The sequence below is a fragment of the Macaca thibetana genome, chromosome X (genome assembly GCF_024542745.1).
Source record: "Macaca thibetana thibetana isolate TM-01 chromosome X, ASM2454274v1, whole genome shotgun sequence".
Lineage (NCBI taxonomy): Eukaryota > Metazoa > Chordata > Mammalia > Primates > Cercopithecidae > Macaca > Macaca thibetana.
The window spans coordinates 133367897-134521329 of NC_065598.1; the positions used below are offsets into that span (position 1 = coordinate 133367897).

The following is a 1153433-nucleotide window of genomic DNA, read 5'->3' on the forward strand; positions in this document are numbered from 1 at the left end:
CTACCCTAATACATTTTCCCCACCCAAATCTTAATTAAGTACACATTTTGTGGTCAACCAAAGCCTCTTGTTCCCTATTCCAGCTTCTCTTATAGTCCTTCTTATATTACATGGTAGTATTATGTTTACTTTTCCACGTCCTAATGACTATGAAGTCCATGAGTGCAGAGACAGTTTTATTCATCTTTGGGTCCTCAATTTTTGTATCTTTTGTTCATATAACTACATAAGCAATAAAATGCTGGCTGAAGGAATAAATGCATATGCAGCTGTGCAGCTAATATCTCTGAAGAAGCAATTTGATTGCTTAAAAGCCATAAGTTTAATCCTAAATGCTATAAAATGAGATGAGATAGCGTTTCCTTTTAATGAATGTTTGTTTTTATTTAACGGTTATGTATTTACAAGGGGAAACAAATGTTGAGGCTAAAAACTGGATGAAACTGAACTATTACAACAAACCTTACTCTGAGAATGAATACAAAGGCAATCAAAGGATATAAAATAGTCCCCCTTATCCTCAGAGGATAAGTTCCAAACCCCCAGTGGATGCTGAAACTGTGGATAGTACTGATTCCAGCTGCCATCAATTGGAACATGTTTCTGTTCATGTCTCCCATCCACAAATGTAATGCGCTTTCCATCTTTAAAAAATGGGGTATATAATAAGTGTATATATTTATGGGATAAATGAGATGTTTTGATGTAGTCATGCAGTTGTGTAATAATCACATCATAGAAAATGAGGTATCCATCCCCTCAAGCATTATCCTTTGTGTTATGCCTTTTCTATCTCAGCTAAGTATTTATTACGCACTGTGGCCATAAATTTTGCAATGTGAGGTATGACAGCAAAACTAGCACAAATTTATTTTTCTTTCTTCATAAGTTCATGGACAAAAGATTTGTTCTTACTGTGTATCTTAGCAACCTCAGCATATGACTTTTTTTCTTTCCTTATTAAGTGAAAAACTTTCAACTTTTCACTTAATGGAAACACGTTACTGCTTCTCTTTGGCATAATCAAACTGCTAGCATCACTACTCTTCATAATCTCATGTCTTCACTTGGAAACCAGAAGTTAGATAACCATCTACATCTTATTAAAGTCATTGCGTTTTATTAGGTCAGCTCCCAGTTAACACAGTCCAGAAATTTCATTCATGTGCATGATTTGGGAGTCTTCACTTACATATTTATCTCAACCTACATCTCTGAATTTGTTTATATATTTCTTAAGAGAGAAAATTTTAATTGGAATAACAATAGGCATTCCCAGTGTTTTTAGACCAATGACTCCAAAACTGCAACAAGATTCAAGAGGGGACTTCCGAACTTTTTAGTTACTTGAATCCCTCTCTCATCCCAGGGTAGTAGATCTGAATTGTCTATGACAATGTTTTCATATTTACAATTTAAAACCTCACATACTACACAACAAAAATACACCTTGTTATCTATGATGGCATGACATATAAAGAAATTAAAGGCCCTTTCCTACCAACAGTACCACTAAGAAAAAAGAAACTGAATATTCACATGGTATACTGAGTTGATTTATCAATTGATTTACTTTACTTTAGGTTTTAAGTGTATTGCATTAGATATCTCTTAAGGAATATATTATCAATGCAGTTTCTTTTCATATTGTATTAGTTGTCTCTTAAAATCCAAGCATTTAAGTTTAAGACATCCTCACGGAAGAACATGTTTTAATTACAAGGAGAAAAGCCAACAGAAATGCTTTTGGCACAGAAAATTTGCACTCTGCCAGAGTATAATTATCCCTGCATGTACATACATAAGAGTATAGAGTGAAAAAAAAGGGGGTATATTTTCTTTTCAGAGCACATCGTTTACTGCATTCCCAGCAAAATGAAGGGAAGATGGGTTAAATAACACATAAAGCTTATGATTTTCACATTCAGTGGCAAAAATAAGATAAGCGTTAATTAATTAATCCAACTAAACTTTGAGTACCTCTTCAATGCCATAATCTGGAGTTGGATTTCCGAGGAAGCCAGTTCTGAGATGGGCTTCATTATGCAGGATATTTACTAAGAAGTGACTTGAGATAACATCTGCAGAAAAGAGAGGGAAGGAAACAAGGGTAGGCAGCAGGAGAAGGTGATGTTTGATGCAGCCCAGTGAAAGCCTTGTACACCCCCACAGGATCTCTGAAGCTATAGCTGCCCTTCAGAATTGCCATGCCCCTCCATGGGTGGGTAGGATCAGGCATATATAATCCTAAATCATTTACTCGTTGTGTCTTGGTCACCCTGGGAAGGGATGTGACCTTGAGCAAGGCAGCCCTTTACAGCTGAGGTGATCCCTGAAGGGGCTGGTTACTGAAGGCTGTTTGCGGACTGCACTTCCAATAGCTGAGATGAGTCCTTCCCTGAAGGGGGATCTGGATAACGCATCATTGTGTCCACCATAGCCATGCACTGTGCTAAGACTGGAAATACAAAAATGGGCACAATTTTTGCCCTTGGGAAGGTCAAAGTCTTGTAGAGTAGATTGTCTTATAAACACACTAGCAAAAATATATATATATTATTCGTTTTATGCTATTCTTGTTATTTATTTTGTGTATTTAAGGCACCGTCACAAACATTTACATACATTACCTCATTTAATCATCACTAGAACCCAATGTGGGTGGAACTATTAATATCCTATTTATCAGAAAGGAGGAATAAATGAATCAATGGTAAAGTGACTTGCTCAAGGTCCATTGGTAAGTGGTCGATGGATCCAGCATTCAAAGCCTTTCAGTTTGACTCCGGTGTGATAACTGGTTTTTAAAAAAATAGGTACTGCAGAAACAACAAAAGGTGTATGATCAACTTTGTCTACGTCTATAGGTTTCAAAGAGCAGGATCTTTCCCAAATACAACACACACATGTCAATTCCCTGTTTTAAAGCCTTCAATGACTACTCATTGCCTTCTAGGACAAGGCCAAACTCATCAGCATGAGGTTTACCAAAGCTGATCTAGCCTTTCTAATTAACTGTGTATGGCCTCTCTCATCTCACACCTCCTCATTCACAGGTTAAACAACTTGTAGTTTTACTAACCAAATAAGTTGATGTTGTTTTAAACTTACAAGCCTTTGCACACACAGCTCCCTCTACTAGGAATGGTTTTACCAGAATGGTCCATGCCCATCCAAGCAACTTTTATATGTTCTTGAAGACTTGTCTCAAAGATCATCTGCTCTCTGAAGTCTTTGTCAAATTTTCCAGTTAGGGTAAATCACTTCCTCTTCTTTAGTCCCCATTGTAGCTTGTACATAATTTTACCGAGGTTACATCATACTGTCTTACAAATATTTTTATTTATTTCCATTTATGTTGCCTGAAGACAATTACTGTGTTTTACTTATTTTTAGAATTCCAGGCTCTAGCAGTTTCTGGCACAAAGTAGGAGATTAATATATTTTTGAAATAAATGGATAAATAAGTCATTCTGGACTCCAACCTCTACTTCATTCTCCACACCCAATCAGTCACCAAGTCTTGGAACATCTGCCTGTTTAAAAATTTCTAAATTTCTGGTGCCCTCTTCATCCCTGCAAGCACAGTCTCATTCAAGTCAGCAGCCTCCTAAGTGGAGTTTCTGTTTCTTGCCTTTAATCATACTTCCTCCTCTCCTTGCTCAAGCCGTCTTTTGCATGGCTAGCAGAGTAATTTGTCTGAAATGTAAATAAAATTACACCAATCTCATAGTTAAATCTCTCCATGGATCCCAACGACACACAAGATCAATTTTATATTTTACATTGCATATATGGCCTGCTAGTTATTTGTCCCCTGCTGATCTTTGTAGCTTCACCTCTCTCATTACTCCCCCATATTCAGAGCCAGAACGATAAAAGGTGGTACTCTCAGGAAAGCTAATAATTTGATACTAATCAAGTCGGTATTTTTTCAATACTTCTTCAGTCGTTTTGTCTAAGCAAGGATAGGAAGAAATTGATTTATTGAGGATAAAATTTTATTCCTCTTTATGTTTATGGTAAAAGATTTATGACATTAATTTATACCATACTGTTCCTAAATTCTGACAACTTCTTGGAAAGCAGAGTGAACCAGTTAAAATGTAGCTACTAGATAATTTCTAATTCTAATAAATAGTCCAATATATTGTTGTTGAATATAGGTGACTATCCTCTGACTGTCTTGGGTTTAGTTGTGCCAACTGTAGTTGGAACATTCAACTTGTGCATGTGTGTTGCAGAAAACATTTAACAATGAGAAGTCAGTACCAGTAGGAATGCTTTTTAATTTTTAGGCGAGGTACTGAGTATTTCTGTCAAAGAATGTGTGATTTCTATTTTGGCAGTGATATAATGAGTTGTAGATAGAAACATGACTTAACTGGTGCCATCTACTACTTAACACTTTAATGTTTAATGCCCATAGTAGATTGACATCAGAGCAGGCTGCCTGCCTGGTCTCCTCCTGGATATGGTTCGTTCCCTACTCACCCTGACCATACCATATATATGCAAGTTTTCAACACATCATAGTTTCCTGAACACATGCTTTTTGGATACACTGTTCTCTCTCCCTTCAATATCCTTCACTTTCTTTTTCTTCCACTAGGTTTATTTTGTTTTTCTTTTTAAATTTTTTATTTTGACAAATTGTAATCATATATAATTATGGGACCCACGGTGATGATAATATGTATACAGTGTGGAATGATTGAATCAAGCTAATTAACATATCCATCACCTTAAATACTAATAATTTATTCCCCCTCTCTAAATGCAATTTTCTACCCTTTGACCAACATCTCCCTGATTCCTCTCCCCATCCCCACCAGCCTCTGATAACTACCATTTTCTACCCTCTGCATCTATGAGTTAGACATTTTGAGATTCTATAATAAATAAAAACATGCGGTGTTTGTCTGTGACTGGCTTATTCCACTTAGCATAATGTTTTTGAGGTTCATCCATGTCACAAATGCCTGAATTTCCTTCTTTTTAAAGGATGAAGAACATCCTTGTGCAATATATGCCATGTTTTCTTTATCCATTCATCCATCGATGGATACTTAGATTGATTCCGTAACTTGGCGATTATGAATAATGCTGTAGTGAACACAGAGGTGCAGATATCTCTTTGACACACTAATATTAGGGTTTCTTTTTGGTGTCATCTCTTCTATGAAGCTTTCCATAAAGCTTTTCCTAATGCCCATCTTCAAGACACTACAGGTGGAGATAAAGTCCTCCCTCTTCTTCATTTCCATAGGGCTCTTATATGATTCCTAGGTTTATCTTCAGTCATTGAGTAGGAGGTGTCCATTACCAGGCTAGATTATGGAGATATTTGTAAGAAAGATAAAGAGTTCATTTTTAACACGTTTAATTTGGGGTTTCTTTTAGAACATCCAAGTAGAGATGTCCAGTGTTCTGCTAAATATGTATGAGTTTACAGTTCAGATGAGAAGTGTTGGGAAACAGTTCCTTATGGTTTCTCACATTTTTGTGCATCTTGAGAGCAGAGTTTTCCATGTAGGAGTTCTGGATTTAGGGGAATTTATTTACCATGGAATGAAGATTTCTAAACCTACAGCAGAATAGGCCATGAAAAAAAGTCAGTAGTGGAAGGATGATTTAATGCAGAACGCTAAGAGGTGAGAGCAACAATGCCCTTGACTCCAAAAAATAATCTGCATTTAATTATCCTTGTCTGCCTAGACAGCTTCTATTCATCCTTTTATTCTCCATAATCTGCAGAATAAAAAAGTCAACAACTCTGTGAAGCCTTCCCAAATTTCCAAGAAGACTTAGATTTCCCTTTCCTATATTTGTAACATTATCTTCATTAGTCTATCACTTTTCACACAGTATTATTACTACTGGTTTACATGTTTGTCTTTTCTTCTGGGGCAAGAAATAAATAAATAAAATATAAAGAAGACAGTAACTTTCTGAATGTATAGTTATTACAAGTGGTTTTGATGAAAAAGGAGAAGAGAGGTATCTGCAATTGGGCTGATAATAGAGAAATGTAGGCAGATCCAAATCCAGAACAATCTTATACAGAGCAGAAGTAAGATTGAGTCGTGGGGCAGGGTGGAGAGGCTTAGGAGAGCTGCATGGCCAGTGAGCCAACACTCAGGCATGACCATGGGGGGAATATTTGTGGTTCTGCAGGGGATGCACAGATGATGTTGAAGAGCAGGACATGGTGATAATAAAGAGGTGGATGCTAGGTAATGGCTACATTGCTTCAGCATTTATGGTAGGCACTTTTTGTACATTGTTCTATATAATGTTCCAAACATCAATGGAAGGTAGATGTTATTGTTACCAAGAGGCTTAGAGATATGAGAAAATTGACCCAAAGCTGCAAAGTTGACAAAAAGTGAAAAAATGGAAAAGTCTAGGCCTGTCTAGCTTCAGATGCTTTTTCTAGTACACCAGTTTTTCCCTATCTGAGATTAACATAACACTGATTTATGCATAACTGGCCAGGAGATGTTAGACTAGTGTTACACAATAAAGAATTCTGAGGTCAAATAAGTTGAGAACACATAAATAAGAAAGATAATCAGGTATATTGACTGCAGATTTCTACAAATTAATTTGATTATAGTATTCATTTGTTCACATACCAAAAGTCACCATCTATCATGACACTAGCATCGGGTCAGAGTTTGGAAAATGCTACAGTCCACTATGATAGCAAATGTCACCCATGTAAAAATCTTATTTTGTTTACAGAGAAATTGTAACCAAAACAAAACTTTCACGGCCTTCACCCACTCATTGTCACTCAGAAGTTATAAACAAGTGGATCATATGGCTCAGAGCTCCTATGAGCTAGTTCACATTATTAGTTGTCAACCTGTCAATTCATTAAAAAGGTATTAAAGTGTACTTATTTCATACCAGGGACACACATTTTGCTTCTGACTAGTTCTAGACAGGAAAATGCTTCCCTCTACCTTAGAAATACTATCCAAGTATAATTATAGAGGAACAAAAAGATCTGCCAGTGATCTTATGCAAATTTTGGAAATATCAGTGTGAGTTATCTTAAATTAACCAGACTTTCTATGTAAGAGTACAGATTATAAACTCTTTAGGGAAAATGCGCTATTTGTTGTTACATAACAGCTAGGCAGTCCACCTGCTCTTTGATCACTGTTCTACTTTGAATGACCATTTGGTATTTAATTAATCACCTTATTGGAGAACCCATCTCACATTGTCTGCATGTGATCGCATAGGCAAAGGAAGATGGAGACACTAGCTACCAGAGGCTTCTTTGTATATTTTCATGTAGGTATTATTTCATATGGATTGCATTTTTCTCACAGCCTCAAAATAAATAAAATTTACACTAACTGCTATTTTGTTACAGGGAAATAATGCCACAGTTCTACCTGCTATTTAAAGTAAATGCATTAGAATAAAATTTTAGTTCAACTTGGCATAGTAGCTACGAGTAAAGACTCTAGAAACACATCTTGGACTCTGTCCCTTACTAGCCACATGGTATGGAACAAGCAACATATTCTCTCTGTGCCTTTGTTTCCTCAACTATAGAATAAAGATAATACTGATCCCTGCCCCATAAGATTTTAGGTGAATTAAATGAACTAACATATATAAAGAACTTAGAAGAGTACCTGAAACAGAGTAATGCTATATAACTGTAAGAAGATTAATTAACTACAGACTTTTAGGTCTTCTCAGAACTTTTAATACGCTTGTGTTTAGTGTGCATCTGTAAGAACCTAGTTGTTAGGAAGGGACTGGCATACTATCTATTTGGTATTGTACTAGAATTCCTACAAGTAAGCACTGTAAGGCAAGAAAAATAAACCAAAGGTGTTAGGTTTCGAAATAAAGAAACAGAACTGATATTAATCACAGACAAGTTTATCGACAAAGAAAACTAAGAGAACATGCACACTAGTTTTTGGAACTAAAGAGAGAGTTCAGCCACATTGTTACAAAAAAATATCAATATGCAAAAATAAATTTTATTTATTCACACTAGCAACAAACAGAAATTGTAATTAAAATTAAAACTATTGATACTAGTAACAAAAATACTATCTAGAAATAAATCCAAAGTCCAAGAGTACTCTAAAATTATGCTTGAAAGGTATTTTAAACATCTATTTTATTTAAAATAAGAATTGTAGTCATGAGAAGACTCAGGAGAGTACAGAGATCAAATTTTGCTGAATTAATCTAAAATTGAATGTAATTCCAACTAGGAGAGTGAGCTCTGGATATAAACGTGGCAGCATTCAAATTCCAATATAACCACTTACTATGTTATCTGGGGCAAGTTACTTCAACTTTCTGTGCTTCGGTTTCGTTATCAGATAGAGGCAATGTAGTATTTTTCTCTTTAAGTTCTTAAGAATGATAAATAAAATAATAAGGATAAAGTTCTTAAAATACTTCTGGCACATATTCAAGTGCTCAAAAAATGTTGCCTATTACTTTTGTTCTTGTTATATTAAGAACTCCTACAGGTTTATAAAAAGAGAAATGACCTAATAGAAAATAGGATATCAAACTAAAAGGAGTTCACAGAATAAGAAATGCAAAGTCCAATATGCATTTAAAGTATTCTTTACTAATACTTTTTAAGAAAAAATAAAACCCTATATTTCTTTGGTAATATTGGCAAAGATTAAAAAATATATTTCCAAGAATATAAGAGAAATAAGTGTTTTCATACACCACAAGAATGTAAATTGGCACAATTTTGGAGAAAAATATGACAGTATCTAGCAGATTATAAGATGTGTATAAGTTTTGATATAGCAATTCAATTTATGTATTCTGTAGGATTTATCCTACAGAAGCAATAGCGTAAGTAAGCTAAGATGGAATACATCGATGTTTATTGCCATAATTGTAGTATCAGAAACTGAAAATATCCTAAAGAGTCATATGATTCAGCCAATGAAAATGGAGAGATAGACAGATATACATTAACATGGAAAAATGCCCAAGACCTATTGTTAAGTGAAAGAGCAAGATGCAGAACAGTAGTCTAACAAGATATCACAATTTAAATTTTTCGTATAAGTTTTGGAATATACATAAAATCCTCTGAAAGAATATACAGAATCTGTTCACTGAGGTAAACTCTGGGGATGGGGGTGGGGAGGGAATACATATGGCTTTCATTATCTCTTTTAAGCATGTCTCAATTGTCTAAAAATGCTACAAGGTGACTGGCTTACTTTTATGGTAAATAGATTTACTTCTACTAAGTTTTATTTAATTAACATGGTTTTCACCGGTAAGCTGTCTCTTAGCTTCATCTATATGTTAAATTATTTATATTCATTTACTAAATACTAAACACTTCTCTAATTCAGTAAGATGTTTACTATTTAAATTTATGAAATTTTAGAATGCTAGGTCATTGACATTTTAGTTCAATCTTTTCTGGTGCATGCTTAAAACTGACTATATATTTCATCAGTATGATGGTTAATACTGAGCGTTAACTTGTTTGGATTGAAGGATGCAAAGTATTGTTCTTGGGCGTGTCTGTGAGGGCGTTGCCAAAGGAGACTACAATATTTGAGTCAGTGGACTGGGAGAGACAGACCCACCCTCAATCTGGGTCAGCATCGTCTCATCAGTTGCCAGAGCGGCTAGAACAAAGCAGGCAGAAGAAGTAGGAAGGACTTGACTTGCCGAATTCTTTCGGCCTTCATCTTTCTCCAGTGCTGGATACTTCCTGCCCTTGAACATCAGACTCCAAGTTCTTCAGCTTTTAGACTTTTGGACCTCTACCAGTGGTTTGCCAGTGACTCTCGGGCGTATGGCCACAGACTGAAGGCTGCACTGTCGGCTTCCCTACTTTTGAGGTTTTGGTACTCGGACTGGCTTCCCTGCTCCTCAGCTTGCAGACTGCCTGTTGTGGGACTTCACCTTATGGCCATGTGAGTCAATACTTCTTAAAAACCTCCCCTTCATATATACATGTATCCTATTAGTTCTGTCCCTCTAGGGAACCCTGACTTTGGGATACAACCAGAGTCAAATTGCAAAGGTTTCAGTTGTCTATTTGAACAATTCTTTCATTTCCCTATATAGTATATACCCCTCACTAGGACAATGAAGAACAATACCCATAGGCTTTGCTTGATCAGCATGGCAACTTCGGGTTTGTTTGGACATTTAAAAAGCATGACTCTTGATACCTCTGGGCAGGAGTTGGGGAAATACTAGTGAAGCCAAAATGCTCTGATTGGAGAAAGAAGGTATCTCTTTAGTAGCCCCTAAAAAGCCTTCCTGAAATGACCTTCCACCTCTCCTCATTTCCCTATGTTCCATTCTGTTGGCATACATGGTAAGGAGAGGATGTTTTCTCTAAGCCTTTCCCCGTTGCCAATCCGTACAGTTAGTGGTTCATTCAGTTCTCCCCTACCCTTCACCAGCACCTACTATTTTGGATGTCTTGCCTAACATCCATCCAAGGTAATGTGGCTGTATTTAGTATTTAAGTCTTGGTGAATATGTGAATCATCCCACTTTTCTTTCTTTCTCTTTCTTTCTTTCTTTCTTTCTTTCTTTCTTTCTTTCTTTCTTTCTTTCTTTCTTTCTTTCCTTCTTTCTTTCTTTCTTTCTCTTTCTTTCTTTTTTTTCTTTTTTTTTTTTTTTTTTGAGATGGAGTCTCACTCAGCCACCCAGACTGGAGTGCAGTGGTGCGATCTCGGCTCATTGCAGCCACCGTCTCCCGGGTTCAAGTGATTCTCCCATCTCATCCTACCAAGTAGCTGGGATTACAGGCACCCGCCATCATGCCTGGCTAATTTTTGTATTTTAGTAGAGATAGGGTTTCACCATGTTGGCCAGGCTAGTCTTGAACTCCTGACCTCAGGTGATCTGCCCGCCTCGGCTTCCCAAAGTGTTTGGATTAGAGGCGTGAGCCACCGCGCCCGCCCCATCCCACTTCTTTCTTATAAATTTCCTGTTAAATCTTGGGGGTTTTGAATCTCAGAAAGTGTATTACCTAGACTTAGGCTTTTTTTCTTATAGCTGAAGAAGGGGCAGATATATGTATATGCTAAAAGTTGTTCTGAGTGTTTGCATTCAGGAAACTACAAGTAAAAGCAATCTGTTTACCTAGGAGGTTGTTCAGTTTTGTACTGGAAATTCTATCCAGTGCAACAAGAGAAAACATAAAGGTCTCTAGATTTGAAAGGGTGATGTAAAACTGTCTTTATTCACAGACTCCAAGATAGCATGTGTAGAATATCCTATTAATCTTTTAAAATGCTTCAAGAGCTAATAATTGAGTTTAGCAATATTACAGACCTATATGCAAAAAATCAGTTGTATTTTTATGTACTAGTAATGAACAACTGGAAACTGAAAGTTAAAACAGTGCAATTTAAAATAGTATCAGTAAATACAAAATATATAGTGAAAAATCTGGCAAAAGATGTAGAAAACCAAAAGCTATAAAAACCATTGCAGACATAAATTAATGAAAACCTAAATAAATGTTGATATTGGGGGAAAACCCTATAGAGAAACAGGTTTTGATGGACTGAATTGTAGTCTCCAAAATATATGTGAAAGTCCTAACCCCTGGCATTTGTAAATGTGACCTTATTTGGAAAAATATTCTGTGAAAAGGTAATTAAGTGAGGGATATTGAGATAAGATTCATCCTGGGTTATCTGAGTGGACCCTGAATCCAATGACAAGTGTCCTTATAAGAAGAGGAAAAGACACAGAGAACACAAAGGAGAGACACAGGAGAAGTCATGAGAAGATGGAGGCAGAGATTGGAGTTATGCAGCCCCAAGCTAAGGAACCTCTAGAGCCACCCAAAGATGAAAGAGGCAAAAAAGGATTTTTCCAGAGCCCTGAGAGAGTACCGCTCTACCAACACCTTGATTTCACACTATAAGCCTCTAGAACGATGGAGGAATACATTTCTGTTTCAAGCTACCCAGTTTGTGATAATTTGCTATGACAGCGCTAGAAAACTAATATACAGATATAAGAATTACAATGGACCTCTTGTCAGCAACCATGCAAAAAAAGAGAGTGAAATGAAATATTTAAAGTGTTGAAAGAAAAATTAATCCACCAACTTAGAATTTTATATCCAGAAATATTGTTATTCAAAAATGAAAGAGAAATAAAGACTTTCTCACACAAAAACTGAGAGAATGCATCACCAGCAGATATACCTTGCAAGAAATGTGAAAAAGGTCTTCAGACAGAAATCAATATATATATATATTAAAACCTTATATATAGGAAAAGAAGAATGTCAGAGAAGGAATAAGTGAATGAAAACAAAATGATATACATTTTTTATTCTTAATTGACGTAACTGATAACTGTCTGAAAACAGTGTATTGGGTGATCGTAGCATATGTGTAAGAACAGTGAATAATAGCAATGTCACAAGAAATGGATGGAAGAAATTGGGAATACTCTTTTAATGAAATATACTACATGGGAAGCAGTTTAGTGTTATTTGAAGGTTGGACTTATATTAACTAAAGCTATATGTTGTAAACTCCAGGGCAACTTAAATTTATTGAAAAAGGATATATATTATTGATATAATAAGGGAGAGAATGAAATGAAATGGAATCATATTAAATACTCAAGTAAAATCAGAGAAGCTAGAAAAGAGAAAAATGAAGAATAAATGAAACAGAAAGGTTACAAACATCGTATATAAGAATCCAACTATATCAACAATACTTTAAATGTACCAATGTACACAATGTTTTAAAAACAGAGATAGTAAAATTCATGGAAAACAGCACCCAATCATATGTTGTTCACAAAAAAAATGGATTTTAGATATAAAGACTCGGGTTAAAAGTAAGAGAATATAAAAAGATATATCATAGTAACAATAAAATAAGAAATCTAGGGACCTATATTAATTTCATATTATGGTTGGAGAATTCTATACTATTCTATCAGTAATTGGTAGATCAAAGCAGGCAGAAAATCAGTAGAGATATAGGTGACCGAAACAGCACTATCAATCAACTTGATCTACTTGACATTTATAAAATACTGTAACCAAAAACAATATAATACATATGCACTTCAAGCTATGAAAAACATTCAATAAGATAGAACACAATCAGAGCTATTAAATGCACCTTCACAAATTTAAAAGAATAGAAATTATACAAGATATGCATATGGAAAATTCACAGACCACAATATATATAAATAATAAACCATGATGGAATTGAAGAAACAATCAACAGCAGAAAGTAGCTAGAATAGCCCCCAAATACTTGGAAATTAAATAACATACTTCTAAATAATTTGTGGGTCAAAGAAGAAGGCCTAAGAGATAGATAAAAAGACTTGGACCCAACATAAAAATGAAAATAAACCTTCACAAATTTTAAAGAAAGTAGAAAAAATAAAAACAAAAATTAGATAAGAAATCAATGAGACTGAAAACAGGGGAAGCAATAGATTTCAAAAAGTCTTTGGAAAGATGAATAAAGCTGGTAAACTTCTAGTTAGGAGAAACACGAAAAAAATAAAGAAGAGGACAGAATTAACAACATCAGAAATATGTCCCAGAGATTCTGGTATGTTGTGTCTTTGTTCTCATTGGTTTCAAAAAACATCTTTATTTCTGCCTTCATTTCATTATGTACCCAGTAGTCATTCAGGAGCAGGTTGTTCAGTTTCCATGTAGTTGAGCGGTTTTGATTGAGTTTCTTAGTCCTGAGTTCTACTTTGATTGCACTGTGGTCTCAGAGACAGTTTGTTATAATTTCTGTTCTTTTACATTGGCTGAGGAGTGCTTTCCTTCCAACTATGTGGTCAATATTGGAATAAGTGCAATGTGGTGCTGGGAAGAATGTATATTCTGTTGATTTGGGTGGAGAGTTCTGTAGGTGTCTATCAGGTCTGCTTGGTGCAGAGTTGAGTTCAATTCCTGGATATCCTTGTTAACTTTCTGTCTCATTTATCTGTCTAATGTTGACAGTGGGGTGTTAAAGCATCTCGATATTATTGTGTGGGAGTCTAAGTCTCTTTGTAGGTCTCTAAGGATTTGCTTTATGAATCTCGGTGTTCCTGTATTGGGTGCATATATATTTATGATAGTTAGCTCATCGTGTTGAATTGATCCCTTTACCAAGATGTAATGGCCTTTTTTGTCTCTTTTAATCTTTGTTGGTTTAAAGTCTGTTTTATCAGAGATTAGGATTGCAAGCTCTGCCTTTTTTGTTTTCCATTTGCTTGGTAGATCTTCCTCCATTCAATTTATAGCACTAAATGCCCACAAGAGAAAGCAGGAAAGATCTAAAATTGACACCATAACATCACAATTAAAAGAACTAGAGAAGCAAGAGCAAACACATTCAAAAGCTAGCAGAAGGCAAGAAATAACTAAGATCAGAGCAGAACTGAAGGAGATAGAGACACAAAAAACTCTCCAAAAAATCAATGAATCCAGGAGCTGGTTTTTCAAAAAGATCAACAAAATTGATAGACCACTAGCAAGACTAATAAAGAAGAAAAGAGAGGAGAATCAAATAGATGCAATAAAAAATGATAAAGGGGATATCACCACCGACCCCACAGAAATACAAACTACCATCAGAGAATACTATAAACACCTCTATGCAAATAAACTAGAAAACCTAGAAGAAATGGATAAATTCCTGAACACATACACTCTCCCAAGACTAAACCAGGAAGAAGTTGAATCCCTGAATAGACCAATAACAGGCTCTGAAATTGAGGCAATAATTAATAGCCTACCAACCAAAAAAAGTCCAACACTAGATGGATTCACAGCTAAATTCTACCAGAGGTACAAAGAGGAGCTGGTACCATTCCTTCTGAAACTATTCCAATCAATAGAAAAAGAGGGAATCCGCCCTAAATAATTTTATGAGGCCAACATCATCCTGATGCCAAAGCCTGGCAGAGACACAACAAAAAAAAAAAGAGAATTTTAGACCAATATCCCTGATGAACATTGATACAAAACTCCTCAATAAAATACTGGCAAACTAAATCCAGCAGCACATCAAAAAGCTTATACACCATGATGATGTGGGCTTCATCCCTGGGATGCAAGACTGGTTGAGCATACTCAAACCAATAAATGTAATCCAGCATATAAACACAACCACAGACAAAACCCACATGATTATCTCAATAGATGCAGAAAAGGCCTTTGACAAAATTCAACAGCCCTTCATGATAAAAACTCTCAATAAATTTGGTATTGATGGAACGTATCTAAAAATAATAAGAGCTATTTATGACAAACCCACAGCCAATATCATACTGAATGTGCAAAAACTGGAAGCATTCCCCTTAAAAACTGGCACAAGCAGGGATGTCCTCTCTCACCACTCCTGTTCAAGATAGTGTTGGGAGTTCTGGCCAGGGCAATCAGGCAAGAGAAAGAAATCAAGGGTATTCAATTAGGAAAAGAGGAAAAGAAGAAGTCAAATTGTCCCTGTTTGCAGATGACATGATTGTATATTTAGAAAACCCCATCGTCTCAGCCCAAAATCTCCTTAAGCTGATAAGCAACTTCAGCAAAGTCTCAGGATACAAAATCAATGTCCAAAAATCACAAGCATTCTTATACACCAATAATAGACAAACGGAGAGCCAAATAATGAATGAACACCCATTCACAATTGCTTCAAAGAGAATAAAATACCTAGGAATCCAACTTACAAAGGACGTGAAGAACCTCTTCAAGAAGAGCTACAAACCACTGCTCAACGAAATAAAAGAGGACACAAACAAATGGAAGAACATTCCATGCTCATGGATAGAAAGAATCAATATCGTGAAAATGACCATACTGCCCAAGGTAATTTATAGATTCAATGCCATCCCCATTAAGCTACCAATGACTTTCTTCACAGAATTGGAAAAAAACTACTTTAAAGTTCATATGGAACCAAAAAAGAGTCTGCATTGCCAAGACAATCCTAAGTCAAAAGAACAAAGCTGGAAGCATCATGCTACATGACTTCAAACTATACTACAAGGCTACAGTAACCAAAACAGCATGGTACTTGTACCAAAACAGAGATATAGACCAATGGAACAGAACAGAGCCCTCAGAAACAATACCACACATCTACAACCATCTGATCTTTGACAAACCTGACAAAAACAAGAAAGGGGGAAAGGATTCCCAATTTAATAAATGGTGCTGGGAAAACTGGCTAGCCATATGTAGAAAGCTGAAACTGGATCCCTTCCTTACACCTTATACAAAAATTAATTCAAGGTAGATTAAAGACTTAAATGTTAGACCTAAAACCATAAAAACCCTAGAAGAAAACCTAGGCAATACCATTCAGGACATAGGCATGGGTGAGGACTTCATCTCTAAAACACCAAAAGCAATGGCAACAAAAGCCAAAATTAACAAATGGGATCTAATTAAACTAAAGAGCTTCTGCACAGTAAAAGAAATTACCATCAGAGTGAACAGGCAACCTACAGAATGGGAGAAAATTTTTGCAATCTACTCATCTGACAAAGGGCTAATATCCAGAACCTACAAAGAACTCCAACAAATTTACAAGAAAAAAAACCAAACAACCCCATCAAAAAGTGGTCAAAGGATATGAACAGACACTTCTCCAAAGAAGACATTTATGCAGCCAACAGACACATGAAAAAATGCTCATCATCACTGGTCATCAGAGAAATGCACATCAAAACCACAATGAGATACCATCTCACACCAGTTAGAATGGCTGTCATTAAAAAGTCAGGAAATAACAGGTGCTGGAGAGGATGTGGAGAAATAGGAACACTTTTACACTGTCGATGGGAGTGTAAACTAGTTCACCCATTGTGGAAGACAGTGAGGCAATTCCTCAAGGATCTGGAACTAGAAATACCATTTGACCCAGCCATCCCATTACTGGGTTTGTACCTAAAGGATTATAAATCATGCTGCTATAAAGACATATGCACACGTATGTTTATTGTGGCACTATTCACAATAGCAAAGACTTGGAATCAACCCAAATGTCCATCAGTGACAGACTGGATTGAGAAAATGTGGCACATATACAGCATGGAATATTATGCAGCCATAAAAAAGGATGAGTTCGTGTCCTTTGTAGGGACATGGATGCAGCTGGAAACCATCATTCTCAGCAAACTATCACAAGAACAGAAAACCAAACACTGCATGTTCTCACTCCTAGGTGGGAATTGAACAATGAGATTACTTGGACACAGGAAGGGGAACATCACACATTGGGTCCTATTTTGGGGAGCAGGGAGGGAGGAAGGATAGCATTAGGAGATATACCTAATGTAAATGATGAGGTAATGGGTGCAGCACACCAACATGGCATATGTATACATATGTAACAAACCTGCATGTTGTGCACATGTACCCTAGAACATAAAGTATAATAAAAAAAGAAAGAAAATAGCCAAGATCAGAGCAGACCTAAATGAAATTGAAACAACAACAACAAAAAATACAAAAGATAAATGAAACAAAAACTGGTTCTTTGAAAAGATAAATAAAATAATAGAATATTAGCAAGATTAACCAAGAAAAGAAAAGAGAAAATCCAAATAAGCTCTATTAGAAACAAAACAGGAGATATTACAACTGACACCACAGCAATACAAAAAATCATTCAAGGCTACTATGAATACCTTTATGTGCAAAAACTAGAAAACCCAGAGGAAATGGATAAATTCCTGGAAAGATACAATCCTCCTAGTTTAAATTAGGAAAAATTGGATACCCTGAGCAGACCAATAGCAAGCAGTGAGGTTGAAATGTTAATAACAAAATTACCAACAAAAATGTCCAGGACCAGACAGATTTGCAGCAGAATTATACTAGACGTCCAAAGAAGAATTGATACCAATACTACTGACACTATTCCATAAGATAGAGAAAGAGAGACCCTTCCCTAAATAATTCTATGAAGCCAGTACCACCCTAATACCAAAACCAAGGAAGGATATAACCAAGAAAGAAAACTACAGACCAATATCTCTGATGAAGATAGATGCTAAAATCCTTGACAAAATACTAGCTAACTGAATCCAACAACATATCGAAAGGATAATCCATCATGATCAAATGGGTTTCATACCAAGGATGCAGGGATAGTTTAACATATGCAAGTCAATAAATGTGATACACCACATTAACAGAATTAAACACAAAAATCACAAGATCATCTCAATAGATGCAGAAAAAGCATTCCACAAAATCCAACATCCCTTTATGATTAAAATTATCAGCAAAATTGGCATACAAGGGACATATCTCAATGTAGTAAAAGTCATTTATGACAAACCCATAGCTAACATAATACTGAATGAAGAAAAGTTGAAAGCATTCCCTCTGAGAACTGGAAGAAGACAAGGATGCCTAATCTTACCACTCCTCTTCAGCATAGGACTGGAAGTCCTAGCCTAGCCAGAGCAATCAGACAAGAGAAAGAAATAAAAGGCATCAAATCAGTAAAGAGGAAGTCAAACTGTCATTGTTTAATGATGATATGATTGTTTACCTAGAAAACCCCACTCTTCCAGAAAGCTCCTAGAAATGATGAAAGAATTCAGCAATGTTTCCAGATACAAAACTAATATGCACAAATCAGTAGTTCTTCTCTACACCAACAGCAACCAAGCTGAGAATCAAATCCAGAACTCAACCCCTTTCACAATAGCTACAAATAAAATAAAATAAAATACTTACGAATATACCTAAGCAACAACATGAAAGACCTCTACAAGGAAAACTACAAAACACTGCTGAAAGAAATCATTGATGACACAAACAAATGGAAACATATTTCATGCTCATGGATGGGTAGAATCAATATTGTGAAAATAACCACACTGCCAAAAGCAATCTACAAATTCAATGCAATTCCCATCAAAATACCCCCATCATTCTTCACAGAATTAGAAAAAAAATCCTAAAATTCATATGGAACCAAAAAAGAGCACACACAGTCAAAGCAAGAGTAAGCAAAAAGAACGAATCTGGAGGCATCACATTACCTGATTTCAAACTATACTCTAAGGCTGTAGTCACCAAAACAGCATGGTACTGGTATAAAAATAGGTGCATAGACCAGTGGAAGAGAATAGAGAACCCAGAAATAAACCCAAACACTTGCAGCCAACTGATCTTTGACAATGCAAACAAAAACATAAAGTGCGGAAAGGACACCCTTTTCAACAAATGGTGCTGGGATAATTGTCTAGTCACATATAGGAGAATGAAACTGGATCATCATCTCTCACCATATACAAAAATCAACTCAAGATGGATTAAGGGCTTAACTCTAAGGCCTGAAACTATAAAAATTCAGGAAGATAACTTTGGAAAAACCCTTCTAGACAAAGGCATAAGAATGACATGATGGACTTTGGAGACTTGGGGGAAAAGAGTAGGAAGGGGGTAAGGGATAAAAGACCCTAATTTGGGTGCAGCTTATACTGCTCGGGTCATGGGTGCACCAAAATTTCATAAATTACCACTAAAGAACTTACTCATGTAACCAAACACCACCTGTTCGCCAATAACCTACGAAAATAAAAAATTTCAATAAAAAATAAAAATTAAAATGAACTGTACATATAAACACTGTTTTCTAGTTCTGTACAACCACTTTACCTGTATACCGGAATTGAAGAGTTAAATGGATGGCAAATGGTGAGAGCCATGTTTCTCACTATTGGAGTAAATGTTACAGCAAAGCAAGGCTAGAGTAATCCTTGCCGTAATGAATTAGAGGTAGGAACACCAATATAAACTAATGTTCAGTTTAATATAGATGCAGATAGTTACATATATTATTTATAGATATGTGTGTATACATGAATTAATACACACACGCACATGCACATATAGACAGTGGAGAAACCTGAGAAATACCATCTCAGTCAAGTGACCAAGATGAGTACCAATGGTGATAAATCATGTTGCTCAAATGTACTCTTGATATGGTTTGATAAGAATAGCACTTCATCTCTCATCTTCCTCCTCAAACTCCATAACCCCAGTCTCATTATGGAAAAACATCAGAAAAATCCAAGTTTAGTGTCATCCTACGAAATACCTGACCAGTAATCCTCAAAACTTTCAAAACAAGCAAAGTTTGAGAAATTGACATAGCCAAAAGGTGCGTAAGGAGACCTGATGACTAACAGCATCATGGCATCCAAATGGGATTCTGGAGCAGTAAAAAAAATTAGGTCATATTGATTTGTTATTAGTGGCAAATGTACTACACTAACATATGACATTAATAGGAGAAACCAGATGTGAAGCATATGGGAATATTCGTTATTATTTTCACATTTTTCATGTAAATTTGAAATTATTCTAAAATTCAGTTTTTTAAAAAATACACTATTAAGATAATTTAAAGGAAACAAGTCACAGACTTGGAGAAAATGTATGTGCATACCATATCTGATTAAAATACTAATTTTCTGAATGAAGTCTTAAAACACCAAAATAATTCCATAAATGCATACAATTATGATTTGTTAATCAAAAAATTTTTAATAAATAATTGCTTTAAAAAACTTAAATCCTCAGCTACTTGGGAGGTTGAGGCAGGAGAATGGTGTGAACCCGGGAGGCAGAGGTTGCAGTGAGCCAAGATTGTGCCACTGCACTCCAGCCTGGTCACAGAGCGACACTCCGTCTCAACACAAAAACAAAAACAACAACAACAAACTTCAATCCTAAAAAACACAGCAAAATGAAAAAAACATACGAATTTAAAAATGTGCAAAAGATTTGAACAGACTTTTCGTCAAAGAGGGCATACAGATTACAAAAATTCATTTGAAAAAATGTTCAATATCATTTGTCCTTAGGGGAAAATGCAGACAAAAGCCATAGTACAATTCCGCTATACACTTATTAGAGTAGCTAAAATACAAAATCTGAAATTTCCAAATGTTGGACAGTATGTGGAGCAACAGGAACTCTTATTCATTGCTCCAGAGAATAAAAATTGATACGGCTACTTGAGAAGACCGTTTCTTATAAAGACAGAATTACCATAAATGGAAACAATCTTATACTTAGGTTTTACCCAAGTGAATTGAAAATTTACATTCACAGAGCAACCTTTACATGAATATTTATAGGAACTTTATTCATAATTGCCAAAGAAGATGTGCTTCAAGAGGTAAATGGACAAACAAACCTTGTTACATCCATACAATGGAATACCATTTAGCGATAAAAAGAACTAGTTATTTATGCATATAATATGCATGGATCTTAAATGCATTTTGTTAAGTGAAGAAGCCAGATTCCAAAGACTAAATATTTTATGATTCTACTCATATGACATCCAGGAAAAGGCAGTGATATAGATACAAATAGCAAATTAGTAGTTGCCAGTAGTTTAGGAAGTGAAGGAAGTGGCTGAATACAAAGGGGCTGCACAGAGGAATTTTAGACTTACGGAACTGTTCTATTATGAAGTTGAGTGGTAAATATATGACTGTATGCATTTGTTAAAATCCATACATCTGTGCATCATAAAGAGTTAACTTTGATGTATGAAAACTTAAGTGATTCAATCAGCCATTGTATATTTAAAAGAATCACTGACTGCTGAGAGAGGAATGAATATTACAGGGGTAAATGAGGAAGGAGAGACACCAGTGTGGAAGCCTTTACTATAGTCTAGGTGAGAAATGATGTTAGCTTCATCCACAGAGGTAGTAATGGAGATCCCAAGCAAGGAGAGTCTGAGAAATTGGCACGGGTAAGAAGAGGCTAAGGAGATGTGACAATTGAAAGCAGTGTAATACACTGGAGGGCATAAAAAGGAAACTGGTTAAAAATTAGGTAAGGAATTATGAATAAACTAGAAGTTTTTGTTAATAATGATGTATCAATATTGATTTATTAGTTGTAACAAATGTACCATAATAACGTAATCTGTTAATAGGAGAAACTGGGTGTGGGGCATATAGGAACTTTGAACCATCTGTGCCATTTTTCTGCATGATTCCACTCACGTGATGTATATAAAGTAGTAGAAGTCACAAAAACAGAAAGTAGAATGGTTGTTGCCAAGGGATGTAAGGAGAGAGAAATGTGAAGATGTTGTTCAATGGGCATAAAGTTTTGGTCATGCCAGATGAAAAAGTTATAGAGATTTTTTGCACAACATTGAGCATATACTTAACATGTTAAAAATTGTTAAGATGATAAATTTATGTGTTTTTAATCACAGTGGAAGAAAAGTTGCACTAGAATACAAGGCCAGAGGTATTGATATCAAAACAAGTTAAGAGTGATGAATATTGAAAGGAAAGAGAACATATTTGGTAACAATACAATCTACCCAGAAAATCAATAAATTAGGCATGGGGGAAATTCAAATACTTAAGAGACTTACAAAAGATTGTATATAGAATTCACTATAGGAAAATCAAGAGTGTTGCCCCACAAAATCAATAACTAATTAGAACATGTAATAGAAAATATCCCACTTACAACAGCAGCAAAATCCAGAAATTATCTAAGAAGCTTGACAAAATTGTTTAAGATCTTTATGCAGGCACCTAGAAGTTTCCTGATAGATTCAGGTAAAAAATAAAAGTCCCAAATAGAAAGATCAATATACCATATTTGTCAATGGAAAACAGAGTATTGTAAATATGTCAATTGTCCTTAAATTATTTAAAGATTTGGTGCCTTATATATATTTGCCAAGATGATAAGCTTGGGCTACTATCTTCCTGGGAAACAGCCCTGGGAAATTATAGAAGAGAGAATGACAAACAAAGGAATTAAACTTGCTAACTATATTGTATTAGTTTCTCAGGGCTGCCATAACAAATTGCCACATAGTAGGTGGCTCAAAGCAACAGAAATTTACTCTCTCACAATTCTGTTCATCAGAATCTGAAATCAGTATCACTGGGCTAAAATCATGATGTCAGGAGGACTCACTTTCTTCGTGCTCCAGGGGAGGATATGTTTCTTGCCTTTCCAGCTCTTGATGGCTGCCACTATTTCTTGGCTTATGGCCTCATCACTCTAATTTCTGCCACCATCTTCATGATGCTTCCTCTGAGTATGTGAGAAATTTCTCTGCGTCTCATTTATTAGGACACTTGTGATGTATTTTGGGTCTACCTGGATAATCCAAGTTAATGTCCTCAGCAGAAGATCCTTAATTTAATTACATTTGCATAGACCTTTTTTCCAAATGAGGTAACATTTTTATTTTCAAAAATTGGGACCTTATAGCTTTCAGAAGCCATTTTCTAGAATACCATAGTCTATTATCTAGCACCCAGAGATTCACATCCATCCCACATGCTATATACATTCACACTATCCCAGCATCTGAAAAAGTCTCAATCTGTTACAGCATCAACTCAAGTCTAAAATCTCATCTAGATAACTTTAGCTCAAAAGTCCCAAATCTGAATCATCTAAATATGGTATAGGCATGATCCATTCTGGGGCATAATTTTCATCTCTATCTCTGAACCTGTGTAACAAAAAAACAAGTTAGCTGTTCCCAAAATACAATGGTGGAACTGGCATAGTATAACATTTATAAACATTCACATTTCTAAAGAAGATGGGAGGAAAAAAAGAGACCACATTTCCAAATCTTTTAAAAATCCAACAGGACAAATTCCATCACGTTTAAAATCCTGTGAATAATCCTCTCATGATTCAAGAGTTTAATCACTGGGTCAAAGTCTTTGCTTCCAGAGTTATCCATTTTTTTTCTTGAAAGTTAGTACATGTGTACTGATGAGTAGTTCTAAAACTCTGTTTTCCACCCATAAAATTTTAAAAGTTCAATAGCCTTCCTTCATTTCATATAGTCTTTGTCCCTTTCAGTCCTATGTGGAAGTATTTCTAAAGATATACCTTTCTTAAAAACTTTGTGGGCCTCCCATGTATGTCACAGGGATTCACTCCATTTTAAAAGATAGTCCTCCCAAGACATTACCTGGAAAATCTCAACTCTCTTCCTGGCTTCTAATGGTTGAGTGTACTCATGAGTTGCATACATAATTTCTTCAGCATTGGCCTTCTCTGCAGAGCATACTTTCCTAACAATAAATATAATTCAGCAATTTTTGAAACCTGGTAAGCTGAGAATTTCCCAAATCAAGGGCTGGTTCAAATTTGCTTAATAGTTCTTGCCTCAATTTATCTCTCTCCTGTCACACTTTACTATAAGCAGCAAGGAGAACCTAGGGAGAATTAATTCCTTGCCTATTCCAGTTTCTGGTGGCTGCATCAGACCCCATCACTCCAATCTTCCTGGACAGTATCTTCCAATCTCTCTGGTCCATCTTCACTTCGTCTTCTCCTCTGTGTGTGTCAAATATCCCTCTGCCTCCCTCTTAAGAATGCCAGTGATTGTATTTAGGTCTCACTCATGTAATTCAAATAATCTTATGACAAGACCCTTAATCACACTTGCAAATACCCCTTTCTCAAATAAGGCAACATTTACAGGTTCAAGAGACTAGAATCTGATATCTTGAGAGGCTCACCACAAATAACACCAATATCTGAACAACATGAGAAATGCTTGGGAGTGGCTAAGGATTGTGTTGAATCGGCATTTGTGTTTGGAATGAGAGTAAAGGGAGGTGGCTGTGAATTTGGGGAAAGTCTGTAACCTTCAATAGATACTAGATGGCAGAATAGATATGCTATGGTCTGAATGTGTCCCTCCAAAATTCATACGTTGAATCGTAATCACCAATATGATTGTGTTAAGAGGTGGGAACTTTAGGAGTTGAACAGGCCATGAGGATCCCACCCTCCTGGATGCTATTAATGCTATCAACTAAAAAAAAGAATCACGAGATCTATACATTTAGAAAAGGAGATTCTATTTCTTATAAAAGATTAGAACCTGCAAGGTGGCCATCCCACAGACTGGCAAGCATAGGCACTGGTAAACACCAGAGACAGGCACTTAGAAGGAGGAGAGGTTAGGGTAGAAGCTTTATGCTGAATGGATTAGCTAAACATACATATTCAATAGGTTATAGGAGTAGTTATGAATATTTATGAAGATGGTTCTGATACATGTATATTGAACAAACACACATGTTACATATGACTCATGTTCACCTTAGGGTAAATACATCACATTTAAATATATACAACTGCAAACTAGCCTGAACAACTCCATTGTGAATAGAATGTTATTGAAATCAGTCTCTTGTCCAATCAGAGCTCTAGTTACGGCTGGTGGTATAGGGGATTCAGTTAGTCAGTGCCTGTGAGCTGGATGAGCTGTTATTGTTTCAATATTGCTTGTCTTAAAGCCAGTGCTTGCTCAGCTGGTAGAGAAAGAGAAAAACTTTGTGGCAGTTAGAACATAAATTATTCTTTAAGTGTAATGAATGGGTGCATGACTTAACCATTGCCTGGCACAGCCATTAAGTCTTCTTTATAATTTGGTACCTTATTGTCACTAAGAGTTGGTGCTGTCAGTCGCATGATCTCCACTTTAACATTAATGCTGGTCAGTGGTTGTGCATAAACTACAGAAGGGATATAATGAGACATGTCCAACTTCCTGTTTCCATCATGCCCAGGAACTCAGTTCCTAAGATTTCTCTGGGGTCCCCTTGGCCAAGAGAAGTCCATTCAGTCTGTTGGGAAGGGGGATTTAGGATTTTATTTTTAATTTACAGTGCCTTTACAAAAGCACTTGAGAGAGGGTTCAGCCCCATTTTGCCCTTCCATCTCTTCTGCAATGTGATTACACTGCTTTCATCCCTTTTTGCTCTTTTTGCCCTTCTGCTTTCCATTATGGGAAGACGCAGCAACAAGGCTCCATTTGGAAGCAGAGACTAGGACCTCACTAGACAACAAACCTCGCAGTGCCTTGATTTTAGACTTCTGAGGCTTCAGAACTGTGAGAAATAAACCTTTATTATTTAAAAATCACTCAGTCTCAGATGTTTTGTTATAGTAGCAGGAAAGAACAAAGACAAGGTAGCAGGAAAGATTTTAAACTTTGGTCTCTGCTTCACCGCATAATTCTGAGGCAGTCCCTCCAAACACAAGTGCCATTAGCCATAGGCTGGTATCAGGACAGAAGGAAAGATGGAATTGACTGAAGCAGTATGACTTGAGTCTATACTGACAACCACCTGAAACCACTTTACAGGAGGAGAACTATTCTTTTAAAAATTTATTATTTTAACAGTGTATAAAAATGGAGTATGAATAAAATAGCAACTATCATAGCAAATCACACATTGGGTAGGTATTCTTTCGTGTGTGTGTGTGTGTGTGTGTGTGTATGTATGTATTCTACACATACACTTTGTAGAGATGTAAAATACATTTCTTTCCAAATATGAGAGTTAAAAAACTAAAAATCATTGGATCGAATAATGTAATGTTAACTTCAAAAGAACGGGACCTTTCAAGATGATGAAAAGATAAGCCACAAACTGGGAGAAAATATTTGCAACCGACATATCTGAAAAAGGACTGTTACTCAAAATATACAAAGAATTCTTTCAAACTCAACATTAAAAAACAAAAACCTGATTTTAAAATGGGTCAAAGACCTGAACTGATACCTCACCAAAGAAGCTACACAGATGGCAAATAAGCATATGAAAAGATGCTCCACATCATACATCATCAGGGAAATTCAAATTAAAGCAACAAAAATAGAGCACTACACACCTATTAAAATGTCAGAAATTCAGAAAACTAACAACAGCAAATGCTGGCAAGGATGTGGAGCAATGGGAAATTTCACTCATTGCTGGGGGAAAAGCAAAGGGTACAGGAATTTGGAGGAAAGTTTGGCAGTTTTTTGAAAAATTAAACATACCCTTACCCTACAATCCAGCAACTGCACTCCTTGATGTTTACCAAAAAGGGTTGAAGACTTATGTCCACACAAAAACCTGCACACAAATATTTACTGCAGCTTTATTCATAATTGCCAACATTTGGAAGTAACAAAGATGTCATTCAACAACTGTGGCCCATTCAGGCAATAGAATATTATTCAGTGCTAAAAGGAAATGAATTATCAAGCCATGAAAATAACATAGAAGGAACTTAAATGCATAGTACTAAGTAGCAGAAGCCAAATTGAAAAGGCTTCTATTGTATGATTCTAACTCTATGACATTCTGGAAAAGGCAAAACTGTGGAAACAGTATAAAGATCAGTGATTGCCAGAGGTTGGGAGAAGTGAGGGATAACAGGTGAAACACAGAGGATTTTCAGGACACAGTGAAACTATACTGTATGGTACAACAATGGTGGATACATGTCATTATTCTTTTGTTCAAACCTGTACAATATCCAGCACGAATACTGAACTGTAATGTATACTGTGGGTTTGGATGATATGATGTGTCAGTGTAGGTTCATCACCTGTATCAAATGTCCCACTGTAGTACAGGATGTTGATAATAGGAGAGACTATGCACTTGTAGGGGCAAAGCGTATATGGCAGTGGTCCCCAAACTTTTCAGCACCAAGGACCAGTTTCGTGGAAGACAATTTTTCCACAAACAGGAGTGGAGAGGATGGTTTCGGGATGAAACTGTTCCACCTCAGATTGTCAGGCATTAATTAGTTAGATTCTCATAAAGAGCGTGCAACCTAGATCCCTCACATGTGTAGTTCACAACAGGGTTCACACTCCTATGAAAATCTAATGCCACCACTGATCTGACAGGAGGCAGAGCTCAGGCAATAATGCTTGCCTGCTGCTCATCTCCTGCTGTGCTGCCCTGTTCCTAACAGGCCACAGACCGGTACTGGTCTGCGCACCGGGGGTTGGGAACCCTTGGTATATGGGACATCTATATATCTTCATCTCAAGGTTGTTGTGAACCTAAAACTGCTCTAAAACAATAAAGTCTTTTTTAAAAATGAATTGGCCACAAAATGTCATAAAGTGTAGCAGATTAAAGTACGTTTTTGAAGTCTTAAAAAGAAAGAGCGTGGCCTTCCAAAATCAGGCTCGTCAGCCTCTTCCAAGTAGAAAATAAATATTTTAGAACAAAAGGCTTTGAAAGTCTAAATCTGCCTGGTGAAGTGACCCCAGAAAAAGGTGTGCTTCTTCTGTAACAGATCACCTCATATCATGTGCGCTGCTGCTCTCCCTTCTAGCTTCTAGCCTGGGAGCTGAGAACATCCTCTGTAAGAGTTACAGGTGTATAAATGCTCAGAGCTGAAAGGGTGTGGGTTCTGTCATGGAACGTTTAATCCAGGAGCCAGGACCTAAAACAAGGACCCTCAAGAATGAAAAGTGGAGTTTGCTGTGGGATGGGGAAGAGGTACACCCACCTCAGAACATGAGGTCCTTGGTTTGAGGTAAATGGACTCCAGTCTGCAGAGGGAGGAGTCCAACTCTGTGTCAGAAGTCTAGGTGATGATACTGAGGAAGGCTAAGCAGAATCCACACCAGAGAAGAGTCTAGGGTACAGGCCCGTCCTGCGTTTTCTGTTAGCCTTGGAAAGCCTTGGGGACATGATGGCCCTCAACCTGATTTCCACCCTGAGAGGGGAGCAGTTTCAGGGAAGTGAGGGTCTTGGTCTGAGGGGGTAAGACTCAGGTTAGCAAAGGTAGGAGTTCCAGGCCCTTCAAGGTGAGGACCTTATTGGGGGCTGAGTTAACCTCCCACCCTCAGAAGGGGCCCCACCAAAATGCGAATTTGTTGTTAGCCTTTGGAGGTACCTGGCTGTCAGGAACAGGCAGGTGCCAATACCCACTTTCTCTGCAGTTCTGTGGGATGTCTCAGGTAGACTGGGAAAAAGGCCTTGTGAAGAAGGGGAGTTCAGGTTCTGTAATGAGAAACTATGCATACTTTGAAAAGGATTGATGGTAAGTAACCCTTAACCCAGAACACAAAGAGAATACCACAGAATCCTATGCTGCCCAGCTCTGGTGGCCCCTTGTACAGACATGTCAGGCTGAAGCCCCACCAGTTTGGTGGTCTTAGTGAAGTAAAGGCATCAATGAGGGGTGTGGTCTCTGGTGTACAAAAAAAAAAAAACAAGCCCCGGGTATTGCCAAAAATCAAAGTGATGCCACTGAGCTAGGTCTAAGGGGTTTTTCCATCCCAAGTGGAAGGGGACTTATGTTGCCCTGCTCTTGTTGTCAGCCCAGAGAAACCTCAGGCAGAGTGCCCAGATGTAGTGTAACTTTTTTTTTTTTTTTTTGAGACGGAGTCTGGCTCTGTCACCTAGCCTGGTGTGCACTGGTGCGATCTCAGCACACTGCAACCTCTGCCTCCTGGGTTCAAGTGATTCTCCTGCCTTAGCCTCCTGAGTAGCTGGGACTACAGGCATGTGCCACCATGCCTGACTAATTTTTGTATTTTTAGTAGAGACAGTATTTCGGCATGTTGGCCAGGCTGGTCTTGAAGTCCTGACCTCAGCCTCCCAAAGTGCTAGGATTACAGGCATGAGCCACCTCGCCCATCCAATGCGGCATATTTCTTTCTTCTTCTTCTTCTTTTTTAAATAATACTTTAAGTTCTAGGGTACATGTGCACAATGTGCAGGTTTGTTACATAGGTATACATGTGCCATGTTGGTGTGCTGCACCCATTAACATGTCATTTACATTAGGTATTTCTCCTAATGCTATCCCTCCCCCTCTCTCCCACCCCACAACAGGCCCCGGGGTGTGATGTTACCCACCCTGTGTCCACGTGTTCTCATTGTTCAATTGCCACCTATGAGTGAGAACATGTGGTGTTTGGTTTTCTGTCCTTGTGATAGTTTGCTCAGAATAATGGTTTTCAGCTGCATCCATGTGCCTGCAAAGGGCATGAACTCATCCTTTATTATGGCTGCATAGTATTCCGTGGAGCTTATGTGCCACATTTTCTTTATCCAGTCTATCACTGATGGGCATTTGGGTTGGTTCTAAGTCTTTGCTATTGTGAACAGTGCCACAATAAACATACGTGTGCATGTGTCTTTAGAGTAGAAGGATTTATAATCCTTTAGGTATATACCCAGTAATGGGATGACTGGGTCAAATAGTATTTCTAGTTCTCTTCCACAATGGTCGAACTAGTTTACAGTCCCACCAACAATGTAAAAGCGTTCCTATTTCTCCACATCCTCTCCAGCACCTGCTGTTTCCTGACTTTTTAATGATCACCATTCTAACTGGTGTGAGATGGTATCTCATTTTGGTTTTGATTTGCATTTCTCTAATGGCCAGTGATGATGAGCATTTTTTCATGTGTCTGTTGGCTGCATAAATGTCCTCTTTTGAGAAGTGTCTGTTCATATCCTTCACTCACTTTTTTTTTTTTATTGGATAGGTTTCGTTTATTATTATTATACTTTAAGTTCTAGGGTACATGTGCACAATGTGCCGGTTTGTTACATATGTATACATGTGCTATGTTGGTTTGCCGCACCCATCAACTCATCATTTAGGTATTTTGCTTAACACTATACCTCCCCCAGGCCCCCACTCCCCAACAGGCCCCAGCGTGTGATGTTCCCCTCCCTGTGTCCATGTGTTCTCAGTGTTCAACTCCCACTTATGAGTGAGAACATGTGGTGTTTGGTTTTCTGTCCTTGTGAAATTTTGCTGAGAATGATGGTTTCCAGCTTCATCCATGTCCCTACAAAGGACATTAACTCATCATTTTTTATAACTGCATAATATTCCATGGTGTATATGTGCCACATTTTCTTTGTCCAGTCTATTATTGATAGACATTTGGGTTGGTTCCAAGTCTTTGCTATTGTGAATAGTGCCACTATAAACATATGTGTGCATGTGCCTTTATAGTAGCATGATTTATAATTCTTTGGGTATATACCCAGTAATGGGATGGCTGGGTCAAATGGTATTTCTAGTTCTCGATCCTTGAGGAATCGCCACATTGTCTTCCACAATGGTTGAACTAGTTTACACTCCCATCAACAGTGCAAAAGCATTCCTATTTCTCCACATCCTTTCCAGCATCTGTTGTTTCCTGACTTTTCAATGATCGCCATTCTAACTGGTATGAGATAGTATCTCATTGTGGTGTATATTAACTTTCACTTTGGAAGTCTGAGGGAGGGGAAGCTTCCTCTGAGAGGACAGGCTCAACTTAGGCAAGCGGAAGAAGAGTCCCAGACCCTCTCAGGCTTCAAGGTGAGGCCTGGAAGAAGTAGTAAGGGAACCGCTCACCACACTGGAAGGGTCTCCTCCAGCTTCACCTTGCCCCCAGATGTGAATGTCTCCAGGTAGGGTTCTGGGATGTGGTGTGTCCGGCCTTTCATCTTTAGAGTCACACAGAGGAAGGAGGCGTCTTCTGAGAGGACTGAAGTTGGCTTGGCAGAGGGAAGAGTCCCAGGCTCTCCAGGTATTAAGGTGAGGGCCCTGAAGAAAGACAGAAGAGACGTCTTATCACAGATAGAGGGCGACCCAGCTCCCTGCCCCTTCTGTCAGCCCTGGGATGCTGCAGACAGGGTTCCCGGATGTGGTGTATCTGGGCGTCCATCTTTGGAGTCTGAGGTAGGTGAAGCTTTAATTGAGGGGTGTAGACTCAGGTCAGCAGAAGGAGTCGTCCTAGGCAGTGCCAGACATCAAGGTGAGGACTCTTACGGAGGGCTGACGGGATCTCCCATCAGACAAAATGGAGCCTGTAGAAACTAATTCCTGCTGTCAGCCCTGGGAGGCTCCGGTCAAGCAGACACACCTTTCCCTATCTTCCGCACTTTCTTGTTGGAGAGATAGGAACCTTCACTTGAGTGCCGCATCCTCAGTTCAGCAGAAGGGAGGCAATGTAAATCCTGTCGGGAGTAAATAGGATGACTTTGGGGAGGACTGAGGGGACTCCACCTCAGAACCCAGTTGTATCTCCACAAAAATTCACCCTAATCCTTGCTGTCAGCCTGAGAACTCCAGGAAATACTCTCCGGCTGAGCGTCCTCTTTTACATGCGTCATACACAGATTGGGTGTTTTAGGGGGATGAGAGCCTTGGTCTGAAGGGCCAAGCCTCTTCTCATCATGGGGAGGAGTCACAGGCCCTGCTAGGCATAAAGGCAAGGACCCTTATGTAGGGCCGAGAGGACCTCCCACCCAAGATAGAGAGGGCACCACAGAAACCTCCCCTTCTCTGAAAGGCCTCAGGCTTGGCTCTGAGGCAGAGGTGCCCCCCCACTCATCCCCGTCGTTTCCTTGTCTGGCCCATCTGGAAGATGCACCTTAGCATAAGGGAAGCATCCTCTAGTCAGCAAAAAAGAATGGGTTGCAAGTCTTGTTGGGAGTAAAAATACCCCCAACTCTGAACCCAAAGGGTGCCTCACAGATACCTGCCCCGACCCTGCTATGAGCCCTGGTAGAATTTATTCAGGCCTGTTAGGCTGAGGCCCCAACTCATTTCCTTCTGGGTGGTCTTAGTTAAGGGCCTTAGACAGGGTGCAGCTTCAGGTCAACAGAGGGAGGAGCGCCAGCCCTGCCAGGATTCAAGGCGAGAACTCAGAGAATGGACTGATGAGACCTCCAACTGTAAGTAGAGGGACTCGAGCCATGTCCCGCTCCTGCAGCCAGCCCTGGGATACCCTGAGTGAGGCTGTTAGGCATAGGCACCTCCCTCCAACCTTCCACTTCCCTCACTTGCTTGTCTGGCCTGTCTGGCTGTGGAAGGCCTGGCCTGAGAGAGTTATCCTCAGGACAGCAGAAGGAAAGCAACGCAAGCCCTGCCATGAGTAAATATGAGTCCCTTTGGGAGAATTGAGGGCAAATCTTACTCCAGACAAAGGAAGTTTCCATCAAAACCTGCCCCACACCTATTGTCAGCCCTGGTAGCCCCTAGGCAGGTCTGTCTGTAAGTCTCCCCTCATTTTCCACTGACCTGAGAGTCTCACAGAGGAGAAGGCCTTTGTCTGGGATGGCCAAATTCAGGTCACCAGAGGGAAGAGTCCCAGGCCCTGCTGGGCATGGAGGTGAGGACCCTGAAGGATAACTGAGTGTGTCGACCACCCAAGGACATATTAAGTCCAGCCCCTGCTATCAGCCCTAGGAGTCCCTGGGCAGGGGCAGCTGTATGTGGTACTTCTTCACTTTTGTCTCATTGGTCTCAGGGAAGTGAAGGCCTTAGTCTAAGGGGGCAGCCTTCACATCAGTAGAGGAAGCTACATCTAGTCAGCCCAAGAAGGAGAACTAGGTTCTACCAAGAGTCCAAGTGAGGATCCTGAATGAGGATTGAGGGGACCCCCTTCCACCTTCAGAGAGTTGAGGCACCTGCCCTACACTCTTCCTCCCCTGGGAGGCCCTGGAGCATGGTATCCAGATGTGCTGTGCCCTCACTCCCATCAGCTGGACTCAGTTCAGCAGAGGGAGGAATTTTCAGGCCCTTCCAGGAGTCAATTTGAGGATGGAGGGGACTTGACAAAAACAGATGGGCCCAGCCCTTCCTGCCCTGGTGTTAGCCATGGTAGGACCTAGGAGCAGTGGGAGATCCACTCCAAAGCTGTGAAGACCTCAGAGTCTGGCCCCACCCTACCTATCAGCCCTGAAGGGGCCCCCTGAACTCCTCCAGATCCAGAAACTGGAAATGAAGGCCTTGATATGAGGCATGTGTCCTCAGCTCACAGAGAAGAGGAGATCCAGTCAATGCCAGGAGTCATGATGAAGTGCAGGACGGGAGACCTGTGGGGCCCTAGAGTACTAAAGGAGGACCTGTTAAGACAGTATTTATCAGAATGACAAGGTTAAGTTTTTCACACTCTTCTTCTCCCCCTGTCCAGTTGACTTCATCAGCCATCTCCTGCCCATACTCCTGCAGGCTGCCCCCGAAACAAGTCATGATGCCTCACAGCCAAAAGAGTCAGCACTGCAAGCTTGAGCAAGGGCTTCAGGTCCCCAAAGACGCACAGGGCCTTGTGGGTGTGCAGGCTTCTGAAGCTGAGAAGGTGAATCACACAGCCTCCTCCTCTTCCTCTACTCTGATCCAGGGCACCTTGGAGAAGGTGTCTGCTTCTCGAACACCTGGTACTCCCCAGAGTTCTCAGAAAGTCTGCTTCTCCTGCACTACTATCAAAGCCACTCCTTGGAATCAATCTGATGGGAGTTCCAGAAGCCAGGAAAAGAAGGATCCAGGTGCCTCCCAGGCCCTGCCAGAGCCCGAGTCCTTGCTTGGTAGCATGCTGGAGAAGAAGGTGGATGAGTTGGTGAAATTCCTGAGTGTCAAGTATACAACAAAACAGCCCATCACAGAAGCAGAAATGCTGAAGAGTGTCATCAAAGAGCACAAGGATCACTTCCCTCTGATCTTTATGCCAGCCCATGAATGCATGGAGATTGTCTTTGGCATTGACATGAAGGAATTGGACCCCATCAGCCAGTCCTATGTGCTCCTCAAATCACTAGACCTCACCTACGACGGGAGGCTGAGCGATGACCAGGGAATGCCCAAGACCAGCCTCCTGATTCTTATCTTTGGTGTGATCTTCATGGAGGCCAACTGTGCCTCTGAAGAGAAGATTTGGGAAGTGCTGAATATTATTGGGGTGTATGCTGGGTGGAAGGATTTCATCTATGGGGAGCCCAGGAAGCTCACCACCAGAGATTTGGTGCAGGAAAAATACCTGGAGTGCTGTCAGGTACCCAACAGTGATCCTCCAAGATATAAATGCCGGTGGAGCCCAAGAGCTCATGCTGAAACCACCAAGATAAAAGTCCTGGAGTTTTTCTCCAGAGTTCGTGGGAATGATGCCAGTTCCTTTCCACTCCTGTATGAGAAAGCTTTTAAGAGATGAGGAAGAGAAAGCTCAGGCTATAATTGCCACCATGGGTGGTACCACTGTCATGGGCAGCGCACATCCCTGGGCCAAGTCCACAGCTTCTCTTGCCCTGAGTGAAGTCTCAGGCAGATTCTTCACTCTATGTTTGAAAAGGGAAGTCGAGGTTTTAAGTAGTAAAGGGCTGATTGTAGATTTTTATCTTTTCATTTGTTTGTTTGTTTTTGCTTTTTGGTATTTTTCAAACGTTTCTCTTAAAAGGCTTATTAGCTTCACAATGTAGATTCATGAATGACATTGATCACACATGTATTACTGTTTATCAGGTTTAAGAATAAAAGTTTTTCTATTATATAAACCAAAGGGGGGAAGCTTCCATCTTATTTTGTGATCTGGAATAAGATAACATGGTGTTGGAATAGGAATTTTCTCAGAAATGTGTAAGAGCCTACCAATAAAATTAATGAGATCAATAAATACAGGAAAAACATAGAAGATGGTTAATTGTAGGATTTATGTACGCCTTTTAGTCTGTGGTTTTGTGTTAAAGATTTATACCTGAATTATTTGGCTTATTCAAGAATGTATGAGAAATTAAATCTTATTAAATACGAGCCCCAGTTCACTGGCTCATTTATTCCCCAAACATTAATTGAGCATCTGCTCTTCGTAAGGCACTGTGTTAGTAGTGGGGATTTCGGGTTGAGCGAGGAAGTTGGCGAGATGTCCTTTAAGACCTAAAGAGCAAGTACAAAGAAGGAGTGAGGAAGTGGGACTCCAGGTTAAAAGGTCAAGAATAAATGCTTGAGCCAAGGAAGTCTGGAGCTTTGGAAATGTGCAACTCCTTCTGTGGGAGTTCATTTTAAGTTAAGCTGGATGGTGGCAGGGGCCAGGCACTTAATGTGTTTTATAAGTGAGACAAAAGCGTGGAATGGAAAACTGCTCCTAGCAGTTCCCTTTGGATAGCGGACAAAGCAGAGAGGAATCTCCACCTGGGGCAAGGTATGGAATGTGGCCTGGGCTTGTCCCAGTGTAGCCGAACAGAGTGCATGAACTAAGTGTTCATACACATCATCTGCAAGGGTTTCCTGAGAAATAGGGTGATACCCCCTTAAAGTGCTGCCCAGAAGCCTCTAGACTGGCATGCATTTCCCTGGTGTGGGACAGCCAGGGCCCACTCTATTAGAAAGGCATTTAATTAAATGATCTTGACTGTAATTTGGGCAGTTCTAAGCAAGGGCTAGATTTTGAGTGGGAGTGAAATGAATGAAAATAACTATTTGCATGGAAGAGAAGTTGGGAGGGTTGGAAAGAGTTACTCCTTGACTCAAAACTTCTAGGATCCTTGAGTTGCATCCAGCTGGTGAAAACTTAACTACATCCAAATCAAATAATGTGTCTATCTGTCACCAAACAGGCTTTGTGTGAGCAATAAAGCTTTTTAATCACCTGGGTGTGAAAGGAGCTGGGCACATTCCTCAGCTCCCGGGCTTGAAACTCCCTGAGCCTAGTACAAACACATCCCATCCTCCCATCCCACCACATACTGCCATATATCTCTCAAACTCCCTGAGCCCAGTACAAACACCACCTGGAAAGTCTCCGATAAGGAGACAGCCGTTCAAGGTTACTGAAAGCGCAGGAGCCAAAAGAATTTCTTTGTTCCCCTGCAACTTTCGGGCTATAAAAAGCAAACGCTCGCATTGTTCGGGGCCCTCTTGTATACTGTGTAAAGGAGGGACCAGGTTCGAACTTGTAGTAAAGATCCTTGCCGCTTGGCTTTGACTCTGGACTCTGGTGGTCTTCTTTGGGGAACAAACAGTCTGGGCATAACATCTGGGGGCCCGTCCGGGATTCCCCAAGCCCACCAGACCCCTGGTCAACGGATCTGCTAAGATCGATCTACTGATAGGTGAGCTGGCTCGTCTCCGTTTGTCTGTCTGTGTCTGTGTGTCTGTTCTGAATCTGAATCTGTGACTCGCGAGGTCTGAAACTGAGGCTGGCACAGTCCTGGTGGACGCGCTATAGGACGGCCAGTGGAGACCAGTGGGAGACGTCCCCTGGCTCTCTTCTGATTTAAATTGCGATCTGAGTTGCCGGAGCGCATTCACGATCTGGGCAACAGCTGACTCTGACCCCGGTTCCCGGGTGCGCCCTTGCGGTCTGAATTGCCCCGGTACCCGGGTGCGCGCTTGCGGTCTGAATTGCCCCGGTCCCCGGGTGGGCGCTTGCAGTCTGAATTGCCCCGGTCCCCGGGTGCGCGCTTGCGGTCTGAATTGCCCCGGTCCCCGGGTGCGCGCTTGCGGTCTGAATTGCCCCGGTCCCCGGGCTCCCGGCTTCCGGCGCCGCGCTCCCGGCCCCGGTCCCCCGGCTTCCGGCGCCGCGCTCCTGGCCCCGGTCCCCGGGCTCCCGGCTTCCGGCATCGCACTCCCGGCCCCCGTCCCCGGGCTCCCGACTTCCGGCGCCGCGCTTCTGGCCCCGGTCCCCCGGCTTCCGGCGCCGCGCTCCCGGCCCCGGTCCCCGGGCTGCCGAGGCGCACCTGCGACTAGCTATCATTAATAGGTCAGATCAGATTTCCTCTATAGGGATTCTAACCCACATTCCTTTACAGGAAGAGACACAGAAAGTGAGACTGGGGAGAGAGAGAAAGTGAGAAGGGAAATCGGAAAGAGAAAGGGGAAGAAACGGCAGAGGTGGAGAGTCAGAGAGAGAGAGACAGAAAAAAAAAGAGACTAAGTGTAAAAGAGAAAGGACACGGGATGACAGACAGAGGGAGAGAGCAGGTGGAGGGGAGGCGGCCGGCACTCACGGGCCTGCTGAAAGGGAAAGTAACTTTGAGGGGCCGGCGGGGCGGACGCGAGGGCGCACTTCGCGGACTAGCCCCCCCCAGCCACCTGACTCCACGGTGGCTTTACCCCTCCGGGAAATAGGACCCCCAGATGACACAGGAATCCCCAGGCTCCAGTACTGGCCATTCTCCACCAGTGATCTGTATAACTGGAAGACTCAGAGTGCTCGGTTTTCAGACAACCCCAAAGATTTACTGTCTTTACTGGATAGTGTCATGTTCACCCACCAGCCCACTTGGGATGATTGTCAGCAGCTCCTCCGAATCTTGTTTACCACGGAGGAGCGACAGAAAATACAGGTAGAAGCTAGAAAGCTGGTCCCGGGGGACAACGGTCAACCGACTGCCAACCCTGACCTCATAAATGCGACCTTTCCTCTGACCAGGCCGGCGTGGGACTACAACACGGCAGAAGGTAGGGGACGGCTACACCTTTATTGCCAGACTCTAATGGCAGGTCTCCGGGCAGCTGCTCGCAAGCCCACTAATTTGGCCAAAGTATATTCTATTCTGCAAGAAAAGACAGAGAGCCCAGCCACCTACTTAGAAAGATTAATGGAAGCTTTTAGACAGTACACCCCCATAGATCCAGAGGCTCCAGGAAGTCAGGCAGCTGTTGTAATGTCATTCGTAAATCAGGCAGCCCCAGATATTAAAAGAAAACTCCAGAAATTAGAAGACTTGGAAGGAAAGCGGATTCAGGACCTCCTTCAGATAGCCCAGCGGGTTTACAATAACAGAGATACTCCAGAAGAAAGGCAATTTAAGGCCACTGAAAAAATGACCAAGGTCCTGGCAGCAGTAGTACAGAAAGAGCATCTACAGCCAGAGTACACCCAACCCAGGCGGCCCCCCAGGCATGATAATCTGAAAAAAGACCAATGTGCCTACTGCAAGGAGGCTGGCCACTGGGTAAGAGACTGCCCCAAAAAGAAACAATGAGGACAGGGACCCCCTAGGTCTACACCCGTACTAGTCACTCAAGATGAAGACTAGGAAAGACGGGGTTTGGATCCCCTCCCCGAACCTAGGGTAACTTTGCGAGTGGAGGGGTCCCCGGTCCAGTTCTTGGTCGATACGGGGGGCACAGCACTCAGTCTTAGTTAAAACTAATGGAAAATTATCCTCCAGGTCCTCGTGGGTACAAGGGGCCACAGGAGTTAAGAAATACCCATGGACAACACAAAGAACAGTAAACCTCGGAGCCAAGAATGTAACCCATTCTTTCCTGGTCATCCCTGAGAGCCCCTGTCCCCTATTAGGGAGAGACCTGCTAACTAAAATGGGAGCACAGATCCATTTCCTTCTGAGGGGCCCGTCGTGACCAACTCCCACAATCAACCTGTGTCCGTCCTAACTATAACCCTAGAAGATGAGTACCAGCTCCACCAGGAGCAAACGGCCCCTGACCAGGACATAGCAACCTGGCTCCAGCAATATCCAGAAGCTTGGGCGGAAATGGGGGGCTTAGGACTAGCAAAACACCATCCTGCTTTATTTGTTGAACTTAAACCTGGGGCAGACCCCGTGCGGGTACGCCAATACCCAATGCCCCTAGAGGCCAAGAAAGGAATTGCCCCACATATCCGCCAGCTCCTTGACCAAGGGGTCCTTCGCTCATGTCACTCACCCTGGAATACTCCATTGTTGCTGGTACGAAAACCTAATAGTGGAGAATACAGACCTGTACAAGACTTAAGAGAAATCAATAAGAGGGTTGTGGACATATATCCAACTGTGCCTAACCCATATACCCTCCTGAGTACCCTAAACCCTAAACATCAATGGTACACTGTTTTAGATTTAAAAGATGCTTTCTTCAGTTTGCCTTTAGCCCCTCAGAGCCAAAAGCTCTTCACCTTCGAGTGAAATGACCCTGATAGGGGCATAAGTGGCCAACTAACATGGACCAGACTGCTGCAAAGATTCAAAAACTCTCCTACCCTGTTCGATGGAGCCCTCCATGAAGACCTGGGATAACTTTCCTGCCCCCAACGACCTTAAACCCTGCCTCGCTGCTGCCCAACCCGGACCTGGACGCCCCACTCCACGACTGCACCGAGATACTAGCTCAGGTGCACGGAGTTCGAGAAGACCTGCAGGACCGCCCACTTCCTGACGCCAACCTCGTCTGGTTCACTGATGGGAGCAGCTTCATGCATCAGGGCCAGAGGTACGCTGGAGCGGCAGTGACTTCAGAGACTGAGGTAATCTGGGCGGAACCCCTGCCCCCGGGGACATCGGCCCAGAAGGCCGAATTGATAGCACTCACCCAAACTCTTACCTTAGGGGCGGGGAAAAAGCTGACGGTATATACAGACAGCTGATACGCTTTTGCTATGGCGCATATACATGGGGCCATTTACAGGGAGCGGGGGTTACTGACGGCTAAAAAAAAAGAGATAAAAAAACAAGCAAGAAATCCTAGCCCTGCTAACAGCCCTATGGAGGCCAGAAAAGTTAGCCATTGTGCATTGCCCAGGGCATCAGAAACTAACTACTCCAACTGCTCAAGGCAACTTTCTGGCGGACCAAACTGCAAGAAAGGTGACGAAGGCTCCCAGCCAACTCCTTGCACTCCAGCTCCCTGACCCGGGCCCCTGGGACTTGCCATATTTCCCTGATTATTCAGAGCAAGATCTCCAGTGGATTGACAAGCTTCCCCTGAAACAGATCCAGAATGGGTGGTGGACTGATACTAATGACCAAACCATCCTACCAGAAAAATTAGGACAACAAGTGTTAGAACACATCCACCGAACCACCCACCTGGGTGCTCGGCGGATGATAGACCTGATCAGACGCTCTAAGCTCAAATTCAGACATACAGCCAAGATGGCCAGCAACATCGTGACAAGTTGCAAAGTCTGCCAGCTTAACAACGCCTACCCCCAATCCCAGGCTGCAACGGGAACAAGGCTCAGGGGAACCAGGCCCGGTATCTACTGGGAAGTAGATTTTACTGAGATAAAGCCAGGAAAATATGGGTATCGGTACTTACGTGTCTTTGTAGATACTTTTTCAGGGTGGACTGAAGCATTCCCCACCAAGAAAGAAACTGCTCAGGTTGTAGCAAAGAAAATCCTGGAAGATATCCTCCCCAGGTATGGCTTCCCTGTCCAGATAGGGTCAGATAATGGGCCGGCCTTCGTCGCTAAGGTAAGTCAGGATTTGGCTTCCATCCTTGGGGCAAATTGGAAATTACATTGCACTTACAGGCCCCAGAGTTCAGGACAGGTAAAGAGAATGAATCGGACCTTAAAAGAGACCTTAACTAAATTAACTATGGACACTGGCACTAATTGGGTGGTCCTTCTCCCCTACGCTCTGTTCCGGGCCCGTAATACCCCTTACAGACTGGGCCTTACTCCTTATGAAATTATGTATGGCAGACCCCCACCCTTAGTTCCCGGCCTAAAAGATAATCTGCTCAAGTCCGAAACAGAAAATGTCTCTGAACTCTTATTTTCCCTACAAGCCTTGCAGAAAATTCATCAAGAAATCTGGCCCAAGCTGAAGGAACTATATGAGACCGGTCCCCCACCGACACCCCATCCGTACCAGCCGGGAGACTGGGTCCTGGTCAAGCGACACCGACAAGAGACCCTAGAACCCAGGTGGAAAGGACCACTCCAGGTACTCCTAACCACACCCACCACCCTGAAGGTAGAAGGCATCGCATCGTGGATCCACTACACCCACGTCAAGCCAGTGGACCCAACCTCCGATCTTCTGGGACCAATCACGGCGGCGGCTGAAGCACCGGACACGTGGACTGTGGACAGAGCTAGGAACAACCCCTTAAAACTCACCCTGCGCCAGCAGCATAACTCACTGCAAACATGCAGTTAGGTAGTCTAACCCTAACGTTAGTCGCCCTAGTGGCCGCTGGAGAAATCACAAAACCAGCTCATAATCCCTTTGTCTGGAGATTCTGGCTTTATAAAAACCGAACCCACCCTGGGCAACCTCATAAGCCCAGAAAATTATTGGCCAGTGCTGATTGCCCTTCCTCAGGGTGCAACAGCCCAATTCTACTAAATTTTACTGGTTTTCAAATAGCCAAACCTATGACACCAATAATATGCTTTGAGTTTGATCCGACTAAATACAATTGTAAACACTATTGGTGGCACCAAAATGCCGGCTGTCCTTATAACTATTGTAACATCCATAGACCCCGTTATTGGGGAGAGAGAAAACAGTTAGACCCTAAATGGCCCTTCCATCGTAGACGGGATAGAGACTTTTCATATACATGGATAGTTAGAGACCCCTGGAACTCCCGCTGGACCACGCCTCAACATGGGGCTGTATACTACTCCCCCTCCTCCACATGGCCTAGCAGTCACCTCTATCTGTGGCGAGGCCTAGTGCAAGTACTGCCCCTGGTCCACGGGAATATCCAACGACAGGAAAACAGACTAACACAAGACTTACGTCCTTTCTCCTGGTTAAAGTTATTACAAGAAGGACTAGAACTTGCTAACCTTACAGGACTTCATAGCCTGTCTGGCTGCTTTCTGTGCGCCACTCTAGGGCGTCCACCGCTAACCGCTGTCCCTCTGCCATGGGGATCCTCTACCTTTGCCCAAGCTAACAACCTCCGAAACCTCTCGTATGCTCCTATCCTGAACGTGCCCCTATACCTAAACCCCAGTCAGGAAAAGTTTCCCTACTGTTTCTCAGGAACCAATTCCAGCCTCTGCAGCATCACTGCAACGCCCCCTAATATCACCTTAAGGGCTCCATCAGGCATATTCTTCTGGTGTAATGGAACCTTATCTAAGAACCTACCTAGTCCTTCTGTTAATAACCTACTGTGTCTCCCTGTCACATTAGTTCCCCGGTTGACTCTACTAACTGCTGGCGAGTTCCTAGGGTATAACGGTAACTGGACTAGTGCTATTATTCACCCAGACCCTAGACCAAGACCTGCACGAGCCATATTTCTCCCCCTCATTACAGGAATCTCCCTCACCGCATCCTTCATTGCGGCCGGACTGGCGGGGGGAGCCCTAGGTCACACCCTCATAGAAAGTAACAAGTTGTACCAACAATTTGCCGTTGCTATGGAGGAGTCGGCTGAGTCCCTTGCCTCCCTTCAGCGGCAGCTCACGTCCCTAGCTCAGGTAACCTTGCAGAACCGGAGAGCCCTAGACCTACTCACTGCAGAAAAAGGTGGTACATGTATATTTCTAAAAGAAGACTGTTGTTTCTACATAAATGAATCAGGACTTGTAGAGGACCGGGTCCAACAGTTACGCAAGTTAAGCACTGAAGTAAAAACACGGCAGTTTGCTTCAGCTGCAGACCAATGGTGAAATTCCTCTATGTTTTCTCTGTTAGCCCCCTTCCTTGGACCCCTGCTAAGTCTACTGTTTCTGCTTACCGTAGGACCTTGTGTTGTTAACAGAATTTTACAATTTGTTAGGGAGAGAGTTGACACCGTACAACTCATGGTCCTCAGAGCCCAATACCAACCTGTAAATGCTAAAACAGAATCAGACTTATAAGACCCAAGATTGGCTCTAAAGATACCTGAAAAGAAGGGGGGAATGAAAGGAGCTGGGCACATTCCTCAGCTCCCGGGCTCGAAACTCCCTGAGCCTAGTACAAACACATCCCATCCTCCCATCCCACCACATACCGCCATATATCTCTCAAACTCCCTGAGCCCAGTACAAACACCACCTGGAAAGTCTCCGATAAGGAGACAGCCGTTCAAGGTTACTGAAAGCGCAGGAGCCAAAAGAATTTCTTTGTTCCCCTGCAACTTTCGGGCTATAAAAAGCAAACGCTCGCATTGTTCGGGGCCCTCTTGTATACTGTGTAAAGGAGGGACCAGGTTCGAACTTGTAGTAAAGATCCTTGCCGCTTGGCTTTGACTCTGGACTCTGGTGGTCTTCTTTGGGGAACAAACAGTCTGGGCATAACAGGTGCAGGCGGGCTGAGTCCGAAAAGAGAGTCAGCGAAGGGAGATAAGGGTGGGGCCGTTTTATAGGATTTGGGTGGGTAAAGGAAAATTACAGTCAAAGGGGGGTTGTTCTCTGGCGGGCAGGAGTGGGGGTCACAGGGTGCTCAGTGGGGGAGCTTTTTGAGCCAGGATGAGCCAGGAAAAGGAATTTCACAAGATAATGTCATCGCTTAAGGCAAGGACCAGCCATTTTCACTTCTTTTGTGGTGGGATGTCATCAGTTAAGGCGGGGCAGGGCATTTGCACTTCTTTTGTGATTCTTCAGTTACTTCAGGCCATCTGGGTGTATAAGTGCAGGTCACAGGGGATGCAACGGCTTGACTTGGGCTCAGAGGCCTGACACTATCAATAGGAAACATTTACTGAATTTTATTTATAAAGTAGCATTTCTGACCCATTTGGCGTGTTATGTCCTAGTGTGCTGCATATTCTCTGAAATATCCTTGCTATCTCTCTCTCCCCCACCTTCCCAACACATACTCCCAGAGAATATGGTACATATGGAGGGTTTGGGGTTAAAATCATATTGGAAACAACTGCCATTCATGAAAGATCCAATACATGCAAGTGACTGTGCCAGGTTCTTTACTCACATTACATACATTCCAACACTTCTACAAGACAGGGCTTCTACAAGACCTTACATATGAAGAAACTGAGGCTCACAGTGCTTGATAATTTCCCCAGATCATATAACTAGTAAGTGACAGGACTGGGACTTGACCTCTGTCCTGAATTCATCTAGGCCCACACTGCCCCCCTCATCGTAGCCTGAGGCAGGCCTTCTGCCTCTTGGTTCATATCTGTTCTCATTAATCCATAATGTCTTTCAGGAAACAAAAAGAACCTTATGGCTAAGGTACTAAAAAGCAGGCCTAAAGAAGGAAGATGGAATGAGAAACACAATCTGGGAACAGTCTGTGGGCTTTATGAACCTAGGGTCCTCCTGCCTGAGCCCTGTGGTCCTTGAGAGCTAATTCTGCCCAGGCGCTCACATTTTTGTCCTGTCGCAGCACTTCCCTGCATTACAGTACCCTTCCTCTGGTGTTGACCCATGTGCCCTCCTGTCCGAACCTGGAACCTGGACTGCTTACCAGATCATCACTGCCTCCCCCTCTGAGGGCTGTGCCCTGCTCCAGGTGGAACAACCCCAAATCACCTGCCCTTCCCCTGACACAGAGCATTCCTTCTCTCTGCAGATGGTCCCTGAACTGTTCCATCCCTCATTCTGGAACCCCACTGATAGCAACAGCCCTTTCTAATGTTAAAAGCCCACTTTGGAGGATGTTTTGATGCCTGGTCATTCCCCCTGGGCCTCTTCGACACATACTCAAATTGTCTTGCAAATAGATTGGTGAGTAGAGTTTGATTTGCACATAATATGCTGTTACTTGGGATATAATCCTAAAGTTAGAGAAAGATCTTTTGATCATCCTGATATTTCCGATAGGAATTTAATAAAGTGTGTTATTTGAAGCAGGCCACTGAACGCATTGACAGATGAATGGTAGTACTTTGATGGTGGAAAAACCAAAGCCTCCCTTATAAGCAGTAGGCAAAGAAAGACCGTATAAATTAGTTGATAAGCAAACGTCTCCAAAAGGCTGAATTCCTAAAATCCTAGATTTCTCCTAGGAGGTGAACAATAATTCCCTGATAGACATGCTAGCTCTGATGAAAAAGAAAATAAAGGTTCATCATCATTCTACTTGCTCTTGCCTGTGTTTCTGCCTCCACGGGAAAATCCTGTTTTGTAGTTCACTTAGTGGTGCCTGTACAGGTGTTCCAAAGTGTTCGGTCCTGTGGAGGGTAGCAGAGGCTCATAAGTTAAAATTTTGATCATCAAATAGAAGGAAAAAATTCTTGGTCTTCTAAAATTATGGAAGTTATTCCAAAGATCAGTGCAGAACTCCCTGCAAAGATTTCTAGGATTCTTTGAAAACTGGATGTGATCCTGTATTTGAAAGCCCTTAAGAAACGTGGTGAATTTCAAGATGAATTTAGTTTTCCCAGAAACTCCCCCAAGAAATGAAGAGTGTTGTAATAACAAGTTATGACAGTTGCTTTTTATTGAGTACCTATTATGTGACAGCAAGAACCAGTGTGCCATTTCCATGCTTCCTCTCCCATTGAGCAGCAAACATGGTGGCCCTGAGTTCAGATGGTGGAGCCTCAACAGGGAAGCAGCCTGGATCCCTGGGTGGCCTGACAGAGGAAGTCCCTGGCAACCTACATCAGAATTTATGCACACAAAAAGGAAACTTTTGTTGCGTTAAGCCTTTCAAGTGTCAGGCTTTATCTGTTGCATCAGCTAGCAGTTACTTAACTGATAAATGCACAACTTTTATTTTTATACATATGTTCATATAATAAATGTTATTTAAATATAAAAGTATTATATTTAAATTTATTTATACTTATATTTATACTTGTTTACGTAAGTATTTGAATAAGTCTTGAGGAACTCTTAGGCTTATTTAAATATTTTCATTATAATAGTAACTGTGCAAGTATACTTATTGCAAAAAAATTTTAAAATACAGATCAATCAAAATTCTTGCCTTTAAAAAGTTCCTCCAAAATTCAGGCACCTTTTTGGGGATAACCACAATTAACAATTTGATGTGTATTATTTTAAAGCTGAATCTAGGTTTTTTCATAGATTAATATAGTAGAAAATTATACTGTGAGTTTTTTTGGTAGACTTAGCTGAGGCTTTATTTTGGAAAAACACAATTGAATTGGTTTTTAGTTAGGAGGCATGAGCAATATCAGGTGCCCCAGGCAGTAAACTCTCCACAATGGTGGGCTGAGGGCTAGGGCTGAGCATCAGATGGTTCTCCTGCTCCCTATGCTCCCCTGCACAGTGGCCTCTCCCACAGGTTCTGAGGCAACCACAGGAGCGGGTAGGCTAGGAGGGACTTCTGTGGCTAGTCAATTGGGCGGAACATCAGGGGACCCTGACGCTAGCTTCCCATCACGGGTCTCAAAAATCTTCACAACCATGGCCCTGGAGGAGCTCCTGAGGCTAAAGGCGTCAGAACCCCTGCCAGAGCCCAGGCTGTAGAGCTTGTGAGGCTCCCATAGGCCAAGCTCAGCCCATCTGAGTAGCCACTGGTGTTCTTACTATGGATACTCATGTTACTCATCCCAGACTCCATCCAGCTCTCCTCGTCCTCCACTCCAGCAGCTTCCTGTAGGTAGCAATCTCAATGTCCAGGGCCAGTTTGAATTTCATCAGCTCCTGGTACTCGTGCAGCTGCTGGGCCATGTCCTGGTTGGCCCCCTGCGAGGCTGCCTCCAGCTCCACTAGCTTTGCACTGACGTCCCTAATGGGCATTGGTGTCCTTAACAGCCAGCTCCCCACAGTGCTTGGCATCTGCCATGACGGCCTCAGGTAAGCCATCTTGCCTTTGAGGCCCTCAGTCTCAGCCTAGAGCTGGCTGACGTTCCAGTTCATTTCAGAGATATCCATCTTCGTACAACACAGGTCAGCTCTGTGCTTCCCAGGCGGCGTCTGCAGCCCCTCACACTTGTTCTGGTACACGTTCTCAGCCTCAGCTGGGTTACGGCTGGCAATCTCCTCACACTGGGCACACTTGGCAGTGATGCCATCCACATCCGGGGAGCGGCTGTTGCCCATAGGTAGGAATCACAGATGTGTCCAGAAACCGGGACTGCACCTCAGGATCTTTTCTTCATACAGCTGTCTGAGGAAGTTGATCTCGTCGGTCAGTTCTTTCAGCTGAGACTTCAGCTCTACTTTGTTCATGTAAGCTTCATCCACATCCTTCTTGTTGAGGACAAATTCATTATAACTGTATACTTATTGATCTCATCCTTGTATTTATTCCTGAAGTTTCCCACCAGTCCCTGAATGTATCCAAGATCTGCTTCTAGCTTCGGCTTTTTCATGGCCCAGAGTTTCCAGATGTTTCCAAAGGTTATTGATGTAGCTGTCAAACATGATGTTGTTCCAAGTTGCCTTCTGCTGTGGCAGGAGGCTCCACTTGGTCTCCAGCATCTTGTTCTGCTGCTCCAGGAACCGCACCTTGTCAATGAAGGAGACAAACTAGTTGAGAGTCTTGATCTGCCGTTTCTCCTGGGTGCCCACAGCCTGGATGTTGGGGTCCACCTCCACCTTAAGAGACTCTGGTTCACCTTGAGTGCAGGCAGGCCGGCTGAACCAGATGGAGATTCGAGGAGCCCAGAAGCTGCTTCTGAGTAGAAGCAATTTTTAAAAATATGCATGGGTAATGAAGTATACATTCACCTGGCATTTGCCTTTGCCACTTAATAAAGTGGATGCAGACTCTTTCCATAGCAGCACATACAAATCTACCTCACTTTTGTACCTACTCCCTAGTATTCTAAAGAATGTAAGAATGTATGTGTCATAATTAATTCAAAATTTTTCCGCCTAATGGACAAGTGAGTTGTTTCTAGATTTTTCTGTATGATTAATAGGACTTAAATCATTTTTAAAACGTGAATTCTTGGTCAAATGTGTTTTTGTTCTCATAAGAAAGACATTTTAACGTGGAAAATTGGATTTAAGTGGGAGAGGTATGAATGATTTTAATTTTTATAAATGCTGCTGACATTTTATTCCAAAAATGCTGCAACATTCATTTTCTCATAAAACCAATGTACGTGAATACCTACATGCTCAGAACCATTTTTTATTATTAATATTTTAAATTTGGAGTAAAATTATGGGTGAACAAGTATTATCTCACTATGGTTTTAGTAGATATTTTCTCATTAGGTTAAGCAGAAAACATAACTTAATTCCTCACCCATACAAAGCGAGATTTATGCAGGGATGTCCAGAGCAACAGAATTCTTCCGGATATGATTTAAAATTCTGAAATGTCAACCATTCTCCCTTTGCATTGAGAAGCAAGGGTTTGGTCAGAATGTGCAAGAGCAGAGCCAGGGAAGAGGACCAGACAGGACACTCCTCAGCTAGTGAGGGGCCTTGGAAGGATCTAAGGCAGAGCAATTGCCAGAGTCCATGAGCAAGACCACATGCAAAACGGTTCCAGAGAGTCCAAGGCCGGCCGACACTCAGAGCTCTAAATCCGGAGTTCAGTGTAGAGTGAAGCAGTGCCTAGAAGAGAAGGTGGGAAATCTGGGTGGGGAGCATGGTGGTACAGGGCAACTTATGTGAATAGGCTTAGGGAATCTCTGAGTCTTTGTTCTTAGCTGGAAGCTTCAGTGTGGTCTGGGTAGGCAGGTCTACTGACAGAGTGGACCAGTGGCATGCCAGACACACCACCCTGCCTTAGAGTCATCTTATGTCCTGTCAGGAAGAGCATGGCTGGCTACCCAGCATTATTCTAGGTGAGTTACCTCTCCTGACTACTCTAGTAGTCCATGACACCCTTGCCAGCGTCCCGGGCCTGGAGTTGTTGCAATGCTTGCCAGAGTCTGGTATGTTTTCCCCTCCATAGCGGACCTCCTCCATGAAGGCTGGGGCTTTGTGAGTGAGTGGGGTCGGTGACTGATGACCAACAAGATAACAAGCAGAAACACTGGGGAGCAGTGGAAGGGATGCTACAGCTTCCAACAGGGGCAGTTGGAGTGGGAATGCCCTGGGACTGCAGATAAAGGGCTGAGGGTAGACTTGTCTGGAAAATAGTCCAAATGATGTCCCCTGCTCAGATTACCTCCCTTGGAATCTGAGCCATTGGCACTCTAGAGGGTGGGTGTCTTGTGGCTATGACTGCGGGCCTACGTTGACACCAGATATTGTCTGGCATAGAGGATTGGCCCAAGGTGCAGACATGTGCAGCGTAGATGGAAAACCCGTGGAGATGGTACATGCTTCCTTGTTAAACTAACAGGAATATGTGGGGTGCAAAGCAGGAAGCATCATGTATGATGATGTTGACAGCATCCCCACAGCCAAGACAGTGTTTAGGCCTGGAGATGAGACATCCATGATGACACACTCAGTGCTACTTTCCCTTGGGAATTCTGAAGCTACATGAGCAGTTGTGGCACTGTAGGTTTTTTCCATGGAGGCAGAAAATCCAGGCATAAGTCAGGCTTCACATTTTGAACCAGCCAATGTGATCCTCTGGTACTTTGACTTATTCACTTATTCTTCCAGCAAACATTTATTGAACACGTGTTGAAGAAAAACAAACGAAAAAGACAAAGCATTACATTCAGACTGGAAATTAGGTTGTGCTGCATCAATAGAGATCATTTGCAGTCATCCTCTCTCTGGCAAACACATTAGCAACCAAACTCACACAAAACTTGATAAATCCAAGGAATAATTTAAAGGGAGAAAGTACCCATCCAGAAAAATCCACCAGAGAAAAATTTCCTGTGTTTTCCTAAATACAGTCTATATCCATGGATGTATGTATGTATGCGTGTGTATGTGTATACTTGTGTCCATGCTTGTATATTTGTGGTTTGTTATATGTGTATATAAAAAACACTCACACATACAATTATATATTGTGAGTTTTCAATCTCACATCTGCTATCTTAGGTCACCTCTAAGGCTCTAATCTTACTGGCACCAGCACCCAGACACTCCTTTAACCCTGTGTGGCTGTTTTAGGAAGCTGGCAGATCTGCTAGATTAACTAAAGTTTCTATGGCAAACAGACAAAGTGCTGGGTGCAATCTTGGGCCTCAGGACCTGGAAGCCAGGTCTCAATTATCTATCATATTTATATCTAGCTGGTGGACCGCAGTTGCCAAACGTTTAGAAGAGAGACCCGTCATTCAATTTGAAGCCTTCCACAGAAATCCAATAAATGAACATGAGAAGGCAGAGCAGTCTGATTGCAATGAGGACTAGAAGACCAGAGTTTTGTCCACTCAGTACCCTTTCTTCTTCCTCTGAAGCAGTGGGCCTTGACACTCAACCCATAGAACCTTAGTCTTCCCCTGAGCCCTGCTAGGAAAGCTCTATGTTAAAAGACCCTTCCTCAGACATGGATTTCATCACACTCTGGTACAGGCAGTTATCTATGTGGACTCTATTATGTCCAATGCACTGAATTTCAATTTTGCTGTCTAGCTTTTTGATACTGTCAATAACCTGTGGCCCACCAACCTCAGCATCTCCCATATGCCTTATCGTCCATTTCTTATTTCTGTGACTCCTCATTGCTCCACCCCATCAAGTTAGACACCTAGAGATACACAACTGTCCTCCTATTCACTTATCTAGTCTTCATTCTTAGCATGGGACTGGCTACCTTCCCTCTAATGCATCATCCACCTTCAGATTTTGCACAGGCTTTTCCTTCCTACCGACACCAATCCCTGTCTCTACCTTGCATAGATCTGTGTCAAACTCTTGTCTCGGAAATAGTCTCCCACTATCGCCTTTACCTGGTAGTCTCTTCAGCACCAAACAACAAAGAGAGCTTTCTCTGACTTTCCACCATTCCCTTCTTTTAAAACTATTCTCAGGTTCTGTTCCAGCCTTTTCAACAAGAGAGGGAACTTAGATCATTTTACCTTCACATGTTCTCTTCTGCTCTTTCAGCATGGCTCACAACCTTCTTGACTGATATTCAGAACCTTAACTCCCTTTAAATCTTTTATTATGTAGCTTAATTCCCTTTAATAACAAAAGGTGAAGTTATTCCTATAAGAGTTCCCCATGTAGGGCCGGGTGCGGTGGCTCAAGCCTGTAATCCCAGCACTTTGGGAGGCCGAGACGGGTGGATCACGAGGTCAGGAGATCGAGACCATCCTGGCTAACACGGTGAAACCCCGTCTCTACTAAAAAATACAAAAAAAAAAAAAAAAAAAAAAAAAAAAAAAAAAACTAGCCGGGCGAGGTGGCAGGCGCCTGTAGTCCCAGCTACTCAGGAGGCTGAGGCAGGAGCATGGCGTGTACCCGGGAGGCAGAGCTTGCAGTGAGCCGAGATCCGGCCACTGCACTCCAGCCTGGGCTACAGAGCAAGCCTCCGTCTAAAAAAAAAAAAAAAGAGCTCCCCATGTAAAATAGAGAAATATAATTTGGGGTTCGCAACACCCGTTCTAATAACCTATTGCTCACTCTTTAAATTATACATATTTCTAAAATCCTTGGTATGTGTGACCACAGTGACCACGCTGAGGTAGGAGGGCCCTGGGTATAAAGAGGGAAACAGCTGGCTCTACGCACTGGAATTCAGAACGCTCAGAAACACAAAAACCAACATTATACATCTATTTCTATAAATCTCTTCATATGTTTTTTTTTTTTTTAATTTTAAACTGTCAATTACCATGAAGATACTTACATAACAAAGAAAACATATTTTATACTTACCCATGTAATTGCAGTTTCTAGTACTCTTCATTCCTTTATATAGGATACAGATTTCTATCTGGTATCATTTTCCATCTGACTAGAGGACTTTTTTTTTTAACGTTTTTTATGGTGCAGAACTGTTGTCGGTGAATTCCTTTAAGGTTTTGTATTTCTGAAAGAGGCTTTGTTTCATTTTTGTTTTTGAAATACATTTTCATAGGGTATAGAAAACTAGGTTGACATTTTATTTTTTTCCTTTCAGTACTTTAAAGATAGTGTCCCAATCTCCACTGGCTTTCATTGTTTTTGACAAGATATCCACTTTCATCCTTATCTTTGTTCTTTTGTAGGCAAAGTTTTTTTTTTTTTTTTTCTTCTCGCTACTTTAAAGATTTTCTCTTTATTGGTGGTTTTAAGCAATTTGATTATGATATGACTTAGTATAGTGTTCTTCATATTTCTTGTTCTTGGAATTCTTTTTCGCTCTGTGGGTTTAGAGTACACATCAAAATTGGGGATTTTTAATTAAGAATTTATTCGAATATTTTTTCTATCCCCATTTGACCCTCTTTTTCAGAGTCTCAAAATTTATGTATATTAGGCCATGTGAAGTAGTCTCATAGCTTGCTAAGTTTCTGTGTATTAGTATTAGTCTTTTTTCTTTCTCTGAGAGCATCACTGTTTCATTGTGGGAAATGTCTATCACTGTATCTTCAAGTCCATCAACTTTTTCTTCTGCGGTGTCTAGGCCAGTGCAGTTTTTTATTTTAATATTGTCATTTTCTTTTCTCAAGGTTCATTTGGGATTTTGATTATATCTTCAATGTCTGCATTTAACATGTTTAACTTTTACTCTTATTTCTTGAACGTGTGAAATACAGCTTTAATAACTGTTTTAATATGCTTGCCTACTAACTCTATCATCTGTGTCAATTACGACCAACTGATTTTCCTTTTAAGTAGCAATCTTAATTTCATGCTTCTTTGCATGTCTGGCAATTTTGATTGTATGTTAACCTGTGAATTTTCCCTTGTTGAGCACTGAGTGTATATATATATATATATATATTTTTTTTTTTTTTTTTTTTTGAGACAGAGTTTTGCTCTTTTTGTCCAAGCTGGAGTGCAATGGCGTGATCTCGGCTCACCACAACCTCCACCTCCCGGGTTCAAGCGATTCTCCTGCCTCAGCCTCCCGAGTAGCTGGGATTACAGGCATGTGCCACCACCCCGGCTAATTTTGTATTTTTAGTAGAGACGGGGTTTCTCCATGTTGGTCAGGCTGGTCTTGAACTCCCGACCTCAGGCGATCCACCTGCCTCGGCCTCCCAAAGTGCTGGGATTACAAGCGTGAGCCACTGCAACCGGCCTATTATTTAATTCTATAAATAAATATCATCGAACGTTTTTTCTGAGATAAGTTACTTGGAAATACTATGATCCTTTCAGGCCTTGCTTTTAAACTTTTTTAGGTAAGATCATAGCAGTTTTTAGTCTATTGCTAATATTGCCTCACTACTAAGGCAAAATCCTTCAGAGTACTCTACCTAATGCCCCATGAATTATGAGGCTTTTCTCGGACTCACGGGAAGGAGAACTATCCCCAGCCTTGTATGAACCCTTAGTTCTCTCTGTATGTTGTTCTCTCCTCTTTGGTATTCTACCCCGAAAATTCTAGCTACATGGGCCTCCCTGGGCTCCCTGCTCTATATCCTCAATTCAAAGACAAATATCAGTTCCCACTGTGGCTTGCATTCTCTCCACAAGCAGTAAGCTGAAGCAAAGGTAGGGTTCACTTCACGTGTTTTTCTTTTCTTTTCTTTTTTAAATATAATACAAAATTGTTTATTGATATATAGTAACTATACGTATTTATGGGATACAAGTGATATTACACAATACAATGTGTAGTGACCAAACCAGGGTGTTTAGAATATCCATTCCCTCAAGCATTTATGATTTCTTTGTGTTGGAAAAATTTCAAATCTTCTCTTTTAGCTATTTCGAAATATATAATATATTATTGTTAACTATAGCCACCTTATTGTGGTATCAAAAACTAGAACTTATTCCTTCTATCTAGCTGTATGTTTTTGTACCCATTAACCTACCTTTTTTTTATTCCCCTCCCTTTCTCAGCCTCTGGTAATTATCACTCTACTCTCTACTTCAATGAGATCAACTTTCTTAGCTCCCACTTATGAGTGAGAATGTGCATTATTTGTCTCTCTGTGCCTGGCTTATTTCACATAACATAATGAATGACCTCCAGGTTCTTTCATGTTGCTGCAAATGACAAGATTTCTCTCTATTTATGGTTGAATAGCATTTTATTGCTTCTCATTTCTCAGAGATCACTGTTTGTCATTGCCTGATGTCAATAAATTAAAAATCATTGTCTCATGTATTTCATCTGGTTGTTATGGTATATCAGGTAGGAGTGAAGATTCAGTTCCTGTTGCTACATTGTGGCCAGAAGCAAAGTCCTACAATCTAAATTTAAAACCTAAATTACCTAGGCATGACACACATCCCAAAATTTCAATCTTATTTAAATTAAAAACAGAATTGAAAGGCAGGAGGACACACACTTACGTTCCTATAGACACATTACACACAACTGGGAAAATAGCAAAAACATTTTTCTCTGCTAGTTGAAATATGTTACCTTTTGTTTTCTTATTTACGATTTTAAAATTTCTAACATTTATTAAACGCACATGAATTATTTTATCTTTAAAAGGTTTAAATAATATAAATATTTTGATTTAGACTACCAAGAATAAACATACATTCTCAAGATTGTTTGTTGGCAACGTTGATCAACCTCTTGCTGGGTTCGTCTCAGCCTCTGGCGTGCCTACCATTTGTTTAACAAGAAAAACAAAAATCACAATCCAATTAATAAGCTGTGGTTAGTCATCAAACTTTCCCCGCAGTTTCAAATACAATGCTGCACAAGTAAGAATCTATCTTCTTTTTAAAGCCCTCCGTCTAGAAAAAGTACTAGCTTATAATTTAAAAGGGGAATTATATTAATATCCAAGCCATATTCTCCATGACATGATTGCATCCAATATTTATATGAAGACAGTATACAGGCAACATGGAGTGATTGAATTATAATGATCACATTCATTATTGTGATTGTTTTTTATATGTCTCTTGTCAAAGCTGATAACAAATAAATTATGGCATTTACAAAATATGTTCTTTAGTCGTTACTGCCACTAATTCCAAGTTGTACTTGGAAAAGCACCTTTAGTTGAATACTCCTTGATTTTCCTTTGAATGTTATTATTCAACATATAGTCTCTTAAGTTCCATATAAGAGAATCAAATTCCATATGATTATCTTTCACAAAGGAAACGCCACGGAGAAACAGCTTTGTTTTGTGGTTTTGTTAATGCTTCTCTACCATATATATTACATGCTTTGTTGTTAGCTCTGTGTCACATACTCATTTTCTTCGTTCAACAATTCCACCATTTGAATGATTTCATTCACACACTGTCCTAATGAAACCATTAATTGTCACCGATATGATTCCATATTATCCTTGTGCTTTAAGATTTTATCTTCAGTATTACTTGTTCCTTTGTCTTTTTCTTTTTAGTAGAACCACACAGTCCCTTTCTGTATATAAGCCCCTTTCCTTATATAAAAATCTCTTTATTTTTTCGACCATGGCCTTCTTTCTGAGATTCACGAATCCCTGGGTTTTGCCAAATGGTTTTGATTCCAAAGTGTTTGTATACATTTTCATTTGTAAAATATGCACAGATTACCTTTTATTTGCAATGGAATCATCTTATAAGGAATATTTTTAATTTTTTTTTAAATGTAGGTTTACGTTCTCCACAAAAAGTACAGGTGAATTAATAAGCACCAATATATTCACCAGTACTGTTTTTTTCCAACACCATTTAATATTTAACCAACATTTTCCACTTGTAAAAATAAGGCTTTCAAAATATTTTATGTTATCACACTGTTTCCTCTATGTGCATTTGCTATAAATCTAAAGAATTTGATGACTATTCCACAAGTTCAAATAATTGCAAATTATTATTATACTGTAAGACATGTATTCATTTATATGATTACAATATGTGCTCTTTCATTTTTCCCATTCTGCAAACTCCTATATCATATATTCTTTCCTCTATTTGCACAGCTTTTTATATTTCAAGCTGTGTTCAAAGTCATTGCTTTCCTATAGTCTTTTCTTTAAAAAATTAAAATATTTCAGCTTCTCTGATATTTTTAAAGAAATGATTTTTGTTCCATTGATATTATTTATTGTTTCATGAATTTCAATTACATTGAATTCTGCTGTTATCTATATTATCACTATCTTCTGCTTGTCTTGGATTTAATTTAATTGCGTTTTATATTTTCTTAATTTGGAAGCTGATATTATTGAATTGAATCTTTTTTTTGTAATATGAGCGTTTAAGTGTATAAAATTCCCACTAAGCACTTATTTGGCAGAATCTCACAGATTCTGATATGTTTTAGTTAGATTTTCATTCAGTTCAAAATATTTGCTAATTTTCCTCAATAATTTTTGAAGCATGGGTTAGTAATATGTATCACGTAATTACTAAGTATTTGTGGACCTTACAGATAATAACAAAATATAATATTAGAGCCTTAAATGCCAGAGTGACATGTTTGTACCCAATATTTTGAAAAATTGGAGTCATTGATGTTTTCTGAGAAGTACACTCACATGATCAGAGCCATGTTTGAGACAAATCAATCCTGGAAGGTAGAATAGATTGGAGGCAGGAAATAAATAGGTAGGGGTCTGCTATTCATTCTAGTCAACTATACCATATCCTGCACTTACAAGTATTGAGTTTCTCTCTGTTTCTGAAGGATGATTTCTCTTAGTATTCAGTTCACTTTGAAATTAAATCCCAATTTCAATGTACTGGCAAATTCACCAGTTAGTGTCATCTGCAATCCTAATTAACACACACTCTATCTACATAAATGACTGGTTTCACTACTATCATGACCAAATCGGTTAAATAACTCAAATTGGGCTAAAACTGTTATTAGTGGAATAAATATTTGCATTTAATATATGCTTTTCAAACTGTAATTGCTACTTAGTTACATAGAATCTAAAATGCAATCATTATGAGACATAATTAGCATGAAATCAGAATCTTATAAATCTGTACCTAATTATTCTGACTCGTATACCTAGAAGTCTGGTTGCTATAAACTTTAAAAGGTTTTATGATCTTTTAAATCAAAACATTTATTTCACCAAATCTCTTGAAACTTACGAATACTGTGGAAGCAGCACAATTGTTACTTAACGTGTGTGACTTACAAGGTAAGCAAAACTAAGTTGACTTGGACTCATAAAATAACATTACATTCTCTTCAGGAAGAATTCTGTGATTTTAAAGATTTTTTGTTATTTTTTTCAGAATAGCCTATTATCATAAGATCCATATTATATAGGCAGGAAGTTGGAATATTCTATTCATTTGGCATAAGAACATAAGGGTAATTACTTGCCATAAATGGGAGAATAGACAAGCATTTCAAACCAAAGCCCTGCAGTTAAAACAATCTGGTAGGGCGTTCACTTTGTCTCGTTTGCCTCTTCACAGACAGTCGGCATTGGAGAGACACATGTATCATGGATTTGATATGCAACACTTATTCTGAGTCACAAAGCAACTTTCAATTAACACTTGAGGACTTTGTCCATGGCACGCTTCTTAATGTTTTGCGGTATGGACCTCTTTCAGAATCTGATGAAAGTTGGCGAAATGAGGACTTTTGCCAAGGGAATTCTTTAACATGTACATAAAACGCATAATTTTTTCTATAGTTTCAGGGAGTCGGTAAGTTCCTCCTTGTTGTAGGTTGAATTATGTCCCCCGAAAACATATATTGAAGTTCTAACTTCCAGTGTCTGTGAATTTGGAAAGAGAATCTTTGCAGATGTAATCAAGACATTAGGGTAAGCCCTAATCCAATATAACGAGTGTCCTTACAAAAACAGGGAAAACAATGTGAAAACAAAAACACAAGGAAAATGCCTTCTCTTGACATCCATCCACAGAAGACTGAAAGGATTTTTGAGAATTTTACTAGCAAAGCATTGCCAGCCTGGTTAGAAAGAGACAGAGGTGGGGCAAAATGAAGGAAGAATGACTTCAAGGGCAGAGCCAAGCATGCATAGGCAAGAGATAGCACAGGCCTTGAGGGGCAGCACTTTCACTTCGTAGGTGCCGGAGGTTGAAGCCACCACTCAAGGTCAAGAGGGCAAGTCCACATCAGTGGGCCCAGAGGACAGAACATTGAGTCACAGATAATTATTTTCAGGCCTTGGAATCTATTGAAATTTGCCCTGCTGTGTTGCAAAATTGCTTTAGACCAGTAACCCCTTTGTCTTCCAATTCCTCCCTTTTAAAATAAGATGCCTACATTATACTTGCCTCATGATTATATCTTGGAAGAGGATCATTTCTTTTTTAGGTTTCACAGATCCATTGAAAGAGAGGAACGTCGCCCTACTATGAATCACATCCAGAGTCTCATTCATAATTTATTTAAATAATTTAGATGATGAGATTTGGGACTTTTGGAGTTGATTATATGTAGATAATAATTTGGACTTAAAATTAATGCTGGAATGGGTTAAGACTTTTGAAGATGTTGGGATGGGGTTCAGGTGTTTTGTGCATGAAAGGGACATGGATTTGGGGAGGGCAAAGGGCAGATCGTTCTGGGTTGAATTGTGTCTTCCAAAATGATATGTTGAAGTTCCACAGTACCTGTGAAAGTGACCTTTTGTGGAAATACATTCTTTGCAGATATAATGAAATCATTTGGGTGGGCTCTAATCCAATATGACTAATGTCCTTATAAAAAGAGAGAAGATGATGTGAAGACATTCATACAGGGAAAATGACATGTGCAGATGAGGTGAGACACTAGAATGATGCATTTAAAAGCCAAGGAATGCCAAGGATTCCTGACCATCACCAGAAGTGAGGAGAGAGAAATACAACAGATTCTCCCTCAGAATGCTCACAAGGAATTAACTCTGATGACACTCTGATTTTGGACTTCTAGCATCCAGAACGGTGAGACAATAAATGTATATATTTTTATGCCACCCAGTTTGTGGTACTTTGTTTCAGTAGTCCTAGAAAACTAATGACTTCACCTTCAAGTCCCATTCATAATATTTTTAGCAGTCTTTGAAACCCAGGATCCTTCCATTGGCAGGTATTTGTTTAGCAGCCAGACATAGTGGCAAGATGCCTTGAATACAGTATAAAGCATATTTTGCACCAACTTATATGACTAAGACTAGATAACATTATACCTTTTAAGATCTTTGCATAATTTAATGAACTACTGAAGAGTGTGCTTTGAAAACAGGATAAACTGGCAGCAGACATTTCATTCCAGTATTCTGCTTCTCCATCTGACTAACCGTTGCTTACTTCTTGATTAATATGTTTACCTGTTTTCTCCATAAGCATAAGATTGAATATCAAGTTTGGAGCTGACTCACCATTCAATAGATATTCAAATACACTCTTTTTCAAGTGTTAGGTAAAACATTCTTAGTAAAATAAAATATAGGCAATGGACAAATAAAGTTTTACCTACTAAGCTCTTGATATGAGTTCTTCTTAGGCTGTTACCTTGAATATATCAGTCTCCCATGCCATAAATATTTCAAATATGCAAAATATATGAGTTTAGCAATGTATGGTGCCTAAGTCAAAAATCAAACAATATGGGCCAGTACAACGTATTGTTTTGAGGTCAAAGCAGTTTTACTGAAAGTTCATGATATAGAGAAGGTTTTACAATATTAAAAAATAGATAAAAAGAAAAATTTGTTTTCATTAAATTTATTTTTGTATTTCACTCTTCAGGGAAAAATGTACTGTCCTATCAAGTTTGAGTGTTTGACTATATTTAGAAAAGATTTTCTTTCAATTTTCTTTTGTGCAAATGGTAAAATAAGTTATTCTAATTAGATATAAAGAGAAAATATAAATACTAGTATCAGGAGAATCATTCATTTATCAAATATTTACTGAGTGCCTATAAAGGGTCTGGTACTCTGCTGGATAATAACAATACAGGGACAAATAAAGCATGGTCCCTACCCTCAAGGAATTTTGCTGATAGAGAAAGACACTCAAAATGGTAATTATACAGTACTGGTGGGAGAGTGTGTGGAGAATGGGTGTCCTACTGGAGATAGTAATTGAGCTGATATTAAAATGGGCAAGTGAATTCCAGAGAGATATAATAGCATGAACTAAAACAAATGTAAGAAACAGCATGTTACATGGGAAATACTTATACTAAAAATGTATTAGTTGTTTATCTGAAATTCAAATTTAACTAAATGTCCTATATTTACCCTTCATAAACTTGGCAACTGTATATGCGGAGACCTGAAAGCACTTCTGTGCTGTTAGAATGTCAAATGTAAGGCAGGGTTTGTGACAGTTAATACTGGAAAGGTAGGTAGGAAGATGTCAGATCATGAAAAACTAGGTTTGCCAAATCAGGCAGCTTTCATTAAGTTCTGAGGAAACTAGTGAGCCATTGACAAGTTTTTAGCAGAGAAGTAGTACAATCAGACTTTTAGTGTAGTATTCTGACAACATACAGGGAATACATTGAAGTGAATAAAAGTTAGGGTAAGGAAAATTATTAAACTGACTAAAGTTAAGTAATCCAGGAGAGATGGCAGCTCAAACTGGTGCAGGTTGATAGAGCTGAAGATCAAGTAATGGAAGAAACTTTTAGAAGTAAAACCTGGAAATTTGAGTGATTAACTAAATAGGGTAATGAGGGAGGGGAAGTCTAGGATGACTCCAAAGATTCTATCCTAGTGACTGGATGGATGACATGAAAAATTTGGAAAAAGGGTTAATTTGTTAGGGAAGATAACAAGTAATGTTTTGGACATGTTGAATTGGTAGTGCTTGTGGGACAGCCAGATAAAAATGACCAGTAGAAATCAGGGGAGCAAGATAGATTTAGGAGTCATTAGAATAGAGTTAAAGTTATAAAAGCTAGAGAAACAATTAAGAATAATCATATTTGCAGTTGGTAGAATTAAAATGTTCTTAAAGGAAAATTGCCACTCAATGCAATCATAATTTTGGCTCATCTACACAGCATAAAATAAGTCAATAAAATAAATATATAATTATGGATAAAGACACTGTACTTGTTCCAAATCATGTGGCAGAGTTACTGTTTCTTATTTGTGGAATGATTTTATATTTAATAGACCTGAACATAATGTGAGAAATTCTAGCAAGGAATGGGGACACTTGTAGAAAAAGCTAACAATTGATATTTGTTATGGCATGGATATATCATTCACTGCACAAGGCATGACCTAACATGAACAATAAGATAATTCCTATGTTCCAATGTGGGCATTTATAAAAGGAAATTCCAGCCTTTAATGTGTGTGTGTATGTATGTGTATACATACATATAAGCAGCCTCATTACATTTTACCATTGTCAAAATAGTAAATGTTGATTTCCCTATTTGGTTCATGGTTCATATAACATCTTCTTCAAAGGGAAGAGTATAACATGGATTCCTCCCTCTCTGAACACCTATATCATTAAACAACCAACATAATGTTTTACCATATGTCAATTTACCTTCATAGAGTTGAGCCATGGAATCTCAGAGTTGAAAACTACTTAAAAGTGTATCAAGTCTAACCTCATTTTCTATGTAGGAATCTCTCTGTCATCCCTGATATATGGGTTTTATTCCCTGATCAAATACTTACAGTGACTAGGAGGACAAAGGTCCCTCAATGCCATTGCTGGGCAGGTGCAGTAGGTCCTAAATCTGCCTTCTAAAGTTATGCAGAACCACACCTTCTGTAACAGCAATCTGCTTTTTGAAGACATTTTTTAGGTTATTCCTTTAGCTATCCTGGCTTTTTCTTTTCAAGAAATTTCCTTCAGCCTTTCTTTGCATGATTTATGTGGTAGTTTTAAAATACGTCCACATATTCTTTGATACTAACCCCTTCAAGAAGTAGTGCTTAATTTCTCTCCTTTTGAATACAAGTTGGATTGATGAGTAGAGTATGGCAGAAGTGACTGTGTATGACATGTCATAAAAAGAAATGAAGTGTCTTCCTTGTTCTCTTGTTTAGATCACTTGCTCTGGCAGAAGCCAGATGCCATGTCGTCAGGACACTCAATCAGCCCTATGGAGCAATCCATGTGGTGAGGGGTACTAAAGCCTCATGTCAAGATCCATCAAGGAGCTGAAACCTTACACCAGGAGCCATGTGAGTAAGCATTCTTGGAAGTGAATTCTAGCTCTCCCAGTCAACTCTACATATGACTGCAGCCCTGGCTGACATTTTGATTGCAAGTACCTGAGAAACACTGAGCCAGAACCACGCAACTAAGCTCCTCTCAAATTACTGACACTTAGAAACTGAAATGATAAATGTTTTTTTAAGCCGCTAAATTTTGGAGATGATTTGTTGCACAGCAAAAAAAAAAAAAAAAAACCTAACATGATATGGTTTCTAGGTCTTACATTCTTGACCTTGTCCTCTGGACACATTGAAGTTGCTGATGTCTACCATAATATGTAACACAATAATTGATCCAAGATTCTGATTCTTGCCACTCTACTAAGTATAAGATACACAGAGCTATTTTAAGAGTTGCAACATAATAGATTGTGAACTTGCAGTGAATCAAATCCCCAGATACTTTTAATGTAAACTTTTGGCAAGTCATGCTTCTTCCATGCTATGCTCATGGAACTGAATTTTAGAAACTGAAGCCACAGATTTCACATTTAACCATATTAAATATTATCTGCTTGAGATAAAATGGTTCTACCATGCTAAAAATTTATTTTACTTTTTATTTTGAGATATTGTAGGTTTGTATGAATTGTAAGAATACAGAGATCCCAAAAAGCCTTCATGCAGTTTCTTCCGATGATATTTTGCGTAACTATAATACAACATCACAATCAGAAAATTAACATAGATACAATCTGTTAACCTTATTTGGACTTCAAGTTTTAGATGCACTTGTGGGTGTGGGTGTGTGCATACATAGTTTTTACAATTTTATTCAGTGTGTAGATTTGTATGTCTACCATGGTAGTCAAGTCTTAAACTGTTAAATACCAAAAGAATCACCAAACCAACTTAAACCAACTTAAATTCTTCTTCCAAACTAACGTAAATTCTTCTCCCCAAGCCATCTTGACCGTTTTGGTAACCACTGATCTATTCAGCAGTAGAAATGGCAGAGTAGGCAGTGAAAGAGGTCACCTCTACACAGAAATAGCAACAACAAAAAAACGAGCAAAAATTGTCAGAATCAACTATGTTGGAACTCTGGAAAATAGTCAAATGTTTATGAAACTAGATGAACCAATAAGTCAAGACAAATACAACATTAAAATAATAGGAAAAGTTTCTGGTGTTTTTACTCACCCTTGCCTCATCCACCTCCCTGGCTTGACAACTATCTTGAAGATAGGAGCTAGGATAGCCAGTATGAGAGCTTTGTCTCTCATTCTAAAAGAAGCAGAGTGATTTTATTCTCAAAACATTGTGTTTGTTTCAACCCATCTGAGGGTTATATGAAAGACTGATGCAAGGTGGTTGCCTTTGTTCTGCCTAATTTAGAACTCTTGAGGTGCAAAAGCAGCTATGCAGAAGGCATTCCTCAAAAACATTGTAAGACAACTGAACAATCTGCCACCACTGGAGACAAGACATCATAGATGAGGCAAACAACAGACATATCGAAAGTCTGGGAGGAAAATTTTGGAAGAAGTTTCATGAGAAATTCATGTTGTAAAAATCACCTGCATATACAAAGGAATTTAGAAAAGTATACACATGACGAGGGCAAGATGGATGCTCAGGATATATCTGAGAATACTCCAAACACTCACTTCTGGATGATCTGTAGGCTCAGCACAAGCAGAAAATGAAAGCAACGGCAGAGTTGTAAGTGGCCTGGCTAAGCCCCAACACTGAGAGAATCTGCAAAAACAGGGATTTTTTTTTCCTTTTCCTTTTTGCTTTCTTTTTTCTCTCTCTCTCTTTTTAGCTTTAGGTATTCAAGGAAATCTCTGTCAAGAGACTAGCTGACTACAAGCTAAATAGAGATTTCAGAGACTACATATGGTAAGAATATAGACTTTATGAAAATAGACACTATGCAAAAAAAGACGCTAAACAAATGAACAAATGTAAAGCACAGTAAATTTACAAATAAAAACATGAACAGAGGAACAATCTGATTTCCAAGAGTTATCACATTCAGAGTATTCAGAGTGTCCAAATTTCAACAAAAATTTATGAAGCATGCAAAGAAACAAGAAAATGCAACCCATTCACAGGATAAATTAACGATAACTGTCCCCAAGGAAGCTCAGAAATTAGATTTAGTGAAGAAAGACTTTAAATCTGTCTTTAATATGATCAAAGAACTAAAAGAACCCATCAATGGTTTCTAGCTAAAGGGAAGTAGGAGAATGATGTCTCAATAAATAGAGAAAATCAACAAAGAGATAGAAATTTTAAAATAAACAATGGGAATTCTGAGCTGAAAAGTATAATGTCTTAATTTTTTTAAAAACTTACTAGAGAACTTCAATAGAAGCTTTCAGCAGGTGGAAGAAATAATTAGAGAATTTGAAGATACGTCAATCGAAATTATCCAGTCAGAAGAGCAGAAAGAAAAAAAAAAGAGTGCCTAAGAAACCTGTGGGATACCATCAAGACTACCTATTTTCACACAATAAACATTTCAGGAGAGGAGAGAGAGAAAGAGATGGAAAGAATATCAGAAAATGTAATGCTCAAAATATCTCAAATTTCATAAAAGACGTTAATCAACACATCTAAGAGGTTCGACAGAGTCAAAAAAGGATAAGCCTAAAGAGGTCCACAGTGAAACATATTATAACTAAACTGTTAAAAGACAAAAGCAAGCAGAATGCTGAAAGCAAAGATAAATGACTCATCATTAACAGAGGATCCTCAATAAGATTAGCAGCCAGTTTCTCATCAGAAATTATGGAGTCCAAAAGGTAGTGGAAGGGTACATTTAAAATACTGAAAGAAAAAAACTGTCAGCCAAGGATTCTACATCCAGCCAAATTATGCTTCAAAAATCAATGAAAAAATAAGACAATCTCAGATAAGTAAAAGCTGAAGGAGTTTACTGCTAGAACCTGCATGCAGGAAAGCAAGAAATGCTTTCAAATATAAATGAAAGGACACAAACCAGAAACAGATAAATAAAGAACATTGTTCAAGGTTAATACAAAAGCCAGTATCACTGAGTATTTGTTTTTGTAACTCTTTTTTTGCTTTCCTATATGTTTTTAAGAACAAGTGCCTGAAACAATCATTGTAAATCTACATTAAGGGACAAACAAGGTATGAACTTTTTATTTGTGACAATTATCTAAAAGATGAGGGAAGAAGCTGTAAGAAGCAGAGATTTGATTACTATTGAAACTCAGATGGTATTCATTCATTAAATATTTTAACTGAGCCTAAAAGGTTAATTGTAATCCTCATGGCAATCATCAATAAAATAACAAAAAATAAAGGAAAAAAAAAGAAATCAAGATGGTACCCTACAGGCATTGTCCATTCTTGCATAACTTGAAAGGAATACCTGAGACTGGTTAATTTATAAAGTAAAAAGAATTTAATTGGCTCACAGATCTGCATGCTGTGCATGAAACATGATGGAAGGCAAAAGGGGAGCAGGCACCTCACATGACCAGAGCAGGGACAAGAGAGAGAGTGCAGGGGAGGTGCCACACAATTTTAAACAACTGTATCTCATAAGAACTCACTCACTATCATTAGGACAGTACCAAAGGGAATGGTGCCAAACCATTTATGAGAAATCTGCCCCTATGATCAAATCACCTCCCAACAGGCCCCATCTCTAACACTGAGGATTGTAATTCAACAGGAGATTTCATGAGGACAGAGATCCAAATCATATCAGTACAAAAATCAATTAAACATAAAAGAAGGTAGCGTGTAGGAATAGGGGAACAAAAAAGATGTCAGACAGAAGTCCTTCCTTGTCAGTAATTACTTTAAATTTTAAAAGATTAGTTCTCCAATTAAAAGGCAAAGACTGCCATGAAGTCTTTGCCCATGCCTATGTCCTGAATGGTATTGCCTAGGTTTTTTTCTAGGGTTTTTATGGTTTGGGGTTTTACATTTAAGTCTTTAATACATCTTGAGTTAATTTTTGTATAAAGTATAAGGAAAGGGTCCAGTTTCGGTTTTCTGCGTATGGCTAGCCAGTTTTCCCAGCACCATTTACTGAATAGGAGATCCTTTCCCCATTGCTTGTTTTTGTGAGGTTTGTCCAAAAGCAATTGCAACAAAAGTCAAAATTGACAAATTGGATCTAATTAAACTAAAATGATTCTGCACTGCAAAAGAAACTATCATCAGAGTGAACAGGCAACCTACAGAATGGGAGAAAATTTTTGCAATCTACCCACCTGAAAAAGGTCTAATATCCAGAATTTACAAGGAACTTAAAGAAATTTACAAGAAAAATGCAAACACCCCCATCAAAAAATGGACAAAGGATATGAACAGACACTTCTCAAAAGAAAGTATTTATGCTGCCAACAAACATATTAAAGAAGCTCAACATCACTGATCATCAGAGAAATGCAAATCAAAACTACAATGAGATACCATCTCATGCCAGTGAGAATGGTGATTATTAAAAAATCAGGAAATAACAAATGCTGGCAAGTCTGTGGAGAAATAGGAACACTTTTACACTGTTGGTGGGAATGTAAATTAGTTCAACCATTGTGGAAGGCAGTATGGTGATTTCTCAAGGATCTAGAACCAGAAATACCATTTGACCCAGCAATCCCATTACTGGGTATATACACAAAGGAATATAAATCGTTCTACTATAAAGACACATGCACACATAAGTTTATCGCAGCACTATTTACAATAGCAAAGACATGGAATCAACCCAAATGCCCATCAATGATAGACTGGATAAAGAAAACATGGTACATATACACCATGGACTACTATGCAGCTATATAAAGGAATAAGATCATGTCCTTTGCAGGAACATGGATGAAGTTGGAAGCCATCATCCTCAGCAAACTAACACAGGAACAAAACCAAACACTGCATGTTCTCACTCGTAAGTGGGAGTTGAACAATGAGAACATATGAGCACAGAGAGGGGAACAACACACACCAGGGACTATTGGGGGTTAGGGGGCAAGGGGTGGGAACTTAGAGGATGGGTCAATAGGTGCAGCAAACCACCATGGCACTTGTATACCTATCTAACAAACCTGCACTTTCTGCACATGAATCCCACAATCCCACTTTTTTATAGAAGAAATAAAGAAAACAAACAAACAAGCAAAAAAAAAAAAAAAAGGCAAAGATTGTAATGTAGTTTAAAATCAGGGAATGTGATGCCTCCAGCTTTGTTCTTCTCAAGATTGCTTTGGCCGTTTGGGATCAGTTGTGGTTCCATGCTAATTTTAAGATTGTTTCTTTCTATTTCCATGAAAAATGTCTTTGGAAATTTGATAGCAATTGTATTGAATCTGAAGACCATTTTAACATAATTAACAAGATTAATATTGCCAATATACAGGATAATATTAATTTTAACAATTTATGGACCCAAGATATCTTTTTATTTATTTGTGTCTTCAATTTTTACATCAATATCTTACAGTTTTTAATATACAGAGTATTCACATCTTTGGTTACATTTACTCACAAGTGTTTTATTCTTTTTGATTCTAAGGTAAATAGGACTTTATTTCAAATTTCTTTGTTGACTATTGATTTAATTTCTTTTTTGGCTAATCTTTCTGTTAGGGTATAGAATCACAAATGATTTAAACACTATGGTACTGCCATAAAAACAGACACATAGATCAGTGGAACAGAATGGAGAGCCCAGAAGTAAACCCACACGTACAGAGTCAACTAATCTTTTATGACAGTGCAAAGAATACACAATGGGGAAGGGATAGTCTGTTCAATAGATTATATTATAAAATATAGATATCTACATGAAAAAGAATAAAACTGAACCTTTGTCTTAGACCACATGCAAAAATTAACTAGAAATGGATTAAAGACTTAAATATACGTTCTGAAACTACAAAATCCACAGGAAAAAAAAAACATAGAAAAAGCTCGTCGACATCAGTTTTGGCAATGAATTTTGGATATGACACAAAAAGTATAAGTCAAAAAAGCAAAAATAGGCCAGGCACAGTGGCTCACGCCTGTAATCCTAGCACTTTGGGAGACCGAGGTGAACGGATCTCTTGAGGCCAGGAGTTTGAGACCAGCCTGGGCAACATGGCAAAACACTGTCTCTATTAGAAATACAAAAATTATCTGGGTGTGGTGGTGCACACCTATAGTCTCAGCTACTGGGGAGGCTGAAGCATGAGAATTGCTTGAACCTGCGAAGTGGGGGCTGCGGTGAGCCGAGATCAAGCCACTGCACTCCAGCCTGAGTGACAGAGCAAGACTCTGTCTCAAAAAAAAAAAAAAAAAAAGGAAAATTAAATAAGTTGCATTACATCAAATTAAAAAAGCTTCTGTACAGCAAAGGAAATGATCAAGAGGGTGAAAGGCAACTTATGGAATGGGAGAAAACAATTTGAAAGCACACATATAAAACATTAATATCCAAAATATATAAGGAACTCACACAACTTATAGGAAAAAATGAGCAGAGACCAAAGTCGATTTTTTTCAAAGAAGACATACAAACAGGTATACAAAAAGGTGTTCAACATTGCTAATCATCAAGAAAATAGACATCAGAATGACAATGAAATATCACTTCAAAACTGTTAGAATGGCTATTATCAAAAATGCAAGAAATAAGACATGTTGGTGAAGATGTAGAATAAAGGAAATCCTTGTACACTGTTGGTAGGAATGAAAATTGGTACAGTCATTATAGAAAACAGGATAGCTGTTACTTAAAAATTTTTAAATACAGCTACTATATGATCCAGAAATACCTCTACTGGGTATGTATCCAAAGGAATAGAAATAGACATCTTGAAAAAATATCTGCACCTCCATTTTCATCGCAGCATTATTCGCAATAGCCAGACACGTAAACACTCTAACCGTCAATTGAAGGATGAAAGGAAAAAGAAAATGTAGAATACATATATATGTATATACATAGATATATATGTAGGAAATGTAGAATACGTATATATGTATTCTACATTTTCCTTTGCCACTCATCCTTCAATGGAATATTATTCTACCATAAAAAGAAGGAAATCCCATCATTTGGTACAACATGGAAGCACTTGGAGGACATTATGCAAAGTGAAATAAGCCAGACACAGAAAGACAAATACTGTATGATCTCACTTAAAAGTGGAACCAAATATAGTTGAAATCATTGAAGCAGGGAGTAGAATCTTGGTGGTTGCCAGGGGTTGGGGGGTGGGAGAAATGGAGAGATGGTAGTCAAAGGGTACAAACTTTCAGATATAAGAGAAGGCCTAGCACAGTGGCTCATGCCTATAATCCCAGCACTTTGTGAGGCCAAGATGGGTGGATCACCTGAGGTCAGGAGTTCTGTCTCGAACTCCAGGCTTCATTGTTACACTTATAAGACACAGGCAATTGGAATTAGCATAATTCTCAAGAGTCCTAGGATTTTCAGAATGGTAAATGAGCACTGGCTTCAACTTAATGTCACCAGCTGCATTAGCCCCTAACAAGAGAGTCAGCCTGTCCTTTGAAGCTTTGAAGCCAAGCATTGACTTCTTCTCTCTAGCTATGAAAGTCCTAGACGGCATCTTCTTCCAATAGAAGGCTATTTTGTCTGCATTGAAAACCTATTATTTAGTGTAGCTAACTTCATTGATGATCTTAGCTAGATCTTCTGGATAACTTTCAGCTTCTCCATCAGCACTTGCTGTTTCATCTTGCGCTTTTATGTTATGGAGATGGCTTCTTTCCTTAAACCTCATGAACCAATCTCTGCTAGCTTCAAACTTTACTTCTTCAGCTTCCTCACTTTTCTCAGCCTTCACAAAATTGAAGAAAGTTAGGGCCTCTGGATTAGGCTTTGGTTTCAGGGAATGTTGAGGCTTGTTTGATCTTCTATCCAGACCACTAAAATTTTCTCCATATCAGCAATAAGATTGTTTTGCTTTCTTATCATTTGTATGTTTCCTGGAGTAGCACTATTAAATTTTTTCAAGAACGTTTCCTATGAATTCACAATTTGACTAACTTGGGCAAGAGGCCTAGCTGAAAGCTGGCTTTCAGCTTTCACCATACCTTCCTCACTAAGCTTCACCATACCTTCCTTTCATCATACCTTCCTCACTAAGCTTAATCATTCCTAACTTTTGATTTAAAGTAAGAGGTATGTGACTCTTTCCTTCATCTGAACACTTACAGGCCTTTGTAGGGTGAATAATTGGCCACATTTCAATATTGTTGTGTTTCCAGGCAGAGGAAGGCCCCAAAATGATCAAGCATGGGGAGGAATGGGCAGTTGTTAGAGAAGTCAGAACACACACAACATTAATCAATTATTATCAGTTATTTGTTGTCTTATATGAACATGGTTTTTGGTACCCCCAAACACTTACAATAGTAGCACCAAAGATGACTGATCACAGTTAGCAATAACAGATACAATGATAATGAAAAAATTCGAAATCGTGTGAGAATTAGTGAAATGTGATACAGAGACGTGAAGTGAGCACATGCTGTTGGAAAAACAAGACCATTAGACTTGTTTGATGCAGGGTTGTCATGAATTTTTAATTTGTAAAGAAATATCTGTGAAGCATAATACAAAAAAATCCCCACAATACCTGTGAAGCTACAAAACAAGCCTCAATAAATTTAAAGAGGTTTATATCATCCTATGTATATTTTCTGACAACAATAAAATGAAACTAGAAATCAATGACAGGAGGAAAATTGAAAAACTCACAAATATGCACAACTTAACAATATACAACATATTCTTATGCTGTGAAGCATAATACAAAAAAGCTCCACAATATCTGTGAAGCTACAAAACAAGCCTCAATAAATTTAAAGAGGTTTAAATCATCCTATGTATATTTCCTGACCACAATAAAATGAAACTAGAAATCAATAACAGGAGAAAAATTGAAAAGTTCACAAATATGCACAACTTAACAATATACAACATATTCTTAAGTAATGGATGAGTCAACAAAAAAACAAAAGAAAATTACAAAATAATTTGTGATGAATGAGAATGAAAATACAACATACCAAGATTCATGGGATGCAGTGAAAGCATGGCTTAGAGTGGAATGTATAGCTGTAAATTCCTACATTAAAAAAAGATACACAATCTCATATCAATAACCTAACTTTACATTGCAACAGACTAGAAAAAGCAGAGCAAACTAAACCCAAAGCCAAGAGAAGTAAGAAAATAACAAAGATAAGAGAATAGAAAAAAATAGGGAAAAATCAACAAAACCAAAAGTTGTTTCTTTGAAAAAAATCAACTAAATTTACAAACCTTCACCTAAATTCACTAAAAAAAGAGAGATGACCGAAATTTCTAAAATCACAAATGAAAGTGTAGACATTAGTGCTGACCTTGAAGAAATAAAAATGATTATAAGATAATATTGTTAGCAAATCTACATAAACAAATTAGAAAACCAAGACAAAATGAACAAATTCCTAGAAAGGTGAAAACTACAAAAACTGTCTCAAAAAGGAAATAATAAATCGGAACACACCTATAACAACTAGAGATTGAATCAACAATTCAAAACTTTCCATTCCTGAACAGCTCAACACTAAATGGCTTCACTGCTGAATTATGACCTATCTCATACCATATTAAAATTTTAGACATAAAATTGATCACTATCGAAATGAGGAAGCTAAGAGTAAAAAAAAAAGTCATAGAAGAAAGAATTACACTTAGAAGTGTAAACCTTTGTGACATTGAATTTGGCAATAGATTCTTAGATGTCACACCAAAAGCACAAGCAATAAGAAAAAAATAGGTAAATTAGACTTCAAAGTTTTTAAAAATGGGTGCATCGAAGGACATTATAAAGACGGTGATAACACAATCTACAAAATGGGAGAAAGTATTTGCAAACTATATATTTGATAAGGGTGTAGTGCTCAAGATATAAGAATAACTCTTACAACTCTACATCAACGACAGCAACAACCCAATTAAAAATGAGCAAAGGGCTTGAATAGCCACTTCTCTAAAGGAGATATCCAAATGATGACAAACAGGCACATGAAAATATGCTTAACGTAATTAGTTATTAGGGAAATGTGAATTAAAGCCACAATATATCACTTCACACCCACTAGGATAGCCATAATCAAAAAATGCAAAATGAGTGTTGTCAAGGATGTTGAAAAATTGCCGATGGAAACATAAAGTGGTGCAACTGCTGTGAAAACCAGTTTGGTGATTCGTTAAATTAAACACAGAATTACCCTATGACCCAGCAATTCCACTCCTGGGTATTTACCCAAAATATTTGAAAATAGATGTTCAAACAAAACTTATACATAAATGTGCATAGCAGCACTATTTGTAAAAGCCGAAAAGTGGAAAACAGCTCTCAAATGTTGATCAAAGGGTCTTCAAAGGACACTTCTCATTATCAAACTAAAATTGATTCTCAATATATGAAAGGAAATTCCATTTTCAGGAGTTCAGACTCAAAGTTTCATTCCTATCTATAAGTAGATAAACAAAATGTTATCTATCCATACAATGACATATTATTCAGCCACAAAACGAATGAAGTATTGATATATGCTACCACGTGGATGAATCTTGAAAACATTATAATAAGCGAAAAAAAAAAAAAAAACAGACACAAAGGGTCACATGTTGTATGATTTCATTTATATGAAATATCCAAAATTTTTAAATCCATAAAGACAGAAAGCAAATTGTTGTTTTCCAGGAGATGGGGGAAGGGTTTAATGGGGAGTAACTGCTTAATGAATACCGTATTTCCTTTAGGGATGATGAAAATGATTTGGAACTTGATATAGGCAATGGCTGTACAACATTGTGAATGTCCCAAACGCCATTGAAATGTACACTTTAAAATGATTAGCTTTATGTTATGTGAATTTTGCCTCAATAAAAATAAATGATATATAAATGCAATCATACAGTATGTGACCTCTTGAGATTAGATGTTTCCATTCAGCATAATTTCCCTGAGATCCATCTAAGTCATCTGCCTGTTTTGTCTTCATGGAAACTGATGGAAGAGTCAATGCCAAGCACAAAGCCAGCTAACATGTCAGTGGCATTCTCTACCTATGTTAACATTGCTTCCTTTGTATTTGTGTACACTTCTACCAGGTGTAATGACACTTACCTGTCCTATCAGCTAGTCTACAGTTCTCTCTCTTGTTCCTAAAGTGGTATTAAAATTCTTTGCTGAATTTAATAAGTTTCCAATTTCATTATTGTTGCTGCTGTAACAAACTACCACAAATTTAGAGGTTTACAACTACAGAAATTTATCTTAAGGTTCTGGAAGTCAGAAATGTGAACTGGGCTTCACGTGACTAAAATCAAGGTGTCGTCAGGGCTGCATTCCTTTTGGAGACTCCAAGGCAGAATATGTTTCCTAGCCTTTCCAGTTTTTAGAGACTGCCAGCATTCCTTGCCTAGTGGTCCCTCCATCTTCAAATAACATCATTCCTACCTCTGCTTCCATCATCACAGCCGCTTTCTTTCTGGATGGGTCATTTTTTAGTTGATCAAAGTATTTTTTATTATACTTTAAGTTCTGGGGTATAGGTGCAGGATGTGCAGGTTTGTTACATAGGTATACACGTGCCATGGTGGTTTGCTGCACCTATCAACCCGTCATCTACATTGGTACAAAGAGGAGCTGGCTCCATTCCTTCTGAAACTATTCCAAACAATAGAAAAAGAGAGAATCCTCCCTAACTCATTTTATGAGGCCAGCATCATCCTGATACCGAAACCTGGCAGAGGCACAACAACAAAAAAAGAAAATTTCAGGCCAGTATCCCTAATGAACATCGATGCGAAAATCCTCAATAAAATACTGGCAAACCGAATCCCAGCAGCACATCAAACAGCTTATCCACCACAATCAAGTTGGCTTCATTCCTGGGATGCAAGGCTGCACCAAAGTAATTTTTGCTGAAATCCAGACATACAGGTTCAACAACACTCCCTTGACTTACCAGCCTAGATAGCCTTTCAAGGATACCAATCTAATCTGTCAACTGCAATGCATTGAATCAAGTGAGTGGAAAGAACCACAGTAAACTGGATATGCCAAATATGCTGTAGCAAGGCTGGACATCCACAAACTGACTTTTTTTGAGTTACGAATTTTATTAAAGTGCAGTTAGTACTGCTTATTCCCACTCTCTGCCAGTTTGGGGGCAATGCTTGGGATATTTTGCAGACACAATATGCATTGATGAATGATTCTTTCTGGTGTCTCTTCACTAAGATGTTATTTTGGTGGTTTGTATTATTGATCTACATTTTCTTACAGTAAAAGCGAAGCAATAATTTGTATTAATAAATAGAATAAACTGATACTTATTCATTTGACTTTTAATACAATCAGCTCTCTAGAGGACAGAAGAAAATAGAGACAACATAATCTCAGAAAGGCTAAGCATTTCTTCTAAATATATGTAAAATGCAAAATACAGCAATGCATTTAATGTGTATTTTATATATATATAAACAAGACAGTAATGTACATATATGTACCCACATGAAATAAATATTACGTGGATGTGTTTTCTCCCCTTCGAGTGTGGAAGCATATCCAAATGGGAGCATTTCTTCTATTTCTTACCCATACTGGGTCTTCACAAAAAATTTCCCATTACCTAACTAAAATCTATTCTCAATATATAAAAGGAAATTCCTTTTTCGGGAGTTCAGACTCAGAGTTTCATTTCTATCTATTGCAATTACTAACTGTATACATAAAAACATAAAAAATTTCACCATACCTTCTGAGTAACATTGAGAATACTGGGACATGTATTCTCTCTGTCTATGATTCCACAGGGACCTTAGTAGTCTTCTAGCTTAAGTGTTATCTACTAGGTCTTGTGACATCTGCACATTTATTCAATAAACATTTCTTTTCTGGGGATTCATTGAATACATTGACTGAGTAGGGCCAAAGACAGACACTAAAGCAAGAAAGCCCCTTTAGGACTCTCATGGCAGGTAGGCCTTCAATCTTTAGACGCTTCCTAAAACTGCTTTAGGGTTTTATGGAGTTACCTGCTACCCTGTCTTTCTCTCTCTTCCCTCCCATCTCATGCTACCTGCTTTGATGATCATGCCCTTTGCTTTGTATTTACACATATATCTGGTTGGGATATTTTTATATAAGGGAGTTACTGAGGATCTCTCTCTTTAAGCTTCCGTTTCATTCTGTGTCACTAAGTCCAGGGGACAGAAATCTCTTTTACAGATGGTGAGCTCTGTTAATGTTTCCGTAATATCTTTGCTGCAGTTTGTAGCAACCGTGGATTTGCCTTACCTTACCTTTCCTCTACAAGTTGTCACATTATTTATTTTTAATCAAATGATATATATTGATATTTCATTGTTTCTGTGTTTTTCTTTGTTTCCGTTTGTCTGTCTAAGCTGTGAGCAGAGAGGGTTGAGAGCCAGACTTTGAAATGAGTCAGCTGTGTAGAGCCCAGACACTGAAAGAGGTTTCCTTAGCAACGGGAGATGTGTGGGAAAGCCTTGTGCACACTACAGCTTAGGAAGCAGGATTTACTGGCTGAGGCACAAAGCTTTCCTTCGGTCCTGGAGTTATTTTCTTAGTACAGTGATACTTGGTCCGTGTTAGTTTTAGCTAACAAACATTGTAATATTTCTTCTCAGCATAAACTTTGCATTATGTGAAAATAAATTAAATACTGATATTAAACACATACTGTTTCAAAAATAACTGTAAAATCAGTAAAGCACTATTAACCAAAGGAGCCAAGCTTGAATCAAAGGTAAACAACAAAGGCATCTTGTTGATCTCATCGCAAATACGTACACTGCAACAATGACTTCAATCTGGAAAATGTCTTACCTCCATCCTTATCTATAATGCTTTCCTTAAATATATAGAAAATAGATGATACCTGGCAGGTTTCCTAGAAAATATTTGATCTTTCAGACAGCCAACCTTTATTTGATCTGTGGTCAGTTGATTTAATTGGTTAAACACGGTATTAAGTTAGCCAAGACTTGAGATGTGATACCCTGTTCCTCTCAATCCTAGGTGGTTGCATTGTGAGACAGGTATTTGGCAAAAATGAAAGAATCGGTGTATTTTCACCTTCACTACTGAAGAAGCAATTCCAAAGACATTACTTCTATTATCTAGACTACTATGTAATGTTCATAAACACTAAGTTCCATGCTAATTCTTATTTCTGCATCAGTATAACAATATTAAAGGCACTGCTATAGATTCAGCAACCTACTTTATTCAAGACAAATAGTCTTAGGGCTGAAATGAGAGGGTGTTTGTGTTGGTTGTCTTTTATTAGATAGGCTCTAAATAGAAAGAATGCCTATAAAAATGTTTTACAAATAAATATATCATTTTCACCATTCTGCCTGCTTTTTGTCTTGGTAGTACTGAGGTAGTAAAATTAACCCAAAAGCCAATAACAAGTTTGTTGAATAATGAGTATGTTTTAACAAGAATACAGCACATAGTTTGCGCTTAGCAAATGATTATTAAATATATGGGTGAATGAATAATATTCCCAACTGGTTTTAACCAGTCTCTCTCATGGATTCCCCATCTTCCATCTAATCCCCCCAAATTGTTGGTATTAACCAGTGTCCTATAGTATGGTTTCAAATGTCACATAACTTTCCAGTTTAATCCTTTCATTTGAGTCCTAGTTGTAATAACTCTACCTGAATACTAGACATTTTTTTTGAATTGTGAGTTCTTTACCCCAAACCAATTATATACCTAAGTGAACTCCGTTTCCCACAGCTACCATATCCAATCAAATTCAGTTTTATTCCAAATAACTTTGTCCCTGCTAATAACATTTTTATTCTCTTAAGCCATTCAGACTTAAAATTTTGAATCATCTTTGGCAATTTCTACTCACATAGCTCTTATTGCAATTAGTCACAGACCCTATTCGTTTCCTTTCAAAACGACTGTCATTTCCATCCTTATTATGTTCCTTCTCAAGATTTTATCTTCTCATCCTTAGATTACTGCAAGAGCCTCCTAGCCGAGGCCGCGGGTGCTGAGTTCTCCTTTACCGCAAATTACCTCAAGTGCTCTCCCTTTCTGCTATCTCCTACAGCATTTAAAATTTGTGTCTCTCAGTTTAGCACCGAATTACATAGTTGTACACTGGTTCTCATTGCTGCATATAAAGTTCATTTCCCTGATATATTATAAACTCCTAAGAGGCATTAATGTCTTAAACTGTTCTGTATATTTTACAGCCCTGAGCAGACTAGTCACTCAAAAACTTAAGAAAGGCATATGAGTAAAACTAAAGAGAAAGTAGGGCGATAGGAAACAGACAAGATGAGGAGAAAATAAAGAGGAAATGAAAGAGAGTTTTTCTATACAAAATTTCCCTTAAAGGAGCGATATCCCCCAATCCTCTCCCACTCTGCCCCTGTTGCACTTGCCCTATTCGAGTAGGTAAGAAACTGTGTTCTTTACCTTACTTGTCACTTTTTGGTTGGACTGAATAATCTGCTAGACAGGTAGCAATGGCAGAAGTGAGCTCTTAGACTTAGCATCAGAATAGAGCCTGTGATGGAGCTGATGTCTTGGCTAAAGTACTGAATTTTGAGATGGTTTGGAGAAGCATTGGGGAATAAATCACCTTTGCTAAAGAAACAATAAAGCCTCGCATTTGTCTTGCAGGGATCACTGTCAAAAGATTTTCAGCATTCTACATCTCTGGTTTCCTACTGCCTTTCACACACACACACACACACACACACACACACACACAATGTTACATAACAATGTCTTATGCTTGTGCTATGGTCTGCAAATTTGTGTCCCCTCAAAATTCAAATGTTGATACCTGAAATCCTCAATGCAATAATAGTAAGAATTTGGGATCTTTGAGGGGAGATTAGTTAATAAAGGCAGAGCCCTTGCAAATGGGATTAGTGCTCTTATAAAAGAGATGCCAAAAACTTTGCATCATCTGTCATGTGAGGACACATAGAAGGTGCCATCTATGAGGAAGAGGCTCTTACCAGACACGAATCTGCTGGGGCTTTGATCTTGGATTTCCCAGTCTCCAGAGCTGTGAGCAATACATTTCTGTTGTTTATAAATTACCCAGTCTAAGGTATTTTGTTATATTAGCCCAAAGAGACTAAAACACTTGTAACACTTTTAATCAGAATATGCTTCAATATGTTTCAATAACTTACAGCCTCGAAATCTCAAAAGATTAATACACAAATATTTGTTTCTCACACACATAAGGCCAACTGGGAATCATTTGGGGGTAGGACTTTCTGCTATTTAGTGACTCAGTGATTTACAACTTTTCTATCTTACAACACTATCATTTCAACATATTATCTCTGCAGTTGCTAAAGAAGGGGAATAGAGAGCTTAGATAGCACACCGACTTGTAATGCTTTGACTTAATAGTGACCCGTCTTATCTGTGCAAAACCCATTGGCCAGAGTATTTATATGGTCCCAACATAACTAAAAAAAGATACTGCGCTATTTAGGGGAACACATGAAAAATTTGGAGAGTACTACTGTCTTCCAGGAGAACGTTTATGTTATCCAAGAAATTTTACATGTTTCTTACTTGATTCCCATAACAGTTTTTTTTTTTTTTTTTTTTTTTTTAATTGAGACGGAGTCTTGCTCTGTCGCCCAGGCTGGAGTGCAGTGGCGCGATCTCGGCTCACTGCAAGCTCCGCCTCCCGGGTTCATGCCATTCTCCTGCCTCAGCCTCCTCAGTAGCTGGGACTACAGGCTCCCGCGACCACGCCCGGCTAATTTTCGTATTTTTTTAGTAGAGACGGGGTTTCACCGTGGTCTCGAACTCCTGACCTTGTGATCCGCCCGCTTCGGCCTTCCAAAGTGCTGGGATTACAGGCGTGAGCCACCGCGCCCGGCCCCCGTGACAGTTCTATGAGGTCTATGGAGCAGATAGCCATTCCTTCGTAGAAATGTAGCAACTAATTCCCACAGGGTATAATGACTTTTTTTAAGTCACAAATTTGACAAATATAGAGGTTGAATTAGAACCCAGCATGCCTCGGTTCACTCCTGAGTTCTTTGTGCTTCAAAAAATTTCCTTCTGAAAGGAAAAACATTAAGTTCCAGGAAGAATCCTAGAAGCTAAAGGTGGCCAACTCAGCCAATTTCAGTCACTTTCAGATATAAAATGCGATTCTCTATCTTCCAAATATATTAGTAAATAATATATTAAAACATTAGGAATCTTTTAAAAAGAGATTATCATATATTTGATAGCAAAAAAAAGTAATTCGCTAGTAAAATTAATATTTACTAGCAAAAAAGAAAATTAAAAACTCTGTTGATCTGACAGCAGTCAGCACCACAAAGCAGTTTTAAGGAAATAGTAGAGAAAGAAAATCTTGCTTAATACGCAAAAGGGATACTGAAAGGAAATATAATCAGAAGAAGTTTAATATTAATTATGTGGTCTTATGTCATGATGATTTGACATTACACACACACGAGTTAATATAGTATGTTAGAGAGATAATTGGTCAACTGGATTTCAAAATACTTAATGTTTTCCATTCATTACTATGCCTCTCCTTAGATACTTATGTACCCTTGTTTTACTACTTGTCATATTGTGTTTTAATCATTGATGTTGGCGTCTCTTCCTTCCCCCAGATTTTGAAGACAAGCACTGTGTTTTATTGGTTGTTATAGCCACAACACATAGTGAAGTGCTCCTACCTCTCTTGTTCCTTTTCTGAAGGTTCTTCAGCTTTTGTTAATCACTTGCTCTTCCATGTTCCTCAATGTTCTGTCCTACATCCTCTTCTCTTCTCAATCTATACTCTTCTCTTGGGAGATTTTAGCTACTCTCATGGATTTAAGTACCATCAATATTGTGATGATCCTTGATCTCTATTTCTAATTGATCTTTAGACCCATCATTCGTTGTCTACAAGACCTCTCCACTGGTCCTGAAACTCAAAACATTTCTAGTTGACTCAATTATCTCCCTCCAGACCCCCAAAATGCTATTGATTCTATGTTCCCTAGCTCTTTGGCACCATCATCTAACTAGTTGTTCAAGCCAGATATGGAGGAGTCATTTTTCTTCCCCCCAGTCACCCACTATGATCAATCAATCACCAAATTCTACCCATTCTACTTCATTAAAAACCTCTCAAATACATGAAATTTATTTCCATCTCCACTTCCGTTGTACTAATCCTGACACTATTACCTCCCAACTGGAATACTCCCGTCTTTCCTCTTCTACCTCATTTTCCATACTTCAGAGAGAGTAATCTGTCTAAAATGCCAATAAGATCTTATTGCTTCCATATTTTAAAATAATTAATACTCTGTTATTACTAGGTACTTTGAGTATACAAAGAAGGAAACGTATATGATTCTCATTTTTAAGAAGCTTGAAGTGTAAATGAGAGTGGTGATGGAAAGAAAATAATTATAGTTTTTTGATACCAACAACAGAAACTGACTCTGGCTAACTTAAGCAAAATTTTAAAAAATATATAAATTAAAAGAATAGTAGATAGTTTCCGAAACCAATAAGAAGTCTGAAAAAGTAGGTTTGGAAAAGAGTCAAGAACCAAAGGTAACTAGGCAGCAAATAATACAGCCAAAGTCACTCCACAGGAGCAGCTGATGTTGGCACTACTGCTTCTGGCCACTAACTCTACCGTGTCAATGAATAATCTTTACCTGTCCACGTTTCTTTGCATCATTCCCTTAAAATTCAAAATCCCAGAAGGAACCATTCAATTAGAGAAGTCTAAGTCATGCATTCATGACTACATGCCAGGGAGGAAGGAGTGGGAGTATGGAGGATCTGGTTACTTCACAATCCATGATGGAGATGGAGCCCAAATTCCCACTAGGACTCACACAATGGAAGATTCTCTCCGAATAGGAAGGTTGTTTAGAGAGTAAGCAGCTCCGAAATGTGACAACTATATATAAATATATGCAAGTTTACAAATCTTTATCCAAAAACCTTGGGAAAAGATGTATTTGTAAATTCATAAATTTTCAAACTCAGAAGAGTAGCAAGGTCGATATACCATATATTAAGTAATATGCTGAGTGGGAGTTGGGGCAGTATCCCATAGTTAAATACATTTATGTTTCTTAATTGAAATATATTACAATTAACACTAAACTTGGATAAATAAAGACTAGAAAGAGCCTTACGTCAGTTCAAGTTACGTTTCACTACCAAATAATTTCAGGTCAGACCAGATTTTTTAATGAATTATGAAAAAATTTTCTATTTTCATGACTTTGGGGATTTAAACGTTGTAAGAAAGAATTGATTGTCTTATTTGTGTTAAGCAACATAAATATTAATCAAAGTTTCTCAGATAAAGGATGTAATTACTCTGAAGAGATCAAGGACCAATCATCCTAGTCTATCTTAAAAGATTACTAGGATTTGAATGGACCTGAATGTGAGGAAGGACATGAACTCTGGAAGGCACAGCATAAGGAAATACTCTTGGATGGGAAAAAAAGAAAATACGTGAAGGATAGCTTAGATGAAAATTTTAGGGTCTGTGAAGGGGAAGAGCAGGACATAACCTTGAAAGGTTGAGAACTAGATTAAGGGAGTTCTCCGACCAAGGGGGAGTCACTGAAAGGTTTTGAATATAAAATTATAAAATCAGAGCTATGCTTTGTAAAGATTAATCTGGTTGTACTGTGTCAGTTTCAAACCATGTATATAGATGAATTCTATCTGGTGTCACAGGAGGTGTTTATACAATTGAAATCCATTTTCTCTTGTCCTTGTCTCAGTAAAGATAAGCAGCTGCTCAACACCAGCAAGTCAATATTACTACACTTTCAGAACATTCCTACTCAATTGCCTACTAAGAAGTATTGAAAAGTTGTCAGAAGACTTGTGAAGATCTAGGATACTAATGTAAGATAAACCATAAACACGCAATGTAATGCAGTATACTGAAATTTAATGTTAATTAGTCACTTCTTCAGTTGTTGATTGTTTCTTTTAATGATCTAATATCAGTATGCCAGATGTTGATCATAATAATGAGTTAATTACAACTATTCCACTGTGAGGGAAATAGTCAAAGAAAATATAAGTTCCAACAAACATTTGTTGAACATTCAGTGGAGCCAGACATTATTCTAGGCAATTTCTGTACACGATATTCAGGTCAGGAGTGAACTATTTCTTGGACTTGCACCAGGACAGTAACCTCTTTACCCTCTCTCTTCACCCCAAATTCCACCCTCCTTTATTGGTTGCAGAATAAAACCTCCACGCTTGGCACTTATTTGTTCTTAGGAACAGGAACTGGTAGTTTTCTTCATTTTCAAAGTATCTCTAGCCTCTGCTACAGGAATCAGAATGACTGTATAGCAAAGATGATTGGCTGCCCCAGCTGATTAGCAGCAAAAAGCACAAAAGAATTGCAGCCTCAACACATTTGATGTTATTAGCCCATTATGATCCACTAAGTGTGAGCTATAAAAATCTCGTAATTGTCTCCACTTCTACCACTGCATTTGGCTCTGTAGTACAGTCCTCCCCACAAGCTGTTGCCTGCAGACTCTACCATGACACATATTTGCCAGTTATGGTTATACTTAAACTGTAGAATAATTTTGTTCTGTGGGCTAGAATATTTCCTATATTTCCAGGAGTTAAGGGTCTTCAGAATGAGTTATTTTAGAACTCATTATTGTTTCACTAATATCATTAAAAAACTATATAATACAGCTCTTCAAATCTCATAATCCCTCCCCAACAAACAACTCATTCTCCAAAGTGATTCCCATTTAACTTGGAAAAACATTTTGTCTAAATATTCTTAAAATAGGCTCGTTGTGTTAAAGAGATTTTTAAACAATGGATTCATAGCTAGAAAGACAACGTGACACAATGCAGCAATTTTGAACTTTATTCTCCCGTGACACATGAAACCAAAAAGGTGAATATACTTACAACACTCCCCTGAGAGAGTTCCGGTGCACTAGTCATAATTGCATCCTGTTTTCTTTCATCAAGAAAGCAAATAAGATTTTAATGGACTGATAGTAACCACATATTCTCTTGGTTTTCCTTCTGTTCCACTAAGGGTCACTTTTTGGCTCTTCCTTCACAACCTGACTTCAAAATAGTGGAGAACTTTGTGATTCAGTCTGGTGACATCTCTTCTCATTCTGTACTCTTTTGTTAGGAACTTCCCTAGATATCTTAAGATCGATTTAATATCTATATGATGATTACTCCAAAAATTTCTATTTCTAAGGCAAATCTGTCCTCTGATCTCCAGAAGTCTATTTGTCCCTCTGTCTATTTGATACCCCTTCTTTGATGTTTCAAAGGCATTTCAAATTCAACTTTAATGCACAATTTTTCTTCAGCAACTGAGTCCTCTTTCAATAGGTCACGCTTCAGTGAATAGTTTCACCATCCAGCCAGTTTTGTATGTCAGAATCCTAGAAGTCAGCTATAAACCTAGTTCTCACTCAACATCTATAGCTAATCTATTCTCAAATCCTGTTAATGTCCTTCATCTATTTGTATTTTTCCCTTTCTACAGCTATCCTTCTAGTCTAGGCCATCACCCCATTTCACCTAGACTACTATCATTTATTTTCTGCACAATAGACATCAAATATAATATGAATAGTGTCCTAGGAGTTAGGAGTTGCTCAACACAGCAGTTCTAAAGTTACTTGAGAGGAAGTAAGGTCAGGGGATCACAGTCGGAAGTCAGTCACTAGAACTGTAGTTGAAGAGATGCACAACTTTAAGCAGATTAATATGAAAGACACACATTTCTCTGTAGAACAGTCTAAGATCATAGGTAATAAGGAAATATTAGTAAAGACTTTAAGAGTCAGGATTCAGGAGCTGGGAAGACTAGGTTCATTTTCTGAATCCGTTCCTGCTTCCACGATACTTACGATAATCCTGCATCTACTTGTGAGAATGAAACTTGGCCGTCTTAAAAACTCACTACACTGACCTAGCGCCTGGCATATAATTTGTTTTCCACAAAGGTCAGCTCTGTCTCCTAGATTATTTCAGCTCTTTCTGCTAAATCCAATTTCTTGAAGAGGGAAAGGGGTAAACAGGGAGATGTGAATGAGGGCAGGGATAAAGAGAACAGAGGTGCGGTACTAGAAAAGAGACAAATAAGATGGTCTTACTCAATGAGAAATTGTTCCACCTATAGTTACCTCTGTTCTCTTGCAAAATCAAGAAATCAATTTCGTCATATATTTCTAACTGAACATGAGCCTATAGCTAAATAATAATATGTCTCATCTTTTCCACTCTCCCCTTCCTTATTCCCTTCTAACCACACCATCTTTTTGCTATTACTGAAATATACCAGGTTTTCCTCAGCCTTAATTATTTATACTTGGTGTTGTCTCTGCTTGGACCCATCTTCTCCCAGATATCCTCACCACTATCTCCCTCACTTCCGTCAGGTCACTTTTCTGACAATATTTAACCTAAAGTCTTCCTTGACTTCTCTCACTTGCACATACTATCCCCCTTCTTGTCTACGTCGCACCAGCAAAACATGAGAACCACCAGAATAAGGTCTTCCCTTTTTTTGCTGTGGTATCCACAGTATTTTAGAATAATGTCTGACTTATAATAGGCGCTCAGTAAATATTTGTTATATGAAAATAATGAGCAAATAATGTAATGCAATCTAATGATGAAATATCCTAGTGAAAATTCTACTAATTACTAACAAATGCTAACAAAGGAGCCTTACTTACTTAAGAAACATCAGTCTGGTTGGATAGAATCCAAGAACTGTGACAATTTCTGCCAACACCCGCTCAGAACCTTCTTTGCCCCATCCATCTGCTAAGTGTTTCTATTCATGGATTTGCCTTGAGGCTTTGTTTTCAGTCCCATCTAAACCTTTTCTTCCCCAAAGGAAGAAGCATAATCTCAGTGTCTAGTACATGCTTAGCCTTTTCCTGTTCAAGACTTGGTGTCATTTCTTTTCCCAGGCATTCTGAGCCACAGTCCCACCTCTTCAGTGGTTTTCCTACAGGCCAGGCCGTGTGCCCTGCTCACCAAATTGCTTATCTGAAAGAGATTCAGATTTTCTACAGACTGAGTTAAGTCCCTGCTTCATACTGGGAACGTATGGATGAGCTAAGTTGTATGTGGGCAGTACAACTGTAGGAACTAGTTTTCAAGCTACTTTTAGGAGCTGTTTGAGTAGTATGCTTATGACAGTTAGCAGCATAAGATTGTATTCATGTTCTCTAAACCCTAGATAAAAATACTAAGAACTCAGGTTTTCAGAATTTAAAAATAAAAATGTGTACTTACTTATATAGAACCAAAATAAAGCACTAATTATTCTACTGCAATTATACTGGACATTTTTCTCTGAAGGTTTTGCAGAATTTTACAAACATGGCTAAATCAGTGTAGCAGGGAAAATAACAGAAAATGCAACTCTCATGCAGTAATTTTGTGACTATGGAAGGTCCATAAAACATACTTTTAAAAACCCAAATATATGACAATTAAGCAACTCACTTTTAAATAGCAGGTAAGGAATGAATAAATCACAAGGAAAATTAGAAAATATTTTGAACTGAATAACAATAATAATATAACATATAAATTGTGGAAGGTAGATAAAGCAATGCTTATAGGAAAATTTATAGCTTTCAATGCTCATAAAAGAAAAAAGCCTCCATCCCTAAAAGCTAGAATAAGAAGAGCAAACATAATCTTGAATCCTAAATAAGTAAAAGGAAATAAATAATGACGATAAAAGCAACTATCCATGGAATAGAAAACAAACATTACAAAATATAAACAAAGCCAAAATTTGATTCTTTGAAAAGTTCAACAGAAGCAATGAACCCCCAGCTAGACTGGCCAAGGAAGAAGGAGAATCCTGATTACCAATACCAGTAATTAAAATGAGTAATCACTATAAATCTTATAGGCATCAAAAGTATACTAAGGGGTATTATGAATAATGTTATGATAACAAACATTGTTTGTTTAGACTTTCTATTTTACTCTTTGTCAGTTTTGATAAAATGTATTTTTCAATTGAAAAATACAAAATATATCTCAAGGAAATTGAATTTGTCATTTAAAAAAAATTGCTCCAAAAGAAAACATAGTGCTTTTATAGTTTTACCAGTTAATTTATCAAACATTTAAGGAGGAAATAAAATGAATCTTAAAGAAAGGTTTTCAGAAAATACAGTAGGAGGGATCAATTCACAACTCATTTTATTATGCCTAAAGATGCAACCTGAGAAATTCATTACAAGCTGGACACGGTGGCGCATGCCTGTAATCTCAGCATGATGCAAAGCTGAGGCAGGAGGATCAGTTGAGCTCAGGTGTTCAAGACCAGCCTGGGCAACATGGCGAAACCTCATCTCTATTAAAAAAACAAAAACAAAAAATAGGCGGGAGTGGTGGCACATGCCTATAGTCCCAGCTACTGGGGAGGTTGAGGTAGGAGGATGGTTTGAGGTCAGGAGGCAGAAGTTGCAGTGAGCTGAGATGGTGCCACTGCACTACAGCCTAGGCAACAGAGCCAGATCCTGTTTCATAAATAAATAAATTAATTACAAAAAAAGAAACCAATAGAACAGTATCTCCCAGAAATACAAAACCCTTAACACAATTAGCACAATTTGAGCAAATAGAATTCAGAAAAAGAAAAATATACTGTAACCACATATCATTTATACCAAGAACATAGGATTGATTTAATTTTTAAAGGTTAATGTAATTTTCTATAGGTGTCAAATAAAGGAGAACCAGCATTGGATAAATTTCAACACCCATTCATCAAAAAGAACCTTCAGAAAACTAGGTATAGAAAGAAACTCTCTTAGTCAGATAAGAGTAATTTACAAAAATACCTAGAGCCAATATCATATTTAATGGTGCAATATTGAATGAATTTCCCTTTCAAATAAGGAAAGAATGACTTCTTTGACCACATCTACTCAGCACTTTACTGAAAGTAAATGAGGAAAGAAAAAGAAATGAAAGTCATAAAGATTAGCAGGGAGGAAACACCAAAATTAGGGAAGGAGAAGGGAAAGAGGCAGCCTGCCTGTCTGGGTGATATGGTTTGGATTTGTGTCCCCATCCAAACTGTAGTCCCCAGCGTTGGAGGAGGGACCTGGTGGGAAGTCACTGGATCATGGGGACTGACTTTCCCCTTGCTATTCACCTGACAGTGAGTGAGTTCTCATGAGATCTCGTTGTTTAAAAGTGTGTGGCACCTCCACCCACCTTTCTTTTTCTTCAGTCATGTAAGACATGCCTGCTTTCCCTTTGCCTTCCACCATGATTGTAAGTTTCCCGAGGGCTCCCCAGTCACGCTTCCTGTACAGCCTGTGGAATTGCAAGTCAATTAAACCTCTTTTCTTTATAAATTACCCAGTCTCAGGTAGTTCTTTATAGCAATGTGAGAATGGCTAATGCACTGGGAACTCCTGAGAGCCAGAAGTGACTTTCCAATGTAGGGAAAGGGTGAGTGAGAGACTCCCAGCAGCCAACATCCCCATCATGGAATTGTGCAACCCTGGTTATGGATTACCTCTTAACGTTCCCAACCCTGGAAACTAATGTGGAGAGCTGCCATGAGACTGTGGGATGGAACAGTTCCAGATAGGGAGCTTGCATTGGGCTCTACACCTTTTCTGAGACCTAACTAGCCAGAGCAAGGTGCTATTTTCAAACCCATCCTTTGGCAGACTGCACACTTTCCTGGGGGTCAGCGGTCCAGGACCAAGGCATTAGGGAAAATTGGACTGTCACTGCTTGTACTGGAGAGTAAGCTAGAAGCAGTCCCATAGCTGGCCCTAAGAAGCAAACAAAGCATGGACTACAGCTGCCGATCCCAGGAAGTTAATGTTTTTGGGACAGAGACTAGGACATGAGTGATGTTTGCTGCTGGGAATTGGTCACTACTAGGGTGACAGCTCCTGCAGCAAGGTTGGGGGCACTTCTAATCCTTGGGAGCAAGCCCCACCAAAACCGGGGTGGGAAAAGGACATGCACTCCCCACCTGCTAGCCTACACTGTGGCCACTGAGAATGGCCACACCCTCTTCAGTGACAGGGTGTCAGAATGGCTGCTACTCTCCTCATTCAAGCACTCCATTTGTGACCTGAGGATTGCCCAGCCCTAGCCCATCACGGATGGTTCCTGCTTTCAGCATTGGGTGACCAGCGCACAAGCCCACGCAGCCTAAGTTTGTTCCCCTACCCCCAAGGCATAGCACGTATCCCACAGTCCTGGGGATTTCCCAAATCAATCCACCACCATGAGCATCTGAGTACTCCTCCTGAGAGCCTGAGGTTGGGCCTAAACTCCTAGCTGCTACCACCTCAGCTGGCACCTGCCTGCAAGTGCCACTTACAGACCTGGAGACTGGCCCAACCAGCCCATCTCAACCACCACCAATCTAAACACACTGCGCTCTGGACCCAGAGAATCATCCTGCCACTGCTACTTCCATTGCCCATGCAATACTGGCTGCCCAGGGCCTGAGAGCTTGCTCACCTTCCTGGTCCACCACTGCCAGTACTGGCATCTGAGCAAGTAACCTGGAGGCTTAGGAATCAGCCTGCCAGTAACTGCTAATACAGGTGCAAGTAGACATTGCCCTGAGGCACAAAGATAGGAATGCTCAGCCCTGGATAAAGAGATCAATCCAGCAAGATGGTATAAAAATTCTAAATATATATGCACCCAACAATGGAGAACCCAGATTGATAAAGCAAAGACAATTAGATCTAAAGAAAAAGACAGACCATAATATACTAATAGTCAGGGACTTCAACAACTCATACTCAGCCTTAGACAAATTGTCTAGACAGAAAATTGACAAAGAAACATTGGCTTTAAACTGGGCTTTAGACCAAATGGACTTAACAGATATGTACAGAACATACTATCCAACAATTGCAGAATGCACAATCTTGTCATCAGCACATAAAATATTCTCCAGGATAAGTCATATTTTAGGCCACAAAACAAGTCTTAACAAATTATTTAAAAATTTAAATCATATCAAGTGTCTTCTCAGACCACAATGGACACAACATAACTAAAACATATATGATTAATATATGTTCATGGATTGGAGAAATTATCATTATAATGGCCATATTTCCCAAAGTAATCTATAGATTCAATGCAAATGGTAGCAACATACCAACATTATTTTTCACAGAATTAGACAAAAACAATCCTAAAATTCCTATGGAACGAAAAATTATTCTAAATAGCCAAAGTAACCACAAGCAAAAAGAACAAAACTGCAGCCACCACATTACCTGACTTCAAAACATGTTACAATGCTATAGTAAGCAAAATAGCATGGTATTGATGTATAAAATAAACACACTGACCAATGGAACAACATGGAGAACCCAGAAAGAAAGCCACATATTTACAGCCAGCTGAACTTCAACAAAACTGACAAGAACTTTCATTGGGAAAAGGACGCCCAATTCAATAAATAGAACTTGAAAATTTTGATAGCCAGATGCAGAAGATTGAAATTGGACTCATATCTTTTATCATATACCAAAAACCAGCTCCAAATTGATTAAAGACTTAAACGTAAGACACAACATTATCCAATTACTAGAAGAAAACCCAGGGAAAACTCTCCTGGATGTTGATATAGGCAAAGAATTTATTACTAAGATCTTAAAAGCACAGAAAACAAAGACAGATGGAACTATATTAAACTTAAAAGCCTTTGCACAGCAAAGGAAATAAGCAACAGAGTGAAGAGACAACCCATTGAATGGGAAAAAATATTGGCTAACTATTCATCCAACATGGGACTAACATCCAGAATAACCAAGGAACTCAAACACCTCAAGAGGATATAAACAAGTAATCTCATTTAAAAGTAGGCAAAGCACATAATAGACATTTCTCCAAAGAAAATACACAAATAGCCAACAGGTATATGAAAAACATGCTCAATATCACTATCATCAGATAAATGCAAATCCAAAACACAGTAAGAATATCATCTTACCCTAGTCAGAATGGCTACTACTAAAAAGACAAAAATAAAAGTTGTTGGCGAGGATGTGGAGAAAAGGAAATTCTTATACACTGTTGGTGGAAATACAAACCATTACAACGACTATGGAAATCAGTATGGAGATTTCTCAAAAAACTAAGAATAGAATTACCATTCAATCCAGCAATCCTACTACTGGGTATCTACCCAAAGGAAAAGAAATCTGGATGCCTATATTCCTATGTTTATTGTAGCACGATTCACACTAGCAAAGATGTGGAATCAACCTAAGTGTTTAATCAATGGATGAAGGGATAAAGAAAATATACTGTATACTATTCACAATAGCAAAGACATGGGATCAACCCAAATGCCCATCAATAATAGACTGGATAAAGAAAATGTGGTACATAGACACCATAGAATACTATTCAGCCATAAAAAGGAATGAGATCATGTCTTTTGCATGATCATGCATTTTGCATGATCCATGACATGGTTGGAGCTGGAAACCATTATCCTCAGCAAACTGGAACAGAAAACCAAACACTGCATTTTCTCACCTATAAGTGGGAGGTGAACAATGAGAATACATGGACACAGGGAGGGGAACAACACACACTATGGCCTGTCGGGGCAAGGAGATGTGGAGGAAGGGAGAACATCAGGATAAATAGCTAATGCATGTAGGCTTAATACCTAGGTAATGGGTTTATAGGTGCACCAAACCATCATGACACACATTTACCTATGTAGCAAACCTGCACATCCTGCACATGTATCCTGGAACTTAAAATTTAAAAAAAGAAAATGTGCTGTATATACACAGTGGAATGCTATTCAGCCATAAAAACATGAACTCATGTCATTTGCAGCAACATGAATGGAACTGGAGATCATTATCTTAAATGAAATAAACTACACATAAAAAGACGAATATCATGTGTTTTCATTTCTATGTGAGAGCTAAGAAATTTGATCACATTAGATATTGGAAAGGTAGATAACAGAGACTAGGATGGGTGAATTGAGAGAAAGAAGGAGGATGAAGAGAAATGAGTCAAAGGGTACAAACATACAGTAAGATAGAAGGATAAATTCAATATTTGATGGTAGAGTAGGGTGACTATACTTTAAAAATATATTATGCTCAGGTAACGAACACTCAAAATACCCTGACTTGATCACTATGCTTTACATATGTGTAATAAAATGTCTCATGTACCCCATAAATCTGTATACATTTTTTAAAAATCTGTAAGGAAGAAGCAAGTCTTTTTATTTTCAGATCTCATGAAAGTATATGTAGAAAATTACAAAGAATCTACCAGTAAAATTACAGTAATATTTATGTCATTTTAACAAGGTAGCAGGATATAAATTAATATAAAAATCAATTATGTTTTCATATTTTAGTGTTGAAAAATAAAAAATAGAATTCACAATAGCAACAAAAACATATTACTAGAAATAAATCTAATGACAGATGTACAAGACCTCTACATTGAAAACTAAAAACCATTGCTGAAAAAATTAAGGCCTAAATAAATGGAAACATTTTCATGTTTGTGAATTGGAAGACAACATTTTTAAGATGTCAGTTATCCTCAAAATTATCTGTAGATTCCATGCAATCTTAAGCATAATGCCACCATGTTTTTTTGTAGAAATTGACTATCTGATTCCCTGAATATGTATGGAATTTAAACAACTGACCCAGAATAGTGAAAGTAGTTAGAAAAATAACAACAAATTTGAAGAAATATACCACCTTATTTTTTATTAACAGTTTTTATTTCAGTAGTTTTGGGAGTAGAAGTGGTTTTTGGTTACATGGATGAATCATACAGTGGTGAAGTCTGAGATTTTAGTCCACCAGTTACCAGAGTAGTGTACATTGTCCACAATGTGTAGTTCTTTATCCTTCATCCCCATCCCACCCTCCCCTTTCTGATACCACTTAATTTTGAGAATTATTGTAAAATTACATTACTCAGGACAGTATGGTACTGGCGTAAGGATTAATAGAACAGAATTCAGAAAAAGACTCACACTTATAACAGTTATTTAATTTTTGGAAAAGTCACTAATGCAATCCAATGTTGAAAGAAATGGCTTTTCAGCAGTTTTCACAAATACTGGCTCTCCATATGGAAAAATAATAAAACTCAACCCTCACTTTACATCAGAAACAAAAATTAATTTGACATAGATCACTTACGTAAATGTAGCATAATGCATGTTGTATGTTTATACAATACAACAAAACTTAGTAATAAAAAGGAGAGAACTACTGAAGCACAAAACAATGTGGAAAATCATAAAAATATTATGCTTAATGAAGCAAGCCTTACGCAAAAAAGTACCTACCGTATGATTCCACTCACATGAAGGTCTAGAACAGGTAAAAGTAATCTACTGTGGAAAAAAATCAGAACATTGCTTCTGATGAGGGTATGGGCATGATGTGACTGGGAATGAAGCACCAGGGAACTTTCTGGAGAATGGTAATGCTCCACATTTTTATAGAGATTAGAGTTACATTGCACATTCATTTGTTAACGATCATCGAATGTTACACTTAAGCTTTGTACGGACTTGAGCTCATATGTGCTGCTCGGCAAAAGGGGGTCCAACTATAAAATCGATATACCATCCTGGCTAATATGATGAAACCCCTTCTCTACTAAAAATTCAAAAAAATTCTCCGGGTGTGGTGGCGGGTGCCTGTAATCCCAGCTGCTTGGGAGGCTGAGGCAGGAGAATGGCATGAACCGGGAGGCGAAGCTTGCAGCGAGCCAAGATCCAAGATCACGCCACTGCACTCCAGCTGTGGCGAGAGAGCAAGACTCCGTCTCAAAAAAAGAAAAGAAAAAAATCAATATAATGTGTTGTGTATACTGGTGCTATTGTACCTTTCTCCCCACGTTTTGTGTTCTTCAAAGATTTCATTACAAAATGTTGGTAAAAATCAAACAAATAGAGTATCTATTCATTTTGTCTGTTTGTTTGATTTTTACCAACATTTTGTAATGAAATCTTTGTACACGAAAAGTACACGAAAGGGGATCTTCAGAAGCCTAAAGATGTACTCTGCCTCTAAGGGAGAAAGGGTTTGAGATGGTAAGGTTTACTTCTCCCATTGCTTTGTCTCATCAATAGAAGTGCCTAAGTTGACTGAGAGAAACTTAGGTCTAGAGAGGATATGCAATCCACTTTTTCTTTCCAACTCAGATGATGATAATGAGCTTTCACTACATTCTAATTACTGATTTCTGCCTGGAGGAACAGCTTGGTTTTTCCAATTAACAATAATTTAATATGTTGTTGCCTATCCTTTGTTCTTTTTTCTTTGAGCTCATCCAATTACTGCATACTGCTTTTGTTTTCTTAGCTCTAAACAGTAGTTTTATTATTTTTCTTATGAGATTCTTTTTTAGATCTTGTCCTAATTATGAAGCATTTCCAGTTGTACTTAAAATCATGGTTAAATGCTTTGGTTTTTTTGGCATGCATTAAAAGAGTGGATAAAATATCATCTGTTTGTTACTTGGGGAATAATGTAACTCATAAAATATTGTTTTGAATTTTTCAAACAAATCATTTTCATCTCTTTAAACTATTATCAGTACAAGGTATATGCAATTTAAGCTAAATTGCATCTTCTTTGCAAACCAGTGGCTTCGTAAATAATTTCCTTTGTTGATTGAATAATCAGTCCGGGAGCCATTCTGTACTTTCCTTCCTTTTACATATTGCGGATCTCAAACCATCTGAGAAGCACAGTGGTTTCACCACATTCCTGAAACATTTTAGAAGAAATCATTCACTGACATAAAATTTCCCCAGATGACACTCTGTTTTTATTGAGTAATAACTATCTGGTAGGCATCCTAATTAGTGTCTTCCAAACAGAGCTTGCAGTCTATACCTCATAATTTACTGTATTGCAATGTTTTACAGTCCCCAAATGTAACTATAAAACTTCTTGAAGGCCGAAAACTTATATCATGCTTTTGTATGTCTCCATAGTACCAAGCAAAAAGGTAGAGTCAGAGCAGGATTCCAAAAGTAAACTAACTGATATGTTTTAGTTGCATTTCTCCTTCAGTGCACTGGCTATATTTGTGCTAAAGGAATACCTGAGGATAAAGTTCAGTAAAATTAATCTTTTTTAATCTAATTGTTCATCTACAATTACATTGAAATCATGCTTGGTCCCTCTGTGTACTCACAGACAGACTGACTAATCTGCTGATGAGACCAAAAAAAAAAAAATAATTGTAGAATAAACACATTTCTAATAGTTTTTCTAGTCTTCACTAAAAAATTCTACAGCCCGAAGGCCAAAGTACAACTTTTTTTTTTTTTTGAGACAGAGTCTCGCTCTGTTGCCCAGGCTGGAGTGCAGTGGCGTGATCTCGGCTCACTGCAACCCCTGCCTCCCGGGTGCAAGCTATTCTCCTGCCTCAGTCTCCCAAATCAAAGTGCAATTTTTAAGACTACTTTATTAGCAGAACTCATCAGCTTTATTTAACTGATTTCATTCAAGATTTTCTGGTCTAATAGAAGAAATGTAACCTCTGAACCATTTATTATAAGAGTGCTATACTTTCAATCAGGTTGTATACTTTGAAAAAGGTTATAGATATTGGAATGTCTCAATTACTTACCAACCCCTAAGAGACTGGGGCAGTTTGCCTCACTGCAATAAATCATATCCTGTACAAATAAATTTTTAGAAATGTGTCTGTGAGCATTCTCATTCCATTCAATTTTGCTAAAATTCTTTTCAGTTGATTTGTGTTTATGCAAGAGAATATGTTCTAAATGTTGATTTAATTTCAGCTGTAAAATATGTGGAATAGGCCATGGATAGCAAAATAAATTCTGAACTTGCAACCGGAAGAAGTGTTTCTAGGCCTGACCATATCACTTATTAGACAGATAATCTTGGGGGAGTCATTGTACCTCTCTGACGCTTTGACTCTTCCCTTGTAATGGTGTCTCCACTCCTACCTCTCAGGGATGTGAGGATTGACATGCTTTGTAAATGGTTGAACATCATGCAAATTTAAGGGATCATAGCTATAACTTAACCAAACACATTTCTAGCTTCAGCTGTTCTTTTATGGCTTGAGCATAAATTTTCCTGGGGGAAATTCTAGTATATAAAAGAATGAAAGTTAAAGTCATAGTGGATAATGATTGCTTCTTGCATACAAACATTGTCCAGCTCTCTCTAAAAATGTACCTCTGCTTCCCTCTCTCTGAATCGGCTACCTTATATTTCTAACTACTGCTCACGCCATGCAATTCCTCCTCATTTTTTTCAGGCCATTTAAAGTCTAGTTCCTTGATAATGTATCTACACCATGCTGATTTCTTCCTTCACTGAACGTCCAGAGATGTTTTTGATGGTTCAAATTATTTGGTTAAGCCAGCATCTCCAGCAAGCCTTCCCTGACCACTGCTACCAAGACTGGCTTATGGGCTCCTCCTTTGTACTCTAGGAGGCCGTTGGGCATATGTCACTTTCAGCGCTTGTCATATTTAAATGTTTTAAAGAGCATTATGAACTACATTTGAAATAAAATTGAATTAAATCATACTGTGATCACTTACTTACTCAACAGGAAACTTAAGAAATAATGACATAAATATATGAAGACCTCCTAGGTACTTTTTCTGAATTCTGTTCCTCTCCATAACTTTCATAAAAACCTACTGAATTGATGTACATTGTTCCATGTAATTCGATATTATTTAACTACCCATACATCTAGAACTGTAAAATATACAGTATTATTTGGCATGTTGTAAAAATTTCATCTGGAATTACACTGGAAGTATCCTTCTGTGATATATACTTTTATTCAATGTTGTTTGTGAGATACCTCCATGTTGCGTCCTTGAGTACATTACAATACTCAGCTTTGAATATACTACAATGCACTCATCTATTCTTCTAACTGATGGTTTGACTTTTCAAAAAATATTTTAAGATAACTATACTATGAACAGTCTTATATTTGTTTTATGCCATACATGTCTGCATAGAAGTGGAATCATTGGGTCATAAAATTATGCACTTATTAAGCTTTAATAAATATTGCCAAATCATAAAAATGTACACTCCCAACATCGCTGTAGAAGATTTGTGCTTGCTCTACACCCTCTTCAACACTTTACATAGTTATACGTTTAAAATCTGATGAATTTTGGTTCCGCTCCAGATTTACTCTTCATTCTTTTCTGCCCTACTATGTGATCCAGAAGACTGAACTGTATGGAGGACAGCAAAGGGTTACCTTATCTTTGGCTTCTATTTGGGTTCATATGGGAAGCAATAGAAGAATATTGAAAAAAGGGAAGAAAGCTATTCTCTTTTTTTTTTTTTTTTTTTTTTTTTTTTTTGAGACGGAGTCTCGCTCTGTCGCCCAGGCTGGAGTGCAGTGGCCGGATCTCAGCTCACTGCAAGCTCCGCCTCCCGGGTTCACGCCATTCTCCTGCCTCAGCCTTCTGAGTAGCTGGGACTACAGGCGCCCACCACCTCGCCCGGCTAGTTTTTTTTTTTTTTTTTTTTTTGTATTTTTTTAGTAGAGACGGGGTTTCACCGTGTTAGCCAGGATGGTCTCGATCTCCCGACCTCGTGATCCGCCCGTCTCGGCCTCCCAAAGTGCTGGGATTACAGGCTTGAGCCACCGCGCCCGGCAAGAAAGCTATTCTCATTCTTCAGTCCCCACTGTGAAGAATACATTTTTTTCCCTTCAGTTTCCTTTCTGTGAAGTAACCACACCAGAGCCTGGAATACTTTCTTCATTATTTCTATTGAAGTGACCTTTTTCTTACTAATTTATAGAAGTTCTTTACATATTCTGAGTACTAATCCTTTTGGGGGAGGATATATGCATTGTAAATAGCTTCTCCCAATGTATGACATGTAAAAAAATCACATTAAAATATTTTTAAGATATTTTTAATGTTATGATGGTTCTATTTATCAAGTCAATCATTTTATAGTGTGTAATCTGTCTTCTTAAAGAAATATTTTTATACTCTAAAGTCATGAAGGTATTTTCTTAAATTTTCTTCTAGAAGATTAATGAAAATTTGGCTTTTAATGTTAGACTTTTAATCCACTGAGAATTTATACTTGTATACAGTGTGAAAAAGAAATCCACCTTTACTTAATTTTTAAGGCCACACTGCCTCTGAAGGCTCTAGAGGAGACTCCTTTCTTGTATTTTCCAGCTTCTGGAGGCCACCTGTACTATGTGCGTTCCTTGGCTCATGACTCCTTCCTCCATGTTTGCAGCCCACAGCATAGCAACTTCGAATCACTCTCTGCTGAGGTTGTCACATCTTCTTTATTCTGTGGAAGAATCTCTTACTCCCTATTATAAGGGTACTCATAATTACATTTAAGGCCCACTTGGTTAATCCAAGCTAATCATCTCATCTCAAGGTCTTTAATCACAACTGCAAAGCCCCCATTACCATAAAATATAACATGCACAGGTTCCAGAGATTAGGACTTGGATGTATTTGGGGGCCATTATTCAGTCTACCACATATTCCATTAGATATGTGAGCTTCTTGAGGGCCTATGGTCTTATTAGCCTCAAAATCTCTAGTGCATCACATATAGCAAATGTTAAGCAAGTGAATGAATACAATTTTGGTTCATTTCCATGGTATTATTATAAATTCCTTCAAGGTAGACTTTGCATCTTTAGCTTTTTATATACCTTACAGTTAGTCTGCAACAACATAGATCCCTAGTAAACTCAATACACTTGAGGCAATATGGTAAAGTATAAAAAGATCAAGAGTCCGGTCTTGGTTGTGTCACTTATTAACAACTAGTTTTAGGGCAAATTTATTTTTGCTTATCTGGGAGTATCTTTGTTCATTGACAAAATGGAGAAGAGAGCATAAGCCTAATTGGTGAGAACTCAAACTTCTCATTCTTGATTCATACAGGGCATTTCTGTTTTTATCTATTTTATGTAACTACTGAGTTTTTTAATACAAAATTTCATTGGTAAAAACAAAGGGTTCTGCTTCTTTAAAAACTTTTGAAAATTATTGTTTTCATCACAGCCCACCACGGGGATCCTGAAGCACGGAGAGGTACACGGCTTTGCCTCTTGAATTTGCTTTCTGAAGCCATTGCCTTGTAACCTTTCTGTTGAAACTAGTACCTTAAAACCATTGTGTTAAAAGGGCTACTAGGACCATGTCTGTCCTTATCCTGGGGGTTGCCAACATTTCCTCTTGTCTCCACGCAAAGGACAACCGGAGAAGTTCTGAGACACCATGTAAATATATTATTATCAGTGACACATTTCCTATAAGCAGACTGAGATCCAAATCTGCAGCACAGTTTCAGAAATGCAATACTGCAGCAATCATTTAGGGAGGAAGGACATAGCAGCACTAGTCAATCAGTAGGTTAGGCAACTTACTGTATGCTGTGTGGTAAGGTGTACAAAATGCTCCTTGAAAGCAGGAATGATGTCTTATTTATATTTATATGCACACATTTATGTTTAATAAATGACATAATATCTTCCCCAAATGAACTTGTATCTCAGTATATTACATCATATCACAACTTTAATCTATTTTCATCAGTAAGACAGCAAAGCTGATTAGATTGACTGTGGGTCAATATTTGCATTCACTCAGATATGACTTACACTGTCTGTCTCTAAACTTCATCTTACAGCTCCTAGAGCTCACTATCATAAATCCAGGAAATGGTCAAAAAATTACTAATGAGGAACATGCTTTTCTTGCGTGTACTCTCACAGTTTTTCTGAAAAATAAACTTAAAATCACAGCCTCACTTTGTTACATGAAAAAGAATCATGTTTATGTATTCTGATCACTATCTGTGTGACCTTAAGCAATCCCTTCCTAACCCAGTGAGTCATTTTTACCATCTATAAAATGTGAAGACTCAGACTAAATAATTCCCAAATTCCTCTTCAGATTCAAAAGTCTATGATCTGTGGTTATGTGAATAAATATATCACTTTAACCCACTGAATTAGTTTTCTTAGGTGTCTTTACTATTCAATAACTATTTATTAAATGCTTGCCAGGTACAAATACTTCACTCAGAAAGAGTAAAAAAGGAGCATAAAAAATGTTGATTCTGTTACTGATAAGCAATAATATTCATCGACACAAATTGTGACATCTGGAAATTTTTTTAACTCCACCAAGAGTAATCATGGCAACACAGGTTAAATTGACTATTGCCCTGTAGTAAAGTGTAAAAGTCTTAAATTCTTCCCTTGAAGCAACAATATGGAAAGAAATGTGTCTCTTATCTCTGAAGCTCAATTAGTTGAAATAAATGCAGTAAGTTGAGTAATTTCAGTGGACTTTTCAGAAATTCTGTGACAGATCATTTAAGGGTTGAAGAGCAATCCAACTGCTACAAACAAAATAACATTACCATTTATTAATGTCCCATTCTGTCCACGCAATTTGAAACCAATAGTCTGAGTTCTTGAGGAATCTGATAATGAAGTATTAATATTGTAATTTTTGTTATGAAAGAGAAGTCTGGTCAATTTTCTAAATGACTAAAATCAAGAAATAATTTTTTAAATTGCATCAATATTATAAGAAAAGATGGAGGAAAAAAATCACATGACATGTGGAAAAAATGAAAAATAAACCAGTGCATCATGAAACATAATTTTTAAAAGGTTGAATAATTTAGAAATACCACTCAAGTAAATCACTTGGGTATTATATCTTAATTCATGGTTATGTTATAGTGACCCATTTTTTCACTACAAGATATATATTGACAGTATTTGTCAACATGTTAAATTCCTTCCCAGATAAAGACAATTGAATATTTTTTAGTTCCTCAATATGACATGTTAGGAGCAATGCCCACATGTGTCATGTCCCTAATCTTTCTTTAGCTACTCTCACTTTCAGCTCCAGTTTTACCAAGAAGATCTAAGGAGATAGAAGTCATCTTCTTTGAGTTCCCTGAAAGTCTTTCCTTACCATGTCTGAAGTCCTTTCTCTGTGCTCTCATTCTCTAAATTTCGTTTTGTATTTTAGAGAAAGAAATGTCTCCCATGGTTTTAAATCTAATTCATTCCTACTACTCCTTTAATCCCATTACTCTCCCCTGGTTCTTTCTCCCAAGCATATTCATCTCTATTTTTTTAAAATACACTTTCTTTACTTCCATTTCTAGTATCCACCTTTCAATCTAGGATCCAAATCAAACATTACCAACTTTTGGTGGATATTTTTAGGCAAATATTCCTCAGGGTCCTTACATTTAGTGTTTTGTTTTTTTTTTTTAAATAAAACTCACTATCGCCTTGTGAACTCCTATCCAACATACTGCCTCTCTTGATTCCTCATTTTGTGTAAGAGTACTACCCAGTTACTTTGTATCCTCTTGTACCACATTTTGAACCATTCTCCCTGTAATCCTCTATATCCAGATAGTCATCAAGCCCTATTGATTGTAAGAATACAATATTGATGACATCTGTGCTCTGCTTTGTGGTCAAGTTAACCTAATTCAAGTCCTCATTCTTTCTTTCCTAAGGTTACTACCAAAGTCTCCTAAGTCATCTTTCTCTATTCTCATTCCCGTTCATTCCATCCTTCATACCACCACTAAAGTCTCTTAATATATAGCTCTAATCGTGTCGTGCATCTGTTCAAACACCTTTACTAAATCCACGGTATAAAACATAAACTAGTTAACATGTTATTCCATATCCTCAGCAATGTGTGTTGATGTTCCTATAAACTTTGCTTCTTAGATGTACTTAACTGCTTTCTGTTCTAGACATGATCCTAGTACATTTCAGTCTTTTCAGACCTTGCCTTCAGTATTGGCAGTCTTGTTCTCATGTATCTTTACCAAAATTCAAGGTTAGTTCAACTTTCAACTCCTCTATGAAGACTTTTATCTCTCTGTTTGAAATCAGTCTCTCCTGTTCTGTTTTTCCTTCACTCTCTACTTATCCTTATCATGCTTTCCTTATAGCTGTTATATTCCTACAAATCTGACATAATATAGGCACTTTTATGTTTGAAGTGAATTGAATCAATACATAATTGGTACAATGCATTGATTATGGTTGTGGTAATAGTATTATACTCTGCCATATGAAATAACTGTTTCTCTTGGCAAAAAATGACTGAATTTAGGTGATTTTGCATAATTTAACCAAACACTTAACTCTATTTTTTTCTACTTATATTTTTTCTAGAAAAGAATTTTTACAGTACAATTGGACCATAATTTAGCTAGTTTGAGGGCCATGGTTCTGCTAGTTAGAACAGAGAATGTCAGTTAGACATTTTTATTTGTATTCCCAACTTTTTAGCAGTCTCATTTTATTCCCTAGATCATGTCACCTAAATAACAGCACTAAGGTCATATACGATCAAAGCTAACAGCTAGGCACAGTGCATCACTGAAGAAATTTTGGCACACACATTTGACGGAAAACAGTCATATGGGCCAAAACCAGTACGATCAAACATTCCAATTCAATGGAAAAGTGCAATTTTGGTTTAGCTGATCTGGTTCCACTGAGAGAATATGACTACATTCTTGCTGCACTTTACAAATGAACTGAATTCTGATTTTCTTCTTTAAATTCCTGAAGTCCTGATGGTAGGAACTTCTAAAATATTTTCACACATGCAAATGAAATGCACTTATGACTTCCGTATAATTTATTTCACTGCATTGAGTCCACAGAGGCAAGTGATTTTCTGGAAATAGGTGGCATACTTCAGGATGGAGATCAGTACATTTGAGTTACACCTTGCATTTTCTCAACTACCAAATACGCTCTTTTGGAGTCAAAAATACACGGGAAAGTATATAATTTTATTGTCCTATATTTAATTTTTATTATCTAAGTCAACTAATCTTCCTAAAAGTCATAATCCATTTTTAACTGTGACTCAGATATTGTGCTGTTCTGTTAATTATATACCAGATATTATATCAGAAAGATAGCCTATTATGAGAAGGGTAGAATGATTCCTTATATTTGAATGGCCAATGTACAACTAATTCTACATAAATATTCAATAAATCGTAATTTGCAAATACATCATCAAGTAATTTTTAAGTATACATCACTTGACAACATCAAGCATTTTTGTTCATTCTTCTGTTAGATACTGAAAGGAAGGAAATTGACACTTTGTCAACTGGTATTCTAAAATATTTTCTAGGTTTAACCTGTGTATCTGAGCCAGTGTGAAATCCTAAAAATCTCTCTTTTCCCACTCATTGCCAAAGGTGCAGGTGCCCTAAAAAGAAGCTCAGTAATTTTTTCTAAGTTCTACTTCAATTCTCCATCATCTATCTTGCTCTGGCCGTATATTGCAGATCTCTATCCTACTTCATCATTTATGGATAATGCTCATTGGCCTCATTCTTTTGTTTGGAATTCTTGAACTCAGTTTTTTTTCTCTCTCTCTCTTTCTGTATACTATCACTCAACACTCTGAAGACCGGGGGGCAGATCACTACTACACCCTTGGGATTGCAGCCTAGGTGCCCCAGGCTTCCGCTTGTTCAAGCAGAGTTCCGACACTTGGTCTGATATAATATTGGCCACATTGTGAAGTCAAAACCAAATTCTCATGCCAAATGTTCTTGAAAGTTTTCAAAAGCCAGGAATTGGGACAAATGCATTCTGATAACTAGATTAAAGGTGTTAAAAAAAAAAAAAAAAAAAAAGAGGTTGGGGTGGGCAGGCAGGAGCAGTTCACCAAAGTGATTTGGAGTCAGTAGGGGTAAGTTTGAGTCTCTGCTCAGGCACATACTAGCTGATGACACTGGACAGGCTACTTAAGTTCTATGGGCTTTTAATCTTCGTGTATAAAATAGGATAACATCTTTTTTTGCCAATTTCTGATGGTTGCTGTAAGAACTGAACAAGATAACCAACAAAAATACTTTTCATGAAAAGCAGTATCATCCTTATTGAAACTATAAGGGCAAACAAGGTAACATTTTGAAAGGAATGAAACCTTTGACACTTTACCAAGTAGGTAACAAAATAGTAGCCTAAAATATAAAGGTACCCCAGCAAATATTATTTTCCTGCAGCTCCTGGAGCCTCTTAGCAGAGTTAATTGTTCATGCTAACTGGCTGTTGCCATTTTTTACTTACAATTTTGCCCATTACACCATCAATCTTATTTCTTACATGCAGAAAGAGCTGCCTTTATACATCACGTCTTCTTTCCAATATCCAGACTAATACAGCACAGTGACATGAATAATAGCCAATCCGCCACAGCGTGCGCTACACCTCATAACGTGATTCATTGATGCAGTTTTGGTAGCGCAATGCTTCTTGATTAGAGGTTCTAGAGGTCTGTGGTTTCCCTCTATATTAACTTTGAACATATCCCGTCTAAGACACAGTGGACTGAAGAACGCTATATTTTGAGGCACAAGAACTCCATTGTTCAGTACAGAACTATAGTTTGCAAACTAATTCACTTTCTCAGTTTTCATGCCCTTGGTTACATAAGAAATAACTGTCACACGACAATGTATATAATGATTGGGTTTACAAAGTATTCCACTGCTTTTGCTTAATTTCCTTTTTATAAAGAGCAAGGCTGAGTTAGGAAAGCTACCACCAAAAGCCTTTTAATTGAATGAGCAGTCTATAAAGTAATCAATCAATGGCCATGAAGAGGGCAACCCCATCTATGGCTTGTCGGCTTACTTGTAATTTAAAATAACTTCCCAGCACTTTTTGAGAGATTCGTTCTTCAAAACTGTGAGATACTCTCTTTGTTCTTCGATATCAACCCTATTTATATCTCTATACCTGTAAAGCCATGTATCTGTAGAAGAGTCAGTTCTCTATTTTTAGCTGTGCTAATGGCCAATTTTCGCACAAATAGAACAACCTGACCAAACAGTGACCTGAAACAGCATGTTAAGACAGATGACATGTAGACCTGCTGCTATAATCCAAAATATTGGCTATTAAAAGCTATCTATGGCAACAGTTAAATCCAGGGCTGTTTAAAGATGACAACCACAGTACAACTTTGCTAGAGTTATTTTCAGCTCAGTTTCATATAGACGCTAAATTCATGCTATGGGACAATGCAACAAGCCCTTTTATGGGCTGAGGTTGACATTTCAACTGACTGATACATATTTCTTGAGTCCTTGCCAAATGTCCAAAGGTGTCAAAATGACTGAGTTGTTTAATTGAGTTAGAAGGCAAAAACAGAGTTTTAAGGCAAAGATCAAATTTATGAAATGAAAAACTAAAAGCTAAAATAGAAATGCCTGTACCAGGGCCTGTGCTGAGATACCTTACCAATTCCTCAAACAGGGAACCAGAGGAGCAGGCTAGGGGACAGCCACAGCAAGGGACAGAAAGAGCAATGGTGTATACAGCCTCAGAATGGGACTGTGGAGATGACGGCAGACCTCCCGTCATTCTGAGAGAACACTGGATGACTCTAGTCTCTTTGACATACAGGCAAATTAGTCAACTGGTAAATATTAACCATGTGTACGCACTTCTCTAGGAACTGTAAGAGAAGGATGCAAAGAAACATAATATAGTCTCCACCCTTTAGTTGTTTATAGTCTAGTTAGAGAATGAAGATATCTATGCATAACAATTCTACCTTAAAAGTTTGAATTGTGTGCCAAATGAATGGCATGGTTTATAAAGGCTATGGAAGTTTATAGTTCTCCATCTGTTTGGACCAATTTCTACCTTCCTTACCTGACTTCTTAAGCTAGGGCAGGTTATTTCATTATAAGCCGTCCTAGAACCTCCTCTCTTCTTCTTAGGCCATTTTCCGGTCTGTAACTCTCCGTGATTGCGTTATTTCTAGCCACCTCCCCATATAACCTGTAATCAGGTCGTGAAAGACCAACGCCATTTTTCTCTTCGCCACTGTATCTCCAGCACCTTGCACAGTTCTTAGCTTCCCTCTTATGTACTTAATTTAATATATTTTCTAATATTTATTTTTAATTAACTTTAATTAGGTAAGATTTTCACGCAATAAACCAAATTTATTTAAAATGTTCAAGCCTCGATAGATGCGTAGAATCATGGAACCACCACCACCAACAAGATACAGAACATTTCCACCTCCCCTAAAAGTTCTCTTGAGCACCTTTACAATCCATCACTACCTCTGATACTGGCCCCAGAAAACCACGAATGCATTTGTCGCTATAACTTGTTCTGAATTTCCTAGAATTTCATAGACATGGAATTATACAGTGTGTATCATTGTGTCTAGGTTCTTTTACTCAGTCTAAGGATCTTGAGATTTCTTCATGTTATTGTCTACCCACAATATTTTTTCTGCATCCTCCAGCAGTATTTTCTGACAAAGAATTCATTTCCATTTTACTATCATATTTTCTTACATATCATTTCATTTTACCGTGAAAACAAAATGTGTTTCAACTGGTGTGAGATATTTTCTAATCTTATAGTAATAAGAATCCTCAGATGAGGCTTTAAAACTTTTATCATTTTAAATGAACTTATATAATGTATTGAAATGGGTATTACATTATTTTAAACATTTTAAAACTCTAGTTAACTTTTTTCTTCTTTTATTGTCCTTTTAATTGAATCCTTTTCAGATCTGTAGTCGTGGTTTTTCCCTTGTAATATAGCTGATTTGTAACAGGAGTAGGAAATGTGTCAGATGTGGTGTTCACCTGTCGTTAATTTGTGCTTTTGTTATTTGTATTAGTCTCAAAGCTGAGTGTCTTCAAAGGAATATTTTTAAGCTACTTGTCAATTTTGTCAAGGTTTGTTTTATTTCAGGCTAGATTTTCAAAAATCCACAAATCAACTAGGCTCACAGAAACCATAAATAGGTGTAATCAGTGGAAACTGAGAGGATGAGTGAGGATACCATGGCAAAGGGATTTGTCCACTCTTTCCTCAGGACACTTGGCCTCCCTTATGCAATATGTTGCCATATAAATACCAAGTGGGGGGTGCCAGCGCATATTCACATACTCAAAACTAGTAGAACCAGTAGAGACTTTTCTTTTTTTTTTTTTTTTTTTACTTTTTTGAGCTAAAATTTAGAAACAGAGTATGCCCCACTTTGGAGACCATTGCTAGGCAATGGAGAGGTATTAAGAATCTTTAAGCATGAATGTCTTCTTTTGAGAAATGTCTGTTCATATCCTTTGCCCACTTTTTGATGGGGTTGTACAGCCAACAGACACATGAAAAAATGCTCATCATCACTGGCCATCAGAGAAATGCAAATCAAAACCACAATGAGATACCATCTCACACCAGTTAGAATGGCAATCATTAAAAAGTAAGGAAACAACAGGTGCTGGAGAGGATGTGGAGAAATAGGAACACTTTTACACTGTTGGTGGGATTGTAAAGTAGTTCAACCATTATGGAAAACAGTATGGCGATTCCTCAAGGATCTAGAACTAGATGTACCATATGACCCAGCCATCCCATTACTGGGTATATACCCAAAGGATTATAAATTATGCTGCTATAAAGACACATGCACACGTATGTTTATTGCAGCACTATTCACAATAGCAAAGACTTGGAATCAACCCAAATGTCCATCAGTGACAGATTGGATTAAGAAAATGTGGCACATATACACCATGGAATACTATGCAGCCATCAAAAAGGATGAGTTTGAGTCCTTTGTAGGGACTTGGATGCAGCTGGAATCCATCATTCTTAGCAAACTATCACAAGAACAGAAAACCAAACACCGCATGTTCTCACTCATAGGTGGGAACTGAACAATGAGATCACTCGGACTCAGGAAGGGGAACATCACACACCGGGGCCTATCATGGGGAGGGGGGAGGGGGGAGGGATTGCATTGGGAGTTATACCTGATGTAAATGATGAGTTGATGGGTGCAGCACAGCAACATGGCACAAGTATACATATGTAACAAACCTGCACGTTATGCACATGTACCCTACAACTTAAAGTATAATAATAATAAATAAATTTAAAAAAAAAAAAGAATCTTTAAGCAGACAAGTGACCTGACAAAAAAAAGGAAGTTTTAATTATATTAACCTAGTGGTACGACACATACTGCATTGCAGGGATTAGAGACTACAGGTAGAGGGAATAATCAGAGGTTGTGTTTGTTTTTATTTCCATTTATTTTTAATTAGTATTTTAAGTACTATACACTCGAAAGATTTAAAGGAATAAAGGGTATATAAAGTTCTCTTCCCCTCCTCATCTTTCAACCCAAGTCTTCAGAGTTAACTACTGTTAAGAGTTTATTGTGCATCTTTCCGGATAGTTTCTAAGTACATCCACCATATAGATGTATACCCATTCTTGTCTACTTGCCTAAATGTGGTTAACTGTTCACACTGTGCTGAATACTGCTTTGTCATTTAACGATATCTACCTTGAACATCTTTCCACATATATAGGTAGAGAACAACCTTGTTCCTTGTCAGTGCTACTGAGCTATATTATAATTTGTTAGCCAGTCCCCTTAAAAATTTTGATCCTTGTTAGAAACACTGTAGTGAACATACATGTACATGTGTCTTGTGTAGGATTATCTTTAGAAGCAAAATTTCCTGGGTAGAAGTATATTATCAGTCCCTATTGCTGCATAACAAATTGTCCTGTAAAACAACAGCCATTTACCTGTTCATAAGTTTGTGGGTTGGCAATTGGAGGAGGGATTCTTTGACATGCTTTATCTCTGCTCCACATGATGACAGTTGGACCCACTTAGGCATTTTCAGTTTGTTGGTGGGTTGTCTGGGAGCTTGCTATTCTTAGATGGCCTCTCTCACCTCTCATGGGCTCCAACTCTGAGTGCTGCTAGAGCTGACATGGCTGGCCCTCTTTTTCTCTCCGCATGCTCATTCTCTCTAGGTGACATCTCATTCTCTCAGAGGTTAGCCCAGGCTTGTTTACAAGGCTTTTGTGACCCAGGTGAGTGAGATCAGAAGCTGCAAAACTTCTTCTAGACTTGGAAGTCATACAATGTCCATTTTGTCACATTCTGTTGGTCAAAGAAAATCCATAGCATGCGAGATTCAAGGAGTAGAAAAATAAGTCACTTCTTGGTGGAAGTCGAGATAAAGCTACACAGCAAAGATATGTGTACAGAGATGGGAGAATATTTTATGGCCATATTTGTAAACAATCCTCAACAAAGAATGTGTGCAAGATCTTTCCAATGAGGGGACTATTGTGATATTCAGGAACTGTGCGTAAATAACCCAAGAATGATATAAGACACATTGTAAAGGAAGAGCCAAAAGAACTTGTTAACTGATTAGTTGTGAGATGATAGATAAGAATTTTAAAATTTTGATGTCCAAAACTAGACTTCATCAGCCAAGTTTAGAATTTAGGACTGGAAGAAATCTGCTCCAACCCTGACTAATGACCAGATTCCCTCTACAAACTCATTCCTAATATGCTTGAGCACCTCCGGTAATTAGGACATCTCTACCCTTGTGACAATAAATTTTTTTGAAAGTTCTGCTACATAGGTCTTTCCTGAATCAGGCCAAACTTTGCTTCCCTGAAACTTCAACTCCTCAGTCCTCCTTCCAATCTGTAAAGTCCAGACAACGATTCCATTTCTCCTTTGACATAAGGCCTTCGACAGCTGAAGCCAATTATTAAGCACTGTCCTTCCATAGTAACTTTTTCTCTAAACATCTCCAGTTTTTTCATCTGTTCCCATATCTCATCTCTTCCAGAATATTCTTTCTCTATATGTATAGCAGTATGTGGATAATGTGGATATGCTCATGTTTGCCAATCTCTCTCTCTTCCTCAATATATAACGTCCAGAATGAAACACAGTACACAAGGATTGCCTGACTAATATATAGTAAATGAACCTGATTACTTTTTCCTCTTGTTCAATTTAATGTTTTAAATTTTTTAAATTTTAATTATTATGGATACATAAGAGTTGTATATACTGATTCAATTTCGATTAATGCAAACCAATACCACCCTAGCTTTTCTAGAATCTGCATGTTATATTTTATCCATTTCTACTTTCAATACATGAGCCACCTTTTTTTTTTTTTTTTTTTTTTTTTATCAGATATACTTCTTTTCACGATGTTACCAGAAACCCTTGAAAAATCATGTCCTTCCAAGCCAGGAGCTTTTTGCCATTGTCCATGTGACAGCCCTTCATCTATTAAAAAAAATCGGCTTAATACACTGCTGTTCATATTCCTAGAGCATAGTATCACAAGTACTGGGGCATTCTGTCCTCAAATGATGATTTATGTATTGCATGCTTTGTGTGGGAAGGGAACAAAACATGAGATCCTCTACAAAAATGTTATATCTGGCTTTTTGTCCTGAGACATTATGTATGTTAGTTACCTTGTAATTTTTTAAGTACAGAAGAAGCCCGTTTCTCGATGTTCCAAGAAAGAAAGAAAAACTTGTAATAAGGCATTAAAACTGTCAATCATCTCGGTTATAGAACAGGTCACTGTAGTTTCCCCTAAGAAGCAATTATCAGGTTAACTTAGCTTTTCTGAGAAGGTGGAGGAGTGAGGTTTATACTTTTCAGATTTTTAAAACATAAGAAAGAAAGGTTAGCAGCATAGGGTTTAAAACTCATTACAAGTAAACACAAATTGTTCCTTAATATTCTCTTTAGTAGAAGAGGGCCTTTGTTTAAAAAACTCTTTTGACTTTCTTTGTGAGTCTAAATTTTTCACCAAATTGCCTTATAAAAATAATCAATTCATCAGTTTAGGACCTAGAAAGGAAAAATGTCCTTTGATATTTGGCTAAGGATTCTCCTAACATAAGGTAGTATTTCCCTAAACTATATTTGCAGAACTGTTTTTTTCAGCACAAATATAAAACTTTCTATTTATTTATATCAATCAAGATACATATTTTAGATTCAGACTGAGTCTACCTTGAAGAAACCTTTGAGGTTCCTGATTATGTCTTAACAATATAGTCACTGTCCCTACTAAATTCTTTTCATAAGCAGATTTTATATGCATGCTGTGAATGTCCTCGCCCAAGCCATTAAAAAATTGTTGACCAGGACAATCCCAAGTATCCAGCTCTGCAGTATGGCACTAGAAAATTCTCTTCAGGTTTTCAGTGAGCCATAATCAGAACTGTTTTGGCTACAGCAAATCAGCTGGTGCTGAATCCACCAAGTTCTCCTGGGCATCTAGCCCATGCTTCTCTAACTCATCCAAGAGGACATCATGAGAAACACTAATATCTGCTTTCCTGATGCCTTCTTATCTTTTCCTCTTGGAATTCACAAACTCATCAAGGTTAAAGTTTATTTCAACTTTATAAGAAAAGGTTTTCTAATGCTGAGATATTTTTTAATGTCCGTAAGTTTCTTTAATTTAAAAATGCCGAATTCCTCTATACAACAAGTAAAACAAAATAGCCCAATGCACACTATTCTTAGCTCAATCTGCCAGAGCACATTTGCATAATATCACAATGTACTGATTTCAGCTGTTTGTTATATCAGTACCAGATGGAGCAAGGCCAGGAAACAGAGCGGAAGTGGCTATAGATATTACCATACTGCTTTTCATTAATAAGAAGCATAAAAAATGGCCTTCAAAAAATAACACTTGTCAGAACCTCAAATGGGTGCTGTCTAAGGAGTATTGATTGATCTCGACCAGCCAGGAAATTACAAAGAGGAGAGTCATAGTGCAACAATTCATCTTTGTCAATAAAAGAATCTCTGTTTCCACTGGAAACTATCTCTCTCCTGGTTCATAGGATGCAAACTTAAAGAACTGTATGTTTCTGTAGGAGTTTTCACGTGTTATCTTGGAAAGTCCTTCAATTGTAATAATTATGTGTGCTTACACTTGTCACCTTGAATCACTTTTAGTCACATTCTCTTACCAAGCAAAGTGCCACAGAAGTGAAATGTTGACCCAACATACCAAGGAATTTATTAGAATGGTAGCATTAAATTGGGGAAAATTTGTCACTTATTTCAATACAAACCACAAGTTACATTCAGTTATGTTGTCTGGATAGTAATTTTTTCATTAGAATGTAAGTGCCATGACAGCGGGAACATTATTTTGCTCAATGCCATGTCCCTGACAATGAGATGAGTACCCGACCCATACAAGACAGTCAATAAATATTAATGAGACTGATAAATAAATTAATGAACCACTACTTCAATATATAGCCATAGAATTACTACTATGGAACAAATATTAAATGCTTACTACGTCTCAGACACTGGACTAGGTTCTAATGGTATAGCTATGGAGAAGACAGAATGTGCCCTCTTGTAGATTATAACCCAGTGGCAGGTAGCCAGAAGGAAAAGATTGGTTCTTCAATGAGATCACTTGGACACACAAAGGAGAACATCACACACCGGGGCCTATTGTGGGGAGGGGGGAGGGGGGAGGGATAGCATTAGGAGATATACCTAATGTAAATGACGAGTTAATGGGTGCAGCACACCAACATGGCACATGTATACATATGTAACAAACCTGCATGTTGTGCACGTGTACCCTAGAACTTAAAGTATAATAATAATAATAATAATAAGATTGGTTCTCTGTTCTTGGGAGTTAGGTATGTCAAAATTGAGTTGGAAGGGCAAGAAACAGACACACAAAAAGTTAAATAAGGAGACTTTAATACATATAATACAAAAGCTATCAACCTTTTTATATGTATAGCTCATAAGGCTTAGAGTCCCTCTGCAATTAAGTTCATGTCTAGGCTTTTTGTTTTGTTTTATGAAGGCTTAGCTGCCCTTACCACAAACACTTAATCTTATCATTTCCTTCCTCCCTCTAACTATTTTATTTTCATGTATCATTTTTTTCTTTCCTGTATACTATAAACCCCCAACCAAATAGGAAACTAAATAAAGTGTGATACATCTTGTTTACTTTAAAACATCTCAACCTTTCTGCCTACACCACCAAAAGCAATCATACTTCAAAGTCTGTTGGCTGTATCATCTCAGCACTTTTAATTTAGATGTAGTTACATTTGCATAACAGTTTAGCTGTGAATTTGGCAGGAAATTTCTGAAGAGTTATTTTAGTTTTACAGAAAGTATGCCCAATGTCTAATAAGCAGATCTCCTGTGCAGTGTTGCATTTTTATCTTTATGAAAAAAAAAAAAAAAAGACCAGGAGGCTCATACCTTGGCAAAACCTCTTTCCTAACAAATAATACAATTAGCAACATTACTTTTCTCAAGGATGATAATGCAGTAAAGCTTGTTAAATTTCTGAAACCATAGTAACACTACAGGATAAACTCAATGAAAATGATATTTAATAATTGGTTTACTTTTTCTGAGTATAAAATAAATGCATATTCATATCATATTTTTGGAAGAGAAATATAGAAAGGATAAAAATTACCCATAATCTTGTCACCTGAAGCCTGCTACTTTAATATGCTAGAATAAACCATTCTAGTTATTTTTTTTCCTATGTGTGTACTTGTGCATATTTAAGAAACGTAGAAGTATACTCTATTGGTCAAGGATAGAAAGTAAGTGTTATCTCAAGTGGCCTTCTGGTTGATTATTAGAGACTACTAATATATTGAAGAGGATTCTTAGATAAAGATACCATGAAGAATTAGTAATAGCTGTCTTTTTTCTTTCATTCTTTCTCCTTTACATTCTTTCTTTCTTTTCACTTTATATTGCAGGAAATTTCAAACATAAATTAAGGAAAATAATATAATGAAACCCCATGTACCTAATCACCCAGCTTCAACAACTGTCAATATTCTGTCATTATTGTTTCATCTATAGCTCCACTCAATCCTCACACTACTTGATTATTTCTTTTTTAGGTAAAATTTGCATATATTCATATGCACACATTTTAACTGCACAATTTTGAAAAACAAATCACACCGATTTCCAGATAATTCCGTGTGTCTCTCCACAGTCAATCCTGTCCTCCTCCATCTTGGAGGTACCCAGAATTCTGCATCTTCTAGAACTTCACTTACATATACATGTACAGCATGTACTCTTGGTTTCTTCACCCAGCATAGTGCCTAGGAGATTAATCCATGTCATTGTGTGTATCAGTAGTTCAATCTGTTTTATTGCTAAGTAATAGTCCATTGTATGAACATACCATGGTTTGTTCATCCATTTTTCTGTTGATGAACACCTGAGGTATTTCCAGTTTGGGCAATTATGAGTAACAGTGCTATAGAATTCTGGTGCACTAATTCACATGTATGGGTGTAGATATATTTTTGTTTTTCTTGAATAAATACCTAGAAGAGGAATGGTTGTGCCATAGGGTAAATGTGTGTTTATTTTTGTAAGAAACTACCAAACATTTACCAAAGTGGATGTACCATTTTCCACTTGACCAACAATTAATGAGAGTTCCTTTTGCTCCATATCTTCATCTACATTAGGTGCTATCAGCCATTCCTGTGGGTATATTGGCTTCACGTTGTGGTCCAGTTATTAGGATGACCAACTTCCTCACATGTATATTTCTAGACCAAGGCCTGACCAGGGACCAGTGGACACCAATGGCATCCCAATATCTAGAGAATCACAAGGCTGTTCCTTTACCAGTCCCAATAACAGGCTGGATCACAGAGTTACAGTGTCCAGGAATGAACACTGGTTACAGGTGTCTTGAGAGGCTCAGGCCTGTTGGACAATCAAACTGGGCCAATCACAGCAAAACCCAGCAAACACCATGTTTTGGAAGAGAAGGCAAAGGAGGTCCTATAGGTGTAGAAATCAGACTTTCTCCTACTCCATAAAAGCCAAGCAGCAGTTCCCCTTGAGCTGTGTGCACTGCCTTTTGTGGAAGAATCACTGCCCAAGACCGGAGCTTGTTCACTACTTTCAAATACTTGGTGGCAACATCCTGGAGCTGATGGGCAACAAGGTCCACAAAAACTATAGGATGCACATCACCCCAAAATATGTGGAAAGAGCAGTGGACAACAATTCATTGATCAGCCACCTCTTTGAAGGTGACACAAATTGAGGTTGATGAACTATTTTGATCCAGAAAGAACAGCTGTTGTCTGGGTCCCAGAGCCTGAAGGGAGTCCACACAACCTCATTTAGCTCTCAAACTTTAACCAGCTAAAGGGCCCCTAGGATACTGCCATCAGCAAATGTTAATAAAGAATCTAAATCCATGGACGCGCTTCTGGCTCCTCTCAATTTCAGACATTCTGAGCTGAGAGTGTTTGTGAGACATCCAAGGGGAGAAATCTCATATAGAATTGGAGGGATAGAAAGTATGGTCAGTGTCAGGTGTTTGAGTCAGTGATTTTAGAGAGGAGCAGTTTCTAATGATATCGGTGCAGGGCTCATTAGCTCTAAGAAAGGCCTTGTGAGGTCAAGAAGTTGTCCTGGGTCCTCCTAGGCAGGTTGAATTCTCACATGATGATTGTAGTTGGGGTGAGCTGACCGTGGCTGAGATATAGAAGGCTACATTCGTGATAGGGAATGCCTAAAGGTTGGAGGTGAGAAGGTTGCATAATGGTTGGCATAAAATTAATGGAGTTTTAAGGTGAAGATTTAGGCATGATGGATAAAATATCAAATAAATATACAAAAAATTATATTAATGTTGATTGATTTATTTATTTATTATTGATTTTACTTATTATTTATTTATTTATACACTACCACATTCCAAAGAAGAACTTGAAGCAAAGAGTATTAGCTATTTAGTGTTATGGATCTTCCTGTAAAATACATCTTTCTGTCCTCTCTTATGGACACTGGTAAATAGTAATATTACATACAAGCTCCTATCCAGCCTAAGGCAAGCACTTCAAGCAATTTTTAGTGCTTAGTAAATATTAATGAATAGATATATTTATTAATGTATTCCATTATAAACATAATTTTTAATCTCATTCTTAGATGAAACACCAACAAGTCTAATGATTATATATCTGATAGAGCACCATACAGTGGTTGAATAAGTATCTGAAAATGTGTAAGTACACTCTATGCAAATTCTGTTTCCAGTGATGGATTCAAAAGAAAATATAATTCTTACAGGCACATTAACACAAGGTATTAAGTTAAAAATAGGTGTCGCATTACATGCTGTGGAAATCTGAGATTAATTTTTATTAATGATAACTATTTTTTCTCTCTTGTGAGGGAATAAATAGTTCACTTGCTCACTGGATATTCGAGGGCCACCCTCTACTGCCTCTTGGCCTTCTTACAGAGAGCTGATAGAAGAAAGTCTGCCCAGATGATGTAAAAAGTGGAATTAGAAAGCCTAGCTTTGACACTGCAGTTCACTACTTACAGACCATGTATTCTTGGACATTCATTTATTCCCTGTGAGCATCAGTTTTCTCTTCTGTAAAATGGGAATAATAAGAGTTTCTTCATCTTCATGTCTTGGAAAGGATTAAGTCAGCTTGTGACTTAAAGCCACCTGGCACAAAGTACATCCTTAATTAGTGGCTACATGGGTCTTCCATATATACCAGATATTTAGGTGTGCTTCCCCGAGGTACAGCTAGATGTGGTTCTCATGTGATTGTTGGATGCTTAGGCAACTAGATGTGAAAATCAGACCCTGCTAAACCTTTTGGAGAGACATAAGAGTGTTGTGAAGTGGAAGTAAGAGTTAGAACAAAGAACTAGACAGTCCATACACTGGTTTCCTCTTGGTTCTCCCCTGCCTGGTGACCCACCCTCTCTCTGCTGCTTTCCACCATCTTTCAAAGCAGAAGGACCCAGCCTGGCTCTTGCCTGCTCCACAAGAGTGGCCTGAGTATGAAAAAAATAGTACTGGTGTTGGGTTTTCAGCTCTTTGGAATATGTACTTGCATAAATTCCAAGAAACCTTTGTTGCCACATAATGCTCACAAAACATCATGTTTACAGACAGCTCATTGTCAAAATGTTCACAGATTTGTGATTTGTTATAGAGTCACGAAGCCTTCTTAACATTAGCCAAGGTAAACTCTTACTCTTCTTTGTGTTTTAACTGGCAAGCCGGCCTCTTTCTGCAACAGCTGGCAGTGGAGATTCGTGTTCAGCTGAAAACACCGTTAACACTCACATGGCAGTCATCATCCAATCCCAAAATGAAGTATCTGTCCAGAACACTGGTTTCTCATATTAGGTTGGTGCAAATGTACTTACGATTTTTGCGTTGTTGGAATTGCCGTTTGATATTGGAATACATTCTTAAATATATGTGGTTATGTTATAATCATTTTAATGGGTATTTATTTATTTATTTATTTATTTTGCTAATGACGTATAAGTTGCTGTTTATTTTAGACTATGGAAATGATGTTAGACAAAAAGCAAATTTAAGTGATTTTCTTATTCTAGTTCAAAATGGCTCATAAAACAGCGGAGACAACTCACAACATCAACAATGCATTTGGCCCAGGAACTGCTAACAAACCTACAGTGCAGTGGTGGTTCAAGAAGTTTTGCAAAGGAGATGAGAGTTTTGAAGATGAAGAGCATAGTGGCTGGCCATCAGAAGTTGACAATGACCAGTTGAGAGCAATCATCGAAGCTGATCCTCTTACAACTTTTTATCCTATTTGTCTAATTTATTGGAGTAATATTTCTCATTCGATATCTGTAGAATCTGTAGGAATGTCTGCTTTTTCATTCCTGATACTGATTATTTGTTCTCTCTCTCTCTTTTTTCTCACTCAGTCTTGCTTGGCTTTTATCAATTTTATTAACTGCTTCAAAAACCAACATTTGACATAGTGCATTTTATGTTGTTTATATGTTTTCAGATTCATTCATATATACTCTTTATCATTTCCTTTCATTCTACACATGGGGTTCAATTTGGTACAGTTTCTAATATCATAAGGTAGAAACAAGGATTTTTGCTTTCTGTATTATGAGGATTTTTAGCATGCTTTAACTGTATATCATGAAGTTTGTTATATTTTTATTTTCTTTCAATTTGAAGTGTTTTCTATTTTCCCCTTTGATTTATTTTTACCATGGGTTATTCAGAAATATATTGTTTTATTTTCAATTGAGACTTTTCTAGCTATCTGTTTTTAGTTGGTATCTAATATAGGTCCATTATAGTCAGAAAAATGTTCTGTAATATTTCAACAATCTAAAATTCATTGAGACTTGACTTATGTCCCTGAATATGGTCTGTCTATCTTGGTGTACATTCCATACAAATTTAAAAAGAATGTATATTCTGCAATGGTTTGGTGTCATATTCTGTAATTGCCAATTAGGTCAAGGTGGTTGATAGTGTTCTTCAGATTTTCTATATGCTTAATTATTTTCTGACTAGTTCTATCAGTTACTGAGACTGGGGTGTTAAAAATCTCTGACTATGCTTGTGAGTCTACCTGTTTCTCTCTTTAATATAGCCAAATTTCTGTCATTGATGTTTTCTGGCTGTGTTTTGGGCATTCTAACTATGAGTTAGAATTCCTATGTCCTCCCAATGTATTCATGTTTATTATCATTAATAAACGCCCCTACATTTCTCCAGTAATACTATTTGTCTTCAATTATATTTTGTCTATTTATATAATCACTCCTGATTTTTTATGCTTCTCATTTATATATTTTCCCACCTTTTCACCTTCAACCTACTTCTGTATGTTTATTTAAAATTCATCTTTTGTAGACACGATATAGGAGCACCTTGTTATTTCTTTGTTTGTTTTTATCTTGTCCAGAATTCTCTGCTTTTTAGTTTGATGCTTGGTACATTTATATTTAATACAATTATTGACATGATTGCATCTCGAACTACTAATTTATTATTTATTTCCTAATCAGTTCATCTGGGTTTTGTGCTTCTTTTAACGTCTAATTTTGATTTAATAAAAATATTTTTGGCATTTAATTTGAATTCTTCTATTGGCTATTTATTGTACAATTATTTATAACATTAAAAGCATATCAAGCTTATAGACAAGTTGTAAGCACAACTTTTAAAAAAATATTTTAAAAATATTTTTTCCTAATCTGATTGAGCTAAGTTTGCTGACATGATGCTCTATCATCCCTAAATATTTTATTAGTATATCTTTTAATAGTAAGGACATTCCCCCCAAACAACCATGTTACACCATTAAAATTAGAAAATCAACATTGAAACTATTATTTAAGCCAAATACTTCATTTAATTCCCACTAAAATTCCCAAAGAGTAGTAAAATATTCAATTCAAAATGATGTGCTGTATTTAGCTTCATGTCTTTTAGTATTCCTTGGTCTGCAAAATTTTCTCAGACTTTATATGAATTTCATGAATCACACAACTTTGAAAATGATAAGGCAGCTATTTCATAAAATGTCTTTTAAGTTGAGTTTGTCTGATATTTCCCTATAACTCGATTTAGGTTATACATATTTTACAGTTACATCACAGAATTTATGTTGTGTTTTCATTTTATTCTATGAGTAGCCAACAATGTTGATTTGTCTCATTACAGATGATGTTCACTATGTTCACTTTGTCAGGCTTCTATACTTAAATATCCTTGTGTTCCAAGTTTCCTTTTGGCATCATGCCTATTCGTCTAACTTAAATCCAAGACAACAAAATTCATTCATGTTTTCTCCCTTTCCGCATTTAGAACTCCATTCTCTGACACTGAGAAGCTAAAATTCCTAACTCATTCATGAGAAGACGGCCATGGAGGTAAAAGCCAATCATCCCAATAGATCCTTGGAGAGGTCCTAAACTCAGAATCAGCAGGTTTATAGGATGAAAATAAAAAACAGTGTTTGTTAAAAGCAGCATGAATTCAAGGTCTTTCTTTCCATCTTATATATTAACAGAGAGTGTATTTGACTGAACAAATGAAGAAAAGCGTCATCCCAAAGAGAAGGAAAAAGTTAAACAACTGATTGTGGAGGGAACAGATGATTCAGGGAATAGAAGATAAAATTTAAATAAAATAAAATCTTTCTAAATTGATATCCTTAGGCAGATTTGAGGAATTTGTGCAATCCATAAAAAAAGACAACGTAAAAAGTAATTAAGGAATAAGAAACAGCTCTTAGAATTAAATAAGATTGCTTAAAGAAAAAATGCAAAAGAAGAGATTGAAGAAAAAGTTGAAGAAATTTCCTAGAACCTTGGGGGAAAATATTAGTGACATACAGATTCAGTCAAAAAGTCAATATCTGATTAATAAAAGTTCCAAAAGAAACAATAGAGGCTGATCATTAGAGAAATGCAAATCAAAACCACAATGAGATACCATCTCATGCCAGTCAGAATAGTGATGATTAAAAAGTCAAGAAACAACAGATGCTGCAAGGTTGCGGAGAAATAGGAATGCTTTTACACTGTTAGTTGGCATGTAAATTAGTTCAATCACTGTGGAAGACAGTGTATCAATTCATTAAAGATGTAGAACCAGAAATACCATTTGACCCAGCAATCCCATTACTGGGCATATACCCAAAGAAATATAAATCATTCTATTACAAAGACACATGCATGCATATGTTCATTGCAGTACTATTCACAATAGCAAAGACGTGGAATCAACCCAAATACCCATCAATGATATACTGGATAAAGAAAATGTGGTACATATACACCACGGAATTCTATGTAGCCTTAAAAAGATATGAGATCATGTTCTCTGCAGGGACATGGATGGAGCTGGAAGCCATTATCTTCAGCAAACTAATGCAGGAACAGAAAACCAAACACCGCATGTTCTCACTTACAAGTGGGAGCTGAACAATGAGAAAACATAGACACAGGAAGGGGAACAACACACACTGGGGCCTGTCGGGGGTAGGGGAAGAGCATCAGGAAAAATAGCTAATGCATGCCAGGCTTAATACCTAGGTGATGGATTGATAATTGCAGCAAACCACCATGGCATATGTTTACCTATGTAACAAACCTGCACATCTTGCACATGTACCCAGAAACTTAAAAAATAAAAAATAAAGAAACAATAGAGGAAGCTGAGGGTAATACATTGTCAAACAAATAACAAAACAAAATTGCCCATGGGGGAACAAAGACATGAATTGTCATATCAAAAGGACGTATAGAGAGATGATTAGAATGAATTTTTTAAATATCATGTCCAGATGTATCCTCATAACATTTTAGAACACTGGGTATGAAGGAATGATTCTAAAAGCCTCAGTGGGGGCAGGGGACAGTTCATCTACAAATGAACAAATATCAGACAAGCATCAGACTTATGTGTAAAATTGGATGGTAGGAAACAATACAAGAATACCTCAAAATTCTGAAGTAAAATATTTTTTATCCTAGATGTCAGATTTGACTTCATTTTGCTAGGTAGCTAATGTCCTTCCTCTGTTGTTTATACTAGGCTTGTTGCCCTTCTTAGTCTCTCCCTTGAAAAGGAGGATGACTGAGATCTTTGTAATACAGATCTTTCTTTCTCTTTCTTTCTTTCTTTCTTTCTTTCTTTCCTTTCTTTCTTTCTTTTTCCTTCCTTCCTTCCTTCCTTCCTCTCTCCCTCCCTTTCTTTTTTCCTTTCCTTCCTTCTCTCTCTTTCTCTCTTTTCTTTTTTGAGACAATGTCTCGCTCTGTCTCCTAGGCTGGAGTGCAATAGCGTGATCTCGGCTCGCTGCAACCTCCGCCTCCCAGGTTCAAGCGATTCTCCTGCCTCAGCCTCCCAAGTAGCTGGGATTACAGGTATGTGCCACCATGCCCGGCTAATTTTTATATTTTTAGTAGAGACAGGATTTCACCATGTTGATCAGGCTGGATGGTCTCGAACTCCTGACCTCGGGATATCTAACCGCCTTGGCCTTCCAAAGTGCTGGGATTACAGGCGTCAGGCACCGCGCCAAGCCCTTCTCATCTTTCTGTTGCAGGAGGTTGAACATTGATGCGGTACTGATAATTTTGTTTAGGACTCAATTAGTAGAAATTCTTCCCCCAAACTGTCAGTAGGTTGTCTTTCTTAATTTTCACTCCGCTTTGTCTTTTCATCTTTCTATGTGACTTCATTGGTGTTTTAGGAAGAAGTTGTGCAAGGCTGCATTGGCAATGTTAGCCTGAAGTCTTTCTAAAACTCTGAACATACAGGAAAAATTGTTTCTGCTGATCTACAATTCAGTTGTCATATATGCGATGGTATCTTAAATGGGTATTTTTTTCTTTTATATTATTTCACAGAGATCTTCTGTAATTCCTCTTACTTCAAGGTCACTTTAGTAAGTTGAGCGTGCCTTCCTGACATATTGGGGAAATGTGTTTTGTTTTGTTTTGTTTTGTTTGTATTCATCCCAGATCTCTGAACCAGAGCACATGTAACACACGCTCAGATGCAAAACAAAGGAATGTAACAGGTAGGGATTGAACTCTGGGTGCAGCAAGTTTGGTGTTTCCAAAGATCACCTCTGATGGCAGAGGCTACTTTGGTTTTGGTTTCCTGAATCATGATTCTGAGGCCTTTTCAGAAAAGGGAAAACTATTCTGAGTCCACATAGAAAGTTCTAGAATCAAGGCTGCCCTCTTGGTTTCCAGGAACTTCAGTCACCTTGTAGTTGTTAGCTTGCTTGGGGTAAAATCACCTTAAAAATCTGATTTTTGTCTACATTGAAATTAAGGTCAGCACAAGAAAAAAGTAACTGTACATGAATCACACTTCTTATGTTTATGTCGGTAAAACTATTCTTTAAAATTTTTCTGCCAGAGCAGCATTAAAATGTGTGAACAGATACATCTAGTTGCATGAAGCTTTTATGCAGATTGGGAAGTTAGGTTGTCTTAGAAGTTCACTGCAATTTTCTCCTAATATAATTTTTTGACACCTCAAAATAAAACTTCTTTTTAATTGCGTACTTGTTTTTAGTGCCTTATGTGGGTTACCTTGCACATGTATAATTAAGTTTCACATATTTATATTTAAAATTGAGTGAGTTTTAGAATTTGAAAATTACCATTCAAAAATAATGATGTAACTGTAGAGTCAGGTCATGTTTCAGTTTTGTGCTGTCCTTAAAACAGTGTGATTAGTAATAGTTTTGAATTCTTCTTGCCGAAATTGATAAACCTGAAACATTCTAAAAACTAGTATACAATTTTTTTAGATTGAAGAAAGCTTGGAAATTATCTAAACATAAATCTTCATTTTATAAGAGAGAAAGCTGAGAGCCATTAAGAATAAATGTATAACCTAGAATCATACACCAGAGTGTTAAAATCACGCTTTACTGTGCCTTTATGAGATAATCAACTGTACAGTACATGACCTGCAGAGGACACCATTGCAGGTACCCTATAATAACAAAATTGTGGACTTATTTGTCAAACAACTATGTCCTTTCTATAAAGAGAAAGGAATCAGAATATCTATTGCTTCTGCTATCCCTTTAGCTACTTAAATTTAGTTCAGAATTTTTTCAAAAGCCTATTTGATAATTGCACAAAATCACAACCATTAGGTATGAGTCATTCTACACTCAAGCAATTTTTTTATTGAGATTAATATATGCTAATCAAGGATAATGGGCTGACCATGAGGAACGATATTAGCTAATGTAAATACTCGTTCAAGTTATGAGTGATGGCGCTCTTAGGAATGAGCCAGTTTGTAATGAAATAGACCTCTTCCACATCTGAGCTACAGCTGTAGACCTGTCAATCCTTCAAACCCGCTGAGGCCTATGCTTCCTAACCCTTAATGGTAGCTAGCAGAAACTAAAAACGAATTCATAATGTTTTTCGCAAAAGTCCTTCTGGCATTTAGTGTCTTACTAGGCGCCTAAGCAGCAGATACATATCAGCTTCATGAAGTTTGACTGTTTGGCTCTGTCTCTAATGGAGATGAAACTAAAGAAAAACACCATTGATTTCCGACATTATCATGATTTTCTGCAAAATTATATCAATATATTGTCATCCTGGTATGGACCACTCTAGCTGGTTTTTTTTTTGTGTGGGCTTTTAGATAATAGTTACTAATAGAGTTCCTGGGTAATGCAATGGTTGTCTAGTGATGACTCAGTTTTCCACATGAAATTCTTTTTTTTTTTTTTTTTTTTTTGAGACAGAGTCTCACTCTGTCGCCCAGGCTGGAGTGCAGTGGCATGATCTCAGCTCACTGCAACCTCCGCCTCCCGGATTCAAGCAATCCTCTGCCTCAGCCTCCCAAGTAGCTGGGATTACAAGCACCCACCACCACAACCTGGGTAATTTTTGTATTTTTAGTAGAGACGGAGTTTCCTCCATGTTGGCCAGGCTGGTCTTGAACTACTGACCTAGTGATCCACCTGCCTTGGCCTCCCAAAGTGCTGGGATTATAGGTGTGAGCCACCACATCTGGACAATGCTTGCAATTCTACAAGCACTGCCACCCCCATATCCTCCCCCATCTCTCCCACAGGAAGTGATCTCAACCCAAAAATGCAACAGTGACTTCAATCCAATATATAATTCCATGTAAGTTCTTCTTAAATACATCTGTGCATAGTTGAAATTGTTAACAGGCCAGTTTGGATTAATGAAAAATTGATATTTCTGAATGCTTTAGATAAAGAATAATAAAACATTTGGCATGTGGAGTGCCTTTATGCTTCCAAAAGGATTTCAAATCCATTGTTTCATTTGATGCTCAAAACAGCACTCTGAAGTTCATAGCACAGGTACTAGCATTCTCATTTTACATCTGAGGAAACTGAGAGGAAGAGTGGTTGAATGATTTTCCCCAGCTTACTCATAGAGTAAGTCTTACAGTAGAGACAAGTACCTATATACCTTGACTCCTATCTAAATGGCTTTTCTTCTACACACAGCTGAAACATTTCCCTTTATAAACAATCATCATTGGTATTGTTATTAGGTTATTTGCGTTAATAAATTTAGCAATACTATTTATTATAAATGAACTTCACCATGACATAACTAAATGAGCATTTCTAAAGTGTTTGAAAATAGTTAATAAAAATCACGTTATTACAAAATTATTGCAGAGATACTCGGAATTTTGCATAGAAAAGGCAAGAAATCAGAGAATTCTAGATAATATACAAAATGTTAGCACACAGCCCATCATTTTCTGATCAAAAATTGACCTTTTAAAATTGATAGAATGAGGTTAGCAGAGTTACCATTCCCATTTTAGCATATTTGAGTTGGTGTTTCTAGTGGTGAGTACAAAGTCCATGAAAGTTGAAGAATAAGACATTTTCGCTCTTTTATATGTCATCATGTGTCCCCTTTGCCTCTATCTCACTTAATTGTAAGACCTGTACCCAGCAAGTTGGCTCTACTAGGAAGTTTTCTGTTCTTGTACTTTAAACTCCAAGGAAGCATAGTCTGTTCACTGCTAGTGGCACTGAGCCTATAACGGCCTCTTGGCTTTTTCTCTTATGTATTAGTAATATCTCTCATTCCTCACATTTATCATGCTGCCCTTCAATACAGGAGGCAGTATAGTGTACTTGTTAAAAAAAAAAAAAAAATCATAGATTTGGAAGTCAGACCAAGTGAGACTTGATCTTATCACTTACTGCCCTACCCACTTTGCAGTCATGTGACTGCCTACCCGGGGTTGGGTTGGTGATTCGTCATCTGTAAAATGGTGTTCATGCATTAATCTGCAGGTGGTTGGATAATGTTTGTACATAGAAAGTATGTGGCTGAAACAATACAGGGATTAACACTAAAAGTGGTTCAATTGATTGTTAAACCAGAATGTTTCGTTTGAGGAATTGCTGTGTCATTTAAAATGGTTGTTACAGCTATTGAATTATGGATATGTAGGTAGGTAGGTAGGTAGGTAGATAGATAGATAGATAGATAGATAGATAGATAGATAGATAGATAGATAGACTGACAGATAGACAGATATAGATAGATGGATAGATAGATAGATAGATAGATAGATAGATAGATAGATAGATAGATAAACTGACATAGATATTGATAGGTAACGTCCAGATTCTTCCAGGGCTAACTGATTATGCTACCACCTAAGTATAAATATATTCTTCTATATACGTGTATTCGTCACATAGTTTCTGCAGTTCATTCAACCAGAATTCTTCTTCTGGGGTCCTATTTTTAGAATATTTATGTTACAAGGAATAGAATATCTAACTAATAAATGACTTTTAAAATAGGAATTTATTATCTCACTTCATAAAAGTTCCATAACTGGGCTTTTCCTGGGTCTATAATGGCAGGACTCTCAGTTGGTTTCTCTGCAATTATTTTAGCTTTCCCATCAGAGTTGCAAGATGGCTGCCAAAATATCACATTGTCAGATAACCCATCAAAGAGTGGAAGAAAGATACTTTCCTGCTGCATCCTCTGCTGTTCAACAGGAAAGAAACCTTTCACAGAAGTCTTCTCCCCTCACCCCCATGAAATAATTCCCCTTGCATATTTTTAAACTAACTTGGTCACATACTCATCCCTAAACAGATCACTGGTGAGAGAGCAATGGGGTTGCCATGTTTGGTTTGGACTGGAGGGATATCCACCTTCCTTGAGCTTGTCGCTACTTATCCTGAACAAAATCAGTATTCTGTTAGGAAGGTAGCAGGGAGCATGGTTGTTGGAAGAACAATAACCAGCAGTGCCTGCCATAAATGCAGACACTGTTATCTCTGTATTCTGATACAGAGACTGTTATCAGGCAATAGATTTCTTTCTAATGTAACCTAAAACAAAGCTCAAGTCTCCTCTTGACCTGAAACTAAACTAAACTAAACTAAACTAAAATAAAATAAACTAAACTAAAATAAAATAAAATAAAAAGCCAAAGTCATTTACTAAAAGCAATGTTATGATGTTAATTATGGGACACTGCTCTGTGCTTCTTTTTTTCTTTCCCTTTTGATATAGAAGTGAAATTTGTTATACAAAACCATATAGGCTGAAATTGGAACATAGGCTGAAACCGGAGTGGAGAAGAAGAATAATTTGCACATGAAAAATTCACAGAGCTTTTCAAGGTTGGAAGGAACATTAGAAAATATCTATACTTATGTCTCAAAATCCTCCATCCATTGTTTCAGTTTGCAAAAGAGAAACTATGTCAAATAATTGTTCCCCTTTACTTGAATGCTTTTGATGATGGGCATCTCATTATGCCATGAGGCAGTCCAGTCTCTTTTTTGAACAATTCTAACTATTACAAATTTCAACTTACATTGACACAAAATCTATCTTCTTCAAACATTCATTATAGGGCTTAAATCTAGTGCCACACAGAACTGATCCAATCTCTCTTTAAAATTATTTAAATTTAGAAGAAATTGCTCAGTCTTGTTTCCATAGAATAACCCTGAAAATAGTTGAAGGAAGTTATGGTGCACCCTTTTGTCTCCCCTGACGTTATTTGTCTCTAGATCCTGAATGGTTTCATCCCATGTCCGTCCTGGTCCTTTGCTTGTGGTCTCTGCTTATCTTAAAAGTGGCACCTAGAAAACAATAAAGTTCTCCAGAGTGGATTGACAAGTGCAGAGTAGAGGGCAACATATCTCCATCATTCAAAATGCTAAATATCTATTAAGGCAGTCTACGTATCTACTAATTTTATAATGATATTTAAACGATGGACTCATACTGAGCTAGTTTTCGACTACATCTAAGTCTTTTTTAAAATCATGATTTAATGTTAAGCCTCAGCACCTCTATCTTGTAAAGATATTGCTTTTATTATTTGAGGAATTTTTAGGGGAGGGGTGGAATTTGAGTAAATGATGTTAAATTGATTTCTCTTAAATTTCATCACATTAGGGTAAGATGTTTCTTTTTCAAAAAAAAATCTTATGCTCTTTGTTTTTTTTAAATATGCATCTAAGTTGCAGTAACTGCTAAAGTTCTATTAAAAAAAAAAAAAAAACGAGCTTACACAATTTCTTTAGATTGCTGCTCTCAATCCAGACTACAAAACAGTACCAAATCAAATATTACAGACGAAAAATCTAATATTTAGGCTCAACTCTAAACCAATTTAATCAGAAACTCTGGAGATTGGCCTTGGCATTACTATTTTTTTGTAAACTCCTCATATAATTCTTATGAGCAGCCAGGATTGAAAATAACTGTGCTTCCATTTGTTTGTGTCCTCTTTTATTTTGTTGAGCAGTGATTTGTAGTTCTCCTTAAAGAGGACCTTCACATCCCTTGTAAGTTGAATTCCTAGGAATTTTATTCTTTTTGAAGCAATTGTGAATGGGAGTTCACTCATGATTTGGCTCTCTGTCTGTTCTTGCTGTATAAGAATGTTTGTGATTTTTGCACATTGATTTTTTATCCTGAGACTTTGCTGAAGTTGCTTATCAGCTTAAGGAGATTTTGGACTGAGGCAATGGGGTTTTCTAGATATACAATCATGTCATCTGCAAACGGACAATTTACCTTCCTCTTTTCCTAATTGAATACCTTTATTTCTTTCTCCTGCCTGATTGCCCTAGCCAGAACTTCCAACACTATGTTGAATAGGAGTGGTGAGAGAGGGCATCCCTGTCTTGTGTCAGTTTTCAAAGGGAATGATTCCGGTTTTTGCCCATTCAGTATGATATTGGCTGTGAGTTTGTCATAAATAGGTCTTATTATTTTGAGATATGCCCCATCAATACCCAATTTATTGAGAGTTTTTAGCATGAATTTTAGCATGAAGGGGTGTTGAATTTTGTCAAAGACCTTTTCTATATCTATTGAGATAATCATGTGGTTTTTGTCTTTGGTTCTGTTTATATGCTGGATTATGTTTATTGATTTCCATATGTTGAACCAGCCTTGCATCCCAGGGATGAAGCCCACTTGATCATGGTGGATAAGCTTTTTGATGTGCTGCTAGATTCGGTTTGCCAGTATTTTATTGAGGATTTTTGCATCGATGTTCATCAGGGATATTGGTCTAAAATTCTTTTTTTTGTTGTTGTGTCTCTGCCAGGCTTTGGTATCAGGATGATGCTGGCCTCGTAAAATGAGTTAGGGAGGATTCTCTCTTTTTCTATTGATTGGAATAGTTTCAGAAGGAATGGTACCAGCTCCTCCTTGTACCTCTGGGAGAATTCAGCTATGAATCTGTCTGGTCCTGGACTTTTTTTGGTTGATAAGCTATTAATTATTGCCTCAATTTCAGAGCCTGTTATTGGTCTATTCAGGGATTCAACTTCTTCCTGGTTCAGTCTTGGGAGGGTAAACATCCCATGCTCATCGATAGGAAGAATCAATATCGTGAAAATGACCATACTGCCCAAGGTAATTTACAGATTCAAGGCCATCCCCATCAAGCTACCAATGACTTTCTTCACAGAATTGGAAAAAAGTACTTTAAAGTTCATATAGAACCAAAAAAGAGCCCGCATTGACAAGTCAATCTTAAACCAAAAGAACAAAGCTGGAGGCATCAGGCTACCTGACTTCAAACTGTACAACAAGGCTACAGTAACCAAAACAGGATGGTACTGGTACCAAAACAGAGATATAGACCCATGGAACAGAACAGAGCCCTCAGAAATAATACCACACATCTACAACCATCTGATCTTTGACAAACCTTAACAAAACAAGAAATGGGGAAAGGATTCCCTATTTAATAAATGGTGCTGGGAAAACTGGCTAGCCATATGTAGAAAGCTGAAACTGGATCCCTTCCTTACACCTTATAGAAAAATTAATTCAAGATGGATTGAAGACTTAAATGTTAGACCTAAAACCATGAAAACCCTAGAAGAAAACCCAGGCAATACCATTCAGGACATAGGCATGGGCAAGGACTTCATCTCTAAAACACCAAAAGCAACGGCAACAAAAGCCAAAATTCACAAATGGGATCTAATTAAACTAAAGAGCTTCTGCGCAGCAAAAGAAACTACCGTCAGAGTGAACAGGCAACCTACAGAATGGGAGAAAATTTTTGCAATCTACTCATCTGACAAAGGGTTAATATTCCAGAATCTACAAGGAACTCAAACAAATTTATGAGCAAAAAACAAACAACCCCATCAAAAAGTGGGCAAAGGATATGAACAGACACTTCTCAAAAGAAGACATTTATGCAGCCAACAGACACATGAAAAAATGCTCATCATCACTGGCCATCAGAGAAATGTAAATCAAAACCACAATGAGATACCACCTCACACCAGTTAGAATGGCGATCACTAAAAAGTCAGGAAACAACAGGTGCTGGAGAGGATGTGGAGAAATAGGAACACTTTTACACTGTTGATGGGAGTGTAAACTAGTTCACCCATTGTGGAAGATAGTGTGGCGATTCCTCAAGGATCTAGAACTGGAAATACCATTTGACTCAGCCATCCCATTACTATATATGTACCCAAAGGATTATAAATCATGCTGCTATAAAGACACATGCACACATATGTTTGTTGTGACACTATTCACAATACCAAAGACTTGGAATCAACCCCAAAGTCCATCAATGATAGACTGGATTAAGAAAATATGGCACATATAAACCATGGAATACTATGCAGCCATAAAAAAGGATGAGTTCATGTCCTTTGTAGAGACATGGATGAAGCTGGAAACCATCATTCTCAGCAAACTATCACAAGGACAAAAAACCAAACACCGCATGTTCTCACTCATAGGTGGGAATTGAACAATGAGAACACTTAGACACAGGAAGGGGAACATCACACATAGGGGCCTGTTGTGGGGTGGGGGGAGGGGGGAGGGATAGCATTAGGAGATACACCTAATGTAAATGATGAGTTAATGGGTGCAGCACACCAACATGGCACATGTGTACATATGTAACAAACCTGCATATTGTGCACATGTACCCTAGAACTTAAAGCATAATTTAAAAAAAAAAAGAAAATAACTGCTATATTGACCCAAGGCAATTCTAGATAACGGATGAAATGGTCCTACAATTCAAAAATTATAGCTCTATATCATAGAGACAAGATAGACCTCTCAAGTTCAGATGTGTTTCCAAATGTTTATGTATTTCAGACACAAATTAGAAATTCCCAGCATTAATTTATATAATCCCTTTTCTACACTAATACAATTATTACTAACACTTTTGTATGGTTTCTTGCAGTGTCCCATGTATCTCTTTTTTTTAACAGTTTTAACTATATTAATAGTAACCCAAAATATTTTTGATGCTATTCTCTATTCTTTATATTTATCATTTTAATGAATGTCTGATTTTCCAGTGAAAGAACATAATATACTTTCTTTACCCACTTTCCTATTATTAGACATTTAAGATGGTTGTTTTAGGTAATGCTGCACCAAACACCCTCATTTATATAAGGTTTACTATATTTTGATTTTGAATAATTTCCTAAGCATAAGTCTCAGAAGTAGAATTAATTAAGGGTATTAATATTTTATTGCATATTTTTAAATTGCTTTCTAAGGGGTCTGTAAAATTTGCAATAAAATTTTATACGTATAAGGATACTGGTGCTGCCAGATTGTTGCCTGCATTAGGATGTATCATTGAAGTTTTTACAACTTATACAAAAAAAGACCTAATATTGCTTTTAAAAAAGAAATCCACTCCCTAGATTATCAGCAGAGTTAAATGCATGCCTACTTGTAAATGTTTCCTTCCTGCTCAGAGTGGCTTTGGCTGTGTCTTTTGTGGTTGCTTATAAATTTGAGGATTTTTTTTTTCTATTTCTGTAAAGAATGTCATTGCCGTGTTGATATAGATTGCATTGAATCTATTAATTGCATTGAATCTATATTCTTTGGGTAGTATGAACATTTTAACAATATTGTTTTTCTTATCAATAAACATGGAATATTTTTCCATTTTTGTATGTCCTCTTCAATTTCTTTCATCAATGTCTTATAGTTTTCAATGTAGATATCTTTCTTCAATTAAGTTTGTTCTTCAGTAATTTATTTCATTTGTAGCTACTGTAAATGAGGTTACTTTCTTCATTTCTTTTTCAGATTGTTCACTGTTGGCATACAGAAATGGTACTAATTTTTATGTTGATTTTGTATCCTGCAACTTACTGAATTTATGGGTTCTCATAGTGTTTTGGTGGAGTCCTTAAATATTTCTAAATATAATATCATATCATCTCCAAATAACAATAATTTGACTCTTCCTTTCCGATTTGGATACTCCTTATTTCTTTCTCTTTAATTGTGCTGGCTAGGACTTCTAATACTATATTGAATAAAAGCAGTGAAAGTGGGCATCCTTCTATTGTTCCAGGTCTTAAAGGAAAGACTTTCAGCTTTTCCCCATTCAGTATGCTACTAGCCGTGGTTTTGTTGTATATGGCTTTTATCATGTTGAGGTAAGTTCCTTCTACATGCAGTTTTTTGAGGGATGTTGAATTTTCTATATGAAGGGATGTTAAATTTTATCAAATGCTTTTTTCTGCCTCAATTGAAATGATCATATGATTTTTGTCCTTCATTCTGTTGATATGATGTATCACATTTACTGTTTGCTTATGTTGAACCATCCTTGCATCCCTGGGATAAATCCCACTTGATCATAATGAATGATCTTTTTAATGTGTTGTTGAATTTGATTGGCTAGTTTCTTGTTGAGGATTTTTGTACCTATGTTAGTCGGAGTTAGTGCCCTGTAGTATTCTAGTATTCCTTTTGTGTTGTGTCTTTGTCTGGTTATCAGAGTAATACTGGTCACATAGAATGAGTTTGGAAGTATTCATTTCTCGATTTTTTGGAATTGTTTGAGTAAGATTGGTATTCATTATTCTTTAAATGTTTGGTAGAATTCCCCAATGAAGGCATCAGGTCCTGGAATTTTCTTTTATGAGAGACTTTTTATTACTGCTTTCATCCCATCACTCGTTCTTGGTTTATTCAGATCTTGGATTTCTTCATGTTTAATTCTTGGTAGGTTGTGTGTGTAAAAAGAATTTACTCATTTGATGTAGGTTTTCCAATTTATTGGCATATAGTTGCTCATAATAGTCTTTAATAATCCTTTGAATTTCTTTAGTATCGGTTGTAATGTCTCCTTTTCCATCTCTGATTTCATCTGTATCTTATGTCTTTTTTTGTTAGTCTGGCTAAAGACTTGTCAATTTTGTTTATCTTTTCAGAAAAACAACTTTTCATTTCAATGACATTTTGGATGTTTTTAGTTTCAAATTTATTTATTTCTACTCCTATCTTTATTATTTCTTTTCTTCTACTAATCTTGGGTTTAGTAATCTTGGGCTTGCTTTTATTATTTCTTTTTTCCTACTAATCTTGGGTTTAATAATCTTGGGCTTGCTCTTGATTTTCTAGTTCTTTAAGACACATTGTTTGACTGTGTATTTGAAGTTTTTCTACTTTTCTGATATAGGTGTTTATTCCTACAAACTTCCCTCTTAGTACTGCTTTTGTTGTATACCATAGGTTTTGGTATGTTGTGTTTCCATTTTCATTTGTCTCAAGAAATATTTAAATTTCCTTTTGATTTTTTAAATGACCCTCTGGTTGTTCAGAAGCATATTGTTTACTTTTAATGTGTTTGTATACTTACCAGAGTTCCTCTTGTTATTGATTTCTAGTCTTATTCCATTGTGGTCAGAAAAGATACTTGATATGGTTTTAATTTTTTGAATTTGTTGAGACGAGTTTTGGTGCCTAACGTATGGTCTCTCCTTGAGAATCTTCTATGCACCGAGGAGAAGAATGTGTATTCTGCAGCGTAAAGCAAAATGTTCTATAAATGTCTATTAGGTCCATTTGGTCTATAATGCAAATTACATCTGAGGTTTCTTTGTTGATTTTTGTCTAGGTGATCTGTCCAATGCTGAAAGTCCTCAGTTATTATTGTATTAGGATCTTTCTGTCTCTCTCTAATTATAATTTGCTTTATATATCTGGGTAATCCAATGTTGAGTGCCTATATATTTACCATTATTATATTTTCTTGCAAAATTAACCCATTTATCACTATATAATTACCTTTTTGGCAGGTTATATTATGTATGAGATTTATTTTAAGTTAACACAGTGCAGTTACAAAACAATAAGAAGAGGATCATTTGATTTGATAGGATCAAGACCCACTGTTCCATATATTAATTTATTTGTGCTTTTGACATTGAAAATGATCTTACCCTCATCATTCTTTGTCTATACTATATTTTAATGAACAGAGCCTTAGATTTTGATATGATCAAATATAGCTTTTTCCATTATATTTTGTGTTTGTTTCATCTTTCTAAAAAGATTCTGAAAACCCAACATTAATGGATTTTATCTCATATTTTCTTCTAAGAAAGTTACAGCTTTGCATTTCATCTGGAGTTAATTTTTTGCACATTGTGAGAAGTACAGACCTTACTTCATCTTCTCAGTATGGTAAAAGTTTTTCCAATTCTATCCATTAAATAACCTATCCTTGATTTGTGATACAACCTTGTAATATGTTTTAAAACTTGGTAGGGCAAGACCCTTTCTTGGTCTTCTCTTTTAGAATTGTCACTGCTATTTGTAAACATTTACTTCTTTCTAAAAATTTTAGAATCTGTTTGCCCAATTACTGTTAAACTACTACTGCATTTTTGTTATAATTTCATTAAACCTGTAGATTATTTAGGGTAGAAATCAATGCAACAATATGGGATATAGTTCCATTTATTCAGGTATCATTTAAAGCTTTTTGTAAGCATTTACAAGTTCCTTATTAGGTTTTGTGGGGGTTTTGATTAAATTACGTTTTAAATAACTTATAGTGTTCTCTACTATTGTAAATTTTATCTTATTTTCTATTTTAATTAGTTATTGATCTAGAGAAATGCTATTGATTTTTCTGTTGACTTGTGTTCAGCAACCTTTTTGAACTCTTCAACTAGTTCTAATAGCTTGGGGATTCTCTTCAACTTTCCGTGTAAATTATCATACCATCTGCAAATAACAGCATTCTTTTCTCTTATAATAGTAATACCTTTTATTTTCTTTACTTTTCTTATTTAATTTATCAGGACTTCTAATACAGTCTGTTCTGTTCTAACAGGGAACATGAATTCCTAAAAGTGCAATGATACGCAAAATTATTCACTAAATATCACAGGGCTTGTGGACAAATGGGGTTAGGGTCACAACATTTGAAAACTTCATCAGGGACACATTTTAAAAAATAATTTTAAGAACTTAAAATAAATAGTATCACAGATTTTTACATGTTAAATGATTAGGAAATATATAAATGCATCAATAAATATGGCGTTTTACCTTGAAAAAGATTTGAATTACATTTGTGGACATGGTTAGTGGAAGTATTGCAGCTTGTGAGTTTTTGTGAAATGGTAGGAGGATTATCTGAAATCAGGTAGAAAGTTGGAATGCCAGATGTAAGCAAGCGTGGCTCATAAGCACGGAGTAAACTGAGGGAGCTGGTGGATGTTGAAGTGTGTGAATGTGTTTGTGTGAGAGAGAGTGAGCACAAACACATGTTTTGTTTACTCCTCTTTGGTTCAGTTCAACTGGGTATGGTTTCCTGTGTTTGCCTAGTGTTTTGAATTTCTTAATTTTTTATAATATGTTTAACTGGTTTTGGTATTAAGGCTATGAAAGCCTAATAATATGAGTTTCTCTGCAAAAATTTGTATAAGGTGGTGATATAGTTTGACTGTGTCCCCACCCAAATCTCAACTTGAATTTTATCTCCCAGAATTCTCATGTGTTGTGGGAGGGACTCGGGGAGAGGTAATTGAACCATGGGGGCCAGTTTTTCCTGTGCTATTCTCGTGATAGTGAATAAGTCTCATGAGATCTGATGGATTTATCAGGGGTTTCCACTTTTGCTTCTTCCTCATTTCTCTCTTGCTGCTGACATTTAAGAAGTGCCTTTCACCCTCTGCCATGATTATGAGACCTCCCCAGCCATGTGGAACTGTAAGTCAAGTTAAACCTCCTTTTCTTCTCAGTCTTGGTTATGTCTTTATCAGCAGTGTAAAAATGGACTAATACAGATGGGGTTGACTATCCTCAGAAAGTCAGTAAAACCTAGCTATAGAAAAACATTTGGGTCTGGTGCTCGTCTGAAGAGAAGCCTTTGCCTTATCATTTCATTTCTTTAATGTAATTAGTTTAATGAAGTTTCCAAATTGTTGTGACAGTTTTGGCATTTTGTGTTTTTCCAGATTGATTCAACTTGTGTAGGTTTTAAAAAATTTTATTTATTATTGACTGTTTCCCCTAGTATGTATCCAATGAGTAGCTCTAATTTTCTTGATGTAATTGTTCTACTAGTGGTTTGAGGGTTTCACTTTTTATTTTTATTGCTTTCAGATGTCTCTAGCTTCACAAATATATAAGCCCAGACTGTTTGATAAGTGAAATTGTTTCAGAGCTGAATTCTCCAATATTGAAGAGATGGAATATTCACGGGTTCTTGAATGTTGGGAACACGTAACATTCTTGCATACAAAATTAGGAGTTGGCAGTTGTTCTGATGCAAGGGACTGATCTCCGAGCATCACAGATTTTAAAGATATAGTGAACATCTCAGTGGTCAAATTCATCCCAGAGGTAGTATAGGCTGTGATTAGGAAAACTGACAGATTTGAGTGTATTATTATGGCTTCAATATCTTCTCAATAACCACACTGGATTAAAAGCCAGAAAGCTTTCCTGAGACCCATGCTGAGGGGAGCTCCACCTCTGAGCTTTCATAATTGCTGAGCCAGAAAAGAAAGAATGCGATGGATTAGATACTGGTTCTTAAAGCTTTCCATTGAAAATTACAAACATACTTTTCACTGACATTCAATTGACCCACAAGTGGCGAGACTGGAACTGGCTTCAAGGGGGAGAAAAGTGTCACCTACATCCTCCCATATTTGGAAAGAGAATTAGAAATATTTGGTGAATAGCAATAATGACTACCATATTTGATGATGAATATGCGATAGTATGTGGCTTCAAGGAGCTCTAAGTTTATGACTTATCCTTATAAATACCTGCAAAGTAAAGCATAAAGTAGTAAATCCCAAAAGAAAGAAACAAAGTTTTGTGGGATATTAGAGGAGGAGGAGATCTATTTGACCATGGTGGTCTAAGAGCACACCATTTTCTTCTCTAAAGGTACTGATTTTACTTCTAGTTTGTGAGACCAAACTAATCTTTATGGTAACCATGCCCACTATTATATGAAAATATTAGGCTTCAAATGCCTCACACAATGAATAAGCACAATGATTTCCAGGTGTACTGCATTAAAAGGGTAAAAATAAATGTAAGATGGAGTTAGAAGATCTATCAGTCATTGGGCTTGATCTCTGATTTAGTTTAGGAGAGAGAATAAATTTTAGGTTCATGTTTGTAATTCAGTTCAACTGCTGCTATTGTGATTATTCTGACTTTCCATCATTTCAAACTTTCTTCTGAATATATAGAGTCGTATCTGAAATGTTTCCCACCAACACTGGCAAAGCAAAAGTGAATATCATAGTAAACTTTTCAGGGATGATAGTTAGACCTTGGGCATCAAAACTGATTACATTTTGAAGCTTTCCATTTGCAGTACAATGTTCACTAAATTACCACTCAATTTCTTTTAATCATGCTCTGAGAACTTCTCAGTGGATTTAAATTGAGGCATGTTTTATTTATTCATTTAACAATGATGGTGCTATTAGAATGTCAATTCCAAGACTCATTATATGTGAAACTTCCTAGATGGTTTTGCTTTTATTTGTGGGTTTCTAATTCTCTCATTATTTTGTAACCCTTGATAATGCTTAGCTTAGTACTCAGCCAATTCCTGTTCTCTAACTCTGATACACTTTGTCTGATGATGCCTTAGTTCAAATGACCCTGGCCAGAAAAGAATGGGTCCAGGTTTCCATAGATCATAGAATCTCAACCCCAGTCCCAGTGTTTGCCTCAATAGTGTGAGCTATAGTATGTCCTCCATGACACACTCAGATTCATATTATTCTTGGTACTATTTGCCTGTGTATATGGTCCTCACAGATAGATCCTGCAAAGAACACTTCCCGAGAATTTATATAACTATTCTGTTTGGCTTTGGCAAAGTTTATATTTATCAGGTCTTTATGTAATTTAGAGGGAAAGATGAGATATTTAAAAGCTTAAATAAGCATTTTTGACTACAGCTGTCAAAAGTCATAGTTACTTTGTATTGGCAAGTTTTTGTTTGTTTGTTTGTTTGTTTGTTGTTGTTGTTGTTGTTTTGAGACAGAGTCTGGCTCTGTCGCCGCAGGCTGAAGTGCAATAACCCGATCTCGGCTCACTGCAAACTCCACCTCCCAGGTTCAAGAGATTCTCCTGCCTCAGCCACCTGAGTAGCTGGGATTGCAGGCACCCACCACCATTTTAAAATACAAACTAAAAATTTTTGTATTCTTAGTAGGGATGGGGTTTTACCATGTTGGCCAGGCTGGTCTTGAATTCCTGACCTCATGATGTGCCCGCCTCGGCCTCCAGAAGTGTTGTGATTACAGGTGTGACCCACCGTGCCCGCTGGCAACAGTTTTATTGTTCTCAAATTCTATGAACTGTCTTTCTACCAGAGGTTTAGTTGTTATAAAAAATTACGTATTACCAATGTAGTTTTACTGTCTCTCTTCATTCTTAGGTGGTGACATCCCTACTTTTACCGATGAAATAGAAGCAATCAGAAGAGAATGTCCACATCATCCCACTTCCAACTCTACTAATCCAATTACATTGTGTGCTCTGCTTCATTCTTGCTTGTAACACCAACCCTTTCACTTTTGTACAGGGTTCCTAAGCAAAGATGAAAACTATCACCCCTTTCCACCATATCATTGTATGCTGATGAGAATGATTGATGACAAACAGAAAAACCAAATATGTTGTATCTCCCATTTAAAAAACCCTCTTTAAACCCCACAACCACCCTTCTCACTCTCCTACCCCCATATTAGTTGTCTATTGCTGTGTAACAAATTCCCCAGAACTTAGCAGCTAAAAGCAATGTGCGTTATCTCATAGTTTATGTGGATCAGAAATTTGGGAGCAGGTTACATGGTGTCTCTAGTTTAGTTTCTCTTATGAGACTAATTAAACTATTATCTTCAGTAACAATCCTGACTCTAGCATACTCACTCACAAGGCTGTGACCACAAAGCTGGATTCACTTCCATATCCATTCACAAGGCTATTGACTGGCATCAGTTCCTCATGGGCTGTTGGATGGAGGGCCTTAGTTCCTTGATATACCACCTGGGCCTCTCCATAGAGTTGCTCATTGTATGGAAGCTTGCTACCTCCCACAGCAGTGTTCACAGAGATACATGGAGAAAGAAGGAGACATCAAGAGAGAAGCTACAGGCTGGGCGCGTTGGCTCATGCCTGTAATCCCAGCACTTTGGGAAGCCGAGGCAGGCAGATCATTTGAGTCAGGAGTTCGAGACCAGCCTGACCAACATAGTGAAACCCCGTTTCTACTAAAAATACAAAAAAAATTTAGCCAGGCGTGGTGGCACATGCCTGTAGTCCCAGCTACTCAGGAGGTTGAGACAGGAGAATCGTTTGAACCCAGGAGGTGGAGTTTGCAGTGACCTGAGGTCACACCACTGCACTCCAGCCTGGGCAACAGAGTGAGACCCTGTCTCAGAAAAAAATAAAAAAATAAAAATAAAATAAAAAAGAAAGAAGCTACAGTCTTTTTGTAAGTTAAACTCAGAAGTGACACTATTCTTCCTGCCACTTTCTATTCTTAGGTGAAAGTCATTAAATCTAGCCACAACTCAAGGGAAGAGGATTACACAGGGGTGTGAATACCAGGAGACAGAGAATCACGGGAGAGTAGTTTAGAGACTGCAGACTCCTCTACCTACTGCCATAAGTCCTCTGCCTCCCTTTCTAACTAGCCTCACTATTAGGATAGTGTCTTAGTCCATTTGTGCTGCTACAACAAAATACTACAGAGTGAGTAATTTATAAATAATATAAATGTATTTCTCACAATTCTGAAGACTGAGAAGTCCAAGATCAAGGTGCCAGGAGATTCAGTGTCTAGTAAAGGCAAACCTTCTGTTTCCAAGAAGGTGCATTGTAGCTTTGTTCTCCATAGGAAAAGAATGCTGTTTCCTCACAAGGTGGAAAGGACAGAAGGGCAAAAGGGAACTCCAGAGCTCATTAGAGCCTCCTTTAAAAGGGCATTAATCCCATTCATCAGGGCTCAACCCTCATGACCCAATAATTTCCCATTTATTGCATTGAGGATTAAGTCTCAACATGAATTTTGGAGGAACACAAACATTCAACCCATAGCAGATGGCTACTATTAAAAATATGAAGAAAATAAGTCAGTCTTGATGAGAATGTGGAGAAATTGGAACCATTGTCCACTGTTGGTGGGATTGTAAAATGATGTAGCCACTATGGAAAGCAGTATGAGAGTTCCTCAAAAAGACACCACAAGAAAAGGAAACTATAGGTCAATCTCTCTGATGACACAGATGCAAAAATTCTCAATAAAATATAAGCAAACTGAACTCAACAATACATCAAAAAGGTTATACATCATGACCAAGTACGGTATATCCCTGAATGGAAGATTAATATATGCCATATCACTTAGCACTTAACTCCTAAAAAGTGTAATCCATACTTATTTTCATCATTTTCTCACCTCAAACACCATTAGATTTATACTTCTTTCATTCCACTGAAAGAATTTTCACCTTGCCAAATTCCTTTTTTTTTTTTTTTTAATTTATTTATTATTATTGTACTTTAAGTTGTAGGGTACATGTGCATAACGTGCAGGTTTGTTACATATGTATACTTGTGCCATGTTGGCGTGCTGCACCCATCAACTCATCATTTACATCAGGTATGACTCCCAATGCAATCCCTCCCCATGATAGGCCCCTGTGTGTGATGTTCCCCTTCCTGAGTCCAAGTGATCTCATTGTTCAGTTCCCACCTATGAGTGAGAACATGCGGTGTTTGGTTTTCTGTTCTTGTGATAGTTTGCTAAGAATGATGGTTTCCAGCTGCATCCATGTCCCTACAAAGGACACAAACTCATCCTTTTTGATGGCTGCATAGTATTCCATGGTGTATATGTGCCACATTTTCTTAATCCAATCTGTCACTGATGGACATTTGGGTTGATTCCAAGTCTTTGCTATTGTGAATAGTGCTGCAATAAACATACATGTGCATGTGTCTTTATAGCAGCATAATTTATAATCCTTTGGGTATATACCCAGTAATGGGATGGCTGGGTCATATGGTACATCTAGTTCTAGATCCTTGAGGAATCACCATACTGTTTTCCATAATGGTTGAACTAGTTTACAATCCCACCAACAGTGTAAAAGTGTTCCTATTTCTCCACATCCTCTCCAGCACCTGTTGTTTCCTGACTTTTTAATGATCGCCATTCTAACTGGTGTGAGATGGTATCTCATTGTGGTTTTGATTTGCATTTCTCTGATGGCCAGTGATGATGAGCATTTTTTCATGTGTCTGTTGGCTGTATGAATGTCTTCTTTTGAGAAATGTCTGTTCATATCCTTTGCCCACTTTTTGATGGGGTTGTTTGTTTTTTTCTTGTAGATTTGTTTGAGTTCTTTGTAGGTTCTGGATATTAGCCCTTTGTCAGATGAGTAGATTGCAAAAATTTTCTCCCATTCTGTAGATTGCCTGTTCACTCTGATGGTAGTTTCTTTTGCTGTGCAGAAGCTCTTTAATTTAATGAGATCCCATTTGTCAATTTTGGCTTTTGCTGCCGTTGCTTTTGGTGTTTTAGACATGAAGTCTTTGCCCATGCCTATGTCCTGAATGGTACTACCTAGGTTTTCCTCTAGGATTTTTATGCTATTAGGTCTAACATTTAAGTCTCTAATCCATCTTGAATTAATTTTCGTATAAGGAGTAAGGAAAGGATCCAGTTTCAGCTTTCTACTTATGGCTAGCCAATTTTCCCAGCACCATTTATTAAATAGGGAATCCTTTCCCCATTTCTTGTTTCTCTCAGGTTTGTCAAAGATCAGATGGCTGTAGATGTGTGGTATTATTTCGGAGGACTCTGTTCTGTTCCATTGGTCTATATCTCTGTTTTGGTACCAGTACCATGCTGTTTTGGTTACTGTAGCCTTGTAGTATAGTTTGAAGTCAGGTAGCGTGATGCCTCCAGCTTTGTTCTTTTGACATAGGATTGTCTTGGAGATGCGGGCTCTTTTTTGGTTCCATATGAACTTTAAAGCAGTTTTTTCCAATTCTGTGAAGAAAGTCATTGGTAGCTTGATGGGGATGGCATTGAATCTATAAATTACCTTGGGCAGTATGGCCATTTTCACAATATTGATTCTTCCTATCCATGAGCATGGTATGTTCTTCCATTTGTTTGTGTCCTCTTTTATTTCACTGAGCAGTGGTTTGTAGTTCTCCTTGAAGAGGTCCTTTACATCCCTTGTAAGTTGGATTCCTAGGTATTTTATTCTCTTTGAAGCAATTGTGAATGGAAGTTCATTCCTGATTTGGCTCTCTGTTTGTCTGTTACTGGTGTATAAGAATGCTTGTGATTTTTGCACATTAATTTTGTATCCTGAGACTTTGCTGAAGTTGCTTATCAGCTTAAGGAGATTTTGGGCTGAGACAATGGGGTTTTCTAAATATACAATCATGTCATCTGCAAACAGGGACAATTTGACTTCTTCTTTTCCTAACTGAATACCCTTGATTTCTTTCTCTTGCCTAATTGCCCTAGCCAGAACTTCCAACACTATGTTGAATAGGAGTGGTGAGAGAGGGCATCCCTGTCTTGTGCCAGTTTTCAAAGGGAATTTTTCCAGTTTTTGCCCATTCAGTATGATATTGGCTGTGGGTTTGTCATAAATAGCTCTTATTATTTTGAGGTACGTTCCATCAATACCGAATTTATTGAGTGTTTTTAGCATGAAGGGCTGTTGAATTTTGTCAAAAGCCTTTTCTGCATCTATTGAGATAATCATGTGGTTCTTGTCTATGGTTCTGTTTATATGCTGGATTATGTTTATTGATTTGCGAATGTTGAACCAGCCTTGCATCCCAGGGATGAAGCCCACTTGATCATGGTGGATAAGCTTTTTGATGTGTTGCTGAATCCGGTTTGCCAGTATTTTATTGAGGATTTTTGCATCGATATTCATCAGGGATATTGGTCTAAAATTCTCTTTTTTTGTTGTGTCTCTGCCAGGCTTTGGTATCAGGATGATGTTGGCCTCATAAAATGAGTTAGGGAGGATTCCCTCTTTTTCTATTGATTGGAATAGTTTCAGAAGGAATGGTACCAACTCCTCCTTGTACCTCTGGTAGAATTCAGCTGTGAATCCATCTGGTCCTGGACTTTTTTTGGTTGGTAGGCTATTAATTATTGCCTCAATTTCAGAGCCTGCTATTGGTCTATTCAGGGATTCAACTTCTTCCTGGTTTAGTCTTGGAAGAGTGTAAGTGTCCAGGAAATTATCCATTTCTTCTAGATTTTCCAGTTTATTTGCGTAGAGGTGTTTATAGTATTCTCTGATGGTAGTTTGTATTTCTGTGGGGTCGGTGGTGATATCCCCTTTATCATTTTCAATTGCATCGATTTGATTCTTCTCTCTTTTCTTCTTTATTAGTCTTGCTAGTGGTCTGTCAATTTTGTTGATCTTTTCAAAAAACCAACTCCTGGATTCATTGATTTTTTGGAGAGTTTTTTGTGTCTCTATCTCCTTCAGTTCTGCTCTGATCTTAGTTATTTCTAGCCTTCTGCTAGCTTTCGAATGTGTTTGCTCTTGCTTCTCTAGTTCTTTTAATTGTGATGTTAGAGTGTCAATTTTAGATCTTTCCTGCTTTCTCTTGTGGGCATTTAGTGCTATAAATTTCCCTCTACACACTGCTTTAAATGTGTCCCAGAGATTCTGGTATGTTGTATCTTTGTTCTCATTGGTTTCAAAGAACATCTTTATTTCTGCCTTCATTTCGTTATGTACCCAGTAGTCATTCAGGAGCAGGTTGTTCAGTTTCCATGTAGTTGAGCGGTTTTGATTGAGTTTCTTAGTCCTGAGTTCTAGTTTGATTGCACTGTGGTCTGAGAGACAGTTTGTTATAATTTCTGTTCTTGTACATTTGCTGAGGAGTGCTTTACTTCCAATTACGTGGTCGATTTTGGAGTAAGTACGATGTGGTGCTGAGAAGAATGTATATTCTGTTGATTTGGGGTGGAGAGTTCTATAGATGTCTATTAGGTCTGCTTGCTGCAGAGATGAGTTCAATTCCTGGATATCCTTGTTAACTTTCTGTCTCGTTGATCTGTCTAATGTTGACAGTGGAGTGTTGAAGTCTCCCATTATTATTGTATGGGAGTCTAAGTCTCTTTGTAAGTCTCTAAGGACTTGCTTTATGAATCTGGGTGCTCCTGTATTGGGTGCATATATATTTAGGATAGTTAGCTCTTCCTGTTGAATTGATCCCTTTACCATTATGTAATGGCCTTCTTTGTCTCTTTTGATCTTTGATGGTTTAAAGTCTGTTTTATCAGAGACTAGTATTGCAAACCCCGCTTTTTTTTGTTCTCCATTTGCTTGGTAAATCTTCCTCCATCCCTTTATTTTGAGCCTATGTATGTCTCTGCGTGTGAGATGGGTCTCCTGAATACAGCAGACTGATGGGTCTTGACTCTTTATCCAGTTTGCCAGTCTGTGTCTTTTAATTGGAGCATTTAGTCCATTTACATTTAAGGTTAAGATTGTTATGTGTGAACTTGATCCTGCCATTATGATATTAACTGGTTATTTTGCTCGTTAGTTGATGCAGTTTCTTCCTAGCCTCGATGGTCTTTACATTTTGGCATGTTTTTGCAATGGCTGGTACCGGTTGTTCCTTTCCATGTTTAGTGCTTCCTTCAGGGTCTCTTGTAAGGCAGGCCTAGTGGTGACAAAATCTCTAAGCATTTGCTTATCTGTAAAGGATTTTATTTCTCCTTCACTTATGAAACTTAGTTTGGCTGGATATGAAATTCTGGGTTTAAAATTCTTTTCTTTAAGAATGTTGAATATCGGCCCCCACTCTCTTCTGGCTTGGAGAGTTTCTGCCGAGAGATCTGCTGTTAGTCTGATGGGCTTCCTTTTGTGGGTAACCCGACCTTTCTCTCTGGCTGCCCTTAAGATTTTTTCCTTCATTTCAACTTTGGTGAATCTGGCAATTATGTGTCTTGGAGTTGCTCTTCTCGAGGAGTATCTTTGTGGCGTTCTCTGTATTTCCTGGATTTGAATGTTGGCCTGCCCTACTAGGTTGGGGAAGTTCTCCTGGATGATATCCTGAAGAGTGTTTTCCAACTTGGTTCCATTTTCCCCCTCACTTTCGGGCACCCCAATCAGACGTAGATTTGGTCTTTTTACATAATCCCATACTTCTTGCAGGCTTTGTTCATTTCTTTTTCTTCTTTTTTCTTTTGGTTTCTCTTCTCGCTTCATTTCATTCATTTGATCCTCAATCGCAGATACTCTTTCTTCCAGTTGATTGAGTCAGTTACTGAAGCTTGTGCATTTGTCACGTATTTCTCGTGTCATGGTTTTCATCTCTTTCATTTCGTTTAGGACCTTCTCTGCATTAATTACTCTAGCCATCAATTCTTCCACTTTTTTTTCAAGATTTTTAGTTTCTTTGCGCTGGGTACGTAATTCCTCCTTTAGCTCTGAGAAATTTGATGGACTGAAGACTTCTCTCATCTCGTCAAAGTCATTCTCCGTCCAGCTTTGATCCATTGCTGGCGATGAGCTGCGCTCCTTTGCCGGGGGAGATGCGCTCTTATTTTTTGAATTTCCAGCTTTTCTGCCCTGCTTTTCCCCCATCTTTGTGGTTTTATCTGCCTCTGGTCTTTGATGATGGTGATGTACTGATGGGGTTTTGGTGTAGGTGTCCTTCCTGTTTGATAGTTTTCCTTCTAACAGTCAGGACCCTCAGCTGTAGGTCTGTTGGAGATTGCTTGAGGTCCACTCCAGACCCTGTTTGCCTGGGTATCAGCAGCAGAGGCAGCAGAAGATAGAATATTTCTGAACAGCGAGTGTACCTGTCTGATTCTTGCTTTGGAAGCTTCCTCTCAGGTGTGTACTCCACCCTGTGAGGTGTGGGGTGTCAGACTGCCCCTAGTGGGGGATGTCTCCCAGTTAGGCTACTCAGGGGTCAGGGACCCACTTGAGCAGGGAGTCTGTCCCTTCTCAGATCTCAACCTCCGTGTTGGGAGATCCACTGCTCTCTTCAAAGCTGTCAGACAGAGTCGTTTGCGTCTGCAGAGGTTTCGGCTGTGTTTGTTATTGCCCTGTCCCCAGAGGTGGAGTCTACAGAGACAGGCAGGTTTCCTTGAGCTGCTGTGAGCTCCACCCAGTTCGAGCTTCCCAGCAGCTTTGTTTACCTACTTAAGCCTCAGCAATGGCGGGCGCCCCTCCCCCAGCCTCGCTGCTGCCTTGCCGGTAGATCACAGACTGCTGTGCTAGCAATGAGGGAGGCTCCGTGGGTGTGGGACCCTCCCGGCCAGGTGTGGGATATGATCTCCTGGTGTGCCTGTTTGCTTAAAGCGCAGTATTGGGGTGGGAGTTACCCGATTTTCCAGGTGTTGTGTGTCTCAGTTCCCCTGGCTAGGAAAAGGGATTCCCTTCCCCATTGCGCTTCCCAGGTGAGGCAATGCCTCCCCCTGCTTCAGCTCTCGCTGGTCGGGCTGCAGCAGCTGACCAGCACCGATTGTCCGGCACTCCCCAGTGAGATGAACCCAGAACCTCAGTTGAAAATGCAGAAATCACGGGTCTTCTGTGTCGCTCACGCTGGGAGTTGGAGACTGGAGCTGTTCCTATTCGGCCATCTTGCTCCGCCCTTTTTTTTTTTTTGAGATGCAATATCTCTCTGTTATGCAGGCTGGAGTACAGTGGCATGATCTCGGCTCACTGCAACCTCTGCCTCCCGGGTTCAAGAGATTCTCCTGCATCATCCTACCCAGTAGCTGGAACTATAGGCATGTGCCACCATACCCAGTTAATTTTTGTATTTTTAGTAGAGATGGGGTTTCACTATGTTGGCCAGACTGGTCTCGAACTCCTGACCTCAGGTGATTCACCTGCCTTGGCCTCCCAAAGCACTGGGATTACAGGTGTGAGCCACCATGGCCAGCCACCTTGCCAAATCTAATGATCCATTCTCAGTCCTTATATTAAGGATTCATCCACAGAATTTGATGGGGTAATTATATCTTGCATTTTTGAAACACTTTCTTCACTTGGCTTTTAGGACTCCATAGTCTTTTGGTTTTTCTGATACCACATTTGCTTTTTAAAAATCAAACTCTAGTTGTTTTTTCCTCGCCTTATGTGCCATCTCTAGATGTTGGAGTCTACAAGAATTCACTCCTAGTCTGTCTTCTCATCTCTAGATTATATCATCCAGATGCACATCTAATAAGCATCTCAATCCTAAAATGTCCAAAACAGGACACTTGAGTTCTACCCACAAAATCGACCTCCAGTTTGCCCCTTCTCATTGAACAGCATCACGATAAATCCAATTGCTTAGGTAATTTTTAGCAAATCCAATATACTCCACCTTCAAATCTATCCTCAATTCAATCCCTACATACCGCTTGCATTATTAGCATCTTGATCTATGCCACCACCACATTTTGCCTAGATTAGTGACTTCAAATTGGAAATTATGAACTTCAAGATCTTCACAAGATGACCCATGAGAACATGCCAAAAAATAGAATTATAATCAATATTTCTTTCTCTAATCATTTATTGCATATGTTTTAGAAGATGCATGATATATTAGAACATCACATGTGTATATAATCTATAAATAATTAAAAACATATATATTAGGATATTTGCTTGCTTTAAATTTGTTACTGTTAAGGGAAATTGATTAAAAAGTTGGGAGATACATTTAACGGAGACTACTACCTGGAGGTCATTTCTGTTATTTTTTTAAACCAAGAAACAATTTTCCTGTCACAAAATTTACCATTTTAAAGCATATAATTGAGTGGTTTTTAGTATATTTGTGAGATTGTGTAAACACTACCACTACCTAGTTCTACAACATTTTTATCACCCCAAAACAAATTTTATTCTCACTAGCAGTGACACCGCATTGTTTTGTCCCTTGATCCCTTGGAAACCATTAATCTACTTTTTGTTTTTATAAGTTTCCATATTCTGAATATTTCAAATACATTGAGTCATATTCTATGTGATATTTTGTGTGGTTCATTTGACTTAGCATAATGGTTTCAAGGTTAATGCATGTCGTAACATCTATTAGTATTTCATTTCCTTTTATTGTCAAAGAATATCTCGTACGAATACATCACACCTTATTTAACTATTACTAGATTGATGGACATTTGAAGTATTTCCAGTTTTGGTTATTGCAAATAATATTTCAATGAGCATTTCTGTACAAGTTTTGTGTAGACATATCTTTTCAATTATCTTGAACGTATTATAACATTACTGTGTCATATACCAGTCTCATGTTTAACTTCTCCCGGGACTGTCAGATAATTTTCCAAAATGGCTGCATCATTTTACATTTCAAACCAGTAACATATGAGGGTTCCAATTTGTCCACATGCTGACCAACACTAGTAAATGTCTGTCTTTTTTTATTGCAACCGTCTTAGTAGGTGTGAAATGGTATCACATTGTGGTTTTGATTTGCATTTTCTTGGTAGCTAATTATGTTAACCATCTTTTCACGTGCGTATTGGCCATTTATATCTTCTTTGGAGAAATGTTCATTCAAATTCTCTGACCATTTTTACTTTTAGTTTTTTAACTTTTAATTTACATTCAGGGGTACCTATGCAAGTTTGTTATATAGATAAATCGTGTGTCACAGAGGGTTGGTGTACAGATTATTTCATCACCCAAGTAATAAACATAGTATACTATAGACAGTTTTTCAGACCTTACCCTCCTCCCACTCTCCAACCTCAAGTAAGCCCCAGCTTCTATTGTTCCCTTCTTTGTGTCCATATGTACTACGTGTTTAACTCACACTTATAAGTGTAGTTATCTAAGTATCTTCATAGGTCTTTAAAAACTTGCTTTATGAATCTGGGTGCTCCTGTGTTGGGTGCATATATGTTTATGGTGGTTAGGTCTTCTTGTTGAACTGAGCCCTTTACCATTATGTAATGCCCTTTGTCTTTTTTGATCCTGATTGTCTTCAAGTTTGTTGTGTCTGAAATTAGAATAGCAGTCCCCGCTTCCTTCATTATTTTTTGTTTGTTTGTTTGCTTGGTAGATTTTCCCCATCCTTTTATTTTGAGCATATGAGGGTCATTGCATGTGAGAAGAGTCTCTTGAAGATCAAATACCACTGAGTTTTGCTTCTTTATCCAACTTGCCACTCTGTGCCTTTTAATTGGAACATTTATACCATTTACATTCAAGGTTAGTATTGATATGTGTGGATTTGATTCTGTCATCATGCAGTTAGCTGATTATTATGCAAAATTGTTTGTGTGGTTGCTTTATAATATTCCTCCAATGTGTTTTTGCAGTGTCTCATAGAGATCTTTCTTTTCCATATTTAGCACTCCCTTCAGGAGCAAGTCTGATGGTAATGAATCATATTTAGCACTCCCTTCAGAGGCAAGTCTGATGGTAATGAATTTCCTCAGCATTTGCTTGTCTAAAAAGTCTTATTTATCATATGAAGTTTAGTTGGTTGATATATGATTCTTGGTTGAAAATTATTTTCTTTAAGAATGCTACAAATGGGCTCTGAATCTTTTCTGGCTTGTTAGGTTTCTGATGATAGGCTTGAGGTTTGCTGTTAGCCTGTGGAGGTTCCCTTTGTAGGTAACTTGCCCCTTCTCTCTAGCTGCCTTTAGCATTTTTCTTTCATTTTGACCTTGGAGAATCTGATAATTGTGTGTCTTAGGGATGACCTGCTTGTGTGATATTTCACAGGGGTTCTCTGCATTTCCTGAATTTGAATGTTGGCCTCTGTAGTGAAGTTGGGGAAATATTCATGGATGTTATCCTGAATTATGTTTTCCAAGTGACTTTCTCTCCCCACATCTTTTTCAAGAATACCAGTGAGTCATAGATTTGGTGTCTTTGTATAATTCCATATTTCTTGGAGGAGTTCTGTATTCTTCTTTATTGTTTTTCTTTATTTTTGCCTGATTGAATAATTTTGAAGAGCCAGTCTTTGAGCTCTGAATTTCCTTCCTCAGCTTGGTTGATTCTGCTCTTAATACTTGCAATTGCATTGTGAAATTCTTGTAATGTCTTTTTCAGCTCTTTCAGATAAGTTTGATTCTTTCTTACAATGGCCATTTCATCTATCAGCTTCTGTATTGTTTTATTGTAATCCTTAGATTCCTTGGATTGAGTTTTGAATTTGTCCTGAATGTTGATGATCTTCATTCCTATTCATATTCTGAATTCTATTTCTGTCATTTCAGTCTTTTCAGCCTGGCTAAGAACCAATGCTGGGAACTAATGTGGTCATTTGGAAGTCAGAAATCACTGTGGTTTTCTTAGTTTCCTGAGTTTTTGTGCTGAACCTTTCTCATCTTTGTAGGCTGATGTTCCTCCAATCTTTGGAGTTGCTGTCCTTTGGATTTTTTTTTTTTCCTTTTATCCTCTTTGATGTGCGTAGGTGTTTGATTGTGGTATAAGGTGGGTTCATTCAACTAGCTACATTTGTAGAAAATTTTAAGGGGGCCAAGGCTCGGCCCAGGACTCCTGGGCTAAGTTCACTCTGGCAGGCTTGTAGCAGGCCCCTGGCTTTCTTCTCTGGCCTCTTCAGATTAGGAACCTGCTGTGCTGGAGTGGTTGAGATGTTCTCAGTCCTCTCATCACAGGACTCTGATGGATGGTGCCAGGCAAAGCTCTTCATCGGGCAGTGGCAGCACATTCCATGCTCATTTGTACATGCCAGCAGCAGCGGCAGTGTAGTGAGGTGCACTCTCATTGGCTGTGGTGGGGCCTTGGTGGATGCAGGGGTGCCAGCCTCCATGTAGGCATTCACAATGGTGGCAATGGCAGCACAGTACGGCAGGGTTGAGCTCTTTGCTCATTTTAAAATTGGGCTATTTGACTTTTTATTGTTCAGTTGTAAGAGTTCTATATATATTCTATATATAGGCCCTTATCAAACTTATGATTGAAAATATTTTCTCTTATCCAAGGGCAATCTTTTCATTGCCTTGATGGTGTCCTTTGAACACAAATGTTTCTAATTCTGCTGAAGTCTAATTGGTCTACTTTTTCTTTTGTTGTTTATGGTTTTGGTATTTTATACTAGAAATCATTGCCCAATCTAATGTCATGGAGATTTATCTTTATGTTTTCTTCTTGGAGTTTTATAGTTCTAGATTTCAAATTTAGGTCTGTATCCATTTTTAGTTAATTTTGTATGTGGTATATATGGTATGGAACCACATTTGTTCTGTTGCCCGTATATATCCAATTATCCCACCATCATTTGTTGAAAGAACAATTCATACCTACCGATGCCTTGGCATCCCTCTCTAAAGTCAATTGACCATAAATATACAGATTTATTTCTGTACTTTAATTCTATTCTACTTATCTATGCACACAGTTTTAATTACTGTAGCTTTGTTAGTAATTTTGAAATAAAGAAGCATGAGTCCTCCAAGTAGTTCCAAAAAAATTTTAGTTATTTTGATTTCTTATATTTTTACATAAATCTTGAGATTTATATAAAGAGCAGACAAGAGCAGACACCCTTGCCAAGTTTCCAGTCTTAGAAGGAAAATTTTAGTCTTTTATCATTAAGCTTCCTGTTAGCTTTTGGTTTTTGTAGACGTCCATTGACATTTTTTTTTAAGTTTCCTTCTCATGTTAGTCTGGTTTTCTTAAATCATGAAGGATTTTAAATTTTCTTAATTTTTTTTGCATCTTTTTCAATATTGTAGTCAATTAATATGGTATATTACATTGATTGATATTAATATGTTGACCCAACCATGCCTTCCTGGAATAAATTTCACTTGGTTATGGTGCATATTTTTTTCATATGTTGCTGGATTTGGTTTGCTAGGTCTTGCATTTAATTTCATTAGAGGTAACAGTCTGTAATTTCCTTTTGTTTTAGTTTATTTCTGGCTTTTGTATAAGGATATCACTAGCCTCATAGAATGAAGTGAGAAGTGATTTTTTCGTCTTCTATTTTTTGGGAGAGTGTGTGAAATAATCGTTTTAATTCTTATTTAAGCATTTGGTAGAATTCAAGAACAGTAAAGCCATCTGGGCATGGGCTTTTCTTTGTGGAAAGTGTTTTGATTGCTAATTCAATATTTTCACTTGTTATAGGTTTATTCATATTTTATACATTTTTTTCATTCAGTTGTGGTAATTGGTGTCTTTCTATGAGTTAACTCATTTTATTTAGGTTACGTAATTTGTTGGTATAACATTGTCCATAATACCCACGTATAATACTGTTTATGTAAGATCAGTAGAAACAATCCCTTTATCTTATCTCTCCATCTCTATTATGTCTATCTCACCTTTGGTTAATCTATAATACCTAAAGGTCTGTCAATTTTGCTAATCCTTCCCAAGAATCGGCTTTTGGTTTCACTGATTTTTACTATTCTTTATTCTCTATTTTGTTATTTTCTACTTGAATCTTTTGTTTCCCTCCTTCTTCTTGCTTTGGGTTTAATTTTGTCTTTTTTTTCTGTGTCTTAATATGGAAGGTGGATTTGAGATCCTTCTTATTTTTTGTTATAGGTATTTGCAGCTATAAATTTTCTCACTAAGCACTGCTTTTAAGGCGCATCTTATGAATTTTGTTATGTTGTGCCTTTGCTTTCATTCATTTAGAAATATTTTATAACTTCCCTTTTTTTGATAAAGTGATTATATAGGTTTGTGTTACATAACTTCCACACAGATATAAATTTCTCAAATTTATTTCTGCTATTGATTTCCAATTATATTTTATTGTGATTGCAGAACACACTTTGTACGATTTCAATGATTTTATGTTTATTTATATTGTTTTGTAGCCTAACACATGGCACATCCTGGAGAAGTTCTATATATACTTGAAAAGAATGTGTATTTTTCTGTTGTTGAGTGGACTGTTCCACAAATGTTTATAAGATCCAGGTTTGTATAGTGTATTGCTATTTTCATCTGGAGAATTTCTATCTTGTTTTTAAAAATAATTTCTCTCCATTTATATTCTCTGTTTAGTGATACATTGGTCTCCTGGTTTCTTTTATTTTTTTGGATGAAATTTCGCTCTTGTTGCCCAGGCTGGAGCACAACGGCATGATCTCAGCTCATTGCAACCTCCACCTCCCAGGTTCAAGTGATACTCCTGCCTCAGCCTCCGGAGCAGCTGGGAGGTGTGTGCCACCACCCCCAGCTAATTTTTTGTATTTTTAGTAGAGATGGCGGTTTCACCATACTGGCCAGGATGCTCTGGATCTCCTGACCTTGTGATCCGCCCACCTCGGCCTCCCAAAGTGCATGCATCAGCCACCTTACCTGACTTCCTTTTGTTCTCTCTTTTTTTTTTTTTTTTTTATGTGACGGTGTTTTGCTCTCGTTGCCCGAGCTGGAAATGGCACCGTCTCAGCTCACTGCAACCTCCACCTCCCGGGTTCAAGCAATTCTCTTACCTCAGCCTCCTGAGTAGCTGGGATTACAGGCATGCGCCACCATGCCCGGCTAATTTTGTATTTTTAGTAGCTCTTTCGAGCATATTTAAGACAGTTTGTTTAAAGTCTATTAAAGTGTAACATCTGTGTTCACTCAGGGACAGTTTCTATTAACTTCTTTTCTTTCTGCTTATAAGGGTCATACTTTCTTGTTTCTCTACATGTCTCATATTTTTTGCTGAAAACTTGGGATTTTATATAATATAATGTGTCACTGATGGAAATCAGATTCCTCTACATCCCTGAGGTTTGTTATTTTTGCTTTTTGTTTAGTGAACTTTCTGAACTAATATCCTAAGGTCTGTATTTATTATAAGCACATTCTTTTTTGTGTGTGGTCACTGAAGTCTCTGCTCAGTTAACTAAGTAATCAAGTAATGATTAGACAGAGATTACCTAAACACTTGGCACTAATAAGTCTCCAGTGTTAGCTGAGGGTCACTGTTTTCGTGTAGTGCATGGCTTCCACCCTCAAGCAGTTAATTTACAACTTTATATTCATTTCTACTTGTGAAGAGCCATAACTTCAGCTTAAGGTGAGAATTTAGGACCCCCTCAGATTTGTCCTGACCATGCTCAAAGCCCTGGGAATACCCACAGCCCTTCAATATGTGCATGGTTTTCTAGATTTCCAAAAATATATCAGAGCTTTTCAAAGTCTACTGTGGACATCTCATTCCTCAGCTTTCCTTTTAAGCTTTTGATTAGCCTATAGTTTCCTCCAACTGTTATCCACTGTTTCAGGCAGACATGATTTTAAACAACTGCTGTAATTGTTTTCCACAAATACCTCCACGAAAAGATAGTTAACTTTGGATAAGCTTTGAGTCAGGCCAAATAAAGACAAGCCATGGGAGTGGTGTCTTCCAGAGATCCACCAGATGGATTACATAATGACCCCTCTGGGAATAGGGCTTTAACAAAACTTCAGTCCCATCTGTCCCCTCCAGTGGCTGCCAACTGCTGGTTTTCATTCTGATTGTAGATCGTTTACTTTTTTGGCTACTGTGCAACAGGGAAGAGGGGATTGGAAATAGGGTAAACTAAAATGCCGCAAAGCTCTCTGGTCTTAGCAAGATGCAGCTATTTTTCTTAAATAAACGTTCCTGATTATTCCAAGCCTTTGGTTAATTCCCAGCATTCTGAAAAAAAAAAAAAAAGTATTAACAATTCTTACTGGTGCTTTCCTTGCTTTTATAGAGGAGAGTGGTTTCCAAAGTCCGTACTCTACCATTTCCACTAATGTAACCTAATTGTTTTTATTATGACAGAACATTCTTCCTCTGGATTTTGCATACTTGGTTATCTCACTTTGATCCGATCTTTGCTTACATTACAACTCCTCAGAGTGGCTTTTCCCACTCACTGTTTTCACAATACTTGCAACTACCTAACTGTACTGTATTATCTTTATAGTACGTGGCAATATACTATATAGTTAACCAATGTTGTCCCCTGTAAAATATTACTCTGTAAGGATGAAGACTTTGTGTATTTTGTTCACCGTTTTAACTCTCCCATATAACACTGTCTTTGGCACATGGTATGAGCTCAATAATTATTTGTTGAATTATTAAATTGATTGATGACCACTTTTCCTTTCCCCAAATCAAATACCTGGCTAAATGAAATCAGTTTTTAATAAAATAATATTTACTATTTTTATTTATTATTTTTATGAATATTAATGTGATATACACTAATTAAAATATGGAAATATAGAAACTTATAAAAAATAATAATTGCTCATGGATACTCTTGTGAGCAGTTTGATACATAACAGTTTGTTTTACTGAACTGGATTTTTTTTTCCAAACGCATTTTTACGTATGGATGAACCTGCTTTATTTAAACATTTCCATATTGTTGAACTTTTTGAGATTGCCTTCAAGTTTTTGTTAATCCATGACATATATTTTTGTAAAAAAATACTTTTTTTATTTTTATGGTCAGTTCCTAAGATTAAAATTGTACAATTAAAGTTTCTGAGTCTTAGAATATACAAAATGATGAGTTATTTTGATACATATTACTAAATTTCCCTTCAGAGATGATTTTCTTAACTTGTAACCATTCTGCAGTCTTGGATATTTCCTATTCCCTCAAAACTTTCCAACCTTTACTACTTTCATATTTATTTTATCAGATCGTAGGCCAATAAAAATGTTATCTTGTACTGTTAATTTCTTTCATTACTAATGACACTGAGCATTTTTATATGTTTATTAATATTGATTTCAATTTTACAGTTGCCTGCCCCATAACTATTTTTAGTTTTTTTAGTGTTCAGCGTTTCCTTTTTTATAAGGGAGCCCTCTGTTAAGTAAATAATTCTTTATTGAACATTTATGCTCTTTCTTGATTTCTCATTTCTATTTTTATGTAAATTCTAGCATTTTTATTTCTTATGCAGTCAAATATCATAATTTTATTTATATAAACACTTTACTTGTTGTGTTTGATTCTTAATATTTCATATTTTTTGCTATCGTGATGAGATTTTCATCCTTCATATTTTCTAAATAATTACTGGTAGATAAAAAAGGCATTGATATTTATTCAATTTTTACAGATACAGTTTTATTGCTTTAAACAATGTATTGATTATTCTCTTTTATTTTCATATTGATTATATTACTTGAAAGTAATTTTTCACTCATTTCTTCATTTAACACATAATTATTTGGTACATACTCTATTCCAGAGACTGTTCCTCACACTGAGAATATATTTTCATCTACAGAACAAGAAAGATGATGACTCTATCCTCATAGCAGAAGAGAGGTAATGATCAAACAAAACCTTCTATAATATATCATATGATGATAAGTGTTATGAGTTATAAAACGGGGAAAGAGGCTATAGAGTGATGATGGCAGAAAAAGGTTACAATTTTCAATTTTCAATGGGGTGATTAAGGAAGAATGCTCTGATAAAGTGACATTTGAGAACAGACTTGAGGAAGTTAGGAAGTAAGTTATGGGAAGATCTAGATCTGGGCAAACAATGTTCATGAAATGCTTCCCTGAAGCAGAAACAAGTCTAACATTTTTAAGGAACAGTAAGGAGGCCAATGTACCTTTTGTGGAGTGATCATGAGGGAGAGTAGTAGGAAACAAGGTCAGAGAAGGAGTAGGGGTGGCAAAATATGTTTAATCTTGTAGAATTTGGACCTTCATCATGAGTGAGATGGGAAACCAATACATAATTTTAATGAAAAAAGTGATGTGATCCAACTTAAATTTGCTAATGATTTTTTCTGACTACTAGGGGAAGAATAAAGTAGTGGGGAAGGACAGAAGCATAGAAACTAGTAGTTGCAAGGTGATAGTCTAGGCAATAGATGATGTTGGTTATGACCTGGGTGGTAGTGCCAGAGGTTGTGTAAGTATACGGATTGGGAATATACTCTGATGGAATAGCTGATAATAGTTGTCTGGTCATAAATTATGAGAGAAAGAGGATAAAGAGTGTAATTTCTAAGTTCTGGGCCTGAACAATTGAGTTAATGACCTAACTGTTTATGCAGATGTGGAAATCTAGGAAAAGGTTGGGGTTAGAATGAGGAATAAACCAAGCATTCTACCTTGTAAACAGTAAGCTTGAGTTTCCAATTAAGCATCCAAGTGGAGATGTCATGTAGGCAGTTGACTATACAAACATAAGTTCAGGGGGAGTTCTGGGCTAGAGATGTAAGTTTAGGTGCCACCCATTTATGGAAGGAATTTGAAGTCATTGGGTTGGTTGAGATCATTTTATGTCTGAAGTCCTCAAAGTCTGAGCACTGAGGCATTCCGACATGTATACATCATGAAAATGAGGAAGACCTAGCAGTGGAAATGGTAAGAAGTGGCCTGTGAGGTACAAAGACAATTAAGAGCAAGTGGTGTCATACAAAAGAGTACTTTAAGAAGGAGCAATTGGCTCTTATTTTCTAAAATGTATATCTCTTATTTTAATTATCGCATTATATAGAAATTCCGGTAGTGATAGTACCAACAATTAATATCTATTAAGCACCTAGTATGTATTAGGCATTTTGTTTAGCACTTGACATTCATTATACAATTTAGTTCTCATAATAATACAGGAGTAAGTGAAAATTATCATCCCAATTCCTCAGATGCAAATCTAAGGACCAGGTAAATTAGACCACTTGCTTAATATTTCATAGCTAGTGAGTTTTTTGAATGTAGATTTGAATTCAGGATGTCGGAAGTCAAAATCAGTGTTTTTAACTGCTATGCCATTTTGGCAAAGTACTGTTAATCATTAGTGATGTTAGCAGTAGTCATCATTGGCTTTGAAATACTGGCATTTTTGCATTGAGTATGATACGGGTTGTTGGCACATCAATATAAATAGAGTATATGATAGATAGGTAGGTAGATAGACATAATCTTGCTATAGAAATGTAAGAAAATGACCTTTTGTAATTTAGTAACAATTTTTATTAGAAGTAAATGCTGATATTCATTTAAAACCCATTTGGGGCTCTTTTTGAGTAAATATTGACAAGATTATTTTTAAATGCATATGGAAATTCAAGGGATCTAGAATAGTCAACATAGTTTTCAATAACAACAAAGGGAGACAACTTATCCATTTGATTTCAAAACTTACCATAATGCTATATTAATATAGAGAACTAAATAGTATAATGAATGTCAAGTGCTTAACAAAATGCCTAATACATACTAAGTGCCTAATATGTTAATTGTTAGTACTATCACCGGTAGTAGTAATAAAAACAGAATAACACTGACATAAGGGTAGACATATAGATCAATAGAACAAAATGGAAGTTCAGAAATAGACCCATACATATATAGCCAATGATTTTTGACAAAGGTGCAAAGTCAATCCAGAGTCAAAAAGATAGTCTTTTAAACAAAGTGTGCTTAAACATTTGGATGCAGAAAGAAACAATTAACCTGATTTTTTTCTGATCGTATATAAAATTAACTCGAATCGGATTACAGACCTAAATCTGAGATCCAAAACTATTAAATTTCTAGAAGACATAAGAGAATACCATTATGATCTTGGGTTAGGAAAAAATTTCTTAAACAGCACACAAAATACGTAGACCACAAGAAAAATGTTTAGTAAATTGGACTGCATCAAAATTTAAAAGTATTGTTCTTCAAAATACATGAGTAAGAAAATGAAAAGATAAGCCATAGACTTGGAGAAATCGTTGCAAAACATGCTGATAAAATACTTACAACCTTAGAATAAGTTAAACAATCCAATTAAAAATTGGCAAAAGATTTAATCGGCCACTTCACACACACACACAAAAATGGTATATGAACGGTCAGCAAGCACGTGAAATGAACAGACACTTCACAAAAGAAGACATTTATGTGGCCAACAAACATGAAAAAAAGCTCAACATCACTGATCATTAGAGAAATGCAAATCAAAACCACAGTGAGATACCATCGCATGCCAGTCAGAATGGTGATTATGAGTAAGTCAAGAAACAACATGCTGGTGAGGCTGTGGAGAAATAGGAACATTTTTACACTGTTGGTGGGCATGTAAATTAGTTCAACCATTGTGGAAGACAGTGTGGCGATTCCTCAAAGACCTAGAACCGGAAATAGCATTTGACCCAGCAACCTCATTACTGGGCATATACCCAAAGGAATATAAATCATTCTATTATAAAGATACGTGCAAGTTATGTTCATTGCAACACTGTTCGCAATAGCAAAGACATGGAATCAACCCAAATGCCCATCAGTGATAGACTGGGCAAAGAAAATGTGGGACATATACACTTTGGAATATCATGCAGCCATGAAAAGGAATGAGATCATGTCCTTTACAGGGACATACATGGAGCTGGGAGTCAGTATCCTCAACAAACTAACACAGGAACAGAAAACCAAACACCATGTGTTCTCACTTATGAGTGGGGGTTGAACAATAAGAACACAATGAAAACACACGGACACAGGGTGGGAACAACACACACTGGGGCTGTGCAGGGGAAAGGAGCATCAGGAAGAATAGCTACTGCATGAGGGGCTTAATACCTAGGTGAAGGTTTGATAGGTGTAGCAAACCACCAGGGCACACATTTACCTATGTAACAAACCTGCGCATCCTGCACATGTATCCTGGAACTTAAAATAAAATAAAATAAACCTTGAAAATAAATAAAATAAAAGATGCTCAGCAATGTTATCAAAAATGGTGATTAGGCCAGGTGTGGTGACTTACGCCTGTAATCCTAGCACTTTGGGGACACGAGGCAGGTGGAGTACTTGAGGTTAGGAGTTCAAAATCAGCCTGACCAACAGGGCGAAACCCCTTCTCTACTAAAAATACAAAAATTAGCCAGGTGTGGTGGTGCCTTCCTGTAATCCCAGCTACTGGGGAGGCTGAGGAATGAGAATCGCTTGAATCCAGGAGGCAGAGGTGGCAGTGAGGCGAGACCACGCCACTGCACCCCAGCCTGGGTGACAGAGCAAGACTCCATCTAAAAAAAAAAAGAAAAAAGAAAAAAGAGGAAAAGGCAAATATAACCACAAGGAGATATCAGCACACACCATTACACCATTAAATGGTTAAAATTGACAAAAAGATAGAACACAACTGGAATTTTCATACACTGACGGTGAGATGATGAGATATAAAATAGTATAATCAGTTTGGAAAATATTTAAAATTTTTCTTATTAGCTTAAACATGCACTCATTATGACTCAGCGATCCCACACCTACATTTTTATCCAGGAAAAATAAAACCATATGCCCACACATAGAGTTGTGCACAAAGGATTATAGCTGCTTTGTTGTTAATAGCCAAAAACTATAAACAATACAAATACCCATCAGCACATCAATACAATTAAATACTATTCAGCAATAAAAAGAAATGAACTACTACAGACACATGCTACAACATGAATGAATGTCAAAAATATTAGGCTGAGCAAAAGAAGCCAGATAGAAAAAATACATACTGTATCATTCCATTTATATAAAACTATGGAAGAGACCATTTAAACTGGTGGCCTTGGCCTGGCACTGGATGTACTCGGAAGGAGAATTGATGGTGATAGGACTATGATGTGATTTTGATGGTAAAAGGACACTTTTACGTATAATAGAAAAATTCATTTTCCTGATAGTTGTGATGGTTACCTCTGTATAAATTTGTCAAAACTCAACAAATTGCGGAAAGTTGTATTTTAATATAGGTAAATAATCCTTCAATTAAAAAAAAATCCTTTTTAAAAAAAAAAAAAAGGACAATCTATTTTGGCAACCAAGGAGGTAATAATACATTTTTCCTGTCAATTATTAATGTGAGAAAGATAATAATAAATGTCCTAATATTCAACCTCTGCATTTCTGAAATGAAGCATACTTCATTATAACAGTTTATTCGTTTACTATCTTGCTAGATTTCAGTTTTTAGGGCTTAATTCAAGATTTTTTGTATCTATACCCATGAAATTGGTCAATGACTTCATTTTCTTATTATCTTTGTCAGATTTTAATCTCATGGTTATGATAGCATTGTAAATAAATTTGGAAGCATTTGTAAAATAAACTAATTTTATAAAATCTTAAAACTGGTATTACTTTTCTTTTTTCTTGAAGCCTTGAAACAGTTCATTTATAAAACATTTTTTATTCAACACATTTATGGAGATTGTTCTTTGATAATGTTTTGGTTTTGTCATTGCAGTGTTAATCTTTTGAACTCTTCTGAGTCAATTTTTTACATTGAATTGTATGTTGTGTTGTTTGACTTGATTACTGCTTCAAGATTGTTTGTATTTACTAGCTAGATTTTTGGCTTCTTTTTACTTTTTATTTTCTTTTATGTGAAATATCCAATTAATTATCATGACCAAAATAAAAGCCTAGTCAGTAGGTAAAGCCTTGCTTAATTTCCAAATAATATGCTTCTCCTCCTTCCAGCACACCCATCCCCAAGATTCTGATATACTTTCTTAGAGGTGTTTTTTGTATGTATGTGTTTTTTGTTTGTTTTGTGACTTGTGACACACACAGCAATATTAACAATTAGCAAGTATTAATTGTTAACATTAACAATACTAATGGTCATCCATTAAAAGAAAGCAAAAAGGAATTTATTTATTCATGTTACCATAAAGTCCAAGCATTGCATATTCATTGCTAAAGAAATTGCCCTGGCTAGGAGCACTCAGTGTTCTCAATGGACAGGTCAGGGTCACATCCTGTATGCACATCCTCTAGGAAGAAAATAGGGTCAGACGCCTTGCAGACAAATACATAAAATAACTAATTAATAAATAACCATTACAGTGGTCATATTTCTCTGGTTCACAATGATTCATTTAACTTATTCTTCACTAATTAATGATGTCCAAATTGAAACGATATCAATTTATTTTTTTCTATGAAAAATGAACAAGTTATTGCATCAGTCAAGATTATTTGCAGGGGCAAGTGATGAAAATCCAACACAAACTAGATTAAGCTAAAAAAAAAAAAAAAAAAGAGGGTGGAATGTATTCATCATTTACACGATTATTTCTTGAATGCCCAGTAAATCACAGGGAAATAAATGTATTGGGTTACATAACTGGAAAGTTTAAGGATTCTAGTTTTTGGCAATGCTGTGGTCTGAGATACTAATGATATCATCAATGTTCTATTGCTCTCTCTTAGTTCTCCTTTCCTTTTTGTTTGATTCACCTCTGGCTGATTCTTTTTATTTCATAGCCAAGATGCCACCCAAAACGTCTAGAATTACATCAACGATATAAGCATTGATTTCAGTGAATAAGAACACCTATTTCCACACAATGCTGGCAAATGTTCAAGGAAGGATTGTGATTGGCCCAGCTTGGGACATGTGCCTGTTTCTGAACCAATCATATTGAGTTAGAAATTGATGTACTGGGGCCAGTCCTGGGCCATGTGCTCACTCATGTATTCATCTAAAGAAAGGCCGATCTGCCGGGCGCGGTGGCTCACGCCTGTAATCCCAGCACTTTGGGAGGCCGAGGCGGGCGGATCACAAGGTCAGGAGATCGAGACCACGGTGAAACCCCGTCTCTACTAAAAATACAAAAAATTAGCCGGGCGTGGTTGTGGGCGCCTGTAGTCCCAGCTACTCGGGAGGCTGAGGCAGGAGAATGGCGTGAACCCGGGAGGCGGAGCTTGCAGTGAGCCGAGATCGCGCCACTGCACTCCAGCCTGGGCGACAGAGCGAGACTCTGTCTCAAAAAAAAAAAAAAAAAAAAAAAAAGAAAGGCCGATCTATTAGAAGCTCAATTACATGAGTTCTCAAAAGGAACAAGTGATATTGTTAATAGAACAGAGGGGAATGGGAAATATGCTAGGCTTTCAAACACTGTATGAACACTACTACAAGTACTCTCATGCACTTCTTACCTCTTTTTTCCTTTTATTCCCTAGTGTTATTTCATAGTCTGGTATTTAAGATCAAGTTGATTAGTTGATTACACTTTTTTTCTTTTTTTTTTTTTTTTTGAGACGGAGTCTCACTCTGTCGCCTAGACTAGGGACATGATCTCGGCTGACTGCAACCTCTACCTCTGACTCCCAAGTTCAAGCAATTCTCCTGCCTCAGTCTCCCGAGTAGCTGGGATTACAGGCATGCGCCACCATACTCAGATAATTTTTGTATTTTTAGTAGAGATGGGGTTTCATCATTTTGGCCAGGGTGGTCTCCAACTCCTACTCCATTCGGTTTCCTTCCAGAGACTGAATCTAATTATGAGAAATTCATTTATCTTTTGCTCCACTGAACTCTAAACGTGCGGCCATTTCTCCTCACACTTCCAACAGAGTACCTGGCCAGTCATAGCTTCTCACCTTTAGACTTTTCAGAAAGTCTGTAAACACCATTCTTTGTATCCCGTCAACTTCAGGGGATACATGTCAAGTTCTCTAAACTGTTCTCTTGAAGTGACCCTCTCTTGGCTTGAGGTAGAGGGAAATAATTCTTAATCTACTATCACAAGTGGTGGAGAGAGACCATATACCATACCAACAACTCTAAATTTTTCACTCTCTTCATTTTCTCAAAGAATTCTTAGTCTTTATCTATATTATTTAGACATGGATGATGGTGGTAGATCCAGTTTGGGGACATAGCCTTTGCAAGTCCTACACAGAAGGCTTAACTCTGCACTTTGAAATGAAGATGTTTCATAACACCTATTTATCTCAGAGTTTTTGCAGACGCCCTGGTGCAGCAGAAAATGTCTCATTAAACAAATCAGCTATACACAATTTCAGTTACTTAAAGTTAAATCTGTGACTGGTTCCAGAAGTCACTACCTTTTGTAACATAACTTCACCATGTTAGGTGATTTGTTTTGATGCATATTACTTTTGGCTGATGAATATTATTGAAAGAATATATACCCAAAGATTTTTCCCTACAATTTTTCTTACATACTCATACTTAATCTCTTATTTTGTACTATCCGTTTTTAGAACGCTCATTAAAAACAGAAGTTATCTAAAATGTGTTATTGTTTTCTCCTGTAAATCATTTTTAAAAGTATGCCCTTTCACTTGCAAGACAAGATATTGTCCATGATTGTGATTTTTCCATTTGCAAAGTATAATAGACTTAGTAGATTTGACACTCCAAAGGTATTCATAGTATCCTTATAGCTTGCATTCCTTCATTGTAAAAACAGAGGATCTAAAATACCTTGCCAGACTGCCTTGAAGCTGACTATGGCTATATGAGGCAATATTTGGTCATTGAAATACGAACAAATGTTGCTGGGAGGGCTTGCTACAAACTTTTCATATGAACATACTAAGCATGTATGTAAGTGTATGAACATACTAAACCAGGATGTCCTTTGGATACTTTGTATATTCCTGCCTGAAATTCAGATATGAAGCTAGGAGATACAGGCACCTTGTAACCATGCAGGGAAAAGCTACACACTAAAGCTAGCAGAGTAAGAAGATAGAAAAAGCTTAGATATTTGTTGAAGTCCTTGACTAGCTATACCAGCCCTGGGTTACCTTCCTCTGGCCTTTACATCACTGAAATATGTAGCCTCTCACCTTTGTAGGTGCTGTTGGTCAGCTTTTCTCATACATGCAGACAAATGTGAGTGCAATTTTCATGTTTACATTTAATACCTACCAGGTTGCTGTTGAAATCTCACACCTAAGTGATATGTATTAAAAGTAACTGTAACTAATGGCCGGGCACAGTGGCTGACACCTGTAATCCCAACACTTTGGAAAAGCCAAGGTGAGCAGATCAGTTGAGGTCAGGAGTTCGAGACCAGCCTCCACTACAAATACAAAAATTAACCAGGTGTGAATGGTGCATGCCTGTAGTCCCATCGACTTTGGAGGCTGAGGCAGAAGAATCCCTTGAACCCGGCAGATGGAGGTTGCGGTGAGCCAAGATCTCACCACTGCACTCCAGCCTGGGTGACAGAATGAGACTGTCACCCACAGAAACAGTAACTAGTTATGGAGCAGTGTATGAAGAAGGGGTTGGTGCTTTGAGAAGTCTCTGGAGAAGATTTTTATATTTCTGTGATAGTTTCCCTCGATTTGTAAGCCACGGAGCTATAGGACACAGCTTTCTGTATTCAGATGTCTTTTTAGTTAGCCTCCATCCCAGTTATTTGGTAGCTCTGTCGGTCTGGCCTTCTTCCCAAGCCTGTTGCCAGAAATGCAGCCATCTGTGCAGATGGCTATCTGCTCCTGGTAGCTCTGTGAATCATGGAGCCTCCCAGAGTAGTTGCTTGTTGATATTATGGCTCTTCACTAGCAAAGGGTACTTGAGGAGGGTTGTTATACATCTGCCTAACATCCATCCTTGCCTGCAGCCCTTACTCTTCTAAATGAGGTGATAATGGTTGGCTTTTTTTAGGATTGCCTCTACATATGGTCATGATTCTATGATGTCTTTTCAGAAGAGAGTTGACATTAAGATTTGCAGCTTTCTTCAATATGCTGACATGTTCATAATATTAAGAAGAAATTCCCAGTATGTGACTAGCACCCTTGCCAGATTTCCAGAAATGAAACAAATTCCTTGCCATCCTTTTAATTCCTTGGCTTGTTCAATAGGTGGATATTTAGAAAGAGGCACTATTCAAGTCTCCACTTATGCAGAGTTCTCAAAGTTTGCTTTAAATTTATGAAGATATGTAAACATTCAGAAGGGAAATTAAACATACCTGTCCCAAATGCAAATGTTCTGCTACATGACACTTGATATCAAATCAAATGTCCCTCAGTCTGATCAGTGTGGTGCAATGTGAAGTGCAATGGCTTGGGACCTAGAGATTCAGTTACCAGGTGTGTGACCAGGGGCAAGGGATTATAAATTCTCCATTTCCTCATCTCTTAAAAAAAAGTTTGGATTATAGTTTTCAGCTGTCATTTGTTTGTTTTTTGACTAGTCTGTTCTTTTATTATTATTATTATACTTTAAGTTCTGGGATACATGTGCAGAAGGTGCAGGTTTGTTACATAGCTACATGCGTGCCATATGGTGGCACCTATCAACCTGTCATCTACATCAGATATTTCTCCTAATGCTATCACTCCCCTAGCCCTCCATGCCCTGATAGGCCCCGGTGTGTGATGGTCCCCTCCCTGTGTCCATGTGTTCTCATTGTTCAACTCCCACGTATGAGTGAGAGCATGTGGTATTTGGTTTTCTGTTCCTATGTTAGTTTGCTGAGAATGATGTTTCCAGCTTCATCCATGTCCCTGCAAAGGACATGAACTCATCCTTTTTCATGACTGCATAGTATTCCATGGTGTATATGTGCCACATTTTCTTTATCCAGTCTATCATTGATGGGCATTTGGGTTGGTTCCAAGTCTTTGCTATTGTGAACAGTGCTGCAATAAACATATGTGTGCATGTGTCTTTATAGTAGGATGATTTATAAACCTTTGGGCATATACCTCATAATGGAATTGCTGGATCCAATGGTATTTCCGGTTCTAGATCTTTGAGGACTCACCACACTGTCTTCCACAATGGTTGAACTAATTTACACTCCCACCAACGGTGTAAAAGTGCTATTTGGATTAAAGGTTTTAACCAAAATTTTACCAAGAAATAGTAACTATCCAATGTCTGTAGCGTGAAACTCAGGAATAAACACATAGAAGAGAGAAACAGAAAGGGACATATTTTCAAGGCATGAAATAGCAGGCAATCAACTAAGAGTCCTTCTAGCCCTAATATTCTGCTATATAATCTGTTTCAGTGTGTGACATTTCTTGGAATTACCATACTTTCATCAAAAATGGGCTTCCACATTCTTGTGAATTAAAGATAGATAGGTAGAATAGATATAGATTTACATACATACAGTGGTTATTTTTAACTTGATGGTTTTTATGTTTTAAAAGTTTGTGCCTTTCTGAATTTTTCATGTTTTCTGCAAAGCCATATATTTCACAATTAATAATACAAAAGGAGAATTATTTTCCCATAATGACATATTCATTTGGGGAAGAGGTTGTCTAACAAAGACCAATGGGCTATGTAATATACTGCAGTCAGTTTCTAAAAAGGTTGATACAATAATTGCTGCAGTAGCAGCAGCAGCAACAATAATAATGATAAAAAATTTAAGCTCTTACTTGAGCCCAATTTTTGTACCTTTATTTTTATGTTATATAATATAGTTAGTATTTTTATTTACCATGTGTCATCTAACTTCTTTAATCTTCATAAGAAACCTAAAAGAACAGAACTATTATGTATCCTATTTAATATATAAAGAAACTTTGAGATACAGTGTTGTACACCATCAGAATGATGCATCATTGCATGAAACATCAGAGAAGAACCACACAAACCCAAAGAATTCTGCAAAGGTGAAGTCAACTTCTCTGGCACCAGAGCATTTATGAAGTGCTTTCTTTCTTTGTTTCCTAGAGCTGTGGGTCTTAATTGTGTTCATTTGACACATATGTTCTGAAAGATTTTAGACATATTTTGTTACTAATACTAGTTCAAAGACAGAAGTTTCTTAATTATATATATTTTAAGTTTGTTTTTTATTTTTAATTTTTAAAGGTGTACAATTCAGTGGTTTCCAGTATATACACAAAGTTGTACAGCCAAAACCACTATCTAATTACAGAATATCTCAACACCCCATACCAATTAGCAGTGACTTCCCAATCTTCCCTTGCCCCAGTCCCTGGCAACTATTAATCTACTCTTTGTCTCTATAAATTTGCCTGTTCTGAACATTTAATATAAATACTACAATAAAATATGCTGGCTGGGCGCGGTGGCTCATGCCTGTAATCCCAGCACTTTGGGAGGCCAAGGCAGGTGGAGCACCTGAGGTCGGGAGTTCGAGACCAGCCTGACCAACGTGGAGAAACCCCGTCTCTACTAAAAATAAAAAATTAGCTGGGTGTGATGATGCATGCCTATAATCCCAGTTACTCGGGAGGCTGAGGCAGGACAGTCGCTTGAATCGGGGAGGCGGAGGTTGCGGTGAGCTGAGATTGCTCCACTGCACTCCAGCGTGTGCAACAAGAGCAAAACTCTGTCTCAAAACAAACACACAAACAACAACCAAAAAAAAGTAGTATTTTGTGTCTTCCTTCTTTCAATTAGCATCATGTTTTCAAGTTGTATGTTGTAGATATATCAGCACTTCATTCACTTTTACGAGTGAATAATATTCCACTGTAAGGGATATGACATATTATTTATCAATTCATTAGTTGGTGGACTTCTGGGTTGCTTTTAATTTTTAGTGAATAACGCTGCTGTGAACATCCACGTACAAGTTTTTAAGAGAAAATATGTTTTCATTTTTCTTTGGTATGCACCTAGTAGTGGAATTACTGTGTCTTATGATACCATCATGTTTAGCTTTTTGAGGAAACGCCAGACTATTTCCCAAAGGAGCTGCAGCATTTTACGCTCCCATCATCACTGCAGGAGAGTTTCAATTTCTCCACGTCCTCGTCAATATGTTACTGTCTTTTTAAAAGCCATTTTAGTGGATGTGTTTATTGCAACCTCACTGTGGTTGTGATTTGCATTACCCAAATTACTAATGGTGTTGGACATTTTTTCATGTGCTTATTGGCTATTTCGACGTAGTCTTTGGAGAAATGTCTATTCAGATCATTTGATCACATTGAATCACAAACATCTGATCACAAAAGTTATGTACATATTCTGGATTGATTTGCAAAATTTGTTCCTTCATTCTGCAGGTTTCCTTTTCATTTGCTTTATATGATTTTCGAAGCACAAAAATACGTAATTTTAATGAAGTCAAATTTAGTTATTCTTTCTTTTCTTACTTGTGCTTTTTGTGTCATATCTGAGAAGGTTTGCCTAATCTAGAGTTGTAAACGTTTATGCCTATGTTTTCTTCTGAAAGTTTTAAAGTTTACATCTTATATTTAGATGTCGTTTATATTTTGAATTAATTTTCATGCATGATCTGAGCAAGTTGTCCAACTTTATTCTTTTGTGTCTAGATATCCAGTTATCCCAGAACCTTTGGTGGAAAAAGTCTTCTTCTTCCATTAAATTATCTTGGCACTCTTGATGAAAGTCAATTGACAATAAATGTAGGAGTTTATTTTTGTGCTGTTAATTGTATTCCATCGACCTCTATCTATTCTTTTTTAACTTTTAAGTTCAGGAGTACATGTGCAGGCTTGTTATATAAGCAAACTTGTGTCAGGGTAGCGGGGTGTGGGGATGCTGAACAGATTATCTCATCACCCAGGCATCGAGCCTAATAACCATTAGTTACATTTTATCATCCTCTCTCTTCTCTCCTCCCATCCTCAGCCCTCTGGTAGGCTCCAGTATGTGGTGTTCTTCTCTAGGTATCCATGTGTTCTCATTATTTACCTCCCACTTATCAGTGAGAACATGCAGTATTTGGTTTTCTGTTCCTGCATTAGTTTCCTAAGAATAATGGCCTCCATCTCCTTCCATGTTCCTGCAAAGGACATATCTCATTCGTTTTTATGGCTGCGTAGTATTCCATGGTGTATATGTACCACATTTTCTTTATGCAGTCTACCATTGATAGGCATTTAGGTTGATTCTATGTCTTTCCTAATGTGAAAAGGGCTGCAATGAATATATTCCAAGTATGAGCCACCACACCTGGCCTGAAATAAATGTCTTCATAAATATTCTTTCACCTTTTTCTCCTTCTTTCTCTTCCTCTCTCTCTTTCCACCACTCTTTCTCTCCTATTTGCTCTCTTTCTCTGGAAAACCCTAACTAATAACAGAGTATAGCCATGTTAACAATACAAAGTCTTCTAATGCAGGATCATAAGATGTCTTTTCATTCATTACATCTGTTCCATTTCTTTCAACAATGATTTATACTTTCTAGTATACAAATTTTGCATTTCTTTCACTTAATTTACTTCTGAATATTGTATTCCTTTTGATGCTATTGTAAATGGAATTGTTTCCTTAATTTTATTCTGTATTATTTATTGATAGAGTTCATAAATACAGCTGATTTTCATATACTGATTTTTGTATCCTGTAACATTGTTGAACTCATTTATGATTCCAATAGTTTTTTTTTGGAAATTACTTATAATTTCCTCAATACAAGGTCATGTCATTTGCAAATAGAGGTAGTTTTACTTCTTTCTTTCCAATCTGAATTTCTTCCATTTCTTTTTCTTACCCTATATCCCTGGCTAGGAAATCCAGTAAAATTTTGAAAACATATGGAAATGGCATGGGGATAACTTTTAGTCTTTCATCAATAATTGTAAATTAAGTTGTAGTTTCTCTTTATCAAATTGAGGAAGTTCCCTTACATGTTTAATTTGTGAGTATTTTCCATCATAAAAGAGTGTTGGCTATCGTCAAATGGTTTTTCTACATCTATTGAGATGATTGAGTGTTTTTTTTTCATTATCAAATAAACATGGTACATAACATTTTTTATTTTTATATGCTGAATTAACCTTGCATTACTGGATTAAAGCTGCTTGTTCATGATGTATGAAATGTTTTTATGTGTTTCTGGTTTTGGTTAGCTAGAGTATTTTTAGAATTTGTATATCTTTATTCATAAATTAAATTGTCTGTTTTTGCCCTGTGTATTTTGGCATGCTGTTGGTAACTGCATATACATTTATAATTATTATGTCCTCTTGATGGATTGACCCTTTATAATTGTAAAATGTTCTTTCTCTCTAGTATGAATTTTTGTACTAAAATCCATTTTTTTCAATAGTAGTATATCTACTCCTCTATCATCATTACTTTTCACACAGTATATCTTTTTCTATTATTTTACCCTCAACATATTTTTGTCTTAGAATCTAGAGTGTGTTCCTTTTGGAAACATGTATCTAAAACATATCATGTAGTTTTCTTCATTCTGCCAATCTCTATGTTTGAATTGGAGATTTTAATACATTTATTTTTATTGCAGTACTATATATATAACCTAAAATTTACTAGTTAAACCATTTTAAATTGTACAATTGAGTGTCACGAATATATTCACAACCCTCAAAACTATTTATTTTCAGAACATTTTGTCTTCCCAAACTGAAATTCTGTCATTTTATGCACAATTTTAAAAATTATGGTGAATTCAATTTATCTATTTTTTCATGTGTTGCCTGAGTTGTGGGTGCCATATCTAATTCATTTATATTAATGTCACTACTAAGAGAGTAGGATTGACATCTGCCATTTTGCTATTTTTTTAATATATCTTACATCTTCTTTGTTCCTCTTCTTCGTTACTGTTTTTTTTACCCCCTGTTAAATAGCTATTTTCTACTGTACTACTTTAATTCCTTTGCCATTTTCATGCTATGTTTTAAAGTTATTTTCTTGGTGCTTGCCCTCAGGATTTCAATTAACGTCTTAACTTATAGCAGTGTATTTTAGATTAAAAACAACTTAAATTAAGCAGTATAGAAAAACTTTTCTTCTATATATCTCTGTTCCCTCCATGTTCCTTTTTACTATCATTGTCACACAAATTCAGTCTTTATACATTATAAGAGCATCAGCAGAGTTTTATAATTATTGCTTAATGCTATTTTCTTTTAACTCAGTTAAGAGAAGACCATTACAAACAAAAAAATATATACTATCATTTGTATTTGCTTTATGTTGTTCCTGATACTCTTTATTTCTTTATGTGGATTTTAACTACCATCTTAATGTTTTTTTTTTCTTTTTAACCTGAGAACTTTCTTTAGTATTATTTATAGGCAAGATCTGCTAGTGACAAATTGTCAGTTTTTGCTGATCTGGGAATGTCTTAATGTCTTCATCTATGAAAGATAATTTTTCTGCACAGAGAATTGTTGGTTGACAGTCTTTTTCTTTAAGCACTTTGAATATGTCATCCAACTGTGTTCTGTCCTCCATGATTTCTAATGAAAAATTATCCGTCAATGTTATTGTGGATTCTTTTTACACAATGAGTTGCTTCTCCCTTTCGGGTCCTAAGATTCTCTATTTTTAAAGTTTGAGAGTTTTATTATGATCTGTTTCAGTGGGGCTTTCTTTGCATCTGTCCTATTTGGATCTCATTACTCTTGATCATACAGATTAAAGTCTTTCTTCAAATTACTGAGATTTTGAAAAGTGTTTCTTCAAATATTCTCTCTGTCTCTTTCACTCTCTCTTCCTCTGGGATTTCTATTTTGCATATTGTGTTAGGCTGAATAATGGCCCCCAGTGATATCCAGGACCTAATCCCTAGAACCTTGAGAATATCACTTTAAATACCAAAAGATATTTTTCACTGTGATTAAATTAAATATTTTGAGATGATGGGATTATCCTAGATTAGTCACATGGCCTTAAGTGCAATCACAAATGTCCTTATATGAGAGAGACAGTGGGGGAGATTTGACACAGCAGGCATAAGGTAATGTGAATGTGAAAGTACAGAAACATGAAGACACTATATTGTTGACATTGAAGTTGGAAGGAAAGGGCCATACATATAGAAATGAAATTCTAGGAGCTGAAAAATACAGGGAAACAGATTATCTCTTGTGTCTCTGAAGGGAGTGTGACCCTGACAACACCTTTGTTTCACCCAGTAAAACTGATTTCAGTCTTCTGGCCTTGGAACTATAAGAGAATAAGCATTTTTAAAGTCACAAAGTGTGTGATAATGTTTTTTACAGCAGCCAAAGGAAGCCCATATATATGTGTTGGCATGGTTGATGGTATATCAAAGTTCTCTGAAATTCTGTTAATTTTTCTTCAATTTTTTCTTTCTGTTTCTGAGACTAGATAATCTCAATGACCCCATCAAGTTAGCTGATTCTTTATCTTCCGTTTTTTCTTTCTTCTGTCTGCTGTTGAATCCCTCTGGTACATCTTTTATTTCTGTATTACACTTATCAACTCTAGAATTTGTAGTTCATTTGTTGTAATGTTTATCTCTATCAATATTCTCTACTTGATGAGACATAATTCTCACACTTTCATTTAATCATTTAGAAGTGGTTTCCCCTGGTTGTTTGTACATATTTAAAATAGCTGATGTAAAGTATTTTGCTGCTAAGTACAATGTCTGCTCTTGTATTTTCCTCTAGTTTGGTGTTGGGGTCTCTCTCTGGAGAGAGGTTATAAATTATAGCCCTGCTTTGATGGGGTTCCAGAGGATTTGGTTGTAGATGTCTACAGTGTGCATTTCATTTCTTAATCCTGGAAGACAGCCTAATGCCTAAATGTCCAACCCACATAGAAGGTATCTTTTTCACAGGAAACTTGTTTATAATGGCAGACACCCTTATTGCTTTTGTTTGACCTGTGTACAGTTCATTTCTACCAGGATAGCCATTCTCTAAAAGAGCCTCACTGAGAGGAAAGTAGAGTTTGCTTTTGTCAATCAGGTGAAAAACATAGGAGGCAGCACAACACAACACATGAAATAACAGAAGCATTTTTAAACTCTCAGATCTATAGGAGAAGAGGTGTACCCATGAGGGAACACAGAAAGCCTGAAGGCAACAAAGTGCTCAACTAGTAGGTGAGGGGTGACGACTAGGGGGACTTGTGGGACTATGCCTTTATTAAGGCTCATGGGTGTTATCCCTTAGGCTCTCCCACAGGGACTGTGGAATGGCTAGTTTAAAGAAAACATGTATGAAGCGGGAAAATTATTCACGTGACTCTGGTGTTGATCAATAGGTTTTCTTATGGTCAGCAGCTATGGGATGTGTTAGGTTTCGAGTAAGCAAGATGAGGAACAATCAGGCTATATCAAAAACACAGAGAGAGGAAGTTTTAACTAGGCCAAACAGGTCAGAGTATGACTAGGTTTTGAGCAACTTATGCCAGGCCTAAAAATGGATGCTGAAATAGCAATTATGCTAAACAAATTTCTGATAGCTCTTCTTCAGGGATAGTTTCTATTGACTGCTTTTTCCTCAGGTATGGGCCATAGTTTCCAGTTTCCTTGCATATCTCAATTGTTTTGTTGTTGAAACTGAACATTTAAATAATATAATGTGAAAATTCTGAAAATCAGATTTTTCCCCATTCCTAAAGTTTTTTGGTGTTTTTCTGTTTACTTTTGTTGCTGCAGTTTTATTAATGACTTTCTTGAACTATTTCTGTAAAGTCTGTATTATTTGATGTGTATGGTCACTAGTCTCTGCTCAGTTAGCTTAGTGGCCAGCTAATGATTGGACATATATTAGATTAGACACATATGAGAAATTAGTGTATGCACAAATGAAAACTTAGTGTATCCCTAGGTATGCACATAGCCCTCCCCATACTTGCATCCTTCTAAAATTCCCAAGAATATGTTGAAACTTTTAAAATCCTCCTATGGATATCTCATTCCCTAGCTTTTCCTTTTACATTTTCTAGTCAACTTCATGTTTGTCCTAACCGTAGTTGACACCTCAAGCAGCTGCAATGTTGAACAATTGCCACGGATTGATTTCAACAAAAGCCTGTTCACACTGAACGGGGTTGAATCAGGTGAAACAAAGACAAGTTCTATAGGTTGAGATATTTAGAGAACTGCCAGATAGGTCCCTGATGCCATTCTGTGGGGATGAAGCTGGCAGACACCCTTAATGGCCTTCTTCCACTTTTGATGGCTGCCAGACTGCTGTTTTTACACCACTATAATTGTAGGGCACTTGGCTTTTGAGAATATTGCAGAGTTGAGTAAAAGAATATGGAAATATGGTAAGTTAAAATGTCACAAATTTCACTGTTCTTGCCTATATCCAGAAAATTTTCAAAAATAAAGACTTCTCAAATTCTTACAAGTTTTTAATTAATTTCCAGAGTAATGAACAAGTTAATTTAGAATTTTCACCTGTATTCTTATTGCTTTCATGGGGGAAAGGGTTTTCAGAAGTTCTTACACTGCCATTTTAGTAATTAACCACTGGAAGAAAATGTGCAAACTACACCTCTGACAAGTGATTCATAACTAGACTATATAGCAAACTGAAAACTCAATGGAAATTTCTTAAAAATTCCAATAGAATATAGAGAAAATTCATCAATAATCATTTTGTAAAATAGAATATATGTATTGAAAATAAACACATGAAAAATATAGCTACTTTAAAAACAGTTTGGCAATATATTACAAAACTGAATATGTGACTATTATATAACTCAGAAATGCTTATTAATTTATCTTAGAGAAATGAAAGCCAATGATCACAGAAAACCTTATACATTAATATTCATAACAACTTTATTTGTATTAGCCCAGAACTAGAAAGAACATAAATGTTGTTCAACAGGTGAATAGTTAAACTATGGCACATCTCTACCATGGAATACTACACAGAAATTAAACATATTGTATTACTGATATACACAACAGTTTGGATGCATCTCAAGGGAATTGTGCTGAGTGACAAAAGCCAATCTCTATGTGTTATATACTGTATGATAAGATTTATATAACATTCCTGAAATAATAAAATTATAAGGATGAAGAACAGATTAGTGTTTACCAGCTTTTATGGATGAAAAAGGATGACAGGGAGATGTTTATAAAAGAATAGCACAAGGGATCTTAGTGGTGATGGAACAGTTCCATATCTTGATTATTGTGGTGGTTACCGAAATATACACATGTGGTAAAATTACATAGACCTACACATACACACATGCACACACATACACACACAAATTAGTGTATGTAACATTAGTGAAGTCTGAGTAAGGTCTGTGGATTATACAGATGTCAATTTCTTGGTTTAAATATGATACTGTAGTTATGTAAGTTGCTACCACTAGAGGAACTAGATAAAGGGCATATCGCACTTCCCTGTACTCTTGCATCTTCCTTTGAATCTATAAATATTTCAAAATAAAAGTTTTTAAAAAATCAATTGGAATAGACACATACTTATTCCTATAGCAGTGTTATTATATTCAATTATTAATATATTCTCATAGCCTTCTTCATATGAAGATAAGGTATAGGGAAGAGTCATATCTAGCATTTGGGAAACTGAAAGAAACTCCAGTGGACCCACTTGAGAGTATATCCTGGCAGAAAAAATTTGTTTCAGATGTACTATTTTCTGGTACCATAGATAAAGAATAAGGATAATGCAATGGGAACAGTTGAAATATTGGCTTGTTTACTTGCATTTGTGTGTTTGTTTTTAAATTTTTACCCTGTGTATTAGTTCATTCTCATGCTGCTATAAAGAAATACTCAAGACTGGGTAATTTATAAAGAAAAGAGTTTTAACTGACTCACAGTTCTGCATGGCTTTGGAAGCCTCAGGAGACTTACAATCATGGTGGAAGGCCCCTCTTCACAGGGTGGCAGGAGAGAGAATGAGTGCCAGCAGGGGAAATGCCAGATGCTTATAAAACCATTGAATCTTGTTATAGATCACTATCATGAGAACAGCATGAGGGAAATCACCCCCATAATTCAATCCTCCACGTTGTCCTGCCCTTGACACACGGGGATTATTACAATTCAAGGTGAGATATGGGTGGGGATACAGAGCCAAACCATATCATTCTGCCCCTGGCCCCTCCCAAATCTCATGTGCTCACATTTCAAAACACAATCATGCCCTTCCAATAGTCCCCCAAAGTATTAACTCATTCCAACATTAACCCAGAAGTTCAAATCCAAAGTCTCATCTGAGACAAAGCAAGTCCCTTCCACCTATGAGCCTGTAAAATCGAAAGCAAGTTAGTTATTTCCAAGATACAATGGGGGTATAGGCATTGAGTAAAAACACCCATTCCAAATGGGAGAAGTTGGCCAAAACAAAGCTATAGGCCCATGCAAGTCCAAAATCCAATAGGGCAGCTGTTAAAGCTTAAAGTTCCAAAATGATCTCCTTAGACTCCATGTCTCACATCTATCCAGGTCACAATAAAGCAAGAGGTGGGCTCCCACAGCCTTGGGCAGCTCTTCCCCTGTGGCTTTGCAGGATACAGCCACCCTCACAGCTCTTTTCATGGGCAGGTGTTAAGTGCCTGTGGCTTTTCCAGGTGCATGGTGCAAGCTATTGGTATATCTACCAGTCTGGGGTCTGGAGCACTATGGCTGTCTTCTCAGAGCTCCACTACACAATGCCCCGATGAAGACTCTGTGTGGGAGCTCCAACCCCACATTTCCCTTCTGCACTGCCCTAGCAGAGGTTCTCCCTGAGAGCTCCACCTCTGCAGCAGACTTCTGCCTGGACATCCAGGCATTTCCATACATCCTCTGAAATCTAGGCAGAGGTTCCCAAACCTCAATTCTTGACTCTGTGCACCTGCAAGCCCAACACCATGTGTAAACTGTCAAAGCTTGGGACTTGCACTTTCTGAAACAATGGCCTGAGCTGTATGTTGGCCCCTTTTAGCCACAGCTGAAGCTGAAGCAGCTGGGACACAGGGCACCATGTCTCAAGGCTGCAAAGAGTAAGGGGGAGCCTGCGGCCTGACCCACTAAACCATTTTTTTCCTTCAAGGCCTCCTGGCCTGTAATGGGAAAGGCTGCAGTGAAGGTCTCTGACATGCCCTAGAGACATTTTCCCCATTGTCTTGCTGATTAATATTTGGAAAGGAATATTCTATATCTTGAAAAGAGTTTCTGTTACATGAGTACGCATTTGTCAGTACACATGAATTGGTATACCTAACAGGTTTGTACATGATACAGTATATAATTTTAGCTCCATTTATCCCCCAAAGAAGTATAGAAATATTAAACTCTACCTCCTGATATGCATGATAAAGAGTTTAAAGATGAAGTGTATTGATGTCTGTAACTTATTTTGAAATGGAAAAAAAAATTATTTTATAGATAAGAGCATTAATTGATGCATATATTTGTGTAAAAAGAAACATAAAAAAGTTTGTATATGACTATAATTCCTTACATTTTCAGTGTGTTTGATTGAACATTTTCATAATGAAATGTTGGGTGAAATATTTGGAAATGAATATAATCAACTAACTTGTAACCTTAACTTGGAGATTGTATCAAATTGGTTAGAGGTGTGGACGAAGCCAAATTAAATTGTAACTATAGGTTTTTTAAAATTTGTGTTGAGTTAAATTGTAAGGTAAACCGAAAGAAGCTGTTTGAAAGAACCAAGGATCATCATGGTAAAGAGAATGAACATGAGATGTGTGTGTGTCTGTGCATGCACACGTGTGTGAGAGAAAAAGAGAAGGGGGGGATAGCTGGGCACAGTGACTCACAATTGGAATCCTCGTGACTTGGGAGGAGGAGGTGGGAGGACCACATGAAGCCAGGAGTTCAAGATCCACCTGGGCAACATAATGAGACCCCATCTCTAAAAATAATTTAAAAATATTAGCTGGGCATGGTGACACATGCCTTGTAGTCCCAGCTACTTGCGAGGCTGAAGTGGGAGGATCACTTGAACCAAGAAATTTGAGGCTGCAGTGAGCAGCAATTGTGCCACTGTAATCCATCTTGGGTGACAGAGTGAGACCTCAACCCCAGAGAGAGAGAGAAAAAAAAAAAAAGAGAGAATATTTTAAATTATTTTGCAAAATTCAACAATTCCAAAGTAAACTTTATTCAAGGAAAAAAATAATTAAAGTATGCATTTTAGATGTTGGGGTGATGTCAGCAAGATGGCAGAATAGGAATTTTCTCCTGTCATTTCCCCACTATCTACAATTTTGACAACCATTCAAGTATGAGAGTACCTTTGTGGGAGTCTGATAGTCCAGCTCACAGATGGAGCAAAACAATTATGAGAATAGGCACATTGAAAAGAACCATAAAATAGTTTCACTACTTATGTCATCCCTCTCTCAAGCTAGCAGAACTCAATGCCAAGAGATATACCTTTGACCCATATTTCTCCAATGGGTGAAAGGGAGAGTGTAGTAAATGAATGCCTGGCTTTCCCAGCCATATGGGACACTGATCAAGAGGCCTACTTCTTTCTCTCCCCACTCAGAATACTGAGGGAATCATCGTGGCTGAGTGACTGAGAGGAGAGAATAGAGGTAGGAACTCATAGCTACCAGAGACTGAAATTCAACAAAGGGACACATATGCTACTAACAATTTCATAGACTCCATCAGGAGACCCACTAGTGGCTTGGGATGCCTGAACTGTAGACCCCCGAAACCGACACATGGGTGCTCCTGAAACTTTGCATGTCTCCCTCCCTCCTCTACCTTGGCTTGCTCCCTGCACATGGCCCAAACCCTGACAGTGAGTGTGAACTTGTGAGCATGCAGAGGCAGGCAGCTTGACTCTGTGGGAATGGGAGAAGGCACACGAACTTGAACACTTTAGGGCACCATATTAGAGAAAACAAATGGGAAACTCTCAGAATTTGGTTTGGTTTGGTTTTGTGAAATTAAGAAAATACAGATAATCTTAAAATTTCTCAAAAAGAGGTTGAGTGACACATCTACAGAAAGGATGTGCAAGAGTCTTAGTATCCCCAGTCAGGCTAACTGGTATAACTGTTTCTCTTCTGAAGCCAGGCAGTATAGACTGAAGGAGGTGACTACTTCTTCAGATGTGAACATGGCAACACGAGATTTCAAGGAACACCTGCCAAAAACAACACAAATATAATACCACCAAAGAAACTCAATAATTTTCCAGTTGCCAACAAAAAAATGGAGATCTACAAATTTCCTGGCAAAATATTAAAAATAATTGTTTTAAATAAGCTTTGGTTGCTACATGAGAATACAGACAGAGAAGTCAGTAGAATCAGGAAAACAATGCATGACCAAAATGATAAGTTCAACAAAGAGATAGAAACTGTGAAAAACAAACAAACAAACAAATTCTGAAGCTGAAGAATACAATGAATAAAATAAAAAATGTAACAGAAAAACATCCACAGGATACTCAATCAAATGAAATAAATAGTGAAGTCAAAGCATTAGGAGAAATACCTAATATAGATGACAGGTTGATGGGTGCAGCAAACCACCATGACACGTGTATACCTATGTAACAAACCTGCACGTTTTGCACATGTACTCCAGAACTTCAAGTATAATATTAAAAAAAAGAAAGAAACTATCAGAGTGAACATGCAACCTACAGAGTGGGAGAAAAATTTTGCAATCTATCCATCTGACAAAGGTCTAATATCCAGAATCTACCAGGAATTTAAGCAAATATACAAGAAAAAAACAAACAAACAAACAAAACATCAAGAAGCGAGCAAAGGACATGAACAGACACTTCTCAAAAAAAGACATTCATGAGGTCAACAAACATATGAAAAAAAGTTCAACATCACTGATCATTAACCCAAATGTCCATCAGTGACAGATTGGATTAAGGAAATGTGGCACATATACACCATGGAATACTATGCAGCCATCAAAAAGGATGAGTTTGTGTCCTTTGTAGGGACATGGATGCAGCTGGAAACCATCATTCTTAGCAAACTATCACAAGAACAGAAAACCAAACACCGCATGTTCTCACTCATTGGTGGGAACTGAACAATGAGATCACTCGGACTCAGGAAGGGGAACATCACACACCGGGGCCTATCATGGGGAGGGGGGAGGGGGGAGGGGGGAGGGGGGGGGGGGGAGGGGGGAGGGGGGAGGGGGGAGGGGGGAGGGATTGCATTGGGAGTTATACCTGATGTAAATGACGAGTTGATGGGTGCAGCACACCAACAAGGCACAAGTATACATATGTAACAAACCTGCACGTTATGCACATGTACCCCTACGACTTAAAGTATAATAATAATAAATAAATTTAAATAAATAAAAAAAAAAAAAAAAAAAAAAAAGAAATGCAAATCAAAACCACGAGGAGATACCATCTCATGCCAGTCACAATGGTGATTATTAAAAAGTCAAAAAATGACAGATGCTGGCAAGGTTGCAGAGAAATAGGAACACTTTTACACTGTTGGTGGGAAAGCAAATTAGTTCAAACACTGTGGAAGACAGTGTGGTGATTTCTCTGAGATCTAGAACCCAGAAATAGCATTTGACCCAGCAATCCCATTACTAGGTATATACCCAAAGGAATATAAATCATTCTATTACAAAGATACATGCACACGTATGTTCATTGTAGCACTGTTCAAACGAGCAAAGACATGGAGCCTACCCAAATGCCCATCAATGATAGAGTGGATAAAGAAAATGTGGCATATATATACCATGGGATACTATGCAGCCATAAAAAGGAATGAGATCATGTCATTTGCAGGGACACAGATGGCACTAGAAGCCATTATTCTTAGCAAGCTGATGCAGGAACAGAAAACCAAACACTGCATATTCTCACTTATAAGTGAGAGCTGAACAATGAGAATGCATGGACACAGGGAGGGGAACAACACACACTGGGGCCTGTCAAGAGAGGTGGGGTGTGGGAAGAGATAATACTAGGAAAAATAGGCCGGGCGCGGTGGCTCAAGCCTGTAATCCCAGCACTTTGGGAGGCCGAGACGGGCGGATCACGAGGTCAGGAGATCGAGACCATCCTGGCTAACATGGTGAAACCCCGTCTCTACTAAAAAATACAAAAAAATAGCCGGGCGAGGTGGCGGGCAACTGTAGTCCCAGCTACTCGGGAGGCTGAGGCAGGAGAATGGCATAAACCCAAGAGGCGGAGCTTGCAGTGAGCTGAGATCCGGCCACTGCACTCCAGCCTGGGCCACAAAGCGAGACTCCGTCTCAAAAAAAAAAAAAAAAAAAAAAAAAAATTAGGAAAAATAGCTAATACAGACTTGGCTGAATACCTCAGTGATAGGTTGAAGGTGCAGCAAACCACCATGGCACATGTTTACCTATGTAACAAACCCACATATCCTGCACATGTACCCTGGAATTAAAATAAAAATAAAAATTAAAAAAAAAACAAATCAAACCATAGTACTACAGGAAAATCATCAATCACAAAGAAAGACAGCAAGAGAGGAAGAAAGAAACAAAAAAACTCACAAAACAGCTAAAAAACATTTAACAAAATAGCAATAGTATGTCTTTACCTATAAATAATTAATTTTAATGTAAATAGATTAAATTATCTAATCAAAAGACACTGAGTGGCTGAATGGATGAAAAAGGAAGACCTAAGTTCTTGCTATCTATAAGACAGTCACTTTAGCTGCAAGGACACATATAAACTGAAAGTGAAGAGATTAAAAAGATATTGCATGTAAACAGAAACCAGAAAGCAGCAGAGACAGCTATACTATACCAGATAAAATCACAAACTATAACAAGAGACAAAGAATGTCATTATATAATAATAAATGAGTCAATTCATCAACAAGATGCTATTTTGAATATATAGACACCCAACATTGGATCACCTAAATATATAAAGCAAATATTAATAGATCTGAACAGGAAATATAGACTGTAATGGTATAGTAGTAGAGGAATTTAGTACCCTGCTTTCAACAATGGACAGATCACCCAGACAGAAAATCAATAGGGAATTGACTTGAACTACACTTTAGATCAAATGGACTTAACAGATACAAAACATTCCCTCCAAAAGCAACAGAATGTACATTCTTCCCAAGTAATTGCACAGGTACATTTTGAAGATACATCAAATGTTAGGCCACAAAACAAGTGTTAACAAAATTAAGAAGAATGAAATCATACCAAATATCTTTTCTGATCACAATGGTAAGAAACTGTCAATCAATAAAGGGAGGAAAACTATAAAATTTACAAATATATGGAAATTAAACAATACACTCCTAAATATCCAAAGAATCAAAGAGCAAATCAAAAGAAAAATTTAAAAAACTTGAGACAAACAAAAGTGGAAAAACAATATACCACAATATATGAGATGCAGCAAAAGGCGTTTCTAAGAAGGAAGTTTATAGTGATAAATGCCTACCTTAAGAAAAACAAAATCAAATGAACAACCTACACCTCAAGGAAGTATAAAAGAACAATAAACTAATCCCAAAGTCAGACGAAGGAATGAAGTAAATATCAGATCAGAAAAAAGTGAAATAGAAACTAGAAAAATAAAAAAGAGCAATAAAACTGAGTTGTTTTTTGAAAAGACTGAAAAACAGACAAGGCTTTAGCTAGAGTAACTAAGAATGAAAGAGAAAAGACACAAATAAAATCAGAAATGAAAGAGAAGACTTTACAACCAATACCATAGAAATATAAATGATCATTAGAGACTATTATGAACAATTATACACATGTTGGGCAATCTAGAGGAAATAGATAAATTTCTAGAAACATACCACAACCTAGCAAGACTGAATCATGAATAGAGAATCTGTACAGACCAATAATGAAAAAGAATATTGAATCAGCAATTTTTTTAAAAAAGAACTTCCTAACAAAGTAAAGCCCAAAACCAGATGGCTTTAGTGGTGAATTCTACCCAACATTTAAAGAAAATCTAATACCAATCCTTCTCAAATCTTCCAAAAAATGAAGAGTAAGGAACACTTCTAAACTCATTTTATGAAACCAGCATTATTCTCCAATCAAAGCCAGGCAAGGACACTACAAGGACAAAAAAGAATACAGTCCCAAATCCCTGTTGAATATAGATGCAAAAATCCACAACAAAATACTAGCTAAAAGAACTTAACATCACATGAAAAAGATCATTCACCATAATCAAGTGGGATTTATCCCTGGGATACAAGGATGGCTCAACATACTCAAATCAATAAATATGAACAAGGCCGGGCGCGGTGGCTCAAGCCTGTAATCCCAGTACTTTGGGAGGCCGAGGCGGGTGGATCACGAAGTCAGGAAATCGAGACCATCCTGGCTAACATGGTGAAACCCCGTCTCTACTAAAAATACAAAAAACTAGCCGGGCGTGGTGGCGGGCGCCTGTAGTCCCAGCTACTCGGAGGCTGAGGCGGGAGAATGGCGTAAACCCGGGAGGCGGAGCTTGCAGTGAGCCGAGATCGCGCCACTGCACTCCAGCCTGGGTGACACAGCGAGACTCCGTCTCAAAAAAAAAAAAAAAAAAAAAAAAAATATGAACAATAAGACAATGAAGGATAATAATCATATGATCATTTCAACAGATACAGAAAAAGCATTTGAAAAAAATCAACAACCTTTCATGATGAAAACTTTTAAAAAATTAGGTAGAGAAGGAATATCCCTAAACATAACAAAGGCCATATATATGACAAACTCACATCTAACATCATATTCAGTAGTGAAATGCTGTAAGCTTTTCTTCTGAAATCAGCATCAAGAAGAGAATGCTCACTCTTGCCACTTCTATTCCACACGGTACTTGAAGTTCTGCTTAGAGCAATAAGTCGAGAAAAAGAAATAAAATGCGTGCAAATCAGGATGGAAGAAGTAAAATGGTCTCTGTTTCAAATCACACGGTCTTCAATACAGAAATCCAATGACGCCAACAGAAATTAAAAATGTTGGAAGTGATAAATAAATTCAGTAAAGTTGTAAAGATTTTTGGGGACTTATGTGGTTCCATATGAATTTTAGAATTTCTTTATTTCTGTAAAAAATTCTATTAAGATTTTGATAGAGATTGCATTGACTCTGTAGATCACTTTGTTTAGTATTAACATTTCTGTAATATAAATTATTCCAATCTATGAACAAAGGGTTCTGTTCCATTTGTCTTCTTCCATTACTTTCATCAATATTTTATAGTTTTTAATATACAGATATTTCACTTCCTTCGCTAAATTTATTTCTAAGTTGTTTTTTTTTTTTTGCAATTGCAAATGGGATTGTGTTCTTAATTTATTTTTTGGATAGTTCATTGTTTGTGTGAAGAAACAACTGATTTTTTATGTTGATTTTTTATCAATATTGGTGAATTCTACCCAAGTGAAATTGGTGAAATCCCACTTGATCATGGTGAATGATCCTTCAAGTATGATGTTAGGTTCTTTTAGCTAGTGTTTTGTTATGGATTTTTGCATCTGTATTCAACAGGGATTTGGGTCTGTAATTTTTTTTTTTCTTGTAGTGTCCTTGTCTGGAATGGTATGAGAATAATGCTGGCTTCATAAAATGAGTTTGGAAGTGCTCCTTTCTCTTCATTTTTTTGGAAGATTTTGAGAAGGATTGATATTAGTTTTTCTTCAAATGTTGGGTGGAATTCACCAATGTTGATACAAAATCAACATAATAAAGCAGTTGCTTCTGTACAATAACAATGAACTATCCAAAAAATAAATTAGTGGCTGGGTGCAGTGGCTCACGCCTGTAATCTCAGCACTTTGGGAGGCTGAGGAAGGCAGATCACCTGAGGTCAGGAGTTTGAGACCAGCCTGGCCAACATGGTGAAACCCCATCTCTACTAAAAATACAAAAATTAGCCGGGCGTGGTGGCAGGTGCCTGTAATCCCAGCTACTCGGGAGGCTGAGGCAAGAGAATCTCTTCAACTTGGGAGGCAGAGGTTGCAGTGAGCCAAGATCACATCACTGCACTCCAGCCTGGGTGACAGAGCAAGACTCCATCTCAAAAACAAACAAACAAACAAACAAAATAAGATAAATTAGAAAAACAATCCCATTTGCAATTGCAGCAAAAAGGAAAACTTATTTAGGAATAAATTTAACCAAGGAGGTGAAAAATCTGTACATTAAAAACTATAAAATACTGATGAAAGTAATTGAAGAAGAGAAATAAATGCAACAGTATCCTGTGTTCATAGTTTGGAAGAATTAATTTTGTGAAAATATCGATACTAACCAAAGTGATCTACAGATTCAGTGCAAGCCCTATCCAAACCTTAATATAAATTTTTACAGAAATAGAAAAAAAAATTCTTAAATCCATATGAAACCACATAAGTTGCCAAAGATCTAAAACAATCTTGAGAAAGAAGTTTAGAACTAGAAGTATCACACTTCCTTATTTCAAATTATGTTATAAAGCTATAGTAATCAAAACAGTATGGTATTTGCATAGAAACAGACACATAGACCAATGGAACAGAATAGAAAGCCAAGAAACAAACCCACACATATATGATCAACTAATCTTCAGCAAAGGCACTAAAAATACATCAGGGGGAAACATAGTCCATTCAATAAATGGTATTTTAAACATTGAATGTCCAAATACAAAATAATGAAACGGGACCCTGATCCTATACCATACACAAAAATCAACTCAAAATCTATTAAAAGCTTAAACATAAGACCTAAAACTGTAAAATTACTAGAATAAGAAATAAGGTCTCTGACATTGGTCTTCGCAGTAACTTCTTTTGGCTGTAACACCAAAAGCACATGCAACAAAGTAAAAATAAACAAGTCAGACTACATTAAATTAAAAAGTTTCAAAGCCAATGGTGGCCCATACTTCTAATCCTAACGCTTTGGGAGGTCCCAAGGCGGGCAAGATGGCTCGAGCCCAGGAATTTGAGACCAGCCTGGGCAACATGGTGAAACTCCATCTCTACTAAAAATACAAAAACTGAGGTGGGAGGATCACCTGATCCTGCGGAGGTCAAGGCTGTGGTGAGCCATGATCATGCCATTGCACTCCAGCCTGGGTGACAGAGTAAGACCCTGTTTCAAAAACTAAATAAAATTTTAAAAAGTATCTGCCCAGCAAAGGAAGCAATCGACAAAATGAAAAGGCAACCTGCGGAATAGGAGAAAATAGTTGCAAACCATATTTCTCATAAGGGGTTAATATCCAAAATATATAAGGAACTCATACAACTCAATAGCAAAAATACAAATAACCGTATTTTGAAAAATGGACCAAGGAGCTGAATAGACATCTCTCCAAGGAAGACATACAAATGGCCAACATATATCTGAAAAGGTACTTAACATCATTAATCGTAAGGGAAATGCAAGTCAAAACCACAATGTAATATCACCTCACACATGTTATTAATAGGAATAATATTATCCAAAGGTTAAAAGATAATAAGTGTTGGTAAGGAGGTATTCTTGTACACTGTTTATGGGAATGTAAATTAGTATAGCCATTATGTAAAACAGTACGGAGATCCTCATAAAAGTAAAAACAGAAGTACTATATGATCCAGCATTCCCACTTCTGGTTATATATCCAAAGGAAATGAAATCAGTATGCACTCTCATTGCACCATTATTCACAATAGATAAGTTATGGAACAACCTAAGTGCCCATGGACAGATGAATGAAGAAAGAAGATTTTACATATATATATATATCTTAGCCATATAAAGAGGGAACTCTTTCCATTTACATAAACATGGATGAAACTTCAGAGCATTTTGAAATAAGCAAACTAAGTGAAAAAGCCAGATGCAAAAAGAAAAAATACTATGACATCATTGAATCTTAAAAAGCTGAACTAACGGAAACAGAGAGTTGAATGGTGGTTACCAGGGTCTAGGGGTTGAGGTAACGTGGAGTTGTGAAAAAGAATTATTTTAATTTTTCACCTTTATATACCATTTAGGTTGTTCATAGTAATTATGTTACCTTAAAAAAATAAAATGTGCACGTTAGATGGGAAGATGTTGTTAGAACATAATTTTGCTGATTTTTTTTTATATGATTGTACCGGTCAAACTACCCTTATAACCTGAGGAATTCCTTTTTGAGCATGCAAAATACAGATTGTTCAATAGAAGAAAAGGAGGAATTAGTTGGGCAATCTTCTATAGCCTAATAGGCAAGGTTGTGAATCACACTTTGCTCATAGTCCATTTTCTTTCATTTTATCTACTGATGAGAATAATTTACTCATTAGGTTTCTACAAAACATATAGAGCAACTCCATTACAGAGATGCTCAAATAATACAGACCCAAGTGGCTCATAATCTCTTTCTGGTAATGAGGTATGATGGAATGAGGCATTATAGAAAGATTGTTCCTTTCCCAGACATCACTTGCATACCAGGGGCTCTGTCCCTCATTGTCCAGCAACACTAGGCTAATTAGTATTTTTGAGACACCCAGTGCTATTTCATGTGCCTTTCATGTGAAGCTCTATGCCTTCACTTATACTATTCTGTTCTGTTTTGTTTTATTTGACATTGAACGTCTACACTTCCTTTCTGGCTGTTGAATGCCTACTCATCTTTTAAGACTCCACTGAAAAATTAACTCTTCCTTGAAAATGTTTAAATTTCCCTAACAAAAACTTTTCCTCCATTTTGTTTTTTATATTACCGCATTTATTATAATCTAAGTGTGATGCTTGCATGTCTGTCTACCACTCTACACTGAGTTTGTACAAAGATCATGCAAATTCGGCTTTAGTACAGTTAGCCTTGCAGGTGACTCCAAGGAACTTTGAAGCTCTCTTTACCGAAACTTCCCTAAGAATAGCAACATGACTTCATTATTTAGTGTCCTGCTACACACACACACACACACACACACACACACACACACACGCACACACAAATAATAGGATAGTGTTTGTTTTGTGTATATCTGGCACTAAATATGTTGGTAAATATATTGGTGGTGTATTTTGAAACGTCCTTAAGACTCATGAAAGTCAAACATTTTTCAAGCTGTTTTATTCAGCTGTTTTACATTAAGAAGAAAACTATAGTATAGCCAGACTTGGAGAACTAATTCATTCTGGTTTTGAAAGTTTTGAAGAAGAAAATAACACTTGGATTGTAATCATCCAGTTTGTCCCAGGGTATTAGTGACAGAGTGGTTTCCATATGTGAAGAACATAAAACTGAATACTTTCAATTGTATTAATCCCAGTCAGGAAAGAAAAATTCTCTGTTACTAAACCCCAGAATATCTTTTTCTACAAAATTGATGCAGTTTCAATCAATTTATCTTTGTGTGAATGCTTTATCTAGGCCTCAGTAATGCGCTGTGCAGCACTGACAGTATTTAAGGTATTAAATATCTACTGTGCCAACAAGCTGAGTGATTGACCCAAAGGAGCTGAATTTTTACTCAATCATTGTCCCATACATTTCTCTTACTCTAATTACTACCTTTACACAGCATTAAAAACAAATTATTAAGAGCATACACATTATTAGAGTACAAAATATGCAGATATGCTAACATGTTGCAGGGCAAACCTGGGCAATACTATTTAGTGTACGCAAGTGTCATGGCTGAAAGGATAGCTTCTGAAGCCAGAGAGCCATGGATTTTTGAACTTGACTGCTCCATTCTCCCAACTGAATAGACATATGATCATCCTCCCAGAGGAAGACAGCACCTCTGAGTTCTTTTAGAGGTACATCTATGTGTGTACCTGTGTGTGTGTATGTATGTGTGTGTGTGTGTGTGTGTGAAGTGTTTGTACAAAACAGAAATAGAGAGGCAGTGTTTGTAACAAAAACTAATAGAAAATGAGAAACTGAATTGACATTTGGTTAATTAGTTTACAATTCTAAAACTGAAAATCATCCACATTGTGTGTTCTAGAAAGACTTCCTGCATTGTGACAGAATTGCAACTGTTACAAACTTCTTCCAGTATGCCCACATAGCAATTGGAAAATCCCCAAAATGATGTCATATATTATACTTGTCTGCATTCTTTATTATGGTAAATGTGATGAGAAATATAAGATACTTGTACTCATGCATGTGATATTAGCAAAAGGGTTCATTGATTTGAGAGATTATCGTTCTCTATGCAACAAATTCAAACCAACCTCTAATAGTAACACAGTGTTTAAAGATTAAAAAGGCCCAGAATATGTGATGGTTCACGAAAGAGTAACTTCCAAAATTCCTCCAAGCTGGGATTTTTTTCATTCTCTCTCTCTCTCTGTTTCTTGGAGATAAAGAGCAGTCCAGAATTAGAGGCATGTTCTTTTGAGTATACTACTACTTATAGCATTCTCAATCGTGTGAAACCATGAGACCACATCTTTGTGGACAGAGCAATAAAACTTACGAAAAGTTGTCTTTGTAAATATGGTTAAGAATTTGAAGGGTACTAGTGGCCTGACCTAGCTATACTTTGCTAATTGTTTTATAATTGGAAATGGTCATCTATTATACCACTGCCATATCCCCGTACAGATTTTTGTACTGGCAATTAGAGTCCCGCTGTAATCAATTTCTAAAGCGCAAAAAGGGCTTTGAATAGAGGTTGAAAGGATTTTCAGAAACAATAGAAAAAAGTGTAGATTGTCTTGAAGAGATTGTTGTTTAAAGACTCTGCCAGTGAAGGCACATTTCAATTTTACCCATGAATGATATCTCATCTAAATGAGGCTTCTAAGACGCATTCGTATGAAATTTGTTGAAAATGGTTATCAGTTCTGATCCCACCACCCCTTATCCACAGAATAGTTATGGTCAGTTGATGCAGATGAAGAGATATTCATTTTCCCTCATACGTTCATTTGGACAACAGATGCTTGGAAAAGTTAAATCCATGTAGCTGAGGTCTTTGAAAAACTCTTCAGTGAGCTTGACTGGCTTAAAACTGGAACAAATGTACTGGTTAGGGAGGGGAGAAGTGCCACAAATCACTTCCCTCTCAGTCCTTTAAAGATTCCGTGGCAATGAGCCTGTGTTCTCTTCGGGTACAAACAAACTCTGGGGAGGGGGAATTGAAGCCTGTTTTGCTTTGAAAAACTTGCAAAAAGCCTGAAGAAAGTGTTGTTTTCTTTTCCATATTCAACCTCCGCCTAAATACAGTGTAATGATTGAATATACATTCACAGATGGGGTGGAAAACTGACATTAAGTGTTATGCGATAGAACACCGACATTAAGTGCTATGGTATAGAACAGTAGGTATCAGATTCAGGAGATTCCCAGGCCAAGCCTAAAACAAAAGAAGCATACAAAACATCACAGATGATTCAGGTACCCATAAAAAGCTTGAGGACGACTCCTCGACTGCTATGTTAATAGACGCTCCATGAAAATGTGGCTTTGTGGCCAAATAAGTTTGTCTCAGCATTTGTAAAAGTCAAACAGATTTCTTTAACACAAGACTTTTCAGAAATTAATCTGCTGATTCACACTAATCCTGAAGAAAGGAATAGTGTATGCCAGTGTGATATGGTTTGGCTCTGTGTCCCCACCTAAACCTCATTAGAACTGTAATCCCAATGTGTTGAGGGAGGGAGCTGGTGGGAGGTGACTGGATCCTCGGGGCAGTTTCACCATGCTGTCTCATGATAGTGAGGGAGTTCTCACTGAATGTGATTGTTTGGTAAGTGGCGCTTTCCCATTCTCTCTCCTGCTGCCATGTGAAAAAGATCCTTCATGCTTCCCCTTCATCTTCTGCCATGACTGTAAGTTTCCTGAGGCCTTCCCAGCGATGCAGAACTGTGAGTCAATTAAACCTCTTTCCTTTATAAATTACCCAGTCTCAGGTATTATCTTTATAGCAGCATGAGAACGAACTAATAGCAGTGGTTCTCAAAGTCCCGAGGACCAGCAGCCTCAGTATCACCCGGAAACTTGCCAGAATGACCCAGCCATCCCATTACTGGGTATATACCCAAAGGATTATAAATCATGCTGCTATAAAGACACATGCACACGTATGTTTATTGTGGCACTATTCACAATAGCAAAGACTTGGAATCAACCCAAATGTCCATCAGTGACAGACTGGATTAAGAAAATGTGGCACATATACACCATGGAATACTATGCAGCCATAAAAAAGGATGAGTTTGTGTCCTTTGTAGGGACATGGATGCAGCTGGAAACCATCATTCTTAGCAAACTATCACAAGAACAGAAAAGCAAACACCGCATGTTCTCACTCATAGGTGGGAAGTGAACAATGAGATCACTTGGACTCGGGAAGGGGAACATCATACACCAGGGCCTATCATGGGGAGGGGGGAGGGGGGGAGGGGGGAGGGATTGCATTGGGAGTTATACCTGATGTAAATGACGAGTTGATGGGTGCTGACGAGTTGATGGGTGCAGCACAGCAACATGGCACAAGTATACATATGTAACAAACCTGCACATTATGCACATGTACCCTAGAACTTAAAGTATAATAATAATAATAATTAAAAAAAAAAAAAAAAAAGAAAAGGCAAGTTTTGGGCCCACACAAGACTCACTCAGTCAGAAACTCTGAAGGTGAAGTCCGGTGATCTGAGTCTTATAAGCCTTCCAGGTGATTCTGATGTGAGCTAATATCTGAGACCCAATAGTATTTGAAGTGTTTCCCACAACTATTTGACTAAAGAGTCTTTTTTTTTTGCTTTCATCCGTTAGGCGGCAAGACTAGTATTTTCTGCCAGGAGGAATGCTACTAAAAGATGTGCGTGAGGGGGTGGGGTGGGAAAGGGTGTGTGCGTGTGTGTGTGTGTGTAATGAAGATGTGTGAAAGTATTGATATCATCACTTGTAGGAAGGTTTATTTGAGCACTATTTATTTACTTATTAATTTATTTTAACACCACCATCTGTTTAAAACAACTTTAAGGCAGCTCAAAAAGAATGCTGGCGGGAAACGATTCTCCCTGGGCATTTTGACTCTATCCTATTAATGCGGGCATCCCTGAGACCCCCATAGTGTTCATTTGCTTATTACCAGCAGACCTACACTATTTCTGAGCAATAAAAAAAGGAAGACCAGCAACCGAAGCAGTCAATGACCCAACGTTAAAGTCCTTAGAGAAAGAGGGAGACGATGCACAATTTTCCCTACTCATTAAAAATCAGGAAGAGTTAACAGGGAGAGGTGGTTGAGCGAGAGTCTCCTGATTTTTAAAACATGGTACAAAGGCTCCTGCATTTAAAAAAGGCAGGTGGGCTTACCTCATGTAGGTGTGCTTTAGAGCTCAGGCAGGATGAAGCAGGATGAGGAGGACTTACGATGAAATCACAAGGTGACTAGACTGGGCTGGGGTGGGCAGGGGTAGGAGCTCATGCTGAATCTAGTCCAAACATCCTAGAAAAGAGGAGTCTCCCCTCCTTGCAAAAGCAGGCTGTTTGGAGCCCCAGTAATTTTATTTGCAGATGCTCTGAAAAACACTAGTCAGTTACATTTTATGTATTTCACAATTCTTCCCTCCATATACAGATGTTCCTTTACTTACGATGGGCTCACATACCAATAAACCCATCTGAAGTTGAAAATGCATTTAATACACCTAACCTAGCAAACATCATAGCTTAGTCTAGCCTACTTTAAATGTGCTTAGAACGCTTATATTAGCTTGCAGTTGGACAAAATCGTGTACTACAAAGCACATTTTGTAATAAAGTGCTGAATATCTCCTGTCATTTATTGAATATTGTACTGGAAATAAAAAGCAAAATGGTTGTATGGGTGCCTAAAGTATGAGTTCTACTAAATGCCTATTGCTTCTGTACCACTGTAAAGCCCCCAAAAATGTAAGTTGAACTATTGTAAGTCAGGGACCATCTGCATTGACTGTTTTCAAAGTGTTCATTGCCAGACAATGCAGCTTTGGGGAGCTAGAGAAAAGTCATCAACATTAAAAAAAATTTTACATTTTCCTTCAGTTCTCAAAGGTAGAAAGGATACTAGATATTTAGTCCTGTATATTCCCTCTAGAGAGGAGAGAAATAAGCAACAGAGACGGGAAATGACACTGTGAGTGGCAGAGAAAATACTAGCACAAAGGTCTCATTTGTACAATTTGACCACTGAATAGGAACGTGATTTCCTTTGTACCAATCTGAAGTCCAGGTACAGTAACTAGTGAAATAAACACATTTTAAGGTGTTCCTGTTAATATGAATCTCTAGACTGTAGATTATCTGAGGACAGCGACCTTAGCTACATTATACAATGTTTACCTCCAGATGCTACTTCAGTTACTGGCACATAATGGACACTCAATAAATACATGTTGGAAGATGATTCTTTGAATGAATATAAAGAGTTTATTCGGTGCGTATTTGGGTATACAACAACAAATATTAAACAACTTTTTTAAACTTTTTGTGCACAGGACAGAAAACTGCCTGTACATGCTATGTCCACTTTTGGAACACAGATTTTTAACAATTATTAATGCACAAATCTTACATATCATGCAACTCTATGCCAAGAACCCAACCTTCTTCCATGCAACAGATATGAAGATCTAAATGGAAACCTAGCTAAGTCTTAAACACTTTTCCAGTAGCAAGTATAATATATGTTGTTGAGGGAAAACCAGTCTTAACAATTCCTTGTACACAATATTCATATGCCAAATACAATGACAGGAGGACTCATACATATACAGGTAAGACATTTCTTGTTTTAACAACACAAAAGACAGCATCACAGTTCCACAGTTCCTGTCTTTACACAAGAAGCCACAACAATAGTTTAACATGATACACAAATGGAATTAAGAGAAATCTACACTTGAGGATAATTTTTTGAAGATATCTTTACTGACTGGGGTTGACAATACAACTCAATTTCTACGCACAAAGTACAGCACAATAACTTGACCAGAATACCACAAAAAAGAAAAGAAAAAAAATTGGTAAAATCACAAGAACACTGTTACCTTGAGCCTGAGAAGCCAATTCAGATTCAACCCTGAAGTTGGTTGATTTGGATTAAGTGACGCAAAAAGTCAATAGAACCATTGAATTTCAGAAATCATAAAGTTGCACTATGCCAAAGAAAAGAGTACATGTGAATCAAGCGTTGATAGAAAACATCAAGCCAAGAAAACAACACAATTCACATAATTTTGTTTGCCCCGACAAAACATTTAAGCAGTTAATTTGGTTATGTTATGTTTTGTTTGTTTTTGAAGAACAATTGTGGTCTTTGAAATTTTCTTGGGGGGAGAGCAAATTTTGATCAGCATTAGTGCTGTGAAATCTTTTTGGATTATCATCCCCAAAGTACACGTGAGATCATGAGAAAATTTGGCAGTCCTTCTCCCAGATTTAGTTCACTGAAATGCTTGGCATTCTTTTGCACAAGCTCAATCTAAATAATGGGGCTTTAGTATGGATGATAAGAAGGTCTAATGGCAGATAGAATAGTGAACTCTGCCTGTTTGTTTGGTAAATGTCACTGACAAATTTGAACTTTTGGGTGAAGGACTGCTAGAAGAATTCAACAGCACCTGGAGGTAAGGTTCTGTTACAGAGCCCTTCTTTTGCCCTCACTGGCTACGTTGATTCATTGTGGCTCATGGATTTGCCTCCGTTCAGCACGCCAGAGACACTTCTGCTCTTGGTTGGGGTCCCGCTTCCAGATCGGGAGAACTCCGTGAGGTCGTGCAGTGATGGCTCCTTGTACATGGCCACTGAAAAGCACACAAAGATCGTGTAAAAGGCCTTCAAATGGGCATACCAATTGTGAAAATTTCTAAGAATAGCTGGTAGGTGTTCTGTTCTACACACCTAAATGACAAGTATGTGAGGTAATGCATATGTTAATTAGCTTGATTTAGCTATTCCACAATGTATACATATTTTAAAATATCTTGTTCATAATAAATATATACAATTTTTATGTCAATTATAAATTAAATTCAGAAAAGGAAAAAGAGAAAAAAAATACATTAAAAAAATGGGCACACCGCACTGGTCCTCAACTTTTCTTTTGGTTACTAGGCTTCTGTGCCTTAAGCCAGACATGAAAAATACTGCTTTCAAGGACTCAGTAGAGAGTGGACAGGATCAGATTAAGCAGAAATCTAGCCTTGGTGTAGTAGTGTGGAAAGAATTTTAATGCCCAACTTCAATGACATATGGTTATGTAAGAGAGGATTAATAAAAAATGCATTTAATAAACCTCTTAGAAGTTTAAATATGATCTATAGCATACTGTGCAAGGCAAATATTAAAATGGAAAATATTTTAAAACACTGATTTCTATCATACTTTAAAATGAAACACTTTAAGAGCCTAAGTATTGGATAATTCTTGGTCTATTAAATGGTAAAATTTATTATTGTTGTGCTATAAATAAACATCATAGCTTAGAGTTATGGAACACTTATAACACTAGATACTACTCTAAGTGCTTTGCATGCATTATCCCATTTAGTCCCTATGAGAATCTTATGAGTACTCTTATCCATATTACACAGATGAACTTGAGGCATACACAGGTAAATAAACTGTTCAAGACCATCCAGTTAGTAAAAAGTGAAGTTGGGCCTTGAATCTAGGCAGTCTGGCTCCAAAAAACGTGCTGTAAAACACGGTGCTATGCTTGTTTGAATTGCGCAGTGTCTGCCTCTACTCTAAACCCCTACTCTAACCCCAGGCTAGTAATCTCTTTGAAGTCTTCCTCTGCTTTGCCTGCATTTTCTGTCTCTTCTCTACCATATCTCACTATTTCTTATATTCCTATCTTCCATAGCCTATTCTTATCCCTCACCCTTTCTAATTTGCTATTAATTTGCTAATAATGATGGGAAAACTATAAGCAAAATTTGCTGAAATAATATGTTGGGCCCTTAGAGAGGACCCAAGGAACTTTCTGGTGTTAAGTGTACACACATTTTTTTTTTTTTGAGACGGAGTCTCGCTCTGTCACCCAGGCTGGAGTGCAGTGGCGTGATCTCGGTTCACTGCAAGCTCTGCCTCAAGGGTTCACACCATTCTTCTGCCTCAGCCTCCTGAGTAGCTGGGACTACAGGTGCCCACCACCACACCTGGCTAATTTTTTTGTATTTTTATTAGAGACGGGGTTTCCCCGTGATAGCCAGGATGGTCTCGATCTCCTGACCTCCTGATCCGCCTGCCTCAGCCTCCCAAAGTGCTGGGATTACAGGTGTGAGCCACCACACCGGGCTGTGTACACTCATTTTTAACACCTATGTTTCTGCCCAGGCAACACTGTAGCATAATTTGGGGGTCTTGGCTGTCCTGAGTTAGCATGTAAGTTACTTCTACATAAGTGAAGTGTCACTATATGTACATGCATTATGGAAAAATTAAAATCAGGAGAGCAAATGTTTTTGAGTGTTACAGAATGTAAGGTTTTAAAATAAATGTCTTAATGTGGAACGATTGTTTCATTTTCAAAAGTATTATTAAGGGCTGTTTTAAATTACTATTTCTAAATGTTCAACATCACTAATCATCAGGGAAATGCAAATTTAAACCACAATGAGATACCACCTAAATGCTGCAAGAACGGCCATAATTAAAATGTCAAAAAACAACAGATGTTTGGCATGGATGTGGTGAAAAGGGAACACTTTTACACTGCTGGTGAGAATGTAAATTAGTACAACCACTACGGAAAACAGTATGGAGAATCCTTAAAGAACTAAAAGTAGCATTGGATCCAGCAATCTCACTCCTGGGTAGCTACTGAAAGGAAAATAAGTCACCATATGAAAAAGACGCCTGCACAGGTATGTTTATAGCAGCAAAACTCACAGTTGCAAAGATATGGAACCAATAAAGTGCCCATCAATCAATGAGTGGATAAAAAAAAGTGGTATATATACACCATGGAATAGTACTCAGCCATATAAAAGAACGATACGATGTCTTTTGCAGCAACTTGGATGGAGCTGGAGGCCATTATGCGAAGTGAAGTAACTCAGGAATGGAAAGCCAAATATTGTATGTTCTCACTTAAGTGGGAGCTAGGCTATGAGGACACAAAGCATAAGCATGATATAATGGACTTTGGGAACTGGGGTCGGGGGAAGGCTGGGAGCGGGGTGAGGGCTAAAACCATACATATCGGGTATAGTGTATACTGCTTGGGTGATGAGTGCACCAACATTTCAGAAATCATCACTAAATAGCTTGTCTATGTAACCAAAAACCACCTGTACCCCCAAAACAAATGAAATGTAATCAATCAATATTATTTAGTAGCATGATCCATAGTTCCCAAAATATCAAATGTACCTTTTAGCGGTTTGGGTAGAAAATGAGCTGCAGGTTTGTTCTTCTTCACATGGTTGCCTTTCATGATCTCGCCTTCTCTGTTCAGACCCAGATACCACCCTCGGCCTGACTGCTGCTGGCGGTATATCATTGATGAATATGTCACATAATAATTTTCAAACACTGATTCTTTGAATTTGCACTCAGGTGTGAAAAGTTCCTGCAACAAAAAGTATATAAACAAAAGTTCAGTGTTTATAGCTACGGATTTCCTGTAGAATCATGCGGCATCGCCTTTTAGGAGGTTAAGACATACTTTGTAAAAGCTTGTATGACTGGTGCTCTATTTTAATAGTATAAACTATCATCATTGGAAACCAGCAGACTATATATAACATTTCACGTGATGCTTTAGAAAAAGCCGTAAGTGAAAGTGTCATCGATCAATGATTAGCTCTCTTTGTAATAGGTAATGGGAACATCAGAATAAGCCACATAAGTGAAATATATGGGACAACTACAAGAGCCAAGGATTGAAAAGACAAGCACAAAACTGACACATGGAGCTTTGTTCCCTTCAGGGTTCAATATGAAAAAAAAAAAAAAAATTCGGTCCTTGTACTTAATTTTCATGGATTCTTGAGTTATGATACACTATGGTTGTCAATTGCCTCAGGCTGAAACCCGTGTTACAATGCTTTCTGCCTATGTTTCTAAAAGAATGCTACAAAGAAAGCCTACCTTTTACTTTTAGGTAAACCAAATTGATTTTTTTTTTTTTTGGATCTATGAACCTTGACTTGAGACAGAAAGAAAAATTCCCCCCTCACCCCATCCTTGCCTTACAGTAACATTTACATGCAAATCAATACAAAAGCAAGGAATTTACAGTGATTTTACTAGCAGACATGATAGAGCAGCCCAGTGGACTTTGAACTCAGGAATGTGGTTTTCTGTCATGCATTTGGCCATTTTTACTTTAGACTGGATTTTTCAAAAGAAGGGCTCCTGCCCTCAATAGACCATTTCAAGGAAAAAAAAAAAAAAACAAAAAAACAACCTTTTGTGTGTTTGAGTGTACGCGTGTCTATGCGTACAATAAACAGCCATTAAAAATGATAATTTCTAAGCTAAATGAAATGAATAGTCGATTTGATTCTACAAGTAATCCACAGAGTACCAAAGGGCCTACTTGGAGTGGAAGATTATTAGGAAAATGCTAACTGAGCTACATGTGATAGAGGCACCAATTAACCTACCCGAGTTTTGCTAATTTGCTGAGATGTTATCAGGAAAAACACTTGGTACTATCATCAAAAACATGTATACAAACAAATATTGCAAGTTTTCTGGGGCACCAGTCTTTGAAAAACAATGTCTCCGTGGTTTTACCTTTCTTTATTTTCATATTGGATACCATTTCAAGCAATACACACTAGCTGAGCAGCAACATCTGAAGCCCTCTCAGTCACTTCAGCAAAGAGGGATATAGTCCTCATGCAAGGCAGCTTTTCTCTGAAATTTAAGCACTCAAGCAATTTCCTTTCCTTTTTTCTAGGATTCTACGATCAGTGCTTCACACAGTAATCTGCCTAATCTCCCCTCAGCTTCCCAATCTGGCTCCCAGAATGCACGAATTGGAGTATCTTTGGGGGTTATTTCAGCCTAGGGGCACACTCATAGATCTTCAGAGGATTCACACAAATTCAACCTACTCAAGAAGCAATGTACTTCTAAGGCAACTGTCACATGTTAGGAACCAAAATGTTCTATTTATGGGCTGTGAAAACTCCTCTTTGTAGGATTTCTCAACATAGAGAAAGCCAAGAAAGTACCAAGAAATTTGACTAGAAGTCTCCACATTTCCTTTAGTGATGAGGACAGCTACACAGAACGTTGCTGAAATTCTTTGGGAATTAAATCACTGTACGGAAAAAAAATCATCATTGGAGAATGGATTTTCCTTTCATAAAGAGTCAAACCATTTGAAAATAAATCTGGTGAAAAAGGCATATGATCAAGGCAAGTGATACCAATTAGCCACATAAACAATGTATGGCTGACTCCAGAATGGTGAGATGCGATCATTGCATATTCTAAGTCAGGTCCCCAAAATGGGCTGCATTTAATGTCTTGTGAGATAGCAGCATTCATTCATTCATTTAATACACATTTTCTAAGGATCCATTATGTACTTGGTTGGTGCTAAATATTCATAGGTAAGTAGTATGTGGCCTCAGACAGCTTATCATATATTTGTAGGTGTCAAGCGTGTACCCAAATGTCAGAGATACAATGTGTGCTACCGTAAGGAAAGAAAGGGAGGCTTACAGGAGGTGCTATATGAAAACAGAAAAAGCCAGACTTAATTCTGACTGAGGGCCTAGGGAGGGATTCACGGAGAGGTATCATTTTAGTCAAGCTTTTCAATACAGAAAACGGAAGAATAGTATCTGAAGCACAGAGCCACACTTCCTCTACTTTTTCTGTATTCTCTGTCTCAGTAATTGGAGTCCACCATCCTGGCAGCTGCTCACACTTAACACTTCAGAGGGCCTTTCATTTCATTCCCGTGCTCTCTAGTCCATGATCCATGACCTTCACCTTCCATTCCCAATGCCACTGCTCTACTTTGCGCCTTATTACCTCTTCACTGGACTGCTGTCATAACCTCCTAACTGGCTTCTTCTCTTCAGCTGGCAGGTTTGCTTTCCTAAAGCAAAGTTCCCTTCCTTGGGAAATTTGGATGATTTCACCTTGCCTATAGTAAAAACAACAAACAACTTGATGTAACATTTAAAAATTCTCCACAGTTCAGTCACTACCATGCCTTCCAGCGTCATCTTCCAGTGTCATTCACCACAGAACCAGCCATGTATGCCTTTGTGCTTTACTGAGGCCATTCATCTCCTTTGCTGAGAATGTCATTCCTTTGTTTCTCTACCTACTGGCTTTCCTCTAATCCTCCAAGGCCTAGCTCAAATATGACTGTTTCCAGAATCACATATAATCTCTCCCAAACAGAACTGATTACACCTGTTATCTGTGCTGCCATCAGCTCTATCTACATCTCGAGCATGGCCCTGTGACTCATACAACTGTATGATTAGCTCCAGATGGTAAGGAACTTGTCTTACTTTTTCCCCCCATCTACCTTCCCCCCACAAAAATGACACATTAGCACATGGCAGACCACTTGATTATTGTTTATATAATTTGAATTTCAGATGTTCAGATTTAAATATTGGAAATTCTAGGATTCAGAATTATCAACTAGTAAAAAGTCTGCAGGGAATTTCCCTAATACCGTATCATGAAATCAGCTGTATGTAAAATGAGGCTGTCACTGCATGGACAGATTCGGCAAGTGTAATTTAGTATCTGTTAAGAATAACATAGCACCTACAACATCAGGAGAAAAAACTTGGCAATTGTTACAACTATCGAAAAATGGCAAGGAAGGACTCAATGAACTGAATGCTCTGTCACATCCTGGCAATTTCTTAGTCATCACCACTAAATTTGGACTCAAAAACTCCGTAGAGAGGGAGAAAAATGAGGCCAAAAAAAGAATGTTGAAGCAACCAAAGGAGTGTTCTGTTCTCTGTGTATGACACTGTCATTTTATCCAGTGTTGAGTAGGCAGAAGAGGCTTGATTTTTATCAAATGGGAAAAAATGTGAACATCCCACCCAACACAGGCAGGCCCACCAAGAGGATACAGTTTCACCCCTATGTCTCTGCAGTGATTCATACGAATAATAGAAACTGGATTTGTCCCAACCCACGAAATCCCTGTTCAGAGGAGACTAGGTAGATGTATGCCAAGGAACCAAGCTACTTTGATTGATCTGGAGATGCTCGCTAGTGCACTGGAAGAAGGTACCATAGCGGTCTTGACACATGGGAGGCACTAAATAAAGGCAGCAATCACTGTGTTCTGGATTTAATAGGCACCAGATAAATATCTGCTATTGTAATTAATGCATGAATGAGTTAAAAAGATGTCATGCATTCCCTGCAGGGTCACTGAGAAATTACTTGACATGAGTACAAAATAAAAGATGCTTTAAGTCTTATAACCTTTTATGTGTTGATTTCTCTTAAAAGAAATATATGTTTTGCATATCTATGTTTTTTTCAGGAAAATAACAACTTTTTGTTTAATGAAATAATCAATCTGTCTCTAAAATTTTTCCCCTGTATAATCATGTCTATTCCCCTTGAAGTTCAATGTTTGTTTTTTAGTGAATACTGAACCTTTTATTTAAGAAATTCATGGTGGCTCACGCCTGTAATCCCAGCACTTTTGGAGGCTGAGGCGGGTGGATCATGAGGTCAGGAGATCGAGAGCATCCTGGCTAACATGGGGAAACCCTGTCTCTAGTAAAAATACAAAAAAAAAAAAAAAAAATTAGCCAGGCACGGTGGCACGTGCCTGTAGTCCCAGCTACTCGGGAGGCTGAGGCAGGAGAATCAGTTGAACCTGGGAGGTGGAGGTTGCAGTGAGCCGAGACTGCGTCAATGCACTCCAGCCTGGGCAACAGAGCAAGACTCCATCTCAAAAACAAAAAACAAAAAACAAAAAACAAAACATATCAGTATTATTATAGTATAATGATAATATTTTGGGTAAGGAATGAGGAATCTACATTCAGAGAATAGGTGGATCCAGGAGCAAAATCTAATATTCCTTTTTACCAACGTACTCACATGATGATGGAGGAAATAATTCTTTGGAGGTTGAAATATCACTGACAAGAATAAAACATTTGAACCCTGAACATCACATCCATATAACATATTGGGGAATTGTTACAATCACAGATGTTAATGGTCAGCTGCCCTTCTCAGGGCATATTAAGACCTCCACACAGACTTTGAGAGGCAAGTGAAGAATGCATTAGTGCAACAGTTATGTTGAATATATGCAAATAACCGCAAGACCCAAGGGTGTACCAGAAAACATTTTTTCCCTAGAACAAAGGCTTGGGAGCAATATACATTGTTATCCTCTGTTACAGTCAGAAGAAGCAACAGTGGCCGGGCTTGCCCCTGGCACCAAGGGCAAAGTATGGACAGAGTGTAGTAGTATCTCTTTGGAGCCAGGTTAATAGAAGAGTGGGCTGTAATGATGGCTTCCCTGAATGGAGCCAAGTAAGGACCATGTCAGTCAGCAGATGGGGTGCAGCTATATCTTCAGTAGCCATACCAAAATGATGAGGGCTAAAGTATCTGTATAACATTGATGTTGTTTCAGAGTCTTAAACACATTTCCAATACCAAAAGATACACACCAAGACTAAATGCCTTCTTGATTAAAATAAGTAATTTGGCAAACACAGGCCTTAATAACAGGTTTTTCATACTTTTTTTCACCCTGCTCTTGTATTTTCAGCTATAGTGCAACTGATAGGGTGGCACTGTTTCATTTGAGTTCGCATCTCAGCAGGATGGGAGGCTTTGAGGATTGCCATGCAGACTGTAAATGTTTCCCTTTAGCATATTTCTCTCAAAAACATATATATATATATTTTTTTACATGGGCTACACTGATTCCCTTGGATCTAGGGGGAGCAACAGAGTGTACTGAAGTTGTCCATACATAAAATGGGAACACTAAGTCCCCAGTCTGGCGAACAAAGCCTGTGATGGCAGTGTTGCCAAGTGCACACATCCTGGTATAGATTAATGTGTCTCAATATATTTTGTTTCATTCACATGTAACGTTTTTTAAAGCACGAACAATAGAACACAGAAAGAAAAACAGTTGATAGATATTATGAGTGGGCATTTAAAGAATGTTTCATAATGAACCTAGAAAACACAGTTTCCTCTTTTCAGTAGGTTTTAGAAACCTACTTTAACTAATCTACCTCTTCCTTCTACATTCCCACCTCTCTCTTCTTCTCCTCCCTTCCAGTCGCATTTTCAGTAGCCTGACCTTCCAATTAATTGAACAAATACTGCCAGTAGCAAGGGTCACTCTTCTAATTCTGAGCCATGTTCTGATGATGATTAATTTTCCAGATTAAAAGTTAGGTTATTTAAGCAGGTTTGACTTGTGTGCACCAATTATTCCCCAGCCTAATGAAATTAATATGCAGATTAAAATTAGATTTTCAACTCTGTTAAAAAACTTGAAACAATAGAATCTTAAAACATAAATCATGCCCATGGGGGTGACAATGTAACTACCTATATTGTCTATGCAGCCTTTCCTTCCACCAGTGATTTCAAAATCCAGGACTAATTATTATAGTTAGGGCTTTGATGTTCTCTTCCAGGGTATATTTGATGTGAATGAACTTCATTATTACTGAGATCAAAGCATGGGAAGGGAGAGATTGAGGAAGAGGGAATCAATACTCACCCAGTGCACTGTAGCTAAGCAAAATTATGAATTCACGATAAACAGAATATGGATTGCTCACTCAAATATCCACTGGACTATCAGATACTTGAAGGCAGCTCCTAACATAAGGTCTGGCATACAGTAAATTATCAAAACATACCTAGTGAAATAAATAAATTAAAAATGGAACATACGAAGAAACTTTGGAAGCTCCCTTGTATAAATCCAAAAAAGGTTTAAATGTGGCACTACATTTTCCAATGAATAGAGGACTATTTTATAGTAGAGACAGGCAAGTCAGAAACTTGCCTGTGAGGGTAGAAAAAGTAGGTGATCAAAGGAGGAAAGTGGTTTAGAGGTAAATTCAATTTCAAAACTGGAAAGGAGGACAGACAGGGGAAGGAGGAGAGGTATGGAGAAGAGGGGGAGAGAGTGAGGGACGGAGAGAGAAAAGGAGGAAGAGAATAGAGAATAACAAAAGCAAAACAATACTTAAGCAAAAATAAAGAAATTCCTAATAATCCAGACATAGGCAAGAACCTTATACTCTTGGTCTTTTTGTCTGCAAATAGTTAAGGGTTTCAATTAAATTCTATTAGACTGATTTTTGTAAAATGGTGAAAAAAATCTACCAGTTCTGCTGATCTTCCTGGTTGTTGTATGAGGATGCAATGAGATGATCTAGGGTGAAAGAAGCTCTGAATATTGTAAGCTCCAAAAACATGAAATGTGGGATTGCTTCTGATAATATAGGCCCAGAAACCAGGGCCAAATAAATAAATCCACTTTTCAAGATTGTTTTTCACTATGGGATCAATTTACAAAAAAAGAGGCCGGGCTATATGTGCTTTATTAACATGGAAGAATATAAATTCTGTCAAAAATTAGGACTGCGCATGAATTACACTTTGTGTTTGGTGCTCTCCTCCAAGCTTGGTTCTCAGAGAACTGTTTTGCCTCCTTTCATTTTTCATTTCTGTCTGCAATAGGCTGAAATGGCTGCAGTAATCCAAGCCATAGCACTAAAGAAATGCAGTGCTGAAAAAGGGGTTTCATGAAATACCATGCCACAAAATGACTTAAAAATACACATGTTAATTAGCAACCATTTGTAAAGAAATGCAAATTGGAATTAAGAGTATGCACATTGGGACTATTTTTCCTCATATGGTTACACTGAATTATTTACCAAGAATTTCTATCTTCCTAGATATTTCATAGATATTTTAATTTACCTTATGTGGACCCCACAAAATGTCAGCAGAGTGTCGCTTTTTCTCCTTAGTTCTTCACAAACAAAACTAAGAAAAATATTCAGGAACCTGTCAACCAATGGCCTGTTGAAAACAGAACTAGGACTCAGATATGACCATATTTCAGCCCTGGAGTTCATTTAGTCCTCTATACTGAATTGTTCTGGATTTTCATATATTTCTGTAAAGCAATGCCATACCATGGCTTATCCGGGCTCTGAATTCTTCCAAAACAATGTTTTCTAAAACACACTGAAATAAGCTAGAAGTTAAAGAATGAGAGCAAACAAATACAATACATCCCTTCCAGAGGCTAAGATGGGTTATTTGTGTCGTGATATAAAAATTACAGGATCCAAACGCCTCACTCTCCTGCAAGCCTGGTCAGCAAATACATTTTGGCATGGAAGTAGCTTGTTGAGACTCGTGACAAAGAAATAGGCCATGTGTCTTCGAGACTGTGTGACTGGCCCAAGACTGTGTTAGTCTGACCCTAACCTTGCAGGAGAATACAGATTGCTTAGGCAATCCAATTAGGTGGCAGAGGGAGTAATTCATTTTACATAAAATATGTTCCAGAGAGACTGTGTCAACTGCTGTATATTTTAAAACTTATTAGGGCATCTCACTGTTTAACAGAAATCTGTGGAATTTTTTTTTTCAAGTGAAGAACACGTCTCTAAGGTGAATAACCCCCTGAAAAACCTATTAACCTGCTTATTATGTGTATTAATTCAGTATATTGGTTTTTTTAATGGCAGGGTTGATCTATGTGTTTTGTTGTTGTTGTTGTTGATTTAAAGTCTGTGTTTTTTTTATTATTATTATACTTTAAGTTCTAGGGTACATGTGCACAACGTGCAGGTTTGTGACATATGTATACATGCGCCATGTTGGTGTGCCGCACCCATTAACTCGTCATTTACATTAGATATATCTCCTAATGCTATCCCTCCCCCCTCCCCCAACTCCACAACAGGCCCCAGTGTGTGATGTCCCCCTTCCTGTGATCTATGTGTTTTGAAAGGTGAATCAAATATCAGATATCATTTCTAAAAATAAACCTTCTAGATTTTTAGCCAGTCCTGGAATTCATTTGTGCCCACTGGATACATAGTCTCTGCTACTATGAAGCTTTCTAATTTGTGGCAGTCCTCTTCTCTGTATTGACTTCAGAGTGGGATCTAAATCCAGCTGCAAGAATATGAGTTCTGAAGTACATGTTATCCGGAGAACAAGCTTAGTAGGTTGTGTCTTTTTAAATAGCTGTTGCAAGCACTTGCAAAGCTTAGGAGCTCTGAAAAATTTTCACAGAGATCCAACCAACTGTCATGCACAAGACAAAGGTCCTTTCCTCCTAGATGAATTGAAAAGCTCTAGCAAGGCCTATTAAAAATAAAATGACACCAAAGTGGGTGCATATTATATTCTTGTACCTCAGGATTTTTTTTTCTTTCTTTCTTTTTTTTTTTTTGAGACGGAGTCTCATTCTGTTGCCCAGGCTGGAGTACAATGGCATGATCTCGGCTCGCTGCAACCTCCACCTCCCGGGTTCAAGGGGTTCTCCTGCCTCAGCCTCCCAAGTAGCTGGGATTACAGGCAAGGGGCCACCACACCTGGCTAATTTTTGTATATTTTTAGTAGAGACGGGGTTTAACCATGTTGGCCAGGCTGGTCCCAAACTCCTGATTTCAGGTGATCCGCCTGCCTTGGCCTCCCAAAGTGCTGGGATTACAGGCGTGAGCCACCGCACCTGGCCAGGAGTTTTTGAGAATCATACTTTTGACACACATTGGACAGCAGCTCTGTTACATTTGGTAGGGTTTGTCTCTGAAGAAAAGTGTCACAGTAATTAGGAGTCTGCTTCTTCAAAAACTTTGAAAGGAGACTTTCTTGAACAAGTAGGAAAGTAACGCTAGACAATAGCAACTGCTCAAATGGAAGTCACCAATGTATTCTTTCTCCTGCAAAACATAAAAGCTGGTGTCAGGGCAAGGTGCGAAGGCCTCATCTATAAACCAAGGATTTGAATGGATGAGAATGGTGCTGCAGAGGACTGTTAAACTGCGGCATCACATTACATTACATTACATTACATCTGCAAATGACTACTGAGGATAACAAGTGCTAAAGAGAGGAATCTTTTTTACAAAGAGCGCATTTCTACTCATCAGTGCCTTGAAAGGAGCTACACGAGAGGATGCTAGTGGCAGTCATTTCTCACGAATCTGAATGGAGGGAGCCAATTTATTCACTGGAGACCCAAATAGAAGAATTAATTCTAATCTAGGATTTAATGAAAGCCTACTGTGTCCCAGGCACTGTGACAGCCCCCTTTGAAATATATAACAATCTGCTTTACTCTTGAAGGCACCTCTCAGTAATTACATCCCTCTGGCCTGAGAGTTCCTCCCACCTCACAGGTTAGAAAATCACAGCAACGGTACCCTTAACAAGTCATTTTTAAAATAAACTCAATTGCAAGTGCACCTTTTCACCCACAGAGTAGTTACTGGGTAGACAATAGCTGTAAAGTCAACTCCCTTCTAAATGCGCAACTTCAACATTTGCTGAAGGCTCAGCCCTCCCTCCTATTTGTGTGCCCTGGCCCTTTTGAGGAGCTCAGCTCTAATTTGCCTCTTCCACTTCCCAGTTTTCTGACTGTAGGCAATTGGTGTGTTTTCTGATCCTGCATCTGCAAGATGGGGACAGCATCACGTGTCTCATAGGGAAGATGACAGAAGGCATGGGGAAGCAGTTAGCCTAGGTGGAGATGTTCAACAACTACCAGATCCCTTCCCTTCCTTTAACTTTCCATTTGTGTGATAGATAAGAAAACGTAGCGTTCTCCCCACCCTGCAACTTGAAACTGATCTAAAAACTGGTGATTGTCAATAACAACAGAGAAGAAAAGCACCTTTCCATTTCTGTGAGGGGCGAATATTACACACTAGTTGTATGTGCCAGAAAGGCTTACAGTACTGATTCCTTTTCAAGGATGACAATACATGAGCCTTTGATTTAGGGCTTAAAATAGTCTAAGAATCTAATACTAGAATTACTATAATGTGTATCAGTGAGACCACATGATAATAAAGGGATTTGTGAAATAATCCAATATTAATAGGCCAGATGACATTTACACATCTCACTTTAATTACTATGCTACAAAACTACAATATTATTATCTCATTTCTTTTGTTCCAAACCACTGTTTTACTGTTCTACTTTCATAATGTAGGTTACTAATAACAATAATGAACAATATAACAGTACTTTATGTTTAAGCAGTGCCTACAACTGCTTGAATAGTTATGGCATTCAAGTGATAGGTAAGGGACAGTTTAACAAAAGTAATGACAACAAAAGTAAAAATTATATTAATGGGTTTTGGTAGACTTTTAAACAATTCTCTAAAGAGCTTGTTTTAGAGTCAAAGAAATGAAACCAGAGATGCTAATACACTAGAACCTGGCATTAACACTTTCTGTTGGAGAACTAATCCAGTGCAGGGAAGCTTCTAGAGGAAGCTGGGATCTGTTTAAGGTAGGTGGTACTGGCATGTGATATTCCTGGGGCTTCAAGACACTGAAGATCCAGAAGCTCGAACTGATCCTGAGTTCCAGAGGGTAGGAAGAGGTTTGACACAGAACAGAAGCCGGGCCAGGCAGCCTATCCCCTAGGCCACTTCTTTTTCCATTACAGTGGACAGCAGCATTCCATTTATTTTATATAAGTCTGTCCACTTAACATTCTCCTAGATCATGGCATGAAAGGGTCACTCTTCTATTGCAAAACTGTTCACAACTGAGTTTGGGCACATGTTGGGTTTTTTCTTTCCAGTGAACTCTACTCTAGAAGTATTCAGGAAATGACCCCAGAGCCCCTTTACTGAAATTAGGCTTCTGCCTTTTCAGGTACAGATGTGGGTAACACATATAAGGAGATATATGAATTATTGAGTCAGATTCATGTGTGTTTCTGTGTGCACTCACATGCTTACATACGTGAGAGACAGAGTGAAACAGAGAAATACAAAGCAGAGAAAGACAACAGAGAATGAAAACACGGAAAGTTGGCCGGGCACGGTGGCTCACGCTTGTAATCCCAGCACTTTGGGAGGCCGAGGGGGGCGGATCACGAGGTCAGGAGATCGAGACCATCCTGGCTAACACGGTGAAACCCCGTCTCTACTAAAAATACAAAAAATTAGCCGGGCGTGGTGGCAGGTGCCTGCAGTCCCAGCTACTCGGGAGGCTGAGGCGGGAGAATGGCGTGAACCCGGGGGGCGGAGCTTGCAGTGAGCCGAGATCCGGCCACTGCACTCCAGCCTGGGCGACAGAGCGAGACTCCGTCTCAAAAAAAAAAAAGAAAACACGGAAAGTTAAAAAAATGGGCCATTTGCTTTCCCCAATTCTATAAACCTGTGGACTTTGAGAAATATCCACCACCCTCACCCGTGAATGTTTAATGGGGAAGACTGGAAAGACATCTCTTTACTGTCCAAACTCCCAGCTGTGCTCAGAGCTTAGGGTGAAATCTGATAGGCTGCCCAAGGTAAGTAAAGTTCTTCCGTAAAGTTAGTGTCTATAGAGGAGCCAAATAGAGGAGTAAACGTATTTCTTCCTGGAGATTTTCCTATGCTCAATGCACATCCATCTCGGGGGGGGGGGGGGGGGGGGAAAGAAGGAAATCCAGGACTCTTGAGAAGTTCAAGATTGGTGCAAAGAAATCCTGTGAAAGCTCATTAAAACAAGACACTTTGAAATATGAATGTCACCATCATAAAGTGAATCACATTTTCACAAGGGACATATAATGCTTAGATGTGTAGCTATGTTGCAGTGAACAAGACAACGATTTCCTATTTATGACTAAACTGCCATCACCTGTGATGCTGTTTATGATTGTTATCACTTTATATTATGGCCTCTGTAGAAACCACTGCAGTGAAGCCTGAATTCTAAAAATGCAATGATTTACAGGAGTGTTTAGGCCACGTATCTAGCTACAATTCATAACTGAGCCCTTAGTAGCTTAAATTAAATTTGGCTTGCCTTGTATTTCCTGAAATATTGCAACATTTTATATTAATATTTTAAAAGGATTTTGATGACATTAAATTTTGAAATTGGCAAATTACAGTTCTTTATCAAAATATGCAATTTAAATTTTCAAATATTTGTTACCTAAGTATCACTGTAGCTGAAAACACAACACAGTAATATCATATAAACTATCAGAAATATATAAAAATGATTAATACTTCATAAGCTTTGTACAACCATTACCTATCTGAAATAATGTTCAGTTCTATTTTCAACAATGTAGACTGTTAAAGTATTTGCATGCGAATGCAAAATACATAAATTATTCCTGCAGGGAGCTCTTAAAACTTAAGGTAATTATATAGCATGGAAGTGGTTTCAGACAACTCAAACAAAATAACAAATAATTCTACAGTCACCCTTTAAAATGATTACTATTCTGTGTTACCAGTGATCGTGATCATTTAAAAATCCCTCCTTACAATTACATTCACATGTTCAATTCTTACTTTGTTCTTTTACCATCAACCTCTTACAGCTGGCTCTGAAAATTTGCATGCTATAAAAGCTGAACTAGTCAGCTAGTAGAGATGAATCCTACAGTTATATTCATGCTGTGAACAGAACCGTAACACTCCCTTAATATATCTTATCATTGCACTTTTATACTAAGCGTGAATCCAAATCAAGTCCTATTTTTTACATTCCTCCTGCTCAAAATCTTTTAATGGCTCTCTGCTGCCTACAGGATAAAATCTAAACTCCCTGGCCGGGCGTTCAAGGCCCTCCACAATCTGGCACCTGCTCTCCTACAACTCTAGCATAAGATTCCTCAACTCAAGCCAGATTGGAGAAATAAGTCCAGGATGAAAAGTAGGAGAGATTTTTTTTCTTATGAATGGAAAAATATCTCCTACAAACCAATTACTGTGCTTCAAGGGTAAGATACTCTCTGCGGGTAGAGAGAGAATCATTAGGTCACAGGGAGTATGTAATTAATTGCTCCTCAATCCCTTTCTTATGCTCTGCAGTATTATTTTTTTAAAATCCTGAAAAATGACTTGCAGTTCTCGAACATCCCAGTTGTCTCATGTCATGGTTCCTCACACTGTGATTTAGCAGGCAGTGCACTTGTGCAAGGCTGCCATCATGCACGCAATTCTTTGGGGCCACTTGATAATAATAGGCACCTCTTCTTTTCACAGTGCACAGAGAAAAAGAGTCAAACGTCAGCATGTCAGAAACCTCCAGGCTCTGCTTTGGCAGGAATGCAAATGCACTTTACCATTGATTATTTCTGAAGACTTTTCACAGCATCAAGGAAGAGGAAAATGAAGTCGTATCTGAACAGAAGGAAGCTAAATTATTTATCTCATACTAATTTTTACCAGATGGCTGGTGAAGAAAAATCTATATTGGCAAATATGTTGTATATATTACCTGAAAGATAATCAAGGGGCCTAAAACTTTAAATGTCCACAAATATTTGCATTTAGTCTTAGTGCTCACATTGATTTCATGCACAGGTTCTTCTGAGTGCACGTGATTGGTATACAATAAATTGTTATCACCAAGTCATTATAAGCTGCACCATCTATTCATGAATCACATCAGCAATTAGATTGCTTCTAATTTTTAAACTCTCAGATAAACTGTATTTGGTATGTCATTACATGATGATGGCTACTAGATCCCTCAACATCAGGAGGATACAAACAACACTCCTTCCCCAAGAGAAAGAGAATATTGCCCTTCAGTGAGAACACGGTTCTCAGAATTAAACTCCCTCACTAAGCTTCAGGCAGAACTGGTTAAATGCTGACTTCCAACTAAAATAAACACAGTCGGTTGATGGAAAGGTGATGACTGTAAGGGAGACAGGGTGTACCAGATACACATTATTTTCCTTTCCTGCCCAAGTTATGTCTCCGGGGGGAGGGTTGCATGTATTCCACATCTGATTCTACCCTCCCCGGCCCTGTCAGGGATCCATTTGCTCTGCTTTGAAGCTCACTACTGGGGAAAGGAGACATAGACTTGTTCTTTGATTGACTCTCAAATGCCAGTTGTTCAGGAAAGAAGACATTCAATTATGTGTGCTGGTTTATATCAAATAAAACGTTTTCAGATGAGCCTAGCTATTCTATTCTGTTCTCTAGGTAAAGCAGGTATAAGTTCTGGCTCCAGAAAGAAAGTGGTTCGTGTAAAGAATCATAATGCATGGTTTACCTAGACAGTCAGAACTCCTCTGAACAACATCTTGATATAATGTTTGCTGTCTGGCAGAATGTATGGTATCACCTCTGGCTGACTTATGAAGACCAATTTTTCTATATGCCATTTAATGAAGAGTTTACTCATTCAATTCAACAAAGAATTCTTAAGTGCCTATCACGTGCACTGGTTTTCCTAAACTAGATTCAGACAACCATGGTGCTTAGCACTTTTGGAACAGCATGTGCCTTCTCTAGACAGTTGTCCAAAGAGCAGTTCCCAGGTCTCAGCCTGAACTCATGAAGTATCCTAAAGTGTATTGTTACAGCAAGAAGACAACAGATCAAAACTGAGTTCTATAGTCTACACTGGCCAAGCAAGATACAACTCTACTTTGCATGAATCTCTTCCTACTAGAATAATCTGCTTGAGCATTTATTCAATTCCAAAAGGATTCATTTGGTAAATTCATGTTATAGTTAAGTAACCTATTACCCTTAGAAGTGGCAGTAGCTAATTACTTACCAATTTCTTTAAAAAAAAAAATGTGATTATCCTAGATCAAGGTACAGATTAAAATTGAAATAGCTTATGTTGAAACCTAAAACCAGATCTTTCAGAATCACACTTCAGAATGACCCAAGTTGCCACCATGACAGTACCTACAAGAACATACAAGTTGTACATGCTATGACTAGCCAAATATGAGTCAATCACAGTGAACTATAAACAGTACTGTACATTCTAGGCCAATAGAAGACATTAAGATTCAATTTTTTCTTTCTCTTTTTAGTTGACACATCATAATTGTACATATTAATGGGATACAGAGTGATGTTTCGATACATGTATACAAGGTGTAATGATCAAATCAGGATAATTAGCATAGCCATCACCTCAAACATTCATCATTTCTTTGTGTTGTGACCATTCAAAAATCCTATCTTCTAGCTTTTTGAAACTATATAATAAATTACAGTTAACCATATTTACCCTTTACTTCTGCACAACACCAGAATTCATTCCTCTTATCTAGCTATAATTTTGTACAATAAGGCTCCATTTTTAAATCACCTTTCCACACAGGAAGATTGCTTCAATCATCGGAAACAACATGCTATGAAATACACGTTGGTGTCACTGAAGTTATAGTTTATGCAATTCAGATCTACTGAAGGAATGTTTACAGAAGCTGGATATTTGCTGAAAACCGTAGGGAAGAGGAAGGAACAAGGGAACCATAAGCCAAGTGACCGGAATAAAAGATAGTATGAAGACTCTGAGTAAACACTGACAGAGTTTCAAATCTCACAGCTTTGGGGTAAGCTCCACAGACTAAGTTGCCAGGGACTTCACTAATTTTCCAGCATTAGAAGGAAACAGGAGTAGACAAATTTAGCAGGTATGAAGCCATTAGAATAGGAATGTTTTAACTCTGTGCAAGCACATCAAATTATGTGTACAACTCCCATGAAAACGCAAAGAGATGGGTGTGTAAACAGCAGTGACAGGAAGACAGACACACACATAAGCAGTGACAATAATTTCCGACTACACATTCGTTTTCTTAGCAATATAAACTCTCTATTGTTTTAAGTATTCTCAATATTTAGCCACAGTTGCTCACTGTATTCTGTATAGATAATAATAGATTCGATTTTTCCTGAGCCTGAGTCACAGCCTGGTAGTAAATTAGGTGCTTAGGAAGGTACTTTATTTCCTTGAGGCCACTGAGCCATCATTTAGGGCGTCATATGTTTGCCATGGTTTATGGAGATGCTCCTGACTCACTTCAGTGGGAGTTGTTTTTGCTGCACTGCTGGTAGCTGAGTTAAATGAGTGTACTCATTATTTTCTTTGTGCAGTGCAGATGGGATGGGCTAATAATACTTTCTTGCCAATTCCATTCTGACCTACAGAGCAAATACCCACAACGTTTTGTTAAAATCTGAGGTTCATTCTTTGTGTGTGGAACAAAGCAAAGTCAATGAGGCTACCTGGGGTGGAGGGAAAATTGTGGACTCCTTGATAGCATTCCCTAATTGACTGTGTTAGTTGGCCACTAGTACCACGTAAACTCTACATGTTGTATAACATTAATTTACAATACAAAGCAGATCATGTCATTCTTCTACTCTACACCTTCCAATAGCTTTTCACTTCACTCAGAGTCAAAGACAAAGCCCCTGACGTGGCCTGTGAGATCATCTGTGATCTGACCACTACTACATCTTTGCTCCTATGTATCATTTGTTCTCTTTTTCATTTTCTATCTCACACTGGCTTCCAAGGTTGTCCCTTTAATATGCTAAGCATAGCCCCACCTCTGATTCTTTGAACTGGCTTACACCTCTGCCTTGAGTAATTTTCCTCCAGATATCCGCCTGAACCTTCCCCTCTCATCTTTCAAATACCACCTCAACAGAGAGGCTTTCCCTGACCATCCTATATGAAAGAGAAACCCTTATCTCTCCGTACTCTCTATCCCTCTAACCCTTCTGGTTTATTCTCCAAAGAACACTGTGTCTTTATTTGTTGAATGTCTGTCTACCCTCTCTATAATATGAGCTCCCTGTGGACAGGGATCAGGTTTTGCTTATTGCTGTACTCCAGCATTTGGAACAGTACATGGTACTCTGTATTCCTGCCATAAAAATTTACTAAATTAAGGGATAGATGAATCCTGGTGGCCCTGATACACTGAAGGAACAAATTATTCCAAATTATTAAGGTCTTTGCATCATTATTAAACAATTAGATCTGTCATAAAATATTTAGGACCCTACTGAGGTACAGTTCTCAGGACTTTAATTTTCACTGTTGTTATGAACTACATTACAATTATAAATCAGCATCTCTACCCAAAGAAACAAAATAAACCCTTATGAATACTCTTTTGAGCTAAACATGAAAGGCTATTCACAAAGAAGGTAGGGCAAGATGAAAGGAAACAGCTAAAGAGAATACCTTTGAAAAGTGTGCCAACAGGTAATTAATCATTAAAAGCAGCAAATCCTGATGGCTAGTAAATTTCAAGGACTTATCCTAGTAATATATGAAAGTGAAATCATATATATCAGAAATGCCAATATATCAGAAATGCCAACATATCAACATATCAGAAATGCCAATTCCTTCTACTGAACAAAACAACAAATGAAGAATACGTCTTTCCAACGAAAATTCTGTAATTTTGATGATTTAATTAAAATACATTGCAGATTACAGATTAAACATTAAAACATTGAAAGCAGGTTAGCCAGGGACCTAGTATTTATCTCTGATGTTTCATGGGGCTTAAAACCTGATGTCACTTAAACCTGATGTGCTTAAAATGCTCTTTGTAGAATATGGGCATCTCAGGCTGAGCACATAGAGTATAGAAGGGTTCATGGTTCATTCTTTTTGCCATGGACCACAGTTTTTCTTCAATTTACCAAAACAAAGATAAGAATTTTTTTAGAAAGAGAAATATTAACCAAATACATGCCACAACTTGCTAATTAAGTACAATGGGATACAAAAATCAATCACTTCAGTGCCGTGCTTCCAATGTTATTTAGAGAAGGAAATGATTTGAAAGGAAGCATTGTAAGGAGAAAGAAAAAAGAATGATAAAGCTAATTATTAGCAATTAATTATTAAATTAAAATTTAAAAAAGTTAAGAATAAATTAATTAAAAATTAATTACAAATTGGATTTAAAGAGTGATTAAATTGTGAATTACACTTCACACAAGTAAGTATTTTTCCAACAGCAGTAAACACAAAATGTATCTTTATTCTACTCACTGGCAAGTAGGTACATCAGGACTCCATCATAGTGTGCCTTGCTAATAAGTGAACTCAGAAGTAACGTATCTAATCAAATACTTGGGATGGTTTAGCCAGGAGCAGAGGTTCAGGGCCCTGACCTAAGAGCAGTGAAGAGGTTTAGCTGAATTCCCTGCAAGATAGCCTCTTTTGTATATAAACTAACAGACTAGATACTGGACTCAAAATAAAAGTAAGGCAACAAACACAATAGGCCTTTTAGTCGCTCCTTTCATGGAAACTGGTTTTTAAGACATGCCCACCGCAATCAACTGTCTTGGCTTGCTGATTTTGGCACACTGGGAAAAGGAAAAATGTATAAGGGGCGATTACATGCATTTAAAAAAATCTGAACTAAAGGTTAATGGCAAATAGCGTTCCAGACTGGTGCACTGTACACGCTTTTGTTCTTCACTTTATATTGTATATTAAAGACGCTTTGCATTTGCATACTGGTTGAGTTTTTAAGTCAGTAAGTTGCAGAACAATAATTAGAACCCAGCCAGGTCTGTCTAACTTAGTAACTTTGGGCAAGTAATGTTACCTCCATGCCTCAGTTTCCTCATCTTTAAAATGGGGGAAAATATAGTACATTCTCCATGAAGTTGTTAGGAGGATAAAATAAGTTAAGATTTGTAAAGGGCCACCCAGCCTATAATAAGGAATACAATTTCCTAAAGCAGAAGTTTATAAATTGAGGAATGAATGGCAGTATTTTAGGATGTTTGTATTCATGTAAAACAATTACTTTATGCCTGAATAAAATAGCATAGCAATGGCTGCCCCTATGTATAAACCAACACAGGACTAACAACCAATTAGTGTCTACAGTCAGCATCAAATCTGCTTCAAGGTGAGTGATTTAGGCTTTTGGTTTTCAAAATGGGGTGATGGGCTGGGCACGGTGGCTCATGCCTGTAATCCCAGCACTTTGGGAGGCTGAGGTGGGCGGATCGCTTGAGGTCAGGAGTTCAAGACCAGCCTGGCTAACATAGTAAAACCCCGTCTCTAATAAAAATACAAAAATCAGCTGGGCGTGGTGGCACTCACCTGTAATCCCAGCTACTTGGGAGGCTGAGGCAGGAGAATCACTTGAATCCGGCAGGTGGAGGTTGCAATGAGCTGGGATTGCACCACTGCACTCCAGCCTGGGTGACAGAGTGAAACTCTGGCTCAAAAATAGATACATACATAGCGGGTGATGGCAGGTAATGAAATTCTGTGACTTCATTTTTTTGGGTAAACTTTGTTTTTTTTTCTGTACTTCATCAGTCATCGTTAGAGCATAGGTTAGAATCCTCCAACTTGAAGAATTTAAGCGATATTTCTAAATATCTGGCTAAGAAATCCCCAGGAGATTTCTCTGGAAGTACTTTTCCACTCCTTTGCTCTTCCACAGCTTTTGAGGAGTGAGGCTGCTCCTCCTATTACCAGGAAATGAACTGCAAGAGCTTATATTTTGATAGTGACCACCTAAAAATGCATTTTATTCTAGTGTACCTTCTTCTTGTCTACATAGTAGTTCCTAGGTTTTTCTTGTTTTTGTTTGTTTGTTTGTTTGTTTTTTGTTAATACCCTCATCTAAAATATTGTCAAAATGTTGCTCTGCGACAGTAATCTGTGCCTGGTAGTCTTCATTTGGGAGTGGCCATGTCATAGAAGGAAATCCGGAGTATCCACTGGCTTTTAATTCAATGTCTGTTCAACATCTGTTTCTCCCATTTAACGACAAGCTCAGATAAGGCAGAGGAAGTTTTTGGCAAGCATCAGACAATCAGTGGATTATTGTTGAATGAATAAATGTTTGGATGGATGAAGGCATAGAAATATATAATGTAGGAAGCTATTTTGACGATGGTAGAAGGAGTAAAGATACACGGGTCAAAAATAGATTTATTCAGAATCTTGCTAATTGGTTAAAGAAAAACAAGAGAAGTTTAGATTGTATATATAATTTGGTGAGACTATTGATAACAGGTAGACAAAGTAAAAAGTGAGAGAAGGTTAAGATGTGCTAAGGAGGGGCTACCAGGGTTGATGAACGTGGGTGACAGTTACTTGAGAGGTGAAATGCCTTTTCGAAGGTGCTACTCTAAGCAGATTTTAGCCAATCAGTAATGATACTGCATAATGATGGTAAAATAATAATTTATTATGCAATCAAATGATTTTAATTAATATCAAAGTGTTATTATGTTACATCCATCCTGAGATTAGCATTTGGAGCATAATTGCTAATATTAATGCTTTGCATCTATTCATAGCATATATGTTGATTATGCTAACCCTATGGTTTCAGAGGGTAACTGGAGAAAGCATATCTTGCTTGGGGGCTACTCTTACTCTGTAGGAATAATTGAGAACCTGTGATACTAGGAGACTTTTCATTCATTCATTCATTCATTCATTCATTCATTCATTCATTCAACAAACACTTACTACATGCATGAAAAGTGTAGACACTATGCTAAAGTCCTAAGGATACTACAGTGAACAAGTCACAGCTATTTCCTGCTTTTTCAGAATTTACAGTCTGGTTAGAGAAACAGGAAGGATAAATGTTGCAAGCACTGTTTGGCAAGATGAGTACCAAAGTAGGAGTAATCATAGTGCGCTATTAGGAACTTTGAGAACACATGGCGCTCTAGTCAGAGAAGGAGCTGCTGTTTAGTAAGAGCATCCTAGTCTGAGGGATAACAGCCATTTTAGCCTGAGGGCCACTAGAGAGGCTCAGTCATAATAATGGATATTTTATAATAGAAATCGCTGACATTTATTCAACACGTATAGTATGTCAGTAATGTGTACAGAACTTTACATACATTATCATAGGGAATACGACGGCATAGCGTATGTAAATCCCATAGGTGTTGAGAGGAATAGCAGAGTTGCCTTGGGAAATTTTCTCAGGCTTTCTCTAGGCTGCAGTGGCTCCTCAAAGCTGATAGCAATAGCAAATAAGAACAATCCTGTCGCAGTATCTCTTGGTTGGCAAGGAGTTCAACAGAGCTTATTGGAGGAGGAGACCATAGCACCTTGGGGGGTTCATGATAGCCAGTGAATGACAAGACTTGGTATAATATTTCACATTGCCAATCACTAGGAGCATATGAGTTTAACACTAACAAATCTTCTGGCAGATGCCAGTAGGTTATTAGCTTAATGCTGGTGGGTTAAAGTGTCAGAAAAGTAGGGGGCACGACCTCCTTTTCAATCTTCTAGGTAGGTACTACTAAAGTGTGAAACAAATGGCAGGCAGACTCCTCAAAAAATAGACACAATGTCCAAAAAACAGAGAAGGCTGAAAGATACTAATTTGAGAACATTGTGAGGCATCTTAACCAGGGAAATGCTACACATAGAAAGGAACAAAGTACCAGCTACGGACATCATTAAGGCCTAACTTTTCAATCAGACTGACAGCACTGAATGAAATAATCTGTTATATTTAATAACCCTTGCTAAAGCTTTTCAGAAATCATGATGGCATTTCATAGATCACCCCTGTGCACTCTGAGCTCAATTCTCAATTACTGGTAAAATGACTCCTACATATTATTCTCCTTGACCTTGTTCTTTACGAATTATTGGAAATCAATTTTAGAAAAAAAAAAGCAAATTAATTGACATATATTTATTGATTGCCTATGGGCAGGGTAATGTACTAGGTTCTTGGAAATGAATGAAAATATTTAGTTGAATCTTTAATTTTGATCCTCTGGGATCCCATTTGTCATGAATAAACACAACCCAGTAACTTAAGAATTAGGTGTTTATGTGACTTCATCTATTATTAAAATAACATTAATCACCATGTTATTGAATTATCTTATTAGAACTGCAAACACAGAATTTCCTTTAGCAATTACTGACTTCCTACACAAACAAGCATTTAAATATGGGCATTTGCCTTTAGCCGTAAAGAGCCAATATTAGGAGCTTTTGCCTCAAGCCACATGGGTATGCATAAACTATTTGAAACCATTTAGAAATTTTGACACAATATTATACAATCATATTGCATGCGATGATGGGACTACATTGACTACTTTTATCATCTCAATTTTCCACTTAATGGCTTTGGCTATATACTTAAGGAAACCAAACCAATGATTTGGAGTGTCCTTCTTGGAAATTCTCATGACACACATTTAATTTTTTAAGTTTGAATTTAAATTTTTTTTGTGGGTACACAGGAGGTGTATATATTTATGGGGCACATGAGATATTTTGATATAGGTATACAGTGTGTAATAATCACATCAGGGTAAATGGGGTATTCAACACCTCAAGCACTTACCCTTTCTTTGTGTTACAATCCAGTTATACTCTTCTAGTTATTTTAAAATGTACAATAAATTATTGGTGACAGTAGTCACCCTGTGACTATGAAACACTAGATCTTATCATCCTATCTAACTGTATTTTTGTACCCATTAACCATCCCCACTCCCTGCCTCACCCTTTCCAGCCTCTAGTAACCATCATTCTACCCTCTATTTTCTATGGCAAATATTTTATTTGAATGTTGCTCTATGTAGGATGTACTTCATTTTTAGAATAAAGTGATCTGAAATATATTACAGTTGGGGGAATTACACAGATAATACACACTCACTATAGTATACATCTAAGAAAAATATAACAAGGAAGTTTCATTTCTGTCCCCAAACACTATGTTATACAATCCAAAGGTCCAATAGAAACACATTTGAGGAAGTCTGCTTCTTTAGGTAATACGCACTGTGTTGTCTTTTCAGAGATCTACCACCACTACTACTCATTCAGTAGAGGAGTTAGGGCTAGTTAATAGATAACAAGTGACCCAAACTACATAAGTTACTTGGCTAGTATATGTCCATGCAATTTTCCTTCCTTCTCCCAAACCCTATCACAGTTCTCTTAGTCAGCCTTTTCTTTTGTTGTACTCTAAATAAATAAGAACTTGGAAAAGGGGATAAGAAGCAGCATATCCCTCAAAGATCTTCTTCTCAGATACCTGGTGCTCCTCTACAATTGACATTTGTGGATACAGAGTAACGGTTGCTTTCTGCCTCTTACATAAATCAAAACTGTGATTCCATTTCTTTGCAGAGACTTACGGCTAAGGAACGCTTCAGTTTCTTAAGTTCTGATGCTAAGTCCACTTGGTGCTTTGGAGTTCCAGTGGGGATGAATGAAAGCATTTCACTGTGAACTCTGGTGATGTTACTAGTGCTGCATTACTTAATCATATTAGATAACTTCCATATTAGGAAGTCCAGGAGGCACCATGATTGTTTGGAGATTTTCTCTGTTTCTCACATAGTCTTCTGTTTTCACCAATAGTATTAGATAGAAATTTAATTTCTCTGCCTCAGATTACTTTGGTAAAAGAAAATGAGAGAAGGAGAGTTGGTACATTAGGTTAGAAATAAGGGTATAGGAATAGTTGCAGATCAGTATTTCCTTGTTCATTTTTACAGGTAGTTTGCCATTTTCATGTGTTTCATTCTATAGGAATGGCTTTGTTTTATTTCGTTTGATAATTGGGCTATAATGAGAAATAGAGCAAAGCTGTGAAAGGGTTCATGACAAAATCTCACTAAGTACTATTTCTTTGAATGTGATGCAGATTTCATCAGGGGGTTCCAACCTTCTTTATCACCTTAATCTTTAAGAACAATAAAACACAATTCTCAATAAAAATTCTAATCTGCATATTAACTAAGATTTTCTTCTCCTTGGAGGAGTTAGAATAAAAATACAAATAAACAATGCATCAATATAAGAAATGAGAACATTTGCATTTACATAAAGCTTCATCCAAGTCTATGTGAGAAATATAACAAAATCCACATTAGTAAAGTTGAAATTCATGAAGTCCTAATGATGTTTCCCTGAATTCTACAGGACTGGCATTGAGTGATTCACTTCCTGAGCATTGACAAAATCGGATCCATTGTTCCTTTAATTTCATTATTTTCTCTTACACAATAGTTCCTTTTCAGACAAGAGTACAGTAATAGGTAATGACAAGTACAATAAAAATGATAATGTTCTTAGTTAACAATGAATGATTAAACTGTCTTGGTAGAAGTCAATATGGTTCCATATTCTTGTGAGTTAAAAGATGACTTTGGAATATGCTTCAACCATCACTTTAATATACGTTGTTCAGCATGAGAAAGTTAGCTTACTAAAGAGTGCTTTCTAAAAAGCATCTGAAATAAACGCAGCAATCAGCAAGACATACTGAATCCATGTCCAGAAAATTTCTGTTTTTAAATGGAATAAAGCATGTACCCCATGGCAGAGGCATAAAATGGAATTCAGGTAAAATGGCACATCTGACTCTAAAAAGAGCATTTTGATTCTGTTCAAAAGTTACATCTAAACACTAAAAGCAGCAAGGGCCTCTTCAATTTTCCATTTGCTAATTGTTTCTAATCTATTCTGCAATAAAAACATGGTGTGCTAATGGATAATCATTAAGAAGGAGGGAATGCTTTTCAGCTAGCTCCCATTCTCTCGAGGTCCACCCAGTTGTACTTCAGATGCCCTGGTGCCTACTGGATAGCTACTGGGTGCTGTCACCAGCCAGCTGACAAGCATAAGATTTGGGGTGTTCCTTTGCTCTAGAAGGCTCTGAGCTTTCACATTTCCTTTTTTATTGTTTGGTCCAAAGCCTTATTCAGGGTTTCCAAACTATCTCTCATTAATAAGGAACTCCAGCTTGAACAAGACTAGTTCCCCCTCCACCCTCAAAGTCTAGAGTCTGGACTAATGGAAAGGAAGAAAAAATTCCACATTAGTGAAGTTGTGGAATCACAGACATCTATTCACAGTTAAGTTATCCAAGTTAAAAAGAAAAAACCTCAAATGTGTTTCCCTTGGAGTTTTGTATTAATATTATGCAATACAGTATTCAGGACAGAAATTTATCTTCCTATTTTATTTTGCTTAGGTGAATATGGAAATGATTGTGTATTTTCTGAGACTCCTCAGATAGGGAGGAGGCAGTCACAAGTGTGGTGAGACTAAGCCAACCTGGAATCAAACATTTTCTACAGACAGAAATCACTAATCAGTCTTGTGTTAAATTGCTCAAGAAAATCCATAAAGCAGTTAACATCACCTTGATTATTTATATACACAGATAGTTGAAAGTTGACTAATAAGATTTGGGAACAAAATATATAAAGCAGCTGATGTCCATCATGGAAAAGCGCACATAAAATCCACACCATAATGCAGGATGACCATTTCTAAACTCATACCTTGTGTTCAGGCATCTACTAAAACCTTGAGAATGATAATATTTGTTTTATATTTTAATTCTGTGTCTAGTTCCAAATGAATCATCATTGACTACTCTCCCTCACCCAAAATTATGTAAGCATATAATAAATGGAGTTGTGGTTGTGGATCATCTTAGGAATAGACATTCAAATAAACAGGCATATAATTCTTATTTAAAAGTCAACTGGCCATCTATGCAAAATCCAAATACAATTTGTATCGGAAAAATTATAGGGTTGGGGTGTGTTTGTTTGATCAGAGAGAGAGGAGGGGGACCATTTTAGTCTATGTTTTCAAGGCTTTACACTTCACTCAACATAACTGCAGCTGAAACTTTAGTTATTCTAAAGTCATGGTGGGGAATTCTTAACAGAAAATCTCACAGCATCTTCTTTTGTGATTCACCTGTATCTTTGGTATTCTTTGTCATCTGATCATCTACTAGTCTAAATTAGGTTTCATTTAGCACACTTCCAAGGCTGTTCTTACAAACAGGCAGCTGCCACTAGAGCATCTTCTTAAATGGCTCCATAAATGAAGTAAAGAGTATGGCTGTTCCAGTGGCCTGTTTTGGCTCAATGGTACAATCTTCCAGCTGGTGAATTCCCCAGTAAGTAACCACTACAAGAACAATTTGTTTGATTGATGCAATGAAGCCTGAAACTTGCTATGGCACAAAGCTGCCTCCAGATTGGGAGGAAACTTTGGCTAGCACAGTCCCTTGAAGACGTAAATGTGAAAGGCCATCTTACATTTTGTTTTGACTAGGGCTCTCGAAAAGCTCAAAGTTACTTCAAATTATTAGTCAGGCCTGAAATGTTATATTCGATACCTGTACAAGTCTTTAAAAGACCAATCATTCCTTTGTTTCAGTGAAATTAAGTGATTTTGGGAGACAACATTCAGAAAAGCAAGCAGTAAAGATCAGCTGAAAAAGGGAAGTTGTTACAAGAGAGATCGTTTGCTCATTGATCTTCAAACACTAGTTTGCATGTGTGAGAGAGAGAGAGAAAAAAGGGAAATGAATTAATTTAAAAAATTAACTTAAGAAAAAAATATTCCACAGATGGCTAGTTATAGAACACTTGGCAGTCAGAAAATGCCAAGAGGGTTTCCCACATAAGGCTGAGAAAAAAATGAGTTTATTTCTTTTTAAAAGAAGCAGTGGCAGAAGGACCAAGAAACGGAAGGAAAAAGATAGAGGTGGAAAATCTGAACCTCCCTCTACCAATAGCCAACAACGCTCTGATTACAAGAATTTAGGAAACATAGACTACTTATTTTGGTTCTAAGAAATGCAAAGGAAGTTCCCTTCTCATCCTTTTCCACCTTCCTCACCGCTGCTCCATTCAATTTTATACCTACGTTGTTTTTAAACTCAGTATGCATCGACCTTAATATTCAAGGCTGGCCGGGCGCGGTGGCTCAAGCCTGTAATCCCAGCACTTTGGGAGGCCAAGACGGGCGGATCACGAGGTCTGGGCGGATCACAAGGTCAGAAGATCGAGACTATCCTGGCTAACACGGTGAAACCCCGTCTCTACTAAAAATACAAAAAATGAGCCGGGCGCGGTGGCGGGCGCCTGTAGTCCCGGCTACTCGGGAGGCTGAGGCAGGAGAATGGCGTAAACCCGGGAGGCGGAGCTTGCAGTGAGCTGAGATCGCGCCACTGCACTCCAGCCTGGGCGACAGAGCGAGACTCCGTCTCAAAAAAAAAAAAAAAAAAAAAAAAAATCAAGGCTATGCTGGGTCCAATGAGCCCTCTGGAAGTGAAGGAACACAACCAAGATCTTTGTTTGTAGGAAAGGGGCTCTCAGTGACCTAGAGTTTGCTCCTTTAGTCCCTTCATATTCCTCTACCCTGGAGAGTAGATTATATCCCAGTTTCCAGAAATCACCCCAAGACAAGATCCAGGTCTCACTGAAGTCTAAGATTCCTCCACTCAAAACTAATTTGAAGGAACAAAGAGAGGCTGCCTCCTTCTCCTTGAACCTGTGAGGCCTTAGAATCTGTGTCAATTCTTCTGCAAGTATCATAGTAATTCCATGGCTACCTGGGGTTCAGTTTGAGCCGAGGCTCTAATGATCTCAATTTACTATTGATTTGACTCTGTAATTAAGTTAGTTTAATCCTTGTGCACTGAACAACCAGTGGACTTACTGCAAGTGTTCCTGACTGGATGGAAGAGATAGTAGGGGAGCTGTTTCCTGGGCCTTTTAAGCAGACACAGGCAAAATCATTTTGGAAGATTTTGTAAACACTCAGAATATGTGTATCTGTAATACATCTTTCTGGCTGGGCCTTTGGAAATATATCAAAAGCATCTAGCATACTTTAGTTAATGCCTAAGCATTAACTCTGAACACAGGGATAATATTACAAGCATTGCATTCCTATTTATGAAAAATATGTAGATTTTTGGCAGTACATGATATGTCAGTCCTCTGTAAGTGCTTGTCAGATGAAGGCAGTTTGACTGAGATGTAGTGGCACTTAATTTTTGAAAGGAAGAGAAAGCCCCTACCCTGATGTAAAACAAGTGAGAAAAGTGTGTGCCTAACCGCTTTTTAAAAGGGCATAAAGATAAGACAGGGCAGCAAAAGGTGCTATTTTAAAGTAAAAAAGAATAGCAATCTGCTATAAAGAGAAAAAAAAGGAAGCAGGGAGCAATAATGCCATCAACTAAATTAGGGCTGGTACAGGGCTGGGAGGTACATAATCATCTGTTTCTCAGATAATCAGATGAGAAGTGAAATCATTCCCAGTGTTTTCAAAAATTTTAACACGTATGCTATCACTAAGATGTTTTCATAGGGAGTTTTTGTCCTATGATTTAATTTCCTGGCATTTACATTGTATTTCTTCACTTATCTACATTTTGAAACCAAAATGTTCAAACGCTGAATGATGGCAGTCTAGACTCTAAACTGTCCAACAAAAGACATGGATTTTTTTCTTCCTGAGAAACGCCTGAGTTGGTATATTATCTCATAAACCTCATCAATAAGGATCCAATATCTGAGAGTTTTTTTCTAGATATAATACACTGTGTATTTGCATTCCTGAAAAGAAGAAAAATGTGTTTTTATAGTTAAAATCTAGCCATATTCTGTTGTCAGCTAATGAGGAAACTCATGAGAAAGCTACATTCTCCTAAGGTATGATCCAAAAAATGTGTAAGACAATAATTGAATAAGAGGTGCTAGAAAGAAGTACTTAAAGAAAGTGAAGTTGGGACATGACAAAATATATTGGAAAGAGTATTGGTTAGGAGTCACAAGACTTGCTTTCTAATTCCAAATTCCAATGTTGTCAATTATTTATTAACTGCGTGTCTTTTGGAAAACCACTTCATCTTTCTGGACATAAGTTTCCTTATCTATCAGGACAGAATAATACGCCCTTCCCTATCTCACAAGGTGGTGCAGGGATCAAATGAGGAAATAAAGATGAAAATACTATAAATTTTAAAGTGTTAGATATAGGTCTATTACAATTATCATATATGAACAGAATACAGAAACATATATAACTTACAAATAAAAGATCATTATTATTCCATTTCCTAACACTTTTTTAAGAATTCAAGTGCCTGATCTAGACATAAAGGTTGCACACATTTAGGTGTGAACAGTTCCCTGTTCCCAAAAACAAAAACAAATACAGAACAAACTAAATAGATTATTACTATTCAACTACTAAAATTATGATTAAGAATAATATTTTAATATATGGAGGAATATTCATAATAATGAGTAAAGAGCAGGTTTGAAACATGGTATGCATAGAATTATTCCAAATGTACATATATATCTTTATGTAATATATATTTTATATATGTACACATATATGTGTATACATATATTATGCTATATTATATATTAGGCTATATATGTATATTATGTATTTATACATATATATGAAATACATATATATTATATGAAGATATATACATATATTTAGAATGTATGTATACATATATAATATACATATATATTACATAAAAATGCATATTTAGAATATATTTGTGTGTATATATATTTAGAAAAAAATATATATATAGAGAGAGAGAGAGAGAGCAAGAAAGACAAAGAGAGAGACAAAGAGACACAAATTCCAGCTAGCCACTACAAGGATCTATAACAGAACATTAATATTGGTTGTCTCGTGGTTGGGGGACTTTTTTTTTTTTTGTAGATACCTTTTTGTATTTTCCAATTTTTCTGCAGAGACCATATATTACATTGGTAAACAGAAAATAAGCATGCACAAAATAAGTGTTCAGAGAGAAAAGCTCAATTAGAAACTTAAAATTCTCATTGAACCTAAGACTATAAGAGAGTTACAAAGACATTTCAATAATTACTAAAGAGACTTAATGAGGATTGAGTTTCTTCATAGGAGAAGATCAGTTGACTTTTCGTGAAGCATTGGGGTGGTGGGGTAAGATTCCAGGTGAAATGGCTTTGAAGTTGAGTTCCAGTCAACATTTGCCATACGGTGGTAGTCTGTGCCCTCTGTATGGGAAACCCTGCCCTGCGCTCCCTTCAGTAAGAATACAGATAGAGTGCAGACCAGGGTCTCCCAACAGCAGCTGATTCAACATTCCACTCCATATTTTCTGTCTTCTTGCGATTCTATGTGGGAAATGGACGGCTCGTTGAGTTACTTTTTCCTTTAGAGTTATTCCACTTCAATGATGGACACTAACTGATGAGGGTAGACTGTGGCTTTGTGGATCAGTTTGTCCCCTGTAAATAACTGTACTTTCGGACTTTACATAAATTTTTCTTAGTCTTAAAAAAACAAAATATGACAAATTTAATGCATGATAGGATTTCCATAGTCTTCCAAGAATTATAGGCTTATATATATTGGCCTGAAGTCAGCATGTTATTATATGGACTGTAACAGCAAGTAATATCAAGCATTTGTTAACTCAATGAACTTAACACTGTAAAATGCCGTGCACATATTATCATTCCATTTAAACCTCTTAAGAACCCTATGAGGTCTATACTACTATTACCTCCATTTTATAGATGAGGAAACTAAAGGACAGATGGATTAATAATTCCTTTGCCCCAAATCATAAACCTTATAAGCATTTGAATTGTGTTTCAAACCCATGTAATGTCAGAGCCCTCCCTCTTAACCACTACAAGCATTTTAAAGGCAGATATTACATATCATTTATTATGATGCTGCAGCCTGCTTAAAATTTGGAGAGCAAAAGGTTGTTGCCACAGGGTAAGAAGGGGAAGAAGTGGGGGAGGGTAGTGTGTTCTATTTCAGAGATAGAGACAATGACTCCATTGTTGATTATTTTGAGTTTAAAGAGCCATTAGTGAAGGTTAATGTGCAGCAGCCATTTGTATATATAAGCCTGGCACTCAAGATGAAAGGTGTCTGCATATGAATGGTAACTGAAACCACAAGACTACATGTAATAATCTAGAGAACACAAGCAGAATACAAGACAACTACTGAGGCTGGAAACTGGGGGTGGGGAAGACATCCAACCTTTAAGAAGAGATGAGGGAAGTGTAAAAATGAAAAGAAAAATAGTGTAGAACAGAGAAAAAGCCGTGTTGGGAAAGCCCATAGTGTCAGGCCTCTGAGCCCAAGCCAAGCCATCGCATCCCCTGTGACTTGCACATATACGCCCAGATGGCCTGAAGTAACTGAAGAATCACAAAAGAAGTGCAAATGCCCTGCCTCACCTTAACTGATGACATCCCACCACAAAAGAACTGAAAATGGCCGGTCCTTGCCTTAAGCAATGACATTTTCTTGTGACATTCCTTTTCCTGGCTCATCCTGGCTCAAAAAGCTCCCCCACTGAGCACCCTGTGACCCCCACTCCTGCCCGCCAGAGAACAACCCCCCTTTGACTGTAATTTTCCTTTACCTACCCAAATCCTATAAAACAGCCCCACCCTTATCTCCCTTTGCTGACTCTCTTTTCGGACTTAGCCCGCGCCTGCACCCAGGTGATTAAAATGCTTTATTGCTCACACAAAGCCTGTTTGGTGGTCTCTTCACACGGACGCGCATGACACATAGAAGAGATGGTTTCAATGAAAAAGGTGACCAACATGGTCAAGTAAAATAAGGTAAGGACTGAAAGGAGAAATGGATTTTAGTTGGCAGTCACTAGTGACATTAGCAAGAGGAGTTCATTGATGGCAATGAGGGCAGAAGATAGAATGAGGAGGGTGGAATAATTAAGAATTAGATGAGAAAATAAAAGCAAAGGTAAAGCTGAATAATTTAAAAATAGGCGAGAAAATGAAGAAAGCTCTTGCCTATCAAAGGAAAGAGAGAGTCTGAAAGAGAAACTTAGAAGGGACTTTTTAGGATGAGAAGTCTTGAACTGATCTGTATGCCAGCGGGAAAAAGTTAGTAGTCCAGGAAACAGTGAAGTTACAGGACAAAGGATAATTGATGTATCTAGGTCCACATGGCTTTGGGAAGAGATAAAATAAATGGAAACATAGGCCCTGAAAAAGAAGAGGAACTTTTCTTTTGGGAGACGGTTGTTGAACTGAATGGCTTTTAAGGCCCTTCACAATACTGATGTAATTTGATAAAGGATGGAAAAATCCTACCGTTATTGTAGCGAGTTCTGGAAAACTAGACAGAGAATGTACTCCAACCATATTAAGCTGGCAAAATATGGCACAAAACAATGTTATAAGGCTCCAGTGTACTTCAGACAACTACCAATAACCCTTCGCCTGATGCTAAACCCAGACTTTTTTCAACAAATATCTGTCTCTTCTTCTTTCTTGTCTGGCTTCTTTTAAAAGCTGAGTTTGAAATGTGATACCTTTGCATGAAAGTGGCATGCAATCTACATGTCAGTTGATAAGAGTATACTGGAAATGTTTCACTGTAATAATGTGGACAGGATCTTTCTGCCTCTCCCCTGGCCCCCCACACCTTGTTCTTACTATCTCTGGATTCCCTCTCTTCCCTAAAATACCTTTAGGATTTCTCCTATGTGCATAACAAATAACAGCATGATTTACATTTTAGCACTTCTTCAAAGAGGTTTCCAGGTGCTAGATACAAGCTGTAGAAGAGCTTGCATTTTTTCCTTTAGATCTAAATAGTCTGAATCTCAGTATTGCTCATGGGAAACTGTTTCAAAGGCTGAAGTGTCAGAAGCAGAAAGGAAAGGAATGAGTGGGTGGGAAGTTCTACATGCAAACCTGTCACACTCTTCTTTCATTTTCAGACCTGAATATGCATGGATGCAGAAATCATAGCTTATTCCAAAGTTTTTATTGTCAGCATCAAATTTAACAAAAAAAAGTCAAGAATATCAGATTGGTATATTTAGGTGAAAATGTTCAACAGACTTCATCTTTAACTCAAATAGCTCTATCTGTTAATAAGCCCTTTAACTCCCTTTGAATACACTTCAAGAGAGGGCTCCAGGCAAAGTACACAGTAAAATCTCATTTATTCCAATTTTACTACTTTGAAATTTACTATAATTTAAAAACAGAATAGGGAAGAAACTTGGTTTTGTTTAGAGATCCCTTTATACATATAGAACAAAATAATGACACTGAGAAAGAAACTTTAAAAATACTTGCAAGTCAAATTACAAAGATGATGCATGCATAAGAATGTTTACCATAACATTATTTTATAACAGCAACAAAGAAAAAAATGCATCAGCAGAGGACTGGATAAGCAGATTATGGTACACACATACAACAGAATATTATTCATCTTTTAAAACAATGATGTGGATGTACATTTATTGACATAGAAATACATGCACAAGATGTGAGTAAAAAAGCAAGTTACAGGACAGGGCATATAAAGTTATCTCATTTACATACAATCAAGTAGATAAATGTGTATATATACACAGGGAGGCATACAGGTGATAGACACTGAAATATCTGTGTGGTGAGTTTGGGGTGATGTTTTCTTTCTTTTTGTTTCAGTACAAAATAAAAACTAGAGATGAAAAAGTGCCTATGAACAAACTTTTCTGGAATACTCAAACAACTTATATTTACATGTAAACAACTGAAACACTAATTATATATCATTCCATTAATTCAAGTCATCTGAGGACAAGAGTTAGCATAGTTTCAGTTAATCTAGAAAATTCATGTAATTATGTTTCCTTTAAAATACTTTATAAGACTGACCCACTTCATAATTAATTTTCAATTGTAAGTGGATTTTGTGTGTGTTGTGTGCACTGGAAAAGTTTCAATGTTGTTCTTTAGCTGTGACAAACACACATCACCCATCACCATCACCACCACCACTACCACCACCACCATCATTTCCATTATTAATCTACATCATCATAAAGTATATTTAAAAGACATTAAAATTGATAAAATAACTCTTAGTGGAAATATATGTATACTTCAAATACTCACAGTGCTCCCTAGCAACAAATGTCAGCAAGTGATAAGGAATCAATAGTTGGACTATAGGAGTTCGATATAAATTAGGCTGAATTACGTCTCTGCTTCATATAGAGGGATACTCTTAGCATGCAAAACCTCTGGTTTTTCTATTTATATTCACCTGCTTTTGGACAAGTCAACATTTCCTCATCAAAGAGTTGAGTAAAATTATGAATCTTATAAATGCAGGTAGTGTTTATCAATATCTTTTCCTCATACAGTACTTGGATATTTATCCATTACACTGATTGAGTTTAAACATTACTCTTGGAAGCTGCTTGAATGTCTGAACTAACTAATCAATTAATTAAATATCGCAGGCAACATTTATTGAGTACCTAGTATATTCCAGGCTCTGTTCCAGGTACTCAGGATAGATCACTAAGCAAAATAAAGACCCTGCCCTCAAGGAGCTGACATTCTAGTAGCAATGTCACTAGACAAATAAGCAAGTACGTATTTACTCATTCAACAAAAAACAGCAAAACAAAAATCCTGACTGCAAAAAAATTTATATTCTACTGTGCATACACAAACAATATACAAATAGACATTTTATTCAATAAATGTACAATTAACATATTTAACATGATGACCTATTTAAATGTGCTGTATAAATCATGGATGCATAAAATGGATATACAAATAATAGATAATGGGAGATAGGAAAATTAAGTAGTCAGGGAAGCCTCTGTGGAAAAGTCATATATGAATAGAGACCTGAAGGTAGTGAGGGAGTGAGCAATGGGGAATCTGGGGAAGAGGAGTCCAAGCAAAAGAAACAGCCAGTGCAAAGGCTCTAAAGCAGTGGTGGGTTTGTCACGATGTGAAGAAATGGCAGGAAATCTGATATGACTGGAGCAGAGTGAGTGGTAAGTAAGGAGCTAATAAGGGTTAGGGGGATGAGGTCAGAAAGATAGCTGGGGGCCATGTCACAGAGGGCATTAAAATCCATACTAAGGATTTTGGACTTTAAAGAATCCATTGGAGAAATCTGAACAGAGGAATTGTCACATGATCTGACTTACTATGAACAAGATAACTGTGGGGCACAAAGTGGGGAAGCATAAGGATGGAAGCAGGGATGCTAATGAGGAGTCTATAACAATAATTCAAGCGCGAGAGGGTAGATGTAAAAGACAGAAGTGGAAGTGATGAGAATTCGTTTAGTTCTGGAATGCATACATTCTGAAAGAAAGACAAAGATTTGTGATGCATTGACTGTGTCATGTTAGAGAAAGAGAGAAGGCAAGGAAAACTCCAAGGATGTTGACCTAAGTAAATGGAAGGATGGGATTGCCACTTATTGAGATGGAGAAGACTGAGCATAAAATATTTAGGGAAGTGATACGAATATTTCTATTTGGGACTTGTTAACTGAAAGATGATAATCAGGCATCTATATGAAGAAGTCAAGGAAGCAGTCGGAAATATGCCTGAACTTTAAATAAGAACACCAGGCTGGAGAATTTGGGGAATCACCAGTATGTAGACAGTGTTTGAAGCCATGAGAGTAATACATAAAGAGGGTGAGTGAGGATAGAGAAAAGAACAAGTTCAAGGATAAGCCCTGGAGCCCACCAAAGTTTACAGGTTAGGAAGATGAAAAAGAACCAATAAAGGAGACTTAGAAGGATCAGTCAGTGAGGTAGAAGAAAAGCTAAGCGAGTGTGGTGTCCTGAAACCAAGTGAAGAAAATGTTTTCAGGAGGAAGGAATGGTGAACTGCATCAACCACCACTGTTTAGGTCAAGGAAGCAGATATTGAAGACTAGACACCATATTTGGGAAGGTGGAGGTAATTGTTGAGTTTAGGAAGAGTAATTGGGTAGAATAATGTGGGGAGGGGTAAACACCTGACTGGAATAGGTTTAAATAGAGAGAAAGGGAAGAGATGAAGTAGATAACAATGATATATAATTCTTTCAGGGATTTTGCTGTAAAGGGAAACTGGTCAGTGCAATGGTAGCTGGTGAGGCATATGCAATAAAGGAATATTTTTCTCATTTAAATGAAGCTGAAAGAGGAGACCCTGTGTTTAGGGGATACCAGCCAGTTATATGCGATGGCTGGAGGAGGTGGTGTTTGATTTGCATAGGGCTCAGGGGATTGGTTTGACCAGACATGTTATTTATGTAACCCATGAAAAAACTGGATCTTCCACCCTAGCCTTTTAATATGGAAATGCAGGGAGCCATGATGTTTTATACACATGGGGATATGTGGGAGTGGCCATGCTGCCAAGCACATGTGGAGGCAAGGGGACAACGGTGGCATTAGGTGGACCCAGTTTTTAATGGCTTGGATTTGCATATTAAAGGTTGTCAGTTTGGGTTTAAGAGCCAGGGATTTTATGCTAGACAAAAAATTACTTGGAACTGCAAAAAACCTTTTAAGGACCCCTTTTTCTTTTATTTGCCTACATTAAATGGGATAAATAACAGTAATGTTTATATGCTGATGGGGTTGATATGGTGGAGAGGGATACGAAGATATAAGAGAGAGAGAGAGAAAAGAACAATTTCTAGACTGATAAATTTGAGTAAGAAATATGGAGATGAATATACTGCATGACTGTAAGAGCTGGCCTTATATAAGAACAAGGAAAAGCATCCATAATAACAAAGAAAAAGACAGAATATGGATCACAGCTAGAAGTGGGTGAGTAGATATGGTGGTGGGGGTATGAGGACATTTTGTTCTGACTTTCTGTTTTCTCTGTGAATTAAAAGCCTTAGCCTTAGGAGCGGGAGTGGGAGGCATTCAGGATTTCAGGAGAAAGAAAGTTCAAAATAATTAATTAGGTTAGTATAAAGGTAATTCAACTAGGGAAATTCTAATATAGTACTACTAAAAAGGAGAAGGTGGAAGAGGAGAGGGGGAAGGAGGGAGAGAGGAGGGGGGAAAGCAGAATAAATTGAGCACTTACTAGGTACCATGGGAATACACTTAAATCCCTCAACTCTATGACCATAGTTTTCTATTATTATTGCCATATTATAGATGACAGAACAAAGTAAAGACAGTAACTCATTTGAGTAGAAGACTTACTGGTTTGCATTGATGGTCATTACGTTTAAGCAAAACCAATCAGCATGGTTGTATTTTCCTCCAGCAGAACTAGTATAGATGCTGAATTAGCACAGATGTGGATTGAACAAGGGCTGGAGTATTGCCAATTGATTAATTATGGTGGGAGAAACAGAAAATTGAATCAATGATATCTGAAAGTGTGATTATTATGAGGTCTGCATCACCTAAGATGAGGAAAGACAGAAGTGAAGGCATGGAAGCAATTGGAAAGAGGGAGTGGAGGTTGAGGAACTGAGAAAAGGTTTTAGGGTAAATATACTATCTCTCCATGGGTTCATGAAATTTGAAGTCTGAGAACTAGAAGGAATGATCTGTAAATGTAGAAGGTAACAGTCAAATAGTGGGATGCTTGAAACGGAGATGGGGCAGAGGGCAGAGGTTACTGACGATGACAGTCTAAGATTTTCCATAAGAGTGGATGACTGAGATAGGGTGGACAAGATCATTGGAGGATAAAAGTTCAAGGAACTGAGATGGCAGAGCACTTAAGAATCATCTATATGGATACTAAAATTATCGAGATTTACAGCAAGAGTAATGCTGGAGGGTGTGACAAAGTTGTCAAGGGGCAATTGATAGTGGTGTTGGAGAGAATGACAGTCAAACCCAGGAAAGGCTCCCAAAGAGTTTTATCTCCCCTTTATAGGAGATGCAACCAAGGGAGAACTAAATAGTGGTGTACAGTATAAGGTCAACTAATAGTTAAGGACAAACGTTTGGCAGTTCTCATGGTTATGGCTCTGATGAGCACTCCAAACTCTTGCCACTTTCCCAAGTAATCAGTTTATGTTTCTATTAGTTTGCTACTTGCTAACTCATGTCGTCATGAGCTTGTTAAATCTATGGATACTGTTTCTCATGCCATTTTCTTCCCAATGAAGCAAGCTAGACTTTGTACGATGCAAACGTAGAGCTCATTTGTTGTAACAAGCTTCAAACAGAAATATTTGTCAGATAAATATTTTTCTTTAAAGTCCTGGTCACCTAGTCAAAGAAATAGGATTTACTCAACTGCAAGGCAAAGGATACATGGAATCTAAATTTTTGACATTTGAAATATTCACAATTTTGTTATGAAAATCTTGAGAAATCATAATATTCATCTGCCACATTTTTAACTCTACATTGTATACTACATGCAACAATAATTCTGTGAAAGAAAAATTCTTTTTCTAATTTTTGTATTTATTATATGTTATAAAAGAAGTATGAATAACTATAAATATTACGAATTCAGTTTACTATTATTTTCATATTTATTCTATTTTGATTTATTATTCTTAATTTTACTTTTTTCACATTGATGCAATTCTGATAATCTAATATGCATCTTAATAACAATGCCACAAATTAAATCAATGCCTACACAAAGAGGAGTGGAAAACTGAGATAAGTTAGACACTGTCTAAAGTGTCCATTCTTCTGCCTTTTTTTCTTCAACAAAGGTAATAAAACTAATTTTAGAAACTTGGATACAGGCATAAACATAAGAATCCCATATTATTCTACCATGTGGTGACAGCCATTTTTAATCTTTTTGGGGAATGTTCATCTTTGGTAGGGAAGGAGACCTAAGAGATGAGACCAGAGTCCTCTAAGAGATATTTCTGTTGCTGTTATACCCTCTCACTATTTGCATTTTGTAGTAATTCAGCCTTCTGCTAAATCATCGAGAAAAATGACAGTTGCTAAAGCACCGTTATTATTAACTAACAGTTTTACTTTAAACAATAAATAGTTGTTTTGAATGAATGGAAACATTTTCAATCTGCAGTAAAACCAAAGGGGGAAAAGCAACTAAAGATTAGAGTCAGCAGAAAAAGACATAAGGAAAAAAAGCTGAAAAACACTTCCATATTTTAGACTTGTAATAATAGCACAGTGAATCCACAGCTACCTCATGCCTGGCCCCACCAAACCTACAAGGTCTGTTAGCCCGGTAGACTAAGAAAACTGGGTGAATTGGAACTAAGGTACAGGCTAAGTTTAGGGGCCATTCAGGGTTCAAAGACACGTTAAAAGATGAATGGGATTAATGGACTTGGAAAATCCACTTAAATGTCCAGTAAAGATTTATCTTTATAGATTTATCTTTTCTTCACCACTATGTCTCATTGACTTCATAATGCCTTAATGGTGTCCTCAGTCTTTCAATCTATGAAATACAGACCCTATAAAACAGTGGTCCCCAAGCTATTTGGCACCAGGGACCAGTTTCATGGAAGAAAATTTTTCCACAGATGGGGTTGGTGGAAGGGGTGATGGTGTCGTGATGAAACTGTTCCACCTCAGATCATCAGGCATTCGATTCTCCTAAGGAATACACAACCTAGATCCTCCATATGTGCAGCTCACAATAAGGTTCAGGCTCCTATGAGAATCTAAGGCTGCTGTTGATCTGACAGGAGGCGGAGCTCAGGTGGTAATGTTTGCTCCCCCATTGCTCAGCTCCTGCTGTGCGGCCAGGTTCTTGACAGGCCATGAATTGGTACAGAGGTTGGGGAACCCTTGCTACAAAGCATAAATGGTTATATTATCTGAATGACAGAGTACATCATTCTTACGGACACAGTCACTATTTCCTTATAAGGAATTCACATTGCTACAGAATCTTTCCCATAAATCATTCCATCGGAAATTTAAGAGGTTGAGAATATGATTCGTATTTCAAACTAGCTCTCTCTTCAGATTTCGTTGACCCTTTCACAGAAATTTTCATATTTCACTATATTATGTACTGTCTATTATCATTATGCGCTGATAGAATATCTCTGTAAAACAGACCATCAGGAATAGTGGTGAACTGTGGGATGACAGCTTAAGAAATAAAGTAGCATTCCAAATAAATTATCCCTCAAAATGAATCACTAAACTGTTAGATTCACTCATGCCAATCTTTCTTATTGTAGTTTTAAAGCACTCTTTGCTCCTTTCTGATACATGGCATTCACACCGATCTTGAGTCTATGACCAAGTTAGAAGAAGCTACAACTGTGCGCCTATCATCATGCCCTATTTGTTCACATTTACAACTGAACCATAGATTTTTTTACTGTTACACAGGTGAGCCATGTAAACTCTTTGCTTTGAAACAATGGCAAACTTATCTAATATGAACTTGAATGAGCGTAGTGTTTCTTTTTCCACTGATAGTCTCAGCTTATTTAACTTAGAAAAGCTTTTGGCCTATACCGAACAAAGAAGTACACTCAACCAAGTTAAACAGGGTAACAAAGCACTCACAAGAGACGTTTTTCTTTACAAAATGTTTCATTGAAAGTCCAAAAATCCTGATTGCTTTTCCTCAAGTTGCACTTCTAAGCTGAAATTAGATTTTAGATCCTACAACGACATGAGCCTCAAGAAATGTTTCCAAAACTTTGGGTACATAGAAGGTAGCCTTAGTCCGATGTTCATTCAGCCACAGTGATGGGGATGCAAACATTTATTTAGCACATATATATGACTAATAATTCACACAAATAATCTCACATAACCCCATGAATAGATAATGCTCCATTTTATTTTTAGAGGCAGGGTCTCACTCTATCAATCACCTAGGCTACAGTGCTGTGACATGATTACAGATCAATGCAGCCTCAATCTCCTGGGCTCAAGCAATCCTCCTACCTCAGTCTCTTGAGTAGTTGGGACTACAGGCACATGCCACCACACCTGGCTAATTTTTTTTTCTTTTTGTAGAGACAGGGTCTCGCTATGTTGCCAAGGCTGGTCTTGAACTCTTGGGCTCAAGTGATCCTTCCACCTCAGTCACCCAAACTGCTGAGGCTACAAGCATGAGCCACCAAACCCAGCCGCATACTCCATTTGTTATTAAGGATTCTATTAGGTAACTTTCCCAAGAGCACTCATCTTGGGAGTGATAGAATATACAGGCATACCTTGGAGATATTACAGGTTCAGTTCCAGACCACTGCAATAAAGTGAGTATCTCGATAAAGTGAATATTGCAATAAAGTGTGTCACATGAATTTTCCTTTCCCAGCTCATTTAAAAAGTATGCTTTCACTATATTATAGTCTATAAAGTGGGCAACAGCATTATATCTAAACATTCAGTGCATATACCTTAGTTTAAAAATATTTTATTGTTAAAATATGCCAATGATCATCTGAGCCTTTGGCAAGTCATCATCTTTAGTCCTACTTGAAGGTTTTGCCTGGATGTTGATCGCTGCTGATTGATCAGGATGGTGGCTATTGAAGGTCAGGATGATTCTGGCAATTTCCATGACAATAATATGCTGTATCAATGGACTCTTCCTTTCATGAAAAATTTCTCTGTAGTAGGTGATGCTGTATGATACGACTTTACCCACGGAAAAACTTATTTCAAAATTGGATTATATCCTCTCAAATCCTGTAGATGATTTATCAACTAAGTTTTTGGAATATTCTACACTATTTGCTGTAATTTCAAAAATTTTCATAGCATCGTCACCATTCAAGAATAGATCCAACCTACGAAACTCTTTGCTCATCCATAAGAAACAACTCTTCATCCATTTGTTATGAATTTTATCATGAGATTGCAGCAATTCTGTCACATTTTCAGGCCCTACTTGTAATTCTAGTTCTCTAGCTGTTTCCATGACATCTGCAGTTACTTTCTCTACTGAAGTCCTAAACCCCTCAAAGTCATCATGAGTATTGGAATCAACTTCTTTCAAAGTCCTGTTAATATTTTGACCTCCACCTATGAATCATGAATGCCTTAATAACATCTAGAATGATGAATCCTTTTCAGGTTTTCAATTTGTTTTGCCCGGATCCATCACAAGAATCAAGATCTATGGCAGCTATAGCTCTAGGAAATGTATTTCTTAAATAAGAAGACTTGAAAATCAAAATTACTTCTTGATCCATGGGCTGCAAAATGGATGTTGTGCTAGTGGGCATGAAAACAACTTTAATCTCTTTGTACATCTCCATCAGAACTCTTGGATGACTAGGTGCATTGTCAAGCAGTAATATTTTGAAAAAAAAAATCTTTTTCACCCCCAGCAGTAAGTCTCAAAAGTAGGCTTAAAATATGCAATAAATTATGCTGGAAACAGATTTGCTGTCATCCAGGCTTTGTTGTTCCATTTACAGATTAGAGTAGAGTCATAATTCTTAAGTGCCCTAGGATTTTTGGAATGGTAAATGAGCATTGGTTGAAACTATACTAGCTCCTAACATGAGAGTCAGCCTCTCCTTTGAAGCTATGAAGTCAGATATTGACTTCTCTCTAGGCATGAAACTCCTGGGTGGCATCTCCTTCCAATAGAAGGCTGTTTCATCTACATTGAAAAATGGCCGGACATGGTGGCTCACCACTGTAATCCCAGCAGTTTGGAAGGCTGAAGCAGGCAGATCACTTGAAGTCAGGAGTTTAAGAAGAACCTGGCCAACATGGTGAAACCCTGTCTCTACTAAAAAGTAGCCTGGTGTGGTGGCAGGCACCTGTAATCCCAGCTACTTGAGAGGCTGAGGCAGAAGAGTCTCTCGAACCCAGGAGGTGGAGGTTGCAGCGAGACAATATTGCGCCACTGCACTCCAGCCTGGGCAACAGAGTGAGACAAAGAAAAAAAAAAAAAAATCAGAAAAAAAGGAAATCTGTTGCTTTGTGTAGCCACCTTCATCAATGATCTTAGCTAAATCTTCTCGATAACCTTGCACTTTTATGTTACAGAGATGGCTTTCCTTAAGCTTCATGAAGCCACCTCTAGCTTGCAACTTTTCTTCTGCAGCTTCCTCATCTCTCTCAGCCTTCAGAGAATTGAAGAGAGTTAGGGCCTTGCCCTAGATTAGCCTTTGGCTTAAGGGAATGTTGTGGCTGGTTCTATCTTCTATCCATACAACTAAACCTTTCTCCATATCAGCAATAAGGCTATTTCTTTCTTATCATTTATGTGTTCACTGGTATAGCACTTTTACTTTCCTTCAAGAACTTTTCCTTTGCATTTACAACTTGGTTAACTGGTGCAAGAGGCCTAGTTTTTGGCTTATCTCAGCTTTCAACACGCCTTTCCCGCTAAGCATAACCATTTCTAGTTTTTGATTTAAAGTAAGAGAAGCGCAACTCTTACTTTCACTTGAACACTTAGAGGCCACTGTATAGTCACTAGTTGGCCTAATTTCAATATTGTGTTTCAGGGAATGGGGAGGTTCAACTAGAAATAGAGAGATGGGGGAATGGCCTGTCAGTAGAGCACTCAGCAAACACACAATATTTATCAATTAAGTTTGCCATCTTATATGGGCATGATCTGTGGTGCCCCAAAACAATTACAAGAGTAACATCAAAGATCACTGATGACACAAGATCACCCATAATAGATATAACAATAATGAAAAAATTTGAAATACTTCAAGAATTACCAAATGTTACCTGGAGACATAAAGTGAGCACATGCTGTTGGAAAAAATGGCGCTGATAGAGTTTCTTGATGCAGGGTTGCCACAAACTTTGATTTGTAAAAAATGCAGTATCTGCAAAGCATAATAAGACAAGGTATGCCTGTACATGCTTATGGTGGCTATATTTGGTATCAGGAGTGGATTCCCCTATATCCCTATTTTCTAACTCTGTATACAAGGAAAACAAGGTTGTGTGTAGCTACCACTGTAATTCTTTCCCATAGCTGTCTATAAGCATATTTTGAGATGGAAAATAGAACGCATTGCTATGTCTGGGAAATATTTACAGTGCCCCCACAAGTTGTGCCATTCAGGTGAGCTATGTCTCTAAGACAGAAAACAAAAAGTGCCAACAGTAGAAAGCTACATCATTGAATAAGTTCCTTTCCTCTGTTAATATCAGAGTTGAGTGTGTGTGTGTGTGTGCGCGCGCGCACACGAGCGCTCCTTTGTTTAATTTGCCCCCCCACAGTGCAGTCTTCCACACCATTTGTTATTTTTATTTTCATGTCATGTGAATAAATGTGAGTAATTGTGGTAGTTAGAGACTTTACTCCCTCGGATGGTAATTATCCAATCTATAGTTCCATTCCAAACTCAGTAAAATAGTATTAGAAAAGTTGATCTTCATCAGAAAGGATCTCTGGGCATAGCAGAATATACAAGACATGTAATCACAGGTCAAATTAAAATAATTTTACCCCCGAAAAGTACCTGTTATTTGCTATGTTAACAGGTTTTATTTGTATTACTGCAAAATGTCAGCAAGCTTCTCATATATTCATAGGAATCTTCTATCTTCTATGAATTTATCAAGCTATTATTGCCTAGGACTTATATTACTTTTGCTGGCAAGAAACCATGCTTGAGAATGCTTCAGAGGAATCGTTAGCAGATGAAACATCCAAGCTCTGGTGATCTGAAGGGAGAGGAGGGGCTAATGCACCAGGTGGGCCTTAGTTTGGCTTATTTATTCCTTTATATTTAATTCTATCAAGTATAAAAAATGTTGACATTTGGGATTTCTGAAAATTAAACCCAAGGAGTTCTGTCCTATTCCCTCATAAACAAGCCAGGAAAAAGCTAGTTTATAGTTTACAAACTCCTTTTGTTGATCACTAAATAGCAATGAAATTAAACAAAACTATTAGAGGACATAGAGTATGTCATAAAATTCCTATTTATGCACAAATTATTACATTCTAGAGAAACACAGTAAGATCCATGATTCTAAGTTCCTCCTGCCAAAAAAAAAAAAAAAAAAAAAATTGAAGATGGGGATTATCTGTCAGGAACTATGAAGATTCTGAATCCACTTAATTTGCAGGACCATCAGGGCTTGGATGGAAACTAAACAAACTAACACACACACACACACACACACACACTCTCTCTCTCTCTCACACACACACACACAGCTCCAATGTTAATAAAGAAATCATGTCAAACCATCATTCTTAGCAAACTATCACAAGAACAGAAAACCAAACACCGCATGTTCTCACTCATAGGTGGGAACTGAACAATGAGATCACTTGGACTCGGGAAGGGGATCATCACACACCGGGGCCCATCATGGGGAGGGGGGAGGGGGGAGGGATTGCATTGGGAGTTATACCTGATGTAAATGACGAGTTGATGGGTGCTGACGAGTTGATGGGTGCAGCACACCAACATGGCACAAGTATACATATGTAACAAACCTGCACGTTATGCACATGTACCCTAGAACTTAAAGTATAATAATAATAATAAATAAATAAATTAAAAAAAAAAAGAAATCATGTCTCTTCTCTTGTTGTATGGGGTATTGATACTTGAGTTTTAAGTCCACTTGATTTGCTTCCTGAGTCATTATCAGTGAGGCAAGCATACAGACTAGGCAAGTGAGCCCTCATTAAATGATTTAACAACTAATTACACCATAGATGCACATGTCTAAGTCCAAATGAGAATTTTCTTCAGTTTAGAAATATCTAGTTATATACCTTACCATTTTCAAAAGCTGTCTACCTCCCTTTACATACAGCAAATTGCTGTATTTTGACACTGTTCACACATTCATTTGTTATATGAGTCATAGGCCAAGGAAATGTGACATTTTCCATAATTCAGCGGGATGAAGAGCCGGACCATTAAGTGGAGGCAAATAGAAGGCACAAACAGTCATCCTTTATTGGTCAAGTCCAGTTATGTCCCCAGTGGAATTCTGTTACTTTTATATAAATAAACCAAACAATGAAAGGCAGAGGAAAATAAAAGAATGCTGTCATGAAAGATTCATTAGAAACCTATGTCCACTGTTGTAATCACGAGCAGGAAACAGTTGTTCATTTCCCTAGGTATATCCCACCTATTTCAAAGATGATCCCCTGGATATCCAGTGCTAAAGAGCACTCATTAGATCTATATTCTACATAACCTCATTGCTGTAGATTTCATTAAAAATTTAATAATGGATGCAAAGTTAAGGCATTTATTACTTGCAAAATAGACTTAAGAGGTCAAAGGAATATATTATGCACTATCATTTGATATTTAAGGTAATTGAGAACCAAACAAAGGAAGGGAGCTGCTCAAAAGTTCATACATTCATTTGAACAGGGGTTAGAAACTGCATTCTGTATTTCTAATTCTGTGTGCCCATATTGTGAAACACACATAATTTGAACCTCCAAATTCTTCCTTACTAAAGTGTTTCATTTTGATCCAGTCATCTTTGACTATGTAAAAGAGAAAAATCACTCATTTTTTTTTCTCAGTCCTTGGCTTCGTACATAGTAAAATTCTCTTCTATCATTTATTTACTAAATATTGGGAAAATATTTACTGGGTATTTAGTAATGAATTTGGTACGGTGGGAAATATAAAAGATGGGGAAGGCACCCTTCTTATATTCAAATAGGTTAAAATATGGTTTGGGAAATATCAGATTCACATGCAACAAACATTTGGAAATAAAGGAGATATGAGAAAATATTACACACATGGTGCTTCAAGAACACAAAATGAGGCACAGTGATGCCTCTGCAGGCTTTTTATGAGGTTGTAACATCACAAGAAAATAGCCTGATATTAGCCAATATTACTTATCTGTTATTTACAATTGACTTAATGAAGCCCAAACAGTGTATGTGGTCTCATGGGCATGCAATCCAACCTCTTCTACTCAAGAGATTTTTTGTGCTAAATAAAAATATGAAGGCAGTGAGTCCTTTCATAAACAATTCAAGAAAGGGAATAATTGCAGAGAACAACAAACAACAAAGCAAAAACAAACCAAAAAAAATCCTAACTCATTTGAATTTAGAATGTTACACCTGAAAGGAAAATTAACTACTAAATATTCTTATAAAATGAAACTTCAATTAAAAGCAGGAAGTACTGTTGAGTTGGTATGCTTCCTTTAGCAACCACAAGGAGACATAATAAAACTATCTAGAGCAACAGTTCTCCCTTTAATTAAGTGGGATGACCACTAAAGGAGTATAATTGCCTTGGGACCACTAGCAATGTCGTAACAGCAAGAGAAACTTTCTAAGACTTCTGGAATCTATACAAATCTGCCACAAGATCGCACCAGGGGCAGTGATTTGGGAATTCTACACAAGATTGAGACTCATCAAACAACTAAAGAAAAGTTATTGTATCTTGCAAGAAAGCCAATTAATGGTTTCTGGACCAGCACCCCTAACAAATAAAGGTACTTCATCTACAACTTCTAGAATGAAATAACCCTTTAGTGTGACCCCATGCCATTAAAAAAAAACTGTCATAAATGAAAAAAAATGGACAAAATGATGAATGGCACATTATCACGATTTACTTACTGTTACAAATATATTTACTTGGACTTTATATTTAATTCAACAGCAAAATAGCAATCCAAATACAGCAGCTTTTCTCAATCACTTGACAAGTGCACACAGTGTGATGTAAGATAATGCAGGCAATAGGGCTTTAAAAGTATGAACTGCCACACTTAAAAGTATGTATTTTGATATTATTATTACACTGGGCTGTCTCTATAATCCTACTCTTAGAATCCTAGAAGCAATTTAAATGGAAACGATTTTTATAGCAAAGTTTATCTGGCATGTTACAAACTAAATTCCTTCAGATGAGATCCTCCTATATAGAGTGAGAACATTTATTATTTTTTTTATCAAGGGTCCCTATGAACTTTTGACCCTCAATGTATTCTGATATAGTAGCACTGCATGTGGCTTCCTGAAACAGTAATTTTCTCAATATACTAAATGAAATGCTGGTTTGTGATGAGACGGTAATAGGTTGGGTGACCACAATAACAGCAAATAAAGGTTCAATAAAATCTTATAAAATAGAAAAATTCTTTACTATGGCTGTACTTATATAAACTTCCTATGAATAATATTATTGCGTTTCAACATCTTGCTGCTAACTTTTAAGAAAAAAGGTTAATCTTATGTTCTAAGCGAAAAAAATACTATTTATGCAAAACTGATACTGGTTGGCATCAATTTTTCCCTAATGCTCCAACAAATATTTGAGAATGCTGTTTAGCCACTTGGTTAGGTGAACCTATATTCTTATTTATAATGTATGAAATAGTCATTGATTCATTAAGAAATTAAATGTTGGCAACATTCTGTAAAAGAGAGTGTTATTGTGCTTATAAAAGTGAAATGGGAACATGATGAAGAATTTGTGAAATAATTAACTAATGTGCCAGAAATGAACAATTTGTTGGTAATACATTCCAGGATTTTTCATAATGTGCCCAATTTTCATTTTTCTTGACTTGCAAATACTATATGAAGTTTGAGATCTGTCAGGTTCAGGGGTCTGAGACATATAAAAAGCAAGATTTAACTATTAATATATGTTATTTATTCAATAAATCAGTAGGATAATATTTCACACTCTTACAACACATTTCATATAGAGATCTTAATATACTTACGCCTCTATGCAAATGACATTGATGTCGTGGTAGAATTTCTTGTATTACTCAATTTTAGGTTTGATAAAATCTATACAATGTCAGCTAAGAAAATTATATCATATGAAACGAGTGACTCAAACAAACTGTGTAAATGACACCTATACTTGATGATTAGTTATACTTAGAAAAAGCCCAGAATGTGTATATATAAAGCCTCTTAAAGGTTGACTTAGTATTCAATTAAGTATAATAATATTTCAGGAAATAATAATAAAACAATTAAGCACGGGTGGTTAAAGCAATGTAAGAATGCAAAACAAAATAATGATCTATCTTCCTTCAGCATGCTTTTAGGTCAGCATTTAGCTAGTACAATAACCTACCACATTCAACATATACAAAAATAAACCCAAAACGTATTAAAGATCTAAATGTAAGTCCTGAAACTGTGAAACTAATAAAAGAAAACATTCAGAAAATGCTACAGGACATTGGTCTTGGCAAAGATTTTTTGGGTAAAACCTTAAAAGCACAGAAAATAAAATTTAAAAAATAGACAATACATGAAGCTAAAAAGTTCCTGCACAGCAGGGAAACAATCAACAGAGTGAAGAGACAACCTACAGATGGGAGAAAATATTTGCATACTGTCCACCTAACAAGGGATTAATAAGCAGCATATATAATGAACACAACTCAATAGCAAAAATAAATAAATAAATGAATATATCCAATTATAAAATGGGCAAAGGACCTGAATAGACATTTCTCAAAAGAAGACATACAACTCTTCAACAGACACATGAAAAATATGCTCAACATCACTAATCATCAGGAAAATGCAAATCAAAATAATGAGATATCATCTCACCTCTGTTAAAATGGCTAATATAAAACAGACAAAAAATAACAGATGTTGGGTGCGGATGTGAAGAAAGGAGAATTCTTGTACACTGTTGGGAATGGAAATTAGTACAGCTATTATGGAAGACAGTATGGAGGTTCCTCAAAATACTAAAAATAAAACTACCATATGATCCAGCAACCCCACTACTGGGTATACATCCAAAAGAAAGGAAATCAGCATATCAAAGAGATATCTGCATTCTCATGTTTACTGCAGTACTATTCACAAGAGCTATGATATGGAATCAACCTAAGTGTCCATCAACAAATGAACGAATAAAGAAAATGTGGTACATATAAACAATGCAATATTATTCAGCCATAAAAAAGAATAAAATCATGTCATTTGCAGCCACATGGATGGAACGGGAGGTCATTATGTTAAGTGAAATAAGCCAGACACAGGAAGACAAATCCTGCATGTTCTCAATTGCATATGGGAACTAAAAAAATTGGATTTTTTTTTTTTTTTTTTGAGACGGAGTCTTGCTCTGTCGCCCAGGCTGGAGTGCAGTGAGTGGTGCGATGTTGGCTCACTGCAACCTCCACCTTCCAGGTTCAAGCAATTCTCATGCCTCAGCCTCCAGAGTAGCTGGGATTACAGGCGCATGTCACCATGCCCAGCTAATTTTTTGTATTTTTTTTTTTTTAGTAGAGATGGGGTTTCAACATGTTAGCCAGGATGGTCTCGATCTCCAGACCTTGTGATCTGCCCACCTGGGCCTCCCAAAGCGCTGGGATTACAGGTGTCAGCCACCATGCCTGGCCCCAAAAATTGGATCTTAATGGAGGTAGAGAGTAGAATGATGGTTACCAGAGTCTGGGAAAAGTAGGTGGGAGGGGGAATGCAGAAAAGTTGGTTAATGGGTACAAAAATACAGTTAGATAAAAGGAATACATTCTAGTATTCGATAGTACAGTAGGGAGATTATAGTTTACAAAAATTTATTGTATCTTTCAAAATAGCTAGAAGATCTGAAACATTCCCAACACAAAGAATTGAGAAATGTTTGAAGGGATAGATGTCTCAGTTACCCTGATTTGATAATTACACATTGTATACATGTATTAAAATATAACGCATACCCCCCAAATATGTACAATTATTATATATCAGTAAAAAAACTTAAAAAAAAAACCTACTCCAGTAACAATCAAATCTCATCATGGTTCCAATTTTTAAACTAAGGCAGTTCACAATAATTCTGACAAGAAGGATGAGTGTTTCCACTTCGAAATGGAAAACTGACCATATAAAAAGAAGATTGCTGAAATGCTTCCATATTTACCATAAAAAATACTTTTTTCAAATATCCTAATAGAAAAATGCTAAATGAACAAGAGGAGAATCTGACTTTTGGGAATGGAATCAAATCATTTAAAGCCTATTTGCATAGGTATGCATGTGAATATTAGCACAGATGGAGAGAAAATCAATGACAAGCGTCTTTGAAGATATCTGTTATCATATCATTTTCACTACTAAATAACTGAATTTACTCCTTTTTATACTGTATTTTTTATTACAGAGGTGATACAGAGATTACTGGGCATCTGGACCAGGAGTTCACATACTGTTGAACCCTGAGGGCAGAGGTTAGTCAGAATTTCAGAGAATACTAAAAACCTTGCGTAAGAAACTGCCTTTCATTTTCATTTTGATTCCCTGAAACTCCCAAGAATGGTGTCCTGACTGCCAAAAAGAAAGGTAGCTAGGTCTGAAATAAATCTAATTCAGAATTGTTTTACATTTCTGGAATTCTTGTTTCTTTACTATTATTATCTCTCATTTATCTGCCAGCATCTTTTGAATGTCTTGATTTTACATAATTACAAAGCAACACTACTATCCAGGCGGTTTGTTGCAAAACAACTTTCTCCTTGGGTCTACACCAATACTCACGCCCCAAGTGGCAGAGCCCTTGCCTCTGACAGCAAGGACCATCAGTGGTTCCTGCAAACTGATAAGCATCACTAGAATGTGTTACAGACACTGAAAAACAAATGAACCAAACCAAACCAAACACCTCTTTTGATGCTGAAACTCCTAGTCTCACCAAGGCTTCTGAGGTTCAAGATAGCTGCCGCTGAGCAGACGAGGCAAAAGGCTGAGTTATAGAGAAGAAAAGTCTGACCTCAAAATCTGAAGCGAAAGCATACCTCAAGTAAGTAGGATATTGGGAAATAGAAAATGAAATAAAATGCTGCTCTGTTTGCCCTCCATGTGGACATTTAAGGCCAAGGTCCACAGCAAAGAAAATAACTCAGCAAAACCACCCATCACGATTCTGTTGACCCCCTATTTTCAAGTTTAATTATTTGTTTGAATAGTCTCATGCCTTGATCAGGGATGGCATTTAAAGTGTCTCTTGAGTGTATTTTCTTAAGTGAAATTTAATAATTGTTTGACTGAAATACTCTTGTGATGTACGTGAGCTTTGATTTTTTGACAGCCCTACTGAAAGCAGAACTTTTTTGTTCAAGCAAACAATTATTTTTGGGACTAGAGGAGTACAGAGAAACATAATGAGCTGGCCAGGTCGCTTCCCTTACTGGTAAAGATTTGAGGAACATAAATGTAACGAAGAGCTTTAATAAATGTGTTTTGTATCCACTTATTGCTTCTAGTGTTAACCACTCATCTAACTACAGGGAAGGGGTAAATGAGTAACGGGGATCTTAAAGGAGGAGGAGATACAAGGGTCAAAACTTTGCTCTGTTTCCTCGTCACTCGTGAAAGTCAATAGGAGAAAATGATAACTTTTTTTTTTAGAGAAATAAGCACTTTCCGTTCCTCAAACTACCAGGTGTTAATATATGTTGCATGTTATAGATTCAGGAAATTATATCTCTCGCTATGGGTCAGCATTGTTTCTCTTTGCTATGCCTACTATTGGAACTTGAAGTTATAGAAAAATGGAGGGAAATATATCCCTGTGTCATTGGCCAAACATGTGAGGTGGATTCTGATACATCTAAAAGCTTTGGTTGGTTGAATCTACTGTAATCCACTTGTGCTGGGTAAGTGGGAGCCTTTTTTTTTCTGAGTCACACATATATAAAAATTTTAAAGCATTTTATCCTACATCATTTCCTGATATGATTGAAAAGCATTTTCCAGTGTATTCAATTTTGCCTCCTCATGGCATATAAGCATGATCTTAGTGTGATCTGCTAAAGTCTGTGGTGCCAAGCAACCAATATATATATTGTTTGATATAACTGGTAAATTTCCATAATGATGCACTCTCACCCACCCCCATCCCAAGGCATTCAAATTGTTTCCCTCTATGGAATCTTCTTACAGTGAGTTCTGGGCTAAAAATAGCATTGCCAAGCTGCAGAAGTCAGGATGAAACAGTTTATGCTGATCCTGTAGTAGATCAACTATTAACAATTACAGATCTGAATCTGGGATGAATCTCCTTATGTATACTATAAATCCCAGACATTGACAGTATGAATGGATCAACATGATCATGGTTTGGGGTGCCTAGTATCTTATGGATATTCAACAGGTATATGCTAATCAATTGGTTGGCAAAGCTTCTGGACCATTTTATGCTTCGACTTCTCTGGGAGATTAGATGTGCGACTGGGCTCTCTGAGACTCGAAGAGCAATGAAGAGAGTTTTCAGGGAATTTCTACTTCAAAGGTTATGATACAATATGAAAGCTCTCAGCTTCAGGTCTCCCGTAGGCTCTATCTTCCTCAGTGAAAATAGCACTGCAAAGAGGCTCTTTCGTTAACACGTTTATTACAGTGAATCATTGTTATGACATGGGAAGGAACCAGGGAATACTTTAAATATTTTTAAGACGTCTTTAAGCAGATCAACAAACAAGCACTCTAAAGAGGACTTTTGTTATAGCCTTGCTGATTTTGTGGCCAGGATATAGCAATAGATTTGTTGAACACAGGCTTTTTTGTTATAGTATTTACTATACACAATGAAGTTTTACCTGTTCAGATTTCATTTCTGAAAGCTATGACTTTCATTTCCTGGTATCTCACTGACAATTACGAAAGTATTATGGAATGATTCACATCCTCTTTCTATCAGACATTTTTCACCCTTCGTATTATTACAGTCTAAGTTATAATACTTTGGGGTTATTTACATATGACTCTTCCAAATCCTTACAGGACATTTTTTCTTGGGTAAAAATGAACATCATACCTAATTTTAATTACTTTTGTTATATGATATGCCAGAATTCCTATACACATCTGAGGCCCTTTTAAAAGGAGGTGTTATATATTATGGCTGCTGGCTATGTGAAAAATCCATCCAAGAAATCAATTGAGGCTTTCACAGTACTTCTATTTCCAGAACTGTCAAAAGTAGTTAGCATCAGGTTATCTGATGAATAACTTAATCAGAATGTTAGCATAGATGTGTTATCTATTCACACATTCAGCCTGGACAAAATACATTAAATGTATTATTCAGGGGCTTGCCAGTTATTAACCTTGGTTACAGCTATTACAATGATCAGAAAATGCTTTCATTTAAAATTTCCCTATTCAGAAGTCACAATTCCCTTTAAGTGGTGTAATCATTGAAACCAGTGCTGTAGCTTCCAATTTTTTTTTCTTGTGTCTCAGTAATTCACTTTCTTATGTAATTTTAAAACGTTACCACTTCAGAGGACCCACAAAAGTTTACAATTGGTCTCTGCAACTTATTCGAAATATTCAATAGGCCTCACAGAAATAATATCATCAGTCTTTATGTTTTATTATACACACCCCTATTAATTATTTCAATAAATATGTGTTGAAAGCTTACTTTTGCTAGGCTGCTCTATGACTAATTCGGAAGTAGAGAGAAAACAAATCAGTTACTAATTAATGAGCATAGGATTTTGTAGGCAAACTATTTCAATGCACAAGGTTCATGGGAAAAATGTTTTGCTGAGCTGTTTTTTTTTTTTTTTTTTTTTTTTTTTAATGTTGTGGATTAACATTATAAAAACAAGGAAATAGAGACTAAAAACAATGTCTTCACCAAGACATGAGAATCATTGGGTAATCACATAAAATAAAGCTAAAAAGTCGTATTTGCTGTCTTTCATAAAGCTATTTAGCATTACCAAATATGTTGCTAGAGCAATCTCCAAATGTTCAGTGTAGGTTATGTATTTAAAACTTAGAATTATTTTAGGAATTCCAAAATAACTAGTGCCGTTATAGCAACAGAGCAATGAATATAACATTACATTTTTCCATTTGTCTTTCTTATATGTGTGTGTGCATGTGTGCGTGTGTGTGTGTGTGTGTGTAAATCCCCTTACATCTGGCTTTACTTGCTAAAATTCCTCTTAGTCATTCTTGCCAATTATTTTATTGTTTAGCTTCAAGAGTCTGGCTTTTTCCCACAAATATGAATTTAGCTTCAGAGTTAAAACCATGAAACACTCTGTTAAATATGGGCTCCATGACCTCTAATTTGTATTATTTTTTTCAACTTGGCCTCTAAAACAGAATACAGAGCCAGTCACATTCCATTTAGCTACAACCAATATTGTCTCCCTGATTTCTCAGAAAGTAGCATCCTCAGTCATTCTTACATCTAAAACACTAGACCATCACCCTGAATACTTTACCCATTTTTTGATTTTTTTTTTAGAGTCCGTAAAGAGAAAATAGTTGACTTTGAAGGTACAAGCAACCAGATTTATGCAATTTCATATACAAATAATGCCAAGCTAGATTTTCTTTCATATTTTAGTGAAACTTACATTAACTGCAAAGAATAATAAACATGAAACAATCTGTGATGTAGGAAATGTTTTCTGGCCTTGAAAATTATGCTGATTTACTTGTGTTTGGAAGAAAAATCTAAGATGAATATTGCTACTTCTGTATATTTTTCACTGCAATAAATTTAAAGATTTTCATCTTAATAACACCAAATCAATAGCTGGACACCTCTTTAAAACATAAGAGCTAGCAGACCCATTTAGTAATAAACAAAGTTTGCTTATTTTTCCCTGCTTTTTTCCTGTAAAAATTTAACTTTCTGTATTTTCCATTTCTAATGATAGCATTCAGAAACATGTGTGTTTGTATAATTACCCATACAAACCATTAGTGTCAACTGAAAACATTCATCAGAAATGTTTAATCCCATAAAATTAAACGATTCATCAAAAAAGTTTATCAAATGTATACTACACACCAAAATTAGGAACCTAAGTTTTGATAGTAAACACTTTTCCAATTTTATATTAAATAAACCAAATTCAACAATTTGTGAATTAACTGACATATATCAATAAGCAAAAGCTTTAATCGGAAGTTAGAATACCTTTGTGCCTATGCTTTTTGATTTTTTTATTTTATAATGATCATTTTCTTCAATATTGGATGTGACACTGCTTGTGTTTATTTTAAATCAATTTCCTTCCATAATTGAGTCCATATCACTTCCCTAAAGAGTTTTCATTATTAAACAAAGCTCTCCATTTAATTCTATTAGATTTTGAAGCCTCTAAAAAGTAACACCAGAATTGAAATTAGATGTACCTGCTGATATACCATCTGATATAATTCAAACATTTTGCATGCTACAAATATTTGCTAGAAGTACATTCATCACTGTAAATTGATCAATGAGTTCATCTAAAGTTTGACATCCTTTCTGTGTTAGAATAAGAGTTAAAGATGCAAAGCCATACCATTGAAAATTAGGTCTTCAATTGTCACACATTAAAATCATAGGAAGTAAACAAATCAGCAAAAGCGTCAGCCTGCAGTTGACAGGTAAACATACTGAACATCTGAGACAGCTTAACATGAACCAACCCCCTACCCATGGTGTCAAATTAAAACATATATCAGAATCGATGTTATTGCACCTAAACAATGCAAACAACCCTTCCATTAATTGTATTTAAGCCCAGAGACTAGAATGCTGAATCCAGAAACTGCTGCCAGATCATATTTTTTATGACTTTTTTTTTTTTTTTTTGAAATACATGTTAATCTTTTCTTTTCTTTTTTTGAGATGGAGTCTCCCTCTGTCGCCCAGGCTGGAGTGCAGTGGCGCGATCTTGGCTCACTGCACCCTCCGCCTCCCGGGTTCATGCCATTCTCCTGCCTCAGACTCCCGAGTAGCTGGGACTCCAGGCGCCTGCCACCAAGCCCGGCTAATTTTTTTTTTTTTTTTTTTAAAGTAGACCCGGCATTTCACCGTGTTAGCCAGGATGGTCTCGATCTCCTGACCTGGTGATCCACCCGCTTCGGCCTCTCAAAGTGCTGGGATTACAGGCATGCCATCACGCCTGGCCATGTTATTTTTTTCTACCTCAGTTTAGTTATCAGTAAACTTATATGACATATCTGGGAATCATTGGTCATTTGTCAATTTATAGACTAATTATTTTACTTTTCTAAAGAGGTTTGGGATTGCTGAAAACATAATATTAAAAACTGGGCTCTTAGGAGCAGGATATTTACATGGTCTCAAAGTGTCTCCCAGTGGATTATTTACTAGTTGAAACACACACACATACACACACACACAAATACCCAGAAAACCAAGCATTATAGAGGGGGAAATCAGTTAGCACCTTGATTTTATCATCAAAATTAACGTCCAACGAGGGGCAAGTGGATATTGCCTACCTCCAGATGTGATACCTAAGAAGGACATACCATCACCTATGCAGTACTCTGGCTAAAATGCTTAATCTCAATTGAATTAAGAAAAACCATCAAGCAAACCCAAAATTGTGAATGCTTATTTTAAAATTAGAAAGTGGACTCTTGTCTTCAAAAATTCTAATGTCATAAAACACAAAGAAAGTCTCTGGAAATGTTCTAGATTAAAAGAGACTAAGAAGATATGCCAATGCAGTAACTGACCCTAGACTGGATTCTCTACTGAAGGAAAACATAAACATATTTTTCACTTAAAAAATTGGAATATGGACAGTCGACTAGATAGAATATTGTATTAATGTTACATTTACTGCAGTTCATTACTGTCAGTATATAAGAGAACATCCCTATTCTTAGGAAATAGGTGTAAAGTGCCGGGGTAGAACATACTCTCAAATGGCTCAGAAAACTGTGTGTGTATGGAAAAGAAAGAACAAATGATAAAGCAAATGGAGCAAAATGAATCGGAGGATAGGATATATGGAGTCATTTGTACTAGTGTTATTCTTGCGAGCTTTCTCTAAGTTTGAAGTTATTTCCGAAAAAGTTTTAAGCAAAGGAACTAAAATCGGACTATAAGTATGTATTATCTTTCCCTTTTGATGCCAATAAAGTCAGTCATTAAATATGTATTCAGAAAACAACAGCACGCATTAATCAAGGCACTGGGGATACGGTAGTGAATAAGAAAAACACAATATATGCTGTCAACATGTTAAATTCTAGTTGGAGAAGATGCAAAATAAACACACAAAATAATAATTTTAAATAGTGATAATGCCTTGAAGAAGATAAATGTGGATAATACAGACAGTGAATGTACTGCTTTAGTTAAGGTGGTCAGAGATGACCTTTCTAAAGAATGTCACTCCAGTTGAGACGTGAACAAAGAAGGAAGCAGCTATGCAGGTATTTGGGGAAACAACCCAAATGTCCATCAACTGACAATGAATAAACCAATGTAGGAACATACAATGGAATATTACTCAGCCATCATACGGAATGAAGTACTGATACGTGCTACAACGTGTAGGAGTCTTTTAAACTTTACGCTAAGTGAAAGAAGACACTCATAAAAGGCCATATATTGTATTCCTTTTGTATGAAATGTTCCAAATAGGCAAATCCATAGAGAGACAAAGTAAACTAATGTTTGCCTGAGACTGGGGAAAGGGATAAGGTGTGTCTATTAATTGGTATAATTTCTTCATTTAGCGTGATGAAAATATTCTAGAATTACACAGTGGTGATGGTTGGACAGCCTTGTGAAATATACTAAAAACTGAATTGTACACACTTTAAATGGATGATTTTAACATATGTGAACTACATCTCATTCAAGCTGTTTTAAAAAAGGAGGAGGTAATAGATAATGGAAAAGTGGTCAATAGCCTGGAATATGAAAAGGTCCAAGAGTATGGCCATGAGATTGATCAGGCTGAGAAATAGAAAAATATCCTTACAGTTAAAAAAGGTCACAGAACTTGAGACCAGTTTTGTTGGACGGGTCATCTTCAGGGATTCTGAAGTTACCAAGAATGTTAACATATGACTGACAAACTCAATGTTAGTGTCTTTGAGAACAAGGAAAATGACAAAACACTTACTAATTGAATTATCTAAATGCTGCATCTTGGGCTGCCAATCTCAGGCTTTTCCCTGTTCACCAGCAAAAGCATTCTAAGAATATTTATGCATGTATTCATACATCACACACCTCAGTAATCAAATGCATCTCTCTAAATGTAACGTGTTTAGAGGCATAGTCAAATGAAGAATTTTTCCATTTAATATTTATATTTCTCATATTTAGTTTGCTTAAAGCGGTAATTCTTAACTGATTTTATAATGGCCAAAAATTTGCAATATGTGTTAAAAAATTATAACATTTTAAAACCCAAGCTAAATGCATTAAATATAATCTAAATATTAACTTAGGCATAGAACATTCTTAAAGGAAAGCAAATCTAAGTTGTCCAAGAATAAAACAAGTGAAGCTAAGGTGTCACAACTGCTAAGGGGCTGGTATTGTTTTATTTGTCACTATTTCTGATAGTGATTCCTTCAAAGGAGATTGCATTACGAGATGCTGTGAGTGAAATGTAAGAACAACTCTATGTAATGAGAGAAGAAACGGTAAATTTAAGGTATGTGAAAATAATCCAGTAGAGAAGAAAAATATGTCCCCTTAGCTCAGATTGCAGTCTGACTGAGCCGTTGGGATTAGTAACACAAGCTGTCTCATTCCCATGGCATCAAGCTGACTCTCAGAAAGAGGACTGCTTTCTGGTCTTGCATCTATTTTGCTGTGGTAGTCCCAGGACTACAAAACATGACAGTAAAATCACTCCCACAAGTTTTCCCTGGAAATTCATGAATGAAAAAGGCTTGTCAAAGGATTTCTACTTGTCTATACATTTTGTCTGCCCCAACCTCAACCCAAGCAATACTGTGTATTGTGAAAAAGGAAAACTAAATTTTTTTGAAAGGTAAGTAATTGTATGGGTAGAACTGGTGCTGATGAGTTCTAGAACATTCCAAAATAAAAAAAAAATAATATTTTTGGCTTAACTTTGAGTTTTTGCTATCCTGTTTCTAATATCTGTTATTTCTTATTAAAGTAGACATAGAATGGGAATTTTTTTATATTTAAGACACTGGACTTTCTATAGTTAATGAATATTTATTTCAAGCAGTTTTAAAACATTTATTACAAACAGCTTTATGCTATTAAATATTCATACTGTGAAATTTTGAGGAACTCTCAAAAGCCTGTGTACAACTCCTTATTATTTCTAAAGAAAACCAAAGGTAAGAACAAAATTCTCTCTGCACAATAAATAACAACTTCCTTGCAGTCCCAGAAAGACTCAGCATACATCACGGACAAAAGTAAATATGTTATGAAATAATGGCTAATTATGATTCTCTGTGCCACAGATGGTTTTGCACTGCCACTTGAGCCTACATCAAGTCTGTCCCCCATGGCAACAAGAAAAAAAAGAGGGGGGGAAGGGAGAGTGCAGTGCAAGAATTCCGAGATTAATCATGGAAAATAAATTGCTATCTCTGTAACAATAACAATGTGGAGGTGTTGTTTCTTTATTTAATGGCCAAAAGGGAGAAAAAAATTGGTAAAAACTGTAAAGTTGAATTCCACCCCCCCCCAAAAAATTGAGGGATATAGAAGTAGAAATGCAAAAGAAGGTAGAATAAAGAAAAAGAGATAAAATAAGAAAGCTCTTCCAGGGGTCAGCATTTTCTATCATCTCAAGAAATAGTCCTTCAAAAATGTAAAAGCAATTTGCTTGCAAAAACAGAAAAACATTGGTATCAGGAATTTGGAACAAATGATTAAGTGCATATAAACTCATGGTTTCTGACTTCAGTGGTGGGTCCTCAATGCCTCAGTGCTATTCAACAATCATTTTTCTTAAGCTCAGATCATTGGTTTTCATAAGCATTAGCTGGGAACTTTCGAAAATATTCATGCATAGATCCCACTCTTGGATATTCTGATAGAATTGGTCCAAGTGTAACACAAAGAATGGAATTTTTTAAAGGTCCCCAGGTAATTCTGATGGGTACCTATGACTGAGAATCATTATCTAATTACAATCTAGGGGTCAGCAAACTTTCTGGGAGGTAAAGGGACAAGTTATTTGGTAAATAATTTAGGCTTTGTGGGCCATAAGGGCTCTGTTGCAACTATTCAACTCTGCTGTTGCAGTGCAAAAGCAGCCATAGACAATAAGTAAATGAATGGGTGTGGCTGTGTTCCAATAAAACTTTATTTTCATAAACAGGTAGTGGGCTGGATGTGACCCACGGCCTTAGCTAACCTACTCTTGTTTATTAAACTGTTTCCACTCCCCTTGCCCAAAACAGTTGTTCCCACCCCTGTTTACCTACGGTTACCCCCACACCTTTGACTTTCAGTAGGTGACCTCTTATTCTACTTTAATGGAAAAATGCAGATCATCTGATAGAAAATTCTTCTACTTCCTTGTCTATCACTTGCAGACTCAGTAAACCTATGTCTGCATCTGTCTTCATCTCTTTGTCTCCTATCATAGATTCCGTGTTCCTTCTTTTCAAGATGAATGTAATTCTTTCACTTATACTTAATTCCATCACCCTTCCATCTCTTCTGCAGCTCCACTCCATAAAGAATACCGTTTCTTATGTCTTTAATCACTCCCTTTCTATGTGTTCCTTTCCTTTACTTAACAAATATGTTCAAGTGACATCCTTAACCAAAGAACCCTTAGTCTTCCTCAACCCTGTATTCTGCCCTAAATACACACCCACCCTTCCCTTCCCTTAGAAATTCCATACCTGTTGCCTCTACTTCCTCTGATCCCATTTACTCCTCAAGCCACTAGAATCTGGCTTCTGTTCCCAACATTCCACTGAAACTGCTTTTGTTAAGATCACCCACAACATATGAAACATTTCACATTCCTGACTCTTCTTAAAACTCTTTCCCCATTTAGTTTTTGCAATACCATTATATCTGCCATAATTAGTTATTCTTCCTCTGCTGGTCACTTCCATGCTGTTATTTTCTAATACTATTTGACAAGCTCTCTCCTCTTCTTATGCTACATATTCTCATAATTATTTCCACGGCATCGACTGCTACCTACATGTGATAACTCCCGAGTTCTATTTCTAGTTCAGGTCCCTTTCTCAAGTGCTAGGTTCATATTTTCAAATATCCCTTGAAAGCTATACTCAGGTGTCTTCCTCAGATCTGCTTTTTTCCCCCTTTATTTCCACTTGGTTAATAGCTTCACCATCAGCCCAAATGCCAGAGGCAAAGTTCCCCCTCTCCCTCATGACCCCTGATAATCCACTGAGCACTTCTGTGAAGACTTTTTTTAAAATTCTCTACCTGAAGACACCTCATTCTCATCTATGCAGTGAATGGCGACCATATATGTTTAACCATGTATGGTGGTTCTGCTTTCCTTCCAAATCCAATCAGCCACCAAATCCTGATGATTCTACCTCTGAAATATCTCAGTAATCCATCTCCTTTTAGCCATTCCCACTGCAATTGCTTTTTAGGCAGACTGTAGTCATCCTTCACCAATTATTTTTTAACTTCCCCACATCAGCAGCCCCTTACCTCCTTTGCTTACTTTCGCTTTCTCTTTATGTCATTGTCCTTCTCTTTGCTAAGAGACACTTTGCAAAATTGCATGTAGCATTTCTGTAGTAGAAGTGCCATGGTTTTATGCAAGGGAAGAGTGATCCTTCCTCTTTGGTTGCTGTCTCTTCTTGATGAAACATGGTATTTCATTAAGCTTTTGATCTCAGCCATATAAGTTGCTGAAGTTATTAGGAGAGAACTCCATCCTAAATAGTCTGGGCACCACACTTTAAATAAGATGATAACAAAATGAAGTGCCCACGGAGGATGGTGATCAACTTGGTGAATGGATTCCCAGCCACAATCAATAAGGAGTAATTGGAAGAACTGGAAAATTAATTCTAAAGAGGATTCTGATTTATTTTCTGGAGCAGACTAATTTGGATATTCTTTCCATATATGAACTCCAGGATCATCAATCAGGCATATTTCCTCCTTAACAAAAACATAGTTCCTTTTCTCTAATAGAAACACTTACTTAAGGCTTCTTTTTTCTTCATAGGAAATACATACAAGGTGTGCCACATTTGGGTATATATTGGCCCACCCATGATGGAAAGGAAGTTCACCAATCTATAGTCCTCATTTCCCTGGGAAGCCTTTCTTAGAAATGAGCTCACATTGACATTTATCAGTTTGCTGGAATAATGATTAATTTGAATGGTAGGCTACACATTTTCAATATTGGTTCCTTAAGTGTAATGTTGAATGACCTAATTTTCTTGAGTGGGGGCACCTGACATAAAACCCAAGTTAAATAATTTTCCACATTCTTACTTAAATATTATTTCCAAAGTACGTTCTTCAATTGTGATGTTGCAAAATTTATATTTAGTCAGCTTTTCTCATCAGGGCACCATAATGGTGACTACAACCCACTGAAATTCTGGATGATTTATCAGTAATTACTTCATATGAGATCTCGCATGTGCTTTCTCAAAACTATGCCCAGTATATTCTGTTTCTTTATCATGCCTTCACAATATTTTCAGAAAGCATCTATTTTATTAAAAAACCTACCTTTGTATCTGGTCCTGTTGAGAGAGTCTGTTGATCTAAAGGAAATTACTTAAAATTAAATTATCTTACCTTAGTACACAAATCTAAAATAAAAAATCCCCTTTCCTATCTTTTATAGTAGCACTCTAGTAATAAAGTGACATATTTCATGAACTTTGCCATTAAATCACATTTTTCATTTAGTAAAAGGAGCAAATCCCCCATATTTATTAAGCAATCAGACTGCTGAAATTGCCTGATAGGAATACTGATAGTGACGAGGGTTTGAGTTATACGCTGATAATTATCTTTTTTTCATAATCTTTTATCATAATATGAAACAAGCTACCTGATTTACCAAATAAACAGGCCCTCTGTGGCCTTACTCTTTTCCCACCTCTTTCCCATCTTGGCCTCTGCAAAACAGGGTTATGATATGGTTTCCACCATATCTACCAAGAGTCTTCCTGTACACCTGGCTTTGAAAGAAATTCAGGAAACAAGCGAGCAAGAGTGGTTAAAGGTAGTGTTTCACTTGAAGTTTAAGGAACAGATTTCTATAGTCATACTAACAACCTTCGTCAAGACTTGCTAGTAAGAAGTTCGACAAGCAATTTTCTCCATTTTAAACATTCTTTTCCTTTATTAAAATACATGAATTCAAAACAAAGATTTAAAAGTATTCATATATTACGCTGGGCGTGGTGGCACACGCCTGTAATCCCATCAACCTGGGAGGCTGGGGCAGGTGGATCATTTGAGACCAGGAGTTCGAGATCAGCCTGGCCAACATGGCGAAACTCTGTTTCTGGTAAAAATATGGAGTGTCACCACTGCACTCCAGCCTGGGCCACAGAGCAAGACTCTATCTCAATAATAATAAATAAATAAATAAATAAATAAAGTTAAATTAAAAATTCATATATCAAATAGTCTCCTATAATCTGAAACTAGATCTGCCAATAAGAATAAAATCTTAACCCTAAAATACTGTATCAGTTTGCTTATATCTAAATGTCAAAATTTTTTTAAAGTTTTATTTGACCCCATGTTCCATACTGAATTTGTCTATATTCTTTATACATTCATCTGAGAAAAAGTTCCATTTTTCATTTTGTTCACTCCGAAGTTACAAGAAAAAGACAAGCAGGAACTTATAGGTAAGGAAAGGTTAAATAGTGCTTGTATTTAAAGCAGAAGCAATCAGGAATCCTATTCTAATCAAACTGAAGAAAAGAAATAGGACTCTAGAAACCCTTCAAGAACTGGTTTTCATTTCCTCGAGTTGATCTGAGGGAGAGACCTCATTATGTTTTTTTAGGCGTAAACCTGGATAAACATATGTTCAACTGAGTTATGGAAATGACTTTCTTTCCCACAGCTGCAAAGCACGGCAGCGAGACAGACCATTATATGCTACATAAAACGACCCAAATGACACTGTATTAAAAAATGTTCAGTGAATCTTTGATTATATACTAAAATGCTTGCTTCAAATAATAGATTGGTAATAGATATATTTTTCACAGAAAGTTAATCTGTCCTTTCAATGAAATATTTCCATCAACATTCTTCTCCTCATCACAGAAATCTGTAATGATAACACATATAAAGCACATTTTCTTTCATATCGGATGAAAACTAGAATAGTCAAAACATGCACACAGTCAAAGGCTTACCGAGGTGTACAAGTATCCCTCACTGTTCATTGCCAAGTACAGCTTGGTTTGAACTCCTTGGATAGCCACCACTCGCAGACCCACAGGGATGAGGTTAAACAGAGCTGAAATTAAAAAAGAACATGAAAACAATGTTACAATTCGGAATTTCAGAACTTTTCAATGTTTCCAGCAGGACTGTCTGGTCCTCCAAAAGTAGTGTGTAGTTGGTGAGGGTATGTATACATGTCTGTTTATGTATACATATATACACATACACACCCCCACAAACACACCCACACACACCCCGAGGCAGACAGATAGGGTCTCATTCTACCTTGTAGTGTATTTAATTTCATGGTTGCAGCCAGATAACTGGAGCTGTAACTACATATTATTTAGTAGCCTGGAGAAAATGGAAGGCTTTGGTCACAATTTCATGGTTTTTACAGTGTTGGAGGTGGGGGAATCTTGATGCTTCTGGAAAGATACAGTCCCAAGAATTGTTCTGTACATTAAATAGTGTCATTATCAACAAATTAAGGTTTTAAACTGCTCCCCAAGATAACTGCTGAAATTCTCACAGTCATATTTAAAATCTACCTGCTGGGGAGAGAGTCATTAGACTTTTAGAAGAGTCCAATGCCCTCATCTAAATTATCTGTGTTATTCCATATAGAAGAACCCCACAATAAATCCAGGTCTTGTAAAAAGAAAAAGTCATTTTGTAGTCCTATGTTTCCAGAGTAGTATTTCCCTTTTTTATTTGTATTTTTTAATTTTTGAGATGGAGTTTCGCTCTTAAGTTTCCCAGGCTGGAGTGCAATGGCGTGATCTCGGCTCACTGCAACCTCCACTTCCTGGGTTCAAGGGTTTCTCCTGCCTTAGCCTCCTGAGTAGCTGGAATTACAGGCATGTGCCACCATGCCCGACTAATTTTGTATTTTTAGTAGAGATGGGGTTTCTCCATGTTGGTCAGGCTGGTCTCGAACTCCTAACCTCAGGTGATCTGCCTGCCTCGGCCTCCCAAAGTGCTGGGATTACAGGCGTAAGCCACCACGCCTGGCTTCAGAGTAGTATTTCTTAAAGGACCAACATTTTCCAAGATTAGAATTGAGAGGGCTCCTAGCTTTTAGTCTCCAAGAACAAAAGACATAGGAATAAAAATAATGAACTTAAAAGAAGTTTATTTTATTATTTTATTATTATTATTTTAGCAAAATAGTTGCACGTGGGCAGCCAGTTGGTGCCAGTGAGGACTTCATTTCTCCATTTGAAGATCTGACTGCGTGAAACTTACACCCAGGCTTTCCTCACAACCACACACCACTCACTGGAGACAACTAGTGGGTGTCCTCCCACTACCAGCTGTCTACTCCCTCCCACACTGTGAATAAAAATAAAACAGTACATTTTTAAAACGTAGTGCTTGCCACACACATCTTTTGAAAATAGCCTGTGCACCTTTCTCTCAGGAGTCGTAGACCAATGTTGATGATTTTGCCTTGTTTTGTAAGTTTATTGAGGATGATAAATCAGTCTGTTATGGTTTCTGTGAACAAGAATGTAAAGGAGTCACCCTGTGGGTAAGAGTAGTTTTTCTGGGATCACTTATCTCTGTGCATATATATTCTGCTGCAGTAGGTGGGGTAATATGGATGAGAAATACTAATGAAGAACTAAATATTCCTTGGTGAGCCTACAATGTATCGTTCCTTTAAAACCAGGGTGTTACCAAAGAGGAGCTAGGACATATTGTACAGTTCAAAAGACAAGTGTTCCTACCACATGCCACTGATGGCACTTCATTCAATACTCATCAAATTAAAAGCTGTGCCCTTCTGTTATGTGAGGTAAAGGAATGTAATTGCACAGATTGCAAGCCAAGATCTCATGCTATATTTGACAATGCAATACACAGGCAAGAAGTCTGACATCTCTGAGCATGTCATGTGTTTGTCATATCCCTTTCTGTTGAGGATGTCTTGTTCACAGCAGGTGTTCAACACCCATTTGTGGATTGATAGCAATCTGTATGGTGAAAATATGATACTATGTTTTTGAAAAGTAAGAGATCACAATCCCATTTATATAAAAGTTCATACTTGAAAAATTCTGAGATCTGAAAATCTAAACCAAAACTTCCAATATGGGGTTGGTTTAAAAGCCATATCACTACATACCACTTGACAACTATAATATCAGTATATGTTTGACACCTAGTTTAGTCATAGTAATAAATGACAGAGAATGATAAATTAAATTCAGAATTATTTATAGAACTTCATTTTTTAAAATAATATTCTGAACTTAGTGCTCTTAATGCGGCTTATAACAAGCACAAGAAAGAAACAGAGAGAGATTAAAAAAAACTGATTTGATTTTCACCATGTTCTCCAATCACTCTGACTCAGGTTTTAATGAGCAATGAAATGTCTAAATTTCAAACATCAGACAACAGAAGGAGGAAGAGAAGAAAAAAACATTAGCAATCCATTCCTGTGATTATTTAATCTTGAATAATGGTATTAACTATATAGCAGAACTATGTACTTTTCACTATACACTTTAAATTTCCATGAAGTCTGATTAAAAAACAAAAAACATGACCCCAAAATAAAAACTTGATGAGAGTAGCAAATCTAGAGATTGACTGATCATACTACCACGATCTTTTCATTTCTTTAAACATTCAAGATAGATCATAAACTGGGTTGGTTTAAAATATGTCTAAAGGGACAATCTGCCCAGATAAAAACGCAAAGAAATTTTATCAGGGGTGAGCTTAAACCACATAAATATCTTCCTATCTGCTTTTGTTTCTCTATATCTGGTATCTTTCCTCATGGATTTAAGATATTATTTTGATCAGGATAAAAATATTATAAATATGAGAAAAAAGTTGACTTCATTTATGCATTTAAAACACATTCATTAAATACCTAAAATCTCTTCTTCCATCTCAGCAAAAGTTTTGAAGAAGCGTTTAAAACATAAATGTGCTTGTGCTTCTTGTTTGTTCTATCTGCATAAAAACAAACACCTTCTATTTGAAGGGCCACTTCATCAGAGCCATGCACCTAGTTGTCACCCAGTGTTTGCTGAAGGCAACACTGAAGCCGTGCTTCTTCATCAGTTGGCCAAGGTCAATTTCTCAAAAGAGAATAATTAATAAAAGTATATATTAAGGTAGGTTGGAAAGGCAACATGTTGAACTGATAACGCTTCTGCAAGTTTGAAGAGAAAGGGAAAACTACTCTTTTAAAACGTCCTTCCTTGCACCCCGGGCGGATATAATAAAACTACTGCCATGGGATGTCTATCATCGTTTCCTTTTCAAGGGAAAATACATAATTTATAATGGCTGATTTCCTCATGATGAGATTTTATTGAACTGACATTTATCATTATAATAAATCTACATAAGGTAAGGTTAAATGCATAATATCAAACATATGTTTTCAGAAATGGATATATCTGTATAAATGTGAACTGATTTATCATGACATTGCTTACCATGTCTGAATAAAAATAATGCAATTCAATCAAATTAAACTAAATGAGAAAATATGCTGAAAATAATGAAGGTTAATAAAAAGAAGAGTAAGAAAAATATAAACATAGTATCATGAATACATACTAAGGAAATATCACATACATGAGTGATAGTTGAAAAAAACAACTTGTATTCTCGTTATGCACATTTAAAATAATTAAACAATTAATACCAATAAAATGGCTTGGTTTTAAGGAAAAAAAGAATAAATTTGTATGGCTGGTCTTCATGATATATCAGTTTAATCATTAAACCTTCTTGTTTCATGATGACTTATGCCCCACAATATCCTCAATGGCAAAGCTAAGCTAACTCACTAGCTTCTGGCTACTCTTAACATCAGGAGCAGATCCAAGCTCTACCGACTTGCTATTTCTATTGAGATACTTTCCATTTGTATGCATCATGTTATGACGATACTTACCTTTAGTTGACTTACCTCTCTATTTTAATCTGCCTAAATACAGAGTCCTGTTATCGGGCTATGTTCTTTAATGGTCTTTCCATATCATTAGTAGTACACAGAAATGCCATGCATATCAGTCAGTTATAAGACAACCAAAGGCAGAAGCTATGTATATGTAGGAACCGAAGAGTAAAACCTACTGTATGATTTAAAGCTCCACAGTTAGAAATGGAGCCTTGATATATGTGTGTGTGGTGTGTGTGTGTATCTCCTAAAATGATTACTTAAGAGTGTGATATTGATGAATTTGGTATATTGCCGTTAATAGGACACAGCACATGAATTGTCTATTTTTTTTTTTTAATTTCCTTTCAGGAAACACATGTGAATACCAGCCCCAAAATATTTCTTCTCTGATTTGTACCCAGAGATGTTAAAAGGGGGAAAGAAACGTGACTGGATAGGCTCACTGGCAGCTAATCATGAACTTCCCCTCAATAATGCTCAACAGACCCATTTTTCTGAGGCACTGTGGAAAGCAGGGCAGCTTACCTCCCCTAATTCCTTCCCCAAACATCAATTCGCACAATAACTTATGGGAATGTTTTATTGCAGATCATCACCACGCACTAGCGTCTGTTATTTGATTACAGTAAAGCCCTCTAGTTACACTTGCCTAATAGTTTCAAATAGAAGAGTATGCATAAAAGAACCACTAGGATTCACTATAAAACTTTAATATCACAACAGTGACTTTTGCAAAACAGTGAAGAACCATTTAATATGAGGTTTTTTTCCCATCCTCCATACCAACAAAGCTTTCTTCAATGGTAATTAAAAGTGACTTCCTCTTGAGGTTATAGATTGGCCATCCCCCTGAAGCATTCCTAAAAGGTGGGAAACTCTTTACAGTTATTGAGGCCCTTGTCAATGGCATTGCAGTAGCCATACAGCTCTTAAAAAGCTGCAGAGTATACTGCTTAGCATTCAGACCTACTTTCCTTGGCTATTTTCTCAGCCGACAATGGGATTATTACTGGGAAATTATCAAAGGGTTTGAGAGAAATTCAGTAGTTGGAGAAAACAAAAAAAAATTGTGAGAACTAAGTGTTTTAGCCTTGTGAAATATTTAATACATCTCCAGAAATCTGTATATTGCAAGAAAACATCAATTATCATTGAGGAGAAGCCTGCGCTATTTGTGCTTATATTTTTATTACTCCAAATAAATAAAACATGTAATTAAAGGTTATGTAACATCTTGGAATCACCTTCCTTCAATAATTAGAAATAAAACCCAATTATTTTTTATGTGTTTCTATTTTAGGCCCACCATTATAGTCTCCAATTTGGTCTTAAACCATGGTTAAAAAGAAAGAACTAAAAGAAATCCCTTTACTCACCTGTGGAGGTATCTCAATGTTTAAATTCCACTAGTCTCAGAGTTATCAGGGTGTGTGTGGAGCAGGGAGCAGAAGTCAAAGCTTGTAATGATGAATTTTCATGGTCTGAAACTACTCTTGGGTTAAGACCGGTTCTTAAGAGTAGAGATAACATGCTATTTCTGGATCAGTGTGTGGGTGAGTAAATTTTCTGTGGGAAAAAAAGTAATAAAATCCAAAGGATAGCCATAAATCTATCTAGATTTCCATGGAGATGACATTTGGATTATTCTTCAGATGGTGTCAACATTATTTGCCCTAGTTTACTAGCTTAGATAGACTCATATTCAACTTCCTTTAGGTTAATCTGTGTAAACAGGATTATGTAGTGTGACTCTATTTTGCATTCAATTCAGGATTTAGGAAAGCGTATTTATTTTTAAAATAAATAAAAAGAACAGAATGTTAACAACATACTGGCATATACTATTTATTTTGCAGTCACTTACTGTAAGTGCTGTCCTCATCTTTGGTGCCATCAATGGTTCCATCCGCCTGCAGCTGCAAGTGGTAGCCTTGTCGGCTGTATAGCTTGGTAACTATACCCTTAAGCTGAGGCTCTGCAAAGAGAACAAGGGTTTGGATCAATTGATACATTGTGCCTATGTAGTTGAAAAGACTCGGAATTTCAATTTCTAATTTCAGTTACAAATCTTAATGGAGTAAGTCAAACTACACTTTTAAAGTGTCTGGAAGAAAGAAAACAAACTCCAAGTTTCGGAATAAATTTCCAAACTAAAGAAACATTTTCTTTCTACCTGGAAACATTGGTAAAGCTTCTGAAAGTGTCTATGGTTTCTGATAACCTGTCCTTTGGTTTATAGAGTGGAACGCTATCTCATTGAGTATTTGTAATGGGATGGCAAATGGCTATGATGCCTTTTGAAATTGTGCTACTTTTCATGTGAAAGAAAAAGGAGAAATACAAAGATAATTCCAAGTTGTTTGCCAATCAACCAAGGACCAAAAACCCACTAGCAAAGATTTCCTTCAGAATGACCACAATTTGAATAAATAATCTCCTTTATTTCTAAGAAGGTAGAAAATGCATAAATAACCTGGAACCCCATTAAGGAAACTGTATTTGGAAAATTGAGCCTTTTATGCCAAAAAAGGGAGGAGGGAGATACAACAACCATTAACACATCTTGTCATATTAATTACCATTAGTGAAAATGTGTGTGAAAAGAGCAGCGTTTTTGTTGGTGGGAAGGAAAAAAATCAGTGCACACTAATTTTTCAAATTTCATATCAGAAGTGTGATTATCAAAAATATGAATTCTTAATTAAAATTATTTTCAATTATGAATAACCATAGATTAATCAAGTGTCTAATTTACCAGTAACAGTCATGTTATCCAAAATTTTCTTTTACTGAATACAGACACCTGCGCTGAAATAATATTTATGTGACTATTCGAGCCACATAATCATTCTTTGCAACCACTTAAGCCTTTTTTGAAACATGCTTAATTTACAGTTAATGCATTAAAAACTTTGTGCAAACAGAAAACGTTATGTCTGCTTTTCCGCCCCAGGGTGTGTAGCACACATAAATGGAGAAATAACAGATCGGTGAGGCTTATTTTTTTTTTTTTTTTTTTGTAATATTTATCTAGTAAAAGGTACAAAAGAGTGTAAAAGATTCATTTGATTGAGAATGGCAAATAAACTGCATGCTCGCTTGAAGGTCTACCTTGACGCAACCTGACACCTAGAGCTGAATTTCCAGTCGCTGGAATATCGCGCTACTCTTACCACCGAAAATGTTCAAAAGCACCCACAATCTGGCTATGAGTTTAAATTCCCTCTTCAACACCGCATTTTAGTAGCATGTAACCAATTATACTAGTCTAACCAAATCTCTAAGCTCTTTGCAGCAAGGTTCTAGAAATCCCCCCTCCCCCCGCCCCAGCAAACATTTCGAAGCTGCACCACAAGTCAAGTCTGTCCCCAAAAGCTTAAAAGTAATCAAAGAAACGCAATGCCTAGACAGCAGAAGCCCACATCCCTTGGAGGTGGAAGCTGGAGGGGAAGGGTCTGACAGGCAGGGATAAGGGTAAGAGAGGGATTCCCCAGGCTCTCCTGGGGCGGGAGGATGCTGTCTGCCCAGCTCTGCGCCTGCAATTTCCACGCCACACACATCATAGCCATGTCTGGGTCACGCCTGCCCACAGCCCACCGGGCATACACATATGTGACGTGTCCGAAGCTGAGGGCAAGCCTCCCAGGGCAGAGTATGCCCCCAGGCTCTGCGCCTGTCCCAGGGCAGTTGCAATGCAGCAAGCCTGTTACTGTTACGGAGGCAAGAAAGCCATCGCCTTCCCACGCACGCACACAGGCTAGGTGGCCTCTTCTGCACAAGATGGGCCACCGACAAACTCACCTATGCTACATACCTGCTCCCCACCGCCCCCACCTCACTCGTAAAGTATGGGGAAAAGAAAGCAAAAACCCTTTCCGACCTGGTCTTCTTCTGCGCCTCTTCTTGGAGCCGAAGAGTTTGACCCGGGAAAAGACATTTAACTTGTTTTTGTCGCAGCTGGTCTTGCCTTTGCTGGGGCTGCTGACACACTTGCAGGCGTTGGATTTCTCGCGCTCGCGGGCTTGCCTCTTCTGACGGATGAGCGAGCTGGCGATAGCCGCCGCCATGGCCACGACGCCCACCACCACCGCTTCTTTTGCTGCCCCTCTCCGGGTTCACCTCCTCCTTCTCCTCCGCTGCTCGTCCGCTGTCTCGCGACTTCGCCGCTTTAGTCTCCTTAGCCTGCGTTTGCCCGGGCTTCTCCGCACTCGGGCTTCAGCCAAGGAGGGGGCTCAGCATGCCGTCCGAGCTCCTCCGGCGGCGGTCCGGCTCCCGCGCGGGCTGCTGGCTGCCTGGGTCGGAGTCGACGCCACAGCCCCGGGCCGGGATCGCGGGCGAGACTGGCAGGCGGAGGCAGCGCTGCGCGACTGCGTGCGGTCGGCCCCTACGCCCCGAGGACACTGTGCAAGTCCAAGTGGCTCGGGTCGGAGTTTCGCGGCACCCCCCGCCCTGTGCCGCGCGGAGGGGGCCAGAGGAGGGAGGCGGGCGGAGGGAGTGAGCGCGGGCGGGAGACAGGCCGGGAGCCCGGGCGGCCGGAGGGAGGAGGGAGGAGGCAGCGCGCGGGGGAGCGCGCCCTCGCCCTGGCCCCTCCGAGTCTTCCACTAGTCCTTGCAACTTCTCGGCGTGATAATCGGGAAAAGTTGGCCCATGCCAGCCTTCCGACAGGGATCAAACAGGTAATGGCCTCGCATCTTCGCTGTTGCTGCTGCTCTGGGCGCGGCACAGTCGCAGCACAGGAATTCAGCCGCCGCAGGCACCCTCCGGAACAGCGCGACAGCCTCCTTGCAGCCCCCTCCCGCGGCGGCCCCTCCCTCCCGGAGCTGAGCCCGTCGGCTCGGAGCCGCAGGCCGCCCCTCCCACCCCCACCCCCCAAGTCCCCGGCAGGCCGTGCCGGCTAACACCTGTAGGGGCTTCCGCACTGCCCCATCGTCCAAATCCTCCTCCCCTCCTTTTCCCGAAAGGAGCTTCGGGAGGAAACAGTGATGGAGGAGGAACCGGGATGAGGTAGTTGGGCTGACGGAGCGGGGGTTTGCTTGGCATTGGGGGATGGCGTGGTGGGGGTGTTTCCTTAGTGTTTGAGCTGACCAGATTGTGCTCGGGCTGGAGCCCCTCAGAAGTTCGCCAGATCCCTGCCTCAGGCTTGGACGCACCAACAACCCGGAGAACCCTCACACACCCGCGCGGAGGTATTTTGCTTGGCGACACTTGTAGCCATTCAGGAGAGGAGGCCAGAGTCCCCAGACGGGTTCAGCCCCAGCGGCAGCAGCAGAAGCAGGCACTGCAGAGCTGCGCCCGCACACCACGCTGCCACCCAGTGGTTTTTGCTGACTTTTCATTTCAAGCCAATTTGTAGGGTCCAAAACCTGTTTTTCCTCTACGCCCCCTTATCTGTCCGCTCAGATTTGGGATTCAAGCAGAGAGCTTGGGTCGTGTACCATAAGCACGACGTGTTTGGGAAATGCAGAGTCGAACCTCTCTATTTAAGCCGTGGCCCATCTCTCATCTCCTAACTTAATGTTTTCTGCTCCTCCAAAGTCAGGCAGCCTTCCTCCCTCCAATTCAGGAACCAGTCTGGCTTGTCGCTGGCCTCACTCTATGAACAAGTTCTGTCCTCTCCCTGCGTTATATTTTATTCTGGAGGAAAAGAAAGAAGAGGTTTTGAGGCCAGAAATGCAGCGAAGAGAAATGGCCTATCTACATCCCTACCTTCAAACACACACAATTATTTGACTATTTTACTTGATTTCTGAGGCCAAATAGCAAGCAAAATAGAGCAGCTGTACTACCTGGCAGCCCTACGCCGTCTTTACTGCACTCCCGCATGGCACCCCCATCACCTCTTCTCAGAACTAATGTAGATGCAAAACCAGATGCTCAGCTTATCTTCAGACCCCAGCCCTTTTTTCCTTGCCTGACCGTCCAGCAAACACGCTCGGACTCAGCAACACTGAAATGCTTTCAGGCTTCCTAGAACATAAGAGCTGAATCACCGGACCCTTCTGTAGATTCCATTGCTTCACAGGGGAAGCTGTTGCTACCCCTCCTTCCACTTCTCCCCAATCTTGAAATGTCTCTTGCTCCATCAGAAGCACCACTGTGTGTCTGCAAGGTAGACTGGGGTAAAGGTTGCAGTGGGCTGAGACTGATAGCTACAGGAGAACGATGCCAAAGGGTCTGACATTTTCTACCTACTGTTTTGTGCTTTTGGCTTTCCCAAATGAAAAGGGAGGACAAGGTAGACGAGAGTTTTAACACCTCAAGTCTATTCAAGTATCCACTTCTTTAAACTTTGATTCATGGGGAAAAATAAATCCCTGATGAATGACTGACTGATACTGATTCTGAAGAGCAGGAGGCTACTTCCTAGTTCAAAATGTATGTGATTGTTGTTTAAATTCCAGATACCATGAAGGGAAATATCTTACATAAAGAGGGGTCAGGAGAAGCTTTGATCGGGCCCAAATATTTGGGGTGGGTGATGAACAGGTACAAGGTCTCTGCTATTCTCTTCATGTTTTTACCTTTTGCTGAGCACCAACCCCAAGGGCCTTTTGTTCCTACTCTCATTTCTGTCTCGGGATCCTGACCTAGAGCAGGCATGCAAAAGCTAAAGAAGGATGAAGTTCTGATTCAGGAAGGGGATAGACCTTAGAAGGAGAGATGGTATTGAGAAAATCATAAGGGCTTTCCCACACCCTTTTTCTTCCACTTCTCTCAGATAGCTCTCACTGTTTGCTTCTGCCAATACCATTGATAAGGTATTTTCAGGATGCCTGTAGAATTATTGATGTGGCCACTCTGTGGTACGTATTAGAGGTAAACAGACTCAGAGAAGACTTCAGGAATATATAATAAGAATGGCGGGGGCATTTATTACAAATTTGCAAACACAAACTGTAAATACATCCTTTTGGTTCTAACTCCCGTCTACTCCACATGAGCTCATGGAACCACTGGGCCAAAGCTGATAACCAGGTGATTCTACACATGTTTGTAGATGTCTTTCTTGCTCTAATCCTTCTCTCCCTGATTAAATTGTATAATATTGAAAAAATGAAGAGTATGGGGGAGGGGGAACCAGACTCTGCCTCCATCACATGTTCCTGCCAACCCACAAAAAGTATTTCTGTCTTTTTATACCCTGCCCCCCTTGAATCTTTTTGTCTTCATGAACAGGAAAATGCATGGCACATTATCAATGAGACTTGAGAAGGGGGCATCTCTCTGTGATCTGTCTGCCTACAGACCTCATTCATTCTCCTCTCTCTTCTACTAAGAGAACTCACAAAGGCCTGTGACCAGAGGGTAAATTCAATCTGGGGCAGAAAGTGAAAGAAAACCATTCTGAAATTGGATCCAAATCATATTGCTCAATGAACTTAACCATTCATAATGCAGATATTGGCCAGGCGTAGTGGCTCACGCCTGTTATCCCATAATTTTGGGAGGCTGAGGTGAGCAGATCACCTGAGGTCAGGAGTTTGAGACCAGCCTGGCCAACATGGTGAAAACCTGTCTCTACTAAAAATACAAAACTAGCCAGGCATGATGGCGCTTGCCTGTAGTCCCAGCTTCTCAGGAGCCTGAGGCGTGAGAATTGCTTGAACTCGGGAGGCAGAGGTTGCAGTGAGCCGAAATCAGGCCACCACACACACACACACACACACACACACACACACACACACACACACACAAAAGCAGATATGTTCGTGTTTTCCTAACTCTCATGTCTATTTCCCAGGTGCTTAAAATTTCAGAGACGGATGTGAATATTACTTTCAAATCTCCAACAGGAAACTATGCCAAAGTCACATGTATCTTGAGAAAGTATAATGAAAGAATTGCAGCCAATCCTAGAGAAGCATATTTTGCTTTTCTTTGCTGTCCCACTGCCTTCCTGGGCCAATAGTATGACATTTGTGTAGGGGAAGTAATAAAGAATTCTCTTTTGACACCTATTTACAAATCCCTTTTTCTCCTGTTTTGATTTGTTCCTAGCAGTTCACATTGTGCCCTTGCTATGGAACTTCCTGGATCTCCTTCATATTTGTAAATTTCAATGATCTCTGCTTATCCCTGGTGGTTCAAACTCTTCTGTGCTCTATTCTAATGTAGGGTCTATTCTTTGTTTCTCCCAGGTGTCCTCTGTCCCATTGCATTGTCCACCAACCTCTTTTTTTGACCATATTCAGAAAGAAAGCATTCTTAGCTTCTTTTTCTAACTCAACTCCTAAAGAGTTCTAGCCTGGCAGGCTGGAAACATATGTTTTAATCCTGTCTCTGCCACTAATTGGCTGTGTGACCTTGAGTATGTCATTTCTCCATATTACAGACCTCAGTTTTCCCATCTTTAAAGTAATGCTTAGACAAGATTGGCAGTTTTCACTTTGTATTCTTCAGCACTCTAAAAGTAATGAAAAGTAATAACAGTTCCCTCGCCAATGTTTCAACAGTAGATTTCATCTATTTTAACTCTTTTCATTCAACTGTTTATTTCTATTTCTCTTTTCATCTGTTTTATATAGTGGAGCGCATCGTATGATTTCTTATGTAAAAAATAAAAATGAAAAGATTCTGGTACTAAAAACAAAATGTTTGGAAACCTCCAGATGATATGTTCCTTAAAGTCCTTTTGGCTCTGGGAGCCTCTGATTATTTTTCCCATATGTTCCTGTTCCTACTTCTTTATCTTCCCCTCTTCATACTTCCCATCTCTCTGTTCTCTTCCCACCCCATGAGAACATCAATTCTAAATTGGATTCCAAGGAAAAATGCAAAAGTCCCTTTGATTCCACTCCTCGTGGGTTCACTTGAGAACTAGGTTTTAGCATTCTTTTCAGAGAGAGTTATGTGAGTTATCTGGGCATAGAATGCTGATCGCTCTCTGCCAATCTCGTTTGGCAGGCCTCAGAGGAGCTGTAAGGAAGCTGAGGGGACCTGCTCTCAAGAGGCACCTCCAGGAGAGAGACAGAAACCCAAACAGATGTGACTGTGATGAGTAAAAATGAGAGAACTCAGACAGCCTAATGGGGAGCAGCCTCAGTCCATTCTGAGCAGAAAGGAATTGACTGTCTTTCTGCAATTCTGAAAATGAGAGGTTTCAAACGCCCTTCTTATGTGAAGAGAAGCTCACTCAGAATCACTTGCCAGTTTGTTCTCCTTCTACACTGACAGTTCACCAAAATATCTGAGTGGCAAGTTACCAGGTCAAGGACTGCTGATGAGCTCAAAGAAAGGAAACGTTGGCAGATTCAAATGCACCAAGGTCGAGTAACACTGGGATCTCCCCATTCACTAAGTAAGGCAGCAGAGGGAGTGTTTAAGAGATGAGGTAGCCAAGTACCACATTTTTTGGTCTATCTACAAAGGCACAGAGAAACAACTGGATAGAAATACAAATGAGGAGATTAGAGAAAAGCTAACAGAATAGGCTCTTTTCAGCCAGTCAGGCACGGTGGCTCACACCTGTAATCCCAGCATTTTGAGAAGGTGAGGCAGGAGATCCCTTGAGCCCTGGAGTTCCAGGCTGCAACAAGCTATGATCCTGCCACTGCGTTTCAGCCTAGGTGACAGAGTAAGACCCTGCCTCTAAAATAAAATAAAATGAAATAAAATAAAGAAAAAAGAAAGGAAGAAAAGAAATAGACTCTTGACACTTAACTCCAGGAAGAAAAATGCAATGTAAGGAAATCTTGTTAGTGTCACACTAGAATTCCAAGTAAAGAAAGAGTGACTACTATATTCTGTTACATGCCCTGACACATATCTTAGCTGGCAAAGATTAGATCATTTACGGGAGTTATACTTCAGAAACAAAGGTCTCCAGAACCATCCTTTTAGAAACTGATTGGCCCTCCTGAATTGCATTTAGAATGAAAATCCACAAGACCTTAGGTTTGCATCACACTAGGATGGTGGCTTGGTCTTCATTATGTCCTGTCTCTGAGATCATTCTCTAAATACTTAAGCTATAGAATTTACTGAAGCTACCTTTGATTTATATTTAAAATCAATTGAGAAAACACTGATTAATTCTGATCCTTAAGAAGAAAAATCCTATCACCCACATAAAAATTTCATTGTTCAGTCATAATTTATGAACATTAAAGCCATAAAACGCCCTGATGGTATTAATCATGTCGGTGAATTCAGCACTTCACCATTTAATTAGCCATGGCAGCTGCAACATCGAGAGTTCAAGGCCTCTGATTACCTGCTTGGCCATTTAATCAAGAAAACCTGGAGAGAAATAGCAGCTTTCTGGGGTGGAGGTTTCTCTCTTAATCTTGAGGAGAGAACACAAGGAAATGAGCTTAAGCTTTAATATGTGGGGATTTAAGTTTGGTACAAGGAAAACATTCTTTTCAGAGAGGGTTGTTAAATACTATAATTGATTGCTGATTTTTCTTCTATAAAAGCTTTTATGAATACAACAAAAACCTTTTCTATCTAGGTGGGTATGTGGGTTGATTTCCATTAAGACGATCATTCTGTCATAAAAACGACACTACTATTTGTATAACCATGACCTGCCACCAAGAAGCAGTCACAGGGAAAGTGGAAAGGGGCAGTAACACCATTATGAGAAGGCAAAGGTTCCCTCTGATAGGGCATGGGGATTGCTAGTGCTTTTGTTGTTGTTTTTGTTTGTTTGTTTTGTTTTTTTGAGACCTGGTCTCTCTGTCACCCAGTCAGGAGTGCAGTGGCATGATCAGCTCACTGTAACCTCTAACTCCTGGGCTCAAGCCATGTCCCACCTCAGTCCCCAAGTAGCTACGACTATGGGCACATGCCACCACATTTAACTACTTTCGTTTTCTAAAGCTAAGGTCTTTCTTTGTTGCCCACGCTTGTCTCTATCTATCTCGTGGCTTCAAGTGATCCTCCCGCCTTGGCCTCCCAAAGTGCTGGAAATTACAGGTGTGAACCAAAGCACAAAGCTGATTGTTAGTGCTTTTGCCTTTGGAAGATCATACTGGATGAACCTGGAGCATGTGGATCAAGGCAGTCACATTCATTTCCTAAAGTTTCTCTCATCCAACTTGCAGATAACACTTTGTAGACACAATAAATATATTGTTAATCAAATGGGTTGCTTCAGTGGTGACAGAGTGTCTAGAGCCAAGAAAAGCATCAGGTTCTCTGAGTGATTTTGATTCTGTTTTACTCAATAATATTTGAAGATCTTGAAGGAACAATTTCTATTTTATGAACTAAGCGATGGCTTATGAACTAAGCGATGGCTAACAAACATAAATGAGGTTTCTCTGGTGAGACATTTATGGCAGCCTAAAAATGTACAAGAATCAGAGACAAAGTATCTGTAACACTGGGTTCATTTCTTGCCCAGTGAACTAGGTAATCTAAATGAAAAGCTAGGGGAAAAAATGATGGAGGGTTTGAGGCAAAAACAGACAACCTAATTTTTCTGGATTTCAGCCAATTCAGGAAATAAAGTTACTGGAAGGTTTGACCTAAACTCAGGATTTGAGGAGAGGAATGCAGTGTGGGCAAATGATCTAGTGTCTGTTATTATTTAGCATATGGAGGCAAGATTCACAACCAGCATTAAGGAACACTGGTGGATTTCCTACTTGCCAATGGCACTGTTTGCCCCAATTTCCTATCAAGAATTTATATTTTTTAAAGCAACACAGAGGTAATGGGAACATACTTTAGTGTTCCCTCAGGATTAAGAGTCTTAACACAACTCTTTTCAGACACGGACCAAGATTTGGGCAGAAGAACCTGGTATATTCAGAGAAAATACTATCCTCCATATTCTGAGGAGGTGAAAGACAGGTTAATAACCCACCTGAGAATTGTGCAGATGCTATAGATGATTTTTAAGCTCTCCCCTCTGCTTTAGATTTGTTTTTCCCAAAACTAGGGTTGGAAATGGTGATAACACTCAATAAATACTATGGGTATAATTGGACAAGCAACTTGTTAAGTGCTATAACCTTATTCCCTTTAATCCTTACAACAACATGTAAGGTACGTATTATCATTATTGCTGTTGCAAAGGTGAGGAAAGTGAAGCCTAGAAAGACTAAGTGATATGACTATGGTTTCCTGGCTAGTACATCAGTGGAAGTGCAAGTATTTAAACTAAGGATCCTTAGCCAAAAAGTACAATTTATGTGTACAAGGCCAGACCTTTAAATACTACTTCTTTCCTCATTGGGTTGCTCAACAGTGGTGCCTGGATGTGACTATCTTTTTGCTTAGGGGACTGAACAAGATGAAATATAGCAGGATTTTCTAATCAGTTTTTTTTCTTTAACAAAACTGAATTATGAAATAAAAATAATACATATGATCTATTTCTAGTTATAAGCACAGTTCATAACACTCAATAACTTCTTACAGCAATATTTAAAGAAAACATTGCTAACTTTCTCATGAAAATTATAGGATTATAAATCACTACTTAATGTTATTCTATGTTTCCTAGACCAAGAAATAGTTTGACACTGGAACCTGTTTTGACTCAGGTAATCTGGGACTTTGGAATGCTATGAGACCCAAAGGACACTTCACTTCCCGGCCTTTCTCTCCATCACTACTTAGCAGAGACAAGAAGTTAAAGCACTCCAAACACTCAGTTCTTTTCATACAGGAAAAACTGGCTTTCCACACTGTAAGCTTTTTTGTGCCATCTGTTTTTAGCTACAGGAAGCTTGAGTTCAGCCAAAAGAGAGAAAAATATTATACACAGTGTATTCACTTCCATACTAGGAAGCCCATGACTATCCTTTTGTAATTAGGAGTTTCTCCAATATCTATTCTAGCTAATTTGCTCTATCTTTTCCCTTCTGACAAACAGTTAAAAGTACAGTCAACTGACTGAACTTATTTAGTAACTTTTCTTGCAACCACCGAAGGCCTCAAGCAATTTTAGAAACTGATTTCCTAACAGGAGCCTTGATGCTCACCTAAAGATTTCATTTTAGAGAAGAGATCTGAGGCAAGAGAAGTTAAATACATTTGGCTTGGGCCATTTGTTCATTTGTTCATTCATTAATTTATTCATTCAAAATTTACTGGGAACTATTTGCCAAGTACTGAGCTAAGACCTGAAGGATACAAAAATACTAATAGCTCTAATGTATTGAGCACCAACTCTACTCCAGGCACTATTCAAAGTACAATAAATCATTACTTAGTGGCATTGATACGTTCTTGAAAACTGCAGTTTTAAGCAAAATGACATAATGAAACCAATTTTTTTTCTCATCAACATTATGAGGAAATATTGAAGGAAATGACATGATTTGAAGACATGCTGTGTGTCATTTCACTTAAAGTTGCAGTTTCCAAGAACCTATTTATGACATTTAAGCGAGGACTTACTGTACTTGATCTTTGTTTGCTCTTTTAATACTTAAAATACCTTATGAACTTATCCCCATTTTACTGATTAACAAGCTCAGATGAAGAAAGGGTAATGCATTCATTAGTGTAGGGAGTGGTGGAGTCAGAATTTGGATCCATGCATACTGACTTTATATCTCATGTTTTAAAAAACGACTCTACTGCCTCTCCAGTGACTGTCCCTGGCCTCAAGTGGAGGAGAAAGAGAAGTAAATAGTTAACTAAAACAGAAGTGTGACAAGCACTTTAAGAATGATACTAAATATCCAGTGTTTTCAGAGCCCAAAGAGGGCACAGCTAACTCTGTGGGCAGGAGGGCAGGAAGGCAGGAATTGAGTCCAGCTTCAGAAAACAAAACCTGTCACTGAAGATGAATGTGGGAGGATGGGAAGAAGTTCAGAAGTTGGGGAACGAAATTAGGTAAAGCCAGACTTCAAACCTGGATGTCGACTGACTCCTGGTACTATATTCTTTTTACTAGGCCATATTACTTTCCCTCAGCTTAAAGAACTTGCAAAACCTTTAGATTTTTATATCCCTACACTTTGAACATCAACCATTGGGGATTGGGGGAAATTGACTGTGCTATGTGGATATTCTGATGAACATTTGTAAGTTTTTATTCCTTGCTTATAAAAGATTGTCTTCTTTTTCCTGCTGATCGCATTCAGCACATATTGTCAACATTGATGTCCAAGTATACACTTGTTACTGATTTCTGACCGGCACCAGTAGAAGTAATCCGTTTAGAAAGATGCCAATAAAAATGTATGCCATGGTAAGTCAGCCGTTCTCCTGATATAACTGGAGTGAAGTTGGAGACCAGAGATTTCTCACATGGGCAGTCAATAAATAATTTTATAATGATAAAACTTTAAGCTAACAAATTAAAGATTGTGTGAAAAGGTTGTCCAAGCCAGGTAATGCCAGTAATTCATCTATATAGATTTCAATATTCCTACAGGAGCGAAACAACTAGGATTTGGTTGATATTTGAATATATTGAAAACATATTGAAAATTTCCCTGCTCACTGTATTCCTCTTCAATTGTGCTTACTCAGGTTTTCTATTGCTGTGCTTCAATTCTGGAAATTTAGCTATCAACTCTTTACTTATTGCCTCTCTTTAAATCTCTATTGTTCTACTGAAACTTCTGTTAGGTGCATCCTACCTATTCTTCCACAAAACACAGAAATGATGGATACAATATTCATTTTATTTAGTCTCTCCCTCATGATTCCTTACTTCTCTTTCCTAGTTCCATCTCTATGTCTTTCTTTGCCAAATCTGGGTGCTTCACTGATCCCCTCTTTAGCTGGATTTATCTGTTGATTTTGTTTTTATTTCATTGATAGAAATACTATATTATATATTATACAATAATATTTTATGAATGACATAAAATTAGATATATACACAAATGTTATATATATAATATATATACACATATATTAAATACATATACATATTTACATTTTCTGTTTGGTGTTTGATACTATGTCTGCTATTTTTTCATGATGTTCTGATCATATCTTCTGAATTTTATTCCTTTATCTTACTGAACATTTTGATGACACTTATGCACGTATGTTAAAGCCTCTTTCATACTGCCTTATTTCTGGAGTCTGAATTACTCTGGTTACTGTCACTGCTGACTCTTCCATGCTGTTTTATTCCTCTTCTTGCTCTGTAAATTCGACTGTGTGCTTACATTCAACAGGAGCGTTGTTCTCTGTAAAATACCACATGAACCCTGGAGAGTAGAGTTACCTACCTCAATAGTTTTGTGTTTTTCTCTGCCAGCACTCTATGGGTTTCACTGATTACAGATCAGTTTTTATTTTAATTTCCCAGTACAGATTCATAGTATGGGTTCAGATGTGGGTTCCAATATTTTATATTCTCAGCCCAGAATGGAAACCCCACTTACATTCTGTGTCCCCAGGCCTTGGGCCCTGATTTGTCATGAACTGAATTGGACTCATTGGCTCCTGGGGTTGTGCAGTCCATTCAGGGCTCTGTATCAGGGCTGTGGCTTCAACTTAAGTCCCAGGGTATATACCCACTTCGGCTACACTTGATGGCCATTTAACTTCAACTGCTGTAATTTGCTTTGGCTTTGAATTGTTTCTTAATTTCTATCACCTACAGAGTTTCCTTTTTTGGCTTTTGAATTCTCTTGCATATTGTCAAAGACTTACAGTAATATTTTACTCACTATTTCTGTGTTTCTGTAGAATAGGTAGTAACAAGCAATACATTAGTTCAACATATTGACTATAAGTCCTCATTCATTCTTTACTTTCACCATATCACTAAAACTACTGTTACTAAAGTGATCGGTAACCTTCTTATTGTCATATCCAATGCCTTGTTCGCTGTCATTACTTTATACAACCTTTCAGCAGTGTTTGATGCTGTTGACCATTCTCTTTGTAACACATGAACCTTCTCCCCTTGGCTTGTCCAACATTATGCTCTCCTAGTTTTCCTCATATCTGTATTTGACTGCTCCTACTTTTTCTCATTTTCTGGTTCCCCTTTCCTCTTATTAACCATTTGAGTGCTTTAGGATTCTGTCCTATACCCTCTAATTTTCTCCCTCAATCTTTTCTTTCTAGGTATTTGCTCTAGTGACTTTATTCATCCATCCTACAAATGTTCTTTGAGCATCTACTAGGTGCCAGGCGGAGTTGTAGGTATTCAGTGGTGATCAAAGCAGATATCTTGACCACATGAAAATTATAGTGTAATGAGGAGTCAGATAATTAACAACACATATAATTAGTTATAAATTGTGATTACTGCTATAAAAATATAATGTCATTCAAGAGTAATGCAGAAGAACCTAACTGAAATTGGAAGGTCAGAGAAGGCCTCTAAAAGGAGATAACATTTTGCTGACTCTTAAAATATGATATGGACCCAGCCATATGAATAGTGCAGGAGAGAAGTACCATTTACACTATGACAACTCCAATGGTCTCCACTGCTTTCATCTACTCAGTTCTGAGCTCCATATAAGGATAGTTATACCCAATTGACCCTCAGGACCTCAAATGAAACAAATCCAAAATTGAACTTATCTCCCAATACTGATTCCTCTTGTCTTATCCATGTAGTGATTAATGGTGTTTCTTTTATCTCACCCCTTTCTGGATACATCCTCTATTTTAACCAAACCAGAAACCTGGACATTATCCTCAACTCTTTCCTTTCCGCCCACTCTACATCCAAGGGGTAACCAAATACTACAGTTCTACCTTCTTCATAGCACCTCTAAATTCCAATTGTTAAGACATTCATCTATTCTTGTTTCATTTCTTTCCTGAATTTCATTATAGTCTCCTAACTGCATTCCTCTGCCTCTTGTCTTGCCTGTGATCAAACTACTCTGCTCACTGCTACAGTTCTAACCTACATATCTGATCACATTATGCCCCGCTAACAGGTATTCAGTGGCTCTTCATCATGCACAAGCCTTCCAGTATCGGGACCCAGATTTCTTTGTCACACTTCCTTTTTGTCACTCTCTGACACACTGTATTTCAGGCATACCAAAGTATTTCCTTTCTCCAAAATAACCCCCTCATACCCTTTAGCCACTCCAACTGCTATACCCTTGAAAATTCTATTCCCTCCTACCTAGCAAAGTCTTTAGGATTGATCTCAGATATTACCTCTTCTGGGACACCTTCCTCAAATTTCCCATGTAAAAATGTTCTGTTCCATAGCCTATATATATATAGCTATTTAATGACAACTATAAGGTTAATTTCTTTCTACTTGTCTGTCTTTCCCACTAAATAGTGAGTTCACTGAGGCAGGGATTAGGACTTCATCTCTGGGTCTCCACATCCAGACAGAGTAGGGGCTCAATAAATTGTAGTTTTATGAATAAATGGATTAGCTAACTCTCTCTTTCTCCCTTTGGAAACCGCACAGGGGACATCTGAAGCAATGAAATGCAAGACAGGTCCATTTGGATGAGTAGGTTCATGTACAATAAATGTTAGAGTATGTAGGACTTAGGTCATGTTTTAATAACAAACAGAAGCAATGTTCAGGCATTAAAGTATAAACAAAGGACTATTTGATTCTTGTTAAAGGGAAAGTTAAATCAGGTTAGTAATTATGTTGGTCCATAGTTTAGCCATATTCTGATATTAAAATACTCTTTTACAAGTATACAATTATACAATATCTGTCTCACGAAACTCTTTCACAACCAGTGTCTTATTCAATCTGTATGAGAACTGGTGAAGTAGGCAGAGTAGGTTTCAACCGGGTCTTTTTATAAATCGGAAAATTGTGTCCCACCAAGAGGTCATGGTTTGCTTTAACAGCGCACAACAAATTTATTAATTAATCATTCATTAACTCATTAATTAACTCATTCCAAAGAAGAATTGAAATGGCTTACAAAAAGGTGCACAAGAAAATAAAATTGAAACACAAATAAAGAAACATCATAGTGAATGACCAAGAGTCAGATAGAAGAGGAGGCCAGCAGGGTTTCCAACCCAGGTTTCTAACTCCTAGTCTCACTCCCTTTCAGCTCCATTAGGTGGCCTCCAAAAGCTTTTGAACCACTGTGTGGTGACTGGCAAGAGATTTGCTGGCATTAATAAAAAAGTAGCAACAATTTTGACCTCAGAAAGCAAACAGCCCAGTATCTATTTGAATAATCTCCCATCAAATGTAAGCACTGAAAATTGAATCCAAACTTGAATTACGGCAATTATCCTGCTTGGATTAGAAGCCTAATCAACCAACAGACACAAGTAAGATGAAATGAGCTGAAACCACAGAGAAAATTGGTCCATGAGAGGACAGGGGCCTGGGTTTAATTTTCAGAGCTACATATATGTTTAAAAAGGTAGCTCTATTTCTGAGGTAAACTAATTCAATTTTGATCACATCACATTTTATAGATATCCACCTGCTCCTGGATTTTGATGAGAGTTTAAATAATAAAGTGGCTTTACTTGGATCCTATGTTTCACCTAGAATCACAGCTATCATTTTATTAAGTGTTGTACTGAAATTGAAAATGATAATATCTATAAAACCTCTCTAGTGCTGACATTTCCAAGTCTCTTTTCCAGCACAAACAAAATTAGAAAATGAAAAATATAACCTTTCCCACTCTGTAGTTTCTTTACAGGGTATAAAATAGAAAGGTAGTCTATACTCAAGAATTATGGCCAAGTAACAGGAATAATAATAACAGTGATAATAATAATAGCAGCTAACATTCTTACAAGCATTTACTCTGGGCCAACCGTTGTTCCAAATACTTTGCATATGTTAACTTATCCAAATCTCATAACAACCTTCTGAGGTAGGTACTATTATTAGCTCTATGTTATAGGTGAGGAGAAAAGATACAATGAGATTACAAATTTTGCCCAAGGTCACACAGCTAATGAATGGTGGAAGTAGGATACTAACTCAGACAGTCCTGCTCCACACAGATATGGAAATAATCCTGATTTATAGTTATTTGGTCAGAGGTCATAAAATATACAAAAAAATTGTATATTTTATGAATGATTTCAGACCCTCTTCTACTCCCTCTTACTTTCTTTCTGTTTATATCACTGTCAATTAACTTTCCAGTAGTAGAGGCTCAGAGATGGTAAAACTACTACTAAATTTATAGAAAGTTGTATGAATTTCTTTAAGAAGTGGGAATACTTCTCCTTTCCTCAGTTTTTTTCCTATTTATGGTCATTGCAGTAATTTCTATCATCCTTTGCAGCTTTGAAATCACTTCTTCACATGTAAACAGCTAACCCTGGTGTTGCCATGGAGATTTATATCAATGCCATGAGCCAGGGCCTAATTTGCACATTCTGCTGATTAACAGGAGTATTTGCTAATCCCTGCCAAGCTCTCCTATCCACTGCCATGACTAATCTCACCGGTTTCAATGCATGGAATTCATGAATGCTAGAAACCCATCGTCTTAGGTTATTTAACACTTCAATTCTGTTCAGTAACAACTTAATTAAATCTTGAGGGGAAAAAAAGGTCAACAGAAAAATAAAATTAAACCTTTTAAGAAATTAGTTAACGAGAAGGGAACGTTAGGATTCACTGCTGTGAAGCAGAACTAATAATACAATAATGCAATATAACATAAATGGTACATTTCATCTTGGGTACTCAGGAGGTGGTCATCTGACCAAAAGGTAACTATCATTTATTAAGAGAATTCTCTGAGCTTGTCAGGGTGGTAGGTGCTTCAATGTGTGTTATTTCTTTCATTTTTACAACACTCCTATGAGGTAGAGTGTTTTTCTGTTTGTTTTGTTTTTATCAGGTAAGAAAATTAAGGCCCAGAGAAGTTGAGTCATTAGCCCAAATTCACACAACTAACAAGTGACACGATGTGAACAAAGCTAGGACCACCCAACTGTGTCCGACTCCTTGCATACCACTTGAGTGGAACTGTGCACGGAGCTTACTTTCCATCCCATATTTTGATTTTCTGGAAGACAGAAATAGGACGAATGAAGAGAAGCTGCAAGGAAATACATTAGGGTTCATTTTGATGAAGACATTTCCAACAATAGGGATTGTCTAAAAATAGGTAGCATGGACTATCTTGAAAGGTCATCAATGTCTTGTCACTGGCAATGTTCATAGAGGGGCCATGGGATCACACAGACCTGTGCCAGTACCAATCAGATGTTGTGGAAGGGATTCTTGCATTTAGTAGATGATTGAATAGTATCATCATAGACCCTTTTGTCAAAGCCCTCACACAAAGACTACCAGAGAAACCTGCTGATCATACAAAGCCGGGTATGTGAAACATACTAAGCAAGAGAAAGTCCCCCTTGACAGAGTCTCAGTACTATGTTAAAAAGGAGGAGTTAGCAAAGAGTACTTACAGGGTTTTCAAGGCTGGGGTTAGTCAAAGGTAATTCATTGTAGGACAGAAGTTTTTAAGTATGGTACTTAACAATGCAGGTTGGAATTCGTAAACTAGGCAAATTGCTGGACTAGTCAGTGGTCTTATCTTTAGGACGCATAAGCCATGTGGAATTACTATTAAAACAGTCTGAGCTAAAAACCAATAAAAAGCAAAGAAACTCTCACAAACCAGAGGAGACTGAGGAGACATAATGACTAAATGCACTGTGCTATCCTGGATTGAATCCTGGAACAGAAAAAGGGCCTCAGTGGAAAACCTGGGGAAATCCAAATAAAGTCAGGGGTTTAGTTGATAATAATGTACAAGTGTTGATTTCTTAGTTTTGACAGATGTATGTTAACTTTAGGAAAACCTAGATGAAGGGTATATATGAATTCTCTGGACTATATTTGCAACTTTTCTGTAAACCTAAAATTTTTCAAAACATTTTTATAAGTTTATTAAAAATATTTGGAGTTTCGTATGTCTTGCACATCATAGTTGGCTTCAATTTATCTATTTTGTGAGCTATGGTTCAACATGTTTTACAACTTACGGTTTGCTTCATTTCTTACCTTGATCTGGAAACCACCTCAGAGACCATCTGGTCTGAACAAAGTTTCTACTTAATTCGAACTATGGGGAAATAAGTAATGCGGTACTATGGGGCTCCAAAGATGTATGTAAAATAAGGTCTATTTTTTACTCATTCTTTTTTTCCCTCTAACTTTATCATTTCTGGAGTTAAGAGGACCATCTTGAGTACATAAATAATGCTGCACCAATAGGTGTATAGGAGAAGCATGCACATGCTTCGTCACTGCTAATAGAAAAGCAACAAGTAAAGACTACTGAAGGCCATGATACGGTTATTTACCCAGGGGATACAACTCCCTGGATTTAAAAGCCAGTGCACGAGGAGTCAAAATGGGTCAAGAACAGCTCCTTTATGTCTCATTCGATCAGAAACTGCACACTTGTTCTTCCTAAGCAGTACGGTAAGATTTTTCAGTATTAAGAGTGCCAGCACCAGACATTATGAATTTCAAGTCTGTACTTCTTCGGGGAAGCTGGCTGCAGATTGTGTTCATGATTGCAGTAGAGAAATGCCATTTAGGGCAAAGAGTATTGATAATATAATGGATATTTTCCTAACGGTATTTGGCATGTATTTGTACTGATATTTACTTTTAGGTACTCAGGAAGCTTGAAGTTCCTCCCCGCTCACCCCCTCCTGTAAAAATATTATATTATTGGTAATGAACAAAGCATGACTTTGCATTTGCAAAAGTAAGGGCTAGGCATTATAATAAGGTAACATTTGTTATGGGTTTGCACATAACTAGAAACAGCATTGAGCTGTATACAAGTTGCATTGTCATTGCCATTTTTCAAACTACACGCTTGGTGGAATGATGGAAACAAACATCCTGGGATTTGAGTACCAGTTTTCCTACCAACTAGTCTTAAACTTCAGGAAAGCTCCATCTATACTCTGGGCATCTACTTCCACACTGATAAAATGACCGATCTAGGTTATATGACCTCCAAGGCCCATGGACATGAAAGTTCTTTGAATTTAATTAGTCCACCACGAATCAAAAAGACAATAGTGATGAGGGTTTTCAGTTGCTACATCAAACTGAACAAAAAAAAAAAAAATCATGCAGCACAGGAATCGTGAAGCCCTGGGGTAAGCTTCCCACTTAGTGCAGAAGACAGTGGACTATATGGCAGAGTGGTTAAGAGCATGGGCGTTATCACTAGGAAGCTTAATTGTGAATCTCAATCCAGTGGCACACTAGATACGTGACTTTAGAATGCTATTTAACCTCTCTGATCTTCAATATTTTCTGTTGTGAAATTTAAATAACTGTAGTGTCTACCTCCTAGGGTAACTGGGAGAACTAAATGGTTAATATTTGTAAAGAGTTTAGCATGTGCTTCACTTGTAGTACACACTTAATACATTGTAATTGCTGCATTTGTTATTCTTCTTGTTGATATACATATACTACTAAAGACAGCTTTATCTGCACATACATTTTCACAAAAAGTCATAATCTCTTATCTACTGTAGACCAACTGAGATGACTGATACTCAGTTAAGACCTCTAATGGTCTTCCATCTCCTCAACTTGCCCTAGTATGGGCTGTCTGAAATGGAGAAGAATAACAGCAAATACTTATATTGCACTTACTCTATGCACCAAACACGGGTCTTACACATGTATTACTTAACCTAATCCTACTGATGAGGTAGGTACTGTTATTACTCCTAACTTTTGGATGATAAAACTGAGAGGTAGGGAGGTTAAGCAATTTGCCCAAATAGCGGCTAGTACATATCAGAACCAGGATTTGGTCACAGTCTGGATCTGGAGTCCCTACTTTTAACACTCTGCTTTGCTGCCATAATGACAGCTCATATTTGGTAAGTGCCTACCAAGTACCAACCTCATTATAAACCATATCTGTAATCATTACAATAATCCTTCAAAGTAGGTATTATGTGTATCTCAATTTTTTCTGATATGGAAAGTGATGCTCAGAAAGACTAAGTAACTTGCTCGATATCACATAAAGAAAAGGAGTAAGATTCATTTTTTTAAAACCTCAGAGGCTTTAGGAAATTAGGCAAATTTTACTCGGTATCAAATATCTAGAAGGGTTAGTAACTACAACACCAACACTCTCCCTGGGAAATATGCATAGCACCCCTATTAATGAGGCACAGGAAGAAGTAGCCTTCACTGAAGCCCCCCCTGCTGCTAGTTCAGGCCCCACAGGCACCGGGGAGATCTGTAGATCTCTTCAACAAGAAGATTTTCTCTTATATAAAGGGAGAGAGTTACTGAAGCACATAAAGAAAGCTATCATATGAAATTCAAATTTGTTCAACCTTCCTGAGAATGAATCTTAAGTGAACAAAATAACATTCTGACTAAAGCCCATAATCACATTACTTTCTACACGATGAAATACAATGAGATGCATAGAGAAAATAACTGTGGAACAAATCCACCCTATTTAATTATATGGGAGAAGAGTTCTAGATTTACCCTAGAAATACATAGGATTGATGTGAAGCTAATACATTCTTTGTACTCTACTAAGGAAATGTACCTAGGAAAAACGTGGAACTAGGCTAATGATTAATATTTTCTTGTCTTTCAATTAGATGTTTGAAAGTATAGCCCATAAAGAATGCTCCCCAAAGCATTATGGTGAACATGAACAATAAAGAGATGGAAAAACATATACGTTCTGCAATTTTATGCTTTCATCTTTGGACATTACTTTCATGTAACTCCTTATTTCGATTGTGTGCAAAAAATGTCTCCCAAGTTCAAAAGGTCGTAACAATAGATATGAAAAAGAAGACAGATGGGAAAACTTATATGTTAACAGTGACTTTTATTCATCCAGTATTTTCATATTATATTATCCTTTCCAAAGTCAAACTTAGCAAAAACTAAAGAAAAATGCGTGAATTAATACTCTGATGAGGGTCCTTACATGCAGCAAAATATAAATACATTTATATTAGATCAAAGCCTTTTATAAACCATAATCCATCATGGAATGGCTTATTTGATAATATTCCACTCTAAGTGATACAATTTTTGCAACTTTCTTGTTTTGGCTCTGTGGGTTATAACTCCTGGTTATCCAGAGTTTCAGAGTGGAAGCCATCTCTCATCTAGATGTAATTGGGGAGTATCTCCCATTCCTTGAGTACTCCATCCCTTGAGCCATTGCCCCTTGAATCTTTAAAGACTATTTTCATTTAAAATTTACCAAGAACAAACTCTGGTATCCAAATTGGAGACTGGGTTTAACCAGGCAATATGTGTAGTTATTGCTTAGTCAAGTATGCACAGAGTTCTGGAATATTATGTGACTGGTGGATGTTTTATTTACATTATATTGAGTTCGCATACTTTTGCGATAATGGTACTCAGGCACAAGTCTAATATATGCTAGTAAACACATTTCAGAAAGTATGAGTTAAAACCCTCCCACACTCTAGGCTTTACAATGAGTAGGAAATAGTGACCATCTACTATTGGGAGAGGGGAATGAGGGCTGAGAGGGACCTCCTCTCCCAGTCCTAGGTGCATGGTACAGGAAGGCTAGGAATAACATCTGAGAGACACCATTGACCCTCTACTGTTGTGAAGGGTAAAAAATATAAGAGAGAATGCACCCTCCTGCCTGTGTTATGGAACACAGAGCTTGTAGAAGAATGGTGTTAAGAGAACAGAGACAAACCATCCAGGTACTCATAGCTAAAGCATTGCTGTAGATAAGATGGTGATCCTGCTCTTAAATAAGGTAAAGTCTGTGGTGAACTGAATGTCACTAAAGCTCAGATCCAGATCAATCTAAGAGTAGATTGATCCCAAACAAAATACTAATGACCTAAGAGAAGAAAAAGTATTCTTATTTTTGGACATTGACATAATTTACCTCAGTTTCTGTTCTTTTACACATAGTGACTTGCCTTCAAATAGAAATTAGATAAACAAGAAAAGACTTACAAAAAAAGGAAGAATATATGAAACATACTCAAATGATAGATCTGAGTCTGAGATGGCCCAGGTTATGGGATTATCAAACAGGACTATAAAATAACTATGATACATATTTTAAAAGGTCTAGTGAGAAAAGCAAATAACATACTTGAATAAATGTATAATTTATGTATTGCGATGGAAAGTACAAATAGAGAAAAAATTGAAAAGCTAGAAATAAAATGTAGAATGTCAGAGATGAATTCTTTTTAAGGGCTAATCAGTTGACTGAATATAGTAGAGAAAGGAATTTGTGACTTGGATACTTTGGAAACAAAGTATCCAAATGCAAGGAAAGAAATAAAACAGTTAAAAAAAAAAACGGAACAGTGTGTGATATCTGTGGGACAATAGCAAACCATCTGGCAGATGAGTAATTTGGAGTCTCAGGAGAAGAGAGAATCAAGCAGAAGTATGTGAGGGGATAATGGCCAAGAATTTTTCAAAATTAATGAAAGATAACATCTTATATATCTAAGAATCTCAGAGAATATCAAACAAGACTAATAAACAAAAAACAGCTAAACATATCATAGTCAAACTGCTAAAAACCAAAGATAATGAGAAAATCTTGGAAGCAGGCAGAGAAAACAGAAACACTACCTACAGTGGGACTACAATAAGAGAGAGATATAACTTCTGACCAAAACAATGAGGGACAGAAGACAATGAAATATCTCATCTTTAAAGTGCTGAAAGAAAAATAAAATCTGCCAAACTTGACTTACATATCCAGCAAAAATATGTTTCAGAGATAAAGGTAAAATAAATAAGTTTTCAGAAGAAAAGAAACAAAGAATTTTTCTCCAGCAGGTATACACTAAAATAAATGAACAAAAACTGTTCTTTATAATGAAGGAAAATTATATCGTATAAAAATCCAATCCTGCAGGAAGAAATGAAAAACACCAAGAGTAAATAAATTGGTAAAATATTAAAGATCTTTATTTTAAAAATAATGTGTGCATGTATATAGAAATTACATCAATGTGTATTGACTGCTATTAAAAAATAATAGAATTATAATGAGAGGTTTATAGCACATATAGAATAAAATATGAGAAAACAATCATGAAGGTTGTAAGAATTGGAAGAATAATGTTGTAAATGTCTTACCTTGCTTGTGAAGTAATACAATATGTTTTGAAAGTAGCAGAGATAATTTAAAGATGCATATTGTAATCTTGAGAAATGCTAAAAATAATAAAAATAATGTAATGTAAAAGTTATTTGATTCACCCCCGAAACATTTAAAAAGAAAAATAGAGGGACACAGAGAAGATGGGACAAATAGAACTCAAATACTAAAATGGAAGATTTATATCCAAACACATGAACCATTACAATAAAATTGACTAAAAAACAAAATAAAAGAATTTGGGAGCTAGAAGAAGAGAGACTCAATTACATATTGCTTACAGGAAACAGACATTAAACATAAAGAATAACAGTCAAAAGATAGAAAACATACACATTGCAAACACTAATCCTAACAAAGATTGTGACTGTATAACTATTAGATAAGGTGGACTTCATGGTGAAGAATATTATCAGAGATAATGGGGGAAATGTCATAATAATAAAATGGTCAATTAATAAATAATACACAAATTCCTATACATGTGTGTACCTACTAACAAAGGCACTACATACTTGAAGCAAAAAATTGATAACACTAAAAGAAAACATAGGTAAATCCATAATCATAGTTGGGAGTTGTAATATGCATCTTTCAAGAATTGACAGAAATTGTATTCAAAGTCAGAATATAGAAGAATTGAAAAACACTGTCAATCAATTTGACCTGATATAAACTTATAGAACTGACCAACAGCAAATAACACATTAATTCACATGAAATAGTCACCAAGTAAACCATAAGCTGAGCCACAACCCAAATTTAAATGCATTCATAAGAAATCAAACAGAATGTTATCTGACTGCCAAATATCAAGTTTGGAATTAACATCCAGAATGCACATAGACCACCCCCATAATAAGAAATCAAACATTATATATCTAAATAAGTCATGAGTAAAAAAAATTCAAAAAGAAAGTTAGAAAATAGGTTGACTTGAATGATAAAGTACAATATATCAAAACAATGAAGTTAATGTAAAGCTGTTATTATAGGAAAATGTGTACCTTCCAATGCCTTCACTCAAAAAGAAGAAAGTTATAAAATAAATGATTTATGTTTCCACCTTAAGAAATGAAAAAAAAAAAAACTAATTAAACCCAAAAAAGTAGGAAGAAGTAATAAAAATGAGAAAGGAAATCAATGACAGAAAACAAATGGAGATAATCACCAAAGCCAAAAGTTGGTTCTTTGAAAAGATTAATACAATTTTAAACTGCTAGCAAGACAGACCAAGAAAAGAGAGAAAAAAATGAATCATTAATAAATAGAAGTAGAGATATCACTAGAGATGCTACAGACATTAAAAATATAATAAAGAGCTATTGTGAACATCTCAATAAGATAAGAAAATAAAGATTGGCAAAAGACTTGAAAAAATACTTCTTTAAAGAATATGTACAAATTACCAATAAGCACATGACAAAGTACTCAACATCATTAGTCATTAGGCAGATGCAAATTATCACCAAGATGCAATGCTACCATATACATGCAAGAATGAATAGAATGAAAATAATTGACAACCCTAAAAGCTGATGGTTATGAAGAACAATCAGAACTCTCATACATCACTGGTGGGGATATAAAATGGTACAGCCATTTGGGAAAATTCTTAGGCAGTAACTCAAAAAGTTAAACTTATATCAACCTTATGACCCAATAATTTCACTGCTAGGTTTTTGTCCAAAAGAAATAAAAGCATTCCTCCACAAAAAGATTTGTAAAAAATGTTTATAGCAGCTTTTTACTCATTTAAGCTAAACGCCAGAAACAATCCAGATATCTCTGAATGAGAGAATAGATACACAAACTGGCATATTCATGCAATGGATACTAGTCAGCAATAAAATGTAGTGACTTACTGATATACACAGAAAAACAGGTGAATTTCACAAACATTATTCTGGATGAAAGTAGCCAGACACATGAAAAAGCACAAAATGTAATGTTTCCAATTCTATGAAGTTCTAAAATAGGAAAAACGAACCTATGGTGATAGAAGTAAGTCGAATGGTTTCTTCTGGTGGCAGAGAAATGTTGACTAGGAAAAGGCATGTGGAAGCTTTTTGGGGTGATGAAAATATTCCACATCTTAAAAGAGGAATAAATTGCACGAATATGTGTATTTTGAAAATACTGATAAAACTACTTAACATCTGAGCACTTTATTTTATATAAATTACACTTAAATTGAAAAAAAAACTTTAAAAGCAATACACAACTGCTTGTGTATGGATGGATGAGGGGAGGACAACAATGAAGACTAGTGAGTCACTGGTGCAGAAGAATACTTACAGGAGTGAGATGTGGATGGTCTTCCTGTATCAGAATCACATGGAGCGCTTATTAAAATGTAGATTCTTGGGCTCCAACCAACTCAGCTTGAAATCTTCAATTTTAGCCAGTTTCACAGAGGATATTGATGGCACACACTAAAGTTTGGGAACAGCTGGGTTGCAGAATTTTCAGCCCAGAATACAGAATTTTCCCATATAGAAATAATGTAGTTAGACAACATTGAAGCTAATGCTCAAAATGTGATTTTGGATATTTTCATGAGTTATGAGTGTTATGAGTCAGCTTTCATATGTCTATAAAATCAGATTATTTTATTTTATTGAGATGAGCTGACACTTATTTTTAGTTGGATCTTTGAAACTGGGCATCTTACAGAAACTATAACTGGGATTCTAAATCTTTTTGTGTTATTTACACGTGAATTGTCAATATGTATTCATGTAAAAATGTTTAAAGAATGTTTAAGCATCAAAATGATAGCTTTGTTTCTGTTAAGAATAAAGCATTCATGTAATTGCTATTAGGAACATAAACACACATGCCTGACATTAACAGCTACCAAAGACTAACAAACTCTTATATTGTAATTTAAAATATATAAAGATCTTTCAATCAGAATGGTAACAATCGACCAACGAACAAACCAAAACTTGCTGAAAATCTACTATATCTGGGATAGGATGGCATTACATGAACCGAAGACTGGCTCCAGTGTTCATTAATCAGAAATCTTGGTCATGTTATGTAACCTCTCTGAGCCTCAGTTTCCCTCAGTATTAAAATGAGGAAAACAATAATCTACCTTGTGCAGTTACTGTATGAATGAGTTATACCTGTGCAGTGTACAAGCGGGGGAAGGGGCTGTAGTTGACACTTAACAAATGGTAGTTTTCATTTTTTGATCACACAGTCTAACCAGTACGGTGGTTATTTAAGATTACTTTATTTAATGAAGAGGAGCCAAGAGACTGTTTAACAAGGATCAAGTGGATCACATACTCAGAGAATGAAATAGTATGGACAGGGAAAAAAAAATGAAAACCTGACATTTTGTCTTTGGACTCAGTTTTCCTTTGGAGTACTAAGGTATATAGTACTTGCTTAGCGCAAGGGGCCAAAAAAAATTGAGAAAAGCTATATAGGACAGGGTTATGATGTGACTTGGGGGAAAAGGACCAAAAGGCTGTTTGAACTGCTTCTAGACTATATGTTCCATGTTCTATTCAGTACTGCATACCTAGAAGCTAGCAGACTGCCTGGACTATTGTAGGTTCTCACCGCATATTTGTTGAGTGAATGAAAGAAGGCAAAGGAGTCTTCACATTTTGTATGCAATCCAATGCAGTTTCCCAGGAGACTATATTAAGGTTTGGAATGAAGTTCCCAGTCAGTAGTAGTAAATTTGAGTCGCTTTGTCATCTGTCTTATTATCTTGGTATGCTACTGTATAGCAGTGTTTAACTAAGTCAAGGAATTCTCAGAACCTAACCAGGATTTTTTTTTTTTCACATAAATGACATGTGTAATTACTATCATTAGTAGTTCTGTGCTATCATTAGTAGTTAGGGAAATAAAGTGTTGAATATGGGCCTTGCCTCCTAGGAATTGAATCATCCAGAGGGGAACATGAGCACAAAGGTAAAAACAATGTAAGAAAGTTTTGGATGAGTGTCATGTGATTGGTTTAGCCAGTAAGTACTATGAGAGTTCTAGAGGGGAAGAAATCTCATTTGGTTGGCAGGAGACGAAAGGTATCTCAGAGGACACAAACCAAACTTTCACATACATTTAAGTCCCTGGTTAATTTATACCTCCTGGATGAGGCTATCCCAAATCCAGCCAGCAGAGGGCATCTTTCCTAGTTCTAGTCCTCTGCTGCATTTTTGTTATTTTGGTTATAGCATTCATCATAGAGTGTCTGATATCAGCTAGCTGGGCAGTCAGACTGTGCCTTCCTGGGAGGCAGGGTCTATGATTCTTTCATCTTGGCACCTTCCTCGGTGTCTAGCACATCACAGAGAGCACTGCATAGATTATACATTGATGAATTGGGCAAATTCCTCTAGGAGGCGATTGGATTGGCTGAAGTAGTTCTTGTAGGAAAGGAAGGAGATAAGACTAGAAAGGTATGTTGAGCCAGACTATTGTGGGCTTTGCTTACAGAATGACATCAAACACTGCCTCCCACTAGTTGGCATTCAAAGTGAAGCCCGTAAAGGTTTTGATATAAGGAAGGGACATGATGAATGTGGTATTTCGAGACTTTATTTAGATTTTATCCTATTAGCTAGTATTAGAGCTGGAAAAATATCTTCTCTTCTTCAGCTACGCAGTTAAGCATTAGTGGAACAATGAATATTACAAAGAACACTTATGTTTTGTATTTACACAGAGATGCATACACATAACCAACCACAGAAAGAGTCCTAGTAAACAGCTCCAAGGCCGACTGCTCTGGAGCCCCGGAATATGCCTAAATAACACCTACTCTATTGTGCAAGGCGAAGTTCCTGTATCATAACTCTTCATTCTCTAAGAACAGAGTAAAGGATGGAGTACATTGGGAAAGAGCCAATATTTAGACATTTCAGCGGCGTGTTGAACTAAATATAGGGAATTGGCATGGTAACAGATTAGAGTTTTGGGTCCAGGAGATATGCGTATACTCTATTTACATAAGTAAGTGGCCATGCCAGTTATTCACGGCTCCTTTGGAGAAAGTTTTTAAAAATTCTATTTTGGAAGGCAATAATAGAATGTCATATCAGATAAAGCTGCTAAATAGTAAGAAACACCAACAAGCTATTCAGAAACTTCCAAAGCAAAGTGAGCAGATTTAAATGTAACCATTTTTAACATTCTCACAAATGAGGCATTATTACATTAAAGCATACATAAGCTTAGCAAGCTTCGGTCAAATAATTTCTTCTGAATAGAATGCAGATATCTTGTTTTCATTCTGGTATTTTAGAACTCAGACTTTCAAATGGAAAAATTAAAGAGTAATCCTTTTAACATGTCTATTATAAAATAAGTCTTCACTTTATAGAAACACTCACAAAAAGGCTCCTTTCTTTACTGCACATCCCATGCGGATTTCACGCGGGATTTGATTTACATATAATTTTATAGAAACAATTGTATTTTATAAAACGAGAGACACTTATACTGCCAATTGAGATATGCCTAAACTTTTAGGCCATACCCAGTGGCCCTGCTGGAATGAAAACAAAACTTATGGCACAGTCATTTTTCTCCCATGAGACTGGTATCCCAAGGCGAACTCACAGAACTCTTTCTACCCAGGAGGCACTCGCTTCCTTTTGAATACTCTCCTTCCTTCTCAAGAGCTTAACTGCTGGGGTGAATTTTTCTACCACCCTGGATGTCTTCACTTCCAACAGTTTTCTCAATTCCAAAGCCTCCAGTTTCTAAGGCAAATGGCAAGAGACAAATATAGACTACCACTATACATTCTAAAAACCCAAATTGAAGACGGTCATTTTTGCTTTGTTTTATAAGATCGGCTACATCGTTTAATCATTTGCCCAAAGAAAATATAAAGAAATATTTTCTAGTGGTCGATACAGCCATTTTGGATACATACAGTTACTCAACAAACACTGAGTATATACTAAGCACGAGCCCAGGGCCAGGCAGTTGGAACTGCATATCATGAGAAAGCACTTTGAGGCACTGCCCAGGTGATAATGGCCTCAATGTTTGGAATGAGTTGAAAGCACACATTTGCAGCCCCTGAAAAATGGACAGGGAATTGTTGATAAAAAACAATTAGTAAACATATTGTTTCCTAAGTCCCTACAGCTAAGGAAATTATTAACAAATATATTGTGTTATATATATATACACAAATATATATACAAATATATATATATATACACGTAAATATATTGTTTTCTTCCCTGAGAGAAGAAAATCTGTCTTTATATGCTATTTGAGAAACTCTAAGTCAATATGATACATGGAGTACTAGGCAGGTGTAGGAATAGCCACTGAATAGAAAAACTCATAATTACTTAGAAAAGAACATGAAAGGACCTTAAAAAGCTGAAGTAGTTGTGCACAAGCAGAGGGGAACACAACAAGGACAAAAACATTTAGAGAAGTAAATGGGTGAGCTAAATAAGGTAGGTTAAAAACAAGATTGAAAGGGTAAACTAAAGAAACTAGGGTTCCTTAACTTAAAGCAGCATAATCATGAGGGCTTCTGGGCTGGGAAGGGTTACATAGAGCACAGCTGCTGTCTGTTCTTTAGCTTCCCTGAGGATCAAATGAGAGGCAGCAGACTTAACTGGAGATGGAGAACTTAGGGTGGATGTTCTTGCCTTGAGAGCTACTGAAATGAGTTCTTTAGCGAGCTTGTGGATGTGGTGGCTGGGACAGTCTCATCTGTGTACAAGGGTTGAAGTGTTTTCCCATATGAAGGCTAAGAGATAAACTACGTGACCTTTCTTGCGACTTGCCATTCTTTGGCTGCATAGCCTTTCTCCTGATCTCATTTGCATTGTTCTATTATGAACTCAGAGCCTATGCTATATCAGACACTTTCATATTTCTTTCAGAGGAGCAACTGCAGCATTTTCAGTCATTACCAATCTGTCCCATAGCTTGCATTCATTTCTGCAAAGGGGCTCAGTTTCTCACAAACATATATTTATTAAAAAGGGACATGTCTATTTATAACATTTCATCAATCAACCTAGAAGTCTATTGTAAGCATAAAGTTAGTTTGTGCTTGAATCTAACAAAACAGCTTAGATGGCAATTTGACAGTCTCCAATTCATAGACTCACATGTCAATAAAATAATTGTTTGGTGAGAATTTCCTGTGTCACAGATCTTACTCAGCAAAGAATTAATGTGTGTGTTTCACTCAAATACTTTCAAGCAGAGTGATGAGCGTAGTTGTTTCAGCCATATATACTGTATCCTGAGTAAAGAGGCCTATAGTCTGTAGTTCCTTCCTTTAATGATTATAAACTGTCCCCCACCTGGAAGGTGAAAACTCTAATGGGTTTCTTAGAGACATGAATTGTGGAAATAATCAGAACATTAAGTGTGGAACCAATCTCACAAATTCTGTAATGATTTTCACAACTAATATTGCCCTTGATGTACTAATCTTTCAAATAAGCTTTTTCTATTCTCTCATTTTTATGGGGAACCCAATTAAAAACAATCAGATAAACAATGCTCATGTAACATGACAGATCAATCCAAATCTCCATTTGGGGATGCTCTAGGAGAACTCCAGATAGCTCAGGAGAACCTGTGAGGTACTCAGAAGAGAAAGCCTATTAATCCCAGTTAATTACGTGAATAAACACATGCTACTCAGCAGTTGCAGGACAGAGGGAAAGATTTGGAGGAAACAGAAAATCACCAGGAATAATTACTCATCTGGACAACATGTTCTAGCAAAATAAAACGTGTAGCAAGGTTAGAGTTCTCTGGGATCCTTTCAGGTTCAACGATAAAGGAAGTGCAAAGGCTTTCCATGAAAGTGTTTGCTTCATGAGGTGGCTTTATTCAGACAATACGAAGATTGGCAAAAAGTTTTCCAAGAAATGATGCCATTTTTTATTAGTTATATGTAAAAACTTCCCATTAAAAATGTAGCTGGAGGAGTGATTTCAACCCTCCAAAAGAATCCCTGTCCTGCTCTTTTTAAAGAGACTTGAAACTGGTCGCTCCGGCAACCTTCTCTCAGCTTGTTTTTTTCCCGTGAGCTGGAAGCTCTTGGGCGTTGGTTCCATCAGCTATCTGCGGCATCTGCCTTGCCGCCATGGAGGAACCGATACTCTCCTAGTTTCACTGAGACATTATGGAGTGCCTATCTTCTGTGATTTCCCTGAAGATACACCTAATAAGTTTCTCAGAATTAAAGGGTGATTGTGTCCACCTTCCCTTAGCGAAGTGTCATCTTCTCTTTCTTTCCTTTCCCTAAGCTAAAAGAAAACTACATTAAAAGCCAATTATGATTACTTATTCTCTTTTTTCTTTAGAAATTAAAATTAATGTTTTGTGCTGTATGCATAGAGTAAATGCAAATCTAGAAGCAGGAAATCTCTCTTGAATCAGTGAGTGCCACCATTTTCTAAATGCAAATAGAGTTTCAAATGGTCAGAAAAACACATTCACTTTCTTATAACAATTAATATTTTAAATTCCTCCTAGAAAAAAAAAATGATGCATTTTGCAAAAAGAATCCATTCTTAACAGTCAAACATCCCGAGGTAAAGGGAATCGAGAACCCCTGTCCCATCCAGAAAGAAAAAGATATCAGCAGAAAGATCCCTGGTATAATTTTGTTAATTTCTACAAAGTCATCAATGTCCAGGAGAAACATTCAAATCTATGTCCTTCAAAAACATTGCATAAATAAATCTTACCTGAATACGACTTCCTTAACAAAGCCATGCTTCTTTATAAGCTGGTCCTACCCAGACAATTGCTGTCTACATTTGGAGCAGACACAGAGAGAGAGGATATCAGAGAAAGTTTAAGGCATATCTAAAGTAGTCTCCAAGGTAATGGCCAGAAACATCAAGCTCATACTCTCGGTATAGAGAGATCATTAATGGGCATTAGTGACAGACCATTATGACTCTCCGAGATCATTAATGATTCATCATGTAGCAGTATTGTTCTGGCAGTAATCAGACCACTGCTTGGACTCAGACATAAGCTTTGCCTATACTATTTGCTGAAACTTACTATTTCCAAGCATATGATTTTATTTTGCCTTCTAGAATTGTGAAAAACGGTCTGTAACAGGATCCCTCAGCACATTAGAGAAGTTTTTGGAGCTAGCTGCCTTATTTAGTAGACTTCTCCCACAGTCAGGAATCTTACAGTCTGAAAGGCTCCCCGATAGCGTTTGGGATGTTGAAATGTGTCTTTTATTTTGAAATTGAATTATTGATGAATAGAAAATGCTACAAGCAAAATAGACATTTGTAAGAATTATAGTTGCTCAATCCTCCGTAACAATTACTCGTAAAATGTTGAAATTCTACCAGAACTTTTAGTTCTGTGCCACAAAATTATATTTTCATATCAAAGTCCCTTGTTAAAAATTCAGAAAATCTATGAGCAGCCTATGAAAAGGCTTTTAGCTAATTATAACAAAGAGCAAGAAACAGACTATTTTAGCATTACACCATACTCGTTACTGAAGCACTCAATAGTGTTAATATAGGAATCAAAATTTTAAGAAAAAGCAAACCCTGAAACAAAATTGCCATACTTTTAATTTTTGCTCTATGGAAGACCCACTATTTTTGTTAAAAATTCAAATAGAAATGGAAATGTAAGTTATTCTGGGATCAAATGAGTCTTTCCTATTGAACAGATTGGATTCTCCTTCTGTGTGGCTCTGGGAAAACTGCCCTTGAGTCAGAGAGAAAGGAAATCTGTCTCAAGTTCCAAATATTGTCACTATCAATGAATATTGAAGAATTACCAACACCCACGGGGAGCTATATTTATTAAGCCCCAATACTCATATTCAGTGCTCTATGGAAAGGAAAATAATGTATATCCAAAAGCATTTCATAAACTTACATATTTTTTCATAAGCTTCTCCGCATAATCAAAATTGCCTTGTGCTCTCTCCCTCCACTTTTCCATCTAACACTAAGAGTGTAACAGACAACAGCCGCAAATGTCAGCCCCTCCCAAATGGATCCAGCCTCAACAAAATTGGTTTAGCTGTGAGGATGGGATTTCAGCAGTAGGCAGAGGATGGAGAAAATTTGTTCTGCCCTGAAATCAAACACCGTCCCCTATACCCCAATAGCCATCCACAGCCCAGGGACCTGAACAACAGGAGCCTTTAGAACCCAAAAGGGCAAAATATCTGTTCTTTGGTAGGGCTACCTCCTGGACACATGGCCTATGCAGCAGCAAAGGGCCCTGTTTTGAGAAGGGCCCTGCACTGGGTTTCATGATTTGCTGTCACCATTTTGAAACTAACCATTTTTTGAACAAGGGTCTCTACATTTTCGTTTTGCACGAACCCCTGCAAATTCTGTAGCCAGTCCTGTTCCCTAGAAAATCATTATTTTAACTAGTCAATCATGCTTAGAAGCACAGATGATCAGATTCAGAATGTGGCCATGGGGCATTCCCCGTTGTTCTTTGGTTAGGAAGCTGAGCTAGTGCTCAGGCCACCAGGTAAAAAGCTGCATATATTCAGATCCCTGTTTGCAAACCAAAATGGCTAATGGAAGAATTTAGGCTTCACTAAACTCTTTACACAGGAGAGATGCCAATTTCCTTCAAACAAAAATAGAAAACCCTAATATGGAGGCAGTCTCTCTTGGCCGATGTAAGAGCTCTTAAAAAAAGGTATTTCTCAAGGGACAAAATTAAGTCATCTTCATATGAGCGGTCTTATGAGGTCTAATCAAGAGACTCACTCTTTCAGATGTGCCATAGCTTCTTATAATGGCCCTGCAGGGGCTGCACTGGTCAGTGTAGTGGGGAAGGGGGTCCCCAGGGATGGGAGCAGCTCAATCTATTAATGTCTAGACAGCACAGAAATAAACAAAAGGAGGGCTGGCATGGAGCCAAATTGCAAGTCAGGTAAGATTTATTTCTGCGATCCTCTTTCCTTTCCCCTAAACTAATTCTCAGCCATGCAGGGACTTTGTGCTGCTCCTTAGCTGCCTGTAATTCCACTGCAAGAGGAGCCCTCTCCACCCTCAGTACTCCATGCTCCTACCTTCTTTTGCATTCCACCTCCCCCTATTCTCCTAGTCATCAGAGTGGCTGGTCTTGGTCAGGTGTTGTGGAGGAAAGCAATCTGATTAAGCTAATTCACACAAATTTGTCAATTTTCACAAAGGTATTCTCATTTTGGAAGCAAGTGTCTTGTCCTCCAATTGGCATACTTTTAAGAAGTATGACAAATGGAAGGATTTTAAGCAATAGAAAGGCACAGACAATGGTAGTGCTCACCTATTCTATGTAGCGTTATGTGGTGCTATACTTCAATAACGTCATCATTTATTTCGTGATTTCAGTTTTTAAACCTGAGGACTAAGGTCACCCCATCCTTTAAAAAGTACCAGGGGACTCAGGTTCCACACTACCAGACTTGGTTTTTGGAATGTACTAGGCTTTTTCACACCTCCACAGGTTTGTTCAAGAACTTCCCTCAGCTTGAAGTGTCCTTGTCCCCTTAAATTTTCTGCCAGCCCCTCCACATCTCTCAATTTGAATGTGACCTCCTTGGTCCCCTCACTGTACCCAACACCTATCGTTGTACTGGATGGTACCCAGCTGCTTACATGTTCCCTCACTTACTGGACTGTGAGTAGCTAGAGGGTAAGAACCACATGTGATCTGACCACCACCTGTAAATAGATCAACTCAATAGAGAAGGTGAATACATTAGATGTTTGAGACTGCGTGTCTGTCATAACTGTGGCACACACATATTCACAGGTGAGAGTGCAGTTTGCATGAGTTGACTTAGGCAGTGACTACATGGGTGGCTTTCACTTGCTTTACAATGGTTTTAATCCAGATAGTGTAAATACGGAGGTCACCACATGGCTCTGTGTCATTCAGCCTTTTCTGATAGATGCCATCAGCAAGGGGCTCTCTCTCTCTCTCTCTCTCTCTCTCTCTCTCTCTCTCTGCCAATCGACGAATAATACCCCGGAGGTCATGATCTATCATCTGTTCCTACAGGCAGAGTCCGACTAAACAGAAGCTGACAAATCCAGTTAAATTTTTGGCTAGTGGCCTTTAATTCCAGCCCAAGAAGTGACAGATCTCCAAGCTTTCATTGCATTGTGGTCAAGCAGCACAAGTAAGCTTCCTGCCTTCCTGGAGGCCTCAATCAATACTCTGCCCTCTTCTTAAAGCCCAGACACATCAAAGGCAATAATGCCTGAGATTTAATCATTTCCCATTAAAATGCAAAGCTCTGTCTCCAGGCCCCCTTGACAGTTTAATTGTTTTAAAATGTCTGCAGAAGCTGCTGTAAACAGATTTGTAGTACGTTGTTTACTTGCTGTGCCACCGCAGCCTCTTGGCTAATTAATGAGCATTTTGCTGCAAATTGGGCCTCTTGGATGCACTGATCCGTCACCTTGGGAAGAATTTATGGAAAGGAGGAACTTATGGGAGTAAGGACAGATATATTTTTCATTTAAACAATACTGAGTACTAATGAGTTGAAATCTAATATCCACACGAAAACCTGCAAACTGATGTTTATAGCAGCTTTATTCATAGTTGCCAAAACTTAGAAGCAACCAAGATGTCCTTCAGTAGGTGAATGAATAACTAAAGTGTGGTACATCCAGACGATGGCATAAAAGAGTGCTAAAAGAGATGAGCTATCAAGCCATGAAAATACACAGAACTTTAAATGCATCTTACCAAGTGAAAGAAGCCAATCTGAAAAGGTTACTCCATGTGACTCCAACTGTATGACATTCTGGAAAAGTCAAAACCACGGAGGCAGTAAACAGATCAGTCATTGCCAGGGGTTGGTGGGGAGGGAGAGATGAATTAGAGGAGCACAGAGGATTTTTTGGGCAGTGAAACTCCTCTGTATGATACTATAATGGCCTTTTATACATTTGTCCAAACCCAGACAAGGTACAACACCAAGAGCGAACCCTTATGCAATCTATGGACTTTAGGTGATAATCAGGTTCATCAACTGTAACAAATGTACCACTCCAGTGGGTGGATATTTCTAGGGGGGAGGCCATCCAGGGGATCCCAGGGTATATGTCAACTCTGTACCTTATGATCAGTTATGCTATGAACCTAAAACTGCTCTAAAAATAAAGTCTATTTTTAAAATATGTACTGGGTACCTAATATATTCCAGGAGTATGTTTTCTCTGATCTTTACGACAACCCTATAAGGTTTTGTTTGTTTAGATTTTTCATTTTTGTTTTTGTTTTTGCCTATGTGGAAACTCACTAAGAGAGAAGTTTTTTGCCAAGGTCACAGAGATGGCAATTTGGAATACTGTCAGGGGATTCAAAAGCCTGCTTAGTGGTTAACCTGGATACCCTTGATGGTTTCTCTCAACCTAGAGTTTTCAAGATTTTGTGTTCCTCCTCCTCCTCCTCCATAAAATGTTCTTCAGTGAATCCAATTGTTTGAACTCTATCGCAATTGCCCAAGTCACTCATTTCCTACGATAGTAAAGGGTTTCAGGAAGGAGGGGAAATGCCACACAGGAAGCTCTCCCACCACAGTTAGAAGGTTGGAAACCTTCATTCCCGTCAACCACTATGCACTGTGCTTCCTTTAATTTTCACTGAGGGTAACAGGGGCAGAGAGAACAGCCAGGAAGATTCCTGCTCACCTGCATGAACACAAGAGTCAGCTTCAAATAACAACCCATGAACTATACTAACCCACAGTGCAAATCCTAGTCAAGCACCACTGAGACCCTGATGTGTGGAAGGCATAGGTAAAGACTATTATATACCTCCAAATGCCATCTATTTGATTATTTTGATATCATGGCCACAATCATGCAAAAGACAGGTGGTGGGACTGGGGTGATAATTATTTCTTCATTGGGCTTTTGTAAGAATTAAATGAGATATTTAGATAAAGTCCTCAGTACAGTGCGTGGCATTTCGTGAGCAGTCAATGGAAGTTAGTCCTCTTCTCTTACCCTTTGTCTCTTCTTGCCCATTCAGTTGTCTCTCTTGTAACCTCATCATTATCCTGCTTGACATTTTTGGGCAGCATTTTTGTGAAAACAGATCAATAAGCAAGCAATCCACAAACATTAACTGAGTCCTTAGAACGTATCAGGACCTTTGTCATGTGCAGGAGTTATAAATATGGAAAACACACACATACACGCAGAGCCCAGGAGTTAAAGGAACAAGTCTCAATGAGAAGACATACATGAGTACAGTTTAAAAATATTACTCAGAATCCAAGGCCATCAAAATATGCTGAAGGCAGAAACTGGAAATGAGACATTGAAGACAAGATGTGATTGGCTTAAGTCACTGGTTACACAAAGTACAACGTTCCCAAATATTGGCTGTGTTATGTGTGCTCCCCATCGTGGTTTCATAAGAAACAAATCTAAACAAGTGTACACAGCTTGTATTACTATATCTATATATTATTACTGACAAGAGCTGACTGATATCCCATCTCTGATACCTGGATAAGCCTGCTTCTAAAATGGTCTATCCTGTATGAGAGTTAAAAGCAAACATCGTGCATGTTTTTATTCTGTTCAGTTGTGTTTCTGACATCATAGTACATAACATCTAAATGTGTCAATGAACAAATTCCAGATACACCACAAATCAGACATCTTTAAACTGGATGCCTGAATCTTTTAAAGGAGTTAGGGTGTGTGAGTGTGAATCTTATTAGTAGGAAGACTTGTCCGAGGCATACATAATTTTCTGGCAATGGTGGAGAGTTATTCCATTCTTGTACAATTGTACACAATGCAGGGAAAATAAAAAAGTTACTTGGTTTGTGCAGTTCCTCTCTCTCTGAGGAAGAATAAACGAATAGAGAATGGCTTCTTTTGTGTTCATAGCACCCCTTTGTGGAGAAATAATGTATTTCAGTTGCATGCTAATCCTCCCAACAAGGCACGTTGCAACAATTTCTTTTTCCTCTCAGGAGTTTCATGGAAAAATAAATTAAATATTTAGATCTTTCCAGGTTAACATCTCATGACAATAGGGACAAAACAAATCAAATTACAATCCTTATTCATTTCATTTCTCTTGAAGATTCTCTTGGCCAATTTAAAAATTAATGTCAAATTCTTACCCTATTTTAGGAGAAATTCCTTTCCATTCTTTTATTCAGCAAACATTTCCAGGGTTCCCATGATGTTTAAGGCCTTTTCTGGGTGTTTGAGACACAAGAATAAATAATCCCAGGTCCCTGCTAGGGAAGGAGCTTGTCTAGAGATGAGAGAAACCTGCGGAAGGCAATCAGCGCCGTCTTAAAGAATATAAGGCTCAGAGGCCGAGCCAGGCCTGGTAAGACTCAGAGAAGGTGAGAGGGAACCAGAAAAAACTTCATAGAGCAGGTGATACTTGAACTGAGCATTGAAAATGGAACAGCTGTTCAAAAGGCAGATGAGGTGGATGAGGGAGCCTATTTAGAAGTGTGAAATTACCTGAAACTAAACAGGACACAGCTGAAACTGGAAGTTGCTTGGCATGTCCACAGACTACGGGGTGAGATTGGGCACAGAGGAGAGGGTTTGGGAGGTACACTCTGAAGAAATAGGCAGGGAATAATTTAGGAAGCCAGTTTAAGGAGTTTGGATTTATCTCAATGGTGACTAGCTTTTACACCAGAAAGGAATCAAATGACATTCAGAAAGGTGACTTGGGCTGCAGAGTGGAGAATATGAGGGGGAAGGAGGAAGATAGGATATAGGGAGCTCTGTTAAGAGACACAGGTGACAGTGATGAGGATCTAAGCACCTTGCTGTGAGGATGAAGACTGGAGTTGTAGGTTCCCTACCAGAACCTGGATCACTGTCTATTAAAAAAAAAAAAATAGTTCTATTGACTACAGAACTATTTCCTAAAAGTAATTGGCTCCTGCAGGAGGGGGCAGAAAGAGGTTATTTCAAATAGCTATATAAGGTACTCTTTGATTTGACCAACACAATGCCGATGGACTTCACCACCTCCCTAGATTCACCGGGAAGCAACAGAGAAAATTAGTGAAAGGCAGGAATCCTAGAGCCACAAGGGGATAGACTGGAGTCCTGGCTCTTCTGCTCATGCTAAGATATGCTTCCTTGGGCTTGTCTCCGCATATTTTTGAAACTCAGTTTCCTGCTCTGTAAAGTGGATCCAAAAATTCTGTCTATCTCATAGGTTGGTTGTACGAACTCGAGTAATGTATGCAAAGCACTTACTACAGTGCCTAGAATATAGTAAGCAGTTGATAAATGCTGGTTTCCTTCTTCTTCTTCCAGGCAAATTAGCCTTTTGTAAGATGGCTAGTATGCAAGTCCCTTAGTATCTCCCTAGGGCACTCTACCCTGGGCTGTAAGCAAAGCCCTTATTTGAAAGGTATCAAGTGATTTCATCTGTTTCCCTCCTAACCATGACAGACTCTAAGCTCCCTGATAGAGTTAGGAACAAACCAGGTTCTGACACTCCCAAGGGCCTGATCTGTGTGCCCACTAATTCTCATCAGAAAGAATGGAACCTGAACACAAGGCTGACAACAGAATCCTATGGAAATTCTAAGTCAGTCAAGAAAAAGGCAGGCTAACAGGAGAAGGCAGCCCAGCCAAGATAGGAGGCCAAACGGATGTTGAATTACTGGGGGCCCATGTGTAGGTGACTCAGGGAGGGAGACAGCAGGGTAGGCCTGGAGGAATTATTTGAGTCAAAGTCCAACTCACAGCAATCGCTTTTTTCATGATTTTTTTCAGAGTTACCATTCCTAAAAGAGAGTCTTGGAGAATAATAATCCGATCAAGATTCTCCGAATGAAGAGGTCCTGTGATCAGTGAGTTTGTGAAAGACTGCACAGCACACCAAACTATTGGTAATTAGTACTATGTATTTGGCTTGCTAAAGGTACAACTAAAGCCTACAGTAAATAAATAAATCTATTAAATGTGAGAAACTCTGGAATAAACATACTAATTTGCCTTCAGAATCCTTTATTTCCCACAATAGCTACTAAGGTCCCTCAATAGTAGCATTGAGTGAAAAACACTTCAAGGGCACACCAGGCTGGTGTCTCCTGGACACAGGCCTCTTTAGCCAGGACTGACAGAATCACTCAGAGAGGCTCCTCTTCGTGGCCTCTCAAAGGTCTTCATCCCAGTTGGCACTGTATTCTCAACCCACCTATCAGATGGCCAGAGTGGGATGAGGTCAGAAAGTTTCCGACGACGATGCCGTCTTCACTGCTTGTAGTATTTTTGGTTTCCAGGCAAGGGTTCTTTTAGGGAGCTTTTAGATGCCTGGTACCTTGGAAATAGTAAAATTAAAGTCCTTGAAGAAAGATGTCCACTTGACCTGGAGAGAATGGAGCTTCTCTGCCTGCCAAAGAGATTCTAGGCCGCAGGACTAGTAACCTGAAGGGATGGAATGGGAGAGAACTCAAATACCGTTTCTCAAGCCCAGAGGTTCTCCGGGGCTTCCACTAGTCCCTGCACTGCTCCAGCAGCATAATTCCCCTCCTTTGAGATGTAAGGTAAATGACACTCAGAATATTTGATCACTGGTTACAACTAATTCTGCTGCTTTGCTCCAAGGTGCTTTAAATATATTGTTTCATTTAATTGCACACAATTTTGATAATCTTGGGATGTATACCTGTTATGAACTGAACCGCATCCCCCAAATGCATCTACTAAAGCTCTAACCCCCAACGTGACTGTATTTGAAGACAGGACCTTAAGAGAGATAATTGAGGTTCAATTGGGGCCCATAAGGCAGGGCTCTAATCTGATACATCTGGTGTCCCTCTAAGCCGAAGAAACACTCGAGCTCAATCTCTTTCTATGGAGAGGAAAGGCTATGTGAGCACAGCACGAAGGTGGCCACCTATAAGCCAGAAAGAGGGGCTTCTCCAGAAACCAACCTAACAGTACCCTGATTTTGGACTTCTAGCCTCCAGAACCGAGGTAAAATCCATTTGTGTTGTTTATGCCACTCAATCTGTGGTGTTTTGTTATGGCAGCACTAGCAGACAAATACAGGACTCATTGATTTCAAAGCATATACAACTTTGCCATTTCTTTTTCAAACAACCCCACCTAGAGGACAAGACAGCAGTCCAAACCTATAAAACTATATAATGCTTGGAAAAGTTGATGTAACCAGGAGTGTTTTAAACATGGAAATCCGCTGTACAACATTGTGCTCATAGTTAACAATATTGTATTGTACGCTTAAAAATTTAAAAGAGTAGATATCATGCTATGCTTTCTTACCACAATAAAAATATTTTTTTAAATAAATGGGAAAGCAATTTTAATGAAAGAAATAAGAGGCAAAATCACAATCTCCAAATGAAAAGTGAATCAGCAAATGTTTCACAAGTGTCTCATCTGTACTGCTCTCTGTGCTTGGTTCTAGGAGGTTGCAGTGGGAAACGTAATCGTGAACAAAACCTAGTCCCTTTCTTCAAGGAGTTCAGTGTTTACTGGAAGAGACAGACAATAAACAGGCACTTTCAATGCAAAGGAGAACTTTCATGCTACAGAGGAGCGATATCTCACAGGACCTTCCATTGGTTGGGGGTTGGGAGGTTGAAGTCAGGGAAAGCATCCCAGAAAAGATGATATGATATTAAGCTGAGAACTGAAGGAAGAGCAGTAGGCAACCAGGTGGAGAGAGTAGCTGCTCCAGAGAAATCATACAAAGCCTCTGCCCTAAATGAGCTTTTAGTCCCAGGGGAGAGAGACCAAAACACACACACACACACACACACACACACACATACACGTACACATAATTACCTTAAAAGGTGACAACTGTAATGACAGAAATGTGGCACAGGCATTGTAAAATCACACGGGGGCGGGTACACATGCCTACCTACCAAACCTAGCCTCAGGGATGATCAGGAAAGCCTGTCTCAGAGCAAGTGTTTGTAGCTGAGCTTTGAAGGCTAGTGGCCATTAGTCAAATCAATTTTGGGGAGGGTGAAAATGTGCTGGGCTGAGAAAATTGCAGGCAGAGTTCACAAGTACAAAGACATACAGGCTTGGGACAGTCTAGCACAGTTTAGAAATGCAGGCAGTTTGGAATGGCTGGAGCACAGATTTCCAGGGATGGGATGAGGAATAAAACGATGGAAGGTGTTAGGAGTCAGATTATGTGTGACTCCCTGGACCACGGGATAGGATTTGACACAATCCTTTATGCCATGGGAAACCATGCCAGGCCTTTAAGCAAGGGAGAGACTTGATCAGGTTGGCATTTTAGAAAGATTTCAGTGGCTGCAGCATGAACACTAGCATGGCGGTTGTAGGTACAAGACTAGAGGTGGAGAGAACTATGGAGAGCATGTCAGTTGTGCAAGAGCAATGTTGATAGCCTCAATTAAGGCAATGACACTGTGACTAGAGAAAAGGCAACAGACCACGGGGCCACTGTGGATATACAATCTATAGCTGTTGGTTATGGACCCCAATGGGGAGGGGAAGAGGAGGTAGGTTCCAAAGAGTACTATAGGGCTTCTGACTTGGGCAACAGGATGGCTGGGGCGTTAGCAACTTGGAGTGCATTTCACCATTTTTTAAATAAATAAAAGTTTATAATTATATGGGTGATTTAAATAACTATGGTTATATGAAAACAGTTGTTGGATATTAGAGCAATAATTATTTCCAGCTACATTACAACGCTAAACTGTCAGGCTTTTAAATAATTCAAGTTAATGGAGAGATACTTCAAATGTTTTATTTCTTTCCAAAAGACAGCTTTAGTTAACATCTTTAAAAAAATTCGATTCAGGGGGTACATGTGCTTGTTTGTTACATGGGTATTACATTTGTAAATGGGGGCGGGGGCTAGGCTTCTAGTGTACCCATCACCCAAACGGATTTTTTAACATTTTTATAGGTGAGGAAGCTAAATTTGCACAACATCACTCAAAAAGTGACAGCTCGTACTACATACCAATGTTTTTTGACTCTCTGCCAACTAATTGTTTTTTGCTGCACACATGTGAATGGGCACACATATACACATACGTTCGGTGTTTAGGTATGCCTGTAGGGGATGGCAGTGAAGATAATCTAGAAGTAATAAGCCCGGAATATGGGAAAGGGTCCTGGTCTAGAGATAAAGATTCTGTAGTGATGAGCAAAGAGATGGTGCTTACAGTCATGGCGGGGGTGTGGAGATGGATGAGCTGCTCTAGGAAGAACGCAGAGAGAGAGAGATTAGAAGAAGGCTGAGGATGAAACCATGAGAAACACTAACATTTACGACAGAGGAAGAGGAGGCAGTGAAGGAGACTAGGGAAGACCAGACAAAAGGTAAAAGACAAAGTAGAAAATAATGACATCACACAAACTGAGGAAGGAGAGAGTTTCAGGAAGGAAGAAGGGCCTCGCGAGAGTTCAAATAAAATACTCTTGAGAAGTCGAGTTAGTTCAGGATTGTATATATCCACTGGCTTTTGTCACTAGAAGATGACAACCTTGGTAGGACAACCTTGGTGAAAGTGGTGGAGACAGTGGGCTGAGGAAAGAAAAGGAGGTGAGGAAGTTATTTTTCCTTCCTTCTTTCCATGCACCATCTATTGCCCCATTGCCAGCTCACAGTATAATGCTGCACCATACTGCAGACTAGCAGAATCTGGACTCTAAGGAGTCAGAGGAGAAATGAGAAATGTGTGTCCCCGCAAAACTTTTCCTGGTTTCATTCCTGCCTTACTTCAAAGTGATCCATGCTCAGAGGCATAGGCAGGTTCTGATGAGGGTGGAGAGGCGGGTGGAGGGTAACTCTATGCCTGATAGTTAATTAGATAGGGGAGTTAGTACATAAGATGTCACCCTTTAACTCCTCTAAGTGTGTCTTGGTCTTGCTTTTGTATCATTTCCACTAGCATCTTTCTTTCACAACTTATATCATCGAACGGTACTACTTTTGGAGATATGCTTAAAGAGGGTAAATACCTCCTCCTTTATTGCTTTTCTCTATGTCCATTACCAGAAAATTATGTTCACAGGCTGGAACAGATGTCCTGCAGGAACAGATCTTACTTCAAAATCCTGTGTATGGAATGCATCATATCAACTGGAATATATTAGGTGTATCCACGGTCAAAAGTAATGGTGTGATGAGGGCAAGACATAAATCATTTCATCTAAGAAGTGGAGAATTAAACATGTTTGCCATTGTTCTCATCATCATCAATATCACAGCAATTATTATTAACATTTACTATATTATTTAATTTAAGCCTCACAATGACCCCCCAATACAGCTATTATTATTTATACCATTTTATGGAGGACAAAACAAAGGCCTAGAATATTGATAGCAGAACGTATTCAGGTTCACACAGTAAGTAGAAAAACCTGGATTTAAACTCATTCAATAATTCAACAAATGTTATTAATTGAGCACCTACGATGGACTACATGCTAGAGAAGTGTTCTCCAAAGTGGGATGCATGAGCCTTAGGAATGGGCAAGACAATTATATGTGGACAGCCAGGCATGGTGACTCAGGCCTGTAATCCCAACACTTTGGGAGGCCGAAGCGGGCAAATCACCTGAGGTCAGGAGTTCAAGACCAGCCTGGCCAACATGGGGAAACCCCATCTCTATTAAAAATACAAAAATTATCTGGGCATGGTGGCGCATACCTGTAATCCCAGCTACTTGGGAGGCTGAGGCAGGAGAATTGCTTGAACCCAGGAGGCAGAGGTTGCAGTGAGCCAAGACTGTGCCACTGCACTCCAGCCTGGGTGATAGCGCAAGACTCCATTTCAAAAAAAAAAAAAAAAAAAAAGATATAGAAAGAGCATATTGGAATATGTATTTTTCTCAACTTTTAAAATTTGTATGTTTGCATATACTCTATAATACAACAAATAAAAACATGAAATATATTAGTAGATATATACATATGTGTAATTTATACATACATAAATATATACACTCAGGTAGAGGTGTGTGATCAGAAAGTTTATAGATGGCTAGTCTAGTGATAGTGGCAAACAAGACCTCATTACCCCTGACCTCCTGGAGTTTACACATTCAGACATAGGACTGTCTGTCCTCTGAGCCTATGCTCCCGAGTCTCTCAATTTTATACTGCCTTGAAGTACACAAATCCTTCACACTGTCTGGACCAAAGCACAGACCATGGGTTTAATCTAAAACATAGTTTTGTGAACAATTTATTTTCCAGACATTTATCTCTGAGGCCATTCCTCATTGTCAGAAAAAATCAAAGGTATCTATGTTTGAATCTGTACCTTCCATAACTCATTTTTATTGATGATGAATTTTTTATAGTTGAAACATGAAACGAATCTTAAAATTTGAAATACAAACCCAGATAACTGACCATATTACAGAATAATTTCAATTTTCACACACTCCCTAATTACTATTTTGTGTTTGTATATTTCATTAATCCATTCTTTCAATAATTAATTCACCAGATATTTATTGAGAACATGCTGATTTCTGGCCACTGTTCTGTTGTTCTAGGCACTAAGGAATTCAAGCAATGATTCAAGTTGTACATCAGCATGTCTCGAAATTTTTGTCATTTTCAAGAGCTAAATGCTAGGGAAAGCTTTACTTATCTGGAGTGCTGTGTTTTTCTCCTTGCTGCTTCTTAGCTACATTCAGCAGACAGGGAAGCACTGTCAGTCACTCACCTTTGTCAGATAAAAACGTAGCAAATATATAGAAATTTATTGTATTGGTAGAAACAAAGTAACAGTTCCAAAAGTGGTTTCCCATTTTCCTGGCTATGAGCTACACTTTGGATTTTTAGCGTACAGACATCAGGATACATCTGATTAATCAACTTTCTGCCTTATCAGCGTACTGGAGTTCTGAAAGAGCCTAATTCGGCCGGGCGCGGTGGCTCAAGCCTGTAATCCCAGCACTTTGGGAGGCCGAGATGGGCGGATCACGAGGTCAGGAGATCGAGAGACGATCCCGGCTAACACGGTGAAACCCCGTCTCTACTAAAAAATACAAAAAACTAGCCGGGCGAGGTGGCGGGCGCCTGTAGTCCCAGCTACTCGGGAGGCTGAGGCAGGAGAATGGCGTAAACCCGGGAGGCGGAGCTTGCAGTGAGCTGAGATCCAGCCACTGCACTCCAGCCTGGGTGACAGAGCAAGACTCCGTCTCAAAAAAAAAAAAAAAAGAGCCTAATTCAGTTGAAAATAAACAATGTCAATCTATAAGATTCGTGGGACTTTGAGATGAGTGTATAAATGCTGTAACCATCCCAACCTCTTCAGTTTTGTGGCCAAATCTGGGAAATTTCTGAGTGTAAGACTGAACTCTGTGAAAGTAAATGTTTCTTTTATGAAATGCCTCAAGTTAAGCCAAGAGGAACTCTCAGTGATATAATATGGAGACAGGATTGAGATGTGTCCTGGCTGACTACACTAGACAGTTACCAAGAATAGTTCTAGTCTACTAAATGGCAGCGTTCTTGTTGACTTAATCAAAATTGATCTGATACTAGGCTTCTAATGATGCTCTTTTGTTTGAATAAAGCTGATTGAACTCTTTACCGAACTGGTTTTGTCTTACTGCTCTCTAAATAGCTAACAGGTTGTTCTTCATTATGGTTATCAACAGCAACAACGAAATCACACTACCACCACATAAATGGGTTTCTGATCATAGGACTGAGAATTGATAAAATGCCAAGCCCTCTGATCATAGTGGTAACAAATAGCTTCCAATTAGAATCAACTTTATCAGCATTTAATACATACAGGTTACTAATACACAGGCCTAGCTGGAGTTTTGAGTAGAAGGCATCTTCTTGTGTTTCTTCTAATCATGGAGTGTGCCAAATATATGTAAATGTTGATGTTTTGCTCAAGACTGGAGAGAGGATTTCCAGTAAAATAGATGTGGCATAATTCAGTGTATGCACATAAAATGCACTAAAATGTAAGCTCCATAAGGACATGAATATTTGTTTGATTCCCTGTTATTTCCTCAGTTCCTTATATAACACCCAATGCACATTTTTTGAATGAATAAATGGATAAGAGTATTACAAAGAGTGTCCATTTGATTACCTTGACTCCCTCACCTTCTCTTGGGCATACCAAATTACATTCAGCTTCATGAGTAAGTCAGGCTCCCTCTCCCACTAGGCTTTTGCATCTTTTGTTGCTGCCATTGGGAATCTTAATTTCCAGAATACCAGCCCCACTCACATTACTTCACTAGTCTCCGGACCTGAGACTTCTGTCCTTAGAAAGGACTGCTTGAACAGTTGACCCTTGGCTGGTGTCTGGGAACTTGGCTGGCAAAAGTTCTTTACACTGATACAAAACTTGCTAAATGGTAAAAGTGCCTCACTAGGTTTAAACAGTTTTGCACAAACAATGTGGTTTATGCCAAACACCTACCTGTTTCCCTTCTGGGCATCTGGAATTTTGGTACATCCCAGGCAGAAGATGCCTATGTGACCAGCCCCCAATAAAAACCGTAGGCACTGATTCTCTAATGAGCTTCTCTGGTAGACAATATTTCATATATGCTGTCATACTTGTTGCTGGGGAAAATAAGCATGTCCTGTGTGATTGCACTGGGAGCGGACTCTTGGAAGTTTGTGTCTAGTTTCCTCCAGACTTCTCTCCGTGCACCTTTTCCCTTTGTTAATTTTGCTGGGTGTCCTATGGCTGTAATAAATCTTAGTCAGGAGCATGAGTCTGTGCTGAGCCCAACAAGTTCCAGAGTGAATCATTGAGCCTGTGGGTGATCTTAGAAGCCTCCAACATATCTTTTACTATACACTCATCATATTTCATGAAATAAACAAATAGCCTCAGATTCAATCTAGACAGTAAGTTTTATGAGGGCAATAACCTTCCTGGTTTCACTCACCACCATATCCCTGGCACCTAACTCCATGCATGGCACATTGTGGATATTAAAAATACTATTGGAATTCAGGAATCAATGAAAATAAATAAATAAACAAATCAACCAGAGAACTCTCTATAGGGAATTAAATTAATCAAAGTCTACAGTTACAAACCAATTGTTAATAGGAGAGGAATGGTTATAAACTCAATATTGGTTTTGATTTTGACACTTCAAGGTCCAACAATTTCTTGTGGAATACATGTCTAAACTTATAATAAGAACTAATTTAAAAATATAATCTAATGCATTCAGCTTTTTTTTCTCACATGTAGCCTAGTATGTGGCATGCATAAGGCAGTAAACATGGTTATTAAATAACAAATACATGAAAATATATAGCAAGTTCAAACTCTATAATGAAATTACATTAGTTTACTCTTAGAATAAGAAATCACCCTGAACTGTGAAACACCATTCGTTAGCAAGTCATCACAAACTTGCATTTCTTTTCTGCAAAACTTATCTGTACTTTATAGAATCACTTGTTTTTGGACAAGATCTCCAGGGGAGACACGTAGTGATGGGGAGACAAAGGTTCAGAGAGGAAAAGAGTCGGGGCTCTCTGATAACTGTATGCAGGGTGTTATGGATTGAATTGTGTCCTCACAAAATTCATAGGCTGAAATACCCCCAATGCCTCACAATGTGACTATATTTGGAGATAAGGTCTTTATAGAGGTGATTACGTTTAAATGAGGTTGTTGGGACGGGCTCTACTTCAATCTGATTGGTGTCCTTATAAGAAGATATTAGGACACACAGAGACACCAGGCATGCATGCACGAAGAAACGTCCGTCTGAGAACACAAGGAAAAGGTGTCCATCTGCAAGCCAAGGAGGGAGGCCTCAGAAGAAACCAAACCTCGAACTTGGACTTCTAGCCTCCAGAACTGTGAGAAAATCCGTTAGTGTTGTTTAAGTCACCCAGTATTTTGTTATGGCAGCTCTAGCACACTAACAAAAGGATTTTCTCATCCTCCAGATGAAAACCTTTGCTACAATTCCTGTCAAACCAGAGAAAAGGGAAGGCAGCGGGCAGTCAAGGATTCCAGAAGCCCTGGGCAGTTTCTCCCTTTCTCCAGCTGTCCAGTCAAATTTCAGGCCGGAGAAGCCAAGCTGGTCAGTGGGAACTGCGGTGGGGGTGGGAGGAGTCTGCCTGGGCAGCCAGTTTGAAGCCGGCCTGCTGCGTGCTGGCTGTTAGCAGGCAGGCTCCTGGAGATGGCAGCATTAGCTAATGATTGCTCCTTCAGGCAGGACAGCTGCTTTTCTGCTTTTGTTCCGTAGCAATTTGTGGCAAGGGAAGGCTAAGCAACGGGCCCAAATAAAGCAAGGACCCTTGCCAGGGCCATATGTTTCTAACCGAAATGGGGACCCCTAGAAATGCTTTTTGAAAGAACCATTTACTGTTAGCTAATTGCAATTCCCCTGCCCCAGCCCTTTCTTTGTCAGACCGCAGCCTTCAGGAATCCCAGGCTGCCTGGGGGACAATTGTACATTGCATTGTTCGTCTGGGGTGTAAATTTCCCACTCCAGTAATCCTGTTGAACTCACAGTTCTGTCCCTCCTCCTAATCCTCCTTCCCCAAACATGCCATCCATATTTCTGGCTCCAGGTGACGCCCACTATATACTCCATCTGGAATACCCTCCTTCTTTCTCTTTATCTAATTCCAGTCCTTTACCTACTTCCAAGCTGAATTATACCTCTGTTATCTGTGAAGCCTTGCTTGGGCACCACAAGCTGCAATAAGGCTTCTTTTCCTGAAGAGTAATGGTGCCACATAGAAGGAGTTGAGCAAAAGGGACACAGAGGCAGGGGATGGAAGCGATGAGAAACATCCCTGTCCGTGCACCTAGTGTGCCATTTACTGGCTTGGTACCTAATCCCATGCTGCCTGAGGAACATACCTGGCATCATGGTTTGACTCTTGGTCACATTACATATCATGTGCATTGGTCACTGCTGCCTCAGGGTTCTCCCTGCCAACCTCACCCCTTTGCCACCCCTCCCCCATCCTTTGAGCATCACCTATGGTGTATGTCGCTGAATTCCAAGTGGCATGCAATTTTCTGCATGCCACTTGACATATTCTCCCAAGTGGCTTGCAACGTTCTGAACTTGGTGTTCAATATCCATTTAGAGGTGAATTCCAATCCAGCATGGAACCTCCGTGAATTTCCAAGAAACTCTAAAAACAACTATTTTGCTGTGTTTTCTGCCATCCTTAAAATACCAGGCAAGGGCTTGAAGAAAGAGCTAGCTGCTCTGTGAATTTTTTTTTTCTGTGCCTAGAAATGTGTGTGAACCAATAGTGAGCTGGCAGTATATGACACATGGCAAAGGAGCGCAGGAAGGAAGACACCAAAAAATGCCCAACACAGGATCTCTGACCTTGGATTGTTCAGACAAATAAGGAAGACAATGTACTGAGTGCCACAATGAGGGACAGGCAAGGAGATGTGGGACCAACAGGAAGGCAGAAAGGAATAGAAAATGAGGGAGGTTTCCTGAGAACCTACTATACACCAGATTCAGTGATAGCGGCTTAAATGGATGATCTACTTCAATTCCTTTAGCAACCCTGTGAATTGGTGGTATTATTACATCAATGTCTGACAAAATGAAAATCAAGGATAATTGAGTTGCCCAGAACTGCACATCAAAAAAGTAGTAAGGGGAGGAATTGAACTCAGGTCAATTGTACTTCAGGGACTGTACTGTTAGTCACTGGGCTGAACTAGCACATGCAGTGCTGAACTTCAGCTCTAAATCCATGGCAAGTCAACTTTTACTAGGTGGGAATAAGGAAGCTGTGTCTGCTCCTCAAAGTCAAGTTGGAAGGGTTGAGAAACAAATGCAGGGGAAGCCAGAGTGATCCCTAAATGTCACTACTACTACACTTCTTCCTCCCATCTGAGCTCAGAGAACCTAGTCCTCTCCTCCTCCCTCAATGTACATACCGGGGGCATGTACTCTGGGGAAGAGAAAAGGACCTGTCCTGTGTTCACACAGCATGTCTCCTGATGCTCAGCGCACTTTCCTTGCACCCAGTGTTTAGTCCCAGAATGTTACACCTTCTGAAAGCAAGGACCGTACATTTCTATGCATGGTCTTTTCCAGACACATCCCAGCTAGAGCAATCAACAGCCAAGACCTCAGCAACTAGACCACTGAAACTGACCAGAAAAACACAGCAAGTTCCTAGGTCCTCATGCCTGGCATTCAAGCTCTCCACTCATCTCTGCTCTGGCTCTTCGACCCTCTCTTCTCAGTGACCACTAGCTCACGGTTGAGATGAGTCCAATCTGGCTCCTCTCACACAGGAAATGCAAGGCCCTTGGCATACCAGGTGTCCTCTCCTTAAACTGCTTGGCTCCTGCAGCCTGCCGTGAAGCTTTCTGGTCCCACAGCTCTTTTTGCTTTTCAGCAAAAAAAGAGTTTTGATTACAAACACTCTCAGAAGTAAGAACATTTATCCTTGTTAAAGGACACAGCCAAAATCAATATATACATACATTCTATCCCATATAACAGTCATTTCATTTATGCTCATTAAATAACAGATCCACAATCAATTATTTGGCTATTTACTAATGGAAAATTATGAAAGTGACTCGTGAATAAATTCATGCTCCTCCTTTTAATAATTTTAGGATGGTCTGCACACATTTTAATGCAAAAGTGCTCAAATTCCAGGTCTGCCGGAACGTCAGACAGGTCCTTTCCTTGAACGACAACTCTTTAAGGCCAACAGGGTAGCAAAAAGTAATGAGTGGAAGCTGAGAGGGTAAAAATATTTACTGCACATAGTCCACATTAGGCTTCCATCGCAGGTTGGTCTGAGTCATTGCTGGCTTTTGGTTCATAAATTAAAAAAGCAGATTTCTGAATAATTGCAGATTCCCTGACCAAGGGCTTGGAATGGCATCACGTATCTGATGAAACCACTTTTGCTTCAAGATCTCAACATCCTTAACCTTCTGCAATAGATTGAGAACACTGCATACACCAAGCGAATACTGATGTCCTGACATCTCCTTAGGGCTTATTTCAAACTGGTTGCTTTCTCTGTAAAATGCCATTTATGGCAACTGGCTGAGAGGGAGCTATTTATAGTAAGCAAAGCAGGGCATTGCTCTCGCAGACAACTCAAGAGTGCTTTTCTCATCACCTGTTTCTCTGAACAAGCAAACAAGGGAAGAATGAAGTTCTAATGTTGGCTGAGGAGAAAGAAAATGTGTGGAGCAGCTACAAAGCATCAGCTTGCTGTTCTCAGGCCCTGGTTTCCAGGGGAAATGGGGTAATCTTTAACCTTCTCAGTGCAGTCCCGCCCGCCTCACTCTGTGGCTGAACTCTGGCCACTGCATTGTCCCAACTGGCCTACTTCTCAAGTGCAGCATTGGAAAAGTGGAGGGGGTACGGGCTCTGGGATCCAAGAGACCTAAATCCACTCTGGCACTTAGAAGTCATGTGACTTTGGACAATTACATCACCTCTCTTAACTTTAGCTCCTCATCTGTAACATGGAGCTGTGTCGGCCTGTTGTGAGGCTAGAGCAGTAAAGCAGTGGACACATCACAGGCCTTCTGTAAATGGCAATTGTTACTGTCAATAGTGAAGGTCAAGATCCTGTTTTTCACCTCTTCTCTATACCTAGCAATGATTAGAACAGTTATTTTATGAATGAAAACAGCCTTTAATAAATCCTTGCTATATGCCTGGAACTCTGCTGGATGCTATGCATGCCTTGGAGGGGTATATGAGGATGTGGTGGGGGTAAGTGGGGAGATAATTGTTATAATGAAAGGAGTTCTCTGCTTTCTGAACTCCTGTCACCCTTAGCAACCATTATCAAGCTCAAATATGTTTGGGCCAGAGTTCCTAAACAATGCACAGTTAATCCAGACTGATGTTATTTATATTGTTGTTCACCTAACACATGTTTACCATCTTTCGACAATTCTTTGCAGTCATCCTAAACAGAATAAGTGGAAAGGCACCACTGTGTGTTTGAATTTCTATGTGTGCATGTACATGTGTGTGCATACTTGGACCAAAGAGAAGGCAAGGAATAAATCCTTCGGCAAGTACTTAAAAAGCAGTTTCTTTCCATCAACCCTCTTCCCCTTCCTTTGAGTTCCAGTGTTGATGCCTAGGGGAAAAGGACCAGACAGCTGACACAAGCCTGCCTTGGTGTCAGCCTCACTTTACAAAGTTAGAGAAGAAACATTCTGGAACCCACCAAGGTGGGCAGGGGAGGGTGTTGGGGGGATCTGGACAAAACAAAGGAAAACATTTACAGACAATTAGTTGCAAGTTAGAAGGCTGAAGGCTAGCACACCTGCCTTTGTCCATACCACTCCTCCTTATCCACAAAACTATGTGAAGCTCAGCAAGTTTACCTACTTTGTCCAAGGTCACGTGGCTAGTAAGAGGCATAGCCAGGATTCCACTTCAATGTGAGCTTACTGTCAAGGCCTCCAGCTTTCCTCTTGTACCATAATGTACCACGAGGACTTTATTGACAGGTGACTGAGTCAACACAGAGCCAGATTAGAATCCACACCTAAACTGTTAACCTAAGTCCTCTAACATCTCACCGTAAGAGGTAGCTACAAATGAAAACAAACAAAAAAACAAACCTGGAACAATCAAGTGAGGACAGGTCAAAATGAAAACCAAACGTTCTCCCAGCTTCTAAGAACTTGTGTCTGGTCACAAATTGCCTCATGTCAAGTACTGGATCAAAATCCAATACTGTCATACTGGATGTAGATTTACATGGATGCAGATACTGGATGTAGATACTGTCATATCATGTAGATTTATGTTCCTCTCTGGCCCTGATCTCAGCAGAATCACCATGTTAAATATGCCTGAAAGAACCTCAGGGGGTTAATTCAAGTCAACTTAAAAGGCCCTTGACAATACTTTTTTATGGCTCTTGAGATTTAGTATTCTCTACAGTGCTGCCTGCTCTATCCCTCGCTTGCCATTCAGATCTTGTTAATGATTACTGACGAATTTCACAAAGGTCACAGACACGATGTTTTACTCTCATTACTGTACTCAGTCTTCACCCTTGAATTGAGTAGTACTGCTCTCCCAGAGCTCTCAGTGCTTCACCACTCCTGGAACTGCTTTGGGAAAGTTTAAGGTCAAAGGCTTTGAGAGGGCCACTGAGGCAGCAGATAGGTAAGGAGCCGTGCTGCCGTCCACAGGGTTAAAGCCAATAGTAAGCCAGTGGCAAGTCAGTTGCTCAAAAAGCAAGTCAATAGTGCACTTCCGCATGGTGTCTGCCCCATTGGATTTGAAAGCAGCAGCTGTGACTAGGGACCTCCACTGTCCAGCACAGTGCCAGTCATAAAGCAGCCCCATCATCAGTGCCCATCATGTTTGCCCCAAATGTCCACCTCCAGAGGATATTTTTGACCTTTAACTTCAAAAGACTGCTTGCCAGCATTGGATATTGAGAACCACGCTTTATTCTTCGATATTCTCATACCTTGACTTTCCTGACTCTACATTATCCTGGTTATCTTTCCACCAAATCCATCTCCTCCTTTGTCTCCTTTACCGCCTGATGTTCCACCTTCTGACTCCTAATTGTAGGTGGTGCCCAAGGTCTGTCAACACCTCTTTTTTTTCTTTCTCTTCTTGCCTTTTTCTCTAGATAAGTGCTGTGCAATAGCACTTTCTGTGATAACAGAAATGTCTACCTCTGCAGTCCAATATGGTAGCCACTTTCTGTATGTGACCATTGAGTAATTAAGTGTATCTAGTGTGAATGAAGAACTGAAATGTTAATTTCATTTAATTTTAATGTTTAAATTTAACTAGCTGCATGTGGGGGTGCCTATCTTATTGGATAATGTAGCTCTAGACATTTGCATGTAGCAATCTCACCTCATCCTATGGTTTCAGGTATCAACTCCATTTATGACTCCTCAATGTCATTTGGCTTGACACCAACTCCCCACTGGTGCCTTTGACTTGATAACCACTGTATGTGGAAGAATTTCATAGCTGTTAACTCCAGTGAAATCTCTACTTACAGCTCTAGCATATAAAATAAATACTTATTTAATGAAAGGATGAATAAAGGATAGGTAGTTTGTTTTAATTACATCCATTTTTGTGAGAACTAGATTTTTTGCACTGAGATGAAGACTGTTTAGACAAAGAAGAAATTAATTGGCTGGTTGTTCAAAGATAAAATTTACATATTTCTTCAAATTTATTACATTTCTCTACCACATTTAGGACCTTATGGGCTTCAATTCTGTCTTATGAGGAGGAAGCAGAGTGCTAGCGTTAAGATCTTGGTATTGACAGTCAAATTCTCTGGGTATGAACCCTGGCTGTACCACTAGCAAGCTATGCAACAATAGGCAAGTCACTTACCCTCTCTGTGCCTCAGTTTTCTTATCTGTAAAATGGGAATAATAGTAGTACTTACTTGATAGGCATATTGCAAGAAGTAAATGAGATCATGCATAAAATTGCACCTGAAGCAATACCCAGCATATAATAATGATGCTAATAATAGCTAATATTTACCTGAACCACAATCTTCCTGTGTTCACTAAATCTGGCTTGGATACATCATCCATTGGGAAGCCCATGAATGCTGGATCTCAGGTCCAAATGAAGTACCCTTAAGGAGGTACCCAAACTCCAGAATCTAAGTTAGCAGAACTGCTGAATAGACACAGTCTTGTATATAATTTCCAAAATGGCTGAGTTTTGTTTTTACCATACTTGACTATAAGTAGAGAAAATGGAGACACCTGCTTAGCTCACAGCAAACTTGGGAAAAAATGTTTATGTTTATGTATATGTATGATATCATACATATCTAAGATAATACATAGTTTATATTATATATACATATATATATATTTCAAAACATGCTGTGAGTTTAGCAAAGGGATCCATTGTTTCCGTTATACTACATACATCTTATATAAATATATAATATATTATGCAGATCACAAACTATATCTATTTATATATGTTATATATATGGAGGGGTTTCCCCTATTTGAGTGGATACTTAATACCTACAAGTCTAGCTGGGAAATCATGTATGTCCTTGCTGGTTTGGGGACCGATACAGAACACACTCCGCAACTGTTTGTAGTCCTCCCATTGTCACATTCAACACATTTGCCTGTGCACAAAAGCGTGGCTGTTGTACCGGTAAAGCCACTGTGTCTCTTGTACTGCAAGCAAGATACCTGGATGCTAAGACCCTAAAGTCAACATTTGTATTGGGATTGAGTGTTCTGGTAACAGTTAATTAGCATCTTCATACACAGTATTATCCTCTATCCTAAATCGTGAACCTCGACATGAGGGGCTGCTTCAGTGGATACTAAAGAGTTGGCATTCTTCCCTTGGTGCAGCACCCCGTGCCCGCCTTTAATTCACCAGCTGTAAAACATGGCCTTTAGCTCTTTCTCCACATGGTATGTTGCAGTTATATGCTACATCCAGTGTTAAGAATATATCTTGAGCAATGGAACAGCTGTCGCTCTTGCATTTACATACCATATAGTGAGAAAACAGAGCCAGGGAAATGGCTGTACCAGGGCAGCATGAGGACAATAAGTGCTCACACACCAGCTGGCTGCTCCTTAGAAAGAAGCAAGAGGTTGTCAACTAGATACCTTGCCATCTACCCTTTGCCTGAGGCATAGTAGAAAGGTAAGCACTGACAGATCCACTGCTCCAATCATTCCAAACCAGCTTTACTTCCCCCTGCATGAGTAGCCTCTGCTGACCGTGTTTCTAGCTTAGACCCTGAGCTGAGAAGCCCCTTCCATTCCTAAAGAACTTCAGATCCAGGGAACTATGAGAAGAATCCAGCATCTCAGGAACAAACTGTGACGAGGAAGCATGACATCTCTGAACCTGGGCCATGGACTCTTGGCATAAACCTCAACGTGTGGGGCTTCTTTTCCAGATGAAAGCATGTGCAATTAACCCTGTGATACTCTAACTGAATACAATCAAATTCTATTTTTATTCTGCCTGAAATAAAGTTTGGATATGCAGCAATCCTCTAACCCCTGCTGATGCAAACACTCAACTTTTTGCAAATAGTATAACAGTTACTAGGCATACACTCTTGTGTAGAATGCTTAACCGTGGCCACAAGTTCAAATCTGGCCCAATGCCATCTATGTTTACACAGAAACAAGTTTAGGGTGACTTCTACATTTTTAAATGGTTTAAATAAATAAAAACAAAGACCGTTTCATGATATATAAAATTATGTGAAATTCAAGTGTCAAGGTCTGTAACTATAGTTATGGAACCTGCCTTTAGTTATAGACATGATCATACTCATTTGTTTTGTAGTCTATGGCTGCTTTCTAACCAGAAAGTTGAGTAGCTGGAACAGAGGCTGCAAACCCTAACATATTAAGTACTTACATCTAACATTTCACAGAAAAATTTGCCAACCCCTTTCTTAATGCTCCAGTAGCCTGTTTTATAAAATGTGGTTCACTTTACCTTTATTTTTAGACTTTTCTAAGGATCCAATTAGATGATGCACATAAACATGCCTTCTTGGGGATTTGAAAGGCAACACAGAGGCAGGACAGAAATCTGGGGTAATCAGAGAAATGGCTGTTACTTCTTCTTTTCAGTAAGTTCCTCCACAATAATGGCAAGCATGTATTCAACACAACAAACATGTGTTAAGCCTCTGAATGGCAATAAAATGGTTAAGAACTCAGGAGTTGGAGGGATCTTGCTTTGGATATGAATTCTATTGTTTCCTTAATATGTATTTGGGAAAAGTCTTATGACCTCACTGAGCCTCTTTCTTCATCTGTGAAATGAGGCAATAATATATCGTTCCATATAATGCTCACAGCAGTCCAGTGAGAGAAGGAATTAGTAATAAAGTGTTTTGTAACGCAAAAATGCTTTGCATGCAGCTGTGATGATTATTACAAGTACTGTCTCTCCCTCAATCACTTGCTTAGTCACCCCTTCAGAAAATTCCAGATCTTAGGCGTGGCTTCTCTTTACAGAATCTGATGACACATACTGCCTGTCTTCAGATAGATTTCTGTGGTCCTGTTCTCTATTATAAATTCCACCAGCTTATTTGACATAGAAAGTTAGACTCACTCATCTCACTGGTAGTATACCAGGCACTCTGTCCCAGTGCCCATTTGTTACATAGTAGAAAACACCCAAGACATATTTCAAAACAAATCAAGGCACAATTTGAATGAGAGATGGCCTGAAGCTTAAGGCCTAGAGGAGATTTCAGAAAAAGTGTAGTTGCATAACAATGAACAGGAGCTATATGGTGATGAAAAGAGCTGTTTCAGCAGTCAGATGGCCTTGGGTTTGAATCACCACTGTGCCCTTTACAGCTGTGAGGCTTGGAACAAATTATACTCAATCTCTCTGAGCCCTTTGAGGTCTCCCCATTGCACTAGAGAAACCACCACCATCCTTCCCATGACTATCAAGGACCTGCACAATCACACTTGTCGGGTGCAACTCTTTCTCTCTCTTTACTCTCAAGTCTTACTGGGCCTGTTTCAGTTCTTGAATGTTCCATGCTCTTTCCCACCAAAGGGACTGTGTACTTGCTATTTCCTCTGCTGGGAATGAAGCCCCTATTTCCACTCTACTCTCTTGCCCATCATCTTTCCTAGTTGACACCCATTCATCTTTCAGACCTCATCTCAGCTTAAAAGTCATTTCTCTAAGAAAATCTTCTCTGACTCCATCCTCCATGTGTACATAACTAATTTAATTCTTTCTCACAGATCCCCACTGTAGCCTGTACCTTTGTGTACCAGCATTTGACACCAATACTTACATTTTTGAAGTATAAATTGAGCATTATTTGTTAAATGTCTGTCTCACCCAGACAGCTCACCACTGAGTTTAGACTTCCTCACCATTTTATCTCTAGCACATAGATTTGCACTTGCTACATAGTAGGTGGTCAATAAATGCTTGTTGTATAAATGAATGAGTGACTCTGCAACGTGCTCTTGCTAATATGAAATTTTAGAGGACATCACCTTTACGGAGCTAACAAGTTCTGGAAGGGTATCAATTGCACAGTGGTCATTCCACTGAGGACAAAATGCCTTGGGAAGCAGGAAGAATGCTTTCAGAGTAGCAGTTACAACCTCCTGCTGACATGATTTCAGTGCAAACCCATTTCTCTTTACTATTGCCAGTCAAAATGCTGTTAGAAGTCAAATAATGCAACCCATATTTAGGGAGCTTAAATATCTTTCTGATGTTGCAAATGATTTATAATGTCTGCAAATGCATAGCTGAAATGGCTGATGTTTCCTTACCTTGCAGCAAATGAAGGTGTCTGTTTTTCCCTAGCAGGTGTGTGAATACTGTAAACCCAATTAATGCTAATGATAGAACATGCTTGTAAAGAGACCAAAGTGAATGAGAGAGATCGTTCCTATTAGAATCTTCTCACCACCTCCCATGTTATAGTTTGAGGTCTTACATTTACATCTTTAACACTTTTTGAGTTAATTTTTGTGTGTGGTGAAGGGTAGTGGTCCAGCTTCAATCTTCTACATACAGCTAGCCAGTTATCTCAGCACCATTTATTGAATAGGAAGTCCTTTTCCCATTGCTTGTCTTTGCCAGTCTTGTCAACGATTAAATGGTTGTAGGCGAGGTGCCGAGCCAGGAAACTCACCAGAGCATCCACGCCCAGATGATTCACAGGCCCATGTGCTCAGGGACAAGGCTCTGTGGGCCAGGTTTTCAGAGTCTAAGTGGCTTCAGGGGGATCTATGTTTTCTGTTGAGTGATGTGGGGTGAGAGGGGACCAGAACTTGGAGAGCGATTATGGAAACGGGATTCAGGAACTGGGATTGCCAAGTTGAGTCTCTTGGCCTCACAGCAAGGCACTGGTGCTGTCTTCTTCTTCTTGAAATAAAATAAATAATCTCACTCATATGTTTGCGTCTTTTATCCAAGATATAAACTCCACATAGCCCATTTAGCAGAATATACTAAACTTTCTTTCCAGGCATTCAGTGATGCATCTGAAATTTTAACATGTGCACAAGTCCCATGGGGATCTTGTTAAAATTCAAATTCTTACCCAGGAGGTCTAGGATGTGGCCTGAGATCCTTCATTTTATTCTGCTGGTCCATGGATCAAACTTTGGGAAGCAAGCAATACTTTAGTCTGTGTCTGATATCATCAGTAGTAACTGATGTGATTCATGATCATTCTGAGCCCCTGCAAATTCCTTCTGAAACATCTCAAAATAGTAGAAACTCAGGACATCTATCTGAAATTCTGGAGGCCATAGTCAAACTATCTCCAAAGAAGCAACTCTTGGTGAAGCTACGGAGTGTTTCAAGCTTGATATATAATGGATACAGGCAGAAGTTCTACTCAAAACAGATACGGCTTTGCATCCTGGCCCAGGCATTTACTAGGTATGTGACCTTGGTCAGGGCATTTAAACTTTCTGAACATCAGTGTTCCCATCTGTGAAAAGGGAATAACAATTCCATGGGGGAATTTGGAGAATTAGAAACCAGAGATATACGACAGAGCTTGGCAGGAATTACATCATCAGAGCAAAGTGTTGTCTGTTCAGCCACATAAAATCTGGTTGCAATTAAGACTCACACTACCTGGCCAATGAAGCTTTGTCATTGGCAGTTTTCTATTGTGGGAATACCTTCTCAGAAAAGAGAGCCCCGAAGGGACCGCAAAGTTACAGAGGTTTAGGACTTGGCCCTTAGCCCTTTTTGATCACTACCGTCATAAACCCATCCAGGGGGCAGCATCATAAAAGTCAGCCATCATCATGGGCTCCCCTCTCCACAGCCACGGTCACTCTTTCAGGCCTGGCTATTTAGAAACTTGTCATTTTAACTTCAAACACCATGAAACATTTTTTGAACTAAAAATATTCTTCCCTCGATGAAATGTGGAAAGGCTCGGAGTTTTAAGCATGCATTGTCTGATATATAAGCTCTGGAGTCAGATAGTCCAAGCATCATGTCTGTCATTTAGTAGCTGGACCATAGTTTCAGTTCTTCTAGCTTTTATGCTGTTCCAGTTTAGGATAGAGGTTAACCTTAAGTGTTAGGGATCACAGTGGCTCTTTTTGGGGGTGCTGGTAATGTTCTGCTTCTTCATCTGGGTGCTCACTATTTCGGTGAGTTCAGTTTGTAAATATTCATCATTAATATACATGCACTCTTTTGTATGTATGTGATACTTTACGACAAAATTAAAATATGTCATTCCCACCTCTTAATGCAACTACAAGGACTAGGCAATGATCTGAATGAATACTTTTAAATGCAAGAGCAAAGTGCAAAGTCAAGAGTAAGCAGTCTATATATCATTAAATAGTATATATATATATCTTATATATATATATATAATTTCACAAGTGGCCGGTCTCTGTGCCAATAGCCTAGGAGGAGACATTTCATTAATCCTCACAACCAGCCTACTTCCTTTTATTTTGGTCTATGTGTGAGAAGACAGAAGAAGCAGATTGCAGATTCATGGATCCCTAGAGCCTCTGAGGGAAGAGTGGGGAAGACTGAGTAGTTCGGGGTCCAGCACACCATACTCTTGACTGCTTTTGTTCTGTTCCAGGGGTGTCTAATTGTGTTATCCTGTGAGTAGTTAATATTCTGCATCAAGTAAAAGTTATGAATCAGGGTTTAACGTGACTCAGTTGACTGTTCTAATAACACTGTAAACACGCTTGATCTATTCACATATATAGCAATGATACAAAATTGACTCCTGACTACTTGGCAAGTAGGTATAAATGGATCCTATTTAATGGTAGTCATTGAGGTTAGGATGGTTTTCTTGAATATATATTTGTGTGGACATAGGAGTGGCACTGAACTTCTCTTTATAGACTGCAAAGGATTTACAGTAGGCTTAACAGTAATATGGCAGGGTGGTTAAACATGTAATATGTAAGCTTTGGCATCAGGCAGACCCAGGTCCACATCCCTAATCTGCAAGTTACCAGCTGTGTAACTTTTTACAAGTTACTTAACCTCTCTGTGCGCGCCAGTGTTATTATAAATCAGTTGGGATGTCATGAAGGTCAAATGAGATAACAATTGTAAACTGTAATTAGTCCACTGCCTGGCAGAGAGTAAACATTCAATATGTAATTATTATCATACCATTATGCCCATCACCATCACGGAAAATCAGTAAGTTAAAATGTGGAAAGTACCTGGTATAAAGTTAGCGCTTGATACGTGTTTTTACCTTAAGACCACAGTTTCTGAGATTAGCATTGGTGTGGGACCATTCGGTCCACGGGGAAAGTGAATATTTTTCTGATTAGCTATAGTACAATCTGAATGTGTAAACAAGGGAAAATAAAAAGTGAATAAAAATTATTGTTGCTGAAGAGGACTTGCAAAGCCCCCCAGAACTTGGGCCAGCCCACCTTGTGTCTGGCCTCTCATGCTGCCCACTATCAATGAATCACCTAGTTCCAAGAAGACGATAGAGAAAAAATTGAGCACCATTTCATGTAAGCATAAGCCCTGAATCCTTATCATAGATTTCTCTCACTTTATATTTATTCATGTAGTTTTGCATTTTCATGTCTCCTTAGGAACATGATTTCCCCAAGTGTGTTTCAAAAATAATAGTTTTTAGAAATGTATTATTCAGTGACAAAAACAGTTATGTGGTCAAATAAGGTAAGAATTCTGCATACTATGCCCCTCTCTTGAGATCTATAACACACATTGTTCTGTCAAAGGCTCTGACAAGTCCCGCCATGTATTCAATCACTTGTTCATTCATTCATTAAATAAAACATATGTTGAGTACTTACTATTAGCTAGTCAATATTTTTGGGACTGGGGGGAATACAGCAGGAACAATGTTACCCCACAGGGCGTTGTTTAATTCCGTGTTTCCCAAATCATTATCTCTGTAAAGACCCTTTATAATTTGCCACACCCTCAGCCCCCCACTTTTACCCCAGCTAAAATGAGTATCTTGAGGTTTCCCAAGCAGGGCACTCAATTTCAGACCTCTGTGAATTTGCTGGTGCCACATCACCCTCAACCTAGAATGCCTTTTCTCCATCCCTTCCAACCCCTTTTGACTCACTAACCCCATCCTTTCATTTACATCCTGCTTAAGTTCCAGCCTCTCTGAGAATCCCTCCATGTTCCATGCCACTAGACTGAGACAGCTTTCTGTCCTCTGTGCTCTCGCCGTGTCCTGTGCACACCTACTATCGTGGCGCATTTTTAAATGATTTCTTTGCGGCCGGGCGCGGTGGCTCAAGCCTGTAATCCCAGCACTTCGGGAGGCCGAGACGGGCGGATCACGAGGTCAGGAGATCGAGACCATCCTGGCTAACATGGTGAAACCCCGTCTCTACTAAAAAAATACAAAAAAACTAGCCAGGCGTGGTGGCGGGCGCCTGTAGTCCCAGCTACTCGGGAGGCTGAGGCAGGAGAATGGCGTAAACCCGGGAGGTGGAGCTTGCAGTGAGCTGAGATCCGGCCACTGTACTCCAGCCTGGGCGACAGAGCGAGACTCCGTCTCAAAAAAAAAAAAAAAAAAAAAAAAAGATTTCTTTGCTTGTGTGTCCCATGCCAGACTCTAATTTCCTAGAAGGAAGAGACCAGGCCCCGCCCCATCCATCTCTGTATTCCCAGAACTTAACATGGTGCTTGGCTCTGGGTAGTGACTTTGCAAATGGGTGTTAAATGTTTTTGTGAATCAGGGCCAAGAGTCTACTGCCTTCATGCAAATTATATAAAAAGGCACCAGCTCTGAGGAGGCACAAACTGAGAGTGCATAATCTGGCAAGTGCAAGGCCCATATGTGCATGTCTGGGTGGGGGTGGGGTGGAGAAGGCGGGAAGTGCCTTCTCTAGGGGCAAGGTTGGAAAAGCAGAGTGTGGGTTGGTCTTTGGCCCCAATTCACCCCTTTGGCATGGTAATTTTTTGTCAGCAACCCAAGAGTGTAAAGAATGGGATCCCAGGTCAGAGGGGATTTTGGAGGTGACATTACACTGATTGACCTCCACAGCTTTTTCAGACTCTGAAATACTATACATCTAAAATGAATACACTAAAGAAAAATTCCTATGCAAGCCTACATATAATTAGCATGCATCCTTGCTCCTGCTTAAATTATTATATAAGTTGGTTGTACTCAGTTGATAGCCCATTCACCAAATCAGACATCTGCTACTCATTTGTTTCTAAGGAAGTGAAGACAATTCGGCAGGATTCCCACTATGATGAAACAAGTTAAAATTGGTCTTACTGCTGTATCTCAATTATGTAATCTGGAAATTATAATTAGTATATAGGGTTGCCAGATGAAATATAGGGTGCCAATTTAAATTTGAATTTCAGATAAACGATACTTTTTTTAGTACAAGTCTATCCCATGCAATATTTGGGATCAACTTATACTAAAATTATTTTGTTGTTGTTTCTCTGAAGTCAAATTTAACTGGGTGTCTTCTATTTTTGTTGGCTAAATCTGAAAACCCAACATGTGATACCCTTGCAACAGCCAAAATAGGGAAGATTTTCCTGGCACTTCCCCTCCAGAAAAAGGTGTATTTGGGGTAGTAATTAATAGAGACACATGAGAACACTGTCCGGTCATTTCCTGACTGCAAGATAGAGTATACAAGGAAAAGAATACAGTTATGATTCTGGAAGAGAAAGAAGCTCTTCTCTCAGAAAAAAAAAAAAAAAAAAAAAAGGAGTAAACTCAGTTTAGAAGGATTTAGAACACCAAGGTGTCATTGTTAAATTGTGTACAGACTGTGATAATGAGTCCATTTGAAGTGTAAAAGAGTGCCTTCATTTTTGCTGTTGATTTGTTAGGTTTTGTTCTCTCTGCTTTAAGAGAGCATATAAATTTATTTTTTCTTTAAAATGAAGTTTTAAAAATATTACACTGAGGACATTAAAAATATTTATGTACAAGGATTTCATAAAAGCAAATATTAAGATACATATACATATAGTAAAATTGTCTCTATAGTGGGACAAATGAACATATCTATCACCATATTGTATGCCTTAAATATGCACAAAATTTATTTTAGGATGTGGAGAAATAGGAACACTTTTACACTGTTGGTGGGACTGTAAACTAGGTTCAACCATTGTGGAAAACAGTGTGGCGATTCCTCAGAGATCTAGAAACAGAAATACCATTTGACCCAGCCATCCCATTACTGGGAATATACCCAAAGGATTATAAGTCATGCTGCTATAAAGACACATGCACATGTATGTTTATTGCGGCACTATTCACAATAGCAAAGACTTGGAATCAACCCAAATGTCCATCAGTGACAGACTGGATTAAGAAGGTGTGGCACATATACACCATGGAATACTATGCAGCCATCAAAAAGGATGAGTTTGTGTCCTTTGTAGGGACATGGATGCAGCTGGAAACCATCATTCTCAACAAACTATCGCAAGAACAGAAAACCAAATACCGCATGTTCTCACTCATAGGTGGGAACTGAACAATGAGATCACTTGGACACAGGAAGGGGAACATCACACACCGGGTCCTATTGTGGGGAGCGAGGAGGGAGGAGGGATAGCATTAGGCGATATACCTAATGTTAATGACAAGTTAATGGGTGCAGCACACCGACATGGCACATGTATACATATGTAACAAACCTGCACATTGTGCACATGTACCCTAGAACTTAAAGTATAATAATAAAAAAAGGAAAACAAAAATTTATTTTAAAATAAATATACTGAATATAAAAAATAAGATTTCCAATGGAAAAAAAGCAAGAATTAAATGTGATAACGCATTTTAGGCATGTAAACATGCCTAAATATTACGCTAAATGTTCCAGAAATTAGACTTGTTAATATTATCATCCTTATTGTTGTTATTATTTCCACATCTGGAGCAATCTAATATGAGCTTCCTTTCTTTTAGCACATAACAGGAGGACTACCTGTTACAAAAGGGGACATCCGTACATTGAACTTCACCCTCAAGGCTGCGTTTGTGCTCTCAAATTATGGCACACACTACAGCAAATGTTTTACCCAGACACAATTTTGATGTTATTTATCTTCATTCCTTATATATTTTGTGTGTAAGTTCTTCAATCCATGCTGTTTTCGTCCATTTTTTTAAACGTTGGCATTGGACAAACTTTGGTGAGTTTTGTTAGTTGAGTTGCAAAGATTGGCAGAGGTTGTATGCTACTTTCCATTCAAAGGCACATTCTGCTAACAAGATTATGAACTAGAAACCTGAACTCTACCATAAGTTGATTCACCATGGTTTAGGCCGAGCCACTTTTTCTTTTACCTCGGTGACCTATTTAATAGGCCATTAGCTTTGAAAACCTTCAAAATCCAGGAAGTACTCTAAGTATAAATAGATCCTACGTAAAGCTGGTGTTACCTCTCATATTATTAGTTCCTGATAGCAATCTGGACAGGTATCATTCATTGAGTCTTGCTGGCATAACTAGCTATAAAAGAATCTATAGTGGGCTCAAATCATAGCAGCATAGAAGAGTATTTTGGCACTACTGACCGAACTAACTGGTGTGTCAGTTTTTAAGTTCAAGTTGATGGCTGGTCTATATTTAGTAAAAAAAGAACAAATAAAGAAATAAAAAATAAAAATAAATAAAAATATATTTCAAAAATGCCCTCATTGAGAAATGATAGAGGTGATTGAATGAATGATCAGCAAAAGCAAATGATAGTTGCCACATAAAATTAAAAGAGGCATCAGGATTCCAGGAGGGAAGTCAATTCAAATACAGCCATGAAATCAGTTAGTTCACCCATATGGCCTGTGACCCCGCAATGTATAGTGTGCCTGGGAATCCATCCTGATGCACGGTGCTGCTCCTTCCACTGGGGTCACTTGCAGCCCTTCCAGAAAAACCCTGATCTCACTGGGTCCTCAGAAGGCAAAGGAACAAAGGCAGACTTGACAATGGGTGAAGTTGATGAGCTTTCCAGATTTCAGTGATCACGTCACAGGGAGCGCAAACATGTCATTATTCCCACTTGGACTTTTTTACAACATAGTAAACACTCATGACTACAGCCCATCAGGATCCCACTCTGAAATACTGCATTTGGATCTCAAGACTCAAATGATGCATGTTATCCATGTTTCATAAAGTCACACTACAATATGTTGTCAGGTGGTTAAGGCATTAAAAACTAAGTGAAATTTTAGCCGTTCTTAGTCCATAGCAGTTAATTTTACAGTTTTACTTCTTAGCTGTCAATACTTTCACCATGGCACAAAATTAATTTATGATTAAAAAATTGATTAGAAAATAATGTTCAAGGAGGGGTGATTTCACAACTTGGGGACAAAGAGCGTTCGGCATCAACCAAGTATCCACAGAACAGGCCTAAAGTACCATATGCCAGCAACGCAGCGTGCCTTTGCCCTTACTTTATGTAGCTTCTGTCCAGCTATTTCAGCTGATTTTGTTAAAGCCAACCAAGAACAGGTTTTGCCTTCACAAATATACATGTGAATAGATACAAATAATCCAAGTCTTGGCTTATCTCCCCCATAACTTGATACAAGCCCCCATGAGCCATTCATTCCAATGACAACAGTCTTACTGTCCTCTGTCCTTTCATTTTCCCATGCTTTTTGCCTGTAAAACTCTTGCCTCGGGCCCAGACTTTACAAAAATGATGATCTAGTAGAAAAAAGTAGGTAAGGGTATTCCTACCCATTCTTCACAGGAACTGGGAAAAATAGGAACTCAATAAATAAATTCTTGGCAAAGTTTTTCAATGAAAACACGAATAATGAAATTTAACTCAGTTTACAAAACACAACTCTAATATTTCGGCAGCAATAGAGATGATGATGGTAATGATGATGATGATGATGATGATTGATGATGGTGATGAAGATAGCTAAAACTTATACACAACTTGCTATGCACGAGGAATTATTCCAAGTACTTTGGAAGTCATTTAACCCTTGCTTCAATCATATGAGGTGGGCACTATGCGATCTCAATTTACATATGAGGAAACTGAGGAGTAGAAAAGCATAGCACTTTGGCCAAAGTCACCCATCTAGTAAGTAGTGAAATTAGCATTCAAACTGAGAGAGTTTGGTGCCAGAGTCCTTGCTCTTACCCACCATTCCAAACCATTATGGTTTCCTAGACCTCCCATAGCACCTCTGCAAAATTTGGCTTAACTCCATACTGTTGGCACTTAACAGAAATTATTAAAATAGAAGGCATGGTATCTAAGTGCCCACTTCCACACCAAATGGTAAGATTCCTAAAGGCAGGGCCCATGTATTATTTGTCCCTGTATCATCTAGGGCCTACTACAGTATCCTGACCTATCATATATCCAGAATAAATTGTTTTAAGTGAACGCATTTAAAATATTAGGCCAATCCATAAGAAACTGACATTGTTATAGGTCAAAATAGTTGATTGTCAGAAATTTATTTTAATTAAACTTAATAGAATATGGACAACACCCACCTGCTCTGAAGCTGCACATATTCTTTATTATGCTGTTTATTTTTCTTATTTTTAAAACGTACATTTATTTATTGAGACAGGGTCTCGCTCTGCCACCCAGGCTGGGGTACAGTAGTGCGATCTCGGCTCACTACAACCTCCACCTCCAAGGTTCAAGTGATTCTTGTGCCTCGGCCTCCCAAGTAGCTGGGATTACAGGCATGCGCCATCTTGCCGGCTAATTTTTGTATTTTTTGTAGAGACGGGGTTTCGCCATGTTGGCCCGGCTGGTCTTGAACTTCTGACCTCAAGTGATCCACTGTTTTTCTCCTCCCAAAGTGCTGGGATTACAGGCATGAGTCACGGTGCCCCAGCTCTTCACGTTCCTTGAGCGATTTATTAATTTGCAGCACATTGATAATCAGGAAGAGAAAAATACCATTAGAAAGTTTACTCACCTACTACTGATAAGGTCAGGACAAGAAAAAGTGCATAGTTCTTGATTTCTTCATGCAAATATTTTACTCTTCATTTTCCTTTATGGTAGGTACATAATAATGCCTTGGGGTGTCGGCAACACCATTTTTAAAGGTCTCCAAATTGGCAATGGACGGTGCATCAGACATTTTATCAAGGTGATGTTTAAATTAACAAAGTCTCCATCCAATTCTTATCTCCTCTCTCATTTATTCATTTAATTCTGCAAGTAATTTTCAAGCATTTCTTGCAGACCAGGACTTGGGAGATACTAAAAAAATATAACACAGTTCTCATTGGTGGCTTTTTGTGACTCTTAAGTAGTAATGATATATCACTCCACAAGATGGCACTCATTCTTCTTTGTATTCCGTTTCCATCGTGATAGAAGATCCTATGATTTTTCTGCTATCACAGAATACATAGAAGCATGACTTCTGATTTGCAATTTATGCAGCTGACTGCCCATATTAACATATTCGAGACACTTGAGTCCATTTGGCTTTCTCAGGGACTTTCAAATGTTTCTTTGGGAGAGTACGTGTATTGTAGCATGGAGACATGTTGTGATGTGAGGGAGTTGAAACCTTTTCCTATTGCCGGTCTCGACCCTGGAGGAGCATTCAGACTTCAAGAAAAGGAGGGCAGAAAGCTGCATACAACACAGCAGAATGTACGCTAAGGCTGGAGGAGCTCAGTGGGCCTTGGGCACTTGTGTAAAGCTTCCCAGGAAAACAGATGCTCCAATTGCATCTTGGAGTTCCTCATATGCAGCTTCCCCATCCCTAGTACTTCTACCAACACTGATATTATGTATTTGTGCCCACTGACACCTAGATCCTCTCTGACAAAAACATGGGGTTGGCAAATTGTGACCTATGATTTTACTCTAAGAAAATATCCTACGGCTGCAAAGAATACTTTCGAAAATCACACTAACACTGAATGTTATCTACCAGGCAGTTTGCTACACACATTGTAGAGCTTATCTTATTTAATACAAGAACCTTACGAGATATTTTGGCCTACATAACAAACACTTATGCCACATTAAAAGCACTTTTCAAATATTAACTCACTTCAATTAACCATCGTAACACTCCTATGAGGATATAAGCTGTTTTAATTTCCATTTTGAGAGAAACTGAGGCACAGAGGGATTTAAGTGATTTGCCAAAGGCCTCACAGCTGCTAAGAAGTGTAACTGGGTTCATAACCAAAAATGTAAAACATCGAGTTTGGGCTCTTATGTTGCCTCTCTGTTTCACAGGAAAGTTAAGTAGACCCATCAGCTAAGAATGTCCTCAAATTCCTGCTACCAAACCTATAAACTTATCTGAATACGCATCTACTCTCCTCCCTGTCCCTTGCTAATACTTATATCCTCATCTGTGTTCTCAGTTCTTTTCTCTAAGCACGTTTTGAGATCTCACTCTGTTGACTCTCCTCTCTCTCTCCGTCTCTCTCTGCTTCCCATTTTAGGCCTTTAAACTCTAATCAGATGTCTGGTCCAGACAAGATGGTGTAGATGTATTTCTCCCTGCTCCTCTGCCTAAAGTGTTAATACAAATATGAACCCTGGGAATAATGCAAGCAACAACTAGAGGAAAACTCTGTAAGGTGGTAAAAGGCTGGCTAATTGGTTTAGGATCCCAGTATTGGAGAAATAGCACAGTAGCAGGGTGTCTTATGATCCTCCCCCTATCCAACAGAAGAAGGTGACACAGACCCAGCATTTCCTGATCCCTGACAGAACAGCAGATGGCAGCCCAGGTAGGCTTACTTCTTTACTGGATCAAACGGTAATTCCTCTGACAATATCAGGTGAACCCGGGAATGGTGGCAAGCGGACATGATTGGGAGCCGTACTAATAATAAGTAGCCAGGGGAAGCACTCTCCTTCCCTGCCAGCCCAGGACTCTCTTCCCTTACTGTGAAACACCAGGCAGTCAGGCAGTACCGGCAAGGGGTATCCTGCCCCAACAAGCAGACGCTGTCCAAAAAGATTTTTTGTTTCTACAGACCTGACACTCTCTCCCATTTTGAGAGACATCAGGTATCCAGGAAACACCAACCAGGGGATTTCTACCACAAGAGGGTGCCCTGTACGTGAAGCATTTTTGTCCCAACAAAGGGGGAAAAAGGATCCAAGCATCCCTTCTTCTGCCAGAGGATGCTGGAGCAGTTGGGTGGCAATGATGGGAAGGGCCCAGCCATGACAAGTGACCTACCAAGGAAGGTTCTTTATTTCTGTGGGCCTGGAAAAACCCTGTCTGCTCCCTTAGGCAGCACAAGCAAGGACCAGTGGGAGTTCCCAAGGCACCAGATAAACCACGCCGACCAAAATAGCACCGCAAAAGCTCTAAAAAAATATTAAAATGCCATTGTAACCGCAACTCACAAAGTAGGCCAGAACCTAATGCCAAATCTCAATGGAGTGACTTCCTGCTAAAATACAAGATTTAAACAGGATCTAGTCTCCCAACATATTAGCCAAAATGTCCAGGACACAAACAAAAATAGCACCTGTCATACCAAGATCCAGGAAACCCAAAACATAAAAAAAAAAAAAAAAAGATACTCAGTTCATAATAACATTGAGATGACTTAGATGTTAGCATTACCTGATTGATATGGATTTTAAAGCAGCTATCATAAAAATGTTTAAACAGCAATTACTTATTGAAAATGTGTCCTGAGTTCTCTGTCAATTTCCTCACTGCCCATTCAATGCTGCTCTTTCCTTTTGGAAATAATTTCCCCCTCCTATCTCATTGGCCAATCTTAATATTTCTCTATTAGCCTACTTCTTTTCCTTCCAGTTCACAGGCCAGAGTAATCTCATTCTATTAATTATCTCATTTTAGCAAGACCTGCAAGGTACTGACCTCACCACCTGCTCACAATTTGTCATCTACCGCATGTATTCACGTCTCTCTATCCAGACCTTATATTTGATAATCCATTATATTCACCATTTTCCAAATACTATTAACTCCCTAATTTCTCTTTCCCTCCATCACACATATCTGCCTTGCAAAGCCCCAACTCTAGTTAACTCTATTCTCTTCCTACTTCATTGCTGTCTTTTAGCAGGTGAGTTTTGCTTGAGAAAAACAGAAAGGAGTGTTGACAAATTTTACTTTAAAATCCTGGTTGGACATATCAAATGAGTCCTCTGTGTTGCCTGAACAATCTACTACACCTACACTTCCCTTTAATGTTCACACTTCCATTCTCCAACACAATGATGTTACAGTGTTTTTTCTATTCTTAAACCTACATGTACATCCAACATCCAGAACTTCAGTCACATATGATGACCTTGACTCAATTGACCAGGAGGAGCATTACAGTGACATGTCCTTACTTCGCTCCATGGCTAACTCCTCCAGTTGTGCTCAGCATCCATCTCAACCCATCTAGCCTTCTCAAGGGCTTTCTTCTCTTTCCTGTATCTTACGTTTTCCCCTCTTTACATAATTGCCCACATCAGCAGATAGGCATACCCTATTTATCAAATATCTTACCTCACCTCTGCATTGCAGTTACCACTCCGAGTCTCTGTTCCCTTCCACAACCAAATCTCTTTCATAAGTAGTCTATCATCACTATTTTCAACCCTAAAGTCTTTTTCTCCCCTTGACTCACTCTAATGTAGCTTTTCCTTCTCCACCACTATACAGATATCACTGTTATCAAAGTTATCAACAACCTTCAGGTAATCAAAGTCAGTGATCTCTGCTCTTCATTTACTTGAGCTCCCAGCAGGATCTGACACTGCCATCTAGCCAATCTTTTAAAAAATCTGTTCTTCTCTGGGCTTCCTGGACACTTTATTCTCATAGTTCTGTTTCTATGCCACTGGTCTATCCTTCTAAATATTTTTTACAGCTCCTTTTCTTCTCACTCTAAGTGACCTCGGCCTCATTCAGTCCTCAGATTTAAACACTATGTAGGTGTTGATGACTCCCCAGTTTAAATTTCTACTCATGTCCAACTGACTACTTGACATCTCCAGTTGAATGTCCAATAGGCACCTCAAACCTTGGATTCCAGATGCAAACTCATGATTCTTACCCACAAATCATCTCTCCCAGCAATTTCTAGTTGCTCACATAAGAAAACTAGGATTAAATCCACTTATTTTCAAACATCATGTTGAATTGTTTTCTAAGTCCTTCCGACTGTTTCAAATATATATACCAATTCTGTCTACTTTTGTCCATCGCTACAATTACCATCTTAATCTGATCCCCTATACCCATTTTTTCCAAAGCACTTGCTTCAGATGCTTTCTTTCTTAGCTTCGTTAACCCTCTAGCATCCATTATTCACTCAGAACCAGAGCAATCTATTAAAAAAATAAATCAAAGCATTCACTCCTTTTCTTAAGATCTTCTAGGAACTACCCAACAGACCTATAATAAAATCCAGACTTCTTTTTCTGCCTATTTTTCCAACAAGTCCTGTAGGAAAAGCCACAGAGGGATTTCCATCTTCACTCCCCAGAAAAAACAAAATTGGGCCAAGGTGGAATGGAACTAAAACATAAATACCAATTCTGTATCTGCACCTGAAGAGGAGGAAGCTGCTTTATTTGCAGGAAATCAAAAGACCATGGCAGCTCTTTTCCAAGTAAGGATGACTCAGCCTGCCACCTCCAGAGCCTTCCTTGGGGGACTACTTTCCAAATTTCTCTAATATAAAGTCCCTGCTTGAAGCATGCTTATTGCTTCAAGGTGTCACGGTGAGTCAGACAACTTGTTGCCTCTCAGAGTTTGTCAGAATTCTCCCACTCATCTCTTCACTTCGCCTCCTACTGTATCCTCACCTAGACAAATCCAATGATCATTCACCAGCAAGGCCAGAGGGCAGCAATGACCCAAGGAAAGGCAACAGAAATTTTTTGGCCTTTTGACTTCAGGTCCCATGTAGATCTGCTACTAACTAGTGTGTGATGCTGGGCAAGGCACATAACTTTTCTGTGCCATCATAGTGTTAAACTGGTCCCTATTGACACCACAATTCCATCATCAGTTTCTACTTTTCAGGTCACCACATATCACCAGTTCTATTAGCACCAAGTCAAAGAGAGAAAATGCAATAGGTCATTTTGGAAAAACGATAACTGGGCATTTTCCCTTCTTTTTGGGAAATCCGGTACAGTGAATCAATGTTTTAATCTTTCTCTTGTGAAACAGAGAAATCTTAAGCTCCTGGACCAAATTGTCACGATCTGCTCACTTACTAGTTTACAATTTGCAACAGTTTTAGACTCATTTCTTTAAAGGAGTGGGTCTTGCTTGACTTTTCAAAGCAGAAGATTCTTCCTCATTATCTGCACTGTGAAAATATTTTAAAAGAAATTAAATGAGGAACGTTAATGGATATTTGAATTAGCCCTTCATCAGCCAGATGGGGCTGTGGAAGCATCAGGCAAGTATTGGCTCCGGCAGCCCAGATTTTCCTGCACAGAGAAAGAGTGCTGCTCCCCATAACAGACACTGGGTGTCTTAGTCATTTGAGGCAGCTATAACAAACTACCAGAGGCTGGATGGCTTAAAAAACAAGCATTTGTTTCTCATAGTTCCGGAGGCTGGCAATTCAAGATCAGGATGCCAGCATAGTCGGGTTCTGGTGAGAGTAATCTTCTGCATTGCAAATAGCCAACTTCCCTTTGTCTCTTCACATGGCAGAAAGACAGCCAGCTAGTTCTCTGGCTTCTTTTTGGTTGGTTGTTTGTTTTATTTATTTTTTTCTATTTTTGCTCTAAGTTCCCAGACACATGTACAGAATGCGCAGGTTTGTTACATGGATATATACATGTGCCATGGTGGTTTGCTGCACCTATCAACCTGTCATCTAGGTTTTAAATCCTGCATGCATTAGGTATTTGTCCTAACGTTCTCCCTCCCTTTGCCCCCCACTCCCCAATAGGCCCTGGTGTGTGACATTCCCCTCCCTGTGTCCATGTGTTCTCATTGTTCAACTCCCACTTATGAGTGAAAATACTGTCTTCTTCTTATAAGGTCACTATTCCCATCATAAGGGCTCCACCCTCATAACCTAATTACCTGCCAAAGACCACACCTCCTGCTAATACCATCACATTGGGATTGGATTTCAACATATGGATTTTGGGAGGATGAAAACATTCAATTCATTGCATTCCAACCTGGCTCCCCCAAATTTTTGTCCTTTCTAAAGGCAAACTAATTCATTCCATACAAACCAACCCCCAAATTCTTAACTCAACTCCAAAGTCTCATCTAAATGTCATCTAAATCAGATATGGATGAGATTCAAGGTACAATTCATACTTAGACAAAATTCCTCTCTATTTATAAACTTGTGAAACCCAACAAGTTATGTCTTTCCAAAATACAATGGTGAGATGGCCATATGATAGACATTCCCTTCCAAAATGAAGAAATAGGAAAGAAAGAAGGGGTGACCAGTTGCAAGCAAGTCTGAAACCTAGCAAGGCAAACTCCACGAGATCTTAAGTCTTGAGAATAATCCTTTTTGGCTTAAATCTCTGCCCTCTAGACCCAATGAGATGGAGGTCTCGTCTCCTGAACATGCTGGGGCAGAGGTCCCAACTTCTGGACCCACTGGGTGGCCATATTGCCCTTGCAACTCTGCTGGGCAGAGATCAGGCCCCTAAGGCTCTGGGTATCCCATACGTCATGGCTATGGGTGGGGATTGTTTGACCTTTTGAAACTCAGGCAGTGGCACTAATGATCTCTGAATCACCTTTAGGATCCTTCTTCCCTTGTCTTCAGGAATAAAGCACATTTTGAAGCAAATAACTCTTTGGTCCTGTCCAATACGATCTAAGAAGCCAGCCAGCCTGCCTGCCTGCCTGCCTTCCTTCCTTCCTTCCTTCCTTCCTTCCTTCCTTCCTTCCTTCCTTCCCTCCCTCCCTCCCTCTCCCTCCCCCACTTCTCCCCTCCCTCCCTCCCTCCCTCCCTTCCTTCCTTCCTTCCTTCCTTCCTTCCTTCCTTCCTTCCTTCCTTCTCCATTCCATTCAGTTCAAAATATCCGTTTTTTCTATTGGGGTAGCTGATTATGTTTGTGGTTGACATCCATGCTAATCTCCTTATCAAAGATTCCTTGGTCAAACAAACTTTCACTTTTTTTTTTTTTTTTTTTCAATATGGACATACTGAGAAATTTCCAAATCTTTAAGTTCTAGTTCCTTTTTGCATAATTCCATCTTGAAGTCATTTCTCTCCTCTTGAATTTTACTATAAGCAGTGAGAAGGAACCAAGCTGCTCATTCAACAGTTTGTGTAGAAATGTGCTCAGCTAAATAAATATCCAATTTCATCACAAGTTCCGCCTTTCACAAAACACCAAAACATGAACATGACTCAGCTAAGTTCTTTGCAACTTCATAACAAGGATCATCTTTTCTTCACTGTCCAGTAACATGTTCCTCATTTCCATCTGAAATTTCATCAGAATGGCCTTTATTCATATGTCTACCAGCATTCTATACAGGATCCTTCCTTCCTTCCTTCCTCCCTTCCTTCCTTTTAGACAGAGTCTCGCTTTATTGCCAGGCTGGAGTGTAATGGCATGATCTCGGCTCACTGCAACCTCCGCCTCCCGGGTTCAAGCAATTCTGCTGCCTCAGCCTCCTGAGTAGCTGGGATTAAAGGTGCCTGCCACTATGCTCAGCTAATTTCTGTAATTTTTTTTTTTTTTTTTTTAAGTAGAGACGGGGTTTCACCATGTTGACCAGGATGGTCTCGATCTCCTGACCTTGTGATCTGCCCGCCTCGGCCTCCCAAAATGCTGGGATTACAGGCATCAGTCACCGCACCCAGCCCAGGATTATGTATTTGCTCTCTAAGGAGATGGAAGTTTTGTCTACAGTGTTCCTCTTTCTGAGCTCTCACCAGAATCACCTTTAAAAGTCCCTTCACCACTAGCTTCTTCCAAAATGCACTTCAAAACTCCTCCAGTTTCTAGTATCTATTTCCAAAGCCACTTTCACATTTTTACGTATTTATTGTATCAGAATCCACCTGTTAGTACCAACTTCTGTCTTAGTTCAGGCTGCTGCAACAAAGTACCACAGATGGAGTGGCCTTAAAAATCAAACACACACGCTGGCACCGTGATCTTAGACTTCCAGTCTCCAGGACTATTTTTCACAGTCCTGGAGGCTGGAAGTCTAAGATCATGCTGCCAGCATGGTTGGATCCTGGTGAAGCCTTCTTCCAGGTTGCAGAAAGCCAACTGGCCATTGGATCATCACATGGGGGAAAGAGAACTAGCTATCTCTCTAGACTCTTCTTATAAGGACACTAATCACATCACGAGGACTCTACCTTCCCAAAACTACCTCCCAAAGGCACCATCTCCTAATATCATCACATTGGGATTAGAGTTTCCACATATGAATCTTGGGAGGACACAACATTTCATCCATCGCACTGAGGCAAACCTGAACTGCCCACCCAATATACAACCCTAAAACCTCATGGCTTGCCTGCCTCCACACTCTCTTTCCCTTTCAATAGCCTATCCATCACCTGGTCCTGGCGAACTCACTTCAGAAATGTTTCCCAGATAGGTCTAGACCTAAAGAGCCAACTCTTTCTCTCATCACCTTCATCTACCTTATGCTTTCTCTGTGTTTTCTCATCCCTATGCCTTTGGCCTCTGCCTTTAGTAAAATGTCTACCTCTAATCCCATGTTTGCTTCTTATTCATCTTCTCAAATGCAGCTGAACTGTCCTCTCCTCTCGGAAGCGTCACCTGACTCTCTAAGACATAGGCGTGCTTTCCTTCCTCTGTACTTTCAAAGCTATTTGCCATACCCTTTCCGAAATGCACCACAGTGTATCAAAATATTTCAAATTTACCTGTTAAGGCTAAGTCATTCTTATCTATATATTGCCAGCACCTGGCATAAGGCTGATGTACTCAAGTACAGTCAACCCTCCCTATATGTGAGTTTCATATCTGTGGATTCAACCAGCCACAGATAAAATATATTCAGAAAAAAGAACAATAAAAAACTGTATAACAATACAAAATACAAATAAAAATATGTCAAGAACCCCATAAATATATATAACTACTATGTACAGATAAAAATTTAACCAAAAAAACCCCAAAACTATAAGAAAAACAATACAGTATAACAACTATGTCCATAGCATTTACATTGTATAAGGTATTATAAGTAATCTAGAGCTGATTTAAAGTATGCCAGAAGATACGTGTACGTCATATGTAAATACCACGCCATCTTACATAGGGCATTATGTCATCTTCAGATTATGGTATCCACGTTGTGGAGGGGGGTTCTAGAACCAATCCTTCATAAACACCAACTGATGACTGTACTTAGTCACTATCTGTTGAATAAATGAACATAAGAATGGATCCTCAAAACCAGGATTTGCCTATTCATGAAACCAAAAAGTTGTGCTTCCTTTACCTAATCTGTAGAACGATAGCTAGGCCCACTTTTTTATGTCAAACTATTAATTGACTGTTTTATTTGGAAAGTTCTTTCTTCTACCATTGGCTGTGCTATTGCATTTGAACTGATCACAGAAGACTTAGCTACTGCTTTGTATTAAACTGCAATCAAAGGAAGAAGTAATAACTCCTAGACTGCTGTCCTGGAAGGTTCCCTCAGTGGCCTGAATGGTAGTATCTTAACGTCTGAAGCAACACTTTAATTTCTGTACAAAGCAAGATATTTACGTACATTCAAGCTGGTTTTGTCACCCTAATGATCATCATTGGAAAAACTCCAGGAGCATTCGGCTAGAAAAGTAAAATGTAATTTTAAAAGGTTCATTTGTTAGTCATCTACCTTTCTCAACTTACCCCCAGGATATATTTAAAATCCACGAATTTTGACAGAAAAGACATTAGCTTTGATCTGTGGTCTTCATATCAAAATTTTAACCATAGTTAACATGTTTGCCCATTAAAATTTAATTCACCCCCAGCTTCTTCATTCCCTTCTAAATTCCTAAAATTTATGCAATTTTACCCAAGAGCAAAGATGACTTAACTGTATTCGAAGAAAATAATTTTAGTGGCCAAAAAGCTGAGTAGTGTTGCTAGCTTCTCACAATAATACTATCTTTCTCCCTTATGATCAATCTGCTCTATAGGAGGGCTGAGATACATACCTGCATTGCTCATGCATGGCAGAATGTCTACCATAGACTGGGCACTCTGTAAGTTGTAGCTGACACCAACAATAACAACAATACATTTAATAAACATGCATTGATACCAACTATATTTTCTGTACTTTTTTATATTAAATCTTGACATCTCTTCAAGTTATTAACCCTGTTCTTCAGATTAGAAAACTAAGGTTTAGAGAGTTTCAATGTCTTGCCCCAAATTACACAGCTAGATAGTGGGTGGCAGAGCCAGGAAATAAAACCCATGTCTCCTTGTCTCCAAAGCCGAGATACTTTTTTCTCCCTAGAGCATGTGACCAAAGTGATCTCATTTCTATTTTGCACGTGAGTAATCTGAGTCCTAGAGAGGTTAAAGTAACTTATCCAAGGCCATATCACCAAGAATTATTGGAGTAGCTTTTAACCAATTTCTGCCATAATCCTAAATTTATACTCTTTCTCTTATACTACTTTGTTTCAGTGAACAAATGGATCTTGGATGGCCTGAGACTGATCCCACAGGATGTCAAGAGAATCTGGAGACGGATGGGGCATGATGGGTGAGGAGTGATATTTTAAAAGGCAGGAATGGAAGGCAGCCATAATTCTCTCTTCATATTCCTACTGGTCCAATTTGGCCCTGTACATCCTGGTTTCCTGTATTTCAGAGCACAGTTGGGGATGTCAAGTCATGTTCCCCCAGAATACATGTCCCTGCCCTAACTCCTGTAACCTGCGAACGTTACCATGTTTGGAAAAGGGGTCTTTGTAGATGTAATTAAGAACATTGAGATGGGATTATCTTGGATTTTCTGATAGGCTCTAAATTCAATGACAGCAGTTTCTTTATAAAAGGCAGGCATAGGAATATTTAAGACAGAAGAAGAGAAGACACATAAGAAGAGGAAGTGATGCGAAGACAGGCAGAGACTGAAGCGCTACAGCCACAAGCCAAGGAACATCAATGCCTGGAACCACTATAAGCTACAAGAAGCTTGAAACGAATTCTTCTCTAGACCTTCTAGAGAGAGTGCAGCCCTGGTGAAAACTTGATTTTAAATTTCTTGCCTCCAGAAACTCAAGAGAATAAAACTTTATTAATTGAAGCCACCAGATTTGTGGTAATTTGTTACGGCAATCACAGGAAACTACCACAGGCTCTAAGCATGGTTTAAGGTACTTTCATTTCTAGATACACAAGAGGATAGTTCTATTTACCTCTAGGGCTGAGCACTTTCATTCTGACAAATCCCCAGCCATGGAATCCAGGATGGTCAGCATTCAGGGTGCAAGCCAAACTTCTTGAACTGCAAGGCATAGGGAATCAATGGGTGGCAGTCAGGGCCTAGTAAATGCCCTGTGATTGGAAACATCTCTTGGTCTAATATGTTTGTCAGTAAATTCTTGATAACTGTGAACGTAAAAATTCTAACAGAGGAGGAATCAATACCATACAACATGTATTAACCTATACATGTGAGGACTTCAGCTAGGCTTCAATTAGGTCAATTTGTCCTGCCTTTAAACTTCATCTGAAGATTCATGATGTAGTGAAGTCCACATGGGCTTTGTTCTAAAAACCTGGGTTTGAATTCTGGTCCTGTCCAAAGTCACAGTTATTTTGAGCTGATATGACTAGAAGCTTCTCATTTTCCTTGTATGTAAAATTGGGATAGTGACAATAACTAACTCATTGAGATGCTGTCAGGATTAAATTCAATATTGCAATTTTACATGCAGTATCATTGACACAAAATAAGTGCTCACTAAATGGTAGTTGTTGCTCCATTCAGTAATGAGACCTCAGGCTGCAGCTCTATCAATGCCATCCTCTCCTCCAGCTGGTTTGGGAGTAAGGGGCAGGGACTATACTCCCATTCCCATTGCTCTAACTTAAGTGGAAGATGGCTCAGAACAACAGCTTCCCCTCCATCCAGGATCAAATTCTCAAGGTGGGGAAATGGTGAAATTCAGTGTATTTTATATCTCTGAAAAGAGGTGATGGCTTCTCACCTTATCTGCTAATTGTTTCTCAGATCTTACAGTAAAATTGTTTGGGTGAGTAATGTGATTGTCCCCAACCAGTATTTTTGGCAACTCAGGATAAGATGTAGTCACATTTATGAAATGAATGATTCATAAGGATTAAAGTTTTTAAATGAAGCCAGCAAAACTATACAAGCTGCCATCACAGATAATAGGCTAGACTCGAGAATGTCAAGATGTTCAGGGAAGGCATGCACTTGAGTAGCTATGGAGATTGGATGATCCCAGTGACATGAGTAATTTCTATGAAGTCACACTTCATTTACATTGTGACATTTATATTGTGACATCATATGACTCAACTCATCTGTTACACTCAGTTAACAGGCCTTACCTCCAGTCTGATCTCTCATGTCCTTTTAGAGGTATTACAAGGAAGATCTGCCAACCTAATGGATGGTCTTTTTAAAATTCTGACAACAGAGAAAATACCTGTAACTTCTTATTTATTCGCAGGGAACATCAAAGGTAAGGAAACTGACCTATTGTCCCAAAGGTAATAATAATTTGTTTTGAAATATTCTCTAGGGAAAGAAGAGGTCAGGATGGAGTGAGCAAAATTTGGTGTGCTTTTAACAGTCTCTATCACTGTTACCAAGTCACAGGTTAACTCTCTCTTCAGAATGTCAGTCATTTAAGAGAGAAAAAAACAGAATCATAAATAACTGTAGCCAGAAATAGTACAATGCCTGTGTTTATCCTTAACTGAAGAGGTATTTTGACATTTTGTGCTGTGCCTGACATCTTAGAGTTTCTCCATGAAAGTATGCAAGAAGTTAAACTCAGACAATCCAAGCGAGGTTTTATTCATTCTTTAGGGAGTTCTCTTTATAACTACGAACTCAGAGTGTAGGAGGGGTCAAGTTATTCCCTCAAGAAGCTAAACTGTAGGTGGAATGGAGCCAAATTAATTAACTCCTACATAGGTTGAAGTTATTTATAAACCTGAGAAATAAGCACAGCCTGGATTCCCAAGTGCTTCTAGCTAACACTCTTAACTCTTTATTGACCAGCTCAAAGTACCCCGAGTCTAGCTTCTATACAGGAGAAATTTTAGTTTAACCAGGTCAGTTCTACTAGACTTACTCATTCTTTACACTATATAATTTGGCAAAAAGTCCTACAATAAACACAATGAAACAAAACAGTGCTAAAATACACAATTATTTTAGGATACTTTGTACTATAAGTTATTCCTGTAAGTGACAGAGTTACTCTGAATCATCAAGATCAATCCAAATTGAATGGCTGTCATGATTGCTTGGCAAATAACACATAGATAGCAGGTCTCGGACAGGTGAGTTCAGGAACACACAGCCTATGTTGGAAAGACAATGGTGTTGAAAATGGTTCCTTTCATAGGACCACATGGCCAACATAGATGTCTCATTCAAGTTGAGTTCATGCTAAAAGAAATGTAGGACTGCACTGACCCATAAATAATAAATATAATTATATAATTTATTGTCCAAATCAGGAGACTTTTGAAGATACAATGAAGAACTATGAAAAATTATACTAAGACCCAGCTATAAAGCAAGGGGAAAGGACTGCTAATATTATACCTCACTAGCAACAGAGAGCTAACACCTTGCATGATGCCTGGCTTATAGTAAAGTCCAATAAAAGTTTATTGAATGAATAAAGGAATAAATTAAAGTTGAATCACTTTACTTCTCCAGTGTCTTTCAAGCACTAATAACTGAGGTTGGTGAAGTGAACCATTATTAAGGACTTGGTGGTGGCAGTGGTCTTGATTTACTTGTGTTATAATAAAGGGAGAGAATGATGTTCTAACCATCAAATCCAATGGCTTTGTTTCAGGTGACATTCTTCTTGAATTTTTTTTTTAAGTAAGTTTTGTATCTTTCTTTCTTTTTTTTTTTTTTTTTTAATTTTACTTTAAGTTCTGGGATACATGTGCTGAACATGCAGGCTTGTTACATAGGTATACATGTGCCATGGTGGTTTGCTGCACCTATCAATCCGTCATCTAGGTTTTAAGACCCACATACATTAGGTATTTGTCCCAATGGTCTCCCTCCCCTTGTCCCCCACCCCCTGACAGGCCTGGAGTGTGATCTTCCCCTCCCTGTGTCCACGTGTTCTTATTGTTCAACTCCCACTTATGAGTGAGAACATGCGGTATTTGGTTTTCTATTCCAGTGTTAGTTTGCTGAGAATGATGGTTTCCAGCTTCATCCATGTCCCTACAAAGCACAGGAACTCATTCTTTTGTTATGGCTGCATAGGATTCCATGGTGTATATGTGCCACATTTTCTTTATCCAGTCTGTCATTGATGGGCATTTGGGCTGGTTCTAAGTCTTTGATATTGTAAATAGTGCTGCAATAAACATACGTGTGCGTGTGTCTTTATAGTAGAATGATTTGTAATCCTTTGGGTATATATCCAGTAATAGGATTTCTGGGTCAAATGGTCTTTCTAGTTCTAGATCCTTGATGAAAAGCCACACTGTCTTCCACAATGGCTGAACTAATTTACACTCCCACCAACAGTGTATTTCTCTGCATCCTCACCAGGATCTGTTGTTTCCTGACTTTTTAATGAGTCCGTCATTCCAACTGGTATGAGATGGTATCTCAATTGTGGTTTTGTTTTGCATTTCTCTAATGACCAGTGATGATGAGCTTTTTTTCATATGTTTGTTGGCTGCATAAATGTCTTCTTTTGAGAATTGTCTGTTCATATACTTTACCCACTTTTTGATGGGGTTGTTTTTTTCTTGTAAATTTGTTTAAGTTCCTTGTAGATTCTGAATATTAGACCCTTGTCAGATGGATAGATTTCAAAAATATTCTCCCATTCTGTAGGTTGCCTGTTCACTCTGATGATAGTTTCTTTTGCTGTGCAGAAGCTGTTTAGTTGAATTAGGTCCCATCTGTCAATTTTGGCTTTTGTTGCAATTGCTTTTGGTGTTTTAGTCATGAAGTTTTTGCCCATGCCTGTGTCCTGAATGGTATTGCCTAGGTTTACTTCTAGGGTTTTTATGGTATTATGTCTTATGTTTATGTCTTTAACCCATCTTGAACCAATTTTTGTATAAGGTGTAAGAAAGGAATCCACTTTCTGTTTGCTGCATATGGCTAGCCAGTTTTCCCAGCACCATTTATTAAATAGGGAATCCTTTCCCTATTTTTTTTTTTTTTTTTTTTTTTTTTTTGGTAAAGTTTATTGAAGACCAGATGATTGTAGATGTGTGGTGTTTTTTCTGAAGCCTCTATTCTGTTCCATTGGTCTATATATCTATTTTGGTACCAGAACCATGCTGATTTGGTTACTGTAGCCTTGTAGTATAGTTTGAAGTCATGTAGCATGATGGCTCCAGCTTTGTTCTTTCTGCTTAGGATTGTCTTGACTATACGGGTTCTTTTTAGGTTCCATATGAAATTTAAAGTAGTTTTTTTTTTTTTTTTTTTTTTTTTCTAATTCTGTGAAGAAAGTCAGTGGTAGCTGGATGGAATAGCATTGAATCTATAAATTACTTTGGTCAGCATGGCCATTTTCATGATATTGATTCTTCCTATCCATGAGCATGGATTTTTTTTTCCCATTTGTTTGTGTCCTCTCTTATTTCCTTGAGCAGTGGTTTGTCATTCTCTTTGAAGAGGTCCTTCACGTCCCTTGTAAGTTTTATTCCTAGGTATTTTATTCTCTTTGCAACAATTGTGAATGGGAGTTCATTCATGATTTGGCTCTCTACTTGTCTATTATTGGTGTATAGGAATGCTTGTGATTTTTGCACATTGATTTTGTATCCTGAGACTTTGCTGAAGTTGTTTATCAGTTTAAGGAGTTTTTGGGCTGAGATGACGGGGTTTTCTAAGGATACAATCATGTCATCTGCAAACAGAGACAATTTGACTTCCTGTCTTCCAATCTGAATACACTTTATTTCTTTTTCTATTTGATTTTAGATCTTTCCCACTTTCTGATGTGGGCATTTAGTGCCATAAATATCCCTCTTAACACTGCTTTAGCTGTGTCTCAGAGATTCTGGTAGATTATCTCTTTGTTCTCTTTGGAGAACAATTTATTTCTGCCTTCATTTCATTATTTACCCAGTATTCAGGAGCAGGTTGTTCAGTTTCCATGTAGTTGTGCAGTTTTGAGTGAGTTTCTTAATCCCGAGTTCTAATTTGATTGCACTGTGGTCTGAGAGACTGTTTGTTATGATTTCCATTCTTTTGTATTTGCTGAGGGGTGTTTGACTTCCAATTATGTGGTCAATTTTAGAATAAGTGTTATGTGGTGCTGAGAAGAATGTATATTCTGTTGATTTGGGGTGGAGAGTTCTGTAGATATCTATTAGGTCAGCTTGGTCCGGAGCTGAGTTCAAATCCTGAATATCCTTCTTAATGTTCTGTCTCATTGATCTGACAGCGGGGTGCTAAAGTCTCCCACTATTATTGTGTGGGAGTCTAAGTCTCTGTAGGTCTCTAAGAACTTGTTTTATGAAACTGGGTGCTCCCGTATTGGGTGCATATATATTTACGGTAGTTAGCTCTTCTTGTTGCATGGGTCCCTTTACCATTATGTAATGGCCTTCTTTGCCTTTTTTGATCTTCGTTGGGTTAACTTTGTATTTTCAAAGACGAGGATTGCAACCCCTGCTTTTATTTGCTGTCCATTTGCTTGGCAATTAGTCCTCCATCCCTTTATTTAAAGCCTGTTTCTTTGCACGTGAGATGGGTTGCCTGAATACAGCACACAGATGGGTCTTGACCCTTTATCCAATTTGCCAGTCTGTGCCTGTTAATTGGGGCATTTACCCCATTTACATTTAAGGTTAATATTGTTATGTGTAAATTTGATCCTGTTATCATGATGCTTGCTGGTTATTTTGTACATCAGTTGATGCAGTTTCTTCATAGTGTCATTGATCTTTATATTTTGGTGTGTTTTTTGCAGTGGCTGGTACTGGTTTTTCCTTTCCATATTTAGTGCTTCCTTCAGGAGCTCCTGTAATGCAAGCCTGGCGGTGACAAAATCCCTCAGCATTTGCTTTTCTGTAAAGGATTTTATTTCTCATTCACTTATGAAGCCTAGTTTGGATGGATATGAAGTCTGGGCTGAAAATTCTTTTCTTTAACAATGTTGACTATTGGACCCCACTCTCTTCTGGCTTGTAGTTTCTGCACATAGATCCACTGTTAGTCTGGTGGGCTTCCCTTTGTAGGTAACCTGACCTTTCTCTCTGGCTGCCCTTAACATGTTTTCCTTTGTTTCGACCTTGGAGAACCTGATGATTATGTGTCTTGGGGTTGCTCTTCTCGAGGAGTATCTTTGTGGTGTTCTCTGTATTTCCTGAATTTCAATGATGGCCTGTCTTGCTATGTTGGGGAAGTTCTTCTGGATAATATCCTGAGATGTGTTTTCCAACTTGGTTACATTCTCCCCGTCACTTTCAGGTACACCAATCAATCGTATGTTTGGTCTTTTCACTTAGTCCCATATTACTTGGAGGCTTTGTTTGCTCCTTTTCATTCTTTTTTCTCTAATCTTGTCTTCATGCCTTGTTTCAGTAAGTTGATCTTCAATCTCTGATATCCTTTCTTCCACTTGATTGATTTGGCTATTGATACTCGTGTATGCATCACAAAGTTCTTTCTCTGTTTTTCAGCTCCATCAGGTCATTTATGTTCTTCTCTAAACTGGCTATTCTAGTTAGCAGTTCCTGTAACCTTTTATCAAGGTTCTTAGCTTCCTTTCATTGGTAGAACATGCTCCTTTAGCTCAGAGGATTTTGTTATTACCCATCTTCTGAAGCCTACTACTGTCAATTCGTCAAACTCATTCTCTATCCAGTTTTGTGCCCTTGCTGAAGAGGAGTTACAATCATTTGGAGAAGAGGCATTCTGTTTTTTGAAACTTTCAGCATTTTTGCGCTGGTTTTTCCTCATCTTTGTGGATTTATCTACCTTTCATCTCTGATGTTGATGACCTTTGAATGGGACTTTTTGTGTGGACATCCTTTTTGTTGATGTTGCTGTTATTGCTTTTGTTAGTTTTTCTTCTTACAGTCAGGCCCCTCTTCTGCAGGTCTGCTGGAGTTTGGGAGAAGTCCACTCCAGGTCCTGTTTGCCTGGGTATCACCAGTGGAGGCTGCAGAACAGCAAAGATCGCTCCCTGCTCCTTCCTCTGGAACCTTCATCCCAGAGGGGCACCAAACCAAACCAAACCAAACCAAACAAAATAAAACAAAAAAATACTGCAGTGAGCTCAGTGTCTGGCCAAACAGCTGCCCAGATTTGTGCTTGAAACCCAGGACCCTGGTGGTGTAAGCATATGAGGGAATCTCCTGGCCTGTGGATTGCAAAAACCATGGGAAAAGCGTAGTATGATGGCCGGGTAGCACAGTCCCTCACGACTTCCCTCGGCTGGGGGTGCTAGGGCCCCCAGTTCCTTGTACTTCCCAGGTGAGGCAAAGGAAACATAAGATTATTTGATTTTTCAGACTGCCTTTTCCAGTAAACTACATTAAAAAATTTTTAATATTAGAAACAGATCCTTTACAGTCTAATAACTGTGGGGTCTAAAAGATCCCATCTCATTTTAAATAAATATTGAAATATCAGCTTGACTATAGGGTGAAGATGTATAATAGTATTTAATACTAAATGGTATCATGATTCATTCAGGATAAAACTATCTTACAAAAATTATTTCTTCATACCAATCAAATTGAAAAAGCAAATGCTTTAAGCAGGTGAAAAATTAATTGACCTGGGTTTATGTATGTTTTGTAAACAAAAAATTGTAGATATATAACTTTCTACACATTCAACTTTATATAAATACCCTCAGATATGGATAACAAAAATCATCTATATATGGTAACTTGGGGGAAATAAATATACAAGGTAATATCAGATGCTAAGTTATTTTCAGATATTGATATCTAAGGAAATCTCATCATTTCCTTCCCCTAAACCCATTTAAAATACTTTGCTATATGTTCAGACAGTTGACAGATTACACCTGAAGTTAACTGAATTGAGAAAATTGTGATAAACATAAGCACACCCATACTTTCAGGAAGGAATCTAAATATAAAAATGGCTGATGCTTTCATTAAATTGACTGCATGGATTGTATTTTCTATTGTTAAAAAATGCAACATTTGATTGGACCTGTGCTTTAGCAATCTGAAGTCAAGGGTGAGAGTGGGGGAGTCTTTTAGGTTCTACAATCTAATCAATCATCTGGTAAGTAGTTGGAATGAGAAGCAAAAATTGTATAATTCAAAAAAGCATAGGGGCCAGTTAAATTCTGTAAATTTTAGGATATAACCAATTCAAAAACTTTTATTTTCTTCAAAAAATTTCATTTTACTTTAGTAAGAACACAACATGAAATCCACCCTCTTAACAAATTTTTACACATACAATATGTTATTGTTGACTATGGGTACAAGGTTGTACAGCAGATCTCTAGAGCTTATTCATCTTGCTTAAATGAAACTTTATGCCCCTTGATTAACTCCCCCTTTTTTCACTGCCACTTTTAATCCTAGAGAAAAAGGGGGAATGTTGGGTCACTACTCAAAACCTGGTATGGCTGTTTATTTGATGAAAAATGTCTACAACCCTTGCATCTAGTTGATCTTTGTGACCCTAGGACAAAGCCTGGCATGTGACACAGTGTGGGTGTTTAATAAATGGCTGTTAATGAATAACTAGGTTAATGAAAATAAAATCCTTACATAGTAACATAGTTTTCTAAAATATTCTCTTAATCATTTAGTTCAGTGGCATCTTACTCTAGTCATTTTTGTTGTTAACTTTGAAGGTTTTTCTCCCCTTAAAATTCCTATTTTTCTGCTATATAACTTACCTAATCATAAAAATAAACATGTTCTTATGTTTCAGAAGCAGCCAACAATTCTGAAAAAAAATCTCCCAATTTATTGAAAGACTTTAGTCACATTAAGAGTGTGAATCTCAGTCAGCACAGCCAGCACAGTCTGCCCCTCCATACCGCGTGCCAGGTAGCCCACCCCCCACTGTAACGATGGACACTATCAATAAGAAAATGCAGATGCTAAAGGTGGAGAAGGATAATGTCACCGACCTCATTGAGCAAGCCAAAGCCAATGAGAAGCAAACTGAAGACTGCTACAAACAGCTGGGTGAGGAGCAGCAGTGCCTCCAGAAGAATCTGAAGGGGACAGGAGATGACATAGAAGAGTATTTAAAATTCATGAATGATATCTTGGAGAAACTGGAAGAGGAGGATAAGGATACTGTTGCTCAGGCAAATGTGGTCTCTATAAAATGCCTCATTCAGCAGGTAGAAGAGGAGCTTGTCTGGGCACAGGTGCCTCCGGCTGTAGCCCTGCAAAAGCTGGAGGATACTGAGAAGGTAGCCAATGAGAGGGACAGGAGGATGACGTTTATCAAATACCAGGCCATGAAGTAAGAGGAGAAGATCCGGGGAGGAAAACTAGATCAATCAGGAGAGATAGCTGAGGTGACCAAGATCCGAGCCAGACAGCTGGAGGAGAAACTTCAAGCCATGGACCAGGCCATCAAGGCACTCAGGGCCTTAGAGAAGGAATATTCCATGAAAATGTGTAAATATGCAGAGGATATCAAATTGGTGGAGGAGAAGCTGAAGGGGATTGAGACCCAAGCAGAATTTACAAAATGGTCTACAGCAAATTGGAGAAGGCCATCAATAAGCTGGAGAACACCATGAATAGTCCCAAAGAAAAGAATGTGGAGACTCGCCAGACCTTGAACCAGACCCTACTCTATCTATAAACTAAGTAACCTGTGAGAGCCAGCCCTGCCTTCAGCCAGACTATATAGTTGATGCCCCAATGCAATAAAACTGATGTTACTAGCAAGAAAAAAAAAAAGAATTCTTATATTCTATTATTTTGATGTTTTACAACAGCAAATTTCAGTTTATATAACTGAAACCCTATGTGACACTCAAGACAAAACAATTAAAAGCAGAGCTTGGATGTATGGGGAGGTAGCCTTTAGTCCCATTCTGAATTCCACCGTACCCTAATCTCATTATCTCTCCCACAGCACTGTGCAGCTCAGAAACCCTAGGGCTACCAAAGGCAAAGTTTATAAACAATTACTCTAGGACACACCTTCAGTAGGGATAGAGCAGGGAGCCAAGTTTTAGACCATGGTAGGACTGTGAGGACATGAATTTGGAGCTGGACAACACGAATTTACTTGAAAGAATGTATCACGAGGTAAAATGAGCAAGAGCTGCAACCAGATTATGGTAGCTTCCTAGAATAGCACAGCCTATGCTCCTATTGGTGGCAGCTGCCTGAGCAGACACATGGAAGCTGTTGTCAACATTCAGAGTGCACCGGTACAGAGAGTCAATGCTTTCAAGTGTTGGAAGAGCTTTTCTCCCCATGCACTCTCACCTGCACATCTGTATTTCTTTCCATAGCTTCTGCACCTGATAAAGTGAACTGATACTACTCACAGGAAACCACTCTACATACTGGTGCAAGCAGAGGGTATAATCCCAGGAGGCAGAGATTATCTCTAGTGCTCTAGATAGGCCACAGAGGGCACAGATATTTGAGATTCCTTGAAAGTCATATGCCCACTGCACTCCACTGTCCACATCCCTCAACTATGAGAAAACACTATAGAAGAATTGGGACATTTCAATCTCAAAACAAAGTGGAGCACAGCACCCAGGGCACTTTCAGGAAATGTCAAAGTCATCAAGTCAAGTCATATTAAAGCACATTCACCACAAGAAACTAAGGCCACTCTATTTTATCAGAGCATTAATTCTCCACACCCTTCCTCTTTCCCTGGGCATAAATCTTAAGGATCAGATTAAATCCTACATCCTGCAGGAAGCCTTCTTCCACTTCAGTTTTCAATGACTTCTATCTTCTAGGACCTTTATTTGCACTTGTCATTTCTACTACATCATTTTTAAATTATTTACTTTTGCTTCCGGAATTTATTTTATAATAGTTTTCTGGGAGAGTTTCCAAGACAGTCGAATAGGAACAACTCCAGTCTATAGCTCCCAGTGTGAGTGACGCAGAAGATGGGTGATTTCTGCATTTCCAACTGAGGTGCCAGGTTCATCTCACTGGGGCTTGTCAGACAGTGGGTGCAGCCCACAGATTGTGAGCTGAAGTAGGGCGGGGTATCGTCTCACCCTGGAAGCGCAAGAGATCGGGGAATTCCCTTTCCTAGCCAAGGGAAGCCGTGACAGATGGTACCAGGAAAATTGGGACACTCCCACCCTAATACTGTGCTTTTCCAACAGTCTTAGCAAATGACACACCAGGAGATTATATCCCATGCCTGGCTCAGAGGGTACCATGCCGATGGAGCCTCACTCACTGCTAGCACAGCAGTCGGAGATCAAACTGCAAGGCTGCAGCAAGGCTGGGGGAGGGCCGTCCACAATTGCTGAGGCAAACAAAGCAGCCAGGAAGCTCGAACTGGGTGGAGCCCACTACAGCTTGAGGAGGCCAGCCTGCTTCTGTAGGCTCCACTTCTGGGGGCAGGGCATAGCTGAACAAAAGGCAGCAGAAACCACTGCAGACTTAAACATCCCTGTCTGACAGCTTTGAAGAGAGTAGTTCATCTCCCAGCACGGAGTTTGAGATCTGAGAATGGACAGACGGCCTCCTCAAGTGGGTCCCTGACTCCCCAGTAGCCTAACTGGGAGGTACCTCCCAGTAGGGGCTGACTGACACCTCATATGGCTGGGAGCCCCTGTGAGATGAAGCTTCTAGAGGAAGGATCAGTCAGCAACATTTGCTGTTCTGCAATATTTGCCGTTCTGTAGCCTCCGCTGGTGACACTCAGGCAAACAGGGTCTGGAGTAGACCTCCAGCAAACTCCAACAGACCTGCAGCTGAGGGTCCTGACTGTTAGAAGGAAAACTAACAAACAGAAAGGACATGCACACCAATACCCCATCTGTATGTCACCATCATCAAAGACCAAAGGTAGATAAAACCACAAAGATGGGGAGAAACCAGAGCAGAAAAGATGAAAATTCTAAAAATCAGAGTGCCTCTTCTCCAAAGGAACGCAACTCCTTACCAGCAACGGAACAAAGAAACTCAATCAAAATCACTCAATTACATGGAAACTGAACAACCTGCTCCAGAATGACCACTGGGTACATAACAAAATAAAGGCAGAAATAAAGATGTTCTTTGAAACCAATGAGAACAAAGATACCACATACCACAATCTCTGGGACACATTTAAAGCAGTGTGTAGAGGGAAATTTATAGCACTAAATGCCCACAAGAGAAAGCAGGAAAGATTTAAAATTGACACTCTAACATCACAATTGAAAGAACTAGAGAAGCAAGAGCAAACACATTCAAAAGCTAGCAGAAGGCAAGAAATAACTAAGATCAGAGCAGAACTGAAGGAGACAGAGACTCAAAAAACCCTTCAAAAAAAATCAATGAACCCAGGAGCTGGTTTTTTTTGAAAAGATCAACAAAATGGATAGACCGCTAGCAAGACTAATACAGAAGAAAAGAGAGAAGAATCAAATAGATGCAATTAAAAATGATAAAGGGGATATCACCACTGATCCCACAGAAATACAAACTACCATCAGAAAATGCTATAACCACCTCTATGAAAATAATCTAGAAAATGTAGAAGAAATGGATAAATTCCTGGATACTTACGCCCTCCCAAGACTAAACCAGGAAGAAGTTGAATCCCTGAATAGACCAATAACAGGCTCTGAAATCGAGACAATAATTAATAGCCTACCAACCAAAAAAAGTCCAGGACCAGATGGATTCACAGCCGAATTCTACAGAGGTACAAGGAGGAGCTGGTACCATTCCTTCTGAAAATATTCCAATCAATTGAAAAAGAGGGACTCCTCCCTAATTCATTTTATAAACCCAGCATCATCCTTATACCAAAGCCTGGCAGAGACACAACAATAAAAGACAATTTTAGACCAATATCCCTGATGAACATCGATGCAAAAATCCTCAATAAAATACTGGCGAACTGAATCCAGTAGCACATCAAAAAGCTTATCCACCATGATCAAGTTGGCTTCATCCCTGGGATGCAAGGTTGGTTCAACATATGCAAATCAATGAACGTAATCCATCATATAAAAAGAACCAAAGACAAAAACCACATGATTATCTCAATAGATGCAGAAGAGGCCTTTGACAAAATTCAACAGCTCTTCATGCTAAAAACTCTCAATAAACTAGGTATTGGTGGGACATATCAGAAAATAATAAGAGTTACTTATGACAAACCCACAGCCAATATCATACTGAATTGGCAAAAACTAGAAGCATTCCCTTTGAAAACTGGCACAAGACAGGGAAGCCCTCTGTCACCACTCCTATTCAAGATTGTGTTGGAAGTTCTGGCCAGGGCAATTAGGCAAGAGAAAGAAATAAAGTGTATTCAATTAGGAAAAGAGAAAGTCAAATTGTCCCTGTTTGCAGATGACACGACTGTATATTTAGAAAACCCCATCGTCTCAGCCCAAAATCTCCTTAAGTTGATAAGCAACTTCAGCAAAGTCTCTGGATACAAAATCAATGTGCAAAAATCACAAGCATTCCTATACACCAATAACAGACAGACAGAGAGCCAAATCATGAGTGGACTTGCATTCGCAAGTGCTTCGAAGAGAATAAAATACCTAGGAATCCAACTTATAAGGGATGAGAAGGACCTCTTCAAGGAGAACTACAAACCACTGCTCAATGAAATAAAAGAGGACACAAAAAAATGGAAGAACATTCCATGCTCATGGATAGGAAGAAGCAATATCGTGAAAATGGCCATACTGCCCAAGGTAACCTAGAGATTCAATGACTTCCCTGTTATGCTACCGATGACTTTCTTCACAGAATCGGAAAAAACTACTTTAAAGTTCATATGAAACCAAAAAAGAGCCCACACTGCCAGGACAATCCTAAGCAAAAAGAAAAAAGCTGGAGGCAGCATGCTACCTGACTTCAAACTATACTACAAGGCTACAGTAACCAAAACAGCATGGTACTGGTATTAAAACGGAGATATAAACCAATAGAACAGAACAGAGCCCTCAGAAATAATACCACACATCTATAACCACTGATCTTTGACAAACCTGACAAAAAGAAGAAAAGGGGAAAGGATTCCCTATTTTAAAAATGGTGCTGGGAAAACTGGCTAGGCAAATGTAGAAAACTGAAACTGGATCCCTTCCTTACACCTTATACAAAAATTAATTCAAGATGGATTAAAGACTTAAATGTTACTCCTAAAACCATAAAAACCCTAGAAGAAAACCTAGGCAATACCATTAAAGACATAGGCATGGGCAAGGACTTTATGACTAAAACACCAAAAGTAATGGTAACAAAAGCCAAAATTGTCAAATGGGAGCTAATTAAGCTAATGAGCTTCTGCACAGCAAAAGAAACTACCATCTGATTGCACACACAACCTACAGAATGGGAGAAAATTTTTACAATCTACCCATCTGACAAAGGGCTAATGTCCAGAATCTACAAAGAACTTAAACAAATTTAAAAGAAAAAATCAAACAACCCTATCAAAAAGTGGGTGAAGGATATGAACAGATACTTCTCAAAAGAAGACATTTATGCAGCCAACAGACACATGAAAAAGTGCTCAACATCACTGGCCATCAGAGAAATGCAAGTCAAATCCACAATGAGATACCATCTCACACCAGTTAGAATGGCAATCATTTAAAAGTCAGGACACAACAGGTGCTGGAAAGGATGCGGAGAAATACGAATGTTTTTTCACTGTTGGTGGGACTGTAAACTAGTTCAACCATTGTGGAAGACAGTGTGGCGATTCCTCAAGGATCTAGAACTAGAAATACCATTTGACCCAGCCATCCCATTACTGGGTATATACCCAAAGGATTATAAATCATGCCGCTATAAAGACACATGCACATGTATGTTTATTGTGGCACTATTCACAATAGTACAGACTTGGTACCAACACAAATGTCCATCAATGATAGATTGGATTAAGAAAATATGGCACATATACACCATGGAATACTATGCAGCCATAAAAAAGGATGAGTTCATGTCCTTTGTAGGGACATGGATGAAGCTGGAAACCATCATTCGAAGCAAACTATCGCAAGGACAGAAAACCAAACACTGCATGTTCTCACTCATAGGTGAGAATTGAACAATGAGAACACTTGGACATGGAGTGGGGAACATCACACACTGGGGCCTGTTGTGGGGTGGGGGGATGGGAGAGGGATAGCATTAGGAGATATACCTAATGTAAATGACGAGTTAATGGGTGCAGCACACCAACGTGGCACATGTATACGTATGTAACAAACCTGCACGTAGTGCACATGTACCCTAGAACTTAAAGTATAATAATGAAAAAAAAGAATAAAAAAATAGTTTTCTGCCTCCTTAATCAGACTAGGGGCTCTTTTAAGATAGACACTGTATAGTAACTAACTGTGTAGCTCTATGTCAAACTTCTACAAATGCCCTGTAGGAGAAAGCTGTGAACACTCAATAACTCCAGAATTGACTTGTCTATTTCCACATTCATAAAGCTACTGCCAACTGCATACTGAATATCTCCATTTCAATGTGTAATAGACATCTCAAAATGGACATGAATATAACAGGACTCTAGATTTCCAGGCCCACCTGTACCCTATCCTGCTTTCCCTCCAGTATTTCCTTTGTTAATAAATGACACCACTATCCACCAGGATGTTCAATCACAAAAACTAAACTTTACCCTTTATTCTTGTCGTTCCCTCATCCCCAATCCAATCCATCATTGTATCTCATTAATTCAACCTATAAAATATATTCCAAATCGAACCACTTATCTTTTTTTACAGTTCAGTGATTTTTAATGTGTTCACAAGGTTTGCAACCGTCAGCACAATCAATTTTAGAATGTTTTCAACACCCCAAAATTAAACCTCATACCCATTAGTGATCACTCTCCATCCCTCCTCCTCCCAGCCCTAGGCAAGCACTAAACTACCATCTGTCTCTAGATTTGCCTATTCTAAAACATTTCACATAAGTTGAATCATACAATATGTGGTCTTTTGTGACTGGCTTCTTTCACTTAGCATAATGTTTTCACAGTTTATCCATTTGCAGCATGCATAATATTTCAGTTTTTATCATAATAGTAGTATAGACAGCCCACATTATCTTTTTCCATTCACCAGGTGATGGACTTTGAGTCATTTCCACTTTTAAGCTATTATTAACAATGGTGCTATGAACATTCATGTACAAGATTTTGTGTGGACACGTTTTCATTTCTCCTGGATATGAGGCACTTGTTTTGAATAGTCTTTGGTTTTTGGTTCATCATCTAGTTATCATTTAAACTTTTTAAGTGGTTTACCTTCAAATTTTTCCAATTTTGATGGTATCTGTTAATGTCCCACTATGGAAAAAGGAGAATTTATGTCTCTTACACCACTTCCTACCTCCCAATTCCTGGTGATCTTGGTTATACCTTGATTTTAGATCAATGTGACAACACATTCCATATGTGGAAAAGTTGGGAAATATACTTATGCATGATTTTACATGAACGAGATTTGTAACATTTTCGTTTAAAAAATTTTTTGAATTAAAAAAAATTTCTTCTAAAAAAAAAATGGGATACATGTGCAGAACGTGCAGGTTTGCAGGTTTGTTACATAGGTATATGTGTGCCATGGTGGTTTATTGTACCTATTCTGAGTTCCCTCCCTTCACCCCCAACACCCCAACAGGCCCTGGTGTGTATTGTTTCCCTATCTGTGTCTCTGTGTTCACCAAGTGTTCAACTCCCACTTATGAGTGAGAACATGCAGTGTTTGCTTTTCTGTTCCTGAGGTTTGCTGAGGATGTTGGCTTCCAGCTTCATCCGTGTCCCTGCAAAGGACATGCTCACATTCCTTTTTATGGCTGCATAGTATTTCATGGTATATATGTACCACATTTCCTTGATCCAGTCTATCACTGATGGGCATTTAAATAGTGCTGCAATAAACATACATGTTCATGTGTCTTTATAGTAGAATGATTTATATTCCTTTGGCAAAATATCCAGTAATGGGATTGCTGGGTCAAATGGTATTTCTGGTTCTAGATCTAAAAGGAATCACCATACTGTCTTCCACAACGCCAATAACTTTTCATAATATCCATTGTCATTGTGGAGTCTAGCCAGAGCACCTCATCCTCTGCTTATTATTGCACCAACAGCTTCCTAAGTGAGCTCTCTGCTTTTGTTGTTGCTCTATGATTGTCCATTCCTTCATTCTCATTCTCCCTCTCTTTCTTCTCTCCCCCAAATTCTTTGGTCAAATAAACTTTACTAGGAAATCCAAGTTGAAACAATAGCTGCCTCCTTGTTTTACTTTTCTGCTGCTTCTTGTTCCACCCTCTAAGGCAATGATGTGCTACTAATACACATTTAATGAAGCGTGGATAAACATACCATTTTAACAGTTGCTACATTGAAATACTGTGCTCTGTTTAGTTTGCGGTCGATCTAGATACCTCCTCCAGATGTCAAAAGTAATGCAGTTGAAGCAACTTTTTCCTGACTTTCACCTATGCAATTCCACTTCTAAGACTCGGTGTAGAATTTTCTCCACTTGTTGAGTTTAGGTTGATCATTCCAGACTGTTAAGATGGTTTTGAATTTTGAGTATTATCAGTCATGACTGTCATTCTCTTACAACTATTCTCACTGGCTTTGGTAAGTATGTTTTCTGGCTTCCGTGGAGTCACTCATGAGAATATATGAACGAATAAAGGAAGGAAATAAGTGGTGGATGAGGACATTTCTATCTTGGAATATAATTAGAATGGCATTGAAGAAAATTTGTTCTTCTCTTGTTCTTTGTTCTTCTCTGCTTATTACATATGCACATGTTATGCTTGTTAAATATACTTTTCACATCCTGTATAACTTCAAAATCCCAAAACTATATTTTTCTTAATTTACATTTTCTCCATCCATAAAGGAAAGGAAAGTAGACTTGAAGAAATAGAAAGATATTTCTTGTTTTTTGATAGGATGACTCAACAGTATAAAGATGTAAATTAATTCATAAATTTAATATAATCCCAATAAAAATAACGACAAATTATTTTTATAATTAGACAAGTTGTCACTGAACCTCACATGGAAAAATTAACAATAGCCAGTGAAACACACAAAAAAATGATAAACTACGAGCAGGTACTAGCCCTAGCAGACAGTAAAACATACTATAAATCAACTATCATTTAAAGGGTGTTGGGATTGTGCTAAACTAAATAGTTTTTCCACAGCAAAAGAAACAATCAACAGAGTGAAGAGACAACCTATGGAATGTAAAAAACATTTTCAAACCATACATTTAACGGGTTAGTATACAAAATATATAAGGAACTCAAACAACTCAATAGCAGGAAAACAAATAACCAAATGAAAAAATGAGCAAAGCACTTAAATAGACATTTCTCAAAAGAAGGCATACAAATGGCCAACAGGTATAAGAAAAAATGCTCGACATCCTAATTATCGGGGAAATGCAAATTAAAATCATGATGAGATACTACTTCACACCTCTTAGAATGACTATTATCAAAAGATAACAAGTGTTGGCGAGGATGTAGGGAATATCACTGTGTTCTCATTCGGTGGTAATGTAAATTAGTACAGCTATCATGGAAAACAGTATGCAGGTTGCTCAAAAAACTAAAAATAGAACTATCATATGATCCAGCAATTCTACTTCTGGGTACACATTAAAAAAAATAAAATCAGTATGTCAAAGAGATACTTGCACTCTCACGTTCATTGCAGCATTATTTACAATACTCAAGATACAGAATCAACCTAAGTGTCCATCAGTGGGTGAATGGATACATAAAATGTGGTCTATATACACAATGAAGCAATATTCAGTGTTAAAATAGAACAAATTCCTGTCATTTGCAGCAACATGGGTGAACCTGGAGGGCATCATGTTAAGTTAAATATGCTAGACACAGAAAGATGAATACTGCTTGATCTCACTTATATATGGAATCTAAAAATGTCATATTCATAGAAGCAGAGAGTAGAATGGTGGTTGCCAGGGGCTGGGGAGGGGTGATGCGGTTGGTTAAAGAGTACAGAGTTTGGATTAGATAGGAGAAATAAGTTCAGAGAATCTTAAGTATAGCATGATGATTATAGTTAACAATGCTACATTGTATACTTAAAAAGTGCTAAGAGAGTAAAACTTAAATGTTCTTACTACAAAAAATAGGTATATAAGGTAATACATATGTTATTTAGTTTGATGTAATTATTTCACAATGCATACATATATCAAAATGTCACACTGTACATTGTAAATATATAAAATTTTTATTTCTCAATTATACCCAGTAAAAGCTGGGGGGAAAAAATGAAAAAAAAAAAAAGAAGGTGTGGTACTGATACATCAATAGAGCCCAGTTAAACAGAGTAGAAAGTTCAAAAAAAGACATAAGAAAATATGGAACTTTAGTGTATAATAAAGGCGACATCTCAAATAACTTTAGAAAAGATGGAGTTTTCAAATGATACTGCAACAATGGACACCATTTAGGAAAAGATACATTACATCCATGATTCATAAATTCCAAATGGATCAGGGATCTAATTGTTCAATAAAACCAAACAAACACTAGGAGAAAACATGGGCGAATTCTTCTGTAAGCTGGGTATAAAGAGTTCTCCTAATTAGAACTCCAAATCTGGATACAATAAAACAAATGATTGTTAAATCTGACTATACAGCAACAACCAAAAACCTAATGCATGCCCAAAATTACCATAAAGAAATCAAAAGATACCATAAAGAAACGATACAGAAACCAAAAGAAAAGCGGCAAAAGAGGAGAAATAATTGAAACCAATGTAACAGATAAATGGCTAATACCTCGAATATGTAAAGAATTCTTACAATTTGAGGGGATAAAAAACAAATTTCAGATAGAAAAATGGTCAAATCTATGAAAATAAGTCACAAGAGATATTAAAATGGCTTTTACGTTTATGAAAAAATATTCACCCTCACTCATAAAAAAGGACATGTAAATTAAAACTACACTGATAAACTAGTTCTCACCTATCAGGCAAAAATCAAATAGTACAACCTACTCTGTAGGTGAGGCTGTGAAGAAACAGGCACAATTCCTACTGCTGATAGAAATACAAAATTTCTGAAGGGAATTTGGCAATATTTAACAAAAATATATGTATTTTGACCAGCAATCACACTCATCAGAATTTATCCTGAAAATGTACCACCAATAATATGAAAATATATAAGCACAAGGCTACTTATGGCAGCATTTCTTGTAATTGCAAAAAAAAAAAGGAAACAATGATGTACAATACAGTACTGTTTTTGTGACTTTTCTGGAAGTCTGAAACCATGTCAAAATTAAAAGTTTAATAAATGATTTATTTTTTTTCTCTAAGGCAAGCTTGTCCAACCCACAGCCCATGGGCCGCCTGAGGCCCAGGACAGCTTCAAATGTGGCCCAACACAAACTCATAAACTTTCCTAAAACATTATGACATTTTTTTGCAATTTTTTTTTTTTTTACCTCATGAACTATTGTTACTTTTAGTGTATTTTAAGTGTGGCTCAAAGACAATTCTTCTTCTTCCAATATGGCCCAGGGAAGCCAAAAGATTGGACATCCCTGCTCTAAGGAGACCTTCATCTGCTTATCAGAAAAGTATTGTCACATTGTCACAGTATCCATCTTACATTGCATTTAAAAAGTAATTAGAGGATTAAGGCTTTGAATATGTAAGTGAAAAGAATATTTTACAAATCATTAATCACACTGTTGTAGTCCTCTCCAGATTGGTAGTAAATTCTAGAAGAATACAGTCCATCAGTCAACAACATTTATCTTGACAATTTCAACTGTACAGATAGTACTTCAGGAGGCCCTGCAATGATAGGAGGGCAAAAGAGATCATTATGGTTATTCTTCCATATCTGCCCTAAAACTGATTATTGAGAACGTGTGAGTCCTGCTTAGTAGGACTTAGGTACACTGCCTTGTGATAACAATGGCCATAGACACTGGGCTTCCATCCCTCTGTATGGGAAGGAGGCTGAACCCTAGTCCTTTATTCCCTGAAGAGATTCCTATAGATTGATGTCCTCAGCATGAACCAGACAAAGACCCTGAACTTATTTGGTTTTAAATTAAAACAGTAACATGAACATCACTGGTTCTTAATTTCTTCCTTTCTTTTTTTTTAGAATGCAAAGGCAACCTATGGATGTTGCTGTCACTCCTGCATAAACTGGCAGGCTAAACTTTATATAATTTTGCCACTTATCTGTAGGGTGCATGTATGCTCTCCTTTCTAAGAAAATGTCAGTGGTGTGTCATGAATGCTGTAGGGGCAATATGCAGAGATATTGATGGAAAATGAAGACAGTTATAACCTGTAATGTCTCTTCCCACTCAAAGACAGCACAATTATATGGTTTAATTCCTCTGAAAAATTTGATCCTTGTTCAAGAAGAAGTAATCATATGTGCTACCTTTATGTTTCTTCCAGTTTCCCACTTAGGTCACTGGATTGAAGTTACAGATGTACATGTTTATCTGCAACAAGGCCTGGCAAACTTTTGTTATAAAGAATCACATAGCAAATACTTTGGGTTGGCAGGGTGCGGTGGCTCATACCTGTAATCTCAGCACTTTGGGAGGCCGAGACGGGCGGATCACGAGGTCAGGAGATCGAGACCATCCTGGCTAACACGGTGAAACCCCGTCTCTACTACAAAATACAAAAAATTAGCCAGGTGAGGTGGCGGGCGCCTGTACTCCCAGCTACTCGGGAGGCTGAGGCAGGAGAATGGAGTAAACCCGGGAGGCGGAGCTTGCAGTGAGCTGAGATTCGGCCCCTGCACTCCAGCCTGGGCGACAGAGCGAGACTCTGTCTCAAAAAAATAAATAAATAAATAAAAATACTTCGGGTTTTGTGGGCCATATGGTTTCTGTTGCAACTGTTCAATTCTACTGTTGTAACATAAAAGTAGCCATAGATAATATGAAAGTGAATAAGCATGGATGCGTTCCAGTAAACTATTATTACCAAAACATACAGTGGGTGAGATCAGGCTTTTGGGCCACAGTTTGCATACTCTTGGTCTGTGACATTCAAGGCAGAGGCCATGTCCTAAGTCTTGACATCTCCAGTTCTAGCACAGTACCTAGAATCCTCAAAGGTACTCAATAATCAACTGTTGAACAAGTGATTAGTTGAGCACAGGGTTAAAATTTGTGGTTGTGCTTAGAGATTTCTACATATTTGATTTCTCAGAGTGTGAAGTACGGAATAACCTTAATCATAATTGTAACCCGATCATCAATTTAATGTCCGAATGACTACTATGACATTTCCAACAAGTTGTCATCCATTTCTACTTGAATAATTTCAATGACTAACAGGAAATTCACCACTACTTACGGTATCTCAATCTACTTTAGGAAGGCTGTGTCCATACGAAGGAATTTCTTATTTGAGCCCAAATCTATCTCCTTCAATTGGTCCTGGCACCTCCTAATCATACTCCTAAAGTTATATAACGACATATGCACACACACACACACACACACACACACACACACACACTCATATGCTAGAAAGGACTTTATATTTCATCTAGTTCAAGTTCTTCATTTTACAGATAAGAAATTAAGGCTCAGAGAAACTTAGAGATTTGCTGACAGTACCCCAGACTGTCAGCAGTAGAACTCTTAAACAAGCAATTTGGTATGTGTTGGCATCTCTGGCTGGATTATTCCCTGCAGATTTGGTAAAAAAAGAATCATCCTTAGTTTACTTTGGGTGGGTTGTCATTTTTTCTTTCATTTTCTGAAAGCAGAAATACTTTTCTTTAAATGAATTTTAAAATAAAAATAAAATGAGTATGCACTTGGCTATTTTTATCCAGAAATGTGGACTGAAATGTAGTATACAGAGCAGTAGACCAGGTGTCAGGAGGCTAGAGCATTGTATAGGCCACTAATTTTGCAGAGCTAACTTGGACAAGTCATTTAGCCTCTTAATAGGGGACGTCTCTGGCCCCTCCTAGCTCTAGGACTTAATTCTTCAGAGGAAAAAGGTAGAATATTTCAAAGCACCATATGGAAACTTTTTTTTTTCAGAAGTCCTATTGCTTTCATCTCAGAAAATCTTAAAGTTTCTATGGTAGTTAAGAGCATGGGCTCTTGAGACTTAGGTTGAAAACCCAGATCTGCTACTTACTTCTTATGTAGCCTTTTTGAGGCTCAATATCCTTTTCTGTAAATTAAAAATATTAGTATCTACCTCAGTGGGGTTTTTTTAGGACAAGATATCAATTATATAAATAAAATATATAAATGGTAAATAGTAGTGCTCAATAACTAGAATCTGTCATTAACCTAAGAATTCTGAGAAAAAGCAAGCTGGAAACAAACTACAAGGCTGGAGATGGGAGTGAATAATGAGTGCTTCTAGCTACTACTACATAGAAAGTCCTTTTAGAAATGGAACTCCCCAGTGACAGCTCTGGTACTTTTTGCTTTCATATCATAAAGCCTCCAGATCCTTCTCTGAGATTTCTATCCTCTTGTCCTTCAAGTTGCCCATTCACAAATGTATGGCTTAAGTGTGAAAGCCATTTCCCAGGTTTGCTTTCAGAATTCCACTTTTTTTTGTTTTTGAGACGGAGTCTCGCTCTGTCGCCCAGGCTGGAGTGCAGTGGCGTGATGTTGGCTCACTGCAACCTCTGCCTCCTTGGTTCAAGTAGTTCCCCTGCCTCAGCCTCCTGAGTAGCTGGGATTACAGGTGCCTGCCACCTCGCACGGCTAATTTTTTTGTAATTTTTTTTTTTTTTTTTTTTTTTTTTTTTGAGACAGAGTCTCGCTCTGTTGCCCAGGCTAGAGTCCAGTGGCGCGATCTTGGCTCACTGCAAGCTCCGCCTCCCGGATTCACGCCATTCTCCTGCCTCAGCCTCCTGAGTAGCTGGGACTACAGGCACCCGCCACAACGCCCGGCTAATTTTTTATATTTTTAGTAGAGACGGGGTTTCACCGTGGTCTCGATCTCCTGACCTTGTGATCCGCCCGCCTCGGCCTCCCAAAGTGCTGGGATTACAGGCGTGAGCCACTGCGCCCGGCCTCCACTTTTTCAATGTGACATTAAAAGGGATGGCCAAATGGTCTTTTGGTGTTACTATGGTAGTATTGGTGGCCACCGGTTTCTTACCCAAAACAGAAAACTTTCAATAATGGAGGCTGACTCTTATTAATGTTTAAAATCAGCACATATAATGTTTATTTCTCCATTTTTAGTGGAGAAAAATACCTTCTTTATTTAAAAGAACTACGTTCATAATACTTATTAATGAACTGCATATCACATTCACATGTACTTCAAACAATAACTTGAAGGTGGAATATTGTGATTTGCACTGAAGATTTTTGAAGATTCAGAAAATAACACCAACAAGCTAGGCCAAGGGTCTTATCTGAAGCAGCCAATTAGGCCAAACATCAAGCCAAGACTTGAATTCACAGCTTCCGTTATGTAATTGTGTATTGGAGGCACTCAACTTCTCAGGATTTAATGTGTTTGCATCCTTGAGAAACTAGTAAAATAAAATAGAAATTACAGCAAAAATGGTAGGTGGTACATAGTATTAAACTAAAAGAATGAAGGTGGTAAAACAAAAATTCTTTTATTTAAGTGAACAATTATAAAGTAACAATAAGGTAAATATCATAAAGCATTCTAAAGAAATAGCAAGAACCATTAGGAGATATACCTAATGTAAATGATGAGTTAATGGGTGCAGCACACCAACATGGCACATGTATATATATGTAAAAAACCTGCACGTTGTGCACCTGTACCCTAGAACTTAACGTATAATAATAATAATAAAAAAAGAAATAGCAAGAACCATTCCTGTTCTCAAATAACTTATCAATGACAGACAGAAACATCAACTTTCATAAAACTCATCAATTCAATTTAATTCAATTTATCTATTGTTCGATTCCACAACATGTACTGAAAACTTGCATATACCTAGTGCAATGCCTAGCACTGAGGATGCATAAGACAGTGTCCTCATCCTCTAGGACACAGGTAGCCAAACTTTTTCTGCAAAAGGCAAGATAATCAATATTTTGGGTTTGGGGTCATTAAGTTTCTGTTGCAACTTTTCAGCTCTGCCACTGGAGCATGACAGCAGCAATAGATAATATGTAAATGAATGAGCATAGGTGTGCTCCAAAAGAAACCTGTATTTATTAAAACACACAATTTGGCTCATGGGCTGCAGTTTGCTAACCTCTGCTCTGAGCTCGCAGACTAGTTCGTGAGACAAATCAACTTACATCTGAAGGTAATACAGTGGAAAAAGTATTTTATTTGAGAGATAAATGGGAAAGTTACTACTGCCTGACAGAAGGGCTTGTGGAAAGCTTCTTAAAGTAAATGGCATGTGATCTGGGTTCTGAAGAAAGTGCAAGATTTTGGAGAAATTAGTAAAAGTGAATTTGTGGAAGGTTGTTTGTGCATGGTGCTCCTAGATAATGGAGAAGAGTCCAGTGCATTTAAAGTAAGGGAAATACATGAGGGGTGGCAGACTAAGACACTAGGAAGGTTGTCAGGGAACAGCTCAGACAGGGTCCAGCAAGTCATATTCAGAAAATTGGGTATTGTATTTCGGTCAACAGTGGGCAGTAAAGAATTCTTAAGCAGTAAAATTATGTGACCAGATATGCGATTTACCAAAATGCCTCAGGAATCAGCGAGGATGATAGCCTGAGGTAAGTTGGCAGATGATAGCCTGAGGTAAGTTAAAGACAAAGAGGCTAGATAGGAGAATGTGGTAATAGGCCAAACAGCCAATGGTAAAGCCTTCATCTTAGGCTTTATTAGTAAAATGAAAAAAGGAGACACATTCTAGAGATAGCTTATACCTGCATTGTCCAAGATGGTGTCCACTAGCAACATACGGCTCTTGAACACATAAAATGTAGCTAATGTGACTGAGAAATTGAATGTTTAACTTGTTTAAAATTTTAATAAACTTTTATTTTGATACAAAAACCAGTACTTGGTTCAGTTATCAGAAAACTTTTGAGTATGCCTGGAACAACTTGGGTGATGTCAATCTACTTTTTCAGCTATAAATGTGATGAAATTGAAATACAAAATATTTCTGATGAATATTTAGTGTCTGCATTGAGATGTACTTTAAGTACAAAATATGTACAAGATTTTGAAGACAGCATTTAGAAAGTACAGTATTTTACTAAAAATTTTTATATTGATTAAATGTTGAAATACTATTTTGGACATATTGGGTTAAATAAGATATATTATCAAAATTACATTCACCAGTTTCTTTTTAGTTTTTAAATGTGACTACTAGAAAATGTAAAATTACACATGTGGCTTGCATTATGTTTCTATTGAATAATGCTGCTTTAAAAGAGATTTCTATGGTTCTGTGACTAAATACATGGAACAGAGTAGAGGGATCAATGGCAATAAAATTGAATGATAGGAAGAGTATAAGATAAAGATAATTTCAAGCCTTTTAAATAGAAAAATAATCAAATTATTCTCCCATAGCCTAGTTTCTTCAATATGAGAAGAAGAACCAAGGCTCATACCCTGCATCTCTGTTTCTAGCATGTATCACAGGTCCTCATATATGAGAGGTACAAAATGTCTGATGATGATGACACGATCATGATTAAACACCAAATCAAGATCAACCTCAGGTTTAGAAGTGACCTAAAAGATCAAGATCAAGTCAAGAAATATTATTTTTTCCTCTGCCCAGGATTTCTATGCTTGGTTAGAATCAATCATTCTAAAGCATACAGAAGGCCTCTGTTTATCTCCTCCTGCAGAAATGAGGACAGGTTGTGGCACCATATTCTTCACAGTAAAAGAGTCAAAGCAATTTCTTTCCTTTACATTGTTGCACATAGTAATGCTACGGATTGCCAACAACTTTCCCAGACCACAGTTATAGATAATGGGATAGAAATATTTCGAGACACCTCAGGGGCAGTCAATAACCTGATGGAAACAAATTACCAAAAGCTACCTGGGTTCACTGAAAAGAAGGGTCTCTTCATATAGGCAGTGTCCTTGAAGAAAATAGATAGCACGCTCAAGGGAATAACTGAAGAGTGTTTAACAAAGGGACCGTTTAAAGAAGTATGGATAGCACTCACAAAACCCTTATGAGGCGGTGAAGCTTCCAGGGATGAGTAAGAGCATGAAGTTGTTATCACACTTAAACTTGGAAGAGCAAGTGGACAGAGTTATTACTGAAACTTACAAAGAGTTGCAGGTTTGAAAGAAGGGCCACAGATAGAGGAACCCCAAACTTTATCTCTCTCCTGTCTTCCAATCTGTCACCAGTGCTCCCCATTGGCCTATTCTAAATGAACCAGCTTGAAGTCAAAGAGCAAGAGTTTCTGGATGATTCCCTCAGTCCGCATCTTATGGCCACAAATAGGAAGAGTATGAATCTAGAGGGGCAAATGGGGAATGTTTTCCTTCTGAATTCATTCTCCAGCCCAGGTATGTAATCTGTGAAACTATACTGAAAATGAAAGCCTAGGCAAAACCTATGCCCAGATGATGAGGAACGTAATGAAAAGGGAAATCAATTAATAGGGATAAAATTAAACACATACAAATCCTTATAAAAGATAAACACATACAAGTCCTTATAATAGATAAACACTGCAAAAATATCCAGAAAGTGAGTGGGATTGACTCAACATCATTCTTTGGAGAAAGCCTGCCATACCTATCATTTTCTTCCTTTTCTCTTTCTAAAATAGCACAGTGCCATGTCCTGGCACTGAGGTTTCAAAATGGATAAAATCAGTAACATCCTTAGTCAACTTCCCCCTATCCTCTCCTATGAATTCATAGGGATCCCAATTGTCAGGTCTTATAATCCTTTTACATATGTGGTGGCTAAGAGAGGTTAAATACCATGCCCAAAGTCAATTACCTGGTCAATGACTATGCTGGAGATCTTAATCACTGTGCTCAGGATACAGGTATAAAGTCTTGAAATGATTCGAACAAGGATAAAAGGGGACATTTGAAGCAACTGACCTTTTAGATCACTTCTAAACCTGAGGTTGCCAACAAGTAGAGAACAAAGTAGAAAATTCACTTTTGGAAGAAGGGATCTGATCTCCTTGCAAGAAAAGCAAAGTAAGATCTTCAAGATATCTATAGCTAAAGACTAAATATAACTAAACCATTACCTGGCACAAGGTTGTCAACCTCAAAAGAAAGCAACAATCCTAGTCCCTTGGCTAAGCAAGCCCTTTATTCTTCCTTCCTCTTCAATTTCTTGTCTACCAGCAGCATACCCCTGACCCTGCCAACAGGATTGAGCCTGAGCCAACTGGATTCTCTTGTCTAAAACTCTTTGCTAAATGCGGAAGCTGGGCTTTGCATCTTGGATGAAAGAGTAAGTTGATGATAATTACTGCCTCCAAATTTGTTATGTGGCCATATACACATCGAACAAGGAATATGGCAGAGCTGTCTTTAAATTTGATGAGAAATCACTAAAATCAATCAAGCCTTCACAGAGAGGTGAAAGAAGAGTGGCTGAGAAGAGATTCTGCTTATTGGAACCAATTATTTTGAAGAAGCTACCCGCCCCTTGTAATCAAGAAACTAAAAGGTCCAATTTCTTAGCATCCATTGGAATAGAAAGAGAGGACGCACATTTGCACTATTTCCTTATCTATAGAATATTTAGGAAAGTGACATTGCTATTTAACTGCTCTAAAATTTCAAAAATAAAGAATTTCTAATAATGTAATCAAAATTTTTGTTAAATTGGCCATGCAGTTCCTTACCTGGTAGGCAGTGTCATGATGTCACAGAAGTTGTCCATTACCACAATCGTTATGGTTTTACTGAATACCCAGGCAGTGGAGATACCAAGCTGAACTTATCCTTGTCCTCCAGGAGTCCCAAGTGTAGCAAATGGAAAACCAAGTCAGCTACGAACATACAATGTGGTACAGTACATATAGAGGCTGTGGGATAACCAACACTGCACAGAGTAGTGTGAAGATGAGGAAAGTGTCACATGTCAGAGAACATCATTCCAGGTCTTATGGAGAAGCGGGAAAGGCAGGGAAGACTGAAGGAACAGCATGAACAGAGTCAGCAGGCATGAAAGTCCACAGCATGTTTGGGGATTGTCAAGTGGTCCAATGTGTCTGGAACAAGAGAAGCTTTGAGAGGAGATGATAGAAGGTTTGGATACAGTTGTAATATATTCAACACTGTGAAAAAGGATTGGGCAGTGGGGCTATGGTGAGATAGCTAGGTGGGAAGGGGTCCCCAGAGAGACTCCAGCTGGCCTGCACACTAGGAGGAGTGCATGATGGGGTGCGGCCACAGAAGTTCACACAGTTTGCAGCAGGGAGGAGTCTGGCCTCTCCTCTTTCTGGGTGGAACCTGGAATTCAATCTGTGAGTCGGGAAGCCCACTGGCAGGATAAACACACTCTCTCACTTTGCTAAGAGTCTCTGTTTCCCCTTTTCTTCCTTTTTACCCGATAAAACTCTGCCTTACTCACCCTTCGAACTGTCTGCAAGCCTAATCTTTCATGGCTATGAGACAAGAACTCTATCTTTAGCTGAGCTAAGGAAAAGTCCTGCAACAGTGGGATTCAAGCTTCTACTTTTAGAAGCAAGGGGCAACTTGAATCTATTTCAACTCAATTTCCCTATACCATTACTCCTGCTATTACTACTCTAAGTACTGTAAATAACACCATGACTGCAATTGTTTTCATTTCTGAGCACTTACTAGGTGCTAGTTTCTATGTTTGGTGATACACATTGTTCAGTGAGGTGATATGCACTGTTTCATCTGATCCTCAAAAGAACCATACCATGTCCATGTTATTATATCCATTTAAGAGATCAGAACATTAAACTGATGGATTATTTTTGTATAGGGAATAGCTGAAACATGTGAGTGAAACCATAACTCATTTTCTTGCATTTCCTATCCCTGCCAATTAGCACTAATAGTCATCCAGTCTGCAGAGCTCCTTTATCTGAGCATATTTATATTTTGAAAGACAGCATAGTCAGTGAAGTGAGAAGGAAGAAGCTAGAACTGTAAGAGAGGGAAGACTGATTGAGATCAAGGTAATTGAAGGGGCAGGAAGAATGTGATCCACAGCACATAACAAAAAGGAAAGGAGGATTAACCTGGCACAGGAAGAAAGACATTTTCTGAAAGATGGGGAATGGGATGGAGGCTGACTGCAAATGAGGGTAAGTTTGAAGGTGCAGAAGAGGGAAGCTAAGGGAATTCTCCTGGACTTTTATCTGCAAAGTCAGACAGGTCATCTGATGAGTAGACTTAAGATGGGGCAAAGGCGTGAGCCCAGTTGCAGAGGTTTAGGACATCTGCTGTGGAAGATGAAAGAAGAAAACAATGAAACATATGACTGAATGACTGATGTGGTGACTTCAGTGGCAAGGTTATATCCTAAATGCACGTGACCTACTCATTTGTCAGGGCAAAGAGCCAATAGGGAAAATTATTCTTTTTAAATAACCTAAAAAATTAGAAACTGACAAACTATGATACTTTTTGTTCAAAACTGACCTAATGCAGGTCAAAGTTAAGGGAAAACTGAAGATATATAATGACATTAATATGTTAGTCTTAAAGATAAAAAGTACATTTTAAGTGGAGCTATATATGATACTGGCTATAAATACAGGCCAAATTTCACTAAATTTTGCCTATATTCCTTCTAAGTATATTCAAAGAGCCCATGATATGTTAACATTTGGTCTTTGAAGAAAAGTGATTGGGTGTGGTTAGGATTTTCCACGTTAAAAAGTCTCTAACTGACCTTCTTTTCCTTCACTTAGCTATAGTTTCATGGCCCCTAAGGAGAAGGAACAATGTATTTCTGCTTCAAGGGAATTATATGCCCTGTTCCATTAGTACGTAAGAACAATATTCATGCTCAACCATTTTCTCCTCTGGGCATTTCCTCCACTACACAGGTAGCTCCCAATACATTTTTTATGCATACAGGACCAAGGACTTGAGAAAAGTGTTGCTTTAAAGAGGATGACTCTGGGATCACTGAATAAGGCTATGGGGTGTTTGGGTTGTTATTACACTAATCTTCTCTTCCTCTTACCTATCACCGTGACATCTTAGTTGTGAGAAATCCCCATACAGGTTGTGACAGTTTCAATGTTTTAGGAGTTGCTCACTGGGGAAATGTATACATAATACTTAAAAAGCATTGTCTTTGGAGTCAGACAAGTCTGGGTTCAAATTCCAGCTCCAATTTACTAGCTAGGTGATCTTGAGCAAGTAAACAAAAATTCATGCTCCACATCTCCATTTCTCATCCTGAAATGAAGGACAAACATTAAGATCAAACTCATGACATTCTTATGGTGATTACAAAAATAATGTGTATAAAGACTTATTATGGTACCTGGCACATAATAGTGGTTCATAATGTGCAGGTAAATAAAAATAACTCAGTGCTTTCTCTTGCTCTTACTTCAAAGGAAAAAGCAACTCTTTCATCCTTTACTTTTCCAGGCCCCCATGTAAGCACACAAACTCTCTGAAAATAAACTGCTATAGTTAAGAACTTGACCTCTGGACTCTGATTGCCTGGGTTTGAGTCTCTGCTCTGCTACTTACAAGCTGTGTGATCTCAGGCAAGTTACCTTTCTAAGCCTCAGTTTTCTCATTGGCAAAATGAGCAGTAAATGGAATCATGTATTTAAAGTGCAGTGATTAGCATATAATATGTGTTAAATAGGTAAGCAAATGATATTAATAGGCAGCCTCACTCTTAGCTCATGAAGATAAGCTGATAGTTTTTTCAGAGGCAGTATGACAAAAATGGAATTTTAGGCTTCCTGCCAATAGTGTACAAAATTCTGTACTATACTTGGTTCTGTGGTGGCAGCAAAACTCACCGTAGGATGGTTAATGACTTGGCTTCTTAAATAGGGAGTTTCTAACTCCTTAGGCAATAAAGAAATAGTTCAGCTACACTGGGACAACCTGTGAGGACTTCTAGACCTCCAATTATGGGTCTCACAATGTGGGCAAGGGCATTCAGAGATAGCATCTGACAAAAAAACTTTTTTTGATTGAATAGCCATCTATGCTCTCAGTTACCATCAGCTCAGCTTTCCGATTCATAAAGATCCTTTCTAGAAGATCATTACATCTGTCCTTTCATAAATATTTGGATCTGCTATTTTCCACAGTACCATGTGCCACGGTACTGTAACTCTAGTTTTAGGATGATGCCTCGCCCAATGCATTAGGTACTCTCGGGAATAAGTTTGCGATTTCTGGAAACCTCTTAATTCTTTTAGGCTAAGTGAATACCATTAGACAACATATATCTACAATGTACTAATGGCACCCAGGTGGCCTAAAATGTGGCACACCCCTTAAATTCCTAACTCATTTCCATACAAGTCATTTATAATTTTCAAACAAACTCTACCCAAAATGAAACCAAATTATGGTATCTTTCCACAGAATATAAAACACAGAAACACATGCTTAAAATATGCATTTCTCAAGTGGTAAAGGAAAGATCTACATGGTAATATTTCACAATAAATATTCCAGTTATGAAAGCCTCTTCATGATCTGCTAACTAAATGGAAACAGAAAATCAGATCCTAAGAATGCTGCTAAGGGATGGAATCAAATAAGGTAACCCGTTATTTTATCTAATAAAATGGTTTGATCTTAGAAAGGTGCGTATGAACCAATGCTTATTTAACTATACGTTGGAATAGCATTACAAAGCCATCTTTCAGTGGATCTATTAGCAAATTGAATAATCACTCCCATTGACCTCTTTATAAATCCAAATACTCAAATAGTAATACTTAAAGTGGCATTTACTTATGACCCAAGAGATGCTAGCTCAAAGCTACATACCTTAAGTAACTTTTATTCCAACAAGGATCTTATGGCACCGCACTGGTACACAGGTATATTGAGGCACAGTAACCTGAAAGACAAGCCATAAGGCTTGTAACATCAGGAACTGTAACATGGGGGAGCATTTATGGTACATAGCCACCTCTATATAGATTCCACTTCCTGTTCCATTGGCTACATTTATTTTTTGAGACGGAGTCTCACTCTGTCACCCAGGCTGGAGTGCAATGGCATGCTCACTGCAAGCTCTGTCTCCTGGGTTCAAGCGGTTTTCCCACCTCAGCCTCCTGAGTAGCTGGGACTACAGGCGTGCGCCACCACACTTAGCTAATTTTTGTATTTTTAGTAGAGACGGGGTTTCACTATGTTGGCCGTGCTGGTCTCGAACTCCTGACCTCGTGATCGGCCTGCCTTGACTTCCCAAAGTGCTGGGATTACAAGTGTGAGCCACTGTGCCGGGCCCCCATTGGCTACATTTTAAGATTCAATGATATCAAAGGAAAAGTCTGCCAGCTACCAGAGAATGTTCTAATGCTAGAAGAATTTGTATCCAAGATAGAAAAACGCATTGACAAGCAACTCCCTGGAAACTTCTAATGAACAGATCAGGTTGTTCTGCGGTGCTGTGCCCGGATCCCAGTGATTGCGACTTCATGCCCTTGCGTATTGAGGGACACTCGTGAAGTGGAAAGAGAGTGAAAGAATATTGAGGGTCCTGAATAAAGAAATTAAGACAGAAGCACAGAAGAGCTTTCATGGAGGGAGGCAGTACTTTGTAACTGTGGAAATGATTTTATACACACAAAATAAATCATATAGAACTCTTTGGATTATTTAATATTCTAACAGGCAGTGATAAATTTCCAGGGCAGGGTTATGCCAACTATCTGTTTCTCAAACAGTTCTTACTCTTGGGAACTTTCCTAGGTGAGTATTTCATTTGGGTAACATATTGGGAAATGCTGCTCTAAAGACAATTTTAACAACAATAGTTAGAATAACTAGAATTTATTAAGTGCTAGGAACAGAATATGTGAAACTCAGGCATCATTCTAGAAGCAAAGTGGAAGATAGGTCCCAGTGAGCAGTTTGCGAGTGGCTAAAAACAGATGAGGACTCTGAAGGCCCATTTTTACATGTCAATGACTGTATAAGCTTAAGGATGGCAAAATGAGTGAAAAGAATCACTCAGAGCTAAATCATCATAATCATAAACAAAGGTAATAGTAATAATTTCCCTTTATTGATTACTTGCTATGTTACAGGCACTATGCTTAATCAATCCTCAAGACAACTCTGTAAGTAGAATCTTATCATTATCTCTATTTTGCGCTTGTTTTCCTCCAATCACACAGCTAATAAGTGGCGGGGGTGGGGTTAAAACCCGGGTTTGTTCAGCTACTAGTTCTTTGTTTTAATGCTAGTAGAATGTTCCCTCATTAATACATTGGTGACAGCAAATTGTCAAGGACCTTCAGAATATCACGTACAGTGCTTTACCCTATAGTTAATTGCACTCAGCAGAAGGCACTAGGAGAAAACGATATATATGAATGGATTCTCACAGTTCAGAATTAAAAACACAGGAAAATACAATCAGCAACCCAAATGTCTTTAATCCAAAGTAACTTGCAAAAAAATTCCATGTGGAGGCTAGTTGCCCTGATACACTAATGAATCTATTGCTCACTCTGCATTTTAAAATCTCCATTAAGGTAAAACAGCACTCAAGAGAGAGATCTTATTGTGCAACACATTCTGTGAAAGCCACTTACTAGTAAGATTAACATGCCCTTAACAATGGTGTGGAACAGTCAGCATTTCCTATTATGAGAAGTATTTTTTTTTTTTTTTTTTTGCATGGAGAGTTATCAGAAGGTTCCATTTACTTTGTATGCCACCCCGCACCACCCCGTCTGCTTTATAAAACAGTAGCATTGTGGTCTTCAGTTGAGAAACATGTATTGGGCACCTACTACGAGCCAGGAAAAAGACACAGGACATTCCCTCTATGGGAAGACAAAATCCTTTAATTTTTAGTAGGAAGTGATGAGAACTTAAATGGAGAGTATAATAGTTTCAATATCCCCTCTAAAACCCATATTGAAACTTAACTGCCATTGTGATGGTATTAAGAGGTGGAAACTTTAAGAGGTGATTATGTCATGTGGGCTATGGCCCCATAAATGAACTAATGCTGTTATAACAGGAATGGGTTACTTAAGGCAGAAGTGTGCTCCTGATAAAAGGATGGCCTAGTTTCCTTTCTCTGTCTCACACACACATGCTTTCTCAGCATGTGATGCTGCTATAGTTTGGGTATGGTTTGTTTGTACCCCCTAAATCTCATGTTAAAATTTCATCCCCAGTACGGTGGTGTTGTAAGGTGGGGCCTAGTAGAAGGTATTTGGGGTATGGAAGTACATTTCTCTTGAATAGAGTAATGCTGTCCCTGGGGGGTGAGTGAGTTATTACTCTACCGGTTCCCAAGAGAGCTGGTTGTTAAAAATAGCCTGGCACTTCTTTCCCTTCTCTTGCTTCCTCTCTCACCATGTGATCTCTGCACATGCCTGCTCTGCTGCTTCTTCCAAGAGTGGAAACACTCTGAGACCAACAGATGTAGATACCAGTGCCATGCTTCTTGTTCAGGCAGAACTCTGAGCTAAATAAACCTCTTTTCTTTACAAATTACCCAGCCTCAGGTATTCCACATAGCAACACAAAATGGACTAAGGCAGATGCTTTCTGCCATTTTTTGACTCAGTAAGAAGGTCCTCACAAGATGCCACTCAACCTTTGACTTCACAGCCTGCAGATCCCTGAGCCAAATAAACTTTTTTGTTTTGTTTTGTTTTTTAAGACAGATTCTTGCTTTGTCACCCAGGCTGGAGTGCAGTGGCATGATCTCAGCTCACTGTAACCTCTGCCTCCCAGGTTTAAGTGATTCTCCTGCCTCAGCCTCCCAAGTAGCTGGAATTACAGGTGTGTGCCACAATGCTTGGCTAATTTTTGTCTTTTTTTAGTAGAGACAGGGTTTCGCCATGTTGGCCAGTCTGGTCTCAAACTCCTGACCTCAGATGATCCACCCACCTCGGCCTCCCAAAGTGCTGGGATTACAGGTGTGAATCATCCCGCCTGGCTTAACCTTCTATTCTTTATAAATTGCCCAGTCTGTAGTAGACTATTATAACAACAGAAAACAACAAAAACAGAAAATGGGTACTAAAAGATGGGAATGTTGTTAAAACAAATTCCGAAAACTGTGGAAGTAGCTTTGGAATTGGGTAATGGGCAGAGGCTGGAAGAATTTGGAAGAATAGGCTAGAGAAAGCCTAGCTGGCTGTGAATAGAATGTTAAGGGGGATTCTGGTGAAGGCTCAAAAGAAGAAGAGAGCTATAGGAGAAGTTCAAATCTTCTTAGAGATTACTTAGGTGATTATGATCAGAATGTTGATAGAAATATGGAAAGTAAAGACCCTTCTGAGGATCTCAGAGAGAAATGAGAAACAAAGTATTGGAAACTGGAGTAAAGACCATCCTCGCTATACACTTATAAAAAACTTGGCAGGATTGTGCCCATGTCCTAGAACTTTATAGAATGCCTAATTTAAGAGTGGTGAATCTGGCCGAAGAAATATCTAAGCAGCACAGCATTGAAGCTATTGCTTGGCAACTTTTAATCACATACAGTTAGATGTAAGAGAAAAGAAATTACTTAAAGATAAAATTTATAATTAAAATAGAGAAGCAGAACAGAAAAGTTAGGAAAATTTGCAACCTGGCCATGTAAAGAGTGAAAAGGGGTGTGTGTGTGTGTGGGGGTGTGTGTGTGTGTGTGTGTGTGTGTGTGTTTTAAGCTATCTTCTACAGGAAGGAGAAAAGGTGTGTTTAGGAGAGCAAATCAAAGGTATTGCCAAGCAACCATTTGCTAAAGACATTATCATAAATAGAAGGGAGCAGGAGCTACTTGTCAAGACAATGGGAGAAATGTCCTGAAGGCATTTCAAAGATCTCAAAGATCTTTGAGGCTTCCCCTCTCATCAGAGTCCAAGAGCACCAGGGGTGCAGAATGGTTTTGGGTGAAGGGCTTAGGGCATCTTCCAAGCACTCTCTGCCTAAGGATGCCTTGGGTCTATTCTCCCCACATTCTAGCACAGTGTCCCCTGGCCAACCCAGCTGTGACCCAAGTGAGCTCAGGTGCAGCTCAACCTGTTGCTCCAGAACGTACAAACCACACATGTTAGCAGCATCCATGTGGTGCTACTTCTTCCGGTTTGTGGAAGGCAAGAGCTGTGTAGAGATGGCTTTCTCCACTTATATTTCAAAGGATGTTGTGGACTGCCTGGGGGCCTAGTTATAGACTTGTCACAGGGGTGGAGCCACCACAGAGAGACTACTAGGGCAATGACTAGAGGAGCCATGGGAGACAGGCAACCTCAGAGAATCCAGAACTATGGGGTCACAAGTGGGCAACTCCATACTAGGAAAGCTACAGCCATGAGACTCCAAATTGTGAGAGCTGCTGGGTAGACTGAGCCCAGAAAAGCCATAGAGGCAGAACTTTCTGAGACCTTGGGGGCCCCAACCCCAACCTCAGTGTATACAAGAAGTGAGACATGGAGTCAAAGGAGATGATTCTCCAGCTTTAAACTGAATGATGTTTTCCCTGTTGGGTTTGGGAATTATTTGAAACAACGAACCCTTCCTGCCTATTTCTCCATTTTAGAATAGGAATATATATTCTATTCCTGTCCCTTCATTGTATGTTGTTATTTTTTTCCTTTGCCATTCCTTTTTTTTTTTTTTTTTTTTTTTTTTTTTTTTTTTTTTTTTGAGACGGAGTCTTGCTGTGTCACCCAGGCTGGAGTGCAATGGCCAGATCTCGGCTCACTGCAAGCTCCGCCTCCCGGGTTCACGCCATTCTCCTGCCTCAGCCTCCCGAGTAGCTGGGACTACAGGCACCCGCCACCTCGCCCGGCTAGTTTTTTTTTTGTATTTTTTATTAGAGACGGGGTTTCACCGTGTTAGCCAGGATGGTCTCGATCTCCTGACCTCGTGATCCGCCCGTCTCGGCCTCCCAAAGTGCTGGGATTACAGGCTTGAGCCACCGCGCCCGGCCCATTTTTCTTTTTTTTATTAAGTTTTATTTTAAGTTCAAGGGAACAATTGTAGGTTTTTTACACAGGTAAATTTGTGTAATGAGGGTTTACTTTACAGATTATTTCATCACTCAGGTACTAAGCCAAGTACCCATTAGTTATTTTTGCTGATCCTCTCCTTCCTCCTACCCTCCACCTTCTGAAATGTGCCAGTGTGTCTGTTGTTCCCCTCTATGTGTCCATGTGTTCTCATCATTTAGCTCCCACTTATAAGTGAGACCATGCAGTATTTGGTTTTCTGTTCCTATGTTAGTTTGCTAAGGATAATGGCCTCCAGCTCCATCCATGTTCCTGCAAAGGAGAGGATCTCATTTTTTATTATTGCATACTATTCCATGGTGTATATGTACCACATTTTCTTTATCCAGTCTATCATCGTGTCTTTGCTATTGTGAATAGTGCTGCAATGAACATACACGTGGATGTGTCTTTATAATAGATTGATTTATACTCCTTTAGGTACATATCCAGTAATGGGATTGTTGAGTTGAATGTTATTACTGTTTTAAGTCTCTGAGAAATTGCCACATTGTCTTCCACGACGGCTAAACTAATTTACATTCCCATCAACAGTGCATAAGTGTTCCTTTTTCTCCACAGCCTTGCCAGCATCAGGTATTTTGTGACTTTTTAATAATAGCCATTCTGACCGGTGTGAGATGGTATCTCATTGTAGTTTTGATTTGCATTACTCTAATGACCAGTGATGTTGAGATTTTTTTTCATTTGATTATTCGTCGCCTGTATGTCTTCTTTGGAAAAGTATCTGTTTGTGTCCTTTGCCCACTTTTTAATAGGGTTGTTTGTTTTTATTCTTGTAAATTTCTTTAAGTTCCTTATAGATGCTGGATGTCAACCTTTGTCAGAGGCATGCCTTGCCAAAATTTTCTCCCATTCTGTAGGTTGTCTGTTTAGTCTTTTGATAGTTTATTTTGGTGTGCAGAACCTCTTTAGTTTAATTAGATTCAATTTGTCAATTTTTGCTTCTGTCACTACTGCTTTTGGCGTCTTTGTAATAAAATCTTTACCCATGCCTATATCCTGAATGATATTGCCTAGATTTTCTTCTAAGGTTGTTACAGTTTTGGATTTTACATTTAAGTCTTGAATCCCTCTTGAGTTGATTTTTGCATATGGTGTAAGAAAAGGTTCCAGTTTCAACCATCTGCATATGGCTAGCCATTTATCCCGGCACAATTTATTGAATGGGGAGTCCTTCCCCCATTGCTTGTTTTAATCAGGTTTGTCAAGGATCAGATAGTTATAGGTGTGCAGACTTATTACGCGGCTCTCTATTCTGTTCCATTGGTCTATGTGTCTATTTTTGTACCAGTACCATGTTGTTTTGGTTACTGTAGCCCTGTAGTATACAGTTTGAAGTTAGGTCGCATGATGCCTCCTACTTTGTTCTTTTTGCTTAGGATTGCCTTGGCTATTCAAGATTTCCGTAGGTTCCATATGAACTTTAAAATAGTTTCTAGTTCTACAAATAATGTCAATGGTAGTTTAATACGAATGACATTGAATCTATAAATTGATTTAGGCAGTAAGGCCGTTTTAACAATATTGATTCTTGCTATCCAGGAGCATGGAATGTTTCTCCCTTTGTGTCATCTCTGACTTCTTTGAGCAGTGTTTTGTCATTCTTATTGTAGAGATCTTTCACATCAGTCATTAGCTATATTCCTAGATATTTTATTCTTTTTGTGGCAATTATGAATGGGAGTTCACTCCTGATTTGGCTCTAGGCTTGACTGTTGGTGTACAGGAATACTAGTGATTTTTGCACATGGATTTTGTATCCTGAGACTTTGCTGAAGTTTCCTATCAGCTTAAAAGCTTTTGAGCTGAGACTAGGGTTTTCTAGATAAAGGATCATGTCATCTGCTAACAGGGATAGTTTGACTTCCTCTCCTCCTATGTGGAGGTGCTTTATGACTTTTTTTCTCTTGCCTGATTGCTCTGGTCGAGAGGGCCAATACTACGTTCAATAAGAGTTGTGACAGAGGGCATCCTTGTCTTGTGCTGGTTATCAAGGGGACTGTTTCTAGTGTTTGCTCATTCAGTATAATATTGCCAGTGGCTTTGTTATAGATGGTTTTTATTATTTTGTGTTATGTTCCTTTGATACCTAGTTTACTGAGAGTTTTTAACATAAATCAGTGTTGAATTTTCTTGAAAGCCTTTTCTGCATCTACTGAGATAATCATGTGGTTTTTGTCTTTAGTTCTGTTTATGTGATGAATCATATTTATTGATTTGTGTATGCTGAACCAACCTTGCATCCCAGATATGAAGCCTACTTGATCGTGGTGGATTAACTTTTTGATGTGCTTGCTGGATTTGGTTTGCCAGTATTTTCTTGAGGATTTTTGTATTGATGTTCATCAAGGATATTGGCCTGAAGTTTTCTTTTTTGTTGTATCTCTGCCAGGTTTTGCTATCAGAATAATGCTGGCCTCATGGAATGAGTTAAGGATGAATCCCTTGTTTTCAAATTTTTGGAACATTTTCAGTAGGAATGGTACCAGCTCTTCTTTGTACATCTGGTAGAATTCAGCTGTGAATCCCTCTAGTCCTGGACTTTATTCAATTGGTAGACTATCTATTAATGCCTCAATCTCAGAACCTGTTATTTGTCTGTTCAGAGATTCAATTTCTTCCTAATTCAGTCTTGGGAGGATGTATGTGTCTAGGAATCTATCCATTTCTTCTAGGGTTACTGGTTTGTGTGCAAAGAAGTGTTCATCCTATTCTCTGATAGTTGTTTGGATTTCTATGGGGTCAGTGGTAATATCCCTCTTGTCATTTCTGATTGTGTTTATTTAAATCTTCTCTTTCCTTCTTTATTAGTCTAACTAGCAGTCTATTTTATTTACTTATTTTTTCAAAGAACAAAACAAAACAAAACAAAACAAAACAGCTCCTGGATGGATTGATCGTTTGAATGGTTTTTCATGTTTCTATCTCTTTAAGTTCAGCTCTGATTTTGGTTATTTCTTGTCTTCTGCTACCTCTGGATTTGTTTGCTCTTGGTTCTCTAGTTCTTTTAGTTGTGATGTTAGGTTGTTAACTAGAGATCTTTGTAACATTCCAATGTGGACATTTAAAGCTATAAATTTAACTCTTACCACTGCTTTAGCTGTGTCCCAGAGATTCTGGTACACTGTATCTTTGTTCTCATTAGTTTCAATGAACTTCTTGATTTCCACCTAAAGTTTACTATTTACCCCAAAGTTATTCAGGAGCAGGTTATTCAATTTCCATGTAATTGTGTGGTTTTCAGTGAATTTCTTAGTCTTGATTTCAGATTTGATTGTGCTGTGGTCCAAGAGGCTGTCTGTTATAATTTCAGTTCTTTTCCATTTGCTGAGGAGTGTTTCACTTCTGATTATGTGATCAATTTTAGAATAAGTGTTGTGTGGTGATGAGAAGAACATATATTCTATTGTTTTGAGTTGGAGAGTTCTGTAGATATCTGTTAGGTCCATTTGATCCAGTGATGATTTCAGGTCCTGAATATCTGTGTTAATTTTCTGTCCCAGTGATCTAATATTGTCAGTGGGTTATTAAAGTCTACCACTGTTGCTGTGTGGGAGTCTAAGTCTCTTTGAAGGTCTCTACGAACTTGGTTTATGAATCTGGGCCCTCCTGTGTTGGGTGCATAAATATTTAGGATAGTTAGATCTTGTTCAACTGAACCCTTTACCATTATGCAATGTCTATTTTTGTTTTGTTTTGTTTTGTTTTGTTTTTTGATCTTCATTGGGTAAAGTCTGTTTTGTCAGAAACTAGGACTGTAACCCCTACTTTTCCTGTTTTCCATTTCCTTGGTAGATTTTCCTCGATCCCATTATTTTTGAGCCTATATATGTCACTGCATGTGATATAGTTCTCTTGAAGACAGCATACCAATGGGTCTTTGATCTTTAGCTTGCCACTGTGTGTCTTTTAATTGGGGCATTTAGCCCATTTACATGTGAAGTTTGTATTGATATCTGTGGATTTCAACCTGTCATCATTATGTTAGCTGGTTAATTTGCAGACTTGCTTATGTGGTGCTTTATAATGTCACTGGGCTGTGTACAGACTGTGTAATTCAGTGTGTTTTTGCAGTGGCTACTAACAGTCTTTCCTTTCCACATTTAGTGCTTCTTTCAGGAGCTCTTGTGAGGCAGGTCTGGTGGTAACAAGTTCCCTCAGCATTTGCTTGTCTGGAAAGGATCTTATTTCTCTCTCACTTATGAAGCTTAGTTCAGCCAGATATGAAATTCTAGGTTGAAATTTCTTTTCTTTAAGATTGTTGAATGTTAAAAAAAGAAAAGAGAAGGTTGAATATTGGCCCCCAATGTCTTCTGGCTTACAGGGTTTCAAGTGAGAGGTCTGCTGTTAGTCTGATGGGCCTCCATTTTTAGGTGACCTGGCCTTTCTCTCTAGTTGCCTGTAACATTTTTTCTTTCATTTAGACCTTGGATATCTAATGATTGTGTGTCTTGGAGATGATCTTATCGTAGAGTATCTTAGTGGGGTTCTCTGCATTTCCTGGAATTTGAATGTTGGCCTCTCAAGCTAGGTTGGGGAAGTTCTCATGGATGATATCCTGAAATATGTTTTCTAAATTGGTTCCATTCTCCTCATCTCTTTCAGGTACATCAGTTGCCTGTAGATTCAGTCTCTTTACATAATCCCATATTTCTCAATGGGTTTGTTAATTCCTTTTCATTCTTTTTTTCTCCATTCTTGTCTGCCTGTCTTGTTTCAGAAAGCCAGTCTTCAAGCTCTGAGAGTCTTTCCTCCACTTGGTCTATTTGGCTATCAATACTTGTGATTGCATTATGAAAGTCTTGTAGTGTATTTTTCAGCTCTATCAGGTTGGTTATGCTCTTCTCTGTACTATCCATTTTGTCTGTCAGCTCTGGCAATGCTTTCTCATAATGTTTATCTTCCTTGCATTGGGTTACAATGTATTCCTTTAGCTCAGTGAACTTCATTCCTATCCATATTCTGAATTCTCCTTCTGTCATTTCAGTCATCTCAGTCTCAGCCTCAGCCCAGTTCCGAACCCTTGTTGAAGAGGTGATGCACTCATTTAGAGGAAGGAGGACACTCTGACTTTTTGAGGTTTGAGTGTTCTTCTGCTGATTATTATTACTGATCTTTGTGAGCTTATCTACTTTCAATCTTTGAGGCTGCTGACCTTTGGGTGGTGTTTTTTTTTTTTTCTTTTTCTTTAACAGTCTGGCCCCTTTTCCATAGGGCTGCTGTGGCATGCTGGGGGCCTGCTCCAGTTTCTATTAGACTTGAATTTTCAAGCACCTGGAGGTATTACCAGTGAAGGCTGTGAAACAGCAAATATGGGAGCCAACCCCTTCCTCTGGGAGCTCCATCCCAGGGAGGTATGGACCTGTTGCCAGCCTAAACACATGTATAGGAGGGGGCAGACAATCCCAGTTGGGTGGTCTTGCCCAGTTAGGAGGAGTGAGATTGGGGACATGCTTTAAAAAGTAGCCTGGCCACGTTTTTGGAGAGCTACTGTGCTGTGCTGGGGGTCCACTTCATCCCCTGGTCACCATGGACACTCTGAAGCCTGAAGACTGGAATGATTAAGTTGTCGTAAGAGCAAAGATGGCAGTCTGCCCCTCCAGTTGGGAGCTCCATCCCAGGGAGGGCTGACACGTCTGTCAGCCAGAGAACACCATTAGGGGTAACCACAGACCCCAGGTGCGAGGCTCCACCTGGTGATGAGAAATGGGTTTGGGAACTCACTTTAGAAAGCAGTCTGACCACAGTTTTGTGGGTCTACTCTGCTGTGCTCTGGTATTGCTTCCATCCCCGGTCAGCTGTGGCTCTGAAGAAGCTGGAGGCTAAGTTGTTTAAACAGCAAAGATGGCAGCCCACACCTCCCTGTGGAAGTTCAATCTCAGGGAATTTTCAAAACTCTGTAGACCAGGGAACACTACTGGGGGTGGCTGGAGGCCCTGGCTGGGAGGTTCTGCCCCGTGAGGAGGAACCTGATTGGGGACCTGCTTAAAGAAGAAGTCTGACCATGCATTTGTAGAGCAGCTGCGCTTTGCTGGGGTAATGCTTCTGTCCCCTGTCATTTTGGACACTCAAAGGCCCACAGGCTGGACTGGCTGTGTCACCCAAACAGCAAAGATGGCAGCCTGCCCCTCACTCTGGGTTCTCTGTCCCAGGGAGTTTTCAAATCTGTGTTGGCCAGAGAAAACTGGCTTGAGTGGCTGGTGGCCCCAGTCGGGAGTTGCTGCCCAGTGAGGAAGAAAAGAGCAGGGGACTCATTTAAAGAACCAGTCTGGCCATGTTTTGGTAGAGCAGCTGTGCTGTGCTGCGGGATCCCTTCAAACCTTGGTAGGTTTAGACTCTCCAAAGCTTGCAGGGTGGATCAGCTAAGTTGCCCAAACAGTAAAGATGGCACCCCACCCTTCCCCTAGAAAGCTTTGTCCAAGGTAGGTGCAATACTGCTACTGGTGACTGGTTGGAATTCTAAACCAGTGGGTCTTATCCTGTGAGACACAGTGGAGGTGGACTTATCCTGTGTATTTATCACAGGATAAAACCAGTGGGTCTTAGCCTGTGAGGCACAGTGGAAGACTATCACTGCTTGGCCCCCCCGGATTCAGCCTCTTTTCTGAGGGTATGTACAGGTGTTCAACCTCCCACTTTGCTGGAGTTGCAGTTACTTTTACTAAGAAGCCTGAAAAGCTGGAGTATCTAAAGCTCCTGGGTCTCCGCACATGCCCGAGTGGCTACTCTGCAGAAACTCCATGTAGCTCTGTGTGTCAGGCTGAAGATCCCAGTGGAGTGGATTCATGAGGGGATCTCCCGACCTGAGGATTGCAAAGATCCATGGGAGAATTGTGGTTTCCCAGGGTCACACATTCTACTCAACTGCATCCTTCGGTGGGGGAGGTTCACTTGGTTCTGTCTCACTGTCAGGTGGGCTGTCATTCTTTGTTCTCCATGGGTTGAGTTGTTTCCTTCATTAGTCCCAATGTGAGTACCTGAATGTTTCAGTTGAAGGTGCTGTGTTTTACTGCCCTTTCCATTCCTCTCTGTGAGAGCCATGGAACTTCTAGTCAGCCATCTTGGCCACTCCCCATTCCCTCCATTGAATTTTGAAAGTAGACAGTTTGTTTTGATTTCACAGTCTCACAGCTAGAGATAAATTGCCTGAGGAATATGCCAACCGGAGTCTCACCAATATATGATTTAGATGAGACTTTGAACATTTGAGTTGGTATTGAAATAAGATTATTGGGGCTACAGGGATGGAATGAATCTATTTTACATGTGAGAAATACATGAAGTTTCAGGGACTAGGAGAAGAATGCTATGTTTTGTATAAGTCCCCCAAAATTTCTGTTGAAATTTAATTGCCAATGTGATGGTATTTATGGGTGACACCTTTAAAAGGTAATTAGGGGGTGAGGGCTCTGCCCTCATGAATGAATTAATACCACTGTTGTAGGAATAGGTTAGTTAAGGCAGGAATAGGCTCCTGATAAAAGGATGGGTTTGGTTCAATTTCCTCTATCTTTCATGCCTACACACTTCTTTGTCATATAATGCCTTTCATTATCTTATGACAGAGCAAGAAAGCCCTCACTAGATGTGGCCTTTCAATCTTGGACTTCCCATCTCCCAGAATGGTAAGCCAAATAAATCATTTTAAAAATAAATTATCCAGTCTATGGTCTTCTTTTATGGCGGCAGAAGACAGACTAAGACAGAGAGTCTCAGAAAAGTGCTGAGAAATTGAGAATGAAGGGTTATTCCATGAATATATCAAGATGAGAGTTTTGGGAATAGATCTGGGAAGGCAAAGGGTGAGGTTATGGTTTGTGCAAGGATTTTAAGAGTTATGAACTTGACAAACTTTGAACTTATAGAGATGAGCTGTGCTGTTCACAGAAAAAGAAAAGTGAAAAATCTCAAGTTAAAATGTCAGATATGAAAATCTTCAATAAATCAGGTCTTCTATTTATGAACAAGCAGAATTGAATGCATACATATGCAGCTACCATCTTTATAGCTAACAAAAGATTTACCAATACAGTGTTTTTGTATCTATTATAGCAATTACTCTAGAATAAAATATTTTGTCAATGGAGAATGTAAATTTAAATTTAGTCACATCTTAAACAACAGTTCAAGTTAGTAACCCAGGTAACACCCCAGATGGACAAGTCATCTGGTTCAGAAAACTTACAGTTCAAAATTTAAATCACCTTATATTTTTAACACCTACTGGGTTTTTCAGTTCTGCCTTACCTAAACTCTTTGAGGTTCAATTTCCTTCTGTATAAAATTGGGATAAAATATCTACATTCTAGCATTTCTATTGAGATTATAGAAACTTGAGGTGATATCTGGCCCAGATTGTGCTTTAGAAATGGTGGTTGTAGTGTTGCTGCTCTAAATCCAATGTCAGATGCTGGGGACAAGGGTAAAGAGAGGTGAAATGAAAACCTGACTTGAGGCAATATTCTACAAAGTTGTCTAGTTTCCACTGAAACTGGAACATCTGTATGTTTCTCTAGCTATTCATTAAACTTCTCCATTATCTAAACTACTGGAATTTGGAATAGCTGTAGAAATATTAGAGATTCGAGCAGCTATGGTGCTCATAAATCAGTAGTGCTGCTTCTATGAATAGGTTACCACCCAAAAGAGAACCGGGTAGTTTGAAAACCTTTATACTTTTAGTTAGACAAACATCCCACGTTTGTACCTAAGGAATATCCAGAAAGTTTACACCCAGGGAGAATATGGATTGTTATTCAACTTCCAGCAGAAATAGACAAACATTGGAGCAAATGAATGGTAAAATTCGATATGCACAGCAGGTCGCCCTGCCACTGTATACTTCTTTATGGGGGAAACCATAATAAAACAGTAATAAAACAGTGGATATCTAAATGAAAAAGGGAAAGGTAAGTGAAAACAGATGTGGTTCCTTTCACACTAGAGCCTCCCCATACCTGACTCTCACTGTGTATCTGGAAGGGAAGGAAGGAAATATAGGTAGAACATGAATGCCAGGGAAGCCCCAAGACAGGGGCTGGTGAATTGAGGAGTGATGTTAAAATTGATATCTATCATTTTGACTCAGGATATAAAGGTATGAAGTCCAGTGGCCAGGGTGGTGGTCTACCAACCAAGCATTTTCTCTCGCTGCCAGTTTCTGATTTTCTACCTATGGTGAGGGGATTTTCTTTGCTCCATATTATTCTTCCACAAAATAACACAAAACATGGAGTTATCTGCATTAGGTTCATGAAAGCATTAGGTCCCTGAAGTCAGGATTTGAGGCACTAAAAGGAAGAGGTAACAGGTCACAAAAGGAAAAGTATGCTTACCTCCTAATCCATATAGCAGGCCTTGAGAGTCTCCCTTTTGGAAGAAACAGAGTGTGGCTTGGAAAGAGAATATAGTTTTGTACTTCGATCTTCCCATTTTCTAATGGTGAGATATTGGGTAAGTTACTTAGCTAATTCAACAGGTTGACTAATTTTCAAAAGGAAGACAGGCAAATACTTAGAAAATGTTACTTTTCCTTCTCTCTGTGCCCATACCAGGTCATGCCTAGGCTTTACTCTTCTCAAAGCCCAGAATTAAGATCACGAGTTTCAGCAAAAATGTGAAAAAGGAGAAGCCCATGGCCATCATATATGGCCAGGAAACCTCCCCTCGAGCTCAACCAAGGCAGCAAAAACTTGAAACATTTATGAAGTCAGACTTCAACAATATCTATTAGTTGAATTTCCATTTTAACTATGCATAAAGTTGTCAGGAAACATAGTAACGAATTGAGTCTTATTTTAAACCATCTTGAGATATATAAAATAAGAAGAGAATTCAGTACAATACACTGTGTACAATACACAGTGAGAGTCAGGTATGGGGAGGCTCTAGTCTGAAAGGAACCACATCTGTTTTCACTTACCTTTCCCTTTTTCATTTAGATATCCACTGTTTTATTATTGTTTTATTATGATTTCCCCTGTTCAATCCTTTTTTTTAAATTTTAAAAAATTTTTATATATATAAGGATATGGAGACTCAAGGAAGGAACAGACCTTATCCAAAGTAACATGAGTCACTGAGGGCACTTTACTATGATAAAGGAACAAAATCAAAGCTAAGAAACAGGAACCAGATAAACCACAATTGCTTTTGAAAAAATAAATCCAAATATATTAAATTAGCTGAGAGGTAAATTTAATTATATTCTTTAATAGTCTTTCGGAGTATTAATTTCTCTGAATTTTAATGAGTTTAGTTACTGTATGTCCCCCAACATATTATGTGAAGCTTCACAAAATTCCTTCTTTCCTGATCTCAAACACTTGCTGACAGTGTAAAGGAACCAAGATGATGTAAGGACAAAGTGATGCTTCATTTTGGCAGTTATTTTAAAGATTAAATACTCAGTGAAGCAACTAGCCCAGACACTGGCACCATTATAGGTACCCAATGTTAGTTGAGTCTGAATAGTTAGCTTGAACGTTCTAAGCTTTTTAATGTTGAACTAGATATGAAAACATGCAAAATAGAATCTTGAGGAATACCTTCACCTCTGCTCATCATCAGCCCTGCTGAAGAAAGGCTAAAGTGAGCAGAAGCCTTCTAAAAGGACAGCGATGAAAAGATCTTTCTGAATGAGCTTATATTTGAGCCTGAGCCCATGACATAACTGACTTACATTCATTTTCATATACAGAGTTTTCATGTCAAGCTCCTAAAAGGCAGGGACTCTGTCATATTTCTCCAAATCTCTTATAGTAGACACAGGGAAGAAACCAAGTTGGAACTCATTCAATGACAGTGGAATTTAACCCGAAGCAGCCTCAGTTTTCTTACACCAAATCATTGCATTGAGCTCTACTGGAAAGCCTTATATAATATAAGCATATTCATACTTGTAGAAATAGCTGAGATAAGTTAAAGGTCTGAGAAGGGCAGGGGAAGGATCAGGAAGCGTAAGGCAGAGTTTGAGTTAAGTTGAAACTATTATCTTAGTAACCCAAGGATGGAGAACCTTGGCTATAATGAAACCAGAAGGATTTTGATTGGCTCTCAAGCAGAGTAATTTTCAGGCTATATGTGCTTTGTTTGTATAGGTATTATATAGCCCAGTGGTTCTTAACAAGGTGATTTTACTCCTCATGAGATATTTCGCAATATCTGGCCATATTGTGAGTTGTCACAACTAGGATGGGGTGCTACTGGCATCTAGTGGGTAAAGTCAAGGGATGCTGCTTAATATCCTTCAATATATAGGACAGCCCTTGACAACACAATTATCTAGCCCCAAATGTCAATAGCACCGAAGTTGAGAAATCCTGCTCTAGCTCAACACAGAGCCCAGCACTACTGACTGAAGGAAAAATAAATATCTCAGCTAATTTTTACAGCAGAAAAGAATCACTAACAGATATGCTCACTGGGTTTTAGGTCTCACTTGTGCTTCTCATGATAATCTGGTGTAATTTTTAGGCCAATGTTATTCATTAGCAAGTATTAGAATGTGTTGGTTGATTTATTAAAATCCTCTATGTAGAAAAAAATAGGTAACATTCCATAAATGTAATAAATACAAAAGCTCTAGAGCACTCTAGGGGCACAGGTTGGCTTCTGATTTTCCCAGTGTCCACTCCCCGCCCCTCCCACCAGCAGTGATATTACTAAATAAGAGAGAAGATAAAGTTCAGTTTGCATGTTAAATGTACCTTCTTCCATCTACCTGCAGAGATATTTCTCCTTCTTCTTCAAAGTCCTTTCTCAAGGTTACCACATAGGTGAGAAAAGGATGACAGGATATCAAAGGGGTTCACAAGTTCCCTGGTTAGCTCACATGTTCCACTATTGAGATTCCAACCTATAATCAAAGCACCAGATCCTGTCTCAGCACAGATTTAATTTAGACAAAGTCAGGAAGAAAAGTAGTATTGGATATGCTAAGGAAAAAGTGGAATGCTGCTAGAGGTAGATCCATGAATGCAGTATTTTCTTTCAACTTTTTTAAAATTTCAATAGATTTTTTGGGAATGAAGTATTTCCTGTCATGACATTCTCCTGTCTTAGGAAAAAGGGCAGTCAGAAAAAAGTGTCTAAAAGCTCTAGTCTCTGATATTAGTTTAGAAATGGGTAGTATCCTAATGTAGTCCAAATTAAGGGACAATCCAAATGCAAGGGAAAAAAACATTCAAATGTATAGCACAAACCTTCAAAAAGATTTTTTTCCCCCAAACACTCTACCTTACACTATGAAAAATTTAATTTCTTATTGTTTTAATCCCGAACACACATCGCCTATTTTCTCCCTTGAGGTTACTAAGGAAGTAGCATTTGACCTTGGTGAATGGGACACTCTGTACAGAAAACTTTCATCAAATTTTGCATAGGAAGTTATCATTTCCTTGGGATCAAAATTCACAAATTCTAGACAAAAACTTAGCCTAATTACATAGACTGTATATCATACCATTAACAGTTCTTCACCACAAAACTGTGTATTTGTTCTTTTTAAACACTAGTTCTTTCATTCAGCAAGAAACGTTCACTGCTAGACAAGGAATCAATTTCTACAGTCTAGCAAAAGTGCACGTTTGTAAAGTTGGCAGAACACTTGGTTTATTGGCAACACATGTAATGTCATCTTGATTGCACCATATTAATATGGCTTCTTCAAAGTTTGTCAGTTTTAAAATACCAAACTCAAGGGGTGATTTAATTTTAATTCTCAGTGGACCAGTATTTTTAGATTACAGAAAAAATTACTGAGCAAGCTTAACTACATTCAAAAGGATAAAAGGATAAACAACAAAAGAATAAATCGGTCTTGCCAAAGCCTTAAACTGTACAGGCATTATAGAGAAGAAAAATTGATGACATCTTTACAAAGACCTACTCTTTCCTTAGCACTCAGACAGCATCTCATTCCTCATCACTCCATCTATCAAGGGTCATTTTAACTATTTCAGTGATTTATGCCAGTTATTCCCAACAGCACGAGAGGCAGAGACATCTGTTCTACCTTGAAAGGAATTGGATTACAAAGCCTAGATGCTAAAAGGGATATATGAAAGGATTGTATTAAATTAGCAATGATTTACTGCATTCAGCGCTACTGATCCATTCCTCCATCCTGAAGCCGAGGCCTTCCTTGGCTTCCCTAGACCTCATTCTCTTGGTTTTCCTTCTTTTTCTTCTGGAGTCCTTTCTCCTCTATAACATCTTACACTGTTTCTATGCCCCAGGCCTTGCTTCTCTATTCTCTCTCCCTGTGTGTCTCATCTGCTCTCATGGTTTTAATACTGGCCAGAGGCTAATAATACTGAATGTCTGTTACCAGCATAGAACTCATTCCTAAGCAATTTAAATGCAAGGCCATATAGTGCCTGACACACAGAAAAGTTGCTCAGTAAATGTTGAATGAAAAAAATTAATAAATGAAATATTAAAGTAGGTAAATAAGACTTAAAAGACACATGAGGAGCTGAGGTGTCCTATACAAACTCATCGTAGAACAGTCAGTGCCACCCTGCCTTACCAGCTGACCACAAATATATTGTTGAGCCCAGGAAAGATCAGCAATGCCCAGCTTAGATCAGCAGAACCGCATAGCCAACCTATAGCCCAAAAGAAATAAAATATATTTAGCTGGTTTAAGCCACTATGTATTAGAGTGTTTTTGAATGCAACACAATCTTAATAATTAACTAGTTCAAAGTCTGCTTTCCTGCTAGTCTTTAATTCCTCCTTGAGGGCAGAGATGTAATCTGTCTTATCATGCTGTGCCTAGCCACCATAATGCCTGCTTATGCAAGACACTCAATAAACATCTATTAACAAATATATCAGTTCTGCTAATGGTGATGAGAAGCACTCAGTTATTTGCCACCTGGAATTAGAGCAAATGGCCGCTGAACACAGAATATCAAAATGTGTTAGCTAAATAAGTTATTTGTAACAATAAATATTAATTGAGCACTTACTGTTGACAGACACTGTCTATGCTATGCTTATGGTATCTATTTAATAAACCTCTATTATAAATAGGGATGCAATGGAGGTTGTATATTTAAATGGAGTCCTGGTTGGGAAGGGAGATAGACCACTTTTAAGACACCAGTAGCCATTCACAAAGAAAAAGTGGCACTAGAGGAAAAGGTCCCTAAACTATTCTGATTTGCTTTGGGGATTTTTTTCTCCCTCATTAAATATTCTGGGTACAATTAACCAATTATCCACTAAGTGAACAGCTTACCTTGTATGCCAATTAGAGATTTACTGAATTAGTTCATGAATCTTCTAACATGGATTCTAAATGCTGTCTTCTCAGAGAAAAATCAAGTAAGGACAGAGGGGAAATGGCTGAAGAAGGAACATAAGAGAAAAGTTACTTGCTGGCAGCTTCTATAATCCCCACTTTTTGAAATGCCCTTTGTTCCTTCCTTGTTGCTTGAAAAGAACCCGATTTTGTTCACAGCCTGAGGCAGTCTGCTAGACAAACGTCCTCGCTGTATGAATGGCTTGCTTGAGCACATATTATCCCATAAAGGGCTGTGATTAATCTGGGCTTTGTTGGGCTGGATGTATCATAGAAAGGACTCAGTAGAGGGACCATGTGAGCTGCACTATTCTGCTTTTAAGTGTTTTTCCCCCAAATAAACTATTTTAAATAGTAGTATGTGTCCATTTGTGTGTGTGTGTGTGTGTGTGTGTATTCAAACCCTCTTTGAATGGCAACCAGCAATCACAAAGGGGCATGTTTCCCTTGTCCCAGTGTTTTGTGCTTTTGGAAGGGACACAATCAACTGTGCCATTATGAGGGCAATGGCAGGTCTCTGGTGGAGCTCAACTGAGACAGCTCCTGCCCTAACGAGGTCCTCTGTGAAGGTCTTACACCCAATTCAGGGTAAGTCACCTGTGCTCATGCATGGAAAGAAAGAGAGAAGGAGCAAAGAATCTCAATATGGATGTGTCATTTCCTAGAATCTCCCTGTATCTGTGGACAGACCATCGTCAAAAGGATGCCACACCTCTCAGTGCAAAAGATCACCACAATCCAAGGTGAAGACAAAAGTCTGCAGCAAGAATGAAATCTCTGAACTCTCACTAGGAGTGCCCAAATCTGGATGACCTAAAATGGGCTTCCTCTACCAGAGTGCACTGCACCTCAGAAACACAGCACTCCCAGAACTTTGCATCACTCCTTCCCTTTTCTTGACGAGGGAGCTCACGACAGAATCAGTTAAGGCCTAGTGGTTCCAGGTGAACTGTGTGTTTGAAGCATGACACCACTGAAGCAAACATTTCAGGAAAAATGACCTGCAGTTGAGATTCTATTTCTGCCCTCAAGGAGGAATTAAAGTGATCAGATGTTCATACAGGGAACAAAGGGAAGGGACGTGTGACAAATCTCAAGAATGTTGCTTTGTTTAACCCCTTGCCTACTGTGTATCCCAACAATCAAACCAGGATGTGGGAAACACAAAAAGGAAGTCCTTCATTGGGTGCACTGGGTAAGTATATCCTGCTGAGAGGTTAAAGATAGTTCTCCAGTTTTCTTCTAAAGATAAGCTCTTGCCAAAAGTCGGTAAGATAGGGCTGAGCTCTTTTCTCGTTTCTTATGCCTAAAAGGAGTCAGGATATAGGAAGAGCTGAGACAGCACAGTATGGTGGAAAAGATCAGGCTTGGGAACTAAATAGACTTGGCTTTGAATCTCAATCAAGACACCAATTAGCTGTGTGACGTTGAATGAGAATTTCACATCTCTACACTCATTTCCCATTATGCCTTTCAAGACTGATGACACGCACCTCATGGGGTGGTTGGGAAGATTAGCAATAATAAACCTGAAGTACATGGCACATAAAAGATGCTAAAACTTGTTAGCTAAGCATCTAACTATAGCACAGTATAGAATCTTCTGCACAGAATACATCATGAAAATTGCTGGGTCCTCCTTCTTCATGCTTTCGGAGGAAAATGGACCATTGCATGCAGTCCCACTCCTTGTACAAACTGCGAAGAATAATCTCTTAACAGTGACCCAATCCGGTGAGCAGGACTTAATACTCATGTGCCTTAAGTCACTTCTCACTGTGTAATGACACTTTTTTCATGCAGGTGCTTAGGTCGCCAGAAGATACTGTCTGAGACAAGGTTTTTAAGTGGAAGAAAAACTGACCTGAAGTAACCAAGAACTGCCCTGTGGCTGAGAAACTTAAACCAGCAGAGCGAATAGATTCCAACTCTGACAATGCAGATCGTAAAGTATTTTGACCAAGTCGAATGTCATAGGAATTTGCCCTAAAAACATATTTTTAAATTACATCTGTAAATTTCTATTTTCTCTTAAGAACAAGTCAACTCTTGATTGTTTTTCTGACGGCAAGTACAAGGTCCCTCCAGCTTTGGTTACTTGGTACATCAGGCAATATGTCTCAATAAGGTATTACCCACACGACTAGAGAACAAAGTGGGGGCCCCTTCTAAGGCCACCTTTGGTTTGAAACACATTTTCATGTAACTGAAAGAAAACGGACTTTGGAGTGAGATAAGCTGCATTTCACTATTGGTTTTACCATTTTCCAGCCAGGTGACTTTGAACAAGTTATTTCACGTCCGAGTGTCCGTTTCCTCATCTATAAAATGGAGAGAAAAAATACCAACCTACTTACCTTCAAAAATTACTGTGAGAATTCAGATGATGTTACGTAAAGTGTTCGGCACTGTTGGGGGCCCATAAACTGATACCCTGAAGACTGCCACTTTGGCATGCTGAGAGACCCGAGAAGCTGCCACAGAATCAGGGTCCCGCTAACCTTGCCTTTTCTACCAGCTCCCATGCCAAATGAAGTGAGGGACTCTTCCGGAATTTCCCCATCTGAGCAAAAAAGCTTCTTTCCAAAAGAAATACAATCATCTTAAGTCCAATTCCCTAGGGATCTCATCAAATAACCTGGAAAGCTCAAACCACGGGAGAAGAGAGTGAGACTCATCACCACACCCAGACAGACCTTTCAGCCACTCTTCTTAAGGGGCTATGGACAGTGCTCTCACTACATGTAGTAGTGGGCCAGTGGAATTGTGCTCTCTTCCCTTTCCCCCTTGTGGATCTGGTCTTTAAGTCAATGAACCCTTGCTGTTTCCAAAGCTGATCATGCTGGAAGGTTATCCTAGAGCTGTTCTGAGAATATATATCTTAAAATAGTAGTTCCAAGAGATTACCTAAGAAACTTTATCTGCATAAGACAACCTTTGCTCCTTTGAATCATTGTCTGAGCACTGGGTCTATTCATTCTCCCTGAAAATCATCTACTCCTACCACTCTCATTTCCCTCTCCCCTATGAAGAAGGCATTTAAGTCTCAATCTGTTGGCCTCTCTTTGAGTTCATATTTTGTATGAACATGTGTGTGTATAACAGTAATACATTTGTTGTACTGTTCTCTTAATTAACCTGTTTTCTTATAGTGCTGGCTGTTGGCTGTGAATATTTATGATGGAGAAGGGGTCATACCCTTTCCGTCCCTACCGCAAATACTAAGTTCTGGATAACTATCAATCATTGTTTTCATTATTAATTACCTTAGGCTAGAGAGTAGGGATCCCATAAGTTATAAAACATAATTCTTTCCTAATACCCAGATGTCTACGTAATATCTGATCCTATGGAACTTGGAAAAGTGCTCAGGGCAAGTTTTAGTAATACTCCAAACAATGGTAGAAATTTTACTAGACAGGGAAAAAGCTAAACAATGGAATCAGCTCTTGAATAATTAAAAATGACATTTCCTCATTTTTACTATTATGGTTAATATGGTTTGGATCTGTGTCTCCACCCAAATCTCACGTTCAACTGTAATCCCCAGTATTAGAGGTGGGGACTGCTGGGAGGTGATTGGATGATGAGGGAGATTTCTCATAAATGGTTTAGCACCATCAGCTCAGTGCTCTTCTCCTGAGAGTGAGTTCTCATGAGATCTGGTCATTAAAAAATGTGTGGCACCCCCCACCCTGCTCTCTCTTCCTCCTGCTCTGGCCATGTGAAGTGCTGGCTCCTGCATTGCCTTCTGCCATGATTAAATGTCTCCCGAGGCCTCCCCAGAAGCTAAGCAGATGCCAGCATCAGGCTTCTTGTACAGCCTGCAGAATACTGTCTGAGACAAGGTTTTTAAGTGGAAGAAAAATTGACCTGAAGTAACCAAGAACTGCCCTGTGGCTGAGCCAATTAAACCTATTTTCCTCATAAATTACCCAGTCTCAGGTATTTCTTTATTAGTCACTGTGAGAACTGACTAATACATAGGTGGAAAGGCACATTCTCTAGCTTAAAGAAAGCAGAGTAGACAAGTGAGCTTTTAATATCTTTTATCTAGGAACAGATCTATTGAATTTAAATTGAATTTAAGTATTCATTAATCGCTCCACTATTTGTACGCTGGGACCAAGTCTTCATTCAGTTCCTTAAAGGTAAAGATCATTTCATCTCCTCCTTTTGAGTGCTGCACTCCACCTAATCTTAGGCGTATAGAATGAGCAAGTACCTCCCGTGTCCCTTCTGCTTATGACAAACTCTTGCTTTCACAAAGCTGAGGAAGGACTGTAGAAGACTTTTATTTCTTTACACTTAAGATCACTTTTTAGCACTACAATTTGTAATAGATAACAAATGCACTTGTGGCGCAAGAGTGGGGGAAACTGAGCATATGGAGAAGCCACGGAGGGGAGGAGGCATGGGTTTTAGAAGCCAGAAAAACTAGGTTCAAATCAAGTCCTCCCATTTACTGGTGAAGTGACTTACTCTTTCTGCACCTTAGTTTGTTGATCTGTGAAATGGTGGTAGCAACCCGATCTGACAGGGTTTTTGTGATCATGCTTCTAAGGGGCTATGCACAGTGTTGGCACTGAAGATGTGGCCCAGTGCATGTACGCTCTCTTCCCTTTCCCTGTTGTAGATATAGTCTTGGGGCCAATGTACACTTGCTGCTTCCAAAGCTGGACATGCCTGAAGGTTGTCCTGGAGCTGTTCTGAGAATATATATCTTAAAATAGCTAGGGCTCATAAGTAAAAATTTGCTAGCACATGGGTGGAAGTGGACAAGTGATTTTCATGTGTTGGAGTGAGTGTGGATATTGGCTGTGAGGCAAGACAAGGGTAAGTGCTGATAAAATGCAGAATGTAACGTCTCTTGTTTAACACTTTCCCAGTGGTCACTATTCAAGGTGCTATTCTTAAGCACACTAAAAAATGCAGTAGAGTATAAGAAATGAATATCCGAATCCATGTAGTTTAAAATGCTAGGAATGATTTATAAACATGGATAGCAATGAAAGCCTCCTAATCATGTCAGAGTCAATTTTCATACACAGGCTGCTGTAATCTTTTTATGTTGCAGTAGCCGATTACATTTAGATGATAAGGGCAATGCTTCGATGATAGCAGCCTCTGGTGTAACAGAGAGAGAGATACCCGGGTTACAAGCTGCTTGAGTCAAGCTTTGCAATCTTACTCTAGAGCAGTAGCAATCAAGTAAAGAATTGTCAGTACTTTTCTGGCATATCGTGACACCCTTTTCTCCTTCTCTATCTTCTTGTTTAAGTACAGTTATATACACGGCTTCTGAGCAACTCTTTGACCTATATGTGCAAGCTGCATCAGATTCGAAGAGCAGAACAAGTGTTTCAACAATTGCTTGCAAGAAAGAATGTTGGTCACAAGGTGGCAGATTACCACACGCTTATGGAGAAGCCTAATTTATTTTCTAAAAGCACAGAGTGGCAAAAAAGTAAGGAAACTTCAGAAAGGTGTGTATGCACACATGGTGGGAAAGATGGATACCTTACATGGCCATAAGTTCTAAAGGTCATATAAGGGCTGCCTCTGCAGCTGAGCCCTCTATCACAGGGCACCTTTTGAAGAGGCCCATGCAATCAGCATGATAAGATTCCTGGACTGACAGCTGACATCACTCAGCAGACCTTATGCCAAGGCGATTATTTCCTAAGGCAGTGATTTCAACCCTGTTAGCACATTATAATCACTTAGGGAGATTAAAAAAAAAAGTACCCCTGTTGAGCCTACACAACAAGAAATTTTTTTCCACTTATAAAGTCCTTTTTATTTAATTATTTCTTCTCAAGAAACATTTCTTCTCATGAAATAATTTACAATAAGGACATAGAACAGAAACATTTTATCCATATAAAAACTAATAACTAAAAGTTGAGTATCTCTTATTTGAAATCCTTGTGACCAGAAGCATAACAAGAGATTTTGCAGGTTTTGTTTGTTTGTTTGTTTGATTGTCAGGTTTTGGTTTGATGTTGAGCTCAGGCAACAGTAGTATTTAAAGATCCTCAGTTGCTTCCAATGTACAGCCAAGCTTGAGAATCACTAATCTAAAGCAGTGTTACTCAATGTATGGTACACAAACCTAGCACTGATCTGTGAACTATGTTACTTAATACAATTCTTATTTAGTTCAGCTGACATTACTTTTCACAGCGAGACAACAATACTTTCTTCACCAAGGAAGCAGTGATTTACTTTCTGGCATAAGATCCTTATCTAGTCATGGATTGATAACAAACAATTTGGGATACATGAACAACACTTTGAGTAGCATTTCTCTAAAGATAGTAGGTGGGAGTCAGAGAGGAAGGGAACAGCAATCATTTTCAAAAGTGTGCTACTTGACATAGCTCATCTTTGATGAGAATACACTGCTTAGTAGAGCCAGCAGGGCCTTTCCCAAAGTGTTCCTTGGCAGATATTTATCTGTATTATCAGTAAAAGGGTCCAGTAGCTGGAAGATGCTGTTTACCACTGAATTGCCTAAGGTAGACAGCTTCATAATCTGCAAGACTCTTTAAAACCTTTCATATACTCATATGCATTGTGACTCTCTAGGAATGGTGTATAATTTGGGAAACATATGTTTGACTTCAAATGCTGTCTTCTTACATAAATGTATGATCAATGTCGCATGAAATATTATTGGAAAACGTTGATCTGATAACTATTTAAGAACCTGTGAAAAAGAGTAGAGTTCACTCCCGTATTCTCTTCAACCAGGCAAGTGAATTGTCATTTAAAACAAAAGACGGGGTGAAAATTGGAGCAGAGGGAGCAGAACATTCTTGTGCATCTCCTTAATAGAGGTAGACTTCTAATATCAGGATTGGGCTTGATTTGGGGGAATCAACTAGTCTTTCAGGCTATGCCTTTGTTGGACATGGAACATAGCCTAGCTGGGTCACACCATGCTGAGTCCAGAAGGCAGAATTTCTTAAGCGGTTTATCAACTGGCTGGGAAGAGAAACAAACTCCAGAAAAGTTGGCAACACAATCCCTGATGTCTTGGCCTTGAAAGGGGCAGCACCCACATGGATGTATAATTTCCACATGTTTTCAAGTATCTTTGATTTTGACTTTTTAAAATCAAAATCACCAGCATACACTGTCATTCATCTAGTAGAACTTTCAAAGCACTTTTGCAGATAAGTATCATTTTAAACATAAATGCCTGAAACGGTTCATTGGTGCTGGCTTCATACAGGAGAAATGTCTGCTCCAAGTATTAACTAAGGAAGACCTCAGCCAAGAGAGTTACAAAGGAGAAACAATTTTGTCTCAAGGAAACCACCACCATGATTGGAACACATAAGATCAAGGGAGAGGAGAGGTCAGTTGCTTTAAAAAGTGAATACTATTTTAAAGAATGAATGGTTATTAGTTTCTACTGTAAAAGCCAGCCTCCAGCCTAGAGACTGAATGGAGATGCATATATTCAATAAGCGAATGATAAATGTCCATCTTATGAAAGTGAATTACTGGCTACTATACATACTCCTTGATTAGACTGTAAGTTTTCCAGAGAGTAGAAACTATCCCCAAAATATGGCTTAATTTTGTGTGTGCTGCCATAAGGTAGGGGAAATAGGAGGGAAGAAAGAATGAGTTTCATTGCCATTGCTGGTTTCCTAATGTTATCAGGACATAAGCTGTAAGTGAATCAGAATTAAATACTTTGTGGGGAGACGATCGTATTTACTCATTGCTAGTGACCAAAGCCACCAGATTTCTGGCATTAATTTGGACTAATTTTTTTTTTTTATCTTTCTTGTGACTCTTCAATTAAGCTGCCATTTGCTTCAATGAGCAAAGAAAATTGTCTCGTGTCATTTTGTCATCATTCAGGTCATAAATCAAAGGCAGGGTGGCCCTAAGTCATGGAAGAAAAAAAGTGACTTTGAAATTAGTTGAGAATACAGTCTTCTTATCTCTTCAGAGTCACCAGAACACATGGTCCCATGCTTTTCTTTTTAAGTTCCAGCATACATGTGCAGGATGTGCAGGTTTGTTACATAAATGTGTGCCATGGTGGTTTGCTGCACCTATCAAACCATCACCAAGATATTAAGCCCAGCATGCATTAGCTACTTCTCCTGATGCTCTCCCTTCCCCGCATACCCCCACGTCTACATGCTCCACTGTGTGATGTTCCCCTCCCTGTGTCCATGTGTTCTCATTGTTCAGCTCCCACTTACATGTGAAAACATGTGGTGTTTGGTTTTCTGTTCCTGTGTGTTAGTTTGCTGAGGATAATGGCTTCTGGCTCCATCCATGTCCCTGCAAAGGATATGATCTCTTTCCTTTCTATGGCTGCACAGTATTCCACGGTGTATATGTACCACATTTTCTTTATCCAGCCTATCATTGATGGGCATTTGGGTTCATTCCATGTCTTTGCTACTGGGAAGAGTGCTGCAATGAACATACGCATGCATGTGTTTTTATAACAGAATGATTTATATTTCTTTAAGTATATGCCCAGTAATGGGATTGCTGGGTCAAATGGTATTTGTGGTTCTAGGTCTTTGAGGAATTGCCATACTATCTTCCACAATGGTTGAACTAATTTACATTCCCACCAACAGTGGAAAAGAATTCCTATTTATCCACAGCCTCACTACCATCTGTTGTTTCTTAATATTTTAATAATCACTTTTCTGACTGGCATGAGATGGTACCTCCTTGTGGCTTTGATTTGCATTTCTCTAATGATGCAGAAAAGGTCTTCCGTAAAATTCAACACCCGTTGATGTTAAAAACTCTCAATAAACGAATTATTGAAGGAACATACCTCAAAGTAAGAAGAGCCATTTATGACAAACCCACAGCCAAAATCATTCTGAATGGGCAAAAGCTGGGGGCACTCCCCTTAAAAACCAGCACAAAACAAGGATGCTGTCTCTCCCCACTCCTATTCAACACAGTATTGGAAGTTCTGGTCACAGCAGTCAGGTAAGAGAAATAAATAAAGGTATTCAAATAGGAAGAGAGGAAGTCAAATTGTCTTTCTTTGCAGATGATGTGATCCTATCTCTAGAAAACCCCATTGTCTCAGCCCCAAAGCTTCTTAAGCTGATAAGCAACTTCAGCAAAGTCTCAGGATCCAAAATCAATGTGCAAAAATCACGAGCATTCCTATATACCAACAACAGACAAGCAGAGAGCCAAATAATGAATGAACTCCCTTTCACAATTGCTACAAAGAGAATAAAATACCTAGGAATACAGCTAACAAGGGATGTGAAACACCTCTTCAAGGGAACTAAAAACCACTGCTCAAAATAAAGCAGAGGACACAAACCAATGGAAAAACATTCCATGCTCATGGATAGAAAAAGTAAATATGTTTAAAATGGCCATACTGCCCAAAGTAATTTATAGATTCAATGCTGTTCCCATTAAACTACCATTGACATTATTCACAGAATTAGAAAAAAACAATATTACAGTTCATATGAAACCAAATAGAGCCCGCATAGCCAAGACAATCCTAAGCAAAAAGGATAAAGTTGGAGGCATCATGCTACCTGACTTGAAACTATACTATAAGGGTATAGTAACCAAAACAGCATGGTACTGGTACAAAAGCAGACACTTACAACAATGGAACAGAATAGAGAAATCAGAAATAAGACCACACACCTACAACCATCTGATCTTTGACAAACCTGACAAAAACAAGGAGTGGGGAAAGGATTCCCTACTTAATAAATGGTGCTGGGTAAACTCGCTAGTCATATGCAGAAAATTAGAACTGGACCTCTTCCTTGTACCTTATACAAAACTTAATTCAAGATGGATTAAATACTTAAATATAAAACCCAAAACTACAAAAACCCTAGAAGAAAATCTAGGCAATGCCATTCAGGACATAGGCATGGGCAAATATTTCATAACGAAAACATCAAAAGCAATTGCAACAAAAGCAAAAATTGACAAATGGGATTTAATTAAACTAAAGAGCTTCTGCACAGCCAAAGGAACTATCATCAGAGTGAACAGGGAACTTATACAATGGGAGAAAATGTTTGCAATCTGTCCATCTGGCAAAGGTCTAATATGCAGAGCCTACAAGGAACTTAAACAAATTTACAAGGGAAAAACAAAACAACCCCATTAAAAAGTGGGCAAAGGACATGAACAGACACTTCTCAAAAGAAGACATTCATGCAGGCAACAAACACATTAGGAAAAAAAAGCTCATTATCACTGATCATTAAAGAAATGCAAACTAAGGCCCCATGCTTTTCTAATAGAAAACGAATGTCCCCTCAATTATTCTAAAGGAGACAGACATGGAACCTAGTTATGTCTTTCCTGAAAGTCAAGATATTTTCAGCTGACAAGCATCAGAGGTTATTACCCAACTCTAGCTTAGTGACAAAACGATTTAATAACCACAGTTTAGTTTTATTTAATTATTAATTTAAATTGATGCTGACATATTTTTCTCGAAAGGAAAATTAGTATTAAGATGAGAAAGGTACAATGGGGTACAACGGGAAACAACGGTGTTGAAAAAACATGAAGATGAAAAACATTTCCCTCAGCATGTTCCTTAGCATTCCTCTGACTTCCTCCTCTCCCATCATTAAGGCAAGACTGATATTCATGGTGACGTATACTCTTTCTGCAATAACCCAATGCATTATCAGAGTAATAGACATGGTAGTTACAAACATACCCCCTTACCATTTAGCATGAAATTTTGCTTTCTCTTGGTTGGTGGAAGCTGCCATACTTTATCATCAGTCTCCAGTACAGATTCTCTTCTCCAACCAAACCCACAATGATTGGATGGCTCTCTGAATAAAAAGCTTACGAATGCCCTAAGGGAGAGACTGTGTGTGTGTGTGTGTGTGTGTGTGTGTGTGTGTGTGTGTGTGTGCGCGTGTGGGAAATCACATGAAAACAGGACTATAGCAAAGAGCCCAAATGCCTGATAAAAAGATGGTGACAAATCACCAAGCTCTGTACTACTTTCCTATGTTGCATTAATTTCTTCACATTTACTATGTAATCAGAATTTTCAACCCTAAAAGCAAATGCTGGGAATCCATGATTTACTTTTCCCTGTAGATTTCCAGCACTATCTACTTGCAAGCATGTTTATCTTGGTGTGATTCTCCTTAACAATCTTCGAACATCAGTAAAAGCACAAGGAGTGGCATTTAGGAAATGACAACTATGCTAATATTAGATTGGCTTCCAGGAGTTACTCTAAACTAGTGATTTCATTTTGGCACACATGGCATAGAAAGATAAAGTGAACAAAAAAATAAAGCTATGAAGCTTATACTTTCTTTTGCCAAAAGGCTCCTGGAACGGTAAGAAAAAGATTTTGGTAATGATCTCCACTCTCCATGTGGCTTTCTTTTAACAAAGAACATTGCTGGTACTGGGCCAAATTACACTCACAGATACTTGTGTGCACTTCTTCAGCCAAATTCCAGCACTCACATAATATTATATCATAAGTGGTTTTTATAGAAATAATCGTGTCACTGAAAATCACAAATGTTTGGAACAGATTTTAAAAATTGTTTCGGAATTGGATATTCATAAATAGAAACCTGGTTTTGCCAAAGTGTAATTTGGCCTTCGTGTATCCTGAAAAGCCAGTGAGCTATTTCAGTCCCTTTATGTATCATTTTATATGGATTCTGAGGGCCCTGGACATAATACAAAAATATCTTGAAAAAGATGGGTGACTATAAACAATGTTAAATTATCTGTAGCAAATCGTAAGAGGTCATAAACTATGAAAATAGCCCAGCCCTTATAAACCACTGCCAAACAAAAGGAACAGTAAGACTTTATCTATACTAATTAAAAAAGAGCTGGATAATTTTTATCAATTTAGTAATTCCAACTGTATCATAAACCTGTTTAATTTAATTAATCGTTTCTAAAGCTTATGCAATTCAAACATTTATTTCCCCAAAAGGCTTAAATTTTTTTTTTAATTTTTCTTTTGGGGGTTTTAACATTGCATAAAAAAATAACCTCATTAGAAGAGGTTATACTAGTATGTTGGCATTGCATAGACCAAACAATGTATGGCTTAACCACCCTGTCCATTGCCTTCACCTGCTGTAGAATTCGTGGGCATCCACAGCCAAGGTCAGTTAAGGTCTCATGTTTTGGCACGGAGACCATGACAGGGAATATCTCTTCAAAATGTTTCACATAACAATGAAATGTTTCAATGTGTAGACACAGTTTTAATGCAAAACACTATCCATTTGTAAAAAAAAAGAGGTCTTTTATTTCTACGAACTATAATAAAATTTTACAACAACTTTAAGAGGGAACTGAACACTATAACTTATGGCAATTAAAAAACAGTCCTGCAAAAAATCTTCCCGGTTACCAGAATGACCAGTGAACCCTTCCAAACCCACAGTTACTTCACCTCCTGGAAATGATGAGCTTCGATATCCTACATGAAGTAAGCATGTTAATTTCTTGGCAATGTTTCCTTATTTATCCAAGGTCAGCTCCACAGCATGTTTTCTTTCGCCCCCATCTAAAGTCTTCTGAATCCTGTTAATTTGTGTAGAGATCAAGTGTTTTCATTTTAAGGTCCGAGTTCACAATTAGATTCTGGGATCTTGCTTGCCGGGGTACAATAAGATTGCAAATAGTATTTAAACGTCATCCCAGAAAACCTCTGACTTTAACACTAGTTACAAATCATTCATAAGAATAAAGACAGAAATATTAGCTTTGATTTCGCGGCAGGAAGACCTGAAAGGAGGGCAAGACTAAGGAAAATCTCCAATCTGAAAGAAGACAACGCCCATCATCACAGTACACAAGTGAAAGGATGGCAACCCCATTAAACACAATGGCAACAGCTCAATATGTGGATTAAATGACAGATCAAAAACTACCCAAACTTTGTAGAAGAGAGTTGAACTGCTACCTATTCTCTTAAGAATTCTCTATATCTGAAAATATTCATAACAGTATTGACAATACACTCCAGATGGTACTGGAAAATGACAGATCTTGTCAAAATGGTATGTAATAATAAAAGGAATGGGGTTTAAACTGTTTTAAAAAATCTGAAATATTGTTAAAAACATTTTAATTATGTAACTGATTGCTTGACTGAATTTAACCAGCTGCCTCTTAACTGGGTTATTTTTCTTAACGAAACCAAATTTTGATTTTTGGGCTGATTTGCAAGTACAAAAACTGTGTGTGTGTGTGTGTGTGTGTGTGTGTGTGTGTGTCTGTGTGTGTGTTTATAATTTTTAGAGAAAAAAAGCAGAGAATATTGGAATGTAGTATATATAGTAAAATAATTGTCACTAGTTAAAATTTTTTATTTAAATAAAGTACAAAATAAAGTTAGTATCTTCTCCACTAAACAACCAAATGATTGCTTTTACTCACTGTAAAAGTTCACCATTTATACCTCCAGATGAATATGTGTGAAAATCGGTGGTCACACTCAACGTGAATAGTTTAGATACCAAAAGTATGGGTAGAACGTAAATATGAGTGCTCTATTCTATTGTTGAATTAAACACAGATACATGTAGGCTTCTCATTGTCTCCCAATGATTGTCTAAAACTCTGTTTGGAAAGAAGAAGAGGGGAAACTTTGAGTTGTGAAGTTTTGCTTCCAAAAGTGTGGACTAGAGTGCATTTGGAGAAATTTATTTACTCACCAAATTTTAACCCACATGCCAGTCTTTCCCAGATCAGAAAGACAATTATCTTAAGATTCCTCTAGGCCGGGCGCGGTGGCTCAAGCCTGTAATCCCAGCACTTTGGGAGGCCGAGACGGGCGGATCACGAGGCCGGGAGATCGAGACCATCCTGGCTAACACAGTGAAACCCCGTCTCTACTAAAAAAATACAAAAAACTAGCCGGGCGAGGTGGCGGGCGCCTATAGTCCCAGCTACTCAGGAGGCTGAGGCAGGAGAATGACGTAAACCCGGGAGACGGAGCTTACAGTGAGCTGAGATCCGGCCACTGTACTCCAGCCCGGGCGACAGAGTGAGACTCCGTCTCAAAAAAAAAAAAAAAAAAAAAAAAAAAAGATTCCTCTAATGATGCAAAAGGGTAACTTGAAATAGAAACAAGGTCGCTTTTAGAAATTATACAAAAACCACAAAAGTATACACCAACTGCCAAAGAACAGGTGAATTGTCACTTCCAAATGTCATTCATTGGTAAACTGCCTCAATGATACTTAATGTGAGGGGAAAATGGGCTGTTTAACAGTAAGTATTAGCATTTACATTATAATTCTCAGATGTTATTTTGGAAGCTGGAATGTAAACAGATGGCAATACATTTACCACATTTTATTTGTAATGTGAAAAATACTCCTCTTTGATAGATGCAAAAATGTTGGAAACAATGAATAAATACCATTTCTGGCCAGACGAAATACTTTGAAGGTATATTTGTGATACGGGTTGCAGTGAGTACCTTATTAAACTCAGTTTAAGTAACAGCAAGTAGAGTTGTCCAAACCTGTACTTGAGCTGAAAAGAAAAAACAAACTACTCATAGTTTCCTTTAGGCATGCATTTTACCATGGCAAAGTGCAACGGGGCGTGCATTATATAGGTAATCTGGACCTGCTTCAGCAAACTAAGTAGATCATGAGCATTCGTCGAGTGCAATGCAGAAGCTGTATGGAGTGAAGGAGAGTTGACAATTTTTGAAACAATCCTCTCATTATTTCATTTTAGAAGTTTCATTCCTCAGCTGACTGCTGCTTCAGGAATGCAAGGTGATGGGAACAGACTTGGCCAGATGTTGGCAACAGAAGCAAGCAACTTTGCCAGCCCAAACGGGGCAGTAAAATGACAGCAACTGAAAATGTTTCAGCTGTGAAAAGCAGTGTAACGCTGTGCGCTGTGCCAGAGATGACCATATTATACAGCGTCCCATCTGAGACTGTATAACACTTTCACCAGCCAGCCAGGGGGCCTCCTAGCTATGGCAGGATCTGAACAACACACAGCACACCAGAGGGCAATGCACAATCCAAAAGAAAGAGAAAGAGAGAAGAATGAGAGAAAACAAGCAAAACACGCGTCTGTCGTGCACAAACCTTCCGGCTCTGTGTTCTCTTTGTGGTGTACTTGCTTCAGCGGGCAGCAGAAGATTTCGTGACACTTAGCACGAAAGGGGGACTCTTTTTTCTTTAATTCCGCAGATTGGATGGAATCTTGTCGTAACATAATGTATTCCTGTGTGCCAGGGGGGGCGTCATCCAGAACTGTGGTCACCACATAACAAAATGAACTCAAGTTAGAGCCTCAGAAAAGCAACGAATGTCTTAAATCAAATCTACTCCCAGGGAAGACTAAAACAATAGCCCTAAGAAAAGTTTCAAAGAAAAACATCTCATAGCTTAGTGATTTCACTTTAATGGGCTTAGTCTAAAATACTAAAGCCTTGCAAACAGCTACTCGACTATCTATACCTCTGTTGCTAGTACAATGAAAACAGTGTTAAATCATACCCAAAGTGCAAAAACGTATTTTAATATGGATACTCATGTCGTATCTAAATCAACACCATGTAGAACTTAGAGGTTTCAGATTGAGATACGATATAAATATTTATAGGTTAAACTGGCTAATGTCCACCCATTATCAGTAAATTTGCTTCTGTTTCTTTTCTTGGTCTGCTCCTGGTGAGGTCCTAACTTCCAAGCAGTATACACGGAGACAGACAGAAGAATCAAAGTCACTGCTCTTTACTCTTTGATTTCCAAAGAGAACTGAAGCTGTTGCAAACATTCTTCAGATGTTCAAAACCCCTTAATGAAGACAAGAGATTCCAGCTGAGAGCCCACGAAGCAACACCTGGTCAAAGGACTACCTTGTTGGATTGTAAAAGAGCCAGACTTATTTTAATAATTTTGGCCTTGAAGTATACACCAGGATCCTCTCAGTCCACATTTTCATTCTAGGCTCTTTATATGCTTCCTAAGTGTATCACTAGTGTTTTTGAATCACTATTATTTTTATTCCCTGCAAAAGCAAGATATCTGTCTTTATAGGGTTCACTGCTACATTCTCTATTCCGAAAACCTTCCATGAAAATAGGTACAAATTTGGTCTGCATTTTCAGAAACAGGGAACTGACCCCAGCATGAATTTTTCTCTTTCACACCCTTCCCAATGAGGCCATTCCATTTCACCAGAAGTCAGTCAGTGCCTCCAAAGCTTTGATTAATGATGAGCTGACTCATTCTACTACCTGAAATGCATACACTTAACATGCATTTAGGAGGACTGATACTACTAGCAAATTTTTTGTGGGGTGAATAATGCCGTGGTGTTTGTAAAAAAATAAATAAATAAATAAACAAATAGTGGCTGAATTTAGATGGGATATGAAGCTTCTGTGTCGGGTAAAACGTTCCTAGCTCATTGGCTGGGATCTTAAGGGGTTTTAAGAACTTCCTTTCATGTTAAGGAAAAAATGGTATAAAAACCAACATAACTTTTAAATTAGTATTATGAGTTTAGAACAAGTTCTTCATAGGTTGACTCTATGAGGAATTGTTGTCTCCCTTTATAAGTCATTAAATTATGCAAGATGGTGATGAATATTTTAGTCAGTTCTCTATTTTCCTCTAGCATTCAGCAGCAGCAATCAAAAATATTATATAGACACACCATGATAGCTTTTTCTGCAGAGAGTTCCCTTCATCTACTAGGAATGTGACTATAACTTCTTAGAATCTCGTTGAATGCACATCTTTACTAGTAACAGCTGCTATTCAAAACATTTGTAACCATTTCCTGCCATGAGCAGATAGTTATGATAATATAGACACTCATCAAATTCCAGCATCACAGCTGAAGACAAATTCTAGTTTTACCATCCAAAATATTTAAATAAAACTCCCCAAATTGGAACTCTTTAAAAAAAGAAGCACCGACGATTATATGGAATCTGAGAAATTCCATTTTCATCCACTGCTGTATAGAAAACATGTAAGACTGAAGGACAATTGGAAGATAAAAGAGAAAAAAAATGACTTTTTGACAATGCATAAGGAATTTGTTATTCAGAAGTATGTGACAAATAACAGTAAATTGTCCTCCATTTTCATTGTTCAATACCAACAATGATGTCACAAATGGGCATTTCTGGAGATTAATAGTGGACTGAAGCTAATAGCCTTTGGCTGACTCTCCAGCCATCAGCTTTTCCCAGCTGGTCATTAATTCCCAGAAAATGCCTTGTACTGGCATCATTATTGTTTAATTAGATACAACTGGTTATCTGTAACACACAACAAAATTCTAGTGAAAGCTACATGCTGACTGATACAAGTGTTAACCCCCAAATTCATCACGATGGGAAAAACATGAGGGCCATAAAAGTGCAGGATAATTGCTTTCCACAAAATTCTCCCTGTCTTCTGTTCTTTCTTCAAATTGAATTTAACAAGTGCAAAAGGTGCCAAGATGAGGGTGTTTAAGGAGTCATCTGAACAATAACCACAGGCACAGAACATTTCCTTGGAAATCGTGAACATCTGGGAGTTAATGGGTCAGCTTTGGGTCTCAGGCTGTCTCTACTCAATACCTCAAATGTCAGTCAATTCAAGCAAAACAGAAAAAAAAGAGTAGTCAACCAACAGTAGCTTGATGTTATGTTGGCAAAAGAGCTAGAAACACTGATTTTTTAAAAACCAGAAGTGGCATTGTATAGGCAACACATTACTCTGGCTTATAAAATCTCTTTAATTGGAGATATTTTGGATGGGAAATTAAAACTATTATATCAAATGCACATATTCCCAGGGCTCCCTCAAGTAGGAGAGTGGCTGTATGTGCAGTTGACAGCAGAAAGAATGAAAGATGACTTCCCACAAGACTCCAGCAGTAAAACAGGTGGGTAGCTTTGTTCTAATTCCCTAAGAAAGTGATGAAGATGCAATGCGTCCAAGGGGTACCAGCTCTAGGAAGGGAAAGGGAGGCTTGCAAAGAATCCAGCCCATTAATATAGGAAAAAGGAATGAGTTTCTTTTTTCCCTGGCTTAGTCCAATATTTTCTTCCATTTTACCCAATCTGGTACATTCCCTTCTTACACACGACCTCTATCCTCAGACAACCACTCTTGCCACTGGTCATTTGAACCATTTGTCCACCTTCCATTCAGTGACTCCTGCTGCCCTACCCAAAAACAGATTTATCCAGTCTTGGAGATGGACAAAAAAATTCCAGTGATTAGGTAGACATTAGATTTATACAAAGCTTCCTCCGATTTCAGAAATTCAACTTGACTCTTCAAGATACATAAGGTGGTAAAAGTGGCTCATGGTTTATCTCTGGATCTGGAAGCCCCATGGTTTTTGAAAGGCTGCTGAGCCCCATGAGAACAGCTGCCAAAGAATAGGCCTCTGGGGGAAAATTTTGCCCATGTAGGCAGTGCCCCCAGCCTTGAAAACACAGCCCTCCTATTCAGGACTCCCAAGTCTCACAGGAGTAGTACAGAGTAGGAGGACACAAGTGCACACGTGCAAATCCACACATCCACAGACACACAGACACAGACATTGGCCGGTGGCATACTCAGACACAGAGGTGATAAGAATAAGTGACTTTAGTGGTGGGATGATAGTTATAAACACCACTTATAAAAGAGCTACTTCCCATTGCAAATGCTGTTCCACTGACTAACCATCAGGTTAGCAAGCTTGCATGTAGATTTGGTTTCTCAGCAGCAGCAGTGCTGTTCTGCCATTGTCAAGGTCAAGGACACAGTCAGGGAGCAGTCATGGTAAGACGAGAGAGTTTGATGGAGTCTAAGCCTGCTGACCTGACCTAACGTACTCATGTTCACAGAAATACAGTATTCCCATTTCAAACTAGAGGTAAAGAAAGAACCAATCTATAGAAACCTTAATTTCTGATAGAATAAAAAAAAATTCCAATGCAATGTATCTTTTAAATATATTTTAAACTAAATAAGTGAATCATTTATCTTTCCCATAGTTGGAATGTCTTGGTTTACTCTATAAAAGGTCTTGATTTACTGTATAAAAGTTGTATCAATAGACATAACATTGGCCTCATAAAAGAGCTACCAAAACATTTAATACATGACAAACACTGTGATGCAATCCTCTATGTCATTTCAAACAAAATTTCTTTAGAGATAATTTAATGCCACTCCTTTGTTTTGAAACATAAGAAAAATAAATCTCAGGAGGGGAGGCAACTTTTTAAAAGTCACGTAGTAAGTTATTGAAAAAGCCTATGCTGTAGGCAGCATTCCAGTGTGTTTGTCAACAAGTCTAAAGTAAGGACAACTTTGGCCGGGTTCGGTGGCTCGCGCCTGTAATCCCAGCATTTGGGAGGCCAAAGCGGGCAGATCACCTGAGGTCAGGAGTGCAAGACTAGCCTGGCCAACATAGCAAAACCCCATCTCTACTAAAAGTACAAAAATTAGCCAGGCATGGTGGCACACGACTGTAATCCCAGCTACTTGGGAGGCTGAGACAGGAGAATTTCTTGAACACAGGAGGCAGAGGTTGCAGTGAGCCAAGATGGCACCACTACACTCCAACCTGGGTGACAAAGTGAGACGCCGTCTCAAAAAAATTAAAAAAATAAATAAGAAAACTTTGTAAAAGCATCAACACATTAGTCAGTTACTGGGTTCTTCAGTATTTTTTAGCTTCCAAGATTACCCCTGTCTCCAAAAAACCTTTTCCTTTACTCAAAGACAGAAAAGCAACCAGAGACAGCCTAGGAAACTATTTTGACAATGCCACACAGGCATCTGCCCCCTCATCAGGCCACTGTAATTCGCAACCTTTGCTGGCTTCAAGCTGGAAGCAGTTAACAAGCCCTCAATTACTTGATGATGATGCTGTTTGCCTTTAACTCTTCTGAAAGATAACGCAACATAATTAATGATACATGATTTTAAATCAAAGCAAATCTGAGATCTCCAAGGCCACAGCAGTGTAGGCAGCAACGGGACTATCAATCAAAATTATTAGACACATATTAGTGACTCCAACAATAAAATACTTTAAAAATCTATGAAACAGAAAAGATGGCAAAATATACAGATTATCAGATGACCTTAACTCATCAGAAAGAGAGAAAAAATGGGGTAATTAGAGCAATTACTCTTTCATGTTAGTGAGCACCTGTCATGCTGAAAAGTGCATTCAACTACAAGATGTGTAGGGTCAAGACCTCCATTTTTCCTCCCAGCTAACCATCTACTTATCTCTATATAAGATTTAAGCTTTCCTGCCACGATGAACACTATGAAGTTAGCAGGTTCAAATGTGCATGAGTAATTTAAGTAAATAATTCACTGAAGGGAACAGATCAGTACTAATGGTCTTTCAATTTGTCCAAGGTAGAAACAACTTTTAAATGTTTGGAAATTTCAGTTACTTTCTCCTTTGCGACCTCCCTCATTCTCCAAGCATTACTAGATCTTCATCCTATGTTTCTTCAGGCTAACTTGCTCTTTTCATGTTAGAATGAAATGCAAACTTCCTACCCTGGTGGCCCCCCCACCTCCTGAATTTTATTATATGCCTCTCTTCTGGCTCACGTTAGCTTTCCATTAGGATCCAGAATACGCCAGGCTTTCTCCTGCCTCAAGGCCTTGTACCCCTTTATGTCCTTCAAATGGCCCCTTTATGTCCTTCAGGGTTCCACTAAAATGTCACCTCCTCAGAGATGCCCTTTTAACCACCTTAAGGAAGTTTCAATTTGTCACAATCTATAATTACTTATATACGTATGTATTTGTCTCTTGTCTGGCTCTCCCTACAAGAATATTAGCCCCCTGAGGCAGAGACATTCTATGTCTCATTGACCATTGATATGTGGGGCCTAGGAGAGTGCGTACTCATAATACACACAAGCAATTCTCCTTGACCTATGTAGCCTTCCCACGATGCCAAGACATATGGTCAGCTCCCTCTCCTCACTCTTCATTTCCATATACGTTTTAAGAAATGTATCTTGTGGTGCCTTGGGACAGGTTTTTGGTTATCATCACGGACCTTAAGTAACAAGATCGATGATCATTATTTTGACATATATCTTTTCTCCACAACATGAATGTAAGCTCCCAGGACAAGAACCATGTCTCAGTCTCTTTTGTAATCAGTTTTGCTTTCCTAATGGCCTCTAACGCTTTTCATACAGTTGTTTCGCACGCACAAAATGAGCCCCTCCGAGGGATAGCCATCCTACATTGAAGGTGTGCGTTACGAAGTGGTAATAAATGAAGAGTCTAGCCCATTGCCTGGCACCCAGTAGGCACAAAGTCAATGGTATCTGCAATGGAGGAAACAGTGTCCCTGCCAGAGATGAAACTGTTCAGCAATGCACTCTGGGAGTTGCAAAACCAGGAGCTACACCCTGACCTGATGCTTTCTGTGTAACCTTTAGAATGGAATTTCACCTCTGCGGGCCTCCGCTGCCTCATTTCAAAAATAAGGGATTTAGACTAGGTCAGGGTTTCTCAGTACTGGAATTTTTGATGTTTGAGGCCTAACAATTCTTTGTTGTGAAGGGCTGTTTTGTCCACTGCAGGATGTTGAGCTGTATCCCTAGCCTCTACTCACTAGATGCCAGCAGCACAGCTCCCCAAAGTTGTGACAACCAAAAATGCCTCCAGACATTGTCAAATCCTCCCCCCCCAATCCCCGCCCTGACAACTGAGGGCAAAATTGCCTTTTTTGAGAATCACTGGACTTGATGGGTAAAGTCCCTTTGACCTGCAAACCTCTTTGTGAAGAGTTAGCACCAATCCTGGAAACACTTTTGTGACCCTCAAAGATGCTCAGCATCCTGCAAGGACTCGGCTATTCCATTCTGGAGAGTTTGGTCCATACAATGCAGACCAGGAAGAGAGGGGAATGCACGGGTGTGCCCATCGACCTCCCAGGTAACAGAACGCCTCAGACTGGCAAAACGCAAAGCACCACTGCTACCCATCAGTGGGGTCCTCACTCAGCATAGGACAGAGACGTTCCCTACTCAGTGGCATCACTTGGCATTCTGTGAGTAGCCTCAGGGGCCTGCTGTGAATGGCAGGTGGGGCCCAGCCAACCAAAAGTCCTGGCCCAGGTGGGAATGAGAAACAAGAAGGGGAGGTTGGGGGACCCTCTTTCACTTTATGTGTGCAGCTTCCTCAAAGCCCAGCCTTTCCATCAGCCAAAGGGCCATGTGGTCGGGGAGGATAGATAACCCTCCTGAAGACAGAAATGGGTCCACTAAGAAGAAAAGTGCAGTTTCTACCAGAAAAGCAGAGGCTTCTTCCAAAAGTCCTCTGCCCCTGTATGAATGACGTAATAGTTTTTTCTGTGCTACAATTTCAAACAGATCAGAAAGATATGTGAAGGCTAGAGAGGAGTACATTCCACCTTAGAACACTGGTTATTGCTGTACATCTCAATGGTACCATCAGGAGAGATGACACCAGCTTGTTATGTTCAAGTTTTATAGCTTAACTCATTGTACTCCCTTTCCATAAACGTTGTTCACGTCCAAGTCAAACTTAAGCCAGCCTCACAGTCACCTAGAGGGCTTGTTGAGACTGATTGCGGACCCCCACCCAAGAGTTTCTACTTGAGGTGTTTTGGGATGGAACTTCAGAACTGGCATTTATAACAAGTTCCCAGGTGGTGCTGATGCAGCTGGTCAAGGATCATACTTAGATTGGAGAACGACTCTCCCAAAGCTACTTATCTCTCCCAGGTTTCTCTGCCTGTCTGCATTCTCCTCTGCCCAGTACGAACGCAATCTAAACCAGTGGTTCTCAGTTGTGGTTTAGCATTAGCATCACCTGGAGGACTTTTAAAAACTGAAATACCCACGTTGCCACACCAGACCAATTAAAGCAAAATTGCCTGGCTGGGGTCTGAGCACTGGTAGGTTTCAACCATCCTCAGATGATTTATTTGACTACAGAGCCAAGGTTGAAAATTACTGCTCTAAGTAAAGCCTTTCTTTACTCTCTCCAGTGAAAATTTCTCTCCTTCTCCTCTCTCTCCTCTGTCTCTCTCTCTCTCTCTCTGTCTCCCCTGAGGGCAGGCTCTGGCCCAGGATTATCCAATTATTTGCATTTCTTTCCACACCTCAGGCTAGGGTTGCTACCTACTCTTGTGCAGTGGTGCTGTTCATTGTGTAAAACTGTACAGCAGCACACATCTCCACACAGAAGCCCTGTTCCAGCCTCACCCACCACGGTGGTTTGCTCAGAGTTCTATAGCATTAATACAACCCTGCCCTGTGTTCTCATTTTTTTAAATGACCATCTCTTGACTAGCCAGTTTTGAATTGAATAAAATCAAATTCAATTTTTCAAAATACGCCCCCCACCCCCAAGATCTCAGGTTAGCAAGAAAATCAGGACCTACAACATATGTTTTTGCCCTGGAGCTGGTCTATGATGTTGTATCTCTACTCTCATCCCTCCTGACCAGCTCCCCACCCTTAGGGTCCGTACAGAACCATTTCAAACTTTATATAGGCTGCAATCTCAGAGCAGTCCAAGCTCACAGTCACAAAATAAAACGGAACCAAGAACTAATTGGAAACCTTGTTGGTGAATATCTAGTTAAATACACTAGACTTTTTTTAATGACATCCATGAAAAGGGGGACTGAGGCTACATTTTTCCAGAAATTGTTTCCTTGAATCTTGTAATTCAGTGGTTCTTTACCCTAGCTGCACATCAGAATCACCTGGGGAGCTTTAATAACATGCCTGTGTTTGCGCCTCACCTCCAGAGATTCTGGTATAATTGGCCTATGAGTGGGGTTTAGGCCTTAGTAGTTTAGAGTTCCCAAGGTGAAGCGAGAGTGGCAAAGCAAAGTGTCTATTTGAAGAAGCAAGAGAAAAAAACATAAACGTATGCACAATTAACTGCAAAGACCATGTTTTTCTGAGCTTAGAAGAAAGAGCTTTAGAAGAAACTAGGACTTTAAAGTGCTAGGCCCCTTCATCAAGCATGGAATCCAAATGGATTTTCTCCTCTCTTAAGAAGAAAGTTTCAAAAACCTTGGGCGATACGGCAGATTGTGCTATACTGGCAAGGGCCTTATAATCAACCTATCCTGCTTTCAAATCACAGTTCCGCGCCCGGCACCACCACCACTAACCACCAGTGTGACCTTGGGCAAGCCCTGTATACTCCTGGAGGCTGAGTTTCCTCAACCATAAGATGAAATGATAGCTATTGTTAAGTGTAAATCCTGGCCCAGCATCGTGGGTTTCACCTGGGAGCTTGTGAGAAATGCAGAATTGCAGCACCGCTAAGTCCAGATCAGCAGAATCACAATCGATTTTCACGAGGTTCTGAAGTGACTGCTATGCACATTAAAGCTGGAAATGCGCATTGCACAGTAGCTGACACACAGTCACATAATCAGTACTAAGTATGGGTCAATTCTCTTCTCTTCTGAGGCCACACATTATTTGGGCATAAGTTAAATGTATACTCATGGAAACACAACTACAGGTTGGGGAACGAACACCACCTACAGCATGACCTTGTGCAAGTCAATTTCCTGTCTCTTACAGATGACCAAACTGAATCTCGACGTTTATTTCCTAACAAGGTGACTTTAACAATTAAAAAAGATAATGTGAGTGGGAGCATCCAGCATAGTGCCTACCCCATGATAGCTATTCCCTGTGTATTAAGTACTTCCTGCTGGATGCAATGGCTCACACCTGTAATCCAAGGGCTTTGAGAGGCTGATGCAGGAGTTTCAGACCAGCCTGGGCAACATAGCGAGACCACATCTCTACCAAAAAAAAATTAATGTAAAAAATACTACCCACACATAGTGACACACACCTGTACTCATGGCTACTCAGGAGGCTGAGGTGGAAGGATTGCTTGAGCCCACGAGTTTGAGACTGCAGTGAGCTACGATTGTGCCATCCCACTCAAGCCTGGGTGACAAAGAAAGACCCTGTATTAGTCCATTTTCATGCTGCTGATAAAGACATACCCGAGACTGGAAAGGAGGTTTAACGGACTCACAGTTCCACATGGCTGGGGAGGCCTCACATCGTGGTGGAAGGCAAGGAGGTGCAAATCACATCTTACATGGCATCAGGGTAGAGAGAGAATGAGAGCCAAGCCAACGGGGTTTTTCCTTATAAAACCATCAGATCTTGTGAGACTTATTCACTACCACGAGAACAGTATGGGGGAATCCGCCCCCATAATTCAATTGTCTCCCACCGGATCTCTCTCACAATATGTAGGAATTAAGGGAACTACAATTCAAGATGAGATTTGGGTGGAAACACAGCCAAACCGTATCACTGTCTCTAAATCTGTCTGTCTGTCTGTCTGTCTGTCTATCAATCATCTATCTATCCTCCATAAGTAGTAACTGAGGCTATTACTACTTAGGGAGGGAGTAGCCGTGACTACAGGTGTGCGTTACTAAGGAAGTTAACGTGAAGGTGTCTTCCACTCCCACCACACACAAAAAATTCTCAACCACTTATATCTGCTGGTCCAGGGAAGGCCTCACACGAACTTCACTTTATTTTCTAACCGAAGTAGGAGAGATGACTCAGGGGAGAAAAAGATGGCTGTACTACTTATGGATTATCAAATTGACTTTCAAAATGCTGTCTGAAATTTCATGCAAATGTTCAATATGTGTCTGGCTTCCTTGAAAAATGTTATTTGGTCTCACTCATTTTGTGTTAAATGCAAAGCGCCTCTGGCCACAGTGTCGCAGGAACTGAATCATCGAGGCAGCCTTTAAAGATTATTTACATATTGATTCCAGGCACTGTTTTTGCACTAAATTTTGCCGCTTCCTCCATGCATACTTAGGGAGGTCACTGCCAACATTTCAGGCAAAGTTTCCAGAAAACTCACTGCCCTATGCATGTTGTTCCAGCCAGCTGTGCCCAGTGTGTGTGTGTGTGTGTGTGTGTGTGTGTGTGTGTTTGCATGCATGTGTGTGCAAGGCTGGACACATGTCTTTTACTTCAGTAACTATTAGTACAGAAACTCCAGTTAGGCTCACAGAGTGATGTCATAGCTAGTCATATAAACTATCTTGCCTGAAATCTTCTCAGCCCTTGATCTTAACACGTTTCTCAGACAACATTATAGGCTAAATTGCTAGAGAAAGCCTATTTTCTTCTCTCAATCTTTACAATTTTTGGAGTATTACAGCTCAGAGGACCGAGGTTTCCTCACCAGTATACAGTAGAGTGCATTCTCAGGCATTATACTCCTGTATTCCTAGAAAATGCTCTCATCAACCCCACACCTCTTCACATGGCATGCTGGAAGAGCCCTGCACTATGCGTCATCACTATCCCCTTCATAATTTTATTTGGTGTTTGGAAACCTCATCTCTGATCCAAATTTCATGGGTCAAGAGAGAAGTTTGGTCCCGATGGTTGCCTGAAATCTCCAGGGATATGTTCAGAGCTCCCTGCCTCATGAAGACCCCACCCTATGGACTCAGTTGACCACTAGGAATTCCTTGGTTCTAGTGCTAGCAGCAAAAACAACTTACACTGCAATGTTGCTTAAAAATTATATGATTGAAGAGTGATCAGTGCCATCATGCGCACCTCCATCTTTCCATACCCACCCCCTAAAGGTATCTAAGTAGCAAACTCATTTAACCTTATTCGTCAGGAAATACTTTTATTTTCAAGCAGGTAGGGTTCTCTTCTTTTCTTACCTGCCAATGTTTTGTGATCATATATGCTTCTGTCACCTATTGGTGCTTTTCTCCATGCCCAGGAACAATGGTGAAAATTCACTCAAGTACATTAACAAACCATCTTGACTGACCCTTTGGCAAAAACAATAAAGCAGATAGCAATAGATAGGCTAATCTATAGAAACCACTTCTGAAATACGATGAAGTATGTGTATGACATTTTGGTTTTGTGCTACCTGGCTTTCCATGTGATGTGGCTGTGCCACTGATGAGAGTAGTAGCAAAAGGAGGGAGGAAGTAGAGGAAGGGATGTAGGAGAAGCTCTTCCAATTGATCAAGACATGAGTCCTGGGATCCTCTTGTTTCATTTAAAGAATGCACTGGTAAAAGCCTTCTCTCCCTAGTTAGTCACAAGCTGCACTCAAGCTCATCAAAAGGCAATTAATTCAATTTGGCCGCAACATCATATTCATCAATTTGCAAGCTCAAATGGTCAACACCTCCAGGAAATGCATTTCCCTACCTATATGCTGTGGAGGAATTTGTCCTTAGATACTTAAAAGAAGCACATTTTTAGCTAATGGAAAACACTAGAACATAACTCTCAATTACAATAGCCGAAATCCAGAAAACAATTCTAACAGAGAAAGAAATATTCCAATTAAATGGGTGCTTTTCTTAGCATCCTTGCATGCCACAGATTCCAATTCCCCATTCAGTAAATAGAGCTGGTGTTTCTTTTCAGCGGGGCTGTCCTTGTATGGATTACAGATGGAAGAATATATTGTGCCAGGTTAGAACCCACTCCAAATTTGTTTGAGAAGAACTTCAAAGCAAATGGTATTTTAGTTTGCTTACTCTTGGCAGCATTTCTATTTAAGAAAAAGACATTATGACTTCTTTGAAAGCCTCAAGCCATCAAATGTCCTTAAAATAGCATTTAACGATTTAGGTTTAAATGAATTATAAACACTTATATTTAACTCCCCTCTCATTCCCTATAAACCTAGCTGGTTAACTGAGGTTTTAGCAAAAGAGCACTTGGCCTCCTTTATTTTATTAAAGACAACGTCATCCGCATTGAGCTCTAAGCTGCATTTGATGCTTAGATTCGGAACATGAGGAATTGTCACATTATTTTTTTAAGTAGGAAAATAGAGTTCTTGATATATACCATACACTTTTTACATATCATTTTTAATATTCATAGCAACTTTTAACACAGAGAAAAGTTCACATTTAACACAGAGAAAACTGAATGTCAAACAGGTTACAACCTATCCCGAGTAACCTAGCTATCAAGATGCAGAGCTGATTCAAACCAAGGTCTCCATGCCTCGCAAACCTATCTTCTTACCAACTATCCCATACCTTCCATTTGTCTATGTATCTCTGAAAGGCTGAATAATAGTCCTCAAAAATGCCCATGTCCTAAATTCCTGTAACCTAGGACTATGTTACCTTAAGACTGCAGATGAAATTGAGGATGCCATTCAATTGACCCTTAGATGGAGGATATTAGCCTGGATTATCCAGGTAGGCCTAATGTAGTCACATGAATTCTTAAAATCAAATAAGGAAGGTAGAATAGTGGAGCGGAGAGATGAAAGGAAAGACGAGGCAGGAGGGATCAAAAGTGTGAGGAGACTCAACTTGCCATTGCTGGCTTTGGAAATGTAGGAAGGAAGTCATGTGCCAAAGAGTATACAGAGTCTCTAGAAGCCAGGGATGGCCCTCAGTTGACAGCCAGCAAGAAAGCAGAGATCTCCATTCTGCAAGGAATTGAATCATGCTAAGGATCAAAAAGAGCAAGAACACAGATCCTCCCTAGAGTCTCCAAAAAGGAATACAGCCCTGCCAAGACCTTAATTTTGGCCTAGGGAGATGGGTGTCTGACTTCTGACCTATATAAATGTAGGGTAATCAATGTGTGTTCTTTGAGTCCCTAAGTGTGTGGTAATGTGTTATGGCACCAACAGAAAACAAATGAAATGTTCAAACCTTGATACTAAAAACCTAAATAGGTTTTAAAGTCCACATACCTTCTGTAGTTATAACAATAACCAAATGTTATATGCAGAATTGACACAGCTTCACTGAATTTAACCTGAGAAGAAAGCATACACACAAAGAAGCTTCCTCTGGGGTTTTTATTTTCCATTCCTTCTCATCACACTACCTTTCAACATTCTTCCAACAAATTATTTATTGGAAATCTACTGTACGCCAGGCACTATTCAAAGCATACAGTATATGGAAGATGGGGGGGGGAACAGACAAAAATTCTTGCTTTCATAGAGTTTACACATTTGAGGGTGGTGAGTAGTAAAGAGACAGTAAACAAATTGTTCAGCTGAGACTTCCAAGGGTATCTGAGTCACTGATTGGAAAGAAGCTGCTCTGAATTGCTGCTAGATCCACCTAAGTGGGAAATAACCATTTATGAGTTAAGTTCCTAATGTGTCAATTAGCTTTCTGCTACTGCACTACAATTTAGCCTAATCTACATAATATAGAGGGCCTCACTAAGAAGAAGACATTGGCGCAGAGGCCTGGAGGAAGTGCAGGAGAGAGTGAGCCATAGAGCTATCCAGGAGAAAAGTTTCCAGCAGAAGTATCAAAAATGTAAAGGTCGTGAGATAAGAGTGTGAATTGCTGTTTTTGTAGAAAATGAAGGAGACCAGTATGGCGGGAACTGAGAGATTGAAGAGGAGAGCGGTAGGAGAAGAGGCCAGAAGGAAAACAGGAAGTCTGCTTATATAGGCCATTGTAACAGCTCTGGCTTTCATTCTGACTGGCGGACAGCCACTGGATAGTGTCAGGCAGAAGAATGATGTGAGCTGGCTGATGTGTTCAAAGGCTCACTCTTGCTGCTACGTAGAGAACAGACTCCAGGGGGAAAAGATGGAAGCAGGGAGACTGGTTAGGAGACTACTGCTATTATCCAAGCAACGGGTGACCATAGTTAGGACCAGTGGCAGGTGTGTAGTCGGGAAGAAGTGGTTAGATTCTGGTTATACATAATAGGAATGTAAAACTCTGATGAACGGAAGTCATGGCTGATGGCAGGCAGCATCTAATGACACTATTTACTATAGATACACTTTGATAATAATAATTCCCTGGGATACACATTTCACAGAGGGAAAATAATAACTGTGAATTAGCTAATTCTACTCTTTGGGCAAGGAGGAGAGATAACCCACACTTAGCTCTCTCCTGTAATGTCTCATTGCACTAAATACATCAATGTGATCACATAGGTACTTGGCAAATATTAACACTGCGGGAGAGTATTGATGGCAGTGATGGGAATGATGATGGGTAGTTTGCAAAACAACATCCTTGAAAAATTGAATCTCTAGAACCCCTACACCACTCTGGTTTCTGTCCTCTAGATCAGCCTCAATCAGCCTAGGCTCTACTCCTTATTGTATAAGACACATCATCTGTGTGAGTCCAGATTTCCTCAACTGGAGCTGACCAGATGACCTCTTTTTTTTCAGAGCTTACATGGGGCAGCGGGTTCTTCCCTCTTCTTGATATTGTTTTTGATACGAATCTCACTAGCCTAACAGCGCTGGCTTCCCTCTGGCCCATGATTCACTCTTTTCTGGAAGTGGTAGACTGACTGGCGAGGTTTTAAAAGATAAACTAGCATTCATAGTTCAGCTCCTTCCTTTTTACTTTCTCCTTGGGAGTCAGCTCACTGGAGAACGCATTCATTCTTCTCTGCTGCTTTATGCCTTAAGTATGTAGGGGGAGGGTCTTTGTGACAAGCAAGGGGTGGAAGATGGAGACAAGAGTCTACTGTCACTCAGGGTTTTCTGTGGCCAAGTGATTATGTCTGTCTAATTGCTTTTTAGACACTGTTCTCATTTTACTTCTTAATTTGTTTACAACTTAGAGGGAGAAAAAGAATGTTTTGAGGTTTTTTTTTGTGCTCCGCTGCCACAACTCTCAGCAATATTTGTGAATGCTCAGACTCATGGCCTTCATAGTATTGGAGAAGCCTAAATCCTCTACAAAATGTGAAGCTTTGTTGGCCAACCTGGCTCTGGCTTCCTGTGTTTCATGGTCCAGATCAGTACCAGGAGATCTGCACTACAAGGCAGGAAAAAAATTGGAAGGAGGAATGATAAAAACACCAGGTACAAGGAAAGAGACAGGTGAGGGAGTGCCGGTTTGGTCCTTCACAGATGGAAGGTACAGACTCCCACACTCATTTAAAAATCTGCTGCTGCCATGGAAATCACTAGTTATTGACTGAAGTTCTTGTAGTCCCACAGGAACTCTGTCAAAATCTGGATTTCAAAGCAGCAATAAGGACATGGGAAAGATAATGTAGGTCATACATGGGAACAGGAAAACTGATGCAAAGGAGAAGGAAAGCTGTGAATTCATTCTTCTTGAATGGCATTGGAGTAATGTCCACACTGGGAGGCAGCACACGCTTCCCAAATCTTACCTCCCTGTCTTCTCCAATGGCCCCTATCAGTGAGTCTCTCTTGACATGCCTCTGATTTTCCCGTTAATTAGACTCATGTTGAGACACTAGTCATTTGGGGAGTGTTTATTGGTGTCTTCTAGAAATTGAAACATGCCAGTTTTCAAAAGCTTGAAGAATGTCAGCCGGAGTAAAACCATTTCCCAATTCTCATACTAAAGACAGCTCTCTGCTTCCTCCTTAATGGACAGTTAAGTCGAATTTAAGATTAAACTCAAGAAAGACAGGGCAAAAGTTCCACATAAATTATCTCCCGGCCAATTAGATGCTTAATTGCTGACTGGTAGAAGAGATACTTTTGGAGTTCTTATGAAATGCAGAATAATCACAATCCTTTAAGAGTTGTCTAGAGGACAATTCTTTTTTCTCTTTTTTTTTCCCAATGACTTTTTGTAACCCCTGTTTAACTGACAACTTCTCAAAGACAAGCTTACTATATATAAGACATTCTAAGCTACTCGAGACATCACTTGATGCAAGTCTCTTTATGGCAAAGAGATCGTTAGGTGAAGTTATGTCAACCTTGGAAAAGATGTTTTGGGAAAGAGAGCAAGATGTCTTGGGTAACACTCAAATCTAAGAGGCAGCAATGATCATGGACTGACTAACATGCAAATTTGGGTTGTCACCCTTTTTGAGCAGGCCATTTCTCTATAAGTTCCTCTTCTCTGCAGGGAACATTGGGAGTTCCTTACCAAATTTCCGGTCATCAGAAGAGTAACTTGGTTCTCTTTTTGATATCTATACCTAGGTCAGTCCTAATGAATGGAGAATGTGGCAAAGGCAAATAGACAGAGGAGGCAATAGGCATGCCTAGCTGGGAAACTATAAGCAGCCTTGGGCCTCTCTCTGTACTTAGCTTCCTATTAGCCTCTCTACTCCTGAGAAAGTGCAGCTTGTGACTGGGCGAGGTGGCTCATGCCTGTAATTGCAGCACTTTGGGAGATCGAGGCGGGGGGATCATGAGGTCAGGAGTTTGAGACCAGCCTGATCAACACGGTGAAATCTCGTCTCTACTAAAAATTAGCTGGGCATGGTGGCACGCACCTATAATCCCAGCTACTCAGGAGGCTGAGGCAGGAGAATCACTTGAACCCGGGAGGTGGAGGTTGCAGTGGGCCAAGATTGCACCACTGCACTCCAGCCTGGGTGACAGAGTGAGACTCCGTTTCAAAAAAAAAAAGAGAAAGTGCAACTTGCTTCTCTTCTCCCAGCAGCTCACTGGAGACACACAGCTTAAAACCTTGTAACCACACCTGTAATGTAGTCCAGCGACAGATGCAGGATAACAACCTGATGAAGGCTTGACTGGTTTATTGGAATAGCAGAAACTGGATGAGACCATTTGTCATAATAACTGAATTAGTGCCACTTGTTAGGGGAAAGGACATGTGATTACTGAAGGACAATGTGATGGCTAATTTTATGTGTTAACTTGACTGGGCCATGTGGTGCCCAGATAGTTGGTCAAACATTATTCTAGGTATACCTATGAGTGTTTTTTTTTTTTTTTTTTTTAATCGATAGACTGACTAAAGCAGATTGCTCTCCATAATGTGGGTGGGCCTCATCCAATCAGTTGAAGGCCTGAATAGAACAAGAGGACTGCTCCTCTATTAAGTAAGAAATAATTCTTCCTGCCTGGTGACCTTTGAACTGAGTCATCAGCTTTTCTCTTGCCTTTAAACTTGAGCTGAAACATTGGCGATTCCTGTGTCTCAGCACTGTCAGCCAATGGACTAGAACTGCATCATCAGCTCTCCTGGTTCTCAGGCCTTTGGACTTGGATTAGATATATACAATCAGCTCTTTTGCATCTCTAGTTTGCTGACTAACCCTGCAGATCTTGGGACTTGCATACCTGCATAGCCATGAAAGCCTGATTTATTATTATCTCCCTATCTGCTTGTACACACACACACACACACACACACACACACACACACAACTTTATTGGTTCTGTTTCTCTGGAGAACCTGATTGAAGCAAACACACACTATGGGAAGCTGAAACACATAAAGGGATCACTTGCCCATTTCTTTTACCAAGGTTGACATAGCTGCTTTGGGTTTTCATTGTAAAAATCAGTTCTCTTCTTTCCATCTCTCACCAATACTGGGTGATAGTTCCACATTGTGGTGGACACACCCTAGAATGATGCCCAACGGGTTACACCCTTGTATAATCCTCTCACCTTAAAATGTAGGCAGAACCTCTGATATGCTTTTAGCCAATAGAATATAGTAAAGGAAAAGTGATTTTTAAGATGTGATTCATGCCCCTGATCAGTTGATTTTGAGTTCATCAAAAGGCACACTAATCTGGGTAGGCCTGACTTAATCACGTGAAAGCATTAAAAGAGAGATTTACCTTCAGGTCTTAAAAAAGTAAGCTGCCATGTGAGCAGACCTAGGAGGGGGCCACGTGGCAAAGGACTTTGGGAAGTCTCGAGCAGCTCAGAATAGGCCCTGTGTGACAGTCAGCAATAAGTGGGGATGTTGGTCCTACTGCCACAAACAACTGAATTCTGCCAACAATCACATGAGCTTAGAAGAGGATGCGGACCTCCAGAAAAGAGCACAGCCATAGGCCTTGTGAGATACTGAGCCACCTATGCTATGTCCTCTAGGCATTCACTGGCAGAGAGTTTACTAGCTCCAAATGTGATGTCATTTTGAGACTTTGAGTGTTAAGTTTGAAGAAACGAACTACGGTGATGGACCAGAATAGTTAAGATGGATTCTCGATGTGTTCTATAAAGATTAAAGATAATAAAAATTATCTCAATACTTAGTTACCTCAGAAAGATTACAATAAAAGAACAATTTCTTACTAGAATCTAAGTAAAGGAAATAAGGTGTCAATACTATTTCTTCCATCAAAAAGTCATTTTAACTATAAAAGATAAAAGCCTCCTTTTAACAAAAAGCCAAGCACTGCATGTTCTCACTCACAAGTGGGAGTTGAACAATGAGAACACATTGACACAGGGTAGGGAACAACACACACCAGGGCCTGTTGGGGAGTCGGGGGGTGAGGGGCGGGAACTTAGAGGACAGGTCAATAGGTGCGGCAAACCACCATGGCATACGTATACCTACGTAACAAACCTGCACATTCTGCATATGTATTGTTTTTTTTTTCTTTTTAGACGAAATAAAGAAAAAAAGTCTCCTTTCAATGAACATTTCATTTTTATTCACAGAAGAGACACATTTGTGATCATCTTTTTTTCTCTTTTAGAGAAAAAGATTATTGAAAACACTTTCACATCATTTTAAATAATGAAACCACTTTTGAATAACTTTATTTTTAATTAGAAAGGTTTTCTTTCTCCTTAATATTTTTTATTGTGGTAAAATATATACAGCATGAATCCATCTATTTAAATAGTTTTTAAGTGTACAATTCAGTGACATAATCACCATGCTATGAAACCATCACCACTATTTTCAAAATCTTTTCATCACCACAAACAAATTCTGTAGCCATTAAACAACAACTTTCTATCCTTCTCTTCCCCCAGCTCCTAGTAACATGAAACCTACTTTTTATTCCTATGAATTTGCCTAAGTGGAGTCATATAGTATTTATCCTTTGGTAACTAGCTTCTTTTACTTAGCATAATGTCTTCAAGCTTTATTAATATCGCAGCATGTATCAGAAATTAATTCCTTTTTATGGTTGAATAATATTCCATTGTGCATATATACAACACATTTTTGTTTATCTTTTGATCTGTTGATGGATTCTCAGGTTGTTTCCAACTTTGGGCTATTGTGAGTAATGCTACAATGAACTTTGGCATACATATATCTGTTGGAGTCCCTGTTTTAAATTATTTTGTGTATATACCTGAGAGTGGAATTGCTGAATCAGATGAGTCTCTATTTAGCAATTGGAAGAACGGCCAAACTATTGTCCACAGTGACTGTACCATTTTACATTTCCACGAACACCACACAAAGGTTCCAGTTTCTCCACATCATCATCTTCACTTACTTTCCTTTAAAAAAGTATACACGCTAATGAGTGTGAAGTGGTATCTCATTTTGTTTTTTATTTGCTTTACCGTAATGATTAATGACATTCAGTATATTTTCATGTTCTTATTGGACATTCGTATATTTTCATTGGAGAAATATCTATTTAAGTCCCTTGTCCATTCAATTTTCTTCCGTCTTTTCTTTGTTGACTGTTAGGATTTCTTTCTATATTATAGACATTAGGCCTTTATCAGATATACAGCTCACAAATATTTTCATCCATTGTGTAAACTGCCTTTTTCACTTTCTTGATAATGTTCTTTGATACACAACAATTTTTAATTTTGATATAATCCAATTTTAGTTCTGTTGCTCATGCTTTTGCTGTAATATCGAACAACCCACTGCCAAATCCAAATTCATGAAGAGTTACCCTTATGTTTTCTAAGACTTTTATGGTTTTAGATCTTATATTTAGATATTGGTCAACATGAATAAATTATTTTATTAAGTTCTGAAGTACATGTGCAGAATGTGCAGTTTTGTTACATAGGTATACAAGTGCCATGGTGGTTTGCTGCACCCATCAACCCATCATCTATATTAGGCATTTCTCCTAATGCTATCCCTCCACTAGCCCCCCACCCCCTGACAGCCCCCAGTGTGTGATGTTCCCCTCCCTGTGTCCATGTGTTCTCATTGTTCAACTCCCACTACCTAGTCAATACCATTCAGGACATAGGCATGGGCAAAGACTTCAGGACTAAAACACCAAAAGCAATGGCAGCAAAGCCAAAATTGACAAAAGGGATCTAATTAAACTAAAGAGCTTCTGCACAGCAAAATCAACTATCATCAGAGTGAAAGGCAACCTACAGAATGGGAAAACATTTTTGCAGTCTATCCATCTGACAAAGGGTTAATATCCAGAATGTACAAATAACTTAAACAAATTTACAAGGAAAAAAAAAAAAACCCTATCAAAAAGTGGGGGAAGGATATGAACAGACACTTCTCAAAAGAAGACATTTATAGGGCCAAAAAACATGAAAAAAATTTCATCATCACTGGTCATTAGAGAAATGCAAATCAAAACCACAATGAGATACCATCTCAAGCCAGTTAGAATAGTGATCATTAAAAAGTCAGGAAACAACAGATGCTGGAGAGGATGTGGAGAAATAGGAACGCTTTTACACTGTTGGTGGGAGTGTGAATTAGTTCAACCATTGTGGAAGACACTGTGGCGATTCCTCAAGGATCTAGAACCAGAAATACCATTTGACCCAGCCATCCCATTACAATCCCAAAGGATTGTAAATCATTCTACTATAAAGACACATGCACACGTATGTTTACTGTGGCACTATTTACAACAGCAAAGACTTGGAACCAACCCAAATGCCCACCAATGATAGACTGGATAAAGAAAATATGGCACATATACACCATGGAATGCTATAAAGCCATGAACAAGGATGAGTTCACGTCCTTTACAGGGACATGGATGAAGCTGGAAACCATAATTCTCAGCAAACTAACACAAGAACAGAAAACCAAACACTGCATGAGTTTATTTATGCATATGGTATGAGATATGGGTTCAGTTTGCATGTGGAAATCCAGTTGACTCAGCAGCACCTGTTAAAGAAACTGTTTCTCCATTGAATTGATTTAGCACTCTTTCAAAAATTAATTAATCTTAGATGTAGAGGCTTATTTTTGCAATCTCAATTCTATGCTATTATTCTATATGTATATCCTTATGCCAGCATCATACTGTTTCCATTACTGCACTTTATAGAAAATTTTGAAATCTATTAGTATGACTTCTCCAGCTTCGTTCTTCTTTTTCATGATAGGGGTCTATATAGGAGGCCCTTGTAATTCCATATGATTTTGAGGATCAGCTTTTACATTTCTGTAAAAAATGCCATTGGAATTTTGATAGGGATTGCACTGAATCTGTAGATCACTTTGAGTAGTACTTACATCTTAACAGTATTAAGTCTTTCTATTCATGAACACAGGATGCCTTCCCACTAATTTAGGTTATTAATTTCTTTCAGCAATGTTTTATAGTTTTTAGTGTGTACATGTCTTTTACCGCCTTTGTTCAATTTATTCCTAGGTACGTTATTCTTTTAGATGTTATAATAAATGGAACTGTTGTCTTAATTTCCTTTTCAGATTGTTTATTACTGGTGTATAGAGACACAACCAAATTTACATGTGGATTTTGCACCCTGCAATTTTGCTCTATTTGTTTATTATCTCTAGGAGCTTTCTTGTGGATTCCTTGGGATTTTCTGTATATAGTATTATAGCACATGCAAAGAAATAGTTTTACTCTTTCTTTCCAATTTTGTGGCAGGGTAATCCTGGCCTCAGTGAATGAATTAGGAAGTGTTCCCTCGTCATCTATTTTATGGAAGTGTTTGAGCAGGATCACTGTTAATTCTTCTTTAAATGTTTGGCAGAATTCACTAGCAGAGCCATCTGGTCCTGGACTTTTTATTGGGTAGTTTCAACTTACTGATTCCATCTCCTTACTTGTTGTCAGTCTATTTAGATATTCAGTTTCATCATTAGTCAGTCTTGGTAGATTGTGCTTTTCAAAAGTTTGAGCATTTTGTCTAGCTTATCTAGGTTATCTGATTTGTTTGCATATAGTTGTTCATATTATCCTCTTTATTTATATTTATATTTCTGTAAGGTTGGTAGTAATGTCTCCACTTACATTCTCATTTTTGTTATTTGTATATTCTCTGTTCTTTGTCAATCTAAATAGTTTTCTCAATTGTTCTGATCTTTTCAAACGACCAACTTCTGATTTCATCTATTCTTCATATTGTTTTTCCCTATTCTCTATTTTAAAAATCTCTGCTCTAATCTTTATTATTTCCTTCCTCTGCTTGCTTTGGGTCTAGTTAGTTCTTCTTTCTATAGTTTCTCAAGGTGTAAAGTTAGGTTATTGATTTGATATATTTCTTCTTTCTTAATTTAGGTATTTACAGATTTAATTTCACTCTGAGCAGTCCCTTTGCTATATCCCGTAAGTTTTGGTATGTTGCTCTATGTTTTCATTAATCTCAATGTATTTGCTAATTTCTATTGTGATTTCTTTTTTGGCTATTGGTTGTTCAAGACTGTGTTGCTTAATTCCCACATATTCCTGAATTTTCCAAGTTTTCTTCTATTATTGATTTCTAGTTTCATTCTATTGTGGTTGGAGAAGATACTTTGGGTGACTTAGATCTTTTTTAAAATTCTGAGACTTATTTTGTAACCTAACATATGGTCTATCCTAGATAACTTTCCATGTGCTCTTGAGAAAAAATGTTTAATCTGCTGTTGTTGGGTGGAGTGTTCTATATATGCCTGTTAGGTCTAGTTGATGTATAGTGTGATTCTATTTAACAGTCATTTTATGAGAAGAAGTTTGGTATTATCAGGTTGGAATCAAATAACTTTCTCAAAATAATTAACTTTCTTCTATCATCTATCCTCAAAGGAGCCCCAAATTCTTCAGGATAACCAACAAAACCTTTAGCTCCCCACTAAATAAGCTGTTACATCAAGGGGAGCATGGTTTCAATTTATACCTCAGGAAACTCAAGACATCCAGGGTAAACTAGCTGTTAGCCTCAGGCTCAGCTCTCATTTTGTAGGACTCGCTGGAGAGGTTATCTGTTTAGTGCAGTAGACCAGTGATTCCCAAACTTTCTTCAACAGCCAAACCCTTTGTTCAAACTCTTGCATGGAAACTCAATACATAAACTTGTTTGAGGAAGGGTTAAAGAGGAATCCCTGCTAGATTTCCTCCTACCCCTTCCCTCCCTCAGGCTTCCCTCTTCATCCCAAAGGTTTTGAAAACCTCTGCCCTGGCCGGGCGAGGTAGCTCACGCCTGTAATTTCAGCACTTTGGGAGGCCAAGGCGGGCGGATCACAAGGTCATCGAGACCATCCTGGCTAACACGGTGAAACCCCGTCTCTACTAAAAATACAAAAAATTAGCCGGGCGCGGTTGTGGGCGCCTGTAGTCCCAGCTACTGGGGAGTCTGAGCCAGGAGAATGGCGGGAACCCGGGAGGCGGAGCTTGCAGTGAGCCAAGATCGTGCCACTGCACTCCAGCCTGGGCGACAGAGCCAGACTCCGTCTCAAAAAAAAAAAAAAAAAAAAAGAAAACCTCTGCCCTAGATCACAGGCTTTGAGGCTAGGAGAAAAGATATAGAAACCTGTCCCCCAAAACTCCAAAACTTGTCTATTCTCTCTGCCTCTAGGACAGTGGCAGCCACCACTTGCCTATGGAATACTGTCAGGCACAGAAGCAGGTATGATGTAAAGAAGCATAGACACATGGCTCAAGCAAATTACAGTGTTGTCATCTCTGGCATCAGCTGTCCAAGGCTTGCATCAGCTTCAACAAAGAAGTTTTCTGCTGCAGGGTCAGCTCTCATTTCACTGCAACTTTTCCATGCACCAAACAAATAAATTCAGCCTAGTGTGAACATTTCCTCTCTATTCTAGAGATTGCAGAAGTAATCGCCTCTGATTTGGAGGTAAAGCCCAGCTTCATCTCTGTAAGCCAGAATTGTATCCAGCAGCATCTTCAGCCAACATATGGGAATTAGATATTAGGTGTGTGGGGGGTGGGGAAGGAAGGGCACAGGACCAGAGATGAGAACATGTGATCCTACCTCATAAAAGAAAGCTTTTCTTCAGGTCATAAGGTGAGTTCATGTCCAAACTGGGGTACCAAGTTTGCATTTAGAAGAGCAAGCACAGGCTAATGGAGGGAAGATCAATCACTTTAAGGGAATGGAAGGCATGCCACCACGAAGCTGAGGCATAGAGTCATGGTTATTGAAAATCTCATACAATGGAGCATGGGATTAATTGATGATATTTCTCAGTAGTAGCCAACCCGGAGCCAGGACAATAAAAAGAAGGTGGCAAATATGCTAGCAGATGACAGAGATAGACAAAGAACCAGGTGGCGGTACAACTGATAAAAAGCAATGTATAATGAGATCCAAGAAAAATACAGCCACAATCCAGAATATTAGAGCTCACAGAACCACTCTGTGGGAATCACAGTCAATCTTCAGGGGCTTTAATGAGAAGAGCACTACCTCAGCAAATTACTTGGAGAAAACAAAGATTTGGCTTGAATAAATGGAGATGCATTGGCATCCCCACACAAAGAAGAAGTGAAATGATCATATTAACAAGCAAAATACTAAAACTAAGTCATTATCCTTCCCTAACACTTTCTCCAGAAGGGTATAGCAGTTAGAAGACGTGGGGTCTATTTCTGACTTAGCCACTTGCTAGCTTTGTGGTCTTGGGTGAGTCACTTAAATCTGAGTCTTTATTTATTCATCTGCAAACTGGAAAAAAATTGTGCCTCTATTTCCTAATTCACAGGATAGTATAAATTAAGGTGAGAGACAGGGCAATTCACACCATTTGGACTACTACAGGTGTCGGAGAAATAGAGAGTCAGACAAAAAGAGTATGTATATTATACAGTATGAGTTGCCCTGATCTTATACCTTCGAAGTGGTTTTGTGAAAGGGGGAATCAAATGTCCTCAGGACCATGGTCAAATAGTATGCCAAAGGTGGGTAGTGGAGAACCTCAAAGAGTTGGAGCAGCTTTTTCAAATCTTGGATTTGCTCATTCACAGCCCATGCAAGGGAGAGGGCCTCCTGTTGCAATTTTCTCACACTGCTTGCTAAAGTTCATATTTATAACCAGACACTTGTTACCCAAAGTGTTTGTTCTCTAAACCTTCTCCCCAATAACAATATCCATTTGTCCAAACTAGTGAGAAGTGGAGAAAAGTCAAATTTGTTACTTGCTATTATTGAGATTGGTTCAGATTTTCCAGCCACAGCTTATTTCCCCTTCTTAAAGTTGATACAAGGAGTATCTTTTTATTGTCTTGGCTCCTGGTTGGCCATTATTGAGAAATATCATCAATTCAATGATGTAAAGACAAAATGACGTAAAGCACTGGGGTATCTCAGAAAAGGACAAATACTACATTCACACACACAATTGCAAGAGGACAGGAAGGAAGTCGATATTTATTGACTAGGATTTCAAATAACTAAAATGAGGCATATAATGGGACCTTCCTGTGGATTCACTTATCAATGTAAAAATGAATCAATCACTGCAACACCATGCCATTGAGACCCTAGTTAAAATGCTCCCCTTTACTGAGTGACAGAATTAGAAAGACATTCACAGATGTCAACAATGGCACCGTTAGCCATCTAGTTCAAAAATATCTTTCCTGGCTCCTTTAGACTGGCATGAATGATCTGCCTTACCACCCAGGGTGCCTAGTTTAATAAAATATAACTCAAAGTTGACATTTGCAGAGAAAAATAGAGCATATTAGCTTCTAAAATTGTGTTGTTGAAAGTGTGTTGCTTTAGGTCAGGTTTCTTAAGTAGGAGCAGATCCTGAGACGGATTATTTGGGGCAGAATGAGAGTAAGAAGGAAGGGGAAATGAAGGAACTGAAAAAGCAAGGCTGTGGTCTCACCTGGAGTCTAGCTCTAATTGACCCCAGGAGAAGCTCTGCACCATGAATGGCACCATAGGATTGGTCTCACCTTGAGGCCAAAGGGTTGAGCCAGTCATTGGCTGTGAGCTGCTCCCAGTGCCCCTGCTATAGAGAAGGGGGTGACTATAAGCTTTAGCAACCAACACTCTAAGTAGCTAGGGGATAGGTACCCCTGCGTGGTAAAGCGGATCAACAGTGTGTCCACTACATAGTTGAATATCACCAGTTACATTGTAAACTTCTTTCCATGGGTCAGTCAGCTCCTGGCCACTTCTTTAACTTCATCTCCCATTATTCTCTGTCTTGCTCACTCTACTTCAGCCACATTGGAGTATCTCATCATCGTAAGGTCTCTGCTTGGAGCTCTCTGTGAGCATATATCTGCATTACATCCTCCTTTAACTCCTTTAGTTCATTATTCAGACGTCATCTTCTCCATGAGGCCTTCTCTAAACCACCCCCAATACTGCCACCCATTACTTCCCCTCTTGAATGTTAAGTCCAACAGGGCATGAATTTTCATCTTTATTATTCATCGTCACTGATGTATCTCCAGTGTCTAGAACAATGCCTTGTTCATTAAATATTTGTTAAATAAATGGATAAATATTTCCTTAATATTAATTTCTTCTACCCTAAGCTTGAGCTAACTGGAATGTAATTCCAATATTCACATTTTCCCTATACTTCATCTACACCACTTCCAGTACATTAGTTTCACTTTAAAAAAACAATTACACTAATGGTATTTTTATTCCCACTTCGTATTTTCAAATGTTTACCAAATCAACTACAGTCATTGCATCCACATGGGTTATGAGTCATGTTTGTTTTGAGAGTGAAAATGCTTAAAGCTACCAATTCTGCCAGTCATGAGGGACAAGGCATTATAAGAAATAATGTGCTTTCACTTACCAAGTACAAAAATGACATTCAAATGGAATGAAGCTGTATTGTACGTTCCAAAAGAGACCCAAGCCCCTACCCACACCCCAGTGAGCTGCATCTGAACAGAAATCCATGTAGCTTTTATTAACTAAAGATATCCATTATATACTATTTATTGTGAAACCTAGAAAATAATGCATGCTACTTTTTCTATTCCTATTTATAATACAGTGTTTTATAAACAAAATCAATACTTGTGGTATGAGTCTTTTGAACCTGCAATGAAAAAGAAATCCTAGTATTTTGAAAAGCCAAATGTTTTACTAACTGATTCATTTCAGTTGGGACACAAAAACAGAATTGCAAGCTCTGGTAGATTTCACCCATTTCCCATAGTAAAGGTACACAGCGATGGCTCCAAAACGTTAGTAGTTTCATGACCTTGGACTTTCTCAGCCTTATTTCCCCAACTATAAAATGTGAATAACCCTCATCAGGGTTGTTGTGAGCATCTCATGAGATCATGGATATGAAAGTACTCTGTAAACAATAATACACATGGTTTGAGGTAAATCTGGCCTCTCAGTAGGCCTCTAAAATTCAGCATGTATAAGCGTTGTGTTTCATAGTTTTAATTACTTGGAAAAAGAACTCCACCAAACTAGGCAGATATGAAGTCCTTGTAAATTATGACCGCAAAGTACTATGGATACGATGGTAGGAAACTTGGATTCAATAGTCACTTTTAAGTCCAATCCTGTGCTTTTGTACCTGACTGGGAGTCCCGCCAGGAAGAGCAAACTTTGGCCTTTATCCCAGACTGCTCCTTTGTGTCTGGGCTAGTGTCATCTACTTCGCTCTAGTCTGGTAAGTAGATCCAGTGTGGCATGGTGGTTAAGAGCATGGGCTGTGGCATCAGATTGAATGGGTTTGCATCCTATAACACTAAATTATTAACTGAGCAAGCTGAATAATGCTGCATAATTATCTCCCTGAGTCTCAGCCTTCTCATTTGGAAAGTGGGCAAATCAGTACAAGTATTTACCTCACTTCTAGGACTGTTATTAGGATTAAACAAATACATGAAATGTGTACAATGTCTAGCTCACAGCAAACTCCAGAAGGGCTAGCTCTGATTGTCACATAGATGAGCTATACACAAATTCTGTTTTTGTTTCAATTTTACCTTAATAGACTCAAGTTCCCACTGTGCTAAGTGAGCATTATGGAAACCCTTATCAGCTATTAGAACAAAAGCTAAGCTACCTCATCTGGCCAAGTCATCATGGATGTTACTAAGCAGGCCTCTTCCTTGTTGAGCTGCAATGTGATACCATGAAAAGAGCACTGGATTTGAAGTCAGAAGACTTCAAGTTTTGGCCCTACCACTTACCAGCATTGTGACACAGATAAACTGCCACTACTTCCCCCATTAGAATGAAAGCTCCTAGAGGGGAGAGACAATATATAAATGTGTTCATCCAGCCCCAGAACAGTGATTTGAAACTAGTAGGGGCTTGACAATGACTCATTATATAAATTAAATAAATGAATATGTCTGAGTCCCAATTTCCTTATGCATTCAAGGGGATGATGATAGTTACCCTACCTCTCTGTCAAGGTTATTTAAAGACTGAGCAGTGGCTCCTGCAGTAACTTCTCTTCTCCTTCTCTAGCATTTATCCCACTTAAATGTGACCGCCTTTTTATGTTGGCTTCCTCTGCCTAATAGAATGTCTCTCATGATTTCTCTCCTCCTTCTTCTCCCTTTTCATACCCATTCATCCATCAGTTCTCAGCTTAAAAGGTCCTTTCTCTCCTCAGAGCTTCTCCTGCCATCATAGCTTTTCCCATATCTCCTCCATAGAACTTAGGTTATATTTGTACGGTTGTTTCATTCTTCCAACTAGACTATAAAGGCTGTCAGGGCAGCGCCCATGTCTACCTCGCTCACCACTCTATTTTTTGTGCCTTGGCCATTTGCTAATCTACATTTGCTAACCTTGGCCATTTGCTAACCTACATCAATAATTATACACCATTGAGTTCTATCATTACTTTCCAAGGCTCTTGGGAATATCACTTTGCAAGACCTATTATTTATCAGGAAAAATGCACTATGAAATACTCTCAGATACTGAAATTGAGAAAGCCAGAACTCCACCTCAGTCTTTGTGAGCACCCATCTGTTTCATTATGATCCCAAGAGATTAACTTTCTTGTCCTTGGACTCTCACTATCTCTTCTACTTCTAGATTTGAGCCCCCAGCTGCCTATATCAACAGTTTAGCATGGAACCTGGCTTAGTGCTCTACTGTTGGGTCCTCTAAGACCCATGCTCACCAGGTCTTTCTCTCTGATGGTGCTTCTCAGATTCCCTAAGGTTGGCAGCTGACATTTAGCATTCCTTTTGGCTTGTCAAGGGTGGTGGGGAGGGGATGGAGGTGAAGAGAGAGAAGAGGTGTAATCTTTGCTTGCTTCCCAAGTTACTGCCATTTTTCCTTCTTCTTCTTCCTTCTACCTGCTCATAGGACCAAGAAAAAGAAAAAAATTCCACGTGCTACTAAAAAGTCATGAGTCAGCACCGTTTAAAAGATCTTCCTGCTGAATCTCTACAACCTTCCAGGCAATTCAGTATTATTATCATGCCTACATTCCAAATGAAGAAACTCTATGGCGAACCATTCTGTTAGCAGCAGTCTCGTGAATGCCATCATTCTTCTGATATCTTTGTCCACGAGAAGTCCTTAGTGCAATATAAATATGATGCATGATACTGTAATTATTTTTGCTGTCTTCCATGGGCATCAGAATCATTCATCCAACTAATTTTTTTTTTAGCACCAACCATGTCCACGTGCTGAGCACTGTTGTCAGCACTGAACAAGACAGACAGACAAAGAGCTCCAGGAACGGCAGTGGGAACAGAAAGACAGATGAAAACAAATATCACAGTATTATGAGTGCTCTAATGGTGGATACAAAGTATGTCTGTTGGTGCAGAAGAGAGTGATAATCCAGGGCTGGGGTATAGGGGGAGAGAAAAGGCCTTCTTCGCTGAACTACAGAAGAGAATGGCCAAATGCAAATAGGCTAATAACACAAAGCATTTCTTCCCTCTGCAAAATATTTATGTAATTAATCAACACATGTCTGTTGCATACCAACTCTATGCCAAGCACAGTGATATGCGCTAGAGATACAAAAGGAAATAAGGCAAACATGGTCCCTACCCTTAGATGGGAATTTGAACCAGATGTACTAAAAAGACATCCCAGCAAGAATATTGGATTGTTTTTCCTTTCAAGCAAATAAAAATCCTTTGATTTGGTGTCACCATGACAAACCCCAAGGGTAACACCGGGCAGTCTGTTCAAGATAAAAGCATCTCCTTAGCACCTTAGAAAATGAAAACCCATCAAATCTCCCTGGTGTCTTAGAGAAGACAACACAGGTGGCTTTCACAACCCATCCCATAGCCTGGCTCTCTTCAACATGCCCATAAAAGAAATGACAAATAACTCTAAGCAGCAGGCATGGAGAGAGCTCCATGAAAAATCATTCTCATTCATATGCCAGAGCAAAGAGTTATTACTGTGGCATCCTTGCTTATCGCTGTATATCAAGGCTAGAACAGAGAAAATCTGCCATGAAAAGGAGGCAAGGTGTACTACCGAGCCAGAAATTGGGCTTTGGGAGCTCAGAATGGAGAGAGAGCCTAGATGTTAGTGTATATTGGAAACCCACCCATTTTAATATGAGGGGAATGTGTTACCCAACCTCCACCTTTTGAACTTTTTTGAGATGGAGTCTTGCTCTGTCACCCAGGCTGGAGTTCAGTGGTATGGTCTCAGCTCACTGCAACCTCCACTTCCCGGGATCAAGCGATTCTCCTGCCTCAGCCTCTCAAGTATCTGGGATTACAGGCACCTGCCACCACACCCAGCTAATTTTTGTATTCTTAGTAGAGACACAGTTTCACCATATTGGTGAGGCTGGTCTCAAACTCCTGACTTCAGGTGATCCACCGGCCTCAGCCTCCCAAAGTGCTAGGATTACAGGTGTGAGCCACCATGCCTGGCCTGAACTTTTTCTCTGTAAATACTTGAGCACTGTGAGGGTTTGAAATCATCCAATGACTTTTTCATTCTACAAATATTTTTATAGTACCTATTATGTGGCAAGTACGGTACCAAGTTACATATAAGACAGTGATAGTGCTTCTCTTTCCTTGAGATATATGAATCACTGGTGTCATTATTAACACTAACCCTCTCCATTTTGTATCAAGTTGTACACACTAACAGCAATGGCAACAGCAATGATACCAATGACAAAAAATATAGGTCTTTCTCTTTGCCAGGTATTGTTTTGAGTATTGTACATACATTAATTCATTTATTCCCCATAATACCCATATGAGGAAGGTACTATTATTATTATCATTGTACTGATGATTAAAGTAGGGAGAGCTTAAGCAACTTGAAGAAGTTTTAGCATTGATTTTGCTTACTTAGTCTGGTGTTGAAATACACCATTCCAGGAATGCTTTCAGTACACTTACCATGTGCCAAACTAAGATGCACTGTGCTAGCCTTTACTAAGGTTCAGTAACCTCTCACTTATTAACCAGTCAATTGGGCTTTGGGATCAGCTCACAAATACTGAGCATAAAACAACTTCCTAGGTCCATTCTAAGGTGCTAAGGAGAGATCCTTCAACGAATGTATGTTTCTGTGATTGCTATTATTGCTGTTGTCATTTTTCTTAATGTGTGTAACTTGATACAAAATGAAGAGGCATGTCTTAGTCAGTTGGATCTGCTATAATAAAATACCATAGACTAAGTGGCTTAAAAAAACATTTGTGGCCAAGAGCGGTGACTCCTGCCTGTAATCCCAGCACTTTGGGAGGCCGAGGTGAGCAGATCACAAGGTCAGGAGATTGAGACCATCCGGGCTAACGTGGTGAAACCCTGTCTCTACTAAAAATACAAAAAATTAGCTGGGCGTGGTGGTGGGCACCTGTAGTCCCAGCTACTCCAGAGGCTGAGGCAGGAGAATGCCTTGAACCCGGGAGGCAGAGCTTGCAGTGAGCCGAGAATGTGCCACTGCACTCCAGCCTGGGCAACAGAGTGGGACTCCGTCTCAAAAAAAAAAAAAAAAAAAAAGTTCCTCACAGTTCTGGGGGCTGAATATCCAAAGTCAGGGTGTCAGCATGTTCAGCTTCTGGTGAGGGCTCCCTTCCTGGTTCAGATGGCCACCTTCTTTCTGTATCCTCATGTTGTGAAGTGAGGAAGCTCTGGTTTCTCTTCTTATAAGAACACTAATCCCATCACTGGGGATCACCCCTCATGAACTCATCTAAGCCTAATTACCTCCCAAAGCCCCCACCTCCTAACACCTTCACGTTAGAGGTTAGGACCTCAGTGCATGAAATGTATGAGTTTATCAGAAACACATTCAGTCCACGTGATGGTTAATACTGCGTGTCAACTTGATTGGATTCAAGGATATAAAGTATTGATCCTGGGTGTGCCCGTGAGGGCGTTGCCAAGAGAGATTAATATTTAAGTCAGTGGGCTGGGGAAGGCAGATCCACCCTTTACCTGGCGGGCACAATCTAATCAGCTGCCAGCGAATATAAAGCAAGCAAAAAAACAAGAAAAGGAGAGACGGGCCTAGTTTCCCTCTTTCTTCTGTGCTGGATGCTTCCTGCCCCCAAACATCTGACTCCAAGTTCTTCAGTTTTGGGACTCGGACTGTCTCTCCTTGCTCCTCAGCTTACAGATGGCCTATTGTGAGAACTTGTGATCGTGTAAGTTAATACTTAATAAATTCCTCTCTTTCTCTCTCTCTCTCTCTCTCTCTATATATATATATATGAGTGTGTGTGTGTGTGTATATATATATATATATAAACTCCTACTAGTTCTGTCCCACTGAGAGAACCCAGACTAATATAGTCCATAACAGGGAAATAAGAGCTGATGTCCAAGTTTTATCCTCCCATCTAGAGTGCAAGCACTTTTAGGGCAGAGATTATTACCCAAATATGTGATAGTTATACAGTGCCGAACTCATACAAGAACTGAGTTTAAAACTCAGTTTCACCACCTACAAACTGTAAGTCCTTGGGACAGTTACTCAACCCCTCTGTACCTTCTAAAATGGGCAAATTGATAACACTGAATGGTAGACATTATGTTATTGATGTAAAATATTAAGTACAATGTCGGACACAAAGCAAACAATACGTGCTAGCAAGACATATATGTATATCACAAGAAGCAGAGAAAGATTCAGTAGGGAATTAGTGGAACAGAGGGTAAGTGCTACAGAAGGTCAGCAGGGACAAGTAATATACAGACAAGATCTGTATAAACTGCAGGTGTCAGTGAAGGCTTCGTGCAGAGGGTAAGAGCTACAGGATTCTTAACAATAAGTGAAGCAGAGGAGGTACAGTGTTTCAGATGGGGAAACAACTTGAGCTAATACAGAGATCTGGAGGTGGGAATGAGTAGAAGCCTCCAAAGGAGTGACCAGGGATCAGGCTGCCAAGCATAGCTGGTGCTTAGTGGGGAGCCTGTAGTTATAAATTTGGCTGATTTAGATGGGCCCTTGAATGCCAGGAAGAGGAGATGGGGGCTCATATATAGTGGGTTCTAGAGAATCTATTTGAGAATTCAAGGGAGCATATATGGGTGGTAGACATACTTAGCTACATGAATGTTTGTCTCCTCTAAGGTTTCAAGTGCCCTAAGAAGGCACCCATCCAATATTTAGGGAGCACCCACCAAGACCCAGGAATACATAGATACATGTGCAGAGGAAGCAAAGGAGGGGAGGGGGCGGCAAAAAAGGGAGGGAGGAAGAGAGAGCGGGGTAGAGAGAGAGAGGAAAATGAAGGTGATGTAGTAACAAGCTACAAAGTAGACTACAAGAGGCAGCTACCAAGGTAGCTCAAGAAATCCATGCAACATTTGAAGCATGGGGATTAGAAGAGAAAGGGGACAATTAAGAGACTCCCAGGGATATGAGAAGGACCTCAGAGGTAATTGAGAAGGCTGAAAAGGTCAGATGGTTTGAGCGACTGCCTTCACCCTGATGACATCTATCTTCCCCTCACCCTCTCCCCAAACCCAGATCCTTTGCTTCTTGAGATATTCTTCTCACTCCATTTTGGCCATTTGCCTCCCAAGTGGGACTCATAGCAAGTTGATACACGAGGCTTCTCCTTGCATTTATAATTTTTCCACCTGATGTTGAAGTGGTGCCTCAGAGATTACAAAGTGCTCTCACATTTATTTATTATTATCAAAATCCTCACAGCTCTCTTGTCAGGTGGGCTGGGAAGGGATTACACCCCCATTTTAAAGATAGGGAAGCTGATGTCCAAGAGTCACCTAATAAATGACAAGTCAGGTATGACCACTCAGATGCTTCCTTCACTCTGCTATGCTGCCTCTTGCAAGGAGCTTAGCTTTTTGTCTCAGAACGATTTCATGTCATCAATCACTTAAGGGTAAGGGAAAAAAAAAAGCAGGTCTTAGAGAAAAGCTTCACCTGAGGCCTATATTGGTAACACTTCACTAGATGGATAATTTGAAATAAGTCTGAATTACTAGTGCAACCTGTAAGGTGAGCCACATTGCATAGTGTCCAGCATAGGCACACAGATATTGCTTAAAAATAGGAGCCATTATGGGTAAACAGACTCACAATCGTAATGCTGACTCCAGCCTGTCCACAAAATGTTCCTCAACGCACTAATCAGAGTCACTATCTGAATGAGCCAAGCAGAGAGTCCATATTTTTCTATTCATGATGCTTCCATTCATTACTATTGGGATAATACAGGTCTACCATACCTTATGAGGTTATTATAGCAATTCCAAACTCCAAAAAGTTCTACATAGAAAAGACATATTATATTTCTGTGGTATTATATGACCTGAATCGACTTATTGGGCAGCAAAATTTTACCTGAACTGCCATGAGGAAACTTACTGTCTTTATGAATCCAACTTTTTTTTTTTTTTTTTTTTTTACCATTGTAATACACAAAAATATTCTCTATTTCAAAATGCCCCAGGTCTCGGGGGATTTGGAGGAAACACTAAAGGACCTGTAGTATATTCTCTACTTACCTTATATAATTATTCTGAGGAGAAAATTTAAATTAATGTGTATGTCCTATAGGAAAAAAGGCACTATGAAAATCAAAGTGATTTCCATATAATTTGGAACTATAGCTATAGGGATAAGCTTGTATTATGACGGTGGCGATCTAAGTGGCTGCAATTTTTGTGGGATCATTGAAAAATAAAAGACCAAGATTTCAATGCACCACCCACTAACGCTGCTGAGCCACTGATGCAGGAGATATTTTGTAAAAGTGATCCAGCAGGTTTAGCCTGAACTGTGTGTTTCACTTCCCAATACAAGGGCTCAAGTTGCTGTTGTAGATTCTCCATCAGAGTCAGAGTATGGATGCGTGTCTCAAGTTGGTTCTCTTGTGGTGCCCTTGTCTTTGAAATTCTATTTCCTGTGGCATAGAAGCTTCTTCCTATTTTCACATATTTGAAGTGGAAAAACCTTCTTCCATGACCTTATGACTAATCCCCAGACTGAAAGCTTCATTAAAAAAAAAAAAAAAAATTAGCAAGTGGCCAGGCATGGTGGCTCACACCTGTAAACCTAGCATTTTCAGAGGCCGAGGCGGGTGGATCACCTGAGGTCAGGAGTTCGAGACCAACTTGGCCAACATGGTGAAACTCTATCTCTACTAAAAATACAAAAAGCCAGGTGTGGTGGCACAAATGCCTGTAATCCCAGCTACTTAGGAGGCTGAGGCAGGAAGATTGCTTGAGCCCCAGAGGCAGAGGTTGCAGTAAGCCAAGATTGCGCCACTGTACCACTCCAGCCTCAGTGATACAGGAGAATCTGTCTCAATAGAACAATGATGATGATGATGATGATGATGATGATACAGAGAAGAAGAGGAAAAAGAAGAAGGAGGAGGAGGAGAAGGAGGAGGAGGAGGAGGACATCATATGAGACACCGCATCCTACTTAGGAGCTGTGTGTTCACAGCACAGAGACAAAGAGGTATCTGATTATGAAGGCCATCTTATTTTTACCAAGGAGGTAGTGACAGTTTCACAAGTAATTAAATCCTAATTCCCCTTATCAAAGGAAGTGAGCAAAGTGCATGGTGTGATGCACCCTCTACAGCCTCTATGCTTTGCTAATTCCCTGGTGTTCCAAATCCAGTCATTTTCATCAACTCATTCCATTTTCCTGGGAATCTGTAAAGTTATTCCGCATATGGGCACAATCAATATCTTCTAAATGTAGTCTGTAATGACGATTCATGTTTTCAGGCTCAAATCTCCAAACAGAATTAACATGGTCCTGGTAGGTTTGAATTTAAACGATAATTTTAGTTGCATCTTATTCATTGGGAAAGCAAGTTTTTTCCTGCAAAAATGACCTCATAAGTATGTTATTACATCCGTACTGTATTCATAAATAGAACTAGAGAGGTTAAGATCAGCAATTCTATGAGGACTGCAAACAATAGGTAACTCAAGGCAGTAGAATGCAAATGGTGCATTCAGAAAAAAATAAAACAAAAGAGCAACATTTATTTGCAAAGTTTTCTGATGCCTCACTGAAACTTTCCAGTCAATCGAATTTATTTGATATTCATGAAATAGAAATTAAAATAAATAAACCCTTGCCTACTGCTACTGCCCAAGTAGCTACTGTATTCCAGCCACTTTCCCATTGGGAATGACATGCATGATATCAATAAGAACCCAGTAACAGAATGTACCCAAGAGAGGAAAGCAAGCACTAACAAATTTCCTTTATAGATAAAGCTATATTGATATGAGCTAGTGGGCACAGAACTGATCGTATTACGTTAAATGAAATCTGTGATCTCAATCCACCCCAAATTACCGAAATGTAATGGGAAAGGACTTTACATCCTTTCCTACCACTGGTCTGTGCCGTAGGTATGCTTAAATTAACTTGTTTCTGCTTATTAATGTGGCACATGCCCAATCGTGCAAAATTTAAAAATTAGGAAAATCATTAAGAAAAATACCAAATAAAGGTAATCTTCTATTGATATCTTGGCAATGTTTCTCTTTCAGTTCCTTTTTTCTACACATTGTTAATTTTTCTCACATACAATTAGAGTCAAACTTTTATATCCAGTCTTTCCACCTAACATATAATTGGCATTATCCATGTTACTATAATTCATTGTCAAATTTTAAACAGCCACATAATAAGCTACCAACCAATCCCCTAACACTGAACGTTAATACATAAGGAGACAAGGAACATCTAAATCAGGTTTACAGACAATCACAATGAAATTTCTTAGTTTACGCTATAGATGTAGAATTGTAAGATCAAATGATATGTACATTTTAATACTTTAGACACATCTTCTCGACATGATTTCACAAAAGATTGTTTGAATCTACATTTCCATCAGCATTGTACTTGAATATGTCTCAATGTTCTTTGACAATACATATTATTAAAATAAAACCAAATAAATGAAACCACCTTTTGTCAATTTGATAAACAGAGGTTTCAATAATGTGAATTTTGTTGATTACTAGAGAAGAAAGTTGAGCACTTTCTCATAGATTTATTGGCTATTAGTAGGTTATATTTTGTAAATTTACTCATTAAGTCCTTTGAGATTAGGGTCATATTTAAAATAAGATTCTAGATATTTCAAATAAGAAGAAATAAAGTTTCCTTATACTTCCCTATATCAATCCTAAATACCTCTTTCCAATTTCCAAACCTACTTTCCCTTGTTCTGTTCTTAATGGGGATAGCTCTATGCCTTGAGATATATAAAGATCTTACTTAGTTTAGCCATCAGCATCCTCTTCCTTAGAAAGATCCTTTAGTGTAATGGCTCTCAATCTTTAATACACATAATAATTTGGCATGCTTTTTAAAATTCAGATTCCTTTATCCCATTCCCAGAGATTTTGATTTAGTAATATTCATGTGGGACCCAGAAAGTGCGTTTTCACAAGCATACGAGGTAATTCTGATGTAGGTGATGTAGAGACAATACTCTGCGAAGCACTGCTTTAGCTATTCATCATAGATCTTTAGTAACTAGAAATTTGGTAGGAACTCTCCTGTGCCTGCTTCACCAGTTTCCTCTTCAGTGTTTTCTTCCGGGGAACTTTGGCATTTAGGCCTGGATAATTTCCTGTTGTATGGGACATCCCACTCAATGCAGAGCATTTCACAACTCTATCACCTGCCCACAAAATGCCAATACTTCCCTTCAGTCAATACAACAACCCCAAAACACTCCCAGAACTTTGCCAAATATTCCCTATAAGGGTAATACTGCTCCTGGGTGAGAATCACTACCATAGACATTTTAGCTCAAATTGTAAGGGCACCTCTGACCAGTGCTGAGACTCACAAGCGAAAGTCACTCTGTGTGTGTGCATGCGTGTGTATGTTTAACCCAACGTCATGTTTCTTTTTACTTTTTTTTTTTTTTTTTTTAAAGTTGGGTCTCGCTCTGTCACCCACGCTGGCACACAGTGCAATCATGGCTCACTGCAGCCTCAAACACCCGGGCTCAAGCAACTCTCCTGCCTCAGCTTCCTAAGTAGCTAGGACCACAGGTATATGCCACCACATCCGCCTAATTAAAAAAAAAAAAAAATTGTAGAGAAGGAGTCTCGCTACGTTGCTCAGGCTGGTCTTGAACTCCTGGCCACAAGTGATCCTTTTGACTCAGCCTCCCAAAGTACTGGGACTACAGGTGTGAGCCACCACATCCAAATCATGTTTTTTTTGTTGTTGTTGTTGTTTGCTTTTTTCCCATCTACACGACCTCAGATCTACTTGTTACCCTTTAGCAAACATGAAGACACCTGGCACACACAAGATGGTAGAAGTAGAGCAGAGAGTGAACTAGGGAAAGAAGAGCACACATCTGTCTCTTTGGGTCTCTAGGGAGCAGTCTCCATTCAAGTATAATGAAGGAACAAGAAAGAGTTTGAAAGCTACACGATGACACAATTATTGCTCATATTCCTCTCACATAATAAAGTCCTTGCTATGTTTTTCACCAAAGCTGTCATCCTATGTCCAGGTTGACTTTGGTTTGAGGCAATTCGGTGGCCGCTGGCATTGGAGGCTAAGGTACATGGAGTATGTTCCCTTGGACTGCCCATTACACAAGAGCAGAGATGGGCAGAGCAAGACAGTGGGTATACATTGGGCAGCTCATGGCAGCCAGAGGGCAATTTGTGTGGAACTATATGGGCATTTTGCTCACTATGAGTTTCAGTGACTCCTGGGCTTTCTTTCTCTTCCTTCCTGACAGTGAAGCAACAGTTAGGATGGCTTGCCATGAAAATATGTCTGCATTAGTAGTTGATCATCTGAGATTAAGATGAAAGAATCAACCTCTGCCACAGTCTACGGAATGGAATGGTCCAACTAGCATGACTGTCAGCTTCTTGGATTCATTTTATTTTTTATATTAAGTGGGATGGAGGAGACAGGTTCAAGAAGTGATTCTATTAGGGATATCCTCTGGTCAATAACCAATGGTGGAAGACGAAGGGCTACTCAACACGCCAAGTAGGAAACTTGCCATGGAGCTGAGAGTTACTATGCAGGGTTATGTGTATAGGTCACTGGGGTGTGGCAGGCCTTACTGCTGCTCCCATTGTTTAAGCAACCACAGTGGGGATGGATATTTCTGTCCTCCGATTGATGGCCAAAGGAAAAAGAAACATAGTATCCAGGGTGAAAAGGTTATTCTTGAGAGTTTTTTTTTTTTTTTTTTTTTTTTTTAAATTCAACATATTTTATTCAAAATTTTTTTTTAATTAATTTATTATTATTATACTTTAAGTTGTAGGGTACATGTGCATAACGTGCAGGTTTGTTACATATGTATACTTGTGCCATGTTGGTGTGCTGCACCCATCAACTCGTCATTTACATCAGGTATAACTCCCAATGCAATCCCTCCCCCCTCCCCCCTCCCCATGATAGGCCCCTGTGTGTGATGTTCCCCTTCCTGAGTCCAAGTGATCTCATTGTTCAGTTCCCACCTATGAGTGAGAACATGTGGTGTTTGGTTTTCTGTTCTTGTGATAGTTTGCTAAGAATGATGGTTTCCAGCTGCATCCATGTCCCTACAAAGGACACAAACTCATCCTTTTTGATGGCTGCATAGTATTCCATGGTGTATAGGTGCCACATTTTCTTAATCCAATCTGTCACTGATGGACATTTGGGTTGATTCCAAGTCTTTGCTATTGTGAATAGTGCCGCAATAAACATACGTGTGCATGTGTCTTTATAGCAGCATAATTTATAATCCTTTGGGTATATACCCAGTAATGGGATGGCTGGGTCATATGGTACATCTAGTTCTAGATCCTTGAGGAATCGCCATACTGTTTTCCATAATGGTTGAACTAGTTTACAATCCCACCAACAGTGTAAAAGTGTTCCTATTTATCCACATCCTCTCCAGCACCTGTTGTTTCCTGACTTTTTAATGATCGCCATTCTAACTGGTGTGAGATGGTATCTCATTGTGGTTTTGATTTGCATTTCTCTGATGGCCAGTGATGATGAGCATTTTTTCGTGTGTCTGTTGGCTGTATGAATGTCTTCTTTTGAGAAATGTCGGTTCATATCCTTTGCCCACTTTTTGATGGGGTTGTTTGTTTTTTTCTTGTAAATTTGTTTGAGTTCTTTGTAGGTTGTGGATATTAGCCCTTTGTCAGATGAGTAGATTGCAAAAATTTTCTCCCATTCTGTAGGTTGCCTGTTCACTCTGATGGTAGTTTCTTTTGCTGTGCAGAAGCTCTTTAGTTTAATGAGATCCCATTTGTCAATTTTGGCTTTTGCTGCCGTTGCTTTTGGTGTTTTAGACATGAAGTCTTTGCCCATGCCTATGTCCTGAATGGTACTACCTAGGTTTTCCTCTAGGATTTTTATGGTATTAGGTCTAACATTTAAGTCTCTAATCCATCTTGAATTAATTTTCGTAGAAGGAGTAAGGAAAGGATCCAGTTTCAGCTTTCTACTTATGGCTAGCCAATTTTCCCAGCACCATTTATTAAATAGGGAATCCTTTCCCCATTTCTTGTTTCTCTCAGGTTTGTCAAAGATCAGATGGCTGTAGATGTGTGCTATTATTTCGGAGGACTCTGTTCTGTTCCATTGGTCTATATCTCTGTTTTGGTACCAGTACCATGCTGTTTTGGTTACTGTAGCCTTGTAGTATAGTTTGAAGTCAGGTAGCGTGATGCCTCCAGCTTTGTTCTTTTGACTTAGGATTGTCTTGGAGATGCGGGCTCTTTTTTGGTTCCATATGAACTTTAAAGCAGTTTTTTCCAATTCGGTGAAGAAACTCATTGGTAGCTTGATGGGGATGGCATTGAATCTATAAATTACCTTGGGCAGTATGGCCGTTTTCACAATATTGAGTCTTCCTATCCATGAGCATGGTATGTTCTTCCATTTGTTTGTGTCCTCTTTGATTTCACTGAGCAGTGGTTTGTAGTTCTCCTTGAAGAGGTCCTTTACATCCCTTGTCAGTTGGATTCCTAGGTATTTGATTCTCTTTGAAGCAATTGTGAATGGAAGTTCATTCCTGATTTGGCTCTCTGTTTGTCTGTTACTGGTGTATAAGAATGCTTGTGATTTTTGCACATTCATTTTGTATCCTGAGACTTTGCTGAAGTTGCTTATCAGCTTAAGGAGATTTTGGGCTGAGACAATGGGGTTTTCTAAATATACAATCATGTCATCTGCAAACAGGGACAGTTTGACTTCTTCTTTTCCTAACTGAATACCCTTGATTTCTTTCTCTTGCCTAATTGCCCTAGCCAGAACTTCCAACACTATGTTGAATAGGAGTGGTGAGAGAGGGCATCCCTGTCTTGTGCCAGTTTTCAAAGGGAATTTTTCCAGTTTTTGCCCATTCAGTATGATATTGGCTGTGGGTTTGTCATAAATAGCTCTTATTATTTTGAGGTACGTTCCATCAATACCGAATTTATTGAGCGTTTTTAGCATGAAGGGCTGTTGAATTTTGTCAAAAGCCTTTTCTGCATCTATTGAGATAATCATGTGGTTCTTGTCTTTGGTTCTGTTTATATGCTGGATTATGTTTATTGATTTGCGAATGTTGAACCAGCCTTGCATCCCAGGGATGAAGCCCACTTGATCATGGTGGATAAGCTTTTTGATGTGTTGCTGAATCCGGTTTGCCAGTATTTTATTGAGGATTTTTGCATCGATGTTCATCAGGGATATTGGTCTAAAATTCTCTTTTTTTGTTGTGTCTCTGCCAGGCTTTGGTATCAGGATGATGTTGGCCTCATAAAATGAGTTAGGGAGGATTCCCTCTTTTTCTATTGATTGGAATAGTTTCAGAAGGAATGGTACCAACTCCTCCTTGTACCTCTGGTAGAATTCAGCTGTGAATCCATCTGGTCCTGGACTTTTTTTGGTTGGTAGGCTATTAATTATTGCCTCAATATCAGAGCCTACTATTGGTCTATTCAGGGATTCAACTTCTTCCTGGTTTAGTCTTGGAAGAGTGTAAGTGTCCAGGAAATTATCCATTTCTTCTAGATTTTCCAGTTTATTTGCGTAGAGGTGTTTATAGTATTCTCTGATGGTAGTTTGTATTTCTGTGGGGTCGGTGGTGATATCCCCTTGATCATTTTTAATTGCGTCGATTTGATTCTTCTCTCTTTTCTTCTTTATTAGTCTTGCTAGTGGTCTGTCAATTTTGTTGATCTTTTCAAAAAACCAACTCCTGGATTCATTGATTTTTTGGAGGGTTTTTTGTGTCTCTATCTCCTTCAGTTCTGCTCTGATCTTAGTTATTTCTAGCCTTCTGCTAGCTTTCGAATGTGTTTGCTCTTCCTTCTCTAGTTCTTTTAATTGCGATGTTAGAGTGTCAATTTTAGATCTTTCCTGCTTTCTCTTGTGGGCATTTAGTGCTATAAATTTCCCTCTACACACTGCTTTAAATGTGTCCCAGAGATTCTGGTATGTTGTATCTTTGTTCTCATTGGTTTCAAAGAACATCTTTATTTCTGCCTTCATTTCGTTATGTACCCAGTAGTCATTCAGGAGCAGGTTGTTCAGTTTCCATGTAGTTGAGCGGTTTTGATTGAGTTTCTTAGTCCTGAGTTCTAGTTTGATTGCACTGTGGTCTGAGAGACAGTTTGTTATAATTTCTGTTCTTGTATATTTGCTGAGGAGTGCTTTACTTCCAATTACGTGGTCGATTTTGGAGTAAGTACGATGTGGTGCTGAGAAGAATGTATATTCTGTTGATTTGGGGAGGTGGAGAGTTCTATAGATGTCTATTAGGTCTGCTTGCTGCAGAGATGAGTTCAATTCCTGGATATCCTTGTTAACTTTCTGTCTCGTTGATCTGTCTAATGTTGACAGTGGAGTGTTGAAGTCTCCCATTATTATTGTATGGGAGTCTAAGCCTCTTTGTAAGTCTCTAAGGACTTGCTTGATGAATCTGGGTGCTCCTGTATTGGGTGCATTTATATTTAGGATAGTTAGCTCTTCTTGTTGAATTGATCCCTTAACCATTATGTAATGGCCTTCTTTGTCTCTTTTGATCTTTGATGGTTTAAAGTCTGTTTTATCAGAGACTAGTATTGCAACCCCCGCTTTTTTTTGTTCTCCATTTGCTTGGTAAATCTTCCTCCATCCCTTTATTTTGAGCCTATGTATGTCTCTGCATGTGAGATGGGTCTCCTGAATACAGCAGACCGATGGGTCTTGACTTTTTTTTTTTTTTTTTTTTTTTTTTGAGACGGAGTCTCGCTCTGTCGCCCAGGCTGAAGTTCAGTGGCCGGATCTCAGCTCACTGCAAGCTCCGCCTCCTGGGTTCACGCCATTCTCCTGCCTCAACCTCCCGAGTAGCTAGGACAACAGGCGCCTGCCACCTCACCCGGCTAGTTTTTTTTTTTTTGTATTTTTAGTAGAGACGGGGTTTCACCGTGTTAGCCAGGATGGTCTCGATCTCCTGACCTCGTGATCCACCCGTCTCGGCCTCCCAAAGTGCTGGGATTACAGGCTTGAGCCACCGCGCCCGGCCGGGTCTTGACTCTTTATCCAGTTTGCCAGTCTGTGTCTTTTAATTGGAGCATTTAGTCCATTTACATTTAATGTTAAGATTGTTATGTGTGAACTTGATCCTGCCATTATGATATTAACTGGTTATTTTGCTCGTTAGTTGATGCAGTTTCTTCCTAGCCTCGATGGTCTTTACATTTTGGCATGTTTTTGCAATGGCTGGTACCGGTTGTTCCTTTCCATGTTTAGTGCTTCCTTCAGGGTCTCTTGTAAGGCAGGTCTAGTGGTGACAAAATCTCTAAGCATTTGCTTATCTGTAAAGGATTTTATTTCTCCTTCACTTATGAAACTTAGTTTGGCTGGATATGAAATTCTGGGTTTAAAAATCTTTTCTTTAAGAATGTTGAATATTGGCCCCCACTCTCTTCTGGCTTGGAGAGTTTCTGCCGAGAGGTCTGCTGTTAGTCTGATGGGCTTCCCTTTGTGGGTAACCCGACCTTTCTCTCTGGCTGCCCTTAAGATTTTTTCCTTCATTTCAACTTTGGTGAATCTGGCAATTATGTGTCTTGGAGTTGCTCTTCTCGAGGAGTATCTTTGTGGTGTTCTCTGTATTTCCTGGATTTGAATGTTGGCCTGCCCTACTAGGTTGGGGAAGTTCTCCTGGATGATATCCTGAAGAGTGTTTTCCAACTTGGTTCCATTTTCCCCCTCACTTTCAGGCACCCCAATCAGACGTAGATTTGGTCTTTTTACATAATCCCATACTTCTTGCAGGCTTTGTTCATTTCTTTTTCTTCTTTTTTCTTTTGGTTTCTCTTCTCGCTTCATTTCATTCATTTGATCCTCAATCGCAGATACTCTTTCTTCCAGTTGATCGAGTCGGTTACTGAAGCTTGTGCATTTGTCACGTATTTCTCGTGTCATGGTTTTCATCTCTTTCATTTCGTTTAGGACCTTCTCTGCATTAATTACTCTAGCCATCAATTCTTCCACTTTTTTTTCAAGATTTTTAGTTTCTTTGCGCTGGGTACGTAATTCCTCCTTTAGCTCTGAGAAATTTGATGGACTGAAGCCTTCTTCTCCCATCTCGTCAAAGTCATTCTCTGTCCAGCTTTGATCCGTTGCTGGCGATGAGCTGCGCTCCTTTGCCGGGGGAGATGCGCTCTTATTTTTTGAATTTCCAGCTTTTCTGCCCTGCTTTTTCCCCATCTTTGTGGTTTTATCTGCCTCTGGTCTTTGATGATGGTGATGTACTGATGGGGTTTTGGTGTAGGTGTCCTTCCTGTTTGATAGTTTTCCTTCTAACAGTCAGGACCCTCAGCTGTAGGTCTGTTGGAGATTGCTTGAGGTCCACTCCAGATACTGTTTGCCTGGGTATCAGCAGCAGAGGCTGCAGAAGATAGAATATTTCTGAACAGCGAGTGTACCTGTCTGATTCTTGCTTTGGAAGCTTCCTCTCAGGGGTGTACTCCACCCTGTGAGGTGTGGGGTGTCAGACTGCCCCTAGTGGGGGATGTCTCCCAGTTAGGCTACTCAGGGGTCAGGGACCCACTTGAGCAGGGAGTCTGTCCCTTCTCAGATCTCAACATCCGTGTTGGGAGATCCACTGCTCTCTTCAAAGCTGTCAGACAGAGTCGTTTGCATCTGCAGAGGTTTCGGCTGTGTTTGTTATTGCCCTGTCCCCAGAGGTGGAGTCTACAGAGACAGGCAGGTTTCCTTGAGCTGCTGTGAGCTCCACCCAGCTCGAGCTTCCCAGCAGCTTTGTTTACCTACTTAAGCCTCAGCAATGGCGGGCGCCCCTCCCCCAGCCTCACTGCTGCCTTGCCGGTAGATCACAGACTGCTGTGCTAGCAATGAGGGAGGCTCCGTGGGTGTGGGACCCTCCTGGCCAGGTGTGGGATATGATCTCCTGGTGTGCCTGTTTGCTTAAAGCGCAGTATTGGGGTGGGAGTTACCCGATTTTCCAGGTGTTGTGTGTCTCAGTTCCCCTGGCTAGGAAAAGGGATTCCCTTCCCCCTTGCGCTTCCCAGGTGAGGCGATGCCTCGCCCTGCTTCAGCTCTCGCTGGTCGGGCTGCAGCAGCTGACCAGCACCGATCGTCCGGCACTCCCCAGTGAGATGAACCCAGTATCTCAGTTGAAAATGCAGAAATCACGGGTCTTCTGTGTCGCTCACGCTGGGAGTTGGAGACTGGAGCTGTTCCTATTCGGCCATCTTGCTCCGCCCCGAGAGTTTCAAAGAAAAGACTACAGAGCAACAGTGACTCAATAAGAATTTCTGGGCAGCAATATCAACAGAGCATGTATTCATGCATGTTGGTGGCAAGGATGATTAGTGAGTTCCCCTCTCCAGAGTTTTTGCCAGTCCATTGACTGGCTGCATGACCTCTGGGCAGCAAAAAAACACTAATAATCACTCGTTTCTTATTCCAGCTCCCCACGTCCTCAACTTCCAAGGTGCATTTTCTGTCTTGCCTCTGAAATGGCCCCAACATGTACACGCTAAACATCCAGACTGGGAATGTGAAACACCTGATTTGGCTCTGTAAATATACTTGATACTTTTCTTGGGCTCCCTTACTTGCAACCTACCTTTTCTAGCTTTATTGATGTATACTTGACAAATAAAACAGTTATATTCAAGGTGTACAACTTGATGATTTGATATATGTATACACGGTGTAATTATTACACCAATCAAATCAGCACATCCATCACCATCCACAGTTACCAGGTATGTGTGTGTTGGGAGGAAGGGTGAGGACACTTTTGTCTTATGGGTTAATATCCAAAATGTATGGGGAACTCATACAACTAAATATATAAAGAATTCATACAAACAAAAGAAGAAACCCAAAATAATCTAAATTTAAAAATGGGCAAAGGATTTGAATAGACATTTTTCCAAAGGAGACATAAAATTCGCCAACAAGTATATGAAAAGATATTCAACAAATCAAAACGACAATGAGGTAATCACCTCACATCTGTTAGGATGGTCATTATCACATAGTTAAGAGATTTGGACAGTGTTAGCGGGAATGTACATTGGTACAGCCATAACGAAAAATCGTATGGAGGTGCCTCAAAAAACTAAAAATAGTACTACCATATGATCCAGCAATTTCACATGGGTATATATCCAAAGGAAATAAAATTAGTATGTTGAAAAGATATTTTCAGTCCCAAGTTCATTGCAGTTTTATTCACAACAGGCAAGATAAGGAGTCAATGAGTGTCCATCAATGGATGAATAGATGAAGAAAATGTGGCATATATACACAATGGAATACTATTCAGCCATAAAATATAAGGAAATTTTATCACATGCTACAACATTCGTGAACCTGAAAAACTTAAGCTAAGTGAAATAAGCCAGGTACACAAGGTCAAATACTGGATGATATCACATACATGTGAAATTTAAAAATGTTGAACTCATAGAAATAGAGAACAGAATTACCAGAGACTGGGGTTGGAAGAAGGTCTTGAACTCCTGGGCTCAAAGGGTACAAAGATGAAAGGGTACAGCATTTCAATTAGAAGGAATACGTTTGTGAGATCCATTGCACAGCATGCTGACTATAATAATAATGTATTGTACTTTTCAAAATTGCTAATAGTAAATTTCAAATATTCTCACTACAAAAAATGGTAAGTATATGAGATGATGGATATGTCAACTAGCTTGATTAATTATTCGACAATTTGTGTGTGTGTCTGTGTGTGTATATATGTGTGTGTGTGTGTATATATATATATATCTCAAAACATCACATTGTACCCCATAAATATGTACCAATACTACTTGTCAAATTAAAATGAAAGTTAAAATATACTTGAGGTACCTATTATGATAGGGGAATTAAATATCAATAATTCAGTACACAATAGAGTCGTAAATCATTTTCACCTATACTTTTCTTTCACCAACCAGTCCCTATTTCTAGCCTTTCACTTTGCTAATCCATCCTACACATGGCCACCAAATTAATCTTCATAAAACATTGATTACATCATCTGAGTCTCCTCTCTAACCACTCAATGGCTCCCTACTTCTTATAAGACATATCCAAACTCCTCACCCTATCCTTCATAAGACAGCCTATGTACAAATATACAGGCTTTGGAGTTAGGCAGACATGAGCTTGAATCTGGGCTGTGCTTTTAGCTATGTTAACTTAAGCAGGATGCCTAACTTCTCTAAACATCAGTGTCCTTGTTTGTCAAATGGAAAAATAATTGCCCTTCGACATCTGACACTTTTACATGCCATTCCTCCTTCCTGGAATGCCTTCCTCAACCTCACCTGTGCCACCCTGTCTGAATGTGCCCTACCTATCCCTCAGGATACTACTGCAGTAGCTATAGCGTATTAGACAGAAAAGTAATGAGACCACGTAAATGATGGCAGATGATGGTGAGCATCTAAATCCCGGATCCAATCAAAAGTTCCGGGGGTGGGAAATTTTGATTGGATCTGGGAATTAGATGCTCACCATCATCTTTACTTCACAAACTATTTTCTATTTTTAGTTTAGGTTCCCCCCGCCACCCCCGCTTGAGGCAGGATCTGGCTCTGTCACCTAGGCTGGAGTGCAAGGGTATGATCTTGGCTCACTGCAACCTCCGCCTCCCAGGCTCAAGCCATTCTTCCACCTCAGCCTCCAGAGTAGCTGAGACTACAGTAGCACACTACCATGCCCAGGTAATTTTGGTATTTTTTCTAGAGATGGGGTTTCGCCATGTTGCCCAGGCCGGTCTCCAATTCCTGGGCTCAAGTGATCTGCCCGCCTTGGCCTCCCAAAGTGCTGGGATTACAGAGGTGAGCCACCACGCCCAGCTTATTTTCAGTTATTTTTTTTCTTTATTCAAGGCTAAGTCTGTTGCTGCTTTGGCTTACATATTGGAAGGGCTTGGGGCTCCATTCAGCCTTGCTTGGCTAAGTGAATATGGATCTCAGACTTGGAATGGTTCACACGCTATTGATCACTAACTGCTGTGAACAATTATGTGAGCAAGTTCTAAGGTCACATGACATCAGGTAGAGTTATTGAGAATCTAGAAGAAAAACCTACCAGTGAAGCATGAGGGAAGCAGAGCCAGTCACAGCAGATGCTACACACCTGCCATATCTCTGACTGCTGGGCCAGCACTATTTCCATCGTGTTGGATCTGGAAGACTTTAAGGGTCTGTCTGAGGCTGGGAACACTTGCTGATTAAGCTGAGCACATTAGGCACAGAACCAAAGAGTTCACGCCACCGAACTACTGTGAGGTTGATGTGTCTCAGCCCTCACACCACATCTAGGGTTTGCATGATCGCCCATGGCAATTTATCATAAGAATGCATTTCACAGCCAGGGCACTGGTCCAGATTCAGATCTGAACCAGAATTATTATCTCTGTGATAAAGAGATAAACAAAAGCCCATGCCTTTGTTTTATCTTGATGAGGTCAAACATTCATAGGACTCTCACAAACACCTGACGGATCAGGGAACGCCCTCTCAGGCTTTCAGTAGCACTGCTGACAAATCACACCACATGTCCAAAACTTAGACAGAACATCAGCTGCCTCAGAAGTTAAATCCCACTTGCCTAAATAAATGCCATGGGATCTTTCTCCTGCTACAAGAGGCATATTTGCTCTTCTATTTAAAAATGCATCCTCTGACATTAACAACAACAATATAAATTATGATTTCCCAGTAGAGCTGCAAACAAGCCAGGAGAAAGGGAGGGGGTATGAACAGTATTTCATTGCACACCGTTTAACTACCTAAAATGTATGAGCTGTTTGAGCGCAAGCACTATCTATATTATTTACTTATGTGTCATCAGTGACAAGTACAGGGTCAAAGCTAAAAGTAGTTGGTTCATAAATATTTCTTGAACATCTAGTGGGCGCCAGGCCAGGCAATTTACCACACATTAAGTAGATGCTTGGTATATGTGGATTCAATGGATGCTTTTGCTTCATTTCCTTCTACTCAGTCACTAAGGCAAACACATAAGTGCAAGGACCATGAAAGGCCCAGCACCCATTTTATGCCCCAGTTCTTTGAAAGAGAAACACAAGGAATTATTTCACCTTCAGTCAATGTGTCTAGACTCCCTTTTTTCCCCCTGTGTCCTTTTACTATTTTGAAGCATTCATATATTTTTTTCATAGAAGGTTTAAAAAATATTGAGAGGTGATTAAATGCCCCAAGTTTGTTGGGAAGGGGAAGATTCGTGAGAGGGAGAGGATAAAACAGAGATTCACTGATTTTAACATCTTCATAAAATATCAGAGCAATTTTATGATGGAAAGGAGAGAATTTCCATCATCTGTCTTTCCTGTGCAATTGGCAGTTTGAGGGAGAAATAATTGACAAAAGCTATTTGGTGATTTATTGTTGCCTCCCTTCTCTCTTCTCCTATTCTCTCTTCTATGCCCATATCAAAGGCTCAGAAGGAGGTTGTCACACTAAAATTCTTGGAACATCTCCTTTCACTGAGGAAAGATCTTTCTGGTGTTTACTTTCACACTGGTGGGATTGGCCTCCCATCCCTGCTCCATCACGATGCCAGCCGTCGAGTCCATAGAATTAGAACCCAGATTCAACGCTCTGTCTCTCATATTTTCTCACGTTCTCTAGCTTTTATTTATTTATTTTTGTTCAAGGCTAAGTAGGTTGCTGCTTTGGCTTGCATACTGGAAAGACGTGGATGAGAAAAAAAGCTTGTGCTTCGAGGGGTTGGGTTATCAGAATATGGAGAAACTCAACACTTGCTGGCTCTAGGCTAAGGTTGATATGCATGAGTAGGAGAAACATGGAGAAATGGAGGCTTATATTGAAATACAAATTTCAATGTCATGGTTGTTAAGCCAATTACAATCCCCCTGTCATGTGCAGCATAGCACCCTGTCCAGGCTAAACCCTGCACTCATATCCCATGGAACATCCTTCCAGGTGTTGGATAAGGTCACTTTATCAGTCCTTTCCTCAGCACAAAAAGTCAGTCATATCAGCACAGTTCTCTCCATTTCTTGGGGAGAATGCTTGCCAAAGTTGACATTCTTGAAATGCTTGCAAGGTTTCATGAGAAACTGAGGCTGCTTGGTCCAGGATACACATGCCCAGAAAAGCTTTCTTGATCTCAAACCAGGAAGCTGCCAGAATTAGAGAAAGAAGTTTCAAAACTATGTACATGATGGGCCAAGACAAGAATGAACTGAATGCTACCAACTCAGGATGCCCTCCATCTTGGATTTCTCCAAAAAAGAACCTTCTATGCAGTGTATTTACCCCAAAAAGAATATTTTAGCTTTTCATAAGGTAATTAATACATGGATAACTAGTTTCCACTGCCCTCAGGAAATTGCCTGCAATTTAGAAGCATGAAGCAGACAACTAGCTAGTCCAGCTCCCTAAGTGAGCTCACTCATTTTTGGTCAGAAAATTAGAAATAGCACAATTATGTATGTGTATGAATATGTAAGTGTCTATGCACATAAGTATATGTGCATATGCCCTGGGTTTATTCTCATGAAGGGAGCTCAGTTTTGGAGATGAAAAAAAAAAAAAATGGGAGAAGAGAAGAGGAAGGAGAAGGAAAGCTATAAATGATGGGATGTCCTATCAGGCCTGTTAAGTCAGTGAGGTTCTTTTTACTAACTGAAAATGTAATGTGACTCAAGAGCGCTAGTCAATATTTTGATTCTCCCATTGGATTCTCAGCTGCATTTACATACCATAAGCTAACCATGTCACTTACTAATGTCTAAAACTCTACTAACTCAGGGATCCACACAGGATCATGTGAACTCCTCAGCAAACACAGTATCTCCATTCTCATCCCTCCATCCCTCAAAACTGCAACTCTTTATACTCATGCTTCCACCTCTGTTCCTTTTCTTAATCTTCTCCATCTCAATAAAAGGTATTATCCAGGAACACAGTACAGAGAATCTGGGTTTCTCTCCTTCCCACACACCCTCAGTTCCAATCCACCAGCAGTTTCCATGAGCTCTATGTCAAAAATAGGTCCCAAATCTGATCACTCTCATCGTCCTCACAGCCACAACCCTAGTCCAAGATACCACTACTTCTCTGCTAGATTCTATAGTAGCTTCCCAATATATCTCCCCTTCTACATTTCGGCCCCTTCTACTCAATTATTCACATAATCTTCAGAGCAAGCCTTTAAAAACTGAAATCTGATTGTGTTGCCTCTCACTTAAAACTGTCCAATGGCTTCCCATGTCACATAGAAGAAAACTCAAACTCCTTGGCATGTCCTATAAGGCTTTATATGACGTTACCCCTGGCCACCTCCCTGGCCTTATCTCCTCTGACTCTTCCCCTAATTCACTGCTTTTTTCTGCCCTTTGAACATAATCAAAATGTCCCTGCCATAGAGGCTTTGCGATTACTCTGCCCTTGGCATGGATCACTCATTCACCTCTTTTCCTTGATGAGGCCAGCCCCTTCTTATCATTTGGATCTCATTCGTAATACCAACTCGACCCCACCTTAAGTAAAGAAGTGCTGTCCGATTATACCCTGTCCACTCACCTTGCTGTGTTTCTTTAGAACATTGATGACTTTTAGACATTAGGTGTATATTGGCTTCCGTGTTTATTCTGTCTCCTCACTTTGGCACATAAGATACACATGAATAGGAATGTGGTCTGTGCACTGCTGTATCCCCAGCATATTTTCTGGCACATAATCAGTAAGTATGCGCTAAAAGGCATGCTAGATCTGCCCTTGTTTTTTAAGTTGCTTATTCCTCTTTCCTCCCCAGTTTCAGAATTTAGCATCTGGACTGATATGTATTTATGAAATGATGAAGCACACGGTGGGGCTGTTTGCTGGAACTTTGCCCAACCCTGGTAGTTCTGTCACAGACCCTAAGCCCATAGGTCCCACATATCTTTGTAATCACCAGGAAAACTGTATGGAAAAGTAGGGAGCTCAGTGTGCTGAGGGCACAAGTGCCTGTGCAAGAGGCCAGGGCAGAGGATCACACATTCCTTTGATGTCTATAGAATTCCCCTTGTCAGGAGCTATCGATATGGTCATCCCCAGGCACCTAGACTCTCTCGAATCTCTGAGCCTTTGAATATAAAGTATTTCCTTTCTCTTTTCCATGATTTATCCCCCTGGCAAACTTGTATGAATAGACTTCTCATCAGCACCAAATGGAGTAGTATTTTTAAAGTACTGAGGTTGTTGGTGGGGACTGAGATATCTCCATCCAGGTAACTCATCATTAAACAAGTGAAAGTGAAATTTCAATCCCTGGAAAAATAAAACTGAGAGAGTTCATTGCTTATAAAATTTCACTAAAAGGACACACTGTAGTTTGAACAAAATGCATGGGGTAGGATGTAAGAAAAAACTGGCAAGCAAAGAAGTTGGAAGTGAATTTAAATAAACACTAACTCTAAATATTAAAAGAAATAATGGCTAATGGAGGAATTGTGAAAGTAAGGTAGAACTAAATATTGATAGACAATAATTTGGTATGTAGTAATTTGGAGATCAAAGTTAAAACATTCTAAGTTCCTTACAAATATTCGGAAGAGAGTAGAGAAACTGAATAGTTTTAGATTTGTGAAGCTAATCATACTTCCTAACATTTTAAGAAAAACCAGTAAAATAGCAGAAGGGAAAGTTTGATCATGGTTCTGAGTGTTTGACTGGTAATGCAGAAATCTGCTTTCCAGTCGTTTAGCCTGTTGAGTTGCAGATTTAAGTATGTCAGATATTTCTGTTAGACTGCTAGAGCAAAGCACTCAACAGAGGTTATTTTGATGGTTATAGCAAGGGATAAATGTGGCACCCATTTTGTATAATACAGAAATGTTCTTAATGTGGCCTATAAGCTTGAAAACAAAGTGAGGGTATATTTCACTCAATTGAGTAATTCAATCTTGTTCTCATATGATCTCCTTGTTCTCTGAAGGAAACCATCCCTCCTTTTCTAATAGTTTGATCACGCCTTAACATTTTCCTTTCCACAGATATTCTCACAGTCTCATTTAAGCTAATACTTTCAACGTTCTCTCCATCAACTTTTTAGCTATTTTGGGGGTAGGAACAAAATCTAAATTGGAGTTTTACTTCCTCATTTCTTTCTATCACTGTGATAACAACAAGTAGGAAGGATAAAAGAGAAGGAATACAAAATCATACTGATTAAAACTCTGCAAAGAAACCTCTTGGTAGGAATATTTAAATACCAAAAATACATTTATTGGGGTAATGGTTTTTTGAAATCTATGAAGGAGGTCTATATCTATTTGCTAATGGCCTCTCTTTAATACGAATTATATGCAGCATCACCCAAATGCCTAAGTAAAACCACAAAATCATGCTTAAGTGCCTTTAAGGAACCCATTACCACATTTGACTAAATATTCTTAGTTTTAAATAAAGATCAATTTCATAGAAAGTAAGATTAGCTATTGTTTTAGAGCATGGTGAAAAGAACAAGGAGAAAAAAAAAAAGATCTAAAGTTTAAAAGCCAGTTGACAATTAAAAAGGAAAAAAAAAATACTAATTACCAGATTTTGTCAATCATCAAAGGACAAGCTTGATGCTTCTTCCTTGCATACAAACTTCCAGGCCATCAATTAAAAGTGGATTTCTAAATTCCCATTACTGAATATGCCAACAATCAAATTTTAAGGTTGATATACTACTGGATAAATGTTATTGTAGAAAGGAAGACAAGAAAACTGACAAGTCTATAAAAATATAAAATGGCAAAATGAGTAGGAACCAATAAAACTATATTCCATCAGCTGAAAGCAATCAATCTGGTCCAGGAAAATGATTTCTTCTGGCGTCGAGATGTCTACAACTGTTTAACAGGGCATCACCCAGCACCCTCCCCAAGCATCTCTACCACATTGTAGGTCAGGCTGAGAATGAGTTTTTCTCGAGTATTCAAACCATCTTATTTTCACTGGCGATTGGTATCTTTGCTTCTCAAAACAGAAAGGAGTGGTTCAAGTGGACCTTAGGCTGCATCACGATCACTGCTCCTTCCAAATAAGAAGTCTCCAAACACCAAACAAGTAGATTAAACGGACACAAGTACCACTATATTTGAGACAAAGTTTTCCCAAATACCAACCTCATTTCTAGCTCCATATCCATGATCTCGCTTTCCACTTATCTAAGATGCCTTCCCAGGCCTCTATGCCTATCTTAGTTCTATTATAGTAGAGTCCAGGTATCTGATCCCTCTATTAAAACTTGAGAAAATTCTTGCCTTTTATGACGACTGTAGCATTTATTTTAAACTAAATCACCTTGCATATTTGCTCTGTTTATTTCACATGCTCTTTCTCCCCCAAAGTAGAGTATTCTATGCTGCTCAATAGCAGAATGATACAGTTCTGGGCACCTCAAGTCTCAAATACTGGCCCAACAATGCTTCTGTGAACAGGTGTTATATGCATGGTAGGTAGGAACGGGAAACGAAGGAAGGCCACAGTGGCAGTTATGATTGACCATGTATAAGTGAATAGAGATTGATTCTCTAGGTGAAAGTCTCTAGCTATATGTATGTATATATTAAAGCCTTTTCTCCATTTGGCAGATATGACTGTTCTGCCTCTCGTCCTCCCAGAGTTTTAGAAAACAGATATACAAACAAAAACCCAGTAAATACTAATGTCAAAATAAAATATATTAAAGACGATTTCAAGCACAGAAAGACGGGGCTTGTGTCAGGATACTTTAAATATGGATACACAAAAGTAGCACAAATAAGATTTCAAAGAAGTACTTTGCAACTCCCAGGATGACATTTAGAATTTGTGTGTGTATTGTGGTCATGTGGGGTGGGCGGCGGGGGGCAGAATCTTTTAAATGAAATATAGTTGGAACTGTGTTGATGTTTCTGGCAATGACATAAGATGTTTGATGCAAATTGAATTGTTTCGAATAGCTGTTATCTTTCACATATGAGTGCTCAGCACCTACCAGGTTCCAAGCCCTTTGCTAGGCACTGGGAAAACAGATAAAATATAGGGCCTTCCCTTAAGACACTTCCATTCTAGATCAGTGGTGCTCAACTCACATTGGCTGCACAAATAAACTCTGGTGATGGACAGCACTAGAAATTCTATAATTCAGTGGTTCTCACTCTTGGATGCACATTTAAATCCTCCTAGGCCTTACCCTGAGACATTCTAAATTGCTTGGCCTATAGGAGAACCTGGAGGCTGGACACTGGTAATTTTTAGAAGCCCTCTCAAATGAGTTTAATATGCGGCCAGGATGAGAACCTCTGAGTTGGAAAAAGAGACATGTGCACTCCAAGAGAACAAATCACATAAGCATTTTTTCTTCCTTGATAATTTATGACTTGAACTAATAGAATATGTTGAAAGTGAAACTGGATAAAAAATAGATTTTTCTCTAATGTGACAGGAATCTAAGTGTCAGGACTCTTTCTATTAGAGATTTAGTCGTTATCTGCAAATCAATATGGAATATTGAAAAGCACTTTGAAATCTCAGTTAACTCACAGTAAACTTAAGTACAATCATGACCAAACCAGACGGAAAGGAAGAAGAATGACTTAAGAAATCTTGCAGTCGTCTGCACACTGAGATGGAATCTCTGTCCAGATTGGGTTGAGTGGGCATAGCATTCCCCTAAAATCTGGGATTCTCGGGACAGAGACCTCACTGAGCACAGAACCCATGGAGCAGATGGTGCTAGAGCTTGCCTGCTCTTTGAAAATAAAGCAGTGACCCCTTGAATTTTTCATGAAAACAGAGTCTCTCACTCAAATGTAGGTCTCCTCTAAAAGGAATAATAAAAGTATTTAATTAGCTAATTATAATACAAACACACAATAGAGACTTTAATTTTTAAAAAACACAAGATAATGTGACTAATTTCACAATGGAATATACCAGATATTGCCATGGGGATAAACTATGCTCAGGATGAAAATGACACTCCATATACTCCCTAAGCCACGTGGTTGACACAGTGCATGGGAGCCCCCAGAAGGCAGTACGACTCTAAGGGGACCTTGACAACTTTTGGATGCACATATAAATAAATATGCATTGCCCTAGGGAGCTCAGTGGGCAGGTTTTACTAGGTGTGATTTTTGTGGTCTGATATATTTTTGCTGCATTTTATTTGGGGAGAAGGGAGTACATTCAAATTGCACTTTTGTGAATGAAAGTGACTAAAAACATGACCAGGAAGCCCTAACATGCTCTGGCTTTGTAAAACACTTTAAGTTGGGAAATGGAGTTGTTTAGGTCATAGATCCAGTGGGAGAAAGTCCACAACAAAGCATGTCGGAATAGCCATGAGTCCTTCTTCTTAAACTCCCCTACCATTCTCTATCTGATCTAGCTTCACTATTGAACCACAACTAAGCCAAAAAATGTTCAGTGGGTTATTTTGGCCACAGAACAATGAGGCATATCCTTCTCTTCTAGTTTGAGTTTTTAATGACAAGTCCATGGGTGCTATAGGTTAAGCAGATGGAAATGAAACATCCACCTCATATGGTCATTTTATTGAAAGAGTTTTACACGGTCAGGTAAGAATCATGGAAGAAAATTCCAAAAAACAATGCAAAATACTATGAAGTGAATGCTCAGTCTGATATGTCTGGAATCATTGTCCCCAGGCTCATGATCAAACCCTGGCTGTATTATTCATTCATGCTGTGACCCAAATGCAACAGAGGCAAACCACTTAGCCCCCGTCTAATTTTCCTTAAACGTAAAATGAAAATAAGGACAGCATGTACCATGCAGAGTTACTGTGAGGATTAAGTGAGTTAATGTGCAGCATGCAATAATCATTCATTGCTCTTGTCGTTTTTATTGGCACACTCATTGTCTATTGGATACTAAGTTTACTCATTCACATGTTCATTCATTAATTCGTTCAACATATATTTCCTGAGCACCTATCATGTGCTGGGCATAGATCTAGGCCGTGGGGACATAGAAGTGAACAAAGCCAAGCCTCTGTCTTTTTGAGCCTTACATTCTAGTGGCTGAGACAGAAAAATAGAAAAATGAATAAACAGATAAAAAGCAACGTCAGGTAGCGATATATGCAGGAAAAAACAATAGTGCAGGCTAAAAGAAGCGTCAATGGCAAGGGTTACTTTTAATAGACTGCCAAAGAAAACCTCACTGAGTGTAACATTTGAGCAGAGACCTGAGGTTTCAATACTCCTGGTGACTAGGCCACCTATTTTTCTTTCTAATTAAATCAATCAGGCCATTGGTATAGCATGCACTCTCAGCCTTCAGTTCTGTGACATGGAGTCCTACGTCTCCTTTCCCCAGCATTCATGTTTTAGTTGCCCAGGGATGTGTGATTACACTGACAGCGTTGCACTGAGGCAGGCAAAAACATCTGTCTCACTTGTAGCCCAGCTAAAAATTCTTGAATGTTAAAATGTGGCAGATCATTATTCCACCTGCCGATCCTCAAAGAGTAAGCTACTGCTTTTTTCCCCTCTTCTAAAAATAGATAGCTGCTTCACTAACGTGCTGTGTAACAAAGAGGCTGCCTGGCTCTCCATCCCATTTATTTCTTATTATTCAAGTTGGCTAGGATGGTAGAGTTAGCTCCTGCCTCCCCAAGGAATTGTGGCCAGCCAGCAAGACACAGAGAATGTAGATTCCCTGTTAGAAAAAGCCTGGAGGGATCATCTTAACTCAGCTTAACTAAGGGAATCGGGACAAGGAGGCAGGAGTTCTCCTACTCTCTCCCCAGTGCAGGGATGGTTTAGCGTCACCTTCACTAAGATAGAATATACTGGAAGGCCGATCTGACCTATCTCAACTGCCCTTAGTAACATCTCTGCTACCTCCGCCTCCCCTCGCCCTAACAGATCCGAATCAGACTGATAAAAAGAGTGTGGGTTGGGAAGAGAACAGGGAGTTAAAGTTCAGGCTGCAGCTGGAGTTCTAGTAATTCAGCCTTGGGAGAGAGAACTGAAGCTGAGTCAAAATGCCGAGGGCCTAGACATTGCATTCCTGACATTAACAGGACTGTAGGAAGCATCCCATGTGGCCTTTTCATCTTCTACTCCATTTCTGAGCTGGGATGAGCACAGGGATACAGCCCTTGTTTCAGACAGAGGTCATGCCACTGAGCATGCTCCTTGAGGGCAGGGCTGTGGTTGTGCTTTTGGAGACACCTCTGAGTGTCTAGCATCACGCTTGACTCTCTGATCTAGGCCATTTTGGTGATGTATTTATTCATGATTTCATTATGACACCTGTTTTCTTAATGAGCCATATACACATGGGGGCTCACTGGCAGCATTACTTGGTTTTGAGAATTTAAAACCTCACTGATGTTTACCAAATATCAAGTAAGAATGCTGATTAGAAAGGCAGCCTGATATGCTAATAGAAAGCACTGAGCGTGAAGTCAGAGGACCTGAGTTTTAATGTTTCTGAATAGGTGAAAGAAAATGCACAGAGAGAAGACAGAGAGTTATTTGCTATTTGGTGCATCAAATACACCAAAATGTTAATGATGTCTGTAGATTGGGATTATTGGTGATATTTTCCTTCTTAATCATTTTCTATTTTTTTCTCAATTTTACCTAATGAGCATATAAAATCAGAATATTGACATCATATAAGAGATCAAGCTAGAATCTCATTTTTTTCATCTATTACTTCTGTCACTTTGAAGCCAGTTACAGTCGCTTTTGAGGGTCCTTAGTTTTCCCATCTATAAAAGGAGAGGTAGGGATAAGGAAGATCCTTCAGTTCTAACGTTCTGAGCTGCTAATGAAGTTTTTAAAAATGATATTAATTAAAAAAACGCACAATTTAAAGAGCTGAGACATTACGACTTCTTCAAGTCACCATTACCAGAGTTGCCATGTGCTGCAGGAGCCCATCCTTTCAGCAGGGTTCTGACTCCCAGTCTGAGAGTTCACAGGTGTTGCTACTATTCTGAATTCACTTGTGAGTCACACTCGGCCCGGTATGGGATGTTGAAATGTCTTTGTTGCCAACGTGTGGGATTAATAACAATCTATTCCTAACATCTGCCTTCAGCTGAAGCAATGTCTTTATTTCAAATTCTGCCTTAGCGTGTCCATCAGACATACATAGAACATAGTACATCAATGATCTCCTTTAACCACACTGTGAAACAGAAACAAATATTATTATCCCCATTTTATGAACGCTGAAATTGAGGCTCAGAGAAACACAGCAAGGTACCAGAATTGGAACCTAAGGCTGCTCAGACATGCTAAATGTCATTCTAGGAATCTGGCTGAAGAAGAATGTGCATAGCTAGGTTTGCTGGGGGTTACTCAGCTTCTAGTTGTCTTTACGTGGTTTTCCTCTGTGACTTAGGGACAGCAAATCTTCTAGCCAAAAAGATTTTGTTATTGTGCTGTTTTCCTGTTTCCCAGGGATGGAGATAATGATCAGCACTGCAAAAGCCTCTACCACTGCTCTCACCCGGAGTGGGAGACTTGACGGTAGATGTAGAAGTTGACAGACTACCCCAGTGGAGCAGGTGGTAATTATGCCACGATCTCGGCTCCTTCCATGTGAGAATGTCCCAAAACCCAGAGAGAGGTAAGTGTGGCAGCAGACCCAATGGAAAGCTCCTGGATGTGAGACTAAATGACGCATCCATGGAGGCTTCTCGACTTGATTTTATGGTCTCAGTTCAATTCAGACCTGAAGTAGAGCCCATTCATGCTTTAAGATTCAGAGAGGTAACACTGGCTTCCGATTGGCATGGCCACCCGATGGAAGGGTATTGTTTCCCAGCTTTGTGCTAGCATGACATTTTTATCACAAGGGCCAAGAGCAGGGCTAATGCAGGCAAGGACAGTGAGTGTGGTCAAAGAGCAGCAGGATTACTAATTAGTGTGTACAACTCTACAACTTACAGTGAGGTGCTGTTGGACGAATCCCATAAGTTCTTTAAACTCCATTTCGGCATCCATAAAAGGGACATAATAAATCCATTTCGCAGCATGTTTATGAGGATTAAACTAGGACATTTTTCCAAAGTGAGAGGAAAACATTATCTGGGTATGTTAGCAGGCATTTGGTGGGTATATATGTGAAATGCCATGCACATGAGCAGGGAGTGTGCCATAATCTAATAAGTCTGGGAAACACAAGAGCAAAAAAATTAAGTTAGTATGTCATAGCTCTTACATCACAAACTTCCCACTCCATCATGGAGTCCAGAAGCTGCTCAAAAGCCCCACAGACAGTTCAAAGAAGAGTCAGAGAATGAGGATGGCCTGAAAAAGTTAATCTAGCCCACCTGCTTGTTTAGAGAATACAGAGACAAGATCAAGCTATGTACCACAGGTCTTCCTGCAATTGGCCAAAGGACATAAGGACATCATGTTAGGAGTCTTCAAGGTTAAGGAGTTCACCTCAAGGTCAAGAAATACTCATACTGGCCCCAGGCTGGTGCCCAAGACCCTCCGTCATCATCAGGTTGGTCACTTTTGATCACAAAGAGCAACCCATAAGATTGGCTGGCAAGATTTGCCATATGAAAAGACCAAGTTACAAGAAGATATTAGTTTAGCCTAGAGGTGACATTAATATCTTGGTACTGTTGTGGTCAGATTCACAAGCAGATAGGGCAACCCCAGCAAGAGTAGAAAGTTCAACGTAGAGGCAAAAGCATAGCAAGATGGCAGCATCAACTTAAAGAAGTCCCAAATGAATCTAACGTCAACAAAGGAAGCCACTGCAAGTTCTGAAAGGCTGGTCTTTCTGCTAGATCAGAAATATTTAAGGGAACTTTCCAATCTTGGCTAGAGCCAAACAAAAAGCTGAGATTTGAAGGAGACAGAATATGCTACAAAACAGCAAGAGAAATATACTTTGGCTCTATGGAAACCCAGGTGGGCATCTACCGTCCCTCCTTGAAACATGGTCTCTACACACAGGACCCAGGTAATTAATTTATTGAAAATGTATAATATACCAGCAGTATCAGCTACATGACAGACATTATATTTAATGATTAAATAATGTGCCTAGGGTAACATTAATGGCAAGAACCAGGATCCCGGTTGGTCTGATTTCCAAAGCCCAGGGTTTTTCATTTATACTGTGAGGTGAGCAGGTCGTTCGGCTTTCCTAAACCTATTGGCCTCTATGTCAGTATCCCAGTGCAGGATCCTTGCCAGGATTCCTAAAACTTGGTCCCATGCTTATTCATTCTCTCCCACAGTTCAAAGGCCTCAGCACTCAGGATTTTTTCAGGCAAAGGAGGATTTAGGATGCTGGGATAACTAACATATCCTCAGGTGACTAAATAGTAAAATGAACCACAACTTATGTCAATAAAGGAGAAATTACCCCACTTCCAGGAAAATCTGAAAGTCTTGCAGTAGATTTTGAAGACAATTTCATACATACTTTGCCTGAGTGCACCTCCAGGCCATTGTTCCAGCTTTTTTCTGTAGTGAGAATGCCTGTGTCTGGTCAAATCCTGTGTGTTTTTCAAAATCCATCTCATCATGTCCTTTGCAGAGACATGGATGGAGCTGGAGGCCATTATCCCTAGCAAACTAATGCAGGAACAGAAAGCTAAATACCACATGTTCTCACTTATAAGTGGGAGCTAAATGATGAGGACACATGGACACACAGAGGGAGACAACACACACTGGGGCCTACCAGAGAGTGGAGGGGGTAGGCAGTAAGAAGATTAGGAAAAACAATTAATGGATACTAGACTTAATACCTGAATGATGAAATAATCTGTACAACAAACTCCCACAACACAAGTTTACATATATAACAAACCAGCACATGTACCCCCGAAATTAAAATAAAAGTTAAAAAAAAAAGTCTATCTCAAATCTATCTCAAATCTAATTTCCCGCTCGGAAGTATTTGCTCATTCTCCCAACATGCAGGGGCCTTCACTGCTCTGAATCTCTACGGCAAATATTTTATCTTGTATCACAGGCAACTAATAATTTACCTTTACCCAAAACTTTGCAGCCATCTGTCAACTTGTCAAAGTGGAGACTGCATATTCCTCACATCTGTATGTTCTGAAACATCCAGAATAACACCCTGTCTCAGAATACACTCAGGAATGATTCCTGGACTTAAATGCTTATGGAAATGTCCAATACACATCGTAACAGAATAGCTCCTTCGAGCTTCCTGGAAAAAAGAAGTAAAAGGGAGTAACACTCTTGGTCTCTGAGCAAACAGCTTTCCTACTATCTTGGAGACTGGTATTTTTATATATCCCAGAAGTAGCATGGCACATTTTATAAAAATGTTTGGAGTTGAAAGAAAAAATACTAAACCAGACAAATTCTGACCTGAAATCTATAATTCCTTTAAAATCCTTCTGTTTAAGATGACAAGCAGAGATTGATTAGTCCAAGGTTGATGAATGGATAGCTTCATTCCCCACAATCTGTCTTCCCCTTTATCTATTGAGAATACACGTTTTACCAGTGCCATAATGTTTCCATGGCAATTTACATTTTGAACTTTTCACAATCGTTTTCTGTTTGCATTCAGCATGCTAAAAAAGAGCGGTTAGGTCCACATAGGAAACAGGGAAAGACTCAACCATTGAGATGTTAAAGGTCATCCTTCAAATCGGAGGCAGATCTGAGAAGACAACACTGACTTCAGAGACTTGGGCTCTGAAGGCATATTAATCAACAAGCCAGCTGTCCATACAAAGGAAATAAAGAAAAATGCTACCGAATTAGAGTTAGAAATTTCTATAAATATATCACTATTTTAAAAACTTAGAGTAAAAGATTGATGCAAGTTGATCAAAATTGGGCAACCTAAGGAGCAGATTAAAGAACACAGATTCCAAGCCCTACCCAAACCCCACTGAATCAACACCTTGGCAAAAATGCCCAGTTATTTGCATTTTAGTAGGTTCCCCAAAGATTCTGCTGTGCAGCTATGATTAACATCACGGATTTAGGTAACTGCAAAGATGTCAGATTTGAACTCTCACTCCCAGATTCTGTTCTGCCTTGCCATGAAGTTCCCATTCAAAATGGTAGTGGGGGTTGTGGAATGATGTGGATAGTTTTCAGCCTGCATCCAGGTTCATTTTGAACCCCTTTAAAGAGTCCTGAACAAGTCTATGGAAGAGAGCATCCTGACCCTTCGTCTACTCGTATGCAGTCTTTGGCCCTGACATTTCCTCAGAACCAGGTTTTCACTCTTGTGTTGTCCTGGTATGAAAAGAAAACAAACCCCCAGCAAAGACAGCTCATTTAAACCCAAGTTATCATTCCACAGCAATAAACTGTAAACACAAATTCACTATATCTCAAACCCATTTGTAACCAGACAGCATTATTCTACTTTTAAGGGAAGGACCTTCTTATGATTTTCTTCTCTTGCACCTGAGAAGAAAAAGCATTTTTTTTTTTTTTTTTAGATGGAGTCTCACTCTGTTGCCAAGGTTGGAGTGCAGTGGCATGATCTTGGCTCACTGCAACCTCTGCCTCCCGGGTTCAAGCGATTCTTCTGCCTCAGCCTCCTGAGTAACTGGGACTACAGGCGTGTGCCACCACACCTGGCTAATTTTCGTATTTTTAGTACAGACGGGGTTTCACCATACTGGCCAGGCTGGCCTCAAACTCTTGACCTCGTAATCCGCCTGCCTTAGCCTCCCAAAGTGCTGGATTACAGGTGTGAGCCACCGCACCCGGCCGCATCTACTATTCCAACTACAGTTGGGTTACTGTTAGACTTGTGAAGATTTGAGGAAGCAGATTACCCCGAATCACAGCAATACACAAGTCAGGAAGGGGAAAGAAAGAAAGAGAAAGAAAGAGAGAAAGAGAGAAAGAAAGAAAGAGAGAGACAAAGAAAGAGAGGAAGAGAAAGAGAAAGAAAGAGAAAGAGAGAGAGAGAGAAATGAAGGAAAGGAAGGAAGGAAGGAAGGAAGGAAGGAAGGAAGGAAGGAAGGAAGGAAGGAAGGAAGGAAGGAAGGAAGGAAAGGAGGGAGGGAGGGAGGGAGGAAGGAAGGAAAAGAAGAAAGAAGAAAGAAAAGAAAAAAAGAAAGAAAGAAAGAAAGAAAGAAGAAAGAAAGAAAGAAGGAAAGAAAGAAAGAAAAAGAGAGAGAAAGAAAAAGAGAAAGAAAACTATCAGGTCGAACAAGGAGTATTTTAACATCAGCGTTAAAACATAATAATATAATTTGACTGTTTTTTCCAATCCTTATGATTAGAAGAGTTTTTTTGTTTTGGGTTTCTGTTGCAAAGATAAGACTCCAGGATGAAATAACTTAATGGAAACAACATGCATCCACCCCAGGATTACATCCAGACCAACCCTGAGGGAAGGCTCTCACTGTTATCCTGTTAGTATTCTTTGTACTGTGCTTGAACCAGGTGAGCTAATGCCTCATTAATGAAGGCAAGGCCACCACTGAGGTAATTCCTCCCCTTCCGGGCCTTAAAAATAAAGAAAATACAAAACGTCATGGAAAATTTTCATGAGCCTTTGACAAAATCCATTCACTAATTACAAATCAATCATCACTCTTCTCAGAGATCCTACGCTCAAGGCTCCTCCTGAGAGAGCGCCTTATCCTCACCTCTTACCACTCCCCTGGACAGCAAGTAGCTCATGGCCAATAAAGTATTGAGATCCAGGCAACAGGGCACTAGATGGGATGGTTCCTTCTACTTGTGCCCCCAGAGCTGCCATTGTCTTTCACACAAATACCCTTGCAATCCTTCTGGCCCCGTCCCATTTTCATGAATCCTTCTCCTACCATTATTTTGCAGCTATCCCACACTGTACATAGTCCAACTTCGTGGTCTCAGCCTGCTCTTTCTGAAACCATTTGCAAAAAGTGAAAGTCTAGCCCTTCATGCTGCCTTCCTTCTCTGATTCACCAGACAGCAGGGTTGGGGTATTCATGGCATGGGAAACATTCATCTCTGCCTTTTTCTTTTTTTTTTTTTTTTTTGAGACGGAGTCTCGCTCTGTCGCCCAGGCTGGAGTGCACTGGCCGGATCTCGGCTCACTGCAAGCTCCGCCTCCCGGGTTCACGCCATTCTCCTGCCTCAGCCTCCCGATCTCTGCCCTTTTCTTTATTATTATTATTTTTTTTTTTTTTTGAGACGGAGTCTCACTCTGTCGCCCAGGCTAGAGTGCAGTGGCTGGATCTCAGCTCACTGCAAGCTCCGCCTCCCGCTCTGCCCTTTTCTTTAGATCCAACATGCCTGACAGCACATTGGCAGCTTCCAAACCCACTAATGGTTTCCAAACGTTTTGTAAAGCCAAGACCTCACTAGTTTCGAAGCTTCTGTTGGCCTTTTTTTTTTTTTTTGCCTTACAAACAGAAAAATACAAGAAATAAGGGAAAATAATCTTTTTTATTTGTACAAAAATACCTCCCATGTTTATATTGGAAAGGCCCTGGGGAGAATTCCTTGCAGAGAAAAGGAAGTAGCAGGAAAACTGCTCCAAGTTTAGTTTAGTTAGTTTTAGTTTATCTTAGAAAATCCACCGGGTGGTTTCAGGTCCCATGACAAATGCGTCACCATCTACTCTCCACCTGTAACCACTTGCAACTGCCTGCTCCTGTGCACATGGACAATTCTTTATGGCAATTACTTGCAATTTCTGCCCGCCACAGTGCATTCTCTGGCCCCAGAAGCTTACTCAGCCTGGGCATGGGGTAAGCTGGAGAGTTAGTAATTTCCAGGGAGTTGACATTCCCAGGAGTAGCCCTTAGCCAATGACTGATAGGAGTTAGTGAATAGCTACTCCAGTTTTTTCAACTCAGAGGCATGTTCTGCCCAATTCCTAGGGTTCCCAGGATGACTGTGCTCCAGTTGCTCATTAATATACTTTCTATTGGCTTCAATGCATTCCTTTCTTCCCTGTTTCACTTCCCTACTCCATTACTGGTGCTTCCGGAAATCACCTCCCAAAGAAACCACTGGAACTCAGATCTTATCTCACGACCTACTTCAGGAAGAAGCTGACTTAAGACACTTATCCTCATTATCAGACCCAATAAACTTGGAAGAAGAAATTGGACATATTCGATTCTATTTCTTTCTCATTCTTGGTAACTGCTTGCTTGAAGGAGCATGCATTCTTGTTTGCTTGGCCACCAATCTAATCTATGTTCTACAAGCAACTTTACCAAAAATTGAGGTGATATTTCCACCTATATCGACCTCACTGCTTTGTCTCATTTTTTCAAGACTCAAATGGGGAATGAAGGGGTGTTATTTATTGATCCACTAAAGCCTGAACAGGTATTTGTGTCTTATCAACATCTATTGTCAGACGGGATCTACAGACGAGTAATTCCAAATCCTCAGGGGTTCGGGCTGATGGGTCCATGGTCTTCTCTTCATCATTGTCATCAATTTCTATACATACTCTTCAGAGATGTAAAAAATGCTCATTTCCTGCTATATGAACTTTGGAAAACTACTTAAACCTCTGCAATTCCATCACAGAATTTTTGAAGGATTAGATGTGAACTAAAGTGTCTTTAAAAATGCCTGGCTTATAGTATGTGTTGAACAAATGGTAGGTAAATTTAAATGGTGAACTGTGTTGGCTTCTCCAAGTTCTTCCTGGTCCTAGTACCTTCCCTGATCACATTTACTTCTAACCCATTCCATAGCAAATAAATTCTATAAATACATCTTTGTTTTGGGTCATTAGAAGCTGCAAGATGTGAACAGCAAGCAGCTCTGTAATGTCTGGGTAATTTCTTTTTCAATTGGTCCTGCTGGTGTTGCACAAAGGTGCCTCCAGAGCTACGGGAGACGTATTGATCGCAGAGCAACATCTGCTCCATGATTCCCACTGAGTCGACTACAAGACAGCAGGAGATGACTTGAAAATCTCACTCTCCAAGTCTAGGACAGCAAATTCCTGACATACGGGACACTCTGAGAATTCTCAGTGCACAGTGCCCAAAACACTTTTCACAATACTTCTAAATACAGACTCCTGGTATATTTCCACAATTGATTGGAGTTGACAAGTGAAATGAGCTAATTTGCAATCCCTGATCTGGTTAAACTAGATCAAAGAAGAAACAGTCTTCATTTAATGTGGGAAAGCTTACAGGTATGTCTAATTATGATGCGAAGAAAGGGTCTACATTTTGATAGACCACCATCAGACAGGGACAGCAATGAATCAGAAAAAGGCCAGCTTTCAGGACATCATATTGATTATAAACTCATTATCTATTTCTGATGTTGACAAAGATATCATTCAGTGAAATATTAATATGAAACTGGCAGAACAAATTAACTCCTTTATAAAAATTGAATTCTCTAAAAAAAGCTGCTTCACTTAAGAGACTGATCACATTTTACATGCTATTCAGGTATCACATCAATATTCAACTGAGTACTGGATCATATTTCAGTGAGACCAATATGAGCAGAAGCAGATGAAACTTTACAGACCGAGTTATCCAACCTACTCTTTGTACAGATTAGAACACTGATTTCTACAACGGACAAGGAATTTGTCCAAGTTCACATAGTGAGTTAGTGGCACAGTCAAGGTGTCCGAGATTCTGGGCCAAAGCTGCTTTTACTACATCAGATTATCCCTAAATTACCAAAACAAAACCAAAGGGATGGAGAGAGCAAGAGTGACAAGAAAAGAGGGAAAGAGGGGGAAGAGCAAGATAGTAGAAGATGTGAAAGTTTTGTTTTAAAGCTGATCCTGACTGTAACTATGTAAATGGGTTCAAATGATACTATTAATTATGCAAAAAATGAGAAATAAAGAAAAAGAGACCAGCATTACATTGAATTACTAAGTGGCCTAACACTTAGGAAAACGCACGTTTAGTTTTTGCCTCCTGCACTGTTACGGACTGAATGTGTGTGTCCCTCCCAAATTCATATGTTGAAGCCCTAACCCACAACGTGATGATACTAGGAGCTGAGTCCTTTGAGAGGTAATTAAGGTTAAATGAGTTTGTGAGGAAAAGCCCCTAAAATTAGTGTCCTCACAAGAAGAGGAAGAGATACCAGAGAATCCTGTTTGCCATGTGAAGGTACAACAAGAAGGTAGCGATCTGCAACCAAGAAGGAAGCCCTCACCAGATCTCAACAATTCTGGCACCCTGACCTTGGACTTTCAGCCTCCAGAAATGTGGGAGATAAATGCTTATTCTTTAACCAACTCAGTCTACAATATTTTGTTACAGTAGCCCCAGTTAACTAAGACACCCACACTTCACGTTACTTTTTGAGCAGCAAGTCTCACTCAAGGTATTTTATTTTCCTATCATTTACAATAAATTCTAAGTGACAGATCACTTTTGGACAATTGCTTCAAGTTCACTAAAGATTATCAAAGTGTGTTCTTTATATCTCATGCTTCCTTGGAGTTATGCTTTATTTTCCTTTTTTTTTTTTTTTAAACTTTTAAGTTGCCTTTTATGAACATATTTTGCTACAGGCAACATCTGGGGGTGTGTATTTCAGATCCCACAGGTTACCATGACATAAAATTATGCTTTCAGCTCTCTAATTAAAAACAGACGTTTTGCTTCATAATGGCAAAGTCCAGAAGCAGCAGGAATTGACTCAAAAGAAGGCAATATTTTCCCTCACTTACCATGAGAACAATCTTCCTGAGTTATGATGAATCTGAAAGGAATGTCCATGATTACTTCATCTGACATAAGGAAGTACCAGGAATTTTAAAGAGTCTGACCCATCTCCCTTGAAAAGAACATGGGCCGGGCGCGGTGGCTCAAGCCTGTAATCCCAGCACTTTGGGAGGCCGAGGCGGGCGGATCACAAGGTCAGGAGATCGAGACCACGGTGAAACCCCGTCTCTACTAAAAATACAAAAAATTAGCCGGGCGCGGTGGCGGGCGCCTGTAGTCCCAGCTACTCGGGAGACTGAGGCAGGAGAATGGCGGGAACCCGGGAGGCGGAGCTTGCAGTGAGCCGAGATCGCGCCACTGCACTCCAGCCTGGGCAACAGCGTGAGACTCCGTCTCAAAAAAAAAAAAAAAAAAAGAAAAGAACATGTGTCTGTGTCTATGATGGGGAGGCAAATCATACCAACAGATAAGTTAACCATTTTGGACTAAAACCTTTCCAAAACAATTGATACAATTCTCTGCTTCTTTAAACAGAAGACAAACAAAATATGATTTCCTGTCTTCTTGTGCTTCAGTATTATTTTAATGCAGCTCTTGGCTTTGAACACTGAGCCTTGTTATTTGTATATACTCTCTGGGAATTGCACTTTGGCTTTCCTTCACTCTGTCATGATTAAACAACCCTTTCTATTACCAAGGTCTTCACTGCCTTGAGCACAAATCCTCCACATTGCATCCTGTGGCCCCCAGACCCTTATTCACTGTTCTAAGCAGGTCAGCCTACAAAGCTCTGGCCGGTCCTGCTTCTCTCATGAGGAAGGGAGCCATAGACTGTAAGGGAATTTGCCTTTGAACTAAGCACACTGAGGTTGCTTTGCTCTGTGAGGTCTTACGTCTGCTTATTTTGAATGCATCTCTTTCATCCCCACATTCGATAAAGGGTCTCCGATCACTTACTATCATCAGACCCTGCACTGAGGGATACAGCTATTAAACAAGTCACAGTCTCTTCTCTCATGGAATCTACAGTTGGTTGCAAGACATAGGTGAGCAAACATACAGCTACACTGCAGTGTGAGAAGGGCAATAATGAGGGTAGTGCAGGGTGATGATTAAACATAAAGCAGGAGCTCAAAACAAGTCTTGGGAAATGCAATGAAAGGCTTCCCAGAGGAGTTAATAGTTGGGCACTGAAGGATGACCAAAAGTAGATGACCAACGGGAAGAAAGTCGAATTAATTGAGATGGGCTGAAACATCATCATTTGTTACCTTCAGAGTACTTGTCTATAGAATTTCCCTTACGCCTTCCAATGTAATTCTAACGTATGACGTGCTTCCAAATTAGATCAGTGGAGGTATTAATACCGTGTAACAATTAAGAGCAAAGAGGCTGTTTGGTCCCTAGGGGCTTACCTATGAAAAAAATGCAAAGGAATTTATTATGTAAGATCACAAAAACCACAAACTGTAAAGGAAATGACTGATAAACATTGTTATATTAAAATTTAAAATGTGTGCATGAAAAAATACACCGCATACAAATTAACTCAACAGGTCACAGACAGGACAACATTTGTGGTATACTTAACAAGAAAGGATTAGTGTTAATAATTTTAAAAAGAACTCTAACAAATCAGCAAGAAAGGGGCCAAAAATCTCATTAGAAAAAGATGGGCAAATTATATAAATGGAAATTTCAAGGAAGAGAAAGTCCTAATGACTTTCTCACATAAAATTTCGAAAGTGTAAATTAATAAGAGGAAGATGGTACAAAAACTCAGAAACATAGGCTGGCAGTGACTTTCAAAACTAAATATGAACTTATCATACAACTCAACAAATGCACTCTTGGGCATTTATCCTAGAAAAATAAAGAAGTTTTGTAAATTGTAAATTATTCAAACGTCTTTCAATGGGTAAACCGATACGACTGCATGCAACAACTTGGATGCATCTAAAGGAAATTATTACTGAGTAAGAAGGTCAATCTCAACAGGTTATATACTATCTAATTTCTTGTATATAGTACTTGTGAAATAATACAGATATGGAGGACAACTTAGTTGGCAGGAATTAGGGAGAAGAGAGAGGAGACGAATATGGCTGTAAAGGAGTGACACAATAGAGTCCTCTGTACAGTGAAGTATGTTAACTGTCATGGCGGTTACATGAGACTACACATATGATAAAATTACATAAAACAGCACACAAAAACCACAAAGGCGCTCATGTCTAACTGGTGAAATCTGGGCAAGCTCTAAATATTTTACCAGTGGTTTTGATAATTGTACTATAATTATGTAATATGCTACTATTGGAGGAGGCGTGGGGAAGGTTGTATAGGACTTTTCTGTGTATTCGTTTGCAATCTTCTGTGAATTCATAGTTATTTCAAATAAACAGTTTTTTAAAAATTAGGAAGAGGGGAGAGTAGATTTGAGGCAAAGTAGGCAAAATGACATTTGTTTATCTTGTCAGCAGGCAAGTGAGAGTAGGTAATATTTCTGCGCCAATACTGTATGTTTAAATTATTTTGTGATCATAATAAATAATAATAGTAATAGAAAAAACAGGTTTGAAGTCAAGCATACCTAATTTAAATCATATGTCTATCACTAATTAGCTATACGATCATGAGACTGTCAATCTCTCAGAATATCTATTTCCTCTTTTATGAAGTCAGCGAAAAAATCCCTGTTTTTAGCGAGTTTTTTTTTTTTTTGTAAGATTGATTAAAATAATGAACATAACATGCCTGGCATATACTATGAATGGAATGATGACTGGTATGAATTTATGATGAGGATGATGATAAAGGTTGCTCCTTCCTTTAAGGCATCAGCTGAAATTAATTTGACACGGTCCCACAAGGCAAGCTGAAAATTATTCAAGTTAATCTATGGAGGCTTTTTCTTCAATGAGAACAAGTCTATCTTTGGTGGTTTTCTTCACCTTGGCAACATCAAATCATATCATCCTTTAAATAATTTCATATAATACCATGAAATACTATCACATAGAAGGTAAATTGGGATAACTGATGTGCTAGCAACTCTGCCACAGACTTGAACATACTAGTGTTCAATGTTGTAATGATAGAGAAAGACAGAACTGGAAGAGTGAGGCGACAGTAACTACTGGGAAATATGCTCCAAGTTCTCTTGGTCTTCTCTACTCTCTATCTTATCTCTGTAGATAAAAGTTTCCACAGTTCTTGGCAAGTCTCTATGAATTCGGCCAACTATGCACAGAAGAACTGGTATCAATTTTAATGTAGTTAATATATTATGTAAGCAGTATAGCTTAGTTGTCTTAAGAGCACGGACTTTAGATGTAGCTGACCACTACCTCTGCCACTTACTTCATGTATACCCTCAGACAAATTACTTGGTCTCTCTGAGCCTTCACTTTCTTATCTATAAAAATACAAATGATAAAACCTACTTCAGAGGGTCATTATCAGCATTAAATAAAATAATCTATGTAAAAGTCTCAGTCTCGTGCCAGGTACATAGTAAGCACTCAAAAATGAGCTATTATTTACCTACCAAACCACTAAGTATTACTTACATCAAAAGCAATCTCTACTGAGCATGATGTTTTTTTCACAAAAGTTCCTAGAGGGAATTAAGAGGTCATAGAAAATGAATTGGGTTAGAACATCCACGCACTCATCACTACTACTATGCAGAAGTTGTACAATGTGAACTCCAAAGTGTGTAAAGGCTTCATTTCACTGTGTGAGCTCAGGTGGTAAATACTATGGATATTTGTCAAGTTATTTGCATATTTATTATTTTGTTTTATAGTATTAATTCTTACTCCAATGTAGCCCTGACTGTGCTACTGACAATGTTGATGGAATAGGTATTGTAAAAAAGGCTACCAAGTTCCTTAGTGTGAGTCCTACATGTACCCTTTCCTGTCACTATTACTTCCAACTCCCTTGGTATTTCTGACTTCCAGCTGTAAAGAGCCCATGAAACTATGATTTCTCTACTTGTCCTTTTTGCCTCAGCCTAAGAAACATATCTTGTGATTTATAAGACAGTCACTATTATGGGGCAGCTGGATTGCTATCCTGCACAGAGGCATGAGAACACACTTGACTGTGTTTCCAGGACCTTTTAAATCTAACCTTGTAATTCTACTTGTTGTGATGTATTTTTTTCCACAAGAGATATTTGAGCGTGTGGTACACTAGTTCTGCACTGTGCTAGGCACTGCAGGGAGATCCAAAAATTATGAGGTAGAATCCATGCTTCAGAAAAGATGAAAATTAACTGAGGAGATAAAACAAACATAAAACAATCAGAAGAATAGGCTAATCATGTTCTCCTTAAGGAACTCAAAAAAAAAAACAAAAACAAAAAACAAAAAACAAAAAAACAAGACCTCTCTATCATTGTTTTTCATCTTCAGTCTATAGTTTAAGGTGTCAAATGCTGATTTTGCTACTGGCTCCACTCCAAATAACACTCTCTAAGAAATGACTTCCCATTTCTGAAAATGCTTCCATGGCCACATTTTCTCACAAAAAAAAAGAAACTAAATTGGGGATTTCTAACTAATATCCTGAGCGTAAGCAATATTTTTTCTTAAAATAACATGTCCATTAACCAGACACCAAACAGGCTTTCAACGGCAGAATCTGAATTTCTTCACAAGTTTTCCTCTTCCATAGCATAAGGCTTATATCCCAAATCAAAATGGCCCCAAGGGTGCCAATCACACTCATGGGGAAAGGGATGGTGGATTATGTCAAGGCGGACTGCATAGGGCTCTGCACGCCTCAATCTGTGGGGAGTTTCTTCTCCCTCTACATTTACCTGTTGGATGAGCTCATCTATTTCCATAGCTTTAGTCATCATCTTTAAGGGGGTGATCTAAAAACGTCCATCTTCAGGACTTAACTTTCTGCTCAGCTCTAGGCCTGCCTTCCAATTGTCCACTAGACATCATCTTTTCAAACGAGAGTTCCTCAAGAATTCCCACTTCTATCAAGAACACTACAATATTTCCAGTTGACTTCATAGACATATATTTGATTCCTGTCCCTCTCTATTTCCTCACCTCTAATCTGTCACCAAGCCCCGATAGTTTTGCTTTAAAATATCTGTATTTGCCCATTCCTCATTTCCACGGTCACTTTCGTAGTTCATGGCAAAATTTCACTTAACCCATAGCACTAGAAACATTTCTTTGTAGGATGCCCTGCTTCATCTCTAGCCTGCATCCATTCATTCTCCTTACAAAAAGCAGTCTTCTTTCTACACTACAAATCCACAGCAAACAGTCCATATATATTTGTTGAAATGAGATGAATTAAATTGCATTACAAAATATTCCTGTATGACAGACAGTTTCCTTATTTGGAACATGTGCATATTAATGATTTAGGGATGCTATGAATGCTAGAGAATAAACACAATTTCAAGGTATTTTGCAAGGATAATGTCCCAGGACTTGAAAGTAAAAATACATTTCTCTCTGCTATATTTACATTCTATGAAACCATTAGCATTTTTGCAGTATGATGTGCTTCATAATACCAGCTTATTAACATTGTGTATTCGTATCTATGGTACTGCCTTTTGGAAACTGAGCAAAATTCTCCGAGTAAGGTACTCACACTGAGATAGGGCATACTACTGGCCCATCTAGGGCAATAAGGAGACAATCACTAAATGAAGCCCTGGTGAATGTGAGAGGTTAACTTATTTCTCCAACCTAATCCATTTATTTTCAGCTCCGCTCACTTACTAAAGGATCAAACGGAATATATTTAACTATATGATCAAAACATAAGGATGATTCACTGACTTTTCGAGGTTGGTAGTACAGCAATTGATTTGCTGCTACAGCCCTGCAGACACCATCTTCTATAGCTACACTGCGTGAAACAGCGCCAGGCAAGCCACCCTGCGTTTTCATTGAATGAGTACAGGCCTTCCTTGCTGCTCTTGTTGCTGCCCATTTGACTTCTGTCCCAAGTCAGACAATCTTCAATTCATGCATTCTCCTGAAAAATGCACGTGGCCCTGGGCTTCTTCTCCATTCTTATATGTCTCCTCCTCTTTCATAAACATCCAGCCACATGAACCTTCTGTGGAGTTCTTAAGCCAACAATCAGCTTCTTCTTTCCTGTCTCCGGGCCTTCGTGCTTGCTGTTTCCTCTACTTAAAACGCTTTTCCTCTAGATAAGCATATGTATGGCTGCTTCTCATCATCCATGTGTCAGCTCAAATGCTTATTCCTTTATTTAAAGGAGCAACCCTTACCACCACATCAGGTGCTCTTCAGCCCATTACCAAGGAAATCTCTCCATTGGCATCATTATTGGTGCATTCCTGAATTGAGTAAGACAGGAAAGGATAACCACGTTGAAACTTTGATACTAGAATTAATAACTTGTTGCTAATGGAAGGTTCCTTTTGATTTTCATGAAACTTTATGAGGTACTGAGGAGAGGATATATTAGTCAGTTCGCTTTTTATTGCAAATGGCAGAAAGCCCACTCAAATTAGCTTTAGCAATGATGGGAATTTATTGGCTCACATGTGGGATGTCCAAAGGGGTATGTTCGCTTCAGACATGCCAGGATCTTACGGTTTGAACAATATCAGCAGTACTCGGCCTTTTTTTTCCATCTCTCAGCTTTGCTTTTCTCTGTGTTGGCTGTATTGTCAGACAGATTTTTCCCACAGTTGGAAAAGATGGCCACTAGAAGCACTAGGCTCTGGGCTGGAGACATAACCATGAATAGGAAAGATACAATTCCATCTCTCTTAGAGGTATGACTTGAGGAATGATGAGCTGTCTGGACATCTACCTCTTGTGACATGATACGGGGTAAAATAGACAATAATGAAGGCAGCAAGGACATATAGATATGCAAATAATGAAATAAATAAGGTAATTTTAGACGGTGACAACCACTATTTAATATGCCTCTAGGATGTCTTGGTCACAGCCTCCCATATATTTCAATTCTAGCCAGTCTTTATAGAGCACCTACACTGTGCTTTCCTGGGTCAAAGGGTTGGAGTGCAGAATTGAGTAAATGAGTCCATGCCCCTTAATAACATACAGTAGTATGCTATTCTCACTCAACTAGCCACACAGTAAGCACAACAGGATAGAAACCATAAGGGAAATCCTAACCAAGGGACCATCCTAGTAGGTGAACTCCCAGTGTTTGAGGTAGGGGGAAAGTAAAAAGAAAAAAAAAAGGTAAAATATTCTATGTATGAAGTGGTGAAGGGTAGAACTAAAGTCCTGGTAGTGGTAATTGAGAAGTGATCAGCCATCAATACGCCTGGGTGAATGACGGTTTCCTGAGAGCTACAGTGAATTCAAGGAGCAGCAGGTCTCAATGAAAACAGTAGGGCAGAGAGTGATAAGCTTCCTTTGAGACATGTTAGTTTGAAGAATATGTGGAAAGCAATGATCAATATCATTTCTGTTCCCATTCGTTGAGGGCCTTTATGTGCCAAGAATTATGCTTTATATACATTGTTCCACTTCACTACACATCCATTGTCTCTTGGCAAAGCAGATGTTGGTAGTCCCACTTTTTACTTTTGGGACACTTGAGACTCTGAAAAGGTATGATGCTCATGCAAGGTCACACAGCAGGTTATGACACAGCCAACATTTGACCCCCTACCACTGTCTGACCCTTTCCGCCTTCCCACCCTATGTTATCACAACTATACCTTCACAATCGACAACCAAAAAAACCTTACTGGCTTACCTTCCCATTAAAATCATTTCCAGTTGAAGAAAGAAGAAAAGGGGATGACTCAACCCCAACAGGAAGGTTGATTTATTTTGGAAGACTTTTCACAAGACTCTTTACGGAGCACTCTGACAGTGCTAATTTTAACCAAGTCATTGTGAAGCAACCTTGGATTCTTCTATGCAAAGCAAAGTACAAACACAAGCGTATGACTCAGCACAAAGCAGCTGTGGCTCCCCCTCCACCCCATTACCCACACCCCAAAAGGGATGAGTAACAGGTTCACTAATAAATTCAAAACTTTTTCAGAAAGCCCGTCCACATCCCCCACTGCTCCCAGATTTTAATACTGAGGCTTCCGCACCACTTCCCCAAAAGTCTACCCTGGTGAATATTCTTCCAAAAATTCCCTCTTGCTCTGGTGTTGAAGGCAGGATGAGCTTCTTTGTGGGACATGCCCTACAAATGGTAAATGTCAGTATGCATCTCTTTTCTGACACCACTGATCAAAGAGAAAGGCGGGTATGGAAGAGCGCAGATTGTAGTAAGAGCAGCAACAGCAATGGTCATGGAAATATGGTTTCAATTTTTGGATGAGGGTCTCTGTGTAAAGAGCTCTGAGATGCTTCCCTACATTACTGTTACTGTGAGAGAGCTGCCCAGGACCCTCTAAACCCAGTTTCCCCATGATTTTGTCCTATCTTTCTTGTTGATCTCACTCTCCACCGCCAAGAAATGGAGGTGGGTGGTTCCTCAGACGTTGATCTGGAGTCCACAGCCAACTGCCCAGCAGGTGAGGGAAGTTCTCCCTTGCTCTTCTGAAAAATCTGAAGATCCTCTTTAATGTTGCCTGCCAATCACATCATGAGTTATTCATTCCACAAAAATATACTAATGCACTACTGTGTTTAAGACACTCTTTCAGGGTTCAGTGACACAGCATGACCCAAACAAAGATTCTTGCTTTGATGAAGTGGGAGAAAACAGACAATATGCAATCAGCATAACACGTAAGTAAATCATGTAGTATAATTAAAAGTATGGTATAATTTGATGAAAAAAGAAAAATGTGAGCAGAATAAGGAGAACAAGGAGTGTCAGCGTGGGAGGTAGGTTGTGGCATTAAATAGTATGATCCATGTGGGCCTCATTGACATTGTGAGCGATAAGCAAAGACTCGAATGAGATGAAGGATTTGGTCCAATAGACTTCTAAGAAAAGCCCATTCCCGGCTGAACGAACAACCAGTGCAAAGGCTCTAACGTGGGAGCATGCCTAGTATATTTTTAAAACAATAGGCTGGGCGCAGTAGCTCATACCTGTAATCCCAGCACTTTGGGAGGCTGAGGTGGACGGATCCCTTGAGGTCAGGAGTTCAAGACCAGCCTGGCCAACATGGCAAAACTCCACTTCTACTGAAAATACAAAAATTAGTAGGGCGTGGTGTGGCGGGCACCTGTAATCCCAGGTACTTGGGAGGCTGAGGCAGAAAGAATAGCTTGAACCCGGGAGGCAGAGGTTGCAGTGGACCGAGATCGCGCCACCGTACTCCAGACTGGGCGACAAAGCAAGACTCAGTCTCAAAAAGGAAAAAAGAAAAGGAAAAACAAAAACAAAAACAAAAACAAAACACTAACAACAACTAAGCCTATATGGCCAGAGCAGAGTAAGTGAGTCTTTTACGGTCACCTCTTAGAAAGCCAAGATGATTCATTTAGGGCCAGAGTGCAAACCTTGCACCAACCGACCAAGTGCATTTGAACAAACCACCCAAGTGAAAGCTCTAGTACTATCTTCATAGCTCCATCCTCATTACAGAAACAGGCCAAATTCAAAAACAATGTGTTAAATGGATGAAAGAAAGAATGAATAAATGAATGTAAAACTGTAACTTTTATTATTAAAATCTTATCTCCCTGCACAGTTAACACTCAGTCCCAGGCTCATCCAGCTGTGCTCCATAGACCCATCCAACTGGGCTCTAGGGTTCAACCCACTGGTTTTTACATTGAAACAATCCATGGTCTACTCTGCAGTCACCTATGCGGTGCTCCATGGAAGAGACCACACTTCATTTTTAACAAGTTTCTCTCCTTGGCCCCATTTTCTTATATGAAGTTCCAATGCATTTAACAATATCGTTGCTCACTAGCCCTTTGCTTCTCAATCCCACCTCTCTACTGTTTCCTCCTACACACGCTTAAATTAATTTCTTCTTGAATTCCCCACAGACTTAGAACAAAAAACATGTCTTCATAATAGACCTTACCACCTTCTCCTTTGACTATGGTTCATTCAACTAACTTGCATAGTGTGCCCGATATGTGCCGAACACCATTAAAGGAGAAAATGCCATGGTCTTTACCAGGAAGAAGCTTTCCACCTATCAAGCTGATATAAACTACAAGCCATATACTTAGTACCAGCAAGGATGAGGTAGTCAGTCAGTACCATAGGCTGGGTGTCTATATAAATTGTTGCACTCTTTCTAGCAAACAATTTGGAACTATATAACAAGACCTTAAAATTTCACATAATTTTCCCTACTAATTTCAATCCTTGAAAGCTGGACTAAAGAAATAAAGATGTGATCAACTATTTACATATAAAGCTATTTATCCCATTCTGTAGGTTGCCTGTTCACTCTGATGGTAGTTTCTTTTACTGTGCAGAAGCTCTCTAGTTTAATTAGATCCCATTTGTCAATTTTGGCTTTTGTTGCCGTTGCTTTTGGTGTATTAGACATGAAGTCCTTCCCCATGCCTATGTCCTGAATGGTATTACCTAGGTTTTCTTCCAGGGTTTTTATGGTTTTAGGTCTAACATTTAAGTCTCTAATCCATCTTGAATTAATTTTCATATAAGGAGTAAGGAAAGGATCCAGTTTCAGCTTTCTACTGATGGCTAGCCAATTTTCCAAGCACCATTTATTAAATAGGGAATCCTTTCCCCATTTCTTGTTTTTGTCAGTTGTGTCAAAGATCAGATGGCTGTAGATGTGTGGTATTATTTCTGAGGGCTCTGTTCTGTTCCATTGGTCTATATCTCTGTTTTGGTACCAGTACCATGCTGTTTTGGTTACTGTAGCCTTGTAGTATAGTTTGAAGTCAGGTAGCGTGATGCCTCCAGCTTTAGAATACAGAATGGGAGAAAATTTTTGCAAACTACTCATCTGACAAAGGGCTAATATCCAGAACCTATAAAGAACTCAATCAAATTTACAAGAAAAAAACAAACAACCCCATCAAAAAGTGGGCAAAGGATATGAAAAGGCACTTCTCAAAAGAAGACATTCATACAGCCAACAGGCACATGAAAAAATGCGCATCATCACTCACCATCAGAGAAATGCAAATGAAAACCACAATGAGATACCATCTCACACCAGTTGGAATGGCAATCATTAAAAAATCAGGAAACAACAGGTGCTGGAGAGGATGTGGAGAAACAGGAACACTTTTACACTGTTGGTGGGACTGTAAACTAGTTCAACCATTGTGGAAGACAGTGTGGCGATTCCTCAAGGATCTAGAATTAGATATACCATGTGACCCAGCCATCCCATTACTGGGTATATTCCCAAAGGACTTATAAGTCATGCTGCTATGAAGACACATGCACATGTATGTTTATTGCGTCACTATACACAATATCAGAGACTTGGAATCAACCCAAATGTCCATCAGTGACAGACTGGATTAAGAAAATGTGGCACATACACACCATGGAATACTATGCAGCCATAAAAAAGGATAAGTTTTTGTCCTTTGTGGGGACATGGATGCAACTGGAAACCATCATTCTCAGCAAACTATTGCAAGAACAGAAAACCAAATACCGCATGTTCTCACTCATAGGTGGGAATCGAACAATGAGATCACTTGGACACAGGAAGGGGAACATCACACACCGGGTCCTATTGTGGAGAGGGGGTAGGGGGGAGGGATAGCATTAGGAGATATACCTAAAGTAAATGATGAGTTAGTGGGTGCAGCACACCATCATGGCACATGTATACATATGTAACAAACCTGCATGTTGTGCACATGTACCCTAGAACTTAAAGTATAATAATAAAAAAAAAGTAAAAATTACTTCCTTCTTCGGTTATTCTGAATAAAAATTTCAGAAAAACAAAACAAAAAAAAATAAAGCTATTTATCTGAAAAATTATTTAGGACAATTAAATTCCCCAAAATAAGTAAATATTAAAATATATTACAATAAAACTGTATAGCTACCAGGAATATTTAATGACATGGAGAAATGTTCACTAAGAAAAAATGGATACAAAACTGTACGTACAGTATTGTAATCATTTTATTTTATATAACATACACGCATAAAATATTGAAAAAGAATACAATAAAATACCAATTTGATCTTCTTTGGATGTTTAGGGTTACATGTACTTTGACATAGGCCAAACTTGTGTGCTTTCCTGAATCCTCCAGACTGAGCAAATATTTTAATTTATATATTAAATTTTAATAAATAATCTATACATTTTAAAATTAAACAATTTAAATATTCTAAAGTAAGCAACAGGCATTACACAAAAAATATATATCTTATTTTTGGAAATTTTCTCCAAGAAAAAGGGCATGAATATTTTATATGTGCGTTGCATTATATCTAGAGAGGTGAGAGTTAGAGATTTTTGAATCTTTTCCATTCCGGCCTTTGAGGGACACATTCCTCTTGCAGGAAGATGTTATCACAGTGCTCTCAGAAAGTGAAAGACCCCACCCAGGGGTGCCCCCACATCCCAGGAATCTCCCAATCCCCAGAGGGTAGCATAATCCCTACAGCAAAAGAGTAGTAACAAAAGTTCCTCTAAGAAAGGAATCTGCAGGAGCCTCAAACCAAAGAACTATAGGCTAGGAAACAATCTTAGAAAATGCTCACTCCAGTCGCACACCTCCTCACTGACGACAAGAATTTTGTCTACAGTTTCTCTGTGACTTAGCCAAGTCAGAATGTGCCTCAATATCAATGAGACATGAAGACTTCCCTTTCCCACACTTAAAACGGCGTCCTAAAATACAGACCCACCATATGTTTCCAGTCTTCATTCTCACCATGCCACACCATGGAAAGCCTGGTTTTCGGGGATACGGGTCTCACTACTGTTTACCAAACACCTGTGTTCAGGTCAGACACTGAGCAAGCTCTGTTTGGGCTTTGCTTTTTCTCTCAACAATGACTGACTGTACTTGACATAACAATCACTTATTTCTCTTGCTCTCTTCTCAAAGTCATACAACTTGCCCAAATAGGCATAACTGATTGGATAAGAATGGACAATTGACCAAAGCTGGGTGACTTTGGCATCGGGACACAGGAATTCAAGTCAATCTCTGTTGAATCCTCAAACGAGGAAGTAGTTTTAAAGTGGAAGCTGATGTGACTACAAAATGTGAAAGCAGAAAAAGAAAACTCTGTGTGTGTGTGTGTGTGTGTGTGTGTGTGTGTGTGTGTGTGTGTTTTAGTGTGGAGAAGAGATAAGCTTGAAGTGGTCTTCGAAGCAGCAACAAAAGTTTATATGACCCAAGATGATGAAACAAATAATCTTGTGTTCTCAAGCTTTCAGTTGTTGAATCCTACCACAAGATCTAGGGGCAGGCTGTGATCATGGACTCTTCCAATATAATCTCCTTTTTTATTTGAGCAGTTCAAATGGGTTCCGAACTAACCGACAGAAATTTGCACATAACTTAGCCAGTACAAAAGAATTAAAATAATTGTCTTCATACTAAAAGATAAGCTCCATAAGAGGCCAGATGATGCCTGGGTTATTCCTCACTCTGTCCCTAGCACTTAGCAAATAAGAGGCCCTTGACAATTATTTGCCTCACTTGGACAGCATCCTGAATCCCTGTCCCTTGTGCCTAAAATATACTCCTATTTCTACTTAGTCCAGTTCAAACTCTATTTTTTCTACAACTCCTTTGTTGGCTGCATGAATCCACAGATAAGACATCCTTTCCCTGTACCACTCTAGAGCAACTGCAGTCCACAGCATTCACCCTGATCCACTGTTGGGAACTGCCTTAGCAGTGTGTGTGTGTGTGTGTGTGTGTGTGTGTGTGTGTGTGTGTGCGCGCGCGCGCGCATGCGCGCGCTTGATAACAAAAGATTATAAAACCTTGGAAGGAAGGGGCCACCCTTTCTCCCACTTTTCAGTATATTTCCAGTACTATCTTTGCCAGAGAGGACATTTAATACATATTTGCCTAAAAACTGAAGCATGCATTCAAAATTTACTTTTTCCAAAGTCCTCAAGTCAGTCTGGCAGGAAACTGATAATTTTTAAAGCCATGAACTCAAGCCAGCAGGGTATTGGGTGCCTAGCAGCAAGTGGCCTGAAAGAGTTAATGAGCCTCAAGTCTGAAAAAACCATATAACTCGTTTACATTGAGGCCAACATATTTGTTAAATTCCTAGCAAAACATGCACGGTGCTCGAGTGTCTAATTTTCTTCCACTGTGTTGATGCTGTCATGAAGTAATGATTCTATTTGAAAGCTGATTGAATTCAACTAATAACGGCTGTGTTCATGTATTTAGTAAAAGCGAAGTTTAGATTGTAAGGTTTTGTTTATTTTCATGTTCATATAAACAAGGCAATAGTAAAATGCATATAGAATGGAAAATATGATCCGCTGCTTTCTGGATGGGTCAACTTTCCCCTTCAAAAAAGACTCCAAATCCGAAGAAATGGCAAAAATGAAGATGTATGAACAAAACTTAGGAGAACAGATCTGCAAGTCTTTTAATCTCTTCTATTTTATTTATTTATTTATTTATTTATTTGTGTATTTATTTATTTATTTATTTTTGAGACGGAGTCTCGCTCTGCCGCCCAGGCTGGAGTGCAGTGGAGCGATCTCCGCTCACTGCAAGCTCCGCCTCCCGGGCTCACGCCATTCTCCTGCCTCAGCTTCCCGAGTAGCTGGGACTACAGGCGCCCGCCAACTCGCCCGGCTAATTTTTTTGTATTTTTAGTAGAGATGGGGTTTCACTGTGTCAGCCAGGGTGGTCTCCATCTCCTGACCTCGTGATCTGCCCGCCTCGGCCTCCCAAAGTGCTGGGATTACAGGCATGAGCCACCGCGCCCGGCTAATCTCTTCTATTTAAAGTCAAAAATAGTCACTTGTTCAGTGTCATTTCTCATCATGAATCTAAGAACCTATGCTGTAAAACTCTACCCGTTTTCACTTGCTGTAACACCGTCCCCATACAGTTATATGGCGGCTTAGTACAGATGGTAACAAATAAGGTCAGCTGCTTGTGTACTGCAGTTGTTTACCAAAAGTGCATCACAGGGAACGCACACAGTTCAAACCACAACTGGACCAAATGGATTTATAATTGAAGTTGAAAAGTCAAGAGCTGTAGAGACACCCCCAAACCTCCCTTGGCTGCTCTGGGCTGAAGCACTTGATGTATTCCTAGCAACGTGGGTCACCGAGGTACACACGTATCCTACATTTAATAATGGGTTGTCTGCAGGAAATGAAAAATCAACAGAAATGACAGAAGAAATGAGCAGGAATACAGCTCTGAAATCAATTCTCTTCTGAAGTATATTTCTTATGAATTACACATTAAAAAGGATTTTCTACCATAATCAAAATTCCAATCGTATTTTGCCCTTATGGCTAATCTTTGGGACTATTTACTCTCTACCCAAAATGTTTGGCAATAGTGACTATGTGCTGTAGGAGACACCAGAATACCTGAGCACTGCATACAGCCATCTGCAACAGCAGACTTGGTCCTTTACTGAAGTGAATATGACAGAAAAGGGCTCTCCTTTTTTTTTTTTTTTAATAACTGTCAACTTTTCCCTAGGCAGCAGGGCTGTGGACCGATCTACAACTAGGGAGTAGAGACTGACAGGGACTCATCCAGCTACAGATGCTTCTGGGAAATCTTCAAGCGAACACTGTCTAAGATAGTATGAATCCCCTTTGCTTTAGCGCAGATGTTTTTGTGAAACTCCAACCCACCAGGGAGTTGAGAGTCTCAGCAGAATCCTTTTGTCAAGAATCAAAATGATGAACCAACACCTCCAAGCTGAAACAAGAAAATAAACTCATTAAAAATAGAACATGTCACATTATCTGGTTTGGGGGCTGAGTGTTCTTCCAATCCTAAAAACAACTCTCTGTGGCCAAATTGCTACAGGCCTCCAACACACTCAACGTAGCTATATGTGAATAGAGTCATCAGCTTCTGCTGTTCGTATACAAAAGCCTGTGTATTTCTAGTTTTATCCAAGGATATGGAGATGGCAGAATTTATCGTTTGCAAAACCTCAAATGTACTGTACTCAGCTGTACCCTAAATACATATGTGTCTACTAAGAAGAGTGTAACAAAGGGTGATTTGCAGCATTCAAATATAGATGGATGTGCTCAGATAAAAACAAATAAGTATATAAATAAGAAAAAATGACCCAAACTCAGTGTGTAACAGGTGGGCCCTTTAGCTAGTGTTTCCCGTGTCCATTCCCCAGCAGCTTAGGTGGCTACAGGGAATGAAAAGCCCAAAGCAAAGTATCCCCCGAGCCAACCCATTTTAAAGGTCGCTCCTCCATGGAGTTTGCAGCAGTTCACTCCTTCGACAGGCATAGTTTAGCCTGCAATGCATCTTCTTTAAAAAGAGTAGAAGGAGGCCGGGCGCGGTGGCTCAAGCCTATAATCCCAGCACTTTGGGAGGCTGAGACAGGTGGATCACGAAGTCAGGAGATCGAGACCATCCTGGCTAACACGGTGAAACCCCGTCTCTACTAAAAAATACAAAAAATTAGCCGGGTGTGGTGGCGGGCGCCTGTAGTACCAGCTACTCGGGAGGCTGAGGCAGGAGAATGGCGTAAACCCGGGAGGCGGAGCTTGCAGTGAGCTGAGATCCGGACACTGCACTCCAGCCTGGGCGACAGAACGAGACTCTGTCTCAAAAAAAAAAAAAAAAAAAAAAGAGTTTAAGGCCATTTACTGTTCCTGAGATTCAATCCAATGGAGTCGTCACTCCCAACAACATCCTTCAAAGCTTAAGTATCGCCACGAAGATAAAAGGTGCAGAGTGTAAAGGTGGAAGAGCTTAGTACCATTTGCAGCAAAACAGCCCACTAATCCCATCCTTTTGTACCAGATCACAGTTTACTGAGCCATTAAATGAAACCCCGGCCGGGGGCGGTGGCTCAGGCCTGTAATCCCAACACTTTGGGAGGCCGAGGCGGGTGGATCATCAGGTCAGGAGCTTGAGACCAGCCTGATCAACATGGTGAAAACCCGTCTCTATTAAAAATTACAAAAATTAGCCGGGCCTGGTGGCAAGCGCCTGTAATCCCAGCTACTCTGGAGGCTGAGGTGGCAGAGTCGCTTGAACCCGGTGCGAGGGTGGGGGGCGGGGTGCGGAGGTTGCAGTGAGCCGAGATCGCGCCATTGCGCTCCAGCTTGGGCGAGGGAGAGGGACTCCGTCTCAACCACAACACCACAAAAAGAAACCCCATCCCGGAACCAAACTGAAAGATAACCCCAACTGAAAATAGAAAGGGGAAAACATGTCAGGAGTATAGTGTGTGTGTGTGTGTGTGTGTGTGTGTGTGTATGTGTGTGTGTGTGTGTGTGTGTGTGAACTTTTAGGTTGGTTTGCTTCTTGGTTGTTTTTACATTATAGAACTGTGTCTGCTAGAATCAGTGGCCATCCTGGGCTGTTGTCTGGTCTTCATGGCTAGTGCCCCTGCTCTACAGGCCCTGGATGATACAGACACCTTATATCTCCTCCAGTCTAGAAGCAATTTATGTTTCATGGAGGACCAGTGATAGTTGTGTCTGGAGCTAAATTTTAGGCCCATCTCTGCCACTTAATATGGGAGACCTAGGGCAAGTATAACGAGGAGACTAGGTGTTAAGTTGGTAAAAGAGAGGTCACCAGCTTTCTTCACACCATGCTGCCTTTAGATAGATATTTCAGAAATATTTTCATCATGTCAACGTCCAGCTCAAAACTTGTACTGGCTCCGCATTGCCCGCAGGGCTAAGTTCACGTATCTGTCTTCCCTACCAGTCTGTGAGGTTACTGAGGGCCTTGACCATGTCATAGTCACCTTTAGATTTGCAGAACAAAACATCTTTGGTTCTATACCTTTCTGACCAAGGGCATACTAATTTTTTAAGAAAACCAAAAATATTTGGAGGAGAACAGCAATAGACTTGTGGAAGATTCCCTATGGTATTTCTTAACATGGACACCCAGTGGCATGACTTGGGGTTAAATATCTGCCTCCTAAGACTTAGGTTCTGTAGTGTAGACTGGAAGCTCAGCCAATCAGACAGAGAGAGAAAAAGTTGTGTCCCTACTCTAAACACAAACAGTGAGGGGCTGTCAAAGTGCCTTGTTGCTCAGTGAATGTGATGAGGGCAAAGCTAATCTCTAAGTTTTACTTTTGGATATCCCAAGGGTAACTGACTTGAGAAGGAGGTCACTCTGGTTGAATAACATTGTGTTTACCTTAAGACAAAAGAGTAAAATGTGCAGGCCTTTGAGCAATGGCTTCCGAATTGGTCTTTATGCTTCAGGCCCAGCTTTCTTCACACCATGCTGCCTTTAGATAGAAATTCCAGAAATATTTTCATCATGTCAATGTCCAGCTCAAAACTTGTACTGGCTCCCCATTGCCCGCAGGACTAACTTCACGTATCTGTCTTCCCTACCAGTCTGTGAGGTTACTGAGGGCCTTGACCATATCATAGTCACCTTTAGATTTGCAGAACCAACCACAGTAACTGTACACATTAAATTGGATTAAGTTAGGAACCCAGTATCCTACGTTGAAGACTACAGATGATTTTAATTTTCTGTCTTACTAACCCATATTTCAAAATCTTCTATAATCAACAGATACAATTTTACTTTTCTAAATGAAAAAAATAGGTTACTGAGAATTTTGGTGTAACCTCTTTTGCTTTTCACTTTCAAGAGCTAAATCCCAGATGCCAGCAATCCACAAAGAACTCTGCAAAGTTCTCTGAGCAAGACTTCCCTGCCGTGGAGGGGCTGCTACACTCTTCAGATATGTGGCAAGTAGAGGAACAATTATGCCATGAGGCAACCTGTGGCAATAGCTGTAAAAGTGGTCCTAGCAAAATACCATAGGAGTTCAGTGGAGGACATGGACCCATAACAAAGAAGAAGGTGAGGATGCCTTCTCCTTAAAAAGCTGATCAAGATAAGGAGGAGGAACATTCTTCCCCATATGATCACATCTAAAAAGTGCTTGGTTTGACCATTTCATGGGCAAGCAGAAATGAACTGCCATCATACTAAAAACTGCTTTTCAATCCTGCCTAATTAGTCTGAAGCACAGTAACAATTTGGCATCGTGTTTAACATGTCAGAATATCTTGATGGGAACTTGTATTTTATTTCAAATGTGTGCTGCTCATGGAGCATGGCTCTCTGCTTACAGCTTTGAAAATAAACGGCATAAAATGTGCTGTAGGTTGCAAAACTGCATCTGTAATTTGGTTGCTTAGTAGGTTGGAAATAAAAACATATGCTCTAATGGGAATAAATGGTAGGGGCCCAAGCCAGTCCATCATAAATCCTATTCAATTGATCCTCATCCTCATACGAGTGTACCCAGCATTTTGACATTCAACCAAGTCCTTCTGGGAGTTAAGCAAGGCAGTAGTCATTAGCCATGTATCCAGGATGTGAAAAGAATCTAAAAGTTTTAAATGTCTGGCCAAAGGTCCAACATCCAGTTAGGAGAGGAGTTTGTAGAAAAAAAAAAAAAAACAATACTATGCGTATTACTAAACATAGTCTAGTCAGAATAGAATTTGTGATAAAATTTTCTCCCTCTTCTCTTCCTGCCCTCGAATACAGCACCCCCAAGATTTCAGGAGGAGCAAAAGAGTGAAAGGAGAGATGGACACCTCCCCGATTTGGTGAAGATGAGTGGTCCTCCTTTCCTATAGCATCAGAAGAGAAGGTTTCAGAGTCTTTACTCTTTGCAGGAAACTTTGTTGGACAACCCCTTCAATGGGCCAGGGCCTCTATAAGTCAAAGTCAGCTTGCTCTGTGCTGCAAGTACAAACAAGAAATACAGTCATGTCAAATACTGTTAGAAAGCTGGGAAGCTGAGCATTTGAGGATTGTGGGCCACAGTTTGGGGAAAAAATGAAAAAAAAAAAAAAAAAAAAGCTCTTTTCCACAGCTTCACGCTACTTTCCTGGAGAGTGGACTGTGATCATGCACCATCCTGTTTTGCCCACAGGGCATTTCTCAAATAAGGGCACTCAGTAGCTTAACAACAGAGACGGCACAAGGGAGGATAGATTAACTTCTTGTGACTTGAAAAGAATCAGTTGCCAAGTTCACGTAATCTCCTCACTTATTACCCTTCTTCCAACTCTGCCAAATCATTAAAGGCTTTGAATGCTCACATTTTGTATAGCCTGAGAGGTGAAAAATAGAGCCCATGAGATGATGTGTGCTTTATTATTTTTAGAGTTGGACTTTTTAAATGAACATACAGTAAACTTGACTTTTCTTGGTGTATAGCTCTATGAGTTTTAACACATGTGTACATCTGTGGAACCTCCATTGCAATCAGTCACTCCCACAAACTCCCTCATATTACACTTTTTAAGTCACACAGACCCTCTTCTATATGCTGACAACCACTGCTTTGTTCTCCATCATTATAGTTGGGTCTTTTCAAGAACGTCATAAAAATGTGAAATCGGAATCTATGTGGTATGTGTTTTATTTTGATGTGCATGAGGCACACTTGCAGGCCCTGCTGCTTCCAAATGTCAGTGGTTAAATGTACAGCCTGGCTGGGCTGTGGGGTCAGGAAGTTATTGTAAAAACTTCATCTCTCCATTGCTTCTTCAGGGTCACTTAGGCATCCTTAGTGTCAGAGACAAAGACAAGGCATATTGGGTGATTCCAAGGCCCCAAAGTCGTACTTGAGCAAAGGGGAATTATCTCAAAATTCTTGACAAGCCTCAATCATCTCTTGGGGTGAAGGCCCCACAGTCTACACTGGTTGTGCTCCCACAAACCAAAGAGCCTACTGTGTTCTACTGCTTCTTCCTAAACCTCCATCCCTGGGATGCTTCTTTTTACACGAACAGAGCTCTCCCTTAGTAATCTTACTGATGGCTGCCAAAACTCCCTCAACCTTCAGCCCAGACCCAAGCCAAGAACAAAAGCACTTTGGATGACTCCGAAAAAATTATTTAACCTCATTGGGACTAAATTTCCTCATCTGGAGAGTAGAAAATAATAAAATATATCAAGTAGAGTAATCGTAAGGATAGAATGAGATAATGCACATGAAGTGTTACCTAGACATAGTAAGGGCTCACTAAGCATTAGCTATTGTTATAATAATTATAACACCAAATAGTAATTACTTGTTAGCATACCAGTTTCTTGTATCAGACTGGGAGTTGAGTTCCTTGACAGCAGGGACCTGGTGTCATTCACCTGTACACCCCAAACATCCATAATAATGGCTGACCAGAATAAGTTCTGGCTAACTCCTGCTCACTCTATAATTCATGAACTCATTCAATAATTATTAATTGAGCACCTATGATGCATTCCTTTCTACGGAAGCACACCTTCTGTGGGAAAATTTCTGTGAAAACTTACATATTGTGGTCTCCAGGGAAAGCTTTAATGCTTCACCATTCTCTGTTACCCCTCCACAGTGGGGACTACAAGGCCACAGTGAGGGGAGCGGTCACAATGTTATAGGGTAAAGATTATACTTCATTGGGAAAAGGGTTTCAAGTTCTGTGCCTATGTGGCACAAAAATGAGGATGAGTGTGACTCTGGCTTTTTTCTTTTACATCTGTTTGTGAGAACACCTCCCTGCAGTGCCAGGCCATCTCTCTCAAGTGGTGCTCTTAGACAGCTAGTATGACAGAAGCAGGCCCAGGCCCCCTTTCTGCTTGAGAATAAGTAGCCTCTTTCCCCTCCAGTTCATCTCTACCCCCTCCTTTATACCGCTTAGTAGAGACCCAGAGAGACTGAGTTTAGACAGAATGAGCGTTTCTGGTCTTACAAGTCTAATTCAGCTCACTAGGGCCAGAGTTACACAGCATGTTGAGAACAAAACACCCAGAGAGTGTTCCTTTGTGTGTATCATGGGGCAAGATGGCAAGGATGTAGCAAATATCAATATTTTCAACACAACTTATAACACACACACAAACACAAATACACACAGGCTAGATATGAACCCCCATCTGTACTCATTTCTGCACCCAAATTATCTCTATATGACACTTCCTGCTGCCTTCTGATTGCCTTCTGACTCTCTAACTAGGAGCTATGCCCTTTTCCTCATGGTATTTCTAGTGTGTGGCATAGCACCCGGTACATTGGTATTCTCCATTAGTATTTGCTGAATGAATATTTGTATGTAGCTATGTACATATGACTGCATGAATGTAAACACACTTTTCTGGTATCCCATGGAATCCTATATACGGGTACACTGTAACTTCCCAATCCCCAGTCTATACTTCAGCTAGCACTGTGTCTGACACAGTATAGATTATCTTTTAATATTTGTTGAAAGAGTAACGCTAGGTGAACAATTTAGAAAAGAAAAATTGAAGGCCAAAAAGAAAAAGAGAAGGCTATTAATCAGTTGACTGCACCTTAGTATTCTGCTTTAGAGAGAAGATTTAGCACAACACATGTTGCTAAAAGGATTAGGATTGGAGATAGAAATATGTAAGTCAAATGCATAAAGATCAAAGCTTGGGGAGTAGATAATCTCACTGGAGCACGATGTAGATAAAGGCAAGAAAGCCCAGTGGCAAACCCTAAGGAAACTACCATTTAGAGAATGGTAAGTGGGAAGAAGCCAATTAAAGAGACTGAGAAGCAGTGGCCATTGAGGAAGAAGAACCAGGAGAACATAAATGAGGATGAGGGTGGCTAAACATAGGCATAATACTAAACATCTGTAGTCAGAATAGAATTTGTGATAACGTTTTCTCCCTCTTCTCCTCCTGCCCTGGACTACACCACACCCAAGAGCAGTCAACAGATGGATGGTGCTAGGAGACCAAACGGATGTGAAGAAAGAAGACTGTTTGATTGGGTGACACAGGAGTTCACTGGTAATCTTGACAAGAGCAGTCTCGATGGAGGGATGGCTGAAATGGTGTGAAAAGATAATGGGAGAAGTGGAGGCTGTCAGTATAGACACAAAGAGTAAGTCCTTCTTCCAGCCTTTGGGGAAACTTAATCTGCCTGCCAAATACCTTTAGAACTTCATTCCTTGCCCACTACTTGAAAAAACATTACTCCTGGCCAAATCAGAGCAGTTGTAGGATGTAAATAACAGGCATACATAAAAGGAAGCCAGAGTGGCGAGCTCTTGGCCTGGGATTCACTGGATTCTGCAGCCCCAAAGAACTATGACTTAACTGCTGATGCTACCCTCTGTTTGCTACTCAGCCCCTGGCATAGTCTCAGCCATGCCCCCACCCATTCCATCCATTATTAATAACATAATTGTAATTAAAAGAGAGAGAGAATTTGTAATGCATCAAGTAGGAGTTGCAACAAAATATTTTGTTATTCAAAGATGAATTTGTAAATTAAACATCTAAATACAGATTTCTCCCCAAGAGATGTTCTGATTTGAGGCTGAGCTTGATGTACTTCCAAGAAACTGTCTAATTACAAACTAGGTACTAAACCTAGATGCTTAGGTAAGTTTCTCAAGCAGAGCACAGTGCAGTTTTTTCTACTCAGCTTCTCGTGCACGACTGGGGTGCAATGCAAGGCAAGGGTTAGACAAGCTCTGCTAAGAAACTTGTCCATTTAGCCCAAGGAAATTGTCCATTAGGCCTTGAGAGTCATTTGCCATGTTGAGGTGGTTGGCTTTAAATGTAATGTTAATTTTACTTTGCCTTTAAAGTACTTGGAGAAGAGAAACTGGTATTTAAAGGCATTTCCTAAAACAACAACAACAAAAACCGAAACTTGATTTGTCCCAAGATTTTCATTCTTGGTTGAGATAGTGCCAGGACATAGTAAAACCAGGCCTAGTCTGGCCTCCTGCTGACATTGCCAAAGCTGCTAGTAAGGGTTTATTTATGGAAACAAGGCCAAAGATTAACTGACCCAGAACAAGCCCTAAGTCAAATGATTTCTCCCTTTATTCATATGCTAAAACTAAGACAACACAGATATTGCTCCATATTCCACGAATTGCAAATCCTCAGCTTTTTAAATTTAATTTTCACATATCAGAGTTTATTTATTTAACTTTTATTTTAGGTTTAGGAGTGTACATATGCAGGATCATTATACAGGTAAACTGTGTGTCGGGAGGGTTTGATGTACAAATTATTTAGTCATCCAGGTAATAAGCATAGTACCTTAGAGGTATTTTTTTTTATCATCTCCGTCCTCCCAACCTCCACCCTCAGGTAGGCTCTGGTGACTGTTAGTCCCCTCTCTGTGTCCATGTGCTCTCATTGTTTAGCTCCCACTTATAAGTGAGAACATATGGTATTGTTTTTTCTGTTCCTGCATTAGTCTGCTAAGGATAATGGTCTCCAGCTTCATCCATGTTGCTGCAAAGAACATGACCTCATTCTTTTTTATGACTAGATAGTATTCCATGGTGTAAATGTACCACATTTTCTTTATCCAGTCTACCATTGATGGACATTTAGGTTGATTCCATGTCTTTGCTGTTGTGAATATTGATGCAATAAACATACACATGCATGTGTCTTTCTGGTAAAACAAATTATATTCTTTTGAGTATATACCCAATACTGGAATTACTGGATCAAATGGTAATTCTGTTTTAAGTTCTTTGAGACATCGTCATACTGCTTTCCACAACAGCTGAACTAATTTACACTCCTGCCAGAATTGTATAAGCCTTCACTTTTCTCTGCAACCTCACCAGGATCTGTTTTTACTTTTTATATGTTTGTTTATTTATTTATTTATTCATTTATTTATTTATTTATTTTGAGACGGAGTCTTGCTCTGTGGCCCAGGCTGGAGTACAGTGGCGCAATCTCAGCTCACTGCAAGCTTCGCCTCCAGGGTTCACGCCATTCTCCTGCCTCAGTCTCCCACATAGCTGGGACTACGGGCGCCTGCCACCACGCCTGGCTAATTTTTCTGTATATTTAGTAAAGGCGGAGTTTCGCTGTGTTAGCCAGGATGGTCTCGATATCCTGACCTAGTGATCCGCCCGCCGTGGCCTACCAAAGTGCTGAGATTACAAGCGTGAGCCACCGCCCCGGCCTATTTTTCTACTTTTTAATAATGGCCATTCTTACTAGTGTGAGATGCTACACATAGTGGTTTTGATTTGCATTTCTCTAATGATTAGTGATGGTGAGCATTTTTTTATATCCTTGTTGGCCGCATTTATGTCTTCTTTTGAAAAGTGTCCTTTTCAAAACTGTTCATGTCCTCTGTCCAGCTTCTAATGGGGTCATTTTGTTTTTCTTGTAAATTTGTTTAAGTTACTTACAGATTCTGGAGATTAAACCTTTGTCAGATGCATACTTTGCAAATAATTTCTCCCACTCTGTAGACTGTCTGTTTACTTTGTTCATAGTTTCTTTTGAGGTAGAGAAGCTCTTTAGTTTAATGAGGTCCCATTTCTCAGTTTTTGTTTCCGTTGCAATTGCTTTGGGGTGTTCGTCATGAAATCTTTGCCTGTGTCTATGTCCTGAATGGTATTTCATAGCTTTTCCTCCAGGGTTTTTATAGTTTTAGGTTTTACATTTAAGTCTTTAATCCATCTTGAGATAATTTTTGTATATGGTGTAAGGAAGGGGTCAAGTTTCAATCTTCTGCCTGTGGCTAGCCAGTTATCCCAGCACCATTTATTGAACAGGGAGTCCTTTCCTTATTGCTAGTTTTTGTTGGCTTTGTTAAAGATCAGATGATTATAGCTATGTGGTATTATTTCTGGGCCCTCTACTCTGTTCCATTGGTCTATGTGTCTGTTTTTGTACCAGTACCATGTTGGTTTGGTTACTGTAGCCTTGTAGTATAAAGTTGAGTAATGTGATTCCTCCAGCTTTGTTCTTTTTGCTCAGGATGACCATGACTATTTGGGCACTTTTTTGATTCCTTATGAATTTTAAAGTAGTTGTAATTGTGAATAATGTCATTGTTTTATCTCAACACATGCAGAGAAGGCCTTCAATAAAATTTAACATCCCTTCATGTTAAAAACCCTCAATAAACTAGGCATTGAAGGAACATACCTCCAAATAATGAGAGCCATCTATGACAAACCCACAGCCAACACCCCACTGAATGGGCAAAAGCTGGAAGCATGCCTCTTGAAAACCAGACAAGAAAGGATGCCCTCTCTCCCCACTCCTATTCAACATAGTACTAGAAGTTCCGGCCGAGCAATTAGGAAAGAGAAAGATATAAAAGGCATCCAAATAGGAAGAGAGGAAGTCAAACTATTCCTGTTTGCAGACAATATGATTTTATACCTATAAAACCCCCTAGTTGCTGCCTTAAAAGCACCCTGATCTGATAAACAACTTTAGCAAACTTTCAGGTGCAAAATCAATGTACAAAAATCAGTAGCATTCCTATACACCAACAACATCCAAGCTGAGAGCCAATGCAATCTCATTCACAAATGCCACAAAAAGAACAAAATATCTAGGAATGCAGCTAGCCAGGGAGGTGAAAGATTTCCGCCAGAATTACAGAACACTGCTAAAAGAAATCAGAGATGACGCAAACAAATGGAAAACATTCCATACTCATGGATAGGAAGAATCAATACCATTAAAATGGCCACACTGCTCTAAGCAATTTGCAGATTCAAGGCTATTCCTTCAAAATCCTCAGTCTTATACAGAGAGAAAGTCCTCAAACCTCATGGGATCATATTTAAGTGGAAAGTCCCTACTTCTGAAATTCGAAGCCAGACTGGGTTGTATGTATGGCCTCTCATTCCTCTGAAAAAAAAAATGTGGCATTTCTGCTGATACGCAGGCACCTGATGCTCCCTCTCCACTAGTGTGTCTATGATCAAGTCCCCTTATACCTGGAGTCCCTCAAAACCAAGGCCATAATCTGGAAGAGCACCAGATAGAGCTTAAATGTGCAGTCTATATACTTGTGTCAGAATTCTTCCCTGAGCGAGACTTACTGGCCCAAGAGAAAAAGACCTCTCATTGGTGTTATTTTCAAATAAACAGAGTCTATAGTCCTAGCCTTTCCTTTTCGTACAAAATGCTGTCGTGCCCATCTATCTTTTATTGAGCCACTACTTAATGATATGTCTGGCATGGTGAGATGGGTTTTCCATGGATTATCTCATTTGATCCATACAACAAGCCTTGGAAGTTGGTATTATTATTCTCCCCATGTCTTAGGTAAGCAAACTGAGGCTCAGGGTGAACCATTTGCCCCAGGTCATATATATAATAAATGACAGAACTTAGCCTCCATATCTTATGTTCCTACTCCTGCATACTGTCTACTCTGGAACAAAGTGCCTGCCTGAGTCAATAAGCACATTGTACCACCTCCATTAGGAAAGATGCCCTCCAAACAACAAGGACTGGAGTGTGTGTTTAACACATACATATCTACATAACAATCTGGCAAAGAAAGGGACGCCTTAGAGGCAGCCTGCAAACTTTGACCCTAGGTTACCTGTGTATAAGCTACAGTTCTAGGTCCAAGAAACCTGGTCATTTGAGCAATAAGATAATGTCCTTTTCTGTTTTTCTCTCCTCCCCCACTTCTTTGGAAAAGCCATTAGGAAGAAATGCCCCCTTTTTTTGCTTGCTACAGAGCTAATTCTTCCTGTCCATACAAAGAACCCTTCTCAGAATTTTACCTCTAACAACAAATCTCTGGACAGTTAATTAAGAATCCATTTTCAACTAGACACAATGGTATTTTCTATCTCTTTAGTTCACAACGGGGGAAAAAACAACATTGATATTGCAAGAAAAATACAACTGGGGAAATTCTCATTATGCTGACTCCTTGTATATTGTATTCTTCAAGTATCTTGTTGTTTTTTGTTTGTTTTGCCATTTAATGCATAACTTTTCATCTTAGAGATTGCTCTAGGTCATTTACAAGACTGAAAAATTTTATTTGGGCCTGACAAATAGTTTCTGAAAGCATTAGACTATCCAAGATTCTACTTTGCTCATGTAATTTATATCAACTCCACCTAAAATCCCCCAAAAAACCCACCTGTTGTCTCGCATTGACTATAAACCCTTCATCAGAATTAAATACTGTGCATATATATATACTTTTTTGTACCATGGGAAACATGGAAGGGGACTGTTGATCAGGGACTGGACAGTCTGTTCCTCTCCTGGGCATCACAGTGGGCCCCAGGCCTGTGCCTGGGAGTATCACTGGCTCACTCCCACAGCCCATGGTCTGTGACGAGGGTTTGCAGAGGCCCCTTGCAAGATCCAGTGTCTAATGTGTAGTAACTCAACATTAAGTCTTGCAGGCTATGCAGAACTCATTCTGGCTGATGTGAAGGGCACCTTGCATGTAGGACAGTACACGGCAACTAAAGCCCTGCAACTGAGCCCATATTTCAACATTTCACTGAGCTAAGAGAATGTAAGCTAGCTAGGAGCTCTCAAATATGAATTCCTATGAAAATCACATAAGCATGCACTGCTGAAGCTCTAATATCTGACCTACTGGGAAGTAGATATCCTGTCTGTCAAAAATGTCACTCACTAAATGTCATTCAGCAAAATGTGCCCCACATGGATAACTGCAGGACATTTGAACAGTAATAGAAAGGAAGAAAAATTGAAAACCTAAGTGGATCTTCACTATGACTTCATCTAGAAGGACTGAGAATGAACCATCCTGGAGTAGAGGTATTCACATTTTCATCATTTTAGCAAGGATCATCACTGTAAAGGGGATGAAAGCAAAAGAGGAGAGTGAACTTCACTGCTGAGAATAATTCCATGCTGTTTTCACCTCTCGGGGACAGGGTATAACAGGATACATGGACACTATTTGACTGCCCGAGTAAACCTTTTCAAGAGCAACAGCAGCTGAAATATTCTATAGGGAGATATCTGAAATCATTCATGAAAAGGGAAGGAAAGGAGGCTGGGTACAAATTCAGAACTGGGAACTGGATATTTGTATTATTTTACTGGTTGTTTAATGAATTCATCATGAATTTTTTTTTTGTACCTCCTATACTTAAGCATTATTGCCCCTGTTCTACCATCTCATCAAGCAAAGATTTATGGAATGCCTATACAATATTAAGCTCTAGACCTAAGGCACATGTAAATTGTGTGTGTAGAGAAAGAAGATGGAGACTCAGGAGACGCAAATTCTAGTCCTCCTTGCCATTAAGGTGCTGTGTGACCTTCGGCCAATCACTTTACTTTTTAACTCTGATTCCCCTCCATTCTTCCCTACAGAAAGATAAGATAAATGGCTTTCCACAAAGATTATAAGAAGGTCATCCTGGGAATCCATGAGCTATTTTTAACATTTCAATAAGCCTAAGGGAGATGGTTTGTAAAGATTGCTAAGATCAAGCTGACCCTAGACCAACTCAACCATCTACTGCCTTCGCTTTGGGAAGGAATTATATCATCTTATTGTGGTTACACTGGTTATTTCATGCTGACCAGATTCTCTACTGAGAGATCATTAATGGCTCTAAGCAAATAAAAAAAATGACAAAAGGAATTATTACATGATAAAGGTAATTTGTTTAGTAGGCCTGATATTTCAAAACACTGTATGCAGGGGAAAATTAATTAAAGATGTCTTAGATAATGAAAACTTTTGGAACCACTAGACTAGATCATTTTTAAGGGCCCCTCAAGTTCCAAAATCCTCTAAAGCACTCCTGAGCAGCCAATAGATCATAGGATGCATCTTACAGCCAGGCAGCCTAATTTCAGGCTGAAAGATTAAAAAGCAGGTTCTATATTGCCTTTTCTCAAATATGACTAGATATTAATTTTTTTTCAGTTGCTAAACAGAAGTGGCAATTCTCTCACTGGTATTTTTCTATTTAGGAAAAAGATGACATAAAATTTGAATAATAAGCTACCCATCCTTCCTTCCTTCCTTCTCTCTAAACTTATGTATCGAGTATCCACTATTTGTCTCATACAGTTTTCTTTTTACCAGTTTGACCATCCACAAAAGCTGTTGGTCACCATCGCTCTAAGGACTCTGTTATTCTTGGTGGTGGAAGGGGTTGAGGTGAGGTGTCGAGCATATAAAAGCAGTCTACACTAGGAGGAGGTCAAAGTGCAACTGCAAGGAGCAGTCTAGTAAAAAGTAGATACTGTAGTTAGAATCTGCAGGATCCCATGATAGACATGTAGTATGATGGAGGGCTTGAATTTTGGTTTCCTACATCTTTATAAACCAAAATAGTATTCTTCACTGCTATGAAGAGTACATGCGACATGCATTTATCCCCTTCTGGTGCAAAGTTCTACGTCCTAAAAGCATGGGAAATCATTAAGATGATTTATGTTAGGACTGCTCCTCTACTCCTCAAGCACAGATGTTGGCCTCCACAATCTTGAGTAATCAGGGTGAGTCACAGGTAGCAAAAAAAAAAAAAAAAAAAGGTAGTCAAATGGCTACTCTACAGATCAAACAGATAGCAGGATTGGTTAGTTCAGCACTCCTGCCTGCTCCAATGAACAGTGGAGGGGGGCATTCCTAGAAGAAAGGATCTACTGCCCCAGGGCTTTTTATTATTAACAGGGGTTGCCAACAGAACCAATTAAGTCTTTGTCAGGAAAGCATTCAGTAACTGAGAATTATCTTGGTGAGTATGTGTTCAATTAAGTGAATATGCATGAACTAAAAGGAATAGGTACAGGGAAAAATGATTCAGTGGGTTAGAGACATTGGAGGACAAAAATTGTTTTGAATTAGGAATGAGCAAAGAAGGTATCCTCTGTGCACTTACAGTGACTGTAGGTTGTCCTCAGACAAGCTTGTCTTACACCATCAGCTTTCCAATCAACTGTAGCAAACTATTACCAAATTAGATGATATAGATACATTAACAATTTAGTTTTTCTAGGTACATATTTCATTGTATTTTTTAACATTATGATTTATTTTTGTCAACCTATTTCTTAAGGAATGGATTCCTCCAAGCTGTAACTTCCAAATAACTCAGTTTAAAAAGTCTGTCTACTGAATTTAAAGCGTTGTGGTGGTTTAAAGCAATGATCTGAAGCCAGACTGGATAAGCTGAAGTTTTGACTCTGCCACTCACTATCTGTGTGATGTTAAGAAAGTTACTTAACAGCTCCAAGTCTCAGTTTCCCTATGTATAAGGTAGGTATGATAATACTTCTCTTGCAGAGCTATCAATTGTCACAATTGGAAATAACACATAGCCAGTATCTACCATATGGTCGATTTTCAATAAATGGTGGATCTTTGTTATGAAGTACACGCAGCAGGAGGAAAGCACTGAGAACTGAATTCACTATGTGTTCTGTTAAAGAAGCTAGGGAGAAAAGAGCCGCTGGATCTCAATTGACATCCCACTGGACATTTGAAAACAGTAAGCAATTACTAATGGCCCCAATTAGACATAATGTTTCTCCAGGAGGACAGAATGTGTACCAATTTAAAGTGAATGAACTCAGTGTATTGGACTTACAAAGAATAATTTAGCAAGGGAGTTGGTGGTGATAGAAAGATGTGGGAATTTGTCCTGCCTCCATGTAACCCCTTTGAATCTCAATTATTGCATATGGAAAGTGGATATAACAATCCCTGACTGATCACTTCAATATGTTTTTGTGAAAATCAAGTGAGATATAGAAGATCCATGTAAACTCTAAATGATGCAACAGCAGGAAGCATCGCTATTATCAACACAATCATCATTTTTAAATGGCCCTCCAATCCTCTGAAACATATTTCATCTGTCACAGGACCCAATACCCCCTTTCTCTCAGTAAATAATCTATCCTTACAAACTGCACCATTCACTAGGCAGAAAGAGCATCCCAAAATGTGTCACAATCATAGAAAATGTTCAGAAAACAATCATGCTCCTGACTCTTCTGTCAGTCTCTAACAACTTCCAAAGTTTGGGAACAAAACTGCAAAAGAAACAATGAACATAAATAGAACGTTTCAGTACTGAAAAGCAATTTGTTGCGAAAAAGCAAACAAGAACTTGATTGCAGAGGCCACAGGACAAATCTAAACTACTTCATTACACCAGTGTGGCTAAAAGGGCTGCCTGCACCATCATCCAACAAATTGTTTTTTCAATGTATAATCAACCACTTTGCTGTCACCATTTCCTGATTCTTCAGTTGTTTAAGTTTCCATGGCAATCTCAAAAACAAAGTGAAGCAATGCTAGTCAAGTATGAGTATATGATAAAGGGACATATGGATAAACGATGACTGTGAACATCTAGAAACTCATATCATTATTTTTTCATTTTAATGTCACAGTTAGAAATGAGAAAAAAAAAAAAAAAAACTTTGTTTTTTCAATTCCAGATAAAGGATGAGTGAGGAAAGGGCATGACTTTCTAGTCAGGCAGATTTCTATTCAATTCTTAACTCCAGTACTTACTACTTTGAGCAAATCACTTTAGCCCCTCTGAATCTCAATTTTCTCATCTAGAAAATGGGGGTGTAAATATTTATTTTTGCTAACTGATTGTGAAGAATAAAAAATCCTATGACCATGCCTGTCACATGGTAGGTGTTTACCAAGTGTTGACTTGCATTATTCTTTTGCCTGTCCTGTCATGAGGAAGACCTGTGAATTGTGCTTGAGTTAATTTCTCTGTGTATACTATGAGGCTAACGACTCAGCCCTCAGAGCCCACGACTAAATAACAAACAAATCCATCACCAAGTGATAGCAAAATAATTTGATCCTAATCATATAACTACTACAGGACTGAACTGTCACTACCCAAAGTTCTTATGTTCAAGTTCTAACCCTCAGTACCTCGGAAGGTGACTATATGTGGAGATAGGCCTTTAAATTACAGTAATTTCAGTAAAATGAGGCCATATGTGGGTGGGGCCCCAATCCATTCTCACTCCTGTCCTTAAAAGAAGAAATTTGGACACAGATGTATATGTGCACAGAAGAAAGACCATGTGAAGACAAAGGAAGAAGTCAAGTTGGCCATCTACAAGCCAAGGAAAGAGGCCTCAGAAAGAAGCCGACTCTGCCAACAACTTGATCTCAGATTTCTAGCATCAAGAACTGTGAGGTAATACATTTCTGTTGTTTCAGCCATCCAGTCTGTTGTATTTTTGTTATGTCAGCCCATGCAAACTAATACAAGGGCTTACCCACACAGAAGGGGCAGGTGTGTTGTGCTTATTACTTTCCCCATGTTATCCAGGATAGAGGTCAAAGCCTATAAACCCTCCAGTACGCTTTGATAAAAAAGCTCTGAGATGATTCTGATGATATGCCTGGAAAACAAGATGATGAACTAAACATAAGAGGATGATGTTACTTGTTGACCTCTTTTAAACAAGATTGGTGGGCACAGAACCTGGGGATTCAGACAAAGAAAACACAGGAAGGATTAAAGAGCACATGCTAAGTCCTCATTTATGGCCAGGCAGTGTAGCCTTCAGGAGTGAAAAAACAGATTTCCTCTAGAGCTGAGGCCTTTGGGAAGTTGCCCTAGAGGAACAGAGACCAGAATGCCATGTGGTGAACTTTTGGCTTCATCATAATGTGCAGGCAAGTACAAGTATGTTCCAGTGTCATATACAGGAGCTGTGAAATCAGTAGAGGGCTCTAACATTTCCGAAATTTTGGCTCAATTTTTAGGCATTAAGACAAAATCTACCTTGGATATTACAATTCTGGAATGCAAGGACTAAAAGGAGGCTTCTCAATTTCAATTTTGCAAATCAGTTTCCTAGTTAATAGTTGGAACTCCTAGTGCAGACAACAACTGAATTCCTGAGATTGTCAATGTGAACACTACTTGTCTCTACCCTTGTTAGATAGCACATTTTGTTTTATTGTGTACAAAGTTGATTGCTTATCTGTCTGTGCTCACTCCAGCCTCTGAACTGGCAAAAACACAACTATATTGCTCTTATTACAAAATTATTGCAATCCGAGGCAGAATGGGTGAATGAGAGAGGGAAGGAATAGTCATATTTATTGATGCAATAACTCTATTAGGTAGGTATTATTGTTTCCATTGTACGAGTGTAGAAATCTAGTCAGTAGCTGGGCCAGGATTACAGCCAAAAATTCTCTGGCACCAAAGTTTGTTATCTTTTTTCTGATACAGCATGGCTACAGAAGTGAAGAAAAGAAATGACATCTAGTTGAAGAAATCTGGAAAGACATTATATTTGAGTTTGATCTTGAAGAAGGATGTAAACAAAATTCCTACGGCTGCCATAACAAATTAACAAAAACTGGGTAACATAAAACAACAGAAATTGGTTCTCTTACAGTACAGTAGGCTAGACATTTAAAATCAAGCTATTGTTATGGCTATTCTTCTTCTGAAAGCTCTAGAGAAGAATCCTTCCTCGCCTCTTCTCAGCTTCTGGTGGTTGCCAACAATCCTTGGTGTTCTTGGCTTGTTGCTGCATCACTTCAATCTCTGCCTCCATCATTACATGGCCTTCTCACCTGTGTGCCCGTGTCTCTGTGATTTCACATGACTTCTTATAAGTCTTATATAATCCAGTCATTGGATTACAGCCCATTCTAATATAGTATGTTCTCATCTTAACTAATTACATCGGCAAAGACCCTATTTCCAAATAAGATCACATGCTGATGTTCCAAGTGGATGTGAATTTAGGGGGAATCACTTCAACTCAGTAAAGATGGATATATGTTTAGCAGATAGATATGGGAGGAAAGGCTTCTCAAGATAACAGAATAAATGGAACAGCATGAATAAAGAGGCAGAAACAGTAAAACATTGGAATTATTTAAAAAATAGTAAATGGTTTCCTGTGGGAAGAAAAGAGGTAAGGGAATATAATCAGGTCGCAACCAGAGCAACAAAGGGCCTAGAATAATTTGCACAGGGAGAAAACCAGTACATGTAGTTCTAAACACTTGGTTAGAGACTTTGATGCCTAAGGCAAAAGGAATACTCAGTTTTTTGTGCTTCTGTCCATATATATTGACTCTGAAAACAGCAGTGGTAGCATTAACAGAAAACAACTTACATACATAATCCTCTCCCTCCCCATCCCCCACAACAGGAAGATGTTAAAAAGGGAAATGTATGGAGCAAGTTCCACATTCTTCTCTATTACTGGAATCATTCAAATATGTGTTTCCATCATTCAGACGTGATAAATAGCCAGGGACCCTCCTCTATGATTCAGAAATGCAATGAATCAATGAGTGAGCTGCAAAAGAACCTCACATATCAAACAGATATATTCTGTGAGTACCGTTCCAGAACACAGAAGAGAAATATATCAAAAAATAAACCCACAAAACTATCCTTCACCTTTTTAAGGATGTAACTCATTTGAAATTGGATATCTCACTTTAGTTTACGTTTACATATATATGTCATTACAAATATGAGGCTAACCAATAAGTACCGTTTTCAGTGGCTATGATGTTAGCTAGCGCGTTCATATTCTTTGAAGCACTTATATTCTCCAGTATTTATTTAAACCTCTTTCGATAGATGATAGGAGTGAGCCTCACAACAATCAAGTCATATGTCCTTGTATTCAAGTTCCATGTTTGTTTTATGTCAAAGTCCCTGCTCTTTTCACTGTACACTGACTTAAAAATCTCTTTAACATCTACATTTACCCATATTTAATGAACACATTGTGTTTCTGGAAAAGCATTACATGTATTCCTTCATATAATTTCAGTTCTCACTAATAAAATTGTCCTATATGCCAGGGAGTTTTATAATCATATCTGTCACGTCTGTGCTTGGAGATTCAGTTATTAGTATTACTCAAAATAATAAAGATGTGATTTTAGACATATAGAAAGAACCATGTTTGTACCTATAGCCTACCCCTTCTTAATGGGTCATCTCTATGTCAATGGTTCTGTTTGAGGTCTAGTAGGGGAAGAAAAGGTAACCCTTCCTATATTTGCTTCGGGCACTAAAAGCTCTGGGTGAAACTGGTATAATATGAATGAAAATTATTGTAAGTACAACAGATGCCATCCGTTGAGGGCTTACTATGTGCTATGCCCTGTGTTAAGAAGTGACCATATACTTGCTCATTTAATAATGATCCTCTGACATAAGTTAGTGTTATTATCTCCTTTACACAAATGAGAGAATTAATACACAGAAAGATCAAGTGACTTGCCTAAGGTCACGCTGCTGGGACTGGAGTCGGAAACTGAACAAAGATCTGTTGGACTTCAAAGCTGTCTTGCTGAATTCTACAGTATTCTGCCTCCCATCAGTTTATTCTGATAAAAATTATCTCATGGACTAATGCATCCTCTATAATAAGTAAGGGTAAAGACGGATGCATGTTGTAGTCATTAAAATGTAGGCTCTTGAAGAAAACAAAGAAGCATATCTTCATGACTTTGAAGCTGGCAAGTATTTCTTAGACAGGATATAGTATAAACCATAAAACATTGACAAATTAGACATCATCAAAATTAAAATATTCTGCATATCAAAAGAACAGAAAAAGACTAAGGAAGCCACAGTCAGGAAAAAATATTCACAAAAACTATACCAGACAAAGGACTTATATTCCTAACTCCTATGATGCAATAAGAATGCAAACAGGCCAATTTAAAAAATAGGTAAAAGACTAAAACAGATGCTTCACAAAGAAAGATATATGAGTGGCCAATAAGACATGAAACAGTGCTCATCAGGGAAATATCAGGAAATACACATTAAAACCACAATAATATAGCAACATACCCACTAGAATGGCTAAAATTTTAAAAACTACATATATCAAGGCTGGCAAAGATGTGGCGCATCCACAATTCTCATATATTGCTAGAACCCTGTTTGGTATAGCGTGTTTAGAAATATGCTTTGTAGTTCCTTGAAATGGTAAACATACTTTTTCCATTATCACCCAGGAAATCCACATCTAGGTAAACACACAACAGAAATGAAAACATCTGTCTGCAAAAATGCCTGAAAACCAATAATCAAAGCAACTTTACATATAATAGCCAAAACCTGGAAACAATTCACACGCCCATCAACAGAAGAATGATAAGCACATTGTGATATATTCATACATTGCACCACTACTTAGCAATAAAAAGAAACCACTGATACACATAAGACTATGGACAGATCTTAAAACTACCATCTGAATGAAAAACAGCTAGATACAAAAGAGTTCATAGCATATAATTCCACTTATATGAAATTCTAAAAAAGACAAAACTAACCAACATGTGGTAAAATAAATAAATAAATAAATAAACATAGAAAAGCCTTTGTCTCTGGAGTGGGTGAGGCAGTTGACTTAAAGAAACAAAGAGAAACTTTCTAGGATGAAGGAAATATGTTTATCTTGTTAGGGATGTGGGTTATACAGGGATAAGCATTTGTCAAAGTTCATAAAATTGTACACCAAATGTTGGTGCATTTCATAGTATGCAAATTTAACAAGACAGAGAGAGAGGAGAGAGCATACAAATTACTGAAGAGCAAGCTTTAAAATCAAACAGACTTGGGTTGAATCCAGACTTCATCACTTAACTTATTTCATGAATATTTATTTACTGAGTCTGTGTTGTATGACAAACACTATTCTTATTGCTGAGGATACAGCAGTGACCAAAACAGACAAGTATTACTGCCCACACAAAGTTGTTTAGATAATTTTTTAAGCACAATGAATAAGTCACTGAAAATTTTTAAGACAGAAAGTGATTCAAGTTGCATTTATAAAATATCATTTTCATCCCTATTCAACAATAAAAAAATCACTTACCAGTTGTGTGGCCTTAGGTGAGTCCCTTTATCTCTTTAAGCTTTATCTTCTTTGTTTTAAAATTAGAGAAAATATTAATGCCTATTTCAAAATTATCATAAGGATTATGGAAATATAGGTAGCAACTGACACTGACAAGTTACTCGATAGCTATTATTGTGATCTACTGTGAGATAATTCTACTTTATTACATATATTATTAAACTTCATTACTTAGAATTCAATCACAAAATAGAGAGAATGCATTTTTTTTAAATGATCTGAGAGATCAGCTGGGGAAACTAATTAAAAGCAGATCCCTCAAAGTACACCCTATTCTGTATTACACGCCTTGTGGATCTGATATCAAGAGACTAAACAGAAACAAAATGAATTTTCCGTGGGGAAAAATACCATCTTTGAGGACCACTAGAAACATTTTATTTTCTCTGTGTGAAAATCACCGTGTTTGAATGGTGTAGGAAGTCATAGGCCTCATTAATGGAAAGACACTTTTAAATGGTAAGTTCTAAGACTGAAAGCAGTGAGGGAAGGGAGAATCTTCACAGCTCCCTAGATCAGTGGTTCCCACACTTGACTCCTGATCAGAATCACCTGTGCTATTGGACCTGTAGTATAAATCCTGTGACCACCCCCTAGATCTCCTCAATCAGACTGTCTGGGAATTGCAACTGTGTATCTACACTTAAAAAATAACTTTTAAGATAATTTTGACACACTCAAGTCCTGAGTCAGCATAAAGAACATGTGCTCAAGCACAAACTCTTCATTGCCTAGTGGAGAAAATTAGTCCATAGAGACGGGAGGGAAATAAATCGTGTTTCACACAACAGTTATTGGCTAAACCAATGCTCTTTAACCCATGCCCTGCCATGTTTCCTGTGTTCCCTCCATTCAATAGGGATACAGATAATTGGTGGTGAATACAACATTCAGAATACAAAGTCTGCTGTGGGGTCCTGACGAAGATAGGCAAAACAGCAAATGTTTGGTAGTCTCTCTTTTACTCCTCAAAACACTCTCCTAATGTGAGTATTATTTTTTCCAATTTGATTGATGAAAGCATGGAGGCCCAACAAGAATAAGTTAACTCGACCAAGGTTATACAGGTAGTAAGTGGCAGAGCCATGATGAAAATTCATGTCTCACTGGATACAAACTGTTTGCTCTCAACCACACCACCACACTACTCTCCTGGTTTGAAACTCTGGCCTGGAAATTTTTCATTAGTTTTTAGTTCCTTGGATAGGTTGAAGTTATCTCTCAGTAGGGTCTCTGGTTTGGCAGATGAACTATCTTCGTTTCTGAGGCAGCACAGATAAATTCCACCCAAAGAAACATCAGTCTTCAACTCAGGAAGTCTAAAGACCACCTTGACTCTAACCCTAAGCAAGGGGTCTGTGCACTGCCTTTCTGCTTTCTTGAGTTTGTTGATTTGTTTCTTCCTCTCCACTTTGGTACTCTGAAGCAATGTCCTCATCCTGCACCAATACACAAGAAGGAGAGACTAGGAAAGACTAGGCTTGGCTTGCCCATAATCAGGTCCATAACGGGTAGATACTTCAGTGAGGCTCAGTTGGGTTTCTTGACAATGACAAAGTAGGTTGGAAGACAGCGATGGAGACAAGCCCAATAATAGCCTAGGTTGTTTTGCCAGTGGCCTGAAGCCAAACAAGCACCATAACAGGGCCAGCACCAGATACTGTTTCTTTAAGAATTAAGGGCAGAGAGTGTGTTTGTGGGAGGCCAATAGGATGGCACTTTGTCTAGGAAAAAGAGGATGCTTTTGACTATGACGTATATTTGAATAAAATACATGTCGTAAAATGGAGACAGGTCACAAAGACAGGAGAACCAGCAGAAATAAGACAGAAAGAACAAAGGCCTTGATGGAGTGACAACACAGAAATCAGCTGTTATTTCCTTTGCCTGCTGCTCAAATGGGGGTGATTATTTGTAATTGTGGGTTTAAATTACATTGCGTCCAGGTTCTTCAAGAAGCTAATGTGGTATGAATGTAGGAGGTTTACAATGAGAAGATAAGTGAGGGTTGGCTGAGACTCAGTCCTAGGGATCAAGGGCATGGGTTCCAGTCTCAGCTGTGCATTGACTGGATGCATGCCCTTGAGTTAGCCAACTCTGCTCTTTTTGGATCAATTTTCTCATATAAAGAAATAAAGGAATTCGACCTAGATCACTAGCTTTCAAACTGTGTTCCTCAGAACCTCCTCAAGAACCACTCTAAGGGAGGTAGGGGTGTGCATGATTCAGTCTCTCCCTTGCTTTTACCCCCCTTTTCAAGCAGGGATTCTGTAGTAAAAATAGTTTTGAAAACCAGTGAATTCGATGATCTGTAGGGTTGTCCAAGCACTGGAATTCTGTGGTCTTCACATACTATGGGCATGCATCCAAGAGTGGACTAAACCCTTGAGACTCTTGTAACTGGATGATAAATTATATATGCAAAAGTACACATTTTTGGAAGAAGTGTTCATAGCGTTCATCAGATTCTCAAGAGTCCATGATTACTGCTAAACGGGATTTCATAAGGCCCCATATGCTCTAAATCAATTACACTGTAATCAAGATTCAGTAAACATTAGGATATTAGTATGTCTACAAGGAAAGAAGAAAAGAAAGGAAAAGTAAAGAAGAGTGAGAGAAAGATCAGCCCACATCTAATCGATCAAATCAGAAGTAGAGAAATCATCAAAAACCACATACAGGCGCTTCATAGAGGAGACAGGAAGTATTGTTCAAGCTAATTAGACCATGTTTGTAGTGAGAAGAAACAATTAATATATCCATGACACAAATATCAAAACACATAAATGATTTCATGGTATTCAGAGAGGCCTGGCATAGCTGCCGGGTGCTACTTTGTAAAAAGATGAAGAATGAACAGACACAGGAATAGATTTACTTTTCATCTTCAAATCAGACATATGTTCAATTCAAGATGAAGAAAGCAGATGGGAGTTAAAAGTTCAGACTTCAGAAGCCAGGTAGCATGATGCCTCCAGCTTTGTTCTTTTTGCTTAACATTGTCTTGGCAAGGCAGGCTCTTTTTTGGTTCCATATGAACTTTTAAGTAGTTTTTTTTCCAATTCTGTGAAGAAAGCCATTGGTAGCTTGATGGGGATGGCAATGAATCAATAAATTATCATGGGCAGTATGGCCATTTTCACGATATTGATTCTTCCTATCCATGAGCATGGAATGTTCTTCCATTTGTTTGTGACGTCTTTTATTTCGCTGAGCAGTGGTTTGTAGTTCTCCTTGAAGAGGTCCTTCACATCCCTTGTAAGTTGGATTCCTAGGTATTTTATTCTCTTTGAAGCAGTTGTGAATGGGACTTCACTGGTGATTTGGCTCTCTGTTTGTCTGTTACTGGTGTATAGGAATGCTTGTGATTTTTGCACCTTGATTTTGTATCCTGAGACTTTGCTGAAGTTGCTTATCAGCTTAAGGAGATTTTGGGATGAGACGATGGGGTTTTCTAAATATACAATCATGTCATCTGCAAACAGGGACAATTTGACTTCCTCTCTTCCTAATTGAATACCCTTTATTTCTTTCTCCTGCCTGATTGCCCTGGCCAGAACTTCCAACACTATGTTGAATAGGAGTGGTGAGAGAGGGCATCCCTGTCTTGTGCCAGTTTTCAAAGGGAATGCTTCCAGTTTTTGTCCATTCAGTATGCTATTGGCTGTGTGTTTGTCATAAATAGCTCTTATTATTTTCAGATAGGTCCCACCAATACCTAGTTTATTTAGAGTTTTTAGCATGAGGGGCTTTTGAATTTCGTCAAAGGGCTTTTCTGCATCTATTGAGATAATCATGTAGTTTTTGTCTTTGGTTCTGTTTATATGATGGATTATATATATTGATTTGCATATGTTGAACCAGCCTTGCATCCCAGGGATAAAGCCAACTTGATCGTGGTGGATGAAATTTTTGATGTACTGCTGGATTAACTTTGCCAGTATTTTATTGAGGATTTTTGCATCAATGTTTATCAGGGGTATTGGTCTAAAACTCTCTTTTATTGTTGTGTCTCTGCCAGGCTTTGGTATCAGGATGATGCTGGCCTCATAAAATGAGTTAGGAAGGAGTCCCACTTTTTCTATTGATTGGAATAGTTTCAGAAGGAATGGTACCAGTTCCTCCTTGTACCTCTGGTAGAATTCGTCTGTGAATCCGTCTGGTCCTGGACCTTTTTTGATTGGTAGGCTATTAATTATTGGCTCAATTTCAGAGCCTGTTATTGATCTATTCAGAGATTCAACTTCTTCCCGGTTTAGTCTTGGGAGGGTGTAAGTGTGTCCAGGAATTTACCCATTTCTTCTAGATTTTCTAGTTTATTTGCGTAGAGGTGTTTATAGTATTCTCTGATGAGAGTTTGTATTTCTGTGCGATCGGTGGTGATATCCCCTTTATCATTTTTTATTGCATCTACTTGATTCTTCTCTCTTTTATTCTTTATTAGTCTTGCTAGTGGTCTATCCATTTTGCTGATCTCCTCAAAAAACCAGCTGCTGGATTCATTGAGTTTTTGAAGGGTTTTTTGTGTCCATCTCCTTCAGTTCTGCACTGATCTTAGTTATTTCTTGCCTTCTGCTAGCTTTTGAATGTGTTTGCTCTTGCTTCTCTAGTTCTTTTAATTGTGATGTTAGGGTGTCAATTTTAAATCTTTCCTGCTTTCTCTTGTGGGCATTTAGTGTTATAAATTTACCTCTACACACTGGTAAAAATGTGTCCCACAGATTCTGGTATGTTGTGTCTTTGTTCTCATTGATTTCAAAGAACATCTTTATTTCTGCCTTCATTTCCTTATGTACCCAGTAGTCCCTCAGGAGCAGTTTGTTCAGTTTCCATGTAGTTGTGAGGTTTTGAGTTAGATTCTTAATCCTGAGTTTTAATTTGATTGCACTGTGATCTGACAGACAGTTTGTTATGATTTTTGTTCTTTTACATTTGCTGAGGATTGCTTTACTACCAACTATATGGTCAATTTTGGAATAAGTGTGATGTGGTGCTGAGAAGAATGTATATTCTGTTGATTTGGGGTGGGGCGTTCCATAGATGTCTATTAGGTCTCCTTGGTCGAGAACTGGGTTCAACTCCTGGATATCCTTGTTAACTTTCTGTCTTGTTGATCTGTCTAATATTGACAGCGGGCTGTTAAAGTCTCCCTTTATTATTGTGTGGGAGTCTAAGTCTCTTTGTAGGTCTCTAAGGACTTGCTTTATGAATCTGGGTGCTCCTGTATTGGGTGCATATATATTTAGGATAATTAGCTCTTCTTGTTGAATTGATCCCTTTACCATTATGGAATGGCCTTCTTTGTCTCTTTTGATCTTTGTTGGTTTAAAGTCTGTTTTATCAGAGACTAGAGTTGCAACCCCTGCTTTTTTTGTTTTCCATTTGCTTGGTAGATCTTCCTCCATCCTTTTATTTTGAGCCTATGTGTGTCTCTGCACATGAGATGGGTCTCCTGGATACAGCAGACTGATGGGTCTTGATTCTTTATCCAATTTGCCAGTCTGTGTCTTTCAATTAGGGCATTTAGCCCATTTACATTTAAAGTTAATATTGCTATGTGTGAATTTGATACTATCATTAAGAAAATTGCTGCTTATTTTGCTCGTTAGTTGATGCAGTTTCTTCCTAGCATCGATGTTCTTTACAATTACACATGTTTTTGTAGTGGCTAGTACTGGTTGTTCCTTTCCATGTTTAGTGCTTCCTTCAGGAGCTCTTGTAAGGCAGGCCTGGTCGTGACAAAATCTCTCAGCATTTGCTTGTTTGTAAAGGATTTTATTTCTCCATCACTTATGAAGCTTAGTTTGGCTGGATATGAAATTCTGGGTTGAAAATTCTTTTCTTTAAGAACGTTGAATATTGGCCCCCACTCTCTTCTGCCTTGTAGTTTCTGCTGAGATATCTGCTGTTGTCTGATGGGCTTCCCTTTATGGGTAACCCGACCTTTTCTCTGGCTGCCCTTACTATTTTTTCCTTCATTTAACCTTTGGTGAATCTGACAATTATGTGTCTTGGGGTTGCTCTTCTCGAGGAATATATTTTTTACTTCCTGAATTTGAATGTTGGCCTGCCTTGCTAGGTTGGGGAAGTTTTCTTGGATCATATCCTCAAGAGTGTTTTCCAAATTGGTTCCATTCTCCCCGTCACTTTCAGGTACACCAATCAAACTGAGATTTGGTCTTTTCACATACTCCCATATTTATTGGAGGCTTTGTTTGTTTCGTTTTACTCTTTTTTCTCTAAACTTCTCTTCTCACTTCATTTCATTCATTTGATCTTCAATCACTGATAGCCTATCTTCCACTTGATTGAATAGGCTACTGAAACTTGTGCATGGGTCAAGTAGTTCTCGTGCCATGGTTTTCAGCTCCATCAGATCATTTAAGGTCTTCTCTATGCTGTTTATTCTAGTTAGCCATTCATCTCATCATTTTTCAAGATTTTTAGCTTCCTTGTGATGAGTTCTAACATCCTCCTTTAGCTCGGAGAAGTTTGTTATTGCCGATCTTCTCAAGCCTACTTCTGTCAACTCATCAAGGTCATTCTCTGTGCAGCTTTGTTCCGTTGCTGGCGAGGAGCTGCGATACACTGGATGAGAAGAGGTGCTCTGGTTTTCAGCTTTTCTGCTCTGGTTTCTCCCCATCTTTGTGGTTTTATCTACCTTTGGTCTTTGATGATGGTGACCTACAGACGGGGTTTTGGTGTTGATGTACTTTTTGTTGGTGTTGATACTATTCCTTTCTGTTTGTTAGTTTTTCTTATAACAGTCGGGACCCTATGCTGCAGGTCTGTTGGAGTTTGCTGGAGGTTCACTCCAGACCCTATTTGCCTGGGTATCACCAACAGAGGCTGCAGAACAGCTAATATGGCAGAACAGCAAATGTTGCTGTCTGATCCTTCCTCTGGAAGCTTTGTCTCAGAGGGGCACCTGGCTGTATGAGGTGTCAGTTGGCCACTACTGGGAGGTGTCTCTCAGTTAGGCTACTCAGGGGTCAGGGACCCACTTGAGGAGGCAGTCTGTCCGTTCTCCAATCTCAAACTCTGTGCTTGGAGAACCACTGCTCTCTTCAAAGCTGTCACACAGGGACATTTAAGTCTGCAGAAGTTTCTGCTGCCTTTTGTTCAGCTATGCCCTGCCCTATACTACAGGGCTACAGTAAGCAAAACAACATGGTACTGGTACCAAAACAGAGATAGAGACCAAGAGGACAGAACAGAGCCCTCAGAAATAATATCACACATCTAAAACCATCTGATCTTTGACAAACCTGACAAAAACAAGAAAAGGGGAAAGGATTCCCTATTTAACAAATGGTGCTGGGAAAACTGGCTAGTCATATGTTGAAAGCTGAAAATAGATCCCTTCTTTAAACGTTATACAAAAATTAATTCAAAATGGATTAAAGACTTAAATGTTAGACCTAAAACCATAAAAACCCTAGAAGAAAACCTAGGCAAATACCATTCAGGACATAGGTATGGGCAAGGACTTCATGACTAAGACACCAAAATCAATGGCAACAAAAGCCAAAATTGACAAATGGGATCTAATTAAATTAAAGAGCTTCTGCACAGCAAAAGAAACTACCATCAGAGTGAACAGGCAACCTACAGAATGGGAGAAAATGTTTGCAATCTGCCCATCTGACAAAGGGCTAATATCCAGAATCTACAAAGAACTTAAACAAATTTACAAGAAAAAAATAAACAACCCCATCAAAAAGTGAGTGAAGGATATAAACAGACACTTTTCAAAAGAAGACATCTATGCAGCCAACAGACACATGAAAAAATGCTCATCATCACTGGCCATCAGAGAAATGCAAATCAACTCCACAATGAGATATCATCTCACACCAGTTAGAATGACGATCACTAAAAAGTCAGGACACAACAGGTGCTGGAGAGGATGTGGAGAAATACGAATGCTTTTACACTGTTGGAGAGAGTGTAAACTAGTTCAACCATTGTAGAAGACAGTGTGGGGATTCCTCAAGGTTCTAGAACTAGAAATACCATTTGACCCAGCCATCCCATTACTAGGTATATACCCAAAGGATTATAAATCATGCTCCTATAAAGACACATACACACGTATGTCTATTGTGGCACTATTCACAATAGCGAAGACTTGGAACCAAGTCCATCAATGATAGACTGGATTAAGAAAATGTGGCACATATACACCATGGAATACTATGCAGCCATAAAAAAGGATGAGTTCATGTCCTTTGGAGGCACATGGATGAAGCTGGAAACCATCATTCGGAGCAAACTATCGCAAGGACAGAAAACCAAACACCACGTATTTTCACTCATAGGTGGGAATTGAACAATGAGAATGCTTGGACACAGGGTGGGGAACATCACACCCCAGGGCCTGTTGTGGGGTGGGGTAGGCGGTAGGGATAGCATTAGGAGAAATACGTAATGTAAATGATGAATTAATGGGTGCAGCACATCTACATGGCACATGTATACATATGTAACAAACCTGCACGTTGTACATGTACCCTAGAACTTAAAGTATAATAAAAAACAAAAAAGAAAAAAAAAGTTCAGCCATCAGGAATAGAATCCCCATTTGACTTTCTTGGTACATAGTAGGGACCTCACAAAACACTTGCTGATGGATTAGGAGACTGTCCCAAATCACCCACTGGTAGGAAAATTAAACTCTTTCAGGTTCTAGAGTCTTTTTTCATGAGTCAGAAAAACCCTTAACTTACTTCCTGAGCATCTGTTAGAACCCCGCTCCTGACAAGGCCCTCTGACCACTCCCACCGGTGGACAGCTCTCAGCATTCTACAGTTGCAGACCTGTGTGCAGCAGTTTGAGGAACATATCACCTGTCCCTTCACACCTGCCCTAGAGGTTACTGTTTGCTTTGCATTGACTAGCCGTTATCCAGAGAAGTGACTCCTGAAGGGATGTGGCCAGTGTGACTCCCCTGGTTTGGCTTAGCACTTGCCTCTGACTTTCTCTTTGACCCCACCTTGCCACCGCAACACATGCCCCACAAAAACCTTATTGGTACTTGCCACCTACTACCTTAGGTTGTCAGACTTATTTGCTATGCAGTTATCTGACCTCCCCTATTACATTGCATATGCCATGAGAACAAGGAGAAAATAAAGCAAACACAATCTTTTTCTGTTTTAGTGAGTCTCACTATGTTGCCCAGGCTAGTGTTGAACTCCTGGGCTCAAGAAGTACTTCTGCCTCAGCCTACTGAGTAGCAAAATAGAATCTTCATGGTTAGTGTTTTCCTTACCGAAAGTCCTATTTAATTTGTCTTCTTTGTCCTATTTCTAAGCATCCTATTTGAATGTTTAAAAAAGCAGTGTAATTAACTGGAAAAGTATTTCTATTCTACTATATAATAGCTTTTAGTGTGGTCCCAATCAACTAGCTATGCCTCAGTTTCATCATCTGAAAAATGGGGACAGTAATACTGCACTCATATATACACTTAACAAATACTTGTTGAGCAGCTACACTCAGCCAGGCAGTAGGCTAGGAGACTGACTTGAACTGTTTAAATAAAAGGCAACTGTAGATTCTTCTTCCATTAAGTCTTCAGTGTATGAAGAGACTTAAACATTAAGCAAGCAATGTAGGAGTTGACAAGGAAGTTCCAAGGATACTACAGAGACATACAGCAACAGAAAAATCGGTTTAGACAAGTCTGTAGAGAAAGAAGGATTCACTGTGAGGAGAAGAGGCCTACAACAGAAACAGGTTGAGGGAGAGTTTTCCAAGCAGAGAGAAAGCAAATGCAAACAAAGGATCTGTGGCCTGAGACAACTTAATTCTAAATCAGAAATCAGCAAACAATGGCTTATGGTACAAATCTGACCCCCCACTATTTTCCTATGTCCTGCAAGCTAAAAATAGTGGCCAGGTCTTCCAGGGATCACAGAAATTTTTGCAGAGTAAAAGTCTATTTGAAATCTAGGATTTTTAAAATATCCAGAGTGGGGGATCAGGTGCCTTACAGATAAGGGGCACGGTGGATATTTATCCTTTCTTTTTCCATAGGACACTTCAGACATCAAACAATAAGTAATTCCAGCTGTCTTAGTCGACTTGTGTTGCTATAAAGGAATACCCAAGGCTGGGTAATTTGTAAAGAAAATAGGTTTATTTGGCTCACAGTTCTGCAGGCTGTACAAGAAGCATGGTGCCAGCATCTGATTCTGGCAAGGACTGCAGGAAGTTTCCACTCATGGTGGAAGGTGAAGGGAAGCTGGTGTATCACATGGTGAGAGAGGGAGCCAGAGAGACGGGAGGAGTGCCAGGCTCCTTTCAACAACCAGCACTTGCGGGTAGCTAACAGAGTGAGAACTCACTAATTTATGGGGCTGGGGAGTGCCACAAAGCCATTCATGGGAGATCCAGTCCCATGGCCCAAACATGTCCTACCAGGCCCCACCTCCAAAACATGAGATTTGTAGGGAACAAATATCCAAAGTACATCACCACCTATGCCAGGAGACATGTACAATAGGTAGCTTGGAATGTGAATAAACTTCCTGAGAAGAGGTCAGCCAGCTGTTCCATACACACCTGACCCCTAACCTGATGAATTCCCAGGGCAGGTTAAGATCCTTGCCCTGTTGATGAAAGAATGATGAAAGAACAAAAGGAGGACATCCCATTTCCTTGGCCTAAATGGCCTCCCCAGGATATGCCTCTCACCTCCACTTCCTTAACCCCTTCAGGTCTTCATTTAGATGTCAACTCCCTTACTCATCTCTCAGGCTGTGTTAGGGGCCCCTGCTCTGGGCTGGTACACTTTCTATCATGTGGTATTGCCATCTATTCACCTACAACCTTGCCTCCTTTAGAGAACTGACTGAATCCATCTTGTGCACCACTGTATCACCAATGCATAGCACAGTGCTTGACACAAAGGACGGACTTGAAAAATGTTTGCTAAATTAATGAAGGAATAAGTGAATGGATGCAAGGGTATCTGGTACACTGACAAGGTAATGAACATCCAGGTGTCCTTCTATATTCTCATTTAAGTCCAATGTTATGGAGCAAGTGGTTTCTTGAATTCTTTCACCAAGCATCATTCAAATGGGCCTGTCATTAAAAATTTCACCATGAGCAGGGAGGTTCCAGAATGATTCGAGACTCAGGACTGGCTACACAGTTTGTGGGGCTCAGTACAAAATTTAAAAAATGAAATGTCCCTTGTTCCAAAATTAGGAATGTCAAGATGGATACAACAGAGCATTGAACCAAGCACAGGATCCTTCCATGTGTGGTGGCCTGTGTGACTACACAGGCCAAACACCCATGATGCTGGCCCTGAACAAAATCCAGAAGTCCCTTTGATATTTATAGCCCATAAAAGGGAGTATTAAAGAAAATATGTTTTTATTTTTGGTGTTTTGATGAATGAAAGCTTTGGCTTTTATTTTGTTTTAAATTTTGACATATCAAATCTATCAGTCATTTTCTTTGTGATTTCTGCTTTGGCTTTAAATACCCCTGTGATAGTTAATATTGAGTGTGAACTCGACTGGATTAAAGGATGCAAAGTATTGTTCCTGGGTGTGTCCATGAGGGTGTTGCTAAAGCAGATTAACATTTGAGTGAGTGGACTGGGAGAAGCAGACCCACTCATGGAGAATCTCTGCTAGCGCAGTGCAGAAGGGAAATGGGGGGTCAGAGCCACCCCTCCCACAGAGTTCCCACTGGGGTATTGCCTAGTGGAGCTGTGAGAAGAGGGCTACCGTTTTCAGAACCCAGAATAGGAGATCTACGGACGGCTTGTACTGTGCACGTGGAAAAGTCACAGACACTCAATGCTAGCTGTGAAAGCAGCTAGGGCAGGGGGCTGTGCCCTTCAAATTATTTGCTTCCAGATACAATGGGCATACAGGCATTGGGTAAATACACCCCTTTTAAATGGGAGAAATTGGACAAAACAAAGGCACTTTGTTTGTGCCCTTCAAAGCCACAGGGACAGAGCTGCCCAAGTATGTAGGAGCCCACCTCTGGTATCAGCGTAACCTGGATGTGAGGCATGGAGATTGGTTAATGCTGGAATGGGTTAAGACTCTGGGGGACTGTTGGAAGGGCATGATCGTGTTTTGAAATGTGAGGACATGAGATCTGGGAGTGGTGAGGGGTGAAATGATATGGTTTGGCTCTCTGTTCCCACCCGAATCTCACCTTGAATTATAATAATCCTCATCTGTCAAGGGAGGGACAAAGTGGAGATAACTGAATCATGGGGGTTGGTTTCCCCCATGCTACTATTGTGATAGTAAGTTCTCATGAGATCTAATGTTTTCATAAGGGGCTTCCTCCTTTGCTCAGCAGTCATCATTCTCTCTCCTGTTGCCCTGTGAAGAGGTGTCTTGCACCATGATTTTAAGTTTCCTGAGGTCTCCTCAGCCATGTGGAACTGTGAGTCAATTAAACATCTTTTCTTCATAAATTATTCAGTCTTGGGTATGTCTTTATAGCAGCCTGAGAACAGACTAACACAACCCTCCAAAATTGCTCCCTACCCCCCAAAATTGTTAAATATTCCACATTATTCTGATATTTACTATTTCATTTTTTTTATATTTAACTCTTTAATATAGCAGGAATTCACTTTGTCTATGATGTAGGGTAAGAATTTAATTAGATTTTGTCCCTTAATGGGCAGAAAATTAATTAATATCATTTGTTGAACACTCCATCCCTTACCCTTTGTGGTTCCTCCTGATTTTCTTGGCTTAAAAAAATTCATTGCATACTAAGCTCAATGCACACAATTTAAACGTAAATTTCTCATCTTCTAAAAAGGAGAACCATTAAGAATAAACAATGTTTTGTGATACTGAACTCACAGGTGGCAAGTCTTCCAATGTTACAGACCCTTAAGGAAGTAAAGTAAAACTGGACAAGGAGGCTACGGCAAAGAAAGGCATGGATAAAGGGAAAGAGGCCTAAAGAAGATGGACAGTCCTGGGGGAAGGGTGGATTAAGACAACAGGGAAATCAACGTCCATGACATCTGGGTGGAGAGACTCAAGACACAATTTTAAATACAAGCCATTTGATCCAACTGCATAATGTCTTCGGAATTTATCCCTTGGCAAAGGTCAAGACAAAATACAGTAAACAGAATATAAGGCTATAACGGGATTTATTTATAGCCACAGGAAAATACAAGGCTCTACCTTGTGGAGGAGATGAAATGGAAACTAAGGCAGTCTATAACTGATCATCACTCAATTAGTATGTTTGTAAAATTTCCTGGAAGCGCGAAACTAAAATGAGAAGAGGCAAACTGGAAACAGTGCAGTGAGCGGTCATTCTAGTTCCTTCCTTTTCCAGACGACAAAACTAAAGATCCCCACTGTGAAAATGCTTCCCCTAATTCGGCCAGGTACTACGTTCCAGAACCCAAACTCGACTTCATATCTCCTAACTCTGCTCTTTCTATTTCATCTTGATGCCCCTCAGGAACGTGATTAAAATAAAATAAAAATATACTTCTTGCAAGTTCTGACAATTATTACATAGCAAGAAGATATGAAGGTAAAGATTAATTCACCTGTGTGTGATGGAGATTTCATTTAATTTGTTAGTTTAATATTAACTTTTAGGGATAATGATTAATAAACCAAATCACAAGGGGATATATCCATTTCTCCCGTACTTTTAAGGAAATATAAGTTGCAAAATTTAGTGGCACTTTCTTGACTATGCAATCCTACTGGGTCATAATACAAAACTAGTTATACCTTTTCCAAACCAAGGAGAAGTGAAATGAAATTGACTTTTCTCCCTCCCTCCTTTTCTCCCTTCTTCTCTCCATCCCTCTCTACTTTTTATTTCCTTTTTTCTGTCTTCCTCCTCTCCTTTCCTCCCTTCCAGGCTTTCATGGACTCAAACATCTTTTCTCTTTCCTGACCAAGTGCTACAACAGTGCCAAGTACTGTGAAGAGAGAGTAGAAAAGATACAGTCATGTTAAATAGAGAATGCCACGAGGGAGGGTTCTGACATGCAAATAATGAGAAACAACAGCAAAGCAGAAGCTATAGTGAAACTCTGTATGCTTCACGAAGTTCTCATGCTGCATTTTTCAGCTCCATCAGGTCTTTTATGTTCTTCTCTACACTGGTTATTCTAGTTCGCATTTTGTCTAACCTTTTTTCAAGGTTCTTAGCTTCCTTGTGTTGGGTTAGAACATGCTCATTTAGCTCAGAGGAGTTTGTTATTACCCACCTTCTGAAGCCTCCTTCCGTCAGTTCATCAAAATCATTCTCCATCCAGTTTTGTTCCCTTACTGGCAAAGGGTTGTGATGCTGTACCTTTTCAGAGTTTGCTGATGTTGATGCTATTCCTTTCTGTTTGTTAGTTTTCCTTCTAGCAGTCAGGCTCCTCAGCTGCAGGTCTGTTGAGGTTTGCTGGAGGTCCACGCCAGACCCTGTTTGCCTGGCTATCACCAGCAGAGGCTGCAGAAGAGCAACTATTGCTGCCTGATCCTTCCTCTGGATGTTTCGTCCCAGAAGGGCACCCGCCAGATGCCAGGCAGAGCTCTTCTGTGTGATGTGTCCATTGGCAGGAACTTTTAAGTCTGCTGAAGCGCACCCACAGCAGCCCCTTCCCCCAGGTGCTCTGTCCCAGGGAGATGGGGCTTTTATCTATTAGTCCCTGACTGGGGCTGTTGCCTTTTGTTCAGAGATGCCCTGCCCACAGAGGAGGAATCTAGAGAGGCAGTTGGACTTGCTCAGCTGTGGTGGGCTCCGCCCAGTTTGAACTTCCCAGCAGCTCTGTTTACACTGTGAGCATAAAACTGCCTACTCAAGCCTAAGCAATGGTGGACGCTGATTTTCTGAAAGAGGAGTAGGCAATTTTTAGACAAATGAAGACTGAGAAAATTACTTGAGGCAGAGGAAATGGCATATGTGAAGACAAAAAAGTTGTAGAAATAATATATCCATTCAGTTTGTTTCTCTCACTAGAATGTAAATTCTATGAAGCACCTGTTGTCTGTATTGTTCACAGCAATATACCCAGTATCTAAACAAGTAGCTGGCACACAAATATCCACTGAGTGAATAAATGCTTTTTTCTGGAGCTAGAAATATTTTGGATGACTAGAAAATAAACAGAGTTGATGAGAGTTGAAACTGGAGAGAGAGGAGTAAAACAGGCCAACCTTTGTATGTCATACTCAGGAGTTTGGGCTTTATTCTGCACAGACAATGGAGAGTCACTGAAAAACTCGAAAAACAGAAAAGTGACACAGTCAACTGTGTGTCAGAAGACTTCTTCTGTAGTATAGGTAGTAGGAAAGATGGAGGAGAGGGATTGATTGGAGGTAAGGAATTCTGTTGGGTTATTGCTGTAACCTTGAGATAATTGGAGCCTGAACTGAGGTAGTGGCAGTGGGGATGGGGATACATTTATGGAGCAAACTCAAGAGAACTTTGGGATAGGACATATCTAGAGAGATAGGTGACAGAATGAAACATCTAGGCTGGCTACTAGGTTTCTGATTTATCTGGTTGTATCACTTACAAAAATTTGGAATACACAGGGCAAAGCAGTTTGTGGAGAAGAATCGAATAGGACATAAAATTGCAATATAGCTTGTATAATGTCTGAAAAATAAAATAAGATTGTGGGGTGTCACATTTATGAAATTTCTCATAAGATAGTATGGTGTGTTTTTCTTACTAGTGTTATAGTTTTATAAGAACACTGGCTCTGAATCCAAAATGGAATGTATTAGGAATGTGTTTTAATTAGCACACCACTACAGCAAATTAGAGAGTTGAGAGCTTGTCATTGCCTCCCATGTATAACAGGCAGCAAGAAACTAAATTTAAAATCTAACACCAATGGAAATCCATAAAGCTACCTGACTTAACAACTATATTCACACAGCCATTGTCCTTTGTTGGCAGGCAAGCAGCTCAAAGCGAATCAATCAAACCTATTTTTGATTGGCTGACTCACCTACCGTAACAGCTGTGCACGAAAATGGCAGCAATCTTAGACTAAAATAAGTGAAGCTATAGAGAATTGAGTGTGTGTGTATGGACACACCCCGGATGCTATGCTGCATGTACATGCCATCTACACCTAACACTATAATGCCAAAGTGAAGAAAAGGAAAGGAAATTCACATTTTGTGAACACACTAACTATGTTTTGGGCACTTTACATCCACCATGCCTATTTATTCCTCACAGGAGGCTTACTGATCAAAAGGCAGATATAATCTATTAAATTTTTAGTTTCAGGAGTGCATGAATGATGTCTTTTTTTTTTTTTTTCTCTCGCTCTGTCGCCCAGGCTGGAGTGCAGTGGCCGGATCTCGGCTCACTGCAAGCTCCGCCTCCCGGGTTCACGCCATTCTCCTGCCTCAGCCTCCCGAGTAGCTGGGACTACAGGCGCCTGCCACCTCGCCCGGCTAGTTTCTTTTTTTTTTTTTTTTTTGTATTTTTTGGTAGAGACGGGTTTTCACCGTGTTAGCCGGGATGGTCTCTGTCTCCTGACCCTCGTGATCTGCCCGTCTCGGCCTCCCAAAGTGCTGGGATTACAGGCTTGAGCCACCGCGCCTGGCCAAATGATGTCTGTTTTATTCGCCATTGCAGCTACAGTGCCTAACACAATGTCTGGCACATGGTTGTCACTCAGTAAGTATTTTAAAAAATAATTAAGTGGAGGAAGAGAAGGAGGGTAGGTATCAAGACCTATTTTACAGTGAGTCATACAGTTAGTAAGGGACATAGCTGGGATTGATACGCTCTTTGTTCTCGGACTCTATGCTATTTCTGCACTGCCATATTGTTCTCCACAATGACATAGGAGGGAGATAAAGAAGAAGAACAATATGTCACTCTGTGTGGAGATTGGTAGGCTACAGAAACAGTATCAATTCAGACACTCCTAAAAACAGCCTTGCTGAAAAGCTTTTGACCCAGAGCCCGTCACGCTGCTTCTAGTTCAACTGTTACCAATTATACCTAATTCACCTACAGGAGAAACTTATCTTCTCACAAAGCATCAGGGGGACCCACGATATTTGCTAGTGATTAACAAAAAAGTCATCTAGGAGTTAATCACTTCCAAACTGGCCTTCATCTGCCTGAGTTTCCATCAAGCCTTTCAGATTCTCCTAAGTTCCCAATTATTCTCCATACTTTTTTCAGCAACCAAATACTATTTCCAAATATGATAAAAAATAAAATGATTTTAGGCACTAAAGTTGAGAATTTATAGATAAGTGTTACATTTAGATGCTTAATTCAAATAACCACACAACGGTAGCACTTAGTCTTTTAACTTTTCAGCAAACTCATTGGCAACTTGAGTAAGAGTAAAATTCAAAAACCTGGTCTCTGCAGTTAACAAAGATTAAGCGGGTTCATGATGAACTGTATTTTCCTAAACTTCAGAAGTTAAGTGTTTCTAAGTAATGAAAAAGAATATATGCAAATCTGGGGAGCACTGACCAACGTGGCCCACAACACCAAGTGTTCCCTGGTGAGAAATGGGACAGGGTATTGCCAAGGGCCTGCAGTCAAAAATAGATTGAATTCCTGGCTCCTCTACTTATTAGCTGTATGGCTTTTGGCAAATAAACTATCCTCTCCAGATCTGTTTCCTCTGTTAAATGGGAACAGTATCTACCTCAAAGGAATATTGTTAGAATTAAATATGTTACATGTAAAGCAGTTAACTCAGTGTCATGTACATAGTAAGTGCTAATAATGGCTAGGGGTTTTTGTTTTTTAGTTTTGTTTTTAATGGACAAATAATAATTGTACGTATTTATGTAAAACTATCTACAGATTCTCCAATTTAAAAATTTGGTTGTCTTTTTTAATTGACTTGTAATAGGTTTTCATAAGTCCCTTGTCAGATATATGGTATACAAATATACTTTTTTCATTGTGTAGGTTTTCTTTTTACTTTTGTTTTATTTTTAAGGTATATTTTCTTTTTAATTGTCATATAATAATTGTACATGTTTATTGGATACAGGGTGATGTTTTGATACATACATATACATTGTGTAAAAGTCAAATCTGGGTCAATAGTATGTTCATCACCTCAAACACGTGATTTCTTTGTGGTATGAACTCAAAATCCACGATTTTGAAGTATACAATACATTATTGTTCACTGAGCACTCTACTGTGCAATAGAACACAAACATTTTATTACTTCCAACTGTAACTTCATACCCATCGATCAACCTCTCCCCAACAGTGGTTACTCAAGCCTTGGTAACCACTATTGTACTCTCTACTTCTATGAGATCAATTTTTTTAGATTCCACATGTAAGTGAGATCACATCATGTTTGTCCTTCTGCACTTGGCTTATTTCACTTAACATAATGCCCTCTAGGTTCATCCATATCACAAATGACAAGATTTTATCTTTCTATGGCTCACTAGTATTCTATTGTGTGTGTGAGAGTGTGTGTGTGTGTGTGTGTGTGTGTATATATATGTGTATATATATATATAAAATATCACATTTTTCTCTATTCATCCATTGATGGACATTTAAGTGGATTCCATATCTTGTCTATTGTGAATAGTGCTGCAATGAACATGGGAGTGCAGATCTCTCTTCAATATGCTTATTTCAATTTCTTTGGATATATACCTAGTCATGGGATTGTTGGATCACATGGTAGTTCTATTTTTATTTTTTTGAGAAGTTTCCATGCTCTTGGCCTATACTAATTTACATTACCACCAATAGTTTATAAGGACAGAGTATCTCTCTGTTGCCCAGGCTGGAGTGCAGTGGCACGATCTCGGCTCACTGCAAGCTCTGCCTCCAGGGTTCACGACATTCTCCTGCCTCAGCCTCCCGAGTAGCTGGGACTACAGGCGCCTACCACCATGTACGGCTAAATTTTTTTTTATATTTTTAGTAGAGACGGGGTTTCACCATGTTAGCCAAGATGGTCTTGATCACCTGAGCTCATTGTCCGCCCGCCTTGGCCTCCCAAAGTACTGGGATTACAGGCGTGAGCCACCGCGTCCGGCCCTCACCAGCATTTTTTATTTTTTGTGTTTTTCATAATAGCCATTTTAACAGGGATGACATGATATCTCATTGTAGTTTTGATTTGCATTTATGTGATTAGTGATATCGAGCATTTTTTTCATATGCCTGCTAGCCATTTGTATGTCTTCTTTTGAGAAAAGTCTATTTAGATCTTTTGCCCATTTTTTAAATCGTTTTTTTTTCTTTTGCTATTCAGTTGCTTATATATCCTGAATAATTTACTTAATTATTTTTTTCTAGGTAGAAGCCTTGTCAATTTTGTTTATTTTTTCAAAAAGCTCTTAATTTTGTTGAGCTTTATAATTTGTTTAGGCCCTATTTGTTAGTTTTGCTTTGATATTTAACATTTCTTTTCTTCTACTCATTTTGGGTTTAGTTTGCTTTTGTTTCTCTAGCTCCTTGAGGTGCAATGTTAGGCTGTTAACTTCAAATATTTCTACTTTTTAATGCAAGTATTTATTGCTTAAACATCTCTCTTGGAGCTGCCTTTGCTATATTCCATAGGCTTTTTGTATGTTGTGTTTCCATTTTCATTTGTCTCAAGAAATATTTAAATTTCTTCATTGACCCATTGGTTGTTCAGGAGCATGTTGTTTAATTTCCATGAATTTGTACAATTTCCAGAGCTTCTCCTCTTATTGATTTCTAATTTCATTCCATTGTGGTCAGAAAATATAGTTAATATGATTTTCATTTTTTAAAATGTTTTTAAAACTTACTTTGCAGCCTAACATATGACCTATGCTGGAGAACGTTCCGTGTGCTGTTAAGAAGAATGTATATTCTGGTGCTGTTAAATAGAATGTTCTGTAAATGTCTGTTAGGTCCATTGAATCTGGAATGTGGTTTAACTCTAATGTCTGTTTGTTAATTTTCTGTCTAGATAATCTGTCCATCGCTGAAAGTGAGTTGTTTAAGTCCCTTACTATTTTATTGCAGTCTATCTCCCCTTTTAGATCTATTAATTTTTGCTTGATACATTTTGGTGCTCTGATGTTGGGTGCATGTATATTTGTAATTATTATATCTTCTTTCTGTGTTCCCCTTTATCATTATATAATTGCCTTCTTGGCAATTCTTTTCACATTTTTTGACTTAAAGTTTATCTTGTATCATATAAGTTTAGCTACTCATGTTCTATTTTGTTTTCTATTCGCAAGGAATATATTTTCTCCTTCCTTTACTTTCAGTCTATGCCTGTTCTTACAGGTTAACTTGAGTCTCCTGTAAGGAGTATATAGTTGGGAGGTAATTAGGATTAGATAAGGTCATCAGGGTATAGCCCCCATGATATGACTGGTAGCTTTATAAGAAGAAGAGAGATCTGAGTTGAAGCACTCTTGCCATCTCACCATGTAATGTCCTCTGCCATGTTGTGATTCACCGAGAAGGCCCTTACCAAATGACAGAACCATGCCCTTGGACTTCCCAGCACATAGAACTGTAATACATAAATTGCTATTGTTTATAAATTACCCAGTCTGTGGTATTCTGTTACAGCAGCAGAAAACAAACTAAGACAAGGGATCAGAGGCCAGGAGTCAGGTGAATGCAGAATTGGATAATGCAGGACAGAGCAAATTTGGGGAAAATAAAGGAAACTAAGGAAACTATAATGTTAACAGAACTGGGTTAGCTGTGACTTTTCACTATTGGGTGCTTGGTACATAATGAGTTAATTAAAAGAATATGAGCAGGATATATAGTGGAGCTATCTGGCTGGTGTGATTTTATTCATTTTATAATACAGCCTACAAGGATCCCATGACCCTGGAAACAAGGGCTCAGGCAAGATTGCCACCCTGCAGAAGCCGCATCTCTATAATTCAGCCAAGTAGCTACTATTTGACCTGATTGTTACCTTTCAACAGTCTTTTCACTGAGTCGTTATCTCCTCATTCTGGTTCTAAGTCTTTTATTCTCAAATATTTAAATAAAGTTAGGAGAATTCAACTCCATAGGAAAAGCAAGGAAAGACAAAAAGTCTAACACTATATCAAATGGCCACAATACGTGTTTTGTAATCTAACAACTAGGATTTCGGTTACATATATTACATCAGTAGATATTTACATTCATCATAGCTCAGTAAAGGAGCCTGTGAGAATTAGCATATTCTATGGATTGGCATCAGCAATGGTGCTAAGCAATGGAGAAGACACATAGCTGAATCATATGCGGTACCTGTTTTCATGGAATTCCTATCTACTGCAATCAAGTGCGTTACAGGCACCCTAATTTTTAAACCCTAAATCAGAACACATAGTGGGACTGAGGACTTCAATTTTTCTTGTGGTGCCAGAGGCAGTCTGGAAAGTAAAGTTTGGAGTCTGAAATACTGAAGTTTCAGGGACACTTTGATGGTTGTGCTCAGGGACTGACTGACAAACTTCATCCTTCTGTGCCATTCAGATGAATTGCTTCAAGCAGCCTTGGCTGATTTTTCAATGGAAAAACAATAATGAAAGCAGTAATACTCCTCATGTGCATGGCACTTCACTGTATATAGAGAGCTTTCACATGCATTATCTCCTTTGAGTTTCACAGCAAGCCTGTGACATGTGCAAGGAAGGCATTACTATCTCCATTTTCCAGTTGATGGCACAGGCTCAGAAAGTGAGGTTAACTGTCTTGTCCAAGATCATGTACATAGAAAAGGGCAGAACTGGAATCCAAACTCAGGATTTCTGATTCCCAGCTCTTCTACTACACCAGAGTGTTAAAGAACCAGAGAACTGTAAAGAAGAAAGGCCTTCTGTATTACCGGGGGCTCTAAGAAGGTTCCTTGGAGTGTAGATAGGATTTGAACTTCAATGAGAAGAATGGGTAGTTCTTTTGTCACAGATCCAGAGGAAAGAAAGGGCCCTGGAGAAAGAATGGTGTGAGCAAAAGATGGCCAAAAAAAGCACGGGGGACGACATCAGCACTAAGAGCAGTTCACTGGGGCTACAGGGGAACAAAATAAAAGCAGCCTTGAGAATGAGGGTAAGAGGAAAGTTGTGAAAGACTTTGACATTTAGGGCAGAAAAGACCAGACCTTTGTGGTCTTTGGAAGCTATGGAAGATTTGAGATGATCAGAGTTCAAGGTCACTATGTTGTGTTTTAGGGAGCCTAAGCTGGCAGCAATGTGAATATACTGGGGAAGTGGCAGTTTGGCCTATATAGGAAATGGAACTTGAGGGAGTTGCATAAGACCAAGCATATTAGATTTTGAGCCCCTGCTCATTGGACACTTCTCACTTTCTCTTAACAGAAAAACAAATTGAAAACCTGAATTGCGTTAGTGTCCATTCATTGACAACTGCTGTTTTCAGTCTGGTCTTGTGACACTGCATTACTTTTGTTATGCGCTGGACTCAGGAATGCTCCTGGCCCCTTGTGACCACCTGAAACAAAGCTCACATTCCTCTGACCTTTCAAGTAAATCAGTGTTAATAAATACGTTTACTCACATGAGAGCTTTCAACAGCTCTATTTTAAAGAATAGTTTTAAAAATTGTGAATTGCAAAGACATGCAACAAACCTAAGTGTCCATCAACCAATGAGTGGATCAAGAAAATGTAGTATATATACACCATGGAATACTACTCAGCCATAAAAAAATGAACAAAATGTCTTTTGCAGCAACTTGGATGGAGTTGGATGCCATTATTCTAAGTGAAGTAACTCAGGAATGGAAAACCAAATACCATATGTTCTTACTTGTAAGTGAAAACTAAGCTATGAGCATGCAAAGGCATACAGAGTAATATGAGCTATAAAGTCTCAGAAGGGGGATGGTAAAAGGGGGACAAGAGATAAAAAATGATATATTAAGTACAATGTACACTACTCAGGTGATGGGGGCACTAAAGTTTCAGACTTCACCACTATACAATTCACACCATGTAGCCAAAAACCATTTGTACCCCAAAAGCTATTGAAACAGAAAAGTTTCAAGATATTTGTGTGAGTTTTCTGGAAAAAAGGGCCATTGAAAATGGATTAAGGTGAGTTGTCAGCAGATAGATGGAATGACATTTTACACAAAGAAAACAGGCACAATAACAATAACACATTTGAGACTTGATTGTTGAAATTATAGTCCTTTTCTCAGTGGTGAGATGGAATAAAAGGTCAGAGTCACCATTTTCTCCACAGAATGCTGCTGAAGTTATAATTTTAATACGGATGGATTCCATAAATAAAAAGATGTTTCACGGTGTTCTATAAACTAGCTTCTGTTAGAATAGCAAATGTTCAAGTCATTTAAGATACTAACTATGACTCAGTGCACATTTGAGATAACCAAAATGCTAACAATGAACTCTTTCAACCTGAATATAAGGAATGTAGAGAGGGGTAGTTTTGGAAGGTCCAGAAACTTTCTTCACATGATGAACACTGGCCCAAAAGCACTGCCTGGATAACAATATGAGTGATTCTCACTTCATGTGGTCTGGCCGGTACTTCTTCACCTACCAAATATATTAAATGCAATTCATCTCCTTGACTTATTTTAAGTGTTTATACTTCCCTTAAAGGACTATTTCAACTTTCAAAATATACTGTGTTATAACATGAGGAAGGCATTGAAATGTCATCTTTATATAGCTCTGGTAAATAGTGGGAGCTTTTGCCATCAGTCTACAAAATCTTAAATGATCTTGCCTATGACTTGCTACTTAATAGGTGAGTAGAATCAATACTAATTTGATGGACAGTAATTCTTCACATGAAAATACTGTGGGAAAAGGTTTCTTTTTGCCACAGCTTGCAAATTCCTCACAATCACCTTCCATTCCTAAGAAATTGGCCTTTGCACCACAACTGTCTTCATATACTTGCTCATGAATATCTGACCTTAATTGGTAAGAACATACCTATACATGCACAGGTATCAAAATATATTTGGCTGAGGAGCCTGACTTTAAAGAAACATGGAGTAATGAAGGAGGGTAGCACAGATGAAATGTGAGAAATGGGAGCAGAACTAGAGAAAAAGAGATGAAGAAGTAACAAAGAGATGGACAGAGCTGGAACAGACAGTCTTACCTTCACTGTTCTCATAAATTATTTAAGCTGGTTTACCATTCCAACGTTTAAGGTAATTGACAAAAGCAAAGCTGAAGTCTTGGACCCGTACTGGCCAAAATGTTAGCCACTAACTATATGTGGCCATATAAATTTAACTGTACATTAATTAATATCAAACACAATGAAAAATTCAGTTTTTTATTCAGATTAGCCACATTTCAAGTGCTCAAGAGTCATATGTGACGAGTGGCTATCATATCAAATAGCAGCTATCATAGCAAAAAGTGTGGACGTAGAGCATTTCTATCATCATAGAAAGTTCCAGTGGACAGCATTGTCCTAAACCATTATTTCAGACATGACTTGATGGACCTCCCATAACACTGCCAGGCCACTTCCTTCTGCAGGTCTGTTCTCTCTGCCTCAGAACTTGCCTCTGTGTAAATTTAATCTACTTTCCAACCTGTTTAATCTCTATGGGCTAGCTGCCCCGGTGTTCTTAATGTTAGATTACTTGATGGTTTCAATCAACAATGATGATAACAATAGTTAACATTTACTGAAGACTTATAATGCTTGTACCATGTTCTTCTAAGAATTAGATTTCTATAATATATTCAATCATCACCACTCATTTTACAGAGGGGGAAACTGAAGTAACAAGAGGTTAACACTGCCTCCAAAGTCATACTGCTAGCGGGTGGCAGATCAGTATCCGAACTGAGGCAGTTTGACCAGATTACTGAATGTTTTACAGGATTCTGAGATAATAGAGTAAAAAACAGAGTTATGTACTTTGAGACCCTAAAATTAAATCTACAAAAATAGCAAAATTAAGTAAATAGTAAACTATTCCAAAGAAATGATAAACATCAAGAGATTTAGGCCCCATAGTAAAAAGTGCATTTTCCACTAATATGGAGCAAGCGTCTCAAATTACAGGTTTTTGAATGAAGACTTGTTAAGTGGTCACCTTACCTGCTTCACCTGCAAGGAATGTCAAAGCAGATACAAACAAATAACTACTACCATCTTGGCATTCTCTACGTACACACACCTCCCTGTAAAGAAACGTAAAGGTCAGACCTTTTCTGTGAGAAAAACCCCACTGTGACTGGATAAAGAAATTACAATCGTTTAAATATAAGACAGATTAAGGAGACACCATGAGGCAGGAAGCACATTAGTTGGGAAATCAAAATACCTATATTCCAGTACTGGCTTTGCCACTGGTTAACAAGCATTGGTACCTGGGGCTAGTCCATTATTTTTTCGAGGTTTCAGTTGACCCAACAACAAAATAAGGGAGGAGTAGACAAGATCGGAGATTTTCAAATTTCGGTATCTGACTTTCCAAGAATGAATAGCCTGGTATATCTTCCTACCATTTGTGTATTCCTTTTTTTCCCATTTCAATTTCCACAGTGACCTTTTGCCCATTTGACAAAAGACAGACAGACACACCTCTCATCCTGAATTTTAGTATGGAGCATTGTACCAGAGGGCAAGATCCTCCGGGGTACCAAACAACAAAGAAGGAATTCAAGAACACAGAGACTCCTGAAAAAGAATCCCTGGAGAGCAAAGCAGAGTGTTTGGGTAAGAAATATTGATGAGGCAGTGCCTTTATTTCATCCAAGTGACAAACTCATGGCAAGGCTCTGCACCTTAGCTACCTATCTTTGTGTTAGAATTCAGTAGTGAGATGCTTGTCACAGGGGAATAGAATGAAATCAGACTCTTTCAAACAGAAAGCCAGTCTGAGTTGGCAGGCGGGCTTGACAATGAGTACTGGTTTCACTATTGAGGTTACATGGCAGACATTTCCCATAAACTGAATGAGTTCATTAAGCAATGCCAAGGCTGTGATAAAAATGTACTTAAAATGTACAATCAATATGCAATATGCTGAAAGTTATTTCCTTCATAACCATTTAAACTCGTGATTAAAATGTATATACATATATCTCAACATAAAGATGTAAGAACAGTTGCGCAGTTTTTCAACATGTTTTATTTCCTTTTAGAGGGGATATAAGCAAAAAGAGAAATTGAGGATCACTGAAACAGATATTCTGAAAAGCCTGTCCATCTCTATCAGTCAGTCTGGGCTTCTCTAATGTTCAGAAGCATTTTTTACCCATTCCTTTTAATCCCTGAGCCAAGCCTTAAGTGATTTTCAGTCTTCAGAATATGTATTACTGGATTCTGCAAATCTCCTTGAAACATGTAGCATCTCACCTTTCAAATTCTTAAGTAATAATGAAAACGAATATACTGCTTCATCTCTCTCTCCTGGCTCATGAGTGATGATCAATAATAATTTCATGTTGTCTTTACCATAAGGATTTGATTAGGGATAGAATGTTTTCTTTTAAAACCCAAATTTTGCATTACTTGACACTTTGTTCCTGCAATTAGCTACAAAATGCAATACAATTGCTAACACTCTTCCCATGAGACAGCTGCTTGATACATTTTAATAATCTCCAGAGAATAGTAATGATAGTCAGCACTATGGATGCTTCCAGAAGTGTGGGTTTGTTTTTGTTTTTGTTTGCATTAATGGCAAGGAAAGCATAGAATAAATTTGTGTTCAGGAGAAATACAGGTTGTTTTCTGGATGATAAGAATGAATAGGGTTTGCTTGTAGATACCCATTCATTTTGGTGACTTCTTTATGTATTCAGTTTACAGACAAAAAAAAAAAAAGGAAGTGAACAAAAATGTCAAATAAAGGAGAGAATATAAATAGGAAGAAGATTTTCATTCACATATTAAGAAAGAGACATTGAAATCCTATTATGTGCAAGGTCTTGTGTTAAGCACTAGGAGTAGAAAAATACGAATAAGATGCAGTCCCTGCCCTCTACAAGCTCACGTTTCAATATAGGATGAAATCAGAAACAAAACTGTCAAGTTGTGTTTATTTCATTCTTATGGCAATGATGCCTTAAGAGTGGAATGCTATGAGAACACAGAAAAGGGACATCTGAGGAAATTCTAGGGCCAAAAAGAAAAGCTTTTTGGACAAAGTAATGCTTGTGCTAAGACTGGAAGATTGAGCAAAAAATAGAGGAAAAGGGTAGTCTAGGTAGAGAAACAGCAGCTACAATGGAAAGAAGATGTGAAAGAATCTGGCCCAGCTGGATAAACACAGTTGGAACAAAATTGTGTGCTTACACACACACACACACACACACACACACACACACACACACACACACACACACGAACACAAGGGAGGAGGCTTATCCTGATGAGAAATGAGGCAGTTATGAATCAGGGTTCTATATGCTATATTAACGAATGCAAGAATTATTCTGAATAAATGATCCTATTTTGAGCAACCATGTATGTCAGGTATATACCAACATGCTAGGAGTGAATGTGAAGAAATGAAGATGGGTAGGACATATTCTGTGTATTGTCATTCACCCACAGAGGGTTCCAGAAAATGTTCAATCAGCCTGCACCATCAGCTATAGTCCAACAACCCATTTGGACCGCAGTTCACAGAGAGGTAAAAATTGGGAACAAGCCTACCTTATTACACTCAACTCAATACCCACCCACAGGCAAAACGCATTTAATTCTAGGCTTGGTGGCATACTATGAAGCCTTTCTCATAGTCAGTCCCCTTACCCTTTTTCTCACATCTTATTTTTCTCTCTCTCCCATGTATCTCTTGGTTCATCCAATTCCTTTGCTCTTACCACCTGCCTTAATCTGGCTTTCAGAATTAGTCACCAGTTGGTGTTCAGAATCAAGGATCAGACTGGGCATCTGATCAGAGCCAAGCAGTTTGAAAAGGCTTAGAAGAAGAGTCAGAAAGGTTGTGTTAAATACTGTTGTGTGGCCACTGTAGCGAGCATGAGGATAGAAGTATAAAACTACTTTAAAGTTCATACGGAACCAAAAAAGAGCCAACATTGCCAAGACAAAACTAAGCCAAAAGAACAAAGCTGGAGGCATCACGCTACCTAACTTCAAAGTATACTACAAGGCTACAGTAACCAAAACAGCATGGTACTGGTACCAAAACAGAGATATAGACCAATGGAACAGAACAGAGCCCTCAGAAATAATACCACACATCTACATTCATCTGATTTTTGACAAACCTGACAAAAACAAGAAATGGAGAAAGGATTCCCTATTTAATACATGGTGCTGGGAAAACTGGCTAGCCATATGTTGAAAGCTGAAACTGGATCCCTTCCTTACACCTCATACAAAAATTAATTCAAGATGGATTAGAGACTTAAATGTTAGACCTAAAACCATGAAAACCCTAGAAGAAAACCTAGACAATACCATTCAGGACATAGGCACGGGGGCAAGGACTTGATGTCTAAAACACCAAAAGCAATGGCAACAAAAGCCAACATAGACAAATGGGATCTAATTAAACTAAAGAGCTTCTGCACAGCAAAAGAAACTACCGTCAGAGTGAACAGGCAACCTACAGAATGGGAGAAAATGTTTGCAATCTACTCATCTGACAAAGGGCTGGCTAATATCCAGAATCTACAAAGAACTTAAACAAATTTACAAGAAAAAAACAAACACCCCATCAAAAAGTGGGCAAAGGATATCTTCAAAAGAAGATATCTATGCAGCCAACAGACACATGAAAAAATGCTCATCATCACTGGCCATCGGAGAAATGCAAGTCAAAACCACAATGAGATACCATCTCATACCAGTTAGAATGGTGATCATTAAAACGTCAGGACACAACAGGTGCTGGAGAGGATGTGGAGAAATAGGAACACTTTTACACTGTTGGTGGGACTGTAAACTAGTTCAACCATTGTGGAAGACAGTGTGGCAATTCCTCAAGGATCTAGAACTAGAAATACCATTTGACCCAGCCATCCCATTACTGGGTACATACCAAAGGATTATAAATCATGCTGTGATAAAGACACATGCCCACATATGCTTATTGTGGCAATATTCACAATAGCAAAGACTTGGAACCAAAGAATGTCCATCAATAATAGACCAGATTAAGAAAATGTGGCACATATACACCATGGAATACTATGCAGCCATAAAAAAGGATGAGTTCATGTCCTTTGGAGGGACACGGATGAAGCTGGAAACCATCATTCACAGCAAACTATCACAAGGACAAAAAATCAAACACCACATGTTCTCATTCACAGGTGCGAATTGAACAATGAGAACACTTGGACACAGGAAGGGGAACATCACACACCAGGGCCTGTCGTGGGGTTGGGGAGGGAGGAGGGGGGAGGGATAGCATTAGGAGATATATCTAATGTAAATGATGAGTTAATGGGTACAGCATACCAACATGGGACACGTATACATATGTAACAAACCTGCATGTTGTGCGCATGTACCCTAGAACTTAAAGTATAATTTAAAAAAAAGAGGTATAATTAACAGTGGAGGACATGATTAATGGGGTAGAATGGCCTCAGCTCAAGTGGCTTTTTCTAGTTGAAGGATATGATCAAGGTTGGGAAAAGGTCGTTAAGGTCAGGAATGTAGGCGTGACCAGAGAGAGGTGGAAAACAGGTCTGGTAAATTTACCTGAGTTGTTGGGTGTCGTCAGGATTCAGGGATATGATTTTGTTAAGGGATGTAGTTGTGCTTGGAATATGGTGAAAGCTGAAAGATGTAATGCTACATGGGACAGGGAGCCATTATACTGTTTCTTTTTTTCTCTGATTTCAAGCTCTACCATTGTCTGTGTTTCACCAATGTTCTCAGTCCTTTCCCTATGAAACGTTATTTTCCTCTTCCAGTCCCTCCACATAGTCAGGACACACCTATGCTAAACAAAACAAAAGAGGACAAAACCCCAAACTCGGAAGGTATGTATTTGAATGAGGAACAGATTGTTGCTAGTGAGGGAAAATGGCTTCTGCATTTAGCAATGCATTTCTGCATGGAGACTCAGGGATTCATAGAGGAAGCTGCGCAAGAAAGGCTGAAGAAATAATCATTTCAGCTAAATATGATAGAATCCGTGCCCTCACAGACTGGTAGAAGAGAAACTTTAATACATATGATTTAGTGGCAGAGCAGTCAGCAGCACAAACTGGAGTGGGAAAAGTATGCCCAAGGAATCAGAAGGCCAAGGTTCTCATCTGGGCTCTGCCACCAGATAGTTTAGAGTCTTTGGGCAAATAACATTCTTCTTTGTCTTCTTTGACCGTCAATTTCTCCATCTCTGAAATGGGATTTGATTTGCCTTTCCCTGTTGATTAGTGATGGTGAACATCTTTTCATATACATGTTGGCCATTTATATGTCTTTTTCTTTGGAGAAATGTCTATTTAAGCACTTTGCCAATTTGTAAGTGGTAGTGTTTGGTTTTTGCTATTCAGTTGTAGGAGTTCTCTACATATTTTGGGTATTAACCCTGTATCAGATATACAGTTTGCAAATATTTTCCCTCATTCCGTACGTTGCCTTTTCACTGTATTATTTCCTTTGCTGTACAGATGCTTTTTACTTTGATGCAATCCTGCTTGTTTATTTCTGCTTTTGTAGCCTGTACTTTTAGTGTAATATCTAAGAAATCATTGCCAAGATCAATGTCAAGAGGCATTTTCCCCATGTTATCATCTGGGAGTTTTACAGTTTCATATTTTACATTGAAGAGTCTTTTTTTAGTTGATTTTTGCAAGTGGTGAGAGATAGGGGTCTAATTTTATTCTTTTGCATGTGGCTATACAGTATTCCCAGCATCATTCATAGAAGAGGCTATTCTTTCCCCATTGTGTATTCTTGGCACCCTTATCAAAGATCAGTTGATTTTATATATATATATATATATATGAGTTTATTTCTGGGGAAATGTAAATCAAGACCACAGTGAGAGATCATACCATACCTGTTAGGATGGCTACTATCAAAACAAAACAAAACAGAACAAAAACTAGCAAGTGTTAGTGAGAATGCAGAGAAATTGGAACCTATATACACTGTTGGTAGGAATGTAAAATGGGGCAGCTACTATGGAAAGCAGTATTGAGGTTCCTCAAAAAATTAAAAATAGAACTACCATATGATCTAGCAATACCATTTTTCAGTATTTACACAAAAGAATTAAAATCAGGATCTGGAAAAAATATTTGGATTCATATGTCCATTATAGTATTATTCACAACAGCAAAGATATGGAAACAACCCAAATGCCCATCGATAAATGAATGAATAAAGAAAACTTGGTGTAGACATACGATGAATGTTCAGCATTCAACTGGTATAAAGTTTCAGTTATGAAAGATGATTACGTTCTAGAGATATGCTATAACATTTTGCCTATAGTTATATAACATTTTGCCTATAGTTATCAATACAGTAGAATGCACTTAAAATTTTTTTAAAAAGACAGGTCTCATGGTAAGTGTTCTTACCACAATTCCAAAAAATGAGGAGCTTTGACTAGTGAGCAGTAAAGACCAGAGCTAGAAGAAACCTCAGCATTTTGTTTATGGTTTTGTTTTGCTTTGTTTTTTTAAGAAGAAGCAAGGTAGGGCGGGCGCAGAGGCTCACACCTGTAATCACAGGACTTTGGCATGCCAAGTCAGGCAGATCACTTGAGCCCAGGAGTTTGAGACCAGTCCAGCCAACATGGCTAAACCTTGTTTCTACTAAAAATACAAAAATTAGCTGGGCATGGTGGCACACGCCTGTAGTACCAAGTACTCAGGAGTCTGAGGCAGAAGAATCACTTGAACCCGGGAGGCGGAGGTTGTAGTGAACCGAGATTGCACCACTGCACTCCAGCCTCCAGCCTGGGTGATAGAGTGAGATTCTGTCAAACAAACAAGGAAGAGAAGAAGAAGAAGGGGGGTGGGGAGGAGGGAGGAGGAGGGGGAGGGGAAGAAGAAGAGGAAGAAGAAGAGGAAGGGGAAGGGGAAGAAGTAGAAGAAGAAGAAGAGGAGGAGGAGGAGGAGGAAAAGGAGGAAGAGGAAGAGGAAGAAGGAAGAGAAGAAAAGGAGAAGGAGGGGGGAGAGGGGAGGGGGATGGGGAGAGAAAGAAGAAGGGGAAGAAAGAAGAAGAGGAGGGAGGAGGAAGAAGAAGAGGAGGAAGAGGAAGAAGAGGAAGAGAAGCAGCAGCAAGGTAAAGGTAAAAATGTACTGAGGTTCTATGTCAGTTCTCTACGTGTGTGTGTTTTTTTATTATTTTTGTATTTTTTAAGAGCAATGAGGCAACACTGTCATCGGTTCCTGTTAAAATGAAAGTACAACTAGAGATGTTCCCCAGTCACAAAAATTACCTGCAGTACAAATAGGATAAAGGCAGTTTGGGGGAATATTAATGACATCACACTTAATCATACTAATGTCTTTTAGTTAGGTAGTAGCTTCCTGCCAAATAACTCAAATGATGCATCGCTACTTTGTTCATGCTTATCCTCATGACACCCCTGTGAAGTGAGGAAACAAAACATCAGCATCCTCCATTAGGCCTACGTGGAAGGAAAAGTTTAGCCTGTGTTTAGATCACACTGAGTATGTTGTGACAAGGAACTAAATGTTCCACAGATTTACAGAAAGGAACTGATGTCCTGGATTTTGGTTGTGGTTTCTGTTTGTTTTTCACCAGCTAAGCTAACAAGCTTCATAGAATCACAGAGTTTTACAGAAACACACAGAGAGGAGAGGACAGTGAATAGTGGCAGAGATGGGAAGAGGATTCAAGTCGGCTGTCTCTATCTATGGCTTTCCACCATGCCCCTGCCTGCCTCATATTTCTGTTAAACAGGATGGAGTTTCCTGTGACAACACCTCCTCAATCATTCTGGTTTATTAGAGAGATTAAAAATAAAAGTGATCCTTAATCTAAATACCCGAGCAGCCTCTGAGTACAATTTAGAAGATGAGATATATCAGTAGCCCAACAGGCTGGAAAGCTTGAAAGTGCTTCCAGGTTTTGCACAAGGTCACACTGGACTATTCTCAAACTCCAAGACAATGGTTACCTAACAAATATGAGAGACTACTGAATGTGGTTCCTAATTTGCCTAAGTGTCTTATCATTTAGTCTTAAGAAAATGGTTTAATTATTACTCAAACTATTGTTGTTAGAAAATAAGTAAACAGTAAATAAAAATATTATTTTCTCAGCAGAATGCCTAGCATTGGAATAATTTTATTAGGAGAGACTATCATTTTTGATGAATAAAAGCCATCTGGTAATAAAATTAAACATGACATTTTTTCAACAAGATGCCTTGAGAGATGAAAAGACTGCTAGCATATGTGATCTATATAGATACCATATAATTTGGCTACTTGAAAAAAAAACAGCACCCTGTTTATAATCGACTCTTGAATCTGACGGTTTTACATGCATTACTTCATTTTATTTTTACCACCAGACAACTTGGCACTATTATTACACCCATTTGACAGATGAAAAACTGAGGCATAGGGAAGTTAACAAAGCCAACTAAAGTCACATAGTTAGTAAATGATAGAGATAAAATTCAAACTCAAATAGACTAGCTCCTATGTCTATGTGCCTGGAAATGTACCAGTGGTAGGATTGTTTGTTTTTAATTTTTTGCCCTATAAGGGCAATGGAGTTCAGCTCCATCTCCATGTCTGATCATGGTAATTGCAACCAAAGAAGCACTCTGAACTCATCTATCACAATTTCTTTCATTTTGCCCATGAGAACACTGAGGACTAAGCCAGGTCCAAGATCAAACAATGAGTGAATGGCAGATCCAGGAATTGAAATTATGTGCCATGACCTCACACTTCTCCAGCCTGAATTTCTTCCACTACACTATGCACTTGCCCTCTACTGGGTTAGCAAATCCAGTTAATCACTGCTTCAGCAGCAGCATGTATTACCCCAACATGGGAGGAAGGAGGGTACATTTTCCCACAAAATGGAAACATTTAAAAAATTGTTTTAGAGATGCAGTCTTGCTATGTTGCCTAGGCTGCATTTGAACTCCTGGGCTCAAGCAATCCTTTTGCCTCAGCCTTACGGGTAGCTGGGAGTGCAGGGGCACAGCACTGCATGCAGCTGGAAACATTTTTTAAAGAGTAGGCTGCCATACCAACCAAATAAATTTGTTCTAGAATAAATTTCTATAAAGCAACCTGATTTTCCCATTGAATCCATTTTAAAAATAGAAATGTGTTACATTAGATTATCTTGCAACATGATATTATAAAAAGTATATCAAAATAGTCATAGGAAGGAAACATAGAAATTTAACAGAAATAGAACATTCTTAATAATCACCTATTACCTCGCTATCTCTTCATACCAAATATTTAATACTGTTATAATGTTGCTTGTGTGACAAATATTTAAAATAAACCGAACCTGAAAACCCTTCAGAAGAAAGAAGACTGACATAGCTTTGTAAATGTATGTATCATTCTGAAGGCATGTAAGGGGTTAAATGGCCCAGCCACACTTCAGTTCCTCTACATCCTGAGGAATTGGACATACTGGCAAGAGACAGGAAATGTCTCTAAGATATCTCTAAAGTGTAGCACAGATGTTGTGTCACATCCACTAAGGTAGCAGCAGTGTTGGCAGATGTCAGGGTAAGCATTCAGTTTTTATAGAAATCTCATAATTTTAAATATTCAGATCTCCCTGGGTCACTGTTTGCTCTGCCCCGTCCTTTCCCTTTCCTTAGAGTGTTCACTCTTAGACTCTGTTCCTACTCTACTAACAAGCCTCTGGGTTGTTCTGAATACTCTGCCAGAACTGCTGTAACCAGCATCAGCAGCAAAATGGAAGGTGCAAATCCTGCAAGTAGCTCCAGATGTGCAAATCCACAGAGGGAACTCATGGCTTAAATTCATTTAATTAAATTTTAAAATTCAAAACTGGATCATTTTCAGCTAAAGTAAAGCTTTGGCTGATGTTCATTTTGTTGAATAATCTTAACGTTGACCAAAATGACTTCTTAATGACTCAGATAGTAGATGAAGTTCTGATCCAAATGATGTATGAAAAATGTTAACACTGGAAAATTAGCTGATGATAATACTAGTCAGCTATATCAGGGAAAATCGGTGAATTATTGAACTCGTATTGGAAATTTCTTAGGGATCATGGTGAAGTTAACATGTGTTTTCTTAACAGCTATTACGCAGCTTTTGGCTATAAAATACGTGTACATTTTGATGATAAACTAAGCATATATAAAACATGCTATTCATTTGTGAGTTCATTCTCAGTGTTGATGAGGGGACAGAAACATAATCTATATGACGTCCTTAGTAACCTACAATACCTTGGAGGATAGGAATGAATTTTCTCATTACAATAATAAAAATAGCCCATTGTTTTATTGTTACACATAAAAATAATAGTTTGATTTGTACAGCTTAATTATGCTCTCTCTGGTTTTCACTTGTTCCCTAGTTTCCAACAACAAGCAGAATCATTTTCCACCTAACTCACTATATGATCTTTCACAGTTTCCTTGGTGGACTCTTACATTTACACTCCTTGCCTAAATCTTGGTCTTCCAAAATCTCCTTTATTAACACCTTCCTCTTCTTTCTCTATACTCACTCCTGCTGTGAATATCATCTGCTCCCTGTCAGCAACTAGCCATATGCTAACATCTCTCTTTAATCACCTTATTTTCTGTAGCAGATGAATTTGGCAATTAAGTCAGAAAATCAGATTTCTAATTCTTAGTACAGGTGAAAAGGCGTATACCATGTGTTTCATAAATATTTGTTGAACGAACAAATGAATAATTGAACGCAATCTATGCTATATAATGATGAGCTATTATGATAGGCTCCTCAGCTGGGATCTCTAAATCATGTTCTATAAAAATGTAGGAAAGTCCATCGATTGAAAATTTCTCAAAATTTGTTACTATTTTTCTAAAAGGCTCCAGGTTACGAATGTAAATATTCTCATTCAAAATAGCTTTTCTCTGCCATTAGTATGCAGAGGGAGTATGCAAGCATTAGTATATATGACTGCAACATGTACATCACACAGAAAGCCCAAACTTCCTCTAGCACTGGAACACACAAACATCATTTACTACTTAGGTGAATGGGACAGTCAATCTACCTAGCTGCCTCATTTTAAAATACAATCAAAGAAAGCAGGAGCTGAAACTAGCGTAGAGTTTTGAGGTTTAAATAAAGAGTGAAAGAGACAATTGCACACCATTGCATCATTCTGAGCATGCTTGCTGGTGTCTTCCTTATTGTAGCTCATCTCTTAATAAATGTTTGTACTTCATTTCCTCAACACTAGGCAATATACACAAATATCCTGAAGATTGCTGAGAACAGAAATTAAGAATGACTAAGTATTCGTTTTAGAAAGATGAGGGCTAAGGTTTTATACTCTTTCTCTTAACATGTATCCTTGGCTGTCGGTTACCACTTATAGATGAGTAAAATATATGCTACACTGAGTTGGGAAATAAGTTTATTCTCTTATGCTAATGATATGTTTGTTTTAATATCTGCAACCAGGAACAATGAAAGGAAGAAACTAAGAGAGATATGGCATTTAACTACCAGAAAGGCCTCTTTAGAAACTAGATCAAAATAAAAACTTCCCTCCCTAGAAGCAAGTTTGTCAGTATGGAAGAACTCCATTTTGAAACTGATTTGGTATCCTGGGATTTTATTTTGCTGCCGAGTTGTACTGGCCAGAATACCAGGAGGCTATGGTGATCACAACTACACTTCTTACCGGATCTCCCTACAATTGAAGTGAACAGCCGGTGAGGCCCACCTTGAAACATTTCCTAACCCAAAATATTCATTTAGAAGGGATCCAGCACCTGGTAGATAATCAATAAACAGTAACTATTATTACTAATTTCTCCATATTTAGAAATTCCTGAGCTAAATAAATTTCTTGGTATTGTCATAGATATCTGGAGTAGGCAGATTTCATCTGAAAATAACATTCAGAATTAGCGGTCTTGCAGAGATTAAGCTGTAACAGTAATCATCACAGTTATGGGAAATAGCACAGACATCTAACCATAATAGGAGACTGATTACATTTGATAGTTGAGCCACACAATGATACTATGCAGACATAAAAATAATTATATAAAATGATAATGACATGGGAAAACAATCATAATTTACTATTAAGTGGGAAAAAAACAGGTTATACATCTTTGTGGAGTTAAATGGCCAGCCCAGAGTTATACAACTACTTTGAAAAAGCACCAGGAAAGAACCAAGATTCATCCATACCCAAACCGTGTTCATACTATTGTGTCACATTAAAACCCCAAAATTCAAGTTTGGAGTCCCCAAATAAGCGATAATATCCACTGCCTTGAATTAAGTGAAGACTTAATATAAATTTCCAGGCAGATAGTTTTAAAGACTTTATAAAAACAAAGGAATGCTGAAAGTCTGTTTTTGGCATCTTAAAAGAATCCTGCCTGAACAGTATGTCTCAAGGCCTGTAGATTTCCTAATATTTGAAAAAATAGAGACTTCCTTTTTTTCCAGAAATACACTGAATGATACCTTCAGAGTGAGGTATATGTACTGTGGGATTATGTGCAGGGCACTTAATCATAGGGGGCCAAAATTATGGTCTGTGAAGGGTAAGATTTGGAGCAGATATTCTCTAAAATCTTCTAGCTTTCTGGGTTAAGATTTAAAAATACAGCCCTTACCCCTATGTACCCATAAAAATTAAATCATTAAAAATAAAAATAACACATAAATAAATAAAAACATAGCTTTCTGAGTAAAGATGGAGAAACATAGGCTTTATGTTTAGACAGGCTTGGTTTTGAATTCTAACCAGAGCCTATGTGTTAGTCCGTTTTCACGCTGTTGATAAAGACATACCCGAGACTGGGCAACTTACAAAAGAAAGAGGTTTCATTGGACTCACAGTTCCACGTGGCTGGGGAGGCCTCACAATCATGGAGGAAGACAAGGAGGAGCAAGTCACATCTTATGTGGATGGCACCAAGCAAACAGAGAGCTTGTGCAAAGAAACTCCTGTTATTGAAACCATCAGATCTCATGAGACCCATTCAGTATCACGAGAACAGCACGGGAAAGACCAGCCCCCATGATTCAGTCATATCCCACCAGGTTCCTCCCACAACACTTGGGAATTATGGGAGCTACAAGATGAGACTGGAGTGGAGACACAGAGCCAAACCGTATCAGCCTCCATTACCCTATGTGGCACCTCTGAGTGAATTAGAAAGCTCTCCCCTCAAGGTAGACACAACTCTGTAGGCACATGTAGACAGCCTTTGGGAGAACAAAGTCCCCCTTCCTTGGGAAAAGACAGTCCCAAGCAAGGGCTCCAGGCTTAGTTAGCAGACCATACGCTGGAATCTAGCTCCCATACTTCCCTCGGTATGCATCCTTGTACACTGTGCAACCACAAGCCTCCTTTTTTTTTTTTTTTTTGAGACGGAGTCTCACGCTGTTGCCCAGGCTGGAGTGCAGTGGCGCGATCTCGGCTCACTGCAAGCTCCGCCTCCTGGGTTCACGCCATTCTCCTGCCTTAGCCTCCTGAGTAGCTAGGACTACAGGCGCCCGCCACCGCGCCCGGCTAATTTTTTGTATTTTTAGTAGAGACGGGGTTTCACTGTGGTCTCGATCTCCTGACCTTGTGATCCGCCCGCCTCGGCCTCCCAAAGTGCTGGGATTACAGGCTTGAGCCACCGCGCCCGGCCACAAGCCTCCTTTGAAATGGAGGCCCTGGGCCCAGTGCAGGCCCACAGTTACTAAAGCTCAGAGTCAAACTATCAAGAGGAAAAGATAATAGAGCTGGCCTGAAATTTAGTAGTCGCTAGTCCATTGATGCCCTCTCATGATGTTATAGCTGTTAAATGCTAATGGATGGCTGCTACTTGAGAACCCTGGAAGAAATATTATTAATGATCACAGAAATAGAGTGCATGCTTTCCTCAATTTGGTACTTAAAACACAAATATCTCTCATGGACTAAAATTGGGAACCCTTGCACCCTTTGAAACAAGTGGTTGTTATTGCTCTCATATATTGCATGCCTACTGTGTGTCTGGTACTTTACACATACCTTGCAAGAGATATGGAGCATTCTGGTCAGGACCCTTTTCTTCCAGTCTTGGCTCACTGTGTGACCCTGGGCAAGTCATTGCCCCTCTCTGGCCTCGTTTCCTCCTCTAAATCATTCAGGCATGGGCTAGATCATCTCTAAAGGTCTTTTCAGCTCTGAGTTATATGACTCCATAGCTCTCTTTTAGAAAATAAGTCAGACCTCTGAATCAGGTGGAGAGTAGGAGGGAAGCAGAAATACTTTCAGTAACAATGGAGATGGCTGGCATTTTGACGCTCCCTGAACATGACTATATTTTCTTAAAGACAATCAATAAGGGAGAGTTTGGGAAAGTATTTCAAGTAGCTATAAATGTCAGTTGTATAATCTTATGTAATATAACTTATATTACCAGTGACCTCCAGAAACATCATCGTAACGTAGCCTTCTCCCAAATATCACCAGAAAATAAATACATTTCTGTTTCATCTGTATAACCTCTGTGCTAGATAGTTGAAAAAGTCCCCTTTTGCACTGGTTTGCATTCCCATCAGAAATAAAGAGAAGTAATTCTTTCTCCACAGCCTTGCCAAGAGAATATGTTGTCATACTTTTAAATTTTCACCAGTGTGATAGGAAGAAAACAGCATCTTGCTATTGTTTTAATGTGCATTTCTCTAATTATAAGTGAGCTTAGGCATTTTTCCTATATTTATGGGACATCTTACATACACATATATATGCACATATATATATACACACACACATATATATACGTGTGTGTGTGTGAGAATTTCCTGCTCATGTCTTTATTTTTCCCTTTTTTTTGATCATCACTGTGCCAACTGGGTGTAATGAGGGTTTTAGTCATTTAGTCCTCGATTTAAGAGTTCTTTATATTTGTGGGATATTAGTCTTTTGTGATATGGTGCAAACATTTTCTTCCTGTTTATCAGTTGTCTTTCAATTTTGTTTAGCATGTTTTATAGTGCAATTGTTTTAGTTTCATGTAGTCTATCAATAATTTATGTATTTAGTTATTTTTGCATATGGAATTTGATGTAAATTGAAAAGTTGTAGTTGGAAAGCCTTAAACAACAAACTTTAAGAGGAAATTACCCATATTTTCTTCTAGCATTTCTGTGGTTTCATTTTTACACTTATTTAGCTGTTCCTTTTGGAGTTCATTATTTTATATAGCATGAGATATAGGGATAATTAAATGATGATAATAATAGAGTCCAATCCATATAACAAAATAAATATCCTGGAGTATATACTGACAAAAATAAATAATTGAATAAATAAATAAATGGAGAAGAAGGGCAGATGTTTTTATAGTAGAATTCAAATTAATAAATGTAGAATGAGTGATATAGATAGAACATTGCTATTGGGCAAACACCACAAAAGTAATTATTGTAGTTAAGAAATGTTGATGGGTGCTAAAATTAGTGAGCAAAACATATGATGAATAACAGGTATTCATGGTATTTACATAATCTCAAAGTATTTCCTAACAAAATACAAATTAATACAAAGGGAAAACTAGTATCATCCTTATAATGGAATGACCTGGTGACACCACATTTCCCAAGTGATCAAGGTTAACCTCACCAGTAAGCAGACAGAGAAATTATGTACCTCTTGGTATCATGCATTGGGAAAGACACACTTCTGTGTTACCCCTGCCAAAAATTCCTAACCTGAATTTAACCATGAGGAAACTTCAGAAAAACTCACATTGAGAAACATACTGAAAAATATCTTACCAGTATACCTCAAAAATGTCAAGGTCATGAAAGACAAGAAAAGGCAGAACTGTCACAGACTAGAAGAGGCTAAGGAGAATGGCAACTAATTGAAACATGAGATACTGGATGAGATCCTCGACCAGGAAAGGAACAGTAGTAGAATAACTGGTGAAATCTAAATAAAATCTGTAGTGTAGTTGACAGTATTGTATCAATGATACAATTGGCGACAGTATTGTCGCCTAGTTTCAATAATTATACTATGGTAATAGAAAAAGTTAAAATGAGGGGAAACTAAGTATGCAGAAAATCTGTACTAATGTCGCCACTTTTCAGTAAGTCTAAAATTATTTCAAAATAAAAAGTTAAAAATGTCCCTTTTTTGCAATCCAGTGTATTTATCCAAAGTGAACATCTTAAGAACTGAAGCAGCTTTCATCATCTATGCTTAATGAAAACGTATCTCTAAGACAAAAGAGTACTCAAACCTAAACTCTACCTATTGGTTAACCATCATAGCTGAATACCATCCCTTCTAGAAACTCATCCCTCATTACACCCAGTTGGCATAGTGACGATCAAAAACACAGATACATAGCAACCAGACAAACCAAATTCTCACGCTTTTTACACATCATAGCTATATGATCTTAAGTGCCTTAATCTCTTAGAGATGTACTTTCCATACCTGTGAAATTGAGATAATTCCTACCTTCCCATAAAGCATAATAAAAATTAAATGACACACCATGTTGTCATAAAGATTAAATGAGTTAAGGTGTAAAAGTGCCTCTTACACTGTCAAGAAACTAGTAGTCACCAAGTAGTAACTACTCTTTACATCAATTTTATTATCATGCTAATTGATCCAACCTTTCCTCTTGGGATCTATGCTTTCAAAATTACTAGAACTACTTCTGGTCATTAGAGATATATGTTTTACCTCCTGTATAATACTAGAGACTACTGGATCCTTGAAATAGCCTCCAGTTTTGCTGTTGTCATTTGTTTTAGTCTGATCAGACTGCTATAACAAAACACCATATTCTGAGTGGTTTCACAGAGACATTTATTTCTCACAGTCTGAAGCCCGAAAGTCCAAGCTCAGGGTACCAGCATAGTCAGGTTATGGTGAGGGCTCCCTTCCTGGTTGCACATAACCACCTACTTGCTGCATCCTCTGACAACAGAGAGAGGAGGCTCTAGTCTCTATTCCTCTTCTTATAAGGGCACTAATCACATCACAGGTGCCCCAACCTTATGAACTCATCTAAACTTAAGTATCTCCTTAAAGTCTTACCTCCAAATATCATCAAGTTGGGGGTTAGGGCTTCAATATGAATTTTGTGGGCAAATATCTAATCCATAATATTATTGATAGTCATTTTACTTGGTAGACTTAATTTCAAATTTAGAAATAAATACATTTTAAACAAATAATTCCCCTACCATAAAAGTTGACTAATTATTATTTCAGGATATTATCCCTTATACTTTCCTATACATATATGTTACAGATATTATAAATTATACTGAACATATAGTGTGTGTTTTCATTCAGCATTTGCATCAATATTCATACAGACTTAGAAAACACCCAAAATTCATGATTTTTACCATGCTTAATATTTAATCAGAGTATGCATTATAGTACTAATTAATCCTCTAATGTTTGATATTTTACGGTTTGCTTCACACAATATTATTCTTATAAACAATGTTACAATGTGTTGTAAAGCATGTAAACAAGCAACTCCACTTTTGAGAGCATTTATCTATGCCAATAAATATTCTTTCATAATATTCTTTTTAACAACTGCATTCAGAGAGGGGTGGAGCTACAAGACCAAAGAGAAGGCTCCACTCCTTGTCCCACCCCAACTCAAGGACAGCAATTTAACAACCATGTAATAATAAAAATTAAAAAAAAAAAAGCATCTTCAATCAGGTAAACACTCACAGTACCGGGTGTTAACATTGTATCACTGAAAGAGGCAATGAAGAGGGCAGAAAAGACAGTCTTAAATTGCCAACATTACCCCTCCCCTATCCCCTAGCAATGGTCACATGGCATGGAGAGAGAATCTGCACTTGGGAGAGGAAGAGTGCAGCAACTGTGAAACATTGCATTGACCTCGGTGCTGCCCTGTCTCAGCAGAAAGCAAAACTGGGATAATTTCAGCTGATGCCCCCCTGTGGGTTGAGTACTTATTTTATTTATTTTTTAATTCTGATTTTCATTTATTTTTTAACTTTCATTTTAGGTTTAGGAGTACATGTGAAGGTTTGTTACATAAGGAAACACTTGTCACAGGGGTTTGTTGTAGATATTATTTCATCACCCAGGTATTAAACCCAGTATCCAATAGTTATATTTTCTGCTCCTTTCTCTCTTCCCAACAGCCCTCCCCCAAGTAGACCCTAGTGTCTGTTGTTTGTTCTTTGTATTCATATCTTATCATTTAGTTCCCACAGATAAATGAGAACATGCAGTGTCTGCTTTTCTGTTCCTGCTTTAGTTTGTTAAGTATGATAGCCTCCGGCTTCACCCATGTTCCCACAAAAGACATGATCTCATTTTTTATGGCTGCATAGTATTCTATGGTGTACATCTACCACATTTTGTTTATCCAATCTGTCATTGATGGGCATGTAGGTTAAAATTCCATGTCTTTGGTATTATGAATAGTGCTGCAATGAACCTCTGTGTGCATGTCCCTTTATGATAAAATGCTTTATATTCCTCTGCATATGTACCCAGTAATGGGATTGCTGGATCGAATGGTGGTTCTGCTTTTAGCTTTTTGAGAAATCACCACACTGCTTTCTACAATAGATGAACTAATTTACATTTGGAGGGAGTATTTAAACCACCCTCAGAGGAGAATCGCCCATCCCAGCAGTTGGAATGTCAAATCTGGCAAGCCTCACCATGGTAAGCTGAAGTGCACAGGTACCCTAAATAAACTTGAAAAGCAGTCTGGAGAGGGTCCAGCAAGATGGTCAAATAGGAACAGCTTTGGTCTGCTGCTCCCAGCGAGATCCCCGCAGAAGGCAGGTGATTTCTGCATTTCCAACTGAGGAACCTGGTTCATCTCACTGGGACTGGTTGGACAGTGGGTGCAACCCACAGAGGGCGAGCCGAAGCAGGGCAGGGCGTCACCTCACCTGGGAAATGCAAGGGGTTGGGGGATTTCCCTTTCCTAGCCAAGGGAAGCCATGAGAGACTCCCAGGAAGAACAGTACACTCCTGCCCAGATACTGCGCTTTTGCCACAGTCCTTGCAACCAGCAGACCAGGAGATTCCCTCCAGTGCCTGGCTTGGCAGGTCCCACTCCCACAGAGGCCAGCAAGCTAAGATCCATTGGTGTGAAATCCTTGCTGCTAGTGCAGAAGTCTGAAATTGACCTGGGGTGCTCGAGCTTGGTGGGGGGAAGGGCGACCACCATCTCCTTAGGCTTGAGTAGGCAGTTTTATGCTCACAGTGTAAACAAAGCTGCTGGGAAGTTCAAACTGGGCGGAGCCCACCACAGCTCAGCAAGGCATACTACCTCTCTAGATTCCTCCTCTGTGGGCAGGGCGTATCTGAACAAAAGGCAGCAGCCCCAGTCAGGGACTTATGGATAAAACCCCCGTCTCCCTGGAACAGAGCACCTAGGGGATGGGGCCGCTGTGGGTGCAGCTTCAGCAGACTTAAAAGTTCCTGCTTGCCGGCTCTGAAGAGAACAGTGGTTCACTCAGCACAGCGTTCGAGCTCTGATAACAGACAGACTGCCTCCTCAAGTGGGTCCCTGACCCACATGTAGTCTGACGGGGATACACCTCCCAGTAGGGGCCAACAGACACCTCACACAGAAGAGCTCTGGCTGGCATCTGGTGGGTGCCAGATGCATCTGGGACAAAACTTCCAGAGGAAGGATCAGGCAGCAATAGTTGCTGTTCGGCAGCCTCAGATGGTGATACCCATGCAAACAGGGTCTGGAGTGGACCTCCAGCAAACCTCAACAGACCTGCAGCTGAAGAGCCTGACTGTTAGAAGGAAAACTAACAAACAGAAAGGAATAGCATCAACATCAGCAAAAAGAACGTCCACACCAAAACCCCATCCGTAGGAAACCAATATCAAACACCAAAGGTAGATGAAACCACAAACATGGGGAGGAACCAGCACAGAAAGCTTGAAAATTCTAAAAACAAGAACGCCTCTTCTGCTACAAAGGATCACAACCCGAATGGAGAATGATTTTGATGAACTGACAGAAGTAGGCTTCAGAAGGTGGATAATAACAAACTCCTCTGAGCTAAATGAGCATGTTCTAACCCAACACAAGGAAGCTAAGAACCTTGAAAAAAGGTTAGACAAAATGCGAACTAGAATAACCAATGTAGAGAAGAACATAAAAGACCTGATGGAGCTGAAAAATGCAGCATGAGAATTTCGTGAAGCATACACAGGTTTCAATAGTTGAATTGATCAAGTGGAAGAAAGGGTATCTGTGATTGAAGATCAAATGAATGAAATAAAGTGAAGAGACAAGACTAGAGAAAAAAGAGTGAAAAGAAATAAACAAAGGCACCAGGAAATATGGAACTATGTGAAAAGACCAAATATACGTTAGATTGGCATACCTAAAAGTGATGAGGAGAATAGAACCATATTGCAAAACACTCTTCAGGGTATTATCCAAGAGAACGTCCCCAACCTAGCAAGGCAGGCCAACATTCAAATTCAGGAAATACAGAGAACACCACAAAGATATTCCTTGAAAAGAGCAACACAAAGACACATAATCATCAGATTCACCAAGGTTGAAATGAAGGAAAAATTTTAAGGGCAGCCAGAGAGAAAGGTCAGGTTACCCACAAAGGGAAGCCCATCAGACCAACAGCGGACATATCTGCAGAAACCCTATATAAGCCAGAAGAGAGTGGGGGCCAATATTCAACATTCTTAAAGAAAAGAATTTTCAACCCAGAATTTCATATCCAGCTGAACTAAGCTTCATAAGTGAAGAAGAAATAATTTACAGATAAGCAAATGCTGAGAGATTTTGTCACCACCAGGCTTGCCTTATAAGAGCTCCTGAAGGAAGCACTAAACATGGAAAGGAACAACCAATACCAGCCACAGCAAAAACATGCCAAATTGTAAAGACCATTGACGCTATGAAGAAACTGCATCAACTAATGGGCAAAATAATCAGCTAACATTATAATGACAGGATCAAATTCACACATAACAATATTAACTTGAAATGTAAATGGGCTAAATGCCCTAATTAAAAGACACAGAAGGCAAACTGGATAAAGAGTCAAGATCAGTTGGTGTGCTGTATTCAGGAGACCCATCTCACATGCAAAGACACACATAGGCTCAAAATAAAGGCATGGAGGATGATTTCCCAAGCAAATGGAAAGAAAGAAAAAAAAAAAAAAAAAGCAGGGGTTGCAATCCTAGTCTCTGATAAAACAGACTTTAAGCCAACAAAGGTCAAAAAAAACAAAGAAGGGCATTACATAATGGTAAAGGAATCAATACAATAAGAAGAGCTAACTATCCTAAATATATATGCACCCAATACAGGAGCACCCAGATTCATAAAGCAAGTTCTTAGAGACCTACAAAGAGACTTAGACTCCCTAATAGTGGGAGACTTTAACACCTCAATGCCAGTATTAAACAGATCAACGAGACAGAAAATTAACAAGGATGTCCAGGACTTGAACTCAGTACTGGACCACGCAGACCTAATAGAAATCTACAGAACTCTCCACCCCAAATCAACAGAATATACATTCTTCTCAGCACGACATTGCACTTATCCCAAAATTGACCACATACTTCAAAGTAAAGCACTCCTCAGCAAATGTAAAAGAAGAGACATCACAATAAACTGTCTCTTAGACCACAGTGCAATCAAATTAGAACTCAGGATTAAGAAACTCACTCAGAACTGCACAACTACATGGAAAATGAACAAGCTGCTCCTGAATGACTACTGGCTATAACGAAATAAAGAGAGAAATGAAGATATTCTTTGAAACCAACGAGAACAAAGACACAATGTATCAGAATCTCTGGGACACATTTAAAGCAGTGTGTAGAGGGAAATTTATAGCACTAAATGCCCACAAGAAAAAGCAGGAAAGATCTAAAATTGATACCCTAACATGAAAATTAAACAAACTAGAGAAGCAAGAGCAAACACATTCAGAAGCTAGCAGCAGACAATAAATACCGAAGATCAGAGCAGAAAGGAAGGAGATAGAGACACAAAAATCCCTTCAAAAAATCAATGAATTCAGGAGCTGGTTTTTTGAAAAGATCAACAAAATAAATAGACGACTAGCTACACAAATAAAGAAGAAAAGAGAGAAGAATCAAGCAGACGCAATAAAAAAAATGATAAAGGGGATATTACTACCAATCCCACAGAAATACAAACTACCATCAGAGAATACTATAAACACCTCTACACAAATAAACTAGAAAAACTAGAAGAAATGGATAAATTCCTGGACACACACAACCGCCCAAGACTAAACCAAGAAGAAGTCGAATCTCTGAATAGACCAAAAATAGGTTTTGAAATTCAGGCAGTAATTAATAGCCTACCAACCAAAAAAAGTCCAAGACCAGACACATTCACAGCCGAATTCTACCGGAGGTACAAAGAGGAGCTGGTACCATTCCTTCTGAAACTATTCCAATCAACAGAAAAAGGGGGAATCCTCCCTAATTCATTTAATGAGGCCAGCATGATCCTGATAACAAAACCTGGCAGAGACACAACAAAAAAAGAAAATTTTAGGCCAATATCCCTGATGAACATCGATGCAAAAATCCTCAATAAAATACTGGGAAACTGAATCCAGCAGCACATCAAAAAGCTTATCCACCATGATCAAGTTGACTTCATTCCCAGGATGCAAGGCTGGTTCAACATACACAAAGCAATAAACGTAAACCATCACATAAACAGAACCAATGACAAAAACCATATGATTATCTCAATAGATGCAGAAAAGGCCTTCGATAAAATTCAGCAGCCCTTCATGCTAAAAACTCTCAAAAAACTAGTTATTTTTGGAACGTGTCTCAAAATAATTAGACCTATTTATGACAAACCCAAAGCCAATATCATATGGAATGGGCCAAAACTGGAAGCATTCCCTTTGAAAACCGGCAGAAGACAAGGATGCCCTCTGTCACCACTCCTATTCAATATAGTGTGTCCAGAATTAGTGGGTTCTTGGTCTCGCTGACTTCAAGAATGAAGTCGCAGACCCTCGCAGTGAGTGTTACAGTTCTTTCTTTTCTCTCTTTCTCTCTTTCTCTTTCTTTCCTTCTTTCCTTGAGACTGAGTCTCGCTCTGTCGCCCAGGCTGGAGTGGAGTGGCATGATATCGGCTCACTGCCAGCTCCGCCTCCTGGGTTCATGCTATTCTCCTGCCTCAGCCTCCCGAGTAGCTGGGACTACAGGTGTGTGCCACCATGCCTGGCTAATATTTTTGTACTTTTTGTAGAGAAGGGGTTTCACTGTGTTAGCCAGGATGGTCTCGATCTCCTGACCTCGTGATCCGCCCGCCTTGGCCTCCCAAAGTGCTGGGATTACCGACGTGAGCCACCGTGCCCGGCTGAAGGTTACGTTACAGTCCTTAAAGATGGTGTGTCTGGAGTTTGTTCCTTCAGATATTCAGATACGTCCGGAGTTTCTTCCTTCTGATGGCTTCGTGGTCTTGCTGACTTCAGGAGTGAAGCTGTAGACCTTCAAGATGAGTGTTACAGCTCTTAAAGGCTGCCCATCTGGAGTTGTTTGTTCCTTCCAGTGGGTTTGTGGTCTCGCTGGCTTCAGGAGTGAAGCTGCAGACCTTCACAGTGAGTATTACAGCTCATAAAGGCAGCGTGGACCCAAAGAGTGAGCAGCAGCAAGATTTATTGCGAAGAGCGAAAGAACCAAGCTTCCACAGCGTGGAAGGGGACCCGAGTGGGTTGCCACTGCTGGCTCCAGCAGCCTGGTTTAATTCTCTTATCTGACCCCACCCACATCCTGCTGATAGGTCTGTTTTGACAGAGTGCTGATTGGTATATTTACGATCCCTGAGCTAAACAAAGGGTGCTGACTGGTGCATTTACAAATCTTTTAGCTAGACACAGAAGTTCTCCAAGTCCCCACTAGATTAGCTAGAAACAGAGCACTGATTGGTGCATTTACAAACCTTGAGCTATTCAGAGTGCTGATTGGTGCATTTACAGTCCTTTAGCTAGACATAAAAGTTCTCCAAGTCCCCACTAGATTAGCTAGACACACAGCACTGATTGGTGCGTTTACAAACCTTGAGCTAGACACAGGGTGCTGATTGGTGTGTTTACAATTCTCCAGCTAGACATAAAATTTCTCTAAGTCCCCACCAGATTAGCTAGATAAAGAGTACTGATTGGTGCATCCACAAACACCAAGCTAGACACAGAGTGCTGATTGGTGCATATACAATCCTCCGGCTAGAAATAAAAGTTCTCCAAGTACCCTCCGGCAAGTCAGGAACCCAGCTGGCTTCACCTAGTGGATGCCACACCGGGGCCCCGGGCGGAGCTGCTCCTCAGTCCTGCACCACACACCTGCACTCTTCAGCCCTTGGGCGGTTGATGGGACCCGGTGCCTTGGAACAGGGGGTGGCGCCCACTGGGGAGGCTCGGGCCATGTGGGAGCCCACAGTGAGGTTGGGGGGGGGGGGGTTGGGCATAGGAGGCTGTAGGTCCCAAGCCCTGCCCCACGGGGAGGTGGCTGACGCCCAGTGAGAATTTCAGCGCGTCCCTGGCCCAGGTGCTAAGCCCCTCACTGCCCAGTGCAGGTGGCCCCTGCCGGCGCTCTGAGTGCGGGGTCGACCGAGCCTGCACCCACTCGGAACTTACGCTGGCCCGTGAGGGGCTCCCACAGTGCAGTGGAGGGCTGAAGGGCTCCTCAAGCGCTACCAGAGTGGACGCTGAGGCCGAGGAAGCCCTGAGAGCGAGGGCTGCTAGCACGTTGTCACCTCTCATAGTATTGGAAATTCTGGCCAGGGCAATAACGCAAGGGAAAGAAAGGGTATTCAGTTAAGGAAAGAGTAAGTCGAATTGTTTCTGTTTGAAGATGATATGATTGCATATTTAGATAACCCTATCGTTTCAGCCCCAAATATCCTTAATCTGATTAGCAATTTCAGCAAAGTCTCAGGATACAAAATCAATGTGCAAAAATCACAAGCATTCCTATACACCAATAACAGACAGAGAGCCAAATTATGAGTGAACTCCCACTCACAATAGCTACTAAAAGAATAAAATACCTAGTAATACAACTTACAAGGGATGAGAAGGACCTCTTCAAGGAGAACTACAAACTGTTACTCAAGGAAATAAAAGAGGAAACAAACAAATGGAAGAACATTCCATGCTCATAGATAGGAAGAATCAATATCGTGAAAATGGCCATACTGCCCAAGGTAATTTACAGATTCAATGCCATTCCCATCAAGCTACCATTGACTTTCTTCACAGAATTGGAAAAAACTACTTTAAACCTCATATGGTACCAAAAAAGAGTCCGCATAGCCAAGACAATACTAAGCCAAAAGAACAAAGCTGGAGGCATCATGCTACCTGACTTCAAACTATACTACAAGGCTACAGTAACCAAAACAGCATGGTACTAGTACCAAAACAGATATATAGACCAATGGAACATAACAGAGGCCTCAGAAATAATAGCACACATCTACAGCCATCTGATCTTTGACATACCTGACAAAAACAAGAAATGGGGAAAGGATTCCCTATTTAATAAATGTTGCTGGGAAAACTGGCTGGCCATATGTAGAAAGCTGAAGCTGGTTCCCTTCCTTACAACTTATACAAAAATTAAGTCAAGATGGATTAAAGACTTAAATGTTAGACCTAAAACCATAAAAACCCTAGAAGAAAACCTAGGCAATACCATTTAGGACATAGGCATGGACAAAGACGTCATGACTAATATACCAAAAGCAATGGCAACAAAAGCCAAAATTGACAAATGGGATCTAATTAAACTAAAGAGCTTCTGAACAGCAAAAGAAACTATCATCAGAGTGAACAGGCAACCTACACAATGGGAGAAAATTTTTGCATTCTATCCATCTGACAAAGGGCTAACATCCAGAATCTACAAGGAACTTAAATAAATTTACAAGATAAAAACAAACGACCCCATCAAAAAGTGGGCAAAGGATATGAATGGATGCTTCTCAAAAGAAGACATTTATGTGGCCAACAAACATATGAAAAAAAGCTCATCATCACTGGTCATTAGAGAAAGGCAAATCAAAAACCACAATGAGGTACCGTCTCATGCCAGTTAGAATGGCGATCATTGAAACTTTAGGAAACACAGATGCTGGAGAGGATGTGGAGAAATAGGAATGCTTTTACACTGTTGGTGGCAGTGTGAATTAGTTGAACCACTGTGGAAGACAGTGTAGCAATTCCTCCAGGATCTAGAACCAGAAATACCATCTGACCCACCAATCCCATTACTTGGTATATATCCAAAGGATTATAAATCATTCTATTATAAAGACACATGCACACATATGTTTATTGCAGTACTGTTCACAATAGCAAAGTCTTGGAACCAACCCAAATGCCCATCAATTATAGACTGGATAAAGAAAATGTGGCACATATACACCACGGAATACTATGCAGCCATAAAAAAGGATGAGTTCATGTCCTTTGCAGGGACATGGATGAAACTGGAAACCATCATTCTTAGCAAAGCAACACAATAAGAGAAAACCAAACACCACATGTTCCCACTCATAAGTGGGAGTTGAACAATGAGAACACACGGACACAGGGAGGGGAACATCACACACCGGGGCCTGTTGGGGGTCGGGGGCTTGGGGAGGGATAGCATTAGAAGAAATACCTAATGTAAATGACGAGTTGATGGGTGTAGCAAACCCACATGTCACATATATACTTATGTAAACAAACCAGCGAGTTGTGCACATATACCCTAGAACTTAAAGTATAATTAAAAAAAAAAAAAAGATGAACACAAAAGCGTAAAGATGTATTGCATTTTTAAATATGGAACTTTAATAAATCTGACATTGCTGTCACAAAAAAAAAAAAAAAAAAAGAAAAGAAAAGCAATCTGGGACACAAGGACTGCAAATTCAAGGCAAATCTTAGTGCTAAACTTGGCTAAGAGCCATTAGACTCAGGGGGATATGTGACCTACTGAGACACCAGCTGGGGAAGCTAAGGAATTGTTTGTACCACTTGTCCCCCAACCCCAACCTGCACAGCTCGCAGTTCCAAAATAAATCCCTTCCTTCCACTTGAAGAGAGGAGAGGGGAGAGTAAAGACACCTCTGTCTTGCATTATGGATACCAGCTCAGTCACAGTAAAATAGGACACCAATCAGAGTTGTGAGTTCTCATTTCCAGGCCCTAGCTCCTGAATGACATTTCTAGACACACCCTGGGCCAGAAGGAAATTCATTGCCTTGAAGCGAAAAACCCAGTCCTGCCAGGACTTACCATGTGCTGACCAAAAAGCCCGTGGGCCCTGAATAACCAGTAGTGATACCCAGGAAATACACTGTGGGCCTTGCATGAGACTCTAAGACTTGTTGACTTCAGGTAATATACAGCAAATTCCCAGCCATGCTGGCTATGAGAAGAGACTCCTTCTGTTTGGGAAAAGTGGAGGGACAAGTAAAAGGGACTTTGTCTTGCACTTTAGGTGCCAGGTCAACCACAAAGGTATAGAGCACCAAGAGGGCTTGTGAGGTCCTCAATTCCAGGTCTTGGCTCTTCACTGACATTTCTGGATGTGCCCTGGGCCAGAGAGGAGCCCACTGCCATGAAGGGTGAGCTCCAGGCTAGGCAGAATTCACCACAAACCAACTAAAGAGCTCTTGAGCTTTATGGGACATTGGCTTCCCCCTGTGGGCCTGTAGTGGTGGCAACAGGGTGAGGTTTCTCTGTCTGTGGAATGGGGAGGAAAGCATGGGAAGGACCACATCTCATGGTTTGAGTGCCAGCTCAGCTGCAGTACAATAGAACACCAGGTAGACTTCAAGAGTGTTTTGACTCCAGGCCCTAGATCCCAGACAGCACCTCTGGACCTGACCAGGGCCTAGGGCAACACGTTGTCCTGAAGGGAAGGACACCTGACTGGCTTAAGCACCTGCTGATTGTAGAGCCCCAGGGCCCTGAACAAACATAGATGGAAGACAGGTAGTGGTTACAGTGGGCCTTTGGCAAAATCCAGGGCTGTGCTGGCTTTGGGTGTAATCCAGGAGAAGTCCACTGGTATTGACCACAGGGTTGCTTGTGTCACTGCCCCTCCAGCTCCAGGTGGTACAGAACAGACAGACAGACTACATTCGTTTGGAAGAAATAAGGGAAGAAAACAAATTTTTTATTTAATAAGACAAGGATTTATTCTGGATATGATCCAAGACCATCAAGGTGGTACCTCCAGAAGTTGGAAAGAACCACAGTGTTACTTGGCTTGGGGTGCCTCCTAATGAAGATAAGGCTTAGATCCTAATACTTAAGTCCTTTTGAATACCAGGAAAGGCTTCTCAACGAGGATGCATACAAATTAGCCCAGACTATAAAGACTAGTAAATATCTAACTTTCCAACGCCCAGATCAGATACAGGTGGATTTCCACAAGCATCAACACCATCCTGAAAAGCATGACCTCACTAAATGAACTAAATAAGACACCAGAGGCCAAGCCTGGAGAGAGAGAGATATGTGACCTTCTTATAGAAAGAGAATTCAAAATAGCTGCTTTGAGAAAACTCAAAGAAATTCAAGAAAACACAGGGAAGGAATTCAGAATGCTACCAGATAAATTAAAAAGATTGAAATAAACAACAAAAAAAAAACCAAGAAATTCTAAAGTTTAAAAATGGAGTTGACATAGTGAAAAATGCATCAGAGTTTCATAGCAGAATGGATCAAAAACCATGAAACAAATCCATGAAAATTAAAAAACAAGAAATTAAGTCATATTGCTAGAGAAAATCATCTTCCCTAAAAGGAAGCCAAAAAAGCAAGCAAGAAAGAAGCAAACGCTACAAAACAACCAGAAAACAAATAAGCAAATGACAGGAGTAAGTCCTTAGTTATCAATAATAACATTGAATGTAAATGAACTAAACTCTCCAATTAAAAGACATAGACTGGCTGAATGGATTTCAAAAACCAGAAAAAATGATCTTTTGCTTACAAGACACATATTTAACCTATAGAAATACACATAGACTGAAAATGAAAGGACAGAAAAAGATATTCCATACCAATGGAAATCAAAAAAAGAGCGGTAGTAGCTATGCTTATATGAGACAAAATGGATTTCAAGACAAAAACTAGAAAGACACAAAGAAAGTCACTGTATAATGATGAAGAGGTCAATTTGGCAAGAGGATATAACAATTGTAAATATATACATATAGAACACTGGACCACCCAGATATATAAAGCAAATATTATTAGAGCTAAAGGGAGACAGACCCCAATACAATAATAGCTGGAGACTTCAATGCCCTACATTCAGCACTGGACAGATATTCCAGACAGAAAATCAACAAAGAAACATCGGACTTAATCCGAACTATAGACCAAATGGACCTAATAGATATTTACAGAACATTTCATTCAACAGTTACAGAACACACATTCTTTTCCTCAACACTTAGATCTTTCTCAAGGATAAACTATACGTTAGGTCACAAAACAAGTTATAAAACCTTCAAAAAATTGGAATAATATTGAGCATTGTGGGGTCTATAGAGATTAAGGTGGCAGATAGGAGGCAGGACAAGCTTGCAGCTCCTCCTTGGACTGACAGAGCAATGTGTAGAGACTCACATAGTGAACTTTTGCTCGAAGAACAACTGCAGGAAAATACTAGGAATGCCGAGAGGATCCACAGACCCTTTGAAGGAACTGGATCACCCCTGCAGGTTCCCTGAGATACCAAAAAACTGTGAGTCTGCTTGCTTTCTCAACGGGGAGGTTCGTGGTCTGGGGTAAGTTCTCAGTGCTGGTCACTGGCTATCTGGAAATAGAATCGGTGCTGTTGTGGGGGCATAGTGGGAGTGACACTGGCCTTTAGGACTGCAGGCTGCAGGGGAGCTGGATGAGGCCTGTGACTCCTGTCTTTCACCCACTTCTCTGGTGAACTGTACGACCGAGCAGATGCAACCATAATCACCCTGGGAATAAAACTCCAATGGACTGGGAACCACAACCCCATCCCAAAGGCAGCCACATGAAGCCCTGCCCAAAGAGAATCTGAGTTCAGATATGCCTAACCCTGCCCCCACCTGGTGGTCTTTCTCTACCCACCCTGGTATCGAAGACAAAGGTCATAATCTCTTGGGAGCTCTGTGGCCCTGTCCACCACCTGAGAAACCTGAATATTTAACTAGGTGACCCTAGGGCAAGTTTGCATCCTTCCTATAGGACCGCAGTTGATGCACTCTTGAAAGCGCTACCTCCTGGCTGGAAACCAACAAACACAAAACCAGCACACTAAACAAAAACAACCAAGGACCCTCACAGAGTCCACTTCACTTCCCTGCTACCTCCATCTCCACCGGAGCAGGTGCTGGTATCTACGGCTGTAAGACCTGAAGAGAGATCACATCATGGGATTCTTTGCAGGCATTCCCCAGTGCCAACCTGGAGCCTGGTAGCTCCACTGGGTGGCTAGACCCAGAAAGGCAAAAACAATCACTACACTTCAGCTCTCAGGAAACCCCATTCCTAGAAGAAGGGGGAGAACACCATATCAAGAGACCACCCCATGGGACAAAAGAATGTGAACAGCAGCCTTTGAATCCCAGATCGTCCCCCTGACATAGTCGACACAAATGAGAAGGAACCAGAAAGACAATTCTGGTAATATGAGAAAACAAGGTTCTTTAACACCCCCAAAACATCATACCAGCTCACCAGCAATGAATCCAAGCCAAGACAAAATCTCTGAATTGCCAGAAGAATTCAGAAGGTCGATTATTAAGCTAATCAAGGAGGCACCAGAGAAAGGTGAAGTCCAGCTTAAATGAATCAAAAACATGGTCCAGAAAATGAAAGGGAAATTCTTCAGTGAAACAGAATAACTAAAACAAGAATCACAACTTCTGGTAATCAAGGACACACTTAGAGAAATGCAAATTCACTGGAAAACCTCAGCAATAGAATCGAACAAGCAGAACCTAATCCATCAAAAACAAAGAAAAAAGAATTTTAAAAAATTAACAAAGTCTCCAAGAAGTTTGGGACTATGGTAAACATAAGAATAATTGGTGTTCCCAAGGAAGAAAAGAAATGTAACAGTTTGGAAAACATATTGGAAGAAATAATCAAGGAAAACTTCCCTGACCTTGCTAGAGATCTAGAAATCAAAAAACCCCAAAAGAAGCTCAAAGAACAGCTGGGAAATTCATCATATAAAGATCATCACCTAGGTACACAGTCATCAGGTTATCTAAAGTCAAGACAAAGGAAAGAATCTTAAGAGCTGTGAGGCAAAAGCATCAGCTAACCTATAAAGAAAAACTTATCAGATGAACGCAGATTTCTCAGCAGAAACCCTACAAGCTCGAAGGGATTGGGGCCTTATTTTTAGCTTCCTTAAACAAAATAATTATCAGCCAAAAATTTTGTATCCAGAAAAATTAAGCTTCGTAAATGAAGGATAGATACATTATTTTCCAGACAAACAAATGTTAAAATAATTTGTCACTACCAAGCCAGCACTACGAGATATGGTAAAAGGAGGTCTAAATCTTGAAACAAATCCTCAAAAAACACCAAAATAGAACCTCATTAAAGCATAAATCTCATAAGATCTATATAACAATAACACAATGAAAGAAAACAAGTTATTTAGGCAACAAATAGCATGATGAATAGAATACCACCTCAATATCACTTCATACCTCAATACTAACATTGAAAGTAATGGGCCTAAATACTCCACTGCAAAGATACAGAATGTCAGAATGGATAAGAATTTACCAGCCAAGTTTCTGCTGTCTTCAGGAGACTCACCTAACACATAAGGACCCACATAACCTTAAGGCAAAGGGGTGGAAAAAGATATTCCATGTAAATGCACACCAAAAGCCAGCAGTAGTTATTCTTATATCAGACTAAACAAACTTTAAAGCAACAGCAATTTTAAAATACAAAGAGGAGCATTATATAATGATAAAAGGACTAGTCCAAGAGGAAAATATCACAGTCCTAAATATATATGCACCTAACACTGGAACTCCCAAATTTATAAAACAATTACTACTAGACCTAAAAAATGAGAAAGATGGCAACACAATAACAGTGGGTGACTTCAATAATCCACCGAGAGCACTAAACAGGTCATCAATACAAAAAGTCAACAAAGAAACGATGGACTGAAACTACAGCCTATAACAAATGGACTCAACAGATATTTCCAGACCATTCTACCCAACAACTGTAGAATATACATTCTATTTATAAGCACATGAAACATTCTCCAAAATGGACCATATGATAGGCCACAAAACAAATCTCTGTAAATTTAAGAAAACCAAATTTATATCAAGCATTCTTTCAGACAACAGTGGAATAAAATTGGAAATCAAACCCAAAAGGAACCCTCAAAACCATGCAAATAACATGGAAATTAAATAATCTGATCCTGAATGATCGTTGGGTCAACAATGAAATCAAGATGGCTATTAAAAAATTATTTGAATTGAAACATAATAGTGACACAACCTCTCAAAACCTCTGGGAAAGAACAAATGCAGTGCTAAGAAGTAAGTTCATAGCATTAAATGCCTTCACCAAAAAGTCTGAAAGGGCACGAATAGACAATCTAAGGTCACACCGCACAAAAGTGGAGCAACAAGAACAATCTAAACCAAACTCCAGCAGAATAAAAGAAATAATGAAGATCAGAACAGAACTAAATGAAATTGAAACAAAAAAAAATACATAAAAGGTAAGTGAAACAAAAAGCTGGTTCTCGGAAAATGTAAGTAAAATTGATAGAAAATTAGTGAGATTAACTAAGTAAAGAAGAGAGAAGATCCAAATAAACTCAATTACAAAAGAAACGGGAGATATTACCCCTGATATTACTTGGATAGACAAATAACAGGTAAAGAGATTGAAGCCATATTGAAAACTCTCCCTGACAGGAAAAGCTCAGGACCCAATGGCTTCACTATTGAATTCTACCAAAGATTTCAAAAATTAACACCTATACTACCCAAACTACTCTAAAAAATAGAGGATGATGGAATAATTCCAAACTCATTTTACAAAGCCCGTGTTATCCCGGTACCAAAACCAAAGATACATGAAAAAATAAAAACTATAGGCCAGTATCACTGATGAATATTGATGCAAAAATCCTCAAAAAATATTAGCAAACTGAATTCAACAATATATTAAGAAGAATCATTCATCATGACCAACTGGGATTTATCTCAGGCATGCAAGGATGGTTGAACATACAAAATCAATTAATGTGATACATCATATCAACAGAATGAAGAACAAAAATCATATGATCATTTCAATTGATGCAGAAAAAGCATTTGATGAAATTCATCATCACTTCATGTGAAAAACCCTCAAATAACTGGGCATAGAAGGAACATATCTCAACATAATAAAAACCATATGTGACAAACTCACAGCTACTATTGTAATGAATGGGGAAAAAAACTGAAAGCCTTTCTTTCACGATCGGGTACATGATAAGGGTGTTCACTTTCACCATTGTTATTCAACATAGTAGTGGAAGTCCTAGCTAGAGCAATCAGACAAGAGAAAGAAATAAAGGGCATCCAAGTTGAAAAGGAAGAACTCAAATTATCCTTGTTTGCAGATGGTATAATCTTACATTTGGAAAAACCTACTAAAGACTTCACCAAAAAAATTGTTAGAAACGATATATACATTCAGTAAAGTTGCAGGGTACAAAGTCAACATACAAAAATCAGTAGCATTTCTATATGCCAACAGCAAACAATCAGAAAAATGATATCAAGAAAGTAATCACATTTACAATAACTACAAAAAACCTAAGAATAACAAAAGAAGTGAAAGATCTCTATAATGAAAACTATAGAACATTAATGTAAGAAATGGAAGTGGACACCAAAAATGTAAAGCTATTCCATGTACATGGATTGGAAGAATCAATATTGTTAAAATTTCCGTACTACCCAAAGCAATCTATAGACTCAATGCAATCTCTATCAAAATACAAATGATATTATTCACAGAAATAGAAAAAAAAAATCCTAAAATCTATATGGAACCACTACAGACTCAGAATATCCAAATAAATCCTGGGCAAAAAATAACAAAACTGGAAGAATCACATTTCTTTACACTAAATTATACTACAGAGCCATAGTAATCAAAACAGCATGGTACTGGCATAAAACAGAAACATAAATCAGCAGAACAGAATAGAGAACTCAAAGACAAATCCATACATCTACAGTGAACTCATTTTTGACCAAAGTGTCAGAAACATACACTGGGGAAAGGACAGTCTCTTCAATCAATGGTACTGGAAAACTGGATATCGATATGCAAAAGAATGAAACTAGATGCCTATCTCTCACCATATACCAAAATTTCAACCCTCACTAGAAGAACATGAAACTGCCCATCTCCTTGTACTCTTACCAATACATGTCATTACTTTTTAATCTCTGCTATTTTAATATGTAGAAAATATTTCACTTCTGCCCATTTTTTTCTTCGAGTTTAGCTAAGCACTTTAGTCTCATTTAAATGTGAATTATGCGAACCCAGGAAGGAGTTCACCTGTTTGTGCTTTATATGTTGATAACAAGCAATATGTGAAAAGAGGGGGGAAAGTACTATTATCTCTATTGCTATTTTTGCAAATAGTGAAGTTGATGCTCAGGATATCAAAGAAATTTTCCCAAAGTCAGTGAAAGATCAAATCTCCTAGTTCTCTCCTAATCTGAAGTTGCTAAGTAAACACAGGGCTGATAGACAATCCCAGTTTTTCTAAGTGCAAATAAAAATGTAACATATCTAATTTAGTGATGGAATTGTCCCAGCTTTCTCCTCTCCTCTCTCCTTTTCCTTCTAGCATAATCTTGGCAAAAGAAAGCAAAGGGAGGAGGAAAGTAAGGCAACTGGACTTGGGAGGTCTCCCAAGCATAACTAGAACATATTTTATTCACTTCAACATTTGGCTCCACAACGGTACTTGAGATGACAGTCTGTGAGATGCCTCAGGGCCAATCACATGGCCTCCCTACTGATGTCCTATCTAGGTTGCTCCAGCCTCCCTGGTCTCCAGTTTGCCTTTTGCATGGAGATCCAAGAAGAAATGGGCCACTTGAGGGACAGTTGCTTTCCCCCATGCCACATAAATAGACTCATTTCCTACTTTATTTTCTGTGTTTTTAAAGAAAGATGGAAATGCACTAATCTCTTTCACTCAAAGTAATGTTTGTTTTGTCTTTCTAAAATATTCGTATCCTTCCTTGACACCGAACACTCAAAACAGACCTCTGTGGTAATTAGGTGCAGCATTCCTTCAAATGACTTAAGTAACTCTCCATTTTACTCTAGAACATATGTATATACAAACATACACATATACAAGTATATATATGTATATACATACACACACATATATGTAATACATATACACATACATATATATCAAAAAACATTCAGGCTAGGATGGTTTGTGTGGAGATGGGGGGATCAAACTTCTTACAAAATTTAGGCCCAAGTTATGTCCCCAACTCTGTTATATAGATTGCATTGAAAGTTCAGAATAAATCTATGTTGTTGGGAGTAATTCTACAATGATTCCAATGGAGATGAATAGATGTGTATATATGTATTACGTATACATATACACACACACATACACAAATATATGTGTACACTCCTATATATGTAATATATATGAATACATACACGAGTGTGTGTAAATACACATGATAAATGCCCATGTGGTTGTATGAATGGAGGCAATAGAAATGAGTCCAGAGGCAGTGAGAACAAACATTAGTTAAGAGACTGCTGTGTGCCAAGTACTGTAACTATATTATCTAATCTAACCTTCAAAGGAATTCTTGAAGTGGGAAAAGATGGCACCAGGTTAGTCTGTCAGACCTACTGGACGTATTCACTCTTCAAGTTCCCTGATCATACAGAACGTCTCCAGTAAATGCCTGGCCATATAGAATGCCTCCAGTAAATCTGCATCAGGTGACTTCACTCTGGGCAGTGTTAATTCAGGATGCTTTGTAATAGAGATAAGTAGGAGCAACTTCTTATAAAATTGAAGCCTGAGGTGTATCATCAACTCTTATATATTCCAGAAGTTATTGAAAAACTGGAGTAATTCAGCATGGGAGAGAGATAGGTCAGCATGGTTTTTGTGGAGAAGGGAGGATCAAACTTCTTACAAAATTTAGGCCCAAGTTATGTCCCCAACTCTGTTATATAGACTGCATTGAAAGTCCAGAATAAATCTATGTTGTTGGGAGTAATTCTAGAATGGTACCAATGGAGATAACTAGATTCAACTTCTTCTAAAATCAAAGTGCAAGTTGTGTCATTTCTTTCAGCTGCCTTGATAATATGGATTGCCTCAGTGGAAAGCAAAAGGTAAGAATGGTTTGTTGTGAAGACTGATGAATGGAACCTCTTACAAAATGGAGACCCAGGGCATGTCTTCAACTCTTCAATCTTCCAGATTGTATGAAATGTCTCTAGTAAACCTGCACTGAGTAATCCACATTGGAGGATATTTCTCAGTGGGGACGATCAACGCAGATTCCTTAAAACATATGCCCTTAACTCTATAAAATGTATCAAGTGATTCAGCATTGGAATTGCCAGGACTATCAGGCCAGTGCAGTTTGCATTAAAGACAAACGCATCAGACCTTTGAAAAAAATTGAGGCCTCAGGTATGTCTCAACTCTTCAGCTGAGGATATTAAGAGGCGACTAAGTTCCATCTGCCATAAAGCCCCAGGTGGCAAATTATTTTTGCTCTGTGCTTACCTTAGGAAGCTGCCAAATGTAGCTTCCAAAATCCACAAAGGGATAGAGATTTCCAAGCTGTGTTTCTAAAGCAGAGAAAGCCTGTTAAAGTGGTCACTGTGATGCAGCTGAGGAGACTCTGTCCAGGTCCGAGATCAGGTACTTGTGAGAGTTTCACTGGGCCACAAACCTGGATGGCCAAACTAGAACATGGAAAAAGGTTCATCTGGGCCTTTGAGGCTGAAGGGACTCCATTGCTGGCCATCTCAGGAACTTTCCCTCCTTTAATTTTTTTTTTTTCTTTTTAAACAGCTTAATTGAAATATAGTTCATATGCCATATAACTCACCCTTTAAAGCTAACAATTAAATTTAGTATCTTCACACAACTGTCAAACTATCACCACAATCAATTTTAGAACATTTTCACTACCCCAAAAAGAAACCCCATATCCTTTAGCAGTCAATGCTCCCCCACATTTCCCTCCTAGACCCTCTTATCACTAGGCAACCACTAATCTATTTTCTGTCTCTATAGAATTGCCTAAGCTGTACATTTCATATAAATGAAGTCATAGATTTTTTTTGATTTATCTCTGAAATATAGCTGTCTTCATGTCTTATTTTAAAAATGAGCACTCAGAGAAGTAATTTCCCCATGAATACACAGGTAGAAAGTGGTGGAGCCAGGATATAAACCAGGGTGTTCTAGAAAACCTGGGTTCCAGCCCTACCTTAGCCACTATTTTGCTTTGTGAAATGAAATGATTCAACACATACTTTGGATGTATGTTAGAAAAGATTTGACAAGGTTTTGCCTGTAAGAATTCAGACACAGAGAGCTCCTGGCTTGAGCAATCAGGTGGATGAAGGTTCCATTTATTGAAATATGGGAAAAATGGAGGGAAAGGTAGGTCAAGAGAGGCACATTAAGTGAAAAGCCAAACTAACACTACAGGAAATAAAACAAAATCCTCACATTCTGAAGGTCTCCAGAGTACAAAAGTCAAAAACTAAAACATTGAAAAGAAGAGAGAAAGGAATATAGATATGAAGGGCTGAACTGACTTAGCCATCATAGGCATTTCGATGAAGGAGACAGAATGATTCCAAAACAAACAATTATTAAAAGTATAACTGAGGATAACTTAGCTGAGGAAAAAGCTGAGAATATTGATAAAATGAGTCCCACAAATTCCAAGCAAAAACAATGAAGAGATCCGCACCTAGATAAATATGATGTGTATATGTGTGTGAGTGTTCATGTGTATGTGTGTGTGCATAAAATCCTACAATGATCCAGCTAGAAAAAAAAGTGCTTAATAAACAATAACTACAAGGCTGGACTTCTCTGGAGATTTATTCCTTCTGATATTTAGTATTGCAGAATTTTGCTAGGAAAAATTAAGAACTTCCAGACCTCAAAGCTGTGAAAAAAGGGCTAGCAACAACTGTTATCATCATTAAATACTATCACATTGAGCCCTGAAGAAGCAATACAGATTAATAGAAAACCTGTCAAACTAGGTGCCCTAAGATCTAGCTTGTGATGTTGGTCACATGAAATTACTCAACCCCCTTGAGATCTGGTTCCTTCCAGTTTAATATCAGGATAATTATACTTTCTCATACTTTTATAAGAAGGACAAAAAAATGATGATCTATGCTAACTTGGGGTTACAAATTCACCAGCAAAATCAGCCTAATGTTTTTCACTTTCCTTTCTTAAAGCAGTTCAGCTTTGTCCTTCCCTTCTTCACAGACAGAAATTTGTAGTTGAGACTGCATAACCCATGGGAACAAAAAAAATTCCTCTTTCCTCATCTCAAACTACCAGTTTATCGATGTGGCAGCAACACAGCTAGAAGCATCTCTTTTGCACAGAGAGCAGCAACTCTTTTGACAGTCTAGGTCCTCCAGAATTTGGTCCCATCCTGCTTGCTAAATTGTATACCTGCCCCTCTCAAGAGTGAAGCTGACGGGTCTTCCTATTACATTATTGCTGTCTAATCTACTTTCCATCACCCACTCTGTATTATGGGGCCTGGTTCACACCTGCCCTAGTACCTTTGCTAAATGTAGTTGGCTTAGCATTGACGAAGAGATCCATGATCAGCTTAAATTCCACCTTTGCTATAAAGCTTTCCCCAAGAATGGCAAACATTGTAGAAACTCGATAATTCAAGTTTCTAAACCATGGGACAAATAACGTCATTAATGGCCAAGTCATATTCTTTAGTTTCTGTCCTTCACAATTTAGTTCTGTACTATTCACTAATTTAGGTATATTTTATTGCATCCCAAAGTTCACTGTAATTCTCTTAGTTGTTAGGGGTGGAGAAGTAGGATGTACAAAAGAGTTAGTAATGACATAAGAAAATGTTTAAGCTATAACAAAAGTTAAAACAAATCAAGATAAAATATTGAATTGGATAATAACCTCAACCAGGAAAAAAAAATGTACAGAGGGAAGAATGGAAGGCTGTACGATGAAATGTTGGCAGTGATTATGACCAGGTGATGAAATATATTGTAAAATATATTTCACTTCCACTAAAAAGGAAGTGAAATATATTCAACCACATTCAATCGCCAGAAGCATCTAAGACATTCTCCACTGAGGCCAGCAAACAAAATTATTAAAATGTATGTATAAATAAAAGAAGCCAATAATTTAAATTCCCACCATGAACAGTTAATTACATTTACAAGTTAACAAAATTAAGAGATATGCTTTTGGAGGTAAATTTTGGGCTGCCGTTCCCTAAATTTTATAACATTTCTAAGAAGTAAGTACTTGTTTAAGGCTTTATCTTTTATTAATTTTACCAAAAATAAACAGGTTTATTACATAAAGTTTAAATGTAAAAATATTAATAAACTAGCACTACAGTCTAAATATAAGTGACACAAAATGGCATACATATAAGGAAAATTAATAAATCCACAATTACCGCAGCACTTTTAACACACACCTGTCAAAAAAGTGCCAGATCAATCACGCAAAATTTAACACAATCATAGATTTGAACTACATAATTAACAAGCTTAATCTAATTAAACCGTATAGAACCCTGCACCCAATAATTAGAGAATACACATTTCTTTCAAGCACATGTAGAACATTAGAAAATCTGGCCACACATTGGTTGTCAAGGCACTCCCAAAAATTCCAAAGAAATGCTTTAATGAAGAACACAAGCTCTTTCCAAAATCCCAAGATCCAATAATAAATGATTATGAAAGACAGGAAGGAAGGGAAAGAGAGAGAAAGAGACCTACCAACCTGTGTGTTCAGAAACCGAAAATATAATCTAAATAATGTATAGGCTGAAGATGGATTTTAAATATTTGGAACAAAGTATGCATGGTAAATACTTTAAAAGTGAACACTGAAATAGCCACCACATCACCATCGCATTCAATCAGTCTAGATGATGGAGAACTGATTATGTTAAGAGACGTCAGTGACTACTCTCTTTTATCTCCTTTAGATTCTTTCTTTGTGTTACTCCAAATACCAAAGAGAATTCTTTGATAAAATTTCCAGAGAAAGTATCACTTGGAATGGTTGAGGAGTAAGTGAGATAGAAGGGGTAATTGATGAAGCAAGGTGGGAGATTGGCCAGGTAAGGAAGGGACGGGAGCGAGAGGAGGAAGGGAAAGTAGGACTAATGGACTAGTGTTTGTAGGAAAAGAAGGACTATTTTCTTCTAAGATGAGAGAGAAAGAAAAAAGGAATGGATATGGAAAGAAGCACAGGAAAGACTTAAGTTACATCAAAGGGGCAATAACTCCAACCTTCGGTTACATAGCAGCAGTACCTTAATCTACATAGCAGTACATTAATGCACGTAAAATCCTATGTTTTCTGTATTATTTTTAGACACACAATACACAGGGCATTGTAAAAATTTTTTTCCAACATTTATTTAAAGTTATAAAGCAGTCATCACACCCAATATTTTTCTTCCAGTGGCTTCCCTCTACTCTGTCAAGTCCCTCTTTTCTTTCTTTGTATCTTCTTTATCCAACCCAGTTTTTATCTTTCCTTTGGTGAAATTGTTTGTTCCATGTACATTTGTAATCCATATGCTGCTGACAGTGACTTTGTAGAGCAAGTGAAATATATTCAATCACATTCGACCACCAGAAGCATCTAAGATGTCCCCACCAAGGATAGCAACCCGAAGTTGCTACTTGATCAGGGAGACCAATTCCCACCCCAGCCACATGAAAGAGCCTCTGCAATCATTTTAGAAGGCAGATGTGGGTCAAACATATACAGTACGAGGTTCTCCAAAAGAAGCAAACTCTGTCTGCCTTGCTTCCTTTGAAATGAATAGCACGCTCTTCCAATGGGACACTTTGCAAGCAGCTGCAAGCCCTCTAGTGATGTTACTTTTCAGTTCTAAGCCAAGTACTATTCAAACACTTGAAATGTATTTCATCCACCCTTCACAAAAACCATTTGAAATTTGAAATTATCACTACTATTAGACCCATTCTACAGACAGGGAAACTGGGGTTCTGCTTCACAATATTAGTGTATGGCATACAAGAAAACTGTTTTGGAATCAAGTTAATGGATTGACATTATCTATAATAACTTTGCAAACTCCTCAGGTTTAAATCAGGACTCATCAATCATTTCCTGTAAAGAACCAAATAATGCATATTTTAGGCATTGTGGGTCATATAGTCTCTGTTGCAACTACTCAACTCTTCCACAGTAGTGTGAAAGCAGATATAGACAGTATATAAACAAATGGGCATAGCTGTACACCAAACTGTATTAATGGATCCTGAAATAAAAATTTCATATAATTTTCACATATCAAAGAATATCATTCTTCTTTAGAATTTTTTAACCATTTAAAGATGTAAAAGACATTCCTAGCTTGTAGGATAAAATTGGTTTCAAGTGTAAATTGTAGTAAAAAAAAGAAAAGCAGACAAGAAAGCAGGAAGAGAAAAAGAAGGAAAGAGAGAGAAGGGAAGAGAGCGAGAGAGAGAGGAGAGAACACTGAACACACTTACATTTCTAAGAATGCATCTTAAGTAATCATAAATGTGTGCAAGATTAATTTCTCTTTAAGACAGTTTATACCAGGGTGATTCATAATTCTACAAAGGTGAAAATAACCCAGATGAACAGCATGAGGAGACTGGTTAAGTAGATACAGTAAGTCGATGAAATACTATACTGAATATCATGTGGTAGAAGATTATTCATGATGTGATCATGTTATAAGATAATCAAGAAAATATAAAATATGTTGCTATGATCTCATTTTAGCTAAAAAGCATATTCAAAGACATAAAAATATTGACTAATATGCATCCAAATGTTAACAGTGGATATCTCCAGCTGGTGAGATTTCATGTGATTTTTTTCTTTTATCTTTGTTTTTCTATATTTTTAATACATTTTGCAATGCATATATCTTACTTTCATATTTAGGAAAAAATAAGCTCAACTTCTACCTGCTCCACACCAGTCAGTAGTGCTATAAAATTTCTGAAGGATTACTAAATGTTTCTCCTGGCTGAAAGCATTTTAGGTTTAGGTCCACACATTTTTTTTTTTTTCCAGAAGGGCTGAGACTTCTGTTCACAGGGCCAGTGAACCTACAGACAACCAGCAGGTGCATGGAAAGCAGTAATCAATGAAATCCACACATAGTGCCCCAAACGTATTTTTGACCAAAAGTATCCCCTGAAAGCCATTTTAAAAAAAAAAAAAAAGTGTGTTGCAATGTAAATAACTTGAAAGCTGTATCTAAGCAAGCTCCCAGCTTGGTAAGAAAGACTGAAAACTGACATAAAGTACTATGTAAGTTTACGATCCTTATACAAACTCAAGCTCTGGACTCCAAGAGCTCTCACCCATGACTCGCTTTTATACAACTCACAAAATTGCAAGGAAGCTCCATAAGGCTTCCCATTGGCCTTATGCACCAACATGAGGCCAGCAAACTTCAATATTCCTCTATCCCATACTTGTCATCCTTGGTCATTGCCCTGAATATAAATCCCTTTGTCAACTACAGTCTATGGCACCCCATTGTGCTTATTCTCTCTGCCTCAAGATTGTATTGCTGCCCTTGTCCATAAACATTATCGTTGTGTGTTCTGGATCCTTAAGATCATGGTAGATTAATTCATATACTTCCTAAACTTGACAGAATTCTTTTCTAACTTAAACCTTTAATGGAACCTGGCTCTTCTCTGATGACACTGCTTTCTCTGAAGGGTTTCAAGTGAAGATTGCTTAGACTGTCATCTACTCCCGCCATTGCAGGATCAGAGTATTGGTGATATGGCCCTGTTATTTCCTACCCAACATCATGATCATTATTCATGGACCATTACTCTAAAGACTTCTGGTCTGTTGAAATGTTTGTTTCTCAACTATATACCCCTCCAGGCCTCCTAATAATTCTTCCACATTCAGGATGATTCTGGGGAATAGTTTACTGCTTCTTTTACCCCATCCTGTTATCACTCTCAAAGAGTCCTGCCATCCATAGGTCTCTGCATTTCCTCCCAGCCTAGTAGGTATCTCCTATCTTCACTTTCTTTCCTGCCCTGCCTGGATATGATGGCTATGATTACAAACCACTTGTCCTCCAGTCCCCTCAGTGTCTTTTAACCACTGTCCTTCTGCCAAAACCCTAAATCTCAAACCCTGGTCTAATTTTACAATCCACCCTTTCTGATTTACACAGCAAGAGAAAGACATGCAAATCTGGAAGTTTGGCATCATTACAAATTCATGATTGCCAACCTTTGCTGGATTCTCAGCCACACTCTTTTATACTTTTCTTCAGTCCATTTTCTATTCTGCTTAATGACCCTGTTCAGTTTTTACTCCCTTGCTCAAAAGTCCTTAGATCAGTCCCTATCCCTTCCAATTTCAATCTTTTGCTGGCCTCTCTGCTTCATCAAGACAATTGAGGCCATCAGCTATGATTTTCTTTAACTTTCCACATCACAATATAAGCATTCAAGAGTGAGGACACTGGGTTCCCTCATCTAGTTCAAGGTCAATCTGTTCCCTCTGTGCCCTGGCCCACATCTTTCTGTTGCTTCTGGGGCATTGGTCTTCAAGTCCCTTCCTATATCTCAAAGCAGTCTCTCCCTTATCTTTCAGACTCCAGTAGTTATGCTAGAGATGCTCCATTTCCTTAAACTTGAAAAAATACCTCTTCCTTACAGATGTGCTCCCTCTAGAAACCACACTCTCCTTTCCAGCAAAACCTTTGCAAGGACTGGACTATTCACTAACAATCTTCTCTCTTCCTTCCCTTCCTACTCATCCCTCATTCTGCATATCTGTTTGTTGCCCTTTCAATTTCATGGAAGGGGCTCTTGGTAAGGTCAGCAGTGACCTTCCATCTGCAAAGTCCTATGGCTATTTTCAGTCTTTATCATTCCAGACCTCTCTTCTACATCTGACAATGTTGAACACTTCCTTTTCCTTTGCATCCACGACAATGCAAACTCCTGGTTCTATTTGCTCCTCTCTGACTCAAGGACTCTCTCGTAAGGCCTGCCACAGGATTCAGAACTAAACTTGACACGTGTATGCTTAACGTGGCTCATTATGTTCCAATTCCCATTGCCCCAACTTCCCTGTCCTTACACCACTTCACTGGTGAAATGTCCTTGTTATAATTTTCAATACCTAATCAACATTTTTAACAATAGTATATATCTATTAAAAGATGATGCCCTTATCATCTTTATGTCACATTATGTGATATAATTTTATTTTTTTAATGTTAACATACTTCTCCTTGAATTCAGAAGAGCCACAGCATGAAATGGTGGGCCTTGGTTTAATAATTTTAAAATAAAAATGTCAACTTATTTCTAAAATATTATGATTATTAAATGAGATAAAAAGTGCCAGAGTGACCAGAATACCGCCTGGCACAAAGTAAGTCACATAAAAAATGTTTACTGAATTCAAATCTAAAGTCAGTGAGTCTCCCTGGCCACTAAACAATTGGCCAGTTGGCAAAACACAATGTTAGTCAAGGCGAGTAAAGCGTATCAGTTCAACCAATTGTCTGGTGTAGTGACATCAAGGCCAGAGGTCAGTATCCTCTGGTGTATGTGCCAAAGTATGCAAACCAGTGTTCGTTCAGCATTCTCTTCCCCAAACTGTGACCCAGCACACCTTGGCACACTCCTTTATAATAAAGTGCTAAACATCAGCATAAAGAAAACCAGTGGCAGATGGACTGGATACTGATTTTTACAAGCAGTCATTTTGGCATTATGCACCCAGTCTTTGAGTAATTCTCCTCCCCAAGATTAATGAGGTCACCACGGGAGTTTGTGAATAGACATAGGGGGTGAAACTGCCACATTTCTTTAACTCCTCTTTTTAGACTGTCAAGTGAAATTACTCAGTGTGACTTTAGTAGTGCCCAAGGCAATCACAAATTTAGCACACATTACACATATCCATTGCATCTCCTCTACTGTGCCCCTTATTCAAAGTGGCATCTGATTGTATTGGGAAAATACTTGTTCTTATGTAAGCTTCCTTAGACCTTATAAAATGTACGGTCACTTGCAATATAACTGACACAAAGATGTTTACATAATGCGACACTGATCTTTTTGAATTTGGAAGTGGCACTAAGGCATAACCTTTTTTTTCCAGAATGGCATGCAGGTTTTCATTCTACATTTTCCCAAAAGCATAAATGTTTAAAAACTTACCTGTGCAGTTAATAAACTTTATCATATAGGAAACTTTCAGTAAAAAGTAATACAGCGTGTCACATATTTTCTTTCCTGAGTACAAGGACTCATTTGTAAGTTTTAAAATTCCCAAACCATTTGTCTCCCTAAATATCATCTCATTCATACTTTGAAGTTACCACATGGATTCAGTTCATTTACATCCAAATGTATACACTGACAGTAACATTTAAAATATGTAACATCTATTAACATCTGTTCTTCTTTTGTTCAAAACACAGCGAGGTGTGTTTCCAGTCAAGTTTTCATTCAATACTGATAAGCTGTAAGTAGAGATATATCTGTAAACATGTTAAATAAAAGGCCAAGAGCCTTTTGTGCTCTCTCTTTAATGTCACTGCAAATAAAGAAACAGAAAAATGCAGGCAGACCAAAAAAAAAAAAAAAAAAGAAAAGAAAAGAAAAGAAAAGAAATTTCTAGACCTAGAGAGAAATAATTCTGGGACCAAGATACACCTGTTCTCTCAAGCCAGCCATCTCATCTCAAATTTTTGAAACAATATCACAAAGTGTCACAAGAAAGTATACACAGATACTTATTTTTGGCAAATCATTTCTACATGCTTTCAAAAGAATGGACCATGCAAAAAGTTCTAAGGTAGACAGGATCAGTCACACAGAACCCCTCCACCCAGAGATCACTAACAGTATTTAAGCATAGGTTCCTCCCATTGTACTTGTCTAGGAGTAAGTAAGCTAACACACACATTTCCACTTAAATACATCACGCAGGGAAAGCTGAGATTGCAGTGTATGCAGAGCTCTTTTTATCAGCATTACACTAAAAATATTTCTGATTTCACTAAATATCTTTATAAACATATGTTTTAGTATTTATATATAAAACTCCATCCACATGGAAGTGCAAAGCTAAAAATAAGTTTGTGAAAAAAAGGGTATTAAGACTACCTTGGATTTGATAGGAAAATCTGAAGCTTGGAAGTGATTACAGCAGCCACACCTCACACAAACAAAGTAATCCTTGACTTCTTATGTCAATTGCATGGAATGCCTTGGAAATTCCTGGAATTGAGGCAATAGAGCAATCAGGTGTTTGTGCTATGGGGAAAATAAAGACTGAATGATGATGGTCCAAACCTCATGTCATTCTATCTTCTGTTACAGGTCCTGGAAAGGTCCACCATATGTTTAGGTGAAGGCGGAAGAGAGAGGGACAGAGAGCGTGTGTGTGTGTGTGTGTGTGTGTGTGTGAGAGAGAGAGAGAGAGAGAGAGAGAGAGAGAGAGTGTGTTACAAAGAAGAGGTGTATGATCACAGGGGCACTTTAATCAAATAAGTTCTGCTTTAATCTGCTTTATACACATTGGATAGAATCGTTGGCAGCTTCTTTTAAGTAAAATAAAATTCCACTGCCAAATACATAAATTCTTATATAAATACATACATACAATAAAATAAAGAGATAAAAATTTTTGAAGCACTAGTATAGAATAAAGAACCCAATACTGCGCCCATGGACTGGGTTCATTTCCTAGCCTAGTCATGTCATTAAATGTATGACCTTAAGGAAATCATTTTTTTCTCTCAAAGTCTCAAATTTCCTTACTGTGAAATGGAGATAGAAATATGGTGGGATCGTAAACTAGTTCAACCATTATGGAAAACAGTATGGCGATTCCTCAAGGATCTAGAACTAGAAGTACCATATGACCCAGCCATCCCGTTACTGGGTATATACCCAAAGGATTATAAATCATGCTGCTATAAAGACACATGCACACGTATGTTTATTGCGGCACTATTCACAATAGCAAAGACTTGGAATCAACCCAAATGTCCATCAGTGACAGACTGGATTAAGAAAACGTAGCACATATACACCATGGAATACTATGCAGCCATAAAAAAGGATGAGTTTGTGTCCTTTGTAGGGACATGGATGCAGCTGGAAACCATCATTCTCAACAAACTATCGCAAGAACAGAAAACCAAACACCGCATGTTCTCACTCATAGGTGGGAACTGAACAATGAGATCACTTGGACTCGGGAAGGGGAACATCATACACCGGGGCCTATCTGGGGGAGGGGGGAGGGGGGAGGGATTGTACTGGGAGTTATACCTGATGTAATGAAGAGTTGATGGGTGCTGACGAGTTGATGGGTGCAGCACGCCAACATGGCACAAGTATACATACATAACAAACCTGCACGTTATGCACATGTACCCTAGAACTTAAAGTATAATAATAAAAAAAAAAAAGAAAATTTTAGCTGATTAAAGAGAATTCAAAGAGCTTTAGGTGTCCTCTATAAATTAGACTTCAAACAGTTCTTACAAATTATTTTACTGATTTTAAATATTATTATTCCAACATATGGATTAAATTGTGTAAGGATATAAACAGGTCAAATATTAAGCCAGTAATAGCTTGAGAAAAAAAGGATTTACGATTTTACTTGTCCTCAGTTGTCTGCAATTGAATTATCTCTAAATGGGGAAAGGTTTTTCTCTTCCTTATACATAAAATACAAAACTAATTAAAATATCAGATTTTTCTATCCATCTTCATTTATTATTTTTGAAATATTTCACTAAAAAAGACAATAGATGAAAATCAAGAAATGTCATAAATAATTGTATGACTGCTTTAAGGACCACTCTAATTATATAACTTTGGTTCAGCAGGGACTTCAGATTCCAAGTAACTCACATTCTTAAATTTACAGATCAAAAACAACAACGCATATTCAGATAAAGGGACTTATCCAAAATCACTCTGGATAACTCACTAAGCATGTTAGTAAAAGAAAAAGCTTTTATATTATTCTGCAGTAAAATTAACTTTACTTGATTTTGTTCAATTAAATGTACCTACTTTTCCTGTTACACATTGTCACTGTTTATGTGTATTTATTGCTATTTAATTTGTATTCTGTTGTTTGATACTTTATCACATTCACCATGCAAATCTTAGAATATTTGCCCCAACCGAGAGCCAAATTTTGTCCTAAAACTTGTGAACCAAAGAGTTCCATTACTTTAACAATATCAGTAGAACCTTGGTTAAAGTATGTGGAAATGGATTCAAAGGATGTTAGTCCAGGAAATAAACAACTTATATTTAGGTCAGGCCAAATTTATTGATACAGATACACGGATCAGAAATTCTGAATTGAAAGTGTTAGAGAGGACAACTGGGCCTGCATCTAATATTTGCTCAATTAGCTGCATAAAACTTGAACTCAACTGTGGCCTAGGTTTAGTAATGAGGTTCCAGAACTTCTTTGATAAAACATAGAAGAAATAATTTAAAGATTTAGGAAGATAGGATAGTTGACATGGATTTACCATTTTAGACCTATTCAGGCATCCCCGAGATGACTCAGAGCACTTTCTTTATCAAAGCATTGAGAAACTCATTGTGAAGGGAAACACTAAAAAAAAAAAAAAAAGAAATATCAACCTCACAGGATTATTATATGTAGTAATGAATGGCATAAAAGAAAGCATATATCATGGCACTGAAGGAGTGCCACTCCAAAATATGCCGGATAAGTGTATTGATTATTTTGAATTGAAAACAATGCAGAAATTGTAGTTTCAGAAACCTGGCTCTTCCGGCATTCAGCAAGCTGTGAAAGCCAGGAAGATACCTCTGAAAGGTGTACCCTCTCGAAACCAGGGTGAGAAAACCGTCCTTATTACCAGACACTTGGAATTGATGGCCGCCATGGACATGAATAAACATACCTAATGAAGTAACTCGTATCTTCCACCTGTTTTATACCCGTAATATATCTCCTAGTGACTCCTCTAGGAAATTTTACTGCCCTATCCAGATCTTCTTAGTCCTATCATTTCTTTTCAAATTTATTGCTCTTTGTGTAGAAAATGTATAAGCATCTTGCTTTGGCCACTTGTTTAGACTTCACTCTTTTTTTTTTTTTTTTTTGAGACGGAGTCTCGCTCTGTCGCCCAGGCTGGAGTGTAGTGGCCGGATCTCAGCTCACTGCAAGCTCTGCCTCCCGGGTTCACGCCATTCTCCTGCCTCAGCCTCCCGAGTAGCTGGGACTACAGGCGCCCGCCGCCTCGCCCGGCTAGCTTTTTGTATTTTTTTTAGTAGAGACAGGGTTTCACCGTGTTAGCCAGGATGGTCTCGATCTCCTGACCTCGTGATCCGCCCGTCTCGGCCTCCCAAAGTGCTGGGATTACAGGCTTGAGCCACCGCACCCGGCCTAGACTTCACTCTCTTATGAAGATCTCCTGTACTTGTACAACTAATAAAATTTGTCTGTTTTTATCTTGTTAATCTGCCTGGTGTCAATTTGGTTTCTAGATCCAGCTGAAAAGCCCACTAAGAGCTAAAGTAGGGCTGGAGGTGATCTCTGGCTCTCCTACAGTAACTATTGCATAGTAGGTACTTAACACACGTTACATGAGGCTCAATTTACCTGCAAAGATGAACTTAGAAGAACATTATCATGAAGTCAAAATCTCAGACTGACTCTATGATACTGCACATAATCTCAAATATCATTAACCAGTTAGTTCAATAGTCAAGACCAGGGTTTGGCAAATTTTCTGTAAAGGTTAGAAAGTAAATAATTTTAGTTTTGTACACCATACCATCTCTCTCACAACTATTCAACTCTGCAATTATAGTGCAAATCCAGAAATAGACCTATGTAAACAAATAAGCATGCTCCAATCAAACTTTTACTTACAAAAACATGTGGAGTGTCTGCAGGCTCTACTTTGCCAACCACTAGGTTTAAAAGTTAGACACAGTTAGCCTGGCAAGTAATTTGGAAGAACCATGGCAAAAATCCTCCATAGAACTTAAGAATAAGAAATAAAGTGAAAATGTGGATGCCAAAGAGTCCAATGGGAAAGATGAAAGCTGGATTTTTGTCTCAGTGGCCTTGAACCTAATAACAAATGACTTTCTTGATCTGAGATCTAAGCCTTAACCACTTGAGTCAATGGCAATGAAAGCTGGCCTAATTACTAGGAAGCTCCAGGACCTCTAACAATCCTACCAGACACTGTGGTGATAACTTCAAATGATTCACCAGTATTTGTATTTATGTGTGTCTGCAAACGATGTGTAATGTAGGCATCTGTTTCAGTTATCTAGTGCTGTGTAAAAACCATCCAGAACTAGTAATTCAAAATAACATTTTACTATATTACCTCACAGTTCCGTGGGCTAACTGGGTCAAACTAAGAAGTTCTTAGATAGATCTCTTCTGCAGTTGCAGCCACCAGGGCTGCATGTCTAAAATGGCTATTTTACTCACGTTTCTGGCACCTCAGCTGGGGCGACTAGAGCAGCTAAGGGCTGGTCAGACATCTCTCTCCCTCCATGTGGCCTCTTCCTGTTTAAGTTTCTCCAACATGGTGGAGTAGACAGTCAGACCTCTTACCTGGTTCCCAGCTTCTCCCGGAATAAACATTCCAAGAAACCCAGACTGAAGTTGCAAGTCTTCTTATGATCTAGCCTACAAAGTCGTGCATTGTCACTTCTGCCACATTCAATTAGTCAACTGCTAGCCCAGGTTAAAAGGCAGGGCTTGAATCCAGGGAAGCACAGTCCACCAGAGGCACGTTAAAAGGTATACATTTTAAAGATCCAGTTTTTGGAATAGGTCTTGGCAGACTTATTTAAAAGCCTGAAGCCAAAGTACATCACAAACTCTAAGCTTATACTATCTAGTATAAATGTGTACCTCCCTAGATAATTTGGCTACAAAGTGCAACACGTCAGCAAGTTAGTCAAATCTCATCTTCCTCAGGGACACTCAGAGCCACTTTACAATAAAGATGTAAAATCTCTTCAAAGCAGCTGAAGATATTTGTAAAACATTTTTGAAGCTGGATTTTGAGGCAAAAACACAATAATTTCCCAAGATTCTATACATAAAACCCATTTGAAGGTAAATCCAAAGCAAAACGGCAACGGCTCCTGGATTATTTGACAAAACGTAGCAGAAAGGATGAACCAACAGAGAATCTCAGCATTATAAGGGACTCAAGAGGATCTAATTCAATTTCCCACACAAGGCAGATTGTATTTTCTGTAATAAATTATAAGGAATTTCAGGGAACGGATATTTTTACCACCCACTCCATGCCCACCTAATTAACTCCTGCCAACAACTTTATGAGGTCATTATAAAGTAGGCAATATCATTACTCCCATTTTACAGATAAGAAAACTGAGACTCTGATAAATTAAGTGATTTGGCCTAGGAAGCATATGTAGAAATTGGAAACAATAGAATCTAAAATATATTCTGGGTTGAGGCAAAGTAATCAAGCATTCAGTTTGTCATGAAGTAGCCCATTCCAATTCCAATACTGGGCAGTTCTAAAGATCAAGGGGGAAAAGAAAAAGAAAAAACATGCTCCAGAAGTTTGTGTGGTCAGTCAAGAAGCCCCTCCTGCCAAGTTTCTTATGCTCAAAGTGCAAAGCTGGACTTCAGTGACACCAGAACTCCTTGAAATAATATGTAAATTGTGCTGTTCACAGATGTCTTTTATAATAGTGGATCTATAACTCTGATCAGATTATTTAAAGAGGACAGCTCCAAAAAGATTATTAACAGCCAATCCATAAGACAGAGTTATGCCCAACAAGAACGGACCAGGTGTCTATTCATAAAGACAGCAAACCTAGGCCGTGATCCTCAGGGGTTCACATTCCAGTTGAGCAAACAGAAAATGCATCCATGCAACCACAGCAGGCACAAAATAATATTAACACTAAATGGTAATATTATTAACATTACTTAGGTCCCTACCCCTCTACAGATAAGTAACAGGGCTAAGCAGATGCTTTCCCCACTAATTGTTTTGGCCATAGAACTCTTTATCCAAATATTTGCTGATGCCAAATAGAAGATACAGATTAAAATGGAACTTCTTTGGTGGAAGTGATGATAGCTTGCCCATAGCCCTTTCTGTTTAGCTTTCCTTGGACACCAAACCACCCATCTTCCACCAACTTCCTTTTCATAAAATCTTTGGGATTTCTTCAGAATATACCTATAGGGTTCTTCTGAAGCACAGTTTGAAAACCACCAAGTATAACTCTTAGGATGGTCTCCGCAAACCCATTTATCTCTATACTTCTAGCACTATGCCTCTGTATTATACCTAAGTAGCCAATGAGCATATAATGTGTTCCTAGCTAGATTACACAAAGAGTTGTTTGGGAATAAGATTAAACGACGAAAAGACATTCTGAGAAGGAAAGAGAAAAACCCTCAAAGACATAAACAAAGGGAAACTTGGCTGAAATATTGAAAGGCAAAGGTAGGAAGAAGGAAGGCATCAACCAAGTCACTGAGTGACCTAAGGAGTTTTGATCCTTCAGTAGAAGCAAGGAAAAACCAATGCATGCACTTTGCAGCTCACTGCTTTCTGCTCTGCTGGGGTCTGAATGACAGAAGAACCATGACAACTGAGATGGATGGATGTTTCTTTATTCAGTTCTCTACCACCTTCCTGCTGCGAGTTAATAACCTTGCAGTCTCAGGAGGCAGATCACAAGCATTTCAAAGGAAACAAGGAGAACTTCAATGGACTTTCGGCTCTTCTTTGAATTTTTTGGTGCCAAGGAAAAATCAGGTTTATTTGTCAGCTCTCCTTTCCTGGCCTGGTGAAATAATTAGAAGACCAAAGTCAGAGTATCCGATTCTACAAAAAAAAAAAAAAAAAAAAAGGTACAGCTCATATTCAAGGCCTAATTTGGAGAGATTTTTTGGCTCTTCCTTTTCCCCTCAGCTCTGTGAGGAAACTCCTAGCTTGTACTGGATCATATCAAATCAGAGCAAAATTGGAGTTTCTGACAACTACTGCTTTAACACATCAATTTTCTCCGGAAAGGTAAGTTACATTTGACATTTTTCTTTTCGTAACTGATTTGCAGAGGGGTAAATAAGTAATACTAATAATAAAAATGATGAAATGCATTCACAGACTTTGTAAAAGAGGAAAGCCAGAAAGTTCACACTTATTCCTTCCAATGAGGTAAGTCTTTCCTTGGCATTTGGATTTAATAGACCTTTATCAATCACTGACTTAGGTACAAGAGAATTTTCACCAGGTTAGTATGAAGCTTATGTCACTGCCCCATTTTAGAGACAGGAAATCAAAGCTCAGAGTGATGTACTAGCCTGTCCAAAGTAACACTGTAAGGAAGTAGAAAGATGAAAAATTTTTTACTACAACTTCAGAGCTACTTTCAATATACTACAGGGTCTTCCTTACAAGGAAATAGTCAAAATTTTACTGAGAAAAAAGCCATGTAAACATACGTGACATTTTATAACACCCGCCTCTGTGCTTCTAATCCCTAAGTGTCATATTTCAGGCACCTTCCACTTCTACACCAAGTGACTGCAGCACACGGCAGAGCTCCTGAAGCTTCGAAGCACTGAAGCATTGAAGCATTGAAATAGGCAATGGTCTTGGAAGCATTCAAGCTAGCAACTAATATGATCTTTTCTTGCGTAGAGCAACTGTTAACTAAAAGTGAAAATTAGTTTGGGATGAGCTGATTTCTCTCCTTTGCTACATGTCTTATTATAATCTCTAACATAATACCTGAAGAGAAAACCATCAGCAGGGCAAAGTATCGTCCAGTTACAGGGTCCACATGCTGTCTGAGCATACTGTGTTCTCTCACTGAATGATTATGGCGTCCTTCTCTAAAAATGACTTCCATCTGCCTTATTGACATATTCCAAGTGCCTTTCAAACATGAAAAACATAAACTTTATAATAACAACAGCAAAATAGATGCCTTGAGTACTTACTCTGTCTGCTAGGTGCTGGAAACACAGTGACAAAGCCAGCGTTCAGAGCCTATAATCTAACAGAAGAGACACTTGTTCACTAAGTAATCACCATTCACTGGGACAAATGGCTCAATAGAAAAAGTACCTACAGTAGGGAAGCCAGTCTGAAAACTCAAAGAAGCTCCAGCAGGAAGTGGCATCTAAGGCAAAACATAGGAAGAATGAAGGGGAGTTAGCTAGGTGAATGGGGGAAGTGGGGAGAGAATGTCATCCAGAGTTAACAGCATGTATGAAGACCCAGAAGAAAGACCATGTTCTAGAAACTAAAATATGTTTATCCTGACTAGAGTTGTATGTGGAAATGGAAGGGAGGGAAAGTGGCGAATGGCTCAAAAGTTGAAAAAGTAAATAGGGGCCCAGTTTTAGAGATCTCATAGGCTATGGTGTCTGGAGCCCAGCAGGAAGTCCCTAAAATAAGTGGCTTGTTCTTCTTATGTGACTTGCAAGTAGCAAATGCGGATTCCAAGCATCTTGAAGACTGGGCTTATTTTTCTTAAATACTTCACTTATTGATTTTTCTACTCCTATTTATTTTGCTTAAATAGAAGTCTTCTAAGGATAGATGAATGCTCTGAAAAAACATCAAAGGTTTTGTGATATTGGAGGATTGGAGTTAGGAATTACTTTGTAAATTTCCTTTTTCTTTACTTTTTAAAGCTATTGGTAATAATTCTTCATTTTTTGTTAAAACATGAAAGAACTGTGGGAATGTTTTCATGATAACAACACAAAAGACAACGTTTTCTATAATGTCTGCAGCACGATTGGCCCATATCATTCAATTTGCTGTATCTAATGGGTAGAAACATCCCCTAGCAGTAACTAGACACAGTATAAACATCGTTTGGCAATGATCTATCTTTCTATCATCTCTCCATCTACCAACCTATCTATTGCCTCATTTCAAAATCATTTGAAGTAGATCTAACAAATACATAATGAAAACATGATTTAAAAAATAGGTAAAGAAATTAGCAGGAAGAGTAAATCAGAACATGTCACTATGATCAAGCCCAGATCAGAACCACACTCAGAAAGGCACATCCAGTAGTGTCTAACTGTTCAAAAATGCCCCAGACTTGATTTTGAGTTTTCTAATGGATAAATCACAGAGACTTAATTTTGTTATAATAGTGATCTTCAATGTTAGCTACATATTAGAATCAGGAGGAGGGTGAGAGGAGGGTTTTTGCAAAATTAGCCTCACCATTTGAAAAATTAAGTTCCTCAGACTGGGGCACTGTATTCATGCATATTCAATATGCAGCTATGGTTTTGTTATTTAGTGGGTCTGGTCACTGAATAACAAAATTCCAAATACTCCTAAGTTTAAAAACACACTAGTTGCTGAAGAGAAACACAGCTTTTCCTGGCAATGAGGTCTGCGAGAACTTCTTCCCTTTCACGGGTTCTTCTAAAGTGTATTTGGGAGATTCTGGACAATGCTCCCAATACCACCCTTACCACAAGCACAGTGAGAAGTCTGTGACGGAGACTTTTTGGAGTGGTCTCTATTGGAAGACCATCACCTAATGCTGAAGTACAATTCAGAGAAGGTGGGCTTAGGAGAGTTGAGGAGCATTTCAGGGACATAGCTCTCTGATGTGCTCATTTCATTCAGAAAGACCATTTCTAGAGGAGCAGACAAAAAAAGAGCTTCTTCACCCACTCACCCACCTCCAAAAGAGAAGTCCTTTAAAACTCAAGCATTTCTCAGCAGCCAAAGTAACAGCTCAATGTGCAGTAATTTCAGATGATATATTTAAATCATTAGAGATAGGAAGTATCCTTAGTTTGCCAAGGGACCAGTAAGTAAACCTTAAAAGTCATTTTTATGTCAAACAAATGCTTAAAGATCACAGAGAAAGTCACTAGTGATCTATGGAATAATAGTGCACCTGACCTATGACATAGGGGAACATTTGCAAATTCTATTGATTTTGACCTTTGCCAATGCAACAGAAACATCCCGTCATCACAAATGTGTTTAAGCCTAATAGGATATGGAGCTCCAAATGTTATAATCTACTTTAAAAATCAAATAAGAGCCAAGATGCTGTCATATCCATGACATTTCTGCTGCTTCTCACAGCCATCTTGTGCTTGGGGGTCTCCAAGAATTCTGCTCTACCTCATCCTCCTTTCTCTGAGTTCTGTGGAGTTTGACTGAAAACCACCCTGGAGTTTCTACTTCTTCTTACCATCTACAGTGAAAGTTTGCAGAGTGCCCACCATTATGTTCAAACATTTTAGCCCCGGAATCATTTTTGTGAATTGAAATGTGGCCTACATCAAAGTCAATTAGTTAAAAAATAGATAAGCATAGAGCTTCTCTGGTTGAAAGAACCCCATCACCCCACATCCTTTTTCTCAAAAGCCCTAGGTCTCTGGGGCTTGCTTCAAACATGGATTTGAAAACCACTGCCATGCACCAAGCATAGTGTATTAGTCCCCGTTTTCACACTGCTGATAAAGACATACCCAAGACTGGGCAATTTACAAAAGAAAGAAGTTTAATGGACTTACAGTTCCACATGGCTGGGGAGGCAGCACAATCACAGCAGAAGGCAAGGAGGAGCCAGACACGTCTTAGATGGATGGCAGCAGGCAAAGAGAGAGAACTTGTGCAGGGGAGCTCTTTTTAAAACCATCAGATCTCATGAGACTTATTCACTAGCACGAGAAAAACCCACCCCCATTATTCAAGTACCTCTCACTGGGTCCCTTCCGCAGGATGTGGGAATTCTGGGAGTTACAGCTCAAGATGATATTTGGGTGGGGACACAGCCAAACCACATCACATGGGTTTTGGTGAGCGCTGATACTCTAAATCTGAACGTAGGCTCAGATCAAGCAGCAGAATCTGTTAGCTCCAGTGGAGACAACTCTTCTACCACAATACACTGAACCACCTATTTGTCCCATATCTCCCTAAAGCCTCGCTTTCCACTGCTGCTTCTCTACAGAAGAAAATTTAGTGTATTGAGGGAAAAGGATACTGCACTTGGAGTCAAGAAAGCTGAGTTTCATCTCTGGCTGCATCATGCGCCAACTATAGGCAAGATTTTTCAAATCTCTGACCTGACCCTCACTTCCTCTCTGCATATACTAAAAATAATTCCTTCCTCACAGAATTGCTGTGAAAATTGAAAGAGGTAATGTTCATGAGCATGCTTGATAGAACTAAAAAACAGTATAGAATTAGAAGGCTATTTTATTAGTTTCCTATTGATGCAAAAAAAAAAAAAAGATTACCATAAATTCAGTGTCTGAAAACAACAAAAATTTATTCTTGCAGTTCTGGAGGTCAGAATTCCAAAACAAGTCTCTGGGTTACAATCAACATGCTAGCAGACTGTGTTTTTTCTGGAAGCTCTGGGGGAGAATCTATTTTCTTACCTTTTCCAGTTTGAAGGGGTTGTTTGCATTCCTTGGCTCATAGCTCCACATCACTCTGACCTCTGCATCCATGGGCAAATCTCCTTCTCTTGTCTGCCTCCCCCTTTTATAAAACCGTTAAAATTATATTGGGCCTGCCCAAATATTCCAGAATAGCCTCCCCATCGCAAAATCCTTAATCACATTTGCAAAGTCCATTTTACCATTTAAGGTAACATATTCACCTGTTCCAGGGATTAGGATATGGACATCTTCGGGGAAGGCATTATTCAGCCTAGCACAGTTATGTATTAGATATTGTGATGGATAGTTTGAATTTGTCCCTCTGGATCTATACTCCAACCCTCTCCACATTCTGTGTGCCCCAGAAGACTGATCTCTACAGACTACATCAAACCAACTCCCCTTTCCCTCTGGCTTCCACTTGACTATGCCCAATAGGAGGTACTGGCAGGACAGTGAAGGAAGGGCAGGGTATGTGTCCACACCACCAGATCCCTTGGTTCTGGACTACAGATTGGTAGCAGTTATGTTCCTCTACCAAAAGCCTTAGCAGGCCTTCTCCACGCAGCTGCTGCCCTCTCCAAGCTCTGTAACCACCCCCACTCCTAGTTTCATCAACACACAGGGTGATAATCCACCCCCGCTGTTGCTTGTCCTGGGATGCTTCCTTCTCCTTTGTTGGCTTTCTTTAACTATTAACCTTAAATCCTGACCACAGCTTTGTATACGGTCCCTTTATTACTTTATCCGCTAGCTACCCACTTTGAGTGTACCACCTGTTTCCTGTTGGGACCCTCCAACTGATAAAATACTGATATTATTTTGGAAAGCTTACCATGACCACCTTTCAAAATCTTCATACCTGCGCTCACTCCCTTGACTTCTCTAGTTTATTTGATAATGTCAACAACTCTTCCTTACTTTTCTAAATAAAGGATAGGTATATTCTCTCAAAATAATCGGGACATCAGGTTTCTTTTAGCTCATTGAACAGGCCAAGTTCTTTCCACTTCAGGATCTTTCTACATGCTGTTCCCTCTGGCTGAAATGTTCTTCCAATTGCTAGATCCTTATCATTTGGATCTCAGTTTGAATGTCATCTCTTAACGAAGTCCTCTCCTCTGATTTAAATTAGACAACCAGTATTCTCTAGAACAGCACAGCTTATTTCCCTCATAAAATTTTCACATAATTTGTAAACATATAATACATAATTTGTCTGTCTCCAAAAGGGCAAGAGATCGTGTCTATATTATTCTCCCAGGGCTGAATGCAAGGCCTTGAAAAAGTTGGTACTGAACAAAAGACATATGTTCTGCACAATGTCATTCTATTTTTCTCACTTAATCCTTAGAACAACTATTCAGATAAGTAGATATTAACTTTCATTTTACCAAAAGGGAAACCCATATTCAGTGAAGATGAATAACTTGCTGAACGTTAATCAGCTAGTAAGCTTGGAACAGAGATTTGAAACCAGGCATTCTTTATTGGGTGGCTCTTGCTAAAAATAGCTAATGTTTATTGAGCACTTACTTTGTGCTAGGCCTGTACAAAGTACTTTATAGACGTTCTTTCATTTTAATGTTCATGACAGCCCCACAAAGTGGCATTCATTATCCTTACCTAACAATGAGGAAACTAAGCCTCAGAGAGGTAAAATGATTTGCCAGGGGTCACACACACTGCTAAGAAGCAATGAAGTTTATATTTAAGTTCAGTTGAGCCTAACTGCAAAGCCCTTTCCTTTACATCAAGAATTTCTGAAGCACTTAACACAGGGTCAGAAACATTAAAGCCTAGAATAAGGTGAGGCTTTCCTAAAAAGGATGTGTTTTATATTTTCCAGAAAAAAATAATTCATAGAAATTCATAGGCTTGTTCTTGGGAACGACAGCATGCTGTAACCAGAAGAGAAGGAAAACAGATATTTTCAACTACTGTTTTGCTTATGTATTCTTCATTATAGGTAATGCTCCAAAGACTGGAAAAGGTACAACTAAGGTGGTTTGTAACAGAATAATGGGGTGGGGTGGAATAAGGAAGGCAGAGCTAGGCAAAGAGATTGGAAACTAATCCCTGGCTATTTACGGGATTTCTAAATACTGGGATTGAAGCTTCATGAAGTAAGGGATATTGGTTTTTACACCCTATATCCCTAGAACAGCAACTGTCACATAGCAGGCATTCTATCAATATATTATGAATGAACTAAGTCTCCTGATGCATTTAGATGGCATCCCAGGCAAAGAGAACACCTGCAGATCAGATTTCTGTATGTCCCTTTATAATGCGAGAGAAGGTGAAATATATGAGACGTGTCAGAAGACTAGGGATGGAAAAACGTTTTGAAAAGGTTGTATGCTTACATTTCCAAACAAATTAAAATAAATCAATGAGATACTTTCTGAGTGGTTTGGTTAACAGTATGGCCTGAGAGAACTTATCTATGAGGAACCCTAATGTTCACCAACGTCTTTTGTTACATTAATTGAACACTTACTGTAGGCAGGGACTATATAAAGTGTTTAAATGGTTTATCCCATTTAATCCTCATAATAGTCCTATCAGGTAAGTACTATCATTAGTCTGTTTTCACAGTTGAAGAAAGTGAAGCACAGAGAAGTTGAGTAACTTGCCCTCTGGTCTGATTCCAATGCCTGGCCACATCATGGTCTCACCTAATCACAGTAGCAACTAAACCTGCCAAGGAATTTGGAAACAATATCCAGTCATAAAAGTGAATTGAGAAATTCACAATATAAGGAATTGTGTTTCATTGAAGGATCATCTGTGTAAGGGGAGAGGAGGTTAAAGATGGAGGAAAACACAGATGCACAGCAGCTAGAAATAGAATGTAGATTAGATCTTCGACATCAAAAGACACTTAAAAACCAAAATCCTTGGGGGGATAGGAGAAGATCAAGATTTATCTAAGACTAGTATTAAAAAGTCAAAACACAACAGATGCTGGCAAGATTGTGGAGAAAAAGGAACACTTTTCCACTGTTGGTGGGAATGTAAATTAGTTCAACCATTGTGGAAGAGAGTGTGGCAATTCCTCAAAGACTTAGATGCAGAAATACCATTTGACACAGTAATCCTATTACTAGGTAAACACCTGAAGAAATGTAAGTCATCCTATTATAAAGATGCATGCACACATATGTTCATTACAGCACCATTCACAATACCAAAAACATGGAATAAACCTAAATGCCCATCAATGATATTTTGGATAAAGAAAATGTGGTACATATACACCATGGAATACTATGAAGCCATAAGAAGTTGCAAGCCATTATCCTCAGAAAACCAATGCAGGAACAGAATACCAAACATCACATGTTCTCACTTATAAGTGGGAGTTGAATGATAAGAACACATGGACACATCGGGGGAACAAACACATACTGGGGCCTGTAGGAGGTGGGGGTGGGGGTGGGGAGAATCAGGAAGAATACCTAATGGATGCTGGGCTTAATATCTGGGTGATGGGATAATCTGTACAGTAAACCACCATGGCACACATTGATCTATGTAACAAACCTGCACATTCTACACATGTACCCCTGAACTTACAATAGAAATTAAAGAAAAAAAAAAAGATTTGTCTAAGAAAATAGAAGCTTAGACAACCTTCAGTAGACCAATATAATATGTATGCTAAAACAACAAAGGATGTTGTTTTTTTAATTTCCTATTATGTAGAATAGAATGAGTAGATCCATTTTCTATTATAACCCATTTAAATGAATGAGATAGCACTCTTGAGAGGATTAGCTAAGATTATAACGTGTATACAAAAGCACTGATACTAATACATGGATATCTAGGTTGGAAGTAGAATTTCTATCTGAATCTCTTCTGCAGGATGGACTCCTCCTATTGACATCTAAAATTATACTCTAGATGAATTTCCTTTTTTATTAATTACTACAGGTACTTATCCATTTAACTGGCATTAGTGTGTTTTCAGCATTGCATTTAGTCACATTGTAGGTTTGCTCTTCTACATAAACTCAGGTACTTTAATAGAACTCAGTTGCTTCCATAAGTCTGATTCTGTGTTCTAAATGCAATCACAGTTCCTAATATTTTTCAAGTAAGCCTAATAGGTATTTTCCAATAACATTAACCACACCAACTTGAATTTAATTTAATGTATAAGCTGGCATTTTAACATAACATCACAAAGCTTAATGATTGTGGGTGGGAGAACAATATGGAAAATCCACTATAAGAATTTGTTCAAATCTGGGTAATAAACCTCAAAAGCATGTATTCCCTAGAAAGAAAATGATGTGCATTCTTCTGTCAAAAACACTAAAAAATTATGTATGGTATTTAGTAGCCTGTCATGGAGAGAAAATAGTCTGAACGTTCAACCACATGAGTAAAACTGCAGACCTGTCAGAATATTTCATCATGGTATTTGACAATACTGGGCTGTTAGCCATTAACTAGAAGAATGGATATGTCTAAATTACCTAAGAGCTTAAATAAAATGTACACAGAGCAATAAAGACGGCATGGTTACATGTGTTTCTTTCCATTTCAAAAGCCGGAGCTATACTGTCTATAGAATAGTGCTGTTATTCTTAGCAAGAGATGGGTGTTCTCTGTGGCCCACACTAATGTGATACCCAATGATACAGAACATGGGTTTTGGGTATGTGGAGGCAGATCCATGAGAAATGAATCATTTGGACCAGGAATGATCCCAAGAATGGAGTGCTGTGTTGGTATAATATTTCAGGTAGTGCCTGACGATGGTTAAATGGAGTAGGTGGAGATATAATCAGCTCATTGGTAATGCCTGCTCTCAGGAGTTTAGGGACAGATTTGTGTTTTACATGATGATGGTAAATTCTCTCAGCTATAAATTGAAACTGACAAATATAATGCAATTATTGCAGTGTATGTTGCCTACTGATTAACATGCATTTATGTAAAAAATATTTGATTTTAATAATAAACTTCAGCTAGTGATTAGTTTGGTTTCTTAATTTAAATATTATTATTTTTTATTTATTTATTTTTTTGAGACGGAGTCTCGCTCTGTCGCCCAGGCTGGAGTGCAGTGGCGCGATCTCGGCTCACTGCAAGCTCCGCCTCCCGGGTTCACGCCATTCTCCTGCCTCAGCCTCCCGAGTAGCTGGGACTACAGGCGCCCGCCACCTCGCCCGGCTAATTTTTTTGTATTTTTTTTTAGTAGAGACGGGGTTTCACCGTGTTAGCCAGGATGGTCTCGATCTCCTGACCTCGTGATCCACCCGTCTCGGCCTCCCAAAGTGCTGGGAATACAGGCTTGAGCCACCGCGCCCGGCCATTTAAATATTATTTTAAAGACAGATGAACCACTGTCATTTATTCAATTTTGTGCAGTGCACATCTTAGCTGAATTATGTGTAATTTTTTGGACATGGTCCTCTACATATTTTATGAACTGACATGATGTGAGAGTGAGGTCACTTATCATTGAGAGACATTCCCGTATAATGTTAAATTTGTATTTCAGAGAATTGGATTTTTAAATGTATTGTGGATTCTGATTAGTGCATTATGATTTCATTAAAAATTAGTGCTTAGCTTTTAGAATCTGAGCTTATGGAGGACAGAAAATTTTCCTTGTTTCTGGATCCACAATGTTTGTCACAATTTTTGGTACATTATAGGTCTTAAAGAAGTTTAATAGCTGGATGTCAGTTATTGCTCCCAGCTATATGTCATCTGTTGAAGGTGGCATGCTCTTTTTCCCTGCCCTATGTGTACATGTGAAGGAACTTCAGGTGCAGTAACATCCTGGCTTTATACCCACATGTGACTTACCCCATTCCAAGGAGGAGGAAGTTATCTAATTAGTGGGGCACATCCACTGGGATACACTTTTCAATTAGGGAAAGCTAATCAATATTTTTGGGGGTGGGGATGAAGCCTCACTCTGTTGTGCAGGCTGGAGTGCAGTGGTGCAATCTTGGCTTGCTGCAACCTCCGCCTCCCAAGTTCAAGCGATTCTCCTGCCTCAATCTCCCGAGTAGCTAGGATTACAGGCGACCACCACCACACCCATCTAATTTTTGTATATTTTTGTAGGGACAGGGATTCACCTGTTGGTCAGGCTGGTCTTGAGCTCCTAACCTCAGGTAATCCACCTGCCTCAGCTTCCCAGAGTGCTGGGATTATAGGCGTGAGTCACCACGCCTGGCAGCTAATCAATATTTTAAAGCCACAAGTGTGGAAAATAGTCTGGTGCTTTCTCAACAAGTTAAACATAGAATTACCATATGACCCAGAGATTCCACTGCTAGGTATCTACCCAAAATATTTGAAAGTGGGTATCCAAGCAAATACTAGAAAACAAAAGTTCATAGCAGCACTAGTCACAATAGCCAAAAAGTGAAAACAGCCTAAATGTCCATCAACAGATAAATGAATAAACAAAATGTGGTATATGTATACAATGGAATACTATGCAGTCCTAAAAATTAAGAAAGTTCTGTCAGATGCTACATCATGGTTGAAATCTTGGAAACATTTTGCTAAATGGTGAAAGCCAGACACAGAAGGCAATGTATTATATGATGCTATTCATATGAAATTTCCATAATAGGCAGATTCTCCATAGAGATAAAATAGATTAGAGCTTGCCAGGGTCTTAAGGAAAGGAAAGTTGCAGGGGAGGTAACTGTTTCATGGGTACTGAGTTTTCTTTTGGGGTAATAAACACGCGTAAAACTAGATAGATGTTGCGGTTATACAATACTGTGAATACACAAAATGCCACTTAATTTTATACTTCAAAATAGTTAAAAGGTAAATTTTATGTTGTGTATATTTTACTGTTAGGCCATTTTTGCATTGCTATAAATAAATACCTAAGACTGCGTAATTTACAAAGAAAACAGGTTTAATTGGCACACAGTTCTACAGGTTTCATTGGTGCTGGCATCTTCTCAGTTTCTAGGGAAGACTCAGGAAGCTTACAATCATGGTAGAAGCCAAAGTGGAAACAGCACATCACATGGCAAAAGCAGGAGCAAAGAAGAGAGAGAATGAGGTGGGAGGTGCCACACACTTTCAAATGACAAGATCTCAAGGGAATTCTATCACAATGACAGCACCAATCCGTGAGACATCTGCCCCCATGAACTATACACCCACCAGGTCCCATCTTCAGCATTAGGGCTTACAGTTCAACATGAGATTTGGGTGGGAACAATGATCTAAACTGTATCATCCCATCACTGGCCCCTCCTAAACCTCATGTCTTTCTCACATTGCAAAATACAATCATGCATTCGGGACAGTCCCTCAAAGTCTTAACTTATTCCAGCATTAACTCAAAAGTCCAAAGTCCAAAGCATCATCTGAGAAAAGGCAAATCTCTTCCACCCTTGAGCCTGTAAAATTGAAAAGAGTTAGTTACTTCCAAGATGCAATGGAAGTAGAGTCAATGGGTAAGCGTTCCTGTTCCAACAGGAAGAAATTGGCCCAAAAAAGGGGGCCACGTGTCCTATGCAAGTTCAAAATCCAGCAGGGAAGTCATTAAGTCCTAAAGCTCCAAAATAATCTTTGACTCCATGTCCCTCATCGAGGGCACACTAGTGTGAGGAGTGGGCTCCAATGGCCTTGAGCAGCTCTAACTCTGTGGCTTTGCAGGACACAGCCCACATACCTACTCTTTAGGTGTAGGGTACAAGTTGCTGGTGGATTTGACATTCTCGGGTCTGGAGGATGGTGACCCCCATCCCACAGTTCCACTAGGCAGGCAGCACCACAGTGGGGACTCTGGGTGGGGCCTTCAACTCCACATTTCCCCTGTGCACTGTCCTAGCAGATGTTCTCTGTGGGGGCTCTGCACCTGCAGCAGGCTCCTCCCTGGACACCAGGCATTTTTCATACACCCTCTGAAATCTAAGTGGAGGCTGCCAAGCATATTTCACTCTTACATTCTGCACACCTACAGGCTTAACACCACATGAAAGCCACCAAGGCTTATGGCTTGCCTTCTCCAAAGTGGTACCTCAAACTGTACCTGGGCCCCTTTGAGCCACAGCTGGAACTGGAGTGACCAGGATATGGGGTGCAGTGTCCTGAGGGTGTGCAGGGCAGTTAGGCCCTGGGCCCGGCCCATGAATCCATTCCATTCTCCCAGGCCTCTGGGTCTGTGATGGGACAGGCTGCTGGGAAGGTCTCTGAAGTGCCTTTGAGGCCTTTTTCCCATTGCCTTGGATATTATCACTTGGTTCACTTTTAGTTATGCAAATACCTCTAGCAAGTGCCTGCTAGAATACCTCTCCCTAAAGAGCTTTTTCTTTCTCTGCCACAGGGTCAGGTTGCAAGGTTTCCAAACTTTTATACTCTGCTTCCCTTTTAAATATATGTTCTAACTTAAGTCATACTTTTGCTCCTGCATCTGATCATAAGCTATTAGAAGAAGCCAGGGTAGCTCTTGAATGCTTTGCTGCTTATAAATTTCTTCCACCAGATGCGCTAAATCATTACTCTTTAGTTCAAACTTCCACAGATTGCCTAAGGCATGAACAGAATGCAGTCAAGCTCTTTGTTAAGGCATAACACACATGACATTTGCTCCAGTTCCGAATAAGTTCCTCATTTCCATCTGAGACCTCAGCAGCCTGGACTTTATTGTCCCTATCACTATCTGCATTTGGTCACAACCATTTAACCAGTCTCTAAGAAGTTCTAAACTTTCTCTCATCTTCCTGTTTTCTTCTGAGCCCTCCAACTCTTCCAACCTATGCTCATTACCCAGTTCCAAAGTTGCTTCCACATTCTCAGTCATCTTTATAGTAATACTCCACTCCTGGTACCAATTTTCTGTGTTAGGCCATTCTTGATTTGCTATAAAGAAATACCTGAGACTGGTTAATTTAAAAAGAAAGCAGGTTTAATGGGCTCATGGTTCTGCAGGCTTTACAGGAAGCATAGTTCTGGCATCTGCTTGGCTTCTAGGGGAGCCTCAGGAAGCTTACAATCATAGCAGAAAGCAAACAGGGAACAGACACATCATGTGGCAAGAGCAGGAGCAAGCAAGAGAGTGGGGTAGGAGGTGTCACACACTTTTAGATGACTAGATCTTGTGAGAACTCACTGTAACGAAGTCAGAACTGAGCCATGAGGGATCCACCCCCATAATCCAAACACCTTCCGCGATGCCCCACCTCCAGCACCGGGGATTATAATTCAACATGAGATTTTGGGGGCAGGGTCAAGTACCCAAACTATATCACCCTGCAATACAAAAGGTCAAAGGCACTAAGGATTCATACTTTTCTGTCACGATCTGCCTAGAATCAGTAAGAGGCAGCACTCTGGGTAAATGTAGTGGCTTCTGTGGGCTCAACCTTTCCCTTGGGTTGGCTGTCCTGATGTCTGGACTTGAGACCGCTGGGGGATGTGACAGAGTACAAATGTCAGAAAACCCTTTTCACTATAGATCTAAAACCGAATTCTTCTGTTGGATTTATTAGTAATAATTCTGGCATTCTGTCTCCATCTCTCCACCTCTTGAATTTTATTTCCCAACGGACTTTTAACTTGGAAAAGAATGAATGGAATACTATTTATTGGCATACACCCTCTCCATCAGCAAAACTGAAAAACCTGACAAGTGTGGCTCCTGTGGCTTCCTCAAATTCAATGATTCATAGGTTGAACAATAAAGGGTTAAAGACAGAAGAGACTGTAAGGCCACCCTCCGGGGTCTACTAAGCCAGGCTGAGTATCTGCTTTGATAATACAAGAATTAAGAAAATAACTGGTCTGTCCTCAAAACCCTGGAACAATGTAGACACAGAGCCCTAATTCAGCATTCTCCTGGTTCAATCATTCAAGCCTCTTATGTATCTACCTCATGGGATCTGAGAGCCTTGCTGAGGTTTTCCCTGTGTGTTAGCAGTCAAGCCAGAATCAACAGACTGAATTCCCTGGATACTTGAAGTCCTCTTTGAACTATAATGCATTATCAGCTCTATGCCAACAATATGGGGGTATAATTTCTTAATGATCTAAAAATTCATCTAACTATGCCACCATCTAGCACACTTTCGCAGGCTGCAGATAGTGCAGGAGTCAACATTAATGTTTATTTTTAATAATTACTGTATTTATTATCACTATGGTTTGTTCCACCATGATAATTTCCTTATTGAGCCAATCTGAACTTCTAAAATTAAGGTATAATTTCACTTTTTAAGATTTTAATTAATTTAATTTTTAATTGACAAATGAAAAATGGTGTATATCTATAGTATATTATGTGATATTTTGATATATGTATACAATGTAGAATGAGTAAATCGATCTAATTAACATATCCATATCACCTCACATCCTTATTATTTTGGGGAACAAGAACATTTAAAATATACTCTCTTAACACATTAATGTCAACTATAGTCACCATGCTGTACAATAGATCTCCAGGAAATATGCTAGCTTTGCCACTTTTGAACTGCATGACTTTGGAAGAGTTAGTCAAACTCATTAAGCCTCAATTTCCTTATGCATAAAATGGATAAATTAGCATTAACTGCCTGTAAGATGAGTTTTGAGGCTTAAATGAGAAGATAGATTCCACTTTTCATAGTACCTAGCATACAGTGGATGTGTCATATATGTGAATTTACTCCGTCAAATGGCAAAAACGCAATTACTTTTGCACCAACCTAATAATATTCCAAATAAATGTTTCAACAAATTTGCAATTTCTCCTTTAAACTGCCTATTCAAATCCTTTGTTCATTTATCTATTAGGTAGTTCTTTTTTCTTATGAATTTGTAGGAGTATTTTTTTATATTAGTGAGATCAAGCCTTTCTTCTATCAGACGTATGCAAATATTTTCTTCCAATTAATTACTTTTATATAATTAAATCTAGAGATTTTTTTTCTTCAAAGAACATGGATCTATATCTTGTTTAAGGTACATCACCCCACAGACATACACATATTTTTATACCGTTTTCTAATACTTCAGTAGTTCTTTTTTCACATCACTTTTAATATACCTAGAATTTACCTTTGTATATGTTGTGAAGAAGCAGTTCTATTTTTATTTTCTTCTAACACCATATATTGAAAAAGTCACAGTTTTGAAACTGATTTCAATAACACTTTTATCATGCAGCAGATTCCCATATATACTTGGATCTGTATTCTCCATTCTGTTCCATTGATTTGCTTGTCCACATTTGGACCAATATTATTCTCATTTATGTTAAATTTCGTATCTAACAGGGGCACTTTTCCTTCACTTTTCTTTATCCTAAGATTCGGTTAACAACTGTAGCACCTGCGTTCTTCCACAGAAACTTTAGAATTATGATCTTAAGTTTTAAAAAATATTATTAAGTGCTTAAGATAATATAATTCTTGCCACGCAGGAGCATGGTATGTCTCTCACCTTCTACAACTCTTGTTTTTTTTTTTTCTATTAAATACAATGTTGTGATTAATCTCACATAGATTGTATCATCCTAATTAATTCTATTCCTGGGTAATTTTTTAAATTACCACCTTGTTTGTGAATGGGATTTTGTCCTGTTTCTAACTGGTTAGTGCCAGTATAATTAAAAGCAATTGTTTAATAATATATATATTGCACCAAGCCACCCAGTTAAATTTTTATTCATTCAAATGATTTTATAGTTGAATCTCTTGGATTTTATAGATATATAGTGGTACTGTATGCAATTTTGTTATTTCTGTCATTTTCCTATTTACAAAACTAATTTCTTTTCCATGGCATATAACACTAATGAGCACTTCTAAAACAGTGTTGAATAGTAGCAACAATAGGGAAATCCTGTCTTGTTCCTGATTTTAATGAAAATGCCATTTATATTTCTCTATTTATTATGATGTTTACTATTGGTTTATGGTAAATGCACTTCATCATATTTAAGAGTTAGCATTATTTTCTTAATTAAAAAAATTTGTAATTATCCAGGTGCAGAAAGCCAAATATCACATATTCTCACTCATATATGGGAGCTAAAAAAATTGAACTCATGGAGATTGACAGAAGAATAATGGCTATCAGGGGCTGGGAAGGGTAGTGGCAGGAGGAGGTAGAGAGGGAACGGTTAATGGATACAAACATATAGTTAGGTAGAATTAGCTTTTTTTTTCTGTTTCTACTGATGATACGGCTTATTTACTTCAAATCTATCACACTGAGAGATCTATCATACTGATTACCAATTGTTAAGACAGTCTTGCATTTCTATAATGAACCTGACTTTGTAATTAAAATGTTTCTGTCACTCTTCCCCTCCAACTCTCCATCTTCTCTACCCAACAGTCAACCTGACTCCATGGAGATAAATGAGTTAAAGGAAATCTATTTGTTCAGGAATGTCAGAAGACTGACTTGTATACTTCCCTGCCCGTTTATGGTCTCCACTCTGAGTTAGGTACCTCTGCTCTTCAGTTGTTTGCTTTTTCAAGCTGGGAACTTGCCATGAGTCACAATGGCAGCTGGGCTTCAGAGGAAAGCTGGTTTGAGTCTGCTAAGTTGTCTGCCTATGCAGATGTTATTTCTATCTTGCTGACTGAATGACTTTTCATAGTTCAGCCACACATGGCCCAGATGGCAATAAGTTTTGGAATCCCATAGCATTTCTTTTGATTTCTGGGATGTGTGCATTTGTGTAATAAGCAGTAAGGAGAACAATGTAGGCAACCTTTTAAATAAGACCGTCATGAACATTTGAGCGAGATCTAAATGTGTTCCTGCCCCAGTTCAAAGCCAAGTCAATTAACATCTTCCTAGATGTCAATGACAGTTTAAAACACTGCATAGTAACATATATTCACCATGTTTTACTTTTCTAGAAGAGTCCCTTCCAAGTTATAGCTCAGACTCATGTCTGTCATTCATTGAGTAGGTGCATAACCAACTCTGTAGGAAGTGCGCTAGGTTCTAACCATTCAAATTGAGTTAAAAAGCTGCTCTCAAGGCACTCTAATAGGGAAGAGACATATGTCAACAGATCAAGGTGATACAATGAGATAAGGTGCAATAAAAAAAGAGGTATAGGATCCATATCCTTTAAGTCTTCCCCCTTAGCCTCCATCTTGGATATGGTAAACAACTTTCTTTCTCCAGTCTTAATCAGGGTCCTCATCCAAGACAATAATCTAAATTCAAGACACTGTCTTCTAAAATGCAGTAATATACTAAGAAGAGTGGCTAATCATTTCTATATCCCCAACAGCGCCAAACACAGCCTTGCTTTGAATCAGTAGGTGCTCTGTCTGCTTTGGATCGCATGAACACATGAATACAGCCAAATATCAAAGCATTAAGGCCTACAGAGATAGAGTAAAAAGCAAAAATGAATGAATGAATAGGGAATAGATAAAGAGGCTGATAAAAATGGATAAATGCACATAAAAGCATCACTAGTGCCACAAAATTCTCTCTCTCAAGTAAAGTAACACTAATAGCACCACTGTCTCTCAGAGGGAGGCCACTATGTTTTAAAATAGAATGTGCTATATGCCTCCAGCTTATTTTCTTATAGATGTTGGGTGTATTCTGACAAAATCTAGATTTTGCTTTCATGCACGTGTTTTTTAGTCACTTGGAAATGTAATAGCTCAGAATAGCCATTTTTAGTCATAGTTAATTCAGATTGCCTGAAATAACACTTTGCCTCAAATAAATCAGCCTTTACTATAAGTGTATAAAAAATTGACCAATACTTCATACACACTCCTCCTCTCTGGTTCTTCCTCATGACATCTTCTATATAGATGTGAGAAGCATTGCCTTAACTTCAAGTTCTTCACTGTCTGATTCAATAAACGTTCAACTGCCTGGCATAACTGGGGAATGGCATATATAGGTCAATGAAACATTCTAGTTACTGGAGACCCACCAAATATACTTAGAGCCTCACCAAATATACCACACAGAGATAGAAATATACAATAGTAAAATGACAATTAAGCCAAATTTGATCTTTCTCTGATGATTCAGAAGCTCTTTTCAATTCAATAATCAACGTGTAAGATGTCCTAGGTAGCATGGTAGGTCATTCATCATTGGGCATGTCTATTACCATCATCATTCCAGCCCTAGAACTGGCTAACATATCACAGACAGATAAGTTACAGAATGTCACAAACACCTACTTTGGTTATTCAGCTATCAAAGAACCTTAAAACCTGAAGAACCTTGATCAGGTTGTGTATCCTAAGTCAGGATCATTTAGCCTGGTGGTGCTCCATTTTACTCAGACCTTAGAACCTTTTACTCAAATGAAACCCCAAGAAGAGCCCCTGTATATAGACCAGTGGATAAAAGAACTACTTGGGTCATAGTTGGGGATTAAGGTCACAGAGTCCCTCCTTCAGTGATCTCTGTGGCACCTCTGTGGAAGCCTATTACTACAGAATATAGTTTATAATTAATAGTTTTGACTAAACAAGTAGTTTTCAAATGAGGAAAGTAAGACCCACAACAATAAAGTGACTTGCTCAGGGTCACCCTATAAAGCATTGACTGATCTAGAACAAAAAGCCAAGTCTCCTGACTCCCAGCCAAAGGGCATTTTTCCACCCACTAGCAGTCTGCATTTGCAGTTTCTCTTGTATTATATTTGACCTAGAAAATGAGTTGGCACTGATACCTGAGAGTTCAAGGTTAAGCATTATGTCTGATTTCAGCCATGTTCTAAAAGTTCTTCTGAAAAAAAATGATCTTTCTCTTATTTTAGGCCATCAATCCAACAACAGAATATCCCATATCCAGGAGTTGGTATAAATTACAAGTCTCTGAAGCTTTAGTTCTAACAATTATCAGTTTAGCAGAAGTTGCTTTATAGTTCATTCACCTGTTCATATCTTTATGTTATATGCTGGTTTTGGTATGGAAACATTCTTTCCAACATTGCCTTGTTTTAGTATCCTGGAACCTAGCACTGGTAATAATGGTTATTTATAAAGACCATAAGTTAAAAATAATAAAAATAGAACGTGACATGCTTTAATGTGAAAATTTTGTTTTCACACAACACACACACACATTACACTAATATGAGGAAATTTCAAAAAGTTAATGGAAAAATGGAAGTAAAAGATAAAAATAAAAAATATAAACTTTATTCCTCAATGTAAGCTCCATCAAGGTCATGACAGTTTTGTAAGTGATGATCCCAGTCATTTAGTCCATCTCTAAAAAACTGAGCGTCCTGGGAATTTAACCATGTCACTGCGGTCCTTTTTATATTATTAACTGGAGATAAATGAGTGCCCTTTACAGATCTTTTTAAGATGAGGAAACAAAAAGAAGTCAGCAGCAGCCAAATAAGGACTTAAAGTAGATGCATAACAATTTCCCATTGAAACTCTTACAAAATTGCCCTTGTTTGATGAGATGAATGAGTGGGAGTATTGTTGTGGTGGAGAAGGACTCTCTGGTGAAGCTTTTCCAGGCATTTTTCTGCCAAAGCTGTGCCTTGCTTTCTCAAAACACTCCTGTTATAAGCAGATGTTATCATTCTTTGGCCCTCCATTTGAAAGTCAACAAGCAAAATGCCTTGAGCATGTCTTGACTGGCCTACTTTTGCTTTGACCACTTCCACCTCTTAGTAGCCATTGCTTTTTTTTTTTTTTTTTTTAAACACCAATTTCCTATATTTTATTTTATTTTTATTTATTTTCATGATTTTTATTTTTTTTTGTTTAAATTTTTCCATAAGGTATTGGGGTACAGGTGGTATTTGGTTACATGAGTAAGTTCTTCAGTGGTGATTTGTGAGATTTTGGTTGCACCCATCACACAAGCTGTATACACTGCACACTATTTGTAGTCTTTTATCCCTTGTCCCCCTCCTACCCTTATCCCCAAGTCCCCAAAGTCCATTTTATCCTTCCTGTGCTTTTACTTCCTCATAGTTTAGCTCCCACATATTAGTGAGAACACACGATGTTTGGTTTCCCATTCCTGAGTTACTTAAGTCTCCAATCTCATCCAGGTCACTGCAAATGCCATTAATTCATTCCTTTTTATGGCTGAGTAGCATTCCATTATAGACAGATATGTGTGTGTGTGTGTGTATATCATATACAACATATATATGATGCAAATATAACATATACATATATCATATATATATATCGTTTCTTTATCCACTCATTGATTGATGGGCATTTGGGTTGGCTCCACAATTTTGCAATTGTGAATTGTGCTGCTACAAACATGCGTGTGCAAGTATCTCTTTCGTATAATGACTTCTTTTCCTCTGAGTAGATATCCAGCAGTGAGATTGCTGGATCAAATTGTAGTTCTACTTTTAGTTCTTTAAGGAATCTCCACACTGTTTTCCATCTTGGCTGTACTAGTTTACATTCCCACTAGCAGTTTAGAAGTGTTCCCTGATTGCCACAACCATGCCAGCATCCACTGTGTTTGGGGGTTTTATGGCCATTCTTGCAGGAGTAAGGTGATATTGCATCGTGGTTTTCATTTGCATTTCCCTGATCATTAGTGATGTTGAGCATGTTTTCATATGTTTGTTGGACATTTGTATATCTTCTTTTAAGAACTGTCTATTCATGTCTTTAGCCCACTTTTTGATGGGATTGTGTGGTTTTTTTCTTATTGATTGGTTTGAGTTCGTTGTAGATTCTGGATATTAGTCCTTTGTCAGATGTACAGATTGTGAAGATTTTCTCTCACTCTGTGCATTGTCTGTTAACTCCGTTGACTGTTCCTTTTGATGTGCAAAAGCTCTTTAGTTAAAGTAAGTCCCAACTATTTATCTTTGTTTTTATTGCATTTGCTTTTGGGTTCTCGGACATGAAATCCTTGCCTAAGCCAATGTCTAGAAGGGTTTTTCCAATGTTATCTTCTAGAATTTTTATACTTTCAAGTCTTAGGTTTAAGTCCTTAATCCATTTTGAGTTGATTTTTGTATAAGGTGAGAGATGAGGATTCAGTTTCATTCTCCTACATGTGGCTAGCCAGTTATCCCAGCACCATTTGTTGAAAAGGGCGTCCTTTCCACACTTTATGTTTTTGTTTGCTTTGTCAAAGATCAGTTGGCTGAAGGTATTTGTGTTTATTTCTGGGTTCTCTGTTCTGCTCGATTGGTCTACATGCCTATTTTTATACCAGTACCGTGCTGTTTTGGGGACCATGGCCTTATGGTATAGTTTGAAGTCAGGTAACCTCATACCTCCAGATTTGTTCTATTTGCTTAGTCTTGCTTTGGCTATGTGAGCTCTTTTTTGATCCCATATGAATTTTAGGATTGTTTATTTTCTAGTTCTGTGAAGAACGATGGTGGTATTTTAATAGGAATTGCATTAAATTTATAGATTGCTTTTGGCGGTATGGTCGTTTAAACAATATTGATTCTACCTATTTATGAGAATGGGATGTGTTTCCATTTGTTTGTGTCATCTATGATTTCTTTCAGCAACATTTTGTAGTTTTCCTTTTAGTTTTCTTCCCAGCATTTTGTAGTTTTCCTTTGTAGTTTTCCTTCAAGGGGGTCTTTAACCTCCTTGGTTAGGTATATTACTAAGTATTGTATTGTACTGTATTGTATTGTATTGTATTGTATTGTATTGTATTGTACTGTACTGTACTGTACTGTACTGTATTGTATTGTATTGTATTGTATTTTGCAGCTATTGTAAAAGAGGTTGAGTTCTTGATTTGATCCTCCGCTGGTTGCTCTTGGTGTACAGAAGAGCTACTGATTTGTGTACATTAATCTTGTATCCGGAAAGTTTGCTGAATTCTTTTCTTAGTTCTAGGAGCTTTTTGGAGGAGTCTTTAGGGTTTTCGAGGTAAACAATCATAATGCCAGCAGTGACAGTTTGACTACCTCTTTACTAATTTGGATGTCCTTTATTTCTTTCTCTTGTCTGATTGCTCTGGCTAGGAATTCCAGTACTATGTTGAAGAGGAGTGGTGAGAGTGGGCATCCTTGTCTTGTTCCACTTCTCAGAGGGAATGCTTTCAACTTTTCCCCATTCAGTGTTATGTTGTAGTCATTGCTTTGATTGTATTTTGTCTTCAAGATTGTACTGGTAAAGCCAGATTTTATCTCCTGTTATGCTTCTTTGTTTTTTCTTTTTTTGAGACAAAGTTTCGCTCTTGTCACCCAGGCTGGAGTGCAATGGCACGATCTCGGCTCACCACAACCTCCGCCTCCCAGGTTCAAGAGATTCTCCTGCCTCAGCCTCCCAAGTAGTTGGGATTACAGGCATGCACCACCACGCCCAGCTAATTTTGTATTTTTAGTAGAGACGGGGTTTCTCCATGTTGGTCAGGCTAGTCTCAAACTCCCGACCTCAGGTGACCTGCCCGCCTCGGCCTCCCAAAGTGCTGGGATTACAGGAGTGAGCCATCGCACCCAGCCTTGTTTATGTTTCTTTGAAGAAATGCTTCGGAATCTTGATTCCACTTGTTTAAAATTTCCATTGAAAGCTCTTCTCTTATCTGCAGCTGATCTGGATCAATGGGTGTGACACCTGTGGAGTGGAGAGTTTGCTCAACTTTAATTTTTCACTCTGAATTGTGTAAAATGAACAAATCGAGATGTCTATGCTGTTGGCTATAGTTTCTTCTGTTAATCGTCAGTCCTCTTCAATTAGGGCATGAACAAGATGAATTTTTTTCCTCACAAATTGCTATGGATGGTTTGCCACTTCAAGCTTCATCTTCAACATCATCTTATCCCTTCTTAAACAAGTTATCCATTTGTAAACTGCTGATTCCTTTGGGGCATTACCCCTATAAGCTTTTTGTAAAGCATCAGTGATTTCACTATTTTTCCACCAATCTTCACAATGAATTTTATGTTTGTTTTTGATTCAATTCTAGCAGAATTCATGTTGCTGTGATAAGGGCTCTTTTCAAACTAATGTATTATCTTTCTTAGTGCCTCAAAACTAGGTCCTGTTCAGACATGTTATACCAAGTTAGTGTGAGTTTATTTTGGTGCAAAAATAAATTGAAATTCATGTATAATTTTTTATAATACATATTTTTCATGAACTTCTTGAAGTCCTCTCATACAGGGTTAGGAAGCAACCAATCTTTGTTTTCTCAATAAATTAATGAATGAATAGAAGAGTCTGGGGAATCCCCAAAGGCTGCCACTTCTGTTCCTAGATAACAGCCTTCGCCAATAAAGAATTTAAAAGTACCCATCATAGAAGGAACACCTACTAGTACGAGGTGTTTTACACAAATTATTCCTCAGAAATGGGTATATAATCCTCACATTTTACAGCCCAGGAACTGAGGGTTATATAATTACTGAAGAACTAAGGTTCTCCCACTTGAAGTAAATTCACAGTGAGCCAAGAGATCAAACCTTGAAACCTGGACAGCCAGTCTGTGTTAGCATCTCCATCTGAGGACCAAGGATAACAAGACTGGCCCAGGGCAGTCATCACAGAATAAGGATTAGGAAGTTCATGTTTATAGCATTTCCCTTAATCTCCTTTGAAAAAATACAAACTCCATGAAATTACCAAGCATTGTTGTTATTACAAGGGATTTTGAAAACTGCTGAATGTACTTTCAACTTGAAAGATTGTGCTGGGAATCATTTTAATTCAGATTCTCATTTGGAATGAAAGCAATAAACATCCTTTTAAAAGATTTCTTTCTTTGCTCTAAGTGGCTATGAGTAATAATGTGGGTGTAAATCTTCTTAATTCTTCCTGAGCTATTTGAAAATCTTAATCACGATCAGAGTATAAAACAGAACAAGTATTATATGTGTATCATTAAAAATGGTGTTTGCTGCAAAGTCACTTTAAGTTTACTTTCTCTGGCTTAAATGATAGTAGTTCTCAGTGATGGAGCATGGAGCCTTCAATGGGAGGAGAGTTGCTTCTTTGATGTTCAATTTAAGCCCTAGAAACTTACAATATTTTTTCCTGTCAAAGATGAATTTCAATCTCTTCAAATTAGCACCAGAGGAGAAGCAAAGATGAGTAGAGGAAGCTGTCTGGGGAGACAGACAGAACCATGGAATAAAGTCACGAGACATGCCCACTAGGCCCATGTTGGCTGGTCATGTCCATTCCCTTCCCTGAGCTTCAACTTTCTCATCTATAAAATGATGGGATTGGGCAGATGGTCTCTAATGGCCTCCCAGAACTTGGATGCAAAGATTCTATAAGAAGGAGCATCTGAGCTAAATCTTGAAGGCCTTGTCCACATATTTTAGAAAAGACAGGAAAATACTTCTCGCCCCAATTAAATCCCTGGATAGGAAATGACTTAATACTAGTTAATTTATAGAAGTTGGTATTAGTATTATTTTCTGAGTATCACAACATTATATAAAAACCTGTCAAGAAGAAAGAAAAAAAAAACAAACTTTTCCACCAGAATGACTAAAATTAAAGACACTGACCATACGAAGTGTTAACAAGGATGTGAAACAAGGGAAACACTTATACATTACTAATACTAATTTTAAATGGTGCAGTCACTTTGAAAACAGTTTTGCATATGACCTAGAAATTTCGCTACTAGGTATATAACCAAAAGAAATGAAATGTATACCCAGAGAATACCCAGAGAAAACATGTACCCAAAATAATCGAAAACACATGTCCACACAGAAACTTGTACATAAAGGTTCATAGCATAATTATTCATAACCACCACAAAGTAGAAAAAGCTGAAATCTCCATCAACTGATGAATGGGTACAAATATTTTGGTATATCCATGCAAGGAGATATTATCTGGCAGTAAGAATGAATGATTACTAATACGTGTCACAACATGGATGAACCTTGACAACGATATGCTAACTGAAAGAAGAAAGTCACAAGAGCTGCATATTGTTTGATCCCATTTATATGAAATATCCAGAATAGGGAAATCAAATTAATGATATTAAAAGTTATAGCGCTATAACTTTTAATTAAAAGTTATAGCACCTTTTGGTGAGGAATAAGGTTTAGAAGAAAACGACAGAAGAAATTCTGGGGTGCTGGTAATGTTATCTTTCTTTATGTGGGTGCTGATTATTATCGTTTCTCCAATTTGCGAAGATTTGATGAGATACACACTTAGGATCTGTGCACTTTTCTGTGTGAATGTCATTCTCCTAAAGAACTTTACTAAAAAATCTAAAGAGGCTATTTATAATTCAGCTATTTTGATTTTCCGGGGGAATATTAACTCTGTACAATCAAATACCTGAATCATGTTGAATGCTATGTTCGAACACAAAACCAGAAAAGGAAAAGGTACAGTGTAGCTTTGATGTGGTTTTCTTCCCTTACTCCCTGGAAGGGCTTCAGACATTTTCAACATCATAAATAGCAAGTATCCTGTGGCTGGCACTCTGGGTATCCAAAGTAAGGGGACATATTTTAAATATAAAAGACAATGTTCCTATAAAGTGAATATCTTCTTCATGAAATCTATTTTCAAGCAGATTTCTCCTTTCCATCTAACTGCTCTGTCTGTTCTTCCTTTCTTCCTTCAATCCTTCCTTCCTTCCACCCATCCATCAATCCCTTTATTTAACAAATACTGACTCATAAACCTCCACAGTCACAATTTAGTCATATAAATGAATAAAATGTCCTTTTATAGACAGAGGACTAAGTCCAATTTTCTATATTAGTCGTTAGAATTGACCATTAACTCTATGATATTAAAATAGTGTCTGTACACACTGATTCTCAACATAATGTGTGAACATACTAAAATAAGATGAAAAAATCTATAAATCTGTAATTGCATCAGAACTGTTTAATAGCACAAAGTTACACATCAACAAATGTATTATAATAGTTGCAGGTTCCTGCAACGAAGAGAAAAAGTTCCAAATGAATACATAATTCAGCCATGCTCTTTTATATATGCAGAGGGGATTTCAGATCAAACCCCAGGACCCACGAACCTTACCACCTAACTTTACCACCTACGTATGGTGACAGTAGCCTGGGTAGCCATGAGGTCCTGATTTGATCTCTGCTAGTATTCCCTTTTTCTTTTAAAGTTACATTGCATTCAAGGGGATTACTCAACCAAAAAGTTAACTCTTCAAAACTGCCTTCATCTTTTGTGTTCTGAGATTGAAAGAAAAGGGGGTGGGGAAAGAAAAAAGACTTTTAGTGTCATTTTCATTATTAGTATGGCCCAAAGCATGAAAATTGTACTAAATTTTGAGAAGTGGCGTTCTAATCTTTAACATAAACCAACCAAAAGCTAGGTGATTAGAAGAATAACCACCAAGAACTTTTTCTTTCAAAAAGTTTTCAGTGATGCGTAAAAAAGAGAGAGAATAAAACACAATTTAAGTTCCTCTGGTTCAGCTTGTAAACTTGGCCTTTTAATCTAGAAACCTTAGTCATTTGACCCCTCAACTCTCCTTGGCAGAGAGCACCAGACAGTATACCTGAGCCACTGCCACAATAATAGATGGTCTTCACATCAGGCTTTTCTCCAGTGATAAAGTGAAAAATGTTCTTTAAAAAGGGGAGAGAGAGAGAATATTCTCTAAGTAAAAAAGGCCAGGAGGACCTCTCTGCTTCACTGCTTCAGGTTTGTCAGGCACGAGGAGACAGGACTGAACTTTTCCAACAATCTCCTCAGAGAACTTTCCTCCATTTTGTGAGGCCCAATACACAAACCCTGAGAGACCCTCTAGGCATGACCAATTTCCCTGTCCTTTTGCATAAATGTATGGAACACAATGTTTTCTAAATTCTTTTGTACACTCAACACTATTTTCCAGATTCATCTTTGTAGAAATATATGGATGTGGTTAGTTACTTTCAACTGCCATATAGCCTTCCATTTTAAAATATGCTGCTATTGATAGTATTAATCCATTCCTATATGTTGGACATTAATTTTTTTCCTATGGAAATGAACATCCTTGTTTATGTTTCCTGTAAACACATGCCAGGATTTCTCCATGGAAAATATCTAGAAGTGGGACTGGGGATTATAATAAGGTGTGCATATCTTTGACTTTGCTAGATGTTGCCACATGCTGTCCAAGGCAGGTGTATAAATTGATACTCCCTCAAAAGTCCTAATTCCTTACATCTTTGGGATATCACCACTTGGCATTATTCCACTTTTTAATACTTACTAATTTGATGGTAGTGAATTATTTTGAATTTAATGTACATTCCCCTCATAACTAGTAAGCTTGGGGACCTTGGATCATATGTTTATAGGCAAGTTTGGTTTTCCCTTCTGTAAATTGCCTGCTCACATTGTTTGCACATTTTTCTAATGAATTGTTTGTCTTTCTCATAATAGTTTCTCTAGTACATTATAGCTTCTGGATATTAATTCATCATTATTTATAGGTGCTAAAATTACCTTCTACCATTCTGTGGCTCCTGATTTTGAATGTTCTTTGTGGCATATTTCATTCTATATGTCTTTATTTTTAATGAAGTCAAATTTATCAATCTATTCTTTTATGGTTTTCGTCATGTAATTGTAAGGAATCGTTCCTATCGTGAGATCATGAAGATATTCCTTAGAATTTTAGAAGCAAGTAATTTTTATTATTCATGTTTAGGCTTTTAATCCATCTTTAATTTAATTTGTGTATAGTATAGGGTAGGAAATTTTACTTTTTTTCTATATGAATAGCCAGTTGTCCCAGGATTACTTGACTAATTCATCCCTTCTCTACTGATTTGTAGCACTCCCTCTGTTATACACCAAATTCTCACTTATGTGTGAGTTTGTTTCTGGAATTTCAATTCTGTTCTACTGGTATATTTGTCTACCCAGTACCAAAATCACACTTTCTATTAATACAGTTTAATAATAATTTTAAATTTCTTATAGAGCTGGTCTTTCCATCTCATTCTTTTTCTCCAAAAGAATAATGGCTGTGATTTGCCTTTCTCTTTTTATATGAATTTTAAGATAAATATGTCAAGTTCCATGAAAACAATAATTGGAGTTACATTGAACTACAAATTAATCTGTAGAGAATTAACTCCTTTATGACAATGAGCTTTCCAAACCATTAAAATGGCATATTTCTTCTATTATTTATATTTATATTGTTGTTTACGTTCTTCAATAAAATCTCATAATATGTACTTACAGATCTTGCATATCTTTTGTGAGGTATATCTCTAGATCTAATATGGGTTTTGCTGCTATAGTGAATGGGAGTTTTCCATCCCCAATTGAGCATTTTATCTTGCAAATAAATTCTAATTCTAGTATATTTCTATAAATCAAATAACTAGCTAATGATATAGATCTTATGCTCTTGAAAGCAGCAGACACCCTGAGCTCACTAACTTTTAGTCAATTTTGTCATTCCATTTAACAAAGTAGGGCAATTCCTAATGTGTTCACAGACTGCTTTTTGGTTTGTTTGACATTGTTTCTTCGATATATGTATTTCAGAAATGATATTTTTCTTAGGAAACCTTGTACTTTTCCTGCATATGACTCCTCTCCATTGTGGTACTCATATATGCAAGTTTTTTCTTTTTATTCTTTAGAAAATGTGTTGGTGCTTAATTTTCATTTAATGTATATACTTGTTCAAAGTAACTTTTTTCTCATTAGAAGGTTCTGGGTTTGGAGAACATATTATTTACAAACAAAGACAGACACACACATGCACATGCAAACATACTTTTTCTTTTTTTCTTCTATATAAAGTGCTTCTTCTTGACACGATTTACTTTGTTTTGCATTTGTATTCCCTTTCAACTATTCTATATTTCTAGTCCATCTGTCCTTATTTTCCATTACATTTTTCATTTTTAAAAATCTCTTCTTTATAGACAATGCAGCTTCTTCACCATTTTCCTCATTTTAGATATAGTTTCATATTCTTTAGTAATTCAGGACTTAATATACAAGAACTATCTTTCACAAACTTTGTATCACATTAATCTGCAGGTTCAACATAACTGCTGTCTTCTATAATTGACTCTCCAACAGCCTCTGCAACTATCTAAATATTTCTGTCTACCATCATCCATGATCTTTTTCTAAATCTTCACCAATATTCCTGAGTGGCTATACTAATTTACATTACCACTGCTATGGTTTCAATATGGTTTGTTCCTACCAAAACTCATGTTGTGGATTGATGCCCAATGTAACTGTGTTAAGGGGTAGTGGGAGCTTCAAAAGGCATTTGGGTTATGAGGGATTCACCCTCATGAGGGGATTAATGCAGTCTCAAATGAGTGAGTGAGTTCTGACTTTCATGGGACTAGATTAGTTACCCAGAGAGAATGTTGTTATAAACCGAGGTCACTCCTCATGTTTTGTCTCTTTTGCACATGCCCACTCTCACATGCACTCCACCATGTGATGCCATCCACCATATTATGATGCAGCATGAGGCCCTCATTAGATGCAGCCTGCCTACTTTGGACTTTCCAGCCTCCAGAATTGCAATAAATAAACTTCTTTTTTAAAAAATAAACCACTGAGTGTCAGGTATTCAGCTACAGAAACAGAAAACGAACTAAGATGCACAACCAATAGGGTACAAGGGTTCCCTTTTGCCCATATCCTTGCCAACTCTTATTAACTTTTGTATTTTTGATAATAGCCATAGTAAAGGGTATGAAATAGTATCTTATTGTGGTTTTAAGTCGCATTTCCCTGTTGATTAGTCATGTTGAGTGATTTTTCATATACCTGTTGGCCATTTGTATGTCTTCATTTGAGAAACGATTATTCAAGTCCCTTGCCCATTTTAAAATCAGGTTATTTGTCGTCTTGCTATTGAGTCCTCTGAGCTCCTAATATATTTTGAACATTTACACCTTAATAAATTTATAGTTTGAAAATATTTCCCCCATATGTAGTTTGTCTCTTCACCCTATTGTTTCCATTGCTATGCAGAAGCTTTTCAGTTTTATGTAATTCCATTTGTTTATTTTTGCTTTTGCTGTCTGTCCTTTTTGGTTCTTATCCAAAAAAATAATTTCCCAGGCCAATGTCATGGAGCTTTCCCTCATTTTTTCCTCTAGTAGTTTCATAGTTTGGAGTATTACATTTAAGTCTTTAATCCATTTTGAGTTGATTTTGTATAGGTGTAAGATACAGATCTTGTTTCATCTTTTTGCATGTGGATATCCAGTTTTCCCAACAGCATTTATTGAAGACTGTCCCTTCCTCATTGTGTGTTCTTGGCTCCTTTATCAAAAATGAATTGGTTGTAAATGCATGGATTTATTTCTAGGCTTTCTATTCTGTCCCACTAGTCTATGTGTCAGGACCATGCTATTTTGATTACAATAACTTTATAGTATATTTCAAAGTCAGGTAGTGTGCTACCTCCAGCTTCCTTCTTTATGCTCAAAATTTATATGGCTATCTGGGATCTTCCATGGTTCCACACAAATTTTAGGATTGTAATTTCTACTTCAGTGAAGAACACCACTGATAATCTGACAGGAATTGCAATGAATCTGTAAATCATCTTGGGTAGCATGGACCTTTTAATATTAATTATTCTAGTCCATGAACATTAGATATCTTTCCATTTATTTTTATCTTTTTCAATTTCTTTAATGGGACTGGTTTTTAAAAGGAAAGTAACTAGATTGACTTCTTACTTGAATGCACTAAGAGGGGGATGCACAATCACTAGTGGGGGATCCTTTACTTAGGTGAGACAGGAATAAGTTGAATTTTGCTTAAGCTGGTACCCGAAAAAAATCAGCATTTTCACTTTGATATTCAATTTCCATAGCAGTAGTCAAATCAAAGCCACTAAATACTTGAAAGAGGAACTATGACTGAGGGATATTCTCTAATTTCTTCTCAACAATTTTGTTCACCTTAATTTGTATTTTTTGCTTTAAATTGGTTAATTGCTATTTAGAGGGTCTGGAAAAAAAATAAGAGAAAACCTCATAGCTCAAGCATATTGTGGCAGGGAAGAGGGAGGTAACAAATCTTGCAGAAACAACTTAAGACCTGAAAGAAAGTCAGAAGTAAGATAAGAGACAGCAGTGCATGATTATGGACGCCATATTTGTTGACAGAAATTGTTTTTATAACATTTTCTTCTTGGTTCTTACTATCATAGAGAAGGACTATGGATTTTTAAATACTGATCCCATGCCCAGAAGACTGGTTGAACTCTCTGTTGGTTCTGTTAAGTCTGTCTACATGCTCTCTTACATTACCTGTGTAGAAAACATACCATCTGTGAAAACTAACAATATATTTTTGACATTGTATTTTTCTTTGCTCTATAATTAGTTAGGACTACAATTATTATTATTATTATTATTATTATTTTTAATTGTACTTTAAGTTCTAGGGTACATGTGCACAATGCGCAGGTTTGTTACATATGTATACCTGTACCATGTTGGTGTGCTGCACCCATCAACTCGTCAGCACCCATCAACTCGTCATTTACATCACTTATAAATCCCAATGCCATCCCTCCCACCTCCCCCCTCCCCATAATAGGCCCCAGTGTGTGATGTTCCCCTTCCCGAGTCCAAGTGATCTCATTGCTCAATTCCCACCTATGAGTGAGAACATGCGGTGTTTGGTTTTCTGTTCTTGTGATAGTTTGCTGAGAACGATGGTTTCCAGCTGCATCCATGTCCCTACAAAGGACACGAACTCATCCTTTTTTTATGGCTGCATAGTATTCCATGGTGTATATGTGCCACATCTTCTTAATCCAGTCTGTCACTGATGGACATTTGGGTTGATTCCAAGTCTTTGCTATTGTGAATAGTGCCGCAATAAACATACGTGTGCATGTGTCTTTATAGCAGCATGATTTACAATCCTTTGGGTATATACCCAGTAATGGGATGGCTGGGTCATATGGTATTTCTAGTTCTAGATCCTTGAGGAATCGCCATAGTGTTTTCCACAATGGTTGAACTAGTTTACAATCCCACCAACAGTGTAAAAGCGTTCCTATTTCTCTACATCCTCTCCAGCACCTGTTGTTTCCTGACTTTAATGATTGCCATTCTAACTGATGTGAGATGGTATCTCATTGTGGTTTTGATTTGCATTTCTCTGATGGCCAGTGATGATGAGCATTTTTTCATGTGCCTGCTGGCTGTATGAATGTCTTCTTTTGAGAAATGTCTGTTCATATCCTTTGCCCACTTTTTGATGGGGTTTTTTTTCCTTGTAAATGTGTTTGAGTTCTTTGTAGGTTCTGGATATTAGCCCTTTGTCAGATGAATAGATTGCAAAAATTTTCTCCCATTCTGTAGGGTGCCTGTTCACTCTAATGGTAGTTTCTTTTGCTGTGCAGAAGCTCTTTAGTTTAATTAGATCCCATTTGTGAATTTTGGCTTTTGTTGCCGTTGCTTTTGGTGTTTTAGACATGAAGTCCTTGCCCATGCCTATGTCCTGAATGGTATTACCTAGGTTAGGACTGCAACTGTAATGCCCAGTAAAAATAGTGATGAGAGGTTTTCTTATCAGTCTTCTTCCTGACTGGAAAGGGATATCTAATATTTCAAGTTTAAGTACAATGTTGGCTATAGAATTTTACTAGATAACCTTTATCAGGTGAAGGATCCATTTCCAGTTTGTTAGGTGGCTTAATGTTTGTTTTTTGTTTTTTTTTTGTTTTTTTTTTTGAAATGTATGGAATGTTTTATGTACCTACTGAGTTGACAATAAGGTTTTGTTTTCTCCTACAATCTAGTTTATAGTAGTGGAATTCACACTATATTGCAACTTTGTCAAATAATCTGGTCTATAAAATACTGGCTTTTTGGTACTACAGATTTTCTTCAGGACATAGAAAAAGGTAAATTTTTGAACATGTTCCCTATTTGTTAGAAGAGAAGTTGTATTACCTTATTGTTGGGTGCAGGGCTGTATACATGTCCATTGGATCAGATTTAACCATTTTGTTATTCAAATCTTCCATATTCTTAATACTTGTTTGCTTGATCTATCAGTTTATATGAGTACAGCATGTTAAAATTCCCCAGTGTGACTGTGTACTCATCAACTTCTCCTTATAATTCTGTCAATTTCTGCTTCATATATTTTGAAGGTATGTTGCTAGATGAACCAGGTTCAGGATGGTTATTTTGTGTATGAAATTATTCATTGTATCATTAAGTAATGTCTTTATTTTTAATGATGCTTTTGTCATTAATATATATTTTGTCAGCCATTGCCTAAACCAGAATTTTTAAGTTAATATTTGTCTGGTGTTTATTTTTTCCTCTATTTACTTTCAACATTTCTCTGTCATTATGTTTTAGTAATGTCCACTTGAATAAGCATAGAGCTGAGTTCTTTAGAAAATACAACACTGCAACACTGTGGGTAACCCAACCTTTCTCTCTGGCTGCCCTTAACATTTTTTCCTTCATTTCAACCATGGTGAATCTGATGATTATTTGTCTTGGGGTTGCTCTTCTCAAGGAGTATCTTTCTGGTGTTCTCTGTATTTCCTGAATTTGAATATTGGCCTGTCTTGCTAGATTGGGGAAGTTCTCCCGGAAAATATGCTGAAGAGTGTTTTCCAACTTGGTTCCATTCTCCCTGTCACTTTCAGGAACACCAATCAAATGTAGATTTGGTCTTTTCACATAGTCTCAAATTTCTTTGAGGCTTTGTTCATTCCTTTTCATTCTTTTTTCTCTAATCTTGTCTTCTCACTTTATTTCATTAAGTTGATCTTCAATCTCTCATATCCTTTCTTCCTCTTGATTGATTCAGCTATTGATACTTGTGTATGCTTCAGGAGGTTCTTGTGCTGTGTTTTTCAGATCCATCAGGTCATTTATGTTCTTCTCTAAACTGGTTATTCTAGTTAGCAATTCGTCTAACTTTTTTTCAAAGTTGTTAGCTTCCTTGCATTGAGATGTCATCACCAACAGGCCTGCCTTACAAGAGCTCCTAAAGGAAGCACTAAACATAGAAAGGAACAACCAGTACCGGCCACTACAAAAACATACCAAACTGTAAAGATCATTGACACTATGAAAAAACTGCATCAACTAATGGGCAAAATAACCAACTAACATCATAATGACAAGATCAAATTCACACATAACAATGTTAACCTTAAATGTAAATGGGCTAAATGCCCCAATTAAAAGGCACAGACTGGAAAATTGGATAAAGAGTTCAGACCCATTGATGTACTGTACTCAGGAGACCCATTTCACGTGCAAAGACACATATAGGCTCAAAATAAAGGGATGGAGGAATATTTACCAAGTAAATGGAGAGCAAAACAAACAAACAAACAAAAACAGGGGTTGCAATCGTCTCTCATAAAACAGACTTTAAACCAACAAAGATCAAAAGACACAAAGAAGGGCATTACATAATGATAAAGGGATCAATACAACCAGAAGAGCTAACTCTCCTAAATACATATGCACCCAAAATGGGAGTACCTAGATTCATAAAGCAAGTGCTTAGAAACCTACAAAGAGATCTAGACTCCCACACAATGATAGTGGGAAACTTTAACACCCTGCTCAATATTAGACAGATCAATGAGACAGAAAATTAACAAGGATATCTAGGACTTGAACTCAGCTCTGGACCCAGCATACCTAACAGACATCTACAGAACTGTCCATCCCAAATCAGCAGAATATACATTCTTCTCAGCACCACATCACACTTATTCTAAAATGGACCACATAATTGGAGGTAAAACATTCCTCAGCAAGTGCAAAAGAATGGAAATCCTAACAGTCTCTCAGACCACATTGCAATCAAATTAAAACTCAGGATTAAGAAAATCACCTAAAACCACACAACTACATGGAAACTGAACAACCAGGTCCTGAATGACTACTGGGTAAATAACAAAATGAAGACAGAAATAAAGATGTTCTTTGAAACCAATGATAACAAAGGCACAACATACCAGAATCTCTGGAACACATTTAAAACAGTGTTTAGAGGGAAATTTATAGCACTAAATGCCCACAAGAGAAAGCATGAAAGATCTAAAATCGACACCCTAAGATCACAATTAAAAGAACTAGAGAAGGAAGAGCAAACAAATTCAAAAGCGAGTAGAAGAGAAGAAATAACTAAGAACAGAGCACAATTGAAGGAAATAGACACAAAAAAACCTTCAAATAAATCAAGGAATCCAGGAGCTGATTTTTTGAACACATCAATAGAATAGGTAGACTGCTAGCCAGACTAATAAAGAAAAGAGAGAAGAATCAAATAGACAAAATGAAAAATGACAAAGGGGATATCACCACTGATCCCACAGAAATACAAACTACCATCAGAGAATACTATAAACACCTCTATGCAAATAAACTAGAAAATCTAGAAGAAATGGATACATTCCTGGACACATATTCCCTCCCAAGACTAAACCAGGAAGAAGTCGAATCTCTGAATAGACCGGTAACAACTTCTGAAGTCTAGGCAGTAACTAATAGCCTACCAACCAAAAAGTCGACAGCCAGACAGATTGACAGCCGAATTCTACCAGAGGTACAAAAAGGAGCCGGTACCATTCCTTCTGAAACTATTCCAAATGATAGAAAAAGAGGGACTCCTCTCTAAATCATCTTATGAGGCCAGCATCATTCTGATACCAAGCCCTGGCAGAGACACAACAAAAAAAAATCAAATTTCTGGCCAATATCTCTGATGAACATCCATGCGAAAATCCTCAATAAAATACTGGCAAACCAAATCCAGAATCACCAACACAAAGCTTATCCATAACAATCAAGTCGGCTTCATCCCTGGGATGCAAGGTTGGTTCAACATATACAAATCAATGAATGTAATCCATCACATAAGCAGAACCAATGACAAAAACCACATGATTATCTCAATAGATGCAGAAAAGGCCTGTGATAAAACTCAACACCTCTTCATGCTAAAAACTCTCAATAAACTAGGTATTGATGGAACATAATCACAAAAAAATAAGAGTTATTTATGAAAAACCCACAGCAATATCATACTGAATGGGCAAAAACTGGAAGCATTACCTTTGAAAATCAGCACAAGACAAGGATGCCCTCTCTCAACAATCCTATTCAACATAGTATTGGAAGTTCTGGCCAGGGCAATAGGGCAAAAGAAAGAAATAAAGGATATTCCATCAGGAAAAGAGGAAGTCAAATTGTCCCTGTTTGCAGATGACATTATTGTATACTTAGACAATGCCATCATCTCAGCCCAAAATCTCCTTAAGTTGATAAGCAACTTTAGCAAAGCCTCAGGATACAAAATCATGTGCAAAAATCACAAGCATTCCTATACACCAATAACAGACAAACAGAGAGCCAAATCATGAGTGAACTCCCATTCACAATTGCTACTAAAAGAATAAAATACCTAGTAATACAACTTACAAGGGATGAGAAGGACCTCTTTAAGGAGAACTACAAATTGCTACTCAAGAAAATAAAAGAGGACACAAACAAATGGAAAAATATTCCATGCTCATGGATAGGAAGAATCAATATTGTGAAAATGGCCATACTTCCCAAAGTAATTTATAGATTCAATGCTATCCCCATCAAGCTACCATTGACTTTCTTCACAGAATTGAATAAAACTACCTTAAATTCCATATGGAACCAAAACAGAGCTTGTGTAGTCAACACAATCCTAAGCCAAAAGAACAAAGCTGGAGGCATCATGCTACCTGACTTCAAACTATACTACAAGGCTACAGTAAGCAAAACAGCATGGTACTGGTACCAAAACAGAGATATAGACCAATGGAACAGAACAGAGGCCTCAGAAATAACATCACACATCTACAACCATCTGATCTTTGACAAACCTGACAAAAACAAGAAATGGGGAAAGGATTCCCTGTTTAATAAATGGTGTTGGGGCCGGGCGCGGTGGCTCAAGCCTGTAATCCCAGTACTTTGGGAGGCCGAGGCGGGTGGATCACGAAGTCAGGAGATCGAGACCATCCTGGCTAACATGGTGAAACCCCGTCTCTACTAAAAATACAAAAAACTAGCCGGGCGTGGTGGCGGGCGCCTGTAGTCCCAGCTACTCGGAGGCTGAGGCAGGAGAATGGCGTAAACCCGGGAGGCGGAGCTTGCAGTGAGCCGAGATGGTGCCACTGCACTCCAGCCTGGGTGACACAGCGAGACTCCGTCTCAAAAAAAAAAAAAAAAAAATAAATGGTGTTGGGTAAACTGACTAGCCATATGCAGAAAACTGAAACTGGATCCCTTCCTTACACCTTATAAAAAAATTAACTCAAAATGAATTAAAGACTTAAATGTAAGACCTAAAACCATAAAAACTCTGGAAGAACACCTAGGCAATATCATTCAGGCATACGCATGGGCAAAGACTTCATGACTAAAACACCAAAAGCAATTGCAACAAAAGCCAAAATTGACAAATGGGATCTAATTAAACTAAAGAGCTTCTGCACAGCAAAAGAAACTGTCATCAGAGTGAACAGGCAACCTACAGAATGGGAGAAAAATTTTGCAATTTATCCATCTGACAAAGGGCTAATATCCAGAATCTACAAAAAATTTAAACAAATTTACAAGAAAAAAACAAACAACCCCATCAAAAACAGGATGAACGATATGAACAGACAATTCTCAAAAGAAAGAGATTCATGCAGCCAACAAACATGAAAGAAAGCTCATCATCACGGGTCATTAGAGAAACGCAAATCACACCAGTTAGAATGGCGATCATTAAAAAGTCAGGAAACAAAAGATGTTGGAGAGGATGTGAAGAAATAGGAATGCTTTTACACTGTTGGTGGGAGTGTAAATTAGTTCAATCATTGTGGAAGACAGTGTGGCAATTCCTCAAGGATCTAGAACCAGAAATACTGTTTGACCCACCAATCCCATTCCTAGGCATATACCCAAAGGATTATAAATCATTCTACTATAAAGACACATGCACACATATGTTTCCTGTGGCACCGTTCACAATAGGAAAGACTTGTAACCAACCCAAATGCCCATCAATGATAGACTGGATAAAGAAAATGAAGAAAATGTGGCACATATACACTATGGAATACTATGCAGCCATATAAAAGGATGAGTTCATGTCCTTTACAGGGACATGGATGAAGCTGAAAATCATCATTCTCAGCAAACTAACACAAGAACAGAAAATCAAACACCGCATGTTCTCACAATGAGAACACATGGACACAGGGAGGGGAACATCACACACTGAGGCCTATGGGGGGTAGGAGGGATAGCATTAGGAGAAATACCCATGTAGATGATGGGTTGATGGGTGCAGCAAACCACTATGGCACTTACATACCTACATAACAAACCTGCTCATTCTGCACATGTACCCCAGAATTTAAGGTATAATAATAATAAAAAAGAAAATCCAACACTGAGAATCTTTATCTTTAAACCAGTAATTTATCTATACTTATTATAATTCCTGATGATTCCTACCATCTAATGTTGAGTTTTGTATTTACCATGTTGTCTCTACTTCTCTGTCTACCATTTTATTGACAATTTTCATTTTTTCTTTTATGCCTTCTATTGGTTTGGAAGTTTTAAGTTTTATTACCATTCTTTTAGTGGTACACGCAAGTTTTTTACATAATATTTAACTTTGAGAAGCATGAAGTTGACCAATATCTCCACCCTCCTCTTACAAACTACAAAGATTCAGAATGTTTTAAATCTTATTACCTCTATTAATTGTCCATGTTACTGTTGTCCAAGAATTGTTCCTTCTTATTTTAACCTTCTCAAAGTAATGATTATTGTTGTTTATGCAGCCCATGTTTATTAAGATTTACATACTTTATCAATAACACTGGTCCCCATTGCTTCTTATAGCTCACACCTTCTTTGTTTTAATAAATTTCCAATACAATCCATCCTGTAACAGTACTTTTTATTAAGGACCTGTTATTCATAAAATTTCTCCAGCTTTTTCATCTCAAAATGCCTTTATTGGTTGGGTGTGGTGGCTCACCCCTGTAATCCTAGCACTTAGGGAGGCGGAGGTGGGCAGATCGCAAGGTCAAGAGATCAAGACCATCCTGGCCAATATGGTGAAACCCCATCTCTACTAAAATTACAAAAATTAGCTGGGCGTGGTGACAGGCACCTGGAGTCCCAGCTACTCAGGAGGCTGAGGCAGGAGAATCGCTTGAACCCAGGAGGTGGAGGTTGCAGTGAGCCAAGATTGTGCCACTGCACTCCAGCGACAGAGCGAGACTCCATCTCAAAAAAAAAAAAAGCCTTTATTTTTCTCTCCTACTTCAACAGTAGTGTTTTGGAACCAACTGTGCCCCCTCCCCAAAATTCATATGCTGAAACCCTAACTTGTAATGTAAGTATTTGGGACATAGGCCCTTTGGGGAGGTAATTAAGGTTAAAGGAGTTCATAAAAGTGGGGCCCTAATCCAATAGCATTGGTGTCCTTATAAGAAAAGGAAGAGAGAACAGAAATCAGAGATCTCTCTCTCTCTCTCTCTCTCTCTCTCTCTCTCCCTCTCTCTCCCCACACACACAGAAGAAAATCCATGTGAAGACACAGCAATAGGAAGCCATCTTCAAGCCAGAAAGGGAGTCTTTACCAGACACCCTCTCTGATGGCACCTTGATCTTGGACTTCTAGCCTCTACAACTATGAGAAAATACATTTCTGTTGTTTAAGCCACCCAAGATGAGATATTTTGTTATGGCAGCCTTAGAAGACTAATACAATGACTTTAACTAGACATAGAGTTCTAGGTTAATAACTATTTTTTTCTCACCTATTGGAAGATACTTTTATTGTTGCTGATATCAGATCCACTGTCTTCTAACTTAGAATCTTCTAATGGGTCATCTCTTTTCTCTCTGACTTTTAAGATTTTCTTTTTCAGGGTTTTGCAATTTCACTACAATATGTCTAGGTTTATTTGTTTTTGTTACTCTGCTTAGGATTGTATGGGCTCCTTTGAACTGAGTATCCCAGTCTTTCTTCAGTTTTAGAAAATTTGAGCTGTTATCTATTTCAATATTGCCTTTCTTATATTTTCTTGATTCTTTCCTTCTGGAACATTTGTTAGATTTATATTGGGCCTCCTCACTCTACTTCCATGTCCTAGAACCTCTTTTGTATCTTTTTATGATTTGGTGTTGCATTTTCCGTGATTTCTTCAAATATTATTTTGACCTTCCCTTTTAAAATTTCAATCATCATTTTTTTCTAGAAATTATATTTATTTCTTTTCAAATCTACCTGTCATCATATACTATCTGTCATTAGCGTTTCTAATACTTCCTTTATCTAGTTAATTGTCTCAACGTTTCATTGTATTGTTTTATTTTTTTCTAGTTTGGAGCTGTTTGTCCCCCCCTTTTCTGTGTCTCACGTTGCTCCATCCATTTCCCCATACGGTTTGTAATTTGAGTTTTTTATACTTTTCTCTACAAAACTCACGAACACTTGGCTCAGGCTTCCCAGTACAGTGCAAAGAGCATATCTTTTGAAATCACATAGAGCAGGGAATGACTTTGGACAAGTCACTTAAGCTTTACAACTAAGGAAACCCCAGTTTTCTCAGTTGTGAAATAGGGATAATAATAAAAATAGCAATAAGAGCTGTTATAAAGCCCAAAGAATAAAATGAGGTTAAAGTAGGTGGTGTACAGAAGATTTTAATAAACATTAGCCTTTGAATCACCTCTATCTCACTCACGCTTTTCCCTTTCTTAAGGTGTTAAGGTAATTATCTCTCTCTTTCTTGTGTTATAGATCCCTGGTTTCTAACTTTAGCCTCCCTGTTAGACAAAAGGATTCTTGCTTAGTCAAGTGGGATAAGGAAGTGGTTGGACAGCCCCATGACTACCTTCTTTGAAGACATCTAGCCCAAGCCCTTGCCCAGAGAACGTGTACCACAACACATATCAATCAAATGGAACTGAACCATCTGAAAGACATAGGCATCTAATTTCAGTGTTTTTCTCCTCTCCACTGGGAATGTTATTTGGATACCCAGAATAGAAATCTTCATTCACAGAGCTATTAGTTTCCTATCCCAATTGGACACTGTGCAAAATTATTACAGGGTTTAGTGTGATGAGCTGGCAAGAAATGTTTGCCAAGTTTCAAAGTTGTAGGGGAAGATGTTATAACCCTGAGAGGCACTTTCTTTTTAATTCTGTTTGGAAGAGTTTGTAATTCTCAGAACAAAATGTAGTCCTTGGGCTGTCTTTTCTCAGATAGCTGGCGCTAAATTTCTCTTTCCTGTTACCAGTTTCCTAAATAAGTGTATTTGTATTTAATTACTGCTGAATGCTGGGGGGTCTTCTATTGGTCCTTTTGTTCAGCACTTTAGGATGAGAGGAATAACATGTGTGGTGGCATGTCAATGTTCTTTTATTCATTTGAAAGCCAATTTTCATTACAAAAATGTATAACTCATCCAGACCACCAGCCTAAAGGGAGTAACTTAATACAATTCTGAATAAATTCTAAAGACTCCAAGCTAGTTCTATCTTTCATTCACAAATCAAGTGTGGACACAACATTTTTGTTGAATAGTTAACACATATAAGGGAGGTTAAGCACAGAAGATAATCTAAGAAGCAAAACCCAGTGTATTCATTAGATATGTTAGGCCAAACCTGAAAGAAAATAAGCTTAATTAGGCTCAGAGAGGTGAAGCTACTTGTTCAAGGTGACACAATCTATCCATTTTTCTCCTTGATTCCACCTCATTCCAAGAAACCATCACATCTTGTCCAGACTGCTGCTAACAGCTGCCTAAATAGTCACCATGCCTTCAGTGTGGTGTCTACTTTAATCCATTGTCCACCTTACACTTCCAGAGACATCTATTTAAAACACCATCTTCCATAAAACCTGTCTGGCTTCCCATTGTTCTTACACTAATGTTCAAGTGTTTTACCATGGACAGGTAGACCTGGAAGTCTCTGCCTCCTTCTCAACTCCTCAGCCTCAGCTTTCTCCACTCTTATGTGTTGTGCTCCAGACATGCTGGCTTTCATACAGTGCATTAGAACATACTGTATTCTCTTGTTATGCCTTAGGAATTTTAAGCTTTTCAGGAATTTTCCCTTCACATACCCTTGCCTAAATAACTCTTCTTTTTTCATATTCCTTGTTTATACCTCTACTCGATTTTCACTGTCTCAGGATGTGAAGCTCCATCAGTGAAGTTCGCTGATGCCCCAGAATAGACCAGGTCTCTCATGACGTGTACCTTTTCCTCATAGCACCTACCATGTTTGTAATATAGTAAATTCAATAGCTATTTGGTGAACATTATGAATAACTTGATTCACAACTCACTTCCTAACTAGGTGTTAAGCTACCAAATGAATGTTAGTTAAGTAGTAGTCCAGGATTTGAACCCCAGGATTCATCCTTTCCCTATTCTCTCCCATTACCCAGACTCTATCTTCCCATTCTGCCTTTCTCCACTCCTCTGTTCCTTTGTCCCCAACTTGTCTGGCCAGTGGTCTCCTCACAACACGCACTACCTGATCCCACTGGTGGTTCAGTGGGGACTCTTCTCAGTTTCATCTAAACACACACTGGCAAGTGATCTTTGTCCAGGAGAGCTTTCCTCATACACAGAAGAGGCCATTACCTGCTAATGCTTAAAATGTCACCATCAGGATATTGTTCCACCCAATAAGAATGGCTGTCTCCACATATCCCTCTCAAAATCCTCATAAGCCTATTGTGGGAAAGGTAACACTTGCCTTGTCCACACCTCAGAGTCAATATTTTTATGAGTCCATTCTCTTCCCCTGGCTCAGAGTGGGCTTAGGCACAGACGAAAGGAGGAACGGAAATAAAAAAGAAATGGAGGAGAAAAAGAAGGCTCTCAACTTGTCCACAGGCTAAACCTGCCTCTCTTTTCCCGTCTATTTTCCCATTTGCCATTAGTGCAGAATGGGGATTTTAATTTGCAAACCTGTATATTATCTGTACGTTAATCTGTCCATACCAAACCAATAGCGAATTGTGTGCATGTGTGTCTGTGTATGTGTATTTCTTAAAGTACCTTCATTTATGTAGCTTGAATCTATAACAATCATTCAACTCACCCACATGTAAAACTGCTCTCTGATGATTATACCGGTTCCCTTTTCTGGCCATTCAGAGCCTCCATGCATGAAGATAGTGTTCCCCACATTTTAAGTTCTCCATTAGCAAGAACATCATATAAATGGCTTCTCTGATCACCTAACACTGAAGTACTCTGTAGGCCATTAGTGCATTCTGGATTAGAAAACCCAAAAAGTGTAAAATGGGAATTTGTGATTTGAATGTGCTCTAATTATCACATGGTCAAATTGTACGGACAATCACTGGAATAAATGCACTGGTATGGAAGTGCAATTTGCACTTATTTGGATACTTATTTACTTTCAACAGTATCTGGTTTTTGCATTCACCAGATCTGAAAAAGTAAAAAAAAAAAAACCACACACATACAAAAACAGGGAACCACAGCACCTTCTGCATGTATAGAGATTAATTTGCTTTAAAGCAATCAACATTAGTGGGTGGTGTCTTTTTTATTTTAATGACCTTTTTCTCTTCTGTCATTTCATCGACCAGTGAAATAAGAATGCTAAATAGAAATATGAAAAACTGCAACACTGTACTACCATAATGTTTCATTCAGTATTGATGTCACTGCTTTCTAGTAAACTCCAGTTGCCAACTCATCAGACCCCTTGGTAGCATTCAATAGATGCCAGTTAAGATTTAATAAAATGTATTGCTATTTGAAAAGCTAATGGAAGATAACTAAAATAAAGATCACCAATGAAGTGTTTGTTATTGATTAGTTTATAAGACAACTCTGTTTGGAGAAGCTTAGATTTGTTGGAAATAAAACTCACCTTTGAATGTCACAGGGGATTTTTGTTATACTCTATTTGCAATACTGTGCCACTTTATTACAGAGCAGAATGTGGTATTAGGCAATTTCATTCTTAGGGTTTGGGACAATGATTCATGATCTCTGCGTCCTCAGCACCTAGCACGGTGTCAGGCACAGCATAAATATCCAGTAGATACACACATACATGCATGCTTTTATGAGGTGGCTCTAGAGCGTAAAATTGGAACCAGATCCTGAACACAGACTTGAAGCAAGTGTTTCATATACTTAGCTTTTAAGAATCTTTTAAGTGTAGTGATTCTCAGTGGGGATTGAACTGCAGATAATGTGTAAACTTCTTAAAATGCAGAAGCCTGATTGCCACATAAGAATGAATCATAGGAAGCACTCAGATATTAAATATACCTTTTAGTGATTACTGGTCACTGCATTTTCTCATTCACTCCTCCCATAACCTAATGAAAGCAGGGCTATCGTGTTACCCATTTGAAAAATGAAAAAAAGTGATGAGGCTAGGAGAAAGTAAATGATTGCCCAAGGGCACACGAGTAGCAAGTGATGGAATTTGGAGTCAGACACCAAAGTCCACGTGTCCCCCTCTTTTCTATTGTCTTACATCTACTTGAGCTATTCAAGCAACATCTCCAGAACCAGAGCTTAAGCTTGTGGTGGTTTTTTGTTTGTTTGTTTGTTTGTTTGTTTAGTTTCCACAGTGATTCTGATTCATATGCCTAGTAGAGTCAGAAATTTAGGGAATGATTTAAATGAGAAAGAGAGAAAGTGACCGGGAGGGAGGAAGGAAGCAAACTGCTCAGGCCATTAGCACGGTTCTCCAAATCTGAGTAAAGCTATGTGAAATAAGCCATCCATGTGAATCAAGCAGAAGATATTGGGCCCTCACTTCGCTGCAAATCAAGCATGCTAACACTTCTGTTGCCAGCGGCTTGCCCTAAACAACCTGTCACTGCATAGCAAAGATGGCCCAGTCATTGATGGTACCATTGCACAGCACTCACTAAGCCTGATAGATGGGAGTACAAGGACAATGACATGATCTACATGCTATCCTAACTTAATACAAAAGGGTAGGTGCTATTTTCAATTAACATTACTGATTTTCCCCCCACTGAATTTGTAAAGACTTTGAAAAATATTCTAAAGTTCAGTGCTATTGCAGAATCAAGAAGCAACTACTGTCCCAGTTCCATAACAAATGCAGATCAAATACATTTGAATTGGAAAAGTAAATTTAATTTGCAGGTTTCTGTCTACATCCTCTGCTTCTATTTTCTTTGATAAGATTAGTTAACAAAGTTCAGAGGACTTTTTCAGTTCAAACATTTTCTCATAATGGCAAATCAATCTGCTCAGGCAAACAGAACATCAGAACGCTAACAATAAGGAGCTATCATTGGAAGTTGATCCGATTTACACAGAAATATACCCACTAACGTTTAAATGAAGCTTTACAGAGGAATAAAATTGGTGAAAGAATCTTTTTAGTCTTTTAAAGCAGCTACTACAATAATAACTGCAGAAGTATGCACAAATCGTGCCAACTCTAATCAATCTTGTGTATTTCTTCTGCACTGCCACAAAATACATTTCATAGAAGGGTAAAGCAAGCTCACAGCAGACAAAATGTAGTAGCTGAATTCAAGCATAGCTAATTTGCTGCTTAGGACAGATGTGATCTACAGAATTCACCAATCCATCCTCATCAGCTCTGACATGGAGGACCGATTCGCAGCGTGTGTTGCTTCTGTGGATTTTATGTTGATGAAATAGGCCTCTTGGATCTAGATGGATATAGGAGATGGTGACAGCATGTGAGCAGAAAGCATACCCTATTTTACATGTTGGCATTAAATATGGTAAGAAGGCAATTTGTCATGCCAAGCCTGATGAAGTGAGAGCCAGGAGCAGGTCTCAGACAAAGGTGAGAGCTTACAGAAAGGGCAGGGGCAAGAGACAGGATCATAATATGGAGAACAAGACGGTTGCCTAATATCCATGGATCAAGAAAAAACAAAAGATAAAACCAGGTCTGAGAGATGAAGGAAGCAGAGGCATGGGCCCAAAGGCTTTGTCATCTGAATATATATTATGAGCCCAGAACACAAGTCTCTAGAACAGCTTTGCAAGACAAACACCATCCTCCCTCTAACTTCTTTTAGAATCCCTATATGAGCACAAAAATGATGAAGAATTTGGAGCTGAACTGCACCCACACCTTTGCCCCAACCAGGAACTAACATATTCACTTAGCAAAGAAACTGGGCATTGGGACAGTTCTATTGAAGGGATAGAGAGATGGATGAGTGTACCAGCTTTAACATGCAAAGTCTTTGGCACTGAAAGGCAATGCAGGAGTGGTTAAGAGTATGGACTAGGGAATCATAATGTTCTGGGTTCAAAATCTAATTTTGTATGTTGTTAGTCATACACTGGATAAATTACCTAACCTTATCTAAAAATGGGAGCAATGATTCTGAATTCTTATGACTGTCATGAAGATTAAATACATTACTGAATCAAATGAAGGCACTTAGTGAAGTGCCTTCTTCATGGTAAGTACTCAGCAAATGTTCATTGTTTCTATCAACATCACTGTCATCACATCATCATCGTCATCAAATGATCAGAAGGTTTTTACATTGATCAAAATAGAGACACTATTACCAAAACACCACACACACACACACACACACACACACACACACAGTAGAACCACAGTGAGTTTTTCCCCAAAATATGTTATAAAGTTTCTTAATATTAAATATTCTACAAGTCCCCCACACCCTGCCAAGCAATCTTTCATCTCACTACACTACTAAAAATACTCTAACCAAGATCAACAACCTCCTTGTTGTGACATTTAGGAGAAAATTTTTATTCTTCCGTGCCAATCTCTCTTGGTAACATACATGTGCTTCTTCTGGGACTGTGTCATTTCCTCATTCTCTCTTTCATACCTGTTTGTAGCAAGTGGAACATACTCCACATTCAATACCGGTGTAGAAGTATTATCTGCCATGTTATAAAATGAGAGAAGGCACAAAAAGGTAAGGAGGAGACATTAATGAGGCTGAAGAAGATGAATCCAAGAAGAGGTTCGTATATATCCTCAATTCCCAGGCTCCTGTCTTCCTCTGTCATGTATCTTTGGCGAAACCCAAATTTGAGTTAAGTCCAACACTTTGATGACTCCATGCCTGCTCCCAAGCAGCTTACTGTGGCTAGAAGAACACACAACCATGCTGTCTGTTCTCATTTAAACTGAAGGCCTCATACCCCAAGTGTGGGCCATTGGGGCTGTCTGCCATCTAGTCTCTTGGATAGTTATTTCATAATTTCCCTTTTTTAATTATCCTTCCCTCCTCCTTGGTCTCAACTGATGTCCAAGCTTCTGATTTCAGTGAGGAAATAGAAGCAATTAGAAGAGAAATTCTACATCCTCCCACTACATTTACCCATCTACCAGCATCTGTACAATATAGTCTCCCATCCTTTCTTAACTATTCAAAGACTTTGCCCCTGTAATTACTCCCTCTCATGTCTATACCACTGCATCATCCTCATCACATTACAGTAACTCCCATCTTTAAAAAATATAAACCTATTCCTTGACTATGCATTCTCCCTCCTCCAGCCACCACCGTATCCTTCCCTTCCACTTTAGAAAACAACTTCTTGAAAGAGTTGTCCATCCATAGTTACTGCTCCAATTCAACTCCTCCCATTCTCTTTTGAAACGCCCCCCATGCCCTGCCAAGCAATCTTTCATCCCCACTACACTACTAAAAGTACTCTAACCGAGATCACCAACCTCCCTGTTGTGATATCTAGGAGAAAATGTTTACTCTTCATATTGTACAACTCTCTGCAACATTCATAGAGTTGATTACTCCTTCACCCTTCAAATATTTTCTGGGTTTCTAGGATATCTTACTCTCTTAATTTTCCATCTATATCCATCAGCCACTCCCTCTCATCTCTATGTTGGCTTCTTCTTACCACCTGACCTTTTAATGTTCAAGTAACCCAAAACAGAAGGCTCAGACTTTATCACTTTTCAATCTACACTTCGTTACGATCTCATCCAGTCTCATATTTCTATGGATGGCTTCCAGATTTACATTCTCCATCCCAGTCTTTCCCTTGTACTCCAATCTTGTACATCCAATTACCTATTTGCCACCTGCATTCTAATATGCATCTCACTCTTTACTTATCTGAAACTGAAGTCCTGATTTTTTCCTGCAAACCCTCTCACTTTGTGGTTTTCTCCAACTCAGTAAGTAATGCCACTGAAACCTTGGAGCCATTCTTAATTCCTCACTTTCTCTTTCTTTGTGTGTGTGTCTCTCTCTCTCTCTCTCATGTGTTGTATTAAATTCTTTCATCTCTATTTTCAAATGATATAACTAATCTGGCTACTTTTTATCGCCTCTACTATGACCACACTACTTCAAGCCACCGTCATCTTTTGCCTGGATTTCTATAGTAACCTCCAAATTTGCTCCTAGGACACTATCCTTGCTCTGTGACTGACTGTTGTCCACAAAGCAACTACAGTGATCATTTTCAAATTGAAGTCAGGTTACATCAATCTCCTGCTCAAAAGTTTCCAGTGGTTTCTTTCTGCCTTTGAAATAATACCCAGATTGTTTCCCCCAATCTTTAAGGTCCTGTATGATCTGATCTCTGGTTTCCTCTGACCTCATTTCCTACCACTCTACTGCATGTCTTCACACCGTCCTCTAGCTGTGCTGATCTCTTTCTCTTCTAGCGCACCAAGCACACTTCAGATTGACAGCCACTGCATTTAGCCTTTCCTCTGTCTAGAGTGCTCTTCCCTCAGATATCCTCATGGCTGGCTCCACTTCTCTTAGTTCTCTCCTCAAATGTCCCGTCTTCAGAGAGGCCTTTCCTAACCACTCTGTCTAAAGACCAACCATAATTATCCCTTCTCTTTCCCCATCTGCAGTGAGTTTAATAATGCCTCCCTCCACCCAAACTTCATGTCTACGTAGAACATCAGAATGTGATCTTATTTTGAAAATAGAGGGTCTTTTCAGAGGTAATCAAATTAAATGAGGTCATGTTGCATTAGAGTGGGCTCTATAGCCAATGACTGGAGTCCCTGTAAGAAGAGAGGAGGACATACAGACACACACGGAGAAGCTCATGTGAAAACAGAGACAGGGATTAGAGTGATGCAGAAAAAAGTGGAAAAACATAAAGGATTACCAGTAACTACCAGAAGCTAGGAAAAGTCAAGAAAGGATTCCTGAGAGCTTTGAGAGGGAAGATGGCCCTAATGATGCCTTGATTTCAGATTTCTAATCTCCAGTACCATGAACAAAAAGATTTCCATTGTTTTAAGCCATTCAATTTGTGGTAATTTGTTATGGCCATCCTAGGAAATTAGTACACCTGTTTCATTTTTCTTCATAGCATCATGGCATTACAGCAATTACATGATAATATAATAGAGGTCTATTTGTTTACTGTCTGTCTCCCTCATTAGAATATAAATGTTTGAGGATAACGTCGTATCTTGGAGATAAAAGCACCACTAGGCACTTGTTAGGCACTCAATGAATGTCACCTGAGTGAATGAAAAAATGAACAAGGAAAGAAAAACATGAATTTCTCACTATGTGTGAAATTCTGTTTTGCATGCTTATAGTGCTCGCTTTCTCTCTCCCTCCCTCTCTCTCTCCTTCCCCTCCTATCTTTTGGAGAGAAACCTAATGTCCCAGGAGTCTAGGGTATTAAAAGTTGATGTTCCCTTTCCCTACTTTCTCTTTCTTTTTCTCCTCCCCCTATTTCATTTTATTTTTCTCCAGTCTCATATTCATAACATCTCTGGTATGTACCATGTATGCTATCCAATTAACAAGCTATTATTACATCCATTATCTCATTTGACTCTTCACGTATCATGCCCCAGTGCTCAGAAACTGGGCATCCATGTGAGTGATGATGCCTTAGATAGAACCTGGTCTTGACTAAAGAGTGCTGATGAGTGAGGCCTCTCCCACAGAGAAGTGCCAGCCAGGAAATATGGAAAGTATGCGTGTCAAGCAAAGCTTGATTTAAGACCTGGATCCAATGACAGGAAAGTTTCTTGACTTCCTTCTTTTTTTGCCACTGAGTCTGATTATGCCAGAGAATGTGGCAACCCTCAAACACCTATACAAAGTATCCCAGGGAGGGCCGGGCACGGTGGCTCACGCCTGTAATCCCAGCACTTTAGGAGGCTGAGGCAGGCAGATCATGAGGTCAGGAGATTGAGACCCTCCTGGCCAATATGGTGAAGCCTCGTCTCTACTGAAAATACAAAAATTAGCTGGGGGTGGTGGCATGTGCCTGTAGTTCCAGGTACTTGGGAGGCTGAGGCAGGAGAATTGCTTGAACCAGGGAGTCAGAGGTTGCAGTAAGCCAAGATCGCGCCACTGCACTCCAGCCTGGTGACAGAGACTCCGTCTCAAATAAAAATAAATAAATAAATAAGTCAATAAAAAGAAAGAAAGAAAGTATCCCAGGGAGAAAGTCCATGGTTTGTATACAGCATCTGCACAGTGTTCAGGAAGCCAGTCAGCCTTTTCAGTCGGGGGGTGGGGGTGGTGCCAGGGTGGGGGACTGGTCAGGGTAAGATTTTCAGTTTCTGGGCACTACGGCCATGATACATGAAGGATCAAATGAGATAATGGATGTAACAGTAGCTTGTTAATTAGCTAGCATACATGACACATACTAGAGATGCTGTTACGAATATGAGAATGGAGAAAAAGAAAATAAAAGAGGAGGAGGAGAAAGAGAAAGAGAAATTGGGGAAGAGAAGAAGGGGTGGAGAAAGTAGAAGAGGGAAGGGAGAAAATGGGAAGGAAGAGAAATCATTTATTTGGTTCTACATGTCATTGGTGAATATAACATACAGAAGATTGCAAATGTGACCACTAAACTTTTGACACACTGGCAGTCCCCCGTTCGGGCACCTTGGACAAGTCCCTTTCCTTGCCTAAGGCCCTGGTTTTCCCCAGCAGTCAATGTGAGGAGTTCATTCCTTAGATGCTCTCCAAGGACCTGCACAACTCTGACCTCTTTAAGTCTATAATGTTTGCATTCGCCTGTTTAACTCTGTGATCTGGGTCAGTGGAGCCAGGAAGCATCAACGCCAATCAGGACACAGTTTGGGGACTTAGCAGATGTCCTTGAAAACAGGCAAAGATTCCCAGTGCCAAAATGATCTCAGTCCATGAATGGAACTTTACCTGCCTTCCCATAGTCCCCAGCTTTATTCCCAGAAAAACATTGTCCCTGGGGGCTTTCTGATGTGTATCTTATTTTACACTTCTTTTTCCTAAAAAATAAATAGCACAAGCTATTATTTGATCCTCTGCACAGAATAAAACGGTCCAACGAAATTCAGCCAATTTGTCCTTTAATACTTTTTATTGGCTCTTTAATGATAAATCCATTTGAGCACTTGGCCCCAGAACCTAATTCACAGTAACTCTTAATGTAAATGAAACCTCTCCCAATCTCTGCTCCTGGCCCCTTTTGAACTTTCATAAATCACACCTCGCTGTCTCAGCCACAGTCACTCTAGTCTTACTTTGGGAAAGGATCCAGCATGGCAGGAACCACACTCACAGTTCCACAGAAATTAACTACAGGCAGGTATCCCCAGAGGAAGCCAGCCTAGACTGGAAATGGAGAGGGCAAGCCGGGCACGGTGGCTCACGCCTGTAATCCCAGCACTTTGGGAGGCCGAGGTGGGCGGATCATGAGGTCAGGAGATCGAGACCATCCTGGCTAACGTGGTGAAACCCCGTCTCTACTAAAAATACAAAAAATTAGCCGGGCGTGGTGGCGGGCGCCTGCAGTCCCAGCTACTAGGGAGGCTGAGGCAGGAGAATGGCGTGATCCCGGGAGGCGGAGCTTGCAGCGAGCCGAGATTGCACCACTGCACTCCAGCCTGGGCGACAGAGCGAGACTCCGTCTCAAAAAAAAAAAAAAAAAAACAAAAAACAAAAAACAAAAAAACAACAAAAAAAAAAAACAAAAAAAAAAAAGAAAAGAAAGAAAGAAATGGAGGAGGCACAGTCTATGAACACCATGTTGCTTCCTTATTGTTAAATCTTTCCAAGATAACTAGTGCAGAATCTAAATCCCTTGCCCAAGTGTAGGCTCAGAATATTTTACAATTCAAAAAAAGGACTTGTGATATACTAGGAATAATACTGGATCTAGAACCCAAAATACCAAAGTAAAATTTTAGCTTTACCACTTATTGTGCTTTGGGCAATTTACATAATGTCTCTGAGCCTCCTGACTCTCCTCATCTCTAAAATGGAAATCATAATAGTACGTAACAAATAACATTGAATAAGATACCTTTATCTGAAGCATATAGCACAACGCCTGGTACATATGTGTCCAATAAATATTAGCTATTAGCCACTGATAGTATTAAATGAAATGATGGGTGTGGGTATGCTATGTAAAATAAAAAGAGCCGCCCAAAGTGTGTTTGCAAAATAGCTGACTCTAATGTGAGCAACTACATTTTAGCCTTAGTTTCATTATATTGCATCATTATCATCATGAGCAAAGGTCACATATTTGTTCAAAGGAAATAATCATAGATATAGGCACAAATTTAGGTGCAAGCTTCAGCATCATTATGATAGCTGACAAATGGAAACTACCTAAATGCCAAAAACAAAAGCCTAGTTGAGAAAACTGTAACATCTATGTACAATGGACTACTAGGCAGCAATTAAAATGATGCTCTGAAACTATATTTATCGACACAAAAATATGTCCGAAATGTACTGTCTATCAAAAAATACGATTGGGAAACAGATGTTCTATTTTCTATTTTATAAACCTATCTTGTATTAATTTTAACAATTTTTTACCTTGTACATGAAATAAGTGTGTACCACATGATCTTACTTTTGCAAATACATCGTATATATGTTAAAATGCAGAGGAAGATTCCCAAAGACATTACAGGAAATGGTGATTATGCCTGGATAACATGAACTTAGTTGACTTTTACCTCTTCTTTGAACTTAGTTGAAAAACTTTCAGGGTTTTGGTTTTAATAATTTGTTTAAAACAATGAACTTGTATCTGTTCAGTATCATGACAGAGAGCATCCCTAGCCTTTAGTCTCTAAGTCTCTCAAAGTAGCCAAAATTTGGTTTCAGAGGCTGATATGCTGGTTTCAGGGAGATTTGAACTTGCCAGTAAACACAGGCAGGCACCTACCTACTGCCCCCCAAACCTACTGTGTCAGAGAAATAAAGGCAAAATATAAATTTTAAAAATTATGCCACTCAGGAAGAAAGAGCAAAAGAAGGAGTGATTACTTAAATGGGTATGAAGTCTCCTTTTGGTGTGATGAAAGTGTTTTGGAACTAGATAGAGCAGACAGTTGAACAACATTGTGAATGTATTAAATATGACTGAATTGCATATTTAGAAATAGTTAACACTATTTTATTATATATTGCTAAATAGCTAGAAGAGTTGAAATATTCCCAATGCAATAAAATAATAAATGCTCGAGATGATGGAAACCCCATGTACCCGGATTTGATCATTAACACACTACATGCTTATATCAAAATCACATGTGCCCCTTTAATAATGTACAAGTATTATGCATCCATAATAATTAGAAATTTAAGAATGGAAAAATGTGTTAATTGTATTTTGCATGAATTTCACTTTAATAAAAAATAAAAATTTAGTCACCAACTAAGTGCAGGGAACTTCATTATTCATGTGAAAATTTTGCCTCTTTAGTTTTTGTGTGGCCAACATGTAAACACGTGCGCAACTAGATCAAAATTTTAACAGAAGCCTTTTCACTTTGTTGTGAGGAAATGTATATTATTAACCAACATGCAGATTTCCTCATGTTGTTATCATAGTCATAGAATGTCAGAACTGAAAAACAGCTCAGCCAGTTCATTTTAAAGAATAATAAACTGGCCAGGCGCGGTGGCTCATGCCTGTAATCCCAGCACTTTGGGAGGCCGAGGTGGGTGGATCACCTGAAGTCGGAAGTTTGAGACTAGCCTGATCAACATGGAGAAACCCTGTCTCTAGTAAAAACACAAAATTATCTGGGCGTGGTGTTGCAAGCCTGTAATCCCAGCTACTCGGGAAGCTGAGGCAGGAGAATAAGTTGAACCAGGGAAGTGGAGGTTGCAGTGAGCCAAGATTGCACCATTGCATTCCAACCTGGGCAAAAACAGTGAAACTGTCAAAAAAAAAAAAAAAAAAGAGTAAGAAACTCAGGTGAGAGAACAAAAGCTTGAATACAGAAGTAAGTTTAAAAAACAGATTTAGAATTCAAGTGTTCCTGTTCAGCATTCTTTCCACCATAATCTACAGCTAGTCTTTTCTTCATTTATTTTTCTGGGCCTCTTTAAGAATTATTTTTTAAGTAAATATTTACTCACTGATCAGATTCTCTGCCTTCATGCCATTTTCCAGAATTTGCTTTGTGAACCCAAAATCTTTTGATATACTGTACGTAGGCCACGTGTTTTGATGGTTATATTGAGCAAAGTCATCCCCTTGTTTGCTACAGTTATTTCAGTTGTGAGAAGCAGGTGATGGGTTTCGGATTAACTCAGTAGTGCGCCACACCTTCTTGGCCCTACCACTTTATTCCTGGGAAAGCTGAAGATCTGGATTTTATCTGGGTCTCAAAAGCACTATCATTACCACAGCAGTTTCTGTGTCTGCGCCCCTTAAACTGCCCTGATTCCTAAACCCAGCTAGATTGTTTATTTGCTGGACAAAAACATATTTCCATCAACAGCTAAGAAAATTATACCTTACTTGATCTTTGTATAGATTAATTTCTGAGAAGGCCTATGATCACATGGCTCTCAAATTTGTCTCCATAGTTGAACAGTACAGTTACCAGTGATCTCCTATTTGGAATCAGAGGAGCATTGACATGAGGGAGGCAGCAAGGACCTTCCGGAACATCTTGTTAAGTTGCATGTCAATAATTTTCAGTTTTGCAACACATCCGTGCAGCCATTTGGAGTCTGACCTGAAGTATGTTATTTCTGAAAAATGGCAGATTTTTGAAAACATGCTGGGCAGCTATGACATTGTTAGGAGTTCTGATACATTTGGACATTCGGAGCGAATGATCTGATTTGAATCTGTATCCCAGCCTCTAGGGGTTTAGCCATTGCGCATCTCAGCAGGGAAACCCTATATAGTGATTCAAAATCACTCCCTAAGCTTTAGAACAAACAAGATTAAGGAGTTCAGTTTGCTTCTTGCCTATCAGAGAACCATTGATGACTCGGTAAGTAATAACCTGAGCAGGAAACAAAAGAGAAGGAATTCTATTTCTTAACATATACCGATCTGTGCACATCATCAATTTTGAACCAAGGCCTATTTTATGGTGGGGCTTCTGATGCAAGGGAACAAGAGTTTTTCCAGGTAGATTCAACAAAGTCAGCTACAGTTGGATTCACTCAGCATTACTTGCAAGGAAAAAAACAAAAAACAAAAAAACGAATGACCACTGACAATAAATTTGGCCACTATACATAGGTAGATGTAGACCAAACTTCGAAAGGACTGCCAATGATATGTCCCCTCTCACAGTCTCCAATTCAGGGATAAAATGAGAAGGTTGACTGCTGTGATTTTCCACATTTTTTTCCACAGTGACACACAAGCAAGGAAGACACTCCACGGAGGTGGCTACGGTCTGAATGTTTGCATACCCACAAAACTCGAATGATGAAATCCTAGCCTCGAAGTTGGTGGCTTTTGGAAAGCTATTGGGTCATGAGGTTGGAGGCCTTATGAACAGGATTAGTGTCCTTAGAAGAGACGCCACAGAGAACTCCCTCAATCCTTCCACCATGTGAGGACACAGTGAGAAGGCATCATCTATGAGCCAGAAAGTGGGCCGTCAGCAGACACTAAATCTTCCAGTGCCTTAATCTTGGACTTTCCAGCCTCTGGACCAGTGAGAAATAAATTTTCTGTTATTTCTAAACCACTCAATGTATGGTATTTTGTTATAGCAGCCAAATGGACTAAGACAGGTGGTTACCCAGATTATGAGAAAACATGTGTGCATGTGTGTGTGCAAGCATGTGTGTTGGGGAGAAAGTGGGAGGAAGCAAGGCAATGAGGCAGCTGAGGACAGGTGGCTGAAGCACTCCAGGTAAATCCTGGCATACAGGAAATCAGATGGCTCACAGACTCTAGTTTATTTCAAAAGGTAAATCAAAGCTGGAAACTCGTGGACCGCATACATACTAAAGTCCTTTGTGCTCTTTAAAATAACTGACTTGAATAAAAAATACTATTATCCTTATGAGACTTTTAAATCTCATAACTTTCTTATGGCCACATTTATGTGGTACCCGACTGGACTCTTATGAAGGGGTGAAAACTATGTTTCAGTTGTCATGTTTATGTCCATGTCAGCCTCCTCATGATTAACTTCATTCAATGGTTATGGGGTAATATAAAGGATGGACTTTAGAGACAAAAGACCTGGACTCAAATTTTTTTTTATCTGCCATTGACTAGCTTTATGTGCCTCAGTTTCTTCATCTCAACTGAAATCCTGGAGCAACTATCTGAAATTTCCTCAATTTCTCTATGGTTTGCTCTCATCACCTATAAAGCAAAGATAATAATAGTTATTTCTCTCCTAGGCTTGTTAAGGATTTAAAGAAAAGATACTTGTAGAGCTCTTCAAGTTGCCTATGGCAAAGAAAATGCTCAATAAGTGTTACTGATAGGTAATAGTAACATCATCTTCATGACCATCATTATTATTATTACTGATGGGATCTACCTCTGTCACCCAGGCTGGAATGCAATGGTGCAATCATAACTCACGGCGGCCTTGAACTCTTCTCCTCAAGCAATCCTTCCACCTCAGCCGCCCAAGTAACTGAGACTGCAGGTGTAAGCCCCTGCACCTGGCTATTAACATTATTATTAAGGTGTTTTCATAGCTCCCAGGATACAGCAGGCACTTAAAATTGGCTTTTGAATGAATTTATTAAGTTCCTATACCATAAAAATGCACATAAAACTACTACTAATAATAATAATAAAAATAAGCTACATTTTTGAGCTATGATATGTCAAGCACCATGACCACAGTAGCTGTTGTAACATAAAGTAACTTACTTAACACTAACAATGCATCTGCGAAATAAGTTTCCAGTAGAGGTTCCCATAGATCAAGAACCTGACATCACTAGTCACACACCACTAGTAAATCACAAAATCAGGATTTGAACTCAGGTCCGTCTTACTGGAAAGTGACTATTAATAATGATAACAAAAATAGCAAAGACTCATGGAGTGCTTACTACATAACAGGCATTAATATCTGTTATGGAGTAAGCAATACCCAATGTGTTTTTTTCAGCCTCTTATTTTAAGTTCAGGGGTACATTTCAGGTTTGTTACATAGGTAAACTTATGTCATGGGGGTTTGTTGTACAGATTATTTCATCACCCAGGTATTAAGCTTAATAGCAATTAGTTATTAATATCTTCCTGATCCTCTCCCTCCTCCCACCCTCTGCCCTCCGACAGGCCCCAGTGTGTGCTGTTAAACGTGCACTGAGACTGCATCCAAGGCCAAGTGTGGTGGCTCACGCCTGTAATCCCAACACTTTGGGAAGTCAGGGTGGGACAGATCACTTCAGGTCAGGAATTCGAGACCAGTCTTGGTAACATGGTAAAAACCCATCTCTACAAAAAATACAAAAATACAAAAATTAGCGGGGTGTGCTAGTGCACACCTGCAGTCCCAGCAGACTTGGGGGACTGAGGCGGCAGGATTGCTTGAGTCCGGGAGGTTGAGGCTTCAGTGAGCCATGTTCATGCCACTGCAACCCAACCTGGGTGACAGAGTGAAGCCCTGTCTCAAAAAAAAAAAAAAAAAAAGACTGTGTACAGTGGATTCTTTGTGATTATAAAACATGGTGCTTTGGTTTCCAGGGCTATAAATTAGAAAGGCACTGGAAATATTGGGAGAACCAGGGTGTCAAGATGCAAAAAAAGCAGAGGCAATCTCTTGGTCTCTTTCTTTGTCTCAAGAAGGAAGCAGGCCGGGCGCGGTGGCTCAAGCCTGTAATCCCAGCACTTTGGGAGGCCGAGACGGGCGGATCACGAGGTCAGGAGATCGAGACTATCCTGGCTAACATGGTGAAACCCCGTCTCTACTAAAAATACAAAAAAAAAAAAAACTAGCCGGGCGTGGTGGCGGGCGCCTGTAGTCTCAGCTACTTGGGAGGCTGAGGCGGGAGAATGGCGTGAACCCGGGAGGCGGAGCTTGCAGTGAGCCAAGATCACGCCACTGCACTCCAGCCTGGGCGACACAGCGAGACTCCGTCTCAAAAAAAAAAAAAAAAAAAAAAACTCAAGAAGGAAGCAAAGGTAACAAATGCCCATGCTGCAGAGGAACAATTTGGGATCTAAGTAGAGCACAAACACACACAAACCCTTCTTGGAAAGCTGGGTCAGAATCCTAGAACTAGCCAAGGCCTCGAAAAGCAAACTTTGCAAACCCCCCGATTTGTCGTCCAGAAACCTGAAGTCCTGAGAAGGGGAGCAATGCAGTTTATCATCTCCCACAGGGTCTCCAAGTATTTGCAAGCTTTGGCGTCTGGTAGGTAGGGCCACTACAACATTTATCACGGGCTCTGTAGGGCCCAGAGGCAAAATGTGACAATCACGCCTCTGGCACAGGTCCTGGCCCGCGAGGAGCTTACTGTCCACTGAAAGACACAAACAAGTCATGAGCACATGAATTTAAGCCAGGAGAGAAGTTCAATCACACAGACTATGTGAGTTCTGAGGAAGTAAACCCCTTTCATTTGGGGTTTGGGTATCAAAAGAAGGTTAGTAAAATAGATGATAATGACAAAAGACAAGTACAATGACAAGAAGGAGAAAAACGTCTAGGTAAACTGCTATATATCACAGGCAGAAAACTGTAGGGTGTGTTCAGCAAGAGGTCGGGGTCAGTTTTGCCGCAAATGAGCACACATGAAGGAGAACAGAGGGGCATAGGCTGCTCAGTTTATTGGAAAGCCTATGGACAAGAAGCTAGGGAGGGGAGAGTCTGTTCCTTAGCTGTTGTAGTCTGAGTACAGGACGAAGCCGATAGAACGAAGCCTTAGAAAGAGGTACCTGGCACCACTTTATGTTGAATGTTGGAAGGAGAAGAGGCCAGAGAAGGAAGGCACGGGAAGTTGAAGAAGAGTTGGGAAGCTATTTGCTGCAATATACAGACAAGAGGTATCGAGTGCCTGCCTAAATGAAATAGAGCAATGCCCTGGGAAGAGGAAAGCAGGGGTGGCTGCCAGCTACACTTTTGCTTCTCTTTCACTAAGGCTATGCTTAATTGCTGAATGGCACCCAGGTGACCCGAAGCAATACCTAGTCCCAACCCACACCTACCTTGTTCCTTAGATACTTTTGCTCCCTAAAAGGATGTGACTCACTAAATAGCTTCTGATTACTCAGTCCTTCTATTCCGGCCTGCATTTGGTCAAACTCTGGCATCATCGAGCACCTTTTAACATTCTCAAATCTTAAATGTTATGATCTCATCAACATATTCCTACTGATTGCTTTCTTTCTTGTCAGAGAAAAGTCACGAAGTGGGATGCAGAGGCAGAAGCCAGCCAGTTCAAACAACAGCCCTTACTGTGATCACATCAACAATTGCATCCCATCGTCTGTGATCACTGCTTTTCTGGGTCTTAGCTGCTAGTTGGAGCTTCTTGCTGCACCAATTCTCAAACAACAAAAGGCATCTGCGTCTCGGGATCGGTGCTACTCGGCCATCTGATATGTGCATTCAGAAACTAGCATTTACCAACTGAAATGCTTCAAAAGTAGCTGGGAGGCAAAGAGCAGGAGATCCCTGATTAATTCTCCACCATGTTCTTAGACATTCCAAGAAACCCAAAAGCCCCACAAGAGAAACCAGTCCTTGGCACTGCATGTTTATGTTTGACCTACTCAGAGCAATCTGCACTATCCTCCCACCATTCAGTGAAGATATCTGCTAAAAATAAACTAGGTGGATTTGACTTTCTCCACTAAGATGAGTTACTGATCTTAGGATACGGCAGTAATGCTCAGTAAAGCCATGCCTGTACCAATCGGACACATCTCAAATCTTTCTACAACAAAGTCTGTTTAACAACTTTCACAAAGACTAAAACTGGAACCAACACAAGCAAGCAAAAGAGCTTGCAGCGATCAGCAGGGAAAAGAATAATAAAGAAGGAGGCATCAGCCTTGCAGAGATGAGCACTGGGGCATGCTGCAAACACCTGTGGAGCACTGTTTACTAGAACCAATGGCGAGCAAAATCATCCCTATGAAAAGACATGTAAAATTAATCAATTGGTCAGCTTTCTGCAACACACCAGGTGGAGGGTATGGTTCTAGGAGACTGGGGATAGTTGTCACGATCACACCTCAGCTTTCGCAGTCATGTGATTTCTTGCCTTCAAATTTGTCCCATCCTGATTCTAATTTACCACCCTGCCAGTGCATGCAACGTTCAGACAGCAACTCCTTGGAAGCTGCTTTCAGAGCTGGTCATACATACTTTGAAACATCTGCTATTGCGAGAAGAACCAAAGGTCAGTGGAGAAGCAAGTGACAGATGGAACTGACTCAAGAAAAAGAGATAAGCTCAAACCTCCCACTAGGGAGTTGAAAACTTTCAGAGATAGTGAAGTGGGCTCTAAACTTACTTCAGGATTTGGTCATCTATTATTCTGGATGTTAAAGGAAGGTGCGATCCCAGAATCTACACTGGGGTATGACTTTTACAAACTGCTCTTCTTGGGCAGGACTATTAATGGCCTCAGTCTACTGGGGATGCTAGTGGTTTCAGCCTGCTGGATTTCCATGGAGCCAAGATGCACATGTTTGGTAGCACTCAGGACACTGGGCTTAGGGAACACGTACAAGAGTACAACAGTACCTTTGCTGTCACAAAACCCCCCATATAACTGGATTTTATTATTTTCTGAGCCCTCCAATAGCGAACAACTGTACTGCTATTATTCAGAGAATTGAATACATCATGTCCAAGCGCTTTGGCAGACATTACTTTATTAGATTCTCCCAGCATTTCATGGTCAGGGTTTTTATCTCTATCGACAGATGAAGGATCTGAGACTGGGAGCAATGAAATGACTTGACCAAAGTCACTTTGCTTTCGTAGAGGAGGCCAGGGATAGCACCTCAGCCTAATACAGAAATGTGAATGAAGAAAAGACTAGTGAATCTGATATGCCTTTCAGATATCACATCGTCATATAGGCCTTCTCTAGTGCCTGTTTGTTGTTTTAGATTAATATTCCAAGAGAAGATTCCTTTGTTTAAAATGTGGCAGGACCCAAAAAACTAAGATTTAGAACTGAGTTACTCTGCATCTTATGAACTTGGTAAACAAGTTATCTTGTTAATGGTGCTGCATGAATAATTATCATGTAGTTCTAAAGTTCAGTGAAGAAAGCTGTACAAACTGTATGTACACAATGCAAAACCATTATTTAAAAACCTATATGAATTAGAAACAGAGTTTGGAATGGACTTCAAGGAACTAGACCTAATGGAGATACTGGCTGTGGAAAATCTGAGTGTCAGCACACTTAGGAGCCATATCCAGGTGAGAGGAGTCACATACAGTTGAGTGCTGCATAGTGCCAAGGGCAAGGCCATACAAAGATAATAGGAGTCATGTTTAATAAGAGTCAGAAGAAGAGGAGAGGGTTGACCTGATCAACAAACCCCTATATCTACAAATCATGGTAGGGAGCCAAAAACCAATTACAAAATGTGCTTTCAGTCTTCAAGGCACTTAAAGACTAACTGAAAATATTCCATAGAAAAGATAACCGATAAAAAGGGTAGTCTACGCTGAGGGCCGAATAAAGTTTTGCAACCTGGGACGTTCCATCCAAAGTCCTGAGTCTTGATGCAGGCTTGACTCCCACTCTGCTATGTGACTCTGGATGAGACACTCCTCCTTTCCGGTCTTTAGCTTTTTATCTACACAATGAGGGGTCTGGACCACAGGACCTGTAAGACTATTGCTATGACAGCCCTAAATGGCGCTGTCAATTGGTGGAGTAAGGGAAGAAAAAATGTGCTCTCCTAGTCCGCAGAGCTCTGTCTTGAAACAGCAAGTACAAATTGCCCCCAAATATATGCAGTCACCAAACATTCATGCTCTCTGGTTGGCCTCCTGGGCAATCTTCTGAGGATACCTTTGTTCCCAGCTTCCTTTGAGACCGTGGTCTCCCTCTTGTTTAATTGAGGAAGCTGTTGTTTCCAAGAGCTGGATGTTGGTGTGCTCAGGCTTCAGCAAGAGCCTGCAGATGGGGTTGGAACTACTTGACAGAGCAGAGACTTGTTTCTGAAAACAAAAGTTCCAGATCCTTTCAAAACCCAGACATCCCCACTCAGGGAGTAGAGTGAGATGCTGTAGGGACAAGAAGCAGCCAAAGGAATTGCACACATCACGCATTCTTGCCTCATTCCAGCAGCTTCAGAGATCAGTCAGCAGAGATGAGGTCACTTTTGACCACTAACATATCTGAAAAACTGACTGTGGAACAGTGTGGAGCCGGGCAGAGGTCACTCGTGTAACAGGTGTTTGACAAACAGCTGAGGTCTTGAGATGAGGTCATAGAGAAGAGATAGTTTGGGGAGTAGAAGAATACTCCACCAGACTTCACTTTGAATCTCAACTCTGCCATTTACAGGCTGAGTGTCCTCGGCTTCATGGCTCTACCTATCTGAATCTCAGTTTTCTCATCTTTAAAACTGGAGATAATAATAGAACCTAGCTCTTTGGTGTGAAGATTACATGTAACTTGGCACAACACTTGGAATATAGTAGATACTAAATAAAGAATAACAGCCATATGTACCCACCACTTTCTGCATCTTTGTTCTGCCTTAGGGATGTTCCTTTTCCATGTCCTGTCTGTATGTTTGCTGTCAGGAAAAGATCTAGGAAAGCCACCATTTGTTAGGTAACAGGGAAAACTACGAGGGGTAAGGTGCAGTGCCAGAGAGGGCCTCCTACTGCTTTCCAAGACCAGTTAGCGTTTTTAACAAGAAAGAAACACATTAAGGAAAATTAGTGGCGTTCAAATGGTGGATTTTCAGACTTCAGCCAGTTGGTGAAGGGGGAATTCTGGGGGGTAAGGACATCTTCACATGACTCCAGTATGAATGCCTGTTCGATTCCACTTTAATTCATTCCGATGGAATTGAACAGATTCTGAGTAGTCCCCTGCTAAGTGTTTAGAATGTAGGCATGAAAAAGACAAGGATTTGCCTTCAGGAGGCTCACAACCTACTAGTTTGCAGTCATGTAAGCAACTTATTAAAATAAAACAACACAATACTTGCTATGAAGAAGTCTGAGGGAATGTGTGCTGGAAACGCAGGAGAATGAGTTATCTATTATGTTTGGGGGAAACTGGGGGAATTCATGGATCAGGTAGAATTTGTGATGAGGCTTGAGAAACAATGAGTATTTCAAAGGATAAAGATATAGGAAAGGGTGGTCAAAATGGTGAGAAGGGCATAAACAAATGTACCAGGTTATGAAAGTTAAGAATACATCATGAAAAGTACACTAGTTTTGTGTGACTGGAACTCAAAATAATAAGTAGAAAAATGGTGTTTTTTAAATGGAAAGGTAGGCTGGAGCTAGATCATAAAGGGCACTGAAAGTCCTCCCATGATTTGTAAGTAAAGAAGATAATTATATGATTAATAACATGTTTAATAACATTGATTTAGTAATTATGTGGACTTTGAAATAAAAGGGAGTAGTACAAGAAGCAGAGGCACAAATAAACAATATTGAGAATTAAAAAGGGTCATAACTACAGATGTAGCAGATAATAAAAAAGATCAGTCAGTGTTATGAGTAACTTGACACCCATAAATTTAACAATTTCAGTAAGATATCCACATTACTAGAAAAACACAAATTTTAAAATTGACTCAAGAACATTCTTATAAGCACTAAATTTTTTTAAACTTCCTATTAAGCAAACATCAGTCAAGTTTCACTAAATATTAAAGAAACAGATAATTCTAATCTTATACCAATATCTCTTCCAGAGAAAACAACACAGAAATATTTCCCAACTCATTTGATGCAGCTATTCTCACCTTGTCAACCCAAAATAGACAATAATATGAGAAAGGAAAAACATATACTAGCATAACTTGTGATCATAAATACAAAAATACTACATAAAATATTAAGAAATGGCATCTAGCAATGCGTAGAAAAAAAGAATAAATTCATGACCAACTTGGATTAAATCCAGGAATTTAAGTGTATTTTAACTTTAAAAATTCTATGAATGTAAAGTGCTATATTGCTTTAAAGCAGGAGTGTCCAGTCTTTTGGCTTTCCTGAGTCACATTGAAAGAAGAAGAATTGTCTTGGGACACACATAAAATACACTAAGACTAATGATTGCTGATGAGCTAAAAAAAAAAAAAAATCACCAAAAAATCTCATGTTTTAAGAAAGTTTACTAGTTTGTGTTGGGCCACATTCAAAGCCATCCTGGGCCACATGTGGCTCATGGCCCACGGGTTGGGCTTGTTTTAAAGGATTAAAGGATGAGATCGGGTACATTCAGGATGGCCCAAGCCCTCAGCCCCATGCAATATACTCAGGTAACAAACCTATACATGTACTCCCTGAATTTAAAGGAAAAGGTGGGAAAAAAAGGATTAAAGGAGAGAGAGAGAAAAAATAAATAAACTACACTATACGATCATCTCAAAAGACACAGAAAATGCATTTGATAAAAGTCAACATTCATTCACAGAGTAAAATATTGTGGTATTCCATTTATAAGTCTAGAAGAAAAGAAGAATGTGTGCCACTCTGATTCAACATTGGACTACAGGTCTTAACCAGTGCAGTAAGGCAAAATAATGGAGCAAATGGCATAGGGATCGGAAAGGAAGAAATAGAAGTGTCATTATTTGTAGATGATCTCATTGACTATACAGAATAAAAGAATGTTACAAATTACTAGAATTTTATTAAGAGAATTTAACAAGGTTGCCAGAGCCAGGCTTTCAAAACAGGTAACACTCTAATTCTCAAGCTATATGATAAATACATGGGAGTTCATTTTATTTTTTCATTATAATTATTTTTAATCTTCATGGATCTTTTCTATGCACTTTTTGAATGCATCTATCACCATAAACACTAGAAACACACACAAAAAAAACCAAAAAGTTTGGAGGCAGAAAGATCAATGTTGTGCTCTCCTGTTTCAGGCGAGGGAGAAAAGGATGCGCGATAGATCAGTGACAGTGAGCAACGGCCAGGTGAGGGCTCTTAGAAGAAGCTCATGACCCCAACCTCTGAGCTCAGAGGGGGATGGAGAGAGTGACAGGGATCTTAATAGGGTAGCACATCTGTTATTTTTTTGACTTTTTAATAATAGTCATTCTGACTGGTGAGGTTTCTCAAATAACTAAAAATCGAACTACCATTTGACCCAGTAATCCCACTACTGGGTCTATACCCAAGGAAAAAATAAATAATTCTACGAAAAAGACACATGCACTTGTATATTTCTCACAGCACTATTCATAATGGTAAAAACATGGCATCAATCTAGATGCCCTTCAATGGTGGATTGGTACATATACATCATGTATATATTGGTACATATACACCATGGAATACTACACAACCATAAAAAGAAATGAAATCATGCCCTTTGTAGCAACATGGATGCAGCTGGAGGCCATCATCCTAAGCAAATTAATGTCCAAACAGAAAACCAATACTGCATGTTGTCACTTACAAGTGGAAGCTAAACATTGGGTACACAGAAACACAAGGATGGGAACAATAGGCACTGGAGACTCCAACAGTAGGGGAGGAAGGGAGAGGGACAAAGATTGAAAAATTACCTATTAAGTACTATATTCACTATTTGGGTGATGGGTTCAATAGAACCCCAAACCTCAGCATCATGCAATGTATCCATGTAACAAACCTGTACATATACCCACTGAATCTAAAATTTAAAAAGAAAAGAATGAACAGCAAAAATAAACAAAAAATAGGGCAGGACAGAGGCACTCTTCACCCATCTAGCAATGAGGACTCCCCTGAGTTAGCAACCTTGGCCACAGAGTGTCATTCTTGACAGCCTGCTCCCTCTGCACCCCTGCTACGAGAAAATGGGAGCTGATCTCTTATGGCTGCCATGGCTACAAATGGTGGTCTTGTCTCACCTTGGTTTGCTTCCTCTAGCCACTCCCTGCCTATGGACACACCCATCTTAGCCATGGCCTAAAATAACGTAGCCAAATGAATCAAAGAAATACGCATTTACTAGGTCTGACTGACCTAGCCTCACTTAGAATAAAAGTTAGAAATAACAACCTAATTATAAGAGTAGAACTTACTCACTTAAATTATCTATTAAAAGCATGGCAACCTGTTGAGTTGCTATCTACAACCGGTTCTGTCTGAGGCTTGTGGCTGCAGAGAATAGTGGTGAAAAGGTTCCTCTCTATCTAAAAGAGAAAAAGAAAGAAGGAAGGAAGGAAGGAAGGAAGGAAGGAAGGAAGGAAGGAAGGAAGGAAGGAAGGAAGGAGGGAAGGAAGGAAGGAAGGAGGGAGGGAAGGAAGGAAGGAAGGAAGGAAGGAAGGAAGGAAGGAAGGAAGGGAAGGAAGGGAAGGAAGGGAAGGAAGGGAAGGAAGGGAAGGAAGGGAAGGAAGGGAAGGAAGGGAAGGAAAAGAAGGAAAGAAAAGAAAAAGAAAAAGAAAAGAATGAAAGAAAAAAGAAAGAAAGAAAAAAAGAAAAACCAAAAACACAAACTCTACTTGCTAAGCCTCAATACTGGCTGCACAGTTGTTAGAGTACTGACAAATGTAGGTAGGATCAATGGTTGTCCTTTTGCTTCATGCAGGAACAATGACCAGGCCCTGTTCACAAGGTACTTCAACTTTCTGTCCTTGAGCCTTTATGTTACTGTCCTCTCCCCTGTCCTTGTCTCTGGTTCTCACCTATGAATTGAAAGAAAAGAGAACCAACCCAAGGGTATATCAAAATCTGCTCCAAAGAACTGTAGCTAAGGCCAGGGAAGAGGAAGGGAAACTCTGAAATCTCCATCAACATCTCAAGCACAGCAGCTACAATTTGATCTGTTTGAAACACTAAACTTTACATAAGATTTCAGAGAGAATTTTTTTTAATTACTATTAGAAGAAAACAAAGCAAAACAAACCTTAAAAGGTGTGAAAACGGCTACATTAGTAGACTTCTGGTCATAATAAATGACAATTTATTTTTAGATAAGTCCAGAACAATAACCTGAAATACTGGTGGCAGCAACTGAGAGGCAGAATTGAACGTGATCAGGGCTCACCCACAACCCCAAAAATAATGCAATAGCCTTGTGTGTCATCTTTCTCATTACTGGGGAAAGCAAACACACACACACACACACACACACATTCAGTAACCGCCAGGGAGGCAAAATAACTTCTTTGGGCTGGAACTCATTGTAATAGTATGGCATCAGAAAGATTAGGTATGAGCTGGAATTTGCAGGCAGATGGCCCCAGCTTGGAACATTCCTTTACCATGTACCATAGGCCACAAACCAAGGACACACAAGCAGATTAAGGAGGTAAGGTAAAGCTATCAAATAAGTACCTCAGGAAGAACATGTTAGCACTTAAAAGTAAAAGGAATGGAGAGATGGTGGGAGAGAGAGAGGAGGGAGGGATAGAGAAAGGGAAAGAGAGAGGGAAGGAGAAGAGAAGGGACGATAATAGACAGATATGAACAAGAATGGGAGGCTCTTTGCAGCACTGACTATAAACAACATTAGGAATTTGATCTGAAGCCCAAACCCCAAAAGATGATCAACTCAGGGAAAGGCAGACTACCAACTAAAAAAAAAAAAAAAACTTATGTTTAAAGGACCATGATGAGAATTATTCAGTGGAGCTGCAATACAACGAAGATGATAAAAACCTTTTTTCCTTTGAAATATGTGAAAACCTGTGAATGATAGGATTCCTCCACTAGCCAAGAAAGGTGAAAAGCTTTGTAATAATTACTACTTGCTTGAAAAGTAAAAGCTCAGAGGCCAAGCATCACATTCAAGAAGACATCACAGCATTCCCAGGCCCTTGGTTCAGGGATGCGATCTCTTGTATTCTAACAGAGAAAGCAGGATCACTAACCTTACGTGGTCCCGTAGGTGGTTTTCTATGTGGTCCACCTTCCACGGCCCAAGTATAAGAAATGGATATACTATTAATATCATCCATTATCTACTCTTCTCCTGTGATACCATGAATGAAGAAAGGCAATTGCTACGGCTTAGCATCTCAAAAAGACACAAAAAAATCAAGCAAGAAGAGCAATCATTTGTAAGGGTGAGATGCTCTGAATTCATCCAGTACTCAAATATGACTCATGCCCATTTAAATTGAACAAGTTCATCAAGGCTGAAAAAACTTTGCTGCTAAACCATTAATGCACTGGACTCAGAGACCCAATTCTGACTTCTGCTGAGAAGCTGCTATTAGTACCAAAGGCCATGCTCTCCTCAAAGCCATTCTGGCAAAATGCCAATAGTCTACTATCCTTCCACAGATTATTGATATTGTGGTTTTGTTAGAAATCAATAAATCTACTTTTTAATAATCCTTGAAGCCAACAGTGATTGAATAGTCTGCTGCAAATACCTAAAAACCTGCGTGACTTATTTTACTGCTATTCCAACTACAGCATTTGTTTTAAACACATTTTGTTGTTTGTGGTTTATAATCAGACTTGGTATTATACTTTTATGTGTGAAACAGATTTGCAATTTTGAAAAAGAATATTCGATGGATTGGGTATTATTTTTCCTTTCACAAAAACTAAAAGAACTATTATACTTGGAAAATAAAAATGTGAATTTGATGAAGTATAAAATCTTTATAATAAATATTAAATATGTTCTGCAATTAAACAAATAAATAAAGGCCTCAATCTATCCCCTTTAACACTGTAGTAAGTGAAAATACAGATTTTAAAATCAGGACATCATCGAATTGTATTATGTCCTTGCCTTTCCCTTTGAGAAATATAAACATATTACAAAGCCACACAACCATTTAAATATTATGCAACTATTTGTACCCTTCTAACAGCTGTCCCAATGGTGGTTACGACCAGTGTCCACACTCTTTCTTAGGGAATTTGAGTCAATGTGGAGGACTGGGCTGGGAGAATGGCTCCACAAGAAAACTTGAATGTCTTTCTCTCTCTCCTTCTCTTTGCCTCTCTCCTTTGTGCTTGGCTAACCTCACCCATCCTTTAAGTTCTAGCACCAGCCATCCTTCATCTAAGAAGTTGTCATGACTTTTTTCAAAATTTCTATGACATTTATAATCCCTACCACAATAGGGATTCTTCTGTTGTTTGTGTATGTGTATCTTCGCCTCCCTATTGTTTTATAGCATGATAATTATTATAAAACAGCCCGCTGAGGCCCCAACATACACAAATATCATGGTAAGGAAAAATAAATTTGTGCTTAGAGATAGAAGTTTTCATTTTAACGTCCCTGCTTTATTACTTACTATGAACGTGGCTCTGGAAAAAAATACTAAACTTGTATGAACCTTCATTTCCTCATCTGCAAAATGAGAATGATGCTGGGTGATGACAAAGGAGGAAGAGGAAGAGAAGGGACAGGACGAGCAAAAAAAATGTCATTGTCAGCACAGCATTGTGGAAATTACACTTTGGCATCAGATAGACCTGAGCTCTATTACTTACTTGCTGAGACACCAAATATAAGTTACTTAGGATCTCTGAGTCTGTTTCTTCTTTGATGAAACTGGAATAACAGCTCCTGCCCTCGTGTCTTTTCTTGTTAACAAATGTAAGGATGTGGCAAAAGACCTGACATATAACAATGCCTAGGACACATGATAGGGATTACTGTTACACTAATGATCATGATAGTAAGTCATACTTGATCCCTGGCCTCAAGAGGTTCCCGGTCCACCAAAGAAAATGAGATAGAAAAGCATCTCCATCTCAATGTGCAGCCCCACATGCTGATGGCCAAGTGAGCCGTACAGACGGCGAGAGCCTTAGGAGATGAAAGGGAAGGGAGAGCTAGCTGAAGGCCGCAGCAACGTGGAAGGGCTCCATGGACAAGCAGGGTTTAGAAGGGCTTGATTTAGTCAGCCATAAAACAGAAAGGCATTTCAAGGAGGAGAAGCAGTCTAGACAAGACAATGAGAAACATATTTGAAGAATGATGCCTAGATCCATGTAAATATAATAGAGAGTTTGTGTTGAGGATCTTGGGAGATAAGGCAGGGTAAGGACAAGGGTTCAGTAAAGCACAGTTCCCTTGCCATCCCTTCCCCAGTATAAGTTCTCACTCCAGGCCTTGTACCTTCCCGCAATAAAATCCAAACTCAAAAGTGTAAACAGTGTCCTAGAGGCAATGAGAAAGCAGCGATGACTTCTGATTGGAGGGAAGACATGATGAGAGCTGCACTTTCAGAAAATTAATCTGAGAGTGCTGTGCAGAATCTAGTTAAGAGGCTGGTTAGTTCGTAATGTCCAAAAGATGTAAACAACCCAAATGTCCATCAACTAATGGCTGGATAAACAAAATGTAGCATGTCCATACAACGGAATATTATTCAGTCATCAAACAGAATGAGGTACTGACACACGCTATAGGGGAGACTTAAAAACACTACTAAGGTCAAGTGAAAGAAGCCAATCACAAAAGAACATATATTATAAGTCCACCTATGAAAGTCCAGAATAGGCAAATTCATTCAAACAGAAAGCAGATTAGCAGTTGCTTAGGGTTAGTGGGGAGGGAAGGCACAGTGAACAGGGATAGTGGCATGATAGCTGAACGGTTTGGGCTTCTTTTTTGACATGTTAATGTTCTAAAACTGACTGTGGTGATGGCGGCAAAATTCTGTGAATATACTAAAACCATTGTATTGAACCCCTTAAATGGGTGAATGGTATGGTACTATCTGTGAATTACGTCTCATTATAGTTGTTTTTAAAAGAAACAGTTAAGAGCTACTGCAGTTGTCCAAGTGTGAATTACTGCAGGCCTGAGACAGAACTGAATAGCATGGGAGAGGGAGAAGTGAGAATACATTCTCAGACCTAGACTGAAAGGAAGATGGAGACAATGTCTGCTTTAGAAAGGCAGGCTCCTTGTGCCTTCTGGAACCTTAAACAGGGATGAAAGTGTGGCAGAGTGGTAAACAGCAGACTTTATCATCACCCAGCATGAGCTTCAGATCTGCCTCAGCCACTAATTGACAGTGACCTGGAATAAGTCATTGATCCTCTTTGAGCCTCAAGTTTCTCGTCTGCAAAATGGCAGAAATGGTAGCATCTGCCTCATAGAGTTGTTGTAAGAATTAGATGATAAAAATGTATTAATGTTGGGTAAAGTGCCTGACACACAGGAGATCTTCAATAAATGCTATCCATCATCATCATCATTATCATTACTCATAAATACTTTTGAACAAACATGGACAATAACAGAGAGGGTGAAGCTTTAAATTCAGAGGAGCAGTCTGTAGGGCCTGGTATTTGATGAAACCTAGGCTGGGACTTCTTGTCATTGTCATTGGAATACATATTAGCTGACGTGACTTCACTGCCAAAAATACCTTTTAAGCTGGCTTTCCAAGCAGAAGAGTGAAACTTAATAGCCAGTCTATCAGTAAGGAATACCCTCAGAGAAATGCGGCCTTTGGCTACCCAAAGGTAACCAGGAATATTGGGCAGCACTGGACTACTCTGCCTTTACTCCGGCTTGGCCATTTCCTGCCTGCCAGATAAAAAGAGAATACATATCCCAAAGCAGTCATAAACATACTGTCTTAGTCTGTTCAGGCTGCTATAACACAGTACCACAGACTAAGTGACTTATAAACACCATAAATGTATTTCGCACAGTTCTGGAGTCTTGAAGACCAAGATCATGGTACCAGCAAGATCAGATTCCGGTGAGGGCTGTCTTTTAAGTTGAAAACAGACAACTACCCCTTGTATCCTCACATGGAAGAAAGACAGGGAGCTAGCTCTCTGCTCTATTCCTATAAGGGCACTTAATCCCATTCATGAGGGCTGAATCCTCATGACTCAATCACCTCCCAAACGCCTCACTTCCTAATAATTTTACATTGAGGGTTAGATTTTAACATATGAATTTGTAGGGGAGACAAACATTCAGTCAAACTCCACTCCTTTTACAAAGAAAGTCTGTCAACCCCCAAATTAAGTTACATTGAGCCTGCAACTGTGTCGTTTATAGTTTTCCATGTATTTCAAGGTTTTTTTTTTTTTTTTCATTTTAAAATTGTTATTCTTCTTCACTGTATTTTACCAAGACTATTGCTAATACCAACATTGCTTTTCAGTAAGATATAGGATCGATTCCCTATCTGGCCAACTCTCACCTCAGGTATAAAAAGTGGTGGCACTCGGGGCTGCTGGATGCTTTGAAAGATAAGGTCTGTTTACAATTGATTCCATACCCTTAATGGCCATATGCTACAATTGACATCTTTAGACCATGAGGTGCTGTGTGTAGTAGACACAATGTGGTATGGAGGAACAGGTGCTGAGTGGGAACCCAGGCCTTTCCGCTAACTTTTTTAATAACTCAGGGAATTTTTTTTTCTTTCTAGACCACAGAGTCCTCTTCTGGTTGCAACCTAAGATTCTTTACGTTCTCGTCTGACCTCATGATGCGGCCTCCAAACGCTATAGAATATAAACTACTAGAATCTACCTTCATGCTCACGAACTCCTATCCTTAAGTCAGGCAGGCCTGGATGTAACCATCACACTGGTATTTGGCCTGCTCTCAAACATCAGATACGCAACTTAACCTCTTAAAGACATAGTTTCTTCATCTGTTAAATAGTGAGGATCCAATAAGATGGGGCATATAAAGCAACTAGCACAGGTTGGGACACATAGTAAGCAAACAATAAACAAGTAATTATCAGCACTATTACTAAATATTCACTATTTATTTAGTAGATATCTAAATGACATCATCATCTTTTTAGAATATGTTAGAATACATTATGTTACACTACAATACTTTAGAATGCATTCCTGGCTGGCATGACTAGAAAAAAATTACATAAAAGAACCTAAACTTCTAGAACTGATAGATCAGAAGAGATTACAATAGGGCTTTTTCTCTTACCAAATCATTCATCACAGGTTTCCTGCAAAAAGTAAAGTCCCCTCAAGAAAATATTAATCAATTCTTTAAGATCACTTCCATGGTGTAAAAACATATGGTATGCTTGATACAGATTGTGGAGAGGCATTTGGTTGACTTCTGTTGGCAACAGCAGCATTCCAGAGATGGAGTGACACGGCATGGGAAGGCTAATCCTGTACATTTGCAAACTGAGGCTAAAGCAAACCTGTGCTTCTAATGCAAAATCTTTGAGTCGCCATCCTAAGATGAGTCCCTCCCATGTGCATGACAGGCATCTTCCAGCTGACGGAGCACATTCCACACACACAGGCGCCCTTAAGCCTCCTGGCAACTCCACAGAGGCAGTCAAGATGGATTATGCTCATCTGTCAAATGACTCAACAGAGCCACAGAAAAGTTGGGTGACTTACCCAAGGCCATCCAGCTGGGCAGCCACAGAGTTGGTGTTTAAAGTTCAGTGTTACTTCTCACTATACCTTCTGCATGGTTTTGTTCCATTCCAATGTCTTGAATACCTGAAGAAAAGTTGGGCTTTGCTTGCAGGAGCCCAGAGTTTTGTAATTTCCTGCTGACTATGGTCTGACTGACCTTGCATTTATAAATGTTTAGTGCTGGATAGAGTACCAGCCTTCACAGCTGGAATTGGAGCACAGAATCATGGATTTGGGCCTCCGAGATGTTTATCCTCATTATTGTTTCTGGTAGCTGATTTAAATATTTTAATGAATCATTTTATTGTACTTAAGCTCAGAGAATATGTGAGCAAAGACAGTGACTTCTAAGATCTAGCTAGGATTCCAAATGTACTGATGAAAATACTACAGAAAGTTCAAATGTAGCTTTGACATTCTTTACAAAGGGGTTTTAAACTCTTCATTGCCAAGTGTGTAAGAGTCTGGATTTGCCCATGCAACCAGCGCCATGAAGGCTAGAGAGGAGACTAAGAAGACTCTAAGAAACTAGGGGCAAGAAAGCAAGAGTGCCTGAGCAGCATCTCTGTAAGACCACTATTACCCCCACTGAACAGATGGGGAAAGCAAGCCTCAGGATATCTGCGGAAGGCTTCAGAAGCTTGTAATTATCCTTTGTGCCAAGGCTATGCTATTTATGCTATTTTTTTTCGTTGTTATTCCACTGTTAAATATGTATGAGACCCTGGGGATATAAAAGTGATTAAGACACAGTCCTGTCCTTAAGGAGTACACAATAAAGTGGGGAGGAGGAGTGTGAAGAAGTAAATTGACAAGTATGATCAAGTGTGATAAAGAGTGGCAACATGCTAGGCACTATTATAAGAGGCACCTGGCCCCTGGTAATAATGCTTATAGAGTAAGTTAATGCCTAAAACTAAAGTTGTGAGGGGAGAAGCATATGGTGACTTGCTCCTTTAAGATGGCTTTCCCTGAAACAAAAGCAACTGGTTATTTATGATGAATACACTACATGCAAGAAATCTTTTCAATAGCCCAGGGAACTAAATAAACTAGGCCCCACAGATGGAAAGTAATCAGAAAGCCTTAGGTCATTGATAAAATATGCTGATCCTGAAATATTTATCCTTCATTGCTGAAAAGAGAAGGATCAGGCTATGAAAGCTGGCCTCTCAGGCCATCTGCCAGGGCTAAGTGAATATTGTGAAGAACAGTTCAAAATAAATGTTTATGGAAGTAACTGAAGAATGAGAGAAATATGGAGGAAAGGAGGGAGAGGAGAGAGGTAGGAAAGGGAGAGAAGAGAATGCAAGAGGGATGACTTTGACCCCTTATGTTCTGTGGATTATGAGACTAGTTCATGAACGGATATTCAGACCCCCAAAATATAAAATATTAACTGACAGAAGGATATTGAACAGAAGGAAAAGATGATGATGATGATGATCACAATGATGAGAAGGAAGAGGAGAGGAGAGGCAGCAGTGGTGGTAGTGATGATTTTATTGGATATCTGGAATCATTTCAATTAATTCATGAAAATACTATAGTGAAGCAGCGAAAGTAAAAAAAAAAAAAAGAACAAAAAAACAAAAAATGTGTATTCAAGTCTTGGCTCTGCCACTCCCTAGTTGCCCACATCAGGCTTTAGTTTTCCCACCTTTAAAATGAAATAATCCCATGCTACCCACCAGGAAGACTGTGAAGACCAAATGAGATGATGGAAGTGAGCAGCCCATGTAAATTCTAAAAAGTACCATTCAGAAGTTAGTTATCATTTTTCATAATTGTATTTCCAATGATGGAACACTGTCTGCCTCTGACATAATGCGGTTTTCAAGTCCCTTGTGAGTTATAGATCTCAGTAAGGTACAGATTTCTTGTTGTTTCCACATCAAATAAGACACAGAAACCTGTGTAAGAAAATATATTCCACAGGTCAACAGTCCCAAATTTAGAGGATCCAGATCACTGGAAGTTCTAAGCTATGGACAGTCTGATAAATGCCTGAGTCAGGCATCTGATGCGACCCTAACGTCTCGAAACCCCAGCTCTGCCCGGGCAGCTGACATAGAAGAATGTTGTGTCTGATTGACTGGGAGGCAGAGGAACAGAGGAAAAAACGTAACAGACTCAGCTACAAGAAGATACCAATTAAGGCCATGGTCAACATTTTACTTTATCATTCTTACAAAAGTTATACAAGCCCATGATAGAAAAATCTCAGAATATACATGAGAAAATAAAATCAACTAAAATATGTCATAGCTGTACTACCTATCGACAACCATGGTTAATATCCTTTAGTGTGTATTTTAAGTTCTCATTCTGTGTAGTATGCATGGATTTTTTTATATTTTGTCTGTTTTTTTTTTAATTTTAACTTTTATTTTAAGTTCTGGGGTACATGAGCAGGATGTACAGGTTTGTTACATACGTAAACGTGTGCCATGGTGGTTTGCTGCACCTATCAACCCATCACCGAGGTATTAAACCCCACATGCATTAGCTATTTTTCCTAATGCTCTCCCTCCCCCCCAACCCCACCCCCTGACATGCCCCAGTGTGTGTTGTTCCCCTCCCTGTGTCCATGTGTTCTCATTGTTCAGCTCCCACTTATAAGTGAGAACATGTGGTGTTTGGTTTTCTGTTCCTGTGTTAGTTTGCTGAGGGTAATGGCTTCCAGCTCCATCCATGTCCCTGCAAAGATGTGATCTCGTTCCTTTTTATGGCTGCAAAGTACATATGGATTTTTAAAACAACAATGACATATAGTTATCTTTTTTAAAGAGTAAGAATATTTTATCACAAAAATAAGTGAGTTTTATAAAATAAAAAGTATTAAATAATGAATGCAAGGAAGAACCAGGACAATATGGTGAGGGCACCACAATAAAGTTTTCTATTTTGTATTCTCTTGACAGGTATTAAAGCCTGGTCCTGTGGTATCTGTCCTTGCCCTAGGAGATGCGACCAACTCATTAGTGTTTATTAACAACCAACTCAGCAACAAAAAATGCTCTCAGATGTCAACACATGTCACAGGTGGAGTAAGCACTTTATTACCAACAAAGGGGATGAGAATCATAAAATGTATGCCAAAGTATCTGCAGTGTGTTTTTGGATGATGACAAAAATGGAAAAGAAGACATGGCAGGAGAAAAGGAAGGGAAGACAAATGCATGCCCTAGATGTCATTCTCTTTGAGAAAACTAGGGCTTTCTCAGCTATTAAGAGCATGGGCTTAAAGTCAGGCAGACACGATTTGGCATTTGAGCTCGGCCACTCGACAGCGGAGCAACCGCAGACCAGCCACCACTTTTTTCTGAGCACCCATTTCTTCACATCTGAAACAGTAGTGAATAATGACCAAAACTTCTTCACCTGGCTGTTGGGAGGCTCAAGGGAAACAATGCATGTTAAATGCTTAGAACAGAGCCTGGCACATAATTAGAGAACCATAACAGTAGCTCTTCTTTAGGCTGCCCTATACAAATCAACTTAAGGAGCCCTTAGGGATATAAACTGGAAAGAATTTAGAGATCATTGAGTCCAAGCCCTTCATTTCTCAAAGGAAGACCCAGCCTCAAAGAGGAAAAGATCATTTACCAATGGCACACACCTATTTTCAATGAATTCACCAAATAGTTACTGAGCATCTGGGCAAAACACAGCTGGATGGAATAAAATGCGTCTCACAGAAGATGATGCTTACAATCTGTGCAGGTTACTTAATTTCTCTGTGCCTCAGTTTCCTCATCTAAAAAATTGGAGCAATTTTGTAGACCACTGCCTGGAACATAGTAAGCTATATATTTTTTATTTTTATGTAAATATATTTATATTTCAAATATTTATGTATTTTATATTTGTATACTATAAATAGTTGTGTACATGCATTTTATATACATATAATGTATATACAAATGTATACAAAATGTATATATATAAAATATAAAAAGATACATATATCTTTCATTTTTGTATGCTGATATGGTTTGGCTGTGTCTCCACCCAAATCTCATCTTGAATTGTACTCCAATAATTCCCACGTGGTGTGGGAGGGACTCGGTGGAAGACAATTGAATCATGGGGGCGGTTTCCCTCATACTGTTCTCGTGGTAGTGAATAAGTCTCACGAGATCTAATGGTTTTATAAGGGGTTTCCACTTTGTTTCTCCCTCATTCTCTCTTGCTGCTGCCATGTAAGAAGTGTCTTTTGCCTTGCGCCATGATTGTGCTGCTTCCCCAGCCATGTGGAACTGCGAGTTCATTAAACCTATTTTTCTTCCCAGTCCCAGGTATGTCTTTATCAGCAGCACAAAAATGGACTAATACATGTGCCTATATATTTTATAAACTAGAGTAAGACAAAGATTATCTTCCCACAGTTCCAGCTGTTTAGCTTTTTACTCCTGGTAAGCAAAGCTGTGGAGACATGGAGTATTCACAGCAATATTTGAGCATCCAGTGACTTGTTTTTCAGGTATTGAGAGACAATTGCAGTAGCAGTGGTGATGGTGTCTTCCCCTTGGACTGCGGCATCAGCTATGTGTGTTCTGAAATCTAGCGTTCCAGTGGTGGCTTCCCAATTCCCCACCTCTCTGCATGTAAAAGCAGTTGAAGCTCCCTTTGGCGGACCAGTTTTGTGGTGGTGGTCTAGGTTTCATTCCTGGAGACACAGCCTAAAGCCCCCACTTCCACCCACCCCATAGATTTCGTCAGTACCTAATTAACAGCACTGATAATACCTATTTTAGCTTATGTTACCTACAGATGAATGTTGACTGCTACAGATGGGTAAGATCTCAAAAGGCAGAGATGGAGTGGAGGGAGAGCAAATGCATCCCAGCTGGTGGGAACAGCCAGATCAGGTCTATGCAGCATACTTTCGGGCGACCAGGAGGAGAAGCAGCCTCTGGCCAATCACAGCACGTCTGGTAAAGGTTTTCAATAGGGACTGATGCCCCAAAATGAACTTCATGATCATGTTATCAGACATTGAAGAGGATGGGATATGATGGCATACCACCCCAATGAGGCAAAGCTGGGAGATCTTCAGGAGCATCACAAGTCCTAAGAGTTCTCTTTTAGAGCTGTTTTCAGCAGTAAGGAGAAAGATAGAACCGAGGCTGCCTAATACTGAATAACTTTATTGCTTCTAAATAGAATTTTTTGATTAAAGCATATCAATATTAACTCTATTTTATAGGATTCCAGTATTTCTGCCAAGACAGTTCTGTTGCAGTGCCACAGAAAATGTCCCCAGTGAAACTGTTTCAGTTTATGAATGCTATCTATTTCTAGAAAAAACACACGTTGCTGCTTCTCATAAACAGGGAAAGTTTACATAAGAGAAACAAAACAGAACACCCAAAATGAACAGTACATTTAAAATAAAATGCTTCTGTGCTGCCGGAAAATGAGCATAACGAATAGCTAATATATTTTCCCTATTCTAAATTCCTTATACATGAAGCATTTTTTATTCCTTAGTTTTTAACCTAATAGATTAAAACTTAACCATTAAATTGCTGGATGAACAACCTCCTCCCCCAGCCTGGGCTGTTTCTATGTGGAAAATTAAAACCTGTGGGTAGGGATGTGACAGAAACATTGCAAAGTTTTATTCCATGACCATTTAGTAGTAGAAATGGTCATAAATTCTAAGACCAATAAAAACCAGGGCCATATTTATTTGATACCAAAAAGAAAATCAATCACTTTCTTATTTTACAAAGACAGAGAAAGCACAATCGTTAAAGTCAAACAAACATGAGTTTGAGTCCTGGCTCCCACACTTACTATGTACATGATCCTGGGCAAGTCCCTCAATCTTTCTGAGTCCTGATTTCCTCATCTGTAAAATGGGGGTTATGATACACTTACTTCACAGGGCTGTTGTGAGATGAAATGAAATAATATTTGTAAAACTCTTAGCACAGTGCACAACATAGAGTAAGCGCTCCATCATCATTAACCATCAAGTTACCCTGCGTTTTTTGTAATAACAACATTGAGATACCATTCATATACTATACAATTCACTCATTTAAAATATGCAATTCAATGATTTTTCATATTAAATAAAAAATCAAAATTGGGCAACCATCACCACAGTCTAACCTTAAGATATTATTGTCTCCCAGAAACAAAACCTTGTACCCATTAGCCGTCCTTTTTAATCCCATAAAATGTTGCCAAGACCTGAGGCCCTGGAGCCAGTCACAACTGGGCTCAAATCCAAGCTCTACAACTTACTAGCTACATAACCCTTGGCAAGTTGCTTCACTTTACCAGCTCTCAGTTTCCTCACTGTAAGAGGGAGATGATAGTAATACCTGCCTTATAGGCCAGTTGTAAGAATCCAGTGAGACAATGTATACACAGTACTGGCTAATGTCTGGCTTATGGTGAGCACCAGATAAATGGGAAGCATCTTCATTGCTATCCTTCTCTTCATACATTCTGCTTATTTTCCGCTTCCTTTTCTTTACCTGTGTTTTACATTATTCCATTAGAATGCATCTCCAGGACCTGGAACAGTGCCTCACACATAGTAAGCACAACATGTATTTAGTGAATTACTTGATTATGTAGTGGGTGTTTGTGTGTGTGTGTGTGTGTGTGTGTGTGTGTGTGTGTTCATTCAGACCAGGTTCTATTCCAGAAAATAAAATTAAAGTGGCTTCTTGAGTAGTGCTAAGACACTAAGTCATGAAAACAAAAGGGTAAATGTTCACATCTAATGCCAGCTGGACACTGTGTCTATCAACACTGCTCCAAATTATCAAAATCCCTGTCTAGATTCAGCCACAGAGACCTAGTGGGATTCAGTCACATTCAAGAGGTCCGGACCAACCCATCATCTCTCTCTCTCCACCAGCCCTTCTCATATTCTTCAAGTGTATGGACCTATACCTGCCAGGTTCTCCAATAGCTCCGAGAAGGTTATTACCAAAGGCTCACAAGGCTAGTAGATTGTGAAGCCATGACTTAAAAACAGGCCACCTGACACCAAAGCCTATGATCTCTTGGCTACAGCACATTCCCACCTTACTAGAATTACTAATGTTTCTTCCGGAATTAAAAAGAAAAGTATACTCCCTCTTTGTGCATTCTGCAATGGTAGCACGTAACACAAAGACAGAAAAACATCACTAAAAAATAATCATTCAATATTCAATCACAGATGTTGTTATTTCAAACCAGGTGGGGGGTGGATTACTCTTGGCTTATCAATTAATATACATGATTAAATTCTAACAAATCACCTCTTTACCCTTTAGTAAAAATCCGTTCACAATTCCTTATACACGATGAGAATACCTTTTAAGTGTTGAATAAGTGGTAGCATGATAGAATAGAAAGAGCACTGGAGTGGGAGGCAGATGGTTAGGCCACTAAATGCTTGACTTCGCCAAGTGCCTGTTGCCACTCTGAATCTTTACTTCCTCTTCCGGAAAATGAGGAAGACTGAAACAAGGATGACTAAGCCCCTTCTGGCTCCAGTATTCTCAGATTCTCTGGTGTCTCTAGGCAAAACAAAAGTGACTTTGGATTCTCTTAACACCCACTTAATTTAAATAATTAATGTCTTTACAGCCTTGGATGACAAGTCATCAAGTGACTTTATCATGAGCTACTCCAAGTAAAACAGAGAGCTCAGGTCTCCTTCTAAGGCCTCAGGGCCTGGTTAACTGGAAGCTGGTTTGCTAAAGGGAATGGGAAAATTCATGCTCATGAAAAAATGCCCTTTGTGTAGAATGATTTGCCTTGGAGGGTCTGAATTATTTTGCCTTAAAGTAAGCAAGCTCCATTATGCACAAAAAGAGAACTGGTTCTGCTTTTGAAAATACAATTACCTAAAATCTAGATGTACAAAATAGACGAATCAGGAGGCAACTGTTCAAACACACGGATAGACTCAAATCCTGGCTCTGACAAGTAAACACTAGGTATGTAAACTAGGTAAGCCAGTCGTGTTCAACAACTGGACATTTAGTGAGCATTGACTATATGCCAGGTTCCAGGTCAGGGGATAGGACTATCAAACTCTGTACAATCAGTAGCTGCCCATGACGATCTCACTGGCTTGTGAGTGGAACAAACACTTAAATAGGAAGCTTTCCTGGAGGAGATAACACATGGGCAAGGCATTGGACTTACCCAACTTCTCTGAGCCTATTTTCTCATCTGTTCAATGAGGAAAATGAAGTCTGCCTCATAGGACTGATATGAGAGTTCAATGAGGACATCAGTGAAGAAACTGAGCGCAACAAAAATCCATAATGATAGTGCTCATGATGTTTTCTCAATATTATATAAATGATGACTTAACTAATCTATTTATTGTTATGTTAATTATTTCTTGTCTGTCTGCCTCACTAGAATGCTCTACATCAGGAAAGAGATCTTTATTTTGTTCTAAATATATATCCCCAAAACCTCAAACAGTGCTTTACTTATACTAAATGCTTATTAGACAGTTCTGGAAGAAAGAAGAAACTATAGAAAACTTTGAGATTTTTAGAAATACATAAAATACAATTTAAGATAAAAGTGTATGTATTATACAAATACATTTTCATATTAAGTCTCTGAGCTCTCCCTTTCAATCGTAAGTCCTTCTTTTATGAAAAGCTGGGGTTGACAGGAGAAGTAAAGTAGTGGTATGTCAACCTGAAAACTCAATTGGAAGTCTCACAGTCATCTCAAATTTAATGTGTCCTAAATGCAACTCTTGCCATTCCTACAAACCCATTCCTCCCAGCCTTCCCCATCTCAGTAAATGTTACCATGCAGTTCTACTCTTCACATCCTTCCAGTCTGTTTCAAATCTGCTAGTTGATTATCCAACATCCATACCTGCCTTCTTTCTTACTAACAAAGCTCCCATTTTATTCAGTGTGACTATATATCTGGCTAAAAGATAGCATGTCCTAGCCTCCTTTGTAACTGATATGTAGAAGACAGTAACTAGGTGAGGCTTCCAAGGATTGCTCTTCAAAGGGACTGAATCATATGGTAAGCAAGCCATTTTGCATCCACGTCGCCATCCTCCTCCTTCCTGACTGGAAGGCCAGCAGGCATCTTGGACCAAAAAGTGACTTTACAGATGAGAGCCCCATTTTAACTCTGGAAAACAGAAAGCCAGAAGGAACCTGTGTCCTGATAATATTCTGGAACTACCGTATCTACCCTGGAATGCTCACCTCCAGACATCTTTCACTTGAAGGAAACATATTTAAGCTACTACTTTGAAAGATTTCTGTTATCTAGAGTTGAATGACTTTCTGATACAAATTCTCAGGTCAAATATTTGTTGTCTTCATAACATTTCTCAACAGCTTTCAATAATTGTTCATTTTTTTTTCAGTGTTCTATTGTTTCGCTGTTTGTCTTCTCAACTAGAAACATGAACTCCATGACTACAGAGACTGTATGTTTGGTTCACCATCTGGTAGCATGTGCCTGGCACATAATAGAAGCTTAGTAAATATTTTCACATGAGTGATTCAAATATCTTGGATAATATCTGATATATAATGGGTGTACCAGGCCACTCCCGTTTTTGGAATCATGAAGGGCTCTTCAGTTCAATGAGTAAATACATAGATCTCCAGGATCACGTCTGTGAATACAGCTCAACAAATTTTATTGAGCACCTACTAGGTGCCAGGTCCTATGCAGGAGACTAAAGGGAAGTGTTCCCAAATGTTCAGTTCAAGTCATACAAAACCTATGTCTTGATTTCAATAGAAAATTAACAAAAGCAACCTGACCCTTATCGTGGGCTACTTTGAAATCTTACCAAGAAATATACTATGAGTGATCATTGCTAATTTCATTAAAAATGTATCAATTCCAACATAGTGGAATGTTCATTTTATGACATCAGGTTTAGAATTCTTAATTTATTTTGCTCATTTCTGGCATACTTTATTTCCATTGGTGTTTTTCCTTCTAAGTCAAAAAAAAAAAAAAATGCCGGAGCAAATATTTCTAATTTATCCCAAAGACCAACTTGTTTTGGGTAATTAACATATGACAGACTATACTAATTCTATTATAGCTTTGTATTTTCTAGTAGTTGAATTCTTCCCATGAATACTGTTTTGGCATTTTTTGAATCTGAGAAATAATATGAATATTAATATGACAAAAGCAAATATCCCTTCTCATTGCAAACCTAAAAGCTGATTTTAATTGTCTTTCCATGGAAACACCCTGGAAGTTGTGCTGAAGGTTGAATCCTGCTCCTTCAAGTTGGTGAAGAAAAAAAAAAAGGAGAGCAGGGGGGAAAAAATCCATTTAGCACTGTGTCATGTTCACCAGAAAAAGAGAAAAGAACACCAGGGGGAATATTAGGGAGGAAAGGAAAGGCCAAATTGAAGAACATACAGCAGGAGGGAGAGTAGTACAGGGGGACCATGTTCCCATCTCCGCCATAGCAACCACCTGATTACTGATAACTATACTTCCCCGGGGACTGCTAACAAGAAAGTAAAGCAGCCCATTTTGCTTTCCAAGATGTGCTGTGCTACCAACTTGAACATTAAAAATAACAGTCACAGTATGACATGAGGCATAGCCAAGTTGTCAGTACTACTGAAGGGAAGCAAATAACACTATTATCAACTACCATTAACTGAGAACTTAAGATGTTCCAGACACTGTGCTGAAGTCCTCTTAGGAGTAATCACTCAAGTAAAAAAAAAAAAAGAAGGCACCAGAGACCACTTAACCCAATGGTTCTCAACTGGGGGTAATTTTGTACCCCCCCCAACAGAAAACATATGGGCAATATCTGGAGACATTTTTATTTGTCACAATTGGAATGGGAGGTGCTACTGGTGCAGAGTTGGTAGAGGCCAGGATTACTGCTAACCATCTTACCATGCACATGACGGTCCTACACAGCAAAAAATTAACAAATCCAAAATGTCAGCGGTTCAGAAATCTCAATTAAGCTCTATACTTTATGCTCAGGAGATCAAGGTCCAGGGATGTGTGTCTTATGCAAGGTCATTCTTATCTGTCATCTATATATTGGACCTATAGTTTTATCTATCCATCCATGCATGCAGGCATCTATTGGGCTTAGCTTAAAATTTCACTTAAATAAAGGGTCCTGCTACATTAAAAGTGTGAAAATCACTGCTCCAGTCCCCAGGTATTCTCAGAGGAACTGGTGCAGGTGTTCCTTCCATTTTCCAAGAAACCCACTACTATCCAGAAATATATATAACACTCTAAGTTAATTTCTGTTGCTATCATTAGTTTTAAATGAGAAGCACAGCTATCTACTAAGCAAGAGAGGAGATCATCCACCTCGCCACCCCACTCCCCACACACACACATTACATCTCACTGACGCCTGGAGTAATACCTCCTTGTTGCTCAGGACCCATGCAATAAGTCCCCTGTCCTTCCTCAATCACTACCCACTTGTTTGCTCAATGAAGGATCCTCTTTCATGCTTCCTCGCACATTCTGTTCTCTTCATATTATCTCCTTGGTACAAGGCACTAAGCTGGGGTTAGGTGTAGGGGATAAGGAGATCTCAAGAATAAGGCACAGTCCAGGTCCACTAGGGACTCCAAGGCTGGTAGGGGATGGAGTGGGTAACGAATGATTTTCCACCAGGTTATGCTGTGATAAGAATCTCTGCAGTTCACACAGTCCTGTAGGGGAACACAGGAGAAAAGGAGTACATATGGCAGCTGAAATGATGAGAGAACACTTCATAGAAAAGGTAGCAGACATTCTCCATGGCCAAAAGCAAGTAGCAGATTGTCCCTTTATAGAAATGTGCATACAGATTCTCCTCGACTTACAATGGGGTTACAGCCCAATAAAGTCAACATAAGTCGAAAATATTGTAAGTCAAAAATGCTTTTTCAAGTTATAATATTTTCGACTTACTATGGGTTTATCCAGACATCATAAGTCGAGGAGCTTACTAAATGCATATTGCTATCACACCATTATAAAAGTTGAAAAATTGTAAGTCAAACCATCGTAAGTTAGGAACTCTCTGAACTAGGAAATGAGGAGACTCCACAAAAGAGGAAACAGACAGAAAAGGAGGCTCCAGATCCATCCTAGTTTTACAGCTTTTGACATTTAAGCAAAACAACAGAACGTTCCTGTAACCCCGTGTATGCCTTCTACTCAATGGCTTATAGACTATCACTAGAGAAATAAAAAATTAAATTCCCTACCTTGGAATCCAATGCCCTTTACTCCCTACCTTACACCAAATCTCCCTCCTCAGAAACTTGCTAAAGGATACAAACTGGTCTTTTCATCACCACCAGAACTCCCTGAGAGCTTTTCACCTTCCTGCCTTTGCCAGTATCTAAACCTCTCCCTCTCAGCTTTGGGAGGCTAGACCAGGAGAATCACTTAAGACTAGAAGTTCAAAAGCAGCCTGAGCAACATAAGGAGATCCCACCTCTACCCAAAAAAAAAAAAAAAAAAGCGAGGTGTGCTGGCTCATGCCTGTAATCCTGGTGCTGTGGGAGGCCAAGTCAGGAGGATCACTTGAGGCCAGAAGTTTAAGACTACTCTGGGCAACATAGAGACCCCATCTTTACAAAACATAGAGACCACCAACACAAAACCCCATCTCTACAAAAAAAAAATTAAAAATTAGCTGAGCATGGTGGCATGCACCTGTGGTCCTAGCTGCTCTGGAGGCAGAGGTGGGAGGATCACTTGAGCTCAGAGGTTCAAGGTTGTAGTGAGCTATGATTGTGCCACTGCACTCCCATCTGGACAACAGAGCGAGACTCTATCTTTAATTAATTAATGAAATAAACCTCTCCTCCCAAGTCCTTATTTACCCAAGTACTTATTTACCTTTCACACTGGGAGCTTGCAATCCACCAATAGTAACGAGAGTTACTCCTTGTATTCATTGCAACTATGAGGCTAAGTAGTAATTGGTGAATAACATCTTCATTTACTGAGTACTAACCATGTGCCAGGCACTAATCTAGGCCCTTTATGTATATTACCTTACATAATCCTCCCAAGGATGTGCTGTCATCCTCTCCATTTCGTACTCAGAGAAACGGGCACAGAGAAGTGACATAAGTTGTCCAAGGTCACTCAGCTAACAAGTGGCTGAGCTGGTATTCAAACTTAGTTCTGGTAGGCTCATGGCTAAGCTGCTTTCCATCATGCTATGCAAGGTTCCTAGGGCCTGCCTGCTCTGTGATGCCCCTCTTGAGTTCCCAGCTCTCTGAGCTCCCGTGTTTCTCTGAACTCTGAAACACACAGAGTCTGCAACTCTTGTGGTCCCTGTTACCTTTGTTAATGATATACATTAATAGTAATGACAGCAGACTTTAAATAGCCCTTCCATAAAGTAGGCACTCTTTTAATTGCTTAACGTAGGTTAATTTATTTAATCCTGGCAACATCCCTTTATCATCATCATCCCCATTTTACAGATGAGGCAAGTGGAACACAAAGAGGTGAAGGCACTTGACAAAGGTCCCACAACTAGTGATATGGTTTGGCTCTGTGTCCCCACCCAAATCTCATCTCAAATTGTAATTCCCAGAGGGAGGGACCTGGTGGGAGATGACTGGATCATGGAGGCAGTCTCCCCCATGCTGTTCTTGTGATATTGAGGAGTTCTCAGGAGATCTGGTTGTTTGATAACTGTCTGTCATTTCCCCTGAGCTCACTCGCTGTCTCTCCTGCTGCCATGTAAGACATGCCTTGCTTCTCCATAGCCTTCTGTCAAGACTGTAAGTTTCTCAAGACCTCCCCAGGCATGGGGAACTGTGAGTCAATTAAACTTCTTTCCTTTGTAAATTACCCAGTCTCAAGTAGTATCTCTAAAGCAGTGTGAAACAGACTAATAACAACTAGTTAGTGGTTCAGCCAGTTTATGAACCGAGGCAATGTTGCTCCCATGCTGTCCCCTGTCTTCCTAATCACTGTATAGTATTACCTCTTGTATACTAACTCACTTAATCCATGTATCAAACCCATGAGGTAGGTACCAAAATTTCTATTTTTATAGCTGAGGAAACTGAGGCTCAGAGATGTTAAGTAACTTGCCCGAGGTCCCAAAGCCAAAAGGAAGAGGAGCTAGGATTGGAATCCACTCAGTCTGGCTCCAGAGTCGGTGGTCTTAACCTCTACACTATGACCCCTAACCAGTGATAAGCTGTCTGGGGCCTCCCAAGCTGGGTCCATTATTAAACCACCCACCAGAAACAGTAGGTTTGAGCCCAAGAAAAAGTATTTTTAAGCCACACTGCTAAAGGCCTCCAACAGGTTTCCCCCCAGGTCTACATGGGAACTGACCTCAATTAGTTTGGGACACGTCCCATGGGTAGCTTCAGAGCCTGGGCTTCCTAGGCCTTCAGGCACTGTGGGCTGTGGGCCAGCCAGAGGACTTAAGTCCCTGCCTCCTTAGCCGCAGAATGAAGTCAGGTCTGAAGTGACAACCAGATTCACTATTGAAATACAGATGAATAATGAAGGCAGAGGAGGCAGAGAAAATGACAAGCGTATTACTCATTTTTAAACCACAAACGTACAATTATGACCTCACTCACGAATAATTTCAGGTGGCACTCTGGTGACAAGTAAGGATGACTCTCTGCATGCAATAGGACCATTTAATATAGTAGAAAGTGGTATGGGGAGAAGCATATAATCATTTATTGTTGTTTACATTTCCCCTAAGGGCTTCCAATGTTACGATTCTGACATCATTATAATTTATTACATTTCTTTCTATTCCTCAATAGAGCTTGTCACAAAATGTTAGCAATTCTCATTCTTTATGAAAAGATCGGATAGGATTTAAATGCTTACAGTGTTTTCTTGAGACCTGCATCTCCACACCATTTGTGAAATAAGCAAATTTTACAGGGTAAAAGAAAGAGCATGTTTCAAGGAGAACTACAAACCACTGCTCAGTGAAATAAAAGAGGACACAAACAAATGGAAGAACATACCATGCTCATGGATAGGAAGACTCAATATCGTGAAAATGGCCATACTGCCCAAGGTAATTTATAGATTCAATGCCATCCCCATCAAGCTACCAATGAGTTTCTTCACAGAATTGGAAAAAACTGCTTTAAAGTTCATATGGAACCAAAAAAGAGCCCGCATCTCCAAGACAATCCTAAGTCAAAAGAACAAAGCTGGAGGCATCACGCTACCTGACTTCAAACTATACTACAAGGCTACAGTAACCAAAACAGCATGGTACTGGTACCAAAACAGAGATATAGACCAATGGAACAGAACAGAGTCCTCAGAAATAATACCACACATCTACAGCCATCTGATCTTTGACAAACCTGAGAGAAACAAGAAATGGGGAAAGGATTCCCTATTTAATAAATGGTGCTGGGAAAATTGGCTAGCCATAAGTAGCAAGCTGAAACTGGATCCTTTCCTTACTCCTTATACGAAAATTAATTCAAGATGGATTAGAGACTTAAATGTTAGACCTAATACCATAAAAATCCTAGAGGAAAACCTAGGTAGTACCATTCAGGACATAGGCATGGGCAAAGACTTCATGTCTAAAACACCAAAAGCAACGGCAGCAAAAGCCAAAATTGACAAATGGGATCTCATTAAACTAAAGAGCTTCTGCACAGCAAAAGAAACTACCATCAGAGTGAACAGGCAACCTACAGAATGGGAGAAAATTTTTGCAATTTACTCATCTGACAAAGGGCTAATATCCAGAACCTACAAAGAACTCAAACAAATTTACAAGAAAAAAACAAACAACCCCATCCAAAAGTGGGCAAAGGACATGAACAGACATTTCTCAAAAGAAGACATTCATACAGCCAACAGACACATGAAAAAATGCTCATCATCACTGGCCATCAGAGAAATGCAAATCAAAACCACAATGAGATACCATCTCACACCAGTTAGAATGGCGATCATTAAAAAGTCAGGAAACAACAGGTGCTGGAGAGGATGTGGAGAAATAAGAACACTTTTACACTGTTGGTGGGATTGTAAACTAGTTCAACCATTATAGAAAACAGTATGGCGATTCCTCAAGGATCTAGAACTAGATGTACCATATGACCCAGCCATCCCATTACTGGGTATATACCCAAAGGATTATAAATTATGCTGCTATAAAGACACATGCACACGTATGTTTATTGCGGCACTATTCACAATAGCAAAGACTTGGAATCAACCCAAATGTCCATCAGTGACAGACTGGATTAAGAAAATGTGGCACATATACACCATGGAATACTATGCAGCCATCAAAAAGGATGAGTTTGTGTCCTTTGTAGGGACATGGATGCAGCTGGAAACCATCATTCTTAGCAAACTATCACAAGAACAGAAAACCAAACACCGCATGTTCTCACTCTTAGGTGGGAACTGAACAATGAGATCACTTGGACACAGGAAGGGGAACATCACACACCGGGGGCTATCATGGGGAGGGGGGAGGGGGGAGGGATTGCATTGGGAGTTATACCTGATGTAAATGACGAGTTGATGGGTGCAGCACACCAACATGGCACAAGTATACATATGTAACAAACCTGCACGTTATGCACATGTACCCTACAACTTAAAGTATAATAATAATAAATAAATTAAAAAAAAAAAAAAAGAAAGAAAGAGCATGCATCTTAATTTTGGAGATTTGGATTTCATCCTTCTAGGCAAGTTTAATGGTACCAAATATTTGATTTAGGGTCTAACTCTGTCATCCAGGCTGGAGCACAGTGGCAAGATCATGGCTCACGGTAGCCTCCAACTCCTGTGCTCAAACTCTCTTCCTGCCAGCTTCCTGAGTAGCTGGTACAACAGGCATGTGCCACCATGCCTGGCTATCTTTTTTTCTTTTTTATGGAGCTGGGGCTCACTATTTTGCTTGGGCTGGTCTCAAACTCCTGGGTGCAAGTGATCCTCCCGTCTTGGCCTACCAAAGTGCTAGGATTATAGATATGAGTCACCACCCCAAACTGAGGATTTGTTTTAATCAGGTATTTAATCAGGTACGCAGACATGGAAATGCCTGTCAGGAAGAAAGGGGTTTAGTATACTACTCAAAGGCCCCTCGAAGCAGGAGGCACACCACACCACATAGGGCCACGTGGGGAAGCACCAAGGCCAGTCAGGAGACAGAGGGAGTGAGAGAAAACGTGAGCAAGAGCATTTATTGTGGTTTCCGTGGGAAGAAACAGGTAAGGCAAGGTAAGCAAGCTTAGGATTGGCTAGTTCGAATAATTTTCGTGGACTCTGGGATACAAAGGCTGTCCCTAGTTGTCTGGTACCTAGCCCTGCAGTGATTAGGCAAGGAGATAATGACCCAGACCATGAGATTCTGATGATGAAGGCAGTTGGGGTATAGGCTTTGTATTGCTTGGTTTGCATATGAAAAGACACTCAAACTGAATTGTGTTCTATCTCTAACAAGTGGCTAACACCAGGAGGGGTGGTCCCTCCAGGGTCAGTAAGGCCCCAAGATGCCAAAGCATCAGAATACAGAAAATAAAACGGGATTAATACAAGACCTCAATTCCCTTCTCTTTAATTGGGGATGGTAATCATGGTGTGAAGTTATTTTGAGGAGTAAATATCATATCTGTAAGTGCAAGCTTCTCTGTGCTATTCCAGAACACATAGAAGTAAAGCTGTTAGACAGAAATCATAAGGAGGTGGATTCTCATTCAAGAACCTGCTCCAAGCAGGTTTTCATCTCTACCACTCCACTGGCACCATACTTACCATGATTACCAATGATCTCCACATTGCCAAATCCAATAGGCAATTCTCACTCATCTTATTCAACCTTTCTGTGGCATTTGACACAAGAAATCTTTTCTATACATGGCTTCTGTAACCAGCACTCTTTTGATTCGCATTCTTCCTCTTTGGCTACTCCTTCTTATTCTCCTCTAAGGAATCTTTAGATATATAACAGGCTTCTCAAAATTCAACATTGAATTATTGGTTACTCCCATCCACACCTTTTCCCTAAAACTTCTTCATCTTAGTAAAAGGACTGGCATTTATGGCTCTCAGACCAAACTTTTTGGGACCATTCTTGACTCCTCCTTACTCTCACACCTGCATCCAATCCATCAGCAAATCTTGTAAACCCTATCATCAAAACTATGTGTGTATCTCTAGGGTAGGGTTGTCTAACTTAGGCACTATTGATATTTTGAGCCACATAATTCTTTGTTGTGAGAGGCCGTCCTGTGCACTGTAGAATGTTTAGCAACATCCCTGACCTACACCTACTAGACACCTGTGGCAACCCTGTACCCACACTGTGACAATAAAAAATGCCTCCAGACATTGCCAAATGTTCCAGGGTGGTGGGAGCAAAATCACCCCCATTGAGAACCACTGCCCTAATGTAATAACTTCTCACCACCTCCACCCAAGTCCCAGCCACCACCAGCTTTCCCCTGGAGTAGGACAATGGTCCTGTGCCCACCTCTTTCTCCTACAAGTTTATTCTCCAAAGAACATCCACTGATCCTTTAAAAACACAAGTCAAATCATGTCACTTCCCGGCTCAAAACCTTCTAAAAGCTTCTTATTGCATTTTTTTAAAAAAATGTTGGTGTTCTTACCATGGCTTACAAGGCCCTACCAGATCTGGCCCCTGCCTACCTCTTAAACCTTGTCTCCTGACACCTTCCCCCTCACTCCCGCCATGATGGCCTCCTTGCTGGTCCTCAAGTACAACAAGCAGGTCCTGGGCACAGATGCTTTGTACTTACTCTTCTCTCTGCCAGGCATGCTCTTGTCCAGTTTTTTAGATGACTCACTCACCATATCGAGGTCTCAAGTTTAAAAGTCACCTCCTTGGAGAGGACTTCCATAGCTAAAATAGCACTCTAGGCACTATTCCCTTCTTTTTTACTTTTAAAGCACTTATCACAACTTGGTATTCTATACTTGCTTATTGTGTGTCTTCTGTATTAGAATGTCAGCTCCATGAGGGCAGGCACTTTGTCTTGTTCACCACTGCATCCTCCCCACTAAGAATGGTACTCAGCACACAGCAGGTGTTGAATAACAATGTGTTGAATATATAAGTCCTAAAGTAAGGGCCAATATTATGTGCTGCCTTCGCAGGTGGTAAAATTAGGAGGATCTTGAATGCCATAACCCCAAGTTCTCTTTCCCACACTACTCTTGTAGATAAGGTCCCCTAGGCAAACAATCCTCCTTACCAAGAGGACCAGGCACAATTGTTGCTTGTATATGAGTAGGGAGTTTCAATTCCCTGCCGGAGTGTGGAGTTATTCAAACCAACCAATCACATCTTTCCAGGGAACAGGGAACCCCACTCTCTTCATAGTACAAAGCCTGCCTTCCACAGACCCTGCTGCTTCGATTTCTTCAGGAGTTTCTCTTTGTTCACCAGTGAACCCCCATGTGTCTTTGCATGAAATGTAGCGCCCTCGTCCCTGGGATGTGAGTATATGTGCCTAATAAACTGCTGTCAGTCTTGTCTGTTCAGTGACAGATGTCATGTGTTCAGCCATCCACATAACCCCATGCCATGAATCTCTCCCTCCACAATGGGATAATAGGAGGCAAGTAAGACATTGTATGAATGAACATAGAAATCTTTTCACAACTAAGACCCATCAGATATGGGAATTTAGCTCTCACTTTCCTCTAAGTCTTTTCTTCTCCAGGATAAACATCATCCAGTCCCTTCAGCGCCCTCACAGGTCTTGTGTTCCAGACCCTCTGCATCCTCACGTACTACTCTGGATGTCCAGATCATACCCGCCTCGCAACACAGGGCCTACAAGGGAGCATAGGAACTTCTCTCCACATGTGGGCTGACCACTGAAATGAAAACAGCAGATCCTGCAATTGAACAATTCTGGGGTCTGATCAAAGCTCTCTAGCTTCCTCTCTGAGTCAACCTAGCCAGGTTACCTCACCTCAGTTTCCTCATCCGGAAAAGTGGAAATAGCAGCAAGTTCCTCATAAGGTTTTTGTGAGGCTCAATCAAAAGCATCTCTACGGAGTGCAGTCCAGAGTTGGTACTCAATGAGCAGTTGTTATTATTAACATAATCAAGTAAGAAAAGACAAACATTCCACAGAAGTAAACCAGGATTTGGGGAAGAGAGCAGGCTGAGGGTGGCCTGAGGATGAGTACACCCAGCCTAGGCTTCCAAATGGGAGCTCTCCCACATGGTTCCCCTAGGAAGAGGGTGCGACTGCTAACTCCCATCCCAGCTGCACAGGCAGAAAACATTCTCAGGCTCCAAAACAGGAGTCCAATTACCAAAATCACATAATATATGTTTTTTGCTTCTGTCCATGGGACCAAAAGAAAATCTTTTAATTTTCTGTCAAAATTATGAGTCCCAAATGCTCATGACATGGAACAAGGACCCAATCAATTAAAATCAATTATGGAAGTGAGGGCGAAGTCACAAAAATAGAAATTGATACATATCTGACTTCAGGAGTATTTTTAAGTCTCTTTAGAAGCAGTTTCCTTACGGGAATATTCATATTTAGGACTGATTTTTCATAAATGTCTTCAATCAGATCCAGAAAGAAAAAAACTGTTGTCACTAACACCAGCAATTTTTTGGCAATAAAAAGATATTCAGCTCTTTCTCGGCTTGCAAAATGATGGATTTTGTAATGTTCCACCTGCCATTCACTTAAAAAATGATTAGTTAAGAATGAAAACTATTTTTTTTTCTCTTTGGGGAAGCTCCAATATAATCTGGAAGAGTTCCCATGGTTGTGATGCAGTTCCTATGGTTGTGATGCAGTTCCTATGGTTGTGATGCAGTTCCTATGGTTGTGATGCAGTTCCTGTGGTTGTGATGCAGTTCCTATGGTTGTGATGCAGTTCCTATGCTTGTGATGCAGTTCCTATGGTTGTGATGCAGTTCCATGAAGTTGTATGTCTTCGTTTTTATGAATATTAAGTTGCAGCAATTAAAATAAACGGAAATATCAAAAGAATCTGCTACCGGTTATATTAAAAAGAGTTATTGAAAGGACCCATAGCCCTTAACTGAACGCTAGGTAAATCAATTAAGCAGACGTGGTCTGGGCATCTGCTCAGTGCCTGGCCCTGTGTTAGGGGGACGGTGAGAATGAAGATTCATGGCTGACAAGCACACAGCTACAGCAGAGCCAAGGCCTTGGAAAGGGATAGTCTGGTGTGTGGAAAGGACAAGGATAGAGGGTGAAAATAGATCCAGAGCGCTAGGACCGTTCTAGCTTCTCACAGCTCAGTCCATGCCAATCTACTGCAGCTCACCTACATGCCATATCCCACGTACACCCTCAACCCCTGCTACCAGTGCCTGGGTTTCGTCTGTTCAGATGAGGTGCTTAACACACCATCAACTGGTTGGCCTTCAGCAAGTGACTTCACCCCTATGAGACTCCATTTCTTCACAGTCAAATAGAGATGATAAATATACCTATACTTTACATGACAGCAGTCAGCCATGGCTACAACAGTAAAGTTCACGTATGTATATATTGTGTGTGGTGGTTTTTGCACTACAAGGCCGAGTTGAGTCATTGCAACAGAGACTGTATGGCCCACAAAGCCTAAAATATTTACCATTTGGCCCTTTACAGAAAATATTCACTGACCCTTCCCATAGAACGTCCTCCCCGCCGGGCGCGGTGGCTCACGCCTGTAATCCCAGCACTTTGGGAGGCAGAGACGGGCGGATCATGAGGTCAGGAGATCGAGACCATCCTGGCTAATACGGTGAAACCCCGTCTCTACTAAAAAATACAAAAAACTAGCCGGGCGAAGTGGCGGGTGCCTGTAGTCCCAGCTACTCGGGAGGCTGAGGCAGGAGAATGGCGTGAACCCGAGAGGAGGAGCTTGCAGTGAGCTGAGATCCGGCCACTGCACTCCAGCCTGGGTGACAGAGCAAGACTCCGTCTCAAAAAAAAAAAATAAATAAATAAAAAAAAGAACTTCCTCCCCTTTTGTTTCTACTTGGCTAAGCCTTACTCATTTTTAAAACTTCAGCTCAACAGTCCCCTCCTCTAGGAAACTTTCCCAGTCCTTTTGCCCTGTCAGTTCTCCAAAGAAATTGGGAATCTAACCCTTCCTCTCCACCCCAACTTTGCACTCAATTCCTGCCCCTATCAAAGTACAAATCACACTGGGCTGGAATTATCTGTCTGAAACCCAAGACAGTGACTTCTCTGTGGGATGGTTTATTCATCTGAGTACCCAGAACACAGGGCATGGCCTGGAAAATGGTACCAAATAAATCCTGCTTGAATGAACAGGCTTGGCTGGCCTGTATTTTTAATGTCACACAAAGTCAGCATTCAATAATCCCCTTGGCACTTAGTTGAAGTCACAGTCATGTCCCGTCGGCAAGAATAATAACCTCTAGAGGGAGCTGCGCTCCAGGAGACAGGTGTGGCTGAAGAAAGTCAGCAGGAGAGTACAACCTGCTCCTGCTGGGCAGTTTCATCCCCCGAAGCCTCAAGCCCAAAAGCTATTTCCAAATCTTTCTCCACTCAAATGTCAGCTCTGAGAATGGCTTCACCAGGGGTCTGTTGTCTGAGCCGCATCCCAGTCCATTGGGTCCTCTTGCCTGTCCAAAGGCCTTACCTCCTTCATTTCAGCTCACCACACCCAACTTTGGCCAATCCCTGACTCGCCACGCCACAACCAATGTGTCTTAGGTACTACTTCACTCACCATCTACTAGCATGGCTATGGACCTTGGCTTTTCACTTGATCGTTTTCTTCTTAGGTATTAATCTTAGTACTAGGAATGGAGGGTGCAGTGCCACAGAAAAAAAGCACTGGACTTGGAGTCAGAAGACGCAGGTGTTACTACAGGTTCCTCCACTTTCTTACTGTGAGAACCTTGAGCAACTTAGGCCTCACCTTCCTTATTCATAATCTGGAGATGATATCTGGAGATGATAGCACCACCTGGTCCGAGGAAGGGAGGAGATCACAGGAGTGAAAATGCTCTTCCATCTAAGATGTGTGATTCTCGATAGATAGGAGCATGACCCCCTTCCACGGGAAGGGTTTTCAGAGCCACCTGGAGTACTTTCTCCAACTATATCCAGCCCTGGGAAGATCTAGAACAAGGTCTTCACCTCTTGAGAATGAGAGCTGGGTGAGGCATCTTTACCTGTGGTGGATTCTTGTGTCTCAAAGGTCTGAGGCAAGAAAGGGCTTGACAACCACCACTCTGGTATACAAATAGTAGTGTAGGAATGAAGAGGCCAACAAGGAATGGGGCTCCAGTTATGTTTCCCAACTTTTTTCATGTATGGCACTTAGTACAGCATGCCAATCATATATGGCATGTCGGGGGAAACAGCTGAGGCTGCTGGCCACCACAGGCAACTCAGGGCCAGCCCAGCACTCTTCGCAGTCACAAGGGCTAAGGAGAACAACATACCAAATACCCCTCAACTCATTTTTCAGCACATACTTAGGAAACTGTGCTTGAGCAGGTGTTGGTAACTTTGACATATGAGCACCTTTCAGGGGCAAGTAAGCCAGCTGTAGCTACCTCTGCCTATACGAGGGTTAAGAGTATACTTGTAATCATTACCCCACCAACCCCTGGCATACCAGGAGTCAAAACCACATTCCATCACTAGGAAAATGGGCTGATGTCGCCTTAGAACCTCACCCTGCTTTGAGTTTAAGGGAGGTTCTTGGTTCACTGCATGAGTCTGCCTCTCTTTCCACTTCTAATGTTCCTTAGCCAGGACTCATAGGCATTATCCTACCTCAGCCTGAATCCTGGCCTATGTTCAAATGGGGATAACAATTTGCCCAGAAGCTTAAGAAACTCAAGAGCTTAAGAAACTCAGCATCAGGACGGACCAGGATCACGCTCAGGACCAGGGATGCAGGTGCTGCCCTGGTCCTGGACTCTAGTTCGCATTACCAGGGTTATCCTTCTTCCTTAGAGTGAGATCCCTGCCTCATCTTCCAAACCCAGTAACTTGTTTCTTGTTTTGTTTCTGTGTCCAAGGCTATCTGCTTCCCAGTTCCTAAAAGCCTGGATACCTATTTTATTCTTTCCTAATCTCTAAAGGCCTAGAATGCATACTCTCAGTCATAACTACGACCCCAATCGTTATGTACTACCACAATCCCCTAGACCCACTTGGTTCTCTGGATCTCATACTCTGAATTTTTTCCAAGACCTTGATGCTAATTGTTCTACCCATTGCTTGTGCCATCCTGTCTGGGTTGCCTGCTGTCTACAGCCATGCCCTTCCTGGTCTGGCCCCTGCCTAGTCAATGGGGTACAAAGGCTCTTTCTCCCATATAGCCTCTGCTTTGGCATGACAAAGACATGGAGTAAAACTGCAGGTCAGCTGCTCACTAGCTATATGACCTTGAACAAGTCAGTCTACTTCGACTTCCTCATTTATGAAATGATAATACGAAAATTGCCCACCTTATAATGTTATTGTGAGCATTAATGAAAACGTTGCGTTCATTCATTAAATAAAATGGTTGAGTGCCTACTATGTGTGAGGCGCTGTGCTCGTCAGTCAATAGGAGATACAGTGGCGCTCTCTGGTGTTAACATTCTAATGGAAACTAGTGAATAATTATCTATGACTATTAGTTATAATATTGATAATGCTGGTCAGAGACCATTTCATTTTAAGTGTTTACTAGACCCTCTGCAGTCTATTTCAGCACCTGCAACAACTGTGGGCATAGCAACACTATCATCAGTCTGAACATTGTTCCTAATTTAATCCCTTCATTCAATAAATGTGGTGGGGGGCAGCGCTCCTCTGTGCAGGTACTCTGTCTGATGCGATGGAGGCATTCTTCCCGAACCTGGTTATTCAGCAAAATAATCAGGGAAATATATACACACACATACACATATACACACACACATGTGTGTGTGTGTAATTTGTGTAATATAATATGTAATAATATAATGAAATATTTAATATAATGTAATTTATAATCATATGATATATTCATCATATATTACACCTCCAGTTCTACTAAATCTGAATCACCATGGTCAAGAATATGTGTATTTTAAGACTCCTCAAGTGATTCTGATAACCAGCCCAGCTCAGAAACCGATGCAGTGGAGAACAGGGAGAAGACAGCCTAAATCCCACCCTTGTTAGCACAGCCTTCTTTAGGCCCTTTGTAGAACAAATAAACTACTGCATGCCTAAGTGCAGAGGAGGAAGAGGCATTTTTTGCAAGGGGCACTTGAGAAAGATTTCATATCAGAGACAGGCCCCCAAGAGATGACAGATTTCTGGCATCTGAAAAGCCCCAAAGCAGCAAAAGAAAGCAAGGAGATACCAGACTGGGGCCCATGTTCCCAATTCTCACATTTCTTTATGAAGATAATGATGAGTTCGAGCTCCCAAGTATCACGATGACCCTATCTGTAACACAAACACATACTGAGAAGAAGTCCGCGCAGAGGGCTAGGAGGCAGATCCTTTATTTGCTTGAAAATGTCAGCAGACAGACTACTAGACCCAGGAACAGTGTCTTCCTTTCTCACTGTGACCACTCCTGCCTTACTTGTTTAAAATGAGGGCAAGTCCCTGATGTTCCATCTTATCGATTCTCTGACATTTCGGAGAAAGCCACTTGTCCATCCCGAGCCCATTTTCAAAGCTCTTCAATAAGGATTCCTTTCTGCTTTCAACCAATATTTATGGAGTACCTTTTATGAAGCAGGGCCAGTGCTAGGAACTGAATGAATAGGGAACAAGGAACTAACAAAAGATTGAACAAATATTTGACAGAAGTATAACTTCAAATGAACAATTTTAAAATGATTTCGTATTTCTGCCTCCTTATTCTTCTGTACAAATTTTGCTAGCAATTTGTCACATCTTATAAAGTAACCCATGGGGACTTTAATTGGCATGTAGTGACACTGTATATTAACTCAGGGAATATTGTCATCTTTCTTATATTTTGTCTTTTCATCTGGAGCAAGGCATCTCTCCGTTCATTTATTTAATGTCTTTTATTCTTCCCATTATGATTGTATAATTTTGTTTAAATAAACCTCATGTCCCAAATTAAATTAATACCAAAGTATTTAATGTATTCTGTCTCCATTGCAAATGAATTATCTTACTCACTATATTCTTCAGTTGTTTACAACTAAAAACATGTGTTAATTTGCTTTGAATTTCATGACGTTGCTAAGCTCATTTATACCAACTGATATTTGATAATCTTCTGTGTCCTAGACATGCACAGTCTTTCTGGATTATATCCCCAGTACCTATCACAATGCCTGACATACAGTAGGTGCTAGACCTGTTAAGAAAGGTTTGGCTTTCTTTGCTGATGGCATTACTTTTTCCTTACTAATTTCTATGGCTCACATTTCTACTATATTGTTAAAAAATGGTAGAGCCTTAGTCCTATTTTTGTCATCTGTACTTTTTTCTATTTCATAGGTACTTTCTCTTTTCGCCATGAAATAGTGTTAGATTTTATACCAAAATATGTGAAAATCATACTCATTTTTGGGTTGCCAAATAAATTATCCAAGAATAGTTGTTTCATTTATTGGATGCCTTGTCAACATCTATTTAAAAATATTATTTTAATTATGTTTTCATATGATTATAATTTTTGTTTTATCATCTTATCCTTTGCCCCTAGATTAAATGCCACTTAGAGATAAATTTGTAAATGGAATGATTTTTCTATTTGTAATTTTAATGAAGAATGAATATCCATCAATAAGGCTGACCTATAATTTTCTTTTTTGTGTACTTTTTCCCAATTTGAGGATTGAAATCATATTTCCTCAAAATATAAATCAGGAATTGGGTAAACTAGTATCAATTCAACATTTAAAAACAGTTTATGAGAGAATTTTTTTATTCTGGTAGAAAGTGTAGTATAGGAAAATATTATAAACTTTGTAGCTAGATAAATCTGGGTTCAAATCCCCACTCTATCACTTATTTGCTGAGGGATTCAGGCAAGCCATTTAACTTTTCTGAGCCTATTAGATCAGCTGTAAACTGGATTTACTAATGGTACCCATATATAATTGTTATATGGATTAGAATATAGAGGGGTGTGTGTGTGTGTGTGTGTGTGTGTGTGTGTGTGTGTGAAGGATTAAGTTTACAGTAGGCAGTCAAAACTGATGAACAGAGCTAGGTGCAGTGGTTCACACCTGTAATCCCAACACTTTGGGAGGCCGATATTGGAGGATCTCTTGAGACCAGGAGTTCAAGACCAACTGGGGAAATATAGGGAGACCTTGTCTCTACAGAAAATTTTAAAAATGAGCTGGGCATGGTGGCATGTGCCTGTATTCCCAGCTAATCAGGAGGCTGAGGTGGGAGGACTGTTTGAGCCCAGGAGATCAAGACTATGGTGAGCCATAATCATGCCAGTGCCCTCCAGCCTGGGTAAGACAGCATGACCCTGTCTCAAAAAATAAAAATAAAAACGATCAGTGTTGCTCTAAAAGTCTGAATTCTTTCTATTAATCTATTGGAGCCAAAAACCCATGGTTTGTGTGGATTTTATGATAGGACTTTAATTATTTTTCTTATTCCTTCCTTTGTTACCAGTCTATTCGTGTTTTCTATTGAAGCTTGCATGAGTTTTATATTATATAATTTTGCAGGAGGTCATTCATTTCTGCTCTGGTTTATCTGATTTATTAGCATGTAGGGAAGGTTATTGTTTCTCTGCAAATTTCTAAATCTTTCACATTTGTCATCTGATCTCCTGTCTCGGTCCTAATGTAATGAATTTGTGTTTTCTCTTTTTTTAGTTAGCGAAACAGTTGTTCATTTTTTTCAAAAACAAGATGTAGTATTTAATAGCTTTTTCTCTAGTTTATGTCTGCTTTTACGTTTACTACTTCCTCTGCCTACCATTTCTGGTTTCTGACATTCTTCCTAATAGAAAGCATCTAGGTGCAAGCTTAATTCATCATATTTGGCCTTTCCTTTCTTTCAAACATAAACACCTAGAGTAATGCATCTTCCTCTAAGCACCACTTTGGCAACATACAACACTATTTTGTTATGTTCAGATTTATGTTTGTTTTGCTTTTTAAAATGTCTGCGTTATTAGGATCTGCACTTCTGTCAAAACCAGGTGTTACGTAAGAGAGCATGTTGGTAATTTCCCTTATTTCTCATTTTATTGTGGTTGCATAAAATTATTTCTTAGTACTTTTGTCTTTTAACATTTACAAAGTATGTATCTAAGTCCAAGTATGTCATTTTTATGAATGATATGCATATATCTGTGAAGAAATTTTATCAGTACCTTAAGAGCAAATAATGTGATTAGTTTGAAATCTATGGTGTCATTTTTAATTAAAATAAGAGCAAGAGGACTGTGAAAAATGTATATTTTCATTTTAAGATTCTAATCTTGACTATGGGAATTCTTCCAAAGGAAAATGAAATGCTGTTAATTTCCTAATATTGCCACTTAAACATAAGAATCACAGACTAAACAAACAATTTTAATGTGTTAATTCTAACCAAATGTAGTAATTCTTGGTTTCTAAACTCAGGAACATAGTAAGATCTCTTTTAGTAGAATGAAAATACACCAGTGTTGCAATATGTACCTCTTCTATGGCCATAGGTCGGGGGAAATAAAATCCACATACTTCTTTTCTTATAATTGACCAGCACTTTCGAATGTATATTCATTGGGTATTGATGGAGAGTAAGTGGGAAAAAAGGCTTCAGTGGTAAAATACATTTGGGAAATGCTAGGTTGCACAAAGGATTTCTTACCGCAAAATTTCTTAGGTTCTTGATATACTAATGTACTTTATGAATCTCTAAAAAAAAGGGACATAGGTTCTCAGGATTTGACCATAGATTCTTTCATTGTTCAGCATGTTGAAAGACTAGTATTTTCATGGAATGCACTCTGGGAAACACTACTGGTAAGTAACAAAAGCAGCTCTCCAAAGGCAGGGCTGCTTGGCCTTTGGAGGCAGTTTCTCCAGGCAAGCACATATCTGAGCCTGGAGGAGGCTCAGTAAACTCAAGCTGGGACCACGTGAAAATAAAAAAAAAAAAAATTCTCACCAGGAGACTGAGAAAAAGCAAATGCCCAAGATGGAGGGGAAAGGAGTGAGAGGAATGTGCTGGTGATTGTTGTACAGATTTCAAAGGGTATTCATCCAAAGGCCAAAGCAGAGACTGTCCCAAGTCAAACTCAACTTAACATAGCAAAGGAAGAAGAATGACTTCATATTTTAAGAAATGTATCCTTTCTCCTTTGAGGTTCACAACTATGCAATTATAGTGCTCTCTCCCTCTCCTCATCATTGTCACTTTAGGCCTCACAGGCACATTCTCATATTCCCTGGGGTCTGTGGTACCTGAATCCCAAGTTTCCTCTTGGCCACAAGCCCCACCTTCACTCCAGGTGACTTCAGCGCACATGTGGATAACATATCCAACTTACGGCCTCTGAGTTCCTTGCTCTCTTCATCTCCAAAGATATTCACCTTTACATACCCACGTTGACCACTAGAGTTTGTTCTCACCTGGAACAGTTCAACTCTGAAATCTTAAATTGAAGCAGTCTAGTTTCTGAGCACTAGTTTCCTCAGCCTTTTATTCTCCCTCTTCTGGGACTTAGAAAGTAGAAGAATCAGGAGGCTATGAAGTCTCCATTAAGTCTATCAATCAGGCCACCCTTGTCTTCCATCTTAGATATCATGGTCCCTGACTTCAATAATTATTTTACCAATATTCTTAATATCTTTGCCTCTGCTTTCCATTTTTCCCACCTGACAACCCCCTAACTCCAGATCAACATGGCAGAACATATGTCATGGAATCAGATAGCCTGGCACCACTAAATATTTACGTTGTCCAACTTCATTTGGGTCTTCAACCATGCTCAACAACTTTATTGTGTACTAATACTATGTGTCCTAATCCAATTTCTTTCCCATTCCTCAGTACAGCTCATTTAATTCTTTCATCTGTTTCCTCAAGCTTGATTTTACTACCTGTCAAAGTACAGCACCTGTTTAAATCCTCTTCATCTGCCATTCTGCAGATCCACATAACTATGTATTATTCTCCGAAGAAATCAGGTCTCTCTTGCCAGTGGGACTTTGCACCTGCTGTTTCCTCTTCATGGAATACCTTTCTCCTGTGCTGGTAGAAAGTTACCTCCCCTTAAGCCTAGATACCATCTCTCACAAAATGCTTTAACTTACACCCCCCCGCCGTCCCTTGCATCACCTTGCATCATGGTTTCCTCAAAATCCAACCATGTCAACCCATAAACTGCCAGACCCTCCTTGAAAGCAGGGGCCATTCCTATTCATTATTGGAGCCCAATACACAATGTAGAGTAGTTTAAGGTACAGTTCTCAACCCGTGTTTGATGAATGATTAAACATAGAGTCATCATACCCTTTTAAAGAAAGCAGTGAGTTGCAACCTCTGCCTCCCAGGTTCAAACAATTCTCCTGCCTCAGCCTCCCCAGTAGCTGAGATTACATGAGGATTACCCATCCTCATGCCTGGCTGATTTTTGTATTATTGTAGAGACGGGGCTTCACCATGTTGGCCAGGCTGGTCTTGAACTCCTGACCTCAGGTGATCCTCCCACCTCGGCCTCCCAAAGTGCTGGGATTACACGTGCAAGCCACCGCACCTGGCCTGTCCAGACAACTTCTGAGGTCTCTTCCTTCTCTTAACTGGGCAGAACCTTGATTGGAACTATTTCACAGGAGCTCAGATGAATGGCAGAAAAAACAGCTGTTCATTTATTCTTTTTAAATTGTTAATTCATTACTTTACTTTTAAAAACTCTTTAATTCACTAAAATAATTTATCCTTGAGTCTTACTCTGGTAGAGAGCAGTGCACAGTGAGACTGACTTTAGAAAGCCAAAGATAGATTTGGCCAGTCCTGCTGTCCTTTCTATTTGTCATGTCTTGTAGGTATTAGTGGGAGTGAAAGAGCCTACCTGCAATTTTAGAGTGGCTATATATCCATTTTTCAAGATTCTAGTATCCTGGGGCTGATCCTCACCTGTTGAGCTCCATAAGAAAGTGATGATTGTAAAAGTGGCTGTCCAGGCAGAGTGTGGTCCACAGAAAGTGAAATGCTGCAAATTGCGTTAAAAACATTCTACTCTGGAGATCTCAATTGAAGGGTGAGAGAGCAATTTGGTGTTGCTGAAAGAGATGATCATGTAAAAGTATAATACCTATGGTAATTATTTTCAAAGCAGCATGGAGTGTGTCTTTGCTAATTTAGATCACATATCTAGTCTTAGTATCAATGATCAGTGCTTGGTTATGTCATGCATCTGCTGAATTTCTTGTGCTTGACACTAGGACAGTTACAGGTTGCAAATATCTATATAACCTTAGTTTCCTGACTCTATGTGCCACGCTTCTGCAATGGGAGTCTTAGATGTTTAAAATGACTGCTAGTATATGGAGGTACTAAAAGCATCACTGCCAATCCCTAATATTTGGGGGCCCAAAGAATTGTTTGTACTTCCACTTTCATATCTGCACAGTGATCCACTCGACTGCCACCCTATGGGGTTTCTGTCTCTGTCTGTCTGTCTGTCTCTGTCTCTGTCTTCATCAGTCCTATTAGCATGTTTGATTCACATGTTAAAAGTTCAAAACAAAATTAAATAATGTTAAAAAAAAAAAAAAAAAGAAAGCAGTGAGTTAAATCTAAAATTATTGAGAGGAGCCCGTTATACTTTAAAGGTATCTAATGTCTTTTCTTCCTGCTTCAGATAGTGAACTTCTAATTACCTTTCAAGATTTAACTCAAGTGTTAACTCTTCCAAAAACCCCTCCCAGGTCCCCAGGGCTACTCCTCAGGGCTACCCTTGCCCTCTGCACTAACAACACTCATTGTATTGTCATTATATGCTTACATGTTGGGCTTTCTATCTTAAGTATGAGTGTTCTTTTTTTAATTGTTTTTTTTTTTTTTTTATTGAAATAGCTTTTGGTGTACAAGTGGCTTTTGGTTATATGGATGAATTCTATAGTGGTGAATTCTGAGATATTAGTGCACCTGTCACCTGAGTAGGGTACACTGTACCTAATGGATAGTTATTTATCCCTGACCCCCCCCCCCCCCCCCACCCACGGCACCTTCCCAGTTCTGAGTCTCTGAGGTCTATTATATGACTCTGTATGCCTTTGCGGTCCATTGTGAGTGTTCTGAAGGGCAACACAAGTGTTCTACATTTAAATCTATATCGATGTGTTAGGTTCTCAAGATCAAGTCCAGGTTCAATGATCTGCTAGGAAGACTCAATGGATTTAACAAATTGTTGCACTCACAACTATAGTGTATTACAACAAAAGGATACAAAGCAAAACCAGCCTAGGGAAAAAGCACATGAGGTAAAGTCCAGGAGGAACCAGGTGCAAGCCTCCAAGAGTCCTCCCCCAGTAAAGTCACATAAAACATGCTAAATTCTCACGGCAACAAGTTGTGACGACACATGGGAAATGTCATCTACTAGAGAAGCTCATTAGACTCAGTGCCAAGGGTTTTTGGAGCGAGTTGGTCATGTAGACACTCTCTGCCAAGCACATACCAAAATGTTAAAAACCGCAGAGGAAAGCAGGTGTTCTTTAAAAACAACATTGTTTGTACAAATGGCTTAGGCACCAAGAGACACTTTATCAATTACAGAATGGTGGAAACCCTCCTGAAAGACGAATTCCCAGATGCCTGCCAAGGCCCAACCCTGTAAACAGGGCTTTCAACAGATAGCAGTCAGGCCTACTATGCTGTTTTCTGCACAATCCATAACACCTAGTATTGAGCCTGAGACTACCAGACATTTAGATAGGTCATTCACCTATGTTATCCCACGACTTTTCACAATCACACTGCAACATCAGCATTATTATTCTCATTGTTAACAGACAGAAACAAGCTCAGAGAGGCTGAACAACATGCCCAGAATCACAGTCAATTAAACAGGGCTATCATTTGATATTTTAACTGCCTAATCTAGATCTCACGCCTTTTACACTTTACCACAATTGCCTATTCAGGGGGATTATATAAGCAGCAAATAAGTAGAACAAGGTAGCGGAAACTGCATGGTTAGGCAAACACACAAACAAGCAACTGAACTTGCAGAACACATACCAACCAAACTTCCAAAAGTTCTCAAGAGGCATTCTTGTAGTACCTTCTGCAGAGATTTCTGGGGTCCTTTTCCGGATTCCATCCACTCTCCAGAGGCAGCGACTGAACTGTGCAATTGCTAAGTTACAGACTTCTTCATCACTTAGAACTGAAGCACGTACCAGATGTACTGCCATGCTCATTAGGGCTAAGAACACAGAAACCCACCAAAGTATTCCACTTGGGATCCAGCCTAGCGAAGAGTCATTGGAAATAATCAAAGCACCAGAACCCTCAGGCCCTAATTGAGGAACACTCACTTTTGCTACTTAATCTTTCCTCATGAAATATTTTGATTGGGTCAACTCTGGCACCCACTGATGGAGTTTTGAAACTGCAACCGCAGACCAAACCCACTTCAGCAACTCATCTAATGAGTTAGGTGTTGTGTGTATGTTGAGGGAAAGCATTTACATCATTGCGAAGCAATGGCCACATGGCCAGTTCAAGTTCTCTGCCTTGTATTCAGTGCCTGCTCACTGGCCAACGCACTAACCTGGGCCCTGAGAATGCAGAAATGAACAAGAGCCAATCATCATCTTTGCAGGCAGAGTCCAGAGTAATGGTTAAAAAGTGGCATTTCCCTTGTTCCCGTATCCTGTGATTGACTAGGGACTATCCTTTGTCAATGCAAAGTTGAAAGGACCCACTGGAATCAATATAAACGATAATAACAATAGCACACACCATTGATGAAGCACTTACTGGGTACACCAGGAACTGCGCTAAGCATATGACACGCTTCATCTCATTTATTCCTCAAAATAGCCCTGTGAGGTAGATATTCTTATTATCCCCAAATGACAGATGGTAAAACTGAAGGTTACAGGAACCAAGTAACTTTCTCAAGCCCAAACACCAAATATGTGCTAGCAGTGGGATTCAAACCCACTTCTGCTTTCCTACAGAGCCCAAGTTCTTAACTTCCTACCTTAGAGAAGCCAGTATAGAAAGCAATTGAAGAAGTAAGACAGCAGGATTTAGCCACTCTGCCCCTCTCTCCCAAGTCAGAGGCTCTTTCTGCACCAAGGACAAAATAGTCTGCTCATTGCAGGTCCACACTGGGCTCAAAGAGCAGGTCTGTGACCTAGAGCCCATCAGTTATTTTCACATGAACAACTCCATTCTCAGAGACCCATGTACACAGAGGGTTTAAGGCAGCCACCAAAGCTCACTTAATACGCCCATCTCTTAGAGACACACAGAACAGGGGAAACAACAGCATAGACTGGGTACAGATCATGTACCCCAGGCCTCAGAATGGTCTGGCTGGGGTTTCAATGGCAAGCTTCCCTACCACAGAGGAACGATTTCCAGTTCACAAAGCACTTTCATATCTGATCCTCCTGGCAACCTTTTTAAAGAGATATGTATGATTCTCACTTCTGATTTGAGGAAACTGAGGTTCAAGGATGTCCAATGACTTGCCAATATCACACAATCTGTACGAGACACAGCGTGGACTCCAAACCAGGTCTTTTGATTCTAAGCCAGATTGTCTACACCACGTCACACTTGTTATTAATCTTTTTTTTTTTTTTTTTTTTTTTTTTTTGAGATGGAGTCTCACTCTGTCACCCAGACTGGAGTGCAGTGGCGCAATCTCAGCTCACTGCAACTTCCGCCTCCTGGATCCAAGCGATTCTCCTACCTCAGCCTCCCAAAGTAGCTGAGATTGCAGGTGGGCATCACCATGCCTGGCTAATTTTTTTTGTATTTTTATTAGAGATGTGGTTTCACCATGTTGGTCAGGCTGGTCTCGAACTCCTGACCTCAAACAATCTGCCCGCCTCAGTCTCCCAAAGTACTGGGATTACACCCGTGAGCCATCATGCCCAACCTGTTATTACTTAATATAAGCCCATCACTACACTAGTTAGGCAAAGACATATTGAGTGCCTTATTATCTACAGAGAACTGTACGAAATGCCCAAGAGTCCACAAAAGTAGGTATGAGTTATGCATCTTCATGTGCACACACAAATGCTTACCTGGGAATTAACAGATCACTCAAAGTCCAACAAAACATGAGCATATGTTTTTAAAGAAGTCTATTAAACAAAGTGTTAAATTCCTTACAGACTTAAAAAGTAGACTACACAATGGAAGGCATCCAAGTAAAGGTGCCAAGAATGTTCCAGCTTTCAGGATTGCACAATGGTGATGAATTGAAAGTGGGGAATAGTTGTTTGTTCTACTTATCTTAAAATGATTCAAATGTACCTTAAAGAAAAAGGTAACCTAAATGTAGTAAGACCTGTCATCTTTATGGGTCCATTATAGATTCATCCATTCATTTACTCAACAAATACCTACTTAGAACTACATGCTAAGCAATATACTAGTTGCTAGGCATAAAAGGAAAAACAAGGCATACTGTAAGAGAAATACACAGAGAAGGGTAGAAGGGAAGTCTAGGTACTGAGAAAAATGTGCACAAAGGCACTGAGGCAAGAGAGTATGGTGATTGCTATTGACAACTCCTATTTGAAACACCCTATACATGGCTTTTCTGAAGCATGCCCTCTTGATTTTCCTTCCACATCTTTAAACATTCTGTTTCTATGTGTCTTACGGATTCTATTCCTCTCAACCTTTACAAGAAGTGTTATTCAACTGAGGTCATATCTTTTTCTCCTCTCACTCTACTCTTCAACAAGATCATCCATAATCCAGGACTTCATTTCCCATTCATATCTTCCTCCTCATTACCCTTTAACTCCACATCTCCAGCCTGGGACAAACATCTGAAATCCAGACTCGTATATCCAATGATCTAACTCTGTTTCTCCCCTTTCACATTTTATAGGAATTTCCAAAACAACCCCAGTTCAAACTGGAGTCATTCATTCACCTCACCACCAAACTAATATGTGCCTAGTGGTCCCAGTAAATGGCATCACCCCAGTGCTCCAGCCAGACACCCAGAAGTCATCCTTGACTCCTCCCTCACCCTCATTCCTGACATCCTACCCATTGGCAAAAGTCCTGTGGGTCAGCTCTGTGTTCTGACTAACTAGCTGATATTCCCACACCTCTCCATCTCCAGGCCCACATTCATTTCCAGAACACCATCAGCTTTCTTCCAGTCTCCTAATGTATCTAGTGCAACAGGCTGCTAAAGAGTCTCCCTGCTTCTATTCTCACCCTCCTTCAAATCTGTTCTGTAGTAAGTCATTCGATTTTATCACCTTTACAAGAAGTCCCTGATCCAAGTCATCATTTCCTTGCTTCCACTTTGTCCCTCATGGTCCATTCCAACAGAGCATCCAGGCGGTATGGGGGAGGGGGATGGGGCAGCAATCAGATCAATCCTGTTAAAACATCATGTGCATTTTATCATTCCCCCAGTGTCTTTCCGTCTCACCCAACATGAAAACTAAAATGAAAACTAAAATCCTTACATTGGCTAACAACACTCTCCATGATCTGGGTCCCTACTATCTCAGAGATGTCATCTTCCACCACGTTTCCTTGCTCACTCCATTTCGGTCACATTGGCCTTGTTGCTGAGCCTTGAATATGCCAATTCTCCTTTCTCCTAAGGGCCTATGTCTGCTCTTCTCTCTGCCTGTAAAGCTCTTTTCCTTCATGGTCAATCTCTCACTTCCACCAGGCCTTTGCTGAAATGCCAGCTTTTCCTCGAGGTCTTTCCTCACAGATAGATAGATAGATAGATAGATAGATAGATAGATAGATAGATCGATCGATCGATCGATAGATAGAACGTACACACACACACACACACACAAAATTGGCACCCTTACCCCAAAGGCACACTCTTAGACCTTTGCTGCTTTCATAGCACTCCTCACCATGTGATATGCTCTATATTTACTTGTTGGTTTCTTTACTATCTCCAAACTCCACCTCAGTAGAATATAAAATCCGCAAAAACAAGGAATTCCTTGTCTATTTTATTATTTGACTTATCCCTCAGAGCCAAGGACAATGCCTGGAATGTAGTAAATGTTCAATAATTACTTGTGAAATGAACAGTAACTGCATTGACCTTTTCAAAATGTAACTGACAATTGAATCATGTTACCCTAGGCTTAAAATCCTTTAATGACTTCCCACTGCTATTAGAAACAGGTTCAAATCCAGCACCATCTTGTGCCACCCTCCAGTCACTCTGCTCCAGCCCTGCTGAATTTCTGTTTCTCTATCATGGTATTGTTTATTCTACTGATAAGCCTTCACACAGGCTGGCCCCTCTAACTGCAAAGCTCTCCTCCCTTCTCATCATATAACGACTCCTCCACATTCTTCTATCCTAGTCGAAAAGTCACTTTCTTGGAAAAGTCCATCAGGTTTGTACATCTCCTTTGCAGTTTTTTCCTACTTCTCTTATTAACTTATGTATATTTAGCTCCTCAATGTTCTGTTTCTCCGAATAAACCATTAACATGGAGACCATATATATTCTATTCAATACTCTAGTTCCCAGTAGGCACATAATAGGTACTCGGTGAATATTTCTTAACTAACTGCTAAGAGCAAGTGCCTTATAATACAGCTCAAATCACATTAACATCTATGAAAGTAGTAATGTCATGGGTTTTGTGTGCGCTAGGAACCACACACTGATTAGCCAAAGAAGCCGAAAAAGTGATCCTGGGAGCTCAGGCCGACTGAAGACACTGCCGGGCTCAAACAGTTAAGGCACACATTCTGCCTGAAGAATACATAGGCAAGTGAAAAAAAACCCATTCCTTTTGCGAGATCTAAGTTGGTGCTGTAAACATCAGTCGTTTACAAGTGCATCTGTCACCTGAATATAAGGACAGGTAGTTTCCAAAACTCGGTTATGATAAATGTGTCTCACTGCATTTTTTTCCTAAGCTGCAAGCAATGACTGATGTTTATTGTCAATATTTTAGTTGTCATGTTAGAAAATGGCACAGAGAATCGGCTATAGGTTCTATAGGTAAAAATGACAGCTAACAGAAAGAAAAAGATAAAACTACCACCACATAAAAACATCATAATTGGCATCACGGACAATAAAAATAGGCAAGGTGTAAACTTTCGGAGAATAGCAAAGTACTCTCTTCAGGAAAACTTGAATTAAGTACACGGCTTTTCAAAATCTGCCAGTAAGTAGTACATCTCTCTAACTGTTAACAGTTTCGGGCGGTAAGTGGTTTTCAATTTCTGGGTATGGTGTCATGGCTAGGAAAGAGTAAACGGCCACCAGCCTGCCTGAATTCAATTCCTGGCTTGGTCACTTTCGAGCCATATGACTTTGGCAAGTGGTGTTATTTCTTGGAGCCTGGGTTTCCTCCTCATCTGTAGAAGAGTAAAATTAATGCCTGTCTCAAAAGTTGTTGTGAGAATGAAATGCAATAACATAAGAAAAGAACAGAAAAAGCAGTCATCCATTTTTTTCTTATTTTCATTGTGGTGGTGGTGGTTGTCATTATCCACATGATCATCATCACATCATATGTGGATGACGACAACAACCAGAAATATTTGCAAGTAGAGGTCCTGAGAGACTTTTAATGAAAGGACTCGGCATGTGGAGAATCATCTAAGGCCATACAAAATAAAATGCTGTAACAACACACTGTCAAAGACAGGGCTTAGCAATGCGAACACTATATATGCCCTAAGTTTGATAACCAGGATAAACAATACAAGGAGCTCATGAGAATAAAAACCAATGGGAAATATCCTGCCTCTGAAAATCATGCTATAAAGATTTTGAAAGGGGAGCCAGAAGTCTCTAAGCTCATTTGTGTTTGGATATTTATTTGGTAATCCGGGTTACTGATTCCATATTACTCATGCCTATGTTAATAGTCCTAGTAGTCTGGAAGAGCCCCAATGCTTCACAGTCATCAACAAGGTGTGTATCGTCATTTACAGATGTTCCACACTTTGCAAAAACTGATAAGCTTCCACGCAGAAACTGCAACACAGGCCTGACTAAATGTTCAATGTTAACAAATATATAACATAATTACAAAAGTAAATGTTACAGCCCTGGTTTTATCCGAATGGACATTATTTGGATGGCTAGTATTCAAATTAGTGGAGGTTTAACAAAGTTCAAAAGGAAGTACTTCGGTATACTCTGTGTTGTCTGTCTCCCCTATACTGTGGATGCGATCTCACTGCTCAATTAGGGAAGATGTCCCCCATTCATCCCAATTTGAACCTGCTTGTGCCCCCAAAACTTTCTCTGGACTTGAAGACAAACTAACCTAAATAAGGAGCTGCTCTTTTAGGTGATGAAGGCTGCCTGCCTGCAAGGTGGGCTCCAACCAGACTCCACCAGGGCATTGCTGGAGCCTTTGAGCACAGATTGGGGATGCATCAAAATCTAGTCCCAAGGGACGGACTTGCATGCACAGTGGACCTACATACTAGCTGATCACATAAATCAAACTCTCCAGTCTCCTGAACTGTCCTCGAGTGTGGTCTCAGGCTCAAATAACTGCCTTTCTCTTCTTGCTACTGTAATATGCACCTGTCACCCCCACATTTCTGTGAGTTCACTGCCCTCCCCAGTGGCCAGCTCTGCAGACCACCAACATGCTAGCTGAAGCCCACACACACCAAAGCCAAGGAAAGGTAGCCCTGGCAGGATGCGACACTCCCCGCCTTCTCTCCCTTCCTGTTCTCACTGGCACTGCTAGCCTCAGGCCTGGGGTGGCGTACTCACTGAGCTGCAACCCTCGCCACAGTCTCACTCGATGCACTGAGTGCCCATTGAGCAGGGAAGCCTGAACCCCCTCCTGGCCCGTGTGAAAAGAACTCTGACCTTAAGTTCAGCCCAGCCCTTGCCAACCCTTTTCCTCTACCCTGATGGTGTTCTACCACCGCCCAAGCCAGAAAGCCTGGAGACGAGAAGCTGCTTCTCTCTTAACCACTGCCTGAGACGCTCGCCTTTTGGGGAAGCCAGTTCACATTCGCATCCTATGAGAAACAAAGCCCTGAGATTGTACCTCCTGTCCTGATGATTCCTCAAGCCATATCACTTCTCTCTAGTCCCCACTGACATGCCCTGCAGTCAGGCACTCATTCTCCCTTGCCTGGACTCCTGCCATGGTCTCCCTGCCCAGTCTTCCCCCATGCGTATGCTGCCAAAGGCCTCCTAAAAGCAAGTCAGATCCCCTCACTCCTCTGCTGAAAAGATCTTCAACAGGTCCCCATTAGTTAAGGAAAGGAATTCCACAAATGTTAGCATATTATCAAAGCCTCTAGAGCAACGATCGTCAAGCTTTTTGATCTCAGAATCTTAAAAATAATTGAGATGTGGCAGAGAAAAAAAGGGTGATTTCTTGAGGGGGGTGAGGAACAGTACTCCAAAGAGCTTATATTTTTGTGAGCTACATCTGTCAATATTTATTGAATGATAAATAAAAACTGAAAAATTTTTTAAATATTCAGGTATCAGTGCACTTGAAATTAACAATAATAAATCAACAAGATGCTCATATAAATAATATAATTACATGGTAACATAAGTAACATATTTTTATGAAAAATAACTACAGTTTTATGAAACATAACCATATTTTTCAAAACAACCAAAAATGTAGGTCACAACAACACGGTTTTGTATTTTTGCAAATCTCTTCAGTGTCTGGCTTAATGGAGGACAGCTGGATTCTTATGTTTGTTTCTGCATTTGATTTGTTATGGTAGTTTGTTTCAGCGGAGGTACATGAAGAAACTCCAGTAATACACAGATATGTAATTAGAAGGGGCAGGATTTTGCAGACCCCCCCAAAGGGACTTTAGTAAGGAGGCATCAAATCAGCATCAAATCAAATGGGCATCAAATCAGAGAGACTGGGAGAGAGGGATTGCAAAAAGGCACAAGTATACTTTTGAGAGTGATGGATGCTTTCGTTACCTTGATTGTGGTGATGGTTTCATGGTATATACATATGTCAAAACTTATAAAATTGTATATTTTCAATATCTGCTATTTGTCATATGTCAGTTAGTTCCATAAAGCTGTTTAAAAATAGGAGAAAAATGCTTCAAAAATGCTGCTCATCATGACGTCAGCCTCCCTTTCTTCCTCTTCTTCCTCTACTCCCCTTCAAGCCATAAAACTAACACTCGCACTGTGTGTTACTAACAGTGGTGCCCCAGACCCACCAGCACCGGTTCCTTTCTGCACCTTTCCTCTCACCCCTTCCTCTGCCTAAAATCCTTTCCCCATCAATGCCTCCACTCTCCACCTTCCCTCCTCTCCAACTGGATAAATTCCTCAAAATCTACATCAAATGTCATCATCCCTAAGAAGCTTTCCTAGATCCCAACACCTTCTTCCCGGAAGATTAAGCTATTGTTTCTTCAAGTCAGGAAGGAAGCAGGGGGCACATTTCTATCTGAATTTCCTCAGATTGGCTTGTCTCCTGTTCATCTTCTTTGAATCAAGAAAAGACACTAAAAAAGAGATCCAAAACGTCTATGAGCAGATGAAGACAGCCTAGGGCAAGCAGCCTAGTGCTACACGGCCTACTGGAAAAGTCGATTTCCTCTGTGTTCCATCTCCCCACCACACACATCTGCAGGGAGCTTGCTGATAGCAAGGCCTCCAGCCAGCTATAATCCTTAAAGCACCAAGCCCATCACAGGTTCTCACCACATACCTGTGCTGCAAGGGAACCAGGACTTCCTCAAGAAGACTAAGCTTCCTCAGTAAGACCTTCAGACATAAAAGGCATCTAAGAGTATCCACCTGCCAGGGTTGCCATAAGTCCTTATCGACAGAGTGTATTATTTTCCTAGGGCTGCCATAACAAAATCACAAACTGGATGGCTGAAAACAACAGGAATGCATTCCCTCACAGATCTGGAGGCTGTAAGTCTGAAATTAAGTTGTCAGCAGAGATATGCTTCCTTGGCTAGTAGTTGCATCACTCCAATCTCTGCCCTCGTCTTCACATGGCCTGTTAGGTCTCCATGTGTCTCCAAATCTCTTTCTCCTAATAAAGATGCCACTGATTGGATTTAGGGTCAACCCTAATTAAGTATGACCTTGTCTTCATTTGATTACTAGGTTCATGTAAAAGTAATTGTGGTTTTAGCCATTGAAAGCAAAAAAAAAAGAAAATTCATCTGCAAAAACAAAACCCTATTCCAAATAGGGCGACATCCTGAAATTCTGGGTAGACGTGAATTTTGGTGGATGTATCATCATTCAGCACAGTATACAGAGCATGTGTGAAGGTACACAGTAAGTGACAGGCTCATGTGAACATCTTCCCTTCTTTCTACAAAGATAGAAGAGTAGCAGAGGCCCCTTTGCCCAGGAGGATAACCTGGGCTTGTGGAGGGCTTTTTACTCAGACACTTACCAACCAAGTAGGAGCAACTGGAAGGAAAATGAAAGACAGAAGTGGATGATAATTGTTTTCGTTCTCAGTCACTGCCCTCCTCCCATGACTGCTCTGCTTTCGTTTTTCCCTGTTTCCTCACTCTGCACCCACATGGTCAGGGCCACACAGAACACACACCTGCCTATTCAGAGTAGAACTTCATACACTATCCAGGAATTGCCTCCTTACACTTAGGGAATATCATTTATTGCTAAAATTTCTCAGTGATGAGGATAGAATATCCCCCTGAGGGAATGTTTGTTGTGTGCAGCCTATACAATAAATCATAAAGGCCAGCTTTTTTAAATGAATAAAAGGGAAAGAATGACTGAAAAAAAATTACTCTAAAAATGCCTTCACAACTAGCTCTGATCCATAATGCTATAATGTGATTGGGCTCTCTAATGCCAGGTAGCGGCTACTAGTTTAAAAAAAAAAAAAAAAAAAGAAAGAAAGAAAAAAGACAAAACATGAAATATCATGGCAAAGTATCAAAAGCCTTCACGGAAAAACAAATACAAGTAAATATTCTCTGTCCATCTTTAACACTGAAAGGCCAGGGATGTTCAAGCCCACATTTAGGAACCTGCAGTTGATCTGTTAGCTGTACTCAGTGTGCTCCTAATGTCAGTTTTGCTGTAAGTGCATAACAAACCCTACCAGTTCACAGAGGCTTGGACGCCTGGGAAATATGGTGACAACCATGGGGGCACGTTGGGCAGGGTCCTGACCCCCTACCCAGCACACAGGAATTTGTCAGACAATGAGGTAGCAGGCCTGGAGTCTTTCTGGGATCCCCTTTTGCCCCCAATACCAAATCTTAAGTTCAGTTTTGAGTTGCTCAAAACATCATTACTTCTCAAAGGCAACTTGAACTGAGTCTCCTGCAATGTTAAAATGACCTTGACCTTTTCTGCTGTCAGTCTTGGCGATTTGGTGAACTATTTACAAAACCCTATTATTTCCCTTGAGTATTCCTTTTCCCTCCCTGTTTTTCTTCTATTCTTTACTCTCCCTTTATTCTTTCAAGATATTCATAGTGCTTTATTCAAATTGTGATACTTAACACATCACTAATTTGCGCCATTTCAAAGGTTTTCCATTTCTAGACCTATCCCCATAACATATATTATTGCAATACATTAGATTAAGGATTTAAAATTAGAAATATGGAATTGACATCAAAGGGAGGCCACATGCCATGTTACATGGGCAATACTTCGTTAAATGTACATAGGAACCTAATCTTCACATATGCTGAAAATTGGTACTGTTTACACTTATAAGGGCTACTAATATTATCTCTTACTAGTGTGTTTGGTGAAAGAAAAGTGTGTTAAGTTTAAAACATCCTGAGAATAACAGGTAAGTATCTGGGTCAAAATTCCCATTCAAGTAATTACATTTCCCCAACCAAAAGTTAATTAGCACTTCTTAATAACACTGTTGGATAGTGCTACTGAGTAAGATTATTTGAGCAAGTACAAGTCCACAATGTACAAAACAACCCCGATCATCCCCATAGGTTACTTTTTCTATTAATTGGAAATCTGTGGTCTCTTATTTAAGGGTGAGCCCCCATTAAAGGAATCTTGGACAGTCCATTAAGACAAAAGTCAACTTCATGTACATACTCTCCACAAACTCTTCTGAGAAAATATGATACTAATGACTTGCTTATCCAGCACAAAACCTATCAGTGCATGTCACCCATCCAGAATTCAGGTGATAATGGGAAGAAGGGCAAAACAGATTCTGTAGAGGTGCACAATTGCACACACCCACACCCATACCCACACACAAAGTTTCAGATATCGTTATTCACAGGAGAACTCCTCAACTCCTCACTAGAAGCTTCCATTTTCCTACTTTACACAAAGTTTTTACAGGGTTGGCTCATTCTCTCCATCTGAATATCTTAGAACTACCAAATGAGAGGGAGAAGAGTGAGCAAGTGCTACCAGTAGGCCTCTAACAACAACTCAAAGTGACAGCTGCTAGCCTGCCAGGGAGGCAGACAGAAAAACTCAGCAACTCCAGCCCAAGAACTCAAGAAGTTCTTGGTTTCAGACCATTTGTTGCAGGATAAAGTGATGCCCATACCTCAAGAACTGATACTTATTAGGAAGATTCTGGGTTGCCAAAAAAAGATAAAATCTATTCAGCAGTATTTGCTTTAGAAAACCAAAGTAGTGACTAATACATTTTCAAAAGAGACTACTGAAACTTTTCAAATTAAAACTGCTTTGCTATCTAAATGGCAAATGGTCAAACTCACCTATCCACAATGACTCCCTCCCTGGTGCTCAAAGAGATAAAGTGGTGTTAAAGAGAAGGCTTTGTTTGCAGGTGGTGACTTGGAATTTTTTCAAATAGTGAATCTTCTTTTTCCTGTTACTGTATCCAGCCGTCATCTAGCCTGTGAAGCAGGCTAAGTCCACCTGCAGTGCCTTCTCTCTAGCCTATCAACAAATATTTACTGAGCCCTTTCTATGTGCCAGGCCCTGTGCTAGATACGGGCAATAGGAACAAGATAGAAACAGCCAAAGCCTGCACAGAGCTGATAGACTAGACAACTTATAAAATACCAATTACTCATTGTATGATAAGCACTGGGATGCAGTGAACCTAAGAGATACAAGAATCCCAAGGAGCAGCCCCTAATTCTGCTTTGACTCCATTACTGTAGTAACCTCACACTAGCAGCCCAGGCCACTTGTTTCAGTGGCCCACATAGGGTGCCACACCCACAGCAGTGTCTCATGCCCTGAATCTTTCTCATACTCTGTCCATATCCTTTTAATACTTAGCTCTCCTGGGCCCCGTATGTTAGGGAGTTAAGACTCCTAAGAGGACACAATCAGATAAACCATGCATTCTCAAAGGGTCAGTACAGTCTCCAAAGGGTTGAAGTTGGTTCTTTGGGAGGGAAGAAAAAAAAAACTTACATATTACAATGGTTTGTGGCCCTCGAGAGCTTAACCCTACCCAACAAAATCTTACAGCTTGTTATTTAATTTCTCCTGTTGTGTTTTCTTGGGTATCATATTAGTAACACTGTCCTTGACTTCATAGAAGACATACAAAATGTATGCCAGATCAGTACTAGAAAACTGTGGTGAACAGATGACTGCAATTGCAAACTTTCTCTCCATTGATCGCCCATTCTAAAAGTTAAATGGCAGAGGTGGCTGCCACTGGCTGCCTTGTAAATGTGGTTTATATTTGATCTTCAGTTGATATGTTATCATTTAATTCTAATAACATTATTCAGCCCTTATTAATTATGTCAAATATAAAGAAAAACTGTCAGCAAGATCTGAATGACTGTCTAGCAGCTAGTTAAATTAGAAGTTATTTTCCCACATTGAGCAGTAGTAAAATGTTAAGTTCAGCAAAATGTTTTAAGAAGCTAATATAATTTTTTCAATTACTTCATTTTTGCTGGAAAAAGAGCAGATTTGGATGAATTTTTTAAACATTGAAGCACATTGCTATTAAATATTACAAATTTATATTAATTGTTAATTTGTATATGTAGTTGATACATTGAAATTTTTAAGTAAATAAATTAAATTAAAATTTACTCAGCAAATACACACAAAGTTAATTGCTAATATCTTTTGAATTTTTAACTTAATTGTTAACTGCAAATGTTAGTCATTCTTAATCCTTCATGTTATAAAAAGAATAAGTAGGCCGTATACTTATCCTTGTTCTACATAAAGGATAGATATAGGTACAACACATAAATAGTAAATCTCTGGAATTAAAATGGCACGGGGAACAATTAGGAAAAATGTCCAAAAAGGCTCCTTAGGGGAGCAATAATGAAAAATAAAAAGCCTTGAGAAACATTAAGATAAGCTAATCTCCACTGCCTGAATGACAGCTAACTGTAACACCATTAACAGAGATTGGTAACAAGAGGGTGCCTCTGTGTACTAGAATTTGAGGACTTCCCTGCAGATGGAAAACACATGGGATCAGATCGACAAAAGAAGAGCAAACCATAGCTCAAATAATGCACAGGAAAGGTAAAAGCAGATCCAGACAAACACTAAATTCAGAGCGAACTGTCATAAAAAAAAAGGAGGAGGCCCTGGGGCCATTACCGGTGTGATTAAGTTAAAAAAAAAAAGACAAGGCCAGTTATGTACTGGGCAGTAAGTACTCCAATGTGGGCCCAGCACACAGGTGCACAAACACACATACTGAACAGTGACCTTCAACCACAGACTAAAGCCTGAAAATATTATACAAGGGAACTCTGGTTCCAGAGCCTGATCAAGCACTGTAGCTAATTCGGAATCAACAAATATGTAGGGGGAAAGGTTGGAAAGGTGGATCTACCCAGAACAGAGATACCCTGAAGCCTTATTTGTTTAGAATAAAGCTCCGTTCACTATCATTTGGGACTTGGGATCCCCAGTCTGAATGCCTACTCCATGCCCAGAAACCTGAAATGGCTTCCCACTGCCTAGGGGAAAAAAATAAAATCTCTGAAAGAAAGTTTACAAAGCTCTTCTTCATGCCCCCCAGACCCCGTGCTTCAGCCAAACTGAATTTCTTGCTGTTTTTCCACCACGTGTTTCTCTCTCTCTCCCCGCCAGGCCCTCACACAAAGCCTCCCCTTTGTCGGGACCACTCCTTCACCTCCAGCCTTTTTTGTACTGCTCCTTTACTGGGTAACGCTTCATGTTTTGGGATCTCAGCTCTTTGACCTTCCCCCACTCCTACCTCCCTTCCCCCAGGGTCGAATTGGATGCCCTTACTATGTCCTTCTCTTACTACACTCAGAAAACTAAGTAGACAATTGGAATCTAGCACTGTTTAGGTGCTCACTGTTTAGGAGCTCCGTAAAGGCAGGGAAAATCTCTACCCTTGTGATCAGTGAATCCTCAGGGCCTACTTCTGGTTAATAACTCAATAAAAAGTATTGATCAGATTGAACTGAAATGGGTGAAGAGAGATTTGGACCTTGGTAGGGCTTTTGGCTGTCAATTCACCTTCTACAGACAGCCAAGAACTCCAACTATTGGCAGGTCCAACCTGGCTTCCACTTTCCCAGCTATTTCTGGTTTTATAGAAATTTGCCTCAATGTCTGTTGCCACATGGTTTTTCAACCACTATTGCCAGTATCTTTATGAAGAGAGAATGGAAAAAAAAAAAAAAGTCCTATCCTAATCTCAGAATCAGGAAATGAAGTCTGACGACTGGCTCTATCCCTTATCAGATTTCTGACCTTAGCCAAATAGCTTCCTCTCCCCCAGACCTCAGTTGGTGAAAGAAATGGGCTATAATTTCTTCTAGGACTTTCCTCCTCCTCTAACATCTATGACTTTTAAGCCATATAAATCAACTCATTCCTGTGCCACTGGGTGGAGGGGAGTTTTCTCTTCCTTTAAATTTAAAAACTAGGAAAAATAACAGAGACGGGGAAAAGCCACTGTTGTGAGTTAAATTATGTCCCCCAAAAAGATATGTTTAAATCCTAACCCCCAAGTACCTGTGAATGTGACTGTATTTGGAAATATAGTCTCTACTGATATAATCAAGGTAAGATGAGGTCATAGTGGACTAGGTTAATTGGGTCCCAATCCAACGACTGTTATCGTTATAAGTAGAGGAAAATTTGGACACAGAGAAAGGGGAAATACATGCAGATACATGGGAAAAGGCCTTGAGAAGACAGAGGCAGCGACTGGAATGTCAAAGATTGTTAGCAACCACCAGAAGCTAGAAGAAGCAAGCAAGCACTCTTCCCTAGAGTCCTACTAATACTTGGATTTCAGACTTCTAGCCTCCAGAACTATGAGACAATGATTTTCTGTTGTTTCAAGGAATCAAATTTGTAGTCGTTTGTTATAACAATTCTAGGAAACAAACACAGATACCACCTTGAGAAAAGACCAAACACAAAAGTCTTCTGATTTTACCTGAACTCTTACACCCCATGACTACCCCCCTTGTATAGGCACACAGAGGTCCTGTTGGTGAGAAAATTTCCTATGACCACTACTAGCAAGATGAGGTTCTGGCTAAACAGAAGCAAGCATGTGTGCAGGAGCGGGCAAGGGGGACAAAAAATAGCACTCCTGAGAGTCTCCGTGAGTTTTTTCTACTCAGAACATTATGTGCTGATCACAAAGCATGCCATAACTCATTATTTTAAGAGCACTGACGAAGCGATGTATTGACCAACTCCAAATCAGCAACAGGGAAGTATCCAGGACAACATATCAATTGTCTAAAGAAAGGGCTGGATAAATACATAACATAACCATGGAAGCAATAATTATGAACAAGGACTGTCCTGCAGATATTAAATGAGAGTCATGTGTCCAGACAATTATGGCTTATAAATTAGAGAAGTCTCCAGTAGCAAAATGTAGCCACTAAATGGCAATAAGCCCTTAACAACAACAAAAGGTGTGATTGCTTTTCATTAAGCAAAGGCTTCAAAAGACAAAATACGCAATCTGCAATAGTAAAAATGATGTGGCAAGTGTAGTCAGGAGCCCTGAGCCCTGTCCCTGGCTCTGCGCTCATTTAAGGAACACAGCAGCAGTCATGCTTTCAATATCTTTTGATTGAGAAAATAACAAACTGCAAGCAGCAACCATGTCTTGGGTAGTTCTTTTAATGTGTATATTAGTAGTAATACAGGTTAATATTGAAAGCACTTACTTTGTACCAGGAACTGTTCTAAGGATTTTAAAAAAATATTTAATGTAAGGTAGACAACAACCTTTTGAGGTACACGCTATTATTATATTCCTTTCCCGGACAAGGATGTTGAGGCTCAGAGAAGTTAAGCCATTTGTCTAGCATCATTATACATACATACAAAGCTTGTATGTTCTACATGGAGAATCTCTAAACATGCAGTCTGCTTCCAGAGCCTATTTCTTATCCTGCCATCACAAGAGTATGCATATACTTGTGAAAAACAGGAGCACACATACAGGCCATATTAATCATTTAGTCTATAGCTAAAACTAGGTGTGCATATTTAGTACATTAACCATTAATGACACCCCATACCCTCAGAGTCCATGGCTCCTGGCTACTTGCCACATCATTTAGGCTATTGCAGACCCTACTTTTTGTGTCTTGAAGCCTCTTCTTAATGAAAAGCAATTGCACCTTTTGTTGTTGTTTGTGGCCCATTGTCATCTAGTAGCTACATTTTGATATTGAGGATCTCTAATTTACATGCAATAACTAAGACCCAGCACTGAAGACGCTTTAGCGCCTACTCCAGAGCTCTGTCTCTCTATAGGCCCTTCCAGGTCAGTGCTGGCCAACAAGTATCTACTAGAAAGAGAGTCTCCCAAGTCACCCACTTAGGCAAAGAAATCCCCAACACTCAGATGACCGGTGGAGGGATACAACTTCTTTGACTTTTTAGTTTGTCTTCATAAGTTATCTTCAGGACACTGCAGCTAATCATGGACTACTTTGACTCACCATTCTAGGGTAGGGACTGTAAGTTTCTGGGGACAGGAAGAAAGGCAGAAATGTGAAAAAGTTCTTACTGGCCACAGCACAGGAGACTAGCTCCAGCAGTCTTCAGAGGCATGTTCGCCCTGGAGATGTAGATGCCTAGTGAACTGAAGATGAGTGCAGAAGAGTAGGGAAATGCTTGAGTGCAGAAGAGTAGGGAAATGCTTGTCTGAGAAGCCAATTTTTCTCCTCTGCTTAACATGAGCTCCCAAAGAACAACAGACCAGATACAAAAGCAGTCTTCCGGAGCTTGTCCTCCCCACTCTTCAGAAAGTGCTTGGGATCATGCTTTAGGGATTTCCACTGCTAATGACCACCTCCTAGTAAAAGCTGATAGGCCAGAGATATGCAAGCCACAGCTGGGGGCTGTTTTTCAGGGTGAGCCCTGGGCAGCAAAGTCTTCTCCAGTGAGAGAAAATAAATCACACAAAACTTCTTTAGATTCATGATAAATCCACCTTTGCCCACAAGTTTTTTAAATGTCACATGCGGACAACTGAATTCACCATTTCCCCTCTCCCCTCACATTCCATGGGGACAGGCTCTAAGGTGGCCCCATGATCTCTGCCTCCTGGTATTCATGCCCCTGAATAAACTCCTCCCTTTAAGCCTGACTTGTTTCTAACCAACAGGACATTGCCAAGGTGATAAGACCAATTTGATTATGTGTACATGATTACAATGCATCAAAATATAACATTTATATTGCTAAGTGACTCCCTTACTGGCTTTGAATAAGCAAGGAGTCTTACTGGGAAGGCCCATGTGGCAAGAAACTGAGTGTGGTCTCTGGCCAACAGCCAGTTAGAAACCGAGGCCTTCAACCTTAAAGCCCACAGGCCTAAGTCGTTCTCCAACTTTAGTATGCACAAGAATAATCAAGGGAGCTTATGATAGTATTTATTCTAACATATTCTACCATTCTTAACAAAATCAGAGCCCACTCCCAGATATTTTTATTCAGTAACTCTACCATGGGGCACGTACTTAACATCTAAGGTGAGAAAAAGTACACTGCAGTCCACAAGCCAACAAGTTTAAGCTTTATGGGCCACAATAAATGAAGGTGAGAAAAAAGTACCTGGTCCTTATGTCATTGCTTTATGTCAAATTGAAATGAGAGTAAAACACTAAGGAAACTAAGTAAACACCAGAAAGTCATCTGAAGAAAACAAGAACCAAACAGAGGCGGCTGGGAAAATGTAGGAGCACAATACACTATTCCAGGAACCATTAGAAGGGCAAACTGCCAATATGAGAAGAGAATGGGAAGGAAAGTGACATTTGCTGAGCATCTACCATATGCCAGCCACGTGAAATACACTGTAAATCTGATTACTATTATTATTATTATTTCCTTACTATAGCCCTGTAATGTAGGAATTGTCATCCCTATTTCACTGATAAGCAAACTAAAACTCAGAAGCTGTATCATTTGCCAAAGGTCACATGACTAATAAGAGACAAAGCAAGGACTCAAACCCAGGTATTTCTGATTTAGACCCAGACACTTTGTACTAGATCAGATTATAATGAGCCCCACCTTCCACTGCTATCTTGTTTAAATTTACTCCAAACTGCCATCTGAGAGACCTCTGCTATGGTTTAAATATATCCTCCAAAAGTTCATGTTTTGGAAAGTTAATACCTCTACCCTCATGAAGGGATTAATGTCACTATCAGGAGTGAGTTTGTTATCTCAGGAGTGGCTTTGTTATAAAAGCAAGCTCTCTCTAGCTCTCTTGTTCTTGCCTTCTTAACATGTGATGCCCTTCACCATGTTGTGATGCAGCAAGAAGGCCTTCTCCCAATGCAGGTGTAATGCTTTTTAACTTCCCAGCCTCCAGAACCATGAGCTACATTAACATCTTTATTTTATAAATTACCTAGTCAGTGGCATTCTGTTTTAGCAATAGAAAACAAAGAAAATTAGTATCAGAAAGTGGTGTTGTTGCCACAACAAATACTTGAAAATGTGGAAGCAGCCTTAGAACTGGATGATGGGTAGAGGCTGGAAGAAGTTATAGGATGTGGCTATCAGAGTGGCCGAATAGGAACTGCTCTGGTCTGCAGCTCCCGGTGAGATCAACGCAGACGGCATGTGATTTCTGCATTTCCAACTGAGGCACCCAGCTCATCTCACTGGGACTGGTTAGACAGTGGATGCAGCCCATGGAGGGCAAGCCGAAGCAGTGTGGGGCATCACCTTACCCAGGAAGTGCAAGGGGGCGGGAAACTCCCTCCCCTAGCCAATGGAAGCCCTGAAGGAATGTGCCATGTGGAATGGTGCATTCCAGCCCAGATACTACGCCCTTCCCAAGGTATTCACAACCCACAGACTAGGAGATTCTCTCAGGTGCCAACACCATCAGGGCCCTGGGTTTCAAGCACAAAACTGTGCGGCCATTTGGGCAGACACCTAGCTAGCTGCAGCATTTTTTTTTTTTTATACCCCAGTGGTGCCTGGCACACCAGAGAGAGAAAACCGTTCACTCCCCTGGAAAGGGGAGTGCATGCAGGGAGCCAAGTGGCCTAGCTTGGCAGAGCCCACCCCCATGGAGCCCAGCAAGCTAAAATTCAATGGCTTGAAATTCTTGCTGCCAGGAAAGCAGACTGAAGTAGACCTGGGACACTCCAGAGCTTGGTGAGTGGAGGGGCATCATACATTACTGAAGCTTGAGTAGGCAGGTTTCCCCTTACAGTGTAAACAAAGCCCCCAAGAAGTTCAAACTGGGTAGAGCCAGGTTCAGAACAGCTCTGTAGCCAGACTGTCTCTCTAGATTCCTCCTCTCTGGGCGGGGCATCACTGAAAGAAAGGAATTGCTAACTAACTAGAATAACCACTTTAGAGAAGAACATAAATGACCAGATGGAGGTGAAAAATGCATTACAAGAACTTTGTGAGGTATACAGAGGTATCAGTAGCCAAATCAGTCAAGCAAAAGAAAGGAAATCAGAGATTGAATATAAACTTAATGAAATCAAGCATGAAGAGATTAAAGAAACAAGAATGAAAAGGAACAAACAAAGCTTCCAAGAAATATCAAACTATGTGAAAAGACCAAACCTACGTTTGACTGGTGAACCTAAAAGTGATGGGGAGAATGGAACCAAGTTGGAAAATACTCTTCAGGATATTTTCCAGGAGAACTTCCCTAACCTAGCAAGGCAGGTCAACACTCAAATTCAGGAAATACAGAGAACATCACAAAGATACCCCTCAAGAAGAGCAACCCTGAGACATATAATCATCAGATTCACTAAGGTTGAAATGAAGGAAAAAAATGTTAAGGGCAGCCAGAGAGAATGGTTGGGTTACCCACAAAGGGAAGCCCATCAGGCTAATAGCAGATCTCTCTGCAGAAATCCTACAAGTCAGAAGAGAGTGGGGGCCAATATTCAACGTTCTTAAAGAAAAGAATTTTTGACCCAGAATTTCATATCCAGCCAAACTAAGCTTCAGAAGTGAAAGAGAAATAAAATCCTTTACAGACAGCCAAATGCTGAGAGATTTTGTCACCACCAGGCCTACCTTACAAGAGTTCCTGAAGGAAGCAGTAAAACTGGTACCAGCCACTGCAAAAACATACCAAATTGTAAAGACCATCAACACTATGAAGAAACTGCATCAACAAATGGGCAAAATAACCAGTCAGCATTATAATGACAAGATCAATTTCACACATAACAATATTGACCTTAAATGTAAATGGGCTAAATGCCCCAATTAAAAGACACAGACTGGCAATTGGATAAAGAGTCAAGACCCGTCAGTGTGCCGTATTTAGGAGACTCATCTCACCTGCAAAGACACACAGAGGCTCAAAATAAAGGGATGGAGGAATATTTGCCAAGCAAAGAGAAAGAAAGAAAAAAAAAAGTGTGGGTTACAATCCTAGTCTCTGATAAAACAAAGTGTAAACCAACAAAGATCATAAAAGACAAAGAGCATTACATAATGCTAAAGGGATCAATGCAACAAGAAGAGCTAACTATCCTAAATATATATGCACCCAATAAAGGAGCACCCAGATTCATAAAGTAAGTTCTTAGAGACATACAGAGACTTAGACTCCCACACAATAATAGTGAGAGACTTTAACACCTCACTGTCAACATTAGACAGATCAATGAGACAGAAATTAACACAGATATTCAGGACTTGAACTCAGCTCTGGAGCAAGCCGACCTAATAGACATCTACAGAACTCTCCACCCCAAATGAACAGAACATACATTCTTCTCAGCACCACATCACATTTATTCTAAAATTGACCACATAATTGCAAGTAAAACACTCCTCAGCAAATGCAAAAGAATGGAAATCATAACAAACAGTCTCTCAGACCACAGTGCAAACAAATTAAAACTCAAGATTAAGAAACTCACTCAAAACCGCACAACCACATGGAAACTGAACAACCTGCTCCTGAATGATTACTGGGTAAATAACAAAATGAAGGCAGAAATAAATAAGTTCTTTGAAACCAATGAGAACAAAGACACAATGTACCAGAATCTCTGGGACACAGCGAAAGCAGTGTTTAGAGGGAAATTTATAGCACTGAATGCCCACAGGAGAAAGTGGGAAAGATCTAAAATTGACACCCTAAAATCACAATTGAAAGAACTAGAGAAGCAAGAGCAAATGAATTCAAAAGTTAGCAGAGGACAAGAAATAACTAAGATCAGAGCAGAACTGAAAGAGATAAAGACACGAAAAGACCTTTCAAAAAAATCAAGGAATCCAGGAGCTGATTTTTTAAAAAGATTAACAAAATAGATAGACCGCTAGCCAGAGTAATAAAGAAGAAAGAGAGAAGAATCAAATAGGCAAAATAAAAAATGATATAGGGGATATCACCACTGATCCCACAGAAACACAAACTACCATCAGAGAATACTACAAACACCTCTATGCAAATAAACTAGAAAATCTAGAAGAAACGGAAAAATTCCTGGACACAAGCACCCTTCCAAGACTAAACCAGGAAGCAGTCAATTTCTCGAACAGATCAATGACAAGTTCTGACATTGAGACAGTAACTAATAGCCTACTAACCAAAAAACACCCAGGACCAGATGGATTCACAACTGAATTCTACCAGAGGTACAAAGAGGAGCTGGAACCATTCATTCTGAAACTATTCCAAACAACAGAAAAAAAGGGAGTCCTCCCTAACTTATTTTATGAGGCCAGCATCATCCTGATACCAAAACCTGGCAGAGACAAAACAACAACAACAAAAAAATGCAGGCCAATATCCCTGATGAACATAGATGCAAAAATCCTCAAGAAAATACTGGCAAGCCGAATCCAGCACACATCAAAAAGCTTATCCACCACGATCAAGTGGGCTTCATCCCTGGGATGCAAGGCTGGTTTAACATATGCAAATCAATAAATGTAATCCATCACACAAACAGAACCAATGACAAAACCACATGATGATCTCAATAGATGCAGAAAAGGACTTCAATAATATGCAACACTCCTTCATGCTAAAAACCCTCAATAAACTAGGTGTTGATGGAACGTCTCTCAAAATAATAAGAGCTATTTATGACAAACCCACAGCCAATATCACAATGAATGGGCAAAAGCTGGAAGCATTCCCTTTGAAAACCGGCACGCACAAGACAATATACTTTCTCTTACCACTCCTATTCAATATAGTATTGAAAGTCTGGCCAGGGCAATCAGGCAAGAAAAAGAAATAAAGCGTATTTAAATAGGAAGAGAGGAAGTCAAATTGTCCCTGTTTGCACATGACATGATTGTATATTTAGACAATCCCATTGCCTCAGGCCAAAATCTCCTTAAGCTGATAAGCAACTTCAGCAAAGTCTCAGGATACAAAATCAATATGCAAAAATCACAAGCATTCCTATACACCAATAACAGACAAACAGAGAGCCAAGCCATGAGTTAACTCCCATTCACAATTACTACAAAGAGAATAAAATACCTAGGACTACAACTTACAAAGGATGAGAAGGACCTCTTCAAGGAGAACTACAAACCACTGCTCAATGAAATAAGACAGGACACAAACAAATGGAAAAACATTCCATGCTCATGGGTAGGAAGAATCAATACCATGAAAATGGCCATACTGCCCATAGTAATTTATATGCTGTTAATTCAATGCTGTTCTCATCAAGCTACCATTGACTTTCTTCACAGAATTAGAAAAACTACTTAATTTCATATAGAACCAAAAAAGAGCCTGCATAGCCAAGACAATCCTAAGCAAAACAAAAGCTGGAGGCATCACACTACCTGACTTCAAATTATACTACAAGCCTACGGTAAGCAAAACAGCATAGTACTGGTACAAAAACAAATATGAAGACCAATGGAACAGAACACGGCCTCAGAAATAATACCACACATCTACAACCATCTGATCTTTGACAAACCTGACAAAAACAAGCAATGGGGAAAGGATTCCCTGTTTAATAATTGGCATTGGGAAAACTGGCTAGCCATATGAAGAAAACTGAAACTGGACCCCTTCCTTACATCTTATACAAAAATTAAGTCAAGATGGATTAAACATAAGACCTAAAACCATCAACACCCTAGAAGAAAACCTAGGCAATATCATTCAGGTTATATGCATGGATAAAGACGTCATGACTAAAATACCAAAAGCAATGGCAACAAAAGCCAAAATTAACAAATGGGATCTAATTAAACTAAAGAGCTTCTGAACAGCAAAAGAAACTATCATCAGAGTGAACAGGCAACCTACACAATGGGAGAAAATTTTTGCATTCTATCCGTCTGACAAAGGGCTAACATCCAGAATCTACAAGGAACTTAAATAAATTTACAAAAAAACAAACAACCCCATCAGAAAGTGGGCAAAGGATGTGAACGGACACTTCTCAAAAGAAGACATTTATGTGGCCAAAAAACTTACGAAGAAAAGCTCACCATCACTGGTCATTAGAGAAATGCAAATCAAAACCACAATGAGATACCATCTCATGCCAGTTAGAATGGTGATCATTAAAACCTCAGGAAACAACAGATGCTGGAGAGGATATGGAGAAATAGGAATGCTTTTCACTGTTGGTGGCAGTGTGAATTAGTTCAACCATTGTGGAAGACAGTGTGGCGATTCCTCAAGGATCTAGAACTAGAAATACCATTTGACCCACCAATCCCATTACTGGGTATATACCCAAAGGACTGTAAATCATTCTACTATAAAGACACATGCACACGTATGTTTATTTCAGCACTACTCACAATAGCAAAGACTTGGAACCAACCCAAATACCCATCAATGATAGACTGGATAAAGAAAATGTGGCACATATACACCATGGAATACTATGCAGCCATAAAAAAGGATGAGTTCATGTCTTTGCAGGGACATGAATGAAGCTGGAAACCATCATTCTCAGCAAACTAACACAGGAACAGAAAACCAGACACTGCATGTTCTCACTCATAAGTGGGAGGTGAACAATGAGAACACATGGACACAGGGAGGGGAACATCATACCCTTGGGCCTGTTGAGGAGTGGGGGGCTAGGGGAGGGATAGCATTAGGAGAACTACCTAATGTAGATGATGGATTGATGGGTGCAACAAACCACCATGGCACATGTATACCTGTGTAACAAACCTGCATGTTCTGCCCACGTATACCATAACTTTAAGCATTATAATTTAAAAAAACAAGAAGTTGTACACTGGAGAAATCAAAGTCAAGGATGGTGAGGGAGTCCTGATTACATTGTTGGAGGTCATTCAGCTTTGAAGCCAGGTCTACTTTAACTCCTTTCAGGTAGGCAAATCAATATTATAATAACTACTACTACTATTATTACTGCCACCACTAGTATCACCACCACCATTATTATTTCTATTATTATTTAGGTGAATGTCTGTTTCTGTCAAATGAACTCAACAACTCTAAAATTTTCCTTAAGATTTCTTAGGAAAATCCAGTCTAAGGATGCTGTGCATTAGAGATCCAGAAACAGTATGTTCAAGCAGCATTATGAATTTCAGTTGGAATGACTGAGGACAGCATGCTTATTTGGTATGTCTTTTTCCTCTAGAATATTCCCCCCAAATATTCCAAATAAGGAATCGTACTTTGTGAACAACCAAAACTGAAGTATTTATGATAAAGTTAAGGTGGGGGCTGACAACTCTGAAATTTGCAGGGCAGGCTTGCAGGCTGGAAATTCAGGCTGGGTTTTCATGTGCTAGTTTTGTGGATAATTCCTTCTATGTCAGGGAACCTCAGTTTTTGCTAATAACGTTTCCAACTGACTGGATGAGGACCATGTACATTATGGAGATTAATCTTTTTTTCTTAAGGTCTACTGACTTAAATGTCAAATCACATATAAAAGTACTGTTAGCCAGGTGCAGTGACTCACGCCTGTAATCTCCACACTTTTAGAGCCAAGGCGGGTGGATCACTTAAGCCCAAGAGTTTGAGAGCGAGCAGCTTGGGCAACATAGCAAGACCCTGTCACTACAAAAATTAACAAATTTTGCCGGGCATCATGAGATGTGCCTATAGTCCTAGCTACTCGGGAAGCCGAGGTGGGAGAATTGCTTAAGCCCAGGAGGCTGAGGCTACACTGAGCCAAATCGCACCACTGCACTCCAACCTGGGTGACAGAGTGAGACCTTGTCTCAAATAAATAAATGGAGAATTCTATTAAAAAATACATTCACAGCAACATTTGGACTGATGTGTGAAGAACTGTGTACTTATAGCTTAGCCAAGTTGATAAAGTGAATCATCACAATAGTAAATGAACTACTTAATATTATTTTATCTTTTCTTATCTGTACTTTAAATAAAATAAGAATGGTTGCTATACTGAAAAAAAAAAGAATCTATAGGAGCAAGTTTTAAAACCCTAGATTGCTGTGAATAGGGCATTAAGGGAGATTCTGGGGAGGGCTCAGAAGAAAAGGAGACTAGCGAAAGTCTGGAACTTCTTAGGGATTACTTAAGTGGTTGTGATCAGAATGCTGGCAGAAATATGGACGTTAAAGTCCGTTCTGATAAACTCTCAGATGGAAATGAGAAACAAGGTATTGGAAACTGTAGTAGGTGGCATCCTTGTTATACAGTTGCAATTAACTTGGCAGAATTGTGTCCGTGTCCTAGGATTTTATGGAATGCAGAAACTGATGAACTAGGATATCTGGCAGAAGAAATATCTAAGCAGCATACCATTCAGGATGATGATTGGCTACTTTTAACCACATAACGTGAGATGCAAAAGGAAAGAAATGACTTAAAGATAAATTTTATAATTATAAGAGAGCAGCAGAACAGAAAGATTCGGAAAATCTGCAGCCTGCCACATAAAAACTGAAAAAGCTTGCAAGAGTGAGGCCACGTGACCATTTGTTAAGGAGACTGGTATGGCTAGAAGGGAGCCAGGTGCTAGCCATCAGAACAATGGGAGAAAAAAACCCAAAAGTACTTTGGATACTTTTTACTCCGCCCCTTCCATCAGGGGCCCAGAGCTCTCAGAGGGCAGAATGGTTTGAGGGAACAGGCCTGGGTGGCCTCCAAAAGTTCACTGCCCTGTGTGGCCTCAGGACACTGCTCCCCACGTTCTGGAGCTTTGTCCCCTAGTTTGCCCCATCTGTGTTTCAAGCGGCCCAAGGTGTGCCTCAATCTCCCACTCTGGAAGGTACGAGCCAATAAGCTTTGTGGCATCCACATGGTACTAATCCTGCAGGCCCAAAGAATGCAAGAACTGTGGGGGTATGATAGTCTCCATTTAGATTTCAAAAGAGGTATCAAACAGCCTGGGGATTAAGGCAGAGACTTGCCACAGGGTTGGAGCCACCACAGAGAGCTCCACCAGGGCAATACTTAGTGCAGCCTCAGGAGCAGGACTGTTGCAATGAGCCCAGAACTGTACAGCTACCAAATTGCTATATCAGCCTGGAAAACCCACAGACATCCAACTTAAACCTGTGATAGTGCAGTAGGATGAGCCACAGACAAAACTCCTCAGACACCAAGTTAAAGAAGGAAGGGATTTATTCGGCGGGGGCATTGGCAAGACTTCTGTCTTAAGAGTTGAGTTTTTTTTGGCCGGGCGCGGTGGCTCAAGCCTGTAATCCCAGCACTTTGGGAGGCCGAGACGAGCGGATCACGAGGTCAGGAGATCGAGACCATCCTGGCTAACACGGTGAAACCCCGTCTCTACTAAAAAATACAAAAAAAAAAACTAGCCGGGCGAGATGGCGAGCGCCTGTAGTCCCAGCTACTCGGGAGGCTGAGGCAGGAGAATGGCGTAAACCCAGGAAGCGGAGCTTGCAGTGAGCTGAGATCCGGCCACTGCACTCCAGCCTGGGCGACAGAGCGAGACTCTGTCTCAAAAAAAAAAAAAAAAAAAAAAAAAAAGAGTTGAGTTTTTTGAGTGGGCAATTTCTGTCCCTTTTAAGGGCTCACAACTCTAAGGGGGTGCGTGTGAGAGGGTCGTGATTGATTGAGCAAGCAGGGGGTACGTGACTGGGGGCTGCATGCACCGGTAATTAGATCGGAACAAAACAGGATAGGGATTTTCACAGTGCTTTTCTATACAATGCCTGTAATCTACAAATAACAGAACCGATTAGGTCAGGGGTGGATCTTTAACTACCAGGCCCAGGGTGTGGTGCCCGGCTGTCTGCCTGTGGATTTCATTTCTGCCTTTTAGTTTTTACTTCTTCTTTCTTTGGAGGCAGAAATTGGGCATAAGACGATATGAGGGGTGGTCTCCTCCCTTATTCCCCCATTTTGAGACTTTGACTTATTTTATTAGTGGGAGTTTTTATACTTTTATTTTTGTTATTTATGTCTTTCTGTAAGACAGATGGATAGTGATTTATATAGTACACTTGTGTATTATGGTGAACTAAGGTAGTGATGAAGTTTTTTATTATTTGAAGAAGTACAGGTAGTAAATAATGGAGTAGTAAGTAGGTTTTTATTACTATTATAATTTTTATTATAAGAGTTTTAAATTTTTTAGTGTTAGGAGCCATTTTTTAAACATGGCCCTAGAATTAAATTTATGTCACACTTGCATGGGCACATGTGCCAGTTTTGCCATATTTTTAACCGTGTTTTTAACTACTTGTCCTTGATTATTTATGTGTAGGCAGCAATTAGTAAGGTTAAATTTTTTACAGATTTTTTTTTTTAGTTGCTAGCAAGTAGTCAAGAGTTAATTTATTTTGATAGATAGTATTTTTTATCTGAGTTTTTTCCGGGCCTGAATAGTCAAGGCCCTGCCGGTTTTATTAGTGATTATTTTTAAGACAGTTTGTAATCATATAATTTGGTTGATTATGTAAAAGGGGGTCCAGTATTTCCGCCAGTCATTTTGTGTCTACGTAGTAGGCCTATAATATTATATGATTTTTTTAGGGGGCCATTTATTTTTGTTTAATTTTTTAGAGCTATGTTTTTTGTGTGTGTGGGAAGTATAGACAGGGAAGCCCAGGAGCTTCTCTGTTTTTACGGGTAGTAGGAAGAAAGATGGTTTAATAGTATCAATAATATAACTACCTGTCCGCTGGTCAGGTAATTTGGCGTCAGTTCTATGCCCACATATTTAGTATAATTCAGTGGGGACTGTCCAGTCCCGGTGGGACTCTGGGTGGGTCCACACGGTTTGCAACTTTGGGAATTATGACTGTTTTTGTGGTACCATTGTACAGTTTTTGTTTCAGACAACTAGGTTGTCCTACGGGGTGAGTGAATTTTTCTTGTTGTTGTTGTTATGTAATATTGTCTAATAATTGAGGCTTTTAGGACCCAGAAATTATTAGGGTGATTTTTTTGAGCTGGGAATTTATTAGAAACTGGGTCTGTAGGTACTAATTCTCGGGCTTTCTATGGCCATTGATTTTTTATTACAGTTTTTTTACATACATAACATGAAGTGACATTGAGAGACTGTTACATGCTTGGCTAATTGCAAAAACAAATTTTTTGTTTTTTCTGGAATTTCTGGTACTGGCACATTTAGTTTATTATAGAAAGTTTGAAACACTGGCTCAGGAGAGCATTTGTAAACTTTTTCTCAAACCAAGACATTTACTTGACGATTCAGTCTGGCCCTGTCAATTTTTAAGGTCATACGCTCTTTTCTTTTTAAGTAAGGATTAAGGGGATTGGTTATTACTAGCTTTAAAGGGTTTTTTTTTTTTTTTTTTTTTGAAGGTGGACTGGATTTTTTTTATTTTTTATTTTTTTATTTAAGTGGCCTAAATGACACAAGACTAGTATTTACATTTATTTTTATACAGTTTTAATTTATGACTGATGTACTTATTTTTTGTCATATAGTCTTTTTTTTAATTAAGAGAACTATACCTTATTTTTAACTTATTACTATTAATGACAGTACAGGCATCAAATTTTAAGGTGACTTGTTTGGGCATCCTTTTTTGTTTGTTTGTTTTGGCTAACACTTTATTTATATTGTTTATGAGTTTTTACCAGTCCTTAGTCTTTAATTTTATTTCAAGAACTCTGGTCATGGGAGGCTTAGATGGGTCATAACACACATCCGGTTGGTCATTTTCTGAGCTACATACCTTGTGTAGAATAACATTATACAAACACGTTCTTTTTAGAGTTTTAGTACACTTACAATAACCGTAAAATAATCGGACCGTAGCAACCTTTTGTCCTACCTCAGTGACTTGATGTATACACTGGGAACAGCCCTTAGTCTGAGGAACGTCAGTGGAAGTCCTTACTGTACAAGTCTAAATTTTAAGGAAAATGAGTTCCGCAATGAGTTTTTTCATGTTTTGGTTGTGCGTGGACCAGTCAGCTTCCGGGTGTGACTGGAGCAGGGCTTGTCGTCTTTTTTAGAGTCACTTGGCAGGGGTTGGCAAAGCTGATTCTGTCCACGTACTGCTTATAGTCTACTAATGTTTAAGGATGGTCTCGGAGGTTGGGCCTGCTAGAATAAACTGAGTCCAACACCTCTACACAGTTATGTTTAACTGGACTTTCTGATACCGGGAGCAAGGTGGTAGGGTTTAGGGTTTTGTTAACTTCAGTGGTTATGTGGGGATTTTTACATAGCAAGCTTTGGTACTTAGTTAATCTAGTATTTGTTAACCAAGGATGTCCTTTGGTATTTATTAAAGTTACCATAGCATGGGGGGCCTTTATATTCAGGTTTTGTCTAAGGGTTAGTTTATTTGCTTTTTGTGTTAACAGGGCCTTTGTTGTTAGGGCCCTTAGACCTGGGGGCCAGCCTTTGGAAGCTCTGTCTAGTTATTTTGAGAGATAGGCCACTGGCCTTGGCCAGGCCCCAAAGTCTGGGTTAAAACTTTAACTGTCTTTTTGTTTGTTTGTTTGTTTTTTTGACACATAGAGTGTAAAGAGTTTTGTCAGGTTAGTTAGTCTCAGGGCTGAGGCTGATATGAGTTTTGGTTTTTTTTTAACTTACGAAAAGTTAGTTGTTGGTTGTAATAGATGTAGTTTATTTAATTTACATTGTTATTAACTGTCATCTATTAAAATATGAACTTAAATTCTGTAGTTATTTGATTTTAAGTTTTAAATTGATCTGGTATTCCTCATGGGCCTCCAATTGTGTCTAAATAGACATGAGAGTCCAAAGACCCATAATGGGCTTTTCTCGCTTCATGATGTCTTATTATTATTATTATTTTGTTGTTGTTGTTGATGAAATGTCAGGGTGAAAGGGATAGTCAATTGGACTAAACTACAAGTGCCACTGCAGTTATTTAGCAGATTGTCTAGTAAAGGTCCACTACAATACCACTACACATCTGTTTAGGGATGAATAAGGACTGACTGATTGATAAGCTTTTGAAAATTTTTAAGTTCACTGTATTCTTTTAGGTCTTTAAGGAATGTTAAGTTTTTTCCCTGTCATGAGAGACACGAAGTGAACTTAGTGTTGGGAGACGGAAGCTGGATGGCCCTCAGGGGCTGACCCACAGGGATTTGGGATATAGTAGAGAGAGCCTGGCATGACTTATTTACTTTAGGCTGTAGAATCCTGGAAAAGAGCTATTACGTAGCCTACGCCTGGTCGACTGGAGGACCACCTTAGTGGAAGGGGGACAATCTGGGCCTCTGGCCTGTCACGTGTACAAGTATAACAATTGCTTTTGTTTAATGTGTAGATGGAATATTTGATTTATTTTAACCAGGCATTTGCATCTTGGTATCCTGTCTTAATTGCTAAAGTTTGTTTTAAGTCTTTAACTTTTATGATTCTCTAGTAAAATGAATGTACGGTTTTAGGAAATTATAAAAACCAGTTGGGGCAGTCCATCCTTGCTCTTTAGTGGTTCACAGAACGTTGGACCAACTATGGCATGAAAGTTGTACATCGGGGGGCAACACTCCTGGGTTGGCACTGGGGTCTTTATTGAAATTTTCCCGGATTAAATGGTCCTAGCTTACTAATGCCTAGTCAGAGGACAGTCAGGAGGGACGGAGGTACTTTTCTGAAGTAGAGAGCTGTCTTTGACTTGGCAATTCCTCACAGGGTATAACAAGGCAAGTATTAAATGTAATAGTTTGAGGCGAAATTGACTTGGTTGTATTAATAACTAGATGGTCAGTAACAGAACGAAGAAAGAAGAAAGAGTAATGTAATAGATTAAAAGAGTTAAATTCTTCTTAGCTTTCGTTTGATAGGGTTTTCCCCTGGGACTATGGCCCACGACTCTGGAGGGGTGGTGCTTTCTTGACTCGGGTGTGATGAGTCCATTCTTTTTTTGCTGTACAAACATCAGTCTTGGTGGTTAGCAGCGCAAGGTAAGGTCCTTCCCAGGCTGGCTTAAGTTTTTTTTTTTTTTTTTTTTTTTTTTTTTACCTTTTGATGAGAATGTGATCTTCAGGCTGGTGCTGGTTTACCAGAAATTCTAGGGGAGGTACTTGTGCTAAAAGACTTTTAGGCCGGGCGCGGTGGCTCAAGCCTGTAATCCCAGCACTTTGGGAGGCCGAGAGGGGCGGATCACGAGGTCAGGAGATCGAGACCATCCTGGCTAACACAGTGAAAACCCGTCTCTACTAAAATACAAAAAAAAAAATTAGCCGGGCGTGGTGGCGGGCGCCTGTACTCTCAGCTACTCGGGAGGCTGAGGCAGGAGAATGGCGTGAACCCGGGAGGCGGGGCTTGCAGTGAGCTGAGATCCGGCCACTGCACTCCAGCCTGGGCAACAAAGCCAGACTCCGTCTCAAAAAAAAAAAAAAAAAAAAAAAAGACTTTTAGTAGTTTTTTGTTTATTTGTTTGTTTTGTTTGTGAGAAAGGAAAGTGGAAGATAAACCAAGTATATAATTTTTAAGAAATTGACCTTTTGTTTTAAATGTGGGGACCTTGGCAGTGAACTTTATAGTTCTTAGTGTCTTTTTACTGAGAAATTTTCTTTAGTACCTATTTTTATTAGTTTTTAAACCAAAGAAAGCCAAATACCATTTTATATTTAACAATGTTTCTCAGATGATTTTTATACCAGATAAGTTAAATTCTATTTTTATATTAGTGTGCTATTAATGTTAAACTTAATTTTAGTAAAACCTTGTAGACATATTTATTTAATTTTTAATGTTTGACCATAAGGTAAGATTTTATAGACTCTTTTTAACCTTTTATAATTTTTGTTAAAGAGCAGGTTGGTGCTTTAAGAAAAACCTGTTATGCTTTTATTTTAATGTCCAGTTTACAGAAAAACTGGATGATACTTCTTTAACTTTAGTTAATATGTTTACACACAGAATGTTTTTTACAATTAACATTTTAAAACTTGCTTAAACCTTTAAAACAATAATTTTTTTAACCATTTAATGCAGGTAAAAATGTGTATTTTTATGCTTTCTTATAATCCTTTTACTAAAGGCATATTTTGCTTTTTTATACACATTGTACATAAACTGGTTTTTTAAATAGTTTTACATTTAGGAGGCCAAGTTACTTTTAAATTATACAACATTTTTTGCATAAATTTTTTTAACACTTTTTTATAACTTCTTTTTTTTTTTACGACTTTTACAGGCAATTTTTCGACATGCCTTAACTTTCTGACTTATTACAAACACTTTTTTTTTTTTTAAACAACCAGTTAATTTATTTTAGGACAAGAATTTACCATATAACACTCTTGTTATATAAATTTCACCCCCCCCTTTTTTTCTTTTTTTTGAAGATGATAACCATTTTTTTTTTCAAAGCGAACCTTTTTTTATGTCTGTGGACTAAACTGTCTAAGGCCACAAGAATAGAAGTTACTATAATACATGTTACACTGTTAACTTTTAGCAGACTTTACTTTTGTTGAAAACCTTGTAAGTTTGGCATTTAAATTATTCTTTGCTATTAATAAGACCTTGTTTTGTCCAAATTAGAGTTGGTATGATGGCTTTTAAAGGAATAGTGTACACTTTTTTTTTCTTTTTTTAACTACTTGTATTATCTCTTTTTTTTTCTTTGACTTTCTCTGTCTCTCTTTGACTTTTCTTTTGCCTCTGTCTCTTCTTCTCTGTCTTTTTTTTTTCTCTCTCTCTCTCCTTGACTCCCTCTTTGTCTGTCTCTTCCTCTCTCTCTCTTTGCCTCTTTTCCTCTGTCTCTTTCCTTTTTTTCTCTCTGCTGGTCTTTCCTTGCCTCTGTCGGCCGCTTATGCTGCTGTTTTCTTAACCACTGAGTGTTGGGGGCGGGGGTTCTAAAACCAGCTGTAACCAAGTGTCTATGTACAGGAACTGGTCTGGGTTCCCTGGCTTACATGTCACCTTGTGTTATATTATACCTTTGAAATAAGGGACCTGTCCAGGCTTCTTTCTAATGGCCACCCTACCTCTAATGCTGGCCAGTCTATTTTACACAAAGTTTTAAGTTTTTCTGGTGTCAAAGTACTCCATAGTCTTCCTTAAATCCTTTTTTTTGAAATTTTTCAACATAGTTCCTAGTGGGGTGGGCTTACTTTGTGCCTCACCCATGTTTTCTCTAGACAAAACACCACGCTCACACCACACGCACACCACAAAACAAAGAACGGGTAAAAAGGGCACACACACGCACTTTTGTAGTTTACACAAAACCAAAATCAAAACCAAAATCACAGTATCCAGAAACTCAAGCCAGGTCAAAACCAAAACCAAAGTATCAAGTAATCCAAGTCAAGTCAAAAACCAAAACCAAAGTGCCGGTACAGGCACACCATGGGTGATCAGGCCACACTTCCACTCAAATGGAGTACGCAAGTTCCCAAGACCAATCCTGTCAAGCAATTTAAACCAAGTCAAAACCAAAACCAAAACCAAAGTACCGATAAAGGCACGCCGTGGGTGATCAGGCTGCGCTTCCACTCAAATGGAGTGGGCAAGTTCCCAAGACAGGTCCTAGCAAGCAAATCAAACCAAATCAAAACCAAAACCAAAGTGCCAATAAAGGCACACCATGGGTGATCAGGCCACGCTTCCACTCAAATGGAGTGGGCAAGTTCCCAAGACCGGTCCTGTCAAGCAATTCAAACCAAATCAAAACCAAAACCAAAACCAAAGTACCGATAAAGGCACGCCGTGGGTGATCAGGCTGCGCTTCCACTCAAATGGAGTGAGCAAGTTCCCAAGACCGGTCCTGGCAAACAAATCCAAACCAAAACCAAAATGCCAATAAAGGCACACCATGGGTGATCAGGCCACGCTTCCACTCAAACAGAGTGGGCAAGTTTTAAAGACTAGTCTTACCAAGTTTTAGATGTCCAGACTCCAAGTGCCCGGTCCTTTCCGGTGTTCAGCCACTGCGTTGATCCTCCACGGGGGCCTGCCACACACTGCTCTGGTGAGGCGTCCCACCGGGGCAAATGCCTACCCGGGAGCGCTCTCAGCATTCGCATTGCTCAGGCTGGTCGGAGTCCCCTGCAGGGATGTTCCACAGGGCAAGGCTCAAGCCGCCTAAGGAGCTGCCTCAACCATCCGCCAATCACCTCGCTTCCCCTCAGGGAACCAAGAAATGTAGCAGGATGAGACACAGACAAAACTCCTCAGACACCAAGTTAAAGAAGGAAGGGATTTATTCGGCCGGGGGCATTGGCAAGACTTCTCTCTCGAGAGCCGAGCTCTCCGAGTGGGCAATTCCTGTCCCTTTTAAGGGCTCACAACTCTAAGGGGGGGTGCGTGTGAGAGGGTCATGATTGATTGAGCAAGCAGGGGGTACGTGACTGGGGGCTGCATGCACCGGTAATTAGATCGGAACAAAACAGGATAGGGATTTTCACAGTGCATTTCTATACAATGCCTATAATCTACAAATAACAGAACCAATTAGGTCAGGGGTCAATCTTTAACTACCAGGCCCAGGGTGCGACGCCAGACTGTCTACCTATAAATTTCATTTCTGCCTTTTAGTTTTTACTTCTTCTTTAAGACAAAAATTAAACATAAAACGATATAAAAAATGGCCTCCTCCCTTAATAGCAGCAAAGCCATAGGGGTGGGACTGCCCAAGGCCATGGGGCCCAACCCTCGCCCCAGTGTGTCCAGGAGGTGGCATGTGGAGTGCAAGATTATCCCCCAGGTTTAAAACTAAATGTGGTTACCCTGTTGGGTTTTGAGGCCTGATACTCCTTTCTTCTTCCCTATTTATCCCTCTTGGAATGGGATTGACTATCCTATGCTTCTCCTATCATTGTATTTTGGAAGTACATAACTTCTTTGGATTTCAGAGGCTCACTGCTAGAGGGAATTTGCCTCAGGATGAATCATGCCTTGAGTCTCAGATTAGACTCTTGACTTTGGACTTTTGAGTTGGTGCTTCATGTGGTTTGGCGGTGTCCCCATCCAAATCTCATCTTGAATTACAGTTCCCATAGCCTCCACATGTTGTGGGAGGGACCCAGTGGGAGGTAACTGAATCATGGGGGTGGTTTCTCTCTCCCATGCTATTCTTGTGATAGTAAGTTCTCACAAGATCTGATGGTTTTATAAGGGGCTTCCCCCTTTGCTTGGTTATCATTCTTATTTCTCCTGCTGCCATGTGAAGAAGGGCATGTTTGCTTCCCCTTCCACCATGATTATAAGTTTCCTGAGACCTTCCAAGCCATGCTGAATTGTGAGTCAATTAAAACTTTCCTTTATAAATACCTGATCTCAGATATGTATGCCCTGGATGTGAGACATGGAGTCAAAGGAGATCATTTTGGAATGTTAAGGTTTAATGACTGCCCTGTTGGATTTCGGATGTGCATGAGACCTGTAGCCCCTTTGTTTTGGCCATTTTCTCCCATTTGGGATGGGTGTATTGCCCCAATGCCTGTACCTCCATTGTGTCTAGGAAGTAACTAACTTGCTTTTGATTTTACAGTCTCATAGGAAGAAGGGACTTGCCTTGTCTCAGATGAAACTTTGGAGTTGGACTTTTGGGTTAATGCTGGAATGAGCTAAGACTATGGAGGACTGTTGGAAGGGCATGATTGTGTTTTAAAATGTGAGGACATGAAATTTGGGAGGGGAAGGTCAAGGAATGATATGGTTTGGCTGTGTCCCCACCCAAATCTCATCTTGTAGTTCCCATAATCCCCACATGTCATGTGAGGGACCCACTGGGAGGTAATTGAATCATGGGGGCAGCTACCCCTATGCTATTCTCGTGATAGTAAGTTTTCCCAGGATCTGATGGTTTTATAAGGGGTTTCCCCCTTTGCTTGGTTCCTTCTTCTCTCTCCTGCTGCCATGTGAAGAAGGACGTATTTGCTACCCCTTCTGCCATGATTGTAAGTTTCCTGAGTCTTCCCCAGCCATACTGAGCTGTGAGTCAATTAAACATCTTTCCTTTATAAATTGCCCAGTATCTTTATTAGCAGTGTGAGAATAGACTAATATAGTGCTGAAACAAATAAGGCTTAAAGGCTATTTGGATGGAATGAATATATTTTGTATGTAAAAAGGACATGATTTGAGGGGATCCAGGGGCGGAATTCTGTGGTTTGAATACCCCCATCCAAAACTCATGTTGACATTTAATTCTCAATGCAACAGTGTTTGGACGTGAGGCCCAATTGGAGGTATTTAGGTCATGAGGGCCTTACAGATGCCAGACACCATGCCACTGGACTGCCTAGCCTCTAGAACCATTAGCTAAATAAACTTATTTTCTTTATAAATCACTCAGTCCCTGATCTTTTGTTAAAATCACACAAAACAGACTAAGAAACCCTCCCTAAAATCTTTTCCATATGAAAATTTCACTTTTCCACATGAAACGCTCCTTCAATTCCCCTTAAAAGATAACACCCAAGCTCCTTATCATGATACATGAGACCCTTCATGATCTGGCCCAACCTCAATTTTCAGCCTCCCTCTTACCCTCACATATGCTTGCCAAACTCACGTCCTCTTTTATACTTCTGTACCTTTGCAAATGATATACCCTCTGCATTCAATCTGGCAAACTCCTATTTACCCAGTAAGACTCACATCAAATATCACCCCCTCTGAGAAGCCTCCCTTGAGCAATTATTTTATATAAACAAATATCTCCTTCCTTTTCTATTCCTCTAATATATTGTGCATAAGTCAATGGAAGCACCTAACAGAGTACACTGTCTCCCTTATTGGACTGTAAGGTCTTCAAGAGTAACTTGTATATACCCTGTACCTGGCATAGTAGCTGGCGTATAGGAACATTTAATAAATGATTATGGGAAAATGGCAGGCTTAATTTAATCAAAACAAGATATATTCTAATTACAGAGATAAAGATAAGCAAAAGTCAAGTCAGCAAATACATTCATGTATGTACACACACGTCAATGTCACTCATCTCAACTCACCCCAGGTAACTTTTTATTCCTGAAATCTGAGATATTAATGTTGGCAACATCTGAAAATGAGGACATCTCACTTAGTGATGTGGTAATAACATTGTGCCAGGTGAGTTACATCCAACAAAGACATACATCAAATACATGGCCAGGTGTCAAAGCCTCAACTGACCCTGATCCTTTATGAGTGATACATAATGATAAAAATCATCAATGTCTCTGGAGTCCCAGCTAAAAGTCTCTGAGCACATAAGTGATAACTGCACTGATAAGTCACAAGATTGATTCAGAAATAAATATGGCATCATTCATCAGCCCACAAAGTCAGACACATTCCACTTAGCAAAAAATGTGGGACAGTGTGTTAATGTATATGCCATATTCTGCTTTAAAGGAAAAAAGCATAAGACTCCTTTCAAACAGTAAAGTATAAGTGCTGTGGATTAATAATTTGCAAACTATAACAATGCAACTTTACCAGAATATAAACTCCGATATCCTTTCAAAAATCATGCAATTGTAGCTAAAGAGAAGACATCATGTTTCACAAATATAAGACTCTGGAGTTCAAAATGAAAACTAGGATACTATTTCACACTCAAATGAATAAACGTGAGAGAATGGTATATAGATGCATGCTATCTCATTTAAAACCTTTCATGAACCCAACTATTTTTCAAGACAGTTTCATACTTAATAGTCAAGATGCCAAGTCTCCAAATCCAAGCAAGTGTTATGTAAACAGAATTGTGGATGTTTCATCAATACAACCATTCAATCGAGGCTTAATAAGGTGCAAGTTTTGGTACCCTATAATTATGAGTGGTCTGTAGGTATGTCAGATAAAATTCCAAAAACTAACTCTCATTCTGCCTATGCCTTTCAGAAAGTCAATTTCAAATACATTTAGTATTTTTAAATTTCTTTTTAATTTACAACAAAAAGCTGACACTCTTCTCCATAATAAATAACAATTCCTATTACTTCCCTACCTTATGTACAGCAACAAGTATATGTTAATATCTATGTTAGGTAAATGTTGAGCGGGGAAAAAGAGGACTGTTGAAGAAAAAATACAGTAAAAGGTCTTCTACATAAAGTTAAAATAATAAAAACATTATATATTCTTTACAGATAGCTACAAACGTAATAGCAATATCAAAACATTCATGAAAGTTATTCATGCCAAATTCAGAAACTTGGTACCCTCCAGGCAAGAAGAAACGGAATATCAGTGAGACATACACAAGGAGCTTTAACTGTATCAGTAATGTTTTACTAAGCTAAGCGGTGGGTCCATGAGTACTCCCTGGATTATTCACCATAGCATCCAATTTTATATCTGAAATACATCTAGTAATTTTTAAAATCCATGCTAGTAGTCATTCCTTGTATTTCTTTTATAGGACATAACTGAAAATATAAGATGCTCATGCCAATGTTGTTGAACTGAGATATGAAGTTACTGCTGTAACGGAGTACACAGTGTTCTGATTACAAATAGAGAACATTAACAGCCAAAATATATTGAACACTTACTATGTACCAGGCACTGTGTTAGGTACTTTATGCAAATGATCTTCTTTAATCTTCATAAAAGCCCACAACAGGAGGTACTAGTATTATTTATGTTTCATAGAGAATGAAGCTGATGATCCAAGAGATTAATTAGGGAAGCTGTGCAAGGTCACACACCTCATAAGCGTTGGGCAGACATTTGATTCCAACTCCAACTCCCCATTTATCTCTTGCTCTTCACCACCTCTTCATGCTATCTTCCCAAATAGCCAATGCTAGAGCATAAGGTGCCTTGGTATGAATTAGAAAAAGGTAATCCCTCTGGAAGAGTGCAGCTCCTCGTCATCTGCCAAAAGCACTGTCTGAATATCAGCCCCACAGACCCTGAGCGCCAGACATCCTTGTGCAATGGCCCTGTCTCCACTTCCCCTTGCTTGTCTCTGGCCTAGGCACTTCTTTCATCCCCTGCTTGCTTGCTTGTATTTTTTAAAGAGACAGGTCTTGCTCTGTTGCCCAGGCTGGAATACAGTGGTGCAATCACAGCTTGAACTCCTGATCTCAAGGGATCCTCCTGCCTCAGCCTCCCAAAGAACTAGGATTACAGGCATAAGCCACTGCGCCTGACCCTGCTTTCTACCTAGAACCCAGAAATCCCTTTCATGAATTCAGCCTGATTGGACACAAACAATGCAGGAACTACAATGTCCCTAGGTATCAAAGAATACTCCAGGTGCCTCATCAGTGACCAAGATCAGTGAAAGCCTCTAAAAGAGATCAAGTTGATTGTCTCCAGATAAGCCTGCCTTCTCAGTGCCCAACCATGACAGCAAGAGGCCAGTTTCCCTCTCCCAGCAGCATGGAGGGCAAAGGCCTGGGCTTTTGGTGGAGCACATGAATCTTTTCAGGGCAGTGGCTTTCAAACTGCATTTGCTGAACTACAAAGGGTTCAAGGAGGTACCTCAGGAGCCATCATGAAATTGTAGGATTTCAAGGAAACAAGCAGGCTTGGATCCAAGCCCAATTCCCACCTGAACTCCATGCAGCTTGGCCCTTATCTTTCATGGCGTTTGTGTAAGATTTCCTTTGAAACACAGAGACCTATTGTGAAAACCACAGCATTAATTAAAGCATAAAAACCATTCCCCCTAAATCCCTCCAGTCCACCCTCTGTCTTGCCCAGACTCTAAGCCCCAATGTTTCTTTACATATTTTAGCTCCATTGCCACCCCCCTGTCTCAGCAAGCTAAGCCTTTACCATTTGTGCTAACGCATCTTCCTCACCACTGCCAGCGCGATATTTCTCAAAGCACACATCACAATTGTTTCCTGCATACAGCCCTTGAAGTTGAAACTACCCAGCCAGGCCTACCAGTTCTGCTAGGATCTGGTCTTTACCCTCTTCCTAGCTTGGTCTCTTGCTACCCAATTCCCAGATACCCGCATTCTCTATACCAAAGTAATTGCCATTCTTCAGCATAACATGCCCTCATAGACGACTGGGACTTTGCAGGTGCTACTCTTTCTGCCTGAAATGTCCTTTCCCAACCTATTCCCTGGGGAATTCATATCCATCCCTCAAGGTTCAGCAAAATGGCATCACTTTCATGCAAACTTCCTTGACTCTGCTCCAGCTTTCACACCTTGGCAGCTTGGTGGCTCCCTCCTCGATGCCTCCAACCATTTTGTACTCTCATGTTTCTTGCCACAATATGCTGTAAATACCTGTTCGTGTCACTGCCTAGCTAATTCTCTGGATATGTCTTAGCACTACCTATAAAGTCCCAAAGACATTGGCCTGACATTCAAGGCTGTCCCTACCAATCTAGCTTCAACTTATATTGCTAACCTGATCTCCCATCATTTCCCTTCCCAAGCCTCATATTCCAAGAAAGAAGTGTGTTCTCACTGTAAGCCAACACATCACATGATTTCTCAATGATCAACGATGTGACAGCTGCCCCCATCTCCTCCCATCTCTTCATGTGCAGATCCTACCTGTCTGCCAAAGTCTCGCTCTAATTGTCCTCTTCCAGGAAGCCTTCCCTGAGTCCCTCAGCAGGAATACATTTCCTCCCTTCTGAATTCCCACAGGGCCTTGATAATGCCTTTACGCTTCACTTATCCTGAGCAGCCAACTGGATTATGAGATCCCAGCAAATAAGGTTGTACCCTATTCATCTTAGTGTCCCCAGAGCTGACAGTGAGTGTCCAATGCAAGTTTGCTGAAAGAATAAGAATGCATTCTTGGGGCTATTTTTAAAAGAAGAATCCTTATTAGAAACACGAGAAATGCAAATTAGAGCTTGTGTTCCTTTTGCCTCCTTAAGAAAACTATTATTAGATGCCTAATTTATTTTAGGTGGTACAACAGAGGACCCAAAAACGCTGAAAAAAACTTGTGAAAGAAATAAGTGCAAGAGAATAGGGGAAAGAGAATACCTCTTGATGGCTTCCGATGGGAAGTTCTAATCCAACCCTCTACTGTATGTTCTTAGGCTATCATCTTCCTTCATCAGAAATGGGATGTGAACAGATCCTGTGCCCTGCTGTATTGTTTGTCTGCTCGCTTGTCTCCCTACCTCCTGTAGTAATGACTTTCATTTTGTAAAAAGGAAAAAAAAATCAATTTAATTTCTAAATCGGATGGTTTTTCTAAAATATATAAGCATTAATAACAAATCAGCATGCCCATTTTCAACAGCTTCCTGAGTGGGCCTGAGGACTTATCACTAATATGTGAAAGAGTGTGCTAATCGTTTTCTTTTCAATGTGTGATTTACAAATGAATGAATAAGTTAGAATGCTAATGACTCTACGCAAGAAAACAATGGATTATCTTCTCTACTTTGTGATTATGATATTGCTTTGCCATGCAAAGCAATTCATAAACTTTTCAAGAGTAAAGGATGTGCATTCTTCTATGATTTTCCTTTATAAACATTCAAGTTGCTTCGATATGACTGGTTCTTTCTTTCCTGCAAAAATTTAAGAAACTGAAAAAAATACCTTGAATGTGTTTTGTCCCCAGTGGGTCCTCAGTAAATATAGTTGTTTAAAACTAACTTCATGAAGATATGATTTCAATGTAAAAAACTCAAATATGACTCTATATTTATACTTTATTTGTATTAAATTCCCTGCTGCTCCATGAAATTCCCATAAACTTTCACAAACATGTGAAATGATTTTAAGATGTTTTAACTCCTAAATATCAGAACCCAAAACCAATCTGAGTGGAAAGTTACATGTGATGAATTTGATAGCTCTTTAGCTATTCCTGCAGCAGGTTGTAAGGTCAATTAACTCTTTCTGGCCAGCAGGTCATCTGGGGAGATGACAATCAGCCCTGCCAACAGCCTTGTTTCCTGATTCAAACATGGGGCTTGCATCCAAACTCCTACTCACATTGGCTTACACTTTCCATTTCTTCCTTCCTCTTGCCCTCTCTTCATTTTCTACCCATGCGTAATCTGGCTTCCACTTTCCTAGCTCTTAGCACACACCAGGATGCCAAGGTTCTGATGAACCTTTGCACAAAGCTCTAAAGACAAAAATCTTTAAAGGAGAAACAAGATCAACTTTCCACTATTGATAGACATCAGAAAGCTCTGAGGGCAATTTAGGTAGTATTTCACAAACCCTATGGCAGAAGTCTGCAATCTCAAATTAATCTTTATATTCATGTTCCAACAGTCAGAACACACTGGCAGATACAGATTTTGTCAAATCAGGATACAAATTTTACATAATAACTGATTAGGCTAGAAAACTTGCAAATTTTATTACCCATGATGCTTTTTTTATCCTGAGCCAAGAACCAAAAGAGACTTTAATTTCCACATTTATATTAGACATACACCAACCTCCAGCTGACTTCCACTATCAGACACTAAACAACTATTTGTCAAGCATATATTACAGGCTAGGCACTAAGGAAGATTCAAAGGCAGTATAAAACCTGGCTGGCCCTCAATCTTCAGAGAGATTATAATATAGTTAGAGAAAGCAAATATCTACAAATTTTAAAAGTTAATTACCAATCTAAGGCAATTTGCAAGTGCCAACGAATACTAGTGTCAAAAGAATGACATAGGAAGTGATTCCTTGACAAACCCAAAAGGACAGAAATGTATGTTTTGAAAGAAAATAATTCAGAGGCAATACGGTGTGCTACAAGAAATCAGAAGATCTGGACTTTAGTCCCAGCTGAGCCACTGGCTACATCTTGGGCCGTTAACCAACATTTTAACCTTCCTGGCTCTAAAGTGTCTCTTACTTACATTGATACAAAACAACTTGCCTCACCTGTCTCATCAGATAGTTATTTTTTAAAAATATATGAATATAAATATAACATATATATATTTAAATTTTTTTAAATTATACTTTAAGTTCTGGGATACATGGACAGAATGTGCAGGTTTGTTACACAGGTATACACGTGCCATGGTGGTTTGCTGCACCCATCAATCCATCATCTACATTAGGTAGTTCTCCTAATGCTATCCCTCCCCTAGCCCTCCACTCCCCAACCGGCCCAAGGGTGTGATGTTCCCCTCCCTGTGTCCATGTGTTCTCATTGTTCAACTCCCACTTGTGAGTGAGAACACGCAGTGTCTGGTTTTCTGTTCCTGTGTTAGTTTGCTGAGAATGATGGTTTCCAGCTTCATTCATGTCCCTGCAAAGGACATGAACTCATCCTTTTTTATGGTTGCATAGTATTCCATGTGCCACAATATCTTTATCCAGTCTATCATTGATGGGCATTTGGGTTGGTTCCAAGTCTTTGCTATTGTAAATAGTGCTGCAATAAACACATGTGTGCATGTGTCTTTATAGTAGAATGATTTATAATCCTTTGGGTATATACCCAGTAATGGGATTGGTGGGTCAGATGGTATTTCTGGTTCTAGATCCTAGAGGAATTGCCACACTGTCTTCCACAATGGTTGAACTAATTCACACTGCCACCAACAGTGTAAAAGCATTCCTATTTCTCCACATCCTCTCCAACATCTGTTGTTTCCTGAGGTTTCAATGATCGTCATTCTAACTGGCATGAGATGGTATCTCATTGTGGTTTTGATTTGCCTTTCTCTAATGACCAGTGATGATGAGCTTTTTTTCATATGTTTGTTGGCCACATAAATGTCTTCTTTTGAGAAGCATCCGTTCATATCCTTTGCCCACTTTTTGATGGGGTTGTTTGTTTTTATCTTGTAGATTTATTTAAGTTCCTTGTAGATTCTGGATGTTAGCCCTTTGTCAGATGTATAGAATGCAAAAATTTTCTCCCATTGTGTAGGTTGCCTGTTCACTCTGATGATAGTTTCTTTTGCTGTTCAGAAGCTCTTTAGTTTAATTAGATCCCATTTGTCAATTTTGGCTTTTGTTGCCATTGCTTTTTGGTATTTTAGTCATGACGTCTTTGTCCATGCCTATGACCTGAATGATATTGCCTAGGTTTTCTTCTAGGGTGTTCATGGTTTTAGGTCTTATGTTTAATCCATCTTGAGTTAATTTTTGTGTAAGATGTAAGGAAGGGGTCCAGTTTCAGTTTTCTTCATATGGCTAGCCAGTTTTCCCAATGCCATTTATTAAACAGGGAATCCTTTCCCCATTGCTTGTTTTTGTCAGGTTTGTCAAAGATCAGATGGTTGTAGATGTGTGGCATTATTTCTGAGGCCTCTGTTCTGTTCCATTGGTCTATATATCTGTTTTTGTACCAGTACCATGCTGTTTTGCTTACTGTAGCCTTGTAGTATAGTTTGAAGTCAGGTAGTGTGATGCCTCCAGCTTTGTTGCTTTGTTCTGTTTGCTTAGGATCGTCTTGGCTATACAGGGTCTTTTTTGGTTCCATGTGACATTAAAATAGTTTTTTCTAATTCTGTGAAGAAAGTCAGTGGTAGCTTGACAGGGATAGCATTGAATCTATAAATTACTTTGGGCAGTATGGCCATATTCACGATATTGTTTCTTCCTATCCAGGAGCGTGGAATGTTTTTCCATTTGTTTGTGTCCTCTCTTATTTCCTTGAGCAGTGGTTTGTAGTTCTCCTTGAAGAGGTCTTTCACATCCCTTGTAAGTTGTATTCCTGGGTATTTTATTCTCTTTGCAACAATTGTGAATGGGAGTTAACTCATGGCTTGGCTCTCTGTTTGTCTATTATTGGTGTATAGGAATGCTTGTGATTTTTGCACATTGATTTTGTATCCTGAGACTTTGCTGAAGTTGCTTATCAGCTTAAGGAGATTTTGGCCTGAGGCAATGGGATTGTCTAAATATACAATCATGTCATCTGCAAACAGGGACAATTTGACTTCCTCTCTTTCTATTTAAATACGCTTTATTTCTTTCTGTTGCCTGATTGCCCTGGCCCCTACTTCCAATACAATGTTGAATAGGAGTGCTGAGAGAGAGCATATTGTCTTCTGCCAGTTTTCAAAGGGAATGCTTCCAGTTTTTGCCCATTCATTATGATATTGGCTGTGGGTTTGACATAAATAGCTCTTATTATTTCAAGATAGGTTCCGTCAATCCTAGTTTATTGAGAGTTTTTAGCATGAAGGAGTGTTGAATATTATCAAAGCCCTTTTCTGTATCTATTGAGATCATCGTGTGGTTTTTGTCATTGGTTCTGTTTATGTGATAGATTATGTTTATTGATTTGCATATGTTAAACCAGTCTTGCATCCCAGGGATGAAGCCCACTTGATCATGGTGGGTAAGTTTTTTGATGTGCTACTGGATTCAGTTTCCCAGTATCTTATTGAGGATTTTTGCATCAATGTTCATCAGGGACACTGGCCTGAAATTTTGCTGTTGTTGTTGTGTCTGCCAGGTTTTGATAGTAGGATGATGCTGGCCTCATAAAATGAGTTAAGGAGGAGTCCCTCTTTTTCTATTGTTTGGAATAGTTTCAGAATGAATGGTACCAGCTCCTTTTTGCACCAATGGTAGAATTAGACTGTGAATCCGTCTTGTCCTGGGCTTCTTTTCGTTGGTAGGCTATCAATTACTGCCTCAACTTCAGAACTTGTCATTGGTCTATTCAGGGAATCGACTGCTTCCAGGTTTAATCTTGAGAGGGTGTATGTGTACAGGAATTTATCCATTTCTTCTAGATTTTCTAGTTTATTTGCATAGACATGTTTATAGTATTCTCAGATGGTAGTTTATGTTTCTGTGGAATCAGTGGTGATATCGCCTTTATCATTTTTTATTGTGTCTATTTGATTCTTCTCTCTTTTCTTTTTTGTTAGTCTGGCTAGTGGTCTATTTTGTTAATCTTTTCAAAAAATCAGCTCCTGGATTCACTGATTTTTTGAAGGGTTTTTTGTGTCTCTCCTTCAGTTCTGCTCTGACCCTATTTATTTCTTGTCTTCTGTCTTCTCCTGGCTTTTGAGTTTGTTTGCTCTTGCTTCTCTAATTATTTTAATGTAATGTTAGGGTGTCTATTTTAGATCTTTCCCAGTTTCTCCCGTGGGCATTTATTGCTATAAATTTCCCTCTAAACACTGCTTTAGCTATATCCCAGAGATTCTGCTATGTTGTGTCTTTGTTCTCATTGGTTTCAAAATAACTTATTTATTTCTGCCTTCATTTCATTATTTACCCAGTAGTCATTCAGGAGCAGGTTGCTCAGTTTCCATGTAGTTGTGTGGTTTTGAGTGAGTTTCTTAATCCTGAGTTCTACTTTGATTGCACTGTGGTCTGAGAGACTGTTTGTTGTGATTTCCATTCTTTTGCATTTGCTGAGGAGTGTTTTACTTTCAATTATGTGGTCAATTTTAGAATAAGTGCAATGTGTTGCTTTGAAGAATATATGTTCTGTTGATTTGGGGTGGAGAGTTCTGTAGATGTCTGTTAGGTCTGCTTGGTCCAGAGCTGAGTTAGAGTCCTGAATATCCTTGTGAATTTTCTGTATCATTGATCTGTCTAATATTGACAGTGAGGTGTTAAAGTCTCCCAGTATTATTGTGTGGGAGTCTAAGTCTCTTTGCAGGTCTCTAAGAACTTGTTTTATGAATCTGGGTACTCCTGTATTGGGTGCATATATATATTTAGGATAGTTAGCTCTTCTTGTTGTGTTGATCCCTTTACCATTATGTAATGCTCTTCTTTGTCTTTTTTGATCTTTGTTGGTTTAAACTCTGATTCATCAGAGACTAGAACTGCAACCCCTGCTTTTTTTTTTTTTTTTTTTTTTTTTTTTTTTTGCTTTCTCTTTGCTTGATAAATATTCCTCCATCCCTTCATTTTGAGCCTCTGTGTGTCTTTGCATGTGAGATGGGTCTCCTGAATATAGCACACTGATGGGTCTTGACTCTATCCAATTTGCCAGTCTGTGTTTTTAAATTGGGGCATTTAGCCCATTTACATTTAAGGTTAATACTGTTATGTGTGAATTTGATCCTGTCCTTATGATACTAACTGGTTATTTTGCCCATTTGTTGATGCAGTTTCTGCATAGTGCCCATGGTCTTTACAATTTTGTATGTTTTTGCAGTGGCTGGTACCGGTTGTTCCTTTCCATATTTATTGCTTCCTTCAAGAGCTCTTGTAAGGCAGGCCTGGTGCTGGCAGCAAGAATTTCAAGCCATTGGATCTTAGCTTGCTGGGCTCCATGGTGGTGGGATCCAGGGAGCTAGACCACCTGGCTCCCTGGCTTCAGCCCCTTTTCCAGGGCAGTGAACATTTCTCTCTCCCTTGCATTCCAGTAGCCACTGGGGCATGAAAAAGAACTCCTGCAGCTAACTCTGTGTTGGCCCAAACGGTCAGCCATTTTTGTGCTTGAAACCCAGGGCCCTGGTTGTTTAGGCACCCAAGGGAATCTCCTGGTCTGCGGGTTGTGAAGACCATGGGAAAAGCATAGTAGCTGGTCCGGAATGTACTGTTCCCCATGGCACAGTCCCTCACGGCTTCCCTTGGCTAGGGGAGGGAGTTCCCCAGCTCCTTGTGCTTCCCAGGTGAAGTGATCCCCCACCCTGCTTCAGCTCGCCCTGCATGGGCTGCACCCACAGTCTAACCAGCCCCAATGAGATGAGCTGGGTACCTCAGTTGGAAATGCAGAAATCACCTGCCTTCTGCGTTGATCTCTCTGGGAGCTGCAGACTGGAGTTGTTCCTATTCGGCCATCTTGCCAGTCACCTCATTAGATAGTTCTGAAGAGCAAGCAATATGATCAATGGAAATTATTTCCAGAAGCTACACCTGGCTATGCCAAAAAACCTTGAGCAGGTCCTTTACGCTCTCCAGGACTGAGTTCATCAACTATAGAAAGAATGGCCAGATGATCTCTGAGGTCACTGAGTTTAGGAAGACAGAAAATGGAAAGAAAGGCTATGAGTGACATCACTTACGCCATACTGCCAGAGGGAACTTGCAAACATCAGTATTTCTGTCCATTCAGGTCTAATAGCCTCAGAGAAAATGCTGCCAAGTATATGATTATTTTCATGTTAACACTACACCAATCCCATCACAAACTTAGAGCCAAAGCCCACACTCCACACCACTATGTCGCATAAGCAATTTTTGCATTATTTCAGTTTGAAACTCTCCATGTAAACCTCAAGTGAGGGTAGGGCAGATTCAGATTGTGATTATGAGAGACAAAACATCTCAAGAGCCAGTTCTTTATCTAAGGTCTTTAAACAAACACCCAACAAGTTATGTGTAGAAAAATATTACACCATGTGTTTCATGTGCTCTCAATCTGCATAATTTGGGAGTCAGGTCTATAATAATAATTTTGGTGTGAGGTTTGTAATCACAGTCAATTTCTTTTTTTCATCTCTGTCACCAACTGATTCCAGTTACCTTCCTACTTTATCTTTTGATTGCAGAAAAGAATAAGGGATTAAACTGGACATCAGTGTTCTAAAATAGATCTTTTGTATATCTCTTTCCGTATCTTAAAATTATTGACTCAGTGAAAGGAAGGAAAGAGAAAGAAAATCTACATAATGGACTCTTGCTTTCAAAAATACATTTATAAATTGCAAGCCAGCAAGATCAATAACTAACACATGAAGGTGATTACATAACACCAGTGGCTTTTTAACAATAGTTTTACCTTATAGAACATTTAACTCTATGGTCAATATTCCATGATACTGCCTTCAGCCTGCCACCAGTTATTTGGAAAAGAAACCTTAAGAGATCCAAACAATTCCAAAAGTAGTGTGAAGAAGAGTTTTCATGGGGAAAGCTCTAGTCTAGTAAATTCTCATTTTTAATCAAGGCCCTCTCCAAATATTACCACCTCAATGTTCAGCAGTCAGCTTGAAAGGATTCTACAACTACATTGGAGCTCTAAGACAAGAAGGAATGACACAGGACATACCAGAGATCATGGCAAATCCAAGCTGGGTATATATTAGTTTGTTGCAAAATTAATTGTGGTTTTTGCCATTAGTTTTAACGGCAAAAAACACAATTAATTTTGCACCAACCTAGAATCTCACAGTAGACTGGTAAAGCAACACACCCCAATGTGGTCCCTTCTTATTTTTAGTACTTTGTTCGCTCTCCCATTACATGTCTTCAAACTTTTCATAACTCCCCCTGAGTTGATGGCAATTTTCCCATTCAAAGAATCATTCTTTCATCGTTTTAGAAGATGCCTCTTTTCCTAGAAAATCAGTTTTCATTTTACTTCATTTTATTTCTGCTCCTACAGTATGATTCAAATAGTCTTGTGATTCCAGGACATTAAAAAAAAAAAAAAAAACATACAAAGGAATTGGACTCACTTCTCAGCTCAGCTACTTCTTAGCAGTATGAGCATAGACAAATTGCTTCACAGTTCTATGCCTTAGTTTATCATCTAAACTCATAATCTGACCTTCACAATCTCACAAATTATGTGAGATGGGGAATATAACAGACACAACCTCACAGGATTGCTATGAGGATTAAACTTGCCTCATATGAGAGAAGGACTTTGCAAACAGCATATAGCTGACTGTATGTTTTAACACATGCATCTACCTGGAGTATGAGAGTATCTTGGACTGGTCTGACTCATTTCTGTATCCCCAGCATCCAATGCTGAGTAAGACCCAAAACATACGCTTAATGTTTGCTGAAGGCATGAATGACTCGTCAGTCATTTACCTCTATGGTCAATAAAGGAAGGCACTCCTTGTGTGTCCCCATAGTACGCCAAAAGCAGGGACCATGTCCTATGTATCTCTGTGTCCCTAGTATCCATCATAGTGTCTGGCCCAAGGTAGTTGGTCACACACATTTCAACTGATGAATTAATGAACAACCCAGTCAGGATACGCCATTACCAACACCTCAGGTTCACTTTTACTTTCATTCCCAGGTCCCCCTACCCTCCCACTTTGACTTTAATTTCCACTCACCTATTGCTTTTATCATAAAGCCTTCCTTGACGTACCCCACCCTTATAAGGCACGTCTCCTCTGAATGCTTCTCACATGCACAAAATAGACAGCTTAGCTTTATATTTTATGCTCTTCCAAGTTGCTCACCACCACTGCAAATGTAACATCTGAGATCACCAATCAGAATTCAAATACTTTGGGGGCAAAGGCCATGCATCATCAATCTGTCAAATTTTCTACAATGACTGGCATCATACTGGGCACTAAGCTAAATGATGATCTTCTGGAACTTACATACCCTAAGGGTATTCCATGCACAAATTGCTCTGAGCTGGGTAGCTACTGTAAGAATTATATCATCCAGAGTCCTCAAAAATTGAGTTTTCCGAAATATTGGGAATTATCTTTTTTCTTAGTTCTGTTTCTCTCTGTATGAAAATAAAAACGCCTCATTCTAACATACAATATATACTTCTTTTACTTTTCAAGTGGGGGCTCACAAACATGATTTGGCCACCTTATATGCATCATTAATTACAATTGGCCGTACACGCAACTGAAGATGGAGATGATGATGTGTGCAATAGGGCTGCCTGATTTAACCGGTGACTGTGTGTGGTCACAGTCCCCGATCACATCTAAACTGCACAGGTTGGCACACTGACCCCCTCCCCAAAGGACTACTGCACTATGGGTTGCTGACCTATATCCCTGCCTCCAAATACATCCAGAAAATAAAAGAACCCTACATCTGTGTTGCTCTCAGGTGCCATTCAGCAGTTATCTGCTGAACTATCCCTATGTGCCAGGTACTATGTGAAAGAGAATAGTCCCACAGTTTACTGAAGGTTGAAACAAGCAGAAGAGATGACTGATAACCAAGTAACAAAATATGCCTCTTAACTGACATTTGGACAGATCACTGAAGTAGTATCAGAAAGACAAACCGACACATTTGCTCATTCATCAACCATTCACCTAAAGCAGCTCTACAGAACCGAAGCCTCACAGTTCCTGCCTTCGTGTGACTCACAGTCTGCTGAGAAGCAGATGTGCAATAAAATCACTAGTCCTTTGACAGAGATGTTCAAATTGCAGTGAAGCACAGGAGTACTAGCAGTTAGGTGTGCCTGGGGGCCTCTCAGAAGACCTCACAAAAGGGGGAACACAGGGCATGTTCTTGATCTCAGCTCTGTTCTAGATCTCAGTCTAGCTGGAGTACTGAGGTACAGGGAACAGCTACGCCCAACACTGACCCCAGCTCCAGGAAGGCAAAGATGGACTGTCATTCTAGTTGCCTCTTCTCTTCACTTCTGCCCTAGCAATCTCCGCAGCTCACCTTGGTTTCGACTACTACTTCATTCAGATGTTTAGATCCCTACTGCAGAGAGTCCAGGCCGTTGGCCAAGTGGCAAATTGAGGGTGGTTGAGACTGGCTTCAGTCTAGACCTGCAGGGAAGGAAATGAACACAAGCAAGGGCAACTCTGAAAGAGCAATCTGCCCAGCTGTAGTCTGCCATTCCACGAGCATCAATGGCTTACCGCGAACCACGACACTATGCTTGAATTACACCAGTCCCTGCCCTCAAGGAGCCCACAGTATAGTGAGGGAGAGACCCATAAACAGATAATACAATGCAGTGTGATAACTGCTATAATTCAGAAACTGTCTAATACAATTCAGAAATACAGTGCTGAGGTAACAGTGGGAATTATCCACTGGGAGAAGGGTGGAGAAGGTGGAGAGGGTTGATGCTTGAACAGGGTCTTGAAGGGACTGGAGGGGCTTTTCCCGTTGGATGAGGTGGGGAAGAACCTTTGCAGCAGATATTGCTAGTTCTTTACTGAAAAAAACTCCTTCACCATCCCCTTTTCCCTCTCCAACACAACCCAGACTTTATGCCGACTATTGTTTTAGACAGAGACGCTCTAGGCAGATAATCTCCATAATAAGGACTTAAGTAATAATAATAATAGCAAACACTTATATAGAGCTTACTCTGTATCTGTCACTATTATATGTGTTGTATATATTAACCAATTTAATCCACACAACAACCCAATGAGGTAGGTACCACTGTTATCCCCATTTTACAGATGGGAAAACAAAGGCACAAGCTCTGCATGCTTCATTCCCTCTTTATTATGAGATGTTGAAGGTCCACACAGCAAAAGGGACTTTATGAGCAATCTTAGGAAGTACCCTGGATTACATATGAAACGGTAAAGCTCAGGGAGAGCATTTCCTAAACAGTATAAATTGTCCTTCCTGAAAATTTTCCAAGCTTTGAACTTCCATAGGACCATCAGTCTTTTATGTTAAATAAATTGAAGTGTCATAAGGTGGCTTCTTCTGAAATTGCGTATTGTTCTAGTTCATATAGTATTAAATGTTCTGTAATATTTTCCTCATTGAATGACAGCAAGGCAGCAGAAGTGCAGGCCCTCCTGCTGATTCGGGCCTGTCACTTTCACAATACATTCTCTTTTATCTGTCAATAGTAAATTGTTCACATATTCCCTTGGGATGGGGTGGGGAAGGTAGCAAAATAAAATAATCTGGGCCATGAAAACTTAGAAACCAAGTATGTAATTTCCATTGTGAATCATGCTCAATTAGGGGAAATTCCTGATAAAAGTCTGTGTTTTTTTTGATAGCTGAACAATATTCTACCACTCAAGGCCTTCTAGGGAAAAGCAAGTCCATTCATTTAAAAAGTACATTTACATGTATAATGCTCACCAAATGCTTTCACATATCATATCTTGTTCTATACTCCAACAAGCTTAGTGGGTGCTTAATGTTATTATTCTCACCGTAGAGTTTCACAAAACTGTGACCCATTGAGATTAAGAGGCTCACTCAAGGGCACTCAGCTCCCGTCTTCTTTCCACAAATACACACAGTTCCCTCCCTCCTCACCACCACATTCAAATATTTATATAACAGATGGGCACTTCACTGAAGACAAAGAGGAAGGACAAATCTGCAGCCCCTTACTACACCAGCTAATTGTCCTGGCATGGATTCACTCCCCTGTTCTGTCTATTTGCACACCATTGGCTGGCAGGACATGCGGAAAACATGTCAAAAGTATCACATGTCCAAATTTAGTACAATGGAGGCTGGAGCAATAATTTTTCACATTAGGTCTGTGACCTCCTCAATACAGAATCAACTCTGCCCTTCCAGACCTAGTGGGTCTTCCCCACCTTATCTACCTAGAAGTGGCAAGAGTTACACAGAGCACTGTTCAGAGTGTGAAACGATTTGGATGTGTGTCCCCTACAAATCTCATGTTGAAACGTGACCTCCAGTGTTAGAGGAGGGACTAGTGGGAGGTATTTGGGTCATGTGGGCAGATGCCCCATGAATGCCTTGGTGCCATCCCCATGGTAATGAGTGAGTTCTCACTCTGTGAGTTCGGCTGAGATCCGGTTGTTTAAAAGGGCCTGGCCCCTCCTCCCTCTCTCTTTTACTCTCTCTCATCATGTGATAAGGCAGCTTTCCCTTTGCCTTCCACCATAATTGTAAACTTCCTGAGGCCTTGCCAGAAGCAAATGCTGGTACTACACTTGTTGCACAGCCTACAGAACCATGAGCTACATAAACCCCTTTTCTGTATAAATCTCCCAGTCTCAGGAATTCCTTTATAGCAATGCAAAATGGACCAAAACCAGGAAATAGGGAGCATATGGATCTACTAGTCCTAACAGTAATCCACAGCAGATACTGAACAACAACCACTTCTCTCCATAACTTTGACTCACATACTACTCAATGCAAGTGGCTCCACACTGTTCTTGCTTGCACTTTGCAGATCCTCAGGAGAGGCTGATCTATCTAGCTGATACTTTCTCCTACTTTCAGGAGTCAAATGGTCTAAAGTAGCTCAAGCAGAACCTATGTTCCTGAGAGGTGCTCATTCTTCCCAGACATCAGAACAGTTAATACTTTCTTTTGCATAAATGAAAATACGTTATGCCTGAATTTGCAAATCATCAAGTAGCTTCAACACCAAAGCAGGTATATCCATGGGTACCTACCAACTTAGTACATGTAAATGTTATCTGTATGCATATATAGAAATTTCAGAGAGCACAATTAAAAAAGCTGTTCATGACCTTTTAAGATTCAAATAACCAGAGACTACATTTGAAATTCCACCTTGCAGAATTTACACAGGAATGCAGAAAGGGCTTTACCCTTGTTCAGTAAAAAACACCTCTAACTGCCTGACTTATGGGTAATACATTTTTTATTCTTGTGCACTTTTATTTTACCCAGGCAACATGCAAAAGTTAGTAACCCTCTTCCCCAAGATACCTGCATGGCTTTCTCTCAGAATTTTACTCAAATATCATCTTCTCAGTAAGTCCATACCTAATCATCATACTCAAAACTACAGCCATTTACCACCACCACCACCATACACACATTCCCAGATTTATTTTCCTCCATAGCACTTGTCAGCAGATAACATACCTTTCTTACCTATATATATTGCTTATTGTCTGTCCCTACACACACACATGCACACACACACACACACGAATGTAAGCCTAGGAGGGCAAAGACCTTTGTTTTATTCATTGCTATATCACTTATAGATATAATCTTTAACTCTCAAATCTTTAGAACACTGCCTGGCACATAGTAGGTATTCAATAAATATTTGTCGAATTAATGTTAAATGAAAAATCTTTATTTTCAAATTTTCAAATAAAATTTTCCCATACAAGCCATAAGTGTTATTTCAGAATGAACAATCTTTTTCCTTCCTTCTTTTGCTGATGCATTTCTGACTTAACATGGTTGTCTTCTTCTTTAGAGAAAGCACTCAAATGCACATTCCAGGACACTTTATTGGGAGGACTCTCATTATTTTAGCTTCACATGTAAACGATTTAGTTGTAGTTCACATACAGATGAAACCAGACCTGGAAAGTACTTGTATTAAGTTTGTTTTGCACTGCAACAAAACTCATTAAATCAGACCTAACAATGCAGAATTCGTTTAGGTATCCGTGAGAAAGGGGTATGCTGAGTACATAGTAACACTTGCCAACCACACTCACAATAACTGCTTTCAAAAACAGTAAGAAAATTTTCAAATATTTTTATTTCTTCATTCTGGCAAATCATGAAATCCATAAAATTCTACTAGCTAGAAGTTCATGTTACTTTGTATACTTGAGCATAATAAGTGTCTCTTTTAATCCACTATATAATACTACCTTTTGGTTCTACTATTCAGAAAGCACCTATACCCTGACGCAATTATTGCAAATCTCTGTGCCTTTGAAAAGTTTATCTTATAATCCAACTTTTGTCAACAGCAGTTCCAATTCCTATATATTTCCCCTTTACTGGTAAGTGAGTTCTTACCAGTTGTAGTTTTGGCTTTTACATTTGATGTTCTGAAACACGAGAAGACCATATTGCTACAAGACTATGCAGAGCGGGGAAGGTCCAAAACAGTGGTAGTCCACTGTGCATGTCCACCCATGTGCCCCCACTGAAATTGGCATGGGGTAGAGTCAGGACCTAGATTCTCTGAAAAAGCTCTTCAGGGGCTTCTGTCCTCTGCCTTACACCACCTCCAATGACAAACACCAGGAAGTTCTTAGAGGAAAGGTCTACTATAAACACTAAATAATTATGCTTAAAAGCTATTATCTTATTAATCATATCACCCCTAAAACTAAAGTCAGGATCTGGCATTATCATAGATGCTTTACAAATGGGAATACTGATATAAAAGCATGTAAGTGATTTTCTGTTGTACTAAATAAAGGCAAGATAACAGCAATGTGAGTTCTTAAGTCCCAGTCCAGTACAGGGGACCATTACATCACACACATTCTATGGTTTGGTTTCCACTTTAGATTATTCCCAGTAATAAGCTACAAATAAGAAAGACTAAATAGGCTAATCTGCACCTAACCAGGAAGTATACCTGCATAAGAATGTACCTGCATAATGCCAGTTCATTTATGTGGGCAATATTTATAAATGGTCTGCTATGTACCTTAGAAGTAAAGGATATTAGGATCATTATGAATCACCATTGAAAATCAGTCTGCAATCACAGAGGTAAAATGTAAGAGATGAAAAAAAGGAGATACAGAGAAGAAGTGATACTGCTCAAGTGCTAGAGATGGGACTGAATCCCAGAAACATAGGAGTCATCATTCATGACTCCTGTCTCCCGCTTAAGTAAATGAGGTATCATTGTACCACTCATGGTATTATTTGCACAAAACCCAATCTACCCCAATTCTTGGATAGTGCTCTCAAATCTTTAGACATTGTCCATCTTCCTTCTCGCTCTACCAAGTCTCAGCCTGGACCACTGCATCAGCTTTCTCACTGCCTTCCTAGTCAGACAGGTTTTTAAAAATGTAAATCAGATCACAGGGCTTCCCATCATGGAAGTCTCCAAAGGCTTTCCAATGCATTTGAAATGAAATCCAAACTCTTCATCCTCATACACAAAAGTACACCTCAATGCCTTGGTGTGCCAGCCCTTGCCTACCTATTCAGGTACACCTCATGCCTCTCTAGCCATAATGCATGTCGTGCAGTTATTCCCTTTTACACTTACATATGTAATACTCTTCTCTCTCTCTCTCTCTCTCTTCCTCTCTCTCTCTCTCTCTCTCTCCCTCTCTCCCTTCCTTCCTGCCATTCTTCTCACTTCTTTGTCTTCAAATGAGTTGTTCTCTCTGCTTGAAATTCTCTTTGCCCTCCTCTTTGCCAGGCTAGGTCCTAATTCACTTTTCTGATCCCAGCTGATCTCTCTCCTCAGGGAGCATTCCCTGGCCCTTCAAGGCTGTGTTAGCTGCCCTCCTCTGAGCTTGCACAGTTTCCAGGGCATCTGCTATTACAGCACTGGTCACACTCTATTTGTCCCAATTGACTATTTGCTTGTCTGTCTTCCCCACTACACTGTGAGCCCTGCAAGGGCAGGGACAATCTGTAGCTTAGTCACATTTTTCCAACACCTACAATCAAGCTTGACAGAGAGCCAGCACCCAATACATGTTCCTTGAATGAATAAATGGTATGAATGGAACTATCCTGAAATTTCTGTGTGGCAACATCTGGGAAGTATCTGTGATAGGACATTTACTTTCTTTTTTTTTTTTTTTTTTTTATTGAGACGGAGTCTAGCTCTGTCACCCAGGCTGGAGTGCAGTGGCCGGATCTCAGCTCACTGCAAGCTCCGCCTCCCGGGTTTATGCCATTCTCCTGCCTCAGCCTCCCGAGTAGCTGGGACTACAGGCGTCCGCCACCTCGCCCGGCTAGTTTTTTTTTTTTTATTTTTAGTAGAGACGGGGTTTCACTGTGTTAGCCAGGATGGTCTCGATCTCCTGACCTCGTGATCCGCCCGTCTCGGCCTCCCAAAGTGCTGGGATTACAGGCTTGAGCCACCGCGCCCGGCCAGTACATTTACTTTCATGCAACTGCTGGAGACAAAGCAGAAAGTCAACATGAGTGATACAGTTGGAAGTCAGAAATGACTTGTGTTCTGCCTGACTACACCCTACACTGTCAAGAATGGCATTATCTGTTAAATATCAATGTTCTTTTTGACTTAATAAAAATTCATAGCCTACTAATAATAGCCATAAAACTATGTACTTTCATGTGAATAAAGTTGATTAAGCTGCTTTCTGGACTGGTTGTGTCTTACTGCTAAATAATGTATATTTTGAATAGTTAAGAAGTTATCCCTCTTTCTTGTTACTAATAAAAAAATCATGGCTGCAGACACATTTATGGATTTCTGATCATGGAGTCCACATTGACAAAACCCTGAAGGCTCTAATCGTAGCAGCAAAAAAAAAAAAAAAAGGTCTACTTAAAATCTAATGGGTTTCATTCATTTATAATGATAGTATCCTGAAGTTTTGTTCACAATCAGCATTTCATCAAGTGCATTCATCAAGTGCATACTATTGAGCCTACTTATCTTTCATATATTTCTTCCTACCAGGGAACCTCTTTGTTAATGCACAGAAAAATTGCATTTTCAATATTTCTGCTTAAAAACTGGAATCAATGGGACTGTCCACTGAAATGAGAGTGGCATAATTCAGCATATGCCAGGACTTTCCATGTAACTAAGGTGACTCACTACTCTAGGAATAATGTACTTCCTTCCGTTCTCTAAGTAAGCCATGTTCTTGCTCATCTCCTAGCTTCTACATGTGCTGTTATCACTTCCCAGGACACTCTTATTCCTCCTCATCAACTGACAAATTCTTACTCATCCTTGAGGTGTCAAGTTAATGATCGCATTTGCTACCACCACCCAGCTATGTCAGCTCCCTCTCCTGTGAGCTTCCCTAGTTCTCTGTTTCCCAGTCAAGGCACTGCTTCCTTTTTATTTCTCCCACTATCAGCTCTGTAAGAGCAAGAACAGAGACTCTTCCCCATCAGTGTTTCACCAGTGCCTGGGCCTGCCATAATGCTTGATGCTCTTTGAATGAATGGAGTCCAGACTCTTAGGCATGTGTCTCTAAAGTATTGTCTATCACCTGAAAATAAATATATCTGCAGGCTTTCTGCCCACCAGTGGGAAACAATATATTAAAGATTGAAGGCCTTTATTACAAGCCACAAGCCACTTTGGGAGATTTCTATTTCTGGAACATTATAAAGATGTTGGAGACGGTTCAGGAGAATGTAGGGGGCATGAAAACAAAGCTTAGGAGCCAATACATGGAGTGGGAAATCTGTGCCCTGACACAAAAACAGCACTCACAGCACTAGCTGCACAACCCAAAGCCACACACACCTCTTCAGAGGTGGCAGGGAGGAGGCAGAGTTCACAGTGGAAATATCAGAGGGACTTACTCAAATCAAAACTAAAGTCAAGGCTTGGATATTTCCTCTATTTGATGCCAAGTATTCAACAAATGTTTCTCCTACTCCCCAAAAAGAGTTAAAAACAAAAAAAAAAAAAACCTGATTGCTTCATATTTAAAACTAATTTGTGCTCCTAAACGTGAGCTATGTTTCAAATATAAAAGAAGCAGATAAAAACCAATAAAAATGTTGAATTCTTCCAAGACTAACTGTTAAGTTACATTTTTCCAAATTTCTATTCAAACATTTATTGCATTTGCCTTTTGAGCCAGGCTTTGTCCTAAATACTATTCAGAAATTAATAACTTGGTCCCTGCACTCAACAAGTTTACAGTATAGTGGGAGACACATACAAAGGGGAATGGAAATCAATGGTGAAGGGCAAAAATGCAAGGATGAAGGGGCATAGAAGCTATCGCAGAGCAAGTTCATTATTTACACACACACACACACAAAATCACTATAAAAAAGTAACATAATAGACCCAAGAGGACCTAAAAAAGTCCTATTTACTCTACTCATGGGTCTTAAACTTGAAAGTCATTTGGATTGTTGCCTCAATTCTCCAGTACCCTAAAAATTTGCATTCTTCCTTTATTTTATTCACCATGTTATTTTAATAATCTTAGACTAAAGATTGAGAAAACAAATTGAGTATTTTAAAACAATTTATCCCATCAATTAAAAAAAGATCTACACCCAAGTTCATAACAGCATTATTCACAAGAGTCAGAAGACGAAAGCAACCCAAGTGTCCCTCCATGGATGAATGGATAAGCCAAATGTGGTCTATACATACAATGTAATATTATTCAGCCGGAAAAAGGAAAGAAATTCCCACACACACTACAACATGGATGAGCCTCAAGGCTCATCTTTTCCTTATAAATTACCCAATCTCAGGTGTCTCTTTAGAGCAATGCTAAATGAAATAAGCCAGTCACAAAATGACAAATAACTATAGTTCCACTTACATAAGGTATCTAAAGTAGTCAAACCCATAGAAACAAAGCAGAATGGTGGTTGCAAAGGACTGGGGTAACGGGGAAATGGGGAATTGTTTAATGTATACACGGTTTCACTTTTGTGAGATAAAAGTGAAGACTTTGATCTTCACTGGTTGCACAACCGGGTTTCAGATTATATACTTCAGTTAAATACTTAACACTACTGATCTGTACACATAAAAATAGTTAAGATGGTAAATTTTATGTTATGTGTATTTTACCACAATTAAAAGTAAAAATAAAATTTTCAAGAGGGATCATGCTATAATGCTACATGGTGTATTGTCCTGAAGCTCTACTCCAAGAAAACATGATTGGGGTACACAAAGGCCCCAAATGTGAGAAAATTCAATACTTCAGTTCTTTTAGTCATGAATAAATACATTGTGATGAGAAGGATGAGCATACTTTTAAAACCTGTTCTTGCCTTTGTGGGGAAAACAATACAAGTAAACTTATTTAGGTCACAGTAGTTACTGTAAACATCCCAAGGAAAGCTTATTAATAACAGCCACCCACAAAGGACCTGGTTTCAACCAAAGAATGTCATGGAGTCAGTGAAAGGAAGGCTGGGGAAGAATTGTCATGTATTTTAGAAATAAGAATGTTAGCATCTTTTTGTAGTTCAACTTGGATTTAGAAATCACAAATACAGCCAATATTTTAAATAAGGAAATTGAACTAGATAGTGTCTGAAGGACCTTCTGGCTCTAAACCATAACAATTGGTTGCTTGCTTGATAAAAAAAAAAAAAAAAAGAAAAAGAAAAGAAAAGAAAAGAAAAAAAAAGAAAAATACCCTAAACATTTATGTCAATCCTTGATTCTGCTATCAGTGGAGTAACAGAGGCCACCTGCCTGAATCTGTTACTGTGTCAATGTGGAAATGTACTGGGCTAGGCCCCTGCCACTAACTTGTTCTATGACCTTGGGCAAGTCATTGCCTCTCTGTGGGCCTAATTCTTCTACTTTGTAGTGGGAAGGTTAGACCAAATGATGATGAAGGTCCCTTCAAGCCATTATAGCCTATGATTGAGGATCTGTGGAGCATGGTGATTAAGGCTGCAGAACAATGTGAATATACTTAATACCATAGAACTGGATACCATAGACTTGACCATAAAATGGTCAGTTTTATGTTGTGTATTTTGCCACAGTAAATATATTTACAATCATTAAAATAAAAAAGATAATAATCTGAGAAGCAAGAGAGCCACTCTAAGCAACAGTTTCTAATTAGAATAGAAGGAAACAAATGCCTCAACACCAGGCCTCTAGGCTTGGTTTTTACTTCTTTCTTTTTAATCCTTCGTGCCCAAAGAAACATGTAAGTACACTAAAGATGATACTATTAAAAGAAAAACTTTTCATAAAACAATAACTCTTTTAATATTGTATCTACCTCCACATTTGGCATTTGAGTTAGATTTGTATATATAGTCTTTATAAATTGAGTCTCCCCTATATGCAACGTGGTCAAGAGAGATGCACTCTGGACCAAATCTCACTCTCAGCAGAGCAACTACTCTCATTTCTTCCAGCCATGTAAAATAAGCAACTCATCTCTAGCTCAAAGGCAGGGAAATAAGTTTATTATCTTCTACCAGGATTTTCAGATCCTGGGGAGATGCCTCTGCACTAAAAATCAATACAAGATTTTTCAAGGTATTCAGTTTTGTCACTTGTTCAGAGACAATGGCCTCAGAAAAGAAGATGAACTGCCTTACTTCCTTTTCCTCCCTTTTTCTGCATGCTGCCCTTTAAAGACATGCTCTTTGTGCCATAAATTCAAAGGTTGCTTTTATGTCCAGTGGGGTGGAGGGAGGAAGCTCGGTGTGTTTTAAACGGTGAAATCTGTCAAAGTCCCAAAGGCTCTTGTGATACAAATCAGGTCATCCTATACAGCCTGAACCCCCAATTCCACAGAGGAAATAAAAACCATTTATAACTCAAAGTAACTAGCAGTAATAGGTCAATGCACTTGATTGGTCATGAACCAATGACAGAGACACTGCTTGGTGCCTCAAGGATGACAAGGGGTGGGGGTGCACCTAGGCCCAGCCCAACACTCACACTCCTGCTTCCACCTCCCATCACCACCTGCTGCCAGATGCAGGTAGAAAAATTATGTCCAAGGAAAAGGGGAATTACTTTGTCCACCCTGTGTCATCCTGTTCTAGACTGGCAGAGAAATGTCTTGGAAGTCCCACTCCCACCCCCTTACCCCACCAGTTTAAAATCCACTGAAGTTCAAGCTATCATAAGGGTCAAAATATTTGGACACTGACCTCTGCTATTCTAACAGCTGTGCTAGGATTGCCATCTCTGAATGGCATGCCCAAAGCTCCCTCCCAGCCCCACCCTCTCTGCGAGAGCCAAGGCTTTGAAATTCTCCTGCTTCCTTACTTTCTCCTAAAGGGAGACCATCCAGGGAAACAATTGAGGCGAGACTGGCAGTAAGATAGAAAAAAGTAGCAAAAAGGGAGAAAGAAGGCTTCCGAGCAGAACATTTATATGTGGAAGATGAGTAGGGCTGGGAAGATCTTTAAGATTACTTAATTCAACCCATGAAGACACTGAGAACTCAAAGCGTACGGTAGACAACAATGTTGGTCCTAGACTTCGGGGCTCAACCTCATGTAACCGTTTTGGAGTGGTTGACTCCTTTGAGAATCTGTTCAAACAATGGAGCCTGCTCACCAGAAAAATTGACATTTATACATAATTTCTAAGAGGATCCTGTGATTGCCTCTAGGACAATGTGTCCCCAACTAGCCTGATGATTCAACTAGTCCTGAAGAATCACCAGGACACCTGCTTACAAGTTAGATTACCAGCTCTTTTCCTAAAGTTCTAATTCAGTAGGTCGGCAGGAGGGTTTTTGTTTTGTTGTGTTTAATTTAGAAAAAACAAACAAACAAACCCTACAGGGGATTCTTTAGGCAAGCTTGAGGAACACCGCCCAGAGGCAGTAGGTCCCTAAACCAGTTGTGCATTAGAACCACTTCAGGAGCTTAATAAAAAATGTGGCTTTCTAAGGCTCACGCCCAGATATACTGAATCAAATTCTCATGGTCGGGGGTATATGTGGTTAGAGGTGATGCTGATGCCCAAGCTGGCCCAGGAACCACAGCTAAGCAACCCATGTATGACTTCATCCAGCTTGACTCATTAGCAATTTGGCTTGGCCAGAGTCTGATAGCTGTGATGGGCACCAGATCACTCACTGCTTGACATACGACCAACATGGAACAGAGTGCTTCATGCACTGAAAGTCTGTTTCCCTAAGGAAATTTGCAAAATATGCTTGTATGATCCATGAAGGCAGGGATAGTTATCTGTTCTGCTCACTGCTGTATTCTCAGTGTCTAAGGAAGCCGATGGCACACAGAAGGTTCAATACATATTTATCGAGTAAATTAACAGATGAATTAATTTACACACGCATTAAAATAACTGAAATCACTTAAGTTGGGGTATGACTGTCCAATGCATGTGTGAATCTGCAGATTTATTTCTATCACCAAGAAACCCTCTATCAAGAGTCCTCTAACTTGAAAAATCAATATGAAAATCACTACTATTTCAGTAATATTATCAGTATCATCACTGACCAAATTCTACGTAAATAGCACATTATGAAGTAGCAATTGTATCCTAAATTAAATTAGCAAAATTAAACCCAGCAGGATTATTGCTGTCAGTCTAAGGGCTTTTGGTACAGAGTTTCAAAAGTAAAGGAGCATTTACAGAAACCTAGGATGGATGACAAGCATTGTCATTACGTAACACATTTAGTGAGCACTTGTTTCGTGAAAAGGATCCTCGAAGACATTCCAGTCTATTCAGAGAGATAAGACATAAGCACATGAGAAGTTAACCATGAGATATACCCAAAGCAGCCCATGGAGACTGCCAGATGGGTGATAGAGAAGCCCTGTACAGGAAGTAAGCAGTGCCTGCTGGGAGGGTGAAAGAAAGGCTTCATGGAGGATGGAGATTTAGCTTGGACTTGAAGCATCATATAATATAAAACTAATAAGTAGTTCATGCTAGATCAAGGAATGGGGGAGCAAAAAACTCAGTTTGAAGACAATCAGTAAGTAATATTTCATTAATATTATTTTCATTATTATATCATTAATATAATTATGTATTTCCACTGTAGATACAAATAGAAAATATGACTAAACACTATAAATTTCTATAAGCCAACTACCCAGAGATTCCTTTTGGTGTATATTCTTTCAAGATTTAGTCTTAGTGTATTTGTTGTATATCTATTTACATATGTGCAAAGTTGTCTATGTGTATTTAATTTGGTATTTACAGATTTATACATAGATATACATAGCCCCATATGGGCACATATTCATATATGTACTTTTACAAAATACTAATCACGCTTGTGGTGTCCAGTGAGAAGGATCTCAAGGAGGTGCAAGAAAAATGTTCACACACCGGGCACAAATCACCATCTCTCTTGGTTACCCCTAAGTCCACACCTAGTATACACACTGAAAATGATGGTGCAAATTATTTAATGACATAAAATAACATTCTAACACGTTGAGGGAAAAAAAAGGAGGTTATCGTGTATGTGCCTGATCCCACATACACACTTAAAGATAATTAGCCATGTCTATGTATTATAATATGCAGAGAAAAAGGACTAGAAGAAAAGCCTCAAAAAGTTAACTTGGTAGTGGAACCTTGGGTGATATTTTCTTCTCTATGCTTTTATGATGTTCCAAATTGTTTCCGGTAAACATGCATTATTTTGTAATCTGAAAAAAATCAATGTAATAAAACATAAGCAATATAAAAACACACAAATAAATTCAAAACTGCCTGTGAGCGTCCTGCTCAAGATGCATCTTCGGTTTTTGAGCAGCTCAAGTCAAATTAGCATTCACAAGAAGACAGAAAGCAAAGCTCTTGTGTTGGTCAAGTCCTGACTTCAAGGCTCTTGGCCTTCTATGCCTGCCTTTGAGGTGTCTAGTGGGTGGGTCAGGTGTAGGGAAAGCAAGAAAGCCTTGCTAGGTGTCGGTGGGGGAGGAGGGCGCGCCTCCCTGAGCCCCGCCCGGCCACCACCAGCGCTGCTCTGACGGCCACCATTTTAACGCTGCTTCCCCACAGGCTGCAACGTGCCAGCGGTCTAGACTGCGAGGCCGCGGGCTGCACCGGAGCGCGCAGTATCTTTCCCCGGACTGCAGCCGCCCGCACCGCCTGCCACGGAGCCTTGGCCCGGGCCCGCGGTTCCCTCTGCGACGCCTCCCCGTGAGTCGACTGGGTCGTGGGTATCGAGGGCAAGCAAACAGAAACCCCCACTGCCCACCGCCGCTGCCGCCGCCAGGAAGGAGCTTTGTCATGCCCGGAGCCGGCGCCGGGCATCTCTTTGCCAAGTTTCACCTTCGGTGACACAACTTTTCCGTGTTTCTTTTTTAGGCAGCTGCCACATCACGAGGCTAATGAGCACACTAAGGTTTGTAATAAACCCGCCTGCCAGATACACAGGAACTGAGGGAGGCTGGTTGACCAGACCTTTCAGCGCGATCGTCGGGTTCCCAGCTAGCCGAAAAACAAATGTTCCCTGGAATGAGAGCATCTAGGAGCACCTTGTCCTGTTTCCAAGAGAATGGCTCACATTGTGCCCAGAGCTCCGAAAATCACTCACAAATTCAAGAGCTCTTGGAAGCCTTAATGTTCAATAAACCCCCCGAGGGGAGAGGCGAGCATACACACAGAGAATCAAAGGCAAAATAAACAGGTCAATCCTCAATACTTTCAAAGTCACCATTGAAAGAAGATTCTGAAAATATCTATGGGCATATTCAAGAACTGCACTCAGCCTGCCTTCTTTAGGTTGTTTACTTCTACTTTTAAGAGCTAGATAAATATTTTAAGAACCCCAGCTATTTACTAACCCTCAACTCCAGAAAAGTAACAAATGCTACCTACATTATTTGGAGCAAGTTTTGAGAACTGGGTTTCATGTTTGTTATGAAATTTACCTATAGCCATGCAACAGACCCATCACTGTTAATTACTGCCGTTAAGCAACGGTTCTACAATACAGATAAACACGACATGATTCCCAACTTCAAGAACTATAATTAATATGCTCGTTCAAGGCGTTGTGTCTCTGTTAACAAGATATATTTTTGGAAATATTATCTAACTGAAGGCAGCATAAATAGTATACAAAATAAAGCTTGCACTTTTTTATTTTTCCATTTAAAATGAGTTATATAAGTAGTGAAAAAGCTCTTCTATCGAGCTACACTTTGTTGTGGGGGGTGGATTTCTTTCACCACGATTAATATAGCTATCAAAGGAAAAAATCCAGAAATGAAAATCTTTCAATGGGCTCAGCTCACCCTGAGGAGCCCCATTTGGTTAATAAAAACCACTGACATCTGTTAACAAGACAAGGAGGGAGGGAAAGAAGGAGAGACGGAGGAAGAACGGGGTAGGGTTGAGAGACAAAGAGAAGGGAAATGAGACATATGATTCTGCTGGGAGACAGACTGAAAGCATATACCATGTAATGAAAACTAAAATAAACAAGTGGAGTTTTTACTCAACAGTGAATTAAGAGGATGTATAATCTTGAAGACGCAGGTGAAACAAGGTCCCAGATGCAGTTGTGGAAGAAAGTATCATTGTCTTTAAACCAATATGAAAGCCAAAGTCACCTGGCCAATGAAAGCCACAGTCACCGAGCCAATGTCCTGTAGCAGTGGTTCAAGAGAATGGCCAAGTGAAGTGAGATGCACGTCGGAAAGTGAAGTCAGAATGTCCCAGGCCAGAGAAGAAGGAAAGGGCACCCCAGCACAGCGCCTGATACAGAAAAGTCACTCAAACTATGTTCAGACGTTTGTTTAACTGAACAAAGACCACAGCCCTGGAGCAACCATGCATTTAGTATAGGCACACTCCTCCTAATTATGTCCAATTTGGTGAATGAAAGTAATTTTGTCTTTGTGAAAACCTGCATTAGAAAGACTCAGCTGTGCTGCCTAGGAAGGGAGTGTGATATAGTGGTTAGTGGTTAGGAGGTAGATTTGGAGTCAATCAAATCTGGCTCAAATCCTCACTTCACCGTCTTTTTAACTGAGTGACCTAAGGATGTCCTCAGTCTCTCAGTTTCTTCATCTGTCACATTGGAAGAATAGTATGGATATTCATTCTCCATACACTGAATGTCTATACATTATTTTGAGGAATTCATGAGATGCTTCATGTCAACTCCCTGGCCTATAGTCGGTGCTCAGAAAATATTATTATTTTTAGGACACCAGTCAAAAGTATTTCTCCGACGTAGCTAGGTGTTAGAAAGTCAACCATTAACTATTGAATTCTTTGCATGAAAGCTCTACCCCAGGCAATCTTTAGATAAAACGTAAATCTCCCTAGGTATTTATCAGATTAAGCCACCAGGAGGCTCTGAAAAAGTCTTTCTCTATCACAGTGCCTTCTGATAATGACAACAAAACAGGAAGTGAGCAGGGCATAGGACCAATGAGTTTCCACAGGTGCATGGCACATGCATTCATCATTTATTGATTACTACAAGGCCAAGCACTGTGCTAGTAATTTGCAAACCACTAGCGGTGTGACTTCATGTAAGCTACATGATCTCCATGAACTTCAATTTTCTCATCTCTAAAGTCTGTATGTACTAAGAGCTACTGTACTTCATTTGGCTGTCAGGATTAAATTAGATATATGTAAAAATAATGTTTGCCTAGTAAATAGTAACTGCTCAGTAATTTAGAGGCTACTACTATAAAGATAGCAGTGTTCATTATTGTTATTTGCTATTAAAGGATGAATAAAATATATCTCTGCTTAAAGCAATTCCCTAGCTTTCCCAGGTCATTCAACAACCACTCCTAGAATACTAACCATGTCCAAGATTCTATCGAATGCCCCAGTGTGGGGCACGGTGGGAGTCTTCCAAGAAACCAGAGGACAAGACAAGAAGGGTTACCAATAGGGGATGAAGAGTGTTGCATGGGGAGGTGGCCAAAGAGTGCATACAGGCAAAACTAATAGATGATGATAGAAATAAAAATAGGAGGCCAAGCGCAGTGGCTCACACCTGTAATCCCAGCACTTTGGGAGGCCAAAGCGGGTGGATCGTTTGAGGTCAGGAGTTCAAGACCAGCCTGGTCAACATGGTGAAACCCCGTCTCTACTAAAAATACAAAAACTTGGCGAGGCGGTGGTGGTGCGCACCTGTAATCCCAGCTACTCGGAAGGCTGGGGCGGGAGAATCACTTGAACCCAGGAGGCGGTGGTTGCAGTGAGCCGAGATTCAAGTCACTGTACTCCAGTCTGGGCGACAGACTGAGACCCTATCTCAAAAAAAAAAAAAAAAAAAAAAAAAAAAGAATAAAATAATAGCTGTCTTTAGGTAGGGGGAATGACTAGAAAGGGGCATGAGAGAACTTTCTGAGGTGATAAGAATGCTCTGTATCTTGACTTTGGTGTTGATTTTACAGGTTTAAATATTTATCAAAAATCATTGAGATGCACACTTAAGATTTGTACATGTTACTGCAGGTAAACTTCAATTACAAAAAAAGGAAATTGAATTTTACTGTTTTTCTTTTCTAATTTGGCCTTTGACTAGGCCTGCCTTTCACCAAAGCTTATTTTCTTTCTTCCCAGCCCTACTTACAGGGACCACAATAAAGGGACAGACATGTACAACTAGGGATTCCTTTTGGCCAAAGAGTGATTGTCCAGACCAAATCTGATGTCTCTGCAGGCAGGCCAAGTAAGCAACTTAGCTCTGGACACAGCCCTATTGTACTCCCTAGAATGTCAACCACAACCCTACACCAACAGAAGCCTTTGCCTGTGGGGAAGATCATTAGCCAGCGACACTAGTACTATTTCCATTTGAAAATCAATGCTAAAAGTAATTTCAAAGGGCAGAGGCAAGAATAGCCATGAGAACTGCTTTACAGTAATCACAATAAACAGTCATTGTAATTTAGACTCAATATTTATTACAACTCAGATCCCTTAATAAAATAGTCCTTCATATGTCCATTGTGCCCTAAGAATCAATAATTTATTTCTTTTCTAATAACCCCCCCCCCCACAATTTTCAGAATTAATGCTCTGGAAAATACTGCTTTAAAGGAAAAAAATGGCCATCCAATTCAAGGAGAAATCGGATCTGAGGCCTGGAGTGGTGGTCATAATGACTACTATATATCGTTTCACTTTCTTTAGGAAATTAATGCATTTACCTGGAAACCCACACTCTTAGGAAATGTTTCATCAATATATGACATTCCAAAAAGTGATAAAATGCCATGTTAAAAAATGTCAGAAATAAGATTCAACTAAGTTTGTCGAGCTGGTGTATTACAAATAGATAACCTACATTTCAAGTTAATGAAGACTAACTAAGATGACCCACATTGCACAGGACAATGAGCCTGAAATCCACTCTTCAGCCTGTGCTGATAAATCATGGTGACGATGTGTCTTCTTGATAGGGAAACAAACATCAGCGACTGCAGAAAATTAGTTATGCAGACATTTGTGTCCTGTACTAATTGCTAAAACTAGATTATGCGCCTAGTCTTCACATTTCAAAGATAATGTTAAGCTGAGCAAGGTAATAGACATGTAGGATCCCCTTCATCCACTCTACTTTAATGCTTATGGCTTTCCCCCCTCCTTCAATTGCTTAATCTTGACAATTATTGTCCATTCTTTCCAAATTTCTCAACTCTAAAAATATAAGTCAAACTGAAGCAGACACTAGAAAGCCTTTTTATTGGATATATTTGAAGAACTGCAACACATTCTGGTTGTTCTATGTTGATTGTAATTCCCAGAATAAGAAGTTGATTTGGACATAAAACAGCACAGCTGCAAAGAGACCTGGAACGCTAACAGTTTCATCTCCTTACTCACCGCCTTACAAATCAGCCCTCTGGCTTATCCAATTCTGATTCCAATTCTCTCCCTGATTCCAATTCTCTCCCCAGTCCTGACCCTGTCCTCAAAGCCACCCATAAAATCTCCCTGCTGTGGGCATAAACCTCAACTCCTTCCTTCACCCCACAGCTCACCCTCTGCTTCTTACCCAGGCCCCAATTCAACATCCATTCCCACTCCAACCTCACCCACATCTCCAGACCTAGGACACATACTAACCCCTTTAAATTATTTGAACTGTGCTGAAAAGAGGCTTAGAGGAAGCAGTACTAAGCTAGAAAGAAGATTCAGTACCCCTCACCCATGCCCCAACTTGCTCCCCCTTCTAGCTTTAGCCTTTGTCAATAAAGAAGCTACACGCTGCTACAAATAATGATGAAGAGGACTTGGGTATAATGTGGACTCATCTTTTCCACCTATCCCGAAGAACAGACCAGTATTTCTGATTAGACATCTCCCTGGTCACACCTCCTTAGCAAGGCTATGATCTACCTCCTTCAGCACAGAAGAGACCGTGTGGCTTATGACACTGTATGTAAAACCATGGGACCATGATGTCAGAGTGAAAAAACAAGTCCCTACATCAGTAATAGACAGATGATCATTGTTACTTTTTAATCAGAGGTCACCAACCGCATAATGTCTTGCCGGTAAAATACCTCTAAACATCTGCTTTTGCCTGGTCCAAGTCTGAGAAAGACACTTGATGAAACCTATTATAGTAAACCACAATGATCAAGATGATCTTTTGGAAGGAATTCAGGACTCAAGCCTAGATATCTGCTGGCTGCATGACCACAATGCCCTGTCCTTCTTAAGTAGGATAGGATAGAAAGACTATTGGAAAGGGCCAGGAAATGAACAAAAAACGAACTGTGGTGTAAATGCATGGGGCCACCATAATCCATTACAACAGCAGCTGTACAAGTGGCTGGCTTCTTGGGCTATGCATGGACTTGTCCTCCATTGTCCAGCAGCCAGCATGAGCCCAGCCTGACAACAGTGCTGTCTCACCAAGAGAACCCACAGCCCACAGAGCCTTGAAACTTGCCTGGATATCGTGGCTGTTAGGCTAAGCACAAAGGAAAGGGTTGTTGAAAAAAACACACCCAACTCCAAACATGTAGCCACAAACCTAAAGACAGTTTTGAAAGTGAGAATTAGCTAGCATTTTTACTTAATCCAAAAAAGATTTGGTTTTATCTACAGCAGCCTACAAGACTTCCGATGCTACAGGAAAACTGTTGCAACAAACCAGAAACAGCCTTAACTGAGTGCTTCTCCAACAGAAGACTGCTGAAAAGATCTTATGTGACAAGGTAGAGAAGAGTGAGTCAAAGCTAAGAGAATATCTGCTTGAACAAACAAATATTATGCTTTCTTCTTCCCTGAAATGGAAACAAATCCTCCAGTCCAAGAGCCGCGTGACTCAAACTATATACACATCTGCCAATTTTAAAGTTTATACGAAGCATAAATAAATACACAAAAGGCAACTGGCTGCACAAGAGGCCTTTTTAATAGTTTCAAACAGAATCAAGGTCCCCGCCCCCTTTCCAAAGAGAACAGCCTATCTTGTCTGGCTACATTTTTGAAAAGGTTATGAAAAAGATCAGTGTCCATCACTGGTCTTAACCTCAGTAAGTTGAAGAAAATGTCATTTAAAAAGACAATCAGCAATTTATATACTCTTAAGGCCATATTCCATTCAGCAGCACAAAATAATTTACTGGAAACCTACTACTTGTGCTGTAAAAGCTCTGGAAACACTGTACTCTGTAACAATCTATGTAGTTATGATACACTGTGGGTATGAGCCCTAACCGATGGGGGTGGGAGGCTGAATTTAAATGAGCAGTAGACTCTGAAAACAGATTATGAAATTCATTCAAACTGTTACTAAATTATTTGATTCCATCCAATCATCTGTCACACCATTGTTCAAAATCAAATGTGTGTATATTCAAGGTATCTATGAAATGCTTGATCCTATATCTTGCTATATTACAAAGAATATGCCAATTAGTTTTTCAGCTTAAAAAATTAAAGATGACCTATATATAGGAAATTTGTAAGTAAGGAAAACTCTTCAGAAATATGGTCAACATATATAAACTCTAGTGACTAGAAGATAAATAGACCTTGAACCTTTCATCTCTAATATAAAAAGTAGTCTTTAAAATTTAGTCACATTAAGACTTTTCACATACGTGAAAGAAGAAAATACTAATGGCTACTACACATTTACTGTTCTGAAAATGCTCTAAATTCAACAACGAACAGAAAGGCTGAAATGACAATCTTGCTCTTAGCAGCCAAAAGCTTCCCATCTTCTCCGGGAAGTAAACTCCTTTCTTAAAAGTTGCCTTGTAAAATTAATTTATTCTAATTACAACCATAATTTCAAGTGCTAATTACACAATTCCTACAGAGGTATGCGGTTTCAAATGTGGTGAGTCAACACAAGAAAATGTTATGACACATGTCTAGTACAAATTTGTATTATTGAATTACAGAAACCTGTCCTGTTTCCAGATGCATTAATCCGTTCTGGACAACTGCAAATTATATTCCTAAAACAGAAACTCATTTTCTTTGAATGAATTTGGTTTCAGGGTCTCCCAAGGGTAGCCTGAAATAAACCTGAAGTAACCACCTGATAGAAATCAGGAACCAAAGTTCCAGAAACAAACGTGAAATACTCCCAGATTCAACAGGGGAATGAGGTGCCTAGATCAATCTGGTGCTACATTCTTTAATTACATTTACTTCTCTGGGCCCTCAGTGGAAAACAAAACGATTTAATGACCCCGAAGTCATTTTCCTTTATCATATAAGTGCCTGTTTGAGACTCAACAATTAGGAGAGCTCTGGAAACCTACAGCTGTAGTTCTACTTTCCAAAGTTACTCTTTTACTTGGGATTGAATGCTAGCCTTGAGCCAGACCGGGGGCCACAATGACCCGTGTGACAACGTATCTAACCCCTCCACAAACTCGCGGAACCTTTCGTCACCCTTTCGCCTAGTTGGGGAAGAAATGGCTCCATTTGGAAACAAGGAGAAAGGCCTTGAGCTGTTGAAGACTTTGACAACTTTCCGCGGGGGAGGTCTGGTGCTGCCCTAGAATCTCCCGGGAAAGAAAGCTCTGAGAGATGGGGAGAGGCGAGAAGGAGGAGAGGAGAAAAAGGAATAGAGAAAGGAGTGGGAGTGAAGGGGGCCTGAGGGATCAGGGAGAAATTAGGGCCCCCATGAACAAAACCCGGGACTCCCCACGCTGCAACCTCACTTCTGCAGTGGGGACTCAGCGTGGGTCGCTGCGGTCCAGTGTGCTTGGGGCCCTCAGGGCTAATCCAGCCCACTCCAGCGTCCGTTTCGTGGCCATTCCGGACACTTGCACCTAAGGCACCTGCCGTTCCCCACTGCTGTTCCACATTCCCTCTCTGTGCCTCTCTCCGCACCCGGGTCTCCAAGGCCGCTGTCTCCAGTTTACATTCTGGAGCTAATCCTGGTCCTCAGAAAGGCAACGGCTAGAACCGGCAGGGGGTGGGGGGCGTCCCCTTCCTTTGCCTTAGTTCTCCCCAGCCTGAGCACCGCTTTGCTGCGCCTCCCCAACCCGCCGATGGGAGGCCCCGGGCAGAGGCGCGCACTCCAGGGGGACCAGTGGTCCAGTGCCCCGGGCGAGGTGACTGAACCCCAGCAAGCAGAGGAAGAGGATTGCCCCCTCCCGCGAAGGCTCACTCACGCTGGGCACTAGTGGCAAGGGGACAACAGCCTTTGTTCTCCTGGGGTTTGGCGAGGCTGTGCTGCCAAAGCCCAGTGCGGGCGGCGCCAGGGCACCAGGATTGCTCAGTTTTGCACGCGGCGTGTCGAAGGGTGCAAACTCCTGCCTTCCCCGAGGGGTGGGGTGGATAAGGAGTTTGGGATTAGGGGGTGTACGGGGCGGGGGGAGGGGAAGGAGAGGGGGAGGGGCTCTGCATCTCCACCAGGCTCTTTGTTTGCATTGGGGGCGGGGAGAGGGGGCTGAAGGTGGGTTCAAGCTTGGGTTCTGAAAGCAGGGCACATTCCTGAGTATGTCACCATGTTGCACGCGCGCAGCACACATATGCACACTCGCGCACACGCACACACATGCACTCATACAGACAGGCGGCCGACTGTCAGCAGACAGCGCGGTTCCCGGCGCTCCGGGCTGCAGCAGCTTCGTCTGCCCGCAGCGCCACCACCGTGCGTCCAGAGCGGGAGTGGAGGAGGCTGGAGGCACTCGAGGGTCGACAATTCCGCGAGGAAGGAGGGAAAGTAGTGCAAACCCAGATCCACCCCCCAGCGACCTCTGCCCCTCCTTTTCTCCCGGGGTCGCAGAGGTCATGGGCAGCTTAAGCTCCGGGAAGGAGGCAGGGAGCCGCCGGAGGGCGGCGCGCACGCGAGGGGGCGAGGGAAACGAAGGAAAGGAAAGCAGGCGGACTCGGCGGGCGGGCTTACCCTTAGAAGCATCTTTCTCCTCTTTGGGCTTGGTCACCTTTCCACTCATAGATCCCAGCTTGCTTGACAAGGTTCGCTCAGAAGACAGAAGTCCTCGCCGAGCGGGCCGGACTTGGGAGAGTGCTTAGGGCGGCAAGTCTCAACCACGAGCTCCCCTCGGTGTGGTTCGGAGCGGAATCCGCTTTTCCCCACCGCTGCCGCCGCCGCCGCTGCCTACAAGAGAGTGGGGAGGAAAGGAGAGGGGTGAAGGAGGAGCCGCCGTCGCCGCCGCGGCGATCCGGAGCGGCCGGCCGCGGGAGGAGCGGCTCGCCGCGCTCAAGAAGTGAAGAGACAAAGCCGCGCGGCGCTTCCTCCGCTCCCCGCGCCCTCAGCTTCTGCCCGCCTGCGGAGAGCCACGCTCGCAACCCCCGGGGCGGCCGAGAGGAGCGGCCGGGACTCCCCGGCTTCACTGCCGGCCTCCCTGGGCTCCGCGCGGGCCGCTCGCTGGGAGTTGCCTGGGTGGGCTGCCCGCGCACTGGCAGGCTGCTTTCCCCCGCCTCTCCCAATCCGCTGCGGGCCGCCAACTCGATCAAAATAAAACCCCGAGGAAGGTTTTTAAAAAAATCAAAACAAAGATAAAAATATTCACTTAAAAATAACAAGCCTCCCTGAAAGGGAAATGTTTGAACATGTGATGAGCAACGTGTGAGCCTGTTACACCGCAGAGTCGCGCAGCTTCTCGCCCGAGGGGAATCGGGAGGAGAGGGTCGCCTCTTTCCTTTCTATTTAATCCATTTCCAGGTTTCTATTATTTTGCCAAAAAGGGGGCCGGAGTTGCTCGCCGGCGGAGGAGTGGGAGACGATGGCCCTTACCTGCTCTCTTTCTCTCTCTCCCTACACCCACACCCCCTCGGAGCTCGCCCGCTCCCTCGCTCGCGCTCTCCTTCCAAAGAACTCTCCGGTCCTAGAGAGCCACGAATCAACACCGCGGCGCATTCTATATAAACGGCAAGGTGTGGGCACGCGGAGGGTGGGGGCTGGCGAAGGCGGGGCCTCACAAAGCCGCCTGCCCGCTGTAGTAAAAGAAGAGCTCGGCAGGGGCGCGCCGACGTCAGCCGCGGATTGGCAAAACCCCGGCGAGCCCCGTGTAGTGCAGGCGAGCGTGTCTGCCGGGCGTCCCCTGGCCCCTCCGGGGCAGGGAGGGCCTGCGGGTGCCGCTGTAGCGGGCTCCCACCGTTGACCAAGGAGATGGAAGCCGGGCGCTCCCCCCACCCCGGCCCCTGTAACTCCTCTGCTCCTAGCGCCTGCTTTCCCAGGCCCGTGCTGGTCGCCACCTACACTTTGGGGACTCCCCTGTTGGCAACTGCTCGCACCGAGCAGTGGAATCTCAGTCCAGGAGTCGACGACTTTTCGCTTCTGGCTAGCTGTTCAAGTTGAGACAGTCGGGCTCTCATGGGGCAGAGAAGGGCCCTCTGGGATCTGGGTGTCACTAGGTCAGAGGGTGAAACTGACCGCGGCGGCTGCCACCTCCCACCCCCACCCCCACCCCCCACGCAGGCCCCTCCTCCTAGGGCTGGTCGCTCTTGTTGGTAAACTGGAAGCACAGAGTGCCCACCGCCCAGGATGGCCAATCCCAGGCAAACGGGTGAGGTGGGACTGGGGGCGAGTGCTGAAGAGGAATAAGTAGGATTGAAACGTTGCCTGAGGAATACTTGTGGCAAAACCCAGAGAGAGAAAGAGAGAGAGAGAGAGAGGAAGAAGGAAGAGGAGGAGGAGAAGGAAGGAAGGAAGGAAGGAAGGAAGGAAGGAAGGAAGGAAGGAAGGAAGGAAGGAAGGAAGGAAGGAAGGAAAAAAAGGAAAGGAAAGAAGGAAGGAAGAGAAAGAAAGAAAGAAAGAAAGAAAGAAAGAAAGAAAGAAAGAAAGAAAGAAAGAAAGAAAGAAAGAAAGAAAGAAAGAAAGAAAGAAAGAAAGAAAGAAAGAAAGAGAAAGAAAGAAAAGAAAGGAAGGGAGGAAGGAGAGGGAGGGAGGCCGGGGAAGGGAAGGGAAGGGAAGTTAAGGAACGAACTAAGGAAGGAAGGTGATTGATAGTAGTCAGGAAATAGCCCCTGGGGCATCCTGGAAAACCTTTTCTGCGGTGGCCTTTTTTTGTGCATGTGAATCCCTGGTAGCCTCGCGCTCTGTTGAGGGACTGGGGTGGTGACTAGCAGGACTTGGTCCTCAGAACCGTCCATTAATCAGACCTTAGACTTCAGCCTGGCCATGAAGGCGCGGTAGCGACTCCCATGCAGAAAATTCGTTTTCCCTCATCCTACTCAACCCCACCCCCTTCTTAATTCGGTTTGGTTAATGGCATTAAACCAGGCGAAGAAATCATATAGATGGATTAGTCTTACTGAATCCCAGGCGGTAACTCAATTACAAGAGCCTGCTGTGGTTTTCAAGACCAGGAGTGTGGGCTCCCCCTGCTCCCAGTCCAGGTCTAAAGGTCGGCAACCCTCTAAACTCAATTTGCAGCCTCCATCCTCAGTCTGAGAGGAACTCCAGGCCCATTTTTCTTGTAAATAATATCTAATAATCTGGAGCTCGATGACACAATGTGATTATCCAACCCAAAGTTAGACCATTAATTAATATCAGTTGTCTGGGAAGGAAAACATTTCTCTTCAAATGATCGAATTCAAAAGGGTTGGAGGTTTAGATGGGTTTAGAGGAAAGGTGGAGGGGAAGAGGAGTCCTACCCCAAATCTCAGCATTGTGCAGTATACCCATGTAATGAACCTGCACATGTACCTCCTGTATCTAGAATAAAAGTCAAACATTTAAGAGTCATAATAATTTACACCCAATAACAGTAATCATCAATTTAGCTGCATGCTAAATGCTTTACATCATTATCTTATTCCATCTTCACAACAACCCTAAGGACATGTTTGTTCTGTTGTTATTTTCCTTTCACAAATAAGGAAAATGAAGCTCAGAGAGGTAAAGTAGCTTGCCAGGAGGTCACACAGCTGGTACATGGGGGAGCATAGATCACAAAGATAGGCGGCAGGCTAGGATACCTGGTGGGTCTGTCTCTAAAACCAGTGTTCATCTGTTATACCACTTGGTCTCTCAAAACTCCTATCAGCCTCTTAAAAAGAGGTGGGAGGCACATTTTCACTGGTCCTGTCTGCGAATTCTAAACTCCTAGATCTTTTAAAACTTCCCTAGCCCAGCACGTTCAATCAAAAGCATACACACACATACTCCTCTGTTGTGTACATACCATTTACTTTGTCCACATCCCTCCAATAAGTAACAATACCTTATTTTGGGAAAAGGGTCAGTTTCTGTCTTGGAAGATATTAAGCATGGCATTGATGTGGACACCAGGTGTCTCAGCTTTCCTGCCACGTTAAGATGTATAGGAAAGTTCTCTCCACAGATAAGATCCCTGTCTAAGCCCTATCGACAATGACACCTCTAGCAAGGGCAACTTCCAGCTGGAAGCTAGATATCATTCTGTTCCTTAAAGGAGACTAATCTTCAATATATGACCAAACCTAGGTTAGTTAATATGATCAAGGTGAGTTGAGATGTCTGCTTCGGAAAATTAGTGGAGTCTATCTGTCCATAAACACAAACAGGTAAAATACAGCGTTTTTCTTCACTGTAAACCACCCTGGGAAAGAAATATCAGAAGATAAAGGAAATACTTCATGCAAGAACAATATGGTGGTTTGTGTCCATATAGAGACAAATCAATGACATCATAAGGACGTTCATGTCAGAGACCAAGGATTATGAATATTCAAGTGCAGGGACAAACATTCTTATCTAAACCAAGCTTCTGAAGATTCTGCTAACGAGGTCACTGGCAGCTTGTTCTGTGAAAGGAATGGGGGACTTTCTCTCTTCAAAGCCCCATGAGATATTTAATATGAAAAAAGTGTTGTTGGAATTGACTCGGAAAAAGGCATGCTCCAGTGTCCAGCCCCCAAGTTACTTGGTAATGCAGGATGGTCAGCTGGAAGATCTGACATCTGTGTGAGGATGGTCGGAAGGTCTTTTCCTGCCCCCAAAGGGATTCAGTCTTGAAGCATCTCAAGGAAGACCTGGCTTAGCTTATAGTACTTCCCCTTTCCCACCCAGATCCATCTCCCTCATCCCATCGTAGTGGAAGTACCCTCAGTTTTCAGTTTAGCAATTTGCACTTATCTGGTCACTAGACCTCTCTGTGCCTTGTCACTTTGGTAAAATGTGTCCCATTCTGTCTGTCTCTGCTGCTCTTATGAGAGAAATTCCATTGACCCGGTAGAGCATGGGGTGCAGAGTTATTCCGTGTAGTAGAGTGAATTAGTCCTGGAATTAAAGCGATATTCTAAAACAAAATGCTGCATGGCCGTGCCTCTAAAGAGGACTGGGTTGCTTTCTGGAATAAAGGACAGAGGCTTTACTACTTGGTAGTGAAGTGGAAAAGGTCCTAAGAGGCTCACCCCCTTGGCCCTATTATCTCAGTGTCAGTCTCCTACTAGTCTACAAATGCCTCAAGATACCAGACTCTGGATTCCAGGTTTGCTCATCCTACAGCAGTTCTGAGCAATGTTTCTGGGCAAGAGGCCACATGGTTCCCTTGTCTGTGCTAGAGGGTAAAGTTGGAGTGAGCAGGAGGGCAGAGGACACATACACTTAGGGGTTTTTTTCTGGCAGTTTTGGACTACCTGGGTGGAGAGACATTGTCATCAGGCACCACTACATTAGATACTTTAGTGATAAGACTGCTTCTCACTGGATAAAACACGTTTTTCATTTGTGAAAACATTTCACAGCAGAAAGCTGCTTCAAAAGGAGGCAGCCTGGCAAAAGCTACACTTCCAGCCAAGGTGCCTGAGATAAAGAAAAGCCCACTGGGCCAAGATCTGGGAGGTGGAAGCCACTTTAATTTTTACGCTTAAGTCTCAACAATTTGAATGTTCAGATCCAAATGCCAGAGCTGTGAAAGGCATTCATTTCTGATTCAAACCCTGCAGTGTTTATCTATATCATGATTTAAGGTTCATTTTTATGGGATCTCCGATGAGTTGGTGGATTTCTATAACATAGGAGCTGGAAAACATAATCTCCAACTCCCCAACTCTTGGCCACCGTGGCAGTTTTAAAATGGGACATTGAAAGGTGGCCACTACGTCCTCCCCTCTTGATACTGACTGGGTTTGTAACTACTTCAGCCCATAGAGTATGGTAGAAGTGCTACTCTGTTACTTTTAAGTTAGGTGAGAAGAGGCCATGTAGCTTCTGCCTGGCCCTCTTTGGAATGTTTGCTCTGGGAAAAGCCAGCTACCATGTATGAAGTTTGTCCACACTGAGGCTGCCATACCAGAGAGTTCACATTTAGGCTCACCAGTCAGCCATGCTAGCTGAGCTCCCAGATAACAGTCAGCATTGCTGGCAAAGGGAGAGATCTGTCTTGGATGTCAAGTACAATCATACCACGAGATAACTGCAGCCCCAGCTGACATGTGACTGCAACTTTATGAGAGATCCCTCAGTGGAGAACTACTCAGTGGAGTCCTCCTCACATTCCTAACCCATAACATTGTGTTTTTCATTTCTAATTTGTTTTTAACTACTCAATTTGAGGGTAATAGGCTATGCAGCGATAGTTACTGGAGTCGTGACCAACAAGTTCTCCTAATCCTGTATATACGTATATGCCACTCCACCTTGCAGAGCTAATATCTATTTCCCTCACCCTTGAATCCAGGCTGTCCTTGTGACTTGTAATGTGGCTAAAGTGATCTTATGCCAGTTTCAGTCCTCACCTTTAAGAAACTTGGCAGATGCACTTCCCTCAAGGGGAAGCCAGACACCATGTAAGAAGCCAGACACCCTGAGACTCAAGTTGTAAGGAAGCCCGGGCTGACCATATGAGGAGTCCATGTAAGAGGGAACTGAACAATCCAGCTGATGGCAAGAGCTGAGGCTCCAGACATATCACACCAATGAAGCCATCTCAGTCAGCTCCTAACCATTCGAGCTGTGAGCCTCCAGATTTCACAGGACGCCAAAGAGCCATTCCTGCTGCACCCTGTCCCCATTCCCAACCCACAGACTTGTGAGCAAATTGGTGGTTGTTCTAGGTCACTTAGTTTGGGAGTGCTTTGTTACACAGCAATAGGTAACTGAAATGAGAAGTCCAGAAAGATTTTCAGATCAAGTCTTCTCTGTTCTCTCTGTTTGCCTGCTATAAACCCGAATGGGTTTTAGAGTGAGACAAAGTTACAAGACAGAGCGATGTCAATGATGTATCCAAAAGCAGCTTAACACTAAGACCTTTCCAATCTACACCAAGCAGATATGTGATTTTCTGCCTCCTGTAAAATTGACATTTGGGCCATTATAATGTAATGTTGGGATGCCTGTCAGGAATGAACATCTTTAAATGTTTGTCACTTTCTTCTCCAGTGAAGAAGGAAACAATGAGTTACAGCTTTTTCAAAGATTCCGTCTCATTCCCAACCAGTATCACCGGGCAGCACTGGATCTTCTCCCAGAATCCCTATCATTCCACGGCATTCAGAATCACCTGTGTCAAAGAGGAATGGGTAATCAAAGTTGGTCTTTTCCTCATAGCATGCTCCCGATATTCACTACATCTGAAATTGAGGACCTTGCCATTTTCTCTCCCAGGAAGTAACACACAAAAGACTTTGGCCTGGGTCAGTTTCCAGGAGATTTTCAGGTCTTGTTCTTGTCTTCATTCTAGCAGTCATACAGACAGTGGTAAAATAAAACAGCTCGGGAAAGAAAATTTTATTTCACAAAAAAATTATTGGGTAGAGTAGTAAGTTGTTAGCCCCTCGTATTTGCCTATATCTTGAATTCTCTCAACAAGATTGTAAATTCGTAGAAGAAAAGGACTCTGTGAAATTCCTCCAAGAGTAACTTGTCCCATGCCCAACCTGTGGTATAACAGTGCCTGGCACATAAGAGGCACAATAAATATCCTCATCATTATAATGTTATTTGTTTAATTTACTAGTATGTACTACATATTTCTCCAGAATATAGCACTTTATACTGAAAGCAACCCTCTGAGTGAATGACTATTATTATCTCCATTTTCCAGATGAGGAAACAAGCTCAGAGAGATGGAGCAACATATCCAAGATTATACAGCTAGTAAGAGGTGCACCCAGACAGGATTGAGATGCAAGTAGACCCTTCTGCTTCCAAAATCCCTGCTCTTTCCACAATATGACACTGAATATTTTGTTAATATTATGAAAGAAAAAATACCTCTAAAATTTCCCTTAAGATAAAGTCAAACATTAGAGAAAGGGAAGAGATCTCAGGGCTTACTGGGCTTTCCTTTGTTTTCTGTCAGTGCCTGACCCGTGCCCCTCCTCACACCCCGCTACCCCCCACCCCCACAGTGTGGCAGACATAAAGGAGTGCTGTCCAGATTCTCCTCCCAAGAAAGGCTTGCTGCCCAGCTGTGGGGAGTGCAGTCACTAGGTAGCTTCCCGCTCTCAGCTCCCTCACGGTTTGTCTGCTGTGGAACTGCTTCCCCTGAGGTCATTCCCTTCCTAGGGCAGCCCACATTCCATGAATGAGCAAAGCCTGGCCATTTTAGATCAACACAGGCACTCTGACAGACACTATTCACTCCAGAGCTCCCTGCCAGGTAGGCTAAGGCTTCGTTGGTCCTGCTTCACAGTTCAACTTCTCCCTTTGCCCAATCCAGCCTCCTCCCACTTCCTTTCACAGTTGTTGATCCCTAATGAAAACGTCTTCCACCACAAACTCCATCTGCTTTCAGAGATTCCCATCTGTGACACATTCTCTCTCTGTTTCTCTCCAACCCTGTCTTACTGCCCACGATTTTGGTGAAGAAAGATTCTGGAAATCTTCCTCTTCCTCAGATAGTTGAAATGATCACTGCCTTGCCAGGCCTTCTGCTTCTGATCCTTTGTCTTCTTGGGTAGCTTCTTGGAGTCTTCTTTGGAGTGCCAGGGGTTGGGACATGTGAAGAGCCCGTACACACAGCTAGTACTGTATACAACTGTTACATTTTAGAGAAAGAGAAGTGACTTACAGATGGTCAAGAAATAACAAGCTGGGTTTCTAATGATAAGACACTTGGACCTATACTTTCCTTCACTTGAAACTGTAACCTACTTGGTATGATTTTACACGGTGCAGAAGGGATGTGTCTGGCACATGGCTGAAGTGACTTTACCCATTACACTGTTGTCATAACTGTACCTGCCATACTGTAGCTAACTGCGGTCTTCTCTAAGAGACCTCCCTAGTCATGTACTCTTGTCAGTATCCCACGTGTGGGATTCTTTATTCTTCCCCATTTTACTTCTCCCAGTGCAGTCTCTGCTGCTACTTCCCTTTCCATGTTCTCATCCCCTCTCTCACTATGAGGATCTTGCATGATTGTTTCTTATTACATTTTTTTCTCTATTTATTCCACTGTATTCTATAAGGCCTTTTCCCTCCCTACATTGCCCAGCTTGCAAGGTAAGGATTCACTGTCGTCTACTTTGGGGAGGCAACTCAGATCAATAATAGGAGGTGTGCCTTACTGTTGCTAGGACAGCAAAAGAGAATCTCCTTGGAGGGTCCCCACTTACTATAAAAGAAAAGAAATGACAGCATCATTTTCCTTTGCTTTAGGCATGCACCAGAAGCATTGTCAAGGCAGCAAGACTAATGACCCAAAATAAGGGAGGAAATTAATATATGGTGCTTTATATAAACTGTCATTTCATCCTTGTACCTTTTCTCAGTATTACATAGTGTCACCCTTGATTTACAAGTAATGAAAAGAGCTTGGAAAGGGTAATTTACCAGCTTAGGTTCCCATATCTATGTAATAGCACTAGCAGTATTTGAACCCAGGTTATTCTGTTGCAAAATCCAATACTTTTTGCCTATCAGATGCTGACACTGTCAAGAAGGCTACGGTTGGCATGGGCCAGAGGATTCTGAAAGAATCCATGGATAGTGAGTGATGCTTTGTCTTTTTTGGTAGTGAAGAGGACATTTCTGAAAACCACATCAAGGCACACTAATCAAGAAAGCTATGGCACTGTGACTAAGGACAGAGGAATCCTCTCCAGAGGCTTCCTTAGCCACACTCATAATCCTACACTGCTAGTCTTTGTTCTTTCTTCTGGGGTACTGTGCTGGATTGCCTCATGTCAACTCGGCGACCACTTCTGGTTAAGGCTGGGAAGTAGGTTTTCAGAAGCTCCTTGCTTGTATGGTTCCAGGTTAGAGTTTGCCACTGAGAGAAACTCACTCAAGACTTGGAATGTGGGAGTGAAGCAGAAGTCATTGTTCTCAGGAGGCTGTGACAGTCAGACAGTGTGGCTTCACAGATCTCTCTATGAGGTCCCACTTCCTATCAGCCTTATGTAACTAGACCTGGCGACTTCTCAGAATTCTTGTGAGCTTTGGTCTCCTCACCTCCTCCAGTGTTTCAAGTTAAAGTCATTAGAGATATTTGTCTGATCCTCCAGCATGAATCTCCCAGACTTTCACTCTCCTAGCTCCTCCTACTTTTTATGAACCCAGTTTCTAAAATATATTAAATTCCTCATCATTGTAACATTTCGGTGGCTCTATTTTCATGACTGTACCCAAACTGATGCAGGTACCCACCCTGAATTTCACCACTAGTTCTGTGTTATTATAAAGTGACTCCCTAGGAAATAATGTAACTAAAGTCCATACAAAGGCCTTTTTTCTTCTTCTTTAGAAACCAAACAGAAGGCTCTGGGAAGATATCAACCTAAGCATGTGTTGTTTCCCATTGTCAGCGCCAGGCTACCTGCTTCTCCTCAACCTAATGGCTACTGAAGCCGAAGGAGAAGAGCTGGATATGAGTGGGGGTCCTAGACATTGTGGGAAGACTCAACAGAAATAAGGGTTGTCAGGCTTTGCCCCTTGAGCAAAGCCTGGATCCAGTACTAGAAAGGCCCAGCACAAAGAGACTAGGGGACTGGGAAAACAACATTATACTTGTGTTCCTGGTCTCCTAAACCTTCAAGAGGCCAAGAAGGAATGAACTAAAGGAACAGACAGGGTCCCTGTAGACCTGGGAAGGCAGTAGCTTTCTCCAGGTACTAGTTTCCCACTACTCGATGGTTTACTCCCCCTTGGGGAGCTCCCCTTCTAATATGAGCTGACCTCAATGTGCTGACAACAAAATGCTTTGTAACCATTTCTATGGGTTCAGCAATCACCAGTCAGAGAGGTAAATTGAGCAATGTATACCTAAAAAAATTAAACTGATGGGAGGAGAGACAAGCGACAACTTGAAAACCATGACTACCAACAACAATAGCAAAATAGGAGCATATAAGGAGATACACGCACAGCATAAAAATGACTTTCTAGAACTGCAAACAACAATGTGATTTCCCAAATAAACAGTTCAGTAGATGCATTTAAGAAGAGGATTATGGCTGAGACCCAAAACAGTGGCCTGGAAGATAAAGTGGAAGAAGAATCACAAAGCACAAAGTCAAAAATATAAAGACAATGAAATGATGAGGAGAAACATAAGAACCTTGGAAGATAGATCCTGAAAAATAAGAAGTCTCCTAGAAGGAGAAAAGAGAAGAAATATAGGAAAATCTGTGATTTTTTTTGTTGTTGTTGTTAAAGACAATGGAAAAGAGCTTTTCTGAGCATAACAACTATACAATTTAAATGAATGATTTAAAAATATGCAAAAATAACTGTTTTGGAGTATATACCCAAAGGAAAATGAATCGGTCTACTAAAAAGACACATGCTCTTGTATGTTCATTGCAGCTTTGTTCACAATAGCAAAGACGTGGAATCAACCTAAATGCCCATCAACAGCAGACTATATAAAGAAAATGTGGTACCTATACACTATGGAATACAATACCGCTAAAAAAAAAAATGAAATCATGTTCTTTGCAACAACATGGATGCAGCTGGAGGCCATTATCCTAAGTGAACTAATGCAGAAACAGAAAACCAAATACCGCAGGTTCTGACTTATAAGTGGGAGCTAAACATTAAATACACGTGGACACAAAGATGGGAACATGAGTTGGGAGGCTGTACCTGTCAGATACTATGTTCGCTGCCTTGGTAGCAGAATCATTCTTACAACAAGCCTCAGTGACATGCAATTTACCCATGGAACAAACCTGCACATATACTCACTGAACCTAAAATAAAATAGAAAAGAAAAAGAGGAAATTACAAAATATACTCCTAGAACACCATTGAATCAAAAGTGAAATTATAAACTACGTAAACAGCTATTAAAAAGAACATTTTATTCCAAAATCTATGTGATACAAAGAATGTTGTACTCAGAAAAAAATTATATTTTTTTTTTTTTTTTTTTTTTTTTTTGAGACTGAGTCTGGCTCTGTCGCCCAGGCTGGAGTGCAGTGGCCGGATCTCAGCTCACTGCAAGCTCCGCCTCCCGGGTTTACGCCATTCTCCTGCCTCAGCCTCCGGAGTAGCTGGGACCACAGGCGCCCGCCACCTCGCCCGGCTAGTTTTTTGTATTTTTTAGTAGAGACGGGGTTTCACCGTGTTAGCCAGGATGGTCTCGATCTCCTGACCTTGTGATCCGCCCGTCTCAGCCTCCCAAAGTGCTGGGATTACAGGCTTGAGCCACCGCGCCCGGCTTATATTCTTTTATTTAATTATTTATTTTTACTTTAAGTTCTGGGATACATGTGGTGAGCGTGCAGGTTTGTTAACGTGGGTATACATGTGCCATGGTGGTTTGCTGTACCTATCAACACGTCATCTAGGTTTTAAGCCCTGCATGCATTAGGTATTTGTCCTAATGCTCTCCCTCCCCTTGCCCCACACCACCGACAGGCCCCAGTGTGTGATGTTCCCCTCCCTGTGTCCATGTGTTCTCATTGTTCAACTCCCACTTATGACTGAGAAAAAAATTCTATTCTTAAATGTTTTCGGTATTAATAAACAAAGATGAGAAGGTAAATGAGCTTAAAATTCATCTTATAATATTTGGAAAAGAACCACAAATTAAACTAAAAAGAACTAGGAAAGCCTTTGATAACATAAAAGCTGTAATTAATGAAATAGCCAAAAATTGTTCTTTGAGAAATAAAACAGATAATCATCTTGCAAGTATAATTAAGAAAAAAGGAATAAATATTTACAGGACTTGAAATGAAAAAACAGACACAACCACAGAGGAGAAAATTTTAAATAATTATAAAAGAAACTACATGAAACTCTGTAACAACACATTTGAAAACCTAGAGAAAAAGGAAGATTTTTTTAGAAAGCTAAATTAACCCCACAAGAAGTATAAAAATTGAATAGGTCAGTTATCAAATAAAAGAATTAAATCATGAGTAAACATCTACCACTGAAACAGTCATCATAGCAGAGAGAATCATTTGTTTCAGGTCAACTCTTTTCTTTTAAAACAAGTAATTTTACTGTCATTTAAACTCTTATGGACCACAAAAAATAAAGTAAACCCCTTAATTCTTTTTTATAAAGCCAACCTAAATTTAATATCCAAACCTAAAAGGAAGAACACAAAAAAGAAATCTTTAGGCACTAATTCTTGGGTGTAAATGCTGACATTCTGAATAAAACATTAGCAAATACAATCCAGCAATCTTTCAATAAAGTGTAATTATAATCAACTAGAGTGTGGTGGATTACAGTATAGGTTCCAGTTCTTCACTCCTCCCTGTGCTCAGGTATTTTTACATGGTGTACATTTCCCTGCTCCTTAACTTTGAAATCAGCCAACTGACTTGCTATGGCAAATAAAATGAGATGGAAATATGCCACTTCCCAGCCTAGGCGTTAGGAAACTTTGTGCATTTTCTCTTTCCCTCCTGTGTCTCCGCAGTCACCTGGAGACTAGGCTGGCTAGCCTACTTGCCTGGCTAGCCTGCTTGCCTTGTCAGGAGGGTAAGAGTTACTTAGGGCAGAGCTGCACTTGCCATTACAACCTGAAGTAAAGCAGCCCCAACAGACCTACAGTGACAATCAGAGCCACTCGGCTCAACCCAAACTGGATCAGCCAGACCCCAGCTAACCTGAAGACACATAAGCAGTAACAAATGATTGCTGTTTTTAAAGCCACTGAGATTTTGACTGGTTTGTTTCATAGAAATTACTAACTGACATACATAATTGAATTTGGAAATGCAAAGGAGTTTCAGTATCGGTAAATCTATCAACATAATTAATTACGTCAATACCTTAAAGAGGAAAACCATATGAGTGATGATATCAAGAAAGGCTTAAAAGTCAATTGATAAAATTCAGCTACCTTCCTAATAAATTTCTAAGCTAAATAAGATTAGAATAAAATCTTTTAAAATAGTACAGATTGTTTAACAAAAACGGATGCGAAATATAATCCCAAATGGCAAAGCACTGACTTGTTCAAATAAAATTCAGAACAAGACAAGAATGCCTCTTATCTTTGTTTATTACTCAACATTGCCTTGGATGGTCTAGTTAATAAAAAGACCAAAAAGTAAATGAATATAAACATCAGAAATGATATCTATTTCTTTGTCTGCTAATGGTATATTTGTATAGCTAGAAAACCAAACACTCTAGTAAAATCGATGAGATTTATTCAAAGAATGTGGTACCATAAAGGAATACAAGGTTACTGTGAAACAAATAGTGTATCTCTATTCAGACAACAAACACCAAGAAATAGAAATGAGAAACATTATATTCACAATAATGAAAATAACCTATGTAATACACTGCACTGAATTTAACAAGAAAAGCATCAGACCAGCGTGAAGAAAATTGCTCTACCTTACTGAAGGATGTAAAACAAAATCTGAAAATAAGGAATGAATGAATGAATAACAAAACTTTATATCATAAGACCTCAGTTCTCCCAGTCAATATTATTTTTTAAATTCCAATTGAAAATTCCCAGGGTGGTTTTTTTAGGGGAAAAAAATGAGGGCATTTATATAATATAATCTTAATACTTATATAAAAGAATAAATACCCCAGAAAAGTCATGAAAAATAATAATAATGAGAGAGAAATATCTTAACCAGATATGAGAATATACTCTAAAGTCATTGTAATTAAATCAAAACATGGTAGTGGCTTGGGAGTAATAGATGATCAGATCAAAGGAACAAAATAGATAATGTGGAATTGAAAAGCATATTTAAGCGTTTAATACATGACAAAGGTGATGTTTCATTTCAGTGGGGAAGAGATGGATTGCTAGTGAACAGTGTGGATGCAACTGGCTATTAACTTAAAATCAAGTTGAACCTCTATTTTACACCTAAAAGCAATATAGTTTCCAGATAAATACATATTTTAATGTAAAAATAGTAAAAGTCCTGCAAGAAAATCTAGGGAACAACATGCACAATCTAGAAACGGAGAGACCTTAAGATATTTGACTATATACAATTCTTCAAAATTTTGGCAGAAGACATAATAATTAAATCAATAGGTAAACAAGGAATTGGAAACATAGTTGCACCCAGAGAACAGATGAGGGGCTTATAGCTATAATATACAAGAACCTCTTAACAACTGACAAAGAGAAACAACCCATTCAAAAAACAGGCAAATGGTAGGAAGAACTACTTCATAGAGAAGCAAATTCAAATGGCCAATGATTTTTTCAAAAGTCAGACTCATAAGTAAACAGAGAAACTTAAGTTAATGTAACAATGAGATGACTTCTTTTTATCCATAAGACTTACAAAATTTAAAAAGAGCAGTAAGATAAACTGTTGGTGGGATTGCAAGGGGAAATTTGTACTCTCATAAATTACGAGTAGACTTGTAAATATGTTACATGCTTTTTAAAAAGCAATAAGTCAACATTTGATGAAATTAAAAACAATATGCGTATACCCTTCAACCCAGCTATTTCATTCCTAGGAACCTGTTTCAGACTGAAAAAAACCAACAGCATGTAAGAGTATATATATAAAGGTATTTATTGCTATGTTGCTCTTTAGTGGTAAAATATAAATTGGAAATAAAGTGAATGTCCACTAAAAGTGGAATGGTTGAATAAATGAATTTCCATCTATATCACAGAATGCTTTGCAGCCATTAAAAAGAATGAAATAGTGAGACTGCCGTTGATTTGTAGGTTTTATTGAATGGGAGTAATAGTAACGATGATAATAGCAAACATTCATACATGGTATTCTTTTAAGTGCTTTATGTATTTTAACTAGTTGACTGCTCACAACAACTCTATGAGATAGGTTCTATTATAATCCTCATTTTCTCGTGAGGAAACTGAAGCTCAAAGAATCTAAGGCCACATAACTAGTAAAAGGCAAGAAGAGTAAGATACAAAAAGGTGTGAGTAACGTGACACAATTTCTGTAAAATAATCTATAGTAAAAGACAGTCATGGGCATATGTGTATATATACATGTATACATGTTTTATATAATTATATGACACTGGCAATATGGAAATATAATACTCAGCTGGTAGTATGGATTATTATATATGTGTAAAGTATATTAAAAATAATTAAGGAGCCTCAGCATTTCAAAAACAATTTCAAAGAAGTTGCAATTGCTGCTTCAGGTGAGACAAAGAAGGGAAGCCTGTCCCAAGGGAAGTCCCTCCAGATCCTTATCACCAAATATCTCTTGCCCCTCCTTGGTACCCCTTGATACTGTGCTGATCCCTTCCTTATGGTGGGAAGGATCCGCATATGGCAGCGGTACTGTATTTAGAAGTGCCAGGTGCTTCCCTTCCTATCTAAGCCAAGAGACTCTCTGGAATCCAGTCATCACTGTGCTCTGAGACTGCCCAACCGCAGAAGGCTTCCGAGATCCCACTCTTGTGCATAAATCTCAGATCTGGGACATGGAGACAGGGAAAGACCTGCCTCATGTACACATCTCCTTGGGAAAATAAAGTTTCACCTTGGGACAAGTTCTATCCTCCCTCCCATCTACAACAAAGAGATTGAAACTTTACCACCCTCCATCGACACAGACCAGATTCATGCCTACGTTTACAGCGATAAATAAGCAGTGTCCTTCTTAAAGGACTCTTAAAATCTCTCAAAGAGTTTAAGTTCTTGAAGGAAAGATATGCTTTTTATATTCAATAAATATGCATTGAGTGAGGAAAATGATGACATACATGAATAAATCAAAGATAAGGTAAAGAGTGAAGTGTTAAATCATAGAGCTACAAACAAAATACTCTAAGAGTCGTAGTAGGAAAGGGCAAACATTTCCAGAAATGGTTTTGTAAAGAGATGGCATTTGAGCTAAATGCAGTGTTTCTGAATGTGTGGTCAGCATCAGATTCTCTGAGGTTCTTAAGAGCTCCAGATCTACTGAATCAGAAACTCCCGAAATAAGACCCAGGAGTTGGCATTTTAAAGGAGTCTTCCACATCAATCTTATGCACACTATAGTATAGACCATGAGAAATGGGGTAGATTTGGGTGTGCAGAGAAGTGGGGAAGGACACATAGTCAAAGGCAATAGCATGAGTAAAGTTTCCAGGCATAAAAGCAAAATGGAACACAGCGGCTAGTTCAATTCTACCATGAGTGTTGGAAGTGGGGAAGAGGAAGAATGAGAAATAAGATTTGAAAGGTAGGTTAGGGCTAGATCATGGAGGGCCTGGGGGGATGCTGAGTTAAAGAATTTGAACTTTATCCCAAAGGGAAAAATAATTAAGAGATATGAGACAAAACAAAAATATGAGGGCCTAGACTTTCACAGTGCTTCCCAAACCTAGCCATGCCTCAGAATGATTGCTTGCTAAGTCTAGCTTCTGGAGCTCCACCCCAGACTTTCTGAATCAGAATTTCTGGGGATATGGATCAGAAATGACATCTTTAAACAACCTTGTCAGGTGATTCCTGGGTAGCCAGCCTGGCATTGGTTCATGAAATGGAGTTTGGGAACCACTCCTTTACTGGCAAATGCATTCCTAAAAAGTTGTTTGTATGTAGAAATTTTATTAGTGGAGTAATAATTCAAAGTAATAGGCAAGTAGACTATTAAGAGGCAACCTCCTGCAAATCTCCTTGTTCAGCAGAAGAAAAAGAAATCACTTTATTTGGAGTGTTTATATTAAATAAACACCCCATTTAAATGTAAAACCCCTGACAACTTTCCATAACATGTGACAGCACATTCGAATTTCTGGTATTAGTGATGATATATGGTTGTACAAATAGAACATGGGAAAAATAATTCAAAATATTTGAGTTTCCTCTAGATTTATGCAAAATGAATGGCCAGAAGGTAATATTGGAAAAGAGATAGTGCTAGTAGGATGTGATGCTGATAGAGCATGGCTTCAAAATGGACTTATCTACCATGTAGCCCTTTTGAGGTTGCAGGGGAAATTGAGACACCAATATAGGTGGAAACCAGATGGTCACTCATCTCAACTCAAGCTCCAATAAGGATTAGACTATATGACTTCCAAGATTTCTTCTAGCTTTAAGATTTTAAGTTTGTGTTATTTGCACACTATCTACCTTGAAGATGGGCAAAAGGAAAAAAGTGGGCAGGGGATACAAAGTTCAAGGATCAGTCTAATTCATCTTTCTTTTTTCTTTTTTTTTTTTTTTTTTTTTTTGAGACGGAGTCTGGCTCTGTCGCCCAGGCTGGAGTGCGGTGGTGCCATCTCGGCTCACTGCAAGCTCCGCCTCCAGGGTTCAAGCCATTCTCCTGCCTCAGCCTCCCGAGTAGCTGGTACTACAGTCGCCCGTCACCACGCCCGGCTAATTTTTTTGTATTTTTAGTAGAGACGGGGTTTCACCGTGTTAGCCAGGATGGTCTTGATCTCCTGACCTCGTGATCCACCCACTCGGCCTCCCAAAGTGCTGGGATTACAGGCATGAGCCACCGCGACCGGCCTAATTCATCTTTCTAAAAAATGCACAGACACAGATGATTCTGAGGCTGAAGGTTTGTTTCCTAAAGCCATGTGATATTTTAAGATTGTCATTTTCCTTTAAATAAAGCATATCTGTTACTAAAGTGTCTCTTCGTTTTCATGAAAACACGTCGGTTTGGCTAGTTGGAATGCTGGCATAGTAATTTGCTTAGCAAATGCTCAAAAGTCATCGTTGAGCAAGAAATTGCTAGTGTTTAACCTTCCAACAACCAAGCTTGCTTCTTTTCCTCTCAGAGGGTGTCTAACCTCACCCCCAGAACTTTCTAGCTCCCCTTCAATTCCAGCTCCTTCCCTAATGCCCATTGCTATAAACAGGCTAGAAATCAGAGATGAGTTCTGACAGCAATATTTCAGGAAGGAAATGGAATCCAAGCAAGTCTTTTGTGCACCTGGGTTGGAATCTCTCTTTCACAAGGTCTGTCTGAACTATAGGAATACCTGCCCTGTGCAGCTTTATATTACTCTCCACGGCTGCACAGCAGACAAGCAAAACACAGATAACCAGTGCTCTGACCCAAATTCACATTCACAGAGTAATGAGTCAGGAAGGACAAGGCACCTAGAATAGAGCAGTTTCAGGTAGAGTAGTTGATAAAGGGTTAAATTTAACATTGAAGTGCTTTCTTGCTAGCTAGTTCCTTAGCTTTTGGGTGAGAGGGTACAAGGAAAGGAATTAATTCCCAAACATTACTGTGCCTTGATCAGTGTGTTGGGAGCATGGAGTTGTATTTTTATTTGGAGGCTATGTCCTGCCCAGACATTTGTCTCCCCACCCTAGGCCAAGGAAACCTGGGCCTGGGTTACCTAAGAGGATACCAATTCCCATAGCATTTTCCCCAATGAGTTTGGTTTCACCTACCTTAGAAGTGGAGACGCAATGGGCCTGGTGGTGAGAAACAAGCAAGATTCCACCATGGACCAAAATCTTAAAAGGCCCTGTTGTTATTAGTGCCCACAGTCACTTGCTCCCAGGCCAAGGGTAGGAAGCTTCTTGGTCATGTCGTCACTGTGCGTTTCTGTGGTTTGCAATAGTCTGCATCTGAGCCAAAGCACCCCCAACACCCTAATCCCCTCCTGGCTTCAAGGGCTCCAGGCTGGAAAAGCAAATAGTCCAGAGTGATTGCAGGGGCCAGCGGACCCTATGCAGTTCATATCAGACTGTTCTGAGGAGTGGTAAGTCACTGGGTCTATATTGCAGCTATTTTTAGTGAAACTGAATTCCTTCCCCAAGTTCTCTTGCTTCCAACTTGTTCTAAGTGTAGGAGACCAGCTGTGGTCAGATCATCTTACTGGACCAAGGCTCTGTCAAGGCGAAGGGACCAAATCAGGGAGGTGGAGCAAAGAGCTCATGGCTGTTGGCGCTTTGGCTCTTTCTCACTGTCTCAGACATCTCCAGAGCAGTAGGATCCTTTGGAAAGGAAAGTGTCACTACACAGTGGAGTGGGGATTCCCCTCTAATCTGGCGGAAACTTGACAGGTAGATGACATGAGAGGGAAAAAAATCGAGAAACTGGCAGACCTTTCCGTTTTTCCCCTCAATTCCTAAATACACACACACACACACACATCAGATTCTACAGGCCAAACCCAGATCTTGGACAGACTTGCCAGAAGGGTCTAGAAAAGAATGTCATCATCCACGAGCCAGGCCAGAGGTGAAAGTATGAGGAGGACTAGTGCCTAGTCACTTTCCAGCTGTCATTTGTTATTCTAAGAGGGAGTTTTAATGGGGAAAAAAAATTCCAGGAAGATTGATTTTGGCTTTGAACTTTGGCAAGAAGTGTTAATTCAGAAGAGGCAGTTCTCTGGGCTCCTGAGGGTGCCAACTTCTTTCCCTGGCTTCATCTAGGTAAGTATTTTACCAACCGTGGGCTATGACCCATTAGACAGTAATGAAATCTATCTAGTGGGCCATCATCAGCATTAAAAAATGAAAAAAAAATAAAATGTATAAAATTATTTTTAAAAGTTTCACAGAAAATACTCACTGTTACTATATGCAATGGAGTGTATTCCACATAGTATGTTCTGTAAAACTTTCGTTTCTTCTATGTATGTGTGTACTCAATCACTGCATAAAATGTATTTTTTTTACTCGTGGTCACCATAAAATTCTACTTTTTTGGAAAACACTGCTTTAGATGATTCGGTAGAGAAGCGCATGAAGATAAATCATTTAGCACTCCCAATTTTATGAATACTACTACTGTTACTATAACCACTATCTTAGGGGTGTTCATTTTATGTCAGCACTATTCTAAGTATTTCATTTTCATCATTTTCTTCAGCTGTTATCATAACCTTCTGTGATAAATTTATCTCAGTTTCACAGAAGCAACAGCAGAGGCTCGATATCAAGTTCAAGACCTATCAAGAGGAAGTGCTGGGGTATAAACATAGGTCTGTCTGTCTCCAAAGCTCGTGCTCTAAAAAATTCTACACTATTTCCCTCCTTAATTGGTCAATACATAGTTAATCCTATTTGTTAAACAGATATGAAAATCTTGGCTGTGCTGGTAGCTTTATGTAAAATCAAATGAAAATGTTTAGAAAAATAATTTCAGATTCCGAGAAACTTCTAGTAACCTCTTATTTAAAAAGATGGTTTAATTTTGAATTAGTTCACTATTTTACTCAGAACCTCACACCCCCAAACTGAGCCTCAAGACTCTCTAATGAACATGTGAAAGATCACCTGAAGGAATATGATTTTAAGGCACTCTATTTTCATGGCCTTACCCCTCTAGTTACTTCCATTCTATTCCACACAGAAATCTTGTCCCAGGGCGCATTTGGTTTTTTGTCTTTTTATAGTTTGAGCTAAATCAGTTCAACCACTTTTTGAGTTGATGAGGAAAAAAATCATAGTTATTCTACTTCCAAAATAAGCTTCTCTTTTGGGTACACAGAAAGCTCAGAAAAGGCTGAAAGTTTCAAACTTCCCACTACACATATGGGGACTACTAGGTCCTCATTACTTTCAAATTTACTTTAAAAATTCCTAGTGATTTGCTCATTTTGCAAACTCCTATGTTCTGTTGTCATTTTTGTAATTTCATGGCACAGACGCTGCGTGCATGCCCAATATGCTATAGACCAGAGGTACTGGTTTCCATGAACTGGTTTCAAGTGGAAAGTGTGTTGTGGGGAGAGGGAGAAAGGTTAAGTAGGAGGAAAATATTGAATACAGCCTCCCGCAGAGCCCCTGTGGGAGTGCAGGTGAGATGAAAGATGCCCCAAAGGGAAGTATTTCCTGGCTGCTTGTGTGGATCAGAGCTACACCACATGGCTACTGGCTTCACAATGGTATTTTCTCCAAACCAGGGAAAGCTGAAACCTGACCTAACTGGCGATTAGCTTCTCTGTAGCAGATCCTGGCCTTTCATCAGAGCTTCTCTGATCTTCTTTGCTTGGAATGAAAACTAATGGACTCATAAACACATGCGGAATTTCCAGGCAAGAAGTTCTCCATTGTTACCAGTGACATGGCCAGATGCTGGGGTCACAGGTGCTGTCAGGAATCCAGCCCAAATCTCAGCTCCCCAGCATGCAGGCCCTGCAGCTTCCTGGCTGGGCTTGGCTCTTAGGGGCAGACATTCACCCCCACCTGTAGCCACATCCTTCCGATGCTTTTCAAAACAGGAACAGTTGTCTCAGTCCTTGCATTCTCCTGGCTATTCTATTTTTGCCGGGATGGAATAGGATATTGCAGGGCTTCTCCGGCCAGAGCTGGGCAGACTTGTCTAAAGGGAGCCCAGGACTCCCTGCCCCAGGGCTCCCCACCCCAGGGCATGCTCCTGACTGTATCTGTTGCAGTCACCACATTCATGGAAGCAGTGTGGAAAGGACAAAGGAAAGGGGCTCTACTTAGCAACCTTACCACTCTGCTGAAAGCTTCGATGAACAAAAGGACATTTAATAATAGAATTCCTCCTCTGGTATTTATAGCACCAATTGCTCAAAGCTGTTTTAGGTTTTATTTTTTAAATCCAAGCCTTTGTCACAATCTCCCCAGGAACTGGAGCAGAAGCCAGGTATTAGTAACTCCCCTTTACAGACCAGGAGACTGAGGAATCAATGGAGAGAGAGTCTTCCCAGTATGGACAACAAGCAAAGACAGCTGAGAGCTGTCTATGTCTGAAAGCACAGAGCCCATTCAAACACTGTGCCAGGATGACGAGGCTGTGGTCCTTAACTCACCGACTCACTAACTTAATCATCCATTCACCTAACATTAAGTTCTGATTATTTCCTAGCCACTGCACTAGGCACCAGGGATACAGAGACAAATATGTTATGCTCTCCTGTTTCTTCAACAAACAAATTTCAAGGAAACAAAAGAAGGAGGGCAAACTTAATGATTGAAAGAGATTTGAAATATACATGAACCAAATGTAATGTGTGGACCTTGTTTGGATCCTGAATCAAACATACCAAATGCAAGAACATGTTTATGAAACAAGAGGGAGTGGATATTTAGTCATTACGGAATTGCTGTTAATTTTTTAGATGTGATATAGTTACTGTGTTAAAATTACCTTACCACTTAGGGATATATACCAGAGCATTTATAGATGAAACGACATGATGGTTGAACTTAAAGGGAATGGGTAGGGGATATAAAAGAACCAAGAATGCCCTTGAGTTGATGATTGTTGCAGCTGAATAATGGGTATGGGGTAGTTAATTGTACATTTCTCTTTAGTTTTGTGTATGCTTGAAAATTTCCACAATAGATGCATATTTTTAAAACAGAAGTCATGGTACGGTAACTGCCTTCAAGGAACTCCCAGAGTCTACATTCCCCAGAGACGCTTATTGACAGCCATTTTTGATGAGCTCAACCTCTCCTGAGCTAGAGAGGTCAACATCAAATAATGTAAGGCCCCAGCATAGGGCCACAAGTTCAGAAACAAGTTAGCTGGAGCACTGCAAGGCAGGACAGGAGTAACTCTGACTGATGTGGGTCTTGATGTCATTTCTCTCCCCATCAAAGACTCACCAGGTGATGTTTGAACTGGAAGGGTCCTAAGGTCCTCAGATAGGGAAACAGGCTGAGAGGCTGGAAGTGCTTCCCCAATGCTACACAGCAAACAAGTGATAAAATGAACAGTCTAAAACTGGGGCCTTTGACTTCCCTAACAGGACCCTATTTTTTAAACATGTATAATATGCCCCCTACATGCCAGCAATCATGCTAGGTACTATTATGTTGTAATTTCATCATTAGATTCTCGAATACCGAGAAATCCATATTTACTCCTTTCTGCTGCACTTAGTCCAGTATCCCCCACACAGTAAACACTTGACTGGAGTTGGATTTAATTAGGGTTGGGTCCTGAAGAACAATGTTTGTTTGTCATTAGGATGGTAGGTTTTAATCCAAATACAACGGCTGTCTTTTTAAAAAAGGGAAATTTGGACACAGAAACAGAATTATGTATAGGGAAGACGACGTGAAGGGAGATAAGGAGAAGACAGTCATCTACAAGTCAAGGACAGAGGCCTGGGACATATCCTTCCCTCATACCTCCCTGAAGAAACCAATCTTGCTGACACCATGATCTTGAACTTTTAGCCTCCAGGTCTGTGACACAAAACATTTCTGCTGTTACAACCACCCAGTCTGTGGTACTTTGTTATTGCAGACCTAGAAAACTAATACAGTTTATATGAGCAGGCAGCTAAGTGGAGGAGGAGGAGGAGGAGGAGGAGGAGGCTGAAGGAGGGTTGACGAAGAAATTCATTCCACAGATGCCTATTGTGCCCCTTTGATGTGGCAGGCACTGTGCAAGGCACCATGGGGGCTATAAAGATGGCATTTTGCTCCCAGTGTCCTGATAAGTAGTCGTCATAGAGATGACATGTTCATTCACAACTATCATATAGGAAGCAGAAAGTAACTAGAACCATGAAGAAGTACTGGTAAAGTGCCAGCAAAGTTCAGAACAGGAGAAAGAACTCTTTCAGCTAAGAGAAGGAGAGAATTAGAGAAGACTAAATATAGAGGGTGTCCATTAAAGTATATCTTAAAGATTGAATAAAATTTAGACAGGCTAAGATATTAGAAAAGGGCATTCCAGTGGAAGAAATAGCATAGGCGTAAGCATGGCAGTGACATCAAAAGAGGGGACTCCAGTGGGAACAGTGAGGAGTTTTTCAGATCAGGGTCTAAGGCGGGTGAAAGAGAATCTAAGGAGAAAAAGCTACCCAAAGGTACGCAGGAAACCAGTCAGAAGGCAGTTGCAGGAGTGTAGCTGAGACAGACGATGGTGACCTGAAGTAGGGTAGATAGAGAGCATAAGATTTACGGCCGAGAAGGTAGCTCACAATTGACTTATTGCAACTTTTTCTCAGGTTCATGTCTATGGCAGACAGAGGGGTTGAAGTCACTTGGTTTAGTAAACTAATAGGACTCAGATGAGTCAGAGTGCTCCTGCTTGGGGCCAAGCTCATGCTAGGACCTGACTGGTGCTTCCAGGTCCCAGGAGTGAGCAAAACCATGGTCAATATCCTCAGAAAGCTCAAGCTGGGGAAGATGGGGGCAGTATATACACAACTAATTGCACATTCATCTCACTCCACTTTGAGAAATGCTAAGAAGGAGATATATGGGATACTGAGTGTGTGTGTGTGTGTGTGTGTGTGTGTGTGTGTGAGAGAGAGAGAGAGAGACAGAGACAGAGACAGAGAGAGACAGAGACAGAGAGAGAGAGAGAGATCTTCCCAGTCTGAGCATTCATCAGTCTAAGCATTCATAGAGAGAAGGCTTCTAAGAGGAAGTAATATATCCATTGAAAACAGAAATTAAAGGAAATTTGTGATGAAGTGGTGGGGATTGAAAGGAAATCCTCTCAAGTAAAAGGAAGACTGAATTGGGGAAAACCTTGAGAGAAGGTTAATGTAGTTGGAGCGCAGAGAGCTGGGGCGAGCATGGCATGAGATGAAGTTAGCTAGGCAGAGAAGGAATAGATTACACAGGGCCTTCTGGGCCATGGTAAGGAGTAGAAACTTTGTTCTGAAAGCAGTGGGAAGCCATTAAAGTGTTCTAAGCGAAGTGTTGACATGCTCAGATTTGCATTTTTAAAATATCCTACTGGCAACATTGTGGGAACTTGAATGGTGGAGATGGGAAAAGAAGCAGGGGACCAAATGACTGAGAGTCACAGAGAACCAGGTGAGAGATTACAGTGGCCTGGAATAGGGGGACGGAATGAAGATGGAGTGAAGTGGACACTTTTTATAAAAATTTAGGAACTATAATAAACAGAATTAGGTGCCTATTTGGAAGCAGGGGTGGAGTGGGATGAGTCAGGGATGACTCCTGGGTTTTTGGCCAGAGTAGCCAAAAAACGGTAGGGGTAGGATTGCAGCGAACATATTTAGGAGGGAGTGAAGGTCATGAGATACATTTTGGAATTCCATGCCCAATATTTGCTGAGCAGCACTGTAAGGATGTAGTGGCTTCACCAGGCTGAAAGCTAAGTTTGTCTAACATCCTCTCATTTACAGCAATCTGCAGGCTAAATCACTGAGCAACCTAGGGTGTCCTGGTGCCCCACTCCTCATTCCTGTCCCTGTGAGTATATCTCAGGTGATCATGCTGGGTCTGTGCTCCCTGTGATCTCTGTTCTCCAGGAGTTCCTTATCTGGGACCTTGTATGGATAGGTTCAGCCCTTGGGCAGTATGAAACAGGTGGAGTCAAAAACAAGGAGACTCTGGATCAGTCTGGAAATTCTTAGACAGACCACAAGGCCACTCCCACTCCCACCTCCTACCTGGAGAAACCTGACATATTTTCCCAGTCACGAGCCCATTTGTTCTCCACAACACTACGATGACAAAGACAGGAAATGAAACAGCTGACAGATGTGGAGACTGAGGCCAGAGAAGTTAAGTAACCTGTTCAAGTCATTGAACAGATACTCAATGTGTGTGCTTTGGGGACGGTACCTTCTTTGTTCATCTCTCTCTCTCTTTCTACCTCTCATATCCCTAGCATTTAGCACATGGCTTGGCACAGAGAAGGGACACAGCGAGCACTTAGTGGAAGATATAAAATGATATCATTTATTTTAAGTAAACAAAAGAAACAGTAGCACCTTCTAAATCTCTCTAGACATCATCTAAAGTTCCAATCTAAAGCTGTCTGGATGCCTTTTCCAGAAATACAAAACATGCCCTACAAATACAAAACATTCCTCTACAACAAGTAGTTTTAGGGGAACTACTTTTATTTGTTATCATTTGTTATATATCTAAGCATTTCAAAGTGCCAGGTATAGTAAATGATGGGGCCTAGCCTTCTACAAGTCATATGATCCTTTGTTTAAATAAATTTAATCAAGCGCCTTCAACAGACACAGAAATTGCCATCTGGGAATGTGAAATCTGCAAGGGAAGCAGCAGACCTTTATTACTAGAAGCCTGGGTCAGCAATAAAATTGGCAATGCTGGAGGTGGCGAGTACAGGTTATGGGGTAAAGTAAAAGAGGAAAACAGCTCTCTTGGTGGGAGAATCCATAAAGGCAGAGACAGAGGTGTACAGCGTGGGGTAGGAGGAAGCCGGCTTTGGAGCTGCTTAGGTTTCTCAGACTGAGGTCTGCATGTCATTAGGGAAACCTTACCAAAGGTCCAATGTATTTTTGGTTGGGAAGGTGAGGGAGAATGGCTGAGAGGGACTTCTCTCTCTGTTAATTGCAAATAACAGAAACCCAATTTTAGCAGGCTTTCCCTGTCAGACTGGCCCCTTTCTGATCACCTCAGAGATATACATCTACTAAAAAGAGATCTATTTTCCAATAATTCCAACCAAAACTCTAGAATTGAGTTCCATGTTTAATCCTAAACCATCCATGTGGAGAAGAGGCTGGAATGTATCAATAGGCCAGGCCAGGCCCACATGCCTATGCCTGAGGGATGGATGGGCACGAATCCCACCCAAACTAGTTGGTGAGAGAAGAGAGGCCAAATGATTCCTCAATGAAAAGTTAACGTCATCAGAAGATGGGGAGATTAATGCTGGGTAAGCAGAAATAACCAAAGTACACTCACCAGAGGACAAGACTGCAGAAAATAACACACACGGAAAATTTTGAGGGGAATGAGTCAAGACAGGAGATGAGGACACAGCCTTGGATGTGGATGGGAGAGGAATATTGGTGGAGATAAGGGGCCTCCTTGAGACCAGCTGCATGTTCTTCAGGGATTATTGCTTTGTGTTTGGGACCGTGACAAAATTTTTCACAGAACTAAGAGAAAAATGCTCCTCTGCTGGGATACCCAAAACAGAAGCATCACTTGTGGGCAGGAATTTGAAAAACGTAGTAAGGCCCTGTGTCCACAAATTTGTTTCTTAAAAACTAGCCAGGCATGACTGTGCATGACTGTAGTCCCAGCTACTTGGGAGGCTGAGATGGGAGGATTGCTTGAGCCCAGGAATTCGAGGCTTCAGTGAGCTGTGATCATGCCACTGCACTCCAGCCTGGATGACAGGGTAAAACCTTGTCTCAAAAAATAGTAAGAAAAAAGTAGGGCCTGAAGTTGGTCATGTGCTGGGGAGCAGCGAAATGCATGTGTCATGGGCTAAGCAAGTGTGCATAGTTTTTTTGTTTGTTTTTGTGTGTTTGGTTCTGCTGTTCCAAGCTCCTTCATAAATATTTGCTATTACAAAGGATAAAATGATTAGTACTATTCCACAGAGTACCACCAGGCGTAGTCTGGCTGCCCATGTTACTAGGGAAGTCAGAGAGTAGAAATGAGAAACTGAAAAGTTATCTATCAGCCTTTTGGGGTCATTCCATCTCGTTCAGCTTCAGTTTTCTTGTCTGTAAAATGCAGATAATAATATTGTATTTATAAATACTTAGCATCCTACCTAGTTCATGGTAGACACTTAAAAGTAGTAGTTCCTTTTCTGCTCTATCCCCCTTCCCACAAGCATACACACCCCAAGGTAACAAGGAAAGCCAAGGCCATTTTCTAAAAGCATCTGTTCACTCACTATCCCGGCCCGCGGGATAGTCGAAGCAGGCCCTGGAGGAGGGGGTGGGAATTTGGGGAACAAGAGATATGAGAAATGGAGACAAGACAGTGCTCTGATCAAGTCTCATTTAATGGCGGTAATGCAGTGCCTTATATACACTTGGAGGGGAAGGGGTTGGGCCAAGGCGAAAATGATCTCATAGTGGAGGCGTGGCCAGATAGGTATTGGTTTCTCTGGTCGAACGTCATGTTGCACCTGCGCTGTCAGGTAGTAATTTTCACGGGCGCGGGAAAAATGGGTGAAGAAGAAGCAGGAAGAGCGCCATCTTTTATGAGGTATTAATACAGGGAAAAAGGTAAATCTAGGGAGGAGGTAGAAGGTGGAAATGAATAGAGCTCAGGCGTTTTTAATCGTCAGTTATTATTCGCTATGGCCGGGGCGTGCAGCTCCGGACAACTCACTAGCACACTCTTAGCCAGAAAGCCTATACACAGAGGAAAAGCACGCTATCTTTGTGCCCCTCCTCACTGCCTGAGGTCACTCGTAATTGCCTGATGACCTTCTCCATCTTACTTGCCTAAGAATCTGGGACTGTTACTGGTCTTCTCATTCTGATCATTCCGCTTAACCAGTAGATTGAGAGATTCATAGCATTTCCAAAACTCAAGTGAGCCACAGGGGTAATCTGGTCTGATTCTCCTCCCTGTTTTACAGATGAGAAGACTGAGGCACAGAGGGGAGAAAGTTTCACAGTATCTTAGGAACAGAGTCAGGAATAGATACCGGGCCTGAAAGACCAGTGTTCTTTCTACTATTACACAGCTGTTACAAAGCTGATTTGCTGTTTTCACCAAATGTAATATATGCTGTGTCAGCTAAACCAGCTTCTTCCAACATACATCTACAATAAGGGCTTTCAGGAATGAGGCAAAGGGATTAAGTGGGGACTACTCCTCCAAGAAAACAGTCATCCTTCTATTTATCCAACCAGGGCCGATTAAATGTAGTGAGGAATGTGAAAGAAGGAGGTCTCTAGGTCTGACCCACATATTCACAGAGGACCTCAAAATTAAATGTTTGACTAGTCTTTACTTGACAATAATGACAACAACAGCAACAACAGCCGCATGGTACTTGCTAGGTATGAGACCCTATTCTGAGCCCTTTATAGATAATAACACATGTAATCCAAATGATGTTATGAACTACAGTGATATTTTAAGTGCATGTTAAAATTGTTACTATGTTAATATTTTAAACATGATACAAGTATTGTGACTCTATTTTGGCATCACTGGTTTTTTTTTTTTTTTTTTTTTTTTTTTTTTTTGAGACGGAGTCTCGCTTTGTCGCCCAGGCTGGAGTGCAGTCGCCGGATCTCAGCTCACTGCAAGCTCCGCCTCCCGGGTTTACGCCATTCTCCTGCCTCAGCCTCCCAAGTAGCTGGGACTACAGGCGCCCACCACCTCGCCCGGCTAGTTTTTTGTATTTTTAGTAGAGACGGGGTTTCACCATATTAGCCAGGATGGTCTCGATCTCCTGACCTCGTGATCCGCCCGTCTCGGCCTCCCAAAGTGCTGGGATTACAGATCACTGGTTTTCTTAATATATCATGAGCTTCAAACAATGAAAGAAGCCTGGATCTATTGACCTTGGAAAAACTCTGCCACCATCTATCATCTATCATCCATCATCTATCCATCTATCATTCATCATCCATCATCCATCCATCCACTCATCCATCCATCCATCCATCCACCCACCCACCCACCCATCCATTCACCCAACCATCCATCCATCTGACGTTGCTGAGTTCGTCCCATAAACCAGGCCCTGTGGTTGGTGCCAGTGATATGCAGATGGAGAGAATATAGTACCTGTGCTTGAGTTGTTCACGGTTTGTTTGGTAAAGGAGGAATGACTATGAACAGACCATAGGGCATGGAAACCACTTGGAAACAGTGGCATAGAGTACAGAGAGGAGGCACCTTGCCCATTCTGTTTGCTTGATTGTTTTAGAGGGAAGTGTCAAGGAAGACCTGCCCAGGAAGGTGACACCTCAGAGGAGACCAGGATAATAAGAACAGAAGATTCCAGTGAGAGTTCTTCAGTCAATAAGTCATAATATTCTTAGAATATCTCATGAAAATTGTTATCACTCTCGATAAATGCATTTATATATTTGTAGATGTATTTCACCTTTTCAGAGGTGAGTTTAACATTTAGCTCCATCACTCAATAGCTGTGAGACTTTAGGTCTCAGTAACCTAATTGGTAAAATGAAAGTAACAATAATACTTGTCGTCCTCTCAGAGTAGTTGTCACCATGACATCCAAAATCGTGTGTCAGGCGCCTGCAGAGACTTGACAATTAATAAGTTGTAGCTTCTTTTTTTTTTTTTCCCCCCAAGTGGAATTTAACTTTCAAAAGCAGTGGGATGACAACATAGCCAAGAGGGTAAATTGATCTTTTCTTGTTTCATATGGAGTCCATTTTTTTCTGCCTCTTCTATCATGCATGTTATTCTATGTAGCCTCATTTTCCCAAGTGGCTTCCTATGGCCAACCTCTTAGATTATTTGGAACCCCTTAGGGTATTGAGAGCAGAGTGGGAGGCAGTTCTTTCCCTTGTGGAAATCTTTTTTTTCCTCCCTAAAATGACTTCAACGTCTTTTCTTGTAGGGCCCTTAGAAGTTTCTCAGCCACATTCCAATCCCCAATTCGAACAGAAAAATGGCATGGGCTGGAGGTGATGTGTCAGACCTTTGGTAAAATATCTCCACCGCCCCAACTAATTTCTTAGCTTACCTTCTAGGGTCTGCATTAGTGTTCTAGGGCCGCTGTACCACAAACTGATTGACTTAAAACAACACAAATTTATTCTTTCACAGATCTGGAGGCCAGAAGGTAGAAATCCAAGTGTAGGTGGGGTGGTTCCTTCTAAAGGCTCTGAGGGAGAATCCATTGGCTGCTGCCTCCTTCCTAGCTTCTGATGGTTGCCTGTGACCCTTGATGTTCATAGATACATCACTCCAATCTCTGCTGTCATCTTCACACCCTCCTCTTCTCCATGTCTCTCTCAGTATTGTCACCCTTTCCTCCATCTAAAAAGGACACTTGTCATTGGATTTAGCACACATCCAGATAGTCCACAATAATTTCATGTCAAGATCCTTAACCTAGTTACATCCACAAAGACCCTTTTTTCCAAATAATGTCACAACCATAAGATCTAGGAATTAGGACTTTGACATGCCTTTTAGAAGTCCATCATTCAAGCCACTACAGGTCTTATTTCTTTGACCAAATCAAGCCTTTTCAATTGTTGGGTTTAGGCTTGTGTGTGTGTGTGTGTGTGTGTGATGTCACTACCTTTGAATAAAAGAAGAAAAAAAATAAGATCAGTTACAAGTTGGTGCCAGACACAGGGCTAGGAACTGTATATGCATTGTTTTATTGAGTCCTCACAACCTTTGTGGAAGGCAGATGTCATGATAATCCCTATTTTGCAGATGAGGCTGAGAGTGATTCAGTAATTTGTCCCAGGTCACAAAGCTAGTACATAGTGAAGTTGACATTCAAACTCATCTCTGCCTAATTTTGAAACTTAATTGATTGGGCATTGACCCTGGGCAAAGTACCCTTCTATGTGTTTTACAAATCAAAACACACCTGGCATTCATGAGAACCCTACACATTGAGTACATTATTAATAGCTCCTTACCACAGAGATAAGGAATTTGAGGCACAGTGAGATTTAGTAATTTGCTCAAGATAATATATCAAAAAGAGCAATCATGAACGTGGATGTCCTTCATCATCGAGGTTAAAAACAAAGGTTTACTGAACACTTACTACCTGTCACCTTGTTTTATCACAATGAGTCTTCCCTGGAAACCTATGAAACAGATACTATAATTATTCCATTTGATAGAAGGGAAAATGAGACTTGGAGGGGTGAAATGACTTGCCCATGCATGATAGAAGTGAAACACAAACCCAAGTCTTTGCAGTTGGCCAGCTATGTTATTTCCACTGTCCTTTATTGCCTTCCAGAGTCATCACGTGGATCTAGTGAGCTAATGTGGTGACTCGGTCTCACTTTGAAAAGAAGGGTCCTATGGAAAACTAAGTAATTATCAGTACACTTATAGTACTCTTCTTCATCATCATCGTCGTCATCATCATCATCATCACCATCATCGTTGTCATTATTGTCATCAACATCAAAAAATTACTGTAGTTGCCCAACCAGAAAAGTTCAAGGCCAGGGACAGTAGTGCCCAGGGGATGCTACTGGCTTGCACAGCTCTGATCTGACTCTGATACTTTTGAGATAAAAATTACATAACCTGAGGAAGGGAGGATAAGTTGGCATAAAGCACACAGTTCAGCCACATTGTAGTCATGTTTGAAGTGTCTAGGTGTTAAGTGTGTGCCTCTTGGCAACAGCTGAAAAGAGGGTCAGGACAGAACCACACACATCCTGCACACAGGACTGCACAAGGAACTGAGAAAGTAGAACATGAAGGTGCAAGAGAACCACGTGGCACCAACTGCTTCTCAAGGTGAGCCAGCTGTTAAAAATGCTGGGGCATGGTTGGGGATGGAGGAGGATAGAGTTAATGCCATCAGAAATACAGTCTGAATATGCACCCTAGAAGCATGGGACAACAGGGATCCAAGCATACAGAGCAGGTTCCGCAATACACTAGATTTCCTTGGGTTTCTTTTTGAATGATACAACCAGTCCTGAACCATCGGGTGGCCTTGACTCCTTCTTCACCCCTATTGCCTGTGTGACTTGCATTGTGCTGGTGGTCCTGGTCCCAGAAGTCTCCACAGGTGCTATGTCTGTGGTTCCCACCTCTCTTTTGAGAAACTGTTCCTATTCCACCATGATTATGTGACTTTAGGGAGCCACCATTCCTAGCACCTCACCTCCCATCCCTGCTACTGTTGTGGAGGTAGGTCCAACTATAAAGCGCTCTTAAGATATAAACCTGGCTAATTCACATTCTTTTCTGGGATTTTTCTCATTGGAGCTAGAGATGAAAACCCTTTCTGTTCTTGGATCAATGGCGTGGAAGGATGTGAACTTGAGGCAGCCCTGTAGTCGAGTTTCTCAGCACACGGAGAACGCCAGCCTCCAGCAGGAAAGAATACAGCTGATGCATAAACAGAAGACAGACAAGGGGAAGAAAGAATGCTTAAAAGCACTGTTTCTTTCTGATTTCCAGTGGTCCCCAAGGCCAGCACTACTCTTGTCCTTTCCCTGGCTTGATCATGGGAATGATTATAGTCTGCCTTTTGGGGGAGTTTAAGCTCAATTGAATTGTGTTTCTGTAACTTGCAACCAAACAGCTCTTATATATCCATGTGCCAATAAGAGACATAGTAATTCTATGTAGTCCAAAACATTGGTTGCCTCATAAGATTTTTTTTCTGAGTCAACTAGCTCCATTTTATAGGTGAGGAAGTTGAGACACAGAAAAGTTAAATGAATTGCTATTCAGTAGGAAAGCCTGGAATCTGTGTTTTCCCCTACCCCATTGCTACTAAATATTGTTAATTTCACCCCTGCAATACATCTTGTAGCCTTCATTTTCTTTCTGTCCCTTCTGTCATCTACCTAGGTTATGGCACCTTCACCTCTTTCCTAGTGTACGACAGTAACATCCTCACTAGTTCCCCTGCCTCTCTCCATCTCCAATCTATTGTTTCCCAATCAGTATTCCTAAAACATTCTCTCTGGTTGTGTAATTTTCTCAGCTAAAAAAAGTACTTGAGGGCTTCCTATTGCCTACTCAATTAACTTGTTAACCTGGCATTCAAGGCCATTCAAAATCTGAGCATAATCAACCTTTATATGTTTCTCTTCTTTCCCCTTGATCATCATTGTCCAGATTCCAGCTATATCAGTATGCGTTCCTGCTTCCACTCCTTTGCTCAAGTACATTTTCCACCCAAACTGCCTGGCTGTCCACTTTGAAAATCCAACTGGTTCTTTAAGGTCCATCTCAGAGGCCATCATTTCATACATCCTTCACAGGGCCACTAATTATCCATCATGTTCCCCTCTCAGATCCTGATGAATCCTTCCTTCCCCCTTGTTTAGGGCACTTTTCTCATTCTGCTGAATATTATAGCCATGCTAAAGTTTTTCTTAAAATTTTTACCAAGCCAAGAGTGCCTGGAGGACAGAGCCTGTGCCTTCCTTCCTGTTTTCATTCAACACACATTTTTCAGTATTGTCTGTATGCTTGGCCCTGTGCTTTGTGCTAAGTATAGTTAATATTATTAGATAATATGCAAAGCACTAGTCTAAGACCTTAAGGTACATTAGCTCGTATAATTCTTAAAATAATTCTATAAAGTAGGTATTGCTGTGCCCATTTTACAGATGAAGAAACAGAGGCACAGAGAAGTTAAGTAACTTGCCCAAAGTTACACAGCTAGTGAGTGGCATAGTTGGCATACAAACCCATGCAGTCTGGCCCCAGAGACTGTGCTCTTAAGACTACACAAGATGCCTTCGAAAGCCATCTCCTCAGAGTGATCCAAGATGGCTGATTAGAGGCAGCTGTGGTCTGTAACGCTCACAGAGAGGAATGAAAAGGGACAAGTGAATTCAGCACTTTCAGCTGAGATATCCAGGTTCTCCCACTGGGGCCGACTGGAGGAACAGCTCCACCCGTGGAGAATGAGGAAAAGCAGGGAATTGGTGATGGCCCACCGGGAAGCAGCACGGAGCCAAGGGAAGCAATCCCAGCCCAGGGAATCAGTAAGTAATTGTGTGACCCTGCCTGGGAAACCATACTTCTCCCATGGATCTTTGCAACCGGCGGATCAGGAGATTCCCCTTGTAAATCCATGCTACTGGGGCCTTGGGTCTAATACACAAAGCTGTGTGGAGTTTCAGCAGAGCAGCCACTCGGCTGCACACAGAGGCTTAGAAGTTTTATATATTCTGGGCCGGGCACGGTGGCTCACGCCTGTAATCCCAGCACTTTGGGAGGCCGAGACGGGCGGATCACGAGGTCAGGAGATCGAGACCATCCTGGCTAACACAGTGAAACCCCGTCTCTACTAAAAATACAAAAACTTAGCTGGGCGAGGTGGCAGGCGCCTGTAGTCCCAGCTACTCGGGAGGCTGAGGCAGGAGAATGGCGTGAACCCGGGAGGCAGAGCTTGCAGTGAGCTGAGATCCGGCCACTGCACTCCAGCCTGGGCGACAGAGCGAGACTCCGTCTCAAAAAAAAAAAAAAAAAAAAAAAAAAAAGAAGTTTTATATATTCTGGCCCTGAGTTTCCCAGCACGGTGGGAAATCCTTCCGTACATATCCCTAGGAAGGGAGCTAAATCCAGAGGAGGAGGAAGCATCTTTTTGTGGGCCCCATTCACACAGCACCTCACAAGTTAAGATTTACTGGCTTGGAATCCCAGCCTCTAGTGGCAGTGAGTTGGAAGCTACCTGAGATGGTCCAAGTTCCTGGGGGAATGGACAGCCACCATCTCTGTGATTCAGTAGACTCAGCCACTCCAGCCTGCCAGCTGTGGAGAATACAGATGATCCAGACAAGGAAGGTTCTCCTACAATGCAGCACTGCTGCCTTGCCAGATTGTGGCCAGACTGCTTTTATTTTTGTTTTCTTCTTTTGGTTTTAAATTATACTTTATATTCTAGGGTACATGTGCACAACGTGCAGGTTTGTGACATATGTATACATGTGCCATGTTGGTGTGCTGCACCCATTAACTCGTCATTTACATTAGGTATATCTCCTAATGTTATCCCTTCCCCCACCCCCCACCCCACAACAGGCCCCGGTGTGTGATGTTCCCCTTCCTGGGTGCAAGTGATCTCATTGTTCAATTCCCACCTATGAGTGAGAACATGCAGTGTTTGGTTTTCTGTTCCTGCGATAGTTTGCTGAGAATGATGGTTTCCAGCTGCATCCATGTCCCTACAAAGGACATGAACTCATCCTTTTTTACATAGTATTCCATGGTGTATATGTGCCACGTTGTCTTAATCCAGTCTGTCATTGATGGACATTTGGGTTGGTTCCAAGTCTTTGCTATCGTGAATAGTGCTGCAATAAACATACATGTGCATGTGTCTTTATAGCTGCATGATTTAGAATCCTTTGGGCATATACCCAGTAATGAGATGGCTGGGTCAAATGGTATTTCTAGTTCTAGATCCTTGAGGAATCGCCACACTGTCTTCCACAATGGTTGAACTAGTTTACAGTCTCACCAACAGTGTAAAAGTGTTCCTGTTTCTCCACATCCTCTCCAGCACCTGTTGTTTCCTGACTTTTTAATGATTGCCATTCTAACTGGTGTGAGGTGGTATCTCATTATGGTTTTATTTGCATTTCTCTGATGGTCAGTGATGATGAGCATTTTTTTCATGTGCCTGTTGGCTGCATAAATGTCTTCTTTTGAGAAGTGTCTGTTCATATCCTTTGCCCACTTTTTGATGGGGTTGTTTTTTTTCTTGTAAATTTGACTGAGTTCTTTATAGGTTCTGTATATTAGCCCTTTGTCAGATGAGTAGATTGCAAAAATTTTCTCCCATTCTGTAGGCTGCCTGTTCACTCTGATGGTAGTTTCTTTTGCTGTGCAGAAGCTCTTTAGTTTAATTAGATCCCATTTGTCAATTTTGGCTTTTGTTGCCATTGCTTTTGGTGTTTTAGACATGAAGTCCTTGCCCATGCCTATGTCCTTAATGGTATTGTCTAGGTTTTCTTCTAGGGTTTCTATGGTTTTAGGGCTAACATTTCAGTCTCTAATCCATCTTGAATTAATTTTTGTATAAGGTATAAGGAAGGGATCCAGTTTCAGCTTTCAACATGTGGCTAGCCAGTTTTCCGGGCACCATGTATTAAATGGGGAATCCTTTCTCCATTTCTTGTTTTTGTCAGGTTTGTCAAAGATCAGATGAATGTAGATGTGTGGTATTATTTCTGAGGGCTCTGTTCTGTTCCATTGGTCTATATCTCTGTGTTGGTACCAGTACCATGCTGTTTTGGTTACTGGAGCCTTGTAGTATAGTTTGAAGTCAGGTAGCGTGATGCCTCCAGCTTTGTTCTTTTGGCTTAGGATTGTCGTGGCAAGGCGGGCTCTTTCTTTGTTTCATATGAACTTTAAAGTAGTTTTCTCCAATTCTGTGAAGAAAGTCCTTGGTAGCTTGATGGGGATGGCATTGAATCTATAAATAACCTTGGGCAGTATGGCCATTTTCACGATATTTATTCTTCCTATCTGTGAGCATGGTATGTTCTTCCATTTGTTTGTGTCCTCTTTGATTTCCCTGAGCAGTGGTTTGTAGTTCTCCTTGAAGAGGTCTTTCACATCCCTTGTAAGTTGGATTCCTAGATATTTTATTCTCTTTGAAGCAACTGTGAATGGGAGTTCACTCATGATTTGGCTCTCTGTTTGTCTGTTATTGGTGTTTAAGAATGCTTGTGATTTTTGCACATTGATTTTGTGTCCTGAGACTTTACTGAAGTTGCTTATCAGCTTAAAGAGATTTTGGACTGAGACGATGGGGTTTTCTAAATATACAATCATGTCATCTGCAAACAGGGACAATTTGACTTCCTCTTTTCTTAATTGAATACTCTTCATTTCTTTCTCTTGCCTGATTGCCCTGGCCAGCACTTCCAACGCTATGTTGAATAGGAGTGGTGAGAGAGGGCATCCCTGTCTTATGCCAGTTTTCAAGGGGAATGCTTCCCATTTTTGCCCATTCAGTATGATATACGCTGTGGGTTTGTCATAAATAGCTCTTATTATTTTGAGATATGTTCCATCAATACCAAATTTATTGAGAGTTTTTAGCATGAAGGGCTGTTGAATATTGTCAAGGGCCTTTACTGCATCTATTGAGATAATCATGTGGTTTTTGTCTTTGGTTCTTTTTATATGCTGGATTATGTTTATTGATTTGTATATATTGAACCAACCTTGCATCCCAGTGATGAAGCCCACTTGATTATGGTGGATAAACTTTTTGATGTGTGCTGGATTCGGTTTGTCAGTATTTTACTGAGGATTTTTGCATCAATGTTCATCAGGGATATTGGTTTAAAATTCTCTTTTTTTGTTGTGTCTCTGTCAGGCTTTGGTATCAGGATGATGTTGGCCTCATAAAATGAGTTAGGGAGGATTCCCTCTTTTTCTATTGATTGGAATAATTTCAGAAGGAATGGTACCAGCTCCTCCATGTACCTCTGGTAGTATTCGGCTGCAAATCCATCTGGTCCTGGACTTTTTTTGGTTGGTAGGCTATTAATTATTGCCTCAATTTCAGAGCCTGTTATTGGTCTATTCAGGGATTCAACTTCTTCCTGGTTTAGTCTTGGGAGAGTGCATGTGTCCAGGAATTTATCCATTTCTTCTAGGTTTTCTGGTTTATTTGCGTAGAGGTGATTATAGTATTCTCTGATGGTAGTTTGTATTTCTGGGGGGTCGGTGGTGATATCCCCTTTATCATTTTTTATTGCGTCTATTTGATTCTTCTCTCTTTTCTTCTTTATTAATCTTGCTAGAGGTCTATCAATTTTGTCGATCTTTTCAAAAAACCAGCTCCTGGATTCATGGTTTTTTTGAAGGGTTTTTTGTGTCTCTATCGCCTTCAGTTCTGCTCAGCTGTTAGTCATTTCTTGCTTTCTGCTAGCTTTTGAATGTGTTTGTTCTTGCCTCTCTAGTTCTTTTAATTGTGATGTTAGGGTGTCAATTTTAGATCTTTCCTGCTTTCTCTTGTGGGCATTTAGTGCTATAAATTTCCCTCTACACACTGCTTTAAATGTGTCCCAGAGATTCTGGTATGTTGTATCTTTGTTCTCATTGGTTTCAAAGAACATCTTTATTTCTGCCTTCATTTCGTTATGTACCCAGTAGTCATTCAGGAGCAGGTTGTTCAGTTTCCATGTAGTTGAGTGGCTTTGATTGAGTTTCTTAATCCTGAGTTCTAGTTTGATTGCACTGTGGTCTGAGAGACAGTTTGTTATAATTTCTGTTCTTTCACATTTGCTGAGGAGTGCTTTACTTCCAACTATGTGGTCAATTTTGGAATAAGTGCAATGTGGTGCTGGGAAGAATGTATATTCTGTTGATTTGGGGTGGAGAGTTCTGTAGATATCTATCAGATCCACTTGGTGCAGAGTTGAGTTCAATTCCTGGATATCCTTGTTAACTTTCTGTCTTGTTGATCTGTCTAATGTTGACAGTGGGGTGTTAAAGTCTCCCACTATTATTGTATGGGAGTCAAAGTCTCTTTGTATGTCTCTAAGGATTTGCTTTATTAATCTGGGTGCTCCTGTATTGGGTGCATATATATTTAGGATAGTTAGCTCTTCTTCTTGAATTGATTCCTTTACCATTATGTAATAGCCTTCTTTGTTTCTTTTGATCTTTGTTGGTTTAAAGTCTGTTTTATCAGATACTACGATTGCAACCCTTGCCTTTTTTTGTTTTCCATTTGCTTGGTAAATTTTCCTCCATCCCTTTATTTTGAGCCTATGTGTGTCTCTGCACGTGAGATGGGTCTCCTGAATACAGCAAACTGATGGGTCTTGACTCTTTATCGAGTTTGCCAGTCTGTGTCTTTTAATTGGACCATTTAGCCCATTTACATTTAAAGTTAATATTGTTATGTGTGAACTTGATCCTGTCATTATGATGTTAATTGGTTATTTTGCCCGTTAGTTGATGCAGTTTCTTCCTAGCATCGATGGTCTTTACAATTTGGCATGGTTTTGCAGTGGCTGGTACCGGTTGTTCCTTCCCACATTTGGTGCTTCCTTCAGGATCTCTTGTACGGCAGGCCTGGTGGTGACAAAATATGTCAGCATTTGCTTGTCTGTAAAGGATTTTATTTCTCCTTCACTTATGAAACTTAGTTTGGCTGGATGTGAAATTCTGGGATGAAAATTCTTTTTTTAAGAATGTTGAATATTGGCCCCCACTCTCTTCTGGCTTGTAGTTTTTCTGAGAGATCTGCTGTTAGTCTGATGGACTTCCCTTTGTGGGTAACCCCACCTTTCTCTCTGGCTGCCCTTAACATTTTTTCTTTCATTTCAACTTTGGTGAATCTGACAATTATGTGTCTTGGAGTTGCTCTTCTCGAGGAGTATCTTTGTGGTGTTCTCTGTATTTCCTGAATTTGAATCTTGGCCTACCTTGCTAGGCCAAGATTGCTAGGTTGGGGAAGTTCTCCTGGATAATATCCTGCAGAGTGTTTTCCAACTTGGTTCCATTCTGCCTGTCACTTTCAGGTACACCAATTAGATGTAGATTTGGTCTTTTCACATAGTCCCATAATTCTTGGAGGCTTTGTTCATTTCGTTTTACTCTTTTTTCTCTAAACTTCTCTTCTCACTTCATTTCATTCATTTGATCTTCAGTCACTGATACCCTTTCTTCCAGTTGATCGAGTCGTTTACTGAAGCTTGTGCATTTTTCACGTAGTTCTCGTGTCATGGTTTTCAGCTCTATCAGGTCATTTAAGGACTTTTCTACATTGGTTATTTTAGATAGCCATTCATCAAATCTTTTTTCAAGGTTTTTAGCTTCTTTGTGATGGGTTCGAACTTCCTCCTTTAGCTCAGAGAAGTTTCATCGTCTGAAGCCTTCTTCTCTGAACTTGTCAAAGTCATTCTCCATCCAGCTTTGTTCCATTGCTGGCGAGGAGCTGCGTTCCTTTGGAGGGGGAGAGGCGCTCTGATTTTTAAAATGTTCAGCTTTTCTGCACTGCTTTTTCCCCATCTTTATGGTTTTATCTATCTTTGGTCTTTGATGATGGTGACGAACAGATGGGGTTTTGGTGTAGATGGCCTTTCTGTTTGTTAGTTTTCCTTCTAACAGTCAGGACCCTCAGCTGCAGGTCTGTCAGAGTTTGCTCGAGGTCCACTCCAGACCCTGTTTGCCTGGGTATCACCAGCGGAGGCTGCAGAAGAGTGAATATTGCTGAACAGCAAATGTTGCTGCCTGATCGTTCCTCTGGAAGCTTCATCTCAGAGGGGTACCCGGCTGCATGAGGTGTGAGGTGTCAGTCTGCCCCTAGTGGGGGATGTCTCCCAGTTAGGCTACTTGGAAGTCAGGGACCCACTTGAGCAGCAGTCTGTCCATTCTCAGATCTCAAACTCCGTGCTGGGAGAACCACTGCTCTCTTCAAAGCTGTCAGACAGGGACGTTTAAATCTGCAGAGGTTTCTGCTGCCTTTTGTTTGGCTGTGCCCTGTCCTCAGAGGTTGAGTCTACAGAGGCAGGCAGGCCTCCTTGAGCTTCGGTGGGCTCCACCCAGTTCGAGCTTCCTGGCTGCTTTGTTTACCTACTCAAGCCTCAGAAATAGTGGGCGCCCCTCCCGCAGCCTCGCTGCCGCCTTGCAGTTAGATCTCAGACTGCTATGCCAACAATGAGGGAGGCTCCGTGGGCATGGGACACTCCAAGCCAGACACGGGATATAATCTCCTGGTGTGCTGTTTGCTAAGACCCTTGGTAAAGCACAGTATTAGGGTGGGAGTGACCCGATTTTCCAGGTGTTGTGTGTCAGGGTTTCCCTTGGCTAGGAAAGGGAATTCCCCTCCCTCTTGCGCTTCCCAGGTGAGGTGATGCCTTGCTCTGCTTTGGCTCTTGCTCAGTGGACTGCACCCACTGTCCTGCACCCACTGTCTGACACACCCCATTGAGATGAACCCAGTACCTCAGTTGGAAATGCCAAAATCACCCGTCTTCTGTGTCGCTCATGCTGAGAGCTGGAGGCTGGAGCTGTTCTTATTCGGCCATCTTCGCCAGACTGCTTCTTTAATCAAGACCTTGATCCATTCCTCCTCACTGGACAGGACCTTCCTGTGGGGGTTTTAGCCACTCCCGCAAAGCTTTAGAAACAGAGCTTTGATCTCTGCCTGGGACAGAGCTCCCTGGGGGAGGGGTGGCAGCCATTTATGTGGTTCTGTCAACTCAGCTGCTCCAGCCTGCTGGCTTTGGAGAATACAGGGAGTCAGGACAAGGAAGTTCCCCCCCACTACCCCACTCCCTCGCCCTCAGCCAGTGTAGCACACCTGCTCTACCAAAAAGCCGTCAGGCTGTATTTTGGGGCAGGTGCCTGATCCCATTCCTCCTGACTTGGTGAGACCTGCCAATGGGGAGCTTCAGCTACTTCCTACAGGTGCATGCAGGCCAGGAAGAGGTCAGTAGCCCCCAGCACAGAGCTTCCAGAGGAAGGAGCTGGCTGCCATCTTTGCTGTTTCATGGCCTTCACTTGTGATACCTCTGGGTACAGGAGAAATCGAAGTGACTGGGGTTTGGGGTGGACCCCTAGCAAACTGCAGCAGCCCTACAGTAGAGTGGCCTGACTGTTAAAAGAAAAACAAACAGAAAACAACAACAACAACAAAAGACCCCACAAAAACCTCATTCATAGGTCAGCAACCTCAAAGATAAAAGGTAGATAAGCCTCGGGGAGGGGGGAGGGGGGAGGGATTGCATTGGGAGTTATACCTGATGTAAATGACGAGTTGATGGGTGCAGCACAGCAACATGGCACAAGTATACATATGTAACAAACCTGCACGTTATGCACATGTACCCTACAACTTAAAGTATAATAATAATAAATAAATTAAAAATAAAATAAAATAAAATAAAATAAAAATTCAAAAAAAAAAAAAAAAAAAGGTAGATAAGCCTCAAAAGATAAGAAAGAATCAACACAAAACACCGAAAAATCAAAAAGCCAGAATGCCTCTTCTCCTACAAATGACCACAACACTTCTTCAGCAAGGGCACAGAAGTGGGCTGAGGCTGAGATGGCTGATTTGACAGATGTAGGCTTCAGAAAGTAGGTAATAATGAACTTCACTGAGCTAAAAGAGCATGTTGTAACCCAATGCAAAGAAGCTAAGAATCATGATAAAACAATACAGAAGCTGATAACTGGAATAGCCAGTTTAGAGAGGAACATAACCTATCTGATGGAGCTGAAAAATACAACACAAGAACCTCATAATGCAATCACAGGTATCAATAGCAGAGTGTATCAAGTGGAGGAAAGAATCTCAGAGCTTTAAGACTACCTTTCTGAAATAAGACAGGTAGACAAAAATAGAGAAAAAAGAATGAAAAGCAATGGACAAAACCTCTGAGAAATATGGGATTACGTAAAGAGGCCAAACCTACAACTGATCTGGGGTTCCTCAAAGACACGGGGAGAATGGAACCAGGTTGGAAAACACACTTTAGGATATTATCCAGGAGAATTTTCCCAACCTAGCAAGACAGGCCAACATTCAAATTTAGAAAATGAAGAGAACCCCAGTAAGATACTCAATGAGAAGATCAACTCCAAGAGACACAATCATCAGATTCTCCAAGGTTGAAATGAAAGGAAAAATGTTAAGGGCAGCCAGAGTGAAAGGCCAATTCATCCAAAAAAGGAAGCCCATCAGACTAACAGCAGACTTCTCAGGAGAAACCCTACAAGCCAGAAGAGATTGGGAGCCAATATTCAACATTGTTAAAGAAAAGAATTTTCAATTCAGAATTCCATATCTGGCCAAACTAAGCGTCATAAATGAAAGAGAAATAACATCCTTTTCAGACAGGCAAATGCTTAGGGAATTCATCACCACCAGACTTGCCTTGCAAGAGCTCCTGAAGGAATCACTAAATATGGAAAGGAAAATACATTACCAGCCCCTAGAAAAACACACTGAAATATACAGACCAGTAACACTATAAAGCAACCACACCAACAAGTCTGCAAAATAAGCAGCTAACATCATGATGACAGGATCAAATCCACACATATCAATACTAACTTTAAATGTAAATGGGCTAAATGCCTCAATTAAAACACAGAATGGCAAGCCAAATAAAAAGACAAGACCCACTGGTGTGCTGTATTAAAAATCCCATCTCACATGCAAATACACACATAGGCTCAAAATAAAGGGATGGAGGAAAATTTACCAAGCAAATGGAAAACAGAAAAAAGCAGGGGTTGCAAGCCTAGTTTCTGGCAAAACAGACTTTAAACCAACAAAGATAAAAAAGACAAAGAAGGGCACTACATAATGGTAAGGGGTTCAAATTAACAAGAAGAGCTAACTATCCTAAATATATATGCACCCAATACAGGAGCACCCAGGTTCATAAAGCAAGTGCTTAGAGACCTTCAAAGAGACTTAGACTCCCACACAATAATAGTGGGAGACTTTAACACCCATTGAGAATATTAGACAAATAATCAAGACAGAAAATTAACAAAATATTTAGGACCTAAACTCAGCTCTATATCAAGTGGACCTGATAGATATCTACCAGATTCCCCACTTATTTAACAGAGTATACATTCTTCTCATCACTACATGGCACTTACTCTAAAATTGATCACATAACCAGAAGTGAAATATTCGTCAGCAAATGCAAAAAAACTGAAATTATAACAAAGTTTCTCAGATCACAGCACAATCAAATTAGAACTCAAGATTAGGAAATTCACTCAAAACCACACAATCATGTGGAAATTGAACAATCTGCTCCTGAATGACTTTTGGGTAAACAGTGAAATTAAGGCAGAAATCAATAAGTTCTTGAAACTGATGAGAACAAATAGACAACATACCAGAACTTTTGGGACGCAACTAAGGTAGTGTTAAGAGGGAAATTTATGGCACTCAGTGCCCACATTTAAAAAGCTAAAATGAGCTCAAGTTAACAACATAACATCTCAACTAAAATAACTAGAGAACCAAGAGTAAACAAATCCCAAAGGTAGCAGAAAAGACAAGAAATAACCAAGATCAAAGCTGAACTGAAAGAGATAGAGACACACACACATGGAAAAAAAAAAAAAAAAAAACCACTTCAAAAAAATCAGTGAATCCAGGAGCTGTGTTTTTGAGAAAATTAATAAAATATATGGACCATTAGCTTGGCAATAAAGAAGTAACATCTCAATTAAAAGAACTAGAGAACCAAGAGAAAACAAATCCCAAAGCTAGCAGAGGACAAGAAATAACCAAGATCAAAGCTGAACTGAAAGACATAGACACACAAAAAAACACTTCAAAAAATCAGTGAATCCAGCAGGTGTTTTTTTGAGAAAGTTAATAAAATATATAGACCATTATCTTGGCTAGTAAAGAAAAAAAGAGAGAAGAATCAAATAAACACAATCAGAAATGATAAGGGGGATATCACCACTGACCCCACAGAAATACAAACAACCACCTGAGAATACTATAAACACCATTATGCACATAAACTAGAAAATCTAGAAGAAGTGGATAAATTTCTGGGCACATACACCCTCCCAAGACTGAATCAGGAAGAAATTGAATCTCTGAATAGACCAATAACGAGTTTTGAAATTGAAGCAGTAATAAATAACCTACCAACCAAAACAATCACAAGACCAAACGGATTCACAGCTGAATTCTACCAGCAGTACAAAGAAGAGCTGGTACTATTTCCATTGAAACTATTCCAAAAAATTGAAAAGGAACTTTTCAATTTCTCCCTAATGAATTCTGTGAGGCCAGCATCATTCTGATACCAAAACCTGGCAGAAATACAACAACAACAAGAAAACTCCAGGCCAATATTCTTGATGAACATGGTGCAAAATTCCTCAATAAAATACTGGTAAACCAAATCCAGTAGCACATCAAAAAGCTTATCCACCATGATCAAGTAGGCTTCATCCCCAGGATGCAAGCTTGTTTCAACAAATGTAAATCGATAAATGTGATTCATTACATAAACACAACTAAAGACAAAAACGACCATGATTATCTCAATAGATTCAGAAAAGGCTTTCGCTAAAATTCAGCATCTACTCATGTTAAAAACTCAATAAACTAGGCAATGAAGGAACATAACTCAAAATAATAAAAGCCATATATGACAACCCACAGTCACCACCATACTGAATGGACAAAAGCTGAAAGCATTCCCATTGGAAACCAGCACAAGACAAACACGCCCTGTCTCACCACTCCTATCCGACATAGTATTGGAAGTTCTGGCCAGGGCAATCAGGCAAGAGACGAAATAAAGGGTGTTCAAATAGGAAGAGAGGAAGTCAAATTGTCTGTATTTGCAGATGACATAATTCTATATCTAGAAAACCCCATCGTCTCAGCCCAAAAGCTTCTTAAGCTGATAAGCAACTTCAACAAAATCTCTGGGTGTAAAATAATCAATGTACAAAAATTGCTAGCATTTCTGTACACAAACAGGCAAGCAGAGAGTCAAATCATGAATTCACAACTGCTACCAACAGAATAAAATATCTAGGGATACAGTTAACAAGGGAAGTGAAGGACCTCTTCAAGGAGAACTACAAACCACTGCTCAAAGAAATCAGAGAGGACACAAACAAGTAGAGAAACATTTCATGCTCATGGTTAGGAAGAATTAATGTCATGAAAATGTCCATACTGCCCAAAGTAATTTATAGATTCAATGTTTTTCCTGTTAAACTACTATTGACATTCTTTGCAGAATTAGATTAAACTATTTAAAAATTCATATAGAACCAAAAAACAGTCCAAATAGCCAAGACAAGTCTAAGCAAAAAGAGTAAAGCTGGAGGCATCATGCTACCTGACTTCGAACTATACTATTAATACAAGGTACAGTAACCAAAACAGCATGGTACTTGTACAAGAGCAGAGACATAGACCAATGGAACAGAATAAAGAACTCAGAAATAAGACTGCACACCTACAACCATCTGATCTTTGACAAGCTTGACAAAAACAAGCAATGAAGAAAGGACTTCCTGTTCAATACATGGTGCTGGGAGTGCTGGCTGGCCAAATGCAGAACATTTAAACTGGACTCCTTCCTCACACCATATACAAAAATTAACTCAAGATGGATTAAAGATTTAAAGTAAAACCCAAAACTATAAAAACTTGAGAACAAAATCTATGCAATACCATTCAGGACATAGGCACAGGTAAAGATTTCATGATGAAAATGCCGAAAGCAATTGCAAGAAAAGCAAAAATTGACAAATGGAATATAATCAAACTAAAGAACTTCTGCACAGCAAAAGAAAATATCATCAGAGTGAACAGACAAGCTACTGAAAGGGGGAAATCTTTGCAATCTATCCATCTGACAAAGTTCTAATATCCAGAGTCTACAAGGAACTTAAACAAATTTACAATAAAAAAAATTAAAAAGTGGGCAAAGGACATGAACAGACACTTCTCAAAATAAAACATACATGCAGCCAACACACATATAAAAAAAAGCTCGACATCACTGATCATCAGAGAAATACAAATCAAAACCACAAAGAGATACCATCTCACACTGGTCAGAATGGCTTTTATTAAAAAGTCAAAAAACAACAGATGCTGGTGAGGTTGCAGAGAAAAAGAAACACTTTTACACTGTTGGTGGGAGTGTAAATTAGTTCAACTATTGTGGAAGACAGTGTGGGGATTTGTCAAAGACATAGAGGTAGAAATACCATTTGACCCAGCAATCTCATTACTAGGTATATACCCAAAGGAATACAAATCATTCTATATAAAAACACATGCATGCATATGTTCATTGCAGCACTATTCACAGTAGCAAAGACATGAAATCAACCCAAATGCCCATCAATGATAGACTGGATAAAGAAAATGTGATACAAATACACTATGGAATACTATGCAGCCATAAAAGGAACAATATCACATTCTTTGCAAGGACATGGATGGTGTTGGAAGCCATTATCCTCAGCAAATTAACCCAGGAACAGAAAACCAAACACTACACGTTCTCACTTATCAGTGGGAACTGAATGATGAGAACACATGGATACCTGGGGGGAAATAACACACACTGGGGCCTGCCAGGGCAGGTGGTGGGAGAGAGAGAGCATCGGGAAGAATAGCTAATGGAGGCTGGGATTAATACATAGGTAATGGGATGATCTGTGCAGCAAATCACCATGGAACACGTTAACCTATGTAAAAAACCTGCACATCCTGCACATGTACCCCTGAACTTAAAGCTGTAGGTATAACCACCCCGACCCCATACCACTCCCCCAACCAACAAGAAAGCCATCCTCTCTCTCAGCACTCTTCCTAGATGACACCATCTACTCTTGCATCATTTCTTTATTCTTTTAACTACCCATATCACATGGTTTTATTGGGGGCCTACTAAGAGCCAGGCAATCACCGTGATTCAGCAGTATAGCGAGCTGAATGGTGGCCCCAACTATATGTCCACGTCCTAATCCCTGAAACATGAAAACATTACCTTATATGGCAAAATGTGTGATTAAATTAAAAATATTGAGGGGAGGGGCCTACACTGGGTGGAATTATCCGGGTGGGCCCAATGTAATCACACAGATCCTTGTAAGAGGGAGTCAGGAGGGTCACAGTCAGTGGAGATGTTACAATGGCAGTAGAGACTGGCATGGTGCAACATACACCAAAGAATTCTGGCAGCCATCAGAAGCTGAAAGAGGCAAAGAACAGATTCCTCCCCTAGAGCCTCTGGAGGGAGTGCAGCCCTGCTGGCACCTTCATTTTGGCCCAGTGATACTGATTTCTGATTTCTGGACTCTAGAATTGCAGGAGAATACATTTCTGTATTCTTAACCACCTGAGTTGTAATAATTTGTTATGGTAGCCCTAGGAAACTAATAAAAACAATAAGCAAGATGAATGTGATTTCTGCTGTCACAGAATGGGCAAGACAGATACTAATAAAAAAATTAGGAGGCCACTTAAGTATTAGAAGTTGGAGGTGTAGGGCACTATGAGAGCTTCTATACTAGCAAGCCCACAGCTCTCCTGTGTCATCATACACATGAGAGGGACAAAGGGATGAGAGGTATGGCTGAGGGCTGGAGGAGAGACTTAGTATATTAAACAAGCATAACAGCAGTGCATTTTGACCACTGTCCCTGATAATGTGAATTTACCATGGCATTGCTTTATGAGACTAACAATGAAAGGATATAATTCTCACCCTAACAGCTATCAGTGTTTTCATGGAGGTTACACAGAGGCTTTTGTGTCCTGTGCCCAAAAGAGTGCCTCTCTGCTTTGTCAACATATGTTCGCAGGTTCCCGTTGAGGCATTTGTGTAGCCACTTATGCTGGGATGACACATAGATCTCCATTAAACTGGTAGTGACTGACTAGAGTGCCATTTTGAGAAACACTCTGAAGCCACGTCCAGGTTCAATCAGAAAGGGCATTATGATTGATTAGCCATACTTGCCATAGGTTACGTATCAGGGAATGGGAGTATCATGCTTTTCTGTCCTTGCTCTAGACACTGGCTCTCAAACTTTAGCTCACATGAGAATCACCTTGAGGGCTGGTTAAAACACAGATGGCTGGGCACCACTCCCAGAGTTTCTCATTCAGTAGATTTGGAGTGAGGCCTGACATTTTACACTACTGTCAAGTTCCCAGGTAATACCAGTGCTGCTGATCCAGTATAACACTTTGGAAACCACTGCTCTAGAGTGTTTCTGGAAATGTGATCTAAGTACAAATCAGTTGAGGTTCTTTTTAAAAGGTAGATTTGGATTCAGCAGTTGTAAGTTGAAGCTCAAGAGTCTGTATTTCTCGTCAGCTCCCAGGCAATGCTCATGCTCCATCACGGACTACACACACCTTGAAAAGAAAGGAGCTAAATAAATGGTTATCAGTTGTGGTGACAGGGCACACAAGCATACCAAGGCCAATTTGAGGGGTCACCAATATTTACAGTTTAACCCCCCTTATCCACAAGGAATATGTTCCATGACGCCTAGCAGATGCCTGAAACTGCAGATAGTACTTAACTCAATTGCCATCAACTAGAACACGTTTCTTCATGTCTTCCACCCACAAATTTAACACTTTTTGCATCTTAGCTAAGTACTTATCACATACTGTGGTCCTAACTTTTGCAGTTTGAGATGTGACAGCAAAACTAGCTCAATTTTTTTTCCTTCTTCACAATTTAACAGATAGAAGATGTGTCCTTACTGTAGGTCTTAGCAACCTCAGCATACAATTATTTTTCTTTATTTAAGTCAAGAACTTTCACCTCTTTACTTAATAGAAGCACTTTACAGCTTCTTTTTGTCATATTCGAATGGCTGGCATCTCTTGTCTTGCACTCTGGGGCAATAATGAAGTAAAATAAGGGTTCTTTGAACACAAGCACTGTGATACCAGGACAGTCAATCTGATCACCCAGACGCCTACTAAGTGACTAACAGGAAGGGAGTGTCTACGGTCCTGAATGCGATGGACAGAAGGATGATTTATGTCCTGGGTCAGATGAGGTAGAGCAGGGAGAGATTTTTATCATGTTACTCAGAACAGTGTGCAACTTAGGAATTGTTTATTTCTGGAATTTTCTATTTAATACTTTCATACATTGGTTGACTGCTGATAATTAAACATCCAAAAGGGAAACGATGGATAAACAGGGGACTACTGTAAAACTAATTACTATCTCTAAAAGTAAACGAGGGGAGATCCATTTTTTCTCTGTTTAATAAAGACTGCCTTGCACTTGTGTACTTGTGTAGTATGAGAGAAAGGGATCCAATTATAGCAAATCACTAGGAATTGTGTGCAAATTCAGAGACCACCCCATCTGTGCAGTAGTTCTTAGTGCATGTCATGCCTCCAATGGTCATTTATTGTGTATAGCATCAGAAAAAGGCTAAGACCACTGTGACAGAGATTTAGATGCAGTCCTTTGGCAAAGAACACCCTAATTCTTCCCACTGAGCTGAATTACAAGAACACCATGAAGCGTGAGGAAAGAGAGAGTAAGTTCTCTAATTAAAAAGGGTAAGTGGGAGCACAGTAGGGTGACAAACATCCTGGTTAGCCCAGGTCTGAGTGTCTGCTCAGAATGAAGAAATCTCAGTGTAAAATCCTGGATGGTGTCAGGAAAACAGGGATGTTTGGTCACACTGGCATCCAGCATCTTTCTTCTGCCCTCCTCACATTCTATGCTCCTGTGTTACATAATGTCCTGCCCCTCGCCAAACATACTATATTCTCTGGAAAGTTTCTGGTGCAGTTCTGGAACATCATAACTGCCTCCTGAATATTAGCCATTATTATTTCAACTGTGGACACTGCTGGAGACACACGGTATAACTTCCAGTTTCCCCAGTTCTCTCCATCTCCAAAAAAGAGGCAAAGGACAGGAGAGGAAGAGAGAAGAAAAAGATGAGAGGCATGGGGAAAGGAAGAGAGGCTCTGATTTGGGAAGAGGCCACACAAGTGAGCAGGGAATTGTGTTTTCAGAGAGACAGAAAAGATATCACACACACACATTCCCTTTCATTTCTTGTGTTCCCTTCTGGTTCGTTTTGTAGCTTTTTTCTCTGCTCCCTACCTTGCTTGGTATAATGGGCCTATAACGTGGGCCGGAGGCTGCCTTATTCAGGGATCTGGTTTATTACAAACAAGCTAGGATCTTTGTGGATAAAAGACGGTTGGACAGACAAGGGAAAATCACCCAACCAAAAACCTGCTCATCTGGAGTCGTGCATGAATGTGTCAAGCCCACACGTTCTCTAACGATAATTGGTATGCCCTGGTCATCCTTGCATAACTCAGGAATTCCAGGCTTGTGTTTTCTCACACAACATCGTTAACAAAGGGAAGCAGAAGAACAGGGACCTCTCTTTTTTTGGGGGGACTATCTTCTGGGGTTGCAAGAGAGGAGATATAAAACTAAATTCAAACCAAGCTGTCATATTTAGAACCCTGATGCTTTAAAAATCCAAGGTCCTATCATAGTCTGCAGCTTTCTCAGAAACAGTAGAAGAACTTTCAGTCAGGACTTAGATGAATTGCAGCATGTGTTGAGGGAGAAAAAGGCTCTAAGTCACGTGGTGTGGCTATGAATTTTAGAAACAAATACATGTATGCAAAAATTAAGCTTCATTTCTCTAAAGCTTAACTTAGCTCTTATGCCTCCTATTTCTATTGAAGACAGAAAATGTAACCTTACCAATACAAGGTAAACTGTCATTTCTGTGTTTTTCCACTCTCTTTTAAGTAAATACTTAGACCAAGCTCGTCCAAACCGCGGCCTGTGGGCCACTTGCGGCCCAGGATGGCTTTGAATAAGGCCCAACACAAATTTGTAAACTTTCTTAAAACATTATGATTTTTTATTGATTTTTGTAAAGCTCATCAGCTATCATTAGTGTTAGTGTATTTTATGTGTGGCCCAAGACAATTCCAATGTGGCCCAGGGAAGCCAAAATGTTGGACACCCCTGATACAGAGAATCCAGGATACTCCCTCTCCCCTTTCTTCTTTCCTTCTTCATTCTGGAGGGTTAACAAAGGGTCCACATAGGTGTGATCTGCTTCTTGTCCTTGATCAGTTTCAGTCCTACACTGACATCCACTGTCCATGTAATTTACCCAGTCTGTTCTTTGCTATGTTGCTCTATCCACTGCTGAATTTGCCGGAGTCCTCCTCTAGTCATTATTCCCCTGGACCCTGCTGATTGTTTTGCATCACTCTTTTTGACTGTGCAACTTCCCCAAGCCAACTGGTCTACTTTTAGACACCATGCCCAAATCACAGGAGACAGGAGCAGGTGTCAGGCAATGTCTTGCTAATCATTCCATAATGCCCTTGATGTTGGCAAGGTGCTGTGCGGTGGAAGTAGATATCTTCACTGGCCCCAGAGTGTCTCCTGATCAAGGGATACCTCTGTCCTCAGAAGGAAAAAAAGAACCAGAGTAGCTCTGAGGGAAAAGAAGACAAAAAGCAGGCTGCTTAGCTTGACTCTGGTCTGGGTAAAAAATGTCTTGGCCATACAGAAAAGCTCACTGGAGAAGTGATCACACAGGGACCTGTGGTCAGAGTTCCAGCTACTAATTTGTTTTAAGATATGACTTCCACTTTCAGGAACCTATAGTAGTAGGAGAAAATGGCTTTAGTGTTAGTAGATTTGGAGATCTGGCCAAACTGCTTGTAACATCCAGAAACCAGTTGAGCTTTATTTCCCCAACTATTGATTACCCTTATTTGTGTTATATTCTCCCATCTTCCAAGCAATATATTTTGACATTAGCTCAGCTCAGTTATGTTGGCATTGCAAAGAAATACTTTTCCCCATAAGGCAAGAGTTACTGTAAGGTCATCTTTACACAGTCTCTCGGGAGGCTTGATTATTGAAACCCACAAAAAAACTAATTATCAAATGCTTTAACGATAACATCTTAGCATGTGTTCCTTCCTACTAGTTTAGAACTATGTATCTGTTTTTTTAATAAAAGATATAGTTCATCTTAGTTCAAGAGAAAAAACTTTTTAATCAAATACACCTTAGTAAAGGGATCATTTTATTTGATATAGAAATTATAATGCTGGACTACTACAGCAGTAGCTGAAGGAAGTAGATGTGCAAAATTTTCCTTACAGCAATTTGGCCATATGTACAAAGTAGTCTTAAAAACATGTTTATGCATATCTTTTGTTTCAATTGCACTTCTAGGAATTTATAGTAAGAAATAATTAAAGATGTATGAGCAGACTGTGCTTCTACTTAGGATATAGAGAGATGCAATCGACTGTCTCTTCTACCCTAACAATGAGAAAAAGCTGGATCATTTCTAAAAATGTAACATTTCTTGAACCCATCAAAAATCTGAAGTCACAGGATCTTAGTCCATTTAGTATTGGTACAAAGAAATACCTGAGATTGGGTAATTTATAAAGAGAAAAGATTTATTTGGCTCATAATTATGCTGCCTGAAAGGTCCAAGATTGTGTGTCTGGTGAGGGCTCAGGCTGCTTCCTCTCATGGACAAGGTAATGGGAAGTCAGTGTGTGCAGAGATCACATGGTGAGAGACGAAGCAAGAGGTCGAGGAAGGAGCTAGTTTCTTTTTTTTTTTTTTTTTTTTTCCAACCAGCTTCCTTCAACTAATATGGCAAGAATTTATTCGCCCTTTCCCTGAAGGAGGGGATTAATTGATTCCTGAGGGATCCATCTTCATTCTCCAGACACCAGCCATTAGACCCCATCTCCAACATTGGGGATAACATTTCAACATGAGATTTGGAGGGGACAAATATCCAAACTACAGCCTAGGGAAAACAAGTAAAATGAGTTCCATGGTGACCAACCACTGTAAAAAGAGATGACACACATAATATGTTTCATCTTTGGCAGAGCAGAAGGGAAAATGAGGGAGCCACACAAGTGGTTAAGAAGAAATAAGCTAACTTTTTAATTAATTCTTACAGACAAGTGGGGATTGGCATATCAGTCTGGAATATATAAAAACCACAGACATACGGAGAGCTCACACTCACTTCCACAGACCTCTACAGGATGTTCAATAGAAAGGTTGAAGAAAAGTCAGGAGACTGAGGAGAACTCCTCTCAATGCCACAGGTATGCAGGAGGTGATTGGCTACTGCTGGAGAAAGACACAAGTCCCACTTGGCTTCCCTCACCTTTCATTTCTCTGAATCAAATGCTTTAAGACACTGGTGAACTGGCAGCAAAGTATTTAGCTTCCAGGCCACTAGCAGAAATCTATTTCTTCAAGAGGAGAAGTAGACAGGGCATAGTGGCTCATGCCTGCAATCTCAGCACTTTGGGAGGCTGAGGTGGGTGGATTGCTTGACATCAGGAGTTCAAGACCAGCCTGGCCAATATGGTGAAATGCTGTCTCTACTGAAAATACGATAATTAGCTGGGCGTGGTGGCATGTGCCTGTAATCCCTGCTACTCGGGAGGGTGAGACAAAATAATTGCTTGAACCCAGGAGGCAGAGTTGCAGTGAGCCGAGATTGTACCACTGCACTGTAGCCTCAGTGACAGAGAGAGATTGTGTCTCAAAAAAATAAAATAAAATAAAATAAAATAAAATAAAATAAAATAAAATAAAAAAAGAAAAAAAAAGAAAGAAAGGAAAAGAAAAAAGAAAGGAGAGGTAAAAGCAGAAACCTGTTCCTAAGAGAGAGGCAGGAATCCACCTTGGGCTCAGGATCCTGAAAGGATATTATATCACCTCGGAGAGGGGAAGGAAACTCCCACACCAGATCAACCACAAAGCAAATTAGAGTTTGACTGTCACACACAAGAGAGGTAAGAACACTGAGAAAGCCCTACATTTGAGGCCCAAGTGCACAGGACTTATCTAAGGAAGAAGCTGCAGTAGAACAAAGGAAAATCATTCCATCCTCCACCATAAGCCCAGCATGGAGTGAGAAGCAACAGTAGTTTAGCAAGCATGTATAACGAGTTCACCACTGTGGCACAGTTGTGAATGGACAAATAAAAGCTGAGGGGATGTGTTAGTCTGTTTGCGTTGCTATAAAGAAATACCTCACATTGGATAATTTATATAGAAAAGAGGTGTATTTGGCTCACAATTCTGCAGACTCTACAAGAAGCATGGCACCAGCATCTGCTTCTGGTGAGGACCTCAGAAAGCTTCCATTCCTGGAAGAAGACCAAGAGGGAACAGCTGTGTCACATGATGAGAGAATAAGAGAGATGCCATGCCATGCTCTTTTCAACAATTAGCCCCTGCAAGAACTCATAGGATGAGAACTCACTCATTACCATGAGGAGGGCAACAAGACATCCATAAGGGATTTACCTCCATGACCCTAACACCCTCGATTAGGCCCCACCTCCAACACTGGGGAACACATTTCAACATGAGATTTAGAGCAGACAAAACACCTAAACCATATCAGACGAGTAATGGAAATACTGAGAAAAACCCATTCACACCCCAGTCCCATCCTAAGCACAAGGTAACAGCAACCAATATCTGGAGGAATTTAAAGTTCATGCCACACTTAACGTAAAAACAGCAACAACAAAACCCAAATTCCATTCAATTCCTGACTACATTGATTCAACCCCTTACACTAAGGGTCTGACAAAATAAGACATGTACTCATTGCCAGGCTAAATACTATTTACTTCTATATCTAATGTTCTTCTATAAATGATATCTGGCATTCAATCAAAAATTATAATAAACATCAAAAAAGCAAGTGTAAAAAACACTGTCAGAGATAACGTAATCAAAAGAACCAGACTCAGTGATAACCTATTTGTTGGAATTTTAAAACAGGAATTTAAAACTACATATTAATATATTAAAGGCAAAAGGAGTATAATGATAGATGGAAATTTGGATATATGTAAATAAATTAAGAGTGTCAGAAATGGTAAAGATTAAGGTAAACATAAAATATACTATTTTCACATTTCTAATTGCTTTAAAAGATAATTCATAAGTTCAAGGTCTCCGTAATTTGGAGAAAGCACAGTCTATGCTCTCTCCCACTGAATGTAGTTATAAAACCTTGGTTAAGTGTGTGACTTTCTATTCAAGGATTCTGAAAAGTAGACAGTAGCAGGAAGATTGGAGCAGTAGACCGTAATTTAAAGTATTACCAATCCAGCGATGAGTTTACCATTGTCTACCTCCTCTGCTATCCTCCAGCCTAGACTTCATGCAGCCCAAAACCTGCAAGTGGGAATTGGCATGAACAGAGAAAGTTTTAGGAAAAACCCTCTAGTTATCACTCAAGAAGCAGGGAAGTAACTTTCAAATGCTCAAAATGGGGAAAATTAACATTTTAAAAATGTCTCAATTTTCTCACACTCAAGTCCCCAAGCAATACTGCATAAGTGGCAGCAGCAGCAACAGAAGCAGAAACTGGGGCTGGTAGGGGCCCAAAACTCCAAGAGAGTGGAACTGTCCTTTCAAATGAGAGGACCTGTGGTCCAGAAAAGACAGACAGAACCTGCATTGCATTTCTTCCTCTGTCCTCCCACAAGCTGGTGCCAAATGTGGGCATAGTCATGGGAAATGTACAGCAGTGTGGGGGTAAAGACAGCCTTAGCTACTGAGCCAGAGGACCAAAAAAGGGAGACACAGGGAACCAAAAGCACCTGTAAGATTATAGAAAGCAAGAGAGAGCATATCAGGATAGAAAATCCATAATGTTGTTTATGAAATCATGCGCATGTGTGAATTAGACCCTGAAAAGCATAATGTAAACTTTGAAAGCTAAGTGAGAAGGTAGTCTGCATTCAAGTCCCAGATGGAACACTTGGTGGTACACACACGGGACCAGTACCAATCATACTTCAAAAACTTTGAAAGTGGAACTAACATTGAAATCACAACCCACAGAAGGATGGTTAAAACTTGAGATCTGAACCTGACAGAGATGACTGCTTGCAAGAGCCAAAATATCAAGATTTTCCATTAGATTTAAACAAAACCCAGACTCTTGCAACATGATATTTTAAATGTTCAAGATGAAATCCATAACTACTCGGTATATAAAGAACCAAGAAAAGGTAAACTTGCATAGGAAAAATAATCCACACACATCAATGACCAAATGACAGAGACATTGGAATTATCAGACAAAGCAGCTATTAAAAATTGTTCGTTTAAAGAAGCTGTTATAAAAATGTCTCAAAAAGTAAGGATGAATGAATGAAAAATATAAACCTTAGCAAAAAAAGATACAAGAACATAATGTAATTTTTTGAACTGAGAAATACAATTAAAAAACATAATAGGCCGGGCGCGGTGGCTCACGCCTGTAATCCCAGCACTTTGTGAGCCCGAGTTGGGCGGATCATGAGATCAGGAGTCCAAGACCAGCCTGGCCAACATGGTGAAACCCCATCTCTGCTAAAAATACAAAAATTAGCCAGGCATGGTGACATGGGCCTGTAATCCCAGCTACTTGGGAGGCTGAGGCAGGAGAATTGCTTGAACCCAGGAGGCAGAGGTTGCAGTGAGCCAAGACCATGCCATTGCACTCCAGCCTGGGTGACAGAGTGAGACTACATCTCAAAACAAAAAAATTATTTGAATAAATTGTGGATGAAAATTCCCCAAAGTTGGTGCAAGACATAAACCTATAACTTCAAGAAGCTCAATGAACCCCCCACCCGAAAATATAAGCCTAAAGAAACCCATGCCCATCATAATCAATTTGCCAAAAACTAAAAACAAAGAAAAAACCTTAAAAGCAGGCAGAAAGAAATAGCACATCACCTTTAGGGAATAATGATGTAAATGACTAGATTTCTAGTAAATAACCATGGAGATCAGCATTTCAAAGAGATGAAAGAAAATAACTGTCAACCCCAAATTCTATATTCAACATAAATATTCTTCAGAAATAAAGGTGAAATAAAGACATTTTCAGATGTAGAAAAATGAAGAGAATCTGTAGTCAGCAGACCTGTCATAAAAGAACTGCAAAAGAAAGTTCTTTGAGGAGAAGAGAAATGACACCTGATAGAAACTTGGTAAATCAGGAATGAAGAAAGTAGAACAGATATAACAAGTATCTGGGTAAACATAATAGAACAATCTTCTCTTCTTGAGTCTTTTAAAATATGTTTGATGGCTAACTATTCTTTAAACATTAGGTGGAATTCTGTAGCAAAATTCTCTGAGCCTGGAGATTTATTTTTATGGAGTTTTGAAATTAGGAATTCAGTTTTCTTAGGAGTTATAGGGCTATTTGAATTATTCATTTCATATCAAGTGAGCTGTAGTAGTTTTTGCTTTTTGAGGAATTGGTTCCTTTTATCTCAGTTGTCAAATTTATGTGTGTACAGTTTTTCATAGTTTCCCTTATTATCCTTTTGCTGTCTGCAGGATCTGTAGCAATATCTCCTGTTTCATTCCTGATACTGGTAATTTGTGTCTTCTGGCTTTCTTGTTTTTATTTTACAGACTTGTTACAAGTTTTTTTCCCCAATATTATTAATCTTTTCAAAGAGTCAGCTCTTTACTTTGAAACAATGTTCTTCTCTATTGATGTTATAGTTTCAATTTCATTGATTTCTTCTGCTTATCTTTAATATTTTCTTCCTTCTGCTTGCATTGGGTTTATCTTGCTCTTCTTTTTCTAGGTTTCTGAAGTTAGAGCTTAGATGATTAATTTAAGACTTTTATACTTTTCTATTGTATGTGTTTAGTGCTATAAAGTTCCCTCTCAGCACTAATTTAGCTGTGTCTCATGAAATTTGATATGTTTTATTTTTATTTTAATTCAATTCAATGGTTTTTTTTATTTCCTTGAGTCTTCTATTTGATCTGTAGATTTGTTAGAAGAATGTTGTTTAGTTTTCAAGTGTTTGGAATTTTTCTGTTATTTTTCTGTTATTGGTGTCTAATTTGATTTCACTGTGGTTGCAGAACACACTCTGTATGATTTCAATTTTTTAAAATTGGTTGAGGTTTATTATATGGCCCAAGATATGGCCTCTCTTGGTAGATGTTCTGTGGGTACTTGAAAATAATGTTTATTCTGCCGTTATTGGGTGGAGCGTTCTACAAATTTTGATTAAATCTTGTTGATTGGTTGATTGTATTGTTGATTTTTACATGGCCTTGCTGATTTTCTGTCTAGTTTTTCCATCAAATGTTAAGAGAGTGTTGTTGAATTCCCCAACTATAGTAGTGGATTTGTCTATTTCCTCCTTTTTTTTTTTTTTTTTTTTTGCTTTGCATATTTTACAGCTCTGTTGTTTCATGCACATGCATTTAGGACTACCATGACTTCTTAGTGGATCAACCCACTGGTCATTATATAATGTTTCTTTCCTTCCTTCATAAATATATATATTTTTGGCTCTGAAGTCTACTTTATCTGATATCAATAAAGGCACTCCTGATGTCTTTTTATCCCTCCTTTCATTTACAACGTGCTGCTATTGTTATATTTGAAGTGAGTTTCTTATACACAGTACATGGTTGGATCATGATTTTAATCTCTAATGGCAATCTTTGTTCTTAATCAGTATATTCAGACCATTTACATTTAATGTAACTATTACTTTGTTAAGACTTGTCAATTTATTTTTTGTTTTTTGTTTATCTTCTATATTTTTCTTCTCCATTTTCTTGTTCCTATATTCTTATGGGCTACTTGAACAATTTTCAGAACTCCATTTTGTTTTATCTAGTTTGAGTATTTCTATTCACAGTTATCTTAAAGTAGTTTAAAATACTTTCACTATATGTATCATTACACATGCATAACTTATTGCAATTTACTGGTGTCATCATCTAACCACTTGGAGTGAAGTGTAAAAGCTTACCTCTATTTACATCCTTTCACATTGTTATTTACAATATAATTTTCTTGTATAGTTCATCTATGTACAATTAGAATCATATGAGACTATTATAATTTTCACTTCAACTGTGAAGTATAATTTAGAAAACTCAACAGGAACCGAACAATCTATTTTATTTACCCATATTCTTACTTACTGTGTACTTTCTTTCTTCCTGATGCTGCAAGCTTCCTTTTTAATCATTTTATTTTTTTAAAGAACTATCTTTAGTCTTTCTTTTAAGATAGGCCTGCTGGTGACAAATTCTTTTAGTTTCCCTTCATTTGAAAAGTTTTGATTGCCCCTTCATTCCTGAAGGATATTTTCAGTGGGTATAGGATTATGTGTTGACAGTTTTTAGTTTCAGCACTTGGGAATATTGTGCCACTGTTTTCTAGACTTCATTTTTTTTTTTTTTTTTTTAAATGAGAAATCGTCTCCATTCCAATTGTTTTTTTTTTTTTTTTTTTTTTTTTTTTTTTTTCCCTCTCTGTAGGAAAGGTGTTATTTTTCTCTCACTGCTTTGAAGATTTTTTCTTTGCATTTATTTTGCAAAAGTTTAATTATGATGTGTCTTAGCATGGATTTATTTGAGTTTATTCTTTTCAGGTTTGTTTAGCTTCTTAAATGTGTAGGTTAATGTCTTTGACAAATTTGGGAAGTTTTCAGCTATTATTCTTTAAGTACTTTTTCAGCTCTACCTTCTTTCTTCTCTCCTCTAGGACTCTTATTACATTAATGTTACATATTTTGTTTTAGTCCTACAGGTCTTTGAGGTTCTATTTCTTTTTCAATCTATTTTCTATTTTTGTTCAGATTGGGTAATTTTTATTACTCGATCTTTCAGTTCACTGATTCTTTCCTCTGTCCCCTCCATTTTGCTGTTTAACCCATCCACTGAGATGGTTATTTCAGTTATTGTGTTTTTCAGTTCTAAAATTTATAATTTTTTCTTTACATTCTCTATTTTTTTTTTTGAGAATTTCTATTTCTTTTCTGAGTCTTTCTACTTTTTCACTTTTTGGAAGCATGTTTGTAATTGCTTCTTGAAGTATTTTTTATGATGGATACCTTTACATAGTTGTCAGATAATTCTAACAGCTACGTTATCTTGTTGTCGGTGTCTCCAGATTGCCTTTTCTTACTCAGTTTGAGATTTTCTTTCTTTCTTTTTTTTCTTTTGTATACCATATAATTTTTGAGGGAAACCTGGGGAATTTTGTATTATGTTATGAAATTCCAAGTATCATTATTTAAAAGCTCTGCTTTAGCCAGCTGTATCTGACATCACTCTGGGAGGGGAAGGGTGATAGAGTCTTATCACTGACAAAAAGGGTTAGACATCCAGATCTCCCATTTGGCCTCTGTTGACACTTAAGAGAAGGCACCCTTTACTGTGAGAGGTGAGAGAATTCTGGATCCCCATTAGGCTTCAGCTGATACCTCTCTGGCTGGGAGGGGTAGGAGTGCTTTGTTTTTGCTCCTCCAAGACCGCCACTGACACCTTGAGGTGGAGGAATGGCCTCATTACCACTCAGAGGTGCCAAAAGTCCTGACTTTTCAGTAGACTCTCTCCAACACGACCCCAGTAAAGAACTGGAGGAGCACTCCATTAAAGCCAGTTGGGAATAGAAGTCCAGGCTTCCCACTTGATCTCCACTCACACCAAAAGCAGACGGTCTCACTACCAACTGGTGAGGATGAAAGTAACTCCCTACTTGGTCTTTTCTGACACAATCCTGGTTACAGTTTGGGTCTATTTGTTACAAGCTACAAAGGTGGACGTCTAGCCTACCCACACTTTATTTGTTTGTATGAATGGTTGTAGGACAATTGCTTTTTCTGTTGTGTTTGGCTGGGGCACAACAGTTATTGTCTAAAAGTTTCTGTCCTGCTATGCTGCCTCTTTCCTAGTCCTTTGGTTAGAGAGGCAATGCTTTTATTTGGAACACTTTTATTTTGTCTGTACCCATTAGTGTTTCTGAGTTGGTGACTTTTCTGGCTGCAAGTCTAGGATATATGAGACAAGAGAAAATCCTGGGAGCTCAGTACCATGTCCTATCTTTTCCAAAGTCTTTTTATGTTTGTTTTGTATATAAGTTCCAGGGTTTTAGTTGTACTTAGCAGGGGAAACAGGATAAAGTATATCTGCTTCATCGTCTAAGAAATGAAAGTCTTCTACAAATGTTTAAGAACTGAAATCATTCAAAGTATGTTCTCTGGTCACAAAAGAATAAACCTAGAAATAAATTTTAACAAGATATCCAGAATTTACCCAAACATTTGAAAATCAAGAAATGTACTTCTAAATAAATCATGGGACAATAGAGACATCACAAGGAAAATTAAAATATTTTGAGTTTAATACAATTAGAAGCACAAGATAACAAAATTTGTTAAAGGCAACTAAAGCAGTGCTGAGAGAGAAATTTACAGCACTCAAATGCATAAATCAAGAAAGAGAAAAAGTCACAAATCAATAATCTAAGCTCACACCCCCAAAAAATCTAGAAAGAGTAGAGGAAACTAAACTCAAAATACCAAAATGAATGAAATAATAAAAGTAAGAAAATTAATAAATAGTGTAATTTCGGTTTAACCCATTTAACCCAGGAATGTAAAGCTGGTTCAAAATTTGAAGACCATAGAATACAGATAAGAAACTTTGAGGTCCCAGTATACTTCTTAGCTTCCCTAAAATCATCACCATAGGCAGCTTTCTACTCTGCTGAGGCAGTCGACTATCTTTTTTTTTTTTTTTTTTTCATAAACAATCTCCTCCTCAGGCACTTTTACTGGTAAGCCTTATTGCTTATTGACAAAAAAAGAAGGAGCAAATCCTTCCTTTATTTCCAAGAAATAGGAGAGTTTATGAAGATGTGTAGTGTAGTAGATTATCAGAAAGGATAGACAGAGTTCCTGCTGAACCCTGTGTAATGGACCAGCCTAGGATGGTGGTGAAAAAAATGTTTTTGGTAGAGAGGGGGACACTATTTGCAAAACACTCTGGACTCAAGCCTGGGGTTAATGCAATTCTTCTGAGCCACTTTTAGTGTATATGAATTAATATAGGTAACAATATAAAATTATTTCAAAAGCTTATCTTTGAAAAAATGTATCATAATATGATCATGCAGTCATTTGGTAAATAAAAAAATGCTTATTTCAAAAGAAAAATACATTTGATAATTAAGACAATATAATGAAAAATTACAGAAAACTATTTAAATGAAGGAACATTCATAACTTTCCTTATTATATATTTCAATGTAAATAAGCAAAATAGATTACACTTTTGTCACTTTTAGGTTTAAAAAATGTTAAGCCAGGTGTGTTGGCTCACACCTGTAATAGCAGCACTTTGGGAGACCAAGGTAGGATGATTGCTTGAGCCCAGGAGTTTGATACCAGTGTGGGCAACATAGTGAGACCCTGTCTCTACAAAAATTAAAAATAAAAGTAAATTGGGCAGGTGTGGTGGCACGTGCTTACAGTCTCAACTACTCAAGAGAATGAGGTGGGAGGATTGCTTGAGCCGAGGAGTTGGAGCTACAGCAAGCTCCACTCAGCCTGGATGACAGAGCAAGAGTCTGTCACAAACATAAATAAATAAGTAAAGATGGAAAAAAAGTTAAAATAAATCTAGTTTTTTCAAAGCAAAATAAAAAATATTCAAAGACCAATAATGTAATTCATCATAACAGTAGACAAACTTATAAAAACATTTAATTATCTCACTTGATATAGCAAGAACATTTGACAGGATTCAATATTCATTCATGTTAAAAACTCTCAGGAAACAGGAAGAGAAGAAAAATTCCTGAAACCGATAAAGGGCATCTACAAAAAACCTATAGCCAGCAGATCTCTAAAAAATTTCTGTATTACACTAAAAGATGAAAAAATTAATGTTTACCCCCATGATCAAGAAAAATAAAGGCATGTTCAATTGTTCAATCAGACCTCTCTCTTTCAACACTGTAGTAGACAAAATTTTCAAACAATCTAATAAAAGTTTCTAGAACAAATAAGTGAGTTTAGCAAAGTCATAACATATAGGGTCAATGTACAAATATCAGTTATATTTCTGTTTGCTGGCAATGAAAAATTGGAAAATGAAATTAAAAAAATCTTATCACTTACAATAGCACCAAAGACATAAAATACTTGCATATATATAAATCTAACAAAATACTTACCAGATCTGTATGCTGAAAATATAGCTTCATTGTAATATTGATTTTATAGATAAAAACTACAAACTAGGTAAATACCAATAATAGAGGACTGGTTGAATAATCTATGGTTCTTTCAAATAAAAAAGCACTATTCAACAATTTAAAAAGACATCATAGATTACTATTTATCAAAATGTGCTTTCAATGTGTTATGTTTAAAAAGCAAGTTTTAAAATATGCAGTAAAATTTTGTTTAAAACTAAATATGTTTATGCATAGAGATGAGCTGCAATAAATACACATCAACACTAAAATAACAATTGTCTCTAAGATTATCAGTATTTAGAAATTTTTTATCTATTTGCTTACTTGCTTTTCCTCATTTTTATACATGAATATAGGTAGCTTGTCATAAAAACAAACAATAATTATTTATATACATTACATTTCATCTCCATCAACTCTCTTGTATGGTTCAGAAGAAGTGTGAGAGATACATGCACCAACTTTCTAAATTTCTCCTCATCCTTCTTATCTTCATCTAAGTAGCTCTCTAGATAAATTTGGCCCCAAACTTATCACTCAACTAAGTAGAGATTTGGATAATTTCATTTGACCTTCATATTTTCAATATTCTAGAATCTCAATTACATTTCCTGTTTCTCTGAAACACTTTAAGATCCCTTTATATTTTGACATTCATATGCAATTTTGCCTTTTTGAATTTCTCTTTTTACCCTCCTTACATTTGGTGTAATAATGTGCCACATCACTAATTTCAACAGTAGTTTTAATCAAACAATAGTATAAATGCTCACATTTTCATCTGCATTTTAAAATATCACTAAGTATTCATATCATGTATATATATTTATTCAGGTACTGCTAAGGAATGTAATTTCTGTTTTACTTGTACAGTCTGCTTTGAAGAAAATAACTAATTTGCATCTTGAAATTATTATTATGTTAAAATGTTCCTGAGCAGAAATCAGATCCTGAACCATCAACAAAGTCTTCTGCCTGATCCTTTTTCTAAAAGTCCCCTATCCTCCCATCCCCTTTAAAGGACTGTAGAAATCATCACACACTAGTAAGTTGCTGACCTCGGATTCTATCATGTGATGCTGAAATTGAGTAAAAAATCAAGTATTGATAACTGAGCTAATCATGACGGATCTGCAGAATAGCCCATCTGCAGCATAGCGTAGCATTTAGGACAACAGGCACTAGCGTCATACTGCTTGATTTCCAAATCCTGACTTACGGACCAGGGGACCTTGGAAAAGTTACTCCATCTCTCTCAGCCTCCATTTCTACTCCTATAAAATAGAGATAATGCCAGTACATTTTTCAGAGGAATGATATGAAGATAAGTTGAATCAGTGCTTGAAACATATTAAGGACTCAATAAATATTATCGATTATTATTTAATGAAGTGGTGGTTTGGGGTGGGGAGTTTTCAGGATACAGTTTAATAAACATTAGATTAAGAGGCCCTAATTAATCTAATGACAGCTACCTGACTGACAAAATGGTCTGACATTTACTTACTGAGTACTGGATTCCACATATCAGTGCTAAATGCTATTGCATAGGCTGGGTGCAGCAGCTCACGCCTGTAATCCCAGCACTTTGGGAGGCTGAGGTGGGCTGATCGTCAGGTCAGGAGTTCGAGACCAGCCTGGCCAACATGGTGAAACCCCATCTCTACCAAAAATATAAAAAATTAGCCGGGTGTGGTGGCACATGCCTATAATCCCAGCAACTCGGGAGGCTGAAGCAGGAGAATCACTTGAACCCAGGAGACAGAGGTTGCAGTGGGCGGAGATGGTGCCACTGTACTCCAGCCTGGGTGACTGAATGAGACTCTGGAAAAACAAAAAACAAAAAACAAAAACAAAACAAAACAAAAAAACTACCTTTGAGGATCAAAATTCAGAAGTCAAAAAGGTCATGAGAGACATAGCAAAAATACTAAATTTTGTGAAACATCCCAGGAAAACAATATGAGAAAAAGTGGCTACGCGTAATGCCTGTTTACTTCCTTCTAAACCTTGCGCCATTTACATTGTATTTAAATTGTCCTTGGAGAAAGCTATATCAAACTTTCCACAGTAAATGAAAATGCAGGATAATTAGTTTATATTTGTGTTTGAAGTTATTGGAAGCAACTTATACATCAAGAGTATAGCTTCAAATTAGTAATACTAAGTACTGTAAAGCACAATGCACATTAACAAAAGTACTTTTATCATTACATCCTTGATCTAAGATCAATTGTATGATATCATTCCCTTACCAAGTTTTTGGTTCTGACAAATATAAAACCAGAGGGATTTCTTGTCAAGGTAGTGTACTAAGATATCAGTAAAAACAAACACAAACGTCTTGCTCCAAACACAAATAAATACTAGATAAAACATTAAAAAATCATTTTTAAATGCATAATCAAGGTTAAAAATAAAAAGAATAAATCCCCGTGTACCAAAAAACAAGAAGAATCTCAAAGTCAGATGGTAAATGGCTGTTGAAATAGAGCAGCTTGTTGAGATCTAAGGAATAGAGTTGCATCTGGGAGTTTGGATTTTAACATCTACTCAGGAATAGCAAATAAGGACTCAGGCCCATGTAGAAAATTAGAATTGAGTCCACTGCAGAAAGCCACATGCCACAAAAATATCTCTTCTATAAAATGGGTAACAGGAAAACTCTGCCTACTAGCCAAGGGAAGCAGCAAAGTATTTCATCATCTTCTTGGCACTGTGGATTATCATAATAATAATACAGAGAGGGCCGGGCGCGGTGGCTCAAGCCTGTAATCCCAGCACTTTGGGAGGCCGAGACGGGCGGATCACAAGGTCAGGAGATCAAGACCATCCTGGCTAACACAGTGAAACCCCATCTCTACTAAAAAATACAAAAAATTAGCCGGGCGTGGTGGTGGCGCCTGTAGTCCCAGCTACTCGGGAGGCTGAGGCAGGAGAATGGCGTAAACCCGGGAGGCGGAGCTTGCAGTGAGCCGAGATCCGGCAACTGCACTCCAGCCTGGGCGACAGAGCCAGACTCCGTCTCAAAAAAAAAACAAAAACAAAAACAAAAAAATAATACAGAGAATTGACTACACAAACGGGCCCCCAAGTCTGAATCATTCACGATGTGAGTTTTCAATTCACAATACTTGTATGTTATAGAAACCTGAGGCCAAATAACAATCACAAAAATAAGTCTGAAGAAAGCTAATTCTGTAGAGATCTCAAAAAGAGCCAAATTGATGTACAGGATTGGCTCTCTACAACCAAATGATCTAGGATGCCTACTGAAAGTAACTCCTTTGAAGACTGGTTGACATTCAAAAATTTCAAGAAAAAAACATATGAGTGAGAATTTGGACCTCCAGAACAATGAAGAATTCAGAATTTAAAATGTACTTAGTTTAGCATCTTTTGAAGTCAACTAAAAGAAGAAAAGATAAAGGAAGGAATAAACAATATAGTAAGAATAAGTAGATTTTGAAAATATATAAATAAGAATGCACATTGAAAAATGTAATTATTGAAATTAAAACTCAATGTATTAGTTAATATATTAGAGATAGCTGAAGAGAGTTAAATGAACTGGAAGATAAATCTGAGGGCATCACTGAAAATGCAGCAAAAAGAGATAGAGAGATGGCAAATATGAAAGAGGTTAAGAGATATGAAAGATGGATTCAGAAGAGTCAACCCATGGCAATCAGGAGTTTTAGAAGGTTACAATATAAATGCAATCTTTAAGGTAATAACTGCCAGAAATTTTTCAGAATTAAAAAAAGCTAGTGTCCCCAGATTCAAGTAGCATCTTGAATCTTTAGGAGGATGAGTTACAACTAACCACACCTAGACACACTGTGGTGAAATTTCAGAACAAATAACAGACAGAAAGAGAATAACGATTAACTGCAAAGGAAAGAAATGCCTGTTGGCTGTAGATATTGCATTACCAATGAGATCTCAGAAAACAGTGGGATAATGTATTCATAGTACTAAGAAAAAATTAACAATCTAATAAGCTATACACAGCTAAACTGTCATCCTAAAGTGAGCATAATATAAAAACTTTAATAGACATATAAATCCTGAATTTATTACTGACAAACTAACAGAATTACTAAATGATATGTTACCATGAGAATAAAATAGAAGCTAGAAGAAAAGTGTTAAATGCAAAAAGCACTGTAAATAAAGTGCTAAACACTTTGATAAATCTAAACATTATTTCCACTACTAGTACATAATACTTATAAAGCAATATGAGGCAGACACTGTCGTAAACATTTTACAACAATCCTGTGAGACAGTTACCTATTTAATCCTATTTTATAAATGAGAAAACAGAGAGGTTAAGTAACTTGCTCAGAGTCTGACTACAGATACTGTGCTTATAATCATTTTGCTCTATGTCTTCAATAAATGTCAAGTATAAAAATTTCCTAATAAAAGTGATCAGTATAAGGTGAAATTAAACATCTAAACAATAGTAACATGGAAAATGGAAAGTGTGAACTCAGAATTAAAGCAGCTTAAAGTCATTGTATTGTTCAGAAGGATTGAAATATTGATTAACTTTGTTTTGTGTTAAGTATAAAGAGTAAAAGTTTAAGGATAATGACTAAAATAATAGAAATAAAATGTATAACAAACCAAGGGCGGGGGGGGGGAAGGATTAAAGAATCCTTGATTGTTCCAATAAGCAGGTAAAGAGAAAAAATGAATTAAATAAATAGCAGAGTAAAAAGAAAAGACAAACTGAAGAGGAGAAATACCTCAAGATACTTAAGTGATAAATGTGAACAGGTTAAATACAACTATTAAAAGAGAGATTCTCATACTGCATTAAAAATAGCGAGCCATCTGATACTTATAACAGATACATCTAAAACATAATAATACACAAAAGTAAAAAGATTGAAAAATATATACGACTCAAATACTAAGAAAAGTTGATTTAATGATATTAGTATCAGATGAAATCGATTATAGAATGCAAAGGATTAATAGAAATAAGAAGACATTTAGTAACAATAAAAAGAAAAATCCACCAAGAATAATCACAGTGATGTACTTCTATGTACTTGATAACATAGCATTAATATATATAAAGCAAAACATTAACCAAATGACAAAATTTTATAAATCCACAATTACAGTGGAAGACTTAATATACCTTACTAAGAAACTGATGGCTCAAGCAAACAAAGATTAGCAAACCTATGGAAGATTTGAATAACACTTGACAGGTACTCTCTGATAGACTCACATGGAACTTTGAACCCAAATAATAGAGAATTCACATTCTTTTCAAATACACATGTAGGATGCCACAAAGGACTGATCTGAGATTATTTTTGAGAGAAGGAGGCAGTGAAGTCTTTATTTCAGTTGGCCTTCATGTATTTTTATTCTAATTCCCCCCAAACTTTTAAGAACAATGTGCTCCTTTGCACATTTTAAAGTTGACATTTTTTGTTATATGTGTAAATAGGTACAAGGAGTATTATTTTCCACACAGCGTAAAGAAATAAAACTGCTAAACCATTCTTTATTGCTCACCATTGTCTACTTTAAATATACATAATTCCTGTTTTTCCTTGACCTTATACATCCATTCCATTCCCTCCCTGGATTTTTATGCTTGAATATCTATAATTTATCCACATTAAAATGTGCACACAGATTAAAATTAATTTTTTTTATTAACACAAGGCTGTATGTGTTTTTATTCTGGTTTGGGCTGTCATTACAATGATCCACGTTACACAATTTTTAAAAACAATATACATGTATTAAATATTTTGATGAAAAATTACTAAACCCAAAATTAAATTTTATTGCAATTGCATCTCTTAATGTGTTGGTTGAAAATGGGGTTTTAATTAATTCATGTATCTCAGGATGAATATTACTTTTTGCTAGAGATAGAGTTCAGTATCAATTCTATTCTTCTTTTAACATTTTTGTATTTGCCAGGACTAAGAAATTGGGTTTATATAAACAAGTACTAGAAAGAGTTTGGTATAACAATGTCACTCTACTCCTTGAACTCTTTCTGAGTTACATGCCAAAATCACTTAACATATTTCATCACAGATTATTTTTTGTACACTCTTGATGATAGTGTAAATTAATGCAGTCATTATGGAAAATAGCATAATATGTAGTATAGAGGTTTCTTTAAAGATTAAAAATAGTACTACCATATGATCCAGTAATCCCACTACTGGGTATATACCCAAAAGATTTAAAATCAGTAGGTTGAGATACCTGCCCTCCCACATTCATTGCAGCATTATTCACAATAGACAAGAAATAGAATCAACCTGTGTCCATCAATGGATGAATGGATAAGGAAAATGTGGTACATATCCATAATGGAATAGTATTCAGCCTTTAGAAAGAAAGAAATAGTGTCATTTGTGGCAATATAGATGAACCTGGAGGACCACATATTAAATGAAATAAGCCAAAGACAGAAAAATAAATACCACATGACCTTACTTAAATGTGGAATGTAAAAAGTCAAACTCACAGAAATAGAGTAAAATGGTGGTTACCAGAGGCTAGAGGGTTGGCAGTGGGGGACTTAGGAGATGTTGGTCAAAGGATATAAAATCCAGTTAGACAGAAGGAGTAAGTCCAGAAGATATATTGTATATCACAGTGGCTATAGTTGATGACAACATATTGTATATTTAAAAATACACAATTTAAACATTTTAACTGTCTCACCACAAAAAATAATAAGTATGTAGGGCAACATACATGTTAATTATCTCAAAGTATACATTTTCAAAACTTCATGTTGTACACAATAAATATATATCTTTTTTTGTTCGTTTTTGAGACAGTGTCTCACTCTGTTGCACAGGTTGGAGTGTAGTGGTGCCATCGTGGCTCACTGCAGCCTCAACTTCTTGGGTTCAAGCGATCCTCCCACCTCTGCCTCCTGAGTAGCTGGGACTACAGGTGCGCACCACTATGCCCGGCTAATTTTTGTATTTTTTGCAGAGACGAGGCCTCACTATGTTGCCCAGGCTGGTCTTGAACTCCTGGGCTCAAGCCATCCACCCATCTCAGCAATCTAAAGTGCTGGTATTACAGGCATGAGCCACCACACCGAACTTCAATAAATATATATCAATTTTGTCCATTAAAATTAATGAATTAATTAAAATTATTTTTAGTGATCTATCAGTGGGCAACTTTATTAAGTCATCCTGAAATCTTTTGTCAGGCAAATCAATTTCAGGAGAGAATGCATAAGAAGGGGATATAGAAATAAACACAAAGTGCCTACGTAGTCCTGTGAGTAAATTCACCTAAATTCAGATATCACTGCTTTACTTCACCATCTTAAAACTTAAATTTTCTGTAACAGAATTTTTTAATTAAAAAATAAAAAAAACCTGAGCAAAATATCAACATTTATTAATTTGAGATGTGGGGATACAGGTGTGTCAATTCTAGTACTTTCTATACTTTTCTGTGTATTTAAAGTATCTCATTTAACATAATATAAGAATACCTTGGAGATACTGTGAGCTTGGTTTTAGACCACCAAAACATTCACAACTCACATGAATTTTTTGGTTTCCCAGTTCACATAAAAGTTATGTTTACACTATACTGTAGTCTATTAAGTATGCAATAGTATTATGTATTTAAAGATAATGTACCTACCCTAATTTAAAAATACTTTATTCCTCAAAAATGCTAACAATCATCTGAGCCTTCAACGAGTCTTAATCGTTTTGCTGGTGAAGGGTCTTGTCTCCATGTTGATGGCTGCTGACTGATCTGAGTTGGGTGGTTGCTGAAGGTTTGGGTGGCTGTGGCAATTTTTAAAAATAAGACAACAATGGCATTTGCCACATTGATGGACTCTTTTCATGAAAGATTTCTCTGTAGCATGTGCTGCTGTTTGATATTATTTTACCTACAGTAAATCTTTCAAAATTGGAGGCAATCCTCTCAAACCCTGCTGCAGCTTTATCAATTAAGTTGATATGATATTCTAAATCCTTTATTGTCATTTCAACAGTCTTCACAGCTCTTCACCAGTAGTAGATTCCATCTAAAGTAACCACTTTCTTCTCTCATCCATAAGAAATAAGGCCTCATCTGTTAAAGTGTTATAAGATTGCAGCAACTCAGTCAAAACTTAAGGCTCCACTTCTAGTTCTCTTGCCATTTCCGCCACATATTCAGTTATTTCCTTCATTGTAGTCTTGAACTCTCAAAGTCATTCATGAGGGTTGAAATCCACTTCTTTCAAACTCCTGTTAATGCTGATATTTTGACCTCTTCCCATGAATCACAAATGTTCTTAATGGCTATGGAATAGCCATCTGGAATGGTGAATTCTTTCCAGAAGGTTTTCAGTTTACTTTGCCCAGATTCATCCAAAGAATCTATGTCAGCTATAGCCTCATAAAATGGTTTGCTTAAATAATAAGACTTGAAAGTAAAAATTACTCTTTGATCCATAGGCTGCGGAATTGTTGTTGTGTTAACAAGGATGCAAACAACATTCATCTTGTACGTCTCCATCAGAGTTCCTGGGTGACCAGCTGGATTGCCCACAAGCAGTAATATTTTGAAAGGAATCTTTTTTTTTTTTTTTTTTTTTTTGAGTAGTATGTCTCAACAGTGGGTTTAAAATATTCAGTAAATTATGCTATTAACACCTGTACTGTCATTCCTGCTTTGTTGTTCCATTTATAGAACACAGGCAGAGTACATTTAGCATAATTCTTAAGAGCCCCAGCATTTTAGGAATGGTAAGTTAGCATTGACTTCAACTTAAAGTCACTAGCTGTGTTAGCACCTAAGAGAGTCAGCTTGTCCTTTGAAACTTTGAAATCAGGTATTGACTTCTCCTCTCTATTTATGAAAGTCCTAGGTGATATCTTCTAATAGGCTGTTTCATCTACATTGAAAATCTATCGTTTAGTGCAGCCATCTTTGTCAGTGATCTGATCTAGATCTTCTGGATAAATTAATGCAGCTTCTACATCACCACTTTCAGCTTTGTCTTGCACTGTGTTATGTAGACTTCTTTCCTTAAACCTCATAAACCAACCTTTGCTAGCTTCAAGCTTTTCTTCTGAAATTTTCTCAGCTGTCTCATCCTTTATAGAATTGAAGATAATTTGGGCCTTGTTCTCAATTAGGCTTTGGCTTAAGGGAATGTTGTGGTTGGTTTAATCTCCTATCCAGTCCATTAGAATTTTCTCCATATCATCAATAAGGGTATTTCACTTTCTTATCACTGGGGTAGCACTTTAATTTCCTTCAAGAACTTTTTCTTTGTGTTTAAAACTTTGCTGACTCTTTGGTGCAAGAGGCCTAGCTTTCAGCCAGTCTTGGCTTTCAACATACCTTCCTCACTAAGCTTACTCATTTCTGGCTTTCTAAAGTGAGAATCATGCAACTCTTCCTTTTACTTGAACACCTAGAGGCCATTTTAGCATTATCAATTGGCCTAAATTCAATATTGTTGTGTCTCGGGGAATAGAGAAGCCTGAGGGGAAGGAGAGAGACAAAAGAATGGACTGTTGGTTGGTGAAGTCAGAACACACACGAGTTTTGTCATTTTATATCTGCACAGTACATGGTACCCCAAGACAAATACAATAGTAACATCAAAGATCACTGATCACAGATCATTGTAACAGATATAATAATAATGAAAAAATTGAATTATTGTGACATAACCAAAATGTAGTACAGACATGAAGTGAACACATGCCATTGGAAAAAAAAATGACATCACAGATGTGCTCAAAGTTTCCACAAACCTTCAATTTGTAAGACAAAACAAAAAAATGCAACTTCTGCAAAGTGCAATAAAGTGAAGTGCAATAAAATGGGAGTATGCCTATAATTCATTCCAACTTGATAATGGTTAAAAGGACCAAATAAGAACATTTTGCTCAAGTCTTAGTACGAGCCCCACTCATTGTGTAGCACATCTGTTTTTTTTTTTTTTTTTTTTTTTTTTTTGCGACATTCTATTGCTTTGATTTCTCAGATTTTACTGTAAATTTCAAAATGCATTATTTAAAATAATCATTTAAAATCCACTGAATTGTGTATAGAGAATGTGGAGGCCTTTTAAGTTTGGAAGTCCCAGATATGGCTGATGTTCATTTATGTTTGCTAGCCTCCACCATTCCATATCCATCCACTCATACCTACACCCACACACTCTGAAAATAATCTTCGGGAAGGATCTTTGAGAACAAGGCTATAGTCAAAGTTTGGTAACCAGGATATCTGGATTAGGATGTGAAGGGGTTGAGGCAGAATGTAGTATGACAGTGAAACTATCTAGCCTGAAGGTGGTAGCATAAACAGTAAATGCTAAATTTGATCACACAGGTTAGACTACTAAATTATAGTCAAGTAAAGAAGTGTTCATTGAGTAGCTACAACCTCAAGACTGTATGAATATCACTGCAAAGTCAGCCTATTCAGTGGGAAAATGTACAGACCTAGGAGTCTGAATGACTTGGGTTCAAATTCTGATTATCCTGGCACATACTAGCTGAGTAAGCTCAAACACATTGCTTAATTTCTGCAAAGTTTAGTTTCATCACTTGTAAAATGGGGGTTATAGCATCTATGTGAGAAGTTTGTTGCAAGGATTAAATTAAGTGAGATTATTTTACGTAATAGGTCCTGGTCAAGTCTAGCACAGAGTAAGCATTTATTCAAAACATGTTTCTTACACCTACAGTGAACTCATTTTTGACATACGTGCCAAGAACATACACTAGGGAAAAGACAGTCTCTTCAATAAATGATGCTGGGAAAACTGGGCATCCATATGCAGAAGAATGAAACTAGACCCCTATGTCTTGCCATATACAAAAATCTAACCAAAATGGATTAAAGACTTAAATCTAAGACCTCAAACTGTGAAACTGCTACAAGAAAACATTGGTGAAATTATCTAGGACATTGGTCTGGGCAAAGATTTCTTGAGTAATACCCAATAAGCACAGGCAACCAAAGCAAAAATGGACAAGTGAGATCACATCAAGTTAAAGAGGCTTTTCTGCACAGCAAAAAAAAAAAATTATCAACAAAGTGAAGAGACAATTCACAGAATGGGAAAGAACATTTGCAAACTACCCATCTGACAAGGGATTAATAATGAGAATATATAAGGCGCTCAAACAAATCTATAGAAAAAAATCTAATAAACAAATTAAAATGGGTGAAAGATCTGAATAGGATTTCTTAAAAGAAGATATACTAATGCACACAGACATATGAAAAGGTTCTCAACATCATTGATCATTAGAGAAATACAAATCAAAACTAAAACGAGATATCATCTCACCCTAGTTAAACTGGCTTATATCCAAAAGACAGGCAATAACAAATGCTGGTGATGATGATGTGGAGTAAAGGGAACCCTTGTAACTGTTGATAGGAATGTAAATTAGTACAACTACTTTTGGGAACAGTTTTAAGGTTCCTCAAAAAAAACTAAACATTGAACTATATGATTGAACTATATGATCCAGCCATCCCCCTGCTGGGTATATACCCAAAAGAAAGGAAATCAGTATATGGAAGAGATATCTGTACTCCCATGTTTGTTGCAGCACTGTTCACCGTAGCCAAGATTTGGAAGCAACCTGTGTCCATCAACAGACGAATGGATAAAGAAAACGTGGTACATATACATAATGGAGTACTGTTAACCCATTATAAAGGATGAGATTCTGTCATTTGCAACAACATGGATGGAACTGAAGATAATTAAGTGAAATAAACCAGGAACAGAAAGTTCTCACTTATTTGTGGACTCTAAAAATCAAAACAATTGACCTCATGAAGAGGCTTGGAAGGGTAGTGAGAGGGAGGTGGGAATGGTTAATGGATACAGAAAAATAGAAAGAATAAATAAGAGCTACTATTTGATAGCACAGCATGTGACTATAGTCAATAATAATTGTACATTTAAAAATAACTAAGAGAGTATAATTTGATCGTTTGTAATACAAAAGATACATGCTTAAGGGGATGGATACCCCATTCTCCATGATGTGATCATTATGCGTTGCATGCCTATAACAAAACATCTCATGTACCCCATAAATATATACGCCTACTATGTATCCACATACACACACACACACACACAAAATAAAAACAAAACTAAAAAAGTTTCTTTTATTTTGTCGTTTTATAAAGACATTTTTCATCATTTTAGGTATTGGAGGTAGAGAAGTTTACACAGATACATTTTGCCATTGGGGAATTTATGAGTTCTGGGTGGTCATATGCAGGCTTGGTATAGTGCGCTGGTTAAAGAGTTCCGTTATCCACTCTCTGGGCACAATTCCTGTATCGGCCACTTTTTAGATGTATAAACATGGACAAATTACTTTACCTTTTTGTCCTCCACCCCTCAGCTGTAATAGTGTCCCTTGCGGGCTTGTTATAAGAATTAAAAAGGAATAATCCACATAAGATTTTAGCATTGTGCCTGGCACACATACTAAACATTCAGTTTATTTTACAGACACACACACACACACACACACACACACACACACACACACACACACACAACTTTATGCAAGACCTCAATCCCAACAAACTATGCCTACATGGCTATTATAGTTGTTTATTTAAAAAAATGCTGAATGGTTTAATTGACAACTAGGTCAGACAATCTTTTCTTGGTTTTGCTTCTCAAAGTAAGTTCTGCAGAGATCAGCAACATCAGTGTTACCTGGGAGCCTGTTAGAATTGCAGAATCTCAAGCCCCACCTCAGACCTACTGCATCAGAATCTGCACTTTCGCAACATGCTCAGGTGTTTCCTATGCCTCTCATAGTTTGAGAGTTGCTGACCTCCACCTCCACCTCCACTCTTGTTTTTACCACTAATTGCCTCACAGGCCTGTAGCAGACAGAATGTCTTCTAGTGTTTCCATGAAACCTACCATTGTGACCTTGGTGTCTTCTGGAAGTTCTTGGTGTCCTCTTGGGTCTGTCCAGCCCTTCCAGTATAGAGACTGCAAGATTTATATCTGGCTCCCCTCCAGCATTAAGCAAGGAAGGCCCTTGGTGTTAGTGTGGTCTCCCCAACTAGATTGTAGACTCCTTGAAGGCAAGGACTATGCTTTTATGTTTCATCTGTATCCTACCATTTCCCTCAAATATTCAGTGTAAATTATGTATCATTGTCTACCTTGGTGTCTTCATTATGATCATTTCAGCAGACCTTGGAGGGAGAGACTCTAACTGCTGTGGCTCAGGATAGCATTTCAGAGGGGGAATAAGGAAGAGTAGTTGCTCTGTGTCCCTAGCACTCCTGATTCCAGTCCAGAAAGCTGTCTTCCAAAGTGAGTAATGGCCCTAACAGAGCTGAGTGTGTCCTTGATGGTTTGCTTGTTAAACACATTGTCAGCAGGCCTGTTGGACCACCTGCCCTTGAGATCCAGAAATCCTCAGAATAACAAAAGTGGAGGCAGAGAGGGCACCAGTGGCTGGCATAAGTAGAAAGACTGAATAATTTGGAGAAAAATGTCTCTTCTTATTCTCTTCAGGCCCTGATAAAGCAGAGTGACAGAAGTGGGGGTAACGGAGCTCTGCTTGGTTGAACATTGTGCTAAGCACTTACGTAAATTCTTATTTATTTTATCTAATTTGTTTCTTTAAATTTGATGTGATTTCTAGCTTGGAAGAAACTTCTGCATACGCTTTCCTGAATTCACCGACTGTTTACATTTACTCTCATTTGTTTTATGGTTTTATTATTCATTCGTATTCTCTCTTTGCATTATATATATACATATATATACATATATACACATATATACATATATACACATATATACACATACAGCGATTCAGAAAAAGGATTATATGTGTGTGTATATATATATATTTGTGTACATGTATATAATTTCTTTTTCTGAACCATTGTAAGCTGGACACACTGTGCCACTTAACCCTTAAATGAGTCAATGTGTAATTCTTAAGAACATTCTCTTTTTTTATTATGGTAAATATACATAACATAAAATGTGGTATTTTAGCTAGTTTTAAGTGTCCAATTCAGAATGTGGTTTGTGACATTACCATTACCAATCTCTAGAACTTTTTCATCATCCAAAACTGAAACTCTGTACCCACTAAATAATAACTCCCCACTCCGCTCTCTACATAGTCTCTGGCAACCACCATTCTACTTTTGTCTCTACGAATTTGACTACACTAGGTCCTCATATACATGACATCATACAGTATTTGTTTTTGGGGACTGGCTTATTTCACTTAGTACAATGTATTCAAGGTTTATCCATGTTGTAGCATATGTCAGAATTTCCTTCCTTTTTTAGGCTGAATAATATCCATTGTGTGTATATACCTCATTTGGTTTATTCATTCATTTGTCAATAGATACTTGAGTGGAATTGCTGGATCAGATGGTAGTTCTTTTTTTTTTTTTTTTTTTGAGATGCAGTCTCACTCTGTTGCCAGGCTGGAGTGCAGTGGCGTGATCTTGGCTTACTGCAACCTCCGCCTCCCAGGTTCAAGAGATTCTCTTAGCTCAGCCTCCTGAGCAGCTGGGACTACAGGTGCCTGCCACCATGCCCAGCTAATTTTTGTATTTTTAGTAGAGATAGGATTTCACCATGTTGGCCAGGATGGTTTGATCTCTTGACCTTGTGATCCACCTACCTCGGCCTCCCAAAGTGCTGGGATTACAGGTATGAGCCACTACGCCCAGCCCTATTTTTAATTTTTTTGGGAAGCCACTATACTGTTTTCCATAAGAGCTTCACCATTTTACATTCCCACCAGCAGCATATAAGGATTCCAATCTGTCCACATCCCTGTCAACACTTCTTATTTTCTGTTACTTTGATAACAACATCATAATGGGTATAAAGTGGCATCTCATTGTGGTTCTGTTATGTATTTCCCAAATGATAGTGATGTTTAACATCTTTTTATGTGCTCGTTGACAATTTATATATATTACTTAAATTATGTATTTTCTTTAGATTTATAAATTTTATTTTTTTTCCTAAGAGTTTTATCATTTTAACTCTTATGTTTAGGTCACTGATCCACTTTGAGCTAATTTTTGTACAATTGTCCCTCAGTATCCACAGGGGATTTGGTCCAGGACCACCTGTAGATATAAATCCACAGATGCTGAAGGTTTTTTTTTTTTGAGACAGAGTCTTGCTCTGTCACCCAGGCTGGAGTGCAGTGGTGTGATCCCGGCTCACTGCAAACTCTGCCTCTCGGGTTCACGTGCCATTCTCCTGCCTCAGCCTCCCAAGTAGCTGGGACAACAGGCGCCCGCCACAAGGCCCGGCTAAATTTTTTATATTTTTAGTAGAGATGGGGTTTCACCGTGTTAGCCAGGATGATCTCAATCTCCTGACCTTGTGATCCACCCGCCTCGGCCTCCCAATGTGCTGGGATTACAGGCCTGAGCCACCACGCCCAGCCTCAAGTTCTTTACCTAAAATGGTATAGTATACCCCTGAGCCCACGGAAACCATGTACTGTACATGCTGCAAGGTAAATGTTCAACTTCTTTCGCTTGTGGATATACAGTTTTCTCAGGTTCTCACTTGTATGTGGGAGCTAAAAAGTTGATTTCACCCAAGTAGAGAGTAGAATGATGATTACCAGAGGCTGGGAACGGGGCGCTAAAGAGAGGTTTGTTACTGGGTATAAACATACAGTTAGATAAAAGGAATACGTTCTAGTGTTTAATAGCAGAGTAGGGTAACTATAGTTAACAATAATTTATCGTATACTTCAAAATAGCTGGAAGAGAAGCTTCGAAATGTTCCCAACACAAAGAAATGATCAATGTTTGAAGTAATGGATGCCCTAAATACCCTTATTTGATCATTACACCTTGTATATACATATCAAAACATCTGACATACCTCATAAATATGTACGATTATTATGTATTAACAAAAAACTGTATTTTACCCATGGAATAGTCTTGGCATTTCTATAAAAATTCAATTGACTATAGATATGTGGGTTTATTTATGAACTCTTTTTATGATTTTACACACTTTTTTATTACTGTATCTTTTTAGTAAACTTTTAAAATGGCAAGTGTGACCCCTCCATCTTTGTTCTTTATTAAGATTGTTTTGCCTATTTGAGGTCTCTTTAAATTCCATATTAATTTTAGGATCAAAATTTCTATATATGCACAAAAACATTACTGGGATTTTTTTGAGACAGAGTCCAGGCTGGAGGGCAGTGGCGCAATCATAGTTCACTGTAACCTCGAACTCCGGGCCTCAAGTAATCCTCCTGTCTCAACCTCCTGAGTAGCTAGGACTACAGGTGTGTGCCACTACACTCAATTATTGGGATTTTGATAGAGATTGCATTTAACCTTTAAATCAGTTTGGAGAGTATTGCTGTCTTAACGATATTCTTTCAGTTCATGAATGCCAATGTCTTTTCATTTGTTTAATTCTTCTTTAATTTCTTTTAACAATGTTTGTAGTTTTTAGTGTACAAGTGTTGCACCACCTTGGTTAAATCTATTGCTAAGTATTTCCTTTTTTTGATGCTATTATGGATGAAATTATTTTCTTGAATTTCTTTATGGATTGTTCATTTTTAGTGCACAGAAATGCAACTGATCTTTTAAAGATGATCTTGTATCCCGGAACTTTTCTTAATTTATTAGCACTAAATTTTTGTGGATGCTTAAGGATATGTAAGATCATGTTATCTGTGTTAGTTCATTTTCACACTGCTATAAAGAAGTGCCTGAGACTTGGTAATTCATAAAGAAAAGAGGTTTAATTGACTCACAGTTCTGCATGGCTGGGGAGGCCTCAGGAAATTGATAATCATGGTGGAAGGGGAAGCTGGCACCTTCTTCACAAGGCGGCAGGAAAGAGAAGAGTGAGGATCAAAGGGGGAAGAGCCCCTTATAGAACCATCAGATCTCATGAGAACTTACTATTACGAGAACAGCATGGGGGACACTGCCCCCATTATCCAATCACCTCCCACCAGGTCTCTCCCTAGACACATGGGGATTATGGGGATTACAAATCAAGATGAGATTTGGGTGGGGACACAGCCAAACCATATCATTATCTGAGAATAGAGATCATTTTACTTCTTCCCTTCCAGTTTGGATTCTTTTTTCTTTTTCTTGTCTAACTGCTCTAACTAGAATTTCTAGTACAATATTGAATACAAGTGACAATAGAAAGCATCCTTGTATTGTTCTTGATCTTAGGTGGAGAGCTTTTAGTCTTCTACCATTGAGTGTGATATTCATTGTGGTTTTCTCATAAATGTTCTTTATTGCATTCAAGAAGTTCTCTTCTATCCCTCCTAGTTTTCTGTTTTTATTATGAAAGGGCATTGAATTGTATCAAATGTTTTTCTGCATCCATTGAGCTAATCATGTGGGTTTTAAATTTTATTCTATTAATGTGGTTATTACATTGTGTAATGGACTGAATTGTGTGCCCCAAATCCACACGGTGAAGCCTTAGCCTCCAATGTGAGTACATTTGAAAATAGGGCCTTTAAGGAGGTAATCATAGTTAAATACGGTCGTAAGGGTGGGGCCCTAATCCAATAGTACTGGTGTCTTTATTAGAAAAGGCAAATACTCTTGGAATGCCTGTGCACAGAAGAAAAGTCATGTGAGGACACAGCAAGAAGATGGTCATCTGCAAGCCAAGGAGAGGGGCCTTGCAAGAAACCAAAACCAACCCTGTCAATATCTTTATATCTTTAGCATTCCATTATGGTAGACTTAGCTGACTAATAACCATTGATTGATTTATTTTTATAATGAAACCCTTGCATTCATTAGACAAATCTCAATTGTTCATGATGTATAATCTTTTTGATATGCTGCTAGATTTGGTTTGCTAGCATTTTGTTGAAGATTTTAGCATCTATATTCATAAGGGATATTGGTCTATAATTCAGTTTTTTAAAGCATGTTTATAATGGCTAAGTTTTAGTTTCTGGAGAATACATCTGTCATCTGGGCTTCCTCAGGGTAAATGTCTATTGACTACTTTCCCCCCAGTATGTGGGCCATACATTTTTGTTTCTTCAGACATCTTAATTTTTGATTCTAAACTGAACCTTTATAATAATATAATATGGTAACTATGAAAATCAGATTCCTTTTCCCCAGAATTTATTGCTATTAATGTTTATTGGTGTTTTGCTTTTGTTCATGTTCGTTTGTTTAGTGGCTTTCCTAGACCAGTTCTATAAAGTTTCTATTATCTTTCATAGGCAGCAATTGAAGTCTCTGCTTTATCACTGTAGTGGTAAGCTAATAATTTAACAAAGATTTTTCTTAAATGTTGTGAACCAAATCAATAACTCTTCCACCCTTTGCCTAGAGCAATCTTGTCCAACCCATGGCCTGTGGGCTACATGCAGCCCAGGACAGTTTTGAATGTCGCCCAACACAAATTCATAAGCTTTCTTAAAACATGAGATTTTGGTGTGTGTGTGTGTGTGTGTGTTTTCTTAACTCACCAGCTATTGTTAGTGTTAGTGTATTTTATGTGTGGTCCAAGACAATTCCTCTTCTTCCAGTGTGGCGCAGGGAAGCCAAAAGATTGGATACCCCTGCTCTAGAGCATGTGAGAGTGTGTGTGTGTGTGTGTGTGTGTGTGTGTGTGTGTGTGTGTTTTAGGGTATCTGTTTAAATGTTCCAGCAGTTGGCAACTCTGCCTTAGCTTTTACTTCATGCTTGTGCAGGGCTTCCATATTAGCCCTGGGTGATATATTAGTGCTCTCTGAGGACTCCCCTGGGCATGTTCACATTTCTATATACATGCATGGCCTTCTAGATACCCAGGACTTTATTGGAGTTTTTCAAAACACCCCACGGGCATCTCATTTCCCAGTTTTCCCTCTAAAGGTTTTGGCTGTCTTTTCTCTCTAATTGATATTTCTGTCTCAGGTAGCTGCACTATTAAGCAATTGTTGCTGACCGTTTTTATCAAACACCTTGTGGATAGGGTTATTTGCCGTGGACAAGACGTGAGTCAGGTCAGAGAAAGAAAAGCCCTGAGAATGGCACTTTTCTGCATGCTGCCAACTAACTAGGTCCAATAGTGACACTTCTTTAGGGATGAGCTTTGGGGGAGCTCCAATCCATTCTTCCCTTTCCACTGGCTGCTGGGCAGCTGATTTTCAAGGCTGCTGTTGAGTTGAGGAGAGAAAGCTGTGAATAGGGAAACTGAAAGCACCACAGAGCTCTCTGTTCTTATCAAGATTCATCTGCTTTACTTGAATAAAATGCTCCATGGATTTTTGCAAGCCTTTAGTTATTTTCCAGAGTTCTGAAAAAGTTGATTTTGACAACTTTTGCCAGTGACTTCCTTGCCTTCACAGAGGGGTGTGTTTCTGGAGATTTTTACCCTGCCATTGTGCAAATACTTTTCTTTTTCTATTGCATTTTGGTTCTAGACCCATGTTGCCTCGGTGGCCTTGGGAAACTCACATTACTTCCTTGGTCCCTCTTCCCCTGTACAACATAAAGGTGTCTGGAGGTATAAAGGGTAGATAGTCTCAAGATTATTTTTCTTACTGAGTAAGACATTTTAACATCACTGAATTGGAATGCATGTCATAATTGAATTGTCAGGCAGAATTGTATCACAGTTGAATTTTCAATGTTAAAAAATTCTTATTGGTATGTAACATAAGAGAGCATCTTATATATGTGGCATCTTAGATTCTATAAGGTACATTAAGTTAGTCCTAGTCAGAAGGCTTTAAAGCATGAAATTATGGCAAGCTAATTCAACCTTTTTGATTAGGGTGATCACATTATATCATATTTTTTTCCCTTCAGGTCTTGGACCCAGCTGAAGTATTGTTAGACTATACAAGACACTTCCTTCTCTAAAAACCTCATAGCTTGGAAAAAGAGGTGGAGATGAATTGTAAACCTCAACCTGTTGGTTTGTAGTCTTAGATCACTACAACTGGCAGGAATCCTAAAGATCAATGTCCATCCACCTTTTTGTGTACACTGAAACACTAAGGCCCAGCTTGGCAAAAGGTCTTCTCAAGGTTGCTCAGAGAGTTAGTGGCAGAATGGAGTTGAAACCATGGTGTATATGGCAGGCTGCCTCTCTTTTTATTCCTTCCCTCTCAACTTCACATTTATCTGCATATCATTTTTCAAACCATTCAAAAGGCATTCACCTCACCTTAATGGGCAGTTAGAATGGAGACAGCTACATATTTTTAAAAGTCATTAAATTATGTTTGTATTTCAAGTAATGTGATTCCCATTTAGAAATGAGTAAATACGCCAAGATAAGCCAGAGCCTTTTTGCAGACCAGGTTCTCCACCTTCCAGGCCCCAGCCAGATCACTGTTGATGAGTAGTGGTGGGGCGGGTGAGCTGGCAGCAGCTTTTGTTAACTCTTAGCAGTAATCCAAATGTTTACCAGTCATTGGGTTAGGAGATGTTGGAATACAGAAATACTGCATATTTCAGTGAAAAAACTACAAATAATATTCAGTACAATATGATTATTTAAGTAAATGATAATACGCCTTTACAGTGAAATGTGACTCAAGTCATCAAAAATAAAAGTAAAATATGTATTTATGGTGATGGAAAAATTTTCACAGCTGATCAAAAGGCAGGTTATAAAATAGTGTGTGGGCTGGGTGTTGTGGCTCATGCCTATAATCCCACAGCACTTTGGGAAGCCAAAGCGGGAAGATCACTTGAGACCAGGAGTCTGAGACCAGCCTGGTCAACAAGGCAAAACCATGTCTCTACTAAAAATACAAAAATTAGCTGGGCATGGTGTCATATGCCTGTAGGTACAGCTACTTGGGAGGCTAAGACAAGATAATTGCTTGAACCTCGGGGGTGGAGGTTGCAATGAGCCAAGATCATATCACTGTACCTCAGCCTGGGCAACAGAGCAAGACTCTGTAAAAAAAAAAAAAAAAAAAAAAAAAAAAAAAAAAAAAAAAAGGAAATAGTGCGTGAATTATAATGCCATGTTGATAAATTGGAAATATATGTGTCTCTATATGTGGACTGGTAGCTCTGGAAGACTGGAGGATGTCCACCAAATGTCAGCAGTGTTTTACTCTGGTCAGTGAAATTAACACATTTTTTTCTTCTTTTGCTTATTTATATTTTGTATACCTCCTACAAATAATATATAATTTTGCATAATTAAAAAATGTAGTGCTTAAGAAAAGCAGAATGACAGACCTTTAAATGCAGAAGAGGCTAAGTAGCCATAAAGACTATGGGAATGAATCCATGAAGTGAAAAATATGGGAGCCTGGACAAACTGAGCAGTGCTGACCAGGGGAAAGTGAAAAGTGATGAAAGCTCTTCTGGCTTTCTTGAAGGCTCCTGTGCAAGAATATGGGATGGGTCTTGAAAGCTTAAGGGCCAGTACCCCAGAAGAGGGCACTGTCTTTTGCCCATACATTTGCACACTCCTGCAAGCAACACCCAGCATGGCGCCCCCAATAAATGCTCTGTAAATGTTTAATGACTAAATAATGATAAACAGACATGCAGCTATTAGTCATTCATTAAGAAACAAATTTTTTACACAACACAGCAGAGGCAAACACTGCATGATGTCAGGCAAATCTCCAAATTAATATTTCAGAAAGAAACACTTCATTTACAACACTATGATATTGTCAAATAAACATATATACAAAGATATTACTCGCTCAGCTATATTTCCATAACTTCCCCTGAGTTTGGGGGAAGATTTGCCTCCAAGCTCAGTGCACTGTAAAAGATTTATCACATTAAAATTATTTCTCATCTTTATGAAATGATAAAACCCAAATTTACATTGAAAGAGTCTGGAGCAGTCAGCCTTAATCTAGTTCTTGCTCTGGCCCTGACCAACCATAGGATGCTGAACAGGTCTTGTCTACTTCACTCTCTGAAGCCTCCATCTGTACAATCTGTACAAAATCTCTCCCAGATTTAAGAGTAATGCCTCCACAGGTTGATGACAGCTACAATAAGCCTCTGTGTTACCTGTTAAAAATATAGATTCTTGGGGGCGGAGCAAGATGGCCGAATAGGAACAGCTCCAGTCTCCAACTCCCAGCGCGAGCGACACAGAAGACCGGTGATTTCTGCATTTTCAACTGAGGTACTGGGTTCATCTCACTGGGGAGTGCCGGACAATCGGTGCTGGTCAGCTGCTGCAGCCCGACCAGAGAGAGCTGAAGCAGGGCGAGGCATTGCCTCACCTGGGAAGCGCAAGGGGGAAGGGAATCCCTTTTCCTAGCCAGGGGAACTGAGACACACAACACCTGGAAAATCGGGTAACTCCCACCCCAATACTGCGCTTTAAGCAAACAGGCACACCAGGAGATCATATCCCACACCTGGCCGGGAGGGTCCCACACCCACGGAGCCTCCCTCATTGCTAGCACAACAGTCTGCGATCTCGCAGCAAGGCAGCAGCGAGGCTGGGGGAGGGGCGCCCGCCATTGCTGAGGCTTAAGTAGGTAAACAAAGCTGCTGGGAAGCTCCAACTGGGTGGAGCTCACAGCAGCTCAAGGAAACCTGCCTGTCTCTGTAGACTCCACCTCTGGGGACAGGGCACAGTAAACAATAACAAACGCAACAGAAACCTCTGCAGACGCAAGCGACTCTGTCTGACAGCTTTGAAGAGAGCAGTGGATCTCCCAACACGGAGGCTGAGATCTGAGAAGGGACAGACTCCCTGCTCAAGTGGGTCCCTGACCCCTGAGTGGCCTAACTGGGAGACATCCCCCACTAGGGGCAGTCTGACACCCCACACCTCACAGGGTGGAGTACACCCCTGAGTGGGAGCTTCCAAAGCAAGAATCAGACAGGTACACTCGCTGTTCAGAAATATTCTATCTTCTGCAGCCTCTGCTGCTGATACCCAGGCAAACAGGGTCTGGAGTGGACCTCAAGCAATCTCCAACAGACCTACAGCTGAGGGTCCTGACTGTTAGAAGGAAAACTATCAAACAGGAAGGACACCTACACCAAAACCCCATCAGTACATCACCATCATCAAAGACCAGAGGCAGATAAAACCACAAAGATGGGGAAAAAGCAGGACAGAAAAGCTGGAAATTCAAAAAATAAGAGTGCATCTCCCCTGGCAAAGGAGCGCAGCTCATCGCCAGCAACGGATCAAAGCTGGACGGAGAATGACTTTGACGAGATGAGAGAAGAAGGCTTCAGTCCATCAAATTTCTCAGAGCTAAAGGAGGAATTACGTACCCAGCGCAAAGAAACTAAAAATCTTGAAAAAAAAGTGGAAGAATTGATGGCTAGAGTAATTAATTCAGAGAAGGTCATAAATGAAATGAAAGAGATGAAAACCATGACACGAGAAATACGTGACAAATGCACAAGCTTCAGTAACCGACTCGATCAACTGGAAGAAAGAGTGTCAGCGATTGAGGATCAAATGAATGAAATGAAGCGAGAAGAGAAACCAAAAGAAAAAAGAAGAAAAAGAAATGAACAAAGCCTGCAAGAAGTATGGGATTATGTAAAAAGACCAAATCTACGTCTGATTGGGGTGCCTGAAAGTGAGGGGGAAAATGGAACCAAGTTGGAAAACACTCTTCAGGATATCATCCAGGAGAACTTCCCCAACCTAGTAGGGCAGGCCAACATTCAAATCCAGGAAATACAGAGAACGCCACAAAGATACTCCTCGAGAAGAGCAACTCCAAGACACATAATTGCCAGATTCACCAAAGTTGAAATGAAGGAAAAAATCTTAAGGGCAGCCAGAGAGAAAGGTCGGGTTACCCACAAAGGGAAGCCCATCAGACTAACAGCAGACCTCTCGGCAGAAACTCTCCAAGCCAGAAGAGAGTGGGGGCCAATATTCAACATTCTTAAAGAAAAGAATTTTAAACCCAGAATTTCATATCCAGCCAAACTAAGTTTCATAAGTGAAGGAGAAATAAAATCCTTTACAGATAAGCAAATGCTTAGAGATTTTGTCACCACTAGGCCTGCCTTACAAGAGACCCTGAAGGAAGCACTCAACATGGAAAGGAACAACCGGTACCAGCCATTGCAAAAACATGCCAAAATGTAAAGACCATCGAGGCTAGGAAGAAACTGCATCAACTAACGAGCAAAATAACCAGTTAATATCATAATGGCAGGATCAAGTTCACACATAACAATCTTAACCTTAAATGTAAATGGACTAAATGCTCCAATTAAAAGACACAGACTGGCAAATTGGATAAAGAGTCAAGACCCATCAGTCTGCTGTATTCAGGAGACCCATCTCACACTCAGAGACATACATAGGCTCAAAATAAAGGGATGGAGGAAGATTTACCAAGCAAATGGAGAACAAAAAAAAGCGGGGGTTGCAATACTAGTCTCTGATAAAACAGACTTTAAACCATCAAAGATCAAAAGAGACAAAGAAGGCCATTACATAATGGTAAAGGGATCAATTCAACAGGAAGAGCTAACTATCCTAAATATAAATGCACCCAATACAGGAGCACCCAGATTCATCAAGCAAGTCCTTAGAGACTTACAAAGAGACTTAGACTCCCATACAATAATAATGGGAGACTTCAACACTCCACTGTCAACATTAGACAGATCAACGAGACAGAAAGTTAACAAGGATATCCAGGAATTGAACTCATCTCTGCAGCAAGCAGACCTAATAGACATCTATAGAACTCTCCACCCCAAATCAACAGAATATACATTCTTCTCAGCACCACATCGTACTTACTCCAAAATCGACCACGTAATTGGAAGTAAAGCACTCCTCAGCAAATGTACAAGAGCAGAAATTATAACAAACTGTCTCTCAGACCACAGTGCAATCAAACTAGAACTCAGGACTAAGAAACTCAATCAAAACCGCTCAACTACATAGAAACTGAACAACCTGCTCCTGAATGACTACTGGGTACATAACGAAATGAAGGCAGAAATAAAGATGTTCTTTGAAACCAATGAGAACAAAGATACAACATACCAGAATCTCTGGGACACATTTAAAGCAGTGTGTAGAGGGAAATTTATAGCACTAAATGCCCACAAGAGAAAGCAGGAAAGATCTAAAATTGACACTCTAACATCGCAATTAAAAGAACTAGAGAAGCAAGAGCAAACACATTCGAAAGCTAGCAGAAGGCAAGAAATAACTAAGATCAGAGCAGAACTGAAGGAGATAGAGACACAAAAACCCTCCAAAAAATCAATGAATCCAGGAGTTGGTTTTTTGAAAAGATCAACAAAATTGACAGACCACTAGCAAGACTAATAAAGAAGAAAAGAGAGAAGAATCAAATCGACGCAATTAAAAATGATCAAGGGGATATCACCACCGACCCCACAGAAATACAAACTACCATCAGAGAATACTATAAACACCTCTACGCAAATAAACTGGAAAATCTAGAAGAAATGGATAATTTCCTGGACACTTACACTCTTCCAAGACTAAACCAGGAAGAAGCTGAATCCCTGAATAGACCAATAGCAGGCTCTGAAATTGAGGCAATAATTAATAGCCTGCCAACCAAAAAAAGTCCAGGACCAGATGGATTCACAGCTGAATTCTACCAGAGGTACAAGGAGGAGTTGGTACCATTCCTTCTGAAACTATTCCAATCAACAGAAAAAGAGGGAATCCTCCCTAACTCATTTTATGAGGCCAATATCATCCTGATACCAAAGCCTGGCAGAGACACAACAAAAAAAGAGAATTTTAGACCAATATCCCTGATGAACATCGATGCAAAAATCCTCAATAAAATACTGGCAAACCGAATTCAGCAACACATCAAAAAGCTTATCCACCATGATCAAGTGGGCTTCATCCCTGGGATGCAAGGCTGGTTCAACATTTGCAAATCAATAAACATAATCCAGCATATAAACAGAAGCAAAGACAAGAACCACATGATTATCTCAATAGATGCAGAAAAGGCTTTTGACAAAATTCAACAGCCCTTCATGCTAAAAACGCTCAATAAATTCGGTATTGATGGAACGTACCTCAAAATAATAAGAGCTATTTATGACAAACCCACAGCCAATATCATACTGAATGGGCAAAAACTGGAAAAATTCCCTTTGAAAACTGGCACAAGACAGGGATGCCCTCTCTCACCACTCCTATTCAACATAGTGTTGGAAGTTCTGGCTAGGGCAATTAGGCAAGAGAAAGAAATCAAGGGTATTCAGTTAGGAAAAGAAGAAGTCAAACTGTCCCTGTTTGCAGATGACATGATTGTATATTTAGAAAACCCCATTGTCTCAGCCCAAAATCTCCTTAAGCTGATAAGCAACTTCAGCAAAGTCTCAGGATACAAAATCAATGTGCAAAAATCACAAGCATTCTTATACACCAGTAACAGACAAACAGAGAGCCAAATCAGGAATGAACTTCCATTCACAATTGCTTCAAAGAGAATCAAATACCTAGGAATCCAACTTACAAGGGATGTAAAGGACCTCTTCAAGGAGAACTACAAACCACTGCTCAGTGAAATAAAAGAGGACACAAACAAATGGAAGAACATACCATGCTCATGGATAGGAAGAATCAATATCGTGAAAATGGCCATACTGCCCAAGGTAATTTATAGATTCAATGCCATCCCCATCAAGCTACCAATGAGTTTCTTCACAGAATTGGAAAAAACTGCTTTAAAGTTCATATGGAACCAAAAAAGAGCCCGCATCTCCAAGACAATCCTAAGTCAAAAGAACAAAGCTGGAGGCATCACGCTACCTGACTTCAAACTATACTACAAGGCTACAGTAACCAAAACAGCATGGTACTGGTACCAAAACAGAGATATAGACCAATGGAACAGAACAGAGTCCTCAGAAATAATACCACACATCTACAGCCATCTGATCTTTGACAAACCTGAGAGAAACAAGAAATGGGGAAAGGATTCCCTATTTAATAAATGGTGCTGGGAAAATTGGCTAGCCATAAGTAGAAAGCTGAAACTGGATCCTTTCCTTACTCCTTATACGAAAATTAATTCAAGATGGATTAGAGACTTAAATGTTAGACCTAATACCATAAAAATCCTAGAGGAAAACCTAGGTAGTACCATTCAGGACATAGGCATGGGCAAAGACTTCATGTCTAAAACACCAAAAGCAACAGCAGCAAAAGCCAAAATTGACAAATGGGATCTCATTAAACTAAAGAGCTTCTGCACAGCAAAAGAAACTACCATCAGAGTGAACAGGCAGCCTACAGAATGGGAGAAAATATTTGCAATCTACTCATCTGACAAAGGGCTAATATCCAGAACCTACAAAGAACTCAAACAAATTTACAAGAAAAAAACAAACAACCCCATCAAAAAGTGGGCAAAGGATATGAACAGACATTTCTCAAAAGAAGACATTCATACAGCCAACAGGCACATGAAAAAATGCTCATCATCACTGGCCATCAGAGAAATGCAAACCAAAACCACAATGAGATACCATCTCACACCAGTTAGAATGGCAATCATTAAAAAGTCAGGAAACAGCAGGTGCTGGAGAGGATGTGGAGAAATAGGAACACTTTTACACTGTTGGTGGGATTGTAAACTAGTTCAACCATTATGGAAAACAGTATGGCGATTCCTCAAGGATCTAGAACTAGATGTACCATATGACCCAGCCATCCCATTACTGGGTATATACCCAAAGGATTATAAATTATGCTGCTATAAAGACACATGCACACGTATGTTTATTGCGGCACTATTCACAATAGCAAAGACTTGGAATCAACCCAAATGTCCATCAGTGACAGACTGGATTAAGAAAATGTGGCACCTATACACCATGGAATACTATGCAGCCATCAAAAAGGATGAGTTTGTGTCCTTTGTAGGGACATGGATGCAGCTGGAAACCATCATTCTTAGCAAACTATCACAAGAACAGAAAACCAAACACCGCATGTTCTCACTCATAGGTGGGAACTGAACAATGAGATCACTTGGACTGAGGAAGGGGAACATCACACACCGGGGCCTATCATGGGGAGGGGGGGGAGGGGGGAGGGATTGCATTGGGAGTTATACCTGATGGAAATGACGAGTTGATGGGTGCAGCACACCAACATGGCACAAGTATACATATGTAACACAAACCTGCACGTTATGCACATGTACCCTACAACTTAAAGTATAATAATAATAAATAAATTTAAAAAAAATAAAAATAAATAAAAAATAAAAAATAAAAAAATATAGATTCTTTGCACTCCTGCCCAGGGCCCTCTCTCCACTGAGGTATTTGGTATTGAATATGCAAATCACCATTCCCCAATAGTGATTCTGCTTGCATTGACCCTCATGGGTCAGAGTCACTGCAGAAGGTTAGGAGGACAGATTTACCTTTAGATAGATGCACAGGGACTGGTGGTGGGGACAGAAGACCTCCCTCAGGTCAGTAGTGACTGCCACACATTAGAACCCTCCTCAAAAATATCTCCCCCATATTCCACCAATTGGAGAGATACTGAGGTTGATCAATGTGTTCGCACATACATAGAAGTCATTAACTCATTGGTGTCTGCTGCTTTTACTCTACGTGAAAGGTAATGCTCTCACTCAGTCAAAGTTCTGTTGATTTCTTTTCAGAAAGGAGAAGACAGCAATAAGATAAAGGATACAAGGAAGTGGAGAAAGAGGGCTGTTCACTCCAGCATATATCAGTTCCTCCTCATCAGTGTTTCTGCTTTTCTTGACTTGTTTCACCTCCTTCCTTTCAATCTAAATTATGGACACCCCAAAATTATATTTTCCTCTATATTAGTTAAATAAAGCTAGCCTCTGTATCTCAAATTTCAATGAGTTAACACAAAAAGGCTATTTCTAGCTCATGTCACCATCCAATGCAAATATTCCTGGTTGAGCAGTTCCCACATTGTCATCCAGGACCCAGGCTCCTCTAAGTCCTCAGAGTTCTATGCACTAATCTAATACATAGGAAAAGGGACTGAGGATCAAAGACTCATTATGAGCTAAGTTTAGGCATAGTGCGCATGATTTCCTCTCACATTTTATGTGGCCATACCTTATTGCAGCCTGGGAACTATAGTCAAGTGTGGCTAATATGATTAGAACATGAATGTTGGTGAGTGCTAAGGGTCTCTGCCACATCCTCCAGAGTCAAGGGCCTCTATTCGTTGGTCTTCAGTCAGGATTGCAAATCACCAAGTCATTGAAATAAATCTGAAGATGAGTAAAAACTTAAGAACAGTAAAGGGCCTCCATTCGTTGGTCTTCAGTCGGGATTGCAAATCACCAAGTCATTGAAATAAATCTGAAGATGAGTAAAAACTTAAGAACAGTAAAGGGCCTCCATTCATTGGCCTTCAGTCAGGATTGCAAATCACCAAGTCATTGAAATAAATCTGAAGATGAGTAAAAACTTAAGGAGATCCTGAAACTGACCACAGTATGACTAATACCTCCTCTCAATAACTGAAAAGGAAATATCCAGGCCACAAATTAGAGGTTATTTGAATGAAGACAGAACTTTCTACTGACAGAAAGGAGCTGCTCTCTGACAGTAAAGTACTCAATAGCTGAGTCACATAATTAGAGGTGAATGACAGGTGATACAAGTCATGTACTCCTCCTCTCAGCCTATAAAATTATGCTGCTGCTTAGGGGAAGTTAAGAAATGAGACCACTGGGAGATGTGGGAGAGGTTGTAGTATTCCTCATGTGTCTGCAGACATACTTCTAGGCTTTCGGAGGCAGTGGGTTTAATGAAAAGAGAGCAGGTAGACAGTTCGATTTTAAGCCTTTGGCTTGTCTTACACCAGATATATGGCCTTAAGAAAGTAACTCAACCTCTCCAAGCCTTCGTTCTCGCATCACTAAGATGAGTATAATAATAATACTTTTCTCACAGAATGGCGGAGAAAGGTCAATAATTTGTGTAACAGTTATTGACTTGAAACTTGGCATAGAGTAGATGCCCAATAAAGGGTCTCTTTTAAAAAATATTGGCAGGCTAATTTCTAAATGTGGGACCTGCTGTTGTAGCCTATCCTCATCTTTCATATTCTCCACTAGGTAAAGGGGAAGAGAGGAGGCAATGAGTTTGAGAGCTAACAGGGACTTGCAGGCCATCACAAGAGCTTTGGCTGTTATTCTGAGTGAAGTGCAGGAACTCTTCGGGATAATATTAGCACTTACTTCACAGGTTTGTTTAGAAGTATAAATGAAATAATATACGTCAATGCTTAATCCAGTGACTGGCACATGCACATCAGCTATTATTATACACAGCACTGATATTATTTATTACTTCTCTTTTGAAGAGATGAGAGTGGTACTGGCTGGGTGAGGAGAAACGGAAAGGCAATCATGGAGTCCCTCTTGCTGACCTCAGTCTTCTCAGTCACGTAGAGGGTGGGGTAGAGGTACAATGGAAGGCTTGAGGCCAGTGACAAAGGCCTGCCCATGCTGCCATAGTCAATGCTGTTTTCCTGAGTCCAGCCTCATAGGAAGATAGTTGAAGACAGGATGAGATCATGCCTTGAAAGTTCTTTGTGCTCCAGCAGAGAAAGATGTCCTGCACATTTAAGTCGCTATTATTTTGAAAGCCAAATGCCAGGCTTTGAAATGCAGCCTGCCTCTCGTCAATATCTAGTTATGTTTCCACAGCACAGGAAGAAAGAAAAAAATGCCAACTGTTTATACGCAGTCGTATTTCTGGTAACCGAACTTATTAGTTTAAAAGGCAATATTTACAGAGCTCACAAAATAGCATGCTTTCTGTCCACAGAGACCTGTTTTAATTAAAGCTCTACCTTTAAAATTCATTAAAGTAATCAGTTCTAAGAGATTAGGAGCCTGCATATTAGATTTCAACATATGAGTGCCACATATTCCCTTCCACAGGTGCAGGAGGCAGTGATTTAACCAATTGTAAAGATCTCTTTTCTCATCTGATTTCAGTTTTATTTAAAGGCACTGACTGGCTAGCCTCAGGAATTTCACTTTCTTATTAGGCATGAATAGCTCAGTTGCCTATTATGTAAATTACCTCATTATGATTGTCACCTGGGCAGAGCCATGACTCAGAAACTGGTACAGGGGAAGAGGGAATGGAAAGGGGGCAGTTGACTGTTGAGAGACAAAAACATCACCATATTCCCCTGCCACAAACAGGTTTTGCTCTTATACCCTAGATCCCTGGCTGTGCATGGAAGAGGGATGGCCGGAATCACTTAGCGGGGTAGCTTAAAGTAGTGACGTTATAATAACTACAACAATAGCAATTACAACAACTATTATTAATGCAACGCATGGACCATTTGCTATGTGTTAGGTATCCACATTACGTTTTGTGAGTCTTACAGCAACCCTATGAGGTGGACCGTTTTGTCATCCCCATTTCTTACGTGAGACTCAGAGAGGATAGGTCACTTGCCAAAACCCACATAAAGATTAAGTGACCGGGAAACAGTGTAGGAGGAAAATGATTGGCTTTGGCATTCAGTTATGTCCACTTTCTAGATGTGAGTTCTTGGGCTTCATTTCCCTAGGCTTTTGTTTGCTTGTATGTACAATGGGCATGACTATATCTGCTTTTACAGGGTTGTGGCAAGAATCAAATGGGGTAACACAAGTAAAACATTTAGCACAGAGTCAGGCACAGAAGACATGCCCTATGTGGGGTAGCAATTACTATCATGAGACGGTGAATCATGAAGCTAGGCCTCCAACTGCCAGAGAACCAGCACCCCAGGCCTCAGTTGCCTCCCTGGCAACCCTGACTGGGAGACCAGAGTAGAGGGCTGGAATGGTACCCCATACAGGGAAGACAGGGATTTAAATCAGCTTGTGCTAGAGACATAGAAGAGCCCTGAGTGTGAAGAAGTTGTGGCAGCAGATAACAGTCAGCTCTTCTACTCCCAGAGGAAGAGGAACAAAAGTTTCATGGAAGGCACTAAGGCAGGAATCCTAGGTCCAGGCTGACAGCAGAGAACAATGAGAACAGGAAGAGGACAACTGGGCCTTGAAAGGGGCCCCAGCCCCTTCTTCCAGGGAAACAACTTGTTGCTGCCAGGTGGAAAGATTAAGAAAGGTCCTTGATGGCAATCTTGTCCAGCCTCCTCAGTTTCCACATGGAGGTACCAAGGTCCCATGGATGTAATTCACATAGTTGTGAGTCTATTCCATTTTCTTTAATGTCCAGAGAGCAAATCTCCACACTGGAGTTCCAGATGACTCTGCCCCCTTACTAGGTATATGACCCTGATAAAAACAACCTAATCCCTTTATGCTTCAGTTCCCTCAGGTATAATGTACATTACATTATGCATTATTCTTCATGTATACATTATCCCTCAATATACGTTATTTCTCATGTATAATGAAGCCCATACTTCACAACGTTTTTCAAGGATTACATTAGACAATGTCTGTAAAACCCTTAGCACAGTGCTTGGCATCTGGTAAGCATTCAATATATAGAAGCTTCCTCTTACTTTTCTCAAATTCTATGAAACTTTACCTCCTATCATAGCTATCATAGTCACCTTCTCTGTTGTTCCTTACCTCTGCTGTTCCTAAAATCTATCAGTCAAAGCTTGCCTAGATGCCTGCTGTTGCTCAGTCCTGTTACCTGTGGCAGTTAGGTCTTCACTACTAATGTCCACAATGGGGAGGTGCTTATTCTGTGAGCCTCTGGCAAATGGAGGGCCTGCCTCAGTGTTTTTGCTCTGGGAGCCCATCTGTGACAGAGATGAGTTTCAGAAGTTCCCTCTGGATAGACCTGCCTTGCCAGCTATGGCTTCTCTTGCTGAGAATATGGAACGTACCACTTGTAGGCTTGGCATTCAGTTGCAGGCTTCTACATACCTTTCTCATTGTCCCTGAGGCAAGACTGGTGCCTATTCCTGAACCCAACTCACTCACTGGGCACTGAGGTTGGCACTGAAACTACAGTGGTGAGAAAAATAGACACAGTTTCTGCCCTCAGTGATCTGGAATGATAATGGATTAAACAAGAAATAAACACAAGGTGATTAGAGCTATTCATTTATTTATTTAACCAATATGGATTGAACCCATATTTTGTACTAAGTGCTATGCTAGGTGTTAGAAATATGATGTGAATCAAAAGCAGACACTGTCCCTGGCAATATGATACTTAGTCTAGTGAAGGCGACTGCATAATTGTAATTATATATACTTCATGTCGTAATTTCTTGCTTAACAACTAGGTGACAGAAAAAAAGGAACAGGTTGCTAAGACAGCAGATCCTGACCCAGCCCGGAGTTTCAGGGGGCCTTCTCTATGGAAGTAACATTTGACCTGAGCTCTAAAGAACGCAGAGTTATCCAGGCAAAGGCAGTAGGAGGCAGGATTGTGGGTGGGAGAAACACTTGATCTTAGCCAAAAGGCTGAGAAGCGATGGGTGGGAGAAACTATTAGAGGCAGAGAAAACATGAGGGAAGCCTTAAGGAAGAAAAGCATGTGGCATATTTAAGAAACTGAGATATGATTAGTGTGTCTGGGGCTAAATTAGCAAAAGAAGGAATGGTACAAAATGAGGTGATGAGGTTAATGGGCTCAGATCACACAAGGCCTTGTGTTCGTAATAAGGAGTTCAGACTTTCTTTAGTGGCAATGGGAAGTTGTTGATGGATTTTAAACCAGAGAGTGTCATGATTGGACTTACGTTTTTTAAAGATCTAGCTACTATGCAAAGAATGGATTGCAGGAAGGCAAATCAGAGGGAAAAGTGCAGAGACAAGTTCAGATGCTATTATCCAGTGAAAGATGTTGGTAGCTTAGACAAGCGGGGTGTTTAGAGGGAACGATGGAAGTGGGTTGATTTGAGAAGATATTAGAGTTATAATTGAAAATACTTGATGACGAATTGGATGTGGAGTGTGAAGGAGAGGGAGGTGTTGACAATGACTCCTTGCTTTCAGGCTTGCACATTGGGTGGATGGTGGTGCCACTCACTGAGATGGGAAACATGGGAGGAAAAGCAGTGGAGTGGGGTGAGAGGAAGATGTGTTCATTTTGAGATATGTTGAACTGAGGTGTCTTTGAGACATGGCAGTGAACAGGTCCTTATATAGATCTAGAGCTCAGAAGAAAGGTGCAGACTAGAAATAAAAATCTTGTTGCTGTCATTTCAGCACCAAGGTGAAAACTGAGGCCAGGGAGTGAATGAATTCGCCTAGGGAGAATGAAAGTGAGCACAAAAGAGGACCAAAGGCAGAACTCTGATCATCTCCAACAGTTAAGTCAGGTAAAGGGGGATAATCTGAGAAGACCGAGAAGAAGCCACCAGAAATAGAGCTAGGAAAGAGAATGCTTCAAGGAAGGCATGGTCAAGGGTAGTTCCTGGGACAGATATCAAGTAAAATGAAGACTGAAAAATATCCATTAGATTTAGCAACATAAAGACAATAAGGCACACGGAAGAACCAGGCCAGCCCCTCCCACTCTCCCCTTTTGCTGAAAGGCATTCTTCTGGGGACTGGCCTTAGGTTGTGGAATCCAACCTCAAGTTTTCCACATGTCCCTTTGCCCTTTGCCCAGGGCATTCCACCCACATGTTCAGGAAAACGCCAGTGGTTGAGCAAGACCTCCTTCAATACAGTTCATTCAGTCCTTCAGATCTCTGGGTTACTCCCAACTGATTGGTGTTCCAGGCATCATTTTTATAACTCCCACTTATCACTAATTTGTTCTTAATTCTAGCTTCATGTCATTTTCCTTTTAAGCCGTAACAGTCATGCATTAGCTACAATTTATTCCTACAATTACTTTTGAAGGACTCAGTCATTTTTAGTCCGATACTATAAATTGTTTTTGACGCTATTACGATTGCATAATTGTATAAATACGTAAATGAGCAAATTATTCAAAGCAAAATTATCTTAGACTCCCAGCATCCCATCTTATTCTTTAGTATGTCAGGTACATTCCCTTTCAAACACTTCTCAATAACCTTCCTCATTCCTGTATGGATACATGAAAATTAAGCACAAGGCTGGATTACTATAGCAGCAGACAAAAATTTCCGGGTCCACCTTAGGTAGGAAATTTGACGATGCAGAAGTCATTGAGAAATGGGCAGTTATCTAAAATCACAGAAATTCATAATTAAATAAATAAAATGCAGGATCACAATTCAATTTCTGTTTCAAAATTAGTTATTATTTTTTCTTATATAAGAAAGTAGAACATATTGAGGGTGGATTTTCCTCATATTGTACAAGTTCATCCATTAACATCTCCTTTGAGGCTTATCATCAGGTTTGGTTTCAAAGATGCCATTACTGACTACTTAACATTTGGACAAAATGGTTCCCTTTTACTCTGCAGTTGTGTTTGAATCTATTAGAAATGTAATTGAATGTGATCTACCCAGGTTGTCATCTCAAAAATACCATATAGTTGTGGGTAAAGAAGATAAGACCAAATGTGATGTGTGAATATCCTATATGGTGCACATGTGGCATGATGTCTGCCAGCTTCTTCTGGGACTTTTGCCCATTGTTCCGGGCTTCAGGCCCCACTCAGAAACTTGGGGAGTATACCTTCTCGGTCAGCTGAGCACTTCCTACCAACAACCCTTTAGCTCAATTCATAGATAACTTTAAAAACAATCACCATGTAACACTGTGCCCTTACAACAATCTACTTGGTCTCCATTCCCTTTGCCAGGACCCAGTCTCTTAACTTCAATAAGGATCTGCTTCTGCAAGTCTTCCTTTTTACTGCCTGGTCTCCCTGGTTCTCCTGAGGTTTGCTGGTTTATGTCCTTGCTACTTCTAGTTATTTTTTAAAATGCCCTCTCATTTATGAAAAATGAAAAACGCCAACTTCACGGGAATCACTAGCTCACTTATAATGTCTACTCATGAAGAGACATACCCCTTTCTTTAAAAAATTCCTCTTACTCTGCTATTACTGGCGTTCGATGAAACATACCTCTAATCAGTTAGAGTGGCCAATGCTGTAGGCCAAACTTATTGTATTTCCAATCCCACTTCAAAATTGAAACATTCTTTTTCAGAAGACTGCACCCTAAATCTCCACAGGCTTCTCCAGCCCCTTGTTTATGTCTCAGTTACCTGGAAGAGACCATGGAAGCATAAGAAAATTAGTCAAGTAATAATCCAAGAGGCCCCAACAACCATCAGAGTTGTGAAGGTATTTTTAAAAGGCAAACTTTCTGATTTTGACCAATTTCTTTATTAAAAGATTTCAGTGCCCTAACTCCAGTTTAAGAAATGAAAAAGAGGAAATGCTTCTCACACTATTTAGAAAGCACAGGGCCAACTCTTTATTTTAGAAAGAACAAAACAAGACAAAAATCTAAGTGTCATTATCTTGATATTTGACACATGGCTTCCCTTTTATTTCAAGGTCCACTTGATTTTTATCATAATTGGTTTTAAAGATCTTCTGCAAATTTTCCAGAGCTTGCTGGCATAAGGTTAAGTGACTCTAAAGTCAAGTCAGTAATTCCCAAGACGCATTAACAATGAAGAGAAACAATGGGATATGAATTTCTAGGTGAGCTGTGCTCTCAAATGAGTAGCAATAAGCAATATACTTGTGATTTATGGCATTACTAATATACCCTCTTTAAGAAAATCCTACCCACAGAACTTAGAAACAATACAGATAAATTAGGGAAAGATTATTTACATTACAAAAGGCCTCTTCACTTTACGAAAAGATTCACCACAAGGCTTCTTTAATGAGAGAGCATTGGTATGAGATTTTGTTTACAAAAAATGAAAACATCAATTTGTACCAGAGTTACAGGAACTCTCCAATGGGTAATATGAGATCCACCCTCTGTTAGATGATTTATCATGGGGCAGCTGGAATTGAAGGCCACACTGGGGAATGTGCTGGCTGACCCCTTCAGGACCCTGAAATCCACTGAGTAATTCTAAACTTGTATTTCCCAAATGCTCCACTCTCCTTATCCGTTTTCTGAGTGCACCTATGTGGAAGAGTGCACCTATGTGGAAGAGTGCCCCAAGAAACAGTCTTTGGAGACATTTCAACTGAGAGGTGATCTGGCCTGATCTTGTGTTATCTATCCCAAGCTTGAGGAATTATACCACTATTATCTTCCCACTTTCCAGCTTTCTGACCACCAAAAATCGGGAAGTTTGGTAGTCAGGTGCTCCCCTAGATCCATGAGGCTTGACCTTAATACCTATCTGCAGAGACAGGGCTCTTTATTCTCTGCTCTGATGTTGAACTTGGATGAAACTGCTCTAAGTCTCCACTTACAAATTTTTCTTAATGATTGGCTTAAAACATCCATGACGGTTCTTTTCTAGCATAAGCCCCAATTTGAGACTGGAAGCTTTGCAAAACAAGGACATGTGTTCATTTAAACAATTATTTAAGGAAGCTCTAAAGCGTGTTTTAATGATGTTACATCTCTTTAAACTTTGTAGTTCCAGAGAAAGAAGGAAATGGCATGAAAAGAGGACCATTCTGTAGTCTCCCATAAAAGATATCAGTGAGAAACCTTTACCATTCAGGGACATATCCTACTGTGATGGGACCGCTTCTCCTTCCATTTCAACTCAGGGGGAAACAGGAAGAAACAAAGTGAGCATCACATAAATGTGGAATGCTTCTCCTGTCTGGAGATGAGCTGGAAAGGCAGCTGGAAGCAGTTGAGCATATTATTAGAAAGAGCCTGTGGAGCTTGGCAGCTCAGCAGACCTGGGTGTGAATCCTAGCTCCACCATTTATTCTCTGTGGAACTTGGGCAAGTGAATGTATCTCTCTAATGATACGATTCCTAATCTGGGAAAATGGGAGAATACCATCATCCTTTTAGGGTTGTTGTAAGTGTTAGATGTTATATGTAAATAGTGTAAAGGGCACAGAACCTGGCACATAGCAGGCTCCCAAGAAATGTTGAATTAATGAATGACTACATACAAATATTGAAACTAAAGCTGCCCCTTTAATTCATTCTAAAACTTAGGCAAGGTCAAGGGAACCCCTATGGTTGTGACATAATGAAAACTAGACAGGTCATTAGGCATGTAAAGCAAATCTAATACTCAGGAAGGATTTGATTCTCAGATAATATTTATAGTAAGTTAACAAGAATGATCTCATCAAAGCCTATAAGCAAAAACAGTCAGATGAAATGTCAATATTATCAGTACTTTGTCTCAAAGAACCAGTGCACATAGTAATAGTATGACCTCTTTACACATAACTTACCTGTGTGGAAAAATAGTGCCAGTGAAAAAAACCTATCAGTCTTATTACCTCAAAAGTGTGGTACCCATGATAACAGCCCGTTCAAATCACTGTCAGTTACTGAACTAGGTTCTTTAGGGAAAAGATGGATCAAATGTTTTTGCCTTTCAAGCCTGTGACTCCCGATCATGGAGGTTGCAAGAACAAGGTAACACAGAGGTAAGAAGGAAAAAGGAGGTAAGAACACTGAGGTAAGAACTTCTGAAGTTCTCCTTCTTATAGCATCAGGCTCCTTGGCTCTTGTTGTTGTTGTCTTGGATTAGTTTGATGAGAAACACATGGCTAGAAATAGAGTGACACTAACAGGTGTTCTACAAAGCAAAGCAAAACAGAGCGTGAAACTTGCTTTGGCTTAATGAATCTGTTTTTCTTTATCCAGTTTGATATTGGAGAAAATGTTAGCTGCTCTCTCTTATTCAAGTTGTACCAGCAACCCTCTAGCCTGCCCCCCGGTGGAATTCACCTTATCTGAGGGGTGAATGCATTTGTTTTCCCACGACTCCCTATCCGGAAGTCAAAGGCAGGCTTTCTCTTCCCTTATCTGAGTGTGAGGGGATCTACAGCCTAGTGCCATAGAAAAGTATTGTGGGCTCCAATGTACTCTTTACACAAGGGCCCCATTCTGGCTATCCCAGCTCCTTAGGCAAACGTGAAATTTAGGTCTCATTTGTCCTTAGGCTATAGATGACCACACATGGTGTTTCTGACCTTCTTTAGTTCATTCATTCATGTATGCCTTTATTATGTATTGAGCACAATGAGGAACACTTACTTGATTGGTAAATTGGGGTATATTACCTGGACATTCTCAAGTCAGTTCATCCTCTTTTCTCTTGGGAGCAATCATATTCATAAGACTGTGTGTGTTCTACTCTGCTCCTTCAGTGGGCAATCTGTCCTGCTCCTATGCTGCCTATATTTAGGTGAAGTCCTCCTATCTTTTGCAATCCATTGAGTAGACACTTTGACTTTCTCGTTAATTTAGATCTTCTAGCCTGGCCTCCATCAGAAATGAAGTGGTATTTTTAAGTTCATATTTACTGTTTTGTGTATTTATCAACATCAGAACCTGGATGATAAAATGAAGTGCTACTTAGTGGGGTTTTTGGGAGACCCCCACAAGTACCAACTATGTGCCAGGCATGTAGTCTAAGTTGCAGGGATAAACGGTGAGCATCATAAACAGAGGTCTTGTCTTCATGCAACTTGTATATCTAAGTCTCCCAGGACACATTTCTGGTGTGAATAGCATTTCTCTCCCCATCACTTGTGTAACATGTTATCTCCATGGAGCAGACTGTTGGGGAGGTCCCCCAGCCATCTGACATCAGTGGCAGAGCCAGGGTAGATAATCCGCCCTGCTTTCCTGCTCATGCCTTTTCTTAAAATGGCTTTGCTTGGAGTTGTGTTCATAAGAGGCAAGACTGTTGCTGAAATAGAGATGGACTCCTTCCTATTAGACCTAATGTGGAAACTTAGCACTTTTTTCCTTTTCAAATATTGTTTATAGATCACTTCAACGCCCTGTGGCAGAGTCAAAGCTTTTGAAGGTTCACTGTTTAGGACTCAGCAATACTTCAAAGTCCTGGAACCTTTAAGCCTTGACCAAATATCAGATATAAATTTCCAAATAAAACCAGAGAGTTTCCAAAAATATTATATGTGGTGCATTGTGCTTAAAGTTCTGAGATTGTTTCAATGTTCCTAGGTGTGCAAGTCCAGAACCATGACTTAGGACCAATTATAATTTTACTGGATAGATTGATATTACTTCCAATAAGTAATGCTCCTGTCCCTAGGCCCATCCTCCTCTGTGGTAAGGGCATTAGCTCAATGTACCCTCAGCCCGGGCCCCTCCCTCTCCTGGCGCACTCCTCCCTCGACCCCCATGGCACTGTGCTCTCCAGATTTTCACTCTCCCAGGCTCTGGCCTTGTTGCATTAGCCAGCTCTGTTCCTGCATTCCACTCCTTTTTTTAATATAAGGAGTCTCAATCAACATGCTTTCACCAAGTGCCAAGGATGTGCCCAAAAGTATGGTAATTGTCAACCCCTGCTTGCCTAGTTACCATTTGTGTGTGTGTGTGTGTGGTGAGAACACTTACGATCTACTTTCTTAGCAAATTTCAAGTTTGACAGTTCAGAACTTAGTTTCCTCATCTGTAAAACAGCCTGCCCTAGATGTTCTTTAACATTCTTTGTTCCATTTCTAATCTTGCCCTCAGGAACGAGGTTCTGGCAAAGAGGCAAAGAAAGATATTATAATACCATTATCTACTTTCCTGATATGCAAATAAAATGTCCATGATAGGGATTTGAAAGAATACATTCTATTAAGGCTGAAGAAAAGCAGTTAAATGCGTATGTTTATATGTGTAAAAATGGTTTGGCACTGCATATTGTGAGAGAAGGCAGGTGGCAGGTATCTATTTTGATCTTTTTCTAATAATGCTAACATGTATGTCTGAATCATGAATAATTGTGAGTGGGGAAACAGAATATAGACACTGGCTAAGCATTTCTCATTCACCTCTAATTGATTATTCACTCATTTATTCAACAAACACTGAGCACCTCAGCTTCTGGAAATGCAAGGCTACCCAAGCAGGGTTTCTTGTCTCACAGTTAACTAGCATTAAGAGGTGTCACATTTCACTGAAGAATATAACAAACAGTGGGAATGTGGTGGCTGAGGTGTTTTCAAATGGTGTCCTCCCTTCACATAGATTTTGGAGCTACAGGGATCAGTCACTGTCATGGGAAAGAAGTCGTAGGGGCTAGATGGATGAGACATTTAATATAGCAGCTCTGCTTTTATGCAATTTATATATTTGATTCTTTACATTATTTCACTTGAAAAAAAGTTTTACTGGTTGTGGAAAGCTGAATATTACCCTCTCCCAACAGACATATAATATCCTAATTTCTGGAACCTGTGAATGTTACCTTATAAGGCAAAAGGGACTTGCCAGTTGTGTTTAAATTAAGAATTTTGAAATGGGCAGAATATTCTGGATTGTATGCGTGAGACCAAAGTAATCACGAAGGTTCTCATAAGGAGACAGGAAGGTCAGAGTCAGAAAGAGGGAAGGCAATATGACAATGGAAGCAGAGGTTTGAGTGATACAACAAGAAATGTGGTAGGCCTCTAGAAGCCAGAATAACCAACGAATGGATTCCACCCTAGAGCCTCCAGAAGGAACACAGCCCTGTGGACACCTTGATTTTAGCCCAATAAGACCCAATTTGGACTTCTGACATTCAGAACTATAAGATAATAAGTTTCTGTTGTTTTAAACCACAAAGATTGCGGTTATTTGTTACAGCAAAAATAGGAATTCAGTAATATATATAACACATATGATATTTAAAGGTCTTTCTAATCAAAACCAGGCCTCCTTTAACCTACAGGTAGAGCATTTTCCCAGAGCAGTGCCTCTCCAAAACTCTTTCTAGGGCCCGTCTAATCCTGACACTGCAGGTAGAATTCTAGGTGCAAACTACCCAAAGGCTGCTGTTTTGAGATGACTCTGCCCCCACCAGTTTCTCCAGGCCAGAAGCTGATTGTCTCTTGTTTTAGGTGCAGCTCAAAACCTCCAGTTTTTCCCTCTGTAAGAGCACTGACCCAACTCTGCAAATCATCACTAGTTAGTAACAATCGGAAAAGGATATGTGAATGCTTATTCTTCTCCATCCTATTTTCTAACCTGGCTGTATTAACAGCTAATCAGAAATTAATGCTATGAGTAGGCACTCTCCTGACTCAAGAGGGAGCAAGTCAGCAAAATATTTAAGTGACCGTTTTTTTTTTTTTTTTTTTTGGATTAGGCAATGGTTTATTAGATTTGACCCCAAAAGCACAAGCAACAAAACAAACAAAAGCAAACACATTGGACATCATTTAAATTAAAAATTTTGTACTTCAAAGGACAATCCACAAAATGACGAAAAATGTTTGCAAATCATATATCTGACAAAGGACTTGTATCCAGAATACACAGAGATCACTTACAGCTTAACAATTGAAAGACAATCCAGTTTTAAACGAGACAAAGGATTTTATTGACCGCCTCCACTCCAACAGGGTTAATGATCATGAGGCCTGGAACTTAGTCATCATCATTTCTCATTGGGATTTTGGCTGTTCTTTTAGTTCTTGAATTTAGAACAAAACAAAAAATAAAGAGTGTATAGCAAAAACTTGTTACATAGTGAGGTTAAGGAAGGTTTTCTTCAGTGCCTTTTTCCATTTGGGGTGGCAGGGCAGGGGAGAGGAGGGTTCAGTTAGCCTGAGTATCAGGTGATTGGAGTTCTAGTCTTGGTTCTGTTCCCAACATGCTTTGTGAGTTTCAGTCCCTCAGTTTATTTATCTGTAAAATTGGGAGGAGGAGTTTAATGGTGAAGAATGCTTTTATATCTTTGGCAATCTGGATCAAGGGCTGTCAGATTTTTTTAGATTTCATGGACCAATATAATTTCCCACAAGCATTTTAACAACCATTATACATAAACAAATATATAAATCTTGTGTATATATATATACACACACACACACACATGCACATGTGTGTATATATATATATGTAGAGAGAGAGAGAGACTTTATAGAGAAGTACATGTAAATCCTATTCTGTAGGATATTTATATTTAGGATTTATATATATGCTCATATATACATATATAGTATTTCTACATATGTGTGTGTATATATGTACATGCACACATATTTATATATACACAGATATATAGGATTCACAAAGTTTGACTCTCAACTGAAAGTATTTTAAAAAGCTACCACCGTAATTTTATGAAAGAAAAGACATTTTATCACCAGAAAAGTTGGAAGGGCATAATCTCAAAATAGAGGGCAGTTCATTATGTTGACCTCTTTGTAACTTTATGAAACACTCTCACCACCTTGTATTTATTTTTTCTGATTTAGATACAGATATGAAAAACATTGTTCGAGACTGGTAAAGTTCCACAGACCCACCTTTAGAGTCCAATGTTCTGCAGCACCAAAACTTTATCTTTTCTCTCCTTAAGTCACCCTAGGTGGGGTCAGTGATCACTTCCATCAGGTCTGCTCATTACTGCTCCAGTCAGAACCACATCCAGGGGGATAACATTGGGTTTTTTCCTCTCCCAAAGGGGAAAAAACCACCCTCTGTTTAAAAGCCTCAGAGAGCAAGAAAGAGAATAAAGTGACAAAAGAAGCTGGGTTTGATGAACTGGAAGAAATCAAACAAACAAATCAAATAAACATGCCTGAGTGTGCCCACACACATATTTCAAAAGAAGAATCCAGGAAATTTGAAGTCTGGCTTCAGGCATCTGAAGCCAGACCTCATTTGTGGGACTGTGGTTCACAGTGGAAAAATACCATGCTCCACGTCACTCCACCCATTAGGGAAGGCTGAGCAGCTATTTTAAAGTCAGGCCTCTTTAAACATTTCAGCACATGGCACTCAAATAGTCCCAGCTCCGAAATGTTGTGGCTGTTTATTGGCTCACAGGATTGAATTCCTAACCTGTGTTGCTGCACTATGCTGACTTTTTATTTCATAGACTCAGAAATTTAGGTGACTTACCCAAAGTCACAATTCGGTCAGCGGAGAAGCTGAGATCCCATCAAGAACTGTTGAAAAACAATGCCTATGTTCTTAACCACAGTGATATGCTATCTTCCAAATAGTCCATTTTTATGGTAGCATAGGCTATATGATGGCTTTGTTTGCCCATCCATCAAGAAGTATTCTTAAATTCCAAATAGTAGAATGAGAATAATAAAACCATTGTGATAAAATCTGGATGAGGAGTAACTGGGGGTTCTTTGTAACTATCTCTGTAAGTATGAAATTATTTCAAAATGAAATGTTACCAAAGGAAATAAAAGATTAACAAAAAGTCCAAATCTGGCAGGTTTGTTTAAAATGATCACAAAGGCCAGAACGTGTAGAGTGCTTATTATGTGTCAGGCACTGTGCAAAACACTTTATATATGCTATTTCATATTATTCTCACAATACCACTTTAAGTACTGCAATTATCCCAAACTTACAGATGAAGAAACTGAGGTACTAAGAACTTAAGTAACCTGACAGGTCACAAAGTAGTAAAGCCTGGACATAATCATGATCTAGATTGGTGCTCGTCCACTAGAGCACATTGTTTGAATATGGAGTGTTAATATTTCAAGCATATAGATGTGAATAGATAATAATATAATAAATACCCATTTACTCACATTTGGTGTTATCAAATCTTAACTTCAGGACATATTTGTTTCAGACTTTATTTTTTTTAAGAAATGGCATTTCAGTTAGAGTTGTGAACCCCATTGTACCTCCCAATTCCATTCTACAATCTTCTCTTCTGTTAGGAAATCAGTATGAAAGTTCCCATGCATATTTTAAATAAATTTACACCATACATATACATCTACAAACAATACACACTATTTGTTTGATTTTCAACATTTAACAAATGAAGTCATACTGTACCAAGAGGCAAATTGTTCTTTTCACTCAATATTATGTTTTCAAGATACTGCATAGTATCTCTGTGCTGATTTTTTTAAAATGCAGAATCAAATATATCAAGAGATCATTTTATGATTTATGCTTTTTTATTTTATTTTGTCTTGCTTTGTTTAAGAAAAATTTCTCTGTCCTATATCTGAGTCCATTTTGTGCTGCTATGATAGAATATCTGAGACTGGGTAATTTACAAAGAACAGAAATTTATTTCTCACAGTTCTAGAGTCTGGAAAGTCCAAGATCAAGGTACTAGCAAGTAGATTTTCTGGGGAAGCCTACTCTCTGCTTCCAAAATGGTGCCTTGATACTGCATCATCCAGAGGGGAGGAACACTATGTCCTCACATGGAAGAAGGTGAAAGGACAAAAGATATGAACTCTGTTCATCAAGCCGTTTTTATAAGGACACCTGATCCAACTAAAGGAGGAGGAGCCCTCAAGGCCAAGTCACCTGTTAAAGCCTCCACCGATAACACTATCATGTAGGCAACACCTGAAATTTGAAGGGGACACATTCAAACCATAGCAGCTATGGTCATAAAGATTTTCTTTTGTGTTTGTTTTTGTATTATGTATGTCAGGGGCTTAATTTTACTTTTCTCTGCATGTGTAACTATTCTATTAGAACCACACATTGAATATACTTTCTCTTCCTGACTCATGTGAAATGCTACCCTTGACATACATCTGACATGGTTTGGTTCTGTGTCCCCACCCAAATCTCATCTCAAATTGTAATCCCTACATGTGGAGGGAGGGAGGTGATTGGATCATAGGGGCAGTTTTCTCCATGCTGTTCTTGTGATAGTGAGTGAGTTCTCATGAGATCCGATGGTTTCATAAGCATCTGGCATTTCCCCTGCTTGCCTGTCTCTTTCTTGCCACCATGTGAAGAAGGTACTTACTTCTCCTTCACCTTCCACCATGGTTGGAGGTTTCCTGAGGCCTCCCCAGCTGTCTGCAACTGCCAGTCAATTAAACCTCTTTCCTTTATAAATTACCCAGTCTTGGGTAGTATCTTTATAGCAGTGTCAAAATGGACTAATACATTAAATTGGTACCAGGAGTGGGGTATTGATATAGAGATAATTGAAAACATGGCAGTGACCTTGGAACTGGGTAACAAGCAGAGGTTGGAACAGTTTGGAGGGCTCAAAAGAAGAGATGAAGATGTGGGGAAGTTCGGAACTTCCTAAAGACTTGTTGAATGGTTTTGACCAACATGCTGATAGTGATATGGAGAATGAAGTCCAGGCTGAGGTGGTCTCAGATGGGGATGAGGAAATTTTTGGGAACTGGAGCAAATGTCACTCTTGCTGTGCTTTAGCAAAGAGACTTGTGGCATTTTGTCCCTGCCCTAGAGATCTGTGGAACTTTGAACTTGAGAGACATGATCCGAAATTGGAACTTATATTTAAAACAGAAGCAGAACATACAAGTTTGAAAATTTTGCAGCCTGATGATGCGATTAAAAACAAAAACAAAAAAAATGTTTCTGGGGAGAAATTCAAGCTGGCTGCAGAAATTTGAGTAAGTAATGAGGAGCCAAAGGTTAATCACGAAGACAATGGGAAAAATGTCTCCAGGGCATGTCAGAGACCTTCACAGTACCCCTCCCATCACAGATCTGGAGGCCTAGGAGGGAAAAATCATTTCCTGGGTTGGGCCTAGGGCCCTGATGCTGCTCTATGCAGCCTTGGGACTTGGCACTCTGTTTCCCAGCCATGGCTAAAAGGGGCCAAAGTACAACTCAGGCCATTGCTTCAGAGGGTGTAAGCCTCATCCCCTGGTGGCTTCCATGTGGTGCTGGGCCTGCCGGTGCACAGAAGAACTGAGGTTTGGGAACCACTACCTAGATTTCAGAGGATATATGGAAACGCCTGAATGTCCAGGCAAAAGTTTGCGGCAGGGGTGGAGCCCTCATGGAGAGTCTCTGCTAGAGCAGTACAGAAAATGTGAGGTTGGAGCCCCCACACAGAGTCCCCACTTGGGGACTGTCTAGTGGAGCTGTGAGAAGAGGGTCACTGTCCTCCATTTAAGATTTAATGACTGCCCTGCTAGTTTTGAACTTGCATGGGGCCTGTAGTCCCTTCATTTTGGCCAATTTCTCCCATTTGGAATGGGAGCATTTATCCAGTACCTGTACCCCCATTGTATCTTGGAAGGAACTAATTTGCTTTTGATTTTACAGACTCATTGGTGGAAGGGACTTGCCTGTCTCAGATGAGACTTTGTACTTGGACTTTTGAGTTAATGATGGAATGAGTTAAGACTTTGGGGTATTGTTGGGAAGGCATGATTGGTTTTGAAAACTTGCCTTGTCTTGGATGAAACTTTGGACTTGGACTTTTGAGTTAATGCTGTAATGAGTTAAGACTTTGAGGGATGGTTGGAAAGTCATGATTGGTTTTGAAATGTGTCAAGGACATGAGATTTGGGAGAAGCCAGGGACAGAATGATATGTTTTGACTCTATATCCCCACCCAAGTCTCATCTCAAATTGTAATCCCCATGTGTTGAGGAGGGTGACCTATAATCTCCACATGTGGAGGGAGGGAGGTGACTGGATCATGGGGGTGATTTTCCCGGTGTTGTTCTTGTGATAATGAGTGAGTTCTCATGGGATCTGATGATTTTATAAGTGTCTGGCATTTTCTCTGCTTGCAATTCTCTCTCCTGCCGCCATGTGAAGTAGGTGCCTTGCTTCCCCTTTGCCTTCTGCTATGATTGTAAGTTTCCTGATGCCTCCCCAGCCATGTGGAACTGTGAGTCAATTAAACTTCTTTCCTTTATAAAGTGCCCAGTATCAGGTGTACCTTTATAGCAGTGTGAGAATGGACTAATACAACACTGAAGTTTCATTCATGCATATATAGCTGTATTTCTGAGCTCTCTATACTAGTTCATTGGCATTTTTGTCTCTCCCTACACCAAAACATAGCATCATTATTACCTTAGCTTTATAGGTAGTTTTGATATCAGGTAGAGCAGGATCATATACTTAGTTCTCCCCATATCTCTCAGCTATTTCTTCCCTATTTTTATATTTTCTGAAACAATTTAGAAAAGATAAGAATTATCTGACCCTTCAAGATTTGGTAAAACTTTTCTATACAACTGCCTGAGGCTAGTGTATCTGAAGGTAGAAAACTTTTGAATACAGTTCAATGTCACTGATATTTATGGTTTATGGAGGTTTGTGATTTCTTCAGTCACTTTTGACACATTTTCTAAGGAAGTATTGACTTATAAGTTTTCAAGATTATTGGCATAAAGTTTATTGTAGTTCTATTTTATGATCTTGAAATCTTTAATTTATCTATACAACCATTGCATTCCCTTTTTTTGTTACTAATTTTTTTCGTGTCTTTTCTTGATTACTGTTGATATTTTCTCATTGTATTCATTCTTTTTTTTCCAAAGAACCAACTTTTGATTTTGTTGATCCTCTCTATGGTTTAATTGTTTTCTACCAAACTCATTCATTTCTGCTCTTATTTTTACAATTTTCTTCCTTCTAGATTACTTTGTCTGGTTTCTTGAGTTGAACACAACCCATTTTTATTCAATCTTCCTTAATTTTATAATTAATTGTGATTAAGATTATACAATTACCTTTAACTATTACTTTAGCAAGATAACACTAGATTTTGTAATATAGTATTTTTATTATGATATAATTTTTGTTTTATTTTTAAATAATTTGATAGAGAAGATGCAAAAGTAGTAAAACAATACCCATTTATCACAAACTAATTCTACAAATGTTGCAATTTTATCCTTTTAAACTTTCTCATGTTCTATCTTACACACACACACACACACACACACACACACACACACACATATAAACACACACAGCTGTGTATGCCCATATGTATGTCCTAAATTGCTTTGCTGAAAGAAAGTTCCTAACATAAACCCTCTTTATGCCTTATAATTTAGTGTGTATTTTCTAAAAACAAGGTCAATCGTTTATATAATTAAAGTACAATGATCAAATATCAGAAAATCGTCCCTGAAACAGTATTATAATTGACAGATCTTATTTATATTTCACCAATTGTCCCACTAATATATTTTGTAGCAAAAGGCTTCTATCCAGAATCATGCATTGCGTTTAGTTTTCATGTTTTTTCATGTTTCGTTAGTCTACTATAACTAGGAATACTCCCTTGGCATTGCTTTATCTTTCATGATCCTGACAATTTTGAAGAGTACAAACCATTATTTTGTAGAATGTCTATCAAATCTGAGTTTGTTTGATGTTTCCTCGTGGTCATATTTAGGTAGGTTATGTAATTTTGGCAGAGATATCACAGAAATTATGTTGTGTTCTATTTGTATTATATCAGAAGATACATGATGTATATTTGTCTTAACTGGTGATGTTAATTTTGATCACTTGGTTATGGTGATGTCTTCCAAGTTTCTCCACTGTGAAGTACTACTTTCCTCTTTGATATTCATATGTGTCTTATAGAGGAATATTTTGAAAATATGTAAATATGATATTTCTGATTCAACTTTAACCAACTAATTTTAGCATCAATTGATAATTTTTGCCAAGTGGTGATTTTCTGTATTATTTCTACTACATTTATTAGTTAATTTTCTTGTGAACAACTAAAAGATTTCATTCATTCTTCATTTATTTAGTATTTATTTATATTTTTGTGAACTTGTAGATTCTTAGCAGGGCCTAGTGAGGAGAATTGGGCAGCTGGGGTGCAAAATTTATGGAGGCCCTCACTCTCAGTGTCATTCAAGTGTCTTCTTAAGAGTGATGTGCCTACAGCCCCCTTTTTTTTTTCTGTTTCTGCTTCTATTTCCAGCCATTCCAATCTAGCAGTTTTATAGTTGTCTCCACCTAGATCTGCAGGTCCTTGTTCCAGAACCAGGTCTCATAGGGTCAATTTGGAATTTCTGCCCAGGGGTAACATTGACGATGTGGCATATCCTTTCACTGAACAAATGGATAACTTGGCTTATTTTTAAGTATGGGACTGTGTTCTCCTACCTCCTTATGTCATATCTTGCAGGGGGATGATCTTAGCTAACATTTTGCAGCTTCCTTGCATGAGACAAGGTGAAGTATTCTGTCTCCCATTCCCAGTTTTTTACTTTAGGCATTCAGTCAGTCCTGTTCAATGTCAAATACTTTAGCCACCTTACCCATAGAGGACCTAATTCCATAGCCTTCATTGGCTGTTACTAGACTGGGAGCCCAGTAACACTCAACCTTGCTTAAATTTGAATTTTCTCTTCTGTATTTAATCCATGGAGATGCTTGTGTGCTATCTAAGACAAGCTATGTTTTTCTTTATCTTTTCTATATTTCACCCATCAACATTGTTGTCTGTAATAGAGGAGTTAAAGTATGTGCCTTCTCAAAGTATGTGTCATTTATCTTATTTTTTATTCAGAGATGTTTAAACTATGAGTATACAGACACATTATAAATGATTGATCTATCATGTTAATTATAATTTTAAAGCCTCCTAAAGAAATTTATATGCTTTCTCTTTATTTTATTTAGGTATTTAAAATCCAGCTAATTATATATTACAGTGTTAAATAAGACTTTACATTTTAAATAAGAGAAGCTGGAGAACCAAGTGCAAACAATGTAGAAGAGCCCCATAAGAAAGCCTGATTAGATGATTAGGCAGGTCCAAGATAGCCGAATAGGAACAGCTCCAGTCTACAGATCCCAGTGTGAGCGATGCAGAAGATGGGTGATTTATGCATTTCCAACTGAGGTACCGGGTTCATCTCACTGGGGTTTTGTCAGACAGTGGGTGCGAGACAGTGGGTGCAGCCCATTGAGCGTGAGTCGAAGCAGGGTGAGGCATTGCCTCACCCAGGAAGTGCAAAGGGTCAGGGAATTCCCTTTCCTAGAGAAGGGAAGCTGTGACAGATGGCACCTGAAAAATCGGGTCACTCCCACCCTAATATTACACTTTTCCAACAGTCTTAGCAAACTGCACACCAGGAGTTTATATCATATGCCTGGCTTGGAGGGGCCTACACCCACAGAGCCTTGCCCATTGCTGGCACAGCAGACTGAGATCAAACTGCAAGGCAGCAGCGAGGCTGGGGGAGAGGCGCCGACCATTGCTGAGGCTTGAGTAGATAAACAAAGCCACTAGGAAGCGCAAACTGGGTGGAGCCCACTGCAGCTCAAGGAGGCCTACCTGACTCTGTAGACTCCACTTCTGGGGGCAGGGCATAGCTGAACAAATGCAGTAGAAACCTCTGCAGACTTAATTGTCCCTGTCTGACAGCTTTGAAGAGAGTAGTGGTTCTCCCAGCATGGAATTTGAGATCTGAGAACAGACAGACTGCCTCCTCAAGTGGGTCACTGACCCCTGAGTAGCCTAACTGGGAGGCACCCCCCAGTAGGGGCAGACTGACACCTCACACGGCCAGGTACCCCTCTGAGATGAAGCTTCCAGAGGAACGATCAGGCAACATTTGCTGTTCAGCAATATTCACTCTTCTACAGCCTCCGCTGCTGATACCCAGGCAAACAGGGTCTGGAGTGGAACTCCAGCAAACTCCAACGGACCTGCAGCTGAGAGTCCTGACTGTTAGAAGGAAAACTAACAAACAGAAAGGACATCCACACTGAAATCCCATCTGTACATCACCATCATCAAAGACCAAAGGTAGACAAAACCGCAAAGATGGGGAAAAAACAGAGTAGAAAAGCTGAAAATTCTAAAAATCAGAGCGCCTCTCCCCCTCCAAAGGAATGCAGCTTCTCGCCAGCAATGGAACAAAGCTGGATGGAGAATGACTTTGATGAGCTGAGAGAAGAAGGCTTCAGACAATCAAACTTCTCTGAGCTAAAGGAGGAAGTTCGAACCCATCACAAAGAAGCTAAAAACCTTGAAAAAAGATTAGATGAATGGCTAGAATAACCAGTGTAGAGAAGTCCTTAAATGACCTGATGGAGCTGAAGACCATGGCACAAGAACTATGTGATGAATGCACAAGCTTCAGTAGCCAATTCGATCAACTGGAAGAAAGGGTATCAGTGATTGAAGATCAAATGAATGAAAGGAAGTGAGAAGAGAAGTTTAGAGAAAAAAGAGCAAAAAGAAACAAACAAAGCCTCCAAGAAATATGGGACTATGTGAAAAGACCAAATTGACGTCTGATTGGTGTAACTGAAAGTGATGGGGATAATGGAACCAAGTTGGGAAGCACTCTGCAGGATATTATCCAGAACTTCTCCAACCCAGCAAGGCAGGCCAACATTCAAATTCAGGAAACACAGAGAATGCCACAAAGATACTCCTCGAGAAGAGCAACTCCAAGAAACATAATTGTCAGATTCACCAGTTGAAATGAAGGAAAAAATGTTAAGGGCAGCCGGAGAGAAAGGTGGCATTACCCACAAAGCGAAGCCCAACAGACTAACAGCGAATCTCTCAGCAGAAACTCTACAAGCCAGAAGAGAGTGGGGACCAATATTCAACATTCTTTTTTTTTTTTTTTTTTTTTTTGAGACGGAGTCTCACTCTGCCGCCCAGGCTGGAGTGCAGTGGCCGGATCTCAGCTCACTGCAAGCTCCGCCTCCCGGGTTCACACCATTCTCCTGCCTCAGCCTCCTGAGTAGCTGGGACTACAGGCGCCCGCCACCGTGCCCGGCTAGTTTTTTTTGTATTTTTTAGTAGAGACGGGGTTTCACCGTGTTAGCCAGGATGGTCTCGATCTCCTGACCTCGTGATCCACCCATCTCGGCCTCCCAAAGTGCTGGGATTACAGGCTTGAGCCACCGCGCCCGGCCTCAACATTCTTAAAATAATTTTTAACCCAGAATTTCATATCCAGCCAAGCTAAGCTTCATAAGTGAAGGAGAAATAAAATCCTTTACAGACAAGCAAATGATGAGAGATTTTGTCACCACCAGGCCTGCCCTACAAGAGCTCCTGAAGGAAGCATTAAAAGTGGAAAGGAACAACTGGTACCAGTCACTGAAAAAACATGCCAAATTGTAAAGACCATCAATGCTAGGAAGAAACTGCATCAACTGATGAGCAAAATAGCCAGCTAACATCATAATGACAGGATCAAATTCACACATAAAAATATTAACCTTAAATGTAAATGGGCTAAATGCTCTAATTGAAATACAGACACTGGCAAACTGGATAAAGAGTCAAGACTCATCAGTGTGCTGTGTTCAGGAGACCCATATTGCCTGCAGAGACACACATAGGCTCAAAATAAAGGGATGGAGGAAGATCTACCAAGCAAATGGAAAACAAAAAAAAGGGCAGGAGTTGCAATCCTAGTCCCTGATAAAACGGACTTTAAACCAACAAAGATCAAAAGAGACAAAGAAGGCCATTACATAATGGTAAAGAGATCAATTCAACAAGAAGAGCTAACTATCCTAAGTATATATGCACCCAATACAGGAGCACCCAAATTCATAAAGCAAGTCCTTAGAGACCTACAAAGAGACTTAGACTCCCACACAGTAATAGTGAGAGACTTTAACACCCCACTGTCAACATTAGACAGATCAACAAGACAGAAAGTTTAAAAGGATATCTAGGAATTGAACTCAGCTCTGCACCAAGCAGACCTAATAGACATCTACAGAACTGTCCACCCAAAATCAACAGAATATACATTCTTCTCTGCACCATATAGCACTTATTCCAAAATTGACCACATAGGTGGAAGTAAAGCACTCCTTAGCAAATGTAAAAGAACAGAAATTATAACAAACTGTCTCTCAGACCACAGTGCAATCAAGCTAGAATTCAGGACTAAGAAACTCACTCAAAACCACTCAACTACATGGAAACTGAACAACCTGCTCCTGAATGACTACTGGGTACATAACGAAATGAAGGCAGAAGTGAAGATGTTCTTTGAAACCAATGTGAACAAAGACACAACATACCAGAATCTCTGGGACACATTTATTTATTTATTTATTTATTTTAATTAATTTATTATTATTATACTTTAAGTTGTAGGGTACATGTGCATAACGTGCAGGTTTGTTACATATGTATACTTGTGCCATGTTGCTGTGCTGCACCCATCAACTCGTCATTTACATCAGGTATAACTCCCAATGCAATCCCTCCCCCCCTCCCCCCTCCCCATGATAGGCCCCGGTGTGTGATGTTCCCCTTCCTGAGTCCGAGTGATCTCATTGTTCAGTTCCCACCTATGAGTGAGAACATGCGGTGTTTGGTTTTCTGTTCTTGTGATAGTTTGCTAAGAATGATGGATTCCAGCTGCATCCAAGTCCCTACAAAGGACTCAAACTCATCCTTTTTGATGGCTGCATAGTATTCCATGGTGTATATGTGCCACATTTTCTTAATCCAATCTGTCACTGATGGACATTTGGGTTGATTCCAAGTCTTTGCTATTGTGAATAGTGCTGCAATAAACATACGTGTGCATGTGTCTTTATAGCAGCATAATTTATAATCCTTTGGGTATATACCCAGTAATGGGATGGCTGGGTCATATGGTACATCTAGTTCTAGATCCTTGAGGAATCGCCATACTGTTTTCCATAATGGTTGAACTAGTTTACAATCCCACCAACAGTGTAAAAGTGTTCCTATTTCTCCACATCCTCTCCAGCACCTGTTGTTTCCTGACTTTTTAATGATTGCCATTCTAACTGGTGTGAGATGGTATCTCATTGTGGTTTTGATTTGCATTTCTCTGATGGCCAGTGATGATGAGCATTTTTTCATGTGTCTGTTGGCTGTATGAATGTCTTCTTTTGAGAAATGTCTGTTCATATCCTTTGCCCACTTTTTGATGGGGTTGTTTGTTTTTTTCTTGTAAATGTGTTTGAGTTCTTTGTAGGTTCTGGATATTAGCCCTTTGTCAGATGAGTAGATTGCAAAAATTTTCTCCCATTCTGTAGGTTGCCTGTTCACTCTGATGGTAGTTTTCTTTTGCTGTGCAGAAGCTCTTTAGTTTAATGAGATCCCATTTGTCAATTTTGGCTTTTGCTGCTGTTGCTTTTGGTGTTTTAGACATGAAGTCTTTGCCCATGCCTATGTCCTGAATGGTACTACCTAGGTTTTCCTCTAGGATTTTTATGGTATTAGGTCTAACATTTAAGTCTCTAATCCATCTTGAATTAATTTTCGTATAAGGAGTAAGGAAAGGATCCAGTTTCAGCTTTCTACTTATGGCTAGCCAATTTCCCCCCACACCATTTATTAAATAGGGAATCCTTTCCCCATTTCTTGTTTCTCTCAGGTTTGTCAAAGATCAGATGGTTGTAGATGTGTGGTATTATTTCTGAGGACTCTGTTCTGTTCCATTGGTCTATATCTCTGTTTTGGTACCAGTACCATGCTGTTTTGGTTACTGTAGCCTTGTAGTATAGTTTGAAGTCAGGTAGCGTGATGCCTCCAGCTTTGTTCTTTTGACTTAGGATTGTCTTGGAGATGCGGGCTCTTTTTTGGTTCCATATGAACTTTAAAGCAGTTTTTTCCAATTCTGTGAAGAAACTCATTGGTAGCTTGATGGGGATGGCATTGAATCTATAAATTACCTTGGGCAGTATGGCCATTTTCACGATATTGAGTCTTCCTATCCATGAGCATGGTATGTTCTTCCATTTGTTTGTGTCCTCTTTTATTTCACTGAGCAGTGGTTTGTAGTTCTCCTTGAAGAGGTCCTTTACATCCCTTGTAAGTTGGATTCCTAGGTATTTGATTCTCTTTGAAGCAATTGTGAATGGAAGTTCATTCCTGATTTGGCTCTCTGTTTGTCTGTTACTGGTGTATAAGAATGCTTGTGATTTTTGCACATTAATTTTGTATCCTGAGACTTTGCTGAAGTTGCTTATCAGCTTAAGGAGATTTTGGGCTGAGACAATGGGGTTTTCTAAATATACAATCATGTCATCTGCAAACAGGGACAGTTTGACTTCTTCTTTTCCTAACTGAATACCCTTGATTTCTTTCTCTTGCCTAATTGCCCTAGCCAGAACTTCCAACACTATGTTGAATAGGAGTGGTGAGAGAGGGCATCCCTGTCTTGTGCCAGGAAACAACAGGTGCTGGAGAGGATGTGGAGAAATAGGAACACTTTTACACTGTTGGTGGGATTGTAAACTAGTTCAACCATTGTGGAAAACAGTGTGGCGATTCCTCAAGGATCTAGAACTAGATGTACCATATGACCCAGCCATCCCATTACTGGGTATATACCCAAAGGATTATAAATTATGCTGCTATAAAGACACATGCACTCGTATGTTTATTGCAGCACTATTCACAATAGCAAAGACTTGGAATCAACCCAAATGTCCATCAGTGACAGATTGGATTGAGAAAATGTGGCACATATACACCATGGAATACTATGCAGCCATCAAAAAGGATGAGTTTGTGTCCTTTGTAGGGACATGGATGCAGCTGGAAACCATCATTCTTAGCAATCTATCACAAGAACAGAAAACCAAACACCGCATGTTCTCACTCATAGGTGGGAACTGAACAATGAGATCACTTGGACTCAGGAAGGGGAACATCACACACAGGGGCCTGTCATGGGGAGGGGGGAGGGGGGAGGGATTGCATTGGGAGTTATACCTAATGTAAATGACAAGTTGATGGGTGCAGCACACCAACATGGCGCAAGTATACATATGTAACAAACCTGCACGTTATGCACATGTACCCTACAACTTAAAGTATAATAATAATAAATAAATTTAAAAAAATAAATAAATAAATGTGAAATCTGAAATGCTCCAATGAGCATTTCCTTTGAGTATCATGTTGACACTCAAAACATTTCAGGTTTAGGAACATTTTGGATGTCAGATTTGGAATGTTCAATCTGTACATTCTATTATCATCTTTATTCTAAAGCTGAAATAATTGAGGGCAAAGAATGAGAGCATATCTTGACTAACATCACACAGCTAATCAATGACAGGGCCTGGCACTGGCTTCAGACTCAGGTCTCTGTGTCCTGTGCCTATTCCTCTGTTCTTGGGCTATAGAAATAGCATCTTAACTCACCCAATTTCTGCCATTTAATTCGTCCTTGTTTTCTAATGCCTGAGAATCTTCCCAAAATACAGCTCTCATTATCTCAATTCTGCCTTCTCATGACATTTGACTAACACCCCACTGTCAATAGGCTAGAAACTCAGAATACTTGTAATCTGGGCCCATCATGGTCCCTGGGCCAGGCCTTAAGCTTGTCTACCTTTGCATGTTTGTTCGTGCCACTCACCCACACCTGGCTATATTATCTTGCTTAGTTTTTGTTACCTAATCTACAAACTGCGAAAAATGACATTGCTCTGGTAAGACACAGTCAAAACCAATTTAAAGTACCTAGTGCAATGCCTGGCACACAGCAGCCTCTAAGTAAAAGAAGATTCTGTTCATTCAAGTTTTAGGTATCCCTCAATGATGCACTTAATCACTTCTTCCATGGAGCCATTCATAAACATCCCAATCAGAAATGGTATCTCCTTCCACAGGACTACTTCTTCTCCTTCCTCTTCTTCCTCCTCTGTCCTTATTCTAGTCCTCCTCTTTCTCCCCTTTCCACCTGCTTCTTTTTCATTGCTCACATGGCACTTACTGCACTGGGCTTTGTATTTTAGTGATTCATATCTAGGGCCCCTTCCCCACAGATTAGAAACACAAATTCATAATGAGCAAGGATCCCGTTTTATTCATCTTTGTAACTTCCTTGAAGACTAGTGTTTTAGAATCAGAAAAATTGATATTTGAGTTTCAACTCTGCACCATACAAGTTAGATGAACTTGGGGAAGTTATTCTGTACATCAGTTTCTCAATCTTGATGACAGAGGTGATAACAGTACTTACCTCTTAAGGCTTCTGTGAGGTTGTTTTTTTTTAAATGAAGCACTCCACACAGAACTGGACACAATATTTTCATGAATATACTGTAAAATTCCTGTACTGATCTGATATCCACAAGAACGCACCTAAGTTTTTAGGTTGATCCATTACTGGGTTTAATGGCTAAGAGCACTGGCTCTGGAATTAAACTACTTAGATTCAGTCTCAGCATTGCCTCCTACTGTCTGTGCTTGAGAAAATTAGTTTCTCTGAGCCTCAATTTCCTCTTCTGTTAAATAGGTAGGATAATAATGCTTTATTTTCCACTTGACTGTTTTAAGGTTTGACACTACTGCTAGCAAAGCATCTACAATAATATTCCAGCACATTGTAGATGCTTGATCCTGTCATATCATTGATGATCAGTAAAAATCAGTATATGTGTGCATATGCATGTCTCTCTGTGTGTGTGTGTGTGTGTGTGTGTGTGTGTGTGTGTGTGTGTGTATTGGTAGTGGGAGTGGGTTTGCAGTGTCTGCTATACTCTCTTGTCTTTTTCAGGGTAATCATTGGCCCTGAGCATGTCAATACAGAGTACTTAATAATTTGGGGGGAGGTAATGACATAAAACTATTTTTTGCCATTATGCTTCTTTGAGAAGCATGGCCTTCCCTGTTTTCCCACTTCCCAAGGAGAAAACTAATGCACACACCAGCTGTCTGATCCCCAGTACTATCATAGTCAGAACTCCAAACCAAAGCCATGTGTGGTTTTAGCCTCGTTAGCATATATGGCTTTGATATCAGAGGACTAGAGAGTTTCACTATTTGCATTCACTGTTCATAGGAAGAATCAAGCTATAATCGACATACCATGTGTTTTAGTTGTAAAGAGAAAAACATGCCAGGAAACTATTAATTTCTCCCAGTCAAAATGACCTCTTGTTTCAAAACAGGGGCTCACTAATGCTTCTTGGAAAATTATAGTTCTGTTGCTAGAGTGCCCCTTCATCTGAAAGCAAAATTGCCCATTCATAAGATTGAGCAAGGATGAATAAAACATGCTGGTAGTGAAATTCACTAGGTATGAGGTCCTATTTAATCTCATTCCACTGCGTCAGCACATTCTGTGGAGATAAGTTTCCCAGACTGCCACAGGGTTTTGCTATTAAATACTTAAAATAGCAGAGATTTGGTAGCTTGTTGCTTCCTATCATGTTGAAGCAGGCTTGTATCCAAGTATAGTGTGTAAAAGTAGACGTGCCCCTGCTTATCAAGAATATGTGTGAGGTTGAAACATTGAAAATAATGCCTCTCTACTTATAAGCCTCTGTAGTTTTGGTACAAATCTAAGGATCTCAGGTTTAGGTCAGCTTCCCAGCATATCAGCTACTTCCTGAAAGGCATTCTTCATACAAAGTAGAATCATTATTTGCAAATCTCTCAGGTAGTATTTTGTCCAGTAAGACAATAAATTACTGCTCCAATAGTCCTCATTTGATGATGCAAAAATTAACAAGGCAGAAGAACTTACTACCCTCTCATAGCAACAAGATAATTGTCATCATCGTTCTATTTGCTATTATTTACTGAATGCTGATTTTTCTTGACAGGCACTTTTCAACATGCAACTCTGGGAGATGGGTAATATGAGTTCGACCTTCGTTACCAACTACATGACCTTGGATAAGTTATTTTACCTCTCACTTCTTCTACCTACTCATTGGTAAAATGGTGTTTGTGATAACTTTTTGTCCCCACAGTTACAAACATACACAGGGATATACACAGATGTCAGAGAATTAAACCAATTATTTGCCACTGTGCTTGTGAGCAAACTTGATCTATTACTGAGAGCCTTTTGACAGTGTCAGGCACTGCAAAATGAGGGCTGAAATTGCCAACTGCATGCAGATTCCCACAGTGGATCCTTAGTGTAGAGGAAAGATAACGGCTGAGACCTTGACATGCATGGGTTTTAGTTTAACCGCTTAGCCTCCAGAAGACTTGAAACAAGGGATGACTCTGGAGACACACTAGCTGGGTTTGAATCCAAGTTCTGCGATTTGCTAAACCTGTGGCTTTAAATATACTATTTAAAATTGTTGTGTCTCATTCATATCTTATTGTCTTTATCTGTGAAATGTAGTATCTGTCTCATAGTGTTCTTTTGAGGATAAAGGAGAATACGGGTAAAGCACTTAGAACAATGCTTGTCCTGTAGCATGTGCTTAATAAGTTTCCATTGGCCAGGTGCAGCAGCTCATGCCTGTAATCTCAGCACTTTGGGAGGGCAAGGTGGGAAGAACGCTTGAGGCCAGAAGTTTGAGTCCAGCCTAGGCAACATAGAAAGACATGGTCTCTACAAAAAAATTAAAAATTAGCCAGGTGTGGTGACATGCTCCTGTAGTTCTAGCTACTCAGGAGGCTGAGACAAGAGGATCACTTGAGTTCACAAGTTCAAGGTTACAGGGAGCTATGATCCTGCCACTGCATTCTATCATGGGCAACAGAGCCAGCATGTCTTCTAAAACAAAACAAAACAAAGAATAAATTTCCATTGTCACTGTTGTGATTTTCTGTACAATGTGGATAAAAGTACTTAAGCTGTTTGCCTTATTAGGTTGTTACAAGGGCATTGCATGGAGAATATCATGACAGCTTCAAATAGACAGTATTTAAAATTCAGTTTCCAAGCTAGAAGATACTCTAAGTGCTCAATTACTTTTACTTCTCTTCCCTGCTCAAGTAGGCCAATCCCACAAATGGAATATAGCTACAAATATTGCATCCATGTAAAATCCTTATAGTAGGCAGACATCCCTCAATGTCTGTCCTGCAGGTCATCCCTCATGGTAGCCATGTATTGTTGTAGATGCCATCTAGCCCCACCTCAGGTTTCCTGAGATGACCACACCCTTTCTGATTTAGTAGGGTTGAAGCCTACCCCTTTATTTCTCCCCTTATTCCCAAGACACAGCTCTTAAAATATTTTAAAAAGTCCTAATCTATTTTGTATTCAATGACCATATAAGAAAGATGCCTCGGTTGGGTGCAGTGGCTCATGCCTGTAAACCCAGCACTTTGGGAGGCTGAGGCAGAAGGATTGCTTGAGCCCAGGAGTTTGAGACTAGCCTGGGCAACACAGAGAGACACCGTCTCTAAAATAAAAAAGAAAACTAAAAAAGAAAAATGCTTCTAGTATTTGGTTCAACCAATTATAAAGTATATTAAAGTCAATTATGGCTCATTAAAATAGATATTATCAAGAATCCATTAAATTTGACAATATTTGTGAAGGGCCTTAAACATGTATATATGTTTCAAACAGTAATTTTACTAGGAATTTATGATGAGGAAACAGTTGATCAAAATATAGTCACATGAATTCATAGTAGAATTACTTAGAATTGTTTTTTGTAATAGCAAGAAATGAAATCAGAAAAATGTCCAGTAATAAAGGACTGGTTAAATAAATTATGGTACAATTGAATGACATGCCACCATGAAAATGTTTTTAACAAAATTGAATGACTTGAAAATATGCTCATAATAAGAGGTTAAATGTTAAAAACCAGAGTAAAAAACCATGAATAAAACCTGTCCATTTAAAAATATATATGTATCCCTCAGGGATGACAATTTGGAGAAGATATCAAATGCAATAGATATCTCTAGGTTAAGAAATTATAGATCATTTTTATTCTTTTTTGTTGTTGTTGTTGTTGAGATGGAGTCTCGCTCTGTCGCCCAGACTGGAGTGCAGTGGCCGGATCTCAGCTCACTGCAAGCTCCGCCTCCCGGGTTTACGCCATTCTCCTGCCTCAGCCTCCCAAGTAGCTGGGACTACAGGCACCCACCACCTCGCCCGGCTAGTTTTTTGTATTTTTTCAGTAGAGACGGGGGTTTCACTGTGTTAGCCAGGATGGTCTCGATCTCCTGACCTCGTGATCCGCCCGTCTTGGCCTCCCAAAGTGCTGGGATTATAGGCTTGAGCCACCGCGCCTGGCCCATTTTTATTCTTATTGGATTTTTCATTATACTTTATCTTCCTCAAGTTTGTTCTAATGGTCATGCATGGAAACAGGATTTGGAGGCAGTAGTGCACAGGCTCCGGAGTCAGAAGACCCAGGCTCTAATTCTAGTACTGCCATTTCCTAGCTATGTAACTTTGAACAGGATGCTGAATTTCTTTGTACCTCCGTTTCTTTCTATGTTAAATAGAAATTATAATATTTACCACAGAAAGTTGCGGAGATTAGTCAATGTATGCAAAACACTGAGCCCAGCACTAGCTGGTAGTATAGACTCAAAAGTATGCAATTATTATTATAATCAGAAAGAAAAAGTTACTTTAAATATACCTCTGGACTTCAATACCTACAGTTGGCCATAGGCACTAGGCATGTTGTTTACCTGGAAGTTTGTTGGATAAGAAAACGTGAGCAGAGCAAAGAACATGCTTAAATTAAGGTCTCATTTAAAACACATCACTTAAGAGTTACCTTGGATGAAAATGAAATTACACTCTGATTCTCCTATGGGAAGGAAAACCAGTTTCTTTCAGTTTGAGCACAGAGCACGGAAAACCAGATCCAAGTTCCCTGGGATATTCATTGAGAATGTGTACTTTATGAACACATGGCAGGTTTTCACCATATCCTCCATTCAGATATTTTATGAGATGGTGATGGTGTGAATTGTCTCTGCACTGTGCCAGATAGACTCCACACCTCTCCTCAGTGATCCTTTTCAGATAAGCCATGCCAGGCTTCACTATGCATGTCTAATAGCTTCCTTATACAAATTCAGGGTCCCAAAAGACACCGGACAGGTGACAGCACAATCTGGACTATAAGTAGCTCATCAATCACTCTCCAAAATCCTGGGCAGGGACAATTGTTTCCTTCTTCTCCAGGAAGTAATCAACTGTGGGTAAGATAATCCGGAGTCCTTTGGAGACGCCAACTTCAAAACCCAGTGTCAGGTCAGAAAGAAGAAGATGGATTGAATTTACACACAGGAGGAAATGTACACAGTTCACCAAAGCATTGTAGATAGAGAAAGCAGTATCCAACATAGACTAAGGTCATAGTGAAGTAAATGACTGAAGATAACAAGCCAGACCAGATGTAAGGTGAAGAATCAGAGACTGAGGATTCACTCTAAGATTGGAGATAGCTCAATGCACACACAAAAAAAGGCTAGACAGACAAAAAAAAAAATTACTAAGAAATTGGTGTGGAAATTGTAAGGCACAGTAGAGCACATTTCTGCTTGTTTTATTCAGGAACAAGCTGAGTATCCTCAACAACTTCAAGAAAGCCCCCTGGGAAGAAAACTCCCAAACCCAAATAACTGGCCTAGAAAATGATGCAAAAACACAATGTTCACTAGACTCACTAATAGCTGTGAGTAATCACCAGTATCCACGGTCTTTTCTTCTTGGGTACACAGCTAGATTACATTTTGTAGCTACTCTTACAGCTAGATATGGCCATGTGGCTGAGTGATGGCAACTAGAATGTGGGTGGAAGTGACACATCACTTCCAAGCTGGCCCCCAAAACCTACTACAGGCAACAGCTCCCCCACCCTAGTCCCTGTGGAAGTTCATTAGACTATCAGAGAAAAACTAACTTTTATTCTGTTCAGTGACTGAATCTTTGAGGGTAGTTTATTACAGCAGTTAGTCTACCCTGATTATGCAACAGATCATTTTGTTCCCTTCCTCCATATTAGAGCACCACAATTATATTCCAAAGTTATGTCTCTTAACTATGCTTTGACTATCTTTTCCTTTTAAATTTTTCTTATTGATATAAAACAATACATGCTCAGTGCAAGAAACATGAGAAGCACTGGGCAAAACAAAGAAGACAACAAAAATCATTCATAATTATCATCTACCATTCAGAGATAATTAAGGCTGACATTTTGGTTCATGTCCTGCCAATATATTTTCAGGATTGCTTATATATGTATATACATCAAAACTGGAACCAGTGCGCACATCATGTACATTCAATACATATACTTCCCCATCATAATTTCACAGCTATGTAGGAAATTATTTAATAAAAATAACATTAACCTTTCCATTTATGACAAACAACCAGTTAGGAAATACAATCAAAGTAAACAACCCATCTAAAAAATAGCAACAGAAATGATTCTTACTAAAACAATTCTGGTAAGAATATTTACAAATTTCAACAAGCCAAATAAAATACAGTAGGGCTTCATTTTCAATCAGCCACACTATAAAGTTCAAACTGAAATATAACTTGTCAGAAACCTAAGGAAAATTCTGAAAAAGAAGTGTATTGAGAGTATGCTAGCAATAACACCTACTAAAATATCATAAATCTTGTGTAATTAAAGTTTGATATCAGTATATAAATAGACAAATCAAGGAAACAGAACAGAGAGCCTAGGAATAGGCACACACACACACACACACACAAATATAAATATATATATATAAAATATGCAATTTAGTTTATTATGAAGGAAGCATTTCAAATCAACAAGGGGAAATAAATTATTCAACTGCCTAACCACTTGAAAAAAAATAAAGTTAAATACTTGCTTCACTTCTTATACCAAAATACATACCGGATGGGTAAAAATGATAAATGTTTGTTTTAAAAATGATATCACTAAGGTAACAAAACAGAGAAAACTGATTTTTTAAATATTCTTAGGAGTGTTTTATAAGCATGATGCATACCCACAGAGTCATTAAACAAGAGACAGAGACAATTGACTAAATTAAAATTTAAAATTGTCCATGTATCCAAATACCATGAACAAAGCCAAAACGTAAGTGGCAGACAAAATACTTTCAAACATATATGGCAAATAATAGACATATTCAATATATAGAGAGGTTTTACAAACAAGTAAAATAAATCTAATAACACGTAAGATAAATGGTCAAAGAACACCTATGTAAAAAACTGCAAATTACTTCTAAATATATTAAAAGATGATCAATTTATCCATAGAAACAGAGATACAAAATTAAAGTAAAACAAATGATCATTATTTAACTATGACTGAAAAGGATTGTAAAAAACTATACTGTGTTAGTTCAGGATGTGAAAAGACTCTCTCATTCATTCTTGGTGGTAATTAAGCCATGACAGACACTCTCTATGAAGGAAAATTTGGCAATATTTATCAACATTATAAATGTACAAACATGTGATCAGTGATTCTAGTAACAGCCATTTATCCTATGACTTTACATGTACGTGAGCAATAATGTGTATATGAAGATAATGCCTTCACAACTACTTGTAATAGCAAAAGATGGTAAACAACTTTGGGACTATTTACATAAATTGTGAGATATCCATATATTTGAATATCATGCAGCCATTAAAAATAATGAGTGAAAGCTATTCATGCTGAAATGGAAAGATCACCAAGAGACATTGTTAAATAATAAAACCAAAGTTAAAAGCGGTGTGTAGAATATGAGATCATGTGTGGGAGAAAAGGCAGGAGGATAAAAATGTACAAATATGCTCTATACAAACAGAACAGTGCTTGAAAGACACACAAAATAATTGCAGTGGTTACTTCTAAGAAGGATGAGTTGGGGGCTGGGGTGGTGAGAAGGGGCAATTTATTCTTCAGTGTACAACCTTTGATAGCTTTTTCTTTTTACCTCATGTGCACATATTATTAAATTCTAGTGTTCTACACCTCATAGGATGACTATAGTTAGCAACAAGATATTATATAGTTTCAAATAGCTAGAAAAAGGATATTGAATGTTCCTAACACAAAGAAATGATACATGTTTGAAATGACAAATATGCTAATTACCCTGATTTTATCACTATGCATTAAATACATCGAAACGTCTCTAGGTACCCCATGAATATATACAATTGTTATTTGTCAATTAAAGAAAAGTAGAGAAATTAGTTAATGGATACAGTGTACATTATTTGGGTGATGGACACCCTACAAGCCCTGACTTGACCACTGTGAAACCTATGCATGTAACAAAATTGCATGTGTATTTCATACATTTATATCAAAAAAAATAATAAATAAAAACAAAAGCAGGATAATCTGGAGAAATGCAAAATATATATACAGTAAGAAAAAGATCAAATTTTGGAACCCTCTGTGATGTACATTCTTTGAAAGGTTAATGCCTGCCCTCAGAGGGAGCATTTAAACCAGCCCTAGCCAGAGGGGAATCACCCATCCCAGTGGTACAAATTTGAGTTCTTGTTAACCTTGCCACCAAGGGCTACAGCATTCTGTGCCTCCAAGTAAACTTGAAGGGCAGTCTAGGCCATGAGGACAGCAAATTTTAGGCAAGACCTAGGGCTGGACTAGGCCTAGAGACAGTGGACTTGGGGGCCATGTGAAATACTGTGACATCAGCTGGGACCAGCCGAGGGAGTGCTTGCATCATCCCTTCCCTAACCTCAGTCTGCACAGCTTGTGTCTCCAAAAGACACTCCTTCCTTCTGCTTGAGGAGAGGAAAGTGAGAGTAAGGAGGTGTTTGTCTGGCATCTAGGATACCAGTCTAACCACAACAGATAGGGCACCAGTCAGAATTGTAAGGCCCCATTCCAGGCTCTAGCTCTCAGACAACATTTCTAGACATATCCTGGTCAAGAAGGGAACCCACTGCCTTGAAGGAAAGGATCCAGTCCTGGCAGCATTCTTCATCTGCTAACTGAAGAGTCCTTGGGCCCTGAATAACCAGCAGCGATACCCAAGTACTACATCGAGGGCCTTGGTGAGCCTCTAAGACTTGCTGGCTTCAGATGAGACTTAGCACATTACCAGCTGTGGTGACTATGGGGCAAAACTTCTGCTTGAGAAAAGCAGAGAGAAAAGTAAAGCGGACTGTCCTGCACTTTGAGTACTAGTACAACCACAGGGGAATAGAGCACCAAGAGGGCTCTTGGAGTCTGTAATTCCAGGACTTGACTCTTGGATGGCATTTCTGGACCTTCCCTGGGACATAGGGGAGCCCACAGCCCTGAAGAATAAGTCCCAAGCCAGGCAGCATTCACAACAAGCTTAAGAGACCTTGGGCCTTAAGGGAACATCAAGAATGGTCTGGCAGTACTCCTCATGGCCTGAGGTGGGAGTGCCTATGGAGTGAGAACTCCTCTGCTTTTGGAAAGGGGAGAGAAGAATGGGAAGGACTACCAGACTGTTATCTTGTGGTTTGAGTGCCAGCTCAGCTGAAATATAGTAGAACACCAGGTATACTTCTAAGGTTTTTGAATCTAGCCCCTGACTCTTGGACAGCACTTCTGAACCCAGCTGGGGCCTGGGGAACTTCTCTGTCCTGAAGGAAAGGACACAGGCCTGATTGGCTTTAACATCTACTGATTGTAGAGCTCCAGGGTCATGAGAAAACACAGGCAGTGGACAGGGAGTGGTTATAGCAGGTCTTGGGTGAGACCCAGAACTCTACTGGCTTCAGACCTGACTCGGTGCAGTTACAGTGGTGGTGACCACAGGTACTTATGTCACTCCACCCCAGCTCCAGGTGGCTTTGAACACAAAGAAAAACTATGTGTGGGAGAAAGTAGGGAAGAGAACACACAAAGAAAAACTATGTGTGGGAGAAAGTAAGGGAAGAGAATTCTGCTGGCTAATCCAGAGAATTCTCCTGTATCTTGTCCAAGACCACAAAGGTGGTACCTCTACGAGTCTGCAAAAACCATGGCATTATAGGGCTTGGGGTGCCCCCAAAAGCAGATATAGCTTAGAGTACAATACCCAAGTTCTTTTAAATATTTGGAAAGCCTTCCCAAGAAGGACAGCTACAAATAAACCCAGACAGTGAAGACTACAATAAATACCTAACTCTTCAGTGCCTAGACACCAAAGAACATCTACTAGCTTCAACACCATCCAGGAAAACATGTCCTCACCAAATAAACGAAATAAGGCACCAGGGACCAATCCTGAAGAAACAGAGATATGTGACCTTTCAGACAGATAATTCAAAATGGCTCTGTTTGTTGAGAAAACTCAAAGAAATTTAAGACACACAGAGAAGGAATTCAAAATTCTATCAGATAAATTTAACAAAGAAATTGAAATACTTCAAAAGAATCAAGGAGAAATTCTGAAGATGAAAAATACAACTGGCACACTCAAAATGCATGAGAGTCCTTTAATAGCAGAAGTGATCAAGCAGAAGAAAGAATTAGCAACCTTCAAGACAGGCTATTTGAAAATACAGTCAATGGAGGGAAAAAAAAAAAAGAATAAAAAACAATGAAGCAAGCCTACAGGATCTAGAAAATAGCCTCAAATGGAAAATCCAAGGTTACTGGTTTTAAAGAGGAAGTAGAAAATGAGATATGGAGAAAAAGTTTATTCAACAGGATAATAAGAGAGATGTTCCCAAACTTAGAGAAAGATATCAATATCCAAGTACAAGAAAGTTATAGAGCACCAACCAGATTTAATCAAAAGAAGATTACATCAAAAGATTTAATAAGCAAACTCTCAAAGGTCAAGATTAAAGAAGGGATCCCAAAAGCAGCAACAGAAAATAAACACATAACACACAGTGGAGCTCCAGTATATCTGGCAGCAGACTTTTCAGTGGAAACTTTATAGGTCAGGAGAGAGTGGCATGACATAATTAAATTGCTGAAGGAAAAAAAAAAGTTTTACCCCAGAATAGTATATCTGGTGAAAATGTCCTTCAAACATAAAGGAGAAATAGTCTTTCCTAGACAAAGAATAGCTGAGGGATTTCATCAACACCAGACCTGTCCGACAAGGAATGATTAATGAAATACTTCAATCAGAAAGAAAAGGACATTAATGAACAATAAGAAATCACTTGAAGGTACGAAACTCACTGGTAATAGTAAATACACAGAAAAACACAGAATATTATAACGATGTAACTGGGCATGTAAACTACTCTTATACTAAGCAAAAAGACTAAACAATAAACCAATCAAAAATAATAACTAGAACAACTTTTCAAGACATAGTCAGTACAACAAGATATAAATAGAAACAACAAAAACTTAAGACATGGGGGAACAAAGTTAAGGTGTAGAATTTCTATTAGTTTTCTTTTTCCTTGTTTATTTATGCAAATAATGTTAACTTGTCATCAGTTTAAAATAATATGTTATAAGATAGTATTTGCAAGCCTCACGGTAACCTCAAACTAAAAAACATACAATGGATACGCTAAAAAATAAAAAGCAAGAAACTAAATTATATCACCAGAAAAAATTACATTCACTATAGAAAGACAGCAAGGAAAGAATGAGGGAAGAGAAGACCATAAGCCACTAGTAAACAAATTAAAAAATGACAGGAGTAAGTCCTTATTTATCAATAATAACAATGAATGTAAATTGACTAAACTCTCCAATCAAAAGACATAGACTGGCTGAATGAATAATAAAACAATACCTAGTGATCTGTTGCCTACAGAAAACATATTTCACCTATAAAGACACACATAGACTGAAAATAAAGGAATGGAAAAAGATATACCATGTCAATAGGGATCAAAAAAGAGCAGGAGTCTCTATACTTATATCAGACAAAATAGATTTCAAGACACAAACTATAAGAAGAAACAAGGAAGGTCACTATATAATGATAAGGGGGTCAATTCAGCAAGAGGATAAAACAATTTTAAATATATATGCACCCAACACTGGAGCACCCAGATATATCAAGGAAATATTAGCACTAAAGACAGAGATAGGCTCCAATACAATAATAAGAGCTAGAGACTTCAACACCCCACTTTCAGCATTGGACAAATCTTCCAGTCAGAAAATCAGCAAAGAAACATCAGACTTAATCTGTACTATCAACTATATGGCTCTAACAGATATTTACAGAACATTTCAACCAAAAGCTGCAGACCACACATTCTTTCCTCAGCACATGGATCATTCTCAAGGATAGACCATATGTTCAGTCACAGAAAAGTTTTAAAACATTCAAAAAATTTAAACAATCAAGCATCTTCTTGGACCACAATGGAATAAAACTAGAAATCAGTAAGAGGAATTTTGGAAACTACACAAATACATGGAAATTAAACAATATAAACCTGAATGACCAGTGGGTCAATGAAGAAATTAAGCAGGAAAATAAAAACTTTCTTGAAACAAATAATAATGGAAACACAATATACCAAAACCTCTGTGATACAGCAAAAGCAGTAATCAGAGGGAAGTTTATAGCTATAAGTGCCTACATCAAAAAAGAGGAAAAATTTCACATGAACAATCAAATGATGCATCTTAAAGAATTAGAAAAGTAAGAACAAACCAAATCCAAAATAAGTAGAAGAAAAAAACAATAAAGATCAGAGCAGAAACCAACAAAATTGAAAAGAACAAAACAATACAAAAGATTAATGAAACAAAAAGTTGGTTTTTTGAAAAGTTAAATAAAATAGACAAACTTTTAGCCAGACTACCTAAGAAAAAGAGAGAAGATATGAATAAAATCAGAAATGAAAAAGGGAATATTACAACTGACACTGCAGAAATTCCAAGGATAATTAATGGCTACTATGAGCAACTATATGACAATAAATTAGAAAATCTAGAAAAAAATGGACACATTTATTGTCATTATATGACAATAAATTAGAAAATCTAGAAAAAATTAGACACATTAGAAAATCTAGAAAAATTGACACACTTTATACAACCTACCAAGATTGAACCAGGAAGAAGAGAAAACCTGAACAGACCAACAAGAAGTAACAAGATTTAAGCCATAATTAAAAGTCTCTCAGATCCAGTGATGTCACTCCTGAATTCTACAAAATACTTAAAGAAGAAATAATACCAATCATACTGAAACTATTCTGGAGGAAGGAATACTTCCAAAAGATTCTACAAGGCCAGTATTACCCTGATACCTAAAACATACCGAAAACACAAAGACACACACACACGCACACACACACACACACAAAAAAGAAGAAAACTGCAGGTCAATATCTCTGTGAATATTGATGCAAAAGCCTTTAAAACATACTAGCAAAGCAAATTCAACAATATATTAGAAAGATTATTCATCATGATGAAATGGGGTATATCCCTGGGATGCAAGGATCATTCAACATACATTAATCAATCAATTTGATACACCATATCCACAGAATAAAGGATAAAAACCATATAATCATTTCAATTGAGGTTATAAAATCATTTGATAAAACTCAACAACCTTTATGATAAAAGCCCTAAAAAAACTGGATATAGAAGGAACATACCTCAATGTAATAAAAGTCATATATGACAGACCCACAGTTAGTATCATACAGAATGCAGAAAAACTGAAAGCCTTTCCTCTAAGATCTGGACCTCAACACGGATGCCCACTGTCACCACTGTTATTCAACATAGTACTAAAAGTCCTAGCTAGAGCAATCAGACAAGAGAAAGAAAGAAAAGTCATCCAAAGTATAAAGTTAGAAGTTAAATTATGCTTGTTTGCAAATAATATAATCTTATATTTGGAAAAACCTAACGAGTCCATAAGAAAACTATTAAAACTGCCTGTGGTCCCAGCTACTCCGGAGGCTGAGGCAGGAGAATGGCGTAAACCCGGGAGGCGGAGCTTGCAGTGAGCTGAGATCCGGCCACTGCACTCCAGCCTGGGCGACAGAGCCAGACTCAGTCTCAAAAAAAAAAAAAAAAAAGAAAGAAAACTATTAAAACTGGTAAAAAATATTCAGTAAAATTGCAAGATATAAAAGCCACATATAAAAATCAGTAGCATTTTTATATGGCAACAGTGAACAAGGTGAAAAAGAAATAAAAAATTTAATCCCATTTATAATAGTCACACATAAAATTAAATACCTAGCAATTAACTTTAAAAAGAAGTTAGAGATCTTTATAATGAAAACTATGAAACACTGATGAAAGAAATTGAAGAGAACCAAAACATGGAAAGATACTCCATGTTCATATTTTGGAAGAATCAATATTGTTAAAAATGTTCAAACTACACAAAGCATTCTACAGATTCAATGTAATCCCTATCAAAATACCAATGACATTCTTCATAAAAACACAAAAAACAATCCTAAAATTTATATGGAAACACAAAAGATCAAGAATAGCCAAAGCTATCCTGAGCAAAAAGGAAAAGACTAGACGAATCACATTACCTGATTCAAATCATACTACAGAGCTATAGTAACCAAAGCAGCACATTATCTGACTTCAAATCATACTACAGAGCTATAGTAAACAAAGCAGCATGGTACTGGTGTAAATACAGACACATAGAACAATGGAACAGAATAGAGAATCCAGAAACAAATCCAAACATCTACCATGAACTCGGTTTTGACAAAGATGCCAAGAACATACATTGGGGGAGAGGAGAGTTTCTTCAAAAAATGGTGCTGGGAAAACTGGTTATCCATATGCAAAAGAATTAAACTAGAACCTTATCTCTCACCACATCGAAAAATCAACTCAAAGTGGATTTATGACTTAAATCTAAGACCTCACGCTCTATGAAACTACTGCAAGAAAACATTTGGGAAAATCTCCAGAATATTGATCTAGGCAAAAGTTTCTTGAGCAATATCCCATAGGCACAGGCAACCAAAGCAAAAATGGACAAAAGGAATTACATCAAACTAAAAAATCTTCTTTACAGCAAAGAAAATAATCAACAAAATGAAGAAACAAACCCCAGAATAGGATAAAATGTTTGCCAACTACCCATCTGACAAGGGATTAATAACAAGAATATATAAGGAGCTCAAACAAATCTATAGGAAAAAAATCTATTAACCCAATTAAAAAATGGGCAAATATTTTAATAGACATTTCTCAAAAGAAGACATACAAATGTCAAGCAGGCATGTTAAAATGTATTCATCATCACTGATCATCAGAGAAATGCAAATGAAAATGACAATGAGATATCATCTCACTCCCATTAAAATGGCTTTTCTCCAAAAACAGTTAATAATAAGTGCTGGTGAAGATGTGGAGAAGAGGGAAACATTTTACACTGTTGGTAGGAATTTTAATTAGTACAACTACTATGGAGAACAGTTTGGATGTTCCTCACAAAACTAACAATTGAGTTACCATATGATTCAGCAATCCCACTGTCGGGTATATACCCCAAAACAACAGAAATCAGTATATGGAAGAGATAGCTGCACTCCCATGTTTGTTGCAGCACTGTTTACAATAGCTAAGATTTGGAAGCAACCTAAGTGTCCATCAACAAATGAATGGATAGAGAAAATGTGGTACTTATACACAATGGAGTACTATTCAGTCATAAAATAAATGAGATCCAGTCATTTGCAACAACATGGATGGAACTGGAGATCATTATGTTAAATGAAGTAAGCCAGGCACAGAAAGAAAGCCAGGCACAGAAAGACAAACATTGAATGTTCTCACTTATTTGTGAAATAAAAAAATCAAAACAATTGAACTCATGGACACAGAGAGTAGAAGGATAGTTACCAGTGTCTGGGAAGGGGGCTGTGGAGGAGGTGAGGATAGTTAATGGATACACACAAAATATAAAGAATGAATAACATTTACTATTTGATAGAGCAATACGGTGACTATTGTCAATAATAATTGTACATTTTAAAACAACTTACAGTGTAATTGATTTGTTTGTAACTCAAAGGATAAATGCGAGAGGGGATGGATACCCCATTCTCTGTGATGTACTTATTTCACATTGCATGCCTGTATCAGAACATTCATGTACCCCATAAATATATTCACCTGCCATGTACCCACACAAATTAAAAATACAAATAATTTAAAAAGAAAAAAGAAGTTTTGACCCTTCTTACCTGCTCAGGATATGTTTAATGAAACCCAGTAACATACGTCTCTTTTGCCCCTCAAAGGCATTCTTATATTCACCATTATTCCCCCCCTCTCAAAGAATATGAAGTTCACAATTAGGAGAAGAGACTTAATCTCTACAAATTTCAAATTCCTTATCCAATAAAATGGGAAGCACCTGTTTAGTAAGACTGTCATGAGGATTTAAAATAAATTCTGTAAATTGCCTGGCACATCGTAGATACTCAATACATGGCAAGCCTTACCACTATTACTATGATCAATTGAAAGTGAAATTTGCATGGGCAACAGTGGGATTCTGATTCCAGATTATGAAAATTTCTGGTAGCAAAATAATGAAGGATTTAAGAATGTGAGCTCTGGAGTCACCCTGACCTCTGTCCAAATCCTGACTTTATCACTTCCCAGTTGTGTGGCCCAGAAAAAGTAATTTAACATTTCTTCTCCTATAAAGAGGGGATGACAGTTTGCAGGCACTATCTCATAGATTTGTATGTCAATAACTATTTTTTGCACTTGTATTCTCTAATTAATTGTGAGCCTCTTGAAGTGAGTAAACCAGGTTTTAATTACTTTTACACTTTCCAGTACTTCATTTACATGATACCTGAATAACTTTAGGTGCTTGTAGAACTGTTGAGCAAATGAAACCTGTCACCACCTCCATGTGAGGTGTCCCACTGCATGGAGGATAGCAAATAACAAAACAATGCCTGCCACCAGAAGCAGCAGTTAACATGCTCTAGCATGTGAACTTATTCCATGGTTTGGGGAGACATCATCAAAAAAGATATGACTCACACAGGCACTAGGCAAAATGACTCCTTATTCACATGGCGAAGAGACAGAGCAACACTAGCTTCAATTGTGACCATTGGTAACGCATGGGCATAAGGTCCCATTCCACTACCAATACGGGGAGACGGTCTGCACCCACAATTCTCAAGCTGCAAGAGAAAGGACCCTGTTCCCTCATCACCGGGAACAGATACAGCAGTGTGTTTGGCCAGATGCTGTATGATGCACACACTTAAGCAGAACAAAGGAATACACAGAGTCTGAAGCAGGGAAAGATATTCCTGCCTGTCCAGGCTCTTTATCTTTTGGTAAGGAACTCCTCTAGGCCCAAGATCCATTGTTGTACGAAAGCTTTTTGTTTTTTGTTGTTGTTTTTTTTTTTTTTTTTTGAGACAGAGTCTCACTATGCTGCCCAGGCTAGAGTGCAGTGGCAGGATCTCAGCTCACTGCAAGCTCCGCCTCCCGGGTTTACGCCATTCTCCTGCCTCAGCCTCCCGAGTAGCTGGGACTACAGGCGCCCGCCACGTCGCCCGGCTAGTTTTTTGTATTTTTTTAGTAGAGACGGGGTTTCACCGTGTTAGCCAGGATGGTCTCGATCTCCCGACCTCGTGATCCGCCCGTCTCGGCCTCCCAAAGTGCTGGGATTACAGGCTTGAGCCACCGCGCCCGGCCCGAAAGCTTTTTGTTTTCAAAAGACTGTGCTTACTCATGAGACTGACTTTCCCAAGAGTGCTTAATGAATATTTATTGACTAAGTAAATTGAAGTAATATATTTTTTTGTCTGAAGTCTATATTCCTAACTAAGCCTTCCAGGGTTGTTTGAGAGGGAGAATCAAGTGTCACCAGCTAGGCGCTGAGAATGGGAATGTCAGAAAGCACTAAGGGACTCATGGTAAGATACTGATTGACATATTAATTAATATTCCAACATTTCTCAAATGCTTGCTACTTGCTAGGCACTAGATAAAAGGGTGACTAAGACTCATCCCTGTCCTCATGAAGCTCACTGGATATGAAGAACATAGGAAAGGGAACTAGTGATTATAGCAGAGCATCACAAGCACTCTGGTAGAAGTAGACCCAGAAGGTGGTACTTACATGTAGACCTGGAGATCAAAATCTAAATTCTAAAATTGCAGAATTTTAGAGCTAGGAAGGATCTCAGAGAGGAACTGTTTAACCTGTTGCACCAATAATAAAAATTGACCATCATTATTTGAATGCTTACTATCAGCTCTACATGCCCTTAATCTCACAATAGTCCCTTGAAATACGTATAATTATTTTCATCATTTTAGAGATGATAAAACTGAGAATCAGAGAGGTTAGATGGCTCTCTCAAGGTCACATGGCTAGGAGGTGGCAGATCTGGGATTATCTAACCCATGCCTGTCTGGATTCCAAGCCAGGGCCCGTTTCGCTATGGAGTATTCCCTCCCTTTATCGCAAAGCTTCCTGCTCCTAACACCCCTGAGTTCTAGACTCCCAGACCTGTGCCCTTGGGACTTCATCAGTGCTACAAAAAAGGATTCTGTGAGTGCTGAGCTTCAGAAACCATTTCCACAGTCAGAATCCTGGTCTATATATTGAAACTCCATTTAGCCTCTCCTTTTTCCTTTTCGCTCAAAAAATAAAATTATTTTTTAAAAAAAATATTGAATACAGTTAAATGCCCAGAACTTAAGCGTACAAGTTTTGATTAATGTATATACCCATGTAATCACCACCTGAATTCACAATGAAGAATGTTTTCATCACCCCAGAAAGTTCCCCTGTGCCCCACTTTCCTTGACGGTTACTGTTTTATCTGTTCTTGATGTTAATATGAAATGAATCATACAGAATATACTTTGTCTACTTTCTTTCACTTGTAATAATTTTTGAGATTCAGCCATTGTTTTGCAAGTATTAGTACTTTATTCTTTTTTTTTAGTAGAATTGCATTGTATGAATATATCACATTTTGTTTATCCATACTTCTGTTGATAAACATTTTGGTTATTTCCAAATTTTGCTTTATATGTAAAGCAGCTATGACATTCTTATGCAAGAGATTTTACACACATGTTGTCATCTCTCTTGGGTCAATAGCTAGGAGTGGAATTACTGACTGGATCATAGGGGTAGTTCTATAAAAACTGTAAATCTGCTTCACAAAGTGATTTTCATTTTACACTGCAACCAACAAGATATGAGATTTTAGTTTGCTCCATATTCTCACCAACATTGATGCTGTCAGTATTTTCAATTACAGAAATTCTAGTGAGCGTAAAATGGTACCTCAGTGAATTTACTTTGCGTTTACTTTAGGACTAACAATATTGAAAACTTTTATTGGTCAATTGTCTGTCTTTCTGAAATGTCTGTATACTTTTTTTCACTATACTTTTGGGGGGTTGTCTTTCTGTCATTGATCTGTAGAATAAATTTATATATTCTTCTTATGAGTCATTTGTCAGATGCATGTATTAAGAATATTTTTTTCCTAGTCTGTGACTTACCATTTCATTTTATTTCCTTTTCTTAATAATTTCAACTTTTATTTTAGATTCAGGAAGTACATGTGCAGGTTTAATACATGAGTATATTGCATGATGCTGAGGTTTAGAGTACAATTGCCCTCATGACCCAGGTAGGGAGCATAGTATCCAATAGTTAGTTTTTAAAATTTTCTTATTTTAAAAAATTTCAATAGGTTTTTGGGGAACAGGTAGGTTTTGGTTAAATGAGTAAGTTATTTAGTGGCAATTTATGAGATTATCGTGCACCCATCACCCGAGCAGTGTACACTGTACTCATTGTGTAGTCTTTTATCCCTCACCTTCCTCCCACACTTCTCCCAAGTCCCCAAAGTCCATTGTATCATTATTATGCCTTTGTGTCCTCATAGCTTAGCCCCCACTTATAAATGAAAACATACAATGTATGGATTTGCATTCCTGAGTTACTTCACTTATAATAATGGTCTCCAACTCCATCCACATTGCTGTGAATGCCATTATTTTGTTCCTTTTTATGGCTGAGTAGTATTCCATGGTATATATATGTACCTTTTTTTTTTTTTTTTTAAGACAGAGTCTTACTGTTGCCCAGACTGAAGTGCAGTGGCACGATCTCCATTCACTGCAACCTCTGCCTCCTGGGTTCAAGCGATCCTCCCACCTCAGCCTCCCAAGTAGCTGGGAGTACAGGTGTGCACCACCACATCCGGCTAATTTTTGTATTTTTAGTAGAGACAGGTTTTGCCATGTTGGCCAGGATGGTCTTGAACTCCTGACCTCAGGTTATTCGCCCACCTTGGCCCCATATTTTCTTTACCCACTCGTTGACTGATGGGCATTTGGGCTGATTCCATATATTTGCAACTGCAAATTGTGCTGCTATAAACATGCATGTGCAAGGATCTTTTTCGTATAATGACTTCTTTTCGTCTGGGTAGATACCCAGTAGTAGGATTGCTAAATCAAATGATAGTTCTACTTTTAGTTCTTTATGGAATCTCCATACTGTTTTCCATGGTGTTTGTACTAGTTTACATTCCCACCAGCAGTGTAGAAGTGTTCTCTTTTCACCACATCCATGGCAACATCTATTATTTTTTAATTATGGTAATTCTTGCAGGAATAAAGGGGTATCACACTGTAGTTTTGATTTGTATTTCCCTGATAATTAGTGATGTTGGGCATTTTTTCGTATGTTTGTTGGACATTTGGATATCTCCTTTTGAGAGCTGTCTATTAATGTCCTTTGCCCACTTTTTTATGAGATTATTTTTTTTCTTGCTGATTTATTTGAGTTTCCTGTAGATTCTGGATATCAGTTCTTTAAATGAAATGTAGTTTGCAGAGATTTTCTCCCACTCTGTGGGTTGTCTGTTTACTCTGCTAATTATTTATTTTGCTCTGCAGAAACTTTTCAGTTTAATTAAGTTCCATCTATTTATCTGTTTTTGTTGCACTTGCTTTTGGTTTCTTGGTCATGATGTCTTCGCCTAAGCCAATATCTAGAAGAGTTTTTTCAATGTTATCTTCTAAAATTCTTAGGGTTTCAGGTCTTAGATTTAAGTCTTTGATCCATTTTGAGTTAATTTTTGTATAAGGAGAGAAAAGAGGATCCACTCTCATTCTTCTACATGTAGCTTGCCAATTATCCTAGCACCATTTGTTGAATAAGGTGTCCTTCCCACTTTATATTTTTGTTTGCTTTGTCAAAGATCAGTTGGCTGTTAGTACTTGGCTTTATTTCTAGGTTCTCTATTGTGTACCATTGGTCTCTGTGCCTATTTTCATAGCAGTACCATGCTGTTTTTGTGACTATAGCCTTATAGTTTGAAGTCAAATGATATGATACCTCTAGATTTGTTCCTTTTGATAAGCCTTCTTTGGCTATGCCAGCTCTTGTTTGATTCCATATTAATTTTAGGATTGTTTTTTCTAGGTCTGTGAAGAATGATGGTCGTATTTTGATGAGAATTGTGTTAAATTTATAAATTGCTTTTGGTAGTATGGTCATTTTCACAATATTGATTCTACCTACTTGTGAGCATGGGATGTGTTTCCATTTGTTTGTGTCATCTATGATTTCTTTCAGCAGTGTTCTATAGTTTTCCTTGTAGAGGTCTTTCCTGTCCTTGGTTAAGTATATTCCTAATTTTTTTTTTTCAGCTATTGTAAAAGGGTTTGAGTTCTTTATTTGATTCTCAGCTTGGTTGCTGTTGGTGTATAGCAGTGCTGCTAAATTGTGTACATAGATTTTGTATCCTGAACTTTACTGAATTCATTTATCAGATATTGGAGCTTTATGGATGAGTCTTTATGGTTTTCTAGGTATATGATCTTATCGTCAGTGAACAATGACAGTTTAACTTCCTCTTTGCCAATTTAGATGTCCTTCATTTCTTTCTCTTGTCTGATTGCTCTGGCTCAAACTTCCAGTATGATGTTGAATAGAAGAGGTGAAAGTGGGCATCCTTGCATTGTTTCAGTTCTCAAGGGGAATGCTTTCAACCTTTCCCAGTTCAGTATAATGTTGACTGTGGGTTTGTCATAGATGACATTTATTACCTTAAGTTTTGTCCCTTCTATGTTGATTTTGCTGAGGGTTTTAATCATAAAGCGATGCTGAATTTTGTCAAATGCTTCTTCTGCATCTATTGAGATGATCATGTGATTTTCGTTTTTAATTCTGTTTGTGTGGTGTATCACATTTATTGACTTGCGTATGTTAAACCATCCTTGTATCCCTGGTATGAAACCCATTTGATCATGGTTGATTATCTTTTTCATATGCTGTTGGATTTGGTTAGCTAGTATTTTGTTGAGGATTTTTGCATCTATGTTCATCAGGGATATTGGTCTGTAGTTTTCTTTTTTATGTCCTTTTCTGGTTTGGGTATTAGGGTGATACTGGCTTCATAGAATGATTTTGGGGGGATTCCCTCTTTCTCTATCTTTTGGAATAGTTTCAAGAGGATTAGTACCAATTCTTTGAATGCCTGCTAGAATTCAGCTGTGAATCCATCTGGTCCTAGATATTTTTTTTCTTGGCAATTTAAAAATTACCATTTCAATCTTGCTGCTTGTTATTGGTCTGTTCAGAGTTTCTATTTCTTCCTGGTTTAATCTAGGAGGGTTGTGTATTTCCAGAAATGTATCCGTCTTCTCTAGACTTTCTAATTTGTGCACATAAGGGCATTCATAGTAGTCTTGAATCTCCTTTTGTATTTCTATGGTGTTGGTTGTAATATCTACCATTTCATTTCTAATTTGAGCTTATTTGGACATTCTCTCTTCTTTTCTTTGTTAATCTTGCTAATGTTTTATCAATTTGGTTTATCTTTTCAAAGAACCAGCTTTTTGTTTCATTTATCTTTTTGTTGTTGTTTGTTTGTTCGTTTGTTTCAATTTCATTTAGTTTTCCTTTGGTCTTTGTTATTTCTTTTCTTCTGCTGGCTTTGTGTTTGGTTTGTTCTTATTTTTCTAGTTCCTTGAGGTGTGACCTTAGATTGTCTATTTGTGCCCTTTCAGTCTTTTTGATGTAGGCATTTAATGCTATTAACTTTCCTCTCAGCACTGCTTTTGCTGTATTCCAGAGGTTTTGATAGGATGTGTCACTATTATTCAGTTCAAAGATTTTTTTAAAAATTTCCATCTTGATTTCATTATTTAATTTCCATGTACTTGCATGGTTTTGAGGGTTCCTTTTGGAATTGATTTCCAATTTTTTTCCACTGTGGTCTGAGAGAGTACTTAATATAAAATGTAGATATTCTTACATTTATTGAGACTTGTTTTGTGGCCTATCATATGGTCTATCTAGGCAAATGTTCCATGTGCTGATGAATAGAATGTATATTCTTCAGTTGTTGGGTAGAAAGTTGTGTAAATTTCGTTAAGTCAATTTATTCTAAGGTGTAGTTAAGCCCATTGTTTCTTTGTTGACTTTCTGTCTTGATGACCTGTCTAGAGCTGTCGGTGGAGTACTGAAGTCCCCCACTGTTATTGTGTTGCCATCTATCTCGTTTCTCAGGTCTAGTAGTAATTGTTTTATAAACTGGAGGCTCCAGAGTTAGGTGCATATATATTTAGCATTGTAATATTCTCCTGTTGGACTAGTCCTTTTATCATTATGTAATGTTCCTCTTTTTCTGGGCTGGTACTGGAGAGCATCTGGAAAGAGTCCTGTGATGTGATCTGTCTTTAGTTCTCCCAGCTGTGGATACCAGCACCTGCTCTAGTGGAAGTAACAGGGAAGTGAAGTGGACTATGTTAAGGCCCTTGGTTGTAGTTTTGTTTAGTGTGCTGGTTTTCTCAATTGCTGGTTGTGCTAGCAGTGAAGTTGTGATGTTGACAGACTCAGGACCTCTGGTTAGCTAGGAGGTTACAGGTGGTGAACTTAGCTGTTGTTTTCTCCTTTCTTGGAGCAGGGTTGTTCTTTTATAGGTTGCTTTAGTGGCTTCAGTTGCTTAGACTCCAGTCAGGAGGTGGTGGTTTCAAGAGAGCATTAGCTGTGGTAGTATAGCAGGAATACAAACTTGCCGTAATATCACCTGAATAAGTATTTGGGTTGCCTTAACGTCTGTTTTGTCCAAGAATAGTGACTCCTGCTTGCTTTTAGTGTCAATTTGCATGGAATATCTTTTTCTACCCCTTTACCTTAAGTTTATGTGAGTCCTTATGCATTAGGTGAGTCTCTTAAAGACAGCAGATACTTGGTTGGTGAATTTTTATCCATTCTGCCATTCTGAATCTTTCAAATGGAACATTTAGGCAATTTACATTCAATGATAGTATTCAGATGTGAGGTACAATTCTGCTCATTGTTCTAGTTGTTGCCGGAATACCTTGTGTTTTTTCCATTGTGTTATTGTTTTATAGGCCCTGTGAGATTTATGCTTTCAGGAGGTTCTATTTTGGTGTACTTCAAAGTTTTGTTTCAATATTTAGAACTCCTTTTAGCAGTTCGTGCAGTGCTGACTTGGTAGTGGCAAATTCTCTTAGCATTTGTTTGTCTGAAAAAGACTTTATCTTTTCAATGCTTCCTGCACCAAAATGATGTGCTTGAAACACTTTCATATTCTCGGCAATGTGAAAAAACCAACTCTGAACCCATTATAAAGTGCTGGTCTTTGCCATACTCCAAACCAAACAATTTGCTGTGAGATTTGGCACAATTTCAATTGAGTGACCAGCTAAGCATAAGAATAGCTCAAGGAACAATACAAGCCTAAAAAAGTGATTCCATTTCTTTGTTACTAAAAAATGTTAAGTTCCACTTTCTAAGGCATGGAAATGGAGAAAAGACATCTCAAACTGCCAACAATAGAAAATACTAAAGTAAATCCATCCTGAGCTGTGAAAGGTACAGTTAGAGCCTCCACTTTAGTTGGCTAATTGGATAATGCCAACCTCATCCAATGAATATAGTTCCTGCCCCTCCTAGATAAATGCATGAATAGTATTTATTCTTTCAATAAATATTTATTGAACACCTACTGGGTACAATGAGCTAGAAACTGGTAGCAAACCCTGCCCTCGTGAGAATTGCATTTCCATGGGAGAGACACTAAACAAATAAGCAAATGGATGATTAAATATTATAATAAATGGCAAAACAGAAAAAGTAGGGAGCTATAATAAAGAACAATGGAGTTGGCCAGGCACAGTGGCTCATGCCTGTAATCCCAGCACTTTGGGAGGACGAGGCAGACAGATTATGAGGTCAGGGGTTTGAGACCAGCCTGGCCAATGTGGTGAAACCCCATCTCTACTAATAGCCAGGCATGGTGGCACACACCTGTAGTCCAAGCTACCCAAGAGGCTGAGGCAGAAGAATTGCTTGAACCCGGGAGGCAGAAGGTGCAGTGAGCTGAGATCACGCCACTGCACTCCAGCCTGGGTGACAGAGCAAGACTCCATCTCAAAAAAAAAAAAAAAAAAAAAAAGAATAATGGAGTTGGGGGAAACATAGTGTTCTTCCTTTTCCTTTTCACTATGCTTAATATGTTTTTTGTGACTACTTTCTCCCAGTACTTGGCTTTCATATTCATTTTCTTAATGGCATCTTTTTGATAACCAGAAGTTCTATATTTTTGTTAGGTCTAATTGGTTGATATTTTTTCTTTAATATTTATTTCTTTCTGTGTTCTGTCTATAAAATGTTGTCTTCCCCCAGATTGCAAATAGTTTCACTTATATTTTCTTCTAGAAACTTTGCAGCTTAAGCATTATATTTATTTCATGATCCATCCTGAATTACATTTTATGTATGTTGTGAGGTATGGGTAAAGATTTATTTATTTTTTCTGTATGGTTATCCAGTCACTCCAGCACCACTTACTGAAAAGACTCTATTTTCCCAACTGAACTACTTTGGCACATTTGTCAAAAATCAACTGACTTTAGAAGTCTGAGTTTATTTCTAGAATGTCTATTCTCCATTGATCTGTTTTTCTATCCTTATGCTTCTACCACACTCTCTGAATTACTGAAATCTTACAGTCAGACTTGGAGTCATATAAATAGGCCACTAACTTTGTTCTTTGTTTTTAATGTTTGGCTATTAGAGGTCCTTTGAAGTTCCCCATAAATTTTAGAAACAGTTTTTCAATTTTTACAAAAAAAAAAAAAAAACAAACAAACAAACCAAAAACCTGCCAAGACTTTTATTTTATTGCATGAGCCTAGTAATTACTTTGAGGAGAATGGGCATCTTAATAATATGTAGTCTTTATCCAGCAATTTTTGTGCTTTCAATACAAGAATCATGTACATCTGTTGTGGATATTTTTCCTAAATCATATTATGTTTTGATGCTATGATAAACAGAATTATTTGCTTAAATTTTTCCAATAGTTTTGTGCCATTATAAAGGTGTACAATTGCTTTTTGTATATTAAATCATGCCACTTTGCTAGATTTACCTATTACTTTGAATATTTGTTTTGTAGCTGTCTTAGAATCTTTGACATAAACAATCATGTTGTATATGAATAGATATGCTTTTACATATTCCTTTCCAATATTTATGCCTTGGACTTATTTTCTTGCCTTATTGCACTTGCTAATATTTCTGGAACAATATTCAATATAAATCGTTGGAATGAGCATCCTTGCCTAATTCCCAACTTAGGGGAAAGTTTGTAGTTTATCATTAAATATCATGAGATGTAGGTTATCAGTCGAAGGAAGTTTCCTTCTATTGGTAGTCTGTTGAGGGTTTTTTAAAAAAGTCATAAACAGGTGTTGAATTTTGTTTTACATTTATTGAAATGATCATACCTTTTCCCCTTTCCTTTAATATGATGAATTACACAGATGAAGCTACAAATGTTAAACCAACCTTGCATCCCTGGAATAAACACCATTAGGCCATGTTGTAGTATCCTTTTTATAGATCACTGACTTTAGCTAAATATTCTGTTAAATAATTTTACATCAATGTACATGAAGTATACTGGTTTGTAGTTCTTTTCTGTAATATTTTGAAATATTTTGGCATCAAATTTTTGTTGCTTCATGGAAAAATTTGTGAAGTGACCTGCCCCTTCCATTTCTAAAAATGGTTTGTATCTGATTAGTGATGTTTCTTCCTTAAATAGTTTATTCAATTCACCAATAAAAATATGGACCTGGAATTTTCTTTGTGGGAAAACATTTAAAGTATTTGATTGCTTTAATATATACAGGGCTTTTGAGAATTTCTACTTCACTTTGGGTTATCTTGATCATCTATTTTTTGAAGGACTCTGTCCACAGCAGTAATGTTGAATTTACAGGCCTACAATTTTAAATTATATTCCCTTATTATCTTTTTAATATGGGTAGCATGTGGGGTGATATCTCATATTATTTCTAATATAGGCAATTTGTATTTTTTTCTAGTTCTTGAACACCCTAGGTGTTTATCAAATTTTAAGTCTTGTTAAATGAAAAACTTGGTTTTGTTAGCTTCCTCTGTTGCTTATCTTTCTTTTTATTACTTTCGTTCTATTGATTTCTGTACAATTTTAAATAATTCTTTCCTTGTTTGTGTTTACTTTTGTTTCATTTGCTTCTCTTCCTCAGAATTCTTATGGAGAATAATGAGATCATTGATTTTAAATCTCTTCTTTGCACTGCTTTATCTGCATTCCATATATAATGATAAGTTGTAATTTAATTGTCCTTCTGTTTGAAATATTTTCTAATTTCACTTGTGATTTCTTCCTTGACCCATGGGTTACTCAAAACTTTGTCTACTTGTATTTTTTTGCAGTTTAAAAACATTTGGGGCTTTTCTAGCTATCCATGTTACTGATTTCAACATATTATGTATGGTTCCAATGTTTTGTAATGTTTGATACTTATTTTTAACCCAGTATAAGATCTATTTTGTTTAACGTTCTATATTCACAGGATTTAATTCTGTGTATTCTGCAATTGTTGTCTGTAGTGTTCTGTTTATTTCATTTGTATCAACAATGTTCATAGCCACTATTTATTCAAATACCCTTTATACCCTATGCTATCTCTTCTCGCCTAAGACTCCAAAAACTTTTTTTTTTTTTTTTTTTTAAATTTATTTATTATTATTATACTTTAAGTTGTAGGGTACATGTGCATAACATGCAGGTTTGTTACATATGTATACTTGTGCCATGTTGCTGTGCTGCACCCATCAACTCGTCATTTACATCAGGTATAACTCCCAATGCAATCCCTCCCCCCTCCCCCCTCCCCATGATAGGCCCCGGTGTGTGATGTTCCCCTTCCTGAGTCCGAGTGATCTCATTGTTCAGTTCCCACCTATGAGTGAGAACATGCGGTGTTTGGTTTTCTGTTCTTGTGATAGTTTGCTAAGAATGATGGATTCCAGCTGCATCCAAGTCCCTACAAAGGACTCAAACTCATCCTTTTTGATGGCTGCATAGTATTCCATGGTGTATATGTGCCACATTTTCTTAATCCAATCTGTCACTGATGGACATTTGGGTTGATTCCAAGTCTTTGCTATTGTGAATAGTGCTGCAATAAACATACGTGTGCATGTGTCTTTATAGCAGCATAATTTACAATCCTTTGGGTATATACCCAGTAATGGGATGGCTGGGTCATATGGTACATCTAGTTCTAGATCCTTGAGGAATCGCCATACTGTTTTCCATAATGGTTGAACTAGCTTACAATCCCACCAACAGTGTAAAAGTGTTCCTATTTCTCCACATCCTCTCCAGCACCTGTTGTTTCCTGACTTTTTAATGATTGCCATTCTAACTGGTGTGAGATGATATCTCATTGTGGTTTTGATTTGCATTTCTCTGATGGCCAGTGATGATGAGCATTTTTTCATGTGTCTGTTGGCTGTATGAATGTCTTCTTTTGAGAAATGTCTGTTCATGTCCTTTGCCCACTTTTTGATGGGGTTGTTTGTTTTTTTCTTGTAAATTTGTTTGAGTTCTTTGTAGGTTCTGGATATTAGCCCTTTGTCAGATGAGTAGATTGCAAAAATTTTCTCCCATTCTGTAGGTTGCCTGTTCACTCTGATGGTAGTGTCTTTTGCTGTGCAGAAGCTCTTTAGTTTAATGAGATCCCATTTGTCAATTTTGGCTTTTGCTGCCGTTGCTTTTGGTGTTTTAGACATGAAATCTTTGCCCATGCCTATGTCCTGAATGGTACTACCTAGGTTTTCCTCTAGGATTTTTATGGTATTAGGTCTAACATTTAAGTCTCTAATCCATCTTGAATTAATTTTCGTATAAGGAGTAAGGAAAGGATCCAGTTTCAGCTTTCTACTTATGGCTAGCCAATTTTCCCAGCACCATTTATTAAATAGGGAATCCTTTCCCCATTTCTTGTTTCTCTCAGGTTTATCAAAGATCAGATGGTTGTAGATGTGTGGTATTATTTCTGAGGACTCTGTTCTGTTCCATTGGTCTATATCTCTGTTTTGGTACCAGTACCATGCTGTTTTGGTTACTGTAGCCTTGTAGTATAGTTTGAAGTCAGGTAGCGTGATGCCTCCAGCTTTGTTCTTTTGACTTAGGATTGTCTTGGAGATGCGGGCTCTTTTTTGGTTCCATATGAACTTTAAAGCAGTTTTTTCCAATTCTGTGAAGAAACTCATTGGTAGCTTGATGGGGATGGCATTGAATCTATAAATTACCTTGGGCAGTATGGCCATTTTCACGATATTGATTCTTCCTATCCATGAGCATGGTATGTTCTTCCATTTGTTTGTGTCCTCTTTGATTTCACTGAGCAGTGGTTTGTAGTTCTCCTTGAAGAGGTCCTTTACATCCCTTGTAAGTTGGATTCCTAGGTATTTGATTCTCTTTGAAGCAATTGTGAATGGAAGTTCATTCCTGATTTGGCTCTCTGTTTGTCTGTTACTGGTGTATAAGAATGCTTGTGATTTTTGCACATTAATTTTGTATCCTGAGACTTTGCTGAAGTTGCTTATCAGCTTAAGGAGATTTTGGGCTGAGACAATGGGGTTTTCTAAATATACAATCATGTCATCTGCAAACAGGGACAATTTGACTTCTTCTTTTCCTAACTGAATACCCTTGATTTCTTTCTCTTGCCTGATTGCCCTAGCCAGAACTTCCAACACTATGTTGAATAGGAGTGGTGAGAGAGGGCATCCCTGTCTTGTGCCAGTTTTCAAAGGGAATTTTTCCAGTTTTTGCCCATTCAGTATGATATTGGCTGTGGGTTTGTCATAAATAGCTCTTATTATTTTGAGGTACGTTCCATCAATACCGAATTTATTGAGCGTTTTTAGCATGAAGGGCTGTTGAATTTTGTCAAAAGCCTTTTCTGCATCTATTGAGATAATCATGTGGTTCTTGTCATTGGTTCTGTTTATATGCTGGATTATGTTTATTGATTTGCGAATGTTGAACCAGCCTTGCATCCCAGGGATGAAGCCCACTTGATCATGGTGGATAAGCTTTTTGATGTGTTGCTGAATTCGGTTTGCCAGTATTTTATTGAGGATTTTTGCATCGATGTTCATCAGGGATATTGGTCTAAAATTCTCTTTTTTTGTTGTGTCCTTGCCAGGCTTTGGTATCAGGATGATATTGGCCTCATAAAATGAGTTAGGGAGGATTCCCTCTTTTTCTATTGATTGGAATAGTTTCAGAAGGAATGGTACCAACTCCTCCTTGTACCTCTGGTAGAATTCAGCTGTGAATCCATCTGGTCCTGGACTTTTTTTGGTTGGTAGGCTATTAATTGTTGCCTCAATTTCAGAGCCTGCTATTGGTCTATTCAGGGATTCAACTTCTTCCTGGTTTAGTCTTGGAAGAGTGTAAGTGTCCAGGAAATTATCCATTTCTTCTAGATTTTCCAGTTTATTTGCGTAGAGGTGTTTATAGTATTCTCTGATGGTAGTTTGTATTTCTGTGGGGTCGGTGGTGATATCCCCTTTATCATTTTTAATTGCGTCGATTTGATTCTTCTCTCTTTTCTTCTTTATTAGTCTGGCTAGTGGTCTGTCAATTTTGTTGATCTTTTCAAAAAACCAACTCCTGGATTCATTGATTTTTTGGAGGGTTTTTTGTGTCTCTATCTCCTTCAGTTCTGCTCTGATCTTAGTTACTTCTTGCCTTCTGCTAGCTTTCGAATGTGTTTGCTCTTGCTTCTCTAGTTCTTTTAATTGCGATGTTAAAGTGTCAATTTTGCATCTTTCCTGCTTTCTCTTGTGGGCATTTAGTGCTATAAATTTCCCTCTACACACTGCTTTAAATGTGTCCCAGAGATTCTGGTATGTTGTATCTTTGTTCTCATTGGTTTCAAAGAACATCTTTATATCTGCCTTCATTTCGTTATGTACCCAGTAGTCATTCAGGAGCAGGTTGTTCAGTTTCCATGTAGTTGAGCGGTTTTGAGTGAGTTTCTTAGTCCTGAGTTCTAGTTTGATTGCACTGTGGTCTGAGAGACAGTTTGTTATAATTTCTGTTCTTGTACATTTGCTGAGGAGTGCTTTACTTCCAATTACGTGGTCAATTTTGGAGTAAGTATGATGTGGTGCTGAGAAGAATGTATATTCTGTTGATTTGGAGTGGAGAGTTCTATAGATGTCTATTAGGTCTGCTTGCTGCAGAGATGAGTTCAATTCCTGGATATCCTTGTTAACTTTCTGTCTCGTTGATCTGTCTAATGTTGACAGTGGAGTGTTGAAGTCTCCCATTATTATTGTATGGGAGTCTAAGTCTCTTTGTAAGTCTCTAAGGACTTGCTTTATGAATCTGGGTGCTCCTGTATTGGGTGCATATATATTTAGGATAGTTAGCTCTTCCTGTTGAATTGATCCCTTTACCATTATGTAATGGCCTTCTTTGTCTCTTTTGATCTTTGATGGTTTAAAGTCTGTTTTATCAGAGACTAGTATTGCAACCCCCGCTTTTTTTTGTTCTCCATTTGCTTGGTAAATCTTCCTCCATCCCTTTATTTTGAGCCTATGTATGTCTCTGAGTGTGAGATGGGTCTCCTGAATACAGCAGACTGATGGGTCTTGACTCTTTATCCAGTTTGCCAGTCTGTGTCTTTTAATTGGAGCATTTAGTCCATTTACATTTAAGGTTAAGATTGTTATGTGTGAACTTGATCCTGCCATTATGATATTAACTGGTTATTTTGCTCATTAGTTGATGCAGTTTCTTCCTAGCCTCAATGGTCTTTACATTTTGGCATGTTTTTGCAATGGCTGGTACCGGTTGTTCCTTTCCATGTTTAGTGCTTCCTTCAGGGTCTCTTGTAAGGCAGGCCTAGTGGTGACAAAATCTCTAAGCATTTGCTTATCTGTAAAGGATTTTATTTCTCCTTCACTTATGAAACTTAGTTTGGCTGGATATGAAATTCTGGGTTTAAAATTCTTTTCTTTAAGAATGTTGAATATTGGCCCCCACTCTCTTCTGGCTTGTAGAGTTTCTGCGGAGAGATCTGCTGTTAGTCTGATGGGCTTCCCTTTGTGGGTAACCCGACCTTTCTCTCTGGCTGCCCTTAAGATTTTTTCCTTCATTTCAACTTTGGTGAATCTGGCAATTATGTGTCTTGGAGTTGCTCTTCTCGAGGAGTATCTTTGTGGCGTTCTCTGTATTTCCTGGATTTGAATGTTGGCCTGCCCTACTAGGTTGGGGAAGTTCTCCTGGATGATATCCTGAAGAGTGTTTTCCAACTTGGTTCCATTTTCCCCCTCACTTTCAGGCACCCCAATCAGACGTAGATTTGGTCTTTTTACATAATCCCATACTTCTTGCAGGCTTTGTTCGTTTCTTTTTCTTCTTTTTTCTTTTGGTTTCTCTTCTCGCTTCATTTCATTCATTTGATCCTCAATCGCTGATACTCTTTCTTCCAGTTGATCGAGTCGGTTACTGAAGCTTGTGCATTTGTCACGTATTTCTCGTGTCATGGTTTTCATCTCTTTCATTTCGTTTAGGACCTTCTCTGCATTAATTACTCTAGCCATCAATTCTTCCACTTTTTTTTCAAGATTTTTAGTTTCTTTGCGCTGGGTACGTAATTCCTCCTTTAGCTCTGAGAAATTTGATGGACTGAAGCCTTCTTCTCTCATCTCGTCAAAGTCATTCTCCGTCCAGCTTTGATCCGTTGCTGGCGATGAGCTGCGCTCCTTTGCCGGGGGAGATGCGCTCTTATTTTTGGAATTTCCAGCTTTTCTGCCCTGCTTTTTCCCCATCTTTGTGGTTTTATCTGCCTCTGGTCTTTGATGATGGTGATGTACTGATGGGGTTTTGGTGTAGGTGTCCTTCCTGTTTGATAGTTTTCCTTCTAACAGTCAGGACCCTCAGCTGTAGGTCTGTTGGAGATTGCTTGAGGTCCACTCCAGACCCTGTTTGCCTGGGTATCAGCAGCAGAGGCTGCAGAAGATAGAATATTTCTGAACAGCGAGTGTACCTGTCTGATTCTTGCTTTGGAAGCTTCCTCTCAGGGGTGTACTCCTCCCTGTGAGGTGTGGGGTGTCAGACTGCCCCTAGTGGGGGATGTCTCCCAGTTAGGCTACTCAGGGGTCAGGGACCCACTTGAGCAGGCAGTCTGTCCCTTCTCAGATCTCAACCTCCGTGTTGGGAGATCCACTGCTCTCTTCAAAGCTGTCAGACAGAGTCGTTTGCGTCTGTGCAGAGGTGTCTGTGTGTCTTAGTTTACTGTGCCCTGTCCCCAGAGGTGGAGTCTACAGAGACAGGCAGGTTTCCTTGAGCTGCCGTGAGCTCCACCCAGTTCGAGCTTCCCAGCAGCTTTGTTTACCTACTTAAGCCTCAGCAATGGCGGGCGCCCCTCCCCCAGCCTCGCTGCTGCCTTGCCGGTAGATCACAGACTGCTGCGCTAGCAATGAGGGAGGCTCCGTGGGTGTGGGACCCTCCCGGCCAGGTGTGGGATATGATCTCCTGGTGTGCCTGTTTCCTAAAGCGCAGTATTGGGGTGGGAGTTACCCGATTTTCCAGGTGTTGTATGTCTCAGTTCCCCTGGCTGGGAAAAGGGACTCCCTTCCCCCTTGCGCTTCCCAGGTGAGGCAATGCCTCGCCCTGCTTCAGCTCTCGCTGGTCGGGCTGCAGCAGCTGACCAGCACCGATCGTCCGGCACTCCCCAATGAGATGAACCCAGTACCTCAGTTGAAAATGCAGAAATCACCGGTCTTCTGTGTCGCTCGCGCTGGGAGTTGGAGACTGGAGCTGCTCCTATTCGGCCATCTTGCTCCGCCCCCCCCAAAAACTTTTATAACCTTTGATGTTTTGCTATAGTTCACAGTTCTTGTTTCCTTCATAATGGGTTTGTTTTATTTATCTAATCTTCAAGTTTACCTATCCATTACACTGTCACTTCTAATCTGCTCTTAAGTCCAGTCAGTGATTTTTAAAATTTCAGATATTTATTTTTAGTTCTAATCTTTGCATTTAGTTTTATTTTTTATGGTTTCCATTTTTCTGCAGAGATTTTCCATCTGAAACTTCAACGTGATTATATATAATATCATACATTTTCACCTTAGAAGAACCTAACAGAGAGGGAATTATTATTTTCATTACTTTGTAAATATATTATAATTTAAAATTTTCAGGTCACTTTTGTGCTGGGGTGTATTTAAGAACATGATTCCTAATTTACAAATTACTAAGATACTTTTGGCCATCTTTTTATTCATTCATTCAAGATTTAATTTCATTATAATCAGAAAATATGATTTGTTAAATCCATATGTCTTCTTATTTGTCTTCTGATCAAGTTTTGTAAATATTCCATAGATATAAGTGAATGTATACTCCATGTTTATAGGATATAAGATTCTGAGGATATCCATTAAATCAAGTATGTTGATTGGATTATGTGTATATGCAATGATTTGTTTAGGTTTTGTTTTGTTTTTCTATTTGACAAAAATTTAAAAGTGGTATAATAAAATCCCCTCCGATAATTTTATTTTATCAAGTTTCCATTAAAATTTGAGGAATATTTTTGTACCTTTAGCTACTATTTTTGGAACACCTAATAAGTTATGATTACTAAACTTCTTTTTTAATGTTAGCTTTTTTCATTGAAGCTAACATTTCATTTAAAATCATGTTTAATATTCTTGAAGTTAAATTTCATTTAGTCTAACAGACATTGTTCTATTTCTACTCCTTTTTTCTTCCTGTTTACCTTTTATTTCTTTACTATTAATTTTTATCCTTATTTTATCACATTATTTTAGATATGTTCTTTTCACTAACATATAGCTGGACTTCTCTCCCTTTCAATGAGGGAATTCATCTTGTTTGTATCAAAACTGATATGCTTAGCTTTTTTTTTCTTTCATCTCGCTTTGTGTCAACAATATAAGCTACTATTCTCTCTGGTTCTCTTATTTGTTTTCTTGACTTCTGCTGGTCAAGTTATTCTTTGTTCCTTTATATTTTCTTGTTGGTTTGGACTGTGTTTTCAGTTCTGCTCATGGTTACTATTTCATTTCTAATCATCCCAATTATACTTCTCTTAGCCTGTGATTAAATGAAAAAAAATCTACTGCTTTTCTGCTATACCTTTTTCTCATCTTCTCTATATATTTAGAACAATTTTATGTCATCACTCCCCTTTCTAATTCCAAAATATTAATAGGCTTTCCCTTATAGTATGTCTCACATTTCAACAACTGCTATTTTACACTTAGAGTAGAAATTTACTAATTACTCTATGATCATTTATTAAGATTTGACTAAATATAATATAAAAATTACTGTTCCCTATGGCCTTCTGTCTGCTTTATCTTTTATTATTCTGAGTCCTCTGATTTATTATCTTTTGTCTGTAATCTTCCTTATACAATCTACCTTCTCAAATAAATTCTTCATTTATAGTATATGCGTAGTAATATATTTGATTAATACTTGTATATATGCTGTCTTTTACTCACCCTGAAATATGAATATCTTAATGAGTAAAAATTTTGTTGTAACAGTATTTTTCCTTCATTAGGTTGTAACTATTGATCCAGTCTCCTATGTCTTCTGGATTCCTGAATCACAGATGAAAAGTCTACTACTGGTATGATTCCCCTTCCATTACAAATAACTTTCTCATGAATTTGATGACTCTTTTGGATCTTGAGATTCAAATTTTTCTTCAAATCAGGGTTTTTTTGTTTTGTTTGGTTTGGTTTTGAGACTGAGTTTTGCTCTTGTCACCCAGGCTGGAGTGCAAAGGTGTGATCTCAACTCACTGCAACTTCTGCCTCCTGGGTTCAAGTGATTCTCCTGCTGCAGCCTCTCTAGTAACTGGGATTACAGGCACCCACCACCAGCCCAGTTAATTATTGTATTTTTAGTAGAGACAGGGTTTCCCCATGTTGGCCAGGCTGATCTTGAATTCCTGACCTCAGGTGATCCACCCACCTCAACCTCCCAAAGTGCTGGGATTACAGGCATGAGCCACCCTGCCCAGCCAAAATCAGGGTCTTTTTTCCTTACTACCTGTTTAAATATGTCCTCTCTTCCACAATTTTCCCCGTCTTTCTGGAACTCCTAATATTCTCCCACTCAGACTCCTGGATCTGTTTGTTCTTCAAGTGTCACTTCCTCCAACTATTTCTATTTCTTTATATTTTGCTCTGGTTCTGAATTATTTCTTCCATTAGAGTTTTCAGGTCACGAATATGACATTCCACAGTGATCATCTTCTTTTTCCGTTCATCTATCAAATTAATACCAAATCATATTATTTCAATTCCAGTCAGTATATTTCAATGTTCCCATTACATTATTTATTTAATAATTTGTACTCTTTTTTTTTTTACTAAAACCCTTTCCTGACAATTTAAAAATTCTACATAAATAGGGAACACTGAAAAAGTTGCTCAACAAAGTTTACTTCTCATTGTAGCTGAATTTCATTAAGTGCATTATTATTTGTCTTAATCATTTCACGTTTGGTTTATCCTCAGTCTTCAGTTAAGGCTGTTTGGGTTTCTTGAACAGTGGCAGTTTTCCACTCTAAGTGCACAACCTTGAAAGCCATTATTCCTCTGAAGAAGATTAAAAGCTTCACTGATTCCAGAATTCACAAAATACAAGAGAAATTTATCACCTCAAGGACTGTACAACTCAACCCACCAGTTTGTTTTCACATCAAACACTGATAGAGAACAAGATTATGCAGCATCGCAGAACCACAAGCAAACAAGAAGAGGAAGCTCTTCCCTGATTCTTGCCCAAGACCTCTCTGCTACTGATTCCTGGGTTTCCAGTCAGCAGAAAGTGCCTCAAGGTTCCATATCTTCTTTACTATCCAGAGATACTGGTAGAGTCTGTAGACTCAAACGTACCATCCAGGTTTGACAGCTTGCCTGCTAACGTCTCATTCAAAAAGAGAGTTGAGGAAAATTTGATATGGTTAAGGATTTAGGCATGTTGCTCTCAAGCCATCATCTTTTCAGAATCCTCCATACGTAGATCAGTTGTTAGCAAACTGTGGACCTTGGGCCAAACTTGGCTCACCAACGCTTTTGTATTCCTTGTTAGCTAGGAATTGTTTTAATGTCTTCAAATGGTTGGAAAAAATAAAAAGATCACTATTTCATGACACATGAAAGTTACATGAAATTCCAACTTCAGTGTCCTTAAATATACATCCATTCATTGACATGCTGTTTATAGCTGCTTTCATACTACAAGAGTTGAATAGTTACAACAAAAACGTAAGACTTAAAAACTTTATCTGACCCTTCACAGAAAAAGATGATTAATATCTTATATACATCTTGAAAATTATTTTATAATAATTTGTGAATTTGTATCAAAAAGTTAAAAGTGCAGTTGAAAAAATTAAAGCATACTAAGAAAGAAACTATGTCTAATTATTAACTCTAGATGCTATTAGTAAAGTGTAAGCTGAAGTACTGGTATTTGTTATCTATTGATGTATAACAAATTACTCCAGGTTAGTGGCTTCAAAACCACTTATTTTCTATTGCTCCAAAATTGCTGTTGGTTAAAAATACAGAAGTAACTCAAGGTGATTCTAGCTCAGGTTCAATACATGGTCAAGGCTAAAGTCATCTTAAAGCTTGAGCGCGCTTGAAGATCCTTCTTTAAGATAGATCATGCACGTGACTATTGCCAGAAGGCCTCAATTTCTTGCTAGCTCTATGCAGGAGTTCTTTGTTTCTCACCACATGAATCACTTCATAGGATGCTTGAATGTCCTCACAACATGGCAGATAGATCTCCAAAGTGAGAAAATGGAGAGTAATGGCAATGATGGAGCTGTAGCACCCTTTCTTTAAAATACAGGCATGCAATGTTTAATAATCACATCAGGATAAATGGGATAACGATCATCTCAAGTATTTATCCTTTGTGTTAAAAACTATCCAATTATACTCTTTTAGTTATTTTTAAATATACAGTTTATTATTCACTACAGTCACCCTGTTGTGCTATCAAATATGAGGTCTTATTTATTCTTTCTAACTACTTTTTAGGATCCATGAACTATCTTTACACCTCCAAACCCACCACTCTTCCCAGCTTCTGGTAATTATCATTTTACTGTCTAGTTCATTAAGTTCAATTATTGTAATTTTTAGCTACCAAAAATAAGTGAGAACATGTGAAGTTTGTCTTTCTGTGCCTGGCTTATTTCACTTAACATAATGACCACCATGTCCATTCATGTGATTGCAAATGACAGGATCTCATTCTTTTTTATTGCTGAATAATACTCCATTATGTATATGTACCCCATTTTCTTTATTCATGTATCTGTTGATGGACACTTACCTAGGTAGCTTCCAAATCTTGAAATTGTGTAACAGTGCTGCAATAAACATGGGAGTGCAGATATATCTTCCATATACTCATTTCCTTTCTCTTGCCTACATACTTAGCAGTGGGATTGCTGGATCATATGGTAGCTCTATTTTATGTTTTTTGAGGGGCCTCCATTGTGTTCTTCATGGTGGTTGTACTAATTTACATTCCCACCAACAGTGTATGAGTTTCCTTTTCTCCACATCCTTGCCAGCATTTGTTATTGCCTGTCTTTTAAATATAAATCATTTTAATGGAGGTGAGGTGATATCTCATTGTAGTTTTGACTTGCTTTTCTCTGATGATCATTGATGGGGAGCATCTTTTCATATATCTGCTTACAATTTGTATGTCTTCTTTTCAGAAATGTCTACTCAGATATTTTGATCATTTTTAAATTCAATTATTAGATTTTTTCCTATAGAGTTGTTTGATCTCCTTATATATTCTTATTATTAATCCTTTGTCAGATGGTTCCTTTGCAAATATTCTCTTCCATTCTGTAGGTTGTCTCTCCACTTCGTTGACTGTTGCCTTTACTGTGCAGAAGCTTTTTAACTTAATGTGATCCCATTTGTCCACGTTTACTTTGGTTGTCTGTGCTTGTATTGCTCAAAAAATATTTGCCCAGAGCAACATCCTGGAGATTTTCCCCAAAGTTTCCTTGTAGTAGTTTCATAGTGTGAGCCTTACATTTAAGTCTTTAATCCATTTTGATTTGGTTTTTGTATACAGCAAGAGATAGGGGTCTCGTTTCATTCTTCTGCATATGGATATCCAGTTTTCCCTACACTATTTATTGGAGAGACTGTCCTTTCCCCAATGTTTGTTCTTGGTGACTTTGTTGAAAATGAGGTCACTTTAGATGCATGTATGTGTTTCTAGGTTCTCTATTCTGTTCCACTGATCTCTGTGTCTGCGTTTATGCCAGTACCATGCTGTTTTGGTTACTATAGCTTTGTATTATAATTTGAAGTCTGGTAGTACAATTCCTCCACTTTTGCTTTTTGTGCTCAGTATAGCTTTGGGTATTCTGTGACTTTTGTGGTTCCACATAAATTTTAGGATTGTTTTTCTATTTCTGTGAAGAATGTTATTGCTATTTTGACAGGGATTGCATGGAATCTGTAAAGTGCTTTGAGTAGTATGGACATTTTAATATTGATTCTTCCAATCTATAAATATGGAATATCTTTCTATTTTTGTGTCTAATTCAATTTCTTGCATCAATATTTTATAGTTTTCATTGTAGAGATCTTTCACTTCTTTGGTTAATGCCTAGGTATTCAATTTTATTTTTAGGTATCATAAATGGGATTACTTTCTTGATTTCCTTTTCAAATTTTTGCTGTTGGAATATAGAAATGCTACTGATTGGCCGGGCGCGGTGGCTCAAGCCTGTAATCCCAGCACTTTGGGAGGCCAAGACGGGCGGAACACGAGGTCAGGAGATCGAGACCATCCTGGCGAACACGGTGAAACCCCGTCTCTACTAAAAAATACAAAAAAACTAGCCGGGCGAGGTGGCGGGCGCCTGTAGTCCCAGCTACTCCGGAGGCTGAGGCAGGAGAATGGCGTAAACCCGGGAGGCGGAGCTTGCAGTGAGCTGAGATCCGGCCACTGCACTCCAGCCTGGGCGACAGAGCCAGACTCCATCTCAAAAAAAAAAAAAAAAGAAATGCTACTGATTTTTTAATGTTGATTTTGTATTCTACAACTTTACTGAATCTGTTGATCAGTTCTAAGCTTTTTGGTGGAGTCTTTAGGTTTTTCCTAACATAAGAACATATCTGAAAGCGAGCATAATATGACTTCTAACTTTCCAATTTGGATGCCCCTAATTTCTTTCTCTTGTGTAATTGCTCTAGCTAGGACTCCCAGTACTATGTTGAATAACAGCAGTGAAAGTGGGCATCCTTGTTATGCTCCTGATCTTAGAGGAAAGGATTTCAGTTTTTCTGCATTCTGTATGACACTAGCTGTGGGTCTGTCATATATAGTTTTTATTATATTGACATATGTTCCTTCTATACTCAGTTTCTCAGGGCTTTTTATAATGAAAAGATGTTGAATTTTATCAAATGCTTTATCAGCCTCAATTGAAATGATCATACAGTGTTTGCCCTTCATTCTGTTGCTATTATGTATCATATTGATTGATTTGTATATGTTAAATCATTATTGCATACCTGGGATAAATCCCACTTGGTCAAGATGAATGATCTTTGCAATGTATTGTTGAATTCAGTTAGCTAGTATTTTGTTTAGGATTTTTGCATCAATATTTATGAAGGATATTGATTTGGAGCTTTCCTTTTTTGATGTGGCTGTATCTCGTTTTGGTACTGGGATAATACTGGTCTTGTAAAATAAGTTTAGAAGTATTCTTTCCTCCTCTATTTTTTGGAATATCTTGAGTAGGATTGGTGTTAGCTCTTCTTTAAATGTTTGGTAGAATTCATCAGTGAAGCAATTGGGTACCAAGGTTTTCTTTGCTGGGCAACTTTTTATTATGGCTTTGATCTTCTTACATATTATTGGTCTGATCAGAATTTGGATTTCTTCACAGTTCAATATTGTTAAGTTGTGTTTGTCTAGGAATTTATCCACTTCTATATTTTCCAGTGTACTGGCATATAGTTGCTCATAGTAGCCACTAATGATCATTTGAATTTCTGTGGTATCTGTCATAATGCCTCCTTTTTCATGTCTGATTTTATCTATTTGACTTTTCTCTCTTTTTTTCTTATTCCAGCTTAAGGGTTTTCAATTTTATTTGTCTTTTCAAAATACAGACTAAGTGTTTAATTAATCTTTTGTATTGTTTTCTTTATTTCAAGTATTTCCGCTCTGATTTTTGTTATTTCTTTTCTTCTACTAATTTTGGGTTAAGTATACCCTTGTTTTTCTAGTTCTTTAAGATGCATCAATAGATTGTTAATTTAAATTTTTTATTCTTTTTTCACATATGCACTTATAGCTATAAACTTCCCTGTTAGTACTGCTTTCACTGTATCCCATAGGTTTTGGTACATTGTGTTTCCATTATCATTTGTTTCAAGAAGTTTTTCTATTTAATTCTTAATCTCATCATTTACTCACTGATCATTCAGGACCATATTATTTAATTTCCATGTATTTTTATAGTTTCCAAAATTCTTCTTATTGATTTCTACTTTTATTCCACAGTGGTAAGAGAAGATGCTTGATATCCATGTGCTGAGGAAAAAAATATCCATTCTGCAGCCCTTGGATGAGATGTTCTACAAATATCTGTTAGGTACATTTGGTGTATAATGCAGATTAAGTCTGATATTTCTGTGTTGATTTTCCATCTAGATTATCTGTCCGGTGCTGAAAAAGGAGTGTTGATATCTCCACCTATTATTGTATTTGGGTCTATCTCTTTTTAATTCTGATAATATTTGTTTTATAAATCTGTGTGTTCCAGTGTTGGAAACACATATGTTTATAATTTCCATATCCTCTTACTGAACTGACTCATGTATTATTATGCTGTGACCTTCTTTGTCTCTTCTTATAGTTTCTGTCTTGAAATCTCTTTTGTCTAAAATAAGTATAGCTACTCCTGCTTTTTTGTTTTCTTTCCACTGGCATGGAACACGTTTTTCCATCCCTTTATTTTCAGTCTATGTGTGCTTCTATAGGTGAAGTGTGTTTCTTGTGAGTGACAAATCATTGGTTCTTTTTTTTTAATCCATTCAGCCACTCTGTCTTTTGATTTGAGAGTTTTATCCATTTACATTCAATGCTATTATTGATAAGCAGGAAGCAGGGAATTTCTTCTGCCATTTTGTTATTTGTTTTCTGGTTGTTCTTGAGGTCTCTTCCTTTCTGTTTTATCTTCCTTCCTGTCTTCCTTTTAGAGAAGGAAATTTTCCCTGGTATTGTAATTTAGTTTCTTTGTTTTTATTTTTATTTTTTGTATATCTGTTGTAGATTTTTTGATTTGAGGTTACCATGAGGCTTGCAAATACTATCCCGTAACCCATTATTTTAAACTGATTGCAACTTAACACTGATTGCATAAACAAACAAGCAAACAACCAAAAAGAAAACCAATAAAAACTCTATACTTCAAATTCTTTCCTCCATTGTTCAACTTTTTGTTATTTCTATCTCATACTGTTTACATCTAGAAGTGTTTCAGTTATTATATTTGATTGTTTCATCTTTTAGTCTTTCTTATTAAGATGAGAGTAGTTTACACACTACAATTATGACATTATAATAGTCTGTTTTTATGTGTACTTACTATTACCAGTAAGTTTAGTACCTTCAGATGATTTCTTATTGCTCATTAATGTCCTTTTATGTCTGGTCAAAGTACTCCTTTTAGCATTTCTTGTAGGACAGGTCTGGTGTTAATAAAGTCCCTCAGCTTTTGTTTGTCTGGGAGTCTATTTCTCTTTCATGTTTGAAGGATATTTTTGCCAGATATACTATTCTAGGGTAAAAGGTTTGTTTTTTCATAGCACTTTAAATATGTCATACCACTTTCTCCTAGCCTGTAAAGGACCTTGTCTCTTTTGAAAACAGAAAAGTCTGCTGCCAGATGTATTGGAGCTCCATTTTATGCTACTTACTTTTTTTCTCTTGCTGCTTTTAAGATACTTTCTTTATATTTGACCCTTGAGATTTTGATTATTAAATGCCTTGAGGTATTCTTTGGGTTAAATCTGTTTGGTGTTCTATAACCTCTTGTACTTGAAAGGATAACTTTCTCTAGGTTTGGGAAGTTCTCTTTTATCATCCCTTTAAATAAACTTTCCATCCCATCTCTCTCTATACCTATACTATAAGGCCAATAACTCTCAGATTTGCCCCTTGGAGGCTATTTTTTACATCTTGAAGGTATGCTTAATTTTTAAAATTTTTTGTCCTTTGTCTCCTCTGACTATGTATTTTCAAATAACCTATCTTAAGCTTACTAATTCTTTCTTCTGCTTGATCAATTCTGCTACTAAAGCACTCTGATGCATTCTTCAGTGTGTCAGTTGCATTTTTCAACTCCAGAATTTCTACTTAATTCCTTTTAATTATTTCTGTTTGTTAAATTTGTCTGATAGGATTCTGAATTCGTTCTCTGTGTTATCTTGAATTTCTTTGAGTTTCTTCAAAATAACTATTTTGAATTCCCTGTCTGAAAGGTTACATATCTCTGTCTCTCTGGGGTTGGTCATTGGTGGCTTATTTAGTTCATTAGTGACGTAATGTCTTCTTGGATATTCTTGATACTTGTGGATGTTTGTTGGTGTCTGGACATTGCAGAGTTATGTATTCATTGTAGTCCTAATAGACTGGGTTTGTTTGTATCCATCCTTCTTGGGAAGGTTTTCCCGGTATTTGAAGAGACTTGAGCATTGCAATCTAAGCCATATACGCATTAAGGAGCACTTCAAGCCCAGTAACCTTGTGATCCTTACAGAGTTGTGGAGGTATCACCTCAATGGCCTTGGGTAAGTTTTCGAAGGATTCTCTGTATTAGCAGGCAGAAACTCTTGTCCTCTTCCTTTATTTTTCCTAAGTAAATGGAGTCTCTTCCTCTGTGCTGAGATGCCTGGAGCTGGGGGTAGGGTGACATCAGCACCCCTGGGTCTCTAGCACTAAAACTGCACTGGACCATACCTGAAGCCAACACAGCACTGGGTCTCACCCAAGGCCTACTGTAACCACTACCTTGTTACCTCCTAAGTTTGTTCAAGACCCTAGTACTCTACAATAAGCAGATGGCAAAGTCAGCCAGGCTTTTGTCCTTCCATTCAGAGTGGTGAGTTCCCCCAGGCCCCAGGCAGGTCCAGAAATGACATTCAGGAGCCAGGGACTGGAGTTAAAAACCTTACAGACCTACCTGGTGTTTCATTTAATTATGGCTAAGCTGGCGCTGAAACCAAGAGGCACAGCCCTTCCCACCCTTCCTTCCAATTTCCACAGGCAGACAGGCTTCTCCCCATGGCCACCACCACCATAGGCCCATGGGGAGTAGTGTCAGGCTCCTGCTGATGTTCACTTAAGACCCAAAGCCTCTTAAGTCAGCTTGTGTTGAATGCTGCCAGCCTTGGGACTCACCCTTCATGGAAGTGGGCTCCTCTCTTGCCCAGTGAGTCAGAAATGCCATCCACGTGCTAAGGCCTGGAATCAGGGACTCCAAAAGCCTGCTTGGTGCTCTACCCCACTGCAGCCGAGCAGGTATCTAAGGTGCAAAACAAAGTCCCCTTTACTTTTCCCTTGACTTTTCTCAAGCAGAAGTATCTCGCTGTAGCCACCACATCTGGGAATGTGCTGGGTCTCGTTTGATGTCAACACATCTCGGAATCTACCCCAAGGCCCATAGCAAGTACTGCCTGACTACCATTGCTGATTATTCAGAGCCCAAGGGCTCTTTAGTCAGCAGGTGATGTATCCTATCAGGATTTGGTCCTTCCCTTCAAGGCAGTGGGTTCTCTTTTATCCCAGGGTTTGTGTAGAAATGTCATCCAGGAGCTAGGGCCTGGAATGGGGGCCTCGTGACTCTTACTGGTACCCTAGCCTTCTGTGGCTGAGCTGGTATCCAAGATGCAAGACAAATCCTTCCCACTCTTCCCTCTCCTTACCTAACGCAGAAGGAAAAGGTCTTTTTTGGAGTCACAGTTGGGCAGTGTGGGGTTAGGGGAGGGGTGATGCCATCACTCCCTTAGCTGTCCTAATTGATGTTTCACTAGGTTGTGTGTGCCCCAGTTCCACTGACTCTGAATCCAACACTGCACCAGGTCTCACCTAGGAGTTGCAGTGTTTGTGGCCTAGACTGCCTTTCAAGTTTATTTAGGACCCCAGAGTGCTTTAGCCTGCCATGGTGAGGCTTGCCAAAACTCAACTTCCAACTGTTGGGATGGGTGATTCCCCTCTGGCTAGAGCTGTTCTCAAATGTTTCCTTCAAGAGCCGGAGTCTCATGAGGGAGCTGAGTTCAGCTTGGCTTTGCTTTCCACTGCGGCAGGGCAGCACTGAGTTCAAGGCAAATCCCACAATCACTGTGCTTTTCTCCAGCAAGTGCACAGATTGTTTATCAGTGCCACACAGCTCCTGCCAAGGGATGCAGGATGGGTGGCATCAGTGATATAAGACTATCTTTCCTACCTGCTCCAATGCCTCTTTCAAAGATATGAAGTTAAATCCGGGTACTATGATTGCTCACCTTATTTTTGGTTTCTATTAAGGTGATTTTTTGGTGTGGATAGTTATTAAATTTGATCTTCCTGCTGGATGGGGGATCATTGGAAGCTTCTATTTGTCCACCTTGCACCTTGTAGCACCTTTCACAACCCAGTCTCCAAAGTTATATATCATCATTTCCACTTTTTTTATTCTTTAGAAGAAAGTCACTAAGTCCAACCTATACTCAAGGGACAGGCAATTAAACTCTACTTCTTGAAGGGAGGAGTGGCAAAGAATTAACGACCATTTTTTAAATCCACTATAATGCAGAGATCAAATTTTTGAAGGTCACAATACTCTATTAGAAATTATATGCATAACCTTCAAAGCAATAGAGCAGAAAAGAGGTAACAAGAAAAAAAGATGACTCAAAAAATAGCATGAAATATGACAGGAGAAATAACTACACTATTTAATATATAGTAAATAGAAAATCAAGTGGTTGGAATGATTCCAAGCATATCATTAATCATAATACATTTTAAAGGGTTATGTTCTCCAATTTATAAAAAGATTCTGACTATATTTTTAAAAGTTGAATGCATTGTTTTTTAAAAAAAGAAACCTAAAACAAAATGAACAAGACAGGTCAAAAAAAAAAAAAAGGAAACAGAGTATTTGAAGAACATTTAACAGAAATGATCTAATACTGATTTAGAGAAACTTTTACTCAAAGGAAATCTACCTATGAACCAGTCTTAAAAATTAACTATGCTCTATTTCATACACACATACATACACACACACACATACACACATGCTTTCACACACACATCTCAGGAAATTATAAAAGTAAATGTCATTGAGGCAAAATCTATTGATAATGCAATAAACTTAGGCATCAACCAGAAAATGGTGACTGTAAAACAAAACAAAATGAGAACTACAAACAAACAGAGATTCAAAAAACTATTAGAGGTAGTTTCTTAAATTAGACATTTGAAATAGTATAATGTAGCAACTCTGGAATTAAAATTATTTCCTTCTTCTTGGGGTTTGCTGTTGTTGCTTGTTTTTGTTATTGCAGCTGGTTCTACTGTTTGTTTAGTTACTTTCATGGACGAAGTCTGCAAATTCTGTACTCTGTCATGTGTGGCCACTGAAGTCTCTGATTGGTTAGCTTAGTTGTCAGCTAATAATTGGATAGAGTTTTCAACAAATGCCTTGAGCCATCTGCTATCTGCCCATTAGTCACGTAGTAACTATGTTGGTTCTTGGTTTAACTGCCATAATATCATAGTGCTTATGTTCAAGTAGTCCTTATTTTACTTCATAATGACCCCAAAGTGCAAGGAGTGATACTAGCAACTCAGATATGTCAAAGAGAAGCCATAAAGTGCTTCCTTTAAGTTAAATGGTAAAAAAACTTTTGACTTTAAAAGGAAAGAAAAAATATATATATGCTGAGGTTGCTAAGAGGTACAGTAAGAATGCATCTTCTATCCATAAAATTGTGAAGAAAAAATAAATGTATGCTAGTTTTGCTATTGTACCTCAAGCTGTAGATACTATAACCAAAGTATATAAGTACTTAGCTAAGATAAAAAAGGCATTGAATTTGTGGGTGGAAGACATGAATAGAAACATGTTGCAATTGATGGCAACATATTGCACCAGAAAGCATTAAGCCTATATGAAAACTTAAGCAAGGGATCCCCTGAAATGAGTGACATGAAGTCATTTGCTGCAAGTAAGGGATGATTACACAGATTCAGGAATAGGTTTGGACTAAAAATGTAAAAATTACTGCAGAATCTACATCTGCTAATGAAGAAGGTACTGCCACATTTCCAGAAGAGTTGAAGAAGTTGATTAAGGAGAAAGGATACCATGAAAAGCAAGACTTCAATTGTGGTAAAACTGGACTTTTCTGGGAGATCTCCAATAGAGCTTAAAAATTCATGAACATGCAAAGAAGGCACCAGGGTATAAAGAAGGACACATTAACTCTGGTACTAGTGGCAATGATGTAGGGTATATGACAAAGCCAGGAGGAGAGTGCAAAGCAATGAACCCATGCACTTTCAAAAACAAAAATGAAAATTATCTGCCTATGTTCTGGCAACATAATCAGAAAATATAGATGACAGTCATCTTGTTTATGGAATAGTTCTACCAATGCTTTTTCCTAGAAGTGAGAAAATATTTGGAAGAATGGTTGGAATTTAAAGTTGTATTAATAATAGACAATGCACATGGCCATCTTGAATCTGTTTGCTATGAAAACAAAAATGTCCAGGTTGTATTTTTACCTCAAAATACAACCTCATTGCTTCAGCTCCTTGACCAAGGCATCATTTGGTTTGTTAAGGCCACATATGAATGTCTGGTATTTGATAACGTTCAAGAAGAATTTGATGCAGACCTTAATCTGGACATAAAACAGTGCTGGAAATCATTCTCTATTGTTGGTGCAATAACATTCATCAAAGCTGCAACTGATGAATTAAAACCAGAAACTATAATGCCTGCTGGAAACACTTGTGAAGTCATGAATGATTTTAGTCTTCCCAAGGATCAGTGGAGAAGTTAGAAAAATTATTCATGCAGGAAGACAAGTTGGTGGAGAAGTATTTGTTGACCTGCTTGATGAAGAAACGGAAGAACATATTGAAGGCCAATGAGAAGTGTTAACAAATAGGAACTAGAAAAACTTGAGTCATCTACAGAGGAAAAGGAAGATGAAGAAACTGAAGCAGAACTGGATTGCTGAAATTTGTTAAAGTGTTTCAAATTGCATAGACATTAATAAATAAAATTATGAATGCAATCCTCTGTTAGAACAAAACATTTAAATCACCCACATGTCAACAGAAAAATTATAACTTCTGCAACAACACTTTGATGAGTTAAATAGAGACAACTTCCCATTACAATGTTCTTCCAAAATGTTTCCACACACACCCAAAAAAACCTTCAACTATCGAGGATCCCTGTATTAGTCCGTTTCATGCTGCTGTTAAAGACATACCCAAGACTGTGTAATTTACAAAGAAAAAGAGGTTTAATGGACCCACAGTTCCATGTGGCTGGGGTAGCCTCACTATCATGGTGGAAGGTGAGGGGCATGTTTTACATGGCGGCAGACAAGGGAGAAAATGAGAACCAAGCGAAAGATTTTCCCCTTATAAAACCATCAGATCAGCCGGGCGCGGTGGCTCACGCCTGTAATCCCAGCACTTTGGGAGGCCGAGGCGGGTGGATCACAAGGTCAGGAGATGGAGACCACGGTGAAACCCCGTCTCTACTAAAAATACAAAAAATTAGCCGGGCGCGGTTGTGGGCGCCTGTAGTCCCAGCTACTCGGGAGGCTGAGGCTGAGGCAGGAGAATGGCGTGAACCCGGGAGGCGGAGCTTGCAGTGAGCCGAGATCGCGCCACTGCACTCCAGCCTGGGCGACAGAGCGAGACTCCGTCTCAAAAAAAAAAAAAAAAACCATCAGATCTTGTGAGACTTATTCACTACCCATGGGAACAATATGGGGGAAACAGCCCCCATGATTCAATTAACTCCGCTAGGTCCCTCCCATAATACACAGAAATTATGAGAGCTACAATTCAAGATGAAATTTGACTGGGGACACAGCCAAACCATATCAATCCCTAACCATCCACATCATCTATTCCTGGCATCCAACCATGAACATTATCATGGCTTGATGATCTAGGATCACCCAAGGTAGAAGATCCTCCTTCTGATATATTGTCAGAAGGTCTGTATTAGCCTACTGATATGTCACAATGCCTATATCATTCACCTCATATGATTCTCATCACATAGGCATTGTATCATCTCATATCATCACAAGAAGAAAGGTGAGTGGAGTACAATAAGATATTTTGAGAGAGACCACATTTATATAACTTCTATTACAGTATACTGTTATAAGTGTTCTATTTAATTATTAGTTATTGTTGTTAATCTCTTGGTGTACATAATTCATAAATTATACTCTATCATAGGTATGCATGCATAGGAAAAATTGTATATAGGGTTTAACACTATCTGCGGTTTCAGGCATCCACTGGGGGCCTTAGAACATATCCCTCACAGATAAGGAAGATTATTGTTATGAAGAGCTGGAAGGGGGATGGGAACAGGCTAGTTAAAATATCACAAAGCTTATGGTTCTTACCATGATTTAAACATGTTTTAAAAATAAACACTCCTCAAATTATTGCAAGTCTTTTTTGGTTAGTTTCTATAATTCTGAAAATTTAATTTGGACAATTTTAGCTAGAGTTTTTATATACTTTATAAAGAAGTAGAATTTTGGAGGTTTTTACTGCACCATTCTGGAAGTGCTTCTCCTAGATTATTTCTGAGTTAAAGACAACTTTATGATGAAAATTACAGATAGTTTTAAAGCAAACAAATAATTAAAAACTACATATCTACCTCTGGCCAACATTTATTCAGTATAGAATTTACACCATAGAGTGCATTAACTAGAAAAAATAAAGGCCAACAACAAATAAATTTCATTTATAATTCAGGAAACAATGAAAAGAATCAACATAAATAAAGCTAAATAAAGTATAAGAAAGGAATTAAAGATGTAACAAGGAAACCTTGAAATGTAACAAAACAATCCCTGTGGAACTCAAAAGTCATTCAATATATTTTAATGAAGCCTTAAATAAGTGTTTTCAATGCTCTAGAGCAGCACTGTTCAATAGAACTTTCTGTAGTGATGGAAAATCTGCACTATAATCTGCACCATCTAATCTGGTAACCACCATTTACACTTGAGCCTACTGAGCACTTGAAATGCAACTGTGGAACTGAATTTTACATTTTTTTATATTTAATTAAATAAAAATAAACAAATTTAAATATGTTTAATTGCTATAATATATTATACTATTAAATATAATACAATACTAAATTATATAATGTAATTATATTTAATTAATATAAAATAATATTAAGCTATAGCAATTAAAATATGTTATGAATTTAAATTAATTAAATATAAATAATTTAAAATAGTCACTTAGTCACATTGCTGAGTCCTGACGGATGAGAGGGAGTCAGCCAAATAAAGAACGAAAAGAATGACATTCTGTGAGAGGACATGGCAATTGAAAAGACTTTAAAGTAGGAACAAGAAAGCCCTTTTTAAAAAAGTGAACAAGAGGGCCGGGCGCGGTGGCTCAAGCCTGTAATCCCAGCACTTTGGGAGGCCGAGACGGGCGGATCACGAGGTCAGGAGATCGAGACCATCCTGGCTAACACAGTGAAACCCCGTCTCTACTAAAAAATACAAAAAACTCGCCGGGCGAGGTGGCGGGCGCCTGTAGTCCCAGCTACTCGGGAGGCTGAGGCAGGAGAATGGCTGAACCCGGGAGGCGGAGCTTGCAGTGAGCTGAGATCCGGCCACTGCACTCCAGCCTGGGCGACAGAGCGAGACTCCGTCTCAAAAAAAAAAAAAAAAAAAAAAAAAAAAAAAGTGAACAAGAGCCAGGGTAGCTGGAGAGCCAGGAACCGAGGGAAGAATAGCCAGAGATGGCATCAGAGAAGTAAGTGGGGATGAGCTCATTCAGTCTTAATAAAAACCAAGGGAAGGTGCTTGAATTTTTTTCCCATTGCAATGGGAAACTACTGAAAGTATAATTTGTATTTTAATATGATCAATCAAATGCAATATAGAAAACGAATTGGGTGTGGGTGAGAAAAACAGCAAGACCAATTCAGAGATGATAGCAATAACCTAGACCAGATATTATGATATTTTTTACTAAGGCTTTAGTGTTGAGGATGATACAAAGTGATTAGATATAGAATATATTTTATTGGTAGAAGGAGCAGGACTTGCTGGTAAAGGTAAATTAAAAAAAAAAAACAAACAAGATTTTTAAAAAGACTAAAGGAAAATGAACAGACATTTGGCAATTTTGACTAAGAAAAAAATAGAGAAATCACAGCATTTAAATGAAAAAGAGAATATAACCACAGGCACAGAAAAGATGTCTTAAGTATAAGCGTAAAGCATAAAGCTATGTACAATTTCAATCAAAACATTAAAACCTATATTAAGTGGATAATTAAAGCTACATAAGTTGTCAAAAATAGAACACCCCAATAGACAATAAGCAACAAAATAAATTGAAATTTAGTCAAAGACCTATATCCTTAATAGGTATAGGTACAAGGCCCAAATGGCTTTATATGTGAGTTCTAATAATCTCCAAGGCATAAGTATTGCCTAACTTGAACTGTTTGAAAGTATAAAAAAGTTGTAAAACTAACCATTTATTTTACCAGAAAAATATATCACAGGAAAGAAAAGTGAAGCAAATTTCACAAATGAAAACAGATGCAAAAGTTCTAAATAAAATGTTAGGAAATCAATCCACCACTATGTCAAAAAAATAACTTATCATGACCAAGTAAGTTTCATTCTAGACATACTAACATGGTGACACACTGTAAATTCTATCATTATAGTTCTTCATATTATCAGATTAAAAGGAAAATACTGTCTCAAGAAGTATTTCAATTGGTAACATTTAGTATTCATTTATGATTATAAAAATCCTCTTCTCATTTCAATAGTAGAAAAAAGCATATTAATTTAATGAAGGGTATCTCACAAAACCATACAGTAGGATAACTGCTTCAGACCATTTTTGATTGACTTGTAGCAGACCAAACCTATCGCCAAGAAGAACTTAAAAGGTTGGATGAAGAGTGGAGTGGCTGTCAGAGATGCCTGATGTTTTGGCCTAAGGACCAGTCAGTGAGGCAATGGAGCAAGCAAGGGATCACTTACACCTGAGATGGACTACAGAACAGCACATGCCAGAGGTGGAAGTTCAAGTCAAATACAGAACAGCTGCACTGAGCAACCAAGAGTGTCAACTGTACCTGAGGCATTCTCAGCAGCAGCAAGTGCCTGTGGTGGATTTCCAGGCCAAACTGACACAGGCGTTCATAACTGAGACACCAAGATGTGGTAAACGCCATACTGGAACAATGAGGAAGCTGAATCCGGGCAAAAACCAGGCTCCATCTACTGTTTGCTTCTGTTTATTCGGGAAGGAATGAGTAATAGCCTAATAAAAAGAGAAATGAGCAACTTTGAAATCCTAAGTAAGAATAAAAGAATTGAGGCCTTCGTCATGTTTTTATTTTTGTTGCTGTGGAAGCTGTATCTTTAGGTAAATACATAATATAAACATTTCTGGATACAGAGATGCTGTTCAGAGAAAATATTTCATTTTCTAGAAGAATATTTATGTTGCCAAACATAAGGACAGGTGAAACGGTCTATCAGAGGACTTCATGGCCCATGTGACCTATTTTTACCTCTCTTCTCCCAAGCAGAGGCAAAATATCCACAAAGAAAAATCCTAAGTGGAATTGGATGGGAATAGTAAATCAAGGAACTCTCACAGAAATCGTAACAAAGAGTCAAGACAGAAAATCTAAGATAATTTCTTTTTAAAATTTTCCTATTCGATTGACACCAAATGACCACAATATAAAACAAAATGGAATTCACCTCAGAAACTCAAATCCCATCTGAGCATACTTCAATACTTGGTCGTGTTCCTAGGTCAGTGACAAAATAAAGATCATCAGGAATAACTCTGAACTTTATGCTCCTGTGTGCAAATATGTCTCTTACACCCTGTTGCCTTCCCCATTGATGAGTCCTCCCTTTTCCCCTCTTTTATATCTTCTGACCCACTTTCCATGTTGACTCTTCCTACTCATAAATATCAAAATGCCTAAATCATTCCTAATTTTAGGAACTCCTTCCATAACCCCCAAATACCATTGCATTTTTTTCCTTCACAACTAATCTTCCTGAAAGAATTATCCACATACAGAATCCTTTATCTTCCACCACTGAATTCACAGCAATCTGCCTTCTGACTCGCCACTTAGAGTTAACTGCTCCCACCAAAGCCATCAATGTCCTTCTAGTTTCTAAGTTCAAGAGATAATTTTCAGTCACTCATACTTGACCCGGTTGCATCATTTGTCACTTTTGACCAACTTCTTTCTAGACTTGGTTTCTGATATACCACTCTCTATTTGTGTGTTTCCTTTCTCTCCCTTTCTGGCTCTTTCTCAGCTCTTTTTCTGGTTTCTCATCTTTTAAAGGATCCTAAATATTAATGTTTCCCAGGTTTCTATCTTCAGCACTCCCTTCTTCTCAATCTACCGATATTTTGCAGGTAATCTTATCCACTCTTATGTCTTTAGATTGATGATTTCTAAATCAATTTAGAAATTGGCCCATACCACCCATACCACCTTTGGGGATACACATCTCATTCATTCATTCAAACGAATTCATACAACATTATTTTAGGCACTGAGGATCCAGCAGTAAACAAAACAATTCTTCCCCGTAGAGCTCACATTCTAGTGGGGAAAATGTACAGTAAACAATCAAATATGCAATGTGCCAGATGGTGAGAAGTTCTACAGAGAAAACTTAAGCAGTAATTGGGGAGATAAAGTTGTGCTTTGGAGGGTCCAATCTAAAATAAAGTGGTCAGAGGATACTAGGCTCATAGAGAAGATGAACATATGAGCATAGGCCTAAAGGAGTTGAGGGAGTGATTCAGGCAGATATCTAGGGAATGAGTGCTAGAGGCAGAGGAATAAACAAGGGCAAGAGTCTTGAAATGAGACTATGCCTGTTGTGTTTGAAAACCATTAAGGAGGCCGGTGTGACTGTAACGGAGTGAAAAGGGCAGTAGCAGTATGAGATGAGAACATAAAAGTAACAAGTAGCTTAGAATAAGACAATATCAATTTCTGGTTTCATAGAGCTTACAGGCTCATCTATCCAAATTCCTACTGGACATCTTTATTTTGGATGTCCCACAGACACATCAAATTAAACATGCTGAAAACAATTCAGGCCTCCTCCCATCACATTTCTTCCCCTTTCTGTGTTTCCCTCTTGGGGTGAACGACATCATCCTCCAATTGATTTCTCAAATTCAGAAGTCATCTGAGATCCTTCATATTCTCCCTTACATGTGATCAATCACCCATAGTTGTCAATTTGCCACCCGTATCGGTGAGACTCTAGTCGAGAAAGAGATACTACTCCAGAAATTGCAGACATAGGGAATTTAAAGAAGGTAATTGGCATAATATGTGATCAAATTGCTGGGAAACCCAAACAGCAGCCATAAGGTAACCCAGAGATTAGCTACTACCTGCCTACCAAGGAACTAAAGACAACAAATGTACTTAGTGTTATCAGATCTCTGAAATTGCAGCTGCCCAGTGGTAGCTAAAACTATGGTGGGGATTACTGGTAGGAGCTGAGATCATATAGGCAGGGGCTACCAGGAACAACAGAGGGGGCACAACCACTGTGGAACATGCTCCCCAAAGTAGAGCAAGAAAAGGAGCAATACCTGGACTTTCCTCTTCAGTTTCTACCATTCATTCTCTATACTGCTCAGATTTCTAACATGTATATAATGTCATTATCCTGCTCAGTATCCTTCACTATTTCCCAATCACCGATGGGCAAAATCTAAATTCTTTTGCATGGTATATGTGCTAGTTTTCTGTTGTCATATAGCAAATTGCCACAGATGTAACACTTTAAAACAATACAAATGTATAATCTCAGCGTTTTCATGGGACAGCTCAGGTTCAGGTTAACTGAGTCCTCTTCTCTGGGTCTCAACAGGCTGAAATTAAGGTGTGGACCAGGGCTACAATTCTCATAGAAGGCTCGGGGTCCTCTTCCACAGTCATTCAAGTTGTTGGAAGTATTCATTTTCTTGCATTTGTAAGACTGAGGGTCTCATTTTATTGCTGTTTGCTGGAGAGCATCCTCAGTATCTAGAGACCACAGCTAGTTCCTTGCCACATGCTTCCCATAGGTAGTTCACAACATGGTTATTTGCTATTTGCTATTTGCTATCTTGCTAGCCAGGAGTACATCTCTGACTTCTTAATACTCATTTAGGAGCTCACACAGTATCATCTCCCTTTTTATGAACTCAAAGTCGGTTGATTAGTAACCTAAACACTGGAGTTATATCCTATTATATTCAGAGCAAAATCAGTGTAGTTAACACTGGGAATTTGGGGGCCATCTTAGATTTCTGTATCCCTTGGTGGATAGGTCTCTAGCTTCAACTGTGAGAACTACTCTCTCACTCTTTTACAATTTCATTCTAGAATTACAGAACTATATATAGATACTGGAGTATGTATTTCTATACTTCTATACATGCTGTATGTCTCTACTTACACTACTCTTTCCTCTATTTGTCTACCTGGTAAACTTCTCTTCATCCTTTAAGTGTCAGCTTAAATGCTACTTCCACAATGACACCTTTGTTGACTCCCAGGTGGACTTCAGTGTTCCTTATCCTCTGTTTTTATTGTATTTTGTATATGACCCTTTAAAATTACTCTCTCCTGGACTAAGTTTCTCAAGGGCAGGTGCCCTATCTTTTTGGCTGTATCTCCACCTCTAGTATAGTGCCAAGTATGAGTAAAAACTCTGTCAATGGTGGTTAGGTAAATGAATATATTAAAGAATAGCTAAGGAATTATAAGAAGTCTGGTATGGGGAGGAGAGGTTGAAAATAAGGTTGTAGAGATTGTCAGAAGCTGCTTTGTGGAGGGTTTTGTATGCCATACCAAAGAATTTGGACTTTATCCTAAAAGCAATAGGGATATCAGCAGGTTTTAAAGCAGGTAGTAAATATATGAGATTTGTGGTTTTAGTAATTTTACTCTGAAAGTTGTAGACCAGTGTTTCTCATAGTGTATTCCTTGGTACACCTCCATCAGAATCAGTGGTGTTTGGATAATGCAGATCACCAGTCAAACTCCTGACCTATTGCATCAGTGAGTGTCAAAGGGTAGAGTCTAGGAACCTGTATTTTAACATACCTTCTCCCCCATGACTCTTACGTTCCATAAAGCATGAGAATCACTGAAGTACAGATTAACTTGGGCACTCACTGTATATGTGTAAACCTGGACAAGTTTCTTCACTTCTCTCTGCCTCAGTTTCCTCATCAGTAATATGTCAACAATAATGGCACTTATGGAATGGTTATAAAAATTAAGCAAGGTAATGAATATAAAGCTCTTAGAAAATACCCAGCATACAGGAAGAACTCTATTGTAACTATTATTATCATTATTTCTAGAAAGAGTGAGAGTGGGAACAAAAGAATCTTTTGCACCAATTTGTGTCAGTGATGATAAGGAAATGACTTAAGGCATTGGCAATCGGAATAGAAAAAAGGGTATTAAAGGACATTGTGGAGGGATTATCCACAAGGTTTCTTCATTGTAATGGGAATGGGGAGAGCAAGAATTTGGAGTTGAAATTACAGGGGATGAGGGGGAATCTTAAGTTTTGGAAGGAAAATCCTAAATTCGTTTTGGAATATGGTGAGTCTGAGATGCCTGCAAGTCTTCTAAGTGAAGCTATCCTGATAGATTGGCAATACCCTGGAGAGGAGAGGAGTATATTGTGAAAAACAATATCAAACACATGGTTATCAGGACTTGCTCAGTCAAAACACATCTGTTTTCTCAAGTCACTCACCAGTCAGCTCCATTAGGAGTTCTTCTGCAAGTCAGACATCAGAGTGGATGTAGGGGGTTGGCATCTTACCTTAACTCTTGGGGCCTACCTGGAGACCAGCTTCAATTAAAAACCAACTTATAAGAAATGCTCTTCTAGAACTACATGTTGTGAGGTTGAATTAAACCAAGATCAGGAGTTTTTATCTACATGTGCAAAGGTCTCTGGAATAAGTCTCAAGTGTTACTAGGCGGAGTATGGTAGCCATTCAAGATTAAACATAACTGTGACCACTTAACAAAACCAAGGTGGTGGAGGGGTACTGAAAACTAATGCTGTTCAGCCCTTGATGTCTGTGGAAGAGGGAGCCACAGGCCCAGGGTATGTGTTTGTTTGTTTTCCCAGCTTTATTAAGGTATAATTGACAAATAAAATAATTAAATATTTATGGTGTACAACAGCATATTTTGAGATGCACATTCTTTGTGAAATGCTCAAATCAAGCTAATTAACATATCCATCACCTCACATTCTTGTAATTTTCTTTGGGTTGATAACGTTTAAGATCTGTCTTAGCAATTTTCAAGTATACATTATTAATGACTATATTTACCAGGGTATACCATAGATCTCCAGAACTAATTCCTCCTATCTAAGTGAAACTTAGTACCCTTTGACTAACATCTGTCTCCCTATCCTTGTCTCCCAACTCCTGCCAACAATTATTCTATTCTCTACTTCTATGAATTTAACCTTTATAAGATTCCACATATAAGTGAGGTCATGCAATGTTTTTCTTTTTATTCCTTTATTTATCTCATTTAACATAATGTCTTCTTGTCACAAATGCCTGCTTTTTTAAGGCTGAATAGTATTCCATTGTGCATATATAACACATTTTCTCTATTTGTTTATCTGTTGATGGACGCTTAGGGTGATTCCATGTCTTGGCTATTGTAAATAGTGCTGCAATGAACATGGGAGTGCAGATGTCAATTTCACATGCTGATTTCATTTCCTATGGATATATACCCAGAAGCGGTATTGCTGGATGATATAATAGTTCTATTTTTCAATTTTTGAGGAACCTTCATACTGTTTTTCATAATGGCTGTAATTTCCATAATTTATTCCCAAGAGTGTACCAGGGTTCTCTTTTCTCTGCATCCTCAACAACACATATTTTTTACCTTTTTGATAATAGCCATTTTTAACAGATGCAAGGTGATAGCTCATTGTGGTTTTAATTTGCATTTTCCTGATGATCAGTGATGATGAACATTTTTTAATATACCTGTTGGCCATTTGTATGCCTTCTTTTGAATAATTTCTATTCAGGTCTTTTGCCTATTTTTTATAATTGGGTCATTTTCTTGTTGTACAGTTGTTTCAAAAGCTGTTAGAGCAAGACAATTGCTTGTCAACTCCCTCCTAGGATGTGAAACAGGATGTAAAAATAAAAATGAAGGGATAAACAGATAATTTTTTTAAATGGAGTCAAGATCTCACTCTTGTTGCCCAGGCTGGAATGCGGTGGTGTGATTATGGCTCACTGAAACCTCAAACTCCATAGATAGGTTTTACGATAAAAATGTTGCTGTGGGGGTGATTGATTGATTTATCAGACATCTCTCATCAGTGTAAAAAAATAAAATAAACATTTTCAAAATCACATTGGCCCTGGGTAATCTACGTGTGACCTACTACCTTTGCTGTTTACAGACTCTTTTGTTTGTGCAGTCTTTCCTCTGTATGTGGCTGAGGCTTACATTCAGCTCAAAAGGTCTCAGAGAATCTATGTATTAATTAATTGTACCGAAGACCTGTTCCCTAGCTGTTTCTCATTTAGTCAAAATGTATCAAGTCTTTTCAGGAATTCTGATGCGCTCTGAATTAGGCCCAGCTGATTTATATTATCTGACATCAGTTCCTCTCTTTTCTGCGGGTACGCTGTAGAAAGTATTCGCCACCTACTGCTGTCAATATTATTGATATTTACAACCAAGCATTAGGAGGATTCTAACTGTAAAATTATATACGCCTGTTTCCATGCACATATTTACAATGTAATCAATGAGACAGTATAAATGACAAAACACAAGCACAAAGAATTTGTTTCCGTCATAATGTTTGGCATCAAAATACAGGGCCCTAGGAACCGTATTTCCGAAAAACTACCATTGACTGTTGCCTGGAGTCTGGGGGTTTGTAGTGTCAGGGCAATGGGAATTATTTTTTGAGGAAAATTTATTCCTCCAATTGTAACTACCCAATGGGTCCTTCTTGCCCATTGCCCTGATAGACCTGATTTATCAAGACAGGAAAACTGCAATAAAGAGTTTACACACATAGAGTTGGCTAAACAGAATACCACAGTTATATTATTACTCAAATCAGCCTTCTTGAAAATTTAGAGGCTAGGATTTTTCAAAGGTAGTTTGGCAGGGAGAGCAGTGGCTAGGGAACAGATGCTGCTGATTGATTGGGGATGCAATCATAGCGTGTGGAAAATGGTCCTTCTCTCAGTTCACTTCTGGGTGGGGGCTACAGGACTGGTTGGCAGGTCCAGGTGAAGCCATCCTATCATCAGAAATGCAAAAGTCTGAAAAAACATCACAAAAGGCCAATCTTAGGCTCCAGAATAGTGATGTTATCTACATGAGTAATTGAGGAAGTCACAAATCTTCTGACTTCCAGGATAATGTCTGTTTATCATTTATGTCTGCATATTAACAGAATTCAGGCTCCTCTCATTCTCCTAGCTTGGTGATTTTTCATTAGTTTTACAAAGGCGGTTTAGTTTTAGAGAAGGGCTAATATGATTTAAACTATAAAGTAAATTTCTCCCAAAGTTAGCTTGGCTCAAGCCCGGGCATCACTAAGTGCAGGTTGGAGGTTAAAGGTAAGATGGGGGTTGGTTAGATCAGATCTCTTTCACTGTCATGATTTTCTCACTGCTACAATTTTTGCAAAGGCAGTTTCACAAAGACACCAGCAAATCTGTTTGCACCCTGTGAGATATTTCTTATAGAGTCCTTTACTTCTGTAGTAATTATGATAGCATTGAAGATAAAAATTCATATTGTAAAGCATTAAAGTTTATATTTTACCTAAGATATTCTATTTCTATGTGTTTTAAAATATAAATTAACACAAGTAGTACATGCACATGGTTTAAGAAAATCAAGTTCCACAAAAGGGCATATTTTTTAAAGTGAATCTCCTCCCACTTGCGACTTTCCAAAGGTTACTACTTCAACAATTTCTTATGTTTCCTTCCAGCAATTTCCCATGCCAATATACAATTATGTAGATATGCATCTGTTCAAATAATGAGAACATACTGTACAAATTATCCTGCATCTTGTTTTACCAAAGTCAAATTTCCTCATCTGTTCTCTAGACTTCTGTAGTAACGTGTTTAATTGAAATTTTCATTGAGATAACTAAAGATTCACGTGCAGTTCAGAAATAATACAGAAAGTTCACTTGTTCACTTTTCCCACTTTACCTGATTGGTAACATTATGGAAAACTATAATGTATATAGTTATATAATAGTATAATATCAGAACCAGGATACTAACGTTGATACAATCCACCAACATTATTCAGGTTTCCCCACTTTTACTGGTACTCATTAGTGTGCACTTAGTTCTATGTTTTTTTTTTTCTCTCATGCAGGTTTATGTATCCACCACAAACTCAAAACACTGAACAGTTCCAACAACACAAATATCTTTCCTGTTGCCCTTTTATAACCACATATATCTACCTCTTGGTGTTCTCTCCCCCAACCCTGACCCCTGGCAACCACTAATCTGTCCTCCATTTCTGAAATTCTGTCATTTCAAAAATGTTACATAAATCGAATCATATATTGTTCAACCTTTTGATATTGTTTTTTTCCAATCAGTAAAATTTCCCGGGGATTTGTCCAAGTTCTTGGTCTATCAATAGTTTCTTTTTATTTCTGAGTAGTAGCATTCCATGATATGAATGTACCACAGTGTTGTTTTTTGTTTTTTGTTTTTTTAACCATTCATTTGTTGAAGGACATCTGGACTCTTTCCAGTTTGGGGCTACTAAGAATAAAACTGCTATGAACATTTGTTGACAGGTTTTTGTGTGAACATACATTTCCATTTCCTTGGGATAAATACCCAAGAGTATGCTACTTGTGTCATTTGGTAATTGTATGCTTAGTTTTGTAAGACTGTGAAACTGGTGTCCAGAGTGGCTGTACCATTTTACATTCCTACAGCAATTAATGAATGATCCAATTTTTTCTGAATCCTCACCAACATTTGGTGTGGTCACTGTATTGTATTTTAGCCATTCCAATAGATGTGTAGTAATATTTCCTTGTGGTTTCAATTTGCATCTCCATGATGACTAATGATGTTGAACATCTCATGTACATATTTCCCATCTCTATACCCACTTTGGTGAAATGTCACTCATCATGTCTCTTGATCATTTTATAATTGGATTGTTTTTGTTTTTACTGCTGAGTCTTGAGAGACCTTTATATTTTTTATACCAAAAAATATTTGTCAGCTGTATTGTTTGCAAATATTTTCTCCAAGTCTGTTGTTTATCTTTCATCCTTTTCACATGGAATTTCAAAGAACAAAAGCTTTTAATTTCGTTTAGGTTCATTTTTCTCTTTTTCCTTTTATGGATGACACTTTTGGTGCCAAATCTAAGAACTCTTTGCCTAGTCCTAGATTCCAAAGATTGCCTCAAGTTTTTTTCTGAAAGTTTTATGGTTTCATGTTTTACAGTTAAGCCTCTAATCCTTTTGAGTTAATTTTTGTATAAAGTATGAGGTTCAGAAGAATTCTTACTTTTTTTTTTGGACTGTGGATATGCAATTGCTCCAGCACTATTTGCTGAGAAGGCCATCTTTCCTCTATTGAATTGCTTTAGTACATTTGTCAAACAATAGTTGAGCATATTTGTGAAGGTCTACTTCTAGATTCCTTTTTTTTTTTTTTTTTTTTTTTTGAGATGGAGTCTCACTCTGTCACCCAGACTGGAATAGATTCTTTATATTATTTGATTGACCAATCTGTCTATCCGTCTACTGACACTACATTGTCTTGATTATTTTAGCTATATAGTAAGATTTGTTAGGTAGAGTGATTCCTCCCACTTTTTTTGGTCAAGATTATTTTATTTATCCCAGGGCCTATGCCTTCCCATATAAATCAAAAATGCAAAGAAAACTCATTTGCTGAGATTTATATTAAACACATAGATTAATTTGGAGAGAACTGACATCTTTATTATGTTGGGTCTTTCAATCAATGAATGTGGTCTATGTCTTCATTTATTTGGGTCATTTTGGATTTCTTTCATCAGAATTTTGTAATTTTCAGCATACAGATAAAATACATGTTTTGCCGCATGTATTCCTGATTTTGTTACATTTGGAATGATTACATATTGCACTGTTTTAATTGCTATTTCCACAGGTTCATTGTTAATATATAGAAATGTGATAGATTTTTGTGTCTTGCTCTTATATCTGTAACCTTACTGGATTCACTTATTAATTCCAGGAGATTTTCTGTAGGCTCCTTGGATTTTCTATGTGTGCAACAATACATTTGTAAATAGAGAGATTTATTTCTTCCTTTCTAATACATATAAAATTATATTTTTGCTTTAATGAAGATATTAAACTTATAGTCTATGTTTAATAAGTGTACTGAGGGCAGAGATCCTTGCTGATATTAGAAGGAAATCATTCTGTCATCATTAAGGACAATGTTAGCTTTTTTCTTGTACATCTAAGTTCCTTGTACATTCTCGATATTAGCCCTTTGTCAGATGGATAGATTGCAAAAATTTTCTCCCATTCTGTAGGTTGACTGTTCACTCTGATGATAGTTTCTTATGCTGTGCAGAAGCTCCTTAGTTTAATTAGATTCCATTTGTCAATTTTGGCTTTTGTTGCCATTGCTTTTGGTGTTTTAGTCATGAAGTCTTCGCCCATGCTTATGTCCTGAATGGTATTGCCTTCGTTTTCTTTTAGGGCTTTTATGACTTTAGGTCTTAGGTTTAAGTCTTTAATCCATCTTGAGTTAATTGTTGTATAAGGTGTAAGGAAGGGGTCCAGTTTCAGTTTTCTACATATGGCTAGCCAGTTTTCCCAACACTATTTATTTTTTATTTTTTATTATACATTAAGTTCCAGGGTACATGTGCACAATGTGTAGGTTTGTTACAAATATATACATGTGCCATGTTGGTGTGCTGCACCCATTAACTCGTCATTTACATTAGTTATATCTCCTAATGCTATCGCTCCCCTCCCCCCCACAATAGGACCCAGTGTGTGATGTTCCCCTTCCTGTGTCCAAGTGATCTCATTGTTCAGTTCCCACCTATGAGTGAGAACATGTGGTATTTGGTTTTCTGTTCTTGTGATAGTTTGCTGAGAATGATGGTTTCCAGCTGCATCCATGTCCCTACAAAGGACATGAACTCATCCTTTTTTATGGCTGTATAGTATTCCATGGTGTATATGTGCCACATTTTCTTAATCCAGTCTGTCACTGATAGACATCTGGGTTGATTCCAAGTCTTTGCTATTGTGAATAGTGCTACAATAAACATACATGTGTATGTGTCTTTATAGCAGCATGACTTATAATCCTTTGGGTATATACCCAGTAATGGGATGGCTGGGTCAACTGGTATTTCTAGTTCTAGATCCTTGAGGAATCGCCACACTGTCTTCCACAATGGTTGAACTAGTTTACAGTCCCACCAACAGTGTAAAAGTGTTCCTATTTCTCCACATCCTCTCCGGCACCTGTTGTTTCCTGACTTTTTAATGATCACCATTCTAACTGGTGTGAGATGGTATCTCATTGTAGTTTTGATTTGCGTTTCTCTGATGGCCAGTGATGATGAGCATTTTTTCATGTGTCTGTTGGTTGTATGAATGTCTTCTTTTGAGAAGTGTCTGTTCATATTCTTTGCCCACTTTTTGATGGGGTTGTTTTTTGCTTGTAAATTTGATTGAGTTCTTTATAGGTTCTGGATATTAGCCCTTTGTCAGATGAGTAGATTGCAAACATTTTCTCCCATTCTGTAGGCTGCCTGTTCACTCTGATGGTAGTTTCTTTTGCTGTGCAGAAGCTCTTTAGTTTAATTAGATTCCATCTGTCAATTTTGGCTTTTGTTGCCATTGCTTTTGGTGTTTTAGACATGAAGTCCTTGCCCATGCCTATGTCCTGAATGGTATTAGCTAGGTTTTCTTCTAGGGTTTTTATGGTTTTAGGTCTAACATTTAAGTCTCTAATCCATCTTGAATTAATTTTCATATAAGGAGTAAGGAAAGGATCCAGTTTCAGCTTTCTACTTATGGCTAGCCAGTTTTCCCAGCACCATTTATTAAGTAGGGAATCCTTTTCCCATTTCTTGTTTTTGTCAGGTTTTTCAAAGATCAGATGGCTGTAGATGTGCAGTATTATTTCTGAGGGCTCTGTTCTGTTCCATTGGTCTATATCTCTGTTATGGTACCAGTACCATGCTGTTTTGGTTACTGTAGCCTTGTAGTGTAGTTTGAAGTCAGGTAGCGTGATGCCTCCAGCTTCTTTTGGCTTAGGATTGTCTTGGCAATGTAGGGTCTTTTATGGTTCCATATGAACTTTAAAGTAGTTTTTTCCAATTCTGTGAAGAAAGTCATTGGTAGCTTAATGGGGATGGCATTGAATCTATAAATTACCTTGGGCAGTATGGCCATTTTCACAATATTGATTCTTCCTGTCCATGAGCATGGTATGTTCTTCCATTTGTTTGTGTCCTCTCTTATTTCACTGAGCAGTGGTTTGTAGTTCTCCTTGAAGAGGTCCTTTACATCCCTTGTAAGTTGGATTCCTAGGTATTTTATTCTCTTTGAAGCAATTGTGAATGGGAGTTCATTCACGATTTGGCTCTCTGTTTGTCTGTTACTGGTGTATAAGAATGCTTGTGATTTTTGCACATTGATTTTGTATCCTGAGACTTTGCTGAAGTTGTTTATCAGCTTAAGGAGATTTTGGGCTGAGACAATGGGGTTTTCTAAATATACAATCATGTCACCTGCAAACAGGGACAATTTGACTTCTTCTTTTCCTAACTGAATACCCTTTATTTCTTTCTCTTGCCTGATTGCCCTAGCCAGAACTTCCAACTCTGTGTTGAATAGGAGTGGTGACAGAGGGCATCCCTATCTTGTGCCAGTTTTCAAAGGGAATGCTTCCAGTTTTTGCCCATTCAGTATGATATTGGCTATGGGTTTGTCATAAATAGCTCTTGTTATTTTGAGATATGTCCCATCAATACCGAATTTATTGAGTTTTTATCATGAAGGGCTGTTGAATTTTGTCAAAGGCCTTTTCTGCATCTATTGAGATAATCATGTGGTTTTTGTCTTTGGTTCTGTTTATATGATGGATTACGTTTATTGATTTGCATATGTTGAACCAGCCTTGCATCCCAGGGATGAAGCCCACTTGATCATGGTGGATAAGCTTTTTGATGTGCTGCTGGATTCGGTTTGCCAGTATTTTATTGAGGATTTTTGCATCGATGTTCATCAGGGATATTGGTCTAAAATTCTCTTTTTTTGTTGTGTCTCTGCCAGGCTTTGGTATCAGGATGATGTTGGCCTCATTAAATGAGTGAGGGAGGATTCCCTCTTTTTCTATTGATTGGAATAGCTTCAGAGGGAATGGTACCAACCCCTCCTGGTATCTCTGGTAGAATTCAGCTGTGAATCCATCTGGTCCTGGACTTTTATTGGTTGGTACGCTATTAATTATTGTCTCGATTTCAGAGCCTGCTATTGGTCTATTCAGGGATTCAGCTTCTTCCTGGTGTAGTCTTGGGACGGTGTATGTGTCCAGGAATGTATCCATTTCTTCTACATTTTGTAGTTTATTTGTGTAGAGGTATTTATACTATTCTCTGATGGTAGTTTGTATTTCTGTGGGATCAGTGGTAATAGCCCCTTTACCATTTTTTATTTCATCTATTTGATTCTTCTCTCTTTTCTTCTTTATTAGTCTTGCTAGTGGTCTATTTTGTTAATGTTTTAAAAAAAAAAAAAAACCGGCTCCCGGATTCATTGATTTTTTTGAAGGGTTTCCGTGTCTCTATCTCCTTCAGTTCTGCTCTGATCTTAGTTATTTCTTGTCTTTTGCTGGCTTTTGAATTTGTTTGCTCTTACTTCTCTAGTTCTTTTAATTGTGATGTTAAGGTGTCGATGTTAGATCTTTCTTGCTTTCTCTTGTGGGCATTTAGTGCTATAAATTTCCCTCTAAACACTGCTTTAGCTGTGTCCCAGAGATTCTGGTACGTTGTCTCTGTTCTCATTGGTTTCAAAGAACTTATTTATTTTTGCCTTAATTTTGTCATTTACTCAGTAGTCATTCCAGAGCAGGTTGTTCAATTTCCATGTAGTTGTGCAGTTTTCAGTGAGTTTCTTAGTCCTGAGTTCTAATTTGATTGTACTGTTGTCTGAGAAACGGTTTGTCATGATTTCCATTCTTTTGCATTTGCTGAAGAGTCTTTGACTTTCAATTATGTGGTCAATTTTAGAATAAGTGTGATACGGTGCTGAGAAGAACAAATATTCTGTTGATTTGGGATGGAGAGTTCTGTTGACATCTATTAGGTCCACTTGGTCCAGAGCTGAGTTCATGTCCTAAATATCCTTGTTAATTTTCTGTCTCGTTGATCTGGCAAAGGATATCAACAGACACTTTTCAAAAGAAGACATTTATGTGGCCAATACACTTATTAAAAAGCTCATCATCACTGGTCATTAGAAAAATGCAAATCAAAACCACAGTGAGATACCATCTCATGCCAGTTAGAATGGCAATCATTAAAAGGCCAGGAAACGACAGATGCTGGAGAGGATGCGGAGAAATAGGAACACTTTTACACTGTTGGTGGGACTGTAAACTAGTTCAACCATTGTGGAAGACAGTGTGGCGATTCCTCAAGGATCTAGAACCAGAAATACCATTTAACCCAGCAATCACACTACTGGGTATATACCCAAAGGATTATAAATCATTCTACTATAAGGGCACATGCACATGTATGTTTATTGTGGCACTGTTCACAATAGCAAAGACTTGGAACCAACCCAAATGCATATCAATGATACACTGGATAAAGAAAATATGGCACATATACACCATGGAATACTATGCAGCCATAAAAATGGATGAGTTCAGGTCCTTTGCGGGACATGAATGAAGCTGGAAACCATCATTCTCAGCAAACTAACACAAGAACAGAAAACCAAACACTGCATGTTCTCACTCATAAGTGGGAGTTGAACAATGAGAACACATGGACACAGGGAGGGGAACATCACACACCGAGGCCTGTCAAAGGTTTGGGGACTGGGGGAGAAATAACATTAGGATAAATGCCTAATGTAGATGACGGGTTGATGGGTGCAGCAAACCACTGTGGCATGTGTATACCTATGTAAAAAACCTGCACGTTCTGCACATGTATCCCAGAACTTAGAGTATAATAATAATAACAATAATAATAATAAAATAAAGAAATTAGGCTGTTATCATTCTGCTAGATTTCTGAGCTTGTCTACTGGTGTCTTCCCTGTGCATATGCCCTTTGTTGAAAGATGTTAGTAAGAATTTATATTTCCATGGTGTTTGTACGAAAAAAATATGTTAGCTACAAGGTTTTTGTTGATGCACTGTATTAAGTTGAGGCAATTCCCTTCCATTCCTAACTTGCTGAGAGTTTTTTCATGATTGGGTGCTAGATTCCATCAAATAACTTTTCCTGTATCAGTTGATATGATCTTGTTTATCTTCCTTTAGCTTCCTCATATGTCAGATTACATTAATTGTTTCTCAAATGTTGATCAAACCTTGCAACCTGGAATGAATGCCATTTGGCTATAGTGTAAAACATTTTTATACATTGCTGCATTCAATTTTCTAATATTTTGTTGAGAATTCTGGCATCTAAACTCAGGTGAGATATTGGTCTATCATTTTCTTTGCCTGCCTGCCTGCCTGCCAGCCATCCTGCCTGCCTTCTTTCCTTCCTGTACTGTCTTTGTTTGGTTTTGGTATCAGGGTAATAGTAATATTGGCCTCATAAAATGTGCTGGCAATTGTTCCCTCCTCTTCTATGTTTTTCTTTAAATGTTTGGTAGAATTCTCCAGAAAAAAAAAAAAAAAACAAAAACAGAAAATTTCTTTTCAGGAGGTTTTATGTTATTAACTCAATTTCCTTAGTGGTTATAGGCCCATTCAGATTACATATTTCACCTTTTGTGTCTATAAACTTTTGGTTTTCAGGGAATTGGTCCATTTCTTCTAAGTTTTCAAATGTATTTGTTTAAAGTTGTTCCCAATGTTTTCTTATTATCTTCTTAATGGCTGTAGGATGTATAGTGATATCTCCTAGTTTATTACTGATCTTGGTGATTTGTATCTTTTCTTTATATTTTTGCCAGTTTTGCTACAGGTTTAGCAATTATTTTGAGGTTTATTGATATTATTCATTTGTTCAAAGAGTTAGCCTTTTGTTTCACTCATTTTCTGTTTCCCTATTGTCAATTTCATTAATTTTATATCTTATTATTTCCTTTCTTCTGCTTGATTTAGGATTATGTTGTTCTTCATTTTTTAGTTTCTTGAGGTAGAAACTTAGGTTGTTGATTTGAAACCTGTCTTTATTTCTAATTTTAAAATTTTGTATTGCAAATATCCTTCTCACTCTAGTATATCCCACATATTTTGCTATGTTTTATTTTTACTTTTATTCAATTCTATGTATTTTTTATTTCCATTGAGACTTATTCTGACTAAGGGATTATCTTAGAAGGGTGTTAATTTTCACATGTTTAGATATATGGTGTTGTATTTTTGTTACTGATTACCAGTTTGATTCCATCATTGTCAGAGCACACACTATATAATTTTAATTCTTTTAAATGTCTTGAGGTTTGTTTCATGGACCACAAAATGTTGTACCTGTGAGAAATTCTCTGGGCACTTAAAGATATCCATTCTGCTGTTTGGGGGTGAACTTTTCTATATATGTCAATTAGTTCCTGTTGGGTGGTGACATTGCTCAGCTCTTCCATAATTTTGTTGATTTTCTGTGTAGTAGTTCTATCAGTTGCTGAGAGGAGAGGTTTTGAAGTCTCCAACCATAGTTGTGGATTTCTTTATTTCCACTTTCAGTTCCATCAGTTTTTGTTTCATATATTTGGAGATTCTGATTTTTGGTGTGTACACATTCTAGATTGTAACATTTTTCCTGAGTGATTGGTCCTTCTATAACTATATAATGACTCTCTTTGCAGTGATTTTTCTCTAATGAGAAGTCTATTGTATCAGCTATTAGTATAGCCACACCTGCTTTACTAAATTAATGTTTGCATATATCTTTTCCCATCCTTTTACTTGCACTTATTTATGTCATTAAATTTACATATGTCATCAAAAAATAGTGTCGAGAAGGAAATTTAAAGCACCAAATGCTTACATTAGAAATGAGGACAGTTCTAAAAAGAATAACCTAAGGTGCTACATAAAAAATAAATCTAGAAAAAGCATTGATGTTTTAGTAAGGAGCATATGGTTGGGTCCTTTTTTTATTTACTAGTCTTTGTCTTATGATTATTGATTTATACCAATTTAATATAATTATTGACATTTTATCACTTGAATTTGGTGTTTTACTTTTTGCTTCTGGTGATTCTTATTCCTCTGTTTCTCTTTTCTTGTCTTATTGTGGCTTGCTTAGACAATGTTTTGTATTTCACCTTGATTCATTTATAGTGTTTTTGAATCTCTCTCTTCATATGGTTTTCATACGTGCTTTATAATAGTCTTCTGGTATCAACCAACTTTTTTTTCTTTAGAAATGAAGCTTGTTTAATGGCAGCTGGCAGGAACTAGCATAGTAGGTTGTACAAGTTCAATAACTGCTCGCTGAATAAATAATGATTATATTGAAGTTTTGGATAATAATGTTACCATTCTAAACAACTTTATAACATGCTTTATTTTATACTTCCCTCAGCATTGTATGAGTATTCATTGCACTGCACCTCACTCACCCTCAGAATGAATACTACATTTCAAGATTTTTGCAGCTATGGCAAATGAAAGTTGGTCTTTCATTTTAGTGCCTATTTCCTTTAAAATTTTTTTAAATTGTTAATGTTTATTTATTTTGAAAAATAAGTTTCATTGTGTATATTTGATATTTATAACATGATGTAATGGAATTCATATAAATAGTAAAATGGTCACTGTAGTGAAGCAAATTAACATATTGGTCATCTCACATAATTACTTTTTTGTGACAAGAGCAGCTAAGATCTACTTATTTAACAAGAATTGCTAATACAATAGAATTTTATTAACTATAGTCATCATGTCATACATTAGATCTCTAGACTTGTTCATGGTACGTATCTGCTACTTTGTACCTTTTGACCTACATCTCCCTATTTCCTTCCCTCACCCCTACCCCAGGTAACCACTGTTTTGTTTTTTATCTCCGTATAATTGGCCCTTTTTGATTTTCCTCTTAAAAAAAAATTCCACCTATTAGTTAAATCATGGAATCTTTTTCTTTTTGTGCCTGGCTTGTTTCATTTGCATAATGTCCTCCAGGTCCATCCATGTTGTGGCAAAGGGAAAGATCTCCTTTTTTAGGCTAATATTTCATTGTGTGTGTGTGTGTATCATGTTGTCATCCTCTATTTGTCCAGCAACAGACACTCAGATTGTTTCTATATCTTGGCTATTATAAATAATGTTGCAACGAACATGGTAAAAATACCATTTTACCAGATGGTGATTCCATCTCCTTTAGGTATATATTCAGAAGAGGAATTGCTAGGTCACATGCTGGTTCTATTTGTAATTTCTTTAGAAACCTCCATACTGTTTTCCATAATGGGTGCACCAATCTGCCTTACACCAACAGTATATTGAGGTGCCCTTTTCCACACATGCTCACCAACATTTGTTATCTCTTTCTTTTTTTATTTTACTTTAGGTTATAGGATACATGTGTAGAACGTGCAGGTTTGTTACATAAGCATACATGTGCCACGGTGGTTTGCTGCACCTATCAACCTCTCATCTAGGTTTTAAGCCCCACCTGCATTAGGTATTTGTCTTAATGCTCTCCCTCACCTTGCCCCCCATCCCCCGACAGGCCCTGGTGTGTGATGTTCCCCTCCCTGTATCCATATGTTTTTCTTATTTCTTTTTTTTATAATAGCCATTTGAATGGCCAGGAACTTATGGATAGCTAGGACTTTCTCTGGTCTCTCTTTAGAATTCATGCAGCCTTGAGCATGTACACCTTTCTACACTTCCAGAGACATGTGGGAGCCTATCCAGTCCATCATGGCTATCACATTCCTTGAATTTTCTTTAGTTTAAGGCAGTCTGCCAGTCTGTTGCTTTCTAACCAGGATCACATCAGGTAAGCTGTGATATCTTTCTCTCATTTGTTTGTCACCAAGATCACTCTGTTTTGCCCAGTTCTCAGGGTTGTGGGGTTTTTTCCTGCTGCATTCCAGATCAATTCAGCCACCTCTAGCAGCAAAATTGGTTTTACAGCTTTCCTATTGTAGTAGAACGGCTGCACTGATAATTGTAGGGTGAACAGGAGGAGCTTCAGACTAAAACACATCAGATTCTTGCTATTCTTACATGAGGTTTGGTGATTTTGTTTTTTAAAAAATAAACAATGCTCACATTGTTATATGCCCTTGATTTCCAGAGTCCAGAGATTCTTTTGTCAATTTTGACCAGCTTGATGGTTATTTTTGGGGAGAAGATTTGCTGATCTTCTCTTCTGGCATAACCCATAATAGTCTGTAACTGTTCTCCTTGCTGCTCCTCTTGTCCTGCTATCTTTCAGCCCGGAAGAGCACACCACTTGTTTTCTGTAGCGCTAAAAATAAAATTCCAGACTTTATAGAGTGGTCTACAGGTCCCGATGTTACAAGATCTCTGGGGTGTCGACTTTTCTGGTCAGAAACCTCTGTGGCTGTGGCACCTTTGCCTGAGTTACTGTCCTGTGTCCAGGAATAAGGAGGTATGCAGACAAGCGAAGGGTGAAGAAGAGTTTTATTTAGTGTTAGAACCCCTCAGAGGAATAGGTAGCTCCTCACTGCAGGCAGCTCGTCCTGTCCAGAGATTTAGCTCTCAGCAGAGAAGAGGCCCTGGAGAGGGTGGCTCCTCTCTGCAGACAAGTCATTCGGGCATCTCTGCAGGTCTCTGAAGCACTCGGCAGAGAGGGCAGCTCCTCTCTGCGGGCAGGTCATCTCTGCAGCTCTCAGCAGAGAAGGTACACCTCTCCACAGCTGGTCATCCCCGCGGCTGGTCAGTCCATCATCTCCAGCCATTAGCAGAGAAGGTAGGTACTCCTCTCCACAGCTGGTCATCCCCGCGGCTGGTCAGTCCATCATCTCCAGCCATTAGCAGAGAAGGTAGGTACTCCTCTCCACAGCTGGTCATCCCCGCGGCTGGTCAGCCCATCATCTCCAGCCATCAGCAGAGAAGGTAAGTACTCCTCTCCACAGCTGGTCATCCCCTCCCAGCATCTCTCTGCCCGCTTTGTCCTGTGGTCATCCTCTGCCCTGCTCTGGCTGAGTTCAGGGCTTTCACGGACCTCAGAGGGGAGAAAGTGCCTGCTGATTAGTCCACTGGCAGCCATAGGCTGCCCAGAAGAGGGACCATGAGTCCCTAATCTGGTCTGCAGGACTGGCAGCCCAGCCCCCACTCTTCAGGCCCTCCCTGGCCCAAAGGTAGGGCCTTACTGGGGGCCCGCCCCGTTCCACCCAGGAATCAATCTGCCTTCCACTGCTATTCATGGCCCCAGGGCTTGACCCCAACCCCAACTCTGAGATCGGAACAGGCACCAGGAGTGGAAAGAGGCCAGGCAGTGGGAGAAGATGCCCCTGAGCCCGCAGGAACTGGGGTCCTTCCTGGGGCACCCTAGGGTGCAGGCTGCACAAACACCTGGCTCCTGTGCCTGGGGGCGTGGCCACAGCCACACCCCGGAAGGCAGATCCTGCCTGCTCCTGGCCCTCCCCCAAGAGCACAGGGAGGCTCCGATCCACAGCTCCATTTTGGGTGCAGGAGGCCTGGATCTGCAGCTGTGGTGTGGGTGGCTGCAGTGGCAACCAGCAACCAGGGAGTGCCAGTCCCAACTCAGAAGGGGCGAGGCTCCCACAGGGTCTATGGAGCGTGCAGCCCCAGCGGCGCCTCCCTGCTGCAGCCAGAATGATGGCAGCAGCCTCTGCCATCACTGACATGACCTCGAACTGCACCCACTACCCAGTGAATCCACTATGCCTGAGCCCCAGGCCCCTTCTTTCTCTTTCTGCAACACAGATGCTCTTTCCTTCCCTGTTCTCTTGTACTCGCTGTTCCCTCTGCCTGAAATGCAGAACTGTCTTCTTCTCATCACTTAGATCTCACCACCTCAGAGAGGCCTTCCCTGAACACCCAACCTAAAACATCCTCTCTGGTCCCAGTATTCCATTTAATTTTGTTCATAGCACTAGTTTATTATCTGTGCCAAACCCCCCTTATATATGCTCCATGAAGGCAGGGACTTTGTATTCCTTGGTACCTTATACTGTGCCCAGCGTGTAACAGGTGATGATTGGGCATTTTTGCATGTATAAATAAACAAAAGTATATATTAGATGTATTTCTACACTTTCACCATTCTGTGTACTGGCTGTGTATTTTCTCATTGTTAAATGTACTATAATTCATGACCTTGAACATCTTATTACTATAAGAACTCAGTATCAGCTGGGTGTGGTGGCTCACGCCTGTAATCCCAGCACTTTGGGAGGCCAAGGTGGGTGGATCACCTGAGGTCAGGAGTTCAAGACCAGCCTGACCAACATAGTGACACCCCATCTCTACTAAAAATATCTGTTGTATGTGTAGATGGGGGTGGGGGTAGCTGGAAGTGATGGGGCAAAGAGATATTTATAAAATTTACATTTATTTGGTAGAAAATGAACTTTGCCAGAAAATGAAATTTTAAACCTCAAATTTTTCTTTATTAGAATCATACAAACCAAAAACGATGGTCTATTTGATGTGTAGTAATGTTATTGATAGAAGGTTACATCCAGATTTTAAAAATCTGACGAGACTAGGCACCGTGGCTCACACCTGTAATTTGGGAGACTGAGGTGGGTGGATCACCTGAGGTCAGGAGTTCAAGACCAGCCTGGCCAACATGGCAAAACCATGTCTCTACTAAAAATACAAAAAATTAGTTGGGCGTGGTGGTGAGCACCTGTAATCCCAGTTACTTGGGAGGCTGAGGTAGGAGAATTGCTTGAACCCAGGAGGCGGAAGTTGCAGTGAGCCAAGATGGCGACATTGCACTCCAGTCTAGGTGACAAAGCGAGACTCTCCAAAAAAAAAAAAAAAAAAAAAAAACTGAGTAAATTTGGCTTCCTGTTATGCAACCTAGGTGTGGTACAGGCTTTCACTTTTGACTTAAGAGGCATTGTTGACAACCAGGGGATGCAATTTGAATTTCTCTTGCACTTGGAGGCTCCTCTGGGAGGTCTTCTCTTTCAGGTAACTAGTGGAGACTCCCCCTAATAAAGCACTTGGCAGAGGACTGCCTTTCCAGTACCATCTTATTCTGAGCAGTATGTATGCCATTTGCAGGCTTATAACCATCCCTTCTCAACAGCCTCACCATTATTTCACAAGCATACACCAGATTACAATGAGGGAGGATATAAAGTTCTTTAATAAAGAGTGAGAGAAAGCAAGAGTAAATGGAAGTCACAGTCTTTTAGAAACGGCCTACTACATTTGCTATCCAGTGAAGGGGCTGCTGCATTCCAGTGACAGAAGCATGGTCTTTTCAATATATGGCACTGGATCAATTGCATATTCATGTGGAAAATTAACCATGGCACTCAAACAGTACACAAAAAGTAACTTGATGGCCGGGCGCAGTGGCTCATGCCTGTAATCCCAGCACTTTAGGAGGCAGAGGTAGGCGGATCACTTTAAGTCAGTAGTTCGAGACCAGTCTGGTCAACATGGTGAACCCTCGTCTCTATGAAAAGTACAAAAATTAGCCAGACATGGTGGCAGGTGCCTGTAATCCCAGCTACTCAGGAGGCTGAAGCAGGAGAATTGCTTGAACCCAGTAGGCGGAGGTTGCAGTGAGTCAAGATCGCACCACTGCACTCCAGCGTGGGTGACATAGTGAGACTGTGTCTCAAAAGAAAAAAAAGGAACTTGAGATAGATCATAGTCGACCTAAATGTGAAAGGTAAAACAATAACACTTCTAGACAAAAATATCAGAAAATACCTTCATGACATTGGGTTAGGCAAAAATATCTTAAACAGGGCATAAAAAGCACTAAGTCTAGATGAAAAAATTTAATAAGTGAATTCACTACAGTTATGAACTTATTAATGAGTTTTAATTAAAATATCATGTAAAATAATATATTAACTTAATTAGCACTAGCTACTGAAACAAACCATGCAACAGTGGTTTATTTCTCATTCACATTATAGTAAAATGTGGATTAACTCTTTTCTAAGAAGTGACTCAAGAACTCAGGCTGCTTCTATCTAGTGGCTACAAGGTCACCCTGGTATTATTCAGATAGAGAACAGGGAAAAGAGTGTGATAGTCTGAATGTTTGTGTCCCCCTAAAATTTCCTTGTTGAAATCTTAGCCCCCAAGGTGATTGTATTAGGAGGCAAGGCCTTTGGAAGAATTATAAAAGAGACCCCAGAGAGCTAGCTAGATCCTTCCTCCATGCCACAGCAAGAAGGTGTCACCTATGAACCAAGAAAGGCACCCTCATCAGAGAGCGAGTCTACTAACACCTTGACCTCAGACTTCCTGCTTCCAGAACTGCACAGAAATAAATTTCTGTTGTTTATAAGCCACCTCGGTCTATGGTACTTTGTTATAGTGGTCCAAATGGACTACGAGAGTTTAGAAAAGGCAAACTGGATATTTAACCACCTAGGTGCAAAAGTGATTCATGTCACTTTCACTCACATTCTGTAGACTAGAACTAGTCTCAGGGCCAATCCAGCTGCAAAGGGATGCCAGGAAGTACAGAGTAGTTTAGGGATATCCATAAGCACTAATAGTGTCTGCCAAGATCAGCCAATGGAAAACGAAGTATCAAACACTGTTATTACTTTTAGTCAAAAGAATTTTGAAATGATCACATGCCAAAAATAAGTGTGAATGGAAAAAATATACTTGTAAATGACCATATTCCAAAAGTAAATGTGAAAGGAAAAATAAACTTGAAGTTTAGCTATTCTGGGCATGTCCTGCTATTCCTGATTTACAAAGACCATTTTTCTGCCTGTCTGCCTCTTGAGACCACTTGGAGGATTTGCACTGGACAGAGCAGAAAGATACTGATACAAAAGAGGTAAATAGATCCTAAAGATGCGAGGAAATAGCAAGACAAACAAGAGCCAGAAGCACAAGCTAGACTTGGAGAAAATTTGAGAGAAACTGAGTGAAAAATGAGAGAGGTGTGGGGACATCTGCACTGTGGGTAAGCTTCTGAGAGAGAATGACATGGAAAAGGAAGTTTTAGAAAGAACTTCATGAAAGTTTGACTTACTGTGCTATTGAAATCCCCTTTGGTGCTTTCTGAGACAATATCTATAATGCTAATTATAATTGCTTTTTGTATTTTTCTTGATATTTAGAATACTGTTTCTTCAAATATGACCATGTGCCAAGAGTGAGTCTTGAGGTTGATATAATTTATAGAGGTTACATAGAAGTTCATAGTAGATGCTACCAAGTGCTTGCATAAAATTCTCACTTTCAAGGAATATAACAAAGTAGATGTTTTGTATACAAACCTCTTTTTCTGGAATGACTGCATCTAGTTCCTTCAAAATACAACCGTATTATGACTGTGAACGGAACTCCTATGTCCAGGAACTTAGAACTCCCATGTTATCCAATTGATACCAGCAATTGATATGTTTTAGTTGCTAACCTTAATATCAAAATTAGTATGGCCACAACATTTCTCCTGGGAAGTCAGTGAACAACTTGAAAGGCAGATAGAAGCAACTAGCTTTATGAGAAAGAGCAGAATCTTTGCAGTCATGGAAAACTGAGTTTCTTTCTGGGCTTATTAGTTTATCTATGTCACCTTGGTTGAACTAATTAAGATTTCTGAGTTCAAATTTCATCCTCCGTGAGAGGGAGGAAAGGGTATTACCTCATGGTGTTATGATGGGGGCTAAATATTGTAAATATAAAGAATGTAGCACTGCGCTTGGTGCATACTAGTTACTTAATGTACGTTAGGGGCTAGTCTCTCTTCATCCACACTTCCTTGATGCCAAAATTCAGGGAATGAGAAGATGAGTAAGACTTTCTGTAGGAGATGAATGATGAGAAGAGGAAGCATTCCTGAGGAAAATAAAAATACAAGTGAAGAACTGAATGTGGGTAGCGGAGCAGGTCACGGCATTTGCTGAAAAGAACCAAGACTTTGTGAGGGGAAGTGCAGAAGATAAAATTGTACAGTTTTCCCCACAGATTGCCATATTCTTTCTGGATTGGCCAAATGATGTCTCCAGCTTCATTTTGTACTGCAGAACTCCTTATCTCTGAATTTCATCCACAGTGGCTCTCTCAGTTTGTTGTTGTTGTTGTTGTTGTTAATATTCTGTGCTTCTTCATATACCTGCCTTACATGGGGAGGCAAGGCATTTTGCATTTGCTGTTCTCTTTATCTGGAATGCATTCCCCACCTTCACTTTTTTTACTTAGTTAACTCTTATTCATCCTTTATATGTTAACTCAAATGTCAGGCAAGTCTTCCTGAAGATCAGACCTATTACATGCTCTGAAAATAATCTGTACTTTTCCTGTGTATCACAAATCATCATTTGAAATTACATATTACCTTGTGTGATGATCTGTTTAATGTGTATATCCCACAGTTGACCCTTTTAATTTTACTCATCGTTGTATTCCTAACAGCTAGAGCATAGAAGGACCTCAATAACTACTCTTTTTTGACTGGATGAATGAATGAGTACATGTCTTTGGGAGTGATTAAAATATAATCATGTTAAAGTTTTCCCCCTAGGCCTTCTGAATAAGAAACGACAGGTTGGTCTAGACCCCCTCATTAATATCTCCAAACATCCAGCCCCATGGCAGAACCCCATTGCAATGTTATTTGCAGGCTGAAGATTGATGGATACCCTCCTAGTATCCCTGGTTGTATCCTCCAGCTGTGTGCTATGTGTGAAACATGTCTCAAGAGCTAGAAGGGAATTTAGACTCCTTTCCCAAATGCTATACTCCAAGTCCTTTATATAAAAGAATTGAAGATTCTGCTTACATTATTGTTACCAGGATCTCTCAGCAAGAGCCCTTTCTGCTGACAAGGCCAGTAAGAATGGCAATGTGGAGGTAAAGCTGGAAGCCCCTATTTCAACTCTGTTGCTGTTTTCCAGCTTATAAAGAGTTGGCTTACAGTCATTCTGCCGATTCCACAAGGTAGGCCTAGGTCCAATTTACAGAATGATGGACACTTGTAATTCACGTAAGAAAAAGTTATCAGAGTTGTTTCAAGAGTAAGCGGGTAACATTGAGAGACAATGAATTCTCTGTACCTGGAGCTATTCAAGAAGAGACAGGATAACCCTTTAACTGGAGTTCTTTCCACCGCTGCCATTGGAAGATTCTGAGATGTGTGTTCTTTGAGTTGTCTCTCTAGTTGTGGAGGATGTGTTATGCTGAGTCATCTCCTCTGTCCCCTGGATTCCCTTGGCCCCAAGAGTCTTCTGGCTAGGGTTGGGGTACAGCCTGTGGCCAGGGAACATAACTGAGTTAACACCCTTACAGAGACTGAACCCATGACCTTGTCCCCATTAGCTCTGTCCTCTAATCCCCCAAGTTCACAGGCACACTTCTGATACACAGCAGTGAAATTAGCTCCAGAGTTTTACACCATGCAAAGTGATGTAATCCAAAGACATCTATTTCAGCATGACAACATTATGCTCCATTTAAAAATGAAATTTTCAGGGTGATAAAAATTAAAATGATGGTTTTGAAGTATTTGAGTGAGGAATTTTCTATCAAAGCAAGAGGAAATGTTATGCATAAGGATTTGCAGTTTCAACCATGCAGAGACATAAATATCACATATTAATAGATTTGACCTAGTTGCAATCATAGTCGGTTTCATTCTCATCTTGTCTCCCTCACATGTTTATTCTCTATTTGGATAGCTTACTCTGAAAGCTCATGGGATATATCTGTAGATATGCAAAAAGAATGAGAAGTCGACAGTGTGATAATAAACAACACCGAAAATAAAAATAAAGTGAGCTCGAAGAAATATTTTACTATTACTAACTTGACTTAAAATTATTGGGATTTGCTGCTTGCTGGTCCTTATTACTTTTGCTGTCCCTAATTTAAAATCATATAGTAAATAAACTCCTTACATAGTTAGATTTTCAATTATACTTACCAATGACAAATATAATACAGCCTTCACTGGACTACCTGTTGAGTTTCCTATCACTCTCTGCTCTGCTAAGGAAGAACTGTAATAAAACTGCTTAGCAAATCTCTTTGAAATTTAGAACTACACAGGAACTTAAAAAGTACTTATCTCAGAAATTCTTCATTTTCTGGGGTTATATGAACATCTGAGAAACTGATGAAAGCCATAGGCTCTATCCTTAGCACACTACATATAGGTATTTACATACACATATACATGCAATTTTGCATAGTTCCTGGGCTTTACAGGCCCCTCCATAAAGCCTGTCCATCGAGCCCAGATTAAGAACCTGTATTCTAATTCAGTTTTTTTCCTTTAAAAGACAACGAAGCTGAGGATCACGACCTATCTAAAAAGCAGAAAACTTAAAAAAGACACTCAAGTTGTAAGATTTAAGAGAAGACATCACCTGAGGAAAAAAATACTATGGATAAACTTTGAGATAGTAAACATTTTACAGTCTCTATGTATCTCATAACATCATGCTGTAAACCTCAAATATACACAATAAAATGTATCTACAACACAGGAAATCAAAGTAATACAAACTCTGACATACAAAAAATAATTCTATGGAAATTAGTAAGAGAATCTAAAGATTTCTATTTCAACAAATCTGGCTCCTGGCTTTTCTAGAATCACGTGTAGGCAACAATTACCACCTTATTGCTGTAGACTCAGTTGTTTAGTCTGAAAATATATGATCTGATGTTTTTGAGTCCCATATTTCTGCAATAAATATTTATTGAGTTCCCAAAAATAGTTATATAAAAACTTCAGATAATATTATGAGCAAAATCGTTAAAAATAAATAAGTAAAATAAACTTTGAGAGTCAGGAGTCATTACTAAAATGTGGGACTTGCATCTATAAATGGAATATTTTAAGTGATATATCCAAAGAAGAATGAAGACCTTTCTACCTGCTAAATTTATTATAAGTTCTCTTACTTCACACAGTCATATATATTTTAATAAATCTACACCTGCCTGTTAGTTTTTTGAAACTGCACACATCAGTTAAATAATATTTTTTCCCATTCTAAGGAAAGCTTACAAAGGAACTGTTTCTTTTCTTGTCCGTCCGTCTGTTTGCTTGTGGAAATAAATTTAGTGTGGACCCACTAACACATACAAAGATTCTCCTAACTCTTGCAGTTAAGCATCTTGAAATGCCAAATGAAGATTTTCACATTGATCAAACCCTGGTCATTTCCATGTTGTCTGCATTGGAATGGTTTCCCTTGGGTATCTTTTTTTTTTTTTTTTTAGAGTTAGCCTAGGAGTGTTTCCTGCTGTGACTGATATAGAACCATGTAGCTTGAGACCAAGCAGTTACCGTAAATATATCATCTGTAATTCTCTCAAATCCCATTTATCCACAGAGTCATGTGAAGGCTAGAACTAAACATTGGCACCGGGAAGACGCATAACCTATAGGTTTCCACAAATCCTCTTTTTCCTCCAGTATAATAAATCCACTGAGCTATTATATGCTCTATAAACCTTAAACCAAACGTTGCCATCCTGAAGGGTGAGCATAGTTCCCAGTGAGAATATTGATGCTAACAGATTGAATGCCATGGAAACTGAGAAAGACCTAATTTAAACAGAAACCATTGCTATTTATTTATTTATTTAGATCAGTCTTCTAAACTCAGAGTGAGCAAGACTTTGAGGGCTTCTAAAAATAAGATTCATAATATTTAAAACCAATTGTGTTTTTCTGAATGTAGCGCAATGAATACTAAATTTTCTTTGCCACTTACTTCTTTCTTGCAGTGAATCAAGAAAAGACTTCACGACTATGAAATTCTTGAGGTTGGGCTTGAAAATTTTGTAGCGATTGGCAAAGTAGAGTTCCCAATCTTCACCTGCAGAATCATATACTTGTACAGCTGAAAGTTCTCTTGGAACCAGTTCAGAGATTATTTAATCAAGTCAAAGATTATTTTACTATACTGATCACTTTTCTCCAGGCATATGACATAGCAAGATGAATGTTGGTTTCACCTTCATTAATTTGAACAAAAGGGTGATTTGGTCCACAACATAATTAGCAAGAGTAGAATCAGTTGACTGGGGGGAAAATTGCTCAATTTTCACCCGGGGGACTGATAAATTACTAGGGGGCAATAGATTGTGAAACCCAGAGTGCAGTGGAGATGAGAGTCAAACTCCTCCTGCTACTTCATGGGGTCCATGGTTTAAGGCCTGGTTGCCAGTCAAAGGATAGTTCTTAGATGCCACCTACTGAGTCTCCCCACAAAAATGGACAAACAACAATCAGACTGGTAAAGAAGCAAATGTAGGCAAACTTCTGGGATCTTCTAAGAGTCGTATACTGTGGCCAAGCAGTTTCCACATAGCCCAGTGTTTAACACATGAACTGTGAAGTCAGACAAAGCTAGGTGTGAATCCTGAGTCTGCAACTACTTGTCATGTGACCCTGGAGAAGTTATTTAATATACCTGTGCTTCAGTTTACTCATCTTTAAAATAAGATAGTAAAACCTACCTTGGAAGACTACATTGAGGATTAAACAAAATAATATAACTGCGACAATGAATTCCTAGTTGCCTCAAAAGTTGAGCATGTAAGCACATATCATGTTACAATGGCTGACCTGGAATAGGGAACTCAAAGTACCTATTATTTTTTCTGCTTTTTAGCACAGGGTTGCAAACTTTTCTTACCAGCTGAGAACACTTAACAAATCATGGGACACAAGTCAAACCTCAGTAGCAGTTTTAGTCACTTCCACCTCCAGGTAACAACCTTGCAACAAATTACCCTTTCCCAAGCCTCAGTTTCCTCATTTATATGATGAAGGGGTTAGATCATCTCTAGGGGCCCTTTCAGCTCTAGTATTCTAGGTTCTTATGGTTTTATATCTAGAGATATAAACATGTAGAAACATTGTGTTACTGAGATTTTTAAAGAAGTGATAGAGACAAAGATGAGGGGGATAATTATTGGGAGTAGTGACGAGTTCAACCCTTAGGAATTCAAAGTGAAAGAGAAAAGAGTTACAGAATTCCCATAGGCTCTTCTAGGCAGGGAGTAAGGAAGCGAGTGTATGAGAGTTAATGACTCAACCTCAATCAGTTTCAGCGAAGACAAGAGATGATTGTTGGAGTGGGATATTTACCTCTCTCCACTCTTCTTGCCCACAGACATGGGAGACTCCTACAACTTATAACCCTGGGACCACTTGTGCCCTATTGAACGTTGATAGACTAGGACCATGGACTAATGAAATCTGGCTATGGCCAGGGGTTTGTTACAGAAGAAACTGTGATCCATGCACCAGGGCCAATTTGAATGCAAATTTACCCACTGTAGGTCTTGGCACGAAGTAAGAAACAGATTTGTTTCAACAGAACAGTCTTTCTATTTGCAAACATACCACTGTGTGCTGTGATCCTATTAGTTATCACAAGCAATGCAGCTCTGTGGGGCTGACTGCCTCCCTCCACGTACACACACACATGCAACCTCCACAGAATACTCAGACTGGTATCATGGAGGCAGCAGGTGGCAGTCCTCTACTTTGTAACTCAGAAAGAGTTCAGGGATTGGAGGCTATCTTCTGCTGAAAGCAAAACTATGGTCCTGAATATTTCTTGAAAAACCACTGTCTATTTTAAGGTTGATGGAAGGAATCAGATCTGCTCTTCACTAAGAGTAGGGCAGAAACCCTAGTTAATCCACTAATGGGAGGCAACATACTATGGTGGATGAGAGCACGGTTTCTGGAGACAAATTGCCTGAGCTTTCTTCCAACTCTGCCACTTATCAACTGTGTGACATTGGGCAAATTATTTCATATCACTGTGCCTCAGTTTCCTCCTAATGTAAAGTGAAGGTAATAGTAGAGCCTACCTCATGGGGTTGCTGAGAAAATCAAATGAATTAATATATATTAAGCAGTTATGACAGTGCCTAGCAGACTAAGTGCCATATAATTGTTTATTAAACAAAATAATCTTTATATGTTTGGCACTAAAGTTGTCTCAAAGTCAATATTAATTTAGCTGTTTTTCTCCTTTATTAAAAATCTGCAGCCTACTTACAGAGCACAAGTACTAATGGCCAAAATCAGTAAAGAGGGTTTTAAATAGCTTCACATTACTTTGAAATCCAAATTATAAATCCAGAAAGATCCATCTCACATAAGACACTTGTGTTGGTTAGGGTAGGATAACTTCCAGGACAAAAAGATCCAATATATACAACCAGCTCAAACACAATAGGAGTTTATTTCTCACTCATTTAGAAGCCCACATGGATGGTCCTCTTAGGCAGACAGCTCCCTTCTAAATGGAGAATTAGGAACCCAGGCTCCTTCTACCTATGGTTCCATCATCTTCAACACATGGCTTCCCAGGTCACTATGCTCCTCTGCAGCAGGTCAGTAAAAAGGAAAACTTTGGGACTTCTCTACAGGTATGTTTTTGTGATAGGTTTAATTCATACAAATTCCCCTTCCCTTTCTCCTTGAATTCTAGTTAGGGATCAACCATTCCAAAATAGGTCAGATGAAACAATTCCCGGCAGCACTTGTCAGTCCCATGGAGCCAGGCTTTGATGATGTGAGCCAATTCCAGCATCTCTTGAAAGCTGAGAATTTAAGCATGAACTGTTGATGTCATCCAGTCTTTATTGAGTGGCAACTGGCCAAGCTCAGTAACTCCAAAAATTATCTTTTCTTGGATGAAGAGCAACAGTTTCTGATCCTTTGTGTTTCTTCTTATCAAGATTCAAAAGTAAGGCTGGAAATGAATTCAAAGCAAAGCTCTTTTCAAAACCTCACTTTGATAGATAATATGAAGATAATTTGTTTAAAAGCAGAAATGAAATCTTCCAATAATGATTTTAAAATTCTCCTGGTATGATAAGATGTGTTTCGCCATTAGGTATGCTGTGGGTTTGAGGACTGATCTAGTTTGAACGTAGATCAGAGACATGGGCACACCTGAAATGTAAAGCCTGGTTCTCATGTAAAACAGAATAATGCTGTGAATGTGTGTGTGTGTTTGCATGTGTGTATGTGTGTAGGTATGTATGTTTATGTGTTTGTACATACATATATGAGTATGTATGTATATTGTGTAGGTATATGTATAGGTGTGTGCCTGTATCTGTGTATGTGTATATATGTGTATATGTATATGTGTTTATATGAGCATGTGCATCAGCATGTGTGAACATGTATTTGTGTCTTTGTTGGCATACATGTGTGTGCATGTGTGTATGCTAATGTATGCCTATGCATCTGTGTATGCATGTTTGTTGTGCATGTGTTTGTATATACATATATATGTATGCATATTTTGGCATGTATGTATATGTTAATATGTGTGTGTATATGTGTGTATTTTATGTTAGTGCATTGCATATTTACATATGCATATGTGTATATGTGTGTGCATAGGTATACATGTATTTAAATGTATTTGTAAGTTTGTATGCATGTTTCCTTGTGTATATGTGTTTGTATACCTGTGAATATGTGTGCAAGTATATATATGTATGTGTATATGTTGTGAATATGTGTATATTTATAGGTTTGTGTTTGCTTGTATAAATGGATCTATATATTTACATGTATAAGTATGCATATGTTTTCATGTGTACCCATCTGTGTATCTGTATATGTATGTGAGCGTTTATGTGTGTGTATATATATATTATACATACATGCACACACAAACACATGGAACAAGTTTCAAAAACATTTCCATCTCCAACATTCAATGCATTCATGTTTTTTATTCATTGCTGTCTCATTAATAAAATATCCAGGTCATGACTACATATCTTTTATCATCTATTAATGAGTTGCAACAACAGTGTGGAAAATACTGGTAGGATATAGTAACAGCAAATATTTCTTAAGCACTGGCTATATGCCAAGCATTTTACATATATTATTTCATTTAACACTCATAAAAATCTGATGAGGTAGGCACTGTTATTAGTTCCACTTTATGGATGAAACAAGAGAGTCATAAAAGGGTTGATTAACATGCCACAGCCAGAATTAACAAATTCATCGTGGTTCCTAAGCAGAGCCAGAATTTGAAGCAAAACAGTGTGGTTCCAATGCCCTAGCTCATAACCAATAGTCTACAATGTTCTGCCATCCATTTGTAAAGAGGCCTCTCTAATCCCCTTGTCTATGGTCCTTGTTAAAAGCATATTCCTCCCCCACACCTCCCTACTCTATTTTCCCACCTCCAGTGCCTGCTACAGGGGCCATAGCTGCCAGCCTCCATAACTTTGGCTACAAATACTCAAGATAATCTGGCACTGCTTTCTGAGTCGATGGGCACAGATGTCGTGGAATCAGATGCAGCTGTAAGAGGTAGTCATTATTCTTCAGCAAGTTTCATTACTATGATTTTTCCAGTAATAATTCTCCCCAAGTCTCTGGGCCCCAGTCAATCACAGGAATTGGAAGATGGGCCCCAGCAAATCAAATTGACTGAAATTTCCTGGCATGTCTGAATGAATTATGGGCATAAATCTATCACCTTTATGAGTCTTGTTTTGACATCTACTAAATGAAGGTCATAACTGCAGCCTTTATGAAGCCCTCCTTGCTGATTTCTGTTAATTTTCATAATTGACAACTGTCAACTGTTCTTTTTGTTCTTGTCTGTGTTTTGTGTGTGTGTGTATGTGTGTGTATGATTACTTTCTGTTTTTCATCTCCCTGACTAGATCACAAGCAACTCAAGGCCCAAATCATCCATCTCACTTCCTGGTTGTTTCCCAGCCAGCTGAGGGAAAGTGCTCTGCATACAAATGCTCCAGTGCAGCTGTGACTCCTTTGCTCATGTACTGAGCTCCTATCCTGTGCCTGGCACTGTGCTAGAACCTGTGGTTACAGAGAGCCAAAAACACATAGCCCCTACTATTAAGGAGCTGTGATTGTTAATACAGAGTGTCAATGTGATTGGATTGAAGGATACAAAGTATTGATCCTGGGTGTGTCTGTGAGAGTGTTGCCAAAGGAGATTAACATTTGAGTCAGTGGGCTGAGAAAGGCAGACTTACCCTTAATCTGGGTGGACAAAATCTAATCAGCTGCCAGCGCAGCTAGAATATAAGCAAATAGAAAAATGTGAAAAGGGAACTGGCCTAGCCTCCCAGCCTACATCTTTCTCCCATGATGGTTGCTTCCTGCCCTTGAACGTCAGACTCCAAGTTCTTCAGTGTTGGAGCTCATACTGGTTCTCCTTGTTTCTCAACATGCAGATGGCCTATTGTGGGACCTTGTGATCATGTCAGTTAATACTTTATATATATATATACACACACACACACACACACACACACATATATATATATGTGTGTGTGTGTATATATGTGTGTGTGTGTGTGTATGCCATTAGTTCTGTCCCTCTAGAGAACTCTGACTAATACAGATTTTGGTACCAGGAGTGGTTCTAGATGAACAGAATATTAAGGATGGTTTTAGGGTTTCTGGAGTTGGCTGTTTAATATGATTATACCCAAAAATGCAAAGGACTGTACTTCTAATAGTATGGAAAATACTGATAGTCCTTGGTGTGAACTGTTTAGAGAGTTATGCAAGATAAATAAATTTGACACTCCTGATTCATTGCTCATGAGAGGCAAGGAGTTTATTGACTCATTACATAATACCTTTGACCACATGTGGAGAACCAAGGAACATAATGAAGCTGGTTGGTTACTCCTAAGTTCAGTGGACAATGTGATGAAAGAAAATGATGAACTCAGGGATTTTATCTCCCAGCTTTAGAAGCAGATACTGAGCCTCAAATCTGCTAAGACTGTCCTAAGTGAGAGTCTTATCTCCTGTAGAGAAAGCACTGAAGTTGTGGAAAAGCAGACACAAGCTCTTATCATGCGAGTGGCTGACCTGCAACGAAAGGTGCATGCACAGCCTTGCCAGGTGCCTACTGTTAAAGTGAGGGCATTGATTGGAAAAGAATGGGACCATGCAACTTGGAATGGGGATGTCTGGGAGGACCCTGATGAAGCTGGGGACATTGAGTTTGTAAACTCTGATGAACCCTTTTTTGCCAGAAGCAGCAGCTTCCCCATCCCCAGTAGTAGTAACACCCCCTTCCCAACCCACGCTGCCATTATCCTTTCCACCTTTGTCTGAGGAGATAAACCCTGCTCTGCCTGAGGCAACAGTGCTGGCATCCCCTGAGGCAGTTGCCAGGCAAGATAATGTTGATTCTCCTCAGGAGGCACCCCCAACACCCCTGTTTACTTCTAGACCTGTAACTAGACTAAAGTCCAGGTGGGACCCCAGAGGTGAGGTTCTGAGTGTGACCCATGAGGAGATACACTACACTTGAAAAGAACTGTTTCAGTTTTCTCATTTATATAAACAGAAATCTGGAGAACAGGTATGAGAATGGATATTAAGCATGTGGGATAATGATGGAAGAAACACAGAGTTGGATCAGGCTGAATTTATTAATTTGGGCCCACTAAGTAGGGACTTTGCATTTCATGTTGCAGCTCGGGGAGTTAAAAAAGATTCTAACGGTTCATTTGCTTGGTTAGCTGAAATGTGGATTAAAAGATGGCCCATTGTAAGCAAGCTGGAAGTGCCTGATCTCCCTTGGTTTAAGGTAGAGGAAGGGATTCAAAGGCTTAGAAAGATCGGGATTGTGGAGTGGATTAGTCACTTTAGACCTACTCATCCAGCTGAGGGGTCCAGAAGTTACACCCTTGACCAATACCTTGTGAAATAGATTTGTGAGGGCAGCACCTGCATCTTTGAAGAGCCCTGTAATTGCTCTTCTCTGTATGTCAGATCTAACAGTGTGAACCACAGTCACTCAACTACAAAATTTAAATACAATAGGAATAATTGAATCCTGAGGTGGCAGGGGCCAAGTGGCGGCACTCAACTGTCAAAGGCAAGGTGGCCACAGCAACTGTAATGGTCAGCACAGACAAAGCAGCAATCAGAATAGTTTGATTCATGTAGAGGTCTGGCATTGGCTAATTGATCACAGTGTTCCTAGAAGTGAAATTGATAAAAAGCCTACTGCATTCCTACTTAATTTATACAAGCAGAAAACTTCTAGGTTGAATGGATAAAAGACTGATTTTAATTATAAAAACAGAGAATCACAGACCCTCGATCAGTTTCCAGACTTGACCCACTTTACAGATCCAGAACCCCTTGAATGAAGGGGAGGCTGGGTCCCCTTAAGGAAGAACCTCACTACACTACTGACTATTTATGCAGTGAATCTTTCTCCCATCCTTCCCCAAGAAGACTACTGGCCTTTCACCAGGGTAACTGTGCAATAGGGAAAGGGAAACGATCAGACATTTTGGGGACTACTGGACACTGGTTCTTTGCTGACGTTGATTCCAGGGGACCCAAAAGGTCATTGTGGTCCTCCAGTTAAAGTAGAGGCAATGGAGATCAGGTAATTAATGAAGTTTTAGGTCAGGTCTGACTTACAGTGGGTCCAGTGTGTCCCCAGACTCATCCTGTGGTCATTTCCCCACGGCCAGAATGCATAATTGGCATAGACATACTTAGCAGCTGGCAGAACCCCCATATTGGCTCCTTGACTGGTAGGATGAGGGCTAATTATGGTGAGAAAAGCCAAAAGTCAAATGGAAGCCATTACAGCTGCCTCTACCTAGAAAAATAATAAATCAAAAACAACATCGCATCCCTGGAGGGATTGTGGAGATTAGTGCCATCATCAAGGACTTGAAAGATACAGGGTTGGTGATTCCCACCACATCCCCGTTCAACTCTCCCATTTGGCCTGTGCAGAAGACAGATGGATCTTGGAGAATGACAGTGGATTATCGTAAGCTTAACCAAGTGATGACTCCAATTGCAGCTGCTGTACCAGATGTGGTTTCTTTGCTTAAGCAAATTAACACAGCTCCTGGTACCTGGTATGCAGCCACTGATTTGGCAAATGCCTTTTTCTCCATTTCTGTCCATAAGGCCCACCAGAAGCAATTTGCCTTCAGCTAGAAAGGCCAGCAATATACATTTACTGTCCTACCTCAGGGGTATATCAACTCTCCGGCTCTGTGTCATAATCTTATTAAGACAGACCTTGATCGTTTTTTGCTTCTGCAAGATATCACACTGGTCCATTACATTGATGACATTATGCTGACTGGATCGAGTGAGCAAGAAGTAGCAAACACACTGGACTTATCAAGGAGACATTTGCATGCCAGAAGATGGGAAATAAATCTGACTAAAATTCAGAGATCTTCTACCTCAGTAAAATTTCTAGGAGTCCAGTGGTGTGGGGCCTGTCAAGATATTCCTTCTGAGGTGAAGGATAAGTTGCTGCATTTGGCCTCCCCTACAACCAAGAAAGAGGCCAACACCTAGTGGGCCTATTTGGATTTTGGAGGGAACACATTCCTCATTTGGGTGTGTTACCCCAGCCCATGTATCAATTGACCTGAAAGGCTGCCAGTTTTGAGTGGGGTCCAGAACAGGAGAAGGCTCTGCAACAGGGCCAGGCTGCTGTGCAAGCTGCTCTACCATTTGGGCCATATGACCCAGCAGATCCAACAGTGCTTGAGGTGTCAGTGGCAGATAGGGTTGCTGTTTGGAGCCTTTGGCAGGCCCCCATAGGTGAATCACAATGGAGGCCTCTAGGACTTTGGAGCAAGGCCCTTCCATTTTCTGCAGATAACTACTCTCCTTTTGGGAGACAGCTCTTGGCCTGTTACTGGGTTTTGATGGAAACTGAAGGTTTGACTATGGGTCATGAAGTCACCATGCAACCTGAACTGCCTATCATGAACTGGGTGCTTTCTGACCCACCTAGTCATAAAGTCATAAAGTCAAAAATGCACAACAGCATTCCATCATCAAATGGAAGTGGTATATATGTGATCAGGCTCGAGCAGGTCCCGAAGGCACAAGTAAGTTAAACAGGGAAGTGGCTCAAATGCCCATGGTCTCCACTCCTGCCACCCGGCTTTCTATCCCCCAGCCTGCACTGATGGCCTCATGGGAGTTCTCTATGATCAATTGCCAGAGGAAGAGAAGACTAGGGCCTGGTTCACAGATGGTTCTGCATGATACGCAGGCACCACCCGAAAGTGGACAGCTGCAGCACTATAGCCTCTTTCTGGGATATCCCTGAAGGATAACGGTGAAGGGAAATCTTCCCAGTGGGCAGAACTTTGAGCAGTGCACCCGGTTGTGCACTTTGCATGGAAGGAAAAATGGTCAGATGTGCGATTATATACTGATTCATGGGCTGTAGCCAATGGTTTGGCTGGATGGTCAGGAACTTGGAAGAAGTATGATTGGAAAATTGGTGACAAAGAAATCTGGGGAAGAGGTATGTAGATGGGCCGCTCTGAGTGGTCAAAAACTGTGAAGATATTTGTATCCCATGTGAGTGCTCACCAACGGGTGATGTCGGCAGAGGAGGATTTTAATAATCAAGTGGACAGGATGACCCGTTCTGTGGACACCACTCGGCCTCTTTCCACAGCCACCCCTATCATCACCCAATAGGCCCATGAACCAAGTGGCCATGGTGACAGGGATGGAGGTTACGCATGGGCTCAGCAACATGAACTTTCATTTACCAAGGCTGACCTGTCTACGGGCATTGTAGAGTGCCCAATTTGCCAGCAGCAGAGACCAACACTGAGCCCTCAATATGGCACCCTTCCTCAGGGTGATCAGCCAGCTACCTGGTAGCAGGTTGACTATATCAGACCTCTTTCATCACGGAAAGGGCAGACATTTGTTCTCACTGGAATAGACACTTACTGCAGATATGGGTTTGCCTATCCTGCACGCAACGCTTCTGCCAAGACTACCATCCGTGGATTCATGGAATGCCTTATCCACCACCATGGTATTCCACACAGCACTGCCTCTGACCAAGGCACTCACTTTACGGCCAAAGAAGTGTGAAAGTGGGCCCATGCTCATGGAATTCACTGGTCTTACCATGTTTGCCATCATCCTAAAGCAGATGGAGTGACAGAGCAGTGGAATGACCTTTTGAAGTCACAATTACAATGTCAACTAGGTGACAATACTTTGCAGGGCTGGGGCAAAGTTCTCCAGAAGACCATGTATGCTCTGAATCAGCATCCAATATACGGTACTGTTTCTCCCATAACCAGAATTCACAGGCCCAGGAATCAAGGGGTGTGAGTGGAAATGGCACCACTCACCATCACCCATAGTGATACACTAGCAAAATTTTTGCTTCTTGTTCCCAAGACATTACGTTCTGCTGACCTAGAGGTCTTCTAGAGGGAGTAACACTGCCACCAGGAGACCCAACAACAATTCCATTAAACTGGAAATTAAGATTGCCACGTGGACACTTTGGGCTCCCTCTAAATTTAAGTCAACAAGCTAAGAAGGGAGTTACAGTGTTGGCTGGGGTGACTGACACAGACTATCGAGAAGAATTCAGTCTACTACTCCACAACGGAGGTAAGGAAGAGTATGCATGGAATACAGGAGATCCATTAGGGCGTCTCTTCCTCTGTGATTAAGGTCAATGGGAAACTACAACAGCCCAATACAGACAGGACTACAAATGACCCAGACCCTTCAGGAATGAAGGTTTGGGTCACTCCACTAGAAGAAAAACCACAACCTGCTGAGGTGCTTGCTGAAGGCAAAGGGAATACAGAATGACTAGTAGAAGAAGGTACTCATCAATACCAGCTATGACCACGTGACCAGCTGCAGAAACGAGGACTGTAATTGTCATGAGTATTTCCTCCATCTTTTGCTAAAGCCATGTTTGTGCATGCATACACATGTATTAAGAAAATATCTTCATTTTATTTTCTTTCTCCTTTATCATGTGACATAAGATTTATTGACTTTACATCAATATTTAAGTATTGTTAACTTTATGTATAGTATTTGGGTTGGGGATTGGTGTAATTTCTGGTTATATGAAGGATAGTTGTATTAGGTTAGGCATAATTATGGCCTTATTATTTTCTTTATTTGAAGATTATGTATGATCTCAGGAGATGTGTATAGGTTCGAGTTGACAAGGGGTGGACTCCTGAGGCAGGCGAATCACTTGAACCTGGGAGGCAAAGGTTGCAGTGAGCTGAGATTGTGCCCTTGCACCCTGGGCAACAGAGCAAGACTCCATCTCAAAAAAAAAAAAAAAAAAAGTGTTTGAAAACTTCTAAGAAGGAGGGTGACATGACCTGATTTACATTTATAAAGGATCATTCAGGCTGCTATTGTAGAAAAACTAATGGATTGTAGGCATAAGAGTGACCATGTAGAGTGACCAGAGAGACCAGTTAGGAGGCTATTGGCTGTGGTCCAGGTTAGAGGTTATATGTACAAAAATTGTATGAGTATATACAACATACATACATGTAATCACATTCTGTATATGTTTTCAAGATGGAGACAATTTGGTTTTCTTTGTGAGAGTAAGAATTGAAGAAAAGAGACATATGCTATCCCAAAAGAACATAATATCACTCAACTTTGAGTGAATCACGACAATTAACCATCAGACTGAACAATTCTAAAGTGGTTTAGAAAGGAAGTCTTTAAGCAAACAGGCTTGAAGAGGGGATATTAAGGTAGAGGTATGATCATGTTCTACAATGATATTTGATGACACTGAGGGTGATGGTGATAATGACGATAACGGATAGAGTTTGCAAATAGTGAGGTAATGATCTGGCAGTGGCTTGATGGAAAAAGCTACCCCTCATGTGAGAAAATGAAGAACATGAAGAATATGGTGAATACTCTCAACCCTGCCCAAACCTCAATTACTAAGAGTAAGATCATACCCATTCTCATTGTTTTTTAAGTATGGAGCCACAGAGCTGGTGAGCCTTCTTACAGCGTAGCAAAGCTAAAATTAACAACAACAACAAAAATGCTTGTTTTTAAGCTTCTTACACTTTCCTAGCATGTGTGGTATTGTACTGCTGCCAGTTCAAAGATTTTGATACTTAACAATTGCCTTTAGATTTGAAAGGTCCATTCATCAATCAAGGTTTAATCTCAGCTGTGAGCCAACACTAAATTGAGTATTGTATAATATGCTTTACATGCTTAAACAAGCACATGAGATCCTGGTCCCAAGATTAAAGATGAAGATGCAGGGCTGGTTGTGCATTCAAGAGCCCCAGGCAAGGCTAATTATGACCTATTTTCACCTGGTTAGAAAGACAAACATTTTGCTGGATTCAGGGTTCTAAGGACACAGGACGAAAAAAAAAAAAAAAAAAAAAAAACAACAACAAAGAGCTCCACACTGGCTCTTTGAATATCTTGAAATCATTATTTTAACAAAAACTATTTAGTGGACTTGAGCTTGATGAATGGGACATACTGATGGAATTGGGGCAATTCCCTTCAGAGGGGTCATGCCCAAGCCCAATAACACACTTAATTTACCAAGCCACTAGCAAACATCAGTAGAAGAATAAGGAAGAGTGGAAGAAAAACTTGCAGCAGCAAAAAAAAAAAAATTTCTTTTTAAAGTGTGTAATATATATTGTATAATATTCATTTTAGCATTGGCTCACAGCTAAAACCTTGACTAATGAATGAATCTTCTTTCTTAACTTTCTATAGATGCTTGCCCCATTGTCAAAAGTCTGTATGTTGGGAGACTACTCTTTGAAAATATGGAAAAGTGGGTTGGTACTTGAAAGTAAAGCATGTATTCTTAACAGAACCTAAAGAATTATCAAATTGTCAGCAGCCTCAGCCATTGAAAATGAGAACACCTTCCTCTGAAAAGGTTGACCTTCTATCAGAAAATCCACCACCACATGGTTGATGTCAATATGATGGTAGAGATGATAGAAAGCAGTAGGTTGCATGGGAAAAAGAGCACAGGTTTTTAAGGCACAGAGATCTGGGCTCTGATTCTGGCTCATTTAATAATTATTACCAATGTAACTTTACCCTTTCTGAGCCTGTTTTCTCATCTGTAAAATGGTAAAGACACAACAGTTATAGGATTGTTGCAAAGATTACAGGAGATATACATGTAATATGTGTAGTATGTAATAATCATAAAAGTTAGTATTTATTACATACCAAATGTATTGATTTATCTATGCATTCATTCATTCAAATATTTGAGTGCTACCTAAGGGCCAGATACTTTTATTGCTGCTGGAGATGTAGCAGTGGACAACTTTTCATAGTTACATTATTTGATTTAATTATCAGAATAATCCTGTGTGGTAGGTATTTATTATCCCCATTCTACAGAGAAGGAAAGAGGCTTAAAGATCTTAAATAACTTTAAATCACTTCAAAACAGTTTTCACCAATGTTTACGGACAACCAAATGTATGCTGGTCACAGAGCAAGTAATGGCAGGACAGAGATTCCCACCGATCTCATCCTGACTCCAATACCATATTCTTCCCACTGTATACGACTTCAGTAACTGCTACTTTTCCTTCCCTTTTTCACAGTAGCTTTGCATATTTGGATAATATGATTGCAAAAGCAAAAAAATGCCATGTTGAGGGTGTGGACCATGTATCAGATCCTGCTCAAAGGAGGCGCTGGTTGCAGGGCACTGTGTGCTAATGACAGAGTCCCTTGGGGGCAATACTGTGTTCTTCTCTGGACCTTTCCATTAGTGAGATCGTTCACAAACTGTAACTGGTACTGACACAGGTGACCAGAATGCTGGGGGATGTGATAGACATGGACTTGCTGCACCCCTGCAGGGAGTGTGATCGCACACAGGCTCCAGCTGTCACCTCCTTCATGGTCCACCTCAATTGCAGAGCCAGTTGGTCTCAGGTAATGCCCACAAAAAAAAATGTGATGCAATATAATGACTTTCTCAAGGCTGTCATTATCTGATGACTGAGCAAGGTTGGTGAGGGGTGATAAGTTTAAAGGCCTGGCCATTTCAGCCTGTCTGGGAGCAACTGTGAAGGGCAACATTTGTTCCAGAGTTCCTCATTAGGTTGGCCAAGGTTTTTCAGGACTACATTACACATTGACTCCTCCATCAAATCAATCATGCTTCCTTTCAAAGGTGTTGGTCCCTAAACAATATCCTGTACTCTAAACTCCATCTCAGTGTCTCCTTCCAGAACATGCAGCATGTGGAAAATAGTGCCAAGAATGATCAGCATTAGCAGGTAATAAGATTGGACTTTGGAGATGGATCACTTACTGCCAGGCTGGCAGTGAGAAGCCCCTCACCAGTGACAGGTGGAACACAGACAGCTCCTGGTCCAAGGTGCTGGTCCAATTGTTAAAGCTTTCATCAAAATTGGGAGAGTGGTCTCACAGGAAGGAAGGTTCTGGTGGGAAAAATGTATCAGACTTTTACGGAGGAAACAGTAGATGTTACTAAACCTTGGGAGTCTATAGACGTAACGTGAACCCAGGAGGCGGAGCTTGCAGTGAGCCAGGATCGCGCCACTGCACTCCAGCTTGGGCGACAGAGCAAGACTCCGTCTCAAAGAGAAAAAAAAAAAAAAAGAGTTAGTTCTCCATACTATTGTGGGAAGACAATACAGAATTCTCTACCCAAAAGGCAAGGTACCCACCACGATATCTGCCCCACAACACTTCTCCTGGCAACAAGACCTATGATTAGGGATAAGGTGAACCATAACCCAGCTGGAAAGGTGTTGGGCTTGATGAGGGAGGAAAGGAATTATACCCAAAGAAGTTCTAAGAACCAGTCAGCATGTCCCAGCACATGCTCAGGGAGGAACACATGAGACTGGATTCTGAGAGTGTTTGATCAAAGGGATGTATATCAGAAAATTGGATACAGAGTCCATGGACTTGTGAGTGTTCTCCAGAGGTGCAGGATTTAACATCCTGGTGAGGACTCCAAGATATAGTGTGAACTTCCAATGGAACAGCTCCTAAAAGCAGGGGAAAAGTGATGGCCCATACTGAAAGAAGTTGAAATGCCAAAGCACATGATGGAAAGAAGATGCAAAGGCTCAGAGAAATAGGCATGGCAGAGTGATCTACTGTATACAGCTGAGAGAGACTCATCAGATGATTATGTTCCACAGGATGGATCTGGATACACACAATATACCAAGGCCATAAAGAACACTCTGATAAGAGAGGCACCAGCTTCACTTAAGAAGTTCAGTTACGTATCTGCTCTGCAGACTAGGGTTTAGAGTAGGACAGCCAGTAAATAATTTAGCTTGCTGATAGCAAGGTGTATGAGAAGATGCCAAAACTATAGAGGTCAAGTAGTGAAGCTTAAATGCCCAAAGCCACAAGGACACAATTGCCACAATGCCTGACAAGGTTAGAGTGGCGGTCAATAGAGTCTGATCTGTAAGAATGTTATGGAGATAGCTCACAGAATATAAGATCTTACAGGCAAAATAGATGAGCATGGAACAAGAAATTAAGACTGGATGACTGGGACAACAAAAAAAGCAACTCCAATAAAAAAAAAAAAAAATCATGATTCCTGGCCCAATTTCTAAACCTAAGCCAATTTTATGACCTGGATTAATGGGGTAAAGTGGCTGGATCCACAAGAGGAAGGTCTCTGCAAAATCATGGCAAGTATACACAATAATAATTCCCTCGGTCCTTTCCCAAAGAGCATTACAGTCATTTACTCAGATACAGGTATGCTGGGGAAAAAGAATGCCTGGACATTTCAAGGACTCCTGGACCATGGGACTGAATCAACATTATCATCAAGAGATCAGAAGGATCATTATCATCCCCACTGCTACAGTGAAAAAATAAAAGGGCTAGGTAATATATAGATTCCTGGCCAGAGTCTAGCTTACAGTAGATCCACTAGATTTGTGGACACACTTGATAATCATTCCCACCTTGTCCAAATGTGTAAGATTGACATATTTAGCAGTTCAAGCAATGGCTATGTTGGATCCTTGGACTACGGAGCAAGAGCCATCACAGTGAGGAGGGGCAGATGGGAGCATCTGAAACTGCCTCTCAGGCAAGATAGTAATTAAAAAACAATATTGCATCATGGAATAGGAAGGAAGATGTCAGAAATTAGTGCCACCCTTAAAAATCTAACAAATGCAAGTGTGGTGGTCCCGATCAAATCTCCATTAAATTTACCAGTCTGGCCCTGCAGAAACCCAATGGTCCCTGAAGGATAACTATAGATTACACTAAATTTAACCAAGTAGTAGTTCTGAATCATAACCACTTTCCCAGATGTGGATCTTTTGTTTTGTTTTGTTGATTTTTGATTTTGCTTTAATAATTTTGTTTATTCATTTGTTAATTTTTGTATTTAAAGTTTAGTGGGTACATAGCAGGTGTATATATTTATGAGTTCATGAGATGTTTTAATACAGGTATGCAAAGTGTAATAATCACATCATGTAAAATGGGGTATCTGTCCCCTCAGGTATTTATCCTGTGTTATAAACAATTCAATTATACTTTTAGTTATTTTTAAATATACAATTAAATTGTAATTGACTATAGTCACCCTGTTGTGCTGTCAAATAGTAGGTCTTATTCATTCTTCCAAACTATTTTTTGTACCCATTAATCATCTCCACCTCCCCCAACCCACCCACTACCCTTGCCAGCCACTGGTAACCATCCTTCCACTCTCTACTTTCATGAGTTCTGTTGTTTTGATTTTTAGATCTCACAAATAAGTGAGAACATGCAATATTTGTCATTCTGTGCCAGGCTTATTTCACTTAGCATAATGACCTCCAATTCCATCCCTGTTTTTGCAAATGACAGAATCTCACTCTTTTTTATGACTGAATAGTACTTCATTGTGTATATGTACCATATTTTCTTTATCCATTCATCTGTTGATGACAGGTTGCTTCCAAATCTTAGCTATTGTAAACAGTGCTGCAAAAAATGTGGAAGTGCAGATATCTCTTCCATATACCGATTTCTATTCTTTTGGGTATATGCCCAGCATTGAGATTGCTGGATCACACGGTAGCTCGACTTTTAGTTTTTTGAAAAACCTCCAAACTATTCTCCATAGTAGTTGTACTAATTTACGTCTTCACTTTGTTGATTGTTTTCCTTGCTGTGCAGCTTTTTAATTTGATGTAATCCTACTTGTCCATTTTGGTTTGGTTGCCTGTGCTTGTGGAGTAATATCCAAGAAATTTTTGTCTAGACCAATGTCCTAGAGAGTTTCCCTGACGTTTTCTTGTAGTAGTTTCATAGTGTGAGGCCTTAGATTTAAGTCTTTAATCCATGTTTACTTGAGTTTTGCATATGGCAAGAGATAGGGGTCTAGTTTGATTCTTCTGCATATGGATATCCAGTTTTCCCAGCACCATTTATTGAAGAGATTCTCTTTTCCCCAATGTATGTTCTTGGCATCTTTGTCAAAAATGAGTTCATTAAAGGTATATAGATTTGTTTCTGCGTTCTCTATTCTGTTCTATTGGTCTCTGGGTCGGTGTTTATGCCAGTACCATGTTGTTTAGTTACTATAGCTCTGTATTATAATTTGAAGTCAGGTAAGATGTTACCTCTAGCTTTGTTATTTTTGCTTAGGATAGCTTTGGCTATTCTGGGTCTTTTGTGGTTCCATATGAGTTTTAGCATTGTTTTTCTATTTCTGTGAAGAATGTCTTTGTTATTTTGATAGGAATTGCATAAAATCTGTAGGTTGCTTTGGGTAGTGTCAACATTTTAACAATATTTATTCTTCCAATCTTTGAACATAGAATATATTTCCATTTTTTGTGTCCTCTTTACTTTTTTATCAGTGTTTCATAATTTTCATCATAGAGGTCTTTCATTTCTTTGGTTAAGTTAATTCCTAGGTATGCAATTTTATGTGTGGTTATTGTAAATAGGATTACGTTCTTGATTTCTTTTTCAGATTATTCACTATTGGCATATAGAAATGCTACTGACTTTCGTATGTTGATTTTATATCCTGCTACTTTAGTGAATTTGTTTATAAGTTCTAATAGTTTTCCTGTGGAGTCTTTAGGTTTTTCCAAATAGCCATATCATCTATAAACAAAGATAATTTGACTTATTTCTTTCCAATTTTGATTCCATTCATTTCTTTCTCTTGCCTGATTGCTCTAGCTAGGATTTCCAGTAGTGTGTTGAATAACAGAGGTAAAGGTGGGCATCCTAGTCATGTGCCAGGTCTTAGAGAAAAGGCTTTCAGTTTTTTCCCCTTCAGTATGTTACTAGCTGTGTGTCTGTCATATATGTCTTGTATTATGTTGAGGTATGTCCCTTCTACCCTCAGTTTTTAAGGGTTTTTATCATGAATGGATATTGAATTTTATCAAATGCTCTTTCAGCATCAATCAAAATAATCATATAGTTTTTGTCCTTCATTCTGTTAATATAAAGTATCACATTGATTGATTTGTGTATGTTGAACCATCCTTGCATACTTAAGGTAAATCCCACTTGGTCGTGATGAATGATCTTTGTAATGTATTGTAATGTATTGCTGAATTCAGTTTGCTAGTATTTTGTTGAGGATTTTTGCATCAATATTCATCAAGATACTGCCTTGTAGTTTTTGGGTTTTGAGGTATCTTTCTCTAGTTTTGGTATCAGGATAATACTGTCCTCGTACAATGAATTTGGAAGTATTTCCTCCTACTTCATTTTTTCAGAATATTTAGAATATGGTTGGTTCTTCTTTAAATGTTTGGTAAAATTCAGTAGTGAAGCCATCTTTTCCAGGACTTTTCTTTGCTGGGAGACTTTTTATTATGGCTTCAATTTCATTATTTTTTATCGATAGGTTCAGATTTTGGATTTCTTCCCAGTTTAATCTTGGCAGGTTGTATGTCTCTAGGAATTTATCCATTTCTTCTAGATTTTCCAATTTGTTGGCATATAGTTGTTCATAGTAGCAACTAATGATCCTTTGAATTTTTGTCATATCAGTTGTAATGTCTCCTTTTTCATCTCTAATTTTATCAATTTGGATATTCTCTCTTTTTTTCTTAGTCTGGCTAAAGGTTTGTCGATTTTGTTTCACAATTTAAAAAACCAATTTTTTGTTTCATTTCTCTTTGGTATTGTTTTCTTCATTTCAAATTTATTTATTTATGCTTTCATCTTTATTATTTATTTTCTTCTACTAATTTTAGGTTTGGTTTTCTCTAGTTTTTCTAGTTCTTTAAGATGCATTATTAGATCATTCATTTGAAGTTTTTCCTCTTTTTTGATGTAGGGACTTATAGCTTTAAACCTCCCTCTGAGTACTGCATTTGCTGTATCCCATAGGTTTTGGTATGCTGTGTTTCCATTATCATTTGTATGTAGACATTTTTCATTTTCCTGCTTAATTTCTTCATTGACCCACTGGTCACTCCAGAGCATAATGTTTAATTTCCATGTATTTGTATACTTTCCAAAATTCCTAGTTATTGGTTTCCAGTTTTATTCTACTGTGGTAAGAGAAGATGCTTGATATTAGTTCAATTTTTTGGATGTTTTAAGACCTATTTTGTGACAATCTATGGTCTATCCTTGAGAATAATCCATGTGTTGAGGAGAAGAATGTGTATTCAGCAGCTGTTGGATGAAATGTTCTTTAAATATTTATTAGGTCCATCTAGTCTATAATGCAGACTAAGTCCAACATTTCTTTGTTGATTTTGTGTCTGGAAGAACTGTTCAGTGCTTAAAAGTAGGATATTGAAATCTCCAGCTCTTATTGTATTGGGCGTCCTCTCTCTCTCTTTAGCTGTAGTAATAGTTCCTTCACATATCTGGGTACTCTAGTGTTGTGTGCATATATACTTATAATTCTACATCCTCTTGCTGAATTGACCCCTTTATCATTTTATAGTGACCTTGTCTCTTCTTACAGTTTTTGTCTTGAAATCTATTTTGTCTAATATAAATGTAGCTACTCCTGCTCTTTTTAGCCTTCCGTTGGCATGGAATATCTTTTTCCATCCCTTTATTTTCTATCTATTGGTGTCTTTATAGGTGAAGTGTGTTTCTTGGGAGTAGCAAATCAATGGGTCTTGTTTTTTTTTTAATCCATTCAGCAAGTCTTTGTCTTTCAATTGGAGAGTTTCAACAATTTACATTCAATGTTGATAAGTAAGGACTTACTTCTGTCATTTTGTTATTTGTTTTCTGGTTTTGTAGTCTTCTTTTCTTTCTTTCCTTCCTGTCTCCCTTTTAGTGAAGGTGACTTTCTCTGGGGATGTGGTTTTGTCTCTTGCTTTTTATTTTTTGTGTATTCATTGTATGATTTTTGGTTTGAGATTACTATGATACTTGCAAATACTATCTTGTAACCCATTATTTTAAGCTGATAACCCTGTTTGCATAAACAAGCAAAAAGAAAGCTCATACTCTATCACTTTTGACCCCCTACTTTTTCACTTTTTGTTGTTTCTATTTATACCTTATTATACTGTCTATGTCTGCAAACGTTATTGTGTTTATTATTTTTGACTGGCTCATAATTTAATGTTTCTACTTAATAGTTTACACAACACAGTTACAGTGGTATAGTAATCTGTGTTTTTCTGTGTATTTACCAATAGCAGTGAGTTTCATACCTTCAGGTGATTTCTTATTGCTCATTAACATCTTTTTCTTTCTAATTGAAATATTCCCTTTAGCATTTCTTGTAGGACAGGTCTGGTATTAATGAAATACCCCAGTTTTTGTTTGTCTGGGAAAGTTTTTATTTCTTCTTCATGTTTGAAGGACATTTTCACCAGATATGTCTAGGGTAAAAGTTTTTTTTTCCTTCAGCACTTTATATCATGCTACTCTCTCCTGGCCTGTAAGGTTTTCACTGAAAAGTCTGCTTCCAGATGTAATGGAGCTCCATTTTATGTTATTTGTTTATTTTCTCTTACTGCTTTTAGGATTCCTTCTTTATCCTTAACCTTTGGGAGTTCTACTCCAAAAGTTCTACTTTCTACTCCTATCTCTTTCTCCACTTCCTCTTTAAGGCCAATGACTCTTAGATGTACCCTTTTGAGGCTTTCTGAATCCTGTAGGAGTGCCTCATTGTTTTTTATTATTTTTTCTTTTGTCTCCTCTGTATTTTCAAATAGCATAACTTCAAGCTAATTCTTCTGCTTAATCAATTCTGCTACTAAAAGACTCTGATGCATTCTTCATTATAGAAATTACATTTTTCAGCTTCAGAATTTCTGCTTGAATCTCTTTAAGTATGTCAATCTCTTTGTTAAATGTATCTGATAGCATTTTTAATTCCTTCTCTGTGTTCTCTTGAATTTCTTTGAGTTTGCTAAACACAACTATTTTGAATTCTCAGTCTGAAGGGTCATACTTCTGTTTCTCCAGAATTTGTCCCTGGCTTCTTATTTAGTTTATTTGGTGAAGTCAAATTTTACTGGATTGTATTGATCCTTGTAGATGTTCTTTGGTGTCTGAGTATTGATGAGTTAGGTATTCATTGTAGTATTCTCAGTCTTATTTGTAGTTGTCCTTCTTGGGAAGGCTTTCCAGATATTCAAAAGGACTTGGGTGTTGTGATCTAAGCTGTATCTGCTTTAGGGGGCACTCCAGCCCAGTAATGCTGTGGTTCTTAGAGGCTTGTTGAGGGACCGCCTTGATGGTCTTGGACAAGTTCCAGAATAATTACCTAGATTACTAGACAGAGACTCTTGTTCTCTTCCAGTACTTTCTTCCAAAGGAACAGAGTCTCTCTCTCTCTCTCTCTCTTTCTGTGTGTGTGTGTGTGTGTGTGTGTGCGTGTGTGTGTGTTCTGAGCTACCTGGAGCTGGAGGTGGTGTGACACAAGAACCCCTGTGGCCACCACCACTAGGACAGCACTGGGCCAGACCTGAAACCAGCACAGCACTGGGTCTTGCCCAAGGCCTACTGTAACAAATCCCTGGCTATGGCTTATGTTCACTCGAAGCCCTGAGGCTCTACAATCAACAGGTGGCAAAGCCAGCCAGGCCTGTGTCCTCCCCTTCAGAGTGATGATTTCCTCCAGGCCCTGAACTTGCCCAGGGTTGCTGTCCAGAAACCAGGGACTAGTCAAAAACCTTTCAAGTCTACCTGGTGTTCTATTGTACTGCTGCTGATCTGACACTGAAACCACAACACACAGTCCTTCCCACTCTTCTCTTAATTTTCCAAGGGCAGAGAAGCCCCACCCCATGGCCACCACTACCACAGGCCTATCGGGAGTACTGCCAGACTAATCCCAATGTTCCCTTAAGGCCCAAGATCTCCTAAGTCAGATTCTGGTGAAAGTTGCCTGGCCTGGGACTCAACCTTCAAAGCTGAAGTCTCCCCTCTGGCACAGAGGAGCCCCAGAAATTCTGTCCAAGAACCAAGTCCTAGAATTGGGAGCCCCAAAAGCCTGCTTGGTGCTCTTACAGCCCTGTGGCCGAGCTGGTACCTAAGGTGCAAGACAAAGTCCTCTTTGCTTTTCCCTCTGCTTTTCTCAGGCAGAAGGAGTCTTGCTCCATAGCCACCATAGCTGGGAAAGCGCTGAGTCTCACCTGAAGCCAGCAAGTCTCAGAGGCTCACCCAAGGCCCTCAACATAATACCTGGGTATTACTGCTTGTTATTCTGGATTCAAGGGTTCTTCAGTTAGCAGCTGATAAATCCTGCCAGGACTGAGTCCTTCCCTTCAAGATAACAGGTTCCCTTCTGAACCAGAGTGTGTCTAGAAATGTTGTCCTGGAGCTAGGGCCTGGAAAGGGGGTCTCACAACTCTAACCAGTGCCCTATTTTGCTGTGGCTGACCTAGTATCCAAGATGCAAGACAAAATCTTACCCACTCTTCCCTCTCTTACCTTCAAGCAGATGGAAAGAGTCTCTTTTGGAGCTGCAAGCTGTGTAGCCTGGGGTTAGGGGAAAAGTAATGATAGCACTTCCTTTGCTGCACTGGTTGGTGTCTTAGTATGTTGTATGCCCCTCAGTCCAAAACACTAGAACTCACCTAGGAGTCGCAGTCCTTGTGGCCTAGACGCCTTTCAACTTTATTTGGGACCCCAGAACACTTTAGCCTGTAGTGACAAGGGTTGCAGGAACTCAAGTTTGGATGGCTGGGATTGGCGAGTCCCCTCTGGCTAGGGCTGGTTTAAATGCTCCCTTCATGGGTAGTCATCAGCTGAGTTTGGTCTGGTTTTGTTTTCTGTTATAATAAGGCAGCACTGATTTCAATGTCTCACAAATGCTGTGATCTCCCCCTCCCCACCACAACAAAACTCTCCACACAATGTTGCCACTGCCAAAGGATGGGGGATGGGTGGCATTGGCAATTCAAAACTATTTTTCCTACCACTTTAGTGCCTCTTTCAGTAATATGAGGTTAAAACCAGGTACTGTGAGTGTTCACCTGATGTTTGGTTCTTACAAAGGTGATTTTTGTGTGTGTAGATGGCTGTTAAATTGGTGTCCTAGGTTGGGGGGGCTATGATCAGTGAAACCTTATATTCTGCCATCTTGCTCCTCCCAACCTGATGTGGATCCTTTTTGGAACAAATTTACATGGCCTCTGTACACAGGTTGTAGCTGTTGATTTGACAAATGCATTATTTCCCAATCAGAAAAGAGGATCACAATAATCTTGAATTCACATGGAAATGTCAAAAATATGCATATACACATATATTTGAATATATTTGAATATATATACATATAGTTTTGATGCAGGGCAGGGCTAGTTAACTCTCTTGCTATTTGTCATAATATAGCACAAAAAAAGTCTAGATCATTTGGGCATCCCATAGAACACTGCACTGATTTATTATGTCAGTAATATTACGTTAATTGGGATGGATGAGGAAGAGGTACCAAGTGTGTTGGAGGCCTTGGTAAAACACATATGCTCCAGAGGGTGAGAGATAAACTCAATGAAGATTCAAGGCCTGCTACATCTGTAAAAATGTTTAGTGGTCCAGTGTTAAGGATCATGTTTGGACATCCCCTCCAAAGTAAAAGACAAATTGTTCTATCTTGCACCTGCAGCCACGAAGAAAATAAAACATATAACAGAACTCTTCAGGTTTTAGGGCACCACATTCCACACCTAGGAATACATCTCCAGTTCCTATGTTAGGTGATATGAAAATCTATCACCTTTGAGAGGGAGGCTTAGAGTAAGGAAAGCATTTTGCAACTATTAGTGCAAGCAGTACTGCCTCTGGGGTCATAAGATTCAGCAGATCTATGGTGTTGGAGGTATCAACGGTGACAAACAATGCCATGGACAGGTTCTAGCAAACCCCAGTGGGAAAAATACAAAACAAACCACTGAGATTCTGTAGCAAGCCCATTCACCACAGTAGTGTAGATCTTTAAACTTTAAAACAAACAAACAAAAACCTCATGATGTGCTACTGGGCCCTGGTAGAGACAGAACGTCTGAATATTAAATGCCAAGAGACCAAGAGCCTAGAATTTCCCCTATGGGCTGGCTTCTATCAGATATACCAAGTCACAAGATTAGGTGGGCCTACCAACAATTCATCCTAAGAAGGAAGAGGTATGCTTTAGATTAAGCATGAGTAGGGCTGGTGTACCAGTGTGATGCATGAGCAGGTAGCACTGATCCCAATGGCATCTGCCACCGTTGCCCCAGACCTCTCTCTTAGCTGCCATTTATGACTGTATCACCACCTGATAGAGGAGGAAAAAACCTGAGCGTATCCATATGTGAGTGTATGTGGGTGCTAGCCAAAAATGGGCAACACCTGTGATACGGCCTCACTCAATGATGGCCTTGAAAGACATTGGCTAGGAAAAATCCTTTCAATGGGCAGAGTTTTGGACCATGTAGCTGGCTGTCCACTTTCTATGGAAGAAGAAATAGCAGATGGTCAGGCTGTCTACTTGGTTAGAGGCCTAGAAAGAGAAAGACTGGAATATAGGGGACAAGGAGATAGAAGCATATGAATGGGCATATGGGAGTGAGGACAAAGTGTGAAGATATTTGTATCACACATTAATATCCACCAGACCACCAGAAAGCATCTACCATGGAAGAGGCACTGAAGAACCAAGTTGACAAAATGACCGAGCCAGTTGACCTTAGTCAGCCTTCAGTATCAGACATTCCCCAAACTGGCACAATGAGCACATGAATGGAGTAGACATGGTGACAGAGATGAAGGTTGCTGATATGGTTTGGCCGTGTCTCTACCGAAATCTCATCTTGAATTGTAGCTCCCATAATTCCTATGTGTCGTGAGAGGGACCTGGTGGGAGGTAATTGAATCAAGGGGTGGGTCTTTCCCATGCTGTTCTTGTGATAGTGAATAAGTCTCATGAGATCTGATGGTTTATAAAAGGGAGTTCCCCTGCACATACTCTCTTGCCTGCCATCATGTAAGATGTCCCTTTGCTTCTCCTTTGCCTTCTGCCATGATTGTGAGGCCTCCCCAGCCATGTGGAACTATGATCCCATTAAACCTCTTTCCTTTATAAATTACCCAGTTTTGGGTATGTCTTTATTAGCAGCATGAGAACAGACTAATACAGTTACACATGGGTCCAACAGCATAGACTCCCACTTAAGAAGGTTGATCTAACTCTTGCTGCCTCCTAATATTCAACTTATCAGCAACAGAGACAAACACTGAGCCCCTACTATGGCACTATTCCTTAAAGAGTTCTATTGGCCAACTGGTGGCAAGTTAACCGCAGTAAGCCCTCATTACCTGGGAAAATCAGTGGTTTATTCTTACAAGAACAGTATGAGTTCACCTTTCCTGTCCACAGGACCACAGTTAGCACTACTCTCTAAAGGCTTTGGAGTATTTGATTCATCAACATGAGGTTTCACACATCATATTAGACCAGGAGACCCACTTAACAGCACAATATGTGTGGGAGTGGGACAATGACCATAGGATCCACTAGTTGTATAACATCCACAACCTGCTGACCTAACAGCATTGGAATAACCCGCAGAAGGCACAGTAAAGCACCAGCTCAGGGAAACATTTAGTGAGGAGTTGGAAACTTCCTTCAGGATGCCATAGATTGAATTGAATCAGAGACTTCTATTTGGTGCTGTGACCCCAACAGAAAGAATACACAAGTCTGGGAAGCAAGAAGTAGAAGCAAATGTGACCCCACTTATTATGGAATAAATAGTGTCCCTCCACAATTCCTATGTGGAATTCCTAATCCCCAGTACATTGGATGTGACCATATTTGGAGACACAATCTTTACAAAAGCAATTGGCCATAATTTAATATGACTGGTATCTTTGTAAGAAGAGGAAATTTGGATACAGATACACACAGAGGAATAATGATGTAAGGACACAGAGAGAAGATGGTCATCTACCAAGGAGAGCGGCCTGGAGCAGATCTTTCCCTCACTGTCCTCAGAAGGAACCAACCCTGCTGACTAAGGCTTCTAGCCTTGATCTAAGACTTTCAGCCTCCAGAACTGTTAAAAAATAAATTTCTGTTCTTTGACTAACCCAGTCTATTGTACTTTGTCACAGAAGCCCTAGCAACCTAAGATACCACTTATCACGCACAAGACCCACTGGAGGACTTCATGTTTCCATCCCTGAAAGTCTGGGCTCTGCTGGGTTAGAGTCTGTGATTCCCCAGATGGGAATACCTCCTCCAGGGGACAGAACAAGAGTTTAATTATAAGCTACAGCTTCCACTTGGGCACTTTGGACTTCTTACTTCCAGAAACAGGTAGGAAGGGTAATTGCCTTGACAGAGGCACTTGACCCTGGTTATCAGGAAGAAATAGGGCTACGGTCAAACAACAGCATAGAAATCCAAGTAATCTACTGAGACACCTCTTGGTGGTCCCTTGCCCATTTGTGACTATAAACGAACAGGTAGGGCAACCCCTGCTTGAGAAGGTGTCAAACCCCTCAGGGATGAGGGTCACAGAGATGGTGACTGAGAGTGGGGAGACTCTAGACTGGATAGTGGAGGAGGGAAATGGCATCAGTTGTGGTCCTGAAATGAACTGTCATAGCAGAAGCTTTAATTTGTCCAATTAACTTCCTTCACCTGCCTTTTCTAAGGTTCTCCTCAGGAAGAGAGGCCCACTGACTCCACTGGTTCCTGGAAAGACCTGTGTCTTGTATTTGTGTGAAGTGAATCCACATGGCACAATGGATAGGCTGATAGACAGAGGAGTGTGCTAACCCAGATACCTCTCCAAGGAAGGACATGCCTAGATTTATGAAGTACAGTCAGCAGACAGACTCAGCTACAGAGAGCTGCCTCATGCAATGGGACACTCTTCCCCGTCTGCGGACTGAGAGAGGTTGGCCATAATAGCTGGCCATTCCAGCTGGTTGCTGGGCAACTCTAACAGGCAAGACTCTCTCCAGAGCTCCCTGCCTAATTAGTTGCAACTCTGTTAGCCTCACGTGTAGTTCAACTCCTTCCTCTCCATTGTGCTGCTTTGCCCTCCATTCCTTTCATAAGCATTGATCCATAATAGACGCCTTGCACCCAAAAGTCCATCTCAATGTCTACTTCCACAGAACCAATCTGTGACAGAGTGAGGGAGCTATATCCTCTGAGGCACAGCTGAAGCTTTGGAGGATTTTCTGAATAGATCTAATTTCAAAATGTCAGGAGAGCTCTTTTTAAACATGTCAAGGCATGTCATAAGGTATCAGGTATAATAGAATCTATTAAGCTTACTCTAGGTGGCTCCACAAAGCAAAACTAGGTAGGCCCAAAGGAAGGGTATCACAGGCAGGCAGATCTGGGCTCAATATAGAAAGAGAATTTCCTGAACAATGAGATCACTCGGACTCAGGAAGGGGAACATCACACACCGGGGCCTATCATGGGGAGGGGGGAGGGGGGAGGGATTGCATTGGGAGTTATACCTGATGTAAATGACGAGTTGATGGGTGCAGCACAGCAACATGCACAAGTATACATATGTAACAAACCTGCACGTTATGCACATGTACCCTACAACTTAAAGTATAATAATAATAAATAAATTAAAAATAAATAAATAAATAAATAAAAATAAAAATAAAAAAAAAAAAAAAAAAAAAAAAAAGAAAGAGAATTTCCTAGCATTTCAGATTGCATAAAAAATAAATTAAAACTTCCTTGACATCAAATACTATCCTGGAGAATATGCAGAGGAAACTGAATGCGCCTTGGCAGGGCAATGGTAGCAGAGTTTCCAGCACTTGTAGGGGGAACAGCCTGGATGACCTCTGAACTTGTGGCCAACTTGGAGACTCTCTGGGAACATGACATGGCAGTCAATTTCTTTTGTCTTTTTTTTTTTTTTTTTTTTTTTTTGGCACACAAAAGTTACAAAGGTAACCTATGCCATCTATAAATTTAAAACAATATAGAAGGGTATAAAGTAAAATGTGAAAGTCTTCCATTTCCTCCACCATCCCAACTCACTCACTGCTCAGAAGTGACCACTCAGAGTATTTTACATGCAACCCTGCAAACATTCATCTGATTACCTACTATGTTTCAGGCACTGTGCTGTACTTTACATTTATTATTTGACCCCAATCTTCAACAATCCTGTAAAGTAGGTACTAGCATCCCTGTTTTACAGATGATAAAACTGAGGCTTAGAGAATGGTGCATGGTTAGGATGTGCAATAAAGCCGGGAGTAAAAACAGACTCAGCTCTGTCTGATTCTAACTCTGGGCTCTTATACATAACTGCTGCAGATGAAAAGGAGATGGGGGTAGACATAGGCAAACATTACTATGACAATTATTTCTTAGTGAAGGATCAATGATCCTGAAACTTTTCAAATTATCAATGGCCATACACAACTTACTGAAAATCAAAAGATGTATCACATTCCAGTGACTTATCAGGTTCTAGGAAGCCACCAGGAATTTCTGCCACCCTGTCCCTCGGGGATCCATTTCATGCAGCAGTCACCCTCACCCTCGGAGATCCAATTCCAGAAATCTGGAGATTTCTGCTTGTCAGAAGTGCTTAAGCTCAGCTTTTGGAAATTCAGATTATTCTACAGCAGAAGATTTCAACTCTGACTACACTTTAAAATCATCTGGTGAACATCTGCAAATTACCTAGGCCAGACCTCACCTCACCAGTTCCAAATTAATTGGACTAGGAGAGGGCGTGGACACTGGGATTTTATTAAAAAGTCTCCTCCAATTCGTTTAATGTACAGCCACATTGAGAACCACTGGTTTAAAGCAATATCAAGGCTCTCAAACACGGAAATCACCCTGAGGATAAATCAATGCTATTGGCCTCTGGATAACCTTGGGAAAACAGGATTCATATAAAAAGTAGTACAGGTGCTGCCATCCTCTACTAATAAGCCAGGCACAGAAAGACAAGCTTTGCATTTTCTTACTTATATGTGGAAGCTAAAAAAGTGGCTCTCATGAAAACAGAGAGTAGTTTCGTGGTTACCAGAAACCAGGACCTGTGGCAGTGGCGGTGGGGGTGGGGAGTGGATGAAGAGAGGTTGATTAATGGGTACAATAATACAGTTAGGTAGAAGAAATGAGACCTAGTATTTGATAAATCAGTAGAGTGACATACTAAACAATCATCTATTGTACATTTCAAAATAACTGGTAGGAAATAATTTGAATATTCCCAGCATAAAGAAAAGATAAATGTTTAAGGTGATAGATATCCCAAATACCATGATTTGATTATGACACATTACACAAATGTATTAAAATATCACATGTACCCTGAAAATATGCAAATTTATTATGCTTCAATAAAAATAAATTTGCAATCCCCACCTCAGAATACACACTTCGGAAACGGGACTCACACATGTGTGTTTTATCAAGCTCTCCAAGCAATCAGTAAGCACTCTAAAGTTTGAGAACCACTGATTTATAGAAGAGATTTCAACTCCTTAGGAGGTGATACAAAACCCTTTACCCTCTAATCCCAGTTTCCCTTCCTAGCCTCATCTCCTCATCTTCTACAGGCAGTCAGTGCACCAAATACTCTCTCTCCAGAGCACAGCATATTCTTTCTATGAAAATTTAACTCATTTTTAATAACCTACACAAATATTTCTTATGTGGAATTTTCTTCCCTGTTTCTTCATTAGTCTATTCATTCAATTATTTATTCATTCAGTCAGCAAACACGCAGTAAGCTCATAGTTGCTAGGCTATGGGGATACAAAGATAAAGAAGTTTACAGTCTAGTGGGAGAGATTAAAACAAAAATGAAAGGTTAAAGTATAATGTGGTGAGTGATACAATAGAGGCAATAGCAGAGTCCTATGGAAGCCGAGTTGAGGCATCCCTAACTCTGCCTGGATGCAGGCAGAGTATTGTTCTGGAAGTCTCAGAAAGGTGGTGACACCAACAGAGTCCTGAAGGACAGTAAGAAATCTTGAAAGGCACACCAAGGTTTCCCACACCTTCCTTAAACAGAGTTGGTTCCCTCATCTAAGCTCACCGTTCTTGCCACTCCTTGACCCATTACTCACTGGACACCATACTCAACCTGCCTCATAAGCCATCTCCTACTTGAGGACCTGGGTCTGCCCCTCCAATCACCTGAACTGCTCTGGCGTTCATTTCTGGTAGGTAGTTCCACTGTTTTCCTAATGTGGCTCTTCTACTATGGCCTAGATTTCTTAATACTCACGTCCCTGTTTTGCTACTGAATAAAGTTCTTACAGGACCCAGAAAGGCTGGACACCATGACACTGTCCCCTTTATAAGAACATTGCATTTGCAACATAGAAGGCAGAGGCAGAGTTGCAATATGGAGGCACAAAAAAAGAGCTTTCATCTCCTGTTTAAAGCTACATGGCCCATTTGAGATTCAATCTATGACCTTGGCCTCATCAGCACTGGGCCCTAGCTAACAGAGAGCTGATTACCCAGTGCAGGTTTGCCACAAATAATATTTTCAAGGTGCTTCTGTATTAGGGGTAAAACTGTCCTTTGGAAAAACAGATAGTGTCAGATACTCATTGGTAGCCATGTTGTGTACAATAAACAAGGAGCATGTCTATTCACCTCTTTAGAGTCACTTGAAATCTGTCAGAAGGAAACTTTTTAGAAACTGCTTCACAGGCAGTGTTTAAGACCAACACGATCAAGCTGAGTGGAGGCACTGAACACCTCAGGACGCCAGAGGATATATTTCCTGCTCACTTAGTCTCTGGTTGTTTAACAAAAGCAATGTCTTATAATCCTCAGTGCAATGATTTGCAACTTGAAAGCATCTTAGTTTTCCAATTGTGGGGAACTAAAGGTATTTCAAGAAGTGATTTTTAAATATTCCTAGACTTGAACCAACTAAAAATAGCCAATGCAAATAAATACAAAATTGAAAGTCAAACCGTGGTTTACCTTCTGTTGCTACACAACTAGGCCAAGAATATAGCAGCTTACCTCCCTTCTGCCTTGCTGAAGTAGGCATTAGTCCCTGGAAGCTCACTCAGCAGGCAAATGGAATGGAAAATAACTGCTGTGTGGTGGCAAGAAGGCCCTTGAAGGATCCCATTTGCCCTCTGCCCATAAGTAAATTCCCTTTTACCATGCCTGAGAATCTTCCATTCTAACTTCATTCTTCTGAGTTCCATAAAGCTTTTCAGCCTTCCAGAGTCCTCTATGAATTAAACATGAGAATCCTGGGAAGGCATCAAAGCACAAACCTTTCCAGTTATCATGTACCAGGAAGAGGGTAAATGAGGACCACAAAGGATCTTCTGGCACTGTGTTCTAGTGAGGAGGTACTGAGAGGAGAAGCAAGGAGGTACTGCAGAAGATATGACTGTTGAGCTAATCTGGGCATAGCTGAGCCAGAATAAGACTGCATAAAAGATTTCATTGAGCCTACTTGTGTTTGCCATTTCCAGGGGAGGACTTTTTTTAAGTTGTCTTGAAGTCCAAATTTGAAGGCTGGGTAATGACAGCTCCAAAGTTTTGGCCCCATGCCTAACTTGTGGCTCCTCAGATCTGCTGGGATTTTTCAGACCCTCTGTGTGGTTCCTTTGTGCCTATTTCAAATAGCTCCTTTTTTCTAAGCTCAGTTGTAAGATTGCAACTCTGAGTCTACATGGATTCTGCCAAATTCTGCCCTGATTCCAAGAAGGAAATGCACATCCGGAAAGGGCTAAGAAGAGCAGCAAGATTTTGCTCACAAAATCAGGATCTATTTCTTCATGCCTGAAATCCCAAGCTTTTCTCTCTTTATTTAGCAAAAATAGTAACTGGGTCAAATATAGAAAACTCACCACCTCTCCCTTTTATTTACTTCTCCATCTGTGTACAGGCTTCATCAATGATGACAGCGGGAATCGGCTTGGCTTTTGAGCTCTGGTTTGTTAGCTATTTGATATGAGGAAGCAGCTGGGAGAACATATACACATGCCATTCCTGGGCCACATTCCAGGAGGGGCCTGCCATTGGGCTTTTCCCCATTTGCCAAGCCAGAGACTGTTCTGGAAGTCAGTTACAGAACCCTTAGAAAAGATGCCTTCCCTCTTTTGCTTTTTTTTTTTTTTTTTTTTAATCATACATGGAAGCATTTTAATAATATGTATTGTGTCTTTCTTCTAAATACAAAAGTAATAAATGTCCACTCCAGATCACAGTACTGCAAAAACACATTAAAACAAAGTAAAATAAAAGTAATCCATAATGCCACTACCATAAATTAACCATAATGATTGTTTTTGTTTATGTCTTTCTAGGATTTTTCTCTGCATACCTATGAAAATAAAGAAAATTACTAGTTATTCATAATCTTCCCATGCTTTTCAGTAATTTCTAAGCAAGGTGGATGCCAAGAAAAAGTCATTGAATCATTTCCTCCATTTCCTGTACACAATAAAGCAAAGGTGAAGATGAAGAGGAGACTTAGCTTGTTCTGCCTAAGAATGGACTAGAGCTGTGTTGTCCAATACAATGGCCACGAATCACATGGGGTAACTTAGGATCTCTATTATTAAATAAAATGTTAAAAATACATTTCTTCAGTTACACCAGCCACATTTCAAGTACTCAATTGCCTTGTGTGGTTAATTTAAATCAGTTAAAAATAAATAAAATTAAAAATATATTTTCTCAGTTGGACCAGCCACACTTCAAGTGCAGCCACATGTGGCTAGTGGCTGCCACATTGGACAGAGCAGTTTATAGTACATTTTGATCACTGCAGAAAATTCTATTGTATATGCTAGACTAGAGAAGCACAGAAGGCTGCATGGTGGTGATGGTGGTGGTGATGATGATAGAGGAGGAAAAAGAGGAGATGATTCTGCCAATAGAAAGGGAGTCACTGAATGCGTTTGAGAGAAAGAGAAGGGAGAACGGCAGCTGCAGAAGGACATCGGTGGAAAATAGAAATGTTTAAAGGGAAAGTGATTTAGGAGGCTGTTTGACATATGAAATAACATCATCCCTATAACATTTTCTTATAAAATCTTTGAGAAAACCTATGTCATTTATTTATATTTAGATTTGGATCTGTGGGTGTGTGTGTTTACATGTGATATATGTTACTGACCTCAAAGTGGACATCTAGAAAAAGCAAGTTTGGCCTACATTTGGGTTATGTAAGATATACATGGGTATATAAAACAAATGAGACACGAGATTTTAACAGAATGTATTGTCTTGTTTCTTGCTCTTATTCACTTAGCAATGTCAGAAACATTTCTCATGTTCATCTTTTATATATACATACAATCAATTAAATACATATATAATTATATATACAACAAACACATATTCCTTTAGGAAATATTTCTAGAAGTCAAATATGTTGGGATAGAAGATATACACAATTTTAATGCTCTCAATATATTATTTTGACATTGCTCTCCAGAGCAAATACAACAACATAATTACTCACAGTAATGTATGCACATTCCCATTTCTTCACATGCTCATCAAAACTACATATTTTTATTCTTTTTATTTTTTGATGTTTTCAGAGGCAAAAACATAGTATTTGTTTTAATTAGAAGTATTTTTGAGGTTTCTCTAATCATGTGCAGAAAGAACAATGTCAATGCTAACACTAATATCATCTTTAGTCTCTCAAAGCATCATGGGGAAACCTCTCCATGAAATCTGGAAGAGGTACCCTAAACCAAACAACCTCTTATAATTCAATTCAAACAAATCTCTTCTGACTTAAATCTCCAAATCACTTGGTGCCTCTATGAGAACATTTAGTAATCTGCTTGTACTAAATATATTTATATACATCTCCATTTATCCCCACTGGATCAGGATTATATTTCATTCCCTTGTGAACCACTTTTGGGACTTAGCGCAATGTTTTATATACAAAGACAGTGAAGGACGTATGTATTAAGTTGAAGAGCTTTTGCTCTTCTTTGAAACCTTGAGCTTCTGATGGGAAAATACAGAGACATGGTGCTGACAGTACCAGAACTGTTTTTAATCCTAATTCTTCTCTTTTTGAGCTTCAGTTTCTCTATCTATAAAATGAGGGAGTTAACCCAGCTGATGTTTCTGATCTAAAACAATTGTATTCCAAGGCCCCAAGTGTGTGTAGGGATTAAGTGGGATGGGGTGAGAGAGGTGTGTGTCTTCACATGAGTCTACGCATGCAAGTGTGTGTGTAGGAAGAGGGGAGGAGTGATTAATGGATGTTCCCTCCTCTCTGCTGGGAGCCCTTAGAGATAAGGGGAAAGAAGAGGCAGCAACAGGTTTGAACACCAATTAGATAAGACTTCAAGATATACAAGCACACCCTAATAAATTGTTTTGTGATGCCTGCTCTGGGCCTTGGGGAGAAAAGTTCCCATGATTCTTTTAGAAGCTGAAGGTCGTATCAAAGTGCCAACGTTTGCATTGTTCTTTCTGTACTGAAGTCGCAACCAAAAAAGGATGTCTGTGTAGCTTCGTTCTTGATTAAAAGCAGCAAGATCATTTCCAACATGAGTTAGTAGACCCCTGAGGCTGACATTGAATGGTTCTAATATTTTGGAGTCTCTATTCTAATTACCATTCTGAACAAGTTTTATGCCAAGGACAGAACATTTCATCAGTGGAATATCTGGGTGCTATGGCCTCATGAATAAATGACTGCCTGGCTGGTTGTTGGAGATTTTGTGTGGTAATAAGGGTTTTCAGAAGGGCATGTCTTTATCCTAATAAGGAGATAGTCATTCTTCAAATAACACATCACGAGCATCCAACATCCCGGTCACAGACAAGGCTGGTTTTAGGCATAAACACAACATCAGATTTGCACCTTTTGCTGTAGTCTGAAGGACTCTATTTTTCTGCCTTTTTCGTGGGTCAAATAGAGAGTTCATTGAATCGGGGAGACTTTCTGCAGATTCATTGTGAAGAGTCACACTTATTCCTACAAGATGTAGAACTTGAGAACACAAAGAACATTGAAAATTATTTTTCAGATGGGTTAACTGAAGTCCTGGAGGCAGAAAAGATTTTTCCAAGGTCTCAGAGAGGGTAAAGGGGCAGACCAGGACTCGAAGCCAACTACTCGACTCTCAGTTCAGTAGCAAATGCTAAGGAGCTTCCCTGCCCCTATTTCATCCATGCCACCCATACTGATTGGTTACTTACTGTGTGCCTGGCACAGTGATAGATACTGGGGAGACACATGTGAACAGGGCAGATCCGTCTTTCTGGATGCTTTCTGGGATGGCTGCTTCCTGAATTACTAAAACACTACTTGGCTGAGCTCTGAACTCACATTTGAGGACCATTTGCACCAGGACCAAAAATATCAGTATTTTCTTACTATCAAGAGTCTATAGGACCTTGTATTGGTGACTGAGTGACTTCCAGTTGTCTCTTTATTTGTTCCATCCACTCAGCAATGTACAAAGGACTAGGAGACATTTACATTCTTCTTTGCTGAGAAATTTCAAAAAATACAGTCTCTTTATAAACTGCATTATGGGAACACTAAAATAAAACTAGCATTCATTCTGCCAGGGGCATCTGTGCCAAACATGGATTTTACCAAATTCACAGTGCCTTCGAGGTCACATTTTTATTAGTTGAAAAATGCTTAGTATGTTTCAGAAGGAAGGAGAAAAACCAAATTATTCCATCAAGTCAGAAGCTCTAAGTGACTGATGAAAGACCAGAACTTTAGGCCTGTTCGACTCTGCAGAGTCCACACAAGAAATGTCAGCAGGAACTTGGGCAATGGCTGTGGGAAGAAGCAGAACAAACGTCCCCAAGATAGGATCATCAGGACTAATGGGTCTGTGTTAACTCAGTAGTCATGCATCCCTCAGATATTTATTGAGCCCTTGCTATGGGCCAAGCCTGTGCATTCCAGTAATATTTACTTCTGTAGCACCCCTTAAATTGTGATTTGTCTGTAGTTCTACAGATATGCCTTATCTCTTAAACTAGAAAGTAAGGTCTTTGAGGTCAGATGCTACGGTTTATATGTCTCTGTACCCACCTCCCAGAATGACTATGGAGAAAAAGTTCTAAAATACTGGAGAGGGAGGGGTTAAGTGATGTACAGAAGAGCTACCTTTTTTTCCAGCTGTCCTGAAGAATTATTGAGTACAGAACATGGCAGTGCTGTCCAGAACATCCCAATTGGAAAACTTCCGAGTGCCTATTCCTATGTTTATCCCACACTCAGCATTCTGTTTGTTCCCACTCACCCCAACAGTCACCTCATCCTTGCCTTGACCTGTTCCCTTGTATATTACTTATATTAAAATAAGTTAGTTGCTTCAGGATTGTTAGCTCCTTGGGGACTACGTGTCATTAATCCGTGTTCACTCTTCCCCATAGAACCCAGTGCATTTGCACACACTAGGCGAACAATAAATATTTTTTAAATAAAACATAATAACAGTGACAGGTTAACAGCAAATATGCCACAGGCCATGGATCTTCACTTGTGCTGGTTTGCCTTTTTTCCAAATGGACCATATCCTAAATGGAGTTCTTCATTTACCAAATCCAATCTCACTGCAATCTCCTTTATATTTGTCCTTGGCATCAATAGCACAAAGAATCTTCCAGTATCCCAAGCTGGGTACTTCGGGGGTGTCTTTGATGAAAATAAGATGTGAATGGCAATACATCAAAACTGAACTATTTAACAGACATTTGAAAAGTGAGGCAGAGGTGGAAGAGTCCTGCTCTTCCTCTGAGACTGGAGAGAAGAATGAGATAACATGTAGAGAGATGACTTGAGGTAGAGATGAGTTGAGGTAGAGATAAGGGATATACAAAGGACTCAATCTCAGGAAAGTAGGAGAGGTAATCTGCTAAGGCTGGGGGTGGGTGGAGGCTTGAGGAGAGAAGAGGAACTCTGGAATAACTGGCGTCAGGAACTCCCTTGAGTATTGACAAGATTGAAATTCTGCATCAAGGATCCTGAATCAACATGACATCCTCAAATAAAGGTCCCATTGTTTGTAGTTTTTGAAAAATGACTGTAGGAACTGACTAAATTAAGTATTCTTCTTAGACAATTCGTGGGTATAAGATGGATGTTCCTTGTGTAGAGTGGCCCATTTAAACAGGTCCCATTTAAAGTTAAGTTAGGACACAGCTGTTCTAGATACAGTATAAGATGATTTTCTTTTGCAATTCCTCCATTTGAGTTTTAGGATGGGATAGAAAGTCAATTTCTAAACATTAACCTTCTGTATCATTAATTTTACTTGCTGAAATATGCTAACTCATATTATTGTTCTGATCTCTTCCAACCTTTGGCTTTATGTAGGTCATTTTTACCCTCTTATTTTTAAGACAAAGACACAGCCACACACAAAAAGGTAGAGCTTAGTAAATTATTATATGAATAATACCCTTATAAACACTACCAGCTTAAAACATGACCAGTCACGCCACAAGTTTCTTCAAATGCCCAGTCATGAATACGGCCTCTTCTCTCCCTCCAGATGTAAATAGTATCCTGAACTTTATACTAATCATTTCACTGCACTCTTTATGGTTTCATCACCCAAAGGTGAATTGCTAGACACTATAATATAATCTTACCCATTAAAAAAAAAAGCCGATATGTCATGTAAACTTATATTAATCTATAGGTTCTTCCTCTGTCCATTTCTTTTCCCTAACATTTATATGCTAAAGAACCCAGGCTGTTTTACCTGTAGAGGTTCCCACAGTCTGCATGTCGCTGATTACATACTCATGGTGCACTTCAATATGCTCCTCTGTATTTACTGATGGATCCTGGTCTTGTTCAGTCTTAGGTTTTCACTTTTTTTGTTGTTTGCAGACGTTGATGTTCAATTGCAAAAGGAACACATTCTATAATTTTATTTTCATTTATTGGTTGGAATATTTTTATTGAGATATAATTTATATACCATAAAAGTAACCATTTTAAAATACACAATTCCACGATTTTTAGTATATTTACAAAGTTGTGCCATCATCACCCTGTTTATTGTTGTTACTGCTCTTTGTTTAATAACTTTTCTGAACTAATTTTGTAAAGATTGCATTCTTTGCTGCGTGCGGTCAAGTGGTCACTAAAGTCTCTGCTGCGTTACTTTGGTGATCAGTGAATGATTAGACAGAGATTTCCTTAAATGCCTGGAAATAATAAACCTTCCAGTCTTTTCCCAGAGGCTCTGTGTGTGTGTGCTGGGACATGCTTTCAATTCCCAGTCAGGCAGTTTTCAGCTATGCCTCAGCCTCCCCTTCCTCCTTGCGCAATAAACGTATGTTAGCACGGAGAGTGTGAGGCTTTCTTACTGCGCATGTGCACAGTTCTCCAAATCTGTGCATCCTTCTAGATTCTCAGGAACATGTTGTAGCTTTTCAAAGTTCCTATTGACATCTCATTCCCCCGCTTTTCCTTTTAAGCTTTTTGGTTAGCCAGTTGTTTACCCCATTTGTCATCCACTACTTCAGGAAGATTCAAGCTTCAACAATTGTCTTCCAATATTTTCAACACACTTCTCCAGGGAACAGGCTTTTCGCACTATAGGTGATCTCTATTCCAGGTCTACTAAAGACACCCTTGCAAGTGAAGTCTTCCAGGAAACCACCAGACACTTCAAATAACCACAATTCTCTAGGAAAGGAACTCTGATGGAGCTCCAACTCTGTTCTGCCCCATCTAGTGGCTGCCAAGATGCTGGTTTCCACTGTGATTGGAGTCTGCTCGCTTTCAAGGCCACCATGAAAATGAAGATGGGGGATAGACATAAGAATGGGAAAATGCCACAAAGCTCACTGTCCTTACTGAGATTAAGCCATTTTCTTGAACAAAGCCTCCTTTTTTCTAGCCGCTTGTTAATTTCCAGAGTTCTAAAAGCATTGATTCTGACATTTCTTTTGCCAATTTTCTTCTATCAAGAAGGAAAGAGAATTTTCAGCGGTCTTTACCATTTTGGCTGATATCTGATGATAGAAATGATTCTATATAAAAAAAACTTTCTCTCATTCTATATAGGAAAGATAATAAATGCTGGATTCTTTTTTATTTTTATTTTTTGCCCATATCCTATCATCCTTAAAAAAAGTCAATTATTATTTTTAAAACAATTATGAACTTATTAAATAATCCTATTTGATGGTTTTCAACTCATTGAAATTCTTATAATTATTGTAGCAATAATTATGTAACTGTAATATAACAATAATTATGTAACCAATCTGTAACTTTGGTCAGTGAGAATTTATTTTAATGGGTTCCCAAGTCATTTTGGCATGACATTAGTATTACTTAATAGTTTCTTATCAAGGATATTAGGATGTTTGGGGTTTATCTTGTTCATTTCCTGCTTCAGACCTGGAATCAACTATTTTTTCCCAAGAGCCCTGGCTTCTTTTGGGCACCAGGGGTGCTCACTGCTAATAGACTCATCATTGTTTCTAAACCTTTTTAGTGTACCAAGCAAGGGAATACATATTTAAAGACAAAATATCTCATGTTTTCATACTGATATTTCTATTTTAAATTCAGGATGACATGGTTTTTAATGTCTTTTATATTCCATTTGTATTTCCTTCCTTCCACATTAAGAGTCAATTTTCTCACTGACAGAGATGATAGACTTAAAACACTGCTTCTCAATATTTTATTCATTAATGATGCCCCCAAATAGCCTTTGATATATGTTTTTCCAATAGCCCTACACCATTAAATTTTAATACCATAGATATACTGTATATTTGTTACCATACTGTATGTATATCTGCACTTTATATATAGTTGCACTTTATCCACTTACTTGTTTATATATAACAAGTGGATGACTTTTTTCACTCCCCAAGAATCATTCTTTGCCCTCTTGAGAGTAATATTAGTCCCACTGAGAATACATGACTTAGGACATTCCGTAATTACTCATTTGCTCTTTTCCATGTACACACACAATAATATCTGTATAACAATACTATTATGGTCTCTGCCAAAATGGTTATTGAAAATAATTTAGGATTTTCATGTGTTAACCCGTTTCTTCTCCAATTTTTTTCTGTTGTACTGTACCTAAAATGCCTCATCATATAGCCATACTATACTCTCTCCTAACTCTCATTTAGACTTAATTCTAGGAGTAATTGCATATTTAATGCATATCACCAATACTTATGTTGATATCTATCTAGAGATGTCTAGTAAGTTTCAATTAACATTCATTTTTCATTATTTTCCTCAGAAAGGACTTATGCAAACAAGTATTTTAGCTCCTATATATTGCTGACAATTTATTCATTGTATACAGGAAGATCTGTTTTCATGGATATAAAATTCCTGGTTCATATGTTCTTTCCTTACATACCTTAAAATATTATTCAATTATCTTGTGGCATAAATAATTGCTGTTGAAAAGTCTAATGACAGTCCAATTTTATTTTTCCTTATAAGCCTTGCTTTATTTAGGATGCTTGAAGTTTTTATCAATTTCTTTAATGCCCAGTAACTTTAGTAGAATATATTCCTTGTTTGTCACTCTCAGTCAGTATTCTCAGGCACACAGTGAGTGTGCTTTTTCAATGTGTAGTTAAGTAAGTATGTGTGTGTACATGTATTTTTTGTGTGTATCTGTTCTGTTCACTTGCTTCAGTTTCCTTTCACAGATTTCTAATATCTGTATGTTGGATCATTTTTGCTTACCTTCCATTCTTGTAATTTTCTTTCAAGTTATTTCATATTTTCACTTACGTTTATTTTTTTGAAGTTTTATCCTTTAATCTTCTGTTTCTGGTAAGACATTATTTGTTGTACTTATTATCTTTTGTATTTCTTCTAGTTTACTCTTCATTTCTATTTTTTTAAGTTTCTAATTCTTGAGTTTGGTTACCCAATTTTTGAGTTTTTCTAATTATTATTTGTTCAGCTACTCCTTGACTTACAATAGGGTCATGTCCAAATAAACCCATCATAAAGTTGAAAAACTGTAAGTCAAACCATTATAAGTTGGGGACTGTCTGTATTGTTTGTCCATATCTTGTATCATGTTCTTAATATGTTTTAGTTTGTTTCAAAATAATATAAATTTGATCCGTTTTTTAAGCATGCCTTTCTGATACACTTTCATGGTATTTAGGGATATTACTTTGCTCCTTATTCTCTATTCTTGTAGTTACTTCTTATGAGATTTTACCTTAACACGTTTTTGTTGCTCATTTTAATGTGAATTGGCTTTGACTCATCTTTTAGAAAAAGGCATCATTCAGATGGATTTTCTAACTTCAAAAGACACCCTGTCGCTATTTTTGTGTAATGTTAAACAATAATATGGCCACTTGTTTTCTGAGATTTCCTTTATCTTTTTCCCTCCTTGTCTTTGATTTGGACCTTCCTTTTCCCTCCTCTCCATTGTTTCTAACATGTTCTAATTGTACTCAACCGCCAGGAGGTCCTACTCAATACGGGGCTCCATCCTAGAAAAGGAGTCCTAGTGGGTCAATCTTAATAGGTCATAGAGAGTACACAGCTCCAAGCCCCTTTAGACCTTCTTAAGCTAGGATCCTATATTTTATTTTTAATAATTTAATTTAATTTTTGTTTATATCCTTCAATGTATCCCAGTACTTTTCATATTTATCATTTTCATCGGTTGCAAACATTTTCATTAAGTTTAAAATGCCATAATTTTATAACCATTTCTCTGTTAATGGCTATTTGGGATATGTCCAGTTTTCCATAATAATATGTAATACATAATACTTTCTTTCTTTTGAATAATATCTTTAAAACATATCCAAGAGTGAGATTATTTATTAAAAAGGTATGAACATTTTATGGCTCTTGCTAAAAAGTACCAGATTGCTCATCAAATTGACCAAAATCATTTACAATGCCACTAGAAATGTATAAATGTGTTAATTTCCCCAATAGTCCCATCGCTGGTTTTAATAATGTTCCTTTATTGTTGCTAATTTTGGAGGTATAAAGTGACAGGTCATTGCTGTTCTAATTTGCACTTCTTTTCTTCTTGGCCAGAATGCAGTTTCCTATGTTAATATACTAATGATGCTTCATCTTATATAATCATTCTTCACATCTTTTGACCACTGTCCACAGGGAACTTAATGTAAACTTATAAAAACTCTTAGTACATTTTAGAAATGCATCTGCCATTATATATATTAAATATAGTTTTCTCTTTTGTCACTTAACTTTTGTCATGGTTTTGTTGCATTTTAGTAGTATTAATTTTTGTGCAATCACACTGCCTATCTTTTCCTTTGTAATTTATTTTCCTACTTTAATCAAATATTATCTCCCTCCCTAGGCTAAATAAGTGTTCTATTTTCTCTTGCTTTTTTAGTCATGTAATTACATTTTTCTGAATATTTCACACTTTAATTTTTGTGTTCTTGATTGGGATATGTCACATGAGGTATAGGTTTAAGTTAATTTTTCTCCATAGTAATCCCAAATTATCCCACTATCATTTAAGTAAATGAACTCATTCCTTGTTGCTTTGTTAAATTTAGCTGGACCTATACTGAACTCTTACATATTGATTAAAGTTCATACTATTGTTTGCCAGAAGGCACCCAAAAAGATTCAAACAGGCCGCATTAGTTATGCTGCTTTTTGAGAAACCAAAGGCAATGTTGCTGCTGTCTTATCATCAGACCATATAGTGGCAAGTGCTCAAAGCATTTCTTTATTCTTTCCTTCACTCCCTTTCCTTCCTTCTTTCTATAGAGGGAGCTCCATCCATCCCTTGGCTCTATTTCCACCACAGATATGATGAGGTACCAGCCTAAGAAAAGTCTGACTTTTGGCCGGGCGCGGTGGCTCAAGCCTGTAATCCCAGCACTTTGGGAGGCCGAGACGGGTGGATCACGAGGTCAGGAAATCGAGACCATCCTGGCGAACACAGTGAAACCCCGTCTCTACTAAAAATACAAAAAAACTAGCCAGGCGAGGTGGTGGGCGCCTGTAGTCCCAGCTACTCGGGAGGCTGAGGCAGGAGAATGGCTTAAACCCGGGAGGCAGAGTTTGCAGTGAGCTGAGATCCGGCCACTGCACTCCAGCCTGGGCGACAGAGCGAGACTCCGTCTCAAAAAAAAAAAAAAAAAAAAAAGAAAGAAAAAAGAAAAGTCTGACTTTTCTATCCTTTATGGATGGAAAACAGGTAGGGTGTAGGGAGACCTAACATCTGTACCCATAAGCCTTTTCCTATGAATCTCCTTTCTTCACACTTCCTCATTATCCAGGATCTGATTCTTCTCTGATAGAAGTAAGCAAACAGTGCTGAAGGAAGGAGAGAATGCTTGGAAGGCTTGAATCGACAATCACACTTCCATACAATCCTTACATTAAGCAGTAGATGTGTTTCTGAAGTGTGAATTGAATTACTGTAAATTTAGCTATGTTTTCCAATAGAGTTAAAATATACACCTTCCTTGTGGCATCATTGACAAGTAACTTTGTTAATCTAACCTTTGTTAAAACAAATACCATACATGTTTCAGAATCATCTGTGAGGTTTTTTTTTAAAGTATATAACCTGTTCACGCCTCTCCCTAAGGCTCTATATGGCTTAGTGCCTGAATATTTAAATAGCTAGTAAAAGGCGAGATGAGGAATATAGGAATGTGTGAAGCTTTACAAAGCCCCCTGCACACACGCTGAAAACCTCTGGAGCAAAGTACACTGATTATGTTTTATATGTTCTGATTTTTTCTTTATTAGATTTTCTTAAAGTGTAGCCTATCATCTGTGGCATACACAGCTAGCCAAACCCTCTGGCATGCCAAAGAATGTAGACAGATAGAAAGAGGGCCATTAACAATTTTTAAATTAAATTGAATTCTCAAAAAAACATATTTCCAAAGGAAAGATTTTGTGCATTTGGCATTCTTTGCTCTGTAGTTAAACTAAGCTGATGTATCTGAGTTTAGATGGCAAAAAAATGAATGATACAAAAACTGCTTGAGAGGCAACTTTTAAGCTTTGGGTATCCAGGCTAGGACTCATGAGACATAATTGCCTATTAGGCATTGGACCTGAAATTAAAGCAAACAGTAGCTGTGTAAACATAATACCTTAAGGACTCAGTATCCAGAGATACTTTGGACAACCAAATCTATATTTACTAAGCTCCTACTACGAATCAGACACTGTTCTAGAGTCTACCACTAGCATAGTGTTGGTAGCAGGCAAAACATGGATGCAGCAAAGCAGAAAGCAATCACAACCCATGCTTGTGGTTGTACTTATATCTACAATGACCTGAGGAAAACAATGAGCCTACTGTCCATCAGTGTTGAATTTTTTAAGGCCATTTCTCTTGAGAGAAAGGAGAGGAGTAAAATATGAATGGACTACATTGGCCTTCTAGGGATCATCTCTTATCATATGCCACTTGCCTTAAACATTAAGCCCATCTGTTGCACTCTCTCATTACATATTTGAGGAAAGAACTTTAGGTATGTTCTTTCTTCTTTCCACACTCTCAGCTCAATCAGAGCTTTAATTTTCTTTCTTTTTTTTTTTTTTTTTTTTTTTTGTTTTGCGGTTTTTGCTGTTACTTTTTTTTTTTTAAATTATACTATAAGTTCCAGGGTACATGTGCACAACGTGCAGGTTTGTTACATATGTATACATGTGCCATGTGGGTGTGCTGCACCTATTAACTCATTATTTACATTAGGTATATCTCCTAATGCTATCCCTCCCCCCAACCCCCTCCACACAATAGGACCCGTTGTGTGATGTTCCCCTTCCTGTGTCCAAGTGATATCATTGTTCAATTTCCACCTATGAGTGAGAACATGTGGTGTTTGGTTTTCTGTTCTTGCGATAGTTTGCTGAGAATGATAGTTTCCAGCTGCATCCATATCCCTACAAAGGACACGAACTCATCCTTTTTTATGGCTGCATACCATTCCATGGTGTATATGTGCCACATTTTCTTAATCCAGTCTATCACTGATGGACATCTGGCTTGATTCCAAGTCTTTCCTATTGTGAATAGTGCTACAATAAACATACGTGTGCATGTGTCTTTATAGCAGCATGATTTATAATCCTCTGGGTATATACCCAGTAATGGGATGGCTGGGTCAAATGGTATTTCTAGTTCTAGACCCTTGAGGAATCGCCACACTGTTTTCCATAATGGTTGAACTAGTTTACACTCCCACCAACAGTGTAAAAGTGTTCCTATTTATCCACATCCTCCCCAGCACCTGTTGTTTCCTGACTTTTTAATGATTGCCATTCAAACTGGTGTGAGATGGTATCTCATTGTGGTTTTGATTTGCATTTCTCTGATGGCCAGTGATGATGAGCATTTTTTCATGTGTCTGTTGGCTGTATAAATGTCTTTTTTTGGGAAGCGTCTGTTCATATCCTTTGCCCACTTTTCGATGGGGTTGTTTTTTTTCTTGTAAATTTGTTTGAGCTCTTTGTACGTTCTGGATATTAGCCCTTTGTCAGATGAGTAGATTGCAAAAATTTTCTCCCATTCTGTAGGTTGCTTGTTCACTCTGATGGTAGTTTCTTTTGCTGTGCAGAAGCTCTTTAGTTTAATTAGATTCCATTTGTCAATTTTGGCTTTTGTTGCCATTCCTTTTGGTGTTTTAGTCATGAAGTCCTTGCCCATGCCTATGTCCTGAATGGTATTAGCTAGGTTTTCTTCTAGGGTCTTTATGGCTTTAGGTCTAACATTTAAGTCTCTAATCCATGTTGAATTAGTTTTCATATAATGAGTAAGGAAAGGATCCAGTTTCAGCTTTCTACTTATGGCTAGCCAATTTTCCCAGCACCATTTATTAAATAGGGAATCCTTTCCCCATTTCTTGTTTTTCTCAGATTTGTCAAAGATCAGATGGCTGTAGATGTGTGGTATTATTTCTGAGGGCTCTGTTCTGTTCCATTGGTCTACATTGCTGTTTTGGTACCAGTACCATCCTGTTTTGGTTACTGTAGCCTTGTAGTATAGTTTGAAGTCAGGTATTGTGATGCCTCCAGCTTTATTCCTTTGGCTTAGGATTGTCTTAGCAATGCAGGCTCTTTTTTGGTTCCATGTGAACTTTAGAGCAGTTGTTTCCAATTCTGTGAAGAAAGTCATTGGTAGCTTAATGGGGATGGCATTGAATCTATAAATTTCCTTGGGCAGTATGGCCATTTTCACAATATTGATTCTTCCTATTCATGAGCATGGTATGTTCTTCCATTTGTTTGTGTCCTCTCTTGTTTCACTGAGCAGTGGTTTGTAGTTCTCCTTGAAGAGGTCCTTTACATCCCTTGTAAGTTGGATTCCTAGGTATTTTATTCTCTTTGAAGCAATTGTGAATGGAAGTTCATTCATGATTTGGCTCTCTGTTTGTCTGTTACTGGTGTATAAGAATGCTTGTGATTTTTGCACATTGATTTCGTATCCTGAGACTTTGCTGAAGTTGTTTATCAGCTTAAGGAGATTTTGGGCTGAGACAATGGGGTTTTCTAAATATACAATCATGTCACCTGCAAACAGGGACAATTTGACTTCTTCTTTTCCTAACTGAATACCCTTGATTTCTTTCTCTTGCCTGATTGCCCTAGCCAGAACTTCCAACTCTGTGTTGAATAGGAGTGGTGACAGAGGGCATCCCTGTCTTGTGCCAGTTTTCAAAGGGAATGCTTCCAGTTTTTGCCCATTCAGTATGATATTGGCTGTGGGTTTGTCATAAATAGCTCTTGTTATTTTGAGATACGTTCCATCAATACCAAATTTATTGAGAGTTTTTAGCATGAAGGGCTGTTGAATTTCGTCAAAGGCCTTTTCTGCATCTATTGAGATAATCATGTGGTTTTTGTCTTTGGTTCTGTTTATATGCTGGATTACGTTTACTGATTTGCGTATGTTGAATCAGCCTTGCATCCCAGGGATGAAGCCCACTTGATCATGGTGGATAAGCTTTTTGATGTGCTGCTGGATTCAGTTTGCCAGTATTTTATTGAGGATTTTTGCATCGATGTTCATCAGGGATATTGGTCTAAAATTCTCTTTTTTGTTGTTGCATCTCTGCCAGGCTTTGGTATCAGGATGATGTTGGCCTCATTAAATGAGTGAGGGAGGATTCCCTCTTTTTCTATTGATTGGAATAGTTTCAGAAGGAATGGTACCAGCTCCTCCTTGTACCTCTGGTAGAATTCGGCTGTGAATCCATCTGGTCCTGGACATTTTTTTGGTTGGTAGGCTATTAATTATTGCCTCAATTTCAGAGCCTGCTATTGGTCTATTCAAGGATTCAATTTCTTCCTGGTTTAGTCTTGGGAGAGTGTATGTGTCCAGGAATTTATCCATTTATTCCAGGTTTTCTAGTTTACTTGCATAGAGGTGTTTATAGTATTCTCTGATGGTAGTTTGTATTTCTGTGGGATCAGTGGTGCTATCCCCTTTATCATTTTTTATTGCGTCTATATGATGCTTCTCTTTTCTTCTTTATTAGTCTTGCTAGCGGTTTATCAATTTTGTTGATCGTTTCAAAAAACCAACTCCTGGATTCATTGATTTTTTGGAGGGTTTTTTGTGTCTCTATCTCCTTCAGTTCTGCTCTGATCTTAGTTATTTCTTGCCTTCTGCTAGCTTTTGAATGTGTTTGCTCTTGCTTCTCTAGTTCTTTTAATTGTGATGTTAGGGTGTCAATTTTAGATCTTTCCTGCTTTCGCTTGTGGGCATTTAGGGCTATACATTTCCCTCTACACACTGCTTTAAATGTGTCCCAGAGATCCTGGTTTGTTGTATCTCTGTTCTCATTGGTTTCAAAGAACATCTTTATTTCTGCCTTCATTTTGTTATGTACCCAGTAGTCTTTCAGAAGCAGGTTGTTCAGTTTCCATGTAGTTGAGCGGTTTTGATTGAGTTTCTTAGTTCTGAGTTGTAGTTTGATTGCACTGTGGTCTGAGAGACAGTTTGTTATAATTTCTGTTCTTTTACATTTGCTGAGGAGTGCTTTACTTCCAACTATGTGGTCACTTTTGGAATAAGTGCGATATGGTGCTGAGAAGAATGTATATTCTGTTGATTTGGGGTGGAGAGTTCTGTAGATGTCTATTAGGTCTGCTTGGTGCAGAGTTGAGTTCAAATCCTGGATATCCTTGTTAACTTTCTGTCTCGTTAATCTGTCTAATGTTGACAGTGGGGTGTTAAAGTCTCCCATTATTATTGTGTGGGAGTCTAAGTCTCTTTGTAGGTCTCTAAGGACTTGCTTTATGAATCTGGGTGTTCCTGTATTGGGTGCATATATATTTAGTATAGTTAGCTTTTCTTGTTGAATTGATCCCTTTACCATTATGGAATGGCCTTTTTTGTCTCTTTTGATCTTTGTTGGTTTAAAGTCTGTTTTATCGGATACTAGGATTGCAACCCCTGACTTTTTTTGTTTTCCATTTGCTTGGTGGATCTTCCTCCATTCCTTTATTTTGAACCTATGTGTGTCTCTGCATGTGAGATGGGTCTCCTGAATACACAGAGCTTTAATTTTCTAACAATCTTTCCTTAACACCTCACTGACACTTAGTATATATCATGGTTAGGTACTTTCATTTTTTTTTTTTTTTTTTGGCAAGGCTTTCTTAAAACTGAGATGATCAGAAAGTTTATTTCATGGTCACATTTAAATGTTTTCAATTTTTAACCGTGCTACAATATACATACCATAAAAACATCTATTATCTTTACTATTTTTAAGTATACAGTTAGTAATATAGAGTATATTCATATTGTTGTGCAACAGATCTTCAGAGCTTTTTCATTCAACAAAATGAAACTTCATAACCATTAAATGACTATGTCTTCATCCTTCTATCTCCTGGAAACCACCATTATACTTTCTATGAGTTTGACTAGATACTTCAGATACATGAAACCATACAACATATTTCTTTTTGTGACTAGATTATTTCATTTAGCATAGTGTCCTCAAGGTTCATCCATGTTGTAGCATGGGTCAGCATTTCCTTCCTTTTAAAGACTGAATGATATTTCCACTGTTAATATATGCCACGTTCTGTTTATCTATTCACCTGTCTACGGACATTTGGTTACTACCATCTTTTGGCTATTATAAATAATGCTGCTGTAAACATGGGTCATCATGGCACCAATATTCGAAGAAGCATTCAACACCCTGCTTTCAAATTTGGAGGATATATACCTAGAAGCGGAATTAATAGATCTTATGGTAGTTCTACTTTTAGTTTTTTGAGGAACTCCCATACTGTTTTCCATAGTAGCTATACCATTTTACATTTCCACAAACAGTGAACAAGGCTTTCAGTTTCTCTACATCCTCACCAGCACTTGACATTTTCTGCTTTTTTGGCAGTAGCCATCCTTAATGTATGCAAAATGATATCTCATTGTAGTTTTGATTTGCATATCCCGAATGATTAGTGATGTAGAGCATCTCTTCATATGCTTATTGGCCACTTGCATGCCTTTGGGAAAATGTATATTTACGTCCTTTGCTAATTTTTTATTTAGGTTTTTTTTGTTGTTGTTGAGTTGCAGAAGTGTTGTTATATTTTGGATATTCACCCCTTATCAGATTTGCAAATATGGTCTCCCATTCAATAGATTTCCCTTTTACTCTGTCAATTGTGTCTTCCGATGTACATTTTAATTTGGATGTAGTCCAATTTAGATAAATTACTTATGCTTTTGGTGTCATATTCAAGAAATCATTGTCGAATCTATTGTCATGAAGCTTTTTGCCCTATGTTTTCTTCTAAAATTTGTAGAGTTTTAGGTCTTATATTTAGCTTTTTAAAATCTATTCAGAGTTAATTTTTATATATGGTATAAGGGTCCAACTCCATTCTTTTACATGGGTATATCCAGTTTTCCCAACACCATTTGTTGAATATAGCCATTCAACAATTTTTTTATGCTTCTTCTTTAACTCGCTTATTAGAGTCGTTCGGGAATGATGAGCTTCACTTCTGAGTTTCCCATCTTTCTGGAGCTATCTTCTTTTCTAGAGTCTCGGACCATGGATTCATACTTGACTTTTTATTGGACATTTTGAAATCACAGTCTATGATAGGCTTCTGAGCATAGTTTCCCCTTTATTTGCTTTCATGAATGCTGTGGTAGTCTGTCTTACTCAGTTACTATTGCTTCTCTTAATTTTAGTAAAATGTACCCAAGCTGACTCACTGAATTTGTACCTGTCCTTACTGTACTACACAACAGAACACTAAAGGCAAATGTCCACTGTTATACTTAGATGGAGCTTTGGTTGCAAATCTTTCTGTGGAGTCTCCTATCCTGACTGATAGGGCTAAAGCTTTAAGAATTCCCTCTGCTCAAATACGGAAAGACCATGCATCTTCTGCCTTTATGCCTGTCTCTGGAACAACCCAGTTTCCCATGCACCAAATCCTGGCCTTCTGACTTAATGTTCCAGAAGTGGTAAAGAAAAACAGTCCAGATAATTAGAGTACTTCTCCCTAACTCTATCATGGTCCTGCGTAGACCATTCTAAGGTGACTGGTGTGTGGGGAATAGTTCAAATATGCACGGAAAATGAATTCTAATAAAGTGGTCTTTCTATAAGAAGGAAGGTGGCCCAAGCCCATGTTACTGATGGGAAAGCTTGAGGAAGAAGAGATTGTAAAATGGACACACCATTATAAGAGAGAGTTCCACCATCTGAAAAAAATGATGTTGCTGGAAGTCATGAGGTAAGTTCTAGAAATAAATTCATATAGCTGCTTTGTCCAGTACTTGACTATTTGGAAGTACAAGTTCTGTCTCATGGCCATCCCTTTCTCATTCTAAAGCACATAAAGTCCTCTGTTTGAGAGCTAAAACTTCCTGCAAAGTAAATCAACAATCTTTTGAATGCTATGTTGTAGGGGATATCTCTAGTCACTATTGGTATAGTTGAAATGTGCAGTTACTGTTTTATCTTTCTTTTTTTATATTAGAAAAGCATCATCCAAAACAACCATAGTATTCCCTCAATAACAATACCTCCTACCTGCTTTTCATCATGTTTCCCCTTGACTCTATGGATTTAGCTTATGGAGTACAGTACCTTGCAACTCTTAACTCGTATCAGATGAGTTTTAAAAAAATATATAGCACACACACCTACTGCAGTATTCCAGTCGTGAATCTCACTCTACATACCTCAGCAAAACCTAGGAAATAATTTAAACTCCATGTACAAAATCTTTTAGGTCACTTTGGCCATGACCCATTCTCCATATGTTCAAAACTGACAGCTGAAGCCATGAGAAAATTTCCTCAAACATTTATTTACTTTGTAGATTACTACCATCTTCTTCCATTTCTATTCTCCTACTCAAGATTTTTAAAATTTTTTAAAACCACAATTCTTCTTCAATGAACTTTTAAGTAGAAGCCCAAAAGACAGATAGATAAAATCAAGCTGGTCTGGTTTAGCAGGTGCAGAGTATCTGAAGCCTCACCTATGCCATTCCCCTTCCACTCCTTCTCCACTGTCTGTGATAATCTCAGAGATATTTCCTTAAACTCATAAAGTTCCACATGACACAATTTGACTTTATCTTTTTTACCTCCACAACTTCTAGTTATTCATGGTGTTTCTTTCCCTTGTCTTCAATTTCAGTCCAAACCCTCAAATCCAACATCTTAGTGACTAAAGTATCCACATGACATGGCAGGTGTAACCACCCCTACAATGTAAGGAGATAATTTATCTGATTACAACATCTGGTTGAAAATACACTTTAGACTGGGCTCAGTGGCTCACACCTGTAATCCCAGCACTTTGGGAGGCCGAGGCAGGCAGATCACCTGAGGTCAGGAGTTCGAGACCAGCCTGGCCAACATGGGGAAACCCCATCTCTACTAAAAATACAAAAATTAGCCAGGTGGTGGCGGGCACCTGTAATCCCAGCTACTCAGGAGGTTGAGACAGGAGAATCGCTTGAACCTGGGAGGCAGAGGTGGCAGTGAGCTGAGATCCTGCCACTGCACTCCAGCGTGGGTGACAAGATCAAAACTCCGTTCCACAAAAAAAAAAAAAAAAGAAAGAAAGAAAAAGAAAATACACTTCAGTGTTGCAATGTTTATCTGATCCTTTTAGTAATTTGTCCTTGAGGTGACTGATTTTTAAAACTTTATACATATCTATCTGCATAAATCTCATAACGGGGAGCATACCCAGAAGGCTTTGTCATTAGGTATCTTGATATTCTTTCAGTAATTTTCTTTTAATTCTATGGGAAGCAGGATATTCTTTATTGTTGAAATGGATGAAAAGGGGCCATATAATGACTCATAAGGGAAAGTCCCTTATTTTGCCAGCTGTGTAGTCACCTGTGTGCCCATTCTTGATTTGGGGGTCCAAACTAATTTAACCACTCAAAACTGGCCCTTACAATTTCATGTGCCTATTTCTTCCAGAATAGTCCCTGGGCCTAGAATAAGAATTCTTTTTTTTTTTTTTTGAGATGGAGTCTCGCTCTGTTGCCCAGGCTGGAGTGCAGTGGCCGGATCTCAGCTCACTGCAAGCTCCGCCTCCCGGGTTCACGCCATTCTCCTGCCTCAGCCTCCCGAGTAGCTGGGACTACAGGCGCCCGCCACCTCGCCCGGCTAGTTTTTTTGTATTTTTTAGTAGAGACGGGGTTTCACCGTGTTCGCCAGGATGGTCTCGATCTCCTGACCTCGTGATCCACCCATCTCGGCCTCCCGAAGTACTGGGATTACAGGCTTGAGCCACTGCGCCCGGCCGTAATAAGAATTCTTATATAGTTTGAGGAGCAAGGCAATGGGAGTGAAAAACAGATGAGGCCCGGTGAAATTCCAAATGAGGAAGGTTCACAGACTTTGTCAAAGCATTTCTCCAATCTTGGTTAAATGCAGAAAACTTTTGTGGGGCCCTTTAGTGTTGAGGGATCAGCAGGGGCTCTTTGTGATTCACCCAACCTTGAATAGTGTCATATTAATTCCTTTGTTTTAACCCTATCAATTTTCATTTATTTTATTTTTTAACAACCACATAAAGATTTCCACTCTCCTGGGATGAGTCTTTTGACTCCCTTTTGCCTTTCCCATTTTTTTTTTGTTTTTGTTAGTTATCCTAATGTTTTGTTAGCATGTGTAAGATCCATGAGGAAAAGCTGTGACAGCAAATTTGATAAAGCTCTCAAACTGTTGTGGAAATCTTGGCAAAAAGGGAGAGAATGTAAACCAAAAATGACTCTAAGCCCCCCAGCTGACTGAGTGGACCCCCATGTCAGCCAAGGGCATTCCAAAGTAAAACCGAAAAATTAGTTCAGGCCATGTTGGGAAGAGAAGGTCAGACATGCCTCATTATACCCTCCTTCCTTTGAAATTCAGGCACAACTGACCAGCATTAATATTAAAACAGAGATCTTAAGACTGATAAAACAGACTCTTTGTAGCAATGAGATACCACATCCCAAAGTGACTCCAGTATAGCATCACATGACAGACAGGAGGTCTTGAAAGAAATAGAAGTATTTTACCCCAAAATATACTTCTTTGACAATTTTAAAATGGCCCTGCAAAGCTGTCTCATGTGGAGAAAATCAACTTTCTACAGAGAACCCCTTTGCCTTTCCAGGTTTTCTCTTGATCCAAGAGAGATTAACTGAGTCTGGCACATTTTTGTGTCTGATAAGAGGTACTTATCATCTATATTTTTGGATCCTGCTACCTGGAATCTTCATCTATATAAGAACCTTGTTCTCCACAACCCCTTGTCTTAACCTGGACATTCTTTTCTGCTGATTCCAGGTCTTTAGATAATAATTTAAATCTTTCAACAAATTGCCAATCATAAAAATCTTTGAATCCACTTATGATCTGGAAGCCCCCACTTCAAATTGTCCTGCCTGTCCAGACTGAACCAATGTATACCTCACATGTATTGATTGATGTCTGCCTTTAACTTCTGTCCCCCTAAAATATATAAAATCAAGCTGAAACCCAACCAGATTGAACACATGTTCTCAGGACCTCCTGAGGCTGTGTCCCAGGCCTTGGTCACTCATACTTGGCTGAGACTAAAACTCTTTTAATTTTTTAAAAAATATATGTTAGAATTTTACAAATCCACTTATTGTGACTCTGTTTTAGTCATGCATGTTTCTGCTTTCATGAATTTTCCAAGTAAAACAGAGTATCTCTTAAACAAGCTCCATTTAAATTACTTTTAAAAATTAACCAAATTCGTCATTCCATCTGTAAAATGTCCTGCCCAATGGCCATGGTGTGCTAAATCCTCAAGCATAATAAACTAGGCTCTAATATACCCACTCCACTCTGCTTCCACCATTAGGCTACATGCATACTGAATATAAGTTAAATTTATCCACTAATCTGTATATTTAAATTTTACTTGTTACCAGAATTGCCAGATTTAATTAAAATATTAATTAAACCAACTAAACAGAAATTTGGGGGAAAAGGTGGGCTATTTTTGTTTAACTGTTAAGTTGAATAGTTCAGAAAGACTTTAGAAAAGAAAGTCAGTATTAAATTAGATATGAGCAAGCCATTTTTGAAATGATGAGGAGAACGGTAAAACCCTAGAAGGATTCTGCACTCAGATTTCATTGTAGTGTCATAATTAAGCTCATTACCTAGCTTAAAGAAACAGAAACTATAACTGTTGAGAGGCAGGACTAGCTGGATTTCCTAGGCCGACTAAGAATCCCCAAGCCTAGCTGGGAAGGTGACCGCATCCACCTTTAAACACAGGGCTTACAACTTAGTTCACACCGGACCAATCAGGTAGTAAATAGAGCTCATCAAAATGCTAATTAGGCAAAAACAGGAGGTAAAGAAGTAGCCAATCATCTATCACCTGAGAGCACAGGGGGAGGGACAATGATCAGGATATAAACCCAGGCATTGGAGCCGGCAACAGCAACCCCGTTTGGGTTCCCTCCCATTGCATGGGAGCTGTTTTCACTCTATTAAATCTTGCAACTGCACAGTCTTCTGGTCTGTGTTTGTTACAGCTCGAGCTGAGCTTTCGCTCACTCTCCACTACTGCTGTTTGCCTCCGTTGCAGACCCTGGGCTGACTTCCACCCCTCCAGATCTGGCAGCGTGTCCGCTGAACTCCTGATCCAGCCAGGCACCCACTGCTGCTCCCAGTTGGCTTAAATGCTCGCCATTGTTCCTGCACAGCTAAGTGCCCAGGCTCGTCCTAATCAAGCTGAACACTAGTCGCTGGGTTCCACAGTTCTCTTCCATGACCCATGGCTTCTAACAGAGCTATAACACTCACCGCATGGCCCAAGATTCCATTCCTTGGAATCCCTGAGGCCAAGAACCCCAGGTCAGAGAACAAGAGGTTTGCCACCATTTTGGAAGCAGCCCGCCACCATCTTGGGAGCTCTAAGAACAAGGACCCCCGGTAACACTGTTAGAGCAGGTATCATTATTGCAATGAAAAAAATTAGCTCTATGTTAAATACTGATGAACAATGTATATCACTTTGTCTTAAATTAAAATGTTAGAATCTGTATGTAAACATTCTAATTAATCTCTACAACTGTAATTTTAAAATTAACTAATTAAACCCCACCTAAGCACATCATAGTCAAACTGATGAAAACCAAATACAAAGAGAATTTTAAAAGCAGAAAGAGGAAAATGACACAGGACATATAGGACAGAACAATAACACATATGAGGATGCTTGGTGGCCACTAAAAACAAAGATCGTGATTTGAACTAGAAAGAAGGTTTGAGAGACTCAAGACAATTCTAGCCAGATTGATTGTTGAAGATCCTTTCCTATACAAGGGCCAATCTGTGAAGATCAGAAAAAGGGAATGTTTTTTCTAACATATAGATAACAACAAAAAGAGTCAAGGAAAATGAAGACATAATAAAACAAAATCCAAACAAGGATCAAGGTAAAATTCCAGACACAGACCTTAAAGAAATAGGAAATATAAATTACCTGAGACAGAATTCAAAGTTACTATCATAGAAATATTTAGTGAGCTCAAGAGAACAAAGCATGAGCAAAGCGAGAATTTCAGCAAAGAGATACAAAATACCTTGTAAAAGAACCAAATAGAAATCTTGGAATTAAAGAACATTATCACTAAAATGAAAATTCAATAGAAGGGCTCAACAGAAGACAAGAGAAAGCAGAATAAAGAACCAGTGGACTTGAAAATAAATCATTTGAGATTATCTGGTGAGAAGGGAAAGAAGAAACAAGAATGAAAAAGAATAAACAGCTACTGTTTTTCAAGATGACAGATATGTTACCAGAAAGGGGTTCCAATCCAGACCCCAAGAGAGGGTTCTTGGATCTCATGCAAGAAAGAATTCAGGGTGAGTCCACAGTGCAAAGCAGAAGCAAGTTTATTAAGAAAGTAAAGGAATAAAAGAATGGCTACACCATAGACAGAGCAGCCCTGAGGGCAGCTGGTTGCTCATTTTTATGGTTATTTCTTGATGATATGCTAAACGAGAGGTGGATTATTCCTGCCTTCCTTTTTAAGACCATATAGGGTAAATTCCTGACATTGCCATGGCATTTGTAAACTGTCATGGCGCTGGTGGGAGTGTAGCAGTGAGGACGACCAGAGGTCACTTTTGTGGCCATCTTGGTTTTGGTGGGTTTTAGCCGGCTTCTTTACTGCAACCTGTTTTATCAGCAAGGTCTTTATGACCTGTATCTTGTGCTGACCTCCTGTCTCATCCTGTGACTTAGAATACCTTAACCATCTGGGAATGCAGCCCAGCAGGTTTCAGCCTCATTTTACCCAGCTCCTATTTAAGATGGAGTTGCTCTGGTTCACATGCCTCTGACAGGTAGAAGGCAGTGTTAGCGTGCCTCTCCCCACTGAAAGGACAGAATAGTGGGTAGAGATTCACACCGTTATTTTTTTTCCAAGAACCACCATAGGAACTTACCAGGAAAACCAAAAGAATTCACAGAACCTTTGAAAAAAGCAGTAAACTGTAGCCTACTCCATGAGACAGGAGAAAAACTATAAGTTCTCAGAGTGTGAGAAGGGAAGAGCCTGCTTCTGATCACATATTTCCACTGGGGAATCTGAAAACCCAAATCATGGGAGATGGCCTTAGACCTACTCAGAACTGGAACAGTGTTAGGAAGCAGTGTGAAATATAAAAGTAGAAGCAGCAGCAGGAAGTGCCTTGTAGGCCTTCACAGTCTCCACCGCCAGCCCAGGGAAGTCATTTGTGACTATGTCACACAGGGGCCCTTTGGGATGTGAGCCAACAAACTCAGGGAGGGGTCACAGGGTGAAAGAAGCTCCCAACTGAATTTCATGATATAGTTTCTATAGTGGGGTGAAACTCCCTTGGACAGAACCCAGGGGCGAGTGGGAAGTGTGCTGCAGACAAAAGTGCAGGAGCTGGGCACCCTGAGGGCAGATGAGGAAGGGTGTGGCCTGAAAGAAGTGCTTGCTGTCTCTACAGGGAAGCTTATGGCCTGAGGCAAATCTGAGTTTTGTGTGCAGGCTGTCTGGATCTAAATCAAGCACCGTTAGTGGGACATAGTAGGAGTGAGACCAGCCTTGCCAACTGCATGGGAGCTGGGTGGAGCCTACCGCTGCCAGCTATTCCCCACTCCCTTTGCAAACTCTTCTGTATAGCAGAGGCAGTTCCATTCCCCTCTGGAACATTACCCTAGTGGCCTGAGAACAACCCCCTGTGCCCCACAGTGACCATGGTAGGCCCCACCCTAGGAGAGTCTGAGCTCAGACCCACCTAACTCTTCGTTTTCTTTTGTTCATTTCATTTTATTTTTTGTTTATTTGTTTGTTTTCAGACAGAGCGTCGCTCTTTCACCCAGTGTGCAGTGCAGCAGCACAATCTCAGTTGGCTCACTACAACCTCTGCCTCCTGTGTTCAAGCGATCTCCTGCCTCAGCCTCCTGAGTAGCTGAAGTTACAGGCATGCACCACCACGCCAGACTAATTTTTGTGTTTTTAGTAGAGACAGGGTTTCACCATGTTGCCCAGGCTGGTCTCAAAATCCTGGGCTCAAGCGATCCACCCACTTAGGCCCCCCAAAATGCTGGGATTACAGGTGCCCACCACCATGCCTGGCTAACTTTTTTGTATTTTTACTAAATACGGGGTTTCACCATGTTGGCCAGGCTGGTCTCCAACTCCTGACCTCAAGTGATCTGCTCGCTTCAGATTCCCAAATTGCTGGGATTACAGGTGCCTGCCACCACGTCCAGATAATTTTTGTATTTTTAGTAGAAACACAGCTTGGCCATGTTGGCTCCTGATCTCAGGTGATCCACCCACCTCAGCCTCCCAAAGTTCTGGGATTCCAGGTGTGAGCCACCACACCCAGCCATATCCGCCTAACTCTTCCCCAACCTGATGGTATTTCTTTACCTGCCCCAGTGGCTTAACACAAAGGACTTAAACTTTTGAGAGCTTTACAGCCTCACCTATCACCTGAGAAACCAGAATACTTCCCCTGGATGACTTAGGGCAAGCTCAAATCCCAGTGCTACCACTGAAGCTGGTGTTCTCTTGTAAGTACCACCTCCTGGCTGGAGGCCTACCACTCAAGCCATTACAGCACCTTCTGCAGAATAACAATGCACCCAGGAAGGAGAAGATGGTTGTGAATCCTAGCTAACACCACTGCCTGCAACACACTGGCTAACCAGAGGTCCTGAGTCTGTCCGGGTGACAAATTCACTACTAGCATAACCAGCACTCAAGAAAGCCAGCAGCCAGCACACTAAACCTATCTACAACCAAGGAATCTCACAGATTCTATGTCATTCCCCTGCCACCTCCATCAGAGCATCTCCATCAGAGCATCTCCATCAGAGCATCAGAGCACTTCCATCAGAGCATCTCCATCCATTCCTGGGAGACCTGAAGACAGGTCACATTTATAGAGCCCTTGCAGACATTCCCCAGCACCAGCCCAGAGTCTGGTAGCCCCACTGGGTGGCTAGACTCAGAAGAGCAATAACAGTCCCTGCGGTCTGGCTCTCAGGAAGCCCCAGTCCTAGGGGAAGGGAGAGATCACCACATCAAGGGATCACCCCTGGGACAAAAGAATCTGAACAGCAGACCTTGAGTCCCAGATCTTTCTGCTGGTTGAAAGCTTCTTACAGCAGAGATACAGTTGCCACACTGGGCCTGCACTTCTACCTCAACAGGCACACAGCCTCTGTGATCATGAAGGGCCTTGGAGAAGAGGTCCTTGTTCCTCTGGCACAACACTGTGACATAACTGGACCTTCTCCCATGAGGATGCAGTGTGGACGCACCTATAGACACGCTTTCTGGAACAATTCAGGATGATTGAAGACCCACAGGAGGACCACTCTGCAGATTCAGGCCTGTATGAGAAGCAGTCACAATTCCTCCCTACTTGAAGCATCAACATTACTACAGATGAAAAGAGGTGCCTATCTGATCTGGACAGCTGGAACACTGGGACAGGAGTGAGGCTGTGAGGTGGACAGCCTACCTGCTGGCCTGGCAGGAGAACTGAGGTATCTCCCACTCTTTACCCTGATAAAACTGCAGCACATCTCATTGAGAGCTCCTCTAGTCACCTTTATCAAGGCTGGAACCTCTGCCAACCAGTGAGTATTACATCAACAAGCCTGCCTTAGCTACAATTGGTGCCTACCCAGTGATACCTCCCCTACTGGTCTGAAGCCAGGATCACCAACTCAATAAATAAAATACTAGGGGAAAATTAAATGAATAAATAAAGTGTACACCACAAGAGAATGAGATAAGCTTCAAGAGATTCCTGCCATTTCAACCCCATAGGAGACAGTGAACTTGCCCACACACCAAGCACATAACTACTACAACCAGTATCAGGGAAAGCCAGTGCAAAAAGTCTTGCTATAACAAAGGAACTCGTACAGAGTCTTCACCCCTAAAAGCAACAAGAATCAAATTAGGCTAAAACAAACTATAAATATTAAAGTTCAATCCTTAACAGGGAAAAAAAAAGAAATTTAAAAAAACACAGCCCATTCAACAATACATTCAAGAACAATTTGAAGAGATAGTCTTCACAACCAAGTGAGAAGGAACCAGAAAGTAATTCTGGTGATATGACAAAACAGGATTCTATAACACCCCCAAAACGTCACACTAACTCCTCAGCAATGGATCCAACCAAGAAGAAATCTCTGAAATGCCAGATAAAGAATTCAGAGGGTTCATTATTAAGTTACTTAAGAAAATACCAGAGAAAGGTGAAAACCAACTTAAAGAAATCTTTTAAAAATCTGGGATATGAATGAAAACTTTTCCAGAGACATAGATATCATAAAGAAGAAACAATCAGAACCTCTGGAAATGAAAGACACACTTAGGAAATACAAAATGCAGTGGAAAGTTTCAACAATAGGCTAGAACGAGTAGAAGAAAGAATTTCAGAACTCAAAGACAAGGCTTTTGAATTAACCCAATCAGACAAAGACAAAGAAAAAAAGAATTTAAAAATGAACAAAGTCTCCAAGAAATATGGGATTATGTAAAATGGCCAAACCTAAGAATAATTGGTGTTCCTGAGGAAGAAGAGATGTCTAAAAGTTCCAAAACTTATTTGAGGGAATAATTGTGGAAAAAATCCCTTGCCTTGCTAGAGATCTAGACATTCAAATACTAGAAGCTCAAAGAACTCCTCAGAAATCTATTGCAAAATGATCATCACCAGTAATTGTGTATCCAGTGAAACTAAGCTTCATAATGAAAGAGAGATAAAGTCTTTTTCAGATAAACAAATGCTGACAAAATTTGCCACTATCAAACCAACACTACAAGCAATGCTAAAAAGAGTTCTAAATCTTGAAACAAAACTTCAAAATACACCAAAATAGAACCTCCTTAAAGCATAAATCTCACAGGGCCTATAAAAACAATAACACAATGAGAAAAAAAAAAAACAAAGTATCTGGGCAACAAGTAACATGATGACCAGAACAGTACCTCACATCTCAGTATTAACACTGAATGTAAATGGCCTAAATACTCCCCTTAGGAGATACAGAATAGCAGAATGGATAAAAAAAAAACCACCAACCAAATATCTGCTTTCTTCAAGAGACTCACCTGACACATAAACTTAAGGTAAATGGGTGGAAAAAAAAATTCCACATAAATGGAAACCAAAAGCAAGCAGGAGTACCTATTGTTATATCAGAGAAAAACAGATTTTAAAGCAACAACAGCACAAAAAGACAAACAAGGACATTTTATGATAATAAAAGAATTAGCCCAACAGGAAGATATTACAATCCTAAATTTATATGCACCTAACACTAGAGCTCACAAATTTATAAAACAATTACTATGTGACTTAAGAAATGAGACAGATGGCAACAAAACAATAGTGAGACACTTCAGTGCTCCACTGACAGCAGATCAAGACAGACGGTCAACAAAGTAACAATAGACTTAAACCAATACCTTAGAACAAATGAACTTAACAGATAGTTATAGAACATTCTTCCCAGCAACTGTAGAATAGGCATTTTTCTCATCAGCACATGGAACATTCTCCAAGACAGACCACAGAATAAGCCACAAAACAAGTCTCAATAAATTTGATAAAATAAAAATTATATCAAGTATCTTCCAAGAACACAGTAGAACAAAACTGGAAATCAACTACAAAGGGAACCCTCAAAACTATACAAATACCTGAAAATTAAATTAAATGCTCTTGAATGATTTTTGGGCTAATGATGAAATCAAGATGAAAATTTAAAAATTCTTGAAATGAATGATAATAGTGATACAACTTATCAAAGCTTCTGGGATATAGCAAAAGTGATGCTGAGAGGAGAGTTCATAGAATTAAATGCCTACATTAAAAAGTCTGAACAAGTACAAATAGACAACTAATGTCATATCTCATGGAACCAGGAAAACAAGAACAAACTAAACCCAAACCCAGCAGAAGAAAAGAAATAACGAAGATCAGAACAAAATTGAAACAAAAAAAAATTACAAAAGTTAAATGAAACAAAAAGCTGGTTCTTTGAAAAGATAAATAAAATTGATAGCCCATTAGTGAGATTAACCAAGAAAAGAAGAGAGAAGATCCAAATAAGCTCAATTAGAAATGAAATTGGAGATATTACAACTAGTACCACAGAAATACAAAAGATCATTGAAGACTACCATGAACACCTTTATGTGCACAAGCTAGAATATCTAGAGGAGACGAATAAATTCCTGGAAATATACAACCCTTCTAGATTAAATCAGAAAGAAATAGAAACTCTGAACAGACCATTGACAAGCAGTGAGCCTGAATGAGTAATAATAAATTGCCAAAAAAAAAAAAAAAAAAAAAGTCCAGGATGAGATGGAGTCACAGATGAGTTGTAAGAGACATTCAAAGAAGAATTGGTACCAACTGAAACTATTCCAGAAGATGGAGAAATAGGGAATCCTTTTCTAAATCATTCTATGAGGCCAGTATCACTCTAACACCAAAACCAGGAAAAGACATAGCAAACAAACCTACAGACCAATAGTCTTGATGTACATAGATGCAAAAAATCCTCAACAAGATACTAGCTAACTGAAACCAATGGCATATCAAAAAGATAATCCACCATGATCAGAGGGATGCAGAGATGTTTTAACATATACAACTCAATAAATGTAATACATTACATGCACAGAGTTAAAAACAAAAATCATATGATCATCTCAATAGACACAGAGAAAGCAGTTGATGAAATCCAGCATCCCTTTATCATTGACACTCTCAACAAAATAGGCATAGATATCTCAAAGTAATAAAAGTCATACATGACAAACCCACATCCAGCATAATACTGAATGGCGAAATGTTGAAAGTGTTTCCCCTGAGAACTAAAACTAGACAAGTATGCTCACTTTCACTGCTTCTATTCAACATAGTACTGAAAGTTCTGCCCAGAGCAATCAAACAAGAGAAAGAAATAAAGGGCATACAAATTGGAAAAGAGGAAGTCAAACTGTCACTGTTTGCCAATAACATGATTGTATACCTAGACAATGCTAAAGACTCATCCAAAAAGCTCCTAGATCTAATAAACAAATTCAGTAAAAATTTAAAATACAAAATCAATGTACACAAATCACTAGCACTGCTATATTTCAACAACAACCAAGCTGAGAAAACTCAATCCCTTTTACAACAGCTGCAAAAAAAAAAAAAAAACCCAAATATTTAGGAATATACTTAACCAAGGAAGTGAAAGATGTCCATAAGGAAAACCACAAAACACTGCTGAAAGAAATCATAGATGACACAAACAAATGACAAATGAAAACACATCCCATGCTCATGGATGTCTGTAGAATCAATACTGTGAAGATGACCATACTAGCAAAAGTTATCTACAGATTCCATACAAATTCCATCAAAATACCACCATCATTCTTCTCAGAACTGGAAAAAGATCCTAAAATTCATATGGAACCAAAAAAGAGCCCACATAGGCAAAGGAAGACTATCCTAAAAGAACAAATCTGGAGGCATCACATTACTTGACTTCAAATTATATTACAAAGCTCTAGTTAGCAAGACAGTACAGTAATGGTATAAAAATAGGCATATAGACCAATGGAACAAAATAGAGAGCCCAGAAATAAAGCCAAATACTTACAGCCAACTGATCTTTGACAAAGCATACAAAAACATGCAATGGGAAACGGACACCCTATTCAATAAAAGGTGCTGTGATAATTGACAAGCCACATGTAGAAGAATGAAACTGGATTCTCATCTCTCACTGTATACAAAAATCAACTCAAGATGGATCAAAGACTTAAATCTAAGATCTGAAGTTGTAAAAATTCTAGAAAATAATGTTGGGAAAACTTTACTAGATATTGGCCTAGGCAAATAATTTATGACAAAGACCTCAAAAGCAAATGCAACAAAACAAAAATAAATAAATGGGACTTAGTTAAACTGAAATCTTCTGCAAAGAAAATAATCAGCAGAGTAAACAGACAACCCACAGAGTGGGAGAAAATATTTGCAAACTATGCATCCAACAAAGGACTACTATCTAGAATCTCTAAGAAACTCAAAGTGGCAAAAAAAAAAAAATAATAATCCCATCAAAAAGTGGGCAAAGAACATGAATAGACAATTCTCAAAAGAAGATATGCAAACAGCCAAAAAAACATATGAAAAACATGCTAAATAACACTAATTATCAGGGGAATGCAAATCAAAACCACAATGGGATATTACCTTACTCCTGCAAAAATGGCCATAATTAAAAAGGTAAAAAACAAAAAAAAAAAAAAAAAAGTTTTTGGTGTGAACGTGGTGAAAAGACAACACTTTTACACTGCTGGTGGGAATGAAAATTAGCACAACCATTATGGGAAACAGTATGGAGATTCCTTAAATAACTAATAGTAGAACTAACATTCAATTCTGCAATACCTCTACTGGGTATCTATCCAAATGAAATAAGTCATTACATGAAAAAGACACATGCACACACATGTTTATAGCAGCACAATTCTCAATTGCAAATATATGGAAACAACCTAAGTGCCCATCAACCAATGAGTGGATAAAGAAAATGTGGTATATATACACAATGGAATACTATTTAGGCCTAAAAAGGAATAAAATAATGTCTTTTGCAGCAACACGGATGGAGCTGGAGGCCATTATTCTAAGTGATGTAACTCAGAAATGGAAAACCAAATGTTGTATGTTCTCATTTATAAGTGGGAGCTAAGGTATGATGATGCAAAGGTATAACAATGATATAATGAACTTTAGGGACTCATGGCAGAAGGTTGGGTAGGGATGAGAAATAAAAGTCTACATATTGGGTACAGTATACACTGCTTATGTGGCGGGTGCACTAAAATCTTGGAAATCACCACTAAAGAATTTCTTCAAAAACCACCTGTACCCAAAAAACTATTGAAATTAAAGACATAAAAAGAAGAATAAACAAAATTTAAAAGACTTATGGGACATCATCAAGAGGACCAACCTGTGCATTATGAACATCTCAGAAAGAGAAGAAAAAAACAATCAGAAAGCTTATTCAACAAATAATGGCCGAAAACCTTTCCAAATCTGGGGAAGAAAATGGACATCCAGTCACCAAATAAATCAGAGGAATTCAAGAAATTCATACTGAGATACATTATAATCAAATTATCAAAAGTCAAAGAAAAAGAGAAAAAATTTAAAGCAGCAAGAGAAAGGTGACTTGTCATGTAAAAGGACCCCCATAAGACCATAAGGTTGCTTGCAGGCCAGTAGAAAATAGGATTATATATTAAAAGTGCTTCTAGAAAGAAAAAACACTAACAGGGAATACTATGCCCAGCAAAAAATATAGAAGAAATAAAGACTCCCCCCCAACCCCCCACCCCCCAAAGAAAAAATGCTGAGGGAATCATCACTGCAAGATCTGCCTTCTGAGACATGCTAAAGAAAGCTATTCAGGTAAACAAAATGATACTAAAAAGCAGCACATAACAACAGATCTCTCAGCAGAAACCCTACAATCCAGAAGAGACTGAGGGACCATATTCGACATTTGTTAAGAAAAAAATCTTTTGGATTTGTGCAACACTTGAAGGAAAAATGAAAAAAAAAAAAGAGAGAATGATCTTCAATCAAGAACTTCATATCCAGACAAACTAAGCTTCATAAGCAAAGGAGAAATAAGATGCTTTTCAGATAAGCAAATACTGAGGGCGTTTGTTACCACCAGACCTGCCTTACAAGAGATCTTGAAAGGAACACTAACTATGAAAAGGGAAGAGCATTACCAGCCACACAAAAACACACTAACACTATAAAGCAATCACACATAGAAGCCAGCGTAATAACCAGCTAACAACACAAAGACAGGATCAAGTTCATATATGTCATACTAATCTGGAATGTAAACGGAACTAAATGCCCTATTTAAAAGATAGAGTGGCAAGCTGAATCAAAAAGCAAGAACAAATGGTATGCTGTCCTCAAGAGAACCACCTCACATGCAATAACATCCATAGGCTCAAAGTAAAGGGATGGAGGAAAATCTACCAAGCAAATGGAAGCCAAAAAGCCAAGATTGCAATCCTAATTTCAGACAAAACAGACTTTAAACCAAAAAGATCAAAAAGGACAAAGAAGGGCATTACATAATGGTAAAGGGTTCACTTCAATGAGAAGACCTAGTTATTCTAAATACATATGTATCCAACACAGGAGCACCCATATTCATAAAGCATGCTCTTAGAGACCTACAAAAAAACTTGGACTCCCATGCAATAATAGTGGGAGATTGCAACACTCTACTGACAGTATTAGACAGATCATTGAGGCAGAAAATAAACAAAGATATTAAGGATCTGAACACAGCATTGGACAAATGGACCTGATACACCTCTACAGAACTCTCCACCCCTGAACAACAGAATATACATTCTTCTCTTTGCTATATGTCACATACTGTAAAATTGACCAAACAAGAGAACATAAATCAACCTGCAGCAAATGCAAAAGAACTGAAATCATACCAAACACACTGTTGGACTATAGCACAATAAAACTATAAAGCAATACTAAAAACATTGTTCCAAACCATACAACTACATGGAAATTAAATGACCTTATCCTGAATGATGTTGGGGTGAATAACAAAATTAAAGTATAAATCAAGAAGTTATTTGAAACTAATGAGAACAAAAATACAGTATACCGGAATCTCTGGGACACAGCTAAGGTAGTGTTACAAAGGAAACACAGCATGAAATGCTTGCCTCAAAAAGTTAGCAAGATCTCAAATTAACAACCTAACATCACAACTAAAAGAACCAGAGAACCAAGAGAAAACCAACCCCAAAGCTAGTAGAAGGCAAGAAAAACAAAATCAGAGCTGAACTGAAGGAAATCAAGACACAAAAAACATTCAAAAGTTCAATGAATCCAGGAATTGGTTTTTTGAAAAATAAATAAATAAATAACAGCCAGGCGCGGTGGCTCACACCTGTAATCCCAGCACTTTGGGAGGCCGAGGGGAGCGGATCACCTGAGGTCAGAAGTTTGAGACCAGTCTGACCAACATGGAGAAACCCTGTCTCTACTAAAAATACAAAAAAAAAAAAAAAATTAGCTGGGCATGGTGGCTCATGCCTGTAATCCCCAGTACGAACCCGCCCAGGAAGCGGAGGTTGCGGTGAGCCAAGATCGTGCCATTGCACTCCAACCTGGGCAAAAAAAGCAAAACTCTGTAATAAATAAATAAATAAATAACAAGATACATAGCCACTAGCCACACTAATAAAGAAAAAAAGAGAGGTCCAGATAAACACAATTAGAAGAAAGGAGATGTTACAATGCCATTCTGGATGTAGGAACAAGCAAAGATTTCATGACGAGGAGGCCAAAAGCAACTGCCACAGATTCAAAATTGACAAATGGAATCTAAGTAAACTAAAGAGTTTCTGCACAGCAAAAGGAACTATCAACAAAGTAAAAGACAACCTACAGAATGGGAGACAATTTTTGCAAACCATGCATCCAACAAAGGTCTAATATCCAGCATCTATAAGGAACTTAAACAAATTTACAAGAAAAAACAAACAACCCTATTGAGAAGTAGGAAATGGACATGAAGAGACACTTCAAACGAAGACAAACATGTTGCAAACAAGCATATATTTTTAAAAAGCCTAACATCACTGATTATTAGAGAAATGCAAATCAAAACCACAAGGACAGATCATCTCACACCAGTCAGAATGGCTATTACTAAAAAGTCAAAAAATAACAGATGCTGGTGATGTTGTGGAGAAAAATGAATGCTTTTGTTAGTAGGAGTGTAGATTAGTTCAAGCATTGTGAAAGACAGGGTGGCAGTTCTTTAAAGAACCAAAAACAGGAATACCACTTGACCCAGCAATCCCATTACTGAGTATATACACAAAGGAATATAAATCATTCTATCATAAAGACACATGCATGCATATGTTCATTGCAGCACTATTAACAATAGCAAAGATGGCCGGACAGGGTGGCTCACGCCTGTAATCCCGGCACTTTGGGAGGCCAAGGCGGATGGATCACAAGGTCAGGAGATGGAGACCATCCTGGCTAACATGGTGAAACCCGGTCTCTACAAAAAGTACAAAAAAATTAGCCAGGTGTGGTGGCGGGTCTTGTAGTCCCAGCTACTCAGGAAGCTGAGGCAGGAGAATGGCATGAACCCGGGAGGCGGAGCTTGCAGTGAGCCGAGATCATGCCACTGCACTCCAGCCTGGGCGACAGAGCGAGACTCCATCTCAAACATAAAAAAATAAAAAATAAAAATAAATAAACAAAGAAAACAATAGCAAAGACATGGAATTAAGGTAAATGCCCACCAATGGTAAACTGGATAAAGAAAATGTGGTATATATACACCATGGAATACTATGCAGCCATAAAAAATGAGATCATATTCTTTGCAGGAACATGGATGGAACTTGAGGTCACTATTCTTAGCAATCTAACACAGGAACAGAAAACCAAATTCCACATGTTCTCACTTAAAGTGGAAGCTAAGTGATGAAAACACATAGACACATGGGAGCAACACACATTGGGGCCATGTGGAGGGTGGAGGGCGAAGGGTGGGAGAAGGGAGAGGATCAGGAAAAATAACTAATAGGTACTAGGCTTAATACCTGGGTGATGAAATAATCTGTGCAACACACCTCTGTGACACGAGTTTACCTATATAACAAACATGCACATGTCCTCCTGAACTTAAAATAAAAGTTAAATAAAATAAATCCAATTTAAAAAATAAATAATATCACATGTTAAAGAATAGATATTGCAACAGATGCCATATATAGGACTATAAGATGCCATAAAAGGACTATAAGAGAGTACTATGAATAATGTCATGAATTCACAAACTGGGTAACAAGGAAGAAATAGATAAATTCCTAGAAGCACACAACTTACCAAGGCTGAATCATAAAGAAATAGAAAGACAGAACACAGCTATAATGACTTAGGAGATTGAATCAGTAACAAAAAACTTCCCCAAAAAGAAAAGCCCAGGATCATATGACTTGACTTCTACCAAACATCTGGTAGAAGTCATGTAATTCTACCAAACATTTAAAGAAGAATTAACACCAATCTTTCTCAAACTTCTCCAAAAAATTGAAGAAGAGGGAAACTGCCATACTCATTTTTAGCCAAACATTACCCTGATACCAAAACTGGACAAAATTGCCACAAAAAAAGAAAACTACAAGCCAACATCCCTGATGAACATAGATGCAAGAAAATCAACAAAATATTAGTAAATCAAATTCAACAGCACATTGAAAGGACAATGCATTATCACCAAATTATCCCTGGGATGCAAGGATAGTTCAACACGTAAGAATCAATTAATGTATACACAACATTAACAGAATGAAGGATAAAAATAACAATCATCATCATAGATGCAGAAAAAGCATTTGATAAAATCCAACACCATTTCATGATAAAAACTCTCAACAAGCTAGAAATATCAATAGAAGGACATATCCTCAACATAATGCAAGTCATATATGAAAACAACACAGCTAGGAATAAGGCAAGGATGTCCACTCTTGCCGTTTTAAACATGGTATTGAGAGTTCTAGCCAAGCAACTAGACAAAAAAAAAGAAAATAAAGGCATGTGAGTCACAAAGGAATAAGTAGAATTGTTTCTGTTTACAGATGACACGATCTTTTCTCTTTTAATTTTTTCCCACCTTTATTGTAGTATACATTTTTTTAAAAATTTATAAATTTAAGGTGTATACATGATGTTTATATATATGCATTGTAAAATGAGTCTCACAATTGAGCTAATTAATATATTCATTACCTCACATAGTTATTATTTGTGTATGTGTGGTGAGAATATTTAATATCAACTTGCTTAGCCAATTTTAAGTATACAATACAGTATTGTAAAATATAGTCACAATGCTGTACACTGGATCTTCAGAACTTATTCATCCTGCATAACTGTGAGTTTGACCCTTTGACCAACATCTCTCCATTTCCCCACCAACACCCCCAGTCCCTGGCAACCACTATTCTATTTTTTGCTTTTATGAGTTTGACTTTTTTAGATCCTACCTGTAAGTGAGATCATGCAGTATTTTCCTTTCTGTGCCTGGCTTATTTCACTTAGCATAATGCCCTCCTGGTCCACCTATGTTGTCAGATGACAACATTTCCTTCCTTTATAAGGCTGAAAAAATATTTCATTGCATATATGTATATATACATTTTTCTTTTTGTTTTCTCAAAGGACACTTAGATTGTTTCCATATCTTCACTACTGTGAATAATGCTGCAGTGAATATGGGGGTACAGATTTCTCCTTGAGCAATTCTTTCTGATTGCTCAATCATGTAACAGATCTATTTTTTTTTACAGGTGTGAGGTGATATCTTACTGTGATTTTTATTTGAATTTACCTAATGATTAGTGATGTTGAGCCACCTTTTATATACCTATTGTCCATTTGTATGTCTTCTTTTGAGAAATGTCTATTCAGGTTCTTCAGGAAATGCAATCTGGTAGAGGTCAGCAGGCCTGTTATTTGGAGCATGGATGGGCATATCTCCCTCCAGGTATCTTTTGGGTGGGACTGATTCTGGCCCAGAAGCAGAGCAGAGCTGGCTCCAGGTCATAGCGCTGCCTTAGGATCTGCAGTTGGAACTCAGATTGGCAGGCATATTACAGGGGTTACAGGAGGAGGTGGCTCCTTCTGGGTCCCTTGGTCGATGGGGCTGGTTGCAGGACCACAGCCAAGCAGCCCTGGACCTCAGTCTATAGAGGGAGGGGGCTACTTTTGGTCTGTGATCAATACTACGTTTGGAGAGGCTACCACAAAGACACGGACCAGCCTTCTCAAAGTGACCCTCCTCAGTCTTGGGCATCACCAGGGTTTCCAACTTCTAACCTGGATCCCTGATATAAAAATCAACCAAAACATTACAAGAAAAGAAGGTATGTTTCAACATCCCTCATAAAGACAGACGCAAAATTTTTGTATCATAATTTTGATAACAAAATATTAAGAAAGAGAATTAAGTCAAGACATAAAAAGGATAATACATCAGGACCATGAGGGATTTATCTCATGAATGCAAGGTTAGATTAACATTAAGAAAAATCCTAACCAACATATAAATTGACTAAAAATTAGACCCTTACGTTTATCTCGATAGATGCAGAAAATATCCTGAAAAAATTCAACACCCTTTCTTGATAACAACTCTCAGAAAACCAGAAATTTAAGGGCACTTCCTTAACCTTATAGAGTATATCTTAAAAAAAAAAAAACTACAGTTAATATTACATTAAATGCTAAAATATTGAACATTTCACCCTGTCTTCAGTAATAGGTGACGATGTTCATTTTTTAATTGATACATAATACTTTACATCATGTGATATTTCGTTACATGCGTAGCATGTGAAATAATCAAGTCAGGGCATTTGGCATATCCATTACCTTGAGTACCATTTCTTTGTGTTGGAAACATTTCAAATCCTCTCTTCTAGCTAGTTTGAAATACACGATACGTTATTGCTAACTATGGTCACTCTACTCTGCTGCCAAACCAAATAACTTATACTTTTTATCTAACTGTATATTTGTACTGGTTAACCTACCTCTCTTTATCCCCTAGCCCTGAGGATGTTCTTTGTTGACATTTTTATTCAACATTGTACTAGACAATCTAATATGGCAAGAAAAAAAGGCATAAAGATGGAAAGGAAGAAATTGATCTCTTTTTGCAGTTGCCATCATTGTTTATGTACAAGATCACAAAGAATATCCAAAGCAATTACTAGAACTAATAAATGTTCAGTAAAACATCAGAATATGACATCAATATATAAATATCAATTGTACTTTGTATGCTACAAATAAATAATTGTAAAATGAAGTTTAAAAACAATTTCATTTACATTAGTATCAGCCTGATATGATGCACTGAGAAAGACATAATATCACTTTTTGGGTATCTTTGCCAAAAATATATAACCTGAGTCTAATTATGATGAAATATCACAGAAACTCATATTGAGGTAAAAACTATAAAATAACTAGCCTATATTCTTCAATAATGTCAACATCAAAAAAGCAAAGAAAAGCCTAGGAACTGTTCCAGATTGAAGGAGATTAAATTCACATGATAACTAAGTGGAATACATGATTATGAACTGCATACGGGAGAAAGAAAAAAATTAGCTAGCAGGACATTATTAGGATAATTGGCTAAACTTAAACATGGACTATAAATTAGATAACAGAATTGTAACTCTATTAAATTTCCTGATTTTGATAATTATGCTCTATTTATCTAAGAGAATGTCCTTGTTCTTAGCAAACACAGTCAAGTATTTGATGGATACCATATCTCTAACTTACTATTAAATGATTCATGAAAAAATACACATACACATATGTGTATGTGTGTGCACAATGTGTCTACATTCATACACTGCATGATGTTTCAGTCAATGACAGCATATATGAAAATGGTTCCATAAGATTATAATACTATACATTTACTGTGCCTTTTCTATGTTTAGATAGGTTTAGATACACAAATACTTACCATTGTGTGATAATTGCCTACAGTATATAGTACAGTAACATGCTGTACAGGTTTGTAGCCTAGGAGCAATAGGCTATACCCTATAGCCTAGGTGTGTAGTAGGCTATCCACCGAGGTTTGTTTAAGTGTACCCTATGATCTTCACGCAATGATGAAATCACCTTATGACACATTTCTCAGAATTCATCCCTGTCATTAAGCAATTGTATGGCTGAATAGGGGGAGAGAGAGTGAGAGAGAGAGAGAGAGAGAGAGAGAGAGAGAGAGAGAGAGAATGTGAGTGAGCGAGCAAGAGAGAGAGAAAGAGCAAGAGCAAGTGCAAATGGGACAAAAATTCACATAGTAGATCTGGGTAAAGAATACATGGTAGAAAGTACACGGGAGTTCCTTGCACTATTATTGCAATATTTTTGTATTTTTAAATTTATATCAAAATAAAAATGTAAATGAACTAGCTGACCAATGGCACACCCCCAGTGCATCAGATAAGGGTGTTCTGACTACAGCTTTCCTTCCTCGGAGGTAAAGGACTAATGTGAGCATTACATCATTTGACAGTAATGTTTTCATTGTAGATTAATAGATTTGTTTTCTAACTCACAGTCCGAGCTTTGGTGCCGTAAGTCAGCTTTCCTAGAGCTAAATCCTTAAAGAATGAGCTGCTCAAGGAAATTCTGAAACGTATTATTTCCTCAAATATTTCCCATGCACATCCCTTGTGTAATACTCTATATTACTTGGACTCTACAGCCCAAGTAATACTCCCAGGAGACATAGCCTATGCTGCTTGATGTAATACATCCTACAAGTGTCATCCATCTTTACCTCTCACTCCATTTGTTTGGCAAAAGACAAAATGATATATTGCCATTTGGGTCTGTCACTTCCTCAACTGATTGCAAAGACAGGCTCTCCCAACTGGCAATTCTAGAGTATCAGTGCCAAAATACATTTTGCCCACATGCTCTGTGCTGCAATACACTGCTGCAACTTTGTTTACTCATTGAGTGATTTTGCCTGTTACCACTGAAATGCCCAAGAATTGTTTTTGAGATCTCAGAACCCTCAGTGGAGCATCACTCCATATACCCTGAATTTCCTCCTTCTACACCTAACATGAAACTATTTCTTTTGTTTGGGAAAGCAGACAGCAAATTACCAAGTACACTACAATTTTAAGGAGAAAAGTGTGTGTGTGTGTGTATATGTGCATGTACATGTGTAATGATTTTTCCTAATCTGGCACTAAGATAACATTGTGCTGTGATCAATTTGCGAGAATCTCTGCTGTTCCTTATCTATGATCTTCCCTAATCTTTACTCTCTTTTTCAAATTTCTCAATTGGTTTTATGGGGGGGGGGAGTGCAGCTTGAATTCCTCATATGCTATCTAAAATAGTCCCCATGCCTTATTCATTTTTTCCTATCTTCTCACCCTGGTTTATTTTTTCTTCATGCCTCTTAACACTATCTGAAATATTATAAATGTTTGTTTATTATCTTTATGCTGCCTAGTAGAATAGAAGTTCCACTGTGGAAGAAGGTTTATTTTCATTGTTATATCTCAGGACCTAGAAGAGTACCCAATATATAGTTAGAAATATATATATTTATAAAAATACATATTTTCTGAAATATATATTTAACAGTATATAGCATGTGTGCCTATATATATGTATATACTATATATAACTGCTTTCATTTAACAGTATATAGTATGTGTGCATATACACACACACACACACACACACACACATACACTATATATACCATTAAGTAAATGAAGGCATGGATAATGGTATAGCAACATCTTATATTTCTTATAATAACCATGTGAGTTAGACAGAAAGAATGATGTTATCTCATTTTATTAGTTAGAAAGATGAATTAAAGTACTATATATTACCAGAGAAACTAAGCAATATGCCCAAGTTCATAGAACAAGTCACAGGCAGAACTGAAATATATATACAATCATTTTCCAAGCTTCAAGACCAGACACTTTCTACCCACTTATTCTGCCTTATGTAGACCTCTCCTGTTTTAGGGTAAACCTGGAGGATGGGTGATGAAGCAGCCCCAGAGCCTTAGGATAATTCTTCCTTCAAGAAACTGGGATATGACACACTTTTCCACCTGGGACTAAACTTCCCCCTCAAATCAAAGTGAAATGATGAAGTGTTGGATGAGAAGGCCATGGCTTTTGCCTCAAGTCTGAGCCATGGTGATTTATTTGATTAGAGGGTCCTGAGATTTCATGGGAGAGACGGAATTTTAGTTTTTTTATTGAGTTTGGGTGCACCTACCATCTCAGAGCACACTAATATGCCAGCAGAAGTGATTCCTAAGATAATGGGTGTGATATGGTTTGGATCTGTGTCCCTGCCCAAATCTCATGTAGAATTCTAATCCACAATGTTGGAGGTGGAACCTGGCAGAGGTGATTGGATCATGGGCACAGATTTCTCATGAATAGTTTGGTACCATCCTCTTGGTGCTGTTCTCGTGATAGTGAGTGCGTTCTCATGAAATCTGATGTAGCACCTCCCCATCCTTTTGCTCCTGCTCCTGCCATGTAAGCCTAGCCTTCCACCATGATTTTAAGTTTCCTGAGGCCTCCCCAGAAACTGAGCAGATGCCAACATCATACTTCCTGTACAGCCTGCAGAACTATAAGCCAGTTAAACCTCTTTTTGTTATAAATTACCCAGTCTCACGTATTTCTTTATATCAATGCAAGAATAGCCTAATGCAGGGTGTATATGACGACAAGCTCTTTTTTATCAAACTTAAATAATGAAAATTTACTATTTTGCAACGGTTAATGGTAACATTTTAATTATCAATCAGTACCTAGAAACGTGACATTCAGAATGGTGGGCTTTTCCACATAAGCAAATGTGAAATCTTTAAATCCCAACCTTAACTATTTAAACACAATTTGATAGAAATCATTCCAACATCTACTCTATATTTTCAGGCACTCTTTATTTTTATTTTTATTGTTTTAGAGTCAGGGTCTGACTCTGACATTTGGGCTGGAGTGCAGTGGCATGATCATGGCTTACTGCAGCCTCAACCTCCTGGGCTCAAGACATCCTCCCACCTCAGCCCCTCAAGAAGCTGGGACTACAGGCATGCACAACCATGCCTGGCTTTTTTTTTTTTTTTTTAGACCTGGGGTCTCACTATGTTGCCCAGGCTGGTCTTGAACTCCTGGCATCAAGTGATACTTCCACCTCAGCCTCCCAAAGTGCTGGGATTACAGGTATAAGTTACATACTTAGCCTGTTTCTGGGCACTCTTAAATTAACACAATGAATAATTTATTAAACAGCTACAGTCATTATTATGCACTGTATATTTTTATATTGCTGTAACTTAATTCATATAGTAATAATAATAGTGGTGGCAGCAACATTATTTGTTGAATGTCATAGATGTCAGACATCATTCTAAGCACTTTACACTATTAACTTATTTAGTTTTTAGAGCAATATATAGTAGGTGCCATATTTGCCTCATTTTACAGATAAGAAAACTGAGACACAGATATGTTAAACAACTTGCCCAAGATTACAGTGGGAGAGCTCCTAAGTTTAAATCCAAGTATAAACACAAAAGGCAAATATGTGGCCCTAAAGTGTGATTTAGTAAAATAAGAATGTGAGAATAGCTATTACTTGGCTGAGTGCACAATACGATGCAAGGGCTGCTATAAGTCTCCAGCCACTAAAAAGCACAATATATTTTTTCTTTCCGCATGTATGTGTGCACCCATTTTGCCAGAACACTAGCCACCATTCTGAACTGAATCATGGAAAGATTTTTTAAATTTAATTTTTAATTGACTAATTAAAATGTATAAATATATTTGTGGTATACAATGTGATGTTTTGACATATATATGTGTGTGTGTGTGTATATATATATGCATACACACTATGGCATGGCTAAATCAAACTATTTACTATAGAAAATATTTCACGTTTACAATTTTTTAAATGGGAACACTTTAAATCTACTCTCATGTAGCAATTTTCATGTATACAATATATTAGTGACTGTAGTCACCATGATGTAAAATAGATCCTTTGAATTTATTCCTCCTAATTGAAATTTTGTGGTTTTTGACCAACGTCATCCCAATCTCTATCCATCAGCCTCTGGTAACCACCATGCTATCTTTTGCTTCTATGAGCTTGACTTTTTAATGTTCTACATATAAATGAGATCATGAGGTATCTGTCTTTCTGTGCCTGCCTTACTTCACTTACAATGTCTTCCAGGCTGATCTATGTCATTACAAATGACAGGCTTTCCTCCCCTTTTACGGCTATATAGTATTCCATTTTCTATATATACAGCTTTTTTCTTGTTTTGGTTACACAGATAAGTTCTTTAATGGTAATTTCTGAGATTTTGGTGCACCCGTCACCCAAGCAGTGTATGCTGTACCCAATGTGTAGTCTTTTATCCCTCATCCCCTCCTACCCTTTCCCTCCAAGTCCCCAAAGTCCATTATATCATTCTTATGGCTTTGCATCCTCATAGCTTTGCTCACACTTATAAGTGAGGACATACGATATTTGATTTTCCATTCCTCCACTTAGAATAATGGCCTCCAACTCCTTCCAGGTTGCCGTAAATTCCATTATTTCATTCCTTTTTATGGCTGAGTAGTATTCCATGGTGTATATATACCACATTTTCTTTATTCACTCGTTAGTTGATGGGCATTTGGGTTGGTTCCTTATTTTTGCAATTGTAAATTTACACCACATTTTCTTTATCCATTGATCCACTGATGGACACTTAGGCTGATTCCATATCTTGGCTATTTTGAATAATGCTGCATTGAACATGGAAGTGCAGATGTCCATTCAACATACTGATTTCAATTCCCTTAGATATATAACCAGAAGTGGAATTATTTGATCATTTGGTACTCTTATTTTTAATTTTTTGAGGAACCTCCATACTGTTTTTCATCATGGCTATACTAATTACATTCCCACCAACAGTGTACAAGGATTCCCTTTTCTCCACATACTCGGCAACACTTTATATCTTTTGTCTTTTTGATAATAAGCACTCTAAAAGACATGGGGTGATATCTCACTGTGGTTTTAATTTGCATTTTCCTGATGATTACTAATGTTATGCATTTTTAAAAGTATACCTGTTGGTCACTTGTATGTCTTCTTTTGAGAAATGTCTATTCATGTCCTTTGCCCATCTTTTAAATTGGGTTGTTTTCTTACTATTGATTTGTCTGAGTTTCTTACATATTTTAGATATTACCCCTCTATCAGGTGTATGGTGTAAAAATATACTCTCCTATTCCATACATTGTATCTTCTCACTCTGTTGATTACTTCATTTGCTGTATAGAAGCTTTTAAATTTTATTTAATCCCATTTGTCTATTTCTGCTCTTGTTGTCTGTGCTTTTGGGGTCCTATCCAAAAATCACTGCTTACATCAGTACCATGGAGCTTCTCCTCTATTTTCTTCTTCACAGTTTCAGGTCTTACGTTTAAGTCTTTAATCCATTTTCAGTTGATTTTTGCATATATTGTGAGGTGAGGGTCTTATTTCATACTTCTGGATGTGGATTTCCAGTTTTCCCAACATCATTTATTGAAGGACTTTCTTTTCCCTACTGTGTGTTTTTGGCACATTTGTTGAAAATCGATTGATCATAAACATGTGTATTTATTTTGGGACTGTCTATTCTGTTTCATTGGTCTACATATCTGTTTTTATGCCAGTTCCAAGTTGTTATGATATAGCTTTCCAGTATATTTTGACGTCAAGTAGTGTGATGCCTCTAGTTATGTTCTTTTTTTCTCAAGATTGCTTTAACTATACAGTCTTGGTGGTTCCACGTGAATTTTGGGATTGTTCTTCTATTTCTATGAAAAGTGTCATTGGAATTTTGATAAGAATTTCAATGAATCTGTAGATCACATCGAATAGTATGGACGTTTTAACAATATTAATTCTTCTAATCCATGAACACAGAATATCTTTCAATTTATTTGTGTTTTATTTTCTTTTGTCAATATTTTATACTTTTCACTGTATAGGCCTTTCACCTCCTTGGTTAAATTTATTCCTAAGTATTTCATTTGTATAGCTATTTTAAATGAGATTTTTTGAGTTCTTTTTCACATAGTTCACTAGGGTACAGAACTGCTATTGTGTTTGTATGTTGATTTTTGTATCCTGCAACTTTACTGAATTTATTTATTGGTTCTAACAGTTGAAAGCTTTTATTTAAAAAATAGCTTTATTGAGATATAATTTACATAGTATACAATTCATGCATTTAAAGTATACCATTCAATGGTTTTTAATACAGTCACAGAGTTGTGCAACCATCACCACATTCAATTTCAGAACATTTTCATCACTCCAAAAAGAAATCCTGCACCTCTTAGCTGTTACCCCAAGTACATCAGTCATGGCCCTCTCCCTGCATCCCTGTTATTAATCTACTTTTAGTCTCTATAGATTTTTCTGTTCCAGACATTTCATATAAGTGGTGTCACAAAATATGTGGTCTTTTGTGACTAGCATCTTTCATTTAGCATAATGTTTTCAAAGTTAACTTACCAAAATATGAGAGTTTCAATTTGTCTACCTCCTCACCAATATTGCTATAATCTGTATTTTTTATTATGGCCATCTTAGGGGGTGTGAAGTGCTATATCCTCCAACTGTGTAACTGTTCCTTGTGTATTTTTTGTTCCAAGATTTTTCTGGCTATTCTGGATCCCTTGAATTTCCATATGTTGAACTCTTATAGTAAAACACATCATAATCAAATTGTAAAAATTCAAGGACAAAGAAAGAATTTTGAAAGCAGCAAGAGAAAAGCAACTCCTCGTGTACAAGTGATCCCATATCACATTATGAGTGAATTTTTCAGCAGAAATATTACAGGCCAGAAGGGAAGGGGGTGATATATTCAAAGTGCTGAAAGAAAACAACTGTCAACCAAGAATATTGTACTTGGCAAAACTATCTCAGAAATTAAGGACAAATTAAGACTTTTCCAGACTAAAAAAAAACTTAGCTGAAGTGGTTTGTCACCACTAGGTCTGCCTTAGAAGAAATACTAAAGAGAGTTCTTCAGGTTAAAATAAAAGAGGTTAAACAGTAACACAAAAGCATATGAAAGTATAAAACTCACTGTTACAATTAAATATATAAACAAATAGAGAATGGCTGACTAGAAGCAGCTAATGCATGACTCATGGAGAGGAATGAAAGGAGCAAGTAAATACAGCACGTTGGACTGAAACATCCAGGCACTCGCATTGGGACTAATCAAGGAAACAACTTGATGCACAGAGGATGGAGAGAACAAGGCAGGATGATGGCCCACCCAGAAGTGATATGGAACCAGGAGAACCTCTGCCAAGGAAGTGGTGAGTGAATGTGCTACCCCAGGAAATGATGCTTCTCCCACAGATCTTTGCAACTCTTAATTCAGGAGATCCCCTTGTGAACCCACTTCACCAGAGCCTTCAGTCTGACACACAGAATTACCTGGAGTCTCAGCAGAGCAGTCACTTGGGCATGAGCAGAGACTTGGGAACTTTAGATACTCCAGCTCTGGGCAAAGTGGGAGAACCAACCCCTGTACATACTGCTAGCAAAGAGGTTGAATCCAGGGAGCCAAGCAGTGATGGTCTGCGGGCCCTAGTTCTATGGCACCTCACAAGATAAGACCCACTGGTTTGGAATTCCAACCAGCCACTAGCAGCAGTGTTGTAAGGTGGGCCGCCATCTTTGCTGTTTGGGTGACTTAGCAGTTCCAGTCTGCAGGCTTTGGAGAGTCCAAACCAAAAGGGTGCAGAAGGGATCCCCCAGCACAGCACAGCTACTCTATCCAAATGTGGCCAGACAACTTCATTAAGTGGGTCCCCAATCCCATTCCTCATCACTAGGCGGGACCTCCCAACTAAAGCCTCCAGCCACCCTCACTGGTGTTCTCTGGCTAAAAGAGATTTGCAAACTCCCTGGGACAGAGCTCCCAGAGGGAGGGGCAGGCTACCAACTTTGCTGTTTGGGCAACTTAGCCATTCCAGTCTCCAGGCTTTAGAGAGCCCAAGCTGACTGAGGATGGAAGTGGCACAGATGCTCTATGAAAGTGTGGTCAGACTTCTTCTTTAAGCAGGTCCCTGATCCTGTTCCTCATGACTTGGTAAGACATCCCAGTCAGGCCTCTGGTCACCTCCTACAGGTGTGTTTGGGCCAGCAACAGATCCATACCTCCTGGGCCGGAGTTCCCAGAGGAAGAAACAGATTGCCATCTTTGCTGTTTCACAGCCTTTACTGGGGATACTTTAGGATACTAGAAGATCCAAAGCAACTAGAGATTGAAGTGGACCCCAAGCAAACCACAGCAGCCCTACAGAAAAGTGGCCAGACTGCTAAAAGAAAAAAAAAACTAAAGGTTAGCAACTTTCAAGATTGAAGGTAGAAGCCCACAAAGATGAGAAAGAATCAGAAAAAGAACACTGAAAACTCAAAAAGCCAGAGTGTCCTCTTTCCTCCAAATGAGTGCATCACCTTTTCATCAAAGGTTCAGAACTAGGTTGAGGCTGAGATGGCTGCAATGACAGAAGTAGAATTCAGGATATGGATAGGAACGAACTTCATTCAGCAAAAGGATTACATTGTAATGCAATGCAAGGAAGCTAAAAATCATGATAAAACACTGCAAGAGCTGACAGACAAAACAGCCAGTATAGAGAGGAATGCAGTCGACCTGATAGAGCTGAAAAGCACACTACAAGAACTTCATAATGCAATCACATGTATTAATAGCAGAATAGATAAAGCAGAGGAAAGAATTTGAGAGCGTAAAGACTGACTTTCTGAAATAAGACAGACAAGCATAGAGAAAAAAGAATGAAAAGGAATGAACGAAAGCTCTAAGAAATATGAGATTATGTGAACAAACTGGATATATGACTGATTGGTGTACTGGAAAGAGATAGGGAAAATAGAATCAAGTTGGAAAACATCTTTCAGGATGTCGTTCATGAGAACTTCCCCAACCTAGCTAGAGAGGCTAACATTCAAATTCAGGAAATGCAGAGAACCCCAGTAAGATACTCCACGAGAAGATCATCCCCAAGACATTTAATCATCAGATTCTCCCAGTCTATTCTTGGAGTATTTGCTTTAATAGGACACTCCCTTACCCAAAACTCTACAATGGTACCACACTTTAATCAGGGTAAAAGTAAAAGTTCTTATAATGGCCCGTAAGGTTATTATGATCTGGCTTTCTGTTGCCTCTCTTACCTCATATTTTACTTTTCTTGCCCTCAATCATACCATGCCAGCCTCTCTAGCCTACTCACTCTTTCTGAAACATGTCAGCCACACTCTCACCCATGGCTTGCCATTGCCGTATACTTGGAATATCCCCATATATGTTAAGTGTGCCTAGAAAGACTGGGGACTCAAAAGTATTGAATTGAATTTACAAAGTGCACAAATGAAACAACAGATTTGCTGAATGTAGGAGGTACAAGAGCACCCCATGGATTCAAACAATCTCTTCATTGTACATTGCAGTTTGTCTTCATTCTTTCTCTTAACTCTTCTTTCATGTGTTCAGCAGGTAGAGGAGGTAAGACACTAGCTTTTTAAGATTCAGATCACAGCTTCTTTCTTCATTGGGAGAACTGGCACTCAGGCTGCTCTGCATGGAAGCCAAGGTCTTTGCTCATTCACATGTGCATTCTTGGGCATCTGTGAAATATGAGTATCATCTTCCTTTCCAGTTGCAGAGTAACAAATGTGTTGAGAGTATATTCAGTGAGTTTTCTGTCTGAACATTCTTTCTGAACATAATCAGCTATTTAGAACATGACTCACTCAACAAAAACATTGCTGTAGTTTGGAGAATCAATGTTGAGATTGCAATTTCCCTCATCCTGCTGGGTAAAACCATTGCCTTTGGTCTGGCACATGCGTACTTGCATTACGCTTAATAAATACTCATAGTTAAATTCTGATTTAAAACCTGGGAAGACACACTTGGGTGTTTACAGTTAACAACATTGCATACAACTGATTAAACTCATTCTTAACCTTTTTTTCTCCATTGACTTTTCCTCATTGAACATTTTTGTGCTTACAGGGTTATTCTATTATAATCCTCTGTAATCTTCTGATGCCAGATTTGACATTCAAGTACTACTGACCTTTCTGTTGGTTACCTTTTAACATTGCAATGAAATTCAGTGAATATTTAGTTTTAGACCCCAAACTGCATTAATCTGATGGATCTCCACAGTTTACAATATCCTTCATATATATATAAGTGAGAGAAATAAGTGATAAAAAATGAAGAGGGCAGATTTGTCAGAGTATCAATGCCTTGGGGTTATAAAAATGAATTTTTAAGGACACTGCTCATATTCATCATGTCTAAGAGAAAGTGACTTCATGTCAAATAGCTATTGGTAATACTTTGGAATCAAAGATGTCAGTAGGGATGTTACAACTTACATAAAAAATTTCTTCTGTAAACACTCGTATTGGTGCAATCATCACTTTTTTTTTAACCTTTCCATCTTTTATCTTATTTGACTAGCCTGTAAAAAGTGTTCAGATAGGGGGAACCTCATTTATCCCGAAGAAAAAGCATTTGCTACTAAAGAATTTATTTGGCAACAAGCCCTGGGGCTTTTAAAACAGAAGAACTGATGACACATTCTTATTTTCTGGGTAATTTGTTTTCTCTTTGCTATGTCCTAACCTCTATCTCAGAAGTGTTTTCTTAGTAAGCTGAAAAGATCCTAGGTCTCTATGTGGTTGTGGCACTTCATTATAGTTGTAAACACTTTTAAACACTCCAAACTCTTTCACATACACAAGAAATCTTTCTCTCTGAAAACTCAAGGAAAATGTCATGATCAGGTCAAATAGGAATCAGGTTAGAGAATTATGATCTACTTTTCTCAGCAAAGAGTTGCAAGCATATATATGTTAGTCTTGGAGGATTCCATCATTACTTCCTTTCCTATGTTCCTTCTTTCCATTCCCAAATCCAGTAAGTCACCTATCCAAAATCTTTCCTAATGATAGCTTTTACACTAGTCAACTCCTTTTTGTTCCTAGTACCTTATTCTTATGGGTTGAATTGTGTCCTACCCTGTAAAAAGATATGTTTAAATCCTAACCCCCAGTATTTTGAATGTGACCTTATTTGAAAATAGGGTCTTTTCAGATTTAATCAAGTTAGGATAATGTTCTTGTAAGAAAAGAGACACAGACATACATACAAGAAAGACAGTCATGTGAAGACAGAGGCAGAGATTGGAGTTATGCTGCCACATAACTCCAGGGGACAGGGGCAGAAGATGGGAGAACAGTGGGGAATCTAGTGCAATCATATAAATAAAAGATGATGGTGGCTTAGACTAGGATAGTAGTGATGGGTGATAAAAAGTCAGAATCTAGAAGGAAAGAAAAAGGAGGAGAGGGAAGGAGGGAAGGAGGAAAGACGGGTAGATATTATGGCACAGTCAAACTAATTTTCTGGTGGATTACATGTGAGGTATAAGAAGATAAGTAGCAGAGAAGAATCAAGAAGCGCTCCAAGGTTTTGAGCCTGAGCTAATAAAAAGGAAGGATAGAGTTGGTATTAAATAATATATGGAAGACTGTTAGTGGAGCAGGTCTGAGGGATGGGTGAAGCTCAGGAGTTCTGTTTTCATCATGTTAGTTTTGAGATGATTATGAGATATCCAGGTAGATATATCAAGTAAGAAGTTGGATATACAAATATTGAGTTTAGTGGAGAAATTTAGGCAAGAGATGTACATTTGGTAGTTAAAACCACATATAAGGTATTTGAAACAAACAAGATAATGACCTTCAGAAGAACAGTTTAGTAGAATGGTCAGGGTGAATGCCTGTTCGGAGTGGGTTCAAAAAAAAATGGGAAAAGATGAATTGGAGACAGTTAGTGTAGACAACTCCATGAATTCTTATGTAAACGGAAGACAGGAAATGGGATTATAAGTGGGGTCAACAAAAAATTACTTTAAACCGAGAGGAGTAATAGCATGTGTTTATGCTGAAGAAAAATTTATACAGGAGAAAGGCAAAAACACCTGAGGGAGAAAGGAAAATTGCTGAAGTGATGTCTTTGAGTAGGCGAGAGGAGGGTCTAATGTAGAGTTGGAAGGGTTGGCCTTGGATAGGCAGAAGCAATAAGAGTTCATCTTTTGCAATAGGATAGAAGCCAAAGAATATGGGTTCACACAAATGCATGTGGGTAGATGTTTTAGTAGGAGTCTGCAGAAGTTTTCTTCTGACCATTTCAGTTTTCTCAATGAAGTAAAAAATATGAACACTAACTGACAGAGAAGTTGAGAGAGGAGGTGTTGGGTGCTTGAGGAGAGAGAAGAATGTGTGAAATAGTCATCTGGGAGAGTGAGTGTACAAACTAGACGAGAAAAAAAGTGCTGGGATTTGCTAGGTGGTACTAAGGGCCCACTTGCAGTTCAGGAAACCAGTCAACAAGGCTGTGGGTTGTCTCCAGTTATTTTCAGTTGCACAGTTGAATACACAGAGAAGTTGAATTTAGCCAGGATTGTAGTTTTGCCATATAAGAGATAGACGCAATTGATTAGAAGGTATGTTTTACAAAGGATCCATATAATGATTGGCCATGCAATTTAAACTGGGAAAGGAAGGAGAAGCGGATATGAGACAGGCGAAGGACAGCAAACCATGGTAGAGCATACCATGGCTAGACTCCTAACTCCATCTCCACTGCTGAGAAGAACTAAAAAAAAAAATAAAGCAGAGGAGTCCAATAAATGATGGGAATTGTATTAACACCCTTTAACTTGTAGAGAAATGGAATGTGCCAGTACATAGGTCCCCATGGGACCTCAGCAATATGATGATCCATCAGAATTCACCACCTTTTCCAAAGGAATGTGTTGAGTTGAGGAGATGAGTCAATACTCACACAAGTGAAATGCAACCCTGGCTTGGTAGAGGGGTCCTGATATGTTTAACAGGACTTGAGGAGAGTTTTCTGCAAATACCCATGTAACACCAACTCAACACTCCACCAATAATACCAATTCGCCTAACAGAACTATCCTTCAGCACTGAGACTACAGAAACAATACCCAGAGCTCACACTGCATGCAACTGGGGTTAAAAAGATGAACCTAGAAAAAGTAGGAATAATGCTAAGTTCATTGTCATGCATTAATAAAGAGCAAATAGAAGGTTCAGCCAAAGCTGCCAATAATAAGCAAGGGCAAAATGTAAAATTATAAAGTAACTATGCAAACATACAATTACAGAAAAGTAGGAAGGGAGGGGAAGGAAGAAGAGTGGAATAGAGGGAAAACTCAATCATTCTGGAGAAAAACATAACTCAACAAACAGAAACAACTTTTTTTCGGGGTTTCATGCTACAACAGCAAAAATGAAAGAAAACACAAGTTAAAACAGAATATAATAAAACTAGAGAATGAAAAGAGAGATGACGGAGCTAAGAAAATGAAATGAAATGTTCTTAATACAGACTGTAATATATAAATTGGAAACAGGAGGAAAATAGAGTCAATCTAATAGAGGAAATTGTTTTTAATGAAGGCAAATGTACAGAAAAAGGTATTAAACAACTAGGTGAAAGATAAGGAAGACAGATAAAAGTGATCCTACGACTGGGTCCCTGAAATAAGGAACATTTCCATGAAGGAAGAATTGGATCTTCTAATCAAAAGGGCACACTATATATTAGGGAACACTGACACAATGCAAACATCATCAAAACATATTCTCGTTATTAAAACCGGAGTATGAATAAAAATTATTTAAGTATTCAGGCAGAAAAAGCCAGTTATCTGCAATGGGGGAAATTCTCTCTAGCCTCAGACTCTTCTCTAGAAGCTTTCCGTGCTAGAAGACAGAACAAAGTCATAAGGGAAAGTAAATGTGACTCCAAAATACTTTACCCAGACAAGCTGTTCAAGTGTGAAAGCAACAGGCAGATATTCTCAGATATGACTAAATTAAAATTTCAGGAAATATAGCCCTAATGAGCTCTTCTTTAAAAAATACTACTTGAGGCCAGTCCCGGTGGCTCACGCCTGTAATCCCAGCACTTTGGGAGGCTGAGGAGGGTGGATCACAAGGTCAGAAGATCGAGACCATCCTGGCCAATATGGTGAAACCCTGCCTCTACTAAAAACACAAAAATTAGCTGGGCATGGTGGTGCGTGCCTGTAATCCCAGCTATTTGGGAGACTGAGGCAGGAGAATCGCTTGAACCCAGGAGGCAGAGGTTGCAGTGAGCCAAGATCATGCCAGTGCACTCCAGCTTGGGCGACAGAGCAAGACTCTGTCTTTAAAAAAAAAAAACAAAAAAATTACTACTTGATAATGAAATCCAGTCAACCAAGAGGGAAGTCCAATAAGGAACTCAGGACAGGATAATATAAAATAATGAGATAGTAAGCATTGAATCCAATTAAATATAGAACTTCAACAACGGAAAGAATTGTGATTGCAGAACAGCATGTAAATAGTATAAGCCCTGATGAAATAAAACCAAAACAAGCTAAAAAAATAAAAAATGAAAGCTAGAGGGGAGGGAAATGGAACAAGTGGTAAGATAACTAAGTAGCTGACTTTATAAGGTTGTGAGCTCAGTCATGTTGTTTAAAATTGAGATATGGAGAAAAGTAATGCACTAAAATAAATAAATAAAATAAAATTGAGATATGGAGCCCTACAAGAAAGCATTACTTCAGTCTCCTAGTGCATCTTTACACTGTGTCTGCTTACCTTAAAGGGATATTTTAGGAACCAATATCTCTTATGGCAAATACAGGGAAAAAAATTAATAGTTTTTATTATTAAAATAACATGCTTCTGTATCATCTTCTTCTTTTTTAAATTTTTTTATTTTACTTTAAGTTCTGGGATACATGTGCAGAACGTGCAGGTTCGTTACATAGGTATACATGTGCCATGGTGGTTTGCTGCACCTATCAACCCGTCATCTAGGTGATCCTTTTCAACTTCGTTTCTATCTCTGCACACCTACACATCCATTCATCCTTCTATCTGTATATAGACAGCTATCTATAATTATGTCCACAATGTATGCTATTATCACTCATCTCTAAACATTGTGATTTGATATTTTAAAATATATATTCTTTGTACTGTTTTATATTGCTTGCTTGTGTCATTTTAAAAATTTTCTGCCTATTAAAATGAATTAGAGGGTCACTGATGGTCGAGAGGAAAAGGAGAAAGGCCGTTGGCAGACTATTTATTTTTGATTCTAACATGAGACTTTGTAAGTTTCCCATGTCAGAACTACTTTACAAGGTCATCACTTTGGTCAATTTCAAATTGATTTGTTATTCAACATGTGCTGCCTATACTGTTCCAACATGTAATTCTTTCTACTTCTGCTTGTAGTAAAACAAACCCTTTCCAAGAGAATACTGACAGAAGACATAAATTATCCTGTGAGTTAAAGGGGCAATCAAGACTTCTATTGTTTGCAGCAGTGGTTAAGGAGCTGTTCAGAGATAGAAAACAAAAGCATCCTGGTGACATGATAATAGCTCTGTGATACTCTATTGCAGGCTGCTGGATGGTAACTGTCCTGGCCTTCTACCATTCAACATACATGATCATACCATGTGTCATCATCCATAGTTCAAAGTAGAGGCTGAGAGAGATAATACCTATTTTTGAAGTATATATAAACAGCATAATTCTGAGATTGTAGGTCAAGTGACTCAGGATCATTTTTTTACAGACTTATAAATCTGTAGATTACTAGCCCACTGTAGATATAACTAATAAAGGCATGTGCCTACGAAAATGTTCACTAGACTGGGAACTAAGTTCTCCCCTCTGCAAACCAGTTGAATCTTGCCCTCAGAGATAAGACCAAAGATCTACAGAAGGGAAGTTTCCCAGCATACAAATTGCAAAAATAGTAGAGAGTTCACATATACCCATCACTGTTTCCCTTAATATTAATGTTAATCTTACACAACCATAGCACAATAACCAAAACCAGGAAATTAGGATTGGTAAAACACTATTAACTACATATCTTATTCAAATTTCCCCAGTCTCTCCACTAATGTCCTTTTCCTGTTCCAGAGTCACACCTTGCATTCAGTTGTTCCTTCTCTTTAGTCCTCTCTGATATGCAAGAATTCCTCAGTTTCTATTTGTTTTTCATGACCTGGAGACCTTTAGAGAGTGCTGAGCAGTTATTTTGCAGAATGAGCTTCAATTTGGATTTGTCTGATGTTTCTTCATGACCAGATTGAGGTTGTGTAGTTTGAGCATGAATAATAAGAAGGCATGTTATACCCTTCTCAGTGTATCATATCAGGAGGTACATCATGCCCATATGTCTTATTACCATTGGTATTAATCCTGATTACATGATTAAGGTGGTATTTTGTTTCTCCACTACAAAGTCAATATTTTTTCCCCTTGTAGCTGGTAAACATTTTTGACACTATGCCAATGTCTTGCTTCTCCTCAAATGATCACCTACTGGCTTTGTTATCCATTGGTGGATCTTACCTGTAAATAATTATTACTGTGGTATTTTCCTAATGGTGATTTTGTATTTGACTCCTTCCTTCTACATGAATTGGAATCCTTCAGTAAGCAAAACTACCTTCTTATCTTCTATTTATTTATTCATTTAATTGATATCAGTATGGACAAATATATATTTATTTTATCCTACGGGTTAAAATCCATTAATATTGTTATTTACTTTGTGGCTCAACTTGTCCCAGATTTGGCCACTGGGAGCTCTGGCAGCTTGGATCCTGTCTCCTTTTGACATGCTCCTATCTATTTGTGTAAATATTTTCTTATTTTCTGGCACTACAAGATGTTCCAGGTTCATTTTATATTTTCCATGCCCCAAGTCTGGAATCAGTCACTTCTCTAAGAAGCCCTCTTTGAGTTCCTTTTATTGGAGAATTATGTTTAGAGAACAAGGTCTGAATACTAAGTATACTCACTGTTAGTATTCACTATTCACAATTCTGTCATTAGTTCTAGTCTTTTCAAAGGATCAAGCTGGGAAACATAGGTATGCATGCTAACCTACATGGTAGACAAACATCAATGTCTACTTCCATATCTATATCTCTCTATACTAAACACTATGAGTTCATACTAGTACATCTGAGTCTAATTCAACACCTCAAAGTTCATTTTAGCCTTCCTTCTTTTCTTATTTGTAAATTATTTCTCCACCAATAAGAAAACTAGCTTTTACCTACAATAGATTCACTTATTTGTTCAACCTTGATCACAAAAAGTTGTCACAGAATTGCTAAACAATCCCTGTGAATAATGGTATTACAAATGAGTATAGTGTTAGCGTATTTTTTTTGTCATTAACCTTAAAATACCCAGTCAGAATACTGTTTTCCAATGTTACTATATTAGCTATTTATTGCTAAATAACAAAATTCCCCTAGAACTTAGCAACTGAACACAACAAAAAGTTTTTTCACAATTTCTGTGGGTCAGGAATCTGGGCATGGTTATGCTGGATGCCTTTAGCTCCTGGTCTCTCACAAGCCTCCAATCAAAGTGTCAGCCAGGACAACATTTATCTCAAGGCTCAACTGGGAGAAGACCATCCCAAGCTCATTCATATGGCTGTGGGCAGGCATCAGTTCGTCGTGTGTTTTGCCTGGAAACATCACTGCCTTGTCCCATACACCTCTCCAAAAGGCAGTTCACAACATAGAAGCCAGATTCTGTGTGAGTGGGCATAGAAGCAGGAAAGGAAACCCAAGACAGAAGGCACAATCTTTTCATAATCTAATTTCAGAAGTAACATGCCACCATTCCTGCCACACTCTTTTCACTAAAAGAAGTAATCAAATCCATCTCAAATTTAAGAAGAAGGGATTACACAAGGGCATGACAGCCAGGAGGTAAGGATCATTAAGGACCATCTTACAGGGTACCTACCATAGTTATTTAGGTCCATTTTTCCCCCCAGTACCCTTCAGGGTGACTATGTTGTTCATTTGAAATACAATTAGGTTCATTTGTTACTGCTTATTTCCCAGTTAGGTTCTCCCTCACCTCATCTTGCTTGATTTTAATTATTGATTCATTTTTGGCTGGTTGTGTGAAACATTACCATGGTTCTAAGAGTCAGAACTATATACAAAGATAAACTCCAAGAAGTGTCACTGCCTCCTTATCCCTATTACCTCATTCCCATTCTTCTCTTTTTCCCATACATCTATCACTTAGACCTCGTAGGTAACCAGTCTCTTCAGTTTCTGGTTTCTTTCCTATATCTTTTGTACAAATGAGCAGATATATCGTTATTTTCTTATATCCCTTTCTTGCTTACATGAAGAGTAGCATATTACAGATAGACTTTTACACTTTGTTTATTCACTCAACAGTATATCCTGGAAATTATTCCAAATGCATTCTTTAGACATCTCCCTTATTTTTAACAGCTGCATAATACCCCATTGTGTGTATATACCATGGTTAATTCAACCATTCAGGGAGATAAATTTTTAACTACCCTTTTTTGACCAAGAAATACTCCTGGCAATTTTTCAGGAGACAACTGGGGAAAAAGAGTGCATCTTCTAAGCATCTCTGCAGATTAGGAAAGCAATGTATTAATTCTCATTACTTGGTAGGTATAATTAGAATCTTCACACTCCACTGGTAGTCTCGTGAATTGAAACATCATTTTGAAAGCAGCATAGCAATATCTAAGGGTCTCCTCCTTTGACTCACTAATTCAACTCATGAGAATTTATTCAAAGAAAATAATTTAACAGGGAAAAGTCTTGACACAGAAAGATGTTCATAGAAAAAAATGTGTAATCCTCAAAGCCAGAAAATAATCTAAATGTCAAAAAATGGCCTAATAAATATTTATCAATACAATAAAATATTATGTGATGACTAAAAACTATTATGCAAACTATGCAGATAGGAAAGGTTTTGATACAATATTAAGTGAACAAGCAAGACATAAGATGATATGTTATGATTGCAAAGATGCCAAATTGAAAACAGTAGCTGTGTATAGCCTCACCAAAGTGGGCTGATGATAGTAAAAGTGGCTGCCTTGCCAGATAGTACATTTCCAAGTTCTTCTTATATACTTGTAGAGCCACGTGATTGTGTTCTGGTCAATAGAATTGTGTTAAATTTATGTGAGCAACTTCCCTTCCTGGTCCATAAACATCTCCTTCGTGGTTTCTTTCTTTGTCTGCTAATTGGATGTCAACACCAGGAAATCCTGTTTTGAAGATGGCACAATCTCTGTTAGTCTGAGTCTCCGAGTCCCAGAACCTCACACATACCATTGCTGAATTGACTTTAATAAGTAACAGATAACTATCCACTACAATAAGTCACTGAGATATCATGGTCTATCTGTTGCAGCAGCAAGCATTACTTTAACACCGTGTACTACAGTGATAGAATTAACAAATAATTTTACTTTCAGACTTTTCTTTAATGCCAATATTCTACCATTTGTTGATAATGAAAAATAATGTAATACTTCGGTCTGTAGGAAATAATTAAAAATAAGCAAGTGAGTCATTAGTACTCCTTCATCAGGAAGATGGTTAATGGAAGCCTGATGTCTACTGTACAGCAAATTATTCTAAGAAGAGTTTCAGAATACTCCTGAATAAGGGCTGGAAATGTTCCTTTGACTCTCAAAATGCTGTACTCACAGGACTACCACGGCTAGCAGGAATACAATAATCTAGGAAACCAACAGCATCAGAGATTTGGAGCCATAAAAGATGACTAGCAATATATCAAAGCATCACCTTAATTTAATTGTTGATGCAAAGATATATTAGACTGAACAGCTGCTTTGGGCCTGTCAGAAATTGGCTGACCTAACCCTCTAGACCCTGACAAAAGGAGGCAATGGGACTGTACATCATTGGCCTTAATATTTGCAGCTACATCTACAAACAGCATTGCTTCTTGGTAGAACTCCTGCTACCAGTTTGCCACCTGTGGCTTTGTGCTGACAGTGCTGGTGGCTTACTACACCATTCAGAAGTCAGAACTTGGACAAGCTAAATGAACAGCATAAGGGGCTTACACCTTTTAAAAACCCAGATGAGGCCGGGCGCGGTGGCTCAAGCCTGTAATCCCAGCACTTTGGGAGGCCGAGACGGGCGGACCACGACGTCAGGAGTTCGAGACCATCCTGGCTAACACGGTGAAACCCCGTCTCTACTAAAAAAATACAAAAAACTAGCCGGGCGAGGTGGTGGGCGCCTGTAGTCCCAGCTACTCAGGAGGCTGAGGCCGGAGAATGGCGTAAAAACCCGGGAGGCGGAGCTTGCAATGAGCTGAGATCCGGCCACTGCACTCCAGCCTGGGCGACACAGCAAGACTCCGTCTCAAAAAAAAAAAATAAATAAATAAATAAAATAAAAACCCAGATGAAAGCCCATGCTCTCCAGAAAACCACCCTTACCTCTCTTCCACAACCACAGCAAGAAAAAAACCTCTGACTCCTATGAGCTCTTAGAATTTATTCACTATGTGTTATGCTTATTGTAGTTGCTTTAATATACATCTCATCTTCCCTCCTGCAATCTTCTTCAGAATAGGAACCATGTCTTTTTTATTTACGATCCACCCCCTCCACCATCTCATTTTAGTGCCTAGAAAAGGATCAGACAAGTCCTCCCTAATCATTTATTGAATTTGAAATAGATTTATGAACATTTAAATAGTCAGTGTTTCAATTAGAAAATGTTTTCACATTAGTAAGCCATTGATCTAATGAGGCTGGTGTGTTGATGAACCCAATATATTATTTATTTGTTTTAATTTAGGAAAATTTTCCATTCAAATGTCTTTCCTGATTAAACTGATTATACTGGCCAATTCAGCCTTTCTGATAAATAGGACACTTCTTTTTTTATATTCAGTACCAAATAGTTGGTTTGAATGCTTTTCTTTCCCCTTGAGGAAATCAATTGTGCAAATAATTAATTGTTCAGGCTCACTCCCTGCCTTATACGAATACAATAAGAGTGTTCTTTTATTGAATCTATAATAGCTCTGGCAACCCATTAAGTGTTGCTAAACTTTCAAGTTACATAGTCTTTGCAAAACTCTGACATGCAGATATCATATCCATGTGACAGATAGAAAACCCCAGAGACATTAACTGATTTTCCCTATCCCGTGCAGTACATAAATAACAGCGCCAGGATCTAAACTCAATTCTGTCTGATTCCAAAACCCGCTATGCCAACACTTGTCCAGAAGGAGAAACATAAAACCTGTGTCTGAGTAGATTCTCTGTGTGAAGCAGGTCCTCTCCTTTAAATGTAGCAACTGGAGTATCAGAGAACATAATCTGGCAGGTTTAAATTAGCACGGTGAATTACATTTAATGGAGGAGTTGTTGAGCAGATGGGGAAGGAATCTGATCAGGTCCTAGGAGAGGCTGAAAATGGTGTATGTTGGGAGAATTCTAGTTGTGGCAAACTGAACCACACGGGGTTATATGTTTCCTTCCCAAACACCATAAAGTGAGAATAAAGGAATAAAAATAGAAAAAGTCTACAAGAATGAAACACTATTAAGGAAAGGAACATTCAGAAAGCAAAAAGCAAAATACACTCTTGTAGATTGAGAATTTAGCAGCATATTGGCCAGGCCTGGTGGCTCATGCCTATAATCACCGCACTTTAGAAACCTGAAACAGGAGGATCACCTGAGCCCAGGAGTTCAAGACCAGCCTGGGCAACATAGCGAGACCTCGTCTCTACTTTAAAAAATCAAATAATTAGCCAGGTATTATGGTTTGGCTCTGTGTCCCCAACCAAATATCACCTTAAGTTGTACTCTCATAATTCCCACACGTTGTGGGAGGGACCCAGTGGGAAATAATTGAATTATGGGGACAATTTCCCTCCTACTGTTCTCATGGTAGTGAATAATCTCACGAGATCTGATGGTTTTAAAACGGGTTTCCACTTTTGCTTCTTTCTCATTCTCTCTTGTCGTGGACATGTAAGAAGTGCCTTTCACCTTCAACCACGATTGTGAGTGATATGGTTTGGCTGTGTCCCCACCCAAATCTCATCTTGAATTGTACCCCCATAATTCCCACGTGTTGTGGGAGGGACCTGGTGGGAGACAATTTGAATCATGGGGGTGGTTTCCCCCATACTGTTCTCATGGTAGTGAATAAGTCTCATGAGATTTGGTGGTTTTATCAGGGGTTTCTGCTTTTGCATCTTCCTCATTTTCTCTTGCCACCATCATGTAAGAAGTGCCTTTCACCTCCCACCATGATCCTGAGGCCTCCCCAGCCATGTGGAAGTATAAGTCCAATTCAACCTCGTTTTCTTCCCAGTCTCAGGTATGTCTTTATCAGCAGCATGAAAACAAACTAATACAGTAAATTAGTACCAGTAGAGTGGGGTGTTGCTGAAAAGATACCTGAAAATGTGGAAGTGACTTTGGAACTGGGTAGCAGAAAGAGGCTGAAACAGTTTGGAGGGATCAGAAAAAGATAGGAAAATATAGGGAAGTTTGGAATCTAGAGACTTGTTGAAGGGTTTTGACCAAAATGTCGGTAGTGATATGGACAATAAAATCCAGGCTGAGGTGGTCTCAGATGGAGATGAAGAACTTGTTGGGAACTGGAGCAAAGGTGACTCTTGTTATGTTTTAGCAAAGAGACTGGCGGCATTTTGCCCCTGCCCTAGAGATTTGTGGAACTTTGAACTTGAGAGAGATGATTCAGGGTACCTGGCAGAAGACATTTCTAAGCGGCAAAGCATTCAAGAGGTGACCTCGGTGCTTTCGAAAGCATTCCATTTCAAAAGGGAAACAGAGCATAGAAGTTCAGAAAATTTGCAGCATGGTGATGCAGTAGAAAAGAAAAAAAGAAAAACCTATTTTTTTTAGGAGAAATTCCAGCTGGCTGCAGAAATTTGCATAAGTAACAAGGAGTCGAATGTTAATCTCCAAGACAAAGGGGAAAATGTCTCCAGGGCTTGTTCTAGGCCTCCACAGCAGCTCCTCCCATCACAGACCCAGAAGCCTAGAAGTAAAAAATGGTTTTGTGGGCTGGGCGTAGGGTCCCCATGCTGTGTGCAGCCAAGGGTCTTGGTGCCCTGCATTCTAGCTGCTCCAGCCATTGCTAAAAGGGGTACAGCTTGGCCCATGACTTTAGAGGATATAACCCCCAAACCTTGGCAGCTTCTACATGGTGTTGAGCCTGCAGGTGCACAGAAGTCAAGAATTAATGTTTAGAAACCTCCACCTAGATTTCAGAAGATGTATGGAAACACCTGGATGCCCAGGTAAAAGTTTGCTGCAGGGGTAGGGCCCTCATGGAGAACATCCACTAGGCCAGTGCAGAAGGGAAATGTGGGGTCAGAGCCCCCACACAGAGTCCCTACTGGGGCACTGCCTAGTGGAGCTGTGAGAAGAGGGCCACCATCCTCCAGACCCCAGAATGGTAGATCCACTGACAACTTGCACCATGAGCCTGGAAAAGCCAGACACTCAACACCAGCCTGTGAAAGCAGCCAGGAGGGGGACATACCCTGCAAAGCCACAGGGGTGGAACTGCCCAAGACTATGGGAAACCACTTCTTCCACCAGTGTGACCTGGATGTGAGACATGGAGTCAAAAGAGATCATTTTGGAGCTTTAGAATTTGACTGTCCTGTTGGATTTCAGACTTGCATGGGCCCTGTAACCCCTTGTTTTGGCCAATTTCTCCCATTTGGAATGGCCGTATTTACCCAATACCTGTACCCCCATTGTATAGGAGGTAACTAACTTGCTTTTGATTTTACAGGCTCATAGGCGGAAGGGACTTGCCTTGTCTCAGATGAGACTTTAGACTGTGGACTTTTGAGTTAATGCTGAAATGAGTTAAGACTTTGGGGGACTGTTGGGAAGATGTAATTGGTTTTGAAATATAAAGACACGAGATTTGGCAGGGTCAGGGACAGAATGATATGGTTTGACTCTGTGTCCCCACCCAAATCTCATCTTGAATTGTACTCTCATAATTCCCATGTGTTGTGGGAGGGACCTGGTGGGAGATAATTGAATCATGGGGGCAGTTTTCCCCGTACTGTTCTTATGGTAGTGAATAACTCTCACAAGATCTGATAGTTTTATCAAGGGTTTCCCCTTTTGCTTCTTTCTCATTCTCTCTTGCCACAGCCATGTGAGAAGTGCTTTTCACCTTCCACCATGATTGTGAGGCCTCCCCAGCCAGGTGGAACCATAAGTCCATTAAACTTGTTTTTTGTCCCAGTCTCAGGTATGTCTTTATCAGCAGTGTGAAAATGCACTAATACACTAGGTGTTGTGGCACATGCCTGTAGTCCCAGCTACTCAGGAGTCTGAGGCTGCAGGGAAATATGATAGCACCATTGCACTCCAGCCTGAGTGACAGAGTGAGACCCTATCTCAAAAAACAAAAAAAGAACTTAATAGCACATGGAAGCTACATTTGAGACAATATGATCTCCTTAGATGCAGATTGGCAGGCTAGGTAAACAGGAGGAGATGTAAAATGGTCCCCCCTTTAAAAATAAAAGCATTCAGGTAGCTGTCCAAACAAATAACTATAGTCATAGACCTTTCCAGGCTGCAAGCGCAATAGACTCTAGAGAGCAATAGTACACTAACTCTATATCTACAGTGTCTAATACTGCTTTGTTAACTCCCCAGACACTCAACTCCTCAACCTCAGATGGTCCAAAAAATGGTATCTCTTCTCCCAGCTCCAATATCTAGTTTTACCTTGACCAGCTCAGTCTAACCACTGCCTAAATGCCTTGATTTTGGTGAAGAACTTCTTAAGGCATGGACCAGCAATCTTTGGCATCTGATATGGTTTGGCTATGTCCCCACCCAAATCTCAACTTGAATTGTATCTTCCAGAATTTCCACTTATTGTGGGAGGGACCTAGCGGGGAGGTAATTGAATCATGGAGGCTGGTCTTTCCTGTGCTATTCTCATGGTAGTGAATAAGTCTCATGAGATCTGATGAGTTTATCGGGGATTTCCACTTTTGCTTCCTCCTCATTTTCCTCTTGCCACCACCATGTAAGAAGTGCCTTTTACCTCCCTCCATGCTTCTGAGGCCTCCCCAGCCATGTGGAACTGTAAGACCAATTAAACCTCTTTTTGTTTCCAGTTTCAGGTATGTCTTTATCAGCAGTGTGAAAACGAACTAATACAGCATCACTAACTTTCTAGGGCAGGCAAAATACAAATCCATCACCTACAAGAAACATATCCCTCCAAAATTGACATTTAAAATTACTGCATAATGCTAGTCTTGCAGGACAGAACTGGTATCAGTTTCAATGGCTTATCCTATATAAAGTTGTTCTATTTGGGGTGCATGGTTTGGCCTGCAATATAACTGAACATATGTTATAGTAGAGTTGGGTGTCATAGAGTTCTACTACATTTACTCCTGCAGAGGCAAGGAAATCTGGTCCTTTACTGTCCCTCTAGGGTTGAGACTAGAAGATAAATTTATAGTCCAGATATTTTAATTTTAAGGGCTCGGGTTAGGCGAAAATTATTTTTGGAGGATATTTCACATTACATCACACATAGATCATCTAATTCAAGGAAGATTTATACCTCTCCTTTTTGTTGCAATTATAACTAAGCAACTAAGCTCTCAAATTGAAATGCACAGGAACTTGGATGATATTCCAAGAACTGAATGCTTTGGAATGTTAGATCATTTCACTAATCTTGCTTTGCAATGTCGTAATGGTAGCAGACCATGTGCATGCGCATACTCAGAGGCTTTGTGTAGTTTATTCATGTAGAATTCCTTCAGTCTGTGGTTTTATTCCTAAAATTCCAGCCAGGGAGTTGGTAAAGAAGGTTGTGGAAAGTGTTGTTTGTTTGTTTTTAGCTTTTTGTTTGTTTTGGTGAGATGCATTTTGCATCTCTTAGAAATGAAAATGAAAAGGAGAAATTCCCACTGTTAGTGTTCATGATGTCCTCCTCCACAAAGATGCTTCCCAAGGATCACAGCAGGTGCACTCATCAACACTGTCCTGAACACACAGTTGCCCCAGGAATGGATTTGCAAAGTGTAAAGAGGAATAAGAAGCATTTTATCATCAACTTAACATTTACTGCAAATATTCTTTCACTTTTCAAGGCCTCAATGTTAGTACACAGTTGACTATCATGACATTTTTTTCTTCAGCAGTATAGGAGATATATGACCCCGCCTGGTCTTTATTTGACTAGACCCAGGTATAATATTCAAAATATTTTGCAATCAGTACCCATACGTGCTGAACAATCAGAGAAGATGCAGGCCTGAGGGCTAGAGGTAGTTGCTGAAGATCCCTTCTTTACCATAATTTAACCCCCCTTAATTGCTAGCTGGGCAGAGGGTGGTAGAAAAGGTTTGTCCTGTTCATGCAAAGCAGCTGAATATATCCCTGACTGGAACTGAAAGTTAGGCTAAAGCAATAAACTGACCCACCAACTTCAGTATAGCTAGATAGTACAGAGGTACCATTGCCACTGGTAAAGGGGAAGTTCGTGATCATAGCAGTATTAATGGTGATAATTGTAGTACCAGCAGGAGAAGCAGCAGCAGCAATCAAGCTATTGTCAATTGAGGATTAGGCAGTGAGCTAGCAATTAAAGAGATACCATTCTTTGGAACATCTGAGGTTGGAGAGTTGAGTGTCTGGGGAGTTGACAGAGAAGTATTAGAAACTTTAGACATTTATTATTTCTAATTGTCAAATAAACTTTCCAGGCGGGAAATACCCACAACCTGTAGATACAGACACAAAGTTTCAGAAACTTTAAGTAACTGGCTCCAAATCACATGGCTAGCACACCACAGAGCCAAGATTGGAACCAAGGACACTCCAAAGCCTGTGCTATTTCTCTTATGCAATACTGGCCTTCTCCCATGCGAAAGTAAACCAAGGACTACTGCCATCTACCTGGAAGCTACAATTTCATGACTTAATTCTTACACGTTCTTATAAACTTATAATTCTACAATGAACTTTTGGAAATGTTTACTACAAGGACAAATAAATTTCACCAGTAAAATTTAGGAATGACCAAAAAAGTGATATAACCAGTGTTTTCAATGCTAGGTTACTCTACATGTTTCTTATTTAAAGATAGAGTATCCAACCATTTAAGACAGCCAAACTTCACCCTTTCTTCCAACTTTTAGTAATTTTCATGAGAATGTTTAGATGCTGAACTTGATTGACAGTGTAGTGACTAATGTTCTTCTCATAAGTAATTCGTGCTCATATTTAAACTTTGGAAAACACAGAGAAATATAAAGAATATAAAACTCACCCACAATCCCATTGCCCAGAGATAACCAAATATAAAAGTCACCCACAATCCCATTGCCCAGAGATAACCACAGTTAAAATTTTGATCTCTTTTTTCCAATCATTTTACTATGCTTATATCAGCACACATACACATGTAGACACATGCAAATTGAGATCATATAAATATTGTAAAATGAAATGTCATATTATGAGCATTTTCTAATGGCCATTAAAATTCTGAGAAACACAATTGAAAGCTTTCTTAATATTCTAATATATAGATGTAGCATAATTTATTTAACCATTCCCCTATCTTTGAAGAACAGCAGGCCTTGGTCAGTAAATAAATGGTTATATAAATAACAGGACCTGAATTAAATGCAGAAGATTAAGAACCCCAGGTTATTCCTTAGTCTCTACAAGTTAATGGAATCCAGGGAGGCAGGACAATCAAATGTAATATTTTTAACCTTTTGAAGGATTCATCCATATACATATATATTTAGCCTTTGTTGCTGATGTGTTATGCTGAAAGCTTCCCCAGAGCAAGATGTTTAATGCAGAGGCTTATTGCCAGAATGGTAAGAGTCACTCTCACATCTGTATGGGTCCGAAACCAGCACTAGAGAACACAACGGACGGAACTCTATTGGCCCCATCAAAATCCAGCTCTATGAAAAGTACATCATGGTTTTTAAATAATTCCCCTCAAATCCATGATATGTAACAAACCTGGAAATTTGAGCTAAAATTGTCAATGATTTCATTTGTTTTTTTATGCTCTAAGTAATGGGCCATTTTTTTGTTTTGCTTCCAGGTTTATTGAAGTATAATTGATGAAAATTACATGTATTTAAGACATACTATGTAATGTTTTGATATACATATACATTGTGGAATGATTACCACAATCAAGCTAATTAGCACATCCATCACCTCACATAGTTACTGTAGTGTGTGTGTGTTGAGAACACTTAGGATCTACTCTCTTAGCAAATTTCAAGTATGTAACAGATTTTTTCTTTTTTTTGAGACAGAGTCTTGCTCTGTCGCCCAGGCTGGAGTGCAGTGACGTGATCTCAGCTCACTGCAACCTCTGACCCCTGGGTTCAAGCAATTCTTCTGCCTCAGCCTCCTAGTAGCTGGGATTACAGGCATGCACTACCACGCCCACCTGCTTTTTGTATTTTTAGTAGAGATGGGGTATTGCCATGTTGGCTAGGCTGGTCTCCAACTCCTGACCTCAAGTGATCTGCCTGCCTTGGCCTCCCAAAGTGCTGAGATTACAGACGTGAGCCACCATGCCCAGCCAAATTATTATTAACTACAGACACCATGCTGTACGTAACTGCAACTTTGTACCCTTTGACCGACATCTCCCCATTTCCCCCACCCCTGCCCCTGGTAACAGCCATTCCACTCACTGTTTCCATGAACTTCGCATTTTTAGATTCCACATATAAGTGAGATCATGCAATATCTGACTTTCTGTAGTAATGGTCTGGTTTTAATGGGGGGATTTCCGGCTCCAAACAGCATAAACGGTAATTTCTTGCAGTTATTGACATACAGAGGTGACTCACTCTTCTCCAGATACATTATTAAAATTAAGAAAAGGATTATATTTCTTACTGGTGGCTTTGGATTGAGGATGATTTTGTGATGAAACACAGTTCAGGTAGAATAGACATGGGGTCGGAATCACCTAGTACTCAGAAAACAGCTGAGGTACTCTCATGGCACAATGTTTCCAAAGGATGGTAAGCCAGAAACAGCTAGAAGTACACCAAAGCATAATGATGTCACTGAGAAATGACTGCCTAGTCAGTGGCTACATTTCCCGGTTCTTTTTGCATCTCTGTGGGGCCATGTGACTAGTTCTGGCCAGTAGAATGACAGCAGAAGTGAAGTATGTACCACTTCAAAACCAAGTGTCAAGTATTCTGTTCTTGTACTTTCTTTCCCATCTGAAGTGACCATGAAGACTCATTATTGAAGATGATGGCATTGTAAGATGGAAGGAAGCAGCACCCTTGAGTGAGCATTTAGAAGATAACCACCCAGGACAAATGCCTGACCAAGAACATCAACACTGGACTTTGTGAAACTGAGAAATAAATGTTTACTGTGTCAAGTCACTGACATTGGAGGGATGTTTGTTAAAGTAGTCTGTATAGCTTGACAGGGACTCATTAAAAAGGCCTCTGCCATCTGAGCACCTGATTTGGAAGAGATAGAGCATGGGAAAAAGATAAGTGTGGAACACTTCTTCAAGATGAAGGACACAAATCATGCAGGGCAAAAAGATAAAGCACCAAGGGTAATAGTAACAGAAAATCAAAGGCTAATCAAAGGTTAAGTCCACCAAAAAATAAAGGTGGTGGAAGGAAGTCTAAAATCAAAAAGGGTTGTTATACGACTTGGGCTTTTGATTTTTTCCATGGCCTACATGACCAATTAAGCAATAGTTACAAGTGTATATTTCTGCCAACAAGTGGCTTTTTCACTTTGGTATCGGAATCATTTCTGTTCCCCTAAATAATTTTTTGTTGTTGCTGTTGGTGACTGTTCACTGTTGATTTTAGGTCACATTATAATGCATTGTGTTCTCCTGAGATTTTGGTTACTGGTACAAGCAACAATAAAGGCATGAAAAATAATTTGAGATTTCATTACATAGATTAAAGATGTTAATGAAAGCTTTTTTGATCCTAAGCAACAGCACTCAGGATTTTTCAGTTAGCTATTGACTTTTTAGACATCTGCTGTCATTCACCGTGACACAAAGCTGCACCATTCTGTTTACTGATTATCTTGAGTGTTAAATGCTCCTTATACTACTCTCTGAGGACAAAAGAATGTTGAACAGAAATAAAGTGCTAGCCCTTGCCTTCTGCTGAATTACTGAGCCTCATTTCCACCTATCTGTCTATCTGTCTGTCTGATTTTCTGTCTCTCAATTTTAAGCCCTAATAATGACCTGGGCAGGGAATATACTAGACACTAAAATAAATCCTGATTAGGACACAATCTTATGGGAGCACCAGTCACGCCAAAAGGTGGGATCTAGAGTGTATCTTGCTGCCCTCATATGGTCCTATGTCTGCTTGATGTTTACTATATCCAGTGCTCTCGCAGTTCTTTACAGCCTGGGGGCTTTTTTTCCCTCAACACCTGGCTCAGAACCTGGTACACAGTAAATACTAAACAAATGGACATTGAGTAGAACTAAGTTCTGGAATGCTCAGTCATGATTTTCATGGAACCCTTTCTGAATTATTAAAGTCTGTTTGCGTGGGCATCTGCCTCACTTTCTGCCTAAGACTAAATATCGGCCCCGCAAACCAGCCATACTCAACCCCAGCACTGATCAGGCCCCTCTTATGTGAAGTTGGACCCTGTTTTCAGTAGCCATTTTTAAATTTATTTATTTATTTATTTATTTTGAGACAGAGTCTCACTCTGTTGCCCAGGTTGGAGTACAATGGCACCATCTCAGCTCACTGCAATCTCTGCCTCCTGGATTCTAGTGATTTTCCTGCCTCAGCCTCCTGAGTAGCTGGAATTACATGCACCCACGATCACGCCTGGCTAATTTTTATATTTTTAGTAGAGGCAGGGTTTCACCATGTTAGTCAGGCTGGTCTCGAACTCCTGACCTCAGGTGATCTGCCTGTCTCAGCCTCCCAAAGTGCTGGGATTACAGGCGTGAGTCACCGCGCCCAGCCATCAGTAACTACATTTATCACTTTAGCATCTTCTCTAAAAGAACTAAAATAAATTATCTACTTGATTTAAAAGCATCACTCACTTCTGCCACATGGCCCCCTCTCACCCACCCACACACACACGGACTGGAACCTTGAAGGTTTCCATGCAGGCTTTACTCAAGGAAAAGTTTACCCCACTCCATTAAGTCTTCCATTTTCCATTATTGGATAGCCATGCCTCTAGAACATGGTCTATAACTCTGCTTTTCCTGTTAACTTTTCCCACTATTTCCACAGCTTTTCCTTCAATACCTGCTCACTGCAAAGGTTCTAGTAAGTCCCTTATCAGAGTCCCCTCTCCTCCGCTCCCCAACTCCAAGGAATGACCTAAGGCTAGTTGGAGAAACTTCTCAAATGATCTCTGCTACCTGTCAGACCTGAGGTTTGCGCCATGCAAATAACTACACACATAATTAAAAACTCATAGAATACGGTTGTTTTCTACCAATAACTCATTTGATCCAGGATTTACTGAAGGTAGAACAACTGCAAGGAATTAACACATATCTGTAAATATAAATAAAATGAACGAGAGAGGGAGGTGGACATGGTTATAAAACAACAACATGAGAGATCCTTATAAGGACATAACTGTTCTGTATGTTAACAGTATCATTGTCAATTTCCTGATCATGATATTGTACTATATTTCTTTCAAGACGTCAATACTGGGGAAAGTGGGTACAATCTCTCTTTATTTCTTACAACTGTATGTGAATCTATAATTATGTTAAAATAAAAAGTTTTCTTAAAATTAATGAATAGGAGTAAAAGAAATTAGCCACTTTTAGAATTTGCTCTTAAAGGTTCTGTGTAGACACGCAAAAAAGCAAAGAAACTTTAGCTGAAAATGACTGAATTGATTTGCTGGTAAGGAAAATTTCTATAAGATGCAGGTTAGGCAATTCTGAGTAAAGAAAATGAAGAACGAGTAAAAAAAAAACATAGGAGCAGAACCTTCTGGAACTCACCAGGATTTGAACCATGCAACTTCTGATAATAATACAAATAAAACTCTCCAAAGCAAAACATTTCATCATTTCAGTTCCTATACTGTGCATGTCATAATGATAGCTACAAGTGTAAAAGAATAGCCTTTCCATTCTACCTTATTCCATTTAAAAGTCTAGCATATGAAATAGTAAAATGAACCTCACATTCTCTGTTATAAGATAGGTGAGATAAACCACAATTAAAAATTGAGATGCCTGATGACCAGAAAAAGAAGTATTAGGCTGCAACCCAAGAGTCAACTAAATAAATCCCTGGCATTAACTTGGAAATCTCTCTAACAGTTGCAACATAATTCAAATTATTAATGACATGATAGCTGATGTGCTGCAATCCTCTCAGTAGTGATACTAAGTTATACTCCCCACATGTACATTCGCTATAAATCATCATAATTAATTTTAGTACAGCCCTGAGCTATCATTAGTAATAAATCATGATAATGATTACATTCAAGTTTAATGTCATTGACTACATGAATGATAATGTTATTAACAAACTAGATTGAAGGTCTTATCTAAAACTAATGCTCTAATAGGGAGAAGTAAACCCCTTTCCATCTGAAGCCCAGAGTAACTTAGTGGTTGCCAGTACTGTCTCCATATGAACTCTGATGGTGTAAGGTGGATAAAATAAGAAGTAATAAGTCTCCAATTCAACAGATAATCAGGCCCCTCTTCATAGTAAAAATGAAAGATAACCTTGCATTTCCCACTTGCAGAGTCATTAGCCAAGGCTTCCAGCTTCCTGGAGAGAGATCCAGAGAGCTGATATTGTAGGCACCTAAGAAACTGTGAAATATCCAGGTCTCCAAGTCGATATTACCAAAGTAGAGATGTTGCCAGAAATTCAAAGTTGCAGGGTAAGTCAGAACAGGAAGAACATGTGCTCACCCAGCTGAAATCAGCCATCACTGCCAGGGAGGGCCTGGTAAAGAATCCATACCCTCGTTCACAGGACAGAACCAGGGACAGTCATGTGCACATTTCCCCTTCTTCATCTCTGACCCCAACATTTTCACTTATTTCTTATCTTGGACTGTTTCATTGCAAGTCACTTCAAGTCGTTTTCTGAATAAAGTACAAATGAAAGGATAAAAATAAATGTCAACAGTACACTGGCCTTGCTTGCTGACCTTGTTTGCTGTTCTTGAAGGCCTATATCTGCCTTCTTTCATTGTGGCATGTTGGCAGCTTAAAGTTGTGAGGTTGTGAATCGCCATCGATCAATTGCTGATTTGGACATGGGCATTTATGAAGAACTGTCCTGATCAGAAAATAACCCATCTAGTCCTTTCTGATCCCTTCAATTCACCTTTTTTGATCCAGTTATTATGATTCTTGATACACTCACAAACAATAATAGTTAACAAATATCCTCTGAGTAGACACTATGTGCCGCCAGGCATTATTCAAGTGCTTTACATGAATTATCTCATTTAATCCTTACAATAAGCTTCCATAATAGGTACCGTTATTATTCCAATTTTACAGTTAAGAAAACTGTGGTACATACACAGAAAATTGATTTGCCTAGTGGAGCTGTATTCAAACCCAGTTCTGTCTATGTGACTCCATCCCTAAAGCTCATAGGTAGTTCCTAGGTAGAACTTACCCAGCTAAATTTGAATTTCAAATAAACTTTTTTTTTTTTTTTTTTTTAGCATTCTCAGTACTTCATCTTCTTTGCCTTGTTTTCTTTTTTAATCACAAAAGGAGCAGATCACCACTAAGGAGAGTAAGGACTGAAAATACAAAAGGATTCATGAGCAATAGAGCCACATCCATGGAGGGTGTGAAGATTGAAAGGTGGGCTTTCAGATGGAAGAAATGACATACACAAAGACACAGAGGAGATAAAAATGAGCTAAGTTTTCTCACTGCTCTTAGGAGTTCTTCTCCTTACTCTCCAGCTTCTATTTTCCTCACCAGAAAATCACTGAGGAGCCTATGCTTTGAAAAAATTTTCCTTTTCATTAAATCAATTCAGTCATGGTAGCCTTTAGGCAAACGAGACTTAAAAGCATTATCGCTAAAAGCTTTTCTTCCACTGATTGCTGACAGACCAACTTCTACAACATATCAAACACAAAGTGTCCAAGGCAAATACAACATTTTCTCTAGAAGCTATAGCTCCTCAAGACAACTTTATGTCCATTCGTAGTACCACCCTTCTCCCAGGCACAAAACCTAGGAGTCATCTCTGGCCACTCCTCTCTCAACCCCACATCTAATTATCTTTGATCTGACTTAAGTTGCAAGTTACATGTTAATTTTCTTATTTATACCACAAGACTATGACATTCTGACTTGGCATTATAACCATGTTATTCTTAGGATAACAAATGAGGGCACACATATGCTGTTTATCTGACTGATGCTGCTTTCAGAAGCAGAATATATGTTTATTAATTTTAGTATAAATCCCATAGTCAGGACTTCTTCATATAAAAGAACAACAATGTAAACCTTGGCTATTGGGAAGGTCACAGACTTTGGATATGAGCCAAAGACCTCAGTTTTATTTATTTTTCCTCTTTAAGAAAAGCCAATACAACACAGACTTAAAGACGCTTCCACACTCTTAATCAGATCATGCATGTCTCTATAGAGTCTAACATTTTTTGCAACTATACCTTATACCAACACAGAATATCAATCCATATACATACTCTTCATTGTGTACCTCCATGCTTCTTTGATCTTTTTTTTTTTTTTTTTTTTTTTTTGAGACAGGATCTCACTCTGCCACCATAGCTGAGATTACAGGTGCATGCCATCACACCTGGCTAATTTTTGTATATTTGGTAGAGATGGAGTTTCACCATGTTGGCCAGGCTGGTCTTGAACTCCTGACCTCAGATGATCCACTCACCTCGGCCTCCCAAAGTGCTGGGATTACAGGTATGAGCCACCACACCCAGCTGCTTCTTTGATTTTTGTTACTCCTTCATAGTCACATTTTTGAGCCTGGCATCAGGTGTCATCCACATACCCTGTACATTTTCATCTAATCCTTATAACAAACCTGTCAAATGATCAGTATTATCATCCCTATTTTACACACGATGGTAAGTCACTCCAGTGACTTACCAAAAAAACACACACTAGTGAGTGGCAAAGCTTGAATTTGAACTCAAATCTTCTGGCTCAACACCCCATATTCTTTCAACTATACACAGCTTCTCTTGGATGCCAAGTGCCTCCATTTGCACCCTACTCCAAATTTTCACCTAGGAAAAATATTTTGTAAGGTTCATTTCAAACTCTATCTGCTCCATAAACTCTTCACTGATCATCCAATCAAAAATGAACTCTCTTTACTTTGATTTCTTTACCATGTTCTCTGTCCACTCAGTCATTCAATAAACAACTGAGCACCTACCGTATGCCAGCTTCCATGGCAGGTGCTAAAGGAACAGCAGTGAATGACACAATAAGGATGCTGATCTCATGCATCATATATTTTATGGTATAAACCAGAGAATCATAGTTTCCAGTTTCATGTCATCTATAGCCCTTACTTTACAGATGAGTAAACTCACATACATGAAGTTCAGGTTCATGCCATTATAAGCAGGTCCCAGAATAGAGGCCTTCACCTATCCTTCCCATCAACATTGTTTATCTCCACGGCTTCTTTTCTCTACTAGGCTGCCAATAACTTGAGGGCAGGAACTGTGGTTTAAACATCTCTGTACATTCCTCAGCATTAGCACAGACATTCAAAAATGAGTGGAATGTGTGATAATGGTGTCAAACCAGGAAAGACAGATTATCTACCCTCTTAGATCTCCAATGGACAAAAGAGCCAGATATTTAACATTTAAAAGTATGTTACAATTTCAAAGTATTCCCTCACATCATTTTTCAGCAAAAGAGCTTTCATAAATTACAGATATACACTGCTGAGTTAAACTTGTGGAAAGTATCACATATTTCCAAAATGGAAAACATTGTTTTCTGTGATAAGAGCCTTTAATCCCTCATTGTTTTCTCCCTTAATTCAAATCCCAATAATTATAAATAGCACATTAATACATAACTTATCTGGAGGCTACATAGCTATCAACTTCCACCATGAGGAAGTCACCTAAAATACAAAAAGAAGCAGAGAATCCCTCTGAGCAGCCAAAATACATTTTTAAAAATACAGGCATTAAAGAAATATATTGCTTCATTAATGTCAATATATTAGGTCTTTACTGTTTTGTTCAATGCATAGTTACTGAGTGCTCGTGCTTTCTCTGTGCCTGAAAATCACCCTGGAACTCTTAACTCTTATTTGGGGCATGATTCTAATAGACATATACATCTAATTTTCATGACCCATAGCCTATGAAAAGCAGCAAGCAGAAAGTGGATAAGGTTGGCTAGAAGCAAGCTATTCTATCCCATCTTCCTACTTCATTGTAATTCCTACCACCACAGGCACACGTCATCAATGCCAAAGAATGAACACAAGGCAGCGTCAGCCTATGGATTACTACATTTCACATTTAGGAAATAGTTATATATAAATATACTGTGGAAGAGAACTTGGGTTCCTTCTTCACAGCAGCCAGGTAATGATCAGACAGTAATGGCTAATGGAAGAAATAGTTATTTTTCTTTCTGTATTTAAGAGACAAAATCATTCACTATGCATAAGTGAAGGATTTTGTTTCCATGAGACTCAAATTCCCTGTCCTTAAATTATTCTGCTTTTGAACAGAATATATGTGGATTACTTTTCACCAGCAGAGGGAGGTGAAAAACAAGGAAGCTCTGAACATTTCTCTCTTCACCACAGAGGTTAAGTCTTTTTGCAGTGTGACTGATTGGCTCCCTTTAGCAGCATAGTTTAATTTAGAAAGGTCAGGAAATGGTGTTTAACGTCTACTGAGTCAACAAACTTAGGAAAAACACAAGTGGCAAAAAGAAAACACTCTCAGCAGCATTGGCCCTTATGCAATGGCTCCAAGGAGAAGAGCTGAGGGAGAAGCTTAGCAACGTCTGCACCACTGCACACTCAGAAGAAACTCTTTATGCTATGAAATCACACTTTGCATATTTTTAGAGTGTGAAGACATATGCACTTCAACTCAGAGTTTACTCTTTGTTGCAATGAAACTGATGAAATGAAGGCTTTTGTTGTTGTTTTTACATGAATATCATCAGGGCTAAACCCAAGTTCTTGGCAGGACCAGGGGGAATGGGCAGAGGGAGACCATCTCCTACTGCTGCTACTACCCCTGAGGTCCAGCAAATGCGGGCGTGAGGGCCTGGGGAGGAAAGGCATATCATAGAGAAAAGAACTTTCATCTGAAGAATGCAAGGCTTTTGAAGTTATGAGGCCCAGAGAGATGTTAAAATGAGACCACAATCACATCCTATCCCCCACGTGAGCTATGAATTCATCTCAAAACTATGTGCTTTTGCCACAAGTAGCTATAAATTAATCTAACAATGCCACACTGGACACTATAACCCACACCCTATAGCCTACCAACATATACCAGTCGCTAATCAATGTACTTCTATAAACCAGTGAGAATTCCTGACAAACAACTTTGTATCAATCCACTCCTTGTTCCCCTTTTTTACCTTTAAAAATCCACTTGTAAATGCTGCCAATTGGACTGTATATTCAGGGCAATTTGCATCTATGCTCCTGGTTGCAATCCTCAAGCCTGGCCCAAATAAACTCTCTAATTATATTAATTTTGCTTTAGTTTCTTCCTTTTAGGTTAACACCACTTAGGATTCTCCCAGGGAGGCTTATTCAGCTTATTCAGGTACATAAATCTAATTTTCCTGCCCCACAGCCAATGAAAAGCTACAAGTAGAAAGTGGAAAAGGTTGGCCAGAAGCAGGCTATTCCATCCATCCTATCTTATTACCTCATTGTAATTCCCATAGCCATAGGCATATGTCATCAACACTAAAAAATGAACAGAAAGTAACAAACTGGGAAGCACAGTATGATGGTTAATTTTAGGTGTCAACTTGACTGCATTAAAGAATACCTAGAGAATTGTAAAACATTACTTCTGAATCTGTCTGTGAGGGTGTTTCCAGAGGAGATTGGCATGTGAGTTCATGAACTGAGTGGAGAAGATCTGCCCTCAATGTGACAGGCATCATCCAATCAGCTGGGGGCCCAGGTAGAAGAAAAAAGGCAGAGAAAAGACTATTTCCCCCTCTTTCTCCTGAAGCTAGGACACTCTTCTTCTCCTCTCCTCGGACAGCAGAACTTCAGGCTCTTTGGTCTTTGGACTCCAGGATTTACACCAGCACCCCTGGTTCCTGCTATGGGTTCTCAGGCCTTGGGCTGAGAGTTATACCATCGGCTTCCCTGGTTCCGAAGCCTATAGACTTGGCCTGAACTATGCTACCAGCATTCCAGGATCTCCAGCTTGCAGATGTCCTGTTGTGGGACTTTACAGCCTCTATATTGATATGAGCCAATTCCCCTAACAAATACCCTCTCGTACGTCTGTATTTCTATATATATCCTATTGGTTCTATCTCTCTGGAGAACCCTGACTAATGCGCACAGTACAAAATAACTATCAGACAAAACCACAACCAAGGAAAAAGAGTATAATGCTTTAAAAAATGAAAAATTTTTCAAACTATTTGCATCCCCTGAGAAACAAGGACAGGGATAGCAAATCTAGAGGAAGTCCAAGTTCTAACATAAACTTGTTGTGTGACCTTGAACAAGTCACAGTCCCTCTCTTTGCTTCAATTCCTCCATCTGCAAATTGAGAAAACAGTATGGACTAGAGAATCTCTCAAATAGCTTCTCAGTTCTAACACTCTGAGCTCAGTGATTCAATTGCCAGATTGAAAATATGTAAGTAGCATTATCTTCCCAAACAAAGGTTATCACATGAATTTGTTTGTTCATCATAAGAAAGACAGGTCAATGATTATAATTATAATAGGTCAACCAACCCATATGAACTCTGCTCAATTTCCAGCTACATAATTATATTGAGGAACAGGAACACTTGCTAGTTTGAGCTGACAGCAAAATTCCTCTCTGGGAGAGAACTGTTTCTATTTAGGACAAAGACCACGCTTGGTTATGAAGATGAGTCCCCTGGGCAGAACCTGCATGGTCTGGGCTGAGCCCAACTTAACAGCTAAACTGCTCTAAACAAGAAATGAAAATAATTTGGGTGGTTAGAGGGAAATGAGCTGGAGAGGGAAAGAGAAGAGATGGAAGGCAGGAGCAAGAGGCCCTGCAGCAAAATGGACAGTTAAATCACAAGTTTAAGGGAAATCTGGTACTAGTATTGCTGGATCAAATTTTACTGGGCATCTTGTATCTTAACTTCAGATGAACAAAGAATAATTTTTAGTATAACTTTTCCAAATATTGCTTGAGACATATTAAAAAATTAATTTTTCAGAAGTTCAGATTTTACTGGGTGTCCTGTATATTTATTTGCTAAATCTGGCAAGTCTACCAGTGGCAGAAACGACAAACATTTTAGGAACTTCAATCTGAGATTGTTTAGCTATACTAGGGTATAACCTTCCTTAGGGCTACCACCATAAAGTATGATTACATTAATTTGAAAAAGTTGATTCTTCCTCCTAGTACCTATCTAAGGCACAGGCTTAATGAGTGGTTCATGGGTTAGATTTCAGCCTCAATTCTCCTCTAAATCCTGCCTCCATTCCATGTCTTCAAACCTTTAACAAAGTCTTCTGCACACGGCCCTAGGTCAAGAGTATGGAAGACAGTGAATGAAGGTCTCCTGGCCCCAGAGTACAAGATTTGCATAGAGAAATGCGGGAAAAGAGAAGCAAGCTTATTTCAGGATATGTGCCTCAGAGGAAAGATCAAGGATTCAGTGGCCACAGGGAATAGCATCCAGAATGATTGAGTAGGAGTCCTCAGTCCTTGCCAAAAATCCGAGATATTAGAGGCGTTGTAGGCTGCCCACTGTATATTGGGTGGGAATTAGAGTCAATAATAAGGGAAAGGGTAAAACCTGAAGATGGAACAAATTTGGAATATAAATGTGGTTATATAACTAAAGAGGGAAGTAGGCAGTTCATGGAGAAAGAGGAACTCCTACTTATACTCAAGACCCAGGTCAACCGTTACCTGCTCTGTAAAGCTGATGGTTCTAGGCAGAATTTATTCATTTTTCTTTGTGCTCCAATTCTCCTGGCACCTGTCTCTGTTAGAAGCCACTTGGAAAAAAACAATCAGAATATACAAGTCTCTCTGTCTCTCTCCTCTCTCTCTCCCTCTCTCCATTCTCCCTTTCTCTAGAAGCAGATTATGAGTTATTTGAAAACAAGGACTGATATATCAACTTACTAATTTTATAGCCCAAGTGATTGGCATATACTAGCTAACTGATACATTTGTGGAAAAATAAAATATATTTTGAGTTTAAAATTAAGACTGTAGAAAAAATAATAGTCTTAAGTATATGGCGCTGTTTATAGTTGTTTTCTAAGTTTTTAGAGGGCAACATAAGAGGATAGACATCTCAAATGCAACATGAAGGAAGTAGAATAGGCATAAGAAAGAAAAGAAGAATAATTTCAGCCACAGGGTGATCAGGCTCTAATGTAGATTTTTTTAAAAATTCATTTTTAATTCACTTTAGTCAGTTCAATATGATCCTACCTCAGGGACCCTTGCAGATCTAAAATCCTGTTTCTCATGGCTCTAAACTCCAAGTACAGCAAGAACAGTAGCTACCATTTTCCTAACTCAGTATGGCAGTTCACTATTCAAATTGCAAGGCTATGCAAATGACCAGGAGAGCTGACGTTGTGGGAAGATTTGCCGGAAAAGGAAAACAAACTGCTAGTCCATAGGAAACTCACAGTTACCTACTTTTATTCCCCTCTGAACTTTTCCTTTAAGGAGGAAGAGATGCAATTGACTCCTGAAAGCCCTGCTAATTCAGTCCTGTTGACTAATCGGCTTGGGTTAATTTTGGAAATGCTAGAACTGTCTGAACTCTTGTATAAAAGAATTGTAAATAGAAATCTGGAAAGGAGAAAGGAAGGACAGGTCAAGTCTTAGAATAATATTGCTAATAGTGATGAGAATGTTTCTGCCCTACAAAATCTCGTGGCTTCATTCTCCCTCTTTTGTTCACATTTGACTTAAAAGAAAAAAAAAATGCATCCCTCCTTTCCAATGTTAAGTCCACTTGACTTGGTGCTTTTGTGCCCATCCCTCTTTTATTAATTCTCATTGTTTCCACCCTCCTCCTCTCTTTTGTTTTTTCCCAATTCCTCTTACTCTGGTACCTTTCTCTTGGCTTACACATATGCTTGGTTCTCTCCAAAGCCTCACTTTTCTGCATCTCTGCTCCCTTCCAAGCAAACATGACTCGTTCTCACCAATATCCAGTTGTCCTCTCCTCCCAGGCATAAAAAGTAAGCACTGTCCACTCTCTTGCAGTTACATAGGCTTATGTGACTCATTTTCACCAGTGAACTATGAGTGAAGTAACATGTCACTTAGGGCAGAAGCTTGGAAGAACAGGTGTGAAATGTCCATGCACTCTTTCTCATTGAAGCGGCAACTGAGGAGACTTCGTGTTCCAGAAGGTACAGCAACAGATGATTCAAGTCTCTGTTAGCCTGGGTCAAACAGAGACCTCTCCTCTGGATTATGATTATTATACAGTATGAGTGAGAAATCAAGTATTTGTGTGTGTTAAAGCATTGAGATTTGAAGGTTATTTGTTAATGTTATATTGCTTAGCCAATCCTCATTAATATAGTCCTCTTTCTCTCTCTTCCACTTTACTAGCAGATTTCTTGAAATAATAGTCTAAACAGTGGTTGTCAAATCTACCTGTGCATAAGTGACACCTGGAGTGCTTTCTTTTTCTTTATCTTTTTCTTTTTTTTTTTCTTTACGTTCTGGGATACATGTGCAGAATATGTAGGTTTGCTACATAGGCATACATGTGCCATGGTGGTTTGCTGTACCTATCAACGCATCATCTCAGTTTTAAGCCCCACATGCATTAGGTATTTGTCCTAATGCTCTCCCTCTCCTTTCCCCCCACCCCGTGACAGGCCCTGATGTGTGATGTTCCCCTCCCTGTGTCCATGTGTTCTCATTGTTCAACTCCCACTTATGAGTGAGAACATGCGGTGCTTGGTTTTCTGTCTGGAGTGCTTTTTTAAAAGCCAGATTTTTAGGCCCCGCCCCAGACTTGATGAATCTGAATACAGTTCTGAGGCTTGGCAATCCATATTTTTACAGGCTCTGCAAGTGACTCTGAAGCAGCCAAACTGCACCAATCCTCAGACATGGACACCCAGAGTTTTACTTTCTCACCTCTCATTTACACATAAACATTCTGTAACCTGACTTCTCCATCCCTCACCCTTGCCACTGCTGAAAGTGCTTTCTCAGAAGTCATGTAAGACTTCCAGGATCTCCTAATTGCAAAACCATTCAGTCCCTGTTCTATTCAAATTCCCTGTAGCAATTGGCAAAGTTATCTGCCACTCCCTTTCGTGAAATTCTCTTTTCCTTTGGTTTTCATGACATGATGCTACTTCAGTCCTGTGACCAATGTGTTTTTCTTTTTCTTGTTTCATCCTTAGTAAAAGTGACCCTATACTTTTTAACAACATTTTTATTCATTTTGACAGATTTCAGTTCTGATTGTGCTCTTGCACTTTTTAAATGGTTGATTTTTAAGCCATTTTATTTATTTTAAATTTTTTCAAAAAAAATTTGTGGGTACATAGTAGCTGTATATATTTATGGGACACATGAGATGCTTTGATACAGGCATGTAATGTGAAATAAGCACATCATGGAAAATGGGGTATCCATCCCCTCAAGCATTTATCCTTTGTGTTATGAACAATCCAATTATACTCTTTAAGTAATTTTAAAATGTACAATCAAGTTATTATTGACCAAAGTCGCCCTATGGTGCTATCAAACAGTAGGTCTTATTCGTTATTTATATATTTTGTGCCCATTAACCATCCTCACCTCCTCCCCAGATCCCCAATACCATTCCCAGTCTCTGGTAGCCATCCTACTCTCTTATCTCCAAGAGTTCAGTTGTTTTGATTTTTAGACTCCACAAATAAGTGAGAACATGCAATGTTAGTCTTCCTGTGCCTGGCTTATTTCCCTTAACACAATGATCACCACTTCCATCCAAGTTGTTGCAAATGACTGGATCTCATTTTTTTAATGGCTGAATAGTATTCCATTGTGTATAGATACCACATTTTCTTTATCCATTCATCTGTTCATGGACACTTAGGTTGCTTCCAAGTCTTAGCTATTGTAAACAGTACTGCAATATACAGAGGAGTGCAGATATCTCTTAGATATACTGATTTCCTTTCTTTTGGGTATACACCCAGCAGTGGGATTGCTGGGACCTATTGTAGCTCAATTTTTAGTTTTTCAAGGAACCTCCAAACTGTTCTCCGTAGTGGTTGTACTAATTTACATTTCCACCAACAGTGCACAAATGTTTCCTTTTCTCCACATTCTTGCCAGCATTTGAGGTAGGGAGAGCGTAGGCACTTATGGAAACCTATTGCAGTAGGATCTACCCTAGTTTTGTTTTACATTTCCAACTGCCTTTTGGCAGTATCTCCATTCAGATGTTTAACCACCATTGTAAACCCAACATGTTCAAAATCAAGCAAATCTTCTCATCTTTCAAATCAATGACTTAAGCTGATTTCTCTAGTTCTATGAGTGATCCTATTTATCTAGTCACCCAGACTTACAAATTTGCTGTCATCTTTGTTTCCTCTCTACCTTATTTCCAACATTCAGTGAGTTACCTAGTATGATGGTTAACTTTAGGTGTCATCTGGATTAAGGAATACCCAGATGACTGGACTGGTAAAGCATTGTTTCTGGGTGTGTCTGTGAGGGTGTTTCCAAAGGAGACTGACACATGAGTCAGTGGACTGATTGGGGAAGATCCACCTTCAATGTGGGCAAGCACTATCCAATCAGATAGGAACCCCAGTAGAACAAAAAAGGGTGGAGGAATGGTGTTTTCTTCTCTTTCCTTCCGGGAGCTGGGACATTCTTCTCGTGCACTTGGACATTAGAACTCTAGACTCTCTGGCCTTAGGACTGCAGGACTTGAAGCTTTCAGACTTGAACTGAGCCATGCCTGTTAGGGAACTTCTCAGCCTCCATAATCATGTGAGCCAATTCCCTTAAAAAATCCCCTCCTCATCTACATCTGTATCTGATCTATATAATCTATATCTGCATCCTATCTGCTCTGTCTTTGTGAAAAATCCTGACACCAAGTCAGAACCAATTTAGCTCTCCAATATGTCAGTCAGTCCTGTCTCCTCCGTTCTCCTTCCACTGCCACCAGAGTAAGTCAGGCTCACATCATCTCTACCTAGACCACTGCAGTGGCCTAACTACCTTTCATACTTTCAAGATATTCTACAGAGTGCTATGCAATTCATGTTCAAAGTAAGAGCTGCTCTAGCTGACACTGGAGTTTACCCCAATATTTCTTTCTAGCCATGTTTCTTATCACTCCCCTACTTTACCTGGTACTGTACCTTGACCATGACCCATGTTTTCCAATCCCTCTGCATGCCTTAATTAGCTGAGATAAAACATTCTGTATTTACTGAGAGCATAGAATTTAATAATCACCTCTCTACCCTCCTTACTGTAATTAGAGTGCCTTGCACTCAGGAAACACAGCTCAGTACATATTTGTGGAAGTATGTGGTGTTCTGTGGTTCACAGAGGATATATTATTCATCTTCAAATTTGCTTGTTAACATAGGTTCTGCATTTGGCAGGACTCTACTAATCTCACTCCCACCCCAAAATATACAATTCTTTGTGGCTGATGTTTGTCAGCTTTGGGCTAACCTAACTGGGCCACAAAATGAGGAAAGACAGCCATTCTGGAGATTTAAGAGCATGCCCCTTGCCCAGGGAAACATGCCAGGTCATACGGAGGAAGACTGTATTCGTGAAATTACTTTTGGCACCAAGTTCAACCCTTTGCATCTTGCTTTCCTCTCTGCTTGCTCCCTTAGGCTTATCTGGCTTCCAGCAAACACTGTCCTTCAAGTGTGATGACCTGTTTGATCAATCTCCTGACTCTTGACCTTCCTGCTTTCCTTCCTAGGTATAAATTACATTATTCCTCCAGACTCAGAATTTTCTCAGACTCAGTTCCCAGACAGCATTTGGCTTGGCCTCAGGACCTCATGACTAGAAAGAGCGTAGTTCTATCCCATTCCAGGATAAACCATACAACTGTGGGGCTGCTTTCAAATTTTGTGCTCAAGTCTGATGGCAGTAACTAAAACCATCTGTTGTCTTGTTTTAGCACGAGTGGTATAGCTTGCAAATGCCTCGGCGCACCACTTTCCATCAATTATTCTTGAAATTCTAGGTTCTGTTGTGGAGGGATGTCAGAAACAAAGTTGATTGGCCTCTTAGCAAAATCTCTGGTGCCAGAGAGGGACTGTGCATTGATTTTCCCCATTGTGTGTGTCATCCTTATCACCTCCCAGCATACAGCTCCTTGTTGGTACTTTTTCTAGACTGAAACAAAAAAGCATTATCTATTTTTTTCCCATTCTTACCTGCTGAAAATCCTGTCACCCTTTTATGCTTCTGAGATGGGCGATAAGAAGGTCTTGACTAAAGGGCTTCAGGACACTAATCCAGACAAATGGCAGATCTGATATCAGCATGCTTGCTCTGCTTCTCTCTTCACAGTTCTGGAACAAAAAGTATAGGACTGTAGGGAAAATATTTACTCATTCTGTAAACATCTGGGGAGCACCAACTCTATGCCAAGTGGAAGGAATCCAAATTTTGCTTCTCTCAAGTAGTTCACAATAAAGTAGGAAAGACCCAAACACATCATTTCCTTTTCTTATTATAATCACTTAAAATAAGCATTTTCTCACATTCAGGAGGCCTCTGTTCAACTTTTTCTTGCCCACTTCCGTCTTTTTTCTTCTTGCAAAAGAAAATGAGTTTTGCTTAGGGAATTTAGTATATAGATCCAGTGGACAGAAGATAAAAGATTTCCATGGTAGTGACTTACTTACAGCATTTTCCTTGCAGAGATTATTCCGTCATAGAAAATATTGCATTAGCATGAGAGGTTGCCTCATTTCATCTTCCTTTTGTCTTATGGAACCCCTATTGTAAGAAACACGGAACTTAAAAATGTCCAACCTTAACGAAGAGATCACTTCCCAGTATTGTGAATACATGGAGGGTAGAGGTGAGGCCATGCTACTAGAGAAACACAAAAGGTTGGGCCTAGTGCCTGGCCCAGGCTGGGAAGTGGGAGTCAGCAAATGGTTCTTAAAGGTAATACTTGAACCAAGACTGAAGGATCAGGGGAGAGGGAGGAGAACAAGTCAGGCTAACAGAGTCTCATTCATGGTAGAGCAGAGAATGGGAGTAATGGCCTCAGGATGAGGACTGGCAATGACACACAGCACCTAAAGATCACTGGCCCATCAGCAAAAGGAAGGAAATGAGGCTAGCATGGCAGGCAGTGTCAGGTTACCAACAAGCCTCTTCTACTAAGCAAATAGAAACAACAAAATATCTGCAAATTCTCTACCTGTGATGTTTGGGAAATATCTTCAGGGACCTGGGAATGAATTTTCCTGGTGTTGCTTTAAAGAAGTTCCCTTTCTCCCTTAACCGGATAGTAATATATCGCAGGTATCCTGGGTGCCAAGGTCACTTGGGAGCTTCTTCAAGTCACAGCAGATATTTTAAAGGGTGGTGAAAGTCACTAGGTCTCCTTTGAAAATACAGAGGCCCTAGGCAGCCATTAAGGTCCTTTTGTGAATGTCACAAGTAACAAATGTTCAATTGCCAGAGAAAACTGGAAGACCAAATGATAGGTGCAACCTGTAGTGATCAAAAGGAACATCTCACAAATAAGAACAAAGAGGAGATGGGCAGGAAGAAGCAAAGAGGAAGCACGCAATTTGAAATGGACATTGAGCTGGCAACAGAGCTCAGCATGGTACTTTGAAGATGGCAAATACAGTGACTTGGGACTAAGAAGAGGGAGAGGCAAAAGCCCAGTCAGATGCTCACATAGAAAAAATAACCAATTGGCAGCATGGGCCATTGCAGTACATATGAGTTTTCTGTGATCACTGAAACTAATTGCCACAAATTTTAAACAGAAATTTATTTTCTTGCAGTTCTGATGGCCAAAAAGCAAGGTATCAACGAAGCTACACTCCTTCTGGAGGCACTAGAAGTGAATCATTCTTTGTCTCTTTTGGCTTCTGGTGGCTGTCAGTACTCCTTAGCCTGTGGCCATATCACTCCAATCTCTGCCTCCATCTTCACAGGGCTTTCTCGTCTGTGTCTGTGCCTTCTCCTCTTCTGTCTCTTATAAAGAAACTTATCATTGGATTTAGGGTCACGTGGATAATCCAGAATGACTCATGAGATCCTTAACTTAGGTATAGCTGCAAACACTCTTTTTCCAAATAAGGTCACATTCATAGGTTCTGGGGGTTAGGATGTGAACATATATTTTGGGGGCCACTGTTCAACCCATTACATAGTGTTTATAAGGGGGAGAGATTTCCTCCCTTTTTCTCTTCCTGATTGTAAAGTTAATATATGTTCACTATAAAAATATAGTGAATATAGAAAAGCACAAAAGAAACTTAAAACTCACCTTTAATTTCACAACCCAGAGCCAGCCACTGGTAAAAATTTGAGAAATTATATTCCAGACTTCTATGACTATACGTACTGATTTTGTTAGGCTCCTATGGTACTTACTATTGTGAAATCTGCTTCTTTCTCAATTATAGACATATTGTGAACATCATCCCATGCCATTAAATCTCTTTCCACAACAAAATTTTTATCAGCTGCATAATATGCCATCACTGTCTGTATCATAAGTTTAATGAATTGCTTTTGAACTGTTTGACATTTAGGCTGTCCCCAATTTTTCAGTGTTATCGGTAACACTGAGATGAGGACATGCATGCCAGGGTATTTAAAAGAAGACATGGGTTGCATGATACAATGGGACATTGACTGTGGATACCCTAAATACTCCGAGTTTTACAGTAAAGTGTGCACTTGACTATAATCAGGCCCAAGTTAGGAAAAAATTTGGCCTGAAATAGAGAATCACTTTATAACTTCTCTTTCTCAGAAAAAAAAAAAATACATTTATTTAGCTTCCTCTCTTGCCACTCTCTACGTTATGCTTTTTATTTTCTTAAAAGGGTGGGAGTAACACACCTGTTTCCTCTTTTTAAAATGTTATTAATATTTTATTAATGCCTACCATCTTGTCTAGCCAAACAAACCATCTTACTCAGTGAAGTATTAATATAGCTTTTCATTTTCAGTTCCATGATAAAGCCGAAATGAATAGCACTAGAAAAAAGTCTACTTTTACTTTTTATTATTTCTATACCTGCACTGAGAAATATTGTATCTAGACTAGAATAAATGGACAGGAGGATAAGGGTCACAGGTAAACTGAGTAAATACAGAGTTGTTAGAAAAAGCTATTTAGACCCCTAAATAACTAGAAAAGATATTCCGCAGATTGGGGTGAAAGGGAAGCTTATGTTTGAATTATTAAAAAGTCAGTACAAACCCATCTGGGAGGATCATATAATGAGGAATACAAACAGCCTCCAGACTGTTCATCAAAGAAAATTAATATTTGCTGAGTGTATAAGGTAACATTGCATTGCCATAAAGAAATACCCAAGAATGGGTAATTTATAAAGAAAAGAGGTTTAATCAGTTCACAGTTCTGCAGGCTGTACAGGAAGCATAACACCAGCATATGCCTCTGGAGAGGCCTCTGGAAGCTTACAATCATGGCAGAAGGTGAAGTAGGAACTTGCACCTCACTTGGCAAAAGTAGGAACAAGAGAGAGAGCAGGAAGGGGCCACACACATTTAAATGACCAGATCTCACAAGAACTCACTGGCTATCACAAGGACAGCACCAAGGGGACGGTGCTAAGTCATTCGTGAGAAATTCAAGCCCATGATCCAATCACGTCCGATCAGACCCCATCTCTAACACTGAGATTTACATTTCAATATGAGATTTGGGTGGGGACACACATCCAAACTTATCAATGAGGAAGCCCATTCTTGTGAACATCCAGCTTACGTTTTGAAACTACAAGAGAAGTAGACAGTTCCAATGTACTGATATTTGTGATTTCCAGGTTTACTGCCATATAATTTTCGCCTATAAAGTGAATGCTTTTTCTGATTTGGCATTGTGCATTCATAAAGTTAGCAACTACTAAAAAATAAGTCAATATTATAGTTATTTCTGTGCCTGGGTAGCACAAGTGGACAAATCTGATGAAATCACAGAAGTGGTGACAGCAACACACAACACTAGTATACAGAGTTTCAAGAAACATGTTGGAAGTACATATTCATTGCTCACTCAGCTTGACTGACTGCAGTAAATCCACTCCAGTAGTGATTTAAAGAAAAAAAAAAAAAAAAAAAAAAAAAAAAAAAGATCCAATCCTGGCAGAGGAGGATTGTTGAGAACTTGGAAGAACACATTTTAGTCCAAGCAATCAATTTGTTAATAGCAGCTTCTTCTTTTTTTTTTTTTTGAGATGGAGTCTCACTCTGTCACCCAGCCTGGAGCATAGTGGCACGATCTTGACTCACTGCAACATCCGCCTCCTGGGTTCAACTGGTTCTTCTGACTCAGCCTCCTCAGTAGCCTTGATACACAGCATGATCCCTTACCCCTCAGATTGGCCAAGAATGAGCTTCTAGATTTGTCCCATTTACTCATTTTTTCATTCATCAGTTATTCTCTATGTCCACTATCAATGATCTTGAAATCAAATAGGAGATGAAACACACAAATAAAACTCAGTAAATAAATAACACTGCTAAGTATAGTGAGAAAGGTAAGAGCATGGAGGAGGAGCAAACACTTACCCTAAACCATCATCATATTTTTACTTCCTGGGTACTAATATTTGACTTAGCATCTCAGCTAACCACTCAATGTCTAGGTTCTTCCCAAGCTGACTACAGTGCTTAATATTTTTTTTTTATTTTGTGCTTACTATATGCCACATATTTTACATACATTATCTCATGTAATGCTCACAATCACCATATAAGGTAGATACAAATTCTATTTCATGGGTTTAGAAAAGATGAGTAAAATTACCCAAGAATTTGAACATAGTTTGTCCTAATTCCAAAGCTCTGGGTTATTCTGCCTCACTATGCTGACTCTCAAATTTTAAAAGAGATTTATTGAATTAAAATGTACAGAGGGATTGACCAGAACGAGTGTGCTAGTCCATTCTCACATTGCTATAAAGAAATATTTGACACTGGGTAATTTATAAAGAAAGGAGATTTCATTGGCTCATGGTTCTTCAGGCCATACAGGAAGCATGGTACTGACATCTACTTAGCTTCTGGGGAGTCCTCAGAGAGACTACAATCATGGTGGAAGGTGAACGGGGAAGAAGAATGTCACATGGCCAGAGCAGAGGCAAGAGCGAGGGAGGGAGGTGCTATACACTTTTAAACAACCAGATCTTGTGAGAACTTACTATCACAAGGACAGCACTGAGGGGATGGTGTTAAACCATTCATAAGACATCCACCCCCATGACCCAGTCCCCTCCCACCAACCCCACCTTCAACATTAAGGATTAAATTTCAACATGAGATTTGGGTGGGGACACACATGCAAACGATATCATTCTGCCTTGGCCCCTCCCAAATCTCATGTCCTTCTCACATTTTAAAATACAATCAGGCCTTTCCAATAATCCCCCAAAGTCTTAACTCATTCCAGCATTAACTCAAATGTCCAAAGTCCAAAGTTCCATCTGAGACAAGGCAAGTCCCATGAGTCAATTAAACCTCTTTTCTTTATAAATTACCCAGTAACAGGTATTTCTTTATAGTAATGGGAAAATGGACTAACACAGTAGGTAAGAAGGAGCCCTTGGATTCAATCATTAGGAAATCATATTTGTGTCCACTGTATTAGTTTGCTAGGCCTGCATAACAAAGTACCAAAAACTGGGTGGCTTAAACAGCAGAAATTTATTGTGTCATGGTTTTGAAGGCTATTAGTCAGTGATAAAAGTGTCAGCAGGGTTGGTTCCTCCTAAGGGCTGTGAGGAAGGCGCTGTTCCAGACCCTTCTCCTAGCTTCCAATAGCCTCAGCCATTCTTTGGCTTATAGATTATGTTCTCCCTGTGTCTTCATATCATCTACTCTGTACACGTCTGTCTTATGTCCAAATTTCCCCTTTTTATAAAGACACCAGTCATATTGTATTAGGGCCCACCTTAATGATATCATTTTAACTTGATTACCTCTGTAAAGACCCTATTTCTAAATAAGGTCACATTCTGTAGTACCGGAGGCTAGGACTTCAACACATCTATTTTGAGAGGACACAATTCATCTCAAAATACCCACTGAATGAGCACTTTCAGCTCAGTAGTATACACAGAAGGCAGAGCAAAAAGGGATAAAGGTTGAGATATGATAAGGTCATGGAAATTGGCTAGGAGTAGGGTGCTAGAGGAGGCTGGCAAATGTTTTACAGGTGAAAGGCACCAGGAAAGAAGGAGAACTTCAAGATCTACAGAGAGAGGATAATTGACAGAGCACAGTCCTGAAGGGAATGAGAGCAGTGAATTATCAGAAAGAAGGTAGGATGCCACTTCTTTGGAAACAAAAGAGAAGGGAAAAGAAGCTTTAACCAAGTTCTATTTGTGGGAATTTCTGGAGATATCTTCATCACCTCAGCCCAAATCTCATTCCAGATTCTCATAAGGCCTGCCTCATATTCCTTCAGTAACTTGCAGTGTTAGCTTTATAACTTTATAACAGCTTCATTTGCAGCTTTAAAATTCTCAGGTACTGTTTACCACTTGATACAAAGTATCACAGGATCTTTCTCATAGTTATTTCAAGAAAAATGTCAGTGGGCTCAAGAATATAGCACAACACAGAAGACAAGCAATTGAACAAATGAACACACACATATAAAGAGGAGACAATGTCACACAGAACAATCAGGTCTTATTGCTTCTTAAACCAGACCATAGCTCATTGCTCTGTGCATCTGAGGTTGAGCATGCCTGAGGCAAAGGCCTGCAGGCACAGACAGAGAGAAAGCACTGAACAAGGGTGTCAACAAAGCATATGCCTGGGCCAAGACATGTGACAGAGAGGAGCCATCCATTTGCAGCTGTTCACACTCCAATAACGGGACACTCAGAAAACAACTACAAAATCCCTCACCCTCATTTCCTGCTAGGGTAAGCAACATTTAAGTGTGGACCTAAAAACCTTATCGTAGAATGAACAGTTTGAATAAAAAGCATGTCTTATTGCCTAGAGTTTCAATATTTCAACCCAGTTGTCAAAATCTGGAGCTTCTAGGCAAGAGGCAAGTCCTACAGACAGATGTGAAACAGACACTTTTGGAAATGGACATTTTGGATATGATGACCCTATTAGCCACCACAGCACCAGTGATTCTGGCAGTGCTTTTGGGAGTTGGCCCTGGTGCTGCTGATCTGGGGAGTTCAGAGAGCATACCTCCTGCTATCACATCATGCTCATTTTGGCAAATTCAGAGAGCCCATTAGAGAAAGTTGAAATGCTTTCCTCAGGAGCTTTTACTGAGTTAGTGCAAGGATACAGACTATGACCCTAAAACCCACTGAGTGCCCAGCTTGTCTTCTAACCATGAACAACAGTAGGCTCAAGAATATAGCACAACACAAAATACAAGCATGATAGCATCATCAGTATTTCTCTCTCCCATCACAATTTCCCTTGGACTCATACACATAGTGTACCTTTATGGAAATAGCTTATATAGCTTACCTAAAATGATTCATTCTATATAAAATGTGGTATCTTATAAGCGAGCACTTACTCTACACACTTTATTCTTTCACAAATTTGACAGTTCTCTTTTGAAATGAAAAGCTCTCATAAACCAGCACCCTTTGTGTGTGTATCTTCTGTGTGTGTGTGTGTGTGCGCGCGTGCGTGAATGTGTATAACATAAACAAGAGAATATTTTAGTACATAAAGCAAAAAGGCCTAAATTTCATAAACTCCATCCCAAAAATAAAATGAAAACTTCGAAAACCCTGACAGGTTCAACCATTAAGTCCTTTCTCTTTAAGGCATTATTCATAGAAAATGGTTTTTGAAATTTTGTATCAAATTATAAATGTTATTATGTAGTCCAACTGTTATACTACCCGTTTATAACTCAAATATTTTGCTTTCAAATCAGAGTTTACATGAAGAAACAAAGCCCAGAAACAATTCCCATGGACTAATTCAGTCAGACCACTCATGACTTTGCTTTCTTTCTTCCCTCCCTTCATCTCCATTTGGGAGCTATGAGGCAATTAATGTTATCTCTATGTGCTCTGGTTAACCACGGAAGAACTCAATTCAGAAAGTCCAACTGTTGCTTACTCATGCCAATTAAAGGACTCTATGCTTAAATCTGCTCCGGGCCATCTTTTAGAAATGAACCTTTGTGACCAAAATTATCAGATGGGGAAAGGCACTGAAAATTAATTAGTGCTGTTCCTAGGTATCAGCAAGGATGCTGCAGTGCCATTGTGCTTTAGGAAACTCACCTGGGACTTGAAGCTACACTCAGAATTTGCACTATCTCACCTATTTTCTAAATTGATTCTTACAAATGACAGATACTGGCAGTCACTTCATAGAGGGTAAAAGTGAAAGAGCAAAGAACCAAAAATTGGGCTAAATCTTCAATTCACAATACACATGGCCTTAAACTTCTGCTTCAGAAGAGATTTATGTATCAAGGTTGGCTCTTCAAACTAGCAAGAGATATGGAATAAGCCTCCAAGTTGTCACTGCTGACATGATATTTAATGGTGGGGAAAACTCCAAGTGTCCTCTTTTGTGTGACTTGTTGGATGTCAGAATAAATGATGTTATATGTTCCAATGTTTATTCTTTCTTGCTTCATGCTAACCTTTCCATCTTTATCCTACCACACCCTGCTCCTCCCCACTCAAAATCAGCAAAGAACTCAATTGGCCTGTCATGATGATGGAATGTACCAATGTCTTAATTATAACACATTGTCTTGGCTAGAACAAAAAGTGTTTCCATTACAATATTTGCTTTGACACACTGTCACTGCCCAATATCTCTTTTCCATGTTGTAGTCAACAAAATTGTGAGGGGACTATCTCCCACCAAATATTAAAAATAAGTGAGGAATCTCCTGACATACAGTCTACTCTGAGATCCCACCAACCCCAGGGATGGGGCAACGCCTAATAGAGTCAACAGACTCTTAAGAAACAAAATTTGTTCTCATTTACTCTCACCGCCAGGCACACACTTAAGGGTTCTCCAGTTACCTCACTGGTCTCTCTTTTGAACTTTAAGTGTTAGAGGGCACCAGGGCCTTGTCTTTGGACATTTCCCCTTCTCTATGCTCACTCCCTTGGTGATCTCATCTGTGTCATGGCTTTAATTTCCTTCTATATAGACACAACATCTAAATGTTTGTGTGTGTGGGGAAAGGGGGATGTGATCTTTTGAGGCCCAGATATATGTTTCAAACTGCCTCCTCAATAGCTCTACTTGGATATCAATAGGTGCCTCAAATTTAACATATCCAAAACCAAAACCCTGACTTTACCCCCAAAAACCTGCTCCTCCTCAATCTTCCCCATCTAAGTTAATGATAATCTCATCCTTTTAGTTGTTCAGGTCAAATCCTTAAGATGATCCTAACTCCTCTCTTCCTCCCACACTCCACACCCCATCTGTAGGAACATTCTCTTGGCAATACTTTCAGAATATATCTAGAACCCAATCATTCTTCACTCCCTCCATTGTTGCCACCTGGTTTAGCCACCATCATCTCTCCCCTAGATTGTTGCAACAGACTCCTCACTGGTCAGCCTCGGCCCTTGCCTCTTCAGTCCCTTTTTAAAACAGCAGCCAGAGTGATCCCCTTAACACATCTCAGATCATATGAGGTCTCTGCACAAATCCTTCCACTGGCTCCCCGTCTCCCCCAGAATATAAACTCTACTCCTTGTACTGGCCTACAAGGACCCCCATGATCTGGATTTCCATGTGCTCTCTGACGTTGTCTCCTACCACACTCTGCCTCTCTCACGCAGCTCCAGCCACCCAGCATTTCACCCACCTGGCTACATGTAGGCCCGTATCATGATCTTTACAATTGCTATTCTGCCTCTCCCGAATGATCTCTCCCCAGATAGCTGCATGCATCATTCCTTCAACTCCTTCAGGTCTTCGCTCAAATGGCACCTTCCCAGTGAGGCCTTTCGTTGCCACCCAATTCAATATGCTACACTCTCCTATATACCTCACGTGTATTACTTGTCCTACTACCATCCTTTATTTTACTCAATGGTACTTATCACCAACACACTATGTGTTGCATTTATTGTTTAATTCTGTCTCCCCTGATACTTGAATATACAGTCTATGAGGTCAGGGATTTATGCCTCTATTGTTTTCTGCTCTATCCCTAGCCCCTACAATATACCTAGCACATGGTGAGTGTTCAGTAAACATCATTACAATAAATGAATTAAAATCCCAAGGCAACTAGTCAATTCAGAATAAAACTAAGGAAAATCTATTACAGCAGTTATGTATTCAATTAAATATTCATTAAATATTCATTCCAGCCAATTATTCAATTATTTGGGATATACATTCAAATATATTTGAATATATATATATTTGAAATATATATATATATATATATATGACACAGAGTGAGAGAAAGAACTTAAACCAGTTAGCAATTAAGCAATAGAAGCAGAAATGAGGGTGGAGTGGCCGAGCAGAGGTAAGTAACCCCAGTCCCTGGGGCACCACCAAGGCAGCCAAGGTCAAGTTTGTAGGCCTGAATGCTTTAAAAAGTAACTTGCAAAGTTTATGACAAAGTGTTATTGACAATTCAATTGGCCATCCAAAAAAGGCAGATTCATCTAGCGTCTAACTAAAAACTTTTTATTTTGTTGCATAAAATGGCTACAATCAATTATAGATATAAAGAAAATTACCAAGCATAATTATTTTTTATCTGATATTTCATCACCAATAGAAAAACAGACCAGTTTCTTCAGGACAAAGATAAGAGGGAAATGTGGTTGACTAATGAATTAATGATCATATTTGTCCTTTCTACTATAAAGCCTGGACTTTCTCACCACTCATTTCCTTCACTTGAGTGAGAAAGCTATCTTTGCAATAATCTTTTTTAAGTCGGGAACTTCAGCTTAACTTGCATTTTTAATTCTTACCTTTTGATATTTTTTTCCAAGACATATTTTACCATGATAGGATTTCTCAGATGAAAGCAGAGTTCAAGGTAGGTTACTACACACAAGTCTAATTAAATATGTGAGAAAATAGATCTTTTGAACCAGCAAGAGTTGAAAATTTTATTTATTCATTTTCTTTCTAATATACTAAAATTGAAATGTGGGGGTTTGAGATGACTGAATAAATGCTAGCCCAAACATCAACTCGGCTTCTAAGATGGCAAAGCTGGATAACAACAAAAGCACTGGCTAGAATTCGGAGTCTTGGTTTCTATACCTGTAGGACTGATAGCAGCTCTCTTCCCTGCCTCTCTCAATGGATTACTGTGAAACTCAAATATGAAAACAATGGGAATGGGTTCTGTCAATGATAAAATGCTGTCCATGTATGTCCAATGCTGTCCAAACTACGGGGGAAGTATGGGGAACTTGCTTTCTACTTATTTCCCAAGCTGGGTGAACAAACAGAATTGTTAAAATGTCAAAACATTTGGCCCCCATAGAAAACAAAATGCTTTAAAAAGCAAAAGAACATTATTGTATTAAATCAAAAAAAATTCCTTTTATCTGCTATGATGCATTATCTTTGGAGACAATATATGATGTTTCTCTTTTAAAAATGTCACAGCTTTGAGGATAATAATTTCTCTTAGTAGATCCTTTTTGAAAATGGCCAAATATAAATCTTTTACCCTCAATTTATGTCATAGCAATTGATAACCAGAGTGTCTGGCTGACTTGTAATTGGCTATATTCTACCCAATATGTCTCTTGATTCTAGAATGCAGGGATATAGCAACTACTTTTACAAGACCCTGAGATACATATTGAAAACCAGCTACCTATATAACACTACTTTCTAATATGTCAAAAACTTTATCATCTAACTTGGGTAGAACGGTGTCCTCTTTCTTCCCTTTTATCCACATAGTCACATTATGCTGTACAATTGTACATCATTTTTCCCGGTCTCCTTTGCTAATTTGAAGACTCTTACATGTGGAGGCTACTGAGTGATTACTATCGTATTCTCCAGTTGTTAGTTACAAGACAGAGCTTCAGTAAACCTATGTAAATAGTTCAGTCAGTTATGCCTCAACCTCTCAACTCTGCAGGCTTCCCTGATACTTTCTCTTGATCCCTGTATTCAGAGGCAGGCAAAAATGACTGGTAATAGGTGCAAATTTTAGTCCCCACCCTAATGTGACATGCGATTAACAGAGATCAAATATTTAAAAGGTTAGGTAATATTTATTTTATTGAGTACTTACCAAATGACAAGGACTTACAGATACTGTGTCACTTATTCATTCATTCATTTATTCATAAATAACTTATTAAATGTTAGACAACCCAAAATAAGCAAAGCAGAAAATGTTCCTACACTCACGTAGCTTAAAATTGAGTGTGAGAGACAGCTATTTAAAAATTATCATACTACTTCTGCTTCCAAGTAGAATGTAATAAGTCACAGTAAATAGACACTTCTGCTGTAATAATTACTTAAATATGAATAAATTATAAAAGTGGTATTTAGATGCCTGAGAGAGCTTTGATAACAATTAGGACTAGATGAACTAAACTTCCATAGAGTAGACAACCATTCCAAGCTCTGCACTACAAAAAAGAATAAAAGGAATCCTTGAGACAGAAAAAAAGGATACCAGACAGGAATGTGGAAATGCAGGAAGGAATGAAGAATAGAGGAATGAAGTAATATGTGGGTTAATATAAATAAATATTAACTTCACAAAGTAATAACAATACTATCATGTAGAATTCATATTCAATGACAACAATAACAAAAAAGCAAGATAAAGGTAAACAGAGTTTTGAGATTCTAAGGTTTTATATTGGTTATGGAGATATGGCTAAATAATAATTTTCAGTACAGTGAAATAATTCACAAATGCATGCTATAATCTCTAGAGTAGCCTCTAAAAGTATAGCACAAATATGTATAACTAACAAATTATTAGAAGAAAACACAGAACAGAACAATATATTTTGTAATTTATCCAAAAGACAGTAAGAAAAGATGACAGAAGAAATACAAGTGAGCCAAGAAGGAAATGAAAAACAACATGGTACATATAAACTCAGCTATATCAGGAATTACAATGTATGCAAAATAACTCATTACTCCAAATAAAAGACCAAGATTACAAAACCAAACAGGAAAAAAAACCAAAACCAAAACAAAACTATGTACAATGATACCAAAACAAGACACAGACATCACAAAAAATAAGATGACAGACCAACATATTTTATGAATATAGATGCCAAAATTCTCAATGAAATACTACTAAAACAAATTCAGCAACACATAAAAAGAACTATGTACCACAGCCATAGGGAGTCTATCTTAGGAATTCTAGCTGATTTGGCATATGAAAATCAATCAATGTAATATACCATATAAATATAATAAAGGACAAAAATCACACGATCATCTCAATAGATGCAGAAAAAGCATTTGACACAATCCAACACTCATTCATGATGAAAACACTCAACACAGTAGAAATACTAGGAAATTTTCTCAACCTGAAAAATACCAAGCTATGAAAAACCTACAGTCAACATCTTACTCATTAGTGAAAAAAAAAATAATAATGTTTTCTCCCTAACATCAGAAGGTAGATAACGATGTCCACTCTCATCACTTTTACTCAACATTGTTCTGGAGATTCTAGCAGGGCAATTACACAAGAAAATGAAATAAAATTCATCAAGTTATAGAGGAAGAAATAGAACTGTCTCTATTCAGAGATGAGACAATCTTATACATATAGAGGAAATCACAAGAAATCTCAAAAATCTATTAGAACTAATAAGAGAGTTCAGCAAAGTTCTAGAGTACAAGATCAATATCCAACAATCCATAGTATTTCTATACATTACCAATGCACATTATGAAAATGAAATTAAGAAAATTCCATTTACAATAGCATGAAAAAGAATAAAGCACTTAGAAATTTTTTAAAGGAATGCAAGATTTATATATTGAAAACTACAAAATATTGTTGAAAAAAAATTATTAAAGAAGACCTAAATAAATGGAAAGACATCTTATATTTATGGGTTTGAAAAATTCCTATTGTTGAGATGGTGATGCTCCCCAAATTGATCTACAAATTCAATGCAATATGTTTCAAATTCCCAGCTGGATTTTGTGCAGAAATTGACAAACTAATCATAAAATTTATACAGAAATGCAAGAGACTCAGAACAACCAAAACAATCTCAAAAAAAAGTTAGAAGACTCATTCTTTCAAATTTCAAAATTTATTACAAAGCTACAGTAATTAAGACATTGTGAGCGACATAAGGATAGATGTATACCTCAATGGAATAGAAACAAGAGCCAAATAGCTTGGCAGTTCCTCAAGGTATTAAATATAAATTTAACATATAACCCCAGCAATCCTACTCCTAGATATATACTCAAACACATTGAAAACATATGTTGACATGAAACCTTTACATAAGTGTTCGTGGCAGTATTATTCATAATGACCAAAAAGTGGAAACAACCCAAACGTCCATCCGTTAATGAATGGATAAGCCACATATGTTAGAGCCATACATGGGATGGTTTCCAATATAAAAAAATGAAGGACTGATATATACTACAAGATGGATTAACCTTACAAGCCTTATGCTAATTAAAGAAACTAAACACAAAAGACCACATTTTGTATAATTCTATTTATGTGAAATATCCAGAATAGGCAAATCTATAGGGATGGAAAGTAAATTAATATTTTCTGGGGTCTTGGGATGAGGGAGAAATTGGATGAGAATAATGGGTTTCTTTGGGGGATAATGAAAATGTCCTAAAATTAGATAGTGGTTACAACTTTGAGAATAGGCTAAAAACCATTGAATTGTACACTTAAAAGTATGGAAATTATATCTTGGCAGAGCGTGGTGGCTCACGCCTCTAATCCTAGCACTTTGGGAGACTGAGGTGGGCAAATCACCTGAGGTTGGGAGTTCGAGACCACCAGGCCAACATGGTGAAACCTGTCTCTACTAAAAATACAAAAATTAGCCTAATGTGGTGGTGCACGCCTGTAATCCCAGCTACTTGGGAGGCCGAGGCATGAGAATCACTTGAACCCAGGAGGCGGAGGTTGCAGTTGCCTGAGATCGTGCCACTGAACTCCAGCCTCGGTGACAGAGCAAGACTCTGTCTCAAAAAACAAAAAATAAAAATAAAGTAAAATACAGTTAACTTTATTATTCTTACAAGAGTTAATATTTTTAAAAAATATATAAGGGCACCGAAAAGTCTAAAGTAAAAGGGTAAAAAAAATAAGTAATTCAAACATTAACCAAAAAAAGCCTGTCATAACTATACTGGTATCAGGCAAAGTAAATTTTAAGGCAATAAGCATTATTATAGATAATAGAACAACATTTTATAATAAGCGGTAAAAACCCTTCAGTATCCCCAAAATGATAAAGAAGTCATTATCTTCAACATGAAGATATTATTATCCTAAAACTATATACACAGAATATGGCCTCAAAGTATATAAAGCAAAAAAACCAACAAAACTAAAAAGAGAAATTGACAACTCTCCAATCATAAAGGATTATTAACGCACTTATCTTAATAGCTGATAGAACAGGCAGACAAAAAAATCAGTATATACATAAAATTTCTGAAGAGCACAATTAACAAACTTGATGTAATATTCATTTATAAAGCACTGCATACAAACAAGCCAGAATCCACATTTTTCATGTCACATAGAGTATTTATCAAAGTCAATTTTATGAAGAAAACCTCAACAAATTTAAAAATATTGAAATCATTCAGAATTTTTTAACCACAATAGAATTAAAATAGAAATTAACAGAAAGATAACTAGGAAAAAAATCAACTGAATGAAAATTATACAGTACACACAAAACAACTATCAGCAATGGGTCATGTTAGTTTAAGTTCAAGTCTTTAAGTCTTTGCTATTCTCCTTTGAGTCTGTTTTATAACAATGCAGTTCAGGGGTCAGCCTGAGACTTTCACGATGTTTACACACAGGATTAGATCTCCTTCTACAGCTCTCTACCCTCTGGGAATTATCCTTCACTCTCCAGACATGGTTACCTGGGTTTCTTTCCCTAATTCTCCTAGCCAGGAAGGCAGCACCATTTCTACTTGAGTTTTAGCTACCTTTACTGTCCTGCCTCACTCAACAACTGATGCCTGCTCTTGGGTCAAAGCTACAAAAAACAATAATAGCACAAAATGCCCATATATATATCTCCAACTAGCAACTAGCAAATGCAACTATGTATATGTGTGTGTGTATATATAGTATTTGCTAGTACAACCACTAAAAATAGTATGAGAGTGGTGTTAATAGGATAAAACAAAAAGTCAAAGAGACTGATCAATTTGCCCAAGGTCACGTCGCCGCTAAGTGGCTGAGCTAAGATTTGAATCCAGATTGTGTAATTCTAAAGCCCATGCTCTGCTCACGACTACACGCTGCCTCTTCAAACTTTGAGTGTAATAAAATCCATAATCTTTGAGTTTCTATGCACTAAGTCGCAGAGCCATACCTCAATCTAAGAACTGGAAACTCTTCTATTTGTTTCATAAGTATCAACCAGCTGCTGGGCAGACTATTGGTCAGCAGATGTCCTCCTGATGCCCTGACGCATGACTTCACACGTGAGAAACAGCTCCTAACATTCTAGTCATAAAATATCATACATATATATATATATATATATCCTCATTAGCATTTCAGAATTAAAAACTATGAGCAGCTGAGATTATGACAGCTGGCTCCAGGCTTCAAGGAAAGTGTGGGTAAAGGAGGTTGTAGACCGGCAGAAGAGGGTTTACAGGAAAATTGATGGGCAGGTGGAAGAAAATAAGGCAAAATTCTAATCATATGCCCTCATTGGGGCAGTTCACCTCAGCCATAATGAATATAGGCCCTGGGAATAAAAGGAGATCCAAGCCTTCCCTGACGGTAGGGATGAGACGTCCTGATATCCTCTCTGCCTCAGAGCTGGTTGGGGTAAGTACACAGGTTGGATCCTGGAGAAGGCAGAGAGCGACAGTCAGAGCTTTCCCTGAACAGAGAGAATGTTCAGTGGTTTATTGCACAGAGGAAAATAATATGGTCTCCCTGCAGAGTTTGATGTATGGGAATGGAACAATTCTATGACCTTCTATCTTGCTCCTATAACATAAACTCATCTTTAAAAATCAGTGCACTCATTTCTAAGGCACCCCTCCATCACTTCTTGTGCCTGCTTCTCTTGGAGAAATGCAGACTGTTTTAGAGAATATCAACAGAGAGAATGCTGGAGTCTTTCTGTCCCCAAGCTAGCCAAGTCCCAGAGAAAAGGAAAAGGGATGAGATTAAATTCTGCCAGCAAATCCCCTAGACATCATTCTTGGCATGAGCTTCTCTTGCCCAGCCGTGCATAGGCTGGTTCTTTGGGCTTTCATCTTCTGAGTATACTGGCTTGTCTTGCTAACCAGGAGGCCATTTAACAGCCATAATTATTTTCCAGGTATATTGCAGCATGAGGGTTTATTTATTTTGTGGATGACTGAGCCAAATCTGGGAGGATAAGTCTAACACCATTTCTGCCTAATAGCTCAGTTGTTCCAATACCATTTTCTTCTCAACCTCCAAAATACAGGGTACTTTATTTATTTCAGTATTCTTTGTCCATTTAACCACCATTCTCATACCCTAGGCTTTGGTGAATTAAAGTAACTACAGTTACCAGCTCTTTTTATTCAAAAACTCTTTATGAGTTGATTGTAACTGCTTCTCCAATTACAATTGCTTCCTCTTCACAGCCCTCACTATTCAAGACTCTGAGTTACCCTGATCGTGAAACTTCAATGTGGAAATTTCCCGAGACCATATTTTGAAGTAGCCTTTTTAACCCTGACAGTGCTTTTGAGAGCTGTGTCCACATTAAATTCTGAACCGTCCTTTTATCCCATATTGCAGCCACAGAGATCAGACTGGTGGTTGACAAAGATTTAATCAGAGCATTTAATACTCTCAAATTCCTGCCAGTTGATTGTGTCACTTTATTTAAAAATGAACAAATCAGTTAGAAAATAAGTTATTATAGTCCTTGGAAATTTTCAGTCACAATCAAAACTCTCTGTAGTGGGAACTATGGATGGATCCACACAAATGATGGTTTAGTGTACGCAGGATATTACATCTATGGCACAACATATGGGTGAGGCACAAAAGAACCTCAGTAATCTGGTCATACAATTACAGAAAGGAAGGCGGGTGGAGTTTTAAAAGCATGGGTTTTGGACTCAGACAAACCTGGATCCCAGTTCTGCCATTTCCTAGTTGTTACTTTGAGCAAGTTACCTCATGTCTTTGAGGCTCAATCAGCTCACCTACAATGTGGGAAGAGCAAAAATACCAACTTCACAATGTTATAAGGATGAAGACAGTAAGGACACAAATAACTTGAGAATAGGCTCTGGCAGATGACCAAAGAAGCTCTGCTGATCAGAAATATTTTGATTATTCCCAGACTCTGTTGTCAGTTAATCACACATCCTCTATGCCAGTCAACCTCTACTACTTGAAAGGCAGGATATTGGTGGTGGTGGTGGTGACAGTAATAGCAGTTACCCTTTATTGAGCTCTTTCTATATACTGCTCTGTTAAGTACCTTACATGCACTGTTTTACTTAATTTCACTTAATCCTGACAACCACTCTATGAGTTAAGTGCCAACATAGTAGCTGAACACAAGGGTTTTGCAATCAGAAAGATCTGGGTTTGAAATGCAGCTCCCCTACTTAGTAGCTGGGTGACTTTGGAGAAGCCATAGAACCTATTTCAGTAAACAGAGTATCAATTTCCCCATCTGTAGCAAAAATATACTTCTGATTTCATAGGCTGTTGTGAGAATTTCAGGGGATAGTGTAAATAAAGTTGCTGGCACATAACAGGTATTCAATGTTAGACTACTTCCTTCTCTCCTTATAAGTTAGCACAAAAAGAGCAAATGAATGAGTTTATGTTACCTTATCATGCTTTAAATCTAAACATTACACCAAAATTCACAGAAAGAAATATAGTAGAGAAATAAAGTGAAAAATCAAGTCATCTTGGAAGAAAGCTGAAAGGATATTTTTATCTTAGCTTTTTCCAATATTACTTCTAAAAATAGTGCTATTTTTATTTGAGTGTGGTGTTATTTCTCAGTTTTATTCACTTGACAACTACTTCAATAGTTCTTCACTGGGGTCATGTTTACTGAAAGAAAGCATATTGTGACATTTGAATAAGCCATTTTAGAGGCTCCATTTTAACCAAATATAGACAATATAGATATCAGGCAAGCAGAGTCAGAAATCAATCTACCAGCAAACTCCATCTTAATGGTAACACACATCAATTGTCAATTCCCAGAAACACTTTAACTGCTCTCTTACCAGCAAGAGACAGGGCTCCACTCTGTACAGAACTTTCACAAGCTGTCCCTACTACAACATGCCACGTGCTCAGTGTTCACAACTTCCCACCCTCACTCACTCTGTACCTTTTTCCTCATTCTGATTTCTTTCATCCACTGACCCTCAACCATTTCAACTCTAAATCACTCCCTTAGCTGGACAGATAATCTAGTCCATCCAGACATATTACTTTGGCTTCCTCCTGCTAAAATGATTCTGTGATCTCCCCACCTAGCACCTGCTGGTAACTCAGAGTAAACTCCTCTTAAATTGACCTGGCTCCATAGAAAACTTCAGCCCACACACTTCCACTGCCAGCAGCTTCCTAAACCTGTTCTACCACAGCCTTGTATACAGCCCTGGATTGACAGGTGTGAGTAAGAGGAATCAGCACCCCAACAATCATCCCGGCCAAAGGCTGAACTTGAAGGCAAATGGGATTTTCATGGAATAAACCTTTCTTCCAGGGTCCCTCTGGTATGGGGAGGGGGGCGGCAGGGAAGTGCTGGGAAAAGAAGGACAGGGTCCCTGCTAGGGCTCCACCCCCAGACCTGTGCCCATGGACCTAGGTGAGGACAGGTATTTCTGTTTTTGTGCCCAAATGTTGCATTTCCCAAGACCACCCTGGCCCACCGTGCCCCCATCCTGTGCCTATAAAAACCCTGAGACCCTAGCAGGCAGAGACACAAGCAGATGGACATTGAGAGGAACACACCAGAAGAACACACCAGCAGACAACAGCAGGCCATCAACCAGCCGGGGCGGTAGGAGGAGAGCTTCCACCATTCAATAAAACCTTTCACTCATTCTCCAAGCCCACATGTGATCCGATTTTTCCAGTGCACCAAGGCAAGAAGAACCCAGTATACAGAAAGCCCTCTGTCGTTGTGATAAGGCAGAGGGTCTAATTGAGCTGATAAACACAAGCTACCTACAGACAGCAAAACTGAAAGAGCATACTGTAACACACGCCCACTGGGGCTTTAGGAGCTCTGAACATTCACCCCTAAACACTGCTGTGGGGTCAGAGCCCCACAACCTGTCTGCACGCTTCCCCTAAAGGCTTGAGTAGCAGGGCACTAAAGAAGCAAACCACTCCCCCTGTCACCCACCTGGCGAGAGGGACAAGGGAACCTTTTCCTTTTCACTTCTTTTTATCACCCCACTTCTTGCATTATCCCAGTGGTAGTTTCTTTTAAGATCAATCTCCACTATCGCTCTAAATTAATGTTCCCTCCATAAGTCTTCTTTATCAGTACGTAGCTATTTGGATTGGCATTCACATTAGCCAAGACAAATGACTGCAACAAAGGAAACCTCTTTCTGAGTTGCTACTGAGCACATCAGTGTCTTCATCAGGTTCAGCTGAATGGCACAACATCCACCTTTCCATTTAGGAAACATGTGTTGGAGGCTATGGGCACAATTACAGTGTATACTTTGAGACTTTTGTAGCAATCAAACAAGTTATTTATACTCTTCCTTGTTACAAAAAAAAAATGTAAGGTAGCTTACTGTAAATAATGTGTACACATGAACATAGAGTGTGGAATGAGAGACAATAGAGACTCTATCTAATGGGTTGGGAGTGGGAAGGGATGTGATTATGAGAAATTACCTAATGGGTACAATGTGCATTATTTGGGTGATGGATACACTAAAAGCCCTGACTGTACCACTGTGTAGTATATCTTATGTAACAAAATTACTCTTGTACCCCATAAAGTTATACGAATTTTTTAAAATTGTAAAAGAAAACAATAATCAGGAAATCAGAGGAAGGTGAAAATAATGGTAGAAAGGTTAAAACAGGGACAGGAGAAAGGTTAGTACTCAAAATGTCTACTGGAAGCCCAAAACATTTGCTAATTGGTGAGCTACAAATTTGGCCAGTGTGAAGAAGGAAAAGCAGTTACATGATTTACAATGCCTATAGGAAATAAGTCAAACAAGAGAAGCATGGGTATTTGTAGGTACCAAGACAAGACATCACATTACATTATCTATAACAACATAGTCCATAGGGCTATTTCCTCTATGATCCCTCCTATAGGCCATTGACTTTGAGCCAAAGCACAGTCCAGCTTCTACAGGAGCCAGAGTTACAGGATTTAGGTAAGCAGCTCTCCAAAGGTCTGACTTAATTTAGAGAGAGGTTTTAGAACTTTTGTAGGAATGAATGGATGACAATATTTGGGTGATCCCCCCCAACTACAGTGCCCACAACTGAGTTTTGGATTTTAGCATCAGGAGGTCCTTGAAAATGTTCCTTGAGAAGTCACTAAAATGGAGCTCCTTTAGACTACCAGCGAAGAACAGAATCATGTACTTTAGCGGTGAGTCTAGCTGTAGTGAATCAAATACTCATGTCGGTCATTTAAAAAATATAAAATAATCATAAAATGTCTAACATAAAACAACATAATTTCCTGGTACACACTTTAAAATAAATCACAAGTGTAATTTATAAAATAAATCAAAAGGTCGCCTCCATGATACCCTCTTTCTGGTATCCACACTCTTATATAATGTCTTCCCTCTGAATGTGGGTGGGACCTGTGACTTGCTTCTGACTGACACATATGGCAAAAGTGATCTTACTCTGATGATCAGGTTACATCGTATACCACTTCATTTTGTTAGCAGTCTGTTTTTACAGACTCCTTGCTGGTTCAGTAAAGTTAAGTGACCATATTGGGGAAGCCCCCATGGTAAGCAACTATGGATGATTTCTAAAAACTGTGGGCAGCCTCTTGGAGCTGAAGACAGCCTCCAGCCAGCAGTCATCATAAACCTAGGGCCCGCTGTACTCTTAATCCCAAGAGAATGAATTCTGACAACCACCTAATTGAGCTTGGAAGGAGATTCTTCTTCATTTGGGTATTCAAATTATTATACACCCTGACTGGTACCATGAGTGTAGCCTTGTAAGACCCTAAGCAGAGGACCCAGTTAAGCCATGCCTAGGTTACTGATCACGAAAAACTGTGAAATAATAAATGTGTGTTGTTTTAAGCCACTATGTTTGTAATAATTTGTTGTACAGAAATAAGTACCCGATAGAGCCAGGAACTGTGGCTCGTGCCTGTAATTCCAGCATTTTGGGAGGCCGAAGCAGGTGGATCACTTGAGGTCAGGAGTTTGAGACCAGCCTGGCCAACATAGCAAAACCCCATCTCTACTAAAACTACAAAAATTAGCTGGGCGTGGTGGCGCGCACCTGTAATCCCAGCTACTCAGGAGGCTGAGGTGGGAGAATCACTTTAACCTGGGAGGCAGAGGTTGCAGTGAGCTGAGATCATACTACTGCACTCCAGCCTAGGAGACAGAGTGAGACTCCGTCTTAAAAAAAAAGAAAGAAAAGAAAAGAAGTACCCAATAGAAGATAGATTTGTTCTAAAATGTGTGCCAAAATAATAGTCCATTTGTTAACTATAAGCCAATTAAATGGTATGGACCACCTACCAAAAAAGAAATCTTTGGTTTGAGAATAGTACAGAAAATCTCTCTAGATACAAATAGATAGCAGGGCTAGTTGATTATTAAATCTCTTCTGGTTTCTGCCAATACAACCATTTCATCTACTTTGGCTGTGTCCTTGCTGTGTGCAAAGCACCATTACTGGGCTTCAAGAGAGCAAGAACAGGAATTAAAGCCAAGATCACATGACCTCAAAAAACTTACAAGCTGCTCAGGGACACCAAACATATAGAAGTGAAACAACTTACAACATACCAAAAAACCTATCAATTTTATTCACACAAACTAACAAAGATGCAGGGAATCCAATCAGAGGTATGACAGGCATTTTTAAATGCATTTACATTCAGCTTTAGGTGTATAGGTGTTTTGAGTACTTATATTTGATTGTGGATATGTCTGCTGTTCTGAGATTTTACCCCAAAATAAACAGAAACATTGTGCCCATTATCCCCCATTCTTCCACTGAAAAGGAGCAGGCTGGTTCTTTCGTATCAATTGAGACAAGGTTTGTCTTCCCTCTCCGCTTCCCTGAACCAAAGGAGATAACGTTGAGGGGGAAACACGTTCAGTGAACATTTCTACTTCCTCAGTGCCACTACTATATCTGAGTACATTAGCTCTAGCTGTTTTATTCTTAATTTCTAAAAGTTAAATACTCACTACAAAAAAAAAATTATAAACAAGAAAAGAAGAAATGCTAAAAACCTGTAACCCAGCCTCAAGGAAAAAAAAACACTGAAAATTTTGGGGTAACTTATTGTAAGTGTACATGTATGTATTAAAATTAACACATACAAACACACACACACACACACACACGGTGAATATACTTACATTAACATGCTCATTTTTCCCTCCCTTAGCAATTGTGAGCATCTTTTCATATCAAATATCCTTTCCTATTATTGCAATTTAAATCCAGTTTAAATTGTATATTTTAAGCTTCCTTGAAAATAAAGCAGATTTTCCAGTTTAGAATCATTGTAAATCATATTATTTTTCAGATCTAGTTCATTTATTTGTATACATTGATTGAAACCATAATTCACATGCCGTGCTATTCACCAATTTAAAGTGTACAATTTAATGATTTTTAGCACCTTAACAAAACTGTGGAACCATTACTACAATATTTTAAATATTTTGATCACCACCAAAAGAAACTCTATACCCATTAGCAGTAACTCCTTATTTCCCCCAACCTTCCCATAAAGCCCTCAGTAACCACTAGTCTACTATTTTGTCTCTATAGATTTGCCTCTTCTGACATTTCACATGAATGGAATCATACAATATGAGCCTTTTGTGGCTGGCTTCTGTGAGTTAGCATAACATTGTCAAGGTTCATTCATGTTGTAGCATGTATAAATCCTTCATTCTTGTTTATGGCTGAATAATATTCCATAGTATGGATATACCAAATTCTGCTTATCTGTGCATTTGTTGATAGGCACTTGAATTGTTTACACTTTTTGACTATTAGCAATAATGCTGTTATGAACATTCATGTACAAGTTTTTGTGTAGACATGTTTTCATTTCTTCTGAGTATATACCTAAGAGTGTAATTCCTGGGTCACAAGGTAACTCTGTGTTTAACATTTTAATGAATCATCACATTGTTTTCCACAGTAAGTATACCATTTCACTTTGCCAAGAGCAGTGTAGAAGGGTTCCACTTTCTCCACATCCTGGCCTGATATTTTGCATCTTGTCGATTATAGTCATCCTAGTAATCCATTTTGCATATAGCATGAGTTAGGGATTCAACTTCATTCTTTTGCATGTAGATATCTGATTGTCCCAGTACTGAAGGCTATTATTTTCCCCCTTTGAATTATCTTGATACCCTTGTCAAAATCAATGACCATAAATGAGAGAGTTTATTTACAGACTTTTCATTTTGTTCCATTGATCCATATGATAGGCTGAATATTGGCCCCTATGTCTACTTCCAAGTTCCCAGAAATTATGAATATGTTACCTTATATGGCAAAAGAGACTTTGCAAATGTGGGTAAGAATCTTAAGATGGGGAGATATTCCATAACTATCCAATAGACCCAATGAAATTATAAGAATTCCTATAACAGAGAGGCAATAAGATCATACTCAGTAGGAGATTTAATGATGGAAGTAAGAGTTTGGAGTAACGAAAGGAAGGGGCCATGAGTCGGAAATACTGGCAGCCTCTAGAAACAAAAAATGTGAGGAAATCGAATGTCTACTCTGATCTTTCAGGAGAAATTAGCCCTGGCAACACCTTGACTTTAGTCCACTGAAATTGATTTTGAACTTCTGACCTCCAGAGAAGAAGATAATACATTTGTTATTGTAAGCCACCAAATTTGTGGTGCTTTGTTACCACAGCAACAGGAAACTAATATAATCTACATGTCTAGCCTTATGCCAATACTATACTCTCTTGATTACACTAGCATTGCTGTAAGTTTTGATATTGGAAAACATTAAGTCCTCCAACTTCATTCTTAAGGATTGTTTTGGCTATTCTAGCAAACCATAGTATGTTAATAGATTTCTATTCCATTGTTTGTTACCATAATTTATTTGAATGATTCTTATTGTTGGGTATTTGGGTTGTTTTGAAATATTTTGCTATTATAATGACTGCAATAAATATCCTCCAAGATATTTTTTGTACTTTTATAATTATCGCCTTGATTTTTATGTCAAAAGGAGTGCATTTTTGAAGCTTTTGGTATGGCCTCAATGATCTCCAGAACTGTATACTCCCACCAACAGTATATGAGAGTGCTCATGTTCCTACACTCTCATCAACCCTGTTATCAAATTATAGACTTAAATTTTACATTAAATTATACATTTAGATGTGAAAGATAAAGCTACAAAGTTAGTATAAACATATCTTTATGAATATCTTTATGACCCAGAAGCAGTGAAGTACTTCTTAAATAAGACTTTAAAGACACAGACTATAAAAGCAAAAACTAATGAATTTAATAAATTCCAATTGAGAGCTTCTATTCAACAAAGTATAAGAAAAACACAAAGTTAATTGACATGTGACAGATTAGGAAACATTATTTGTAATGTCTAAAACTGACAATGAATTAACATCTGGAATATTCAAGAAAAGCCTTCAAATTAACAGCCCTGGTAGAAAACTAGGCAAAGCCTATGAGCTGACAATTTACAAAAAGAGAAATCCAAAATTCTGAAAAGCCTATTAAGATGTATTCTAAAATGCAATAAGGGGATATCATTTAAAACAGATTGCACTTCACTTCTGTTAAACTAGCAAAACTTATAAAGGAGCATTCGCTGGGAAAGTAGTTAGGGAAAAAATGTGGTATCTGCACACCAGGCAGCAGTTAGGAGCACTAGACTGGATATGTGTATGGCAATAAAAATGTATCTTAAAATTATGGCATTGATTCTAAAAGTTAAGAAAAACAATGAGATATATAATACCATCCCATTCTTATAAATTAAAATATATGTAAGCTAAACAGAGTGGAGAGTTCAGAAATAAATCCACAACTACAGAGCCAATTGATTTTTGACAAAAGTGGCAAGGTAATACTAGGATCAAAAGACAGACATCAATCAAGAGTTCTGGGAAAATTCCAAATCCATATAAAATTAAAAACCTCAACTATTACCTCATTTCATATACAAAAATTATTCAAGATCTATGATAATCTAAAACATAAATGCTAAAACTATAAAGCTTTTATAAACTTGATTAATGTTCTAAAAGTGGTATGTGTTGGCCCTCTCAGAGGCATGGACAATTCAATAGCATTTCAGAGAGAAAGCTATGCTTAGCACGAATTAAACACTAACGATGGAGTAACAGTTTTCTTTTGCTGTGTTCTGTAAGTTAGAAGTATAAGCTGTCTCAGGTGAGAGCTCAGCTTAAGATCTCACAAGGCTGAAGTCAAGATGTAAGCCTACTGGGCTCCTGCCTGGAGGCCCTAGAAAATAATCCACTTTTAGGCTCATTAAGGTTGTTGGCAGAATTAAATTTCCTGCTAGCTGTTAGCCAGGGGTGACTCTGAGCTCCCAGAGACCAATCTTCAGTCCTTTCACATGGCCTCCTCCATCTTCAAAGTCATAAATGCTTTACCAAATCCTTCAGGTACTTTGCGTGTCTCTGACTTCTCTTTCTGCTATTAGCCGTAGAAAGCTCTCTGCATCTAAAGTACACACCTGATTGTGTCAGGCTCACATAGATATTCTCTATATCATAACATCAACTAACTTGGAACTTTAATTATCCAAATAACACCAAAAGGATCTGATAATTAAATTGGAATTATGGCCCAGAAAATTAGGCCAGGACCTGTGTGTTAACCCTAAAAAGGGTTACTGCCTGCTAAATAGGATCCAGAGTCTGCTAACATACTTTACAAAATGTCCAGAATACACGTAAAAACCACCTTTCATATCAAGACGCAGGAAAATCACAATTTTAATAAACAGAGATAGTCAAGGAGAGTCACTGAAATATATCAGATGTCAAAATGATCTGCAAGGATATTAAAGCAGTCATAAAAATGTTTCAATAATCAATTACAAATTATCTCAAAAATTAAAAAGCTGGAAACCTCACCAAAATGTAGAAGTTGTTTTTTTTAAAGAAGAAAATGGAAATTATAAAACTGAAAAAACAATAGCCAAACTTGGAAAATCTCTGGATGGGCTCAATATTATAGTGTAGCCAAGCAAGGATACAATCAACGAACTCAAAGAGAGTTCAGTACAGATTTACTTAAGTGTTGGGGGAAAGGCTTATGGGTGCCTGTCTAAACTGGCCATAAAAATATGGGACAATAAGTTATGGAAAGCCACAAGAGTCCGCTGAGGAGGAAAGCCTCCTAACTGCCATCATGTTCCCATGCTCAGAGTGAGATCTGTTCTCTTATCTATAAACGCTGTGTTCAAGGAGAAAGACACTCCTTTAAAGCATTGGAATGTGGACAAATATGCAGGCTCCTAGTTAAGCCCGCTCCCACCAGGGACTCTCTGATAAGTTAAAGATACACTGTTTGAACACAAAGAAGATTCACTTAAACCGCCACTGCTATAAATTATGCATATGACACACTGTCTCCCTTTCACTGTTTCGCCCTGAATGTCTGCTTCTTAAATCTAAGTAATTGTACTCAATAAATAATGTGGAGACCAGAGCTCTGAGCATTTTGCAGCCTCCATTTTACAACTGGCCCCCTGGCTCCCACTCTTTACATACTCTTAACCTGTCTCTTCTCATTCCTTTGTCGCCACCGGACATTGGGTACCCTACGGGTGGTGTTGAGGCTGGTCCCCAACACTTAAGAACAGAGAAAAAGATAATAAAGACTAATAAAAGTGAAAGAGACTAAACCTGTAAGACAATAAAATAGATATAACATTTATATCATCAGTGTCCCAAAGGTAGAAGAAAAAGAAACGAGGACCAAAGATATTATGCTGAAATTTTTCAGTTTTGGCAAAAGACACAAACTTAAAGATTCAAAAAGTTTAATAAACCTCAAGTAATATAAACACAAATGCATACCAAAACACATAATAAGTATGCTTCTGAAAAAAAAAAAAAAAAGAAAGAAAGAAAGAAAAATCTTGAAAGCACTCGGTGGAAAATGACACATTACCTATTTGAATTTGAATAAGTATCAATTTCTGACCTGAAAACATGGAGGTCTGAGGGAAGTGGCACATTTTTCAAGTACTGAAGAAGAAAGAAGGAACTATCAACCACAAATGATATGTTTGGTGAAACCAATCTTTAGGAGTGAAAGGGAAATAAAACATTTTCAGACAAAGAATAATGAAAATAGTTTGTCGCCAACAGACTTATCTTTAACGAATGGCCTTAAAAATTATTCAAAAAGAAGCAAATAATAAAAGAAAAGATCGTGGAGCATTGGATAGGAAGATGGAATGAGCAGAGGTATAAATATAAATGGTCTAAATGCACCAATCAAAAGACAGAAATTGACAGAGATATTAAAAACATATGACTCAGCCAGATGGGTGGCACATGTCTATAGTTCCAGCTACTCAGGAGGCTGAGGCACAGTGATCACTTGAGCCCAGGAGTTTGAGACCAGCCTGGGCAACAAAGCAAGTCTCTACCTCCAAAACAAACAAACAAACAAATAAATAAATAAATAAATAAATAAATAATTTTAAATGAAATGTAAAAGGATGAAAGCGAAAGGACAGAAATAGAAAATATATCATGCAATTATTAATAATAAAACAAAACACAGAAGTAGCTATATTAATATAAAATAAGTCAACATAAGAGCAAAGAAAATTACTAAAAACAAAGAAGGACATAACAAACATAAAAGGATCCATCTACCAGGGAATTATAATGACCCTAAATGGGTACACACTAAATAATAGCATTTCATAATACATGAAGCTAAATGTGATAGAGCTGAAAGAACAAATAGGCAAATCCAAAATTATAGGTGGGAACTTCAACACTGTCCTCTCAGTAACTGATAGAAATACTAGACATAATATTAGCAATACAGAAGATATGAATAACACAATCAACCAACAGGATAGAATCGGTATATATACAATGCTCCCCCACCACCTCCAATAGCAGAATACACTTTTTTTTCCAAGAGCCACATAAGATTCACAAATACAGACCATATCCTGGGCCATAAAAGAAACTCAACACATGGAAAAGAACTGAAATTATATAGTGTGTTCTCTGACAATAATTGAATCAAACTAGAAATCAATATCAGAAAGATAAAATGAAAATATCTAAACACATGAAACTTAACTCACTTTTAAATAAGCCATGGGTTTAAAAGGAAGCCTCAAAGGAAATTAAAGAAAACATTAAGCTGAATAAAAATGAGAATAGGACATGTCAATTTTCTGAAATGAAGCTAAAGCAATACTGAGAAAGAAATTTAGAGCAGTTAATGCTCACATTAGAATGAGAAAAGGGTTGAAAAACTATTGAGTACTATGTTCACTAATTGGGTGATGAGCTCAGTAGAAGCCCAAACCAGCATTACATAATATACCAAGGTAACAAACCTGCACTTGTACTCCCGAACCTAAAATTTTTTTAATGTTCGTTATATTTTTAAATACCTCATTAATTGCTTGTGAAGGACATTGGCAAAACATACTATGAAAATGGATAGTTACAGGACAATCAGGAAATCAGAACCAAATGAACATTGATTGGATATTTGATGGTATTTTGGAACCATTGTCAATTTTTTTTACAATTTCAACTTTTATTTCAGATTCAGAGGGTACATATACAGGTTTGTTACATGGGTATATTATGTGATACTGAGGTTTGGAATGCAAATGATCCCACCACCCAGGTAGTGAGCATAGTACCCAATAGGTGGCTTTTCAACCCTTACCCCCTTACACACCCTCTAGTAGTTCTCATTACCTATTATTGCCATCTTTGTCCATGAGTACCCAATGTTTAGCTCCCACTTATAAGTGAGAACACGTGGTACTTGGTTATCTTTTTCTGCATTAGTTCACTTAGAATAATGGCCTTCAGCTATATCCACGTTGTTGAAAGAACATGATTTCATTCTTTTTATGGCTGTGTAGTATTCCATGGTGTATATGTACTACATTTTCTTTATTCGATCCACTGTTGATAGACACTTAGGGTGATTTCATATATTTGCCACTGTAAATAATGCTGCAATGAACATGCAAGTGCCTATGTCTTTTTGGTAGAAAGATTTATTTCTTTTGGATATATATCCAGCATCAGGATTGCTGGGTCAAATGGTAGTTCTGAGTTCCTTGAGAAATCTCCACACTGCTTTCCACAGTGGCTGAACCAACTTACGTTCCCATCAACAATATATAAGTGTCTCCTTTTCTCTGTAGCCTCACCAGTATGTGTTGGGTTTTGACTTTTTAATAATGGTCACTCTGACTGGTGTGAGATGGTATCTCATTGTGGGCTTGATTTGCATTTCTTTGATGATTAATGATGTTGAGCATTTTTTCATATGTTTGTCAGCAGTTAATATGTCTTCTTTTGAGAAGTGTCTGTCCATGCCTTTTGCCCACTTTTTAATAGGGTTATTTGGTTTTTGCTTGTTGAGTTGTTTAAGTTTCTTATAGATTCTGGATAAACTTTACTTGGATGCATAGTCTGTGAATATTTTCTCCCATTCTGTAGATTGTCTGTTTACTCTGTTGATAGTTTCCTTTTGCTGTGAAGAAGTGGACTGCTCCTGCAGGACCTTGGAGACAGCATTAAACAGCCAAAACTAAGGACCCTCATAGAGACCATTTCACTGCCTTGCCTCCTCCACCAGAGCAGGTGCTGGTATCCACGGCTGAGAGACCTGAAGACAATTCACATCACAGGACTCTGTGCAGACAATCCCCAGACCCAGCCAAAAGCCTGGTAGCCCTGCTGGGTAGCCAGATCCAGAAGAGAAATAACAATCACTACAGTTCAGCTATCAGGAAGCCACATCCCAAGCAAAAGTGGGAGAGTACTACATCAAGGGAACACCCCATAGGACAAAAGAATCTGAACAGCAGCCTTGAGCCCCAGATCTTCCCTCTGACATAGCCTACCCAAATGAGAAGAAACCAGAAAAACAATTCTGGTAATATGACAAAATGAGGTTCTTTAACACTCCCAAATAATCATACTAGCTCACCAACAATGGATCCAAACCAAGAAGAAATCCCTGATTTACCTGAAAAAGGATTCAGAATGTTGATTATTAAGCTAATCAAGAAGGCACCAGAGAAATGAGAAAAAGGTACCACCAATTTAAGGAAATTAAAAAATGATACAAGGTATAAGAGGAGAAATCTTCAGTGAAATAGATAGCATAAATAAAAAACAATCACGACTCCAGGAAATAAAGATCACATTTAGAGAAATGCAAAATGTAGTATAAAGTCTCAGCGATAGAATTGAACAAGCAGAAGAAAGAACTTCAGAGCTCAAAGACAAGGTTTTCAAGTTAACTTAATCCAACAAAGACAAAGAAAAAAGACCAAAAAAAATGAACAAAGCCTCCAAGAAGTTTGGGATTATGTTAAACAACCAAACCTAAGAATAATTGGTATTCCTGAAGAAAATAAGAGAAGTCTGAAGTTTGGAAAACATATTTGGGAGAATAATCAAAGAAAAACTTCCCTGGCCTTGCTAGAGACCTAGACATCCAAATACAAGAAGCTCAAAGAACACCTGGGAAATTCATTGCCAAAAGGTCATTGCCTAGGCACACTGTCATCAGGTTATCTAACATCAAGATGAAGGAAAGAATCTTAAGTCCTGTGAGGCAAAAGTACCAGGTAACCTATAAAGGAAAACCTATCAGGTTGACAGCAGATTTCTCAGCAGAAACCCTACAAGCTAGAAGGGATTATGGCCCCTATCTTCAGCCTCCTTAAACAAAACAATTATCAGTGAGGAGTTTTGTATCCAGCGAAGCTAAGTTTCATTAATGAAGGAAAGATTTAGTCTATTTCAGACAAACAAATGCTGACAGAATTTGCCACTACAAAGTCAGCACTACAAGACCTGCTAAAAGGAGCTCTCAATCTTGAAACAAATTCTGGAAACAAACAAACAAACAACAACAACAACAACAACAAACAGAACCTCTTTAAAGCATAAATCTCACAGGACCTAAAAAGCAAAAGTACAGAAAAAAAACAAGGTACACAGGCAACAAATAGCATAATGAATAGAATAGTACCTCATATCTCAATACAAACATTGAATGTAAATGGCCTAAAAGCCCCACTTAAAAGATACAGAATTGCAGAATGGATGAGAATTCACACACCACGTATCTCCTGCCTTCAAGAGACTCACGTAACACATAAGGACTCACATAAACTTAAGGTAAAGGGGTGACAAAAGACATTCCAGGCAAATGGACACCAAAAACAAGCAGGAATAGCTATTCTTATATTAGACAAAACACACTTTAAAGGAACAGCAATAAAAAAAGAAAAATAGAGGCATTATATAATGATAAAAGGCTTTGTCCAACATGAAAATATCACAATTCTAGGCCGGGCGCGGTGGCTCATGCCTGTAATCCCAACACTTTGGGAAGCTGAGGCGGGCAGATCATGAGGTCAGGAGATTGAGACCATCCTGGCTAACATGGTGAAACCCCGTCTCTACTGAAATTACAAAAAATTAGCTGGGCGTGGTGGTGGGTGCCTATAGTCCCAGCTACTTGGGAGGCTGAGGCAGGAGAATGGCGTGAACCCGGGAGGCAGAGCTTGCAGTCAGCCGAGATCGTGCCGCTGCACTCGAGCCTGGGTAACAGTGCAAGACTCCATCTAAAAATAAATAATAAATAAATAAATATATATATATATATATAAAGACTCCATCTAAAAAAAAATATATATATATATAATTCTAAATATATATGCACCTAACACTGGAGCTCCCAAATTTATAAAACAATTACTACTAGACCTAAGAAATGAGATAAATGGCAACACAATAATAGTGAGGTACTTCAATACTTCAATAGTCCACTGATAGCACTAGACAGGTCATCAAGACAGAAAGTCAACAAAGAAACAATGGATTTAAACTACACCCTGGAACAAATGGACTTAACAGATATTTACAGAACATTCTACCCCACAACCACAGAATATACATTCTATTCATCAGCACATTGAACTTTCTCCAAGATAGATCATGATAGGCCAAAAAACAAGTCTCAAAAAATCCAAGAAAATTGAAATTATATCAAGTACTCTCTCAGACCACAGTGGAATAAAATTGGAAACCAACTCCAAAAGGAACCTTCAAAACCATGCAAATACAAGGAAATTAACCTGACCCTGAATGATCATTGGATCAATAATGAAATCAAGATAGAAATTAAAAATTATTTAAACTGAACAATAATAGTAATACAACCTATCAAAACCTCCTGAATACAGCAAAAGCAGTGCTAAGAGGAAAGTTCATAGCCTTAAATGCCTCCATCAAAAATTCTGAAATAGCACAAATAGACAATCTAAGGCCACACCTCAAGGAACTAGAGAAATAAGAACAAACCAAACCCAAGTCCAGCAGAAGAAAGGAAATAACCAAAATCAGGGCAGAACTAAATGAAATTGAAAGAAAACAATACAAAAGATAAATGAAACAAAAAGTCAGTTCTTTGAGAAGATAAATAAAATTGATAGAACATTAGCAAGATTAACCGAGTAAAGAGAAGGTCCAAATAAGCTCAATTAGAAACAAAATGGGAGATGTTACAACCGACACCAAAGAAATACAAAAGATCATTCAAGGCTACTATGAACATTTTACTTGAATGAACTAGACAACCTAGAGGAGATGGATGAATTCATGGAAAGATACAACCCTCCTAGCTAAAATCAGGAAGAATTAGAAACCCTGAGCAGACCAATAAGCAGTAGGATTGAAATGGTAATTTTAAAAATACCAAAAAAAAAAAAAAAAAAATCCAGGACCAGATGGTTTCACAGCTGAATTCTATCAGACATTCAAAGAAGAATTGGTACCAATCCTATTGACATTATTCCACAAGATAGAGAAAGAGGGAATCCTCCCTAAATCATTCTATGAAGCCAGTATCACAGTAACACCAAAACCAGGAAAGGACATAACACAAAAAGAAAACACAGATCAATATCCCCAATGAACATAGATGCAAAATTTCTTAACAAAATACTAGCTAACTGAATCCAACAGCATATCAAAAAGATAATCCACCATGATCAAGTGGGTTTCATACCAATGATGCAGGGATGGTTTAACATATGCCAGTCAGTAAATGTGATACACCACATGAACAGAATTAAAAACAAAAATCACATGATCACCTCAATAGATGCAGGAAAAGCATTTAATAAAATCCAGCATCCTTCATGATTAAAACCCTCAGCAATATCAGCATACAAGGGACACACCTCAAACCCACGGTCAATATAATACCGAACAAGGAAAAGTTGAAAGCATTCCCTCTGTGAACTGGAAGAAGGTAAGAATGCCCAGTCTCACCACTTCTATTCAACATGGTACTGGAAATCCTAGCCAGAGCAATCAGACAAGAGAAACAAATAAAGGGCATCCAAATCGGTAAAGAGGAAGTCAAACTGTTGCTGTTTGCTGATGATATGATTGTATACCTAGAAAACCCTAAAGACTCCTCCAAAAAGCTCCTAGAACTGATAAATGAATTCAGCAAAGTTTCAGGATATAAAATCTATGTACACAAATCAGAAGCCTGCTATACACCAACAGCGACCAAGCTGAGAATCAAATCAAGAACTCAACCCCTTTTACAATAGCTGCAAAAAAATAAAATACTTAGGAATTTACCTAATCAAGGACATGAAAGACCTCTACAAGGAAAACTACAAAACACTGCTGAAGGAAATCACAGATGACACAAACAAATGGAAATGCAGCTCATGCTCGTGGATGGGTAGGATTGATATTGTGAAAATGACCACACTGCTAAAAGTAATCTACAAATTCAGTGAAATTCCTGTCAAAATACCACCATCATTCTTCATAGAACTAGAAAAAACAATCCTAAAAATCATAAGGAACTAAGAAAAAGCCCACATAGCCAAAGCAAGACTAAGCAAAAAGAACAAATCTGGAGGGCATCACATTACCTGATTTGAAACTATACTATAAGGCCATAGTCACCAAAAAAGCATGGCACTGCTGTAAAAATAGGCACATAGACCAGTGGAACAGAATAGAGAACCCAGAAATAAACTCAAATACTTACAGCCAACTGATCTTTGACAAAGCAAACAAAAACATAAAGTGGGGAAAGGACACCCTATTCAACAAATGGTGCTGGGATAATTGGCAAGCCACATGGATGGGGAATAAAACTGGATTCTCATCTCTCACCTTATACAAAAATCAACTCAAGATGGATCAAGGACATAAATCTAAGGCCTGAAACTATAAAAATTCTGGAAGATAACATCAAAAAAACCCTTCTGAACATTGGCTTAGACAAGGAGTTCATGACCAAAAACCCAAAAGCAAATGCAACAAAAAGAAAGATAAATAGGTGGGGCTTAATTAAACTAATGAGCCTTTGAACCACAAAATGAACAGTCAGCAGAGTAAACAGACAACCCATAGAATGGGAGAAAATCTTCACAATCTATACATCTGACAAAGGACTAATATCCAGAATCTACAACAAACTCAAACAAATTAGCAAAACAAACAAAAAAGACAATCCTATCAAAAACTGGGCTAAGAACATGAATAGAAAATTCGCAAAAGAAGATATACAAATGACCAACAAACATATGGAAAAATGCTCAACATCACTAATGATCAGAGAAATGCAAATCAAAACCACAATGTGATACCACCTTACTCCTGTAAGAATGGCCATAATAAAAAAATAAAAATGATAATAGATGATGGCATGGATGCAGTGAAAGGGGAACACTTCTACACTGCTGGTGGGAATGTAAACTAGTCCAACCACTATGGAAAACAGTGTGGAGATTCCTTAAAGAACTAAAAGTAGAACTACCATTTTATCTAGCAATCCCACTATAGGGTTTTCCCAGAGGAAAAGAAATCATTATATGAAAAAGATACATACACATGCATGTTTATAGCAGCAAATACACAATTGCAAAAATGTGGAACCAGCCCAAATGCTCATCAATCAAAAAGTAGATAAAGAAACTGTGGTATATATATACACAATGGAATACTACTCAGCCATAAAAAGGAATGAATTAATGACATTCACAGCAACTTGGATGGGATTGGAGACTATTATTCTAAGTGAGGTAACTCAGGAACAGAAAACCAAACATCATATGATCTCACTCATAAGTGGGAGCTAAGCTATGAAAATGCAAAGGCATAAGAATGATACAATTGACTCTGGGGACTCAGGGGAGAAAGGGTGGGAAGGGGGTGAGGAATAAAGACTAAAAATTGGGTTCAGTGTATAACCCTCGGGTGATGGGTGAACCAAAATCTCACAAATCACCACTAGAGAACTTACTCTTGTAACCAAATACCACCTGTTCTCCAAAAACCTATGGAAATAAAAATTTTTTAAAAAAAGAAAATGTGATACATTCATGGAATGAAATGTTATTCAGCCTTAAGAAAGAAGGAAGGAGGGTGAAGCAAGATAGTTGAATAGAAGCCTACATTGTTCATCCCTCTCACAGGAACACTAAATTTTAACACCTATCTGCACACAGCAAAACACCATCACAAGAACAAAAACTCAGGTGAGCAATCACAATACCTGGTTTTAATTTCATATTGTGGAAAGAAGCATTAAAGAGTGTCGGAGAGACAGTCTTGGATCACTAACACCATCCCTCCCACACCCCTGGCTGAGGCCATGCAGTGCAGAGTTTGTGCACCTGGGCGACGGAGAATGTGGCAACTGGGGGACTTTACATTGAACCCAGTGCTGCCTCTCATAGTGGAGAGCAAAACTGTGCTGGGCTCAGTCAATGCTCACACACAGAGGGAGCATTTGGAGCCGTCCTGCTCAGAGGGGAATCACACATCTCAGTGGTTGGAATTTGAGTTTCTCAACAAGCCTCACCAACACAGACCAAAGTGCTTGGGATCCTAGGTAAACTTGAAAGGCAGTCTAGGAAAAAAGGATTGCAATTCCTAGGCAACTCAGTGATGGGCTGGGCTCAGAGTCAGGGGACTCGGATGGCACATGACCTAGGGAGATACAAGCTACAATGACTAAGGGAGTGCTTGTATCACCCCTCCCTCAACACTAGGCTAAACAGCTCACAGCAATGAAAGTAACTCCCTCCTTCTGTTTAAGGAGAGGAGAGGGAAGAGTAAAAGTACTTTGTCTTGCATCTTGGATATCAGCTCAGCCACAGTAGGATAGGGCACAAGCAGAGTTGTAAGGCACCCATTCCAGACCCTAGCCCATGGACAACATTTCTAGGCACAGCCCGGGCCAAAAGTGAACCTGCTGCCTTGAAGGGAAGGACCTAGTTTTGTTAGCATTCATCACTGGTTAAGAAGCCCTTCAGCCCTGAATAACCAGCAGCAATAACCAGCGAGTTTGTGGGTCTTGGGCCCTGAGATGTGCTGACTTAAAGGTGTGACCCACCACATTCCCAGCTGTGGTGGGTACAGTGAAAGACTCCTTCTGTTTGAGAAAAACAGAGAGAAAAGTGAAGGAGACTTTGTCTTGCACCTTAGGTAGCAGTTTGGCCACAGCAGGGTAGAACAACAAGTAGGTTCTTGGGGTCCCTGAGTCCTGGCCTAGGCTCTTGGACATTTATGGACTGGCCTTAGGCCATAGGGAAGTCCAGTGCCCTGAAGGGTGAGTCTCAGGTCTGGCAGCATATACCACAACATGACTGAAGAGATCTTGGGCTTTACGTGAACATCATAAGTGATCTGGCAGAACCTTTCATGGGCTGCTGGTGGTGGTGACTACAGGAAGAAGTTCCTCTGCCTGTGGAAAAAGGAGAAGAGCAGGAAAGACTTTCTATTGTGGTTGAAGTGCCAGCTTAGCCACAATAGAATAGAACATCCAGCAAATTACTAAGGTTTTTGACTCCAGTTCTTGACTGTCAGATCACATCTGGGGGCCCACCTGGGACCTGGGGGATCTCACCACCCTGAAGGGAAGGACACAAACCTGGCTGCTTCACCACCTTCTGATGGTTGAACCCTAGGGCCTTGAGTGAACATAGGTGATAGCCAGGTAGTGGTTAGAGCAGGCCTTGAGTGAGACCCAGTGCAGTAGTGGCTTTAGGTCTTACCCAGAGCAGCCCCAGTGGTGGTGGCCACAGGAGTACTTGCATCACCACACCCTCAGTCCCAGGCAACTCATCACAGAGAGAGAGAGAATGTTTCTTTTGGAGAAAGTAAGGGAGAAGAACAAGAGTCTCTGCCTACTAATCCAAATAATTCTTTCAGATCTTATCTAAGACCACCAAGGCAGAGCTTCTATGAGTCTGCAAAAACCACAGTATTATTGGTCTTGGGGTCCAAGTTCCTTCAAATATCTGGAAAGACTCCTCAAGAAGGACAAGCACAAACAAGCCCAGACTGAAAAGACTACAATAAATACCTAACTTTTCAATGTCCAGACAATAACAAACATCTAGAAGCATCAAGACCATCCAGGAAAACATGACCTTACCAAATGAACTAAATAAGGCACCAGGGGGGGTCACTTCCAAGATGGCCAAGTAGGAACAGCTCCAGTCTACAGCTCCCAGCTAGATCGGCACAGATGACAGGTGATTTCTGATTTCCAACTGAGGTACCTGGTTCATTTCATTGGGACTGGTTGGATAGTGGGTGCAGCCCACGGAGGGTGAGCCGGAGCAGAGCGGGGCATCACCTCACCCAGAAAGCGCAAGAGGTCAGGGGATTTCACATTCCTAGCCAAGGGAAGCTGTGAGTGACTGTATCTGGAGGAACAGTACACTTCTGCCCAAATACTGCACTTTTCCCACAGTCTTCGCAACAAGCAGACCAGGAGATTCACTCCTGGGCCTGCCTCGGCAGGTCCCACACCCACGGAGCCATGCTCACTGGTAGTGCAGCAGTCTCAGATCAACCTGGGATGCAGGAGCTTGGTGGGGAGATGGGCATCCACCATTGCTGAGGCTTGAGTAGGCAGTTCTATGCTCATAGTGTAAACAAAGTGGCAGGGAAGCTCTAACTGGGAGGAGCCCACTACAGCTCAGCAAGGCCTACTGCCTCTCTAGATTCCACCTATGGGGGCAGTGGATATCTGAACAAAAGGCAGCAGACAGATTCTGCAGACTTAAACATCCCCGCCTGACATCTCTGAAGAGAGCACAGTATTCGAGCTCTGACAATGGACAGACTGCCTCCTCAAGTGGGTCCCTGACCCCCGTGTAGCCTGAATGGGAGATACCTCCCAGTAGGGGCCAACAGAGACCTCATACAGGCGGGTGCCCCTCTGGGATTTCCAAAGGTAGGATCATGCTGCAATATTTGCTGTTCTGCAGCCTAAGTTGGTGGCACCCAGGCAGATAGGGTCTGGAGTGGACCTCCAGCAAACTCCAACAGACCTGCAGTTGAGGGACTGTCTGCTAGAAGGAAACCTAACAATCAGAAAGAATAGCATCAACATCAACAAAAAGGACATCCACACCAAAACCCCATCCATAGGTCACCAACATCAAAAACCAAAGGCAGATAAAACCACAAAGATATGCAGAAACCAGAGCATAAAGACTGAAAATTTCAAAACCCAGAATGCTTGTTCTCCTACAAATGAACACAACTCCTCGACAGCAAGGGAACAAAACTGAACGGAGAAAAAGTTTGATGAGCTGACAGAAGTAGGCTTCAGAAGGTCGGTAATAACAAACCTCTCCGAGCTAAAGAAGCATGTTCTAACCCATCACAAGGAAGCTAAAAACTTTGAAAAAAGGTTAGACAAATGGCTAAGTAGAATAACCAGTGTACAGAAGAGCTTAAATGACGGGATGGAGCTGAAAACTACAGTACAAGAACTTCCTGAAACATACACAAGCTTCAATAGCTGATTCAATCAAGCAGAAGAAAGGATATCAGTGATTGAAGATCAAATTAATGAAATAAAGCAAAAAGACAAGATTAGAGAAAAAAAGAGTGAAAAGAAATGAACAAAGCCTCCAAGAAATCTGGGACTATGTGAAAAGACCAAATCTACATTTGACTGGTGTACCTGAAAGTGACTGGGAGAATGGAACCAACTTGGAAAACACTCTGCAGGATATTATCCAGGAGAACTTCCCCAATCTAGCAAGGCAGGCCAACATCCAAATACAGGAAATACAGAGAACATCACAAAGATACTCCTCGAGAAGAGCAACCCCAAGACACATAATTGTCAGATTCGCCAAGGTTGAAACGAAGGATAAAATGTAAAGAGCAACCAGAGAGAAAGGACAGGTTACCCACAAAGGGAAGCCCATCATACTGACAGTGGATCTCTCAGCAGAAACCCTACAAACCAGAAAATGTGGGGGATAATATTCAACATTCTTAAAGAAAAGAATTTTCAACCCAGAATTTCATATGCAGCCAAACTAAGCTTCATAAATGAAGAAGAAATAAAATCCTTTATAGACAAGAAAATGCCGAGAAATTTTGCCACCACCAGGCCTGCCTTACAAGAGCTCCTGAAGGAAGCACTAAACATTGAAATGGATAACTGGTACCACCCACTGCAAAGACACGAGAAATTGTAAAGACCATCGATGTTATGAAGAAACTGCATCAATTAACGGGTAAAATAAACAGCTACCATCATAATGAGAGGATTAAATTCACACATAACAGTATTAACCTTAAACGTAAATGGGCTAAATTCCCCAATTAAAAGATACATACTGGCAAATTGGATAAAGAGTCAAGACCCATTGGTGTGCTATATTCAGGAGGACCATCTCATGTGCAAAGATGCTCATCAGCTCAAAATAAAGGGATGGAGGAAGATCTACCAAGCAAATGGAAAAAAAAAAAAAAAAGCAGGGGTTGCAATCCTTTTCTCTGATAAAACAGACTTTAAACCAACAAAGATCAAAAGAGACAAAGAAGACCATTACATAATGGTAAAGGGATCAATTCAATAAGAAGAGCTAACTATCCTAAATATATATGCACCAATACAGGAGCACCCAGATTCATAAAGCAAGTTCTTAGAGACCTACAAAGAGACTTACACTACCATACAATAATAATGGGAGACTAACACCCCACTGTCAATATTAGACAGACTAATAAGACAGAAAATTAACAAGGATATCCAGGACTTGAACTCAGCTTTGGACCAAGCAGACCTAATGGACATCTACAGAACTCTCCACCCACAAATCAACAGAGTATACATTCTTCTCAGCACCACATCACACTTATTCTAAAATTAACCACATAATTGAAAGTAAAACACTCCTCAGCAAACGTAAAATAACAGAAATCACAACAAACTGTCTCTCAGACCACAGTGCAAACAAATTAGAACTCAGAATTAAGAAACTCGCTCAAAACTGCACAACTACATGGAAACTGAACAAACTGCTCCTGAATGACTACTGAGTAAATAACGAAATGAAGGCAGAAATAAAGATGTTCTTTGAAACCAATGAGAACAAAGACACAACGTACCAGAATCTCTGGGACACATTTAAAGCAGTGTATAGAGGGAAATCTATAGCACTAAATGCCCTCAAGAGAGAGCAGGAAAGATCTAAAACCGACACCCTAATATCACAATTAAAAGGATTAGAGAAGGAAGAGCAAACAAATTCAAAAGCAAGCAAAAGAAAAGAAATGACTAAGATCAGATCAGAACTGAAGGAGATAGAGACACAAAAAAACCCTTCAAAACATCAATGAATCCAGGAGCTGGTTTTTTGAAAGATCAACAAAATAGGCCGCTGGCAAGACTAATAAAGAAGAAAAGAGAGAACAATCAAATAGACACAATAAAAAATGGTAAACAGGATATCACCACCAATCCCACAGAAATACAAACTACCATCAGAAAATTCTATAAATACCTCTACACAAATAAAACAGAAAATCTAGAAGAAATGAATAAATTCCTGGACACATACACCCTCCAAAGACTAAACCAGGAAGTTGAATCTCTGAATAGACAATAACAGGCTCTGAAATTGAGGCAATAATTAATAGCCTACCAACCAAAAAAGTCCAGGACCAAACCAATTCACAGCCGGTTTCTACCAGAGATAAAAAGAGGAGCTGGTACCATTCCTTCTGAAACTATTGCAATGAATAGAAAAAGAGGGAATCCTCCCTAACTCATTTTATGAGGCCAGCATCATCCTAATACCAAAGCCTGGCAGAGACACAACAAGAAAAGAGAATTTTAGACCAATATCCCTGATGAACATCAATGCAAAAATTCTCAACAAAATATTGGCAAACTGAATCCAGCAGTACATCAAAAAGCTTACCACCACAATCAAGTCGACTTCATCCCTGGGATGAGAGGTTCGTTCAACATACGCAAATCAATAAATGTAATCCATCACATAAACAGAATCAATGAAAAAACCACATGATTATCTCAACAGATGCAGAAAAGACCTTCAACAAAATTCAACAGTCTTTTATGCTAAAAACTCTCAATAAACTAGGTATTGATGGAACATATCTCAAAATAATAGGAGCTACTTATGACAAACTCATAGCCAATATCATACCGAATGAGCAAAAACTGGAAGCATTCCCTTTGAAAACCAGCACAAGACAAGGATGTCCTCTCTCACAACTCGTATTCAACATAGCATTGGAAGTTCTAGCCAGGGCAATCAGGCAAGAGAAAGAAATAAAGAGTATTAAATTAGAAAAAGAGGAAGTCAAATTATCTCTGTTTGCAGATGACATGAGTGTATATTTAGAAAACACCACCATCTCAGCCCAACATCTCCTTAAGCTGATAAGCAACTTCAGCAAAGTCTCAGGATACAAAATCAATGTGCAAAAGTCACAAGCATTCCTATACACCAAGAACAGACAAACAGCCAAATCATCAATGAACTCCCATTGACAATTGCTACAAAGAGAATAAAATACCTAGGAATAAAAGTTACAAGGGATGTGAAGGACCTCTTCAAGGAGAATTACAAACCACTGCTCAAGAAAATAAGAGAGGACACAAACAAATGGAAAAACATTCCATGCTCATGGATAGGAAAAATCAATATCATGAAAATGGCCATATTGCCCAAGGTAATTTATAGATTCAATGCCATCCCCATCAAACTACCAATGACTTTGCTCACATAATTGGAAAAAAAAAATACTTTTAATTTCATATGGAACCAAAAAAGAGCCCGCATAGCCAAGACAATCCTAAGCAAAAAGAACAACGCTGGAGGCATCATGCTACCTGACTTCAAGCTATACTAAAAGGCTACAGTAACCAAAACAGCATGCTACTGGTACCAAAACAGAGATGTAGACCAATGGAACAGAACAGAGCCCTCAGAAATAACACCACATATCTACATCCATCTGATCTTTGACAAACCTGACAAAAACAAGCAATGGGGAAAGGATTCCCTATTTAATAAATGGTGCTGGGAAAACTGGCTAGCCATGTGTAGAAAGCTGAAACTGAACCCCCTTCCTTTCACCTTACAAAAAAATTAACTCAAGATGGATTAAAGACTTAAATGTTAGACCTAAAACCACAAAAACCCTAGAAGAAAACCTAGGCAATACCATTCAGGACAGGCATGGGCAAGGACTTCATGTCTAAAACACCAAAAGCAATGGCAACAAAAGTTAAAATAGACAAACGTGATCTAATTAAGCTAAAGAACTTCTGCAAAGCAAAAGAAACTATCATCAGAGTGAACAGGCAACCTACAGAATGGGAGAAAATTTTTGCAATCTCTCCACCTGACAAAGGGCTAATATCCAGAATCTACAAAGAATTTAAACAAATTTACAAGAAAAAACAACCCCATCAAAAAGAGGGCAAAGGATATGAACAGACACTTCTCAAAAGAAGACATTTATGCAGCCAACAGACATATGAAAAAAATGCTCATCATCACTGGTCATCAGAGAAATGCAAATCAAAACCACAATCAGATACCATCTCACACCAGTTAGAATGGCAATCATTAAAAAGTCAGGAAACAGCAGATGCTGGAGAAGATGTGGAGAAATAGGAATGTTTTTACACTGTTGGTGGAAGTGTAAATTAGTTCAAGCATTGTGAAAGACAATGTGGCACTGTCTAGATCTAGAAATACCATTTGATATAGATGGTATCTGGAACTAGAAAT

General features: G+C 38.9%; 3 protein-coding genes and 2 long non-coding RNA genes across 8 annotated transcripts; 4 read left to right on the plus strand and 1 right to left on the minus strand.

The window, feature by feature from the left end:
• Positions 1–33839: 33839 nt before the first annotated feature.
• Positions 33840–34790, plus strand: LOC126946148 (putative MAGE domain-containing protein MAGEA13P). Its single transcript, XM_050776162.1, has one exon. The coding sequence runs from the start codon at positions 33840–33842 to the stop codon at positions 34788–34790; it is 951 nt and encodes a 316-aa protein (XP_050632119.1).
• A 158420-nt stretch (positions 34791–193210) lies between these two features.
• Positions 193211–805309, minus strand: FGF13 (fibroblast growth factor 13). 3 transcript variants are annotated; one of them, XM_050776164.1, is made up of 7 exons: positions 805004–805309; positions 786217–786429; positions 417314–417481; positions 268259–268369; positions 262427–262530; positions 197185–197383; positions 193211–194609 (listed from the first exon to the last, which is right to left on the minus strand). In XM_050776164.1, exons 2-7 carry the CDS (start codon positions 786263–786265, stop codon positions 194473–194475), a joined length of 768 nt encoding a protein of 255 aa, XP_050632121.1. In that variant the 5' UTR covers positions 786266–786429; positions 805004–805309; the 3' UTR covers positions 193211–194472. The 3 variants fall into 3 exon arrangements, with proteins under 3 accessions (XP_050632121.1, XP_050632120.1, XP_050632122.1); XM_050776163.1 differs by lacking the exon at positions 805004–805309 and adding an exon at positions 787069–787221; XM_050776165.1 differs by lacking the exons at positions 417314–417481; positions 786217–786429; positions 805004–805309 and adding an exon at positions 270275–271204.
• Positions 269762–349459, plus strand: LOC126946155 (uncharacterized). Of its 2 annotated transcripts, none has more exons than XR_007722596.1 (3): positions 269762–269868; positions 309170–309285; positions 349393–349418. It is a non-coding gene; the product is annotated as an uncharacterized LOC126946155 (long non-coding RNA). The 2 variants fall into 2 exon arrangements; XR_007722595.1 differs by lacking the exon at positions 309170–309285 and adding an exon at positions 349019–349097 and having other exon boundaries at positions 269781–269868; positions 349393–349459.
• On the plus strand, positions 271545–275992 carry LOC126946158 (uncharacterized). Its single transcript, XR_007722599.1, has 3 exons — positions 271545–271580; positions 274136–274221; positions 275299–275992. It is a non-coding gene; the product is annotated as an uncharacterized LOC126946158 (long non-coding RNA).
• A 155224-nt stretch (positions 805310–960533) lies between the features above and the next one.
• LOC126946920 (putative SNURF-like protein) lies at positions 960534–960998 on the plus strand. Its single transcript, XM_050777688.1, has one exon. The coding sequence runs from the start codon at positions 960633–960635 to the stop codon at positions 960930–960932; it is 300 nt and encodes a 99-aa protein (XP_050633645.1). The 5' UTR covers positions 960534–960632; the 3' UTR covers positions 960933–960998.
• The last annotated feature ends 192435 nt before the right edge of the window (positions 960999–1153433 follow it).

Excerpts from the sequence above, each read along its gene's own strand:
- FGF13 (XM_050776164.1), bottom strand. The coding sequence starts at position 786,265 with ATGAGTGGAAAGGTGACCAAGCCCAAAGAGGAGAAAGATGCTTCTAAG. Across the intron at positions 268,370-417,313 it reads AGAGAACACAGAGCCGGAAG|AGCCTCAGCTTAAGGGTATA; the intron begins GTTTGTGCACGA and ends TTCTCTTTGCAG. Across the intron at positions 197,384-262,426 it reads AGGGATACTTGTACACCTCG|GAACTTTTCACACCTGAGTG; the intron begins GTAAGCCTTTGA and ends TTTTTGTTGCAG.
- LOC126946920 (XM_050777688.1), top strand. The coding sequence starts at position 960,633 with ATGGAGCAAGCAAGGGATCACTTACACCTGAGATGGACTACAGAACAG.
- LOC126946148 (XM_050776162.1), top strand. The coding sequence starts at position 33,840 with ATGCCTCACAGCCAAAAGAGTCAGCACTGCAAGCTTGAGCAAGGGCTT.